Source organism: Equus przewalskii, chromosome 8 (genome assembly GCF_037783145.1).
Source record: "Equus przewalskii isolate Varuska chromosome 8, EquPr2, whole genome shotgun sequence".
Classification (NCBI taxonomy): domain Eukaryota; kingdom Metazoa; phylum Chordata; class Mammalia; order Perissodactyla; family Equidae; genus Equus; species Equus przewalskii.
Genome location: NC_091838.1, coordinates 62,943,207 through 64,055,610, shown reverse-complemented (window position 1 = coordinate 64,055,610; position 1,112,404 = coordinate 62,943,207). Strand labels below are relative to the sequence as shown.

Here is a 1,112,404-nt window from a genome sequence, read left to right as displayed (position 1 = left end):
CAGTTTCCATGTGTTCACTGCTGGCACATAGGAATGCAATTGATTTTTGTATGTTTATATTATACCCTCTAACTTTGCTGAACTCATTAGTTCTAGGAGGTTTTTAGAATTTCTTGAAATTGGCATCAGTTTTTCTTTGAATGTTTGGTAGAGTTCCCCAGTGAAGCCATCTGGGCCTGGGCTTTTCTTTGTGGGTAGTTTTTTTTTTTTTTGCTTTAGTTAACAATTTAAATCTCTTTCCTTTTTACGTCTATTCAGATTTTCTATTTATTCTTGAATCAGTTTCAGTTGTTTGTATTCCTTTATATCTATCCTGTATTTCATTATTTCTACTCTAATCTTTTTTTTCCCTTCTGCTTGATTTGAATTTTGTTTGCCCTTTTTCCAGTGTCTTAAGGGAAAATTTAGAGTATTGATATAAGAGCTGTCTTCTTTTCTAATGTAGGCATTTGCAGCTATACATTTCCCCTTAAGCAATGCTTTAGTTGCATCCCATAAGGTTTGGTATGGTGTGTCTTCATTTCCATTCATCTCAAAGTATTTTCTGATTTCCCTTGTGATTTCTTCTTTGACCCATCAGATGTTTGAGAGTGTGTTAATTTTCATCTATTTGTTAATATATAAAAAAAATTTTGTTATGATTTCTAATTTCTCTCTACTATAAGAACATATTTTGTATGGTTTCAATCATTTTGAATTCATTGAGATTTGTTTGATGGCCTAGCATGTGATCTACCCTGGAGAATGTTGCAGGGGAACTTGAGAAGAATGTGCATTCTGCTTTTGTTGGGTAGAGTGTTTTATAGATGTCTGTTAGGTCTAGTTGGTTGTAGTGATGTCCAGGTTTTCTATTTCCTTGATGATCTTATGCTTAGTTGTCCTATTCGCTATTGAATGTAAGGGTATTGAAGTCTCCAATCATTATTGTCTACAATAGAAATTGTCTATTTCTCTCTTCAATTCTGTCAGTTTTTACTTTTTAAATTTTGTGACTCTGTTGTTAGATACATATATGTTTATAATTGCTATATCTTCCTGATGAATAGACCCTTTATCATTATAAAATATTCTTCTGTATCTCTAATAACATATTGTTTCTGAAGTCCATTTTGTTTAATATATGGATAGCAACTGTAGCTTTCTTATGGTTGCTGTTTATATGATGTATTTTTCCATTCTTTTACTTTCAACTTATTTGTATATTTGAATCTAAACTGTGTCTCCTATAGAGGCACTATATAACTAGATCTTGTTTTTAAAGTCCAGTCTGAAAATCTCTGTCTTTTTTTTTTTCTTTTTGAGGAAGGTTAGCCCTGAGCTAACATCTGTGCCCATCTTCCTCTATTTTATATTTGGGTTGCCAGCCATAGCATGGCTTGACAAGCAGTGCATAGGTCCATGCCTGGGATCTGAACCAGTGAACCCTTGGCCACCAAAGCAGAGCACGCAAACTTAACCACTATGCCACTGGGCCAGCCCCAAACCTGTGTCGTTTGCTTAGATTGTTTATTCATTCATGTTTAATGTCACTATTAATATACTTGCATTTATGCCTGCCATTTCACTTTTTGTTTTCTATACGTCTCATGTCTTTTTGTACCTTTATTCTTCCTTTACTGCTTTCTTTTGTATTGAGTGAGTGTTTTCTAGCATTACATTTAATTCCTTCAGTGATTTTTCACTATATATTCTTGGAGTTATTTTCTTAGTGGACGCTCTAAGGCTTACTATGTACATCTTAACTTATCGGAAGCTACTTCAGGTTTATTCTGACTTAATTCCAATGAGATATAGAAATGCTATTGCCATATAGCTCAACTCCATCTTCTCTCTTTTTTGCTTGTTATATGTATTACTTTTGTATGTTATAAAACCAACATACAATGTTATAATCACATTATATTACTTTATATAATTTTATGTTTATTAAAGAAAAGAAAGGAGAGCAATTAAATTCTTAGAGAGTTAGTTATATTAGCCTTCTTATTTACCATTTTGTATTCTTTTCACCTGTTCCTGTGAATTCATGTTTTCGTCTAGCCTTACTTCCTTACTACAGTACAGCTTGGATTCCACCTGTCTCCTTTCCCCTATAGTAGTCAAATATATTGCATTTCTATATTTATAAGGCCAACAATGCAATTATATACACATTATTTTACACAATTGTTTTATAAATCAGTTAAGAGAAGAAATGTGCAACCATACTATCTTTGATAATTATAATTACTTTTACAATTACTCTGTTTTTTCATGTAGATTTGAATTGCTGTCTGGGGTCATTTGCTTTTAGCCTGAAAAACTTCCTTTAATACTTCTTGTAAGGTAGGTTTACTAGCCATGAACTCTTCTAGTTTTTGTTCATCTGGGAATGCCTTTATTTTGCCTTCATTTTGAAAGAAAGTTTTAGTGGACATAGGATTTTTGGTAATCCTATTTTTCAAACAGTCTCTTTTAGTGGAGGCTAAAAGCTGAATGTGATACCAACAGAGGCAGACACCTTAACAGAGAGTTCAGGGAGAGAGACAGTCAAAGAGAATTCTTTTAAAAACACTGTTTTTCAAGAGTGATTGATCTTCTTTTTCTTGGTGTTTTAGTCAAAAGCTTAGATCAATGATTGTACACATTTCTTCTTGTTCCTAATGCAGTTACTATGCAGTTTGTTCCTATGCAGTTATTAATGCTGCATGACAAATCACCTTCAAAACTTAATGAAATGAAACAACCATTTATTGTGCTCATGGATTCCAAGGGTAAAGTTTAGGAAGGGCTCAGCTAGGAAGTTCTAAACTGGAGTTTCTTGTGTGGTTGCAGTGAGATATTGGCTGAGCCGCAGTCATCTGAAGGCTTGACTGGGGCAGGGAGATCCACTTCCAAATTGCTACACTTGCATGGCTGGCAAGTTGGTGCTAGCTGTTGGCAATCAGCATTGGTTTCTCCACATGTGCCTTTCTGATAAACTCTTTGAGTGTCTTCATGACCATGTGACTAGTTTCCTCAAGCATAAATAATCCAAGAGGCTAAACTGGAAGTTAAATGCCTTTTATGACCTAGGTTGAAAGTCACTCATAATCACTTCTGCTGTTTTCTATTGGTCACACAGAGTCAGCTCCAATTCGGTGTTGGAGGGGACTATATGAAGATATGACTCCTGAGAGCATGGATCTTTGAAGGGTGGGTGCCACACCACTTTTCTAATAGAGGTGTCTAATACTATACCTTTCCCTTTAAGATTGTTTTAGCTGTATCCCACAATTTTAATATGTTGTATTTTTATTATTATTGGGTATAAGATATTTTCTAATTTTCCTTATAATTTGTTCTTTGATCAATGAGTTATGTAGAGACAGTTTGCCAGATTTCCAAATATATTGGGATTTTCTAGGTGTTTATTGTTATTGGTTTGAGTTCAATTGAATGGTGATATGGTCAGAAAATACACTCTGTAAGATTTACAATACTTTGATATTTATTGAGACTTGTTTTATTGCCTACTATATGGGATATCTTGGCTAATGTTTATTATACACTTGAAAGAATATGTATTCTACTGCTATTTGGTGTAGTCTTCTGTACATGTAGATTAAATTTAGTTGATAGAGTTGTTCAAATCTTCTATATCTTCATTGATGTTTTATCTACTCATTATACCAAATACATAGAGAAGTATGTTAAAATATCCAACTATAATTGTGAATTTGTTTATTTTTCTGTTTAATTTTTGCTTCATATGTTTGAAGCTCCAGTATTAAGGGCACACACATTTTGAAGTATTATGTTTTCTTGATGAATTAACCATGTTAATATGTCTATTTACTATTTTTTTCCTTGCTTAATTTTTACCCAAGCTTTAATTTATTTTAATAGTTTATATCTGGCTATTCTCTATTCTAGGTCTGACATTTCTATGATCTGAAGTCTTAAGGGGTTCAAATTGTTTGTTGTTCCTGGTGACTTTCACTCATGGTAGCTTACCTTGTGTGTTTGGTGACTTTTGATTATAAGCTCATATATAGTTGATTTTCATTTTTGAGAATTCCCAGGGTCTAAATTAAGGATACTTTCCTCCAGAGAAGATTAACATTTGCTTCTGCTTAAAGGAAGGGGTTGCTTCCAACTTGAGACCATATTATCTCTCTTCCATGGTCCTTGGTAAATGTAGGGTCTAAAGTTCATCTCCCTTATCCTCCTTCTGTTCCAAAGCTAGTTTTCTGATTTGCATTGAAGATATATTCTCAAGGAAACCTCAGCTTTTAACTTTACTTACTTGTCTCTCAACTAGTTTGACATTTCCTTCATTTTCTGTTTTTAAAGGAGATCTTGGAGATTTCCTTTTCTTTATCCATTTAGAAAGCACATTTTTAAGCAGGATTGATTGTTTTTTAGAAAATAGGCCTTCAATGGTGCAAATTCATGCTTTTTTTAAAAAAAATGTGTTTGTATATACTCTTCCTAAATTGCTTTTCCCCTCCCTTAAGCCTGGCCAAGTCTAATGGATTCAAATGTTTCCAAACTCCTTCTTTGCTGCCTCATTTGTGTATATATTCTTCTACTATGTTACTCACCTCTTTAAAATCTAAGAAGCTATTTATCTTTTACCAGAGGTTGTGAACAGACTAAAGGTAGATATGTGTACCACCTCTTACTTTCCCGTACCTTTACACTCCAGTACAACGTTTTGCCTCTGATAAATGTTGGTTGAAAATTGTCTACCTTCTATATTTTCTATCAAAGTGGCTTGCACATAGTTGGAGTTTTGGAGATGTTTGTTTAATGAAGAATTTGCTGGAATGAGAGAGAAAATGAAGAGCTGAATTTTCTTCTTTGGAAATATTCCAAATATGGCTATTTGTAGAAGGATATCTGAGAGGTGTGAAGAATGGAGATAAGGGGTAGGAAGTTTACATGCTAATTTTCTTTGAAATGTCTTAAACAGCTAAACCAGTGTGGGACATAAAAGAGCTTTTTGTTTTCAAAACTGACTTTTGCCCTGAAGTAAACTACTTGAAACTGTACAAATTGCATGCAACTGTGATGCTCCCTAGTGGCTATTTTCTGCCAAAGCAAAGAACAGAATTCAGGTGGTATTCAACAAATAGATGTGTTGGGTATTCTGAAATGCAGAGACTATAATATTTTTTAAGTCAAAATTGCATATGCAGAAATCTAACAAAGTTTCCCTTTCCCCCTTTCCACTCATTCATAAAAGAACATAACATTGACTGAAGAAATAAAACCCATTTCCTTTTAAAAAACAATTTGTACAGTCTAAAATCTTTTTTCCCCACCAACATTTTGACATTTGCTGTCTGACAGTCAGAAAGTTGAGTTACTCATGACCCCTTGTCCCAAAGAGCTCAGAATATTATGAGGAATACAGACGTATAAATAAAAACTGTTACTTGCTGGGATAAATTCAATAATATGGATTTGCACAAAGTCCACAGAGAGGAGAGGGGGTATGTCAAGGATTATGTAAAAAGAAAGCGATCTTTGATTTATGCTTTGAAGGGTAGATACACATCTATTAAATACAGCAGTAGGAGAAGGGCATTCCAGGCGCATGAAGGGCACGATACAAAAGCTTGGAGGGGGAAAAGACACTGCATGCTCAGGCACTTTATGGCAGTGGCTTGAGCATAGGCTACATAGGGGGCTTTGACAGAAAAAGCAAATGGAGATGAGCACAGCAGCCCGATAATACAAAGACATGATGTAGTACTAAGGAATTTGGGTTTGTGTGTTGGAAATAGTGGAACACAGATAGATTTTAATCTGGACAGTGATTAGGCTTTGGTTTTAGTGAAGGATGTCTGGTATTAGTGTAGAGGAGGAACTGGAGAGGGCATTAGTAGTACAGGTTTACTGTAATAATCCAGGAAAGAAATCATGACGTGCCTATCCAGAATGTTGCAGTAGAGATGGAGAGAGGGAGGAAAATTCCAGAAAGATTCTGCGATACACATGAACAGACTTGGTGACCAACTGAGTTTAGGAGGTGGGAAAAATGGGAGGGTGAAAAATATAACCTGTATGCCTGGATAAAATACTATTAACCAAGAGAAAACCTATAAGGGAAGGAGCAGATTGAGGCAGGGCGACGATGATAATAAGGATAGTGGGTTTATTTGGGGATAAGTTCAGTATCAGACATCTACAACGCACAATGAAAGAGATTTTTACCAGGTGTTTGGAAATATGAATCTGGAGCTCAAGAGAGAGAGAGGTCCAGTGTGGTGCTACATATGTGGGGGAACTCCCCACCCTTTGAGTGTGGTTGATTTAGTGATGCACGTCTAATGAGTAGAAAAGAATGGAAATGACAGTTTGTGACTTCAGACACTAGGTTATAAAAGGCACTATGGATTCCTCCTTGCCTTCTCTCTTGGATCACTCGTTCTAGGGGAAACCAGTTGCCGCGTTATGAGTACACTCACCTATAAAGAGATCCACATGGTGAAGAAGTAAATCCTCTGGCCATCAGACAACAAGGAATTGAAGCCTTCTGCCGACAGTCGCATTAGTGAGACTGGAAAAGGATGTTTCAGCTTCAATCAAACCCTCAGATGACTGCAGCCCTGTCCAACACCTTGATTGTAAACTCATGAAAGACCCTGGGACAGAACTCCCAGCTAAGCTACCCCTAAATTCCTGATCCACAGAAACTGTACAATAATAAATATGTATTGTTTTAAGCCACTAGGTTTGGGGATGATTTGTTATACCATAATAGATAACTAATATACAAGGAGGGCTGTATCCTTGCCTAGGCAGCTGCTTCTCAGCCACAACTCCATGCTGTGTTGACAAAAATAATCCATAACCAATATACAAATCAAAATTAGGTGAGTTTATTATGAGCTAGATCTGAAGACCATATAGCCTGGGAAAGTCTTTTCACAAGGGAATGGAGCTCTCCAAAGAAGTGGGAGTGTACAGAGTGGTTATATGTCATCAAAAAGCATGTATCACATATGATTGGAATGTCCCTTTTACAATAGTCATGAGATTGCTTTGCTGGCACAGCATTTCCGTGAATGCAGCAGGTCGGTGGTCTCAAGGTAGGTGGTCACAGCAGGTCAGCAATCAATCACTAGTCTAGGGAGAGATGCTTATCCTTAAGGAAATGCCAATGTGGGGGAAGTTACATCCTTATCTTCAAGGGCATTGTTGTCTTTGGGACATAGTAAATTCTTAAAGCAGATATACAATGCATACTCAACAGCCATGTCAGGCCCTTCTGGAAAAACGAGTCCAGACCAAATTAGTTTTACACCATATGGCTTCCTCATATACTCCGATATGTCCTATTGCTTGTCATTTTTTTATCACTTGGAAGGGAAGAAGGGATTTCAGTAGAAATTGAGTTTAGGTATCTTTTCCACACTATGGTAATGGATTTGGCTTTTGTTAAAAATATAATGGTAAGCTGCTGAATGAACTATTCACATGCTTTTACTGGAAAACAATTCAACAGTGTTAGACAGGATAGGGGAAGACTGGTTAGAAAGCTTTTGAACCCTGAAGCCATTCAGGCAAGAGTTACGTGTGCTGTGAACCGGGATAGAGGCAATGGGGAGACCACTAAAACTATATTTGGAAGTAGTAAAGATAAGAGAACTAGAGAAAGGATTAAAAGTGTTCACCATTCCCCAAAAATTTCTAGGCAAAAGAAAAGGCCAAAGTATGAAACCAAAGAAGACAAAGACCTTCTGAATCCAGTGTGAGAAATGGTTTGGAATGAATGGAAAGGCCACTGGCCCAGAGTAATTCTCAAATTTCCCTATAGACCTCTGCGGTTGTTTTTGATCTGGTTCTTGAGTGAGTATGCTAGGTGTGTTTGATGTAATGCAAATTTGCATCATCAGAGCCAAACTAAAATCTGGAACATACTTGAGGATGAAAACTGCTGTATTTTTATCCAGGTTCCAAGATTACGTGTATTTTCTCATATAATTCTCATAGGAACCCTATGAGAGAGGTTTATTATGATTTCCATCTTACAGGAAAGTAAACTTAGGCTCAGAGAGAATAAGAGACTTGACCAAGATCTCAAAGTTTCTAAGTGGCAGAGTAGGATTTGAACCCAGGTATGTCTGACACCAAAGTCTTTACTCTTGATCACTAAGCTCCACTATTGCATGCAGCAGGTGCTCAGTTAATGTTGAAGGACTGAGTCAACGGATTACAATTTTGTCTCTTTTCCCCACCTCTGCTCAGAATCTAGCACCTCTCTGACACTTCAGACTTGGCCAGATTTGGGAGCTTCGGGAGACATTCCCTTGAATATTCTCTTGGCAGTCTTGGGATGGGTTGTTGACAGTGACAATGGAAAACCTATCTTAAGCAATTTTATGGACAGGTATTGACTCAGGGAAATCAGAGCCAGATAGAAAGAATATAAAGGATTTTCAAATGGTGTCGTTACTCTGCCAGGTTCGTTGTTGCCTGCCGCCCAGAAAGCCAAACACAGAGATGAGATTGCAGCAGAGAGAGAGTTCAATCACAAGGCAGCCATGTGAGGAAGTGAGACCATGAGTCTCAAATCCGCTTCCCCAAAGATAGGGGCTCAGGGATATTTATGGAATGGGGCAAGGTGGTCTGAAATGTGGAGAGAGGTGATTGGAGGTGAGGAGAGGTGAGGTAATGATGATCTGTGCAAGCGTACTCAGACTTCATGCCTCTTCATAGGGCCCATGTTCACAAAATAGCCATGTGAACATGATGAGAGGGTGGCGTTTTTAGCCTCTTGACGTCAAAAGGTCTCTTATCGGACATCTGCGCTGGCCCAGTTGATGACTTTGTGGTCTCAACTGGCCTGAAGTGGACAAGGAGTTCTAATTCCTGAAAAACAGTTCTCACACAATCCTTACCATGGTGACCCAGGCTCCAGGGAGATGTTATCTACAGGAGCCTAGTGGGAGTCAGATAGCATATTGCCTAAGCAGCACAGTTAACAATGGGTGGGTTAAACAGCTAAAAGCTAGAATCAGTAATTGCAAAAAAGGGAAAAAACCTTTAGTTCCTAGCTACTTCACCATCAATGGCTAACTCTCGGCCCATGTCAGTAGCTAACAGACTGAATGTGAGGATACACGAAAGTTTATTTTGGAAGATTCTCAAATTGCTTGAGGGAGAGATTTGGGATATGCACGTGAGGGATTCTGCAGATGTAGTTAGAGGTCAAGAATAGAAACTTTGATTACAGACATAAAGGTCACTTCATTTGTATCTGCAGACAAGAAGGATCTGGTGACTTAGAATTACGGCAGTGCTGGATCCGGGGAGGAATTTGTGGAGAACTGATAAGCATTGATCTGAATAAACCTGAGTAGAACTGAATATAGACGCTTAGAGTTGGAAGGGCTGTAGAGGTCATACACCTTAGCCCTCTGGCTTAAATGTGAATACTTCTCTTGGTGGGAATGGCAGTCATTTCCCTCATACCGGCCTCAGAATGATAAAAAAATTATATTCTATGCTTACTTAAAAATGTAGCTTTCTTACAGAATGCAAATATTTATGAACATTTCTCTGACATTAACTGAAATTTGAGGTCAAAGACTCAGGCAATAGACAGTGGCCTAATATTTTGGAAGCATAATGATAATTACTATAATAACATGATTTCATAATTTGATTGTGAATTAATCATAGCTTGATGTTATCATAACATCAAATACTATTTTCAATAAGGTCTTTTGAATTTGAAAGATCACCTAATTCTGTTGCTTTATAATGACAATAATAACAGGTATTATGATCTGCATTTTGTGCAGGAAAGTACAGAAGCACAAAGACGTTAAGGAACTTGTTCAAAGTTGTATAAATAATAAATGGAAGAGCGAGGAATAGAACCTATGGCCTGTTAAGCTTGTCTTGTCAACACTCATTCCACTTTTATTTAATATTACTCCAATTTTGGGTTTCCCTTGGGAAATCAATACCTTCCCACATGCAGTTCATGAGTTGGGTGGACCACCCCCGCAATGCTGATAGATTGTGCTTTATCCAATCTGACTAGTCTTAGTGCTGCCCACAAGTCCTATTGTACTACCCAGGTCCACTCACTGTATGACCAGCTCTCCTCCTTATTCCCCCATCCTCACTCTCACCAGGGTGAGAAATTTTAAGCAATGAGAGAAGAAGTTCTACCAGTTCCTGCCACACCATCTATCTACCTACCTGAATCTATGCTTATTTTCTCTGCCTTGCCTCCGTTATTATGAATAAAATGTTTATGTCTATATCTAAAGCCAATTCTTCTGTTTGTAGCTTACATCCTGTAGCTCCAGCAATTCTCTTCCTACAACCCCTGTTTCAGGCAATTTCTTCCCTCACTTGCCAAGATCATTTCTGTCAGCACACAAAACTTCTATAATATCCTCCGTAGTAAAATGAAATAAAATAAAATAAAAAACCTCTTTACCCTATATGGTTCTCTTTTCTTCCGGTTATTGCAAACTCCTTGAAATGTTTTCTGGAGTCACCAACTCTAATTTATCTCCACCTTTTCTATTGAACCCAATCCATTCAGGCAATCACCCCGTCATACTCATGAAACCATTCTTGTCAATATTTCCATGACTAGGTGATTGCACATTTCAGGTTGTACAGGTAGTCCTGGCCTCTGCCTGTTCTCCAGGAATGATTTTGACTCTCAGATTGCCTTGATTTGGATGATAAATTATATGTTCACACTATTTATGACCTCCACATTGACAAATCCAGCTAAATCCAGCAGTTCTCAGGGCTCATTATACCTAAGCTACTAGTATTTAACACATCTTATCACTTCGTTCTTTCTTCACTTGTCTTTCAGGAACTCACATTCTGGTTCTCCTCTTATCTTTCTAGCAGCTTCTTTTCAGATTCCTTAACTGGTTCGCCTCGTCTCCCATTAGTGAGGGCTGCAGTGATCTGGGGCTCAATTGTTTGAATTCTCTTCTTCTCTACCTCATTTATACCCATTTCCTTGTTAATCTCATCTGATCTCATGGCTTTAAACACCAATTATGTAGTAATTATACCCACATTTAAATCTGTATCCTAGAATTTCCCCAGAATTCTATTCTCATATATTCAACTACTTATTTATTTAAAAGCATCCCAATTAGAATATATCCAAAAGTGAACTTTTGATGTTCTCTCCCACACAAAAAGTTTGCTCTTACCCCAGTGTTCCCCATGATAAGTATGAATTAAACCATTTGCAGGAAGCAAAAACCTTGAAATAATCTTTGACTCCCGCTTTCTCTCACATCTCATATCCAATATGCCCCCAGATTCTGTTTGTTCTAACAATAAACCCTACACTTCTCACCACCTCCTCTACCTCTACATGTATCTCTCACCTGGGTTATTGCAGTATCTGTAACGGAAAGTTTGGTTTCTGAACCCGATGCCAATCCAAATAACGAGAACAGAGTCTTGAGTGGAGAGGAAAGGTTTTTACCATGCCAAGCACAGGGAGCAAAGCAAGGGCTCATGCCTCAAAAATTGCTAGCTCCCCGATGAGGAATGGGTAGGGATTTTTATTTGGGGTCTTTGGTAGGGGAGGGGGCGCATGTAGCTTGTGCAGTTTGGCATTTTCCCACCAGCCTGTGTTTGGCCTTGAGAGGCTGCTTGCAGCAAGGCAGGGGGAGGGTGAGACAGGAGGATGGCAGGTGGGCGTCCTTCGCCATTGTCTCGTCTTCCTGTTTGAGGCGGCTTCGTTGTCTCTTGTCTCGTCTTCTTGTTTGAGGCGGGTTCGAGCACCAGGAGTCCAGGAGTTGAGGTCTGGGAAGCCTCCGCTCCTTGATATTCTTGAGACAGTGGCTTTCCTGGCAAACTTCAAGGACACATGATTAGCTAAACTTTAGTGTGCCTCCAACTCCAGGCCACCTGAGCTTTTAACAATTTGTAACTCCCATTTAGTTGTAAAGCTCAAGGAGTCCAAGTTTAAAGAAACAGGTATTTACATATGAGCGGAGCTAGAGAAGCAGGAAAGGGGGTGGTGGGTTTTAGTTTTAACCCCATATACGCTGGGTTCAATGTGGGGGAACTGATATCAGGGCTGATGTTAAGAGCCTGTAACATATCCTCATAATAGGCCTTCCTACTTCCATCTTTGCTTCCACAGGATATATTCTCGGCAGAGCAGCCGGAGCAATCTTTTTCATAACTAAGTCATAGTATCTTTCACTCTTCTATTCAAAATCCTTTAATATCGTGTCTCACTGCGTATAGAATCCAAATTCCATGGGGTTACCTACAGACCCACTGCCCTCCTGCTCCATTTACCTCTCTGATATTATCACTTCCTTTTCCTCCCATAGTCCACTCTGCCCCAGGCACAAGGGCATCCTTGATCTTTTTTTGCCTCAGGGTCTTAATGCTCACCGTTTCCTCTGGGTGGATTACTTTCACACAGTTATCTCTGCGAGTTACTCCTTCACCTTCTTGCTGGAGCTTTTCCTTGCCACTCTTTTTCCTCTTCTCCTGTGTTAGTTTCAGGTCTGCTGTAACGAAGTACCACAAACTGCGTGGCTTAAAACAACAGAAATTTATTCTTTCACAGTTCAGTTGGCTAGGTGTCTGAAATCAAGTTGTCGTCAAGGCCGTGCTCCCTCTGAGGCTCTGGATAGAATCCCTTCTTGCCTCTTCCCAGCTCCGGTGGTAGCCAGCAATCCTCACCATTTTCTGGCTTGCAGCTGCGTCATTCCAATCTCTTCCTCTGCCACCACTGGGGTGCTCCCAGTGTCCCTCTATCTTCACATGGCATTTCCTCTTCTATAAGGGCCCCAGCCATATTGGATGAGGGCTGTCGAACCAAGGGAAAAATCCCCTTTCTTCCCTTCTTGTGTTCTTATGGCTGGACTAATAATAAAATTGACACAAGACCAGATTAACAGGAGAAAACCCCAGTTTAGTACGTAAGTATTGGAGATCGTAGAGAGAGGAGACTCCGAGAGGGAACAAAGCAGACAGTATATGTATCTTTTACACAAAGAAACAATACATTTGTGAGGAATGACAAGATAAAGAAACTTAGATTTGAGGTTCGTAATTAGTGAGGAATTTAAGGTCATTCTTGCTAATTTAAGGTTTGTTTGTGTGGGTTTCTTGGCCCTGAATTCCTAGCTCTGGTGATAAGGATGCAGGGAGAGCACCTTCCGCAGGGGAGACTTATTTCCTGCTCTCAGGGGGAACAGAGACAGGAGGGTCAGAATGCCCTTTTTGCTTCTCAAATAACTTTAATTAAAAATAATCAATCCAAAAACAAAAAAAAGGGGGGCCAGCCTGGTGGCTTAGCGGTTAAGCGCGCACTTCCGCTTCAGCGGCCTGGGGTTTGCCGGTTGGGATCCCAGGTGTGGACACGGCACGGCTTGGCAAGCCATGCTGTGGTAGACGGCCCACATATAAAGTGGAGGAAGATGGGCACAGATGTTAGCTCAGGGCCAGTCTTCCTCAGCAAAAAGAGGAGGATTGGCAGCAGATGTTAGCTCAGGGCTAATCTTCCTCAAAATAATAATAATAATAATAATCAATCCCATTGTGGGATATTTTGGGGTGGCCTGCTCTGGGCCCCAACAGGGCCCACACTAATGACCTCATCTTAACTTGATTACGTCTGCAAAGACTCTATTTCCAAATAGAGTCACATTCACAGGTACCAGGGGTTAGAACTTCAATATATCTTTCTAGGGGACAAAATTCAACCTACAGTACTTCCTTTACTCAGTATTTACTGTCCTGATTTCCCCTTTGAAATTTTGGCATAGTACTTACCATCGTTTGGCTTACAAGGCACCTTATTTATACATTATATTACTGACTGTAAATATAAGCTCCACAATGACAGAGATTTTTGACTGTCTTGTACCTTGCTGTTACCATGGTATTCAGAACAGTGCCTGGAACACAGTGTGCACACATTAAATAGTTGTACAAATGTTATTGGCTGAATATCGATGGTATTTCTTTTTGCAGGGATTCTTTCAAATGTCTTGAAATTTTGGAGACTTGAGGGGGCAGTTGCGGGTGTAGACTGAAACAGCACATAGATTCTATGTTCTCTTGCAGGAGTTGGCAAACTATCGCCTGTGGGCCAAAACTGGTCTGCTGCTTGCTTTTGTAAATGAAATTTTATTGTAATGTAGGATTTGTGTACACATGGTCTAACATTGCTTTTGGGCTATAATGCGAGAACTGAGTAGTTGCAATAGAGACCATATGGCCCACAAAAACTAAACTATTTACTGTTTGGTAAATTTACAGAATTTTGGTTTACTTTACAGAAAACGTGAGTGTTCCAAGCCCTGTTCTTCTCTGTTTCCGTAACTTTAACTGTGGGGATTGTTGGTCATTAAAAGAGCATCAGATGAAAAAAGTTAATAAGCATATCTCAACTGAAAATAAAATGAAGCAGGAGACGGTTTTCAGCAGCACAGTTAGTTTAGACCACTTGGTGTCTCCCTTCCCTAAACTTTACAAGTAGATGCTGAACCAGACACCAGCCAACTGGGGCTGTGACATACCAGACAAATATTGACAGTTGCTAAGGCAACTGGGATAAAGTATTGGCCGACGGATAATATAGGCGCCAATTGTGCGTGCCATGTTTCTCACATAGGAGAGAGACAGAGAGAAAATGAATGAAAAATATATTTCCTGCTCTCCAACTGTGGCTTAAGAACAACTTGCAGCTGATGTTTATCTTAACTCCTCTTTCAGTGTTTCTGGAAATTAACGCTTTGGAGACTTGGAGGTTCGTAAGTCAGCTAAAATATGTTACGAGCGGGGACTATGTTTGGGTATCAATTCCTTTTTCCAGTTATCCCTGGAATTTACTTTTCTAAGTTGTGTTCTAAGGGCCAACTGTGAAGCCACATGTATTTGGGGGCTTGCTCAATCTTGTCGCAAAAGTGCTTTCTGTAACATCTCCTTTCAGAGATTTCTTATTAGTTAACATTGGAATAACTAGCCTGTCTTTTTCTTGTCTCCTGCAACATCGTATGAGGGAGTTTTTAATCTATTGAGCTTTTGCCAATGATTAAACTTAGGCTTTTGCCATTATGCTGGTGCAAGGCTTCTCGACATTTTGGGTTGGATAATTCCTTGTTGTGCGGGTTGTCCTATGCAGTGTAGGATGTTTAGAAGCATCTCTGGCCTCTACCCACTAGATGCCAGTAGCAGCCCCCTTGTTGTTAGGATCAAAAATGTCTTTAGATATTATTAAATGTCCCCTGGGGAAGAAAAGTATCCCGAGTTGAAAACATTGTGCTAGTCAGTCTTAAACCATATCTTTCTCAGGCTCCTTCCAAAGCAACCTCCAGTAGAGATGGAGTTTCTAATCACCAATGGGAGAAATGGCGGAAATCTTAGATGGTCCAAATTGCAAAGGAGAACCTCAGTCTTCCAAAAAGTTAAGAAACTCAGAAATTAAAACATTGATAATAAGCTCAGAGAGACCAGTCAACAGGAATTCCTTCATTCAGTGAGATACGCCATAAGATCTTGTAAGACCAGAGGAAATTTTGAGGTCCTTTTCTGCATAGAATATTTGGAAGTTCTGTTATGATCTCTTGTGTAGTGAGAAGCCATTCAGGATGGTCTCTGAACATGCCCCTGCTTTGCTGTCCCCAAAGCGTTTCCGATGACTGAGTTTGGCTCTCTGAGTTAGGAGCAGCTGGGACTGATTAAGGCATGGCATCTAGGAAACTTCTACATCTGACATTTGTCTTCTAGAAAACCATCAGCCTGTCCACAGCTCCTGTGAACTGCCTAGTCTTTGAGTTCCTCCTTGAAGGCTGAGTAATCCCATTTTCCCCATTGGACAGGAGGGGCTGGGTGAGGTCATTATGACAATTTATAAGCAGCATGTTGGGCTGTAACTCCCAAAGGAGCTTGAAATATTGATTTTATGCATGCCATGCTAAAGATTGAGCATGTTTCGTATATTACCTCTTCAAGATTTAAAACTAGATGGCTTTACCACCAGCATAGCTGACATAGTCTAATTAATCTTTATGAAAAGAGTTTGACATGTTTAAATGAGCTCATCCAAATAGCATCAGTTATCTTTCTCTGATATGGGGGATAAATTGGAATGAAGCATGATTTAGAAAGAATAGAAATCTCAGTCTCTTTTCCTCATTTTTCTTGGGTAGGTCTGTCATGCAAAATGGGTTATGATTTATAAAGTTTATAAGAGTATATTGAATAAGATATTTTGCTATGCTTTGCAATACAGAGAAATAGGAGTATTCCCAGTTTATGATAATAGTCATAATGTCCACTCAATAAAGATTGTCTTCTCCAAGTTCTCTAAATGGATACTGCTGAAGAGCTTTCTAGAAAAGGCTGAAATCCACAAAACCAGCAAGATGCTTTACTATTCCTTTGGAAAACTTAGGCAATTAAAGGCTTACGTCGTTTGTGGAAAACATGACTGATGGTTCAAATGAACTTATTATAAGTTATTTCTTTTAAGCTTACAGATTGCATATTTTTCTCTTAAATGCCAGAATCATTAACTAAATGTGAGAGTGCTAGGACTCTAAGGGATCTTAACAAGTAAAATGGGTGGAAAAATCAGTACCTCAGTGGGTAGTTAGAGCATTGAATGAGATAATGTTTGTAAGGATATTTGGAATGGAAATCAACCTAATTAGAGCCGCAGCTACCCCATTAGAACAGAGGAGCATAAGTCAGACCTAAGAAAGAATCAAAGGCCCCTCTCTCAATAATTCCAGGGTCATTGTTTCCACAAAGGGTGAGGTCACAGTCATGCTGAAAGGGGATATATCATTTATCATGATATCAGAACAGACTGTGTTTTTTGGTTTTGGTTTGTTTTGTTTTCGAGGAAAAATCAATCCTTGACTGGAGGTACTCTCCCTTCTTAGGTAAACTCATGAGGATATCAGCTGAGCCACTTGATGACAGAAGATGAAACTCAGAACATTCATTTTCTGCCTCATCCACAGGACTCTGATCCAGTCCTCTTCTCATGAGTCAAACAGGACTGAGTCCAGTAAAACTTCCATTAGCCTCAGGGTAATGCCTCAGGCACTTGAGTTTATAAAAGTTAAGTAGAGATGGAAGGACTTAATTGGGAAGGGGTAGAATTATCTGAGAGGCCAGATTGGACTTTGAAGTAGGGGACTTGAAAGAGAGTAGTGTGAAAAAAATAAGGAATATTAAGGAAATACAGAGAATTCATTTGGAGCACCCTGCTTTCAAGGATTTCCTTCGCTAGTGAAGTGCAAAAGAATGCATAAATTGGACCAAGTTAAGCTCTCCTCCTCTTATCCTTGGACTGTTGTTTTGAGATCTACCCTACCTGTCCCTTTATAGTCCCATCATAGTCCAGTAGATATTTGGCATGAGTAAGAAAGGTAAGGTGGTTCTCAGGGAAGAGAAGGTAGTCATTTTGTGAACTCCTGTGGTGATATACTTGAGAGCAAATTTCCCCTATTTTATCCCTCACTCCACTACAGAGTATCAAATGAAGCCATTACAAGTATTGGGACGATGGTAGCAGGTCAGAGACCCAAATCTGGTAATAGCAGCAGAGAAGTTCCTTCCAGGCTGGAGAGAAAATAAAATTGAATTCTGTGAGTACCCTCCCCAGGTTAGCAACGAATATCTTCTGTAATAGAAAAGGAAGATTTTGCTGTATTTGAATTTCGTAAGTGCTTGGTAAATGTTAATTACTTCTCACATAATGATACATCACGTCTTCACGGAATTAAGTTGGAGGATTCCAAACATCAAAATTATGGGGCGTTCTGCATATCACCTTCACGAGAATAACCTTACACACACTGGTTGCTTAGTAAATATTGTCTTGTTAAATTGAATCAGGATAGACAGAGGCATTGTCCATGGAACACTTCACCTTCTTACCACCATAAAGAATACTTGTAACAGGAGTTACGCTCTCAAACATTTGATATGATCTTCTGCGAAGCACAGAAACATATCCAAAACCGAGATGATTGTCTTTTCTGCCAGCGGTCATTTATTCTTTTAGCTAAGTGACTCAGATTGCTTGACTATTTTTGTGTATGGTCAAATTTTTTAAAACCTACTTATAATATTTCCTTCTCTGCAGCACAGTTAGGGTACTTAAGCTTTATAGGGAAAATGTCTGCAAGATGACAAACATTGACTTTTCCTGCTTATTGCTCCATTAATCATTCAGAGGGTTGGGACTAGAATGCCAAGCGGGCTTTTTCAAATATCAAGCATCTGGATGATGAAAAATTTGAATTTATATTCAGATGTCTTGGAGTTGTGTAGACAGCTAATGCCCCTAATAGTAACTTATTTCAAATGGGGTTTTAGAATTTTAAAACTACTTTTACATACATTTTTCCCTTAGAGTAGAAGAGAGTACTACCTTCCTTAAGCTACTTCGGCCTTAATCCTGAACAAAATTGGGAGACTGGTAGCAAAGAAGGCTCTCGAACACACACAGTAGTATTAGAGTTCTTTGTTATTCAGGCAAAGACAAAGGGAATCAACAATACCAATGAAAATTGTGCTGGTTTTAAGTCTAACAGCTCAAGTAAACTTTCCAATTCCTATACCTTGATAGACAGGTTGGGAGAGAATAGACCAACGTAGGTGGCCAGGCTCATAAAGATGGAAAGGGTAAAGTTAGGGAGAATGCGGTTGGAAGACATACATAAGAAATCGGGTCAGGTTAAGGTTAAGGACAAGAATCAGTAGAAACAATGAAATGAGGCATAGAACTATAAGGAGGGTTGCTGAGAACCGGGAAAGGAAGATGGAGCAATTGGTGTAGGCAGATGTGAGCTCTGGACAAGTTCCTGAGATGACTGTTAATGGAATTTTCCAGACTTTTAGCATCAATTTTGCAAAGGTAAAACTTTTATTTAAAGGGTGAAGGAATGATAGTCATAAAGTGCCAGTTCCCATTTGTTTGTTCATCTATTCGTCCATTAATACCTTTATTCACCCATCTAATCTCTCCATCTAATGATCCTTCCATCAATTTATCCTTTTATTTTTTTACACAACATTTATTGTGTACCCATTTTGTGCAGAATTATTGTTTAACATTTTGTAGAGGACTGAAGAGAGTTAAAACACAGCCTATAAAGTATTATCCATGACTGTAGTAACGGCTTTGATGATTTCAGATTGAGCAGGAAATTTCTCCTATGTTTGCTTTCCCACTCTTAAGTTTAGGAATAATCTCAAAGATGGTTTCCTAACTTGATAAGGGCAGTTTAATGGTTTAGCCTAGAAAATAGGCCATCAGTGGGTACACAGAGCAAATGTCACAATTCACTGTCATCCCAGGGGACCAAGAGATTGGGGAGGGCCTGCACTTTCCAAAAATCTTTTGAAGAAAAGAAAGCAAAAAATGGAAAAGTTGGAGAGAGAAGAGAAGAAGGCAAACATGAAAGCGTGGAAACAAAGCAACACCCTTTTAATATTACTCTAGGTGGTTCCTCGTGAGTTGTAATGTATCAACTGCTCTTTAAAACTGAATCATGTAACTAGCAGGGGAATAGCCAAGAACACATAAATGTGTTTTTATTCTGTAGAATACACAAATTCTGAGTAATTTAAAATTTGGCCAAGAGCCTACATAAGCTCTAGATAATCAATGAAAGCACTTTGGCCTCTGGGCTTACTGCCCATGTACAAAATGCTATGCACACCTAGCTCACCAGGGTGGGGATGAGAACTTGTAGCAAAAATCAGGGTATCTTGGCTGTGACTATATTTTTCAGAGTGAGACTGTAGAGTTCAGGGAACACCCAAGTCAAATAAAGTCATTTTTTCTCCCACAGAATACAGTAAAATACCTTCTTTGGACATTTTCAGAGCTATTCATCAAAGAAGAGAAAGATACAGAAAAATAAAAGAGTAGTAGAAAATCAGTGAAAAAAAGGCATATGCAATTAATGAGATTTGAAGCTGCTGTAAATGAACAGTTAATGTATATAGGATTGAAGAAATGTGTAAATCAATACAAAGTGTTGAAAGAAAAAAATGCCCACTAAAAGGCAGGGCTTTGTGGTGTTAAGGAGTCATAGAAAATAGTACTTGGACTTTACTTTTGTTCCAAGTTTGAACATTCTGTATTGCATTAACCATCCTAGCGTGGTATGAAGTTCAAGTATTTTGTTAAAGAATGTGTGTCATAAGAATTTATCTGTGATGACCAACCTAATATGACAAAAGGTACATGGTCAGACCTTAGACAATCCCAAGCTTTGACTGAGTAAAAATATTAACAAATTAATACATTTCTCTTGGATATGTAGTACAGGTTGATTTAAAAAATGTTAGTGAGGCTCTACCAAATGGATGGTTTGTTTTTAATATATTGAATGGTCATTAACTAGATAGTAACTTGGGTTACATACAAGTTGTTTGAAATGAAATGACCCATTCCAAAACATAAGCTGACCAATTCAACGAATCTGTCTATAAACCTTTACATTTATAGATTCACCTTTATACCTTATTAGAGCAGCCTGATAAAGCTTGTGTTCCTATAAGAAAAAAAAGTCAAATTTTTTGATTGGTGGGATATAGATTCAATAGCTGGTTTTCTGGTTGACTTTGTCACATCCCTACCAGTTTGGGAGATGTTATGTAGGCACAGTTTTAAGTAGTATTTTCGTTGCTGATTTTCTCACCACAGTGCCTAGAGAGACCAGAATAAATCTAGAGGCCATGGCAGCTATTTTCTAATCCAAAAAACCAGAAGTGCTTGTATTGCAATGAGTTCAGCCTTTAGAATGCTCTTTATAATAAAACAGAATGGGTAGAGGAAGGGCACTACAAGCTCTTGGGGGCTGATGGTAAGTCATGTTGTAAGGACTCTGACCTCTGCAGCCAGGCATCCATGGATTTTAATCCTTATCAGTATCGTCTATAAAATAGGGCAATATACTATCTTGTAGGGTTGTTATGAGGAAAGATAAGGTTATAAAGATGATATTTATAAGTGCATTGCACACAGTAGGTACTCTGTAAGTGTCAATATGGATGAGACCACAGAAGGTGCTGAATTCAACATCCTCACTTATGGACATAGAAGTCTAGAACCCAAGCAACTAGGATGTGACTTGGCTTTCTGATTTGAAGTTCAGTGTTTTCCAATGAACACTACCAGGTTTTTGCCTTGGTCGAAGAGGCATGGTGTCAAGAAGGATTGGGTAATAGAGGGTTGGGTAAACTTAGCGCATAGCATTTTCTGGTAGACAAGATTTCAAAAGGTGAAACTAATGGAAGGAAGACATTCCGAGTAGATAATATAGCAACAAGAAGGGTATGGGCACAATAAAAATTGAGCCCTCCTTCCAAAAGGAAAAAGACCACAACATGATCCCTCTGAATAAACCACTGAACATAGGGTTGGGGGCTGGATAGTTCTCTTAAATGAATGGGGGCTTAGAGGGAGGCCTCTGGAACCCCCACCTCTCTGTGTACTTCTGAAATCTTCCAAGTGTGTGTTTAATAGGCACAAGAGACTCACCTTTCCCATGACTTCTGCAGAGGGGTCTCTGTAAGTAGCCGATATTCAGGTGAGAAATTGGCTTCTCAGGACACTTCAGATGAAGAGCTGGCTTACGTAAGAACAGGGGTCTGCACTGCTTCAGAATCAGTTCTAGGGAGTTTAATTTCTCTGGATCTTTGGGATTTGAGGGTCACCCAATAGTGGGGATGAGCTCTAGGAAGCCCACTCCCATGAGAATGGGAGCCAACAAGGAAAGGCTAAAAAGGGTGGATAATTGAGTCTGAGGAATTGAGCTCTAAGGAAAAACTCATACAACCCATCAGACTATAAGCTTCCTGAGGGTAAGGACTGTATTTGCCTTGTTCACTGCTTTATTTTCAGTTCCAACTTGGAATGTGGTAGATGCTCAATACATATTTGTTGAATTGACTAATTACGTAATTAATGAATACATAAAAGATGAAATGCTTCCCTTAATCTCAATGGCTGGTGAAAAGCTCAAGATTATGCTCCTGGCAGTTCTTGGACTCAGACTTGTTACCCAAAGTCAACGATTTTGCTTGGCAAAGAGCTACATATGCCCCCCCATGCTCCTGTTAGGGAAGTTCCATGGATACTGACCAATGTCCAGAGCCCAAATCCTTCAGGCTTTAGTAGCAACTCATTCATCCATTTGACTTTCTTGAGAACCTACTACTTACTTCTCAACTGGAATAAGTATATAGACAACAAGGCAGATGGATTAAATGCACAAATTCTGGATTAAGAATGTGATGATTCAGATCAGGCTTTATCACATAATAGATCTACGGTCTTGCCCAAGCTATTTATCTTCCCAAAGCTTTGTTTTCCTTACCTGTAATTTTGATATACAATAATACCAATAACTTAGGAGTTTTCAAAGGACTAAAGCAAATGACATAAGCTACGTAAAGCACTTTTCATATTGCCTGGTACCTAATAAACTTGATAAATATTAGTTTTTCTCGTCTTCCTCTGCCTCCTCCTTCTTTATCTTCTTTCTAAATTTCATTTTCTAAAATAAGCATTTTGTATTTCTTTTTTTTTTTTTGTGGGAGATTAGCTCTGAGCTAACTACTGTTTACAATTGATGGGGTATTCTAGGTCAACTGGCAGGATTTTAAATTTTTTTGATATATGAATTAAACAAAATTTTGCCTGGTGCCTAATAAACTTGATAAACTTGAAAAAAAATTGGAATTACTGTTATTATTACTGCTAATTTGACTATGTGAAGTACGCAAGGAGATACAAGAGGCTTCAGTGTAAATGCCAAGCATCATCCTGAAGCATCAATTTGACTTGAAGATTTGGGTGAGAAAATTTTAATAAGCTAGCCAATTTGAAATTTTAGATGCTATTTTTGTTTAAAAGAATATGGCTATATTAAAGAGAAGTCAAATTACCTGAATTTTTAAGAGAAAATGTGGCATGCCAGAGAAGCTTTGGCCTGATATGCTGGATTTCTGCTGCAGGTGTTCATTATGCTCAGCTGTTTGGAGTAACATGATGGAACGTTTTGAGAAGCATGGTGTGAAACAGTGGTGAGAAAACCAGACAAGACCCCTGCCCTCATGGAGCTTAGAATCTAGTGAGAGACAGATATCAATGCAAATAACAGAGGTAAGATGTTTTAGCTGCTATAATAGTAGTTGTTATAAGGAGCAATTGGGCACGTGAAAGGGAGTAGTCGGTTCTGTTGGAGCAGAAAGGTGCCGATCAAGAAGTCTTCTTAGAGAAAGTGAACTTAAAGTAGAGTCTTAAACCAGGATAAGGAGTTTGGGGAGATGGAGATGACAGGGCACACTCAACAGGATCCATGCAGTTTTCATCCTTTTTCCCGGAGGCTGAGAGGCTCTGCAAAGTATTGGAGAAGATTCTCATTGCCGAGCTTTCAGTGCAACTAGGACTCACATTTACTGGGATCTCGTCTGCCAAGGTCCTCCAAGGATCTTGTGAGTGGCCTTGCTTCATCATGACAAATCTGGGTCAGCTTGGAGCATAGTGACCCTTACTTAACCCATGCTGAGAACTTTGTAACCTCTTCCAGACTTCTGAATCTGTTACAAGCAGAGCCTGTTTCTCAGATTTTGCTAATAAAAAATAAGTCCAAGCAACATCCTCTTCTTGGATTATAGAACATTTATTTCTAAGCTCCTTCCAGTAGAACCGGTGGGCTGTTCATTGTGTGGAACTCTGCCATTTGAATGGAACTTTTGTAGCGCTTCCTGGACTGAAATTCAGACCTTCATTTTCTTGTCCTAAGGAGAAAGATATACATCCTTTAGGAAGAATGTTACAACATTGCCATCCTTACCCTTTGCACTTCCTGAGTATCCTTGGAACAGCTGGCTTAAAGTAACAGGAATTCACAGTCCTTAGCTGGATGGTTGCGGAGAATGCTTCATTATTCAGAGTTCAGCAAGTGCCAGCAGTGTTATTGAAGTGGTAATTGAATTTGGTAAACCCTCTGTGGTCAAGACAGCATAGCACTGCCTGCAAGGACCATGCAGTGTGGTTAAGATGAATACATTTCCAACAATAATGAATCTTCGAACTAAGCTTGATAGCACACAGCCAAAAGGACATACTGTTTTGATGATTTGACTTATAATACTGAACATTTTAGAGTGAAAACCATCCGGAAACATGACGATGGGTCTCTCCAAGGAAGATACTGGCAGAGACATCTATTACTGCCCAGAAATCTCCATCAAAAGCTTCATTGATAATCTCATCAAGCACAGACAAGTATGTGACAAATTATTTCCTTGTGTAGTTAAAGATGTCCTTGCTGCATTGTTGAATTAAATCCTTGTGTGGTAAAAGAAAAATCCCCAAATAATTTTCAATGAAGATTGCCTTATCACTAAATAGCAATTAAGTGCTTTCAAAATTTCACATTCACAGAATGATCTCAACCATCTCACTACTTTGCAATGCTGTTTCTAAAAGAGAACATTTATAGTTTGGGAAAATAGCACAAAAATGAAAACGGCTGGAATTGTTTTGGATGCTGAAAATATACTTGGCCTCAGCGACTGCGGCACTGTAAAAAGGAAAGCTCTTTGGCTCTGAGCTCAAGCAGACCCTGAGTTTGAATCCCAGCTCCTTCATTTACTGTGTCCTTAATAGGTCATTAGCTTCTTTGAGTCCCTTCCTCTTTCCCTCTAAAAATGAGGTTAATAAGGAGGTCTGAATAGGACAGACATAGACTAAGGGGCACTGCTTGGCTTTACTAGATACTTATTATACTATCATCTGCAGGCCTACTATGTGCCTGGAACAGCAAGCGCTTATGAACACATATTATCTTACAATATGCGGTTGATAGTTAGGGCGACCAACTTTTCCCAGTTTGCCCAGGACTGTCCTGATTTTATTGCCGAAAGTCTTGAGTCCCAGGGCCCATCTCAGTCCAAGACAAACTAGGGTGGTTGGTCACTCTATCAATATTGTGGTCTCATCTTACAGGTGTGGAAACCGAGGCTCAGAGATTGTGTGTTAATTGCCCCATATCCCACAGCTGGGAGAGAATAGGCCTAGTGTTCCAACCCAGGCTTGAATGACTCCCAAGCCTGCCCGCTTTCTGTAGTCCTAAACTCTGCTCAGTAAATGTTGCTTTCCTTGTTGTCTTGCTAGAACATTCTGTACTTTGCAGATATTTATAGATCAGATCACATTTTTTCAACTGTTTTTGGTTATGGTTTCAGGATTGCATTCATATGTGTACGTGTTTGTATGTGTTAAAAGAGTGGAGGATTGTTCTCCAAGCTATAGTCATAATGAAAATCATAGTGATAGCGACAATGAAAATGATAGTTAGAAGCCTAACATTTATTTCAAAGAACATTCTATGTTTTGTCAGTGCGCAGTCAATTCGTTCATTCACTTATTCATCCATTCAACATATATGCAGTGAGGTCCTACTGTGTGCCAGGTACTGGGACAGATACAGAGAAGACTAAGATGCTGGTCTCAGGATGCTTAGTGTAATGGGATTTAAAGAATCAGTTGTAAAATAGCATGGGACCTCTGATGGAGAGGCATGCCCTACATGTTCCATCTCTTCAATCACCTCATCTCCCACTCTCCTCATGCACTGCCCCAGCCACATGGATCTTCTTTAATGAAGCTCCAACCTTATTCCTGACACTGAGTTTTTTGCACTAGTGGTTACCCCTGCCTGGAAGATTCTTTCTCCTGACCTTGGTTATTCAGCTCTAAGATGAAATGCTATCTCTTCAGAAACAACCTCCTTGACGACCTCCAGGCAAATTAGCCACCGAGAAATCAGATCATGCTGTTGCAATGATTGTACTAGGGTTTATTTATCACTATTTGATATTTATCTTCTTTGTTGTTTATTTCCTGCTTTTGCCTGCCTTTGCCAACAAGATATAAATTACAGAGAAAAGAGGTAACTTGTTTATTTTATTGTTGACATTCGTTTTATTCATGGCTGTATTCCCAGGACCTAAACAATGCTACGTATACAGAAGCAGTCAGTCAGTATTTTTTGAATGAACAAAATGAATGAAAGAGTCAATGTCTTGGATGCTAGGAGGAGCTGCCAACTCAGCATGAATGAGTAGAGGTGTGAGGGAACTGCCCTTGAAGGGATAGCTGAAGTCAGCCATGCCTTTTTTTCTCTGGTTATAAAGGTAGCATATTTTCAGTTAAAAAGGAAAAAACGTAAAGAAATCACAAAAAAGGAAAAAAAATGAGAACATCTTGACATCATCAGTAATATTTGTTGCATATTCTCTCCTAGTTCTCTTTTCATTTGTTTCATGGATACTTTTGAACAAACCTGAATGACCCTTTCCATAGTTCTAGACCTTTTGGGGGCATAACTATTTTCTTACCTTTTCATTTTAAAGGTTGCTTGGTTCTTCATCATAATGGAGGTACTAGGATTTATCCATAACCAAATCTGTATTGTTGGACCTTTGAATGTTCCCATTTTTCTATTACAGACAGTATTGGACTAAACAGCCTCTCAGATAGGCAATCTTTGCATGGAAATGTGAGAGTTTAAAGCAGAAGCAAAAGGATTCTGGTTTAAGTTCTAGATCCACTAGTTTCTTTTATCCATTTATTTATTTATCTTTTGGTGAGGAAGATTGGCCCTGAGCTAACATCTGTTCACAATCTCTCTCCTTTTGCTTGAAGAAGATTGTGCCAATCTTTCTCTATTTTCTATGTGAGATGCTGCCACAGCATGGCTTGATGAGTGGTGTGTAGGTCCATGCCCAGGATCCAAACCCATGAACCCCGGGCTGCTGAAGCAGAGTGCGTGAACTTAACCACTATGCCACCAGACTGGCCCTATCCATTTAAAGTTTTAAAAGTTTCCTCATCTGTAAAATGGGGAGGAATGCCCACCTCGTAGGGCTCTTGTGCAAATTAACTGATACAATGAAGGTAAAGCGTTCATCACAAAGTATGTGGCAAATAGCTGTCTTTGGTAATTTCCTTTGAATAAACTCCTGCTTTACAGTCGATCTTAAATGACAAAGAGACACTACTTAAAGAGATGAGTGAGAAGGAAACTTCAGATACAGGAAGCGAAGTTGAGAATAAGAAAAGTTTTTTTTTTTTTTAAATTATGGAAGAACTATAGACCCACTACATCAGCCAGAAGCTTTAAACGACAAAAGTTATATGAACTCTGACCCTCATACTCTCAGATGGCAGCCCTGCTCATTGCTCTGCTCTGCATTGCCCCTGGAAATATGCTTTTCTGGGCATGTAGCAAGGTAGCAAGAGCAGGTTGATTCAGATAACGCTGGTGGTTGAAGCTGGGTAACTGGGAGGATAGAGAGATCTTTAACTAGCTAAAGAACCCAGGGAGGTGAGTTTTGCTTGATCCAACAAGAAGTTCAAATTTTAATAATATATAGTGGTATCTAGCAGCTTGTCCAGAAAAAAATGCCAGGGCTCAAGGTGTTGGTTTGAGTAAACAGTGTGGAGAATATTTGAGCCCTTGGCAGTAGACATCATCTAACTCAGTAAGAGCTGTTTTCTGTTTCCATTCTGATAAGAAATTGTAAGCTCATCTAAAAATATTCACTTTGCTTTCAACAGAAGCTGTCGCCTGGTGTCTGATTTAATTTGTAAATTAAAATTTTATTTTTATTTTCAATAAACAACTTATAAACACAAAAGTAATAGCAGAGTCACACATTGATAAGATCATGTTTATTTAGTGATGTCTGACAAGTAGAGAAGTAAAAAGAATATTTTAAAAAATGTATAACTTACATTTATATAAATACATTAAAGGAGAAAAGCTGAACACATATGGTGACATTAGAAGAATGTATACATTTAAGTTTGCAGCCTATCTGATAGCCTGACAAATTAGATACACGCAGATCTTGTTCGTGAGTTTGCATAATTATGGCCCAAGGATAAGTTTTGGGCATGTCTACAATAATCCTAGAGTCCCATAAAATTTGTCGTCTCTTGCCACCACGGTCATGTCGATTCCATCCTTCTTTTTTAAAATTCCACTACAAGCACATTTGGAAGTCATCAAAGGTTGTCATCGGGTGCTTTGGGCCTCAGTTTACTTATCAGTAAGATGAGAGGATCTCTGCTGATATGCTCTGCTTCTTCTGAATTAAAAAACTAGCCAGCCCCAGTGGCCTCCAGCAGGTACAAAAGGATGAGGGCTGCGAGGGTCTGGCCATCTCCGTATTAGGGGGAGTCTTCTGTTCAGCTTCTTTCTATTGGAAAGGAGTCAATCTGTCTGAAATGCTTATGACACCAGTCCACTTAATCAACAAACTCCATTACTGCAGATACCTCTAGTTTCCTAGTGAATAACTAAACAGAAAACTAAATCTTGAAACCTCTGGATTTCAAGTTGAGAGCTTTTTGTTTCCTCAGATCTCGGACTTGGAAGTTCAGAGTTGAGCTCCACAAAGAGAGAGCTCAACAGAGAATCAAGTCAAACCTCAATATATGGTGAAATATTTGACATCTTCAGTAAGATCCTGGACTTCACTGAGTCATTCGTTACAGTGTCATTTTCTTGAAATTGCACAAGTGTATAACAAAATAAGATGGGTGGAATGCGCTAGAGTCTACACAGTAAAACATATGTCTGCTTTCTTAAATTTGTAGAGATTTTCTTTTGGAATAAACACCACGGAAAAGTCAGCCATCCCTAAGCACTATCCTGAGCTTACCTTGATTCCAAGGTTACTGTTAATCATATCTTTCATTAAAAAAAGACAGATATAACTGACCTCATACGACCACAGAAAATACATAGGACTCAGGGGTGAAATAATAACTCTTCATCATTTTTCTTATATTCATTTGATGGTGGGCAGCTACAGTTTGCCTCTGTGGGTGTGCCTCTCGAGGGATACAGGTTACATCTTCCCTCTGCTGGTGTTCGGCTTTAACTCTTGGAGGAAGGCCTCGTTGTTATGAGGACAGTTGTTGTGACAGGTGCAGGTCCCGATGACCATCACTGGTTTCTTGATGATTTGCCCTGGGGCGCACTGGAACTCCACCTGGATGGTTTTGGTGTTGTGGGGGGTGCAGCACCGGCCATCACTGCAAACCCCACAGAACCTGGGCTTATAGGTATGCAGGCTCGTGCAGTTCTTGAACTGCAGGTGGATGGCTTTGAGTGACTTCGTGGTGCGGAGACACTTTTTCCCTTTCTAAGAAAGAAGAAAAGGAGTGATGCATGGAATGGCTATCGTTCCTCCAAGGGACCATTTTAAGGGTATGGAATAACTTGCAAGTTGCCCACCCAATATCCATTACTCTTTCTTCTTTGCTAACAAAACATTAATTTTGTTAGGCAATGTGGTCAGCTAAAAGAGTTTGCTTCCCTAGAATGTCTAGGAGCTTGGATGGCCTTGTGACAAGGTTCTGGCCAATGACACATAAATCAAGGGATTCTGGGAAATCCTTCGCCCTTCAAAACAGGTATAGCTCTTTATTGCTTCCTGCATTCGTTTTCCTTCCTGTCTAGGAAGTGGAAACCAGACCTAATCATGCACAACCATCTTTTGACCTTGTGGTATTAAGCATGAGGGTGAAAGCCTATGTATTATAAACAAACCTATTTTTTCAAGCCACTACAACAGGCTTTGGTGTTATTTTTAGCCAAACGCATTCTCAGGTGTCATAAAGAGAAAGGGAATACATTTGTCACTATTGCAAGCCTACTAATGTTTCAAATATTTTTTAGACATTAACTCACTTAACGTTATTAATAACATTCACTCATACAAGAAACAATTATTAACATAAGGAACAACTGCCCAAGTTTTACAGATGAGTACGTGGAGGCTCCAAGGACAAAAATAATTAGAAATCATCTAGTAATTGAATTTGTCTGAAGCAAAGCCCATCCCTTCTATTATTCTATAACCTCAGGAAAGTCTAAGACAATAGAATTTAAGGTTATTTTCCATGAAGGCAGAGTAAGTGGGGAATTTATTTAATATTCCATTAGTAACGGTTGATGAGGAGCCCTAATATTGATAATTCAGCAAGGAATTGACTACATTTTTATTTCCCACTTAGATTTCTTCACCTACAAATTTGCCACACTTCTCCACTGCTTTCTACCTTCCTAGGCACAGTCCACAGCTTGTGGAATGAGGAGACACGGAATTTTCTTAAAGCAGTGTTCTCAAACTTTCGTGTGCATCAGAATCATCTAGAAAGTTTGGTAAAACACAGATTGCTGGGCCTTACACCAAGAGTTTCTGATTCAGTTGGTCTGATGTATGCCCCAGTAATTTGCATTTCTAAAAAGGCTTGGCTGCTGCTGCTAGTTTGGGGACTACCCTTTGAGGACTGTCTCACCTTTAAGAATCTCTTGGTGATAAGAAAGTAATAACTATTATTCTAGTATTTCCCTAGATTCCAAACAAATTTCTAGAATCTTTATGAAATATATTTACACTATAAATAAATATCTTAAATATAGTATCTCCCAATATTAAACAGGGTGCAAGTTACAAGAAAAAATACAAATTTTGGTAAAACAAACAATAGAAAAAGCAAAATTTTAGAGGCAACCCATGGAAAAGCCTTATTTAATAAAGGAGCTTCGGTATCCTTCACCATATTTAAGGGATTCTTGTTTCTTCCATTTTCTTTTCTTTCTTTTTTTTTGTGAGGAAGATCTGCCATGAGCTAACATCTGTGCCAATCCTCCTCTACTTTGTATGTAGGACGCCTCCACAACAAGGCTGATGAGTGGAATAGAGCTGCACCTGGGATCTGAACCCGTGAACCCCAGGCCACTGAAGTGGAGTGTGCGGAACTTGAACCACTTGGCTATGGGGCCAGCCCCTCCTCCTTCTTCATATTAATGTTTAGCATATATTCTTGCCAACATCCACAAAAAGATGCAAGGTCAGCAACACCTCCGTATGTGTATGGATACCTGTGTGTCTGTATGTACATGTAAGTGAGAGACAGATGGGGACAGAGACTGTTTCGTGGGTGCCCCTGCCTGACTATGTTACATGTGTGTTAGAATTCCCCTAAGTATCAAGAGGTGTGGCTTCTAGCATATAATTTTAGGCATAAAGTGTTTCTAGATGTTCTTTCTAAATTGGTGGAAGAAACATAAAATTAGGATGGACCTCAAAAAGTCATATAGCTGAGCTGCCATATAACTACTGCAACCACTAGACTCTTTCTTTTATCAATAAACAGAAATGATGCTTAATGTCAAGTAACGATGCCTAATGTTAACAGAGTAATCTATGCCCAGCACTTTGCAAATTCATTCTATTTAATCCTCATAAGAACGTTTAGGTCCTACCTCCACTGTAAATGGCCCCATTATATGGGGGAAGAAATTGAGGCTTAGAGGTTAAGAAAATTGCCCAGGATCCCACAGCTAGCTCACGTGGGAAGCCGGGATTTACAGCCAGGCTGTCTGGCTCCAGAGCTGCGTCCTTAAGCATTAGATGCTATGGCCTCAGCACAGAGATATGCAAATCTTTCATTGCTAGGGACTGTTTTATTTTGGCCTTAGGTTTGTACGAGGGTCCATATAATAGTTCAATTTGGGTAGTGCATTTATCTGATCCAGGGCTCTGCTAACAAGGCCTGTGATATCATCAGGAACCAATCAGAGCTTTGGATCTGCATGCCTTGCACTCAGCATTAACACTCTGAGTTGATATAATTCCAGCAAAAAAGGAAAGAAATGTGCTATTTTGTTTGGCACATATTGTGTTATGCTGGCAAATATACTACTCCCACTAGGCTTTTAAAAATACTGAAAATAATTCCCAGACATCCATTCATTTATTCATCAACAATTGTTTATCAGGCACAAAATATGTACCAGGTAGGATGTTAGGGACTGAGGGGTGAGCAAGGAGCTATGGTTCCTACTCCATTGCTTCCTACAGATTGAAGGAGTGAAGGAAACTGGGCTCAGAAATGACCTCTCTAAAAGGAGCCAGTTTTCTCCAGGAACAGAATGGGACTTGCCAGACCATTCTCAATTGGGGACATTATTATAGTTGACTGGCCCCTCGCTCTTAACCTGTGGACCTGCTGTGAGCTGCTTGGGATATTTCAATCCATCAAAGAGAAAAAAAAGAAGGTAAACACTCACTTTAGGAACCTCTCTGCCTTTCCCCTGGGATTAACTCCTAGCAAGAGATGACCTCTGAGTCAACTAGAGTCACAGTGACTTTCCAAAGCCCAGGCCCGGATGAGGCCAGACACCGCGTCTGCGATGGGAGGCTACCTCTAGGCTCCTACCTTGTCTGTTGGTTGCTTGTGCTCTTGCTCACAGGGCCGCACCATGCACAGCCGAGTCTGCTTCACCATCTCACACTGTGGATTCCTGTTGGTGACCCGAGTGGAAAAACCCATGCCACAGCTCTTGGAACATGCACTCCATTCTGTGGTCTGTTCAATGCAGTTGACACTGGAGTCAGAGACTGCAACTCCTACAGTGGCTTCTGTCCTGTAGGCTATGGGATGTATAAATAAAGACAGCTGCATTGAGTAAAATGTGGGGATTGCAAAGCGGTTCTTTCAACCATCATTAGAAAGAGGGTCTCATTAAATTCTGTACCTATCAAACTCAGGTGCTCTCAGGGGACAGAACTGGATCTTTGTATTTACAACCCCCTAACAGGTAACACAGTGCCTAGCACATTGTAGGCCTTCAAGAAATCTTTGTGAAATGACTGTCCAACTTGTCCTTGAGAAGCTTAGGAGAGCTTGTCTTTAAGAAGCTTAGTAGTTTTAAGATTATAGAACAGTATAGCATCAACAACCATCCCATAAACTGTAGTGTCTTCAACATGTGATTTCTGTACAGAAAAAAGATCATGATAAAATTTTAATTGGATGAGTAAGTAGAACCACCCAAAATAGTGATGAAAGCTCTCTTCTGCCTTAGGGAGGTGGAAGGGGTTGTTTGGGTTATGCGATATAGACAATCACATAACCTTTGGTTACAATAAGTTCTGTGTCAACAGGTAATATGCACAGCTTGGGGCACACGGCAAGTTTTCTTCTCCTCTACATGGCAGTTTTCCTATCTGTAAGGCATGGCTGATAATTTCTGACCTCAGGAAAATGGTAAAGCTCTGTACACTGCCAGTATAAATAATCTGGCTGATTAATGGCTTCTAAAATATTCTCTACTGGCTCTTGAGGGTTTTTTTTTTTCTCAAAAAACTATTTCCTTTATAAGATAGAACAAAAAGAAAAGCAAAACAAAGATCCTGAAGTGTCACTTGACCCTTCCTATAGCATCTGAAAAGGTGACATTTCTCTGTGACACCTATCTAGGGATGAGGCGCATTCCTTAGGGAGGCTGGCCTTGAGAGCTCACAGGTAGTGTGCAGAACCCAGGGGAAAAAAAGAGTGACTTTTTACTTTTATTTTTGTAATGTTAATAAGGGTCAAGTGGGATGGACTAAAATATAAACAGTAGTCATTCACTAAGACAAAATCAGTCCCATGGCTCAAAAGAACCACTGAATTTGGCAGGTTCTCTTTAGGAGAAACTGTGTGCGTACTTCAGTAACCTGGCTAGGATTCCAACAAGTGATGTGTTTGATCTCACTGGGCAATCTGGAATCCACAGCTGAGTGGCCAGGAACCGAGGCCAGTTTCTCATTGCAAATCCAAAGGAGCTCAGGAGCTTCCTGCCTGCATTTAGTCTGTGCTGTGACCCCCCCCTTCAGGGACCCTGAGTTTCTCACCTGGAAGGGCGAGGAGGTCCCCTAAGTCTCCCTTCTCAGCTGAGTCACAGATCCACTTTTCACAGCACTCCCCGGGCACTTCCACTTTTCTGGGAGCCGGGCAGTCAGGCTGGGGCAGCAGCAGGTCCTCTTCACAGCGGGGTATGCAGCCAATCTGCCCGTCTCTGCAGGTGCACTGGTATTTGCAGCTTGGCTGGAAGGTCTCTCCGCTTTGGTAAATGACCCCATCGAACACACAGTTGTCTCCTTCTACCGCTAGAATATTGGGGAAGCAGGGCAGAGAGGGAAGGGGAGAGAGAAAAACAAGAACACAATACACTGGAGAAGCTATATAGGATTTGCAGCATATGTTCTAAACCCCAAAGCCTTCCTTTTCTGGTTGGGGAGATCTTGTTTCTTCTCCATCCCCAGTAGAGAGATGTCCTCACGGAGGCCTCCCAGAGCAAGAAGAAGCCTTTGAGACCACCCAGTCCTGCCACTCATGATATGGATGAGAAAAGGTGCAGAATTGAGAAATGACACTCCCAGGGTCCCACAGTTGTTGTTCCCAATGATAAAGTCATTTTTGCAAGAACCTCCTTAGATTTAGATTCTCCTACTCCAGCAGCTTAGAAATAAAAAGAAAAAAGTGCACCTCATAGTCTTCAAATGGGTGAACTGGTCAAATTGGGAAGGGCGTTAGGATTCCTTGGCATTCCAGCACAATAAATCATCAGAGCTTAGAAAGGAAAGTAGGCTGCTATTCGAATCCCTCTTATCCAGAGATGCAGGGACAGCCTCCCTCCAAACGGTGCACCACGTGGAAAACGGATCCCTATTGATGAAGTTTCACCAGCTTGGATTGGCTGGTTGCCTGCATTTTATTTTACTCTCAGCCCAGACATGGCTTCTACAGTGGTCCCAGGAGACTAGTGGTTGCTTTGGCTCAAATGGGACAATTACAGGTGTGAAAACAAACCCGCCGGGGCGCAGTGGGGGAACTGTGAGCGCCTGAGTGAGCCCAAGCTTCCATCACTCCTAAACGTCCCCCTGGAAATGCCCAAAGGAAATGACTTCACTTTGCTCTGCTCCCGGTCTATCTAGCTTCTTCTCTAGGGAGGCAAGTGATGAATGTTTCTCACCTCCGCGGACAGGTTTCCTCTCTGGCTTCTGGTCCTCCCCAAAGCCCCAAACGCCCCTAGACCGTGCCTGGCACACAGGAAGCGCTCCATAAACATCACCTACTGCATCCTCATTATTATTATTTGCGCATCACCCTCGGGAATGGGGGAGGAAAAGGAGAGGAAAGAGGAAGCAGCCCCAGCCGCGGGAGAAGAGGTGAGCGGCGGCCGGGCAGGATTACCCATGCAGATGCCCGTTTGGGCGCTGGGGTCCGCTCTGCGGTCGCAGAAGAGGCCGTTGCTCTCCTCGCACGGCTCCATCTCGGAGCAGCTCTCGCCGCGCTGGCGGGCGCACACCAGACAGCAGGAGCAGTCGTCCAGCACCGCTCTCACCCCAGGGGCGCAGGTCGGCGGCGTCTTGGAGCACTGGGCCGGACACGGGGTGGGGCAGCTCTGAGTCGCAGCGACCTGGGGGCGGGCGAGACATGAAGGAGAAACCTCTCAGCAGAGACCATCGAAGCAGAGGACCGAGCGGGGACCGAGCAGGGACCGCCCAGGAGGGCAAAGTCTCCAGGGGGTTGCACCACTCACCTGTCCCAGGAGATGGAGGAGCAGGAAAGCCAGGCAAAGGCACCGCTTGGGCAGACAGGGACTCATGCTCTGCGCACTCTGCATGCTCAGGCTTTTTCCTCCCGCTTTCGCAAAACGAGACTTCCTCCGCTGGAGTTTGGCTCTGCACGCCTGTCCTCCCCAGCGCCACCGGCGCAGGTTTTATAGCGCGCTCCAGGGACGCGCACGAGCCGGTTGGCTGCAGCGCAGGGAGGAGGGGGGATGGGCTGGTGGGTGGGGAATGGAACGAACCCCGGGGTTGTCATGGCAATTGGCCGTGGGTGCTGCTCTCCTTAGGGCGCGGCCCCGGGGCCTGCGTGTGCCTGTGTGTGGCGACTGGCTTTTCCCAGAGCCCAGGGAGGGGCTGGGTGGAGTCCCGCGGCTGGGACCCAGGGCTCGCTCGAGCGCGTGGGAAGGAAACGCCCGTTTCCTCCTGGAAGCTGCTTCCCTTTCCCCCAGGACTAAGACGCCGCCGCTCCCCACCATACTTCGCCCGGCCGTTCCAAGCAGGGCTGCGAATGTAGGGCTGTCCTAGAAGGATGCCTGAAGTTTGGGGCCATCTGTGGGGGGTTGGCAAGAGGCCCAATGGTTTAGTCATAAGGGAAGCACATGCAATTTTGTCACTGGTTAGGGCACTCTTTGAATGTGTTGAAAGGGGGAAGGGCAAAAAGGGAGGAAAACAGAAAGAAGAAAGTTAGACAGTGGGGGGAAGAAGCTCAGAAGAAAAGGAAAGAATCGCAATGTTAGGATGGGGGTTGCTGTTGGCCAAACCGAAAGTCCTTTTGAGTAATCATTGTAGGCTCCGCTGATTCTTAAACCCCCAGTTCTGCAGGTTTGGTAGAAATAAGAGTAAAACATAATAAAATAAAAATACAAGAGCCTGAGGTAAATGAAACCTTTCTTCCTGGTTGAGAAAGGCCTTCCCACACCTGTTGTATCATGCCTAATGTAAAACAGCACTTCTCAAAATCCAAGGGCATTGAGGTTATAAGGCAGGTCCAGCACGGCCGCCGTCGGAACCTCGGTGAATCAGGGAAGGAGTGAGGAAAGCATTTGCTTTATTTGGCTGATCCTTGAGCAAATCAAATCCCTCTGTCGCCTGGCCTTTGCTTTGCTGTGAAGCGCTTGTCATCTCTCATGAGAAGGAGAGCAGTTTTACTGCTCCAAAGGTGACGTTGCCTGATGGATTTAAACAGAAATTTCTCCCCTATACTTCAACTTTGCTGCTGCCTCTGGGATCACTATGCCCAGCTCTTTTGAGGATAACCGCGTTGGAAAGACACTTTATAAGAAAAAATATACAGGCTTGTGATGTAACTCTAGACTAAAAAGAAACAAATTTCCTCTACATCCTCCATCTCCAGCATGAATCAAAGGCAGCTTGTGTAAGGGGCCAGACCTGCCCCTGTCACACGTGCCCCCCTGATGATGAAGTCATCTCAAGTCCCATCATAGTTCTCTGAGCACTGGGAACTCCTATGACGTACTTCCAAGTCTCCAATAATTCTGCTTTCTTTGAGATAAACCAGACTAAGCAGAACTCGAGGCTTGACAAGAGACTGAACAGTTAACTTGTGCCGTGTCCGGGATACTCATATACTCTCCAAGTTGACGGGCTTCATGGGTCATTTGGCCTAGTCATGCTTCCACGTGGCTGTACCTCAGAATCAACCAGGGTGTATGTCTTAAAAATATAGATTCTTGGACCCCACTCTTGACTCACTCAGTTGGATTCTCTGGTGAGGGCTCTTGGTAGACTGCATGTTAATATATTTTGAGATGGGAGCTGGCTCTGGGAAATGTAGATATGGAACAACTAGAAGCACAGCTAATGGGGAGGCAAGAATATTGGCCAAGTTTTCCAAGTCTCAAGAGACGGAACCAGGAGAAATGGGCAGTATTGAGGTTGGGCTGACTCTTCTTGGAAAGGGAGCGGATGAGAGGAGAAATGTAACTTCAAGATAAGGATGCAAATGTCAAGAAGCCACTGCTGTTGTGAGCTGCTACTCAGGCCTCTTGATTGCAAATGATAAAAACCAAACTGGAACTAGTTTCGTGGAGAAGACTTTATTGGAAGGATGCTGTGGTGACTGACATTGTAACAGAATGGAAATGGTGATGCCTCAGAGACAGCTAGGATCAGGGCCCTGGAGCTATCAGAGCACCATCTCTCTGTCTATCTTCATTGCCTCTGTGTGTTGGTTTTAGTCTGTTCCACCACGAACCAGCTTCTTCCATATAAGGGAAGTGTCATCCTTGAATTTTCCCTAAACTCTTACATTATGGTCTTATCTCCACAAAAGGAATGTCCCTCTCCCTTAGGTTCAATTTGAAAAATTCCAGGAAGGTGGATGAGCTCACCCTGGGCCAACTGAAGGAGACAAAAAAGGTGAGGTATGAGGATTAGCTAACACCACATCGTTGGAGTGGGGAGGAAAGATAGTTCTCTAGGAAAGATAGAGTTTTATTTTAAGAAGAAAGCAAGCTTGACAAGCCTAACAGTGCGCATTCACCCTATCATCTGCTATAAAAGTTCCTGGATAAGGATCTCCACGTGAAACAATTGGAAATTGAGAGTGAAGCCATCTGATGGTAACCATGTCAGGTCATACTTTGCCGCCTCCAGGACATCTTCTGTTGATTCTTCCACGCTGGGATAGATTTCCTCTCGGTAGGTCTGGCACCCCTTGCTTTCCTCTTATATCTAACTCCTTGAATAATAATGATGTGTCTATGTCTATGTCTGTCTCCCTCTCCTGCCTGGGAGCCCTTGAGGACAGGGAGCATGTCATATTTGCCATAATACCCCCAGCTCCTACTTCAGGGACAGACAAGTGGTAGTTGTTCTTGGCGCTTTTGAGATACTGCAAACCTCACTTTAAGTTTTACCACTTATCACTGCTCTGCATAGGATGAGGTAAGAAAGAACTGGACGCTGTTTATTCCTCAGCAGCAGTAGAGGCTAGATTGGTCCTATTAGCCATCACCCATCTGCCTCTGACATGCACCTTCTCTCAGTCTTTCCTGGCACCAAGAGTCTAGAGGACAATGAACAGGCTGATGACCTTCTCCTGTTTGAAATAAACTGTGTGTCATTGAGGTCTCTGGGGAAGTCAGGGGATTCCGTATTAGAGACTTTTCATAAGTTGTTGTTCTTGGCTTCCATCCAAGATGGCAACTCCACTAGGTTAAGAGGTGCAAGGATTTTGGTCGATTCACTTTTTTGGGGGGTGTGTGAGGAAGATTGTCCCTGAACCAACATCCATGCCTGTCCTCCTCCACTTTGCATGTGGGACACCGCCACAGCATGGCCTGAAGAGTGGTATGCAGGCCCATGCCTGGGATCTGAACCCGCAAAGTCTGAGCCACTGAAGTGGAGTGTGTGAACCCAACCCCTGTGCCACTGGGCGGGCCCTGGGTGGATTCACTTTTCCTTTCATTTCTTCCTCTTCTCCCTTTCCCTTGCCCTAGATGTGGCAGCAGAGACTCATTTCTCCCTGTCTAGCTCAGAGAGGCTGTTAATTGATTTATATTCTTATTACTTATTGGTCAATACTCCTACCCAGAATACATTTAGAGAACTTCCTACATTTTGTAAAGGTAAAATTTTATAATGATTTCCTTCGTTGTTGTTTTATCTTTTTCTTTATTATAAAATATTTTAAAAATATATTGGCACTGACTTCTGTAGCAGACAAGAGAAATATAAGGCACAGAGCCTCATATTAAAAATAAAATACAAGCATGGTGACGATGATGTTATCACTTCCAGGATAACTCAGTCCCTCTCCTTTCGTCAGTGATTACATTCTCTGTAAACTCATAGACATTCATTGTGTCTTCATTCAGTCATTGTTTAGCCAAGCCACATGTACTTAGTTCCCGTAATGTGCCTCATAAATCAACCTCACAGCTCCTTAATTGTTTTGTTGCTCTTTTCTGAATTTCCTTCATATGTTCCTTTTTTGGGGCCCCGGGGAGTTGGTAGGACACAAGGTAATTCCCATTATATATTACGCAGGCCAGCCCTACATGGTGTCCAGTTATATGGCTAATTTCAACCACACCCTCTTGCTTTTCTGACAGACCTCTTGACTTGCTTTTCCAGAAACAGTGGGAGGCAGAGAAGAAGTGGTGATGGGAGGTGAAACATTAAATATGTAATGTTTAGTGTTATCCCCTTTAGAAACATCTTCCTATTGCCCACATTTTTAAAATTTATTTTTCAGTGCCTTTCTTAAAGAAATGAAAACTTGAAGAGATTAAGTAAAAAGAAATTCAAGCTAGAAATTAGCTAGAAATATGAGAAATAAGTTAATTTCTCTCACTGCTAAATGACCTCCTTATAGGGAAATGGGCTCTTGGGAATCAGTAATGTTTTAAAAAGTATTTTGAACTGGAATGGAGTCTATCAAGCTTATATACGTGTCACGTTCCCAGCCCCCAAGTATCAGCACTGCCCATCCCCATGCCTAGCTGGAGAAAGAGGCCCCAGGCAGTTTCTTCTGTGTGACTTCTCTGTGGCTTGTAACAGCTGGGTAGAGTGAAACTGGTTCTGCTCCATGACCTTTAGAGCAGGAATTGGTGTCAGAGACAAAGGCACATGCACATGGACTGGACATCAGGTTAGGCAATAGCCTCACAGGAGTGCTCCATATTGGATGATAGTGGAGCCAACATATAGATGCTGGTGGCCAAGTGAACAAAGAGAAGGGAAGTGGTGTCCCTTGAGTACAGGCAAGGTCCTGAATAACTTCAGTGGCTGCTCCTAGAGAAGGAAAACAATTGGATTCTTCTTTGGGAGAGTCTCTACTCCGAAATGATATCTCAGAGCCTAAAAACCTTACACAGACTTTCTCCCAATTTCTGAATTCTCAGCAGCAGATAATGTAGACTTTTAGGAGAGACATGACACAGAACTGTGTTGTGCTTGACAATGTGAATGTTCATAATGTCCAATTCATTTCTTGATATTTATTATGTACTTCATGGCTTGAGTCCAAGATGCATAAGATATTTTGCATTTTCAAGAATTTTAGGGGCTGGCCCCGTGGCCGAGCGGTTAAGTTCGCGCGCTCTGCTGCAGGCGGCCCAGTGTTTCGTTGGTTTGAATCCTGGGCGCGGACATGGCACTGCTCATCAAACCACGCTGAGGCAGCGTCCCACATGCCACAACTAGAAGGACCCACAACGAAGAATATGCAACTATGTACCGGGGGGCTTTGGGGAGGAAAAGGAAAAATATGAAATCTTTATAAAAAAAAAAAAAAGGAAAGAATTTTATAAGCGAACAGGAAGAGGAAGTAAAGAATAACTACCACATAAGGCAGAATGTGATAATTCCTGTAAATAAACATAGGCAAAGTAACATAGGAGCCTTAAGGAGGATGAAATTAATTTCTTTGCTGTGAGAACACGGGTTTAGTGGAGGCTGGGGAGGGAGTGTTGGGAAAACTATAATTTCATGTTCATTGTTTGTCTTTTCACTAAACCATGTTGCCTTGAAGACTAAATGACATTGGATTGGATAAAGTATGGATAGGATTTTGAAACTGGGAGATGTGGGTTGAACAGAAGCAGTGGAACAAAGGCGTGAGGATGGGAAAATTCAGGATTTGTTCGGGAAATGAAGAGTGGTTCAATTTGCCTGAATCAGAGAAAGGTAATGGGAAATGAGGTTGGAAAAGTAGACTGCAGCCACCGACTCCTGGAAGAGTCTCAATGCCAAACTGTAGAGTCACGTTTTTTTTTTGGATGTATCATTTATCTCTATCACCCATCTATCCATCTGTTTCTATCTATCTATCTATCTATCTATCTATCTATCTATCTGTCTATCATCTAGCTACCTACATATCAGTAAGGAATTGCATGGTTAGGGCTATATTTAGGAACATTATTCTTCAAGATTTTGTGCTTGATTATTGGAGGAGGTGAACAGAAGTAAGTACTGCAGTTAAGACGTTTTTGTAGCAGTTCAGGTAGAGATATGAGGACTCAAAGTAGCAGAGTGGCAATGGGAATGGAAAAAGGAGGTTGGAGGTAAGAGGTGAGTTGCCTTCGATGGAGCGCTGGCTGACTGTGGAAGGCCAGGGTAGTGAAGATATAAGTACGATCCCAGGTTTTGACCCTAGATAACTAACTGGCTTGTGATAGTATTTTGGTGGAAGCCAAATAACTTCTGTGATGAAATGCCGCTATCAACAGATGGCCTGGGCTCAAATCCTTCGATCTTAGACTCTTTACCTGACCAGTCTGTGCCTCAGTTTCTTTCTCTGTCTGTAGGCTAGGAATGATAATAATTGTTCTTTCTTTCTAGGATTGTTGTTAGGATAATATGCTGATACTTGGAAAGCCCTGAAGCCCTTCTCAACAGGATTCCGTGAGAGAATTAAGCCCTAACACCCTGAGGCATTCATTTTGATGGATTAACTTTTCTGCATCTTGAATAGTGCATGTAACACATCATGGAGAACCACGGGGCATCTCAGAAAGAAGAAATTAGGAGAGGCTTATTATAAGATTTGGGCTTGGGTTAGCTGACAGGACAATTCAAGGAAGTTGGATTCTGTTCTGGATCTGGTGCTGACAGGAAGCAGAGGCAATTCCATGATTGGTTATCTTAATAATCTTTATTGCAAGGTGGGATGAACAAAGCACAGATAGAATTGCTTTTGGAGAAGAAATGATAGTTGCTCATGTTAGCTGGGTCAGGGGAACTCGGTCATTTTTGTGGTTGCACAGTGTCTTCATTTTTATTTCTGTCACACATCATTATAAAGTGGTCTTGTTATGGAGAGTCCCCAGTGGATGCTGATATTCTGTGAAATTCACAGCAGAGGAAATTCACAGCTTAGCTAGTAGCAACAGATATCAGTAGTCAGGGCTGGTTTTTTCTTTTTTACTACTTCCTGTAAATAGCTTTGATTCTTTCTTTGACATTAGTAGAAATAGAATTATCAAAGTAAAGGTTTCAGTAATTTATGAGTTTGGAGACAAATGATCACTTTGGTTTCTAGGAGTTTGTATCAATTTACTCTTCTACTAGCAGTGTAGGATAGTGGGATAAATGTTGGACAATTTCCAGAAAGCCAGTACCTTCAGTTGTTGAGGTGATTTGTTAGAGAGCCTACCTGGTTCTCTTTCATTAGGTTTTACTGCTGAATGGTCATATGAGGAGGGGTCATTCACATTCTTCCCTTTCCGCATGCTCTCCCCTTCTTTCCCCAGTAGAAGACCTCTTTCCTTCTCATTGACTGGGATCAATAACTCCGGCCAATACTGGGATCCACTTTTTTCTTGTTACCCAGTCCTGGCCATTTTCTCATCCTCGTGTCACTAATCATGAATTGATATAGTTCCTTCCTTCAAGTCATCTTTCCCCCAGGTTAAATGGACAATAAAATGTCACTAATCAAACTTCTCTTTTCCATTGTCTTTGCGGTCTCTCCAATGTGGAGGTGCACTTTCAGAAGAATCCCTTCTTGCTGGTGCTACCTGTGTGTACCAGGTCATCTATAGACCAACAGAACAGGGGCTCTCAAATATTTTTGACAAGACACTCAGTAAGAAATATTGAGATTTTACATCATGAACAAATATGTGTAAATGCATGTTCACATACATACACATATCAGCCCCTACATTTATATAAATACATATCACACACACATAACTGTATAATTGGAAGAAAAGTTTCACAAAACAAACATGTCTTTACTACATGCCTTGTGTTTAGATATTTGATGTTCTAGTCTTTTTCCTTTAAAAAACGCTTGTCATGACACCCTTAATTAATGTTTTTAACTTCTTAGTGATAGAGGAATGTCTCCTTGGTTAGGGGTCAGTGAGTGCTAACGTAGAATAAATTCATTCCTGCATTCATATTTTCTCCATCTTAGAATTTTTTCCTTTTTGTTGTACCAAGAAATTTCAACTGGTTTGGTACAGTGCAGCCCTGAGTCCAGATATTCATTACTCACTCCCAGCTGCCTAAGCTGGAACACGGAATTCAGAATCTCAGGTAAATTTAACCATAAATGTAAATTCAGTCTGATGTAAAATGATGCCTCCTTGCTCCTTAATTGGATACCATCTGCATCCATTCTCATAAATATGGTTCTATATTTTTGCCCAAAGTTCGATAATTATTTTACTAATTGTAAATCTATGCCTCCTTCTTCTGGATTTGGCTTCTCATCCCAAATATGCTCGGATCTGACTCTGAGAAATGGGGGATTAAGGCGGGAAGAGAACTGGACACCTGGGCAGGTTAGACTCTCAGATAGGAGAGGAAGCCTGCTTTTCAGTGAGAGAGGAAACGTTCTTATTCGACAAGGAAGGGGGAGTTGGTGTTCTCAGAGAGGTTTGTAGCCCCTAAGCTCCCGAGGCTTTTCGTTTCCAATTCCACTCAGCAGCATCCAGCACTTTTCTTATCTCCAAAATACAGCTGAGGTTCTGATATTGGCTCCACTGATGTTCCTTCACTGAGAAAAGATTGGGTTTTGTTTTGGTTATCTCAGTCTTGCAGCTGAAAGAGGTGAGATTCTTTTAGCTCTAACTGTTAAGAGATTGCCCCTTTCATCTTCTGCTATCCCTTCCATACTACGCAAAATGGGAACTTTCTTCCAAAATAGATAGGAAGGTTCAATATTGAATAGACCAATACCTATTGTCTATATACTATGAATAATTTTCTGATTTGTCATTTACCTTTAAATTTCATGATGTGATTTTTGATGTACAGAATTTAAAAAATTCATTGATGTTCCCTTTGTGTTTTTTAATTCTAGTAGTTATTTTAATTATTTTTTTAGAATGTAAATCTTTCTGGGCTGGCCCTGTAGCCTAGTGGTTAAGTTCTGCACCCTCCGCTTGGGCAGCTTGGGTTCGCAGGTTCAGATCCCAGGTGCGGATCTACACCATTTATCAGCCATAGTGAGGTGGTGAGCCACATATAAAGTAGAGGAAATTGGCACAGATGTTAGCTCAGGGCTAATCTTCCTCAAGCAAAAAAACAAAAACAAAAACAAAAAAACTTTCAACTGAAAATTTTATGGCTTTTTAAAGTTCATTTTTATGAAATAAAATTGTGCTCAATCTAAAAATGTCAACAGGTGCTATGTAATTGTAAGGAAAAATAGTCTTCTGCCTTATACTTCCTCAATGTTAATTTTCATTCCTTATACTCAAACATTTAAAAATTTTTTAGCTGTATTTATCTGTAAGTATTTGCCCATGTGTCTTTCAATATCATACTCTCATATGTAGCTTATATTGCTACTTTTTGCTTTTTAAAATTTGCATACTATCCATTGACTTTCTTCTTTGGAAGATAAGGGTTTAGTTTTATTACATCACAACTACACGTACTCCCATGCTTTCCTCTCCCCCACAGACTTCCTCTTTTCCCATTTTTCCAATTTCCATCACAATTCTTGTTTAAATAAATACTGTTTACATTATTTGACTATGTTAATATGAGTTACAGTTGACAATGTACTATAACTACATTTCCTTTCTTATAAAACTCTGTTTTTCCTGGAGGTACTAACCGCTTCATCTTTTTAATTTATTTTTCTTTGTACTCACTAGTAATTAAGCTTCAAGTTTAATGACCAAATTGTAACATTTCTCAAAAAACAACTGCCAAGAACTTCAGATAAACTACCAGTTTCCTTCTTTCCTCTTGGTTATGTCTTACCTGGGGCTCTGCAACCTCTTATTCCAAATTGGAGTGGTATTTCCAAGTCTGCTTATTAATTGTTGTACTGAGACCTCTCTCCATCCGGGACTTCCCTTAGTTACATCGCTGCGTTGGACCTTCTGTTTTGCAAATCCCAGGTATTACTTTTTCTTAGTTTACTCCCTATAGTTTTGCCTTTTCTAGACTATCTCCTACAGTACATGTCTTATAAAGGATGCATACAAACTAAACTTTTTGAGACCATGCATATCTTAAAATGTCCATAATTTACTCTTATTCTTCATTGGTAATTTAGCTGTGCATATGAGGCTATATTGGAAATTATTTGCCCTCTGCATTTGGGAAGGCACCTATGCTCACCACTATACCACCTCTGCATTTTGAAGCCATTTCTCTATTGTCTTCCAGGTTCCAGTGTTGCTCCTGAGAAATTCAGTGACATTTTGATTCCTAACTTTTTGTATGTGATGTGTTATCTTTCCTTTCTGAAAGTTTTTAGAAATTTGTCTTAAACCTTAGGTTGCTAAAACTTCCTGAAGTCATGGGTTGCTTGGTCTGTCTGTCTGTCTGTCTGTCTGTCTGTCTATCTATCTATCTATCTGTCTATCTATCTATCTATCTACCTAACTACCTTGTTCCGCTTGTTGTACTTCGGGCATTTAGTTTACTGTCAATTTAGGGATATTTTCGTGTATTATTTGGTGATTTTCTTTCCTTCATCTTCTCCTAGACTAGTGATCAATTGTTTAGAGTACTTTCCAGTCTATTTTTCATTTCAGTATTTTTGTTCTACTTTCTAGAAAGACAATACTCTGATTTCACATACCAAATTTTTACAGAATCTTTAAAAGACAGATTTATTGAGGTACAATATATACAGTAAAAGTTGCTCTTTTTAGTGTGCAATTCCACACCTTTTGACAAAAGTTCTGTGATCGTTGCTATAATCAAGATATAGAGTAGTTCCATCACACTCAAAAATTCTTTCATGCTCCTTTATAGTCAGCCTCTTCTTCCACTCGCAGCCTCTGAAAACCAACGTATGATCTCTCAACTTCTGGTCTGTTTTATGTTCCTATAATTTTGTCTTTTCCTGAATATCATATAAATGGTTTACTTTTTGGAATCTTAACTAATGTGGCTGCTTTTTGTATTCTGTACCAAAGTTTTAGTTGCAGTCAGTGGGAGAGATAGGCTGATAGGCTTTCTCCATATTGGCTATTTTTTTTTCTGCATTTATCGAAATGATCCTGTAATTTTTCTTCTTTAATCTGTTGATATGGTGAGTTATATTGATTGATTTTCAAATGTTGAATCAGCCTTGCATTTGGAGATAAACGCCATCTGGTCATGATTTATTACACTTTGCTGGATTCAATTTATCAGTTTCTGTTGAGGATTTTCATAAGTATATTCATGAGAAGTATTGGTCTGTATTTTTCTTATGTCTAGTTTAATTCTTTTTATCCTCTTGGGATCAGGATAATGCTGACTTCAGAAAATGAGTTGCAAAGTATTCTCTCCTACTCTATTTTCTGGAAAAGTATAGTATTATTATTTCTTCCTAAGTGTTTGGTAGAATTCACCAGTGAAGCCACCTGGTCTTGGAGTTTTCTTTGTGGGAAGATTTTAAACTACAAATTTAATGTTTTTTATTAGATGTAGGAATATTTAGGTTATTTATTTTTTCAGTGAGCGTTGGTAGTTTCTGTCTTTCAAGGAATTTGTTCATTTCATATAAGTTGTTGAATTTGTGGGCATAATGTTGTTCATAATATTCTCTTACTATCCTTTTAACAACCCTAGGATCTGTAGTAATGCCTCCTTTTTCATTTCTGATATAGGTAGTTTGTTTCTTCTCCATTTATTGATCATTCTGTTTAGAAGTTTATTGATTTGATTAGTGTTTTCAAAGAACTAGCTTTTGGATTCATTATTTTCTGTATTCTTTTTTTCTGTTTTAAATTTCATTCATTTCTGTTCTTTATTATTCTTTCCGTCTGCCTGCTTTGGGTTTAATTTGATCTTCGACTTCTAGTTTCTTAAGGAAGCTTAAATTTTTTTATTTGAGACCTTTCTTGTTTTCTAATATAAGCATTTAATGCTATGTATTTTCCTCTAAGCGCTCATTTAGCTGAATCCCACAAACTTTGATAGGTTGTGTTTTCATTTTTATTCAATTCGAAATGTCTTCTAATTTCTCTTGTGATTCCTGCTTTGACCTATGAGTTATTTAGAAGTATGCTGTTTAATTTTGAAATGTTTGAGGATGTTCCAGATAGCTGTTATTTATTTGTAGTTTAATTCTGTTATGGTCACAGAATATAGTTTGTATAATTTCAATTATTTCAAAGTTGGTGAGGTTTGTTTAATGGCTCAAAATATGGTCTATCTTGGTGAATGTTTTGTGTGCACTTGAAAAAAATGCTTACTCATTTCCAATATGGAAGTAATTATTGAATTGCCTCAAGGGATTTTTATGAGGATTAAATGAGGTAATACTTATAAGTGTCTAGGAGAGTCTGACCTATGGGAAGCACTTGTAAAAATGTTAACCACTTTTATTGTTGTAGTTGTTTTTTTTCTCCACCCAAGAACACAATATTATTTAATTTCCTTTTTTTTAAGTCCCTTTGTAAGGTTAACATTTTCCTCATATAAACACTGCTTTTTGCATGGTAACTTTGTTCTAAAGTATTCTGTTGTTTTAACAATATTTTTTAAAACATTATTTGTTATATATTTGACATATGATTATTTTACTGAAATTTATCATCAGTTCTAATTTCTTTCATACATTTAATTATTTTGCAGTTTTAGTCAATCGTAAGAGCTACAAATATTAATAACTTGTATCTGATATTTTTTAGACATTTTATTTCTCATTTCTCTTTCTTGTTTTATTGCATTGCTCCAAACTTCCAAAATAATGTTAATTATTGTGATAGTGGCAGATGTATTTGTCTTCTTCCTGACTTTCATGATGATTCCTCTAGCATTTTACCAATGTGTCTTGTTAACTATTTGCTTGAAGAAAACTTTTAAAATCAATAATATTTAGTGAATTTTACTGAATAAATTCTTAGCATTCTGTTATGTAGCTATGTAGAGGTTATGTAGACTTTTTTCATTGAACTGTTTATATTGTATATAATATGGATAGATTTCTTAATATTAAATCATCCTGTGTTTTCAGAAAAAGCTGAGTTGGATATAGTGTATATAGGTAAGTTAATTTATTAATTTTTATTTAGGATTTGTGTGTTCATATTCATAAATGAAATGAGTTTATAGTTTTTTTCTTTTAAGTGTTGTTAGGATTTGATGCTAGTTTACTAAAATGAATTAGAAAGTTCTCCTCTTTTTGCTTGTATTGGAAGAGTTTATTTTTCAAAGGGATCGTTTGTTTCTCTAGAGTTTAAAGAAGTCATAATTTTTGTAAATATTTCATAGAAATTTGAAAAAGTTTACTTTCTATGGTTATAATATTGTATATATGTATATGTATTTACCTAACATTATTACTTATATTATTACACTCTTCTAGATCAACAATTTTTCACATATTTAATTTATTTCTGACAAAGGGTTATGCCGATATTTTTCATGAAATTAATTTACATTCACATGCTGCATAACGATGTTTTCGTCAATGACGAGCTGTGTATATGACCGTGGTTCCATAAGATTAGTACCATATAACCTAGGTGTGGAGTAGGCTATACCGTCTAGGTTTGTGTAAGTACATTCTATAATATTTGCACAATGATGAAATTGCCTAATGACGCATTTCTCAGACTATGTCCCTGTTGTTTAGTGATGCATGACTGTACTTGTATTCTTTGTGTTTTTATGACCATTTTTTAAACATATTAAAGGTATAGAGTACATGAATTCTTTTCTTCACAATAAATTACAAGTTTTTTTCTATATAAAGTACTTCCTATTGTATGCTTAAATAATTTTCCCTTGGATTCTATTTTGTCTGTTATAAATGTTTCAACTCCAACTTTATACTTTTTCTTTGTTTTCCTGATTTATCCTTAATGATTCATTGATTTGTAAACTTCCTGTGTTTTGTTTTACATGTGTATGTTGCTATATTTCAAACAGCATGCAGTAATGATATTACAATTATTCTCATTGACTCATTCATAGACTCAATATTTTGATAGTTGAGATTCATACATGTATGTTTATTGTCAAAACTGACAAGATTTTTCTTGCCTCTCATCTTGTTTTATGCTAATATTTATGATATCTTGGTTTCTTCTTCTTTTCCTTGTTTTTATTTTCTCTAAATGAGGATTTTGCTTTTGTTTTTAATGTTACCCTTTTCTCCAAGTGATTTAGAGCATAAATAACCCATTTTTATTTTATTAGTCATTATCTTTAAGTGAAAATGTCTATTTTATATTATTTAGCTAAAGAATGAATATTATTTGTTTTTCCTTAACGAGATTGAGAATATATCTTTTTACTAGTCTTAAGCTTTGTCTATTTAAATTTTTCTAATATATATATTTTATCATAAAAGTAAACTTTAACATTTGCATTAAGCTATAATCATATTTAAAATAAGTATTTACACACTGTTATTTTTGATGGTGTCAATGATGACTTCCAATTCCTTTAGGCCTCGACTTCCTTCTGTTTGCATTCTTCACTCTGATTCATTTCTTAGTTTTCAGGAGGGATAGGTGAGTTGTATACTTGCTGAGGAAGCTTTGCACGTGAAGAAGTCCTTTGCAGTGGGAGAGCAACTTGGCTGGACACAGAATTCTTGGGTAACAGAATTTTCACTTTAGATGATAATATATTTAGATACAGCTGTTGCAAGCACTAACCATATATTGATTCATTTAATTCTTCTGTGAAATAGCTCTTATCATTATCCTCATTTTGAAGATGGTATAACTGAAGTGCAGAGAGCTTAAGTGACTTGTCAAAGGTGAAACAACTGGTAAGTGGAATTAGGATTTGAACCAGGGGAGTTTTGTTTCAAAGCCTACACTCATAACCACTACACCAAATAATCCATTACATAGTCATCTGCAGATTATTGTCTATTAGATATTTATGGATGTTAATTCATTACCTTTTGTCTTTTAGAGAAGATACTATTGAAACAAGTCATATTTTTCTTCATTGGAAGGTAAATGTTTTCTATCTTCTCTCTGCCTGGACGCAACATCAAACTAGTGGTCTCTGTGCCTTGTCCTTTTAAACAACATTTCTGTCTGTGAAGACCTACTTCATCTCTGAAAAGTTTTCTTTTACTATTTTATTCATTTAATTGTTTCTGCAATATTGTCTCCTTTGGGGGTTCCCATGTATGTAGGTAGCATATTCTGGATCTATACTTCACTCATAACTTTATTTAACAAATACTCATTGATTTTCTACTGTGTGCCAGACACTGTGAATATAATGATGATGAAAACATGGCCACTAACCTATTAATCTTACAGTCTAACTAGGGAGAGGCAGATCTTAAAAAGTAAAGGGACACTATTATAATTGTAAATGTCATTTAATGCAAAATCTGAAGGCTAAGTAGACTCAGCCAGTTGAAAGAGTGGAAGAGTATATCAGGCAGAGGGGACAGAATGAATCAAGGCTCCAAGCAGGCTAGACTTGGTGAGTACTAGGGTCTACTGAAGGACAATGAGCAATGGGGAGATTATTATAAAATGAGACTGCCCATGTAGTTAGGAGCTAGATAATGTAGGTCTGTGCAGTCCATGTTAAGCTTTTGCTTCTTAACAAAGGGAAGCCATTAAAAGCTTTGAAGTAGTGGAATTGAATGACCTACAAATAACCTGACTTGAAAGCTGACTGGATGGAATAAGAGGCTGTGTGGGGAGACCAGTTAGAAGGCTCTTGCAGTTTTCCAGCTAAGAGATGATGATGGCTTAGACCAGAATCTAGCAGGGGAGCTGGGGAAAAGAGGAAAAATTTCAGAAACAATTACAGCGTAAGTGCTTTGTATTTACAATTTTTAGTAAAAGTGACAGAGAGCAACCAAAACTAGTAGAATAAGCCTAATTATAAGATTACAGGGATGCATCCAAGGAAGTGAAAGCATATAGCTGAGACTTTGAAAATGCCTGGCACCAAGACGTGGGAAGTCTTAGGAAACTCATGCAATAACTTGTTTTTATCTTTCATCTCTGTTTCTAAATTTCACTGCCTTCTTCTCTGGCTATGCATACTGGCTTAATCTGTTCCATGTACGTAGGGTGGAAGATGGCCAGAGTACATCGCCCACATTTTTGCTTCTTCTCCATTCAAAGGAAAGCATGCAACACTGAATTTTTAATTTTTAGTTTCAGTTCTAATTTCTCAAGATCGTGAGCCAGGTTGATCCAATTTGAGTCTTTTCAAGTGGATTCAGTGGGAAGTTTTATGGTGAAAATAAGATTCTGAGAACCCACCACACTGGATGGAGCTAGGGTTAGCATTTGGAATATACATGAGAAAGTTCCTGTCTAATGATATTTATTTTCTTATGAGAAGTAGATGCAGTAGATTTCTGAGAATAAGAGAATGTGGTAGAGTCAAAGATTTGAGGAGACTGGTGAAAGTTTGCACTTGCAGTTTCAGAAAGAGAAAAACTGAGTAGAGAGCTTTAGTATAATCCTAGGTAGAATTGAGAGCCCAGCTGGGATTAACAACCTTGAACTTATGGTGGTACTAGTCTGCAAATGGACAAAGGCGGAAAGAGTTTGGTATTAGATGATGACTATGATGCATATTAAGGATGAGGAGATAAGTGAAGAGAGGAGATTTATGGGTAGAGAAGAAGGAGAAAGAATGAGATGTATAAAGGCCCAGAGGCAGGAGAGGTTTGGTAGGTTTGTGGCACTGTGAGAAAGCTGGATTGGGGACATAGCGTGAGGGCTGGAGTCACAAGTTGGCTTTTCTTCAGCTCAGCACCCAGCGCAGTGCCCCCAGTGCCCAACCCAATATGTACACGTAGTAAGTGCTCAATAAATATTTGTTGAATGAATCTAGCCTTATCTGTGTTGTGTCTCCAATTTTCCTTCAAAGTTTCTGTCCTCTAGATGGCAGCCTTCCATAGTTTACAGAGACAATGCAGGCTTTCATCTTTTTTGATAGTGGAAAAATTACCTCAATATTCTGGGTCTCAATTTCCTCCTCTGTAAAATACGGGTATAATAATAACACCTACCTCTCAGGTAGTTGTGAGGTTTCAATTGAGTAAAACATGAAAGGGCTCAGCTTTCGACTTAATCATTAATCAATACCTGTTGCCTAATATAATTATTAATTTTATTCTTGTCATGGGAGCTTTTTCAGCCTGGGAGATTACTTGTGTTCATGTCATTGTCTTGTTTAGAACTGTTTTAATTTGTACTGGACATTTGTAATTCGGACGACGCCAAACATCCTTTCCCCATCTTCATCGTATCCTGAGTTCTCCTTTGAGAACCTAGCCCTTTCCAATTCTGCTTCCAAGTGTCTTGAATGGGATGTCTTCTCCCGGTTACAGGGTAGCAGTCCTGCAGGCTTACGTCAATCCTTGTATGGCATCCCCCCATCAACCAGAGCCAATGAAATGTGCAATAATTGGGGGGTTTTGTTTCTTTACTGCGAAAACTATGAGATGAGACCATCCTTTTTCTCCACAATAATATGTGGTGAGCTTGAGAGGTCTGTATCTATGTGAGCCATTGTTGCTACAAGGAGAGCCGAGAGAGCCTTCACAGGGAGCCTGAAGGTCAAGCAGAAACAGAACCATGAGGGGCTGGCCCAGTGGTGCAGCGGTTAGGTTTGCGTGTTCCTCTTTGGCGGCCTGGCCTGGGGTTTGCCGGTTGGGATCCTGGGTGCTCACCTATGGCACTGCTTATCAAGCCATGCTGTGGCAGGCGTGTCAGGTAAAATACAGGAAGATGGGCATGTGTGTTAGATGTTACCTCAGGGCCAATCTTTCTCAGCAAAAAGAGGAGGATTGGTGGTGGATGTTAGCTCAGGGCTAATCTTCCTCAAAAAAAAAAAAAGAAAAAGAAAAAGAAAACAGAGCAGAGAGAGGCTTAAGAATGACGTTCTGGGTGCTGGTTTTTGAGCCCTTGGGTCCAATCTTCCCAGAAACTAGTTATATTTCTGATCTCATCATGTGAGCTAACACATTTCGTTTATTGTCTAAACTAGTTTAAGTTGGAGTTTTGTTACTTGCAGTATACAATCTTAACTATACACAATTTTCATTGAGAATGTGCTTGTCCACCTGATGTTGAATATATATTGACTGAAATAAAATTATTCTTTCAATAATCTTATGTAGAAACCCCATTAGTGAATAATCAATGGAGTCTATGCCATTAAGCAGTGCATATATTCATTTTTTCCCAGTCTAAATCAAACTCTAGGACAGTATGGTCTTTTGAAAAATTAGTGACTCTTCTAATAATTACACTGTGATTCTCATGGACTGTCAGTGAGTAAATGATATCTTTAATACAGATTAGTTTTTATATGACTTGTCTTACATTTTAATGTAAAGGAAGAACATTACAGAAATCTCCTATTATTATCCACTTATTATAAAGCTGAGTTCATCCTTTTGCTATTTAATATTTATTATTTAATTTCTACATTTCCATTATATCCAAATTTTGAGAAACCATGGTTTTTATTACTCACAGAGGGAACATTTGAAGTGGAAGGAATTTTGGAAGCAGACAGAACTGGGTTCCCGTCTCAGCTCTGCTACTTGCTAGCTCAGTGAACTTGGACTAGTTATTTAACTCTGAGCCTCAGTTTTTGGTTTTTGTTTTCCCAAATTGGGAGTGATGATAGAACCTTCTAGACAGAGATGTAGTGAGGAATACTGAGATCGCATAAACAAGACTCCTAGTGTACATTAAGATACCCAAAGGCTCACAGCAAGTATTATCTCCCTTTTTCCAATTAGTACATTTAAATTTGTCTTCAGAAAGGTTTAGTGTGAAGGTGTGCCAAGCAGATATATTGTTCTTTGAAGTGAAAATATTAAATATTTTTCTTTATTTACTAACTTCTAAACACTCAGTGAGGAGGAGCTAATGTGTATTCAGATTAGATCTTGTCCAATGCTAATTTGATGTCAGGTTTATGAATTGCTTGAAGTAGTATATCTGTGAGTGATTAGAGGAATACCCATATTTCTCAGCACACTATGGATTTAAAACTATAGGGAGTTTAGAAAGCCATTGAGTCTGCTTCCTTCCTGTAATGTCTATACATCAATTTATCTGTATATTGTTCCAGCTCCACTGGAGAACGTTGGCTTCGTGCATTGTCGTTTATTTTTTAACTTGATATTATTTTGTGTGGCTAACTGTGTAGCTCATAATAGGAAATTGAAAAAAGATGTGTGCAGTCGTGCTGCAAACTGTGACCCATCCATTTAATATGAGCTGAGAGAGAAGTAGCTCCCCCTTTGTTTTATTTTTATTATTGAAGCATTCTCAAGGTTTGGATCTTGAGTCTGAGAGGAAGAGTTTGGTTCTTCACAATGATTTTTGTATAAATGTCTTGAAAGGTTTTCATGTGAAATAAATTTGCTTTTCCCCTGGATCTCAGTTCTAACTTTGACAATCAGAAACCATTTTAAAATCTCCCAATTATATACCCTGCCCAGTGGCCCGCTGGCCATGACCTTTTCATGCCAGCTGGATCCTTCGTCAGTTCCCAGTTGGAGCGTGAGCCTGAGTAGCTAAGGAACCCTCTTCAACAGAGGGATAAACATACCCAAGTTTGAATTTGTCTAAATACTGGTGTAATTACACAAATGACTCAGCCAGCCTTTTCTATTGTTCAAGTTCAATTCAGGGGGGAGAAAAAAAGTTCCTGAAAGTTAGTGAAGAAAGAAGTTGAAGAACAAGACAGTATTGTCTGAGGTGTCTCTTTTTGTGTAATGATAGTTGCAATTTGTGACTAGGAGGCAAGATGGCATGATGGTTAGAAGTATGGACTCTGGTGCTGCCTGGGTTTGAACCCAGATCTGCCACTTATTACCGGATGCTGGTAAGGTACCCTCTCTGTGTGTTTCTATGAAATGGAGATAAAAAAAGGACTTGCTTCATGGATTCTTGTGTGGGGAGGTAAAGATAAATAAAATAAATGCACTTAAAACAGTGCCTGGCATATTTTAAGTGCCCAAAAAATGTTAGGTTGGGTTGTTATTATTATGTTTCTGGATATTTAACAATACTCTGAATGAAAATTTCATGTAAATAATAAATTCAAAATATATTGGCTAAATACAAAGTAAACTTAATTTTAGGATTCCAGTAAATTCTGTCATGTGGAAATTAGTGAGAAGATATTTTCTTATTAATTTACATTGAAATGATGATAGTTGGGTCTCACGTAAATTTTACAAAAATCTTTATTTTAGAAGCACTTTACATGCAGGGCCTAAAGGGAAAAAGGGACAAAAGCATTTGACTTCCAAGCAGTGCCTCTGTTACTCCCTGTAAACTGAATCCTGTGTGCCACTTGAGCTATTCCAGTTCTCTCCTTACCCTTTTTTTTTTTTTTTTTTTGGTGAGGAAGATTGGCCCTGAGCTAACATCTGTTGCCAATCTTCCCCTTTTTTGCTTGAAGAAGAGTGGCCTTGAGCTAACATCTGTGCCCGTCTTCCTGTATTTTATATGTGGGACACTGCCACAGCATGGCTTGATGGGCAGTGTGTGGGTCTGCACCTGGGATCCAAACCTGTGAACTCAGGCCGCCAAAGCAGAGAATGTGAATTTAACCACTATGGCACCAGGCTGGGCCCCTCCTTACCTTCTTTCTTTCTTTTTTTCTTTTTTTTTAAAGATTGGCCCTGAGCTAATGTCTGTTGCCAATCTTCCCCTCTTTGTTTTCCTTCTCCCTTAAGCCCCCCAGTACATAGTTGTATATTCTAATTGTAGGTCCTTCTGGCTCTGCTATGTGGGACACTGCCTCAGCATGGCCTGATGAGCAATGCTAGATCTGTGCCCAGAATCCGAACTGGTGACAGCCTGGGCCGCTGAAGCAGAGCGCGCGGACTTGACCACTTGGCCATGGGGCCAGCCCCCTTACCTTCTTTCTTAACCAAGATTCTTGAAAGAATCATCTCTATCTGAGGTTAAATTTATCACCTGCGGTTTTCTCCTGGACCCACTGCAGCCTCACTTCACTGCTCCTCTGCAGCTGTTCTTGGGGAAGCCATTGGAAAACCTGGAACTGCTAAAAACCAGCAAATCTTTCCTGGTCATTCTTGATGGACGCTTCAAAGTATCAGGCAGTGTTTGCTTTTCTTTCCTTCTTGAAACTCTTCTCCTCCCTTGGCTTCCTTATTTTTATGTTTTCCCCTTCATCTCTATGCACTTCTTAATCTTCTCGGGGATCTCTTTTTGCAGCAATTTTGTCAATTATTCTATTCTTCAGGGTTGGTATCTCAGACATCTCACTGTCAGTTAGTGGATTTGATCCAACCCAGTAATTTCAGGTACCCACTAAATTGTCCCAATTTATATTTCTCACTTTATGTCTCTGTTGTTTATATTTCTGTTTCTTAGATACCATGTTGTCCCATAAATATCTCAGGGTCAACGCGACCTCAACTAAAACTCGTTATTTTTCTTCCACTCGAAATTGCTCTACATTAATCCTTATTTGGATGAATGATTCTGCCATCAACACGCTCATCTAAGTTAGAAATCTTGAAAGAATCCTAGACTGCTTCCTCCACATCTCTCAATATTTTTCACTGGTTCTCGAGGCCAGTTGAATCTACCTTTTACATTGCTTCACTCTATCTTTTTCTTTATATCTACAGCCCTACTACTTAGTTTTGATTATCCTCATCTCTTGCTTACCTTATTACAACAACCCCTACATTGTAGGGCAAGGGAAGACCAGAAAAGTCACTGAAGAACCTTGAATTCTCAGAGCAAAAGAAACCTACATAAGTGTAACCTTTAATGTAAAGTGTGAAAAAGGTGCGACAAGTTGACATCTGATTGAGAAATTTTGTAATAAGATGAAATCTTGAGCTGCTATCAGCGAAATGTCTTATCCCAAAGGTCACACAATAATTTAAGGTGATAGCGGTCTTTGAATACTCCTGGGGGATTGTCTGCTCTAGTGAACAGCTATGTCACTCAATTAATTTCAAAGTATTTTTCAAAATATCACTTAATTAATTTCAAAAGTATTTTTCAATTGTGTGTGAAAAATTTGGCAGGCACAAATACAGAGCTAAATCTATCAACTTACTCCCAAACCATACCTTTTTGTGTTTTCCCTCTCTTGGTAAGTGGTAACCGTAGATAGTCATTCTCCCAGTTTAGAAGCCTTAATCTTCTCTGCTGTCCCATCCCAGAATGCTCACTTTGATTCTCCACTAGCCACAGCTTAGTTCAAAGCTTACCATCCATTTTGAGAGAAGTACTCATATTTTTGTTAATGTTGACTCTTTAGCATTCTACTGAACATGTACTATTTTTAAATAAATGTTTATTGATTTGCACTTCAAAATTCTAGACATTGTCGTCTACAGTCTGGACTATTGTGATAACCTTCTAATTTGGCTTTCTACTGCTAGCACTTTTTCCCAGTTCAAGTTAACCTCCATATTACCAGCACAGTTATCTACTTAAAATCTGAATTAAGTTAGTCAATCCTTTCTTCTAGCGGCTTTCAAAGCTCAATATCCTTCTCCTGCCATCCCAGGTCCTTTACAGCCTGGCCCCATTTTCCCCTCAGTCATATTCATTGCCACTTCACTCTCTACACCCTATACCCAGTTACCTCTTATTATTCCTCAGATAAGCCAGGCCTTCCTTCCTGTGTTTTTGCACATGTTCCCTTTGCAAGGGAGCCCATCTCCCTTTGTCCACCTAGCAAATTTCCTTGAATTCACAAGTAGCCTAGCCCTTTTCTCCACCGTCCTCACAACCCTTACAATTCTCTTTTATACCTTTTAGTATTTTAATAACTCATTCCTGTCTATTTACCCCACACTTTGTGAGTACCTGGAAGGCATGAATTTTGATTTAATACCTCAGAATTCTCAGAACGTCTTATACAGTGAGTGTGTCATTGTCCCTAGTAAGGATTTATTAAATGAATAATCGAATTCTAAGATGACAATCTATTTTCAATTATGTACATATTTTAATATCTTACTCATCATGCATGAGTACATTTTTAAAGTTTTGTTATTATCTTTAAAAAGAGAGATTTTTAAATATATGTTCTACATAAAAAATAGAGAAACATTTTAATTGTACAAGATTTCAATTGAGAGATTTAGTGGCCTTGTTAGCTAGGCACTCTAGGCTCTCCAAAGAAAGGAAGGAAGACAAAGAAAAGAAAGAAAGAGAAAGGAAGAAAGACGAAGGAAGGAAGGAAGGAAGGACAGAAGGAAGAAAGGAAGGAAGGAAGGAAGAAAGAAATTAAATACAAATGGCAGAAAAATGATAGGCTAGTATAGGCATAATTATGAACTGGCCCCAGTAAATGAAACTTTTACAATGAAATTTCTGAGTTATATCTCCCTGGCAGTCATTCCACAGTGGCCCAACCCACTTTTTCAACCATATCTTCAACTTCCTCTGACCAGCATGATTAAGTCATTACTAAGAATATGTGTTGGGTTTCAAGTCTATTTTTTCCTCCACTGTTTCTTTTGTCAGAAAGCCTTTAACCCTCTATTCATTCTTACTCATCAAGATCCTCCCTAGCACTCAAGAGACTTCCAGATATCACCTCTTTCAGGAAGACTTTCCTGAGCTTTCTGCTGAATGCACATTTCTTCCCTCTCAACTTCTCATTTCGTCTCCTTTTTATGGCACTTAGCACAACTTGCTCTGTGCTATGATTATTTGTGTACTTGGTTCATATTACCTATTAACCTTTAAGCTTCTTAAGTTCAAGAAGGTTTTCTTTTTTTTATCCCTACCCCCTCCCCCAAGCAATGCTTGGCATAATTTTGGTATTCAATAAATATTTGCAACATAAAATTGAAGTGGGTTATGGGCCTGAATTTTGCCATTGATAAGTTTCTTGGGGCCTGAACTATCAGATACGTACATGTCTATGCCTTAATCTGTGCTAAATTGTATGGCATGTCCCTGTCTTCTTTCTATCGTGTACTGGAAATTTCTATATTTAGAGCCATTAAGCAACAGATTGCTAACAATCAGAATAGCTGTAAAGATCTTTAAAGTAGCATCTGCAGACTTCTTATCTCGGAAACATCATTATGTTGAGAAAGGCAATAAGGTTATTGCCAGGAGCACAGAGCCTGGATCTAGAGCTGCTTAGGTCTGAATGCAGGCTCTGCCACTTGTAAGCTGCGCAGCTTGAGTAAGCTACTTAACCCATCTGTGCCTCACTTCTTTTTTTTGTTTGTTTGTTTTTTTTTTAGATTTTATTTTTTTCCTTTTTCTCCCCAAAGTCCCCCAGAACATAGTTGTATATTCTTCGCTGTGGGTCCTTCTAGTTGTGGCATGTGGGACGCTGCCTCAGCGTGGCTTGATGAGCAGTGCCATGTCCGCGCCCAGGATTTGAACCAACGAAACACCAGGCCACCTGCAGCGGATCGCGCGAACTTAACCACTTGGCCACGGGGCCAGCCCCTGTGCCTCACTTCTAGTATCTATTAAACAAGTGTTATAACAATGTTTATCTCATGGGGTTGGCATGAGAATGAAATGAGTTTATATATGCAAGGTACTTAGAACAGTATAGGCTCACGGTTAGTGCTTAATTAGTTTTGGTTATTATTATGCTATTATTATTATTATTATTATGTGCCTTCAGTTGTATATGTCTGCCCCTACCTCAAAAGCATGAGCTTCTAAATAGTTAATACTGTGTTTTCTTGGCCTTTGTATTTCAAGTGACCAGCACAGTGCCTGATACAGAGTAAACATGGAAAGAGAAGAACCTGGAAGAAAATTCCTCATTGCCCTAGAGGTGAACCTGAACTTCCTTGCTCCCTGTCGTGGGTATCCAGAGAACTTTGTTTTCCTGCTCTTGTCAACCTCATGTTTAACCCTGCTGGTTTTCATTTACTTTATAATTCAATCATAATGAATTTTAAAATCCATTCTAACTTCCAAGGATCTCTAGAGACTTGCTTCATCAGTCTGACATCACGTTCATTTACATTTCTTATTTTTTCGTTTCCTTGTAAGAGGTCTAAGCACTGTTCCAATAAAACACTTTTAAGATTGCATTACACATACTGTGTGCTATTTATTCCTGGCTACATGTTCAAACTAACAAGCAAGAAATTGCCTATGCCCTGATCAACTGTTATAAACTGTAATGCTATATCTGTTATAATTGAAAAAAAAATTGGACCTGGACTATTCTTTTGTAACCATCTAAGCTAATAGTTTACATGGAAAATATTTATACAAAAATTGTAGCCAATTCAAGTTCAAGGAGATGTTACAGGCCATTCAGCTTGATCATTCTCTCAAGATGGTAAGTTCTTAGGTATTTCCCATGATAAATAATCGTCTGTCTTTTGCCTGGCGTGTTCCAGGCAAAGAGAACACATTAATTCTAAAGTCATCTTCTTCCTTTGGTGGGCAGTTCTTTTTGATGGGAAATTATTTCTCATATTGAATATAACCCACTGCTCTCAAAAACAACATAGGTTGGAGCCGATCACCATCTTCCGTGATAGCCTTCAAATATTTGGAGACAGGTATTTTGTTTCCTAATATGTTATAAATCGACAGATTGTACTGGTGGAGCTCAGTACGTGGAAGGTACATAAATATAATTTAATTCTATTGTTTTACAGATAAGTAAAATAAACAGGAGGAGACGTTGAGTAACATGCCCAACATCACACATTTGTTCATTCAATCATTGTGTACTCAGACACCAACTTAATAAATTTACAGTTTTATTATCTATTATATACAATTTTATAATTTAGTATAACATACAAAATTTTGCAATTTACTATAACAAATAAGTTATGAAGAAATTTATAATTTATTACATAAATAACATTGAAGACCTCACTGAATTACAGTCACTCCGTTCTCCTCCTTCCCTACCCAGAGACTACCACTAACCTCTATTGGTTGTTTAACATTCAAACATATTGTATCAGTTAGTGTTCCAGCAGAGAAACAGAAACACTATGAGTGATATGGAATTGGGGATTTATGATAGGGATTTGATTTTACATGGTTGTAGATGCTGTCGAAGAAGTGGAAGCTTATTGCCTCTGCATCCGGGCCTGAAGTCTTGTAGGTTAGTAGGTCTGACAGTCAAGAACACGAGCCAGACATGAAGTGGGGCAGAACAAGGACAAACCAGAACATAAGTTAGTCCCTCACTGCCTCCAGCCTTGGTGATCCTGGTGAAATAGAAGGAGCTGCTGCCCTTTGCCGTGGAGCCACACACACACCCGGCATTGGACTCAGAGTAAGTGAAGGAGGGTAGCAGGCTTGGAGGAGCTGCAGGCCTGGCTGGTGCTCCATGCCAACAAGGTGAGCAACAGTCAGATACAATATGTGCAATCTGTAGTGGCTCCTGGTAACTACAGAATTCATACTGACCTTCAGAGCAAAATGGCTGCCCCACTGAGCACCATCAATTCTCTAAATGCTGTGTAGTTATCTAGGGGCCAGCATTTAACCTCTGCAGGTCGTCCAAAGCTGGAGCTCATCAGCAGAGACGACCTGCAGATCTCTTCCTTCACCCTATTTACTCCCAAATATTTCTCTGTGTGGCTCAGTTTTATATTTTCTGCAGGACTACTGGGTTGGATTAAAAATGGCAACCTCTGAAACATTTTCTCCTTTAATCATTTGTCAGTGGAGAGTGGGTGGTGAAAAATGAGAATCAATGCAGTGCCTACATTGTCCTGAGGGTGAACTGAGATGATTATGATGTACTTAGTTCAGTGAGAGGCATACAGTAAGTGCTCAATAAATAGTGGTCAATATAAATGTTAATATTATTATTGCACTTAAAATTTCTTCTGCTTCTACTTGTGTGTCTCATTATTCAACTATACATTTCTTGAATTTAGGATCTGTGGCCGATTCAGTCCTATATCCTCAGAAGCCTAGCTTAGAGCCTGACCTATTTAGAGATTCAATACCTGGAGATTGTATTGAAAATGACTTCATAAGACTCTTTCCTGGGATCAATTTTTAGAAGGAGGAGAGAGATGTATGAAGATACTGGGCACATAAGAATGAAGGGGGCACTGGGGAAAGAAATACTCAAATGTCAATCATACTGTTTGCATGAATTTTGTGATGTTAGATCTCAAGATGTACTTGACTTATTCTGTAGATGGTGTTGGTACCATTGGCTAATGCTTTAGACAAAATAGAGTTATATCCCTATCTAACACCATATGGTAAAAGGAATTCCAAGTGGATTAAATATTTAAATGGAAAAATTAAAGCCATCAAAGTTTGGAGGAAAATGGGTAGGGATGAGTATGTGACCTTGGAGCAACGTTTCCTAAGCATGTCACCAAAGAGGGATTGCATAAAAGATTTAATCTTGTAAAAATAAGAACAAAAATCTGTATTTAAAGATCTTGATGAACTAAAGAGGAAAAGAACAAATTGTAATGACATTTGCAAAATATATGACTGTGTTAATATTCCTAACATGTGAGAGACTCTAATAAACCAGTATGAAAAATATAAACAAATCAATAGAAAAATGGACAAAGAGCATGCACAGCCACTTCTATATACTGCAGGTGGAACCATACCTGGTAGATGGGTACCATCTTTCTGGAAAGCAAATTTGCATCAAAAGCCTTGAATATGTATTTATATTTTGCCCTAGGAATTTCAATTTAAGGAATTTATAATACTGTATCCAAAGATTTAACTGTAAGAACATTTATCAAAGTGTCGTTTGTAAGCAGAATTACAATTCTATTTCCCAAATGACTATAGTGGCCTTCCTGACATTTGCATTTTAGTTCTCTGGGTGTTGCCTAGGTCAGTGTGAATCGTTACACGATAGATTTATACATCAGCATCACAAGCTTGGTTAATGTGCGTCTTCTCCTGAGATCTATTTGGGCATATGAAGGAAACATGTTTCTGAGCCTATATGTTTGAGAATTCAGATGCTGGAATTCAGAATTCTCCAGGGCAATAGATTCCACTGACAGAAGCCTTTTGGAAGACAGCCAGACTTCCCCACCTGATGGATTCCTCTGCCTCTCCATCTGGGCAGCAAGGATAAAATTTTCCTTTATTGGAACATCTCAATGTACATTAGTTTTCTCTCACTGCCATAACGTATTGCCACAAATTTAGCAGCTTCAAACAACATTCACTGATTAGCTCACAGTTCTCTAGGTTGGAAATCCAGGGGAGCTCAACTGAGTTCTCTGCTTAGGGTCTCATAAAGCAGAGATCAAGTATTGACCAGGTTGGGTTCTTCTCTGGAGGCTGTGGGGAAGAATTCATTTCCAGGGTCATTCCGGTTGCTGGCAGAGTCCAGTTCCTTGCAGCCATAGGGCTGAAGTGCCTGACTCAGCCGGGGTCACTCTCAGCTCCTCAAGGCTGCTCTCTGGTCCTTGCAGGTGCCCCCTCCATCTTCAAAGTCTACAACAGCACTTCAAATCTTTTTCCTGTTCCAAATCTTTCGCTTTTCCTTCTGCTACGAGCCAGAGAAAAACGCTGGTTTTAAGATTCATGAGATTAGATTTGGCCCACTGGGGTAATTTACCCTTTGACTAACTCAAAGTCAACTGATTGGTAACATCTAATCTGAATAACCCTTTTGCCACATAATCTTAGGCATTATCTCTCAACACATACATGGTCCTGGGAATGAGGGTGGAGAATCTTGGGCAGCAATTTTGGAATCATGCCCTCTACGACATAGTTTTCTCCATGTGAGTTGCATTACTTTAAGCTCTCTGACTGTTGATTCAAAACAATGATAAAATTATAGAATGTAGGAACTAATTAAATTCCTACAGTTTGGAATCATACAGTGAGAACAGGTAGCAAAATTGTGTGAGGCCCATGGCAACCCAGAAAGCACACACCACACCTGACAGGGAGTGTGGAGATTTAGCATCAGCATTATTGCCTGAGGGGATGTGCCAGATCTTTCACATTTCCAAATGATGCTTTTTTTTTTTTAATATAAAATATCTTGATTTAAAAATTTTTGACTAATTTATACTTTTAAACACTTTGCAAGAAAACACACCAAATAGGCCAAATCCGAATGATAGGCCACCAGTTTTCAAGCTCTGCTTTCATCTCTTGCCCTTCCACCCCGCCCGTTATATTTCTGAGAAAACCCAAATACAGAGAGATTAGATGACCTATCGAAGGTCACATAGCTAACTGGTAACAAAGCTGGAACTAAAAGACAAATGTATTGCCTTTCAGTAAAGATTTTGTCCTTAGGTGTACTAGTTTCCTATTGCTGCTGTAACAAATGACCACAGACTAAAAGGTTTAACACAATACAAATTTATTCCATTACAGTTCTGCAGGCCAGAAGTTTTAAGGCTTATGGGGTTAAAATCAAGGTGACACCTGGGCTGGCTGGTTTTAAGGGCTCGAGGGAGAATCCTTTCCTTGCCTCTTTCAGCTTCCAGAGGCTGCCAGCATTTCTTGGCTTGTGGCTACATAGCTCCAATCTCTGCTTCTGTTGCCATATCACCTTCTACCTTCGATCCTTCTGCCTCCTTCTTATAAGGACCATTGTAATTATACTGGGCCTATGGGAGAATCCAAAATGCTCTTCCTATCTCAAGATTCTTAACTTGAAAACCTCTCCAAAGTCCCTTTTGTCATATAAAGTAACATATTCACAAGTCCTGGGGATTGCAGTGTAGACACATTTGGAAGGCCGTTATTGAGTCTACCAAAGTAGGTTAAAAATCATTAATTATTACCTAGATTTCTCATCCTCCTCTGTTCTGGGTGAGAGCACCAATATCCAGGGCAGTCAAAAAGCATATTAGACAGCAACTTGTGCCAGTTTGTCTAACATTTGAGTAACTTGGGTATGGCCACACCACCCCAGCCATTTCAATTTATTTTCTGTAATTTAAAAAAAGTCAGTCTTTCAAAATATTGGTTCTGAACTTTTTAAAACATCTAGTAAGTAATCATAAATATTAATTTTTTTTTGCCTGCTCCTCTCTCATCCCTCATTTTTATGGTGTGTTGAATACTATTTTATACCCAAAACTATTTTCTTTTTTTGTTTTGTTAAGTATTAAATTTGAGGATTGAAATAAAGGAAAACACCTCATCAAGGAGTAATGGGTTTACCTTGCAGTCAGGGTAAAAAAATTCTCTCTTATCCAGACTTGCAGTAGTCTCCATCCTTCTTAATCGATTTTACACTTCTACTTCACTTGCAGACACGAAAATACTTGATTACAAAACAGAAATGAGAAATCACAATGGCTTGACTTCGAGTTTTTGAGTGAATCAGCACAAAGTTGTTCCACTGATGTTTCAGTCATTTTTAAGAGGCAATGAAATTAAGTGGAAAAAGCTCAGTCAAATCTCTACTGCAGTGTGCCTCATGTTTCCCATCTACGAGTCGACCAGAGCTCTATTTTCCCTTATATGACTATGCATCTTGAAAATTTGAAATGTATAGGCGAATGGGACTTTATAACATTTGGTTACATCTATGTATTTGTTTTGCATATGCTGAGGGTTGAGAGTTCAATTTAAGTACACACGTCAGAGTTTTGTGGTTGTGTTCTCCTCTTCATCCTCAACATTGAGCCAATCTCTCACCCAGCCCACTGAGTATCTGGCAAATATCTGTTCTTTCAATAAATATTCAACAAAATGTCTGTTTTGTGCTTCAAAAGGGCAAACTAGAACCTCCTATGAAACATAATTATAAAATTTAGACAAGTGCGTAAAAACCTTGAATGTGGAACAAACTGTAAGCATCAGTGCTGAAGAATGAGCTTGGAAAAGAAGAGTAAATGAATTGGCAGAAAGGAGATGGGGGAATGGAAAAGCCAGAGGGAGTCTAAGGTCTTCAGTGGATCATTTTGTATTGACTCCACTGTCTTTGATACACTAAGCGAGTACCAATCACAGGTAACCATTTCAAATTATTTATGTTATATTTATATTCAAATGGACAAAAATATTCAAACATAAAATTAATTCAGTTAATCTCAGGCAAACTTTCCTAATAATACATGTATCACATACACACATTTTAGAGAAGGAGTAAAAGGCCTCAGTACCTAAAGCTCTAGAAGGGTAATTGTGATGGTTCATTAATACTCATGTAGGTGGAAATGTTCTCTACTTCTGTCTCCAGTGGCTGGCTAGACTGGCACTCTGGATAGAACCAAGAACAAGAGATATCGTGCTTCTGAGGTCCAGAGCTTCCAACCAAAGGTCAAACCTTCAAGTGTTAAGAGAGTGTAAGGAGAGCATGGACCATTGCAGTAGGGGCAAATGCCATTGATTATGAAAGCTTAGAGTTCTTATCTTTTATCATGGGGAGCTCCATTTCTGTGGTTGATTGCACCAGAGTTGTTGCTATTCACATCCTTCCTAAAAAGGCTACATACAAACTAGCTAAACTCATATGTTGATCTAAATATGATTAGTATATATGTTGACTCTGATCTCCCCATCTCTCTGGTTGTCTAAATCTATCAGTATTCAAATTAAGCGATCCTCACATTTTGGTTCAGAGAAGATGTTAACCAGAAATGGAACTTGCCAGGTAATTCACACAACCATACACTCTATGGAGGGCATTCTAGGCACCTGGGAAGGTGGGCTGAAAGACAGAACCGAGGTGATGAGTTCAGTAGAATTTCCCCAAACAGTAACTAGCTCATTGGAACGGAGCAAGAGATGAAATCTGAGATGGAATAACTGGATCAGGCACTTAGGTTTGATCCATTTACTCTGGCTCATCGAAATCCTTTCTTCTAAGAGCAAGGGAGAGTAAATTCATACCCAGAGGAGAGGGCTGTAGAAGGCTTGTATAGGAAAAGCTCAAAGTGGTGCATAGTAAGACTACAATGTATTTGAAATCTCATATTTCATCATTATAATTCATCTGAAGTCTTTGTTCTCTTCCTTTAAAAAAATCCAATTTTATTTTAACATAACCAAAATGTTTCAAATTACTTTGTATTCAAAGTAAAAGATACCTCAGGCATATTTTTTTTTTAAGATTTTATTTTTTTTCTTTTTCTCCCCAAATCCCCCTAGTACATAGTTGTATATTCTTAGTTGTGGGTCCTTCTAGTTGTGGCATGTGGGGCGCTGCCTCAGCGTGGCTTGACGAGCAGTGCCATGTCCGCGCCCAGGATTCGAACCAATGAAACACTGGGCCGCCTGCAATGGAGCGCGCGAACTTAACCACTCAGCCACTGGGCCAGCCCCACCTCAGGAATATTTTTTAAAACATCTTCAGGCAATGTAACTTAGTAGGTAAATATGCTGGCTGTGACCAGATGGACTTCTAGTTAAAATTTCATCATTACTGCTTACTAGCTATGTGGCATAGGGCAAACTATTTCACCTCTCTTTATGCCTCATCTTTGTTTCCTTACCTGTAAAGTGAGAGTGATTATGTTCGTACCTGCTTCACAGACATGTTGGGAGGATTAACAGAGAAGAGACACTGAAAGAACTAAAAACCATGTTTTGCAGTTAGCAAATGTTCAATAAATGTTAATTATGTTGCTATTCTTGTTACCCTAAGGTTTAACATACTTCTGTAGTGTAGTTAAAGAATGAAGGCAACTGGAAAGCATTATAAACTAAAATAAAAACTCTATAATACCTGAGCAAAACCAACCTCCTTTTCCAAACTATGTTCACAGATGATAATTTTACACAAACTCTCAATGGTGCCATGGGACGTTGTGACTACTGGTGGGAAGGAAGACCTGGCTTGGCTCCCCATCTCTGGCTCCTGCTGGGAGCTGGACCACAAAGCCAAAAACTCCTGTGGATTTGTAGGGAAATTCCACTATGCAAAAGCATGAATCTACTCCTGCAGAACTTCAAGAGGTGGGATGAGAAGAGCTAGTTTTTCTGCAAAGCTCTGCTGTACTGCTCTTAACAAACCTGAACAGAATTTGTGCCATTGGCCTGAGACTTTAAAATGAGACTGTGGGGTCTTGGATTCCATCCAAATGTGGTTAATTTCTTCAAATACTTCCAGTACCATAAGGAGGAAATCACCGCTCTCCCACCTTCCCACCTTGGATCCTTCTTGCAATTCTCATGAAGCCCATGGCTGGATTGTCTTTTACAGGCTTTGACTATTGAAAATACTGTCATGCTATCCAGACCCACTGATCCCCAATACATCATTCAAAATAGCCATGAAGTCTGTAAAAGGAAATTGTAGACATTATTACTTTGAACTTAGTTGCATGTTTACTTGTCCAGCATTGCCAGGAGACCAAGTTTTCTGAGGGCATTGATTAACGCTTTATCCAGTTCCAGGTCCCCAGCACATAACACAATACCTGGCATATAGTAATTACTGAAAAAACATTTGTTAAATATGCAAATGAATGAAAGAATGAACGACTTCATTTATGGCAGCCTGCCTATAGAGCGGCCCCTGGCATAGATGCGGATGATTATGAGGTAATTTTAGTTTCCTCAATTTAAGCAGAAAGTGGAATACTTTAGGAAAAAGCATTCATTCTTCTTGATTGTTTGAGTGTATATCTGACTGCCATCGGCAATGGGAGAACAGACTTCAGGTGTCCAGAAAGTTTCTTAGGCATTTTGCAGAAATATTCAGAATTCGTAATTCCTGGGGAGAAAGGTTGACCTCAGTGGCGCCTGGAGTATGTGCTGAGGCTGCCTATTGGGTAATCAATTCCCATGACGCATCGAGCATTTTCTTGCTTAAGGCATCACTTTGAGGAGGCTGGAACAGAACAGTGAAAAGGAATTGAGTATTCTTAAGAGTGATTTGGATTTTGAGAAGAGATTCTTTAAGATTAGAATCTTAGAATAAGGATTCCTGAGATTTTCGGGAATCCTAAGATTCCTTAAGGAGGTAATTTTATAATGGAGACGTAAATAGTAGAGAAAGAGAGGCAGACGAGATGAATTAATCTTATGGCGCAAAGTTTTATTTTATGTGTAGAAAGACGCATAGAAAATTACACATAGAAGGTTAGAGCTGGTTGGAAACTTTCAGAAGATTTGATTCTGAATTCTTCATTCTACCAATCAGGAAACCCATGGCCAGGGTGTGTAAGCAAATTGTCCTGAGTGACACAGGGAATCAGTGGCAGAGCCAGGATTGTAAAGTGGGGCGCCCGGTTTCTAACCCATGCTCGTTCCACCCTCTGAGCTGGCTGCCTAAGCCTGGTGCACAAGGAGAAACCGCTCCTGGGGTTATTTGGAAGAGCATTTGTCATCTGGCTGCCACACTCAAGGGAGAGCCAGACCACTTGATGGTGGAAAAAGAGGATGGAAATGCAAAATGCGAAGATGGAACTGCAGATTTTATATGGAAAACATGAACCAACCTTGGTTTGAAATATTGAAAATAGGTTAAATTCAATTTAAATTCTATTGGACTTCAACTTTAGAACTATAAACAAAATGCCTGGAAAAATTTATGCAGCTATCTCCCTTTCTGCTGCATTAGGTAAATTAAAAGGACTATCCCCAACGTCTAGGATCTTATTTAAAAAGTTGAAAACATTAACCTTAATAAAGGCAAGGGAATGAAACATAGAACAAAGATTACTCCCATAATCTCTTGGCCTTGCCCCCTGTGAGGCAGAACCAAGAGCCCTGGGCTAGAAATGAAAGAACTGGATTCCAGTCCTGTTGAGCCTATGACTTTACTCAATTCATCAAGAACACTCTGGGGTTCAGTTCACATATCTGTAAAATGAGGGGATTAGATTAGATGGAGGGTCTCTAACAGCCTTTGTCACTTTTAACATTCTAAGACTTACATTTTTTTTTAAATGAGCCCACATGCTCATTTATTGACTGCCTACTATGCATGAGGTATTGAGCAAGGTGTTGTGTTGTGTATACAATGGTGAACAAGACCAATATGACCCCTGACCTCAGGGAACTTAAAGAGACAAGAAGTAAACAGGAAACAATAAGTAGATAACTTGTGAAACTTTATCTATAATAACTAGATAATATAACTAGTAATAGGAGCTAAGCTGAGTTAGAGAGTAAATGTTAGGGGAGGAAGGCTCCTTTGGGTGGGGTCCATGAAGGCCTCAAACCTCAAGACAAACATTTCCATAGCCATAGAAAGAATGACTCTAGCAAAGAAGGCAGCATATGCAAAGGCCCTGTGCTCAGAGAGAGCTTGCTATCCTTGAGGACCTGACAGAAGGTGACTGTGGCTGAGAGACAGTGATCAAGGGGAAAGGAAGCATGACGTGAAGATAGAGCAGGTCTTGCAAGATTTTACAGACCATGGAAGGCAGTTTTGATTTTATCCCAAGGGCGATGGGAGGAGGTTTTAAAGTCAATGAGTGACATGATTTAATTCTTGTATCAAAAAGATTACTTTCAATTCTGTGAAGAGACAATGTAGAGGGGCAAGGGTGTACAAGGGAGACTGGGAAGACATAAATACACTAATTTAGTTAAGCAAGGTGGTAGCGTGGATGAGAGTTACACAGTGGAAATGAAAAGGAAAGAGTAGATTTAAGATATATTTTAGAGGCTGAATTGACAGGACTTATTGATTATTAGCATAAGGTAGGTGACGGGAAAAGAGAAATCAAGGTCAAGGATGATTTGAATATCTAAGAAGATGGTGGTGCCATTTGCTGGGGAAGGCTAGAGGAAAAGTGAGCTTGAGGTGGGGACAGAAATCAGTAATTCTGTTTGGCCTTGTCAACCTTGAGAAGTCTCTTAGACATGTGCAGGGACATACCGTGTAGTGATTGGTCACACGAGTCTGGGTGGAAGAGGTATACATTTTTGGGATTGTCAGAACATAGGTTATAGCTAAGGCTGTGAGGATAGTTAGAGAGAAAAAGAAATAAGGTAGAATGTCCAGGAATTGTGGCGTTAAGTGGAAGAGTCTGCTGCAATGGCTGAGAAAGGATGACCAATGACGTAGGTGGCCTAAACGTCACATAAGCAAGAAGAAGATGTTTCAAGGAGGGAGTAGACAGCTGTGTGGAAAACTGCTGAGAAGTTGAATAAAATGTAGACTGAAAAGTGTCATTAGATTTGGCAGCAGAGAGATAATTGATGACCTTTAAAGGAGAAGATTTTTTTTATAAGTGGGATAAAAACTACATTAGAATGATATGGAAAATAATTGAGAGATGAATATGTGGGATAAATGTGTAGAAAAATTTTAAGGAGTTTTGCTGTGAAGATCAACAGAGAAATAATATAGTAGCTAGAAAGACTTGAAGAATCAGGAGAAGCTAAATTTTATTAAAGACGTAAAACACTAAAGTATATAAAATAGCAGGTCATCAATAGTCTATTAAGTAGTGAGAGAGAAATGGTGTAGAGCTGGGGTTGGCAAACTATGGCCATGGGCCAAATCTGGCCTGTTGCCTATTTTTGTAGACTACTGATGACCCATGAGTTGAGTAGTTTTCACATTTGTAAATAGTTAAAAAAATTTTTTAGAAGAATAATATTTAGTGACGGGCAAATTATACAAAATTCAAATTTTAGTGTCCATAAACAAACTTTTATTGGAACACAGCTACACCAATTAGTTTAGGCATTGTCTATAGCTCCTTTCATGCTATGATGGCGGCATTCTGAGGTCACGACAGAGGCTATATGGCCAGTAAAGCCTGACGTATTTACTAACTGGGCTTTCAGAGAAAAATTTTGTTGACCCCTGATGTAGAAGAAAAACGAATTACTTGCTGAGAAGACCTTGAGAAGGGAATGAGGCTGTGTCCCCCAGGATGAAGGGCTGGTCTCTCGTAAGATCAGGGACACTTACTCAGTAGAGCCTGAAGAAAGATGTTAAGCCTGCTGGCAGATGCATGAAGTATCTTGAGTTTGGTGACTGTGGGACAATATCAATCTTGTTTGATGCCTCTGTTTTCTTAGTGACAAGGAAGTGAGCTGATATAGGCATGGTGTTACCCTGGAATTTTGACCTAAGCCTTCTTTTCTTCAAGAAAGAAATGTCACAGTGAAACAGAGATCAAGGTATAAAATTCATGACTCCCACGTTTCAGAAGTGAATTATGTACTAATATCTTTAAACTTGAAGCACTTCTCTGAGTTGGAGAAGGAAAGAGAGACTCTGAGACTAGGCAAATTAGTTTGATGCTGATGGTTCTCAGAGGGGCTCTGCCCCTTCATTTATCTTGGGATCAGTCATAAAAGGGGGGAAGATAGATCTCTCAAGTAATTTGGGGCATCTTCAAATAAAGGGGACAATGCCTTGATTTTCCCCTTCAAACCTCGGGAACCAGTAGCCTTGCAGATATTTTTCCAAGTGATTACGACTCAGAAGCAGTAGAGGAGACACAGCTGCATATGAAACAGGGCATGGAGAGACGAAGTACCTGCCAAGTTCTCTGTAGTTACAGAATATTGTGGTAGGAAATCCAGCTGTGCCGTGAGGCTATTGCAGTCACGACAGCAGCAGTGGATGGAAGCACGAAAATGGATGGAAGCAGGGAAGGAAAGACAGAGATCAAACCTAAGTAACAGCATTGAGGATAATGGACAGCCAACAAGTCTAAGGAAAACCCTGGATCAAAGGGGGCTTTGTAAATCTCAGTGGAAGTCAGAAGGGACAGTTGACAACTGAGAACCAAGTGTCTTATTCTGGATGCTAAGTAACTTTGAGGGCCTAGTGATTCTTGGAGGCCACCACAAAGTGGGGCAGGAGTTGAACCATACATTGAGTGAGTTTGCTTTGAATTGACTGAGAAAACCCTTAAGTGACTGAATTTCCCCTGAAATCACAAAACCCAATTTCTGCTCTAGGTGCCATAGGAGTTTTGGACAGAAACTAGGAAAAGTACATTTTTTGCATACTTGAGTTTTGTGGTTTGAAAATTAAAAAAATCTTAACAGGAGTTGAATGAGAGAGAAGAGAGCTTGAAATTGTCAGTTATTTTCTCTGGACGGGGAAAAATGCTTTTACCGCATAAATAATTCCTTTTTCCCAATACGCTAAGGTTACTTCTTTAATCGTTAATTATCATGTATAAGGATTTATGTGCGGAACATGTTGTAAAACACTTTATGTGCATGTTTCATTCAATTCTCACATTATTCTATGAGTTATAAGGAATTATGATCATTCTATTGATGAAAAGCCAAAAGTCTAGAATATGCTAAATACTTTGCCAAATGTCACAGAGCAGAATCCACTTGATCCCAATGTCTTTCTTTCTAATCTGTTTTTCTGGCTTCCATTTCACACCGTCAAAAATGAATGGTAATAACTTCCATTTAGTAAGACTGTTTTTTGACAGGTGCTGACCGAATTGCTTTAAATATTCAATTTCCCTTAGTTCTTATAAAAAGTCCATGCCTTACTATTATTCCCACGTTACAGATGAACAAACTGAAGCTTAGGGATGTTAAAAATTTATCCAAAATCACTCAACTAGTAAGCACCAGAGCCAAGAGTTAAACTTAAATCTTCTTGAAAGCCCGTGTTCTTAATTATACTATCACTTTTCTGCCATTCAGATACCTGAGAGTCTGATGCTCTTGGGAAAATTTTTCTAACCAACTACAAGAGTGGTGAAGAATCCTCTTCTTTCTCTGTTAACTTGAAGGACATATAGTGGCCATCCACAAAGATCCATGCCTCCTTCTTCTTGGGCACTTAGCTAGCCTCCTTTGCAGTTGGCATGGTCTCATACAATCTGAGCGGAAATGATATGCACTGTTTCCAGGCTTGGCCTATTAGTCCTTCCATACTGTCCACCATGATCTTTCCCCTTGATCTGGCTGGATGCAGATGTGGAGGAGACCCTAGGAGATGGCAGAGCCACAGATGGAAGCAGCTGGGGTCTCTGAACAACAACCTAGAGCAGAATCATCCCCAAAGAACTGATACCTACTTAGGACTGTTACGGAGTAGGGGCTGGTGGGGAGAAAGAACTTTTATTGTGCTGAAGTGTTATCTTTTGGTCTATTTAATATTTGCTACAGTATCTCAGCTTATTCTAAAAAACACAAACGGAAAGAGACATAGCAGGGAAAATGTAACCAAAAGAAAGTAGGGGAGATATAATAAAATCAGACAAAAACCGTTATTGTGAGATTACAATATGCACACCACAACTATTTACATTTTAGAGAGACCATTATGGCCATAATGTGGTTTGAATGGGAGAAAGCCCAGGACAACATTGGTAGTAGGATGATCATTTAAGAAGCTATAGCAGCAATCCAGGAAATAAACGACGGTAGACAGACCTGAAATGGTAGAAGAAGTGTGAGCATATTTAAGCTATTTTAAGTTGGTAAAATCAATAGGACCTGTGCTTGATTGTATGTGGAGTGAGAAAGGGGCGGGACTCAAGGATGATACCTATGTGTCTGGCTCGACGATGATGGTGCCATTCACAGACGTATGTGACATAGGAGAAAGGGCAGGTTGATGGGTAGAGTAGAGAGGATGAGTTTAGCTTTTCTATTTTTGTATTGCCAAGAGTGACTTGGGGAAGGGATGAATATCCAGGTCTGGCACTCAGAAGAGAGAAATAGGCTGGAGGTCTAGCTTTAGAATCAGTTGGCATTTAATTGGTGATTAACACCAAGGGAGTAGATGAGATTTTCCCCATATTTCACATAATGAATGAGATGTAATCCCCCACACACATACCCCAACACACACACCCTTGCTATGAACTCACTAGAAAATAAAATGAAAATATCTTCTTTTTCATCCTCATTTCTTCTAGAAAAATTCAACATGTCTGAGCTCTATTTACTCTTAAGGGTCAGTGAATTCCATGAAAACCTGGGCTTGTGCATGCACAAGGCTTTCTATATGATGAGGCTGCATGGTCAGAGATAAAATAGATTGCAGGCTGTGGTTCTCTTGATTTGAAACAGAGCCTGCTCTAAACCATGCAGAAAGTTTCACCAGACTGCAAACATGGACAAAGGGCAAAGGATTGGAGGATTCCTGCTCACAATAATGCTGTGAAGGTAGGAAGATCTTTGATGGAGCAGAAGGGATTGTGCTGGTTCTAGGAGAAATTAGGCACCCAGCGGCAGACCTCTGGGAGCCTAGGGAAGACCTCTTTATCTGAAGATGGCGTGAAGAACTCAGCCCTGCCAGCAAAGCTGCACATGTTTAAATGGATGACAGTCTTAGGAAAGAAGCTGTCACAGTGGTTACTGCCTTGGACTGAAGATCAGAGGCCTCTGTCATATTCTTCCTGGACTACATAAGTGTGGGGTCTAGCCTTGACAAAAAGTAGGGTGCAGAACCTTCAAAAATGATACTGAAACTTTTGCTGATCTTGGTGAGTGAATACTCAAACTGGATTTAATTTGACTTAAGGGAGGAAAAAGTGACATTTCTTCCACCTATATTTTTAATGGAACATATGTTACATATAAAGAATTTAGGCATGAAGAGGTTTAATATCTTTTCCAATATCACACAAGCCATCCTTCTGCCTTCTAAACCCAGGTTCTTTTGCTAAGACAGGTTGAAAGAAATTTCAGAGCTTCTAATCCCTGATACCCTTCTCTTTCCTCTGTTCTACACTGCTTTCTTAGAAAAGCTGAGTTGCCTTTGACTTTAACAGGTGTGGTCACTGGGGTTTAGGAGAGTTATGCACAAAGATGACATTTCCATGGCCAGAAGAAATTCTCATGAGAATTCACATTGAGTAGAATATGATTCCTTTCTATAGGTTGTGCTTCTGATCCGCAATACTGAAGTTTGCCAAAATTAGCTTCCTCTCACTCTTGTTTCCTTTAATGCCTAGTGTATTTCAGCTCCACACCCAGTATCTGTACCAATCTGAGTGAATCGTGAAGCTAAAGCATAGTGGTATTCAGAGGTGTCCTGGGTGACCTGCATTTCATGGGCTGCTACATCAGAGCTGAGCAGGGTTCCCTGGGTTTCTGTGATGCTCTCATCTGCCAGACACTGATCGGAATGTGCAGTCGCTCATGGTGGAAAGGAAACATGTTTCTCATTCAGCAAGAATGCGGTTCCATCCACAGAGTTTACAGCAAGGTTACATTTGAAGTTCAACCATAGAACTTTGTGGCAGTAAAAATGGTCATGATTTATAGGAAAATGTCACTCGGCTGTCTTGTCTATAAAAGGCTTTTACAACTCTCATTGAATATAAATCAGAATGTATGCAGCCAACAAAATGATGGTTTTGGCATAACGTTTTCAAGACGAAAAGAAATGGACTAGAATTGTCTTGGCATTTTACTGAAGACAGAAATTACAGGAATTTATTGCTGGTCCAAAATCAATATTCTTGTCTTTAAAAATAGGTATGATTAAATTTATGTCTTGGTGAAATTCCAAATTAATTAAAGCTGTCATTATAGAGTTTATCCACAGATACTGAGGATGTCATGCTTTTGTAGTTTGAAATTTAGCTGAAATTGGTTTTTTTTAAATTTTTGTGTTGCTAAACCATATTCTTAGATACATAACTCAAGCTTTAAGCTGTGTTTTATTCTAACACGGAGAAAAAGGGTGGGCCCCCAAAAGATTGATTTGCTAAATTCATCTTGGGGATATATCTCACTTTTTATTTTTCTCCAAGTCTCAAAAAGATGTTAAAGATGAATGATCTAACAATTAAAATCTGTGTTCGAAATTGCAGTCCCCACTTTCTCATGTATTTTTGCATGATAGAGCACTCAAAGTAGAGATCAGGATAAAGAATTGAGGAATTGAGGGAACTCGTGATTCTGTGAGGATCTGGAAAGAACATCCAACTTTGTGGCAGGGGAGAGGAAGGGGGTGAAAAGGTCTTCATGTGACTGCTTTGGGGGTGGAAAAAGAATGTTGAGAATGCATCTGGAAGCATGATATTATAAAAGACTATCAGAAAGTTCTGAGAAAGCAAGTCAGGCAAATGGTGGAAAAATCTCACTCTTCTTCCTGTCAGCTACCCTCACCCTCCTCTCACCCCTACCTACCTTGGCCAGACCACACCTGAAATACTGCCTTCTGAGTGCCACATACTGAGATGAGGGGGAAATCAATTAAAAGAAGTCAATAAAATATATTTTAGGAACTATTGAAGGAATCAGAAAAGCTAATCCTAACAAGGGCAGTCCTCAGAGAACATGGTACCTGTGGTGCGGAAGAGGAAATACACCTGTTATGTGAAGCCTCTGTGGTTTGATGTAATACTAATAGGAAGATCTTATATTCACTCACTCCACAAATGTTTATTAAGTGACACATGCTCGGTAGAGTTTTAGGCACTGGAAATGCAGTCAGAGTTTTGGTTTAATATGAAGACTATCATTCTTCCTCTTCCATAATCAATACTATTGATTCTAAATAAAATTCTTAAAAATCATTTCATGAATGGTTCCTCTGCTCCTTTCATTGGTCTCTTTTCTCTCTTAGTCTTTGTTCATATGGACATATAATTTCTATGGTGATTAAAAGGACTAGACACAATTCTAGTCTTTCCTTTCTAATTCAACAGTAAACCATAGCTTCTAAGAGTACAAGGTATGAGCTTTTCAGTGATGGGCTGTCGAATTGAAATCTGGGTTTCCTACCATGGGGTCTTTTAAGCAGACTTGAGATGATAACTCAGAAGAGATACTGTGGAAGTTATTCTGACGTTTATGACACAGAGGTGAGGATTCTTTTGAGATGATGTGAAAAGAAGAATAGTGTGGGGAAGAGAGGCCTAGTGACTCAGAGGTGTGGTATTAGTGGCTACAAAGAGGTCAATATCAAAGCAGTATTAGAAGTAAAATCAGAGAAGCTCGTATTTTTCTCTTCTCCCACAGTCTAATAGTGTTTCCTAGTTCATGTTTCAACATTTTTGGATAACAGTGCTTTCTGTTTTTCCTAGTTATTTTCTTAACAATACTATAGCTTTTCCTTCCTAATATCCCTCTGGGAAGGAACAACTCTTCTCATATAGAAAATTCAGTTAACTTGGGATCTTCCAAACATGCTACCATACTTATGATATTAGACTGAGAATCTCTAAGGCAGAGACAAAGTCCCTGGAGAAAATAGTGCTTGGTTCCTATTTCTCTGTCCTTCTGTTAAGTGAATAATCATAGTAAATAAGAGGATAAAATCAGCGATATTATTATACTAGTAAGACATAAAAAAATCTTTGTAAAAATTTCTGTCTGTGAGTTGTGCTTGAGCCCTGTGACCTCTATGACGTGGTTGAAACCATGAGTCTAAAAATAATATTGCATAAAATTTGCAAAATTCTACTAGCTACATAATCTTTGATTCTTTTGCGTCACCCCAAAATTGCGAAATATTATGCATAGTTCCTGGTACCCATAATATTATCAAATGTGACATATTATCAAATGAGTTATGTTAAACTTTTCAAATGAGTAAAAACTGTATATAAGGAACCAAGGTTAAAGATATTAGGAAAAAATCAGTTTGAATAACGTGGCAATGGCAACCTCAGTATGATTTGAGTTTGATATAAAGTTATGAAAAGCTAACGTCCTCTTAGTTTGCTTTACCAAAGGACGCATTTGCAGAAGAGGGACAGAAATGTACCATTGAATTTTGTTCAGTTGAGAACACATCTGGAGCATAGGTATCCTTTCTGCACGCCACATGTTTACGAGGAACATTGGCAAATAGAATGTACCCAGAGCGGTTCCTGGTAAGGCACAGCATCTGGAAATGATTGAAAGAACTGAGTACATTTAGCATGACTTAAGTAGTGACATGACAGTTGTCATCAAATAATTGAAAAGCAGACAGATGGAAGAAGAATACCGCCTATGCTGTTCCAGACACTTGAATTAATCTAGGGCTACAAGTATCATTTAGGCTCAATATAAGGAAGTATTTTCTAATGGTTAATATTATCCAAAGACAGAAGGAATTTCTTCTTGAAATGTCCTTGTCATTGACTGTGTACAAGAGAGTGAATAACAATCCCACTGGGGCTATTGGAGAAAGAATTCTTGGAATCATTGGAATATCAAACTAAATATTTCTGTTTTCTTCATATCTATTATTATTGTTATAATAGGGGTTCTATAATTAAGCTTGGTGATCAGAAATCCTTACGGTGTTTCATGGCTTCTAGGAGAAGAAATACTATGTAGAGGGTATTCTGTAAGGCTATCTGGTAGAAGGCGTGATTTGGACGTCCCTTTGCGAAGGGGCTGTAACTTTTGCAATGGTAGTACTATTCACGATAGACAGCACAACAGTTAACAGAACTCCAAATTTCCTAGACCATGGATCTCCAGCTCTTTATCCAAGGAGATTCTCTCAATTTCCTTATGGTTCTTTGGGAGTAAAAGGATATAGGAGAGTAGATAGTGACATCAATTGGAATAGTAGATGTGCGGGAATGTAATTTTGCTACCATTTTCCAATCAATATCATGTGTCAGAAGATATTGAAAGGGGATAATGTCAATAACTTTCTAGACATTTCCTTTACTAACACACCCCCAGCGGGCTGAGAGGACTGATATCAACACAATAGGATCTAGCTGATCAAGAATAACTCAAGTGTGTGATTTCCTTAAAATTTGTATAAACTAACTCATTCCCTCTTCCATATTCATGGGATGCACTGTGACCTCCCTACAGTCACATGGACATCTCTATTTCAAATTTCCTCTGCTTTCTGAATTCCATCTTACTCATCTCTCACCACCCTTTTCTGATGTGGAATAACATCCCTTTTTCTTTTCAGATGCTTCTCATATAAGAGTTATGTGTGGAGTAGATTTTACCAAAAATTTGGGAAGATAAAGGATGCTTTCATAGAGATACATAGCAAATAACTTGAACACTGAATTTAGGCCATCCCTTGTTATGAAAAATCTTCTGGACGATTTGCCACTGGAGAGTCTCATGGTCAGCATTTCTTTACAGGCTACAGATGACTGCAATGTTGTCCAGCTCCCTCTCTCTTCTTTTTTCTTCTTTGCATTTTCATTATCTAGTTCAAATCCAGTTCCTGTTTTCTGTTTAAGCAGAGCAGTTAAGCTTCTCCTTTTCCCCCTCAAACCATCATGTTCTCACCTTTCTCCGCTAAAGTAGCCAGTCAACTGTACCTTTCTAACAAAGAACATTCTTTCCCCAGGTGGATTCAAGGTGTCAATTGCTAAAACATTTGTTTCTACCAACGTCTCTTTTTGGTTGTCTAAACGGGGACCTCTGATCACTATGTCACTGAATCTGGAATACTGATCATTGAGCGTAGAGAGTTAGGTAGAAGGAATGTGAGATCTGAAGTAAAAAGGCCTGTGTTTTGAATAACTGCTTTGCCATTTAATGGCTATAAAACCTTGGACGGTTGACACAGCCTTTCTGAGCTCTTTTGTCTTTATAAAATGGGGATGACCTCCACCTTAGAGAATAATTACGAGGATTATTTGAGTACATATAGACAAATCGTCCAATTAAATACTTAGCGTATGTTAACTTCTCAATAAATGTTTACTTCTATTATCTTGGAATCCATTTCTGTTCTTCTGAGCTTTTTTCCCATATCTTATAACCATGTCCTGAACTATAGCTTGGAATGTTGAGGAATATTTGTGCTATTGAGCAAGTAGACACAGACAAAAACACAAGTATGGTTTATAGACAATTTCTAGCCTTTTCTTTATATATTCTGAGAGCAAACTCCTACGTTATCGTATTACCCCGACGGTGGAGTTGAGGAGTTAGATTCTAACAAGCTGAAAGCTGAGTAACCATTGACCAAGAATTGACTTGGGAGGACCCTGGAAGGTTTTACATGGTTGGGATTGTGTGGAAATATTCCATATACTCTTATTAATATGTTTCCTTCATTTGCGGCAGCTGATGTAACATATTTTCTTGCGGAGGAGCAGAGCATATGCTCAGAGAATGATGTCAAGCAGGGTGAACGTTTGGAATCTAAGCTGGACACGGATCTGGCCTTCGGCAACTCTTTGGAAATGCTAATGAGGATCTGATAATGGAAAAAGAGTGCTGTCTACAGCTCAATCTCAAAAATTATTCCCGTACCCCCTTTGGCAATTTTTACTTTTAACAGACCTTTTCTGTATCCCACTCATGGAGTGGTTGGACATCAACATCTGATCAATTTGGATTTTCATGCAAATAAAATACACCAATTTAATGCGATGTGAAAGAGCTGGCTTCAGAATAAATCTTTGTTGAAAGGCACTTGAATTACATTTGAAATGGAAGTGAAACAAAGTTGAATTTTACGGCATTGGCTTACAGGCACTATCTCGCACCATTTACAGATTGACCGTGACAAGGTGGAGAAGACCAGTCAATGAATCCCACTATACACATTTCAGTTGTTTGATAGGTTAGGTTGCTTCCACTTTTTAGCATATGTGTTTTCATTTTATTTATTTATTTTTCCAGTAAGAATTTTTTCCTCAAAATACTAAGTTAGCATTTAAATATACAACTGTGAGTTTAAATACAGAACTGTGTTGGAATAAATACAACATAAAATTTCCAAATCATTACTATCCTGTTTCACTTAATTCATAGAGCTTCCTGCAGTTTTCAAATCTGTCTTCTGAAATTTCATTTGCCTCAATTGTCAATCCGTGTTGATAATGTATTATTCCTAAACTACAGTTGAAGATACTGTAACTCAGAGAGGTGAAGAGATTCACCTAATCCATATAGCCACTTTCTTCTAGATCTGATTTCCTGGCTTTCCTGGTTTTGGTGCTAGTAAATACACACATATGGTTTTGTTACTAAAGCATAGATTTTAATCTATGGTGAACTGTATTCTCTCTCCGAGACTCTAAACCTCGCAATAACCTCCATGCTGTTGTCAGAGGGAGCACTAATGGGCACACATCATTTCTTCTTCCTTCTTACAATAGCCCCCAGGCCTTTATATTTGCATGTGGACTATTGGTGATGAAGTCATGGGGAATTTCATCTTGTTTTGTTTAGACTAGATTTTTCAAGGGGCCTCACGTATGAAGGGGAGATTGTGCTTTCTCCCCACTAGTGGAGACATGCAGACAATTAATGCCCCTAGGTTCCAGTTCTTATGACTATACAGTACTGTCAAGAAAAGAGTATCACAGAATAGGACATACTCAGGGACTATCCTGCTCACTTAACTGTTAATTAAGCAGCTGGATTCTCTTCTCTTCTTTCCTTCCCCCTTGTGAGAAAGTGGGCAGGAGGGGCCTAGTCTGACTTTTGAAGGAAATTTTGGAGGTTGAGAGAAGGATTTCTCTGTCACCAAAGAGAGCTACTCCAGTACTGTGTTTCGCTGCAGTAGCTATGCAGAGCCCTCAGCACCCAGCTCTCAAAGAGATGTTGGGTTTGGGGAAGTTTTGAATATGCAGAAATTACAAACTATTTAAGATATCAATTATCTTGTCTGTATGACAAACAATTTTAAAGTTGGTAATTTTTGTACTCATGGGGCTGCAGGTTGACTATGGTTTGCTGAGTCGGAGGAGCACTAAGAAAACTGAGAAGAAAGGTAAAAAGCTTTAGTGCAGGATGCTGCTGGTATCTTCTCTCTGGGCCCAAGGAATGTGGAGTAGTAGAGTGCCTAGCACATCCAGAAAGAGGCATATGTCTTTTCAAAACAGAATCTTGGACTTCATGGATGCTGCTTATCTCTCTTTGGATACCAGAATACTGATTCCAAATATCAGTAAAGTTTAGAATTATATACATAGCAATACCTCAAAAGGTTTCTAGCTAAGATTTTATGAAGATGACCTAAGTATTTGTTGACGTGCCTGACCCAACACTCAATAAAAACGGCCGTATACTGTTGACACACGTATACATAAGAAACTATAACGGACACATGCTACGTAATAAATTCAGTCTCACATTCCTCATCACTTAGAAGCTAAGGCCCACGGGGATAAGTAAGTGACCACCTCCTGAGATAACCAATTATGTTTATGTCAAGTTCTGAGGTTTATAAATCTACCAAAGGAATGCTTTCTGTCCTGGTCTGCATTCTTTGACTTTCAAGTCCTGAGGCTTCTCCAATGGGCCCCATACCACATTGGGAGGAGGTGACATTTTGTTGAGTGAATCTGTAAGTGAATTTCACTGATGTTGATATTCATTGTGTGTAGTTTTATTTCAGTCCCAGCCTCATTTCCTTTTATTTTGGAGTTAATGCCAGCTGTGTGTCTAGTTTTGAGGGCAGTAAAATAAAATCAGCAAATCACACTTATTTTTCATCCTTTTCCAGTATTTTTTTGTTTGTTTCTGTAGCAACAGTGTGCACCAGTTCTTCCTGTATATTGCCTTTTTGCTGGAAAATGTTGTATGCCGAATAAAATTTTCTATAAAAATTATAAAACCCTCCAGAGCTTTATAGAGCTGGCTGGAAGGAGCTCTATAAAGATGAAAGTATAACTTCATTCAACAGCCTCCAAAGCAGCATTTTACTGCTTAATCCCCTCATCTCCAATAGTCTGTGGTCTCCGCATACATGTGCACACACACAAACATGTGACACACGCATCATGGAACCATGTAATCTCCATGTTTGAAGGGACTCAAAGAGACTTGTAGTCCGAAAGCCTTACCCGGTAATACCATTTCTAACCCTTCAGAACATCTGATTCTGTCAAGAAGGTGCACAAGAATAGAAGCCTAACTATATCCTGTGGTAGTAGATTTCATTTTTTTTGTCCATTCCAGTTGTTAAGGATTTTTTGTTTTCATCATTTTGAGCAGGTTTTCATCTCCCCACACACTCCTCTCTATGGTCCTAATTAAACCTTAGTTCATTAAAATCTGCTATAAAACTCAGTTTTTGTAGCTGTCTACACACCACACTGTGGATTCTTGGGCCAGAACATTTGTTCAGGGACTCCATGCCTTAACGTACCTGTCTATCCTTTATTTCTCTCCTCAACTAAACTGGAAACACCAATAGGCCTCCAGGGTGGAATATGGAGCCCAAAACAATTAACAGATGCTGAGGGTTATCGGAACACTGAGAATTGCTGTGATTGGTGTCTGGGGAGTCATAGCCAGGGCTCGGAGCCCAGAGACAGATGATTTTGATTTCCCACCTCTCTTTGATGTCCTTGTTGACAGATGATGTGCAACTAGCTCCCCTGAGCCTAGTTTGTCTGAATTTACTGGATTTGCAGGTGTTTGGCTTCATCCCATTAATGGAAATGATATAAATGGTCTCTCAAGGCTTACTTAGTGCAGGAGGATTTCATGTATCATAGAAAACCAGAATGTTAGAGTGAAAAGTAACTTTAAAGATGATCTAGTCTTCCCCCGATTTTATCTATTTTTTATTCAGATTTTTTCCTTCTTCTAGACATAAAGTATATAAATATGTTACTCATATTTCCTAGCAGTGCAACGTTATCATTAGTTGCAATGCTCTAGTCTTATTTTATTTCCTTTTAGTATTTTCTCCTTCATCATTGATCTCTCTCCATTCTCCTCTTCCCTGCATGGGCACTCACTCTAATGTCCTTAACGATGTATGGTTCTTCAAAAAATGAATGCTATTATTTTGTGTGTATAAGTGCTTTAAATTTGCATAAATAAAGGTACTTTGTATGTCATGATTCTTAGTTCTTTATGCATCAATGTTTATTTGGCATGTTTGTATTCTGTTTTGCTACTGACAGCTACTTGGTAAACCATTGAACCCACTCACCTCTTTTTACTTGTCTATCCATCCCTTGATGCATACCTAGCTTGTCGTCAGTTCCTCACTTCCATACACAATGCTGAGATGATCAGACTTAGATATGCCTCTTTATGGACCTATGGACAATTCTCTCTGGGATGTATATTAAGGAGGGGGGTTCCCGGGGTTTACTAATATTTAATTTCGTTAAATACTTCAAATTCTTCACCAGGTGACTGCATTAGCCACAACTACACCTGCAGGTGTTTTCTTTTTCCCATATTCATGTCAAATGTGGCATTATCCTTGTTTCTGTTAGTTTCAGCCTATCTATAGTGATGCTATCTGCCAGGAATGCCTGGGGGCACCCATCTGGGCCTGTACTCCTTGGGGGCATGGCAAAACCTCACAGACGTTTCCCTGATGAGAGCCAAAGTTGCGGCTGGACTGGCTCTTGTCGTTCTTCTTATGATTACAAGATGCACCTCAGCAACAATATCAGAGAATTTTGAAAAACCAAGCTTATTACTCACAAGGCCTGGAGGGTACACAGCACACCCAGCTGGGAAAGAGTGACAGAGACAGAGAGGGACGAGGGAAGGAGAGAGAGAAAGAGTATTGGGTTTCTCACTTCACTCTTTATTGGTGAATTTAAAACGTAAGATCAGGATTTAGCCCACAGGAAGGAAAACAGGGTCACTCAAGAGGTCAGTTAGCTAAGTCACCCAGGAAGTTTCTAGTAGGGGAACTTTCATAGGAGGGGTGACTGAGTGGATATCTTTGAAATGGTGGCCTCAGCAATCAACAGTTTAACATTACAATCACAAAAGCTAATTGTCAGGCAGTTATGCTACAACCTTCTTCCTAATTTTTGCCAAATTAATAGGTATAAATTAGTTTCATGTTATTCTGAGGTACATTTCTCTGATTTCTTGTATTTTATGCATCTCATTATATATTTCTTAGCTTTCCAGGTTTCTTTGTCTGTGAATTGTCTATTTATGATCTTTGCCCATTTTTCAGCTTAGCTCACCAGTTTTTAAGTACATTTGTAAGAATTCTTAGGATATTCCAGATATTAACCTTATGTTAGTTTTCACATTATAGGTATCTATCCCAATGGGTTAATTTTGTCAAAGATGTCTTTTATTTAATAGCCATCTTTGATTCTCATATAATTTTTTCACCTTATAGTTTGTGTTCTGGGGACTTAAGAAGATCTTGCCCATCCCAAAGATATAAAAATGGTCCCATACATTTTCTTCTATTAGCTTTATAGTTTTCTCTTTCAAGATTAGATTAAATCCATATGTGCTTTTATATATAGTGTGAGGTAGAAATCCAGCTTAATTTTTTTTCATATAGTGAGTCATTTTGTAACTACGGGCCCTCCAGGACCAGTTCAACTGACCCCATCTTATCAACAGGGTACTTAAGAAATTGTCTTTCAGAACATTTGCAAGGTTGCATAGCCACAGCATGCGCAGAAGAAATCTTGACCTGAAATGACTGCAGAACCAAAGATTCTCCTCCCCACAGAACCAAGGGATGGAAACACGACTGGAAGTTAACAGCTGGACTCTTACCAGAAGCAAGGGATCCATCATTCAGGAAGATCTGGTGTTAAAATTTCTTCCCCCCTTACCATAAATGTTTAGAACCTCATCATAAATGTTTAGAACCTTGCTATAAATACTTGAAACCCAGAACCTTGCTATAAATACTTGAAACCCAGAACCTTGCCATAAATACTTGAAACCTAGAACCTTGCCGCAAATACTTGAAACCCACCAATCAAAGCCTGTCTGGCTAGCATTTCCACGTGCTTGCCTATTCTTCCTAGCCTCTTAAATTTCACCCTGAATCCTGAATTGGGGACACAGATCTGAGGGCATATGCCCCCTGTTTCCTTGCAGATTGATCTCAAAGAAAAAAGCTGATTTCTCTCCCCAAAACTGATGCCATAAGTAATTGGCTTGGTTCTGTGCCCATTAATTGTGGCACTGGGTAGAAGAACCCCATTTTTGTGTGGTAGCAATTTTATCCAAGCCATCTGTTCAACAATTCATCTTTTCCCAACGGCTAGTGAGTGCCACCTCAATGATAAATCAGTTTCCCATATTTGCACAGATCTATTTTTGGCTCTGTATTGTGTTTTATTGTTTTATGTACTTGTTCTTGTGTACTATATGCTAACTAGTTCTATGGCTTTATTATAAGTCTTCATGTCAGACCAGGTGAGCTTCTCTCTTTCCTCTTCATTTTAAAAAATGACAGTTATAGACGTGTCTCTATATTTTCAACAAAGTTTTGAAATGTTTGTATGGAATTTTGATTGGAATAGTATTAGGTTTATACATTAATTTGGGAAAATATAACATTTATTATGCTAATTAGTCTCATGAAACATGGAATATTGTTATATTTTGTAAATTTTTATTTACATATTTTAATAGAGTTTAAAATATTTCTCCATGAAGTCTTGATCAATTTTTATGAAGTTGTTGATAGGATTTGTTGCTATTTATATTTTGATGTCTATTATATTTTCTAATTGGTTGTTTCTGGTAGAGGAAACACTATTGATTTCTTTTTGCATTAAATTTGTTGATTTCTTTGGATACAATTGATATCTTTAAATATTAAATCCTGAACATAAGATACATCTCAATTTATTCCAGTCTTTCTTTACGTCTTTAATAAAGTTGTAAAATTTTTTCCATAAAAACCACACACAGTTTTGTTCAATTAGTTCCTAGACAATGTACAGATTTTTTAAATTTACTTTTATAAATCACACATTAATTTCTATAATATTTTTTTTTTGTCATTTTTGTCATAGAGGAACACTATTGGTTTCATAAGTTGATCTCAAATCCAGCAACCATGCACGTCTCTGATTTTTCCAATATTTTTGCTATTGATTTTTTTAGGCTTTCTATGTTAATTATATCATCTTCAAATAATGACTGTTTTATATCATTCTTTTGTATCTTTATTTGTCTTTTTTCTTTTCTAAGTTATGTTAGATCACTCCTCAGCTCAAAACTCTACAATTACGGCCCATCTAACTCGGATCAAAGCCAATATCCTTGCAATGCCTAGGAGGCCTTAAAGGGCCGCCCCTTACACCCCGACCTCGGCGAGCTGCTTTCCACATTGGTCCCTTTGCACCAGGCACACTGAATGGTTCACTATTCCTGAAACTTGCCAGGGACAGTTTGCCTCCAGGCCTGTCTAGGATCAACTGTATTTGCGTGAGCTGGGTGCTTCCTTAAGCTTTGCAACCTAGGCACCTCACTCGCCTTGTTCCAGTCCAAGCTCTGCTTTACACTTAATTTTATGTCTGCCTGGAAGCTCTTGTCTCAAACATCTCCATGGCTTACTCTCTCACTTCTTTCAAGTCTTTGCTTAGATATCCTCTTCTCAGGACATTTAAATGGACACTGCATACCTATGCAAACACTTTCTATCCATCTTTTTTGCTTTATTTTTCTCTGCAGTATTTATAACTACTTAACACAGCCTGTGACATACACGAATTTGTTATTTTTTTACTTCTCTCTCTCCCCACTAGAATATAATGTCTATAAGGGCAGACATTTTTATCTAGTTTTATTCTTGTTGTATGCTCGATGCATATAACTGTGTCTGGCATATAGAAAGGGCATTATAGCTATTTGTTGAAAAGTAAACAAATGAATGAATAAATGAATGAATATTGTTGATGTTCTTGTCTTGTGCTAGACAAAAAAGAGAATTCATCTGACGTTTGTCCAATTTTAAGAGGTTCACAGTAGGTTTTGTTGGTTAGTCTTTACAAGTAAAAGAAGTTAGATCTGAAGTATCCAATATTATTTCTTAAGATAAATAATTGAAAATAAATTTAGTTAAAAAAACCTCTATAGCAAACAAAAAAGGATACTAATATCTAAGTAAAAAAATGTGTTAAAAATATTAGAATGAAACACAAAAGAAGTAACAACAGTGGCTATCTCTGGCTTGTGGCATTATAATTTTTACCACATTTACAATTTTTCTATATTAAAAAATAATAAATGTTATTCAAATAAAAAAGAAATAACCTCATTGCTAGTCAATTAAACTATTTATGAGTTTCCTAGAACATTAAGTTCCATTTTACTCTATTTATTTCTGTTAACTAATCCTTTGCTGAGCAAAACATGGTGCCAGATACTAGAAAAGATACAAAGATGAATAAAACACAAGCTGTGTCCTTTAAAAAGTTTATAATCTGATGTGCACCAGTAATGCAAGGGAGCAAAGTGCTGAGTGTGCACCGACTATGGAACTCCTGACACTCTGGGTTCCAAATTGGAATGCTGGCATCACATTTAAGCCTTTGAAATTTCCATCCCAGGAGTATGCTTGACGTTATTCTTCCCTGGACCAAACCAGAACTACTGTCTAGGAGGAAGACTTAAGAAAGAACTTCAAATACCAGAAAAGGCATGGAAACTTTTTTTGACATGAAAGAAAGAGAAAAGAATAAGGTAGATTGATTAGAAGGTGACTTGACCAGATGGACTGATTGATGGCAGAGGAGGACAGAGTGATAGGGGCAGAGGAAAGCATGAGTCAGTGATGTTGCTCACTCCTTTCTAAGAGCCTTCTGTCCATGGAGAGGACAGTAAGGATGAGGGTGAGGTGGGAGGAGTAGGGGAACTTTTAGGACTGGGCAAGTTCAACAACTGTTACATGACAAAATCTTTGAAACTCTGCACTAAAAGAGACTATGGGAGGTCCTTTGGTCATTCTCTTGCCTGCAAGCACAACCACAAACTGTCTTTAAGATGAGAATAATCACAACCAAATTTATAGAGTGCTCCCTATGCGATAGGCACCAATCTAGGTGTTTTAATATGCTTGAACATGTTTATTAGCACAATGACCCTTAGAAATAGGTACTGTTATAATTTCCATTTTATAGAGGAGGAGGTTGAGGAACCAAGAGGCTAAGTAACTTGCCCAATGTCACAAGCTATTAAGGAGGGGAGATAAGATTAAACTCAAACAATATGGCATCTGATTCCATGCTTTTAACCACTATGCTCTCCTGCCTCTGCTAAAGATGTCCAATTTATTTAAACATGACAGAGAAAGAACATCTATAACTCTCTCACCAGTAGACAAAATTATTTATTTAGCCAGGGTCAAATTCTTCTTTTATTCTTCATTGATATTCATGTCATATTTGAAGATTGTTGTAAAGTCAGCCATCAGCATTATCATCTTTGCATACTGTTATTGTCTGAACTTAGAAGTTTAATTATGGGCAATAGTGGTGTGTATAACTGCCAGGTTGACGAGGGATGGGCCACGCTCAAGTGTCTGTTGTTAACTTGGCCTCATTGCCACCTCTTTCTAAGGTCTCCTACACATCACAGAAAAGAAGATGGAAACCATATTTCTTGCATTTCCTTTCTCAGTTGGTTACTGGTTAGAGTTTCCCAATGAAGGGCATTCATATGAGATTTGGAAATAGGAAGAGAAACAGAAGCCATTATTCTCATGGGGCAGATGCAGTCAGATGTGTAGCAGACATGAGATTCGCAGTGGTCCAATATAGTCATCTTGCCAAGTGGCTGGTCAGTCTCCTCAAGGAATAGTGCTATGGTAGGACACACTTTTGGGCTCTGTTGCTAAAGGTTAGAAATTCAGAGGCATGGTTTAAGGGGTAGTCCATGTATGGTGTTTATCTCTGCTGTTGTAGCCACTCTATTCATGGAAACATCATGACAGTTCAAGGATAGCTGATGACAAATACTGGCTGATGTCAATGGGCTGAGTCAATCTTTCTGCTTGATAATTCAATGTCTTTTCAATGGTGGATGCTTTCTGGAAGCAATATCTACAAATATCTTTAGACATGGTGCTCACTCCCATATGTACATACTCATGCTTCTAGGCTGAAATTTTTGTCTCCCATCTTCCAGTCTTTTTTTCTTTATGCTCCTGACCAGCTCACTAGGCCATAGGCCACTGCTTTGAATCCACATACATTCTCACCTTAGGCCACTTATCTTTCCATTAAAAGTGGATAACCCAGTTGTACTACTTAAGATTTTCTGCATTGGAAAGACTTTTCCTCCCCACTGTCTTTCAAGGTCATTTCTGAGTGTGGCTGTAATGCAGCCACCATTTAATTTTGACTTGCATCCATATACTGAACTGTTCATACACTAAGTTCATAAACTAAGTTTCTTCTTCCTTCTAATGGTTTTATAGATACCCTCTCCCATCACCCCCTTGCCCAGGTCCATTAGTTTGAGCTGATGGAGTGGCATGCAGCAATTATGGTGACATGGGGGGCTGGGATGCTTGATCATGCAGCTTACTTGTGCCCTCTGATCATGCTAGTGCTTAGTCCTGGATGTACCTGCCATTTTTGTCTTAGCATGGATTGCTCCTGGGCCTATCTGATTTTAAGACTTGATGCTTCCAATATAACTCAGCTCTGGATAAGAAGTTCTGGCATAGTTACTCAGTATCCCATGGTCAAGTATTCCATCTCTACCAGGGCCCAGTAACTCCCTAGGAGCTGTCCTTAAAAGGCAAATAACTCTCCCCTGCACATGGCATGGCCTTGCTGTTGAACATTAGGAGCCTGCCTTGTAGTACTCTCAATAGTCCTTGCCATAAACTCCACACTGCATCTTTTTTCTGCTACTGACATCTCCAATAATATAGGGTCTGCTAGAATGTATGACCCAAATAGTAGGGCTGCTTGTACTACAGCCTGGACTGCTGCACAGCCCTTTCATGCTCTAAGTCCCACTCAAAGCTGGCTCCTTCTGATGTCAACCAGTGTGTAGGTGAGAGAATTATTCCTATGTATAGAATGTATTTTTCCCATAGAACCCAGAGGTTCCTTCTTTGTTATAGAAGACACACATTGCAACAATTTGTCTTTTTCTTCACAGAAGATGTCCTGTCAAAGCTCTGACCAGTGGTGTCCTTATTGGCAGCTAGGTGGCAAGGGATTCAGTCCTGAAATCCAATTCTTAAACCATTCTGAGTGTAAACTCCTGTAGTTCTGGTCCTTCAGGAATCAGATGCTGAGATGAAGTTAGGAGTGAAAGAGGTTCCCAGCGAGAAATGTCTGAAAGGTAAAAGGGGAGGAAGCAAGGTTAGGTACGGGAAGACTCCAGACCATGATCCAGATCTGACATCTGTGAAATAAAAGGGGATAGAAGCAGGATCCAGTAGGGAGAACTTCACAAAAAGCAAGAGGAAACTCTGGAGCAAAGATTTCCTGTTAAGGCAGTCCCAAACTGGGGAGACTTGGACAGATTCTAGTAGCTTCTTAATGGTCTATCATTAGCTGAAGGCTCTGTGGGAAGTCAGTCTTACCTGGAAAGCTAAGGCAGACCCAAAGGCTCTGAAGTTGAAGGCTACCATCCAATGTCCTCCTTGTAGCTGAAGAAAACGTCGTTTCTTGAAGGGAAATCTCAGTGGAATAATGACCTTGGATCAACAAGAATGTAAGGACCTAACACAAACATACAAGGGCTGGTCTTGCATAAAAGCATGGACGGTTTATCTGTGATAACATGAAGGAAGACAGGGTTTGGACACTAAGGGGTATATAGTCATGGTGGTGAGAATTTGTGTACATTCTCCTCTGATGGCTTCAATTTTCTTAGTGAAGTAGAAAGCAACATTCTCTGCTGAGTATGAGGATGGGAGTGAAGGCACTAGAGATTTGAGAAAAAGAGCAAGTAGATGAGGTACCAAAGGAGAAGGACATTCCAGAGGAACCAATGTATGTGTATGGATTGTTTAACGGGTAGCTTTTTGTGGTTTAGAGTATAATTGGAGGTTAGGATGCGGCTGGAAAGGTAGGTGGAGATCAGGTTAAGAGTGGCTTTGAATGGCAAGTTAATGATTTAAAATTCTTTTTGTAAATTCCGGGGACCTATTAGTGGTTTTATAGAGGGAAATTTATTTATTAGAATAGAGTTTCTGTTGGAAACATAAGTCTTTTGGCAGCAGAGAGCAAATTGGAGAGAGAAATACAGGTATCCCTCACTCTGCGAATGCTCACTATTCAAATAGTCACTATGACTACTTGTAAAATATTTACCCCAAACTTTCTACTTTAGTTGCAATCCAGGCTAATGACTCTGCATACATGTGCTAGCAAAAATCATTTAGGTTGCAATCTGGACTAGACGATTCAGAGGGTATTGCTCCCATATCTTTGTTCTGGTTGGATGGTGTCTCTTGCTCCCGTTTTTAAACCATTTTGTCTATCCTCGCTATCATCTGCCCCACATTATTAACTAAAACTGTTTTTAAAGAGAATTAGAAAAAAACTGTGAAGAAAAGAATTGTCTAGAAAAGCTCATATATTTAAAAGAAATGCTGGAGGTGATAAAGTATGTTGAGCAAAGTGAATTCATTAAACATCTAAAGCTTGGTCATACCCATGTGTGTATCTATTGTGCATATGATAAGAAAATAGGTATCGTGAAAGTGTTGTTGATGCTGGAACGCTTCATTGTGTTACTTGAGTACAGCATAATATTTTTTAATAAGTAGAGAAATGCCTTATGTAATGGATGAAGCGCCACATTCAGCGTAGGGTGTCATTCAGCACCATTGAGATAGCAGGAGGCGCTAGACATCTCTAAAGGTCTGCAGAAGCCCGTGGAGAAAGGGAATGCTTGGGTGGGGGAGTTGAGTTTCAAAGCAAGTCAGCAATGGTTTGAGAAATTTGAGAAACTAAGATTTTCTAATTGGAGGACCATTGGCAGGCCCACCCCAAACACTTGCAGAGCCTCGGGTAAAGTAAAATGGAGGGTCCAGCCCACAGCCCACCCAAACTTCCCCTGACCAGCTCCATCGCACACTGTGAGGAGCTTCGCACACAGGAGTGTGGATCCTTCAGCCCATATTTCAAAGCTCCATCCAGGGACTCTCTCCCAAGCCCAGGCTCCACGAGGAGCTATGGCAGGGCCACTCCTCATGTGCCATCCAACTTTTGCAGGGTCAATCTAGAGAAAAGACTGTGCAGGCCCTGGAACGGGGCTTGTGTCTGTTAGGGGAAGGAATTCCAGGGTCTTAGGTACATTGGTTTTGGTCTAAAAGAGGAGCAGAGATGCCAGGTGGTCACATCCTCTTGATCCCTAGGGCTACTTGCTCTGTGAGGAGGGGTCTGGCAGGAGGAGGGCCAGAGATAAGCCCAGGGGAAGTTTGTCAAGATCTGAGGGCAATATTGATTATGACCAAAGCAGTTTCTGATAATATTGAGGCTGGATCAATCTTCCTCAGTGAAATACAGGGAAACATTGATGAAAAAGAAGAAGATCCTTGAATATAGATGACAAACCTTTAAAAGAAATTTTAGATGGTGCAGACAAAATTATTGCTGTTGCTTGTGAATGTGGTCATGACCTGAATAGCAACATCACATTTTAAAAGGTGATGACATACATTAACTCATACTTCAGGAGTCGTATAATTGCAACCAAAGGACTTCAAAGAGATTACTAATGAGAACTCCATCCCAATGTAACATTCACAGTCAGTTGACTGTAAGTAAAGGAGATTATCCTAGATAATCTGGGTGGGCCTGATTTAATCAGTTAAAGCTCTGAGGAGCAAAACTGAGGTTTCTCAGGAAAAAAAGAATTCTGACTGTCTACTGCAGCTTTAGCTTATGCCCACAGGATCAATTTTCTCTTCCTGATGGCTACCCTGTGGATTTTAGACTTGCCTAGCCAGGCCCCTCAAGAGCAAGAGCCACTTCCTTGTAACAAATCTCTTAATATATATCTCCTACTGGTTCTGTGTCTCTTGTTGAATCCTGACTGATACTGCTTAGGATGCAAATTGGTATATAACATCTTTATAGGCAATTTGGGATATTTAGAAAGTTGAAAGTGTGCTTACCCTAAATCCCAGCTTAGTTTATATGTTTAAACATTTAGTTTAAACATTTAGCTTAAACGTTTAGTTTAAAACCCTAGAGAAACTCTCTTTCATATCTGCAAAGGAAATATATATTTAAGAATTTTTATTGTAATATTATCTATAATGTGACTATTTGGAAACTAATTTTCTATCAACTGGAGAATAGATAAATAAATAAATAAAATATCTTGTAAGAGCAGAAAGTAACAAACTGGAACTCCTTGTATCAATATAAATGAATATAACGTAATATAATGCTTAAGAAGAAAGGTGGTGTCGGGAGAGTTGTTTTTAAATCTCCTTGAATTAAACACAAGGAACCACCACAAAAAAAAATCCCAGAAAATATCTTCAACGAAGTAAGGTAACTGGGGGCACCATTCCCTGGACTGATCACCCAGCTACCTGGTGGCAGGTTGATTACACTGGGCCACTCCCATCATGGGGGAGGCAGCTCTTTGTTCTTACTGGAAGAATCACTTACTGTGGATTCGGATTTGTCATTCCTGCAGGCAATGCTTCTGTCAAAACTACCATCCATGGCCTTACAGAATACTTTACCATCGTCATAGTGTTCTGTACACTCTCCCCTTTGTCATTGCTGTCCAGTATCCTCAAGGTTTTCTCCTAGGTATGCTTTCTCATTTCTTGCTCCTTCATATTACCCAAGTTCTGTGGTCTCTTTTGGTGAATAATCTCTTGCCTACCTTAACAAGACAGCACTAACTCCAGTTATGCAATGCTGACTCTTGAACTTAGTTATCTGTCTAGTGGCCAGTAGGGGAGGTGGAGGTAGATCTTGAAATGCATGTGTATTGGTTGAGGTCTTTGCATAGCCTTCAGGCAGTAAGGTTGCAGGGGCTGGGGGAGCTGAGTGCTATCTTCTAGCAATGGGAAATAAGCCAGCTATGCCGACACAGAGGTTCAAGGGAAAGTGGAGATTCAACATTCTCAATGCATCTACCCTATTACCCATATCATAAGTCTTTGGGTCTGATCAGGCCTCTGACTTTGGTTAGGAGCTAGTTGAGGCTGCTAATTCAGGCTTCTTTGAAGTTTTGCTTCTCTTAAACGCTATTAAAAAGGCCGTCTGACTTTCACATCACTCCATTTAAGTTGTTAATTGGCTGATCTGAGACCATCTTTTGTTTTTTCTTCAATGGTGCGCAAAGTATGATGCCAATCTGTGTATCAAAGTGAATAATATCTGTGTTTGCTGGAAGCACTAAATATGTTATAATTCTTGAGTTTATGAAAGTATTTTTAAAAATTCCATTGGTCATCTTGGGAGGTTGCAAGGGAATAAACTCATTACTCTGAAAACTGATAAATAAAAGAAAAGAATCAAGCACACACACATATATATAAAATATTTTCCAAAATTTAAAAATAGGGAAAATGTAACATAAAGTATAAAAAGTATTTCAAAAATAGGTAAAGTAAGATGCCTTTTGTATAACACACAAAAGACTAATGTATATTGTTTATAGATATCAACATATGTAGCAAAATTTACCAAGTGTACACTGGTAACATTTCAGGATGGTAATTATCTCGGGGAAGGAAAAGAAGAGAATGAGATCGTGAAGTTTATTGTATCTATAATGTATTTCTTTGAAAAAAATATCTGAAGTGAATATTGCAAAATATTATGTGACAAATTTGGGAGGTGGTTGGTACCCAGTGTTTCTTAATTTTTCTCTCATTAGAAATATGCTTGAAAATTTTCATCATATGTATTTAAAATAAAGAACAGAAAGCAGACCTTATGACTTCCTGTTTCTAGTATGAGTGCTGAGTGATGGTGATATCATTACGTGACATAGAAGAAGAGTAATTGGTTTCTAAGCAAAGAGAAGGAACTAAGCTGTGGGTATATTAGTGTAGAGAAGCCTAAAGTGTATTTCCACCCCATACACAGCAAGCTATCCTAATGTCTTTCATTTCTTTTCCTTTTATTTTTTAGTGAGTTTTCTAGACTGGTTCGGTGTATCGTGAAAATGAATGGCCTTGACAGAGTATGTCTAGATTTTGATAAAGAACGTAATGAAACTTTCCACGTTCCTCAAAGACCTGGTGGAGAAATGTGGACTAAATGAAAGTCCAGTTATCTGTGCTCAAGGTTTTAGGTACAACTGTAGGAATTATAGTTGGGCTCTGAATGGATTAACATCCAACTCAAAGCTGTCTCTAATCCTTAAAATGTATTTTGTTGGAGTTGTATTGCAAGTGGTAAGAATGGGTTAATGAGCTAATCTTCACAGCAAATATCAGTAGCTAACATTCATGTAGTGCATTCTGAGCGCTAGGCTGTGTGATAAACACTTTGTGTGCATTATCTCATTTTAATCATCACGACAGCCCTCTGAAATAAGTACTGTTACGATGTCAATTTCACAACTACAGAAACTTGGACTCGGAGAGGTTAAGTAACTTGCCAAGGTCATTCAGTAGCTTGCATAGTTACTTATGGCCTGACCTGAAATTTCCTAGGGGTTGTGGTAAGAGGCAATATAGCCAGGTGATGGTGAGCATGGAGTGCAGAAGTCAGGCCAGACCTGAGTTTGAGTTTGGTTTGCCATTCAATAACTCTGTGGCTTTGGGCAATTACTTAATTTCTCTAATTTCTTACTAAAAATGGCATAGGATTTTTGTGAACAGAAATAAGATGATCTATAGAAAGCCTTTCTCATATGCATAGGACCTTGTATCAGTGAATGTTAGCTAAGAGGGACTTTAGGATAATACAAAGGAACGACTAATATGAATGACAAGCTATCGGGAAGATATTTTGGCCTGATACCCTTGAATCATTCAGTTGGCTCCTATGTATAGACTGGTTCCAGGTTAATCTCCACTATGAATAATACGTATGTGGATCATTTTAGAATGAGTTCTTTTCTACAATGATGACAAAGCAGAGAACTGACTTCTTGGACTTCTTTTGTTCAGAGTCCAGTAGGCTACAGTCCAAGTTCATTTCTACTTTGAGAGATGAGAAAAAGTAACCTTGCTGATGGGTGAGGTTATCACATATTTTTAAGTTTTGGACAAGCAGTTAACTCACAGTGGATGTCCTGTCAGTGCTAAGCGGGCTATGGTGGAGCAGCTTCAAATGATAACTCGGTGATAAATGCTTCTCTCAGTCGAGCTTGCCAAGCTCACTGAGATCCAATAGGAACTATTAGCAAGGAGCCAAGGGGAGCAGCTCAAAGCTTTTAAAAGTTTTTTAATGTAACTTTCCTTGTTATACATGTAAAACAATGTTCGTTGTAGAAAATTGGGAAATTGAAATTTTCTGTGTATATTATAAAAGTAAGGACATTTTCCAGTAATAGATGGTCCTAGTTACAATCATGTCCTCTTCTAGATGTTTTTTGAAATATGCAGTTTCATGAAAAATATGGATTATTTTGAGAGATAATTTTACAGATATTTTCATGGCTGCTGTGTATTTTAGGCTCTGTTGAAAAGGCTTCTTTCTGTATCACGCTGTGAAATTTAAGTCAACGTGACATTTTTTTTTTCCTTAGAAAAGTAGGCTCACCTCTCTGGATGCAGTAATTGGCTAATTTAAACCTCAAAGAAAGGGCTTACGGTGATCACCTTTCACCTGAGGTTTCATTCCAGGAGGTGGTGTGTCACACACTAATCACAAAATTTGAGCTGAACTGAGCCCCCCAAACACACAGGCACAGCTCTTTAGAGAGACAATTGCCTAGCTTTGCCTTATCCTTAACTTCTTGCATTAAGAAAGGAAATCGATCTCCAGGTGTCGAGTTCAGGCTAGTACAAGTATTTATTTTTTATAAGATTCAGGGGGGTTTTCTCAAAGCATGTTTCAAAAAACGGTATTTTCCAACACAGTCACGTACCACGTAACAATGTTTTGGTCAATGATGGACCACGTATGCAATGGTGGTCCCGTGAGATCAGTACCACACAGCCTGGGTGTGTAGCAGGCTATACCATCCAAGTTGTGTAAGTACACACTAGGATGTTTGCACAGCAACCAAATAGTCAAACGATGCATTTCTCGGCGTGTATCCCCATTGTTAAGCAACGTGGAACTGTAATTCTTCTTTCATAGTTGCTCAGAAAAATTGGGGGAAGCTAGTAATTGTCATCTTTATCTTTCAGATGAAAAGTTTTATTCCTGTTGGGTAACTGGCTATTTGGCCTCTTCTGGAGGCCATGCCTTCCTTTCCAAACAGCTGATAGACCTATTGAGAATCACTTTTCGGGGACCATGAAGAACAGGGTGCTCGTAGCCTTGGTGATGCCTGCAGACTGTGTTTATGAAAACCTGAGAATCTCTATCCTACCCTCTAGCAAAAAAGCCTGAGGCAAATAAGTCAATGTATAAATTACACAGGGAAATGTGAAACTTCTCTCGGAGATTTTTGGGAAGCAGAAAGAAAGAATAAATTATTTAATGACAAAGTTTCCCTGCATTGTAGAGGCTCTTTTAAAGCCCGGTTTAAGGGGGAAATAATTACTCTCAGGTGGAAATAATTACTCTCAGGTGGAAATAATTACTCTCAGGAGGATTAACAGATGTGTGGGGCCTGGAACGAAGGCAATTATGACTGGGAAGTTCAGCTGCTCTGAAGATTATTCCTTAAATTTCTGCTGAAGTCCTAGTCTCAGCCTGCTTCTTGAAAAGAGTCTCTGAACCCGAGACCATCAATGGAGGAGGATGAAGATGGGGGTGGGGTGCCATTTATCTCCCATGGGGTTTTTAAAACTATACCTGGGGGTCCGGCCCAGTGGTGCAGCCGTTACGTTCGCATGTTTTGCTTCAGTGGCCCAGGGTTCACGGGTTGGGATCCCAGGTGCAGACATGGCACTGCTCATCAAGCCATGCTGTGGTAGGCGTCCCACATGTAAAGTAGAGGAAGATGGGCATGGATGTGAGCTCAGGGCCAGTCTTCCTCAGTAAAAAGAGGAGGATTGGCAACAGATGTGAGCTTAGGGCTAATCTTCCTCAAAAACAAACCAAAAAAACTATACATGGACCCAGATCAGATTCTTTGGATGTGTGTATGTGGAGACAATTATGTAGCATTGGGGAAAAAATACAGTTCAATTTTCACGAACTAACCGACTAGCTGTATCCAATCAAACCTCTCTCTGAGAACAACCCAAACACCTAAATAAAGGAAAAGAAAGAAAAAACCAAAACATTTGAAGATGTCTGCGAGTGGCTAAGGCAGCCAGGATTTGTGGACCCAAGATCCGAGTGAGAAAGGAAGGGCAGAGAGCACCACATTAGGCATCACTTTCTTTCAAGGCATTTGTGTTTTTGAAAGCAGCAGAGAGTTGAGGAGCTGAGCAGAGATTTTGGCTAAACAGAGGACTAGAAGGACAATAAAGGGAATTTGGAGCCTTTCAAGGCTACTCCCTGGATGTGAGGGGGAACTGGAAACAGACCAGTTCCCAAAAGACAGAGACCCAGCTTCAAATTTATGCAGTCTCAACATGGAAACAAAACAACACAAGATAAAAGACAGCTATCCCATTGCTCCATCCTACCAATAACTGGGAGGAAGTGAACTCTTTCTCATCCAAGGCCAACACCTCCTCCAAGGCCTCTGATAGCCGTTGTCCCTCCAGCGATGTCCATTAGTCCTCCTCACTCTCTTTCCTGTCCCTATAGCCCCACCATATTGCCTCTTCATAATCCAGTATTCTTTATTCCTTTGGCATGCTCTGTGCCATGAAGTCAGAGGGCATTATTTCTTGCTATTCGCCTTCACAAAAGTGCTTCTCTGTGTAGAAAGGACTGGCACTTCAGCTAGACACAGGGCTTTCTCTGGGCTTCTTTTTTTCTACCTTAGATGATTGAGTCTTTTGTTTTGTTTTGTTTTGTTTTTGTTTTGTTTATTTATTTTTTATTGCAGTAACATTGCTTTATAACATTATATAAATTTCAGGTATACATCAGTATATTTCGATTTCTATATAGATGACACCGTGTTCACTACCCAAAGACTAATTACAATCCATCACCAGACACATGTGCCTAATCACCCCTTTCGCCCTCCTCCCTTCCCTCTGCCCCTTTGATAACCATCAATCCAATCTCTGTTTTTATGTGTTTGTGTGTCATTGTTTTTATCTTCTACTTATGAGTGAGATCACACAGTATTTGATTTTCTCCCTCTGACTTATTTCACTTAGCATAATACCCTCAAGCTCCATCCATGTTGTCACAAATGGCTGGATTTCATCATTTCTTATGGCTGGGTAGTATTCCATTGTTTATATATACCACATCTTCTTTATTCATTCATCCCTTGATGGGCACCTAGGTTGCTTCCAGGTCTTGGCTATTGTGAATAATGCTGCAATGAACATAGGGACGCATGTATCTTTATGCAGTTGTGCTTTCATGTTCTTTGGATAAATACCCAGTAGTGGAATAGCTGGATCATATGGTAGATCTATTCTTAATTTTTTCAGGAATCTCCATACTGTTTTCCATATTGGCTGCACAAGTTTGCACTCCCACCAGCAGTGTATGAGGGTTGCTTTCTCTCCACAGCCTCTCTTATTGTTTCCTGTCTTGTTAATTATGGACATTCTGACAGGAGTGAGGTGATATCTCATTGCGGTTTTGATTTGCATTTCCCTGATAGTTAATGAAGTTGAACATCTTTTCATGTGCCAATTGGCCATCTGTATATCTTCTTTGGAGAAATGTCTGTTCTGATCTTTTGCCCATTTTTTAATTGGGTTGTTAGGGTTTTTTTTTTTGCTGTTGAGATGTATGAGTTCTTGGTATATTTTGCATATTAACCCCTTATCTGATATATGGTTTGCAAATATCTTTTCCCACTTGTTAGGTTGTCTTTTTGTTGGTTTCCTTTGCTGTGCAGAAGCTTTTTAGTTTGATGCAGTCCCATTTGCTTATCTGTTCTGTTGTTTCCCTGCCAGGTCAGACATGGTACTTGAAAATACATGCTGCTAAGACCGATGTCGAAGAGCATACTGCCTATGTTTTGTTCTAGAAGTTTAATGGTTTCAGTTCTTACATTCAAGTCTTTAATCCATTTTGAATTAATTTTTGTGTATGATGTAAGATAATGGTTTCCTTTCATTCTTCTGCATGTGGCTGTCCAGTTAGATAATTGAGTCTTTACATCCTTCAATACCTAGCATGGAGTCTGGCACATAATAAAAAATAAACAACAACTATTATTGGATGAAAGAATTCAGCTCGGTAGATAGATATATTAAAAAGACACATTGCAATTCAATATAAGGATTTAGGGAAGAAATTTGTGTTATTTTAAATCTAATTAAAGCTAATTAACTACACTCTGTAATACAATTTTATTACACAAATATAATCTCCCACCCCAAACAAGTCCGAGTGGGAGAATCTAGATAGAGAGTGAATTGCTCTCCATAATAAAGTAAGATGGAATTGAATGTTTTTAGATGGCATCTTTGGACATTACAGGTGGGATGAGAGAGAGAGAGAGGAAAAAGGACCTGATAGAGCAGGTGAGAGAGATCGTGGTGGACTAGAGACTAAGGAGAAGAATGGCCAGTGAGAATTTAAATCCCGGTGTTGAAGATGATCAAGTATCTTCATAACATTGATGTCTAATAATTACTCTTTTTCTATGACCCCACCAGTTTGCAATAAAAAGCTTAATAAACATATTTTAGTAGTTGGTGCTTTGGGGAATGAAATATGGTCAAGGCCATCAGCATCTGGGGTACAATGACATGACAAGTGGACAGCTGCCTCTGGAAATAAAATAAAAGAACCTGGATGGTGCATTCAATGTGAGCAGGAATCCAGAATGAGAGAGGTCCAGAAGACCACTGGATCCACAAGGCACTCCCTGGAATATTGGAAGGAAACTAAACTTTCCAAGTATATAAGGTGGAGGCTTGAGTCATTTTGCTCTGCGTTAATGAAAATCAGTATCCAGAAAGTTTTGTATTAGAGGCTGAGAGACACTTAAACTGTACAAGTAAGAGCTTTTTAACAGCCTGAAGTATCTTTAGATGAAAAAGCTATGAGTGTTTTGGCACTGTAAGTATATAAACATGATCTAGAAGATAGCTTGTCAAGGACATTGTGTTGGGAATTCATGCTTTTGATTTTTGGATATCTACCATCCATGATGCTTTATGGTTCAATGATTCTAAGTTTTAAGGTTCAATGTGACACAATGTAACTTTTTGATCTTTTTAGCTAGAATTTTTTATATAGGTCAACTCTATAAACCAGTAATTTGTGGTGAATGTCTTCGAGAAATTAGTAAGCTCTGTCATTCCATCTATTTAAACAAGATGTGAATTTCTATCTCACACATGGCCCTAGGTTGTGTTTATGGTGTGTCTACTGTTACTGCATTTCTCATTTGTCCTCTAGCGTCTTCAGTGGGTTTGGGTTCCACATGCACGGAAGCCTGGGTAGCTATTTCTCCCCACCCTAGCCACCGTTCCCTAAGCTTGCTATAAAAGAGATTCAGTGTTCTACAAATTCTGGCTGGTATTCAAAGCAGATTTGAAATAAAGCTCCAGATGGAGACACCTACATGAATCTACAGGAAGAACGACTAAAGAAAACAAGTAAATGTCACCACCACCTTACATGTTAAAAGCAGAATAAAAGACGTAAACATGCCGATGAAAGTTGAGTATTCTCAGGCCCCCAAAGACCCTTTGATTATTGCTGAAAGTTTACATTATAGAGATTTATCAAAGAATCTTAGCAATGTAAGCAAGGTGGACAATTTCTCTCTAGATGTAGTCCCAGTCATTTGTTTTTATTTGGAATTAAACAAAATTGGATTTTCCTGGTTACACTCTGATACTGATTGACTATTTAAATCAAATCTATCTAAATCCAAGAGGGCAGGACATTGATCATTGTTGTATTCTAGTGCCCAGAAAAATATCAGATACGTAGGAAGAACTTAGAAAATGTTTGTGGAATTGATAAATGGTGTTTATATTCCATAAATAAGGAAATCGTTTCTCAGAAATGAACTAATTGAAAACTGTGATTACCCAGACTAAGAAGGAAACACGAAGAGTGAAGTGAGAGTGTATTTAGGGTGACTGGAGGGAGTGACACCCGAAGGAGATCTAAACCATGTGCAAAAGCAGAGAAAGAACATCACAGTCAGGGAACAAACTCTGCAAACCTGGATGAAAGAAAGGACTTTCTGTCTTCTAGGAATTTAAAAGAGGGGTGGTGTGGTTGGAGCAGAGTGAGTGAGAGGCAGAATCATGTAAGTTTAAAGAAGTAGACAGAAGCCAGATTGTTTGGGGTCTTAAAGGTGGGGGTAAGGAATTTTGAATTATTCTAGGTGCAATAGAACATTGTTGAAGGGTTTGAAGCAGGATGTGCCATGATCTGATTTAGGTTTTTAAGTGTTTATTCTCGCTGGTATATGAAGAAAACATTAGCGGTGATCAAGAGTACTGAGAGGTCAGGTGAGGGGCGATTATTACTCAGATTAGGGTGGTGGCAGTTGAAATGGAGAAAAGTGGGTGGCTTTGCAAGGCGCTTTGGAGGTAAATTGGAACCAATTTGCGTATAAACTGCAATTGGGGGAGGGCAGGGTGAAGGAAAGAGAACAATGAAAAATGACTTCTCTTCCTTAGCTTGAACAAATAGTGGTGAGTTCTTTAAATAGTTTATCTTGGGATGTGGGAAATTAAGAGCTTTGTTTCAAGTATCTAGTAGATGGAGATGATAAGTGCATAGCTGGATGTATGAGTTGGAGCTCAGTGGGTTATGGGTTGGAGATGCAATTTGAAAACCACTGGCACATGGATGATAATTTAAACCATGGTCCTAGATGAGATAACTGAAGGATAGCCATATATCGGGAAGAAAAGATAAGCTAGGAATGAGTCCTGAGTCACTCTCTCTAGGAACATATCCTGTGAGAAGTCTAGGCCACACCGCCTGGAGAGGTAAATCAGTTTGGGTCTAGTCAGGAGACAGAAACCACATCAGTTATCTGAACAGGAAAATGTAATATGAATAATTGTTATCTAGTAGAAGTGGTTAACTACTGAAAGGGGGAAAAGAGGATTTTAAGAGGTCCAGAATTAGTAGGCTAAAAGAAGGAATTTAGGACTAGGAGAGAGGCCCTCCCCTCTCCTAGACCTGCTGAGATCTAGACCTTTCTGAAGAGGTTGTGACAACCACAGGAAAATACAGCCTGCAAGTTGTGAAAAGATGAGGGAAGAGGGCTGGGGAGGGAGCTGGAGCTGATCCAAAGAGGCCCTGGTGGGGACTGTGTGGCCTGAAGGCACAGCCAGATCTACCACAGAAGCTGTCTGAGGCAATTACTCTAATGGTTGCCAGTGGGCAGAGCATGGTCTAAGGTTGCGGCTTGTCCACAAGGACCATCAGGCTCCCACATGGAAAGATAACAGTGGAAGATCATAACCCTGAAGGAAAATGTCTTCCTGCTGCTATCACCCCAGTGATACCAGTGTCACCCCAGAGCCTAGTGTCACTCCAGTGCCCTCTATGAAAAACCTGACGTTTCACCAGTTGGCAACGGAGAACTATTTACAAGTTTCAGTTGCAGTGTCCCAAAGCAGGGCAGAAAAGGGTAGATTTGGAGCAGAGAGACAACAAATTGATACCTGGCACAAGAGGCCATGTGTAGATGCTCCAGTAGATAGCCCAGATGAACTCCCAGCTGACAGACTGTGTAAACAGCCAACCACATAAATGATCCATCTTGTTTGTTCATCCCAATTAAGCCTTCAGATGATTGCAGCCCCAGCAGACATCTGACTGCATCTGCATGAGAGACTGTAAGCAAGAAACATCTGGCTGAGTCCAGTCAATCCGGAACCACGAGAGATAATAAGTTGTTGTTTTATGTCACCAGGTTTTGGGATAGTTTGTTATACAGCAATGGATAACTGGAATTGAAGGAGTTGCTAGCTTTATAGAAGGCTGCTGAAAGACCATTTTAGATAAAGACTGACCAGAAGTGTCCATTCAATTTTGCAACATGACATAAAGAAATGGAGAGACACATGCAGACGGGTGGGGAAAGAATAGTGGGAACAGAAACGACATTGGTGGGATAGAAGAGTGAAACACTCTCTTGCTTATGACTTCACCCTCTCTGTGTCTTGTTCCTACCTCTCTAACACTCCTTCTCATTCTCCTTTGCTGCTCATCTTCCTCCGTGTAACATTTCCTGGAGACCCTCTCCCAGGCATAGGTCACTGGCCTCTTCTTCTCAACCTATACTTTTGTAATAGGCAACCCCACCTCCCCCACCTCTCCCATGGTTTGAAACAGCACCAATATGTTTGTAACTTCAAAATTCACATCTTCAGCATCAGCTTTTTCCTGAGCTGCAGACATATACATCCAACTTCCTGTTTAACGTTTACACTTGCTTCTTCTCAAATTGCTTATGCCCCAAATTAAAATCATGAGCTTCTCTCACAAACTTCCTCCTCTACTCACTCTATCTCAGCGAATGCTCCACCATGGACTCAGTTGTCCAAGGCAGATTCCTGGGAATGATCTTTTACTCATCTGTCTCTCATCTTGCAGATCCAGTTACGAAGTCCAGACTAATTCTACCTTTTAGGATCTCCTGAGTCTCTCCTCTTTTCTCCATTTTTACTATCCTTGTCCCCCTCTAAAATACTTTTATCTTTTGTTTGTTTTGCTTCAATAATCTCCTAAATTTTCATATTCTCTGTTGCCCAATTATAATCCAGTCTGCACGTAGCCTGCCAGTGCAGTCTTTAGAAATTACAAAGATGAATATGTTGCACTTCTGTTAAAAGTCCTGAAGTGAATTTCCATTGCTCATCTGGTCAATATTAACAGTTTAATATGTCCCAAGTGGCCTGCAAGATTTTCCTCTTCATGATTTCTTCAGTCTCATGATTTCTCAACTCCTCACACCCTTTTTTAAAAATCTTTATACACTAGCATCCTATCAGCTTTCAGTTTTTTCTTCCCTGAGGCAACCTTCTAGATCAGACCAGTTACTCAATCCAGACTAGATTAGGTACCTTTATGCATCTATGGAATGCTCTGTTCCTCTCCATTTATGAACTCATTGCAATTTCAATTAATTATATTATCATTTGCCTTCTCTGCTAGACTGAAAACTCCATGAGGGCTGGGAGCATGCCTGTATTAGTCCTCACTGTATCTCTAGTGCTTTGTATAGTACCTAGCACTGAGCATGGAATTCAAGATTAATTGCTGAATTTTAAAATAAGTAAGGACATAAAATTATGAGAATTTAAATTTAAATTTTATCATCAAGTTGCTATTTCAGACTGTACGTGCCCGTTTCAATTCCATTTATTTCCTCAGTGGGCATGATGGATTCTATTTATACCAAGTATCAGGACAGTTTGAAAACATCATCTTTTGTGAAAGAACTCATAAGAATGTGAAGCTTCTTCCTGTGGAGCTAGAATAAGGCTCTTGCTATAAAGTACAAGTTCTTTGTCTCAGAAAGTCATTTCATTAAGCATCACTGAAATAATATACTCTTCCTTAGAGTTTAATACCAATTATTAAATGTAGATGGAATGAGGGAAATAGAAAAATTATCATTATCAGGCAAAAACAGCAGCAATAATTTTGCAGATTAGAACCTTTGATAAATGCTAAAATTAGGGGGCAAAAGTATATGATGAAAAGGATATTTGTATGAAAAGATGCTCCGCATTATATGTTATCAGGAAAATGAAAATTAAAACAACAATGAGATCTCATTACACTCCTATCAGAATGCCCCAAATCTGGAACACTGACAACTCCAAATGCTGGTGAGGACGTCAAGCAAGAGGAACTCTCATTCACTGTTGGTAGGAAGGTAAAAAGGTACAGCCATTTTGGAAGACTGTTTGGCAACTTCTTACAAAATTAAACATATTCTCACCATATGATCAAGCAATCGTGCTCCATGGTATTTACCCAAAGGAGTTGAAAACTTACGTCCACACAAAAATCTGCACACAGATGTTTGCAGCAGCTTTATTCACAATTGCCAAAACTGGAAAGCAACCAAGATGTCCTTCAGTAGGTGAGTGGATAAATAAACTGTGGTACATCCAAACAATGGAATATTATTCAGTACTAAAAAGAAATGAGCTTTCAAGCCATGAAAAGACATAGAGGAACATTAAATGCATATTACTAAGTGGAAGACACCGATCTGAAAAGGCTAGATACTGTATGATTCCAACTATATGACATTCTGAAAAAGGCAAAACTATGGAGACAGTAAAAAGATGAGTGACTGCCAGGGGTTGCGGGGGATGAATAGGTGGAGCACAGGTGACTTTTGGGGCAGTGAAAATACTCTGTATGATACTATAATGATAAATGCATGTCATTCTATATTTGTCGAAACCCATAGAATGTTCAACACCAAGAGTGAACCCTGATGAAACTATGGACTTTGGATGATAATAATGTATCGATGTAGGTTCATTGATTGCACCAAATGTACCACTCTGGTGGGGGATGTTGACAATGGGGAGGCTATGCATGTGAGGGGACATGGGTATGAGAGAGCTTTATATCTTCTCAATGTTACCATGACCTTAAAACTGCTCTAAAAACATAAAGTTTTTTTTTTAAAGAAAAGGTTATTTGCATTATCTGACAGCCTTTCTTCATAGTCTATTCATTAATTGCAATGAGGAAAGGAGTAACTTTTTCAGTGAAGAACGCTGACAGACACCATATTAACCAAGTCATGAAAGTTTACGTCACCAGTAATCAGACATATCAACATAATGTGCCCCTGATCTGAGGCACTGAGAAGGGCACAGCATCACCTCTGTGATGTCCTTGTCCAAAATGAATAGTCTCAATCTCTCAGTTCTAACATGAAGAAATATGAGTCAAACTCAAACTGAAGGATATTCTACAAAATAAATGACCAGTACTCTTCAAAAGCGACAAGATAATGAAAGAAAAGGAAGACTCAAGAACTGTCACAGATTGGAGGAGACTAAGGAGACATGACAACGAAATTCAATGCAGGATCCTAAATTGGATCCTGCAGCAGAAAAAGGACACAGTGGGAAAACCAGGGAAATTTGAATAAAATCTAAAGGTTAGTTAATAGTATTGTATCAATGTTAATTTCCTGGTTTCAATACTTGTACTATTGTTATGTAAGATGTTAACATTAGGGGAAGCTGGGTGAAAGGTACACAGGAACTTGCTCTGCTATTTTTGCAATTGTCTTGTAAATCTAAAATTATTTCAAAATGAAAGGTTAAAAATATACATGCTTAATAAATCTTTTTAATTGGACTGATGAGTAAGATCTTTTTGCCTGACTTCTTCAGATATCTATAATCTCTTTCAGATTCTCTACATCAGGGTTTTTCCCTTTCTTGGTCTAGATTTTCCACTTAAATATATTCACCTTCTTTTTCTAACTCTCACCCATCCTTCTTCCTGCTCTGATGAATAGCTACTCATTTGTCAATTGCCTTCTCACCCATACAGAGAGGCCCTCCTGATTTATATACAACCAACTTCCTGCTACACGGAGGTTCAATGCCTGCCAATATCCTCATTCACGATATACTCAAATGCTTATGGTTGCAATCAACAAAGCCTTAGATGGTTATTTATCTATTTTTAGCCTTGTATGAAAGGTTTTTTAAAAATAATAATGTGAAAATTTTAATCTCAAGAACAAAACAAACCCAGGCTGGTATCTTGACCTTTTATATGGCAGCTTTCACTAAGGAATGCAAAGCATTTTATGGCATTGAATTGTGGTAATTAGGCCTGGCATGTTGGGCAAGTACTGGAAGGCTTATTTTTATGAAGGGATAAAATACTGAGCCCAGAACTTGAGTGTTTCATCCAACACTTACAACAAACTGGCAGCAGGAGAGGTGGTGGAGTCTGTCTTCTGACCTTCATTTTCCTGCCTTCATTTCGAGTTCCAAGCACTCTCCCTTTTTTGAGATTTCTTATCTACAGGTTGATAGACCAGAGGCTAAGGATTCTGAGAAGTCAGCAGATAGGTCTTTGCCCCACCTTGTCTCCCAGCTGCAGTTGGATTAGGTGTGGAGCTAGGTTATGGATTTGCTAATCACTCATTCTGAACAGCTCAGTTTCTGTGCTCAGAAAGTAGGCTTGCTTTCTTTCTTCTTTCTTCTTTTTTTGTTGAGGTAACGTTGATTTATAACATCATATAAATTTCAGATGCACATCATTATATTTCAACTTCTGTATAGACTACATTGTGTTCACCACCAAAAGTCTAGTTGCCATCCATCACCACACACGTGCGCCCATTTACCCCTTTCACCCTCCCTCATCCCCCGGAAAGTAGGCTTTCAACTCATGTTTGCAAGCCGTTTGTTCTTGTTCTCAAGGAGACAGGCTATTTTTCTTTTCTCTTATTTGGTGAAGTGCACTATATTATAGGCACTGCTTCAAAGGGAATAGTTGGATCAGACTACACTGAAAAATCCCTAGTAACCTGTCATAAATTTAAAACTTTTCAGTACAGTCAATATTTTTCAAATGCTAAAGATAGGAAATGTGGCAATTTAAAAAAATTCAGCAAATGTATTCCCCAAGGAGGACTCTTGCCTTCTTCCCACTCCTAGCCGCTGGCTTATTCTAAGGAATCTTTCTTATCTTAAAAATGTTGGCCATTGGAGTGAGCCAGTAGGAGCTAGCTCCAGATTAGAGAGATGGATATCCAGAGTGGGAACCCTAGAATACATATCTGAATAGACCTTTGTTCATTTCACATCACCTGAGTATACCGAACTCTTCTAAGAAAACTACATTAGTGTACCAAGGATTCTGAGACTGCAGATATTGCAACCTAATAACTCCAAAGCAAATATTTTCTAATTTTCAAATAGAGGGATAGCATTTCTCTCCACCAGAACAAAATGCATAGGAACGAAGAAAATCTATAAGATGATCATTGCAGAGATGTAGTTTCTCAAATCCGAACCAAGTAGACTAGGGTTGTATTAGAATCACCCAGCAATCTTGCTAAAAAGACAGATTCTTTATCCAAAGTATCTGACATGCCAATTCAGTGATTGAGATGCATAGCCTGGCTAGGAAATCATTACCTTGAAAGATACAAAGACTGAATCGTACTAGTTGTTTATAAGTTTGGAAAATAACTTTTATTTATTTATCCTTTCATTTATCCATCCACGCATCTGTCAATTCAATATATGGTTATTAAATCTCTCTATATAAACACCTGCTATATGTTAAGAATGGAACTGTGTGCTAGGTGTATAATTATAGTAATATAAACATGGCCTAAAGGGGCATCCAACCAGAGGGGAAGATGTACAAGAAAATAGGCAATGATGGTGTGGTCTATTAAATGTAACGCTAGGGGCCTGCACATGGTGAAATGGAACCAATAAAAAGAGCACTGAATCCTGCCTTGAGGAGTTGGGGAAGATTTCTCAGAGGAGGTAAACCCTGATATAGGTTTTAAAGAACAGTAGGTATGAGCTGAGTGAAGAAAAATTGGTGAAGAGGGATGAGACGATGAGAAAGTGTGCGCCAAGACCCCACAAGTGAAAAGACCATGATTTGGATGAGATTTCCAGTAACTTAGAGCAGCAAGGCTACAAGAAGTCTGTGGGGAAATTGGTGAAGGGTAAGATTGGAGAGTTATGAACAGGTCATGAAAGACTCTACAGTAGAGTGATTACATGTTCCTATTTAAATGAGGCAGTCCTGGTTCATGCCTGTTGTCCCAGATTAATTCTAGTAGCCTCTCCTTTCACTCTCAAAAGATGGTACATTTTATGGTTAGTGATACATTGCATGATTGGCCCACTTATAGCCAATGCTGAGGAGTCTGGCCTTTTGGTCAGAGGAAGATGTATTGTCTTGGAAGAGTTTCAGCAGGAGAGTGAATGATCTCATTTCTGGTTTGACAACCTCATTCTGGCTGCAGTATAGAGAATAGATTGTAGGGGGACAGGACTGGAGTCAGGGATATTGTTTGGTGGGCAGTTGTAGAAATCTTGGCAAGAGCTGATAGTGGATTGAGCACGATGATGGCAAGTGGGCATGAGCAGAAAGGAATGGATTCCTGAAATCCTAAGAAACAGACTGGACTTACCACTTAACATGTGATCCTGGACAAGTTACTTAATGTTTTTTCCTTCATTTGTAAAATAGGGGTTATAAAAATCTTTCATGGAGTTCTTCTAAGGCATGAAAGAGCAAATTGTTTAGAGTACCCAGCACTCATCCTATGAATCCCTCAATGATTATTTTCCCTTTCCTGCCAACCAAGCCCCTCATCTCCATAGCACATTTCCCAGGTCCACTTCCCATGGTCAGATTTCCATTCTCCCAAATTAGGTGGCCTTAATCCTGCTCCAAATTTCCTGGTTTCTCTACTCCCACTTCTCATTCCCTCAATGCCCAGATACCAGGTGGATGTCTCCAAGAATAGCCTAATTTATTGAAGATGTGCTTAAGATTTACTGTTGCTTGAAAAATGCATGTATCCAATAAAACATAAGCAACAAAAATTCCACCAGGCTTTGACCTAAAAACACATGCCATAGATCATATGCAAGCAGTGTGATATACGGACATTGTGGCTATGCAACTAGGATTTCCTAAAACAATTCAGTCATTTATCCTGGTGTTTTTGGTTTAAAAAATATGGTGTCTTTGAAGAAAGATGGCCAATTTTTGGAATCATCTTCACTTCCACCATGAACATCTCTTCCTTTTCTCCCTCTCATCTTCTCTATCCCTTCTTCTTCCTTCATTTCTTGTCAATATCTTTTCCTTCCCATTTTCCCTTCCTCTTCTGTATACACATTTACCTCTAATGATACCTCCAAGCACCTACCTCCAAGCACCTCAACCTCTGTAGTTTGGCTTCAAGGCCCTTTGTAACCTAATTCCTCTCCACCAAGATAGACTCTTTGTCCAAATCAGTTCCTTTCCTGAAACATGGCATAATTTCTCCCTCGTCACTGTGTTTTTTCATGCTGGAACTTCACCCATCAAACCTGTGTGTCTGAGTTGACTCTGCTGAGCTGAATTTCCATCTTCTCCAAAAGGCACCTTCATTTTGTATTCTACGCTCGAGTTGATGCTCACCTTCCCCACCTGTCCCCAGTTCCTTTAGCACCAATGATCTGAATCTCTTTCCAAAGGAATATACACTCTGTACTGTTATGCAACTTTTTAATGTGTGCATGCCTGATCTTACCAACTAGATTGACAGCTCCTAGTCAGGAAGTTTTTGTCTTACATACTCTTACATCACCCACCAAACCTGGCATAAACTTTAGACATAATAAATTATTGATTTATGTACTTTTAATTGTATGAGAAACATAAAGAAAAGCCCCTTATTATCCCTTTCTACTAGGCTTTTCTTTTCACTTGGCTTCCAGATTCCATTAGTGTTCTGGTTTCTAAGTAGCTACTCCTTTGCAGTCTTATCAAAATTCCTGGTTTGGGACTTTGAAGATATGAAATACCTATTACACCTGCCCTCCGAGTTGTCATAAAGTCAAATGAAATAATGTATTATTGCTTATGTTGAACTTATCATGCGAGAATTTATAGACGTAAGGTCAGTTAATATGTTTTCTAAAATAATTGACCTCACCATGAACAATATCCAGTCTGACATCTTTCCTGTTTTCCATTGCTATGGGGTCACTTCTCTGGGCTATTGGTGTTTGTCCTTAAACTTAGGGGTAACCTGTCCTACTTTTCACCTCTAAGTGAAAATCCCGGGGGAAAAATCATAGGACTCATTCTAGTAACCTAGGATTCTGGAGATTTGATTGTTCTAATTTGTAGAGATGAGTAAACAGTATACAGTCATTGGTGGAAGAGTTCACTATGATGCATTCCTCTTTCGAGATTAGCCGTGGGTCATGAAGTCATGGTGTACACTGCTTTTCTTGATGGAAATTAGTGGAAGCTAAACAAATAAAGAGAAGCCTTCCTCCTCCAACCCTAGTTGTGATAGCTAATATTTAAGTAACCTTCCCTCTCTCTAAATAATCCTTTAGGTGAAGGGGAAATCTTGGCAAAAAAAGATGGAAAAGGAGCATATTTGTGCAATTTCATCCTTCATTCCTTCACTCTCTCATTCATTCCACAAATATTGATTGTTTGTACACTATATGGTAGGCACTATTCAAGGCATTGGAGATACAGGAGTGAACAAAAAAGAAAATTATCCCTGCACTTTAAGTGTTTAAGGGAGAGACAGACAAAAAAAGGTAAATAAATAAGATAAGTACAATCGTTTTAACAGCCATGTAGAAAATTAACAGGGTCATATGAGAGAGAAGATGGGATGTGGGCTATGTGAGATAGGATGAGCAGAGAAGACGTTCTGAGAATATCAGAAGCACTAATTTTCAAAAATCCATGGAAAGAGTCTTTTAGGAAGAGGGAATGACTAGTGCAAAGGCTCTGAGGTACAAAAGAGCTTGACAAGTTCAAGATACAGAAAGAGGTATGATATATAGCTAAATGGGAGTAAGAAAGAGGAAAATGACATGGATGGAAGTCAGAGAAGCAGGTGGCCAAAACCAGGAATGAGAATAGAAATAAGCAGGCAGATGATATGGAAACTGAATGAAAGCAATAAAATCTCCTTTCAAAAGAAGATGGACATAATCTGTTACCGGTATCCTTTCCTCCTAAACCTGAAAGTACCTTATCACCTTTGGCTTGCGTCATCTGAGCAGTGTGTATGGGCTGTGTTCTCTAACTCAGAACTTCCTCCATTGAATGTTTTTTTGATTGAAGTCACATTGGTTTATGACATTGTGCTTCCTCCACTGATTTTACTCAGGAAAACCGCCTGTTTGGAAGGCCATAGGAAGATGCTTTCATATGCAAATAAGACACTTATTTAAAAAAAAAAAAGGCCTGATTTAGGGTAGACAAACACGTGAAATATTATCCATTCTCCCATGGGGCTTTTAGACATCAAAAAGTTTCCCTTTGGTTTATAAACTCATATGAATTTGAAAGCAAATTTAATCTGGAAGGTTCTGATTCATTTGCATTTAGTTCATTACCATGTCATTCTTTTACAGTGGTTTGAAGTTAAGAAGTCTCTTGAGATTTATTTAAAAATCAGCTATTTAAATTTTAAGAACTTTTAAAATTCTTTTTGTTTTTAAGATCAGAAAATTATGATTTTATAAACACAAATAAACTGGAAAGCCTGACGCTAGAGTTCAGTTTGCAACATAAAAAGTTATGATGCTTGTATAAGTTTCAAATTAGGGAAATCGATTCACACATCCATGATGTAATGAGAAAATCAGACTTTGGCAAAATGAGCAATGGTGTCTTTTATGTAGACTAGAAAACTATAGCATATTATTGAGACACGAGTTTTTCTGCATATTTCCTCACTTCAACTCAATTCAGAAAGTTATTGAATTATAGAGATTCCAGAAATACCAAACCTCTAGGAAAAAATTATCAAATGATAAACTGACAGTGTTCGAAGAGACTTTATAAAAGGTCATTTTATTGGTTAAGGCACTTTTGGTTGCAAGTGACAGAAAATCCACCCAGACTGGGATTAAACAAAAGAAGACATTGATTGGTTTATGTGACTGAAAAAGTCAGAAGTAAAGGGGATTTCAGAGATGGGAGAATTTAGAGACCTTTAAGCTTTGGCTTCCTCTCTTGGTTTTATGTGGCAGCAAGATGGCTTTAAGTAACTCGAAGCCATGTGCTCCCAGGTTCCATTGATGTCCAGTGGCGAGTTAAACAGACATGCACATATCCCCGTCTCGGTAAATGTACCCAAACTCCCCAGATCTGTGGTTGGGTCAGGAGTTCATTTCTCTGCTTGAAGGGCATGATTATCTGATTGGCCTGGCTTAAGTTATGTGCTACCCGTGAAACTAGCGATTTGATTGAATTTTGCTTGAACGGCAGGGATAGAGATGAGGAAGTGATATTCCAGAGGAAAACTGAAGAGTAAAACCAACATTCCAACAAATAAACAAAGCCAAACGAAAATGTCCACTATATAATCTACTGCCCCCATTCATCTGATGTTTGAATCCCTTGAGTTGGAAGCATGAAATAGTAGGCTGGATGGAAGCGCTAGCTTTGTCATAAATTATCTAGGGGACGTGGCCAAGTCCTTTCACTTCTCTGCGCCTCAGCATCCTCCTTTCTGAAAGGAAGGGATTGAACTCAACGCTCTCTCCAAGTTTTCTTCCAGCTCTGAAATGGTAATGACCCCAAGCTTGCCAAATGAGAATGGGAAGATACTTCTGGCTGAAGATTTCATGGAAAAGAAAACGGAAGCAGGCCCAGGTGCAGGGCAGAAAAGGGAGCCAGCAGACCCTGGGCCATAGAGCGAAGGAAGCAAAGAGAATGCTCAGGGGAGCAAGGTCAACTCCAGGACAGGACATCTCTCTGCAAACTGAGGAGCACCCTCCAGTCTCTGCTGAGTACTCCGTGAGTGCGTGCACTGGAGCAGTGGTGATAGTTGCCATAGAGAGGGATAAATAGACTGTTGTTTGGTGCAATAACTTGGTTTCTGCCAGAAAGTTTCACACTCAAAATAAATATTATATATGGCTCCCATCAGCAGTGCCTAATCCGGAAAGAAAAAAAAACGCATATTTTCTGAGGTGTTTTAATAAAGTGCTATACTTCTAGATGTCCATAATCTATCTAAAATCCTTAACGTTGTAGGTGTTTCAGAATTCAATTATTTTTAAAGCAAATACAGAAAATGTACCATATATAATATCACCAAAAGTGGGGTACAGTGCAGCACCCCATAAACACCTATATCAATATTCCTGTAGTAAAACATATGAATGTCCACATTGAGAGGGAAATAAAGACTAAAATTAGTCTCTTATTAGTTCAGGTCAGATTTTTGAAGAAAAAAAACAAGCGCTCAATTTTCGGAGGTTTTTGGAGTTTGGAGTTGTGGATAAAGACCCATGGATCTGTACGTACCAGAGCTGATTGAGATCATTTTGGATAAGATAAAAGAGATGGAATCTGGAATGTCAATGAATAAATTGAATTATTTTCCTTATTAATATCAAAGGACATAAGGTTTACCTCCTGGTCTTTTTCCTCTGTGCCTATCTTCTAGTAGATTTCAGTAACTATTTGTGAATGTTCAGTATCTATTTGTGAAATGAAATATCTCTACCCATTTTGGGCTCATTGGCTGTGTTCTCATCATTGACTCAACCTCTCTACTAAATCAAGTAGATGGCCCACATCAAGTTCATGCCTCTACTGCATTGGGTGGTTGACCACTGTCCCCGGGCCTCTCTTTCACTGACTTGTGTCAAGCCACGTTGTATCTAAATCTCTGGATGGTCCTCCTTGATTTCTTTCCTGGGCTGTTTTTTCTCACCTACCCTTACATGCTGGTGCTCCTCTTCTCTTTTTCCTTTGCACATTTCTCAATGGTGAGCTACTATAGACCACCGACCAGGCATCACCTACCATTCTTATGCTTGCATCTCCAAAGCTGCATCTCTCTCCAGCTTACATGGCTCTTCTGATAATTAGGACCTGTAGTTGACGAGGCATTTCCAAATTCAAATACGCTAATGAGTTTCAAATAGAATTTATTCCCCCGCCCCCTGACCCATAGCTTACTTTATGTGAAAAGTACCACCATCCACTTGGGTACTCTAGACAGAATCCTGTTCTATCAATTATTCCTAATTTATATCTTCCTTATGCATTTCTTTTTCTCCACCATTTACTCTGCCACTATCTTATTTCTGAACTTCATTTTGTCTTGCCTGGATTACTCACTGTCCTCTTAACTCACTTCTCTGTTTCCAGTCACCACTCTCTATAACCCATTCTTTCCATCAGTATTAGAGAAATCTTTCTCAAGCGAAAATCTGATTGAGTCCTGACTCTGCTTCCAATCTTGTGGCTTTTCTCATCCTGAAGATCAACTCCAAACTTCTTCACATGGACACTATACTCCAGGCGACCTAGCCTCTAATTTCTAGACTCACTCTGGCTCCCAGGCTATGCCCTAATCATAGGAATAATTATAGTTCCCCCAACATGCTCAAGATGTTTTGCCTCATTTCTTTGCACATGGTGTCCTCACTTTCTAAAACTGCTCGTCCCCTCAAATGCCTAATTAACTTACATTTGTGATTCAGAATCAGCTTCAACCCCAGCTCCCCCGGGAAGTTGTTCTGATCATGCCCAGCTGGGACAGATCTCGTCTGCACACCTATAGCAGTCTGTTTATAATTGTATTATAACATACTTTATGATGTCTCTTTTCTTTCATAGGATTGTTAGCTCTTTGTGAACAGAGGCCAAGAAATTCACATCCTCACTGCCTAAAAAAATGCCTGACCCGTAATATCCCTCAATAAATTTTTATTGAATGAAGGCATGAGTGAACACATACACACATACACACTCTCACACTTCACACATTAAAGCTCCTATGAAGCATTTAATATGCTCTTTTATTTCCTAAGATGTTAAATATTGGCACATTAACTCTAGGAAATGCTTTTTTGATTTTTATGATTCAAATGACTAGTATATCATTCAGGATAGGTGCGGTTATTCTGCAGTAACAAATAACCCCGAATCTCAGAGGTCACACGGCCTCAACTTATCACAGGGGCCCCGAGCAGTGCAAGCCTACTGTGTGCCCAGAATCAACAAACGTCTGGCATATTTGAGGACCAGCAGAATTTTAGATATGAAGACTTTAGGTTTGTTTTTCCACGTTTAGAACTTTATATTTATGAGTAAAAGCACACAGTTTAACATCACGGTTTCACTTTTAAAAAGCAACTTCTAGATCAACATGAATTTATTTCATTGATCTTCTCCTTCTACATCAGCATCTGAAGCCCTGATTCTCTCAACCTCTAAATCTTGAACACCTCCCCTGACCACCGCATACCCCATCATCAAGGGAATTCTACCTTCCTTCCTTCCTCTCCTTGCTCCTGTTATTACTCTGACCATCATCTCTTCATGCCGGGATTATGGCACTAGCTTGCTGGCTATCTGCAGTCTCTCCTCCTTCAATGTGTCCCCACCCATTGCAGCTAGACTAATCCTATTAAACCTTCCTTTGTGTTTCAGTGTTTTCCTAGAGCTTACAGAATAAAATATTCAACCTATAGCTTATCAACCAAGGCCTATTATAATTTGTTCCTGACCTCCCCTGTGAACTCATTTTCTCATTATCTCCCTGTGAAAACCTTTGGCTCATGCAAAGGGCCCCTCCTTGAGCCTTCTCTTTCTTATCTGTATTGGTTTAATAATGACAGTCCCTATCTTATAGGGTTGTCATGAAGACTGAATGAAACAATATATGAAAAGCCCCTAGCACATCGCCCTGACAGACAGTCGGCTCTTGATATTATTGTGGCACACGGTTAAAGATACATATTACACCTTTCTGACCTTCTCATTAGTAATCCCCATAATTATCAGTGCCTAAGAAGTATGCCAGTATCATCCTCATTCTTCTTAGGATTCCCTGAGAATAAAGAGGATAGTAACCAACGCACAAATGCCAATCATTCATATTGAAGAACTAGATGAATAATTATACCTCAGTTCTTTGCAATGAATAATTCCAGTTGTTATCATCCAAGTGATGGCATGCACTTACATAGTCCTTAGTCGGCTGAGTTTCACTGTGACTTCCAACAGTTAAGCAGCCACTCAAAGGTGTTTTCATTCCTTTTTTTAGCTGCCAGGGATGAGGTGTTATAAATCCTCTGTGCTTTGTGGTATTAAAGGCGGTGGACGAATGCTACGCCAGTTGCTGGTGCACTTGAGAACAGGGGTGTTATGCTTGTTGAGCCTTTATAAATGTACCCTCATTTAAATTGTTGAAATCAAGCTAGAAAAACAATGCTGTGCTGAAGGGAGAGAACTGGACTTGGAGTCCGCAAACCCATCTTCGGAAATCTGTTTAGAGCTCATGGTGTGATCTATTAGCATCAGGTTATTTCTTGGTAGAATGTGAGTCATACCTGCCTTCTTAGAAGACTGTTGTAAATAACAGATTACGTTTGTGAAAGTGTTTTTGTTCCAATTGATAGTTTGATTTCTGTATACAAGTTACACATATGAAACAATGTAATATGCAAAGGGGAGACTTTCATTTTATTTGTTGTATTACTGAAAACATTGTTTCTTTAAGATCAAATTAGATTCCTCTTTAAGAGGTAATTATTACACACTCTCAGAGCCAGCTACAAGTAAGTATTGAGAACGTTTTTTGTTATCATTTCTTATAACTTTTGGTGTTGGTATTCCTGAAGGGAAAGAAGGCATACAGAAGAAACAGATTTTATATAAAAGAGGAAATTTGAGAAACATAATTTTTTGAGGATGAATGAAAACAAAATTTGAATTTTTCTCCTTCATAATGACTGAGTTGGTTGATAAAAACTAGATTTATCTGGGCTAATGTCTGTGTTACCAGAGCAAAGCAAAGGCTCGCTACCCTTTGGAGGAAAATCAGTGGTTAGTACCTGGCTAGTTTGCTCAAAATAATAGCAACAAAAACAGCAGCAGCAGGAGCTCCGGCTTCAATTCTTACCGCTCAGTAAAATCAGGGCGTCGCTCATCTTCCAGACTGGAGAAAAAATTGACCTAGAAATTAAGAGACTGGCCTCAAATCTCACGACTGAGCCAAAATATGAAACAAGTTCTACCTGGCTCCAAACTCTGTGTTCCTTTCACGGTACCGCGCGACCATGCTGGTTGTGAGAATAACTGTGACTTCAGTCAACAAGGCAAAGACAAAAATAGAAAGTTTACTGAAAGATGCAGCACTTTTTTCTTTTTCTTTTGATTACTGCATGACATGCATGATGGCCTTGAGTATGTATGGTTATTAATAATTCAATCCCCACTACCATCTTAAGTGAAGGCTGAACGGGTGGTGCTCAAGCTCAGTAGAAAGAATGGGCAAGTTTCACAAATGGGACACAGTGAGTATGTTCCAAAATTACCTTTTGATTAATAGTGAAAGATATTGAAAGGTGCTGAAAAGATGACTTTTAATTGTAGCATAGTGAGTGTCTAGACATGAAAGGCACTAATGTTTTCAGGTCCTGGCTCCCCCAGTGGAGAATGCCAGTGGAAACAGACATTCTGATTACAAAGATTACTATCTATGCTTTTAATGATTAAGTTTTGGCCAGTCCCTTAAAAGGGGCTGTGGTGCTCAGCTCTTACTTAGAATAGCATGCTACATGTGGCCTTAAACTTTGGGTTTATACATTACCCTAAGGAAGGGGACTCAAGAGTACATCACACTAAAACAGAAAATCTTTCTGAAGTCTCCCGCCCTTGAGCAGCTGCCGATCAAGTCTCTAAAACGTACTTGGACTGCCCTCTCCTGGTTGGATGGAAGAACAGCTAAAAGAAAAGCCTGAACATTGGTTTTAGCATTGAGTTCTCTTTGACTCACCTGAATTTAATAGTAACGGAAATTACCAAGTGATCAAAAGAGAAAAACAGTGGGACAGAAAAAGAATTCTCACTTGTGACTTTGCAGTGCAAATATAAAGCCAGCTAAACAAATTCCATAAAAAAGCATCCTGAGGGACAGCCCTGTGGCCTAGTGGTTAAGTTCTGCAAACTCTGCTTCGGTAGCCCAGGGTCTGGTTCCTGGGAGTGGACGTGCACCACTCATTGGTGGCCATGCTGTGGCAGTGACCCACATATGAAAGAGAGGAAGATTGGCACAGAAGTTAGCTCAGCGTGAATCTTCCTCAAGGAAAACAAAAGAGGAAGATTGGCAACAGATGTCAGATCAGGGCGAATCTTCCTCAGCAAAGAAAAAAAAAGAAAAAAAGCACCCTGATGTTGGACTGAAGTCTTGCTTTAGGGTCATCTGATCTGTAGGGTTTTCCCACAGCTATCTGCTGTGAGTGACCAGAGCTCATCTGAGTACTGGACAGGTTTGTCTCAGTCCTCAAAAACTGTAGGACAGGACTCCATGGAGCCTGGAGTCCCCAATATTGCATTCGTTTTCATTCATTTATACATTTCATAGCCTGGTGCCCTTTGTAGCACCCTAATGGTGGATAAAAAGGCTGATATCAGGCTGAAGTGCAAAAACAGAGATAGCTGGAGATCCATGGAAAATGTTCTATGTTTCATAGTAAAACACTACAACATTTCTTCAGTGTCTATTGACCAAATTCATGGCTATGATAAAACCTAAAAAGTGTATATCTACTCAACTTCTTGCACTTGGTTCAGAAATGTGACCTTTAAAAATGTATTGGATACCAGGACTTCCTGGCCTCTTGGACCATGTTGCTTAGGTTTGAAATGTGGCTGTGATCCTAGCTGCACGAACTTACATAAGTCCCCTAATTTCAGGGCCTTCAGTTTCCACATCTGGAAAATGGTGATCATAAAGTATGTCGTGGGTTATTGGGAAGATTAAACGTGGTACATATAATATTCTTGGATAGTGACTAGCACATAGTAAATGTTTAACACATGTTAGCTACCAATGTTATTCTACAGTCAAAAGGGGGGAGCTTTTGTCAAAAACTTCATTCACAGAGAAGCCATAAAATCATTCCTCGACATTAACGTGTCTAAGATTCAGAGAGTAGAATTACATTGACTTCAAAACACTTTGTAGATCTTTGTTACTCCCTCTAAATCTGCCTTTGTTGGAGGAGGTCATGCCCACATTGCCGTGGGAACCAGGCTACCACCGTTAGGAGATTAGAGAAGCTGACTAGCATGTATGGATATCTTCGTTGAATAGACAGTGATTGGGGTCACATTTTAAGGATCATGATGTGCAAGACTAGCCAAAAGCACATGGCATTGAATGGAAGTTCCATCATCCTTATAACCTGCAAGCAGCAGGGTTGGTAGAAACGAAGAATGGAATATTAAAGCAGCAGATTAATTTATTAACAGGTAAAACTATCTTGGCCAAGCTGTCCTTTAATACATTAAAGGACTGTCCCAGGCTTCAGTACATTTGGATGATCAACCAGTAGGGCCTGTTGCCCCATATGCCAGACCCAGGACCCCTGTCTATATATCCAGCATCATAAAGGTATGGAAGTCATAGGAGACAGCCAGTGCCCTGACTCTCATCATGGATCAATGTGCTATGCTGCTGAGAAGATCAAGCACCATCACACCTGGAAAAGGCATTATCCATTGGAATTTGCAATGGGACCTCCCACCAGGATGAGTGAGTTACTTTGCATCCCTGGGTGAGGGGTAACTACTCAGTCTCCACTGGGATCCTGCTGCAAATCAGACCTATTGGAATGTACTATACTGGAATGGAACACATGCCATTGAACAAGGGGAGAAGGTGGGGGTCTTGGTCTGGCATATCCCACCCCTAGTCTATCTCTTCACATCAGACATTGCTGCCTCCCCTGGCCAACATGTATGGTATGCACAACCAGGTCAAATTCCTAAAGCTGCCAACCTCCCTGTCTTAACGGCCAGGTAGGCAAGTTCTGTTTTCAACTAGTATGACCATTTGGCCGCCATCTTTTTTCCCTCCATTGGCCTGGAGGACATTATCGTGCACATAGAAGCCCTAACTAAATTCACCCAGCAAGCCTTAAATGATGTCCAATAAAGCCTGTCCTTATTGAACACTGAAATGTCTCTAATGAGAAAAGCTGTCCTTCAAAATAGGATGGCCTTGGGCATTATTACTGCCTCATAAGGAGGTCCCTGTGCCATTATCCAAAGAGAATGCTGTGTGTTCATACCTGATGAGTCTGCTAATGTGTCATCTTTATTAAATCACATGAGGACACTGAGTGATCCAAACCCCAGCCTAGGGGACCTAGCAAACCAATGCTCCAGATCGTGGGGCTCTGTTGGAAAAAATTGTTACTTGTTTTGGGAATCATTATCTTAATCTGTGTTTTCTCTTGCATGTGCTTACATTATTCCTTTGTTATCTGCCCCCAGTGCAGCCAGCCAGCCACCAAATGAGCCACCTGCAATCTAATGAAAGCTTTTGCTGACTGTCAGGACACACTGTGGAAGAGAGAGGCTTGTAAGATTGCAAGAGTCGGTCATAAGGGGTGGAGTGTTGGAGCTGGTCATCGAGTTGACCACAGACTGGAACTAGGCAGTCAGAGGCTCCTTACCCTCTCCCTTGTCCTTGAAATGTACGTTCTGCCAACCATTCCCACACTAGAAGCTGTTTCAAGAATGTGCTGTGAGAGAGTAAAGTGTTGTTGAGACCATCTGGCTGGTACATGTGACTGAATTCAGTTAAGGCTTCTGTATAAAGTTTTAAGATTCTGGCTGGTGGGTGTGGAGATCTACTTATCTTGCCTAAGACAAGCCTCATATGTAAGTTCTCTTGCTTATTAAACCTGTCACCTACTAATCTGGAGTGGTCTGCCTGTTTCTTTGGTCTCTCCTTGCCTTCCATAGATGCGAGTCAGTTTCAAATTTCATCAGGGGAACTCCTAAGGTTGAAAACCAACAGCCTTATACACCTTTTCCTGACTGAGATCCACACACACAACACACAAATGCATGTTTTTGCTGTTTCTGTTTTGAAGTAGAGTAAATTCTTCATTAAAAATGTCTTCAGGTGAGATGGGGCACATTCAGGGTGGTGCGGCCATGGACCATTATTAATTTCACTCTCCAGATTTACCATATGGGGCTGGCTGCATGGCTGAGTGGTTAAGTTTGTGCACTCCACTTCAGTGGCCCAGGGTTTCACCAGTTCGGATCCTGGGAATGGACCTAGCACTGCTCAACAAGCCATGCTGAGGTCCCACATAGCAGAACTAGAAGGACCTACAACTAGAATATACAACAATGTACTGGGGAGCTTGGGGAAAAGAAAAGAAATAAAGAGGAAGATCAGTAACAAATGTCAACACAGGGCAAATCTTAAAAAGAAAAAAAAGATTTACCATAAATTCTGAACAGAATGCTGTTTACCCCATAACTAAATTCAGTGATGGACTTTTATAATGGTGGTAAAATAAAATCACAACTCTTAAGTCATATAAATAGAGGAAGAAAATATTCTATGAATTATATGCAGAACAAAGTTTTCAAAAGAAATTTAACCACATACTTAACTAATTGAAGAGAAATAAACATTATAAATAAAAACAATGACTTCAGGTCAAGTATCCAACAGATAGCTCAAAATGTCAGAAGTGACTTGAATTTATTCTAGGTTAAGGAGAAATTTTGTGAAAGGCATTTTATAGCTATACCTTTTAGCCAATGATATACAGAAAGAGAAAGCTTACTATTCAGACTGAAGGAAAAACACACATTCAAAATGGCCAGGCCATGATAAGTACCTCTTAAGGGCGTCACTCACTACAGAGGGATAGTAAATCGGTTCCCATATTGTTTCCTTTCATCTAGCATCATTCCAGTAGTTTTTGCTGAACAAGACTTGGCACATGATTATACCACATGTCAGATATGTACGTTTGCTCTTGAATCTGATAGCAAAAATTGAAAAGGGAGAGGGACTTCTGGCCATTCTTCATTTCAGAAATAAAAAGAGATAGTTGTGGGCTAGGTGGGGTTGCCATGTTAGAATACCAGGTCATGTGACACCTGGCAGCTGATCAGGAAACTATGAGAGTGAGTTAGTAGACAGACAAAGGAAGGCGGACTTAAAATAGGACCTGCTGCCTCGGCTTGCTTGAGGATGAATGCTGTATGCTCCTGAAATGAAGCACTAAAATTCTCAGCCTAACGTGGTATAGCCAAGACATTTGGAAAACTCTTCCAGGGCAATGGGAGAAATTCCAGCACTCACTTGAGGCAGGAAAAATTTCTATAGGTGAAGAAAGAGAAATTTGGAGGAGATAGCTAGGGCGGGTGCAATTTGGTTTAGAGTGGCCTTGAGCCTCTTAGTAAGGGTTCTATCAGAGTCTCAGAGGAGCACGGTCCTGCAGACACTTTGATTTCAGACTTCCAGCCTCCAGAACTGTGAGAGAATACATTTCTGTTATTTTAAGCCACTAGTTGTGGTATTCTGTTACAGCAGCCTTAGAGAACCAATACAATGTCTAAAACCTAACTTCTGATTCCCCTCCAAACCACCCCCTCCTACAGCCTCTTGTAAAATAGTAAATGGCAACCCTGTCCTTGATCTCAGTCTTGTTTCCTCTGTTTTGCTCACACTCCATACCCAGTCCATCAACACACTCTGTTGGCTTTATCTTCACAGCATGCCTAGAGTCCAACCACTTATCATCACCTCCACTGCTGCCACTCTGGTCTGACTGCAAGCATCCTTCACCTGGTTTATTGCAATAGCCTCTTAATGAGTGTTTCTGCTTCCACTCTTGTTCCTTTACAGCTTATTTTCAGCCCAGCAGCCAGCATTATCCTGTTAAAACTTAAGTTAGATCATGCCACATGCTCCCAACCATCACAGAAAAAGGGAGTTCCTTTGTTTGATGACAAGGTCCTACATGAGCTGCATCCACCAGCACTGCTTCCTATCTTGTCTCATCCTATTCCTCTTCCTGCTCATTTCTCTCTGGATCCACTACCCTCCTTGCTGAGCCTTGAGCACACTAGGCATGCTCACACCCCAGTCCTTTGGAGGGATTATTCAAATCCCTAAGGGCTTTTCCCTTAAACACCCCCTCACTCCCCTCCCTCAGCTTCAGGATCTGCTCATCACCTCTAAGCTAGGCTTTCCCTATTCAACTTATTTAAAATGATAACTCTGCTTCTCCAGGCCTTCCTACACTCTTTGTCTTACTTTATTTTTCTCCTTAACATTCTTGAGTGTCTAACAATTCACACACGTTCTTTGTACCTCTCTCCCTACACCAACATTTAAGCCCTATGAGGAGAGGGACATCGTTTTCTTCACTGTCTGTCTCTGCAGGATCTAGAACCATGGTTGACACATAAAGGAATTCAATAAATATTTGTTGAATAGGTGGATGAATGAAAGGTCTCTTAGATCAGTCTGCTACTTTTTCCATTTATGTACATGACAAAAAAATCCAGTGTGACGTAAACGACTAAACTATGTAACTTTTAAAAAAATGAGTGAATGCACTCAATACACTAACAATTTATGTGCATTTGCCAAGTTAACCACCATAAAATATTTTAACAATTTAAATATCCACTTCAAATTTACCTGAAATAACCAATAGATTCAAAAGTGAATGGGCAAAAAGAAAAGAAAAGCAAGAAGAAAGAGGTTGGGGGGAGGACTTTCATAATTTATCAAGATAAGAGTGCCCACTATTAAAACAAATGAACAAATACCATATGTAAACTGAAAACTGAATGGTTCCAGCTAACAGAACTGTCTGAAGGAGATTCGTGCCACTTGGGGGATGCCCTTACATTAGCCCTCTGCTTTGTTTTAGCACATCATCTGGATTCCTTTTCAATATCTGGAAACCAAATCTACTCAAATCTCTGGACTAAACAAGATGTTATGATTAGTTATTTGAATCTTGGCAAATTAAGCAATGATAGTCTAGAGTGAAATAGGGTTCTTACGGGTTAGTGACAAGGAAAATTATAATTTATATTAAATTTTGTAATAATAGTCAATGGTGCTGATAAAATAACAAGACAAATACTGTACTGGGTAATTATAATCACCCTAACATAGGAGAATGTCCCTATGGAGGGGAACACTCTGGCCAATGTGGTGATTCAGGTCTTTGAAAACATAGAGGAAGTAACACATTAAGTTACAAACAATAGCAAAAACTGGTGATGAGTTTCATTGATGCCCTACATCAATAATGAGAAACAAAGGGTCCCTAACAAAGACCTAAAACTAAAAGTAACAGTCAGAGGGCCTACGAGGTAGTCTACAAAGGGATCCTATCTTTTGCAGTGGGAGAGCAACATAGCTAAAGAGCACACTCAAGATCTGACAGGTTTACTGAACTTCAAAGAGAGTAGAACACTCTGCCAAGGCAAACCTGCAATGCTAACTTCAGCAGCCTGGTGAGAAAGCCTGGGGCCCTGAAACATAGGATGATGATGTTTGAATGGATACCCTCAAAGATCGTGGCTCTCCAGAATTCCCCAAATGCTTGGAGCTACAGAGATAGCTCATCCCTCCTTAGTAAGAGCTAGTACTTTCTCTGTGCAGAGACTTCTCCTTCAGGAGGCAACAGAAAGCTCCCCTCAGGACAGGAAAGTCTCCAACTTTCTCCTGGATGCCAGAAAACTATGGTTAAATCCCAGGACAGCCCAGATGAATTCGTGTTGGATCTAATAAAGGAGAAAGATTATACCCCAAAGCAAAAATTAACTAACATATTATTGACAGGAGCCAGGGGAGTACCAATGCGATTGGATTTTAAGGATGCTTGATCAAACAAAGAACATAAGACTGGGTATGAAAGAATTTATTAACCTCAGAGGATGGTGCAAACTCCAAGCTGGATTGACAAGGAACACAGTGGAAGAAGGGATTTAAAAAACTCAGGGAAGTGAGCATGTTGGAATGATGTATTATGTGAGGGCAGAATACTTCCCAAAGATTTTACTCCACGTGAAGCCCTAGAGGACATATAGTCATGAATGCTCAAGAAGGCTCTGGTGGGAGGAGCAGCAGCATCACTAAGAAGGTCAGTGATGGATTTCCTTTAAAAGACAGAACTGAAGGTATAAGAGACATTTACAGAGCTTGGCTCATCAAAAGAAATAAGGATGATAGAGCCCTGATGCAACAGAATCCAGAGGTGATACTTACTCACCCAAATCCAGGGGGCTGCAAGTTTTGGGAGAGTTAGTCACAGAGACTTGACCCACAGGGATTTATGCAAGTGGTTACTAGAACATGGCTATCTGTAGAGACAAAAACAGATGCGGACCAATAAGGGTACTGCTTACTACAGACAATCAAAAGAAGGAAAGAATGGATGAGCAGGGAGTTGCTGGCAATGGAATACTACTCAGCCATAAAAAGACAAAATTGTGCCATTTGTGACAACACGGATGGACCTTGAGGGTTTTATGTTAAGCAAAATAAGTCAGACAGAAAGACAAATACCTTATGATTACACTCATAAGGAGAAGATAAACAAACAGACAAACACATAGATAAGGAGAACCGATTGGTGGTTACTGGGGGAGAAGGAGGTGGGAGGAGGGTGAAAGGGTTAAAGGGGCACATATGTATGGTGACGGATGGAAACTAGACTTTTGGTGGTGAGTGATGAGGATTTTAGGCTGGTTAATTTTAAAACTTCAGATGAGAAGCAGGCTCCGAGGAGTGGAATTTGCTTGCCCTTTGATCAGAGACAGTTGCATTTGTGAAGGAAATCTCCATGCCTCTCTCTCTGCGCCAGGAGGAAGGGGGGATGGCCTTATCTCTGGAAACTCTTAATGGGGAAGGCAAGAACTTAAGTTGTTTACTGTCTGGCAACCTCATGTAACTGACCCCCCACCCCAAAATCCTCCTTTGTCTTTAGTTGAAGACAATATTTGAGCGGTGACTTCTGCCATTTACTCAATCCGGTTTGATTCTTATCTAAAAATTGTGGGACCGCCCAATGGCCGGACCCTACCGGCACTGGTACCATTTTAACTTTTTTTTTCTTTGTCTCGTAAAGAGATAACTCTCATACCTATGTCTTAAATTTAGCCTTACTCTCCACCCAACTTTGCAGCAGAAGCAGCAGCAGCAGCAGCTCCTCCTGCCCATGGGCCCTGTCCCCACGCAGCAGCCTGACTGCCCATGGGTCCTGTCCCCATGCCAGCAGCAGAAGCTCTGACTGCCCATGGGTCCTGTCGCCATGCTATTCTATACTATTCTCTAAATAAAAGAGCACTACTGCCAGATCTTAAGAGTCTAAGAAATCTTCCTTTCGACTCCTCGGCTCACCGACCCCGCATCAGTGAGCACAACACAGTCTATACAGAAGGTGAAATATAATAATGTACACTTGAAATTTACAGAATGTTATAAACCAATGTGATCTCAATAAAAGAAAAAAACAAGAAAAAAAGGATCAGAAACAGTTTACTTTCACATGGATCAGATAGTAATATGCACTACAGATTTGTCCCCAAACTAGAATAACTCTTATGCCATGTGTCATAATATAGTCTGCAGAGATCTGGACTATCTGGACATAACCACAAAGCATGATATTAATCTGTGACATCAAGATGAACAAGAGCAGGCTGAAGACCTCCAGAGGACGTGAGAAAAACCCTGTGAAGATTCAGGGAACTGCCTTTTCTTATAAAGCCTGTAGGCATCTAGCTGCCAGGGGCATGTTGAGACATGCCCTCCAAAGAAGCCAAATTGCAGCATCTTGCTTTCTTAACCACAGAGATGGAAGTACCATGGTTTGTAGGTTTTTCTGGGTTTTCTGAACACAACACATTCCACGTGTAGGAATATTGTTCTGGACCACATGCTGGTTGACATAAAAAGGAACCTTCTCTGAGCGAGACCCAGAGCAGGAAAGAGCTCTGCAGCAGCCCCAGGCTGTGGCACAGCAGCCTGTCCTAGTCATCTTAGGCTGCTGTAACAAAATACCACAGACTGGGTGCCTTAAACAACAGACACTTATTTTCTTACAGTTCTGGAGGCTGAAAGTCCCAGATCACAGTCTGGCAGGGTCAGTTTCTGGTGAGGATGCTCTCCAACTTGCAGACAGCCCACCTTCTCACTGTGTCCTCACAGTAGCGGGGTAGGGAGAGAGAGAGAAAGAGAGAGAGAGAGAGAGAGAGATCTCCCCAATCCCCCCTCCTTTTAGCCTCTGGCAACCACCAATTTGCTTTCTGTTTCTGTAGATTTACCTATTCTGTATGTTTCACACAAATGGAGTCATATAATATGTGATCTTTTGTGTCTGTCTTCTTTCACTTAGCATAATGTTTCCTAGGGTCATTCATTTTTATCGCGTGTCAGTACTTCAATTCTTTTTATGGCTGAATAATACTTCATTATATGGATAGACTACATTTGTTTATCCATTCATCCATTGATGGACATTGGGGTTGTTTCCACATTTTGACTACTGTAAATAATGCTACAATTACCATTCATGTATAAGTATTTGAATATCTGTTTCAATTCTTTTGGGTATATACCTAGGAGTAGAATTCTCAGGTCATACCATAACTCTAAGTGTGTCTGCTAAAATGTTTTGAGGACTTGCCAACTGTTTTCCACAGTGGCTGCACTATTTTACATTCTTACCAGCAACGTATGAGGGCTCCAATTGAGTTATTTTCCTTTTTTAAAAGATTACAGCCATCCTAGGGTGTGTGAGGTGGTATCTCATTGTGGTTTTGATTTACATTTCCCCGGTGGCTAATGATGTGGCTTTTCATGAGCTTGTTGCCTATGTGTGTATCTTCTTTGGAGAAAAGTCCATTCAAGTCTTTTGCTCATTTTTAAATTGGGTTGCTTGCCTTTTTGTTATTGAGTTATAAGAGTTCTTTTTATATTCTGGATACTAGACTCTTATCAGATATATGATTTGCAAATACTTCTCTCATTCTTTAATTTGTCTTTCACTTTCTTGATAGTGTCTTTTGATGCACAGCAGGTTGTGAATTTTGATGAATCAGTTTATCTATTTACTCTTTTGTTGCTGTTCTGTTGGTGTCATATCTGCAAATTCCTGGTTGAATTCAAGGTCATGAGGATTTATCGCTATATTTTCTTATGAGTTTTATCTCATGCACCTTTTGTGGAAGGAAAAATGTCTTGAGGTGAGAATATGTATAGACTCATACACAATGGGATTATGGTGTGCTTGATCCATGAGCATGGCATCCCACTCAACATAGCATCTAACCAGGGAGATAGCCCTATGACCGTGGTCATTGATCATATCACATAATGCACCATCCAGAAGCAGCTGTTCTGAGAGAGTGTTGGAATGGCCTGTTGAAAGCACAGTTGAAGTGCCGGCACAGAGGCAGTACTCTTTGAGGGGTGGGAGCCATCTTCCTAGATGCCAAATACACATCAAACGTGAGACTTCTAGATGGCACTGTGTCCTCAAAAGAAGAACTCACAGGGCTGGGAAAAAACAGGAGTACCTCCATTTACCACCACTCTCCATGACTCACTGCAGACTCGGTGCTGCCTATTCTTGCAACTTTGCATTCTGCATGGTTACCCTTCTGATTCCCAAAGAAGGCTCATTCTTATCAGGTGACAGAGCAAGGGTCTCATTGAACTACAAGCTGTGGCTTCCGCTGAGGCATGCTGGACTCTTTAGAAACCATCAGGCAAGAAGGATTCGTCATCTTGGCAGGGGTATTTGATCTCGGTCAGGAAGAGGTAGGGCTGATATTATACAATGGAGACAGGGAGGAATGTATATGGAATTCAGATGATCCACTGGGTATCTTTTTGGTATTTTCCTGCTCAACTGCTACTGTGAATGGACAAGTGCAGTGACCACCCCCCCTCCCCCCCACCACCCCACCTACAAAAGGTATAGTTGCCAGGGATTCAGATCACTCAGGGATGAGGGTTTGGGTCACACTACCAAATCAGTCACAAAGACCTGGAGAGGTAGGTGGTAGCTGCTGGGGCAATTCAGGATGGATAATCCCGGAGACAGATTATGAGAACTAGTTATGGCCCGAAGACCAACTGCAGTGATGGGGCTAGTAGTTTGTCTCACTAACTTCCTTGTTCTAATTCTTCCCTAGGACAAGTGGGTCACTGGAGCCTTGGAGGAGTGGCTCCCAAGACATATATGGAGAAGCGGATTCATTTGGCACAAGGGACAGAAAGTAGCAGTAACCAAGTGTGCTGCTCAGATCTCCCACGGAGAACCATCCACAGAGAGAGCAGTTATCTGACAGTCTCCAGTTACAGGTGTCTTCAGGATCATCCTTTGGCTTTTAAGCCAACAAGCTGAGGTCATTCTGTTTCTGGGCAATCCACAGCCAATGACTGAGCATGGTGTTGTACAAGGGCTCCTCCTTTCTAGCTAATGTGGGACTCCTCTATGGACAATCTTTGGTGCTGGAGCTTCTTGGTAAGTTGGTTGAGACTTTCTCAGAACTAGAACACAGTCTGAAACTCTTCCTAATCTTACTTCTTCCTCTCCTCTTTATCTTTCATGGGCATTGCCTCCAGTAAATTGCTTGTACTTCTAAATACATCTTGGGTCCTTCTTTCCAAAGGACCTACTGTCACAGGTTCGTAAATATGATCACCATTGACAGATGAGGATATAGGCTTGGATAAATAAATTGATTCACTTCAAGTCACATAGCTCTTAATGGAATATTTTTTCCTACTTAAACGTTTATTTAGTTCCAGGCTGAACAATATTCATGAAACTATGCCTTTGATGTGCAAGTTATACATTCCTAATCCACTTTGAAAGTGTAACTACTAAAAAAGATTGTTTGAGGCAATGCTTACTCATCTCACATTGGGAAAGAGCATAATATCATATGCATTTGCTGAGAATTTATTTGTTCTTTAAAATTTTATTTGGCCAAGAGTTAATTTTTGAGACTTCGGCAACTTTTCCACTTGAAAGAAATGGAGTAGCTATCATCTTACTGGGAAACCAAAGAAAAGGTATTGATAAAAGTCAGTACCCATGGCTGCCAGACCCTATATTAGACACCCCCCTTTATTATCTTATTTAACACTCCCATCAAACCAGAAAAGGAAGTAAATCCAGTTTCCTGACCTCCAGATCAATGATCCATTCCTGTGGCCTCCAAAATGAGTATATACACCTTAAGAAATATTCAAGATGATTTATTATATAGACTGACAAAAAGAATATTTTACCCATATTTAATGATTTAAAATTAAAATTCTTTAGTAATAGTTAAAATAAGTTGATGCAGTTCATATGTTTCTTATACACAAATAGGGTATGTATGTTCAAAAATCTAGAACTCAATTAAAACAAACTATCTAAAAGTAACAAATTTTTAGTCCACCACTATTTTATATACTATGTATATAAATAAATGAGTTTATTCACATTCCAAAAAATTTCCACACACAAGTTTTAGTGTATTAAGATTTTATATTTAAAAATCAATAATATGCACAATATCATGAAAAGGCAATGTGGCTGGTATACTGATGCATCAGAACTTCATTGCTTCAGCTAAATCATACATTGACTCAGAACATCAGGCATTCTTAGATTGATACATTAAACTAGACAGGAAATTCAACAATGTACTTCATCTAGAATACTTCTCATATATACCCAAGGATCAGGCTTAGAGATGAGAGACATGAAAAATCAGAATGCCACATTATGTATACAAATACCTCCACCTCTTGTTAGCTTTGTAACAGCGACTATCATAATTTCTGGCCAAAACTATTGCTAACCATAGCACTCCACGCCCACCATAATTATATAAAAATGACAGCCTTTCACCACTAATTTTTAGTTCTGATGATGCTTTGAGGACTATCTAAGTCAGTTGAGTCTATATTGGTATCTTCAGTCATGAAAAAAAATTGGAATAAAGATCTAATGAGTTTATATGAGATGCCTAATTTTTATATGCACAACTTTTCTGCTATAGAAGACTGACTATATTTTTACGATACACATATATTTAATTACTAGAGAACCTATAAGGTTATAATTCACTCTAAATACATCCAGAGCTAGGTGAAAAACACCTAGCCATTTTATACCAAAATTTTCAAGGGTTAACAAGATCAGTTTTTATAGAATATATTGATTGGAACACAAGAGTAAGGTATTGCTATTAATATTCGTCCATTCACTAATTCAATGTATAATTACTAAGTGCCTGCTATTTGCTATACTCTATTCTAGGCACTGGGGATACAGCTGTAAACAAAGCAGAGGATTCCTCTCCACAAGCTGTACATTCTAGTGGAGAAGAGGACAAACTAACTAAATAAAATATATGCTATATTTAAAATGTGTCATAAATGCCATGGAGAAAACGAGGGAAAGGAGAACAGGCTGTGCTCATGTGAGATTCAAGTTTAAACAGTTCTCAGGGAGGGCCTCACTGCAAAGGTGACAACTGAGCAAAGATTCAAAGAGGGTAAGAAAGCAAACTATCCAAGTACAATACTTGACAGAGAATGCTCCAGAAACTAGTATTGACCTATTTCCTGGGGCACAGCTTAATATATGCTCTCTCTAAAAAGCTGAACTTTCAAAACATTAAAAAATACATACATTCTAGGGTGGCCCCGTGGCTGAGTGGTTGAGTCCAGTGCACTCTGCTTCGTCGGCCTGGGTTTGCTGGTTCAGATCCTGGGAGCAGACCTACACCACTCGTTAGCCATGCTGTGGTGGGAACTCACATATAAAGTGGAGGAGGGTTGGCACAAATGTTAGCTCAGGGATAATCTTCCCCAAGCAAAAAAGAGGAAGACTGGCAACAGATATTATCTCAGGGCAAATCTTCTTCAGTAAAAAAAATACATACATGTATATGTTCCAAAGATGATCACCTTCCCCTAAACCCTGGATCCTCTCCCATAAACACATTAAGTTGCCACCTGAGATGCTGCCTCACATAGTAACAAACTTGAAGCACAACGCTAAGGCCATAATTTTCATGACGATGACTTAGAATTCCAAATTCTGGCATATTCAGAGGGGAAATTCATAGTTTATGTGCCAAGGTCAAATGGTGTATCTCAGAAGAGAGAACTCTTCTAATGTCAGTTCCCGGGGTGATGAGGAAGCCAGGCTAATTCAGGAAAGGGCTGACTCATACAAGGCAATGGAGCAGACTGACACCTCCTAGTCCATACCAGAACTAATGGACCAGAGAAATATTCAGGTAGCCAAGCACTCTGGGGACCTTTGCAGACCAAAGCAGCCTCGCTTTTTCTCTATCCTGCAGGTTTGGCCTAAATTCTTATAGCTAAACTCAAGAGTCCTTGGTTATGATGAAAATGTTCTAAAAGATGATATCTACCATAAACAACTAGGTTATTAAACATTCTGCTAAAAACTTCTCTGGGGGGGAAAAAGGGGTCACGTTTTTGGATATATAAAATATGTAAAATCTGGGAGAACTGAGGGATGCACAGCCATTAAGAGCTGAACTTTGGAGCCAGACTGCTGGCGTTTAAGTCCCACTTTCCCCACCTGCTAGGTACATGACCCTGGGTGTTTCTTAAGGTCTATGTGTTAACTCCCTTATCTTTAAAATGGGATGGTAGTATCTACCCAATAGAGTTATTATGAGAATTAAATCAGTTAATATTTGAAAAAATGCTCAGAACACTACCTGGCATACATTAAGCACTCTATAAATGCTTTTTAAATAAAATAGAGTATAATTTAAACTTCCTTTATAATATCACTTTCAAAGACTTACCACTTTGACCTTCATCAAAGAAAAAAGATTTACTGACATTTCCTGAAAGACTTTTACCTAGAAATGTTTAAAGAACTCTTCTATATGAGTCTAGAAGTTCCAAATCTGTCAAGTTTTTTACCAAACGTTTAACTGAATTTCAAAGTGAATTGTATAAAAAATAGATGACCACAGAAGATTATCAAATGAATACTTTATTAAGAGTTATAACACATATAAAATAAATTTCTTTTCATCGTGGAGTTACCAGATTTTAAAACTAACCAACACTTTCTCATTTTTACAGCTAAGATATATAAAGAAATCCTCAAATGCCATAATTTTTGTTCAAGTGCTTTGTCATTCAACTCACAAATCTAGAGCATGATTAATCTACAAATCTAAGTATTCACAGTTAGATGAGTTTTAGGCTTGGTTCTTAATGATCTAGAAGGAATTCATTTACAAAAGTGCCATCAAAGCAGTTTCATGAAACCATTTAATTTAGTGCCACCAAGCATGGACCTGTTATCCCTTGGAAACAAAAATAAAATCTCAAAACTAAATCTAGCAGACTAACTTGAAACGATTCCAACTAGCATGGTCTATATATCCTTATGGCACATTTATGACTTTGTAATATACAATTCATAATACAGGTTTAAGTATGTGGTATGGAGCTAGAAAAACCAAGGAAGTTGGATATTATAGAAAAGATATGATGTGAGTATAAAATGAGAAGACTGATTTCCTCTTGCCACATATTGAAACATGTCTTTTATCTTTATAATTACATCACAAATGAAAGTCTAATAAGATTCTTCTTTCTAGGGTATTATTACGTAAACAGCATTTGATCATTGAACACTGATCATGCTACTCATTCAGGATTGTTCTATGTTCCACGAAATCTAATAGCCCAACTTGTACATGGCACTCTTAGGGGATGATTCAGTAAAAAAACCAAAGGACTAAAAGTACAGAACAATCGAAAGCCCTCTTTTCCCAGAGGTAGCCCTCTTGGAGCAAGAAATAAGTACACTGCTTGGACTGTGTGGTGGGAGCTGGGGACTAACTCTAACTTGTTCTCCAATTCAAGTCATTTTGGCACCTTTCTGTGACCAGGGTCTCTACAGGTGGGTTAAAAGACTTTTCTGTGCTATTCACATAGAGACAATTTTTGTGATGGCTGTTGTTTTGAAATTGATTTTGTATATCTGTCAACAATGAAAAAACAACATAGAAGGCAGGCCTATTATCAAAACACGTAAGAATCCACAACTTTGTTATATTTAATATTCTATTCAAATCTAACTCAGAAAGTAATGTAAAATAATTAGAAGTAAAAAGTTAATTTTTCAAAGAGCTCTATTTGGTAAAGCCTCACATATCCACACACTAATATTCATATATTCATGCACAGGGCAAACAGCTGTATTCTGAAGCATAAATAAATCCAAAATACGACATAAGTAGTTAGATACCAGTTCCAGTAGTGGTTAATGGTCTCTGGGGATCTCATTTTAAGGATGCCAGAGGAGAGTTCTGCTCAGTTGTTAGGAGACCCTTAGTTTGATTAAGCAACTAGGGTTCACTTCATAAATTACTTTTTCCTGTATCCAAGACTCTGCTTGAATTAGCTTGAGAAACTATAAACCCATTTGAGGGTATCTGACCATTTACACAAAGGCAATGGGATTACTGCATAATGAGACTAAATATTATGTGGCTTATCTAATTAGCTTTATACCTTTCAGGATTAGTTCAATAAACTACAGAACACATAACTGAAGTTTTATATTAGAGGTCGGCAAACTACAGCATGCAGCCCACGGGCCAAACCCAGCCTGCTGCCTGTTTTAGTAAATAAAGTTTTATTGGAACACAACCACAGCCGTTCATTTACATATTGTCTATGGCTGCTTTCCTATAGTAACAGGTGAGTTGAGTAGTCGCAATAGAAACTGTATGGCCCACAAAGCCTAGAATATTTACCATCTGGACTTATACAGAAAAAGGGTGCCGATCTCTATTTTATACTAAAAGATAGAGTTAAGTAGAAGCCTATTTGAAATGTGGATTTTTAAGGGAGTTTTAGTTACCTATTAAAATTAAGATTCAGGTGACTCAGAAACTAAATAAAAGAGATACTTCTTTTTTATGAACACTATCTGTGTATTTTATGGATATAAATGGAAATTTTCTTTCAAAGAAAAAAACAGAAAGAGACAGACGTAAAATTAAAGGCCATTTCTCTGCTTAACATCATAATAAAAGGAAATTCCACACATGAAATGAACCAAAACTTGTACTTAGATTCTCTCCATATACTAAACAAATTACTTTTGGAATGTTGCTATATCTGGATAAAATGGTATCCAAATTGATCAGACATATAAAGTAGACAAATGAAACTAACACACAGACGGTTTCTAAGGAGTGTTACGGTCGCCATCTTCGTAAAGCCAAACCCAAACTGCAACCATAACAAGCTGTCGTGACAAAGGCAAAAATCTAAGGAAAAAGAAACAAAAATTCACATCAGATTTCTAACATTGACTTTAAGGAAACACTCATCCTAAGAACAACTATCTAAAGCCTGACCAACCTACCTAAAGCTACTTCAACACTTATGAAAATGGCTTATGTTCATCTCATTTTTTGATGATTTTTACTACAGTTTTATCCCCTCACATCATTAGCCCTTTTAAACATTCTAGCCCCTAAAAATTCTCCTATTTGTGGACAGCGTTAGGTTGAACATTTGTTCACATACTGGACTCACATGTTAGTTATATGTGAATCTCCCATCACATTCAAAATTCAAAAATTCATTAGGAGGTGTCTATTCATATAGTGATCTCACAGCCAAAGAAAGTGTAACTATCAGGACTTGACAACGTATCAAATCATTTCCATGACAATGGAAATGATTTTAGAACTAAACAAAGAAAACTCATAGAAATGAATCAACAGGTTGGCATGGGAGATATTCCTCAAGTGTACACTCAGCTCCGAATTACTATCCTTAGTGTTCAATAAGGATTTCTTTAGCACTAAATATGTATACATTAGTACATTTGGTGCATATAAACAAATACTAGATATTTCCCCCACCCTTTTGGAGTTTATGATCCATAGAAAACCACAAAATGGAGCAATTACATATGATAAAACATCATGATTTAGTGCAGGGATCCTTTACCAGGAAACTATAGCTCTGAGAAGGAAGATCAGATTCATCTATAGAACGTTTTCACAGTATAATTACCATTTTGCTGTTCACCCCACCCTTCTTCTGCTGGTTGTCTCTCTGATACATCTCTAATCTAGACATTGTCTGCTGAATGAGAATGATCACTTTTGATGCCTATTATTAGTGAAAAGGAATTTTCCTCCCTCTAAGGTATACTGAAATAAAAATAAAAGTGAGGGACTCAATATATATGTCACAAATGAATGGCTCATACATTTACTGTTATTAAAACTCAGAAACTAAAGATTTACTTCTACTGGAGTGTATGGGATCTAATGTACAACTTGAAGCACATAGAGATTTACTAAGGCAGCCTCCCTTAGGCAGAGAGAGAAAGAGAAGGATACCAGAGACAAAGTGACAGAATAGGGACAGCCAGAACAGAATCACACTATGGAGAACATGGAAAACTGGGCTCTAAGGGCAAGGGAATATTAGTGAGAAATTAATGACATCCACCACCGACCATCAAGTACTTGAGCATCTAGTAGTCTTACGAAAGTAGGATCTTAGGGCAACTATAAATAGATCAATTTGGTGCCACTTCAAGTATCTAAGGGAGGTAATGAGAATTTAGCCCGCACTATTAAAAAGGAGTAGATGGAAGAAGTAAAGGAATATCCAAATTGATGACTAATAGGAAGGACATTTGATGGAAAAAAGTCAAATCCAAGTCGTCAAACTTTTCTCTGCTTTGTAAAACTGTTAAAACCAGCGGTTTTCTAACTGTGGTGTCTGGATCACGAGGATTCCATGACAGTACCTCAAATATGATGAGGTAGAGAGAGGCGGCTTTATGAGAAGGGAGGAGGGGCATCATTCGAGACCCCCTTCCCCTACTCCAACTAGGCCATCTGTGCTTTTTCCTTCTACATTCGTTGGGTTTTAAGTAAGAGTTCATTAAGTAAGACAGTTTCATTTCTTACAAAGGAAAGTATAAAAATCACTGATCTGAACTACTAGAACCATGCCTCTTTTCTGTTGCAATCCCACCTTCAGTCTAATTCATTGTAGATTCTCAATGAATTTTGACAAATCCTAACAGACACTTGGAAAACTTTTGATAGTAGAATCATTGGTTCTCTACCCTTCAAAACCCCGACTCTAGACCTGTGCTGTCCAATATGATAAGCATTAGTCACACATGGCTATTTAAATTTAAACTTAGTTAAAATGAATGAATGAATTAGTAGCTACCATATTGGAGAGTGCATATATAGAACATTTCTATCATTTCAGAAAGTTCTATTGGACAGCACTGTTCCAGATAGATTTTAATGGCTACATGAGGAGTCCTGGGCTGTTTATATGCTAGTTGCATAAAACAGTAAAACATTAGGGTCACTAACCTGCTACACAGTCATATTAAATATCAAGACATTTCAGGGAATAATTTAAATTTCTGACACCTTAAAAGTTATGAAAATAGAAATAATATATCATTTATTCCAATTTCCTATGTCAACACAAAATGACAAACTCATTTAAGTATAAGAATTAAGGAGGATAAAAAATTCAAAAAATTTCCCCATGGCATACATTTCATCTGTATATCACCTACCATAATGGCTGGCATAGTTACCTCCCCTACACACCTGGACTTTCCTCAGTGGTGGCAACTGTGCCTTATTCATCCCCGTCCCCAACACTCAGCAAACCACCTGCCTCATGGTAGGCTCTCGGTAAATATTCATTAAATTAAAATGGATTACCAATAGGTCTTGAACACTGAAGAACACATCTCCCTTACCATGTCTGAAGTTACAAGAAGTGAAAAGCACAATTAGTTCTTTTTATAAAGTAGACTTTCTTCGGCAAGGCCAACCACTACCACAGACTGTCTATAATCTCACATGAATGTCAACCTCTCTGTGCTTCAGTTCCATCACCAACAGCACTAGGGGGTAATAATAGTACTTTGCTCATAAGGTTACTGTACAGATAAATAGCTGTTATATGTTTAACGCCAATATCTATTATTAAAAAAAAATTATTGTTGCCTGAGAAGTTTCTTGGAGACCCTGGCAGTGGCAGAGAAGTGCTGGTAAACTGTCCTCATCACACACTTACTGTGGCTGCTACGTTTATGTTATACTGGTTATCGTTCAGGAGCGGCTGCAGAGTCGCGGTCCTGTTGCAGTGCAGGTCGTGCAGGGAGGTGGTTGCTGCTTCCAGTAAAAAGGCTCCAAAGTAGAAGACGAACACTGTAAAATGGTACGCGAAATCCTGAGGGAGGAGGGAAAAGAGCGACATCGACAATGAAAAGACTCAGATTTTGTTGTTATTCTTTATTTCAAATGGTGAAATTTACATTCAGGAAGATTGGAACATATCAATCAAACGATCTTTAACTACATTTGCCATTTATTTTGGCTGCGCTAGCAAGGTCAAGCTATTAGAATCCAAACAAAAATCTACTGACCCAGTGTAACTGGCACAGCGGCAAACCTTTTAATGCACTGAATTTTATAATAAAATATATAATTTCAGTTTAGATTAAGGTGCCATAGAGATCAATATTAATTAACATAACATAAAAAAGAAATAGTATATGCTGTCCTTAAAATTCAAATGAAATACCATTTAAATTACATCTTGTTATAGTTATTATATAACTATATTATTGTAGCAATTATATAGTTAAATAATACATATACACATTTTATTATTAGGTATTTTATTTTTGAGCAATTATTGTTTTTAATCCATTCAACTGCCACTTCATACACTACAAGATACAGAAGACCTATGAAATCAGAGAATTCAATAACTTATCTTCTGATATTCTAAAAAAACAAATAATATATCATAAACTTCTATAAAAAGTATAGGGACTTTTCATACAAAACTCAATGGTTATTAGGTTCTTTCATATGTTGCTGGCACTAACGTGAAATATACCTATTAAAATTCACATCGTCTCACCTGAATTAATATGCCATCAACATGTTGCTGCATATCTTTGTTAACAGCTCCCACACACCATGTACTTTACATTCATTACCATTCATCCTTAGAACCACTATTTATTACTCCCACTTTACAAACAGGGAATTTCTTTTTTTTAGTTAGGTGACTGTCCCAAAGTCACACAAAGATGAACTTTTGAAGGCAGAACTCAAATCCGCATAGGTCTGTCTGGCTTCAAAGTCCACTTTCTTTCCTCCCTATCAAACTGTTATTGATACAGCAATATTACAGAAGAAGAACATTGCATTGCCTTTGTAAATGCCCATTCAGCAAACAAAGCTGTCCACAGGAATTGTTCTTACCACGCCTAGAACAATAAGGACAAAGTTAACTAACCAGGGGTGGGAACTACAAAGGGACAGGGCTGAAAATGCTTTCTCCTTAACACCTCTAATTTATTAACCGACTCACAAATGCTTTCAAAAGATTTAAGAGAGGTGTTACATACTGGCCACATGTCTGATCTATAAGAGAAATGATGGAACACATGTAGTTATTCAAAAAATGTTAATTGATGAAGGTCAAAATCCAAATGTCACAATGTTTAGGGATTAAATGTAACAGAGCTAGATCTTAATTAAAGATTAGGAGAAAAATATATTTGAGATCATTAGGCATTTATTTAATTTACTGAGGTAGAGTCTCAGAAATGGCTTATTTTATCTTAAAAGGGACAGGAAAAGTTTGATGACAGGGCCTGCAACTCTTGATATAATACGACCCTTGCCTTCTTCACCAGCCTCATCTGATGTCACCCTCACATCTCTTTGAACCTCAGCCACTTCAGCATCATTTCGGTCCATAGGAAGCACTCTATACCTCAAGGTTGATACGTTTTTTTCCTCAGGTGTACATCGTTATATATTTTGAGTTCTGTGTAGATTACATCATGTTCACTACCCAAAAATTAATCACGATCCATCACCAGACATGTGTGCCTAATTACCCCTTTCACCCTCCTCCCACCCCCCTTCCCTATGGTAACCACCAATCCAATCTCTGTTTCTGTGTTTGTTTGTCATTGTTTTTATCTTCTACTTATGAGATCATATGGTGTTTGACTTTTCCCTTTGACTTATTTCACTCAGCATAATACTCTCAAGCTCCATCCATATTGTCACAAATGGCTGGATTTCATCATTTCTTATGGCTGAGTAGTATTCCATTCTGTATATATATCACAACTTCTTTATCCATTCATCCCTTGATGAGCACCTAGGTTGCTTCCAAGTCTTGCCTATTGTGAATAATGCTGCAATGAACATAGGGGTGCATGTATCTTTATGCATTTGTGTTTTCATGTTCTTTGGATAAACACCCAGCAGTGGACTAGCTCAATCATATGGTAGATCTATTCTTAATTTTTTCAGGGATATCCATACTGTTTTCCATAGTGGCTGCACCAGTTTGCATTCCCACCAGCAGTGTACCAGGGTTTCCTTCTCTCCACACCCTCTCCAATATTTATTATTTCCTGTCTTGTTAACTACAGCCATTCTGAGGGGAATGAGCTGATATCTCATTGTAGTTTTGATTTGCATTTCCCTGATAGTTAATGATGTTGAACATCTTTTCATGGGCCTGTTGGCCATCTGTATATCTTCTTTGGAGAAATGTCTGTTCAGATTTTTTGCCCATTTTTTAATTGGGTTGTTAGACTTTTTGTTGTTGAGATGTATGAGTTACGTATATTTTGGATATTAACCCCTTATCAGATATATGGTTTGCAAATATCTTCTCCCAATTGTTAGGTTGTCTTTTTGTCCTGCTGATGGTTTTCATGCTGTGCAGAAGATTTTTAGTTTGATGTAATCCCATTTGTTTATTTTTTCTATTATTTCCCTTGCCTGGTCAGACACAAGATTAATACTCTTTACATACAGTATTGTCTCTGACTGGAAAGCCTCTTCCCACAACCAATTACCATCTGCACCTGCCCCCTACTTTTGCCCCCCACCATGCCATATGCCATCTGCCTATTCCTGCCTAATTCTGTCTTGTCTCCCCTTTTCAGGAGTATCAGAATAGAATTATGGTGAAGGTTTTCCTTGTCCAATTCTGTTTCTTCCCCCTTCATCTTTCATAGGTATTACCATCCAATAAACTTCTTATACTCTAACTCTGTATGGTTTGGGCCATACTATCCAGTTATCCATATTATCTACAGGAACATATGTACCCTAAGGTGTTGGAGGAGGAGATGTAGTATGTAGTGAGAGATCACTATGTAGACTCCTGTAGTTCTAGAGTCAGGCATGTAACCTGCAGGGGGGAATTGCACGTCTTTGAAAAGCAGCTCCTGGTGTACTACTGGGCCCTTGTAGAGGAGGAACACTTGATCTCGAGACACTAAGTGACCAAGTATCCAGAACTTCCCATTATGAATTGAGTTCTATCAAAGCCACCAACTCATAAAGTCAGGCAGGCCAACAGCAAGCCTTCTTAAGATGGAAATGGCACATCTGAGAGCAATCTGAGCTGGGCTGGAGGGCATGAGTCAGCTGCCTGAGCAGGTAGCCCCCACAACACATACCAGAATGGTACTGCCTCCTTCTTCAGCTCACACCTACAGCCACATGGGGGAGGGGTTCCCTTATGCCTAGCTAAAGGAGAAAGAAAAAATCTGAGCTTGTTTATGGTGGTACAACATGTGGTTGCAAGGTGAAAAGGGACAGCAGCTGCATTATTTATGCACTGTAGCCACATTCAGGGTTGGCAATGAAAGACAGTGGTTAGGAAATATTTTCCTAATGGATGGAACTATGAGTGGTGCAGCATTTCATGCACTTAGTTTGGAAAGCAAAGTGGCCCAAGGGGAGAATACACAGAGACTCACGGTTAGTGGTAAATGGTCTGGCAGGTTGGTCAGGGCCCTGGGAAAATAAGAGACTAAAAGTTCAGAGACAAGGAAGTATGGAGCAGGGAGATGGACATACGGAATTAGGCAAGAAGTCCGAAATGTGATCTTTCTGTCCGATGGTAACGCCTCCTAGAAGCATTCACCTTGGAATTCCACACAGAGAAAATGACATGCCCAGTTCATGCTAGCCAGACTCTGTCATCAGCCACTTGATGACTGGCCTTATGGGCACATGAACAGAGTGGCCATGGTTGGGAAGAGGAGGCTATGTAAAGGCCCAATAGCATGGCCTCCTAATTGCCAAAGCTGATCTAGCTACTGCCTCTTCTGAATGTTGACCCTAACAGCAACAGAGACCAACTCTGAGACCCTGATATGGCACTATCCTCACCTAGTAGCCAACTGATGAAACTGAGCTCCTTCCTTCCTAGAAGGCATAATAGTTAATTCTCACAAAAACAGACCCTCATTCTGAGTACGGATTTGATTTCCTTCCCTCACAGCCTAAGCCACCACACTATCTAGGGACTTAGAGAACTCCCGATTCAGAGGCATCCACTCAACACAGCATCTGACCAAGAGAATAACTTCTTAGCAAAGGGAGAGTGAGAAGTGGCCCAGGACCATGAGTCGTATCATATACTGCACCATCTAGAAGCTGCTGACCTGATAGCATGATAGAATGGCTGGCTGAAGGCAGAGCTTGGAGCACTACTCCGTGAGGATGTCTAGCCATCCTTCAGGATGCAGTAGCTGCAGTGAAGAAGAGTTTTCTACATGGTGTTGTGTCCTCATTAGAAGAATGGGAATCAAGGGGTGGAAATAGGAGTTTCTCCATCTACCATCATCCCAATGACCTGGCAGAAGATTGTGATTGCTGTCCCTGCAACTCTGGGCTTTGCATGATCAGAAGTCCTGGTCCCCAAAGGGGTGTACCCTTGCTAGAGGGTACAGCAAGCATCCCATTGAACTATAAGCTATGGCTGCTGCCTGTGCACTTTGGATTCCTTGTGTCCAGGGACCAAAAGGCAAGAGGAGGAGTCACCATCTTGACAAGAGTAGCTTACTCTTATTATCAGTAGAAGGAAGGGATGCTGACACACAGGAGGGCAGGAAGGAATATATGTGGAATTCAGGTGATCTATCTGGGGCCCTCTTGGAACTCTCTTGCCCAACTGTGACTAAAAATGACAACTGCAGTGAAAATGGCCTAGAAAGGATACAGTTACCAGGAAGGAGGATTTGGATTACAACACCAGGTAAGCCACAGGGACCAGGAGACAAGAGCATTGAACAAGAGGAGTTTAAGACAGCTATTGGAAGAGGGAGACAGTGAGTACCAGTCATGACCCTAAGATAAACTCCAGTTAGATAAGTTGTAGTTTGTCCCTTCAGACTCTCTCTTTCAAGTTCTCTTTCAGGAAGAGAGGCACACTGGAACCTTGGAGGAGCAACTCCCCAGAAGTGGACCTGCATGGTGCAAGAAGCGGACTGTAGCATCCATAATCGTGCACTGCATACATTTCCCTTCAAGAAAGAACCTGACATTCAACTGTGAGAAGTATCATTAGCTGATAGCTTTGGCTTCAGTGGATTTGGGATCTACTGCTGTTTTGGGGCCAAGACTACATTCTTCCTGGGTAGCATCCAGCTAATGATGGCACAATGGGCATACTGGCTGCTTTGCCCAACACCAGATTCTTAAAGGGAAGGCTGTGCTCTGGAGCTTCTCACTGACTTGGCCAAGACTTTGTTAATCGACATCACACTCTAACACCTTTCTTCCTTATCCTACTTCCTCCCCCACTATCTTTTACAGGTGTTATTTCCTCTCCTCCCTCTCAAAAAAAATCTCTAGCACTTCTAAATCCATCTTAGAGTCTGCTTCCCAGCGAACCTGGGAAGATGACATACGTGCTCTTCTCATACCCTGAGCATTTCCTTCTTGGCCATTAGCATAATTTTAACTAATGTATCAATTGTGTAATCATTTCTTTACTGCCATTGTCTACTACAACAATCTCTTTGAAGGCCACTAGCAGGCCTGTCATGTTCACCATTGTATTTCTAGGGCCCAGCATAGGACCAGACACATATTAGGTGTTCAGAAAATATTCCCGATCACTGGAGAGCTAACCCGCATTTATATTTGGCCATCCTGGACATCTTATTCCAATTCCTGCTATGTGTGGGACGTGTGCAAAAAGGTCTTCCACAAATTTTGCTCATTGTTGTGGACAATGCAGATCTAAGCCAGTGGTTCTCAAAGGTTAGCATGCATCAGAATCACCTTGAAAGCTTGTTAAAACACAGACTACTGGGCCCCATCCCCAGAATTCCTGACTCAGCAGGTCTGGATGGAACCTGAGAATTTGCATCTCTAACAAGTTCCTAGGTGATGTTGATATTGCTGGTCAGGAACCACCCTTTGTGAACCACTTGTCCTAAGCCCTTGGCATTGTCCATTGGCAGATGACCCCATCCCCTTTCTGAGTACTTCACACACTTCTGCTCTTCTGCCAATCTTCCCAGTACTCCCCAGAGTGCCCCCCACTTGCCTCCACCTTTTCCTCAGGTGAACTCAGCCTCCAGGGTAGCTCGATTTTTTTCAGCAACAAGTGACTGTCCTCTACATTCTTATCTCAAGTCCACGTCTTACTCCTCAGGTTAAGGTCAAACTTTCACTGACTAGTTTAAAAAAAAAAGCTTCATTGTAGATAAGGCGATCCTGGTTTACGTGACAGCAACATGAAAAAGGGACAACAGTCACTTTGAGTTTTAGTTTTCTCATCTGTAAAAATGAGGATAATAGTTTTCATAAAAAATTGTCATAAAGGCCAAATAAATAAATAAATGTGGGGAGAGAAAATATAGCTTAGGACATTTACAATGTTAAGTGCTGCCCATAATAGGCAAATGGTCAAATGTGTGCCAGCTACAGTAACTTTCGGGGAATAAAAGGAAACATTTAATTGTACAGGATGGTTTTTTTAGCTTTTATTTTTCTAAAGTATATCTTTCCTTAACATCCAACCTCCCAATGAAGGGAAAATAAATATGGCATCGTTTATTTAAAGTTGGGTAAAATAGTATTATTTCCTCTCCACACAAAAAAACCCAATAAATAAAAACCACCTCAAAATAAAAACCTGCTTCTCTCCCCAAACTAGAATGGGGCAAGTTTTTAGCATTAAATATACATCATTACAAATTATATTTTTATTTCCTCATTTACACCAAAGCTAGAAAGCTTGGGAAAAAATACTGAAGTCATCTACCATAAATGTGAATTTAATCTCCTGATCAATAAAAGCTAGAACCTATAAATGTTTTAGTTACTATCCCACAACAAACACTCCAAGAAAACGAATTCTTTATCAAATGCACTCTTGCTTCCTTCATGCATGGAATATAGGCGATATTAAACTGTTATCACAGGAGGAAACAATTGTCTTTTGAGCAATTGATGTCTAACAATTCCAGAATGCAGCAATTAAAAACTGTTACCATCTGGTGACAACTCCATGATATCCATGGCTCAAAAATTTTCCTGGTTGACAGTGTGCAAGACATATTGCAAAACCTATCAAAGCAACCATGTGGTCAAAAATGACTGAGCATGTAGAAAATCACATAAGAAGAGAAAAAAGGAACCCTTTCTAAATATGGCAAGGATTTAAATAAACTCCTTGAAGGCACGAGTTGGCTCTTTGAAAGTGTACCCACCATACGATGAAGCTGTGCAGTGACAACCACTGTTCTGTGTGCTGTGTGTTGCTATCACCATTTTTTTCCCTCAGTAAGAGTAGACTGCTCCAGCTATAAAACCACAGGATAAACTCCGCAGGTGACTTATGGCACAGACAGACCAGTAGGTCTTTCAAATTTCAATTGTCCTTTTTATAAAGTGGTTTAATTAAAAAGGAAAAAAACTTCTTAGATTTTATTGTCTGAACATCAGATATTAGTGCTTCAAACTGGGGGGAAATACAAATTTAGGAATCCTAAAGGATCCTCAACACCAAAGATAAGACTCGATATAAGCAAAAGGAAAAAAAAATGGTAGGGACATATGTCTAATAAAACAGCAGTGATATTGGAAAAATATTTAAACATTGGTTAGGCATGTGCATCAACCAATTAGAAAGAATGCTGGGCATTGCAGGATCCTAGAGACTCAGTACTTTTCCAGGTATTAACCCGTTGGTTGCTGGGCTATTAGGAGGTCCAGGAAGGTCCCAGAGGAAGGGTCAGGGTGATGGGGGCACAACACGTGGGGAGAGGTAGCAGGTTGGGGCAATGACTATGTATTAACAAGCAGTGAAGTACCAGTAGGGCTATATGTACATACTGGCAAAATATCATCTTTGGGCCTGATACTAAAAGAGCTTGATGGCGCTTACCAACATTAGCGATTGACTGATTCATTCCTACATTATTATGGGAGACCCAGGCATTTAGAAAGACAAGATTAAGCATCTATCTGTAACTTAAATAGGGCCTTTGATCTTCACACTTGACCAATTATTAGAAATATTTTCTCATCATTAATGAGAAATCAAGGCAAAAATGCAGGAACACACCATATGAGCAACCCAGGAAACAGACTTTCAAAGTTTTATATTGCAAGTGTCAGCATGTTTAAGGAATTATGATGATTATTGATCACTTATTATAAATAAGATACAAAGTTGAGCACTTTATAATACATTAATTCTATTATTCCATAACAATATCTGCTGAGGTAGGTATTATTATTACCCTTTTACAGAGGAAGAAATTGAAATTCATTGAGGTTCAATATTTTGCCCAAAGTGACAGTTATTAAGCAAACCAGACCCAAGATCGAAGCCTGTGCATGACCGTAACCACTGCTCTGCACTTCCCCCTTAGCCTCACACTCACCCAGGCCACCTGCCCCTGGGCTGGTTTAATGGGCAGCCACATTTGCTACACATCACTGGTGCTGATAACATTTGGGATGATGGTTCTCCTTACGCTCTGTAAATAAGACAAGAACAAATATTTTCCTCTAAAGGCCTAATCTAAGTTTGTAACTACTAAAATGTGACTGAAACCTAATGAGGGTTTCTCCATGAACTTCATCAAAGTGCTGTCCACCATGGACTGGAATTCACCCTCCCTTGGGCCAGTGTGAGATAGTCCTAGAGCAAGAATAACCACAATCATGAAAGAGGCCCCTCTATTATACGAGGGAAGGGAAAATAAGTTGATCCAATATAATGGTGTCATAATTTAAGAAACTGTGTTGACTACAAATTCAATTCTTAAAACTTACCAATTCTTGTTAATTGAGGACAGAAGTTGAAAACAAATATAAAATATCCCCTTTTCTTTTCTAAGTATTTGGAGAGTAGAAGATATAGCTACTTCTTTTCTGAAAAGAATATATGTATTGAGAATATGAAGCAGAAATCAATGGAAAATTTTAAGATATATGTCATGGCATCCATCTCACAAAGGCATCTAGTCAATAGTTCAATAATTGTAATGTAATTCATTTGTTGAATGAAATAAAACAGTCATTGAGTAAAGGTCATCTAACTCATAAAGGAGTAACAGAAAGATTGCTCAGCTCTATCAGCACAGGAATTTCACAAACTGGAACCCTGCCGTCCAGAAAGGCAGCCACATGGCAGCGCAGCCGACCTGAGGTCTGACCTTTTCTCTTCCACTAGAGGCAACAGATAGAACAGGGGATCAGGCATTTCGGGACAGAAGAAGATATTTATAAGCTTTTCACATTTTCCTGAAATAGACTTAAAAACCCCTTACCAAGAAGTTCCAATTGGCATCAATCTGAGTCACCATGCCAGAGAGGAACATGCCAAGGAAGACAAGGGAAAGGACAAACGCCGTCACAGACACGAACATGACCCATCCTTGCAGCAGAGGTAGAGGAACGTTGGAGGAGGCAACCAAAATCCAGACGAGCCCCCCAAACACCTGAAGGAAAAGAGAAAGACAGTCATCGGTTTGGGCAACAGAAGCGAACATTCTTGTATCACCCTTACCACACCTTTGTTTCTCCCAGGCCCCTGTGCACATTCCTGCAACCCCGCCCACCCTCTTCTCTCTCATTACGCCAGATGCCTTCTTCCCTCAGGTGAAGGCCAGTGCTTCTACTTGCAGGCCCAATATGACTCCACACCTGTGTCTGCACCTGCCTTCATGTTGGACTCTTGTCTTCAGCCTTTGAACAGGCCCAGCATTCTTTCATTTCTAAAAATATTTTCCTTTGGCCCTGCTGCCTCTCTGGCAACTGCTCTAAGTATTTTCCTTTTCAGTCAACCATTTTTACAAATTCATCTTTGCTTGGTCTCCACCTCCTCTCCTTGCTGTTACTCTTCAAACCACTCTACAGTAGTCCCCCCTTATCCACAGGGGATAGGTTCCAAGACCCCCAGGGGATCCTGAAACTGCAGATAATTCTGACATCTATATATACCATGTTTTTTTCCTACACATACATACCTATGATAAAGTTTAATTTATAAATTAGGCACAGTTAAGAGATTAACAACGATAACCAAGAATAAAATAGAACATTTATAACAGTATAGTGTAATAAAAGTTATGTGAATGTGGTCTCTCTCTCTCTCCTCACCCTTCTTCTTGTGATGCTATAAGATGACACAGTGCCTCTGCAATGAGATGAAGGGAATGGCGCAGGCACTGTGACGTGGCATTATTTTTGGACCACAGTTGACTATGGGTAACTGAAACTAAAGATAAAGGAGGACTATTGTACACTGGCTTCTGCTGTCACCACTTCTCAGGGAGTTTATTAGCAAAGATCATAACTTGTTAACTTGTTACTTCTAAGGGCCACGTTTCAGTCCTTATCATGACCTATTTGTACATGTGAGATTATTGCCTATAGAATAATAGTTGCAGGTGTTGTACATGATAATAAACAATAAAATCTACCATCATTTATTGTCACTCTACTATGTTCTGGGCAGGGGAATAGGTACTTTCGATACTCATGGATCTAATATTCAATCAATATCTACTGCCCATCAGGTATCGTGCCAAGTGCTGGAAGTAAAATGGTAAACAAGCTACACTTGGTTTTCATCATCACAGGATTAACAGTCTCTCATAGAAAAGAGACGAGCAAGTGATTAAAACGTTGCTTCATACATGTCACAATTGGGCAAATAGTGGGCACTGCACGTCGCACAGTGAGAGCTCTAAATTCAGATTTGACAAGTCAGGAAACATTCCCTGGAAGCAACAATCTGAAGGACATGGTTAGAGAGAGTGGCAGAGGGAGGAGATGGCTATTTCAGGGCACGAGGTGAGTCTTAAGATGACCTGGTGGGAGCTGAGAGAGAGCCCTGCAGAGCTAAAGGTCAGAGCTCAGCTTGATGAGAGCAGCAGGCACCAAGTGGGCAACGGCCCAGAGGTGTGAGCTGGGCACCGAGCTGAAGGGTCTTGAAGGCAAAGTCAAGGAGTTGAACTTCACCTGAGGGCAATGGGAGACCAGAGATGACCCTGAGCAGGAACTAGCATAATCAGATTTGTATTTAGAAGTTTCTCTCTGGCTAGAGTGTGACAATGGACTGAAGAGGAAAGGACGGAGGGCTGACGGACCACATAGGAGACTGTTACAACAACCGAGTATAATCTAGATTCAAAGCACTGAGGACAGAGAGAAATGAATGAATCAGAGAGAAATTTAGAAGTAGATGTGATGGTAGTCAGTGACTGATCAGATGTGGGACATGACAGCAAAAGAGACAAGGAAAATACCCAGATTTCTGGCTTAGGCAACTAGGAGTAAGTGAGAAAACACAGGAGGAGAAACTGTTTGGGGCTGAAGACAGTCAGTTTATGAATCTAACAACAGCGGTCTCCTCCATACTACCACTAAAGCAATAAAGGCTATGCCTCCTTTGCATGGCATTCCAGGCCCTTTATGATCTAACCTGTCTTTTTCATCCTTGTCTCTTGCCACTAAGCCCCTCATATTTTACATTACAGAAAAAAATATCTGCAGTAGAAACAAAGCTCTTCCACACCCCAGCGGCCTGACAAATGCTGGCCCACAATGTCATTCCCTTCCCACGTGTATCTGAGAAACTCCCATTCATAGCTCATTTTGAATAGCATGTCATCCAAAAAGTCTTTCCTGAGTTCCACCCAGGCTCAGGTACCCCGCCTTCCCCTGAACCAGCTCCCTATTGTGATATGTTACATCAGTGAGAAACACTGTAATTCCATGGCTTTCAGTCCACCTGCTCTATTAGACTTCTTGGCAGTATGCTGCCTTACGTGTCTTTGCATCTGAAGCCATTTATTAATTTACATAATAATCCTTTCCTAACTATCAGTCAGGCACTATGCTAGATTTGGTAACACAAAAACCTAGGCTATACACCTGAAGACACCTACAGGCAAATGGGAATCAACTTCACTGCCCCCTCCGAACACTCTCACAAACGCAAACATACACATACACACACACACACAGGTAATATCATAAGAGCATGTACATCTGGCACGCAAAAGACTCTCAGATATTTGCTTAGTGAACAAATAAACTCCTAGTTCCCATATGAAAACAGTTGGAACTCCAAATATTAAAAACCAACAATCGCTTGTATTTTGCTTAATGTTCAAATGGCACAAGTCACCAAAAGTTACAAATACAAATTTTAATTCAAGTGTCTAAAGACCCAGTCTTACAACTATTTCTACTTTGAAAACCATTTTTGGAAAGCATAACAAATTATCACCTAAGTAATGATAACTAAAGCACCAATTAATAAATTCATATTTGTGGTGGTACACCTCAAGTCCTAACTTGAAATAAAAAATTACCAATCAACATAGGAAGTTTTATAAAATAAATCTAAGTCATGAATATTAAAGCATATTAAAAAATTTAACCACAATCTTGTTAGTAGCTATGAAAAAATCATGTTCCTGGTAAAAGATTCTCTACTTTTTCAGACTGTTTAATAAATATTTGAAGGTGATAAGATCTTAAATCTTTCCTTTTTTTCTCAGGCTCTTCTTCATGGTAGCCTTTTCTTACTCTCCCACTACAATCAATCTACGTTACTTTAAATACTGTTTAAGAAATATACATCATTATTAAACACCTATTAATTCAAGAGTCATTTATTAAGAACCTATGTGCAAGTATAAAGGGTAAGAACAAACAATTGGTCACTATTTATTAGCGGCAGGCAGATTTAAATAGATAAGCATAATTATATGATACAGGGTTTATGATAAATTGACACCTGTGAAGAAGAGGCTATCTAATCCCTTGGAATTAAGCATACCATTTAATAAACCTGGACTGGACCTCAAACTGGTCAGTCTCAAATCTACTGCCGGGCACCACAGAAGAACACTCAAGAAAAAAGAAAAACGGCAAGGTTCGTCTCCAGGAGCTCTAAATAAGGGAGACATAGACACCATTAAATCTGATTCAGAGCAGATTTCAGTGGGTGCTATAAAAAGAGCTCAACACTGTGGGCTCCGAGAGGCTGGGAGAAGGAAGAAAAACGGGAGCAAAATCCAGAAAGGTCATCAGGGGAGGCAGGTTTCGAAGCAGGCTTTCAAGGCAGACCAGGGCTTCGATAGCAGATGCCAATGTGAAACAGTACAGATAAACTGTTCTTGTTATACTCAAAATTACAGCCCTTCTAACACCTCAAAGGCTTGGAAAGAAAACTAAGTGCTTCTATGCCAAGAAGACAGATTCGCCTCCCCATCTGTGGTATGTGCGGTGCATGGAAGGGGGAGGGGCTGGAGGAGGATGAAAGCCCTTCCTCACAAAGACACACTCACTAGATGCCTAGATCAGAGATTCAGGGAAATCCAGATTTAAGTCCTATTCACAGTCGCTTGGGAAGATAGAGGCCAGAGAACACAACTAAGCCCACTTTGGAGGTCCACCTTTCTTACGGCAAGACTGTCATACTGCTATACAGGTCACTCGGGGCTCAACACAGTTATTTCTTCTCTACTTCAGGATTTCCTTTTGCCAAAGGCTCCCTTCTCTCCCAACCTTCCCAACCCAGCTTCAACTTTAAAAACTGAGCTTTTCATAACATTCCACCACTCAGTATACTCACTTCATGTAATTCTGGATGTTATTTAGCTGAGTATTTCCCAGACACACTGTAATTCTCAGCATCCCTGATCAGTAGAGGTGACTCTGGAGGAAGGCTTATTTTTAGAGGAGAAAAGTGCACAAAAATGGTTAAAATCTGAGGGAGACCAGTCGATCAAGTATCGTAGCAACTGCAGAGGACACACACTGGGAAGAAGAGTGGAATGCCACGTTCACCCATGTTGCTCTCCTCTGGGATCTGAATCCACATTCTGACCTCTTGTCTAACACTGCCTTCCATTGCTCTCTGGTGTCTGAAAAAGTCTGATAATTATGTATAAAACTCCCAAATGCACTGCATTTTGAAGTTTCTTTCAGGAACTAAGTCAGGACTCATGTCTCCAAACCTCACGCTCTTACAAAAAGAAGACCAACCCGACTTCCAGATGATGCAAAAGTAAACATTTCCTACAAATAGACAGATGTGTGTCCCCTGTGACATGGTTACCTGTTTCCTTCTGAGTGCAGATTTAGATGTACCTGGCACACGCCTCAAGTGCTCAAATATATTCTGAGTTGCAGTTATTAAACTGCCACACATTCCTAAAACCACAGATCTCCTTCGTGGCTTACCATATGTTTTTCACTTTGGTTTGGCCCCTGCAAGCCAGAAGGGCATGACTTGGCTGAGGCCTTCCCATAAGAAAACCATGGAAGTATTCATCTACACATCACACTGAACTGAACCCTCAGAGTTGGAGTTAAAACATGTTTTCACTAGAAACTGTAGACTGGCAAAAATACACAACCCCATGGGAAAACATGGTATTGAGCAAGCGGCGACTCTTGTAATTCTGGCTGCATGGATTACAGACTTCCCAACTTGTCTCTTATTCAGATGTCTTCTTATATCCCCAAATATCCTTTTTCTTTTCCAATGTCACCTTTTTCCTAATAGCTTGCTTTTAAACATGCCCTCTGACCTCTTAGCTAATAAGTTTCAAACCAATTTGACATCTTCATCTTAGTATACTCTTATTATTCACTACGTAAACGGCCAGTTCTGACTCTGACCTATTTTCAGTCAATGTTTGGAATGAGAACAGGGAAAGGTAAGTGAATCTGAAGGTATAAAGGACTTGTTAGACAGCCCCTAAGGAAGAATACTTCATTATTTAAACTTTCTGTATATAACACATAACCCCCTCTTTCCAATTCTCCTGTTATTTACATTTTGAGCATTTCATCACTACAGCAGGGAGAATGAACCAACCACCAAGCCTAGAGTTAAAAAAAAGTCTCCCAGTCTGACTTACAGAGTTAGAGTAAGAGGTGGAAGTTAATGAGAACAACAAAAATATTAGCTAGCATTCATTGAGTTCTTATGTTCCAAACACTAGTCTGAGGGTTTTATTTGTACTAATTTAATCCTTACAAACACTGAGAGATAATTACTATTATCATTCCAATTTCACAGATAAGTTAATTGAGGCAGAGAGCCCTTAACAACCTGCTCTAGGCTACAGAGCTAACAAATGTTAGATCTGGGACTTGAACTTGGCGATTGCCTTCTAGAGATTATGCTGTTAATATTACGCTATTCTGCCACCCTCAAAGTTTAGTTTCATTCTAGAGCAGGGTTTCTACCCTTTTTTTTTCTTTTTCTTTTTTAAAGATTGGCACCGGAACTAACAACTGTTGCCAATCTTCTTCTTTTGCTTTTTTTTCTTCTCCTCAAAGCCCACCAGTACATAGTTGTATATTCTAGTTGTGACGCCTCTGGTTGTGCTATGTGGGATGCTGCCTCAGCATGGCCTGATGAGTGGTGCCACGTCCACGCCCAAGATCCGAACCACTGAAACCCTGGGCCGCTGAAGTGGAGCGCACAAACTTAAGCACTCAGCCACAGGCCTGGACCCGGGTTCGTTCTTTTTTTTTTTTGAGGAAGATTACCCCTGAGCTAACTGCTGCCAATCCTCCTCTTTTTGCTGAGGAAGACTGGCCCTGAGCTAACATCCGTGCCCCATCTTCTTCTACTTTATATATGGGACGTCTACCACAGCATGGCTTTTGCCAAGTGGTGCCATGTCCACACCGGGAATCCCAACGGCGAACCCGGGGGCCGCCAAGAAGCGGAACGTGTGAACTTAACTGCTGTGCCACCAGGCTTGCCCCTGGACGGCGGTTTCTATATTTTCGCCATGGAGTGGCTTGGGGGAGCGGGGGTTGGTTCCCTGAAATCATATCAATTGGTTAGACAAGTACATATGCATTTTTCTGAAGACACAGTCTCTAACTTTCATCAGAGTCACAAAGGGGTTTGTGACCCTCCCCCTGGGAAACTTCAGAATACCTTGTCTCCTTGATAACCCCTCCTATTTTAATGGATGCTGACTTATTGGGTACCTGCAAATGAAACTACACGGTTAAAGAGCGTTTAACATGTTCAACGTTTAACACGTTCAGACTATTTATCATCCAGTGAATAGATTACCTACACTTAACTCCATTTTATACAGAACTTGTATTTCAAAAGACTGCTTTCACTGGGAACATACTCAATCAACAAATACAATAACTGATAGACGTGTTTATAAGGCAGCCCATAGAAGCGTCAATTCATTCACAGTGTGACTGCAGTCAGTGGTAAGAGCACTGCCTGCCTCTCCAAGCTCAGTCCCTACCAACCTATCTTTGCACTCCAGCCTGTCCCTCATTCCCTGCATGCACAGTCCATTACACTGGTCCGTGCTTCTGCCTAGCACGCTGCCATCAAAACTTTTGCTGGGTAACTAAACTCTGGTACCACGTCTTCCAGAAAGACTTCCCTGGCTAGATGCCATCCCTTTGTGCTTCCATGGTTACTGATGCATGTATCCTTCACAGTGCTTACAACAGCTGGTTTGAAATCATGGATTCATGTGCCTGTTTGGCCCACTGGATTGTGAGGTCAGAGTCTGCGGCATTGCCCTAAACAGCTCTGTGTGCTCAGAAACCAGGATGGTGCTTTCTACAGAAGATGTTCAGTTGCATTCTCCTTGAACTGAACACAAACCACCAGTGTTTGTAATGAATCATTCTAGAAGAAAATGCTTCAGAAGTGCAGCTTGGGACACTAGGAACACACTGCTGTCTGGAACCTAGCTTATTCCCCGGAACATGGTGGGTGTTCAAAAATAGGCATGAAGACTAGTGAAGTCAGAACATGTACTTCTCAATTTTCAAGTTATTATTGGCAACGCCTACCATCTAGTACAAGATCTCAGGAGGCTAGGGTGGGAAGTTATGAGGAAGTTGGCACCTTTTGCCAGTCTAGCTCAAGACATCCCATTTTCAATCTTCTTAGGGCCCTAAATTTGTTCAATTTACCTATTTTATTACAATTGCCATTGGAACTTTTGACCAGGGTACTGTTTATCTTGTGCCTTATGCCACCGCTTCCTGCTCGCCTCCATCCATGCCCATCTGTCATCTCACCATGCTGACTTTCATCCAGACTGGTCCTGGACTAGCCCTGGTACAGTTCTGAATTAGAGGTACAAGATGGCAAGGTGTTTTGTTTTTTTATATCAACGAAGGGAAAACAAGCCACATTCTGGGAAGCAATGAGATGCCATATTGTAGAAGAGGCCTATGTACAACATACACTAAAGCAAAAGAAGCTTTGCTGTTTAGATTTACATTTTAAATCTAAAATTTGAAAGCTTTAAAAATGTTTGAGGATGCTATAAGTTCCACTCTCTTCCTTCCCATCTGACCCGAACTGCCATTTCACTTTCTTAAATAGCTGATGGTCACTCTAAAATGGAAAGCAGGGGCCAGCTCCACGGCCGAGTGGTTAAGTTCGAGTGCTCTGCTGTGGCAGCCCAGGGTTCGGATCCTGGGCGTGGACATGGCACCGCTCGTCAGGCCATGTTGACGCGGCGTCCCATGTCCCACAACTAGAAGGACCTGCAACTAAGATATACAACTATGTACCTGGAGGTGGGGGGTGGTTTGGGAAATAAAGCAGAGGTTAAAAAGAAAAAGAAAAAGATTGGCAACAGTTGTTAAAAAAAAAAAAAAGAGGAAGATTGGCAACAGTTGTTAGCCCAGGTGCCAATCTTTAAAAAAATAAAATAAATAAATAAATAAAATGGAAAGCATATCTTACAGGGACAAAATATGTTCTGGCCCCTTTTTATTCTTATTTATATTTTTCCTTGATTTTTAAAATATTCTTTTCACATTTATAGGTAACTGGCTATCACCTGGGTTAACAATGTTCATCTATGTCAATGCCTTGACATCAGCAAGCACTGTACAACTCGTCTCTTTTCTTTCTTTTCACCTCCCTCCTTTAGAAAGTTATTACACAGAAATTAAAAATGTCATATATGGTGATGATAAAAGGACATGGCTCTTTTCATATAAAATAGGACACAGGAACTTCAGGTCAAACTGTAGATGAGAAGAATCATGACATTTTAAGAGCTGGGCAAGACTTAAGAGGACGTCTACTCCAAGGGTGCCCTCCTCACTCCACCCAGCTTCTCTAGAATATTTTCGCACACTGTTCTGTTTGTCCTGCAGAACAATCAAACAGCATTTGTTAAGTACTGCATGTGCATGATATTGGGGATGCCAGACCGGTTCCTGCCCTTTGTCATTACACAGTCTTTTCTATTCAGACATGTCAATGTAGCTATGCCATGTTCACAGCTCCTACTACCAGATGCAACATTTCCATAGGGCTCCATAAAACAAATCTCCTCTCTCTGACCTCTTCCTTTGGAGCTCAAGGTGTTCAGGAATTTGGTTTAAAGTTTTCTGAATTTCACTTCTTCATATTTCTTACAGGGCTGCCACTCAGGCCAAATGATTGCTGAAAATAACCATGGCAGGGACATCAGTTTATTTTCTCTTAAGAAGTTTTAAAGTCTTTTCACGTGGATAGAGATTTTTAACCCAGAGGCAAAGGAAAAACCTTAGTTACATGGATAACTCCTCTCCAGCACTGAAAACATACAACTCCCCTTTGTAATCAAAATCTATTTTCTAGGCAAGAAAAGAAAACTCACTACATCTGAACATTTATGCATTAGTCGGTCTAAAGTCAAAACTTTCGGTTGAAAATGACCTGAAATCCCTTCCATAGATTTATCTGCACGACTGCACATGCCTGTTCCCCTCCCCCTCCCTCCCCATCATCCTTTTATTAACATTTATTTTCCTGGCATAATTTCTCTGAGCTACATCTTATATTTAAGTTCTGTCTAGCATCATTTCAGGACACGTCAAACGTCAGATGTGTCTCTCTTCTTCTCTGCTTCTTTCCTTTGTCCTAGTTCAGGTTCTTGTCACCCTTCATCCAGACTACTGCCATAAGCCCCTTAACTGGTCTGCCTGCCTCCGCTCTCTCCGATTTATAACCAAATTTCACTGCATGAAGATTTCTAAAACACAAGTCTGATCAAGTTTATCCCTGTCCTTCAGCAGCTCCCCATCACAGACAGAATAAATTCTATGCCTTGGTCTATCATTTCTCAGCAAATCACAACTTGAACTTTACCTGCCCTTTTTCCTTCTTCTGCCACCTTCCCACAACTCATGTTAACAAAAAAAAAAAACACCTAATAATTGCCAGAACCTTCTTCATGCCATGCTCTTTCTTGTCTCTGAGGTTTGCACATGCCTTTCTTTCTACCTGGAATTCTCTTTCTCACTTTTTCTGTCTATTGAGTGTCTACTCATCATTTAAGGCTAAACTCAAATGTCGCCATCCCTTTAAGGCTGCCTTTCCTGGACTCCCCAGTGGCCAGATGTACTCTACCCTGTTTTTTAATAGTACTTTTCATAAATCAGTTTTATCACTTCAAACACAACATTGTAATTCTTTCTTGCTTTATACTTCACTGTACAGGAATTTCTTTTAAGGGCAGGAGCTATGTTAATTATCTTATTCCAAGGGCATAAAATAAGACCTGATGCAAAGCAGGTTCTTAATTATTTGTTGAATAAATGAAAATTATTGTGGCATCCCAAACACTGTGGTTAGAAGCATGAGAATAAGAGTCCTAGAATATCTCCAATAAAGAGAAATGTGGATATATATCTTGGGGAATGTAGATAGTTTCCTAAACACTGAAACTGTGAAACACATTGAATTCAGTTATGACCTTCATTCTTTTCCATGTTTAATACCGGCTTTCCTGTGCATTATACAAGATAAGCTTATTGAGAACAGGAACCCAAAATATCTTGTTCAGACCAATAGTACAGATGCTCCAATGTTATTTTCTTATAGATAGACATGCCTGGAAAACGCTTTAGCTGTGGTTCACTTTCCATACCACGTCTTTCTTCCCTGAATGCTAGTTATTTTTGTGCATATTCTCTCAACTAGGTTATAAACTCTTTCAGGTGACAGCAAGTCTTTGCTCCCAGAAGAGGGCTTTGCACACAGGAGGTATTCAATACATACCTGATGAATGACATAAAGCATTAATTCAAGAAACATTGAGAGATTTTGAAAATGATAACTTTTGAAGCTGATGTTTTCCAAACTAAAAGGCTTCACTTGGCAAAACTAACTTAGTATTAAACTCCTTATGGCAAGCATGACTTGGTAAGTCTGGCTGACTCCAAAAACCGAGGTGCTGACAACTTAGGTATCTAGGAGTGGAGCACACCTATCTCAAGAAACCACACCAAGCACGCGAGGTTGCAACATTCTCCACCTAGGAAGCCAGTGCTATAAATGGTTTTACCTGCTGCTGTTAGGCTGGCACTATTTGTATCTTTTCAATCAGCTCCCTAACAAATGGCTTACACCTGAGAGACTGTGAATGGGGTACAATAAGGGGGATTGGAATCAAATTCTTTAAGCAAAGTTACTGGTTAGCATGAGAAGTGAACTCCAAGATCACGGTCTCATTAGCTTAGCCAACTATTGATAGCCCAGTCTATCTTTGTCAGATGCAGTTTTCATGTGTTAAGTTTTAGACTGCAAAAGGACATAAACAGGGAAATCACGAAGACAGATGGATTTGGAGAAGAGGTCAAAATTAAGAAGGAGTTTGAGTTTGGGGAATCTCTAGAAACACTGGTAGAGGCTAAAATCATGGGTCCTCAGAAAGGACCTTGAGTTCAGAACTGCTCCTGGCTAATTCTCACATTTAATTTACACGGGGAGTGATTTCGGAAGAGGAGCCATGGGAAACTGAACACTTTAAAGGAATCAGAAAATCAGAGGGAAATTAAGAAAGCTGGGACCAAAGGTGCATCAAAAGTGTTTACTTAGCTCCTCTCCGTGTGTCTGCTCAGCGCGGGAGTTCTCGATAGAGGGGTACCAAAGTGGTCTTGATCTCTGCTCTCTTAAAGCATACAATCCAATATCTCTAAGTGGTCTGGAAGGATGAGAGCTAAGAAGGAGCTATAGTTTGGCTCCAATGTGGTCTCTTCTTTATCTAAGGTCACTGGTTTTACTGCAATATTTTGACCCTTTTATTTTTGGGGGTGTGCGGTGAGGAGGAAGGTTGACATTTAAGTAGAAGAGGTAATGGAGGGCGAAGATTGAAACCTATCAAGATGTTTGGCCATAAAAAGTGAAAAGTAAACTGTTTTTTACTGTTCGGCTTTTGGAAGTGATGCCGTTCTATCTAGATATGGGTCCTAGACATGTTTCGGGGGTAAGAAGCCAGAGGAAATGAAGAGATAAAGGGAAAAGACTGGATATTTCTGTGAGTCTGGAATCTGTCCTAGACTGGGGAGTGGTAGGAATTCCAGCAGAGAGAGAGAATTCACATTTGAATGTGAAGAGCTGTCTTGCCCACAGAGCCCCGCTAAAGACCTCCCTCAGTGGCTCCCAGCCACGACTGTACATTAGAACCTCCAGGGAGCTTTTAAAAAAAGCGAGCCGACTCTGGGCGCTCCCCCAGAGATTCTGATTTAATTAGTCTGGGCCGGCAACAGTATTTTTAAAAGCCGCCCAAGTAATTAAGTACAGCAGGAGTTGAGAACTAACAACTGGGCTAGATAAAGAGATACGGAGGCGGGGGAGAGGAAAGAGAATAAATCACCTTCTGCCTTTTTTCCCTCAAAATTAAGCAGTGTTTCCCAAAGTATCACATGATTGCAGGTGGTTCTTGAAATGGTATATGATTTGATGGCACATGGATAAGTCTTCTTGGCGTTTACATACATATATAGTTCCATATATATATATCTTTACATATACACATACATATATAAACATATATTTGAATATTAGAAAAAATACAACCAGCATATCAAATTTGAGAATTCATGTATAATATTGCTTAGAGTGAGGCTAAGGGAGGTACTGAAGTTTAGAAAGTGAATATATTTAAATGAACATTCTGTAAACTCTTGTACAGGTGGAATGCGGATATGGCAAAAACTTCTAAAAGAGGTATGCAAACAAATGGAGTTTGGTGAACACGGAACTAAAGCAACCCAGAATCTATAAAATCTTGTCCCCACCTCTTTTTCTTCCAAACGTGTCTCCCTCCGCACAGCAGTGCAGCCGGCCCAACGCCATCCTCTCCTCATGGATGCCCGTGCCTCATCCCAAGCACTCAGATGCTTCTGAAACGGCCTCAGACTCAAACCAGCCTCTTCTAGCCTCACAGTCACGATCCGATCGTAACTGTAGCTCACTTGTCTCCTTTTTCATATTCAAATCTGAGCTAAACTTAACTTAGGGTGTCTTAGCCACCCTTAGCATAATAGAACAGAAAACCAACGCTCACAAGGCGTTCCAGCCCCACAAGCATAAAAGTGAAACGAAGCAACTCAAATCCAGGTTATGCAAACTCAAAGGAGGGGGTGAGGGGTAAGAGATGAAAACCCCACGCCGAGCAAACAAAACCAGCCTGCAGGAAAAGCACCGACTCGCTAACATTTCACCCTGTATTTGCCATTCTCAGGCATGATGCAACCTTAGGTTGCCCAATTTATATTTGCACATTTTCCCCTTGTCCACAACGAGCTCCGAAAGCTTCCAACTCCATAAAATTCCTCTTAAAAAGCTCAAGTCTCTAGCCCAAGAAGGTTGCACGACAGGCCAGGTGACCTCATCTTCACCTAGGCCCAAGAAAGCGTGCTGAGAAGGCTGGCAGTTGCAGAAGGAGCCCAGGAAGGGAGAAGGCACGAAGGCAGCCAGCGGGGAACTTGACAGCCAGGTTTGTACCTTTCTCCCTCCATTCTCAGGCCCGCCCACTTGCTTAGAAACTGCCAAGGGCACGGTACAGACTTCACCTTGTCCCCTGCCCTGTTTCCAGAGCCCTGCTCCTCTCCGCAATCCAAAGGACACTAATAATAGCAAGGGCAAAAAAAATGCCCAAGCCTTCCTCCCCCTCTTCCTGGTACCTCCCGCCCCCGCCCTTCCTAGGGTGGCAGCCTCCCGGTCGCCAGTCATGGGCTACACCTCTGCACCACCCAACAAAATGGCAGGTTAGCAACAGGCGAGGCCGTGAGCGCCTGCTCTGGCTCTAGCCCCGCGCGGTCCCGGGCCAAGCCAGCAGGCGTCTCTGACGGCGCCCCCAAGCCCGAACACCCTTCTCCTCTCAAAGTCCCCAATCCTCGGCCCCACCGGGCCGCCTGCTCTCTCTCTTGTGGCCATTTCTGTCGCCAGCGGGGAAGCAGGTGCCAGCGTAACAGGTGCCAGGACAGAGGGCCCGGGTGGCTGCGCCGCCGCCCAGCTTCGGGCTGCGCTGGGCATCGAAAGGACCCCAGGAGGGGAGCAAGAAGAGGCCACGTCGAAAGGAAGGGAGCTGGAGGCGTGCGCAGAGGGAGACCGCCCGGGGGACAAGGATGCCGCTGCCCGTCCTCGCTCCCGGGCCGCGACCCTCGCCGAGGCTGCCCCACTTACAATCTCTAGGCAGACGAAGGCGCCCGAGTAAGTCCGCAGGATGTCGGGGCCGGCGGGCAGGGTGACCCGGGGCGCCGGGAAGGACACGGCGGGGTTCGGGGGCGGCGGGACTGCCGCTCCGCCGGCCGACATGCTGCCGCTGCCGCTGCCGCTGCTGCGTCTCCGCGCACCGCCGCCTCCCTCCGCCCGCCTCCGCGGCCCGGGATCCCGCCGCCGCCGCCGGCGCTCGGGTCCGTGGGGTCCGGGCGCGCCGCGCGGGAGGGGCGTGGCCGCGCTGCCCAGGGCCTGGCGGGGCCCCGCCCCGTCACGTGGCCCAGGTGAGCCGCCTCCGCCCTGGCGCCCTGGCCGGTCACGTGCACAGGTGCGGCAGTCACCTGGCGCTGTCCTTCCTGCTCCGGTCTCCTAGCCCCGCTTTGGGCCAGCGCCCCGCGCTCCTGGAGCCTCCCAACGCCCGGCCCCCTGTCCTGCTCTTTATTTGTTCTTGCTGTCCCTCCTCTTCCTTTTCACCTGTTTTCTTCCACCTGTCCTTCCCCCAACTCTCACAGCTCCTCTAATCAACTTTACTCACTTTCACTGGAGGACAGGTCTTCGTTGGAGCTGTGACTCAGAAGATAAAATCAAAGTCACCAGTCCTAGCTAAAAAGTGGAGTGGATCTGCTTTAAATGGGACTCTAGTGGGATTTTTAAATCACCACTAGGACGGCCTCGCGCATTGGAGTCACTTCCAACACCTGCTGGCGGTGGCTGCCCGGGAGGGAACCGGCTGCTTTGTGGTGTGCCCATCTGTGAAATGGGGATGCACATGATGAACATGGATCATACCTACCTCGAATGGATGCTCCAATGACATGATATAACATGAAAAGAGTTTGGCGCATAGTAACCGCTCCTTAATGATAGCTGATAGCTATTTTTCTAATTTTTTCACATCCACATATCACGCTCGTGTGTACACATGATGTTGCATAGGTTATATTTTCCACATAAAACTTTAATTATTGATTTCACCTGTCTGAAACTTAGTTCTCCTTGCTGTTGTCTTTTAAACAAAAGGATTAAGATAAAAAGGGGGCTATTCTATGTAGTTTGGACTCTCTGGCCCAATTTATCCCCTTGCTATCTTCGGTGTTAATGTCAAAATTTTATAAATGAAATAAAGAGGATGAGATTATTTTTCTCAAAGATCAGCTGAAGATAAAGTACATACACCAGCATGTACATGTAGACCAGGTTGGAAACAGTATTCGCTAACATCATCAGACATTCTCCAAATTGACTACTGATCTTGTCTGTCAGGTTTAGCCTTTGAGGAACTGTGTTTAGCTCTATGCCCTGGTCAGCAGATTTTAGTCATTCTACCTCTTTATTATTTTAATAAGCGAAACTCATAGGTGTGGTGGCAGCATCAGGGTAGAAACCACAAAACAGGGTGTGGGTGAAACCTTTTGTACATACTGCCTATCTCCTCCACCTCTTAGTCATCACTTTCTGATATGTAATGTGTGGTATTTATTAAAGGAAATTTAAAGATTTCTAGACTGATTTATTTCATCAGTGAACTCTGTTCAGAATCTGATTGGAATAGAAAGATCTTTCAGTCTGGTTTATTTTATGCCTAACATTTCTCAATAAGCACTTAAAGAACTTTTGAGGGGAAGATTTCTTCAAGATCTTCATCATGGAGATGCTCAGCAACTATGATGGGCTCCCCAAATTTCAGTGAATAAACTTAAAAATGACTTTGGAGTTTCCAGAAGCGCTAATGACTCAGAAGAACCTCAGCTGTGTTTGTTTAAAAAATTGCCACCAAGGGGAAAACTTTTCACTGTGTCCCTTCCAGAACCCTCCTCGCTATACCATGTGTCCCCGACCATCCTTGCTTTCTTCATTCTACCTGCTTCCACAATGACCAGTGCAATGAAAAAGATTGTCATCGAAGCCTCTTCCATTATTGTAAGGTATTATTTGCTTAAAAACGAATTCCTGCCTAGAACAGTTTCCCTCTCTTATGACCACTACCCAAAACTCTTTTCTCTTGGTAGTACCAGTTTCCTTCTAATGAAGGTAACACTTCTGGAATCAAAGGGAGAAAAGCACTCATCCCCACCCCCACCCCACCATTCTGTCTCTTCCTCTACATAATTGAGCGTGAGCTCTTAACGGTTTCACTTCTCTGTTCTTTCCCCATCTCGTTTCCATGGTTTACTGACCTCCAGCATGACCTTTACCTTGCTCAAGGACTTCTTTTGGTCTCATCTTTTGGAATGTCATCATTCATATTCATGACACTTTCAACAATCTTGCCTCACAACCACTCGCTACGTTCAGTGAGGTGAAATCACGTCTGGATCTACCTTATTACTTGGAATTTTGCTACTGCCATTCTTTTGAATGCTAACATTCTCTATGATATCTATCTCCTATTCATCTAATTCTCCTTCATTCTCAATCCTACTTTCTCTTACTTTTCAGGGAGTTTTAGGACATCTAACCAGTAATACTTGTTTCCTTGAAAACAGGACCGTCAATCCAGGTATCCAAGACGAACATCTGGGAGTTTCCCTTAGTACCTCCTCTCCTGCCACATATTTAGTTAGTTATGAGGTCTGGCAGTTCTACCATCTTATTCTCTGGGATGTATCCACTTCTCTCCATTCCCTCTGTACTTACTCTCTCACAGGATACTATTCCTTCTCACAACAAATACTCTAACAGTCTTGTTCCCTCCCTTGTGCTGTCTACACAGCTATCACAATGATTTCTAAGCAAAAAATTGATCACAGCCACTCCTCTACTTAATTTGAAACACCCTGGAATGCATTCAAGGAATTTCTGGGGTGCAGATTCAAATGAACTCTCTGACCTCACTAGTCCTATTAATCCACCTAAAGGTCCAATAACTCCCCTGCCTCCACACCTTTACACATTCTCCTCCCTCGAATGGAACATCCTTTCTTCTTACCACTCCTCTACCTCAGATCTATTTCCTGCATAATTCCTTTGGGTCATAAAGGCAATTCTTTTTTGTTCTTTTTGGTGGGAAAGATTGGCCCTGAGCTAACGTCTGTTGCCAGTCTTCCTCTTTCTGCCTGAGGAAGATTGTCACTGAGCTAAAATCTGTGCCAGTCTTCCTCTATTTTGTATGTGGGACGCTGCCACAGCATGGCTTGACAAGCAAAATGTAGGTCCGTGCCTGGGATCCAAACCCTTGGACTCTGGGCTGCTGAAGTGGAGAGTAAGAACTTAACCACTAAGCCACCAGGCTGGCCCCTATAAGGGCAATTCTTTATGGCAGCCTTTCTCTTGCCATTGAAGATTATGTAGGGCTCCCTCCCACCCAGTGTGTTTCTATAACCTGATGTGCTTACTTCACACAGAACACTTACTTCACTAAATTGAAATTATATTTTCATTTGTCTCACATCCCTTAACTAGTGTTGTGTAACAGGATATTAAATTGAAAAGTTCAGTGGAGGCATCAAGAGATGATAGATATCAGATAATATGAGCTGCGAAACAGACCACCAGAAGTTTTAAAATAGGCTGTTTGAGAACCTATTCAATAATCTAGAAACCCTTCACTTCTATCAAGAATATGGAATGCTCAGGAATGAGAATTTAGAAAGAGGGTGATTTAGAGCTGTGCTGGGAATCTCACTTCACTCCCCTCCTCCTTCATCCCTTCTCCCATATTGAAGGAAGCAGCTGAGATTTATTCACATTATGTAATGAGAGCTCAAGCAGTATCAAGTGACCAAATTAACTCTGCATGTAGATTTCTCTGCTTCATCATCATTACTCTCTTCCTTTCTTCCTGTTTCGTAAGAAGTGTTTCTTTCCCTATCCAAAGTTGAACCCCGTCTCAGCTTCTCATTGTTTCACCTTTGTACTTCCCTTATGAAATTGATCCATTAATTTTCCCTTCTCTCTCTTCAATTTTCAATTTCCAGTTCACACTCAATTTTTCCTTCTCTATGAACGTACACAAGTTTCTCCTGTCATCAAAAACAGCAACACTTGACTTCTGCCCAAAATAGAATAACCAGGACTGGATTTACCTGCCTGGCTGAAACAACTAAATCCCAAACTATGTGAAACACTGGTTTTCAGACATTGAAAATCAGGCAATGCAGGATAATGATCTTTTAGAGATGGGAAAGAAATGGCATGAGCCCTGTTATTTTCTCAGTTTAGAGAGAGTTTCTGGAGTACAAGTGAGAGAGACTCTGTTGGAGGGCAGCTGTCTCCATGAACAGAGGTGGTGAACCTGGGAATTTGAGGAGGACCAAGGGAGCTAGAGTTCACAGAGTACTAGAATGGAAAGAGCTGCATACAGAGAAAGCTTTGAAGGTGAACAAATGGTCCCCCTTAAATATTCAGATGAATGTTTATCAGCACATGAAGGTAGGTGACTTATCTGAGGCCAGGGAAGAAGCATTCCAAAGGAGCAGAGAAACAATCCTAGGAATTCATCCAAGGACAGGAATAGTTCATGTTTCCACCATCTGGAGCGGAAGATCTCCTACTTAATGGACCACTGGATATAGTGTTAAGAAAAGCATTGTCTCAATATTGAGGCAACATCAGCCTTTGAAAAGAGACTGCTCCGGTCCTGCCTGAGAAAGCCTTTTCAAAAGCCTCAAAGTACTTAAATCATTTCCAGTTAGCTCAACTAAATCACAGAACATGCTCAAGAATATTAAGGAATACAAAAATGTCCAGCAACCAATAAGATAAGGTTCACAATGTCTAGCATTCAATTAAAAGTTACCTGTTATGTGAAGAAGCAGAAAATATGAAACATAACAAGGATAATAATCAGCCACTGTAAATAGACCAAGAAATGATACAGATGATTGTGTTGGTAGAAAAAACATTGACAGTTCTTACAAATATATTCCGTATTTCAAAAAATAGAGTAAGATTGAGCATGTTATGTAAAAAGGACCAAAATTGAATTTCTAGATATGGAAACTACAATCTCTGAGATGAAAAATACTCTGCAGAGAATTAACAGAAAATTAGATACTGCAGAAGAAAAGATTAGTTAACATGAAGACATAGAAATGGAAACTAAAATGAAAGACACAGAGAAAAAAAGACAAAAAAAAATTAATAGCATAGGAGCAGTGGGATAAATTCAAGTGCTTTAATATATTTGTAAATAGAGTCTGAGCAGGATAAGAGAGAGACAGAAAAAAGTTTTAAAGAACTGATGACTGAAAGATTCCCCAATTTGATCTAAATTATACCCAGAGAGATAACATTTAATAAACCTCAGGAATTGGAAACACGAAGAAACCCAAACCAAGGCACATCATAATCAAATGTCTTAAAAGCAGTGATAAAGAGAAAATCTTCAAAGTAATCAGCAAAAAAGATGCACGACATACAGAGAAACAAAGATAAGAATGGTAACAGACTTCTCGTTGGAAATAGTAGAAGCAAGAAGACAGTAGAACACATCTTTAAGGTACTAAAAGAAAAAAAAAGAAAAACCCTGTCAACCTAAAATTCTGTATGCAGTAAAAATGCCTTTCAAAAATGGAGATAAAATATAGACATCTAAAATCTTTGGTTTATCTTTTAAGACAGTTTTTTAAGAGCAGTTTTAGGTTTACAACAGAATTGGGACAGGAGTATAGAGATTTCCCACGTACCCTCTGCCCCCACACAACTGTTGGCTCCCCCATTTTCAATGTCACTCACCAGGACGGTAGATTTTATACCAAGGATGAACCTACTTTGGCACATCAAAGTCACCCAAAGTCCAAAGAGTTCACTCTTGGTTTTGCACATTCTATGGGTTAGGACAAATGTATAATGACATATATCCACCGTTTTAATATCATACAAAATATTCTCACTGCCCTAAAAATCCTCAGTGCTCTGCCTAGTCCTCTCTCCTCCCTACCTCCACCCCTAGAAACCATTGATCTTTTCATTGTCTCCATAGTTTTGCCTTTTCCAGGATACCAGACAGTTGTTACATACAGTAACATACATGTAGCCTCTTAGATTTGCTTCTTTCACTTAGTAACATGCATTCAATGTTCCTCCATGTATTTTTTTTAACTCCTAGCAGTTTTTTCTTTTCTTTAAAGGTTGACATCTAAGCTAACATCTGTTGCCAATCTTATTTTTCTCTCTCTTTTCCTTTTTCTCCCCAAAGCCCCCCAGTACATAGTTGTATACACTAGTTCAAGGTCCCTCTGGTTGTGCTATGTGAGATGCTGCCTCAGCACAGCCTGATGAGCAGTGCCAGGTCCGCCCCTAGGGTCCTAACCAGCGAAACCCTAGGCTGTGAAGTGAAGCACGTGCACTTAACCACTTGGCCATGGGGCTGGCCTTTCCTCCATGTATTTTCATGGCTTGATATCTCATTTCTTTCTAGCTCTAAGTAATTTGCCATTGTCTGGATGTCCCACAGTTTATTTATCTATTCATCTACTGAGGGACGTCCTTGGTTGCTTCCACGTTTCGGCAATTGTGAATAACATAGCTATAAATATTTGCCTGCAGTTTTTTGTGTGGAATTAAGTTTTCAGCTCCTTTGGGTAAATATCAAGGAGCACAATCCCTGGACCCAATGGTAAGAGTGTTTAGTTTTGTAGGAAACCGCTAAATAGTTTTCCAAAGTGGCTGTACCATTTTGCATTCCCACTAGCAATGAATGAGAGTTCCTTTTGTTCCATGTCCTCACCAGCATTTGGTGTTGTCAGTGTTCAGGCCGTTCTAATGGGTGTGTAGTGGTATCTCATTATTGTTGTTTTAACTTGAGTTTGCTTGATGACATATGATGTGGAGCATCTTTTCATGTGCTTATTTACAATTTGTCAATCTTCTTTGGTGAGGTGTCTCTTAAGAGCTTTGGCCCATTTTTTAATCAGGTTGCTTGTTTTCTTACTGTTTAGTTTTAAAAATTCTTTGTATATTTTGGATAGCAGTCCTTTATCAGTGTGTGTTTTAGAAATATTCTCTCACAGTCTATGGCTTGTCTTCTAATTCTCTCGATTTTGTCTTTCACAGAGCAGGTGTTTTTAATTTTAATGCAGTTGAAGTTCAGCTTGTCAGTTATTTCTTTCTTTCATGGATCTTATCTTTGTTGTTAAATATAGACTTTTTCAGATATAGAAAAGCTGAAAAAATTTGATAGTAACAAGAAATACACAAATGGGAAAGGAAGTCTTTCAGGCAGAAGAAATTGATGCCAGTTGGAAATCTGCATCAACACAAAGGATAAAAATGGCCAAAAAGGAGAAATATGTGGGTAAATACAGAATTTACTTTAAAAATGTTTTGAATTATAATAGTTGTTTAAAGCAAAACTTGTAACAGTGTATTTTAGTATTTATGTTATGTGTAAAAACAAAAGGCATGACAATAACAGCACAAAGGTCATGAGATGGAAATGTCAAATATAATGTTCTGAAGTTCTTATACTCCACTTGGAGTGGTATAATCAATATTATGTGAAATTAGACTGTCAAAAATTGAATACGTGTACTATACACCCTAAAGAAATAACAATAAGCCAGAAAGAAGGAGTTATAGCTAGCAAGAGAACAAAGCAGATACAGAAGAATCACAAAAGGCACATGATTAATTCAAAAGAAGTCATGCAAAGAAGAAAAAGGAAACAAAGGACATATGGAACAAATAGAAAACAGAGAGATGATAAAATTAAATTCAATTATAATAATAATCACATTATATGTAAATTCCATAAAATCCTCATTTAAAAGGCAAGGGTTATCAGATTTGATAAAAAGCAAGACCTAACTATACACTGTCTACATAGAGTTCGCATATCTAGGCTGTTCTATGAGAAAGTCGATCTGACAGAATTATTTAAAATTTCCTACAGAGTAGGTGGACTAGACGCAAAAAAAAATCAGATAATAGAAACTATTAGCATAATTCAAAGGAGAGGTAATAGGCATTGTTCTAAGTGGTGGAAGTGAATGAATGGGACAGATTATGAGCTGTTGAAGAGGTGGGATTTCAAAGATTTGGAAACTGACTGGATAGGGAAGTGCAACAGAAGTTTTTAAAAGTGAAGTCAAAGCCTGGGTAACTGGAAAAATGGTAATTCCAAGAACAGAAGGAAGAAACAAAAGGGAAAGATGAAGTCTTATAGAGAAAGATAAAGTTTCTTGTAAGACATTATGAGCTTAAAATACAGGTGCATTCCAACAGACAATTGGAAGCAGAGGTCTGGAGTTCCAGAGAGAAATCGAGTTAGAAATCAGAATCTAGATTAGGAAGTGAAGCAGATCACATCAGCGCTTCCCAGGGCCCCTCAAATCCCTTTATACCATTTCTGTGTGCCCTTCTCCCCTCTTTGGTGTGGGTTCAATCATCAGCACCAGTGGCCCGTTTTGGGAACACAACCATGAGCTACTGGAAGTGTGTTGCCTGCTTGTACAGATTGAGGGAAGAGTCTGGAGTTTACGCCTCCTCCTTCCTTCCCTCCTTAGCATTTCCCAGTGATGGTCAGGTGAAGAGGTATGAAAGCCGTGCCTTGAACTGTGCAACACTGAGATGTAACTTATACTCCACTTGTTCTGCAGGATCAGGCTGACTTCTGCCTGAGACAGCGCCCTTGCCTAGTTCCCCTCCTTCCCTGACCTGCTTTACTCACGCCTCTTGCAGTCTCCTCTGAGAGCACTTCTTTACTGCATCACTTGCACATGAATCCATATCTCAGGGTCTGCCTCTGGGGATCCAGATTGAAGACAGAGAGTTTGATGGTATTGCTCAAGTCTTCCATATTGTCACTGACATTCTCTCTCCTTTTATCAGTTATTGAGAGGGGATGATGAGATCTCTGATTCTAATTATGGATTTCTCTATTTCTCATTCCATTCTACTACATTTGCACCACTTATTTCTCCTTACATTCTATTATGTTTGTATCACTTATTTTAAAAACTCTGTTATATATATACACACATATAGGATATATACATATATGTCTATGTACACACATATTAATTCATTATAGACATTTCTTTCCTATTATTGAGGATCACATTTTCAATTTTTCCTTTGTATGCCCTGTAGTCCCCTACCTTGTCCATCATTTAGGCACAGTGCTTTACGCATATCAATTCATTCTTTCATTCATCAAATTTATTTTGTATCTGCTATGTGACAAACCTGTGCAAGGCACTAGAGATACAGTGGCACACACAAAATACAAAGTACAAGTCGTCTTCAAGTTCATAGTTCAGTGGGGGAAGCAGACATCATTGAAATAAGTATTCATCTTAAATTGTAAGGTTATAAAGGGCAAGAATATTTTTTTCAGGGCTTTAAGTTGTAAGCAATAGAAACTGAACCTGGTTGACTTAAAGAGAAGTATAATTTATTGAAAAGACATGTGGTAGTTCATAGATTTGGCAGGAAGCTTGGGAAACCAAGCTTAGAAAGTGGATAGGAATAAGGGAAGATGCATAGCCAAAGCCATGCCCAAAATTAAGCTACAGAATTAGTCTAGTGAGGACACTACTTCCAACTCCACTAATCAATGGAATCCACAACTTGCAGTCCTTACACTGCCAGAACTAGATCAAGGATTCTACCATCAGCATTAATGCTATGGCTACCTCTATACTTGCCTCAAAACTGGATGTTATCACCTTGGGAATAAATCTTTCTCATTGGAACCTGGAAGCAGGTGCATCTAATTTGCTAAAACTAGCCCAGCCATTGGTACTCTAGCTGAAAGGAAAGCTGGGAACATGAGTATCTACTTTTAGCCCTCCGTGATGGAAGGTGGATCCCATCTCTCTCTCTATAGTTCATATTTGGGAAAAGTGACCGAGTAAGGAATTGGTTCATCTGCTGCACAGCCTAAAAAGTCTTCACCTAATGTGGGAAGTTTGGGAAAGATTTGATGAGTCAGTGGCTTAGTCATGGACCCAAAGGATGAATAAAAGTCACCCTGACTGAAGGGTGGAGGAGGAAGGGGTGTTATAAACAAAGGGAAGAGCATATGTGAAGGCTTGTATTCAAGAAGGAGCTTGGTGTTAAGAAACTGAATGAAATCCGTGTACTTTGAGGCAAAGCCAGGGAATCAGGTGAAGCCTTGATTTCCCAGGGCTTTCTCGGTCATGCCTAAGTCTGTGAGCTTTCCCCTAAGAACTCTATAAGGACACTGCAAGCTTAGAGCAGGGGAGTGAACTTTTGAAGCACAAGCTTTAAAGAGATAACTCAGGACTCTTTGTGAAGAATAAAGTGGCACTAGTGTTGAAACCTTCCAACAATGAATGGGAAAGGAGTGTGAGGAGGGGGCAAAAGTAGAAACTTTAGAGAGAGCAGACTTGCTTATCTTGATCAAATCATTTAACCTCTCTAAGACGCATCCCTCATCCTTAAAATGGGAGTTATTTTCCTGTATTTCTCCACCTTTGAGGTTATTGTGAGGTGAAGTGAAATAGATGTGAATTTTAGTTGTAGAATGCTCACAAATATGATATTGTAATAAATATTTAGTGAGTGCTCAATTCTTTTGCTAAGCATGGTGGAGAGTGTACAAATTTATTAGACTTTGAGGAAATGTTCTAGTTTCACGTTTTTGCAGAATGTCATTTATTCTCGTGGAGCCCAGTCTCTATTTTTAATTACACTTCTGCGGGAGGCAGTTTTATTCTGCCAATTGACTAAGTGTACACATTATACAGAGAGCTCTAACTGCAGTACCTAAACCATAGTAAGCACCTCATCAATGTTAAATGTCGTTAGTAATACTGCATGAAGCACAGAAATTATTCCTGAAATATATACAATGTTGGTTCTTCATTCTGGTAATTGTTTAAATTTATCCAATCGAAAATGACTTTACAATCCATAAAACAAAGAAATGCGTTGATGCTTACCAAGGCAAGAGAGAGCAGGTGTTGCCATTACTTTCACAGAAAAAAACACATTTCAGATGGTCAGTTTTACATTGAGCACCTCATCACACCAGAAGAAAGAGATCTTTCCCATGGAATTTGTGTTATAACTGTTCTTCAAACGTTAGATATAATCAGATCTGACATTACTAGAAATTTTTCCAAGGATAGATATAGACTATTATGTTAATTTTCCTCTAATTATCTCACATTTGTAGGGATAGCCCTTCAAAAGATCCTAAAGAAATCAGTAGCTTGTGGCTTTTAAGGAGACACATAGATGCCTACAAAAATACATGTTTTGAAGTGAGGAAAATGATTTACAAAAAAGTTAGGTAAAGTGATAAATATTTGACATGTATTGCACTCTCTATTACCCCACACCCATGACAGACGTCAGTAATAAGTCATAGCACTCTTTCTCTTGGAGCAATTGGCACTTGGGGAAAAAAAATAAACATTTTATCCTTATTCTAAGTTTTCAAAAAAGGAGTATTAATTTGATAATAATTGTTTTTCTAGGAGGATGAGATATTCTAGAAGACTGGGAAATAGGCAGAAGACCTTTTTGCTTTAACAAAAAATCTTTGAACTTTCCATCAAATAGCGCTAATTAATCCTTTTTGATGAACTCATCTATTACATTTCCAGAATCTCTTGGAGGATCAAGGCTATATGTCAGTGAGAAATAAGGATAAAGGGTCTGAGAACAATACCTGCAGACTGGCCTTCAAGAAAAGGAGTTGGCTTTCTGTAAACTCCCTGGGAGCTGGCCCACTTCTCAGGATGAGCAATCCCAGTCAAATGCAAAGCTTGGGCTCCAACCCTTAATGAAGGACTGGTGCTTCCCCAACAATTTGCTACTCCTACTGCTAGTTTGGCGTATCATATAACTGAAACTATAGGGTCTGGACCCAGTGCCCAGGGCAGGGACTGTTTCCCGCCTTCCATGAATGTTAAACTGGCAGAATACAGTTGGAGCCAGGTTTCTGCCGTGTCACAGGATGGAATCACACTAGGGAGGGGCCAGTGCTTCTTTAATCATGCAGCTTAAAGCTCACAGCTCAAGGTTTGGGGTCATCTGAGTCTTATGTCTGACCCTGCCTAATGAATGAGCAACTGGGAACTTATATTTCTGCTAGAAATTCTATCTCCAATAGTTTTTCCCAGTGAATGCCACTCTAGCTAACCTGTATGTGGGGGGTATGTGTATATGAGAGTGTGTATGTGTGCGTGTTTGTGTATAAGCATTTGCTCTAATATTAAAGAATGTTAATCTGACTTCTTTCCTTTTTAATGTGAGATCAGACATTGAAGGTTTAGGGATTTAAATAGAGGGAGAAGAGATAATTTCAGAAAAATTAGTTTTTGTTTGAAGTGATGTAACATAAATGTGGAAATCAGTGTTCCTGCGTTTAAATTCTTCTTTCCTGTCCATGCCTAGGACCCACCTTATAAAACCTACTAATCTTCTTAATTCAATAATTTTTCTGTGGTTTCACCATCCACCCACTTCTTTAGACGTTCTTGCTTTTGTTTGCTTTTCTAAGTTCTCATCTCAACAGATTCCAGCCAGAATCTCAGTTTCTCTCTGCCTAGCTTCCACAGTGTGGCAACCTATTTAGATTACATCTGTCTGGCTTCTTCTGTGGACTCACTGTTATCACTTTCCTCTGCTCCACACAGCAGCCAGAGCTCAAGTTCCACCCTCCAAATGTAGTTCCTATACAGCATGACTCAGTTCCCATAACGACCTCTATCCAGTGGTGTGCTGGTAAATGTTTAACTATGTAGGGCAGAAGGAATGATAATTTGTAGCACAGGCTGATTTCTGTGGTGCAAATATTTCCACCGCGATCAATTTCACGCTACCAACGTGAAGTCACTAAAAGTGGAGTTATGAAGAGGTGTTCAGCAATATATAGTATATCCACTATACAGATATGACAGATGTAGACAACCTCAAGAGTATAGATAATAAAAAAAAGAAAATAATTAGGAATTGCTGAGTATTTGTTACTTTGTTTCTAGTATACTTTACCTACTTGTAAGCTGATATAATTTAAATTTTAATAATGTCTGTGTTTAGTAAGCAGCCTGCAAGTTTCTCAAAAGTTTGACAGCTTGCATGAGCTGGCACAGGCTGGCCCCAGCACACCACCGCTTCCATCCCACCATTTGTCTGGGAAGAGGCAAGAGAAGTGGATGGTTCAAGGGCAGAATATGCCCAGAAAATGAATTGTTATGGATCTTCTCCGAGGTTGAAATTTTCTTGAAGATATGTCTGATAATGCTACCACTCCAACATTCACAGGAACCAGGGGCGGAAGCGGTTAAGTTTTTCAGCACTGGATTGAAACTCCAAATCTCCTCTCCTCCAGCTGCTATGTTGTTTGTGGGCCAGTAAGCCACCGATGATGGCTGTGTGACTAAAGTAGAACATGAAATAAGCTTTATATGTCATTCTTAAGTCCCACTACAAACTGGAGCTGTATGGGCTTGGTTGATATTTTGATTCCATGAATGGAATTTAACACCAATATCCTGAATGAAATTTGTTATAATTTCACATTTTTTTACAAATTTATCTTAAATGTATTTTCTCCAAATTCATATTAAAGTTTAATTTTCATATTTAAATGAGTATCCTAAGACTTTCTTTTATTTCCAAGTACTCTTTGCACATTGCCATAAGAAATCAGGGAATAGTGTATTAAAAGCAATCTTGGATTGCTAGAATCCTAGCTTCAAACCACAATAATAAACACATCTATTTACCTTCCTTGTGTAAACTTTCCTTGCAGCCTTTATGTCTATTGTCTTTAGCTATGGCATTTTTCAAACTGATTTACAGTCAGGATAATCATTAGAAAGCAGACTTCTTTTTAATTAAACATATTTCATTACTATAATTAGTCTGCTGTGTACTCATTAGGTGGAATTATCTATCGTTTTCTTCTAAACTTTGAATTTGTTTCACAGCCTTAAACTGTCTCAGGGATCCTTGCACATGAAGTCCTTACTAACTTTCTCTATTCGAATGCATCCTCATTTGAACATTAGTGAGCTCAGTCTCTTCTTTTCTCCTCTCTTTTTTTTTTTGGAGTCACCAATATTATCCAAAGAAGCGGTTTTACCTACTCCTTTTTGTTTATGTGACAATTTGGCTCCAGGATTTTCTAAAAACTGATTTTCAATTGTTGTCGCTAATGGATATCAACATACTGAATGGATACAGTTGAGAATATGTATGTGTGTATGTATATTTTCAATTACACACAGGTGGCATTTTGTTATCCACCAGTGAAAACAGTTGAAAAATCAGTTTCTATGAAGTCCTGGAGCTAAATTCTCTATATAAGTTTGAATATATATATCTCTATATCTAATCAGTTACATGGTTTATGTACAAATGCTATATACTACTTATAATGAGTACTCTATATGTGATGTAGTGTATACAACCTATATGATACATGCTTAATACGTAATGTATATTATAGCTCTCTCTATATACTGTTAAAGCAATTATATAATATCTCATTCTATATATATTCTGTTATGGCAATATATCATGGTAGTGCAGCCAGCTATTAAATAAAATGCCTGGATTTAAATCTCAGTTCCACTACTTATCAGATATGTGACTTTGGGCAAGTCACTTTACCTTTTTGTGTCACAGTTTCTTTTCCTGTGAAATAGGAATAGTAAAAGCACCTTCCTCCTAAAGTCAGAGTGAGTATTAAGTTAGCATTTAATTGGGAGCAGAAGCCTGTGAATGTTGTGGAATAAAGAATGCATTGTAGGAGTTCAACCTTACACAACCATGGGAGGAATCTGGGGAAATAAAGGTCTAAAAAGATGAGAAAAATGTTGCTAACCAGCAGCCCTGGCATGCATGAATGAGTAGGTTTCTGGAGGCTGGGTTCATCCAGCTGCTATAGCAGTCTGTGGAAGGTTGTTGGCTCTTTGTGGCTGCTGCCTCTGTAAGTTCTCAGTAAGGACCCTTGAGGTAGGTTACCAGACTTTGATGGTAGGTTAACAGACAAACTGCAAGACGCTCGTTAAATTTGAATTTCAGATAAACAGTGAGTACTCTTTTGTATAAATATCTCTTAGATATTGCATGGGACATACTTACACTTTTAAAAAATTGCTGCTTATCTGAAATCCAAATTTAGCTCAATGTTCCTGTATTTTTATTTGCTAAATCTGGCAACCCCAGCCTGTGGTCACTTTTGGTCAACAGAGCCAGCCATAGGGATGGAGAGCTGGGCATAGAGCAGGAAAATCAAGAATAGATTGGAACCCACAGGTACCTCTGCATCTGTCCCTCATCACGTCCAACCGATGATGACCACAGCATAGTGGCTGCCACTTCACTTCCACTTCACCAAATCTCACCTCCTTCTTCATCTCAAATCCTTCTTGTGGCCAGACAACCTAGAAGTATACAAGTAAGGGACCCCAGGAAATGGAGTTCCAGCTGGGCTAAATCAACCAGTACAAAACCCCACATTGGGCAGTAAATGAGGTAAACTATGTAAAGTCTTAGGGCAGTACCTACACGCAATACACATTCATAAGATGGTCATTCTTTAGTGTCGCTGGTGTTTTGTTGTTTTAGCAACTCTACCAGATGGAACCTTGGGCTGAGAGGGTCATGGGATTTGATGAAGAGTTGTGAGGAAGACATAGGAGGTGTAGCATAGGATTAAACATACAAAATGGGTTTCTTTACAGGAACAAAGGACAACTTTACCTTGTGAGTGTAAAAGAGAGCTCTCTTGGGGCAGTGAACAGTTTCTCCCAGGCAGGGACCGAGACCTGAAGGGCTACCCAGTGAGTAGGGATAACAGTGGACTCGTGTGGCTGCTGATACCCTTGGTCCTGTTGTAGTGATTGTGTTGTAATGATTGCTGGATACTTGCACGTCAATTTGTGCCTTTTAATCCTTTCAATGCAGACTGAAGGGTTTGAAATTGGACTATGAATAGGTTGTGCAGCACGTCATTCTAGATATGGTGTTTCCGGGCAGCTGTGGAAGACACGTGACTTGGCAACCTGTTTTCAGATTCCAGCTGTGCACCTTGTTACCTATGGCCCTGCAGGACCATTCGGCATCCATTGTCCTTTCTCCTGGTACCGGCAGTCTGATTTTGCTCTTGGGAAACTGCCTTTCTCCCATCAACGCAAAGGTTAACATTCCTTGGCTAAGGGGTGACCATATGACCCAAGCTTGACCAATCAGGTATGTGTTTCCTGGCCTACAGACCAAAACCAGCAGCAACAAAAGCCAGGATTTGATTCATACCACCTGTGAAACTGTGACTAGACCATCCTCAGTTTATGCCACCGGGATTCTTGCTACCAGTGTGGAGCAGCAGCCTCAGTGTTGCATAGGAGCTATTTAGAGATGCAGAAATTCAGGCCCATCTCAGACCTACTGAATCAGGTCTGCATTTATCCAAGATCTCAGGTAATTTCCATGCAAAGATAATAATGCATCTCTTACAAATGTTTGTACGGTACATATGTTTCATTTTTGACTTCTCCTGTCTACTTATTTAACTGCATTAGGGTAGGCTCTTATATGTGCGTCATGGGCTGAGTGGTCCCTTGGCCTCTGATGCAGAGATATTGGGAGGTTCACAGTCAGTGTTTTCTGGCTTTTTACTTCTCCATTGGCCCTCCTTCTCATTCTTCCAAGGGCTTTCATGTTCACCCCCCACCCATTTCTACCAGATCTCATTCCTGGAAGGTTCACTACCATCTGTCTTTCAACTACTCCTGAACACAATGTGAGCTCATAACACCTTTGGGAGTTATCCTCTGAGGAGAACATCAATAGTGTTGACTGCTTAGCATCTATTTTTCCCCTTCTGGTAATAGGAGATTAAACTATTAAATGTAATCTCCTATTGCATTTCTTTTAATGGGCCACACCTCCCAAGTCTCAGTCCACATAGCTTGGGTGGGGATAATTCCATTCTTGACTCCAAGGGTAAGAAAATGGCAGAGGCCTGGTCCATCTTCCTATTCCATTCACAATTCAAATCAGGGCTGTGGCAGTCAATCTTGTGGCTCCTGTTGGAATGTTTGGGAAAGAGAAACTGTTTCCACTTGATTGTTAGCTCTAAGGATTTTGTGAGCCTGGATATTGCAGGGATCATCTTGCAGAGCTAGCCAGTGCAAAGCGAAAACACAGAGGTAAATGGACTCTCTAATGGGGAGGGAGACTGTGTCATGATAATTTCATTTGAGCTCCTGGGTCTAGTTTTCATTTATGTGGGTCAATACACGTTCTTCTGTTTGAGTTGACACACATATAAGACAAGGCAAGGCGAAGGCCTAGGCCTAACTGATTTGACTGGTAAAGATACAATGAGCCACTTTTAGGTTAGGACAATTTATTATTTATACAGAGAGCAATCAGAAGAGTAAGCCAAAGGTGCCAGAGCTGTCTTTGTCCCACACACCAAAAAGGATGACATCAAAATAAAAGGAGCCAGATGAATCAAATGCAAGTTGTGAGATACCCTGTTGCTGAGGATCTAATTCTGGATGGAAACTAAAACATTTTATGTTCTGCATCTCAATTTTGAGGGGAGTGGACAAAAGCCCTATACTTCATCGGAAACCCAGGAGCCAAGAAGGGGAGAGAGGAAGGCAAGTGGTAGATGGTCTCATAGCTGTTTCTTAGAGACCTTTCATCTCCCGGGGAATTACAAGTTCTTCTGCCAAGACTCAGAGAAGCTGTAGTTCACGGCTTTGCCTCTATGGATGCATGCGAGGTCTCCAGGATAACATGATCGAGCTGTTCCCTCTTAAGTCCTGAGTAATACATCTTCTGTAGTGGACATCTGTCCTTATTTTTCTTAGTAGTACAGGAACCTCCTTCCTAAGTTTGGGGATCCCTTCCCACCTTGAGAAAGAGCCCACCTCCCAGTACTGAAGCTAAAAATGCTAGATACTTTCTAATCTCCCTTACAGCTTGGATTGAGCGTGTTACATAGGACCCACATATCAAATGTGCCGCTTCAGACTTTGACAGAGAAGCTCGTGTTGAAATGAAGCTGAGACCACACAGAATCTATCCTGATGAGGGAGTCTATCTCTGTAGCACAAATTCTGAGCTTCCAGGGGCTGCAGTGGAGGCTGGTCTAGTGGTAGCTTCCATTATCTGTGAAGCAAAGAGTGGTGGCCCAGCCCAGTGGAGGCGGCAGCGGTGTCTTCACCAGGGATTAAGAGTCATTTTCAGAGTTGTTTTTGGGTGCATTGCTTCTCACCTTTATCCTTGGGCTCTCCTGGAGATTCAGTGAGTTACTCAACATCCTTTAAGAAAACCACTTTATGTTTAAAATAGTCAGAGTGTTTCTCTCAGTTGCAAACAGGATCCTTAATTGATACAACCTGTAACACAAAATTTCTGCTACTTACCTACCACCTACCACTTTCCACTTATCCTCTGTATTACTCAGGCATCCATTTTTTGGTCATCAAGCCATCTTTACACAGGTGTTGAAAATCAAATTCTTTAAGCTCTATAGAAATACAATTCTATTGATGGCATTTCAGGTTTCATGATAGAAAATGTGTGTGATCAAAAATGATACACATTCATTTGGACACAAGATGAAAAACATAATAGAGAAGAAAAACATCATCCATAATCCTATCAGCTGATACTTGCGTTTTTTTTCTTCCAGTCATTTTTCTATACCTATTTGCACAGTAGTAGTGATAACACCATCTAACTAACTTTTTCTTTCTTCTTCTATGAGATATTTTAAGCATTTCCTATACTATTAAAGAAAACTCATAAGAGATTATTTTTGCCTATTGTGGGTTTGTAAACTGTTTTCAGTTTTGCACTAGTATACAAAACTCTTTGAATATCGTTGTTGATAAAATATTTTTTCTGTGTTTCAGGTGAATTTCTTAGCATATATTCCTAAAAGTGATATTATCAAGTAAAAGTGTGTGCAGTTGTCTTGATACATGTGTCGAATTGCTTTCCAGGGGTTACAGACTCTCACCAGTCATGGATGAAAATGCTCTTTCACTGCATGCTAACTAGTATTATACCATGCCATTTTAAGAATTGCTAACGTAATAGTCTAAACGGTATTTTAAATGTATGAATGGCAAAGGATGAAAAGAGATGATTCACCAAATAGAGACAAAAAAGGTCTAATAAACAGATGAAAAATATTCAACCTCATTAGTACCAAAAACTTTTAAATTATTCTGACTTTTAAATTATTTTGAGGGTAAGGGTTTTTAGAACTGTTTACATTTCATGGCTGTATCTGCCTCGGAGAAAGTCTGCTACAGTCTTGAAGTGATTGATAAAGCTAAGGGAGGGATGTATTGAGGCCCACCCCTATGTGTATCAGGTGGATCAGGCCCATACCTATCTGCTGTTTATTTTTTCCTTTTCTTCCAATGACCTTGTGAGGTAGTGATGGATTTGCCCCTTATTTGTTAATAAATATCTCACTGAATACACTACACCTGATGTAAGTGGGACAAGATTTTTACAGCAAGAGATTTATTCTTTCAGATCACATTTATCTTTGTTGGAAAATGATGTCTCACTCCAATTGTCCTTGTCAATGTCAGTAGCCCAGTATTTTTAGCGCTGTTGTTGTTCGTTATTCTAAAATGTCTGTCTTCTTCTCTTCTTTGCATTTGGACTGGTATGACCTGATTTTCTTCTTGATGCATATTTGTTGATTGCGTGTTTCTTAGCTGTGTATATTTCCCCTTTACTTGTACATTTAAAAATGCTTTTTGTAGGCATATTGGATTTCTGAGCTTATCAAACTTTATATTTGTGTGTATATCCCTCCTTCTCTTGGACACCTTAGAAGCCTATAGGTCTCTATAAAGCAGAAGTCACACACTGGCTCATTATAAGCCATAACTGGCCTGTAGATGTGTTTGCCATAAAACATTTAAACTTTTAAAAATAAATTGCCAATGTTTAAAAATTGAGGGATTTTATCAAAAAGTTCAGATTTCAGCTTCCTCTTCAAAAAAAAGTCTCATAATTGGGGAACACCAAGCTCAGATTTTTGCATGTTCAGTATGGGCTGGACCTAAGTAATGGCTGGTCCATTCCATGTGGTCCTGTGTTCTCTCCCCATGGGCCTGCCCCATTTTGTTGTTCATACGTCTTTCCAGAAAGGCAATATAACTTCATGATTCTGAGCACGTGCTCTCAGGCAGACTGCCTGGCTGCGAAACCCGGCTCTACCTACTTTTTAACCATGTGTCCTCCTTGGTAAATGCCTTTACCTTCGTGTGCCTCAATGTTCTACCTGTCAGGTAGGATTAAGAACACCTACCTTGTCAGGCTGTTGTGAGGATTAAGTGTGTTTATGAATGTAAAGTGTTTAGACCAATGCCTGCATATAATACATCTTCAATAAACATTGGGTGTTATTATTAACTCCTGGAGCTTGTAGACAGTTGAGTTTGCAGCCTCTGTTTTAAAATCTCTAAATTTGGCTTGAGCATCCCCCATAGATGCTGTGCCTTCAAAACTATCAGGCTTCTTTGTGGGAATTGTCACTTTCTTCTCAGTGAGAACCTCATTGAGAAGGATGGCCACCCCCACTATACACACGCACACACACACACACACACCCCCATCACCACCACCACTACCACCACACCAGGTGTCAGGATGGAGAGTACTAGAATGCTGGAGAGATTTAGAGATCTCTGAGCAGTGTCTCCTCAGCCAGACAGCTCAGCTGCTGTCCCTAGATTGTGAGCAACTCAATGGCAGAGCATTTGTCTTTATTTCTTCCTTTATCAGTTGAAGAGTGATGCTCTCTTACAAAAGGTTAACCCCTTTTACTTCTCCAGATTCCCTTTCCTCTCACACCTTTGCTCAGTCAACTCTCTTTCTCACCCCCACTCTTCTGTATCTTTTTTTTTTCACTCACCTCCTATTATCTCATTCCTTTTAGCACAAACTCCTCTAAAGTGTGTTGTTTCCTTCCCTTTACAGATAGGCTTTTTAAGAGAGTGGTCTATACTCATTGTTTATGCATTACCACTTCCCTTCTTTTTTCCCCTCATGACACACAACATAACTTGGTTTCTACTTCCCCGTTCCCAACTCAGATTGAAGTTGTTCAAGCCTAGGTCACTAATGACTTCCTAGGTGTGAAATCTAATGCTAACTTTTCTTCTCTATTTTTTTTATTATAATAGCTTTATTAAGATATAATTCATATATCATAATTTTCACCTACTTAAAGTATACACTGCAATGGTTTTAAGGATATTAAAGAGTTATCCAACCATCACCACAAGCACTTTTAGACTATTTTCATGACCCCCGAAAGAAATTCCATATCCCTCAGCAATCACTTCCCCGCAAGGCTCCCTGCCCAGCCCCAGACAACCACTAATCTATTTTCTGTCTCTATAAGTTTACCTATTCTCAACATTTCACAAAAATGGAGTTATACAATATGGCCGTTGTGACTGGCTTCTTTTATTTAGCATAACGTCTTCCAGGTTCAGTCATGTGGTAGCATATTGTATCAGTACTTTATTTATAATGACTGAATACTATTCCTTTGTGTGGATATACCGCATTTTGTGTGTCCATTCATCAGTTGATAGATATTTGAGTTGTTTCCACGTTTTGTCTATTATGAATAATGTTCCTTTGAAATTTGTATGTGGGTTTTTATGTGGACATATTTTTTAATTCTCTTGAATATATACATGCAGTTAATCTCACTCAGTAAACTTTTCATTAATATCTTTCATCTCTAGAAATTTAATTTAATTCTTAATATATTTTCCATTTCTCTCCTTTTATGTTTATCTTTTTCTTTCTTTTCTTTTTTTTGGGGGGGGGGGGTGAGGAAGATTGTCCCTGAGCCAACATGTGTGTCAATCTTCCTCTGTTTTGTATGTGGGGTGCCGCCACAACATGGCTTGATGAGCAGTGTGTAGGTCTATGCCTGGGATCCGAACCCATGAACCCTGGTCAGCCAAAGTGGGGTGTGCAAACTTAACCACTATGCCAATGGGCTGGCTTCTACGTTTTCCTTTAAATCTGTGAACATATTGAGCATACATATAATAGCTGTTGTAATACTCTTATCTGCTAATTCCATCACCTCTTCCATTTTTATGTTTGTTTCTGTTAATTGACTCCTGCTTTTGGGTCATATTTTTCTGCTTCTTGACATGGCTTGTAATTTTTAATTCAATGGTAGACATTTTGAATGTTGTATTTTTGAGTGTCTGGATTTTGTTATTTTCCTTTAAGGAGAGTTGGGCTTTTTTTTTTTTTTTTTTTTTTTGTGACAGGTAGTTTTATTACATGTAGATTAATTCAATACTTAAGAGGCTTATTCTTAAGCCTTGTTAGAGTAGGTCTAGGGCACCCTTTTCTCTAGGTCCAGTTTATTCCTACTCCTCAAGTATGACCCTTCTGGAGTCTTTACTGAATGCCCTAGTCATTATCAAAGGGTGGTCCCTGGACTGGCAACATCAGCATCATCTTGTTAGCAATGCAAAATCTTAGGTCCACTCTAGACCTACTGAATCAGAAACTCGGGGGTTCAGCCCAGCCATCTGTGTTTATCAACTTCTCCAGGTACTTTTGGTACATGCTAAAGTCTGGGAACCACTCTACTAGAGCAATCCTTCTCAAACTTTCATGTGCCTATGAATCGCCTGGGGATTTTGTTAAAATGGTTTCTCTGATTCAGTATTCTGGATAATACCTCAGGTTCTATATTTTTAATAAGTTCCTAGATGCTGCTATTACTGCTGATTCTTTGACCTCACTTTGAGTAGCAAGCACCTAGAGACCTTACTTTCAGCCAAGGAGTCTGATTTCAATGGCATAAGAATGTTTAATTTTTAAATAACTGCATAATGATAAGCAGACCCATTCTGGAATTTCTGTATTGATGGTCTACAAAAATATATATTTTAGGTGGAAGCAGTAGAAGAATTTCCCTTAATTCCTAAATCCAAGTACAAGTATGAGAAACACATTATAATTAGTTATAAGAATACAGACATGTGTCACTTAACGACGGGGATACATTCTGAGAAATGCATCATTAGGTGATTTCGTCTTTGTGAGAACATCATAGAGCATAGTTACACAAAACTAGATGGTATGGCCTACCACACACCTAGGCTGTATGATCCTAATCTTAGGAGACCACCATCATATATGAGGTCCATTGTTGACCGAAACAATTTTGTGGTGTATGACAGTATAATGTCATTTGCTGAAAATTTTCATTGCAGGCATACCTCAGAGATATTGCCAGCTGGTTTCAGACCACTACAATAAAGCAAATATCACAATAAAGCAAGTCACATGAATTTTTTGGTTTCCCAGAGCATATAGAAGTTAGGTTTACATTATACTCTAGTCTATTAAATGTGCAATGCATTATGTCTGACAAAACAATGTGTATACCTTAATTAAAAAATATACCTTTATTGCTAAAAATGCTAACCATCATCCAAGCCTTCTGCGAGTAGTAATCTTTTTGTTGGTGGAGGGTCTTATAAAAATCGCAATGTCTGCGAAGCACAATAAAGTGAAGTGCAATAAAACAAGGTATGCCTGTATATGCTGGACATTGCCTAATATTTCTATAAATACAAGAGCCCTAGTGGTCAGTATCATTATTTTCACTTTTTTATGTTTCCTACTTTAATCTGTCCCACGGAAACTTGGATTAAATTAGTTGTTTGATTCCATCCAGTGAGCAATTGGTAAAGCCTTTACTTAAATCTATGTCTGTGAAATTTAAATCCCAATACTACAGTGTTTGTGCTTGTTGTTCTGCTTTAATATTGTAGTTTGAGTACCATCTTAAGAAGAAAAAGAAACACAAATGAGTTTGCTATGTATTGGATTACCATGATTAATGTAACAAATCTGAGTTAAACATGGCTTCCAAGTCATGCCCCCTGCCACCGTGCCTGTACTGCTGTGAGTTCACTGCAATCAATTTTAAACAAGAGCCTCTGTACCAGGCTTCCACTGCTTAAAAAAAATCACGTACTAACACAGGCATTGTGTTATTTTCTTCATATTTACTAGCAAAACAATACATTTACTGGGAGGGAGGAGGTTAATCTTGGCAAATAAAGTGAAAATTTTTTTAAAAATTGGCAAAAATCGGAGCCTTATATACTATGGCTAAAGTTGTATCAACTCTGTTTCAAAGTCAGGGCACCTTGGTTGGGAAATTGGAGTGGCTCAGTGGGGGTTCTGGGGAGGAAAGCTGGGTTTACACAGTGTGCACGGTGGTTTTCTCTGTTATTTGAAACACAGGCAAGGGAACTCTGTTCTCTGCAGTAATTGCTCTGTAGCCTGAAGCATGAGATTTGATCATTAATATCTTACCTTGGATCAGGATACACATTATTATTAGTTAAAAAGTTATCCATATTTTTTAAAAAGTAGCAAACCAGCACTATGCCCTGCAGTTTTGGCCATTACATGCTGAATTTTACAAGTTGGGTAGCTGCCAGTAGAAAGACCCCCATCCCTTTATAAAAATTATTCAAGTACTGTTTTCTATGTAGCTAAGACTCTCTTTCTTAAATACGATCTTCAGTATGAATGGCCGTAGGTGAAGGATATCCTGAATAGATCATCCCCTGAAGTTTTTTTTTTTTTTTAAATATGATTCTGTCTCTTTCTCTCTCTTTTAATGTTTGCCCATGTTCCTACCTGAAGGTAAAAGGTAGGCTAAATGGCCCTTCAGAGGTCTCATAACCTTGTGATTCTCTAACTATATGCTTGGATCAAATTTATTCATAAAACTGATTTTACTGCCTGTGTTCAGTTTGTGAGAAATAACTGGGTCTAATTGGGATCTAAGTCTTTAATAGAAACAGAAAGCATTTGTATCTCATCACTAAGCTCTTTATGACTTCATTTGGAAAAATAAGGCAATATTTTTTTAAATGCTCAATGGTAGAAGATGGAGGAAAAAGAGCAGTTTGTAAAGATCTCTCTTAACGAGGGGTATGATGCAAAGGACTGGCAGGCCTTGCATTAGCGCTACAGGCGCTTGGAACCTGGGAAGAAACTGGGTCTTGCCTGGGCAGTGCTGGGCAGACAGAGGTTTTGGGGGACGGAGGGGAGCTAAAGCGTGAGTAGCTCAGAGCTGAGTACAAATCTAAGGGGAAATGGGGTATATCCAAGTGAGCAGTCAGGAATCAGGAGGCTACAGACGCCCAAGGGCAAAGTAATATGAGGATTCCAAAGTCTGAGTGGGCAGGAAGCCATAAACCAACATTGCCACAGGGAGGGGAAAACCAAGGAACCAGAAACTCTGCAAGCTGTATGAACACTGGCACCAGTAACAAAAGACCGTGATAAGGGGCCAAGCCCTATTTATGATGTAGTTGGAAAAGCATGAGCCAAAACAATCTGATCTGACTTCAAATCCCTCCCCCACCACTGCCTGTCATCCTGAACTTGTAACCCAGTGCCCCAGTGCCTGGCACAGAGAAAGGAGAAATGAATCACCGTGAGGCCCAACTTCTCGTGTGCAGAATAGGAATTTTATCTGCCTCACGGGATTCCTCTAAGGACAAAACGAACGTAGTAAAGGTATCAGGAAATACCTCACATGCCTTGAACAGGTGTTCCATAAATACTGGTTCCTCTTTCTTCCTTTCATTGAGGATCTTCCATATTTACTTTCAGCTGGGGCGGAAGACAAGAAATGGTAACAGGTAAAGGTCGGTGGTTCATGGAGCTTGAAAGGGAAGTGAGAAGCAGGAAAGAAAGGCCCATCCTGACCCAGGGTTGGGAACTCGCCAGGGGAATGTGGTATATTCAAATCGTTGGTGCCTTTTAGAAGCAGCTTCCAGCTGGAAATTCCTGTTAGGACAAGATTGTGGGATATTTTCTATTTTGAACTAAAATAACTTACTGCTTTAAAATATCCTAGTGTGTTTCTGTTGGTGCTCCCCTGACCTGATTTCCATTGTCAATGAAATTTCTTTTAGAAGGAGATGGCAGTCTGGTGGGAAGAGTGTATACATGTGCAATGGCAGGTATGGAGAGAGAGAAAAGTTGTCTTGAAGCTGTGTGTGCAAAGCAAATATACTGTCTTTACTTACATGATGTGTTATGTAGGGTGTGTTGTCAAGGTGGGTGGTCGATGAAGATAGCTTTCCACTACAAAAAAGTTGATCTAACATTAAACTCTGATGATGTATAATCCTCAATGATCCCACATCCCCTCCTCCACACATCAATGCCCCAAGGATAAAACCCACACTCCTTAGTATGACAGATAAACCTTCATGACCTAGCCTTAGATGCAGTGTGGCCTCCTTGGTCACTTCTCCACCCCTCCCACACTAGTCTGAAGCCAAACAAACTATTTAAGGTTTCGATAGCATCCCATGTTCTCTCTGGATCTTTGTGAATGATTGCACTCTACCTGCAATATTCTTCTCCTTCCACCCTGTATATCTTCAAACTCCTACTTATGCTTTACGTCCTCATTTGGAAATCAATTCTTCCAAGAAGTCTCCCCCTGAATCTCTGAAGACTGGGCCAACTGTCTTCTTCACCACGAGCTTGCTTCTACAGTCCCCAGTGCTTATTTCAATTGCAGCAGAAAAATCACACTATGTAGTAATTATGCACATACTAATCTTTCTTTCCTACAATACTATGGATGTTTAAGGGACAAGAGCTGTCTGGTCAACCCTGTATCCTGAGCACCTGAAACATATTAGACATTCAATAAATATTTGTTAAATAAAGGAAAGAAGGAACTGACTTTGAGCAAAAAATTTCCCAACAACAACAAAAATAACTCAAAGCAATTTTGGAGATAATAAAGCACATGCTGGAGCAGAAGTAACCTTTGAATAAATCTAATTTAAAGTTGTGCTAATGCTAAAGAAAGCCTTTATTTACAAGGTCATGGAGTACCATTATAGAATCAAACTTACATATACATGTTCATATGTGTGTGTGTGCTTTTCTATAAGCCTGTTGGAATTATGAAAAAAAGTTGTTAAAATTACTAAGAATGTTAGAGGTTTTCATGAAGCCCAAATGAGAGACTAGAGTGAAACACTAACATTGTACTGTCACATATCACATAGAATTATAATTATTCATGTCTAAACTGGGAATTTCTAGAGAGCAAGGACTTGTCCTATCTCTATATTTCTAGAACCTAAATGATACCTAGTGCACGACAAGGGTGCGATAAAGTTATGAGGAATGAATAGACGAAGGAATGAATAAATGAATTATATCACTGTAAAGAAAAAACAATACAAGTGGACACATTGGAGCTCCCGATATTAGATAATGACTCATTTTCTTAGGCTGTTTCTACACAGACCTCCCTAAATGGTGAGTCATCCTCTGCCACTACATGGTATCCAAAAGCAAAACCTCAATAAACTTGGAATAGAAGAATAGATTGACATCAAGAACCAGCAAATACTCTGAGATCTTGGTGATTTTAGACCGTCCTCTGTATAGGAACCTTACTCCTTGGCCACTGAACTTCACCCAAAAAGGATTCAAGTTTTCCATAGTCGAGTTGTGCTTTGTTTTGAACTGCTGACATCCTTCATTGTAATTGTTTCCCCCTAGACCCTTTCATGTGTTGGCCCCAGTTTGAGGCTGTCTTTTCATTTTATTCTTTCGTGCATGATATATCCCATTATCTGGACAATGCAATTCACTGCAGGTTGACTTTATTCCCGAGGAACTGTATTCTCATTTGTTGACATCATATTAAAATTTCAGAATCAGATTTTGAGGGGGAAATAATCCTATGAGAGTTGAATTTTGAAATATTGTAACACAAATGATTGCAAAGTTCATATACCTGCTGAAACTTTGTTAATGATTACAGGGTGGATTCCTCACTGTAGCAGGCACCTTTGGTACCCACATCACAGTGCTTTGGTCCACCTCTAATACCAGCCACAAATGTGAGGAGCTGCTGTCTGTCTAGCTCAGACTCAGACTCCACAACTTGGCCTGGCATCCTTTGCCATTCTGTCCCAGGGCCTTCTCCTAATTCTTGGGAGCTTGCTCAGCCTGCACAAGTGCAGCCCAGAAATGTAAGAGAATTAGCACTCCCGGAAGTAATCCTCAACCAATAAAGTCTTGGAGCTGAGTGATAAATTCCCCAGCCTCCCACCTTGCAGGCTTTTAAAGGGTCCCAGCAGAATCCAGCTCAGGCATTCACAGCAGTGATCTTGAAAACATACTGATACTGCTTTTTCTTTCTTCACTGTCTCATTCTCCCATTCCTTCTCTTCTGCTTCCTGAGATCACCACCAAATACACCACTGCTACCCAGTCTTTGCTCTAGGCTCTAATTTTGTGGGAAATGTGAGAGAATATACTTATCCATTTTAAATTGTGTAATGGATCTACGTGATTAATGATTTTAGACAACGAAACCACGTTTTGTCCAGTTATTTATTCTTGGGCTGAAGGACATCTTACATTCTAGATGTATAATAATGATAATGATGATTAATAATGTTATGGTATCTGAAGGTCAGGTCATTATGGATTTGCATTGTAAGCAGTTTGAATGTCTCATTTCAGTTATTTACCAAGGGGTTCTCTTGAGCTTCTTGCTTAGTGGTATTTTCAGGTGGATAAAAAGCTACTTTTTCAGGTTAGAACTGCCATATGCTATTAACTTCACCTGATAGCGTTGTTACCCAGTACATAACTACAACATACGATGAAATGCAGCAACACTTAGTGTAAATGGAAATCACTCTACTGAGAGATACCATGTTTCATTTGAGTTTTAAATATGTTTCAAAGGTATTTTACAGAACTGGATGAGTACGCCAAGTGGCCAGGGGCCAGTGTGCACAGAATCAGGACCCCATCAGTTCTAGTATAAATAATGGTAATTGCCGCTGAGCTGGTCTTTCTACTTCCAATTTTGTCCTTCTCCAACCATTTTTCTGTACATGACAAGCAGAAAGAGCCTTATAAAACATAGACGCTGATCAAGTCACTTCTCCTTTAGCCTTCTGACAGCTGGCGTTTATTTCCCATAGGATGGAGGATACTTAAGACAACTTATTACGTCCTTTATGAACCATCCCCTACTCACTCCCACAGCCTCAACATTTACCACTCCCTCACCATTACTTACATTCTATGCTCTAATCAGGGGATATTCTTCTAGGTCTTTATATACGCCATATTCTTCTGCTCCTGGGCCTTAACACTAGCTGTACCATGTGCCTCAGCACTCTTTTTTGATCTTCATTTGGCTGATCTCAGTTTAGGTTGTTATATTCTCCCAAATCTCTTTGCTGAGCCCCCAAGACTGAAGCTTCATTTGTCCAGCAGCAACAACCTGTTAACTGCTTTTTCTGCTTTTAATTAGCTTTCAACCCAGTGTAACAGGCTGATTCATGGCCCCCAAAGATATCCAGGTCCTAATCCCTGGAACCGAGTGAACATTACCTTATACAGCAAAAGAGACTTTGCAGATGTTATTAAATAAAGAATCTTGAAGTGGGAGATTATCTTGGATTATCCAGGTGGGTCCTAAATGCAATCACAAGCATCCTTATAAGAGCAAAGCAGAGGGAGATTTGACAAACAGAAGAAGGCAAGTGACAACTGAAGCAAGATGCTGTGCTACTGGCTTGGCAAGATGGAGGAAGAGGTCCATGAGCCAAGGAATGCAAAGATTGTAGCTCTCGAAGCTGGAAAAGGCAAGGAAATAGACGCCTCCTAGAGTCTCTAGAGGGAGTTTCACTCTGCCTGTACCATGATTTTGCTCAGTGAAACTGATTTTGTACTTCTGACCTCCAGAACTGTAAGAGAATAAACATATGTGTTTTTTTAATCTGCTAAATTTGTGGTCGTTTGTTACAGTAGCCATAGAAAACTAACATAGCCTCCAAACTACTTATGACCCACTCGCTTGGTTTCCACACTCTCGGCCCACTCCTACCCCTTTGAGTTTGGTTCATGGGTAGATGCTATTTTCCGCCACAACCCTCTTCACCTCCCTTTTCCCCTTAGCACATTGTTTGTCTGCCTCAGCTGGATCCTCAGCTTTGTGAGGTCAGGGCCCACATTTGTTTTGTTAATCTTGGCATCCATAACCTTCTGCCTGGGGCATGATATTAGGTTCGATTGTATGAAATTACCCATGTTAAACCACTGGCAATTTCACATGATTCAGTCTAATAGGTTCTCAATAAAGGTATGATGAGTATATACCTGTAGGGAGAAGAGTATTTTAAGCATCGGGGGCTGATCCTGAACTTCATCTGCACCTCTTGCAGTTCCCTAATCAGGGAAGCTGGGAAGATCACATGGATCCCACTGTTAGAAGCCACTTTTCTTGTAATTTCTTCCCCTGTGAGTACAATACCCACACCCAACTACTGAATGTGATCAAATCCAAAGTTATAAGACAACAAACAGGAGTCTGGATCTCATATAAAGTGTTTTGCAGGAATTAGCTCACTAATCCTGGCAACAGTCCTACAAGGAGATTCTGTTTTATTCTCACTTTACAGACAAGGAAATCGAGACAGAGAGTTTAAGTAGATGGCCCAAGGTTGTATTTATTGCTAGTGGCAGTGCTGGGATTCAAGCTTAGTGTGACTCCAAACCCCACCCTCCATCACCTTTGAGAAGCACGACTTGTGGTAGAGGCATTAGCAGGACAACGTAACATTTGAGAAACCTGTGTGTGTTTGCCTGTCCTTGTGGGTGGGGATGGATGTCTCTGGGACATGTCATGCTAGGAAGGGTTAATATCTCAAAATTCATGAAAGGATTTCCTAGCGCACCATAATTCCAATGTGCCCCACTTTTTGTGAAAAGAACCCAATTCTGCTGATAACTCTGTTTCCTGCAAGGTAGTAAGTCAAGTTTTCTGCAAGCCTAGGAACTAATATTTATCGCCAGAAAACTGACATTTTACAAGACCCATAAGTTGAAAACAATTTGGAAAGGCCACAGGAAACAGAGGCAAAGAAAGTGGATCTGTTTGAAAATAAAATAGTTGAATACAAAGCTTGTTTGGAGTACTAGTATATTATTAGGGTAAAACTAACAAATTTGGACTATGATTGTGTCATTATAAATAAGGGGTTTCTTTTCAAGGATAATTTTCCTTGGTGGATTTGTCCCCGTTACCCAAGTTTATTAAGGAGTGATTGTCATTCTCTATCTCACATCACAAATAAGTTTTTATGTTTTTTATATTGCAGACAATTTGCTGAGATCTATCCTTTCGCAAAATCAAATAAGGTTTAGCAAAAATATGGCAGGTGAGTTCTGAATAATAATGGTGTAAATGCATCACTGCCTTACTTGCAACTCGAATGCGCTAATTGAGAACTCTGGGTTTTTGTTATACTGGAGGCTGTGGACTTGGTCTTCTGAGACTAAAAGCGTGATGCTGGTACACTTCTCATTGTAAACATTTGAAGATGTAATTGTCTAAGATAATTTATTCTGGTGTATTTAGTTGAGCTTCTTGACAGCAAGAGACAAAGTTTACATGGCAAATGAAAGATGCAAAGGTAAGGGAATCTGCTCTACCTTATCTCACACAGCGTGCTTTACCATGGAGTAATATCCTTTTTGTTATTGAGGGAAGCACTGCTGTTCAGACTCTCATTGCGATGTCCACTTGCAACATCCTTCCTCATAACTCTAGAAATGAGGCAGATGATGAAGGACACTCAGGATCCACCTTTACTATATGCATAACACTGTACAAGTTAAATGGAACTTTTGATTCAATTTTGTCAGACGCACTATTTGTTGAAAGCCAGCTTTTGAAAAGACACATTGATAGTCACTGCAAGTAACTAAAGCTGGTGATTGATTGTTATATTCAATGTCTTCTTCTGGACGCATCAAAAATAGAAAGGACTACCTGGGAATATTTATCCCTGGAGGTTGGGTTGGTGAGCGGAGCTTAGTCAGAGGTGCACTTCTCCGGACCTGAGTCCGTGCTCCAGAATTTACGCAGACAAGTGAATTTGGCTAATAGTTATTGTGTAGCTATTCTGTGCCATTCTTTAAACACAAGTTCCAAATAATTAATTCAGTGGCATTCAATGTGTACTTATAGAGCTCCTATCATGTACCAGGCACTGTACTGCGTGCAGGGGACTCTATGTAGAGCAACGGAGTCTCGGTCCACTCTTCAAAGAATGTACATTCTAGAGAGATGACAAAATAAAGTCATCGGAGGGGAAGCTACAAGACAGCAGAGCCTCCGTCAACTGGGTTCTTAGTGCTGGCTATTTTCACCTGCTCCTCCAGACTCTCTTTCCCCACTGTCCAATAGTTCTTTGAGGAGTTAGGCAGTTAGGCACAGTTAGGCACTGGACATTTAGGAGATGCCCTTCTTTTGACTCCTCTCAGGGGATTTCTGCTAAATATGCTGAGGGCCCGTGGCCCTGACATTCTCCCTAGTAGGAATAGATAAATATCTGGAAAACATTTTTCACCTACCCTTTCTGTTGTTTTCCTTCAGTAAAGAGTTGAAGCTTGTTAGAATATAAAGCAGAGTCAAACAGAGGAATTAAACTTTTGCTAGAAATTTGGTTTAATTCACTTTAATCCACATGGATATTTACACAAATCCAGAAACTGTTAAAGTAAAACCATCAGGCTTTGAATTGCCTTAGGCATGAGTTATTATTTATTTTTCGTTTCATCCTGAGCACCTAGCTCAGACCATAATGTAAAGGCTCAATAAACATTTACTGAATGAATAAGAATGCAGACAAAAGTAAATTATAGTTGCTTTTCTTTGTATTACTGCAAATTTTTATTTTTAAGTAAATGTACAAGAATTTATTCAGCTAAATCAATGTTGTCCCTTAAAGTAATCTCCTTGGGGTAGGGGTAGCCAGTAGGTAAAGACATTTCAACAATGCTGCCATTGTTCAAAGCATTTTTCTTTTTCTTTTTTTTTTGGTGAGGAAGATTTGCCCTGAGCTGACATCCATTGCCAATCTTCTTCTTTTTGCTTGAGGAATATTGTCACTGAGCTAGCATCTGTGCCAGTCTTTCTCTATTTTGTATGTGGGATGCTGCCACAGCATGGCTTGATGAGCAGTGTGTAGATCCATGTCTGGGATCCGAATCTGTGAACCCCAGGCTGCCGAAGCAGAGCACGCAAACTTAACCACTACGTCATTGGGCCAGCACCCAAAGTATTTTTCATATACCCTTTTCAGTGTCAGCCACACGTTCTCTCAGAGAATGGCAAATTTTAATCTTTTGGGAAAGGAATTAATTTTTTTGAAATTGCTAAAAGTTATGCAGACTCACATTTTGTGCGTAAGGTGAATGTTCAAAGTATAATGTATAATATATATACGTGTGTATGTACGTGTACATATATACACACACATATTTATATATATTTATATACATATAAATATATATGTTAATACATTATAAAAATATATAACATTAAAACAAGTTATGATTACAAAGTAATGATATCTTTTTTTTTGTTCCTGCTTCCTGGTGGCACTCAAATATGCTTGAAATAATCAAATTTCAAAGTATAGCAATTCTAGAAATATTCTGAGCTATGCCAGCCTGGAAAAATGAGAATATAGCTTCCCAAGATGACTACTCTGAAGGATAACAATTTTTTGAATATTTAATTTCTAGACTGTTGACTAAGTGGTACTGTTCAGTGCCTGGTACTTGGTAACTATTCAACACAAACTAGCTAAATGAAATGAAAGTATCCTTTCCTTATAATTACACTTCATCTTTCCCTCCCTCCCTCCCTGCATGACTCATACTACTGGTGGGCTGGAGCACCTCTTCATATGATTTTGCTCCATTTAGTAATCCCCTTCTGAATACTGCCTATTCCTATTTTTGCCTTTTTCCCTTGCTTGGTTCTATGCCTATTATCTCGTTGATTTGCAAGAATTCCTTATGCATTTTAAGTTTTTTTCTAATAATCTGAATCTATGTTTATTCTTTTCTAAATGATTCATATCTTGTGACCTTCTGTTCTTTTCTAGACTATGTATCTTATTTGAGATAAATGGTGCTGTTTAACAATACATCAGGAGAGTTTTAATGAATCAAGGCTGAATTCACACGTCTCTGAATATTTGTTGCCAGTAACGCTATTGTGTAGGGAACTTCTGCCATGGATGCAAACTTCTTTCTGATCTAGGCCTCACCGACTTCTGTTTTCTACTTAAATAGCTCATCAAAGCTACTAACAAACTTAGGACTGGCTAGGTGGTGAATCTTTCAGTCCTCAGACTGAGGTTTAAAACACTAAATAAAGCACAATGATCTGAAGCAAACAATCACAATGTTCTTTAAGGTTAGATTATTCTGTCTATTCACGTACATTCTTTTTAGCACTATATATTAAAAACTTTGTATTTTATTTTAAAATACCATTACATCTGAATAGACTGGTAACTCAAAAAGAAATTTCTTCTAAGAGTAAATTGTCCTTATTTACTGTAGACTGAGAAATAAAAATTAACCTGATTGTAACAAAACACCTAGATCAACTTTAGACGAGTAATTATGAGACTAGTTCACGAAAAGTAAGCACCAGTGTAGCAGCAATTCCTTAGGTTGATTTTTTATTATGTTTTTTAAACAGCCAACAGATTGCTTTAAATTCGGCTACATATAACAGTGTTCATAAATAACTAACATCAATTTAGCTTAACATGGAAAATATGTGATCCCAATAGTGAGTTTCTTAGACTGATATTCCTGCACCTTATCATCCGGCTCCTAATTCAGTCTTTAGGATTTACCTTTCACAACCTTCTTACACATTCCAGATTGAACTGGACACGTCACAAGTGCCTTAACATTCCTGTGCAGGCTCACTTTTATGCTCTTGATTATGTAACATCCTCTTCCGTCGTTCCCACTCCTTCCTGCTGAAATCCTCCCCATCTTTGAGGGCTCAACAAGGTGCCCAGATGCCATTACTCCACGATATCATCTCACATCCACCACTAGATGTGACCTCCCTTTCCTGTTAAATCCCATGGCATTTAAAACATGCCTCTCACATGGTACTTTTAAAATGATCTATTTTCTGGAATTCTGCATATTGGGATATTTGCATTTGTTCACAGACTAGAGTTGAAACTCCACAAGGGCATAGTTTGGGTCTTGTGGATCTCTATCCCCAGCACTGCCTGGCATAGTGCCTTTCATGAAACAGGTGTTTAAGTAGTAAGTACTGAATATTAAATGAGTGTCCAAGAGGTCCATGAAATGTTAAAAATATTGCAGAAAGGATGAGGAAGAAATCGTCTCATCTTTACCATGGACCGAGGATGAGTGGAAGAAGATCACTGAAGTCTGGGAAAGCCAAGACAAGCCTTCTCAATTCACATCCCTGGTGCACCAGATGGAGTGTTGACCAGTTGACTCAACCACTTCAATCCTCATTTGTATACTAGTGATAATAATATCATCCACTAAAACTGGTCTCATTTAGGATTAAATAAAGAGTTTTGCTGAATGTCCATACACTCACAATATGTTTGTTACGGTATTATTTTTGTCAGGGTCTTCAAGTGATTATAGACTTTAATTCAAATGATGTTGGTTGTAGATGGCATTTTGCCTGCCTAAATGGTAATCAGAGATGAGAAATATGTGATAAAAAATATTGAGAGGGTAAAATGAAAACTTGATCCATATAATTTGAGAAGTTCTTTGTTAAAATAGAATGTACCTGAGCTCAAAAATAAAGTCAAGAAACTGTTCTCACATCAGAATCATTTTTTGCATATTAGTATTCTCTCAAGTAATACTTTTCCATCTAAGAGCTCTTTTAATAACCAAATTGACTCTTCAGAATTGGTTGGAATTCTAGGCATGGAAATTAGGTAGGTAAAAGCTCTGTGATTTCATTTCAGTTTTCCAGGTCATGCTGTTTTACGACTTTATCATAAATTAAATATAAGCTTAAACAAACATGGAGTGAACTGTCAGAAGCAAATTAATTCTATTGAGTGTCATGCTCAGATCAGTGAGCACATCTCAGATTTATTTCCCAGTTCTCTGCCAAATACATAAGGGGAGAAGAGAGGAAAGGGAAAGACAAGAATTCATCTCCCATTTGCAGTTTCAGCATGGGAGCATGAAGGAATGGGACAGGTATGTGGCTCCAGAGCCAGTCAGATGGGCTCAAATCCTGCCTTGGCCAGTTATTCACTGCATGGATTTTCATGTTAGTTCCTTTATCTCCAGTATGGGAGTGATGTTAGCTGTGAATCTGCTGTCAAAGTGGCCTGTGATTTATGCCAAGTACTCACCACACTTGGTACTCACATCACAGAATTATCTTTAGAATTAATTTAAAGTTTTCAACTCAGGAATACATCAAAGCTCATGCACTATACTGTCAATTTGAAGGAAGGGACACATTTTTGTATGCCTGGAGCCAAGCACAAGGCCTGTATATAGTGGGTGAGTGTTAACTGTAATCAGTTGAAAAGAAGGGCTTCAACTGTATTCTGTGAATATCCTATCGTCTTTCATGCTCTCTCTCTATAGTCATCTCTTGTCAATTCTTATTCAGGATGCAATGGCATTAGACAAAAGCACAAGACCCAGGAATCCTCCAATAGCTGGCTAACACCTCCATAGATTCAAGAAGGCATTATGCCAAAGGGAGATTTTAGGAAAAATCATCCTATTTATTTTTTAAAGACTTTCCACAAAATCCCAATAGAGTCTTCTTATCATTTAATGCCGTGAGAAAGCCTTTAGCGTAAGCTATACTCAGCAGGACAGCTGGCCTCCTTGGCTCCATTTCTCTAGGTCTACACCCTAATCTCAACTTTCCATCTCAATCCTGTGATGGTGAGTAAAACAGATCCCAAAGAAAAGAATGGAGAGCAATTATTTATTTATACTTCCCTTACTAATAATTCAGGAAGAAGGCCTGGGTTGTTCTTGGACTTGATACCTGAAAAGTAACAAATCTCTTTTGTGGGGTACATGTGTAAAGATGAGCCCTGAACACCAAGTACTGCCTCCTCACAAGTGTCCTCACGAATCATATCTGTGCCAGCCGCGATGCGTTTTCCCCTTTCCCGTTGAATATAGAAAGATCTTCCGTTGCAGCTTGGCCCATGCAAGTTTTGTCATCTTGAAGCAGTTAATGATCATCCCTGATTATTCTTATGTTTGTTTGGGAATGAGGATATCTCACTTCAGGGTTGTTTGAGGGAGGGAAAAAAGATTATGGAAGATATTTCTGAAATTTATCCAGCACTCAGAAAGTGTTAATTCTCCAGTAGAACATTTTTCAAATTCATTTGCTTTTCCTATCCATTAGTCACCTTGACTTCAACAAAAATTTGATATAAACAAAAAGCAGGGAGTTAATGGGGGAAACAGGGAAAGCAAAAGATCAAAAAATAATATGCCAACTGGATATCCATCCCAATGAACAGTCATTGCCTTGTCTGTCCAGTCATTCTCCCCTCCTTCTTCTGGAAGTTTTTTCTCCACCCTAATTCCCTCCTTCTGGGAAATGGTCTTTCTCCCATTATAGCCATCTAATTTGAATAAGAGCTGCCACTTCTTATAAGTCCCAGCCACACTTAATGATCTTAGCTGGGTAAATAAATCCAAAGCAACATCACGCACTAGCTGACCTTAGCTGATTGGTCTGGGAATGAATCTTTGCCCAAACCGGACAAACTAGAGAACTTTTCCCTGATGTTTTAATTTGGGAAAAGAAACATCAGGAATCAGTCATTTTCTGGTGACGATTCTGGAAGATTGAAGCTGGAACTGCTGCCAGATTCTCTTTCCTGCTGGTGGGAAAACCTTTCCTAAAAAAAATGAAGTCAATATGTGGATAGAAGACATGTAGTATGTTCTGGAGATATTAGAGTTTCTATTCCCAGTTGACCCCTGGACTTTATTTGCTCTTTTTGTGGTTACAAGTTTTCCAATAAATTTCATTTTTTGGCTCAACTAGTTTTTTGTTGGCTTGCTGTCACTTTCAACCCAAAATAAACCTGACTTTGGAAATCTTTTTACTGTTTTTGGTGAGAAAGACTGGCCCGGAGCCAACATCTGTTTTGGTGAGAACATCTGGCCCTGAACTAACATCTCTTTTTGCTTGAGGAAGATTGTCCCTGAGCTAACATCTGTGCCCATCTTCTTCTATTTTGTATTTGGGACACCACCACAGCATGGCTTGACAAGCTGTGCCTAGGTCCCCGCCCAGGATCCGAACCTGCGAACCCCAGGCCGCTGAAGTGGAGGGTGCAAACTTAGACACTACGCCACTGGGCCAGCCCCTGCAAATCTTTTTTAAGAAAATCAAGACTCAATAAGTGAAGGGGTTTAAGAAGTACAAACTTCCAGTTATAAAATAAATAAGTCATGGAGATGTAATGTACAGCATTGTGAATATAGTCAATAATATTGTAGGAAATTTGTATGGTCATATTTGGTTGCTAGACTTGTAGTGGTGATAATTTCATAATGTATACAAATGTCCAGTCACATCTGGTACACCTGAAACAAATATAATATTGTCTATCAACTATACTTCATTAAAAACATATTAAGACTCCATAAACCCTCACTCCAGGGCCAACAGGAGGTCCTGGGATCTCCCCAGATAGGAAAGCCAGCCTGAAGTTTGGGCTAATTGAGGAGTGAATGTTGCCGTTGCCTGGCTCCAAGCAGAACTAAATTGTAAGGGATTCAAGGTGGGGCAAAGGAACAATGGGAACTAAGATGTCATCCAAATGAATCCTTTAACTCTAATGAGCCCTATCACATAGGAAACAACAAAAATGACAAAGATACAAACAAACAAAGGGAGACAAAAGCAGAAGCTCTGACTGGACATAATCAAATGGAGCAAACAGGTCAGGATGGGTAGTCAAGAGTCAGTATCTATGATACAGATGCTGATGTTCAGGGACTGATACAAAGAGGGTAGTGCTCCAATTAGAGGGTGACTGTGACTCCAGTTGCAGAAGGAGAGGCTACCGCTAAATGGGTGATATGGATACGAACAGAATTTTATCCACCAAAGACAATGATTTCAGTAAGAGGCTATTCAAAGAACAATGTTTTAATTCTTCATTTGTATTGTCTCTTGGTCCAGTGTAGACACTTTGTCTAGTTCATGAGTGAGGCTCTCAAGTCAAGAGAAAATCCTGGTGAAGTATATTCCTACTTTTAGAATACTAGGCACATAAAAATCCAATTTACAAGACCATTATTTTTCTACACTGAAGGATTCTTTATACTGTAAAAGATTTGCCACAGCATTTCTTTAATCTAAATAATAGCCTATTTCCAATATGAGTCACTTTGTATGTAGCATTTCAGGTTATATCTCTTATATGAAGGAAGACAACCCTATAAAGCACAAATAAATTGTCCTATCCAGTTAATATCGCAAGCTTTAGCCAGCTATAGATGATATGTAAGAGTTCAAAGGCTGGACATAAACCCATCTCATTCCAGATGAGTCATATTTACTTTACTATTTTAACAGTTCTCAGATGTTCTCTAAACGTTGATTCATTCACACCTACAATCAAGAGGAAAAGGTTGTACAGTCTTTAGAACTCAACATCCAAGGTCATAAGTTTACTAATGCCATGGCAAGGACTATTGTATGGGGAATAATAATCATCATTTCTTAGATGAGCAGTCCTTTAGAACAGAAAACACTTTCCCTTTTATAATCTTATAAAGCCTTATTACAATCCTTTGAAGCAGCTATTATAGCCTTTTAAAGGATGATAAAATTGAGACTAGAACATTAAATGACTTGCCCAAGATTATACACAAGAGTAGTGTGGGAGAGCCAGGATCCATATCCATTTCTTGTGACTATTTTGCTTTCCAGTACAATATAGCTGCTTCACAGCCAAATACCTTACCTGTCCTTGAATGAGCCGTCTGAGATATCTTACAAATGACAGCAATAACTTCCTCTTAAGACAGTTTCCTGTTTTCCAAGCATGCTACTGCGTAATTGGCCAGGACTGAACTTCTTGAAAATTGTTCAGAAATCAAAGTCCAAAATGCATTCAGGCGGTTTCTCAATTACTTGTCACCAAACTTTTTTTGGACATGATTCTGCTGTCAGATAGCTGATAGACGTGCCCCAATTTCTCTCTGGTAGATTAACTACTGCTGTTTGTCTGTGTTAAACTGATTGAGCAAAATGTGTTTATTCTACGACCAGCTAAAGTACAGATTAAAGTAGAGAACTTTTGGTTGTTAATTGTGCGTGAATAAGTTGGAGAAGAATTTTAAGAAATTGAATCTGTATTTAAATATTTGGATATTTTATTTCACTTTTTAGAAGTTTCATTACATGTTTAAAGGTTTATATATTCACCATGAATATATATTTTTTGTGAATCTGAGAAATATACAGTCATTATTTGTATAGCAATGTGTTTGCTTTATTGAGAAAATCTCAGGCTAAAAATTCCTTACAGGCTAAGAATAATCATATAAGATAATGAGATTGTCTTGTTTTACTTGACAGACAGATTTGGGAAAGAACAAAACATTACAACATTGTTAGAAATAAAACACTTTTCTGTATTAATCAAAAGTATTAGTGAAAGTTAGAATGTGCTTACAATTCCAGGCGAAAAAAATTGGGAATACAAAAATAGTTGATAGGTTGCTTAATAAGTAACTAAAAAAAAAAGAATCTTCTCTAGTCAACCAGTTCCACCATCTCACTTCTATTCCCCAAATGGGAAGTTTTAATTAGGTATTAAAACACTGTATCAGGGAATTAATATCTTTAGGCTTAATACTTTCTCATGATGGTTTTATATACACATTTACAAGTTAAAAAGAAATAAAAGGAAACACCTGGTCACTTTCCACTAGAGAATTTTGAGAGGACAGAGCATTAAGTAGCCATTATTCATCTTTAAAATCCATGATAATTCAATCACATTAATGTTGGTGATATTCAGAGTCCCTTCGTGGATATGTTCAATCTTCAGCTAATTCGAATCTGTGAAAAGACAAAGGTTTGAATAATCCTGTTGTAATAGTTGCTTCCGTCTTAAAATCATCATCTGGTAAGGTTATCTGCTAAGGCCTTTTTCTTCAGTCAAAGTATGTATACACAAGACATTTGATTTATAACTTCATTTAAATTTGTTACTTACAGGACAAATCTTACAGCAAAGATTTCATGCTAGGAAAAGTCCTCTTGAAATAACTGCTTGTTTTGCTTAATTTACAGTGTTGCAATATGCAGTCAGTTTTCCAAATAAGTGCCATGTTAACAGGATAATTATTTACATATGGACTTCATCTTACAGTAGGAAAATTCAAGCTTTTCACATATTGTATCAGACACTCTGACTATATCATACAATGAAGTCAATAAAACATAATACCTGTGTATGCTTAAGGTACAGGTAGTTATAAAAACCTCTTCACAGACATTTGGCTCATGTTCCTGGACTTAGGGAGAGTGTCACTCAAGGAAAACTAATGAGTTTTAGCACTTTATTCTGTCTTGGAGTGAGATATTTGTGGGTTGGATTCCAAATGTTATTGGAGTTGCCTAGCTACCACATTTCAATAGAAGGAGAAACAGAATTTTGACAGCAATTGGCCGTGTAGCAAATTATCAGGGCCTTTCTTGACAGCTGGGCGGTAAGGCGTTTTCCTTTCCACCTACGGTATCTCCTTTGAGTAAGACTGACTTTGGGCAAGTGCTAGGGTGAATAGTCCTTCATTTCTCCTGCTTCACATCAAGTTTTAGTAGCTTTCAGGCCTTTCTGAACTGGGAGTGAATTAAAAAGTCAGTGAGCAAATATTTTTGAGCCCTGATTATGCACTAGGATATGATACAGGTAGGCATAAGGCCTGATGTGAGGGGGTGGTGATGGTGAGGGAAAACTTCCCCAAGGGGGAGATCATTCATCTGGGACGGGAAGAGTGTGCTGGCACAGAAAAGAGCAAGAGCCTTCTATGCAGGAGCAACTGCCTGTGTGATGACTCAAGGAAAAGAGGCTGTCGTGTTCAAGGGTCTTAAGAAAGCTTAATAGGTCCGAAAAGAAGACGATTGTATGAAAAGGGCAAGAAGGAAGACTGGGCCAATGCTTGAAACGTCTTAAAAGAATTATTAAGGATTTTGGACTTTATCCTAAAGACAATAGGAAATTATTAAAGGATCTTAACAGAGGAGCTTCATTAATCACAATTATGGTTTTAAAGAGATCCTACTGGCTGCTATGAGGAGAGTAGATTCAGTGGTGACCCAAGAGTGTCAATGTGAGATGCAGGAGACCAATTGGAAGACTATTATATTTTTATTATATTATTTCAGATAGGAGATGATGGAAACATGTACTCGGGTGGTGCCACCAGAGATGGATTCAGAGAGCATTTTAGAGACAGAATTGGCAGGCCTGGATGACTGGCTGTGCAAAGTGATCCAGGGAAGGTGGGGATCAGGGAAGAATGAATACATAGTCTCATGAATGCCCATAAGAAACAGAGAAGGTTCAGGAATTCTTCTTTGGGAAAGTAGAGTTCTAGGTGCTTATGAGAAATCCAAATGGAAAGTCTGAGTGGGCAGTTGTATCTATAAGTCATGGGCTCAGACACAGATTTGGGCAGAAGATACATATAGTAATGGAAGCCTTGAAAATGTTAGTGATTGCCTAAGAAGAGAGTACTGGACAGAGCCCCAGGGAACTCCAATATCCCATTGCTGCGTGGAGGAGTGTGACCCACCAATGGAGACCAGTGTGGCCAGAGAAATAGAGAAAAAAATCAGAAACAGAGGCATCAGGGAAGCCAAATGGATTGTTTCAAGAAAAAGAACTCTCTGTTGAATGAGGCTAAGCGATAAGATGAAGTGAGCACTGAAAAGTATACTTTAGTAATGTTTACTTTTAAAAGTATACCTTTTAGTAATGTTTAAATTATTAGTGACTCAGCAAGAGCACTTTTAGTGGAATGGTAGAAGTAGAAGGTTAAGAGAGGAATGAGAAGCAAGAGAGTAAATGTAGACAACTCCGTGATATTTTGTTGTGAAAAGGAAAAGAGTTAGGATAGGAGCTGGAAGGGTAGTTAGTCTTCAGGGAGAATCCATACACACACACACACACTCACTTATACAAATACATACATATACACGCAAGCATACATACATCCATACATTTACATACATGCACACATATACATGTACATGCATGCACACATACATATGCATGCACACATAGATACATATACACATACATATATGTAAAAGACAGCTGAATATATTTGACTGATGATGGAAAGGAGAGAAGATAACTAAGCATGCTAGATTCCTAAGAAGGTCATCAAAACAATGAAGAGTAAAATTTGGGAGTAAATTTGAGTATTTTTATAGATTTCAAGACTGGAATTTGAGATGAATTTCATCTGATGGCCTCAATTTCTCTAGAGAATTTGGGGAATTACTTGAGATCATCTGCTGAGAGGGAGTGGCAACGTGGAGACATGAAATGTTTGAGAAATGTAGAGAAAGAATTATTGTAAGGAGAGGATGCGCACAATGACTAGAATAATAGGGTTGTCCTTGTGATCCACAGTAAGGGCTCAGCTGAGAATGCTGAATGCATATTCATAGTGATGTCAATTTTCCCAGTAATGGGACTTTTCAAGGCAGTCCTCATCAACCCAGATGTAGTCACAGAAGAGATGGGAAGCTGGATTCTTGGTTATTGGTCCGCTATTTGCCACGGGGTAGCAATGAAAGAACAAAAGAATAAGGGAGTTTAGGATATTAGCATGGCATACTGTGGAATCAAACTGAATAGGAATAAAACTAAAGAAAGAAGATAACACCAGGAAAGGTGGAATACTTGATTTATTTCCCTTTAGAAAACACACACACACACACACACACACACACACACACACTTATCTTATTTATTCTCAAGAATTACCTTGAATATGTCCTTTGTGTGATATGAAACATTGACATAATTTTCAAGTTCCTTTTATATTTCTTATTTCAGCTCCCTGTATTGAAACATAATATTCGTGATGGCAGGAGATTTAAAATTTTTATACACACGTGCACTATCTGTGGTACATGTTTTCCTTGGCTATACCTGTCTGAGGTGCTAATGGAGTCACATTAACTGTAAAGCACAGATTTGCTCTGTTGTCTTATTTCCTTTTCAGGACCTTGAGCTCTCTCAATTATTTCTGGGAGTGCCTGGGGGTATTTTGTACATCATCTCGGTCACTTTGGCTGCAGGCGCCATCCATCATGGAAAAGACTGAAAATACCAAGGGTGCTGCTTCCTCTTTCTTCAAGCACATCATGCTGCTTCTTTCCCTTGGTCCTGACTCCTTTCGATTTTGGAGCCATTGATTGTGAATACTCTGAGGGCTTCCCTCCAGGAACCAAGGTTACCAAGGCCACAAGGGGCAGGAACCCTAAGTGTGACAAAGCGTCATTGGATTTTCTGTAGCCTACAATGGGCAAATTCACTCTGTGTTCCATGCTGAGAAAGCTTTCTAGAGAGATACCAAGTAACACTCTCTGCTTCTCATGTTGCTCAATTCTCCTCTCCTCTTAGGTTACCTTGTTTCCTAGTAGGTTATTCTTTATACAGATAAATTCCTGTTGGGGACATATACCATTGTAGACCTGTGGATGAATCAGGTCCCCATGATAAAAATTCCATAATCAAAATTTAAGATTTCCCTGCATATCTCTCTTCCTTTCTACCCACCAACCAGGAGAATCAGCACTTCCCCCCATGCCCAGTGACTCCGAACCAAATAGACTAAAAGTCCCCCATAAGCAGACACTAAACCCAAGTGAGTGTGATGGCAGCAGTCATTTTTATGTACTTCTTTCTAAGGCTTGAGCCCTTTTTTTGACCATCAATCCTCTTGTTTTCTATCTTGGGTGATCTCTGGTTTTCACTGGCTCTTCCTGAGTCGTGGCTTGAGGTCAATTGGCTCATCTGGATCTCTGATGGAGCTGTATTTATGTTCACTGTTGTTGTTGCTTCTTTTTCCACTTAATTTATGGATACGATAACGGGATTTAGGTGGGAAAGAAACCTCTTCCCTTATTTCTTCTTCTACAGTACTGTCACCAAATTTCTCTTTTGAGACCATCTAGAAAGGGTATGAAGAAAAGAGCGGAAGGTTGTATGAGTGAGAGAGTGAATCAGTTTTGGTGTTTTGGGAAGTTTTAGCTTATGATTATTCTACCAATGATTGCTAAAGTCACCTTAAACCCATCACTCCCAAGACTTAAACAACTCAATGTATGATATTTCAATATAATATCTCTGCAGGGAGATTTCTAATAACTATAATTTGTTTTAAAGGAAAATGCATGATCTCTCTTGTCACTGAGCTTTTAAGGAGATAATAATTGCTTGTTGGCTAGATAAGAGGAAGAATCCTGACCAATAACGGCAGGGAGGGAAAACAGAAAGAAGTACCAGTTGTTACTCTCTGTAGTCACAGAATATTTTTTAAGTCTGTTCAAAATTCCTACCTGAGTTTTAGAATCCATGTTATTTAGTCATTTCAATTGCCCACAATAAGAAGTATATGAAACACATGCAGTATAAAGTCTCCCATTGTAGTAGAAGAAATTCCAGCTAAGAAATGCAGAAGGAATGGTAAAGTTAGAGAAATCACAATTCTATAATCCCTAATCTGCCCGAAGAGGGGTCTTTAGGGCTCATGTTTGATTTGCCCCAGCTCCTCAGAGCCTGTAGTTCCAGAGTCTCAGGCCAGTGATAACCTGGGCTGCAGAGTGGACTGATGTGGTTCAATTCTGACATCACCACTTTCTACCTGTGAGACCACAGGCAAATTACACCGAAAGTTTAAGTTTCAGTTTTCCCATCTGTAAAATGGTGCTGTTAATAGTATCTATCTCTCACTAAGGATTAAATGATATAAGACATAGTGTTTAACATTCATCCACAAAAAGTCATGAAATACCTACTCTGCAACAGGTACTGACTCAGTTTGTTTTAGACATTGTTCTAGGTGCTAGAAATAGAAAGTGGGCAAGACATCCAAGCTCTGGCTTCGTGGATCTTACATTTTTGTCATGGGAAGATACCACACACAGCACAGAGGCAAAAAAGCAAATGATTATAAGTCATAATAAGTGTCAGAAGGACAGTAACTTTTTACTCTGGAGAGAGTGGTCAGGGAAGGCATCTCTGAGGAGGCGACATTTAAGGAATGCAAAAAGAAGGAGAATCTTTCATAGGAGGGAGAATGTCTGTGTGAGGGCCCTAAATCTGGGAAGAACCTTTTCTTCCTTGTGGAATCTGCTACAGGCTGAATGATTGTGTGACCCCCACCTCCCAACATTCATATGTTGAAACCTAACCCTCAGTGTGATGGTATTAGGAGGTGGGGCCTTTGGGAGGTGGTTAAGTCATGAAGATGGAGCCCTCATGAATGAGATTAGTCTCCTTATAAAAGAAACCCCAAAGAGCTTGCTCATCCTGTCCATAACGTGAGAACACAGAAAAAAGATGGCTAGCTACGAAAAAGACAGTGGGCCCTCATGAGACATCGAATCTGCTGGCACCTTGATCTTGGACTTTCCAGCCTCCAGAACTGTGAAAAATAAATTTCTATTGTTTATATGCTACCTAGCTCGTGCTGTTTTTGTTATGGCAGCCTGAATGGACTAAGACAGAATCCGTGGAGGTAAAGCCAGCAGTGTGTCAAAAGAGTGGCAGAAAATGAACCTGAAGTGCTAAGCAAAGCCTGATCCTTCAAGGTAACATAGGCTAGTGTTAGAAATTTGGACTTTGTTCCACGTGCAACAGAAAACCATTGCACGGTTTTGAAATGGATAAGTTAAGTGACCCCAAAGTCACTTCAAGTATGAAAGTATGTTTTAAGCATACTCTCAAGGTTGTATGGATTTAGAACAGGCAAGAGTGGAGAGTGCATGGTTAGGAGGCTCCTGCGGTGATCCAGGAAAGTGACAATAGCGGTCTGGTCTAAGGTGGCTGGAGCGAAGATGTAGAGAAGGAGATGGATCCAGATACATTTATGATAGAATAGAGAGGGCTTGATGGCAATTGGTGCAAGGGAATGGAGAGGAGAAAAGTGGGACTCATGATTGCAACCTAGGTTTCTAGCTAATTCACTAAGTGGGGTGGTCATGCCACTTCCAGAGCTGAGGAGAGGACAGGAGGAGGGAGAGGGGCTGATTTGGGAGATAACCAAATCAAATTAGCAATTCTTTTCAGGACACTAAATATGAGACATCTATGCGATAATCAACATAGATACTCTATCCCAGTGTGGGAACAAGTAAGTATTATTTATTACTATTAATACTAACCTTCATATCTTTAGTGAATGGAATTACTTTGTTGGAGTGTTTCCTCAGCAATTATTTATTGAGAACCTAAGGTAATCATAAGTGACTACCTGAAGATTTGAGGATTCTATTGAAGTTAAATGTCATTTTTTCATGATTAAATTTAGTGTAATAAATAAGTCAAAATCTGTTACCTTTTGAAAACTGTGATTTAAAAAATCATAGAAATAGAAAAAATATGAATCTGAAATACTGAGAGCCCAAATCGAAATGGAGACCTCACTTTATTCAGTCAATAAAATTGTGCAATTTTGAAAGCCAAATGATAGCTCACCAGGTTTTAACTTAGTTGCATGAAAAGAAAATATATCATACTTGGATTGGACTAATGTGTTTGTTTTAGGTTCCAAATTACTCTAAAAGCAGTATTTTTTTTCTTTTTGTGAGTAAGATTGGCCCTGAGCTAACATCTGTTGCCAATCTTCCTCTTTTTGCTTGAGGAAGATTATCCCTGAGCCAATATCTTTACCAATCTTAATCCACTCTGCATGTAGGATGCCACCACAACACGGCTTGAACGAGCAGTGTGTAGGTCTGCACCCAGGATCCCAACTCGCAATCTGAATGATTTCAATGAAATTAATTAATAGTAATAAATAATACTTACTTGTTCCCACACTGGGATAGAGTATCTATGTTGATTATCGCATAGATGTCTCATATTTAGTGTCCTGAAAAGAACTGCTAATTTGATTTGGTTATCTCCCAAATCAGCCCCTCTCCCTCCTCCTGTCCTCTCCTCACCTCTGGAAGTGGCATGACCACCCCACTTAGTGAATTAGCTAGAAGCCTAGGTTGCAATCATGAGTCCCACTTTTCTCCTCTCCATTCCCTTGCACCAATTGCCATCAAGCCCTCTCTATTCTGTCATAAATGTATCTGGATCCATCTCCAGGCCACTGAAGCAGAGTGCTCGAAACCTAAGCATTATGCCACTGGGCTGGCCTCAATAGCAGAAATTTTGAAAAAGCAAATGATATAATACTTTTCCCTCATGTCCTGAAATATTTAAATCAGTATAAAAACAGATATTCATTCACACTGTCACTTAAAAATATAGATGCAAAGCCCTAACGGGAAATAATTCAAAGTTATTGTTCCCTCGGTAATTATAAATTGCTATGTTCAGATGACATTTCTAGTGTGAGTAGGCTAGAATTGGTACAACCAGAGTGACGTGACTGCTAGAGGGAATGTCACTGAAACTGGACAATTTGAAGATTTGCATTTCTTTATTATTTGAATAGTATAAGGCATTGAATTTTCTTGTTGCTTTTTCAAATAAAGGGATAAATAGAACTAAAACATACTATTTGACTACATGTGTTACCTTGTCAAAAGTTCAGACTCTTGTATTGAGCAATAATTAGTGCATATACTATTCTCCACTATTCCTAGCAGCATGCTAGGAATACATGAGAAAGCCAGTGAGTTCTTTTAAATTAGACTTACTTGAATCTGGTCATGTATAAAGAGGGCGACCACCTGTCTCAGCTTGCTTGGGACTGAGGGGGGTTTTGGCATACGAGATTTCAGTTTTAGAACTGGGACTTTTATGAGCAAACCTGGATGAGTTGTTCATCTTTTACTGAGTCTAGTTAATTATGGCCCTTGAGTAGGGGGAAGTGTTGTCTTCACATATATGTATTTTTAACCTTTGTGAGCCCCTCTCCTCCAAAATCATTGAAAATTGAATCTGTTGATTGAGATTTTTAAAACAATAGGTTTTTAAAAATATCTAACAGATTATTATTTTTTAAAATTTATACCACTTTTTTTGGTGAGGAAGATTTGCCCTGAGCTAACATCTGTTGCCAATCTTCTTCTTTTTTTTCTCTCCAAAGCCCCCCAGTACGTAGTTGTTTATCCTAGTTGTAGGTGCCTCTAGTTCTTCTATGTGGGGCAGCACCCCAGCATGGCTGGATGAGAACTGCCAGGTCCATGCCCAGGATCGGAACTGATGAACCCGGGGCCACGAAAGCTGAGTGTGCAAACCTAACCACTCAGGCATGGGGCCAGCCCCTCTAATAGATTTTATTTGTCCATTTTAAGGCATGTTTCAAGCTGGGGCTCTGTCTTATCCTCTTCATATGCTTGGCATCTCAGAATAATGCCCACAATGGGCAATTTATACATATTGGTTTAACAGGTTGATTTGTCAAGGAAATAAAAAGAGAGAGTGATAAGCACAATATAAGAGCTGTTTTTCCTTTCTCTAGGCCCCTGACTCAGATTTACATGAAAATAAAAAATTCCTATAATCTATGCTTTATAAAATTTATCTTGGGGAGAAAAAAGTGTGAGAAATTTTTCATTGCAAGACTGATGCAGAAAGTTTTATGAACCAGGATGCAAAAGCTTGGTAATAAAAGTATTTTCTTAATCAGAGCTAGAGTTTGCAGTGTTGCTATATGAAAGCCAACCTTTAAGCCCACCTTTTTTCTTTTTTTCTCTCTTTAAGGAAATGTTCTTAAATGTATTTTTCAATGTTTAACTGAAGGATTAGATAAGTAGGTTTTAATGAAACCAAAATTAAAGAAAACATTTACTTTTTGTTCGTTTTCATTAAATTTTAAAAAAATATGTAAAACTAATCAAGCCAGTTAGTCTACATTCTTGGTAAAGCATTACCTGTTCCTTGACACAAGGAAGTAAAAATACATAACATATGTAGAAATGCTGGACCAAGGCCATGTACCTGACTGCTTATGTTGTCATTTGAGACCGAAGATCAGAAAACTCTCTCTTTCTTCCTACATATTCTTTTTCAGCCGTGCACTTGATTCAACGGAGACGCTGATTACACTCCTGAATGCAGGTAAAGTTTTAGTGTAAGTGAGAAAAGGAGCAACACAAAAATGTTAGTGGGTTGCCCTTCACATCATTTAAGAGGGGGAATAGCCTAAAGCTGTTGCACAAAGGAATTAGGTGTGAATGCCAAGGGAACAGGCGTGGTGTTCAGTACCAGGGCAAGCGGAAGCTTCTGGTGCTGCTTAGACTTGTCTGAAAAGCGGTGAAATAACAAGACGATTTTCTCAGTATGTCAATTATACCTTAATTTTTATAAAATTGAGCAAGTTTCATCATAGTAGATGTTCTTAGATTACTGGAAATATTTGTATCAACCATATTTGTTCATTTTAAAGCAGAAATATACTTGCTAGTAGTTTTTCCTGTCTGCCTCCCAGTGCACTTGGAAACACATCTTTTTTGCCCCTTTTATTTAAGAACTCTGTGTTTAGGAGAGATGTCTGACCTAAGGTGTCTTGTATTTGGGGATTATAGGTAAACTAATATGGATTTCTGTGGCAATTTGGAACGAGATTAGAGAAATTTCAAGGTGTTGTGTCTACCCAGGAGCTATTGGAATATGCCAATTCTACAAATAATAAAAGAAAATGTATTAGTTTCATATTACTGCTGTAACAAATTAAATTCAGTAGCATGAAGCAACATAAACTTATCTTCCGGTTCTGAAAACCAGACGTAGTGAAAGCACATGTCCACTAAATTTGTAAAAACATGATCAAAGAAGGTTTTTTTCACAGAAGCACCAACATCTGAAAACACCCCAAATATCTATCAGTAGGTGAATGGATAAACAAATTGAGACTACTTAGCAATGTAACTACTGGTACGTGTTACACGTAGCTACACGGATGAACCTCCAAAGCATTATGCTGATCAAAAGAAGCATTACAGAAAAAGTATATTCTACATGCTTCCATTTATATAAAGCTTTAGAATAGGCAAAACTAATCCATAGAAATCAAAACAGGGGTTTCCACAGGCTGAAGGGGTTGACTGGAAAGGAATATAAGGAGAGTTTCTGGGGTAATGGATCTCTTCCATATCTTGCTGAGGGTCTTAGGTACATGCATATGCACATTTGCCAAAACTCATTGAACTGCATTTCTAAAATGTGTGAATTTTAGTGTATACTAATTTTACTTAAAATAAAAATAATAACACAAAGTATATAGCATTATTCTAGTTTTATTTTAAATAATTTAAGTATATTTTATGTTTTTCATAAATTACCAGATAAACTGGCTTATGAACAAGAGTTATCTTCAAGTGGCAAAATCATTGATATTATTGTTTCTTTACACTTTCAACTTTCCACAATTAATATTTTATAATAAAGTAAATAAATAGTGCAACCACAAGAATATCAGATCTATGATGAGTATCTATAATTTTTGATATCCTATTTTATATTTATTTATTTTATATATTATTTATTTATGTTATTTATTATATTAATTTGAGTTATTTGTATTATTTTATAGTTATATATTTATATTACATTATTAATTTATTTTATTATATTATTTTATATATACTTAAAATCTTTTATTTTATTATTTTTGTTGTTGATACTATAAGGAACAAAAGATTAGGAAAAATGACTTCAAATACTCTAGCCGGATAAATGTTTTCTATTTAAGGTACCAAGCAAAACAGTCAGATGCTCGGCATAGAACTTCACTAGAAGCTCTCTTCTCTGTCCTTCAAATCTGATTTGCTGGTTTCACTGATGTGCTACATCATTTGGTAAATCACAATGACCTATTCCACTGGCCACTGAGTTCTTGCGGAGTGGGAATCTGGGTTATGCCTGCTGCTTCAGCTACCATTCTGTTAAGAAACAAAATTTAACTGAGTAAATTTGAAGATATGATTGGCTTTAATAAACAATTCATGAATGGAGCAGTATCTCATGTGGTAAACAGAGAGATACTCCGAGGGGCTACACAACGTAGAAGGCTTTTATAGTAAGGAGGGTGGGGACAAGGAAACGAAGTCATCCCCAAGGAAAAAATGAAAATTCATTGGAGGAAAGGAAAAGTTCAGGGGATGATGGCTTCTCATTGGCTGAGCTGCAGCATTTTCCATTGGCTGGGCTCGTTTCTGGGCAAGAAGGAAGTCTTCTTTCCTCCAGCTGGAGCAGTAAAGTAGCTGCACTTCTTGTTTGGGAGTACAAGGTACATCTCCTCCTGTTGGGGTCTGTAACTGTCACTGTAATTAACCGACGCTGTAATTGATGTCTTCCTGTTTGGGGTAATTGACAAGTTGTGGAGTGTGAGAGCTCCTTCTATGGGCCTTTGTGACTTCAGTTTTAGTTGGGATTTCTTTTATTAATTTTTACAACTCATTGATATGTGTGCTTATTAAGAGTCAAACGTGTTTGTTCCCAAACCTGTTTTTGCCAGTTCAATTATTACTACAAAAAATGACTAAATATTAATAAACAGAGGTAATATGCATAGTAAAAGAAAGTTGTTTCTGTGAAAATTAAGTTAAATCCTTTGTAAAATCTTGACTGACATAACTTTTTTTTAAAAAAAATTCTATATAATTAGGTGAGTGCACCATTTTTAAAGTGGTTGTGATGGTTATCTTTTTGGCCGCTTCAGACTCATTCTCTTTCATTTTCTGTGTTGGATATCTTTTGATGTTCCCAATAAATTCACTCTTTCCTCTTTTCCCACCTTCTTCTGTTCTTCAGGAGGCTACACTATAAGGACTTATTCATCAGTGGGCTTCCTTGCTCTCCTGCTTCCACTCATTTTGGCCAATGAGAGTAACTGACAGGAGATAAAAAGGAGGGAAGCACTGAGTATTTATTGCCTCAGTTTCTTCCCTGTGGGATCACATTGGGCTGGATACAGCCCTGGACCAAAATTCTCATTTTCTGACAGGTAACCTTCTCTGTCTGTCTTCTGGTAATGACACCTCCTCTTTTCATTTCAAGACTACAAGTATTAACAGTGCCCAGCTGTTACTAGCCCTAGTGTACTACACTATCCGTTGTGTTTCCCCATACTTTGTCTACATTTCTTTCATAGCTCCTTTTTAGAACTTGCCGTGACTTACCCATTTTGAGTGTACTAGCTGTTTCCTGCCAGCACCCTGACTAACGTGCTGGAGGGGTAAAAAAAGTGTAGGTGCTGGAATGAGACAGTCCTAGATGTAAATCTTAACTCTATCATTTCCTGTGCTAAATGGAGAAAGTAGAGCATCTATGGCAACTTTTCAGACTCCAAATTCTTATTTATAAAAATGTAAATAATAGTAAATTCTACTCATAAGCATATAATCTGCTTCAACCGCCACAGAGAGAATCAATTATTCGTAGCTTTTTTGTTTAACTCAGTGTCTGGCACATATTAAATGTTTATTCAGTTTTGGTAAATGAATAAATTATTTTATGAATGAAAGAATGTTTTCGCATACAGACTCACTTTCTGGTAAATTTGATAGTCATTAATCGGATAATTCCTCTACAGTCTTAGGAAGAATATTCCTTGAACAAGAACCAGATTAGCCCCATCTGAAGAGCTTTCACTAGTGTCTCATCCCATTGACTTAGTAGACAATCTAAAATAAATCATGTAAAATTGAAATGAGCTAAAAATCAAAGGACACAAAATGAGACATGAAGGTACACATTATTTCCACTGTAGAGTCACATGGGCTAGGGTTTAAAACTATCTTACTTCCTCTAAAATGGCACATTTGCTAATTATCCTGGTGTGCTGTGTAGCGACATCCCAACAATTTACTATGTGGCACATATATAACCTTATAAGGCACTGACTGTATGCCAGCCTTGTTCTAATTACTTTATATATATAAACCTATGACCCTCTAATGTAGTTATCCTTTCATTATCCCCACTTTACAGAGAAGGAAATCAAAGTTCATAGAGGTTAAATAACTTGCTTAATGACGCACAGCCAATACATGGTGAAATCAGAACCTGTGCACCTACTATTAGCTTGTAGTTGCCTGTAGCAGAGAAAATGCTATGTGTTTACTCCAACATTTCCTCTTCCAGATCTCACAGAAAGGCTACATTTCCTTGTAACTAGATAGGGTCCAATTATTGAGTTCTGGCCAGAAGAATGTAGGCAGTCATGATATAACCCCCCTTCCACGGTTGGCCTTTAAAATCACACCCTGCAGTCCTCCAGCTCTCTCTTTGTCTGCTGTGGTGGCCTAGGAAGCCAAGGGTTCCACATGGGGACCACTACAAGATGGAGAGGCTGCCCAATTTGTTTTCCATTGTGATGCGAATGATAAACAAACTTTTATTGTGTTAAACCACTTTTGAGGGTACATTTATTTACACAAAGCTTGGTGTATCCTAATTAATAAAGAAATTGGTATTTTGAATCATATTGCTTTAAAAAAAGCTATAATATATAACATTGGCTTCATTGTTAGACAACAAGAAGGCCAATATCAGAGGCTAGGATATATAAGAAATTAGCTGTCCATTTTATACTATGGAAGAGCAGCTGGAAAGACTGTTGCCTCTAGTAACTCAGGAGACGGAACAGGCAGGAGCCTTGAACTTGTAGTTTTAGTAGAAATGGATGACTAGGCTAAGAGCACTGATGTCTATTGGCTATTATTGTCTGCCTTTGGAAAGATTATTATTAAAAAAAAAATCAGAAGAGAACTGACCAATATATAAGTAGAATCGAAAAAGAATAGAGTCCAGAAATTAGGATGTTTCTATGTTAGAGGATGCCAAATATTTAATGATGAGATGTTAGAAGACATTCAAGAAAAAGTTTGAATAAAACTCCTCAGTTGAATAAAGTGATGTGGGGCAAAGATTAGATGAAGAATGTAGACTTCCCACCTACAGTTCCAGAGAGCCTCAGAGAAATGGTCACTGACTTGAGAGAGGGCTGGGCAAGCAGAGAATCAGGAAGCAGAGAAGTACATCAGGTTTGAGAACTCTTCCCATCAAAGCACTTTGTGTGCGGTTGCTGGCACATGGAACCAAAAGCAAGGAGATCAGAAGCTACTAATTCTTGAAGGGATTGCATTGCTAAAGAAACCACGACTCTGGTTTAAAAAATCCTTTGACTGTGTGAGACCTAAAACAATCCTTAAGTCCCAAACTTTTGAAGAAAAAATCAGAGTTCAAAGGCTATACAACCCCAAAAGAAGGCACGGTCTCTAACACCCACATCAGTTGTGGCCAAGGAGGATAAGGAAAGAGGAGGGGCTTCCCTGAAGATAGAAGCAGGGGTGGTGGAGAACAATGGCCAAAAGCATTCCCCCAGGAGCAGAACGAGAGTGACAGGTCAGCAGAAGGGAAGAGCATGCGTGCATTTATCCTCGCAGCCTGAACAACTCCACCTTCTCAAACTGGCTGATGGCCCTGTCAAATTGCCAGGTATAATGTGTCAATTTAACAGCAATATGTTGCTTTAATTCGTTAAAAAAAAGGCCTTTCACCTCAAAAATGTCAACTTGATAAAAAAAAAATAGACAATAAGATTGCCATGGACTTTACAACAATTTGAAATACCTCGATGCAGTTGCTTCTTAGAAAACTATGGTTGCGAGTTCCTCATTTGGGAAATTGCTAGCAATCGTCAAAACACTTGGGGAAACTGAAATTTCAGTGAATATCAAAGTGATACTGGCACAGTAGGATTGATTTCTAGCTGGCAATATATCCTAAAGGCCTTACCCGAGTTTGGGTTTCGTGTGAGGCAGTAAGCACAGTCTGGCTTATTGGACTGAGGTATTCAGAGCAGCGTGCCAGCGAGGTACAGTGCAAAGGAGAAATATGGCCTGCATTTCTCTCTATCAGTTTTACTTAAGTGCCTGGTAGACATTTTGTTTCATATTAAAATAAACACATTGTGGATTAGATTGCGACATTTAGACGAATTTTTGAGATAAGATATGAAACTGTAAATAAATTTATTTTTGCAGCCTTGGCATGCTTCAGCTTCCCTGGGTTGAATCACTTGGCAGGGACAAGTGCATATGCCTAAGTTAACTGAGAAACTGGGAGGTGAGAGGGAACAGAAGAAAGAAGGGGTGTAGGAGGCATCTTACAACTTAACAAGACGGGTATTGGTGCCTCCTGATATTTATATCTAAAATCCTTTCTGGTCTTAGGCCACTGGATAGAAGAACAAAATTCAGGTCTAGGACTTCTAAGGATCAGTGTTGCAGGTAATTGTGATGTGTGATGTCTCCCAGGCAGAACGAAGGTAGAGTGATGGCACACCTATGCCCCTTATTTGTTTCTTTCCCTTCTTCCCATTCTGTGCTTCAGTACAATTCAAATCAACATAATTCAAAAGACTACTACTCCATACAAAGATATATCTATTTCTAGAAAGATAGATAGAAATATAGAAAGACAAAGAGAGACACAGACAGAGATTCCATGAGTTAACGGAGGTGTCACTTACTCCCCCGCATCCCACTCATTCTCTTGCCACAGGGGTGGGCATAAGACCAAGAACAAGCTCCTGGGGGACAACAGGACATTGTATCACAGCCAGCAGGGCACAATGTATTTTCCCTGGAGTTGGTAAAGTGGACGGAGGAGAATCTGGGCGTGCAGGTGACCGTCTTTCCTATTACAGGATGAGAGTCTCGAGAAAGAAGCCATAGAAGGGGAAGGAGACCCAGATAAGGCGGAGCCCTTTCAGGCCGTGGATCCAGATGAGCCACAGTCACCTCAGCCTTGCTTCAGTGAGTGTGAACTGAGCTTCTTTTCCTCACCATTAAAAGATTCTGGGCTACAGCAGCACGAAAGGAGAACTGGTGGTACAGAGGGACTACGGAGATGCATATTTAGTGTGACTGTTACCTGTGCAAATGACCTTTCTCTTCACTGAGCTGATTGAGATTGAGAAGAAAGTTCTGAGTCATGTCCTATGTGTTGAGATTTGATTAGAATTTAAAAGACTCAAAAATACCAGCTTACTCTAATTCTTTTGAAGAACATGAGAATATAATTATATATTATAGACATAGCAATATTATAGACATAATATAATTATATATTTAATATATAATTATATAATTAATCCATAATTAATATATTGTCAATTGATGTATAATATTAACAATTATGTAATTATTATATTTATTATATGTAATTATGTCTATATTATATACTATATGTATATATATACACACACACACACACTTTTATAAACATGATGCCTGTGATATCAGAGTATTTCAGGGTCTTCTGGAAATGTTTCAAAAACGGTTCTCAAGGATTAGGAATCGCAGGAGAGTCTTCAAAGACCTGAGATGCTCGGATATGCCAAGGGGTGGACTGCACTCTGGAATTACGGCTGGCCCCTTTAGTTTTAGCCATTTGGAAAGCTCTTAAAGTTAAGAATCATATCTTAGTCCCTTTGTATCTGCCAAAACCAGCTCTGCAGACTTAGCAGCTCCTCCCTCACCTGTAAATAAATCTGTAGATATTTTGTAAAAAGTCCCTACAACCAACTCTGTTGTTTTAGAGAATTTCTCCTGGCCCCACCTTCTATTTTTCCTTCAAACTCCTTTGCTCAATCCCAGGTTCGTGGCCCATTGCCCCACACCTGGGTTCCACCATTCTGTCTGGCTCTTTCCTCTGATGCTTTATTAGGACTGCCCATATTAAGCCTGGCTTTTGACTGCTTGCTGCCTTTCTAATTTCAAAGCTCTTCAACTTCCTTATCTTATCCTGGCTCCCAGATGCCTTAGTATGCCAGCATCTGCCTCTGAGTGTTGAAGAAGAGAGTTTGGACTTCACTCTCTGTGGTGGATGTTTTTGTTTCAATCTATCTCTGTCTGCCTCTACCACATTCAGAGCCCTCAGGAGGCTGAATTTTATAGCCTACAACAACTGGATCCTTTACCTTCTGATTTCCCTTTGGGATTGGTCAATGGAAAGCACTTGTGGGAGAACAGAGAGCAGTAGGAGACATGTCAGCTAATGATCTCTTGGCTTCCCTTTTTGCCTGGCAGCAGATTGGTTTCTTACTTCTAAGGCCACAGCTCCTCTCAGGTAGCGCTCACACTTGGCTCTCTCCAGTTCTGGTAACCCATCCCTTACCTTGGCCTTACAGGCCCTGCTATTGGTGCCCTACCTGTTTCATGACCCCTTGATGATTTCCCTTAACTCTGCCTACTCCTTCATAAAAAGTTCTCCTTTTCGACTCTTAGTTACCTCATTTACATGTGCCACGTCTTTCATGTACGACCCTAACTAAAACACTCCTACTTCCTAGAATGCTGCCCTTAACACAGTGGGACTAGGGGACACCAGCAGATGTTGAATTGTGTTCCTGGATTCGCCATTTACAAGGTAGTTATTGAGCAACCATGTACTGGTCACATATATCCTGCACACTTTGCCTTGGCCTTCGTGCCACAAAGATGGATATGGTATAATCTCTGCTCTCAACAGAAAGTGCCGTGCCAGGAACATGCAGAACTGTGCCAAGAGAGCAGTGGAAGAAGCTCCTGAGGGCCTCTGGGAAGCTGAGATGTGTGAGCTGCATTTCACTGGATGAGTGAAAGGTTGCTAAGCAGACAACAGCGACCAATACACAAAGGCAACATAAATCAGAGAAATGAACCCATTTGGAAACTTCTAGTACCTGTTTAGATTTGGAGCTGTGTACCTAGAAGTGGGTAGCAAATGGAGAGGCTGAAAATGTAGACCAAACCCATGTTATAAAGAGTGCATACTCATTCATCAAATATCTGGGTTTCATAATACGTTATAGTATGAATTTGTGGCTCTATTCCATAGGACTATAAGAGTAGGAGATAAGATTGGAGGCAAGACTCCTGTGACTTATAACTGCAAAAGTTAGAAAGTTATTGCCATCATGGAATAAGTGATATTTCATTCTTAAAATTAAATTAAAACAACACCTTCTGTTACATCCATCACAGTAATATGAGAGGAAGATAGGAGTCATTTAAAATTGCCGGGGAGTAGTTTCCCAGCCTGGAATACTATTTCTCCCGCAGAGGCCTGAATGCTTTCAGAATCCCAAGCAAAGGACTTGATGTCCTCACCACGTGGGACCCACAAGACCAAGCTTCCCTCCCGCAGCACTCACAGAGTCCTTGAAGAGGACCCTGTGCTCTCTATCTTCCTGTCACACTCCATCCCAGGATAACATCGCTCCAGCCCAGGGGCCCCCAATTATGTCATTTTTCTTTCTCTCAGTCAGAGCAGTTGCTTCTTAAGGTTTTTTCAGGAACTTCATCATGTTTGACTTTAAGTGTTTTCAACCAGATCCCCCTGGAATGCTCTATCTCTATTAGAATCATTTCCTTTATGTGAGGCTGTGTTTCTCCTTGCCTTCTGAGGGACAGAAAAAAGTGCGGTCTTTAGAATTCTTGAAATATCTATTTATTTCTTTCGAGAAATGGATGAAATGTTCCTAAGTTTCTAATCTATTCATGACCAATGGAGGTGTTGTGAAACAGTAACATTTTTTTGTATAGTTTTTCCTCTTTTCCACACATCCATCAACACATGCATTACATACACAGATAGCAAGCTCAGAAAGGTTGGGTAGCGAGAAGTTAGGTAGAACCCGAGTATCAAAGCCATAGTGGAAAGTCTGGACCTTCCAAATACACGCATTATCCTATGGTGAGATAGGACAGTGCAGTGGTTAAGAATGCAAACACTGGACTGGACTGCTTGCATTGAAATCCCAGCAGAGTGACCTTAGGGATGTTGCTTAATCTCTATACTTCCATTCATTCACAGGTAAAATAGAGATAATAGTATGTGCCACATAGGATTCATTTGTGAATTAAATTAAAACCACATGTAAAATGTTTAGCATAACACTCAAATTATATCAATTAATACTATTATTTTGATTGAAAATGTCCAGCCACCATTCTTGATCTTGTTGCTTCAACTCTTCTTTACAGGCGAACTTCCTGAACGTATTTTCTGCATATACCATCTCTATCTCCTTGCAGCCCATTTCCCCCTCAACCCAACTCTACTTCTCTTTCTGCCTCCATCACACTATCGAGAATTGTTTTGCTAAGTTCCATTATGACTTCACGTTGACAAATCCAATAGATACTTTTTAATCATTGCTTTCTCCTTGAAGTCTCAAGGGCATTCAATAAAGTTGACTGCTCTCTTCCTCTGGAAACATTCCATATTCTATTACTACTTCTCTTATCCCTCTTTATCACTGTTCCTTAAGAACCTTCTCCTTTCTTTCTCTCCAACCTTTAAATATTACAATAACTCAGGTCTCAGGCCTGGGATAGCTGTTCTCCTCATTCAGTAATCTTACTTTAAGCAAACTCACCCATTTCTGTCCTTTCAAATCCCATCTCTATGCCCATGATTGCTGTGGTACCCTATGGCCAGGACTGCCCATGGGCAGTCCTGAAGAGAACATAAGTGGGAAATATCTATGTCTTATGACACAGACTCAGATAAAGTGAAATTCCAAAGTTGCCAGCATGGAAAACTTCAAGTCCTGGAACCTAGTCTTTAGGCATATGTGACATGGGTTGCTGAGTTGCAGAATTATTGTCTTATATAATAGCATGAGTTATTTCTGACAAGGCCTTTTGAAGAGAAAGAAACGATTGCTCAGGACTTCTTAGACATAATGTATTTCTCACCTCATGTGGAGTTGCTGAGTATTACCACTATTTTGAGTGAATATAGTGGGAGAAATAAAAAGGAAACTTGCTCAGATGTATAATTTAGTGGCTATCACTCTTGTTAATTACTAAGTATCAATGAGTTTTATTTCTTTAGTCCTTGAATTCATCCCTGATCTAGGTCTAAGACATTTAACATCATGAGCTTGGTGGTAAAAATGAGCAAATGGCTTATGTGGGAAGAGAGGAAACAAGGATGATGCAGCACTCCCCTCATGTCAGAGTGGGCTAGTGCTAAGCCTGGTACATAGTCCTAAAAGACTCAAAGACTTATTGGACACATTCCATCAATGAGAAAAATAGAGGAATTTATGCTGATGGATTCAAAAGGAGATCGATTAAAGATTTACTCCTCTTTATTGTCCTCGAATAGTTGGAGAGATTAAGTTTAGTAGAGAGGCAGGATGCTGAGAAAATGAAAGCAGAAGTAGAAAGCAGAAGCCCACATCTCCCTGGAGGGCATCAGTGAATCAAAGTGCGCAGTACAAGGAATTGCTGATCACACAGGTGATGTGGCCATGGGCAGAACCCACAGTGCCCACCAGCCATCTTTAAGGAGAATGTAGTGGATTAAATATGAGATTTCTGAGGAAAGCCCTGGAAGAACTGGGATACAGAAAATGATCAAATATGACAAAGTCTCAAAGGTTTAATCCCCTGAGACTTCTCAAACACAGTAGGTGTTCCAGGTTCTTTTGCTGCCTGTCACTGAATAGAAGTTTTTCCACCTTATCCTTAACCACAACGAGCAGTTTTAGCTGAGATCTTCTGGTGGGAGTGTGATGAGAAATGTTTGAGATCATGGCTAGAAAATAGCTGTAAAAATGGCTTTCTTCTAGGAGCTGCATTACCAGCTAGATGATCAGTTTGTCTGGTTTTAGTGAGTTCCAGCATACTTTATTGAAATTGATGGGGAGGAGATTCATGAGATCAAAGGCTTGCCCAAAGATCCCTTATGGACATTGAGCGCAAAAACCTAAACGAGGGTGAGTTTACTTCCAGCCACTTTTGCACAAAATAAGATGAAATTGCCTTTTACTCTTCATCCTTAGGTGTCGATGGAAGAAACTATGTTAAGGGTAAAGGAACTAAAGGCCTACAATCCCGAGAGCTATGTGGTAATTATACTTCAGCAGAGGGTGAGGATGATTTTTAACAACAATGGCTAGGAATTCTCAGGAAATAATGGGCCATAAGGATCATGTTAAATGCAAGGATGTGTCAGAATCCCAAGTATGCCAATTATTTAGGAGGGATTACAGACAGTTTGACAGTCAAGACTTTCAGCTTAAGGAGTTTGCATACCAGGGCCCAAATATCATGTCATTTCTGTCCATATAGAACTGAGGTCTTGTTTGTGGTGCTCAGAGGAACACATCCTTTGCTCGTGTATAATTTCACCTGCAAATGTCATCTCCATAATGCATAGGGGTGTAAATTGATGAGGCTAGAACATTAGTGCATATTGAGCTACTGAATTTTTGAAAATTTAAGAATGAGGGAGACTTATAACATAACTTTTTAAAAGAGAAGCAGTGCTGTAATGCCCCATCCTGTCCCCAATAAGATAGATTATCTGAGGAAAGAAGTGCTTAGGTATTTTTCTTTTGCACTTTCAAAAGTAGAGACACAAACACAAATATTTGCCCCCTGCCTTACTCTTTTAATAAAATCTCTCTTTGCAAGGGTGTTTAGTATTAGGAAACCCAGAAGAAATATTTTCAAGCTTCTTTAAAAACTGTGCTGTTTGATACTTCATTCCGGTGTCTTAAAATGCACTTTTGGATATATCAACTTATCTCCTTTTTCTCAAATGTAGAGAAATTGGAGATAGCTTCTTGTATTTGTTCACTCTGTTCTTTAAGTTCTAAAGTCCTGTAGGGCAAAGATAGTATCTTACTCTGTTGCAGAGAGAATTGCGGTGCTTGTAAATGCCAGTGCAAAAATCCTGCATCCATCATGGAGGTTGAGTCCCTGAAAAGTACAAGGTCAGCAAAATCAAAGAGAAGATCATGCGAAACAGGGGATTTAGGGAAAAATATCTTTATTTATTTATTTATTTATTTATTTATTTTTTAAATTGTTAAGAAGGAGTTGTTTATTTTTAACTGGGAGTCTTTTTCATGATCCAACAGAGTAGTACAAAAGACAGTAGACATTTACAATGATTCCTTCCCTTAAAGAGTCAGGGCACTGAATGTTAAAAATAACAGGAAATCCTGCGTTGGAAATAAGTGAGTTGTACTGAAGTTCCTAATCTTTGCTTTTGCCTTTTCCCATTTAACTTTCTTGAACCATTGACTTTTAGAATTAGAAGGAATCTGAGCAATCATCAAATTCATTTTTTTTTTATTTTTTTTTTTTTATTTTTATTTTTTATTAATGTTATGATAGATTACAACCTTGTGAGATTTCAGTTGTACATTTTTGTTAGTCATGTTGTGGGTACACCACTTCCCCCTCCGTACCCTCCCCCCACCCGCCCTTTTCCCTGGTAACCACCAATCAGATCTCCTTCTCAATATACTAATTTCCACCTATGAGTGGAGTCATATAGAGTTCGTCTTTCTCTGACTGACTTATTTCGCTTAACATAATACCCTCGAGGTCCATCCACATTGTTGTGAATGGGCCAATTTCGTCTTTTTTTATGGATGAGTAGTATTCCATTGTGTATATATACCACATCTTCTTTATCCAATCATTAGTTTCTGGGCATGTAGGCTGGTTCCACGTCTTGGCTATTGTAAATAATGCTGCAATGAACATAGGGGTGCAACGGACTCTTGAGATATCTGATATCAGGTTCTTAGGATAGATACCCAGTAATGGGATGGCTGGGTCATAGGGTATTTCTATTTTTAACTTTTTGAGAAATCTCCATACTGTTTTCCATAGTGGCTGTACCAGTTTGCATTCCCACCAACAGTGTATGAGGGTTCCTCTTTCTCCACAACCTCTCCAACATTTGTCGTTCTTGGTTTTGGATGTTTTTGCCAATCTAACGGGGGTAAGGTGATATCTTAGTGTAGTTTTGATTTGCATTTCCCTGATGATTAGCGATGATGAACATCTTTTCATGTGTCTATTGGCCATATTCATATCTTCTTTTGAGAAATGTCTGTTCATGTCCTCTGCCCATTTTTTGATCGGGTTGTTTGTTTTTTTGTTGTTAAGCAGTGTGAGTTCTTTGTATATTATGGAGATTAACCCTTTGTCGGATAAGTGGCTTGTAAATATTTTTTCCCAATTAGTGAGCTGTTTTTTTGTTTCAATCCTGTTTTCCCTTGCCTTGAAGAAGCTCTTTAGTCTGATGAAGTCCCATTTGTTTATTCTTTCTATTGTTTCCCTCAACTGAGGAGTTACAGTGTCCGAAAAGATTCTTTTGAAACTGATGTCAAAGAGTGTACTGCCTATATTCTCTTCCAAAAGACTTATTGTCTCAGGCCTAATCTTTAGGTCTTTGATCCATTTTGAGTTTATTTTGGTGTGTGGTGAAAAAGAATGGTCAATTTTCAATCTTTTGCATGTGGCTGTCCAGTTTTCCCAGCACCATTTGTTGAAGAGACTTTCTTTTCTCCATTGTAGGCCCTCTGCTCCTTTGTCGAAGATTAGCTGTCCATAGATGTGTGGTTTTATCTCTGGGCTTTCAATTCTGTTCCATTGATCTGTGGACCTGTTTTTGTACCAGTACCATGCTGTTTTGATCACTGTAGCTTTGTAGTATGTTTTGAAATCGGGGATTGTGATTCCGCCGGCTTTGTTTTTCTTGCTCAGGATTGCTTTAGCAATTCGCGGTCTTTTGTTGCCCCATATGAATTTTAGGATTGTTTGTTCAATTTCTGTGAAGAATGTTCTTGGGATTCTGATTGGGATAGCATTGAATCTGTATATTGCTTTAGGTAGTATGGACATTTTAACTATGTTTATTCTTCCAATCCATGTGCAAGGGATGTCTTTCCATCTCTTTATGTCATCGCCTATTTCTTTCAAGAGAGTCTTGTAGTTTTCATTGTATAGATCCTTCACTTCCTTGGTTAAGTTTATCCCAAGGTATTTTATTCTTTTCGTTGCGATTGTGAATGGGATAGAGTTCTTGAGTTCTTTTTCTGTTAGTTTATTGTTAGTGTATAGAAATGCTACTGATTTATGCACGTTAATTTTATACCCTGCTACTTTGCTGTAGTTGTTGATTATTTCTAATAGTTTTTCTGTGGATTCTTTGGGGTTTTCTATGTATAAGATCATGTCGTCTGCAAACAACGAGAGTTTTACTTCTTCGTTACCTATTTGGATTCCTTTTATTTCTTTTTCCTGCCGAATTGCTCTGGCCAGCACCTCCAGAACTATGTTGAATAGGAGTGGTGAAAGTGGGCACCCTTGTCTTGTTCCTGTCCTCAGAGGGATGGCTTTCAGCTTTTGTCCATTGAGTATGATGTTGGCTGTGGGTCTATCATATATGGCCTTTATTATGTTGAGGTACTTTCCTTCTATACCCATTTTACTGAGGGTTTTTATCATAAATGGGTGTTGGATCTTGTCGAATGCTTTCTCTGCATCTATTGAGATGATCATGTGGTTTTTGGTTTTCATTTTGTTAATGTAGTGTATCACGTTGATTGACTTGCGGATGTTGAACCATCCCTGTGTCCCTGGTATAAATCCCACTTGATCATGGTGTATAATCTTTTTGATGTATTGCTGTAATCGGTTTGCCAAAATTTTGTTGAGGATTTTTGCACCTATGTTCATCAGTGATATCGGCCTGTAGTTCTCCTTCTTTGTGTTGTCCTTGTCAGGTTTGGGGATCAGAGTGATGTTGGCTTCATAGAATGTGTTAGGGAGTTCTCCATCTTTCTCAATTTTCTGGAACAGTTTGAGGAGAATAGGTATTAAGTCTTCTTTGAATGTTTGGTAGAATTCTCCAGAGAAGCCGTCTGGTCCTGAACTCTTGTTTTTGGGGAGGTTTTTGATTACCGTTTCTATTTCCTTACTTGTGATTGGTCTATTCAGATTCTCCATTTCTTCCTGATTCAGTTTGGGGAGATTGTAGGAGTCTAGGAATTTGTCCATTTCTTCCAGGTTGTTCAATTTGTTGGCATATAGTTTTTCATAGTATTCTCTTATGATCTCTTGTATTTCATTGGTATCTGTTGTGATTTCTCCTCTGTCATTCCTGATTTTATTAATTTGCGATTTCTCTCTTCTTTTCTTGGTGAGTCTGGCTAGGGGTTTGTCAATTTTGTTAATTCTTTCGAAGAACCAATTCTTTGTTTCATTGATCCTTTCTATTGTCTTTTTTGTTTCAATATCGTTTATTTCTGCTCTTATTTTTATTATTTCCCTCCTTTTACTGACTCTGGGCCTTGTTTGTTCTTCTTTTTCTAGTTCTGTTAGGTGTCGTTTGAGGTTGCTTACGTGAGCTTTTTCTTGTTTAGTGAGGTGAGCCTGTATTGCGATGAATTTCCCTCTTAGGACTGCTTTTGCTGCATCCCAAATGATTTGGTATGTCGTGTTCTCATTTTCATTTGTCTCCAGATAATATTTGATTTTTTCTTTAATTTCTTCAATGATCCATTGTTTGTTGAGAAGCGTGTTGTTTAGTCTCCACATTTTTGCACCTTTCTCTGCTTTTTTCTTGTAGTTGATTTCTAGTTTAATAGCGTTATGATCAGAAAAGATGCTTGATATTATTTCAACTCTCTTGTATTTATTGATGTTTGCTTTGGTTCCCAAAATATGGTCAATCCTTGAGAATGTTCCATGTGCACTTGAGAAGAATGTGTAACCTGCTGTTTTTGGATGAAGTGTTCTATATATATCTATTAAGTCCATCTGGTCTAATTTTTCATTTAATTCTATTATTTCCTTGTTGATTTTCTGTCTGGATGTTCTGTCCATTGGTGTTAATGGTGTGTTGAGGTCCCCTACTATTATTGTATTGTTGTTGATGTCTTCTTTTAGTTCTATTAAGAGTTGCTTTACAAATTTTGGTGCTCCTGTGTTGGGTGCGTATATATTTATAAGTGTTATGTCTTCTTGGTGGAGAGTCCCTTTTATCATTATATACTGTCCCTCTTTGTCTTTCTTTATCTGTTTTGCTTTGAAATCTACCTTGTCTGATATTAGTATAGCGACACCTGCTTTCTTTTGTTCATTATTAGCTTGGAGTATTGTTCTCCATCCCTTCACTCTGAGTCTGTGTTTGTCTTTGGGGCTGAGGTGTGTTTCCTGGAGGCAGCATATTGTTGGATCTTGTTCTTTGATCCATCCTGCCACTCTGTGTCTTTTGATTGGGGAGTTCAATCCGTTTACATTTAGAGTGATTATTGAGACGTGGGGGCCTACCACTACCATTTTGTGTCTTGTTTTCCAGTTTTCTTCAGTTTCCTTTGTTTCTCGTCCCATGGTTTAATCTGTTCTGATGTAGAGCTGCTACTCTCTGTTGTTGTCCTTCTACTTATCTCCTCTGCTGTTGGTTTTGTAGCCCCTTTCCTTTTTTGGATTTTTCAGGAATGAGGGTTTTCCTGAGGATTTCCTGAAGAGGAGGTTTTGTGGCAATGAACTCCCTTAATTTTTGTTTATCTGGGAAAGTTTTTATTTCTCCATCGTATTTGAAGGATATTTTCGCTGGGTAGAGAATTCTCGGCTGTAGGTTTTTGTCCTTCAGATTTTTGAATATATCATTCCACTCTCTTCTAGCCTGTAAAGTTTCTGCTGAGAAATCTGCTGATAGCCTGATGGGGGTTCCTTTGTAGGTTAGTTTCTTTTGCCTGGCTGTCCTTAATATTTTCTCCTTGTCGTTGACTTTTGCTAGCTTCACTACTATATGCCGTGGAGTTGGTCTTCTTGCATTGATAAAGTTTGGAGATCTATTGGCTTCTGTCACCTGAAGATCCATCTCCCTCACCAGATTTGGGAAGTTCTCAGCCATTATTTCTTTGAATAGGTTTTCTGCCCCTTTCTCCTTCTCTTCTCCCTCTGGTATACCTATAATCCTTACGTTGCATCTCCTAATTGTGTCTGATAATTCTCGGAGAGTTTCTTCATTTCTTTTAAGTCTTGCTTCTCTCTCCTCCTCTGCCTGCAACAATTCTATATTGCCATCTTCCAAATTGCTAATTCTTTCCTCCATATTATCAGCCTTACTGTTCAGAGCATCTAGATTTTTCTTAATCTCCTCTATTGTGTTCTTCATTTCCAGTATTTCTGTTTGGTTCTTCTTTATCGTATCAAACTCTTTTGTGACATAGCTCCTGAACTCGTTGAGTTGTCGGTCAGAATTCTCTCTTAACTCAGTGAGTATTTTAATGATGGCTGTTTTGAAGTCATCATCATTTAGGTTATATATCTCATTTTCTTTGGGATTGTTTTCTGTGTATTTGTTACTTTCTTTCTGTTCTGGAGATTTAATGTATTTTTTCATATTGCTTGATGATGTTGATTTGTGCCTCCGCATGGAGATAGAGTTTAGTTGCTCCTTTCACTTGTTTCAGCTGCTGCGGTGGGGGGAGCAGCTGTTTATACTTCACCAACCAGGAACCCTGTCCGTAGTTGCTAACTGGGCCTGGGCCCCTCTTCGTAGCCACAGTGGCCCTTTGGATTCCCTCCTCTGCCGTGGGGGCCGTCACGGGGGGCTTCAGGCTGCAGGTGCCTACTGTTGTTGCCCACCTAGATGCGCTCTCTCCTTGGGGTCTGCAACGGTGTTATGGGCTTTTCCAGCGGCCAGGGGTGGGATCACTTTTATTTGTCGCTCGGTTGCTGTCGGCACCCACCAAATCTCACTTGTCCTCTATGTGTCGCAGGAGAGCTATTGGCATCTTCTACAGTCTGTGGTTAGTACACCTAGCTATGCTGCTTTTGCCCTGGGGTCTTCCAGCCTTGTGGCTGGCGGCTGGGTGCCTTCTACTGGTGCTGTGCAGAGGCTTTCCCTAAGGCTTCTGTGAGCCTGTAGGGTTTCCCCCTAGGCTACTAAGCTGGGTCTCTGGAACTCTCTCCAGCCCCAGTCCTCTCCGAGATCTCCGGCAATCCCTAGCGAGATCTCCAGCAATCCCTAGTCCCACGGGGCGGGCAACGGCAGCTGGGGGTCGCCCCGCCCTCTGGGCTTCTCTCCGGGCCTCTGCCGGGAGCCCAGAGTGCTCAGCGTGGCCCCTCTGCTACCGGCAGACAGAGAGTTTTGTCTGCTGCCTGGGGGAGCTCCGGCACTTCCCCTCCGGGTCGCCGATCCAGCCTTTGAAAGTTCCCCCGCCCCGGTCCTCTCCGAGATCTCCGGCAATCCCTAGTCCCACGGGGCGGGCAACGGCAGCTGGGGGTCGCCCCGCCCTCTGGGCTTCTGTCCGGGCCTCTGCCGGGAGCCCTGAGTGCTCAGCGTGGCCCCTCTGCTACCGGCAGACAGAGAGTTTTGTCTGCTGCCTGGCGGAGCTCCGGCGCTTCCCCTCCGGGTCGCCGATCCGGCCTTTGAAAGTTCCCCCGCCCCGGTCCTCTCCGAGATCTCCGGCAATCCCTAGTCCCCGGGGCGGGCAACGGCAGCTGGGGGTCGCCCCGCCCTCTGGGCTTCTGTCCGGGCCTCTGCCGGGAGCCCTGAGTGCTCAGCGTGGCCCCTCTGCTACCGGCAGACAGAGAGTTTTGTCTGCTGCCTGGCGGAGCTCCGGCGCTTCCCCACCGGGTCGCCAGACCCGCCTTTGAAAGTTCCCCCGCCCCGGTCCTCTCCGAGATCTCCGGCAATCCCTAGTCCTCCGGGGCGGGCGTCTCTCTGGGACCCTCCGGGCGCCCCGAGCACCAGGCCGGGTCTCCCCGCCAATGGCGGGGAGAGACTCTCCCCGCGGGCTCAGGTGTGCAACTCCAAAGTTTCCCTCTGCGTTTAGGAGTAATTGCGGGGGGTTTAAGTAGGGTTCTGGTCACCTGTTTCCACCGTCGCTCCTCTGTTGTGTTCTCGCTCCTGCCCTAGATGTGTGTGGATCCTCTGGGGGCGTCCGTTGGAAGAAAGCCGCTTGCGGGTACTAGGCTGCCCGTTGGGGTCGGAGAGTTTTCACCTATTTCCACATCCTCCCGGAGGAAAGTCCATCCGCCTTCCGATGTATAGTCGCGTGGGTGTCTCAGACGTCCTGGGATGCTGTCTGGATATCCTTTGTCAAGCGATAAGTGTCCAAATAATTGTAGACTCGAAGGGCGAGAGACAAAGAGGACTACTCACGGCACCATCTTGGAATTCCTCGGGAAAAATATCTTTAAACAGGAACATTTCCAGAAAGTATCCACTTGCAAAACACATGTGTTCCTCCTGGTACTCTTTCTCCAGAAGCACCTTCTCAAGTTGACTCAGGAAATATCCATGTGAAACTGTGACCTACTAGGGAATGGTCTCCCACAATTCTGTATTACGTCAACTATACTTCTTAGTCAAAATATTCACCCAGACTTTATTGGATTTCAATTGAATGTGTTTTTCAATTATGTCTTCCCTTACCTCATTTTTTCAAGAGTTAGAAAGTTTTCCTGTCCTGCCTGACCTTTTTACCCACCATGACAGAACTTATGGGTACCCTTCCCTGGGACTGATATTCTCTCAATATATCAAGGGGTGAATTATAGACAGTCTTCTCTCCATCCCCTCTCCCAAAAGCCCACCAACCAGGTTTACACAGAGTTAGGCTTAACTATTGATAAATTATTAGTGAAAAATACATATACCAAAAGGTTATATAGATTTAAAATTGTACAGATGCACATTAATCTGTATTATCTCCCAACTGCAGATGCCAACATGATGGTTCATTTGGGGTTGCTGTACTCATATTTTAAAATTTATGACTCACTTCTCCTCCTTTCCTCCCACCTGTCCTTATTTTAATATGAAAGTAACAACATACAGTAAATCTGGGTTTCACTGAATGTTAGGTGCAGGTCAGCAGGAAAAAAATCAGGAAAGGGAATATTTGCTAGGTGTTGATGCTCATTCATGCACAACCACAAGGATGTATTCTATCTTGTGAGGAAATGGTGTGGGTGAGTGTACATATTGATATGAGAACTTTTTGTTCAAAATGAGTCAGCCAAAATGGATGTGTAAATTTATTTGAAGAGATGTGTCACTGTTGCTCTTTGAGAAAGGATAATGTGGTACTTCTATAAAAAATTCTCTTGTCCAAATTATTTCACATCTTTGAAGAGGTGTTATGCTGAAGAAGAAGTAAGGGTAAAAATAGGACAGGTTTATATATTCTTTCCTTGACAATGGGTTAAATCTTGGGCCTCAGTGTGGTAGGCTCGATGTTCAACGAACCTGAGAGGAGTTCTGCCCATGAGGCCAGAAACCTAATCTTTCTTCTTTTCCATTGTGTCTCCAGCCCTTATCATGGTGTTACTTAACACACATTAAATGCTTCATAAATATATTTGTTGAATTAATGAGTTAATAAGCTCTACTATCCACCTAAGCCAATTGTTCATCATGTAGGCTTCATGCATCTGGACTCTGATTTTGGCTTCACTTTCCCACTGGCACTGGGCACCTGCCTCTAATCCCCTCCATGGAGCTTTATCAAACCATCTACCTCTTAACAGCCTCCTCCCATGGGGGTTGAACCCTGTCCACCATGTATCTCACCCTAATAAATAATTTGTGATTGAGATGCCCCACATGACTTTGAATACCATTTATACCCTACATCTGTGCCTCTCATGCTTCACCGACAAAATTTGAATTCATTAGACGTGGGGCATGCCATCCAGGTTTAGAGAAATGTGTAACACTGCATACCCACCTTTTATAGTAAATCTAATATATATGTAACCAAGTGCCATAGTGAGGACAGTTCTCCGTGCTCTGAAATTTACCTTCCTTAAGAGACTGCCCCAGGCTGCCTCAGGGCCAGACCTCTCAGAGTTATAAACAGCAAAAGGTGGAACAAGGACAATGGGTGGAAATTAGAGAGACATGTATTTTAGTTCACTATGAGGGAAAACTTTCTAATAGGATTATGAAATTACCAAAAACATTCAAATATGGACTGCATGACCACCTGGTAGGGATGCAGTAGAGGAAAGTTCTATATTGATAAAAAAGATTCATGTATACAATATCTATGGCAAATAGTTCCTTTCCTTTACTCTGCATTTGAAAGGATATGACTTTTTTCCCCTCAAATTTTAAGAAACTTAGCTATACCATGAAGACCTTACCATCTCAAGATAATACAATCAATGATCATTTTCAAGTTTAAAAAGATAGTTATTTTGTGTGATAAATGTGGGTTCATATGAACTGCATTCTAGAAAAAGTATAGATGGTTTTAGAATCAATCATATCCAGCTATGAACCTCAGTTCTAATTCTAAACAGTGGCACAGCTTTTGGAAGATTTATTCACTGCCTTGAAGACAAAAATTTTATCTATAAATTGGATAAAAAAGTTACCTTTCTGTGGATACACAGACAAACACACATAGAGAGCACATACATATATATGAATATATCATATATTAGCACATTGTATGTGCTATATACAAATATTCTTTCACTTGAGTAATTTTTTATGTCTTTTTTTTTTGAGAAAGATTAGCCCTGAGCTAACTACTGCCAATCTTCCTCTTTTGGCTGAGGAAGACTGGCCCTGAGCTAACATCCATACCCATCTTCCTCTACTTTATACGTGGGACGCCTATCACAGCATGACATGCCAAGCGGTGCCATGTCCGCACCCGGGATCCGAGCCGGTGAACCCCGGCCGCCGAGAAGCGGAACGTGCTCACTTAACCGCTGTGCCACCAGGCCGGCCCCCTATGTATCTTAAAATATGGTTTGTTTCTTTGTTTTTCTGTACCCATGTATTGTGTCCAGCTGGTACTCTGATTCTTTCCTCCATATACATTACCTCCTTTAGTTGTCAGAAAACTCTGTGGGAAGGAATTACATAGATTTGGAAAACAAGGGTTAGATAAGGTAATATTGGGAAATATTACCCATATATGGCTAGTAAGTGGCACAGTCAGCAATGGAATTCAAGGCAGTCATGACACCAAATCCAGATTTTTTAATTTCAAAGTGATACTTGCAAACCTGTGTTACCGTGCGTGGAATCCTACCACAAGTTTCTAATCAGAGATAATCTCTGGAAACGTTCAGTCTCGATCTGTTGATGATGCAGTGGGGGCTGCGATTTAACTAGATAAACTAACTTTTCCTGTTCCACAGACATCTCGTTGCCTCGAAGTACGCAATCCAGAGAGCTGAAAATTAGTTGGTTAACAACGATTAAAGGAGCCCATATTTGGATAATGCAGATCTAAGCAGGGCAGAATGGATTTTTTTAAAAAGCCAGTAGTGTTTATGGGTGAGTTGACCAAAGTGTAATCAATGTTTGTTATGTCTCTGTCAACACAGGATGTACACGTTTACACGATGTTTGGACAGTGAATCTGGGCATAAGATATCTCTTCTTGCCTGGTTATAGACTATGTTGATTGAGAAGGCACTGTTATGAAATTGTGAGTTAATTTTTTATTTTCTTCCCTTGGAACTTTCATGTAGTTTGTGGGAAGTACCCAGATGTGTCTCTGAAAAGTTGAGTATAAATTCAACTTTTTAAGAGTGAAATTGATTTTAAATGTTATTATTTAAGGGAATTCTCTAATGAATTGTTTTATGGGGCAAATAATTATTTACTCATTTTTATTTGGGGCGAATCTTGATTTTCATATATCTGCTTTGCTTTCCTTATATTTGTAGTTATCTGCAAAACTGTAGTAATACCACACTAACTCACCTCCCCAACACTGATGCCGTGTATAGATATTCATGAATTAAAAAAATAAACCACTGAACAATAAATTTGTAAGGCAAGTTTCTGAATCCCCAGCATCTCTGTTAATTAACTCTAATCTTTAACTTTTGAAAGTAATCAAGAGAGACCATTTGAGCCCCTGCTATCATGAGGGAATCACAGATGAACTTCCATTTGATATAAGAGCAATAAACAGAGGGTGGAGAAAAGACTGGATTGGCAATTTCGATCAGCAGGTTAGAGGCCTGCTTTTCTCTCAAATGAGCTTATTTTGGTAAGTTGCTTAGTTTCCTTGGGCTTCAGTGTTCTCATTGGAAAAATGACAGTAAAGAAGTCTTCTCTTTGTACTTCACAGAGTTGATCAGGATAGAATGAGAAATGATACGTGAAGGCATTTATTTTGTAACGCACAGAGTGGTTCACAAAATGTAAGTTTTATAGTAAATCTAATTAAGTATGTGGTGCCTTTGAAATTTCTTCCTGGCAAAGTTGCAGGATGAATCCTATTCTTTAACTCTGTCTTCTTCTTTTGGAAGCACTGGCAGCAAAGATGAGTCATTGAGAGAAATGTTATTATTATAATAATCATAACAGAAATAATAACACTTTCAGTATACACAATAAATATTCATACTTTGGGAGCTTAGAACAAATTAAAATATAGATTCCAATGTGAGCTGCCCCTAGGCAAGGTTTGCTGTCCATTCCCTCTCTCCTCTCTTCTTATCCTTGTCTTTTCCTCTAAGTGTTTCCAGGCTCTTGTCCCTTGTGCTCTTGGCTCGTATTTTACCCAAGAATACTGGCTTTGATATGGTGTCCTCTTTCTAATTTTTATTAAGCTGCCCTGCCTTCAAATTATCATATGCCACAGTCTCAAAAGTCTGAATAAGTAACTAGTTTATTAACCTGGTGAATGGCAAACGTTCAACAAATTTCTGTTTGAACTGAACTGAATGAGATATTAATGAGAGATCTTGACTTTGATGCATTGTATCCTAATGACATTCGATATGGTTAGAACCTTCAGAACTTTTCCCCAGAGGTGAGAAATGGAAAGGTCACAATTGTGGCTAGCAGACGGTTTCATACGACTTAAAATTTGGATTAAAAATTGATTAGATGCCAACATTTAAAAATATAAAGATATCTTATAAAGTTCCAACTTTCTGATTTCTCTTGCAATGCCAGAACATGTAGCGACATTGGGTCCTCCGTGGCAAAAAAAGCAGAAACTGTGGAGCAGCTGGTTCTTTTCAAAGGGCAAGCTGTGTTCAGTGTGCTAGGATCCCCACCTGTTCCATTTCACTTATTTATGTCATCTGTATGGCCCCTGTAGGACCTAAGTTTGTGACCCTAATTACACCCACAGAAATAACCTAATTAAATCCTGTCTCATAACCAGTTAGTCATAGGTGAAATCATGGACAGATGGTTTAAGGTGAACATATGTTGTTGATCTTGTTTCTCTTATTTCATTAACCATTTTGCAAGCATTTTAAACAGTCTAATCTTATGCCGCAAACTATAACTGGAGTAGCAGTTTATAATGGGATGATCCAGAGTTTTTTTGAACTATTTATTTTTAAATTCCAAATGAAAGCTGCTTTGAGGTTTGATCTGCAGTTCAAAGTAGAATTTTACCAGCTCAGTAAGTGTGAGTCTGAGGTATGTTCCAAACTCCATGCCTGACACATTCCTCTGATGTCATCTCTGGTAGTGGGGTTTGTATAACATACAGTTATAGAGAGTAAAGAGCCTCCCGTGAAATGTCACTGTGAATGATATATTGGAGGCATGGAGGAGTGGACTTAGAGACATGGTGTTGGTAGCACCCTGAAGCTTCTAGAATTTTCTGAAGGCTTCACAAACCTCTTTCCTCATTTCCCATGCCTAAGGGGAGGAAAGTCAATATGCGTAAACCAAGACAAAGAAAAATGGAGCTGTATTAATAGCAGGGGGCAATTTAGTAGGAGGATTATAAATAATATTATTTGGGAACAAACCTTCTCTTTTTTTTTCTTTTCAATTTCCAAAGTTTCCTTTTCCTCAAATCAGAGAGTTAATACCTGGGGGCCTAGGATTAAGCATGGGCCTACAGAAAGAGGGCCAAGGCAACTGCTTGGTATACTTCAGTGAAGGCTGTCAATCTTCTGATTTCACAAAAGTAGAACAGGTCACTGGGCTAGAAGTCCCTGATACGGAGATTCAGAGTTGAAGTATTTCTATGTCTGTGCAAACAAGACAACTTTATGAGTGCAGCTATGACCGTGATTGATGGGTGACTGGTCAAAGAATTGGGGATCTTGGGTTCAAAGACAGATAATATCTCAACATTCCTAACAGAAAGCCTTCCCATATGTCTGGCTTTGGGTAAGGGCAAACTGTCCACTTATCCACTGGGCTAGATAGTGGTTTAGAGCTCTAGGGAGAGGTGGACAAGAGAACATTTCGTATGAGACAGAGATAACTACCTCCTGCACAACTAGTAATTTAAACTCTCTCTTGGGACCCATGCAACCCAGTGAGCTATTGGCTAAATAACATATGATGTATGACATTGTTCAAAATTGTCACAGAAGGGCATGACGATGGAGATTCCAAACCTCAGTCTATCATGTCTCACTTGTCCTGAGTCAGAATGAATTTAGTGCAATTAGGAAGAAAACGGTGGATAAAAATAACTGCGATAGTAGTCACAGGGAAATAATGAATATGTAGCGTGAGGGAAGTTACTTTTTCTTCTTGACAAACTCACAGACAAAGTACATGGTAAGATGGCACTCAGTGTCATTCCATCTGCCTGAGCTCAGCATCTCCACACAGTCCTCATGACCATAGGGGTCGCTTGGCTCCCCCTCCTTCCAGTTGCTGTAGTTCTGCAGTGGCGTGTTGTCAGTGAACACATACTGCCCCTCCCTCTCAAGGTCATTCACCCCAATGAACACCCGGAAGAAGCCACTCTTGGCGACATAGTCGGCGATCAGCGTGTTGGCGGCTTCGTCCTTTGGCATGGCTAGCATTCCACCCCGGATCCGGCAGTGGGTCAGGGATTCCCTGTAGTTCTTCTCCTCTTGCACAAGGTAGTAGAATTTCTCTTCGGTTTCCCTAATCCCTGCTATGACTTTGCACAGAGGAGAAGAAGAGTATGATTACTCATCTCAAAAAGGGAAAAGACAAGAATATAATATGGCTGGATTTGAATTCATTGATTCAACATTCAACACTTATTTTGCAAAGCCCTATTATGAGGTAGGCACTGGTTTAATATTTTCTCCACCTTTCTAGTCATCAAATGAAGAACAAGCTCCTCTCGTTTGTCCTTGCTGCTCTTCCTCCTTCACTTCCCACACAACTGTGAAAGCGAGAGTTATTTTGACAAAGACTTGTATGAACTTTCACCCAGCTTATCTCAGGCTATTTTTCCCATCCTATTTTGTGCTTTTGCCATACTTACAGTCCCACGAGCATGCCCTTCTTTCTTCCACATCCAAGCCTTTCATGCCTGGAAAGTCTTCCCACAGCTTCTCTACCTGGGAAACTCTTACTCATCCTTTAGATCTTAGCAGAAGTATTTTCTCCTATAAGAACCTTTCCGATGCCCCTGGATGGACACAAGGTCTCTTGTGTGTTCTCCCTCTATGTTTCCATTGCCCCTTCCACTTCATAGCACTCAACACATCTAGCCTAATTGTTTGTTTGTGTGTCTCCTACTAAACTGTGAATGTCTTGAGGCCAAGGACCATGTCTCTGGCACTCTGTAGCCTCAGTGCTTTCAGAATTGCAAGGAATGATAAAATCTTATTAAACTGATATAGAAATAATACAGAAGTTTTTCCACTTTGAGTCGAATTCCTGGGCTATGAACAGGTACTGATTCCCTCCAGGTACGTGAAATCGACTGAGCTACTGACTAAACTTCAAGACAGAATTGGAGACTCAAAAGCATCCTGAGCTCAAAATGTGGTATACATGCTTTGGGCTTCGGGGGCATCTGCATATGCTTTTTAGGGTTCATGGATTAAAATTCACAAAGAAATCTGTGACCACTCAAATGTTAACAACTATTGTTCTATGTTGAACCTCTGAGGTTTGGTTTATTCATTAGAGTTGAAGTCATGTCAGAGACAGCGTCTTCTGTACAAGTGATAATCAGAGCTATAACTAGGGTAGTTAGTTAATATTAACATTTCCTTTGTGTCTAATATTACAAGATGAGGAGGAACACAAGATGGAATCTGTATGCTTTCAAAAATGTACAACAAATATAACTGAATTACAATAAATGAAAGTACAATAAAATGAAAACAATTGTGTCAGTAACTACAATAGTTCCTTTATTCATACTGTCTCAGAAGAGAACACATAAGCCCCACTTTAAAGGCTTTACTGCTAACTATCGTGGGAAAATGGACAAGGGATAACTAAAATGACTAGTATGGGAAGTTGCAAAATTTAGAGAAACATAATGTTCCTATTGATTTGTACTGAGGGTAGAGAAGTCAGCAAATCCTGTTTTCCAGTCCCTGCTCCACTGTTCATTTGCTGTTTATCTATGCGCAAGGTAATCTCTCTCTACACTTCAGCTTAAACACAGTACCCATATGGTAATTCTTATTATCATTCCAAGGACTCAAGAAAGTAACTATTGTTTGATTATTACTTCTATTTGCTGAGATGCTAGCTCTGTTTGACTCTTGCTGTCCCTTTTTATTCTCAAGGCATGGCTTGCCAAACTTTGCCCTTTTCTCCATTCCCCTCTCTCTACTCATAGGCAATGCACATATGGATGAATCCGTGTAGTGGACCTGAAGCATCCTGGAGTCTGAGTGGATAATTAGCATTTCGAGAGGCCTTTAAACTCGTTAACACTATCTCAGTAGTCTTTTGCCCAACCCGAGGTATTTCCTGCTAGGAATATTGGAATTGTAGTGTTGAAAGAGGTTAAATTGACAGATAAATACCACAAAGCAAAAGAGAATATACTCACCATTCTTGACGAACTTCATAGACGTCTTGAGTCGAGCAACACTAATGTCCAGTTGTCCAACAACTTTCCGGTATCTTCCACAATCACAGACAGTACCTTTTAAATGACAAAAACTGTGAATTCATGTTGAAGTGTATGCAGATCATTTGAAAAGAGTTGTCACTCTCTTCTCAATATTCTTTATCTTTTTCTAGTTTGGGTATGTCTCTGTGGATGGCTATACTTTTAATCCTTTATTTAAAACACCATTTCCGATTTACGTTGTCTTTAGGAACTCAGAAAATATCTTTTTAAATATTTTGAGTTACAACACAGTTCTAAAGCAGAATTTTTAAAAAGAAGAGTAAGTATGACAAATCGCTGCATACATGTTGTGGACCATTTGACCTTTTTGTTGAACCCAAACGTGCCTGTCCGATCTCAGAATATAACTTTACGGCTTTCTTAAAACATGTTTCTAGCCAGTCTTCTCATGTGTTACGGCATTGTTCACGGGCTCGCACAACTCTCCCCAGACAAGAGAGGACTTTCGTGATGAAATCAAACATTAATTCTGATTATCTCTTTGGAGTATAGATTGAATGTTTCAAGGACTAAGTTTAAATCTTATGAATAGATCTAACTTACAATTTCAAGAATCAGTTGTCCCATTTGTGCTTTGACTATGATTTTAATTTCTGCCTTGCATTCTCCTTCACTCCTTTATCTTTTCAATGACCTACTGATGTTGTGACAGAGAGGGAATTGTAAGGAAAATGATATGAAATTCAAATGATTCCCTTTTTCTTTTCATGCTGCTTCATGTAAACACTTCCATTTGCTTTTTTCTTAGTTAGATGAAAAATATAAAGAATTTTATTAGCCAAAGGAAAAAATATTTGTGGCTTTGTTTACCCATATTCACAGTTAAATATAAGGAATTTAAAACAGTTCTTAGAATTAGTCTTCACTACACCTGTAGATAGAAACAACTGAAGCTCCCCAAGAATAGTCTACTTTCTTTCCCTGCATAAAGCACTGGAAATAAAACTCTCATTACTCAGGGAGAATCTCCCTGGCCATTGAAAACGTGTTCTGTAACCATAGGCCTTTCTGGATTAGGCAAGGTTGCTGCTGGAAAACTGCTGGCCAGCATTCAGTTGAGATGCTGGAGGAATGTAAGGTGTGCTGATACAGTCCTATTGCTGAGGCCGTTGTGGATTCTTCTCTTGGGCTAGGAGAGTGAGGGCTGCTTCCTGATGTGCTGGGTTTGCCTTCTCGCAGTAAGCAGGATGGGGGTGGAACGTGCCTTCATCCCCTTCCTCAGGGCTTGGAAAGTCATCAGCAGATAGAGAAGAAAGTTAGCTTCTTCCCTTTTCTCTAATCCATGTAAAATAAGGTTAAGCACACCGAAAAGACTTTTGTTTTTCTATAAAAATATTTTTATATTTGGAATGATGCTAGAAATTAAAGAGCAAAATGAGCATATGGTACCTGCTTTGCCTTTTCCTCCAGGTATCCCAGGCAAACCCTTTTCCCCTTTGTCACCTGAATAAAAACAGTAGCCACAAAGAGAACAATTAAATAAAATAGTGAATTATTTCAGACAGACTATATCTTATGCACCTAAAATAAGAGGAGATAGTTTTTAAATATCATTTGTAATATCTCCAACTAATATTCTTTGGTTTTACATAAATAATTTAATTTTGAGTTGGCTGCACAGGAACAACTAATCAAACAAGTCATAATTTATTTAGATTGAGTATCGAATTCCAGTAGGATGTGTAAGAAACATTTAAATGTGTGTCACCTATCCTATTAACATGTTTTTATAATGTGGCCTTCTGATCAAGGCTAATACAATTTTCTGCATGCTTTTAATTTTAAACTACTGTTCTTTTGTCTATCTGGGTCAATTGATTAGCACATTTCAGTGTCTGTGTATTATTAGGCTTCCAAGTCCTTCCATGTGGCTTTGCCCTTGGATTTCCAAAACACATGTATTGTGCTTTTTCAATTTAATTCAACAAGTATTTACTATTTACTTACTCTATGCAAAACGAAAGTCTTGGTACTTTGAGAGGATATAAAGAGATGAGAGTAAACTTCTGACTTGAAGGAGTTTACACCTTTTAGGAGAGATGTGATGTATGCAAATATCTATAATATAAAGTGTCAAATATATTATACTAAAATATCAACCTTGATAATTTTCCCTTCTGCTCTTCTTTGTTTGTGAACATTTTGTTGTTCAGTCAGCAGCATCCACAAAATAATTCTCAAAGAATCAGGATTATTAAAGCAGAGAGAAAAAAAATGTTGATTTTTTTTCAACTTCAAAATAAGCTCTTGAAGCCGACATCAGACACAATAATTGAAAGCAAAAGCTTTTGATTTACAAGAGGAAATGTTTGGCTGAAGTTCTTGAAAATCAAAAGAGAAGATCCTGATAGAAGTAAAATAGAGTTTATGGTTCAAGGACGATCTGGAAAAAGTACAAGAAAGAACTCAGGATGAAGGTCATCCAGGCTAGAAAAGAGAATGGGGCTTATCCTTGTAGGAGTTTGGTGTGTCCAAGAATTGGGTATATGACCCAAGGGGCTAATGTGAGGGGGAATGAAGTCAGCATTGAGGTTCTGCCTAACCCCATCATTTACCAGCAAAAGGGAAAAAGTGGGAACCACTGTAAAACCCATAGGGTGCTCTGTGTTGCCTGCCAATTAGCCATTCTCTTCATCACTGTCTGCCGACTGCTTTTCATTAAGTGTCCTGTGCATATTGACTCTTGATTGTCCAGAAAGTCACGACTGCCAGGGCCCCAAGGATTTGTTAAGCCTTACCGCATTGACCCACGCGGACACTTCTCTTTACAATGATGCCGGACATTCAAGAGCCCTCCAGGCAGAAAGAGGGGGTCCTTGAAACCCGGAATGAAGTTTAAATATGCAGAGGGAAGCCTCAGAACTTGTACTTGGATGAAACGAGATGATGATGAAATCTATGGCAATAGAATGTGATAAATATTGTTAAGAGAAATGGAGCTAGAAGAGATATTGCTTTGGCTAGAAGGATGGAGGAGGGCTCTCCTGAGGAGGTGGCATTGGAGCTTGACTGTGAAAAGCTTCAGCAGCTGAAGATGGAAACAAGGTAGGGGACAATATTGTAGCAGAGGTACAGTTGGGAAAAAAGTATGGAAATATGCTGAGCACCCTGATGGGGACAATAGATCTGCTCACACCTAAGTTGTGCCTGCAAATTCCTCATTTCCCTTATAGGTAAATTGGAAAAGATAAGAATAGATTTTGAGAATATATGAATAGAAGGAAGAGAATACATATTTGCTAAGTGCCAATCATTTGTCAAGTGCTGTTTGGATATTTTATAGATATTATTGTATTAAATCCAATGAGCTAGGTACTATCATTATCTTTATTCTACAGTGGAAGAAACTGAGGATCAGAGAGACAAAGTGAGTTGTTCAAAGACATTCAGCAATTCAATGGCAGTGCTGGTGTTGAGACTCAAGCACTTATGACTCCCCAGCTCACGGGGCTTCCCAAATAACTTAAGCACTGATTTAATGAAGGAAAGCAAAGTGTTTGAAAAATGTTATCACAAGTTGAAAGGAATATCAGTCGTATCACCACCAAAAACCACGTGGACTTAAAAGATCATCTGACATGGTTTAATACTTTAATAATGTATTTTCTTTATATGTGAATCCTTTTCATTTCAAAATGGGCTGAAAGTTGATTCTAATTCTGTTTTGATCCTAGTTCTGGGATAAACCCAATAATGGACATAAGAGAAGCATAAGTAGAGTGTTTGCTTTGGAAAATGATGGGTTTTTAAGGAAAAGAAAGCACACATAAGAGACCAAGGAGATGGGACATTTCACTATCATGCCCGGACAGAGTGAAATAAGGAAATGACTGGTAGGTATTCGGAAAGGGCAAGGATGGCTGTGGATCAGAATACAGAAGGCTTCAGTGAAGTGGTAGCCTTTAACTGGATCTTAATAGTGTGGGAACAGATTCTTGAATTGATAAGTGGCTTTTTCCCAACAAGATGTAAGCAGTGTGACTACTTTCTAGTACTTTGACATGAATTTCTTTCCTTTCTTTTTTTTTTGTGAGGAAGATTGGCCCTGAGCTAACATCTGTGCCAATATTCCTCTGTTTTATGTGGGATGTTGCCACAGTGTGGCTTGATGAGTGGTGCTATGTCCACACCCAAGATCCGAACCTGCGAACCCCAGTCCACTGAGGTGGAGCACATGAACTTAATCACTACACCACCAGGCCGGCCCCTTCTTTCTTTTTTAACAAATGGGAAACTCAAAGCAATGTGGTGGAGTGAAAGACCATGGGAATTCAAAACTCCGAAAAAGCAGGGCTTGAATCCTGGCTCTGCCACTTACTAGTTAAACACGGACAGGTTATTCAGTTTCTTTAAGCCTCTACCTCTTCACTTTTAAATTGGAAATAATGGTACCTAAAACCATAAGGTCATTAAGGAGGATAAGTTTGATAATGTCATCTTATCCCGGGGTTAGCTCTGTGCTTGCCTCCTAGAGGATGCTCAACCAGTGCTAGCTTCTGTCTCCTAAATCGGAGTTATGGAAACGTACAGCATGCCAAGTACTTAGCCAATTCATGGAGGATGTCATGTCATAATGTCTATTTCCCGAAAATGAATTTTGGTTTACAGTCATACACAAAAACTTATTTTGGCCCATGAGAGGGAACATGTCTGTAATAACTGTCTTAAGGTTGAAGAATTAGAGATTGCATTTAAACAAACAAACAAAAAGTCATGACACTTTCACTGTAAAAGGATTATTGACCTTAAGTAAAAACATTTATTTTGCTATGAGATTGAATTTACCTATACTAAATCATTCTTTCTTACTCCTAAAATGAAATATTGACATCCAGAAAGCTACCTTATCCATGCAAGTGACAACATTAAGGTCAGCCCAGGAAGTGGAGATTAATCTGACTTGGTGAAAAATTTAGAAGGGCCATTGACAAAATGAGGACAATAAATTTCAAACTACAGATTAAAAATGAAATTAATCCAGGTGAGCCAGAACATTGAACCTCATTTTTTTTTTAAATTCCAGGACATGCTCATAAATTTTGATGGCATATCTCTAGAAGAGAAAGAAATCTTAGCCAATGGTGGAAATGGATGTTAAGAGAATGTGGTACTTATAGAAACAAAGAGTAGAAAAGAGGGCCACATCAGAGGAAATAATATATTTTATCATTCATTTTCTTATCCTTAATGCAACAAACACTTATAAAGTTTCTATTATATCACAGGCATTAGGATAAAATGGTTAAAAAGTAGGGTCTCCACCTAAAGCTTATATTTATTTAAGCAAATAGATCCAATGAATCTTTCATTCATTGTTCCCTCCAGACGTTCACAGTCTATAGGGGGAAACAGATAAGCTGATAAGCCGTGACGATGAATAAAATGATAGAGGTACGTACTGGGTGCATATGCGCTGAGCATGAATGAAGAATTGGCCTGAAGAAGATGTGGTTAGTGAACCCTATCATTTCCAGACTGTTACTTTTTCAACATTTGTGGAAGTTCATTCACTTTGAGACTCAGAAAGTCATACTAAAACTCTTAATCCTTCCTTGTATCTGTTATCTACCACCCTCCCAAGTTACCTAGTCTTATTCTATGCAAGGATTAAGACTTGGCTTGAGATCACTAACTCCAGCTCCCCATGGTGGAGTCTCATTTAGATTTAACACATCTAAGTCTAAGAAAATACAACATCAAGAATAACTTATTGAAAAATGAAGTGTTTGAATTCTGGATGTGTTCATGACAATGACTTTCCCTCCTCTTCCACTTCTGCTCATCTCCAGGGCCATACTTGGGATTCGAACCTCATCTAACATGGCTTCATCTCAAAAATCTGGAAACCCAACATTCCACTTCCTTGTTACACCGTTCCATCCCTTTCACCAGTTATAACATGAAGCTGATACAGCCACAGACAGATCCATGATGCATTTTATCTGAAGCTTATACAATTTGAGGAGCCCTCTTGAAGAAAAATAATACAAAATGAAAAATGGAAAAGTGGCTACAAAAAGGAATACTTATTATAAGAAAATAAATAAAACAAATCACTAAATTTTGAAAGCAGATGAATATCACATTACCAAATTCACTAAAAATCATAACATTTTCATTAATAAATGAATTATGTGCCTCAACCATTCTTTTCTTCAAACATTATGGGCTGCATATGTTTGGCTGCATTTATGAATAGCCAATTGACCTAGCACTATTTATTAATCGGTGCACTATTTCCCATTGCAAAGTAATGTCATACTTTGCATAAGTCAATTTTGGGGGTCTGTTTCTGCATGCTCTATTCCTTTCCATTGGTCTATTTGTTTCTGCACTATCCTAATGCCTGTCACTTTATAACGAACATTTAAATTTGGTAACTTAAGTCTTCAAGTCTTGTTTTCCTTTATCAAGACCATCTTGGGTATTCTTGGTCCTTTTCATTCTGATATAAATTTTGAATTGGCTTATCAGTTTCCAAGAGAACTACTTCCGGGATGCGGACTGAGATTGCATTGAATCTATAGATCAGTTTGGGAGAACTGACATCTTAACAACACTGAGTCTTTAATTTCTCTCGTTATCATTATGCGGTACATGTTGTAGAGGCCTTATACATCTTTTGTTAGATTTATTCCTAGATACTTGATAATTTTGATGCTATAATAAATCTTTTTAATTTCATTTTTTGAGTTCTTTCTGGTATGTAGAAACAAAATTGATTTTTGTGTGTTAACCTGTCTAAAAAACTTAATACAAATAACTAATCTGTAGATTCTTTTGTATTTTCTAGATGTGTAATCATGTCATCCGCAAATAATGAGACTTTTATTTCTTCATTTCCAATTATTATGATTCTTATCTCTTGTTCTTGCATTTTTCCTCTGGCTAGACCCTCTTCTATAACGATGATTAGAATTGGTGATGAGATCTGTGCTCATCTCATTCCCAATCTCAGGAGAGAACTGCTCAATATTTCATTATTGCGTACGATTTTTAAATAAGCTTTTGTTGTTGATATTCCTTTTCACATTAAATATTTTTCCTATTATTTCTAGTTTGCTAAAAAAGTTTTTAAACATGAATAGATGTAGCTTAATTACATGTTTTTCAGAATTTCCAGTTTCAGCTGGAAATTTTCATTTTTGAAATGAAAAACGAGTGGTATTTTCCAAGGCCACTCTTCTTTGGCAGGTCTTGAATACTAATTCAGTTTGAGCAACTTTCTGCTCAAGCCTCTGAGTCTGTTAGTGGAGCCTGGCTTATGAATTGCTGAATGACTAGAAAGGGAAAGTAGTAGAGAATCATGTGATTCTCTCCTCCTCCAGATCGTGGCTCCTAAATTCCTATTCGATTTGGGAGACCTCTCATGCCTTCAAAGATATGTTTGTTTTTTGTTTGTTTGTTTGACTCAGCTAGTCATTCTTAGCAGAAGGATTAATGCAAGTGAATCTCTCATGGCCTATAGCAGAAATCTGAATTTTTTTATTATTACTAATAATGTAAGATGTTTCTTTCACTTTTACAATTTGTTTTTGATGATGTATGTACATTAAGAATATTGTCAAATTTGAGAATACTTCTGTAAAGTCTTTTTCATATATAAGCTGTTTGATTTAGAAAAATTTTCCACAGACTAGCTCTGGCCCTGTACATTTCAACACTTGTTCTTTTCCACAATTCACATGTGTCTTGTGCTGAATGCCCCAGGACACAGTCATATGATGATCTGAACTCGGCCCCTGCACTTTTTCATCATGACATCAGGTAGATCTGCACAGTAAGTGGTAGGAGTATTCTTGGAAGCTATTCCTACATTGGAATTGTTCACTGTACATGGAAGTAACCGCAAACTATATGACTATACCCCATTAAGTCCAAATAAAATATTTCTCTCACTCAAGTTTGTCTTAGCTAATTTCCAAAATACTTGTGTTCACTCCAAAAATCACCTGAAACCAGGAGAATTATGATGGAAGGAAGTTGAAGTGGGAGACAGTAGTCTTTTCTTTGTTGTTGCTGAGGAAGATTCGCCCTGAGCTAAAATCTGTTGCTAATCCTCCTCTTTTTGCTTGAGGAACATTCTTCCTGAGCTAACATTTGTGCCTGTCTTCCTTTATTTTGTGTGTGGCTTGCCACCACAGCATAGCCACTGACGCGTGGTGTATGTCCACACCCAGGAACTCAACCCGGGCCACTGGAGTGGAGCATGCAGAAATTAACCACTAGGCCACAGGGCCAGCCCAAAAGACAATAGTCTTAACCCTTGCTTTTTCAGTGGGAACAATATCACCTCGAGGATGTAAAAGTTAGTTCTGGTGGGGGGGATAAAAAAGTCTTACTCTTTTTTTATATATAAAGCACAAATATATACACAATACATAACAGATAAATAGTCCATTGGTGATAGTAAAATTTCATAGGAGGAAAGCAGTTTGTTGGGGGGAAAAAGTTTTAAAAAATGTTGAGAGGCACTATTTTAATCAGTTGAGGTTAAAGTATCTTATTTTACAAATTTTGCCAAGACATATGGATAGCCATGTGCACCCATAGCTAAGGCTCCTCTAGGGGTCTTAGTGAGAACCCAAACAAGTGAGGGCCTCTGAAGCCAAAGTTTCATTAGCTTCACAGTAAAACCACTAGAGATATATATGACAGCAGGAGTCATGATCTATGAGGGGTCCATGGAGTTCTTCCTCAGTGATGACGATTTTAACCAGGTCAACATACAATATAAGCCACTGGGTCAAAAATAACCATAGGGATTTCTCTTTAGTGGCATTGCCCTCTTTCCCTGCCTTCAAAAGCAGGTCGAAGGAAATTTCTTAAAGGAATGAGTTGGAAAAGAGTGGAGAGCGGAGTACTGAGCTACAGGATGAGGGGAGAGGGGCCACAGCCTCAGCTCAGTCTGCATCTATCAACCTGCCTCCAAGGACACACTGCTGGCCACTGCAAGGCACCTGTTTGATTATGAAGCTGCTCAAGCATGTATGGAAGGATGGAGGGTACAACAGGGCTGCAGAATTCTGCTGCCCATGGCACTGAGTTTCCCCTGATCTGTACCTTTGTGCAGGTATCTCTTGCATCTCCCGCAAATGTCTTTTCCCCATTTCCATAAACATGTTACTATTCTCCAAGACTTAGGGCAATTCTTTTTCCTGTCAATCTTGCCTTGCTCTCCCACATGGTTCCCATAATAATCATATAGTTATTCTGTATTAGAATTCTTTTTGAGAAAGTTCTATCTTCCTAAATAGTCTATGAGTTCCTTGCAATAAAATTTGATTCTCACTCAGCTTTTTATCTTCAAATCCAGTGGAATGATGCCTGGATGAATTACTGCACATCGGAAGCAACTAGAACCTGCTATCATTGCGAGGCTTTATGAGAAGATGATAGGGAAAGAGTGTTTAGATAATAAAGAAGAGGCTACTCTATTTTGCAATATTACAGCAGTAATTATGCACAGGATCAGGACAAGACTGAAAACGAAAGGGTGTGCACATACATACTTCAAGTTCCTATCCCGTCAATTCAGTAGATCTCAGACACAGAATTATTATTATTCCACTCAAATTAAGAAGGAAAATTATACTGTTCTCTGCTACCTTGAGCTTTATGAATAATTGTTCTCTACAATGGAAGCTGCTTCATGGTCATGATACCCATTTCGATTGTATCCAGGATTCCAACCAGTAAATCCCAGAACAGAATTCAATATAGAGACAACCTGAACTTTGTGTTTGATTCTGTCCCTGAATTTATGCTCAATTTTGTTCAAGTCCTCCATTTTTTAAAAACATATTGCTTATGTATGCAAGATATGAGGAAAGAGAAAACTCACATTTTTCCTATATCTACATAAATGTTTTATTTGCATTTATGTTTTTAAGGATGTTTTAAAAAATAATGTTTGAATTGTGTTGTGTACCTCCCTTTCAGCTCCATGATGTTCATTGGAATTCGGACAAATACCCCAGCTTTGTGGAGGCAGCTCATGAGTCACATGGACTAGATGTCTTGGGAGTATTTTTACAGGTGAGAATCCACTGTACTTAAAATCCATTTTAAACAATCATTCAGCCATGTTGGATAAAGAGTTTCTGTCATGGAATAGACAGTCTACTTTTTTTTTTTTTTGAGAAAACATGTTTTAAAAGAAAGTAAAAGGATCACTTTCATGATACAGAACCTTTCAAAGTATATCAGGAACATGCTCAATTTGCTTTAAATTGCTACTGGAGAAGCGTAAAAAGCAGCTTACCCTTCTTGCCGATGGGCCCAGTCTTGCCGATGTTGCCCTGGTCTCCTACATCACCCAGTTCTCCCTTAATCCCTGAAAAGCAAAGCAGGTCATTTTTATATCCTAAAGTTTTATTTCCCCTTTAAATATGTGGCTAATATATGATATTTACTTGAAGGAAGTACCGGAAAGTGCATTCTTCTCTCTGTGGTATACAATAAATATCCTGTGCTATATTATCTGTTTTAGTAGCATCCTAATATATGCATTAAAATTAAAACGTGGCTGTGTATGACAATCTTGGACCTAATGATATTAAAATGCTTACTGATGCAATATTTCTAAAAGGTCTATAGCAGAGGACGTTTAATCTAAAGGTCAGGTAAGGGGCTGAGTGGAAGAATTTTTCCATCTATTCTAATTCTGTTCCTCTCGAAACCCATTTTAGCTTCACTTTGGTATTCTATTTCCTCCCTATTTTAAAATGAGATTCGACTATTAAAAAATAGTCATTTTTTAAAAAAGGGGAAGGAATGTACAGTCATAAAAACCAGTGATCAAAGGGACATCAGAGACTGTGCCATCAAGTTTTTCCAAAAAAATATGATCAGAGATCACTGAGTTCCTCCAAAATTATTAATTTTGTTTTTATATGATGATGTAAAAAATATTTACCAATTATAAAACTATACTTTGTGACAATTTTGCAATGGATTGTACGTATTTACAGAATATTGTACATATTTATAGAATAAGAGGCGTTTAAATCGGCATTTCTCAAATTAAGGTCTCAAGGGCTTGTGAGTCTTTTCTTGTTTTTCATTTACTGAACACCTTAAAAGCAGTGGTCCAGGGTCATCCCTTGTAGCAGTTGGCAGGGAATATTTCTAGTGCTTGGAAGATACACGCTTACACATCAAAATCCAGAGGTTATACTCTGCTGAGACTTACTGTTGGCTTTGTGAGTAAAAACATTCCAGCCTTTGTGTTATCTTCATTTCCTTTGCTTCTTCTCCTCCCCACCATTCGCCAGAGATCTTAGAGAAGGTGAGTAAACCAACGGACCAGACAACTGTTTTTGCTCCTTCTCAACTTCCTCCTTAAGCTCTAGACCCCCAGCCAAAAAGAGTCGCTTAGCAGTGGCTTCTGAGGAGAGACACAGCTATGAACACAGCTGTGTTTCTAAAATTCATTTCTTAGATATTCCCGGAGACCGCTATTCCCTGGGGCTTCCAGAGTGTTTCACTCTAGACAGCCCCAAGGATGCGGGTTGAGAAATATGTTCAAATCTTGTTGACAGGCCATCTCATACGAACTCTCCGGTGGTGAGTAAATTCATATCTGAAACATATTTCCTGGATCTTTGGAGTAGAGGGTGTTACGAAAGCTGCTAATTTCCGAGGCAAGTCCAGGAGAGAGAGAAGAGCAATTGTAACATTACAGTGTCCATTTCAAATCATTTTCCCTACCTTTTGGCCCCATGCGTCCCACTTTGCCGTGCTTCCCCTCTTCTCCTGGATCTCCTTTTTCGCCATCATCTCCTTTTAAAATGGAAAATGAATGAGTGGGGCAGCTCAAATAGTAACATAAGCACATACTCCCCAGGAAAGGGCGAACATGCTTGGAATCCATCCCGCAGCTCAGTGCTCGCCTTACAATTCCTATGTGAGTATGCATGTAGGCCCACATGGACTGGACATTCAGGGAAAGAGAAGAAACTTCCAGAATCTTTTCTTTTTCACTTTCCTCCACAACCACTTCTATGTTTAAAGAAATGTCCTTGCTGATGAATCCCTGAGAAGTTTGTTTGGCCTGGCAAATCTATAGTCTTGCTGGAGAATCTGGCAAAATCTGGAAGCATTTACATGTGTACACATCAATATGCATGTATATAGATGTACTTTATATAAGAATATATATAATATATAATATGAAGATATATTTTTATATAAATATGTGCAATTATATAAATATATAATAGGTAATATGTGTAAATTTATTCCTATCTGCAAGGTTGGGGACCCCAAAATTGTAGGCATGGACCAGGAAGCTAGGAATAGAAGACTGGCTAAAAATGGGGAACTTTGCAGTTCTGTGGGGCAGCAACTAGCTTAGTCATAGGTGGGTCTAGCTCTAGCATCTCACCCAATCAAGATGGACTGAATGATTTAATGGAGGGTGCCCTGGACTATCAATCAGGAGTCTTGGATTTTAATGTCATGGTAGTCACTGATGAGGTGAGCAAATCTTTAAAAGGTAGCGATTGAACTTATTGGCTTTGGAGTAAGACACACCTGAACTTGAGATTCAGCTCTACCACTTATTATCTGGAGAATGTTGGATATGTGACTTCCTTTCTTAGTCTCATTTTTCTCTCCTCCAAAATGAACTAATAACACCCACTAGAGAGTGTTCTTAAGAACTTAAAATAAGATAATATGCATAAAAGTCCTGGGACATCATCAGCGCTGAGCAATAGTGGCTACTGTTATTCCTTCCTTTATACCTGTTTCCTCATCCTTTACCTGGGAATCATATCTGGCCTCCCTATCTCTCTCGTTGTTTTAGGATCAACAAGGTAAGCAAATGAATGTGCTTTGAAAACAAAGAGCACAACACACACGATATTATGAGTAGCCACCTGCATTATCACCATAGCAATCTTAGGACATAAGACGCCCCATCCACGACTAGAGGAAAGACGTGGATAAGAGACTTCTAAAGACAAAAGCAAAGTTCCTGGGATTTGACAGTTGGGAGAGAGAAAGTTGAGATTTTTATTTATCCGGAAAAAGTATAACCAGCCAGTCTCTGTTTTTTTCTGAGAGCAGAATGTTAATATTTTAAATGAAAGCATAAGCAATGCATGGAAGAGTTGGATTTCCAGCTTGTGAGATTGGTCCAGCATTGGAAAGCTTCATAGGCAAACTCTAAAATCTCTTTCTGGAAAAGGATTTCAAAAAAAGAATGCACAGATCACTTGTGTGATCAGACCAGAGGGGTAAAGTGGGCGGACTAGATGGCGTTTCTCTAGCTAAAGTTAATAGTGAAGGTTTATTGAGCAATTACAATGTGTGCTGCGCACTGTACTAATGTAATTATCCCAGCAATTCTAGGAGATGAAAATTGTTATTGCTCCATTTTATGAACGGAAAAACTGAGATTCAACGAGGTTAAGCTGTTTGTCTTAAAACTTAGGGGTGATAGAAGTAGGATTCAACAACATGTAATCTCTGCCCCACCAGATCCCCAACAGTAAACTATTGTTCCTTCCAATGTAGGTTTCTATTGACTTTTAGTTAATGGGGATTATAGAGAACCTGGCGCTGTGCCAAATTTTTCAGGGCAAAAAGGTAAGACATAGAAAGAATGAGTTTTTGTTTCTATTTATACAAGAAAGATAATGGGGAAAAATAAACAGCTTATTGTCTCAATGATTTAATTCACAGAAAATGTATCCTTCAGGTGGTTTAATATAATTGAGACTTGGCTTTGCCACTCACTTGGGAAGGCCTTTAACTTTTTTGAGCCTTGTTTTGCTATCTGTAGAATGGACAAAATAATACCTTTCAGAGAGTTTTAGTAAAGGAAAAGTTAGAAAAGCATTTTCCTTCAGGAAGCCCTCTCTAAGACTCTCAGGCTGGGCTAAATTCCCTTATTGTTTGAAATACCACTTTGTACTGAGCAAGTCAGTTTATCCGTGCTATGACTCACACTCGTCTGTGACCCGTGGCATGCCTGAGGTCATGAGTGATTTATTCTAGCATCTCCAGAATTTAGCACATTGCCTGGCTCTGGTTCTTAATACACATAGTTGAACCTGATATGCTTTGCAAGCCATCAAACATTTTACAAATGTAATGATAGTGTTGATTGAATACTATGTGCCAAAAGGGTTCTTAGTACTTGACATGCACTCTGTCATTTGATCCCAACAACAACCTTTGAGATGGATGCTATTCTTAGCTCCATTTTACAGATGAGGAAATAGAGTCAAAGAGAGGTTGAGTAACCTTCCAGTGTTGCACAGTTCGTAAGTGGTAAAGCCAGGATTGAAACCAGGGCATTTGCTCTCAAACCTCATGTTCTGAACAAATTGTATGATTTGGAACAAATTTCTGTCTTAACATTTCTGGGTCTTGGATTGCTAGTTTGTACAATGGGACTAAAGATGCATGTCCTGCTCACCAAAAGGCAAGATCGTAGGCAAGCACGCATGTGAATCACTTTGTGAATCACAACACCACACGAATGTAAGTTACTGATGCCATGATTATCCCTCCTCTTTCTCCCCATTCCTATAAGCCTTCCCATTCATTTTCAAACACACATCTAACTGGAGGCAGCCAGATGAGTGACTTGTCATCTGCTGCTCCCTGGTGGCTCCTTATGGAGACCTGGAAGAGTGAAAATAGGATTATTATTCTTCTGAGCCGTGTGCCTGCATCCCAGCCCGGTGGTGAGCAGGCTGCTGGCAGAGATGAAGTAAACAATTTGTGCCCTTGCCTTCGGCTTGGGTCCCGGGTTCATTTGATCTTTGGGACTTGCATTAATGAGAACAGAAGAGAGGTCTAAAAGCAAGCCTTGGAAAGGATCCCCCACATGGCTCACAGTTATCTGCTTTTATCCTCTTGGCAATATTTCACTAGATTAGTAGGGCAATTTAGACTTCCTTTCCTTCTTTTAAAAATAGCCACTTACATTTTAAAATTAAATGAAAAGCTATCAACTGAAATGAACTCATTTCAATTTTACAAAAATGATTTGTTTCGGCCCCCCTAGGCCACCAGCTTGCTGTGATAATCTCTCTAGCAGAATTCCAACAGAGCACACAGTTGACCAATTATTCTTAGGTAGGAATTTTTTCCCCCAATAAGCAAAATGTCCTTTCAAATTAAATTCTAGTTCAAGACGAAATAGCTGAACCCTGGTCAGTACCCCCTGCTCAAAGGAAGTAATCATTAAAAATTAGTGAATTGTCTCCATGTGTCTTTGGGACCTGTCAGCTGTGGCAGTCTCCCTTCCTGGCCATGGAAGAGCATATTCTTGTTTATTGGCAAAGCTGTCACCATTTAATTGGTATCAGATTCTAACTTGCACAAGTAACATTCACTTTTAAAAACCTGGAGGGTGCTGGGTTATTGGGCGTATATCTAACTGGTGTTCAAATGTTTCTAGAAAAAAAAATAGTGAATTGGTTTTGGAAATGCTAAAGAAAATTCACTGGAAGCGGTACTTTTCCCACTGTCAAAATACTCTTATGGACTGGGGGGAAGTTGTTAAGAATCCTTCTCCTGATCAGCCTTAGAATCGAGTGGAATAGGTGGTATGCTGCGCTTTATTAACGAGGCCAGAAGCCTTGTCTAAAATATGTCTTTTCACCCCTACTTACTCCTTTTTCCCATATATACCAATTGCATACTCATTCTTAGAAATTTCAATAGTCATATTGGTCACCCCAAGACCTCTCATAGAGATCAGACACACTATTACAGTTATACAATGGACCACCTCCCAGTACTTTTCCTTCCCCAATCACAGCCTCATCATTTCACTAAAATATTCAGACTTCCTTGGGACTTACTGTTGTTTGCCTTCTCCCCATTCATCCAGTTTGTCAGTCCCTCCGTGCCTTCACCTATCTCCCCATACATCTTGAATTCTTTCAACACAGTCACTTCCACACAGCTCTCCCTAAGGCAAAAGGAGTGCATGGTAGCAGTGATGAGAGCTCCAGAGCAAGTCATTGAATTTCTCTGAGTCTCAGTTTCATCCATAAAATGGAGAAGACAATCCCTACTTCGTAGGATTGTTGTGGACTAAAGGAAACTATGCATGAAAAGTGATCAGCACAGTGCCTGGCGCTTGGTAAACTTTTCTGTTCTTGGTTTAATGAGAGTAGAAGGGAGGTATAAAAATGAGTAGCATTGTCATCATCATCATCAATCACCAGAAATGACATCCCTTTTGAACTTTCCTTTGTATTCACTACCTTAATCCCTATCCTATAATCATTACTTACTTTTTTATGCAACAATGTGTTTTTTTACTCTTTACTATGAAAATTTTTACGCAATTAAAGATACATAGAAATAAATATACACTCATTGCTGAGAATAATGATTAACATGTTGTCTTTGCTTCAATTATGCATTTTTACTGCTTTTTTGAAAAAAGTAAATTATAGACATTATGACATATTGTGCTTAAATACTTCAGCTAGTGTCTCTTAAAGGTAAGAACATTTTCCTACATAAACCTAATATTGTTACATCAATCTTACATTTTTTTTGTTGCTGAGGAAGATTCACACTGAGCTAACATCTGTGCCAATCTTCCTCTATTTTGTATGTGGGTTGCTGCCACAGCATGGTTGCTGATGAGTGGTGTAGGTCCATACCTGGGAACCAAACTCGGGCCAGTGAAGTGGAACATGACAAACTTAACCCCTAGGCCACAGGGCCAGCTCCACAATCTTGTTTTTTAATGGGCTACAGGGATTTCCTAAAGTCACCTTCAAAGAGTTCTGTGATCTTGTTTATCTTGAGCCCATACTGTGGTGCTGTATATAATCTAATAAAAAAGAGATGAGTGCTTAGAAAGAGAAGCGTTCAAAGGAGTAAACTCAGGTTCTTTGAAAACAAGTCATGACAAATAATTCCATCTTCTCTTCTGAAAGGACTGCTAATAGACAAAAAAACTGCCATGACCAGAGTGGTTGGAAGAAGACAAATTTCCTTTGGTCATTCACAGAAGACCAGTAGTTCCTGAGAAGCTGGGATGATATATTGATGAAGTCCGTGGACTCCACTCTTACATATCCTGAGTTCAAGTCCTAATTACAGTGCTTTGTAAACTTAGGTGTGATATAAAGACTCTCAAAGTCTCTGTTTTATCCATAATTGGAAATAACTAAAGTGCCTACCCGTTCTAGAGTCTCTGTAATTGAGGGCTATTGTCTTACTCCGAGACTTGTGGTACTTTGATTCATTTTAATAGCTTTGTGATGGAAACTGCAGATGGAGGAAGAAATCAATGAAAAGATCTCTCACTTTATTCTCTGTCAAATGTATTGCCAAATAATGTGTTACCTGTGCTGCTCCTACCCATTGCCTGAAGGTGGGATTCTTCCACCGTCTAAATGGTTCTCTACCTTAGAACCAGCACCTATCACTTGGTTAATGGGAGTCAACAGGAGAAGGTGATTTGTAATTTAAAACCAGGCCTCTGTGAGCACAGCTCGCTGACCCCAAAGGTAACAGTGGGCCTATGGAGTAGAGACTCCAGACCCATCGTAACATTTCACCACAGCTCTCTTTCCTCCTTTGAGGCACTGAGGGGCAGTTTTCTTCATATTTCTTTTAATAAAAGCATAAAAAGTGAGCAAGCATGATTTCTCAGTGAAGAATGATTTGTAGACATTATGTTTGCCATCTTCGTTGCTAACAGGCAGCTTATATGTGGACAAGGGAGACCCAGACCATGGCCAACCTTGTTTAAGGACAATAAACAACAATATGTTTCTCATGAATAGAAAAACTATTTGCACGGCAGTAGGGCAGGGATCCTCTAAGATATTTTCCTGGGGTTCTTCTCTAACGTTACCTCACCCAGTTATGGTGAATGTGCATGAAATAAGACTGTTTTTGTAAAACAATGAACGCTTTTCCTAACACATTTAAAGCGTTCACAAAATGTTGTTTATTCTGGTCCTACAGTAGGGATATGGTTACAAAAGAACCGAGTTCATCTTAGTTCATGGGAAACCGCATGCCTTTCAGGAGAAAAGCCGTCCAAGGGAGAATCATATGAGGAAGATAGCTCGTAACCAAGATGCAGTTTGCCAAGGGACTCAGCCTCCAGAACCACAGGTCTAGTCAACTTGAATGAGTAACAGGACACTCATCCAAGTTTCCTCTGGAAGCTTGGTGCGATGGACAGAACGGGAGTTTTATAGTCTGTTAGGGGCTGAATTGTGTCCTCCTTGTCAAATTCATATGTTAGAGCCCTACCCCAAGTACCTTAGAATGTGACTATTTGGAGATAAGGCCTTTACAAAAGTGATTAAGTTAAATTGTGGCTGTTAAGGCAGTCCGAAGCCAATCTGACTGGAGTCCTTATGAGAAGAGGAAATTTGGACACACAAAGGGACACGAGGGATGCATGCACGCATCCCCACAAAGGCCATGTGAGGACACTGTGAGAGGGCAGCCATCTGCAAGCCAAGGAGAGAGGTCTTAGCTAAGAGAGACCAAATCTGCCAATTCTTGACCTTGGACTTCCAGCCTCCAGAACTGTAAGACAAAATGTCTGTTGTTTAAGCCACCCTGTTTGTGGTATTTTGTTATGGCAGCCCTAGCAAACTAATTCATAGTCACAGAGACCTAGACTCAAAGCCTAAATCTCCTCTTAATAGCTCTTTAATCTTATATTAAATAATTACCCTCTCTGCTTCAGTTTCTTATCCTGACAAATTGAGATAGTTACAATTTTCTCATGGAGTGTCTCAAAGATTAAATGATATTGTGGATGGCTAAGTTCACAGAGGTGCCACTTGCATCCAGTGTGCCCTCGTTGACCCACTCAATGTTGAGTGTGTAGTGGGCATCTATCTCTTTCACCTACCTGGGATCCTCTACCTGTGCTTCTGGTAACAACCCCACAGTTTTTCATAGGAAACTACACTTGCTTTCTCTCAATCCATGTGGTTTGGACCTGATCCACAGAAATTGGTTCAGCAAGGGATCTGTGACCCAATAAGAGCCAATAGGTCTCAATTTGTAGATAAGTCTCTCTAAGAGCTCAAGTAGTTATGACTTTCAAAAATGGAAACTTGTTCTTTCTTCAGGAGTTGCAGAGAGGATAGACTATTATGGAAGTATCTGAATCTATTTTACCACCATAAAGGGAGAACATTCTTAAAAATGATGTTGTTATAGAGGAAAGCAGAACCAAAGTTGAAGACTGAGTCCTGAACGCATCACTTGAGCCTGGATATAGCTCAGCCTGAATCCCTTCCTGTTATATAAGTTTATAAATTTCCCTTCTCTCTAGTTGTTCGATTAACCAGTATAAGTTTGGTTTGTATTTGGTTTCTTTTCACTTGCAAACAAAATTTCCTTACTGATGATATAACTGCTAGACACTGATCAGAAGGCTAAGAGTGTTCCTATGAGGATATCAAAATCATGGGAGATGGTGGGGCCATATGCATATAACTACCATGATAAATGCTAGAAGAGTAGCTGTAATGGGAGCACAAAGGAGGAAACACCTAACTCTATCTGCCCATCCCTAAAAATCTCCCCTATTCTTTCTCAGGAAGAAGTAAATGGGATCCCTTGCATTGGGCTACATGAGAATCAACTTATATCTCAAGGTAAGTACAAAAGAAAATAGACTAAAATACAAATTTGTCATTATAATAGGGCAAGCTGGTACTAAAATGTTCTCATTGATAAAAGTTCCTGTGGATTTTTACTTCTATCCAACTCCGTGCACCCTATAGGTCCATCTCATACGTCACCTCCTCTCTCCAGGAGTCTTCTCAACACAGACTTTCCTGTCCCCATCTCCCTGTTCACCAGTCAGGGTTAATCTCATTCTCTGAAGGGAATGCCTCTGGAATTTCACAGCATCCACTACATTGTGTCATAAATCATGGCACAAGTCAGGGATGATATGTTATTTTCTTTGTGACCGTAGCACTTGGCACAGGGTCTTGGATGCAATAGGTGCTTTTCTCAATAAAGGTTTTCAAAATAAAAGGAATAACATCCTTAAAGACAAGCTGGATAAATGTGAGCTTAATGACAATATAGTCAAATAAATTAGTCATTGATTGAAATGTCATTCTCAGTAATGGCTGATTAATGAATTGACTTCAGTCTGCTGAGAGGTCTTTGGTGATGGCTTATAACCTAGTAAGGTGGCCCAGGCAAATACACAAATCTCTGTCTCTACTGCCGCCGCCACTCGATATTTTTGTTTCCTCTCCTAATTTGCCCGTGTCTCCCAATATCACTGCCATGCCCTAGTCTCCCAGGCTCAGTACCCAAATCAGCTTTGACTGTTCCTCCTTCCTAACTCCCATCTTGATTCTTATTTTATCTCATGTCTGTCCCTTCTTTTCCCTCGCCTCTGACTGCCGTTATTTTACCTCTCCCTGTCCTCATCCTCTAGTCCCTGTTCCTTGCAGGTAATGCCTAAATCGTCTGAGTGGTGTTTTATTCACTGGTGATTCCAAGTGCCTAGAATAGTGCCTGTTCAACAAATAGGTTTTGAAATATTGGTTTCCTTGGATCCGAACTTCACTTTTCCAAAACATCTTGCAAACTAATCTTTATAAAGTCATATTTTCAGTATAAAACTGCCCCATTCGAAACGTTTCAGTAGTTCCTCTGTGTTTATAAAAAGGCCACGTCCAAACTAATCAGGCTAGCATGTGGACTTTCACAAACTGGCATCAATGGAACTTTCTCATGTCATTTTCTGAAACTGAACTGCATGACTTTCTATTCCTGTCCAACTTGTTTATTTGTTGTTCATTAAAATGTCTTTCAATCCATGCCTCCATTGAAAGGTACGTGTTCTTCTCTCCATTTGAAATACATCTCCACAAATAAAAAAAGCAGAAGTCATAAAAGAATAGGTAAACATATCTGACTATATGAGAAATTAAAAGTTTTCATGTGATAAAAAATGCCACATAAATGTTAAAGTTTATAAACAAATATATGATAGACAAGGGAAATATCAAACACTAAGACATAAAAAATTAATATTCTTAATGTGCAAAAAGCTTTTGCAAATTGCTCTGCAAAAAAGACAATACATGAATTAAAATGATAATCTGAAAATATAAACAATAAATGATAGATGGAAAATGCACAGAATCCCTATTAGTCAGAAAAACATTAACATATGTAAATGTCTGTATCCTATTTTGCTATGAGATTTAGTAATAATTTAAAAAGACCAGTTGCATGAGAAGATGCCATAAATGCAGAAAGCACTCAGTCATTGCTTTTGGCAAGGTAAATTGTTACAATATTTCTGGAAAATAATCTGTCAATAATGATTAAAATAAAACATCCGTATACTCTATTTTACCTTAGGGAACCTATTTTATGGAAATAACTGTAAGAACAAATGTATATATGAGAATGTTTTTTTGTATTGGCAGAAACAAAAATCATAAACAATCTGAAAGCTTATCATCATGGGACTGATGAAAATACAAGGAGGAATATTATGCAACTACTAAGAATAATGAGTTAGAGAAAGATCTCTGGATAAGGAGTGAGCTCCATGTTATATTATGCAAAGAATGTCTCATGGAGAGTCATGTGCGCATGATCACATTTAGAAAAAAGATTAAATAAATAGGACAAATACAGAGAAAAGTGTTAATACCAAGCTATTAGTGATGGTTACATGGGAGAAGTGAGGCTGGAAAGGGAAGGGTCACAGTAAAAAGAGAGATCATTAGCTTTCTCTTTCTATATCTTTATTTTGTACATATTTATATATGTTATGTGTTTCAACAGGCATGAAATACTCTTGCAATTTAAAAAATAAATCATAAATAACATGAAGGAACTATGGCCATTTTCTTTTATAAATCCTACCCGTGAGTCTTGTCTCAAATTAAATTCTAAATTCTCTAAATTTATTGATAGAATTATATGCTTGGTAATTCACCATCTGGTGTCTTGTTACTAATTGCTGCCTTGAAGTATAATTTAAAAATGCATTGTTATTTAACTTTTGTATTAATGTCAACTACTTAATTAGAGTGGAAATTCCTTGGGATAAGGGCAGATATTCTACACTTTGCTCTCAAGAGCTGTTCAGAACTTCACAATTCACTCACTCATTGATTCCTTAGCAGATGTTTACAGAATTTCTACCAGCTACCAAGTCCTGTGTTGGATCCTAGGAATACAGCACAATCTCAGACAAGACGTGACCTAAGCCTGAAAGTTTGGTGGGAAGGAGGCACCAGACAAGGTCTTATAAATGTCTTGAGTGTTACAAAAGAGAAATGGCCATGTGTTTTGTTAGCATCTAACAAGGTGAGCTTTTGGAAAGATCAGTGATGTAAGGGTAAGGAGACTTGACTTTGACTCATCTATATTGCTCTCTCCTCAGGTGACAAGATAACATATCAAATAAAGAAATAAAATGGAAGTACTTTTTCAAAATTAATATGCTAAACAAATCCAATGAAATATGATATGTAAGGAGATTAATTTGTCTAATAATAATATCAATGTCAATAAAGATAACAGCTAATGTTTATTGGGTGCTTACCATGGCCCAAGCCAGGTTGTTAATGTGCGTGACCATGATGTCAACCAATTCCTTTATGGTGCCCCACCAATTCCAGGGACCCACAAACTTCATTTCCCCTTCAGCTCAATCCTGTGTAACCTAGCAAAGAAAAGTGAGGATTTCAAGAATCCTACCATCTTTCCTACTAGAATTACAAAACACCTATCTTTGTTTTCAGGCTTATTTAGTTTAAAAAGAATTACCATGTGGAACCTGCATGTTTTTTGTAGTCACTGCATGTCTGAGTAACAGGCAGGAAAAAAAATTAACATTGTACTTAATGAAAAATACAACATTAAGGTTTGTTGGGCAGGTTTTCTTCCCCTGCACATATCATGCATTATTAAAATGCATTCACAGCCAAGTCAGTAGAAACAAATGCAAGGAGGGATCCCATCCATCCAGGACTAAGTGGCTTGCTTCTGTAATACAAATTAGTGGTTAAGAGCTGGGAATCTGGGATTCGAGTGCTTAGTTCAAGTCCTGGTTCCATCACTCACTGGCTGTGACACTTTAGCAACCCGCTTAAATTCTTCAAGCCTTAGTTTCCTCATTAGTAAACCAGAATAGTGAAATACCTCCCTCATGGTGTTGTTGAGAGGAGTAAACGTGATAATGCTTATAAGGGGCCAAATGGTGCCTGGGATGCAGCGAGTGCTCGAGAAATACTACATGATGACAATATTATCCAATAGGCCACCTAGATTTCTAGCCTCTAGGAATTAGAGGGATACAAAGAAGAGGTGGAGAGGAAGCAAGGACTCTTTTAGTCTGTACCTTGGCTGTGCAGATTTGAACTCCCTGGCTGGTGCGTAGTTTTACTTCCAGAGATTCATGCTCTGACATTGAACATTTACTACACTCTATACATGTAAAGTACAGTACTCAGTCTGAAATTCCTGTCAGTGCAAAGCGGGGCAGAAACAAATGTAAAGAAAAAGAGTAGCATTGTTATTGAATGTAAGTAATGGTTGTGCTATTATATATACCAACATCTCAATCCATGGACATCCCAACTATCTGTTAGAATGGCAGTGTCTTCCTTGATGACTATCACTAAATGAGACAAAATAGAAAAACTATGAGTCAAGACCAGGTTGTGTGATTAGCTTCTGCAGAGAAGAAATGCCTAAGAAATATTTATGATACCTATTTTCAACTATCTACTGGACCTTTCCATCCGGGTATCCAGACAGTGCAACACAGTTTAGAACTCATTATAAGCTGCCAATTTTGCTTCTGAAATCTCTTTAATACACCCCCTTCTCCCTGTCCCTAATTCATCTCTTGTTTTTAATTCATGTCCCACCAGGTGCTTCTCACCTCCTTCAGTCAATCTTCAACTGCCAAGAGACTTATCTGCTTGAAAAACAAATCTAATTATGTCATTCTACTAGTTGAAAACTTCTATTGGCTCCTCTGGTTTGAACTATCACTTAGCTAGTCAGACCTGATACAATCTCACAACTTCTACAAAATAGCTTTTTTTGTAAAAAATTTTTAAAAAAGAAGAAGGAAAAAGAGATCTCAGGGTACAAAGGAAATTAGGTTAACAGAGCATAATGAGTTTCTATTTACATTGAAACCACTGGAGATAGGATAGAGAAAATAATTCTGTGCTCTACCTTATTAAACGATCAATCCTATTTACCTAAAAGAAGGTAGAATAGCACTTAGTTCCTCCTCCATTGGACATCCCTGCTTCAAGACTAGGTCTCTACCGACCAGAGAATTGAGTCAATAACTTTGTTGCATTAGTGATGCTTTTTGACACAGCAGAGTATTGTGCCTTAACCTCCCACCCCACCCATATTTCTAATTCCAAAAAGTAAGACAGGAAGGGATATGGGAGAATAGGTGGTGGAATGGTGCATTTTAGGAAATTCAGTTCCCACTAGGAAAGCCTGTAGGCAGGTACAGGAACACCTTGGCAGCAGTGAATTTAGTTTTGCATACATTCATCTGTTCAGAGTTCAAATGTTAGAGAATCAGGAAGAGGGAGCAAGAGAAAGTTCCATGTTAATATGGTTAGGCCACATTAGATTAATACCAATATGATACTGCCTCCCTTGATCATGAAGAGATGATAGATAGATAGATAGATAGATAGAGATAGGTTAATCAAAATTCTGGGCCCATTTTAATTTGAAAAATAACATGTTACCTTATGGGTACTCTAATCCAGGAAACAGGTCACATCCCTTGCTTTTTTATGCTCTTTGTGAGCTTTATTTCAGTGTATCTGGTCTGTGTCTATGGTCCAATACTGGCTTTGCCCCAAAATCATTGGTGGCACTGTCCAGCCTTGCTCTTCGAGCACTAGGATGACAGTGGTACGTTAGTTCCAAGACTCTCTTTTGTACTATATCAAAAGACTTTAATTTGGGGGACTTTCATTTTGGTCTGGAGCATATTGCCTCACTCCACCTCCCAACTTCCCATTAGACATATGGACTTCTTCCTTTTGGTCGTCCTGTCATTTGGTCACTCAGCATGTAGTCTGACGAAAGAAAGAAGACTTTGTCATAGCTTTTGGCTCTGAATGTCAAAATCTTTTTCTGGATATTTGTTCCTCTCAGGCCAGGCAGAACAATACCATTTAAACTATTTTTGAGCACACCCAATACTGTAAAGCCTTGCACATACACTCATTCCTGGATGATGCCAAATAAATGATCCTCAGAAAGGTCACATGTAACAGCAGGGTGCTTTTGTTTCTTTCTCTTTAGGTAGGGATAATGCTTCCTATATTACATCAGTGGAGTAAAAGTGAAATAATGGATAAATCCTTTGTAAATTCTAAAGACTCACATTCATAATAATTTGTTTAAGAGAGAAAAGTATTGTCAAGTGGTCACAAGAGACCTGAAAAGATGCTTGCAGAGTCTTCAAAATCAAGAACAATCACAAAAAATAATTGGAAAACAAATTATTTAGATGCTACTTCACTTGAGTCCCTGAGTGTCAGATTTGTACTGCATATATTTATAATTTATAAAAGAGCATAAAAAGCTATAAAATATAATTTAAAGAATTTTGTAAAATTATATAATATTGCAGATCAAATATGTGGTGCAAAAACCAGACATACTGATTATGGGTTGGAACATCCTGGAAAGATGTGGAAAAGCCAAATAAAACCATTTCTAACAGAATTAGAATGTTTCTAGAAGTAGAATTTTATAAATACAAATAAAAAGAGTGAGAAAGGTAAGTTGTGTGTGGCCTACACGTATGGTCAATGACCCAAGGCCAACAGAACTGCCCACCTGGGGCACAGACAGCAGCTAAAGGAAAATATTCCTTAAAGGAAGAAAAAAAGAACAAAAACAGGAAAAACGTTCTCATTCTCCCTTGGGTTTTGCTAAACTGTGATTTTCTAATATTTAAAGTTTTTGAAAATATGTCAAGGATGGTACTAAGTGCTTTAGGTGGCTTAACTCATTTCTCCTCCCAACAACCCTATGAAGTAGTCACAGTACTATCAATCCATGTTACTGACAAGAAAACTGAGTCTTGGTTTTGTGTGTCTTAGCTCATTTACTCCTATTTTATCCCTGAGGTATATATACTATTATTATTTCTATTTTATTGATAAGGAACACCAGGCTCGGTTGGAGAACGATGGAAACTTCACTATTGGTGAAGAGAAAGGGAGGTCTCAAGTTTGTGAGCAGATGACAAGAAGTTGACTTTGCAGGGGGACTAAAATAGACAGGAAATTGCAGCAAGGAGCAGAAGGTGGTGGCATTTCCCTGGTAGATTTCTATTTGTAGAGCCAACTTTACAATCTAAGAGCCTTTCTTTAGAGATGTGGGGAGAGAGGAAGCTTACGGTGACTAGAAATAGCAATGGAAGCTAATGAAATAAATGCTGATAGTTAAGCTATAGGCTAAACGCGTTTTAATTCTCAAGTTAAGCATTGGAGATGGGCACCATCATTATCTCCATTTTAAAAATGAGGCTTAAGATCACATAAACAGGTAAGTGGCAGAGCTCGAATTGAAAACCATACATTCTGTCTCCAAAGCCCATGCATTTACCAAGATGCAAGTATCTGTTACTATGGTCCCTAGGAGCAATTGCTATATGACCAAATCGTTATGTAAGAGAGCTGGGGAGAGAAATGGCCTGGGTAAACCACGCACCCTTATTAAAATGAAACAAACAAACTCATTTTTTTGGTCATTACCATTCAATACCTCCTGACTCATCTTTACCCACACTTTGATTGACTGGGGTTTTATTCTTCCCCTCCTGACCTAAGCCTGACATGTTTTCTTGGCATCTATCCAAAGGGAAAAAGAGAGGGAAAAAGGGTTCAGAACACCTACACATTGGAATATAAAGTTATAAAAAGTCAAGTCACTTAAAATTTTGCTCTGTCTTTATGCATAAAATACATATTAAAGCTCTTAATGAAAGACTCCAGTGAATTAATACAATTAATATAAAGGATTTGGGAAAATACCTACTTGCTTAGCCTCTTTGATAAAGTCACCAGAAGGAAATCAGCAGCTTAATTTATATCAAGGTGACCGAGCTAAAACAATTCTGTACCATGTTTATACATTGACCTCACAGAACTCCTTTTCTAATGTTAATTTATAAAACTGAAGGAAGGATCATTTCATCCTTAACGGGAATGACAAAACGTGAGGACAATGCTATAACATGGCGGAATGGAACAACGACAGGCCTGAGAATCCGTAATATGAGTTCTAGTTCTGGCCCTGCCACGAATTAGCAGCTGTGTGACCTAGAACAAGTTTTTTACCTCTCTGGGCTTCAGTTTTCACAAATGTAAAAATAACTGGGGTTAAACCAAACTATCTCTAGAGTTACCTTACAGGTAGTGAGACATCCAATTTGGCTATGAAAGTGATCCAAATATTCCTGGGACTATCTGGCTTTCTGTTTGAGGAAGTCACAAGAAGGTCTATTTGGATTGGAGACTGAGAAGACTCCTGGGAAATAACCCAAGTTGTGTCAATTACTAGGATCCAGAGCCACGTTCAGTAAAATAGTGAGTGGCCAGATAGAAGTCCATTCTCTGAAGGCTAAGGGGTTTACTGAGAAATAAATTATCCCAGAAGATAGAGGGGAGCTCTGCAAGGCCTCTCTCATGGCGAAGCCATGCGTACCTCATGTTGTCTGGCACTCAGATGTGTGCCCTGGTCTACCCGTGCATGAGTTCCATAGGGACGAGTGGGAGCTTTAAGCCAAAACTGATGTAGCAATTTCATTCGGCCCCATAAAATCCTGTGGTACAGTCAACCCTGCTTCGAGGCCCCTCCAGCTGATTAGAGGGTTTAGCGGGCTGATTAGAGCATGGAGTCCAACTAGAACTCAACTGAGTTCCAACCTTCCACCTTCCAGCTGTGTGGCCTCAGGCTAGTGACTTAATAGTCGTGAATCTCAGTTTTTTCATCTGTCAAATGAGAATTATGTTTTCCTTTTCAAAGTCTATTGAGGTAATTAAATTGAAAATGGCTATAGAGTGCTGACGTGCTGCCTGGAGAATGGCAACTGTTCACTGTGTGTTAGTATTACCCCTCTTGCTGCCATGCTTGAGGTTGTCATTACAGTTTCACAGAAAGAGGAGAGACTTTCCCAGCCCCGTGAGTTCATCACAGGCGCCTTGTGTGGAGGAGTCGTAATAGTTACTTGCAGGAGCTGCAGAGCCCTCAGAAGCAGCGGAAAGCCTTCCTCACTGAGTGAAGTGGCATTGAGTTAGTGGCCAGGCTAGGCTGAGATAGGGGCACCAGGGAGGCTGTGGCACTGTTGTACTTGCAGGAAATCAGTGGCTACTGGTGGGGAAGTTCTTCCGCCATTGAAGAACTGGTGCAATGTCAGTGTCCCCCAGGAGCAGTCCTTTCTTGGAAGCACGTGAAACACTTTTTGGAAACTGAAGGACATACTTGGAGAGGAATTTCAGGGAACTGGTGGGGAAGCTGGAAAACTTGAGTTCGTTTATTTAGTTAAAAATATTTATTGAGCATCCACTATATGTCAGGGCCTCTTCTAGGCAGTAAGAAAACATGGTCAGTAAGATGGGCAGGGTCCCTGCTTTCACGAAGCTAGCATTCTAGAACTGACTGTAAATATATAGATACACAAGAGATTTTCATTTAGTAATAAGTCTGTGGAAATAATAAAATGTCTTGGGAACTATGACAGAGAGTGAACGGTAGTCAGGCAGGGCCTCACTATGCAAATGGCGTTAGAGCTAAAACCTGAATGAGGAGGAGGAGCTGTCCTTGGGAAGATCTGGGGTTACGTCTCTCATACAGAGGGGGCATCGAATGCATAGACTCTGGGTCAAGAATGAGCAACAAAGCAAGGATGCTGGAAGCAAACTACAAGTGGAAGAGCAGTTTGATGGGGAGAAGTAGGAAGAAGGCATATGGATTGCAAAGGACCTCTTAGTCACACACAAAAATGTAATTGAAAGAAAAAGCTCCTAAACTGAAAAGCTAGCGGAAGCCAAAATTAGCAATAGGGTGCAATATCGTTAACTTCCAAACAAAATAATGAAGCTGTGGAGTCAATTATCAAAGAGGAGGCGTGTCATCACTTTCAACATAATTTAGTATCCAGTACAATGTTGGGTGGTGAGGTTGCATGAACACCACGTTCTTAGGCATTGTCCAATCCATTTCTTATCAAAAAGGGATCGAGGAACTGTATTTTCAAATCTGATTCTAATAGAAACCAGTGGATGTCATGGAATGACCCTGGACCTGAAGCCAGAAAGCCAGGGGTTATGTTCAAATTACAGGACTGTGCCGTATCTACGTGAAAGACCTTGGGAAATCCACTTGGCTGCATTGAGATTGTTTCCTTATCTTTAAGTTTAAAGTAATTGTTACTGCGCAGGGAAACTGTGAAAATTAAAAAGATAATGTATCTGAAAGTTCCTTGGAAATTGTGAATTGTCACCCAAATATTTCTTATTGGTCTTATCATTCTTTTTCACATTTCTTTGAAGTTTCTTGTCATTGTTGTTTCCAAGTGAAACCACTAGAGGTCAGTTTTACATAAATTGTTTAAAGAAATCACAAAAGTGGGGAAAAAAAAGAGAACATTTTCTCACTAAGCAGCATAAAATAATAAGTTTAAGGCACAGAAAAAAAATAAAGATGGTTTTAACAAAGATTTTTTGATAACTGGAACAACGCTTCTTCCCAAAATTGTTACTCAATAGACTTAAGTAGATAGGGAGAGGAAGGAAAGATGGAATGTGTTGTGTCTATTCATGATGTCCACACAGCTTAAAGTTTACATTGATTATTGATTCTTATCCTTCAAACAGGTCTATGATGAGCCTCGTTTTGAAAATAAAGAAACTGAAACATAAATATGTGTAACATACCGAAGATCAAACAGTTTGCATCTGAAGTCTTTCCACTGTCATACTTGGGAAATAATGCAGTAAAAATGGTGTCTCTATACTGGATAACGTATCACATGACAGGTTAACATTACAGATTTTCCACTTGCAACTCTAGATAATTTATTTAGTTCCCAGTCTCACAAATGAGTTTAGGGAAAACATTTTATTGTGTGTTTCTCAGAGTATCTAGAAGTTTCTGAGCACAGTGCTGGTAAATACAGTATTGAGATAATTAGCCATGGAGAAAAATATATACCAGCTTGCTCTTAGGAAAAATATATTGAACAGAAGCAATAACCTAGTCTTTTAAAATGTTTACTTAGTTATTAAGGTTTTGTTTTATTTTACAGAGATAAATATGCAAATCTGCCTTGTTCAGGGGTGGGAGGGGACCAGCATCATGTTCATGAAGTAATGAGGTCGGGTAGATGACAGGTTTACATCTTGAGAGATGACAAGAATCTATGTCTTGGTTTTCATTGCGTCCACAACATCTAGCACGGTGCCTAGAGCAGAGGAGGGGCAGTGATGAATAAGCTCATGTGGCTCAACATGCACATAGAGGCAATTTGCAAAGAAAAAAATAAGTTAACTGGGCCCTGACCCCAAGAGTTTGCAAGCTTATACTCAGCTTGAAATGAAAATACAAATTCAAAGACAAATTCTTCCTTAATCTGAAACCTTTGGCGTCTAACATGATGTCTGGGACTTAGTAGGTATCCAGTATATTCCAGAAACGTGGAATCTCTTTAATAAGAAGGAAACAGAATCCATTTGATGCAAAATCCCCAGACTCTTGAGGAAGAAGAAGAAATCATATCAGGTCCATAACAGACTTAGTTCTGGATCCCAGGATTCTAGAGGGCCCCTTCCCGAGTCTCTCTTCCCCAGGAGCACTCACTTCATTCTGCCGCATCTCTGGCTTGTTGTCATCTCACAATTTCTACAGTCTCAAAAGAAGAGAGTTAAAGAGGTTTCCATTCTTTGAAATCTTAGCTGGGTTTCTAACAGGAAGGGAGAAGTTTTGTGAAAAGAAATGAGGGAAAGAAGACTCATGGTGGACTCTGCTAGTATCCAACAAATGGTAACTGCCCTCTGCTCTCCTTCCTAAATTATTTATCTCTCCACTGCTCATGACACTAATATATATAATTTAATGCATCTCTTGTGCCTAAAATAGTGCCTGGAACTTAATAGGTATTCAGTATATGCTGGCTGAATGGGAATGAATAGAATTGTTGAATTGGATTGCATTATATTTTGGACGTTATTTTAATCGTACTTTGTCCATTCTTCTTCCAGTTTGGAAGTTGCAGTTTCTCTGCAAGGAAAATTGTTTGATGGTGCTATTCTCAAATGGGTTAAATGGGTTCTCCCATTTTCAGAGAAAAAGAAAACTTTAATTTTCAGCATTTTCCATGACACATCAGGAAAAATACAGGAAAAAAGTTTCCTGTACTCTATGGAAAATGCAGTAATAGTTTTAAGTAAATACTTTTATTTCTAATCAAAACTTTCTTTTCTGAACATTTGCCCTCGCATTATTCATTTCTTCACCCAAGAAATTGTTTGGGAGCCCCAAGGTCTCATTGTTCCTCCCTGCATTTGTTTTATGGTATCAAAGGTTAAAACTTGGATTGCAATCTTAGGAGGAAATTAATTCACTGATTAAGAAAAATGCACTTTAAGCAATACACATTTAAATAACTGACAAGCATAGGGCAATGTATTTCTGTGGTTTTTTTTTTTAAAGACCCTTTCTTTCTACTTAAAATTTTAAGCCGTTGCAATTCTTCCACCCTCTAGCCTGGAGAAACACAGCACGAATTACTAATGAGGGAGCCCCAATTTGCACTGCAGTGACCACCTTCAGAACAAAAGGGTCAGAGCTGAAACCAGGAAAACAGCAGTATTTTTTATCAACCAGTTGCTTGAAGCACTTTTAGACCTTAGCTCTACTTGAAAACATTTTGCAATGTTCTATCATCCTTCAGCTGAAGGCACTTGGCCCCAAAGACTCTGCTTTCAAATAAAGAAATGTTCACTTAAAAAATACCTCCAATCCTTGACAAAAATTTTTCTCTTCCTTGGAAACCAAGAGCCTATTAATTTATGACATATACAAAGGATTTAATTTTTACTGCACTGAGATTTTGCCTAGTAGCTTTACCAGAATCAATAAGAGAAAAGGGTTAGAATAAAGACGGCGCAAGAATAAAGATGCTCTAAAGGAGAGAATTTTTGAAGATTAATGTCTGGTTGTGTGTCTTCTCTCGGAGCAGTGCGGAAGAGGGAATTTCCCCCTGCCCTGGGTGAGTTGCAACATATCCCTGGCCTGGGGTTCTACCTCCTCCCAATGTTCTCTTACCCAACATCTAGAGAGATTTTACAATAAGTAACAGGCCATTGATTTTCCAAAATAGAAGGAAAGTGGGAGGATGCTAGGAAGGAGGGAAGGGAAAGTCATTGAGAGCTAGACTGGGGTTGAGAGATGATGGAAGAAAGCTTATTTATTATAATAGAAAATTTTGTTTGTCCTTCCTCACCTTTGGGTCCCGGTGAAATTGTGTGTGTGGCACAGACTTCAGCGGTAGGACGACTATCGATGTCCAGACCCAGACTCCGAATTTGCAAAAGAAAAAATACCAGGAGGATGAACTGGTTCCTTCGAAGTGGGGCTCCAAAGCCACCCATTGCTCTGGTTCTTCCAAAAAGGGTCGCCCAGAAGAGCCAAACAAACAGCTTTATTTTAAGTAAAACTTTGTGCTTTGGGGAAGAAAGTGAAGTATCTGGAGCGCACATTCCAAAAAAGGGCTGCAGAGACGGGAAAGAAGCATATCCTAGGTTGTTTATTTTCTCAGTATTCCAAATGGACCATACATTGTCCAGACTGTTTATTTTCAAGTGACAACAGTTTATTGAAAATTATCTCTGAACTAAACACTCAAGTGTGCAGGTCAGTAGAAACATCCCACAGAACAGAGAGGAGAGAGATGCCTTTTGCTTGGTACATGAGCTGACAATTTAATCCCCTATATTGTATTTAAATATTGGGTTCCAGAAAGATTGAACCAGAGATTTCCTGAATTACCTGCATGTTATGTAAGCACTATGCACGGCTTTGAGCTTTTTCATAAGGAAATATTCATGACCTGTTTGTGGCAGTTGAACAGTAAATCTCTCACTGCTCCCCATGACCTTATTTCCTTCCCTTGCTACAAATAATTGTTTTGGGATTAAACCCAAAAGGAACGAACATCAGCTTTTCTACAAAGCAATTTGCCAGTAAGTATCAAGAATATTAAAAATGTTTATAGCCTTTAGCCTAGTAATTGCTCTTCTGGTGTGCTATTTAAGGAAGTATTTTGAAATGTGGCCATGGCTTTATTTGAAATGGTATGGCAAAAGGGGGGAGGGGCATCAATTAACTAACAACAAGTCAATGGTTGGTAAGTCATAAAAGCACAAATGTAGGAGAGAGTGTGATGTGACAATTTTAGTAAAATGATGTTTGTAGCAAGTTTTTATAAAATGGAGGAAAAAACATGGCATTATGTTTATTAAAAAGAAGGATATGTATAAATATAGATATGTAGCTACAGATATACACATATAAACAAGAGTGGAAATAGAGATCTCTCTCTCTCTCTTTCTACACTTATGGATCTATCTATCCATCCATCCAACCATCCATCCATCTGCCTGTCCACCTACCTATTTGTTCCATCAACGCATGACCTGTGTGAGTAACCCAGTCTTAGTAAGATACTGAAAAACTGAAACCAGAATCACATATAGCAGGGAGATGCCTTACCTTCTCCATTCTTAGAAAGGTTGACTAAGAGTTGGGCTAGAAGAGGTTTTGGATCTACTTTCCTTGAAGTGGGCAAAGAAGGACCTTACAGATCTTAATAAAGACTAATAAAGATTATCTCTCAGAGATGTCATTACCAGTAATGGTCAATCTAAGAAATGCAGATGTATTCCTAGGGCTGCTGGAACAAAGTCTCACAAGCTGAGTGGTCTCAACAACAAAAACTTACTGTCTCACAGATCTGGAGGCTAGAAGTCTGGCAGGCTATGCTCCTTGTGAAGGTGCTAGGAAAGGATCTGTTCCAGGCCTGTCTCAAAGCTTCTGGTAATTCCTTGGCTTGTGACAACATAACTGCAATCTCCACATGGAGTTCTCCATGTGTGAGTGTGTCTCTGTGTCCAAATTTCTCCCTTTTTATAAGCATACCTGTCATATTTGATTAGGGCCCACTCTAATGACCTCATTTGAACTTGATTACCTCTGGAGACGCTATCTCCATATCTGGTTACTTTATGAGGTACTGGGGGTTAGGTCCTCAACATATGAATTTTTTTGGCTGAAGAGACAATTCAACCCATAACAATAGGCTTATAGTATAACTGAGCTGATCTTTTCATAAGCAGCACAGAGAGAGGGAGGGAAAGGAACTGGCATCGATTGAATAGTCATTATGTGCAAGGATAAGGTTGGTCTCTTAATTTTAGTTTATCTTACTTAAGCTTTAGCATAGCCCTGTGGAACAGATGATAATCCTCCTATTTTGCATATGAAGTACATGAGGTTCAGAAAAGTTAAGCAGTTTGCCTAAGGTCACTGTGATGGTTGATTTTATGGTCAATTTGACTGGATTGTGGGCGCTGGATATTTGGCTAAACGTCGTTTCTGGGCATGTCTGTGAGGGTGTTTCCAGATGAGATTAGCATTTGAACTGGTAGACTGAGCAAAAGGGATTGGCTTCCCTCCTGTGAGTAGGCCTCATTCAATTGTTAAAGCTCCAAATAGAAAAAAAGGTGGAGGAAGGAAGAATTCGCTCTTTGTCCTACTGGTGGCCCCGAGACTTTGGTTTTCTCCTGCACTTGGACTGGAGCTTACAGCATCAGCCCTTGGTTCTTGGATCTTTGGACTTGGACTGAAACTGTGCCACCTAGTTCCCTGGGCCTCCAGCTTGCAGACAACAGATCATGGAACTTCTCAGCCTCCATCATTGTGTGAGCCAAGTCCTTATAATAAGTCTTTCTCTCTCTAGACATAGATATAGGTATATAAATAAATAGATATATATGGGTATAGATATTGATATAAATATAGATATGTCCTGTTGGTTCTGTATCTCTGGAGAACCCTGACTAATATCATCCATTGAAAAAAGGACAAAAGAAATTCAAACACAAATTATGCACCCAAATTCCTCTTTTAAAATGCTATTTGGTTTCCATAAAGGTGAATATTCTCGAGCTTTGAGGATAGATTAATTTTCACACATTTTTTTCACTTAAAACGTCCAAAGTGGATGCATTCGTCATGTCAACAATGATAGGAAAATAGTGGGAATTAATAGAATGGTGTTAGAAGCCTCAAATATCATGTCTGTCATAACCAGATGTATGACATGGAGCAAATCACTCAACTTCAATTGCCACAAAGCACATAAAGTGAGTTTGGACTTGATATTTAATGTACTTTCTGAATTCTATTTTCTTTGAAAATAGGTATTCTTTAAGTGATTTAGACTATTCTAAATCTACTTTTTTAAATTTCTTTTTCAAGCATTCCATGGCATGCAATGAAAATACATTCATTACACCTATATATAGAAATCTACTGGTAACAGTTTGAAGCAAATAACAGTCCTCACTATTCTTTCTTGGGATATCCTATTCTTGTTCTTTCCAACCTCTTTTTTTTTAAACTCAACAATGCATATAAATATCTTTCCAGATTAATGAAGCCAGCCTTCGTTGTCTAGTGGTTAAGATTTGGCGCACTCACCGCTGTGACCCAGGTTCATTTCCTGGTCAGAGAACCACACCACCCACCCATCTGTCAGTTGTCATACTGTGGCAGCTGCATATTGCTGTGATGCTGAAAGCTATGCCAGTAGCATTTCAAATACCAGCAGGGTCAACCATGGCGGACAGTTTCCAGCACAGCTCCCATACTAAGACAGACCAGGAAGAAGGACCTGGCCACCCACTTCCGAAAAAATTGGCCATGAAAACCCTGTGAATAGCAATGGAGCACTGTCTGATATAGCACCAGGAGATGAGAGAATGGTGTAACAAAGACCAGGTAGGGTTTCACTCTACTGTACACAGAGGCACTAGGAGTCGGAATCAACTTGACGGCACTAACAATAACAAATATTAATGATTAGACTATTATACCAAATTTTGAATTGCTTCAGATTATTTCATCAAATATTTTGTATATAAAACAATTATTTAATCAGTGCTATATTGTTGGGAATTTAGTTTCTAATATTATTAACATAAATAACTCTGTGATGAACATCTTTAGAGCTCAATCTGTGTACTCATCCCTTTTGACCCTTGAAAAGAGACAAAGGTATATGGTTTGGTAACTCACTGAATGTTGAGAGCAACAGATGAGAAGAAATTTTTTTTAAAATAATTCATATATTGCAGTCAGATTGTGCTCTCCTTTCTTATGGAGACTCTGGTCTCCAGAATTGATTTTTTTCTCATCTCACTTGGGAATTATACTTCCCTTTATTCCTCATTGATAAATATGGGGAGCTTATAAATAGGTGGATATTCAAAGAAGAGGACTTTCATAGACCAGAGAGGTCTGCTCTATTTTTAGCTGGGATTTACCCAGAAATGTGATCTTAAAAATCACTTTGTAGCTTCAATCTGGATGACTGGAAAAACACTATTGCTACTAAGAAAATATGGTTAAGGAAAGAACTAGTTTTGAGGGAAAAATAATGAGGCTGGGTGAGTTTAAGGGTCAGGGAAATAACAGGATGAAGATTATAGGCAGGCATTTTGGAATGCAGATGCAGATTCAAATATCTAGAATTTGATATTTTAATTTGAGAGTCATAGGTATAAAGCTTAAAGATGAAGGTAGAATGTTGAGTGAGAAAAGTTCAAGAGTATAAATGTTGAGAGAGTCTATATTCAGGGGCCAGGAGAAGGAAGGGCTAGGAAATAAATCAGAGAAGTAGAAAAATGTCATAAAAGCCAAAGGACAAGAAATTTTAAACATATCATTGGTGGCAATTAGTGCATAGAAGCATAAGATGAGGTTGAGAGCAAGCCATGGGAGTCAGGAGTCAATAATTTATAAGTAGAAACTTACAAAGGAAAGAGACCATTTAGTGGAGAGAGCTTATAAAGATAAGAGGAAGGGAGTGACGTAGAGTCTTATGACCACTGGGAAAATTATTACTGAATAGTCATAGTAATAAAAAATATAATAACAATAACACTCACTTTTATTGACCCAAATGTCTCTTACTTACTCACTCTCAGCACCTAGGAACATGCTACACTTCTTCTTAAGGGTTCTAAACAGTGTTTAAACAAGAATGCAGTTAAAATTGAATGGGATGGTAGGTAAGGCAGTGGGGGTCTAGACTAATTTTATAAGAAACTTGTTGCTGAAGAAAAGAAAAATAATGTGAAGAAAGTATTCATACGACCCTGTCTGTGAATCATTGTAGGGGATGGTGTATATGGATTAAAATTGTGAGCCTGCAGCTATTGTTTAAAAACTTTGTACAAGTTCCTTGGTAACCCAATAAATATGGAATGGAATAAATAAATGACATAAATTTTAAAATTTGAGAGATGATTGAATAAATAGAAGGAAGATGTCAAATTATGTTCAGTGTATTATTTTTAGTGTCTGAAAAATATCTAATGCCCACCAGAAAGATTGCTATGGTGACTTAGAAGAGCTTACTCTCTGTTATCTGGAAAGTGAAGAACTACAGGACAATGCTGCTTTTTTTTTAAAATATTGTTTTGAAATAGACAATAAGCCAAGCAAGTTTTTAGCTAGTATATAATTGGATGAGGTTAATGGTAAAGCTAGAAAGATAAGAATCAGCGGCTGATTTATGAAATTGTCTCTGTAATTCCAGATTTTCCTGAATTTTTGACCTTCCATTTCCCAAGACATTGAAATTCCAGGCTTAGCTTTGTGCTTATCCAAGTATGACATGCCACTAAAGTGAATAACAGGTGATATTTTCCCCCTGTTATTCTTCTTCCCATTTCTCATGGGTTCAATGGCGGCCTCATAAAAGATATATCCATCTCCTACACAAGGCCACTCTTTCAAGAGCAGGAAAGTAGCTGTTTTCACCTAATTCATAACAACAAACACAGAAAGTCAAACAAAATGAGGAGACAGAGGAATTTGTTTCAAATGGAAGAACAAGATGAAATCTCAGGGAAAAAAAACCCTAATGAAAGAGAGGCAAGTAATTTACTTGATAAAGAGTTCAAAGCAATGATCATAAAGATGCTTACTGAACTCTGAAGTAGAATGAATGAACACAGTAAGAATTTCAACAAAGAGTTAGAAAATATAAGAAAGAACCAATCACAGCTAAAGAATATTATAACTGAAATGAAAAATATACCAGAGGGAATCAACAGCAGATTAGATGATAGAGAATGGATCAGCAATCTGGAAGACAAAATAATGGAAATCAGCCAATCAGAACAGCAAAAAGAAAAAATAATTTTTAAAAATGAAGATAGTTTAAGGGACCTCTAAGACAACATCAAGAGTAATAACATTTACACTATGGGTGTCCCAGAAGGAGAAGAGAGAAAGAGGCAGAAAACTTATTCAGAGCAAAAAAGTAGTGGTTGAAAACTTTCCTAACTTGGAGAAGGAAACAGACTCTAGGTCCAGGAATCACAGAGAGTCCCAAACAAGATGAACCCAAAGAGATGAACACCAAGATATATCATAATTAAAATGGCAAAAGGTAAAGATAGAGAATCTTAAAACAGCAAGAGGAAAACAATAAGTCACATAAAAGGAAAACTCCATAAGAATATGAGCTGATTATTCAGTACAAACTTTGCAAGCCAGAAAGGAGTGGCATGATAAAATTAATGTACTTAGAGGAAAAAACTTACAACTAAGAAACTCTACCAAGCAAAGTTATCATTCAGAGTTGAAGGAGAGTTTCCCAGACAAGCAAAAATTAAGATGTTCATCACCACTAAATTAGCCTTATAAGAAATGTTAAAAGGTCTTCTTTAAGCAGAAGAAAAAAGACCATAACTAGAAACAAGAACATATATGAAAGACAGAAATCTCACTTGGCAAGGCGAATATTTAGTAAAGGTAATGGATCAGCCACTTAAAAAGATAGTATGAAGATTAAAAGACAAAAATTGTAAAATAAGCTATAACTGCAGTAAGTAGTTAAGGGATACACAAAATAAAATTTGTAAAATATGATGTCAAAAGCATAACACATGGGGGGGGAGTAAAACTGTAATGCTTTTAGAGTGTGTTCGAACTTAAGCGACTATCACCTTAAAATAGACTGCTATATACATATGTCAATATATATGAACCTCATGGTAACCACAAACCAAAATCCTATAATAGATACACAAAAAATAAAGAGAAAGGAACCCAAACATAACACTAAAGAAAACCATCAAACCACAAAGGAAGAGACCAAGAGAAGAAGAAAGGAACAGAGAAGAACTACAAAAACAACCAGAAAACAACTAACAAAATGGCAATAAGTACCTGCCTATCAATAATTACTTTAAATGTAGATGGACTAAATGCTGCAGTCAAAAGACACAGGGAGGATGAATGGATAAACAAGACCCATTTATATGCTGCCTACATTGGGCCGGCCTGGTGGTGCAGTGGTTAAGTTCGCACATTCTACTTCGGTGCCCCAGGGTTCGCTGGTTCTAATCCCGGATGCGGACCTACACACTGCTTGTCAGGCCATGCTGTGGTAGGCATCCCACAAATAAAGTAGGGGAAGATGGGCACAGATGTTAGCTCAGGGCCAGTCTTCCTCAGCAAAAAGAGGAGGATTGGCAGCAGATGTTAGCTCAGGGCTAATCTTCCTCAAAAAAAAAAATGCTGCCTACAAGAGACTCACCTCAGACACAAACAGACTGAAAGTAAAGGGATGGAAAAAGACATTCTGTGCAAATAGAACCAAAAAGAAACCTGAAGTAGCAATACTCATATCAGACAAAATAGATTTTAAAACAAAGACTATAACAAAGGACAAAGCAAGGCATTACATAATGATAAAAGGATCAATCTAAGAAAAGGATATAACATTCATAAATATTTATATGCACCCAACATAGAAGCACCTAAATATATAAAGCAAATCTTAACAGGCATAAAAGGAGAAATTGACAGTAATACAAATAATAGCAGGAGACTTTAAGGCCCCATGTATATCAATGGATAGATCATCCAGACAGAAAATCAATAAAGAAACGTTGGCCTTAGATGACATATTAGACCAGATGGACTTAGACATATAAGAACATTCCATACAAAAACTGCAGAATACACATTCTTTTCAAGTGCACATAGAACATTCTCAAGGATAGATCATGTTAGGCCACAAAACAAATCTCTATAAATTTAAGAATATTGAAATCATATCAAATATCTTTTCTGACCAATGGTATGAAACTAGAAATCAATTGCAAGATAAAAACTGGAAAAAACACAAATACGTGGAGACTAAAAAAAATTTCTACTTAAAAAACAATGGTTCAATGAAGAAATCAAAGATGAAATCTAAAAATACCTTGAGATAAATGAAAATGGAAACATAATTTTCCAAAATCTACAGGACACAGCAAATGTAGTTCTAAGAGGGAAGTTCATATCAACATGGGTATACCTCAAGAAACAAGAAAAATCTCAAATAAACAGTCTAACTTGACATCTAAAGGAGCTAGAACAAGAACAAAGCCCCAAATTAGTAGAAGAAAGGAAATAATAAAGATCAGAGTGGAAATAAATGATCTAGACACCAAAAAAAAAACAACAATAGAAAAGATCAATGACACTAAAAGCTGATTCTTTGAGACAATAAACAAAATTGATAAAGCTTTACCCAGACTCATCAAGTAAAAAAGAGAGAGGCTCAAATAAATAAAATAAAAAATGGAAGAGGAGAAGTTACAACTGACACTACAGAAATACAAAAGAGCATAAGAGACTACTATGAAAAATTATATGCCAACAAATTGGAAAATCTAGGAAAATTAAATTCCTAGAAACATACAACATTTCAAGACTGAATCATGAAGAAACAGAAAATCTGAATAGACCTATTACAAGTAATGAAATTGAATCAGTAATTGAAAAACTCCTAAAACACAAAAGTCCAGGACAAGATGGCTTCACAGATAAATTCTACCAAACATTTAAAAAAAAGTTAATAGCTATCCTTCTCAATTTATTCCAAAATATTGAAGAGGAAAGAATACTTCCAAACTCATATTGTGAGGCCAGCATTACCCTAATTACAAAATCAGACAAAGACACCACAAGAAAACAAAATTACAGGCCAACATTCTGGTGAACATCAGGTTTTGATGAGCAAAAGTCCTCAACAAAATATTAGCAAGTCAAATTCAATAATATTTGAAAAGGATCATACACCACCATCAAGTGGGATTTATTCCAGGGATGCAAGAATCGTTCAACATCTACAAATCAATCAATGCGATACATCACATTAACAAAATGAAAGATAAAAATTATATGATCATCTTAATAGATGCAGAAAAGCATTTGACAAAATTCAACATCCATTTGTGATAAAATTCTCAAGAAAGTGGGTATAGAAGGAACATGCCTTAATGTACTAAAGGCCATATATGAAAAACCCACAGCAAACATCATAGTCAACAGTGAGAAATTGATAGTCTTTTATCTAAGATCAGGACCAAGACAGAGATGCCAACTCTCCCAATTTTTATTCAACATAGCATTGGAAGGCCTACCTACAGCAAGTAGGCAAGAAAAAGAAAGAAAAGTCATTCAAATTGGAAAAGAAGTCAAACTATCACTATTTGCAAATGACATAATATATATAGAAAACGCTAAAGACTTGGCCAAAAAACTATTAGAACTAATAAATAAAGTCAGTAAAGTTGCAGAGTAAAAAATTAATGGACAGAAATTGCTTGCATTTCTATACACTAATAATGACCTATCAGAAGGAGAAATTAAAAAAACAATCACATTTAGGGGCCAGCCTGGTGGTGTAGTGGTTAAGTTCATGTGCTCCACTTTGGCAGCCCAGGGTTTGCGGGTTCAGATCTCAGGCATGGACCTACACACCGCTCATCAAGCCATGCTGAGGCAGTGTCCCACATACAAAATAGAGAAAGATTGGTGCAGATGTTAGCTCAGGGCCAATCTTCCTCACCAAAAACAAACAAACAAACAAAAACCAATCACATTTACAATTGCATCAAAAAGAATAAAATACTAGGAATAAATTTAACCAAGGAGGAGAAACACCTGTACTCTGGAAACAATAAGATACTGATGAAAGAAGCTGAAAACAACACAAACAAATGGAAAGATGTTCTGTGCTCATGGACTAGAAGAATTAATATTGTTAGACTGTCCATACTACCCAAAGCAATCTACAGAATCAATGCTACTCTCATCAAAATGCCAATGGCCTTTTTCGTAGAACTAGGACTAAGAATGCTAAAATTTGTACAGAACCACAAGAGACCCTGAATAACCAAAACAATCTTGAGAAAGAACAAACCTGGAGTTATTATGCTCCCTGATTTCAAACTATACTACAAACCTATAGTAATGAAAACAGTATGGTACTGGCAAGACAACAGACACACAGATCAGTAGAATAGAATAGAGAGGCCAAAATATATAAAGAACTTATACTACTTAATATCAAAAAAAGAAACAATTAAAAAATGGGCGGAGGCAGGCCAGCCCAGTGGCACAGCGGTGAAGTGTGTACATCCTGCTTTGGCTGCCCAGGGTTCACCAGTTCAGATCCTGAGTGTGGACATGGCACAACTTGGCAAGCCATGCTGTGGTAGGCGTCCCACATATAAAGTAGAGGAAGATGGGCACGGTTGTTAGCTCAGGGCCAGTCTTCCTCAGCAAAAAGAGGAGGATTGGTAGCAGTTAGCTCAGGGCTAATCTTCTTCTTCTTAAAAAAAAAAAATGGGCGGAGGACTTGAATAAACGTTTTTCCAAAGGAGACATACAGATGGCCAATAGGTATGTGAAAAGATGCTCGACATCACTAATCATCAGGGAAATGCAAATCAAAACCACAGTGACATCCTACCTCACACCTGTCAGAATGGCTACTATAAAAAAGAGAAAAAATAACAAATGTTGGCCAGAATGTGGAGAAACGGGAACGTTCATATACTATTTGTGGGAATATAAATTGGTGCAGCCCCTATGGAAAACAGTATGGAGTTTTCTCAAAAAATTAAAAATAGAACTACCTTATGATCCAGGAATTCCACTTCTGGGTATTTATCTGAAGAAAACAAAAACACGAATTCAAAGAGATACATGCACCTCTATGTTCATTGCAGCATTATTTACAATAGCCAAGATATGAAAGCAACCTAAGTATCTGTAGATAGACAAATGGATAAAGAAGTTGTGGTGTATACACACACACATGCACAATAGAATATTATGCAGCTATAAAAAAGAATGAAATCTTGCCATTTGCAACAACATGGATGGACTTGGTATTATGCTAAGTGAAATAAGTCAGATGGAGGAAGAAAAATACCATATCATTTCACTTATATGCAGAATCTAAAAAATAAAACAAATGAATAAACAAAACAAAACAGAAAGAGACTCATAAGTACAGAGAACAAGATGGTAATTACCAGAGTGGGGAAGGATTGGAGGGCAGGCAAAATGGGTGAAGGGAATTAAGAAGTACAAACCTCCAGTTATGAAATAAATGTCATAGTAATGTAACGTACAGAATAGGGAATATAGTCAATAATATTGTAATAACTTTGTATGGTGACAGATGATAACTAGACTTATTGTGGTGATCATTTTGTAATGTACATAAACATTGAATCACTATGATGTACACTTGAAACTAATATTGTACGTCAATTGTACTTCAAAAAAAAAAAAAAAGAGATGTCCACATCCTAATCCCAGAGTCTGTGAATGTGACCTTATTTGGCACATAGGGTCTTTGCAGATGTAATTAAGCTAAGGAAATTAAGATGAAATAATCCTGGAGTAGCTGGGTGGGCCCTAAATCCAATGCCAAGTGTTCTTAGAAGTGACACCAAAGGAGAGACACAGGGACAAAAGGAGAAGGCCATGTGAAGACAGAGGCAGAGATTGAAGTTATGCAGCCATAAGCTAAGAAACACCTGTAGCCACCGGAGACTAGAAGATGTAAGGAAGGACCCTCCTCTAGACTTCAGAGGTAGCTGAGCCCTGCTAACACCCTGATTTCCTACTTCTGGCCTCCGGAACTGTAAGATAATAAATTTCTGTTGTTTTAAGCCATTAAGTTTGTGGTAATTTGTCATGGCAGCCCTAGGAAACTAATACACCATTCTGTGATATTCATCCACAGTTACTGGCAGGAATGACACATCAAAACGTTTTTAGGGCCTGACAGAGACTGAGCGACATCTCCTCTTGCGCATTTTAATTATCGTGCATCCAGCTTAGATGATATCTGGAGGGAAATAAAATACAGGATATGAAACAAGCATATCCTAAGGCAGAAATGTTTTCCTGGTTAAAACAGGATAGCAACAAACTGACAACCTTGTCTCCTGAAGGAATTTCCCGACAAAGTGGTATAACTCAACTTTGGACTTGGTTTTATTTTTGTCCATTCATATAAGTCTCTTATTGGATTAAAGTTCTCTCCTGTGGGTTAAGTTAATTTAATGCAGCTTGTAAAAAATAGAAATTAGTAGAATGGCTTTTAAAATTTCACATATTTAGAAAGAAACATGCTAACAAACAAGCAAAATTATTTTATTATTTTTTACATTTTAATTGCATATTTATAAAAGCATATTTAAAAAAAAAATCAAATGGTTTTAATAGGCTTATGAGATTAAACAGAAGCCTTTTGCTGTTCCTGCTCCGTTCCTGATTCTTGCTCCCGGAGGGAAACTATTTTAATAATTTTAGTGCCGCTTCTTTTATCTTCTCTATATTTTTTAATAACAAATTTATATTGATGTAATTCGATTTTTTTCAATTTAGATATTCATTGACTCTTTAGTATGGAAGACGGAGATTTCTCTCTCTTTCATCACTAGTCCTACATCCTCTTCCACACACATTTCCTTTCTTTTTATCTTTGTAATTTAATAATATTGTCTTAATACAATATTCAATGTTTATATTATAATGACTCTAATTATTACATTTTATTTCTTGTACGTACTAATTTTGTTTTCACAAAGTTAAATAATTGTATTGTTTTCTTTTACACAGCTTTTTATGTACCAATACCATAGTAACTACTAATTTTTTAAGATTTGTCAGCTCTGTTGAAAACCTAAGGTGTTCAATTAGTTTCCATTGCTTTTCTCAGCAAAATACTTCTTCTGCAACCCTCGAGCTTCTTGCTCCATCTAGATCAGGTATTCTTTAGGCTTGTTGTAGAACTGTTATCTTGGGACTTGTCTTCACCATTGTCTAGGAATCTGCATTACAACTCCTTTTCCTGTAGCCACATCTTTTTTTTCCCTTGGTTTCATCCCTCATTTTGTTGTAACATGTTCTACAGCAGTTTCCTGAAAGTGAGTGAAGCTGCAGATATGTTGTTGAGACTTTGCACGTCTGAAAATACAATAATTCTACTTCCAAGTTGTGTGATATTTTGGCTGGGTATAGAATCCCAGATTGAAAGTAATGCTCACCCTGAGGTGTAAGAATATTTTTCTATATTCTTCCAGCTTCTGATGTTGCTGTTGAGAAGTTTGATGTCATTCAAATTCTCTATGCTTGTTCAGAATATTTTTTTCCCTCTCTCTGGAAGCTTTTAGGAGCATTTCTTTATACCTTGTATTCTGAAACTTCAGTAATATGGCTTTAATGTGGGCCTTTTTGCCTTCACTACACTGGGTTATCTGTAGGTGCTTTTTTGTTGCTTCTTTTCTATTTTCTCTATCATTGTAGATTATTATTATTTTTATTCCATTACTGCTGTTTTGGTGACATTCTGGAGGGAGCAGATATGTAGATTAAAATTGTCATATGGACTCAGATATTCCAGAGATTACCTTACAATATAGTTTCAAGAAACTCCTATGAGTAGATGTGCTAAGACGAGGTCCAACAAACACATTCTTCTCCCTAAAAATCAGTCTTGGGGAGGGACTTCCAGCTATGACTATGTGAAGCGATCATAGCGTCCCTTCCACATATCATACATAAAGCTAGGCAAAATTATTAAAAATAACCATTTCAGGGCTCTGAAAACTGCCCAAAGAAGACAGCAACTTCAGAGGCATTTATTCTCAAAAAGATCGCATAGCTTTGTGTAACAACAGTGAAAATATGAGGCCTTTATGCATAATGCCAATTCCACCCCTCCCCCATCGCAGTTAACAAAAACAGCAGTTTTACCAGCTCATGGATGGCCAAAATATCCAGCAACTTTTGGTGCTATGGGCACCAAATATAGAGTGGAGTGTGAAAACACACTAATAGATTAATGTAACCAACTAGTGAGTACAGAAATAAATCCTCACATTGACAGCTAATTGATTGTTGGCAAACTACCAAAGCAATTCAATGGGGGAAATGACAGACTTTTCAACAAACGGTGCTATATGGATAATTGGATAGAAATGAAATGAATGAAAAAAATGAATTTAGAACCATACCCCACACTGTACACAAAAATTAACTCAAAATGGGTCAAAAACTTAAATGTAAGAGACAAAACTATAAAACTTATAGAAGAAAACATAAGAAGATCTTTGTGACCTTGGGTTAGGTAAAAATTTCTTAGGTATTACACCAAAACCATGGTGCATAAAAAATTGATAAATTATACTACTTCAAAACTTAAAACATTTGTGCTTCAAAAATAAAAGGTCACATCATTAAGAAAATAAACAGACAAGTCACAGACTGGAAGAAAATACTTGCAAATCATATATTCAGTAAAGGACTTGTATCAACTGAATAACAAGAATACAAATGACTAAATAAAAAACATGAGCTAAATACCTGGACAAACGTTTCTACAAAGAAGATAAATACCTAATACATGTATGAAAATACACCCAATGTCATTACTCATTAAATTCCAGTGAGATACCGCTGCACACAGACAAGACTAGCCATAATAATAAAAAATGTGGCAGTCCTCAGTATTGGCTAGGATGTAATAAACTGGAACCCCCGTTCACTGTGGATAGGGATGTAACATGGTACAGTCACTTTGGAAAATAGTTTTGCTGTTTCTTAAAATGTTAAATATAAACTTAAACTATAATCCAGCAATTCAGCTCTTAGATATCTACCCAAGAGAAATTAAAACATATGTCCACAAAAATACTTGTACATGAGAGTTCTTAACAGTATTATTCATAATAGTCACCAACTGGAAACAATACAAATGTCCATCAAGCAGGGAGCAGATTTTGTTCATCAAGCAGTGCATCCATACAATGGAATACTTTTCAATAATAAAGGGTACAAAGTACTGATACATTCAACAACACAGACGATGCCTTTTCTCCAAATTATGCCAAGTGAAAGAAACCAGACACAAACGACTACGTATTATATGATTCCTTTTATATGAAATTTCTAGAAAAGCCAAGACTAAAGATATTTGCAGATGAGTGGTCGCCTGGAGCTTAGGGTGAGAGCAGGAATTGATTGCATATGGGCAAAATGGAGCTTTTGGAGGTGATAGCTGTGTTATAAAACTGGATTACAGGGATGGTTGCACAACTATATAAAATTTAAAAATCCAACTTAGAAACACTAATTTGAAAAGATATGTATACCCTTATGTTATCAAAGCACTATTCACAATAGCCAAGACTTGAAAGCAGCCCAGGTGCCCATCAACAGATGAATGGGTAAAAAAGATGTATATATATATATATACATATATATACACACACACACATACACACAATGGAATACTACTCAGCCATAAAAAAGGCAAAATTGTGACAACATGGATGGACCTTGAGGATATTATGCTAAGTCAGCTAGAGAAAGACAAATATTGTGTGATTTCACTCATATGTAGAAGATAAACAAATAAACACGTAGATTAGGAGAACAGATTGGTTGTTACCAGAGGGGAAGAGGAGGGGAGGGCGAAAGGGATAAAGGGGCACATACATATGGTTACGGATGGAAACTAGACTTTTGGTGGTGAACACAATGCAGTCTATGCAGAAACTGAAATTTAACAACGTACACCTGAAATTTACACAATGTTATAAACCAAGGTGACCCCAATAAAATAACTTTTTAAAAAATACAACCCTTCACTTTCAATTGGTTAATTGTATGGTATATAATTTTTACCTCCATAAAACTGTAAAAAAAAAAAAAAGCCCACTAACATTAAAATTGTACCCTAAAACTCTTGGGATGTTTTAATTCTTGAGAAGTATTTATAAGCCTGGAAATCATCAATTAGACAAACTTCATTTAGCCTCTACTTTAGAAAGCAGACCTTGTAGATCCAGTAAGTCATCAATCTCAGGGTTGTTTCCAGTTCAATCTGTATTAGTTTAGTGCGTCTAATGAGTGACTTTAAGTGAAGCTTTTTTCAGTCAAAGCAATCATTGAAAATTACAAGAGAGAAGAAAAATGTTTAGATACATAACTAAATTTTATTATTTAAATACATTTAAATATAAAGTTAATTACAAAAATTAATTATATTAAAAAGCACAGGTATCCTCAACCATTTTACTTACTAAGGGATCAATACCTCCTTCTGGCCCTAATGGAGCCAGAGGCAAGTTCTTGATTTTCATGATTTTTGTTCTGTGATTAATTGTATATAGCAATCTCTTGAATAATATTGGGTAAATTAGAATGAATAATTATATAGGCACATAATGATAGGAGTTTGAGTTTGAATGATAGATATGTGTGATGAAAGGCATTCATTCATCTACTCATTCATCAACTACATATTATTTATCAGATATTGTAGTATAACGTGCGAGGAGTTACAATACTCCATAAAACACAGTATTTTTCTTAAAGAATTGATCAGGATTGTTTTGAGCAGATAGAGAAGTTTAGAAGTACTTAATGTTACTCTTTTTCTTTCCATTCTGATAGGGATAAATACCAGATATCTGGCTGTCATAAGGACCTAGAGGAGAGCGGCCTGCCTTAAGCTTGATTGATCAAGAAAGATTTCCTTTAGGGGATGTTTCCTAAGCAGGGTTTTGGAAAACATGTTGGAATTAGCCAACCAAAGTTGAGAAGGAATAAAAGGAAGATATTCTGCATAGACAGACCAGCATATGCGGAGTCTTGGTTGAGGGGTAGAGTGATGCGTGTGGGGAACTGAAAGTAATTTAGAGGCTCGAGTTTGGAACTTGATGGGATAGATGAGGTTCAAGTTGAAGGTAAGAACTAGACTCTGAAGGGCATTGTATATACTGTTCAGGAGTTTGGAAAATATCCTAAGGGCAGTGGGAAAACATGAATGATTTTAAGAAAGGGAATGCCACTATTAGAAGTGAAAATCAGAATATGAGAGATGTGTCAGAGATAAAACTCATTAGCTTCATGTAATGGAAACCCAGCAACAGTGACTTACTTGCTTAATGAAATAGGAGGTGTTTTGTTTGTTTTTTCAAATAATAAGAAATCTGAAGGCAGAGAATCCTAACACAGTAATACCATGCTGTCACCAGGGCTAAGAGTTCCACTTTCTGGCTTCACTATATTTTACATGTGGCTTTTCTCCTCCTAGTCACAAAAGGGCTGCTACAATTTCAAAGATTGTACCTACGTTCTAGGCAGGATGAAGGGAAAGGTTGTAGATTAAAATATGAGAAAACAAGGCGCCTGGTTCATCACTTTTCAAAGAACTTTCCCAGAAAATTTCTGGAGTAAAATTTACTTACAACTCTTTGTCCAGGATTTATGTCCTATGCTAGCAGCAAGGGAGGCTAAGAGACCAAATATTTTAATTAGGCAAATTAGGGCTTTGGAAGCAAGATGGATATTGAGTGAAGCAAATGTATTGAAAAGAAAAGTGGAAGTAGCAAGATTTGCTAATGTTTGGAAATGGAGGGTAAGAGAGAGGAAGGAGTCAGGATGATTCCCAGGTTCCTGGCTTGAACAATTGGATGTGGTGCCACTTACTGAGATAAGGAAGGCAAATGATGACGAATTAAATTTTGGATATGTTGAATTCAACATCCTCCTGGAATCCTCAAGGGGAGGTATCTGATGGTCCTAAATAAATCTCAGCCAGAGGGATAGATTGGAAAGTCAGCCCATATAGGTTATAATTAAGCCATTGGAGTGGATGAGATCTTGAAAGCATAGAAAGTGAGATGAAAAGACGGTCAGGGTATTTTAAAGAAAGAAACAATAGTTTGTTAACTTGTCAAATCTGTGTAGAAGAAGAAAGTTCAGATTTTGTAACTGGGAGATTCTTTGATGTTTTTGGCAGTGCAAAAGGAAAATTAATACTTTATAGCACTTTCTTTTTTCCTTTTGACAAGGCCTTTTTATTCTTTGTAGTCAGCTCAAATACATGATCTCTTTTAAATTACGTTTTGCTGTCTAAGACAAATAGATGACTAAATTGAATATGTTTAATAGAAACTATGTTTAAACAGTAGTCATGATTTGAGATTTAAGTGGCCTGGGCCCAACTTTCAATTCCTTCACTGATTTACATGTTCTATATCTAAGTTCTTCATTTTGCAAACGTGGAGACCAAGAGCCATGCTCTGCTTGAGAAGACGGGTCAAAGGTTCGTGGTACCTGAGTTCCCGTGAGATAGGCACCCAGCAAACACAGGTTGAGTTAATAAAGGGCATCTTTGCCTCTCTCCTCACTGTATACAGAGGTCAAGGATGAGCATTCTTTGGGGTATGTGCTATTGCTCGCTTTTCCTTGACCCCCTCCTTCTGAGAAGCCTGAAGCAGCAGGATTTCCACACAGACTGCAGGGGATGTGGTTGACCTGCTGCATTTGTTTGACACCCAACACAGAGGAGTTAAGAGAGACTATCAGGCATTTGTTGAAATGATGAAACACAGACTATAACCCATTCCTGGGAAAATATTTGCTGCATTATGTAGATAAATATTTATTTCAGCTCTGCTGGGAAGCATGTTTCTAGTAAACGATATGTTCTTTTCATTAATGGTCTGTTTATGTTTGAGAGACTTCACGTCACGAATTTTGGTTTCCTGCATCATATGTAATTCTCAGAACATTTTCATAACATACTTTTGAGAAGATCTGAATTTGATAATCAAGCAAATATCCTCCCTTTTCTAAATTCCCATACATAACTCTGAAATTTCTACTTCATAACAGGCATAGATACTGAAGTCTTTTACTCATATACTTACTTTTTCTTTCAAAGGATCTGAAAGCTTACATACAAGGACATGTCACAATGTATACAGCACTGAGGAACAATTTTGTTTAAAAATGAGGATTTTATTGCTAAAAATATTTTTTAATTATGTTGATTTCAAGGCAAGAGTGCATCATAGAAAATGGAAGCTAGGATTTAGGGCCTCCTAGAAGTAATGCTGTGTGTGTCTGGGCGCCATGAGGACGTGTATGTAGGGTAAAATTTTAGGATATCAGGGCCATGCCGCTGAGCTCAGTTCAATTTTGGTTTCGTGTTCTATTCTTCAGTCCCAGCTCTAAGGTGTCTCTGCTAAGTGGCTGCTTGTCCTGCTTTCTATATGAATGTCTTCACATATCTTTTAAAATATAAACATCCCTACATGAGCTATTTGCAACCTATTGATATGGAAGAATTTCCCTGACGAATGGTCACATTCACAAGTTGCATCCTTAAAATAAATTACTTCAAGTCAATAGACTAATTTAAGACTAGAGGAAAGAATAGATCCCATTTTGTAAGTTCAAGTGTGTGCAAGCCACCATACGAGAAACTTTTAATTCATTTCTCATTGCCTGCAATCCTAAAAGGAATATAATATCTGCACTTTATGAGTGGGGCATTGACTTTAGAAGGGCTTAGTAACTTACCTAAGGTTTCAAGGGAAGTGGTGGAGTCAGGGTTCGAACCCTGACTGTTGACTGCAAAGCACCTACTGACAGCAATCGCACACTGCCTCAAACACAATTCTTCACACTGTACGTGTTAGGAAACGCGTCATCCAGAAGTCAGCCACCTGAAGGTCCTCACGTTTTCCTGCTTTGTGGGGTCATAAGGCTCTTTAATACTTGAGTAAAATTGTCCTGAGTCTCCGTCTTGCAAACTTTGCCAGCTTATTGCCCTCACTAAAATGGCTGAGAATTCTCGAGGACTTTCCTTCTCTCAGTCTCTAGTCACTCTGTGACCTGTTGCTGCTGTCTCTTTAAGCCTCTTGCCTCTGTCTCCTGGAGCCCCTCTCAGCTCTCCACCACTTCCACCTACAAGTAGAACATAGTCCTTTTCTTTGATTTCCGCGAAGCATCACCAACACAAGGTAGTTGTGTGTAACATCTTTCTGCTGAAGTGCTGAGGATAACAGAGGGTGATTATTTCAAGAGCACATCCAACAACTTAAAACTGAGTATTAGGCATTCCTCTCCTTCAAAGTTCTCTAGCCAACAACATGCTAGGAATTCCTTTTTGCCTTCTTCTCTAAAGCCTTTGCTTCCCAACGTTTTTCTCTAGAATATTACCTCTGCTCTTTTCTTCTTGGTTCCCAGGTACGCTCCACTCTCCCACTTTCTTGGGCTGCCAAGAAGCTTTGAAATCTTTTTTGTTTTCTTTTCATTTTGCTGAGGATTTTGCTTTCTTATTTCTGTGACTTCCATGACATTTGCCCCATAACTTCTAAAATAAAATGCCCTTGTTTTCCATAATAAATATCACCACCCAACAATGTTTCTCTCAATTAAATTAAAATGTAAAAATAGTTATTTTTTGGTCCCCTAAAAATGGAGCAAACACAAAAACGTCACCAACTAACCTTGGAAGAGAGATAAGTTTGTCCAACTATTTCTAATTTGCTCCACAGATCTTATATTAATCTGAGAATCTCATTAATCCTGTGAGGAAATGGAGACTCAGAGACTGTAAGTGACATAATAAATTTCTATAATTAATAAGGGCCACAACCAGAGCTTGAGTTCAGATCTTAAAAATTAAGGTCAGTAATAATAGCTTTGGTAGCTTTAAAAATTAAATGAGATAATACCTTAGATAATGGAAGGAGTTGTTTTTATCTTAAAATACTTATCTGGCAGACAAGACTTGTCAGTAGCTCTCAGAGTTATGCCCAGGTGGCTTGAACATAATTTTTGTGAGAGATTAGTACATGCAAAGACTCGGCATTGCTACCAAGCTACCAATTATGGAGAAACCATAATTTGGTTAGCATCTGACCTCCTATAAAAAATGCATGTGCTTTGCAAGCGCTAGCTAAAACTATGGGATGATGTTAGGACTATATTGGTTAAAATATTTTGCAGTCACCAAGTGAAATGAATTTTGCCTAAGAATAAGGAACTTCAACAATTTTGATAATCTTGTAGATGGGAATAGTTAAAGCAATTTTGTCATCCTGGTGTATCTTCTATCAGTGCTCTAGGGGTTGACAAAATGACCCCAGAAATGTCATTTATTTTCCCGAGTACCAGGTATTTCACTTATCTATTTTGACGCTTCATACACCATAATAAAACTGTTTTATGGGGGAGAAAACTGAGGCACAGAGTGTTAAAGTGACTTGTCTAAGATTACACAGCAATTGAGATGCAGAGTTGGGATTCAAGTCCCAAAGCCTGTCCTTAGCCTCAGCACTTCCATGCTCTGCCACTAGATTGACAATGTTTACATTTATGGTTTGCCATATTGCTTCAACACATTAGCAGTGTGCACATTATGCATTTGAGAAACTGACAAGTTAAATAATGTAATCACTACTCAAAATGGATGTAATGTTGCTGCCTCTATTAATATGACATACATTTTTAGTTTTTCTTTTTTCCTCATGCTGGTGATAAATTCTACAATTTTTTATCTGCGGTATGTGCGTTTATTGATTCATGCATTGATGAACACTCAAATTTGGACCCATCTGTGTGCCAGGCACTCTTGTTTGTGATCAATGCCCAGACTTGCACAATGGCTTTCTGAGCAGTGTATTTTTGTCGCTATTTTAAAACAAGGATAGCATTTTCATTAGGTGTATGATCTCCATTTTTCCCATGAAAACTTCATTTTATAAATATAGTAACTGAGGCTCAGGAAGGTTAAAAGACTTGCCCTTGGTCAGATGACTGGGAAATAGTGGGGACTTGAATCCAGATCTTCTGATTTGCTATCTTAGCGCTTTTTTCACTGCATCACTAAAATGGAGAAAAAGTTGCAGTACTCCAAGTAACACCAAAAACAGTAATTTAGGAAGAGCAATGAGTGGAAACATTACTTATAATTCATGCTTTTATTTCTACTTCAATTCTCACAATTGATTAATAAAGCCTTTTCATTTTATTTTATTGCAGACTTGAGGTCCATAAGAAAACGAAAGTATTTTTTGAATTTCACAGGTCTTACTCCTCCAACTTGGAAACTCATTTCAGTCAATAGCTCAGAAAGACATATGTTTCCCTTAAACACTGAGCTTTGGAAAAAGAACATAAGGAAGGATTAATTCATTTTAAAAGGCAATTAATTTTCTCTTTTGCTCCATTTCACCCTTAGCCCAAGTATTTATTGATATTTTAGTCTTTCTTGTTGGTGGTGAGACTTCTCAGAATGTTTTAGATGGATGAAAAATTAACTAGCTTCACTAAATAAAGACTGTCAGAGTGATGGGTAGATCACAGCTACCTGACCAACACAAGCAGCAAAAACAACTTGGGCCATGTAGTTCCCATTCTATAAGCAAGTCAGCAGACCCAGGGACAGAACCACTAAGATGTGCTTCCATCAGGCCAAGAATTCCTTCACATCAGTGGCTGGGATGTGGACTGGTTTATTGGCCCTTTTATCTCCAACATATGTTTTTTCACATGAGTCTTAGAATCATGCAATCATTTTATTTAAATTTGTGTTATCTTTAAAAGGTAGTAGCTCTATTAAAGTAAAATAAATTGCCAAACCAAAATATATAAAATTTTTTCCTAAGGAAAAATATCCATCCAGACATTTAATCAGACTATACGTATATATATATTAATGGACTATAAATGCATATATTCTGTTTCTCACAGCCTCTATCCAGTGATTTATAAGATTCTCTTGGATAAAAAAATCTCTTTACTAACTTCTGAAGAAATTATATCACTTTCAGGCCGCCATTAGATAATTTCAATAGGTAACCTTGAGTTTATAATTAAAACAAAATTTCAGAGGCCAAACAAACCTTCTTAGTTACTTTTTCCCTTGACATCCAGGAATATATTAAAGGGAAAATCAGTTAGTCTCCAGTTACTGTGAAAATTCTTAGAATATATAAATGGCAAGAGCTGTGAAATTAGATGTTTTACTTTTAGTAATCTCATAAAAATAACATATTTAAGATTATGAAGTGCTGGGGAACATTTACTTTTACAATTGTTTTACGTGTATGAACTAAATTCTCACATATATGAACTAGATCCTTGCCAAGTAGGTAGGCACCATTATTATTAGGAAACAGCTATGTAGAGGTTAAGTGGCTTGCCCAAGTTTCCATGACTAGTAATGATGGTCTGAACTATGAGCACATACAGTCAGCTTTGGAAGCTCAACGTTAGCTTTGAAAGCCCTACTGTTCCCCCTAGTAAAAACTACTTCAGCCATACCAGTAGTGTATTCCCTAAAAAGTGGGGAAAAGTGAATCTTTAGGTAACTGAATTTTCAGATCACTGATGGAGACAGGGCTAGAAGTTATAGCATGATTCTTCTCCAGGCGCACTCAATGCTGAGATGAGCTTCTGTTTCTTCTTCAGAACAAATGATACGGCTCCTATAATGGATGTTAAAAGAAAATTCATTGATTCATCAAGAATTTATGAGTACCTACTCTGTGCCATGTACTTACCCAATCAAAGGAGATAGTGCAATAAGTAAGACTCAGTCTTTGAACTGAGAATCCCTCTGTTAAAAAACAATTTAAAAAAGAAACTGTTTTTAAAATACTGTTATACTATTCTTGTGCCTTAGTAAATAAGTATATTAAAGAATAATTTCTTTCCTTGATGATTGAGCATTGAAGATTGAGATTTAACATGTGGAATGATGGCTCTTATTCTGTAGTAGATGCAAATACATGTAGGGATAGATTCAATCTGTTCAACTGTTGAATTTAACTTGAAAATCATATTTTTCTAATATCTATGAGATAAGCTTGTTTTCCTGACATTCTTCTTTTTTTAACTGAAAGAAGGCAATTCACACTTTCCATTTATTTGCATTATTGCTGAGAGCTGTGTTTTTATTAATTGTTTTTTTTTACTGTAATTGGCATGACACCCTTGATACTGGACACTCAAAGCCATTTGTTTTATCCTGTTAGTTTTTGTCATTAGGCAGTCATATTCCTGCAGAAAAATGTGGAAAACTGGAGAGTTTTAAGACAGAAGTGAACCAATACTTCTTTAGGGTTTATGCTTAAATGAGTAAATATATCCTATTTTTGCACATAAACATTTTTCAGAGAGGAAACTCTTCACCATTTCAACTGATGGACAGGAATGTTGGAAAACCTTCATGTACATATTGCACATATAAGTTAGTTCTATAAGGAGACAAAGGTGGATAGGCTCCAATTAAGAGGTTGAAAGTGAAAGTCCGGATGGCATTTTGATCTTTAGTCTCTCAGCCTTTCTACTTCCTGTTCCCTACCATTCAATTGAGACTTTCTTGCTTGTGCACCAAATGCAAGAAGGACTCTCCCAACTTGATCTAGAAGGCTAATGGCTAGATTTGACACAGCATATGTTGTAACGACTATTGGTTACTGAGTACACACAGAGGCTTGAGACAGCTGGCCATGGCCACGCTTTTGGCTTGGAGTTGCGCCCTGAACTTCCACAGTTGAAATGAGTCCATGATTTTCTGGCTGCTTGATCCATTACCAATGTGGCAAGAGAGCCAAAGTGGTAAACCAATTTCACCAAGGCTCAGATGTATCCAAAGTGTTTACCTTGTACACTGATCCATATCCTCTTTCATTTGAAGGTGGCCGCTCCTTTGCAATAATGATATGTTATCTCTTTTGAGATGGCACCCATTAACATCTGTTGGTATATATTCCAAAAAAATACATTTTTGAGTAGAGTTCAAGGCAGGAGTGCTTGGTTACTTAGGAGAACAAAGTCAGCACTTAGGGACTTCCCAAGGAAATCCTGTTCCTAAGAAGATATCACATTCTTAGCTAAGTTCTTGGCATGCAAGTTCATGCTGGTGACGTCATAGAAAGATGAAGTAGAAAATTCTATGATTTAATGTGTGTTGGGGCCACTGACTAGCCCCTGGAGCCATGGGAAATAGTCTATGGCTCAGGATTAGGTTTAAATGAGGAGAAACTTGATTCCTAAATAGGCAACAACATTTGGGAATCCACTTTTTATTTGTCTGTTTGAAAGCAGGTAGACAAGGCCAACATTACATAAAAATAAGGAAAGACTAAGATAAAAATTACAATTCCTTGGAATCAAGTCATCTTTTTTTTCATATTTGGAAGAATTCTGACATCTCCATCTTCAATGTAGAGATGGATATGTGGGGTGAATCATTTGAACTTTCTATTGTTTCTTTAAGAGGTACCACTAAAAGGATGGGTTGGCCACTATAAAATATGGGCAAAGCAACTGTTGAAATAAGATGCAGTCAATATTTATCTGGATGATAAATGGATGCCAAGAATTCCAATTTACTGTACATCTGTGGACTTATGATACCCAGCATTAATCATACTCTTACTGGGAGAGCCCATTATAATCTGTAGGGAGCCACCAATGAAGGACAGCAAAGATGAAATAAAAAGAGGATGAAGGTTGCAGATTCTAAACAAAGATGAGTGACACATGTTGGGTAGGATAAATCTACAAATAGCCTGGGGCCAGACATCAGACATTATTTGAAATGACAAACTTCACATTAACTAAAAGAGAAAAAAAAGAAGATCATAGATGGAGACAGACAGTGGTGCTAAAAGTTATACAACTGCATGATTCATTTCCAGAAGAAATCAATGTTGAGATGACTTTTTTCCTCCTTCAGAACCAATAATGAGCCTCCTATAATTAGGTAAACTTTCTCTGTCCTATCAAAACAAACCATTAAGCCACAGCGAGGCCACTGACACATCTACCCCTCAACCAAAGCTATAGTATTTTAATCTAAGTACAATGCAAAGATGCATGAGTCAATCTACCGTAAATTTTCAACAAATAGTATGTGTCATTGGAAATAACTTTTGCTTTTCCAAAGACCGTAGATTTATTCTGTAGGAGTTTTAGAAACAAGCAACAATAATTTTAGCTAAAGCAATTCCCTGCGTTCACTAAACCATAACTGTCTGTAACTAGTTATTTCTAGAATTACACAGAACCAAAATAGCAAACATGTAAACAGAGAGCTATGGGTTAGAATTCATCAAATGAGAAAAAAAGTTTTGAATTTTAAGGTATAAAATATCACATCTGTTAACTATTTATAGATGCCAATTTTAATGCACAATTCAAGCACTAATTAAAAACATTCTCTGTAAATAGAAAACCAATTTGCTGTGTGTGCAGAGTGAATAATACAATCAACTTTCCCTAGCTATCAGTTTTCTCTTCATACAGTCGGTCAAAAAGTAATTGACCTCTGGACTTCTCATTAAAACTCAGCAATTGAGGCTGGAAAAATGAAGTTGTGTCTATTCATGCCATCAAATAGGGTTATAGCATATCTAATTTCATTGTTTCAGCTTTCTCTATTGCCAACATGAGCTGCTGGGCCGTGGTCTGAACCAATTGGGGGAAAAAGCAGAATTGAGCGAAGTGAGCCAATTGGCCATGCCACATTTTATCCATTCCATACAGATAGGCAGAGTCTTAGTTTGCCACTGAGCTAATAAAACAGAAATGTGAGATGTCAAAGTGACATCTGGCCCATTCAAGACCCTGGGATGTAGAGATGGACTCTCATTATTCTGACCTTGTGTTGTTAGATTGTATTAATGCCTAACACAAATTTTAGGAGGGGAAATTCTTTGTGGTGTTCATTTCTCTTACTTTCTGAAATTTCTGTGGAAATTTCTGTGGAAATTTCATCATCATCGAGATGCATCATCAAGAACTTGTGGATAAATTGGTGGAGGCAGGGGTAGGTAATACATTTTCCAGAGAAAGGATAAAATTATGGAAACTAATTAACAAGTCTATGGGAGTCTAAAATTGCAGCTGAAAAGAAACAGAGGTAGTATCATTCAATCCCTTTATTTTATAGATGATAGAAATGATAAGACCCAACATTACAGAGCAACTAGCCTCAAGTCACACTTTGCTAAAACATGAACTTGGTCTCAACTCCCAGCTGTGTTTTCTCAGTCACAGCATAGCTTTATTACTCTTTCATCTACTTTCATTTTGTTTGGCATAAACAAAATGAAACAAAGTACAAACAGAATCAAAACTCTCATTGAAGACATCTTGCAAAGCCACACATATGTGCTTGAGTCTTTCTGGCTCAAGCGTTAACTCCAGTATGGCCATTGCATGTGGTCTGGCTCATTTTCAAGCACACAGTATTACCCACCCTCCTTTTTTTAACCCCAAGCTCCTGTGATGGTTTTTGTATGTTTTTTATGGGAAGTCAAGTTTTATAATGTATCTTCAGATTCTTTGCAAGTAAAATGTGGATCTTTACACTCAACGTGAAACTTGTGCTTTAATTAAGGTGATCATATAAATTATCTTCCAAACCACACACTTGTGAGGGTGCATGGGTGGCTATTGATTACTACAACAGGACAACAGGTGCAAACCTGAACTATCCTTGGCAAAGCAGGACATGTGATCTCCCAAGCTTTAGTGTTTTCAACATTCATAGTAGTAAAAATTCCCCTGTACATTTAGGTATTCATTTTTGCCTATTTGGTAGACCTCTTGATGGTTTGTTTTGGTTTTTTATTTCGAAAGGCAGCCATTAAGTCATGGAAAGGTAAAAAGAAATAGAAAGAAAAAGATCTAGGGGTCCAAGTCCTACTGCCAACTGTGAGACCTTTAGCAAATCGCTGTTCTCGCTTCGATTCAGTATTTGCGTCTATTAAAGGATAGGGTTGGACTAAGTCACCATTAAGTTTTCTTCCAGCTCTAATGGTCTAGGACTTCTATGCTCTCCAAATTTCCATTTAACACGTGTATGCGTGTGTGTGTGCGCATGCACATATACATACATCGCACACGTATTCATATGCATATGTAAAACATAGAGGTCAACTATGAAAAGGATATAAAACTTCAATAAATATTAAATAGGAAAGATTTGGAGTCTGGAATAAACTGTTAGTAATGTTATCTTTGAAAAGAAGGCAAAATTGTTTATCTATATTGAAAGTCACACCCAGAGACATAATGTTATAGCAACTTGGTAGTTCAGTGACAGACAGGAAATGTTTTTTCATGTGTGTTTTTGGCAAAACTCTACAGCTTAGGATACTGGTAGTTTTTTAGTTACAACAGAGTCTTTTATGTGGCAAAGTCACATTAGACGCTGTCTGGTTGCTCTTGGTTACGAAGGCTTTTCCTATTTGACTCATCTTCAATTTTAGGCAAATTCCCTGGCTTCCTGCTATTGTTTCTGCGTGTCTGCAAGTCGTTGCAATCTTTTCTCTGTCTTCTGAAAGGACAGACTGGGTGATAAAAGAGCATTACATGGCCCACGTAGCTTTAGAGGTGTGAATTATTAAAAACATGAAAGTGGTTGGATAAGAAACAGAGTTTATCATAAATTCTAGATCTTTATCTAGTTTAATAAATCCCTCCTTTTAAATTATAAGTGATAAGCCTTATCTTCTTTCTGCATATGTTGCAGGCACAATTTGGGGCAGTGTTTTGTCTTTCCATATTGCTTGTCTGAACTCTAACATTTCAAGATGTTCCTGAGCCAGGAAGACAAATACCAACATGGGTGGTTTCTCTCTTCTGTTTTGGCTCTTTGTTGTAAATTTTAGGTGTAAGATTGCTTCATTTGATTACTGTGATACATTCCTACTCAAGCTGCAGTATAAGGTATAGTTAAAAAAAAAGAGCATATTGAGTTCTAAGCTTGATAATGTGCTAAGCATTTTCTACACACAATCTCAACCAATCCTCAAAATCATGCATTATACAAATGAAGAAAAGGAGGTTCAGAAAAGTCAATTATTCTGTCAAGTTTGCCTATCAGGTAAGTAGCAAAGCCAGGATTCAAACACAAGTATCTCTGAAATGAAAAATCTGTGTCCTTAACAACTGTAGCTTTTTATCTCAGGGTATGCCATGGAGTAACAGCTCTCTTCTTTACATTTGCACAAAGTCTTACATTCTTTAAACTCTTACTGGTGCATCCATTTAGCATATTTAGTCCTCATGATGTTTTATGAGGGCAGCAAAAACGGTGTGAACTAGGTTCATTTTAGAGACGAGGAATTGATGCTCAGAGAGGAAGAGCCAGTGTCACAAAGCAGCAAGTAGGAGTGCCAGCAATTGAACCTGAGTCTTTGGGCTGCTACCCTAGTGCAAATCAGTTATTTCCTCAAAAAAAACTTTAAAAAAAGTTAAATAAAACCTTAAAGAAACAAAACTTTGAAAGCATAATTAATCATAAATAATCAATAATTGCCATATTGATGAAAAATGCTGGAGGTACCATTTAACCATTTTCTTCCCTCTCCTGCCTATTTTGTGTCCCAACCAATGTCTGATCTGTCTGAATTGGTGGCAACCCCAAAAAATTATAATGATTAATATAACCCAAACCTCTATGGCTTCCTTTGTCTCATCATGCACCAAGCTATATTGACTTGTCTGTTTTCCCTACTAAATTCGGGTGTTAAGCACAGAATAAATAATAAAAAAATAAAAATAAAAGCAGAAGATATTTTTGCTAAGAAGTATAAGAACATCTATGGAGTCGTTAATCTTTCGTATATGCCAGGCACTCTTATAAGTACTTCAGATGTGTTAAACAATTTAATCCTAACAATAATCTTTTAGGATATGTATTTTACCCCAATTTCACTGGTGCAGAAAATAAAGTACAAAGAATTCAAGTAGTTTGCAGAGTCATATTATAGCAAGAGGCAAGGCGAGCATTTGAACCCAGGTAGTACAGTTTAGAAAACCTAAGATTTCAAATTCATTAGCGTCTAGCAATTCTGTGAGGTAGTATTCTTTTAGTCTCTGATTCAGTTCATTAAAATTTTGAAAATGCATTCCAACAGTGTTTAACTACTGAATTGATGTACTGGAGAAAATATCATTTAAAAAAGACCTCTGGGCTTTCTTACCAGGATTAATGGTACCCATTCATTTGGGGATCAGACCAGGAAAAAAAAATGCTGCTTCAACAGATTTTCTGCCAAGCATCTAACAACAAGAGCTAGCATTAGGCAGTTGATAACAACATGGGCCTTTGAGCAAGACAAAGCTAGGACTGAGACTCAGCTCCATGTGTGAGGCCAGGATCTCTAGAAATAGACTCTTAGACAAGAATTGGTGTGCCCCTTTGCCCTGATGCCAAATTAAATGTGAAGTCGCACCCAGGTTAAATCCAGGCACACAAACTACAATTGCCTATTTGGGACTCATTCTGTGTTAGTTATTCTCCATTGGCCTCTTTTTTCCTGAGGGACCGTCCTTTTTAGACCATATCATAGTCTTACTTGCCCTATGGCTTTCAGGTTTGAATTTGCCAAATAGGGAAGCTTCTCCAGTTGGAGATCCGAAGGTGGGAAAAGATAGAAGTCAAGGTATTCCCTCTGCTCTTATCCTGCAGGGCCATAGTTAGACAGTGGCTCTTTACTCTGTCAATGGCTGTGACTCCTGTTGAGTGACCTTCTTGTGTATAGTTAAAACTCTCACTCTTGTGGAATCCCAGTAACCCAGCTTACTCCCTTCTGTTGCTAGTTCTTGGGGCTTCATCATCTCTTACTGGTTCATTTAATCCTTTCCACATCTATCTGAATAATTGGTTCATTCATCCATTCTTTGCTCAAAGTCTTAAATGTACAACTTCCTGTGAAGGACCTGACTAATATAATCCATATCTGTATGGATAATCTCATTATGGATTTCAACAGAGAGCAGAACCACAGCATACCTACTTTACCCCATGCTTCCCTTTTACCTTTCACTCTCTCCCTGGACCAGGAGGAAGGGGCTTTCCCCCTTCCCTTTGTGATAGATACATCTCTTACATCATATCCTGAATTTCACTTCTCGTGGTTTGGAATAAAGCACAGTTTTCAATCTTCTACCTTGATGTACCAATGAGATATTAAGGAATTGAAAAATCTATTTCTCTCTCAATAATTTTAAGACCATAGCTACGTCCTCAAAACAAAAACAAAATAATAACTAATTTAAGAGTAAAACCTAACTAAGTATGCCATTGTTGTTGTTAGTAACCGCATTCTTCTTCCCTGTGCATTACGCCACATGACTTAGTTGTTATACACAAACATAATTTGCCAGGAAGAAAGGAGTAGAATACATCCATTTGATAATTTAATATTATCTATACTACCTGGTCCAGAGATAAAAGATTTCTTAGAGGTCCACTAACTTCACCTCTCATTTCACAGATAGAGAGGTGAGTAAAATAGTAATATTCTTATGATGGGCAGAATCATGGCCCCCAAAGATGCTCATGCCCTAATCTCCAGAACCAATGAACATGTTAGGTTACATGGCAAAGGGAAATTAAGCTTGCACATGGAATTTAGGTTACTAATGAGTTGACCTTAAAATAGAAAAATTGTCGTGGATTATCTGAATCGATCCAATATAATCACAGGTCCTTAAAAGTAAAAGAGAGAGGCAGAAGAAGGATTCAGAGAGATGGCAGCATGAGAAGGACTTGTCCCATTGTTGCTGGATTTGAAGATGGGGAAAAGGGCCACAAGCCAAGGCTTCAAGAAGCTGGGAAAGGCAAGGAAACTGAATCTCCCTCAGAGCCTCTCGAAGGAGCACAGCCCCATAATACCTTGATTTTAGCCTAATGAGACCCATTTTGGGCCTTCTGACCTCCAGAACTGTAAGATTACAAATTTGTATTGTTTTAAACTGTTAGGGTTGTGATACTCTGTTACAGCAGCAAAAGGAAACTAATACCATTTTAGCCCAAATATCCTTATGTCTTTAGCTCAGAGTTTTAACCCATAATTATTTATTGAGCATATTCGCTGGATCATGCACTCAGCCAGACACTGGATATATAACAAGAAATAAGACAGACACAGGTCCTCCCCTCTTAGGTCTTATGGTCTGGGGGAGGAGTCAGAGAGTTAAATAAGCATTTACAGTGATGTAGGGAAGCACTATCCAGAGGAAGGGCAGGCTGCTGTGGATGACCTAGCAGGGTGAGTGAACAGGAGGGGCTGGGAAAGGCTTCGTAGAAGCAGCTGTTTCACGTTGAAAACTGTAGGATGAGCAGAAGTGAACTGACCCTGAGAAGGTGAGTGCGATTGGGAACTGGGGCACGAGAGATCCAAGCAGAAGGAAAGCTTGTTCCAGAATAAAAAAGAAGGCTTTAGTTCACCCAAAAGAAGGTTCTACACGGCTGGAGCGAAGGCTTAAGGGAGAGCAGAGTGAGAGATGAGGCTGTCAATGTGAGCAGGGACAAAGCGATCGGGCCATACGTGCCACAGACTGTGACCCTTGAGTCTTTAAAAACAAAATTTTGGTGATTAATTGAACACTATTAGTAAGGTGGTTTCTATTATACATATCCAATCATTTATATTGTAACTTGAAGTATAATACTAATTTAAGACGGTCATGCAAAAGTGCAAAGAACTCAAAGAAAGCTAATGTGGCTGGAGATGAGTGAGAGAGGGAGAGAGTGAGACATTGGGGGGGCAGGCGAGCTAGCAGGGCCAGATAAGGCATCTGATAAGATCAGAAAACTGACTCTGCAATCCAGGGTGTTTAGTAAATTGTGTAGACGGGTCAGCTCAAGAATAAAATATTGATGATTGATCTAAAAGACAAGACTTCACAAATGAATGAGAGTGAGAGCCACACGGGTGTTACATTACCATTTAGACACCAACATCCATTGTCAAAGACATTCCTAAAACAAGTTCAAATACCAGCTTGTATCGAAAAAGGGGGAGTGAATGTACATAAACTTTTATGGTATTTTGTTCAGTTGTTTATTTAGTTAAATAACTAAGATTAAGTTTTCATATCCCATGGATAAGAAAGTTTAAAGGAAGAATGTTGATTCCCATTACGCTATGCCATTTTTCTAAAATTACAAGAAACTCCTTATATCCCTGGTTTAAATCCACTGGCCCACCCTTTGACTTTATCCACAGCACAGTTTTTGACATCCTTAAGGGGAAGATGATAGAGGAAGGAAAGCTAATATTTTATCAAATGTCAGTGACTTTAGTGTGTATGTAATCCTATTACATTCTCCCAAAAAACTCAGAGAAGTTGAAGAGTGCTCAAGATTATCAAGTTAGGAGTGACAAAACTATGATGTGAGCCTAGGTTAGTCTCATATCAAAGTCTAAGTTTATTCTATCTTACCATGTTGATTTTCATGCTTTCTGTTCAAGCAGCGGAAAAAAGTGAGAATTGACTTTCTTGCTGCATCTCCAAAGTCAAGGGATGTGTCAGGAAGAGTCGAGAAAAAGGAAGAAGAATGTTGAACTCCTGAATAAATTCAACTTCTATTTATTGAATCTCTGTTATGTGTCAAATTCCACATCTGTGGATTCCATAATGAAAAAGACAGGGTCCAAGCCTGTGGGCAACTAGACAATGAAATTTTATATCTAATATAGTCATTTGAGAAAAGTTACAAACCAATGTGATCATTGCTTATATGGCATGAGAGTCAAATGGATCCAGAGAAAACTTTCAAGAATAACAGTCTAGATTTACACGAGCAAAAGAAGAGAAGTCTCCACCAAGGAAAGTAGCACAATGCATAGATGCTTAAGATGCTCAACTTAGAATTCAGAAAACTTTGACAACTGAGGGTTTAACACACAGTGTGGTGACTACAGTTAATACTGCTGTATTGGCTACTTGAAATCTACTGAGAGAGTCAGTCTTAAGGGTTCTTATCAAAAACAAACAATATCAGGCAGCTATGGGAGTAATGGACATGTTCATTAACTTGCTTGTGGTGACCATATATCAAATCATCACACTGTACACTTAAATACATACAATTTTATTTGTCAATTTTACCTCAATAAAACTGGAGAGAACAAAAAAAAAGAAAACTTTGGAGAGAGCAAGAATGGAACCCTCTCATCACCTAGAATGCCATTTACACATCTGGAATTCTTCCCATCAATTATGCTCTCTGGGTGAATAAAATCCCATACACTTGGGGCTCACCATATAGGTGAACCCATTAGACGAACAGACCTAAGTATGACTTCAGCTCTAGAGCCCAGCCATTCTCCACCACCAGCACTGAATACCTCATTAATAATGAAGAAACTGGCTTAAATAACAATATAAAATGTCAAGCTCAGAAATAAGAAATTTTTTTTTCTGACATTTATTTATTCATACATGTAGTCAACAACTAGTTATTAAGTGTTTTACGTGTGTCAGGCACTGTTCTAGGTTCTGCTGAAAGTGTGACGAATAAGTAAGACATAGACCCTCTCCTCAGAGAGCTTACAAAATAGGTTAATTAGATAATGGACAAGATAATATTTTACCAAAAAAAATTCACAGACTTTGCTTCTAGATATGTATAAAGGTTGAATGGGTCCTTATCTGGTTTGAGATGGGTCACTCTTAAAATCAGTGATGATAGAAATAATCTCTGTGTTGGGGTCATTTGAAGTTTTTGACCCTTTGAGATCTACCCTTCACTCGTTTCAACTCTCTTCTTCTCCATGTGAAGCTGGCTGGTAGGGACCCCATGGAAGGAAAGTGTCCTGGCTTCTGCTTGGCTAAACCAATGGGAAGGCCCAGCAACAGTGCAAGGAAGGAGACTCTTATGATGTTTTGTCTCTCAAAGTAAGGCTACCACTCCCCTCAAGCTAAACTTCTTTAAGCAACTCCTTGTGAGGTCCAATATCTGCTCACTCCTCTCTGCGTTATAGCTTAGGGGTAGCGATAACTCAGCCACTATTTACTATCTCCAGGTTATTGTACGATTCCATGGGTTTCCCCTATATCCACCTGCATCTTTATAAATAGTCCCTTTGTAAATGGCTCTTCCTTAAGTTATCCTAATTTGAGTGTGTCTTCTGTTCCCTTTTAGGACCCTAACTAAAATAACACCTTTGTTGTATCCCAAGTTCCTATCCTTTATTTACTCATTCTGCTAACATTAATACCACACTCTCAACCAAGCATAGAGGAGAGCACACAGATAGAGACAGTACAATACCTGCTGAATATAAGTGCTCTCACATACTCTTCATAGGAGCTTAATTAATGTACCTACCCAAATTTAAAATGCACTTACCCTTTGACCTAGAAATCCTATCCAAATAATTTACCCTGTTCACTACAGCATAATTTATAATAACAAGATACAGAAACCACTGGTTAGACACATTATGGTACATCCAAACAACAGAATGCTATGCAGATGTTAAAAAGAATACCGTAGATCTGTATGTAATACAACTGAAAAGTCTCCAAGATATGTTAAGTGAGAAATCAAAGTATGTGCCCTACAATACATCTGTTGTATACCTATTTGTGTAAAACAAACAATATACATATGAATGGATCTACACATACAATTTATTTTGTTTTGGGTTTTGGTTTCTTTGTTTTGGAATATAGAAAAAGAAATATTGAAAGGGATACCTTTGGGAAGAGTTGCTAAGGAAGGGAGGTTCATACCTCAAATTCTTTTAGCTTTCTCTGTCCATTTTATTTTTAAAAAACCATGTGCCCGAATTAATTTTATTAAATAACATAAAAATAGAAGTAGAGATGTAATTTCAACCCCCTATTTTGCTTAGCTTAATAGAGGAGTTCCGATTTCCAAAATAGTAGTCATTCAGAGGAAATAAAATAACTCCCTAAAACAAATTTACAAGAAACAACATCCGTACATTAAACAATATCGCTTGCAGAACCTGAAATGGGAGCATTTTCCTCCACTCATTTCACATGAACATCTATTGAAACTGACTTCAAAGGCTGAACCACATGTCCTTGACAGCCACCAGGGGCATGTTAACATAACCTCTGCTTGTTTTCTCTCTTATTATTTTTGCAATACAATTATAACTGGAAGTCCCAAAACCTTGTAATTGTCAACTAACTTTTGGAAAATGCGAATGGTTGACCAAGAATATAAAGGGAAGGCCCCTCCTACCCTCTCTGAACTTTGTGGTGGTCTTTGGGTGCAAAATGACCTACTCGAGCAATCCTCAAAGATGAGCCAAGAAGAAAATAATTGTCTTTTCAGGAAGGGTTTCTCTGTGGACAGCAAAGATCTCTGAGAAAGAATCTGTATAACACTATTTTCTTTTCCCAGAATTTATTGGCATCGGTCCAAGGTTTTTCACTGAAAATTAACATCCTCATGTAGTTTCTTATTTATTAAGAAAGGACACCGTCTCACTCTCTAAATATGAAAATTACCACCATTATCTACTAGTTCTGTTACATATACTTATTGTTACCTGCCATCCTTCTGCAAGTTAAAAAAAATAACAAAAAACTTCTCATATGATATTTTTTTATTCTGTTCATTTAATACATTAATTTTTAAAAAGTTAGGTTGATATCTGAACTCAGCTGGGTCAGCCCATTTTTGTGCATAGTGTATTAATATTCTGCCCATGCCTCAGGCACTCTTATTAATCCAGCATGGTTTCATATCTCTTCTTCCCGTGTCTGCTTTTCACAAATAATCACAACCAGCCATAGATAGCAGATATTCCTGAAGGTACACAAAATAATAGCTAACGCACATACAAAGCCATTCTGAGCTTAAACTGCCTTCTAGAAGAACTCAGATCATAAGCATTGTAATTTCTGATAGAAACTTCCAAGCACACAAGCATATTGCATTAATTATTTTCCATTCTGTTTGCTTATTGATGCAGCATCTGTTGCTATTGTTACTCATGTGTGCTGTAAAGAGGCAAAATACGCAAGGTGGGAGAAAATGTTTTGTAGATGGTTATGCCCAATGAACAGGGAATACTACACTATTAGCATTACTTCTGTTAACATGGAATACTAGTCTTTGCTATTTTTGAACAATGTGCTTAGTTCTCATCTACTGAACTTCAGCCAGACACTGGACTCAGTACTTTACATATGTTATTGCATTTAAACCTTGTGATAACCTTTGAAATAAAGATTTGATTCCCGTTTTACAGATGAGAAATGGTGGTTCAGGAACATTATGTGGGATCACACAGCTAATAAGTGGCAGAGCCGCTGTTGTGACTTCAGTGTTTATGTCTTTTCTTCTAAACACCAAGAGTGGGACTAACATCACAGAGTTTTAAATAACCAAAGTGGCCACTATTTCATCTCCAAAGAAAAAGAATTACCAAAAAGCCCCAATCAGTTGCCTGTCGCCAAAATGAACCAGCAGTTCAAAGCTCAATGTAAAAGAACAAAGTTAGAAACTGCTGATATTTTCACTCCCCACTCTCCTGCCCCCATCTGCAGTTTGAAAAGACCCTTTCTGTGGGTTTTCCTGGAAATATTTATACTCTCCAAATCCCTACTTAGAAGGGTTTCATTCCACCATATTTGGGCAGCATAACTACAAAGTAAAAGAGAGATGACAGAATTCAAGAAAATACATCACAAAAAGTCCCTTTCTGAATTGTTTTAAAACACAGACAATAACCAAGAAGACCTTTGTTTATGCGGGAACAAGATCTCCCCCTCCAGAGAAAATGTTCCTACTCCTTTTCCTATAAAGAAAGGGGAACAATCCAAATAATACCTTAGGCTGAGTATAAAACCATAGCCAGGAGAAATTTGGGGAGGGCCTTTAATAAACGTAGGAGTTAAACCAATGATCGTATTTACTGGGCAATGGTCTGTCTTCCTTTCAGAAACATGCCTGCCCTCTCACTGTATGGTATGGATCAGTCACCATATCCCTTTGGGCACAGAGTCATGACCTGAATGAACACTTCATTATGCCCAATTAAAACCATAGGATGCCAACGCTTGAAGGGGCTACAGAGGTCTTTGATTTCAACTTTTCCAATTTCCCTCTGCCCTAGCAACCCATCGTTCAACTTCTATTTTACAAATGAGGAAAGGTGACGTGACTATTGCATTGCCAATAAATACTTAAATTAGGATTCTAAACCAGGTTTCGGAATTCTCAATCCTCTGCTCTTCCACAACATGAGAGGACTTCACTTTGAATCCTGGCTAACTTCTTAACAGTGAGTGATCCAACTCCCTACGCCTCAAGTTTCCACCTCTGTAAAATTGGAACAATAATGGTACTTGCCTCATAGATTTGTTGTGAGGTTTAATGAAATGTTGCCTGTGAAGGGCTTAACAGAGTCCTTGATACACAATGTGCCATTTAATATCAGTTATTATCATTATTATTAATGCAGTGCTTTCCAAATCAATGTCTTATTCTCTGAAATGTGACATATGTGGGCTTTAAAAATTACGTTTACGCTCTACAAATGCTCACTTTTCAGTGCAAGTTGAATTAAAGTCAAGTATAACATAATGGAAATCTATCCATAATTCTTCCTTCTATTTACCCTTCTGAATTAGCTTCTAACACGATCAGGAGAAAGAGTTCTAAATAACTAGGACAAGTGTTTTCAGCAAGACATAGAGGAATGGGAAGGCACTCTGGAGGTGGTCTTGCCCTTCACCCGACCTGCCATCTTCTTTAACTGCATATCCCATGCCAGCCATCGACATCACTGTTCACCAATTGATTTACATAAGCCAGAAATATGGTAATCTTTGAGTTCTACTTTTCTCATTTTTCATCCGACACTTCAGCCAATAGTGACTTAGTATTGCAAGTTTTATCACTGCATCTGTGTCTAATCTATCTCTTCTCTCTATTCCCACCATAATGACGTAAATGTTGATTCTCACTATTCATCACCTTAATGATACAGGAATCTCCTCTTGTTCCTCCCTCCTCATTTTCCACTCTGCCTCCAGAGGGATCTTCCTAAAACAAACCATGAGATGGTATTGCTGTGTTGTCAAAAATCATGAAGGAGCCCAACTGTCCACAGAATAAAGTCTAAACTCCTCAGCAAGACACACAAGACAAAAAGCCTTCTCCACCCTCAACTCCCATCAATCCCTACCTCAGATTGTATGTCCTGGACATATTGAAATACTTGCAGTTCCCCAAACATGCCAAGATTTCTGGCCTTTATTCTTTCTAACAGAAATGCTCTTCTCACGACACTATCTTGTTTGATTGTAACTTTATTTGTCCTTCCAAGACTCAGTTCAGATTCTACCCACCTGAGGACAGCTTCCTCTGAGTCTAACAGCGCTTCTCACTTCCCTGGTCTCGTTACTGTGAGTTTTACATACCTCTATTATTATACTGCATTGGAATTTTTTACTTATACCTTTCTTCCACTAATTGGAACTTTCTTGTCTAGAGGGTTGGTGTTTTTTTATCAGCATCTTCATGCTTATCCTAATACCTGGCAGAGTATGTACTCAAAAGATTTGTTTTAATGAATGAGAACCTTCCAGACTCTTGTGATTGATAATCATTTGTTGCCACATGAGTTTTCATGGGTCTACGTATTTCAGAGATGGAACTGTGGAGGAAGCCCCATGTGCCGTTGGTTGTGGAGTGCGTTCTCACAACCATAAAGCAGGGTGTGCGCAACCACAACTCCAGAGACCTTTAATCCGGTCTGCAATATGATGCAACACTGGCACTGCCCTACATCTTTCATTCCAAAGAATCCGTTTGACCTTTAGGTATGGTTTCCATCTGGGATGATTAGAGCCCAACACGATAAAACGCTCTCTCACAACTTCCATCTCAGAGTCATTGGTGGAATGTTGAAATCTTCATATAAAATACAGGATGAATAATTACAAATACTTTTCCACATAATAACCCAGAATTGTAAGTGAGGGATAGGGTAGTTATTGTCTGTACGATGAAATGTGGTTAGTTCCAGAGTCATGCCTTCACATGTTCATAGCTTTATGGAAATTTATTGATGGATAAGACCATGTTTTCTCAAAATCTTTCAAAACGACAATATAATAAGTACAATTTATGTGCCAAGCATTATTCTAAGCTCATTACATGTATTGACTCGTTTAATCCTCCCAACAACCTCAGTGAGGTGACTACTATTATTACCTTTATCTTAGCAATGGAAATTGAGGCACAGAGGTGAATAGTAATCTGTTTATATTCACATGGTTAGAGTAGAAGCAGGATTCAAACTCCAGAGCAAACCACTACAAAGTACTAAAACATTTTCACATTGTGGGCTGTATTTTTTTATTTAGAAACATTTAACATTTAAGAAATACTGCTTTATAAACATTAAATTATTAATGATATGTTAAAAATTGGAAACTACCTGTGCTTTAAAAACACATTTTATTGTAATAAAAACATTACGCCCAATAACTACATATCTGATATTCTTAAAAGTCTTCTTCTGAATGATGACCACAATTAAAATATTTCCATGGTATCCAACCACGTGGCCTCACACTTTCACACCTTTCATATTCCATTGTCTGCACTGGTGACAAGGAGGTAGATGTGTGGCTCCAAGCAGCTAATCATCTGAATGGGATTTGGACCCCACACAGAGAGAAGTTAAAGGAGGATAAACAGGAACATATTCCAACTCCATCCCTATTTCTGCAAACTATGCATATAGCTGAGGAGAACACACTAAAATTCCTTCAGACATAGCTTCCCGGAGAAACTCTACTGCAGGCTATGAGCTTATATAGGTTTGCCTAGAGTTAAAGGGCCCATGAAGATTTCCCATTAATCAGCAAGGGCATGGAGAATGCTTAGCTAGTGTAGTGGGAACACAATTAGCTGTTATATTCATTCTTTATCTTTGGCTTCAAGTCACTTAGGTAGAGCTAGTTATTTTCTTTAACTGGATTAAAAGTTCCTCGGAATTAGGGAACACATCCTCTATTTCTTTTCTATTGCCTTCTTGATAAGGGATAGTCCAAAGCACATGGATTGTACTTAGTGAGATACCTAAATTTATGAGTCAAAACTTCTCCATTGAAAAGTGAGAGTGGTAGAGAAAGTGGCTTCTGAATGGTTATTTACATTGTTTGTTTTTTCTTGTATAATCACAAAGTTATTGTCATAATACCTATGATACCTGTTGCTTATTATCATACTACCATAATACTCATTCCTTGGAAGGCAAAGAAATAGTGAATGGAAATCAGATTCAGAGACTAAAGACCTGATTGTCCAGATTGCTGGTAGCCTCCCAGATGCTCTTTCTGGCTTCAGTTTTGGCCTTTTTAATGCAATCTTCGTATAGAAGTCAGAGTGGTCTTCACAAAATGGAAATCTGATTATGTTACTCCCCTGCTTAAACTTACAAAGTGCCGTTGCATAACGTCTAAAGGCTTGACGTGGATTACAAAGCCCTTTGGGAAGTTTGTGCTCTGAACTGCTATACTATACTCTTCCTTCCCTTGACTACCTCCAGACTAGTTGGTGGTGCCCCTGTTACATGGTACTATGGCACCTTGCACATCCCTGTGAGAGGTCTTACCACATTGACTATCATCACCTACTGCTGTAACAGTCATCCCCTCTAATTAGACTGTAGCCTTCATGAGAGCAGAAACCATATTTGCCTTTGTTCATCTTTTAATTACCTGCACCTAGTATGGTTAACTTTTAGTAGATGCTCAACAAATAACTGTTTATTGAATGAATAAACAAGTATCACACTACCATTAACTAGCCATGGTGATTTTTATTCCTGTCAGCAGGGGAAAATAATGTTTGTCTACCAGAGATGACACAACCACATATGATTTAACCTTTGAAACAGCTTTCATTTTTTCAAAAGGAAGATTATGAAGCATTCTCATTTTAGAATAGAGATAATAACTCCTTAAGTTTCTGTGTCATACACTTGACATTTCACTTTTTCCAAAAGTCTGTCCTTTACACTGTTGTGCAATTTCAATATGATATATGATATTCATCAAAACTTTCCTTACCCATGTATCCAGCAATTAGTCATTTAATATGCCAGACACTCTCCTGGATGTCAAGGAAACCAAGATGTATAAGACAAGGCTCCTTCTCTTGAGGAGCTCTCACTAAATGGAGGAGACAGGCAGATCAACACAATAATATTCGTATCTACTAAATACTGAGTACACACTTTCTCCATTTTGTATGCATTTTCTCACTTAATCCTTATATGGACCTTCCAAGGTAGGCTGAGAAAGTCAAGAGTGCAATTGGTCCAAGGCCACTCCACTAATAAGAGCTGAGTTAGGACTTAAATTTAGGACTGCCTAATTCCAGAGCTCACCATATCACACTATGATACAATATGTTAAGTGCTTTAATCTAGACCTGAACAGAGGACACAGGGTATTAGAGAGGAGAGAGAGAGTAATTTTTCCATGGGCAGAGAAAGGAAGTTCTGTGTGCATTTATGCACTCATATGTATGAGTTGGAGAAGGCTTCATAGAAGAGAAGATATTTTAGCTGTGGAGAGGAGTTAAACTCACAGAACAGTTGGTTAAGGTCCCAGAGGAATACAAGAGCTGGAAAAGGTGAGTTAAAAGTAATTAGCTATTGGGGCTGGCCCCGTGGCCGAGTGGTTAAGTCCGTGCGCTCTGCAGCCAGCGGCCCAGTATTTCGTTGGTTCGAATCCTGGGCGCGGACATGGCACTGCTCATCAGGCCACGCTGAGGCTGCGTCCCACATGCCACAACTAGAAGGACCCACAACGAAGAATATACAACTATGTACCGGGGGAGAGGGGGTCTTTGGGGAGAAAAAAGGAAAAAAATAAAAGCAATTAGCTATTGCTGGAGAATTAGCTACATATAAGGGAGTGGTTGTCTCTCTGATAGGAAACTTGTACTTTGCCTTATTGGCAATGGCATTTTAAGTAGTAAAATGACGGTTGGACTTGAATTTATATAAAAGACCATTAGTTATTTACAAAGGATTATTTGGAAGGAGAAAGACTAGAAGCAAAGACATAACCCAGACAAGAACAAATAAGGCTTTGAACTAGGAAAGTATTGTTGAGGCTGGAGAAGGAGTCACTAAGAAAGATATTTAAAAGAACAAGTCAATAGAATTTATGAATTGAATGTGAGCACGGGTGTAGGGTGAGTCCAAGGTTATAGTTTGCCAATCTGTTGAATTTAGCCCCGTAGCACAGGCTTATTTCTGCAACTTCCTTGGGTGGCTAATTTTACGGAGGACTCACTTACTATGTGTCAGATATCATTTTAAGCAATTACAACAAACCCATGTGGTTTATACTGTCATTATTTCTATTTTATAGCTGTGGAAAGTGAGGAACAGAAAGATTAAATAATTTTCCCAAGGATATAGACCTATACTAATGGAAACTGTGAGGCTCTTCCCAGATTCCCTTCAGGATCAGAACATATTCCCCTAATGGCTAGCAGCGCTGCTGACTGACAGCCCTCAGCTCTCAGCCCTGCTAGGAGAAGAGAGTCATAGTGCCCAAAGTCATGACACCCTTTCCATGGGCAGCCTACAACCAATGATTGTTGATGCAGGTTACAAAGGCATGGCCTCCTCTCCCCAGCTTCAGATAACTCTGAAAGCGCATCCCAGCTTTAGACATCCCCATGAGGTATGCTTTGATTCGACTTCTCTTTTTGCCCAATCCTGATTCCTTCCCAAACCCCCATGGTGTTGATCTCAAAAACATTCCTTAATAAACGTCCTACAAACTAACCTTCATTTCAGAGTCTTCTCCCTGAGGACTCCCTTCTGAATAGCCTCCAAGCGGCAGAGCTAGCATTTGAACTCAGATTGGTTGTAATAGCCGTGGTTTTAAACACTTTTCTATATAGCTCTGCAAAATCAAAGACCCCAGGGCAATGTCCAGCACTGCAAAAAATGATTCACAAATGGACAAGTTACAACTTCTACTTTTTGTATTAGTTCATGATGCAGAACAGTCATTCAGTAAAAATATACTTGAAATGAAAAAAAGAGAACTGAGAAGATGTTGAACCAGGTACTGCCAAAATCAAGGGAGAAAAGCAAGAACTAGTCAACCACATCAACTACTAAAGGAAGAATAAATGAGATAAGGACTAAAAAGTGTTCAATGGCTTTGGCAATGGGAAGGTTTGAACAATCTAAGTGAGTTTTGTTGACATGGTATAATGCAGGCATAAACTACATTCCTGTGTTACAGGAAGAATAGGAGCTTAGAATGTAAAGAGGAGGAGTGATTGTAAACTTTGCTGTCAAGGAGCTTGACTTTGAAAGGAACCAGGATGGAGTATTGATGTTTTCTAACGTTGCCCATCTGTCAAGGTTGAGTTGGGTCCATGTCTGCCGCGTACATACAGGGAACCTAGAGTAATACGGCTTGCAATAAATCTTAAGTAAACATCTGAGCCTCTGTGAACACCCATTCGCATCACATCTTCTCCTTTCTCAAGAACTGGAGGTTCCAAAAAGTGAATTCTCAAATCCCACACTGTGATGTGGTCAAGCCGCGCGCTTAGTCACTTTGTGCCGTGTGTCCTCACTGTCGATTTTTTGGAAGCCAGAGTTTCCCCTAACATCTTGCCCTGCCATTACACTATGAAGAACACCAGGAACTGTTTCAGGTAAGAAGTTCCTGACCTAGGCCACAAGGGGTGGGTGGCCCAGAGGCATTAACCACAGAAAGTGTTTCCCACGAACCCACAGAGCACAGAATCCATGTTTAAAATGCTGGTGTTTCTCTGTGCTTGTTTATCCTCAGCAGAGTGCCATACCGAGCATTATGTAATAGAGGCAATAGCAGCTGAAACTTTAAAAAATAATCTCTGTGGTAAATTTGAAAGCAAATGTTGAATACTGGAACATTTCAGATTTTCCACTCAGTGGATTGAATCGCTGGATACTTTAGTATCACTTTCTCTCCATTTAGCTATGGAAAGCAAAGATAAAATGCATAACTTCACAGTGTATTGAAACATTCTGGAAGGAATAGACCATAGACTTGAGCTAGAGACCAAGCTCTTTAAAATGGTACTATGCAGATGCAAATATGTGTTACTGCAATTGTATGAATAGCTTACAGAAAGTGGGATCTTTTTGTTAGTTACAATAATCCATGTAAAGTCCTAGGTCACTGTAACTGGGTTGAGAGATTACGTGTTGATGGTCTTGTCCAGACCTCTTGTGACTTAAAAAAGAGTAGTGTGAAAACTTTTAATTGATAAATTATAAATCCTTCCTCAGTTTCTCTTTGAACCATTGTAGCAGGTTTAACTTTTATTATACTCAATTTGGGAGCAAGGAACTTCATATTATTCTCTTTCAGTAGATCAGATGGCCTGTTCTGAACCTCCATGTTTCTGGGAAAAGTGAGACAATGCAAGCAGACTTCAGTATGATACCTCCTCACTTTATTGTCATACAAGAACAGTGGAGGTCTCATGTCATCTAGAACATTCAGTGAAAGACCCTCTGCCCACTACTCTTAAAGGCAGGAGGCTGCATATCATTACAGACATGTGTCTATGTGTGTGCATGCATATGTGTGTGCACATGCATTTGTGTGTCCATGTGTATATGCATGTGTGTGTGTTGGGGAGGTGATTTTACCCTGAGGCCTGGACCTTGACACTCAGTGTGCGGCATCCTGAGATGCTCCACGCAGCCATTGCCATCTGAAGTCACACTCATAACCTAGGCTCCACAAGGGGTCCCACTACTAGAGAAAACCAGTAAAATGTCATCTGCCCCAATCTCTGGGGAAGCTCTAAAAATAAGAAAAACAGTTTTTCCTAGTTGGTTTCACTTTCACCTTTCCCAGTTCTTGAATCCTTTCTTCATAAAAGGAGAGCCCAAAGGTCCCCAAGGATATTCTAGCCATGGGTGAGAAATAACTATAGTTAACCATCAACTTTGTCTTGTTAAAAACTAATGCTACTACCCTCTACCCAACCAGAAGCATGGAAACATAAAGTTTAAAACACTTTCTTGGAATGGAAACCTGAAAAACTGAGAACAAAGTCTATTTAATGTCTGAACTGTACTACATACTTTCACCTTCCAGCCCTTATCACACTGGCATGTGAGTCTGTTTCTGACAAGTGAGACTGTCCAGAAGAATATGCATGGATGTGAGGTTTTGACCTGCATCGCCTGACTCTGGACAGAAGCAGCTGAAGCATAGGACTGTCACTCACTCTTCTAAAACAAAAGCAGCAACAAAAATGCTGCTTTTGCCTCTTAAAAAGCTATTCCTCTGATTCCAAAGGATGGTATATAATTGCAGCTTTCACCAAATGTGTTAACATCAAACAAGGTGATTGAAAGACGAATACAGAATGAGCTGGTGCTTTTGCTGTAAGACTTAATAATTGAGATGTATTCTAACAGAAACAACATCATTGTTTTATTTCACTAAATGTTATCTACTCTTTCCACATTACTAAAATTTAAAACCAGAGTGTTTTCCAATTTTCACAGAAAGCCCAAAGAGAGAACTAAGCTGAGCAGTTAACATGTCTAGAAACTGGAAGTTTAAAACAAATCTTTGGAACATTTATAATCTCAGTTTTAGTTCTGTTCATTAAATTCTATTACACCATTTCTCTTTTATAACTCACTCTCTTTTGTTTTTTCCATTCAAAAGTACTCTGTGCCAGGCTTTGTGCTTCTCTCTAAAGCTTTCCTTGGAAGCACCACCTTCAAAAATATCTGATCAGGAGCCAGCCCTGATGGCCTAGTGGTTAAAGTTTGGCATGCTTTGCTTTGGTGGCCCAGGTTCAATTCCTGGGTGCTGAACCACACCACTCATCAGTAGTCATGCTGTGGCAGTGGCTCACTTGGAAGAACTAAAAGGACTTACAACCAGAATGTACAACTACGTACTGGGGCTTTGGGGAGGGGAAAAAAAAGAAAGAGAAAACAAAAACGTATCTGGCCAAGAATATCATCCATTTATTCATTCTACAAATGTGATAGACAAATGAAATGAATAGACATAAATCCTTGCATTCTTGGAATTTATATTGGGGGAAATGGATGGAAAATACACAACAAGTAGGCAGAATAAATAAATTATATGGTTTCTTACATGGTGATAAACGCTACAGAAAAAATACAGCAGGGTCAGCAATATTGGGAAGCAGGAAGCGTGGGGGCGCTGTTTGTAGTTTTAAACAAGGTATTTAAGGTGAGCTTTATTGAGACAGTGATATTTAAGCAAAGGCTTGAAGCAGGTCAAAGTACAGCCAGGTGTGTGTCTGAGGAAGCGCATGGATTACTGCAGCTACCTCCAGCAGAGCAAGTGGCTGGTGCAAAGACCCTCAAGCAAAAGGTGACTATTGAGTAGACGGAGGGTCAAGGCATCCAGAGTGAGAGACAGAAGACTCATAGGGGATGATGTCAGAGAGATAGAAGTGGGGTATGGAGGGCCTCCTGGGCATTTTCAGGGTTTGGTGTTTACTCTGAGTGGGATGGAAGCCATTGGAGAGTTTTCAACAGAAGAACGACACAACCCTACTTACATTTTAAAAGGATTACTCTCACTGCTGAGTTGAGGATAGACAGAAGAGGTGGCCACAGAGGGAAAGCTAGTTAGGAAGCTACTGCAAAGATCCAGGCAAGAGGTGATTGTCATTCATACAACAGTGGACAAAGAGGAGTTGGTAAAAAGTGCTCACTTGGTCACTTTCTAAATCGATTTTGAAGGAAGAGCCAACAGGATTTCCTGAGAGATTGGATGTGGGGTCTGAAAAAGTGGCTAACCTTTTCCAGTGTCATTATGCTGCATGAATGATAAATTTTTCTTTTATGTCTTTCCCACTTTGAGCAGTTTCTTTTTCTTAGTGTTGAAATGATTTTTATGTAACGCTAACATTTCACCTATATTTTTCTATCTTTGCTGTTTCATACATCACAGATTTAGCAAGTCAAAAAAAAAAAAAAAAGGTTTAAGGGGCACAGCTACTTGACCATGGGAGTGGCCTGCCTCTCTAAAAGAGGGTGCTTATAGTCTCTTTGTTTTTCATTTGCTCTCCTTAAAAAAACAGGCCAGTGTTTAAACTGTCAGAGAGCAAATAGAACCCATACTTGTTTCACAATTTATGTAACTGATTTAATTTACTTTTGACAATTCCATCATAGATCTGACAGTTACAATTTTTGTTTTTCCCCTGAAACATCAAGATATTACTTTTGGATGTTGCTGAGAGAGAGCTGAGAGGAATCTTGGCATTTGTGCAAGATGATTGCCGGAGGGAGGAATACCAACCATGAAATGGTCTTGCCAATTTTTGTCCCAGAGCCAGCTTTACGGGTAATGATGATATTATCTACCAAGTGTATAGATTGCTTCTCAGTTGACTGCCCTATTTTACATACATTAACCTATATAATCCTCACAGTAAACCTGTGAGTTATGTGTTATCGGCTGCATTGTGCAGAGGAGCATATTGTCTCAAGGAAGTGAATTGACTTCCCCAGGTCATACCACTGACAAATGACAGAGCCAGGCTCAAAACTGGGTTCAGAATTTAATTCCAATCATAGTTCTACTAGGGGATCTAGGCATGTCCCTCTTTGTTGCAACTGATGGATCTGGAAAGAGAAGGTGGACCATAAATGAATATTGTTTTATTTCACAGTCTTGCTAAGGATGGGTCTTCCCAAGAACAAAAAAAGGTGGTGGCGTTCAACAAGTTTACAGCATCTCTAAAGCTTGACCTGAAATGCAGATGCAGGCAGGATAAAACACTGCCTATTCCATTTCCCTCCAGAGGAAAGTCTTCAACCTCTACCAGCTCCAGCAAGAGTAATGCCTCCCAGCCCCTATGCTTTGATTGTAGAGGATGTTCATTCCCTGCCCCTAACCGGCATCAGAGAATCCCTGTCTTAGATGTAACTGCTCCTGTAGTTCATCTATACAGGGAGTAGCATTCTGCGATGAACGAGAGGACCTGTTCATGAAGTCTGCAGTGCTACGAAGCCCTTTAAGAAACGTTAAGCCCTGTTAGTATAAATCTGACAAAAATTTGATACATGTCTCCTTTACAGCCTAGAAGAATGACAAGTCACCATCTGCCTTTCCACAAAATAATATTAATGGGGTTAACGCCATGGATTTAAATGGAGGCAGCTTCTCAAATTAGGGAAATAGAAGGCACGAAATTCACTATCAGAAGTTTATTGATTTTTCCAATTAACTCTGAAAGTTTGCTCCTTAAAATTTTGCTTACTGGCTCAGAAATGCAGTGTGCCAGTGGATAATAACGGACGTGAAGTGTTACATTCCATACATCATTCACGATGTCAAAATGACCGATAATGAGCAAGTTCTAGTTGTTTAAACATTCCTCAGCTAAAGTAGCATCATTAGAAAAGATAAAGATTGCACAGCATGAAACTCTTGTGCATTTTTAATGATTCTAGCTTAGACATCCAAAAACTCTATTTCTAGATGAACTTAATTTAAATATAATAAAGAGAGGATTATTTTCTTATGAAGGACTAGGCACTTTTTAAAAAGTGAAATTTAATTAAGTGCAATTTTAAGTACTGATTCAAGATTAACAAGCTTTTAGCCTTCAGGAGATTTTAAGTTGCTTATAATGAAAAAGTGAAAAGAATCTTCACCAATTCACTGATATATGTGCCCATGGTAACCCCGTTAAACATAGAGATTCTATGCTCACTTAGCTACTTCTTGTATTTCCATTACTCAATACACGTCTTCAAGGTGATAGGTTCATCCATAACTGAAGAGATGCTACTAAACTTGACTCTTAAACACAACCTTAGAATTCAATACCTAATATTTAGCAACTTGTAGTAGGTATCTGTGTGCATTGCTTAGGTAAACAGTTACAAAACAAACCAGGAAACTGTTTCTCTAGTTTTTGGAAAGGTTAAAAACCTCCCAAATGTTTATTTGAGTAGGAAATATTTTATTGATGTATTTCAAGCACCTAAAGCGGTAGCTGGTAAACAGTTGGGCTCTCCATAAATGTTTATCGAATGTTGGTTAAATGAATAGATGTTCTGTCTTTCAATAATTTCAGCAAATGTGAATGTTAGCCCTATGCCAAGCTATATGCTAGTTTTTAGGAAAAGCAGAATGAGGCCAAAGAACCAGAGACCCAGTTCACAACCTTAAGTAGCTAGTGACTTATTAGGACAGAATAAAAAGAAGAAAGAAGAAAGCCAGGCTATGAGCGAGTACTGTGTGATCATAGAAGAGAAAGCTACCACCTGCCTGGGGAGGTCAGACAGGATTCAAAGAGGACAGGACACTTGATCTGGATCTTGTGAGAGAGACATACTGAGGAATGAATGAAACCTCACACAATCAATGAAAAATCTGTTTACTTTTTTTTTCTTCAAAAGTCAATCTTTATCACTCTTTAAGAAGTCAGGTAATGTCACACTGAAACTTTAATGGGGCTGTTTAGCTTTTTCAGTTGTTTGTTTATTGGGATAGGCCTTCAAATGAATAACATGTATTAAGTGCCAAGCACTGTCTGTGCCCGATGTTGGGCGTTCATCAGTCTATGAGACAGCACAATCCCAGCCCTAGAGGATTCCCATACTAGTGTGTCATCGGAGCATGAGGCAGAGACCTCTTCACTTGGTCTGTGGGCTGGGAAGACCTCCTGCAGGAAAGCACTTCGCAGCTGAGACTTGACGAATGAAAGGAGGGAAAAGCAATAGAGGTGGAACGGAGGGAAGGACATTCCAGGCAGAGGGAAGATCATGTGAGAAACCACCCACTCCAGAGACCAATTTCTTGAGAGTCTTTAAAATGATTGGCTTCAAGAGCAAATGGAAAATAGGGTTTCCTGTCACTCCTCTCCCACTGCACCTTCTGCTTGGCGGCCCCTTCCGTACAGCCTGCACTGACAGGCAACAGAGAGTACGGGCTTTCAGTTTTCCGGTATTCTCCTCCCACTGACCCTGAAGTTGCAAGCCACAGGTTTCTTGGAACTGTGAATATTGTTTGAACTCCAGCTAAAACTGGAGATGTGTTTTGAGTCACATTATGCAAGCATATTTATACCATCTGTTTATGACACTTACAGGTGGACACTATGATTCATTACACATACAGCATACTAAAGATAGAAGCCTGGAAAATCCTGAGCCCTGGGGAGTCATTGGGGACGGGGCAGTATGCAGAAGGAGAAGGTAGTAGGAACCTTTTCTTAGGATTTTGTAGCTTTTCAAATAAAATCCTTACCTTGATGAAAATGTTTTTGAAAGTATTTCATAAAATGGATTTGGTAGACGAGGATGGACAAAAAGGAGTGGCAAAATATGTACTACTATGAGCAGTTTGGGAATATTTTCCTTTTCTGTGGAGGGGAGGGTGTGTGTACACATGTGCGCATGTGTTAAAGAACCAGAAAATATTTGCTAACTATGGGGTCAGAAGCAAGTTCTTTCCAAGTCAGAAAGAAAGATTCAGGTCTAAGCCAGTTACTTCTTTCTCCTATGTAATGTTTCTGTATCATTTGGACTTTATGTTTTGTGTTCCTTATCTTCAAATACAGGTAATTCCTTGCTTTTTTTTTAAAAAAAAAATCACATTAGGACCCTTTGGTGACAATATACACAGACCTAAAAATCAAGCTACAAGATGTATCTATCCTTTTGTTTCCAGAAACTATTCTCCTATCCACAAATTAGGAATGCTACAACCATGAGCTAAGACTGGTATCTCTCCATTCTCTATGTTTAGCTAAACGTGGAAACTTTGAACAGCCTCATAAATAACAATAACTTTTAAAGTAGTTTCAATAAGCTAGTATCTCAAAGTCAAGCTGTCTGATGGAGACCCTTCCCCTTGGGGTAGCAGAAACATCCAAAAGAGTCAAGGGAGAAAGAGCTCGGTGCTGTATTCAATTAGTTGAGAAACCATCAAGATAAATAAGGCGATACCTTCAAGAACACACAAAAAAGGAGGCAGTGAAGTAGAACAGATTAAAAGAAAAAGGAGAAGTCGGCTGGAGCTACTAAGTGACCCCAGGGGTTGAGAATAATTTCTTCTTCAGGACAATTTTAGTAGAGGTCTCCTAGCAAAATGGCTCAGTGGAAACGATTTCTTTTCATGTCTGTGGGGAACTGATGAAGTTTGCAGGAAACACAGGCAGTTTAATTCCAAACAGTGTACAGTAGGTCAGTTAGAGGGAGCAACTTTAGAAATCTTTGGTCCCCTCCTAGCATACCAATGCCTGGAAAAGTCCCAATGATCATGAGGAAAGCCATTTACGTCTTAGGAATAGGAGATAGTCCAGGAGAAAAGCTCATGAACTCTGTGCCAACTCAAGATGGCTTTCACGGAATTCTCAGCCTTCTTAAACTGACAGCTGATAATGGTCCTCTCACAAAATTATTTTTAGTCATAAGATGTTCAATAACTATTTACTGAGTCCTGCTATGTGCCAGGATTTCTGTCAGACTGAAGGAATGTCAAGATACAGGAGGTCTCTGACTTCGAAAGAGAGTGAGAAAAAAAACCACTAGATATTTATGTAATTATTAACCTAAAAACACAGAAGTATGAATATAGTGCTGTGGAATCCCTAAAAGGATAGCTGTATCTGGAAGAAACAATATATAAGAGAGCAATCTCCAAAACGCTAATCTCAGTGAGAAGTTTTGTGAATACGCTGGACGTGTTCCCTCAACCACTGCACATGTCGCCGTGAAAGATGCGACAAATCAACCACTGCACTCATTCCCACAGTTTCAGCCTCAGAATCCTTCTTAACACCGTTGATTACAACCAATAAGTAAGAGCTGGTATGGAACCTACTTGCTAATCTGGCTCTCCACAAATGTAAGGAATTGTTATTAGTACGTTTTAAGAACAAGTACCAACCTAAACAGCCCATTGTCAAAGGGTGTCAGTTGGACAGATTATTTAAAGAGCACAGGACCAGGAATAAGATGATCCAAATTCGAGCTAGCTTTATGATTGTGGTTAAACCTTTTCCATCAAAGCTTCTTCCTTTATCAGAAATGGGAAAATATGGCCTACCTGAGAAGATTCTGGAAGTGTTAAATGTTAAGTATAATGTTCAGTTATATACTTGAGTACTTTGAAAACTGAAGTGCTAAACAAGGTGTGGGTTATCATGATAATGTTCCTCATTATCCTCTTCGTATTATGGTTTTAACTAATCTTTCCATAGTATTCTGGGAACTCTCCCACAGCCCAACCCAATCCCCACCCGAACCTTGCAAAATCCAGCATAAATATGTTAAAATGAAAATCAAAGGTATTCTTAAAAGGGAAAAGAAGTTTAAAAATAGGGAAGAGGGAAGTGATGGAGAGTTCCTGAGCAATAATGTAGTGGTTAGGAGGAAGGGCCCGGAGACCAGATTACATGGGTTTGAATTTTACATCTGTCACTAGCTGTGTGACCTTGGGCAAGTTACTTAACCTCTCTGGCCTCAGTTTCCTCATCTGTAAAATGAGGTTAATAATAGAACCTGTTTCATAACAATGCTGTGAGGCCTGAAGGAAATAATATGAGTAAAGCCTGTAGAACAGTGCCCATAACATAGTACACAATAACTGTAAGATATGTTTTTATTAACTAAAGAGACATTTATTGAGTATCTGCTATGTGCCAGATCCTTGGCACTGTGAAACTGTTTTCCCCAACTCCTACCAAACTGCCAGATTTGTTCGATTCAGGGTGAACATCCCAATATGCTGAACCCAAGGACAGTCTGTGTTTCTTATCAAAAAGTTTTCTTGCTGTGGGGAAAAGATCAAGACCCTGTAAAAGTCTGTGATGTTAAAGATGTCTTAAAATGCTGTGTAAGAAAGATATCAACTTTCCTTTTCTTCTTTCCTTCTCTCCTTCCTTCCTATCTTCCTTCCTTTCTCCCTCATTCCTCCTTCCTTCCTCCCTCTCTCTCTCCTTCCTTCCTATAATATTCTTTGAGTTCATTATGCATTAGATGCTATGCTAGAAATCTCAAAATTTTGTATTATAATGAATCCCTCAGAAGTGTAAGTAACTTTGATATTGCCCATAAATCCACTGAGTCTGTTGAAGAGTAATTCATCCTGTGAAAGTGATGGAATTGATTCGTTGCAATAAAGCATTAAAGGTTAGTTTCTTAAATTCTAGGGTCCCTGAAACAGTGGCCTCCAAACTTGTTTGAATATTCACCTTTATTATTAAGAAAAAATTTTGAGGATTCATCTCCAATATAGGCACAATATTAATTTATAAATTACATAGAACTACTATAATAATAAATATATTATTTATTAAAAGACACTAACAAGGGAACATTTTTAAAAAGGAGACAGAATAAATAGATACTATATAATAAGAAATAAGTAGCATTGCTTATTTTGTACCCGAGTGTCTTGCCCTGTGCATACCTCTCAGTGGCTTGCCATATACATACCTCTGGGGTTCTCACCCCTCATATAGAAGGCATCTCTTCTATGGGGTTTATATAGGTTCAAAAAAAAAAAAACCTGTAGAAGAAAAATATATAGCTATAAAATGAAAATGTTTTTTTAATGAGGCCAGCATCTTGTGAAATAATTGGTATTTTTTACTCTCTGTGAAGCCAAATAAGACTTCACTGAAAGTAAAATATACCTCAAAAGTTCCTCAAAAGAATGCAAGGCATTTTCTTGTGAGGCATTGTCTTTTAATGAAGAGTTGCTAAAAGAACTCAGAAGTTGGGACCGGCCCGTGGCCCAGTGGTTAAGTTTGCACACTCCACTTCGGCGGCCCAGGGTTTTGCTGGCTTGGATCCTAGGTGCGGACATGGCACCGCTCATCAGGTCATGGTGAGGCGGCATCCCACATGCCACAGCCAGAGGCACTCACGACTAGAATATACAACTACGTACTGGGGGCTTTGGAGAGAAGAAGAAGAAAGGGAAAAAAAAGGAAAATTGGCAACAGATGTTAGCTCATGTGCCAATCTTTAAAAAAAAAAAAAGGATACCATCCCATGTGGTGGTGCTTGAAAAAGAAAGAACTTGGCGGTAGAACATAATGGTGAAGCTCAAAGTCTCTGGAGTCACATTTTTTGGATTTTGATTTTGACTCCACCACTCCCTAGTATCGTGTCCTTGAACACGTTGCTTGGACTTTTTGTGCCTCAGTTTCTTCATGTGTGAAAGGTAGAATGATAGTATGCCTAGATCATAAGGCGGTTGTAAGGATTAGATAACTCCTTAGCACATACTGTGTGTTCTAGGGTTAGTTATTATCATTAACTTCAATAAAGACAGCATTAAGAAGCTGAGCTTTCTTTGCTTCATTTCTAAATTGTTAAACTGCTTTCCAACCATCAGGAGCCAAAGCACAGTCTTCTCGAAGTGAGTCTAATCCTTAATCCCCAGATAAGCAGATCAGTGGTGATTTACCCAGCTTCCCAAAGGAATGGAGCAGGAAACAAAAGGCAGACCCCCATTTGTGCTGTGCCTATGAATCTGTCACGTCTGTAGGCTTTATTCTAACTTCCCACACAATCCATCACGGAGGGAAGGGGATTTGCGCAGGAGGGTCTGAGCCAGTGGTCCTGTCCTCCCTCCCTCACCTGTCTCTCTTTGTGGGGTTTTATCAAAATGAATCTCAAAGGTGAATTTTATGGGCAAATGTTGGCAGGAGCATATTGGCATGGCACCGCTCATCAGGCCATGCTGAGGTGGCGTCCCATACAGCACAACCAGAAGCAATCACAACTAGAATATACAACTATGTACTGGGGGGCTTTGGGGAGGAGAAGAAGAAGAGATCAGGGTATGAAAGGCACCCGCCTGCCTAAAAGAAAATTGGAACAGTGTATGCACTTGTGTTCAATACTTCCAAGTTAGTACTCAATGAGTTTGCTAATTGTATTTGCTAATTTCAGTCATGTCTCTTTACTCTTGCTTAATGGAAGGAAGGAAGGAAGAAAGAAACTACTATTGAGTGCCTATTAAGTGCCAGGTACTGTGCTAAATAAAATATGAATATTTATTCTCATTGAATCATTACAATGATCAGATGAGGCAGGTATCATCATCACTGTTTTACACATGAGGAAACTGAGGCTCGGAAGGTTTAAGTGACTTTCTCAAGTTTACAAGATATTACGAGGCGTAGCCAGGATTCATTACCTAGGTGTGTCAGAATCTAGGTCATCACACACACCTGTCTTACTGTCGCCCATGAGACACACACCAGCATCCTGAACAGCCAGGTTCCTGGAGTGACCATCCCACTGTTTATTCTCTAGGAGCATCTCCCCAAATAAATGTGGATCTTTGAGCTATCACGGACCCAAAACTTAAGCACAAGCTGAATCCCAACAGCAAAAATTTACCCTTTTGATGATGATTCTGTCAAGTTAGTCCTTCCCTGATCCTATAGTGCTACATTTACTAAATTACTCATTTTCATGAAACCAGGATTGAAGAATACTACCCCTCCCCAACAAAATATGGGAACTAGGAATTTAAGCAGAGGATGGTGTTCTGGGACTTTCCAGCCTTCACAGTCATCTGAATTCCCAGATTAGCTCTTTCTTATCTCTCTCCACTCACTGCCTGAAATTAATTGGAGTCACGCTTGTTATAAAAGTGTCTTTCCAGAGAGTTCCCAGTTTGAAAAAAATCCTTGTGTTCCACAATTCACTTAAATTCAGTTGTTTGGGTCTTAAACTGCATTTTTCCATAGGATTCATGTTCTTGACTTAGCTGCCAAAGACTCTGACCTGCAATATAGCTGAAATGTACTTAGTACCATTCCAGTAAAATGTAAATAATAGATTTGAATAAGAAATGTTTATTTCTTGTAATAACTAAAATCATGATAAATATGATAATTATAATCCCAACCTTTTACCAGGCTCAGGGTTTAACACAATTTCATGAAAATCTATCAGAGCATCATATCCCATTTTTATACATGAGAAACCTTCCTGAGCCAGATTAAGTAATTAACCAAAAGGCACATAGTGAATTATCAGGATTTGAACTCAGATCGGTACTGTTTCATATTCTGGTTGCTCAGTCTCTCTGAATTTTTACTTAATAAAGTACTGGCATCAGAGACAGGCGATTCAATTTCACTTCCAGGCCTGTTGCTAGGTGGTTGTAAGGATTAGATAGCTCCTTAGCAGATACTGTGTGTTCTAGGGTTAGTCGTTATCATTAACTTTAACAAAGACAGCATTAAGAAGCTAAGCTTTCTTTGCTTCATTTCTAAGTTAGGCTTTGGGCAAGTCCTCTGACTTCCCTGAACTTCACTAGCAAGTTGAACAGTTTGGACAAATGGTCTTTTAATTCAAGGCCAACTAAGACCCCCAGCAATAAATTTCTCATTGCCTCTAGCAGCCCTTTACCATTGTTCCATGGCTGGAATTTTTAGAAAGTTTCTCTTTCCTGGACAATCAAAATATATCCCCCAATAATTTCTAAACATTTTTGTCCTAAAATCCAACAAAATAATTTTATATGCCCTTCCCCATCCATCTATCTGATCAATAAATATGTAATATAGTACCAGCATTGGGAAATCTAAAGAAGTTACAGTCAAAGGAGTGGAAATGAAATGCGACAATTAGAATTAAATATTCATTTATTTAATATAGTTACATCTGGAGTCCAGGAGGAACATAGAGGAATCCTATTCTGTCTTGGGTATGTTAGTTATGATATGTTAGGCTACCCTGATGTGGAAAGAAAGCCTGACATCTCAGTGGCTTAACACAAAGAAAGTTTATTTTTCACTCAAGTAAAGTCTAATGTGGTTTGTTGATATTCATGGACAACTCTCCTCCAAGTGATGAACCAGAAACCAGGCTGCTCCATCTTATAGTTTTGCCATCTTTAATCCTTCACTTCTAACTGCATAGACAGAGATAGATGGAGGATGGAAACTGATGCATATAATTTTATGGCTAGGGTTGTAAATCACTTATATCATCTCTGCCCACATTTCCCTGGCTGGAACTCAGTCGCATTGTCCCAGCTACATGCAATGCTGACTGGGAAACGTATTCTTTCAGTACTTCCAGAAATCAAATTGTTTGGTGAACAAATTGCATTATATTTCCTTTTGGAACTCAGGGGAGTTTACATAGTAGAGTTACAAACAAATTAAGATTTGAAAAATGAGCAAGAATTTTACAGGTGATAAATCTGATGGAGGTACTGGGATAAAAAGAAATTCCTGAGCAAAGATCCAGACAGAGCCAAAGATCCAGAAAGAGCTTGTTACGTCCAGAGAGCAGCATACACTATATAAATATTTATTGGGTTCACACCATGTGTCAGTCCCTTTGCTGTAATTATTTTGGTAAGGTTGTTTAAAGTGGATGTCTTAGACAGAGTTTCCCCCAAAACAGTTCCTGAGACAAACTCTTAAGTGAAGATAGTGTATTTGGAAAGTGACCACAAAAAGCAGACACGATGGACAGGGGAAAGTGAAACAGAAAAGGGAGATAAGCCTCTATAAGCATGCGTTGTCTAGCTGGCCCTGATACAGGCAACTGTTGCTTGAGCCTGAGAGTCATTATTGGTCGCTTATGAAATGTGTCTCAAACTGCTCTAAGAGAATTTGAAGTTGCACACAAGAGATATCCAACATCATCCGCTTCCAGTACAATCTACCTCTTACACTTCTTACATCCATTTGTGCTTTCCATTAGTCTGATTCATCACCAAGTCCCCTTCAAAGTGCTAGCCAGTTATTAAAAGTGGACTGGTGGGACTAGCTCCAGTTCCTCCTGCTATACCTGGTCCTCAGGCACATATTTCAAATTCATTCTCTCGCTCCTACACTACCTATTATGGAGTGAATGTTTGTGTCCCCCCCAAATTCACACATTGATGCCCTAGCCCTCAATGTGACTGTATTTCGAGATAGAGCCTTTACAAAGTAGTCAAGGAAAGGCCATGTGAACACACAGCAAGAAGGATGCCATTTGCAAGCCAGGAAAAGAGCTCCCACCAGAAACCAAATCAGTCAGCACCTTGATCTTGGACTTCTCAGCTTCCGGAACTGTTAGAAATAAATTTCTGTTGTTTAAGCCATCCGATCTATGGTGTTTTGTTATGGCAGCCCAAGAAGACTAATACATTATCCATTTAATATTTTCTTCTTCCTTAGCTAGCACTTTGGCTGGTCTGGTAATCTTCGCTAGTGGTCTAGGCTGCTTACCTAGTGAGATGGCCTGGAACTTCAATCCTGGGGGCTTTGGACTCATGCCTTTGTCAAGTCATGGTTGTTATCCCTGCCCAGTCACCATTTTCACTGGGTGTAGAACTAGCAAGACATTTCCAAGTGAATTCCCTGACTTATTCCTCTCCAACACATAGCAGCAACCCTTCTCCTCCTGACAATCATGATCAATTACCCACAGCGGTACTGTAATCATTTCCTTGCTTGTGGGTCCACTAGTATGAAGAATCCAGAGTGACTAAATGGTAGTCCTAGCTTCAAATAGAGTGGAACTCTTCCTTTGGAGGTTATCTCTTCATGAAAACAGGACCTCGAGTCCAGCAGAGGTTAAGCACAAAATTTTACAAGTGGGTCTCAGACAGTGTTGATAAGAGCACCTAATTTTACGTAAACCCCTTGGTTCATGAATCAAAGTATTTTACGTATTAGGGATCCAGCACCATCTTTTGACCATTGACTCTGAGCATTTACTCTACTCTGAAGATAGTGCTGCAACTCTAAGTTCAATATTACTAAGCTGGTACATTAATTGAGTTTTTAATAAGCCTGTCCACTATTCTATTACGTCAGTTGCTTCTTGATGCCGGGCTATATAATAAGTCAAGTAGTTCTCATGACTACGATGGTATTTCAGGAACTGTATAAGCCCCCACATTGTGGTGGTGGTGATGGCACTGCAGACAGAAAAGGAAAACCCATATCTTTCCATATAACAATGCCAGCAAGGATAAATCATCTCTCCCTCCAGTGTAGAAGAAGTTTGATGTAATCGACTGGCCACTAAGTGACTGACTGGTTTCATTGAGAGAGAGTACGATTACAAGGGCTCAACACTGATCTCTGATGCTTACAGATTGGGTATTTAGGCATAGCAGTACCTAGATCAGCCTTGGAAAGAGGCATCCCATGTTATTGAGTCCAGGCATATAGCCTCTATCTCTGCCACTGTGGCCACTTAATTCATGAGCCCATTGTGCCAGCATTGGGCTGTCATAAAGTGAGGCTGACTGTCATGTTCTCCAATTATTATTGAGTGTCTCTTCTCTGGTTCACACTCTTTTCATGGTTTGTGTCTACTACCGTAGGTCCATCAATATGAAACCTACACAGACTTCCTTTTTGCCCTTCTTATCTTACTCATTTTAAGTTCCTGACCAATAGACAAGCTATTTTCTAAAGGCCACAAATCCAAACAAATTCATACCTCAAGCCAGTTCTCCCTCCATACATTTGAGCAAACTAAGTGTTTTACTCACAACTCTGTCCACTGGGAGGATTTTCGACCAATCTCATTTAGGAATACCTATACTTGGTCTGTGTTGTGGCAGCAGTCTTTTTAAACTATTGTCAATATAATGCACCAACACCAAAATATTCATTAATGTGGCAGTACTCAATCTTTGTGAAGTTCATTTCTTATCCTCTGGCTCTGGCTCACATGTCTATTACAGGAATATTTATATTTCTGGCTACTTGATGCTCTCAAGGTCCAACTCTACAGAAATATCCAAAACAGTGTGATATGAAGAGGAATCTTCATGATTAGGAGAGCTCTATGCCAATCAAATGCTTGAGTTACCACATAACCCAATTTCCCTGCTACACATACTTCAGCACAATCTACCACGTGATAGTCTTAATAATTATTGAGCTATATAGCTTAATAGTTATTATTTAAGCTATAAGCATGCTACTGCATGCCAAAGATTATTACCACCCACTTCCTAAGAGTAATAAGAGTTTTATTCCTTTCTGATCTATGAGTAATCCAGCTTTAAAATTGCATCACAAGAGCCTGTTTTATATGAACATTCCTAGTAACTGCAGTCTTTCATATTTCTTTGAAAGCAGCTTCAGTCAAAGGCTTACACAAAGGTAATTTATTTGGGAAGTAATCTCTTGAATCAAGAATTATGGAAAGAGGGAGTAAAAAAGGAAAAGAGAGAAAAATAAATAAATGTGAATTGTTGAGTTGGTACATGCGACACGTGTTCAAACCTCCATGCAACAGAAAGAGGTCTATAAAATATATCTGAACTGTTGGCCCAGGCTTTTACCCACCCTGTACACCAAGGTGGCTCCATGTGTGTGAACCTCCCACCCTTTTGGGTTGTCCAAGTTTAATGGTGAAAGGCTTCCTCAGAGAGACCCATGTTTTGATGACAGATATGCCCCAGGGAAAGATGAATTATGTGGCTTCAGGACAGGTGAGGCATTTTCAGAATGCACCTGAGTGAAGCCAGATAAGCTATACATAGAACTGGTCATGGTAACACGACAGTTATTGAAATAAGAGATAGCGTTGGAGATTTGACATGGTACACCAGAAATATCTGAGGCAGTATAATGTGGAAAGGATTGAGCAAAATTAGGCTTGACACTTACACAGAGGCCTGATGCCAAGGATATTTCTATGTGATGAAAGTTATTTCAGATTTCATCCCTTAGTAGATGTCTTTGAAGGATTTTGAGCATGGAAAATATATGCTCATATTTGCACGTTAGAACAATAAAGACAAGTTTGTAGGCAGTGTGAAAGGTGTTGAAACTAGCAGTAAAAAAGACCAACAAATAAGACTATTTTCAGTAAAATCCTGAGATGTGATGATAGTTAAAATCCAGGCAGTAAGAATATAGAGAAAAGGCTCACTCAAAAGCTATTTCGGAGAAAGAGTCAATTGACTGGGTTTGAGTTATCCAAGGAGAGTATAGGAGAGAGAGGAATCTAGGATTACTCTGAGGTGAGAAATTGGGTGACTTGATTGTGTCATACAAAAGTTAGGAACAGACTAGGAAAAAGTTGGCTAGTGTGAGTGAAGCCTTGGCTACAGAGTTCACTTTGGGCAGGTAGAGTTTGGAGAATGGGTGGGAAATTTGGATGTATATATTCAGGAGTGAATTGAGAATATCCATGTGGAGCTCAAGAAAGAGACCTGGGCTGGATAGAGTGGGAATTAGTAGCATACAGGTGGTATGCTGAGAGAAATAAAAACAACAGCCTCAGAAAGATTGCTGCTCAATCATGGGCTTCTCCCAAGGGTGGTTCTGGGAAGCTCTAAGAGAAAAGGGGGAAGATTGAAATTGAAGCAATATAAGCCCATGACACTAGCGAAGGTGACTTAGGATTCATGGGGTCATAGTTGCTGGGGTTTTTTCCTTAATCCTATAGTTGGAGTAGCTAGAATAGATGGTGGACATCACTGCTGAACTAGTGCCTCATTTGGAGGAAACTATTTCCCTAGGGGTCAAAACAGTTCTCCGTACTTAGATTTCCTGTAAATAACAACAACAGCTAACCACTTTTGAGTGCTTAATATATCAGGTATCGTTTGAGTCTAGAGCATCCCAAAAACTATGCCACTTGATGAGGATGGGTTATAGTTAGGTTAGACACATGTCCTGGTTTGCCTAGTAAAATTCCAGTTTGTGCCTTATATGCCAATCCCAGTATTATTATTATCATGCCAAATTTAACTCTCAGAAGTGTCCATATCTGCATGATAAATTGTATGGTCATCCTCGTTATAAATATGCTGATATATTGATCTCCTCAGGGAGGCTAGCCAGCTTAGCATAGTTGAGAACCCCTAGCTAGTTTCCTCTGGCCTCATCTATTTGTTTCAGTGAGCTAGGTGAATACTGCAATTTTCTATGTGTGTGGAGATGTGAAAAGATAGAGAACCTGGGCAACTTGCTTGGATTATTATCCTAATTTTAGGGATAAGGATATGGGTTCAGTGGCACAACCAAGATCAAATAAGAAGAGAGATGATAAAATTTCCAGATCTCTCTAAATCATCCCGCACTGCTTTCCAAGCATCCTTCTATAAAATGCACATCCAGTTAATTCATCCTATGCTCGGTGATGCCAATCACGGATTAATTCTGCTTATGCTGAAATCATTTTGTGATGATGACATCAGAAAGTATTCACCTGTTAAGACTGTATCAAAAAGAAGTTGTTTCTGGAAACAGTTGTACCATTCAGGGCCCAACCAAGTATTTCAGAGGAGACTTAAAAACCAGTGAACTAAAACCTGATACAGAGTATAATTTATTCTGCACACAATCTCCATTTATACGGTTCCTGACATTGAATCTTCAAGTCACATTGAAATACAGCTTTCTTGTTAAGCATGATCTTAAAGTCATCTGACTTAGAAGATTTACAAAAAGCAGTTGAAAAATATCATCTGGTAAAGACTTAGACTTCTCTCTATTATAATTGGTCACACAAAGAGTTTTTCCCAAATATTTACCTATACATTTCAGTTCCTAAAACTAGTTATGATATTCAGCCAGAATATTTCTCTTTGCAAAGTACAAATTCAGTTGGAACTAAGTCAATGAAGAGAAAATTAAATCAAACATGATTATGTAAAGAACTTTCTTACCCTGACTTGTCCAAGGTTACTCAGTTACTAAGTGGCAGAGTAGGAAATCAAAGCCAGGTGTAGATGAATTCAAAAGCCCAGGGCTTTGAAATGATGTTCATAGCTGTCTTCAATGATTTATGCTACTCACCTGGATTCCCACCCTCATGAGACTTAATTCCTCAGAACTGATCCAATTCCCTTTTTTGAATTTCCTCTCTAACGACAGCTGCTTATTATTCCTGGACCTAATTTAATTGAATCTTTTTCTCAACATCATGAAAATTGCTGGTTCCTCAATCTCCTCTCTGTGCCTAATCTAAAACCATTAATCTATTTCTCGCTTCACTTTTCTATACTAGCCAGATAGTACGTTTTGGCCAATTATTTCAACAAAGCTTTGGCCAAATACTACGTGATTCCTGTTTTCTAGTCTACCTGGGTAAATTCCACCCACCCTTTTAATGGGATTCCTTTGTAAAGCAAGGTAATTGACCAGATAAACACTTATAGAGTCTTCAAGGCATTTGATCAGTAGAACAGAACATTCAAGCATTGTAAATAAAATGCCATCATCCAGAAAATCTGGTCTACATGATCCTATTTATTCTAGTCCATTAAGTAATGGTTAAATCTGCTTAACAGATGAGTCCTGACCCAACCCACGGTTGTTCAATTCCTTTTGAGAACAAATTATTTAATATATTTTTCTCTCTCGTTTTTTTTTTTTGAGGAAGATTAGCCCTGAGCTAACTATTGCCAGTCCTTCTCTTTTTGATGAGGAAGACTGGCCCTGAGCTAACATCCACGCCCATCTTCCTCCACTTTACAGGTGGGACGCCTACCACAGCATGGCTTTTGCCAAGCGGTGCCATGTCTGCACCCGGGATCAGAATCGGCAAACCCCAGGCCGCCAAGAAGCAGAACGTGGGCACTTAACTGCTGCCAGCCCTGTAAGTTTCCATTTTTAAAAACTATAAGTGGTTAACTTTACTTCCTCCTTCAAATTTGTAAACAAATACATAAAACATAATGTTAAATAACTCTTAACTACTTATAGAATTACTGTTTTGCCTGGTGCCTGGTAAAAGTGGAATAGAGAACCAGGTTTAGAGTTAGAGAAATTCAAATAATCAATAAGCTTTGTAAGGCCTACCAGTCAGGGAGCACTTGTTCAGTTCACAAGTATTTTTTGAGCACCCATTTATAAGCCTACTGCAGTCGCTGCTTCCCTTTTGCTGCTGTGTCATGACATGGCACTTGGTCCCTTACTTTGGACCACTACAGTCCACTATCTCTATGCAACAGTTTCGCTATGGCCAGAACCAGGGATTTCTGTCAAGGCAGTAGCTAAATCATGAGAGACCTTCTCCCTTCTCCGATTTACAATGTCACTATTGGGCTTTAGCATCCAGGCAAAATTTAACCTACCTTGCTTCAGGACACCATTTGCTAATCATCAGACTTCATCTTTATTTGCTTTACTGTACTCTCGTCAGTTTGTGCTTTCTCTCCCTTCTTTCAATTTCCTACTCCTCATCTCCTTTCTAAACTTTTCTACTATGTTACCAAAATTTCAAATTCAATTATTAAAATCCACAACTTCATCGCCTAATGCATCCTATGCATTCTGATTTCAGTAAGATCTGATTCTACCCTAGGATGCCTGTACCCTGTAGCCCATTCACAAGGAAGCTCTTGATTCTCCCATATTCACTAAGGCTCAGGGTTTGCAGGGTTCTCCCCACCATCACAATGACGTACAGACCATTACTCCTCCACTCTTTTGTTAACACCTTGTGTCCTATGTGAATTCACACATTTGAATTTCATGTGAACTGGCTGTGGTCTCCATCACTCCCCTGAATTCATGGTTGACTTCACCACCAGGCCCAGTGTCTTCCTCTCCACCACATTTCCTGCCATCATCCTTAATGAGCTCAACATTTTCATGTATTCATCACCTTGGCCTCTAAGTGATCTCAACAACCCGCTCATATGAACACCCATTCTGCCTGATAACTGGGCTATTTTGGAAATGTCCTATTATTCCAGTTCACTTACTCTTAATACACCCAATTAAGCAATTCCGTAAACTCATCCAGATTTCCATGCCTTTCTCTATCACTTTTTTTTTTTTCTAATATCCATCACCATATCCTACCTTCTTGGTGCTCCTTTTCCTGCGATCCCATGTTCAGAAACGTAGTCACTCCCTTGCAAACACTCTTAACTCTCCTTTCCCTCTCCCCCACTGCAATATTGTGATTTATAAGAAACATACACATCTGCTCATTCAGATGACCAAAATGTATTTCTCATGTATATTTGGTCATCATCCATAGTTCCTGTCTCACAGCTCCTAAAACTCTTGAAAATTTCCTGAGAAATAAGAGCAATGGGAGCATCTTTTGTTAATATTATAATAATATTTGATCTCTTGTCCTCAGTTTCTGAAAACACTTCAGAGCCATAAAGGTGAAATGTGTGTCTTGCTATTCATAACAAGCCCTTTTCCACCACAATTGGGTTTATGTTAGTGAAGGTGACTTCTGGAAAGCGCCTAAGGATTGGAGCTTGTTGCGAGGGAACAAATCATGAAAAGAGTTGGAACTGTCTGTACCATCCCTGGATTTCTGTGGAGGGGAGGGAGGCTAGAGGTTGAATCAATCACCAACGGCCTATGAGTTAATCAATCTTGGCCATGTAATGAAGCCTCCATAAAAACCCAAACGGAGGGGGTTCACAGAGCTTCCAGGTTGAGGAGACAGAACTCTTCCAAGTCCCACTGTGCTGGGCCCCAAACTCCACAAGGACAGAAGCTCCTTCGTTGGGGACTTTGCACTATGTATCTCTTCATCTGGCTGTTGATTCATATCCTTTAATATTCTTTGTGATAAATCAATAATCTAGTGAATAAATTGGTTTTCTGAGTTTTGTGAGCTGTTCTAGCAAATTAATTGAACCCAAGGAATGAGTTGTGGGAACCCCTGATTTATTGCCAGTTGGTCAGAAGTACAGGTAACAACCTGCAATTGTGATTGGCATCCTGCATTGGAAGGGTCATTGATGCCTCCAATTTATAGCCAGTCAATTGTTCAGAAGCACAGGTAACAAACTGGTCTTGCAATTGGTGTCTGAAGTGGAGGGCAGTCATTTGGGATGGAGCCCTCTACCTGTAGAATCTGATGCTACCTCCGGTAGTTGGTACCAGAACTGAGTTGAATTCTTGGGACACTTTGTTGGTGTCTAAGAATTGCTTGTTAGTGTGGGGAAGCCCACACGCACACACATTGGAACTGGTGATCAGAACACCAAAAGACTTCCTTACTCTGCCATTTTTGCCTAGTGAAACCCAAGCTTAGTTCAACTCAACTATCGACTTGCTCTGTGCCTACACCTGAGTTGCTGAGATGCTGGAAAAAAAAGCACACAAGTGTGCTAATGGACCTCACATCAAACTTAGGACCACAAGTCTCAAATCACCTCTCTGCGATGTCTGATAATCCTACCACACTGCTCCAGGAAATTTATTTCCTCACTCTCTACCGTACCACCCTTTTCAGAGAACTAACCTTTCTTCTCCTCTCATTCTCAGCCAAAAACATTGCAGGATAATTCCCAGAAAAATATGTATAATCAGAAAAGAACAATTTCATCTTCTCATCTCCAATGCCAGCACCTTTCATTTGCCTCAGCAAACTCTGCCTTTCTCCCTGTTTTAATGGAATGGGAGTCCCTGCTTTCAAGTAAGTTCTCTGGAGACCAGCTCTACTCCTGTTTTTACTATTTACTGATATTTAGTAAAATATTATTCTCTTCCTCTGCACGGGATCATTCCTATTTGCCCACAGATATGCTTTAATACCCATCTTTAAAAAAGATTGTATAACCCTTTCCAGTTATTATTTCAATACCTGCTCCCTTTCACAACAAAATCCATTAAAGAACTCTCTATACTCATTGCTTTCACTTCCTTACATTCTATCTTTCCTCACGGTAATTGAAAAGTCATTAACTGAAATCATTTTTATCAGGGTCTCCAACATCTTACGTCTTTCTAAAGTCAATGGTCAATTTTCTAGCCTCACCTTGTCCAACATCTCAGTAGGATTCAAGAAATCTGACCCCTCACTTCTCTTAATGTCATTTGCTAAGCTTTTGAGACCATATTTATGTGTTTTTCCTTTCTTCTTATGGGACGGTCTTCCTTAATCTCCTTTCCTGGATCCTTCTCTTTATCAGACCTCTAACTATAGGAAACTCTTAGGGCTCTGTCCTCAGCCATTATCTATTTTCTAGTTACACTCTTCCTGAAGTGATTCTATCTATTCCTATGGCTTCAGATGCCTCCCAACACCCACCTTCCTCATACGGAGTGCTTCAATTAATCTTAATGAATAAAGAAATGAATGGCAAAAATGCAACCATTTTGATAGTCTTGTATATATCTCATGTATATCTTACTGTGTGACCTTGGGAAAATTACTTAATGTATTTATGACTCAAGTGATAACATTACTTAGTGTCTGGAGTTCTTATGAAAATTAAATGATAACATATCCAAAACACTTAGCATAGTGCCTGGCAAATAGGAAACACTCAATAAATGCTAACACAACAATAAATATTAGTTATATTAAGGATGGGTCATTACTTGGGAAAACACAATTAATTCAAGCAAATCCTTAAATTTTCATCCCAAGATTACATGCACAAGATTATAAAAATCACTGGACATTTCAAGAACTTCTATTCATGAGCTTTCCCAGCACAGTGCTTGAAGCATTAAGCTCTTTGTTAGGTCAAGGAGGTGGTTTCATGGCTCCACCACACATGTCCAAAAGCCCTCCATGCTCTTAATTTTACATAGGAATGAAGCCAAATGAATAGAAGCTTAAAGTAGGTGTTAGTTATTAAATACATACGTAGAGGTTAAGTCTATCCATATTGGGAATAATTGAAATATTTACCCCCTTTGGGGAACATGTGATAGGTCAAAGGCAAACTTAACGTATTCCTTCTAAATTCATACTGTTTTGTAGGGATATAAACACTTTTCATATACAATGTCTTTAAGTCAACCTTGTGAGGTTGCAGGAAGACTGTAATTTTTATTTTATAGGTGAAAATATGTTAATTGACTTGTCCAAAGTCACATGGCCTATAATTGGTAAACTCACACCTGGAATGCAGCTCTTGATTGCTGATCTACTAAACACTGTTAGTCCTTAGTGCTGTTGCCTCAGCAGTTTATGATGAACTAATTTTTTTATATGAAACCAAACAGGTTGTTTTTCACTTGTTAACACCAATACCTCTATTTTACTGCCCTCTAAAAGGTTTTGTTAACACCCTTTGACAGAGAAGCTCACTTATCTGCTCTTTAGTCTACTGTATATAACTTTACATATCGTGAAACCTGGTCCATTAACACTCGACCGTTTCCATAGGGCATAAGATGCCCAAACACTCACCAGTTGTAAAGCATGACCAACAAAGGAGAAAGGACTATGGCAAAAGAGCACTCTACAAAGAGATTTCTCTATAAGGCAGTGAATAAAGAACTTCTCAGAATCACTCAGAGCTAGGTCATCACCACCTCGCTATGTCATTTGAAGCATAAATACTTTAAATCCATTTTCTCACCTAAAAACAAGGACACTGAGGTCTAATTCGCAGAGTCATCAAGAGGATTAAAAGTGCCTCACACAGTGTTGGTGCTTAATAAGTGTTTGTTTCCCCTGCAGCCCCTCAATAGCTCCTAGGTCATTTTGGTTAAAGATGTCACCTCGCAGGAAGAAGGAAGACCAATTCCATCGAGGCATTTCATTATGAAATGCAGTGGAGAGTAATTAAAATAAAAAATGTACTCCATTTTGTTCTTTAATTGTTTCAAATGCATTCATCTTGTCTTTTAAAATTAATTGCAAATTTCAATGCAGGAAAACTGTATGGAAGGTATTAACCCAGTTAAAACGTCATTTTAAAAGCAAGTGCTTAATGCATAATTTGATTATGTTTGGTTTGAAGATGCAATTGCCTCTTAGAGAGGTATTGCTTTGATTTCCTCAAGAGGATTTTTGCTGATAAATGAGCATAATCTCATGTATCAAATGCAGAGACTCCTTTAAAAATCTGCCTCTTTTATTCTTTCAAAAATGTCATCTTTTACTCATCTACATAATATTTTTCCTCTCTTAGATAGGCCCTAAATTGTTAGAAAGAACAGAAGAAAAAAAGACTAGAAAATAAACTACATTAATAATCAGAATCTAGAAACCTGCTTAAGGCGCATTTCCATCAGTACAACTTACACTGATATCCTGGAAGTAAGAAGCTAAGTGTTTCTATTCTCTTACAAGTTATCAAATTAGAAGAGAAAATGGCCAAAATACATAAATGGATATCCTCCTATGAGGATCAAGTTGGTAAAAAAGTCAACAATCTTTATTAGCAAAAGAGAATTTCCACATTCACATCATAGGCCTAATAACTTTTTTTACTTGTTTTAAAGTAAGAACTCTTGAGTTTTAAAAGTTATTACTTTTAATAATTGTTTTGCTTATAATGTTTATAAATTGCTTTTTAGTCTTAAAGGGCATTTTAGATTTATTGTTTCACTGAGTAAACAAGTTGGCAACAGGGTGTTATTTTTATGCTCATTCAGCAGATGGCTAGAAACTGAATCACAGATTTAAGTACTGTCTAGGAGGCACTTCAAATAAATAGAATGAATAGCTAGAACTTGCACCTGGGTCTCTTGACCCCCACATACCAAATCCTCTTCACCCTAGACTTATAAGACCTTGCTTTGAGTCCCCCATCAGTTACTTTTGGGTGGGCAACTTTGGGTAAGTCAACTAAGTTCTCTGAAGTTCAGACAGCCATTCTTAAAATGGGGACAATGACATCCAGTTTCCTCCCAAGGCTTTAGAAAGAGCAAAGGGACACAATGAATTTGAAGACAACTTGCACCAGATTTTTATTTTCCTATTCCTGAAGTCAAACATTTGACAGTCACGTCAGCAGAGGCTGATTGTCAAGCGAAATAGAAAGATCTGGATCTGGTGAGCCTCAGATGGAGGTCCGCATCCTTGTGTATTATTTCCTAGCTTTGCAGCTTTGCCCACGTTCCTTATTTTCTGAGGCTCAGTTTCCTCACCTGCAAAATTGGCACGCACAATAAATGCTGTTCCATGATCCATCCCCGAATTACTTTAAAAAAAAAATTGGAATGTTTATTATACAGATTTTAGTTATATTCAGGATGTTTGTTTAAAGAGACATTTAATATCTACTCAGCAAAGGCATACATGTCTTCTTTGGTGTGACCAAGTTTTATTTTTTAACTGCAGATTCTACCTTCACATAATAGACAGGTCTATCAAATTGAATTAAAATAGAAATAATTCATATCTTTCTCGGTTAGTAACAAAACACAACAAAAATGTATCCTGAAACCCAAGCAGATGATAGGAAGACCCAAGAGAGGAAAAGGAAGATCTGTATCAAAATGAATATGTATGGAGAGAAACACAAAGGTTTTGATTGCAGGTGATGGGAGGCTGCTAGTCTCATTTCCTTGCACAAAGCAGTGGACTCGGTCCACCAGGGAGGTGCGAGCCCTCCGAAAAGCCACAGGAACGCCTCAGGTGCTGTGAAAGATCTCAGAGCAACTTGCTGATGGGAATTGTCTTCTTCCTTGTTAAGAAAGCCACCCACGGCCAAGTTTGAGCATTAAAATATCCATTTGCTTTCCAAAGTTTTGCATCATTTGATTCCCAAACACTCCTTTTTGCTAAAGCAGCACATGGCAAAATGAAAATTCTGTAAATACAGTCGCAGCCGGGACTCATACCTTGCCATCACTCATCCAAACTACTTTTGAGGGGACCTGGCATATCCCACCCATGAAACCTCCTGCTGAGACTCTGGCAGAAAATAGACTGCCTCACGCATCAGTAGCCCAGAGTTATTTTGGGTCTGCCACTTACCAGCAATGTGGCCTTGTATGGGTCATTTAACCTGTCTGGGCTTCTGTTTCCTTATCTATAGATCTATGAGGCTGGGCTGCATATCGAATATCTGCCAGATTCTTCTCGTTCCAATGTTCTCTGATACAACATATGAACTGATAACAAGGATTCCCAAACTAAAGCAAATTCAGTGTTGCATCCAATTCGGAATGCACTGACGTGATGTTACTAGATTTAGCATATCTGTGGAGAGGGAAAAAAAAAAACAACAGAATTTACTGGCAGCCTGGGTGAGTCAAAAGGCCAAGCTATTTTGGGTAAAGACCACTAAACTGGCTCAGGCATTTATATGCATTTTCTCAGCAATAGGAGAAAGGCATCCAGCTCGAATTCCAGGGAAAGACCTACCAGACACCTTTGCTGCCCTTTGGTAGTTAAACAAATGTACTTAGCTGAGTAAGGACAACACACACTGGCTTTGTAACACTGTTTCTTAGGCTTCACAGTCTGCTAGTTGGTAAGGTTGTCAGGTGACCTAGTCATCAGGTAGGATGCATAGCTTCAGTAGGGGATAAAGAAGCATTTTTGGACTCTTTTTTTCCTTTTGCCCACGTTGGATTGAATGAATAAGTCGTCACTTTGTGAAGACTCCTGTGGTCGGTGCTGTGAGATATAGTGACCATTGTATACTTGAGTCTGGAAGACGACTTTGCAAAATAAAGTCAGTCAAGCGGTCTTTCCAGTTCAGGTAGATAATTATAATAAAGAACAGTGTTTTCCTTTCATCCTCGACATTACTGTCCTATCAAACTATTGAAATTGAAGGAGTTCGGCGCTGCTAAAGACAGCTAACTCTGGGATGTACTATACAACGTGATGACTATAGTTGACATGGCTTTATGGTATATTTGAAAGTTGCTAAGAGAACTGATCCTAAAAGTATTCATCATAAGGAAAAAAACATTTGTTTTGTATCTATATGAGCTGACGGATGGTAACTAAACTGATTGTGGTAATCATTTTGCAACATATGTGAGTCAAGTTATTAGAATTGTACAGTGTTGTATGCCAATTATATCTCAATAAAACTTAAGGAAAAAAATTACAAGGAAAAGAAATTCAGTTAATTAATTTTAATTTAATTATTCTTTTTTCTTTCTTCTTTCTTTTTTGCTGAAGAAGATTCACCCTGAGCTAACATCTGTTGCCAATCTTCTTCTTTTTGCTTAAGGAGGATTTGTCCTGAGCTAACATCTGTGCCAACCTTCCTCTATTTTGTGTGTGGGTTGCTGCCACAGCACGGCTGCTGCCAAGTGGTGTAAATTTGCACCTGGTAAATGAACCTGGACTGCCAAAGCAGAGTGTACTGAACTTAACCACTAGGCCACAGGGCTGGCCCTAATTAACTTTTTAAAAGTAACGTTTTTTTAAAAAAGAGAGAGACTAACTCTGATAGTTATATGTTAATGAGGCAGCAAAAAAGGACATTTAGAAGTAGGAACTTTAAAACCAAAGTGCTGAGATGTAAATCCCAGCCTCCTTTGCTAGCTCTGCAATCTTGGGCAAGTGATAGCCTCTGGGAGACTTACTTTCCATGTCGGTACAATGGTGATAATAATTGCACCTAATGTGCACATAAAGATACCTGAGAAGCACTCAGCCTAGAGGCTACCAGAGAAAGCACTAATTAAACACTCTCAGTATTATCACTCTATTGCTAAAGTAAACTTTGAATTATACCTTGTAAAATCATACGCTTTGTGTCTTGTATTAGGTCACCTGACAACCTTACCCAAAAGCACAGAAATTCACCTGTTTTTACGCCTTCTTTATTTTGCCACTTAGGATCCACTTAACATTCTTTTTGCCACTTCACAGGTAAAAGGTTAACCAGATTTACCCCCAACTCCACTGAAAATGAACCTCAGAAGACATAGGGGCTGTGTCAAGCTATCTTGCAACCACAAGGAAACAGAGAAATGAGGCAACACTGAGAAAGCAGATGGAAGTAATGTAAAAAGAGAATCTGGGCTGTTAAACTATCATGTATACTATAGAATAATGTTATAGTATCATTTAGGCTCTTGACCAAGGTCCTCCTAAAACTGTGTTCTTGAAACGTTCAGTAGCGTGAGCAACAAAGTCTCTATTTTGACTGAGCCAGCTTGAGGTAGATCTTATGCCACTTGAGAAAGAACACGTCCTAACTATTAGACACTTGTCACAAATGCAACTCCCTTGACCTAATGAATCAATCTTCAATAGTGGAGCCGAGGAATTCTGAATCTTTAACCAGGACCCCAAGTGATTCTCCTGCAAAACCAGCATTAGAGATGGAATTGTGCCCACCAGCCCCATTCATGTGTGGACGTCCTAACCCCCCATAGCTCATAATGTGACTATTTGGAGATAGGGTCTTTAAAGAAGTATTTAAGGTTAAATGAGGTCATTAGCGTGGGCCCTAATCCAATATGACTGCTGTCCTTATGAAAAGAGCAGATTGAGACACAGACACATACAGAGGGAAGACCGTGTGAAGACACAGGGAGAAGATGACCATCTACAAGCCAAAGAGTGAGGTCTCAGAAAAAATCAACCCTGACATTACCTTGATCTTGGACTGGAGAAAATAAGTTTCTGTTGCTTAAGCCACCCAGTCTGTGCCGCTTTGTCACGGCAGCCCTAGGACAAAAATATAATCAGCTTTGGGCAACATCAATTCTGGACTCTTCATCCTATGTGAACATCTTTTTTGCAAACTTCTAGGCTAGCAATCCTGCAGCCTTTGTTTGAATCTCCCTGCAAAGGGGACCCACAGAATTCCAGCATGGCCCATTCCAGCTTGCAATTGCTCTCTCTCTGAAAAACTCTTCCTTACTTTGTGCTGAAATTTATGTTATCATAACAATTAAGGTTCATAATGATAATACTGGGACACTCTAAGATTCTAAAGTGGTTTCAAAACAATCAAAGAAAACATTTTATTCACTGAAAGTTTCAGGTTATGTATACTATTTACAGTAAAATGTTTGATATGAATATTCTAGCTTTTAATTAATTTAGGACATTTGATAAATATTATTTGATTATAACTAGCACTCTCAACTTACTGATAATTCTGGATAAAAGGTAGTTTATCAGGGGCTGACCCTGTGGCCTACTGGTTAAGTTTGGTGAGCTCTGCTTTGGCAGCCTGGGGTTTGGTTCCTGGGCACAGACCTACACCACTCTTTGGGGGCCATGCTGTGGCAGTGACCCACACACAAAATAGAGGAAGATTGGCACAGATGTTAGCTCAGGGCGAATCCTCCTCCAGCACAAAGAGAACAATTGGCAACAGATGTTAGCTCAGGGTGGATCTTCCTCAGGAAAAAAAAAAATAGTAGTTTATCATAGTTTCTAAAAGTAGAATGAGATAAAATTAGTATGTGTGAAGTTCTTCCTCCCCAAGTGATTTTGAACTTCTGAAGTGCAATCGCTAAATGATCAAATCTCCATAGGTTTGGCTGTATAGTCCTTTTTGAGGTCTCAGATCCTTTAGCTTGAGAAGAAATGCTTGTCGCACACAGGTTTCTATCAGCACATCACGTGCTGTCTATTCCTATAAACTTCAGGCCACACTACTGTCAGGAAGTAATATTTTTACAGTTTTATTTAAAACTTCGACCAACTGTTTTACTGAAACAATGATTATTTTGGACAAGTACTGTCCAGTGGAGTTGTTTAAACTGATGCAATTACCTGTATAATTAACCTCCAAAACCTTTCCATTTTAGAGAGGACATTTCTCAGTTTAAGGAAACACTGGCAGTCAGGCTAAAATTTAGTTAAGGTCCTTTCACTCATCTGATGCTATTGAAACTCATATTAATAGTGCTAACAACAACAATAATAATAGTAACTAACATTTACTGTCTACTTACTATGATTCTAGTGGAGGGTTTTATCCATCGATATAAGCTGTATTCATTATTTGCATTTTACAGATGAAACTCAGAGAAGTTTAATAACTCAAAATCACATGCTTCAGTAAGTAGCAGTTTTAAAATCCTGCTCTCAATGACTGTGGGCCTTCCACAAGGAGAACGTATAGTCTGAAGAAAGAAAAATTCATCCTCTAGGCAACATGTGTAAAACAGAGATTTTGACACCTGCCTCTTGAGAGTGTTGTAAAGATTAAATATAAATATAATTTATTTCAGTATCTGGCCCTTGTTCTTGGCAGACATTTCTTAAATGCTTTATAAATGTCGATTTCCTCTCTTTCAGCAATTTTGCCATGTATTTCCAGGGCACTGAACTGGGCCACACAAGAAAACCTACAAGAAGTAGAAGATACAGTTGTTCCTGGTTTCCTGGAGTTTACATCCAAGAGTAAAGGCAAAAGACTGTGGTACGAAAAGGTTACAAAATGATCTATTTTAACGAGTGCTTCGAGCAAAGGTTTTGTAGTCAGACTCTACGGGATTTGTATTCTGTCTCCACCATTTCCATCCACCATTTGTAAAATCTTAGGCCAGTTACTTTCCCTCTCAAGGTTTCAGCATCCCTATGCATGGCCTATGGTTCTACTTCATGGGTTGATATAAGGATTTTAATAGCTATTCTTTGTTGGTGTTCATTTGCACCAGGGAGGATTGTGAAAAATTTGCTTGTTGTATCTCATTGAATCATCACAGCAAGTTGGCGAAATGTGTACTAGTTTATCGTTCTCAAGTTGAGGTAACCAAGACAGCTTGTCTCAAGTTGACAAATGTCACATTGGCAGAAAGTGGTGCAGCTGGGGTGCCAGCCTAGGCAGTGTGGCTTTACAGCCCAGTGTCTTCACGCACTGCACAACACTGACTTACAGATTATAAATGATATATGTGAAGTTCCAGAAATATTTTAAATGCGCAAAAGATTGTGTATTTATTATGTGTTAATGTGTAAAAATAAAAACAAACTAATTAAAAACTTCTTTCTTAGGTTGAATGGAGAGAATAAAAGGTTGTCCAGCTTCCGAGGATAATAATGCCTTTAAGTACACTGAACAGCATTATGCTTTTTTTTATATGCCCTAAAAGAAAGTCCCAAGTCTAGGAAATTGATGGCGTTTCCAGACTTTTTAGATTGCTGTTCCTTCATGTCATTTCAAAAGATGACTTCTAACTTGACGACTTTTCCCATTAGCTCTGGGTCACTCAGCTTGCTTTTTCTAACAAAGGTCCACGGATAAATCATGTATGGCTGACATGATTTCCTTGAAGTTCTCAGTGGTCTCATTTGCCTTGATGTGGTTCCTTTCATGGTTTCCTACGGCACTTGTGGTACATGAGCGGGCATAAGGCCAGAGGGGTCATATTGCACCCATTTGTTTTCTCTTCAAAATGAAAACTGTGTTTAAATAAAAAATTGTGTTCCAGGAACAAATTTTTTCCCTTTGAAGCTCTATCTCCTAACATGACATTTGAAGGTTTTGTGGAGAGAAATAATTTTTATTTTTACATATTTCTTTGTCTTAATTTTGCCATTCCATTTGCAAAGAAGAATGAGAAATTCAAATCCATCCTTCTTTCTTCAATATTAAGACATAATGTATTCAGAGAGGCTTATAGGTTTTAAAAATCATTTTCAAATTACATAGGCTGTAAACGAATATACATATACATATGTATGTATAGGTTGAACAACACAGCAAGAAAAAAAACTTCCTTCTCTCTTCCCTAATTCAAGTCCCTTTCTCTTCTTCGAGATATATACGTCTCAGCTTTTTTTGTGTGTATGTATATACATATATATATATATATACACACACACAGTTTTTTATTGAACAATATGGGATAAGATATTTTGGTTTCAGTGAATATACATCTGTTTTGTTCTTTTTAATGACCACAAATTCTTTAGTATAGACGTAACAGTTTGTTGATAAGGTTTTGTCTTTTATCTATTTTTTTCTTCTAGTGATTTGGAAGTTATATGTTCCATTTCAAACTCCCAAGTTTATATTCTTACAGTTTTACAGTATTTATATATACAGTATATGAAATTTATTACCATCTAGAGTTAATCTGTATATATCGCCTACCCCCATAAAGAAAAATTTTACCTACTTTCATCCATTCACCAAATACTACTACCACATTGATTTGATCTGAGCATTTTCAAGATTATGATTTTATTTGTTCTTCCAATATTTTCTCTTTGTCTTTGGTGTCCTGCAGTTTGAATATTTTATGCCCACTTGTGGGGTTTTTGGATGTCTGTCCTGCTTGGTATTTTCTAACCTTCCTGGATCTCTGATTTGGTGTCACTAATTTTGGAAAGCACTTGAGCATTATTACTTCAAATACCTCTTCTGCTTCATTCTCTTTTTCTTATCCTTCTAGTATTCCAATTATGTAATTATGCTACACATTTTGCTATTTATTGTCTCACAGTTTTGGATTTTCTGGTCTGTTTTGTTCATTCTTGTCTCTTCGTATTTCAGTTTGAGAAATTTCTATTAACCTGCTTTCAAGTTGACCAATCCCTTCATCAGCCATGTCCAATCTACCAATGAGCCTGTCAAAGCCATTCTTCACTTCTGTTCCATTGTTTTTGATTTCCAGCCTTTCCATTTGGTTCTTTCTTAGAGTACCTCACTCTCTGCTTATGATGCCTACCTCTTCTTGCACACTGTTCACTTATTTCATTAGAGCCTTTACCATATTACAGTTATTTAAAATTTTCTGTGCAATAATTCAATATCTGTGTCATACCTGAGTCTGTTTCTGATGATTGCTTTATCTCTTCAGACTGCTATTTTCTTGCCTTTGGTATGCCTTGTAATTTTCTGTTGAAAACCAGACATCCTCTATTGGGTGATAGGAACAGAGGTAAATAGGCCTTTAGTGTGAGGACTTATGTTAATTTGGCTGGGAGTTGGGGTATATTTCATATTTATTGTAACTATAGGCATCAGAGGCTCCATAGTCCTCTAGTGTCCTTGCTGTTACATCCCCTCTTGACTCGGAGTTTTCCTATGCACTCCTCCCTGGGGAGAGTCTGAGTCTTGTGGCTCTTTCAGCTGTAATCTACTATTGTGCTGGAGCCCTGCTGGTGTGGCGATAATGTGTGGGAGGAGGAGGAGGAATTTTCTATAATCTTACAAATAGATGTTGGTCTTTTAGTGGGTCTGTGTCTTAGGGCAGTGACCTTCACAAGTGTTTCTCTAGTAGCATTGCTTTCCCTCTCCTGTCTCCTACTCCTTTCCCTGGCTGCCTCATTTACAGTTTATTTCCTTGAAGCCTGACCCCTGTTGACTATGTTTTTCTCACTTAGTAAGACAAGAAGGCTGGAGGGGGCTAAAGTGGGAAAGAACTCCCTACTCTCAGCTGGGATAAGCTTTCAGAATTGCTCTCTGGCAAAGACCTGTCTTCTGGAGAGTAGGCCTTTGGTATGGAGAAGGCTTCACTCTCATGCTAGTCCACAGCCAGCCTCCAACAGTGTGTCAAAATTACCATTAAGTATTCCAGTTTATGGCTCCAGCAGTTTCTGCTTCAGGTCAGTGGATCTCAGCTGTCTCTGGACACACCATCTCTCCAGATTTGGATGTTATGGTTTGCCATGTGACCCCAGTTCTCTGATGAGTCCAAGAAAATTTGTTGATTTTGAGTTTGTCCAGCTTTTTCTTGTTATAAGAGCAGGAATGCTCACTTAGCTGTACCTGTTGGAGCTGAAAGCAGAGCACTACTTATTCTTAACAAAAAGTTTTACCAGCTTTTTGCTTATCAATGCTTTTGATAAAATACAGCTTCTAAGTTTTTAAAAAAGTTGGTTGAAATATAACTTTAATAAACCTTTCAGATAGAATTTGGAGTGATAAATGTCCTAAGGCCAGGCGTATCTACATCTGTCTTTATTTTGCCATTCACATGAATGATAGTTGGTTTGGGCATAAAATTCAAGTCTCATAATCTTTTTTCCTCAGCATTTTGCAGATATTGCTTAAATGTTTTCTTGAATCAGTTTTTTAAATGAGGAGTCTCTTATCAATCTTTCTTGTTGCTTTGTAAGTTCTCTATTTTTCATTCTGGAAACTTTTAGACTGTTCTCTTTATTTACGGAGTTCTAAAGTTCTACTTAGAACATATATATCTAAGTGTGGGTCTTTTTTTCCCCACTCTCCAGGAACTGTTCCATAAGCAATCTCACTTTTCTTTCAGAGATTGAATGAGGTACACTCTTCTCTTCCCCTATTTATTTTCTTCTTTTTTAAATTAAGGTAAAATTCACATAACATAAAATTAGCCATTTTAAATTGTACAATTCAGTGTTATATTTAGTTGATTCACTCTGTTGTACATCCATGACTGCTATCTAGTTCCAAAACATTTTCTCCACTCCCAAAGAAAACCCAATACCCATTAAGCAGTCCCTGTTCTTGAGTTTTACATCCATATTTCTGTAATTAAATAATATGCTTATGATTTTTTAAAAAAGAAGGAATACCTACTAGGACTGTGGTCATTTATGAGAGTCGCATTTTGAAAGGCTCAATAACCAAATGATATCTTTAAACAGGATACTGATCAGTGAGAGGAAGGTTATAGTACTTAAAACAAGAGCATGGTGTCTTACTTCATCTTGGCTGCTGTAACAAAAATATCATAACAAACAGTAAACATTTATTTCTCACAGTTCTGGAGTCTGGGAAGTTTAAGACCATGGCACTGACAGATTGTTGTCAAATAGGAACCCATTTTCTCATAGATCACATCATCTTAAGGTGTCCTCACATCGTGGAAGGGGCAAGAGAGTTTTTTGGGCCTCTTTTATAAGGGTACTAATCTCTTATAAAAGATTGCCCTCCAGGGAGCCTCAATCACCTCCTCAAGTCCCCACCTCTTAATAGTATCACTTTAGGGATTGCAATTTCAACATATGAACTTGGAGGGAACATAAACTTTCAATCTATAGCACATGGGGCTTCATAACCATCCTTAAGAAAACGAAAAGCCAAGCCACAGGCTGGGAGAAAATATTGACAATACATATAGCTAACAAAGAAGCGACATCTAGAACACATAAACACTTCTTACAACTCAGTTATAAATGGCTAATCCAAATGTTTTTAAATGGGTGAAAGATTTGGCCAGATACGTCACAAAAGATATCTGAACGGTTACTAGGCACGTGAAAAGAGGTTCTATGTTATTAGTCATCAGATAAATGCAAATTAAAACCCCTGCTGAAATGAGATGTCCCTACCAACCATTAGAATAGCTAAAACTAAAAATATTATGATGCTAAGTGATGGCAAGATTTTGAAGTAACTGGAGCTCTCATCTATTTCTGGTGGAAATGTAAAGTCACACAGTCACTTTGGAAGACACTTTAGTAGTGTCTTATAAAGTTAAACATACACTTAATCATATGACCAGCAATGGTACTTCTAGATATTTACCTAAGAGAAACAAAAAGCATATTACCACTCAATGACTTTTACATGAATTTTCACAGCAGCGTTTTTTCATAATAATCAGAAAACTCGAAACAACCCAAATATCCAGTAGCTAGTGGGAAGATAAATATTGTGGAACATCTGTACTATGGAATACAAATCAGAAATAAACAGGAGCAAACTACTGATACACAGAACAACGATGAATCTCAAAACTGTTAGGCTGAACGAAAGAACCAGACACAAAAGAGTACTTGCTTTATAATTTCTTATATACGAAGGTCTATAGAAAGCAAATTTAATCTTTATAGCTTGGACAGAAAACAGATAAATGGTTACTTGGGTCCAGAGTGGGGAGATTGACTGAGATCAGGCACAAAGAAACTTTCTTGGGTGTTGCGTATATTCTATATCTTGATTCTGATGGTAGTTTCATGAATGCAGACATTTATCAAAACTCATTCAACTGTACACTAAAATGTATGCATTTTACCGAATGCATATTATACCTCAATAAAGCTGAATCAAATAAAAGTAATAGTCTGGGAACAAATAAAAATGCAAATGGTTATCGTGGAAGAGACGGAAGTTTTTTAGAAAAAAATTGCTTGTATCCAATGTTTGACAGACTTTCATGTGTTGGATAAATTTTCAACCAGTTCTGTGACTCCTCGGATGATAAATAAGAATAAGAATAAGAATGATCTGGGAGAATATAAGTAAAATCTCCTGGAAACTGGAAATTTTTTAGTTTGATATTTGAGAACTTTCCAAATTCTCTGATTTGATACAATGCTGAAGTCCTCTAACATTTGAGGAGTTTTGACATCATATTGATTTAGTATAATTAATCTTGTTACAAATTCCTTGGATAAAATTGATGTTTTATGATTTCCCTTGAAAGATCTGAATTATGAAACCAGAAATTAAAATTCTATTCAAATATGCTTTAGAATGGGAAAAGTAATGGACTGGCTTCTATTCTTCGCTCTATGTTACCTAGATATATGAACCTGGAATGAGTTGCCTCTGTGCAACTCTATTTTGTAATCTGTAAAATCAAAGTGTGGGTTAAATTTTTTAGGTCCCTCCACTTCTTAAATTCTTCTATTAATTGCCCTAACTAGAGACTGGGATTTTATGTTTGGTCCTAGAACGATTTGTGGAACCATAAGAGGGCAGCATTCCATTTACACAATTTCTTACCCAATTTCCTGTAAGTGCTCAGTATACTAAATTACAGGACTTTGAGACTCACATAGCATTTTCTAGTATTTAACCCTCTTAGGACTATGTTAAGAAAGTAATTTGTCTATTTTAAGTATGAATACATAAATTTATCACAACTAGAGTCAAAGAAAGGTCATGTTACTCTTTCTTTGGCTATCAGGCTTGCATTTATTTAAGTTGAGGAGACCATTCTTCAATCTCATCAGCACTGTGACATATTAAAACGCACTTGTCAACGCAGCTAAGTGAGGACACTCCAGGTCTAGGACATAGATTTACAAGGAGTTATTTTTCTCCGGATTATGTGTAAACTGCAACGTATATAGTTGCAACTAATGTTCAAAATCAGTGTCAATATCCCACATTAAAATTACATTTCAGTACAGCAGAAGTGGGAAAATAAACAAGGATGAAGAGTCGTCCTTGGGACAAGAATTTACTTAGATTTTATTTACTTTGATCTTTTTAAAGGGGTCGAAGGCTTAGAAACTACTATTAAGGCATTTACAATCATTTTTAGAAACTGGATATATATTCCTTAAACAACAAAAGAGAATTGAGGAAAGATAGATTCTCTCACAACGAGAGGCTTTCCAATTTTTTAAAGCAGTGTCCCAATTGTTAGCAACTTCATTTGTCTTATAAGCCCATCATTTGACAAGGACAGAAGGCCATGGAATCTTGCTCATTTCAAGGTCATAGTCACAAATTCATGGTTTACGGAACTGAACTCCCTCTTCTTCCCCTTTTGTCCTTAACACTGGTTCGTCATCTCCTGGTCACTCATCTCAACCTGGGAATGTCCCCTTTTCTCTCTCCTTGGCATTCAGTTCATCCTTCCTCTCTGCAATGTTGAAGTATCTTATTACTCTCTTAGGAAATCACCTCCATCTTCCATAGTTAGAGGGAAGGAATGTTTAACAGTTTGGAAAAGAAAGATTCAAGTATTGGGCAATTGAGGAAAGCTTACCAGTTACTGGTTATGTCCATGCCCAGAGGACAATCTGTCACCCTGTTGGCTTACTAGGAATGTCTGAAGAATTTGTTTGACTTGCTTCAAATCACTGTCTTCATTATGCTCATTAGAGTGTATAGTGTCTCACAATAATGGAGTGCATATGAGCAAACAAACAACACAATGAATCAAACGGCTTTTCTTTGAAAAGAACATTTACACCAGAAATAGAGAGACTTGCTTGGGCAAAATTATCCATGAGATGATGTGGTAGAATTCACAAGTTGAGGGAATTTGGAAATGTTATATAAGTTTGCACCTTACTACAAGACCGGAGCAAAACTGTGCCTAAAAATGAAAAAATATTTGAGTACAAATGCTCTTCTAACTATACTTTGACTCCATTTTAATATTTAAAATCTATGCTGATGTAGTGTTAGGATGTTAACAAAATGTAAATTGCTTTTATCCTGACCTTCTGTTTTATTGTTTCTCCTCAGCTTTTATTACAGAATTGTTATTGCTATGGAAATGTTAACTTCCTGTTTGTATTTCTGGAACACACTGCAGGGCATGGACGTTGGCCAGTTTACGCTTTATTAGGTAGCTACTGAGAGAAAAATATCCTTTACATTTTTATTTTGTTTTGCTGCAAATGAAAATCTGTCCATTAAAAGTAAACTTTGTGGTCAATGCCACAGAAATGTCTCCCTTTTTTCCCAGCAGCAAACTATAAACCTTAAGCTCATTGAGGTTAATTTTGGGGATCTGCAATTGCTGCATCTAAACTTGAATCTTGAATCTAACCATTCTCAAAATGTATATGCCTTCTGGAATACCAGATGATAGCAGTGGGAAAGGTTGGGTAAGTTTTCCTGATGCGTTGCATCATGGCTCCCGCCATGTTGGGGAGAGGAAGAGCACAGTGGAGAGCTGAGTCCTTGACTTTCCAGGTTCTTAACGTTGATTCTGTGAGTTTACCTAAATTTGGGCTCTAATGCTGCCTTATAAACAGTAATGTCACTTTACGAATTACTAAGGGAGGTATTAAGAACAGTGAGAATCAACAATTGTAGTGATCAGAACGCTTATGCCCAATAGCCCTCTATTCACAGCCTTTCCTAGGAACAAGGTAATTAGAAAACTGAGTTAGTGATAGAAAGTTGCTTGATGAGATAGCAGTAAAGGGAACTGAATGTCCTTGAAGGAACGCTCATCTTAATTAAAGGAAGATACACCTCTCTCTAGTGATCAGAACATAGTACTTTGGTTTCGTCTTTTGGATGATTACAGGATAATTATTAGAAGAAATCAGTACTCTCTTTTTTCTCCTTCTGTAGTGCTTGCATTTTTCCTAACAAACTTCCCCTTTATTCTATCAAATAGGTCATTTTATATATATGCATGACAAAATAGACAAAGTCTTTACTCCATGGACCTTTAATTTTAATGGTTAAAAACAGACAATGAAATGTGGTATATAATATTTTATGTGGTTGAAAAGTAGTATTGAGAGTAAAAATAAAGAAAGATAAAGAACAGAAAGCAATAAAGGAATTGCTGTTTTAGATAGCATGGTCCAGAAAGGTCTCTCTAAAAAAATGACACAGGAGCAAAAGCCTGAATTAAGTGAAGCCAAAGTTATATATCTGGAACAAAAGAGCTCCAGGCAGAGTAAATCACAGTGCAAAAACCCAGAAATAGGACAGCACTGGGTGAGTTTGAGGAAGCAGAAGGGAGTCAGTACATCTGGACCAGAGTGAGTACAGGGAGAGTAGCTTAAGATGACATGCGGACGGTGCAAGGCCATGGTGAAGAATTTGGAGTCTAGTATGAGTTAAATAGGAAACACCTGGAAGATTTGGAATAGAGGCATGAAATGCTGATTCATGCTTTAAAGAATCTCTCTGACCACTGCACGAAAAATAAACTATAGGAGAATGCAGTAGGCAACTTCTCAGATGGCACCCAATAATTCCTGCCTCTTGGTATTCATGCTCTTGCGTAATTCCCACCCCTCAAGTGTGGACAGGATCTGTGACTTGCTTTTAACCAATATAATATGGTAACAGTGAAGGGATATTGCTTCTATGATTAGATTATACAAAATTGTAGCTTCCATGATTAGCAGACTCTCTCTATTGCGTTCTTGACTTGCACACTGTGATGAAGTAAGAAACCATGTTGGAGAAGCCCACATGGCAAAGAAGTTTGGCCTCTTGCCAATCACCAACAAGGGACTCAGATCCTCTGTCCAATAGCCCATGAGGAACTGAACTTTGTCTACAATCATATGAGCTCAGAAGTGACCTTTCCCCAGTCATACCTTCAGATGAGACCTTAGCCCTGGGTCACACCTTGATTTCAGTCTTATTTGAGTCCCTGAAGCAGAAGACACAGATAAGCTTTGCTCAGACCCCTGACCTACAGAAACTGTTAGATAATAAATGTATGTTGTGTTAAGCCACAAAGTATTTTGGTGATTTGTTATCCATCATTAGATAACTAATACAGGGAATAAGGGTGAAATCTGGGAGAACAGTTAGGAAGCTAGAGTTGTAACCCAAGTGAGAGGCATCAGTAACCTGAAGTAGAGCTTCACTATTGACCATGCTGGGAAGTAGACAGATTCTGAAGGCAGAGTTCACAGTTTTGTTGTGTATTGAATGCGGACTATGAGAGAAAGAGAGAAGTCAAGGATAGTGCCAAGATTTTTAGCTAGAGCAACTCAAGTTATTATTTACTGAGCTAGAGAGGACTAGAAGAAAAGAGGTTTTACTGTTTTTTGTTTTATTTTGTCTTGTTTTTGACATTTTTTGGGAGACAAAGAGGATACATGTTAGAAATAAGAGTTGTTGCTTGGATTTGCCAAGTTTGAGATGCCTATTAGACATTTCCAAGTAGATGATAAATCTCGAGTTCAGGGGAAAGGCCCAATTGAGTATACAGATTTGGAAATCACATGACTCATCCTCACATTCTCCTTGGGAGATAGTAACAGCAGATACCCTCCGCCCCGGAGGGTAAAAAAGGAAAGCAAAGCATAGAAGTAGCTCTTTACTTGACTCTCTGAGGGCCAAGGATTGAGTAAAACCAGGAGAAGCTACCAAGAAGCCCTAAAATTCCATTACTGAGAGTCTCTGGCTCCTTCCAACTTCTGGCTGGGCTGGGTGGGAAAGGAATATAAACATATAAATGAATGGCAGAATCAAACATTTGGTTATAAGCCCAACATAATTTTTTCTACTCAAGAAAATATGGCCACTAAGGGATAAGTAAAAAACTGCAAATCACCAACAGGGTGCCACTTTGTGAGGACAGAGTAGGAGGGAGACACATAAACGGCATTAGTAGGAAGCCAATCCATTCAGTTTTACCAATACAAATGAGGGGATGAGATGTGAGTAAGAGTGGGAGGCAGTAAAGTAGGAATCAATTCTGAGATAATGGAGGTTGGAAGTCCGGTTTCAGTGGGAGCATGGGACAGAGGTATCTCAAAGCTCCTGATGCAATCCGCTTTGAGAATTTTTATTGTAACATGTGGGTGACACGCTGCTGTTTACTTACTGAATAAGGCACCAAGAACTTCCCTGGAGATGTTGCATTTCTCTGACAGAGGTCACTAGGAGATGAGAGGCGGACAAATATATATGAAACTATTTCAGAAAAACTTATGAAATGTATTTTCTTTTTTGTGAAGCAATACTGTATGATCTTCAGCATATGAACAAAGTGTGTAGTTTCCATGTCACTTTAAAGGAATGTTGTGTGGTCCTTTCAATAACTCAGAGCAATTCCAATATTTTCGTTTACTTTCATGCATTCCTGAGGTATCTCACACATAGACATCCATCTTCAGGAATGTCTTATGGGTATATTAACTTATTTAATTCTTATAATAGCTTCATTAGGCAAAATCTATTTTTTAAAAGATGAAATAGAAGTCCAAAGAGATTTAGTAAATTGTTCGGGGTCAGATATTTAGCAAGTCATAGAAGTGAGATTTTTTAACCCAGGAAATCTGACTCCTCTGCTCTCACTACATTATTGTAATGGACCAAGGGTTTGTGTCCCCCCAGAATTCATTTGTCAAAGCCCTGACCCGCAATGTGAGGGCACTAGGAGGTGAAGCCTTTGGGAGGTTATTAGCTTTAGATGAGATCATGAGAATAAAGCTCCTATGATGGGATTAGTGGCCTTATAAGAAGAGGAAGAGACACCAGAGCTTGTTCTCTCTGCCATATGAGGACACAGCAAAAAAGTGGCCATCTGCAACCCAAGAAGAGAGCTCTCATCACAACCCAACCCTGAGGGCACCTTCATCTTGGACTTCTAGTGTCCAAAGCTGTGAGGAAATAAAGTCCTGTTGTTTAAGCCAGCCAATCCATGGTGTTTTCTAATGGTAGCCCAAGTAGACTAAGACAATTACATTTTACTGCCTCTGAAGTTCAGCTAAGCTGTTTTTTGAGATTCAGCTCTATCAAAAATTACTTACTATGTCCACATCACCGGATCCCAACTGTTTTCTTGTATAGGGAAAACCAAATTAAAATTACTGCCAAAGTTACCCTTTGGCATACCCATATATCTTCTGGGTGTCTCTCCACTTCAGATTCTGGTCCCCAGGGTCCTGGGAGAAAGGTTCAGAAAGGCATAGAATGGATCATATGCTTACTGCTAACAGTGCACAGCAGATGTTAGCAGCTCAGTAAATTGTTGTTGAATGAATGAATAAATGAATAACCAAGTTCTCTGGACCTTCTATCACTCAATCAAAAATAAGAAGAGGCCGGCCCGGTGGCATAGCAGTTAAGTTTACAAAAGAGAAAAACAGTCCTGTTTTTTTAACTGTGCAATTAAGGACTTTGGTTTGGTGATGGGTAAGGAAATTGATATTGACAGCCATAATCTACCATTTTTTAAGGTACATTTTCCTAGCACCATTTGGAGCCACCTCTTGTGTCACTCAGGGTCCTGTCGGGAAATTAGGCCAAATTGAGAAAGGTTTAATAAGGCATAATTTACAAGAGTGTACAGTATCCTGAGACTGGTACCACTTCTAGGCCCCCTAAAATGAGGAGACAGCATGATCAATGGAACTCAGAAGAAAATGATAATACCTTGTGACAAGCAGTAACCTTCAGTAGAGAAACCCAACCATCCAGCAGTGACCCTGCAAGAAGGGGTGTAGCCCACGCAGATCAGCATCCCTGGGATGGAGGTGGGGTTTGGGGATGAGGGATGGAAAGATAGCAGGTACACTTTTTCTCTTTTTGATTGCCTGTCTGAAACCCTACCAGAATTAAAATGTGGTGTCCCAGTCTTAAAGAATAAGGGGGCCACCCTCAACCTAACATTTACACAACTCCTCCTTCCACAATGAAGGCTCATCATGCCTGGGCTGACCTTAGATCAAGGTGTTTCTAATGGCAGTGGGAATAGGAAGACTAGTAGACAAAGACAGTGTTCACCTGGCTTGATCTTTGGCGACTACAATGTCAGACCCCACCGAATCTCAAAGAAAAAGCAAAGACTAAAAAGAGAAGGGGTTCTGGGTCTAATGACTTGAGTGCAAGGCATACCGATGACAAGTAATATCTTTGTGATCATTGATCAAATTGCTTGATCTCTTTGAGTCTCTGTTTCTTTATCTATGACATGAGCATAATAGTACTTGCTCATAAAGTTATTGGGAGGATAAAAAATTATGATGCATGTGAAAGACATTGTACGATACAAAAAGCCACAATGCTTTCTAATGATCTCCCAAAGATATAAAAGCAAGTACTTAGTCATCCCTGCTTTAAAAGGAAAAAGGAAAAGGCACCAACATATATTGAGGATACAATACGCCCCAGACACTGCTAAATGCTTAATACATATTATCTCATTTAATTCTTTGAATGCCACCTGTAAAATAGATGTTAATATTATCATTTTATGGGTAAGAAAACCGAGACTCAGAGAGAACAAACAGTTCACCCTAAATCACATGTTTTGTAAGTGGCAAGACCAGGATTTGTACTGAAGCAGCATGAATCCCAAGCCAATGTGTTTTTCTCCCCAAATCATCAATCCTGCTTAATGTTACACCAAGAACACAGAAAAACTGTATGTTTCATTTCAGAGTTTTCCTGGGCATGAAGAAGAAGCTGATCACCAACTCTCCTAGAGAACTTCTCTCTCCTTCTCTGTGAGGTGCCAAGGAGAAAACCTGGAAGCCTCAGAGCACTCTGCCCAGTAGCAGCCAGGCCTGGGGCATCTCTGCCTGGCCTAGACTGCACACCACTGGATTCAACATGAAAGGATGCCCTGCCCTGATTTTCAAAGTCCAACACCACCAGCACTCCTTCTCATGTGGGAGCAGGCAAAACTGCAACAGAGACCTCTGCCTTCCCACCCCAGGGAAGACAGACCCCACATCACAGAGCTCAGCCCCTCTGCCAGGAACCCAGGGAGGATGGTCATCATGCTTCACCAACTGCCATTGATGTCCAGAAAGAGAGTGAAGTAAATAGCCCTTTGATTTGTTGCTTCTCAGCTTCTTCAGAAAGTTGTCCTAAGGCTGTAGCTCAGGTGGGTCTAACACACCAGCGTAGACAGATGGTACATCAAGGTGGTAAATATTTGGTTTTGTTTTGATCTCCTGGGTTAGCAGGGGCAAGGCAGGGTATGAATTCATGTGAGTGAACTAGGAATGAGTTCCATAAAAGAAGGCCATTTTATTGGTTGCAGTAGTAACACAGTGAGTCAGGGAACTCAGAGAAGAAACATCAAGAATGGGGCCACAGCTAGGCAGGAATCACATCTTGGGGTATGCCCAGAACCTACATCAACCCACTGTCCCCATTAGACCTCTGGGTTTTGTCAGGAATAACTATTCTTTGCCCTTCTGTTGTTGTATGAAGAGTTTTGGCCCACCCAGCTTCATCGATTTTCCTCTCCTGCAGGGATGTGAAACTTTTCTGATTGCTAACCTCAGTTTGGGAATGGTAGCAGGCTCAGCATAATTGTGACCTCCATGAAGTCAGGGACTCTATCTGCCCCCTCACCGTGGAATTCACTGTGTGTGGCATAGAGATGATGATCAGTAAGCTTTGGTTAAGTGAGTAAATTAATCACCCCTGTGACCTCACCACTCATCCAGACTGACAGGTTACTAGGCGTTAAATGCTTTCCATGGAATTCTAGGCAGGCTAGCTTATGTGGTAGATGTAAACAGCTCCAAAACATACCAGTGGCTTAAAACAACAAAGATTTATTTCAGGTCAGCTAGGGGCTCAGCATCGCATTACCCTCACTCTAGGACCCGGTGGATGGAGAGGTCACTATCTGGACCACCGATGTTGCTAAAGCAGACAAGGAGACAGTGAATCTAACACTGGCTCTTACAGACTTCCTCCCAGAAGTGACAGGTGTCAGTTCTGCTCATACTTTGTTGGCCAAAGTCAGTCGCTTTGCCACCACATTCCAAAATGGGTGAGAATGTTCAATCTTGTCTAGAAGAAGAAGAGAATCAGAATGTTTATGAACATCTCTATGACTACCATCCACGTTTTAGTTCATTTAAACCTTATAATTCAGCCAGAATGTAGACACTATTAGTGGTCCTATGTTTTAGTCAAGGATCTCAAGGCATAGTGTGCTTAACTGAGTTGATCAAGAAAATCAAATAGTGGAGCAACTTCAATCACTAAACCAATCTGTTGAACCTTGCTGTCGTTGGAGTCTGGCAAGTTCTATATGAGGAGACACAATGATGTCTCAAGGGTGCCTAGGACCAGATTCATCAAGGATCTGTGCTTGAAATCATTGAGCCAAACCTCATAGACTTGTGCCCATACAGGCAGTACCTCCGCTCTCTGACTTATCCTTTCTCTTTATTAGAAGAACTTGCTACTCCTTAAACAGAATGACAGCTACTTATTTAAGGCATTAAAGATCTGCCATCACCCTTTTTGTGGCTATGTTTTAGAAGTTAGCCAGCAAAGGCAATTTTCTTAGTTGCTGATGGTAGATAATATTCATGGAAATTTTATGAAATTCATATTTATAACAAAACTATTCTTTCCATAACAGATTTTAGCAGCTCAGATATCAGAGGATTGCAAATTCAGTGTGTGGCTCACATTTTTCTTTCCGCGTAGACAGAGAAAAATATTTCCCAAATGCTGCAATTAGGCTGTGGACTTAGCTTGTTGGGGTAAACATCAGTTGGCTAATGATCTGCAGACTATTTCTGTGGAATACGATGATCTTGCTAAAAATAAATTGTTGATCTAAAACACCATCACAAAATTTAGAGGGACCAGAGGATGCTATCAACTGACTATTTAGATAATTTACTAGAGTGGGTGTAACAGCCACAGGAACCCACTCTAGCCAACTTGCACAAATGAAGGAATTTATCATAAGGACCTAGGTGTCTCAAAATATCAAAAGAAAAGCAAATTACTAAGCCTCTGGAAGGAATGGAAAGACTGTAGCTTTGGGGATCAGGTGTACCACCATCAGAATTCATCAACTCCAAATATCTTTCTTCTGGGTGTCTCTCCACTTCAGATTCTGGTCCCCAGGGTCCTGGGAGAAAGGTTCAGAAAGGCATAGAATGGATCATATGCTTACTGCTAACAGTGCACAGCAGATGTTAGCAGCTCAGAAAATTGTAGTTGAATGAATGAATAAATGAATAACCAAGTTCTCTGGACCTTCTATCACTCAATCAAAAATAAGAAGAGGCCGGCCCGGTGGCATAGCAGTTAAGTTTACACGTTCTGCTTTGGTGGCCTGGGGTTCACTGGTTCAGATCCCGGGCACAGATCTACCCACCACTTATCAAACCATGCTGTGGCAGGTGTCCCACATATAAAGTAGAGGAAGATGGGCACAGATGTTAGCTCAGGACCAATCTTCCTCAGCAAAAGTTAAAAAGAGGAGGATTGGTGGTGGATGTTAGCTCAGGGCTAATCTTCCTCAAAAAAAAATAAAGAAGATTGAATTTGATAATCTAAGAGGTCTGTATTAGTTGCCTATTTTTGTTGTAATGTATTATCACAGATTAGTGGCTTTTTAAAAACCCCAAAGATTTATTATTACATAGTTCTGGATGTCACAAGTTCAAAATGAGTATTATGGGGCTAAAATCAATGTATCATCAGGCTGATTCTTTTTGGAGACTCCAGGGGAGAATCAGTTTCTTGCTTCTACCAGCATGTAGAAGCTGCTAGTGTTCCTTGGCTCATGGCCCCATTACTCCAATCTCTGCTTACATTGTCAAATTCCTTCTATTGACCTTGATCCTCTTGCCTCCCTCTTATAAGGCTCCTTGTGATTAGATTGAGCCCACCTGACAATCGAGGATAATCTCTTCACCTCAAGGCCCTTAATTTAATCAGATCTGCAAGGTCCCTTTTACTACGTAAGGTTAACATATTCACAGCTTCTGGGCATTAGGATGTGGACATCTTTGGGGGATCATATTTGGCCCACCATAAGAATCCTTTCAATTCTAAAATTCTGGAATGCTCTCATTGCTGATGCTGATGCTGGGAACTGCGGCGAGCATCTGGTCCTGTGTCTGTGGAGCTTACAGTATATTACAAACCAAGCTAACAAAGCTGTACAATGGTAAATAAGAGTTGCTGAAAGAGAAGATTGTGTCAGATGATTCCTCTCTGTTGAATGGACCAGATGCCTTAATGTCTATGTTGTACATTTGGGGGTAAAAGCAAAGATTTTTGTTACAACATTTCTACTAACTCCACCCCAAAATACTATCACTATGAGAAGATAGTGTTAAAAAGTCACTCACATCATATTCACACATCCCCAGAAGAGGCTCAGGACCAGGCTAAGAACCGTGGGAGACTCCCAAGCACTGACTAGATTACTGTGCCCAACTTCCTTTCATAATTTAAAAAAAAAAGCTCTAAAGCACAAAATAAACATAAAGTGCTACAAGAAATGTCCGATTTTATTTATGATGACTACTGAATGCTTGTTTTCAAATATCTCTATGGAATAATATCATTTTAAGAATTGCCATTTTCTTCTTATGTGTTCTTATTAATACACTAAATGCATTCTTCTTTTTTTAATTCATAATATATATATTTTTTTGCTGGCAAAGATTCACCCTGAGCTAACATCCGTTGCCAATCTTCCTTTCTCTCTCTCTCTCTCTCTCTTTTTTTTGCCCCCCAAAGCCCCAGTACATAGTTGTATATTCTAGTTGTAAGTCCTTCTAGTTCTTGTACATGAGCCACCACCATAGCACAGCTACTGACCTACTGGTTTGGTTCCGTGCCTGGGACCCGAACCTGGGTCACCAAAGTGGAGTGCCCCAAACTTCAACCACTAGGCCATCGGGGCTGGCCCTTAATGCATTCTTAATCTTATTGGATAAGGCAGCCCAAAGCATTCCTGGTCTGCAGGAAATAACACCATCCTTAGTTACCCAAGCCAGTGATTTCTAGATGTCATTTTATGATACCTTAGGGTTTTACAAATGCTGTTAAAAGGGACTCTGGCATTCTCAATGCTCATATAATTGTTAATTAAAATATGGACCCAACATTCATAATACCAAGGACCCAAACAAAATCCCACTATGGATCTCAGATTTTTAAATATTCTGCCTATCAAATAAAATGCCCTTATTTACAATCATTCACTTTTTCATTTTTTTATCAAAAATACCTTATGACTACAATCTGAGCCTCTGAGCAGTGTGGGATAATAACAATTGACCTTAGATAATTGCTTTATGCTAGTCTATCAGCAAATACGTTATAAATTTTTAATCTTATATTTAGCACATTATTTAATCCCAAAATTACTGCAGGCATTATCATCATACCCATTACACAGATGAGTAAACTGAAGCATAGAGTAGCTACTTAATTTGATGCAGGTCACACAGTAGAGTAGAAATTTGAATCCAGGAACTTGGTCTCTTAACCATTATACCACTCCAGTTCCTAGTATTACCACACTGGTTAGGTATCGTAGTAATCAGATGCAGGAATGGCCTATGCAGACTTTTTTTTTCTTTCTATTTCTTTTGTTTGTTTGTTTGTTTTCTTTTTTGAGAGTAAATTTATGATTTCCAACAGACTAATGGTTTGAACCACACCTATCCATCAGAATAGCTCAAAGAAGCATTTCCAGGTATATTTGGCAAGCCCGACCCTAGAGACTCTGGTTTTGCGTGCCAAGGCAAGCAGACACTTGTGTGCAGGTAAAAGCTCCCTATGTAACTCTAACATAGACTCCTAAGGAAGAATCACTACACCAGGTCTTATGAGGTGCTGAAAGAAGCGGAGACATCACATCATCACCTTCAAGGACTTGGAGGAATCTTGGAACTCCCAAGTGGCCTTAGAAAGTGGATCAACAAAAGCATATAATAACTCCAAGAAGTCTGTGAATCTAGTCCAAGTGGAAAGAAAAATTTACAGCAGAAAGTGGTACCTGGCTTGACACATCACAGCAAACGCTATGATATTTGAAATATTTAAAGAGGAGTCAACCACCTATGGTCCTCTGTGGCCTCTTTTCCTGAGTTATGGCATGCCTTTGCATTCGTGAGAAGAAAAGTAGAGCGGAGTGCAGCAAAGGAATAAAACTCCAGATGAAAACAACACTGAAAATACATTGTGGTTGGAGTTAAATAGCCCCAGTGACTTAAAAATGGAGCAATCTCATCAAGAAAGAGCAGTGGGAAATGACCCCATATCTTTAACTCATCTCGAACATTTTCCGTTTTCCAGACAACCTCTCACAATTCTGTGAAAGGATTTAACAGGCTTAAAAAGACACGGAAAGAAGTCATTTCAAAGGATCAGTGGAGTGTGCTGCAACATGCTCAATCTGATTTCGAAGTCTCTCTGTATTATTTCATATGAATTATTTAAAATAATTCACACCCCTCCAACACAATGACTCGTGTCTTCTTTCAGTCGCTATGTAATATCCTTTTTGTTGTTGTTTTTATTATAGTCAGAAGACAACTTTTTGGCTTTCTGTTTTGTCTGTACTTGTGAGAAAGGCAAAGAAAGTTTTAAAAAGATGTTAACATCTGCTTGGGATATATAGTTGATTTTAAAAATGGACTAATTTGGTGCCCTCTTCTGCTTCCTCGTTGTGGGTTTCCATGTGTAACCAATAGACACTAAGTACTTTAGTAGGACGTACTAAATTTTTTCCATAGCCCCAGGGCCATCTTACACTCTGTTTTTTTCATTAGAATCCCACACACGGTGTTTTTAGTAAACTTTCATTTCCTAGGATCTGGTCTTTTTCCATTGAACTCAGATTTTTCCCTGATTTGCTTTTAGATTATGTAACTGTTGCCAAATTAGACATGGTTTAAAAAAAAACACCACCACTACCTCTCCTGATGTTGAGTTAGTATTTTAGTTTAGCCACCCAGTAGAAATATCAACAGTCACCAATTCAAGTGACAAAATTAAAATTTTTTCGGCCAGTCATGGCTGGAAAGAATAACTGATTTTACTACTCACTTCCCTGACCTGACATTGATTTTCTATTTCTATGACAATGATCTCACAATCAACAAATATCAATTGAATGCCTACAATTCAGAAAGCAAACGATTGTGCCAGGGCCTGAGCATGAGATCCATTATTAACTCCCCACTCCTTCTTTTCCTGTTTTGAAGACAGTGTTGGAGGCTTACCCAGCAACCACACCATTCACCACTTCTCCGCTTCACACACACACTTCCTCCCAGCAGACACAATCTGCCATCTAATATGGAGACTGAAAATGCCAGGTACATACTTTCCCAGCCTCCTTTGCATTAGAGCATCAACATGTGGCCCAGTCATGGCCACTGGGACCTGAAAGGAAATTGGCTGAGACTGGGGTGGAAAGTGGGGGAAATGTGGTTCTTTGCTTTGATAAAAAGGATTTTGAGAAAAGTTATCCCCTTTCAGCTATTTTTTGTCCAGTTGCTTAAAATACTATGCCAAGGCATTTGGCAGCCATCTTGCAATCATAAGGGGAAAAGCTTAAGAACAAAAACTAGTATTCTGAGGAAAATAGAGCAGAAAAGTAGAAAGAGCTTGAGTCTTCAATGACATTTTGAGCGATCAAACTAAATCTGGAATTTCTCCGCTCTGTATTTCATATTATGTGGAATAATGATTGTACTTCCTATGGAAGCTATCTTCAACTGGGTAGTCTATATTTTGTAGTCGAAGGTATGCCAACTGATATACCTGCTTAATGCTCCTTTTTCCTTCAAAATTCAACTGAGACATCAACGCCCTACAAAACTTGCCTTAGTAGCACTTTGCCCCACCCCACAGCACCCCAACTTTCATCCCCACTCAGGTGGAGCAACGTGACCCTTTCTTTCAATTCCCATGTTACCCTGGCATACAGAGGCTTCTTTTTTCTACAAACAGCTTAGGTTCTCAAAGCTCCATCTTGTCCATTAGCCCTCAAATCCGATGCAGCTGTGTCTAGTTGATGTGACCACTTGACCCATCTGCTGGTGGCAGGAAGAGTTAAATGCCTTTACTAAAGGGGAAACGTTGCTCACACCTAGGAAAGACAATGACAGTCGTTGAAAGTTCAGAAGCAAAGGAAATTCTCCGCTGCGTTGTATTGAAGTCATCAATGTATCAGTCTCCTCCTTAAGATCATAAACACCTTAAATAAATGGATTGTGTCTTCGTTATTTCATCTTAATTCCTCCAGTGTCCTGCAGAAAGTTTAGCAGCCTAGCATGTAGTAGCTCCTCAATAACTGTTTGTTAAAATGGGTTGCTAATTACAAAATTTAAATGTTGAAGCTCAGTGACACCTTAGAGATTCTCAGATATAATCTCCTAATTTTATGGGTAAAGGTACTAAGGTCTGGAGAGTTCGTATAACTTCCTCAATTTGTAAAGGAGGGGCAAAGCTAGAAGTACTACCCAGGCTGATTGTCTCCTCATCCAGTGCTCCTTCTGTTCTACCAGAAGGATGAATGCATTTGTAATCCAGGTGGATAGAAAGATATCTGCAAAAATATAACTAAAAGTGCATGCAGATACAATAAGTGCCATATATTGTTGCAAGTGGGGAGAAAACATTGTGGACTGGGATGGTTAAGATTGCCTATTGTATGTGTCAGGATGCACAGTAGTCTGGATTCTTGGATTTATTGCCTTCACCCTTCTGATATCAGCTTGGAGAGGGCCACCCTGACTTTACAACCTAAATTTAGAAACTATCCCATTTATTCTTTGCATGGTATCTTCAATGTTTTCACTTCTCCCAACTCTTAACGTAATATTGAACATTTATTTATGTATTTATTTGTTTGTTTGTTTAATTTGCATCTCTTCCAGGAGAGCAAGGACCACATCTATTTTATTTCTCAGTCTATATCTAGCACTTCGCAGAGCTACTGATATGTAATAGACTGTCTATATCTAATCAATCATTAATTTATTCAACAACATTCCAAGTGATGGGAGAACAACGACGAAAAAGACAGACAGAAACGCTACCCTCTCAAAGCTTATATTCTAATGGAGGAAGGCACATAATAAACAATATAACATAAGCAAAATACTGCCTATTTAAGGAATTTCAGATGCCATCAATTTGAAAATGCACTGTTACTTTTATGTATAAACAAAGAAAAAGACATCACAAACTTTGCCATGCCATTAATGTTTTGATGTATCCTAACTTCAGAGATGTAAAAATATGAAAAGGAGATCTTAGAATTGATGAAATATAGCATATTGTATGTTAGATTGTGACAAGTGTTACAGTGAAAAATAAGGTAGGCAAGATGCGTAAAGAGAGAGTGCCTTGAGTTAATGAAAGAATTAGGTTGGAATTAGATATGGGGGGATAGTGGAATATCACAGAAGTGGGTAAAGAATTGAAATATTAATCAATGACCAGCCTTGTAGTCACAAGGTATTTAGTAACTTTAGTGGTAGATACATCCTAACTTCAGCCCTGGCAATCTTTTGTTGTGTGGACTCAAGTGAGTTTTTGAGTCTCAGTTTCCTAATTTGGAAAATGGGTATCATAAAATGGGATATTTGAAACAATGTATATACAAGGCCCTAAACTTAATGGATATTCAATAAATGGTAGTTTTCATTACTTTTATCATTTTATCTGTAACTCCTAAATTGATTTCTAGTTGATTTCCTGTTTGTTTGTTTATTTTAACCGTTGGACCCTCTCCTTGATTTGCCAGTTCTGGACTTTTTTCTCCCACTATAAACTTCCACAGCATTCTGTGCTCATCATTTTCACCTTGTTTCAGTTTGTCACTTATCTGTCCTCCCTACTAGATGATAAGCTCCTCAAGCGTGTGAACCCTGACTTAGTCATATCCATCATATCCATAGTACAGTGCTTGACGTCTAGAAGATTTTTATAATATTTGTTGACTGAATGTAAGAACAAATGTATTCAGCAAAGGGCCTTCTGGGGAATGGTAAAGTTTTCATTAAAGTCTTAGTGATGAATGCACTGAGCAGCCATTCATTCACTCAACAAAACTTCTTTAGTGCTAAGTGGCAATAGTTTCAGAGGAGAAGATTCCTGCTGTTTGGAATACACAAGGATATCCCATGGAATGCATAGGGCAGGACTCATCTTGGGCTTTCCCCTATCACACTACTTAATCTCCACCACAGGCAGTTACTCCTTTCAGTTCAATTTGGATCTGCCACTCCAGCAGTCCCTTCTCATGGTAAACTGTTAACTTTGCAAGGTTCTAAAGAGGCTGCAAATGTTTCTCAACATTTTTGTGTGAATGCCAGAATCTACACCCGCCTCTGCCCCGTGGGAGGGTTGGCTTTTAGGTAATACAAAACAACAGGGGGGTTATTGGTTTCTCTGCCTCATCTTGGACAAACATGCCTTGGAGAGCATGAGCTCAGCTGCAGGCCCACTCGTTGGCATGCCAACCTGCAAAGTCACTTCTTTGAAAATGACCTAGCCCTTTTCATTTCTTAAGGACTGAGTAGGACATTAAAAAATGTCCAAAACCAAACTCATCATTGAAATTGTGAGGTCTCTCTAAGTAAAAATAACCTTCTTCTGGCTTCCTAGGTCAAGAATCCATCAGAAAGAAATCATCTCAGCTGCCCAAGAATGGTCTCGAGTCCAGCCACAGGGGCGCCAAAGCCAATACCACTTTGACACAGATGGGTAACCAGCCAGAAAAGGTAGAGCTCCGGTGTCAGATTCTCCAGCTCCTCTGGCCTTGGAGTGAAGGGAGTAGAAGATGGGAGGAGAGAAGGGCAGGCCAAAAAATCAACAAAGTATAACATGTCTCATAGCCAAGTCAACCATGGCAGAGTCACTTGATGCTGGTGACCAGTTTCTGTGTCATGCAGAGAGGTCCAGCCCCCGTTTCAGATGAGCCACTTGTAGTCTTCCATCTTGGCATCCACCCACAGGCCTCAAATAATCAGGCAAGGAAAAGTTCTAGTAACAGCCGAAAATACCCTTTAGTCTACAGAAGCTTACTGTCTAATGATGGATAATGGCTTTAACTGAGTTAAGCGGAAACAGCTGGCAAAATATGATGGACTATGGAAGTTTTGAAAGAATCTGGAGTTCAAGTTCTTGCTTTGATTTTGAGTCCATCTCTTGCTAACTGTGCCACCTCTGACTGGCCACTGGTCCTCTCTGAGTGCTAGTTTTGTCATAATAGAAATATCAATCACGTTTTAACCTATCTACCTGTCAGTTACTGGGAAAGTCAAATGATTAAATGATAAAATGATGTTACGTTGACTTAAAAGCAGTGTACAAATGTTGGATTTTTGTCTCAGGACTTAAATTATAAAATAATAGGTATATTAAAGATATCGTGACAATATGGATACACTTTATGAATAAGGCCATCATTCTCATTAAACTTTTGACACAGTTTGGAACAAAAGTAGACTTGTTTCCAAACCAGTAGCTTTGCAGAGTGGTCCACAGGTGGTCCATATCATCCCGTCCTCTTCCTCCTAATCCTTCTCTGGGCATGAGCAGGACAATTTCTTGATCTTTCTGCTTTATCTGCAATGTGTATGGCATGCCCAGGGAAATATGAAGCAAAAAGGAGGCAAATAATGGCTCCTTTATGTATCGCACTGCCTTGCTCTAACGACAAAACGAAAAAAAGCATGAAAAAGTACTTTGAAAAGAATAAAGTGGTTTACAAATGGTGCCTTAAGCACAGTTCTAATCATGCTCAAAAACCTTTTGAGCCTCCACTGCCCATAAAATAACAGCAGCACTCAGCACTCAAGATCATCCACCCTTTTCCTTCAGCCTCTTCCTTCTCTGCAGCTTTAGCATCAATGACAAGGTCTTCTCTCACCTGTGCTGTTCAGTTTTCTTCTGCTGGGACCGTGCATCCTCCAGCACCCCTTCTTCTAACACCACCACCACCAACACACACACTCCACTCCACTCCCACCTCTGGGCCTTCAATGGCCTTATTTTTCCTGCCTGGAATCCATTTTCTTCTCGAATCTCCCTCTCAAAGGCCTGCTAATTTTTCGAAGTCCTTGTCTTTCAAGAAGCCTTTACAGGTATACCTTATCCCATTTCAAATGCATCCTTCCTGCCCGCTAAACTCCTCAATATTTTATACCATACTTAACATCATTATACCTCCTGACATCCTGCACCACTTCTTTTCTGTAACTTTTTAAGAAGCATGTATAACTGTGTAGGCCAAACTCTGATTAAGAGACCAGATAAGAAACTCATGGAAGTCAAGGAAGACGTGTGGACATCCACCTCCAGTAGGTTTCTTCAGTGCTTTGTGCAGGACCAAACACATGACAGGCACTAATGGACACTGTGTCCCAGTTGATTTGACTGCTATGGTGGCCAGAGATTTTCTGCTTTGAATATCTAGTTCATACTTTTAAATAGGTAGTAACTGTAGCGTGAAAATTCTTTGAAACAATAAAATCTCTCTATTCAATGGCCCAGACAGCCGTGACCACACAGCACAAGGTATGATCATTCTAAAGCAATGTATCAGTGAATTTGAGCACAGATAGGCACTGAGCTTACTGCTTGCCAGGCATTGTTCTAAGTGCCTTGCATGTATTTTCCCACTGAATACTCAGAACAAGCCTTGGAAGTGAATACTCTTAGTAGCTTCTCCATTGTATAGATGTAGACACAGAGACACAGAGAGATGAAAGGACACGGAACACGGCAACAAGGGTTCAAAGGCAAGCAGCCCAGCTTCAGAGGCAGAGCTACACTCTGCTCTATTGTTTTTAGTCTAAAAGGGCCCCAACGGACTTGACCACATCTGCTGCTAAACTGCCAGCTCTTCATCCCATGCTACCTAAGCCTTATCTTAAATGAGTGTTTTAAAACAGGCCACAAAAAACTCCCTCTTCCACACCTCCCACTGTGTCTGCCCATTGGAACTTCTGCTTTTGTATTCCTTTCATCTCCTCTACATTTTTGATAACCACTAAAGAAGCAGCGGAGCTTCCTTCAAATGTCAACTGTGGTAAGTACCAGGCTGTTTGGAACCCAAGGAGCTACTGAATCAGTCTCTGTGTGCTGCTCCCTCTAACAAATATCTCTTTGAGATTCTAGAATGACTCAATCACACATCCCACACCTGCCAAGCAGAATCAGCTGCCCTGAGATCTGAGCTGTTCTGAGAGTACACAATTTCAAAGGGCGAGCCCATTTATAGACTTGGTTAGTATAATGATGCACTAGCGAGGAGAAAACAACGCTCATTTGTATAACATTGAAATTTCGAGACGGGTATCCTGGACAAGAACCCAGAAAATATAAATATAGAAATGTGACAAATGATGATACAACCATATTATTCACCAAGGTACAAACATCTCTTTAAAGCTGAGCAGCAAAAAGTTTCATCATATTCCAGATCAATTTCCCTACTGGAGTCATAGGCCAGGAACCTTCTGAAATGGATTGCAGAATTTGTGTGAGCCTACATACTTTTTCTGGGCAGCTGATCCACAGCTTTCAAGAACTTGAAAGCCCCAACTATGAGGCTTTCTCTTGCCAAGTAAGCATTCCTGCTGCATATCAGCTGTAGTTAAAACCACTAAGTTATCATTTCTAGGCCCAGCCTTTGGTCCCACACCGTAAAAGCCTTCCACTTGGTCTAGTTTAGGAATGTAAGCATGCCTTTGCCTCTACTGGAACTCCTCCCAGCAAAAGCAACATGTCTTTTGAGAGAAGAAATCATGGCATAAATAATGTCCTTCCTACCAGGACCCAAAAGTGCCCTTGACTGTTCTCAGGTTCCACTGCTCTCATCTGCCTAATTCTCACTGACTGCCATGTGGTGCTTACAGAAATAGGAACCTTCAAAGGCCATTTCACGTACCTGAGAGGAACTGTAGTGACAGAATTTGGGCTGCTTTTCATTTACACATTGTTTATATTCCTCCAGAGTCAAACCCCATCTTTTCTCTCCTACTGTGGTCTGAACTATTCCCTGTACACAACTCTTTTCTCTGTCCACTCTCTTGTTCTGGATTCCTGTTACTATGTCTGTCATTTATTTTTAAATATTTCAGCATAGTGTGATGTTATGAACACATTAGTTAGGTTAAGCTACCCTCTAAAGGGAGACAGTTGACTTAATCAGGAGTCCCACTTTCCAAGAGGTGAATGGTGGTAAAATGGGCTCTCATTGGTGAAATGATGGGTCTTAAAGGAACGAGATTGACTAAAGCATGCACTCTCAATGGGAGAGATATATCCCACAAGTGGGCAAAATTTGTTTGAGAGGGATGGGGTGAAAAAAAGTCTGAGATATTGCAAGGGTTTCATGGCCCTCCAAAACACAACCCCACCTGAAAAAATATTATGCCTTAATATTTAATTTCTCTCCTTAAGTTAAATTAACTTAAAGTTTTCTCTTTTGGGGGCAATAAAGAAAACAATATTAGATAAGCACCAGACTAAAGTATTTTAATACCCCCTACACCCTTATAGGAACACAGAATGTAGCCAATTCTTTGCCCTTTATTTTTATGATCAATAAGTATAATGTTAGCTGTGAGTTTGTCATATATGGCCTTTATTATGTTGAGGTACATTCCTTCTACACCTAATTTGTTGAGAGATTTTTTTCTTCAAAGAATATTGAGTTTTGTCAAATGCTTTTTCTGCATCTATTGAGATGATCCTATAATTTTCATCCTTTGTTCTGTTAATGTGGTGTATCACATTTATTGATTTGCATATGTAGAACCATCCTTGCATCCCAGGGATAAATCTCACTTGATTATGGTGTGTGACCCTTTTAATGTGCTGTTGAATATGGTTTGCTAGTATTTTGTTGAGGATTTTTGCATCTGTGTTCATCAGGGATATTGGCCTATAATTTTCTTTTTTTGTAAGTGTCTTTGTCTGGTTTTGGTATCAGGGTAACGGTAGACTCATGAAATGAGTTTGGAAGTGTTCCTTTTCTCTTTAATTTTTTGGAAGAGTTTGAGAAGGATGTGTATTAGTTCTTTAAATGTTTGGTAGAATTCACCTGTGAAGCCCTCTGGTTCTGTACTTCTGTCCATTGGGAGATTTTTTATTACTAATTCAGTCTCCTTACTAATAATTGGTCTGTTCATATTTTCTACTTCTTCCTGATTTAGTTTTGGTGGGTTGTATGTTTCTAAGAATTTTTCCATTTCTTCTAGCTTGTCTAGTTTGTTGCCATATAGTTGTTTATAGTAGTTTCTTATGCTCCTCTCTGATGTATTTCTGTGGTTTCAGTTGCCATACTCAACAGTGAAAAGTTAAAAGCCTTTCCTTTAAGAGCAGGAACAAGACAAGAATGCTCACTCTCACCACTTTTATTTAACATTGTACTGCAAGTCCTAGCCACAACAATCCATCAAGAAAAAGAAATAAAAGCATCCAAATTGGAAAGGAAGAAGTAAAGTGATCTCTGTTTGCAGATGATGTGATCTTTTATATAGAAAACCCTAAAGACTACACCAAAAATCTGTTAAAACTAATAAACGAATTCAGTAAAGTTGCGGGATATAAAATCAACATGCAAAACTCACTTGCATTTCTATATACTAACAATGATCTGAAGGAGAAATTAAGAAAGCAGTCCCATTTACAATAGCATCAGAAATGATAAAATATTTAGGAATGAAATATTTTTAGGATCAGTGCCTTATGTTGGATCCCTGAATTGTCCTGTATTCTACCTCTGATTCTCGGAATACCTGTTTGCCTGACAGAGGCATTGTTGCTGCATTCTGCCACTGGCTATTGTCACATTTGTTTCAGGTCAACCTATAATGTAAATTGTGTTCAGAAGACCGAAAATTTGATGAGAGCTGTGAGCTCATAAAGTATAAGTTCACATTGTACATACATTTGGGGTCTGCTTGCTAATAAATATTTGTTCATATAGCAGAGTTTGATCTAAGAAAGGAAGCTAACACTCACCTACTTTTAACCTTTGGCTACTACCAAGATATATCAAATACCTAATCTTTCTGCAGGACAAAATTGACTTCTAGTTTTAGAAAACCCTCAAATTTATTATAAGCAGCAGAGCCAGCAGTTAAAAGCACAGACTCTGGAATTAGAATGTCTGGACTCAAATGCATTCAATAGCTGTTGATCTTGTGAAAGTTATTTGACCTCTCTGAGCCCCAGTCCTCTTTTTGAGTAAAATGGGAAGGATAGTAGTATCTATTTCATGTAAGTTAATCAATATGACACTTAGCCCGGTATCTTAGAAATTGTAGGCATTCAAAATTTTATTATTATTATCATTACTTTTGGGAACAATAAACCTTAAGTATCCAGAAAATTATGTAGAAACTAAAAAAAAATGTAAAAGTTCGTATATACTTAACATAAATGCTTCTTTTTGTATATCTGCTTATTTTACCATTTAGTTCTCTTATATCCTTCTGACATGTTGGGCACTAACTTCAAATGTAGGATCCAAGGAAATATACTTTATTAGTAGTAATGGAAATTTACTGTGCTTCAGGAATAATGAACTCTTCCACATACATTATCTGATTCTCCTAGTATCCTTATGAAGAAGTTACAGCTTCATTAGGTAACTAGAATATCCATTTTACAGGCTATGAAACTCAGAGGCTCAGAGAAACTAAGCGATTTGACTGGAGACACTTGGATATAAATGATGGAGCTAAGACTCACTCTTCTGCTTCTCAGAACCTGAGGGTTTGATGTTGGTTGTCCTGGTGACAATTACCTTCCTGCTTCCTGTGGTCTTCCTGCTTCTGCTCTAGCCATATTACTACTACCAAAAGTGATCCTTTTGCATATATGTCAAATCACTTCATCCGCATCTTAAGGCATGCCAGTGGCTTCCCACTGTGCTTCAACTAAATTGCCAAGTCCCTTCCCTGTAGACACTGCCTGGTCCCTGCCCACCTCTCTGGCGACATATGATTTAAATCTCCTTCTTATTCTCTTAGCTCTAACCTCGCTGACATTTTTTATCTGGGTAACCACATTTGTTCTTCCATCTACCTGGAAGGCTCTGACCCCACTTCCTGGCATGGTCAGCATCATCATCATTCCATTGTCCAGTCAGAAGTTGCTTCTTCAGAGAGCCCTTCACTAAGAAGCTCAGCTAAAGTAGCCCCTTCTTAGCCACACACCGTTATACTAACCTCTATTATGGACTTCACCTGTCTTATCACTCTCTGAAATTGTCTTATCACCATCTGAAGAGTTTACTTCTTGGTTTACTTCATTATTGTTTCTCCCCAACCCGACTATAAGCTTCAGAAGTGTGGGGCCTATTTCTGTCTATATCAGGGGTACAGTGTCTGGCACCTACTAGGTAATAAGTAAATATTTGTTGAATAAATGAATGACAAATTATTTGTATTGAAACAGACTTTCTTTCTTGGCTTTGTTAATGCTACCACTTCAGCTTAATATTAAATAACTTCATTCCCCTCTTTAGTTTAATATTCACCTAAAGATGCTCCTTTAGGCTAACCCTTTTATAGGCAAACTCTTGTTTTAGAAAGCAATTCTCGCAGGCTGGTTTCCCTGAAAACTATCTCATCAAAATCTTTGTTCTAAAGGTTTGTTTTAGTTAAAGGAGGGGAGTTTCCCAGATAGAAGTACCTAACTGACTATTAAGAGAATAGTTCTAAGGGTTCTTATCTACCATATTTTCGTTAGCCAGGTGCAGAATGCATGGGGCGGGGGAGGGGAGATTCTTTGAATTAACACTACAGATGACCATATTTCCTGAAGGAGCTTTGAAGATGTGCTCTGAGTGGGGCATGCAGGATTCTCTAGCACTCTTCTGATAGAAACATTTATTTGTTCAGAAGCCTCCAGGTGAGTGTTTGGGACATGCTTCCTGTTTAGTTAAGGAACCAGTTTCTTGGGACTGAGTAGGCATTAGATGGGTATCTGAGTTTCAGGAAACCCCAGCTGAAGTGACTGGAGCGATTAGCAGACAGTCAAAGTGTTTATATGCAAGGAGTTATGTCTCTTCCTCTGGCTGCAGAGAACAACAGACACTCTGTCGTGGTCTGTTGAGATTTTTCTTCCTTTTCCCCAACTTCCCCACCTACAGGTGTGATGAACTTGGCACAATCCTTGACAGAAATTTCAAAGAGAAAATTGTGATGTGTGTTGCACGTGCAGAAAGCTTGACCCATGTCTTCCTCTGCTCAGGTGGGCAGGGTATAATACGCTATTTAATGTAATTGAACTGATTAAAAGCCTTTATCAAAGAATGCGCAAGATTTCCTCCCTGCTAGTAGCTCGCCAACCTCATCCAATCAGAGACGTTAGAACCTGTAAATGGGTGATGCATTTTAGAAGGCGATGTAGGCATCAATTGGAACTCCCTGAACTATGCAGCCTATTTTATTAGTTTGAAGCAAGGGAGTCCAGAAAGGGAAGAAAAAAGAAATGTGAGAGAGAGAAAAAGAGTGACATTATAATTATATATCCATAACATTTATCGAGCACTAGGTAGCACGTCTTTTAAAAGCCTAAATTCCCTGGAAAATTAAACAAGAGATTATGAGTCCTAAAAGAGGATGGTAGAACTATACTGCTACCACTTGAATTGTGTCCCCTTCTACCTCCCGAATTCATATGTTGAAGTCCTAACCCCCAATGTGACTGTATTCAGAGACAGAGCTTTTGGGAGGTAATTAAGGTTAAACAAGGTCATAAGGGTGGAGTCCTAATTCAATAGGGTGGGTGGCCTTATTAGAAGAGGGAGAGAAAGAGATCCAAACACATACAAAGAAGAGGTCATGTGAGCACACAGTGAGATGGTGGCCACCTACAAGCCAGGAAGAGAGGCCTCACCAGAAGCTGGCACCCTGGTCTCAGATTTCTAGCCTCCAGAACTGTGAGAAGACACATCTGTTGTTAAAGCCACCCAGTCTATGTCATTTTGATGTGGCAGCCCAAGCTGACTAAGACACATTCCACTGCTCTCGAAGGGCCGATGGCAGTTGCTAAGCTCTGAAGCGTGAAGGAAGCAGCTCTCTCCAGAGGTCTAAGTTTGAAAGACCAGACTTGCCACTTAAAGACTGCAGTCCTCCTTCCGATACTATGTGACATGGGTCACAGGGAGTGGTATTAACTGATTTTAGTTATCCTCCCCAAAAGCGGTAAGATCAATATTAAGAATAGTAAAATTTCTGGGAGACAATTGGCAATACCTACCAAAATGTAAAACATGGATACCTTTGTCCCAGAAATTACATTTCAAAGAATTTATCCTGAAACACTCCATTCACCTAAGTGTGCAAAGATATATGCATAAGGATGCTCATTGACACATTGTTTGCAATAGGAAAAATACTAGAAACAGTTGAATTGTTCATCAGTAGAGTACAGATTAAATAAATAATATATTTATACATTAGGATATGCAACAGTGAAAAGGGACAAGACTTTTCCATATATGTTTTGCTAGTCCTTGTTCTGTTTGCCCCCACAGACCATCCATAGCTCCTCATTCTTCTCAGCATCACAGGAAAGCCCACCAACACCCACTGCACTCCCAGGTTCCCATGTCTGCTGGCGTCTGTCTGTGGTTGGCTAATGGAAAGCTCTGGCGGGAGATTTAAAGCCAATGTTTCTGATAGCAACTCTGTCTCCTAGGAGCTCAGATGCCACTGGACAGGGCCACTGTGGTTCCAGCTTCCTCCTGGTGAGCCAGGTCCCCAGCTCTTCTCTTTGAGTGTTCAAGTTAGGGGAGGTAAGAGCTTTATGCTGCTGCTCATCCCTTGGTTGCCTCATCATTCTCTGTTTGACGTCCCAGCGATTCTGTAACTGGTGTAACCAACTCTGTGCATTAAGCTCTCTCTTTGGAAGACCTCAGACACAATGTTGGTATGGAACAGAAACAATGTAAAGTGGCAAAAGCAACCTTTGGAGCACTATAGCGTATGCTCCTTTTGCATGGAACAACAGGATGTCTAACGATAAACTTGTGTTAGTTTGTGACAAACTCTTTCTGAAAGATCACACAAGAATCACTAGCAGTAGTCTTTTTTGTAGAGGCGCAGTGGAGGTCTGAGGTGAAATGGAGATTTACCCTCCCTTAAAGACATGTTAATACCATTTGGAATTTTACCATATGCGTTAACAGTAAAGTAGTTAAGCTAATAAACATACTTTTGCATTTTTGCTGTAATTTTTAGTCTAAGAGGGCTTTCTCTTGCATGTCTGTTTGGACCTAGGACCCTGAGAGGTTGGCAGGGTGAAGTTCAGAGAATTTCCACCCCATAGAAGCTATAATGATCATGTCACTCTCATGCTTCACACACTCCAGTTTTTCCTATGGTCCTTTGGAGAAAGACTAGAATGAATTATACTTTGCAGCCTGACCACAGTCCACTCACCTCTCTAGCCTCTTGATCTATGCAATGCCTTGCTGTCTGTGCTCCACCCACACTCGGCTTCTTCTAGTTCCTTGAAATCACACCCTGCTTCCTTCCATCTCGAGGTCTGCTGACGCCCTAGCCTCCCTGCCCAAGGGCTCTCCCTCCTACACTATCTTTTCACCACTACTTAACACATTCATTTTATGGAGGTCTGGTTTAAAATCACACTGGGTCAGGTGATCCTACTATGACTTTTTTTCCATGTAGCACGCAGTCCTGTTCATATTTATGTATTGGTGTGATTGTTTGATTATTGCCAGTTTTCAATGGAAGGCCTACTTTAGTGGATGAGTGACAATGCTGGAGTCACACTACCATCGAGTGGGGAACCATAACTAGCCCCAACCACCCTGGTCCAACACTTTCCAGCAGATCCTTGAGCAACTGGTGACTTACTCAATCAGAAAGTGCTTCAGCTCCACAACCTTGCCTTTCTATACATTTTTTTTTAAAGAAAGCATTCATCCATGTCTGTACATAGCCTACGACATCTTAAAAATCAAACAGCTTTTGTCTAGAATATTAATACAGTTGAAATTATGTTTGTTGATGGAGAAATTGGCAAACAATAAAATAAAAGAAAATCAATAGGTTAGCTGCATGATATTTCTCCTCTTTTCCTTCTCTTATGAAATCAGAGAAAGATATGTTTTAATAACAATGAAATAGCAAGGAATATATTCTTGTTCTTCGAGTTAATAACCTTTCACATACATAACCTCAGAACTAGTGTTTCCAATTTTCAGGTGAGGGAGCTTAGGTCTAAGATATTCTAGACACTCGATCAGGCACTTCAGAGCTCACTGGACACCTTGTCTCCCAAATGACCTAAATCAATTCCTGTCCTGAGTTTCATGCATTTCCATTATGACGATGATTATAAATGGTCTTCTGCAGCAGGTGCTTTGCTGCCGTGCTAAGGAGATGAAGTGTTTTCCCTATGGGAAATCCTGATATTCAGGCACCACTTCTCTAAGCTTTAGGAGTGGCTGAAATGCGGGTAGAGACAACCAGAAATATGGGCAGTGAAAATGTGTTCAACATGGGGTCTAATTCAAAAGGGTTCAAGGAAGAGAAGATGAGGGTTATCTAACGAGGTGTCATTTAGAAAGTCAGCATGACACATATCTGGTGCCCAGAAACATAAGGTTAAATTTACCAGGCACTCCCTTTAATGTCACTGATGGCCTCTGCCAGTGAAGGATCTGTCACAGGAAGATGAATGTAGTCTGCCAAGTTAGTGTTCAAATGTCCCCCTTTCAATTCAGTCCCAAACCCCTGGGCCCATTCCAATTCAAGCTTCAGATGAACTCCGGCCTTACAGTGTTCAGGGCCTGCTGCCCACAGTAGCGTGTCACAGCGGAAGACCCCGGGGGATCAGCCAGATTGCTCCAGGAATATAACAAATGAAATGACCGATAACTCACAGTGTCTGTCTGTTTCCTGTCAGAGGGTGATTAATAAACGGCCCCAAGATCCACAGCCAATACACAGTCTATTTTGTGACTCTAGATAAACGATGTCCCAACTTTTCTCAAGATTACAGCTAATTCACCCCTCTACATACACATACACACGCCAACCACCACCACCGCTACTGCTATTATTTATCGAATAGTGCCAGGGAGCCAGACACTGAGCTAAAAGCTTCTGGGAATACCATAGGAAAAAAAAACAGGATTCCTGCCCTCAGGAGCTTATAATCCAGACTCATTTGTGCTCATATAAATGTCCATATGAAAACCTCAGATGAGAATAATAATAACAGCTAGCAGTTAATGAGCACTTACTGTGTGCTAGGCACTATTCTGAGTGTTTTACATGTTTTATCTAATTTAATTCTCATAATAACCTTTACAATCCTCTGAGGTAGGTACAATTATTATTATCATTATACAGATAAAGAAACCAAACAGAAACACAAATAGGTTACGTAAAACTTGCCTGAGGTCACAGAGCTAGGAAGTGGTAGATCGGCGCTTCAAATCTAGGTGTCTGGCCTTGCAGACCAGAATCTTAGGGACTCCCCTTGAACAACCATAGCTATAATTTAGTGAATATTTCCTACAGGCCAGGCACTGTGCTCAGTTGTCTTACATGCATTACTTTATTTAATGCTCGCAATTAGTGATCAACCTCATTTATGTAACACTCTCAAAAAATGCTTTTATTTGCTCCCTTCCACATTTCTGTAATATCGATATTTTTATCTTACAGATGAGGAAACTGTGGCTTAGCAAGACATGACACTTTCCCAGGGTTAAAACTGCCAGGACTCAATTCTTTCCTTTTTTTTTTTTTCTGCTTTTTCTCCCCGAATCCCCCCAGTACGTAGTTGTATATTTTAGTTGTGGGTCCTTCTAGTTGTGGCATGTGGGACGTTGCCTCACGGCGGCCTGATGAGCAGTGCCATGTCCGCACCCAGGATCCAAACCAGTGAAACCCCGGGCTGCCCAAGTGGAGCTTGGGAACTTAACCACTCACCACGGGCAGGTCCCTCAATTCTTGCTCAGTTTTCTCTAAGGTTTGACTCCCGCATATTGACATTATACTATATTTCAAGAAAAATGTCTTCAAATAACATCCTAGACAAACAGAACCCTAAAAAAACAATAATGCTGCCATTTATATAGTGCTTCACTGTTAACATTTGGATTTACTCAAGTCTAAGTGCTACTAGCTCGGGTTGTAGACGTCAAAATTGAAGTTCAAAAGAGCGGCAGGTCTGGGGTCCTACAATTTTGTCCTCACTCGCCGACCTTCATTTATTCACTGGTTCACTTAAGAAACCACCAAGCTGTTATGTTCTGGTACTGGAGAGACAAAGCTGAATAAGACCCTTTGTCTTCTGTAATTCAAAGTCCGAGGGGAAGAGCTGACCTCCTTGCTCTGATCCCTGCTGGCAAAACTTGCCCCCCAGGAGGCCCCTTCCTCACTCTTCACCTTCCATCCTTGAACTCTGCTGAAGAGCAGAATTTGCCCTTTTCAAGAGACATGTAACCAAACACTTGGCCCTAATAGAGAAGCTGGCTCCGCAGTGACCTTTTCAGCATCTGTGAGCAGAGAGTTCGGAGAACTAAGCGGTGAACTGCACGACCTCGGAATGGGACTAGACTTCAGAAGTAATCGGGTCCAACTTTCAGACTCGCGGGGGTGGATGGGGAAAGCAAGAACCCTTTATGCAAAGCACCAAACTTTAGTCAGCAGCTTGGGGGCAGTGGTTCCAGGAGTTCAGTATGTAGGACACTAAGGTACCAATCGTCCTTTGATGACGATGGTGAAGAAAACAGCGGCCAAAGTTTCCGACAGCCTACAAGGTTTTCAGTTTTTCCTCTGCTGATTCTCTCTGGCGCTAACTCTCCCAGACAACAAGACGTGAATGGGAAAAAGCACGGGCTTTGGAACCAAACAGCCAAAAGTTAGAGAAGGTCCTACTTCTACAGAGTCTGTGTAACCTTGGAGATTAATGATTGCAAAGTGCTCCCCGTAAAGCGCTCTGAGACAATGCCCTGCATAAATGAGAAGGCTTGTTACTCGAGCTCTCAGAATCTGCAGAGAAGGGGGCAGAGGGGTATAAAGTGTCCGGGACGCACTCCAAGCTGCGCCCGGACGCTCAGGGTGGAGGAGCCGGGCGCAGCGGCTGCCCAGCGTGCGCCCAGCCCTCCCACCGCCGGTCGCGGCTGCCAGGAGGCCGGCCGCTGGCGGGAAGGGGCCGGGAAACCTCAGAGCCGCGCGGAGACAGAAGCCGCCTTGTTCCGCAGCCCAGTTGCTTTTTTTTTTTTCCCCTCCCATGGGCCAGACATCCTCGCCCCACCCCCCAAGTCCCCACCTCTCCTGGCGATTCTTGCCTCCCTGGCATTGAAAGCGTTAACCCCGGAGCATTTCTCACCCCCCACCGCTCCCGCCCAAGGTTCCTAAAAAAGAAAGGTGCAAAGTTTGGTCCAGATAGGGAATGAATGATCAAAGCCAAGCCGATACTTCCTGTTGCCCGGACGCTATATATAACGTGATGAGTGCACGGGCTGCGGAGACGCACCGTAGCGCTCGCCCAGCCGCCGCGCCGCCGCCTCCGAGCGCCTGAGGTTTCCCGGGGACCACAATGAACAAGCTGCTGTGCTGCGCGCTCGTGGTAAGTCCCTGGCCCCGGGTCGTCGGCGCTGGTGCCCCGGGCGTCTGGGGAGGCTGCCTGCTCGCCGCTCTCCGGACCTCCCCGCGGCTTCATGGCGACAAAGCTCAATTTACTCGCTCTTCCAGGAAAGATTTGAGGTCACGTTGGAACAGGAGATCTCTTTCAAGCTAATTGTGCTTCTCCTAGGGTATCCCTTTACACTGGAAAGTTTGTGCTGGGTTTCTGCAGAAGAGAGAGGCGCTCTAGACCTTTTTTGTTGGAATGATTTTTATTCGTTTTATTTACTGCCTCTCTTCATCTCAGATTATTAACACTCTCATGTAGTTCATACCATCTTTGCTTAGTTAACTTGGATATAATTATTATTAGCAATAAAGTGGTCCCTTAGATTCAGAGTAAGTTGGGAGGAGATATCAGTCTTCTTAAAATTATTATAATTAGAATAAAATTTGGATGTAGTGCGTATATGATACATCATTAGGCTCATTCCCAACTTAAGCAAATGTTATGGGAAATTTTGAATAATTAACACCAGAGAAGAGATCATACACACAAACACACACACTTGTTAACTGTGTAATTTAACTTCTTGATAAAATTTTATTATTAAAGTGGGTTATTCCAGTTCTTAACTTCAATATACTGTGGAAAATATTGGTGGGTTAATGTTAATTATGTTCTAAAATATAATCAAATAGTTGAAGTTCAGCACTAAATAGGCTGAGTTATTTTTAACATATTATTTGGAAGAAAAAGGAAACAGTGACTTCGCTTAGCTTTTTTATTTAGTTTTTTGACCAAGTTATTAAGATTTGTATGTAGATTATTCTATTGCCAATGACTTGTTTCCTTTATGTCACTAGAGTGTGGAATACCTTGAGGTATGAGTCAAACATTCACAAAAGGATAGGAAAACCCATATTTAAGCCACATATGTGTTTTGAACGTGTTGGAGTAAATGCTTGAATTTCAATGCCCAACCCACAAATGGTGAATAGAAGATTTCCTAGCCAGGAGGTCTTCCAGTTAGTTCTCAGGATACACAAGCGTAAATAGGTAAATAAATAGCAAAGTCACTAAAGAAAAGGTGGATTGGGCAGGAGTCCACACATAAGTATACTGATCTTATCTACCATTACATATATATAAATAACATATAAAATAACTCCACCAATATGGATACTAGGAAGAACTTTCTAAAAAGTAAACTTTATTAAAACATAACCCAGAGAATTGCACAAATCCTAAGTGCCTAATGAAGTTTCTTGAAGTGAACACTTGTGAGCTAACACTCAGATCAAGAAATACTACATTCCCAGCACCCCAGCATCTTCCAGGGCTCACTTGCTATGACTACTATGTCCATAGCCAGAGTAATCAATATTCTGACTTCTAACACCATGGATGAGTTTTGCTTGTATTTAGACTTTATATAAATGCACTTTTTGCACTTTTCTGTGTCTAGTTACTTTCACTTAAGCTTCTTTTGTGAGATCATCTTCACTGTTGGATGTACCATAGTTCGTCCATTTTCATTGCTGTATGGTACTCCATTCTCTACATATGCCACAATTGATTTAATCATTCTCAAGTTTGGCTAGTATAAATAATTTTGCTATTAATATGGGGACACTTTATTCTTCCTCATCCTTTGTATTCTGTCAAAGACTTAAAATCTGTCAAAGATTTATTATCTGAGACTTTTAAATTTCCGGATTTCTGCTAAATAATGTATGTACCTAATAACAAGTGCTCCTAAATAATAAACAGACAATGTTTTGATATGTGGTCTATATAGGGAGGTAGATATGTGTGTAGATAACTAATTGTGGATGACAGCATTATCAAAGGAGAAGATTTTATATGTGTCTTGAACATAGTAAACACTCAAATAGGAAAGATTTCTCTTTCCCTTTCTATGATTTCTGAGATTGACTTTATTTTATAAATGATTGGAGATGGACACTTTGTACTTAGACACAAAGAGTCCCAATGCTCTTTTGTAAATACTAAGGTGCAGTTCCAGGAACTGGAAGCATTACAGGTATTCGTCCTTTGTATGAGGCATCCCGCTGGGTACTGGGACAGAGTGGAAAACAAGATGGACCCCATTCTTGTCCTCATGGACCTCACGGCCTGATGAAGAAGGCAGATATTGGATAAGTGATTGTTTGTATAATGAGAGTAACAAAGGGGAGCACTGGGCGTCTGGGAATATAAAAGGTTCTGCCCTCCGGGCCCTTATAAAGGAAGCTGCAGTGTGGTAGTTATCAGTTGGACCAAAATTCAAATTCCAGTACCACCACTTACTTGAAAAATGACCACGGCCAAGTGGTCTCTTTTGAGTTTTAGTTTTCTCTTCTATAAAATAGAGATAATGATACGGTCTCATGCAAGATAACTACATAAAGTTCCTGCTGCATGTTAACGCTAGCTTCTAGCATTATGCTCGCAGATAACTGTAGGACAATCCAGAACCAAGTGAATTATGTAAACAAAGTGCTGATGATGCTCGAAGGAGGGAGAGATGGCCACTGACTATTACCTTGAAGGAGGAGTAGAAGGTTTCATCATTGGACCTAAAATCAAGGTGTCCTGGAGCTAAGAAGTGGGAGAAGGTAAAATTCTGTGGCAAAGTGGACTTCTAGACTCTTTTTCTGACAGCAGAGGATATGCTGGTGGGCAAGCAGTGAGGGGGTGTCATCGTTAATACTAATGCCACAGTCATGGGCTTTCTGGAATGCTGACTAATGTAGTTAAGCAGAGACCTGCCCTGCAAGGTGAAGAAGTCACACCACCACGTCATTTCTTTCCTGGTTGCCCGGGAGACTCCAGATACACTGAGAACATCCTGTTCTAGGCCCAAATTTTGACTGGCGGCTGAAACTTCCCATCATAGAGTGCCAGAACCGTCCATTGGCCTTCTCAAAGCTAAGCTCTGAATTAATGTTATGATACTATGACTTGGGGTGGGGGTGGGGGTGAAGAAGCGGGAATAGCAGATGTTTCTTCTTAAGAAAACTCCCTGTCATGTCTGTCTTCCTTTAGGATTCTCTTTCTGACTTTTTGTTGTTTTGTTGTTTATTTTGGTTTCCCTCCTCTCCCTCAGTGCTTGCGTGTATGTATTTGTCTAGCCTTTTTGTTTGCTTATTTATTTATTTTAATAGAATAATGACTCTAGTTTCTAAGAGAATCTGACATGTACTCAGTCCAGAACAGTCCTGATCCCTCTTCCTTGCAACCTTCCCCGCCTCTGTCACCTAGCAACCTTCAGCACCGTTCCTAATGTCAATCTGGTCTCTAACTTTACTCCTTAGGCTAACACCACAGTTGTCAAATTCCATTGGTTAAGGAAGAAAGCATTCTGTGCCAGATGTTTTATCCACTTAGTTCTGGAAGGAGAGCTAAGGCAGTGTCTATCAAAAGGGCACTAAACACACAAATTTTCCTGCTTTCCTATCCTCCGATTTGTCTGCTGGGTTTTTCTCTCAGCAACCCTCAGCCCTGCTGCCTGCATGTTCCCTTTTCAAGAAAGCTTTCTGTGAAGAGCATTATTTCCTTTAGCATCTCGTTAACCCATAGCATTTCCTTTAGCCTCAGTTTCTCCTTTGTAGCCAAAAAAAGAGGACTGGGAAATATATTGAAGAGAAAGAGTAATCTTCTTATAAAAAATTTATGGTTGTGTTATTCAAAGCCTTGACCAATGATGCTTGGCTGCCCCTTATGTGTTGCTACTATGGAACAGAGATGCCCAAATTATCAGTGTGTTTGTATGTTTTACGCATCAGACTTCTTCCATGCACTTTTATAATAAATCCCTTGTTACAACTCCCTTGCTCTTCTTAAATGAAAATTAGAGTACATACATTTTACCTACACACCTAATTTTTAAAAATCAATGTACTGGCATAACTATACCATAAAGGAGAAACGAAAGGAAAGGAATTTACAATAAAATAAGCTTCACCAGAAGACTTAACAAGGTCATGATATCTTAGCATCTTTATGTAAAATTGCCATGAACAGTCTGCTAGGAACAAAGACGGGAACACGTGGGTCCCATTTGGGTTCAAAACCATGATAGGGGTTGGCTTTGATTTTTGGAAATGGTGAGCAAATCTGGCTAACGTTTTTTAAAAAAGCAAAGTATAATATTCTATCAAATTTTATGTTGTTAAATTCCTGGAAATTCACTATGTATAAAAGTCATGCAAAAACCACTCTGTGTAGCTATAAAGTGGAGTTAGGATATATTAGGTTTGTCTACTTAGATCACTTATATCAGTTGTGACCAAGACATTTGAAAAGTGTGCGTGACATGAGATTATTCTTGATCATTCAGGACATCTTGCAGCACACAGTCATTGTGACAAGAGGAATCCACCACAAATTTCCAGAGCTTCTAGAGGATAGCATCACCCTGGTGGTAGACAAAGTATGAGTTCTTTGCAAACATAGATTTTCATCTTACTCACATTTGTAGCCCCCAGGTCTCCCCAATGCCTGACATTAAATGTGTGTTTGCTGAGTCAAAGGACCTATGGTGAGATTTGCTAGAGTGTTGTATAGTCTACCAGTAGTTTCCATGAATGTTCCAACAGGATGTGGCTCACTGCCAGAGGTTTAACATTCTAATGGTGGTTTTATTATATCAAAATATAATACCCTACCCACCTGATGAATATTTTAAAGATTCTTTTGTACAATTTTATTATAATGGTTCATATCAATACCTTCATGAAGGCTCGTTCTTAAGCGAGCAACAAAAATGAACCAGATTCATAGAATTGACTGTTGGAGGCTTTACCTAAGCTCAGCTGAACCCAGTTTCTGACCTTCCCATCTGGTTGGTTTGGGCATCAAGTGTCCTCTTTTGGTTTGATAAATTTTATAGTTTGTAAAATATGCCAGTGGAGATGTCGAGTAGACATTTAGATTCAACAAAAGTTTGGTGGGCAGGAACCTGGGCTGGAGATAAAAAATCTAGGTCATCAGTGTAGAGTGAGCTTTTAAAACCCTAAGGAAGGATGATTTCACACAGCAAGAGAGGAGAGAGGGAAGCAGCCCAGAGCACATTTCTGATACTGATGGTCTGGTAAACAAAATGCAAATATGAACAGTAATAGCAGCCGTGTTTAGAAAAGAAAACAAAAATCAAAATAAAACTTAGCAACCCACAATAGCAGGAACTAGTGAATCGGAAATCCTAGCAACATCTGTAAACTATCTATGCAAGAAGAAAGAGTGAGGTATAGCCAACTTGAAATAGATACAAGGACAGTATTTTTATGTGACATGTAATTAGTTTTTGGAACTCACTACCACAGAATATTTTGGGGTAACTAGCATAGAAAGTCTAAAAAAGGAATCCTTTTAGACAGTTGTAAGGGATAAAAATAGTGTTACAACCATTAGGTAAGAAGCTGTGTGGGACCCGCTCCCTCTGACATTTACCTGGCCTCTCTAAATTAATGTTCTAAAGGCCAGGACAGTCTACAGACACACTAAAATGGTTTCTCCCAACTACAAGGTGACATAACTTCCCAGGTGCTTGGGTAGATTTTTTTCACCCCCAATTTCTCAGAAGCACCTGAATCAGCCAGACCATAAATGGATAGAGGATGCAGGAGGAAATGAAATGGCATTCCTGGAGCCCTTCTAAAAAAGTAATGTGCTCCTAATAGCCTTGATTTGTTACTTTCTTATTGTGATTTCTTGAAAGTTCATCTCTCTAAAATTATAGTTTTAATACTGTGAAAACATTGTTTAATTTCCTTGAAGCATCTTCCATTAAAAAAAAAAAAAGAGTAGCCTTAGGATTTTCAGTTCAATTTAGTCTGTACCTTGGAAGCATTTTCTATAAAAGCCTCTTAAATGATCAACTGTAAAATAGGTGTCAAGATGAATTTAGGTTTAAAACAAGACAGCAATTCATCTAAGCTTTGTGACTGCCTTTGGTAAATTGAATTTTCTTCTCTGGTCTTTGATCCAAAAACCTCAATTCCTTTGCCATGTCATGTTACTTTCTTGTTCAAAAAAACTATTTCTTTTGTTCTTAGAAAATATGGATACCAGGAGCCTAATCTTTAGAAAGCTCCCCCCACCATCAGTTGGCACCAACAGCGCTCATGAATTAAACGTAATTTAGGAATTCAGTTGTGGGTTATGGTGGCAGTAAGTCCTCTGCAAAAGCAGACAAGAGGCAAGGGGTCTAATTTCTCAGTTTTGCCTTAGACTCTGGGGTCCAGTCAGTGACTCCACTTCTCTGAGTCTTACTCTAATTATCTGTAACATAGGGCTGTTGGGCTAGGTGATGTGTTGGAAAATCTGCTTTAGTTTTTAGTTTTTGTCATTTAAAAATGAATTAAAAAAGATTTATATACCATTTACTATTCCAAATGTGCAAAAATTAAATGGACTTATTTACCTATGAAAAAATTATCCTAAAGGAATGTTTATAAAAAGTCTATTTTGTTGCAGTTGTCAAAGTTTCTTCTTTTCAACTGATTTCATGTGTAAGAAATTGTAAGTCAATGGGATCCCAAGAGGAAGCAGCTGTTGAAATGTCACCTACTTTTAAGTAGTGAGACTTACTTGTTTTAGGATCACAGATTCTTCTTTTAAATCAAAAACTCTTTTTCTCATCCTGAAACAAGGCCTTCTTGTCTTTAACTAGTATGGGTAAGAAGTGCGTATTTTTCATATTCCATTTAGTTAGAAGCCAGGTCCAAGACGTTCCCTCAGGACTTACTAAAGAGATATAATTATGGTCACTTGCAATCTCCTTAGACTCATTGAACAGAATTTTCTTTGAATTTGTATTCACAAGGAAGTAGTTGACAACTGCACACGGCTCTTTGGAATAAATGTCAAACCTTCGGGCAGAATAAGCATGATAATGGGTAGGGTGGCATGACTATTAAATATTATACTTGAATACTACACTAGACTAATCGACGGAAACCTCTGCTCCCACACTCTCTGTTCCCTGTCTCTTCTTTTAATATTCAGTAAAAAGAAAAAAAATTCAATTAGATTGTGCTAAAATAAAGGTCATCTAGAAATGTGAGTGATGTTTATTGACTGAGGATGTAGTTGTTAACACTGCTTGTAAATTGTTCTCAATTCTCCTCCCTTCCAGAAACATGGTAAGATTATACTTCCCAGCCTCCGTCTAGTGAGGAAGGGGGGCAGAGAAGGTGAATAGTTGTGGCCAATGACTTGTGAGTTAAATGATAGGTTACTTCCAAATTAAAACACTTAATTATCAATAAATGATCCCCCCAACTTTTTTTTCTTTTTCCCTCCTCCACAACAAACCAGCCATGTTCCAGATATTAGCTGCTGCATCATCCTAGGCCCTGGACAGAGGACAAAGCCAACAGCCTTCAGTGGACTCACTAGGGACTGTAGCATTAGTGAGCAATAAACCTTTGTTATTTTTAAGCCACTGAGATTGTGAAATTGATAATAATTAGCACAGCATAAAACCCAGAAGTCCTGAGTGATACAGCAGCCAAACCCTGGTTATATCTCTGGTCATTGAGGGGCAGTAACTGCAAAGAGCGTTTAAAAATCACAGATGACCAAAATCTGTGATTTTAGATTATCGATTTAATCTCCTTCTTCATCAAAAGTATTGTTAAAGGATTCATGAGGAAAGACCTCTTCTTTATTCTGCTGAAAATTCAAAATTTAGGGAACTGAGATTACATAAAAGCTTAGCTGGGCTGCAAAATGGGAAGGTCAACAGATACTTAACAGTAGACTCTAAATCAAGCACCCTATTCTTTGAGAGTAAGCAATCAGGGATCAGGTTTTTCTCTTCATCACTTCCAGTGGACCCTTCCTTTGTAGGGTTTCATTTGTCTTCATCTTTCATCAGAACAATTTCTACCCACTTAAGCTAAGCTAAAAGGAGGAAACCATAAAACAGAAAGACACTAATCATTCTTAGAATCTGTATTGTTAATGAAAGCCACCCCTAATATTTCACTTAACTTTTCACAAAACTCCTTGTGACGCAGAGATGAGTATCTGTTTTACAGAAGAGGAAGAAGTTCAGAGCAGTAATTTTCCCTAAGGTTACCTAGCTGAGAAGTTCTTTATACCCTATAGGAGCTTATATCTAGTAGCTGAGTCCAGTGAAAAATATCCATAAATCAGAGCAAAGCCTCTGTGGGTACCTTCAACCCAGAGAACTCTGCTGGGGTTAAGAATGCCCCAGGATGGGGCTCAGGAGGGTCAAACCCTTGGCAAATTGATGCCAATGTATTTTCATCCTTTTTTCAGCTCTCCCTGCAGCTCTAGGGGGTCACCATGTTTTTATCTGTTGAAATTAAATGCCCTGGCCTCCTTACTCGACATGAGTTCTAAGCCCAGAATCATTAGGAAACAGAGCGTGTGGCAAACACTTATGCTTTAGTACCTTATTAGAAAGTGCAAGTACAATCCTGGGGAAGCAAGAGTGAGTGAAAGAAGAGTAAGGCAGAAAAGGAAGGAGAGCAAATTGAAGGGGGTCCTTTACGGAGAAGCTACTGCTTAGTATAAAGTGCAACTGATTGCTTAATCTCACAGGCCCATCTTCCAGAGAGGCTGTGGGCACAGCTGCATTTCAGGACAGGAAAGGGAGAAGAATTTATTCACCAAGGTAGATGGATGGATGAATGGATGGACAGATAGATAGGGAGATGGATAGATAGATGGATTAGATGGATACATAAAAGATCTTATTGAATTTTACATTGTATTGTAATTGATCATTTATATGCCTATCTCTTTCATAAGACAAGTCCCCAGAGGAAGAGTCAGTTGTTAAGGCTTAGATTCAGACAGGATTGGATTTGAATCCCAGCTCGAATGTGCACTAGCTCCGTGACCTTTGACAAGTCACTCAACTTCTCTGAGACTCAATTTCTTCATCTATAAAATGGGGATAATCCTATCTCCTCATAGGTGGTTGAAGGGAATGGATGATAATAGCATGTGAAGAAAAGGCTTAGTATAGAGTCTACAATATAATAATATTATAACATAAGCTGTTCTTATTCACCATCTCACCCGGGGCTTCTAGTATGATGTTTCCCATGTTGTAGGCACACAGTAAATGTCTACATATTTAACTCAGATGCTGTTTTATTCTGTTTCTAGCTCTAGTTTCTATTCCATTTCATAACCACCATGGCTTTTCTTTTCTAACTTTCTCTCACTAGCTGCCCTTAACTATATATTGACTGGGCTTCAATCCAGGTCATTAGCAACCAAAAGAGATTCATAAGATGGTGTAAGCAATGTATTATCTTCGAAGAAAAGCACTGTAGAAATAAAATGGAATTTAAAAATTGGGCACTAGGGGTGAAGTGGTGTACCTACAACATGACTAATAATAATGTACAACTGTAATTTCACAAGGATGTTAACTTTTATAACCTTAATAAAAAAAAATTAATGTTCAGAAATGTCAACATACTAAAATGTAGTGCCGATTCTTAGCCCAAATGCAAGGAACTGTAGCTGGGAAACTTTGAGGTAGTGGTGCTGTCCTTGTGTTTGTCAAGTGGGCCCTAATGGACATAATTATAAGGAAAATTGCAACCAGCCCTTCTGTTGGGTTGAAGTTTTCAGAATTGATGTTATGTCTCAAATCTGGTGGTTAATAGAAACCCAAGAGAAGAAATATTAAAATCTGGGAGCCAACATATGAGAGATTTCTACGTATCTTCCTTGGAAAGTTTGAAGTGTTTACCTGTATTGCAAGTTCTTTTTTCTCAGAGACTTTTTTCATTTATTTGTTAATGTATCAAATGTTAATTGTCAGTAAAACTCCTCTGAAGCAGCAAAAGCATCATAAGCAATCTGCCCTGACAATTCTGGTTAATTCCAAACGTCAACAAGGTACCGCTAATTCATTTAAAAGCCTTTGAACAACTAAAGGAAACTTCTGAAGGGAACAAAAAAGTCACATTTAAAGTTACATTTTACCCAGAGACAGTTCTTCAGCCCCAAGGGAAGCAAAATAGTGTAGAAGTTGGCCCACTGATTCATCTAATAAATCATAATTGCTTGTGTTTCCTTTCCCCTCTTTGCCTAGCAAAAGCTGTTGGCAGCAAATCGGTTCTGTAGAGATGAACACATTTAATTCATTTGCTCTGACTTCCTTACCTAGAGACATAATCCTCAGCCAAAAAACTTGCTATTGTGCAAATTATTAAGCCATGGTAGACCCTCAGGGGGGGACCTGGCAGCAGTCGATAAACCTTTCTCAAATGAACTACCTGTTTCTTTCACACCTTCACCTCTAAAATGGAAGCTAAATATGAATGGAACAATATGCAAAATGCCATGCAAGATGAAAGACACTTTAGAAGAATCTTCCTTTAGGCAAATTCTGTCATCACTATCGTTTTATAGGTGAGAAAATTACAGATTTTGTGCTTGTCCTTGCAAATTTCTTCTTTACATGGTAGATATTTATCTGCATCTATGTAGTCACCAGTAATCCTAGTTACACATAGTAGGTATTCAATATATCTATTGAATTGCATAAAATTAAATTATATATATTGGATAGTTGATATGTATAAGACATCATGGTAAGCATTTAAGGGTTATGGGGACAAATACTTTTCTATCTGGATCCTCTAGGCAAACCCATGGAACTGTCTTGAAACAATCTGACCTAGACCATGAAAATGATACCATTTAGGAAGATACTGAAAACTTGATTTTAAAACAAGTTAGAGACGCTTTTTCTGGAAACAATTAAGAACAGGGTAGATAATCAACTTATGGCGCATTTTAGGTATATTACAGAGCAAGAAACTTCAAAATGTCACCAAAAATGAGTCTGATTCAAAATGTACACCTCCTGTGTAATTAGCATATGTGATAATCACTTTACTTGTCTGGAACTTTATTCTTTACCAAGTTTATTTATGTCCCTTTGCTTATGTGAAATATGGCAATTGTACAGGGATAGATAAAATAAGGATTATTCTCATTTTAGAGGTAAGATGGTGGCCAAGGGTTACTAAGCTGGTGGTCGAACCAACTTTGGAACCCTAGTATACAGGTTCCCAGCTGAAAGTGCTCTTGTTAATTCACGTTGATCTAATTGCCAAGCTGTACGCTTTTTAGAACTTACTATTCATTATCCATTTAGTGCTCTTCTTGAAACTTTCTGTGATAGCCCTACTTTTTTTACCTTTTCTTTTTCATCTCATTTTGCAAGTATTTATGTCTCAAAGGTTAGCATTTTAATCTCTTTTTACTTGTATGCAATATCCTTGGGTAATTCCATCCAACCTTTCTGCTTCTAGAGCCATTTATGTGCTCATAACCCTGAAAGCTGTATCTTTGGCTACATTTCTGGGCTGAATTCCCAATATGTATATCAAGTTGTCTACTAGACATCATCACCTAAGTCTCATAGTTGGAAGATGTTCTAGACTAAATTCACTGTCTTTCTTCATAACTGTCTCCTCCTCCTGCTGTCAGTAATAAATGGCAACACCACCTACCTAACAGTTGGAATTCATGGACATGTTCTTCACTTGCTCTTCCTAGTAACCCCTCCCCATGCAATCAGCCAACATATCGTATCGTTCCTCTCCTCCATTACCAGTGTCTAACTTCATCCTCTCATCTTTTCTGACTTGTTTCTCTATTGAGTCTTGTCTTGATCCCCTTTCTCCTCTCTTCTGCCTCCATTTGTTTTGCAGTGATTTATGAGTATTTTACATCAGGCTTGGCTTTTAGGTGAAGGTTCTTATGAAACAGGAACATTAACTTATCCAACTCCATCACTTAGCAGTATTTCCAGATCATAGTAGTTGTTTCAATAAGTGTTTGCTGAATGAATGAATTAAGGAATAGAGGAAAAAGAGAAGGAGCTACTACATTGTAAGACTACAGAAAATCAAAGAAACTAACTTTCATAGGAAAATAGTTTTTTTTAATAAGCTTTATAGTTTACTCTACAAGAGATCTTTAGGAAATTCGCCATGTATATATCCTGAATGTTTCCTTTCTTGGCTAAGATGAACTGTAAAACGGCCTGGTTTCCAAACTGACCAGAAGTTTAGCTAACTCTGGATATTCCTCAAATAGTTCTCTGCGGCAAAGATCATGACGAGGGATCACAAAAGGAACTCCCAAACCAAGTAGTTATTTCAAGCTTTGCGTGGGCTCCTTTTAATGAATTTTCCATAAACGGAAACCCACTGGGTCACTCATGGTTCTGCATACCAGAGAGCAAGCCTATTAGTATGGGATTGGCTGCATTGCATAATGCAAAAATAAACTTGCCAGAGGAAATGTATTCTTCTTTTGTCCTTTAAGGAAGAAGCGTACACCAGGAGAATGCTGTAGTCAAATCACGTATCATCTGAGAAATTTCCACTGCAATAGCTCTGGACAAGAGCTAGTCTTAGGGGCCGGCACTGTGGCGTAGTGGTTAAGTTCAGCATGCTATGCTTCAGTGGCCCTGGTTAGCGGGTTCAGATCCTGAGCTCAAACATACACCATTTTTCAGCCATGCTGAGGTGACAACCCATGTACCAAATAGAGGAAGATTGGCACAAGTGTTAGCTCAGGGCGAATCTTCCTGAGCAAAAGAAAAGAAAAAAAAGAGCTTGTCTTAGCACAAAGAAAGAAAAGCCAACATTGGTTCATCTGGGCTTTGGGAAGGCTTTGGTTGATCTAACTTTTGTGATGTCTTGAGTCTGAATGAAAAGTTAGCACTTTAGGGCTTACTTTTAGACCATGCATAAAGGCTTTAGCATAAGTGAGAGTATTTGATATTTATCAAATATTTAACAAATATGTTAAAGGATTTGGCCAAAAAATAGTATTCTATGGCACATGCTCTGGGTTTGAACTCCGCGTCCACTAATTAGTGTGACCTGGGACAGTTAATTTCTTATTCCAAGACTCATTTTTGTAGCCAATGGAAACTTAATGATGATAATGGTAAAACATCCCAAAGTAGGTACAAACCAAAATATTATAAAGATTATTTTTTAGTCCACTGCCTGGCACAGAGTAGGAATTAATTTGTGTATGTTAGAACAGAATAGACAAAATGGATTCCATCTTCATATTGCCTATTTTTGCTGCCTGCACATAACATTACCATGTCATTATACTTCTTAAGTATGGGGAATTTTTATTAGAAATTTTATGTTTGGGACTATGAGTTAGGTGATTAATTGAAAAATCAGTTAAAGCATTTAATAATAAGAATTATAAATATATACCTTAAATATTTTATTTTGGCCTAAAACATTTAAATAAACACTCATGCACCTGTATTTTGAGATCTGGTCAAGGCCTTTCTTGGAATCTGTGTTTTCTAACTGGAGTCCCATGCTGTCTTTCTTACAAAGCTGTTATCTATAATGTTTTGCCCATCCATTTCAGTTTTGGAATTTAAAGACTTTTATGAAACAAATTGATTATACAATCGTTCTAGATGTTTTCCCCATTTTGTTTTTACAAATGTCTCAGCTACTCCAAATTCTATGGTAGGGTTTTTGTATTTTGGGTTTTGTTGGCTCATCTTTATCAAGTTGTCCCCAAAGCATTCAATTTACTTTTCACAGAAAATATAATTCTTTTTTTCACACCCATGTTTATTGGCTCACATAATGTTTAATTGGATTACCAAACTATAGTTACAACTACAGTATATATGATACATATATACAACAAGCATAAACAGATTCAGCAGCAAACATACAACTGACTTTTGTTAAGCAGGCAACTCCACTGGTAAGAGCTGATAGGAGAGGGCATCTAGAGGAGAAGGCATAATTGAGAATTCAAGGTCCTGGGGCATCAGCTGGTTTTACAGAGGGAATGGAAGGCATGGTTGAATCTGGAAAGTGGAGATTGGTGAAGAGAATTCTGCATTAAAAACGGGTTTCACAAGTAAAATAGTGGACCAAGGAAGTAGGAAGGAAGTTAAGAGCAAGACATTTATTTTCAAGTTCATTGGCTAATTAAACGCTGTCAAACTACAGAATTTTACAATGGTAGAGCTAGAAAAGGCTTTACAGAACAACTATTTCAACCCACTCACCACCTTCACCCACAACCATCATCTGCTAACATTTGATGAGGAAAGATGGTTGGGTTTGAAATAGAAAATTCTTTAACGTTGCCCAACATTAAAAATGGAAGGTAAGGAGAAGAACAAAGCTATTAGAGGTGGAGCCTTAACTGTCCTTTCAAGAAAAGAGGCCTGGGGGATTCAGGAAGATTTCCTGGACTGGTGGGAAGTGCTGGGTTGGAAGGCTTTTGGATTCTCTTCAAGCACAAGAGGTCTACATCAAAGGATGGACAGATTGGGAATGGGAGGAGGAAGAAAGAAAAAATGAAGAGAAAATTCCATTTAATTTTTCTTTAAAAGTCAAGCTTAAAACACCAAAAACAGAGTGGCTTCTTCTATAGAAAGCACTTTATGCTCTGCAGACATACCTATACGCCTGTCCTGGTTTCTCCAGATGTTCATCAGTGGTTATGCATCTCACACAGAAATTTATTTTTGAACTCTTATTAGGTTTTAATTATTATCAGCTGGCAAAGGAGATAGCGCCAATGTTAAGATGATCTGTCCTCCTATGGCATCTTTTTCATTGCTTTTCCAGGAAATGGAGAAGAAAGTAAGAGAGAAAACTGTGATAAAGAGCTCTGTTAACCTTGCCCATCCTCTATCCAGTAACTGGTTCCAGAAATTCTGTGCAGGAATTGGGGCTAACCAAAAATTGAGACCTAAACATCCAATTTTGGCCACACAGAGTTCTGTCTTTTTACCAAAGTGGAAAATTTTCAAATAAAACACCAAGGCTCAGTGGAACTTGTTGAAAACAAGTCTGCAGATTCTCAAGGCTTTCCGCTTTTTAAAAATATATATGATAATTCCATGCAGTGGCCTTAGGGAAATAACCTTCACTAATATAATTGCTCTCTAATCCTTAAGTCAACCTTATTTATTTTTTTCTCTGTGGATTCCTTTCACCTCCACTTCCCTGTATTTTGAAGAAATGGCAACTCATTTCCAAAACATGGTTTCAGAAAACCAACAGTGTCATGTCCAATTGCCTAGAAAAATACAAATTGCATCAGCATTCTTGGTCAGATCTTGTATTTGTGTGGCTCCTTCTAGTGAGGAACAGAAGCACCATCTGTGGGGTTTTCCCATCCCATCCTCATCACTTCTTGGTAAGGGAGAAAAGAGTCAGCTGATGAATAAATGGGCACAACTGAACCACACTGAAATGGGAAAGGGGGAAAGATGGGAAGTTGGGCTATGGGGAGTCTCAGGTCTGCTAACTCTACCAGGATGGGACTCACTCAGCAGTACCACACGAGACAAAGGTATCCCTCTGCACCCCTGAGCTAGGCCTCTTGAAAGCAACAGAACCCTCAAAAGTGGCTTTTCAGGGAATCAAAAGTTAACAACAAGAGAAAAAAGCATTTCTCGTTACTTTCATGTGGCTTTGCAAATTGCGTCAGGAAAACTTCATTCCTTAGCATGGAAGATTTTAGAAATATTTGAGCCAATTTACACAAGGGGCCTTGAAAGATGTAGCGTAATATATTTAAATGACCAGGTATCACCAAAGTCATTTCAATCTTGCTTTGTTTCCTTCAAAACATTGATCGTTATTTGTAATTATCTATTTTTTTTACTTCTCTGCTTTCTTCCTCCTCACTAGACTGAACAACTTGAAGTCAAGGACCTTTCTTGCATACCACCATAAGTTAAGTTCCTTCTACAGTGCCTGGTGCCCATTGGGTGCTCAATACATGTGTGTTGATTGAATAAATAGATTCTCTGTATTTCTGAAAGATCCAGACCAAACCAGAGCTTTTGCCCACTATTGGCCCATTTCTTTCTGCCTAATGTCGACTCACTCCAACTGAGCCAATAAAAAGCCCCAGGGAAATTCAAGGACATACTTTCCCCAGAAACCCTTAGGTCATGAGAAGAGACCTTCGAAAGAGCCCTGACTTTGCACTGTATCCTACTGTTTGTTGCTTAGGAGTCCTTTACATCCCAGCACTCTGAAAATCGCTCTCGCTTAAAATCTCTTTGGCCCTAGGTGAGAGATTTTGTTCTTTTCTTCTGGTTTATCAGCTCCTATTAGGTCCAGTCAGCCCTGACACTTGTCATGTTCCAATGAGAAATGAATGAAGTTACTTAGATTAAAATGCCCAAATGCTTATGAAGAAGGCCATTCTTTACCTTTGTCACTCCTAATTCAAAAGGGAGCGCTGTTTCCCTAGCTTGGTATGCTTTTCCCAGGTCAAGGGGTTTCTGTGAGATTTCCTGAGTTCTGCAAAGAAGAGAGTTTGGAAAAAATTATTGTGTTTGGCCTGCCACCTCCCCGAAGCCTGAAAATAGTCAGTGTTGATCCTTGTACCAAAAACAAACAATAAAAACCAAACAAACCACCCCCTACACACAAACAACGCTGTGTCTTCCGAATGTGTGTTTCTTGTAAGTAGTACGAAGAACTACTTCAGTGTTCCCTTGAGACCTTTTGAGATCTAGAATACAAGATTGAATACCCTGTTGGAGCTGCCCTCCTGAGCAGCACCCTTGTCCTTGAAATCTTCTTTCTCCTGCTGCAGACATCTTTCTGTCATTATGTGTGGAAACTTCTGAACCCCTTCCTGCTCCCTGAAGTTTTTCCCAATTAACCTGAAGAGAGGTGGTCATTTAATATTGCACCGTATGATGTCTCTGAATGAAATAGCCATCTTAAAATTCTAGGAATTTTCCAGTGGATTGCAAACTCCATGGGGACAGGCATCATGTCTTACTTACCAGTATATTCCTGGTAGGCATTCAATGCATATCTGTGGCATGAATGAATGAATGATCAGAATGACTGTTGATGTAATTGCCAACTCTTCACTATATGTGTGAAATCATTATGTCTTAGAATGGGAAAACTAAGAGAGAGATATCATCTAGTCCTAAATATGGCTATTTGACCATCCCATTTAAAGATTGTAATCTCTCCACCTTCCTCTCCATGTTTCCAATCTCTTTTACTTGCTCATTTTTCACCACACTTACCTTCTAACATATAGTTTATCTGCAATTTGTTACTTATTTTCTTACTCCTCCAATTGGATTGTAAACTTCACAAGAGCAGGGTTTCTTGACTGTTTTATTCACAGCTGTATCCCAATTACAAGGAACAGAGCCTGGCACATATTAAGGGTTCAATAACTATTGTCAAGTGAACAAATGAAAGAAGAATCATCGAGGATGGACTCCACACCTCGGAATCACTTCAGGAGGATTCTAAATCCCCAGCCCCAACTCCACACCCGTGGAGTCAGAATGGTTGGGGATGCGAATCCCAGGAATCTCCATTTTATGAAGGAGTCTAGGTGACTCTGGTATAGCTGTTCTGAGAACCACTCATTCATCCAACTCAGTAATCTAGAGATAATCTGAAGCCCAAAGAGATAAAGCATCATTCAGGCCACATGGGTTATTTAGCGGTGCATCTAAGTATAATAATATCTATTCTGATGAGCTTTCCACTCCAGTCATCTGTGAACCAGATTTACTTAACATGTTTGCTGCCATTGCCTTCTTAGTCTTTGAGATTAAGCAACTAGAGGCAAGAATTAGGGCTTCTAAATTTACTTTATGGTATAGCTCAATAGGCAGGAAGAGAATGAGGCTTCAGGTCGCAAAGGACTTTTGTGTCTAACGATGCCTTTGCACAGAAGAACCACCCTGTTTCCATGGTAACACGCCACTATTTTCCTTTCTCTTCCTAGTTCCTGGATCTCTCCATTAAATGGACCACCCAGGAAACCTTTCCTCCAAAGTACCTTCATTATGACCCAGAAACCTCTCGTCAGCTGATGTGTGACAAATGTCCTCCTGGCACCTTCCTAAAACAGCACTGTACAGCAAGGCGGAAGACAGTGTGTGCCCCTTGTCCTGACCACTACTACACAGACACCTGGCACAGCAGTGACGAGTGTCTGTACTGCACCCCGGTGTGCAAAGAGCTGCAGTATGTCAAGCAGGAGTGCAGTCGCACCCACAACCGCGTGTGCGAATGTGAGGAAGGGCGCTACCTTGAGCTTGAGTTCTGCTTGAAGCACCGGAGCTGTCCCCCTGGATTCGGGGTGCTGCAAGTTGGTACGTATCAGCGCTCAACGTCTGGCGAAATTAATTAGGCTCATACAAAGTCAGGCAGTACTGAAAGTTTAAGGGAACACTTTTGTCTTCATGACATTACAGGATAGCAAATTGCAAAGGTAATGGAACCTACTAGGTAAGTACTATGTGTCTGGATTGCTGCCAAAGGACCATTTCTCAGAGGAATTCTTTGCCACCACGGAGCAATTCAGTGACAAATCTCAAATAAAGCAAATGGCTCTCTAATGGGATGCATGATGGATTGCTCCGTTTTAAAGGGACACGCTCTGAGTTGCAATGTTTATAGTTAATATATCCCTCAATGTGTCACGTCAGCATGGACAGCTTCAAACTGCAGTGCTTTTTGACAGACATCAGAAATGTTAATGGATACCAAGAGACTAATTATGTTGATATTAATGAGGCTCTGGAGTGCTCACAATGAGAAGTTATAATTAATTATGTAAAAAATGAGAATGGTTGGGGAAATGCATTTCATTATTAAAAATGAAGCTAGTTCTCCCTTTGGCATGGGAGTTGAGTATCTGGGAGCATAGACTGCAGCAGCACCTCTTCAATGAGCCTATTCTTTATCTTAGACAAAACACATTGTTAAGCCAAGAGTGAGTACCTGTCTATAAACAAAGTACTTTCTCTTTTTTGCGTTTTGAACAGATAGGTTAAAGCCAGTGGGCATTGAATCGTTTAAAGCTGCAACCCGCATTTTTTTCTACCACATTCATGAAGCTTCAATGTAGTCTGTATCCTCTTGTGGCTTCGGAAAATTAAGAGTATTCACTTACTTTGCTGGAGGAAGTAGTAATCAGTACAGATTCTGATTCCTCAGTTTGAAGCAGTGTTTCTCAGCTTCAGCGCTATTGACATTTTGGCTGGATAATTCTTTTTGTGGCCAGCTGTCCTGTGCATTGCAGAGTGTTTAGCGGCATCTCTGGTCTCTAGCCAAAACATGCCAATAGCACTCCTCCTCCAGTTGTGACAACCAAAAATGTCTCCAGACATTGCCAAATGTCCCCTGGATGACAAAATCACCCATGGTGGAGAGCTACTGGTTTAGAGGGTGCTAATTGTTTGTAACTATTTTAACTTTCAGAAGTTGTGTTATACAGGGTCTAAATTACGAGACGACAAATACTATAAGTTTAAAGGCATACAAAGGAAATATATTCAAAAATTGAAGTCTATTAAGTTTCCTAAATTGTGAATCTTATAAAATTAATCACAGAAGGTGGAAATTGCATGTGTCCCTAAAAATGTCCCTCATAGATGTATTTGAGGGAGAAATTGGTGACACTTCCTAGCTTTTATTGGATGGTACTTTGGGATTCTAGTCCTAAGCCAAGTAGTAGTGGGGCAAAGTCCACCCAACAAAAACAAATTCATTTAATTCAATTCTGTATGTTGTATATGTAGAAAAATTAGTTAAGCAGGAACTATGCAGGTTGGAAACTAGAAAGTTTTGAAAAATAATGGAAATAGCAAGGATGTTTCTCCCATAAGAATGAAAATCTGTCTGTAGAATGAATTAAGCAGGCAGCCAGAAGACTTAGGACAAAGGTACACATTTTATTCTGTGCTGCCACCACGGGGCTTATTTACCTCTCCCTCCCTAAAAACCCACAGAGTAGTTTCTCATGGAAAATAAGAGGTTTCCAGCCCAAAGAAAAGGAAGGCCTATGCGGTGTTATTCTAAAAAGCATTTAATAATCATTCCTTTTTGTTGTTGAGGTCAGATTGTTTCCTCTTGATATTTTACTTACTTCATTCTATTTGTCAGTCCTATGATGCCAATGTCATTACTTCTGGCTCACATGGTGACATGCTCACTTGTAAGGCAGAACTCCTCTCATCATTATGATATTTCACATTTTGCCTGCCAGGTGGTACTTTTTATGTTTCCCCTGATACTAATAAGGCAATATCATTTACTTAGGCAGAGAAATCTTTTTTTTTAAGTTCTATCAACTGTGAAACAGGGAAGTCCTCTTTAGAAAGGTCATTATGTAAAGCCTCCAAATATATTAAGAAGCTTTACTTCTGTCATTCTTCGATTCCTTTTGGTAAAGAACTGCAAAGGCTAAATTACCTGAAAGACTGTCTCGTGCCTGTGACTTTCTCATTAGGATGCGTGAGAAGACCCCACCCACCAGTGTGTATCTGAAGGACAAGATTTCTCTTTGTGAAGTTCTCTTTCCAGAACAGGTGGCAGTTGGTAAAGGGAGACAAGTCCACTTATTCCCAAAATATTAGTAATGAACAAATACTGTGGAATACCCCCCTAAATACCTCTGCTTATCTTGTAGAATTCGGTGTGGAGTTGGATCCCATTTAAGGAGAGGGGGATAGTAAGAAAGTACTTAAAAAAATAGACCTCTTTGTAAGGTGGTTCCTAAGATGTTGTCACTGCAACACTAGAAATGGCATATAATATGTGAAAGTATCGGGCCTGTCGTTTCCCCCCTCTTCTTTTTTTCTTCCAACCTTTTGTCATTTTTCTGTTCAATGCACCATCAATTCCCTTAGAAGACACAAGAGTTGAAAGTAGAACCAAATCATTTTGCTCTTTTTTCCCCTCTGGTTTTGATACAATGAGTTGGGAGGTTTGAATTTTTAATAAATGAAGTTTATTAACTTTCTGTAGCTTTCATTTGTCCCTTTTGTATTTGTTATCTTGCATAAGCCAGAACTGGCCTGTAAATGCTGTATTTGAATATTGAAGTCTAAATCTGTTCAACCAGCTTACACTAGATGGAGGTATTTTCATATGCAAATATACTGTGATCTATGCTCTATCCACGAATAGAGTCAACAGTTTGAAGGTATTTATTTTTAATAGCATCCTTAGTTGTTGACTGGTTCAAGTTTTCCTACCAATGATTTCTCCAAATTTATCAAGTATCTTTCCACCATGAAATAAAACGTCCTGCAGTCACCCTTCCTTGAAATTTTAACGACTGTGCTCTTTTAAAACTCAACAGTTTAAGCAAACGGTATATCATCTTCCATTTACTATGGAACTTAAACTGCAGCTTACCCTTCTGAGTCAGTGGCTAACTTTATTGCCACCTTCAAAAGTTTATTATAATGTTGTAAATTTTTACTTCTCAAGGTTAGCACACTTATGAGTTGTTTCACAATTAGGCTTCAGGAAAGAGAGAACTTCAGTAGGAACTGATTGGAATTTAACGATGCAGCACACCATGGGTACTGATCTCCAAGAGTGATAGGACAGCAGTTACACAGCAGTTATCTTCGTGATTTTCCAAGAATAACTGTGGGAAGAATATGGTTGACAGCAAGACCTTACTGACACTTCAGCCCAGGCAGGACTAATGAACAGCCTACCCTTCTTTCCTTTCCTCTCACGTTTTGTGAATGTTTTGTAGGTAACAGCAGAACAAATTTGTGTTTGTATTACAAGGAGTGGAGCCTGCCTAAGGGGCTAACTGTAGACGTTTTGTTCTCTCTGTCTAATGAAGTGAAAAATGAAAATGGCTGAAGTTTTGTGCACCGTTATAGTAGCAGTAAAAACCGAGTGAAAAGTCTTTGCAAAACTGTGTTAAGAGTGTATTTGTCATGAAAGTCTTTGGGAAGAAGGTGCTAACTTGCTTGGTATTTTCTGTAGGAACCCCGGAGCGAAATACAGTTTGCAAAAGATGTCCAGATGGATTCTTCTCGAATGAGACGTCATCTAAAGCACCCTGTAGAAAACACACAAATTGCAGTGCATTTGGTCTCCTTCTAACTCAGAAAGGAAATTCAACGCATGACAATATATGTTCTGGAAGCAGTGAATCAACTCAGAAATGTGGAATAGGTAATTATATCTCAAGCTATCAGCCTTTGTACCACCTCTGAGTTGAATACAAGACCCTCTGGCCATCTTCTTAGTCAAACCCATCTTTTCCCTTTCTTGAATTTTAACCAACTAAGACTATTCTCTGCATATTGTTGCTAAAGCCACGACTCAAAATCCTTGAAAAAGTCCTCATCCTCTCACAGATCACACTCCCAAGCCTGACTTTCTCCCTTTTACACTTAAATCAAATCTTTCCTATGGGGAAAGGGGGGGTTGGAAAGATTATATCTGAGGCCAAATTATCAAAGTCCAAAGTGTAGAATGTTTTTAGTTATGCATTTGTATCACTTTAAAGAATATTTATAGTATTAGCCAAAGTATAAATTGGCAACTAAGAAGCATAGTGACATAAACTGATGACAAGTTAGAAATGCAAAACTGACTTTGTTACCTATGGTATTACTGCATCTACTAAGTGCCAAGTTCCTCTGGTTGTCTTAAACTCTTTATTCAAGAAGAGTCGCTAGCTCCAAGCTCAAGTTATCTGAATGCATCCCATGTTGGCAGTGACCCTAATCAGGTTGGTGTCCTCACCCTGTCACTCCTACCCCTAGAGTAATCTCAGACCTTCTACCAAGGATTTACCACACCAAGGATGATCTGTATTTTAGCATGTAACAAAGCAAAGTCATGAACCAGCTTGACTCTCCCCAAACATCTTTTTGTACAACAGACAGTATATGAAGCAGAGTAATGTGGGTTGGGAGATTTAAGATTCCAACCCAGTTCCAACATTTTTTCACCATGTAATCGAAATCTTAGAAAAATCATTTAGCCTTTCTGCTTTCTTATCTAAAAAATGGAATGAGGGATGGTATAGTGAGAGGAGTGACTTCTGACTTTAACATTTTCTTTACTTAATTCATTTTTAACTTTGTTTTTATCATTCACTGAGGACTTACTATATGCCAAGTATTTTGCTATAAAGACTTTAATATTTACAAAAACATTGTGAAGGTTGCTCAAGTTCACTATAGGCAATGAATGGCAGAGCCAGGATTCACACCCAGTCCTGATGAATCTGAAGACAAATTCTTAATCCCTGGGATATGCCAACCTATGCAGACACTCAGGCCATTGTACCTCTTTTCCAAATGACATGTTTTTTGTATGTGATTATTTTACCACTTAATGTATGCTTATATGTCTATATCCATCCTTGTTCCCAAAGGTAAACTTTGTGTTTGTATATGTGCAAAAAATAATATACCATTCCAGATTACTTTTTAAGCTCCTTTAAAGGCAATGATTATTTGTTTTGACACTGATCTTGAAGTATACTGTGAGCACTAGGTAAATCCTTAGCAGAATATTAACATTTATATTAAATCATAGAATTTTTGCTGTAATTTATAGCAATATTACATTCTTATTAGACATTTATTAACCTTTCCTCCAAAAATTCCCCTTAAAGAACTATTAGAAAGAACATAAGTCCAGTTGGGTTGGCAGTCTACCACTAAGACCAACCAACAGACTAAACCAGACCAAAATTTATTCAAACTTTGCCTCTTAGCATATTATATCTTGGAAAACTCAATTATGTTGGTTTTTTAATTTTGGTTTTTGTCCAATAGACTTCCACGAATGCAGTTGTTGAGTAAATCTTCTTGGTTTTCCCACCTTCCTTTAGATGTCACCCTGTGTGAGGAGGCATTCTTCAGGTTTGCTGTTCCTACCAAGTTTACCCCTAATTGGCTCAGCATCCTGGTAGACAGTTTGCCTGGCACCAAAGTAAATGCAGAGAGCATAGAGAGGATCAAACGGCGACACAGTTCACAAGAGCAAACTTTCCAGCTGCTCAAGTTATGGAAACATCAAAACAAAGACCAAGATATGGTCAAGAAGATCATTCAAGGTATGGCAACCTGAAATAAACAAGTTGATCAAAAATTAAAGACACTTATTTATCACAGAACAGGAAACAAGACTATGTATCTGTTTAGTTGTGTGGGTGATATTTTCCTTTTGGAATTATTGTTGGACTGAAAAGCTTTTGCCAAGTGATAGTGTAGACGCTATTCCTAGAGCAGTCATGCAAGGTTTTATTCTCACCTCCTCCACTCCTCCCCACCAATTTCTTTTTAAAGTGTATTGAACACTCTACAAGAAGAGCCAATACATTTCAAATACAGGACTGGACCTCAGGAATCCACCTCTAAATCCCGTAGCAGTTTTATGAGTGTCCTCTCTGGCCTACCTAGAAGTTCTTTAACCACTTTGGATCCTAACCTTGCATTTCCACTGAGAAACTCTGTTGTATTTATTTGGCAGTTCTCTCCAGAGAGCCTCTAAGTGTCTTACAGATATCCTCTCATTAATCCTCACAACACAGCCTATTTTAAAATTACCATTTTAATAGCATATGTTGTGAGGATTACTGAGATAAGCCCTGTAAAGTGTTCAGGCTTCTTGGAGAAAAGGGCTAGTTAAAACCAAGTAGTCTCATATTTCAAAGGTTTATAAAGAATCTTCTTTAGAAACTATGGGTGAGCGTGTGTGTGTGTTATTATGGGAGAGAAGCCAAAGGGGAGAAGTAAGTTTCATCCAGTGTGGACTGTAAGCTTTAGGATATACGGTGGAAAGAGTTCTGACTTCATTTAGCAATGGGAGGACATGTCAGAAACAATGAAGGAGGGTTTGTATAATTAAGCAGACAGTGTCAGTGAGAAATCCATTCTGCTCTTCACTTGAAGTTAAATGACTGAGGAGTTCTACACTACTCTAAAAGCCTCAACCATCTGAAACCAAGGCAACAGATTTTGGGAGATTAACATCTTTGACAGCTGAATGCTTTCACTTGTGCAAAGAGTAAACTTTTCTTCTGTTTTTGGCAAACAACACGTATTCTTTGAAAGTGTAATTAGCCCCGAAGCAAAAAGAAAGGGAAGTAGAGAATCAGAGACTGTTAGAATCAGAAGGAACCAAATCCCTATTTTATAAATGAAGACATTTCAGCCCAGAAAGATGAACTGACTTGCCTTAGGGCTCACAGATACTAAATGACTCACGTCATTAACAAAAACGTTAGTTACTCCCTCTTGCGTTTATGTCCTAGCTCATTACTGAAATATTCTCTAGGCTGCGTGTATCCTCGCATTCTTTGGCCTCATATTATTGGGTTTTCAGATCTCCTCCTCCGTGGTGGTAATCCTCTGGCGCTATTTGTTAAAGTCTAGTTGCTAACTCTTTTCAAATAGCACATATGTCAGATATCAACTAATGAAATTTATAAAATAACTAACTTGATTTCTTTGTTTTTCTGAAATATTATGGTTTTAATTTCTCAAACTTTTCTTAGAAAACTTGGAGTGATGTGTCTGTAATTTTCTACTGTTAATTTTCAAAATTATGGCTTTTCACAAAGTTTTATTGGATGCCTAGAATATATAAAGCATATTATCCTTTTATAACGCAAAATAATATTATCTCAGTTCTCAGAAATAACTGGCATAACTTAAGCTCTCCAAAGAAAGGAAAAGGTTATCCTTAAAATAAAGTTATGAAACTCTGGGAGCACCCTTTGCCTCAGGGTAGTTTTCTGGTGGCACTAGAATATCCACGATGTGAACGTCTCTTTGGGCTTTTGCTTTATGCAGATATAGACCTCTGTGAAAGCAGCGTGCAGCGGCACATCGGGCATGCAAACCTCACCTTCGAGCAGCTTCGCCGCTTGATGGAAAGCTTGCCGGGGAAGAAAGTCACAACAGAAGACATTGAGAAAACAGTGAAGGCATGCAAATCCAGTGAGCAGATCCTGAAGCTGCTCAGCCTGTGGAGAATAAAAAATGGCGACCAAGACACCCTGAAGGGCCTAATGCACGCACTAAAGCACTTGAAGACGTACCACTTTCCCAAAACTGTCACCCAGAGTCTGAAGAAGATCATCAGATTCCTTCACAGCTTCACGATGTACAGATTGTATCAGAAGCTCTTTTTAGAAATGATAGGGAACCAAGTCCAATCAGTAAAAATAAGCTGCTTATAACCGGAAATGGTCATTGGGCTATTTCCTCACGATGGACCAGATCCGATGGATGAATAAACTGTTTCTCAGGCACTTGAGCGGGTACAAAGATTTCTTTCTCATCACAAAGGACTGGATTTGGCCACAGGGCAGGAAAAGAAACTATGCTGTGGAGAAAGAACATCTCCCCCCCAAAGTTCAATAAACCCCGAATAGTTTATCCAACTGACAGATCTGGTCCAATATCTACTGACTATATTTTCCCTTATTACTGCTTGCAGTAATTCAACTGGAACTAAGAAACTAGACTCCATTGTGCCTTGCTAAATATGGGAATGTCCAATTTAAATAGCTTTGAGATTTCAGCTGTGCTAGAGGCTTTTATTAGAAAGCCATATTTTTTTTTCTGTAAAAGTTACTAATATATCTGTAACACTATTATAGTATTTGCTATTTATATTCATTTAGATATAAGGTTTGTACATATTATCATCCTAAAGGGAAATTGTGTAAGACTTAATATTAGAAAGAAAAAAATATATATTCTGTTTATTATTATGACAAATGAAAGAGAGAAAATATATTTTTTAATGGAAAGTGTGTAGCATTTCTTAATAGCTACTGCCATTCTTCCTGTGTGGAGTGTTTTTGTAATATAATTTTACCTGTATAAGCTGTAATATCATTTCATAGAAAATGCATTATTTAGTCAATTGTTTAATGTTGGAAAGTGTATGAAATATAAATTATCTGAATATTAGATGCTCTGAGAAATTGAATGTACCTTATTTAAAAGATTTTATGTTTTTACTATATAGATAACATCATTAAAGTTTTCAAATTATTTTTCATTGCTTTTCCTCTTGCTTTTATTTGAATGGGACATTAATGAATCTGAGCTTTGACAATTTTCCCTCTTCTTTTATCATCAGGACCATCTGGGAATTGTTAAAAATGCAGATTCCTAGATGAATTTATTGAGAAACTTTGGGGAGGAGGGCAGTAACTTGCATTTTTAACAAGTTCCAACGTTATTCTTTTTTTTTTTTTCTGCTGAGGAAGATTTGCCCTGAGCTAACATCTGTTGCCAATCTCCCTCTTTTTTTGCTGAGGAAGATTCGCTCTGAGCTAACATCTGTACCAGTCTTCCTCTGTTTTGTATGTGGGTCATTGCCACAGCATGACCACCAACGAGTGATGTAGGTCTGCCCCCAGGAACTAAACCCAGGCTGCCGAAACAGAGGGTGCTGAACTTAACCAGTAGGCCATGGGGTCAGCGCTACCAAAGTAATTCACATTACACTAAAATTGGAGAACTTCTGAAGTCACGCTTAGTATACTGATGGTACAAACCACTCATAATTGCTGCCACTAGAATCTAGAGACCAAACTATGTAAGTTCTTCTGGTTGCAAATAATCGACTGGCACTACTTAGTCTTAAAAAAAAATGATTGGAAGGGTGATGTATTTGGTTGAATGGTGGTCCCCCCAAAACAGGTTCACATCATAATCCCCAGAACCTGTGAATGTTGCCTTTTTTTAGAAAAAGGGTCTTTGTAGATATAATTAAGCGGACGATCTTGAGATGAGGAACTCATCCTGGATATCAAGTGGGCTGCAAATCCAATGACAAATGTCTTTATAAGAGATCCACAGAGGGGACGGACGAGGAGAAGACGATGTGAAGACAGAGACAGAGATGGGAGTGACATAGCCATAAGCCAAGGAAGCTAGGCGGGGCAAGGAAAAGGTTCTCCCCTAGAGACTCTGTAGGGAGTACAGCCCTGCTGACATCTTGATTTTGGATTCTAGCCTCCAGAACTAAGAGAATTCCTTTCTTGTTGTTTTAAGCCACCCAGCTTGTGGAAATTTTCTACAACAGACACAGGAAACTAATACTGGTTATATCCATGCCTCAGAAATGGCAGAATTAAGAGAACTCTGGGCCGAAGTTCCTACACTATCTTTTGGTCTTGCATTTATGTATCTTCTAGTTCAAAATTTCAAATTCCTAGGAGAGAAACTCTGACTGTCCTAGATTGGGACTGGTGTAAAGATGTGGCCAGTGAGGGTCTGTCTTTGCTTATCAGTTGCGATTCCCAAGAAGGGGATGTCATTGTGAACAGGGTCCACTGTATCCCATTCTTTCACAGTCTATGTTCCTCTTTTCTCTCACTTTACTATGATTTAGGATGTAGTGTTGGCACAGATCAACCCTACCTTGGTGAAATCAGATCAGTTATGGCCACTTTGACAGAAGGGTAGATCCAGGTAAACATCACACACACTCACAGATCTGGGGAAATAAAAAGCAGAGTTGAAGTCAAGAGGCTCAAACCTGGAGAGTCAGAATTCCAACCTTGCAATACTTGAAGTAAAAAAAAATTGTGGAAATTAAGTGCTGAGGATTTAAGCAGGAGGACAGGAGTTAACTAAGCCTGCAAGTTTCCCTTCAGAAGCACCAGTTCTTGCACCCAAGTTCCTAATTGCAGAACAGGAAATGGTCTACACACTTAGCTAAGTCTAAGAGAAGTTTGAAAATTAATGGTATCAAGTGTAAATCATTCAAATGCTAGTTTGATTGACATCCCTTCTGCTCCTCAAGCTTCTCCTCCAAGGGAGATATAGCACGTAACTCCACATCAGCTTCTTTTTTTTAAACTTTTAATTTCGAAGCAATTTTAGATGTACAGAACCATCGAAAAGATAGTATGCCTCAATTTCAGTCTGTCTTATGTTTTCTCACAAATAGACTGGTTATGGATTTGGGGGAAGAAAATCACATAGGCAATGACACTTCTCGTCACGTCATATCGGGGCAAATGATACCAGCATGACTAATTACTATTGATATTAAGCTTGATAACTGAGATAATTTTTATATAAGATGTGAGATACATGTTAAACTCCTTTTTCTTGGGCATATGATCATCCAGTTGTTCCAATGGAATTTGTTAAAAACTAGCATTTCTGGGCCAGTCCCAGTGGCCTAGTGGTTAAGTTTGTCATGCTCTACTTCAGCCACCCAGGTTTGGTTCCTGGGTGCGGACCTACACCACTGTGTTAGCGGCCATGCTGTGCCAGTGGCCCACATACTAAAAGAGAGAGGAAGATTGGCATGGATGTTAGCACAGGGCAAAAAATACCCAAAAAAACAAGACTAGCATTTCTCCATTTAATTGCCTTTGCATCTTTGTCAAAAACCAGTTGATAATATTTGTGTGGTTATATTTCTGGACTCTCTTTTATGTTCCATTAATCTATAAGTCTATCCTTTCTCCAGTACCATACTGTCTTAATTATTGTCACTTTACAATGTCTTAAAATTAGTTCTGATGATTACTGTCACTCGGGAATATGCAATTTTTTCTTGCCTTTTTTGTATGATTCATAATTTTTGTTAAAAGCAAAATATATTGTGTAGGTCAGTAGAAACTCAAGTAGAAAGTTTTTATACCTGGTTATGGGCATGACTTTCCTTCTGTGAGAACTTTAATGGAAAGCTTTGCATTAATCTAGTTAGTAAGTGGACTGGTTTTGTGATTTTTTTTTTTTTTTTTTTTGGCTATGGTTATTGTCAGTGCATCACAGGTTTCGATTCCTATAGAGAGCTTGTTCTGGGTGGTGGATGTGTATCAGACCAATGACTGTTTGTGAGTTGTAGGGATTCCCTTTGAGTTGGGTTTCAAAGAGGTTCTCTTTGCACATTCTTGTTCCCCTCCCACCCCTCCCCCAGCAGTATGTTGCTCTTACTTGTCATTGGAAACTTCTTCACCTCATGGTAGGAGGTAGGAGGTACAGTCTCTGGTGCTCTGACACCTGGTCTTACAGGCATACCTGTGTCCCTAGGGGTGTGAGGCCTCTCAAGTCCCCTTTCTGCAGTTGTGGGTTCAACACTTAATCCTGCCCCTCACCCCAAGAATCCCCTTTCCCCCTCCTGTTCCCTTTCCTCAGCTGCAATGTGTTCACCAATATCCTAAAGGCAGCAGTGTTGCCCCTTTCCCCCCAGATTAATGCTTTTGTTCTTCTGGGTGCGGTGTCTTGCCCTCCTAGGGCTACTGCCCCTCCCTCCAAGATCTTATGTTCTTTCTGGTCTATTTGGTGAGTGTTCAATGGAGTTCATGGAGAAAAACCCTGTGAAAATGTTGGAGCTGGTCCCCAGGGGGACGTGCTTACTGACTGACCCAGAGCTGGACCCAGGCAATCAGAAGCCCCTCACCCCCACCCCGTCCTTGGAATGTACATTCTGCCCACAGTTGCCACAGTGGGAGCCATTCAAGAATGTAGCCCTGAGAAAGCAATGTGTGTTGAGACCATCTGGACGGAATATGTGACTGAACCCAGTTAAGGCCTCTATATAAACTTTTAAGATCCTGGCGGGCGGGTGCGGAGATCCACTTATGTTGCTGCCACCCAGGACAAGCCTCTTACAAGCAAGTAAGTTTTCTTGCTTATTAACCTTCCGCCTACCAATCTCGAGCGGTCGGCCTCCTTCTTCAGTCTCTCCCTGGCCTCCTTGTACAGGGGCCAGTTTCAGATTTCACCCAGGATGCTCCTGAGGTTGTGAACCAACAAAAAGGGTGCCAGACTCCCCCAATTTCTACAGCACCAGGTTTCACACTGTTTTACCAGCCCACACACAGCCTTCATCAATTTTTCAGCTATCCTAGTTGAGCTCTTACTGGTGTCCATTTCACCTATCCCAGGTAAGCACATAGCTATATATCCTCTCTCCCTGGAATCACTGTCTCTTCTCAGATTTGGGGCCAGATATTTTTTCTGTGACCTCACGTCTCCAATGAATCTTTGCTTGTTTGTTTTAAGACTTTTTTTTGTTTTTTTGGTGAAGAAGATTGGCCCCAAGCTAACATCTGTTGCCAATCTTCTTCTTTTTGCTTGAGGAAGATTGTCCCTGAGGTAACATCTGTGCCAATTCTCGTCTACTTTGTATGTGGGACGCCGCCACAGCATGGCTTGGTGAATGGTGTATAGGTCCGCACCTGGGATCTGAACTCGTGACCCCAGGGCCGCTGAAGCAGAGCACACAAACTTAACCACTATGCCACTGGGCCAGCCTCTTGTTTTAAATTAAGACTACTTAAGAGTAGTTGTAGGTTCACAGAAAAATTGAGAGGAAGGTACTTAGATTTCCCCTATACCTCCATCCCCACACATGCATAGCCTCCCCCATTATCAACGTCTCCCACTAGAGTGTGCATTTGTTACAATTAGTGAACCCACACTGACACATCATCACCCAAAGTCTGTAGTTTACATTATGGTTTATACTTGGTGTGGTACATCCAATTGTTTGTTGTTTTTTTTTAAGTCATGAATTTGAACTTAGTTTGGTTCTATTTTGTCATGTTTGGGAGCATTGCTTACTCTAGGTCTCTACATCATCCAGCTCGATATATTCTTCCCAGGCAGAAGCCAGAATTTATCAGTCAATTTTGTTGTTTGAAGACTTGATGTGAAAGATTAGATAGGAGTTAAGTCTATCCTCACGAGTCCAGACCCACTGTCTCCTCTTGTCCATCTAGAAACCTACACAAGTTGTAAAGTGTTTTTGATGTTAGTACTATGGAGTAAAGGATTTAGGATCTAAAATCAAGAAACACTTTTGAAATCCTTATTCTAGACCTGTCATAAATATTCTATGAAGTTTTTATTTATATAACTGTGATTTTCTATTTTGCCTATTTTATTAAGCATCTTATTCAATAGACTATCTTCAGCATTTTATTCATATGCTGGAAATCTAATTCATCGAAAACATGTTTTTGGGGTGCCAAGTAGAGTACTCAATATAATGTACTTTATAACCAGTTCTAAGCAAGGGATATGGTGACAAATCATCACGACTTTCAGAAGCGTAGTCTCAGGTTGTTTTAGTTTGCTGTTTGTGAAACCACCCCTGTCAAACAGAAAGGTGTTCATGCACAGGTGTAGAGATGAGTGTTAGAGAAATGGAGAGGTTTAAGAACAGAACTCTATACTCTTCTTCATCCATGGAGAGATCGATAGCCCTGGAGCAGCTCCTTTCCAAAACACTTAGCACCTTTGGAGATGTTTCCTAAACTGATGCCCAAACTCGATTTGAGGGTTGAACTTTTACTATTCTCTTCCCTTGATCAAAGTTCATAACAGTGGCTGTTAGTTCAACTAGTATAATTATGATTGTTGAAATTGAATACAACTATGCTCTAATTCCTTGACTTTCTTGTTGTTTTCCAAATTTCTCTCTCCCCACATCTAGGAAACATAAAACAGGGATTTAACCATAATAATAGCCAGCAGCAATTATCTCTGTAAATGAGTTTAAATACATCTGTTCTGAAGATGGTTATAATCTAGCTGGGGAGACAGGATATACACATGAAAGAGTAGTTGCTAATACCAGACAGTATGAACTTAGTGCTAATTGAATTGTATAAACGTGGCGCAGTCATCTCTGAAGCCCAGGGCAGGCCAAGCAGCGGTAACTTCAGCTGGGCCTTGTGGATACATCTAGTCAGCGAGAAATAGGTTGGATATTTTAAGGGATCTTATTGGAAAAGCCATAGAGGCTAACATGTGCACAATATGTTGAGGAAACATTGACTAGACACATGTGGTTTATATAAAAATTCAAGGATTAGCATAAAATAAGCTTGTAGACATTTATTACTAACACACTATGGGGTGTGAGAGATAAAACTAATTGTTTTATTCACCCATACTCTTCATTTCAGTTTGGTAAGCACCTCCTTCCTTTAGGTAACTGTTCTCTCCCACTCCATCTCCAACTCAACCATGTGGTTCCAATGGGGGCTGATATTAATAGCCTCTCTTTCTTCCCACCCCAACCTTTCCCCATGTCTAACCCAAGGCATTCAAGCAGAGATCTTCCTTAGGGTCGTGCATTTGAAATTATTTAAAGAGGACTTTTTTTTCTGTCCAATGAAAAGCTGTAAAGGTGTGAACCTAAAGCTGCCAGAGGCCACAGAGAAAGGAAGATAGCAGAAAGAACTAGGAAGAAAGACAGGCAAAGAAGCCTGATGATGTTCAAGCCCCTGGTTCTAGCCACATCTTTCCTTCTTGTCGATGTTATTTAGTTTTGTGAACTATTGACCTTCCCCTCTCACCCAAGTCAGTATCCGTCATTCATAAATAAGAGTCCTGACTAATACGTGGAGTAAATAAGAGGTCCTTGAATGCCAGACAATGATGTTTGGATTTGAGGAACTAACTGATGATTGTGAGGTCCTATCCACCTGAGAATCTTAATTTTATAATATTTCCTATAAACACGATAGGAGACATTGAAGTTTTAAGAAAGGTATTGGTGTTTGCAAAGCAGAATTTAGAAGATTATTCTGGCAGGAGTGTATAGAATACATAGGAACAGCAATAGGCTAGAGACAATTAAACCAGAACAGTTAACTATTAGAACAGTTCAGCCATGAGGTAAATAGACAACTCAGACTGGAGGTGGGAGCCCAGAGTGGAAAGGAAAGGTCACATTCATTCAAGAACCATTAATCTTTCCAGAAGAGTCATCAGAGGAGGAACGCCATCCTGGGCATTTAGTTATGACTAATGGATCGAGATTCCTGTCTTTTTCCAAGTATTTAATACAAAATAAATCTCCCATTTCCTTGGGTTTTCTTGAGTCTTTTCCCAGGGAAATCCACCTCATCTTTTGAGACACAAAAGCTTAAGTCATATTTCCGCAAAAATCCTTCTAACTAAAACAGAGACGTCTTCCAAATTGACATTTCTATAGCAATTTTGGTTTTTCATGACTCACAGACTTCAGACAAGAGGAGGTAAACATGGCAGATCATGCATAAAACCTGTGTCATTCCTGTGGAATCATCAGTTTCTGAGAGACAACATGAGGTCATCTGTTCGTCTTTCCTGCCTTGGTCCAGCCATTCCTAAACCATCTTAGAGTGATGACTTGGGATTTAAGCATTTTTAAAATATCTTATGGCTATAGTGATTTCCCCTCACCACACACACACACACACAGAGCCAATGGAACCCAATTCTAAGCCGTAATAGCTCTCACTCTAAAATTGAGATGAGGAAAAAATGGTTTCTTAAAGAGAAACTCCTACTTGCTTGAAATTTTAGGGCAGGTGGCCTTTAAACATTGTTCTAGCCCAGTGTTTATCAAACTTACTTAATCATAAGCATCATTTGGGATGTTGTTCAAAATGCACCTTCCTAGCACCCATCCAAGATTTTGATTCCATGGGTCAGGAGTGGGGTGGTAGAATTCTTATTGAGCAATTTTGGGAAATACTATTGTATCTAATCCTTGAGGATCCAAATGAGGCTGTGGGAAATTAAATTGTAGAGCTGGTAGCAGAACTCAGAGCTCCTCAGTCCTACTAAGACTCTTGTAGTTTAACTTTGTACTTCTCTTAATGAAGATGGGGAGCAACTAGCTTTCCCTTTTTGAGTGCATTTAATTACACTGTGCACGTAGCTATCATTGCACTTATCACCAGACAGTTTAACTCTCTCCGTTGATGCTGATGTTAATGGTAATAATAACAGCAGCAATAAGGATAATCACTATCATTCATTAAATGTTTTTCTATTAGCTCCAGACTCTGGGCCCATTTAGGTTCTTAGAAAACCATGTTCCATACAGCCAAAAGCCAGTATGTGACTGATTCATCGTCTGATTTGCTATTGCTTCTATGTTGACCCTGGTACTCACAGTAAATGCCCTTTATTGAGAACTAGCTAGGAGCATAGCCCTATAGGTAAGGCCATTACAGACTTCACCTCATTAAATCTCAACAACCCAATTAGCTGACTCTCCCTGACTGACTTATTATATCATCATCATTTCACTAAATCCTAACAGCCCTAGCAGCTGACTTCCCCGATACCTACTATCCCTTTACTGGGACCTGTATTACTACCTACTGCTTAGACTGGGTGCAATGTTTGCCTGATCTAGTCACAGTTATCCCAAGTCTTACACATCCTACCAATGATCTATCCTCAATACACCTTTGAATTTAAGCTTGAGACACCAAACATCCCTCCTGAGATAGGATGACAGCAAGAGTCAAGAGAAAAAGTCACAATTCTGAAAAACAGAAATCCACTAGCCAGGAATCCAAGAGTGATGGTTTTGTATGGAAAATTCCATCTGCTTTTTGTGGAGTTTGGATCTGATTTTTCCCCTCCAGCCAGGAGAATATGCCACTCAAAAGGATCTGCCTTGGATGGTAACAAGATGTACTCTGCCCTTAAGTACTCGTGGCAAGGAAAGCATCCAGGATTTGCTTACGAAGAAGAGATGGCAAAAGAAGCAAGCTTTGCTAAAGCCTCCAGAATAAATTTCTGTTTAAACCCAAACCGTAAAGTTGAGACTAGGTATTAAAAAAAAAGACCCATAAAGCCAGCAGACCTGCCGTTGGGTGTAACTAGCACTATATCTTTTCCTAATTATTTGAAAATAGGCTCTGTTGACTAAGCCACATTTAAAGAGTAGAGAATGTCATAATAAATCTTCTAGAAAAAATACAATCTGATGTGGTCTGGGAATAAAAGAAAAGTAAGAGCACATTCCACCTAGAAATAAGTAGCCGTCTTTCCCAGAAGCAGGCTCACATGGGTTACCAAACCTTTGGTAAAGGAAAAAGGGCTTTGGAGTGAGACACACCTGATTTCAATCCTGTCTCTTCTCCTAAATAGTGTGATTGCTTTGGGGCTCAGCCTCCTTGTCTGCACAGTCAACAGGATAAAACCTCACAAGCTTATTTGGACATCCCATATAAGTTTCTATTACGGTACTTGACATAGTAAATAAGTGTTTTTAAAAATTTATTCCTTCACAAGAGAGAAATTCACTCAATGGATGGTTCCCAGCCATTTCATGTGATCACTTTGAGGAAAATGATAAAGGAGCATTCCTCCAGAAAACTATGCTGGTTATTTGATTCGGGGCGTAACTACTTCACCACAAAATGGAAGAGAGGCAAGTCAAGAGAAGGCAATTAAGGCAAGAAGGAGGTATCCACAGCCCTGGCTTTCATTCTGGGCCACAGACTTTCTGGGCCTCCCTGTGTGAGTCATTGAAGCTTATGGTGTACCAGTGACAATGGTGCTATTCTGAGTATGAACACAGTGCGTCTGCAGCTCAGATGGTTTGTGACAAATGTAGCTCCAAGCACTTGCAAGCACTGTAGGGATGCTCTCCCTTCACATGCATAGCAGAGATTGTGAATTTTTCAATTATAGCAAGGCCCTCTTTAAGACAAAACTCTCTAACAGCCACTGACATTTGAGAAGTTAAGTCAGCACATCCCCTCAAAGTCAGATAGTTCGTTGAGTGTTCAGTGAAGACACATCAATCACTTTGACTTCCTTTTGAGGAATCTGGATAAAAGAAAATCTCTCTCAGAAATAATAATTCCAACTGGAAATAATCTTAAAGGACAGTAGAAAATAACATCTATTGAGCATCTGTCATGTGCCAAGATCTTAGCTTTTTATGTTCATTCTATTAACAGCTTTACAAATTAGGCCTTAATATTTCCCTTTTAAAGATAAAGGGCCATAGCACCAAAAAGAAAACGTTATATATCCACTAATTCATAGCAAGTAAGTAACAGATAGAATTTGAACTCCACTTTGTTTTTAAAACCTCTGATATTTTATTCTATCACACTGGTCCAAAGACATTGGGGAAGTCAGAGAGTAGTCAATTAAGAATCAAGAAGTGGGCATTTGAAAGTTGTGTTTAATGTTCCTTGCATTTTCTTTTTGCTCTAGTGTTGAGGCGAAACTCGTTTCACACAATTCTGAATTTGGCCCACAGACGGATATTTAAGTCATGTAAGTGTCCACCTATTCTGTTTCCGTCCCAACTAGATGAACAGAAATTCAATTCTGACTCTGACTAGCCAGTGTTAGCACAGACGTCATACGTTAAGGGTAAAGTCTGCCACAAGACTGGCCTCATTTTGGAGGCCAGCCACAAATTTTAGGGGTCCCCAAGCCACCCACACTTCTGACAGATTTGCTACATAAAGGGGAGTCCCACAACCCCCTAAGGTCCAATAATTCGTTGGAATGACTCAGAACTCAGGAAAGTACTATATTTATGATTATAGTTTTGTCATAAAGGATGCTCCTACAGGCAAGATCTGAGAGGGTCCTGGACACGGAGATTCTGTGCCTTTTCCCTGTGGAATCAGATGCATCATTCTCCCACCACATCAATAACGTATTCACCAGTCAAGAAGCTCCATTATCCCGAGTTTTTATTGGAGTTTCATTACATGAGCACAATTGATTGAACTCAATTTCCAGCCCTCTTCTGTGCCCTATAAGTCAAGGTCATTCAAAGTCCCAACACTATTCAGCATGGTTGGTCTTTCCCATGCCCAACCCCCAAGGTAAAATTATCTAGGGGCCTACCCCGAGTCATATAATTAGCATAAAAAAGACCTTCTTTATCACTTGGGATAGTCCAGAGATTTAAAGTCTCCCTTCCAGGAAGAAGGATAGTCAAATTCTTTATTATAACACCACCGCCCTATCCAATCTCAGTCTCCAAACTTATTCCCCTTTCTAGTATACTCACTTCTGTCAGGGGCACCACCAACTACCCGTTCAGCCTGCCAGACCTGAAAACCTGGAGTTGTCTGGGACTCTGCCTTTCCTTTGCCCTTCTCAAGTAGGATAATTTCCTTTGGGTTGATTTTCTTCTCCAGGTTTCCCAGATTTATCCTCTCCTCTGCACTCCCACTCCCACTGCCATTCAGAGTTCAAACCCTCAGAAGCTTAAGTTGTTGTCCAACTTCCTGACTGATCCGCCTGACCCTGCTTCATCTACTTCAATCCTTCTTGCACACAACTATAAGATCAATCTCCTTAAACACCCCAGTAATTAGCAATAATTTGCTTGTCTAAGCAGCTTGTAGGAGAATTCTTTTTCTCCGTGCCATAAAGTCCCTTGCAACATCATGCTTCCCTGCCTTTTTCTCAAGGGATATCAGAAAAACCACCTGAGTTCCAAACGATCTTTGCAAGGTGGACAAGCACACAGTATGGTAATTGGAGTGAGTACTGATTCTGGAGTTCAGAAGGTTGGGGTTTGAATCCTTGCTCAACTGCAAGCTACAAACGCCTACATTATAGAGGTGCTGCATAGGGCAGGGATGTAAGGCGTTCACTACATACATGATTAAACACAGAAAACCTAATCTGCAGTGAAATGGGTATTTTTCACTCATGACGCATTTCTTTAAATCTTTCCTTTTTAAGGCACTTTGTTAATTTTCTATTGCTCTTGAAACAAATTACTATGAACAGTGGCTTAAATAATACAAATTTATTTTCTTACAGTTCTGGAGATCAGAAGTCCAAAATGAGTCTCGGTAGGCTAAATTCAAGGTGGTGGCAAGCTGTGTCCATTCTGAATGTTCTGGGGCAGAGCCTGTTTCCTCGTCTTTTCCATCCTCTAGAGGCCAGCTGCATTCCTTATGTTCGTTCTCCGTCTTCAAAGCCAGCAACACTGGGCAGAGTCCTTCTCATGCTGCCCTCTCTCTGGTTCCTCTTCTTCCGCCGGCTTCTTCCACTATTAATGACCCAGGTGATTACATTGAGCCCACCTGGATAATCCCAGCTAATTCTCCATTTCAAGGTCAGCTGATTAACAACCTTAATTCCACCTGCACCCTTATTGCCCCTTTGTCATATAACGTAACACGTTCAGAGGTCCCAGAGATTATTGGTGGTGGGAGGACATTATTCTGTCTCATGCTAAGTTCGGGTAAAATCTTACCTATGAAGCTTTCCCTGATGAGTCTCACCTGTGTTATTCTCTTGCCTCTAATCCTGTAGTCTGCAATCTTGTCTGCACATTGGAGTCACCTGGGGCACTTTAAAAACTATTGATGTCAGGGTTCCATTCTTGAGAGACATGGATTAAATTGGTTCAGTGTATTACCTGAGTGAAGGAATTCTTACAAATCTGCCCTGATGATTCTAATATGCAGCCAAAATTGAAAACCACTGCTCTGGTAAATTTCTGTATTTTTGTCTTATCTGTCAATGTAGAAAGAAGGTATCATATGATGATTCAAAGGAAGGATCCACAGTTAAAATGCCTGTATTCACATCTCTTGGCCCCACTTCTAACTAGTAGTGGATTTTGAGCTATTTGAGCAATCATTTGGTGCCTCTGTTTCTTCATTTGTAAACTAGGAAGAATAATAATGCCTCATAAAGTTGTTGAGAAGATTAAATGATATTATGTACATAAAGTGTTTATTGTAGCACATGGCTCAGAGTATGCTCCCAATCAATATTAACTCTAAAAGCATTTCAAGGCCATTCACCTTATCTTTGAAACTCACCTGGAAGCTTAGCCTGGGCATAACCAATGCTTCTTTCTGAGGTTCTCAAAAAACACTTTTTATTTGATGGATAGGAAACAAGCAATGTGGCCAAACCACATGATTGCAGTTCTTTGAGCCATAAATCCTATTTTATTTTATTTTTAGAATAGTTTTGTCATATCTTCACTTTCCACATCTCTTCAACTAGCATAGCTTGGATGCACATTAGAATCATTTCGGAAGCTTTTTAAAAACGTCAGGCCCAGGGCCCACCCCCCAGAGACATTAACTCAGTTGGAGTCCAGGCATCAGTATCTTTTAGCTTTCCAGGTAATTACAATCTGCAGCAAGGGATGAGAATCTCAGAGCTGGACCAAATGTCTACAACTGCTGCATTCTGAGTACTTCTAATGAAACTAACGACTTATCCTGGGAATGCCACGGCGGGTGGAGAGAGAGTATAGTAAAGGGAAAATAAGAAAGTAAGAAAAGAAAGATGGTCAAGTACACCTAAAAGGTATCTCTTGGCCACTTGTTGGCACTCATGCCATGTATTAACTATGCTCTTCCATCCCAACTTGGTCATCAAGGAGAGATGCGTATCCTTGGACAGAATCTCCTTAGAGGAGTGGAGATTCTGTGCCCTTCCCAGAGTGTGGACCCAAAATACATTTAAGCAAACCTGTATCCAGCAGCAGCACAGATTTGTTCTGTGGCTATTCAGGTAGGTAGTATTGGAAGAGGCATAAAAAAAGACTAAGCTGAAAGGTTGGGGCTATTCCTTAAACAACTCCAGAGAGGAAATTCCTTGCTCACCCTGGGTACCACACAGGTCACTAAGGGGACTGCAAGAAATGTGAGTCAGAGGAGAAAATTACTCAAGAAAGTTGCCCAATCTCCTCATATGTGGTGGCAAAGAGAAGCTCTAAGTAACCTCAAGGTGACTCCCAGGCATCAAACACCAGCCAGTCAACAGTGTTAGGCAGGTGGCCACAGCACAAAGAAATTTCCTATCTGCTGCCACGTTTTCCTATAGCAAAAATAATGTCATAACTTGCATTTACATATCTTTGATGATTTATAAAATCCTTTCCCACTTAGGATCTTCCTGGTTTTTTTTTTCAGAAAAAACCCCCAAACCTTTGTAGATACATAGGTCAAATATTATCCCCACACTAAAGAAGAAGAGTCAAGTCTTAGGTGGTGAGTGACTGAGTGGTGGAGATAAAGGCTTCTGATGTTATCTCCTTTCTGGATGCACCCCTTCCTTAAGAAAAGTATAATTAATCACGGCATAGATGATTACAAAATAAACAAAAAGTATTTAGAACAAATTGTCAAGGTGCTGAAAATCAGCATCAGTAGGGTACCAGTAAGGCTCTGTTTAAGAAAACTTCCCAAGAAAGGTGAACATCGGGAGGTATTTTGATACTAAAGGACAGCAAGTTCCACTGGGAAATGGAAATTTAAGAAAAACAGTATTTTGCAAACAAAAAACAGTGATATATAAATCAATATATAAGACATACCACTAAATACATACTTCTGGAGTGAAAATAAAATCTCCTTTGCCAAATGCTATTGTGTTGTCAGATGCTTTACGAATAATAGCTTCTGATTATTAAATGTCTGAATAACAGAACAACACAAGATTCTTGACATGCATTAACTATCGAATCCTAGCAACTGCCCTACTAGATAGATAATTGTTACAAGATTATTCTCACTTCTCGTCTAAGGAGACTGAGGCCCACTGGGCCGTGCCCCACAGCTGGTGGACGGGAGAGCCATGATTCAGACCCAGGTCTCTCTGACTCCAGAGCTCATGCTTTCCGCTGCTCAAAGCCCATAATTAAGCAAAATAATATGCTCGTCACAAATGAAAAGATCTCATGCACAAAAACGACGAGACGACTTTTGGTTGATGCACTTCCAAGTGTGCGGCAGATCCTTTTTCTGGAAACCGCATTTGGCATAAGGAGCCTAAAGTCCAGACAGTTTCAGTGACATAACTCAAGGTCTCCGTAGATGTTGGCCTTGCGTCTGAAATAGCCCTGAGCCCTCCCGTCCTGGCGTCTCCCCTGTACACACCCCCCACCCCCGCCAAGCTCAGACTGCCCACAGGACTTGCAAGTGGGTGAGGTGACAAGGCTCATGGGGTTTGTAACAAGGTACATTGTGATCTCCTTGTCCATCCTAGTAACTATTTCCACTGCTCTCACTCTCACTGGAGCTTATTCTCGGCTCTGTAGGACTTCGTGTTTGTTTGTTTTGCTTTCAGCTCTAAAAAGGACTCTTAGCAGCCATTCAAGACTTTTATAAAATTATCCACCGTCTCTTAGAGTAATCCGGAGGGCTGCCGAGAAGGATGGCGCTCTGTGAGCTGGTACTTGAGACCAGGTTTTAAGGGTAATCTGGTTTTGTTTCTCCCCACCCGCATTCCCATACACACCTTATTTTAGTCAAAGAGCATCTTCCCTACACACCTTATTTTAGTCAAAGAGCATCTTCCCTTAGGTGTAAAAGGCAGACAACAGTACGCACCATAGTTCTCATCACATCTAATGGCTTAAGCTGTGAGTCCTAGTAATTCTGCAGCTGTGGTTTCTCAGATGTCACCATCTCCCCTCAGTCTTCTTTGGCCCGTGTCTTACCTTCCTTGAGATTTTATCATTTTCCTACCAGGGTTTAGCTTCTGTCAAAAGGAAGCAATAAAAAGTAGTGAAAGGGGCATTGGAATTAAAGTCCAAAGAACTCATTCTGAGTTTACTTCCTTCTTCCCTCATTCAACTGAAGGGGTGACTATGGACTATCAGAACCTCCTTTTCTTGTATCTAAAGCAGTGATTACAGAATACTTGCTCTTCTTATCTCACAGACCTATAGTAAGGATCAGAGGAAAGAGCAAATGAAATGCAAGGTAAATATTAGTTCATCCACTGGCTGCTCCTGTGACTAGACACTGTGCTAGACACTGGAGACACTACGATTAATAAAATACAGCATCCTGGAATAGGAAGCCTGGATGATGTCTGGGGATATGGGGTGCCAGCTAGGTTCTAGAAAGAATCCTCATAGGAAGTCAGATTTGAGCTGGACCATGAAGGCTGAACGGATGTTTTCTGAGAAAACAGAGAAGCAAAGGGCATCTCAGGAAGAAAGACCAACACATAGAAAAAGCCTATTATACTAATATGAATTTTGTCCCCTAAGTGCCAGGGGTGGGGGTGGGGGAGGCAACATGTGACTTTAAGCAGGAAGTGAAATAAGAAGAAGCATATTTTAGAAAGATCATTTTAGAGGCAGTGGGGCAAGGAAAACATGAGAAAAATTAGATGATGATGATGGTGATGATGACGATTAGAGGCTCTCTCTTATGAGCCTGAATAGAGATTGAGTATGAATTGAGCTGAGAGTTCAGTTATCCTCTGCACAGAGGAAAGAGAGTGAAACCTGGAGCAAGATTGGGAAGGGGAAAGAGACTTTGGCCTTCATTCCAAGGTAAGGTCACACCTGAGTAAGAGGAAGTCTCTCTTTCAGAGAAGTGGAGATTCCCACTGACAATAACCCGGAGAAGGAGCTGACACTGGAAAATGAAATGGACCCCAGGATGGCAAAACTTATCTCTGAGCCTGGACTCAAAGGAGTCTCCACAGTTCAAGGATGTTCCTTTGATGTGAAGAAAAAAGTGTCTTCTGACATAGACAGACGGTCATGTAGGCATGCAAGGAGGCCCTGAGAGGGACCCCAGAAGAATACATGTGGGACTGTCATGTCTGAGAGTCTCCATATTAAATAACAGGTGTACTTCCTCCTGACTTTAATCCCCTTCTTTTATCCCTGAGCCATCAGCCATGTCAAGGAAACCTTTAAACTGGTCTCAGCTGTGTCGTGGTGATATAAACGTGAAGCTTGCCTAGGCCAAAACCATTGTCACGAAAAGCAGTGAGAGTAATAGTTAACATTTATTGAGCATTTTCTATGTGTCAGGAATGAACTGTTAGGAGCTTAAATGGATTACCTTATTTTCTCAACAATCTTGAGATTACAAAACTCTAGTTAACCTCATTTTATAGGTAAAAAATCTAAAGTTTAGAGGGGTTAAATAACTTACCCAAATCACACTGATTTGATATGCGGCATTCTGTCTCCAGAGACAATTCTCTTCCTTGCTACCCTGAACTACAGCCCAGTTTAGGGTCAGAAGGGGGTGGCAGCTTTGGTTCAAGAGAGCCATGGCTACACCCACACAGGGAGTGGATGGGAAGGAGACTGGCGATGTCATGGGTAGCTGTCTGAAATGGAGCAGCCATTGTGGGTCCATGGCTAAATGATGAGAGAAGTGCAGGCAACACCCCACATTAACATTGGGGACAATGGGAAATGTGGCCTGGGGCCTCTCTCAGAGCACTAGAGAGGCCAGGGAACCTCAGAATGAAGACCAAGCTCCTGATCATAGTAATGAGCCACACCACATCAGTGGACTTCAGCCTAACCAATGTGGCTGTCTTTATGCCTACCAGCTAGTAAGGCATGAGGGACATGCAGCTTACCATTATATGACAATAAGTATGTTAAAGTGAACAGAGAAAAAGAGGAAAATATTAAGAAATTACAAAGTGGCCCATAATCAAAATTCCAAACTTGAACATTCCCGAGAAAAGACTCTATTCTACATAGGCCTAAACAAATTACATGCTGATAGCATGCTGTTTTTAGAGCCCTCTGGCTTTTTCTGATGTTCTGTTATCAACCTCACTGTTACTAATGAATTTTCTCGTGGAACTCAATACTTGGCAGCGAAAAGAAGAAATGAGCAGCAGCAGCAGAAATTCCCTTAAAGGCAAATAATATCAGTGTCTACGGAAGGGGTCCCAAAGATATGCCATTGCCTTCAAAATCAGTCCCAAAGGAGCTATATGGAGTCTTAGCCAAAGAGTTTTGTCTCTCAAACTGAAGCCTCTACATTTCCACAATCCCTGTGGAAAGTTCCACAGTTCATAGATGACCCTGACACGAGAATTTTTCCAAATCATGCGACCAAATTTTAAGATCCCTGCCACTTAAAATATGGAAATCCGAATCAGCAGCAGCACCTGGAAGTTTGTTAGAAATACATACTCTCAGGGTCCACCAAAGACGCAATAAGTCAGAATCTCCATTTTGGCAAGATCCTCAGGTGATCGAGGTGTTTGTTCAAGTTAAGAAGCACAGTTTAGGATTGTTTGAATATCAGGCACCACACAGGACGTAGTGTCCATATTACAACATTAACTTGAGTCTGGATTTGTGCCTCTCAATCAGTTCATAAGGCCGTTGACTACTGACCTTTCAACATGTGTCCCTTACTCTGCTAAGCAATGTTGATGATACAAAAAACAAAAACTCAAGATATGATCCCTGTTGAAAGCATGCTTACAATTCTGTTGGGGAATATACACATGCTCAGAAGGACCTTTCAGGAAAGTAAATCAGACCCTGTCAGTGCCCTGACTAAAGGAAGCTGGGTTCCCCAATGCAGACTAGGTGACGTCCAGACCCCGGCAGAGCACACGAAGCCTTTGAACAGCTTGGCGCACACCTTCCTCCAGAGCCTTATCATCTTCCCATCTCTCCCACAATGCTTTGCTCCAGCCTCACTGAACCTGAAGGTCCTGGAATGTGCAGCACTCACTCTCATGTCTTGCACTTGCAGAACGACTCTGTCCCTTTCTGCCCTTCCCGCCTTTTATGATAACTCTATTTAATTCTTTAGACTCACCTCAGCATCATCTTTCTCAGGCAGCTTTTCTTTGGTTTCTAATTTGAGGGAATCATTGCCCCTCTAGTGTATTTCCATTGCAAATTCTGTTTATGACTGTCTCCTAGATACAAGGGCACCCGGTAAATGTCTGGTGGAAAGAAATAAATATGGTATATGAGTGAGCTATAAATCAGTGATGCAACTGAGCAGCATCACAGTCTCCATCTCAGACACACCGAAGAGCCCGGCCCCAGGCTGTAAATGCTCTCATCCTCCTCACTCAGGCTTCTCTCCTGGATCATGGACCTGCTGGCTAAGCCCTGTGTGATCGCGAGGCTCAGTCCTAGGCTTGGGACGTCCTTCCAGACCCTGTCACTTGGGAAACTCCTCTGCATCTTTTACATCTCATCTCAAACACGACATCCTCTAAAATGCTTCCTCCTCTTCACAAGAGCAAGTTGGACCTTCCCATCTCTGTGTTCCAATGTCACTTTGTACCTATCTCTATCTAAGATCTCTGGTTGATTGTACATCTTTGTTTGCCTGTCTCTCCCCTCTGCCTGTCAATTTTTCTAGGACAGAGACTTGTCTTCTAAGGCAGAAATAAGACTCATTGCGTTTTATTCATGTCTGTATTCTTAGTGTTCTGCAAATGTTTGGCACAAAATAGACCAGTACTTCCCAACCTCTGCTAATTAATCATCAGAATCCACCATATGTCACTTAAAAATCCATATGCCTGTGTTTCATCCCCCAAAATCCTGCTTCCATAGATGTAGGATAGGATCCAGGCATCTATATTTCCCAAATGCTCCCCAGATAATTCTGACATGCAACCAAAATTTAGAAACTCTGCAGTAGGCCCTTAGTAAAGTTTGTTAGTAAAGGAATTATTCATCGTCTACCCCTGGGCATGACCCATTGCTTTTCTAGATAAACCTGAGGTACCTCCTTGACATGTTCTATTTGATTGGATTGCCTTGGTCTTTTCTGGCTGGATACATCTTATACCTACCCAGACCCTGGCATCACTACAATGATAGGAAGGAGTATACACACTTATAGGCTCAATTGTGTGTGCCCATCTCTATGTATAATACGAGGCAGAGAAGAACGTGATGCATGTGTAACTAGGGTAGAATAACAGCAGAGACCTTTCAGGCAGACTAGGTCTCACCCGATGTTCCCAAGATGTCATGCCCATAACTCTACAACATTATCCTGTAACTTTCCAGTCTGTTTGTGTGCTCCAACTTAACTATGCTCCAGCTAGAGTCCCTGAAGGCAGGACTATTCCCTTTGGTGCTATAATCTCAAATCTTCTCCCAGTACCTGCCATATAATAAGTGCTCAATAAGTGTTTAATGACAGTCAGTCTGAACGAGGAAATGAGAGGATTTGGAAAGATGGAAAGGAGGAAGGAAAATATTCCTGCAGGGGTGGGGATTAGGAATCAAGATGTTCATGGGTCTAGAGAAGAGAAAGAGCTTGGTACACGCATAAGAAAACAAGACAATAGTTTGTGAAGTTAGCTGCTCCCTTTTAGAGAAAGTTGAAGACCTTTGTGCTTCCTTCTCATGGGATTTCTAACGATGGACTTCTGTACTGTGCAGGAGGAAGCTCTCTTGAGAGTCAAAGTAGAGTTATTCCTAACTCTTCCATAGAGTTACTGTGTTACTATCAATAAAGGGAAGAAAGAAAATGAAGGAAAATATTTAGTGTCTATTTTGTGCCTAGTGCTTTGCATATACTATCTCCCTAAACTGTAACAACAGCTTCTTGTGCTACTACTGCCATTTTTCCAGTGATGGAAATTAAAGTAAGAGAATTTAAATGACTCTTACAACTTGTACTTTTCCCTGCATGCATTGCTGCTCTCATTGACTTAAGCTATCTGGGCCTCAGTTTCTGTACTTGAAAATGAATGGATTATGCTAGATTATGTCTTGGGCCTTTTTAGTTCTAAAATCAATGGGTTTATCTTTGTAGTGGGGTTGCTCAACCTTAAGGCAACTTCTTCTGAAGCCTGTCTATTACTCAGTATAATACCATGCACCATTCAATATTTGCTTACTGAATTGAAGAATTGAATTTAATCACCTGGGTGGCTCTGGGATATAAAAGACAGTATAACCTTTTTGCTCTAGTCAAAAGATCTGCTCACAGTTACTGAACAAACCTTTCATAAGCTTGTTTCTTCACTTTTACCTGTGATTTACTCTCCACTTATCAAAATTCTACTCTGTCTTCAAAGTCCAGTTCATTCTCCTCCTCCATGCAACCCTCTCTGGTTGCCAATAGACCAATCACTATGGTAAGGAGGATAGGATTATCCCATTGATTTAGGGATGCAGTCAGTCACAAACCTTGGGCTGCTACATAATGAAGGAAGAGTATAATGGACGATGACAGGCAACCTCAGTGTCCCATGTATTTCCTCATGGAGATTTAAAGAAAGAACAGTCCAACATTGCTCTTCCCTAGAATCTGTGGGCTTCAAAGGACCCCACTGTTGCCTTAGAAATAAAATGACTATATCTAATTTGAAAATCTACATCACCTCTAGCTTTTAGGATTCTTCATAGACTTTTCATAACCAACCTATGCTCTGCTGTCACATACCATTAAATCTGCATGAGCCCAGCTCCCGCACTTGGAAGATGTCCCTCTGCCTAGGCTAGTCATGGAAGATTACTCAAGAGAACTGACTTTATTCATTATGTCACTGCCTAAGGACATCCTGAAGAGCTCCCAGTCACTATCCATGCAAGCAGAACCACCTGCCTTATGGAAATATTTCTTATTTTTAATGCATCTTTGTTCATTCTTAGTAAAACAAGATGGAATTAGCATTATGTAGTCACAACCAGAAAAGTGAAGTGCTTACTCCCATACGTGCACACGTATTGTATGCTCTGACGTTCAACATAGATGACTAAGGAGTATGTTAAACCTTCTGGATCACTGTGCGATACGAATCATAGTAAACTATTGCTCCTGACAGTTTTAAAATCAGACAAGAATTTTTTGTCCTTTGAAAGTTATCATTTAACATTTGCTCACTTGTATATTCCTGACACGTGGCACAGTTACAAAATGAGTCATTCGGTAAATGTTTGTTGACTGAATCCAACAATCAATGGATTCATCTTTATTTTTTCTGTCTTTCTCCCCTAATATGACTCTGAAAATGCGTCATCAATATAATAAACACATTAATTTAACATGAGAAAATCTGAGTCATAAAATGGAAGAATCCTCTTTCTCTGTGCTTTGCTAATGTTTCTGTAATTATACTTGCAATTTATCTGTTTTTACATGCCTCTTTCCTCCACTGGACAGGTGTTTTTTAAGGGAGGTGACTGTCTTACTCATTTCTGTATCATCAACATTTATTATAGCAGCCAGCACATAATAAGTTTAGTAGATGTTTATTAAGAGAGTGAGTAAATATATTTATGAAATGATTGCTATGCCTACATTGGCTTCCTGCTCCCTCCTCACCCTTATACTCGTTTTTTTTTTAGAATTTTTAGATACTTCTCTGTCGTATTTAGACAGGCAGCTTTTGCGAAAATTATAAGTAAATCCCTCTTACGAAAAGTACAGAATTGTGATGTAAATAATCTTTTTAGAATGTTTTATTTTTAAAGATTGGTACCTGAGCTAACAACTGTTGCCAATCTTCTTCTTTTTCATTTTTCTGCTTTTTCTCCCCAAATCCCCCAAGTACATAGTTGCATATTTTTTAGTTGTGGGTCCTACCAGTTGTGGCATGTGGGACACCGCCTCAGCATGGCCTGATGAGCGGTGCCATGTCCCTGCCCAGGATCTGAACTGGTGAAACTCTGGGCCACCAAAGCAGAGTGCGCAAACTGAACCAATTTGCCATAGGGCCGGCCCCTAGAATTTTTTTTTAAATCACAAAATTGTGGTGCTTGAAGGAACCTCACAGATCTCCCAAATGTAAATAATATATTAAGAATCCTGCCTACTGACAATATGAAATTGGTATATCTTTTTTATACAGAATATATAAGATATATTAAAAAATGAAAACTCAGAAAAATATATGAACATTCGTTACACAGGAGAAATTAAAATGCAGGGAATCAGCATATAGAAACCCTTTCATACAGGCATTGGTAGGAATTGTGGGAGAATAAGAGCTCTCATGCTCTATTGATAGGAGTACAGACTGGTGACGCCATTCTGAAGAGCCATCTGGCATTACTGTCTGTATGTGAATATATCATAGAACCCAAGATCCTGAGTGAATAATCCAAAGAAATTCTCACACAGTCTCCATGGGAGCAAGTAAGAGAATTTGGCAGGGAGTTAGAGGCAACCTGAATGTCCCTCAGTTAAAGCATGAATAGGTAAAATACACTGCTTCCACCCCAGGAAGTTTAGTATGGCAATAGAAGCTACAGATCAGATTTTCACAGATCAGATGATGGGTCTTAGAAATGTAGTAGTTAGTGAAACACATAAACACAAAATCATTTATGTAAATTAATAATACATGCATGCAAAACATATTTTGCAATAACATATACAACCAAAAACAAAGCACCTCATGTTAAATACATGATGATGGTAACCTGTGGTGGGAAGGCGAGAGAAATATGGAATAAAGTGATAAATGGGAATACGCAAATTTTAAAAACTAAGAGGGAGCTCCCATGGCCCATATATGATAATGTTTCATGAATTAAGCAGGATGATCAATTCAAAACCCTATATTGGAGGTCCAAAAGAAAAAAAAAATGAAAAGAACAAACAATATTAAAACTTGCTAGAAATAAAATTAATATAAATTAAAACCATAGGGTTCCTTTCTCACCAAAATAACAAAAGATTTACTTTACTTGAACCAGTGGCTCCATTTTTGTCATTTATAAATAATGATTAACAGTGCTATTTAACTTTAATTCTGGAGATATAACCCAACATAGTTAAGCAAAAGAAAGAAAAGGACAAAAATTAAAAAGCAGGAATATTTATTATTTTATTGCATATTTGAAAAACCAAAGAGAATTAACTGAAAAAGAATTTTTCCAATTTTTAAAAATTTTTTTGTAATTTTTTATTACAAAGAACAAATAAATTTGGCAAGAAAGTTGGCCATATATTTCATATCTATAAATTAATAGCCTATAAATTAATATCCTAAATAGAATGAACACTAGTTTGTTGTTATAAAGAACAATGACTCCATCCACAATGGAAAAAAAGAAACTTAGGCTAGAAATTAATTACAAGAAAAAAGCTGAGAAAGGCAAAAAGATGGGGAGACTAAACAACACACTACTGAACAAGCAATGGATAATTGAAGAAATTAAAGAAGAAATCAAAAAATACCTGGAAGCAAATGAAAATGATAGCATGCCGTACCAACTCATATGGGATACAGCAAAAGCTGTATTAAGAGGAAAATTCATCGCAATACAGGCACATCTTAACAAACAAGAAAAATCCCAAATAAGCAATCTTAAACTATACCTAACTGAACTAGAGAAAAAAGAACAAATAAAGCCCAAAGTCAGCAGAAGGAGAGAAATAATAAAAATCAGAGCAGAAATAAATACTATTGAAATGAAAAAGGCAGTAGAAAGGATCAATGAGACAAAGAGCTGGTTTTTTGAGAAGATAAATAAAATTGACAAACCACTAGCCAGACTTACAAAGAAAAAGAGGGAGAGCTCAAATAAACAAAATCAAGAGATGAAAGAGGAGAAATAACAACAGACTCTGCAGAAGTACAACGGATTATAAGAGAATACTATGAAAAACTATATGCCAACAGAATGGATAACCTAGAGGAAATGGATAAATTCTTGGACTCCTACAATCTCCCAAAGCTCACTCAAGAAGAGGCAGACAATTTGAACAGACCAATCACAAGGAAAGAGATTGAAACAGCAATCAAAAACATCCCAAAGAATAAAACCCCAGGACCAGATGGCTTTCCTGGGGAATTCTACCAAACTTTCAGAGAGGATTTAATACCTATCCTTTTCAAGCTATTCCAAAAAATTAGGGAAGATGGAACACTTCCTAACACATTCTATGAGGCCAGCATCACGCTGATCCCAAAACCTGACAAGGACACCACGAAAAAAGAGAACTACAGGCCAAGATCACTGATGAACATAGATGCAAGAATTCTAAACAAAATTTTGGCAACCAGAATTCAGCAATTCATCAAAAGGATCATACATCAGGATCAGGTGGGATTCATACCAGGGACACAGGGATGGTTCAACATCCACAAATCAATCAACGTGATACACCACATCAACAAACTCAGGAATAAAAACCACACGATCATCTCAATAGATGCAGAGAAGGCATTTGACAAGATCCAACAGCCATTTATGATAAAAACTCTGAACAAAATGGGCATAGAAGGAAACTACCTCAACATAATAAAGGCAACATATGACAAACCCATAGCCAACATCATACTCAATGGGCAAAAACTGAATGCCATCCCTCTGAAAACAGGAATGAGACAAGGATGCCCTCTATCACCACTCTTATTTAACATAGTACTGGAGGTCCTGGCCAGAGCAATCAGGCAAGAAAAAAGAATAAAGGGAATCCAAATAGGGAGGGAAGAAGTGAAACTCTCGCTGTTTGCAGACGACATGATCTTATATATAGAAACCCCAAAGAATCCATTGGAAAACTGTTAGAAGTAATCAACAACTACAGCAAAGTTGCAGGGTACAAAATCAATTTGCATAAATCAGTAGCATTTCTATACTCCAATAACGAACTAACAGAAAAAGAACTCAAGAACACAATACCATTCACAATCGCAACAAAAAGAATAAAATACCTTGGGGTAAATTTAACTAAGGAAGTGAAGGACCTATATAATGAAAATTACAAGGCCTTTCTGAGAGAATTGGATGACGACATAAGGAGATGGAAAGACATTCCATGTACATGGATTGGAAGAATAAACATAGTTAAAATGTCCGTTCTACCTAAAGCAATCTACAGATTCAACGCCATCCCAATCAGAATCCCAATGACATTCTTTACAGAATAAGAACAAAGAATCCTAAAATTCATATAGGGCAACAAAAGACCCCGAATTTCTAAAGCAATCCTGAGAAAAAAGAACAAAACGGGAGGCATCACAATCCCTGACTTCAAAACTTACTACAAAGCTACAGTAATCAAAACAGCATGGTACTGGTACAAAAACAGGTGCACAGATCAATGGAACAGAATTGAAAGCCCAGAAATAAAACCACACATCTATGGACAGCTTATCTTTGACAAAGGAGCTGAGGGCATACAATGGAGAAAAGAAAGTCTTTTCAACAAATGGTGCTGGGAAAACTGGAAAGCCACATGTAAAAGAATGAAAATTGACCATTCTTTTTCACCATTCACCAAAATAAACTCAAAATGGATTAAAGACCTAAAGGTGAGGCCTGAAACCATAAGGCTTTTGGAAGAAAACATAGGCAGTACACTCTTTGACATCAGTATTAAAAGGATCTTTTCAGACACCATGCCTTCTCAGAGAAGGGAAACAATAGAAAGAATAAACAAATGGGACTTCATCAGACTAAAGAGCTTCTTCAAGGCAAATGAAAATAGGATTGAAACAAAAAAACAACCCACTAACTGGGAAAAAATATTTGCAAGTCATATATCTGACAAAGGCTTAATATCCATAATATATAAAAAACTCTCACAACTCAACAACAAAAAATCGAACAACTCAATCAAAAAATGGGCTGGAGACATGAACAGACATTTCTCCAAAGAAGATATACTGATGGCCAATAGGCACATGAAAAGATGCTCATCATCGCTGATCATCAGGGAAATGCAAATCAAAACTACACTAAGATATCACCTTACACCCATTAGAATGACGAAATATCTGAAACTAATAGTAACAAATGTTGGAGAGGTTGTGGAGAAAAAGAAACCCTCATACACTGCTGGTGGGAATGCAAACTGGTGCAGCCACTATGGAAAACAGTATGGAGATTCCTCAAAAAATTAAAAATAGAACTACCATACAATCCAGCCATCCCACTACTGGGTATTTATCCAAAGAGATTGAAGCCAGCAATCCCAAAAGTCCTATGCACCCCAATGTTCATTGCAGCATTATTTACAATAGCCAAGACATGGAAGCAACCTAAGTGCCCATCAACAGACAAATGGATAAAGAAGATGTGGTACATATATACAATGGAATACTACTCAGCTGCAAAATAGAACTAAATCATTCCATTTGCAATAACATGGATGGACCTTGAGGGAATTATGTTAAGTGAAATAAGCCAGTTAGAGAAGGATAATCTGTGTATGACTCCACTCATATGAGGAATTTAAAAATGTGGACTAAGAGAACAGTTTAGTGGATACCAGGGGAAAGGTGGGGTGGGGGGTGGGCACAAAGGGTGAAGTGGTGCACCTACAACACGAATGACAAACATTAATGTACAACTGAAATTTCACAAGATTGTAACCTATCATTAACTCAATAAAAAAAAAAGAAAAGAAAAAAAGAAACTTAGAAAACTTATCAGTAGTGTTTAAGATCTAGATAAAGAACTCTAAAATTCTTCTGAGAGCCGAAAAGAAGACTTGAACAAAAGGCAAGGCATACAGTGATCTCAGATGGAAAGAATTAACATTGTAAAGATGTCAATTCTTTCCAAATCGACATATAAATTTAATGTAATTTTACTAACAATACCAACTGGTTTATTTGGGAAACAAAAGCTGATTTCAAGTCAATATAAAAGAATCAATAAGAATATCCAAAGTAATTCTAAAACATCTCTATAAAACGAAATACTTTATAAAATATATTATAGACACATGAATAGACAGATCCAAAGAACAAAACATAACTCAAAAAATAGTCCCAAACGCATGTGGAGATTAAGTATATGATAAAGGTGGCATTGGAAATCAGCGAAGAACAGAAGGATTATTCAGTAAATGGTCTCTTAAGAACTGGACAGCCATCTGGAAGAAAAGTCTACTTGGATCAATAATATAATTTAAAAATAAAACTCAAAGTGCAAGAAGAAATCACGGTAGCAATTTTTGATACGTAGTCTGAATGGCAAAGGTCATCCCAAACATGACATAAAAACCAGAAGTAATGAAATAACCAACATGAAAATTTGACAAGAAAACATTTTGGCAGGGCAAAACCCACAATAACCAAAATCAATAATCTCAAGGGGAAACCAGAAAAACATTTGTAATTTATATCTTAGAAAACAAGGGCTAATTTCCCTAATCATTAAAAAAAGATCAACAATCCAAAGGAAAATTCAAAGGAGATTTACAGAAAAAAAAAAATAGCCCTGGAACATATGCAGTTACATTCAACCTTACTAGAAGACAAAAGCAAATGAAAATTACACTGAGATACCATTTTCACCCATCATATTAGAAAATACTTTAAAAATTGGTTAACAGATGGGTTGTCAAGAGGATAGGGAAACAGCCACTTTCCCACATAGCTGGTGGGAATGTAAATTGGTGACATCTCTAGGTAGGACAATTTATCAGTAGCTATCCAAATTACAATTGCATTTATTTTTGACACAGAAAGACCATGTCTACACATTCCTTCTACAAATACACTTGCACAAGTATATTCACTACTGCCTTATTTGTAAGAGCAAAAGATTGGAAGAGTATTGTTTGCAATTGTCCACTGAAATTTTTTTCTCTTCCTTATTGCCTTGGGCATTGTAACAATGCTTACTTTCAAGTTGGTCTCTGAATTTCTGGGTTCCCTGTGAATATGTGTCTGTTGTTTGTATCAATTTTTCTTCAAGTCGTCATGTCTCTTCGTATGCTTGTTGTTTGGTTTGGTTAGTTTTGGTGGTTGGGACTTTGTATTTGTAAAATTCATTCTAAAAATAATGGGAAGCCAAGGATGTTGTTGTCTTCTCCAGAGAAGATTTACCCTTGCTCCCACCAAGAGCTATTAGCAATCTTGAATGATCTCAATGAAATTTCAGGAATCAAGAGGATGTGTCCAGTCCCTTTTGATGCCATGTCACTTGAGATTAATTCTTACTTCTAGGGTTCATCCCTTTGCATTTCCAGCCCAAAGTCCAGGGAGTCACCAGGGCTCCCCTCCTTTGGATGGTCCGTGACTCCTCTTAGCTCCACGAGGCTGTCACAAAGTCCTTCTCAAGCCTTCTCATTGCCCAGGTGAAAAACAGCCTCAAATGCTGGGCTCCAAGCCCTGGGTTTCCATTCCTCTCAGCTCCTCACCAAGTAATTCCACTCTCTCTTCTTAACTCTCTACTATCTTCTGATGGGCATCTTTCTTAAAAAAACACTTATCTGGCTTTTCTGATTTCCTTAAAGTGAGTTTAGTCCATATTCTCTTGTCCATAATGACCAGGAACAAAATTCCAAAAAACTCTATATCCCATCAATCCAAAAATTATAGTACATTTATACAATAGAATGTTATTCAGCCATAGGATAATTTTTTAGATGCTGATACTGAACAATCTTTTTAAGAAATATTGTTTAGTGAAAATGCAAGGTACAGAACAGTGGCTATGGTATGCTATCATTTAGACATAAAGTATCTCTGGGAAGATTCAAAACAACTTAAGACTTGGATTGTTTGGGGCTTGGGAAAGTATATAGCCAAGACATAGAAGTGAGAAGAAAGTTCTTCACTGTTTATTTACCATTTTGTACATTTGAATTTTGAAACAAGTATTACATATGTTCTGTTCAATATAAAAGCAAATAAAGTAAATAATAAATGATAAAAATGTTCACGCACTGCAATATTTATATCAAACAATTAAAAGCAAGTTAAGGGGCCGGCCCGGTGGCGCAGCAGTTAAGTGCACACGTTCTGCTTCGGTGGCCCGGGGTTCGCCAGTTTGGATCCCATGTACGGACATGGCACCACTTGGCAGGCCATGCTGTGGTAGGCGTCCCACGTATAAAGTAGAGGAAGATGGGCATGCATGTTCGCTCAGGGCCAGTCTTCCTCAGCAAAAAGAGGAGGATTGGCAGTAGTTAGCTCAGGGCTAATCTTCCTAAAAAAAAAAAAGGTAACGTAAATGTCCAACTGTAAGGAAATTTGGTTAAATATGTCAGGTGCAAATGATGGCTTTGTCTGTGATGATGGTAAAAATAAATATGAAAGTTATATAGAAACATGGATGCACTACTTTCCTATTGCAGTGCAATGAACTAACACAAACTTAGCAGTTTAAAACATCATTTCTTCTCTCGTTGTTCTGTAGATCAGAAGTCCCACACGGTGTAGTCGGGTTCCCCGCTCAGTCTCACAGGCTGAAAGCAAGTTGTCAACTGGGCTGAATTCTTACCTGGGAATGCTGTCTAATTCAATGAAAAATGCATTTTGATAAAGAAAGAAAATAACAATGGCCCTTAAACAAATGCAAAAGTATTCATGCTTACTAGTAAGAGAATTTACACTGAAGCACTCTTTTCATCTGTCAGAAAAACTTTTAAAAATTTGGTAATGATTGATGTACATCAAAATGTTGCATACAGGAATGTGCATCAACTATGATAACAACTAGGTAAAAACATGTGTATGTGAAAGAGATAAAAAGGAAGGGAGCAAAAATGCTGACAGTCATCTAAAAAAATTTGTGTCACAATATTTTGTTAATTTTGAGATTTTTAAGTAAGTGTACTATTTTCTTATATCATTAAAATTACATTTAAAGAGGAAGAACAGTAACTTTTTCTACCTCTTTCCTTTTACCATAGCACAAAGAAATGAGTAGATTTAGCACAGTGTTCCAAATAATTGCTATTTGTTAGTATTGCTGAAATTAGGACACAGGTCCCCAACCCCTGGTCTTTTATGTACCATGTTGTCCAGTCTCTTGTAGGAAAACTCCAGGCACATGAGAGAATGACAGTTATGGAATACCTGTTACCTACTGTGTGCTCACTTCTTGCTAGGTACCTTTAAAGCATATTTAATCCTCGCAACAATCCCATAAGAATAAGTATTAGTTCACATTCTCTTTGGGTTTTTAATCCCAGCTCTGCACCAGAAAAATTTGAGAGGACTGGCAAGCCGTCTACGTCTCCTTGCTCGGTTTCCTCTTTTGCAAAATGCAGTAAGAGTCATACCTAAGATGTAGTGGATACCGTTGATATCCTGCCTACATGCCTTCAGCACTTAACCACGCCCTTGCATGCTCAGCCCAACTTCCAAGTGCCAGCATCTTTGACTTGTTGCCTGAGGTTTCCTCTCACCAGGAAACACCTGCTGCTCACATGTGGGCAAAGCCGAAAGTTCTGGGGGAGTTAATACCCCTCATCTTCCCCCAGAGGCCTCAATCAACGAATAACTGGGGAATGCACAGATAACCACAGAGCTACCTCATTCCCTCGGTGAAACAGCTGAGGTGTTTGTTCTGCACATAAAATATTCTATTGCTCCCCAGCGGGAGTAAGTTCCATTTACCCCCACGAATGATTCCCCCTTGAAAATATGCTTTTTTTTTTGGTAGTAAAAACATTTAACATGAGATCTACCCTCTTAACAAAATTTTAAGTGTCCAATATGGTACTGCTAACTATAGGCACCATGTGGTACAGCAGATCTCTGGAACTTATTCATCTTGTATAATTGAAACATTTTACCCATTGAACAATAACTCCCTGTCTCCCCTCCTCTAACCACTGGCAACCAATATTCTACTCCGTGCTTCTATGAGCTTGGGTGTTTTAGATATCTGGTGTAAGTAGAATCATAAAGTATTTGTCCTTCTGTGGCTGTCTTGTTTCACTTAGCATTACGGCCTCCAGGTTCATCTATGTTGTTGCATATTGCAGGATTTTCTTCTTTTTTAAGGCTGAATAATATTCCATTGTATGTATATACCACATATTCTTTATCCACTCATTTGCCAATGGACATTTAGGTTGTTTCCACATCTTGACTCTTGTGACTAGTGCTGCAATAAACATGGGAATGCAAATATCTCTTTGAGATCTTGATTTCAATTCTTCTGGATAAATAACCAGAAGTGGGACTGTTGGATCATATGGTACTTCTACTTTTAACTTTTTGAGGAACCTTTATACTGTTTTCCATAACGGCTGTACCAATTTACACTCCCATCAACAGTATGCTAGGGTTCACTTTTCTCTGCATCCTTGCCAACAATGGTGATCTCTTGTCTTTTTGATAGAAGTCATTCTAACAGATGTGAGGTGATATCTCATTACGGTTTTGATTTGCATTTCCCTTATAATTAATGATGTTGAGCATCTTTTCATGTTATCTATTGTCACATTACAAATCACCACTAATTTAGCAGCTTAAAACAACACACATTTATTATCTCATGGTTTCTGTGGTTAAGAAATTCAGGCACAGCTTTGCTGAATTGTCTGTTTTGAGGTCTCTCACAGGCCTCAGTCAATGGGTTGGCAGGGGCTGTGCTCCCCTCTGAAAGCTTGACTGCGAAAGGATCCACTTCCAAGCTCACAGGCCTGTTGGCACAGTTCAGTTTGTCAAGGGTTATTGGACTGAGGGCTTCTGTTCTCAGCTGGCTATTTGCTAGAAGTGTACCTCAGTTCCTTGCCACATACATGGCAGTATGCAAATTGAGAAGGCAACAGAGAGAATCTGCTAGCAAGATGGATGACATAATTTTATGCAACCTAACTACGGAAGTGACATCCCATCATCTTTTCCCTATTCTTGCTATTCCTTAGCAAGTCACTAGGCAAGTCCACATTCAATGGAAAGGGATTGCAAGGGGTATGAATCCAGGAGGCAGGGATCATTGGGAGACCTTAGAATATGCCTGCCACACTAGCCAATTTTAGATCATCCTGATAGGAAAGAAAGAGGCTGGCTAAACAGAAAACATTCCTTTCTGGTTCTTTGATATACTCTTGGAAACTTAACAGGAGATTTTCCTCACAAAATGAGCTTTTACTTAAGCAAATATATTCTGGGAGAATGTAAGATGGCTCTAAAACACAAGAAGGAAATCAAAGTTATCCATGACTAGTTGAATTGTGTAACTTCATGATATTGGGAGATTCTACTCAATGTTGGTGGACCAATCTGAATAGCGGATATTGACAGACTTAATTCAACATATATGCCCTGAGCATACTCTTTTGCATATAGTAGGGGCTTAATACCTATTTGGAAAAAAAAATCAAACAGAAGCAGATTTAAATGTGTAGATTCAATCATCCTTATTGGTACTGTTCATACTTTAACTTTTAACAAGAGCCATTTCGCCTCTGCTTCCAAGTGTAATGATGAATAATTTGTACCTTGAATTAGAAATAAAAATGACTATAAAGAAATCAGAGTCCATGCTATTATTACTCAATCCTAACAGAGCCGTGCTTATAAACTGCAAAAGGAAGCCGTTTCTCTAATCTGTGGGGATGTTCCAGCCCACCAAATGAAAAATAAAGCCATATTCAACAGCAGCCAAGGAGTTATGGGTATGAAATTGTGCCTCCATCATTCCCTGAAATGCATGGTTGAGATCATTCAAAGTAACACCTGGAAATCTACTAAAACAATCACAAGGCGGGTTGGGAGTTTATCCTTTTTGACCAGTTCCACAACCCACTTCTGCCACAGTGAATTTTAATTGCATATTATTCTAGAGAAGAGCTCCTATGCTAGGATTAAGTCAGAAAAATAAGCAATTGCACTGCGTTATTCATCATTCCAGCATAAATGAAAATAGAATGGACTTAGAGTAGAAAACTACTTTTCAGCAGGGAGAGGATTTGTATATAATGAGACTATCAACCCCAAGGTTTGGACCCAATATTACAACAATCTATGTGTTCAATGAACAAAAATTCAATTCTAAATTACTTTTTCCATAGTACAGATAAGGGAATGGTTTTCCTTGCATTGTCTACAATTCCAAAGTATTTTTTTAATTTTTATATGATTAGGATAATATTAATCAAACCATTGGGGTATACACATAGATCATCCTTCCTAAAGTCTTGCCTATTTCCATTATACATTGTATATCTTTGTGGTCAGCCTCCTACTTTAAGTTTCTATTGTGTCTTTCCAGGCAAAGAGGAGAGCTATAATTGACCCTGAGTCAAGAATATAATTATTTCAGATATATGGAATTTTTCCTTCTTAGAATTCATCAGAGAAATGTTTTTGCCAGTGAAGAGAGAAATCCATTTATATTTTTAAGAATGTAAGCGAAAAGCCAGGAGATTTTGATACTTACTGAGCACCTACCATGTGCCAATCATTTCTTTACATATATTCTCTCATTGAATGAAGCATTATTACCCCATTTTGATAAATGAGAAAAAGGAAACTGTGGAGCCATGGAAGCAAAAAGACCTACATTTGTTGAGCAAGTGAATACTAATGTGAGGTGCACTTCATACTTACAAATTCATTTAAAATTTACATATCCATCCCCACGTTACAGTTAAAGAAACTTAGGCTCGAGATGCTAAATAAGTTGCACAATATGATATATCGAGTAAGCAGTTAAGTTGAATTGAAATCCACGTATTTTTCCCAATTATATCACAAGTCAGCATAAAATCCTTTTAACGTAGCTTCTCGCAGAGAAACTGAAGAGTTTAGATGGTTTCCTGTCTGCTTAAAGAGAAGATTGCTATTTCTAAAACTGTTACGTTCCTCAGCAGGGAAACGTATCTGGGAACATTTCCAGAATTAAATTTATCCATAATTAAATAAATAAAATTAATAAAAGTAAATATTAGAGGCATCTTCCTTGGCTCAACTGTACGTTCCAAGACAGGTCCAGTCACTAAATCTGCCCTATTATAATTTCTTTTCTTTCTTTATTTTTTTAATTACTAAAATTGTTGAACACATTGCTTCATTATAATTTCTTTTTAACTCATCTATCTGCTGCTCTAGATTAACAGTTTCTTGAGAGCAGATATCTTGATATATTGTAGGCATCTAATACCTGGTACTTAGCAGATGCTCAGTAAAAATTGAAAGGATAAAAGATTGAATAAATAAATTAATTAACAAATGAACAAATATACGAATCGACTGGGTACCAAGTCGGATTCATTACTTCATTCATTCTAGCAAACTTCAGAATACTCTAGATTATGGCCCTCACACTGAAGGTGGTATGATGCCCCCAGGCTGCCTCAAGTTACAGATTTAGGTTGGCAGGTACTTGACCAGGATTCAGCTTAATTGAGTGTTACCCACCTCTGCACCACTTCGAGATGCTCAGATATTGATCTCTAGTAGCTGATAGACTAAGGTCCCTCTGATTCTGTGATTCTCTGTAGCATACTTTCCCCCACTTCTCCTTCATTCCTCTGTTCCACATACACATTTTATCTTGATATCGCAAAAATATTAAACGTAGGGCTTTCTTTCTGCTCACTAGAATGCCTACAAATAATGTGTAGTGATTATGAGCACAAGTTTCAGGTCAGACTAAGTAGGCTATCATTTATGTGACCTTCAGAAAGATACTTAAATACTTCTAAGTTTCAGCTTCTCATGTATAAATGGGGATCATAGGAGTACCTACTTCAGAGAGTTATTGTGGAAATTATATTAGATGATGAACCAAATGTAGTGATGATGGCTCCTGACACATTATTTTTCTAATATCAGAATGAGATTGAGAAAATGTCTTTTCATCGGCTGTTCAGTTTATAAAGACTTTTGAATTAAAACCAAGAGAAAAGAGAAATCCCCATTATCCCCCGAAGAAAATATTAATTGAATAATCTAGTTGCAAGGATGGGAATATCTATGGTTTGGCCAAGCTTCAGATCCTGTGTCCATCCTGGCGATGAGGATGAGCTGTTTTGGTTGTTGGCCTGGGTCATAGGACCTCCTCAAGGAACTGGGATGTGTGAGGGGGTAGGAAGGGAGTACCGTCTTACGCAAACCACATGGACTGAGAGCAAAAGAGGAGATGTTCACTAAAGGAAAATCAGGGTGCTACTGCCGGAAAGAGCTTTAAAAGCTGTTAAGTATCCCTAAAGAACTAAACCAACCATGGATAACCAATATAGGATGACATTACTAACGAAGAGAAATAAAAGCACCTCCAAATGCCTTCTTTCTCCTATTCAAAACCAAAATATGGAGATACAAAAGGGAAGCAGGACATTTCAAGGCCTAGTCTGATTTAATTTAATTGGAACCACAGAGGAATTATTGCTGTAGAGGCCACAAAATTGAGTCTAAGCATCATCAGTGAAATGGACATAAGTGTATATCTGAGTAGGTTAATTAGGGTTTTCTTTAATAGCCAATTTGGCTAAGATAAAATTTCTTTCTAAGGGTTCTTTCTACCCTCTCTCATAAATTACTCAGACTCTTAATTCAAACTTTCCACTTTGCCTACAGAGACACAGCCTTGAAAGGCATAGCTCCCCAAATTTAGACTATTCACTTACCTCTAGGGGAAGCATGCAAATAAAAGGACAGAAATTATGCAAATAAAAGGATCGATTTTTCTATGCCTGCCCATCCTTATCATATTTAAATAAGACCTGATGTATTCCCTTGTCTCGGGAAAGAATAAGTAAGAACAACAAAATTCAGAAAGACATAAATTGTCAATACCTCATAATGTAGCTCTGCTCCAGAAGCCTTCGTCAAAGTAAAATTCCTGTTGACGGCAAGCTCCAAATACTACTTAAATCAGGGCATTTTGTCCCAGAGTCATTTACTCATGAGTGTGTATGTGTGTGTGCATGTGTGTGTTTGAGTGTGTACATATTTGTGTTTCCTTTATTCTCTCCCCTTACATTTCTCTTCATAAGAAATTTCCTCTCTTTAAGGTCATCTACCCCTCAAACTACCAAGCATCGAGGAACGAACATAACACTTAGACAATATAATTTTGTTTCTTAAATAGAATGTTAGATATACAAGCAATATTTTTAAATGTTCACAGGAAAAGAAAGATAAGCAAACGTAGAAGGTCATGGAAAGTTTCCTTTCTCTTCTCCTTTTGTGTTTAAATAGCACATATATTTTGGGTTACAAGTTACAAGAAAATTACAGGAAAATATTAGGAAGACCATTAAAAAAGCATATGAAATATGAAAATCACAAGAGATAAACAATGAACACAATTAAGTAAATGGCCTGCCAGTTTTTCAATCTCTAAGCCAAGCACTAGATTCCAGATTTAAAATGAATAAGAAAACCATAGAAGCTGAAACTAAGCCACACAGACAGAGAAATCTTGCTTAATTCTATTGTGTTCTTAAAACATGGATATTTGAGCAGGTAGTATATCAGATAAGTATGCTGAAACATAACTTTTATTTATTACCAGCAGAACTAAATAAACTCTGGAGGAGTACATGACAAGAAATGAAAACCTGGAACCAATTAGAGACGTTCTCAGTTCTGGGCTAGGTCTGTTTTCCCTGGAGGATCTACAAGCCTACAGCCAACATGACTTCCAAGATGTATCAAATTAAACACTGTAGACTTAAAGGAAAATACCACTGGATATTGTAGACGACCTTTAGAAAAATGTTTTATGAAAACACACCTCAATAGTTTAACTTGACAGGCCAAGTCCATTATTAAACAAAAATGTATCTATATCTCTCAACAAATCTTGACTCACGTTGTTAGCACTAGATTCATATCGATAGCTTCCTTCCCAGTTCCAAAAGAAAATATAATCATCCACGTGCTTGCTATTGTGGAAAGCCTTTTATCATTGGATTACAAATGGCCTGTTTCCTTCAAACCCCATCTTACTCTTTTCTTAAAATCTCACTTAATATATATTTTGTATATATCATATAAAATATAAATATATGTTACATATTATATTATACTATTATCTATATATAAATGCTTAACTATACTGTTATGGGATAGAATGGCCACAGAGTTGATAAAGAATTCCCACTGAGATTTAATTTAGTGTCATGGATTAGACATTGCACTCCTAATAATTCCCCATTCACCTGTATTGTTAATGAGCCCTAAGGGACCAGTGACCCGCAAGTGGGCCCTTTTGCCCTGAGCTGCTGGCACCAATAGAAGGAGACTGGGGTTGGGAATAGCAGAGCAGAAACGTTATTCATTGATCAACAAATGGAGGAGGTAGAGCTCATGCTGTAAAGTACCTTCTCAAAGGGAAGGTGAGCAGGGTTCCTGTGGGATGTGAAGGCGGGGAGCTCTCTGCATCATCACTCTGGTGTGGGCATTTGGGGGCATGTTCAGACCTTTCCTTCTTGCACACAGCACCTTTTGCACACATTTTCTATTGCACACAGCACTCCATGGCCATATTGGACCTTTTGGTTTGGATTGGTCTTGTGGTTTGGCCATCTGGCAATGTTCTGTCTTGGTTCCTACAAGCAAGCACACCTTGAAAACAAAGCATTAGACATGGAAAATGTTTTAGGGACTTCCCTGGGTGACAGTAACACATTCACAAAGCCTATTCCTTGTAAATCTACCTCAGTTATCACCTTCTCTGAAAAGACTTCCATGACCATACTCTTTACCACCAGAGAGATAAAGCTATTTAAAAAAATACCTCCAGTATTTTGTGCAATGAGATAAAGTGCCAACGAACATGTAATCACGTAATCACTCTCCCATGCATGCCATCTTGTACAAACTTATGGTTATACCTGTCACACTGTATTGTAGTTTATTTAACGTCAGTATACACGATGACTGACTTACTGGGTATAAAGCCATGTTATATTCATCTTCGTACCCAGGAGCAGATGCTGCCTTACTCTGGCTACCTTTACGGAGCCAGTGCATTTATCTCCTAGCTGCCGTGAGTCTTGGCTGCTAATGGCCCATAGTTACCTTCCTCCAGAGAATTGTCTTTGGACAACAGGAGTCTAGAAATGCCTAGGAGGAGAGCTCTCATCAAACGATTGGATGATTCAAAGGTACAGGCTCAGCCTCTTGACTCAGGGTGGGATGAGTCTGTGGTGTTCTTTACCCTCCAGAGCTCCCCTACAGATCAGGCTGAGGCCAGAGTTAGCTGAACCCACATCTCTTAGCTTCTTCCCCTGCCCGAATCTGCTTCCCTCACTTCCTTGCAGTTTTCTTCCAGAAACACTCCATCAGTTAATCCCCTGTATAAGAGCCCCCATCTCGGGCCATGCTTTTAGGAAATCTAAGACATAGCTCTAAGTTCATTGGTTTCTGTGACAAATCATCTTTTTCTCCTATTAAACTCTGAGATCCCTAAGAACAGAAATGATAACTTATTCGTCTCTTCTTATCTGGTACCTAAGTTGGTGCCTGACAGATAGTACACACTCAAAAAAAAAAGTGTTTGTAAATTTGAATTTATATGTAAGTATATTTACCTCACTCCTTATTCTCATCCTGTACCGAGTGGATAAATCCTAGAAAAGGAAAGAGATGGGTCTAAGGATTATCATTGCCTTTATCATTTAATACCAACCTTTCTCTAAGACTAAAGGAATATGAATTTTTGGAGAAGTCATAAGCTCTGAAGTAAGAGGGGGATGAAGGAGCCGCCCCCTCAAATTCTATTCCTACAGTAATGCAGGTAATTAAACAGTGGTCCCTCATCAATTGAATAGATTCATTAATGGTAGCTAATGGCCATATATCAAAACTGAATTCTCTTCTGTTTTCTTTTTCAGCTTCCTCTGAGAATATTTTCCATTCCTCACTTTCATCTTACTCCCATATTAAATCAGCATTAGGTTGGTAAATATCAAACCAACTCCAGAAAATAAAGCTGAGGCATTTTCTCAGTTGCAGCACAGTATATCACCAGAGATTAAAACAAATGTGGGGCTCTGGTCTCTACTGTGTCCTTTGCAAATGATCCAATTTCTCTTCACTAAGGAAGATAGATCAGATTCCACTCAATGAATTAACAAGTTTATCTAGAAGGACAAGAACTCCTACTTTAATCAAATGCATGTGAATATATCTAAATTAATCTGAAGGCACAAGTTTTTTGATCAGTGTTTCTGCTCCAGCCTATGTCTTACTAATAAAGTAGCAGGATTTCCATGGGTAGAAAATGGAATGATACTTTCAATAGTCTAATTATCACTCCTGTTACTAACTGATCATCTCAAAGATTGGCCAAGAAAGCATGAAAATAATTGACTCTTCACCAATACATTTTGTTTGGAGATAGAGAGAGCCTTCTGATGAGAAAAGGCTCATTAGGTTTCTATAGTTCAAACTTGTGTCAAATATGCAAGATCCACCTCTCAATGAAATAACAAAAAATTACTCAAATATTTTCTCTAAGTGGATTAACTATTTGGGAACACTTGTATTTGGTTAGTTCCTCTGGGAACCTCCCACCGTCAATTGTATCTCAATTACAGAGTTATGACCCAAACAAATGAGATTGGGGGGTAGAGAGGGGGGGCGGAAATTCTTAGGAAAACTGGCCTTTAGCAACAGATGTTGCCATTTAACCCAAGTAAGGTGCTGGATATGTTGGCTATGTTATCTCGTCTACTCTTTACAATAGCCCAGAGAGGGTTGTATTTTTTTATCATCATTTTACAAGTGATAAAACTTGGCTTTACAGATGGCAAATAGTTTTTACAAAAGTCACATAGCTGCTAAGTAGTAGAGCTTAAATTCAAACCAAAGACTTTCTGTTTCAAAGCCCATCATCTTCTTTTTTTATTGAGTTCATAATAGTTGACATCAATGTGAGATTTCAGTTGTACAATATTTCTTGGCTGTCATCACATAAGTGCTCCCCTTCACCCCCTGTACGCCCCCCCCCACCGCCTCCCTTCCCCTGTTTTCTTTGTCCAAGTACTTGTTTATATTCCACATATGAGTGAAATCATCTGGTGTTTGTGCTTCTCAGACTGCCTTATTTCGCTTAGCATAATTCCCTCTAGGTCCTTCCATGTTATTGCAAATGGGATGAATTTGTCTTTTTTTCTGACTGAGTAGTGTTCCATTGTATATATATATATTATTCCATTGTATATATATATTCCGTTGTGTATATATATATATATACCACATCTTCTTTATCCAATCATCGGTCGATCACAGCCCATCATATTTTGACTTTATCATCCTGCATCAGGTTAGCTAGTATTTACTAAGGGTCTATTTTTTGCTGAGCTATTAAATCTTGGCATTTCTGTGATCTAGGAACTGAAAGTTTTTGTGGACACTCCTTTTCTTTATGACACGAGTATTTATAATCCCATCACTCTTCTGCTATATTTTTTGCTAACTAACTAACTATAATAAAGGTTTGTTATAAGAGGTAATTCTATACCTTAAATAAGAGTGGATATAGTCTTCTTTAAGGTTATCAAAATGAGTTAGTCAAATGCAGCAGATGCTTCCAAGGCATGCTAAAGCTTCAAAGTATGTTAGCAAAATAAAAATAAATTAAATTAACAGTATTTCAAATAAATTGCTAACTTCTCACACCATATCATCTATTTCTCATGTTCCTTATTCCAACAAAAGAGACTCTGTGCACTCAAGATCTGGACAAAATGGCATCAAGGGCGAATTAGAGGTGTATAGATTAGCCTGAAGATGACCTGTATATGATGGGTCCAGGCTATCTTCAGGCTTTGCCTTGGTGATGGTGAAGTGGTTTGAGAGGGTGTATGTAGATGAGTCTGAGGTCCTTTGGGAACACTACTAGCCACAGCTGCTTCCTTACCTTTCCCCTCTATAAGTGCTGGCCTGATCCTTACTTCCCATCTCCAAGAATCAGAGTTTCCAAGATGCTGCATCAGAACTCTTCTTTTCCCCTGCTTCCAGAGCTTCTTGATGCTCTCTCTGTCTTTTTTCCTCCTCCTGGAGGAGTTTCTGCCAAGAGTACAGAGGATTGGCCCATCCTCCCACCAACAGTTGTCCATCAATTTTGCTGCGCTGTTTTGCAGGAGGTTCTTACCTTCTGTAGAAAGCTACAGTACTCATTTGGCCTAGAGATGCTATATCATAATGATTTTAGGACTTGGGATCCATCTCTCTTCTCTTTGGTCCCTCATCTCATCAACTTTTCATGACCTCCCATCCGCTAATGCACCAGTTCCTGTGCCTTCAGCTCCTGCTTCTATCATGTAGAAGTAGGAAGAAGAGGGAACAGCAGTGTGGTGAATGTCAACGTTAAGCTTTCAAACTCTATTTGCAAACCTGACAAAGCACTTTATAATCTCCATATGAAAGCCAAGTTTAAAGTAAAGACTTATTAAATCTGTATACAAATGAATAAATTATTGCTAATGGCAGGACTTTCTGTATTCCTCTTCAAAACTGAACCAGGACAAATTACTTTCATTTTAAACAATAAATTCATTTTCCAATATCCAGGATACCTCACTAATCCATTTCAGGTTTTCAGTATAATACAGATTTGTCTACATTTGTAAAATGAAAGACCTAACTGCAAGAGAAATGAGGAAGAAAGCAAGGACTGCATTACAGGGTAGTATGGAAAAACCATTAAACCAAAATTCATTTTAAACAAATTCCTGCTAGACAGTGTGGGTTGAGTGTGATTACTAGTTCTAGGAACTCATTATGAAACAAAAGTTAAACATTGCCCTGGAAAATTGATACAGTGAGTTGAATTCATTTATCCATTGAATAGCAAATAGAACTCAATTTTGGCAAGGAGAGTCAGGATATCTGGGAAGAGAATTTTATCTCAAGGATGTATTTGAGAACAAGTTAGGTTATGAAAAATAAAAGGTACTGAGATGGAATTTTGCACGATCATTTACAATGCGGTGGATTTATATTATGTCAATTTAGCTCAACTGGAACAAAGTTTCTCAAAATTCCCTTCCCTACATAGTTTCTGGTTAGCATGAAGTATCAGCCACATTCTTTCTTGCATTCAGAGGGTCAAAGCAGGCAATGAGGCTCCTTGCAGCTTACACACTTTGTTGCTCATTGTTGGCTCACCACCCTGGGGTAGCATCCCCCCATACTTACTGCAGCTCCTGCCGGATCCTCCCTTGGCTTCTCTGACCCCTGTGCTAGGTGCAGCTTTAGCTCCATGAAGGGCACTAGCTTCCCTGCAGGATACCCCTATTGTGGGTGTTGCAGTTGTAAAGGCAGGGAGAGACTGTCATGGATTTTAGCCTGTCCTTATGGGCTCCATCAGCTTTGCAGGTTCCCATTTGTGCTCACTTCCCTCACTGCACATCCATCCTCCCTCTCAACTGCCTGCTCTGTGGATTTCCATCTCCACCATCAGACTAGAAGAAAACACTTCACATAATGATTTAACCATATCCCAGGGCTGTGTAAGGCCAAGCCACCATAATAAATCCCTTATTTAGATATTAATGTCTATTTCAGAGAGGTTGTGTCTCTCTGATCAAGCTCTGACAGAAACACAGGGTGAGGTTATTAGAGTAGGAAAAATTGGGAAGATAATTGGGCAAAGCACCTTTCATTTCTCAGAAGAAAGACAATGCCTTTGACTAAGCTATTATTGCTGCAACGGTCTCCATAATGCTCCGCAAAGGTTAAATCTATTCTATTTAAGACCTTTAGTTGTGCACTGAGGATAAAATAATTTACTAGCAAACTATTTCCTTGAGATTTAGTATCTTCATATAACTTTATCCATGTTACTGGAGTTATTAGTCACACACTTTAAAATCATACACAATAACTTATATTTATGTATATATTTATGAATATATATATGTATATATTATGAATATTTATGGCTAATATTCTAAGTATATTCAATATTTGGCAATATCTAGGTGATGTCACTATTCTTAGTAGCTGATGTTCAAGATTTAAAACTTTGCTTTGTGTACCACTTTTGATGGGTATTTTTAATTGATGACCTGATTTTTTTTCTCAAAACAATTCTGAGAGGTCAGAAAAGAGCCAGTAAGTAGTTGGAGTTTGGCATATAAGGAGAGAACAAACATTTCTGAAGCCCAAGCCATCATGTTTGCACTTGATAATGTCAATTAATTCTCGCAAACCCTGTATGGTTAGTATTATTATCTGTATTTTAAAATCAGGGAAACTGAGGCTCAGAGAAGTAAAATGTTTTGTCCAACATCTCACACCTAACAAATGACTGTGAACCAAGTTCTGCATAACTCCAAAAGCCCGGGTTCTCTCTACCCCCTGGTGTTTCTTCAAGTAAAGAGAAGCTTGCATTTCTGAAAGTTGGCTTATCAGGCTTATAGGTTTTTTTTTTCTGCATTTGTCTAACCTATGTCTTTGTTCTTACTTAATTCCAGACATATAAATAAGTTTGATTTTGCCTTTGCATCTGAAAATAATCCTCTCTCTAGCTTGAAGGAAGTTATGGAGGCCTATACTCAAGAGCTTAGCAAAAGTCCTTGATAGTGAGCACACTGTGACTTTCTCCTCTATTTTTTTTTTTTAAAGATTGGCACCTGGGCTAACAACTGTTGCCAATCTTTTTTTTTTTCTGCTTTATCTCCCCAACCCACCCCTGTACACAGTTGTATATCTTAGTTGCAGGTCCTTATATTTGTGGGATGTGGGACGCTGCCTCAACGTGGCCTGACGAGCAGTGCCATGTCCGCGCCCAGGATCCGAACCCTGGGCTGCCGCACTGGAGCGGGCGAACTTAACCACTCGGCCACGGAGCTGGCCCCTCTCCTCTATTTTCTATAACCAAATCTTTGTTTATTTTGTCTCAAACCTCCCCCTGATGCTCCAGATTCTTTCACTGATAATTTGTCTTGTTACTCATTCAATAAGCATTGAGGGCCCAATAAGGGCAGGATACAACATTAAAGATTAGAGTTATGAATAACACATGGAATCTATCCACAATGAGATGATCTTTCTACTACAAGAGAGAATCTTGTAAAATCGAGTAAAATTTCAGCATGGTACAATATTACTATAATTTGAGAATGTACAAGGACAGTAGGAATCAACTCAACTAGGAGAATGAGTAAGGCAGTCTTCATAAAGGAACTACTGCTCGAGTTAAGACTTGGAGGACAAGTAAGATTTTTCAAGGTAAAAATCTTACAGTTAGAGGTAACAGCATATGCAAAAAGAGTATGCATGAAGTAGAGCTGCCCTTTTGGGATTGTAATAGCTTGATGTATTGGAATATAGAGAATGGGCAATAAGGCTGGTAGGAAAGGTATAACTCAGCTCAAGAAAGACTTTTTGGGTTGCGCTAAGGAATTGTGGCAATGGAAGTCATTAAAATGTTTAAACTGGGAATGAGTATGATTACATTTGCAGATCTGACACCTGTGTGCAAACAATGACTTGGAAGGAAGATCAACACTGGCCCTGGAGTGGCTTCTAGCTGCTCAACCCTAGTCTTCTAGTACTGAGATACTCAGCCAGCTCAGGTGCCCAGGACCCCACCCCTCCCTACATGCCTCTCTCCTCCTGGAAGTCAGAGCCCTTCTTCTTGGCCTTCCATCTATTGTACCCTACATCAAATGGCTATTTTGTTCTACTGTCTATTAGATTCTCTATCTTACAAGCACTGACAGATCTTTGGGTCACAACCTGTCCCCCCGACCTCCAAAAGAAAAATGCCACATATGCTACTGGTTGGGGCTTCATTATTGCCTGTGCTATCTTTGTAGATCTCTCTTGTTTCTGAATACCAACCATTCTCCATTTTCCCCTCCAGTCCTTCTAAGTCCAAGTCATGACATCTAGGGTTAGGCAGACATTTTCCACCACTGACTTTGGATTCTTAGTGAGCATTTCTATCAGTTAATCTTAACCTTGGCCAACTTCATACATAGGTAAAATTGGCCCTAGTTAACTCCCATTCTGAATACAGAACTCATCTTGTGATTTTGATACTGGACACAGCAATGAGAATAATAAAAACTCATATCCAATTGAAGCTACATTTTATTACCCTCTATATCAACTATTGTTGATTCTCTAAAGTTAAAAATCTTTTGCTAACTACCACCTTGTAACTCTAAGTTCTTCCTTAAAAGTGAATGAAGCCATAATCATACCAATGGAAAAACTGTAATTCCCTTTAGAACCAGAAAATGTTGAGATGCATTATGCACCAAGAAAAGTAAGAAGCTACGAGGCAACCAGAACCATATGACAAGGATTCAGTGTCTGACAGCTGGATGGCAGCAACAAAAAACAATGGTAAAAATTTTCATCACTTCATAGTAAAAGCTTTTCTGATAGCAAACTATTTACAGTATATTTAATGCATCTGAAAAGAGTTATACTTTTAATGTTAAAATGAATGAAATGGGAAAAAATGCCAAAGAAAGAATCAAACACTAAACCACAAAACTTCCAAGTACCATCTAATCACCAGGGAGGAAGTATGATATTTTAATGAAAAAAATCCCCCACGTATAATACCTAGAATTTTCATTTCAGCAATTGTCACTTCAATATTGAGACCCTTTGTCTGTTCTAGAGGGGTAATGAGAGGTAGAATTTTACCTGAAATCCCCTCAAGTTTCCAGTTCTCCTGGTCACTTCCTCCTAAAATTCTTCCTGTTACTAATCAATGGTACCTCATTACAATCTTAGGGTAAGTTTGAACAAAAGGAGCCATTTCCCAATGGTTGTAAAAATGAATGGAACATGAAGGGAAGTTACACTTTATACTTAGTAGAGTCACAGAATTTTAGTGACATTTAAGATTAATTCCCGACTTTTATAAATGAGTCAACTGAAAATCAGAGAAGTTAAATTGTATTAGTTAAGATGAAAAGTGATCCAGGGTTATGGCGACATTAAACTTACAAGATTTTGAGAGCCATCTTTTAAAAAAATTAACATAAAATTACATACAGGGATTCAGGTGTGGCTCATGAAAGTGGAGGGTTAATATTCTAACCAGAACTGGACAAGATAAAATCCACCTGAAAAAGCAAAAGCCAAGTAAGAGTTGAATGACCCAGATTCTGGAAATGCAGGGAAGCAGCGGGGCATCAGGGACAAGTGGAACCAGAGAAATGAACCTCACCAGGCTTGTTTCTGCCTCTGTTTCTTTCTGCATGTTGCCTTTATTCTCTCTCACTGTAGACCAGTATTCTTCATTGGCAGGAAAACATGGCTACTGACAGTTCGTAAGTTACACATCATAGAACTTCAACCACTGCAGAGATGCTTTCTCTGGGTCAAGCCAAATCCTGGGGAAGGATCTTAACTGGTCCAGTTGAGTCCAAATCAACTTCTATTAGAGGAGTAGAGTCTTACAAAAACATGGGGGCAACCATAGGCACACAGCACAGGAAAGGATCTGTGCCTCGAAGAATCTGGGAAGACAAAACAAGCACTAGATAAGTGATTTGCTCAATGCTGAACAGCTAATAAGTGGGAGATGAAGGATCATAAGCTAAGGGTCCATTTCCAGGACAATGTTTTTTTCCCTAACAGTTAACAGCAGTTACTAAAAAAATTAATTTTCCTGGCTCAACGTTTTTGTTTTCTTGTCATAGCAAGTTATAGAATGCCAAAATAAAAGCAAGAGCAAACACAAAACAATCTTACTTTTTCATTCAAAAGCCACTCACAGTTCTGAATGATCATTATACAAATCAATTCTCATCAGAGATTTAATAGAAAATATTGGACATTTGGGTTAAACATGAATTATGTATTAACTCATACTAGAAACTGTCCTTTTTACTGCTATTCTGATTTGAGTTGCTCACTCTCATATTTTCTCTTTATCATAGGTATAGAATGCATGAAAAAGTGCTAGTTGGTTGTGCCCTGAGATAAATGTAAGATTATTGTACAGTGCTTCGATATGTAAATAGCATCACTTTAAGCTATCACTTATTAAAGCCACAGTTTTAGAACAAATAGCATATTGCCAAACATTTCAGACCAAAAAGTTCCTGCGTAAGGAAGTTGCTATTGATTTCCATTTCCTAGTTAAGTAATTCTCTATCGATTTGTTTTTCTTTGCCCTAAACAAAGTGCTTCAATCATTGGAAAAATTAAAATGAGAGAAACTGGAACATGGTGAATTTTGAAGAAATATATCATAATAGAAAACCCCGAGCCTTTCTTCTTCCTGCCTCAACACAGCTTTAGGAGCATCTTTCTATTTTATTTTAATTTTTAAATTCATAAATTCCTTTTGTTTTGTTTTGTTAGGAAGATTAGCCCTGAGCTAACTGCTGCCAATCCTCCTCTTTTTTTCTGAGGAAGACTGGCCCTGAGCTAACATCCATGTCCATCTTCCTCTACTTTATAGGTGGGATGCCTACCACAGCATGGCTTGCCAAGCGGTGCCATGTCCACATCTGGGGTCCAAACCAGCGAACCCCGGGCCACCAAAGCGGAACGTGGGCACTTAACCGCTGTGCCACCAGGCCGGCCCCCCGTTTTTTTTTTAATAAGCTCTGGGAACTCCTCCCCACTTGGATATATGACTTAAGTTAAAGGCATTGCTGGAAAGGATTTACATCGTGCATAAACTATACCTCTTTGATTGAGATGAGAAAATACAGAGCTTTGCAAATAATGAACGGGTTTCAGTTTTCAGCCTATGAGGCTTTCTCTGGGTTGGGCTCAGCCCCATGGCCATTTAGGGCATGACCAAAGATGTGTTCATTTTACTATGTACTGCCAGGCAAGAGCAGAAAAAGCCCCAATTCAGAAGTAGACTTTGGGAGCAAGGAAGCAGGAAACTAAAATGAAGGGTAGCAGATACCACACTAAAATGAAGGTGTATGACCAGTCTTCTAAATGAGTAAGAGAAGACAACTTGTTAATAGTCATATTCGATTTCCTTCACATAAATGAAATCCTGCCAAGCAGATTCCTTACAGAGAAGACAGGACACATGAGTAGAAAGGACGAGAGTGTGATTCCCCAGCAGATGATGTGCAGTAGAGAAACAGCAAGTGGGGTGTCGAAAGAAACATCGTAAGGGGCCCAGAGGGCTGTGAACCATTCAGAAACCAGAGCTGAGCTCACACCCATCTAGAAAACTCCATTGGCACCAAGATGGGGAGCCAATTTGAAAGCAAAGAGGCAAATTTGCAAGGTTTGCCAGACTCTTTAAAATGCAATTACAGCCACTCATCAACTTGCAGAAGACTCCTGAAAACATTTGGACATTTTACCTTCTACCTACCCACACTATAGCATTACCTTCAGAATGTCCTCTTAATGAAAAACCTTTATTCCCTCTCACACTTAGAAGAGTACGCAATTTGTGATTTACTTATATTTGCATTTTTTTCTTGAATTGCTCATTTTTCTTTACTAATATTGTACTAAGTGATCATAATTTAGAATAATATATCAAGCATGCTTAGTGTGACAGAAAGTCTCTATTTCTCCCTCCAGGTTTACTGTCTGCTCATCTCAGCCTTAACCTGTGCCCAGGGAGAATGACCTCCACCAATCGTGTCACCTGTGTTCCCTTGCCCTCTGGCTGCCAGTTGGATTTGGCCAGTAGGAAGCACCAACATGAGATCAGATAATGGGAGGAGAGAGAGGTTGAGATGTTATTACCCCCACTCTCTCCCAACAGGACAGCAGTTTAGCAGGGTGTGTTCCTCTGGAGCAGGCCTCTCAAATGGCCCCTGTCACGGGGCTGCAGCTCTCTCCAGATTCCAGCAGTAGCCTCCCCTGGTTCATCCTGGTATAGAGCTTCTGTATGACATTTTCTTAAATTATTCTTATATGTACAACATCTCCTTTTCTTCTAGAATTCTGATTAATGAAGTTGGCAAACCAACATCTTTACTAAAACAAATAGATCTGAAGAACCACAAATCTATTACAAGCAAAGTCGATGCAAAGTGCAGTGACAGCAATATGACAGAGAAGAGGGTATGTTTCCAGAAAGTAGTATGGCAGAGTGGATCAGTACTCGACTTTTCATACCAGGCTTCATATTCTGGTTCTGCCTGTTCCTAGATCCGTGAACCTGAGCACACGTTGTAGCTTCTCAAAACCTGTTTCTTTCTTAACAAGATAAGGCTGATAATAATATCTCTCCTATAGAGTTGTTGCTGGGATTAAATGAGATAATTTGATTTAAACGCATAGCATGCCATTGGCATTAAAACTGACAGCTTGACAGCTATAATTGTAGCAATGGTTTTAAAATGATGTTTCCAGGGATGAAGTCTCAACTGAGAGGTATATTCTAAACATTTTAAAGACACCTCTTTTAGTGACCTTTGCTAAGGAACATCTATAGTGCTACTTTACTCAGTTTACCAGTTGTCTCAGCATTACCATTGCTATCAAACAATAATAGGCAATATCCTGCATTGTTTTCTCTCTTTGTCAATTAGTTTCAGGTGGGATGAGGTTCCTAGCCTTAAAATATCCCCTTTCCCCATGCTGGAAAGATACAGCAGAGAGGTGAAGATGATGACAATGGTGGTGATGAGGATGGTAATTCTTACTGAGATTGACTGTGTGCCAGCATTATTCTCAGCATTTTATATGTGTTAAATCTTTCAGTCCTCATCACAATCATATAATGTTGTATATTATTATTTTCTCATTTTACAGATAGAGCAATTGAGGCAAAGATTAAGTAACTTGCCGGTAGTCACATCTTAGAGTCCTGGCTCCAACATTCATGTGCTAAAACACCCAGCTCTACTGCCTTGCCCTGAAATTTTCACCCACTTTCTTGATGCTATGGATATCTGGGGGTCCATGCTTATGAATGTAAACATTTTATTCAGAATTATAACACCACTGAAAAATTTTTGTCAAGCAAGCACTTTACGGAGCAAATATCATTAGGCCAATTTAATATATTATTGAATTTCCTATTCAGCACAGTTAAAACATTTTTATGTTTACTTTATTGAAATTATATTCATCAGGATCATTTTCCTGTAAACCGTACACTGAACATCTGATTTATTGGCCAGTCATTTTGTTCATGTCAAATGCAACCGATTAAAGTCTCTACCTGTAAGACTTTTCTTTTATGGTAATTATAATAGAGCTTCATCAGACCCACATTTAATTTACATGAATTCTATCAGCTTGGCCAAAAATTAAAATAAATCTAAGAGTTTCAGTGATTTCTCAAATCCACCCCCAAGGGATTTCCAAACATTAACAGGTTTTATACATGGTAAGGACAAAATTGAGTAGGGATCATTCCAAGAAGAAATTAAGGAATTAACTTGGTGGGAGAGAGAGAAGGGGAGGATGTCGATGAGAAACAGGTTATTAACATAGTCTCAAAATATCTCCCTACACATTATAATTTACAAAAACTACAATTTACTATACACTGGACAAACAAAACAATACCTTAACCAAGGGATAAAAATTAACATCATGAATAAAGGGCAAACAGATATGATGTGCCTACAGGTGTGATAACCTAAGAAGCACATAACATCATTTATTTAGCAATCACACCAAAAAATACATAACCAGAATCATACTATGAAGAAAGACTAGGTAAACCAAATTGTAGGACCGTCTGTATAATAACTGGCCTGTAATCTTCAAAAATATCAAGGTCAGGAAAGACAATAAAGGATAAGAAACCACCCTAAATTAAATAAGACTGAAGAAACATGATAACTAAGTACAATACACGATCCTGGACTGCATTCTGTACTCGAAGAAAAATCGCTATGAATGATATTATTGGGATAACCGATGAAACAGGAAACGGACTATACATCATATAAAATCAGTGTAGCAAAATTAAATTTCCTGAATTTGATAACTAGACTGTGATTATGTAAGAAAATACCCTTGTTCTTGGGAAATACACACTGAAGTATTGTGATAAAAAATCATGGTGTGGGCAATCTTCTCTCAAATGGTTCAGCAAAAAGCCGTGTGTGTATGTGTGTGTGTGTGTGTGTGTATGCACAGTGAGAGAATAAAGAAGCAAATATGGCAAAATAGTCAAAATTAGCAAGTCTGTATGAAGTATATTGTTGTTCTTTGCAATTTCGTGAAACTTTTCTTAAATTAGAAATTATTTCAAAATAAAGTTTTACCTTTTTTTAAAGATTTTATTTTTTTCCTTTTTCTCCCCAATGCCCCCCGGTACATAGTTGTATATTCTTCATTGTGGGTCCTTCTAGTTGTGGCATGTGGGACGCTGCCTCAGCGTGGTCTGATGAGCAGTGCCATGTCCGCGCCCAGGATTCGAACTAACGAAACACTGGGCCGCCTGCAGCGGAGCGCGCGAACTTAACCACTCGGCCACGGGGCCAGCCCCAGTTTTACCTTTTTTTAAATAAAAGAATTACTTGAAGGCCTTAGAGAAACACTCACCAAAATGGGAAAAATTATTAAAGTCTAATGCAGAAAATAATGATAATGCTAAGCCAGGAATTTGGAATTGTCACAAAATTGTGGAAATGTTGCAAAACACTTGAATTATTTACTTGCTGATTATGGGCCTTCTTTGTAATTACATGTTGCATATGTTATCCAGTTATACGTACATATTACTGTACTGTACCAAGAATCTTTGTACTGTATATTTATGGGCAATTTAGGGATTTTCCAGGGTAACTTTCACTCTACGTGATTTTCAACTTGTTTTAGAACTTAAAATCAGTTTTTAAAATGTTACTTCACTGTATTTCTAGGAAGTCCAGTTTTTCTAGGTCAACTTTTGCAGATCTAAATGTTTAAGGATTTTCCTCATCTTGGGGTTTGTGTTGATTTTTTAGTTCTGGTCACGGTGTGCTGGAGAGTCTGATTTTTCTCTCCAGATCTGTGTTTTACTTTTGGCTATCCCGCTCTGAATCTAGAGGTTGCACCCAGAGCTTCTATGCCTTCTTGTTTCCAGTTGGATGTAAACAAGGGGAGACATCAGTTGCATACCAAAGGGTGAGAGCTGAGTGACACTGGGTATTTTCTCCCAGGCCTATCCCTGACCTGGCCAATAAAGGCTGCATTCCTCTACTATGGAGGCCATGGCTCCTGTTGAGTGGTCATCTCCTACAGCTGTAGCATTTGTCCCAGTTTCCAGTAACTGCTCTGTCAAATGCTGGCTCCAGAAAACATTAGCAAAATCATCTGCTGATAAAGCAAAGCTGAGTTTTTTGCTTCTCACAGGAAGACCGATGCCTCCCTCGACAGAATCTTAGCAGCGACTTGTAGGAGGGAGAGCAAAGTCAGAAAATATATGATGTTTTGAAGGTCTGGTTTAAGGTGGATTTTTCAAAGTGAAGGTTTGTTTAGGATTGGGCAAAGCTCATGATAGAATAGTCCAGGATTGGTGGATGCAGCAAGACAGAGTTTCCAGGTGAGTTAAAGAATAATTTCTTAATAAGCTTGCTTGAGCTATCTGTTATCCTGAGAAGGGTATATTTACTCAAGTGAAGATAAGCTAAGTAGTATGGCATTGAGATGAATGGACTTTCAGGAAGTTCCTGAAACAAGCAATAAAGTTCTTTGAAATTTCATCTTCCTGGGCATGAGTTGCCTGAAATAACAAAGTCATGTTAATGTAGACTGTAAACTGTGTGGGTGTAAGTGGTTTCTGTTCTCAGCTCCCATCCTTTCAGGCCTATGGATGGTAATGACTCCCCACTGTTACTAGCCACAGGGTGCTCCATCATCCTGTGGTGGGTTTTCCTTCCCTGCCTACACCCTTGTCAATAATCTATTAAACTTTTTTCAATTACCCCTTTTGTAAATGAATGTGCCATCTGTTTCTTACTGGGACCCTCATGATAAAGATAATTATGAGTTGGATAAACATTTGTTCATTTGTATATATTTATTATAAACTCGGCAACTCACCCAATCGCTCTGTAGCCCAGTATTAATCCATTGCATTGCTAGTCTAAGTCAATATCATTGCATATGGTTTGATCACTGAAGGTGCAGCAAAACACAAACCACAGAGTAAGAAATTGCACTTTGTGCCTGGATCTATTTGACCCCACCTACAGAAGTGGTCTCATTGATCTTTTGAACGGTGCTGACAGAGGACGGGAAGGACTTTAAACCACTCCAGCTAAAGACTGAGAAATTAGCACCTGTAGCTCCCAGCCCTGCCCTCCTGCCTTGGTTCTAAAAACTGCACTTCTTTCTGCTTCTCTCTGGGTCTCCATCTCCATCATGATAATCTAACTAGTGACTCAAAATTGCTTTATTCTTGGCAGTCCTAGCTGCCAAGAACTGGAGACTTGGCGGTAAATCCTAGCCAAGTGCAAGGGCGGCCCCCAGCTCATGTCTTGCCTGTTGCTGCTGGCCTCTGAGGATTTCTAGCACCATTCCTTGAATCTCTCCCTCCTCCGTGTGGGTTTGTTTTGAAGCCCCAGTGCCCCTGTCTACCCCCAGCGCCTCCCCTACTGCTAAGCTCTTCAGTGTGGTAACTGTCCCCTGAGTATCTAATACAGAAAATGGAAAAAGGGTCATGTGCCGCCTCCTCCCATAATACACTCATAAAAGCTTGAAAGAAACTAAATCTTCAAAAGAAACAAAGCAAAGAATATAAATGCATGTCTAAACACATTTCCTGAACATGTGGAAGCTCTCTGGCCTTTCTCCTCCCTACCAAGATTACCATCATCTTTAATACACATAACTCACAAACCATCCGCAAGTGCTGTGTTGAATTATTTAGCAGGATTTAGCATGGCTATTTGTTCTGTGTTTGACCTGTTTGGAATGAAATGAAGGAAAAGACATAAGACAGACACACAGGAGCACAATTATAGGCAAATCACACTAGGTTTCATTCATCATTCTTTGCTTTCATGCCAGGAACTATTTTGGCTTAGTTATAATACGCACATTATATTTCTTTCCAGGAGATACAAAAACTCATATAATACATATCCCTATACATACAGAGATAAAAGTGAACTCTACACAAAAGCCTGTGTCACAGGCAATCGCACTAGCACTTTAAGAAAAGAAGGGTAGAGTTTTCCTAAAGCACATGTTGGAATACCTAACGTATAAGTAGGAAATATGAAATGTCCCTTTGCGTGTCATACTGGACTCTACTCTGACAGAGCCAAGTAACTGAGAAACTGGAGTTATTTCAGGGACTTCACGGGCTTCTCATATAATGCATTACAAGGGGACAGACTTCCTGCTGAGAATATATTTTTCATTTTTATTGCATAAATTATGTGCTATACAATCTAATACAGTGATGGAACACTTTAACTTTCAAGTTACACAAACTTGGGTTTGAATTCCAATTCCTAGTCTCAGTAACTCTCTGAGATTCTGCAAATTAATTTATTTCATTAAACCTTGGTCACCTCAACTAAAAATGGTGAAAAGGTTAGCACTTACTTATAACATTTTTATAAGAATTAAATGAAAGAATGTATGAAAAACACAAAGCATGATTCTAGCATATAGTAAGCACTTACCACTACTGTGTCCTTCAAAGTTGCTGTTTGAATATTGAACATGCACTCAGGAATGGCCAGTTTTCACATTTAACCCTAGTACGTCCATTCAGATGAAACCCAATAAATAACACTGCTAACTTCTTCCTGCCCCACCAGTTGCTAATATCCAACAGCCCATTAGAGATTTTCATATGGAAATTACACCAGTATGTCACAGTTGCTGTGTCTGAAGTGAAGCTTACCATCTTCTGCCTAAAAAGAGTTCTTCCTCCTGACTTACCAGCTACTATTAAATTGGAAACATTCCCTCATTCTCAAAGATAGCTGGACTCATGAATTTGACTTGATTGAATTAAAGACTAAGGAAATTGAAAACCAGGACCAATGAACAGATCATTGTTCTTCTCCAGATATATATATTAGTCATTCTCTATATATCTATTAGTCATCATATATATCATGACTGTAATCCCTAAAATGTGGAGGAAAAAAATCAATGAAATTTTTTCAAAAGGTCAATCCAATTTAGAAAAAAATTTGGTCAATATTTAAATTTAAAGCCCTTAGTAGATTTCTTACAGGTCTCTCAGAGTTATAAAAAGAACCAAAATTCTTTATATTTGCATAGCACCTTAAAGTTTACTAAAATCTTTCACATATATTGACTCTTCAAGGATAGGAAAGTAGGGCTATTATTATTTTCTTACATGCAATAACACAGAGACAATATTTTAGATTGGATTATCAGGAAAGGTCAAGGCCACTAATAAGGTGCAGAAATCTAAGTCAAGTGAGGGACCAGCCATGCAGCTCTCTGAAGGAAGAGCAAAGGAGAAGGAATAGCAAGTGCAAAGGCCCTGAGACAGGAACATTCTTGGTTTGGTGGGGGAATGGCAAGGTGGACCATGGGGCTGGAACAGAGGTAGTCAGGAGCCCCATAATGTAGTGTCTTGTAGGCAACAGAAATAGCTTAGGAATCTTTACCTTGTACCTTTCCAAAGAGTTCTCAGGTAGCAAGTGGCAGGTTTGGGGCTGACTTTGAGTCTTCCAATTCAAAATCTGAGATGGTGACACATAAAAAGGGTTTCTTAGGTAAGCAGATAAGACCCTGGATGGCATATTTAAGTGCCACCCAAAGCCCACCATTTTATCTCCTCTATTAAACCAACAGCCAGCATAACTACCATCTATCATGTTCCAACTCTTCTATGAAACCAGCCCACACTCTCAGACGTTTCTCTTTTCTCTCCTTTTGCTCAACACCTGTTCATGAGGGCAGAAGGGCTGGCAGAACAATTATAGAAGAGATGATCCTTCTCCTGTTTTCTGCTTTAGCTACTTGTCGAAATTTAATTCTAATCCAAACTCTGTCACACTCTCTAGTTGTGACATAAGACAAGTCATTAAAGCTTCTTTGTTTTCCTGCCTCTGCAAAATAAAGATACTGATGCTATTAATAGTGTCAAAAGCTGCTTTATCCCAGAAAAATGAAGTAACAACTACATAACTGTTTTGGTTTCTTTTCCAGAAAGATGACATGTCAGGAAGTATTCATTAAGCGATGCTACATTCCCAGCCTATGCTAGGCACCATGGAGCATAAAAAGAAGTAAAATGCCCAAATCTCCACCACAGAGAACTCAAAATTCTATTCAGGAAAAGAATATGTCTGTATAAGCAACGATGAAAGCTTAAGGGTTTTGATGTTAAGAGAAAGGCTACAGTGACACGGCCAGTTTCCTTAGGCCCTACTCTCCAATGGGGCCCTAGGAATCAGCTGACATAATGCATTTATGTTCTGTTCAACAAAGCAAACCCAGTGGCTGTTACCTAGTGATTTCTGAGAAGACTCCTGTAACCATTCCCACCCTCAACCTTTCCCACTGGCCCACCAAAGGGCCTGTAATTTTCATTTTTGGGGTCACTTCTTTGGAATAAATATATTCTGTTTATTGAAAGTCCTTACTAGAATGCAAGCAAGTTACTAAGAAGAAGTAACCCATTAACTGATTAGCGTGGATTCATAGATCATTTTCACACCAAGGAGAAAGGCCTTAGGAGACTGTAAATATGAAAGGTTTTGGAACAAGAGATAAAGTTTGAGAAAACTGGAACAAAGGAACCCAGAAGCAGAGACCCTAAGACCTTCATGCATCTACTGGGTAGAGTGCTCAGAGGAGAAAAAAAGAATGTGAAGGGAAGATAAAGCGTGTAAGACCAACTCTGGCAACTTTCTGATTTTGCCTGGTGCTTCTCTGGTGTTCTAACCTGGGACTGAACAACAGAAACGATCTTGAGGACGCGCTGCTTCAATGCCTCCACTTTATGTGTGGTGAAAACATTACCCTGGGCATTTAAGTGACTTGCTCAATGCCATTCAGCAAGTAAGTGACAGAATAAAGATTAGAAATCTAGACTCCTGACTCCCCACCTGCTTTGCTAGGGTATAAAAAAAATTGGCAGCTCTTGAGATTAGGATCTTTGGGAAGGGTTTTTCCAGATCCTATTTTCAAGGCTTTTCAGTCTTCGAATTAAAGTTCTTTTATTTTGGCTATTCTGAGTGTTTATTCAAGAAAAGGCTATTAGACAGGGCTCACATTGGGATTAGTAGGCAAAGAGACTTAAACCTCTGATAGAGTACATCTCAAAATTCAGAAGCAGAAAAGTTCTCCTGAATCAGAGGTGGGTGCAATACGCAGACACATTTCCTCTTTTCTTCCCACACTCTCATCTTAAAAATAATACCAGACAGTCCTAGACATCAAAGACAGCCAGCTGAGACAGGAGGAAGTGACTGTTCAAACAAGGAGGGATTCAGCAAGGTAAGTCCCTAACAAATAGGCCCTGGTGATAAATGAGACAAAGGCATCACCGGATTGATCAGTGTCTCCAAAAACATATGCATCTAGCCCACAAACATCATGAAATGTTTTCTTGATAATGTCGGTGATTTGATTCAGTTTTGTAGATGAATAAGACTTGATTAAAAGAATGAAAAAAATTTAAATGTCCCATTTTTCTCTTTAAGCTCAAGGGAAGACATCACAGCACAGTGAAAAAAGAATAGTGTTAGAGTCACAGAGATGTGGTTTTTAATTTCTAACTCCTGGATAAAAGAAAGAGCACCATAAAGAGAAGTGTGAAGGGGGGAAATACAAATTTTATTTGTTTTACATATTTAGCCAGTATCTGTGTCTTTCAGAGATGGTACAGCACCTTGATTAAGGGCAGTGTTATGAAGCCAAGAAGATCTAGACTCATTACACAGACCTACTCTTTATTGGTTATGTGACCATGGGCAAGCTATTCCCCTTGCTTCTCTTGAAACAGTAATAATAAAAACCAACTTATAGAATTGTCATTAGGATTAAAATTGAAAAAAAAGTCACGTGTCAAGCACCTAGCATAATGCCTGGCCCACAGCAAATACTCAACAAAAATACATTCCCCTTCTTTCAAGTGCCCTTCCAGGAAAATCAATTATCTTTAGAAGTAATTTAACAAGTACATGTCCATATACTTTAGCTCTCTAAATCTCCTCAATCATTTAAAATTTGGATTATCTGCACTTTAAAGATTTCTCCGTCTTTGAAAATACCCCTTAGAGGAACAACACCTGGGATTTTAAGATACAAAAATTTGGGAGGCATTCAATTTAAGAGTGATGAAAGTGATAAGATTAAAAATATTATATTCCTATGTGGGAACAGGTGTTACAAGCAAAGGCAGAAATAAACAACAGACCAGAGGAAAATACTTACAATGCAAAGGTTAATAGTCCTATTTTTATTAAAAGCTCTTATTAATCAATAAGAAAAATACAAATGTCAATGGAAGAAAGGTCAAAAGATTTGATAGGCAACTTAGATAAGCCCTATAAATAGCCACTAAGCACATGACATGTTCAACTCAATTAATAATAAAAGAAATACAAAGTAAAACCATGAGATATTATTTTGCCCATTGGATTGGCAAAATTAAATAGATTGATAATATCCAGATTGACAAACTTAAAAGCCAAAGGGAAGGTAATATTTGGTGAGAGAAACCTGGCATTATCTGTAAAAAATTTATATGCTTATACTCTTTGACCCAGAAATACAACTACAGAAAGAATTATGGACATGATCAATGATAAATGTACAAGAATATTTGCTGCAATTGTATTTGAAATATTAAAATCATTGATAACAATTTAAATACCAATGTCTTAGGATGCTTTTGGCTGCAAGTAACAGAAAAACATTTCAAAGTGGCTAAAAAAATAAGAAAGTTTTATTATCGTGTGTGCCAAAAATTTAATGGGAAAAGTGCTGGTTAATTTATTGGCTAAATGACATCATAAAGGACAAAGTTTATGACCATCTCTTCCTTCTACTTTGCATATAAACTTTGCTCTCACAATAACTCCACTCACCAATGTATGGAACCAAAAATCCAGGCTTTATAACAATGCCGAGCAAAAGATGAACAGCCATCTTTTCATAACCTGTGGAAATAACGTTAAAAAAAACCATCTGTTAGACTTCCTCTCATTTCCCTTTGGCCGGAATTATATCACATATCTATTCCTGAGCAATTGCCTAGCAAGGAGAATGGAATCCCCTCACTTGGTTTAAGAAAGAACATAGCTTCCTACCAGTAAGTGGGTCACCTAAATTACATCTGGGATCTACCTTAAAGGAATAGGAAGAAGACTTGACATGGAAATATTTTATACTTAGATTGAAAAATTGTATACACATTTAGTTACCTCTGTTAAGTAAGATTGAGAAGTAAATGAATCAGACTAGGAGAGGTTATGTTATGAATACAAATAAGACCTGAATTTCAGTTTAATGCAATAATAATATAGGTTTTCTTTCATTCATGTCATGATCTTATGCACATTGCCTGGCTTTCCTGGGTAGTTCACCTCCTAGCAGTGGCAGAGGGATCCAGGTTTCTCCTAACTTGTGGTTCTACTTAATCTCAAACAAGTCATCTCCAAAGTCATTGCAGAAGGAAAAGAGAGAGCATGATGACAACCCAGGGACTTTATAGCCAGCCTTGGAAGTGAGCTACATTACTCCCATTAACCACTCATTGGCCAGAACACAATTACACAGTCCTTCCTCTGACTGCAAGACAGGCTGGGGAATGTTGTTTGTGTGCACAGAAAGGGGAAATAAAATCCCATTTTGATTGTATGTAGCTTCGTCTCTGTCAGAGGAGATTTTTTTTTAATGATCTTTATTTTTTACTTTATATACTTGTCTTTTTTTTTTTTTTTTTTGCAAATAACTCATTACTTTGTAATTTAAAACAGTTATGTCTATAAAGGGGGAAAAACAGTCCCTGGTCATGCCTGATAAGTACTTTTACTGAAAATATTTAATCCAATTTTCCTTGTATGAAAATCCTTTCTCTTTTTTTTTTTTTTTCCATCATGAGGACTTTGTTACAGAAGAAAATTATAGCGGAGAGTCTGTAAGTTATGGATTCACCTTGTAGCATCCTAAAAGGTCAAGGATTCAGGATCTGGGGAGGCAAAGGATTCAGGATACTCTGATCAGAAATCTTAGGAACACACAGGGACATACAGGAATTGGTGTTACTGCTTTTTTTTTTTTTGACTGTTTGTATTTTTGTTTACTTTTCCTTTTTTATTTTATTATTTTTATTGTGGTAAAGTACACATAACATAAAACTTATCATTGCAACCATTTAAAAGTGCACAATTCAGTTGCATTAAGAATGTTTACCATGTTGTATAGTCGTTACCGCTATCTAGTTACAGAATTTTTCATCACCCTAAAGAGAAACCCCATCCTCATTAAGCAATTACTCCCCATTTCCCTCTTCCCCCAGCCCTTGGCAACCACTAAGCTGTTTTCCGTCTCTACAGATTTGCCTATTCTGGATGTGTGTGGCCTTTTGCCTTTGGCTTCTTAGATGACTTGACATGAATCAGTTATGTGATGATGGGCTAGTTTATCTGAAACCAGTCTTGTTCAGAAAAGGGGCTTATTTCAGTCTATAGCCTTTTGACACCATCTATTTTTCTCTACACCAAGAAAAATAAGCCAGAGAGTAGTTGGAAGCAGTAAACATATAAATAGGAAATTATAATAACATATGGGAAACACAATGGTAGATATTTGCATAGAGTGTTTGGGAGGAACGCAATTATCCTACACTAAGCAGCCTGAGCTGAATTCAACAGAGATGATACTAGGTTTCTGTGTTAACGGATGAAGAAATGTTAACCAAAGAGGTCTTGGGAAAGAGGAAGGAAGGCTATGAGAGATAGAGAAAATATATTGAAAAAGACACCTTGAGATGCTTTAAGCAAATTGGCAGCTCAACAGTCTGCTGAATAAATTGTAACTCAGAGGCAAGGCCATAAAACAAGGGAGATTAGAAGCAAGGAAGGTGAAACTGGAAGAATTCGCTGTAGCAAAACTCCATCTCATCTCCACTATTGCTGGGGCCAATCTTTCAGTCAAATCAGATCTCATCTCTCTCAAAATCTTCAGTCACACTTAATTCACACACATTTTAATACTTAAGGATATATTGGCTCATAATCTTCTTTATTCACATCTCATTTCTGGTTGCCACAAGCAGGTATTATCTACTTCAAAGCAGAGATACACAGAAAATATTGCATTGAAACATAAAGGAGTATCACCTTCCCTTACAGGCAACGTAAAGACAAGGACATCAGAAAGATGGTGAGGTAGAGAACTTTGTTTTTTAAAATAAATAGGTAAATAATAAGACATATCCTAGCCCAGGCTAGGATGAGGATTAGTAACAAAACCAAGCAATTGTGACCAACACTTGCTTCAGGACTTGTGTGGTTTCTTGCCTGGGCAGAACACCCTTTTCCTTTGGTACCTTCGATCTGCTTATACTTCCTTCATTTCCTATAGTTTTGCTTTCTCTGTCAATCAAGGCTTTTCTCATCCCCAAGTCAAAGCATGCACACATGAGCCCAGTTGGCTCTGCCACCCAGAGACCAGAGCTCCCCAGGAACTAAAGGGCAGCCTCTCCCCAGGGCCACATTTAGAATGACTCAGCATCATTAGAGTCACCTTAGTAGTCAAGCTTTGGGGAGAGCTAGTTTAACTAGCTGACTTGGGGTCACATGTACCTTCCCTTGACTGCTGAGGTCCTAGTTTATCCAAAGCCTAAGGAGAACATCTAGGGTTGCATTCACTGCTGGGCAAATATTCCCACTGAGGCATCAGCATTCTACCACCAATCTCTGCAAAAATTAAAAATCTCCTACATCTCAATCTTCCTCCATGACCCTAACCTCAAGCCAAGAATTTCTCTGTTATTTAACCAAATTCAAAGGTACTGGTCATAAAAATTAAAGTGGAAAAGTCATTGCTACACACACACCTTACATTGGTGTCATTTTCACTGTTGTACATGTGACGATCCTGGAAGATCCACGTTTTTGAAAGAATTAATGGTAACCCCAGCGCACATGGTACCCAACTTCTTTACGTTTTGATGATTTTTAAGAGAAAGAAAATAAAGGCAGAGAGACACAGACTTTCTTTTGAATAACAAAGACATGCAGAAGAGCCAAATTCTTGGACAAGAAAAACAGACAGAAAGGAATGTGGAATCTTACCACACATAATAGATTCAGGTAGCTCAAGGATAATATTTTCTTTAAAAAATATTCATTACACTTGCCTGGAGAACTGAAAACCGTTACTCTTTGGCCAAACAAAGCAGAAGAAGAATGTTGGATTTCATACCAACCCATTTCCCTATGCACATAGTGCTAGATAACCAAAATAAATGTTGAAAAATACCGATCGTGTTTCAGGCACCCAGAAAAGGTAATGTGCAAGGGCTACTGCTCCTTTCCACAGCTTAAAGGGGGAAAACATGTAAAATGAGGCAATTGGATATTTTTAGGGGGAGGATTCAATTTTTGTGAGGATTCAATGAGATTTTATATATATATATATAAATTGTACATATGTATCCTGTGCCTTGCACATAGATGGTTAATAAATATTTATTATTATCATTACATGTCTTGGTGCCATTTGTCAGGGTGAAAATCTAAATAAGACCAAGCCAACATTTCCTTTCTTAAGTTATTTTTCTTACTATTAACAGGAAGTTTGGCTTCTTACCTCCCTTTATCCTTTCGCTATTATCAATATTATGGCAGACCAACACTTTACAATAAAATATGGAGTAATCTAGTATCAAGACATCAGAAATGGCCTAGGCCTCAGTGCTCCAAACATCCTTCTGACAACCACTCTAAAACACATAGCAACAAAGAATGAAGGGCAGAGAAGAACAGCCATGGATAGAATTTATTAAGAAACAGTTTCTCAACATAAAGAGGAATTTTCTAAAAACCAGAGCCCTCAAAATATGGAATGGGCAGCCAAAAGTTGATAGAATCTTACAGTTGAAGAGGACTTCAGAGTTCTTCAGTTGTCTTCTCGAGTGTGAATTCTTTCTATACTATCATTGAAGAGTTACTCTATTTCCTTCTTAAGTACATTTAAGAAAATCTTAAGCACGAGAAACTCACTTACTGTGCAAGATGACATCCCATTTTAAGAAAGCTTTCCAGGGGTGGGCAAACGTCTTTTGGTAAAGGGGCAGACATTAAAGACTTTTGGCTTTGTGGGTCACATACGGTTCCACTGCTGCTGCTGCTGCTGCTTCAATAACCCTCTGAAAGTATAAAAACCATTCTTCATTCATAATCCCCTATGGATTGAATGTTTGTGTCCCTCCAAAATTCATATGTTTAAATCTGAACCTCCAACGCACTGATCGCTGGAGATGGGGCATTTGGGAGGTAATTAAGTCATGAAGGTGGAGCCTTCATGAATGGTACTGTGCCCTCCTAAAAAGAGACACTAGAGAGCTTTCTTCCTCTCTGTGTCTCTCAGCCATGTTCAAGAAGACAGCCATCTGCAAACCAGGCAGTGGGCCCTCACCAGACACCAGATCTGCTGGCACCTTCATCTCAACTTCTTAGATTCCAGAAATGTGACAAATAAATGTGCATCATTTAAGCCACCCAGTCTATGGTATTCTGTTATAGCCGCTCAAACTGACTAAGACACAGTTCATAAAATACAAGTCCATGAAAACAATATGGCGTTTCCTCAAGAAATTCAGAATAGAACTACCAAATGATCCAGCAATTCCACTTCTGGGAATATAACCAAAGGAAACAAAAACACTAACTCGAAAAGATATCTGTACCCCCATGATCATAGCAGTATTATTTATAATAGCCAAGACATGGAAACAACCTAAGTGTCCAATGATGGATGAGTGGATAAAAGAGTTATGGTGTGTGTGTGTGTATATATATATATATATATATATATATATATATATATATACAATGGAATATTATTCAGACACAAAAAATGAGGAAATCCATAATTTGATCCTGGAGGCATTATTCTAAGTGAAATAAGTCAGAGAGAGAAAGACAACTATTGTATGATGTCACCTACATGTGAAATCTAAAAAAGAAAAGCAACCAAACTCATAGAAAAAGAGGTCAAATTTGTGGCTACCAGAGACAGGGGTGGGGAAATTGGAGGAAGGTGGTCAAAAAGTACTAACTTCCAGTTATTAGCTAAACAAGCACTAGGGGTGTAATGTATAACATGACAACTATAGTTAACACGGCTGTATGATATACAGGAAAGTTGTTAAGAGAGTAGATCCTAAGAGTTTTCGTCACAAGGAGAAATTTTTTTTCTTTTCTTTTTATTGTATCTACACGAGATGATGGATGTTAACTAAACCTATTGTGGTAATCATTTCACAATATATGCAAATCAAACTGTCATGCTGTATACCTTAAACTTATACAGTGATGCATGTCAACCATTTCTTAATAAAACTAGAAGAAATAAAAACAGGCCGTTTTTTAAAAAAATCCCACCCACCATAGTTTGCCAGCTCCTGCTCTAAATTGTGATGATTCTTCTCAGTGTTAAGGCAAAACCTACCCCCTCAATGTTTCCATCCCTTAACCCTAGTTCAATATAAGTAAATGTAATTGAATCTGTGTCTGGACTTCTACTTAGCTTATCATTCTATCAACTCTGGGATATATACTATGATTATCACGGTTTACATAGAGCGAAGTGGAGACTTAAAAATCTTAAGTACCTTGCTCTAAGTTCCAAAGCTAGTTAGAGGGGGGATCCAGGACACAAAACCTAGAGCTTCAAGAAACTTCACCGTGAGGTACTTCTGCCCCCAGGGAAACACAAAGACATCAGAGTCCTCTTCTTCTGGCAGTTCTTGAAATAGCTGCCAAAGCTCACAAAATATTCTCTTCATGTTGCAAATTGTCTGATTCTTGTTGTTTAAAGAATATGTTTTAAATCTCAGCATTCATTCTCCTGTAGGTAACATCTTTTTAGTTTTCTCCCTCCTTAGTAGCTGCAGCCAACATTATCTTCCCCTTTCTTACTTATCAATATAATTTTGTTCCATACCTAGTATGTAGAATATGAATTTGTGAATATATATATTTTGGCACAGGATTATGATAATTATTCAACTCTGTCTGCCTGCCTTTTTCATGTGCAAGGGATATATATTAAAATTTTTATTTTGTTCTGTCTTCATTTTTATGAGTTTTGCCTGTATAAGTTTTCTTTCCTATAAATTAATGCAAATTCTTTTAGACGTGTGGTGGGTAAGGCAAAATCACCCTTTAATTACCAAAGACTACTCAAAATTGGATAATAGATCCTCACATTGCCAAACAGAAAATACCTGGAGAGAGCCACACCAAAGCATGGTTGGCTGCCTCTGAGATGGCCCCCAATGATCCCCACCTCTCAGCATGGTGGTAACTCATGTCCTTGTGTAGTCCCCTTCACTTGAGTGTGAGCTGGACCTAGGGATTGCTTCTAACAAATGGAATACAGCAAAAGTGATCGGATGTCACTTTCAGATTGGTTAGAAAAAGACTGACTTCTATCTCACTGGATATTTCTCTGTGTCTCTCTCCCTGTTTCTCTCTCTCTTTCTCAGTGTCCTCTATTATTTTCTTACTTTCTTGCTCTGATGGAGCCAGCTGTGATGAATGAGCTTCTCTGTGGGGAGGCCTACATGTCAAGGAACTGAGTTGGGCCTCTGGCCCCAAACAGCACAGAACTGAAGCCTTCAGTCCAACAGACTGCACAGAACTGAATCCTGCCAACAACTATGTGAGTGAACTTGGAAATCGACCCTCCTCCAGTCAAGCCTTGACATGACTATATCCCCTCACACTATGATTATAGCCTGTGAGAAACTCTGAGCTGAAGTCTAAGCTGTGTGTGGATTTCTGACCCCCTAGAAACTATGAGATAATAAATGATTACTGATTTAAGCTGCTATGTTTCAGAGTCATTTGTTACACAGCAATAGATAACTAATACAATAAATATTTGATCTTACCGAGAAGTAATGAGACTGCTTAGTGGGTAAAGGGTTTCCTTTTGGGATAATGAAAATGTTTTGGAACTAGATAGTCAAGTCATACTTGCTACACAGTATTGTGACTGTACTAAATGTTATTGAATTGTAAACTTCAAAGTGGTCAGTTTCATATTCCGTGAATTTTCCCTTAATATTTTTTTTAAAGAACGTAGCACAAGATCCAAACAAAGAAACTAGAAGAAAAATAGGAAGATAAAAGGAAAACTAAAAGTTTATGTAAGAACACTCACAAGAAACACAATGCATCACAGCAAATGAAAACTATGATCAAAATTTGGCACCAAGTTACTCAACTTAATAAATCCATCACCTCACAAACATGTGACAAATGTAGAGTCCAGGGCTCAGTTAGGAGAGGGCAAGATGACAAAACAAGCTGAAATTTACAAAGCAGTGCTCAGTAAAAGCAGCAACAAAGGCTAAAAATGTTTTACTGTGGGAGAAGAAAATAACATGAGGAGTATGAAGGTGCTGTTTTCCTAATAAATAATTCCAGAATGACTTAGCCCTTTAAACTATGTAAATGTATAATTTGTTCGAAAGTAAGTTTTAAACGGCCAAGAAAAAAAAAAGTAATGCAAAGATTTTCATTTTAAAACCTTAGCAAATTTCTTGTGCAGCTAAGGGTAGAATGAAGGGTATCTACTCCTAAACTTGGTTTTCTTTTTATGCGCCAAAAAGCCATCAAGGTACAGTCTATAATCAGAAATGCAAGTAACTAGAACTTCTTTTCATGATGAGTTAAGATGTTATGTCCACTGTGGCCAGAGACAATTGTTTAAATTATTTTGTAATCAGGAAAATATTTCTTTGACATGCTATATATCAAGACTATACTGTCTTTGAGACATAATGGTTGATTTTGGGAAATGTACACATGCCTTGTATTTGGCATATCAAAGCCTGCCCCTCTCCAGCTATTCCTCACGTTGCTTTCCTAGATCAGTGATTCTTGACTCTTTGTTGTAGGATCACCTGGGGAGCTTAAAAAATCAGCGTCCTACTTTCAGAAATTCTGATTTGGCTGCACTGGAATGTGGCCTGGCCATTGGAAACAAACAAACCATTGTTTCTAAACATAACAGAGAAATTGAACAGAACAAATCTGTATTCCAGAATGGAAGATATCAGAGTTTGGGAAATGCACCGCTGAGTTACTCTGTTCCAATATATCCCGGAAATGTGGGTGGGATTGATGAAAAACACTAGAGCCAAATCAATGTCTGCAAACAACAGGGGATGTGGGAGGATGAAGTCTCAAACTGTGCCGGTTGGACGAAAGGGACATAGAGCTGAGAATAGGATAACAAGGCTAGGCAATTTCATGTGTCCAAGGAGGGACTTTCCAGTGAAAGAGATAATTTATGGTCTTTCTTTTCAGAGTGTTCACACTCTATATGGATTCAAATATTTAGTCCATAAGAAGTCTCATTTATGCGTCCACACAAAATCCCTCATAACAGCACTTAGTGACCGATTCAGAAAGTGTTTGTCTCACATGAGGAGCCAGACCACTAGCAAACAACGTATAATGGGTTGAATTGTGTCCCCCTGCAAATTCATATGTTAAAGTTCTAACATCCAAGATCTTAGAGATAGGTGCTTTGTAGAGCTAGTCAAGTAAAAGTGAGGTCATTAAGGTGGGCTGTCCAATATGACAGTTGTTCTCATAAAAAGGGGAAATTTGGGCACAGAAATAAGCAGAGAGGGAAGACAAAGATGACAAGAAGACACAAAGAACAGGGCATGTATAAGCCCTGGAGAGAGGGCCTGGAAGAGATCTTTCCCTCACAGCCCTCAGAAGAAACCAACCCTGTCAATACCTTGATTCAGGACTTCTAGCCTCCCGAAATGTGAAACGATAAAGTTTTGTTATTTGAGCTACAGGAGTTTAAGGTGCTTTGTTACATGAGCCCTAGAAAACAAATACAGGGAATGTTGGCCTTTTCTTTAGGGTGAAAGGGCTTTTATTCAGAAGAATAATTCCTGTTTTTGAGGGGGGCTGGGGGACATATCAGATTACCCCTAGAATGAGCCAAATGATTTATTCCAATGTAACAAAGAAAAGTCACCCCCCCAAAAGAAGTTCAATTTTTAATATCAAAATATGTCATTGTGGTACAATGGGAAATATATATTTGGTCTTTGTCCCCAGCTCCTGGCACAGAGCTCCTAAACCCTTGGAATTCCCTGAGTGATAGGAGTGTCTTTTGATTTTGGTAACAAAACCATATCTGAGTTTATGCTATTAAGATGACTCTTGAGGGCTTCTAGATAGCTTCAGGATGGGAGCTGCTCCCCAGAAAGATCAAGGCATGATAAGAAGGTTGGAGCTTTCAGTACCACCCCTTGATCTCTGGGGAGAGAAGAGGTGCTAGAGATGGAGTTCAATCACCAAAGGCCAATGATTCAATCAATCATGCCTAAAAATTAAACCTCCATAAAAACTCCAAACAATGGAATTCCGAGAGCGTCCAGGTGGGTGAACACATCAAGGTGCTGGGAGGGTGGCATATCCAGAAAGGGCATGGAAGCTCCGTGCCCCTCCCCCCTTCCCTTGCCCTGTGCGTCTCTTCCATTTGGCTCTTCCTGAGTTGTATCCCTTATAATAAGCCAGTAATAGTATGTAAAGTGCTTTCCTTAGTTCTGTGAGTCGTTCTAGGGAATTATCGAACCTGAAAAGGGGGTTGTGGGAAGCCTTGAATTTGTAAGCAAGTCAGACAGAAGTGGGGGTTACCTAGGATCTGATACTTGCTGTTGGCATCTAAAGTGGGAACAGTCTTTGGGAATGAGCCTTTAAACCTGTGAAGTCTGACGTTAACCCCGGGTAGTTACTGTCAGAATGATATTGAATTGTTGGACACCGATTGGTGTTCAGAGAATCAGAGAACTACAGAGTCACAAACATCCATATCCTGCAAGGCAAATAAGATTACGGTCATACTGTTACTCACTCACTCACTTACCCTTTAAGGGACACCTACCAAATAGAAGGCTCCCGTTGCTGACCCTATAACGCAATAGAATGGCAAGGAAGGGACAACTGCTTCCCAGGGAATCCCAGCCACAGATTCCCTAAGAGTTTCCCTGGAGCTTGTGTTCCACTGTAAGTCTCCAGTTTCCTCCTTGTAACCCAGCTCTCCTTAGCAGCCTCTGCCTGGGCAGCACCTGGGTGCAGACAGGAAGAGTGGGAGAATGTGGGTGAGGTCAGGAAGGAAACCAACCTAGCCTTAACCTCCCACCAGCTCTTCCTTTCTTCTCCCTCCTACTCCTGTTCTTCAAGGCCTTTTTCCTCCCTTTGGACAAGAAATAAAGGTAGGATGAAGTGCAAATTACTAGTTGGTGGCCACTGCAGTTTTTAAGTCCCCCACAATTCTCACTCCCAAGCCAATTAGATTTCCCTGGGCCAAGTCAACTTCCTCTCACCTCTTCCATATACTTATCCTACATGAACACCCCACCCCCAATCCACATGCACCCCCAGAAACACAAACGTAAGCCCTCTGCCTTCTCTGCCTCTCTATCTTCTGTTCCTTGACCTGCTGGATTGGTGGATTTGTGAGTTGCTTTGCCAGGTTTCTCTTGACTTTCCACTGCAGGTCAACACAGGTGGAGAACCATACTGGCTGGGCTTAGGTTTCTGGCAGGCATGGAATCAAATTCTCCTGTGCTCCTTTCTCCCGATGTTTCCTTACATAAGTTACTTTAAAGCCTCTGAATTGGTTTCCTTTTTGTGAAATGGAGATTTTTAATCCAACAGCCTAATATATAGGCAGATTTCATTCGATCGTCAGCTAGATTGGAGCTGTCACTTAACATAATTATATAAAGCCATCAAGGTCATATAACTTGTGGAGTAACCTTAGAACCTGAGCTATACTAAAAATGCAATTTGACTACTATTTATTTTTATCCTCACAATAAATTAATGTCTTATGGTTTAGAGACTTGATATTAAACCTGAATGGAGTAAACTCTACAGGCAAGAAGGAATACTCTAGAATTCTACACTCATCCCTCCCCACCCCACGGTGCCGATGGTTATGTTAGAACAGAGTGGTTACATGCAAAGAGATTTTCCTTTGTTCCTCCTTTGGATGTTTCCTTGTAAACTTTAATGTGCAAAGTATTTTATGGGTTTGTATGCTGAAAATCGAGTATTATGTACTTTGTGAGTGATATAAGGAGTTTCTAGAGTAATTCTGCCTATACTCAATTTTTGCCTTATACAGTGATTTAGAATTCATTTTTCATAAATACTTATCTATTATTTTAACATAGCACAGGAAACTGAAATATAAATATATATATATATGTTTTCAGTATTTGATCTTTTTCAAATATCCAGGGTAAAATATTCTTGTAATGTGTAAAAACAACACTACAAAAGAACAGATAAGCAAATCTGCTGGCTGCCACCACTCTCAACACCACAACCACCACTACCACCACACACACACACACACAAAGTAACAAGATTGGTGTGTATCCTTCCGAACCATCTCTCCAACAAATTTTCACATGCATATAAGCACATCCATAGGACTTTTATTCTTGTTATTGTTTAAAAAAAAATAGAATTATAGTATACACAATCCCATAAAACACAGGTTTTCTTCACTCATTTATATATATGTATATTTAAGATATCCAGTACTAGTAGACATAGATCTAACTTGATCTATTTTCTAAAGACTTTATACAGATACTCACATACATTGAAAATTTTGTGCACACAGTTTCATATGAAACATTCTGAGGGGTCGGCCTGGTTGCATAGTGGTTAAGTTCTTACATTCCACTTTGGCAGCCTGGGGTTCACAGGTTTGAATCCTGGGCACAGACCTACATATCTCTCATCAAGCTATGCTAAAGTGGCATCCCACATACAAAATAGAGGAAGATTGGCACGTATGTAAGTTCGGTGGTAATCTTCTTCACCAAAACAAAAACAAAAGCAAAAACATTCTGAGAAATTTTTATTCAGTATTTATTTTTCCCTTAATTTTATTTTTTATTTCTCTTCACTTTCCTCTTCTTTCCTATCTTCAGAATCAGTCTATTAACTGTGAGTTTAAGGATTTTATCACAAGGCTTTTCGTTTTTAAGAATTTCCTATTTACATCCTTTGTCCACAATTCTATCAAGGTATGTTTTCGTGTCAGTTTGAATCTTATATTTTCTTTGTATTCTATAGATTTTAAACTATTTGAATTTGTGTTGCAAATACATTTTTATAAATCTATCATGTATCCATTGACTTTGGTATCTTCTGCCATATTTCTATATGTTTAAATGTGTCTGTCTTGTTTGTTTGTTTGTTTTTAGGAAGATTAGCCCTGAGCTAACATCTGCCACCAATCCTCCTCTTTTTGCTAAGGAAGACTGGCCCTGAGCTAACGTCTGTGTCCATCTTCCTCTACTTTATACACGGGCCGCCTGCCACAGCATGGCTTGATAAGCAGTGAGCATGTCCATGCCCAGGATCCGAACCTGCGAACCCCAGGCTCCTGAGGCAGAGCACACGAACATAACCACCACGCCACCAGGCCTACCCCTAAATGTGTCTGTCTTTTATAGTTTCTGGATCTTCCATGCTGGTTAAAAAATTCTCTACCACACCTAGGCAGTAAGTGTAACTCCCTAGATTTTCTTCTAAGATTCTTTTTTCATTTCTTTTTTTAAAAATGTACATTTAAGTCTTTAATCCAGCTGGAATTTATTTTCATATATGGTCTGAGATGGCAATCCCACTTCATTTTCTTCCAGATGAAATAAATGTCAACTGTGTTAAATAAACTGTCTTTTCCCCCAATGAATAAAGTGCCAATTGTATTATATATTAAGAATTCATAAATACTAGAGTTACTTTTTGATTCACTATTTTGCTCCAATGACGTATTTATCTATTGAAACACCAAAGTTCTACAGCACCTTCTATGTCTGGCAAGGCTATATCCTTATCACGATATTTCTTTTTCATCCATTTCATGGCTATCTTACTTATTCTTCCCTAAGAACATCCTTTATGAAATTCTCAAAAGTGCTTCTTACAATTATAATTGGAATTCATATTATTTTGGGAGAATTGATATTTTATTTATTAAATATTACCATCTAAAAATATGGTATGTCTTTCTAATTGCATAAATATTGATTTATGTCTTTCAATAAAAACTAAATTTTTTCCTATGTTTCATATTAAATTTACCTATTAAGTTTGGAAACTTTTCTTCTTAAATTCATTTCTAAGTGCTTTCTCATTTTTGCCACCATTATAAATGAAATATTTTCCTAATTTTATTTCTGGTTACCATTATTGTAGAGAAAACTCAGTGCTTTTTTATATATTTATATTATATCCAGTCATTTTACCTAATTTTTTTTTATTAATTCTTACTAATGTACTGCAATCTTGTTGATTTTCTAGTTACATATTTTTTATCAGTAAAAAGAAATATTTTTATAATTTATTTTCCAAAAATTTTGCTTTAGTTTTAATTGAAATGGTTTTAATATTTGACCATTTAGAATGATATTTGTAATTATTTGGGGTGTTTGAGAGTAAACAACAATTTCATATTCATTGTGCTATTTTTACCATTACCTGTGTTTTTCAAATTAATATTAATAATTTCCAAAGCTTAAAGGTGAATAAGAACTAAATGTCTATTTCTCCGCATCTTGATATCAGATTGCATGTTTAAATGAAAATAACCATACAACCATTTATTAGCAATCAGGAACCAAAATAGTCACACGCTCTGTATTTCTCAACTCAATGAATTCCCAGCATCACTTCAACTTTTAAGAACCCCAAAGAATACCTTGTCTGAAAAGTTCACCCCTTCACAAATAAAACAAATATTCTGATCATTGGATGAGCTAATCTTCTAGTCAGATCAGGCAGGAAACAGAGGCTCAAATGGCATTCTAGTTGTAGAGGGCTGCTCTGAAGGTTAGGTGAAGAACCGAGGCTCCAGCCAACAGCCATGGGAATGAACCATCTTGAAAGTGGATCCTCTGGCCTGCTTCAAGCCTTCAGATGACTTCAGCTCCTGCCGATAGCCGAACCTCGTGAGAGACCCTAAGTGGTGCATGGAAGATGGAGGGAAGCAGTAGAGGAATAGCGCACTTGGTGAGGGGTTTTTGAATTAAAATTAATATTAATAGAGAAATAATAGACTTGATTTTAACTACCAGGAAAGAGAAGGGAACCATTAGTACATTAGCAAAGCGTAGTACAGATCCAAAATTAATAAGCTGCAAATATAAAAAGGAGTAAAAGAAAAACATCAAATCAAAATAATTAACATAGAGTAAAATGGAAAATATGAAAAAAGTACATATATATATGTTGTGTTAGTTATCTACAACTGCATAAAAATTTAACCCAAAATTTGGTGGCCTCAAACAACAAACATGTATTATTTCATAGTTTATGTATTATCTCTATGTTATGTGAATTCATAGGAATTCAGAGCAGCTTAGCTGGATGGCTAAGCTGGGTGTTAGATAGCATCCCAATACGCAAGCATCTATTTACATCCTCTTATTTGCATGCAAGCAGAGCACTTTTGAATGTTGTCTATAATTAGAATATTTCGGATGCAAGCCATATTGCAAGGACAGATGATAGCCGTTGCTGATATATGGGAAGGTCAAGAAAAAACATTTCACTTTTCCTGTCCTGAACTCTGAACCAAACAGAAAGTAAAACAGAAGAGTAAGACAGATGGACATGCCTGTAGCACCTTAATTACCAATGTAAGTATACAGCTTAAGCTTTGTGGTGGCTAGTTTCTACAAAAGACACTCCCACCACCACCACCACTTTTTTAGCCATCTCTTGGTATTAACATCCTTGGGTAGCCATCCCTTATCTATTAAGTCTTGCCTGGCCCTGTGAACCACTTGTAACCAATAGAATACATCAGAAGTGATGCTGTGCCACTCTTGAGACTAGGTCAGAAGAAGCCTTGCAGCTTCCACTTGGCCTCTTGGAATGCTCACTCTGGGAAAATCTAGCTGCCATATAAGACGTGCATCTACTCTGAGACCACTATAATGTGAGGAAGCCCAAGCCAACCTTGTAGACTGTCCATCTGGAGTGGGAGAGATGCCTAGTAGCCCTAGCTGTTTCTGCCAGCCCAGCCCATGCAGAAATATGTCCGTGAAAATCTTGGACATTCTGGCCCATGTTGATGTGATGTGGAGAAAAACTGAGGAACCCAGCTGATGGTTAGAATTAAGGCCCATGATACATGGCTCCAGTAAAGCCAGCTGAGCCAAATGTAGCAATTTGAGCCAACCTAAGTAAGGCTCTAGTCATTGCAAAACAGATATACGTCATCCTTGCTGTGTCCTGCCCAAATTTTTGACCCACAAAATTATGACCTTAATGAAATTATTATTGTTTTAAAACCACTAAGCTTTAGGCTAGTTTGTCACACAGCAGTAGGTAACTGGGAAAGTTGTGCAGTAACAGTGGGCTTCCTTTTACCCACTCTGTCACAAATAGCGCTGGATAATCATGGCCTCCCCAAGCGGAGGTGCCCTAGCATAATGAAGGGCACAGAGTTGCAGACCAGAACACACGCTTTCTGAGGGCATACTGCCTTCCATGACAATGAAGAAACAAGTGGCTGAGATACTCATAGCCAGTTGCCCTCCCAAATTTACCTCAAAATAACTCACTCCACTTCTGGGGGAGAGATAAAGGGAATGAGGGAGCCTAAAGCAGCAGGAGTGTTTAGTGGATCATTCCTTCTCATGGAAAGGAATGGATAGAGAAGAAATATTCTCCCATCAAGGTTCGTGATCCTACAAAGGAAAAGGATTCTGGTTCAGCAAGACGTATCCAGCAAATGTTAGGAGGAGCAACGTTATACTTGCCACAAGACTCACACTTGAATACATGCACTTCAAAAAAACAAATTAAACAAGCTGCCTGTAGAATTTTCAAATTGTGTTAGTTTGCTAAGGCTGCCATAACAAAACACCACAAACTCGGTGGCTTAAGGAACAGAAATTTATTTCTTCACAGTCTGGGAGACTGGAAGTCTAAGATCAAGGTGTTAGCAGGTTTGTTTTCTCCTGAGACCTCTCCCCTTGACTGTCTTCTCCCTGTGTCCTCACACAGCCGTTCCTCTCTGCACTGTCTCTTTGTATGTCCCAATCTCCTCTTTTTCTAAGGACACCAGTCAGATTGAATTAGGGCCCACCCGAAGGGCCTCATTTTAATTCACTTGACCTCTGTAAAGACCTTATCGCCAAATACACAAGAAGATGAACTTATTTTACCAGCAGGCTCTTATTTGTTCATCTTGGATTAAACCTTTCATGCAAAGTCATTGTTTCTGAGCCTTGTTCTCGAATCTTGCTTTCATTAAGACATAACACTTGATAGCAAACAAGTGGGGGTAGAAGGTTTGAGCTTCCATCTACTTCCAATCACCAAAGGCTGCTGTTTACTGAAAGAACTGACCAAATTGTGTGCCATAAACCATGGCCCAGCTCAGGGGTTAGTTCAGCTGTATCGCCACTTGGCAAAGTACAGTCGGATTTATTCACCAACCCTATCGCCCTCACCTAATATTCAGGGCCCCTCTTCATCGTGGGAGCTCCTGAGTGTCCCGAAGCTTGAGGGAGAGCTCTTTAGCTAACCTGGTCCATTCCCTGGTCTAATTCCCCTCTGTGCTTTGACCTGTTTTAATCTGAGGAAAAGCCCTTTCTCTATTCAAGTTTTGCATGAGGCACTTTCTCTCTCTTTTTCTTGCCCCAGGCATTCTCCTCTGTTTGTGGGGTTTTTTTCTACATTAAACCTTTATGGCTCATTAAACCCAAAGTCAGAATCATTAGCAACTCTGTAAAGACCTTATCGCCAAATACACAAGAAGATGAACTTATTTTACCAGCAGGAAGAGCTTAAAGTTTAAACTTTCCCTGAAGGTGAAGAGAAATGTTTTTTCCATCCTTCCAATGCAGAAAAAGCGGGGGGAAAGCAAAAGTCAAGCTTCCATATTGAAATATTCTCCCATTCAGTTTCAGTCATAGAGTTGAATATCCACAGCATATAGTATAAATGGGTACCACTGATTTCCCAAATATGGGCAGTATTTCTTACTTTACGAGTAAATGTCATTGTCATATCTCATACCTGTTGTGGCTAGGTGACAGAAATGAGCTGTTTTAGAGCACCTAAGTACCTCAGCCTGGGTGGAACTACTAACCTGGTCCAGGTGAGGTGAGCTGGCCCTTTGGCCTGAGAGTAAGCAAGTCATCTGGGCTCAGCAAATGAAGGCTGGAAGCAGATTCAGACGGGAGAGAGGGACTTAACAGGTGGCCCATGACAGGGTTAATGTTGAAAGAGAGAAGAACCTTGTTTCCAGATATTAGAAGGTACATACGAGCTGCAATCAGTTGGGCTGAATTTCTCCTGCATGTAGAACTAACCTGAGTTGGCTGGTGAATAAACTATAGGTAAAGCGGTAAAGATGGAGAGATGCCACTGAGCTGAGTTGGAGGACACATGGCTGATTTCTCTTGAGCTGCACCTCTAACAAACACTAAGGCAAGATTAATATTAGTAAACCCATCTATTTCTATTCCTTATCTTTTGGTTTTGCAATAGACTGAATGTTTATGTCCCCCCAAAACTCATATTTTGATTCCTAACTCTCAAGGTGATCGTATCAAGAGGTGGAGCCTTCGAGAGATGATTTTGTCATGAGGGCAGTCAACCTGTCTGTTATAGCAATCCCAAGTGACTAGGACAGAAATTGGTACCTAAAGTGAGGTGATGCTATAAAAAATACCCAAAAATACGGACGTGGCTTTGGAACTGGGTACTGAGTAGAGGCTGGAAGAGTTTTGAGATTCACTCTTGTAAAGACCTACATTGCGTTGAATAGCCCATTAAGAGAGATTCTGGTGAGCATCCAGAAAGAAAAGAGGTGAGCTGTAGAAAAAGCTTCAGTCTTCTTAGAGAATACCTAAGTAATTTGGAGCAGAATGTTGGTAGAAATACGGATGGCAAAGGCCATTCTGATGAGGTGTCAGATGGAAACAAGGAACAAGTTATTGGAAATGTGGAAGTTCCAAAGTCACTTATTGTTATTGGAAGGAAAGGCGAACCTTGTTATGAAGTGCCAAGACCTTGTCTGAATTGGCTTTGTGTCCTAGTGTTTTGTGGAAGGTGGAACTTGCACAGTGAAGCAAGTGATGAAATTGTGTATTTGGCTGAGGAAATATCTAAGGAAAGGGTTGAAGGAGCAGCCTGGTTCCTCTTAAATGCTCATTGTAAAACGGGAGAAGAGAGAAATGACTTAAAAATGGGATTGTTAATCAGAAAGGAAGTGAAACTTAAAGATATGGAACATTCTCAGCCTATCCATATTGTAAAAGTGAGAATGTCTGTTTGAGAGATAACTTCCAGGGTGTGGCCAAAAGATCATCTGATAAAGAGATTAGTCAGCCTTCTAAACAGAAACCAGGAGCTATTGTTACAGACAATGGAAGAATGACCCCTCTTCTCCTCAAGGTGATCCAAAGATCATCAGAACAATTTCAAAGGAGGAGCTACTGGTGCCTGCACTACCTCGGGGCACTTGCCCTGTGTAGGTGTTGCCTCACATCAGGGACTCCACTCGCTGCACTCCAGTGCCAGGCTCCTTGGACACCCAGGTGTGGCTCTGGCGACCCCAGTGCAGCAGAAGCCATGGTAGCCACCCCTCTGGAGGGCACAAGCAGCAGATTTTGGCATCCCACACTCTCTCTGCAGGTGTGCATAGTGCAGGAGCCTGGGAGACCTGACTACCTCCACCCAGATTTGGAAGGATGGAGCTGCTCAGAGCCACAGGCAAGCCACTCAGGCAGAAAACTGTGGGGGGCATGGAGCCTATCACAGAAAGCCCCCAACAGGCAATGCCCAGTAGATCCTGGGGGCAGGGTCAACCTCCTGACCCCAAAACAGTGGAGCCACCAACATGTGTTTCCAATCCAGGAGAGCCACAGGCACAGGACTCCAACCTGTGAGAGCTGTGGCGTGGTTTGTCCCCAGCAAAACCATGGGAACAGGGTCTCCCAAAGCTGTGGGGGCAGGACCACCTGGAGCCTTGGGGACCTAACTCCTGCCCAGCAAAGCTAAAGGGGCGGAACATTTGCCCCAGTGGGTCTGGAAGGCAGGAACTCTGCTCCAGTGGGCTGAAGAGCAGATCACAGAGGCAAAGAAAACTATTCTCAAACGTTAAGGTTTTGGACTTGCTAGAGATTTGTCATATCTTCCTTCTTTCCTATTTTTACCTTTTGGAATGCAAATATCTGCCCTGTGCCTGATCCATCATTGTATTTTGAAAGCTCCTAACCTGTTTGATTTCTTGGGCTCGCAGCTCGAAGGGGATTTGCCTCAGATGAATTGTACCTCTAGTCTCACCCATATCTGATTTAGATGATGTTTAGATGAGACTTCAGACTTTAGACTTTTGAGTTGATGCTGGAAAGAGAGTTAAGACTTTTGGGGCTATTGAGATGGAATGAATGCATTTGCATGTGAGAAGGATATGAATTTGGGGGGTGGGGAGCAGGGGTGGAATGCAGTGGACTGAATGCTTATGTTCCTCCAAAATTCACTTACTGAAATTCTAACCCCCAAGGTGATGGTATTAGGAGGTGGGGCCTGTGGGAGGTGATTAGCTCCTGAGGTCGCAGCCCTCATGAATGGGACTAGTGCCCTGATAAAACAGAGCCAGAGAGATCCCTCACACCTTCCACCACGTGAGAAAAGACAGCCATCTAGGAGACAGGTCCTTGGCAGACATCAAATCTGCTAGGGCCTTGATCTTGGACTTCCCAGCCACTAGAACTGTGAGAAATAAATTTCTGTTGTTTATAAGCCACCCCAGTCTGTGGTATTTCTGTTATAGCAGCTCAAATTGATTACCAAGGTTTTGAAGGTTTCTAAAAATTTATTTTATAGACTTTATTTTCTAGAACACTTTTAGTCTCATAGCAAAACTGAGCAGAAAGTACACAGTTTCCACTTACCACTCCCAATATGTTGTATCTTTTCATCAGTCTTTTTCTATTATTTTTAAAAAGTGATATGGATACCTGGCAAAAATTCTCATTAGAATAGTTGGTAGTCATTCTGGGCTGGGATTCTATGGGATTCTAGAAGGTACAAGTGATGATATTGGAGAAAAGTGGGACAAGTTAGTATTTGGTTTTAAATGCCCCCTCACATTGGAGTCACCCAGCCCTGATACCTGGGTCCTAATGCTAGAGATTAAGTGGTTTGGAATGCAAAATTAAAAGTTATCCAGATGATTCCAAGTGTGTCAAGATTCAGGACCAAGAAGACAGAACCATGTTCAATCAAAATGGGGATGACTAGACATAGTTAAAGGTGCTTCTTTCATCTAGGCTGGAGTTTTCTCTCAGCTTAGAGCCCAATGAGATTAGTATGTGTAAAAGCAGAAATTAAGGTATCAGCCAATCCCCACCTTTGGGGCCGTGGACATCAAACCAAGTTCCTCCCTGGTGCCCTGGCCTTAGTCACAGCATGCTAACTGTAAGCCATCTTCTCAGCTCTGAGAAATAGCTAGTCCACTTTTACTTCGAATCCTCAAATCTAATTTCTTCAAAGAGAGTTTTGATTTTCCACTTCATTCTGAAAACTTTCTACCTGAATGAAAGGATGCCTTAGGTTTTAGCAATTCTCTTTGGAGCCTTACAATTGTGAATAAACTGGTTATTGCCTGACTGTCTCACTGACATCCGCCTCTTTATAGTTTTCCATTTATGAATGGAGGCGGCAGTTGAAGATAATGGACAGAGGACAATCCAGACACCCTCTAAATATCCATTTGTGTCTAAAGTCCTCTGGATTTCCAAAGCTGTTTATGAATAATTCCCAGAAGCTGTATTTAAAATGGACTCATTTTATTGTTCTGAGAACTTTTATATCATCTTTTTCCCCTTTTTTAAATCTAGATCTAGCTGGTTTGGCAATGCCCATTCAGCTGTTGGCAATATAGGAGCCATTGATCTGAGCCTCAACCCTTCTTGCTGTCTCTGAAATTGCAGAGTGAGACACTGCTGGGATGTAAGTGGTGAAATTATGATTAAGTTGGATGTAGGCAGGACTTTCTCCTTCCTTCTTGTCAGCAATAATAGTCTACCTCCCATGGCAGAGTCTGCCAGGAAAGGCATATGAGACGACAGGCTCTGGTCTTTCCATTCCGAGGCATGTGCATGTAGAAGTTCAGATGTGCTGTTTCTGACACCCGCCAGGTCATGGAAGGGAAGGAGGACAAGATCAGAGGTGACCTTCACAGCGGTTGTCTTCACTGACCCTGCTGTTGCTTTCAAGGGCTCAGAGCCACCTCTGCAGCACCTGCAGGAATCCCCCATCCAGAACACTGCAGGTGAGCAAGGGCCAGCTCTTCAACTCGAAACCCCAATCTCTTCCTGGTCTTGAGAAGCTAACTCCATCTGCCCCTGGGCCTTTTCAACGTCCAGTACCAGCCTCTCTCCTCTCTCCTTTGATGAGCCTCCACAACTAATAAAAGAATACAAGCCTGGAAAGGAGGAGTTAATTGCTCCTGGAGGCCTGGAGAATTCTGTTTCCTGGTCTGAAGACAAATCTGCAGAAGAACTCCTGAGACATGGAAGCCCAGCCTCTGTTAGAATGGGAATGTCTGTCCGCATTCTTAGGATACGGAAGGGAAAAACAGCCTCTCATTCTCTAAAGGAGAACAAATAATGTACCACAGCATCCTGCCTCAAAACGAAGAATAACCTTTCCCCAAGCCACCGGCCTGACTTGCCCAATCCCATCTAATCGGCCCTTCCAGAAGCAGTTAACTTTTGCACTCCTAAAGCCCTTATACTTGATTATCCAGTTAATTACATTATCTAGTTACATGTATGTGAGTCTCATTTTCCTCATTGGGATATTAAGCCCCTTAAGTCCCAAGAGCAGAGTGTTTGCTTCATTCCGCCCTACATGTAGGAGGTGACAACAGTGACAATTTCCCCTCATGCCAGGCACCATGAAATAAGGACCAGGTCGTTACACAATTTCTGCAGCTAGTTGTACTTCTCCTGGATCAATATATCATCCAGAGATAAAAATACCCTCCATCCACTTCTCACCTATTTCTTCCTCCTCACCTCCAAAACAATGAGATGGAATTTCTTTTTGCCCTGATGAATGAGAATTTGGGCCAAGATTTAATTAGATGCAAGAGAAAAAAAAATGGACTTCTCTCATCTCCAAAGGTTATCATGAATTCATACCTATAAAAACACATGGAAATAAATACACTTTCTCAAAACTTAGGTAAGTTGGACGAGTAGCATAGGCTTTAGATGACCTGAGAGTGTTACATGTTAAAACTTGTCTGTAAATTTGCTAAACCAAACTGCCTCTCTTTAGGCAGGAATCCTCTGCTTGTTAGGATTCCGTAAATAGCACATCTTCCTCTCTATTTTTCTACCTCTTCTATGAATAGAATCAAATTTAGCGTGTGCCGTGGAGTGGAAGATTATGAAACTTCCTGTCTTCCTTCAAATATTGTATTGTGGGTAAAGTTATGGTTTTAGCTGATGCTCATTCAATAAAGTTTTGTCCCAATCACTGCTATAAGATCTGAGGCCCCTTTCATTTCCCAAAAGCATCTATTATAATACAGAAATTGGTACACTGATGAAACTGTGGCAAAAAAGAACATTTTCAAGCTAGCGTTTGAATCATAAAGCCAATTCTTAAAGAAAAGTCACCTGGCATAACCAAGATTTGACTCATGTCTTCAATTACTCCCTAATCACCTACTTCAGTGTCTTGCATAAAATAACATGGGATCGCTTCGCTCTTACTAAATTTAGTATTGAGATGTTACCGTTGCACCTGTAACTGATCAGATATTTTACAGTTAGAGTAGTAAACAAGTCCTAATGTACAGTGGTGAAACTATTTCTATAAATGAAATAATTTGTTCTTGCGCACACTCCACTTGACTGCGCCCACTCACACCCATTCCTTTTGACTGCAACTACGTCTACAGTGCTTTCAGCAAATTCAGGGCTATCAAGTGATTTATCAGACAATTTCGAAAAGTTACAATGCTTTAAGTATGTTAACAGAGCTCTTCTTCATCTTCTCCCCTGGATGAGCAGATCCTTCATCCGCTCCTAGTCATGGAGTGGGAAGGGATAGAAAAGGCAACTTAGGTGAATGTCTCAAAAATGCTAATATTGATGCATGCTTTCTTTGGATTTCTTGTAAACTGACCCCTTTCCCCAATGGCGTAGGCCCCCAACTTGGCTGTCCATTCCATTGCTATTGCTATCTGGTCCCCTCCGTCCCCATACTCTGTACTTTGGTGACACCCTGCAGTCAACATAGGCATCAATCTTCAGCTCCCTTAGCTGGACTTCTTCCATGCATGTGCAGGCCACCAGAATAGGGGACAACCTCTGCCATCTTCTGCCTGGAGACATCAGGCCACTATGTCACTACTCTCCTACTGCTCACCCCAATCATGGAAGATGCCACCATGAGGACTGCAGCTCAGCAGACTCCGGCAGAGAAAGGATGGTCTGCTACTCCTCACACCCCCTTCTTAGAAAGACCTGTCAAAGAAATGCTGCAAGGTCTTTTTAGTCATTGCTGAGATGGGGCAAAGAAATAAGTAGAAAAAGAAATGTCTTTGCCTCTCTATGTGAGCCTAATGTCACATTAGGAGTGATATGCTCTTGGCTTTAATTATTTAGGGCCTGGCAATTTTGTTCTTGCCAGTGAGCATTCACGCAAGCGATGATTTCCTTTGGGGAAAGGGTTAACAGGTAAGATGGGGAAAGTTTAACAAGTCATAGAGAAAGACACAGGGGTGATTCCCACTAACACTTCGGATAGCAGCAGCCTCAACTGATATTCATCAAATCTTTTTCTGTGTTGACTTTACTTTCATACTATAATATTTTGAGGTTTAGGATAACCTGCAGGAGATAGTGGGCTATGTAGAAAAATCAGAGCTTAGGAATCAGGCAGACCAAGTTGTCTTTAACTAGCTGTGTAAATATAAGCAAGTTAGTCTGTCTCACAGATGGTTTGTTCATTGTTATCTTGGACAATAACAAACTCACCTCTTGAGGTTGTACAACTTCGGTGAAGTTATCTTAAGTACAGAGCACGTAGGCGCTTCATAGTTTTTTTATTTTAAGCATTCATTTAAAACGTTAAATTAGTAACAATCTTAATACTCAATTCAATTAGCCATTCTAAAACTTCTGCTCTAAATCGTTAGTTCTATCATACAGGATGATTGAGTGCTAAATTGTCATTGACCGGGTTTTGGCAAAGATGTGGAGCAACTAGCAGTCTCATACATAGCTCATGGAAAGGCAATTTTCCAGAAGGAAATAAAATCCTTAAATTATGTGCACTCTAACTTAATAGTTACATTTCTAAAAAATTATCGCAGGAAAATAATTGGATAAGTGTGCGAAGACGTATGCATAAATTTTATAGAACTAACTATTAGGACAAACAGAAAATTGGTTAAATAATTGTATATTTATACAGATGAATATGTATTTGTTTTTTTTGAGGAAGATTAGCCCTGAGCTAACTGCTGCGGCCAATCCTCATCTTTTTGTTGAGGAAGACTGGCCCTGAGCTAACATCCACGCTCATCTTCCTCTACTTTATATGTAGGACGCCTGTCAGAGCATGGCTTGCCAAGCAGTGCATAGGTCCACACTAGGGATCCAAACCAGCGAACCCTGGGCTGGCAAAGTAGAATGTGTGAACTTAACCACTGTGCCACCGGGCTGGCCCTAAAATCTCTACTCTTAAAAGCTCATGGGCAGAAACCAGTCTCAGAGACCTAAGATCAGCTGGCACATTCGCTGCCTGGTTCCAGCTTATCTCCATATTGCAAAGACTAGCTTTCCCACACCATCTGAAATATTCTATGCAACTTCCCAGTTTACAGCCTAAGTCTACCTGCTCACCAGCCCCAGAGAGAAGGAAAATCTTCCTTTCCGTGTTACATGGACTAACTTATTTCCTGTTACTGAATTAACCTCTTCCCAGGAGAGTTAACAGTTCCTTCAGGGTGTATTCCTGCACAATGATCCAGACAAGAAAATCCAAATTGTCAGCAGTTTATTTTCCCAATAGGCTTATTTAGTTTTAAATTCCATTACACTGAAACACTGACATCCAGTGGTTTGCTGAACCTGGTTTTCACCAGTGAATAAGAGCCAATTATGCACATCAACTTTAACTCTACATTCAGTGACGTCATGCTGTTAATTTGAAATGAACCATGGTGGGAGTATTTACACCATGGGAATTGGCAAACATTCTACATCAGGGCTTTTTTCCCCAAAAATCTGATTGTTAAACCTTTACAGCATATCACTGCTGACACTCCAGTCCTGGTTTCATCACACCAAATCTTACCCAATTTTTCCTTTTACACAATGTTCCATCTTAGCTTGTGTCTAAGAATTTCACATACACACACCTCATGATTGTCTCCATTTCGCAGATAAGAAATGTGATATTTAAAAACATTAAATGTCCAAAGTTACACAGCTAGAAAGTAGCAGATTTGGAGCTCAAACCCAGGTCTTTTTGACCCTAAGTCTCTCTATATATGTGTGCATGATTTATCCATTAGCATTCTTAAAACCATTCACTATTCTAATGTGAAAAATACTGCATATATATATATATATATATAAACTTGCCCATTTATGTCTTACACCTACGCCAAAACACAATCAAAAATAAGTTAGAGAGTATTTCTGTCATGCTAACTGCTAAAACAAGGCAGGTCTACTTATCTTGCAAATTAATTTGGGAAATTTTTTAATCATAAATCCCTTTTTGCTTGCTATCGCTCACCACCTGAGGAATTTGAAGATTAATCCTAAATTATCTCATTTCATATGAATTTCTTCTTATCCCCTCCTCCTATTTATAGCTCCCATTTATATGACTGTCCTACCCTGCCTTTTACTCAAGGATCACTTTTAATGTTGATTTGTGTCATTTGCACTAGACTGTGAGCACCCAGTGATACTCATATTGCTCCCTTCCCAGTTTCTAGAAAAGTACCATGCACAGAGTCTCTTCTCAATAGATTGTTGTTGTAATGAAATGAATCCTTTCAAGATGACTCAAAAGAACCAACACTTATTTTTATTTATTTTTTGACCATCTCTTCCACCTTGCCACATGATAACTGACTGCTTCCATTTTCAACACTCACCTTTTTTTTTAAAGTCATAATTCCCTGTAAGTTTTGACGTCAAGTTACATGCAGGGCAGAAATACTATTCAAGACACTGGGCCCCTTGTCTCCTTGCTATAACATGACCCAGCCCAAGAGTTTCTGTCTACTATTGCTGTACTATTTCCATGAAGAGAGTTACACAGTTTATACTTTCCCTGAACACTGGCACAGAATTGCCCCACACTCAGTAGAGTTTGTGTTATGGAAGTATTTCATCTCATCTGTCTAAGATTAAATACTGCTAATATGTGAGTCTACACATCGTAGATGGTCTGAAAGAGGCATTCTAACTCAATGCATGTTTTAGTACATTCTAAGTTTGAGCACTAGAGTCACAAAAACTGTATTGGCCATTAATCTTAGCAGTCAATGATCTCATCTCTGAAGGTCCCCAAAGCATTAATCACTATATTCTACCACCTCCATCCTCTTTACCTCCAAATATGTTGTATGTTGCCGTATTTTGTTTTCAATCCCTCTAGAATTGGAGGGTATAAAGTTCTCTATAAAAGTACTCGGTATATTATTAATCTGAATGTCTTGATACTTGTCCTAAGGGACAAAATTGTTTTCTTTTCAACTTCAGCCTGTTAATCTTACCTAGAAGGCTTTGTACCAACCTACATCATTTTTCTCCCATTGCAACATTCATAGGGATTTTGTTGTCGTTAGAACTTTTACTTTTTGTAGGCTTTACTCGTAAATCATCTACTTAGGCCCATAATCATTTAATTTTCTTCTTCATTTAACCTTTCTAGGTAGCATAAATCAGATTATTACATTAAGTAGTTGCATAATTTTCCCAAAGTGAATCAAAGAATTTCTCACCAATATGATCCCACGAACCATTCTCCCAGCTCCAGACAGAAGATATGAGGGAAGAATAGATAGTTTTAGGCCTGGAGGAAACTAAGCCATGGAGCGTTTCAGTAAGGGGTGGGTTTGAGTCTGGTGTTAAATATTATCCTATTCAAACCAGACTGGCTAAATTTTACAATATCAGGTCACTAGACATGTTTGTATAGAAAAAGGGTATTCTTTTGTTTATTCTGCCAGTCTTCAGAATACAGAGTTCCCACGAGAACACAAAAACCCCATTTGCCTCTGGTTTCCTCAGAAATGACTTGCCACAGGCCTCTGGGGAGCGTTTCCGTGATGCTTCTCTGCTAGTATTGATCCGGCCATTCTGGCCTTTTGACCCCCATCCTGAGTCTACGTTCCACATCTTGAGATACACAGTACAGAGAAGTGGTTAAGAGCACTGGGCTTCCACTTGGCTTTGAAACTCAATTACACCACTGGAACAAAGTTCTTCATGTTCCTATCTTGCTGTTTACTCACTGGCAAAATGAAGGTTAATAACAGTCCTCACAGGATGTCTGAGGGTGAAATGACAGAACGTATGTAGAGCCCCTGGCACTGGGTCCAGCAGGGTACTTGCTAAGGAATGTTGGCTCTAATTGTGATTATCATTACGTTTATCGCCAGCATTGCCCCAGCTAAACTGCTAACCCACCAACAGTTACAGCCTCAGGCAAACCCTACTTGTGTCCTGGATAAGTACACATAGCCAGTTTTGTGTGTTTTCCTCCCCCGCCCCTCTCCCTGTCCACAACTCACTTCCTCCCTTAATTAGCTCCAGAGGAAAGGACTTCAGCATCCAGATTTCCTCACCAGACCCTTCAGTCAGCAATGTCGCCTCAGGGCTCACAATCCCTACCCCGTTTAAGAATCAGTTATAACGCTCTCTTAGCACCTGGTTCTGCTACCTCTAATCCAACGCCCTAATTCCCCAGAACAATGCCTCAGCATCTAGCAGAGTAATCCAGGGAGTCAAAAAAGATAGAGTCCTTCTTACAGAGCAAAACATGGGTTCAGATGAGATTCCGGCTATCATAGCCCATGAGCTTCCCTCGGGGCTGCTTTAAAAGAAATTATTTTCGCCCTGATGCTCACAGAGACACCTGGGATTGTTCTGGCAATTAGCAATGATGACTTTCTATTTTTTATCTCTTCACCCCTGCTAAAATCTGCTACTTGTCCTTGGAGGACATTGAGAAGACATAAGAAATACCTTCTGGGTCTTGACTATTTAATTTCCAAGTACTTATTCAGTGTACTCATAATTTTTGTGAACTGGATGGAAGCACATAAAGCTTTTACATTTGCATTACTAAATTACTAGAAATAAATTCACTGTTATAACCTAACGTAAGGTATGAAGTTATCATTCAAAAAGACAAAAACTAAAACAGACAAACAAGCAACAAAAGACTTACAGTTTAACTATAAGTGGATTAGCAGTTTAACCAGGGCAATGATGGTGATAAAAATGATAATAATAGCCAATGTTCATTAGTACCATTCTAGACATAGTGCGAGATGCTCTAAATGCATTTCTCACTGCATTCCTGTCTGAAATGCTCCTGCAGACGTGATTCAGAAAACAACATTATTCTCAGTCTCCATGGAGTGGCAGAGGCACATTTCAGAGGCCATTAATCACTATCGAGAGATTAGCACTACTCTCAGAGGCCAAAGTTAGCTTGTCACAGGTCAAATTAAAGGGGGCAGGAGAATCTAAAATTTATTGTCTAATCTCCTAAATCTCTAGCTAATAGAACATCAAAAATACCCTTAAAGATTCAGGTTTTAACTTCAAAATCCACCTGAAAAGAAAATAGTGGATTCTCTTAAGATTTCTAGCTCAAAGTCTTGCTTTACTAAAATTCTAGCTGACCACGATTTAAATGTGCCTTTCCTCATCCTCATGTTTCTAGTTAAACATCTATGCAATATAAATAAAGGTAAAAATATCTGGATATTGAGCCAGAGGTTAATTTGAAAGTAAAAAGCCATGAAGGGAATAGCCATTTATTGGATAAAAGGTTAGGCTACAATACTGGTTCGCAACTGGGGGCAATTTTCCTCCCCAGGGAACATTTGACAATTTCTGGAGACATTTTTGGTTGTCATGACTCAGGAGCAGGGGGGACTACTGGCATCTAGTGGGTAGAGAACAGCGATGCGGCTCAATATGCTCCTGTAGGATGCACAGGACAGCCTCAAAGAATTATCTAGCCCAAATTGTCAATGCTAGCCTAGAAAAATGTAGAATTCCTTCCTACAATTGTATTCCCAATTCTCTAAAACTCCTCCAAAGAGAGATTTACACACCTCTCCTCTGTGTGTAACCAACTTGGCATTCTTACTCTTTTTCCTGGTTGAGGCAAAGATTACTGCAGATAAAGTGAAAAATGTGGGGAATCAGTTAGGTTTCAACTTCATTCCTTCTGGACCAATGTGAAGTGTCCAGTTGGGAAAGTGAAGAGTTGGAATTAGGTAGATCTTGAAGAGATATGAGCAAAGCTTAGGACTGGACCTGGAGAAAAGAATCACTGGGGAGGTGAACTTCACCTCCCTGTCCCCTCCGGCTAACTTAGTTTCTTTTATCCTGCTGCCTCCTCCTCCTGGTATCTTATTATTCCCTGCAGGGTGCTCCTCTTATAGAGGCCGTCTAATATAGATCTTCTTGACGCTCTTTCAATTAAAGAAACTCATCTATTATCGGATAATACTTAATCTAGTATGTGTCCTATGTGAAAGGAGGGCAAAACTAAGATGGAGCACCTTCTTAGTACCAAACCAGAAGCTAAGTGATTTACATGCACTATCACAACAGAACCACGAAATTGGTACTCTCAGCCCCATTCAACGGATGAAGTATCTGAGGCTCAGTATAACTAAATAACTGACCTAAGATCGTATAGTTAACAAGTGGTGAAAGATCTGAATTCAAACCCAGGTCTTTCTGTCCCCAAAGCCAAGCCATTTTCACTTTCCACAGAGCTTCCCAGGTCACATTTTGCCTTCTCTCTATTAGCTGGTACGTGCATCCAGAAATTGCTGAATTGCTCACCATATTGGTAGTAATTTCAGACATGCATCCATTTTGGCTTGACACATCTTTCAATGGACAGGTCTATCATTGCCCACCAGTCAGGTCAAATAGGCCTGATGTTCAACCACTATGCAGAGTACCACAACTGGAAGGACTTTGAAATATAACTCGAGCAGACAAGTATTCCAAAGACCAAGTGTTAATCAATAACATCTATGATGAAGTATTGTAATTGTAAGCTAAAGTCTGACTTGCTTTAATATATCCAGCTCATAAATGAACCATCAGTACCCTACTCATCTTGTATGATTCTGAACCAGATCACTCTTCTCTCCTTGGACATCATAAATGCAAGGAGTCATATCTCTATAAATTATTTTCTTATAGGACATCAGGGATGAGGGTAGCTTTCTGTGCTCTAAAGCGGAAAACCTAGAAGGCATCTAAACATCTCCATCTTTATCCCATGGTTCTTAATTCATGAATGGGTTTTAAGAGGTCCATGTTTGTAAAATTTTGTACAAGTATGCATTTTCTTCATATAATTTATACAAGCTTTCTTCAAATCCTTAAAGTTAACTATGGTTCTTGAATTTAGAGATCATACTTTCCTACCCTACAGAGCTGACACCATAATTTCTGCTCCTATTCCATTATCCTGAATTACAGTATAAAGGATTTAACTCCTTAATGCTAGCTTGAGGTACTGGGTGCATGCAAACAGGAAGCATCCTTGGATCTAAACCTTCTATCACTACATGTCCAGAGGTTCTGGGGATCCCGTGGTCTTCACCCAGAAACTACCTTTGAGTGCAGGAAAATAATTGGTATATTAAAAATTGATGTTTTAAGTTGAACGTCACAGAGTAAATGTGACTTCCTTCAACTTGTTTTTGGAATCTCTATGGTAATTCAGTAAAAGTAGAAAATTCAAAACTTCTGTGTGCAGTAGCCACCTGGCCTTTTGGAATTTCTTTCCACAAGGAATAGTCATCTTCTATCCTTAAAATATTAAGTATTTTAAAACTGAAAGAAGTCTTAAAAATCCAACTGCCCATCCAGAGCAAGAATTTGATCTTGCATTATCCCTTGCTGAGAAAAAGTCATCCCACCTACATTTAGGCTCTCTCAATGATGAGGTCTTGACTTAGCTTACAAGGCAGCCTATTCCATTGTTTTAGAGAGAGTCCTAAGCATGCAGACCTTCATTCCGTTGAGTTAAAATTGAACCCATGTAACATTTATTCAGTTTCTTTTGTTTAAGATACTATGCCAGGCCCTGGGGATACAGCGTAATTGTGACAGACACTATCCCTAGCCTATTTGGGATTATACATCTAGCTAAGGGCTGTTCTTGAAGTGAGCCACAGTGAGTTGATACCCTCTCTCACAGAAGTCTCAACATTTGAGAAGATGATCAGATTCTCCTAAGTTGTGTCTCTTTTCTAGGCTATGCATCTTCATTTGAAGTGTTTTACAGACCCTTCATTATCCCAGTCAGCCTCTTCTCTGTGGGATTCTGTCTCTCAGTGGGCATCTGAAACAATGCATTGCCTAGATTGAAACAGGATACTCAAATCTGATGAGTCTGAGCTACAGATTGATTTATTGGGCAGAACCTAGATGATATACTTCAAAAAACTTCCCCCGGATGACACCGATGTTGTAATTAATTTCTGATCAGTGAAGAGCACAGTGAAGTCCATGGAGAATGCCAATGTGGCTCTCCAAAGATTCAGCCAGCCAAAGCAGAGCCCATGATTCTCATCCATAGGTCCTGCTGTTCGTGCATGATGTGGTGAGCCGTCACTGCTGGCGCCAAGCCACTGCTTCTGAGCTAAGCCTCCCGCTAGGCGTAGGCACCCAGCTCAGCTCCAGACTCTAAATCCAATCATAGCCTCTGCCCAGTCCTACTTTCTTCACTCCCTCCAGATATTGGCTCCTAGAGCACTGTCCAATAAACTTCCTGAACAAAAATGTCAGTCTGTTTCCTGGGGAATGTGGACTAGTACAGGATCCTACAGAAGTCTAGGTTTCAATTAGTTCAATCCAATCAAGTTCTAGAGCTGAAATGGCTCTTCAGAGTTGTCCCACCCTCCTTCAAGTGGACCAGGCCTTTATTTCCCACATTGTCCAAGAATTGGAGGTGCACTGCCCTTAGGGAGTGAATGTGACCTCAGGCATGGCAGCTGTCTTCAGCTGGTAGCAAGTCCCAACAGCTGAGGGGATTGGGTATCTAATCCCTATGGGTGGTGGTCCACAGCATCCACTACAGTCCCTAAGTGACTATGTAGAGTAGAGCCCCATCCACCTGCACAGGACATGTGCATAAGCGAATATAAACCATTTGTGTGTGTGTGTGTGTGTCTGCGTCTTTTAAATCCTGAGATTTCATGGCTTATTTTTACCAGCAGCAGAGCCTAGACACTACCCTGCATAATATACCTACCTCATAACATTGCTGGGGGAGTATAAGAGAATAAATGTGAAGTACCTTATGTGACAGGGGCCTTTCCACCTCTTTCAGTGTTTGTACTTCTCTCTCCCCACCATGATGACAGAGTTCCGAGAACTGACTCTATTTATAGTGTTACCTCCCCATTCCTCCTGGTTCTCAAGTGTGCTCTCGAGACCAGCATCATCAGCATCATCTGGGAACTTTTAGAAATGCAAATTCTCAGGCCCATCTCAGACCAAATAAATTGGAGACTCTAGACCCAGGCCATGGGGTCATTTGAGTGCTTTTCTTGCTTCTAGTCCCCCATACTACTCTTTATATTCCTCTATTCTATCCATTTTCATATTATATTTTATGATTTGTGTAGAGTGTGTCTTTTCTCATAAATTATTCCCTCCTCCAGGGCAGCTAATAAAAATTAATAGCTAATTTTTATTTTTGCATACCTAATGCCTTGCATGGTTCTGACACATAATGAATGCCCAACAAATTCATTCTATTAATAAATATTTAGCACATATTATTTGCTGTGGATTTTTCTAGGTATTTCAAAAAACTTCTACCTAACAAGAAAAGACAACCTAACAATAAATGCGATAAAGTGATGCAGATGCTACGGCAAAATATTATTAGGAATGATATACTTTGTGTCCGGCACTTGCCTAAGTGGTTTGCATGTGTTAATCCACTTAATCCTCACAGTAATCCCACAAGGTACAATTCTAGGAAAGGAATAGAATTCATCCTAAGGAAAAATTACTGTTTTGTTTAGCTATAATTTTTAATGAGACCCTTAGTTATAAAAGGCAGTAACCCACTCTGGGATAAGGAGGATAAGACAAGGGTAGCTAAAGTGAAAAATTATGTAAAAGGTTGGCCTCCTTGGAAGTTGATGTTTTGACAACTGATTTTTCCATCTTCCACCTGAACTGGGGAAACAGAATAAAACGATACATGATAAATGTCTTAAAAATCAATAAAATCTTAGCCCAAAGAATAACTCTCTAACCATGAAATTTTAGACACTGTGGGCAGGACGGGAGGTAGTGGGATAAGGGACCTTAAGTTATAGCACCTAAGACAATCATCTTGCTTTATCCTTAAGCCAGTCTTTTGCCAAAACAGTGGAAAACATTTTCTTCATATCATACTTCAGGTAGAAAATTAAACAGTGTTGTTTTAGAATCTGAAAGAGTTGTTCAAAAGTAGGATTTTAATACTATTAATATATAGAAGAATTCTTTGGATTCCCCATCTTGAACTTATTTCTCTATACATTCAGGACCAGTGTTTGAATTATTCACCACTATTTACATTCAGCAATTCTCCTCAATGTGATTTGACCATCTCTGAAAGGCTATATTATCGGGCAAGGAAAAAATCCATAATACCGGGCAATTAAAATGATTTTGTAATTAGCAAGAGGTGGTTTTCTATAATGTCACATTAACAACGATCATGAAGAAAGACAGGGAATAAATTGAGCTCAAAGTGTTAGGTAGACCCCTAACACTTTGACATCTTGAAAGAAACCATGCAATATCCATCATGTTACATACATCACAATGCCTATTGTTATCAGAAATAGGAGGCTAAGAGTTGTTGAATTACAGAAATCCCAGGAAAACAAAACACGCCATGTGGTAGGTTATATAGATTGTAGTCATGGCCCACGTTCTTCACCTCTCCTTCTATCCACACCCCTTGCTATGTGATTATGCAGCTCTTCCCATAAATGAAGAAGAGTAAATTTCCTTGCCCTCCAAGTTTAGGTTTGGCCACGTGGCTTGCTTTGGTCAACAGAACAAAGCAATGGTGACAGTGGTGTTCAGTCCTGATACCAGGCAATCAGAAGCCTTGTATGGTTATGCTTGCTTTCTTGACTTCACCATCTCCAAGAGAAGAGCAGGACCAGCCTGAAGGTTCCAGGAAGAGGATGAGAGACTCATGCACCAGAGTCCCAGCAGGTAGCTGCCCTAACCGAGCTCCTTCTAGGTGAGCCAAGCCCCCACTTCCACAGACATGGTGTGAGAAAAAAATGGCTATTGTTGAATGCGATAGACGTTTTGTTCTATTATGCAGCATTACTGTGCCCATGACTGATTGATAAAGGTGGGTATTTTTTGTTCCAAGATGAATTCAAATGCAAACTTGAATGTTACAAATAATGATAACTGGGTTTCACCTTGAAATGCACCAAAAATGAGACAACTAGAAACAAGGACACCAGGAACAAAGACTAAGAAAAATAAATGGCTTCTTCAATTGGCTTTCATTTCAAAGATGATAACAGAGAAGAATCCAGTTCTCTCAGTGAAACTCAGGGACTACAGCTTGACACTTTTAATTAAAAAGACATTAAAAAATTAACACAGAACTCTTCCCGTTTTGCTCCAGGGCAGCTCATGAAAGATTGCCGCTTCGCTATCAGAATGCATAATATCTATGTCCAGGCCCATCTGCTTCAACCTCTACATGAAAGATTGTGAAGGTCTGTGCCTCCAGTGAGAAACTCTCCTGTCGAGGCTTAATTTCCTCAGCACTGATAACGTAAAAGCGATCTGGCAGAATAAATTAGTGGATGATTCCAAAGCACAAATTTTTGATATTCTGCCATATTCCTGACAGAAATCATGACAGTTAAAATATTGTTCACTACCAAGAATGGAAAAAGGCCTATTTGAAAAGGCAGAATCTCGTTCTATCCTCTAAAACACCTTGTGAGACCAGGGGTCATAACTTCTAGCACAGTGCTTCCAAAACACTAATCTACATACAAATCATGGAGAGAGCATGTGAAAAGTAGACTCTAATGCAGTAGAGAGGGAGCGAATTCCAAGATACTGAATTTCTTTCTTTCTTTCTTTTTTTTTCTTTTTGCTGAGGAAGACCAGCTTTGAGCTAACATCTGTGCCAGTCTTCCTCTATTTTGCATGTGGGATATCTCCACAGCATGGCTAGCGAGTTGAGTAGATTCCCACCTGGGATCCAAATTGTTATCCCAGGCCACCAAAGTAGAGCATGCAGAAATTTAACCACTCAGCCATCGGGTCGGGCCCTCTTTTTTTTTTAAATTGAGGTAACATTGGTTTAAAACATTATATAAATGTCACGTGTACATCATTATATTTCAACTTCTGTATAGATTACATCGAATGGGGACATTTGAACAGTGATGGATGGTGACTAGACTTTTGGTGGTGAACAAATTCCGAATTTCTAAAAAGCTCTTATGTGCAGGAGGTGGGTGGAGCAAAACGGCAGGGTGAGCTGACCCGGGATTCTCTCCCCTCCAAAATACAACAAAAGATTGGAAGAACTGAATTTCAGAGAATAAACATAATGCCAGCTCGTTAGAGACCTACAATACCAAGAAGGCACAGATCATAAACCTAGTTTTACCCCTTTGGAGGTGCTGGAACGGTAGGAGAGAACATCGCTCCCTCCCCTGGAGTCTGCAATCCCTGCGGCGCAGGGTCGGGAAGGAGTGGGGGAGGGACTGCGCGACGAGTGGATCATCCAGGACTCCTGCCGCTGATTCAGTGGAGACCCGCTGACGGGGGGAAAGCTTCCATCCACGGGGACCCTATAAATCAAGAGCCTTGGGAGACCAGAGAGCAGAACTGATCTGAACCCAGACCGCCCGTGTGAGTAACAGCCCCTCCCCCCAGCAAAGCCAGTGGGCGCAGCCATCTTGCCCCAAGGCGGAGAGCTCAGAATACACGGCTCTCGACCCCCATCTAGTGGCGACAGGCTGTAACTGCAACCGAATTCTACCACCATGTGAAAAAACCGCTCCTCTACCATCCAGCAATTTATAAAAGCCCCAGACCAGAAGGAAAACAATAAAAACACAGAATTAAGTCCTGAGGACTTGGAATTAGGTAAACTAAGTGATAATGAATTCAGAGCAGCTATAATCAAAAAACTCAATGAGGTAGAGAGAAAGATAGAGAAACAAGCCGAGTTCTGGAGTTACTTCACAAAAGAGATTGAAATCATAAAGAAGAATCAAACAGAATTACTTGAGATGAAAAACACAATGGACCAGATAAAACAGAATACGGATTCCCTGAATGCCCGTGTAGACAACATAGAGGAGCAAATCAGCATAATCGAGGACAGACAGGCTGAATGGCGCCAGACAGAGGAAGAAAGAGAACTAAGAATTAAAAAAAGTGAGGAAAATCTCCGAGAGATAATGGATTCAATGAGGAGTAAGAACATAAGGATTATAGGAATTCCCGAGAATATGGAAAAGGAAAATGGAGCAGAAAGTGTGCTTAACGAAATTATTGAAGAGAACTTCCCAAATCTAGGGATCAACGGAGAAATGTGTGTAGAGGAGGGTTTTAGATCTCCTAGATTTGTCAATGTAAAAAGACCCACTGCAAGGCACATAATAGTAAAATTGGCAAATAGGAATGATAAGGAAAGAATACTCAGGGAAGTAAGAAAAAAAAAGAGAATAACCTATAAAGGAGCCCCTATCAGACTGTCAGCAGATTTCTCTACAGAAACCCTACAAGCTAGGAGAGAATGGAGTGATATATTCAAAGCTTTAAAGGATAAAAACCTTCAGCCAAGAATACTCTATCCAGCAAGAATTTCCTTCAGATATGAGGGAGAAATTAAATCTTTTCCAGACAAACAAAAGTTAAGGGAATTTGTAACTAAAAGCCCTCCATTACAAGAAATCCTCAAGAAGGCTCTCATACTTGAAAAAAGAAAAAAGGGAGAAAGGGGACACAATCCACAGACTAGGGAGACCGATGGATAGAACCAGAACAGGATAGCAAATATTCAACTATAGCATTAGGGTAAAAATAAGGAAACTACCAAAACAAGGATGATCTTAGCACTCTAACTACAAATTAATAAGACGAGTTGGAATAAAAAATGAAAATAATCATTTAGGAGGGGAAGAGCAAAGGGTCTAAATCAGTATTGGTCGAGTAAGTAAGAGACCACCAGAGAATAGACTATATTATACACGAGATTCTAAATACAAACTTCAAGGTAGACACTAAAATAAAGTACAGAACAGAGTCACAAATCATAGATAAGGAAAAATCTAAGAAAGCCAGCATAAGAAATTGCAGTATTAAATGGGTAGTCTAAAGCACACAGGAAAAGAAACACAGGAAAACAAGATAATGAGTGACAGATTGACAGCATTAAGTCCACATGCATCAATAATCACTCTCAATGTGAACGGATTGAACTCTCCAATAAAAAGATGCAGAGTGGCAAAATGGATTAAAGAACAAGATCCAACAATTTGTTGCCTCCAGGAAACACACCTCAGCCCCAAGGACAAACACAGACTCAGGGTGAAGGGGTGGAGGACAATACTTCAAGCAAATAGCAAGGAAAAAAAGGCAGGTGTTGCGATTCTCATATCAGACCAAGTGGATTCCAAAATAAGACAGGTAAAGAGAGACACAGAGGGACAATATATAATGATCAAAGGGACACTTCATCAAGAAGAAATAACGCTTATAAATATCTATGCACCCAACACAGAAGCACCAAGATTCATAAAGCAACTATTAACAGACCTAAAGGAAGATGTTAAAAACAACACAATAATAGTAGGGGACCTCAACACCCCACTCACATCAATGGACAGATCATCCAGACAGAAAATCAACAAGGAAATAGTGGAGCTGAATGAAAAACTAAAACAATTGGACTTAATAGACATATATAGATCACTTCACCCTGAAGGAGCTGAATACACATTCTTCTCAAGTGCACATGGAACATTCTGTAGGATAGACCATATGTTGGGAAACAAGGCAAGCCTCTACAAATGTAAAAAAATTGAAATAATAACAAGCATCTTCTCAGATCATAGTGCTATAAGGCTAGAAATTAATTACAAGAAAAAAGCTGAGAAAGGCACAAAGATGTGGAGACTAAACAACACACTACTGAACAAGCAATGGATCATTGAAGAAATTAAAGAAGAAATAAAAAAATACCCAGAAACAAATGAAAATGATAGCATGCCATACCAACTCATAGGGGATACAGCAAAAGCTGTATTAAGAGGAAAATTCATCGCAATACAGGCACATATTAACAAACAAGAAAAATCCTAAATAAGCAATCTTAAAGCACACCTAACTGAACCAGAGAAAAAAGAACAAATGAAGCCCAAAGTCAGCAGAAGGAGAGAAATAATAAAAATCAGAGCAGAAATAAATACTATTGAAATGAAAAAGGCAGTAGAAAGGATCAATGAGACAAAGAGCTGGTTTTTTGAGAAGATAAATAAAATTGACAAACCACTAGCCAGACTTACAAAGAAAAAAAGGGAGAAAGCTCCAATAAACAAAATCAGAAATGAGCGAGGAGAAATAACAACAGACTCTGCAGAAATACAACAGATTATAAGAGAATACTACAAAAAACTATATGCCAACAGAATGGATAACCTAGAGGAAATGGATAAATTCTTGGACTCCTACAATCTCCCAAAGCTCACTCAAGAAGAGGCAGACAATTTGAACAGACCAATCACAAGGAAAGAGATTGAAACAGCAATCAAAAACATCCCAAAGAATAAAACCCCAGGACCAGATGGCTTTCCTGGGGAATTCTACCAAACTTTCAGAGAGGATTTAATACCCATCCTTTTCAAGCTATTCCAAAAAATTAGGGAAGATGGAACACTTCCTAACACATTCTATGAGGCCAACATCACGCTGATCCCAAAACCTGACAAGGACACCACGAAAAAAGAGAACTACAGGCCGATATCACTGATGAACATAGATGCAAAAATTCTAAACAAAATTTTGGCAACCAGAATTCAGCAATTCATCAAAAGGATCATACATCAGGATCAGGTGGGATTCATACCAGGGACACAGGGATGGTTCAACATCCGCAAATCAATCAATGTGATACACCACATCAACAAACTGAGGAATAAAAACCACATGATCATCTCAATTGATGCAGAGAAGGCATTTGACAAGATCCAACAGCCATTTATGATAAAAACTCTGAACAAAACGGGCATAGAAGGAAACTACCTCAACATAATAAAGGCGACATATGACAAACCCATAGCCAACATCATACTCAATGGGCAAAAACTGAACCCCATCCCCCTGAAAACAGGAATGAGACAAGGATGCCCTCTATCACCACTCTTATTTAACATAGTACTGGATGTCCTGGCCAGAGCAATCAGGCAAGAAAAAGGAATAAAAGGAATCCAAATAGGGAGGGAAGAAGTGAAACTCTCGCTGTTTGCAGATGACGTGATCTTATATATAGAAAACCCCAAAGAATCCATTGGAAAACTGTTAGAAGTAATCAACAACTACAGCAAAGTTGCAGGGTAGAAAATCAATTTGCATAAATCAGTAGCATTTCTATACTCCAGTAATGAACCAACAGAAAAAGAACTCAAGAATACAATACCACTCACAATCGCAACAAAAAGAATAAAATACCTTGGGGTAAATTTAACTAAGGAAGTGAAGGACCTATATAATGAAAATTACAAGGCCTTTCTGAGAGAATTGGATGACGACATAAGGAGATGGAAAGACATTCCATGTACATGGATTGGAAGAATAAACATAGTTAAAATGTCCGTTCTACCTAAAGCAATCTACAGATTCAACGCCATCCCAATCAGAATCCCAATGACATTCTTTACAGAATTAGAACAAAGAATCCTAAAATTCATATGGGGCAACAAAAGACCCCGAATTTCTAAAGCAATCCTGAGAAAAAAGAACAAAACGGGAGGCATCACAATCCCTGACTTCAAAACTTACTACAAAGCTACAGTAATCAAAACAGCATGGTACTGGTACAAAAACAGGTGCACAGATCAATGGAACAGAATTGAAAGCCCAGAAATAAAACCACACATCTATGGACAGCTTATCTTTGACAAAGGAGCTGAGGGCATACAATGGAGAAAAGAAAGTCTTTTCAACAAATGGTGCTGGGAAAACTGGAAAGCCACATGTAAAAGAATGAAAATTGACCATTCTTTTTCACCATTCACCAAAATAAACTCAAAATGGATTAAAGACCTAAAGGTGAGACCTGAAACCATAAGGCTTCTGGAAGAAAACGTAGGCAGTACACTCTTTGACATCAGTATTAAAAGGATATTTTCGGACACCATGCCTTCTCAGAGAAGGGAAACAATAGAAAGAATAAACAAATGGGACTTCATCAGACTAAAGAGCTTCTTCAAGGCAAATGAAAACAGGATTGAAACAAAAAAACAACCCACTAACTGGGAAAAAATATTTGCAAGTCATATATCTGACAAAGGCTTAATATCCATAATATATAAAGAACTCTCGCAACTCAACCACAAAACATCAAACAACCCAATCAAAAAATGGGCTGGAGACATGAACAGACATTTCTCCAAAGAAGATATACTGATGGCCAATAGGCACATGAAAAGATGCTCATCATCGCTGATCATCAGGGAAATGCAAATCAAAACTACACTAAGATACCACCTTACACCCGTTAGAATGACAAAAATATCTAAAACTAATAGCAACAAATGTTGGAGAGGTTGCGGAGAAAAAGGAACCCTCATACACTGCTGGTGGGAATGCAAACTGGTGCAGCCACTATGGAAAACAGTATGGAGATTCCTCAAAAAACTAAAAATAGAACTACCATACGATCCAGCCATCCCACTACTGGGTATCTATCCAAAGAGCTAGAAGTCAGCAATTCCAAAAGTCCTGTGCACCCCAATGTTTATTGCAGCACTGTTTACAATAGCCAAGACGTGGAAGCAACCTAAGTGCCCATCAACAGACGAATGGATAAAGAAGATGTGGTACATATATACAATGGAATACTACTCAGCTGCAAAACAGAACTAAATCATTCCATTTGCAATAACATGGATGGACCTTGAGGGAATTATGTTAAGTGAAATAAGCCAGTTAGAGAAGGATAATCTGTGTATGACTCCACTCATATGAGGAATTTAAAACTATGGACCAAGAACAGTTTAGTGGATACCAGGGGAAAGGTGGGGTGGGGGATGGGCACAAAGGGTGAAGTGGTGCACCTACAACATGACTGACAAACATTAATGTACAATTGAAATTTCACAAGATTGTAACCTATCAATAACTCAATAAAAAAAATAATATAAAGAAAAGCTCTTATGTGCAGCTGAGGCTGCTGGTTCAGATACCTCTCAGGGATTATTCTTGTACCTGTGATCAACCTCTGTAAGACAAAGCTATCCTAAACTTCCGGACTGATATTCAGTACTAGGAGAGGGTATGGTATACTGAAAGGAATAGGGTTCAGAGTCAATCTAGTCATTTAAGTACGAGGATTTAAATTTTGCTCATCTATTAAACTCACTGTATATTTTTAGGCACTTTTTATTACATATCACTCAGCCTCCATTTCTTTGCCAATAAAATGTGAATAACCACCGCGGAAAAGGAGTTAATCTATAGAAAATCTTGCTAAATGGTCATCAGTCAATAATGTGAGTTCCCATGTTTTAATACAGTAAAATGTCAAATAACCATAATCTCACTTTCCCTAATTAATTGGCCTATGTCATAGGTTTGAGGGGAGCTTATCCTTGCTCTGTTTCATGTTTATTGGTTTATTTTGTGAAAAACTACTATTTTTTTTTTTTTTGAGGAAGATTAGCCCTGAGCTAATACTGCCAGTCCTCCTCTTTTTTCTGAGGAAGGCTGGCCTTGAGCTAACATCCGTGCCCATCTTCCTCTACTTTATATGTGGGACGCCTACCACAGCATGTCATGCCAAGTGGTGCCATGTCCTCACCCGGGATCCGAACTGGCAAACCCCAGGCTGCCGAGAAGCAGAACGTGCAAACTTAACCGCTGCGCCACCAGGCCAGCCCCTGAAAAAATGCTTTAATCATAAAAGACATGGAAACAAGACTTTCCCAGGTGTTTGAAATGTCTAAATACTATTATTTCAATAAAATTTCACTGAAGGCACATTCTTTGCTAAGACTGTGATGAGTACTTTGAAGTATACAAAGACGAGATTTCACACCCTGAAGAAAGCTAAATTCTAAAACCTAGATCAGATTGGATGGTGTTATCTTCCCCTTGAATCTGTTTAAGACTTCCCAGTATTCTAGGACTGAATATATTTCATTAGTATTGCCCTGTCCTTTCAGAGGTATTGGATTTTGTAGAATCAAAAATATTTTTGTCCATAGAAAGGGATTTAAGAAACTATCTTGACTGGCTACTCTGTTGTACAGAAAAAGTTAAGTAGTCCTCATGCCTTTCTAACTGGATTCTTTCATATTTAAGCAGTCCTACATATAAGGCACTGGTAAAATGTCTTTTGAAACAGGATGAAATAATGTTTAACGATATCGCTAACCAATTCTTAGTGTATATTTTTAGATGGAAAGAAATTGTTGAACTGATGAATTCTTGGAAGTAACTCCTTAGTTCTTGAACCTTGGGCAAATCATTTAATATCACTAAACCTCACAATCTTCATCTGTAAAATGGAAACTAAAAATATCTACATTTTTGGGGGCCAGCCTGGTGGCGCAGCAGTTAAGTGTGCACATTCCGCTTTGGCGGCCCGGGGGTTGCTGGTTCAGATCCCGGGTGCGGACGTGGCACCGCTTGGCAAGCCATGCTGTGGCAGGCATCCCACATATAAAGTAGAGGAAGATGGGCATGGATGTTAGCTCAGGGCCAGTCTTCCTCAGCAAAAAGAGGAGGATTGGCAGCAGATGTTAGCTCAGGGCTAATCTTCCTCAAAAAATAAATAAATAAATAAATAAATAAGAATATCTACTTTTTATAATTTAGGAGGAACATAATAATTGCTCAATAAATGGCAGCAGTTACTTATTCCTTGACAACTTTTCTTATCCTTTTCATGTAAGATACCAGGTATCTCATGCCAATAAGTTAGAAATTTGGTTCAAAGGGTTTTGCCTTGTAGTCTCCCACGTAAAACCTAAAGATGAATGTGGAGCTTTACTGCACATGAAATTTTTATTAAATTCAATCATTATTCTTAAGCTTTTCAGTACACTCTCTTTGTGGACCCCGTACTTCCTCACAAAGGTCTCATATCCCAGAGAAACTATATATCCACTTTGTTATTACAAAGAATCTTCTCCCCTGGATTTGGAAAGCCCCCACCTACATTCTGTCCTTACCCCTAACCGTGTACAGTCACCTGTGCCAGAAGCTGCCAGAACTGATGACAAGCCCAACAAGGTCCTTCGCTAAATAACAAAGCCTGAAGCTACGGAAAATCACATAGTTGGAAGGCTTCTCAGGAAATGAATTGCAGACATGCGAAACCTAGACTCCGAAGTAGGATGTTTTATTCAGCTATGAATGCCAAACCTAGGCTTCTCTAAGTTGGCTGACTTTGTAATTCAATCATGAACACTCCTATTATATATCTACAGGATTATAACTGGATTAAATCAAAGGATAGCCAACCCATGCATCTCCTTCTAATGTTGGTGTGAAAAGGTCAAAGAGAATGTGTGAATTTGAGAGTTTTTACGTTTTTGCAAGAGTTGCTTTCCTAATGAACATGCTTTAGATTCCCAATGTACCTAACTTCCTCTATTTATTGAGTACCTACTGTGATCTAGATACATATTTATCTTACTTGACCCTTACAATAACTTTATGAAGTACAGACAGTTTTATCATCCCAATTTCCAGATGAGGAAACTGAGACTGAGAGTGGTCCAGTATAATTTTGCCTAGGTCAGAGAACTGTAAGCTGCAGAGCTGGGATTCATACAGTCTCTCTGACTTCAGAGCCAGTACTAGCTCCAACATACGAAATTGTTTTTATGGTATCATATCAATGTATTAAGAAAGGGCCCTCTTTTCCTCTGGAAAGTGAACTTTACTTTAGAATAGATGAAATAGGGAAAATCAAATGACAACCGTTAGGCCACCCCTAATTGCCATTAATCACTTCTCCCTCTAGATCTTTTATGAAAGTTGTACATGAAATATTTGGCTGATATGAGTTCCATACTATCGAAATACTCCTATTCAATGTGTAGGGAAACTGGTGAGCTAATGAGCAATAGAACATCATGATGGTTGAGATCAATGAAGAGTGTTGGAGAGTGGAGACCTTGGACAAGCCTCAGAAAGTAGAGAACAATTGAGGAAAGGAAGGCTCAAGTGGGTCTCTAAATTCACGAAAGATATTTCAACATGAAGAAGAATTTATCAGCAACAAGACAAGAAATTCCTCCCTTAAAGAGATCTGCTTTGCTGGGAAAATATTTCCTTAAGATCTCTCCAGAGCAGGATTTGGGAGGGAATGTGTAGAGGTGGTAGCCAGAGGAGAGAGAGATGCCACCCAAGAGGTAAGGAGGAAGAATGTGGCAGACGAAAGAAAAACAAGAACCTAGGGAGGGAGCTCAAAGAGACGAAAAATGTTCAATGGGGAATGTACAGGAGCAAATGCAGTGTGCTTTCTGAAATGACCACAGCCCACGATCTCAAGGATTTTCAATAGAGACTGTCAAAACTATTGAAAATAATGAAGAGGTAGAATCCAGTCCTTGTCATGACTGATGACACCAGAAAAGAGAACATCCAACTTTGGGTCACATCTAGAATATAAGTTTGGTATTCTTCAGCACAAGATAAAAGGACTCGGACTACATCTGGGGAGGGTGGGAGAGGGTGGAATTAGATCTTTGACTCCTCTGAAATTGCCAGCCTTTACACCTCTCACATGGCCTATGCCTTATATTGTCTTGATAACATAGCTCTGTCTTCCAGTTAGATCATAAAATAAATACACTCTGGCAAGATTTACTTTAGAATCATCTTTGTACACCCTTTGATGTCTAGTAGATAAAGTGCTCAACACATTTTTATATTAATGAATAATTAATAAATCAATGTTCAAGCATATTTGGAATCTAGATTTTACTTCATAACTGTGTGTCTTTGGACAATTTATGTAACCTCTCTGAGTCTCAGTTTCTCCATGTGTGAAACTGAGCTAACAATACCCACTTCACAGGGCTGGTGTAAAGACTAAAAGGAATAATCCTTGCATGTATGTATGTATGTAGGAAACACACATCAAGCATTTGGCACAGGACCTGGAATGTGGAAAATGCACAAATCATAGGTATTAGCTGGTGTATTTAAGTTATAAATACCTTTTAAAGATCTGTTGACTTTGATCTTAAGTCTAATTCCACCGACCGGAAATTGAGAGCTTCGTAATATTACTGCCAGTCCTCAAGATTGGTTTTCTCTTATCTCTCTCTGCCTCCTCATTCCAATACTCAAGCTCGATATCACTCAGAATGAGTGTGAGTGTAAAATAGGATCACTTCACAGCTTCTCTCTCTAATTATCTCTTCCCATCTTCACACATACATACACCAGCATTTATGAATTTTTAAGAATATTCAATATTTGAGGGTTACGAGGCAGTGTCACCTTGCACATCATGTAGCATCCCTACCCTCATGCTAGCCCTGTCCCCTCTTTTCCTTTTTCCTGTTTTCCTGTACCCTCCCTCTGAGCAGTGGCAAGAAAATCTGTTCCCTTAAGTAGTACAGAGCACTAAAGCTCATATGTATGCCAGTTGGGTCCAGCCTTCCATTCTAAGTGCTTTTCCCAACAAATATAGTTGTTTTCCCCTATGAAATTCTGGTGAATAAAACACTCTCCATTCTGATGTGTTATTACTAATATAATAAGGAATTCTCTGATGACGCATTTCACTAAGCCTGTAATAAGTTTACCAGGGCAGCTACTGAGTCTTTCCTTCTCTAGGGTGCTTCACAAGTAGGTGTTGATTAATGTATATGTGCGGAAGGGAGCCTGAGATGCTCTATTTTTCAGCTGGTCTAATAATATAAGACCATGCATTTATAATAGGGGTTTTTCATAAATGATCTCAGATAGAAGGAATTGAGTTCCCCAAAGCTCAGAAAGCTTCAGATACCTAATTAGCGGCAGAGCAAAGACAAGAAATTAGATCTCCTGACCCCAAGTACATGTTCTTCCCACTACATACTACATTATACCCAATGCCCTAGCTCAACCAAATAAACCTCTGTAGACCTCTGATTAGAGACCAGGAAGTGCTCTCCTTCCTGATCAAGGCTGACCTCAAAGTTCTAACTCATTTATTTCTATTTTAGTTCTTCCAAAAAAAAAAAAAAAAAGACATGCTTTTCTTTTAAAATGATGCAGTGTTTGGAAACATCCCCAAGAAAGTTCTTTCCTTATTTTAAAAATAAATCTCAGGGTCTGGTTTTGTTTGTTTGTTTGCTTGTTTTTGGTGAGGTTGTTCTTCAAAAGGACCCGATGCACTTGGGTTGTGCAGCCATCTGCCACTACATGCTCAAGTATTGTGGTTAAAAAAATCTGGCCACCCCGCCTTTGATATAGAAGAACCACACGGGGTTGAGTCATACGCTGTGGAGAGAACACAGCTAATTATGGGATGTGCTGGGCCCAGAGAAGATGTTAACTGCTACATAATTACAACTGCAATCCAAGGGGACAGAGTCATGGAAATTCAGTTAATATAAAGAAGTCAACATAAAAATACTAAATTCTAAGCCACAAACTACCAATATATAGTCCCATTCTCGAATTTTTATTTCCATGAACTTCCAAACTTGAGATCTGGTTTGTCATCAGGAATATCCATGATCCTGAAGCACTTTTTGTCATTAAATAAAATGTTGTTTTAACAATGCTGGGTTTTGATGATCTGAATGAAAATCAAAGGATGACAGCAGTCTAGAAGATACAAGACTTTGGTTCTAGCCTCAGCTCTCCAATTAAAAATGCAAGAGACCTTGTCAAATCACTTAATTTGGGAGAAGAGGTAGGTTGGAGGGAGGTTATTTCAAAGAGCATCTGAAGTTTGCCATTATGATGAATAGAAATAGTCCCTTTCAAGAGAGTTATTGATCATCAAGATCATGTCAGGCAAGTATTTGGAATTCAGAGATGAATAAAACATAATCTAGTAGCCAATTTCACAAAGTTATCACACTTTCTCTGAATGTCCTATAATTTAGGAAACTCATGACAATAATAGAAACCTTGCCCTTTGGGCATTTTCTTCATTTTCAAAAAAATTTAAACTCAAATTCTGATCAAATAAACTAACTTCTCAAGATCCATGGATTAAGAAGTTGAATAGTAAGAAAGTAGAAATAAAACTTTCACTGGCAATATTTTATAGCCATATTCGATGGCGCTACTACCTCAGGACCATCAATAGTCACACCCAATTCCTCCTTCCCACAGCCCCTGGCAATCATGTTCTTATATCTCAAGGGATACCTATTAAGAAGAACATGGGCTTCTTGTCAAGTCTACTACAGTCATGTGTTGCTTACCAATGCGGATATATTTTGAGAAATGTGTTGTTAGGTGATTTCGTTGTGCAAACATCATAGAGTGTATTTACACAAATCTAGATGGCATAGCCTACTGCACACCTAGGCTATATGGTACTAATCTTATGGGACCACCACTGTACATGTGGTTCATCAGTGATCAAATGTCACTAATTGTTAATGCTCCAGAAAAGGGGTTTACATCTAAGAGCTATGAGTCCCCACTTACACGGGTTAGGAGATATGGGTTGGGTTAAAGAAAATGTAAAATAGGCTTGATAAACACTAAAATTATGACAGCACATGAGATTATATAGCCTTATTTTCTTGGACCAATTCCAGAGAGCTTTCAGGAAGTTCCCCAGGATAGTTTTTCTTTGAAAGACCTATGTGCTATCTGACTAATATAGTAGAGAACTCAACAGGAACATGCTCTCCAAGAGTTCTTGACAAAACACCTTGAGCTGACCCTGTAATGGTGGGCCCAGCATCTGCCTGGAACCTGCTGGAGACACTACAGCATTAATGAGAAATTCAAAGATCCACTGCTTCCCAGAGCAGCTGCTGAGGGCAGATTTCTTGAGGGGCTGTCATTGTTGCTATCAGTTGGAAGCCATAGCAGTAGTCACCTTCATAGTGAGATCTCATTGATAGGAGCTGCTCCTGGAAACAGCAGAAGTGTTTTCAGGCTCGGGGCACTATATTGTTCAACATGAATCAACTGCTCACCTTTAGAGAGAAGCCAGAGATGGCTGATGTATAAATCAGGCTTGAACTCAACTGCATGTGTCAAAAATCCAGTTATAGCATATTAACCAAATAAGAGTTTTTCTCATGCAATAAGATCCAGAGGAGGGTAGTCGAGGGCTGGAGTAGCTATCATGAAACTCCTTAAAGACTAAGGCTCTTCCTAGCTTTCTTAGCTGCATACAGCTGGAGCCCTTTGTCCTCCCCTCATCTTTCTGCTTACAATTCAGATGAAGGTAGATCAAGCACATTACAACCAGGAGAATGATAGTGCCACAGTTGGAGATAAAAGCAAAAAAGAAAACTATAGCTCTTCCCAAAGCTCTATCCAGTAGATTTCTGCTTACATTTCTTTGGCCAAAACCAGGCCATGTGGCCAGGCCAGGCATAGCTACAAGGAATTGTGTAGAGGTAAATGGAGACTGTTGCTTCTCTGAGGAAAACCAGGTTATATTATTGGAAGCAGAGAGAACGAATATGCAGGAGATTTGTGGTGTCTGCCATCATGGTCTTTTTATACACCCCCACAGCTACCTCTAAGCATAAAACTTGATCTGAAATTCATGGGTTTTTTGTTTAGGTAGAAGAAATTAATGACTAGTGCTAATTCCAATCAAAGCTTCTAGCTCTTTTCTATGTTACTCTAGGAGGTTGCAACTCAGGGGGAAAAAAGTGTACAGGTTTGACATTGTAAGTTTTTAAGATGAGGGTCCTGCCTCAGAAATGTATGAAGCCCCAGTAAGTGTAATTCTTTGCATACAGAGGTCTCCATTTCCTCCAAATTAGGAATGGGGTGGTTTTGAAAAATGAAGTTATTTTACTTCCCAAGCCTGGTAAACTAACTTAAAATGCACAGCACCTTCCAAGCAACCATAGAAAGCCAGCACCAGGTTGCCTAAGAGAAGACTTCAGTATGAACAAGAAGCTCAAGTCAAATGTCTCCTCAAAGTGTCTAAATAATGAAGGAAAACAGAGAAGAATATTGAAGAATACTTTGTGCAGAACCGTGGTGCTCTCACCCACAGACAGGGATGCAAAAGGACATTTGGCTCATGAATGTGAAGAGAGGATTCTGTAGCATGCTCCTCAGCCTCAGGGAGAAGAAAGTCACATTCTGTTATAGGCTTAATTTTGTCCCCTGAAATTCATATGTTGAAGTCCTAACCCGCATATCTCAGAATGTGCCTTTATTCAGAAATAGGGTCATTGCAAATGTAATTAGTTAAGATGAGGCCATACCGGAGTAGGGTGGGACCCTAATCCAATGTGACTGGCGTCCTTATAAAAAGGGGAAATTTGGTTACAGACAGCAACACAGGGAGGGCAGCATGTGAAGATGAAGATAGAGATCAGAGTGATGCTTCTAAAAGCCAAGGAACCCCAAAGACTGTCGGCAGACCACCAAAAGCTAGGAGAGAGGCAACTGATTGCCTACCACAGTTCTCAAAAGGAAGCAACCCTGCCAATTCCTTGATCTTGGACTTCTAGCCTCCAGAACTGTGAGACAACACATTTCTGTTGTTTAGACCCCCTAATTTGTAGTACTTTATTACGGCAGCCCTAGCAAACTAATACACTCCCTAAGGAAAGACAATGCTGGTTAGTGTTAGCTTTTTTCACCGAGACAACAGATCTGAAGGCTACAGACTTAAGCAAATAGTGGTTTTCCACGGTATCTTTACCATGCACTTTATCCATTCTGATGGTTTGGCAGCCCTACTAAGTTAACCTACAAAAGAAATATGGGAAATTTGTGACCTTGAATTCTGAGAAGTCTTTCCAGTTTGTGTTTATTAATTTCCATATGGAAATTGTTTTGTAGGATAGTGGGGAGGCCATGGTTGGGATCAGAGATTAAAGTTTGACTCCTTACGATGCTGACTAATTGGCTGAAGGACTTTGGCAAGTAACTTAATCTCTCTAAAATTCAGTTTTGCTTCTCTGTAGAATGGGGATATTATCTAGCCCAAAGGAATGTTCTGAGGATTAAACGAGGCAATGTACATACTGGGTTCTGTGGCTGGCACTCAGTTCAAGGAATTGTGATAATGCTAATACTCCTGAATTATATCTACAGATAGTGTTGTAATGAAAGAAAACATAAGATTTCTGAGCCATAGTCAACCCTGATAATTTATGATAACGAGAAAGATTATTATAGGAAGTAAGATCATCAAGCTAAAAAATGGCATTTTCCAAAATTAAAATCTTTTTTGTTTGTCTATAAAACATATATGCTCACATTAAAAATTTTAAATGATATAAATACTTATAAGGTAGAATTATAATTTTATACTTCCCAAGTCCAAAATTCAGTGATTTTTTTTTCATATTTCTTTAGGTATGTCTGTGTGTGTTTAATAAAGCAATTAGTTTACACAAAAGTGGATTATATTATATATGCTGTCCTGCAGATTGATTCAGCTCTAGTCAGTAATATATCTTAAACCTTTCATGCCCTTACATATAAAATCTCTCATTGCTTCAAAATGCTATATAATATAATGCTCTATGGATATACAAAAATTTATTTACCTAAGTTGTTTGAACATTTAGATTGCTTGCAATTTGTAAGAGTCACAATGCTACAATAAGTAAAAACTACATGTTGGAGAATGTTATCAATGTTCTCCAATCTTTTGAAAATAAATTAAGGCCTTGTTGGAAGGAAGGAAAGTAGGAAAAGAAAAAGTGAAAAGTTTATTAATTTCTCTAATTATTTGGTGTATATAATGTCAAATAACATATTTGTAAGTCTTTTTGTTGAAAGTTACTAATAGTTTTCCTGAGTGAAAATTAGCTGAATTGGGGGGCGCTCTTGGAATCGTGTTTGCATAGCCTTAGATAAAAGCTGTACAATCCAATAAAATTGGTCTTCATTGAAGATATGATGAATCTAATCTAAGGAATCTAGCCCCAGGTTTCCAGAATTTGTCAAATACTTTGACATCATGCAGATGTCCCATTGCGAATCACTTCTAGAGCCAGACAGCAAAGTTTCTCAAATGACAGTCCCACAACCTGCAGACATACCAGGATCTTTGTTTTATTTTGTAGATAAAATGAGGCAGAGTTTGGACTTAACATTCTTTAAGAGAGGTAAGAGAATTTTTCTTCAGTGTTAACTTTGGGAGTGTGCTGAGCAACTCAAACATTTTAGAGGTACCAGTTCTTGACAATGTACCGGCAGACATCCTGTGTGAGCAGACGCCCTTGCTTGCACAAATGACTCTCTTTTCTCTAGTAGGTCTACATATGCTATCTGGTTTCAATCAAAACTCCATTGAGACTTTTTAAATCGCCATTTACTACCCCCTCTTACAGTTAACCCAAAGAGTATTTGTCCAAGAATAGCTAAGAAACTATATCAAAAAAACCCACAGTGGACCAAATCAAAATATAAAGTTATGGTTATTAAAACATTGTGGTGACTGGATCAAGAATAGACAAATAAATTGGAACAGAATGTAAAAGTCTGGAAATGAACATATATAAGAATTTATTATGTGATAAAGGTGGCATGTCAATCTGAAAGTCAAAATACATGCTACTCAAAATGTAGTTGGAAAAAATTAGAAATCTATTTGGAAGAAATAAGCTATATATTTCATTATATACACAAATTTAAGACTCAAATGCATAAAAAAGTTTTAAAAAGTATGAGAAAGAAATAGATGTTAATAAGACTATTAATAAATTATGACCTGAATTATGAACATAAAGCACTAGAAAAAACTATAAACCATATATATATGAAAATTTTTCTAAGCGACATATAAAACTCAAAGGACATAAATACAAAGAATGGTAGATTTTACTACTTAAATCTTTCAACTTAGATACTTTGAAAGACATCATAAAGATCTTCAGAAAACAAGGAACGGGGGAAAAAATATTTACAAAAAATAAAATCAATACTCATAATGTTAAAAGCTCTTACAAATCTCTAAGAATAATGTAACAAAACCATTAGGAAAATCCACAAAGGGTTTGAACAGACAGTTCAAAAACAGAAGAGAATAAATCACCAATAAACGTTAAAAGATATTCGACTTGTGGTAACTGAGGAAATGGAAATAATTAAAATGACACTAAGATGCCATTTGTCACCCATAAGATTTACAAAAATTAAAAAGATAATATCTGGGGGCTGGCCCAGTGGTGTAGTCACTAAGTTTGCATGCTCTGTTTTGGCAGCACAGGGTTTGCGGGTTTGTATCCTGGGCACGGACCTACACACCACTCATCAAGCCATGCTGTGGCAGCATCTCACATACAAACTAGAGGAAGATTGCAACAGAGGTTAACTCAGGGCCAATCTTCCTCACCAAAAAATAAAAATAAAAAAAAGATAATATCTGATGTTGGTAAGAGTGGCAGTGCAAGAAAATGGATACTTTCATGCACGCTATGTAGGAGAGCAGACAGAGCCTTTTTTGAAATCTAATCTCATAGTGTTCATCAAATCCAAATACACATCTCACCTTTCCGTTTCTTTCCTATAGGTCTACTTGCCAATGTTTAAAGATATTTGTGCAAGGATATACTGCAGCATTATTTTCATAGTTCCCATGCCAACTATATAAAACACACAAAATGATTGACAGGATGACTACAGAGTTCAACAGGGCAAAAACACCCAGGAGAAACCTGGCTTGAGTGGACACTCTACAACTCAGTTCACTAAAAAGGCTGGGGGTTACACAGCATGAAAAGGGATCATATTTTTTCAGACACTCCCTCATTTCGAATAAAGGCCCAAATCCTGTGTACAGAGCATTCAGAGTTAGGCTTCTGTTTCGTACCCTCACTTGTGCTTCTTTTCTGTCTAAAATCAAGGCAATACTTTAGAAAACTTAAATGAATAAGAGGTTTTACATCAGTACCTTCTAGTACTGATGTCAAAAGCCAAAATGAATACTGACCATCTTCAACTGAAAACACGCTCTTTCAGGGCAGTATACGAAGTCACATTGTTACCAAAGTTTGAGGGTAAAGCTATCATCAAGGAAACATTGTTCCTTTGGCCACAGTCAGAATTATATCCTCACCAATAAATAACTATCATCTTCTTTTCTCTGCTGTTGGTTCAAGGTTCGTGCAGTTCAACTTCTACAGCCATGTTTACCTACCTAATTATACAGTGCAACCTGTGTTTGGAAGGCTAGTTCTGTTTTATTATAGTTTCCCACAGACAAAACAAAAATATTTGTTTAAACTATCCATTGAAGGAAAAATTGCTACTGTTTTCCTATTCAATTGATAGTGATGTTGGCTTTGAACATTAAAATGAGGAAAGTGATCCCTGTCCGGCTGAGCAGAGACCTTAGGCTCAGAGAACATCACTACACTGCATCTTCAAAAAAGTAGGACATGAAAGTCAGTTTCTTGGATCACTGGGAAGACACCATTACCCCTTGTTCTCACCACACACCTGCTCCTAACCACTACCTATACCAAAGTTGGTCTCATTTGGCTTCTCCTCTCCCCTAAAACCAAAGACCACTACTATCCCCGGAGGGTATGTGCTTCCCTTTCCAACAGTTAGCACTCCTACAGACCCTTCTGGATCCCTAGCATGAATGCTCTTAGAGGTACTTGCAAAGGAGACTCCACTTACCTGTGTTAGGAAGTGCTGGATATCCTTATTCAGGCTGAGGAGGTAAAGTTGAACTGCTGAAGGAAATCCCAGCTCTGCCACTTAACTTGTGTGTCCTTGGGCCTGATACTTAACCTCCCTTAGCATCAGTTTCCTTATCTGTACAATGGGAATAATAAGACTACTTATAGGGTTGCCAAGATCATTAAGTATTCTATTATGGCGTCTGGCACATAAAAAGTACCAAAAAACTGCTAGCTGTAATTGTTAGCATTCTCATTATCTACCTGCACACCCCTGCCTTGGCCAGATTTACTCAGCAAAACAGCTTACACAAGGTCAAGGTGCTGCTGGCAGGTTTCCCCAGGCTGTGGGCAAGTACCCCCATAGAAGGCAACTCCACCAATGAGGAGGTGAACTGGAGAAGATTCACCCTGAGTCCCAGCCACACCTGCCCCTCCGTCTTCTATTGCACTTTCTCAGGACCCAGATAAAAAGGACCTAAGTTTCATGGCTCTATGCCACTGTGCGCACACCTCCCTTCTAAAACCAGGCCCTCTGCAGTCCTAATTGTGCACACATATGTCCCTTCTTAGATTGTGAACTTGAAGGAGGGACTGAGTTTCCCTCCACTTTGTAATCTTTTTGGTGATTTGCCTTGTACTGTGTCTGGAGAAGAGTTAACTAAATAAATGAAGAATGAATGAATGAATGGAAGTAATATTTGTAAGCAAGACAGTTGGACCAGGCTAAGGTCAAAGGGAATTTGCCTTGTTATTTCCCAACTCCCTTTCTTCCCAACTATGAAAGATGTTCTTCCCTTGGTTCTCAATGCCTTCTGGCATGCTTTGGCTTGTCTCCACCCATCCTGCAGAATCCTCCCCCACATCTCTCTGTATCAGAACCCTACTCTCTCACAGTCTCTCCCAAGTGACAATCAGATGTGAACGCATTAATTAATCAAGTAAGCAGCCCCTAAGATAAGGTACTAATAAATCAATGCAATAGAAAACCAAAAACCTTAATCCAGAGAAAGCTCTTGTCTATAAAGAATCTAATATGGGCCACTCTAATGGGGCAATGTCAAATTTCGTATCAGGCAGGTGAGAGAAAGACACCTATTTTTGATTGTTCTTTCTCCTTAGGATCCTAATGGCTCCTAGAAATGCTGTTGTACATGTAGGATCTGAATAAACCTGGCCAGCCAGCTACTGCTATACTAATTCTATCTTCTCTCCTTGGTTTTTCCAGAGCCACCCTCGAAAGAATCAAAGTTCATGTAGGAGGTTTTATGAGAATAGCTGCTGCACTGTTTGCAGAACTGTATCAGAGAAACTAGAGATAGCAGAGGGGTTATCTAGTTCCTTCTCACAGGCCAGCAGCAGCATTGTTCTGAATACAATGGAGTGTTTGATGTCTTTGGATGACCACACGTAACCCCCATAGACAGCCAGTGAGTAAACATGACCAAAGGCTGGTACTTTCCCTCTCAGTTGAAACCTCCAGCTAAATGAATCACAGCAGTTCTATGAGAAAGGGAGGGGAAAACCCATCAATAACCCGTCAAGAAACTTTCAAGTATAAGTGAGGAAGTAGCTGGGGGAAAAAAAGGCAGAAAGCCTAGCAAATCAATTGCTTTTCAGATAGTACCTCCCATGTGCTCCAAATCACCTAAGTGTTCCTTGGATTGGAGCATGTCTTACATTGCATTGATTGACTTTATTTAATTAGAGTGTAAATTTCCTAAAGGACGAAATCTCACATGGCAGAGTAGTAACAGCGGACTTGGAGAGTCGGAGTGCCGGGGTTTGAGTACAGTGCCCGCCTCTTACACCTCTATAAACTTGGACTAGTTATTCTGTCTCTCTGGGATTCATTTTCATTTTTGTAAAGTGAGGACAATACTACTGTCTACCTCATAAGATTATTGTTGCTATGGCTTGTGTTAAATCATCCATCTACAACCCTATGTCCAGGCCCAGGCATAATTATTGATTGTCCATCATTATGACCTCTCTTGCTGACCATTGCTGTCCTCCAAGTACAGAAGGCAGTGCACAGAAAATTCTCAAGATAGATCCGATTGAATAAATATATCCCAAGTGTTGCCCCATGGAGCTGCTACTTTGGTGAATAAATTAAATAGTCTAGAACATTGTAACATCATATCATCATACCTCTGCTTACCTTATCAAACAATTCTATTCTCAATTCATTTAGTAGCATTATATGAAATTTTATGACAGCTCTATAGGGATAATAGGAATTTAAAATATGTCAAGGGAGTTATTTCTTTATTCAACGAACACTTTTGAAACAGATATAGTTTTCCGGACTCTGTGAAAACACCAAGAAAACGACAAAAAGATAAAATTCCTATGTGATTTTTATTGATAACAGCTTATATTTATTACCCATCACATAATAAGCATTATATTGGGCTCTTTGAATATGTTAGCTCATTTTACTCTGACAAAAAACAGCAAGGTGATTATTATGTCCATTTTAGAGAGAAGAAAACTGAGATACAAACCGACTTAATAACTTGCCTGACATTTTTCAGCTAGAATTTTCCAGAACTAAAACTTCTGTATTTCCAAAGCCTGTTCCCACTCACACAACCATGAGCAGCTAATAGCTAAACAATCATACTTTGGTCACTCATTCTGTCCACTCATTTTCTGCCATTAAGCAAACTACCCAGAGATTATTCTCAAGTCCACAAATAATCAATGAGTAAATATCTACAGTGAAGTCAGTCTGTTGCAACACCTAAAAGAGAGAGAGAACTTGCTTTATTGGTGGCCCCAAAGCAGGTGTTTTAAGAAGAATATAGAGTTTAGAATATGATATCCCCTGGCATCAATATACAACAGGGAGCAGGGGAAGTTTGGAGACCTGTGGACCTTTAAGATGGTCTATTTCCCCCAGTTTTACAGACAAAAGGTTTAGGAAGCCCTGGACCTGCACCAGAACCCAACATTCCTCTTGCTCTAGCCTCTTCTACCACTTCATCATGCAGTTGTTCTGAAGGCAGTGGCTGCTGCCTCTAGAACACATCCCGTTTGCCTCCAAAGGGAAGGCTTTTTTTGGCTACAGCGAAAGGAAAGTGGGAAGATAAAACAAACTTTAATTCATCTGTTCTTACTCATAGGCTTCCCATCAAGGATGGGTTTTATCCTTATTTAGAATCAATACTAAGTAAAGAAAGTATAAATATACCAATTGAAAAAGTCTTACTGTGGATGCCTTGGCAGCCGCAGTTAAATTGCCTGAGGTTTAGCAACACCATGCATTTACCCTAGCTCTCATTCTGTAGCCCTCAAGTGTTAAACTCAATCATTTCCCGGGACCCTTGATATAACAGCATCTAGAATCTGTTAATAGGATTTTTTGTGTTGTTTTGGGGGGATTCTTTTTTTTTTTGTAGTTCTGGGACAGAGTTAGGTAAATCCCTAACAGACCAATGGAGTTTTTAAGCCTTAATCGCTTGTGTTGAACAGTTTTCCCCAAGATATAAGAGCAACAATATTTAAGTTGAGAATTACTACTTCTGAGAAGAGCAAGAGGATCTGGGTGAAACTGAGGAATTTCCCTGGCATTTCCCCTAGGTTAATCTTTTGTCAAGGGACTCAAACCTCAGGGTGATCCTAGGGTCTCTGTACACTGCTATAGGAAGTGGCATAGACTGAGTCAGGTGACCTTAATTTCCTTACCGTCCCTCACACTGACTGGCACTATAATCCAAGGGAAAGTCAAACTCCAAAGTTCAGATTCCTTGTCTGTAAAACAGGAGACTTGAACTGATGCATCCCTTTCGGACATTTCTAGCACTGACTAACTCCATTTCTTTGGGTTGCCTTGGACAAACACAAAATGAGCCACAAAGTAAGGGCTCAGAGCTGAATATTTTGAGAAAAGAAAAGGAAAATGCATATTGGGATTGCATTTAAAGGATTTATGGCTGGATTTGTTCCCTGACTTGGGAAACCGGAAATCCTTTGGCCAATGCAGTCTCTGGGTCAATGAGTCTCAAGTAGGCTCACTTTGTTGAGGACAGTAGGAAAGAATTTATTTTCATAGAAGGTGAAACCAAAACAGGCTTGAGTGATGAGCCCAGGTCTTGGGCTACTCTCTGGTCACTTTTCCACTAAATTATACTGCCTAGATTTTCTCCTCCAGACCTAAACAGAAAGACAACATGAAATGAGAGGCATATGACTTGGAAAATGTTAAACCATTGTTTCTAGTCTTTCCAAAGACTAGTTCCAGAAGATGTCGCATATGAAAATGTTTTCAAAGTGCAAAATGTGGGAAACCAGAAAGTTCAGCTCTGTCTTAGAGCTTTAAAATTAGCATACAAAAAGTTTGGAAAGGTCCTACGGGAGAGAAACCTGTATACATTTTTCTTAAGCTAGCATTCCCTAACTTATTTGGCCAACGAAGACATACTCTACACAAACCACCAATAATCATTGCATCTGTTTTGTAAATATGTAGAAGTGATCACTCATATAGACAGAAGGAAAGATCATTTTACTGCACTGTGAAGTGGCCGTCTCTCTCATCTTAGCATTTGCCCATTGGTAGCTCCTTTTCCTAATTACCTTCAGTCAGCGCAGGCTTGGTTTTCAGTACAGTACTGCACAGCCTGATCCCAGTTGTTTTCATCATTCCAGACTTTGATAGCACACCTCTGTATCCCCCAAATTACCTAGCATAATACTTGCAAGCAAAGGCTGCTCAAACACTTGTCAATATCCTGAAATTGACCTTTACAAAATTTCTAGTCATTTTTATCACTCAAATGTTTGATTGCCCAAGTTGATCACTTATACAGGGCACAATTGACTTCTACAGCCCATTGGTTTTGTGGGATACTACCCAATGATGTACACCCAACCTTTCATGTGTAAGTGAGAGGCACACAGCAAATCTAATCTTTGCTTAAATATAAACTCAGAGTAAAAAGAAGCCACAAGAATCCTGCCTCAAAGCCAGTACACACAAATCAGGGTCAGCAGTTAAAGGTACATGGTCATCTGCCTAGTGACCTATCTTTACCCTTGGGAGCTGGCTCAGTTCCTTATAAGTCCTGGTGGGAGGAGGAATGAGTCCAGACCAGAGTGGCCAGAGGGTCCATGTGGCCTGGAGTGGCTCCATGCGGTCCAGTCCAGCTCCAGGCCGTCCTTTATTGGAACCCCAAATGATAAGGTCACAGCCAACGACAAGTAACAGATAGAAATGGGCACAGATAACCAGTCTTAGCCACATGCACGTGTTGACCAGAGAGAACAAAAACAAATTATTTAAGCTGAAATATGTTGGTGAGGACAAACGTATAAGTGGAGAAATTGGAACCCTTGTACACTGTTGTAGGAATGCAAAATGGTGCAGCCACTATGGAAAACAGTATGTGAGTTGCTCAAAAAAGTAAAAATAGAGCTACCATATGATCCAGTAATCCCACCCTTGGGTATTTAGTCAAAAGAATTGAAATCAGGGTCTCAAAAAGATATTAACACAGCTATGTTCATTGCAGCATTATTCACAAAAGCCAAGATGTGGAAATAACCTAAATGTCCATCGACAGATGAATGGATAAGGAAAATCTGGTATATACACATGATGAAATATTATTCAGCCTTTTAAACAATGAAATTCTGGAATATGTGGCAACATAAGTGAACTTTGAGGACACTATGCTAAGTGAAATAAGCCAGTCACAGGTAAATACAGCATGATTCCATTTATGTGAGGTATCTAAAATAGTCAAATTCATAGAATCAAAGAGTGGAATTGTGGTTACCAGGGTCTAGGGGGAGAGAGAAATGAGGAGTTACTAATCAGTGTGCATAAAGTTCCAATCAAGCAAGATTAATAAGCTCTAGAGACCTGCTATACAGCATTATACCTATAGTCAACAATAATGTAGTCTACAATTAACAGTTTTTTAGAAAGGTAGATCTCATGTTAAGTGTTCTTACTACAATAAAATTTTAAAAAGTAAAAGATGAAAAAAAGGTCCTTGAGGTGTTGTAGGCATTCAACACATTGCATTATTCTTCTCATTCAGTAGTCTCCAAATATGAGGGTTTAGCTTAGTGAACAAGGAAGGTTTAGACTGTAGTGTGACATCCTGTGTTCAAAATCCTCCTGATTCCTCAATTTTATCATCTACAAAAGTAAAATTAAGTGGAATTATATTGGGCATATAGCATGGAGGCAGTTCCTAGCATATAGTAAGTATATTTTAAACATTTTTCTTAAATAGGACAGTGTGAAGATCTTGCCATTTTGTCATTATTAATAGGTCTTTCTTTGAAGATTACAACCTCTAAATTACCTTGACACATCTCTCTTGGTTTATTCCACTTTTCCTTTTTCTTTCCCTCCTCCTTTTCCTTCTCATTCTCTCTTGTATTTCTTCTCTCTCTGATCTCTTGTATAACAAGGTCAACCATATTCTTTCAGAAGTCTACTCCCCTCCTGTGAAATAGAGAGAGAGAGACAGAGAGAGAGAAAAAATGTCTCTGCTGGGGAAGAGAGTGGACAAGTTCTCCTCCTAGACATGCTGGTCAGAAGTGGGTTATGGAGTGAAGGAGGGTGACAACCTCTGGTGACAGTAGCTGCCACACATTTCAGGATCTGAGGAAGAACTGAGTAAAGATCATTTTTCTTTATCTTCCGTGAAACTGCCATAATCTAGCCCCACAACTCTCCTCCTGATCCCACATTCAGTACACTAACAGTACCCTGTTCTTAGTTTAACTGCTTTTGATTGTGATGAGGGTACATACCGACTCATAAATACCTAGGTATCCGTTAGGCTACCATCCAAAACCCACTGGCTCCTTTTTTGTAACCAGAAATTATTTACTAAACAAATATCTCCCAGAAATCAAATGTCAGTCAGCTACTAATTTGAAAAAACAAGCAAATACAGTTAGTCAGCAGTTTTTAATGGCCCCATAACATACATGCATACAAACATCTCTCTAATAGACATTAGCAACTGTTAAGTAATATTTTTTAATTAAGTATAAAATATATAGAGAAAAATACCCAAATTACAAGTATACAGCTTGATAAATTTTCACAAATGGGGTATACCCATATAACCATCCCCTCAATCAAGAAATAGAACATTTCAAATAGCCCAGAGCACCCCTGTCACCCCTTCTTTCAGTCATCACCCCTCCAAGGGCCACCCTATATGGAGTTCTAACACCACAGACTAATTTGCTTGTTTTTTTTAACTTTGCTTAAATGGAATTAATCAGTGTCTAGTCTCTTGTGTCTGGCTTCTTCTGCTCAACATATGGTTGTCAGAGTCACCCATGCTATTGCATGCAGCAGTAGTCCCTCTGTTTTCACTGATGCTGATGGTCTTTACCAGTAGATTTCAATTAGCTTTATGCATCAGACCTAGTACAGCAGGAGTTATGTATGGACTAGAGGCAAGATCAACAGCTTGCTTAACTCTTAAACAGCTCTACAGCTCTATTTATTTTTTCTCATACAGGCTTCCATTTGGCAAAAGCCTCAGCCCATCCGTAAAAATGGCCTTTCAAATTATGTATTTCTTGCCTCCCTTTTCCAGGCTCTTCCCCAGCCGTCATTCTCCACCTTCCCCCACCACATCTACTTCACCTATCCTTCCCAAATGTATGAATACCAGGGAGTCTGAGGTGTAATATTTTCCTTCTTTACCAATACGGAAAAAAACTACATGGGCAGAGGATGTTGCACAGTTTTTCAACTGCTGGTTAGCTGGGTCTTCACACTCAAAATTCACTATTTTATTTGAAATTCCATAGATGTTCACGTAATTATATACAGGAAAAAACATTTGTTCCCACATAAAAACAATTATTTAGGGTTTATCTGGTTCAATACTTTTTTCTACCACCTGCAGTAGGTGGATATAAATGAGATTGGACTATAATGGACTAAAGTGAAGGCAAATATTACATCAAAACAAATGGATGCTGGGAGACCACGTATGTGGTTAACTCAGCCATGGAAAAAGCCTTGGAGTATGGAAGAAAGACGAACATGCTAAAAATGGAAGAAAGGAAGCATACCAGGCAATACAGTTGCTCCACAATGTCATTCCTGCCCATCCCAGAGGGGCATAAATAGAAATATTCTGGAATTTAGCACCACTGATATTTAAGCCCAATTTCCAGCAAGGTCAAAACTAATAGTGAATTATTTGTTTTACTGACTTAGGTTGCAAGCGCCTTGGGCGGATCCTGTGCCTTCTTCTATATCTCATTCAGCGCCAAGAATACTGTTAGCCATCAACAAAACCATAATAGACCCAGAGTCTTCTCCAAAGGCCAATGAAAACACACACACTGAGCTAATGGAGACATTTACAGGCAGAGGACTTCAGTTTCCTTTCTGAAAATGCCACCAAGGCAGCCTAGCTAATTAGGTCTCAGTAAATGACATAGACCAGAATGGTCCACCTGCCTGGAGTGTTGTATGTGCACCAAGCCTGTTTTCTATTTGTTTGGTTCTTGTTTTTGTTCTTCTAGCTATAAATGAAAGGGCTATTTTTGAAATTTCAAGTCTCTCTCTGAGATCCGGATTGTGAGTTTACGGTAATTTCAAGAAAATGGGAATGCAGTATTTAACACTACAAAGAATGAATTTATTCATTTGGCGCTGTTTGGTCATTCCTCTCCTACCCCTATTATCTTCCCTTTGGAGAAACCTAGGAATATAATTACGCCCAAGGCTACCCAGAAATGCAGTGACAGTTCCAGGAATGAAATTCTGATGTTTCTTGCAAACTTGTCTCTGATCCAGCCTAGGAGTAGTCATAAATTTCCCAGTATTCCCAATATGAATGTCCTTGTGATGGTCTAACTCATTCTTTGTTTGTGTTTCTGAAAATAACGCAAATTGATGGAGATAGGGATTGCGGACATGAGACACTGGAGTAACACAGACTCAAAGTCTAGCAGGTCTTTCTACGAACAAGAATGGCTTTGACTTCAACCAAGGTGCTTTAAACCCAAAGACCACATATGATGAATGTTAATCACTGGAAATCTCAATGAGTATTAACGGAGCTTCTATTACAAATACCCAGAACACAAGTGTTTCTGTGTCCCTCATATTCTCTTCCTCCAAAATACTAATAGAAAATGATACAACTGCAAGTCATGGCCTTTATCCACCAAAAAATAAATAAATAAAAATTTTTCGAGCAGCTCAAACATATCAGCATAGGTGCCAAAACATACCAGCCAAAACATTCCAGAAAACTGTAATGCAGTATGGTAGAGCAGAGAGAGAATGGACCACCGAGTCAGATATACCTGACTGCCAATTACAGTTTCATTTGTTATTAGCTGTGCAGTTTTTTCTGAAACTCTCTCAGCTTAATTTCCTCATCTATAGAATTAGGACTAATACATTTATTCAGAGCTCTTTCAATTGCAAGTATGAAAAACTCAACCTAGGGGCCAGCCCCACTTGGCCTAGTGGTTAAGTTCAGCGTGCTCCACTTCAGCAGCCCGGGTTTGGTTCCTGGGTGTGGACATACACCCCTCTGTTAGCAGCCATGCTGTGCCAGCAGCCCACAAACTAAAAAATAGAGGAAGATTGGCATGAATGTTAGCTCAGGGTGAATCTTCCTCAGCAAACAAAACAAAAGAAAACAAATTTAACCTAAATTTGCTTAAGCAAAAAAAAAGGCATACATAAAAATGCAAGAAATATATTTACCATGTAACTTAAAAACCCAGGAGTCTCTAGCTTCTGGTATACCTGGATTCAGGTGCTCAATTTTGTCAGGAAGTAATCTCTCCCATATACCTTATTTATTCTGAAATGACAATCTTTTTCTTTTTTTTTTTTTTGAGGAAGATTAGCCCTGAGCTAACTATTGCCAATCCTCCTCTTTTTGCTGAGGAAGACTGGCCCTGAGCTAACATCCATGCCCATCTTCCTCTGCTTTATACATGGGACGCCTAGCACAGCATGGCTTTTGCCAAGTGGTGCCATGTCCACACCTGGGATCCGAACCCACGAGCCCCGGGCCAGCAAGAAGCAGAACGTGCGAACTTAATTCCTGCGCCACCGGGCTGGCCCCCAAAATGACTTAATTTTTAAGTACGCTTTCCCATCATGATGGCCACCAGAACTCAAGGATAACATCCTCACAGCCCCAAGTCCAATGCAATGAAGACAGTTGGCAACGGTTCTAACAAGAGGTTAGGACTTAACCTCAGTTACTCTGATCAATTATATGTCCACACCCAGAGGCATCACTGGAAGGAATCTCAAGGTACGTCAGAGTGCTGTTACCTGGATAAAGATACAAGGCTTCTGGAAAGGCCAAAGCAACCAATGTCCCTACAACACATCTCACAGTTGTAAAAGCAAACAAATAAACAAAACTTATCCCACTGCCTGCAATTTCTATTAAGATAATAATAAATTAAAGTAATTCTTCTAGGTGGACAAATCTTTGACATCCAGGAAATATTTGTCTGTATTGACTCGACTTAGAGTACGCAATACACTTAGTAGTGGAAGCTCCAAGATCTACACAACATTCTGCCAAAATTAGGTAAGGTTGCAAGGTGAGATTTTAGCTGGATTGAAAGGGGCAGAGGATTTAGCCAAGCAAAGAACAGAAAGGTCATTCTCAGGGGAAGTAATAAAACAAGTTAATGACTATGTATTTTTCATATAACAGAATGTTGTGGGTAAGATGAGCATTCTAACCAACAGAAAATGGCATATCATGAAGTAGATTTGTAAATATTAGTAGGAAGAGCTTGCATACATCCAGCAAAAAATGACATTTACCGAATTAAGTTGTTTACAATGTCATTAGTAAGGAAAGATTCTTTTGAAGTACTCATTCAACATAGGTCTTTGAAAAGACACTCTTCCTCCTTAAGCTGGTCTCCTTTCAATGAGGTGGGCTGCGTGCAAACGTATATTTGACAAATGACGTTCAGACCTCTTCATTATAGAACACAATTAGCTCACTCCAGGAAAGATGAGGATTTATTGGTTTAAGCATGCTAATAAAATCCTGGCTGCAACTGAGAAACAAAAAGTAGTTTAGAATGAGAAAATTGTATTAATATACATGATGTGGATTCTAACTGAAGCCAAAGTGAAAACTATTTCCTGGATTTCAGATAGAGGTCTGTCCAACAACAACCTTACTTTGAGCATTTTGAAGGCAGACTTCAAATAAATAATGAAAAGACAGAAACATTTAACCAAATGTGAAAAGAGTTTCTTTAAAACACATTGGAAGTGCCAACCATAAACAATTTTTGCAAGAATTACTAAGCCAGACTTACCATCCTTCCGGTAATGCACCTACATCAGACACCAAGAATCTTTATTTCTGGCTATGATGAATTCAGATGAGTTATCCCATTCTCAAAAAGATGTCTACAGAAAGCTCTTCTGGCTGCCAAAAGCAGTATTCTCTCAAAATAGAAATCCTTTCTCAGTTCGACTTAACAAGTCTGCTATGGTAATCTCAGGGAATTTACCAGTCTGGGGAGATTTATTTCTTGGAAATGGAGTGTTTCCAACGTTTGAAGAAATTCGCTCCATATTTCGGAAAATGAGCATGTGATATATTTTGTATGCTGTTTAATAGAAGAAGCAATAGCTCTTTCTACAGTGCACTATGAGCTGCTGATTAACAGTCGTATCTTCACAGCCAAGAAGTAAAACAAAGCATTAAAGTAAGTGAATATAATAAATTAAAATCTTGAGAAAATGAGGGCAAATTAAAGCCATGGTGGCAAAATATTAGGTTCCCCCCCAAAAATTCAGTGATTTATGAAATTATTCTTCATTAGTAAAAAGTTGTTTCTAAATATGAACACACTGAAGAGCATCTACACCAAGTATTCATTGGATGGTATGACGACTGCCAAGCATCTCTATTGCTTTGGGTCCTGTACCTTTGTGTTTGTGGTCTAAAGATATCCTTCCTCAACTCTTCCCCCAACCAAGAGCTCTGAAGGTAAAACATAGTTAATGATGGCACTAAACAACTGAGAGTTTTGATTACAAGAAGAGTGTGCACAGCTTTTTGGATGTCTGATTAGCTGTAGAAGATCGAGTAAGCCTTGGGGTCAGGCTCATAGGAGAGACACCTAACCTAATTTCCAGAAAAGAAGGAAGGCTTCTGAGAATAGAGGAAATGTAAGCTGGGGCCTGAAGGTGGAGGAGAAGGAGCTTATTCAGGTAAATAAGGTCTTAAGAGAGACTGGCATGTGCAAATGATCAGCTGCCAGTAGCAGCATGGCTCTTTTAGGTAACTAGTAAATTTGAGTAGAGTGAAAGAAGAGAACATACAATGGGGAAGCCAGGGGAAAGAGGAGGTTAGAAGTGTAAGCAGAGACAAGATCATGTAAAATCTTGTAGGCCATGATCAGGATCTGTACTTTATTCTAAGAGCAATGGGGAGCCATATAAGTCATCAGAAAATCTCATCATCCCTATATATGAAATATCTCCAGAAACTGACCACATTTTTTACACATCCCCATTATGGTCCAAGCCACTATCAACTCCTGCTCAGAGTATCACAATTGCCTCCTAACTGGCCTTCTTACCTTCCCTGGCTTCCTTCAGGCTCTTCTCCTCTGGGTACTCCCTACACCTTGACCCTGCTCACTTTTCTCCGTAGCACTTAACATCTGACATATTCTATATTGACTTAGGAGTTTCTCGTCTGTCTCCATCACCAGAAAGGCAGAAATAAACTAGTTTTGTTCTCTGCTATAATATTTGCATTTAGATCAGTGCCTAGCACAAAGTAGATACTCAATAAAGTTTTGATCATTGAAGACTTGCTTGTGCTCCCTATATTCAAAACTGTTTCAGTGGCTTACCATTTCACTTTGTTGAAAAGTCAGAATCCTTACCATGGCTCCCAGGGCCCTGCAGGACCTGGTCTTCCTACCTCTCTGCTCTCATCTCCTACCACTTTCCCACTTGCGCCCTTTGCCTGGGTCTTCCCGTTCTCTGACTATAGCAAGCATGCTTCACCTCCAGTGCCTTGAGACTTCCTATTCTCTCTGCCTAAAACACTCCTGTTCCGCAAAGCTGCATAATTTGATCCCATACTTCCTTCAAATCTGCTCAAATGTCACCTGCCCAGAGAGATCATTATACAACCACAGCCCCTTCTGGCCACCTTGGTCACTCTCTTCCCCCATACCTGGCTTTTGTTTTTTAGACTAATGAAAAAGAATCACTTATTATAATACATATTTATGCATGCTGCTTGTTTAACCCTACAACAAGATCAGTTCTATGAAGGCCATGGATTTATTTGGGCCATGACTGTTCTCTTGCACTTCGAACTATGCCTGGTCCATGTTAAATACCTGCATTAATGAGGAGCCAACTAGGAATCAGAAACCACACCAGTTATTTTATGAGAGGGAATTTAATTTAAAGAAGTGTAAACTATTATAAAGTTGTTAACTAGGTGCCTGGAAGCATACAAAGAGAACACTCAAGTATCTCAAAAGTAACAGCTGTAGGAAGCAACTACCTCTATCTAGGCTAGGGGAACAAGGAAGATGTTGGAATTATTAAATCTTAGAAACCCAGAGGGTCCTTGCAGAACTGAAACTCGGCTCTGAGGAGGGGGTTCTCCAAGGCTAATGTCTGAGCTCCAATGAGTGACCTGGTGGGCTTCGGACCCAGATCTTTGAAGAGGGACTGCTGCCGGCTGAGGCTGGCAAGATGGTAAGTCAGATGAAATGGGCTCTGTTCATGTTGGAAGAACCAACTGAATGTTGGATCTAGCTGTTGCTACAAGAAGGAAAAACTTCCATGGGGTGAAGAAGTATTTATTAGGCAATCCTACTGGGAACAGAAAGCAGAAAGGAAGTCCCTGAGAAGCTGAGAGGAGAGATAATATCCCTTCTCTTCAAGCCTTGCAGTCTCTTTCTCTATTGCTCCCTATTGGCAGAGCCTAACATGAAGCCAACTGGCCAAGCCACAGTGTGGTTTGCACAGTTCCAGCCCCAGCCAGCATCACAAAGCTGAGTACAGAAGGGTGGCTTGGAAGTTGAGCAACAATAACTTAATAACATGCACAATACTCAATAAATTTCTGTTGAAAGAAGTTATTGAAATGTATTGGAATTTCTCAAAAAATCATTTAAATTGCTTAGAAATCAAACACTGCTGAATATAATAAATAGCAATTTAAAAAATTATTCAAAGGACATAGAGGCTTGTCAAGTAGGGTCAAGTAAAATAATCAATTCCTATCACAGGCAAAGAATAGTTTTCTGTTTCCTGGCAGCTGAGACAAAAATGGAAATATGTCATGCATTACAATTTAATTATAACAGTTAGTGCCAGAGAGCAGCAAGGAGGTCTAACAATAAAGTGAACATTTTTTTTCAGAGCAGAGGTTTGATCCTTTCAAGCATGTGTTTGAAATCCCACAGTTCAGAACCAGGAAACATGAAATAAAAGAGTAGTCTTGCTTAAGTTTTATCTCATAGCAGTGTGTGTATGAGCACGTTCATGCATATGTTTGTGTGTGTGGTGTGTGGCCAGCTGTTGGCCTCATCTATAAAAAGAACATCAATACATAAAATAGCAAACATCTCATTTTAAGGACTAGATCCTCGGGAGCCATCACGATGAATTAGGAGCAAAATGCATGCCTGAATAAGAGAATAAATCCACTTGTGGGCCGAGAGTGATTGAATCCCTACAAAAGGCATAATAAATTGACTTGTTGCCTCAGGATATTTAAAATTGAATGTCTACCAAATACAATGATTTTCTTGCTTTACAGAATTTTATGCTGACTTGCTCCTAATGGAAGTGAGATGCCAATAGACTCATATTGCTTCTTAAGTTAACTCTTAGAGAATATGTCAAGGTTATCAGCATAAAGGAAGACACTTGTATGTCTCTTTGTTGCAGTAGGAGGAGATAAAGTCAATTCATTTCATACTTATACTATGTTGATAAAATTTAAAAAACAGGTGCTAGAACTTAGTCCTGTTTGATGTCACTTAAGGCTATATTGCATATCATCATGAGAATATTTCTGCCTACTCTAATTTTGGCAACTATGTTGAATGAAAGAGACAGTAATAGCTGAGGTGACTGTCTGGATTGCATGAGTAGGTCCGTAGGCAGTTGTTGTCCATAGCAGCAGAGGTGAATGATGGAGCAGTGATGAAGATAACACATGGCCTTGACATGTTCTTAAACCTGAGGCACACTAGTATATCAAAATAAATAGCTACTTTTCCAATTTCAACAACATGGACTAGAAAGACAGTCTCAAGAAAATAAGAAGATAAGCCACAGACTAAGAAAATATTTGCAAAAGACACATCTTATAAAATATTGTTATCCAAAATACAAAAACTCTTAAAACTCAACAGGATGAAAACAAACAATCAGATTTAAAAAATGGGTGAAAGATCTGAGCAGACATTTCATCAAACAAGATATACAGATGGGATATAAGCATATGAAAAGATGCTCCACATCATATGTCACCAGGGAAATACAAATTAAAACAACCAGATACCATTGCATACCTATGAGAATGGCCAAAATCTGGAACAGCGACAACACCAAATGCTGGTGAGGATGTGGAGCAACAGGAACTCTTATCCATTGCTGATGGGAAGGAAAAATGGTACCATCACTTTGGGAAATAGTTTGGCAGCTTCTTATAAAACTAAACATACTCTTCCCATACAATCCAGCAGTCATGATTCTTGACATTTACCCAAATGAATATAAAAGTTACGTCCATACACACCAGCCCATGGATGTTTATGGTAGCTTTATTCATAATTGCTAAAATTTGGAAGCAACCAGGATGTCCTTCAGTAGAAAAGTGCATCAGCTGTGCTGTACCCAGACAATGGAATATTATATAGAGCTAAAAAGAAATGAACTACCAAGTCATGAAAAGACATGGAAGAAACTTAAACATATTACTAAGCATATTACTAAGTGAAGGAAGATTGTAACAAATATGTCACTCTGGTGTGAGTTGTTGATAATGGGGGAGGTCATGTGTGGGGGAGAGGTCCAGAAAGAATATGGGAACTCTCTGTACTTTCTGCTCAACTTTGCTGTGAATCTAAAACTGCTCTAAAAAATAAAGTTTATTAACTTTTCAAAAAGCACAGATTGGTTGCTTATATTACATGGAGACTAACACTTTTATCTTAACTTGATTTCTTCCTTTCTTACATATGGGGGAGGAGGAAGTGGGTCAATGTTTATCTTTCTCACCTCTAGAACAGCTGGCTCATAACTCTTACTCTGTTTTGTATTATTTACCTCATTTTCTGTCTCCCACTACTTCTGTTAATGGCATATATTAAATAAGAAGAAAAATTGCTGCTTTCAGGATAGCAATCAGAAGTTTTATTTGAAAAGTGACCAAGATTATTAAATTGGTACCTTGGAGACAGACTAGTTAGAACTCTTTAAGAAATTCTGACCATGTCAGTCTTGTTAGTCTCTCTTCTCATTACTCATCGATTCCAAATTGTCTTAATCTCCTAGACTATCATGAGAGCTTTCCAGAAGTCTCTGTAAGAAGTACATTCTGCTTCATGGTACTTCTTGCGTACCATTCGGTTTGCTTTCCCTCAGAGGCCTGTTCACAAGGCAGACTGGGAGAGAGAAGGTGAGTGGATCAGAGAGATCCTATCACTAACAGGAGTACAGAGTTAATAATAATAACAGTTACCTAATATGAATCACCCACCATGTACCAGACACCACGCTAGGTGTTTAAATGAAAGTAAGTATTGTGCCCTTTATAGTTAAGGAAACCAAGGTTCAGAGAGGGCACATAATTTACAAAAGGCCACAAGGCTGGATTGGTTTTTGGATGCTCTGTTTGTAAGCATCAGAAATAGGACTCCAACTCATTTAGACAAAAATGGGTAAAGTTTGACTAAAAAATTCCAAAGAAGATTAAATAAGCAGACTGAACACAGGTCACAGATTCAGCAGGACCTTAGGAATGCTTAGAACCAGCATCTTAAAATCTACCAAGTTTTTCTCTATATCTCTCCTCTCTTGTCTTCTTTGCATGTATCTTTTATTCCCTCTTATTGCAGACAAGTTGTTTCCTTTTGGCAGGAAACTGGGCTACCAACAAAAGCTCCAAAGATTTATATCTTTAAAATGTCTGGTCCTGGAGAGATACTCTCTTTGCACTTACCAATTCAAAAAATCCTGGTGAAAAAAAGTTCTGTTTATACTGCCTATCCCGCTGGGCCACTGAATTCTCTCTATTCCCCAAACAACCATATGGATGACAAGAAATGGGAGCAGAATTGGGAGGGAGATCCAGGAGAATTGGAGACAATCCTTATAAGACAAACTCAGACACGTTCACCCCAAAAATCATGATGTAGAGCCTACAAGTATTATTCTCAATATGCAGATGAGGAAAATAAAAATTAACTAATTAAAAGAAATTAAAGTGTGAGTGTTTTGCCCAACAAACAAGTAGTCAGGACTGCACTCAGTTCTCTCTAAATTCATTATGTTTTTATCTGTATCTGTTTCCAACTCTAGGAAGAGAAGGTTGTTCAGTGTAATCTATTGCTAGAAGGACGATGGACAGCATCTCATAGGACTAGCTGATGCCAAAGGAACTTGACGTCCACAGATTGGATCAAAGACTAATCCCTCTGGCATCCATACTCTTAAGATAATTACAGAGATAAAACAAATTAAGAAAGAATAATAGCAATGATGTTGATTGATCACTATCTTTATGCAGTGAAGTTTGCTTATTTATCACATAAGATAAAACTCTGAAAAGCAGGGAAGATTATCACCATTTTACATAAGAAGAAACTAAGACTAAGAGAGATGAAGGTATTTGCCTAACACCAGGGTTGATTTTCAAACCTATATGTAACCAGCTTCAAAGTTTTTGTGCTTTCCATATATCTTCTATTTCCAAAGAGAAGTAGATGGAAAAGGATGTAGAAAGATCCTCCCACATAAAAGTGGTAAAGTCATTAGCACCTAGATTTACCTTGAGTTCAGCGGGATGAGTGATCCCTGGAAGCAAAGAAAACAATGGACACTTAAGGTCTCAGCAGAGCTGGAGTCCTGGCAACTAACAGTGAAGATTTGAATCAGATCTAGAGACTCCAAATATAAACTGACACCAAGGATACAGTTAAACAAGGCAGAGTCCTCCACCTGAGGAGCTTACACGTTCATGGGGAAAACAGACCAACATTTACATAAAAGGAATAAACAGGTAATTTATGTTTTAATATATACCATGAAGAAGTTAAAATAGGAAAATGTGACAATAAGTGAATGTGGATGCTGGGTTATCTAGTGTTGTCAGAGAAGATCACTCTAGAAGGAGATGTGTGTGTTCAGTCCTGAATTACAAGACAAAGGCAGCCATGCAGAGATCTGGGTGAGGTGAAAGGTGAGGGGTGGGAAAGAGAAAAGGGGAAGATTGTTCCAAAGAGAAAGGAGATGGAGTTCAAAGACCCTGAGAAGGAAGCAGCGGGATCTCAGTAGCTGGGTTGAGAAATATGAGAAGAGGTTTGAGAAGTGAGCAAGATCTGGACCCTGTAGGGCTTGGTAGGCCAAAGCCAGGAGTTTGACATTTTTAATAGGAAAGTTATTGGATAGTTTTAACTGGGAAGTGACACAATCTGATTCATATTTCAGAACGATGACTCTGAAGAGGGGGCACAAGTGAGGCATGGAGATCTGTGAGGCTGGAGGCCATTGTGGAAGAATAGGCAAGAGATGACAGAGGCTTGAACTCAAGTTTTGGCAGTGAGATAAGTGAATTGTAGTTGGACTCAGGGTATATTTTGGAGAAAAGCCTATAGGGTTGCACATAGATTACAAAGAAAATAAAGTAACAAAACCCCTAAAATCCTAGATGTTTGGGTCTGTACAACAGGTTGTATGACAATCACATTTACTGAGACAGCAAAATCTTATAAGAGAGCAGATATAGTAGGCAGGTGGGGGAGATAGTTCTGTTTTGCCCATGTTGTGATTAGTATCCTTATTAGATATCCAAGTAGAGATGCTACGTTAGGCATTTAGGTATATGAGTTTGCAAGTCAGGAAAGGGATTGGGACTGGAGATATAAGGGTGAGAGTTCTCAGCTTCTAGATAACATCGCAATGGATGAATTCTTTAGGGAGACACTGCAGATAAAGAAACCAAGAAAGACAAAGATAGAGTTCCATGTCACACCAAAATTCAGAGTGCTGGTGAAGAAACAGCAGACAGTAAATCACTCAAGGTATATTGTGTTAGGCAGTAGGAAAAGAAAGGGATTGTGAGTCACAAAAGCCTAAAGAAAAGTGTTGTAGGAAAAAGGGAGAGGTCAACAATGACAAATGCTACCAAATACAAGCGATCGAACAAACAAGGATAGAGAAGTCTGGATCATTATTCCTTTTGCTACAAGCTACAGAGAACCAACAGATTATTTTAAACAATATGTAGCTGGTTATCTCACATATCAATAGGTCTTGACCTTGGGCTCTTCCAAGGTTCTTTAATTCAGAGGGTCAACGACACTACCAATATTTTCCAGATACTTTCCAACACTACAAGATATTTTCCATCTTGTTTTTCTTCCATCCTCAAAGTATGGACAATGTCTTCCCATGACTATATACCTTCAAAATCTCATATGGACATGACCACATCCAAAAAAGGAAGTTTTTTCTTCTATCCTTCTCTCTGTATTAGGAAGTTCCCAGATATGCTCCCACCAGACTTTTATTCAAAACTCATTGACCTACATTGGTCTTAAACTAAAGTCTCAACCAGTCATTGGCAAGAAAAACAGAATGACTTTTTTTTTTTTTTTTTTTTTTTGCTTAGGTCAATTACAGTTCACATCTCAAGGACTGGGAAAAGGTTTGTTTGTCTTCCCTTATCACATGAGAAATGCCCAAATATAATAAAAGATTCAACTAAAAGAAGGAGTAGAAGAAGACAAAGAGAAAAGGAAGAAGGAGGAGGCTGAGAATAAGAGGAAGAAAGAAGAGGAAAAGGAAGGGGAGGAGGAAGAATAAGAGGGAAAAAAAGGATGGAAATATCTTTGGGATAAACAATCAACAGAATGTGCTCCCAGTTTTATAAAGACAATTTCAGCGGAGGGTGGAATTAAAAGTTCTGTTAATGCAATTGCAGGGAGAAAGAGGAGGACTAAGTAAAGAGAGTAAGCACAAAGAATATTTTTAAGGGGTTTTGATGTAAAGGGAGAAGATAAATGCATTAGTTTCCAAAGAAATAAATGGGTTTGAATAAAGGAGGATATAGGGTCAAAGAAGTTTAAGGTTGATTTTAGTTTTGTTTTTAAGGTAGGCGATTTTGTAGCATTTTTGTCTGTCAAGATGAATGATCCTAAAATGGGAAAGAAATTAATGTGGGAAATGTGACAATTGTAGAAAAAATGAGATGAGGAGGAATCTAAGACATTAGTAGAGGGTTTGGTCTTAATGACAAATATAAGTCAAATCTTTTAATAAGGTGAGAAATTCAGAAGTTGAGTACACATGCTGAAAGGTTGGTTGAATTGTTACCTGATAAGGTAGTTCGCATCCAAATGTATCTATTTTCTCTATAAAGTAAGCTTCAAGGTTATGAAGAGAGTAGGCAGATGAAGAGGGGATGTTTGAAATTGGGGAGAGAGGATAAGTGAGAGTCTCTGAGAGTGACGAAGTGCTTTTACTAGAGAAGTATTTTGGGGCAGCTTAGAAGAGTTCAGATTTTCAGTATATTTTGACTGTTACAGCATCAGCACAGAGTTATGGGATAATTTAGTTTGGTTGGGGTTGGGATTTTGCCAGATAAGTAGGATAGTGGAGAAGAGAATGGAGCAAAGGGGTCAAGACTGTTTTCACGGGAGTGTTATAGGACTAGATCACAAAATTTCTAGGCTGAGTAAGAAGAGAAGTAAGGTAAATGGGTTGAAAGTTTGAATAAACTCAGAGAATGTTTTGGGAATACTAAAGGAAGTAAACTAAAAATATAGGAGGTAAACAGAAGATGGTCAGAGAGTAGAGATTTGAAATTAAAATTTTGGAAGTGGTCTAACTATTGACGATGACAAGATGGCTGAACTAGGATAGAAGAAAAGATAGTTGAAGCTAAAGAGGTCAAGGAGCTGAGAGGCTAGCTTGTAGGACGGACCAGCCACTTCCCGGCTCCCTCCACTTACTGACTGGTGATCTTGGACAAGGTACTTTACATCTATATGCCCCTGTTTCATCTAAAAAAGGAGGATAATAATATAAACCAATTCATAGATCTATTGTAAAACCTACATAAGTTCATATATATAAAGTGCTTTCAATGGTGCCTAGCATATAGTAAGCATTCAATAAATACTAGCATTGAGTACTATCTGTATTTATATTAAGTACTTACTACTTTATGTTTAAATGGTGGTGAAGGTTCTGAATATACTGGATGTTCACAATGACAGACACTCTTCTAAGCAATTATTTTGTTTTAATCTCATTTAATCTTCACAATGTCCTTACAAGGTAGGTACTATTTTCACACCCATTTTGTAGTTAAAAAGACAGAGAGCAGCTAGTAAGTGATAAGTCAGGCTCTTTTAAATCAGTCTGATTCCAGATTCTGTGCCCTTCACCATTATCCCATGTGGTGATTTACAGGGAAACAGATGAGGCCAGGAGGTGAAGATAATGAAAGAGAAGAAGATATTTGGAGGTAGAGATATGAGAGCCACAAGGAAGGGTAATGCATAAGGAAGTCAATGACATGCGCTTCAAAGAATCTGGGGTTTTCAGAGAGGAAGGAAGAGAGACAGCCTGGAAGTGACAGCGGGGAGCAAGGCTTACAAGACACAGAAGCATTTCAAGCATTTCCGACCTAGAGAATAACGTGAAAAAAATAACTTCAAATTTGGGCATCTAGTAGACTTGGCAGTTCCTTAGGGTTCTGTCTTCGTCATTGTATTTATATCCCAGGGAGACGAAGTTCTTGTAAGACCTTGTCCTCTAGCCCAATTTTGCTAAGTATCATACTCAGTTTAGGAGTGAAGCCATCAAATTAACCAAGAGGATACTGAAGTAACTTTTTGGGGGTGGGGGGTGGTTCTTAGACTAATATTCATATGAAAGGATTTTTTTCAAAACAGAGAAAAACTCTAAATACTCTTTCCCGGTATGTGGATATTGCAAATAATGTAATTAGATGCAAATTTGTAAGTTCAACTTTCTTCCCATGACAGTTTCCAAAATAAATAAATAAATTGAATGTTTTTCAGAACCAGTAGGTATAGATCAGTGGTCAGCAAAGTGCCACCCATGAGCCAATTCCAATCCACCACCTGTGTTTGCATGGCCTGAGAGCTAAGAACGCCTTTTACATTTTGAAGTGGTAGAAAAAAATCAAAAGGCAAAATGATATTTAGGGACATGCAAAAGTTATATGAAATTCAAACTCTAAATGAAATAATTAAAATCTCATTATACTTCAGCATTAACAGATGAACATTTGCAAAATATTCTGATGATAGGGGACATCAAACCCAATTAAATGAAATTTTATCCCCCAAAAGGGATTCCATTCTTCTCATTCCATTACAAAAAAATGTGCTTGATTACTATTATTATTACTATTTGTGTGTGTGTGTGTGAGGAAGTTTGGCCCTAAGCTGACATCTGTTCCGAGTCTTCCTCTTTTTGCTTGAGGAGGATTGTGGCTGACCTAATACGTGCCAATCTTCCTCTATTTTATGTGGGACGTCAAAACGTTGGCTTGATGAGCCATCCTAGGTCTGTGCCAGGATCCAAATCTGTGAACCCTGGGCTGCTGAAGTGGAGCAGACGACCTTAACCACTACACCCCCGGGCCAGCCCCCCATTATTATATTTTTAATTTCATCAGGGAAAATTATTTTCCCTCATGTTATACAAGCACCTACACAATATTCTCAATTTTACCTCTCAACCTGAAAAGTTTAAATATTTTGCTATCTGGCCCTTTATAGAAAAACTTTGCTGACTTTTGGTTAGAGATAATGGGTAGACAAAGTTTACATTACTGTAGGTATCATAATGTAAATATTATGAAAGTGATATGTGAATGTCTATGTATAAATGCAGTCATTCTACCACATATTCATTCAGCCAACAGACATTTATTGAGCACCTTTTATATACTAGAAACTGTCTTGGTTGCTGACAATACAAACTTGAAACTATATGATCATTGCTCTCAAGAACATCAGTCATTGGTTTATTGTCATGGTAATTCAGGTAGAATTTAAGAAGAACAAAGGATTTCTACAAAATTCTCAAATGAATATGCCTTCCTCTTTCTCCCAGAAAATTTCTAATTATTGTTGGTTATTGAATTTTATAATTCTATGTAACCATCAAGTGATTCACTGTTTTTCAATCTAGGAGGGAAAATGGGAGTTAGCAAATGTGACATCTCTCCCCTATCTTTAACTCCATTGGAATGTCTTGTGACCTCTCCCGTCTATGCTTACCCTCTATTATGTCATTTAATTTGCTGGGGTCCTGGCATGTCACTTGGATAGTCATCCAAGGTATGTGCCTCTGCCAAGTGCAACTGAATGTTGCCCATTAACGTAGCAATTGCATTGCTCATCCACAGAATCAAGACCCAAAGCCATTTCCATATTTTTCAGTAGCTACCTCTTATCCTTTTCTTTCTAAATTGTCTCTGACATCAATTGCCCTACAGGATTTCAGTGTGGGTGTAGGGGACTGAACAACCAATGAATATGGGGCATTCTTAGAGCATGCAATCATAACTTGTGTTTAGCTTTCATAACAAAATCTTATCCAAAACCATCTCAAAGAAGCCAAAACCAATCCAAAACCACTTCCTAGGTCCACATTGCATAACAAGTAGATGTGTTCTTTCTCACCACATGATAAAAGGCACGAGGTAGCTAGATGCCTGATCATATATACAGTGGAAGTATTTGCCTATTATGTTTAAGCTACAAAAATTGCAAGATTTCTGGTTCCATGTTCTTTATTAAACATTTTTCTATTCATATCCATTCTATTCCTTCTTTGACTCCTGGGAAGAGTCCACTGCTCTTTCTCTTCCCTTACATCCTGACAAAACATAACTCTTGTGGGAGAAGGAGAATGGGGAACTTAAGGTTTTCACTTAATACCCATAGGTCAAGAAATAGGGGAGACAGAGAATGAATATTTAAGAGCTGCACTGATAGAAACAAAGAAACCAGGGGACATGGAGCTTTTTAACATTAAGACATTTTTCTTATTTCCCAAGTAATCTTGCTTCCCTAGACTCTATCAACAATATTGAGCTTGTGTCTCTGGGAAATACCAAGGATTTAGGAATGCTTACTGGGTTCAGTAATCACCTCTTTCCCAAAATGTCTTCTGTGGTAACACTAGAGATTCTCTGAATCCTGAGTCCAGGGAAAGAAATGTTCATTCCTTTCCTTTTAGACTACAGATAAGCAGAGCTGGGGGGGTCTCTTGTGCTGTAGCCAGTGCTACCGGAGGGTTTTGGCAATGCTGGAACAGGAAGTGATAAAAAGAATGAATTAAAAACTAAAGAGGACAGAAATTAGAGAATTTTTAAAATTGAGAGAAAAATTAAGCTTGCAGGGAGGGCAGGACCACATGTCAACACAATTACCAGAGGTCCAAATTATGCAAATTGATTCTAAGTAGCTCCATACCCTGTCTCACCACACCCTCCGACCAAAAGAAGGACATTTCTTCAATTGATCTATCATGGTCTCTAAAACTGCTAGCATTATCAAAATACTTTAAGGGTGTAATAAAAAAGAGATGTATTTTATCTTGATGAAACCAGTCAGACACCCTTTTGGGAGAAAGGAACACATGAACTGGTTAATAAATTTCTGAGTTTGGGCTAAGTGTTATCCACACCTTCCACCATCAAGATAAGAGTCATCGATCAATTCTACTTCGTGCATTCCACATCTCTGGGAAGGCTCCATCATGCCCTGGCCTTCGTCAGAATCCTCCATCTCTCTCATGTTCTCCCCCAAACAATGGCATAAACAATCACCCAAACGTGCAATTTCTATTTTCTAAGTACCTCTCAGATCTGTCCCTTCTTCTCTATCCACACTGCCACTGTTTCAGTCTAGGCCACCCCAGCTCCCATTCAGATTTCTGATATAAACTAGGTGGTCTTACTCCCTGACTTTACTTAAAAGAAAGACTTTTCTAAATTACAAATCTGATCTTGTCACCTTCTCGCATAACTTTCCTTTGTGTCTCCCAAAGCCCTCAGGATTAAGCTCACACTCATCTCCATCTTTCCAGCACACTTGCTCAGTGTTCTTTCCAGAACAAATCCCAGCATGCCCTTAGGGGCCTTCCATGCTCTGCCATGGTGACATTTCTTGCAATGTTCTATGCTGTCTCATGCCTTTGCATCTTTGTTGTGATACTGGATACTCTTGCCAATCTGTCTCACAAAGCTGTGTGCTCCATAAGCATAGGAACCATGTCTTGTTTAGTGTTGTACCCATGGCATCTGACATAACGTCTGGCACATGGTAGAATGAGACAAAGAACTGGTAACTTTTAAAGCAAATTGACAATTCCAAAAGGAAGGAATGTTTGCTGGCTGACTGAAGGTACCACAGCAATGAGGACGCAGTTATCCTGACAGTCATAGGAAAACATGAGCATCTCCAAAATTGAGACAGGGGAGAAGGATAGGGGGAGTGGTGGGCACGAGGGGGAAAAAAGGGAATGCTAAAAACCAGCTGTCTACTGCATAATTTGGCAGAGGGCTGGCCCTGACGTGGAGGGTGGCTCAAAGGGAAATTACTGCCCGACACAGGAGTAAAGAATACCAATTATTTTCCTCTTAAGTAGGGCCAGACCAACTCAACAGAAAACCAGAGAGGATGGGCACTACATTCCTGGAAGGAAGCTGATGGTGCTGGTGCCATCAGCTGGGTTGACTAAGGAGACATGATCCAGGAGCCACCCAGCTGAAGGCTGGTACACCACAGACAGACATGCTTCTTGGAAAAGACCTGTGGCAATTAGGAATTCAAGCCTAGCCCCAACTTTTCAGATGAAGCCTTCTAATTTTCCTTCTCCCTCCCTTGATTCTTCCAGGAAACCTGCCTTGTCCTCTGCTGTGGTCAGGAAAGATCAAATGTGCCTTTTACCGAAAAGGCAGGGCTTTCCTCTCCTCCCTGTTCCTTCGTGTGTACCCACATGTGATGGCTCATTCAGAGACACTCCTGGAGCCTCAGACAATGGAGCCACCTCATTCTGTGCCTATGATCCTTTGTGTAGAAGGAGATGACCCAAGGTCAAAGTGGAAGGCCAGACCAGTAGTCCAAGACAGTAAATGATGATAGAATAATGTGGCCATGAAAAACACCATTTTGAATAGAATTTTTCTGGATATATTTTGAGCCCAGAAAATTTTTGGATGCTTTTGTGTCATGCCCTCATCATTTTACTCATGCTAACTAATTTTAACCAAATACTTTACCAGGAGAACTAGGCAAAATCCAAAAACCACATGGCCTATCCTACTAATTGGAAATAAAAGTGAGTTGTTGAAACAGGAGAAAGAAATTTGACTCCACCTTGGTACCCAATCTTCTCTCCCAATATTCTAATAAGATTTTCAAACTTGTCCAGACATCCTCCACCTGCTTCCCATGGACACACAGTATATCTTTCCAGTAGGTTTCTTCTGAATATCCACTTCCTCCATTCTGCCCAGTTGTACCAGTACTTGTAAGCTTTACATCATAGAATTAGTGTCCTTCCACTTCTGTCCCTCTCATCAGCTTGTGAACTTCTGGAAGATAGGAATTTATGTCAATGATCTCAACTTGTCACCATTAGATCACTCTTTCCTTCCAAACACCCCTTCCTGTGCATCACTGCTGGACTCTAAGCTCATCGTGGGCAAGGATCATGGCTTATTTCAACACACAGAAGACAATCTGTAAGTACTGGTTGCTTGTCTAATTTGGCCAAAACATTGGTTGATCACTTATTGCCATGTCCAAAGTTTTTATACAAATACGCCGTTGCCCCTTTCTGAAGCTTTCACTTTTTTCATATTAAGTTAAATACTTCAGATGGAAGAATTTAATCATCTCTTGGTATCAGTCCATAAGAAGGCTAGAAAGGTACAGGTGTTGTTAACTAACAGGACTTTGAACTTGAGGTAGCATGTGGCGAAGGTGATGACAGTCTAGGTCATCTCTCAATCAAGACACTCAAGAGAAAAACTTCCACAGAGCTCCATCAGTAGCCCCAATGAGACTAGAAAAACAGGACAGTCCTGAAAGTGGAAAGACCATGGGGTCACTACAGAACAGGCATGAAGGGAAATGTACTCTGTTTTATAAATTGACCCAAGGAACAACTCAATTTCTTTGACAATCCCATAGTATTTTTAGCCATTGAGCTGGCTAGTTCCCTGTCTGAATATTCCTCTTTTGTTTACTCAACTCTTGATTCTTCCTTCCTTCCTTCCTGCTGTGAATTGGCATGTTTACTGTTTATTGCGAAATCACTACCATATTTACTTGTGTTTTTATTGCCAAGATGCTCACAACCCTTTTTTTCCCATCTGGAGGGAAAAAAAACATAACTAAAAAAAAGAGAAAGAAAAGCATGGCTTTTAAATGGCCAGAAGTGTTTCACTTCATTTTCTACCACATTCTAAGCACTTCTAGGTTATCGGGTATCGTTAAGCATTTAACACGTATTATCTCATTTAATACTCACCACATGGATACCTTTTATTATTCTCAGTCTTATTTACGGGGAAATAAGCACAGAGAAACTTTCCCAAGCTCATCTGCTAATATATGGTAAAGCCAGAACTGGAACCCAAGTAAATGAGACTTCACACTTCAATTCTTACCTAGTAATCTTCCATGATTTTGAAGTCTGTATCTTCATTTCCCACTGCTCCCTCCCATTATGACCATGTTCTTCAGTTTCAAAAGAATCCTTTGCCTAATAGAATTGTGTATCACACAAGACCACAGAAATCATAGATGTCCTCATCCTACAGATGATATAACAAAGTCTTAAAGAATTTGAATGACTGACATAAGATGTCAAAGCTACTTCATGCCATCTCAAATCAAAACTAGGTTTTCTTGTCCTCCTGTTGGTCTTTCATCCTTGTTACAACACTGACTTCTTGAGCCCCTTATATTTTTACTATGACTTTCTGATAGGCAGTATTTCTTTTCCTTCACTCAAGAAGCTCTGTTTTGGCAAAGGAGAACAAAACATCTCACAGGGAGAGATCCAAATATATCATTTGAAGCTATTATGCACACACTGGATACACTAAGCCCTTTGGATGCTTAAGACATCTTGCTTATGAAAGATGATTATGTAAATGAAGATGTTAATTCATACTTTCCCACATTATAAATTACCCATAGGAATTCACTTGGCTGGTGGAAGAGACTAAATACAAGCAAGGCCAATGCTAAGTAAACTTCAAATTAGGCACATTTGTTTTCAGTGACCTCCCAAGTCCCTTCTAGTCTTTCATCACCTCCTGGCATTCATCATCTTCCTGGATCATCTATTACTTGCTCAAATATCTCACAGATTTGGCTGCCCACGCACACCCTGTACCAACTTCTCTCTTTGTCACCTTTATTACCCTCTCTCTTCTTTCCTTCTCCCAATTCTCATTGCCTAAGCTGGATGATCTCCCTCCAGGTTATGAGGGCCTCTATCAGTCTTTTCCATGCTTCTCCAGTCCTTTTTCCTATATTCTGAGAGCACCAGTGACCTTCCAATACTTCCTTCAACCCACTTCCTACAGAAGAATGCCACCAGAACAGGGCACTACTGTAATTTTGGGATCTTTCCAGTACCCCTTTTCCATAACTACCATCTGATCAATACTTAGCTGTCTGAATACCATTCCTCCATGCCCTGCTTTTTCAGGTGGTTAATGAAATTAACTATTCATTCCATTATTAATATTAGTTAATAATTATATTAATAATTTATTAACACAATACTGTTATTAATATTAATATTTATTAATTTCATTAAATAATGTTGGCTAAATAAAATTAATAAGCTAATCCCTGCCAACGTGCGAACTTCCTGATGTGTCACCCCACACAGTGATCAAATTAGATGCACAAGTGAAGGTCCAGAGACCCTTTAGGAGTGACTACACTTAATGACAGGTGGCGATACCAATTTCTCAAATCCATCATAGAGAAAGAGTACTGCTGGAGCCCTTGAACTCCAAAGTGAAGATTATCCATCCACATCTTGCTAAGTATGATTTCATTCCTTACTGTGTTCACTACAGCTTGTTTCCAAATAGATGGTTTTGGAACTTTTCTCCTATTCATAGATATTCAGGCTTTTTCCAATTCTACTTCCACTACAAATAATATAAGAAACATCATTCACTACAGCTTTGCATTTTCGTGGCTATTTCTATCTGTAGGATATAGTTCCCAAAATGGAATTGCTTGCGTCAAGGAATACATGCATAATTTTTCCGGAAAAGTTTGGTTAGAGCAATTTAACAACACCTGAGAGTGTCTATATCCTTAGCAGACTTATAATATGATAAAAATATTATATGAGTTACAAGTATACAATAAGTCTATGTGAGCTTGTGTCTAATATAGTGAGACATCTAAAATGAGGGGCCTGAGATGGAAGGAAAAGAGCCATCTTTCAAGATGTATCCTAACATTTTTACGTAGGTTCAAGCTTGTTGAAAATAGTACCAATGACCCTTTTTGGAGTGTGAAGGTAGAGGTGGACATTTTAGAAAAGATGAATGTAGCTTTCAGGAGTAGGGTGTAAAGAGGGAGGATGTTATTATTGCCAGGCAATGCTTAAGCAAATTGTTCTGATTTGATGTATATAGATGTATTCATTTGGCCAGTTTCCTCATTTTTCCCACCCATCACCAAACTCTGAGGTCAATTGTTCCCTGCAGTGGCTGAGAGTACACATAAAAGGCAATACAGCAGGTGGTTGATAATGTTTCCACTGGTAGCTAACATTGATTGAGCACTTGCAACGAACCAGGTGCTCCTCTAAGTGCTAAGTCCAGTTCACTTGATATCACTATCCACTGGATCACAAACACTCACAAACTTCCTATCTTTCCAGGAGGTCCAGTCCGTCCAAGCCACATCATTGGCTTGATGGTATGGAGTATTAGGAGTCATGTTTAAGCCTGGCCCATACTTCCCACATCCTCACCTCCTCGCTCCCATTCTCTTCTCAATCGCCTGCAATCTGTCTCCTGTCCACATTGCTCCACAGAAACTGCTAAGGTGAAAATCACCAGATGCCCTCCATATGGCCAAATCCAGCAAGCACTGCTTTCTGTTTTCTCCCCTTTGACATTCGGCCACTTGTTCATCTTCGTGAGCACAAATCTCACCTCTCAGTAGGCATGATAGCCCTCTTGCCTGGGTTCCTCCTAACACTATTACTTTAGCCCAGTCTCAGTCATGGACTTCTTTTCCTCCATCATTCCCCTATGTTTTCCAAGATTCTAAATTTGGATCTTTTCCCCCTCCTGGAAAATCCAATCCATATCCATGGAATCAGATACAATTTATATGCTGCCGATACACAAAGCTAAATCCCCAGGCCTGGATCCCTTCTGAGAGCCATATCCTTACATCCTAGCAGAGGCACCAGACATCCTCATCCATGATTAGAATCAAAGTCACTTTTTGTTTTCTTTAAACAAGCCTGCTCTTCCTCCAAATTCTCTGCGTATCATGACTATCCAGCTATTAACTCACTTTAAATTTTAAGGATATCATTTTAAACATCTCTTTCTCTCTCAGCCCCCAAGAATGGTAGCAATCCTTTACTGAATTTTGATGTGGGGCCCTATTCTTTTCATACTTGGATCCATTTCATTGAAAAGAGTCCCACAAAATAGCTACTATAATCCCATTTTCACAGATGATGAAATTGAGGCTCAGAAATATTAAGCAACTTGACCAAAGTCTTGCAGATAGTATAAGGCAGTAAGGGGATTTAAATGAAAGGCTACCTGGCTTAAAACCCCACACAAGTTCAACTACACTACATGACATCTCACCCAAGTTCCAATACTGATAGTAATTATAATAGCTGAGACAGTTAATTTTATGTCTCAACTTGACTGGGCCATGGGGTGCCCAGATATCTGGTTAAACACTATCCTACGTGTGTCCATGGAGGTGTTTCTGGATGAGATTAACATTTGAATAGGTAGACTGAGTAAAGCAGATGGCCCTCCCCAAGGTGGGTGGCCACCTCCAATCTATTGGAGACCTGAATAGAACACAGGTGAAGCAGGGGAGAATTTGCTCTCTCTGACTGTTTTCAAGCTTGGACATCAGTCTTCTGCACTTGGACTGGAACTTATACAATTAGTTCTCCTGGTTCTCAGGCCTTTAGACTTAGACTGGAACTACACCACCAGCTCTACTGGGTGTCCATCTTGTAGATGGCAGACAATGGGACTTTTCAGCCTCCATTTTTGTGTAAGCCAATTCCTTGTAATAAATAGGATAATATATATCCTATTGGTTCTGTTTCTCTGGAGAACCCTGACTAAGACAATAGCCAAATGTATTGAGTTACTATGTTTCAAGTACTGGATACTAATTTTCTCAAATTAACTCATTTAATCCACACAATGACCCTATGAGGTAGGTACTATTATCCCATTTTACAAACAAGAAAGCCAAGATTCAGAGAATTTACAAAACTTGGACTGCACGAGTGATCCAACTAAGAAGCTAGAAAGTAGTAGTACCAGGATACCAGAACTCAAAGCCAAACTCTGAACTTCTGTGATTTCCCTAAAAACCCTTTAATCTGCCTCTCCCTCTTCATCACCACTGCTACGACCCTGGTCCAGACCCTCTTTATTTCACCAACACCGTGTGCTATTTGTCTCCTCCCTATCTATTCCCATTGAATCCACTATATTCCATACATGGCCTATTATTAGCACATATGACTTTATTTCCCATTTGTCTGGGGCTTTGTAAGGGCAGATATTTCACCTTATTCATCTCTATCTCCATCTGAACATCAAGACATTTTAGATGAATAGATGGACAGTTGCATATCTTCCCCCATCATCAGGATAGTTTGCTCATGAACAAATCTCTAAGGTTCCATCCCCAGCCACCCATGGACAGAGAGATTTCTCACTGAAAAATGAGACAGCAAATCAGTACAGTGACACCATCACAGGCAGATCAATAATTCTACTAGTCCCTATTTTATTTCTTCTACTAAGTCACTGACAAGAAAATTTACAATTAACACAAAGGGATAGTCAAAGTGAACGTGGATTTGTTTGTTTGTTTGTCTTGATTTTAAACACAATAAGGAGTTGCAACTAATTATGGACAAGGAAAGTATCTATTTCTTTATCTTTTAATTCACACCCAAACCCACATCTTAACATTAAATCTAAAGAAGCTATTTCCTGTCATTGAAACTTGAACCATGATATGTCATATAGTGATGGTGTTATGTGGTTTTAAAAGCAATTTTTTTTTTTTTGGCCACAACCTTTTAAAGACGTCAACTTCCAGTGAATTAACACAATGGTGGGAATTCAAGGAAGTTTTCAGATTTCAGAAGAAATTGGCCAATGTCTACCCAAACACCGAAATTTTTAACCACAAAAACTGATTCGTTTGAAGAGGACATTTTTTTCCCTTCCCACAGACAAGTTAGCTGAGCAACTCTTCACATGGCGAGTCTAGAGAACGAATGGAGAAAAGAAAACAAACCATGGGCTTCTTCAGAACATGCCAGGAAAGAGACAGTGGTGAGACCTTTAGAACACCGGAATTTGGTAGGACAATGGCCCGTTTATAAGTCTCAGTTCACTCTTGGAGAATCACTAGGTTCTATTCCTCTTGATGCTTGAAACTTTGCTGGTTTCTAAAGATGGCCATTCAACAAAGATACAGATGTATCACTTTGCATGAAAAAATAATTTAGTTTACCCCAGTTAAAGATGGAATGCCTCATCCACAAACAAACCACTGAATTTTATTCCTAGCCAATCTTTTTCTCTTACGATGAAAAAAGTCATTACAGAATCTGACTTGCTTTGAGTTCCATTCAACTATTCTCGTTCAAATTAGGTAACACTTTATCTTTTATCATCTACAACTAAAATGAAAACTGACATTTACCTGTAAGCTATCTTTCACCAAGTTGCTAAAAACATTTTGGATAGCATCCACCTCACTAAATCGGATCAACAAAAAAGACAAAGTGATAGCCCAGGGAGTGGAGTGGCTTCAAGTCCATGACTTACCCTGACGGGCCAACCTAGGAAGACTTGAGGATGGCCAATGCTTGAAGCTGTCCCTGGAGAGTCCAGGTCAATGGAATCTTTGGCTTGAAGGTCTCAGGTGGTTTAGCCGTGCCTGGGAAGCCACAGTACTGGTGTGCTGTGTAATCATATATAAAACAGGTGTGAAATGCATTCTTTGTTTTAGAGGCTTGTTATGTATTCTAATATGATATATATACATACACATATATATTCATAAATATATACACACACACATATATATGTATATACATGCCAATATACAAAATCTAGCTAAAAATCTTAAGCAGAAACATGACTACAAAATACAGAACTGAAAGAAATTTCTTCCATCTAGTCTCTTTGGCCTCAACTCTGTAACCCAGTATGAAGCAGAGGATCTTTCTTCTCTGACTGTCCCTTCTCTCTAACAATGGTGATTCTGTGTCCTTCAACTGCCCCTTTCCTGAAGGCTGCCCCTAAATATTCTGTCCTCACCCACGTGCTCTTTCATTTCGAGTCTTCTGCCTCCCTCAACCACCTCTTTCACACCACAGCCAATGGCACACATCAAAAAAGCAAATACAAAGCTGTCACTCCCATGCATAAAACTAATAGTTCCTTATCACCTGCGAAATCAAACCCAAGTCCCTGAGAATGACTCTGTGAGAACTGGTTAAAATCATGCACAGAGGAAATTTATATTCCTATACATAATAGAAAAGAAAAAAAACTCAAAATAAAAGATCAGTTCACCCATCTCAAGAAGTTAAGGAATAAACTAAATGCTAAACAAGAAAAAGGAAAAAAATAAATGGAAGTAGAAATTAATGGGATTGAAAACATACAGTAAAGATAATGAAAACCCACAGGTTAGTTCTTTGAAAAACTAATTAAATTGATAAGCTTCTAGTGAGACTAATTTAGAAAAAAGAGAGAGAAAAAGCACAAATAACTACTAATCGAGATGACAGGGGACAATCATTACTCATTCAGACATTCAAAATATAATGAGGACATTATGGGGTTGCCAGAAAAATACAGGATGCAATTAAATCTGAATCTCAGATAAACAATAGACAATTTTTTAGTATAAGCATGTCCCAAATATTATTTATCTGACATAGATCAGAATAATTTTATATCTGTTAAAGAAATTGAAACCATAATTAAAAATCTTTCCATGCTAAACCGAAAAGACTCTCTCTGAACGGAACCGTTGAGAATTACAGCAAATATTTAAGCAAGAAATTACACCAATCTTACATAAAAATCTTACAGAGAACAGGAAAGCAAGCAAACACTTTCTGATTCATTGTACATGACCAGAATAAACTTGATAACAAACCAGACAGAACATTACAATAAAAATAAATAAACCTGGTCATTTCACTTATTAAGGTAGTACAAAAGGCATTGATCTATAAAGATCATACAACACAACAAAATTGGGTTTATTTTAGGAATGGGAGTTTAGTTTAACATTTTGAAAATCAGTCAATGATATTTACCACATTAATAGCAAAAAGGACAAAATTTATATGATGTTATTATATGTAGAAAAAAAGCCTGTGATAAAATTCATGTTTGCACAAGGGTGTTTTGTCCATACCTTGTTCTGACAAGAGTGTGGATAGTTGTATCTAATGTGTGCAAAGTGATCAGAACTATGTGTAATACTAATTGAATTAGCAATTTCAGGCTTGTTCCAGGGGAAAAGAATTTCAAGTAAATAAAAATGTGAAGTTGGAAATAGTTTAACTATGATGTGTGTAAATTCTTTGGGGAGCTATGTTCACCTTCCTGGAATCCTAAGAATGTGATAAGATAGAAATGTTTTGGGTCCAGGCCAAACGAGGCGAAGGTCTCTAAAAAGCTGAAACTAGGTCGGCTCTGCAACTGAGCAGCAAGGTTACCAACCTCTGCCCCAGGTCAGTGATGTCAAGAAGAGAAAAGCCCCATGCAAATGAATTCAACAGTAAATTGAGTGGAGCAGACCAGCTTTAGCTGGTTCTGCCCAGTGCCATGGTAGCAGTGGGGAGGATTGGGAGAGAAGTTGAGGGACTCACAAATGTAAGATCACAGAGGTTTAGTCTTGGTTTATAAATAAAACAGACTTCCAGCCTGCATGCACAGTATACAGGTCTGCCTTGGTCAGTCAGCGCAAATATACTAAATATTCTAATGTCCGTGTTGTCATGCCTGCTATGCCCAGTGGCCTTCCTTGCCTGGGGGAAACCCCAGAACTGGAAGAAAGCTCCTTCCCCTGCGATGGTGGCTTTTGAGGATTGGCTTGTGTTCCTGGAAAGTAAGGCAGCCTCTTGGCTTGATTGCTCTTGGCGGGCCTTGAGATCACCCAAGGGGTTAGACAAATACACAAGAGACTCGACATATATCTTTACATATAGAGAAAGAAGTTCTTTCCACATTATTAATATTGCATTGTATATTCGACTTTGTAATTAGAGTTTTTCATTTACTTTTATAAGAATTCTTTCCCCTGAGGTCAGAGTCTCTATCATGGTACACTAATGCCTGGCACTCAAGGCTAAATGAATAAAAACGAGTTCAATATTAAAATCAATGTGAAAAGTTTGCATATATGGGGGCCAGCCCCGTGGCCTGCTCCACTTCATCAGCCCAGGGTTCACAGGTTCAGATCCTGGGTGCAGACTTAGTGCCACTCATCAAGCCATGCTGTGGCGGCATCTCACATAAAGTAGAGGAAGATTGGCACAGACGTTAGCTCAGCAACAATCTTCCTCAAGCAAAGAAGGAAAGGTTGGCAACAGATGTTAGCTCAGGGCCAATCTTCCTCACCAAAAAGAATAAGTTTGCATAGGTGGACACAAAGGTTGAAATGAGTGGGAAACTTTTAAAGAACATTAAGTAGACTTGAATAAGATAAAGTTAAAAGTATTGGGTAGGCTGTGGCAGCCCTACATGCCAGAGTTTGGACTTTAATCTCTCTAAACAACACTCCCTGTTCAAACGCGTCAATGGTCCTACTTTGCCGACTGCAGTGTTTTTCAACTTCTCTTAATCCAAGCCCAGTAATTACAGAAAGGTGACTTAGGGCCCCAGGAATGGCTGGGGTGGACAGGGAGGGGAAGCATGTGTGAGTTAATGAAAAGACAAATTTAAGAAGGTTTCTGACTGCTCATCCCTACTCTGACCAGAACAGCTATATGTTTATCTGTTTTTACTACACAGGCTCGCATAGAATATTTCATTTGAAAAAGAGCAGTTCACTTGCCTGGTTTGAAAACCATTAGCTGTTGAATTGCACTCTCTTGCATGGCTGGGAACAGGAAGAGACTGCAGAGACACCATTTAACAAGCGACTGCAATGGTAGAAAGATGCAGGAATAGCAGCTTGAACACAGATGATCGACAGAGTTGACGAGATGCTCACCAATCCTGTTCCCTCTTCCTTGTCACACAGGAAGACTATATTTCCCAGCCTTCTTTGCTTTTAAGTTGGTACCAAAAGGCTGGGTTTGGCCAACTGAATGCAGACAAGAGTGATGTGTGCTATTTCTAGGCCTGTTCATAAAATAGCCTGCCTAATCTTCAACATTCTTTCATCTTCCATATCATCTTGTCCATCTGCTAGCTGGATGGTACCAGAGCAACTGTGAAGCAACAATGTAACAGAGCCTCAAGATGGTGCATCCCTGAGTTTCCACTTGCAGAAAATTACCAAGAATTGCTAGCCAATTAGGAACTTCTTTATTTGACTTTGTGCTAGTAGGCCACAAATTTTAACTGGGCTAAGCCATCAAGATTTCAGAGTTTCTTTGTTACTGCAGCATAGCCTACTGTGACCAATAAATATGGCCAGCATGTCCTACCCAGGATATTAACCATTCAGAGAATCATTTTTCACATCCTCTTCCTCGATATGAGAAAATTATTTTGAGTAACATGACATGAAATGAAAAAACAATGATCAGAAAACAGAGAAGAGTAAATTTTTATGTTATAGAACTTTTAATGTATTATATCAAATTTTTTCAAATAACATTAAGATCAATATGACAACATAAAAAAAGATAATGGATTAATGATTTTAACTGTATTGCTGTATTTTTTTAAAGGGGAAAAACATATACCTACATATTGCTCTATTGTAGTCATGAACAACAAAATTATAGTTTTCGTTTTTCTAGCCTTAATATTCTACAAATTTGTCAATGATTTTGTCGAAGTTATTTTTCTTCAAATATTTATTTTCAATAGACAATAGACTTTTTTTGTCAATCTGTGCTGACTGATAGTTGACGGAAGAGCAATTTTTTATTAATTTCAATGTCATAAAGTTTCTTTCACATGAAGCAACAGACATACAAACAACTAAGAAAGCCCTTAAATTAAGTATAAGCCTAGCAAAGTTTAATAAAACTTCCATTTTATAATAAAGTTTAGAAGTTTCTATGTCTTTGTTTCTTCGTTATCAATTCTAGTTACCTTCAAATTTTTTCACCGTCAAAAAAGTTCCACTAAAATACTTTCACCAGAAGTTCAGCTTAAATTTCTAATACATTTAGTAAAAACTTCTAAGTTTTTCTTCTTCTGCTTTAGAACTAGTGTCCAGATCTTGGTGAAAATGATCAGGACATTCAAACACTGCCTTGTTATTTCTCCAACGATGTAAGACGAGCATCTTTGGTTTCTCTGGGTACTTTTCTTCTAATTTGATTAATTTTTCTAAGTAAATGTCCAATTCCTAACATTTTGCATGGTTAATCGCCTTTTCCACCATTTCTGGACACCAGTCTTCAAAAAACAAGTTTGAAGCTTGCTGTTTTCAGTACATCATTAAACTGATTCTGGCTGTTCGCAAATATTTTGATGTCAGGTTTCTTCACACCGGAAAAAATATAATTCAGAAAAAAAAATCACATACAGCTATCTTTGTTTATTTCAAATCTACCATTTATATTCAGGAATATAGAGCACCATGGGAGTTAGAAATATAAAAACTACCCCAGAAGCAAGCTTCAAGGATTTTGAACCATTAGGAACTTCCTCTGGAAATGAACTTGGTAGCTAAGTCCATGTGGTGTCGAAGGCTAACCACATAGCTGGGAGTTCTCTGAATTTACTTTCACAGAGAACTCAATGTTTATTAAAGAGGTGATTTAAATGTGCTAATTTGAAGCATACCTATATGTTATTGAAACTCAGCTGCAATCGTGGCAAATATTTGGAAATTAGGCCAGAAAAAGATTTTTTCTCACTGATAATGCTTAAGAACGGCTGGGTGATAATTTAAAGCAGACCAACATTTAGTCAGAGTTGTTATGCTTTTTAAATTCTCTATGGGAAATGCACCCCTGATTGTCTGTACCCCAGGTGGATTGTACATCCAACCCCTGCTCAGATACAGAGGGATGATCATGTAACTCTCTACTTACTGGAATGGAAAATGAGCAAACCCTCAACAGACACAGAAAAGGCAACAGAACTAGGAAGCTGCTAATGCCTCTATTGACGTCTTTATGCTTAAACATGAAAGTTTTTCATCACAATTTTGTGGATAGTTCAGTTACTGTGTATTCCAGGATCTCCTTAAAAAGTTGAGTCAGAAACAACAGTCCTAGTTTCACTAAGTTCTCTGGAAAAAGAAATTCCTGACCTATGTAATCCAGTTCAGTGAGACGCAAAGCTTCTTCCTAACAATGGACTATGGTCACTTTCCTTAAACAGAACTCTGTTCCCACGCCATTCCTGGGGAGACACACTCAAAAACCAACCCTAACATAAGCAGAGATAAAATGTGCCTTTTCGTATGTATGGTGACGCACGAAAACTGGACTATTGGTGGTGAACACGATGTAGTCTATACAGAAAATGAAATATAATAATGTACACCTGAAATTTACACAACAGTATAAGCCAATAAAAATAATGTGCCTCTTACTCAGACACAGAAACCACATTGCGGGTGGAGAAATAGGAATGTCCTCTTAATGCCACGTAACTCCTGCACCTGTCCCAAAGCCCGACCACTTAAGTGGTGGGAAAGGAAGAGTGACTAAAACCAGCTGGCTTGTGGTGGCAGAAATTCAGGAAAGCATGATGAAGTGGAAGCTGAAGTGACAGCAATACATGCAACGTCTCCCTGTTAGCTGGAGAAAATCCTTCTTCCTATAACAAATTCCTTTGGAAACACCTTCTCTACAGAAGAAAGAAAAGTTCTTCTAAGATGTCTAATTTTACGTCTGAGTTTCTGCTATTTTTCCCCACCCTGTCCAGCCACCTGGAACTCAGTTAATCCTCCTGAAAATAAAAGACATTTGCAGATGTTCCCAGGCTTCTTCTCTCAGCCATTATGCTTTCATGCCAGCTTCTCGACTATGATGATATTGATTCAGGTATCAGTGAAACAAAGCCCAGAGTAAGCGCAAGACCTTGGGATGTTCACCTCATAGCTCATTTTGACAGATTTATTTAAGGAGTTTTTTCTGTTTTTCTTTCTTTTACTCAGTTTTGTTTCCTTTTCCAACTAAGTATATCTTCGGATTCAAGGCCAAATTCATAGATTTATGTAGTGGATTCCCCGGAATTAGTCTCCATACAAGCTACCCCTCCCGCCAAGGCACTGAGCGCGTCAGACCCTCCCTCTGCGAACAGGACAAACGCCTGGGGCTCTAAAGCTTCGCCTAATGCCGAAGTGCAGTGTGGTGTGACTGCCATCTGCTGGCGAGGGCCTGACATTACAGGATGCACCACCGGCGCTCTGTGGCAAATAATCAGATGACATTTGTTCCAGGAAAAAAAAAAGAAGCTTTCTCTGAAGAAATGAAAAACAAGTGTTTTCATAAACCTTGCCCATCTTCAGCACCAAAAAAAAAAAAAAATCTTTACACCGGAAAAGCTGAAGAAGAGTAGAAAATTCGTTTATGGCAGACTTCCAAGTGCTAAATACAGTGAGGAAGTGGGATTACCGGCTACCAACCTCCTCAGCAAGGCGGAACCCATTATCACAAAGCTAGAGGGCAAACCTCATCGACTCAGGCAAGGAGGTCCTAGCTTGTGAAGCCTGTTATGCGCTGACATTAAAACCAGTAACAGGTTGAGTATCTTCTTTAAGGTACTGACAATTACTATGACCTCTTTCCCTCTTAAAGGAAAAGATTTTGGTTCTTAGAATCCAAATGAGTGAAACATAAGCACTGCCATTTGGGGGTTGTGGGAATTGTTTTCTCATTATAAAAGCCATTCTCCAATGTTTAAGAAGAAGAATCATGCTTAAGAAATGTTTACATAAGCGCGCCCTTGAAATCAGAGCCAGGCTGTTTTCACTCAGTCCTGACTCTTTTTTTCCAACTCTTATCTTCAGGATTTGTGGAACCGCACAATTCGTGGCAACGAAAGCCAAATTCCTATGGCTGACTTCAGTGGGTGTTGCCACTTATTTTCATGTCAAAGAATGGGACCTTGTATAATTGTGAATAGACAACCACAGGGAAGAATTTCCCATAGAGTACACCCCTGATGGTGGAATAAAACTAAGGTTCTTGAAAGGACCTTATTCATTGCAGAAGCAACACATTCAACACTGAAGGCACTGTTTGCTGTTAACATTAATTTCTTCATTAAAGGCCATGGGAACTCAAACATTTCAAATTTTGTAGAACTGAAGGTATATAACAAATACTGTATTTTTACACTTATGTAAATATGACATCTCCCATCCCTAAAGCCCGTTTCTCCCCCAGGCTTCCTCATCTTAGGAAATGGCCACACATCTGCTCAGTTGTTTGACCCCCAAACTCATGGAGCCATCCTGCAAGCTCTATGCCCCATTCACATCCAGTCCATCTCCATGTCTTGGCAACCTTATCTCAAAATTCACCTCTGCTTACATCTCTCCACATGCGCAGTGACCAGCTTAGTCCGGTCTTCTGTTATCTCCCTTGTGAACTACAGCCATCACGTGCTAAATGGTCCCAGTTTCCACTCTTGCCCCTCCATCTTCAATTCCCAACAGCACAGTTGGAATGATATTTCTAAAATATAAACCTTCAGTGGTAACCCAGAGAAGAAAATCCAAACTCCATACCAAGTGTGCCTTAACGAACTCATGAAGAGACTTTATGATTTGTCTGAAATGATAACAGTTGCTTTAGGGTGGTTTACTGGCATGTAGGGTTGACTGCTCATTCTAACACTCCAAAAACAGAGGGGAATTCTGTTTGTTGATGGCTGCAGAAGGTGCCATTTTTGAAAAGTCTTCACATAGCTTAGGGCATTGGTGGAGTAGAAATAGCATATGGCTTTCAGAGCCACATCAAGACATGAAGTAGCCTCAGGTAGCCTAATAATTTGGAAGTCCCATGTTGATATCCTTAAAATAGGTTTTAATATGGGTTTAGAGATGATTCTGAGCTCTGCATGAGGAAAGAGGGTAGTGGCAACACTAGTATCGTTCTCATTCTCTGTTGCCTCCCAAGCAAGGTCTTGGCCACCTAACTTGCGTCCCCATTCAGAAGAAAAAAAAAGCCCTGAACTGCAATAGACCAACCCCCCCTTCTTAAAAGGTAACTTAGTAAATACTGATTGTTCCTCCAGTTTTCCCATTAAACAGTCCCCCAAATGGCTTAACAAAAATCCCTTCAAATCACATACACTATTTCTCTGATAAGAATTCTGCTAGATTCTATTCTCTCCATCTAATTATCTTCCCTGAGCTGTTTTAGCAACCTGTCTTAGTCAGGGTTAGATCGGAGAGGCAGAAGCACTAGGAGATTTATATAATAAGGGCTTTATTATAGGGATTGATCTTAGATTATTGTGGATTAAAGAATCTATTGAGTTTTGGTTTCTGCAGCTAGGGAAGTCAGCTAGTCTGGCATTTGGGACTGGAAGAAGGACGTGAAGAGGGAGAAGCCAGCTCAGAAGGAACCCTGCAGGAATGGGCTGGAACGCAGGAGGATGGACAAGAATCTGCATCAGACTCTTACCACCTCTGAGCCTCCAACTTCGATGATGGGAATAATATGAAGAAGAAGCTGCTGCCCTTTGTCATGGAGCTAAATCTATACCTGACCCAGGAGTCAGGAAAACTGAAAGAGGTTGTCTGGCTGAAGCTGCCACACGCTGGCAAGGTGTGCAGGCAGATCAACAACAACACACGTGAGCCGCAACAGCACTTCATACCATACATCAACCTCCTGAAGATACAAAGACTATCACTATTGCTTCACTTCCACCTTCCAAGTCTTGTGCAGAATGCCTTTTGTGATTCACCCCAGCCCAGAGCTATACAGGGAAGGGAATTCTGGGAACTGTAGTTCTAGATTAGCTACATTGACACAACATAAATCCACCACATACCTCTCATGAATTGGTACCCCACAAAAATTCTTGGCTGGCCCATCCATGAACCCAGATATAAGTCAAGCAGAAGTTCTGTGATGTCAGGATATAAGGGAGAGACACAAGAGAATATTAGCACTTGGAATGAGCTAGTCAGCTAAACCCACTCCTGCATTTTATAAATGAGTAAAATGAAAGAACCAGGAAAGGATAGAAACTTGCCTAGTCTCATAAGTGCCCAGAGGCAATGCAAGAAAGCAGTTTACCTGTCTGTTAATCTATTATATGCGAATCAAGAAAGGCACATGAAGCAGTAGAAATTTCCAGGTAGGCCCACCCCTGGTCTAACCCATGCAGGCCTCCTCGACAAAGGTTGCACATGTGAACATGGGATAAACTGTGGCCTTGGCATTCCTTCACATATAAAAAAATTATTCCATAACCTAGGTTCATGATTTGTATTTTGGCATAAACATTTTCTTTAAACATTATACCTTTTTATGATAACAGAGAATTCATCTGACAATAAGGTCCAGAAATTTACTTTTTTATTTAAAATTACCTTCTCAATTACTTTTTCATGGCAGTACCATTGGTTTATAACATGATATAAATTTCAGGTGTATATCATTATATTTTGATTTCTGTGTAGATTACATCATGTTCACCATCCAAAAACTAATTACAGTCCATCACCACACACATGTGCCTAATCACTCCTTTTGCCTTCCTTCCTCCTCTGAACCCCTCTGGTAACCACCAATCCAATCTCTGTCCCTATGTGTCTGTTTGTTGTTGATTTTATCTTCTGTTTATGAGTGAGATCATATGGTATTTGACTTTCTCCCTCTGACTTATTTTGCTTAGCATAATACCCTCAAAGTCCATCCGTGTTGTCACAAATAGCAAGATTTCATCATTTTTATGGCTGAGGAGTATCCCATTGTGTATGTATACCACATCTCCTTTAACCATTTGCCCCTTGATGGGCATCTAGGTTGCTTCCAAGTCTTGGCTATTGTGAATAATGCGGCAATAAACTTAGGGGTGCATATATCGTTACACATTCACATTTTCACATTCTTGGATAAATACCCAGCAGTGGAATAAGTGGATCATATGGTAGATCTATTCTTAATTTTCTGAGAAATCTCCATACTGTTTCCCATAGTGGCTGCACCAGTTTGCACTCCCACCAGCAGTGTATGAGAGTTCCCTTCTCTCCACATCCTCTCCAACACTTGTTATTTCCTGTCTTGTTAATTATAGCCATTCTGATATCTCATTGTAGCTTTGATTTGCATTTCCCTGATAATTAGCGATATTGAACATCTTTTCATGTACCTGTTGGCCATCTGTATATCTTCCTTGGAGAAATTTCTGTTTAGATTTTTTGCCCATTTTTTAATTGGGTTGTTAGTTATTTTGTTGTTAAGATGTATGAATTCCTTATATGTTTGGATATTAACCCCTTATCAGGTATATGGTTTTCAAGTATCTTCTCCCAATTGTTGGGTTGCCTTTTCATTTTGTTGATGGTTTCCTTTGCTGTGCAGAAGATTTTTAGTTTGATGTAGTCCCATTTGTTTATTTTTTCTTTTGTTTCCCTTGTCTGGTCAGACATGCTACTTGAAAATATGCTGCTAAGACCAATGTCAAAGAGCATATTGCCTACATTTTCTCCTAGAAGTTTCACGGTTTCAGGTCATATATTCAAGTCTTCAATCCATTCTGAGTTAATTTTTGTGTCTGGTGTAAGATAACGGTCTACTTTCATTCTTTTGCATGTGGCTGTCCTGTTTTCCCAACACAATTATTGAAGAGACTCTCCTTTCTCCATTGTATGTTCTGGGCTCCCTTGTCGAAAATTAGCTGTCCATAGATGTGTGGGTTTATTTCTGGGCTCTCGATCCTGTTCCATTGATCTGTGGGTCTGTTTTGTGCCAGTACCATGCTGCTTTGATTACTATAGCTTTGTAGAATATTTTGAAATCAGGGAGTATGATACCACCAGCTTTGTTATTTTTTCTCAGGATCCCTTTGTTTATTTGGGGTCTTTTGCTGTTCCATATAAATTTTAGGATTCTTTGTTCTATTTCTGTGAAAAATGTCATTGGAACTTTGATACACATTGCACTGAATCTGTAAATTGCTTTAGGAAGTATGGACATTTTAACTATGTTAATTCTTCCAATCCAAGAGCATGGAATATCTTTCCATTTCTGTGTGTCTTCTTCAATTTCTTTCAACAATGTTTTATAGTTTTTCAGTATACAGATCTTTCACCTCCTTGGTTAAATTTATTCCTAGGTATTTTATTCTTTTTGTTGCAATTGTAAATGGGACTATATTCTTAATTTCTCTTTCTGCTACTTTGTTATTAGTGTATAGAAATGCAACTGATTTTTGTATGTTGATTTTGTATCCTGCAACTTTACCATATTCATTTATTATTCCTAAAAGGTTTTTGGTGGATTCTTTAGGGTTTTCTATGTATAAAATCATGTCATCTGCAAATAGTGACAGTTTCACTTCTTCCTTTCCAATTTGGATCCCTTTTATTTCTTTTTCTTGCCTGATTGCTCTGGCTAGCACTTCCAACACTATGTTAAATAAGAGTGGTGAAAGTGGGCATCCTTGTCTGGTTCCTGTTCTTAGAGGGATAGCTTTCAGTTTTTCTCCATTGAGAATGATATTTCCTGTGAGTTTGTCATATATGGCCTTTATTATATTGAACTATTTTCCTTCTATACCCAATTTATTCAGAGTTTTTATCATAAATTGATGCTGTTTCTGGTCAAATGCTTTCTCTGCATCTATTGAGATTATCATGTGATTTTTATTCTTCATTTTGTTAATGTGGATGATTGATTTATAGATGTGGAACCATCCCTGCATCACTCGAATAAATCCTACTTGATCATGATGTATGATCTCTTTAATGTATGACTGTATTTGATTTGCTAGTATTTTGTTAAGGATTTTTGCATTGATGTTCATCAGTGATATTGGCCTGTAATTTTCTTTTTTTGTGTTGTCCTTGCCTGGTTTTGGTATCAGGGTAATGTTGGCTTCATAGAATGCATTAGGAAGCTTCCCCTCCTTATCAATTTTTTGGAAGAGTTTGAGAAGGATTGGTGTTAAGTCTTCTTTGAATGTTTGGTGGAATTCACCAGGGAAGCCATCTGGCTCTGGACTTTTGTTCTTGGGGAGGTTTTGATTACTGTTTCAATCTCGTTACTGGTGATTGGTCTATTTTAATTCTCTATTTCTTCTTGATTCAGTTTTGGAAGGCTGTATGCTTCTAAGAACTTATCCATTTCTTCTAGATTATCCAATTTGTTGGTGTACAGCTTATCATATTATTCTGTTATAATCTTTTTGTATTTTGAGGTGTCCATTGTAATTTCTCCTCTTTCATTTCTGATTTTATTTCTTTGAGTCTTCTCTCTTTTTTTCTTGGTGAGTCTAGCTAAGGTTTGCCAATTTTCCTTATCTTTTCAAAGAACAAGCTCTTCTTTTCATTGATTTTTTCTATTTTTTTAAGTCTCTATTTCATTTATTTCTACTCTGATTTTTATTAGTTCCTGCTTCTACTGATTTGGGGCTTGGTTTGTTCTTTTTCCAGTTCCTTTAGGTGCATTGTTAGGTTGTTTGAGATTTTCCTTGTTTGTTGAGAGAGGTCTGTATTGCTATAAACTTCCCTCTTAGAATTGCTTTTGTTGTATACCATAAATTTGGGCATATTGTATTTTCATTTTCATTTTCTCTAGGTATTTTTTGAGGAAGAAGAAGATTAGCCCAAGCTAACATCTGCTGCCAATCCTCTTCTTTTTGCTGAGGAAGACTGGCCCTGAGCTAACATCTGTGCCCATCTTTCTCTACGTTATATGTAGGATGCCTGCCACAGCATGGCTTGACAAGCAGTGAGGTCTGCACCCAGGATCTGAACCAGCCAACCCCAGGCTGCCAAAGCGGAATGTGCAAACTTAACTGCTGCGCCACCTGGCTGGCCCCTGTCTCTAGGTATTTTTTTATTTCTCCTTTGATTTCTTCATTGACCCAATGATTGTTCAGTAGCATTTTGTTTAATCTCCACATATCTCTGGCTTTTCCAATTTTCTTCCTGTAGTTGATTTCTAGTTTCATACTGTTGAGGTCAGAAAAGATGCTTGGTGTTATTTCAATCTTCCTAAATTTATTGAGACTTGTTTTGTGGCCTAATACATGGTCTATCTTGGAGAATGTTCCATGTGCATTTGAAACGAATGTGTACTCTGCAGTTTCTGTATATATCTACTAAGTCCATCTGGTCTAATGTGTCATTTAAGGCCAATGTTTCCTTTTTGATCTTCTGTTTGGATGATCTATCCATTGGTGTAACTGGAGTGTTAAAGTCCCCCACTATTATTGTATTACTGTCTATTCCTCTTTTTATGTCTGTTAATAATTGCTTTATATATTTAGGTGCCCCTATGTTGGGTGCATAGATATTTGCAAGTGTTATATCCTCTTGTTGAATTGTTCCCTTTATCATTATGTAGTGCCCTTTTTTGTCTCTTGTTACAGTTTTTGTTTTAAAGTCTATTTTTTTCTGATGTAAGTATTGCTACTCCAGATTTATTTTCACTGACATTTGCTGGGAGTATCTTCTTCCATCCCTTCACTTTCAGTTTGTGAGTGTCTTTAGATCTGCAATGTATCTCTTAAGCACAGCACATATATGAGTCTTGGGGTTTTTTTTATCCAACCAGCCACCCTATGGCTTTTGATTGGAGCATTCAGTCCATTGACATTTAAAGTAGCTATTGATAAGAATGTACTTATTGCCATTTTGTTACTTTTTTTCTGGGTGTTTTAGTAGTTCTTCTCTGTTCTTTTCTTCTTCTCTTGCTTTCTTCCCTTGTGGTTAGATGGCTTTCTTTATTATTATGTTTGGGTTCCTTTCTGTTAATTTTTTGAGTATTCATTATAGGTTTCTGGTTTGTGATTACCATGAGGTTCATACATAATAACCTACATATATAGCAATCTATATTAAGTTGATGGTCTCTTTAGCATTATCTCATGCTAAAAGCTCTACTCTTTTACTCCCCTCCTCCCACATTTTATGTTTTTGATATCATCTCTAACCTCTTGTGTGTGTGTATCTGTTACCATCCTATTGTGTAAATAGACAATGTTAGTACTTTTGTCTTTTGACCTTCGTATTAGCTTCCCAGGTAGTTGATCTACTACCTTTACTGTATATTTGCCTTTACCAGTGATTTTATTGCTTGTTTGTTTTGATAATTCTCTTTTTCCTATTCATGGTCTTCTCTTTTCCACTTAAATAAGTCCCTTTAGCATTTCTTATAAGGCTAGTATCTTGCCTTTAGTTTTTGCTTGTCTAGGAAACTCTTTATCTCTCCTTCCATTCTGAATGATAACATTGCTGGGTAGAGTATTCTTGGCTGTAGGTATTTTCCTTTTAGCACTTTAAGTATATCACGCCACTCCTAGCCTGTAAGGTTTTTGCCGAGAAGAAAGCTGTAAGGTTTCAGCTGATAGCCTTATTGGGTTTCCTTTGTATGTAACTTGTTGCCTTTCTCTTGCAGCTTTTAGGATTCTCTCTTTATCTTTGATGCTTGACATTTCACTTATAATGTGTCTTAGTGTGGTCCTCTTTGGATTTATCTTGTTTGGTGCTCGCTGTGATTCCTATACCTGGATGTCTGTTTCTTTCCTTATGTTAGGAAAGTTTTCAGCTATTATTTCTTCAAATAGATTCTCTGCCCCTTTGTCTCTCTCTTCTCCTTCAGGGACACCTATAATATGGATGTTAGTGCACTTGATGTTGTCCAGAGTTCCCTTAGACTGTCCTCATTCTTTTTAATTCTTTTTCTTTTATCTGTTCAGCTTGGATGATTTCTTCTAGTCTTTCATCCAGCTTGATGATCCATTCTTCTGTATCATCTACTCTGCTATTGAGTCCCTCTAATGAATTTTTCATTTCAACTATTGTATTCTTCATTTCCAATTGGTTCATCTTTATATTTTCCACTTCTTTGTTGAAGTTCTTACTGAGTTCATCCATTCTTCTCCCAAGATCAGTGAGTATCCTTATGACTATTAGTTTGTACTCTTTGTCAGGTAGACTGTTTATCTCTGTTTTGTTTAGTTCTTTTCCTGTGGTTTAATCCTCTTACCTTACTTGGAACTTATTCCTTTGTCTTCCCATTTTGCCTCTTTCCCTGTACTTGTATCTATGTATTAGGTAGGTCAGCTATGTCTCCCAATTTTGGAGAGGTGGCCTTATGTAAGAAATGCCTTATGATGCCCAGCAGTGTGCTTCCCTCTCATCACCAGTTCCAAATGTTCCAGGAGTGTCCCTTGTATGGACTACCTGTGTCCTTCTGTTGTAGCAGGGCTGCTCTTTCTGGAGGTTCCTGGGAGGCTAGGCTGTACCCCTGGCCAGCTGAGTGTAATGCTCAGCTATGTGTGACTGTTATGGTCCCTTCAACCACTATCAGGTGTGGGGACCTCCAGCACAGTTGGCTGCAAGGTCTAATAGCAAATTCCTGTTGCAGTTTTTCTGTTAAGTGAGTAGGCTCCCAGTGTGACTGGTTGCTAGGCTCAGGGGCTTACAATTGCTCTAGGACTCTGGCCTGCAAAGCTGTTGTCAGCTCTCCCAGGATTGCAGCTGATTGGGTCCAGTCCCAGGATTGGGAGCACCCAAAAGTTTCAGTCTTTGGAAGGTAGGGCTGATCCCCTATGTGGCTATTTGAGAAGCACAAGTCTTCTCAGCTGACAAGCCACATGCCCACAGGGTCACACACCTCATCAACACAGTCCTGCCCCATGGGCACACCCCAACCCACTGAAGCAGACCCAGTCGCCCCACTGCAGAGGTCCCACACACTTCATCAATGCAGATCTATCCCACATGCACATGACCTGTCCCACAGAGGTGGACCCACTTGCCCAGTTGCAGAGTTTCCAGGCACCCTACCTATGTGGGCCCACAAGTTGCCTAAGGGCTTGTCATTGGGCTGTTGGGTAGGGCCAGTCCTTAGGGCAACCTTCCTGCCCTGGCTGAGCTGGATTAAATTGGTGCTATATCATGTGAGGCAGACCCCTGGGCTAACAGGTCAGGGGAAGTACACCAATGATGTCTGCCAGCATCTGTGACAGCATGCCTGTCTTAGGTCACAGCAATGGCTACTGCCAATGTCTCAGACCCATGAGAGGTGTCACCTCTCCCTGAGATGCACTCAGAACCCATCAAGTCAGTCTCTTTTCACCAAAGGACTGTGCACCTTTCTTTCTGGTGATTTTAGGTTGCTTTCTGAAATGGGTGAATTTGTGCCTGGGCCCTTTAAGAGCAGGACTTTTTCCCCCTTAAGTCCAATAGCTTTCCTGGGGGTATTCCATATCATACTTAATAGCCAGAAAAGCCAGATATTATTACCCTTGTCTCTGTTGTGCTGAGTCCAAAAGCTGCTTATTGTGGTAACACTCTCGTGCTCAAATCCCTCACTCCTCCAGGAAAGGCTTCATACCTTAGGATGGCTCCCAGCTGACCATGAAGTGCCATGGCTAAAAGGTGGCATTTTTCTCTCAAGAAAGGAATTTATGCCTCTTCCACCTCAGTTAGCACTGTCCCTTGTTGTGGGGGTTCTTTTTATCCAGTTCTTAATTCCCTCTCAGGGGTAATTGTTCCAAGAGTAGTTGTAAATTTGTTGTGTCCAGGGGAGGAGGTGAGCTCAGAGTCCACCTACGCTGCCATCTTGACACCATATCTCAATTATTTTTAATTTGTGACACCCTTATGTAAAACGTTTAACTAAACACAATCAAGGTACACATCATATTTAAGTTGATACTCTAAACCTTAGCCCTAAAAAGCAGTGTAATACATAGAATTGAGAACATAGTCTTTGGATTCATACAGCCACAACTTCAAATAGGAGCTCTACCACTTGCCAGCTTCTGGTCCTGCAGCAAGTTGTCTGAACTTTCAGAGACAGTTTCCTCTTCTTTAAAATATAAATCAGAGCATCACTAGGATTAAATGAGGTAATTCATATATAACATTTACTACAGTACCAGGGAAATAGAAAGAGCATTAAAATAGGAGCCAATAATTTCTATTATTATTATTTTTGTTGTTATAATTGGCACTGTTAGTAATAGTGTCCTAGTAATTAATATTAATAATTTATTATTATTAATTAGCATTATTGATAGTAATTAATTACTAAGAGTATATTGGACCTGAAGAACTGAATGTGGTACAAAATGACTTTTTTGAGTTTTCTTATTGAAAAGAATAATTTAAGTGATTCCTTTAAGAGGTCATATTAATGAAACTGGGGTTTAAGACAAAAAGAACCTGATATTATCAGCATATGACCTTAGAGACTATTAGATTTACCAATAGAGGATTGTTACACAAATTTCAAGCTTAAGCTTCAGGGTGAGAAATGGTAATCACACGAAATTAAATGCATATCTTTGCCAGCATCTTACCTCCAGCTGTTTGTCTTCTTTCCATTGCTCAGGTTACTCTTCAGAATTGACAACTGCACATCAAAACATAACTCTGCCAGTCCAGCATCCTCTCTTCAATTGATCTTGGCCACAGATCAAGGCATCCTCCACATGGCCCTTAAACGAGGGAACAATTTATTTTGAAGGTGCTGGGCCCCATCATTGACACTCAGCAACTTTTTTTACTCTACAAATAAAAACTGCGCTGATATTTGTTTAGAAAGTATTTCATCCAGGGCTTTACAAATTGCCTTATTCACAGAAGTTTCCAAGCTTTCTGGATGTCCTCATCCAGTGTCATGCAGGCTGTTGACAAACATGAGATCAGTTGAATTCAACTTCAAGCTAATTCATGCCTCTCTGAGTTCTGTTGCTTTTTTGACCGACATCTATCTTCTATTCACATTCCCTGCTTTAGCTCTGCAATTAGATATGTTACATTCTGCTGGCTTGGAATATCAAAGATTTATTTCTTTACCATAGTATATGTCCAGTGCAAGTTGCCAAGAGGTCTCTGCTTGTCTTAGTCATCAGGGTCCCAAGTTGATAGAACAGGCACCATTTTGAACATTGCCAGTAGCCATGCCAAATAAAAAAGAGCTCCAAAGTGCCTTGCATCAGCAGTTAAATGCTTGACGTGAAAGTGGCATGCATAGCTTCTTCTCGTGACTCATTGGCCAGAATGGTCACACAATTCCACCTGAGCATAGCAGGGCTTGGAAGTATTACTGAACTAGAAGGGAGGGAACTGGGAAGCCCTAATGACTAACACATAGAATTTCTATTTGTTGACAAACAGCAATATCTTCCTTTTATTTGAAAAACTTTAATCTTGAGAAGGTTGTTTACTTGTTTTCTGTGGAAAACTTTTGGGGTAAGTCACAGGATATAATCATTATGTGAAAGGATTAAAAAAACAGATAAGAGTGTAGCTTATTGATTAAAAATTTTGGATGCAAGTAAATTTCAGTGTAGGAGAGTTTCTAGTAGCAAATTGCCATAGTATCCCAGAAATCACAATCACATAGAGACTCACATACTCACCAACCTAGATGAAAATGAAGACAACTTGGATAACAGACTCATCCCGGGGTCCTGCAAAGAACTAGACTTATAGTTTTCATCAAACTGCCTCCATGATATGCATCTTCATTTGCAAAAAGTAAATTTGACCATTTCACACTTAATTTAGGTGTGAGAATTCCAATTATTCATCTTAGAGCATACATGTTCATGGGAATGATGGCAATCTAAATCCGCACTAACAGGAGCCACTAGCCACAAACATAGCTATTTACATTTAAACTTAAATAAGTTCTGTCAAATTAAAAATTCAGTTCCTCAGTCACACTAGCCACACTTCAAATGCTCAATAAGCACGTGTAATTAGCAGCTATTGTAGTGGAAGAGCACAGATATCGAACATTCCATCATTGCAGAAAGTTTTATTGGACAGCTCTGGTCTAATCTTTCACTTTTGCTTCTGGAAACAGTTGGACATTCTCCATTTCCTAAAGCCATACCTTCAAAAGACCAAGCTGATTTCCAAGACCTCAAAGAACTAGATAGAAAGTCCTGACTGTAGTAACCTAACAGTCTAATAACCAAGTCCATCTCTGGTCTTGTTTGATCTCATTGGTTTGATATGCCTTGCGTCTTAGTTACAGAGGGTACCTATAGTAACACACACAAAAAAACTCAAATTCAAGGTTGTTCAAGCTAGAAAAGGAAAGAAGAACCTCAGAAATTACATAGAACTTGTCTCATTTCTACTATTCCTGTACTTCATACCTCCAGGATAAAATTTACCCTAAAAAAAAAATTGGTATAAGATTTGCTATATTTTTTTGTGTGAAAATACAGTAGAAAGTCTAGGTCAAGAGTCATAAGTAATATATGATAATTTATTTTGATTCTCTGTAACTCAATCAAATGATTCCATGAAATTAGGAATATTTTATACGAGTTAATAAAAATAAAGAAAGAAGTGGATCAGCGTGGGTTGTGAGGACAAAGAGGAGAGGATGTAAGAAACACTCATTCTGCTCTTCCTCAGGTATGATATTAATATAATCTGTGCATTGTTCCTCAAGATTGGTATGGTTGGCAACCAAAATAATGATCATTGCCCCTGGAAACATGGCTTGGCAGCTAGCTAGGCTTCAATTCCTGTTGCTTTGTTTTTAAAATGGAATACACAAATATCACCTAATAAACAAGACGTGTATTGCTGCACCCCCAGCTCCTCATTATTGAATCTCTCTCTGATGCTCTCAGTTTCTGTTTGATCAGGCTCCTCTTCCCATTTATGCAAAGGCTGTTCTACCATAAATGAAGGCTTATTTTTCACCGCCTCGTCTAAGTTTGCCAAGATCCAGTAACAGGATCAAGGATATAATTATAAATGGCTTAAGTCCCCTATCTGATGTGAACAGACAGAATCTGAGCAACAATAAAAATCAAAACATTTCTCTGGATAAGTTTTATCCAACTATGATATATTTTAGGCCAAAATATATTCATTCTCTGAAACCTACAGATACTCAACAAGATTTCACCTTTTTTGCAACTGGGGAAAAAAATAAGAGAATTTTAATCTACAAATTGGCAAATGCTTTACCTTTTTGCAGCCCAGCACCCCAAATTTTACTTATAAGAAGAACTTTAAGAAATACTCATGAAACATGAAGTGTGCATGTCCAGGTACAGACTGTGAAAAATTTTGCCATTGAATATGCAACTGTAGTTGTCAAGGCCTGTTGGTATAAATATTTGTATTGTACCAGCATCTGCAGTGACCAGCACTGAGTCTATTTCTAAAGGATCAAAATTTTAACACAGGGTATGGAGTCCAGCCTTAGCATTAGACTGGGATTAAAATATTAGCGATGCTGCTTTGATATTATGATTTTGAAAAAGTCACCAATCTCTCCAGGTCTTTTTTCTCACTTATAAAGATGCATAAAGTAATATCTTGGGGTGGTTGTAAGGATTAGAAGAAAGGGATGCGAAGTCTCTGGTCAATGGATGTTAGCTGCTGCTGTCATTCATGTGGGCTGCTGCTGCTCTTCTTGTCCATGAGCAAGACAGCGCCATGATGGCAAATATGCCCGTGGACGATGCAGTGACATCATCAACCCCAAAAGGCAAAAGCACTCGTGCCCAACCATTAGGGATATATTTTAAGCATTGAAGAAATAAATGAGCCCCTGTATGGTGGACTTAGTGATAACCAGACCACCATCACATGAAATACTACCCATAACCCCCCTCTGCACAGTATAGCAACTTCCCCTTTAAGAACTTCCCCATCATAGTAGAAGCTTTTTGTTACTTGCTGTCGTTGTGGCCATTGCTGCTTTTGATGCCTGGACTTGAAATCTGGAAACCAAGGTTTGAATTTCAGCTCTGTCATTAACTAGTTGTGAGACCTAAGCTGCTAAGTCTCTTGGCCTCACTGCATCTCAATTTCCTCAGCTTTAAAAATGGGGTTGTTTTGAGCAATGTGGTATTTGGACTTTCAAAAAAGCTTTGCAAACTGTAAATGCTAGTTGTGATGTAGATTAAGAAGAAGTCACCAGGAAGACACTACTACAATGCAACTATGTTACCACAGAGGGACAACAGGTGTCCTGGGATTCCACTGTTTCATCACATTAGCCTGTTCTCACTTCATTCATTCACTCACAAATATTTATTGAATGCCTACTATGTGCCCTCTGCAGCTCTAGGGGCTGGAAATGCAGCAGATAAAAAACACATTCTAGGTCATTGTAGGTCACAATAAGCACATCAATAAATATATGCTTTAATCTAAGGTAATGGTAAGTGCCATGAGGACGGATAAAGGAGCATAGGGAATGGGGTGGTCAGAGTTCTCTCTGAAGAGGTAACATTTAAGCAGAGGCTTGAATGAAGTGAGAGAATGAGCCGTGAGATTGTCTCAAGAAGAGGCATCCTGGCAGAAAAGAAGCAAGTATAAACTCGCTGAAGCAGGAGCACAATTGGAATCTTGGAGGAACATCAAGGAAAGCAGTGCATCTGAAGCCTAGTGAGCAAGGAGGGGGATAGTAGGAGATGTAACCCAGATAATTTAGTGCTTGTAAGCCATGATAAGGAGTTTGGATTTTATTTGGTTAGCTGGAAGATCCAAAGAGCATGGTAGCTGAGGAAATAGAAGTTTTGGTGGGGAAGGGAGATGCAAGGAATTCTAAGATGAGGCCAAATGGGAGAAGGTAAACCCTGACATGGGGCCACAGTAGGTGGTCCTGGACCATGAGAGCCCTGCGAGCTTGGAGAGCATCATGGTGGGCGCAGAGAAAGGCACTCACTCCCAAGGCTAGCCAACGCCTTCAGTGGGGAGGATGATTCGTACTCGAGAACCAATATGACTTTTTCAGAACACTTGACACAAGTAAAGTCAAGTAAGTTAGCACTCACATGTCAAATGACTTCTGGCGGGAACATGTTCAGATGCTGATGTGAATGCAGAAGAGGCCACAAGGACTCACCATAAAAAAAGCTAAGAGAGACCTTGTACACCCCCAAAATGGTATCATAAAGCAAAATGTTTTTAAAACAATATTCTTGTGTCTTTTTCTTATTGTTATATCCCTAATTTCTCTAGCCCACTGCCTATCACATAGTAGGCACTCAAAGTTTGTTGAGTGAATGAATGAGATAAGAAAAGAAGGAAGGAAGGAAGAAAAAAGGAAAGGGAGGAAGAAAGGAAGGAATAGGTGATACTGGTTTCCTAGGGCTGCTGTAAGATATTACCACAAACTTGGTGGTTTAAAACAACAGAAATTAATTCTCTGAGAGTTCTGGAGACCAGATATCCAAAATCAAGGTGCTGGCAGGGTTAGTTCCCTCTAGAGGCTCTGATGGAGAATCCATGCCTCTCTCCTAGCTTCTAGCGGCTGCTGCCAACCCTTAGTGTTCCTTGGTTTAAGTCTGCATAACTTAAGTCTCTGCCTGCGTCTTCATATGGAAGACATACTTCTCTCTGTTTCTTTGTGTCATCTCTTCTTCTTATAAGGATACATGTCATTGGATTTAGGGCTCATCCTAAATCCAGTGTAACCTAATCTTAAGATCTTAAGATTAATTACATCTGCAAGATCCTTTTTCAAAATAAGTTCAATTCATAGATTCCAGGTATACACAGGGAGTGGGGCTATAGGTGACGTATTTTTTTCATATGAGGAAAACTACTGATAGGTCAAATTCTCCCGTCAGAAGTAGCACCAAGTCTGTTACTAACTGACAAATAGTATGAAAATTTTGTTCTACGCAGGTACATTTTCAAAGGAAAGAATGATATGTTCTAAAATATTTTGATATTCTTGAATAATATTGCTCTAAAAATAGCTAACTAGACACAGAGAGTCCAGTTCCTATTTTCTAAAGAAATTGAAGATCCTAACTGCTATCTTTACATTGAAGTATTCTTCCTTCTGGCTGTTTCAATTTAAAACAGTTTGAGAATGAGTATGTTCTAATTTCCATATAAAGATACCTTCTATTAGCAAGAGATGCACGGGAACAAGTTGGTGCAGTATAAATGTTTAATAGTCAATAAATAACTATCACAAGTATGTATCTACATTGTAAAACAAGATACATAACAGTCCAGCAACCAGTAGACAGACAACATACGTCAACACAATTCTCAAATTGGTAAATGCAACCCATAAAAAAATTTGAACATCAGGCATTCATGCATTAGGTGGTCTCTTCTGCAACTTAATGACATTCTTTATATGAATATATATTGTTACATAAAAATGGAAACTATACGTATTTATATATTAGTATTTTCTTTCTGACCTATTTATAATGCATGTTAAAAAGAAAACTATGGCTAGCACTGGTTTCTCAAAACAGAAAATCTAATATCTAAAGTATTGGCATACTTTAAAGCAGTTTGAAGAAATGCTGATTTGAGGAAATCCTGAAGCACGAGCTGTCATCAGGACAAGTTTTAGGGATGTGCTTCAAGGGAAATGAGATCTTCAGAGTTAACCCTAAGACACTAGAAGAGTTTTGAAGTTCCACAGAGCCGTGGACTCTATTTAGCCCTGAACATATCCAAAAATTGCCAGAAGGCACCAGATAAGACTTTCTAAATCTTCGCCTATTTCCCAACACAAAACCCTCTTCCCATCCCAACTCAAATAGAAATGTACTTTTCCTTATTTCTCTCTATTGCATTCTTATCGATGTTTCATTTTTATCTTCATTGAGAAGCATTTCCTAAGCACCCAAGTCCCTACTGGACTCCTACAGGTCTTACTACCCATGTTATTTACATGGCGATTTTTCTACATTGCTGCTTATATTGTTTAGGTTTCCATTTGTGTCACCCTTGTTTCCCAACTAGAGAGTAAGCTCCTCATAAGTGTAACTCATGTCTCATGATTTTACGGACATACCAATCAACAGTTCTTTGCACGTAGTAGGAACTAAAAATATGTGTGAAATAAATAAAAATTAATATACTAGCTAACTCTTTACTGAGATATCTAGAAAGAATAAACAGTACAGGAGTGACATGAAAGGATTAATGAAACTCCGCAAGGACCTAGTTTATGAGCAGGGAGTAATTTATGCACCATGAAACCTACATCCCTTACTCACCAATGTCTTTCAGCAATAAGCAAGTTTCCTCAAAGAAGAGCTTGTGTTTCTGACCCTGTGTGTTTGAATTCACAAGACATCAGTCTATGGTCTTTATAGAATTGAAAATAATGCTACTAAGTTAACGTGTCAGATGAATTAAAACAATTTTAATCTCATCTTCAACTACTGCTCAACCAAGCGCATATTAGGAATGTGGAGTGGGGAGAGCCAGCACTAGAAAGTCTTGTTCTTTCTGGGACATTATGATCTTATTCAGTCTCATCTCAGAAAAGGTCTTTTCTTTACTCCTGTAAGAAGCCACATTCTAAATCAGAGAATGGTGAGTGTGTGGTATCTTTTTTACCTCCCTCACCTTCCAGAAACTTGGCAGCCATTGGTAAGCAATCACAGGACTCTTTCTTATTAAGTGTGGACTTGGTCTCTGAATCTGTCTCCACCTAATTCTCCAGGAATCATTGTCAGTCAAATAGATTTGTCAGACAAGATAGAGCCTCATTTCCATGCCTAGGTCTAAACCACTCTCAAACTGTTTATCGTCCCTTCCAGTTTTTAATTCTCAGCAAATCAGGACTGTTTGGCCATGATCACCTGGCATTTTTGCCTCAATTCCTTTGCTTAAAGTCTACGTTGAATATGCTGCTGCTTTTCCCCATCTCTCGGGCTTAAAGGAAAAATATAACTATTTCGGATGCTAACTGTTCTTTCGGTATCTCAGAAGCACTACAGCCTAAACCTACTCTAACTCTTCTCATCTGCTGAGCTTTTCTTTCTTCCTTTCCAAGGACATGGTGTGCCACAGACCTGGACCAAAAGAGGCCAGTTAGGGAGAGGAAATAACAAAGGGGAAAATGGCACCCAAATACCATTAGAAAGCTCTAAAAGTTATTTTAATTCAAAATATTCCCAATTTTAACATGCTCATCATTCATATTATCATTATTGCTTACAAACGGGAAAAATATTTTAAATAGGTTTCTAACATATTTACATAAACTCATACTTTATTATATATTCATTGACATTAAAGGGTGACAAACCAAGGTGTGCTTCTGGGGTCTGCCCTTACCAGCAGCATGATCTTGGCAAATTGACCTTTTGAAGATTCAATTACTGCCATTCAGACAGGCTATGGACTCTGAATACCTGGGCTGAATTCACAATTTGTCCCTTAGCAGTAGTATGATTTTACGCAAATTAATTAAATGTATTGGGCCTCAGTGTCACCATCTGTAAAATGGAGCTTCATTACCTGCCTCCCAGGGAGGACTAAATGAACAGCTTTGTGTCATGGGATAACATAGTAGAGAGGTAAAGAATCTTAACTCTGGAGCCAGAGGTCACTCTTCTCATCCTAACTCCGCCACTGGTTACATGTGTGACTTTGAGTAATTCGCCTCACCTCTCTGTGCCTTAATTTCCTCATCTGGAAAATGGGGATGAATAATAGTATTTATGTAGAGGTTTCTTTTGAAGACTGGATGAGTTAATGTTCATTAAGTTCTTAGACCAATACCCGGCACATATAAGTATTTAAAAGTAAAAATAAATTAATACTATATATGATGTGTTTGAAAGTGCCTGGCACATGGTAAGTACTCCATAAATTTCAGTTATTGGGCATAAACTCAGCCTGATGTACAGAAAGTACACTACAGAAGGTATGTGCTTCTGTTAAGGAAAACTAACATGCTTCAGAGGACATCCTTATTCTTTGTGGGTGTTATTTAGAAAGCGGACGCTCTAGATGAATCCTTCTACTGTCTAAAATATTCCACAGTACCACGTTACAAAGGGCACCCAAGGTGGCTAGTGTGTGTTGGATCTGCCCCTCTTTAACTATTCTTATAGATCAAAATGTCTTAATAGGTCTGTGTGGATGTGAAGAGAAGTTATCTTCATGTCAGAGTAATAGTTTTTTTTGTTTGTTTGTTTGTTTTGCTGTGGAAGATTTGCCCTGAGCTACTAACATTTGTGCCAACCTCCCTCTATTTTGTATGTGAGCTGCCACAGTGACAAGCGCTGTAGGTCCACGCATGGAATCTGAACCCATGAACCCAGGCCACTGAAGAGGAGCATACTGAAATTAACCACTAGGCCATGGGGCCGGCCCCCAGAGTAATATTTTTTAAATTGAGATCCATGGACCCTCCTGGGCTCCTCAAGGTAGATCAGAAACCCTTGAAACGTTGAGAGAACAATGGGTGGGAAGGGCTTCAAGCCCCCATTCCACTTATACCGCAGCATGTCCAATTATGTCTGTTGTGCATATTAGCAGTCCACATGTCATGACAGTTCAGCATGGTGATTTGTTGAAAATTTAATATAATAGTATGGCGTACTTAAAAAAAATAAACTGGGGCTTTTTTTCTTTTTTTATCACAGATAATCTATTATAGAGAAACAAAAAATTTATTAGTCACACATCTCAGGAGAGTGCCCAGGCCCTATTCCCTAGGTCTATACTTCCCAATCCTCCAGGTTGTAAGAAAAAAGGCCTTTTTGCTAGCTCTTCCTCCATTCCCATTACCATCCCCTACCAAGAGCCTGGAGCAGGAGATTAACCTAATGAAATCTCCTAAGGAGATGTCTGAAGTTCAAAGTTCTAGGCAATGTTGAAACTAAGTCGAAACACCTAAAGAGGAAAGAGATGGAGTCTTTATGTCTTGAAGATTGGCAAAAGAAGCTTCCAGACTCCTGTGAGATATAGAATCCCCTGGACTTGAATAAAAAGATGATGGAAGATGTGCTTCTCGAAGCACCACCTCTCTGAGGCAAGCCAGTCCTCATCAGGGGCTGGCAACAGGGTGCTTGTCAGGACCTGGTGTGAAGCACACAGCCTCAGAAACCTCAGCAAAGATGCTTTGTGGCTGAGATGGAAAAAAAGGAAGTGGGGCCGGCAGAAACCAGCCACCCCTGACAAATTGTGAGGCCACGGCAGGGAGCCAAGACAGCAGAGAAAGCAGGAGAAAGCGTGGACTTTCCATCAATATTGGCAAGAAGAAGCGGGAGCCAGATTTGATTTGGCTTAACAAATAAGTAAATATGGTATTATCTGTATCCCAAGCCTCGTGTAGTAACTAAAAGTGTTATTTTTATAACACTTTGGAAAAATAGTCTTAATACTTTAAAAAGAGTTAGAAAAGCATTACTCTTGGCCCTCACCACTCCCTCTGACCAAACTACTCTTTACCTACTTCAAGGAAGGATGCCACTGAAGGAATCCTCAGTTCTTATGGGTTCCACATTTGTGGGCAACACACACACAACTTTGCTAAAGTCTAATAGCTTGAACCACGGTGTACATGCCAGGCCTCTACAGTGAAGCAGAGGAGAATCCAGAGAAATGGAAAGATCAGAGGAGCAGCGTCCACAAGGATCATAAATATTATATTATAAGAATGGTTGAGTTGCAGTAAATTGAAGAATACCTTCTTTCTATCCTTCATCTCACTCCCATTAAGCTTTCCTTGCACCTTTACTCATTTCAAAATGATGAAAACACACTGGATCATAGCTGGAATATACAGCAAACCTTGGATTTTTACCCTCTGATTGCTTCCACCCCAGGAAAAACCACCATGAAAGTGCTGTTCTTAGTGGCTGAAATTGATGCCCCATAGGAATTAAAATAGTCTAAGGAAAATAAATAGCTGATGGCACAAGTCTGGAGCTTAAACTCTCATTATCGCTTTTGTCTGAGAGTTCAGAAAGAAATGTGGAACAAAGTCACTGAAGCGGAGCCAGAAGCCACTCTCATTTCGGTTCAAGCAACTCCTGCTGCCTTTTTTCTGTGCAATTTATCACGAAAGCATGGCTTCTATTCCAGGGCACAGGGGAAGCTGGAAGTCAATTTTATCCACCTCTTTTGAAAAGAGTATCATGAGTGACTATTGGAATTAAAACAAAACAAAAAATATCATATCTTATACCAGAAAAATAATAGTCAGAATCATAAAGAAGACAAGTACCACTATTTATGGTCTAGAATTAATTATGACTCAGGGCAGCCTGAAAAACTTTCTTTTCAGAAAACTCAGTGGTGTATGAAGTGATTCTGAAGGACAAAAGCAAAGTGGGCACCCCTTCTCTAGCATGGTGGGCACTACGAGAGGTGGTCTTTTGAGAGTACTTCTTCCTTTTCAATTAATTACCTATACTTGTGATCCAGCTCCCTGGGCAATGGGGTAGATGGTTGGAAGTGAGGAAGTGGATTATTTTGGGGAAAATATGTCAAGTTAGATACTCGTCTCACACATACATCAAAATGAAATCCAAGTAGATTATAGAGTGAAATGTGAAAAATAAGCAAGACCCAGAGAAAAAAGATTATGTAGTGGATATTGACAGAGAGAGACTTTAGAAGCATAAAAGCTGAAAGCACAAAGGAACATTTTAATAGAATTTGTTACATAAAAATTTAAATTTCCATATATCATGAAACATTGTAAATAAAATCAATAGACAATCATTAAAACAAAATAATTGCAATGTTTACAACAGACAAAAGACAAGTATCTATGATATATAATTAGTTCTTATAGATCAGTAAGAAAAATCTCCAGTGAGAAAACAAAGAGCTTAAATACTCGACTCTTAGAAATATCAATTATCAACAAGCATATGTATAAAACTTCAACCTCATATATAATCCAGCAAGTATTGAAATACTAAATAATATTCTTACCAAATGGCAGAGCTGGTTTTAAAATGACAATGCTGACAAAGCTTTTGAAAAACAGATGGTCAAAAATGTAAAGTGGTTAGGAAACTTTTTTAAATAAACAGAAGAATCTTTAGTCTAACAGAAGACTAGTTAAGAGATTCAGGAAAATGGGTCCGGCCAGGTCATAGGAAGATCAAAATAGAAATTCTGTCTTTGTACCTCCAGCATCAAGACAACACTGCTATTAAGGACACACTTCAGGGTTCTTGATGAGAACTTTTCCATCATCCCCAGCGTGGTATCCCTCTTGTGAGGCCAGATGATGTAGCAATGGTTGGCCTTCACACACCCAGTCCTATGGAAAGTATATAATGATAGCCCGTCTGCAGGCATGCCATCTTATGCGTCTACTGAAGGGTCACAGAACATGTCACCCCAAAATATGACACTTTGGCATATTGATTATTTTGAATTAAAGGCACTTAAAAACAGCTAGTGCAAGAAGAACACTCTGACCTTCCTTTGCCCTTCTGAAAGCAGGAGACAAACTTCCCACGTAAAAGGTACCCTCCCTGCACGAGAAGGAGGGAAGACATTCTTATCACCAGAGACAGAGAATTTGGGGCAGAGAAATCTGTACAAACCTAGTTAAACTAACCCTTAACTTTCTGTAATCGCAGGCCCTCCAGGACTAGTTCAAGCGAACCCATCCCTTGTGGACAGAGTGATTAAGAATTGTCTTTCAGAAAAACTGCAAAGTCACGTAGCCAGAGCATGTGTAAAAGAAGAAATTGTGACCTGAAATGACCTCATAACTAAAGATCCTCCTCCCCACGGAACCCAAGAACAGGGACATGACCAGAACTCGAAAGTCAGACTCTTATCAGAAGCAAGGGGTCCCTCATTCAGAAAGATCCAGTATTAAAATTCCTTCCCCATCTCATCAAAAATGTTTGGAACCCTGTCATAAATACTTAAAGCCTTACCATAAATGCTTGAAGCCCACCAATCAAAATCTGTCCCACCAGCATTTCCACATGCCAGCCTGTTGTCCCTAACTTCTTAAATTTTGTCCCAAATCCTGAATCGGGGAGACAAATCTGAGGGGGCACATGACCTCCGTCTCCCTGCAGATCGATCTTGGGAATAAAGGCTGATTTCTCCCCCCAAAGGCTGATGCCATAATTAATCAGTTTGTTTATGTGCATCAGCACAGAACCCCATTTTGTGTGGTAACATTCCTAGTTACTTCTTTACCACTTACTACACCTAGCCCTAAACCCCTTTGTTTCGTCAATTCCTCACAAATTTATTGTCTAAAAGCTATAAAAGCTCCCTGCTCTGGTCATTTCTTTGGGTCTTCATTCTCTTATCAAGTTTCCCATGTGCATGCAAAAATTTTAATGAAATTTGTATACTTTTCTTCTGTTATTCTGTATTTGTCAGTTTAATTTTCAGATTCAGCCAGGGATCCTAAGAGGGTTGAGGAAAACTTTTTCCTCCCCTACAGTCTTATGACACAAAATCTGGGGCCACTAAGCTTAGCATTCCCAGCCATGAGGGTCCACAGCAATGCGTATCAAAAATCTTCATATTCTTTGACCCAGTAATTCCACTTCTAGAAATCTTACCTAATGAAATAAAGATGCAAACAAAGACATCTATACAAGAATATTTATGGAGGCTCTTTTTATTATTGAGAAAATCTGGAAACAGTCTCAACGTTCTATACCTGAAGGATAGCTAAATCATGAAAAATTCAAATAATGAAACATTAAATAATCAAAAATAATGTTTTAAGGCATATTTAACATCATGTGAAAGCACTCAAGATATAGCAAGAGAAAAAAAGTTGAAACAACAATCTTTCTATAGTTTAATCCAATTTGTGTTTGTGTGTGTGTGAGGAAGATTGACCTTGAGCTAACATCTGTGCCAACCTTCCTCTATTTCATGTGGGATGCCACCACAGCATGGCTTGACAAGCAGTGCTAGATCCATACCTGGGATCCAAACCTGTGAACCCCCGGCTGCCGAAGTAGAGCACAGGAACTCAACCACCAGGCCGCCAGGCCAGCCCCTATCCAATTTTTTTTAAAGATCAGAAGAAAAGATAACAATTTGTTACCATTGGTTATCTCTGATGCCAGAGATTAGTGTTGCTTTATTTAATCGTAAAATTATAATTAAAAAATTATTTTGTAACTATAAAAGTAGAACATAATAATTATGATTAAAATCTAGGAGCATATAAAGATGCAAGTAAAGGCCCCTCACATATTCCACTCTGCATCACTGATTCACTCAACCCAAGAATGTATTGGTATATGTCCTTTTAGATGTTTTCCAAGGTAAATTCACATTTACTGTATGTTAGGGAAATGGAGTCATGTTAGAATTACATTCAGAACGTACTTAATGTTCTAAAACTCACTTTTTATCACTCAAAAATTTATCATGGATATCTTCCATGAAAGTGCATATAGACATGCTTGGTTACTTTTTAACAGCAAGCTAAATTTCTTTATTCTTTTATAGTTTCAGTTTTTCCATAATGTTCTATAATTCTACAATGAGCATATATTACTTTTGAGATCAGAAAAAAAAATAAACATTTCTTTAAAGAGAGGAGTCTCTACTACATTATAGAGGTGACAGTGACTCCTTGCAAATATCCCTCAGCATGTGAATGGGAGAAGCATCACTGGACGAGAAGCATTCCTTCACTCTAGCACATGAGTTGTCCACTGAGGACCTGAGGTGTGTCAGACACAGTAGGCACTGGGGAGACAGGACACGATCTTAGTGCCCGTCTCAGACCTGGCCCCAAAAAACGACAGAACTGAACTGTGCTGCTGCTGATGAATGAGGCTGGGAGCTCCTCAGGTCTAATGAGAAGGTTAAAGGGTCAGGAGGGCCTTTGGAGTACTCTTCAATTCGTTGATTCTCTGTTAATGCCTACTAGGAAAGAGCTAACTGTTTTTTTCTGCCCCCAGACTCCAGTAATTTAGCTTGGTTTAACAGCCAGTTTGCCATCTCTAAAATAAGAACGATAATAAGTGGGGATTGAGGGAGAATTTTCGTGAAATGCCCAGCCAGGGGGTGGCACATGGTACATTCAATGAATGACCCCACTCACAGTACTATTCCATCTCGGACTGCCTTCCTCCTCCATCAGCTCTGCAGGGAAGATGAACAGCTTCATCTGCACCTGAGTGATTAGTCTGATGAGTGATTAGTCCCTGCTCGGGTGCCATGTTCAGAAGGCTCTGAAGCTGAGTGTAGGCTCAGCGTGACTAAACTCTACCACAGGCGTAGGAGAAGGGAGTGGAAGAGTCATTTGCCCTCCCTAAACTCAAATACTTTCAGAAGCGTAAGCTCATTAAAAATTGCCCCAATGCCAATACAAGCAGGAAAGCCATTCTGTTACTATGAAATGATTTTAAAACATAGTGACAGGATGTTGGATTATCTGCGATTTTGGCTTATGGACAACACCTCTCCCACTATACCACCCACATTTCTCAAACCCACACCTAATTATGAAAACAAGAGAAGAGCAAAAGAAAATACTGAGTAAAGAGATGAGCCTAAATGGGACTAGAGGAAGTGACTTCAGCCTGGCTTTGAATCAAACTTACCATGGTCCCATGTTTTTTTTTTTCCTAGCAGTCATTGACAAGGCAAAACAGTTCAACATTTTATTGACTACTGCTATCATTGTCAAAGAACATGACCGCCCCAGTCAAGGGGAGGGTCTCTCACTGGGCTGCAAATGGATCCTAAACAAAATTTCAACATGCAGTTCATTAAAAAGAATGTAATAGAGTAAAACCCACTCAGCAATCCAAGATGCATTTACTTTGTGTACGAAGATGTGTATGCCAAAGTCAGGGTCAAGTGAACCACTTTGCAACTAGAATTCTGACCTATTCAAGCAAGAAGGGTCTTGCCGAGGGATCATAATTATATCAACGGAATTTACCCGGGATCAAGTGTTTCTACATTAACCACAACCTGTAGGAAGTTCTTAAGTCCTTGAGGCATTGAAAAATAAAGCCACTAATTTAGAAAAATACCTCCTGTTTAATGAAGCCTTCTTTGATGTTCCCTCAGATTGAAGTGGTCTCATCAAGCTCTGAGTCCCCATGACCCTTTAGCTATCTGTGCTTTAGCTTACATCACGCTACAGCTTGCACATAAACGATGTGTGTGTGTGGTATAGTTCCTACAAGAGCATAACTTCTGTGAAAGCAAAGTCTAGGTTTTCTGTCTTTGGGTCTCTCATTGTATTTAGTTCAGTGCATAACAGATGTTTGGTAAATGTTTGTAATGTATAAAAATGAATACACACACACATAAACCACTCTAGACAAAGGACATACAGGCTTTGTCATACTCATGATAGGCCAGAGTTTCCTTCACCAACTCAGACGTCTACAGAGGCCAAGCAGCTAAGGTAAGTGAGTGACGCGGGCATGGGGTGGGACGTGGGGAGGTGCATTTTGGTGAACTGGTGAGGGCAGGCTCTATCTAAAGCCTGGCTGCTACTCAACTCCACAGAATTGTTGTTCTGCAGGAATTTGTGCATAGATTTGCAGATCTTCTCATTTTTCAAAAGCTAGAAATTTTGGCCTATGTGAAATCTTTTGTTTTTTAAAATGTTATCAAGTAATAAATTTTTAAATACAGAGCAGGATGAATGAAAGCTGCCTGGAGGCCAGACACAAACCACAGACTGCCTACTATTCTCAGTATGCATATCACCAAGCCCTTTCCCCACGTGAATGTCTTGTTTAATCTCTCCCTGCCAGGGCTGAATAATGCCCGTTAGCCTGTAACCTCTATCTTCATCTTCACTGTTTCTGTCCTCTTCTCTTGTGGGAAGGATTGTCTCTAAGACGGGGTTTGTTGCTATTTATCTGATGTCCCCTGGTTTTCTCAACTCTGGTTAAGGTAAACACAATTTCCATCCCAAACCCTGTGCCTGCTGCTTTCACCTTTCTAATCCGTGTCTTCCTGTGTTTTTGCCAAGTGAAGGCCACTTTTCTCTTTGTAATCCAAATGATTGCAAACCTTTTTATGTGATCTTTGAAATATGTTGATCTCAGCTAGGCTGGCTTCTTTCATTCTACTTTAACTTGAGTATCCTTTTGCATCAATCAACTCCCTTCTATAGGTTAAGTCTGGGCTTCCTCCTTGGCCATTTTTCCTTTGGAGTAGATTTTAGACTTCATATTTCTCCAGGGAATTGTGCCCCTGACTACACAACTGCCAGCCAGGAAGCTCACTGGTTCCCTTTTCTCGGTGGGCTTGTTATCCATTGTGGGAGCTTTGACGAGTTGCCACACTGACTTACACAAGATATCATTCAATAGACTGTAACTCTGATCCCCATTTCATCAATATGTTGTGACTCTTGGGACTAGAGATGACATGGTTCTATCTTCATCTTAAGATGTCCCTGACATTCTAGTCTCTTCTGTGAACACACTGGGAAGGGCAATTGATTCTGATGCCATGCTTTTAGCAAGAAAGAAGAGCTTCTGGGCAAAGTGTAATACACAGATACTTTTTCTACAGCATAAAAGTCTTCCTGTATGATCCCGTCTTGTTTATCTTTTCAAAACCTTTCCTCCGCTCTCAGAGCCATATAACCAATTCAACTTGCCATATTTAAAGAACAAATACTGATGCCTGCATTCAGATTCCTGCTACTCAGCTGCAAAGTCTTTTCACACTTAAATTCTTTAACTATTTCCTGTTCTAGTATGGACAGGTACAGACTCAGCTTAAAAATCTTATTTTTCCTATCTGCAAAAGGTGGATCACAGAGAACTTTATATGATTGGGCTTGAAAATGAAGAGGATGTTAAATGAAACAGCTTTAAAAAAAAAATGAAGAATTAGAGATGAGCTAAATACAGAAGACAAATTTCAGTGACTTTTTAAAGTATGCAATAAAAATAGTCAATAATTAAAATATCATCGAAAGTAGCCTGTAATAAAACTAGCCTGCAGGAAACACAAATAATCTAGAACAATCATCTGAGGATATCTAGAAGATAGGCAAGGTGAATTAAAATGTACTACATATTCATTCCATGATTAGTCTGGACTCCGTTAAATGATACTTTTAACAATTTTAGTCAGAGGAAAACAGATACTTCCAGAATAAGATTAAGGGCAGTGGTGGGAGTGGAAGGATTGAGGAGGTGAAAATTAACCACGGATAGAAGGCAGACCTCAGACTTCCAAGGGACCTGGTGACCTTCTGAAAACCATCTATCAATGCTTGAGCTTCGATTGAAACTCGAGTTTGGTAAACAGAATTGTGGTTGTGTGCAAATTTAAAATCAAACGTCTACTCAGTAAGCACCTGAAGTATTTTTAAAGAGCTTTCAAAATCATTTAAAAAGGAAATTGAACTTCACGTGTTCCTACCCTAGTCTTCAAATACTGAAGTCTTCAGGAGTGTCAAAATTCTAAGCCACTGAAATATTTTATTTGCCCAATTTCATTTTCCATCATACAGTCTAAACTACAGTGGAAAATTGCAATTGTTTGTCATGGCTTATTATCAGCTCTAAATCTGGTTTAGTGGTTCAAAGCTTCCCCTCCCTAGAGAAGCAAGGACTTACCACCAGAGAAAGCATCCAAACCCAACTGAAAATGTCATTTTGTCTCATCTCAGCATGGAGAGAAGCCATTCCATTTCCCCAGACACCATACAAATTGTCTCAAGTACTGACCTCCAGTGTTGGTTTTATTTATTTTTGAGCTTTTCTATCATTCCCTCTACTCTTCACCATGAGAAAGTAACTAGACTTTAAAATAAAAGCCATTTTCCATATATGAAAATGAATAGAAATATTCAAGCATCAAAGCTATGTTTACTTTAGCTGTGTAGCTGCCTCTTATTTAAGAGTGACTCTGGCCGAAATGGTGTTAGTTAGTTAGTCTAGCTTTTAGTTTATGGATTTTGTGTTTGGTATTCAAGGTTAACTTCCTACTGGATTAGATGTAAGATGATATTAACAGCAGCAACTGCCACTGTGAAAATGACATGCTACACATTTGGTCTTAAAAGCCAAGAACCTATGAGTTAACTAGATGATCTAATCTAGCTTCAAATTAACCACATTAAAATAAATTAAATGCTCTCTCCTCTTCATGTTGCAAAACATAAAAATGTCATACTCTGTAATTTGAGAATGACTGTTCTCATTTGATTCAGGAGATGGTGCGATGACTTTAACTCCTTTATCAATATTATCCCAGACCAACAGATGGAAGATCAAGCAATTAAGGAGAAATAAGCATGTGCTGTACTTATTATGCTTTTTCTTTCTTTTCCTGAAGTTTGCTTACTGGAAGCTGTTTTGCCATATCCACCAAACAGGGATGTTTACAGCCAAGAAACAACAAAGAAAAAATTAAAGGGCTCAGAGAAATCCATGATATATTATAGAGGCAAGGACAGAGGACAAATTCACCTACCTTTGCTCAGTCTATTCCTCTATTGCAAGAATTTTATTCTTACAGACATGTATCCAATAATCTTTGATTTTTTTCTTATATGGGGAAATTGTGGCCTAGATTTTGCTGAGATCATAAATCAGTCAACAAGTATTTATTGAGCATCTATTATATGCTGAGAATGTTGCTAGGCTCTGCAGACACACTGGTGACAACTCAGACAGTGGCTCTGCCTACTAAGGGAGCCAGAAAACTACTGGGGAAGGTAAATATTAAGGAAATTATTTCATTTCTTAAATGTAAAAGAGTTGAATTTTAGATCACAGCTCTAGGAATGAAGACAAGTTACATGCTGTATCACTTTGGGTCCTAGCAAGAAAGAGAGACACATTCCTATAGGTAAAGGGGAAACTTTACTAAAGGGACTGTTTACAAATGTGTGGGCAGAATTTAGTCCCCTAAAGGGAATCATGCAGTACTCCAGGGTAGTAACGAGAAATAGTGGGGTCCTCCAGGGTAATAACAAGGAATGGTATAGTACCCTAGGTCTACCAAAGGCAGGGAGCCAGCTATACCTCCAGGTCCTTCTTCCTGGCCCCTGTCCCCACCCTACATACACACTCAAAGGAGTAAGAGGGTCATGCTAAGGGAAACTTGGAAGAGCTGTATGGAGAGGTCTGCCTGATAGGAAGCATTGCCTCAGTGGAGGAACACAACCAACCCTTGGCAACCCAGGGAGGAGGGGTGGAGCATAAATATGGCAGCCTCACTCTCTACCATCTTGACTCCTATTGGGGACTTGTAGTTTAAGGAGGCCATCACAATGCCCTGAGGACCTCACTCCTTTCACCCTCAATCTGGCCCTGGGTGAACTCACTTAAAGCCAGAGAGCATGACAGCCTATTGATGTGGCCATTCAGGCCACAGCGCCAGACTGAGAGAGGGCAGAGGAAATTGACTGAAGAACACATAACCTATCCAGGACACCTGCTTTATTTTTCTAAATCAAATTCTAAATATAAGTCTCCACCTACGTGGTTGGAAAGAAATTCAATTTCAGTAAATGTTTGGCCCCCTTTACTGCTCTCATGGGATTATAAAAGAACCCCAAGAATTTGTGCAGAAATATTGGAAAGGGGTCCAGGTCTCAGTGGTTGTTGCCCCTTGGGCTACTCAATATTTCCCTACTTTAGGCAGTCACACATTTAGGGACTACCCATATTATCATTTTCTTGATCTGTTCTTCAAATCAATCTATTTAGTATTAAAAAAATGATAGCCAGAAAACTACAGTTTTAATATGCAAAGGGCAGATTTTTCCTCTATGCATTAAAATAAATAAACAAAGTCTATCTAAATTCCTCCCTCACCATTACCACTGTTGGTATATTACCACTGTTGGGGTATGTTTGGCTTACTCAGTATTTCAGTTCGTCCTCCCAAGCACGGCTGCCATGGACAAGCTCAGAGATGCATCTCCTATGTGTTAGCTCCTCAGACTCTGCTTCCACATCCTCCTTCTCCCCGCTGGGACCCAGCAGGGCCTGGACCACAGGTTTAGTCTCAGAGGTCACTAAATCTGCCCATCCACGCAGCGGCCTCCTCCTCCTTCTCCACTGAGAAACCCACAGTTAATCATCCTGAAAAGACCCAAGCCTTAAAAGCTCTTAACTCTTCCAGTTCAAGAGAACTCAGAAATTTGGAAACATAGTGCTGGCTTCTCTGTCGTGGGTTAGACGGGGAGAAAGGAGTCACTAACATCACCTCTAGTGTCTGTTCTTCCTAATCAGTCACTCTGTCACTAAATAATAACAGCTGTTATGAGGAAACAAACAGTGGTGAAGAAAGTTGCCTGGGAGAGGGAGGCCAGGACCTGTACAAACTGTGAGAGAATTGGCCCCAGGCAGCCTAGAGAAAGGTGTGCTGAAGTCAGAGTGCCTGCGCTTGGCAGGCATCCTCGCTAATTTTGCAGACCTGCCAAGTTTTCTTGGTACCTGCTTTTTCAGCTCTGCTAATGATGATAAACTGTTGCCTCAGGATCCACAGCCAACCCTTTACACCACATAGGTTTATCTCTAACACCCTTGAACAACAGACAGTAATTAGGAAATATGAGTATCTGGTATAGTATAAAAATTCACAGGTGTTGTTTTGATTCTGAGTGACATGGACATCTAATTGACCAGGTTTCTGGGAGCAGATCTCCTGGGAAATATGGATAGTAACGAAGCCATTGATGGTTTAAAAAAATTGAAGAAAATAATGGCCACTTGTGGTGGCCCAAGTTTAGAGTTGAACTAGTGGGAGTTTTGAATCTACGGGAGGGACCCCCAGGCTGGGGTTGCAATCACAGGGTGCTGTTACTGTTTAAGAAGCAGCACTGGCATGTGGAAGCAGCAGGGAAGAAATTCCACAACCTTTTTCGCCTTTCACATGCCCATTTCCTTCGTCTTTGTTTCCCATTGCCTGAACCCAATGAGAAGCCAGCCAGAAAGGGAGGTGGGGAAATGTCCCTAAGGCTCAGCCTTGCAGGGTGCAGAGCAGAGAGGAGAAAAACCAGATCAAGGTGGCTGGGCAGACGCAATATTACTTTAGTCATTTTCCTCTCCTCTGTTTAGGCTGTGGAGATCCATTTAGCTCATCTGAACCTGACAGGGATCAGAAAGAAGTATGGGTACGAGTGAGCAGAAAACGGTCACTCCCTCAGGTCAGAGCCTACAGAAGTCATGTTTTTTCATCAATTTTCAAGGTAACATACTGACATGGCTATAAGACTATGATATAAAGACATTATAGGAAGAAATGTGAAATTGACCATGAGACTCATAAAAAAATATTAAAGGCAGCTTTTATTATGGTTTTATTCCCTTAACCACTAATGGTGTAGGTACTGGATACTGCGTTAGTAGAGAATATTCCATAATAGGATAGCAAAACAGCATTTCTAAAAAATTGTCCCTCCATAAGCACTCCTTTCAGACTATGTAGGATACTGTAGTCCATCGTCCAGATTCCTCATCAGGAGTGATGGTCTTAGTCCCCCAGTTGCTGGGAATGCTGTTGGCAGACAGTTGTCAGCTATCGGCCCCTTCCAGGGATTGCCTTAGCTGGAAGAGAGAACTCACCCAAGGTCACACACCTCTTCCCAATTCCAGAACAGCCCACATCCAATGACTGATTATCACAGGCCTACAAAGGATCAGCACTCTCACCTCAACTAGGGGCATTTCTGCAGGGTCACGTCATCTTCAGAACTCCCCTTAGAGATGTCTGAGGCTTCTCTTGACACTGCATCTCAGCCTGACCTCTCCCTCTCACAGTCCTGCTTCTTTCTCTTTCCTTCCACAGGTTGATCCCAAGAGCACTCCCTAATAAAAGCCCCAAATGCTGATCTCCATCTCAGAGTCTGCTTTCCTGGGACCCAACCTGCATCTCAGAGATCCCCTTACAAATAAAAGCTCGTATTTCTCCATATTGTTCGATGCGCTTTCTATAGTAAAACAATGAGAAAAAGGAATTCTTTTCCTGTCAGTATTTCATTAAACTCTCTGCACATTACTTTCTCTTTTCCAAGTTTCTAGTTTTGCTCTTGAAATGTACTTGAGAAAATTAATAGACCTGGATACTTTAAAATAGAACCCAAAGCACAGTAAGTCTTGTACCAGAAACCAGAATAGAGGGCGAAAAGGAGAACCAAGGGCTGAGTTAAAAAGGGATGAAGGACTTAAGAAAAATAAGAGCTGTACATATAATAAAATATGTTTTTAATTCTGGAAAAAAAGGGGTGAAGGAGAGTGTAATAAACTCACAGATTTATACATCCCACAAAAAACGCACTTAAAGTTTAAAGTGGATGCCTGGTCCCACGGACTCCTTGCACTGGAAATCTGCCTCTGTTAGGAATCAGAGTCCTTTTTCTCTGCAGTAGCACCACAGCAGCACACCAGATTTGTCATGGGTGCAAATTCTGTCCACATTTTCTGTACTCTATCTTCAGAGGATGTCAAGGCCAGAAAAGTCAAGAGCCTTCTTTAGTAACTGATGAGAAAGGTCGGCCTTACAAAATGATAATGAAATCATATCATATTCTGTGACAATAGAATAATAATAGCTAACTTTTATGTGTTATGCATGTGCAAGGCATCACGCTAAATGCTTCAATAATAACTCATTTAAGGGAAAAAAAGGAGATGCTGAGAACTATAAATCATGTATTGAGTTACATCAGTTACTAAATGATTATGGATATTAAAAAAAAGGAAGAAATCAAAGAGGAGCTATAGTGGCTTTGTAATGTGTTTAGTTGGCTTTGCTGACCAACATTTCTCCAAATTCCTTTTCCTGTGTGTTTCAGGTTAGGTTACAACACAAGGGAAATTCGGACAGGAGATCTGGAGGGCAGTCCTTTCATAGCTCATATACATTGTTGCTGATCATCTTATTGCCAGGATGTAGTGGCTTGGCCCTCAACTGCTCCTCCTTTCCCTGGATCCTCCAACTTTGTTGTGGTCACGCCACAGAGGTGGGACGGATCCTCCCATACATAACTCTGGCTCAGAGAGACGGATGACACTGTATGCACCACGAGAGAATGAAGAGTCTATTACTTACATAACGAGGTTTTCTGGGGAGAGCAAGGCAGGCTCTCAACCAGGTGCAAAATGCCTTGAGAGAAAGCAGAGAAATGAAATTGGCTTGGGGTTTTATGGTGGTTAGAGGGTGGGGCTGGAGTGATACACGCAGGCTGGGACTTATGGGATTTGAACTTCCCACAAGTGCCAAAGGAGGGAGCATCCAGGTTTTCTTATCAGCCTGCCCAGATGTGGGGTATAGGGGAAGGGAGAGTGGTGGGGCTTGAAAGCTATCAGTAGTAACAACAAAAATAGAGCCAAGTTCTTTATCAGAAGCCAAGTTCTTTATCTTTGACTCCTGGACTGGGTGTGTATGTTTCACCCTATGACAAAGGGTCTTGGCTTCTGTAGAGCACTCAGACCACCAAGACCAGAGGCAACAACAGAGACAGGCTTCAGTTCATCCTTGTGGCCTCCAATTCATGCTTGTGGGTTCCAGCTTGATCTTGCCTGACCCTACTTTACATTCATCTTCCTTCAGGATTGCCTGACCTGTGGAATTCAAGCTCCTGTAGCAGATGCAAAGAAAATAGCATTAGAAGAATATTTAACCAGCTCCCCCCATTTCATATGGCCAAATCCTTGAAACAAATGTGTGTGTGTGTGTGTATACCCTGGTGACACTGCTTCTCTGATTGAACTCTGACTGATTCAGGAACCCAAAACTCTACTTGTTTGAGAACATGGTTCGAGAAAGCTTTGGTATCTCTGACCACATGATGCTCCCATTCAATATGTTGAATGGTTCTCAATGGGTCCCCAGTTAAGTAGACAGGTATTTAAGGCCCTTGAGCTTACTTTTATGCTCTGTACTTCAGCCAAACTGGACTGCTGGCAGCTTTCTGACCAGACAGCCATATTCACATACCCAAAATGCAACGTTCTGGGAGGAAGACCAAGCCTAACCACCACCAGATGAAAGACTGGCCAATCGTTCTCTGTTAGCCATGGTTACCTTATTTGTATGGAAGTGTGTGTGGTCCCCTTGGGTAATCCTCCACCTTTATCAGCCTCATTTTGAAAAACATGAGATCTTGTGTACAATTGTTGAGGTTTTTTTTTCAAAGAAAGACTCTAGACATTGAGACTGTCTTAATTACTATTTTTGTTAGAAACCAATTCTCAAGGCCTTTGTCATGTGGCATACTTTCTAACTTTTTGATCACAGTGCCTAACTGTGTCAGTCATGATATCTACATGTAGATTAATTTCCTCCCTTTCATTTTTATCTCACTTCTCTTATTTAACATATTAAATGCCACAGTGATTTCCTACAATTCCCAATTTGTGCCAAGTGAAGATTTTTCATACTTGCAGACAGGATTAAAGGTGCCACATTTAAAAGTTTAAGTTCTTCTCAAGGCAAATGATTATAGTAATTTGTGTAATTCTTGTCGACAGTTTTCTTTAACTTTGGTCTCCACATCATAAAAATTAATGTCTATAATTTGCTTTATGGTCCCACAGAGAGGGACAGCAAAAGAAAGAGGAAAAATACCTGCTCTGTTAGACAGTGTGGCCAGAATTGATCATGTGAGCAAAAATCCAGAATAAAATGAACACTACTAAGAGAGAAAGAAAAGGAAATGGAATTTACAAAAGCATTAAATAAATATACCAGGGGAGATATAAACTATACAGAAGACAGGTCTGCTAATAAAAAGATAGACTACTAAATTGCTATGACTCTAAACTTAGCTGAATGATTGTAGTCATTTTTCAACTCCTGTTTACCAAGTCAAATTAGAAAAATAAACTTGCACAATAAGAATAATGGAGAGACTGGAAAATAAGTATTGGCAAAATGCAGGTGGGGAGTACTTAGTGTAAATGTGAACATAAACACTTGGTCTGGATGATATGCATCCTAACAGAATAAGAAAATTAGCAAACATCTATTGAATTGTTTATAATTGTCTTTAAACAAAGTACTCAAGACACACCATGAGATTAGAGGAAAACAGATGTGGTATTATCCCACAGAGCAGGTAAGAATGGCTGAGCCAGCTTTTGTAATTCAGAAACTCTACCTTAGCAAGATAATGAAACAAATATAATAAGATGAAAAATCTTTAAACAGTTAGCACACAATGGGATCGTAAGCAAAAGATAAGATGGGCCTACAAAGAAAATATCACATTAGACTGAAGTCATAGATTTTTGCCAACAAATTAGAAAATCAATGACTGAAGGAAATGAAGTAGATGTTTCATAATTGGCCTTTGGTGAAGCTTGTGACAAAATCTCATAAAATTCTATTTGTTAAATTGATTTGAATTGGCTTAGAGATGAATATAGTCACCTGGACTGAAAATTAGTTGCCTCGTTGAAGGAATATGCCTGGAAGGTTCTGACAAGGATGGGTATTTATATGTTTCAATACTCCTAGATTTTCCTTCTTCCTCTCAAGGCCTTGATGAAAATGAGGGTAAAGTTATGGATACAGGCACTACCCATATGCAGACATTAAATTTTATAGTTTAGCCAACCAAACAGTGCTGCATCCATTTGAAGAATGCAGATGTAGAAGGAAATGAAGGAATAGAGTAAAATGAAATATTTCTGATAAAGACATGAAGTATAAAATGTTGGCTGTTTCTGACAATGTCCATGAAAACAAACGCAGGTGGGGTTTTGTGTGGGTTTTTTGATTTACTTTGGTTGAGTTATCACCCGTACAAGTTTTGAATTAAAAAGAGCTGGAGTCTAACTAAGAACTGAACCCTTGAACGATTCCTCTTCTTTTCCTCCCCGGCTCCCCTTCCCACTCTCCCACCTGAACATCCTCCTTGTCAACGGAAAAAGAGCTGTCAGGAAGCTTCCTAAAATGGTACTTTGTGTGACAACTAAGGTAAGAGTCCTGCTCACACAAAGCAGGTGAAATCTAGAGCCAGAAGTTGTTGGTCCTTTCTCATCCATGAGGGCGGAACTGGTGAGAGACAAACTTTATCCAGCAGTTTCCCATGGTATGCAGGGGGCCTTTTGCTCACTGGGACACAAAAGTAAGGAACAAAAAGTAGGATTTTGTAAGATGCCTAAAAACTAGATCACCTAATCTGATACAGAAGGTGGGAGAGATCACGGAATTGGATAAGCAAAGTGGCCAAGTATTAGAGATGAAGGCTGGAACTGGGTCTTAAAGGATACACAGGAGATCATTCGGCATTTAGGAAAGAAAAGCAGGGGAAAATGTCCCAGGCAGAGGGAACCTTACTTGCAAAGGCTCAGAGGCAGGTGCGCCCCGAGATTCAGAGCAGCCGCAGGTAATTTGGTATTGGATGGACTATATACCCAATGCTCACCAGGCTACCTCAGCTTAAACCCTTTAGTAGTGCTCCACTGTGCATAGGATAGATGGGGAGGAGAATCCCTATCATGGCCTATAAGACTTGCATGGTCTGGCCCTTATCTAACTCCACAGTTTCATCTTGCTGCATCGTGTCAGGAGACAATTCTCTACGGGTCTCTCAAGTTTCTGCACTTCTTGCAAGAGAGATATGAACTGCCCTTTTGCTCCAGACTATCTTTTCAAGGGTGATTAGATAGAGAACTGTCCTGGAACTTATAGGTAGTGTCTCCCTCTGGAGCAGAAGGCAGATTTGCTTACTGTCCAGTATAATACAGATAATATCTCACTCCAGACCAAAGGTCAGGCAAGCATGTTTCTCATTTTTAAAGATTTGGATTCTCAAAGAAATGGTGACACAAACTCACTGTGTGTTCAGCTCTACCTGGGTCTCTCCACATTACCTATGTGAGACTTTGGTGATGGGGGGGCGGGGCATGTGGAACTGATGTAAATATGAAGCTCCTGCTACTTGCTATGTCATGAGTAATAGAGTCTTTTCTCTCTCTCTCTCTCTTTTTTTTTTTTTGAGGAAGATTGGCCCTGAGCTAACATCTGTGCCCACCTTCCTCTACTTTATGCGGGATGCCTGTCACAGCATGTCTTGACAAGCAGTGTGTAGGTCCACACCTGGGATCCAAACCAGCGAACCCTGGGCGGCAGAGGCAGAAGGTATGAACTTAACCGCTACATCACTGGGCTGGCTCAGAGTAATAGTCTTTTGTCTCTGATCCTGGAGTCTTCTGTCAGCATCCATAAAATGGTGGCAGGCTAAGTTTTTTGTGTACATATGGAACAAAATCTCAGACCCACCACAGTTCTTGACACACCCTCACTTTCTGAACTCTAGTCACAGTCAACACTGCTAGACAACAGAAAAATGCAAATTAAGACCACAAAGAGCTACCACTACACATCTGTCAGAATGGATAAAATAAAAAATAGTGATAGCACTAAATGCTGGCAAGAAGGAGGGGAAACTAGATCTCTCATACTTTGCTGATAGGGATGTAAGATGGTACAGCCACTCTAGAAACAGTATGGCAGTTTCTTAAAAAACTAAACATACAATTACCACACAATGCAGCCATTGCACACTTGGGCATTCATCTCAGAGAAATGAAAACTACGTTTACACCAAAACCAATTCACAAATGTTTATTCCAGTTTTATTCATAATAGCCAAAAACTGGAAACAGGCTACATATCTTCAACAGGTTAACGGTTAAACAAATTGTGGTACATCCATACCATGGAACACTACTCCATAATACACAGGAACAAACTACTGTTACAAGTAACAACTTGGAGGAATCTCAAGAAAATTATCATGAGTGAAAAAAGTCAATCCCAAATAGTTACACATTATGTGATTTCATTTCTATAACATTTTGAAAGGACTAAATTTTAGAAATGGAGACCAAATTCGTGCCATTCATGGTTAGAGATGGACAGGGGAAACAGGTAGGAAAGTGGACGTTGTTATAAGAGGGTAACATAAGGTATCCTTGTAGTGAAGAAACTGTTCAGTATCTTGACTGTGGTGGTAGATACACGAACCTACACGTGAGATAAAATTATATAGAATGAAATCACAAATATGCACATATACACACATGTGCGCATAAATGAACACAAGTAAAACTGAGCAATTATGAATAAGGTCAGTGGATTTTATCAATGTAAACATCCTATTTGAAATATTGTGCTATAGTTTTGTACCATGTCAACATTACGGGAAACCAGGTAAAGAGTACATGGGCTTTCCCTGTAGTATTTCTTATGACTGTACGTAAATCTAAAATAATCTCTAGAAAAATTTCCATTAAAAACTTCTGGGACATGCCAAAGATACCTTCTTAGCATAAGGAAGGAAGTCTATCAAAGCATGTTTAAAGGCAGAAACAGAAAAAGATGAATCATTTCCTGTTTACATCGTATCAAGTCCAACCAGTTCCATGCACTGTTACAACATTACATAATTCCACATTCGTTTCATGTAGTTTGATAGATTCCTCTTCCTTATTGTACTGTAAGCTTCTTTATGGCAGGACCGTGTCTGGTTTGCTCATTATTTTAGCTCTAGGGCCTGACAGTTATTAGGTGATCAAATACTACTCAGTAAATTTTAAAAGGAAGTTTTAAGAGGTGACGTTAAAGAAACAGAACCTTACAATCATGAATATGATATTTTAAGCAGTGATAATGTCAAAGAAAGTGCCAAGGCAACAGCGGAGCAAGTGCACCCAAGTGTCAGACTGAGCAGGGTTCACATTCAGCTCTGACACTTGTCTGATAGGTGACCAGGCAAGTTTCACGGCTCTCTGTCCTGATTTCCTCATCCCTTCAGCATGAAGATGTATTAATGGCACTCATCCTAGAGGGTCATAATGAGAACTGAGATCACAGAGGAAAAGCACAGTGCTTGGAACATAGAAGGTGTCAATATATGCTGCTGCTTCCACTACAATAATGATGAATACCACCATCAAAACTCTTGTTACAATACTAATTGTTCCAACTGAAGAAAGGAGACACTCGTCAGAGGGTTTCAGACTAATAAAGAGATTTTTTCCCCCAACAAGTCTTTAAATAGTGAAAGTCTTCTGTAAGTGTATTTTTCTATTAGGAGATACAAGTAATGAGCTAGTTAAAGAAAATCATTTAAAAATTTCATATTCAGGGGGCTGGCCCGTGGCCAAGTGGTTGAGTTTGCGTACTCCGCTGCAGCGGCCCAGGGTTTCCCTGGTTCGCATCCTGGGCGTGGACATGGCACCACTCGTCAGGCCACGTTGAGGCGGCATCCCACATGCCACAACTAGAGGGACCTGCAACTATGATATACAACTATGTACCAGGGGCATTTGGGGAGATAAAGCAGAAAAAAACAAAAAAAAGATTGGCAACAGTTGTTAGCTCAGGTGCCAGTTTTTAAAAAAAAAAATTTCATATTCACCAAGATATACCATATCTGGGCCATAAAACACATCTTAACAAATTAAAAGAATAGAAATCTCATATAAAGTATGTTCTCATCCCACAATGGAATTAAACTAGAAGTCAATAACAGAAAGATAGCTAGAAAATCCCCAACTATTTGGAGATTAAACAACACACTTCCAAATAACACATAGATCAAAGAAGTTACAAGAGAAATGAAAAAGTATTTTGAACTAAATGAGCACAACTAAAGGAACAAAAGTAACGCAGTGGAAAAAAGACAGCCTTTTCAAAAATGGTGCTAGAACAATGGAATGTCATATGAAAAAAGAAAGAACCTATACACACAAATCTTTCACCTTTCACAAAAATTAACTCAAAATGGGTTGTAGACCTACATGTAAAATGCAAAACTATAAAACTTCTACAAAAGAGCAAAACAGAATGTCTATGGGAACTTGTTGGGTGGTGAGTTTTTGACACAACACTAAAAGCATGATCCACGAGAGAAAAAATTAACACGTTGGGCTTTTTATTAAAATTAAAAACTTCTGCTCTGTGTAAGACATTGTTAAGAGAGTGAAAGCCAAGCTAGAGACCTGGGAGAAAACATTTGGAAAACACATATCTGATAAAGAACTTGTATCCAAAATATACAAAGAATTCTTAAAACTCAACAGCAAGAAATCAAACAGTGCAACATTAAAAATGGACAGAAGATCTGAACAGACATTTCACCACAAAAGATATTACAGAAGGTAACCAAGCATGTGAAAAGATACTCAACATCATTTGTTATCAGGGAATTGCAAATTAAAATATTTGTAACTTTACACTGGAGAATTCTGGCAAACAGTAACCTAGCAGGTGATCCAGGTCAATATCAACAGGGATATCATATTGATAGTATGTGCTGGAAGCTGAGTTTAATTATGAGGAAAAGATCAGATAAATCCCAAATAAAGAGCATTCTACGAAATACCTAATGAATACTCCTCAAAAGTGTCAAAGTCATCAAAAACAAAGAAAATTTGAGAAACTGTCACAGCCAAGAGGAACCTAAAGAGACAGACAACTAATGTAATGTTGAACCCTGGATGAGCTCTTGGAAGAGAAAAAGCAACACTAGGCAAACACTAAGGAAATTTGAATAAATATGGACTTTCATTAATAATAACATATCAGTATCACTAATTGTAGCAAATACACCATACTTACGTTAGATGTTAATAATGGGAAACTGGGTGTGAGATATATGGAAATTCTCTGTACTATCTTTGCCATTTTTTTGTAAACCTAAAATTGTTCTTAAAAAAATAATTTGCTTTTTAAAGCCTTATTTAATGGATGTGAAGTTTCAGTTTTTCAAAATGGAAAAGTTCTGGAGCTCTGTTGTACAAGAATGTGAATGTACCGAGCACTACTGAATTGTACACTTACAAATGGTTAAGATGGTAAATTTCGTTATGTGTTGTTTACCACAATTAAAGATAAAACAAATTTTTTAAAGCCTCATTTTCACTTCTAGCCACACACAGGAGTTTCTCATTGTCTTCAAACACCTTTAACATTAAATATTAATTATTACAATATTATAGTTATTATCAGTGAAGCTTCCAACATCAACAGAATGCTTAATGTATGTAAGGGCCGGGCTAAGCATTTCACAAAAATTCTTCCATTGAATGCTCACAGCAACTCCATTAAGTGGATATTATTACTATATTTCCCATGCTACAGGTGATAAATGTGAAGCTCAGAGAATTTAAGTGCATTGCAATGATCACATTGTAGTAAGTGGTTCTAATTTCCAGAACAATTTGACTCGAAAAATCCACATTCATAGCTACTTTGCTGTACTTGCAAATTTCACTTGCAGCAGATCACAACCCCCAGGTAATACAACAAAACAAAACAAACAAATAAAAAAACAGGAAAGTAAGCAAATGAAGAATTGCCAAGCCAGCAGAGCAGCCAGCCACTGAAGTAAAGTGACTTTGAATTCCTATGCATTTCCCACAACAGCTTTTTACCATTTTATAGATTGCTAGTCCCCAATTGTGACCCCATTACAGACAATACTGGCTGCTGTGATATAACCAGGCTCCCTATCACTCACTTATATTCAATTCATCTGAGGAAATCTGGGAGGAAAAGAAAATGCTACACCTTAGGGATCTGAAAAATCCTACAGGTAGGACGTTTAAACAGATGCTACATTCCTAGGAAAATTATACTATAAAAACTCCATCCTAAATGTCATTTCCCCTGAGGGAGGGAGAGTCTTTGAACTAAGAAGGGAAGTAGTCCCCCTAAGAAACAGGTTAATCCTTCATTTTGTTTAAAAGGAACTGCATTTCCCTGTCTGTTTAACTAAGAAGCCCGGTGCACTTGTGAGGCCTGGGCTGTGACTGATGGAAAGCAAGCCACCCGGGGCTGGCCCGGTGGCACAGCAGTTAAGTGCACACGTTCTACTTCTCAGCGGCCCAGGGTTCGCTGGTTCAGATCCTGGCTGCGGACATGGCACTGATTGGTAAAAGCCATGCTGTGGTAGGTGTCCCATGTATAAAATAGAGGAAGATGGGCATGGATGTTACCTTAAGACCAGTCTTCCTCAGCAAAAAGAAGAGGATTGGCAGCAGTTAGCTCAGGGCTAATCTTCCTCAAAAAAAAAAAGAAAAGAAAAGAAAAGAAAGCTCCCTGTTTCTCACACTGCTCTCCTGGCACGTTGAAAAAGGCAGAAAGCTCATATGAGGCTAAACCAGATAGTGCTTTGCAGGTTAAAATGGGAAAGCTTTGAGGAAAATATTTCAAGCTCTGTCTAATGTAAAAATCAGTACCAACGCTTACTTTTAATACGGAAAATCACAAATGGCTAGAATGAATCCCTGTTTGGGATGGCCAGGCCATGTGAATGGAACATGGAAAATGAATAAAAAATTTTGAGTAGAAAAAGTGAACACATTTTGAAACTTTGAAAGCGCTACAGAACGTTAAGCCAGGGTTCAAACTCTTTATGACTTTTTCCCCCATCAGCATCTACTAATTTCAGTTTCTTAGACTCTCATGGGAAAACAAAGTACCATACAATAAAATAATGCCTTTTATAATAAGGTAAAACTTTTTATTATCAGGGTTCAGATTTCAATACAGTTATTAGCTCCACCTTATTGGTTATGTTAGTTGAAGTTTCTCTATCCTTATTGGTGTTTTATCCTCTGATTTTCCCAGGATTGTGTTAAGTATGTTAAAATCTCCTATTATTAGTGTGTCTCTATTTCGCACCTCTAGTAGTTTCGGCTTTGTTATTGCTGTGTTGCTGTGTTATTAGAGGAATAGATAATAACAATAATAACTTTTGCATCTTCTTTGTCATTTTCAGCCTTTAGTATTAGAAAATAACTTCTTTATCTATTTTAGTATTTTAGGCTTTAATTCTGTCTTGCCTGTATCAAGAACTTTGCTTTTTATTTTAAAGATTGGCACCTGAGCTAACAACTGTTGCCAATCTTCTTTTTTTTCTTTTTTCCTGCTTTATCTCCCCAAATCCCCCCCATATATAGTTGTCTATCTTAGTTGCAGGTCCTTCTAGTTGTGGCATGTGGGACGCTGCCTCAACATGGTCTGACGAGCGGTGCCATGTCTGCACCCAGGATCCGAACTGGCGAAACCCTGGGTCGCTGCAGTGGAGCAGGCAAACTTAACCACTCGGCCATGGGGCTGGCCCCGAACTTTGCCTTTTTTAATTGCAGTTTCCTACTCTTTTATTTTTAATCTTCAAAATCATTTAATTTTAGGTATGTCCCTTTTAAACAGTAGAGAGCAAGATTTTGCTTTTTGGGCAATCTGAAAATCCTTTTTTTTTTTTCCTTTTTAATAAGGGACGTAAGCCTGTATGTCTGTTGATATGATCTATGTGTTTGGTCTCTGTTCTGTTTTACTGTTTTCTGATATTTTTTACTGAATATAGAAAGCTGTTCCCTATGTAGTCCTTTTTCTTGCTCCTTTCCTTTTTTTTTAGATGAGGACGATTGGCCCTGAGCTAACATCTGTGCCAATCTTCCTTCATTTTGTATGTGGGACACAGCCACGGCATAGCTTGATGAGAGGTGTGTAGGTCCATGCCTGGGATCCGAACCCACAAACCCAGGGCCACAGAAACAGAGGGCACAAACCCAACCACTACACTACCAGGCCAGCCCACCCCCTTTTCCTTTTTAAGATGCGTACTAAAGTATTTGATAGTAAAATGATATAATGTCTGAGATTTTCTTTAAAATACTCCAAACATAAAAGTGGTGGTGGCAGGGGGATAAATAAGTACAGATAGTGTCGATGGTTATTAAAGCTGGATATGTGGTTCCGACTTCTATGCATGTTTGGAAATTTTTGTTTTCAGAAGCGTTTTGCTTTTTAAATAGTTATAAAAAAGAATTTCATCTTTTTCATGTTACACAAAGTTGGCATTTTTTTTAATTTACTTTCATAATAAGCCAAGTTATATCTTCATAAATATAGACCTGAAATAATTAAAACTTAAGAGCTTCATAAAAAGAAGTGTTAGTCTCTAAATCAAATAAAGACCTTCTCCACTGCCTCAAGCTCTGCAGTAAATCATACATACTGTAAATGAGCAGAGCTTCTTTTAAACTTACAAGAAACAATTTTGTCTTTGTGAGAGTTTTATAACTACATCCAACAGCCTATAAAAAGCCTGTCTTGATGTGGTTCCCATGGTGACAGGACATAATATATGTGTCCATTAAATTTGGAAATGTAATGAAGTGTAATAAAAATCTACTTCAGAAAAGTACACTTCTCAGCATATTTTTATTAATTAAAATATTGCATTGAACATTTTTCATGTCTGCATGCCTGACAGTAAATAAAAGCTTTGCCACAGATTAACTGTGACTCTTGAGTTCCATCCAATATTAATTGGTACAAAATAGGAAAGGCATTTTTGCAGAGAAAATATTTTGACTGGTGGCCCAGAGTGATTAATGGGTAAACATTTATGCTTCCTGAACTGTGCCTATACCATTTCAAATGCCACCAGCAATACGGATTTTGACATTTGTGTCCACAGGGTCAGGAACAGACTAGAAAGCGGATATCTGTAATCCCTGGGGAAGAAGAGAAGTTCCTTATTGCTGACTGCCTACCCCAGCCTTGTGAAGAGTGTGTGACTACTTTGCCTGTGGGGGAGACACGGTATCCTAAGGGCAGTTTAAGAAAACCCTGCAGAAATTTAACAAACAGCAACAAAAGCAAAGACCACAAAAAACATGCCAGTACACCACTAGATGCACAGAGCTGCAGGGGGAAAAAAAAGCAGGGGGAGGGGTTCAAATTTTAAGCAGAATAAGAGGAGAGGAAAGAGTCTTATTTTCAGGATGATTACCCAGTCATCTTCAGAGAAGGAGTGGAAAACTCTCAACTATTTCTGTGTGAGTTCCTATCTCTGTCTGTCCTCCCAAATTAACAACATCTGAATGACTTTGACATCTCTGAAATCACACAGGAAACGTAACCGGAGAAACTCTGCATAGCTTCTGCCCGCCCCTGAAATCAAGAAGAGCATGAACTGCCTCTCATATATTAAATTAATCTGAGAGGTATTTACCTTTTGAGTTCTTGCATCATACTACAATGTAATAATTACAAGAATCTTCACTGTCCTGTTTGCTGTTCCATGAAAATCCCAATGGATTAAACCACATTGAGAAACTACTCAACTGAAAAACTAATGAGCTGGACTTACTAGGTCTCAAACTCTCTCCCAAAAATGTTTTTTTAAAAATACTCTTATAGAATTCCCATTAGTTAACCACACTTCAATACCCTAGTCACATTTTTTGGAATCATGGAAAATACCTGAAAATACCACTGCCCCCACCCCTTAAATAGTGCAATACTCAAAAATGAAAGGAAATGTTTAGGCATAATATTTATCCTGGACCCATCACTGAGGGCAGAATATCAATATTATATTACCATTAGATAGTCCATATTTGCCTAGCCACTGCAGTGAAAAAGCAGTCGATGGCAATCCACAAAATGTTTGGAAGTTCCCCAAATTAAATTTTTTTCACACTGGTTCATAAGGTTTTTTGGAAGTAGGGAACTCCAGGAGTTGCACATATATCAAGGCAAAAATGGAAAGCAAAAGAAGGGAAGAAACCAAAGGCCTTCCAAATCTGGAGGCTCCTGGGGCCATGCAGCACAGCCAAGTGCCAGCAGCTACTCCTCACTTAATGGGGCAGGGTACACAAGCATACTCCCTTCTCTAACCATGTGAGGGTTTCTCTACCGAAACACATCAAACGCTCCGAGTCAGGCTTCCCTGATTTCCATCGCATAGATTCTGGCTCCCGTCTGTTCCAGATTTTCTCTTAAATGCTGCCCTAGCCCCTGATGCTACATTTCACATTGAAGCACTTATCAGACTATCCTGAATGGTCTCCTGTCCATGCCTACCCACCTGTCAGGCTGTGAACCCCTCGACGGTGGGAAATAAATCTTACTCTTTTCACCATTCCACCCTTTATGAATACTTAACACATACAGGTTGCTTCATATAGATGGAAGAAGACTTGATGATCTGTTTGTAAAATATCGTATATATATATTTATAAACACGCACACCAATTCTGTCAAATACATAATGGTACACTTCATCCTTTGCACCTCAAGATCACATTGTTTGGATAGTAGATACATAAGGATGCTTACACTGTTCTCTGTACCTGTTTGACTATTTGAAATATTACTGAGTAGTTAAATATGAATATGGAAAAAGAGAAAATACATATACCAAATCACTACCTCTGCCGATTTGTACCCATTTATTTATTCATTCATTCATAGTATATTTTTTGAGCACCTATAAAGTACTAGGTTTATCCTAGGCATCGGGAAAGGAGTAGTAAACAAAACAGAAATGCCCTTTGCACTAACAGAGCTTGCATTCTGCTGTGCTTGGGAAAAGACAATAAACTAGGAAGCAAATGAAGGTACCAGGGAATCTCAGGTTGCAATAAGTGCTTACAGAGAAAATAAAACAGATGATACAGTGGAGTGATTGGAAGCAGGGAGAGGCTGCGCTCATAGGTGAGCAGGAAAGGCCTCCTTGAGGTGGTAACTTTGACCAGGATAAACGTAGAAGAGTGAGGGTGGAAGTGGGGTAGCCTATGAGGTCAGAGAGTGGGCTAGGGCAAGATTACAGAGGGTCTTAAAGGATGCTGTAAGGAGTTCAGGTTTTATTGCAGTGCCATGAGAAGCCATTGGAACGTCCTAAGTAGAGAGATGACAAGATGCTATTTTTAGGACAGACTAGTAGGGTTATTGTGTGGACAATGGAATGTGGCTTGCCAAGAGGTGAAGCAGAGGATAAGGAAAACTGGGCCACATTTACTCTAATGGTTCTCAACCAGGAGCAGTTTTGCCTCCCAAAAGACATTTGGCAATATCTAGAAATGTTTTCTGTTGTCACAACTAGGAGAGAGAGGTGTTACTGGCATCTAGTGGGCAGAGGCCGTGGATCTGCTAAACACTCTACAGTGCACTGGACAGCCCTTCTCAACAAAGAACTATCCATCCAATGGTGCCAAGGTTGAGAAACCCTGTTCTATGCAGATCTGCTATTTGACTTCTGAACTGCAATATAGAAGCAACAGAAAAAACAAGTTATATAAATTCCAAGGGGTATGTGTTTATGGGAAGCAAAGAAGCAAACTATGGGAAGAAAAGAGGACATAAGAAGAGGCCGTAAAGCTAGACTGAAAATCACTCAAAACTAGCCCCACCTCTTGTACCAAAAGCAGACGTTTCACTCTTGAGACCAGTGAACTCCCCTTAATTTCTTATTGCAACCTCAACATGGTGACCCTCATAGATAGAGAATACACAGTTATTTTTTATTTTCTTTAATTAAACTAAATAGTATTCCATTTAGATTGCATTGTCTTAACACTTAGAAATCCCTGATGAATGGCATTTCTTGTCCTCGGATGTGCCTTCCTTTCAATAAATTGATAATTTGCCTTCAGAAATTTGAGCATTTGATTAATTAGTGATTGGGATGAAAATTGTTCTTTGTGACAACACCTAGACCTTTTCCATTAATATGTCTAAAAACAGAGACGGCATTCCACAATGGGCAGTACTGTCAGACATGTTGATGCAGGTTAAGCGGGATTCTTTTTTCATGAAGAGACTGATGTGATGGGATTCTCCCAATAAATTACTATGCTGGGTCTCAGAGAAGGTTTTGCACTCAAAGGGAGCCTCTGGGATGCAGTTACTCCTCTTTGAAGGACACGACTTTCACCAAACATCTGCCTTGCTTAATGTACCGCTACTAAATGTGAGCACCTGAAGTGAATACGTTAAGCAAGGAAAGCAACTAGCAAGAAACCATTTTGAAAACCCCAGGACCTTTGCCAGGAGGCTAAAATACAACTTGGATCCTCAAAAGAAAATCCTTAAATATAGGTTTTTCAGGGTTTTCTTTAAAGTCTGTATTTTCTGAATGGTCATATTCAGCGAAAATCAACAAACATTAATGGAAAAATAAAGATTACATATTTTTATAAGAATGTGAACATTAGACATACTAGAACAAATAATCTAATGTGAGGCAATATATAGGTGGACAAATATATTTAATAACGAAAGTACAAGTTAATACCAGTGAGGGTGGCAGGATGGGTATTCTCATACACTACTGGGGGGCAGGATTTATAAATTATTACAACTTTCCACAGAAGTCCCTCTAAACAACTTTTTGAAAAGTTTATGCTTTATAATCCAATAAGTACCTGTCTATCTTAAATGAGTGATCAGAGAAGAACACAAAGATTTATGAATTGGGGTACTTGTTACAGGATTACTAAGAATAGTGTGAAATGGTAACAACAATAGTCAGGAATTTGTTAAACGGATATAGTTAACCTAAACTATGAAACATTAGTAAGTCATTAAAAATCAAGTTTTCAGGAAAACACTAAAGATACTGTTCACTAATGTACGCCTAGAACTTAAAATAGTGCCTGGGACATGATATTAAGCACTCTAAATATTTGTCAAATGAAAGAATACAACATTGAATGAAAGAGGATACAAAATCATTTTTTTCAGTATGATCCAAATGCTCTTGTAAGTATAATTTAGATAGGTAGATAGACCCCTACCTATGCATAGAAAAAGATCTGAAAGGAAATACTCAGAACTATTTACAATGGTTATTTTTGGAAGGTGGAGTTGTACATTGCTTTTATGTTCTTCATTTCATCCTTTATTTTTAAAATCTTCTACAACAAATATTCATCAGTTCTATAATCAAAAAGAATGATCTTTTTAAGTGACAAAAGGCATGTGTACATTAGAAACACAAGTCACTATTCCTTTTGGTGGTGTTTCTTGCTGACCTTGACTCCATTTCCCTATTGGAGTTCTTAACTACTTATGGGATCAAAAATTAGTTTAGTTTAACAAACACTTGTTGATGCCCTGTTAAGTGTCTGCCATGATCTGGGGAGATATAAATGATGTCTTAAGGATATGAGAGTAAATATAAATTTACATTATTTAGGTACGTATTTAATACAAAGAAACTCTAGTTAAGACAAAAATAATCTGGTTTTCATTACCTGGAGCCACTACCATAAGGGAAGTAAGTGGGCACAGGCCACCATGAGAGCAAAGAGCAAGAGTGTCTCCACCAACCTGGAGAGACCAGAAGGAGCAGTTAAAGCCATATGAGAAAAACAATGAGTGTACCAGTTACAGAAGCCAAGGAAATAAAATGAGTGCAGGGGAGGCCAGGTCAGCACACTGCCAGGAAAGCAAATAAGACAACACCTGAGATGTGAAGTAAACAGCACGGGTAGCTTTGCTTTTCGCTGTGTATTCCAGTCACATCTTCATTTCTACCCAAGGAGAAATGATAAATGACATGTCTACTGCCTTCTCCAGCCTCAAGGCCAATTTACTATCCCCTCAATCTGACTCTCATTTGTGAGTAAAACTCCCTTTCTTGGTTATACCTCTAACAACTTGATCACTCCATTCTCCACAATAATCTCAAATCTTCCAGCTCTCTTCTCTGCTAAAGAAACATATTCCATAATGTCTTCCAGATTTTAAGACATTTTCAGACAAAGAAAAGCATTTTGAGACAAGGAATTCATGACTAAAGCTGCAGAGAGAGTCAATGAAAGGAGCCTTTAACTGGTAAGATGGTAACTTTCAAACAAGACTGGTAGCCCTTTCCTTCTTGTTGTCACGAAGGGCACTAAAGACGGATGGCCTTAATAACAGGCCCTTTGCATTAATAAACACCAGGTCCAAAGGGACTAGCCCCAGAGAAAAGGTATCTCCACTGAGGTTCATCCCAACATGCTCTTTATGCAACAGCCACACAGATATAATAATGAACAATACAAGACCATGTGACCAACAAGCACTTAGCCCATTTTGTGGTGCAATGTACAGATAAGCAACTGATGTGGAATTTCCTTTTTTAAACACAGAGTTCAGAAACAAATAAACAAAACACAAAGCAGTATAACCAATGTGTAGAACATAAACGCCAGTGTCATGGGATCAAATAGCTGTTATAAAAAAATGAGTATCCTGGTTAAAAATTCCAGGAAACCCTAGATAAGACAAGTTTCTTTACCATTATCTTTAACATGTCAAGGTGGATTGAATTTCTCCTAGGGGATTATATGTAACATTTCCCAAGTTTATGTCACCACGAAATCTCTTTTGTAGATTATTTTGCATGTCTCGGGTTTTCTTAGAGAGCATAGCTTTAAAAATCATTGAACTAGATTAGATTTTAAAATTACAGAATCAGATTAGAAGAGATCTCTAATCTTGGTTAGAAGTGATTTTAGAACAGCTGTTCTCAATTGTGTCTGCACATTAGCAACACCTGAGAAGCTTTTAAAATTCCCAATGCCCAAACCTTACCAGATCAATCAAATCAGAATCCCTGAGGCTAGGACCCAGATATTAGAATTTTGTAAGGTTCCCAAGGGGGTTGCAATGGACAGCCAAGTTGAGAGTCACTGCCATCAAGTCTCCCACCAACGCAGGAAGCTCCTCTTGAGCATCCTTGATATCTTCTTGTGCTAGCTCTTCAATAATAGGGAACCTCTGTGGCCCCACAAGACAGTGAAACATTCCTCTGCTATGTTAAACACAAGATGAAGCATATCGTGTCTAAGATAACATTTATCTCAGTAATGTCTTATATTGCTATAACTGTAGGGCACATGCTACATTTCTATCTTCCTTCAATAAATGGCCCATATTTTTTTTCTCTTGTAGTTTGAACATAGTGTTCCACATAAAATTCGCACATAGGGAAAAAACAAGCTTCAAATTTATTAATAAAGTTCTAACAGCAAATATTGAAAAGCAGATATCTAGACAAAGAGTGCAGAATATTAACTGTGACATGTAATATTTAAGGGCAGAAATTTTTTATTAATATTTATACACCTAATATGTACAATCTAGAAAACTAAATAACAGAGATGCTTTTTGCATTGTGCAGACACAGGCCCAGTGAATTTAACCAGCCTTCAGGGCACGGAGTAAGACTATCTTGGAGGTGGGAGCTCACATATGCCCCTTTGTTAATCTTTGCCTTGGTAGGAACCTTAATTAATTTCATTTATAGTTCTCTCAAGTATCGCCTTGTTTCTTCTCAGTGAATTACTTGGAACCCATGTTCGGATGAATAGCATTGCTTTCAATTAAATAGTTAAAATAAAACAACTCCAAGGACTCCAGTCACACAACCATTCAAAACTTGGGACCTAGAAAGAAATACCTTTGATTGAAAAGAGGAAAACTCAATTTTGCAAATGACTTCCCAAAAAGCATTGTCCCTGATGTGAGTGAGTCAACATGTTATAGCTCATTCTGTGAAAATGCACAATCCTTTAATCCCTTGCTACCCATGGATTTCATGCAAAATTGACATCAAAGGAAACAAGAATACTTAGTGCTTTATCCTTAAAATTGAAAAGGTTTATAACAAGGTAGTTACATTATTTATTTGAATAATAAAATAGAGCCTAATTTCAACTTGACTTTCTAAAACCAGCTATCTGATTGTAGAGTCACTAATCTTTATTTTCTTCATAATCCAATTTCCTTTATTATTTGCATTGCTAATGACTGTTTTGATTAAGGAATTAGGGATAGAAATGATAGTACTGTATAATTAAGTACGTAGATTTGGAGCTTTTTGCTTTTAAAGGCAATGTATTCAAAGAGCCAGATACTGGTACTAGATAATTTGTGAAATTATATATTGCATTAGTAATGTGCTGGATAGTTAAGGAGCAAAGAATTTCAGGATTATCCCGTGTCCAATTGCTGATGGTCCATAAATATTCCAAGTGAATCTAAGTAGGCCTTTAAAAAATCCAATTTATTGAATTAAGTATGAGCTTTAGTAGCCCAATAAAACATCACTGAAAGATAAATATTGCAAATTACATTGCCCAATTTCAACATAACAATTCATTGAATTTTATCTCTCTAGGAAAAATAAATATTATAATTATTTTTCACAAAAATTTGTATCAAATTTAAATAATACTCCTTCACGAACCTGATAGTTTCTATAATAATAGACTAAAGTTATCTGTTGTTTCCAACAGAGTTTGTCAGGTATTCTGAGACTGAACTATAAAGAGGGCCTAAGAGAACCTGTAGCATTTATGCTAAAGAAGAGGAAACACGGGAAAGGAGCTGAGAGGCTAGGAGGAATTTATGGCTGTGTTTAATTTTGTGGTTGGGTTGCTGTCATTCAGAAGAGGGATGAGACTTTCTCTGATGCTTCTGAGGGCGAGAGACCAAATAGAGATAGATTGTAAAACATCATAAGGAAATATTTTCAAGCAGTCAAAATTATTTCAAGAGGTAAAATCCGCCCCCCCCCCAAAGGTGAGTCTTTTGTTAATAAAAACCATCAAGTCCAGGATCCATAAACACAAGCAGAAATACCGAAGAAGAGATCTGGCATCAGAATTAGGAGCCAAGCAGATTACTTTCAAAGTCTGCTTTTACCCTGAGATCCTAGAATTTTCTGAGATTAATTACAGCTAATTGGGGATTATCAAAAATCAAGCAATTTAGTTTAAATAAATCATTTGAAATATCAGAAATCAGAATCAAATTAAAAGAAAACTTTTAACCCAATGTGCAGCCACTAAGAGATGCATGAATTGTAATTAAATCATTCTCTATTAATAACCTGTATAAGTATGGTCATATTTTCCTATATATACTTATGTTTTCTTAAATCTGTAAGAATGATCTTTTTTTGATATTTCACATTAAAAACTATAAACTATTATATACATACATGCTTATAGTTGTTATTTCCATATTATGAGGTCATAAATGATTTATATTTCCTGCTCTTTGCTTATGTTAACATATTTGTTTTCTCAAAAAGCATGGTAAAATTGAGAAATAATACATTTTAGTAAAATATTAGAAGTATGTTTTGACTACATGCGTACATTCACAGAATAAAGTTAAAAACTAAGATACCTAGATAATTAAAGAATTCAAATTCAGATCAAAGCCTCCCTTTGACCTCAATTGTCTGGATATTATTTAAAAAATGCTTAAGTACTTAAATTATAATTATCTAAATTGGTCCTTTAATTTCTCAGTGCAAAAACGGCCTACGTATTCCATCATCTGAAAGTTCATCTAAATTAATAAAATCAGCATTCTGGACATATTTTACTGAAAGTGAGACAGCATTGTCTTAGTATCTTTCACAATATAATTGTGTACTAAGGAATATTTTAAATTTTATATATTTTAGTTTAAAATTAAATTATTTTTGATAATTATTTAGGGTTATAATCTCAACAATTATGGAGGCAGAAAAAGCAGTAAGATTTAATTCTGGTAAAATTAAGCATTTTACCAAGCCATAGCATTATAGTCAAATTTAGGCAATAATTACTTGGGACAAATTCAGGGAAAAAAATATGATTTATTCTGCTGCTCTCTGCTAATATAATGCAAGAGAACTTATGAAAAAATCCTTAATATTTGCTGTGCACCTACCATCTATGTATTCTGTTTTAATATCACAGCTGTCTTCCTTTAAATGCTATGCAAAGTCAAAGATATCACAGAAGGTCTTACAAAGGGATTCGAGCTCCATACTTTTAAGATCATTTAAACTTCTGGAAATCACTGTATTGGATAACTCAGCTTTTAAATAAAACTTCTAGTTTCTACCAGCTTTACCCAGTACGTAATTCAACTTTCTCCAGGAGGTTCCAATTTTGTGGTCAGGCCAAGTAAACTGGCATGCAATTAAGAAAAATCTGATTTTCCTCCTATCAGGATAGCACCATATGCACAGGTGAGCAAACAGCTAGAAGCAGCTACCTTTGGAAAAAAGGGTAGCGATGTCAATTGCTTCTGTGAGCACTTGCTTCATTCTGAGTCCTTATCCTTTCTGTCACCTGTACTTGGAGCTACTTGGTCTCCTCCAGACTCGGCTTTACTCTCCAGGCCCTATAACCAATTCGATTCTTCATCAGGGCATTTAAAGAGTTCTATTTCAGGACTGAAGATCAAACTTTGAGGCAGCTTAACTCTAGCCTGCCTTTGGCCCTTTGACTCAGTTTTGATACGTGGCCTTTCAACCAAGACCCCCATCTTCTCTGTCATAACAAACGATTCCTGCCTTGTTCTTCTGCACTTGATCATCTGCTTGAAAACCAAGTCAGGAAGCCAGTCTCTCTGAGGCTTGGACCCAACGTTGCCCTCGTGCTTAAAAAAGATCTGGCCTCGCAAACATTTAAAAAGTAATACAGATATGAGCATGCATGTGCGTGCATGTGCACACACACAAAATTCCAAAAAAGTTTTAAAACTGTGCTATTCTTTAAATGTTTACTTTGAAAAAACTGATGTTTTTAACATGCAAAATGTTTAACACAATATTATTGTGTTAGTCACAAGAAAATTATAGAATTAATTTTTAAAATCAATTCAAAATATAGTACAAGAAATGTGTCAGGAATGGGACTCTCTAGTCTGATCACTGTACCTGGGCCTGTAGTACAGTAGTGTTACCTGTGTCCTCATCAGGAGATGTGTTGGATGATGTGTGATGATGATGATCTGTGTGATGGCAGGTCTACTCTTCACCCCTCTAGCCTACTCTATACTGAGACTGGCTGTGTATGGACGACTCAACATGCCCCCTTGCCCTTGGCTTCTTAGTGCGTTACGCATCAGGGAGAAGTTGCAGGAGGTTGGCGGAGTGATGAGATGGGGTCAGAAATACATTCCTTAGCTCCCACCCTGCGGGGTCACCATGGGCTTGCTGCCTACCTCAACCTATGATCATAGCTCATACGAAGTTGTCTGCTCCACACAGCTTCTCTGGCTCCACGTTTTGCTTACAACTCCCTACTGCATCCCTTCAGACCTAGGGATGGTAACAGTTGCCCACTGTTACCAGCTCCAGGGTACTGAACACTATCTCTTGTGGTTTCTCTACACGTGGACAACACTTTGGAAACAGTCCTTTCACTGAGCTCTTCAAAAATTAAGCAATTTGAGAGTGTCATCTATTTCCTGCTGCAACACTGATACAAGAGATAAAGTCAAAATTCTAAATTTCAGGTTGTACGTAAACATAAGGCCAAAGTCAAATGGCTCTTATGGGTCTGTTCTGATGGCTGTGGGTCTCCATTCCCCATGTCCTAAAACCAGAGTCCTGGCCCTGGCCCAGGCTTGTGGCCAGTTACTTACATCCATGAATGGCTAGACCTCCCAGTTTTGACTCCTGCAGTTTTGTTCTTCTTGTGCTCCTTTGCCAGGCTTTGGTGTAGTCAGAGCACCTTTATAACCTGATGCCATCCTTCAACTGCATGACCATTTACCATTATTTGTCTACATGCCCTCTATATACCCGCCTGGCTAGACCATCCAACCTCTGGCAGCTCTCTGTGCTGCATGGACCTGCACCAGCCCAGTGGATATACCTTCTCACTGTATCTTTATTTTTTTCTAAGATTGGTACCTGAGCTAAATCTGCTGCCAATCTTTTTTTTTTCTTTTTCTTCTCCCCAAAGCCCGCCAGTACATAGTTGTATATTCTAGCTGTAGGTTCTTCTAGTTGTGCTATGTGGGACACTGCCTCAGCATGGCCTGATGAGCAGTGCTAAATCTGCACCCAGGATCCAAGCCAGAGAAACCCTGAGCTGCCAAACTGGAGCACCAACTTAACCACTCGGCCATGGGCTGACCCCCTCTCTGTATCTTTATCTCACCATCATACTGAATCAAACACTCTGAATCTCATCCATGTCACAACAGATTCCATTTATGGGGCTTCATGTAGAAATAGTTTGTGTGTTCCCTTCACAATCAATACAACATCTTTTGTTCATGCATAAGAGTTACAGAGAAATAGGCACATAGCCACTACTTACTTTCAGAGTGTGGTTCACTCTGCATTACCTTACTTGCCTTCCCCATCACCTCCAGCTGGAGTATTCACAACTCTCCTCCTTTCACGCCTCTGCTTTACTAAATATACATTTAGGATGAAGTCATATACTAAAAGGCAAAATGGCTCCAGGACCTGACCAGTAGTTACCATTGCCACTGAGAAGATTCCAGAAGCACACTGTGACACTGGTAGATATTTGGGAGGTTTGGGCATTCTGAATGTACCACCATGTCATTGGGCCACACTGATTTATTTCATAACAAGTAGAGCAGGAAAGCTGCTCAGAATTGCTCTGTTGCTGTTCAAAGTATACCCTCTGCTTTGTCACTCTCTGTTAAGTCTCTAAGAACTTTAAAACAAAACCTGGAGTTAGCCTGAGTGGCACTTAACTTTAAATCACTTTAGAAAAAGCGTGAGAGCATTGCATCCTCTGAAAGGATGGGATGAAACAACATATGGGAGATTTTGTACCAAGTTGATCACAGAGCTGAACCCTGTAAAGAGACCAGTCAAGGATTTATTTTCCTGCCAACACTTGCCTAGTTGATTTTATCTAGTCTCATGTATTAGCTACAGGCTCATGACTCCCAAATTAAAATCTTCAGCCCAGACCTCCTCTGTGAACCCCAGACTCACTAGCTAAATGCCTCCTCTACAACTCCATGAGGAGTTCAACCATGCATCTCACACTGAACATGTCCAAAAAGGAGATAATACTCCAAGCTCCTCAGTCTGTTTCTCCTCAAATCTTTTCTATCTCCCTAAATAACACCTCCAGGGGCCGGCCCGATGGCGCAGCAGTTAAGTTCGCATGCTCCGCTTCTCGGCGGCCCAGGGGTTCGCCGGTTCAGATCCCTGGTGAGGACGTGGCACCGCTCGGCACGCCATGCTGTGGTAGGCGTCCCACATATAAAGTAGAGGAAGATGGGCATGATGTTAGCTCAGGGCCAGGCTTCCTCAGAAAAAAGAGGAGGACTGGTAGTAGTTAGCTCAGGGCTAACCTTCCTCAAAAAAAAATAAATAAATAAAAAATAACACCTCCATTCTTCTAGGTACGCAGGTAAAAGTTCTTGATTCCTCTCTTTCTCTTATATTCAATCTATTAGCAAATTCTGTCAGCTCTTCCTTTTAAATATCCAGAATTTGCTCCTCAACTTGCCATCTCTACCACAACTACCCTGGTCCAAGTAGCATTATCTCTTGCCTGGACTAACACAGCCTCCTACCTATGGCTTCCTTGCCTCCACTTTTGCCCCCTACACCTATTCTACACAGAGTAAGCAGAGGGAGCCTTTAAAAAGGTAAGTCAGATCATGTCACTCTTCTGCTCAAACCCTTACAGTGATTTCTCAGTCCACACAGCATAAAATCTAAATTCTTCACCAGGGCTTATATGAGGCTAGATGGTCTGTACCCCAACCTTCCTCCGCCTCATACGTGCATCTTCCTGATGAAGTCTCCTATCACTCTCTCCCTTACTCACTCTGTTCCAGCCACAAGGGCATCCATGATGCTCCACCTTAAACATAGTCCTAGTCGAGGGACTTTGCCAGGATTGCCTGAAACCCTCTTCCCCTGATACCTGCACATTTTGCGCCATCAATTCCTTACAGTCTCTGCTGAGACAAAACCTTAGAGAGGGCTTTTCCTGCTCATTTTACACAAAATAGCATGTCCAATTCATATTACTCCTTATCCCCTTATTCTGCCTTATTTTTCCTCGTAGAATGTCATATATTTATTTATTTAATGCCTGTCTTCTCAAAGAGGATGTAAACACCTTGAGGGTAGGGACTTTGTAGTATTCTTGGCACCTTGAACAATGCCTGATACAGAGCAGGCATAACTATATATTTGTTGGTTGATTAAATGAATGAATAATGTACTCTTTTGTTCCAGTCTTTCTCATAATGGAAACCTGCATGTTTGTACATCTTTGAACATCATCTGGAACACATCAGACCTTGATCCAGGCATTCATAATGTCCCAAGGATGGGAAATCTGGAGTTAATCATCCTTTTCAAATTGCCACTGTCCCATGGGCATTTTATCATCCTTATACCAAGACTGCTGGAAAATCCAGATTGAGCGATTACAATGTTCTCCTAAGGAACTATTTGCTGTTCATAAAACTCTAAAAAATAGCATCTATGGAACAAAGAGGCTGATGCAGTGTAGAGATACATTATCCTGAACAGCTTAAGATGGCTTCCAAAAATAGGATGTACCCTGTAATAGCATAATAACCTGTCCATTTCTCATTAAAAGGAGACTGAGAGTGCAATGCACCACACATTTATTTTTAAAGCTCTTTCATGAAGTTGTTCTCACAGATTCTAACTGTGACTTGGAGAAATCTAAGATTCTAAAAGAGAATTTCTAATAACCAAGAAAAATCATCAAAAAATCTCATGTTTTCTAAATGTGGAATGAGAAAATGAGGCAGAGGAAAACAGAGGGAAGAAACTGCTGCAGAACATACAGCAAGTGAATGTTAGATGAATCTTTTACTCTTTCAGAATTAATGGACTAAATGACTAGACAGAAAAAATATCTTCTCCCATTTGTTGTGCATTATCTACATAAAAGCTTCCTCAGAGAAGGCATGAGTATTTGATAGTTATTATTTTAATCTCTGTGATATTGGTTAAGATCATGGATTTTGATGTCACATACCCAAGAGTTAATTCTTTGCTGTTATTTACTAGCTGTGAGATTGGACCAGTCACTTAGTCTCTCTGATCTTTCATTCTCTTATCTAGAAAATGGAGACAATAACACTCTTCATAGTGGAAGGACTAAACAAAACAAACAAATAAAAGAATGCATGTAATGCAGTGCCTAGCATATAAATAATAACAATAACAAATACAATACACAAACAGTACATAAAACAGCCAGAATTGCTAGAAGAGAATGAGAAGAAAGAGAAGGCATGTCTAAAGTACTTTATGATTACTCTTCCACACTTTCAGGTCTCCACTTAACCACCTATGGCATGTGATTTGAAGAGTTGCTAACAAAGTGAAAGGCTTTGGACTCTTATTTCTCATGCAGTATGGAGGTGGAATTTCCCTCTATCTGCCAATTGATTTCCCACTTGACTTCACATTAACTTAATATCCCTTCCACGGTTTGATAATGACACTCTTTTCCTAGAAAGTCACACTCAACCTCTTCCAGTTAAGGTGGATGCATTCTTTTGTCTCTGTTCCAATCCTGCCTGTTCCTCCCTTGCACTAGGTTGCTTCTGCTCCTTCTGCTCTAATCCAAGTACCCTTGGCTGCTTCTCCCCCACTCCCTGTGCTCGGGTTATCAAAGACTCCTCACCACTCTCTGAAGAAAGAGACTGGGATCTCACAGCTCATGATTTTAGCACCTGCTGTTCCCTCTCTTTGTTCTCACCCAAACCAACTCAGACTTATCCTTCAAGATCAAGTCTATGCATCACCTCCCTTTGATGATCCTGCTGTCTTCCCCACCAACCACAGAGATGAGCTGACTCCTTTGCATCATCTGTGTGCCTTCTTAGAAAGACAATAGGCCTTTTAGAACCTGTATTGCAACTACTGGCTCATTTGCAGTACAGATGAAGGTCACACAGACTTGCTTTCTAATTCCGACTCCCCATTTACTAACCATCTGATCTTGAGCATGTTATTTAATGTCCTGAGCCTTTAAAGTCCTGAATCACTTAAGAAACTGAGTGGCTGTACCCGAGGGTACTGACACTTCTCTCATCTGTAAAATGGAAATAATAACAGATATCTGAGAGAACTATTATGAGAATTCATTGAGATCATGAAAATAAATGTTTAGTCAATGCTGTCACATAATAAGTGTTTAATGTGCACAGTGCCTGGCACATAGAACTCAGTCACTCATCCAAAAAATATTTATAAATCGTGTGTTATGTGTCAGGCATTGTGTTAGAAGCTTACAATTCAACAGAGGAAGGAAGACCCAGTTCTTGCACTCAAGAAGCTCAGAGACTATTATCGGGGGGCGAGAGGGGTGAGGGCGTATTGGTTGGGAGAGAGGTGCAGGAGAGCAGAGCATGAAGTGGACGGATAGACAAGGAAAGCTGCAACATGCCACAGTGTAGTAGGTGCTATGATGGGGTGGGGTTACATGTGACTGCACCCACCCAAGTCTTGGAGGGGCGGAAAGGCTTCCCAGAGGCTTTGGGATTCAAGCTGAGACCTGAAGGGAGAATGGGAATTAGCCGCTCAATGGTGGCGGTGGAGGTAGTAGAGGTGGTATGGTGGTAAATTTGGTGGGTGGGTTGGCATTAGGGGAGGCAGGGCATGAAGGACACTCTTGGCAGGGAATGTGCAGAGATCAGGAAACAAGAGAACGTACTGAATTCAGAGAGCCAAAAGCATTTCAACACAGCTGGAGACGATGAAGATAACCATTAAATATTAAATTAATCAGTTAGCTAAGTAACTGATTAACTGGAATTTCCACACTACCTCACTAAGCTCTAATAGCATTCTTCTCCTATCTGCCACATACATTTGAAGACGGTTCACATCCAGTAGAACACAATGCCTAAGGGCAAGGGCTCTGGATTCTGACTGCCTAGGTTCAAATCTCAGTTCTGCTACTTAGTAGCTGTGCAACTTCAATTACTTATTTCCAGATTCCTCTCTTGTAAAACCAAGATAGAAATAGTGCTTTCCGCGGTTACACAGATTTAATTATTAGTATGGCAGCTGACACAGAGCAATCATCCAATAAATGTCATTAACGTGACATATGCTCCTTGAGTTTTCCCTGAGTGCATTTCCTGTCTCACGACATGACCGCAACCTCCCTGGGGTCAAGGACACAGTCTTAAACATTTTCTCTTCCCTGATAGGATAGAGCAGTACTAGTTAAAAACGCTCGATAACTGTGTGCTGACAGTTATATTAGTTCAGGCAGCATAGCAGAATGCTTAAGATCATAAATTCCGGAGCCACACCTGCTTGGGCTCATTTTCATAGCTCTTCCATGTCTGACTCTGTCATCTTGGGCAAGTTGCTTAACCTCTCATTGCCTCAGTTTTCTCATCTGTAAAATGAGAATAATCATAGTAATGACTTCACTGGTTAGTTAACCCATGAGCATTCAATGGGTTAACTTATGTAAAACCCTTAGACTAGGGCTAGTATTTAAGAGATAGTGTTGTTATTATTATGCTATGTGTATTTGTAGCATTCAAGTGGGAAACAGGGACTGAGGTGGGAATGCAAGCTATCTAAATATGCAGCCAACCTAAAGCTACAGTGGCAATCAGAGATGTATAATTTTTATGTATTTGTGTAAAATCACCTGTACACAATCACAAATAAAAATTCATGACCTCACTCTATTAAAAGTAACAACATCTAATGTGACAGGTCATACGTAGATTGCTCTCTGCTTTGTACCTGATTCTGTCCTATTAACTTGAGTCAAACAGAATCTTAGCTTTAGTAGAACCCAAGTAAGACACTGGAGGGCTTCCCAGAAATAAACCAAACAACAGGAGACCACATCTTAATATCCTGATACCAACAAATACCAAAAACTGCGGGTTTAAAAAGTTAGGTATTAATGATTGATCCAATCCTAGGAGACTCAATGCAATTTGAACCATCAAAGTCAATTCTAAAGCTGGATCAAATCCACTTACACATCCCTGATTTAGAGCTTATGGATTTTATTCTTCTAAGGATCTGTAATCCAAATATCTCACTTGGGGCTCATGGGGGAAGATGCAATAAAGTGCGCAGAATGCTAGGAATTCAAATGGGGAAATTCCTAACTCCTTAATTAAAGTTGCAGGGATAATGCTTTCTGGATGAATCAGATTCATAAAAGTATAATAACAACCATAGATTTATAGCTGGACAACGGATATATGTCATGCTCTGAGTTACAGCTGAGAACAGAGTTTGTTAAAACTGAATTATGGCAAATGCCTTCAACTGAAAATATGTATGCATAAAATATTAGCCATGATACACACTTAGAATACTCTGCAGTATAATAAAGACAGTTTCCTTTAAAGGCTATAAATTAAGAATGCTTCCTTTCAGATGAATTACAATTATCACTTTCTTTTTAAAAGTGGCTGAGCATGTATCTTGTGCCTATCTCCTATTTAAAGAATATGTCTATAACCTTAACGTCTTCCTATGTAACTTTCTCTAGGGTCCCTGGACTACAGGCACAAAGCTACTGTAAAAATGAGAAAGAAATACACCTCAGCCATTTCAATTGGTAATTATTATGTTCGCTACCAAGCTGCTTCTACGTGTTCTTTGATTCAGTGGGCAAGTTTACATGTATTCAGAGCACCTTTTTTCATTTCTTATTATTTTAAGCAAAGCCAGGTAAGAACCACCTAGGCAGTAAATATTCCTTTGACACCCACCACGAAGGCCTACGTCTTCCTCCAAGCCAGGAAATGACAGGAGGAAAATTTTCAAAGCATTTGAAAGTACATTTTCATTAAGAAACTTGGGGATTTGAGCTCATAACTCACTCTTCAAGGCAAGGGAGTTTGTTGGGTAGAATAAGTGACTCCCCTCCCCACCCCCGTGCTACAAGGGGACTCTGTCACTTAGCTGGCAGATGATGGAGTGAGTTTTGGTAGCTCCAGTTGTCAGATTTGCAATAACATTTAGCCTTTGCAAATTACTTTACCAACTCCTAAGATCATCAGTCTGTCATCGGGTGGTTTTTTTCCCCCCTGAAACTTGGCTTTGGTTCCTACTGGTCTGCCGACTTGAGCTATTGCTGAGTTTCTCCAAAACTCATCAGCTTTGCTTCATCACCTCCTGGCCAGAGCATGATTCACCACGTAAGCTTCTCCTTTTAAACGGAGGAAGGGGAGATATATATATATATATACATATATAAAATGCTATTTATTAAAAAGATATTCTTCAGTTAATTAGAACTTAAAACTATTTCTTGCTTTAAAAATTCCTATTCTTTGAAGTTATTCAAGGTTTCCATTCTGCATGTTTATCCAGCAGCTCAGGAAAAAAAAAAGTTAGGGAATATAATTCTTTGATTACCCCTTTCCTTTCCCTGTGTTACTTTTTTAATATATATTTTTCCTGACTTTTTTCTAAACATTAGAATAAAAGTACGTGTTTGTGTAAAATTTTGAAACTATAAAAAAGAGAAAGAACAATATAAAAAATCATTCCTAATTTTGCTACCCTGAGATAATCACCATTAATATTTTGATATTTCTTTCCAAAACTTTTCCTATGTGCCTTCTAACAGCATTAGGATCATAATATACATGAGCAGCTTTGTATACTGCTTTTAAAAATGTAACCTTATATCTGAGAATTTCTCTATTCTTATATTCTTTGAAAATCTAATTTTTTATTGGCTGCATAATACTCTCTAATGTGGATATACCTCAATAAATTTAACCATTTCTACCTTGTTTGACATTTAAGATGTATTTAATTTTTAATACTTACACCCAGATCCTTACTTCAATCTCTGACTATTTCCTCAAGGTTTCTCCAAGTACAAATATTGTGTCAAAAGATATTTTAGGGGGCCAGCCAGGTGACACAGTGGTTAAGTTCGCATGTTCTGCTTTGGTGGCCCAGGGTTTGCCAGTTCAGATCCCAGGTGTGGACCCAGCACTGCTTGACAAGCCATGCTGTGGCAGGCGTCCCACATATAAAGTGGAGGAAGATGGGCACAGACGTTAGCTCATGGCCGGTCTTCCTCAGCAAAAAAGAGGAGGATTGGTGGTAGATGTTAGCTCAGGGCTAATCTTCCTCAAAAAAAACCAAAAAAGATATTTTAGAAGCCTATTTATCACATATTTGCAAACACTGTTCTTAACTTTAATAAAATTGACTCATTTTATCCTTATAATGGGTAAGTACTACTGTTATCTTGAAACTGAGGCAGTGAGATTAAATAATTTCTGAAAGTCACACTATGAGTATGTTGGGGAACTGAGCTTTGATCTCAAGGAAATGCTCCTAAATACTGCTCCAAGCTGCCTCTTGGGAAAAGTTGCAGGGCTTTTGATAAATATTATCAATTTTTATAAAGATCATACAATACATAGCTACATGTGAGAATACATACCTCCTCTTACATCACATTACATTCACCAGCACAGAATATTATTGTTTTTAATGTCTCCAAATTTTAGACTTTAAATTTTCATTTATTCAATTCAGTCCCTTTTTTGCTGAATTATACAGATGCTTTCGCTCTTTGAGAATAGGGTACTTTGAACGTAGTTGGAGTTCAACCAATATTTGTTGGTTGATTGATTCATTGACGGATTGAGAAAAAAGGAGAATTAATTCAAGTCAGATCAATAAGTACAGATTCAGACTACTTGAATATAGGCTAGCAGGCTTGAAAGAACCTGAGCTGTTATGGCCGCCTGAGCTATTAAAGACAAGGCAAATACCTGATAATGTATAGAGAAAAACTCACAGCATCCATGCTTCCGCTCAATAGGGTTCTTTGCTAACTCAGACATAAGCTGCTAGATGCTCCTTCAAGAAGCTTACCATTCCTGAAGGGTCAGACAGAAAGCAGTTGGAAAATAATACAAGATGGTATCCAGTCATGAGCTGAATGAAACACAAATGTTATAGTAGGTCTGAGAGGGGAGAAAATTCACAGTCTAGATCCTCAGCTGCCCTGACAAATGTTGTGAGATTTGTCATATGCAATTGTATTGAACTGGTTGAGCACGTCCTTCTGAGTAATGATAAGTCCATTCTTTTAAAGGAAACCTAATTTGGGGGAAGTCGAGATGTTTGCAAATGGCAATATTTTTAATTGCATTTTATTTTTAAGCAGGAAATGTAATCCATAACTGTACTTAGTCATTTTCTTCTTATTTCCCTATCATGGAAGCGGTTCATTTTGGTTTATTTAATGTCAACAATGCAGATACTACATAAGTAGGCTGATTGTATGCTGTGCTCCTGAACACATGTTGATTTTGAATAAGACATATTAATGCTCACGTAAGATGGCTAATTATGAAATGTGACTTGTCTAGTTGCACTTTTAATAAAGTATTCTTTAAAATGAGAAATTATTTTTTGTTTCAGAGGCTATTAAGAGTAGCTTTTTAAATACTGAACTACTTCTCATGTTTGTGGAAAGATAGGTTTATTTCTAGATGCTTCTCTTCCTGAGAGCAAATATTGCAGCAGTTTAAAGACTATACTAATTCTTAATTATGTTTTGCAGTTGTTAAGAAAAATGTAATTATAGAATGATTAAAATTTTTTTAAAGATTAAGATGCAAACTCTTCCATTAGGCACCAAAAGCACCATGCCTAAAGTCTATAAATTTTCAAAATCCACAAAACAAAATGCAACAAAAATGTACTGGCTTTAAAATAGGAAAAGAAAATTGCAAAACAGGAATTAACAAATGTTATTATTATATAAGACAGAATGCATCCTTCTCTTAACTCTTCAATGACAATTAAATCTTGACAGTTATATCTTAAGTTAAAATGTATCACTTCTCTTATTAAAATATATTTCGTATGGTGTGGGCCTCCAAAAGTAAGAGAATCCAGGACCTGCAAAGATCTTAAATCGGCCCTGAGTTTAAGGACGTACTTCTCTCTGATCAAGCTGTTTTCAAGCATTAAACATGGCTTTCGGGGCTGGCCCCGTGGCTGAGTGGTTAAGTTCGCGCGCTCCGCTGCAGGCGGCCCAGTGTTTCGTTGGTTCGAATCCTGGGCGCGGACATGGCACTGCTCGTCAAACCACGCTGAGGCGGCATCCCACATGCCATAACTAGAAGGACCCACAACGAAGAATATACAACTATGTACTGGGGGGCTTTGGGGAGAAAAAAGGAAAAAATAAAATCTTTAGGAAAAAAAAAAAACATGGCTTTCATTTCTCCATTAAGTAAAATACGCTATACAACATACCTAAGGTACACTTAAGATATCAATAGGTATTATAAAATTTCTGCATCTGGCTACAGCCTCCGTTAATAAAGGTCAGTTGCTTCAGGCATTTGCTCCTGCTGACTATATTATTTGAGATGTTTGGAGTATGGTTTCCTCTATTTTAGCCACTGTTTAATCTTCATTGAATATATAATTTCAACCTGCTTTTTGCTCAGACCCTGGAACAAACTATTTACCTCTCCTCCTCTGTGGCCCCCCAGTTTGTGGTACTTTGTTACAACAGCCCTAGCAAACTATCTATTGTCTCTAGGTTGAAATTCCAAATTCCAGCAGGAAGAAAACGGATCCCTCTTGGGTCAGGTGTCCTCCTCTGCTCTAATCAACTATGGTCATGGGGGCAGGATTACAATTTCTGCAGACCAAGTATGCATGTGAGACAAAGGAAGGTCTTGGCTTGTGTCCCTACAAAATAGAGCTGGAGTCAAGAATTAAGTGCTGATGCTTTGCTTGGGAGGTGAGAAACCAGGACAGCAACAGTGAGGGAAACGTAGGACTACTACATATCCCAGTTTGCTTCAGTCCTGATTTGCACTTGTCCTGGCAGCTTGTGAGTGAGTGATGAGCAAATGCGTGATTGGTCCTCCTTGAGGAGAGGCAAGGTGATGCTCTCAGCTCTACAAACTAAGCAGCATCTTTTTCTTCAGGAAAGACTTTGTGATGCCAAATGGTCAAAGTGGTCACAGGAATAGAAATCAGGAACCAGGGCTCTAGTTGTGCTTTTGTTCTTGTCTTTCATTTGGCTTAAGAATTTCCATGGAATATCAGGTTTGGAAGACATGTAGCTTCAGGTTTACTGACAGATGTAAGTTTTTTACAGTATTCTTTGCATTTTAATGTACATTACAAAAACTAACCAAAACATCAAATGTATAAAATATAGTTTTTTTATCTCATGAAAAATGAGTGAATCATTTAAAGAAAAAGATTCAATAAATAATAGCACAGAGAGCACTAGAGCAAAAATTGTGGGGGTGGGTCACAAAAGAAGTTCATTCATCAATCCCATGTTTAATTCTTGTGCAACATGCAAGATCTTATTCAGCCTGATCTTAAACAGCTCCAATGACCAGTTTCTCCTGCTAACCCTCTCCCAATGCCTCATCCAAGTCTTTCCTCTTCTTCCTCTGCTTTTTCCCATTAGTCCTAACTCTCTGCTGTGGAGTCACACAGAATGATTCTATTGTTTCTTCCTGATGGCTGTCCTTCAAATACTTGACGTCAATAATCAAACCTTCTTTTAATCTTCTTTTTCTCAGGGCTAACTATGTCTATGGCCCTTCCTCATCGAGAATCTTTATCATGTCTTCTCTGTCATTTTATCAATCAAGGGAAAGCAGGTCCACATCTCAAGAGCATATATTTCTCACGTAATCCACTTGTGCAGAGCTCCAGGAAAATACTAAGTCACAACACTTCTAGGTGGCTCAAATTGTTGAAATTCTTACACAAAAAGTGATCTCATTTGATCCCCTCTGTAACTTTGCCAGGTAGACAGGTAACATTAGCAGGTAATATAACCATTTATTAGATTAGAAAAGTGAGGGGCAGAAATATTTAAATAATTTCCTTGAATTAGAAGACAAATAATAAAATTTATGAGCACAAAAGTAGAGTCTCCAGGCACTAAATTTGTTTTTTCCTGCTAACCCTGATATTTTATAGTCTCTGGTCTCACGAAGTTCACAACCCAAGATGTAAGATAAGAGAGAACCACAGAAAATGGAGAATAGGAAGGAGAAAGTAAAGTAGAAAATTAAAAGAGAAAACATATGGGATCTAGAAAGACATGGATAGGCAAAGCAGTGGTAAATGATGGGTCGAAAAGAAGCATGACATTGTATTCAAATATTTTAGAGTAGATTGTCTTTCTTCATATCGGCCCTTGAACTCGGGATCCCTGAAGCCAGAGCCTGCTGCTTTAGCAGTGCCAGGGAGGCCTCTCAGAAAATAAAATAAATACAGTCCTTCTAAGGAATAGAAGAAGTCTCAAGCCCAGCTCCAGGTTTGATGATTAGCTAGGAGGAATTACATGACTCAGTATATAGTTGTGCTCATAGCTAAGATTTATTACAGTGAAAGCATGTAAAGCAAAATCAACAAAGGGAAATGCGCATAGGGCGAAGTCCTGAAGAAACCAAGTACAAGCTTCCAAGATATCTATCCTAGTGGAGTCATACAGCACATGCTTAATTCCTCTAGTAATGGGCTGTTAACAACACGTATGAAATATTGTCTATCACAGATGCTCACTGGAGACTCAGTGATCAAAGTTATTATTGGGAGCTAGGCACTCATTGCCTGGCATGTACCAAAATTCCAGGATCCCAGGAGGAAAGCAGGTGTTCAGCATGAATGATATTGTTTCTACAAACAGTTTAGGCGCAGAGGGCCACTCTGACCAGTGAGAGGCCATTTTATATCAGTATAGGGAACTGTTTATCATTCAAGTTCACAGATGCCAGCCAGGACCCACATTGCAAGCAGGACTTCCTAAGGATAGCAGTCCCAGATCTGCTATGTTAACTTTTCTGCACGTATAGTAAATGCTCCATCCAGCCAAAAGCTTTATTACAATTTCAGGTTGATTAGGCTCTAGAACAGAATTTTTTTTTTCCTCTTGGAAAAAGGGAGCCTGGACTGTTCCAACATATAAATACCAGTCATCAGAAATATATTGGGATAGTAGACAAGGGAAAAAGAGTGAGACCAAGTATCTAATGACGAAATCCATCTGATGGATACATAAATCTGCAGCCTCACTGATGATCCCTAAGGAACATTATTTCTCAGTCCCACTTGAGAGTTAGTTTTTGCAACTGAGATATTTCTGCCCCTTAAATCTAACCTAAATATTTCGTTCTTACTGAACTAGGTCTTTCTATCTGGCTTAAGGAAGTCTTCTAGTCCCTGCGATAGGTCAGGTGGTCCAGGTCAACAGATCGTTAAGGTCCATGATGGTGTCTGCACTGAGGCGTATCATGAAGAGGCAAGCATTTGATCCTTATATGGAAGAAGCAGTTTTTAAACTTCTATACATATAAAAATAAAAGCAATCGATTCAAACACTTGAGGAAAATGTATCAGGAGATCTGCTCTCCTTCAGAGAAAACGAATGTAGTCACTAATTAGCTGTGTCTCCTTGGGCAATTAAACCTCCAAATCTCAGTTTTCTCAGCTGTAAAATGAGAGAGTAGAGCTACACAGCCTACAAAGTCCCTTCTGATTCTAAAACTCGGATTCAGTGGGTTTCACAATACTGCCATACACAGTACCATTGGCACTGTTGAAAAGTCCCAATACTCTTGGCTAAATATCTTTTATCTCATTCAAATTCAGGGGTGGGATGGACAGTGAGCAAGGAACTGGGGTTGCAGAGGAACGACAACAAAAGAGAAAGTTGTAGAGATTAAAAGTGCATCTGAATAAAAAAGAGGTCTTCAGAACAGCCTCCCTACTCAGAAACTTTTGTTTGGCTCATGTAGAACTATTTCTTTGTGCTCCAGCTGAACTTCCCCTTCTTGGTTTTTAATAAGAAGGAAACCAGCACATTAATTTTTTAAAACAGGAAATGATAGGGCAAAGACTCCATAAACAGCTGAAATGTTAATCACACAAAGGCTCCCAAAGCAATTTCGTTCTGGACTCTCATGGTTATGCATTACAATAGGAATTTTCATCAGAACACTGGCCCTTGGACAGGCTGCTGGACAAATGACATCTGTGGCAGCCTGATCCCTGTGCTGGCTCTTGAAGGGACAACCAGGGCAGAATGTTCCAGAAAAGCCACTGGCATAGATGGTGATGCTGAGGCAAGGAAGGGGGTAATTAATCCATTTTCAGAAACTACTGCATGCTCTGCTTATATTATCTTAATTGATTTCAACAATAGCCCATGTGGGGATATGATTATCATGCTCACTTCTCAGATGATGAAAATAAGGTTCAGAGAAGGTAGGTAACTTTACAAAGGCACACAGTCAGACAGTATATTAGTTTTCCACTGCTATGTTCTTGTTGCAAAACAAATTACCACAATCTTGCCAGCTTAAACCAACACAATTGTCTTATCTTATAGTTTCCATGAGTCAAGAGTCCAGGTATGAGTTAGCTGGGTCCTCTGCTCAGGTCTCACAGGCTGACATCAAGAAGTTGGCTAGTGCTAGGATTCTTACCTGAGGTTTCCAGGCCTCATCCAAGCTCACTGGTTATTGGCAGAATTCATTTCAACTAGTAGAGGTCACACACTTCCTCGCCACGTGATTCCTATAGGCAGTTCACAACTTGGCTGTTTGCTCCCAGGCCAGTCAGGCCCACCCAGCATAATCTCCTCTTTGGTTAACTCAAAGTCAACTGGTTAGTAACCTAACTGCAACAATGGTATCAATCATATTCACTGGTTCCACTCACACTCAGGTGGGGGTGGAGATATTAAACAGGGTGTGGGACACTGAGGGCCATCTTAGAATTCTGCCTACCCTACATAGGTAGTAAATGGCGGAGCTAATGCGTATCTTCAGGTCTGCTACTTCTAAAGCCATGGTGCTGCCTGCACACCTGAGCCAGCCCGGGTCGAAGCAGGAGCCTAGACGGATATTCCCAACCATGGCAACTGGTTCAGAGAATTAGAAGAGACAGGTAAACCCCAGCTGGCCTGACACTCCTCAGAGGGAGGGGTGGTGGCAAGTTTTAGCGTCTAGGTTTCCCTGCCAAGTGAATAGGATCATTCTGAGATTCCTCAAAAACCAATATTCCTTGTTGTCAAGGCCTCAGACCATTGGGAGGAATCTGGTTGCCCTGTATGAGTGGCTAAATTTCCTTACATACTGTTTCCTCTCAAGGGTCCCTTCCTTCTGCTCAGCCTTTCTGCCACATTTATAGAGTGTCTGCCATGAACCGAGAACTCTGAGAGTCACTAAGGAAACACAGATGAAAAGACAAGACCCTGCCCTCAAGGGTCTTCCTCATATATATATGTATGTTATAAGTTAGAGAGGAAGGAGATATATCTGCCTGGGAAGGTTCCATAGAGTTCAGTCTGATTCTTAAAGAGGAAAATGTTGTTGAATGGATTAGATGAGGAGTATGGAGGGTTGGGTGGGGAGGGCATTCGAGGCAGAGGAAACATCTTCCTTCAAACCCTTTAGTGATTCTCCATTGATTCTTAAGATCCAATCCAGAGTCCTGGATATGACTTAGAAGTTCCTACAGGATCTGGCTTCTTCCTTTCCAGATAATGCTTCCCTTGATATCTGCTGTCTGGACTCACCACTGGTCTTTCACATGTGTGGTTTCCTCTTCCGGAACATTCTTTACCAGTATACTGCTACCACGCTTAATTCTTCAACCTATGTTTCCAAGCCCTACAGACACACATACACTCATAATTCTCCTGTTTAATTACTATTCACTCTTCAGGACTTGGATTAGACACCACGTCCTCTAGAAAGCCTTCCTCAGTGCCAAAGCTCTGATTTAGAACACTCACTGTAAGTGCTCTCATAATGTTCTATGCATTCCCTAGCATAGCATTTGTCAGTGTCCTGTCTCCTCGAGGCTACTGGAAGATACAGCACAGTCAAGTTAAGGGACCAGGCTTATCTTTTCACTCTTCTATCTCCAGTGCTTATCAGTTACTTAGTAGGTGCTCAAAAAATATTTGTTGGAAAAATAAGTAAAAGGCACAGAGGCAGCCCTTGCCCATGGAAAAAAATATTAAATGCATCACAGACTAAATGGAAACTAAATTGCTCAAGTCTTCCAGAGCCTAGTGCCTGCACTAGGCTACCTGTTACAGGCCTCAGCAGAGAATTTATACATAAAAATCACATGTAGGTTACATGGATAAATCATATATGAATTATATATAAATGAATGATAGTGCTTAAATGAAGATCAGAGAAAAGAGAGACACCTCTTAATACGAAAGTTTGGAATTCTGTTTTTCTGTTGAAATCATAGGCAAGACATAAGATTTTCTTTTCACAGTTGGCCATTCCTAGAATGCAGGTATATGGGTCAAAAAAGGCTAGGGTTTGCTGCAGTAACAAATGATCCCCAAAATTGCAGTAGCTTAAAACAAAGCTTTATTTTTTGCTCACAGTGCATGATCATCAACTGCTCCCAATATTGGTCATTTCAGACTCAGGCTGACCTAACATCCTCTATCTTTGATATATCTATGGCCATGATAACAGAGAGAGGAGACACGACAAATCTAAAATGTTCATCTTGGACGTGACATGTGTTACTTCCATCGGTATTCCACTAAGTAAAGCATGTCTACACAGCCACTCCTGAGTTCAACAGGTCAGACACATATAAATCTCACATAAGAAGGGGTTGTTCAAGGAAGGAAAGTGAAATATTTGACAACAATAATCCGTCACACCAGGGATCAGCAGGTTGCAAGCCTCTTTTCTAACATTTGGATTTTCTTTTTCATTTCTCAGCAATTAAACTTTACAATACTGCCCTGAAGTTGGGGTAAAGAATACAAGTTAATATTCTAGAGGAAAGAGAAAGAATCAGAATCCTCAAGTTGGAAAGGTCCCTACAGTTCACACAGTCACAACGCTGTATTTTATGAATGAGAAGATCGGCTCAGAGAAGCTGACGGACTTCCCCGAGGCACCCCTGCATCATGTGAGAGCTAAGATCACATCCCAAATCACCAGTCTCAGGACTTAGGATCATTCTTCCATTGCCTACAGGAGAGAACCCAATCTAATGTCTATGAACCAGACCCAAGGCTTTGCACAGCATGCATATGGTTCTTGCCTTTGAACCTGATTTATGGTCCTGCTGCAAGAACCCCCTGGTGCAATGAGTTACAATGGCGTGTTTCTCAAACCAATTCTCCTTGCTCTGTTGAGAGAGGCTGTAATTATGCTCAGTTCTTCACTTGTTTTATAGCTTGGTACGGACATAGTGAGAGCATCTACAATAAAAATGTCTATGGGGCTTTGTTTCCTTTTGTATAAATTCATTGTCTAGAATCTAGCAGCTTCACGTCTTGGTGATTTATCAGAATTAGTCCATTTAGGAAGGAGTGCCTTGCTCAACTGAAATCTGTTCTCTTTGTTTTATCCAAACACTGGTATTGTCATGTAGCTTAATCTAAGCTCCTATATCTGTTTTAAAATAAAAAAAACAACACAAAACTCTCTCTGGTCCTCAGTCAACTCTTCTCCTAAAGTCTCTCTATGCTAATCTTTTCCAAGTTTCTTGATTGTATAATGAACACTATTTCTTCACCATCATTTTCTTCCCCACTGACAATCCATGTAATTTGACTACATAATCTGATGTCTACCTTCATTTATGAATTGGTCAAATCTTAGAGATGGTAGAAAATGTAATGAAACAGAGAGCTATTTTTAAAGAATGAAATGTGGTTTATTTAGACTTTTCTCCTTAGTTTTTAATATAAGCTTTTTAATAGATCATAGATTTTACCTCCTTCAAATTTTCTATGTAAAAACAAGGAGCACATACTCCAATGTTCTCCTCTCCTTAAGAAAAAATATATGTATATTAATGCACAATATTAGCATTTTGTTCACTCTGAGTTTTGAGTCCATTATTTTACAATCTCTTGTTTTCTGTTTTTGATACATTTATGTTGCATCTTTTTCTTCTAATATATCCATGCTATTGAAGTACAAGGTTTAGTACTAAGAACTGAACAATCGTAGACATGTGAAGGAGTTTGAGGATAGAGAGATTGAGCTGGTCTAAGAAATGAAATAAATGTTCACTGCCTGCACAGAGATTAGAATCTAGATTTTTAAAAAGCAGCTCCTCACACTTTCAGGATTTGGAGTCTAAAAGGTTGTTTTAGGGTCCTCCACTCCCCAGTTGGATTTTGACTGCCATCTCCTCATTTGCTGACTCTGGCAAAGGGTGCATAGGAGTGGTTGATGTGGTCTACCTATGAACAGCTCTGAGGACTGGGAATGTGATAAGCGAATTCTCCTTCTCATGACGTGTTGTTCCGCAATTTATATCCACACACACACACATATATAACACAGGTGTAGTATTTCCCTGTGAGTTCTCCAACATAAATAAACTAAATGATGTCATGTTGGACAAGGGAAATTCTTCAAAGAAAGTCAAGTTGGCATACAGAATCCAGATAGTGGGAGCACATTTGAATAGGCAGACTCTGTGCTAAAAAGTTGCTTTTCTACAATGCCAGGGTTTAGAAAAGCTGTAAAGTTTGGTTATTTGAATAGGACTATTCCCAGAAGACATCACCAATTAGTGGACAGATGACTAGGCTAGGATTAGGAAGCCATAATTATGCCCTAGAGGTCTATGCACTTAACCTGCTCCATGACTTAATTTCCACAGCCCAGCTTGGTGTGATTTCCATCTTGGCCCTGATAACTATACTGTGGCCCTTTCTCCCTTTGCTTAAAAACAGCTAACATAATATTAAATCTATTGTTAAACACCACAATTCTAAACCACAATATCTTTTATATATTAATTATTCTCCTGTATATAAAAGTAGCACATGTTCACCATAGAAATATTGGGAAATAAGAGAAGTATAAAGAAGAAAAATTGCATGTATTCCTATTGCTCACACATAACACTTCTAAAATATTAGATATATTTCCTTCTAGCTTTTTTCCTAGGATGCCTCTCTCTCTATCCTCCTATCTACACACCCAGAACCTCCCTCCCACACACACACACACACACACACACACACACAGAGGAAGGCATCCTCCCTCACTTACTCAAAAACTACTTAAACTTTTTACTCCTTAGTTTTCTTATCTGTAAAATGCAGATTAAAATAATGCCTGCTTCACACAACTAGTGTAAGGATTAAATGAGTGAGTGAGTATATGTAATGTAGTTAGACCTTTGTCTGGCACATAACAGATACTCAATAAATGTTGGCTACTATTATCTTACTGTATATACAGTTTTGTTTCTTTCCTTTAACTTTATAATCAAATACATTCAAATTCTATCTCCCCACCTTCACTACTATAACCCTAGTCTAAGCTAGCATCCTCTCTCTCCTGAAGTACTGCAACGATCATTTACTCGAGGTCCCCAGTAGGACCTGCAGTCTGGTCTCCATGGAGCAGATAGCGTCATTTGTTGCAAATATAAATCAGACCATACTGCTCTCCTGCTTAAAACCCTTTGATGATTTCTAATTACACACAGAACAAAATATAAATTTCTTACTATATTTATTATTTAGGAATTGAATTCCAATTCATGTCATGGAACCCTGGTTAGAGTCGCCTGAACAAACAAGAATGTGAAGGCGGGTATCCTAGAATGAGTGTACCAGCTGCATGAGGCCCTCGAGGTCCCAGGTGACTTTTATCTTCCTGCTCCAAAATCCTTAGCCTAAAGCTCTCAGTCTTTTGGTTGCAAGGCACTGCTCCATATCCAGGATCTTTTCTGTGCTCCAGAGAGAAAGAGAAGAGAGGGGTTAAGGGGCAAAAGTCAAAAGTCCAAGGAGATAAGCTGCAGAGTCTGTCACTTTTGTGAGAATCTCCTAGAAGCCTCCTCCATACACTGATTTCTTCAAACATCTTTATTGGCATGGACAGTGTCACAATCCCCCTAGCCCCCTACTCCAGAAGCAAGAGATACCAGGAGAACCAATGTTTTAATTGTACACATTGGTGCTCCACACTAACCTGGTCGCCTCTGGAAGAAAGAAGAGAGATGGGATGTTAGGGTGAGCAACCAGCAGTATCTGCTGCCTGCTGGCCTACAACATCTTTCCTCATGCCTCCCTGCCCTACTATTCTTGTTCACTGTGCCCAGCCACACTGGTCTTGGTCCTTAGACGACACCAACGTCCTGCCTGCCTCAAGAAAGGTCTTGCCCTTGCTTTCCCTTCTGCCTAGAAGGTTCTGCCCTCTGGTCTCCACATGGCTGGTTCCTTCTCTTCATCAAGTCTTAGTGGAAATGTAACTGCTTCAGAGAGCCCTCCTTGATTCCCTATGCAAGGTCACCCCTCATCCAACCCACCCACCCACCCTCATCTGCTTCCTAACACTTATCACTAGTTGAAATTACCCTGTTCACTAATTTGCTTACTTGTTTACTGTCCATCTCCTCTGCTAGGACATAAGATGCAAGAGATCTGGGCCTTCGCTCAGCTTATATCTCCAGTGCTCAGAACAGGGCCGGGCACGTAACGTTAGACTTGGTGAACAAATGTTGAATGAATTATGATAACTTTCTGTTTCCATTAAATGCTACTCAAGAGATTTGACAGTTGCATAACATTCCATTGAATAAATATAACCCAATTAACCACTTCCTCTGGTTTGTTATTGTGGTAAACTGAATGGTGGTCCCCCAAATATGTGCGCATCCTAATCTTCAGAAACTGTGAATGTTACTTTATATGGGGAAAGAGGCTTTGTGGTGTGATTAAGTTAAGGATCTTAATCTTAAGAGACTAGGATTTAAAAATGGGGATATTATCCTGGATTATCCATATGTTTGTTTGTTTTGTTGTTTTTAGTGCTGTCAAGTCAATTCCAACTCCTAGTGACCCTGTGTACAGCAGAGCAGAACCCTGCCTGGTCATTTTGTACCATCCTCTCACCTTCTGGTGCTGTATCAGACAATCCTCTGGGTTTTCATGGTCAATTTTTTCAGAAATGGGTGGTTAGATCCTTCTTCCTGGTCTATCTTAGACTGGAAGCCCCATTGAAACCTGTCCACCATGTGTGACCCTGCTGGTATTTGAAATACCAGTGTCATAACTTTCAGCCTCATAGCAACACACAGCCGTCACAGTATGACAACCGACAGACGGTGTGGTTTCCTGACTGGGAAATGAACCTGGGCTGTGGTGGTAAAAGCTCTGAATCTCAACCACTAGACCACCAGAGCTAGCTTCATCCAGGTGGGCCGGATGTTATCACAATAGGCCTTACTACAGGGACAAAGGAGGAGTCAAAGAGGAGAAAGCAATGTGATAACAGCAGAGGTTGAAGTCATGGGCTTCGAAGGGGGCCACAAGCAAAGGAATGTGGGTGGCTCATAGAGCTGAAAAAGGCAAGAGAACAACTATCCCCTCAGAGACCCCAGAATGAACCAGCCCTGACACCTTGACCTTAGCCCAGCAAAATCAATTTCAGGCTTCTGACCCCTAGAACTGTAAGAGAATACATTTTGTGTTATTTAAAGTCACTAAATTTGAAGTAATTTGTTACAGCAGCAAGAGGAAACTAATACAGATATTTAAAGACTTTTTCCCCTAAGTGTTTACTATTATAATGATGCTGTGATAAACTTCCTCTTACAGATACTTCGTCTACTTTCCAGTGACTTCATTAGAATGGATTCCTAGAAGCAGAACTCCTGTAAGTTTGCACAATCTTCCAACATTCCTGGCGGTAGCTGGGCAAATTCCTGAGCCACCTGGCTGTTTAGAAGTGTCTGTAATTTTGAGCCACAACCACAAGGCCTGCATAGAATTAACCCGCTTTGTGCAAGAATCACACAAACACAAAGAGGTTGTTTTCCAGGGAAAACAATGTATATAAAAAATAAGCAAAACACAAGGGTGCTTTTTTTCATTTTTTTCTCATTCTCTCCCTATTAATACGATACCCTAGAAGTGGTGAGCAGTAAAGAGTTAAAATATAAGACCAGAAAAAGCTCAAGTTCAGCTCCAAGAATCTAGACACACCTTTGATACCTACCAGGTGGGCCTTTGAAGTGCAAAACAGGATCAAATCCTGAAGGAAAGGCTGACACACAAGTCCTGACCTGTGAATCAATGAGAGAAGCCTCTGGGTATGGACAGACATTGCAGCTGTGAGACGGGTGTGTCCCGTGTAGGCTGCTTGGCCAGAGTGGTCTCCACGGCAAGACAGAGAAATAATTTACTTGGGGGCCAAGTGACAAGTGTGGGGTCTCTCAGAGCAGAGCATGTCAGCGACCATCCCTCAGCACAGACGAGAAACATGTTGCAAATAATTCAGTACGGAAAATTGTGAATGACTGACTTTTGTGTTTTCCAAAATTTTCCCATTTTCCACCCTAGAACCTTGCAATTCAAAGCATGTTTTGTATACCAGCAGCATTGTCGTCACATGGGAGTTTGTTAGAAATGCAGATCTCAAGCAGCATACAGACCTAGGGAAGCAGAATCTACATTTTAACAATATCTCCATGTAATGCGTATGCACTTAATGTTTGAAAACATAAGCATTAGTGTCCAAGCTGCATAAAAGCAGAGCTTTTGTGACCTTTCTTCAGAGCTGTATTTCCTGTGCCTCAAATGGTGCCCAGCATTACTTGGAGGGGCTCAATAAATGGTTGTCTTATGAATGATTACATGAGTGAACGCACTAAGGCTTGCGTGCTGAAGGCAAATTTGAAAAGATGAGAATTCCTTGGGTATTTTTCTCTGTATTTTACATATACACATTAAAATGAAAGAATATTTTTTGACTCCATATCTCAAGTGCACTAGCACAACCTAAATAAGTGGCTGCAAGGTGAATTCCTTTCCTGGTCATTGTGGAAGCCAAAATCCAGGGAAGAGGTTAAGATAAGAGAGCTGGAATGAGCCTGGGGAAGTTACTCCCATGACTGAGAAGACTATGTAGGTCCCTGCTTCACCCTAGTGTCAAAAAGTCACACCCTTCCTTGGGAATAAATGGACCAGGACTCAGAGGGGAGCGACTGCCCAGGATCCCGTGTCCAGAGGGGACCTAGGGAGACTGGACCTAGGGAGACCGGCCTACAGGGGTGCAACGGCCTCAGGAAAAATTCCTGCTCCAGCCTTGACATAAATGCAACATTCTGACTTCTTCCTAAGGATCCTTCATACTAGATGATGGTCATATCACCATGACTCGTTGGCCTGAAGACTTTTTGGAGCACCACATGAGTGTCCCCGATTGTTGAGTAAGTGTATTAAGGGGCCTCTATAATAACTGAGATTGAATTTTCCTCCAGCCTTGTCATATAAAGATTGTGAGGCGGATTTCATTTCATTTAAAGAAATAAAGAAGTATGACATTCTCTTTTTTATAATTTCCTTTTAATGGCTATTATAGCAATTTCAAACATACACAAGGGATGAAAAGGAAAAGTATAATGAGCCCTCATTACCCATTGTCCAGCCTCAAGAATTATGAATATATTGTCAAACTGGCTTCATCTGTACCTTTCATTCTCTATTCTGTGCTGGATATTTTTACTTAACAGCTATATTGAGTTATAAGATTAATAAAATTCACCTAGTGTAAGGGTAGAAGTCAATCACTTTTAGGAAATTAATACAGATGGGCAAATATCACCACAATCCAGTTCTAAAACATTTCATCACCCAACAAGTCCCCCGGAATCCCCTCCTCCACACTCCTCTGCCTGTTGACAGTCAATTCCTGCCCCTAGTCCCAGCCCCAGGCAGCCTCTGATCTGCTTTACATCTCTATAGATTTGCCTCTTCTGGATATTTCATATAGAGAGAATTACACAATACATAATCTTTTGTTTCTGGATTCCTGCACTTAGCATGATATTCTTGAGGTTCATCCCTGTGGTGGCATATATAAGTAGTTCAATTATTTTTATTACTGAAGAGTATTCCAATATATGAAATACTACATTTTGTTTACGCTTTCACACATTGATGGACATTTAGATTTAGTCTGTGGCTTTTGTGTTATCAAAATACTATGAGCATTCATTTAAAAGTCTTTTTTTTCTAAGACTGGCACCTGAGCTAACAACTGTTGCCAATCTTCTTCTTCTTCTTCTTTTTTTCTTCTCCCCAAAGCCCCCAGGTACAGAGTTGTATATTCTAGTTGTGAGTTCCTCTGGTTGTGCTATATGGGACGCTGCATCAGCATGGCCTGATGAGCGGTGCCATGTCCGTGCCCAGGACGCGAACCAGCGAAACCCTGGGCCACCAAAGCGGAGCACGCAAACTTAACCACTCAGCCACAGGGCCAGCCCCTAAAAGTCTTTTGATGTACATATTTTCATTTTTCTTGGGTAGATAAACAGGTGTGGAATTGCTGGGTCATATGGTAGCTCTTTAAGAAAATGAAAACCTGTTTTCCAAAGTGATTGCACCATTTTCTGCCCTTACTGGCAGTGTGTGGGAATTCCAGCTTCTCCACATCCTCCCCAATACTTGTTTTTGTTTCTATTTTACTAAAGTGCATTGTGCACATAGTGCACAGGAAGTGGTATGTCATTGTGGTTTTAATTTGCATTTCCCTATTGACTAACGATGTTGAGCGTCTTTTCATGTACTTATTAGCTCTTCATATATTTTCTCTAGTGAAAAGTTTATTCAAGTATTGTGCCCATGTATTAATTGGATTGTTTGTTTTACTACTGAGATGCAAGAGTTTCTTATATATTCTAAACATAAGTTCTTAATGAGATATATGATTTACAAAGTTTTTCTCAAGCCAGTCAGTGGCTTGTCCTTTCATTTGGTTAGTCAATGAGCCCCTCTCACCCTGGATAGTTACAATGTCTGCTCACTGAGGATGTACAGGGGCCTCATTTAGTGACATTTAGTTCATTTGGCTATAACATGTAAATGGGAAACCAATTTCTATAGAAACTTTCCAACCTTTACAAAGCACAAAGATTTGCGTCTGGAGAAACCAACTCTGGCCCAGCTTCTGGCTAATGGGATGGCCCAGGGGAGCACACAGCCTCTCACGAGGGCAGAACAGAGGCCCCAGCAAGGACACCTGCTGGTATTTTGACAGTGATTGAGGGGAATTAAATTTTCCAATTCACAAATATAGAACCTCTCTCCATTTATTTAGATCTTTAATTTTTGTCACCAATGTTTTGTAATTTTCAGTGTACAGGTCTTGCACTTCTTTTGTCAAATTTATTCCTAAGTACTTTATTCTTTTTTGGTGTTATTGTGAATGGAATTGTTTTCTAAATTTCATTTTCAGATTGCTCATTGCCAGTATATAAAATTACAATTGATTTTTCTAAATCGATCTTGTATCCTATGACCTTGATGAACTCATTTATTATTTCCAGTAGCTTTTTCTCATGGCTTCTGTAGGCTTTTCTACATACACGTGTGGCAATTTGTTGCACTCGTGTTTGTGGAATAAGATTCATAGCAACCTGATTTTAAAATAAACAAATTACAATGCACTCAAAGTTATTCCAATTACAGGGCTGTATATGCCTAAAGAGCAGAGTGGGAGAGGTGTCATTGGGCTGTGCTGGAAATCATGTGTCATCTGCAGCCTGTCTCATCTCCTCTACAGCTATATGAGACAGCTTCTTAGTTGAGGGTTTTGTCAAAATGAGCCTATACCCATAGGAATGCGTCAGAGGGGAACACCATTGAGAAATGCTGCCTTTAGAAGATTGCTTGGCCTGAGACATGTCCTCGGGGAAGATTCTAGGGAGAGAGAAGGGAGTCTCAAGAGCAGGAGCAGCATGGGAGAAAGTAAACTGGAAGGCAATGCATTTTCATGCACCCACGTGAAAAGTGTAAAAGAGTAAGAAGAGGCATCCTTCCTATTTCACAGAGGGTGTAGACAACGGTGCAAGGTCTGCACTTTGAATCCTGCACAGAGGGCACAATTCAGAGAACTACATAAAGGCAGTGAAAAAAGAGAAGGTGTGGCAATGGCTAAACTGTTGCTATAAAAGTTGCAAAAAACATGTCATAACGTAATTGAATCCCAACATATTGAGTTAGTGTGTGGAAAGCATATAGCTCAGAGTTTAATAGTAAATGTTCAATAAATGGTGGCTGTTTATATTATTACTACTACTTTTGCAACTAAAATTATAGGCATTCTGCAACTCTCTATAACTGGTATTTATAATGCTGAGGGAAGTTCCCTGCTTAGTTCGATGGTTATTTCAGAGACATATCATGGGACTCAGAAGCAGATAAGGCAGCCCAGGATAGAGGCAGGCTTCAGAGGAGAAGGTGGTAAGGAAGATGTCAAAAACCATAACTTTGTACTAACCACCCATGACAATCAAGACCATGAAGTGCTTTTCCATGTCCATTGCAGCCTTATTCACAATAGTCAAGATATGGAAACAACCTAAGAGTTTGTCAACAGTTGAGTGGACAAAGAAGATGTGGTATATATATGCACAAGCATGCCTTAGAGATAGTGCGGGGTTCAGTTCCAGACAACTACCATAAAGCGAATATTGCAATAAAGTCACACAATTTTTTTTTGGTTTCCCAGTGCATATAAAAGTTATGTTTACACTATACTGTTATTAAGGGTGCAATAGCATTGTGTACAAAATAAAATGTACGTACCTTAGTTAAAAAGTACTTTATTGTAAAAAAATGCTAAACATCATCTGAGCCTTCAGTGAGTCTTAATCGTTTTGCTGGTGGATGATCTTGCCTTGATGTTGCTGGCTGCTGACCGATCAGGGTGGTGGTTGCTGAAGGCTGGGGTGGCTGTGGCAATTTCTTAAAACAAGACCACAATGAAGTTTGCTGCATTGATTAACTTATCCTTTCACAAAGGATTCTTTGTAGTATGAGATGCTGTTTCACAGCATTTTACCCACAGTAGAACTTTATCAAAATTGGATCCTCTCAAACCCTGTTGTTGCTTTATCAGCCAAGTTTATGCAATATTCCAAATCCTTTGTTGTCATTTCAACAATCTTCACAGTATCTTCACCAGGAGTAGTTTGCATCTCCAGAAACCACTTTCTTTGCTCATCCACATGAAACAACATCTTATCTGTTAAAAGTTTTATCATGAGATGGCAGCAATTCAGTCCTATCTTCAGGATCCACTTCTAATTCTAGTTCTCTTGCTATTTCTACCACATCTGCAGTTACTTCCTCCCCTGAAGCCTTGAACCCTCAACGTCATCCCTGAGGGTTGGAGTCAGTTTCTTCCAAACTCCTGTTAATGTTGATATTCTGACCTCTTTCCATGAATTACGAATGTTCTTAATGGCATCTAGAATGGTGACGTTCCTTTCTTCCCTTTCCAAAAGGTTTTCAGCCTACTTTGTCCAGATCCATCAGAGGAATCACTATCTATGGAAGCTACAGCCTTATGAAATGTATATATATATATGTACATATATATATATATTTTAAGGAAGACTAGCCCTGAGCTAACGTCTGCCACCAATCCTCTTCTTTTTGCTGAGGAACTCTGGCCCTGAGTTAACATCCGTGCTCATCTTCCTCCACTTTATATGTGGGACGCCCACCACAGCATGGCTTGCCAGGCGGTGTGTAGGTCTGCACCCGGGATCTGAAGCAGCGAACCCCGGGCTACTGAAGCGGAACATGCAAACTTACCTGCTATGCCACTGGGCCAGCCTGAAATGTATTTCTTAAATAACAGGACTTAAAAATGGAAATTACTCCTTGATCCATGGGCTGCAGAATGGATGTTGTGTTAGCAGGCATGAAAACAACATTAAGCTCATTGTACATCTCCCTCAGAGAGCTTGTAGGTGACCAGGTGCATTGTCAGTGAGCAGTAATATTTTGAAAGGAATCTTTTTTTCTGAGGAGTAAGTCTCAACAGCGGGCTTAAAAGATTCAGTAAACTATGTTGTAAACATATGTGCTGTCATCCTCTGTTGTTCCATTTACAGAGCACAGGCAGAGTAGATTTAGTATAATTCTTAAGGGCCCTTGGATTTTCAGAATGCTATGTGAGCACTGGCTTCAGCTTAGAGTCACCAGCTGCATTAGCTCCTAACAAGAGAATCAGCCTGTCCTTTGAAGCTTTGAAACTAGGCACTGACTTCTCATTTCTACCTATGAAAGTCCTAGATGGCATCTTCTTCCAATATAAGGCTGTTTCATCTACACTGAAAATCTCCTATTTAGTGTAACCACCTTCATTAATTATCTTAGCTAGATCTCCTGGACTACTTGCTGCATCTTCTATACCAGCACTTGCTGCTTCCCCTTGCACTTTTATGTTATGGAGACGGCTTCTTTCCTTAAACCTCACGAACCAACCTCTACGCACTTCAAACTTTTCTTCTGCAGCTTCCTCACCTCTCTCAGCCTTCACACAATTGAAGAGAGTTAGATCCTCGTTTGGGATTAAGCTTTGGCTTAAGGGAATGTTGTGGCTGATTTGATCTTCTATCTAGACCACTAAAACTTTCTCCATATCAGCGATAAGGCTTTTCACTTTCTTACCATTCGTGTATTCAGTGGAGTAGCACTTGTAATTTCCTTCAAGAACTTTTCCTTTGCATTCACAATTTGGCTGTTTGGTGCAAGGGGCCTAGCTTTTGGTTTATCTTGGTTTTTCACATGCCTTCCTCACTAAGCTTAATCATTTCTAGATTTGATTTAGAGAGACGTGTGACTCTTTAAACACTTATAGGCCATTGTAGGGCTATTCATTGGCCTAATTTTAATATTGTTGTGACTCAGGGAATGAGGAGGCCTAAGGAGAGGGAAAGAGAGATGGGGGAATGGCTGATCAGTGGAGCGGTCAGAACACACACAACACATTGATTAAGTTCACTGTTTTATATGGGCGCAGTTTGTGGGTCCCCAAAACAATTACAATAGTAACATCAAAGATCACTAATCACAGATCACCATAAAAAATAAAATAATAATGAAAAAGTTTGAAATATTGTGAGAATGACCAAAATATGACACAGGGAGACGAAGTGAGCAAACGCTGTTAGGTAAATGGTGCTGATACACTTCCACAACAGGTTGCCGCAAACCTTCAATTTATAAAAAATGCAGTATCTGTGAAGCACAATAAAGCAAAATGCAATAATACAATGTATGCTTGTACATATAAAATGGAATATTATTCAGCCACGAGAAAGAAGGAAATCCTTTCATTGGCTACAACATGGACAGACTTTGAGGATATTATGCTAAGTGAAAGAAGTCAGACAGAGAGAGACAAATATTGTATAATATCACGTATATGTGGAATCGCTGAACTCATAGAAACAGAGAGTAAACAGTGGTTACCAAGGGCTGGGGAGATGGGGGAAATGGGGAGATGTTGGTCAGACTTCCAGTTACAGGACAAGTAAGTGCTAAGGATCTAATGTACAACATGGTGACTATAATTAATAACACTATACTATATACTGAATGTTGCAAAGAGAGTAAATCTTAAATATTCTCACCACAAAAAAGAAATGGTAATTATGTGACATGATGGAGGTGTTAGCTAAAGCTATGATGATAATCATTTTGTAATATGTAAGTGTATCAAATCAACACATTGTACACCTTAAACTTATACAATGTTATATGTCAATCATACCTCAATGAAGCTGGGGGAAAAAAGGCTACAAAATGCTTGTGAAGAGACTAATGAATAAACCTGAAATGTAGAGATTTGTACCTGTGTGTGCTTATATTCAGAAAATCTATTTCTAAGCTTATCTGTAATCATATTTAATTATATCTTTTATTTCTAAATTGCCAGATTAAGAAACAAGCTGTTTTCTCACTGTATTTGAAAACCTGACACTGGAAGCGCCTGCCAAGAAGGAGGCCATTGTGTGGCCAAGGGCTGCAATCTGAAGGGGGAGTTTCAGAACAGATCCCTCTCCTCTCCTCCTCTCCCCTCCCCTCCCCTTTCCTTCAGTCTTCACCCTTGCTCTACTTAAGGGCAGAGTCATCTGACCCTGGAGGTTACAGTATCACTGATATGGGGAGGAGGGCTCTTTTAGCTACATTTAGTTCATTTAGCTACAACATACAACCCAGACACCAAATTCAACTTGGTTGGACAGTTTTAAGACCTACAAAGCACAGGGATCTACATCTGGACAAACTACTTCTGGCTCTCTCAGCTCCTATGCTCCCAGTAAAACAAAGCCAAAGTGTGTCTGATAGGATGGCCCAGGGCAGGGCCCCAGAAGTGGCCTGAATGTGTTCAGATAGCAAGAATGCTCAGGTGGCCAGCACCTTCAGGGCACATAGGCAGTGTCAGGGCACCATGGTAACAGGGCATTCCCTGAAAGCTTCTTTGCTTCTAAGCAGATGGACAATCCTACAGCCAGCAGAGAAGAGGCTCAGGTTGCTGAAGGAGCAGGCAGCAGGTACATTGATTTCATCTCTGTGTGATGCCTGCAAACAGTGGCTGCAACCTCAGGAAACACTGCAGTGAATGAAATAAACATTCTACACTCAACTTTGCCACTTAGGAAGTGAAGTCATTTCACTTCTCTGAGCCTCTATTTCTGCTTCCGTATTTTGGAAATGTAATAATTCCTACCTGCAGGGTTACATCAAAGATAAACAAAAGAACCTACTCTAGAATGTTCTTTGTGAGGTCCAAAGCACCAGACAAACAGGTACCAAAAAATGACAAGCTGTCTCCACGATGCTATGTCTAAACCTGGCCCAGATGTTAATATTTAATTGGCTAAAAGCAATTTTCTCACTGGCATTCTTCTAACAAAGGTAATTTAAGTTAAAGGAATATAAATATTATTTTCCTAGAATTCTGTAATGTTATTTTCATTAGAATAAAATGAGTATGGTCATAAACTTTTTTTTTTTTTTTCCTGAATGGGTCCCTGTAAAAAAATATGCTCTCTATCATGGCTCTAATTGGTTCCCTTGTTTCAGTCTCACGCTGTCAGTTCCATCCTTCACACTCCTGTCAGCCTGCTCCGGCTCAAAGACAAATCTGAGGTTGACTCCTCTTTTTCCCTAAAGACCCATATCCAATCAGTCAAGTCTTATGGATTCTGCCTCCTTAATATCTCCCAAATCCATCCATTTCTCTCCATGCCACCTGACGTGCCTCCATTTTAAGTCACTATCATTTCTCACTGGAAACTAACGAACTAGCTGTCATATAGTCACTTATACGGGCCCCCTGACTTGCTCTTTTATCTTGATTCCTTTCTCCACACTGCAGCCAAAATGACCTTCCTGAAGTGCAAATTTTATCATGTAACTCCCTGCAGAAACTGTGATCTTCAGGATAAACAGGATAAAATCCCTTGGACGTAGTGTCCTTGCTATTTCAGGTCCAGGTGTTCCTTTGCCTCACATTGCATCACTTCTGTTGCACTTTCCATTCCAGCCACTCCAGCCATTCCTAACTATGTAACATCCCCCCCCCCCACCCACCCAACCCCCGCCTTGGCACCTTCTCACCCTTTGCACATGCTGTTCCCTCCACCTGGGAGACTTTTACTCTTTAACAGTTTCCATACCCACTGCCTTCACATACCTAATTCCTTATCTCATCATTGCCATCACCTCCTTTGGGAATCCTCCTCAGGACCCCTAACTGGGCTAGATGCTCTTGTTCTGTGTCTTCACTTTGCTTACTACCCTATGCTACTTACTTATCTGCTACAATAGCTCATCAATTAGACTCTCAACTCCTTGAGGGCATGAATGGATCCTTGTTCCTGCTATATCCCAATAGTGAATGTGCTGTTCTCACATAGATTTATTTCTTCCTATCTCCCAGCTCCTGGGGATATTGATTTGATTACTGAGGGCTCAAAGCCATGTCTCTTGCTGGGCATTGTCTTAGGTTGCAAAAAACTGCCTTGCCCGTGGTTACAGCTCCTCTCAGGGACACTGGGGCACCAATGACTGGGTGGTATGGGCATACAAAGGCCTAGCCTCCTTGCCTCTTTGGGACAACTCTAAAGGATTATCTCAGCTCCAGAGCTCCTGGTAGGACTGGACTAGGCCTCAGCTGCAAACACAGTGAGCATCTGCTTCTCTCCCTGCCCAATCCTGCCACCCTCACATACTTTCAGGTGCATCTCCCAAGAATATTCCCTAATAAACCTTCTGCACACAATTCACAATTCTCCGTCTCAGAGTCTATTTCCAGGGAATCCAATCTAAAACCGTCCCCACCACACAACATAGTACCTGGCACATAGTCGGTGCTAAAAATGTACTTGACATACAAACAAAAAAGTAGATAAATGCCTCTAAAGACAACTCTCAGAGGAGAAAACTTGTATTATTCATGTTTCCCTTTGTAGGGCCTGACTACTTTCTTGCTTGAATGGTCCCTCAAATGTTCTCTTTATACGACTAAGGGAGCAGTCTTCAGGAGGCATATGGCTCCTTTCTTTATCCATCAAGTCTAAAGTGATACAGGCTAAAAACATCGAAGGAAAGTAATATTACTCTTCATAACAATGAAATTTACTACTTTTAAAGGAAGAAAAAGTTATACTGCAAATTACAAAATAGTTAGGAAATACTTTGCTTTTCACTAGGGTTTAGAGGGACCGTGCTCTCCCTGAGAATTAAAATAACTTTAGGGTGAGCTATGTGCTGTTCTAACAGATCTGATAGGGTTTTTTTTTTTAAGGTGTATCTTTAGGGAAACCTCCAAAGAGATCTGCCTTGGAGGATACAAGCACACCTCAATGACGCTGTAAGACTTGGAGCACCGGATCCCTGCCCCATACCATTCTGTAGCTCTTTGGGTTATCAGAAGAAAATCACTGATTGTCCAAATAAAAATCATGGATGCTATCCTGGACTCAATGACTTGGACTTAGGGGTGTGTCTTAATAAGGGGAATCACAATGGGTCCTGGAAGTATCCAATGGGTAGGAGTTGTGGTATTCCAGAACATGAATGGAATCTCAATGGAGAAGTCTAGAAGCTAAGGCTCTCTTGGACAGAGGGGCAAAACCAGGAACAGGAAAATCAGATTAGAAACTGTAGATGTGCTCAGAAACAATCCATCTAGTGAAGAGTTGGCTTAGTCAACACACACACACACTCACACACTTTTGAACCTTGAGGAAGTTAGATTTAGTACTTGGCTTTCAAATTTTCTTCTTTTTAAAATAGACTTTATTTTTTAGAGCAGTTTCAGACTCTAAAAATTCCCAGCCAAAATTTCACAATGTAAAGCATAGGAATTCCTTAAGCTTTAGCAAAATTGAGCAGAAGGCACAGAGAATTCTCATATACTCCCTGCTCCCACACACCCATAGCATCCCCCATTATCAACGTCCCCCACCAGAGCAGTGCATTTGCTATAAGTGATAAACTATATTGACACATCATTATCACTCAAAGTCCATAGTTTACATTAGAGTTCACTCTTGGTGTTGTATATTCTACGGGTTTGGACAAATGTATAATGATGTGTATCCACCATTATAGTATCATACAGAGTAGTCTGTCTACCCCCAAAATCTGCTGTGGGCCAATTCCCTTTTAACATTACACAGTCCTTCAGAAAAAAAAAGTTACATATACATATACCTGCACACACATATCTTGATGTTCTAAGTCACACATATCTTGGTGACTCTGGGGAGGCTGAGGGTTGGGCAGTGAAAGAGAAATACAGCAACAGTCTGTTGAGGAATGGCTTTCTGGACTTTCACCTGTTGAGGTACAGTACAGTGAGTAGGGGCTCATCAACAAGTGGGAAGTGTCAGGGAACAGGCACAGTGATAAGAACAGGTTTCAAGTAGACAACCGAAGAGAATTTCATGACACGACACCTGTGCTTGTCCACAATAAGCCCAAGAGAGCAAACCTCTTGGGTTACTTTCTCTCTACCTCAGGAAGATTCACATTGCACATTAGCATATCAAAGTCTCCTGGAAATTCTAGTAGTTGAGAAAATTTAACTTATTTTAAGACTGTATTCTCCAAAAACTATTGATATGTACTAATATTTGTGGTAACCTGTATGAAGACTACTACAGAGCCTCCACAGAAGGGTTTTATTTTAACAATAGGTTGTCATAACCAATGAGGACATTCTTGGAGATTTCTGTAGTCATTGGACACAAGATAATTTGGAAGTAAGAATGACTGGAGAGGTGACTCTTGTTAAGGGACTGCTACAGTATTTCAGTTCCAGTCCTCATCAAGTGTAGAATGAAGATGGTGGCTAAGGGATGAGAAAAGGAGTCAAGAAAATAACTGTTGAGAACAAATTGACCAGACTTGTCACTAATTTCTATAAGTATGAGGAAGCAGGAAGAAGGAAAACTCACATCATCATAAAACTTTAGAGCAGAAAGTAACCTTTAAGATCATCTAGTTCAGTAGTTTTCAAACTTATATTTAGCCTTAGGACCTTCAAACATCAAAGTTTCAAGGAGAAACCTAAAGTGCAGAACAAAAGAAAGTAGAAGGCTATGGGAGTGTTTTATCCAATAGTAGAGAAAGGGAGAGTGTAGGAGAGGAATTCCTATGCTTCACATTGTGAAATTTTGGCTGAGAATTTTTGGGGTATACTAGGTCTGAGAGATATGCCTCAAGATACAGACTTCACAATTTAAGTATCATTTTCTTCCACTCTCAAATATTCCAGGACAAATAAGTTTCAAAGGAGGGAATATATCACATGAATTATTTTAGAGGCCTTGATGTGTGGGAAGACCCATAGTGTGCAGGTCAAAAGCTCTGTCCTAGTTGACTATTTGAGACCAAGTCCTGGCTCTATCATGCTCTTCCACAGGTTAACATCCAGCAAATTGCCTAACTTCTTTGTGCAGACCTCAGTTTTCCCATTTGTAAAATTGGGATAATGGAGCAGTATCTATTCCCAGGGTTATTGTGAAAAGGAAATGAGCTTTCCATCAAAAACGCTTAGCACAACACCTTAACACAAGGTAAGCAACAAATTTAGCTTATTATTTAATAAACGTTAGCTCATTATTTATGATGGTTGGTATGCACCAAGCACTGTGCTAAGTACTGGTGCAATGGAGTAAAACAAGATATTACTTAAGCCTTCAAATAATAGTTGCATTTATTTACTGAACACTTATTTTTTTCCAAGGATTTTACTTACGCTACCTCTTATCATGATTTAAAATATGTCCACAAATTCTTATACACTCCCTTCAAAAATCAGAGTCTTATTCCCCTCCCCTTGACTATAGGGTAGACTAAGTGGCCTGCTTCTAGCAAGTAGAATAGGCAGAAGTGGGGATGTATGATTCTTGAGACAAGGTCACAAAAGGCATTGTGCCTTCCTCCTTGCTCTCTTGGATCACTCTCTCTGGGGGAAGCCAGCTGTAGCTTTGCGAGGACAAGCCAGCAGTCCCATGAAGAGGTCCACGTTGCAAGGCACTGAGGCTTCCTGCCAATAGCCAACACTCACTTGCCAACTGTGTGAGTGAGCCACCATAGGAGTGGATCCTCCAGCCCCAGGCAAGCCTTCAGATGACTGCAGCCCTGGCCGACATCATGACTGCATCCTCGTGGGAGACTCTGAGCCAAAACCACTCAGCTAAGCTGCTCTCAGATTCTCTAAACCACAGAAATTGCATGAGATGGTAAATGTTTACTATTTTAAAACACTAAGTATTGTGGGTTAATTTATTAGATAGGTAGATAACTTATCCTCAAAAAGCCCTTGAGAGGGATATTTTGTTATCCATTTTATAAATAAGAAAACCAAGGCCAGACTTGTTACTTTGTTTCAGTTCACTCAAGTGATAGTGGTGAGAGGCAGACTTCAGACTCAGATCTCTTATGTTTCCAGGGTCCAGGGTATGTTTACTCCATCACTGTGCCACCAAAGGCAGAGTCAACAATATCTACAGCACACATAAGGCAGCACCATAAGGAACTAGGGCCTTGGGAGGGCTTTGTGATTGGGTTTGTTTTCTTTCCTGAGATCAGCCCAGGAGAAGAGAATGAAGGATACCCAAGGGTTGACAGAAGAGTTGTATGAGGAAGACAGAGATCATCTTAAAAAAACATACACTGCATCACTTAAGACATCTAACAGGTACTACCCCACTAGGATTTACAACTGTGGGGCAAAAATGAACAGATAATTTCCCCACTCCCATAAAATTCACATTTCCAGCTTTTAGGATCACTGAATAAAACTATGCCTCAAAGAAATAAATTTCAAATGCCAAATTCCTCTCTAACAGTTACCAGAGGCTGCAAAAAGGCAAGTAGAAGGCAAAACCTGGGGTTGCACTATGCTAATGCTCACCTTATCTCACAAGGCACATCTTGGGTGTGCTGCATTCTTTGTCTCCCAGGTGCAATCTAAATCATCTCCTATGTCCCATTATTCTTTAACTTCTTTGAGTTTGGCAGACATTAGGATTGAGCCCTAGATCACGCCTTCAGGTTTATGAGGACAGTAATCTGTCATCGGCACCTGCAGTGCCTTTTATCCAGCTCCAACTGCATGAATTCCCCCAACTCTTACTTTCTGACAACTGAGGGACATTTCTCGTCTTTAACAATGAGGGCTCAACCCCATTCTTTCCTTTTGCAACAACATAATATGCTGTTTTTTCTACCCCTGGAAAAAATAAGAAAGCATACAGCTTCCTAAAAAAAGAAAAGGCTGCAGAGGTGGTATCCACATTTCTGTCACAAGGAGGGGGCTCCTTTAGATCCACACCTGATATCAGTGTATCCAGCTCCATGTTTTGACTTTGGTCTGCCATTCTCTAAAATTGCATATGGTGGAAACACAATACGTGAAAAATTAGAAAGGTGGCATAGTATAGTGGTTAAGCACATGGCCTACAAAGCCAGAATGCCTGGGCGTTTTCAAGGCACTTAGAAGAATTTCTGGCAAATCATAAGCACTCCATTAGTGTTTGATTCATATACGTAGGTTAAATCTATTGAAAAAACCTCCCATTTCTTTAGAGAACTACCTCTACTCCAAAATGGAGCTTTAATTTTTTTATTTAATCCTTACAAAACCAAATAGTATATTAAGGTATTAAAGTCCAGAACTGTCTATCTATCCCCCCATTCAGAACTAGGAATTTCATTATTTTAAAGAAAGAATGTTTCGAATATACAGATATTTGCATAAAGACTTTCCTTATAGTCTTTTCTATATGTTCTCTGATTTGGGAGTGCTAGGGAATTATTCTACCGGATTGTAATTATAAAACTACTCCTATATTTCAAAGGCAATATAAGACACTTTCAAGGACAAAGTTGACCATTCCTGATTTTTACTCTACACTTTTACTTGAAAATCTAACCCCATCTAAGCCTGACTTCCTTTTGTCAAATTTAGTTGTGCATTATACACGATTTCACTAGTAAATTAACTTCCTATGCCCCATGCCTGAAACACTGTATTCAGCTGTGGCATGTTTTCTTTCTTAGTTCTGCACATATAGCCATGGGTTGTCCCACAGTCATTCTTTTCCAGAACTGGGTGAAGACAGAACTGTGGAGTCAGCAATAGGCCTTTGGTATTAATCATTTCCACAAATGTACTGAACACAGTGCAAAGCACCTTGCCTACATTTTCTCACTTTCTTCCCAGTGTAGCTCATGCCAGACTTAGGTGTCAGCCTTTATGACCCCTCCCCTTTTTCTCACACCTACAGAAAATGAAAACTCACGTGCTCTATCAACTCCACTGATCCATGAGGCAAGTAGAACCTGAATTCCTTAGAACTATATTCTTATTACTCAGTGAGTTGGTTAAACCCACTCTGGATTAGGTGAAGTCATACTGGATTGGGATGGGCCCTAAATCCAATGACTGGTGTCCTCTTAAGGAGGAGAGATTTAGAGACAGAGACATACTCATGAGGAAGAAGACCATGTGATGACAGAGGCAGAGACTGGAGTGATGTAGCTACAAGCCAAGGAACCCCAAAGATTGCCAGCAAATACTAGAAACTAGGAAGAGGCAAGAGAGGATTCTTTCTCTAGGGAATTCAGAGGAAGTATGGCCCTGCCAACAACTTCATTTCAGTCTTCTAGTCTCCAGGCCTTTGCAAGAATACATTTTGTTGTTTTAAACCACCCAGCTTGCAGTACTTTGTTATGGCAGCCATGGGAAACTAACACACAGTCATAGTAGAGATTGAATAATTCGCTCCATTCCTCATCCTTTGCTGCAATCACATCTTGCCATGGCTTCTTCATGGGCAGAGTATCTTTCCTTATGCCTTGACCTGGAGGTTGGCCATGCGACTTGCTTTGAGGAATGGCATAGAGGATGAAGTGAAAGTGCCCTAGTGCTGAGCCAGGCCTGAAAAGTCTTTCATGCTCCCTGTTGCCCCCTTGCTCTTCTGCCACTACTAGGAGAATGGCTTCCCCAGGCGGCTGCTGCCCCTTCAGCCTGTGGCAGAGCTACCCCAGCCTACTCACAAACCTGCTGGGAGGAGCAGAACTGCCCCAGCCTCTTCGACCTAAAGCTAAGCCACCAAACCAAGCTGAGCCTAGAGCAACCAAAATCTGCCCACCCACTCCGCTCCTGGCAAAAAATGCCTTGGCTTGGATCTGGTTTCTAGACAGTTTGGCCATGGCATGACCTGGGCAAACCTTTAAGCTTTTCTGCCTTTGCTGTGAAATGAAGGAGCTTAGATTAACTTGTCTCTAAGTGATTTTTGATTGATTAAAATGTCTACTTCTAAGAGTAGGGGACATTAAAACAAACAAAAACAAAATATTAACTTGTAATTTCATTGGGAAAAATAAAGACAATTACAATTAGTAGTCTATTCATGCACTCCAGTCAGTCATTATTTACAAACACGTAATACATGTATTAAGTATTATGTGCTAGACACAGTGCTAGTGGCTGGAACACCAAAGGTGAGCAAGACCAGAGTTCATCCTGCTCCCCTTGGAACCAGCGGGGGCACTGGCACTATCTAAATGAAACCCTGGTCAGACTCTTCCAGCACGGGAGCAGAGGGAATGGAAGAGAAGCCCTCATTCAAGACGTATGTCACAAGAAGATGGGACAATATAGTGACAGGTTAATAGAGCATGCAACAGAGAGGAATGTCGAACAGGTCTCCTCTTTACTTCCTATCCAGGCATTTTGGTCTCTATCCCTTTAAGGAGCATGCTCAATAGAAACTACAGATTAGAATCTTCTGAAGTACTCAAAAAAAGAAAAAGATGCTGGAGGTGGGACTCCTACCTCCAGAGATTCTGATTCACTTTGTCAGCATTGGTACTATTAATATTATCATTATTTTTTTTAACTGTCTCCACCCACAAAAATAAGGCCAAGATAACTGTCTGCTTTGTACAAGATGTGCCCTGTATTAATTTCTATTGCCACATAACAAAACAAACAAATGAAAACATAAACAAATTTAGCACCTTAAAACAATATTCATTTATTAGCTCACAGTTCTGTAGCTCAGAGGTCTGAGTGGGCTCCCCTGGCTTCTCTACTCAGGTTTTACAAGATGTAATTCAAGGTGTCAGCTGGGTTGGACTCTTATCTGAAGTCTCTGGGAGAGAATCTATAGCCAGCCTCATTCAGGTTGTTGGCAGAATCCAGTTCCTTAGAGCTCTAGGACCCAGGGCCCTGTTTCCTTGCTGGCTGTTTGCCAGGAGCTGCCTGCATCCCTCCTCACGTGGCCCTCCCTATCTCCAAAAGAGCAATCCGTGCATTGAATCTTTTTCATGCCTGGAATCCCTCTGAGTTCCTCTTCCACCATCCTCTTTCTCTACCAGCTGGAGAAAGTTCTCTTTCCTAGCTGACTAGATTCAGCTCACCTGAACAATTTTCCTTTTTTAAGGTCAACTGTGCCTAACATAACATAATCACAGGAGGTATGTCTGATCACATTCACAGATTCAGGGGATTATGGTACGGAATCTTGAGGGGCGTTTCTAGAAATTCAGCCTACCATATATCAGAAGCATCTAGACAAGTGCCTGGCACATAGAAGGTCCTCAAAACATACTTGATAAATGGAATGGAACTGTCACTTTTTGTGGCAAAGAAAGAGAAAGAGAAGGCATAGATAATCAAAGAGTGGTTGATAATGGGTCAGTTATCTTATTTAATTGAATCTAAGCATATATTCCTTTTTACACTTTTCGTTGGAGTATCTCCCACACACACACAAACACACACTTCCACAAATCATACACACACAAGCTCCATAAATTTTCACAAACAGTACACAAATGTATAAACAGCATGCAAATCACGAATCAGAATATCTCCAGCACCCAAGAAGACTTCATGGGGCTTCCTTCCAGTAACTAATTACTCCCTCCCTTTAACCCCACACACACTAGGCGGAACCACTCTCCTGACTTCCAATGCCATATTTCACTTTTGACTGTTTTTTTTAACTTTATCTAAATGGAATCACACAATATGTACGTCTTTTCATCTGGCTTTTTTTGTTCAAGATTCTGCTTGTGGTAGGCAGCCTCTAAGATGGCCCCCAGTGATCCGACCTCCTGGTATGCATGGCATCCCCTTGAGTAACTTGCATCTAACATTGAGACATGAATAGAATATGGCAACATGAGGGGCTGGCACTTCCATGATTAGGTAACAAAAGGTTGTGACTTCCATCTTGCTAGCAGGTTCTATTGCCTTCTTGGCTTGCATGCTTTGATGAAGCAGGCTGCCATGTTGGACAGGCCCTTGTGGCAAAGTACTGAGGATGGCCTCTGGCCAACAGCCAGCAAAGAACTGAGGCCCTCTGTCCAACAGCCTGAGAGAAACTGAATTCTGCCAACATCTATGTGAGCTGGGAAGCTGATCCCTCCCTGGTTGAGCCTTTGGATGACTTCAGCCCAGCCAACACCTTGATTTCAGCCTCTAAAAGATCCTGAGGCAGAGGTCCCAGCTAAGCTGTGCCCAAATTTCTGTCCTACAGAAACTGAGATGACAAAAGGGTGTTATTTTAAGCCACTAAATTTTGGGGTGATCAGTTACCAGCAACAGATAAATAATGCATATAGTTCATCCATGTGGTTGTATGCAGTTGTAATTCATTCATTCTCATTACTTTATACTAGGGTTTGAAAAAGCTTTTTTCTATAAAGAGCCAGAGAGAAAATATTGTAGGTTTTGCAGGCCAAAAAACAAAATTGAGGATATTATGTAGGTACTTCTACATAATTTTCATGTGTTACAAAATATTATTCTTCTTTTGATTTTTTTTCCCCAACTATTTTAAAATGTAAAAACCATTCTTAACTCCTGAGCCACACAAAGATAGGCAGGGGGCCACATGTGGCCCATGGGCCATAGATTGCTGACCTCTGCTATATAGAATGGTTTGCTTATACCACAGTTCATTTGACTAATCTATTGTTGAGGAACATTTGGGTTGTTTGCAGTTTGAAGGTATTACAAATACTGCAGCCAGGAGCATTCCTGTATATGTCTTTTGGATAAGATGTGTATGCATATCTGTTTGTTATACATGCAGGAGTGAAACTCCTGGGTCACCGGATAAGCATATATTCAGCTAAATATGCCAAGTTGTTTTCCAAAGTGGTTTATTAATTTTCACAACACCAGCAGTATATATGAGTCCCTACTTTCCCACAATCTTGCCAAGAATTGGTATTTTCTTTTTCTTTTGGCCATTCTAGTGGGAACTGTTTTCAAAGCTTCCCAGGTGATTCTAATATTCAGCCAGAATTGAAAATTCCTGCTTAACTACTGCTTCTCTATTAGGATGAACCACATGAAATTGCTCTGTTTATAGGCTAAAAAAAGGTTAAATGTTGGCTATTTTATATGGTTAAACTAATATTTCATTCACATCTTATTTATATTTATACTAAAAATGAACTCCAACTGCAATGCACATCAGTTGGGGAAGATCTTAAAGTCTTGCTCTGAAATTAAGTTTTTTAAATTAAAAATGGAGTTCATGGTCTGGCCCCGTGGTGCAGCGGTTAAGTTTGCACACTCCACTTTGGTGGACCAGGGTTTACCGGTTGGCGTCCCGCAAGCAGACCTATGCACCACTTATCAAGCCAAGCTGTGACAGGCGTCCCACATATAAAACATGGAGGAAGATGGGTACAGATGTTAGCTCAGGGCTAATCTTCCTCAGCAAAAAGAGAAGAATTGGCAGCAGATCTTCCTCAAAAAAAAAAAAGGATTTCAGTGACTCTTACATTTTAATGTCACCGGGATCCTTAAAAGCTTGAAAATACACCAATAGTTTTCACCTTGGCTGCAGATTAGAATCACTTGCGGGTTTTTTTTTTAAGACTTAAGTGCCCCTACTCAAACTCTCAGAAATTCTGATTCTGTGAGACTAGGATGGGATTAGGAACGTGTGTTTGTAAAAGGCTGATGCACAGACAAGGTTGAGAACCACTGATATCATCTCCCCCGGCTTTCTTTTCCATTCACTCAATCTAAGGAAAGACAGTGCTTTGTGATTCTATATGCTTGAAGTGGGAAGGAAGCACCTGCATTTAAGTTCCTTCCAGATTTTGGAATGCTCGGTTGCATATTAGGTTGGAAAAATTCTTTTACCCATGGCAATGGTGTCTCACTGAACATGTCTCTCTCTACTAGACCACAGATAGATGCCTTGGCTTTGATTGGTACACAGCTCAAAGGACTCAGAGTTCAAGTATCCCCAAAGGCATTTAATGGCTACTCACAGGTATTTCTAAAAGTACACAGACTCAGCCATATTACCCAATAGGAGGGTAAGCATGTACTTAGTGGCCAGAAAAGTAAGTGTGCACGTACACACTCAGAAACAAAGCTGTTTTGTAAAACAAAAAAAATTTAAGACCAAGAAAGAAAATCTAAGTAGTTATGATGGGAAGAATCACATCTTTATATTTCCTTAGATCTCCTTTACAGAATAGTTTTAAAAAATTTATTTATAGGGGAGGGAGCAGAAAAGCTGGGGGCTGGGTGGAAGTGGCACCATATGCATTTCCAAGCTCAAGGCCTTCAAAAGTCTAAACGCAGTCCTGAGTCAGATTTGTTCCCAAGGCCATTCCCTTATCTCTACCAGCCCTAATTGCATCTGTATTTCCACACGCAGGGAAAAAAAAGTTCGGGTACGTCATTTTCATCAGTACCGGCTCTGTATTTCTATTGCCCTCCACGTGACTCCCTTTTTCCCGTCAGCTTATAGCACCCTCCAGCACCTGGAGCCAGGACACAGGTTCAAAAGTTGAAAGAACACTAATTCTTAGGCGCTGTTAATTATTAGGTCCTATCACAGACCGCCAACGGGTTTCCAGGCCAGGCAAGCCGAAAGCCTCCTACCTTGGAAGCCAGACAAGCTTCCATCACCTGACATCCTCAGGTAGAATCCTGAATCCTAGATTTTGTTCCTAATAACCCCTTGGGGATGATGCTTGTTCGGGATTTTTAGGCCACCCCCAACCACTATGCTAAGTGTTTAGCCACCCGAACCGCCTGGAGGATCAGAAGACAGCTGGAGCAGCTGGCGGGATTCTCCTAAACCCCACACATCCCAGGGCGCAGAGGAACAAGTTTCAACCGCACCCTGTGCAGCGGCTCTCTGGCCCAGCGGAGAACCACAGCCGGCCGGCGGCTCTGCTCTCCTCACTAAATGGGTGGCCAAGCAGGCCAGCGAAAAACCCAGAAGATCACACCACAAACCCGGCCGCCTCCTGCCTCCCACACGACCCCTGCCAGGTGCTCACCCTCTTCTAATTGACGGGGAAGATCTCAATCACGGGTCTCTACTCTTAGCGCCGAACGAAACCCAGAGCACGGCATCTTGGGAAAGGTAGTCCCCGCCACCTCCCGGGGTGCCCGGATCCGCTCATGAGAGCCCCCCGGGAGGGATTGCTCTACCTGGGCCAGCTGAAGCCGGAGCTGCTGTCTTAGGGAGGAAGGAGGGCCGCGCCCCGCGGACGACTCGGGGTGCTCTCCCGGGTCAAAGTGAAGGGAGGGAACTACATTTCCCAGGCCGCCTTGCGCCGAGCCGGCAGCCGGTAGCCTCGTTTTGCGTGACCGCGGCAGGTTGGTCCTGATGAGCGCAGAATATTTAGGAGAAAGCGCGAGGAGGGGGGAGCGCGGTACAGGAGGAGTACCTCGGCCAAGAAAATTATGCATGCGTTAGGGAAGCTCTGAGAGAATGGCTGTGGAAGGTAAGGGACGCTTGGGCATTTTAAGCTCCCTCTTAACCCGCGCACCCCGATACACACATCCCTGATGAACCTCAGGGAACGTGGGGAGGAGAGGAAATCGGGTGGTGGCGAGCGGGCCCTTTCCTCCTACACCTCTTGGCACTCACCTGAGCCACCGAAGGCCAGTAGGCGCCGTATTCAGTTGCTTTGGAAAGACATGTAGGTGCGCAGGACTTTAGGGTTGGAGACGAAGAGTGTCCCTAATGCTAAACGATGTGCTGGAAATGGGGGGAAAGCCGGAGAGATCAGCCTGAGGTCTCAGCCCCGAGGTGCCCTTTTCGCTTCCCCCTCCCACCGGGGCCGGCTGGGCGGCCACGGCGCTGGGGATCCTCGCTTTGCCCCCTGCACGTGGGAGAGGACCCCCGCCAGGTGCGTCATCGGCAAGCATGGACTGCGATTGGGTCGAGGGCCCTCGTCGTGTGCACCCAGCAGGGGTGGCAGCAGATGTACCCAGAGGGTGGAGGTGTCCCTACACCTGTCCCCGTTTATACAGCCCTCCCGGTGTTAGCAAAGTTTACAGAAACGAAATGCAATCAGCCCAGGGAAAAAAAGGACAACTAATCTCTTGGATTTGGGAGAATCCTTTTCTTAGAAGAACACCTTCCTCTTTCCTAGTATAATTTTGGCCTTTGGCTTTGCAGTTTTGGCTCTAGGATCCTGCCTCCTTTGAACTTCCTGGTTGAAAGCAGAGACGGGCCATTTGTGAGGAATCTGAGTTTGCTTTTCAAGTTCTCTTAGCTTGGAACACCTTTTTTTTTTTTTTGCTGAGGGTAGCTTCTCGGGAAGAAAATAAGTGGACTAGACGTATTTGTGATGTCAAATTAGAAGTCAGCCGGTGCTCGAATGACGAAATGATCGCGGCACTAAAGGGGAACCTGCGTTCACCTACAGAATTATAGTTCCTGAGTGTGGTTCAGGTCAGAGGGGAACGGGGGTAGGAAAAAGAGGGCAAGCCTGCCAGCTGCATGAGGCTCCTTGCCAAAGGGAAATGAGCCTGTTCCTTGTAGGCTGGAGGCAAGGAGCCACAAGGGCTTGCTTGCTTCTCTCTCCCCTCCCTGTCCTGGGTGAGAGAAACTCTTGCTCTCTCTCTAACTGCTTAACCTGAAGTAGCAACAACCCAGTCACATGCTTAGGACCCATTAACTCAGCAAACTATTGCCTTTGGGCTCGCTCAGGTTCAAAGATCTTCAGCTGGCCACATCTTTCTATCTGTATTTAATCTATTTATTTATTTATATATATTTGGCTTTTCAATTATATATATATATATATATCTCATATATATGGCTTTGAAAAACCAAATAACCAAAGACTTTTCTAAGTTTTCTGTGCAAACGTAGTAATAGGGTGAGAAGCCATCTTTTTGCATTGTTTATAGTTGATAAGTGAGACAAGATGAAAAAAATAACCAAGGTAAAGTTCATCCTGAGCTTGAGGTCAAGGAGAAGTTGACCCCCTGGCAGCCTTCTACCTCACCCCTCAGATGACACTGATTATCATCTCTCCTCTTCCCTACTCTTCTGTGTCCCCAAGTGAGGGGCACTCCCATTGGTTGCCAGTCCACAATGTACTTGAAAACAATTTCCTGCTCACTTAAAGAAGTATAGAATTAGTCACGTTTCTTGTCTGATGGGTTATTATACCAGTGCAGCCAGACCTTACAAAAACAAGGGTTTTGGACGGAAGCACGCATGGACTGGGGAGAACTTATTTCATTTTCTAGTGACTTATTGGTTCATGTTCCTTGTCTAGTAAACAGGAGATCCTGAGCTTGAATCACAGTGAGGTCTCAACTCGAAGAATGCAGGGAGTATTTTAAACTTAGGAATCATATTTGCCCCCAATCTCTGGTCTTTGTACCCAGTCTCTGGTCTTTGCAATGGCAGTTTTCTTGGCCTGAATGGAGTCCTTCCTGGCTATTCTCACTTGGTCTTTCCAGGCTCAGAGAAGACAATCTCTGGTCTTTGTACCCAGTCCCTGGTCTTTGCAATGGCAGTTTTCTTGGCCTGAATGGAGTCCTTCCTGGCTATTCTCACTTGGTCTTTCCAGGCTCAGAGAAGACAATCTCTGGTCTTTGTACCCAGTCCCTGGTCTTTGCAATGGCAGTTTTCTTGGCCTGAATGGAGTCCTTCCTGGCTATTCTCACTTGGTCTTTCCAGGCTCAGAGAAGACTTCACTTCTCTGGGAACTTGTCGCAGTCCTCCTTTCCCTCTGCCTTCCCAGGGCCCTGCCGCGGTCTGTGGGAGAGCACTAACTTTCCTGAGCACCTGGGCTTCCATCTCTCCTACCACATACCATCCCTAATCTGTCTCTCACTAGACTATAAGACTATAGCCCTTTGAGAGGGAGGACCATGTACTCTTTGACATTATTTTCTCAGCCAATAGCACAGTACCTGACCCATATAGGTACTCAATAAATGCTCATAGAATGAGTGGGAAATAAATTCATGGAGCTTTCATAATTGACTCCATGAGGATGTGTGGGGCTTTCTTAGGAGCCCAAATGTGATAAAATAAGGGATTTTTGAGAAATTTGAAGTAGGGGAGACTTAAAGAAAGTGATCCTCTCTTCAGTCTTTTGTCCTGATGCTCAAAGATTCTTCTAGAGCAGTGAGTCTCAACTGAGGGGGACATTGTCCCTCTAGGGTCTGTTTGAGATCTGTAGGAATTGCTGCTGGTGGCTGATATTGGTATTTTGTGCACTTGGGGCAAGGGATACTGAACATCCTGCAGTGTGTGGCCATTGCATACAAGTTCCCAACCCAAGCCCAAGTAACGACCAGTTTCCCTCAGCTCAGTGGGAAGCACTGATTCAGAGAATAAGGAATTTTGCCAGTGGAACAGGAATAGGAAATATAATACATGTTATTTAACATCTGAGATTTAGTTTCCACATCTGGAAAAAATGGGCACACTACCATTTATGTCCCAGGAAGGTTATGAAGATTAAATAAAAGAAAGGACTTATCGAAGAGTGCCTGAAGCATGGATCCTAAGAAAATGTTATTTTACTCCTCCTATCCTTGGGCACATATTTTGTATCCTGGATTTTCACTTCTTCATGCCAGTCTGTCTAATTAGTAATAAATCAGAAGGTTTTTACGACGTGTAAACTGTTTTCTTAAGTAAGCTTGAACTTGTAAAAGTGTCAAGAGCAAGTAGGGAGCTCATTCATTTTGCTGAACCTTTAGCCTTGAGTTTAAGATGAAAAAGAGGTGGTGTTTTTTATTGTTTTATGGCTACCCTGGGTCATGTTTCCTTCTCTGTGTTTAATTACAACATCCAGTTTCTATTTCCTAGCCTGGTTGTGCCCCATGCCTTGCGTTTATGGGCAGCTGGTCAGCTTAGAGTTGTACTTTCCAGACATGGAACACATTATGATCTGCATTCAGATTGGGATTATATTGGCATCTATTGTCTTTCTGAAAAACAATTGCATTGTAATACATTATTCCAGATAGCCTGAGAACTAGGACCGCTAGAGAGGAGGTAGCATGCAGAAACCACAGAGTAATCCATTCTCCATGGATATGCTGTGTAGACAGTTGTGTCCATTGAGATAACATTTCTAACAGAAATGGGTTGCAGTATTCTACAGGGAGAGGAAAAAAGTGGATTCATCAGGGACAGTGTTATATTCATCTGTTTATTCTAAGATTGGTTTCTGGCACTTGGAGGAGCACAGTAATTGTTTCATGAATGAGCTATAAATGCCCCAAAGAAAGAGAAGGGTTTTCCTACTCCTTGTATACAATTCTTTTCCTTGCTTCAGCCTCAGAGCTATATAAGAAAAGTGGGATGGGTGAACATTGTACATAGTGTTTTTAGTCCAGATCTGATAGAATAGCCCCTTTTACATGCAGAAAAGTGATTTCCAATATTCTGCACCCCGTACCTCCAAAGATTTCAAATGGAAGATGCTGTGCTGTAAATGACGTGTTTGTTAGGGAATTTGAGTTTCCCATCCTCAGTGAACAAGTTGACTTATCAAATGGCCTCTGATAAGTCACTCAATGCTCAGGTTCTGTGGGTTATTTTCCTGCAAAAGAGTGAAAAAACTGCCCATCGCCAAAATATTGTAAGGATAAGTAATAATAACAGCGGCTAGGAAAAAGGGCAAACGAGATAGTCAAATGCTTGTAGCAAAGAGTAGTCATAAATGATGACTCTGCACTCTTCACATTCAGGACTAAGGCACAGTGAGTCACAATGGGAGATAACAACGTCTTCTTTATACCGAGGCAACTTGGGTTATCTCATCTGCCTTAGAGTTAGATGATAAAGTAGACTTGCTAATACTGTGCCTCAGTGGTGAGCTCACCCCTCATAGGAGTGCCTGCCTCTGTAAAGCTGACAGACTGGAGAGCAGAGAGGAGTATGGGCTTCTCCAGCAGGCGGGTGGGACCCAAAGGGAGGGAGGAGGGGAGGCCCGAGCTGCCTATGCTTTGTTCCCTTTCACAGACTTGCATGTCAATTGTTGTCTTCTCCTCTCTTGAGGAGAGCCCATGAGAGAGTGGAGAGAGACCAGAAGTGCCATTCTCATGGATTCCCCCTCGTATGACACATGGAGCAAGGAGGACGGTGGATCTCTTGCTGCTAACTTATGTCCACTTCTCTATTTTTCCAACTATATTTCCTTGTTGAGAACACCATTTATGTGCACTTCTCCTTGGTGGTGCTTTCTGAGGGGAGGCACTGTGTCCTCTGCCTGGTGCCTGGTAGACCCTGCATGAAGCTTGTTGAACGAACAAGTGAGTGAATGGAAGACCGATGAAGGATTATGAGTGCTTCTGATTTCCACAGGAACCCCCATACACCCACAAGTAGCACTCCCAACTGTGTTCAACTACAGAGTAGATGTAAAAGCAGTGGGACTGTGGACAGGTTTCCCTAACAGGTACTTATCTGTGCAGCATCACAGTGTTGTTGTTCAAATAACTGCTGCCTGATTCTCCTCCATTTCACTGATCGCCAAGGGTCTTTTTTTCCTTTTTCTGATTTTTATTTTGATCTCCACCCCATGAGATCTGATTTTCCTGCACCAGCAGCTTCTATTAATCACTCTGTTTTAGGACATGAGAGTCATGAATAGAAGCCCATCGTTGAAAATTCCTGTCCAGTGACTGTGAGCAAGAAGCGGGGCCTCAAACCCTCCTAAACTTGCTGTGGCAGTGGTTCCTGCCACTCCCATCTTTTCCTCCTCGGGACCTCTCGGCCAGTTCAGACAGGGCTTCCGTCTAATCCCGCTATTGAGTTGCCTGGCCCAGCCCTTACTAATTCCTTTCAGCCCACCCTTTCTTTCTCATTTTGTCTCAAAGCACAGGCTGGTGCTAATAAGAGGAGATTGTCTAGAACCTTTGCTGGTATAGCTGAGATCTGAAAAGCTGAGTCACAGAAAATGCTGTGGTGACACGTTACAGGAGGGGCAGCCAGGGATCTGAAGCTGTGCCTGAACTCTGGGGAGTGACTGTCAGGTGTTGTGTACTTGATTAGGAGAAAGAGGGGAAATTGCAAACTCCTTCATGAGCATTCAGGCAGGCTTTGCATTTTCTGTTGACAAGCAGTAGAGTACTGACTGTGTACAAGCAACGCTACTAGATTTGGTGGGGAGCCTAATAAAAAGGGACTTTAGGCCACTGTGCCCTACCCGCCTCCACTTTGGTGACAGAGTCAGAGAAGCAGATTAGGCTGAGTGATATAAGTGCTAAATAAAAATACAAGCAGCATAATGTGGGAGGTCTGAGAACAAGGGGAGCATTTAGTTCTGAGCTGGATGGGGATGGCCTCACCAAGGGAGTAACATTTGAGTGAACTTTTGAGTAGGATATTGATGGGTGGAGAATGGGGGGAAGGGCATAAAACAGAGTGGTATATGTAGAATATGTGCTACCTGATGGAGTTTTCCCCCCAAGTCCTGGTGGTGTGGTTGTTTAGCCCTTTATGGGCAGGAAAGTGAATGCGGATGCTCCTAAGTCGTGTTTGATACGTTCCTTTTCCTACAGGCTCTATTTGCATGGCCAACCCTTCAGCACTCCCCACAGCCCAGTTGGATCTTGCCTATGGTCCTTTTGGAACCACAGGAGCAAGCAAGGAGAGCTGCTCTCCTGTAAATCAAGCTGATTCCTCCCCGATTTTCTGAAGTGGAATGGAGCAGCACTGCCAGCTCCGAGCTGGCTCATGAGAGCAAAGTTGGCTATATTTAGTCTGATTTTTCTAAAGTGTGGGTGCAAGAAGCTGCTTGTACGGCTCGCCTCCCCCAGTGAAGAGCATGAAGGGGTGGCAGCTGTCGGGTGACGGGTGGCCGCCTCACTGTCTTTACAGCCTTTTTCCAAGGGCATTGGGGCTGGGAGGAGCCACCTGGCAAGTTGAGTTTCTTTGCTCCTCGGCTGCCCTTCCTGCTGTAGAAGGTGTTTGGTGATATTCTGTCCAGCAAATCCCAAGTCTTCTGTGATTTGACAGATGTTTGTGGACCTCAGAGCTACAGCTGACCTGAAGAGCTGGAGCACAGAATGGGCTCAGGCCTGCTCCTGTCTCACTGTGGGGGCTGTAGTACTCGCAGTGCTGTCTTTAAATGTAGAAGCTCTATAGCCAGACTGGGTGTGAACCCCAGCTCAGCCCAGGACCTGCCGTGTGGGCTTGGGCAATTCACTGAACAGCTCTGAGGCTCCTTTGCTCATCTATCAAATGGGGATATTAATTGTAATGACCTCATAGGCATGTTGAGAGGGTTAAATTAGTATCAATAAAGCTCTTAGGACCCATTCGGGTAGTTGCTCAATAAACACTTAGCAAATGTTAGACAAGGTGATGGCTGATGGCTATGATGCTGTCTCTCCTTGTCTCCCTACCACAGTTAAGAAAGCATCTAAGCCATTTTTATGACTCCGTGGTAATATAGTGTCTGATAGAATAGTAGGAGCTCAATGAAGGAATGTAGGTTCTCAGAGTTGGGATAAGACTAACAAAAGGTAATTGGTAAAATATAAGGCATCCTCACTTTTAAATGTATTATTTGATTTATTCATTATCTGATTCCCTGTGGTTATGAGGCCAACAGAGGGACATAAAAGTTGTCATGAGTATATTCACTAAGGACTCATCACTTAAATAATTTTTCCCTACTAAAAATTTGCTTGCCACTGAACACACACAATTTTTTGGACTGGGTTCTCTCTGATGGTCTGATAATCACTCAAGCAAACGATATATATATAAATTGATTGCAAAGAGAAGTTTCAGATCTTGCAATAGAAAATTCCATGGATTCTATGAAAGTGACATTGGAAAACTGATGGAATCATACAACCATGGCTCAATTAAGATCTGGCTGAGTTATACCAGTAACCGTTAAAGAGGAGAAAATCGACCTAAAATGCTGACTTGATAGGCATCAAAGAAAAATATTGGGACCATCTAAGGATTAAGAGAAGTCTTTGAAAAGTGATGCCCTGAGATATTTTGGGGGAAAAAATGATCTCCTTTATAAATGGGCTATGAAAAGTCAAACGTGAAATGAAAACTATTTTGTCTTGCTGCCGTAAATCTTGTTGCAGAGTTATATAACAAAAAGTGGATTTTTTTTTGCTTCCAAGAATTTACACGTATTTACGATTGTAATCTAAATTTGGTTAAATAGGAGATAAACTTCTCAGTTCCTCTTTTCAAGATAAAGTATCATTCAAATCATTTCACTATTCATTTTGAAACTTGAGTCCCTATTTCAGGTCTTCTCTCTCTCTGTTCTATATTAGTATTTTAAAAATTTAAAATATGGGTTATTTAGGTATAATTTATATACAGTAAAGTACTTGCATCTTTTGTGGTTCTTGGAGTTTTGACAAATGTATACAATGTATTCAGTCTTTTAGCCACCACCACAATCAAGTTCAATTCCTACACCCCAAAAAGTTTCCTTGTGCCCTTTGTATATCCTTCACCCCACCCGCAGTCCCTGACAACCACTGCTCTGAATTCTGTTCCTATACTTTTGCCTTTTCCAGAATGTTATATAAATGATATCATACACTGTGTTGCCATTTGAATCTGGCTTCTTTCACTTAATGTAATGCATTTGAGATTCATCCATGTTGTTGCATGGATCAATAGTTCAGTCCTTTTAACTGCTGAATAGTATTCCATTGAATGGATATTCCACGGTTTATGCACTTACCAATTAAAGTACACTTAGATTGTCTCCAGTTCTTGCTAATGATGAATCAACCGCTATAAACAGTAGCATACAGGTTTTTTTGTAACATAAGTTTATTCCTCTTATATGAATGGCTAGGAGTGGGATTTTTGAGTCATATAGTAAGTGTGTTTTAACTTTATAAGAAACTACCAAACTGTTTTCTAGAGTTACTGTGCCTCATACATATTTTCCTCAATTTGGATTTTGTTTCTCTGGATTACTCATCTGCTGATAACAAGGACCTCACAAGAATAAGAGAATTCTAGTAGTGAGGACTATGCAAGCAGTTTGATGGCATTAGAAGGAAACAGCTTTCCAGAAGTGGCTTCCTTGAGCTGCATCATAGAAGAGCATGCAGTACAGCTATAGCAAATAGGCACCCTGGTTTCCAGGTTAGTCCAGAGTTCAAGCAAGGGGATAGCCCGGAAATGCTGCTGGTTTTGCATCCGAAAGAAAACTATTAAATTCCCTTTTATACTAAGAAGTAACAAAAGAATTTGTCATCAAGTTCTAGATGATGTTGTTGTTGTTGTGGAAAAGCAGTCGGATAAGGAAAGCAGCCTAGATGAGGGAGAGCTTACCTTTGGAGAAAATTAGGAAGGGCGTGACGCTGGGAAAGGAAAGATTGTGTTTGAGAGGCCACAGAAGGTGAATTTAACTAGAGTCGGGGAGAAACTTACCTCTCCCTGAAAGGAGCTGGCCTTGCCTGCCAAGGAGAGTTATGGACTCCATTTTGTGAAGCCTAAGAAAAGGTTAGTTGACTGTTTCTAGTGTGATTTAGATTTTGAGGATGACAGGGGCCAGGCTTGTGTTGCAGCCCTGTGCATTTCTGATTTAGAATTGGGTCTTTCATCAGCTGTCCCTTTATACAGTGGGAGCAGTGCCTGGTTCACCTGCAAAGACCACATTTTACTCAGCCACAAATTGGGGATAGGGGCTGACAGCAGAATTGCTTCCAAAGGCAGGAGCGTCTTGGAGGTATAATTTGGATGTGAACACACTAGGATTTCCAGGATTTCCCACTGGTCTGTAAGACCATAGGATGGAATATTTGTATTTAGGATTTAGGATTGCTACAGAACTCCTAGATACATAGTTACCTTAACTCTGGTATTTGAGGTATTTGAGGTTGTAAAATGTCAATTCAAGGTTTGTTGTCTTTTTTTTTTTTTTTTGGAGAATGTGCCTTTGCATTACATGGAGGTGAAAATATGATGTTAACCAGGCTTCAGTAGATGTACTTTGCACTTGATTTTGTCTGGAGTTTTATTGTCCCCTTGATGAGCAGGGGTTTATAGGTGGAGGAGAGAGCAATCAGTGGCCAAGAAATGGGGGCGGGACATCCCACCCCTGGCCTTGGCTGGGTCACCACCCTCTTTTATTCTCCTATCTCTGAGAGCAGCACCAGATATAGTGCTTTCTGATACCCCTTGCTTTCTGTTTCTTTTCTGCTTTCTGAGAAAACTTAGCTTTTGCACATTGTGGTTGTTTAATGTATATTTCTACCTGGATAAACTGTAGGATTGACATTTGGTATTAAAGGCATCTGGGAACCTTATGTGGGTATAGCATTTACTTTAGCTTAGAAGTGGAATATTCTTCTTTTCACATTCAGAAATACTTATTGAGCACCTAATATGTGCCGGGTGCTGGTGGGGTTTGATTTATAGTCCTATAATGTGGTGGGTAAGCTTGGGAAAGCAGGTGTGCTGGGGAGTGAGGTTAGGTTACACAATCTGCTTAGGTTGTGTTTCCTTAACGATGAGATTCTCCCGGGGCGCTTGATAACATCCACACTCCTACTCCCCTCCCTTGGGTGGTATGTTTTGGTAAATCAGAAATGAGACCCTGAATGGAACATGTGCCCTGAGTCATTCTTAAAAAACGTATTTGGGAGACACTGACATAGTGTCAGGGTTCTTAAGCTAAGATCACAAGAGGGGACTGAAGGTTTCATAGGATCCTTGATCCCCTTCCAGCTGTGTGCACAATTTGTACAGGGACATTATGTGTATTTTTCATGGGGAAAGGGACTGGGGCTTTCATTCTGTTCTCGCAGGGGCTGAGGATGAATCAGTTTTATGAGAACATGCACTTGACTTTTTATTCTCTGATAGATCTCCAGTGCCTACAACCGTGTCTGGCACACAGAAGGCACACAACTATTTGTTGAGTAAGCAGGAAAATTAATGTTATTTTGTGCTTACTCTCAGCCAGGCTTTTGATGTCCACTCTTTAAACATGAGTTTTCATAATGCAGTGGGATAGGTTGTTTTCCCATCCAATAGTGGAGAGACTTTACATCCAGAGATGGTAAGTACTTTCTCCAAGGCCACACAGCTAATTGGTGGCAGAACTGGGCTTTGTTGCCAAATTTGCCGTATTTCAGAGTCCTTGCATTTTCATTGTCCTGTGTTGCTTTCTGGTTTTGTTCAAATTTGGCAGTTTGATTCTGGTTTACTAGGTATCTTTTGGAAACATTGGTAATTTAAGAAAAAAAAATAATAAAATATAACTTCTTTGGGTTCTACAACAGGGAAAATTCTTCAGGTTTTTTGTATCAAATCTCTAACAAGATGTTTCTGTTGATATTGACTCTGTACAATTTTGTTTCTTTCTTTGTAAGGAGCCCCAGATCTTTGGGGTTTTGTTGTTGCTTCCCCATGTTGCCTTCCAAATTCACTTGGATGCCCAGCACAATTAGTGTGCATTTCTGTTTTATTTGGATAATAAGTATTCATTATTATCACAGTGCGATAAGCCCCCACTGTGAATGGCACTGGCCGTAAAAGGATCTAAGGCTATGCACCTTCCCTACGTGGGGCTTACAGTGGAGTCAGGGCTCAGGCAGGGTGTGTGGGCAGGGTAGGCCGTGTAGGGCTCTGGTCTCGGTCGGGGGAGCTCCCATGCCCATCGTAATGGCCCTCCCACTGCCCTGGACTCCCTGTGAGAAGTCCTTGTAGGTATTTCTTTTTAAAAAGAGTGGACTAACTGCTATGGAAAGTTTGGTCACAGCCTGGAGAGTGAAAAAACAAGGCAGCTGAAGTAATGTAGTAATAAGATAAGGCGGGGGAAAGGAACGGAGAGGAGCAGATGTGAGAAACTTCATAGGAAAGAAAAGGTAGAGTTTGGAATTGTTTAGTTATAGGATGTGGCAGATGCGTAATTGCTGCCACCTCTTCAGGAGCTCTCCACTGCCCACCAAATCAAGTGCAGACCCCTCAGCAGTCAGGGCCCCTCAGAGAATTTCACCGCATTCCTGCTCCAGGCTGATTTCCCACCCCTTTCCCTTAGGAATCTTTCCTGATCTTCAAGGAGCGTGGCTGTTCACTGGCTCACAGTGCACCTTGAATACCTCCTGTCTTTGTGATATTCTTCCCACCTTGAAGGTCTTTCTTTCTTTTGTTCACATGTTGTACTTCTCACATCCTTCTCCGAACATGTCTAAGGCAAGAGAATAGGTGGGTGAGAGAGGAGGTCTTGTGTGAGAAGAGCGTGACTGCCAGACTGCTGCAGTGTTTAAGGGGTGGAGACAGGAGGAAGCAGCCAGTGGTGGTAGGGGACCATTTCAGAGTGGAGTCTGTCGGCACCACCTGATGCGCAGCCAGCCAGTGAGGGTGTATTAGGAAGTGCCCATGGGTTCGGCATGTAGTAAGGGGCATTCTGATGAATTGGGGAGGAAAATCCATTTTTTAATAGTTCAAGGATTAAATGGATGTTGAGGAAGCTACCCTTGATGCAAATGTCTAGTAACGGAAAGAAGGAAATGTATCAAAGTGGAAGAAGGGAGAAATAGTTACAGCAAGAGAGAGATCAAGGTCAAAGCAGTTGTAACCTTGGTGAGGAGTTGAAAGTACTAAGATGAAGGACCTTACCTAGATGGGAAACAAGTGCAAAGGAGCAGGAGCCATTGGGAATTTAGATGTATTATCTCTTGGAGAAGGTACTGTTCTTTCTGGAAGGCGTGGGTGGTGTGTGGTGCAGAGAAGGATTGTTGTAACTGCAAAATAAATACATAATTATTAAAAATTAATACCTGTACTATATAATAGGCACTGTTCTAACTGCCTATCATATATTAACTCATTAGTCTTCACATCAACCCTATCTATAAACAATGGAAGAGGCACAGAGAGGTTAAGTAACTTGCCCATAGTTACTCAGCTAGTAAGTGGTAGAGCTGAAATTTGCTAAAAAAAAAACAAAAGATGTTCATCCAGTTTCCTAGTTAGGATACTTTGGGGACTACTGGATTAGGACAATATCCTCTTCAGAATTTTCTGTAAAAATGAGACTATTAAAGGATGACCTATAAGAATAAGTCGGCCATTGGGAATTTCTTGTGAGTTAGTTTATTTTGTAATAACTAACTCCAGGTAGGTCAGGGATGAAATAGGAGGAATTCTAATTCTCATGTGTTGGGGGAGGGTATAATTTTCGGAACATGAGCCATTTTCTGGAGAGGTCAGTCCTTCGTGGGTGCTTGCCTGTGGAGCAGGGGTTGGGTGCATAGGTCAGCTGGTACCAGCAGGTACCACGAGGGCATTTTGATCCTACAGCCTCCCTTTGGGTTTTCAGGAAAATGACAGCATATACGGGTAACGTCAGAAAGGAAAGGTGAGGAAGATGCTGAAATAAACTTGGCCAACTTCACAATTTTGCCAAGACGAACATGATCTCCATTTCCTTCTGCTGTCTCCTGCCCCCCTCCTGCTTTTAAAGGCCTTAAAATTCAGGTTTCCAGGGTGCTGAGGCCATTGTCCCTGATTCTAATGGTAAGGGAGAGTGATTTTCCCTGGCTGATGCTCACTCTATTGCTTGCTAAGTGCCACTGTACAACTCCATGAAGCGCCAGCCTGCCTCTGACCTGCTTTGCCTGGCCAGGGTTTCTTAATTGAAACTCAATAGCTGGTAGCTTTGGCACTGCGTGTTTTCTGGGGCTCACCCCAAGGCCATTATTGAAATCATACCGCTCTGGCTTTACACAGCACTCTTTGCTTTCCAAAGTACAGTTTCTCATTTGAGCCACAGCTGATCCATTGGCAGCTGGAACAGGCACTCTTGTTCCGTTTCATAAATAAGGACGTGCAGGCTCCCTTGCCCAAGATCACATAACTCATGAGATTTAGAACTTGGTGTCTTGAGTCGTTTTATTATGGCTTCTATCATTGCTGCCATGATTGGAAGGGAAGGTACAGTACCTACTTTTAAGAGATTTGCAAGTTGGGATTTTCTTAAAAGAGATCAAGAGTTTTTCTTAAATTATGGATGAAGGCAACCAGGGTGGGGCCTGAGGGCATGTACTTCTTTGGAGGTGCCTAATCCTTGGCTCAGTGATAAATTCCTTTTTTTTTCTCTCCCAGGATTTTGTTGACTCTCCATAACCATATCTTCTGAATAGTTATATTAAAGCAATATTTAAAAATATTTTTTCTGGATATGAAAATCCTTCGTATTCACCATAGAAAGAAAAAATCATAGAAACACAAATAAGAATAACAATGGCTAACATTTATTAAGCATTCACTGATATTGGCAGCTGGGATGGTTCTTCAGCCAGTATGCCCTGATGCAGCTATACTGGCATTGATAGCCAGTGACTATTCTGATGGCTTGGGGTCCAGGCCATACTGGGTGTTGTTTATTTTGAGTATCCTACATGTTCATGATAATCCTATGAGATGGTTATTAATATTATCTCCATTTCCTCCATGAAAAAAATTAAGGCCCAGAGAGATTAAATCATTTCCCCAAGGTCACCAGCTGGTAAATGATGGAGTAGGAATTCCAGCCCAAGTTCAGATGACTTCACTGTCTACTCTGTTGCTACTAAGCAAGTCAGCCCTTCTGATCTGGAGATCCCCCCGGGGAAGCTTCATATTTCTTTCTGGGCTTTATGTAAGTTACTCACTGTACCTGGAATAACATAAATCATTCTAGCAAATCTTAATAGTTGTTTAGTTGTTGATAAAATATTAATGCATTTTATTTATTCTTCCCCTCCTTTCTTCTTCTTTTTTTTTTTTTTTGTAAATGTGTGTAAGTGTAATGAGCAAACTCATTCTCCTTAGAGCAGCACCTATGAGGGCAACGATGGAAGCTCTTGAGAGGACAACAAGTAATTGTCCAAGTTTCAGAAGAGATTGTCCCATTCTGTCAGTTCTATCACTGTGACTTGTTGATGGTCGTTGTTGGGATTAGAGGCATAGAAAACACCTTTTATAATGAAAGGTTTGTCTGTGTTAGATGGAATGAAAAGTCTGTGTGACATGAGGACAGGATCCAAGTTAATTGTAGAACACAGTTATAACACATTTCTTTTTCTTTTTATTGAGGTAACATTGGTTTATAACATTTCAGGTGTACATTATTATATATCAGTTTCTGTATAGACTGCATTGTGTACACTGCCAAAAGTTTAGTTGCCATCTGTCGCCATCCACATGTGCCACTTTACCCCTTTTGCCCTCTCCCTCCCTGTTTCCCCACTGGTAACCGCCAATCTGTTCTCTGGCTCTATGTTTGTTTATCTTCCACATTTGAGTGAAATCATATGGTGTTTGTCCTTCTCTGACCGACTGACTTTGCTTAGCATAATACCATCAAGATCCATCCATGTTGTTGCAAATGGCCAGATTTCATCTTTTTTATGGCTGAGTAGTATTCCATTGTGTGTGTGTGTGTGTGTGTGTGTGTGTTGTATACGTATACGTATACACACCATATCTTCTTTATCTATTCATCCATCAGTGGGCACTTAGATTGTTTCCAAGTCTTGGTTATTATGAATAAGGCTACAATGAACATAGGGGCACATACATCTTTTCAAATTAGTGTTTTCATATTCTTTGGATAAATACCCAGAAGTGAAATATCTGAGTTATATGGTAGTTCTATTTTTAATTTTTTGAAGAATCTCCATGCTGTTTTCCATAGTGGCTGCACCGGTTTACATTCCCACCAGCAGTGTACAAGGCGGTTCCCTTTTCCCCGCATCCTTTCCAGCACTTATTATTTCTTGTCTTTTTGATGATTGCCATTCTGATGGCTGTGATGTGATATCTCATGGTTTTGATTTGCCTTTTCCTAATAATTAGTGATGTTGAACGTCTGTTCATGTGCCTGTTTGCCACCTGTACATCTTCTTTGGAAAAATGTCTGTTCACATCCTCTGCCTATTTTTTTAAATGAGTTCTTTGTTCTTTTGTTGTTGAGTTGTATGAGTTCTTCATGTATTTTGGATATTAACCCATTTAGGGGATATACGATTTGCAAATTTCTTCTCCCAATTGGTAGGTTGTCTTTCCGTTTTGTTGATGGTTTCTTTTGCCGTGTAACACACTTCTTGAGGTAAGCTCGTCCACCTTTATTACAACTTATTGATGATTCCCATGCACTACTTTTATTTGATTATTGCCATGGCATTTTATTCTACTCTTTAATATATTCTCCTAGCAAGGTTTTCTACCTATCTTTTTCTTTTGGAGTTTCACATTGGTCTCCTAGTCTATCTGGTCATTCTAATGTTTCATTGATTTTTTTTTTTTCTTTATACTGTGGAGGCTGTTCAGCCATTTTTATTCTTAATGTTTTAAAATCTTTAAGTAAATATTCAGAAACACTGCAATTCTTATATTCAGCCACTATGTATCTATGACTTCTTAATGTTAATATTTCTAAATTAAGATTTCATTGTTCAAGTGAAACATATACCCAAATATTTTATATACAAGTATAGATAGATAAATATTCTGTGCCATTTATTAAATGTTTACTGTAGATTATTCTGTCTAATGCCTAGTACATTATATTTATTCCCAATTGTGTATGAGGAAACAGGCTTTGGGTAGTTAATTTGTCTGAGACTGCTTAGTAAAAGAAGTTGGGAGGGAAGCCTGAAGTATGCCTGTGTAGTTGAAGTCATCATTATAATCATGGCCAAATTTATTGAGTACTTATTATATGCCAGAAAGTATGATAAGAACTTTAGAAACTTAAATTTTATTTTTGTTATATGTGAACGTTATTGAAAAATTAATCATTGTCTTTAAAAATAATCCTTTATAATGTTGTTTGCTTAGTCTTCTATAAACATCACTAATTCAAACGAAAAGTTTCTCTGTTGGTTAAATCTCCTCCCAATACATTCATCCACTAGGTATTCTGTCAGCTTCTTCTCACTGAAGAAATTTTCCCCAAAGAATTCTGACTTGTTTCAAATAGGTCTCTACACTTGATTCAGAGAAGTTGTGTTTGGATTTCGTCTTACATCAGTCCTTGGAGTGCCTTTCTTGATGTGTTTGTGTTAGATTCCCTCTTCTAGGATCCTGGGTCTTCCTCTTACCGTTTCACTTTGGTTTTAGTGGAGCACGTCCTCCAGTTACCTCCTGAGAAAAGGTGCATGGGAAGCATACTTTTGAGAACTTGCACATCTGAAAAAAGTATTTACCCTTGTACTTAATTGATAACTTGATTAAATTTTAAAAAGTAAGTGGGAGATCATCTTCCCTCACAATTTTGAAGCATCTAATATCTTCCAGTTTCTAGTCTTGTTTCTGAGAAACCTGAAGCCATTCTGATTTTTGATCATTTGTATGAAATAATACATTTTTCTTCTTGAAATTATTTAATCTTTATCCCAAGTGTTGAGAAACTTTATGAGAATATGCCGTGTTGTGACTCTTATTTTTATCCACTGTATTGTGTAGTTAGTGATCTTTCAAAATGGAGACTCCTGTCATTCATTTCTGGGAATTATTTTTGAATTATTTATTTGATTTCCTTTTATCCAATTTGTTCTGTTCTTTATTTCTCCAGCTGCTGTTTTTGAGATGATAAATTTCCCGGACTGGTTCTTATTTTTGAAGTCTGTTTCCTATTTCACATCTCTGTTCTTTTTGTTTTCTGGTACATTAATTTTATCTTTCAAGCTTCTATGGCATTTATGATTTCTACTATCATTTTTAATTTTTCAAGAGATTTCTTTTGGTTTTCTGAAATTTTTATAGCATCCTATAAATATGGATGCAATATCTTTTCATATTTCATTGAGGATATTAATGCTAACATTTTTATATTTCAATTGAAGTTTACTTTGCTCTCCAAGTTGCCTTTATTTCTACTAAGTTGCCTTTTTTTCTATTTGTTCATTATGGTCCCCTTCATGTTAGATATTTTCTTCAAGTGTTTGTAGATATTAGGCTCTCTGCTCATAGTTGAGTGGCCCACTTTAAAAAAAATCTGAAAGCTCTCTGTGTATGCCTGGGGCCTGTCAATCGTGGTTTTCATTGTAAGATGAACTGGCTGGATGTTTTTAGGACGAGGGAGGGAGTCTTCTTATGTCAGAATGTTTAGGTGTTTTTTATCGGGTTGGTGAATTACTCAGAGAAGACCCATTATTTGAACCCCAAAATCTGATTCCAGAGTCTATGCCCTTCTCCACTCATTAACTTCCGGATAAGGTTCAATGTCTGGGTATATTTCATTGTATTGTTTCTAAGTTACATGTAGAAAGAAAATTACATCTACTCTGTATGAAGATTTACTAGGAATTCTCATTTCTGAAGATGACTCTTTTAACCAGAAATTTCCCTCCACTACAATTATATTCTTCATCTGTTTTTTCACGGATGTAGTTGATCGCTTGGAAAAATACCTGGTGCATAGTCAATTTTCTAACTCCCATTCTAGTGCTGTAGTACATGTGTACACACTCAGACTTGATAAAAACAGTCATAGAAACCAAAATAGATTCAACCCCAAAAGAGAGGTTTTCTGTTTATAGAACTTCTTGAGGAAAGAGTATATTTCTTTATATTTGGGATTGAGAGTTATTATTGAGGTTGCACTGGAGTTGACTGGAAAAAGTCTGCTTGGGGTACATAATTGGCCCTCTTAGGAACTTGCATGTACCTGTGCATTCACGTTGCAGCATTTTTTATCTTGATTTAAGCATACATTTTGCTGACTGCCTCTTAGAGACTTTCCCATCTACTACTTTCTGCTGACTGAGTTGTTTTGAACTTAGAATGGAGAGATCTCCCCAAGGGACACCCACAGCTGCCTCTTTCCATCCCAACCAGCTTTCTCTCGTCTCTTTCCCTCTGCATCTACCCAGTGGTTCTTCATCATTGAAGTGGGAATGGGGGTGAGAGCTTGATAATGCTGAGCAGACCTTTTTGGAAGAGCCAACTGTCAAACCAAAAGGACTTAGCTGTTGGCATAGCCAATGGCATTGCTCTGTGACATTGCCTTTGTCCTCCATTTTGACATCTGGGATCCCATTCTTTGGAAGGATCCATTCTCAGGGAGGATCAGTGGGGTCAAGATTCCCTGAAAGAAACGAGAAGAGAGCAAGATCACAGCACTAAGAATTCTCTCCTTATTAGAATGAGGCAACCGTCTTTAAAGATAATTGTAAGGAGAAACTTGAACTTATGATCAAGTTGAGTTATGTTGACTTGACTTGAGTTACGACTCAAGTCAGCCAACCATGTTGGGTTTATTTGTCAGGAGATGAGAGAAAAGGGAGCTGTACTGGAAAATAAGATAATAGTGAGGAGGATATGGTGTCTGGAAATACTTAAAGAAGAGTTATTCACTAGGCATGAAGACAAAAATAATTTATCCATTTATAAAGCTATATCGGCTATTTAGAGCTGAATACATAGTTTGTTGTAAACCTAAGGTTTTTAAAATTTTTACATAATTTAATATATTCTGCTAATATCCTGGGGCAAGATACTACTAGAAATTCAAGAATTAAAAAAAAATGCAACATAGCAACATTTCCCTACCTTTTAAATTAACCTTTTAAAATAATTATAATTACATGCTTATTATATATACCCTTTAGAAAGTAGAAAGAAGAAAATTATCCATGGACCCACCTTCAAAAGACAGCCACTATTAGTATTTGGCATATTTTCTTCTAGCCTTTTTCTCTTTGTATGGTTTTTGGTTTTGCGTAGCAGTCCTAAGGCATTTTGCTTGCCTTTTAGTAAGATTTTTGGTCTTCAATTGGAGTTGACTGTGATTATATTCTGATAATGCATGTCTGTGATTTATTCTTTCCTTGTCATGAGGCTGAATAAGCTGTGCTTTAGTTCTTGGCTTGAATAAATTCTCTATATGCTTATAAAATAAAACATTGTACAGATTAGAAAGTGAATAATCCTTAGAGCGAAGAAGTATGATGTATATTTCACAACCACTTAAAAAAAAATCAGATCTAAAAAAAGCGCAAAAAATGGTTTGGGGGAAATGTGTATAACAAAGAAAAGACTTTAAGGTTTCTCTGTGGGAGACAGTCTCTCAGTGGTCCTAGGACACATTATAGATGTCTAGTAATATTTGTTAAATATACAATAATCATTATTACTTGTAATGTGGTGGTCGCAAGGCAGAGAGAGAGAAATCTTTTTATCTGGAGGCACAGAAGAGAGAACGTAGTGAAATAGAGGCGCTGCTGAAACCAGAAGCAATGCCGAAACCAGAGTTAGAAATTTTGGTCCTGCCTGAGCTGCTAACTAGTTGCCACCTCAGAAGCACCTGCCCTCAATATCATCACCAATAAAATGAGGCTTTTGATCTATATAATTTTAACAAGTTTCTGTCCTCCTCTAACATTCAGTGACTCAGTGAATTTATGATCTGGGACCAAATGCTGAGAACATGAAGGTCCAAAAACCTAGCAGTTACCTTGACTCTTCATTTCCCTCCTCCCTCACATCCAGTCAGTGACCAAGTCTGACTATTTTACTCTCTAAGTCAGGGGCTGGCAAGCGACCACCTGTTTCCGTAAACAAAGTTTTATTGAAACATAGTTATGCTCGTTAGTTTATGTATTGTTTATGGCTGTTTTTGTACTATAGAGGCAGAGTTGGGTAATTGTGACAAACTGTATGGTCTGCAAAGCTTTGTATTTACTATCTGGCCCTTTGTAGAGAAAGTTGGTCAACCCCTGATCTAAATGACTTGCAAACTCGTTTCCCTCTGTCATCCTCACTACCTTTGTCCTAACTTAGGACTTCGTCTCTTTTCACCTGGAGAACCTAAGAGCGTCTAAACTTTTTCTGACTCTGGTTTTGAGCCTCTCAAATGTACTCTCTACAGAATAAAGAATAATTAAAAGAAAAATTTTAACACCAATTTGCTTGCTTAAAATCCTTCAGGGGCACCCTGCTGAACTCAGAATGAAGGCCAAATTCCTTACCTAACACACATGGTTAGAAAACCACTGTACTTGACCGACATCTGAAGAGCCTTCTAGTCATAAAACATGACATGGTGTTTGACATGACCCATGCCCTATGAATTGCAAATCTCAGAAAACCCAACCCAACCAGCGTAAGTACAAAGAGGCTGTGTGTTGGCTCACCTAACTAAGGAGCCTAGCTGTAGATCTAGCCTTGCAAAAGATTTAATCCAGGTTTCTAGTTGTGTCACCTGGACTCCATTTCTTTCTGTTGCCTCTTCTGCTGCTGCGTTGGCCCTATTCACGTGGAAGCTTTTATCTTGAGAGGTCAAGGCTGCTGTAGCCATTCCTGCTTCACATCCTTCTGGGCTCACATCTGGCAGGAAAGAGAACAAATGTTTTCCTAGTAATTCCACTCAAGGTGTAGAAGTCTCTCTACTTGGATAGCATAGGTCGTGTGATCAGGGATAATGGAATGTGCTAATCGGCTTAGGGCCAGATCACATGCTTAAGCCCTGGAGTTAGGGATGTGATCCCACCTGAACCATAAGGACTGCGAATGGGAGAAGACTTTATCCCCCATTGTTGTGGAAGCAAGGTGAATGGAGGTGGACTGGAACAAAACAACCAAGATTCACTGAGCATACCATGAGCAAGAGCCCTTTGGCAGTCAGAAGCAATAGCAGTTGCCTTCCGTACCTGGGGAGGCCAGCAATCAGAGTATCCCAAGTTTTGGGGATTGTGGTTGCCTTAGTCAGTGGTTCTTAATTCCAGTTAGTCAGTAGAATTACTAGATTCCTGGACTCTTTGAGGGCCAATTAACTTGGGATCTCTTCTGGTTGGCCAGGTATGAGCGATTTTACAAGTTCTCCAGGTGATTCTAATGTGCAGCCAAGATGACCTGTTGACTGGGTTTAGGTCCTGACTTCATATACGAGTTCAGTGAACTTGGGTAAATAGCTTAACCCCTTTAAGCTTCAGTTTCTTCATCTGTGGAATGGGAACAATCCTATTCCCCCAGCAGCATTGTTGGGAGGAATAAATGAGGTGACATATGTAAGGAATCCAGCCTATCTAGGTGCTCAAATAAATGGTAGTTTCTTACAGGAGTTCTTAACTTTACAAGGATATTAGATTCCTAGGGTTGCCACACATAACAAAATACCACAGACTAGGTGACTTGAGCAAGTTTGTTTCCTCATAGTTCTGGATGCTACAAGCCCAAGATCAAGGTGTTGGCGGATTTGGCTTCTCTTGTGACGTCTCTCCTTGGCTTGCAGATGGCCTTTTCTCTGTGTGCATACATCCCTGCTGTCTCTTCCTCTTATAAGAACACCAGACTTATTGAATTAGGGCCCACCCTTTTGGCCTCGTTTAACCTTCATTGCCTCTTTAAAGGCCACATCTCCAAATACAGGCATGTTGGGGGTTAAGACCTCAACATATGAATTTTGAGGGGACACAATTCAACCCATAATAGATATGAATCCTTTGGTTCTCTTATGAAAGCTGGGGTTCCTTTACCCAGAAAAATACAAAGACACACATACATTAAACCTTGCATAAGTTTGTAGGACTCCAAATATCTTCCTAAACAGGAACATCTGAAGCAGCCTTGCAGAGGAAAACAAATACTGTAGAGAAGGATGTATATAAAAGAACAGGGGCATTGCATTCCCATTCGTTCGTTAATTTAGCGATTATTTACTGAGTGCCCATGTGCCAGGCACTGTGCTATGGTTGTAAAAATGAATGACACAGGCAAGGCCCCTTCCTCTCAGAACTAACAGTGTTTGTTGGAGGAAGCAGACAGTAAACACATAGGCCATTCAATATCAGAGTACCAGGTACCATGTAGGGACTCAAAACAGAATGAGGGGGTGGTGTTTGCCTGGGAAGCTACTTAGATGATGTGGTCAGGAATGTCCTCCCTGAGGAGGTGATGTTTGAGTGGAGGCTTGAATAACAAGGAGGCAGCCATGCAAATGGGGGCAGAGGGTTTATGGCTGATAAAGGCCTATTACTCTCTGATTTATTTTAGTATCAGCTGGCAGAGCCACCGCCTCTTGCACTAGCTGCTTCCCAGATTCAGTTCTGCCTGCAGAGCAAGAATTCAGGATCTGCCCTGAGAAGGGCATGGCTATTGTGGACTGCTCCCCTGACTTTGGATGTCTTTCCTCTTACCCTGTTTCTGATATGTTGAGGTCATGTGTTCAAAGGGGTAAGACCCATCAATTCAAACATCTGTTCCTCTAAATTCCCACTGACATTACCAGAGTTTAGTCACTACTGTCTCTAGCTCAGATTATTTTGACCATTGTGACCATTGTGGGGAGAAGTCAGCATTGGTGGTGTGGTAAATGCGTAAGCAATAATTGTATTGTAGTACATGCTTCTATAACAGTGCAATGGGGCTCTGAAGGATTTAAAGGGACCCTAAACAGCATCTGGATGGAATGGAGAAGACTTTCCCTAGAAGCTGCATCCCAAAGGTACTCCATTGGCCTTAGGATAAAGAAAAAAAATCCTGTCATGGCTTGCAGCCTCCTGTGGATCTGGCATCTGCTGCCCTCTCCGGTTCTCTCCGCCTCTCTGCCAAGAGAGGCTGGGCTTGGTTCCAGACTTTAGGTTGAGGTCAGCTCTGCTCTGTGTGTCTCATTCTGGGGGCCAGGCTGAAGGGGCAAGAGCCCCTGGGCATGCTCTTTTCCTGGTTATCGTAAGTGTGTAACAGGCCAAACTAAACTGCGTAAGCATGTTTAACTACTGCTCACATCTCGTCCACTCACATCCATTGGCCAAATTAACTCTCAAGGCCAAGGCCAAAGTCAAGGTCATTGTATAGGGACACATACTCTGGCTTATAACATTGTATAAATTTCAGGTGTACACTATTTCAGCTTCTGTGTAGACTGCATCATGTTCACCACCAACAGTCTAGTTTTTATCTGTCACCATACATATGTGCCCCTTTACCCCTTTCACCCTCCCCCTCTGGTAACCACCAATCTGTTCTTCTCTATGTGTTTATCTTCCACATATGAGTGAAATCATATGATATTTGTCTTTGTCTGATTTATTTAGCTTAGCATTAATACCCTCAAGATCCATCCATGTTGTCACAAATGGCACGATTTTGTCTTTTTTACAGCTGAATAGTCTTCCATTGTGTATGTATATATATATATATATACATATCCACCACATCTTTATCCATTCATCCGTTGGGTGGGCACTTGGGTTGCTTCCAAGTCTTGGCTATTGTGAATAATGCTGCAACGAACACAGGGATGCAGATATCTTTTTGAATTAGTGGTTTCATGTTCTTTGGATAAATACCCAGAAGTGGAATAGCTGGATCATATAGGGACACATACTCTGCTCCAAGGGAAGGGGAGTGAATATTTATCAAATAGTAATTTGATCTACCCTAGTATGCAAAGTGCTTAGTATAGTGCCTACCTAGGGCTGCCTATACTATAAATAATAATGCATTGTTAACAGTCTTACTGTAGGGAAGGGAAAAAGAGGGGAGTAGTTTGTTAAGTGATCAACAGAGTTGGGGGAGGATTATTATATAGGGCTAGACTTGAGCACGTTAATAGACTTATGGGGGAAGCAAGTGGGCTGGTTGAAGATGGAAGACAGGGCAAGCTTGAGGATTCAGCTGAAATTTGAAAACATGAACTTAGAGTGGTGCCATCTTCCTCATGGCTTTTGATATCAGCAAATGGTTGGATTGATAGACTTTCTCTAATCTGAGCTTTATGTACTTGATTTTTCTCCCTTCTCCCTAATCTTAAGGAGAGATTTAGATTGTAACAGTTGGTGTTTACAATGTTTTAATGGCTGTCATATTGAGAACTGACTAGAAGCATCTTTAGAAATAATTTACACCACCATAAAATGAATTGCTAATCTTTCAGAGTGTTTTCCTTAGAATTGTTTTTGTTTTTGTATACAAGCCAAGAAGATCTAGACCAATGAGGAAACTGGTAAAATATTTCAGAAGCATTATCTAGTTTGAAAAGCTAAGTAGGGATATAAATCCTTTCTCAAATACCCAATTGTGCTCTGCCATTTACTTGTGGTTTTGTTTCCTTGGTTGTCCCTTAGAACCATGTATATGTATGTGATTAAGATGTCCGCAGGATGCACACCCACCAGTGCTCAGCTGTAGGACTCATGGATGGGAGCATAAGGGCCGTGGGACATGGTGTTGGTTTGTACAAACAGTCATTAGCCCCTACTGTGGGCCCAGTATTTAAAGAGACACAGGTAATTATATTGGTACTTAATAACATGATTTACTGGATGCCAAAGTTTGTGGTGGCGACTTGAAGTGGTAACATACTGCCCTAGTTAGTATGGATAAATGCTTTGGGAGTTCAGATTATGGAATGTAGGAATGTGTTGGACGAGGGGAAAAGGTTTTAATGAGGCTTAAACTGCATCTTAAAGGATGCTCACATATCAACAGATGAATGTTGTCATAACCATATTACTGAAGCACAACATTGGCTAAGTTCCTCTCTGCTCGAAACATTTATTGACTTTCCAATTGTTTAGTGAAAAATGTTACAGACTTCTTATCCTAATACCAAAGACCACACACGCTCATTGTATTCTGATCCCAGATTATCCTCCTGTCTCATGTCCACAATTTCTGTTTATGTACATTAGATTTCAAATGACTTGTTCATCCTTGTAAATGTTCCAAACTTTCCTAAGCTGTACCTTTGTTTAAATTGGTCCTTCTGCTTGGACATCTTCCCCTGATCTATGGATGCAAATCCGACTTTTTCTTCAAAACCTATCTGAACTACAAGGTCCTATGAAGTCTTGCCTGATTTTTCTGCCTTGGAAGTAATGGTTTCCTTTCTCAAGTTTTGAAGCCTCTCATCATTACTTTCTCTGCAGCTCTTATTCCCACCCTCCCTTACCCCCCATATTATCTGCAGGTAACGATTGGCCTGTTTTTTATTCATCAATAGCATAGAAGTACTCAAACGTTTAGCTTTCATAGACAAGTAATTTTTTAAAAATGGGGACGCTCATAGTTTCTATGCCATTTTTCTTTTGCTAGCATCAAAACTCATGTGCCCAGATACACACAGATACACTCATCACCTCTTATCTAATGTCATAAAAGATGGGCAGTTAACACCAAAAAATGCAGGGAAGACAATGTCAGAATAAAAGACAGGCCTTTACTCTGAGAACATTTGGCCAATGGAAAACTCACAAGGCTATCTTTTTCTTTTTTTTTCGTTTCACTAAGGACAAATGAAATTTTCATCACATCTCTCTCCTCTCCGGGTAGACATTTGGAAGGCACTATTTTAGTAGATTGTGAGTTTTGCCAGAGCTGGTTTATCTCTGAATCTCAATTTCTCTATCTCCCTCAGAGATAATCTTGGGTCTCTAAAAACTTATAACAACAACAACAAAAATCGTTGTGATTTGTGACACAGAAGCAATCAGACTGGGGGATAGATTATTCAGAGATCTGACAGTTGTCTAGAATAACCAAACAGGAAGTCACTTACGTTTATAAAAGCATATCTGAAATGTGTAGGGCACAGCAATAGGTTACAGGGCTGTTCATTCTAAAAGAGCAAAAATTTCATATAATCCCCAATTTTGGCATTATACTTAATTTTTTTCTTTTGTCTAAAATGGAGATATGCTTAAGATCACTAAAAACAAGAAATATAGAAGAAATTTCTGACTTCAAATTCATGTTTTCTCAATTCTTGTTAAAGTCACAAATTGACTTGAACATTGAGAAGGAAGACACTGATATTCTTTTAAAGTTGTGCTACCCAGTAGAACTTTCTGTGATGATGAAAATGTTCAGTAATCTATACTGTCCACAGGTAGCCACAGCCACGTGTGTCTGTTGAGCAATTGAAATGTGGCCGATTTGACTAAATTTCAAATTGTATTTAAAAATAATTAATTTAAATTAAAATAGCCACTTGTAGCTATTGACTCCCATGTTGGACACTGTGGCTTCAGAGGATTGACTGAGGTGCATTGAGGTGTATTGACCTGCGATTTTTTTTGCCAAGTTGGATGGCATCTGATCAAGTTTCTTAAAAAGTTTGAGAAATTTAAAAAGCATTTTTTTCTTACTAATGAGTCTTTAGCAAGTTGTATACCTATCAATGGTTCCATTGACCTTCGAGCTACTTTCAGTCCTCAGATCACAAGTTTTAAAAATGCTGATTCTCAACCTATAAATTAAGATCTGTCCATTTCCTCCGTCATTACAGCTCCTTTTAGATAATATGATCTTTGATTTATGTGTATATACACACATATAAAGATGTATATACACACGTATATATCATATATGCATTTGTGAACATCAAGTGAAACAAGGGATGGGGCTAGTTAAACTTGAGCGTTCCTTTCGTCTGAGTGTTACTATGAATGGAGAGAGCGAGCAAACAAAATTGCGTGTTAAGATGACCTCGCTCCACCCCCTTGGGGAAGGGGAACACTGACATTCATCAAGTCAGCTGGAACCAGTCAAGCCTCTTTCATGTTTCTGTGATTTGACAGATAACTTATGTTTCTGCCTGAGATATTATTTTTTTTCCTTAGTTGCCAGGAGAACCCTTTCAAGAGAATTTTAAGCTTTTCTTTTTCTTCTCTGAAGCCTTTACCTGACCTTTTGTCCCCCTCTACCTTCCCTAACCATACTGACCAGTCGCTTCTTTTCTTTTAGTGGAGCCATGTGTGCATGTGCATGCAGATGTGTATACCAAGAGTCAAGGTATTTCCTTTTGAAGAAATCAATATCAAGATGATATTAACAGGAGCAAAGGAAGTAATGATTACAGCAATGGTTACCATTTGTTGGGCACTTACTGGGTGCCAGGCATTGACTAAGCACTTTAAATACATTTCATTTAATTCTTCCAATGCAGTATAAAGAAGTTATGATTATTCAAATTTTTTTTTTTTTAAAGATTTTATTTTTTCCTTTTTCTCCCCAAAGCCCCCCAGTACATAGTTGTATATTCTTCGTTGTGGGTCCTTCTAGTTGTAGCATGTGGGATGCCGCCTCAGCGTGGCTTGATGAGCAGTGCCATGTCCGTGCCCAGGATTCGAACCAACGAAACACTGGGCCGCCTGCAGCGGAGCGCACAGACTTAACCACTCGGCCACGGGGCCAGCCCCATGATTATTCAAATTTTATAGTAAGACAGCCCTAATGTAAAGCTAAGTAACTTGCCCGAGGCCACACAGCTGGTCAATGGAGGAGCCAGATTTATTTGACTCCAAAGCCCATAATTTTACTGACTAAGCGATGGTTAAGCTGTAGAGAAAAACACCTCTTATTTCGCAGAGAAGCATGGTGTGGTGGGAACAATATGTATGTGATATGGAAGAATTCTTGTTTTCATTTCCACTTTGCTATTTTCAGAGTAGCCTTAAACACGTTGCTTAGCATCTGTCTTTGCCTCCTTCTAATATCTAATTCCCTCCTTCTAATATGTAATACCTTAGTGATAAAGGATAAGTCTTCCATATATGTTAATTCTGTACTTCTTTGTCCTCCTTTTCTGAAATAGCAGATTGTAATATGTAAAGACTTTCCAAACAATTAGAGTCACCTTTTTTTCATTAGCTTGGTTTGACAGAGAATGCCATCAGCTCACCAGCAGAAAAGATGTTACAAGGTGCAGGTATTTGCTTTTATCTTTATTTATAACCTCATTCCTCACCAAGGTTCTTTGTATCTTTGAAAAGCCATTCTTTTTTCCTTCTGACTTTTCTTTCTTTTTACTGAATTTCACTTTAGTTTGCTCTTTTCTTTTAGGGTTGCCACTTTTCAAGTTTGTACTACGTTTTTCCTTTAAAATTACACAGTTACCATTTTCTTTATTTAATAATTTTTAAAATGTTAAGGCCAAGTGGTCCTCCATTGTGATGGAGGAAGGCAGTAGGATAAAAATGATGGATTGATGTTCATTAAACATATGGTAGGTGCCAGGTGTTCTATATGTGTTATCTCACTTTATCAACGTGATAAAAATGTGAGGATATGTAATAAGGTATTGCTAGTATTGCCATTTTACCGAAGAGAGGTAATATAACTTGTCCATGCTTAAATATATGTGGCAAGAAGGTGGTACAGCTTGGACTTGAATCTCTGTGTAGCTGTGTGTTGAGTGGGGAAGAGGGATAGGAATAGAAACACATAATTAAAAAATCATTTGTAAACGCTTTCTAAAAATAAAGTATATCTAGTGTCTGTATTTAATTCTGTTTTTCATTTTTTTTAGATTGTATTTACAATAAAAAGCACATATGTTAAGTGTTCAGTTCACTGAGTTTTGATACATGTATAGTATCATGTAAACAAAGCAAGATGTAGAACGTTTCCAAGAAAGTTTCCTCTACCCTTTCTGATTAAATCTTCTTTAGTCTCCATTCTGTTGTTGAGCCCATCTACTGAGCCTTTTATTTGGGTGACTATATTTTCCACTTCTAACGTTTCCATTTGGTGGTTCTTTGTGTCTTCCATTCCTTTGCTGTGACTTTCTATTTCTTGGCTTAAGCTTTCTATTTTATTTTTTTGTTTGTGTCAGGTATAATTAGTCATTGAAGCGCTTTTATCACGGCTGCTATAAAATCTTTGTCAGATATTTCTGACGTCTCTGTCATCTTTGGTGTTGGCAGCTATTGGTTGTCTTTTCTTATTTAGTTTGAGATCCTCCCGGTTCTTGGTTATGAGTGATTTTTTTTATTGAAACTTGGATATTTTTATTTTATATTATGAGTCTCTGGATCTTATTTAAACCTTCTAGTTTAGCTGGCTTTCTTTAACACGACTTTGTCCAGTTGGAGTTAGAAATCCAGGTTCCCCACTCTGCCTCAGTTGATTCCTGGGAAGTGGAGCCTCTTTATTTACTGAGTGATGGTGAACCTCCTGACTCACCACCAGGTTTCCTTGACACCCTCCACCCCCTGGGAAGGAGGGGCTGCTTCTTATTGTCTGGTGGGTGTGGAAGTCCAGCATCTCGGCGTCAACTCAACTAACATTGCAGGGGTGGAAAGGTGGCCTCGTTACCAGTCGACAGAGATGAAAAGTCTGGGCTCCCTACTTGGCTTTCTTGGATACCACTCCCTTGGGAGTTTTGGGGTACATTATTACAGCCCGAAGAGGGTGGGAGTCTAGGCTCTCCGCTCAGCCTTTGCTGGAATGGGTGGTTGGGTCACATTTTTTCTGTGATGTTTGAGTAGAAGGGTTGTTGTCTAAAAGTTTTCTGTCTTGCTAGGCTGTTCTTTCATGGTCCTTTGACTAGATAAATCAGGCTTTTGTTGTCTTATTTTTTGTCTGTACCCTAGGCTATTTCTATGTTGTGGGCTTCTTCAGCTCCAAGTCTGGAGTATATTAGGCAAAAATAAAGCCTGAGGAACTTTCTCCCATGTCATTTCTTGAGTCTGAAAGTCCCTAGATGGTCTATCTTCTCTCTACCTTTCAAAGTCATCTTATGTTTCTCTTATGTATAATGTCCAGGGTTTCTATTTTTTCCTACCAGGATGAATTGAGAAAAGTATGTCTAGTCTATCTTCTCAGAAGCATTCAAGAGGCACTGTTTTATTTTTAAAAAATAAGAAAAAATGAGATGACCTGTAGTAAAAGAATGTATTTTTTCATAATAACTCTAATTTGTATACATGGATATATATATGTTTGGGCACTGATTCACAATACGAAATCTGTTTCTTATCGTATCATGATTAAAAATATTTTAAAGTCAGCAGTGTAGACCACCTCTCTCTCTCAATCTGGTGTTTGCATCCTCGGTCTAAAGCTTCATAGAACCTCTGAGGGTATCTGCCTTTGTATTTTCTTCATGAATAAGAAGAGTTAATGTTTGCATGCCTTGGAGAGAGATTGTCCAAAGCCTTTCCCCACTCTACTGATGCTGAAATATGTAAGTTAAACATTATTTTAATTTCTGCTGTATTTAGATTGTCTAGTCCAGATATCATGGGTAGGAAGGGTAAACATTCACTGTGGTCATTACATTTAAGTAGCCTTTGGGGAACGAGGTTCTCTTATGACAAGCTCTTTTACAAAGATGAAATCATCTCCGTAGACACATGAGCCAGAGTGATGTGCCTCGTGCAGCTCGGAGGAGGCAGTGTCCTGACACAGCTGCATGTAGTCTAAATATCTAGCTGGAAGAGAAGTCATCCAGGCCCAGCTCTGGTGGCCACACGATAGTTGTCAGGGATACCATTGGGCAAACTTTTGAGGATGATAGAGTGTGTTTTTTGGGTCTAACTTTTCACGTTCCATGTTATTTCTTACCGTTTCTTCTCATTGGCAAAGTGCCTTCTTCCTCTCCAGCCTCTTCTTGTTTGGAACAGGGGAGCCATCTATGACTACTCAGTTACAGACTTGCTGGGAGTGGGCATGTCATCTTTTAATGCCTCCAAGTTGCCCATCTGGAAATTTGTGTTTTTAACTGTGTTCTTTTTGATAGTGAGAAAAGGACTCCATTAGCTGACTAAGGAGAGGTTTGGAAGTCATATTCTGTCTCCTCGTAGCCTGACCCAAATCTTAAAGTCAAACATAATTTATCTCATTTAAATTGCTTGGGAGTGCAGAATAATTGGAAGCTAGTTGCTCAAAGACCCATGAGTTCTTCCTTGATATTGTTAGCGTGGAGGTGGCTGGGGTTCTTGGACTCTACTCTGGAACAGGGGCCAGCAGACTTTTTTGTAAAGGGCCAGCTAGGAAATATTTTAGTCTTTACAGGCCATGTGGTCTCTGTCACAACTACTTACTCTGCCATTATAGCACAAAAGCAGCCGTACACAACATATAAATAAATAAGCATGTGTTCCAATAAAACTGTATTTATGGATGTTAGCATTTGAATTTCATATAATTCTCAGAGATCACAAAATATTTTTCTTTTATTTTTCCAACCATTTAAAAATGTAAAAACCATTCTTGACTCATAAGCCATGGGAAAACAGGTGGTGGGCTGGGCTTGGCCCATGGACCATAGTTTGCTGACCCCTGCCCTAGAAGATGTCTGCTGGATAGGTTCCTTTGCCCAAGGAAACATTGTACTCCGTGTCCACTAGCTTAACCCAATCCTGTGTTCCTGAGACAGTTTCTGGTACATGATGTATTTTTGTGTTAAAACATTAGTGATCTAACACCTGTGAACACATTCCCATTCATTCATGCAAAGGGTTATTATGAGTCATCTAAGCACATTTCTGGGCACCAAAGGCCTCCAGGTAAGTAAGAGAGTTTTGCCTTCAGCTTTTCACAGTGTCATCTGGATTGATGATACTTCTGATAAGTGTTCTTGATAACAGCATGTGTTCTTAATGTACATCTTCCTTGGTAAGATATTACTGTAGTTATACAGCTTTCTAAGTCATAATGGGAGTAATGAAACCCAAGCAAAACATTCTGGTTGGGCTTTCAGTTGTTTTATTTTCTTCTCCTTAAGGAAGAGGTTAAAATGGAATTGTGTGTCAGTTTGGAATGTTTTATCTGACAGTTATAGAAGACCTGATTCACCATGGCTTAATAGATAAGGGATTATTTTTCTCATTTAGCATCGAGTCCAGAGGTAGGCAGGTAAGAACATAGTGTGAGTAGCCCAATGATGGCAGAGCCAATGTGGCTCTTGGCCTCTTGGCTTTCTCATGTCTGCAGCCCTATGGTCACAGAACATCCCAAGCAGCTATAGATATTACATCTGCTTTCAAGGTGGAGGGGAAGGGTGGTCTTAATATCTGTTCTCCTTTGTCAGTTCCAGAACTGTCTCTTTGTGCATTAAACTTCTGCTTAGGTCTCCTAGACAGGAATCTGTCCACAGCCATTTGTAGCTGCAAGGGAGGCTGGGAAACTGAGTATTTTCTTTGTAGCCATATTGCAGAAGGTGGCAAGGAGGAGAGTGTTGGGAATGTTTAGCTGACTTAAAGTGTCTGGTGCAAAGAGAGGCCTTTTGTGATTCTGAGATTACTTCTAGAGGGTGGTGCTCTGCTGAATTTGAATCTAGAATATATATCCATTAATTAAACCCGTATTTGGAGAGTGTCTGCTATGTGTATATTACGTATGAGAGAGATATGAAACAAGAGCCCTGTCCTTCAGGAACTTCATCTCTAGCTAGAAGCAAGACATATACAGGAACTGTATACAGTCCGTCTCGATTCTAATAGCTAATGATGGGGATTGGAGTGTATTTGTTTCTAAGGTTGTTCGTTCATTAGCAACATTTACTGGGTGCTGACTATGTGTAACTGTTCAGTCTTTGCAGGCACACAGATGAACAAGACTGTCTCTGTTCTAAAGGCAGTCAAGTAAATCAGTTTCAGGACAGCTCTACATATTTGACTTAACATATTTTTGGTGAATTACACAGTTAGGTTGGAAGTAGCTTTTATGTGCTCTTTTGAAAAACAGGGATGTGAGTTACTCATAAGAAGGGAATGGTGGTGAGTAGGATTGACTCAGGATGTTTCCATCGTACCTCTGCTTACTCTGTAAACAGTGATTGAGCACTCACTGTAGATTAACCATGGGCTAGGCTCTGGTTTGTAAAGCTCAATGAGGAGGAGTCACTTATTTCAAGGGCCTCCTAGTCAGAGACTAGGCAAACATGTTGATAAATATTTGCAACGCATGATGTAGACACACACAGGAACATATCTTCTAATAAGAAAAAGAGATAGATTGTCAACATTGCTTAGGATATAATGGGTACAAAATCAGTTAAAGCTTCATAGTGGAAAGAAGAGAGCATTTAATACTTCCTGAAAGAAAAGAGTGTTTAATAAATGAGGGAAAGGAAGAGTGTATTATGTCAAAAGATCAGTTCTGTCAAAGTAGAGAAGCACAAAACATCTCAGGAGCTGCCAGCGGTTTCTGCCTGATGGTAGTGGAGGTCCCCTTGGTGCAGGAGCCAGAGAAGCCTAATGGGCTATTGGGAGTATTTTCACAGCCTCTGTTCATGGCCTAGCTCAGAAGAAGGGAACATTCAACTTGAACGAGTCTCTGTCCCTTGTTTCACTACAGGGAGAGTGGATGTGGGTGGGGATTGGAAGGACTGGGAAGCTGGGCGACTTCTTGACAAGTAAAATATACTTGTTTTTGTGAATGAATGCAGCCCAGCACATTGCTCAGCTCTTCTCGCATCATCTTGGGTAGATAGAATGAGGCCTGGCACTTCTGAATAGTCTGTCACTGTGACCTAAGTCACATCGGAGTGGGATCTCTCAAAGGTCACGTTCAGGAGGCCCCAGGCTCACTTCCAGCAATTGCAGCACCTCTTCTGCCAGTCAATGGGCTGGGGCCCGTTTTGGAGAACATGCCCTTTCCAGGAAAATTCTAAAGTAATCTGATACTATTGATCTGTCATTATTGTCCTTTTTAAAAAAAAAAAAAATAGAAAATCATCTTATGGCTAAAAATCACCATGAAATTATTGAAAAAGAAACTCAAACCTTTGAATAAAGAAAATGTTTTTAGAACTTCTCTTTCCATTTTTGGAGCCAGGAGGAGGAAAAAATGAGAGTTTGGGTTTTGTTTTTAAGTTTTATTGTAAAATATGTATATAACATAAAATTGATCATTTTAACCATTTTAAGTGTATGATTCAGTGGCATTAGGTATATTCCTCTTGTTGCGTAACCATCAGCACTATCTATCTGCAGAACTTTTTCATCATCCCAAAATGAAATTCTGTACTAAGCAATAATTCCCCATTTGCCTCTCCTCCAGCCCCTGGTAACCACTGTTCTACTTTTGATTTCTATAAATTTGACTACTCTACCTGATACAAATGGAATCGTAACAATATTTGTCCTTTTGTGTTGGCTTATTTGACTTAGGATAATTGTCTTCAAGGTTCATCCATGTTGTAGCAGGTATCAGAACTTCATTCCTTGTTAAGACTGAATAATATTCCATTGTGTGTATATACCACATTTGGTTTATCCATTCATCCATCAATGGACCCTGGGGTTGTTTCTACCTTTTGGCTATTGTGAATAATGCTGCTGTGAACATGGACATACAAATATCTGTTTGAGCCCCTGCTTTCAATTCTTTTGTTGAATTACTGCATCATATGGTAATTCTCTGTTTAATTTTTTTGAGGAATTGCTATACAGTTTTCCACAGCAGCTGCACCATCTTACATTCCCACCAGCAATGTACAGGGAGTAGGGTTTTGCACATGAAAAAGAGATGGTGCTTTCAAAATGACATCTCAAAACAGTGCTAAAATTTGTGCATTTGCAGTGAAATATTTTCCTGTTAACTTTTAAAAAGAGCAGTATTTGTGAAATCTGTTTTGGTTTTTAACTCTTCATTTTGAAGAACTCAGAATGAGCAACATTAATATTAAGGTGACAGTGGCAGCACTTCAGGTAAAGACCACAAACAGCCCACAGTGTCAGTTTAATAACTAGAAATCCATAAGACACGAGTGGTCAGGGAGGTCAGGGAAATATGAAGAGGGTCTCGAAGCCAACCTGTGAACTGCTAGCCCATTAAATTGAGTAAATAACTTTAGTGGAAACAAGAAAGGGCAGTGATGAGGACAGAAAGGAGAAAGCAAACAGGGACATGTTTTACAAGATGAGCAAAGAAATGGAGGTCACAGCTTGTAAGAGGCCATTTGAAAGTTGCTTGATTTGTAAATATTAGGGACATGAAATTTCAGGGAAAACAAAGCAAAGCCTGTCAGAAATGGTTTTAAATAAATAAACTGAATCACAAAAACCTAAATCAACTTCTGGGTTTGCAGGCAAAGAGGGAACAGCTATGGAGGATTAAAATATTTGTATGAAGAAGAAGGGTATGTGCGTCGAAAGTCAAAGCACCATTTTCCACCTCATGTTTATAGATATCTTACATTTTGAATGCTAGGTATTTACTAGCAGAGAATAGTTTCCTTTTGATTTAAGGCATGATCGTGTAAAGAGAGGAGGTTGCTGGTTCATTCAGCAGCTGAACAAATGTTTCTTAGATGCCTATTATGTGCCAGTTCTGGACTTGGGAGTGGAGATCATGGAGATGTATAAGGGGTGGAGCCTGCCTCAAGGAGCTTGCAGTTGTGGTAGGCGAGGCAGACAGATCAATCAAGTAGACATCCTCAATACTGTAAGAAGATGAAGTATCAGGGTGCTACATTCATGGAGGGAGTATAGCCAAAGGTTCTTACTCTGGTAGCCAGAGACTCCTAGAAGGCTTTATGAAGAGGTCTGAACTGACATGTGGGCTGAGGAGGAGTCAGCTTTCCAAAGAAGGAAGTAGGATTCGGGTGGAGTAGAGCCTCTTTCTAGGAGGAGGGACCAGCATGAGCAAGGGTGAAGGAAGTACAAGAGTCTGACTGGGTGGGGAGGTGATGGAGGAAGAGAACAGGAGATACTGGGAGCTATCAGCAGCTCAGTGGTTTTCCTAGGCTGTGAGTTTCAAGGCAGGAAGCATCCAAAGATCATGCTGGAGAGAAAGATCAAAGTTATACATTTCTCTTTTCCTCATTACTGTCTAAATCTGTCCCATGCCAATCCCCCAGCTCCCTACGCAAGCACACCTTTTTTTTAATAATCACAATTTTAGTACATTTAATTGAATATTCTTTGTAAGTAGGCTATTCTTTGGAGATGGGGAAGCTGATTGATGTTAACAGTAATTAGCTTCATGCTCTCATAGGTTTTGTTCTCTTTCTGCCACTGCCTGAATTGGGCATTGTGGTTGATTCTCCAGCATTCACTCTGCTCTTGGCTTGTTGAGTAGCAGCAATGTGGTTTGGGGAATTTACCTTAGCTGAAGGTCAGCTGGTTTAAAGGTAACCCTATCTGCACTGCCAGGGTTTTAGTTCACTAACGGGTGTGTGATTCACTTTGGTCCAATGAGAAAAGATGAAAGTTTGGAGGAGGACTTGGGGAAAGAGAACCATAGTCAACCAAGCTGTCTCTGTTGCTAGGTGAGAACTAGAGCTTGTAGATCTGGGTGCCATGAGGGAACTCAGGCTTAGGATAAAAGTGATGTTATGGATAGCAGAATGGAGAGATGGAAAAAAAATATTGGAGTCCTTGATGACACTGTTGAGCTGGGAAATCAGTTAACTCTGACCTTTTTACCATTACTGGGCTTCCTGTCCTGAAAGCTAATAATTTCCCTTACTGTTTAATTCATTTGGGTTTGTTCATCTGAAACTTGAAATCATCTGCATCCTAAATGATACGTATTCTTTCTGACCTTCAGCAGACACCTGTGTGACTTTTTGTAACTATAACTCTTAGAGCCTCATTTCCTTTCTCTGTGAAATGAATATAATTGTCTCACAGTTTTTCATGAAGATTATTTGAGATCCAGCCCAAAGCCTGGGGGAGGAGGCAGGAACCTAATACATGTTTGAGTCCCCTACTATGCACCATGAAATAGGCTGGTCTTTGGTTTTTAGGAAGCGTAGACACTTGAAGAGAAATTCAGATAATTTCCACGTGAAATGGTATAAATAAGGTCATATGCACGTGGACCTTTGTACAAATCTGTTTAAGACCATTCATACAAAATTTGCTGAATACTGTTCCAGGCACGTGATCTAACATGGGATAGGGGCAGGTGGGGGTGATGTGGAAGAGGATTAAGGGAAGGCATATCTGAAGAAATGGTATTTAAGCCGAAACCTGAAGGATGAATAGCAGTTAGGTGAAGCGTGGGAAAGTACATTTCAGGCAAAGAAACATTATGAGCAAAGTCCAGGAGCTGTGAAAGAACTTGGTGTGCTCAAGGAAGTGTGTGGTCAGAATGGAGTGAACAAGGGATAACATGGTGGGAGATGAAATTGGAAAGGTAGAAAGGGGATAGATAATGTAGGGGCTTGTTGGCCATGTTAAAGATTTTTGAATGATCTAGGTGTAAAATGAAGCCATTAGAAAGTTTTAAGCAGAAGAATCTCACAAGCTGACCTATACATTTTTTAATGGGATTTTGGGGGTCAAGGGAGGAAGAGCACTTGGGCTAGTCAGCAGTCTGGGTGAGAGACGTGGGTAGCTTGGACCAGGGGGATGGCAGTGGAGATGGAGTGAAGTAGGTGGGTTTGAGCAGCATTTTGGATGTAGAGCTTCTGGATCTGGAATTAGATGGAAGGGATGTGGTGAATCATGGAGAGAGGGATGTCAAAGATGACTCCAGTTTCTGTGTGAGTAACTGGAGAAGACTGGAAAAGGCAACTTTTTTTTGGTATAAAAAAGGTTCAGTTTTGAATACATTTGAGATATCTATGATACATTGAAATTAGGATGTTGGGTAACAGTTTTACTTATGTCTGAAGCTCATAAGAGAGGTCTACCTAGGCTGGAGCTAAAATTTGAGAGTCACCAGCAGATTGATTGTATCAAAAGTGATGGGAATGAATGGTACCTGTTAAGGAGGGAGTGGAGAGTGGAAAAAGAACACCTTACTCACTTCTTCTGAGAAGCCTTCCTTCATCTCTCAGATGTAAAATATTCTTTCAATATAAAGAGAATATTTTCTGGTAAAGAGAAGAGGAAACCTGACCTGGATGGGGTGCTGAGTAAAGGGAAGAATTTATGATCGCAGGAGTTGGTTGAAGGGAAAGAATGCTGACAAAGGGGAAAACTGAAGATGTTGGGTAAAAAGAGATTATCAATGAAGTAAAGTTATAAGGGAGATGGGAGGGGATTAAAGTTCTGGCCTTAAATCCTCTGAGGCCAAAGGGAAGGGAATAAAGATGGGAGTTTAACTAAATTTGAAGAGTCAGGGTCATGGGAAGGTGAGATAATTTACTACTGGAGACTTCAAAACACACATATGTGCTGCGTGTGCATACACACACACATATACACAGCTTGTGGTTCGTGGAGGTCATCTAGGTGGAATGTATGGTTCCTATAACATACACTATTTCTTTGATGATAATGGGTATGTAGGAGAGGTTCGGTAGGTATTTGTTGAATGAATACATATCCTCAGAAAATAGACTTTAGATTTTATTTGTGGGGGTGTTCACGTTAGTGGATGTGGAGAGAGTAAGATATGAAAAATCAGAAGCCAGTAGGCTTAACTCCCTTGAACCCTTCCCTGTGATCTTTCCTTCTTGTCCGTATAGCAGTAATAACTGTTTTAAAAAATCACTACTTCCTTTGTCTGCCTCTTCTATTGGATTGTGAGTTCTTTAAGGGTAACACCTGTCATATATAAATCCACCTTTCCAGTATCTAACCCAGGGATGGCACATAGTAAGTGCTCAAGAAATATTTGTTGAATGAATGAAAGAAGTAGATTTGAGTGGATACTTGAAGACTAGAGAATATTCAGAAGAAGGAGGGACTGAGCACTTTTCCAGACGAAGGCAGAGAGATAAGCTAAACTGCAGGGGTTGAAATAACTGCGTGTGTAGGAGGCACTAGCAAAGTTGCCTGATTTGGTATTCTCGTCTGTGATGTGGGGTTTAGTAACTCGCTCAAGGTCAGACAACTTGGAACTGATGGTTTCTGGATTTGCACGTAAGTCTTTCTGACTTCAAAGCTCAGGGTTTCCCACTATACCATGCTCCCTCTTCACCATATTATTTCCCATAGTTATGACACCACCACTCAACTGGCAAATGCCTCCTTTCTTCCCACTTAGGCCACATGAAATATTGTCTCTCTTGGACACCTTGTTTATATGATTTGTTTTCTGAGTTATGTTTTTTCCTCTTTCTTAGCTCTCCACTGCGGCTTGAATCCACGGGGTATTGATCACCCTGCCTGTGCCGAAGGTATTAAACTGCAAATTGAAGGTGAAGGTGTTGAATCGCAATCCATTAAAAGCAAAAATTTCCAGAAGGTGCTTGACCAAAAAGGAACCCCCAAGCGACTGCAGGCAGAAGCTGAGACGGCTAAGGTAGGTAATAATCCAATAAATTAAAGAGAGTCTGAAGCTGCAGCATTGATATTTTGTGGTCCAGCCTCAGAGGAGAACTGATAGTGCTTTCACTAAGTACCATTGCATCTTCAGTTAAATGAAGGCTGCTCCTTGACGATGGGTAATAATAAAGGGAAATATTGGCTATGTCCCCTTTAGAGTGGGATTGAAACACATTTGTGGTCAGTCTCGTTGCATGAGGCTCTGAATATGGTATAGAAGGGGCTCTGGAGAAAAACTCCTTGATCTTAAAGTTGAAAGGTTTGTTTGCCAGGCTCAGATTGATCACTTTATGATATTGGGCAAGTCATGTGACTTCCTAAGCCTCAGATTCTTCCTCTATAGAATGGGTATCATAAAAACTACCTTCCCAATCATGTTGAGCAGATGAAACAATACTGTGCATGTGGGAATTTTGTAAAAGTCCCAGTTGGCTGCGTGAGGATGAGGGGCTTTTGCTGACAAACACTGTTAATAACAACTGACATTTTGTTAAATATATACATATATTCCAGGTACTGTTTGAAAGACTCTTGATGTACTGGTTTGTTGTGTCCCCATGACAATTCTGTGAGGTGGACAATGGTAAACAGGACCCTAACTAATGAAAGATATAATTGTTCTGTTTTGTTGAAGGATATTTTGTTCTTTTTAGTCTTTAGCCTAGATGTAGGTACAAAACACACCTTGGTAAACTGGGAGTTGGAGGGTAGATGATTCTTTAGTAAGGACAACCTCTTTTAAAGGCTTTCCACAGTGTAATTAGAACTATACATATTTTTGTCTGCAATCAGTGAAGATGTCCGTCACTATAGGGGCACAGTGTTGAAGATGTTCATATTATTGAGAGAACCAGTCTTCATATGGCATTGGTTTCCCCCTTGTTCATTCCCTGCAAGGGAATTTCCTTTCAAATGTTTGAGTCAATGCATATATGCATGCCTGGGAAAGCAAATGTTGTAATCACCCAAGAAAAATATTCAGTGGAAAGGTCACTTTGCTGTCATGCAGTAACCACCTCCCTCCCCCCCAAAAAATAGCTTTCAAAATCAAATGTGAATTTTTCTGCTTTATCTACAGCTTTTTTGTTTGTTTGAGGAAGATTAGCCCTGAGCTAACATCCACTGCCAATCCTCCTCATTTTTGCTGAGAAAGACTGGCCTTGAGCTAACATCCATGCCCATCTTCCTCTACTTTATATGTGGGACGCCTACCACAGCATGGCTTGCCAAGTGGTGTGTAGGTCCACACCCGGGATCCGAACCAGCGAACCTCGGGCCACCAAAGAAGAGAGTGTGAACTTAACCACTGTGCCACAGGCTGGCCACTGCTTTATAGACAGTTTTGAATAGTTACCATTGTTGCTTCCCTTCTTTAGTGTGGATAATTAAAGCTGATGACCTTATGTGTGTGTGTGTGTGTGTGTGTGTGTGTGTGTGTGTGTGTGTGTTACAGGAGTGGAGAATGATTAACAAGAAAGATATTGCAAATATTTGCACTAGGTATTTTAGCTGAGAGAAATTGCACCCCACAGGAATTTGGTTGATGATCGCTGAAGTTTGGTTTGTGAGCAGAGTTGGAAATAAGGGAGCCCTATTATGACATCTAAACCTCATCAATCTCTGATACTGCACAGGCATCTTGAAAGAGTAAGGGGAAAAAGTCTTAAGGGTCTTCTTTAACTAGTGAGATAGATAGACTTTGTCTGAGTAGGATCTTTTCAACAGGATGCTTAAAATATTAAAAATTAGAGTGGAGAAAAAGAAAAATTAATTATTGGTATTTGTCTGATTTTAATTCAACTTAAAACATTTCCCAATTATCTTTTATTTGCAAAACAGATGGGTAATATAAAAAGTTTGATTCAAACCTGATACAATTTGATGACTTCTGAATCATTTGGAATATATGGTATTTTAGTAAATCCTGAATTTTCATGTTGGTAGCACTTGCCTTTGCCTCTGGATCATTTTGTATTTGCTTTGCTGACAACATACTTCACTGAGAATGTAGTAGTCTAGAAAGAACTTTTCCTCAGGAATAGACCCCGTATTGGAAACCAGATTCATTTGAGTTTATCTAGATCATCCACAACAAAACTCCCAAACAAATGGGGTTGAAAAGGTGATTCTGAGAGTTTTCACATTGACATCATATTTAGGAGTGAACAGACTAGAGGCTTTACTAAAGCTTAGACAAAGTATTTATTCATTTTTTTCATGGAAGGCTTGATGGCATTTTTCATGCAGGACTTACTGCAGGCTCGCAGGATCACATACCCTGAAGTTTTTGTACCACAGACAATGTGAACTAGTTGTATGCATGGACAGACACATTTAGATATTCTCTTCTGTTGTATTTAGAGGGTTATTGGAGTTGTAACATCTGTTTTGGGGGATAAATAATTGAATCTCTGGTAACTTGACCTACTCGAAACTTACTAAAAAAACCTCTGGCTAGAGATGCATGCATTGAAAGCCACTCAGTAATGTAAATTTCGACAGCTTTCTGGGAGGACAGTCTGATAGTAATTATCAAAATTTGAAATGTATGTAATTTTTAGCCAATAATTTCCTCTCTAGGAACTTGTCCTAAGGAAATAACCATCCAGATGTGCACAGAAGGCTGCAGAAGAATGGTCTCTCTATCACTGTTTGTAATATGAAAACCTTGGAAACAGCCTAAATGTCTATTCCTAGAGCACTAGCTAAAGAAACAATGTGTATTTTTGCAATGGAATAGAATTTTCCCTTTATAAGGGTGGGGGAGACCTATGTGTGCTTATCTTAGTGTTCAAGCTGCTGTAACAAAATACTATAGACTGGGTAGCTTGTAAGCAATAGAAATTTATTTCTCACAATTCTGGAGGCATCTGGAACTTAAAGATCAAGATGCTGCCCACCTTGGTGTCTGATAAGTGTCTGCCTCCTGGTTTGTAGATGGCTATCTTCTCACTGTGTCCTCACATGGTGGAAAGGGCAAAGGAGCACTCTGGAGTCTCTTTTATGAGGGCACTAATCCTATCCGTGAGGACTTCACCCTCATGACCTAAGCACCTCCCAAAGGCCCTACCTCCTAATACCCTCACATTGGGGTTAGGTTTCAACATATGAATTTTAGGGGAACACAGACCTTCAGTCTATAGCAGTATTTATGCAGGAAAATGAGTGTGATAATATTTTTACGTGGGGAGGGGAGGAGAAAGGCAAGTCACAGCATGTGTAGCATGTTCCTATTCATGTAAAAATGTCTTTGTATAAGCGCACTACTGAGTCTGGAAGAATTTACTCCACAGTTTGAGCGGCAGTTTATACCTGGAGTTGAAGTTAAGGGGGAAACTTTCTCTTTCTCCACTTCTGTTTTGAGTTTTTGGACAAAGATATGCATTCTTTTAAGCATATTTATTTTAAAGCCCTTTTCAGATTGCCCTATTAACTTTTAACTATTACAGTAGGTCAGCTGTACCTTTTCCTGTTGAGTCGGTATTCTGCCTTTTAGGGTGCCGTATGTCCTCCCATGGTTTCTGATTCTTGCTGGTAGGTTATTTGCCAAGGGAAAGAGTTACCTTGGGGACTGTGTGTGTCTTGGGTTGTGGAGGCCATTTGATGAGTTGCCTTTTTAGTACATGTGCTGCTGAAGTGAGCACTGATGGAGTGTTTTTGCATTTCTCTCTTCCTGAACCTCTTAGGATGGAACAGCTTTGACCAGGAGTTCCATTGTATTTCAATTTGACATTCTATCTCTTTGTTACTGACTGACTATGCAAATCAAGGGTCCCCACATGCACTTTCCTGTTTGTGGATGTCACACTGGGAACCTGGTTCCAGCTCCTTATCATGGCTCTGGGATCTTCCACCTTGAGTCCAGCCATGTTGAGCTTTAAAACCTATCCGTCAGCGCAACATCTCTTCCACATTTCCAACAGGCCCAGTGAGCTGCATGCTCTTCATTGCTGTGGGTTTCTCACGCCTAGTGATTTCTCTTCCTTGATGCCATCTTGACAGAAATTTGTATTGCTTTCATAATTTAAAAATTTCTCTCTCTCCCTCTCTCCCTCTCTCTCCATTCTTGGAAAAATCATCCTTTTTGCTTCTCTCTTAGAATGTGATCTTGGGACCCCCTGCCCTAATTCCTCAAAAGACTAGAACCCTAATTCCAGAAGGAGTTGTTGGTGCCACAAGTTGCCTCCAGCTCTTATAGACCAAAGAGAAACCAATAGAAAACCAAGCTCATTTTTAAGCCTTAATATGGGCAGCATTCAGTCTAGTTGGGGAAAAAAATGGATCCATTTGAAAAGTGGATCAACAAAAGATATTTACCAATGTAAATCCTAAATGCTTATGAGCACCTGGGAATCCAGAGAGTGTGCATGCCGTATCACAGCTGCACTTACAAGTTCAAGACACAAATAACTGCGTTAACTCAGCTTTACAGGTGGATACAAGGCAAGAGAGATAGTAGGTATAGCATTTTCATCTCATCGTGGGGCGCAGAAGTTATGAAGGTACACAGCTTCTTTTGCCGCCTCACCCACACAGGAGCATGTACAACTGCCTCAGATGAGAGCCAAGGTGAGGATGAGTCTTCTTGATGCAGAGAAGGCACAGCCTCTGTTTCCCACTAGTCTGTTTTTACCATTCTAGTCATGGAGGCCCAGGGCCAACTCACAGCTCCTGCAGACGAATTGTAGTTCCACATAATATTTTCCAAGGAAGCAGCCCTGTGAGACACTGAGGTCCTTCCGGGACAGGCCCAGGCCTGAGGTTAATTAATCCTTTCCTCATAGAGCAGTAGGGAAGGGGCTGCGGGAGAGGGTATTCCAATAGAGAGAGAACTTCACCTGTGTGGTCAAATATCGATAAAATTCAAATACGCAGCAATAAGAATGGAAGGTGCCCTTAGCAATGAAGTCTAAGTCCCTTGAGTCAAGTTTTGGCAGCAGACATCCTCGGGTGTGCTCAGCAGCAGTCTTCTTAGTGTCAGGGTTTGTGTTGTGGAAACTGGTGGGAACAGTAGTTTGGAGCCAAGTTGTATAGGATGTGAATACTAGAACGAGGAGTGTGGATTTATTTTCTGCACTGTCCAATATGGTAGCCAGTAGCTGTGTGTGGCTATTTAAATTTATTAAAATTAAATAAAATGAAAAAAACGCATTTCCTTGGTCAAACCAGTCAAATTTCAAGTGGTCAGTTGCCACATGTGTCTAGGGGCCACTGTTTTGGATAGCACAGACATAGAACATCACAGAAAGTTCTGTTGGACAGCGCTGCTCTGATCTGTGGGAAGCCATTGAAGATCTCTGGGTATAGGATGTAAGATGAAAAAATGGAATTGTGTTAACATTTTCTCTGACCCTTGTCCTTAGGCCTCGAAGGATATGTACTTCAGTCATAGGAAAAATGTTGACACAGGAGTCTGTTCTGAAAGTGATATTCCTAAATGCTCTGGTTGGAATTTGAGTTTCTGTGGCAACTCTGGCTGTGGAATAAGATCAGTTCTTCAGCAGGCCGTATCTTGGCTGTTCTCCATCTTGGAATTCTGGGATGTGTCCTCACAGGTGTCCCAAACATGGCATTGGGAAACTAGAAACTTAAGGAAACTTCCCTTTTCTGTGTTTTTATGCCTGTAAAATAAGGGTTTCGAAGGTTAATTCTTACTTTTCCTTGCCAGCAATGCCAGTTCGCCAGAGCCTGTAAAGTGGTGAGTCAGTGATAATCAAGAGTCTTGGTGGCTTTTTGAGTGTCCCTCATTTTTGCATGACTGCCCCAAACCTGTTATTTATAAAACGTGTATCCTCATTTTGCAGCTGAAAAAACAAAGAATTTAAATGACTTGCCAAAACTTAGTTTCTGGCTAACAACTAGAGGAACATGGAATTCAAATCTGAGTCTAATGACTCCAAATCTAGGGTGTTATATTCTCTTAACATTAAATGTACAAATGATTTATTTATTTGAAAAGAAAATATAATGTGTTACACTGAGAATCTGGCCAACTCGGCAGAAGAGGTTAAAACACTGCCTGTATTTTTTATTCCTCAGAGAAACACGGAAAATCTTGATTGCTGTATTATATAAGGGAGAAGCAATGCCAGCATCTAAAACAGTGAATAATTGCCTGTGTTTGGCTTTGGGATGCATTATGTGAGTCTTTGGCAGCACATAGCCTTTTCTCATTAGGTTAATATTAGATTTAGTTTGTATTTCTTTGGCACAGAGTTAAAGGAGCTGGCCTGGAACTTACTGCTGGAGGCAGGAGGAGGAAAAAGCCTGGTGCTTTGGATAAGCCACAGGCGGATAAATGAGAGTTGACTGGAGGGCAGTTGGTGGACATTTCTAACAGCAAGCAGGAAGCATTAATCTGGGATTAAAACAGAAAGCTAAAAGAATTTTGACTTGGGTTAAAAGACAAAGGGTGGATTGTACTTAACCTTGATCAAATTACATTGCTCAGCTGCCTCTGAGAAGGTCTGTGGCAATTTGGGGGATAGAATGATCTAATTCTTGGCTATGTGTATTTCTTGGCTCGGAGAGCAAGAGTGTCTCCAAAAGAAGCTGCCAACCCAATATAGTGTCACCAATGATGTGAAAGGACATAATGCATGGGAAACACAATGAGCACATACTTAGTTAAGAATTGCCAGAAGGGTCAGAACAAGAGAGGCAAGCCAGAATGACGTCATGCTATGTGAGTTCCAGGGCCCCAGTACACATACACTGGGCACTTGGAAAGATGTCAGAAGAAACTACAGTAAACCCGTATTGGAAAAGGTAAACGTTTATTGCTAAAGTGTTGAGCTCTGAAGAGTTGTGACAGTAAAAAGGGTGTATTTGAGTCATAGATTACGGTATAAGCAACAATGAAGAAATCTTGAGGAGCATTTGTCTACCTAATTTACTTTATAGGTGAGGGAACTCAGACTCAGATGAAATTGAATGGCTTCTCCAAGATCTTGAGGCTAGTAGTGACTCAGTCTAGACTAAAACGTGGTCTTCTAACACATCGCCAGTGCTTTCTGCTCTTCTGTGCTGACAAATCTATGCAAAACAACAAGTACTTGGAGCCGTTTGTTCTATGGTACTTTTCTGGTTGCCAAGACTGTCGTGTGTGCCATTTGAGGATGCAAAATGGAAGGTGGTGTTCGGGGGAGATGGAGCCCCTAACAGTGGGTAGATCAGGGGCAGTTACAGTTCCATCGGCAGTTTTGACACAGCAAAGATAGGCCTCTGGAAGAAAGGGCATGTGAGTTCTAGGGAGGGTTTGTCGGCTAGCACTTGGCCCAAATGCTTTTCTTTTCCAGCTTGAAATTCTGAAGATCAGTATGTTCTCAACCATGGCCGCAGTTAAAGAATCCTAACAGTCAGAATTGATTGTGATATTTCAGAATTGTGTGCATCTATATAAAGGCAAATAGACAACGTATACCCAAGAAGGAGATAAACATAGGTGGCACTTATGACAACAGTGCGAGTATTCTGTAGTTCTGATGATGAAAAGTCTCCCAGCCCTTGATGAGTGACATTGGAAAAGCCTAGAGGTAGCTAAGAGCCCTGGTCAACCCAGCCAAGTGAAGAACTCAAGAAGCAGATAAAGCAGAACCACATGGAGAAGTATGAGATCTAAGATGAACAGCAGAGGGTGGTGGAAGAAAGCGGAATTTGACCTTTGGCCACACCCATAGCTGGAGGGCTGATGACAGTTCCTAATGAGGGGCATTGTAGTTTAACAAACGCACATCATCTCAAAGCATGTACAGTTTCACCTTCTTTCTCTATGCACACAAATGCTAAAAGATCTTCTTTATAAAATGCGTATTGTTTAGTAAGTTTTTCTAGTAAATCTTTGTTTTGCTTTCCCTAATATCTTACACTGTAGTTGCTGTTGAACTATGACTACTTGGACTCAGGTGACCATTTAGAACAGGGGTTTGTAAACTTTTAGTGTAAAGGGCTAGAGAGTAAATGGCTTTGCATGTTGAGTGTTGCTATCCCTATGTGACTTTGAGGAAGTGGACGCCTTTCCTTGAGACAGTTAAGTGGTGGAGCTCTTACTTAGATATGTGCGTCTTTACTGCTCCGTGTGTCTCAGCTGATGGGAGGAGCTGAAGAGCTCAGCTTTAGACAATTCACACCCAGTAGTATGGAAAACTGTGAGGAGAGAGGTGAAGGTGGAAGGGATACTTCAAATCATTTTAAAGAGATAACCCACTTTCTTTTCTTCTCTATAAATATACAAATGGCCACAGCTTATGTTCTATTTGGATACAAGTTGCCAAAAGTTTATAGTTGTAAAGGAAAAAAAAAATTGTAATAAGTAATAAATCATTTAAAACTGCCCTGATATCAATCATAGATTGAGAAGGAGAAAGATTTTGTAATAATGATTGAATTGGAAAAGAGTATTCCATTATTTAAAAAAAAAATGCAAATGGCATAGGCAATTCTGTTATTCAGAGATGGATTATTCCATCAACACATCATGTTCCTTCATTCTATCCTCAGTTCATATTCTGAAATCCGTGCACATTCCACCTCCGCTACCATCACACGGGTCCACCTGACCATCTCTTCTCCCTTGGACCACAACAGTAGCCTCTTAACTGGCTTCCATTTCCCTCTTGCCCTCCTGCGATCCATTCTCCACACAGCAGTCTTGAATCAGAGGATGCCACTCTCTTGCTTAACATCCTCAATGGCTTTTCATTGCACTGAAAGTGAAAATCCAGATTCGTTATCATGATTGATAAGAACCTAAGACATTTGGATCCTGCTTGCCTTCCCAGCCTTGCCTTGGCTGTCCTCTGGTTGTCTGAGCTCCAGGCGTATTTGTCTTTCTGTTTCTTGCATATACCAGGGTCATTCTCTGTTGAGAGCATAGATACTTGCCATCTCATCTGCCTATCATGATTTCCCCCTTGATCATTGCATGGCTGGTTCCCTGTCATTTAGGTCCCAGCTCAAATGTGCCTTTCCAGAGTCCTGACCACCCTAAGTTACTCCCCCAGTCACACTGTCTGACATCACCGTTTGATGTCCTTCATAGAACTTCTTCCTGTCTGAAGTCATCCTGTTTCTTTTCTGTCTCTTCAATAAAATTTAAACTCCTTAGAGCAGTAATCTTGTCTGTCTTGTTCACTGCTGTAACATCAGTGCCTGTTACAATGTCCAGCACATAATAAAGAATGCATTTTTGATAAATAAGTCAGTTGGTGTGACACAGAAGTCCCTTGCCTCTGGATCTGTCTCTCTTTTGCCTCGTAGTTATTTCATTATCTTTAACCTCTTTACAACTGAGCAGAAAGATAAATTTTCTTGGTCCTATAATGGTTGACCATATCAGAGAAATGCTTTTCTGGACTGGTGGGTGCTTATGCGACATCGCCCACAGGGTGAGCAAGGGATATATACATAGCCACTCTCTTACACTGCATCCTCCAAAAGTCAGGTTTTCTCTAAGACTAGGGAAATACCTGTTTGCAATTTGTGGCAGGCATTCCAAACTTCACCTAGATAAAGAATCTTTAACTCCCAGATCAGGACCCAGTGATCTCTCTGCTACCTCCAGAACTGGCCAAGATTCTAGATGGCAAGTTTCCTTCACTCCCACCTACACTCTCTTCAGGGTCCTCAGTATAAGCATCAGCTGACTACCCTGATTTTTACCCCATCTCCTTGAAGTCAAAACTTGAAGGAAATGGGAAGTAGCAGCTTCTCCTTAAATGATTAGGAACTCATGACTCAAGTTGAAAATCAGATCACTAGGTACCAAACAGTACCTAAAACTTTATTTCCAGGGCTTTACAAATTAGAAAGTTTTCAAATGTTGCTTTTGCAGGAAACCTTCGATATATCCTATCATAGTCTGCTTGGGCTGCTATGACAAAATGCCATGGACTAGGTGGCTTAAACAATAAACTTGTATTTCTCACAGTTCTGGAGGCTGGGAAGTCCAAGATCAAAGTGCCAGCCAATTTGGTTCCCAGGGAGGCCCCTCTTCCTGGCTTGTAGATGGTAACCTTCTGGCTGCATCCTCGCATGGTGGGGAGAGAGTGAACTCTGGTCTCTCTTCCTTTTCTTAAAAGGACACTAGTCTCGTCAAGGGGCCCCACCCTCATGACCTCATCTAAACCTTATTATCCCCCGAAGGCCTTATCTCCAAATACCATTGCATTGGGGGTTAGAGCTTCAACATACGAATTTGGGAGGGGACACAAACATTTGGTTAATGACATATACCAAATATGCATTTTGGCCAAATGGCTAGTGCTAAATCATTATTTGGCTGAAGTTGAATATCACCATCAAAGAATGAATGTCTGGCATGCAAGAATAAACATGAAATATTAATAAGAATGCCTATTACAACTTAATTAAAATTATACCAAGCAGACTTTTTTAAAATTGGCATTGTAGTGCAGTGGTAATAATTTCTCAGAGCCATCAGCTCCCATGATTTTTGTATTGCACATTTATGATACTGAAAATATGCTCTCTCTCAACTGAAGTCAGTGAAGGAGCAATGTACATTTTTGTCAAGCTCTGCCACTACAGGGTCATGCTAATGGGGATATTCCCCCCAAGTCATTAAGCATTTTTCCTCTCTGGTAATAACTGACTGAAGTAAAGACTTCAACCCTTGGGCTTGCCGTCTTGCTTTGAGGGTCATGAGGCAATTTCATTGAAACAATCCCATAAACTAAAGCTTTGGGCTGTACTTGAAGAAGATGGTTTTTAAAATTCTCAAAATCAAGCTTAATTTTTTTGCTATCCCTTGTGGTTTTCTTTTTTTTTTTTTTTTTTTTGAGCAATGTTTTCACAATATTCCTTGTGAAACGTGATTCTCAATTTAGCAGCCAGGATGATCTTGTTAACGTGCCGGGCAGATCATGTCGTTCCTCTGCTCAGACTCCTCTAATCTCTCCCCATATTCCTCAAATGAAAAGCCAAAGTCCTTTCAGTGGTTCAGCAGGTCCTGCAAGATCAGTCCCCTGGCAAGTCACTCATGTCATCTGCTGCTGCACTTCTACGTGCTCAGGCTGCTCCTGTATTAGACCAGTCATCTTCCCACCTTGGGGCCTTTTCATTGGCTGTTCCTCATCCTGCAATTCCCTTTCCTCAGGATGCACAAGGTGCACTTCTTCTTGTCCTTCAAATCTTCACTCCAGCATAACCACCTCACAGAGGCTTATGTGAGCTATTCTATTTAAATAATGAACTCTTTCTCACTGCCCTGACTCCCTGGCTCTTTTCTGTTCTTCTCACTGCTTCTCCCACCCTACATACTCATCGCTTTCTAAAACAGTGTATCATTTCCTTATTTATTATGTGTATTACTTTACGTGATCATCCACCGGAGTGTAAACTCTGCGAAGGCAGGGTCATGTTTTGTTCAGTGACATATCCATAAGACTCACGACCCTGCCTGGTATGTCCTAGGGGTTCAACTCTTTGTTTAAATGAATTCTTTTAACAATCAGTGTACATTTAATCTTCAGTTCACTGATAGACTTTTACTATATAAAGCAAATTAGGAGAATTTCACTCTAAGTTACATCTAGAATGCTAACTTTTATTGGAAAGGGAATTTTCATACGACAACAGTGAACTCAAAAAACATCCCTGTTTGTGTTACTAATAGCGCTGTGATGATCAGATATGTAAATAATCTGTCTGATCAAATAATCATTAATTGCACACAAGTTCAAGGTTGCCAAAAATATAATTGAAATGGCGTTTGACTATTTGGCTTGCCAGAAACCAAGGCTGAAGCCAAATCCTAATAGCAGATTTTTGGCCGAATGCCACAACCAAAACTGAGCTTGGTGCCTCCTTGTTCTTTATATAATTAAGCAGTTTACCTTCTAAATGTTCACATGTTTAACTTGTACATTGTGTAATCTTGTTTTTTTTGGGAAAATCTGATATCAGCCTTTTTTTATGTTCTATATAGACAAAAAGAAGGGTTAACCCTATACAAGCTGCGTAGTGGTAACCTCTTAGAGATGGCTAGACACAGAAGAGAGGAAGACATCAAAGCTTGAATTTACCAGGAAGAATGATTTTATAAAGGATAGGTAATTTTGCTATTTTGATTTATCTTGCAATTACATAGTCAAGAGCACAGACCCTGGGGCCTGAGTTCTGATCCCTGCTCTGCCACAGACTGGCTGCATCACCTGGAGCTAATTTCTTGACGTCTCTCTGCCACAGGGCCTTCATCTGCCCAGTAGAGATAATCATAGTATTGACCTCAATGGGTTGTTGTTAGCATCATTGGGTTTACATATGCAGTGCCTAAAATGGCTCCTGGCATATAGTAAGCACAACGTAAGTTTGCTACTATTGTTATTCTTAATATTGTCATTATTCTTAGAGAACATTTTGGCAAGATAGATTGGAGAATATTTTTTTTTTAAGCCAAGGTTTCAAATTGACTGCCTGTAGCCATATTGGGTCCACCAGCAAGTTTTGTTTGCCCACACAAACTTGACATTTAAATTAATCTTCCACAGTGGAAAACCCCAGAAATTCTTCATTTAAAAGCTCCACATTTTCCACTTCTTTTGAAAAATTAAAAAATCTGGAAATGATAAACCTAAACTTGTACCAGCTGGAGTTGCCAGCAGCTGCTGCTTTTAAATGAGGAGTTTTTCCAGTTTGGTTCTGTCTGTGGCTGGCTCTCTTCACTCATGATGTTTCCTGATAGGCTGATATAAGCAGTTTAGTTCGTGACCCTATAAAGGGATAGCTAAGTCTCTTACATTTAGTGAAAATGTCTCTTATTTCCTTAAATATGCACTTGTTCTAAGTTCAAAGTATCTATTAGATCCCTGATGCTATAGTGAACAAGACACCAGTGGAAACTGGGTCCCAAACATGTACTATGATGTAAATTCTAATATGTATTTGGAAGGAAACAAACCGAGGTCTGAGAAATTGAGATAGAAAATAAAGATGGAGTAGAGAAGACAGGAGGGAAGGAGGAAGGGGAGAAAGGATGTTTTTGAAATGAAACCTAAATATTTATCAATAGAAATGGAGACAAGTGGGTAACTTGAAGTTTATTTTGAAGATAGAAGTGGTAAGATGTAATTATGTGTAACCCATGAGACAAAGGGAGGAATCAAGGATTACTCCTAAGTTTCTGGTTGTAGCAGCTAACTGGACATTGGTGTTGCTTAGTGAGATGGGGGAAAATGACAAGAGAGGGCATTAGCAGAGGAAGGTTTGGGGCAATATCACAAGTTTCATTTTGACCATGTTAATTTTATGATTTCTGAGCTACATCCAAGAGAAAATGTCAAGTAAGCCGTTAAACTTGTGAATCCAGGTTTCCAAGGGAGGTCTCAGTTACAGATATAGATTAGAGGTCACATCTGTCACACTGGGGTGCATGTGTGTGACACAGTGTGTAGAAACCAAGGGATTTTCCATGGGTCCTCACCTCTAGGAGGTGGTATCCCTTTTTTTCCCCAGCCTCTGCTACTACTTTGATGATTCTTGTTATCTCTGCCCTGTCATCATTGGACTTTGATGAGCCTAAGGGCTAGACTGTTCAGTTTGGAGTGTAAAGGCCCAACATGAAAGTACTTGGATAGAAATAGCTCATCCTAACCTTTTCAGTCTAATTTTTGACCACCACCCCTGCTCCCATTCATGCTTGCCTACTGTTAACTGTTTTACACATCTAGTGAAAAGAGGCCAGTGCATTGCATGAGCAGTCAGAAAAGGGGAAGAGTAGGGTTGTTGGGATGAGCAGCTGATGGAGTTTTTAGGCTTCAAAGCTTATTAATTTTCTATTGAGCCAGCCCTCAACAGATTCGGCACTCTCACTGCCACAGCCTGGGTTCATTTCCCAGTCAGGGAACCACACCACCTGTCTCTCAGTTGCCGTACTATGGTAGCTGTGTGTTGCTGTGATGCTGAAGGCCATGCCATCGGTATTTCAAATACCAGCAGGGCCACCCATGGTAGACAGGTTTCAGTGGAGCTTCCAGACTAAGACAGACTTAGAAAGAAGGACCTGGCCACCCACTTCTGAAAAAATTGGCCATGAAAACCCTGTGAATAGCAGGGAGCATGGTCTTATATAACACCAGATGGACAATGAAAGGGTGGCGTAAAAAGACTGGGCAGAGTTCTGCACTGCTGTACACAAGGTTGTAGGAGTTGGAATCAACTCAACACTAACAACAACAAAATTTTCCATTGGGATGTGAGGGTGTGTTTATTTTCCACTCATGCTGTCACGATAGATGTCACTTGTGTTCACCAGTATCTACTTCTCTCCTGGGCTCATGGAAAACTGCACTTCCCAATCTCCCAGAATGACTAGTTGTAGACAATGGCCTGTGAGAGAAAGTGACATGCTGTACTAACAGGCTAGGACAACAAGAACGCTGGTGCAAACTTCCAGCTCCCTCTTTCTTTTTGAGGAGTGTGGTGGCTACATGTTCAGATGGCAGAGCACAAAGTCAAAGGAACTTTGATCACCAAGTCTCCATTCATGGAGGACAGCTGCCCAAGAGCTGACTTGTAGCTGACTTTGTATAAGCAAGAAAGAAACTTTCATTGTGTCCCAAGATTTTGACGGATGTTTGTTACTGCACCATAAGCCTAGCCTAACCAGATTAATCCAGATGTCATCTGGAAACCATACAATAATGCTTACTCAAAACTTAAGCTCCTCACAAGTAGGCATCTTGTTGAACTTCAGGCCAAGTGCAACCCTTGACAAAGATGGATGTGCTTGAGTATTACTCAAAAATTGGTATTGATCATGACTTTGTTTTTAACAGATGGAGACTATCAGTACTCTTTTTACTCTGAACTAAAATTAAGTTGTTACTTGAAGATTTTAAAGCTTTTCTCCTGGGTCCCAGTGATTGTTACCAATGTCAGGACATTCTGAGGCATGCATCTCCCTAGTGCCTATTTTGTGTTTGTATGTAGTTGACAGCAATTAGCTGCTGTTTCTATCTCATAATGATGCTGCGATTTCCTTTCATGTCCTCATGTTTTCTTCTAGAATGTATCACTTGAGTGCTAAGCACATGTAACGAGTCTAAATCATTGGGCTTAAAAGTTAGAGATGAGTGTTATTTTTCTGGTGTCATTTGTGTGTGGTTTAATCTACTTGAGCAATTATTTTGTTTTGGAGAAGCTGACCTATTTTTCCCTCCTGAATGCAAATCTGAGCTGTATCTCTTACCATTTGCACAGTGACTTTCTGAGACACAAATGCTTCTCCTTGAATGACCCCTTTCCCTCTTGGGCTTCCTTAGCTAATATTTATCGGCAACATCTGGGGTTTAGCGCAATGAAGTTATTTACAGCAGTGCTTATTAGTGCACTGCTGTGAGTCATGGCGCTTCCTAGCCAACTCCGCCATTTTGTTGAGAATGGCCCTCAGTGGAGCCCCGAGATTTGCAGCTATTTTTCAGGAAGTAGAAGCCTTGTGTGCTTTGATGAAAAATCACAGAGAATGTAGGGGAAGGGACTGATTACAATTGGAATGGACATAAGGAATCTTCTAATTGAACCTTCTCATTTTACTGGTGAGAAAATTGATGGGCAAAGAATGACTTGCAGAAGGCTGCAGGAAGTAAGTTACAGAAATGCAAGCAGGAGTCAGAGCTTTTGCTCTCAGTCTGTTTATCACTCCATCATAGCTTTTCTTTCTTGGGACTTTAATACTTAATCCAGGATGTTTGTGGGGAGGAAGCTTTCTTTGTTCATAGATCATTTCTTAGATTTTCTTTCACTCAGGGAAGAAAAATAGGAGAAAATTCAAGTTCTGTTTGGGTTGGTTATTTTCAGCATTGTAAGGGTTTCTCCACCTTCCTCCTGGAGAAGGTCTCCTTCCAGCCACATCCTGGTTAGGGCAGAACAGGCAATTGCTTTCAGCTTTATGCTCCGGGCATGGATGGTGATGGCTACAGCTGAGAATGGAATGAGAAGGGACTGACATCTCCAGCTGCTGTTAAAAGTGATTCCCAGGCTCGTGCATATATCTCCACTTACTTTTTGAAAAAATATATGTAATATTTGATATATAGACAATAGCACAGGATATATGTCTCTATGGCTAATAGTAAAATTAACACTAGTGAACTCACCACCAACCTTATGAAAGCCTGCTCGTTTTTGAACTCATCTTCTCTTGTGTTCTCTGGGAGTGACTGACTCCCTTAGCTATATCCTGCTTCTTGTATTTTTTCTTTCTATAAAATATTGCTGTTAAACATGCGTACAAGCATCCTCTATCTTTAAATCAACCACAATTACAACATTTTTGTTTTATTTTTTAACGTCACTTTATTCCTCAAATACAGTGATTTCCAAGATTGTCATCAGCCCTTTTCTTGTCTGTTTTACCATTTTCCTCCTTGGCAGTGTCTATGGAGCTGACCACCAGATCCTTATCTCCAGGGCTTGCTTCTCTCCTGAATCATCATCCGTCATTTTCAGCTACCTGGTGGACAGTTCCACTTGGACCTACTGCAGTTACTTCAAAAGGAACAAAAGAAATCTGCTTTCCTTCGACTACTACCCTAATTTTTAAAGATCCTTCCTTTTGGTCCTAAACAAATATATCCAAGGAATAATTTGTATATACTCCCTGTATTTATTGCATGACCCACACTTACTCTTTCATCTCCTTCAATTTCATCTGTGGCTGCCCTCCTAAAGCTATAGTCTCTGAAGTCAGTAATTAGTTGTACTTTTCCACCATTGCGCCCCTGTCCTCACTGCTCATTCTTAGGCACTTCTCTGCAGTGTTTGACTTTGTTGATCAATTCCTGTTTTGTTTTTGGAAACCCACTCTTCTCTTGGTCTATGAAATACTGCTGTCACCTGGTTTTCTCTCTCTCTCTGACTTTCCTTCTTTTTATTTTAATGACCTCTTGTTTTTCTTTAATCCCCAAATATAGTGATTTCCAAGTCTGTCATCAGCCTCTTTCTGGTCTGTTTACCATTCCCCTCCTTGGCAGTGTCTAGGCAGATGACTTGCCAGATCCTTATCTCCAGGCCTGACTTCTCTCCTGAGGCCTTCTTCCTTTTCAGCTGCCTGGTGGACAGTTCCACTTGGACTAATGCAGTTACATCAAAAGGAATGCCCACTTGGGACACCCCATTTACAGCAATCCCCCAAAGATTGTGAATGGTCTGGCAGTCGTTCTTGTAGCTATATAATGATAGAAGGGACAATTCACTAGTAAGGTGTAGTAATTTTAAAGTTGCACGCACCTAATAGCCTCAAAATGTTTAAAGAAATCAAATGGAGAAAATGACAAATTCACCATCATAGAAGAAAGTTTTAGCTTCTTTTTCTTAGTAATTAAGACCTTAAGTGGGCCAGTGTTAGAAAGAATATAGAAGATATGAACAATACAATGAAGAAGCTTGATCTGGTAGACAAAGTTAAAACCTTGGACCAACAATTAAAGAATACACATTCTATTTGTCCATTGCTAAACTACAGGTAGCAAAATTAAAGGTGCCCATGCTGTAACCTACAGATTCCATCTTACGTCTTTGCATAGAAAAACTCTATGATATGTGAAAAAAGATGTTTACAGAAATGTTAGTTATAGGATTGTTTATAATACGAAAATAAGACACAACCTAAATGTCCATGAGTAGAAGACCAGATAAATGAATTGTGTTATGTTCTTACAAGGAGTACTAAACATTAGTTAAAATGATTGGGCTAGAATTATCTGACTCAAAATGGGTAGGTCTCATAGAAGTGAGTGACAATCAAATTGTAGAATAATATAGATGCTGCATGAGATTGTTAAGGTAAAAAATATTACTTATGGGTATATATAAATAGAAGTTATAAGAACATGCTAGAGCTTAGAAACAATAGTATTAGGATGTTATTTCTAGAGGTGGGGTAATCTTGGAGGAAGCGAGGGAGGGGAACAGGTTTTATAAAGGTGCTTGGACTGTGTTTGAAATTTTTTTGTTTCTGTTTTTCAAAGATTTGGAGTACAATTAGACATTTTCAAGATTTGGCAAATCTGAGTGAAACTACAAAGACACATGCATATACCAGCTATGTGAAAAAGTCTGTATACCACTAGGACTCAGGTTAGGTGTCGAGATATTCTGTAGTTTTACTCACGACGTGTCCTTGGAGAGTAGTGCTCTTCTCTGCCTGCTGTGATGTGCTCATCAGTGAAGACATTTCAGATACTCTCATTCTCCGTGAAAGCTGCTCTGATCTACCCCAATCAAAATGAATCTTCCTGTGTTTTCTCTAAGTATTTTGCCAGTTCCTCTATTATGTCACTTATGTCATAATTATCATAGTTACTATGTTTCTGTCACTAGATTGTGAGTTTGAGGACAAACTCTGTGTGTCTCTGTCATCCCTGGATGTTAGCGCCGTTATACTTGTTAATGTTATTTCCAGAATCTAATAAGTTATTTTGACAGTTGCAATTCAAAGATTCTTGGAGTTCACGGTAGCCAAAGGAACTCACATATGCATGTCATTCACCAGTTGGCAAAGGTAGGGCATTGGGATGCCTAAATATTCTGACTCAGGGATGATGTTTACTAGGGACTCTTGGCCATTTCTGCCACCTGGGTCCTGATGAATGGCACAGAACATTCTGAAACTTCCTTCACCTCATCATGGCCTTATCAGCAATTCTAGAAGACCAAGCTCAGGGGCATGGGAGTGATATTTTCAGCTCTAGAATGTAAAGGGGTGAATGTTGGGTCTTTGAGAATATAAAAAAGATCATACCCTAAACGGAATTGTTTTTCATTTAAATCTTGAACATTTTGCTGTAAGCAATTGGTAGGTAGGTTGCTGTTCGCTCCATCTTAAACATGAGAATACAAATGAGGCACAAGAGTGAGGACTCCAAATCTAAATTCCATACCTTTTGCTCAGTGCAGTGTCCATAATTATTTTACCCTGGCATTTTCTAGAATGTGATTTCTTCTTCCTTTTCCTTTTCCTAAGCCAGTTTAGTTAAACATAACTAATGATTAGAGTACTCCCTGGAAATCACCAAATACCAGGGATTGGTAATTGAGCCCCAAAAATCATTTCAAAATCACTTTACTAAGTAGTGAGTTGACACCGTACTCAAAGATCCAGCCACACTCCTTACCCAGTTTCATGTTGCTGTGAGAAAGGGGCTCTTCATTGGTTGTGGTTGGGCTACTTGCAGTATAATAAACATTTTCTTATGGTTTGTTTCTCTGTTCAGGAAATGGAATGATAAACATATGGCAGAGCCAGAGCGGGTCTGCACTTCCTTGGCACTATCTGTTATTTAGTGGAAATGAAGAGATGTACAATGTGCTGATTTGCAGAGTAGAAGAGACTTCTTATTTAAATTTTATGACGTTAATATTTTTGAATATTGATTTGGTTGTCAACATGGGCTCTAGAATTCATTTTCTTTTTTGATTCATTAACAAAAGCCTTTATATCTGGTGTCCCTGTGATAATGTGGAGGAAGACGAGCTTGTTGTATATCAGTAATACAAAGTGATGCTCCAGAAGAAATCTGGGTGGCTTCGAAGGGCGGGGGAGGGAAGGAATGAAGAAGAAGAATACTTTTGTTTTAGGGAAATGAATTTATTGTGTTTTTTCTGGCACCCACTCAAAAGAGGAAAAAAAAATACCGTAAGCAAACTGTGAAACTTGAATAAGAGTCTTAGTTGTTTTATTAGTGATTGAAACAAAACAGAGAATGGAAATCAAGTGTAAAGATAAACAACATCAGGAAAGGAATTCTTCAGTATGTGCCCTGAGAAAGTTGTAATGGAAACTAATTTGTAATTATTTGATTTGTGGCACTACTCTGTGTGTTGCTTATTTTGCTTTATTCTCACATTTGCCGTGTTAACAAACAACAGATGAATGTTAGCTCTTTTGCAGTTGTTGAATTACTCCTTATTTTTTTCCCCTAAATCCCTGTTTGACCATCTTTAGGTGTAACCCACCCCCCCTCCCGCAAATGCACAAACATGGAAAAATATGGTGTATTAGTCAGAGTTCTCCAGAGAAATAGAACCAATAGGATGTATAGATGCTCGTCTCCCTCTGTGTCTAAATGTCTGTCTGTGTCCCTGTCTCTAGAGACTGATGAAGGAATTGGCTCCTGTGATTGTGGGGACTGGCAAGTCCAAGATTCACAGGGTAGGCTGGCCGACTGGAAACTCAGGCAGGGTTTAAAAGTTTTGAGGCAGAATTTATTCTTCTTTGGGAAACTTCAGTCTTTGCTCTTAAGGCCTTCAACTGATTGGACGAGGCCCACCTACATCATGGAGGGTATATTAGTCAGGATTCTCCAAAGAAACAGAACCAATTGGCTCACACAGTTGTGGAGGCTGAGAAGTCCCAGAATATCTCCAGTCAACAAACTGGAGACCCAAGAAGGCCAATGGTGTAGTTCCAGTCCAAAAGCTGACAAGCTCAACACCCAAGAAGTGTCAATGTTTCAGTTTGAGTCCAGAGGTGGGAAAAGACTGATGTCCTAGCTCAAAGCATTCAGGGGGAAAAGGTTGCCCCTTACTCATGAGAGAGTCAGCTTTTTTGTTCTCTTCAGGCTTCACCTCGTTGGATGAGACAGCTGGTTGCCCACATTTGCAAGGGCAATCTGCTTTAATTTGTCTGCTGGTTCAAATGTTAATCTTATCCAGAAACATCCTCACAGAAACACCAGGAATAATGTTTGACCAAATATCTGGGGACCCATGGCCCGGTCAAGCTAACACATAAATTAACCATCACAGAGAATTATCTGCTTTACATAAAGTCAACTGATTGAATGTTAAAAAAAAAAACCTTCACAGTAACATCTAGACTAGTATTTGACCAAACAACTGGGCCCCATAGCCTAGCTCAGCTGACACATACAGTTAATCATCACAGATGGTACATATTTTTTTTTCATTATAAAAGTACTGTGACCACATTCTAAGTTATTAGGAAACTAGGAAGGAGAAAAAATAATATATCCATTACCCCACCAGAACTTGTTCTGCTTTCTTTCAGTCTTTTTAATTAAAAGGGTATATTTTAAAGTATCTTGAAAATATTTGCAATAACGTTGTAGACATTTGAAAGCTTTTATCTTTCTTGTATTTGTTCTAGTTGTCAGAGCAAAAACAGTAAAGTGGAAGCTGGGCTCTGGATGTTTATCCAATCTCTACCACTCACTGATTTCATCAATTGAGAAAGAAATAGAATCTCCTAAACCTGGGTTCCCTTATCTGTTTATGAACGGTTTGGGCTTGGCAATCTCTAATGACCTTTTCAGCTTGAGTATTTACTAATCCAGGATTTCTTAAAATGGGGTACATGTACCACTCTATTACTACAAGCTGAAAGAATGGAGCATAGTATACAGATGAACAGTGTTTAATAATTTAGTGTTTTGTGTATTTGAACAAAATATAATTGGACACAAAATCGTGGCTTCCTGGCTATTATTTCTTAGGACAAGATGAAAACTAACAAAGGGAGTCATTTTAAAGAAAAATATTAAAACACATGTTTTACACTGACATGGAGGAACATTAGCAATGAACGAAGCTTGGGCTATAGACTATATTAATCTACTAATCTAACTTGATTTGCTTTTGAAACTTGAATCTAACTTGATGTGCCTTCAAGAGACCCATAAAGACCCCAGTTCTCTTAGCAGACAGCAGTGTTGACACTTGTTCATCTAACATTTTGCTCCACCTGTGCTGAGTACAACCTGCTGGGTTCTGTGCCAGGGGCGAGGATCCTTGGGTGAATGGGATGTGGCGTTGGCCCTTGGTGGCTTGCAATCTAGTAGTGCGTCAGAAGTGTAAATGATTAATTATATCTGTATCATATCTGCAGTAATGGAGGTATACACCAGTGACTAGGTTTGGGATAACACAGAGGAGAGAGACTAACTCAGCCATGGGGACACCAGGAAAAGCCTAACAGCAGTCCTTCTTGACCTGACTGACCAATGGGGATGGGCATTCCAGGTACGGGGAATAGGTGTCCAGAGCCAGCTACCTAGGAAGTGTCTGTAGATGTTGTTTTTCAGCTTTCTCCCCAGTTCTGGGTGGCAAGCCTGAGCTAATCTTTCAGTATATATGGATTAGATTTTGGACTATTTGCCATCTCTGCGCTTACCTGTTACCTGGCTTGGGGCTTCTGTTTCTTTACTCCTGAACAAGTCTCAAGCAAAAATCTGCCTACCCTGTAACATTCTTTTTCAATATGGATTTTGTCATTTAAAAAAAGGGAAAGAGAAGAAAAATGATTTTCAATGATCTTGGATGAGGGAAAACTTTGGATGCCTAATTAAATGCCTGAGTTTGGTTCTGTGTTTGCTGGGAGCCTACTATAAAGCAAAGTGATGTGGCCTTCTGTTCTGTTTCAGGCGCCAAGAGCTTGCTGGGCTGGGTTCCCACTGCGTCTGTGTGATGCGTTCCTTCTGTCCCACCCCGTATTGCAGATCTGCCGAGGCTGACATCATCACCTTGGATAATAAAGCCGCTCCCGAGTGTGTTACAAGTTGAGCTGCCTAAATGGAGGGATGGGGGTGGGATTGCAGAGGGCCTTGCCAGTTAGTTCAACATTGTAATTTCATTTGCCTTCTTTAAAGAGTCCTCTGTAGAAAGAGATCACACATTTAAATTTGAAGTATTTTACAGGGCTAATTTATTGCTCTATTGCCGTCTGCCCTGCAAGCAGATCTGTTCATCTGTTCCCTTGACGGCCTGCCAGATTTAAGTTTGCTTTCCCTCCCGGTGGGCCTCACCTGGACACCTTGGAGGCTGGTGGGAATCATTTGGACAGAGTAGGTGTGGGCTGCTGGAAGAATTTCTGGACGCAGTGTTGCTCTGGTTGAGAGCAGAGGAGGGCAGGGCTCTTCTCTCCCCATCAGGGCTGGGGTTTACAGAGACCTCTCCCCATTCCACCTCTTGCTTTGATAGCTCAGTGCTACTCATCATTGTTAAAGTCTCATCTTAAAGGTTACTTTGTCCGGGAGTCTTCCCTGACCACTTAAGGCGTGTGTTCGTCCCCTTGTTGTATTCTCTGACAGCGCCCTGTGCTGCCCTCTCCTCACACTTGGTAGCAGTTCCCTCACTGCACTGCAAGCTGTGTGCCAGAAGAGATGATGGCATTTATCGAGAGCTTGCTTTGTGCCAAGCCTCGTTCTAGATGATTCCCATGTATTCCGTCTATTCCGTGGAGAGGTATACAGCAGAGGTTGAGTTCCATTCCTGACGCTACACTGCTCATGTGAGCTCTGTGGGGTCAAGGAAGGCAATACTTGGGCTGAGGTTGGACACAGTATAATAAAGGGCCCTGTCTTTGGAATTAGGAACAATCTGAGTTTGGTGTTTTACTAGCTCTGTAATTTGAGGAAGTTAATCTCACTTGCCAGGCATATAACCATAGATTAACCCTGACCATAGTGGGTGTTTAACACATGTTAAGCGTATTTCATCAATTCTGAAATGTGCATTTTTTAAACCTTTTAACATTTCTGAAATTGAGAGGCATCTTACAACTGCTTGCATATCATGGTTTAATTGACCGTGTGTTTTCTTTCTTAGTGATACCTAAAATAGTGGCATATCTTGGGTGCATAAAGAGTCATAGAATTATGGTGGCTCTTTCTCTCTCCTCTATCTAGGACAGAGTATGGGGTCTAGATTAAGTGTCAGATACCCTCATTCAGAGTATGCACAACATCTCTGTGGTATTTAGAATTGCCTAGACTGCTTATTTAAAAATGTGTATTTATACGTAGATATGTATTTGTGTATATACACACATGCACATACACGTAAGTGGGTATATATATTATATAGTTTTGAGCCTCAGCTCAGGTCTATTGATTAACATTTATGTGAACAAAAATAAAGATAAATATAAAGGCCTGGGCATCTGCATTTGTCATTCGCCCTAGGGAGTTCTGTCGCAGCTAGCATGAAACAGTTTGAGAATCAGTGCCCTCGTTCTTCTACTGTTGGCTTACATTCTACATCCAGTCACTGCTCCACCTTTTTATATTTGCTTTCTTCCTTCCTTATCTCTTTATATGTGGAAGCACGTAGCGCAACGCCTGGCACAAGGCATGTTCTCAGTCGATTTAACTTCTTTCCCCATCCTTTCTCCTTAATATTTCCAAAATTAGTGAGTGAATAGAAAGTGTGGGGGCCAGAGTTGCAGGATACGGTGAGGAAGCAGTGGAGTAGTGAGGTGAGAGCTAGCACTGGCCTCTGCCCACTGGTAGCAAGGAATGAGGGTTGGCAAGAGGGAGGAAGGCAGATACCTCTGCTCATGTGGTTCTTGACTGTCTCTCTATCAGGTTGTTCTCATTCCCTTGGTATTGGATGCTGTACATTAAGTACTTTAGTTTCAATTTGATTTTTCATGGCGTGTGGGCTGGGGTGAAATCCCCAGAGCAACTCTCTACCCTCCTTGACTGACTTTCAATCCCAACCAATCTAAACATCATGAGCTTAGAAAACCCAACTCCAGGAAGCCCTTCTGATTTGCCTGCTCTTGGTTTTAGGTTAATGTGACTCTTAGCCTGGAAACCCTGGAGGCAGACACCTCTTGTGTGCTCTCCCCCACTCCCAAGCTGCTGCTGCTTCTGGCTCTACGATGCATACTTTGATCCTTCAGCACCCTTTCCTGAGGTTTTTCTGGAAGACTGCTCTCCTTAACCAAGGCCTCAGAGAAGAGATTCCTCTTTGTTTCTTTGCTTCTCTTAGGTCCTCTCACCCTTGGAACTAATCTGTCTCTGGTCAAATATACCTGTAAACGTTGTATAATAGTTTCCACTTTAAGTATTGTAGTATAATTATGAAAGTAAAATATGACCTATTTTTTGTGCCCCTACCATATCACGTAACTGATGATTAAATGTGAATATAAGACTGGAAAAAGGTGAGAATGAGCATTGCTATTTGGAGAAGAGCTGGTGGACTAGCTTAGGTCATAGAGGGTTTCTTAGTGAGATGGGAAAGGTAGGTTGGGAACAGATGGTGAAAGACCTAAGACACAAGAGCTTAGATTCTGTTCTATACAAGAGGGAGCCCCAAAAGATTTTTCTGAACAGAAGACTGGTAGAGTAAAAATGATATTTTGGTAAGATTCATGTAACCTCAGTGGTTTGGGATGAGGAGATGCTGAAAGTAAAGTGATGAAAGATGAATATGAAGACTATTCTAGAAATTCATGATTACCTAAGATTTTGAATGTTATCAGAAGGGATGGAAAGGAATGAAGGGATGCAAATATGTCATGAAGAAAGAGTCTTAATTGTTGAAGAATGTGGAGTCAAGATCCCTGAGATTTCTACCATGAACTGAAATAGGGGTATGGGAAAAGAAAGCTGGCTAAAGGAGTAGGTGAGTTTTTGTTTGATCTCATTAGGGTTTGAAATGAAGGTAGCTCTTCTAAAGGGAGATATCTGACCGACAATTAGAGACTCAGAATGAGAGACCAAGAGATGGATTAGCGGTACAGATAAGAAATTTGGAAGTTGTATACATAACGGTATAGTTGGCATCATGAGAGTGGGAAGGTGAGCTTAGGACTGAATGCATAGGCTCTTGGGAATGTCCAGAGTGAGTAGGCAGGATCCAAGCAGCAAGTCCGCAGGGCCCTAGGCATAGAATAGACCATTTAGATTCCCTGTCTTAACTTTTTTTTTTTTGCTAGGACTACAAGGATAGCCCTTTTCCCCTTTATTCTTAAGCTATTTAATTCTTCTCCTCTTTTCCCTACTTTCATCTGCCTTCCCTCTTTTTAAAAATAATAATTTATTATATTTCATTTTTTAGCTTTATTAATATATAAATGATGTATAACATTGTGTAAGTTTAAGATGTACAATATGATTTGATATACGTATATATCGTGAAATGGTTACCACACTAAGGTTAGTTAACACATTCATTGCTTCACATAGTTACATTTTTGTGTGTGGTGAGAACATTTGAGATCTGTTCTCTTAGCAGCTTTCAAGTATACAGTATTTTCCCCCAGCTTTATTGAGATATAATTGACATATATCATTGTATAAGTTTAAGGTGTACAATGTGTTGATTTGATACATTTGTATATTGCAAAATGATTTTCACTTTAGGGTTAGCTCAACACCTCCATCCTGTCACATAATTACCATTTCTTTTTTTGTGGTGAGAACATGTAAGATCCACTCTCTTCACAACTTTTAAGTATATAATACCGTATTATTCACTGTGGTTGCATGCTGTGCGTTAGATGGCCCTCTGTCTTTTCTTTCCTTTCTATCCTTTAGCCCCTCCCTGCCTCCCTCCTTCACTTCTTCAATTCCCTTTTTTTCCTGTCTGTCTTTGTCTTCCATTTCCCTAATGTAGTGCAAAGAGGCCTGGGTATTTAGGTGTAGCTAGGGATAATATTGGATGCAAGAGAGGAGAGTAGGCAGAAAGGAAAATATAGACAACCTTGGGAAGTCCATGGTTCTGTTTTATATATTGCACCCAAGACTACTTTGTCCCTGAACAGCAAATCATTCCTCATCATAAAAATAAAATGCATTTTGTTTTTAATGGTATTTACAGGCAGCCTGACATTACCTAATGTGTATAGGCTCGGAAATTAACTTTCACTTGGACCCAGCTATAAGTAACCTCCTAAAAGTAATTGTTATAAAATTGCCTTTCCTTTTTCTGTGGTTTCCTAATTCTGGAAGACCTGGGACAACTCTGTTTTCCCATGAAGTGATGTTGGAAGTTGAAATCCAAGTGCTGCCTCCTTCTCCAAATGCTCCTAGAACCATTAGAAACCAGACTTTAAAAGGTATATCTGAGATTGTACTCTTTCTTTAGTACAATATTTTAAGTACTAATTTATATTTGTAGCAAATATTATCTCATGGGTATTTTAATTTATACCTAAAACATTTAATTATTTGTAAAGCAATTTAATTTTAAAAACAAATACTGTTTGGAAAATTAAAGGAAATAAATGTGTTTATTTTTCCACTGAGAATGAGATGATCTAATTATCTTTACCCATCTCAAAGAGTATCATTTTAGTAGAGAATTTTTTTTTTAATCGTGATATTGTCTGGAAGTCCCTGATACTTATTATCCATGCAGGTAGAGTATCCTGTTTCTCACTGGCTTCATAGTTCTTTCTTCCTTGCATGGAGTACAATAGAATGCCCCTTTCTAAAGGACTTATGCCCACCCTCTATTATTGCCTGCTTACCTTAACTTTTTTTGGTTTATCACCAATAAGATGTGTGGCACTCCGATCTTTAAGAACCAAAATACTCAAAATCATCATGAGTTAACACATTTATCAACTTGATCAATTAGTAACTTTGTGTACTTTGTATGTGTCTGGCAGTTTATCAGTTACTGAAATTGTGTGTGTGTGTTTAGTCATGGGTAAACTATAAAACAGCATAAAAATATTTAACGTTTGTAATTTGTCTATAAGGAATTTATAATCTAGTAGCTCAGATTGGCTACAAATTTGTATAAAACATAAACCTCCTTGGAAGAGCAAGCCAGAGAGACATGGACTAAAATCTCTGCTCTTCTCTTTGCTGATTCTATAACTTTGGAGAGGGACTTAAACTTAGAGGCCTAGTTTGCTCATCAGGAAAGTGGGCTGAATAGCCGTCTACTTCCCTGGGTCTTAAGGATTTAATGAAACAATGCAGGTGTAGTATTTAACATGCTGCTATGTGGTAGTTTCTCAAAGTTGACTTCATTCTCTGGGAAAGACACGTTGCTGGAGCTCCAGGCTTATAGGATTCTACTAGCTGAAATTTAAGAAGATTTGATAAGATTAAGAAGTTGAAATTTAAGAAGAAATTATAGAACAAGATGGGCTTGTTCTATCATTTCAGATTTTGAAAAAGGTTCCTGATGGGCCCACTTCAGTCACATTCCCACCTCTAGACCAATCAGGATCCTATGGCCTGAGGGAGAGGCATTTCCCATCAGAGAGGGATGCAACCAAAAAGGACCATGTTGGCTACATTGCCTTTACCCATGTTTGACGTCATTATTTGTCTTTACCCCACCTTTGCATATATTCCAGCTTGAGATAAATTTTTTCAAGGGCTAAGGCCTAGAGTACCTGTGGGCACTTTGTCTATGGACAATTGTAATGGTGCAGCCTTAAGGAGCAGAGAGCAATAGCTGTGGGAGCAACATCTGCTCTGGGGAAGCGAGGACACAATCATAAAGCACTAGCCTACTTGAGCACTTCATTATAATTTAAAAATTGCTAATGATATACTTCATCACTGAGCACAGTACACTAGGGACCTGTGTCATGGTAGTTGAGAACCAGTATCCTGGAAGAACTTGGAGTCATCTTAGGGTGATGGAAAGGGCTCATAAAATGAGTCATGATACAAGGTAGAGAGACTGAGTGCCTAATAAATGGAGCCAGCATCTGGAACAGTTGAGAGTATATAACATGCCACAGATAAAGGATTCTTGCATTTGTGGGCTTGTATTAGTTATAGGTCTCTGTTTCCAAGAAATAGAAACTGCTGCTGTTAGCTTAAGCGAAAAAGGGGAATTTATTGTAACAGTGAAGTAGAACTTCTAGTCCTCAGTCATCTAAATGACATCTGGCACATACTAGGTGCTCAGTAAGTATTTGTTGAATGAATGAATGATCTCAACCAGAAAGTCTTTAGAAACTTAGTGTTCTTTCTCTAGCTCTTGTCTCTGCTTCTCTGTGTATGACACTCCATCTTTTCTCTGCAGCTGGTTTCTCAGCTTCCCAGACCAGGTGGCAGCACATGGCCCCCAGCAGCTCCTGAGTTTATGCTGTCCAGTTCCAGCCATTTGATGAGGCTGACATGATTCCCTCATTTCCAGCTCTACATTTTGGTAGAAAGAGATTGGCCCAGTGTGAGTTAGTGGTCTACCCTTGGTAAAACACCTGTCACACAAACATGGTGGCTGTCAGCATCTTCCCCAGGATCCTGTGGCCCTAGGTTGGGCAATATGGGGAACATTCCCAGACACAAAGAAGTTCATTGTAAACTAGGAAGACAATTCCATGGTGTTTACTGTGGGGCCCATTAGATAGATGAGGTGAAAAGTACTAAAGCCAAGCCTCCATGTAGCTTGCCTCAGGACAGGATTTGCTGGGCATTGGTGATTGTAGCTGGAGTCAGAATAGTTCAGCCTCCTGGTCTTGGGTAGAATGTCAATCCTTCTGTTCTTCTGTGGTTGTTATCATTTGGGTTCCACGCCAGACAAGAACACATAGAATTGACTTTTGAGAAAGTGGCAATTGAGCCATCCTCATTTTCGTGAAAGCAGCTAGTTGGTACTGAATAATAATGAAATTCTATTCCTGGACTTCGTGATTCCATCTCTGAGCAAATGCAAAGCAGATCGTGGCAGGTATATCTCTATATGATCAGCAATGCCGAGGCAGCTCTCACTGCTTAAGCAGTGCGGCAGACGTGAGTGACATTTTTAGGCTGTTTGTATTGATTGTAATGATGTTTTAAGGCGGAGTGTATCATGCATTACTTTTGGGAAATTGCTTGGTTTGGTAGAAAGGGTCAGATAGGTTTACATCCCCTTTGGGCCGCTTGCTATCTTTGAAATATCAGGCAAGTTCCTTAACCTTTCTGAGTTTAAGTTTTGTCATTGGCAAAATGGAGATAATGACATTTCAGGAGAAAGAAAGAAAACAGAAATAGATGCCTTACTTTATACCATACACGAAAATAAATTCTAGATGGGTTAAAGAGCTCATGTGATAAACTAAAGATTTAAAAATTTTAGAAGGCAATGTAGGAGAAAGGCTTTCTTGAGCATCATAAAATTAAATACTTCTAAATACATAGTCACTATGAACGTAAAGATAGGTGACAGCATGGGAGAAGATATTTGTGACCATATATAGCAAACATTGAATTAATATCCGTAACATGTTCAGTAAAACAAATATTCACAACAAATCAGTAAAACAAACTATCAAGTAGGTAAATAGGCTAAAGGGAATAAATAGGCAATTCAGAGAAGAAATTTTTATATCACAATAAACTTATAGAAAGACTCAACTTCATCATTAATCAAAAAATTCATTTTTTTAAAAAAAGATTCCTTTGCTTACCATTAACAAAAATAAAAAATCAAGTAAAGTGGAATAATGTGCACTTTCATGCACTATTAATGGAAAATTCTTTAGTAAAACTTCTGTTTATGTTATTTTGGCATTAATTCCAAGATATAAAATGTGTATACACTTTCACTCAGCAATTCCACTTCTAGGAACCCATCAAGAATTCTTCAATTGTGTACAATAATCTACGTACAGGGATTCTTATTTCAGAATATTTTGTTGTAGAGAAAAATTATAAACAACCTTTATCAATAGGAGAGTAGTTAAATTATGGTATTTGAGTGAAAAATTGGAAACATACTAATGCCCATAATAAGGGGGTAGCCAAATCAATCATGGTATATTCATTCCATGGAATATTATGCAGAGATTTAAAAGAAAGAGGTAGACCCATGAATAATATGGAAATAGCTCCCCAAGACCTTTTGTTAAATGAAAAAAAATGAATTAGAATCAAAATATAGTATGATCCAGTTATTTAAAAGGTACTTACATTTATGTTCATATATGTAGATGTATGGAAAAAGGACAAGAAGGAACACACCAAATTTGACCATGGTGGCCTTTGTGGAATGTTTAGAGGTATGGGTGAAGGCTGGTAGTCACACGTTCCCATTTTATTGTATTATTCAACTATTTTAGGTGAAGCTCTTATTAACTTGTTTCTTCTGAAACATAAAGTAAGTATTTTTTAAATGGTGATAATGTAAGGGTATAGTATTAAATGCAAAACACTTAGGACAATGCTTGGCACATAGTATGTCCTTGATACGTGTTAGTGTGTTTCTTCTTTTAATAATAGGCTAGAATGAATAAGAATTGTATGAAATAATAAACATTGAATTGGTGCTTACTCTGTGTCCTGGGGAGCACTTATCTGTAAGAACCTTCCAATCTACCTTGAAGATAAGACAGATTCACAGATACATCCAGCAGTGATTTGGATTGGTGTATCCACGCTAGTAATGTTTAGACCTGGATGTGCCATTTCTGAGAATCAGAGCATCCTTTTCCCATTGTGGTATCAGCACTTGATGCAGACTGATACTCTTTATAATCCAACTTACTCCTGTTAAACTATTGTACACTTTACCCAAGGGTTTCTGGGACAGTTAGTCCCTTCTGTCTGCCCATTCCCTTTTTTGAATTGGCTCTTTTCTTTTTACCCTTATTTTAAAGTTATTTTTTACCTGTGCCTTTTGTTTTAAGCTGCCTTGACTCGTTTTTTCAGAAGACAAGCATGCAGTACATAAACATATATTACCTATGTGTTACCACAAACTTCCAGCATTCCTGCATCACTTCACCTTGGACATGTTACTTATTAAGTTGTTCATTTTCTTTAGTTGGCTTCATTTCTGATCATTTTTTTTTCTCCTCTCCCAAGCAGAACAAATCCATCATTTCATCCATGTCCTTTCTTCCTTTCTGCTTATCTATTTACTTGTCTTATTTTCCTGTGTCTTCGGGGCTAGCTTTGAGAGTTGCACAGGGATGAAAGACAATGTGTGTTCATTCTTGGGCTAGACACCGTGCAAGGTCTAGGGCTGTAAAGTAAACGGTTGAGGATAGCACAGCATAAACATTCACATATTGAAGGTATACAGTAGTGTAGAAGTACTTAGGAAGGACACGGAACTGAGAATAATGCTGATAAGTTTGTGGGAAGGGGCTGGAGGTGAGTAGGTAGAAGGAGTAAGATAACAGCATTACTATAGTAAGGAAGACAAACAATGCATAGCAGATTTTATGGCAGAAGCCTGGAGTGAAATGAATGGAAAGCTGAGAAAGATGATGCTAGAGAGAAGACGAGAGCCAGACTGGAACAACTTTGTAAGCTCTACCTTGGAATTTGCCTGGGTAAATAGTGGCATAGAATCAGGTCCCTGCTGCCCTCCTTCCTAATTCCAGCCTAATTGCCTTCCATCTGTCCTGAGTGGAATTGTTATGGGTTAGACAGGAGCATCTGGGGTCGAGGGGGGTGGGGTGGATTTACTGGAGTCCAGAACCCAGGCCCAAGCCAGGAGCCAACTCAAGCCTAGGGTGTAGTGGGAGAGAGCCCTCAGGGAGTGTCAGGATGCCTCACTTCCTGGAGAGAGCTTGATCTGCAGAGTGCTGTCGACCCTGGGATTAAGGGCAGTGCCAGCCCTGACAGTGGCTCTTGGAGGACCCCCAACCCCTGAGGAGCTGCAATGAGGAATGAGAATTCAGAGGTTCAGTCTTTCCTTCCCGTATGAGCAGGAGAATGCCAACTTTTTTGGCTGAGGCATCCAAGAAGGAAATTCAATTCCTTGTGATGGTATATTAGTCCTGGTAGGCTCAGTTTAATCTGTGGAAATGAAAATCCCTCAACCTCAGTGACAAAAATATAGGAAACATTTCTTTATTTTTCATTTTATATGTCAGTTGCCTGTTATCTGAGGTCTCTGCCTCCAGGACCCAGGCTGATTGAGGCTCGACCATCTGGAAAGTCAATAGTCACCATAGCAGAAGGAAAGAAAGATGAGTAATTGTACACTGACCTTTAAATGTTTTCATCCAGAAGTGACACATGTCATTTTTTCTCATATTCATTGGACAGCACAAGTCACACAAGTGCACAAAACTTTGGGGGTTGGGGGGAATGTAATCCTTTCTATGCTAGAGATAGAGGGAACTGTATATTGGTGAACAGTGGAAATGTCCACCACGTTTGGGAATGGCAACTGCCAACCTGGCCATTGCTGGTCCGTAGCTCCACTGTGCCTCCTGCCTCTTACCAGATTAGTGCTTAAAGGGTCTCCACAGCTGGACCTGAGCCCCAGGGGTAAACAAGTCATGAATGGACAAAGGAAAATAACCTAAAAGGGGCCTAGAAGCCAGGGAGAGGAAAGATATGCAGAACAGCCAGAATAGGTAGCAATTCCTGCAGAGGTTGGCAAACTACAGTCCATGGACCAAATGTGGCCCAACCACCTGTTTTTATATGGCCTGCCAGCTAAAAACGTTGAAAAAAATGTTTCAAACGCTTTACAATGTGTCATGCATTCTTCTAAATCTCTGCATTTATCAGCTTAATTAATCTTTATGACAATCCTGTGAAAGAGGTATTAGTAGTCATTTTGTAGAAGAGACAACTGAAGCTTCTAGATAGGTAGGTGAGGCTAATGTGTCATTTAGCTGGAATTCAAACCCAGAAAGTCTTACCTCTGAGCCTATGCTCTTAATCTGTTTCCCTAAATGGAAAGTTCTTCAACACTGAGTTCAGTATTTAAGTGATGAAAGAAAGACACAGGCAACACATTCCCAGGAGAGAAGATCACTGTATTTCAGAGAAGCAAAGAAAGGCGTTATAGGAGGAAGAGGCCATATTTCTACCATGATGATTGGGAACACTAACCTTGAACCCCAATTACGTAAAATGTTACCCATCCAAAAAAAGACTCCATTCTTCTCATTAGGAGACCTTAGACTTGTATTACAAAAATTATACTCAGTTGTTGCTATTAGATTTTGAATTGAGCTAGTGAAGAATTTATGGAAATCTATTTTTCTTTCTTGTTATATGTGTACTTACATAATATCCCTAATTTTGCCTCTTAACCCACAAATCCTGAAATATTTACTGTCTGACCCTTTACAGAAAACAGTTTGCTGACTCCTGAACTGGTGCTATGGAAGTTCAGGAGGAGACCTCCAGTAACATTAATGAAAACCATAATATGAACATTTAGGAGGTTCAGTAACAAGAAAAAAAGCCTTTGGCCTTTGTGTAAATAAAAAATATTCTTTTCCCTTAACTTTTTATTATGAAATTTTCAAATATACACAAAATAGTAAAAAATGCTTTAATGGACTCCCAGGTACCCAATGCTCAGTTTAAACAAACACCTAGTTTTGTATGTTACCCCAATGTCCCCCCACCCCACCCCCAACAATGGGGTATTGTAAACAAAGGCATCCTATCATTTCATTGGAAAATATTCCATCTTGTATCTATAATGGATGAGGACTTCGTTTTTTTAAAAAAAATGCATAGCCACAATACTGTTGTTATACCTAACAAAATTAATAACAATACCTTAAGGCTATCTAATACTAAGGCCATGTTCAATTTTTCCTAATTATCTCAAGAAAAGCAGAACTTAGAAATTAACTGGGGTGCAGGTGGGAGAGGCCGTCAACAGTGACTTGATCAAGCCAAGAAAAACAAGGAAAATAAAAAAAGAAAATAGCAAAATAAAATAAAAAACAATGGAAAATACAAAGAATAAGTATTTCAGTTATGATTATGAACATGACAAATTCCCTTATTTTATACAGATTCCGCTAAAACCCAACAACATGAAGTTCTTTTAAATCAAAGAGATAAAAAATGGTTTAAATTACAGGAATGTGCAAAGAGATGGCAAGAAAAACAGAGGTTATAATTTTAATATCGAACTTATGGGAATTTAAGGTTAAAAGCACTGAAGAAGATAAATAAGGACATTATTATTATAGGCACAATATAAAAGAAGATATATTATTTATAAACATAAATACATCATATTGGACGAAAAAATATAAAGCAAAACTTATTAAAATGCAAAGGGAACACGATATTAGTAAAATTTTAGTGTGATCTTGCTGTATATCTTTCAGGATCACCCAGATCCAGGCAAACTGTGTGTTTTAATAAACAAAATTGAATATGTTTAACTTTGAATTCTGTGAAAGGGAAAAGTATGTGTATTTTTGTTTGTCTGTGGAATAGTTCCAAGAATTGATTATGTTCTTAGCCCTAAATTTTCATAGGCCATTTTCTCTAATCATAATCTAGTAACTAAAAATAATTTTAAAAAGAGATCAGTACTAAAGTGATGACCAAGAAAGTCTTAATTATGTGTTAATAAAATTCTACTAAATTATCCTTGGATCAAAATAGAAGTCAAAACTTCAATTATAAACTGTCTAAAAAGCAATTGAAAGGAGAAAATTTTATACCAAAATCTGTGGGAAATACCAAAAGCTGAACTCAGGAGATGTATTGCCTTAAACATCAATATTTAAAAAGTAAAATAAAGAAACTTAAAATGTATCTTAGGAATGTAGAACAAGGACACAAAAATAAAACATTTAGGAAAAAAGAAGTATTAAAAGATAAGGGCTGAAATTGTTGAAACAGAAAATAATGACTTGTATAAAAGTTAAGTGAGTCCAAAATCTGATTCTTTGAAAAGACCAGTAAAGCTGATAACCTCTTCTTGACTCTAGTTGAGAAAGAGAGACAGCAAAAATGTATATAATTAGGAACAAGAAAGGAGATAAAACCATAGATAGAGGACAAACTAAAAGACCTATAAGAGAATACAATATAAACCCTTGTGACAGTAAACTTGAGTGCCCGAAGGAAATTATAAGTCAGTTCTGGTGCTGGTCCAGATGGAGAACCCCGCCAAGCGCATTTCTCCCAGTGATGACAGCTGTAAGTTCTGGACAGAGTACCAAAAGCAACAACGTGAGGCCTCTGAAGAGTAAACAACACAGACAGGCTGGGAGAGAAGTCAAAACCTGAAGATACTAGTACAGTATTGAGGTTCCTGGTTTTGTCCTCTTTCATCCCTGGCTGGAACCTGAGGGTGGCACCAGATACTGAGCTGTGCAGAGGGTCCAGGGCCTCAACCGAAGAGAGAAACTCCCTATTTCTGGCCAGAGGACCAGGAAAGGGTGGGCTGTCTAAAATTCATATAGCCCCACTTTTCTGACCAGAGGACACGGTAAGACAGGCCCCTGTCGTGGTGGGTACATGACTCTGCATTGGTCAAAACTCATAGACCTTTATGCCAAAAAGAATTAATTTTACTGGATATGTATTCAAAATTAAATATATTTGTTATTTTTTGTGTGTATGAGGAAGATCTTCCCTGAGCTAACGCCTGTGCTGGTCTTCCTCTACTTTGTATGTGGGACGCCTCCACAGCATGGCCAATGAGTGGAGTAGGTCCTCACCTGGGATCCAAACCCACAAACCCCAGGCCACCAAAGTGGAGTACTTGGGACTTTAACCACTCAGCCATGGTGCCGGCCCCCCAAATTAAGTATATTTAAACCAGAAAAATTATATATTCATTCACTTGGGAAAAAGAAGTAGTTTTGCATAAACTAGCATAGAAGTTATTAGAAACATGACTAAAGGTCTACCATTTAAAAGTCACAGGAATCAGACCATGTACAACTATGTTCTCTACACATCAGAAAGCAGTTAATCCTAGTGATCTGCACTATGCAAACTATAAAGGAAGATGGCATGATGTTAATAGCAAAACACAATAAAAATAGTTAAGGAACAAAAACTACAGACCAATATCATATGATTATGAATATAAAATAGTTTAGCATCATGTCAATGAATAATGTGCTATGACCAAGTTACCTTCTTCCAGGAATGGAAAGAGATCCTGTGTCTGAAAATCCATCAGTATAATTCATTTCTATAACAAATTAAAGAAAAAGTAATGTATTAAAATGCTTCAGAAGGCATTTCCTAAACTTCAGCGGGTATTCCTAATTGAACAAATTCAATGTTATGTAGGAATAGGTGGGAACTTCATAAATATAATAAAGGCTGTTTACCAAAAAAGAAAAAAACAGTGACTAACATTGTCTTAAATGGCAAAGCACTCTCATAATTTCAGTTAAAATCAGGAGCTAGAGAAGCATGGCTCCTATCACCATTATTATTCAACATTGTTTTGGAGATGCTAATGTAGTAAGGAAAAAAAAGTAAAATGTCAAAAATGTAGAAAAAATTGGTATAAATAGACAAAAGAATACAATCATGTCATCTTTGCTTATTATAAAATTTTATGGCCTAGAAAAGGGCATGATAGATTAAAAGTACTAGAATTAACAAAGGCTTGGTCCATGGTAAATATACAAAAATAATAGTTTTTCCTCTCCATTAGCAAAGTCATCAAGAGATGGATATAAGGAAATAGGTTGCATTCACAGTTGGTGTCTGCAGTTTACCTGTCTGCTGTGGGGGCTACTGTAGGATGCTAAGTCTGGGAGAAACATGCTCAGATTTGCATTTTGAAACGAATGCTTCAGCAGCTCTAAAGTGATGGCTTTGAAGAGGGAGACCAATTATGAGGCTCCTGCAATGATCTAGACAGAGACAATGTGGCCTCAAGCAACGGCAGTGGCATGAGACAGAAGAGATGGGGAAGGATCTGAGATATCAAGTAGGGAGAATAAAGGAGGATTTGCAATCAACTGACTGGAAGGGAAGGAGAGGGAAGAGTTACAGATGAATCTCGAGATTCTGGGGGTGAAAGGGGCTTCTGATCATTGAGTAGGAATGCAGGAGGATGAGCAGGTTCCACGTGATGGGGAAGCGTGTTCACTGTGGGCATGTCCTGTCTGTGGGACATAAAAATATTCAGCAGGCAGGTGGTTGTGCGGGTTTGGAGCTGCAAGTGAAGGATGCATTTGGGGAAGACATTTGGGTGTCATCACTGGTTTGTCTAATACTCCCAGTGCAATTACTGCTCCGATGTTTCTTTCCATAGGGAACTGATTGTCAAATGCCCGCATACAGAATGTTTTCCTTTTAGCCCTCCAGATCAGTATTCCCCTCCCTTTCTCCACTTTGCTCCAGAACTCAGAAGGTTATCCTGTATGGACTGTATTGAGGCTCTCTTGCTCTCTGGCTTCTGGTTGCCTTTGGCCTTGACTGAATGTTTGAGCTCCTGCCAGGCTATCTTCTCTTGTAGCTATAGCAACTCTGCAACCTTCTGGCAACTGCTCCCTCACCTTGTCCCTTCCGGTCTCAGGTATGGACAGCTCCCTGCTGCTCTTCTACTCCACTTCATCCCTACCGGCACCTTTAGAACTAGTCCCACCCTTAGATTCCTCCTAATCTCCCTATTTGATGTGCTATTTCCTGTTGGTTACACCTGGTCAGTGAATTGGCTGCATCAAAAAATCACCTGGGATGCCTGTTAAACTATAGATCTCTGGGCTTCATCCCAGAGTGACCAAAACAATTTCTATGGGTGAAACCAAAGACTTGGCAATTTATCAAGCATCTCAAGTGATTCTGATCTGTAGCCAGATTGGGGAACCTTCCCTAATCTTCTTGGCAACCCTTCTGAGACAACATATCATCAGCCAGATGGTTGAGGTTAAACAGTTCAATCCCAGGCCCTGCCGTTGCCATTGTGTCACCTTGGGCAAAACTGCTTCACCTGTCCAAGCCTTGGGTTCCACAGATGTAAAGGAAGTTCATAATTCCTACCTCGTGTTGTTTTTCAGAGGCTTAAATGAGGTAATCTGTGTAAAATAATAGGATGCTAATAAGCTTCCAGTAAATGTTATTTATTATCTATTGATAGTATTCATTTAATCTCCACACACATGCTCAAATTTTGCCAGCCCTAGGGCAAAAAGACTTGGTCCCTGTATTCAGTCTTGTGAAGGACACAAAGAAGTAAAATAATTACAATAAATGTAATTAGATGATTCAATATTTATAAACTTCTAATTTCGGAACTTTCACTGATGTCAACCAAGCCGTGGCTCACAGCGAATGTTTGTCCACTTTGTCCTCTATCTATGGAGTAGGGTTATGCCTTTATGAACCTAACTTCATAGATAGAGGTGTGTTGTAGTGAACTTCTCTGGGAGTACAGAAGAGATTGGGAGAAGCGTGGAAGGTTTCCGAGATATTTGTGAACTGTCACAGACATTTCAAGTTATCCATCCATTGGACAAAGAGGTAGGGCAAGTGTTTCAGTGACAGAGAAGAGCATAATGGAGTCCCTGGAAGGTAAAAATGTAGGATCACTGGGAAAGGTACCGTTTGGTAGGACTGGAACACAGTGTTAGAAGCAACCAATGAAATTTGAAGGCATTCTTTCATTCAACTAATATTTATTTAACTTTCCTATGGCTAGGCACTGCTTTGGGTGCTGGGAACACAGATGAGTACAAAATAGACATTGTCTCTCCTAATGGAGCTTACATTCTAGTAAGAATTTTAATTGGTGAACAAGCAAGTAAATGTATAATGTGAAATGGTGACAATTGCCATAGAAAAGTATTATAAAGCAGGGTAAAGGGAAAAGGATGTGTAAGGCAGGATGGGGAAATAATATAGGGTAGCCAGGGCAGGCCTCTCTGACAAGGTAGCCTGAAGGGAATGCAGGAGCTAACCAAGTGGATGTCTGGGGAAAAGCATCCCAACAGTGGGAACCTGGTACCTTGACAGAGAATGTGCTTGATGTTCTGGAAAAACAGCAAGGAGCCTTTGTGGCTTGAGCAGAAAGAAAATGAATAGAGTGATAAGAGACAAGTTAGAGAACTGGGTGGGGGTTGGAGCTCATATAAAGCCTGGGAGGCGATTGTGAGCATTTTTGCTTTTACTTTGAGTGAGATAGTAAAAGCATCATTGGGTTTTGCTATACCCTGACTTATTTACAAAGGATCAGTAACACTGGCTGCTGTGTTGAGAATAGACAGTAGAGGAGCAAGAGGGAAGCAGGGGTACCACTTAGGAAGCTGTTGTAATAATCCAGGGGAGACAGAGTGCTGGACCAGTGTGGGAGTAGTAATGGTGAGAAGCGGTCAGATGCTTGATACATTTTGAAGATAGAGCCAACATGTTTCAATGGTGGACTGCATGTGGGTGTGTGCGCAAGCAATAAGGGGAAGTTAGGATTGACTCAAGCTTTTTGGCCTGAGCAACTGGAAGGTCACAGCTGTTGTTAACTGAATCAGAGAGCTGCAGGAGGAATAGGGTTGTCGTGTGAGGATGGAAATCAGGGATTCTCTTTTAGACATTTTTCTTTGGAGATGTTGAGCAGGCAGCTTAGGTAGATGAGTCTGAAGTTCAGGGGAGAAGTCCAGGCTGCAGGTACAAATTTGGGAGACATTAGTGTATAAGTGGTATTTGAAACGTTCAGCCTGGGCCAGTTCCCTTAGAAGGAGAGAAGGGATAGAGAAGAGCAGCAGGGACTGAATGCTGGGGCATCCTATATTTAGAAATCAGGGAAACTAGAAGGAAGGAGTAAGGAGTCAGAGAAGGAGCAACCAGTGAGATAGAAAGGAAGGGGAGGTGAGTCCTGTCCTGGATGCTAAAACAAGAAAGTGTTTCCAGGAGGGATGGTAGAAGCATGTGTTCCTGATGTGTCAAATACGATGACTGAGAATTGACCATAGGATTTGGCAATGTGGAATCAGTCATTGGTGACCCTAAAGACCTGTCTCAGTGGAGAGATGAGGGTAAAAAGCCTGGTAGCAGTGGCTTCAGGAGAGAATGGGCCCAGAGGATTTGGAGAACAAAAGTAATAGTGCTTTTGAGGCTTTTTACTCTAAAAGAGGGAAAGAGAAATGGAGTAGGAGCTAGAAGGAGGTGTGTGGGGGTATGGGGACATGGGAGCGTGGGGGTGGAGATAGAAAAAGGTGTTTATATGATGATGAGAATGATCCAGTAGAGAGGGGGAAGTTGAGGACGTGGGATAAGAATGGACGTGTGCTGAAGTGACGTCCTGAAGTAGGCATGAGGGTGTGGGGTCTAGTGTACAAATGGATGCCTTGATTTCAAATAGGAAGACCCAGAGTTAGAAGAGAGAAAGCAAAGTAGGTGGGCCCCAAGACAAGGATGGTGGGATTATGGGGGGAAGATTGGGGAGCTCTGTTCTGCTGGCTCCTCTTTTCTTAGAAATAAGAATTAGAGGGCCAGCCCAGTGGCTTAGTGGTTAAATTCATGTGCTCCACTTCAGTGGCCTGGGGTTCGTGGGTTTGGATCCCAGGCACAGACCTACATGGCACTCATCAAGCCTTGCTGTGGTGGTGTCCACCACATGCAAAATAGATGGAAGATTGGCACAAATGTTAGACAATCTTCCTCAAGCAAAAAAAAAAAAAAAAAAGAGGAAGATTGGCAACAGTTGTTAGCTCAGGGTGAATCCTCCTCACCAAAAAACACACACAAAAGAATTGGAGTTTCCATTCAACAGTGAGGATGGAGAGGAGGAGAGTGGGTGAGTTAGTGAATCAGGGACACATAATGGAGATGCCCTGGAGAAGTAAGGTCCTCTTGAGTTACTGTCCTTGAATTTTAGGGAAGACCAGTCACCACGGTTGTGTATTATTCTGTAGTCTTGTTCAGCTGGGCAGCTGTAGGTATTGAGTAGACAGAGCTGAATTTATATAAGGTTGGGGTTTTGTTAGGCAGATATCCATATAAGCAGTCTAGCTTTATTCTCTAAACACTGGGACTCATCTATGATTACATATATGTTTTATGAGGATAAATCTGATGACAATGAAGAGGGGGAAACCTGCACACCGTTATGGTAGGTGATGAGAACCGGTTCTAAATTGCCTGTGTTTCAGCCACCCTGACATTTGGTGCCTACTTTCAGTTTGATGGAGTGTTCGAAGTCTGGCCCTTTCACTGGACTTGCATCTTTTCGTCCACAGGCCAATACTAACTTCCATTTCCATGAAAGGTGGAGGGAGCATGCCCCACCCCCTCCCCAAAGTCTTCAATAAACCATGCTCTGAGTCAGCAGTCTCTGAAAGGTTTGTGGCTCCCACAGCTAATTTTAAAACTTTTGTATATCACAGCGCACACATGTTATACCGACCTTTTTGGCTCAAGTGGGCCAACTATTTTCACGTATAAAATATATTTTATGAGTTAGATATATATCAAAAGGGTGTATTTTGCAAAGCCAGATAAAATTGCATTTTCAGCTAGAGAAATATCAAATATCGGAATAACCTCCAAGGACCAAAACAGCTAGGAACACTGTGTATTTTATTAAGTAGAGAGATCTAAAACAAAATCCATCGTGTGGGTATGTATAAAATATGTTTACACCAGAATAATCTGTCTTGAATGGCCTTCTCATGGCTACTTGCTCATGTCCTCAGGAGCCATGCAATGTCTTGATTTTGTTTTTTAAATTCTTATAAAGAAAAAAAAATCTTTAAAAACTGTTTATTCCATTAAGCTGTGTCAGTTTTGTTCAGATTTGTTTCACCTGATGATACATTCATTTCTCAATGTAACAAATCAGGAAAGCTCTGCTGACAAGGCTTACAATTAAGCTTGATATTAAATTCTTTAATCTCGAATTGTCACAAATAGATTAAAAGTCCATAGCAACTTTGTGGAAAAGTGTCTCCTGAAATGATACCTTTCTGTTTCTCTTTGACGGAAACTTCATTAAAGCTCACGTGAAAGATGATTATTTAGTAACGAACTTTGTGTCAGTCTTAGGGCGTGGGCATTCATTTTTCATTGAGTTTGGTACATGGGTTTTTAAGTTACTGTGAACCTGGTATTGATATGCCTAAGTCTCCACAAGTGCTGCTGAAAACACCTTTCTCTGCCCACCAGGCTGTTAGGTGTGGCCTCTACAATGTAAACTGAAATAGTTGGGTATGTGTCTGGGTTCCCTCTAACTCTTCAGATCTCTCTTATGCTTTCTCGCCTTCCTTTCCCTCTCTCTTTCCCTCTGTCCTTCTCCCTTTCTCTCTCTGTCACTCAGACAGTCAATCAATAATTATTTACTGAGCAGCCACCACAGTGCTGAACACTGTAAACATGACAGAGTTAAGAGAAAACACAATTCTCACCCCCAAGAGCTCACAATTTGGGGAATAATGGGCAAATTGTAGTGTGTTGATTACCATGTCGGTTATAGATCTCATTAACTAGTACTTCCCTGGACAATGCATTTTCGTTAACATGTAAGTATAGCAAGTCACTTTAAGATTCCCTATTGAGTAATCCAAGGTGAATTAGAAAAACTAGGCAAAAAAAAGAACCCCACCCCCCACCAAAGGGGGAAAGCTTCTCTTCGGCATTAGCTCTATAGCTTCTGAGTCTGGCTGAATGCCAACAAAATGAGGCAGCGACAAGGATATGACATTTAACTACCTGGGAAGAAAGAAGCCTAATAAATTTTTGGCGTTATTGTTACCATTAAGGAAAATAAGGACCTGGATAGAGATCTTCAGTGCAGCGCAGTCTTGGGTGAAGCCTGAATGTGTGTAAAAGCAAAGAAAGTGCTGAAGGTCACTCATCCGTCACTTCAGCCATACGTGTGTGTAGCTGGTAGTATAACACTATCAGCAGTAACATTGTCAAATATTCAGGCGGCTGGAGAATAAATATGGAAGTCCTGTGAAAAGTAAAAGTGGGAATGGAAGAATGAATGACAGTGAACACTTATCTCTCGGTAAGATAAATGATTTCAAATGTGCCCTCCTTCAGGCCAGCTCTGACAGGTCTCTAACACAGAATCCTTTGCCTAATGTATCCTGCATCTGAGAGTTAGAGACTCTGTGCTCAGCCACTTCTGCTCAGCAAAGGGATGAAGGAAATAGACATGGCAGCCGATGTTAAAGGGGCTTAGCTCAAAGGGAGGATCAAGGGAAATGTGACAGACAGTGAGGGCTGGGTAGAGAGAACAGCTGCATGATGGATGTTTGGAAATGTGTGAAAAATTGGACAGTACAACAAATAAAATGGAGTAGGGGAAAACTCTACAATTTTTAGATCAGCATGCACAATGATGCTAGTTCAGACTAAAAGGAAAAAAAGTCAGGCATTCTTAAAGACTAGATGAGAGGTGAAGGAAAATAAATCTGTACATATATATTTAATATACATTTTAATTATATATCTACACAGAATCCAACAAACCTTTAGTGCCTGAGCAAATACAGATTGACAAAACTGATGGTGAATCTGTGCTACATAATAGGTTTACCCTTGTCCTAATTATTTTTTATGGATCACTACGCAGAATGGATATAAAAAAGGATGGCTTTAACCTTTCTCTCAGGCTGATTGGAGTTTTACTATCTTTTTGCTCTTCTCCTTTCTAAATCAATGAAAAAAAGTTTGTATAAGAAATAATAAATTGAGCCACTCTGACCTTTTGATATTTGGATAAAGCAAAAATGTAAGTGATTGTCTTTAGACATCTTATTGATGAATCTTCCAGAAAAGAAACAGCCACCTGGTTTTCTGACTACTTTTCCTGGGCATCTAGTCCTTTATCTCTTAATACTTTACCATCAACAGCCTGTATCTTCACAAATACCGTAGGGTCTGTGTTTTCAGAAACAGTCAATTCGTATAAGTTCCCTGGACTGAACATCAGTATATAGATTCCACTGAGCATTTATATTTTAAAATTATCTTTTTTCACTCCCTCTATCCTCATCCTAACAGTGTGGAAGAAAATCAGCTTGCATTGTGTGAGGGTACTTTTTCTTTCCCCGACAGTGCTAATAGCCATGTTTTGAAGTATCTCACACCCGTGCAGTGTGATCTCTCTCCATGCCTGCCAGTTCCAATATTTCACTTGTAAAAATGTTCAGGTAGGCCTCCAAATGATTTAAATTGACTACATTTTCTGAAAAGTCAGGAATTTGAAGATGGAAAGATATTTTTGCATACACTTTTTCTTCTTTGCCAAAAGCTGGTGTTGCGTTTCAGCATATGGCTGTCATATGAGGTAATTAAATCATTTAGATTCTAGCAATGTGTTTATTTTAGGGAATAAACCAAGCAAATTATCCTAGGAATGCTCACCTTCACCTTCCTCAACTCCCATCTCATCTCTGTAACACCTTCCCTAGAGAATATTTAGTGTGGGACCACAAAAAGCTCTTTCATATTGCTGACAATTACCTGAAATTATCAGTAATCATACAAGAGGCAATTATAACTCATAGAAGCACCAACATAATTATTACATCTTTTTCAGTGCTCTGAACTTCAATGTACTCCGATAGCTCAAGCACAAACAATGTTGCTGTGGCTTTATTAGTTCAAATTATCTGGAATGCACGAACTAGATGTTAAATCACTTTATTTAGTTGTGACCAGTAAAAACAAGTCCTAATTTTAAAAGTATACAGCTTTAGACAATATATGACCCTCTTTCTTCTTATCATAATTGCAACGTGTTCATTAAGGTCATACAGTAAAGCAGGCCATCTTTGGGCAGAGCCAGATTAGGGATGCATACCTGATTTGCATCAGCATCCCTCAACTCAGAGATGCAATCATCAAATATTGTATGATACTTGAAAGCAAAAGTACAGCCACTGTGCCTCTATAAATCATCAAAAGAATCAAATCATCAAAAAGAATAAAACTGTGCTCCGTGTACTTTAGAATGGGCATAAATATATTGCGCTACATTAGTTGGGAAAATAGCCCCAGAAGGCTTTAGATTTCTATGCAGGGGAAAGAATGTAAGGATGTTAGCCAGACTTGCATTGAAATGCTGATACAACTTAGGCTCATTCTTAAGTTTTAGCCATTTAGACTTTTTTTATTAAATGGTTAATTGAAGATGTCAAGTGCCTGCCAAAATGCCTGTTATCTAGTAGGTACTCAGTAAATGGTGGCTCCTGTTATGTGTGAGATTTTGCTGGAGGATGCCCTAGAATTTGGTGGGAGTGGGAGATTAGCTTAGGGATGTGTAGAGAACCACAGATCTCCTAACACTCAGACAGCAGGACTTGGGAAAGGTGTTTGCGCACTGAGAGTCTACTCGAGGAGGAGACAGATCCTTGCCATCCTGGAGTTGAGTTTCTTTCTTTCCCACAGGTTGAGTGTGCTTGTCTGTTAGTATAAATCAGGCTGGACCTGAGTCCCAACAGCTGTTGACTTTTATTTCCCTCTGCTCGTGCTTTTCTGCATTCCCATATCCCCTGCCTCTTAAATCTAGCTTCCTTGTATGAAGCTGCCATCTTAAGCCCTTGCTTTCCACATTCCCCTTCTTTAAGAGCACATTCTTTTCTTTTCACAAACAGTTATTGAGCCCATGCTGTGTACCAGGCCCTCATGCCTGACATTGGGAGTACCGAAATAAAAAGACACAGTGAGCATGCCAAGAATGTGCATCCCAGCTCAGCAGCCTGATGAAGACCTGGTGGTACTTACCAATGTGTGGAACACACTTCCTTATGCTGTTCTTCAGGAGGTCAGAGATGCTCAGCATGATGATGGTACAGTAGGGTATGAAAAAACTTAACTATTCTAAGGAGTGTCCTATACATGTTATGTAGTAAGGGCTGGGAAGGGTGACTGAGGCTCCTGTACCACTGAGCGATTTCCCTCTACCCCCAGTTTAGCACAACAAAAGTTGATTGATAACTTAGAACATTTGCTAAATGCCTGACATACAGCACTAAATATCAGTCTTTGTCATTCTATAACCTTTTTAGGCATGGGGGAAGCGGGGGAATATTGGAAGTAGGGATGGGGTAAAAGCGACTATTTTCTAATTTATCAAGATGCAAGTGTTGGCCCCACAGCTAACAGGATGTGGATTTTAGCTGGGGAGTGACATCTGCTTTGTTATTTCTCCATCAGAGTTCTTGCTTTGCGGATGATACTTTTCCTGTGTTTCCCTTTGAAAGGGACTTCTCTTGGCTTATCTGTCCATCACCCTTCTCCCCCCGTTCCTACGGTAACACAGGCCCCCAATCTTATGGGGAACCCATTCCATGTAATTTGGTGGAGCCAATTGTCTGTCCTCTACCCATAGTGGTGGGTGTGTTACTTTTGCCTAGTCCTTTCTTATCTCTCTGGCCACAGTAATTAGTTCAGAGGTAGGCGTGTGACTCAAGCTAGGTCAATTAGAAATCCATATAGGACCTTTTTTTGCCAGAGCTACTGAGAGACAACTCTCCCTTTTTCCTTGGGGTTGCTAGGCTGGTAGGGAGTGAGTCTAAGCTGCTCTTGACCATCTTCTTTGCTTTTTGGAGAGTGGGAGAGGGAGAGAAACAGAACCTGAGTGGCATTGTTAAAAGCCCCAGGTTCGATCATGAATGAAGATAACATTTCCCAGTTATGTGTTGAGTTAATCACCTTCCTCCCCAACCCATTCTGAGGGTGGATGGGCGGGCAGGCATAAGCTAATTTAGAGTGGATTGAGTTGTAACTGAAATAATTCTTACAAACTCGCCCATTCAAAAGCTAAGAAATTACCAGTGAATACTGGTTGATTTTATAACAATCTACAAATCTCTGGTGCCTTTGGAAACCACCTAATGTGTGTGTGACTGATTCTGATCTTTTATGTGACACATCACATCCTCCTGATGGGCAGGCACCAGCAGACACCATGGTCCCTGGGGTTTTGTTAATAATCCTGTGCTCTTTAAGCACCTGGATGATACATCATTGGAATTCCTATAGGTTGCCCTTATGAGTGTGATAAACCTCTCTTCCATTTGTTAAACATTGCTCAGTCACTTACCATGTACCAAGAACTATTGTTAGCTATTAGCATTATAACCTTTAATCGGCTCTGTAGCCCTAGGGGGATGTACTGTTACTATCTCCATTTTGCAAATGAGGAAATTAAGGTGTAGAGCACCAGTTAAGTAATTTTCCCAGTCAAGCAGCTGAGTAAGTGGTAGAGCTGTGATTGACCCTGAACCTGACTCCAGGACACTGATATAACCACCATGCAGTGGCATCTGTCTGTGCACTCGAATAGTTTGGGTTCATATTTGTTTGGAATCACTTTAGATTATCTTGCCTTTTTTTCCCCCAATTCCTTTTTTCTCTTGGGCGACTAGTATGTCTAACACCCATTTTGAGCTAGGAATCATTCAGAAATTAAAATGGTTTCTTCCCCCACTGATTATTTGTGTGTGGGGTATTCACCCATATAAGGAAAATAAGAGTCAGCCTAAAAAGACAGTTCTAGATTGTCTTGGAACTGTCTTGGAATTTGGAACATGTAGAAATATAGCCTTTGCACAAATCCTGTTAAAATATCAATAGTTTGGCTGAAACAAACAAATAAAAGTTCAATGATAGCAAAGAGCCATGAATTAGATTTAAGGAAAAATGAGTGAACAGGAAAAGACGGTTAGAAACCAGAACATTCGTGGTCCAAAGACAGAGAAATAGAAATTTCTGCACTCTGTTAGGAATCAAGCTGCCCTGCTGTACCAAGGACAGTTTTCTGTATTCCCAGAGCTCCTAAGAGTCCCTGCACTGAGTAACTGTGTATGTTTAATGTGAGCAGCATGTTGTAAACAAGATAAAACATTTATACAAAATTGAGATGACATGAGAACAGCCAAAACCAACCTTAAAAAAATAGTTCAAAAGCAATTGTAAAGTGCTGTTAAACCAGAACATAATACTACGATATAAACTATGTAAATAGTACCCACGAGATAGAGGGCAAGAACCAATAACTATGTGACAGAGATAACAAAAGTTTGGAGAAGTCACTGGCAAAGTATACATATTATTCAGCCTTAAAAAAGAAAGAAATCCTGCCATATGAGTCAACAATATGACCCTGGAGGACATTATGCTAAATGAAATAAGCCAGTCACAGAAGGACAAATACTGCATAATCTCACTTATATGAGGTATCTAAAATAGTCAAACTCGGGGCCAGCCCCGTGGCTGAGTGGTTAAGTTCCAGCGCTCTGCTTCGGCGGCCCAGGGTTTGGATCCTGGGCGTGGACATGGCACCGCTCGTTAGGCCATGTTGAGGTGGCATCCCACATGCCACAACTAGAAGGACCCACAACTAAAATATACAGCTATGTATTGGGGGGATTTGGGGAGAAAAAGCAGGGAAAAAAAAAAAAAAAGATAGGCCACAGTTGTTAGCTCAGGTGCCAATCTTGAAAAAAATAAAATAGTCAAACTCGTAGAAACGGAGAGTAAATAGGTGGTTGCCACAGGTTGCGGGAAGGGGAAATGGGGAATTGCTTTCCACAGGTGTGGATATAAAGTTTCAGTTAAGCAAGATGGATAAGTTCTAGAGATCTGCTGTACAACAGTATGCCCATAATTAACAATACTGTGTTGTGCACTTAAAAATCTGTGAAGAGGGTAGATCTCGTATTTAATGTTCTTACCGGAATAATTTTTTAAAAGATCAAGGAGCAGGCGGCTGCAGAAACATGAATTGCTCTGTATTTGAACTTTTCCCAAGGGCCTCAAAGAGCTCTCTTAGCAAAGTCATGTCTCCAGCGTGGATGGGGAATTGGAGGAGGCTGTTGGGAACCACAGTTCTTGCATCTGTCTCTGTGGCTCACCCTTTATGAGAACAGAATTTCAGAACTGCAAATCCTTTCTAAGGAGAGCACCCAGAGTAGGATTTTGTAAGTATCTTCAGGGGCCAGCAGGGCTACTAGAGGCCTGTGGTGTACTGAAGAGTCCAAGTCTTGAGTAAAGGTGTTCAAAGCACCATGCTGGTTAAACAAAAACCCTCTATGGGCAGGGTTTGGGCCTCACCAGTTGGTGACTGCTGGCTAGAGTAAGTGAGAAGGGATTGAGGTTTCACACACCAGAATTGGGGGTGGCGGGAAGTACGAAATGCTGGGATGGGAAGAGGGACTTGTCAAGGAGGAAGGTCTCAAGAAGGGAGAACCAAAATGAACAGGGCTTCATCAGCAGACCTGTCCACACATCCTTACTGAGCACTGCCTGAGTATGTTAGATTCTGGGACTTTTGGCTTCTGCTCCCATACTACAGTTGTCCCTCAGTATCCGTGGGGAATTTGTTCCAGGACCCTCTGCAAATACCATAAGACGTGGATGCTCAAGTCTCTTTGTTGGCTCTCTGTATCCATGGGTTCCATACCCATGGATTCAACCAATCATGGATCGTGTATGGTTTACAATCCGTGATTGGTTGAATCCGTGGATGCAGAACCTGCGGATCCCGAGGGCCGACTGTATCTGGCTGCTCTGCGAGGGGGCTTACATTAAATGTAGGTGGTCTTTCCTCAATGTACAAACACAGACTAATTTAATAATGCTATTTTCCCAACTTTAAGGTTTTTCTCTCTTAAATTGATCTTAATCTTTATCATACTACAACTAGCTCCAGGTATGCATCTAATACAACCTGTGGTTGTCTATATTTAATTATATTATATTGAATAAATATTTCATGTGCAAAGAACACAATGACTCACAGATGGTGTGCAACCTGAACACTTTGTGAGCCACGTTAAACACGTTATAGACAACTGGAGAATGAATACGTCTTTGACAGTGTGTTAGTCCTCCTTGTCCTGCAGCCATGAAGACAGTGACAGCATGAGGATGCCTGCCTCATAGATGGTGTTCAATAAATATTTGCCATGAATTAATGGCAGTGAGGAAACGAATGACTCATGGACTCCCTTCTGCCTCCTCCAGAGCCTGCTGTAAAGTCGATCTGAAAATGGGAATAATACCTTTCTCCGTAGCTGCTCTGAGGAGAATTGAGAGAATGCATAAGAAAGTGCTTTGTAAGCAAACAGCACTGCACACAGGTTTAAAATTCCTACCATGGTCCCACAACTCATTTTAGTGCACTCCATGGTCAACCATTAGAAAGTAGCATGGGAACTTAAAAAATAGCTTTAAATGTGGGTGAGTAGGGAAGCTCGCTGGCCTCAAACACTGTCTTGATGCCACACAGGTCATAAATTTGAAGTTCGGCCAACAGGTGTGTTTACCTGGCCTGCCTAGTACTTGAAACATTTTACTTATGCTAGTTGCCAGCATTAATAATGGAAATTTTCACTTAAAACAGGAATTTTAGGTGATTCTTAGAAACTCAGATTTTCTGGAAACTTTGGACCTGAATCCCCACATAGAAATAATAGGCTGGAATGGAGTGGTGGAGGCTCCCTGGAGGAGGGGCATTCTTTTTGCATTAGCCGTGATTTCCACCGCTGCTCGTTTACTCCTCAAAGACTACAGGCAAGTGCCATTTAGTGTTGATCTTAGAGCTTTATTTTCTCTCCTTTTGGCCTTCTCTACTCATTCACATTACCTGTCTAGCCCCTCTAGGCAGCCGAATTTGTGGGTTTTGCCCAAGGGCTCTGTCACCACTATATCCCCCAAACTTCCCCTACTCCCAGCTGTCCCAACAGAATTATTTGCCTTAGAGGCATTCTCTTCTTTTCTCTCTGGAGCAAGAAAATCCTGTCCTTCTTTTAGCGGCCTCTGTGTTTGACCTGGTCTTTACTGTAGCACATATATAGGAATATTTATTTTCATGGTTTGTTTGTTGTAGGGTATGTGTGTTTGTGGGTAGGGGGAGCTGTTTTTAGAAACATCTTAACAGAGTAGTTATAATTTTACAGCCTAACATGTACCCTATGAGCCGTGTTGACCATTTATAATCCCCACAGCCTTTCCTGTATTCTCTGACTTTAATATTTCTTAATAGATGTATTCATCTATTAAGGATGTAAACTCCTTTTCCTTTAAATTTGCAACTCTATTCATCTTTACTGGGGTATTTATATATTTTATTTATAAAATATTTAAATCTCCTCTGTTTGGGTTAGCTGCATTTGGGATTGGCAGATTATTTAGTTTTTATGGGCTCTGGTTTTGCAAGGGAAAACTCAAATGACTAGTGCATGTTTGAAATACATGAATACTATTTGTTAGTATTTACTATGCCGAGACAGTTGTCTTGGCTGTGGAGAAGTAAAGATGGTCTTTGCCTTCAAGGTGTTCCGAGTCTAGCGAAGGAGATATACATATGGCATAACTACAAGGGAAAATGATACAAGTGCTTAATAATATTAAAATTAACTGAACTTTGGATAGCCTCCAACAGTGTACAAAATGTGCTTCACATGTTTTACTTGATATGCGCAAGAACATTGCAGAGGAAGGAATAATTACAACTGGTTGGAAGACTTGGAAGAAGTTTCATGTAGGAGATGATGTTTGAATTTGGCTTTGAGGGATAGTCTAGCCTGGACAGTGCAGAAGAGGTGAGAGAGGGGTGCATCCCAAGCCAAGAGAATGACATTAGCATATCAAGAGGCTCAGAAGGGCAAGTTATGGTTGGATATGGCCAGCAGATCAGTAGAGATGGATCTTAGAAATGAGGGAAGATTGTTTTGGGCAATTTCATTGGAAAAGTGACTGGGACTAGATCATGGAGAACTCTGAGTGCCATGCTAAGGGTTTAAGCACTGAAATGAAAAACTCAGTGCGTCTGACAACAGTCTGGTGATTTTCCCTCCCTTTGTTCTGGTCTCATAAAAATACTGTTTATTGAGTGTCTGATATGGCCCTGTTTCAATGCAAGCTGATATGTGTTTGAGTTCTCTAGGATTTGTTCAGTTGTGAGTGATAGAAAGCTAAACTATTTTCTTCAATCAGTCAAATAATGGGGTAGATATTTATTTGTTCACAACATCGAAAAAGCTGATCGTGGCTCTGGCATGGCAGATCCAGGGCTCACACAGTGTCATGTATCCCATCTTTTAGTTCTGTTTTGTGTTTTTTGCTTTCCTCTCCTGCAAGATTTCTGCATGTGGCAATTCCCAACCTCCAGTCCAGTAGACAAATGTCTCTTTCCTGGAAGTTCCTACCGAAGTCTTTAGAGTGAAGGAACCACTCTGATTGTATTCATTTGCCCAAATGAAATGTGGACCTGGAAGTGTTAGGTGCCCCCAAGGAAAACGTAGATCCTATTTCCGGATGAAAGGGAATGGATGCAGAGTTGGATGGCAAAAAATGCCCGCCAAATGCTCCATTCTTCTCTCTTAGAAAAATCCAACTGCTGATTCATTTATTCATTTACTTACTAGCTTATTATTTAGCATTGGAGGCTCAGATTGCAATGATAAACAAAGGGCAAGTTTGATTTGTTGGTCAGTCAGTCTGAAAAATAACAAGTTTTTGCAAAGGCCAGTGCTGTGTTCGGTGCAGATATGGAAGTGTCCCTGTTGTGTACTTTTACAAAATAAATGGCTACTTTTAAAATCATGACAATGGGAAATGATTTGACAACAACCGAATCGTGTCTGTTTAATTTCCTAGTAGCTGATCTATATGGCATTGTAAAGCTCAGTGCAAACCTTCATTCTGTTGTGGATTTTGTGTTGCATTGTGTTAAGAAATATTAAAAAAAAATTTTTTTCCCTTTACTTTAGAGCTTGCTATAGAAGCTTGAATATAGAGCTTTAAGAAAGAAAGTGGCTCTTCAACTGGAACTATAGCGTTGCTAGGGCCCCGCCATGATAATTGACACAGCAGAGGTTCAGCAAACATTGCTCTGAAGTTTGCATTATCAAATCTACCCAGATTTTCCAATCCACAAAACGTCTATTCAAGCACTATTTTTTAACAGTGAGAGATTTCTAAATTTGTCAATTGACCTGCTAGACACTGCATATTATGTTGCCTAAAATAACACCGTAAACTGTAGGGGGAAAAGTGGAATTGTCAAATCACCTACAGTTTTCAACGGTTTTCTCTTTCATATGAACATTTCAATTTCAATTGCTGTCAGTTCCTCTAAATAAGAATCGATCTTTTTTCCGCCTTCCTATTCCCACTATTCTGAGCGCTTTCCAGGGAAATGACCAAATTAAATTAATCTCTGCACCTTTCAGTTTTTGTATTTATTTATTTATTCTTTTCTAATTTGGTGAATTTATTGCACTAAGACATCCCTTTTGTTAACAGTTCAATTTCCTTCTGCCGTTCTAGATGAGTTGTCAATGATAAGCAAAGTAATTTTTGAATTCCAATAGGTTCTTTGTGAAGAAAAATATAATATCCCAAACTGTCACAGTCAGTTTATTTTTTAAATGACAGCAGTGTTGTTAATACCTTTTAACTTGGATTTCCTGAGGAACTTCAAGCTTTAGTAGTTTTAAAATCAGTAGAAAAGTAACCGCATTCACACTTTCTTTGCTTGGAGGAAATGCATTCTGTCTACTGAACATTGTGAGTTATTAGCGTTTTTAACTGTTGACCCAAGCCTTAGGAACTCTATAAAGAATTGTTAAATGAATAAATAGTGCTCCCCTGTCCCATTTTTTTTTTTTTTTTGGAGTAGTTGGAGAGGTTTTGGGCATTTAATGCCAGGTAGAGCTAGGCTGTAATATCTAAACTTGACCAGTAGGTGCCACTTTCTAACATGTGATGTCCCCTTGTCCACTGACTATGGCCAAGCAAAGTATACCCTGTATGATGAGGAGAGGGGGTGCTTTCATTTGATTTATCATATGAATGCCTCCTCCTAGAAGTTCAAGCTTGAGTTATATAAATGAAATTATCACCCTACTTCATAGGCAGTAATGGAGTATCATAAAAGAAATCTCCATAAATATGTAGAGTTCCTTTTGTTTTTAAAAGGATTGTGGTACTGAACAGTCAGTGAAATACCTCCTTGTTTCTCAGAGTGTGGCGTGCATCAAGATCACATGACATGCTTGTAACTGAAGGTCCCTGGGCCCTACCCTAAGCCAAGTGAGGCACAATTTTTTTAGATGGGGAGAGTGGTGATTACCAAGCTTCCCAGGGGATTCTTCTGTAAAGTGAAAATTGAGAACCGCTGTTATAAAGATTACTGATGATTGGAAAGTACTGGCCCAACACACATTTATGGGAAGCTTTCCCATTGAAATGATGCAAGTGTGGAAAGAATTGTGTACAGGTGGTCCTCAACTTAACAATAGTTTGACAATGATTTTTTGACTTTACAATAGTGGGAAAGCAATATGCATGCATTCAGTAGAAACTGTACTTCTAATTTTGAATTACGATCTTTTCCCAGGCTAGCGATGTTCAGTCAGATACTCTCATGATGCTGGGTAGCGGCAGAGAGCCGCAGCTCCCAGTCAGCTGTGCGATCACAAGGGTCAACAACCAATACACTTAGAACCATTCTGTACCCATGCAGCCATCCCGTTTTTCACTTTCAATACAGTATTTAATAAATTACATGAGATATTCAATGATCTATCATAAAATAGGCTTTGTGTTAGATGATTTTGCCCAACTGTAGGCTATTAGAAGTGTTCTGAGCACGTTTAAGGTCGGCTACGCTAAGCTCTGATACTCGGAGGTTGGGTGTGTTAAATGCATTTTTGACTTAGGATGTTTTCAACTTACGGTGGGTTTATTGGGAAAACCCCATCATAATTTGAGGAGCATCCGTATATTTATATAGATGCGTGTGTGTGTGTAACTACTTTAGCTTGCACAGATAACTCTCATCCTCAATATTATCATCTTTAAATATCAATATTATTCACTATTTTTGAAATAATTTGTTACACTTTATGTATAATGTTACACTTTAAGGTACAATAATGCATTATTATATAGATATCACCTTTCCATCAAGATTTATAATCTAAGACAATAGTCATTGTTAGATATTTAGGACATATGGGAAGAAGAGAAATCAAAGAAATTAAATATTTAAATTACATATAAATTAACTTAAAGCTGTTCATGATGTTGCATTTTAATTAGAAAACAAACGAAACATAATCTGGACTTCATGATACAAAAGTTGTCAGAGAAGGGTTGTGTGTGTATGTGTGCACGTGTTTTTATGTAATGTTCAATTTTGAGTTTGGGGGATATTGTGTCTAGGATTTTTACCAAACTGTATACTTCTGCATTTCAGAAGTAGAGCCATTTCAAAACCAGAATGTGTATAGATATAGCCATTCCTGCCCTCAAATAGTCAAAGCCAGTTTCATGAAGAAACAATAAAATTTCTGTTTCTTGGGGAAGTGGTTTCTGAAACCCTCCTGCTATTTTGCTGCACTTCAGGTCCCAGCCAGCCAGGCCCACTCCCACTCCTTGCTCCAACCACCGCTCGGTCTAGCCTGGGGGTTTCATCAGGATAGACAAGGTGACTGTTTTGGCTATAAGTCAATCCTTGAGGGTTAAATATTATTAAATTTTGGATAGTTGGCAAAATCCATTCACACCAGAATTTTAAAGTTTTACTGTAATTGTTTGGTACTTACTGGATACAAACACACAGATGCACATTTCAGTAGATTTGTCATCTTTTGCACCTTCATTGAAGATCAATTCAGAATCACCCAAGAAAGTAATGCTTTTTTTTTTTAATACCAATTATTAAACCTTAGGGGAAGAAGGCTAATATTCTTGGTATATTTTTTACCATCCTTTTGCCTCCCAAGTGGCAACTTACTGTCAATATTTAGACCAGAGCATTATTAAGAATATGAAATGTTATTACAGAGCAGATTTCATAAGCAATTTGATCCCTTGCTTCGGTATGATGCCAGACTTTCAATCATGTTGTAACATTAAAGTTCCATTTTTAATGTTGCCTGGGTCTGGAATTGTGTTCAAAGTTGAAGAATAAAATGAGTTTGGAGAAAATACATTCATCCCTTTCATTCGTATCTCTACCTCTGTCATGCCCACATTTCTGACTGCTCACAGGGATTTGGTTGAAAACAAGACAGTGTGTATTGAGTGAGCACTTGCTGTCTGCCCAGAACTCCCCCCGTATTTAACAATAATGACAAGAATCAACCTCCTGCCCAAAATACAAAAAACTAGTACAGATACGTGGTGATTGTGCAAGTGACGTTAAAGTCAGAATATAAGATGACGTGGAGATGTCATTCTTCCTTCATCTTATTAGACATGCAAAAATCATAGATAAATTGAAATGGCATTAACAAATCACAGTTTGTTATTAGTTGTGAAAATGGTGACTTTATAGATGGCAAAAATACGAAACACCTTTGGGGGAAGTCTGCTTTAGTCTTGAATTCATTAATTCGTAAGAGAAGGAAGATTATTTTGTTTGGGCGCTTGTTCAACCAAGCAGGCCTCACTCTCCTTTTGAGAGAAAATAAGATCTGGCCTTAGAGAATACTTCTCTCATAAATTAGAGAGACGTTTAGGTTATTTTCCACTTGTTTCTAGGTCTAGGTCTATATTCTATACAGTAGCTAATATGTAATTAACTATTGGTCTTGTAGTTCAGAATTCAAATCCCAATTGGTTCTGGAACCTTGGGCAAATCACGTAGCCTTTCTAAACCTATTTTTTCATCTAAAAAATAGGAATGATAGGGAGTAAATGAGATGATTATTGTGCCGTACTTGGCATCAGGCAAGCCTTCAAAATGTGCTCTGTAGTAGATATTGTCTTGTTACACCTTCAAGGAGTTTACAATCTAGTATTTAAGACAGGACATGTATTCACATGGTCATAATTTAATACAAGGTGGAGTTCAGAAGAGAGAGAGATCACCTCTAACCTAGAAGACTTAGAGGATGATGTGGCATTTGACCTGAGCCTTGAATAAAATGAGTAATGTTTGAACAGGTAGGGACGACTTCCTAGGGGGAGGGAGTTATGCAAGCAGAGCTACAGAGATGAGCAAGGATAAGATACCAGTGAGGTGTTCAGTGTGGCTGCATTGTAGAATTTGTGAAATACAGCAATGTGAGGGAAGACTGGGAAAAATGAAGTTGGTTATAGCTAGACTGATTATCTAGGACCTGGAATGCTTCATGTTCAAAAGTTTGGTCTCTGAGCCATGAAAAATGGATTCTCATTCTCATCTTTTGGAGGGGTGCATGGCCAGCTCATTTATAACCACCTGCGAATGAAGCCTCACCCCCCACACGGCTTCATGGTGGCAGATGATATGTGGCAGCAATCCAATGGCTGAAGCTTCCTGAACAGCTCTGAACTTCTGTATTATCCAGCTGGTCACACTTTCCACCACACCTATGTAATCATCAAGAAATAGAAGCCATTTTTTAGGTGGGCTAAGTTAAAGGCAAATGTTTTCTAAATTGACTGTGACTAATTTTTTTGTAAATGGTGTTGGTCTAGGAAACTATCAGAGGAATGTGACCCTAGTGCCTGTCAGCGAGCATTAGTGACAGTATCAAGTACACATGACTCTTGATGCTTCAAGTCATTACTGAGGGCTTATTTCATCCATTTATGGTTTTAGAAAACTCAGACCAAGAGATTGTGTAGCTTTTTCTAAATCTTGTAAACATTGTTGACTTAGTGGCAGGTTGATCTTATCCCAGTTTCCCTTTTCCCATGAAAAATTGGGAAATAATTCAGATACATGGAAGACTTGGAAAATCAGGCAGGATTTGCCTAGAGGGAATGGGCCCCTCCAAAATGATCTGTAGTCTGACCTAAATTTGGGTTCAGGAGATGTTTTATTAGAGACCGAAGCCAAAGTAAGAATTCAAAGTTCTTAAGTACTGAAGGACATAAAAAATGAGTAAGTTATTAAGTTTCTTGATTATTAAGTTTCTTGGTAATCAAGATATTAAAAAAAGATAAAGCTAAGTCACTGATTAGTGGATAGATATAATCAGGAGTAGATAAAGAGTTAGGAGTTCAGGAAATTTCTGGGATCGACAAGGTGTCAGCTTTCAAAGCTGGAGCTTGGTCTACCTCATGTTGCCTTCTCTGGTTCCATCCTGCTAGTATATAGGGACCAGTGTTCTCTACCTAGACCATAGGTGTGACCATGGGTATGGACACTGCGTTAGTGACTGGAGCAGTAAGCAAGAAAGCTAACTTTTACTGAAAGGTTCTTCTAGGGATAACAATGAGATTGAGGTGCTAATGGATGATAAGGCCAAGGAACCAAGGAATACTCAAATTCTGTTCGGGGGCCTGAGGAAGATATTCCAGTAACTGCAAAATGGAGAGCAAAGTAATGCATCATTTTTGGCTGTGACTTCACCTCAAATCCTGATGTTGAGAGCTCTAGTAATTGAGTGAGTGCACAAAGAACATTCTGTTTTTCTAAGCTGATGGACATACTAGTATCTGGCTGTGAGTTACAAAAAGCCCAGTTAAGCAGTGGCTCAAGACATGGTTGACTTTTCTCACGTTATGAAGTCCAGAGTATGCAGTGCATGACTTACTCACAGATGTACCATATCTTCAACGTCACAGGCTCCCTCTGCCTTTCTCTTCTGCCTTCCTTATCATAAGGCTTTTTCCTCTTCATGGTTTCGGTTCTAGTCAGCATATTTGCATGCCAGGTAGGAAGAGGGATAAGACTCAAAGGCCAAATGCGAGTGCCAGAAGAGTCTGCCCCCTTTAAAAATGGTTTTCCTGGAGGCAAGCCTAACCACTTGCACTTCTCTCTCTTGGACTAGAACTCAATCTTGTGGTTAGTGGCAAAGGATCCTGGGAAGTGTAGTTTGCACATTGCTGCGCTGAAAAAATTACAGTTCCGTTCATAAGAAAGAAGGAGAGGATGAATATTGGAGAAGCCAGTAGCACCAGTTGCCAAGGCTAGTCAAGTCTAAATAACTTCAGAATGAGGTGGGCCCTGAGACTTGCTCAGCCTCTGTTCCTGCTCACCATATCCAATCTCAGATTCTAACCCTGTGTCACCCTATTCCAACTAGTGCCAGGCAAGACAGGGGTTGGAACTGGAAAGAGTCATTCAGAGAGAGGAAGCTCACGTATACCTTCTTTATTAGTTTTTTGTGCCAATTGTAACAAATTACCACAAACCAGGTAGCTTAAAACAACAGAAACTTATTCTCTTGCAGTTCTGGATGCCAGAAGTCTGAAATCTTACTCAGAGAAACTGACAGAGTGCTGCACTCCCTCTGAAAGCTCTAGGGAAGAACCTGTCCCCTGTTTCTCCTAGCTTCTGGCACCTGTTAGCATTCTTTGGCTTGTGGCCACATTTCTCTCTGCTCTGTCTTCATGTTGTCTTTTCTTCTGTGTCTGTGTATGTATGTGTCTTCCTCTCTTCTGTGTATCTCAAGTCTCCCTGTACCTTTCTCCTATGAGGACACTTGTCATTGGATTTAGAGCCCACCTAAATAATCCAGGACGGTCTTATCATCTCAAGATCCTCAATCAGATCTGCACTGATCCTTTTTTCAAGAAAGTTCACATTCACTGGTTCTGGGGATTCGGACATGGGCATAGCTTTTGGGGGCCACCATTCAACCCAGTATGCCCTCTGCTAAGCACTGAGTTTTCCCAGGTCAGCATAAACCTTTTAGAGATAGAAAATCAAAGGCACATCCACCGTATGGTCTCACCAGCTGTATATTTGTGCAGAGATTAGAGAGAACGATTAATAGCCAGGTCACCTTGCACTTGTGGTGAACTTTGTAGGGTTGTTTTGGGGGTTAGTCAGACCCAGCACTAAGTATGTTTTCAGTAAAGAGAGTCTATTCGTTATTACTGTATTGCTGTTATCTGGGCACAGACAGGAGTGTGCTGTTTTGCTGTGGGCTGAAGAGGCTCATGCAGGACTGCTTTGTAGATATTAACCTTTCCTTCCCACTCAGCTATGGCCTCGGGATATAGATGAGGGCATAGTGCATATGAATTTCATAATATGCTGACAGGAAAAGACCAGAGAATAAGAGTCAAGGGAACGGTTGACTTAGATGGTGGCAGGGATGGGGTAAGCCAAGGAATCCGTGTGACATAGGCTATTTCTAGGGGATGGGTAATCCAAGAAACTGTTGCTGAGGACTTTGGCTTTGGGACATCCCAAAAAGATAGTTAAATGAGGAGGTTTGGGGTATGATCTCCACCCTGTATGGCCAACTTGCAAAATTAGTGTTACTGCTCCTTTCAGACTCTATAGAATCACCTCAGGCAACCATTTTGTGATTCGATTAATTTTTCTTTTGTTTTTGCTTTAGATGTTTGTTTTAATTGGATTTTCCCTGGGGCAGAAAAAGAGGTGATCATTATGGAGGAGGACTGACAAGAGAGGAGGAGAGAGATGGCGGCAGTGTTGTGATGCTTCCTTCTGCCACCAGGTGGAACTTGGTTTCTGATTCAATGTTTAGTCTCCAAACAGTCTCCTCAGTTTCCTCAGAAATGATGAAAGGCAACATAATCTTGAAACAAATGGCCAACTTTCCGTGGACTCTTTATGCTTTAAGGATGAATTTTGGCCTTACTGGAAGTTCTGTAGACGATCGGAAGAAGGGCCTGGCATGATGAGCCTTAGAAGTGGTGTTGGCTAGTGGAAAGGGAGCCCTGAGCACATTTATCCTTTTCATGAAGTTAGTTAAATTAATAGATGACTCTCATACTTTTCCATGAAAGCACCTTGCCTTTTAAAGACCCAGTCCCAGCTACAGAAATAATCACTTAAGTTTCTTAATTTCCTTTCATAACGCACTCTTTTCTAGTGTTAAGCCAAATTGCAGTGCATGATACATTTTCTTTTACTTGCAAGAAATCCCCACAGACAGCATTAATGGATTTATTTTAAATTGTTGTTTGTAAAATGAAAGCAAACTCCAAATAATTATATAAAATTGTTTTTTAATGTTTGCATAATTCTTTCATCATTAAAAGCCACCAAGCCCTTTAATGTTGAGGCAGAACCATCCATTGAACATAAAAAATTGTTACCTTGATGCTTTTAATATCTCTGCCTCACACACACAGAGGCATTCTCTGCTCCGTGTGGTTATTTATAGTGCTTGTCACATTAGCGGCTTATTCTGACAAATGTATTATTTTGGCGTGAACTTCAATGAGAGAGGGAGAAAAAAAAATCTATCCTGAAACTTCCTGGAAACCAAGCCTACATACTCGGCCTGCTGTTGAGAATTGGACAATCATGCTACTCTCACTTTATCTTTTGAGAATCCCTTAGTGATGCTGTTCTTAGCCCTTACTGTTTTCAGAATCATCCTCTGCATGCTGGAAAAGCCTACAAAATTAAGGATCAAGGAGTGGCTTTTAAGATGTCTTCCTCCAAATTGCAGAGGGGGTTCAGGAGTTCAATAGATATTTGCTTTGAATTCAGGTTTGTATACATTTTTACTCACTGAAAACTGTAATGAAAGTGTGCCCTTCAATGTATTCCAGATTTGAATATACTGGAGACCATTGGTGCTTCAACTTCCCCTGACTTGTGCAGGGCTATTAGAGAAAAGCTTTTCCTGTCATTTGTTTCATTGACATCTAACCTAAGATTGTAAGGCAAGCTGCTAAATAATTGGAAATGATTCTTTCTTTTTTTTTTTTGATCTCTATGAATCGGGACATTCATCAGGAAATAACAAGCAAAAATAAACTACTAATGCTGATATGCATTTGTCTTAGATAAACCAAGATTTCAAATTTTGTATTCATCAAAACAGACTCACCAGCCTTTTGAATTGACTGACTTTATTATAAAGAGATGTTACAAATTTGAACTTATTTGTATGTTCAAGCTACTGAAATACCACCTCTGTCTGTTATAATACAGTCCCTAGAAGATATTGTTTTAAAATAGCTCCCTAATAAGCGAACTAACAAAACAGTTAAAAGTGTAGCCTTGCCACTCAAAGTGTGGTCTATACTCCAGCAGCCTGGAAGTTGGTTAGAAACGCTAAGCTTTGACCCCACCCCAGACTTATTGAGTCGGAATCTGCATTTTAACAAGATCCCCAGGTGATTCATGTGCGTGGTTAGTTTTGGAAGCACTGCCCTGGACTAAACAGTAAAAGTTTCTGCTAATAAACTTGTAGTCTATAAGTGTAACCCATTATCACCCATAAATATATATTGGAAAGGTGCTTTCGAAATGTCACTCAGAGGGCTGATGTCCAAGCTGGATAGATTCCCAGGCCACATCCACAAAATGATGCTTTAATAGGTCTTGTGGGGAAGAGAAATCTGTATATATTTTAGAAAACTTCCCAGGCAATTGTGGTGAGCAGCTAGTTTTGTAGAAGCAAGACGTTGGGAGAATGCAACATGAAACTGGCAGTTTTTAAAGTTTGGGTGGAGAAAGAATAGGTAAACAAAAGGTTCACATGGAGAAAACAGCTCATGCTAGATTGGCTGTAAAGTACCAAATCCTAATCATTCAGAGGCCATTGGAGAAGGACACGAGAAAATGGAAATGATGGGAAAGTGGCTAGAGAGGCATTCCATCTGTCCCATTTCTGTTGGTGTCTGTTTTATACAGACCACCATGCTGACAGTGATGGACAATGAGGTGAGTGATCAGACTCTCTCTGGCTTCTAGCACTCTCTAATAGAGTGGGGGAGACAAGAATATCAATAACGAATCCAAGCGAGAATGAAATGAATACGAAAACAAGGTAAAATGTTTGTGTTCTGACCACAGAGGAAGGAACAATTGCTTTTAACTAAAAGAAGCGGGAATGGCTTTGCAGGAAGGAACCCACATCCCTGTGTTCCAGGTGTTTTTCTAATCACATTTGAGAAAGATTGATGTGGAAGGAGAAGCTGGAGGGGGAGTTCCAGGACAACAGCAAAACTTAGAGGCATGAAAGGTTTCCTGGGGCCCAGATCAGCATTTACAGTCATGCACCACATAATGTTTTGGTCAACGATGGACCACAAACAATGGTGGTCCCATAAGATTCGTACCATATAGCCTAGGTGTGTAGTAGGCTATACCGCCTAGGTTTGTGTAAGAACACTATGATGTTCACACAATGGCAAAATCACCTAACAATGCGTTTCTCAGAATGTGTCCCCATCATTAAGCGATGCATGACTGTACTCTGATGTGGGTGGAGAGGATGCATGTGGTGAGAGAGAGACAGCATAAAGGAGCAGTTGGTTGTCTCAGCATGGAGGACCTTGGAGCTATATTAAGGACAGTCTTATCTGGTGCTGGCTACATCTGACAACCTTGTTGATTCTTTTGAAGAGACTCAGAGGTGAAGGAGGTCAGCACCCTTTAATTTTTTCATTACCCAAAAGAAGAAATGCTTGAAGCTCTTGGCCTTCAACTCAGCAGTCTTGGAGTCAGGGGCCAAGATTCATAAATTATTTGTGCTTTTATCCACACTGATGTTTTGGGAGCCTCCACTTTTTATTAGTTTTTCTCTAGTCCTGGCCAACGATGTCCTCCTTGAATACGTACAACTTATATTCATCACTGTTTTACATTTCTAGTGCATGTTTAGGTTTTCAGAGCATTTTCATTTACCCTTGCTGCCCTGAAGCTGTAGATCCAACATCTGAGGTAGGCAGGAGAAGTATTGCCGTATAACTTTGGCTTGGGGAGGGTAAATGACTTTGTGGGCATGTGGCTACTAAATCTTGGAGCTGGGAATAGATCAAGTTAATTGTCCTTTCCACATTTCCACACTTCCTCTTATTCCTTATAGTAAACCACTGTGGTAATCATTAGTTCTAATTAACAATATTTGGTCCTCCTCTCTTCTGGTCTCTACATAGTTGACTGGTTCTGGCCAGAGAGATGTGAGTGGAGGGGATGGATGTCACTTTCAGGTTGGAGCATTTAATTATCAATTTGAGACCAAATGGTCCCTTATCCTGCCTTTGGCCATCATGGAAGCTGTTGTCTCGATGAGGCCTCTATCAGCCTGGGTCCCTGAGTCACTAGGATGAGTCAAGCCCCTATGTTGGACATAAAATAAACAAGAAATAAATTTTTATTAAGTCACTCATATTTGGGAGTTATTACAGCAGCATAACCTAGCCTATCCTGACGGGCACAGCCTCCATCAAATCCTTATGCATGTAAGCCAGCATGTATTCACTGGAAAGTGAGGGTATGAAAGATGAGCTCGGCAGGATGGTAAAGCATATACCTGAAACACTTCATAGTACAAGACTCTGTTTTCTCTGAGGGAAGATGTCGTGTCTACCTCTCCCCTGGTTATAGCAACCATTTCTACCATATACCTCACACCTATTAGGTGCCCTATCTATATTTCTTCAATGAATGAAGAAACACTTCTATTTTAAAGTAAGTTTTATGGCTACGTTCTTTCTATCAAGATATATCTTAGCAATATTTCTATTTCTATTAACTTTCATATTTTCCACGTTATATACTATAAGCCATGGGGATTCAAGGTATGAGCACTGACCTTTTCATAGGAATTTAGTTTGGGTAGAATATCTGTATTACCACTAACCAGCGAGCATTGTAGGTTTTAGAAGAAGAAGAAAGGGATGAAGTAGTGACGTTATTTGAGGTTCAGAGGAGAATTTCCCAGCCTGATTTGGTGATGTGCTTGGAGCTATACATGTACCTCTAGGGGTGTTGTGAGGTAATAAATGTTACAGATATAACATGCTGATCTAGTCGATCTTAAATAAAACACGTTAGTGTATTATCGACTTTTTTATTTTATGTTTCATTGGAAACACAATCTTATTCTTCTCCATCTTTTATGTATCATGCTAATTGGCCTGTGTTTAAGGGAACAGCATATAACTGTGTAAATAGGGTCCTTAAACAGAGACTGTTTCTGTGCATTAAATGGATTGCAAAACACCTTTCAAAGTGAGGGATCCTTTGTCTCAGCTGGAATCAGAAGCATGCCAGGCCTGGGGCTGGTGTCCCTGTTCACTGTGCTATGCACTGTTGTAGCACATTCTGCACCTTATTTCAGTTCGTTAATTATCTGCTTCTAGTTCTTCTGTTTAATTAGTCCTATGTTGTTTTATTCTTCCTGCTTCCTGACTTTCTCCTTTTCTTTCATATTCTCCATCTGTTTCTGTCTTTGAAAATTTCATTTTGGTCTTTAACTTTAATTGATGTCTCCTCTAACATTTTATAGTTCATTAGCATTTCTTATCAGAATTCTTACATTCAGTTCAGGCTTTTTTACATATCTGAAAACTTTTAAAGCCTTAAGTGTATAGATCCTCAAAAAGGCATCTTTTTTTGAGTAAATATTCCAAAGTGCTTGGGATCCCTATAAACATTTTTCTCTTCTCTTAAGTCCAAAGTAGATGGCCTGTATGATACCCTTGATATTACAAATTGTATTATTTCAAAACATAATGATTATTAATAGTAATAGCTGCCATTTACTGAGCACCTGAATGTATCAGGCACTTTCCTAAGTCGTTTGTATGTCTTATCTCAAGTAATCCTTACTAAAACCCTAGGAGGTAAGTATTATCATTATCCCCATTTTACAGAAAAAGAAATGAGACACCGAGAAGTATCAGTGACTCTGCCTTTCACCCAGGCAGCCAGATTCATGTCCCATTCTCTTAACCAATGTAGACAGATAAAAAGGTTAGATAAATAACTCATCAGAAAACCTTACACATCTTTGAAGATTATCGTCTTTATTATAGCTGTGAAGATTATATTATCTTTGAGGATTATGAGCTTTCTTGAAATTATTACTAGTTTTCAACTGGTCATTATGTACATATTTATTTTTTAGCTGAGGTGATCATGTAAAAATCATACAGCTGAACTTGAAGGACAAAAGTGTTTTACAGAGTCAATATATTTGGAACCATTCTTTAGACTGGGAGAGGATATGAAATATTACACTTCCTAAAAGCTTTGGAATTTGGAGTTCTGAGACTTGCGATGCCCCGGACCCAAATCTTTCCTATATTGATTGGGCACATACATCCCATGACAAGCTGATGACCCCAGTTGACATGTTTTGTTCTCTTCCAATTCGACTTATCATTGCCTAAGCTCACCCTGGATTCTCTAACATCTTCTGTGACAAGGATGACAACAACTAACATTTACCTTGAACTTACTGTGTATCTGGTACTTGTGCCACATGCTTTCTGAGCATTTTCTTGTGTGATTCTTACAACAACTCCATAATGTATGTACTGTCATATCCCCAGCCTATGGATATGGAAACTGAGTTTAGGGAAGTTTATGTAACTTACTTACAATGACCCAGATGGGAGACTGCAGACCTGGGTAACTCCTGTTCTCACTGTACATGATTTGGGGTATGTACAAGGCATTCGTTCATCAGACGTTTATTACACCATGCTTTGTGTGAACTAGAGGAGGGAACTGGCTTTTGCCCTCACAAACTTGTAGAGTAGTCAGATGTGTATACAAATAATTACAAATAAAGATAAAGAGATGAATGGTGCTGGAGAAGCCCAATAGACTGGCCTTGAGGAAAACTGGAAACATAGTCAATACATTTGATTGAGTGGGAATTAACCAGATGAATAAGAGAAGGGTGTTCAAGACCAAGGAAACATCATTTGTTGAGGCCTGAAGTCCTTCACTGATTAATTCAACAAATACTTTTGAGTGTGTACTTCAGTGCAGGCAAAAAGGACTGCCTTCATAGACCTTGTGTTCCAAACATGCAACAGCTTTGAATGCAATTTCATGAAAGTACATGACACATTTAGCACAAAGCTACAGCTGGTGTTTATAAAGTGCAGGCAAGTGAAGCTATTGTATTAGTTTCCTGTTGTTGCTGTAATAAATTGCCACAAATAGAGTAGCTTAAACAACACAAATTTATCTTACAGTTGTGGAGGTCAGAAGTTCAAAATAGGTCTTATGAGCTAAAGTCAAGATATTGCCAAGGCTGTATTCCTTCTAAAGGCTCTAGGGAAGAATCCATTTCTTTTGTCTTTGCCAGATTCTAAAGGACACCCATATCCCTTAACTCATGGCCCCTTCCATCATCTTCAGATCCAGCAGCATAGCATCTTCAAATGTCATCTACTCTGATGCTTCTGCCTCCTGAAAAACACTCTTGTGATTCCATCGGACTCACTTGGATAGTCCAGAATAATCTTCTTTTCAGCTTCATCCCTAAGTGCCTGCAGAGTCCCTTTTGCCGTGGAAGGTAACGCATTCACAGGTTTCGAGGATTAGAATGTGGACATCTTTGGGGGCCTGTTATCTTGCAGTAGAGGCAGATGATGAAGAGCTTCTTTAACATACTAGGACCTGGCCTTTGTTTAATAGAATTGTGGGAAATGAGCAGAAGCGAAAAGAGGCTAGAAAAAGAATGTTTAGAGGCTTTTGCTGGTGAAAGCTGATGGAGGTCTGAAGTAAGAGAGTATCAGTGGGGTTGGAAAACGGTAATCATTTGAGAGAAATTTAGTACGTATGGCACTTGGTGATTAACTGGTACATGCATGAAGGAGAGGGAGACTTCAGAGATGACCCCAGTGTTTCCCCTTTGATCAGCTTGTTAGCAAATGTGCTTAATTTTCTGCTTAAAATAGTATTTTCTGAACTCTCAAGTGTCAGCATAAATCTTCAGGCCAGTACAACATGAGCTGCATTGACTTCTAACAAATCGCTGGTGGCGGGCCTTCCAGCTGAAGTTATTCAGGTCTTCAGTGTATATTTCCTTTGCTCTATTGTAGGCTATTCTGGAATACGCGGGTATACATAGATGTCTTCTCCACTAAATTGCATTTTAGTGTAGTATCTTAAGCTAGCCTATGATTGGAGTTTTTAAGGTGTGATACACATCACTCTTTTTTTCTGGCTCTTGCTATGTTTAAGAAAGTAATTTTTGATCCAGCCATCCCACTCTGTGGTATATATCCAAAGGAAATAAAATCGCTATCTCAATGAGGTATCTGCACTCCCATGTTCATTGCAGCATTATTCATGGTAACCAAGATATAGAAACAATCTTAGTGTCCATCAACAGATGAATGGATAAAGAAAATGTGATATGTATATACACACACACACACACTGGAATATCAGCCTTTAAAAAGAAGGAAATCCTTCTATTTATGACAACATGAATGAACCTGGAGGACATTATGCTCAATGAAATAAGCCAGACACAGAAAGACAAGTATTGCATGATCTCACTTATTTGTGGACTGTAACAAAAAAAAAACTGGGGGTGGGGCTGGCCCAGTGGCATAGTGATTAAGTTTGTGTGCTTCAGCAGCCCAGGTCATGAGTTTGGATTCTGGGTGTGGACCTACACACTACTCATCAAGCCATGCTGTGGCAGTGTCTCGCATACGAAATAGAGAGGAATATTGGCAGAGATGTTAGCTCAGGGGCAATCTTCCTCAAGCAAAAAGAGGAAGATTGGCAACAGATGTTAGCTCAGGGCATATCTACCTCACCAAAAAAAAAAAAAGAAAAATGTCAAACTCATAATAACGGAGGGTAGAATGGTGGTTACCAGAAGCTGAGGGGTGGATGAAAAGGAGAGATATTGATTGATCAAAGAGTACAGACTTTGAGTTGTAGGATGAATAAGTTCTGGAGACTAATGTATAGCATGGTGACTATATGTAGTAATAATGCATTGTATACTTGAAGAGAATAGATCTCAAGTGCTCTTACCACACACACACCAAAAAATGTTAACTAAGGGAGGTGATAGATATGTTAATTAGTTTGATTGTGGTAATCATTTCATAAGGTATCACATTACACATCTGAAATATATACAATTTTTGTCAAAAGTAAATAAATTTTTCTAAACTAATTTTTATAAATATTTAGATGAATAAACCAATTGTTGTAATGTAAGGCTAGAATATTAGCTTCCATATATAATTTATACATCATAACCTGAACATACTAGGCTCGGAAGACCTCACCAGAACGGGTTAATTCACAGTATTCCTCAAGTTCCCTCTTTAAGTCCAGCATCATGTTACGTATTTTTGTAAGGTAAGGAAAAGTATGTTTCTCTTCACAAATAACTTAGGGATACACTGGGCCCCCTGTGATAATACAAGTGAAATAACTGAAGAGGTATACATAGAGAAAGTGTCAGTCATATACGAGTAGATGTCAAAACAGCAGAGAGAGCATGACAGCAAATGGAGATGGCATGGGCCCAGGCTGGCTCATTCAAATGAACTAATCTCAAACCCCAATCCCTGATACCCCCCCCCCCCAATCAAGTAACTTCTATTTCTTCCAACTTAACTCAAAATAAATTTATTAAATTCTTACTGTTAAACACCGTGTTTCACAGACTAAGAGGAATATGTGCAATACATATATCTGACAAATGACTTGTACTTTGAATATATAAAGAAAAGTCATACAAATCAATAAAAAGGGGTGAACAACCCGACTTTTTAAACTGGCAAAGACTTGAACAGACACTTCACAAAAATAGGTATCAGAATGGACAATAAGCACATGAAAATGTATACAGCGTCATTAGGAAAATATTAATTAGAACCCAATGAGATACTACTTCATACCCCTAGAATAACTAAAACTTTAAAAAGACCGGCAATGCCAACAGTGAGAATGTGCAACAACCAGAAGCCTCCTACAGTGGGAGTGGGAATATAGAATGTTGCAACCACTTTTGGAAAAGTGTTGGCAGCTCCTCAAACTTAAACATACAGTAAACGTGAAGTTAAGTATATACTTGCCCAGTGACTCAGAAATTCCTCTCAAGTATTTCCAAAAGAAATGAAAACACATGGCCACACAAATACTTGTACATGAATACTCATCGCAATTTTGTTCATTAAACAACTCAAACGTCCATCTACAAGAGAATGGATCAACAAACAGTAGTATATTTATACAATGGAATTCTCTGCAGCATTAAAATAGAACAAATTACTTGTACACACAGCAATGTGATTGAATCTTATGGACATTGTGTTGAGTGAAAGAAACCAGACCCAAAAGCATATATACTGTATGATTCCATTTATATGAAGTGCAAAAACAGCAAAAGCAGTCCATGGTGATAGAAAATAAAATACAATTTGCTATAAGGGGTGGGGATTGGTTGCAAGAGGACATGAGGGAATTTCTTGGGGGGAGGGAAGCGTTCTGTATTTGGGGTTTTGTTACATGGGCAAAAACACTTCTCAAAACTTGTCAAATTGTATTCTTAAGGTATATACATTTTACTATATGTAAATTTTCCCTAAAGAAAAATGAAACTACTGTGCTAGGTACCAGGAATGCAATTATTGAACAAAATATATGAGGTCTCTGTCTTCCTGGATCTTGCAGTTGAATGAGTGAGAAAGACATTAAATAAGAAATGGCTTGTGGGATAAGCCTTTTGATACAGTGACACGGGAGCATTAAAGCAAGGGAAAACATTCAAGAAACATTACTGTCCTGAGAGAAATGAGATTTAAGCAGACTCTTTAAGTATGTGGAAGAGTGACTTTGGTGAAGTTGAAGAGGCAAAGAGGGAAAAAACAGTTTCCTAAGAACTTGGAAAGTGAGAAAGAACTCACTTCTCCAAGAAACTGAAGAAGGTCCAGGATGAGTGGAGCATGGAGAAAGATGGGGAGCGTGATGGAAGATGATGCACAGAGCAGAGGCAGCCAGGAGCCAGTGAAGAATCTTGTAGAGTCTATTAAAGGGCTTTAGTATCTGTCCTGTGGCAATGTGAAGATGTTCCCATTGTTTTACTTTGTAGAATGATGTGATTCATGTAGCAGAGGCTGCCGAGCTTCCCCGTGTTCATTCTTCTTTTCACTGATATTAAAACAAAAGTTTTAGCTGGTCATGGCTGCCCAAAGTAGCGCCTTCATTTCCTAGCCTAACGAGCAGCTTTGTGTGGCCATGTGGCTAAGTTCTGGCTAAGGAGATGCAAACGGAAGTGTTCTTTCTCAGTTTCTGCTGACCTCCTCTAGGAGAGACCTGGAGTATGCCCACCTTCTTCATTTCCAGCACCTGCCTACTTCCAGGAACTTGGATGTAGCCTTGGACCTTGAGAATGACACCCTAGGGTCAGATCCTCAGCACTTCATGGAGAAAAGCTTACACAGCAGTCCTGAGTTGCAAACCTCCAGACTTTGATGAGAGAGAGGAAAAGGGAGAAAGGGAAGAGAAAAGAGAAAGTATCATTGAAATGTTTTGTTAGTGCTAGATGAAGCTAATCCTAACACACACTGTCAGATTTACATTTTTAAAATATCATCCTGGCTTCATTGTGATTCCTGAACATAAAGTTTTATCCACTTTCCTATATTTTGCTTTCTGTTTTGTCTCCTTGCCCCTCAGAGAGGAAGATGATAAAAATGAAGCAATCCTTCATTAACATGAATAACGTTTTGTGGTTTTTACTTTCAATTTCTGCAAATGGCTGGTTTAAGGTATAGGAAAATGATAGACATGATCAACTATTATAAACTAATTGCCAAGAACATGGGAACCAAATCTCAATAAATGGGTTTCCCCTCCTCCAGTTAATATTGAGCAAAGTTGATTGGCATCTTAAATAGGAAAGTTGCATGACTCTCATCTCTGAGTAGCTGCAAAATGTTAACATATGATAATGATTTGCTGTGTCAACAACATCAGACTCCTTATTTAAAAAATGCCCAGCTAGTAAGGACTTAACACATTTTACTCAATAAAGACTTTTTCTGTCTGCAAGGAGGAAACCTAGGCAGCATCTGTGCAGTGGTGGTATGCAAAGACACCATTCCTCCCCTATATTAACCTGAATTCTCTAGGGATTTTTCAGTAGAACAGAACTGACTTCTTTCTCTCCCATCCCCACCCTAGTGTCTATCAGGTCCTCAATATCCTAATAATAACCAACAATCTGCATAGTTGTTTTGAACAGTTAAATCATATTATTTCTTTTCAGTGTATCAAACAAAAGGAAAAGCTAACAAAAACCAATAAAACAAAAGCCATTATACCAACTGTACTTGGAACAGAAGAACATTATGAGCTAAAAATATTTTAAATTAGTTTTTAATGTGAAAATTAAAGGCATTATAAATCCATCACATGAACAGGATTGTAATTTCCAGTCAATACAAAGAAAAAAACATCCTGATAGGAATGGTTTTAAAGCACCGGAACAGATTGCTGAAGGAGATTTGTCAAGGTGGTTTCTCTAGAGATCTTTAAAGGGGAAGAAACTCATCTGTCTTAGTTGGTTTAGAGGAAACTTGGTAGGAGGTGAGAGACTAAAATTGCTGGCATTTGAAGGTCTCTTCTACCAGAGTCTTTTAAAAATTCTACTGAAAGGGAATATCTTCATGACCTTGGGGTGGACAAAGATTTCTGAAATAAGACACTAATCATAAGCAAGAATGGTAAACTGGTGTCATTAAAATTAAGAACTTCTGATCATCAAAAGACAGTAGAATGAGGAGATAAGCCACAGATTAGGTGGAGATATTTGCAAGACATAATTCTAGCAAAGGACTTGTATGCAGAGTTTATAAAGGAGTTCTGTAATGAGTGAGAAAAAAGACAAACACCCCAATTAAAAATGGTCAAAAGATTTGAACAAGCACTTCACCAAAGGGGATATTGAAATGGCAATAAACACATGAAAAAGCTCAGCATCATTACTAATCAGAGTAAGACAAATTAAAAACAAACTGAGATACCATGACATCCTCACCAGAATGTCTACAATTGAAACAACTTCCAGTACTAGGGTCTGGCCAGGTGTGGAGCACCTGCGTCTCTCACATGTTGTTGCTACAGTGTAAATTGATATAACCTCTTCAGAAAACTGTTAGGCAGGTCTTTTTAGTTTATTTTTATTTTTTTGTAAAGTTAAGCAAACAGCTGCCCTGTGGCTTCACAATTCCACTCCTAGATGTTTGCCGAAGAGAAATGAAGACGTGACCAAACAAAGACTTGTACAAGAATGTCATAGCAGCTTTACTCAAACTGAAAACAACCTAGGTGTCTACCAATAGGAGAAGGGAGAAAAAACTAAAACCAATGTTGGTCTAGTTTCTACACAGTATTAAAAATGAATGAACTACTGATACATGTAACAATATGAATAAATCTCACAGACTGTGCCCAGCCAAAGAAACTAGGCAGAGAAGAAGGCATACTGTATGGTCTCATTTATGTGCAGTTCAAAGAAGATAAAACTGAGAGATGGAGGGACCACCAGAATAGCAGTTACCCTGGGGGTGGGGTTGAGGGGAAGGGATTGTGTGTCAAGTTGCCAAGGGACATGAGAGGAAACCTTCTGGGGTGATGGAAATTTCCAGTGCCTTGATCTAAGTTGTGACTGCATAGTGAATACATATGCAAAAAAAATCATTGCGTTGTACACTTAAGCTCAGTGTACTTAACTGCTTGTATACCTCAATAAAAACGTTAAAAAATAAAATTTATTCTGTATTGTGATTCTGAATCCCCTTGGAGTGTTGTCCAGCATTTTCATTAGATGTATTGTGTAAAGCACTCATCTTCAAGCATTTTAGACCATGCACTGTCATTTAAAAAATTATAGTAAAATGAATGAATGAATGAAGCATGTATGCAATACATGCCTTATTAACTGTATTCCATGGAATAAAATGTGTTGGGGTAAAAGAAATCATTATTGATAGTGATTATGAATCCACATTTTATAGTCTTGCTATTTTATTTACGTGCTGACTTGATGCCTTTGAGGCCAGAAACCCACTCTTACCAGGCTTATTCATAGAAGTAAGCATACTTCCATTTTAATTCCCTAACCACATGGTTGAACTTCACAGTGAATATCTTTGTGTTACAGGGTAACAACGGATTATATTAAGTATAGCCCATTGGTGAGATTAATCAGATTATAGGAGTAGAAAAGCACACTGCATTTGATAGGTCTGTCTCTCAAGTCATGAAGCCGTGATTTGGGGCCATGCTGGACCGTGCTATAATGGATGGGAAAGTGGACTTGGAAAAGGAAGGATTGATCAAGATGGTGACGTAAGCAGACTCTGAACTCACCTTCTCCCACGAACACAACCAGGTTACAACTATTTTTGGAAAAATTACCCTGGAGAGAAAACTGAAAACTTGATAAAAAGAACCCTGACTGAGGTGTAAGAGGCAGAAATTCCTTCTGGAGAGAAAAAAATTCACCTTCGTGAGCTGCAGAGATTCACAGCCGGCAGGGTAGGAACCACCCTAAGGTATGCAGCCCTCCCTGGAGGAGTGGGGCCCTGAGCAGGGGGCTTGTTACTGCTATAAACATCCTTCAGACTCAGCACGACTGAGATGAGCATCCTACTATCTGGCTTTGCTGGCTATTAACTGCAATGGGGATACCCCAAAAGCTATCTGATGAAAGCTGTAAAGACTCAGCTCTTAAATGGCCCATGAACAAATTCCCCCGTCTCACAGAGCAACCTAAAATCACCAGAAAGAAGGCTTCACAGTCCTTTGGTAAAAAGAGACTCACCTGGTAGGCTCTGGGTGGATCTCGGTGAGAGATGAGACCTCTCCAGAGACTGAGATCTTGGTGGTGACCATTGTTGTCACCTAGTCCAGGCATGCTGACAGCCTGACAGATGCCATTGAAGTTCTTCCCCTGGCCTGTTAGCCCAGGGGTCTGCAACATGCACTAGAGCGCAGATTTAATCCAGTTCAGCCAGAGCAGGCAGCCCACCCCAAGGACTGGCCCCACCCAACAGCAAGCCCTCAGGCTACTTGTTGCCTGCATAGACTGGTGCCTTGATCCTCTACTGGCTGGCAAGAGGGTCTGCCTCTGTGGGGCAGGGCCTGTGTGAGGACCAGGTGAACTGTGGGGAGTGTTGGTGGAGAGGTGGGGGCCTCTGCAGTGGGGTGACAGAGTATGCTCCAGAGGGTCAGGAAGTGTGCACAGGCCAGGACTGTGTTGATGGTGCCTGTGGACCTGTGGGGGGTGGGGCTTATCAGTGGCAGAAGACCTGTGCTTCACAAACAGCCACAAAGAGTATCAGCCCCACCTACCAAAGCCTGAGACACTTGGGTGCTCCAGTGCCTAGGGCCAGCCCCACTCAGCTGCAATTCTAAGACAGCTGACAACAGCCTTGCAGGCCTGAGGCCTACAGCAACTCTAAGCCCCCGAACCTAGCAACCAGCTATACTGGGTACCTACCCAATTAGCAGAAAAACTGCAACAGGAATGTTCTGTTATTCCTTGTAGCCAATGGTGCTGAGGCTCCCTAAACCTGATTTATAAATAGCCAGCCAGGGAGGGAAAGATGAGACTCCCTGGTTACCTGCAGTCAAGAGCAACCCTGCCACAGCAGGACACAAGTAGCCCAAACAGGGGACACTCCTGGATCATTTGGACTGGTGAGAAGAGGGAAGCACACTGCCTGGCCTGAAAAGGCATCTCTTACATAAGGCCACTTCTCCAAGATCAGGAGACATAGCTGACTCACCTAATACATAGAAATAAGCACAGAGAAAGAGGCATAATGAGGAGACAAAGGAATACATTCCAAGCAAGGGAACAGGACAAAACCCCAGAAAAAGAACTAAATGAAACAGAAATAAGCAACCTACCTGACAAAGAGTTCAAACAAAACTCACAAGGATGCTCACTGATATTTGGAGAAGACTGGATGAACCCAGTGAGAATGTCAACAAAGAACTGGAAAATATAAAAAAGAACCAATTCGAAATGAAGAGTACAGTTCTGGAAATGAAAAATTCACTAGAGGGACTCAATAGCAGAATAGATGATACAGAAGAATGGATCAGCAAGGTGGACAAAAGACTAGAGGAAATCACCCAAGCTGGACAGATAATTGAAAAAAGAATTAGATGGAAGGAGAACAGTCTAAGGGAGCTCTGGGACAATATCAAGTGCACTAATATTCCTATTATAGGTATCCCAGAAGAAGAAGAGAGAGACAAAGGGGCAGAGAATCTGTTTGAAGAAATAATAGCTGAAAACTTTCCTAACATAAGGAAGGAAACAGACATCCAAGTACAGGAAGCATAGAGAGCACCAAACAAGATAAGCCCAGAGAGGCCCACATCAAGACACATTCTAATCAAAATGTGAAGAAGTAAAGATAAAGAGAGAATCCTAAAAGTGGCAAGAGAAAGGCAACAAGTGACATACAAAGGAAAACCCACAGGTTATCGGCAGACTTCTCAGCTGAAACCCTACAGGCTAGAAGAGAGGGGCATGACATATTTAAAGTACTGAAAAGAAAAAAACCTACAGCCAAGAATACTCTATCCAGCAAAGTTATCATTCAGAATGGAAGGAGAGATAAAGAACTTCCCAGACAAGCAAAAATTAAAGGAGTTTATCACCAAGAAACCAATTCTACAAGAAATGCTGAAAGGACTTAAGTGAGAAAGAGAAGACCACAAATAGGGATGAGAAAATTATTTTTTAAAAAAACAAGAAGAGGCAATAAAATCACGGGTAAAGGCAAAAATATAGTAAAGGTAGCAGATCAACCACCTGTGAAGATAATATGAAGGTTAAAAGACAAAAGTACTAAAATTACATATTTCAGTGATAAGAGGGTAATGGATAGACTCACAAAACGAGATCAGATATGATTTCAAAAATACAAAATATGGGAGGAGGGGAGTAAAGAAGCAGAGCATTTAGAAAGAGGTCAAGCTAAAGAGACTATCAACTCTATATATACATAGAATATTATACAGGATCCTCATGGTAATGAAAAATCAGACACATACAATAAGTAAACAAGTAAGTAAGAGGAAAGAAACCAAACATATTACTAAAGAAAGCTAACAAACCACAAGGGAAGAGAGCAAGAGAAGAAGAAAGGAACAGAGAAGAACTACTAAAACACTCAGGGAAAAAAAAGTAACAAAATGACAATGAATACAAATTTATCAATAGCTACTTGAAATGTCAATGGACTAAATGCTCCAATCAAAAGGCATAGGGTGGCTGATTTGATAAAAAAAAAAAACAAGACCCGTATATATACTGCATACAAGAGACACACTTCAGACCTAAAGACACTCACAAACTGAAAGTGAAAGGATGGAAAAAGATACTCCATGCAAATGGCAAAGAAAAGAAAGCAGGGGTAGCAATACTTGTATCAGACAAAATAGACTTTAAAACAAAAGTCGGAGAAGGGCACTATGTAATGATAAAGGGAACAATCCAACAAGAAGGAAAAGGAAGAATTGGGGTCAAATCCTGGTTCTATCACACACTAGCTCTGACCAAGTTATTTTTCACCTCTGAGTTTCATTTTCCGTTTCTCAAAAGAGGGACCAATGATACCTATCTCAAAAGGTCATTTGGAACCTAGAATAAAATAATATTTATGAAAATGCTTAGCACAATGCATAATACCTATTAGGTTAAAGCACAGTAAAACTTCATTCCTTCCTTTCAGTCCTCCCAGAAGCCACACGAGGCATCTAGACCTGGAGTTCTTCCTTTTGCTAAACTACCACATTGTTGGCCACCCAGCCTAAATAGCAGAAGCCTGACTACTTTAAATGTTATGTGTCTAGAGAAACTCTGAAATAGGTGACGGTATCCTTGATGCGTGCTGGGGCATGGTCTGTATTGTTTTCTAACCCATTCTGGTCCTTGTTCTCTGCTTACTCGTTAAACTTAGCACGCCTTCCCCTAAACTCCCTTTCACAAAGCTTGTAGTTTTTGAATTGGATACATTTCCCAGAGAATGTTAGTACTCAAGTTTCATATAATGTGCTGCAGCACGGTTGTATAGAATAGCTGGAAAACGACAATAGCAAAAACCTAGAGCCACTAACATCCCAAGGTGGTGGAATGGGTTCCCTAGGTGGAAAGGCTACCATGTACCAGCTCTGTACCAGCTCCTCTTTATACACTTGTGCTTCCATTGCCTTTCTAGATCCAGTGTCACCCATCTTTGCCTTACTCAGACCCTGGTAGGACCACATCACCCGGACCCCTTTGCCCTCTGACTTCCATTTGGGAAATACCAACAGGAGACCAAATGGCAGCAGGAGAGCAAGGTTGGAGTGTTTATTTCTCCATTCTTTCCACACTGGGCTGTGGGTCAACTTGGCTGCGTTCTGCTACCTGAAGCCATGGCTCACTGTCAGGCAGCATCTCTCCTTTGGCTACAGCTCTCTCCAGGCCCTAATAGCAGCTCTCTGCCCTTCCCCTTTAGGCTTTGAGGGGTTATCTGCCTCCTACGATTGCTGGTGCAAAGGTGCTTCCCCTCCTCTTATTTGTTCCATTAAACCTTCCTGCACCTTTGTCAATACTACTTACTACGTTAATCTTCTGTTGCTTCCATGACAAAGTAAAACAACACAAATTTATTCTCTTACAATTTTGTATATTAGAAGTTTGACGTAGGTCTCACAAGACTAAAATCAGGGTGTTGGCTGGGCTGCATTCCTTTCTGGAGGCCCTAGGAAAGAATCTGTTATCTTTTCTAGCTTCTAGAGGTCACCTGTATTCTTTTTCTCATGGCCCCTTCCTCCATCTTTATAGCCAACAGTGGGTTGAATCCTCATGTCGTATCTCTCTGACTTCCTCTTTTGTCACCCTCTTTCACTTTTAAGATTGGGCCACTCAGATAATTTAGGATAATTTCTTTATCTCAGAGTCCTGAACCTTAATCAACCTAGTAACGTTCCTTTTGCCACGTAAGGTGACATATTCACAGGTTCCAGGGGTTAGAATGTCAGCATCTTTGGGGGTCATTATTCTGCCTATCACAATTACCTTCATTAAATTCTCTTCATTTTCCCCTTTGTGCCATCTGCTTCCTGCCTTATAAAGCATTGTTTAATTCCATCCCATAGAGACTCCGTGATACAGGTATTGTTTCACAGATGAGGAAACTGAGGATAGAAACCAGCCAACTGTATTTGGATTTACCATAACAGTATTAGATAATTTAGATGATATTGGTCAATTAAAAAAAACCAAAACCCAAAATTATTTATGTCTGCTAGCTGCTGGAATTGCCCATAAAATTCCATGAACATTGACTAGCCCAAGGCAAAATTATTTGGTTTACAATATGTATACAAACAAATATATGTGTATGTTAAATATATGTATATACCAAATATGCATATATCAAATATATATGCACGTATGTATATTGCCTACTGACTACTATAACACAAAGATCATAACCCAGAGTAAAGTAAAAAAAAAAAAAAGGAAAAAGGATTAGGAGGAAAGAGAAAATCTGTATCATGAACTTTCTCCTCAGGAGAGCTGTAGAATTAAGGTAGGTTAAACTTTCTTCTGGTTCCTCTGTCCCCTCTGTCTTCTCTCCTCATCCAATCAGTCAACTTAGTTTTTTCTTCCTCCTTCTCCACATCCCCCACCTCTACTATTTGCAGGAGAAAATTTATTGCAGCTTTGTGTGAATTGGTTTAATGTGTTACCTCTCCCAGGAGTATTGATGTGGTGAAAGAGGAGGTCTGGGGCAAGGAGGTGTTTGCAAAACCAGGCCATCTGGTCTACTTACTTAATGTTAGTGGATATCTTGGGCCCATGGGTCTTTCAGTCCCATCTGATAGGGAGCCACTCCATCTGTCTGCTTACTGCTGATCCTATGTATAGGTTAACCAATGTACTATAGAAATCATGCTGGTGAAACAGCTCATACCAGAGGAACAGTTCAAGTGGAAAGCTATGACTTGGATATAGAGATCATGATGGTGCAATTGTAGACAAACCAGGAGCATATTCTAAGCAGCGGGGCCAGGGCCACCATAAACATCATTGGGAGATCCATTAGTGTGAAAGTCCTGTAGGACTAGGGAGCATTGTCTGGATTCCTTGATCTCCATATTTCCAATGCCCAGAGAAGATATTCTATATATACTTGTTAAATGAAGAATTCAAAGAGAAGGAGAGAAAGAAGTGACATTTCAGGCTTTGTAACAACCCCTTCAAAGACAAAGGCTGATTATTTTTCTCTGGCTATCTTTGGCCCCCCTTCTGAGAGTAGAACACTCAAGGGTTGATAAATGTGTTAACAGGCAGGGAGAGGCAAGGCTTCCCAGGAGACATTAGCTGTTGATTTTTCAAGAGAATCTCAACTAATGTGTTGTGCTGCTTTATAAGGAGAGAGTGGTATTTGAACAATCAAGTTATATCAATACTGCATGTGTAATTTACTTGTCATAGAAAGAATATCATAGATCAATTCAAAGTCTAGTTGGCTAACACATCTACACATATGCTTTGGATATTCACATGACCACTTCATCCATGTGACTTACTTCATTGAGGTCTCTGCTCATGTGCTCCCTTTTCAGATGGAGTCTCCCAACCCCACTTCCTCCCTCTCCCCTTACCCTACTGTGTCTCCTCATAGCACTTATCATAGTATGACATTGTATTATATGATAACTTTTTATTGTCTGTTTAACCCCACGAGAATGAACTTCCATGCAGCTAGGCAAGCTGTCTGTTTAGTTTTCTATTCCAGTGCTGAGAATAATACTTGATACAGAGTTACCACTCAGTATATATTTGCTAAGTGAATGAATCTGGCTTTGAATCTATCTGGTGATCTTCTGCAGGCCCATCTCCCTAAGCCTTGGTTTTCTCATTTGTGAAATGAGGGTAGGAATTACAATATGGGGTTATTTAAAAAATTAAGCAAGAGGCAGTATGTGAAAGATTCTACTACAGTATCTGGCCCTTAGAAGGCCCTCAACAATGTAAGTTTCTTTAACGTCATCTGTTAATTGTGCATTCTCTTCAAGAGTATAAGTAATTTTTATTTGTTGTATATAGATATTATTAGGTATTTAAGAAACTTGTTAATATTAATGATCTAGATATGATTTGTAGTAATCAAATTTCATCATTGAGACAGAAAATTGAAATTGGCCACTGACTATTAAATAAAATGTTACAATGACATTCACTAGATGGCAATCTGGGTCTCAATATGGCAAGACTTGAGTGTTTGACAAAAGTTTTTATTTGTTAAAGCAAATTGTAAATGACCGAATTAGATGACACAAGCAGAGCAATAAATGTAGAAAGTGATTTAAGAGTAGGTTCTTATAAGGTCTTTTTCAATTTACAAATTTAAGTGGTATGTTTCTCCATAAAGAGTACATGTTAATGCAAAATAGTGCCTCCTTAAAATGTCAAGTGCAGTGAATTACTAAGATGTTGCTGATGGTTTCTCTTTTAACTTCAGACATTCCCAGTTATTGTCTTGATTATTACAAATAGCTGATATGCTTTCTGACATGATTATTACTTTATTAAATAATTTTGTTTAATGCCCTTATACCTCTTCTATGTCTCTCTAATAATTTATTCATGAAGCTCATCATATTCTGCATAAAACTAGCATGATTATATTTGTACCTGAAATTTTTTTAGTTTGAGATGGATGGCAAAGGTCAGATACTTTAAAAATACTCAGCTGCACTGCCCTCTAATTGCCAATTTTACCAAATGTGATATGTATTTACTTTCTCTTCACTGTGGCTTCCCTGGGAGTAATACTCAAAAAGCCAGGGAAAACCCTGTTCCCATCAGAGCAGGCTTTCAGGGTGGTCCTTCTTAGACCACTTCTGGAATAGTTTTGTTGCAAAAGTATCAGAATGTCTTTATTATAGACGTGGGTGTCCTGAGTTACTGATCCTGGGACAGCATTAAAGCAAGCAATAAAACATATACCTGTTTTCCTTATCCTTTCATTTGGTAGCCATTCAGTAAAATGAAGTAAAGGAAATTGTGATAGGTTAAAATAGGACTTTGCCTCAAAACGTCTCTGTTACTTTAGGGAGAATATTGAAATGACTGACAGTGCTTGTTTTTGGAGAGTGACTATCATCATCTTGTATCAAAGGTCCTATTTTCTGCATTAAAAGCTCATTTTGTGTCTTTGAAGTTATGGGATCCTGCCCCTATTGAATTAAGAAGATACTCCACTCATGATCATTTTGGTGGAGTGAAAATAATGGATGGTCATTTAACCAATGTCATCGGGCATCCTTCTTTGAGGGGCAAGACTGACTGAACTTAAATCCTTGCTCTTCCAGTAATTGACTATGTAATCCTATCTCGTTTGTAAAATGGAGATAATAACTGTAATCTACCTCATGGGGTTGTTGGAAGAATTAAGTGAGTTAATATATGTAAGGCTCTTGGAACATCACCCAGCTCAGAGTAAGCACATCTGTAAATGTCTTCCAAGGCACACAGCAGGTTCTGCTGCTTCTGTGGAACCTCCTCATGTCTCTCCTCTTTCTGGCTGTCTATGTGATTTATTGTCTGAGCCATATATTGTGGAGCTTTATTACATGTAATATAACCCTTTATTGTGCCACTGCTATTTCCCCCCAATTTGTGTAAGTCAGTCTTGTCCACACATTTATGTGATCATTGAGGGCAGGGATTGTGATCAGCCATTTTTAATTCCCTCCTGTGCCCCCAGTAGCATCTTAGCACAGGGCTGGCTAAGTCTTTGACTTCAAATCTTTGCTAAAAACAGATCAAAATGATCTTCATCTGTAAAGCCTGTTAGGGTCACATTTTCTCATCCCTGTGGAGAATTATTTGGTTCTTTCTTAGCATTCTTTTATCTCCTAAAACCTGTTTCTTCCACTCTCCCTCTCCCTCCCGTCCTTCCTTCCAACCAAACCAACCACTGAGCCAGCTGTTCAACAAGTATATATATATATATATTTTTCAGACTCCTGCTATGTGCTGAAAACAATGTGAGTCATTAAGTGTACAAATGGTCAACCAAGTAGGGATAGCTCATGTTTTCATGGAACTTTTCCGGTAAAGGCTAGGAAGGGAAAAAGCAGAGTGCTCTGAATGAATGACAGTAGGAACCTACTTTAAATTGTGTAATTAAGGAATGTTGCTCTAAAGAAGTGATATTTAAACTGAGACTTGAAAAGTGAAAAGAAATCCTACCAAGATTTGGAGAGAAAGAAGATGAGGAAGGCCATGACTAGTAGAGCGAACTGTACTCAGGGAGGTGTGGAGGCCATGGCTCTGAAGAGGGCCAGCACAGCTGGACCCCGGTGAGCTTAGAGGAGGGTACCAAGAATGAGACCTGAGTGACAGGCAGACCAGGCGATCGCACGGAGCCTTGCAGCCTGCAACAAGGATGTAGGTCTGAAGTGTGGTGGAAGTCAGTGAGATGCCTGAAGGCTTGCATTTTCTGATTTCAATTTTTGACTCATTCTGGTTGCTTCTGTAGATACTGCTTTGGAGGGGGCCCAAGCCAGCACCGGGGGACAAGGAGCTATTGCAACAGTTCATTCCTCTATTATAATATTTAACACACTGGGTTATTTTAATGATTGATTTACTTGGCTCTTCATGTTTGCATCACTGGGTCCTAACATACTGCCTGACATGTGGTGAGATATGTCAGAAAGTGTTGAGGGGACAATGCCTGAATTAAAAGCTGCCTTTAGTGCAGTCCAAGGAGATTGCTTCTCTTAGCTGTAACCTTCTGATTTGCTCATGCTGCTGTGGTCATATGCTGCTGTCTCCTATTGAAGGCATGCGGTGTGCATGCTGCCTAAGTCCACGGGCCTCAATAATCAAGTACAGCATCCTTTCCTACTGAGGTGGGCCTGGGAGAGAGAACCACTTGCTTCTCTTTGTCTAGAGAATCATTAAATTACCTGAAGCTGAAGTTTCCAAAAGTGTATATACTGAGGTTTTCTTCAGTGGTCTAGTGGTTAAGGTTTGGCACTCTCGCCACCACAGCTTGGGATTCATTTCCTGGTCAGGGACCCACACCACCCATCTGTCTGTTGTCATACTGTGGTGGCTGCGTGTTCCTGTGATGCTGAAAGCTATGCCACCAGTGTTTCAAATACCAGTGGGGTCACCCATGGTGGACAGCTTTCTGCCAAGTACAGACTGGGAAGAAGGACCCGGCTGCCCACTTTGGAAAAAATTGCTCATGAAAACCCTATGAATAACAATGAAGCATTGTCTGATACAGCGCTGGAAGGGGAGAGGATGGCGGAAAAAGTCAGGGTTCAGCTCTGCTGTGCATGGGTGGGCTAGGAGTTGGAATTGACTTGACGGCACTAACAAGTTTTTCCTTCGTTTTTAAAGTTTTTGTTTGTATGTTTGTGTTTGGGTGGTGGTCATGTTCTTTAAGAACCTTGCCTATTGACTCCAAAAATGATGCTGGTATTGGGTTTATAGTTCTCTCTCCCACCTTCCTTTTCTTTGCACTGTTTTCAAGAGAGAATTTGCACAATTCCAGAGTAAGAGGTGTTGTGATAGTGTGTAGGGATGCAGCAGTGAACACAAATAACAAAAATATTCGCCCTTGCAGAGATTACTTTTTAGGAGAAATTATACAAGAAGATGATGAGTATAATGGGGGGACAAAAGAGTAAAGGGAGGGATTGCTGGTGGGTGGACTCCTTGTCAGAGAAGGTTTCACTGAGAAGGTAACATTTGAGCAAATATATGAACAAGAGTGAGCTATGAAGATACTGGGGAAGAACATTCCAGATGAGAAGAGCAGCCAGTGCAAAGATCCTGAGGCACAGTGTGCCTAGCAAGTTAGAGGAAGGGCAGAGAGGCCAGTGTGGTTAAAGGTGAGTGAGCTAGATGATTGGTAGGAGATGTGATCAGTGAGATAATGGAGAGGCAAATTGTGAAAGGCCTGTGGTCTACTGTAGGGACTTGGCTTTTACTCTGAGGGAAATGGAGGGCCAGTGCACAGACTGACCAAAGGAACTACAGGTGTATTGAGTGTTAACTGCTCATTAAGTGACAGAGGGAAAGCAATCTACCAAATCCATTTGTCTTGACATTGGTGTCCCAGGTGTGGCATAGGAATGTGCTGACACTGGCTTTAAGTAACTATGACATATTGTCATTGCTTGGGTGACTTAATATCAAGTAATGGAGTGTCAGCCCTTCTCTAATGAGGTCCTGGAGCTCCCACTCCCTGCTGGGGAAAGAAAGTCAGGATCATGAAAAGTAGATCCATGTGGCAGAGACCAATGATGGCACAAACTGCCCCAAGCAGCTGATAATTAGGAAGACACTCGCACAGAACTGACGTGGAGAGGCAGCCCAGGGTGGTGGTTAACCACAGGGATTCTCGGGCCAGACTTAGGCCTCGGTTGGAATCTGGTTCTGCCCTTTGCCAGCTATGTGATGGTAAGTTAAGTTCTTTGGGCCTTAGTTGCTACAACCATGAAAATGGGAATAATTCTGATACCTCTTAGACTAGCCATGAGGATTAGTTACTATTTGAAAAGTTCTTTCTAAGTGTTTTGAATAAAATCCATGTATACTCCCTCCCTTTCTTTGGGTTTATACACCAGACTTGTTACTTTGTGGCTCAAGGAGATGAGATTGCTCTCCACGAAGCCCTGCCCGCTCTTCCCTGGGTCGCTGTGTTTTCCTCTCTGTCTTTGGATGGTTGATGGCTCTGCAGTTAAAGCTGACAGTTCAGGGCTCTCCTTCAGTCCTGATTGAAAGGGAACAATGCTTTCCTTTAAGGGGAACACCCTGCTGGAAGAAAATACATTGGCCGAGCCATCATGCTAATTATCTAAGGCTCAAAGGAATTAATTTTCTGGTAGTCATTGAGCTGACTCCCTCTTTAAAAAAAAATTGTTTGTTAAATTAATGCGATATAAAAGGATTTATATTTAAGTAACTGGATTGTGACTAGAATAAGAATGACAGTATATTGAGGACTCAAGGTATAGGGTCAGGCAGGCAATATTATTGAACATATATTAATTCTTCCTAGGTTCTTAGGTTTTTGAGGAATTGTCATCTATGTGATGCTATGCTTAGAATACTGTATGGTTCTTTTCTACTCTAGAATAATTATAGAGAGGTGGTCTGACAAAGTAGGGGCTACTATATTATTCCAGGTGCTTTCTAAATACTATCTCAGTTAGTTCTCACTTGGTAGATAGCATCATCTCTGAGTCACAGTTTGAGGGAACTGAAGCTAAGAGGCCATACAGCTACAAATGGTGGAGCCAATGTTCAGAACTTTCTATGTCTCCCAAGACCCCATTCCTTCCACTTCCCTTTCCTGCTTCCCTTAATATGTCACTGCTGGGCATTATAAGTCAAAGGACTTGACCTCTTCTATCCTAGTAGGTAACATTAACAGCTTCCCTGTCAGAATTTTAGATCCTGCAGCCAATACTGTAGAATTGGCCTGGGAATAAGTCCCTGTGTGTATCCTGTTCCCAATGTTCCTTGGAGCTTACAACCTTTCAACTGGTATTCAAACCAAAGGATCATCTTAGTCTTTCATATAAAAGCAAAATATTAAAAAATAAGAAAGACACTAGCTCCAAATACAGAAATGAAAAAAGTAAATAATTTGAGTTAAATATCTCTGGGTTGTATTACAGCAAAGGATCGTTTATGAGCTGCTAACTCTGTTTGGCTGTGTCTCAGAGAGCAAACAGGAGTTGCTCTTTGAAGATGATGAAGTAGCCATCATGAATTGGGCATCAAACAGCCCACAGAATCAGACTGTGCTCCACTCCGGGGCTGTAACTCATCCTGATGATGAGAGAGACCTGCTGAGTGTGCAGGTACAGGAAGTGATGTGTCTGGGTGGGAACCAGTTGATGACAGCTTCTCTGAAAGAGTTGCATCTGTGCTCTTGCCAGCAGTTGGGAAGGAGCATTGAGCATTGCTCAAGAGCTGGCAGAGAACCACTAGAGCCAGAGGAACAAATGCCATTTTCTGAGCATTAAGGTTTCTTGGCAGAAATCTTCTGATATTTGGAGCTGCCAGAATGCGAATGAGGGCATGAAATAATTTCAGTATTTATTTTTAGTAATTTCAAGAACATGCCTAGTATTGTCTTGTTCCTAGAGCCACCTGTTCAGATTTGTTGAATTGGGATGGAAACAATGCCAAGCATCTCTAGTCTCTTTCCCTGCCACTTGGAAGGCCCTCCCCTTGATTTCCATTTGTCTCTCGTATATTCATGTGATGATACCAGCCATGTAGACTGAATGGCAGTATGGGAGCTTTGGAACTGTTGGAGAATTTGGCAGAATTAAAGATGTGTTGCCTCTCTGGGCTAGACTCTCCTTGGATTCTTTATCACCGTAAGATGAAAATTTCAGGCACCAAAGGACAGAAAACATACAAAACATATTTATTCTCCCTTTATTCCCTAAATAAGTAGGGTGCCTGGCAAAACTCAGAAAGTCCTCACACTGCCCTCTGCATCAAGGTGAGAATCTTCGCTTTTCTGCATGGTCCAGGGTGTGAGAACTGCATCACTTTACCCAAGCTTTGGGGCAGATGGCAGAGGGCACACCTACAACATGCAGCTGAGACTGTGCCGTCCACAGTGGGTGATCGTTCCAGTGTGGGAAGATGTTTTGACTCCTCTTTTCTCACTATACCCAGGTCCAGAACTATGGACCACTGGTGATGTCAGTTTTGTTGATGCTCTGGGACAGGGCTTAATAGTGACTCCCAGGTACAGCCTTTGCATTCCATTTTGGATACCAAGTGGCAGACGTTTCATACTTAAAGAAATGATCTCTACAAAGGGGAAGGAGTTTTCACAGGAAATTGGTAAACATTGCATTGCTCCTGCACACCTTGTTGCAGATTCAGTTAGTCTTCTGGGATGGACCTGCTAGGAAGGAAAGATCCTAGCAGTGCCTTGCTGGAGAACATTGAATAGTTGGATCCCATCGGCTTCTCATGAGAAGGGGGAAAATCATATGGTGATGTTAGTGTATCTCAAGCCTCAAATGGAATTTTCCCGAAAGTCTTCTATAACCAGACTTAGCCATATTGTCCTCTTTTTTGCTTCCCTGATATCCAATTTGACATCTAGTAAGCCTACTAGCATTTATTAAATAATCCAACAAAGGTTAATTAAGTGCCCCTAAGAGGTAATAGAGCACGGAGGTTAAGAGTGCAGACCAGAGCTAGACTGCCTGGATTTCAGACCTGGCTCTGCAGCTTACTAGTTTTATGATCCAGTCAACTTACTTAATCATTCTATGCCTCTTCCTCACATCTGTAAAATGGGGGTGAAATTAGCATCTGTATCATTGGGTTGATGGGAGCAGTAAATGAATTAATATATCAAAAGCACTAAGAACAATATTTGGCACGTAATAAGCACTGCTAGGAGTTTGTTGGATGATGGTGATGATGACAATGATGATTTTGTTGTTAGGCTGAGAATAAAAATACACTACTACTCTCAAGTGGGTAGTAATCTTCGGTGGGGATATAAGTCAGTCAACAGCTTCATCACACACTTGTATTGTGTTTGGATAGAAATGTGAAGTTGTGTATGAGTAGGGAGACTTGGTGGGGGGTGATGGGAAGAATTCTAGAAGGTATGCTGTGCCAGCCATGTCTTGCACAGTAAGCAGGGGTTAGCTAGAAAGAGAAATGAGAGCAATGCCTTCCAGGTGAAGAACCCACATGTGTTAAGACCTGTGTATGAAGATCTGAGGGAGACGAGTTTGAGAAGCACAGATGGTTTAGTATGGTTAGTTAGCATGTAGGGTGCAAGTGAGGGAGGAGTGAGAGATTGAATTGGAGAGAGAAGGACCAGCTAGATCATGGAGGGTCTCATATGTCTTGATCAGGAATTGGGGTTTCGTCTGGAAGGTGTGAAGCAGGGGAATGACAGAGCCAAGGAGGTGGCAAATCAAAGAATTGAAAACATAGTCACTTTTAAAACATTTTGAGTTTCCTCATCTATAAAATCAGGGCTGTGGGACTGCAGGGTGTTAAGTACAGAACGAGTGGACAGAACATTCTCTTTTTGGATTCTCTATCAATAAGGCAGGAAACAGATGGTGTACTCAACTAGGATTTTTGCAAATAAATGTTAAAGAAGGGACTAAGAGGTATTGGTAGAGTTTAGAAAACCAACAGGGCATGGTAAGGGATGGGGAGGGGTAGCTATAGCAGGGAACTTGAAGGGGCACAAGGAGGCAACAATGTGACAGAGTCTATCTAGTTCAGAGCTGAAGCCACAGATGTCTAGAGGCCATCTGGTAGAGGTCAGAGGGAAGGGATGAGCCACTGCCAGGCAGAAGGCTCAGAAGCAAGCAAGGAGCAAGAGGTCCTGTCCTCTCCCTTCCCCCACCCTCTCATCTCCTACTGATGCCTTCCATTGCTACCTTCCCACTAGAAGCAAGAGAGCAATGTATAGAGGTCAGGAAAATGAGAAAGTTTTCTTTTTTGGGGGTGGGAGGGGGGGCCTGTCCAATCCACTGTAAGACAATAGTTGTGGATAAGATTGGAATTTGCAAAAAATTTTTAAATCTCCTTTCTATTCTGAGTCAGAAAGTTATACTAGGCTTTTTTACTATCATCAGCTACTTTCTTCTATTAGAACATTCTAATGGAAAACCACAGAATAAGTACGATAATTCTCCCTTTTCTTCCCATTTACTGAAACTCATCTGTGACAGGCTCTTGAGACTAATCACCAATCTTTACAACAATCTGAAAGGTGCTTTGTATTATTATTCACATTTTACAGAAATGAGACTAGGAAAGGAAATCAAGGCAGTGATTTTCCAATGATGCTACAGCTGTAAGGAATGAAACTGGGATTCAGACTCAGTTTGGGTTTTCTGTCTATACATTCCCCACAGCCTTTATGCAATAGAGATCCTTTAGATAGGTCTACTGCTCTGCTTTGGGGAAGATACTGGGTACCTGGATGTCTACTGTCATCACCATCACCATTGTCTCCACCACCGTCACCGCCATGATCATCACTGCAAACAACAAAACAAAAGCAGCAAATAGATACAGGGAACCAGAGGCAAGTTGTGTGGACACTAAAACTGAACATTTTAAGGAGAGTTATTTTTGTCTAACTCTAGTTTTATTTTTTAACAACGTTTCAATTTTGGCTTTGTAAAGGAATTTTTATCAGATTTCTTTTTGCAAATGTTTTTAGTGGTGACATATTGGTTATAATTTGGTGCCATGAAGCATTTCAATGAAATTATTGCTTTAGTCACTACTTTAATACTATTTTGATGCCACTAAAATTTCTGCAATATACTGTAAGATGAAGTTGCTTCATGATCAGGACTGTCTTTCTGCTCCCGCCCAAAATGGTGGCTGCTAAAAGACCTTACAACTGCAGACTAGGTAATTGAATAATTTGTATACCAAATTGAGGTCCAAATGATGCTTTTAATAGCATAATTACTCATAATAAGGAAAAGGTCAGCATTTGCTAGTAATTATCTATTCTCTATCATTTTTAAAACATGAAAAGAATGCTGTGGCCAGCACATCCAAAGGGGAAAAGGCACTGTAAAACATCACTGGTATGAGCAAACCATGCTTTGTTATTAAATTAGTAATTTCATTTGAGAGACACAATGTATAATTGATCAGCTAATTTGCCCAAAGCCTTTCATTTAACTACTGTATGTCATAGATTCTTAAACGCACATTCTCTTCACATTGTCACATTTCCAAAATCAGGCATCATTGTGTGACATAGTTTATTTAGCATCTTTCCTTTTCTGTCTTGGCAGTACATAAAATAAATGTATGTCTTAAAATCAGTGGCATCTTCCATCAGATGAAATAGGGATTCAGACCTTTTCATTTTTATTTTTTCCCAATGAGATATTCTTGAAAGGCTAAAAGAACTCTTTGGAGGTAGCTAATGCAGAAGACTGCATCCCATATTCTAATAGAGTCATTCATTTTTCTAATTTATGTTATGTGCCTTATCTGTGTGAGACACTGTGTTATTACTTTATGGGAGTAATAATCACAATGATAAATTGTATCTTCTGCATTTGGCTAGTGCTTTATGGTTTTTAAGGAGCTATTGCATGCATGATCTTATTTATTCTTAGAGTTACCTTGGAGGATAGACAGCATTCCTACTTTCTGGCTAAATAATTAGATACAAACTTTCGAAAGGTTGGGTGATTCAACTAAGGTGCTCAGGTCAGGGCTGATAGAGCCAAAACCTGGGTCTGCCCACTCCAAGGCCCCTCCTTCCACTACAAGAAGAGAAAGCTTAAGGAGGGAGGCGGCTTCCAAAGCAGCTAAGCCTAGGTCCAAATCTTACTGTGCAACCTAACATCTAGGCGATCAAGACGAGGGTATCTGTCTTTTCCCATATTAATTTGTTTGATTGCCTAAGTAATACGTGAACATAAACGCATTGTTTACAGTAAAGGGTAAAATATGGAGTGAAAAGTAAATCACCCCCATCACTACCCATTTTCTAGTGTTTACTGCGTGTGTGTAAATAGATTTTTAGCATAAGTGGAGTCACTACATATAGTGTTTTGTGATTTCCTTTCTCACATCCAGTATTTCTTGGACATTTATTCATTCATTCAACAAATATTTACTGTTCTCAGCACTGAGAAATGCTGATGTCAGCAGATTTAGTTCCTCTCTCTCTCTCTTTTCAACTCATGAAGAGTAGTCCATTCTATGTATTTATCATCATTTATTAAAGCATTTCCCTGTCCCTGGACATTTGGCTTGGTTGCAGTGTAACTTCAATTACAATTAATGGGACAATAAAAATATAAAAATCGTAGCACATGCCTATCTGTGCATGTGTGTATACTTGTGGGCGAGTTCCCTACATGGAGGGGTAAAGGATGGGTGTATGTACTTCAGTTTTAGTTACTTTTGCCCAGCTGTCCACAAGGGAAGTGGAACCAAGAGTGTGTCAGAGTGAGCAAAATGAATCTCCATGGACTTCTCTTTTTTTCCCCCCATTTATGAAAGGGCGGAAATAACACTGAAACCTCATAGAGTTCTGAAAATCCTGCCAAGTGAGATTTGGAGAAAAGTAATGATAGCCACCCCACAGGATTTTACCCTCTTTTGTGGATCAGACAGATACAGCAAGGCAGTAAACGCCCAGGGCATCTGGATGGCACGGGCAGATTTAAAGGTCAGAGGAAGGCGAGAGGACTTCTGGCTGCTGTGTGGTGGGAGGGCAGAAGAGTGAGTATAGGCCTGCCTAGGAGATGGGTAGAAACGTGCTGGGCTGTGACATTCCAGGCAGAAAAAACAGTGTAGAGGAAGGCAGAGAGAGGTGACTGTGATGGGAAACTTAACATCCAGCGAAATCCTGTATGGTGTGGTGGAGCTGCAGTCTCTCACTGTTTGGATTAAAACTTTTACTTTGCATCTCATTAGTCACGCGGCAAGTTAAGCCACTTTGCTTTGTCTCCTCAGCTCGGCCCTTGCTGTTTGTACCTCACTTCTCTGCACAGTGACAAGAATTATACACCCATGGTTAGGCTACCAAAAGTCCTGTATATTCCTCTCTTAGGGACTAGTGTTTGTAAAATGTTCAGTGATAGAGTTGGAACTGGAGTAAAAAATCTAGGCTGTTGCCATCAAGAAACTCCATTTCTGTTCAATTCATCTGAACTGCTCTGTGTCCAGCATTCTGCCAGGCACTTCTCAGGTGAGCAGAGAAGGGGACAAGAAGGTTATAAAACCAACTTTCAACCCACTGAAAGCTTTCATATTAGAAATAGAACATTATTTCATATCAACAAAGCCCTGTGAGGCACCACATGCCTCACTGGATCTCTCTTTGCAGTGTGTTATTTTCTGAAGGCATTATGAACCAATGGAAATAATAGCAGGGTGGTTGAAAGACACTCTGGCATTTTTAAGGAGGATTCTGCTGCCATTAGGGGTGGGTGTTTTGTGAGCATGTGAAGACGGGTTGGTTTTCAGAGACGGCTGGCAAAAATCCATCCCTCCTTGCTAGTTCATGTTACTGCCTGGAGACTGCCAAAGATCATGATGATATACTTTTTGGTCTGCTTGCTGCAGCTGTTTGCCCACCATCCACTACCATTTCTTATTGTTAGGAGTCAGGCCTGGGGCATGTGTATGGGGGAGGGGGTGTGTGTGTGTACATACTTCTTGTGCTAGGGTACTCTGCCATATGTTATTGTTCAATGATTTCCACATTTGTACCATTCTCAGACTCTCTTGTTACTCGCTGCAAAGAATTATGGTTTACAGGAATGGGATTACTGAAGGAGAAAGAGGTGGTACCTTGTAGCAGGTCTTGATCTCTCCCACTGAACGGATAAAGTGAACTGCAGCCTGGTGCCCCATGGGTCCCCATCCTTATGCATCTATTTGGCTTAGAAAGGCACAAGTCTTGTGATCTCCTTAAGGTCTTTTGGGCTTTCAAATTGGAAGAGTGTCTTGGTGACTTGAATGGGTAGTGTAAGTAGCAGCCCTGAATCATAAATAGGTTGACCCTGTCATAAATAGATTGAGAGCCATCCACTCTGCATTTTTGTCTCAGACCATAATTGATGGGCAGGATTCAAACAGAGCCTTACCATCTAGCATGTTTAAACTGTGCCAGGCTCCAAACTGGATCGCAGCTGCTGAGCCCAAGGCTGTCCTATATTGGATGTCCAATAAGCCTGTAAGGTAGGAGGCTGCAGTCTCTATAGGTCTTGATATTAACTACTTTTTACTGAGTCTGCATTGCAGCAAAGAACATGGCCACGTGTTCTTCTGCAGGGGAGCACAAAAGATGGCATTACCACTTTTCTAACTGAACCTGGATCAGAGATCCTCACTTTACAGTAAAGGCAGGCACAGAATTTGAAACATAAAACAACAAGAACAATAATAAAAATAGTAATAAACCTTTATATAAACTGTTCCATATAGTAGACATTTCCATGTAGTGGAATCCCCAGGCTGTCATTGGTTATAGGGGTTCAAAGGGCCCCAGAAGTAGCCATATGGACAAGGAAGTATAGCCAGGGATAAAAGCATTTGAAGATTGGCCCATTGTTTCTGAATAGATGACTCAAGAAAATGCAGTCCTGTCATTTTCTGTTCCCAACAGCTTAGTATCTTCTTTTGTGATTCCTACTAGGAATCATTGATTACTGAAAATGGTTTGTGAAGCAATCCAATTAAATGAGCCAAGAATTACATGTCAAGTGTTACCATCTTTATTTGCTTATGTCAAGTGGAGTCAGAGCCCTTCTGTGATCAGCACAACAGCGTAAAGTGGTTGATTAATTTCCTTTAAGTTTTGTCAAAATTTGTGGGCAGAGAATCTAATTTTCAGTTTAATTTTCCTTCCTAGCACACGCTCCCATTTTTTTTTTCATTCTCTCTCCCTATTACTGCTAGCCAGAACGTATCATTTGTAGTTTCACTTTACTTGAGTGTTGGGTTAATAATATTAATCTGAATCCTTCTCCCTCGTTATCTTTATTTTAAATAATTTGTAAAGGATGGTCAGTTACGGACATGCTTAAATAGATGTCAGCTGTTTTGCAGAATACTTGAAAAAGCAAAAGATTTTTATTAAATTGTCCTTTAAGATACTTCCCACACTGAAAGTTTTTTGTGTGGTTAATATTTTTGTGTGATTTATTGTGTGCCTACCATGGGCTGGACATGGAGGAAATACAAAAGTGTATAAAACCCATACCTACAGCTTCAGTTTTCTCATACATAAAATGAAGATAGTAATTGGATTTATTTCATAGAGTTCTGATTAGATTATGTGATCTTTGTAAATGTAAGTTAAGTTATAGGCTAAATGTTATTGCTATGGCCATATGGCTCCAGGGTTGTCTTGGCTTCTGATCCTGTGACCTAGAACCAGTGCCTTGCCCGGTCCAAGACCTCCCCTTGCTCTCCAAGCTCCCGGACCAGTGCTGAGACTCCTGTTTACTCTTTTCACATTGTCAATGCCTGAACTTGACTGTTTTCAGTCCTATATTGAGATTTCATCTGTAGAAGCACTGTGCTTGGTTTTAACTCTGAGCTGTGCAATGGTGTGTTTGCTGGTTTCTCATTCTTGGTGTTGAAGTGTTGAGACGTGAGATTGAGAACATCTTAATTCCTCCTCCAATCTGCTTGTTTCCCTTATGTTACCAGTAGGTGATCAATGAAACCTCTTGTATAAAGTAGATCTAACTTAGAAAAGTAGGGATGTGCATAGGGTAACCAGCTTGTTCTGGATCAACACTCTAAGTCTTGAGTCCCAAGAACCCCCTAAAGAATAGTTTCCACACAACTGTCTCAGCTTTAAAACTCAAAATCCCAGCTATCAGGAACCTCCTTGGTCCCAGGCAAACAGGGATTTTAGTTACCCTAGGTTCAAAAGACCAAGGCAGTCAAGAACGTATGCCTCAGATCTTGTTTGTATGTAATTATTTTGCCATAATAAAAACCTAGAAATTATTTATTCCTTTGAAATGTAAGTGCCTATAAAGTTCTGTTACAGAGATGAAGCTGTTCTGTACCTCTCCTGAAAGCGGCATCTGAAAGAGTCTTGAGGAATCCAGGTCTTATCCTTTGCTTTGTATGTGTCTGAAGCCATGTATATCCCTTCCTTTCTAGTTAAACAGATTCTGTAGGACTTTTTGGAATAGAAAGAAGACAATTGACAAATGAGAAGTCCCTTTTATTGGTTTGAAATAAGAACTGTAACTGGCAATCAGACAGATGTGTTGGGTCAGCTGATCACCTTCCTTTAGCCTCTATGAAAGAGTCAACCTAGAAAATCAAATAACCATGAGAAGGTTGCTTATTAATCATGGTACCAGTGCATAGGAAGCTGAGTAATCATATTAGAAAGCCATCAACTTTTATGAGTTCCACTCACGCATCTGCAGGTATATATTAATTCTCAACCCTGGCTGTGAATAGAATCATTGCTTCCTAAGTCTGCCCCCCAGAGATTCCAATTTAATTTGATTGGGGTGGATCTCAGACATTGCTTTTTTTTAAACTCTCCAAGTCATCTTTATTTTCATCCAGGGTTGCAGCTAAGGGTGAAGGGAACCCTCTCCCCTGCTGGCAGGGGGAACCCTCTCCACTGGGTAGTACCAGAGCCATTGAAAACCATGCGCTTAGCCTCTGCTTTAACTCCATAAAGACCAGACCGTTCTGTTAAGACAACACAGCAAAGCAGAACATTCATTACTTTCTGTTTGTAGTCTCCTGGGGAAACTCCATGTTATCACAACAGGTCTTGGGGGTGTTTCCAGGCTATTTCTTGTGGTGGGATAAATCTTTGAGTGTCTAATATTCTCCATTTACAATTGATTCTTATTAGCTCCAGTTTTAGCTAATGCCATTTGCAAATCTCGTCTCCACAGCTTAGAAGGGCAGCCCACTAGGAGCCTTTAAAAGGCACTGTATTAGCTCAAAATAAAGAAGCCAAATAATATCAGATGGAATTGTTTCTATGTATCCTTTACTCCACTTTCAAAGGACTTTCTTTGTTCCTTCTTGCCTTTGGAAACTTTTGGGAGAAGCCTTTTATTCTTCACTAAATAGTCAACATTCCACTGGTTAGAGTCCAAATTAATAACACTTTCCCAAATATAAACGGCTCTCTACCTAATCTGATTCTTTCACTAGTTCTAACTATGGTCAGCCTTTAATACCGTTCTTCTGGAGCCATATTTTCTTTGAAGTATTCTCTGTAATGGTTCTGATCCAACTTTCATGGCTTATTAGAAGTACAAAGTCGCTTTGTCCCTGCTTTTTCTCATTTGCATGTTTCCTCAAGATAAACGGCTCAGTCATATTATACTATTTTGCAACACAACCAATTTAGGTTCAGCAAAGTTAACTCCATCACCTATCATAAATACAAAGCAAGTGCATTTCTTTGCAATGGTTATTTAAAGGGATTTCTCCCAGCTTTCCTTTATTTTTTGCAAGGCCGGAGGGTGAAGGGCAGTATATAATTGAAGGATCAGCTGAAATCCTAATCCTTTTAGCAACACTGTTGCTGTTTACGGCTTCTCCTGTACACTGCCTCTGAAATATTATTTTCATTATTTTAGATGTGGAAACTCAGATGTAGTCTCACGGAGAGATTAAACGACCTCCCCAAGGACATTCATTGTTGGTCAGAGGTTGATCCAGTAATCTAATTAAGGCCTTATAATTCCAGCGGTGTTGCCAAAACCACACTTTTCCCTCCTCCTCCTGCCAAATGCAGTAATTGAGTATGGTGACTTGCCTGGCCCCTTGCCCTGGAAGCCCTCTGATGCCCACAGCTGAAGCCATTTGACCCCACATTAAGGGTTCTATCCCAGGCCAAGGGTGTGGGGTGATTAGTGGTCATTAATCAGGGGGAATTTAAAGAACCCTCCTCAGGAATCAGGTCTTACCACTGGTGCTGCTTTGGGCTTGATCTTTGTGGCAGTGACACAGCCCCACATTACAATCTGGTACTGGTAATAAATGGGATTCCTATTCTGTCCCCCTTGGCCAGATTCTCCTATTTGTCCTTCAGTTCTTGCAAGACCAGGGTGCCGTCTTGATTCCTGGCCTACCCTCCCAGAGTCCATATTCTTTCTCTGAGCCTTTGCCAGGCAGTGGGAGCCCTGCCTTCTCCTGCCCACTCACCACCTGCTCGCCTTCCCACATGACACTGGCTTTCACGTGTGCCATTGCTCTCTGTGACTCCTGGATAAATCCACCTCTTTATTCTGCACCTCCTGTTAGTGCCTGCCTGAGCCACTGTCTCTTGCCGTACACCTAGCACCTGTGCTGGCCCTGCCTGTCTGTGCTTCTCTCCCCTGCCTACAGCTGGGTCTGCCTCTGCTCTGAGATTCTGTCTAGGTTCAAGGTCCTAGTCTTCTCCCACCACCTGTGAAGTTCCAGTTTCTTGGTCTGGGTAGGAGCCGTCTATTCCCTATACCAACTAAAGATTCTATTTGGACTCCGCACTTTCCTCCCCTTTTCATTTATTTCTTATGAGACTTAACCTTTTATCTTAGCATCTAGGGATAACCAGCAATTGCCTTTTGCATTTCCAAGTGATTGGTACTTAGTGTTAGGCCTCTTTGCTTTTGATTTTGTAAATTGTCCTCATTTCTCAATGTCCTTATTTTCAGCCATGGTGTCAGATTTGGTTTCTTTCTTTCTTTTCTCTCTTCTTTCTTATTTGATTGTGTGGAGGGTTCTGTTTGATCCATATTTCCCTGCAACAATCTAGCCAGCAGGTGGATGAATGGATGGATGGATGGACAGGCAAACGTACAAACATTCTGCTTGTTTCTTTTTTAATAATCTATGGTTGCCACACTCAGGGTATCAAGTATGTGTGAAACTGAGTGGTGTGTCTTCCTGTTTTATCACTGTCCCCTCCACAACTGTAAATGGTGGGTTAACTTTCAACACATGCCAATTATTAATAATACAAAAACTATTGTCTTGGCAAATTCTAGTTTGGTGTCGGAATGAAGGAGAGCCTTGTACAAGTTTACCAGAATAACCATATCCTTCACTTTGTGTAGGAAGAGAAGCAAGACAAGGCTATTACAATCTCTGGAAATAAGTAATGTCTTTAAAGGAAGCCCATTATCAGATGTGCACAGAGTCCTGAATTGCAGTATTTGAAAATATTAGAAGTGAGAGAGATTTGAAATCAGCCTTAAGAAAGGGCAGACATGGGACCAGAGTAAACGTGGGACCAGTTAGATCCGTTTAATACCATGTACCCAAGAATGACAGGATAAAATGCAGGTATTCCACAATTTATTAAACCCTTATAGATATTTAAGATGTTTCCAAGTTTTCACTATTGCAAATTTCATAGTAATGCACCTGTATGTGCTCTTTTACTATGTATATCTGTATTTCTTTAGGATAGAGACCTTGAAGTGGACCTGCATATTGTAAACTTCTAGAACAACATTAATTTGTACTTCAGAAAGGCAACATGAGTCTAAGAGCAAATTTCCCACTGGATGTTATTAGTCTTTTCAATGCTTGCCTATTTGTTGAATAAAAACTCAATCTTGGTTTTCCTTTGCGTGTCTCTGTTAGTGAACACTAGGCAGCAGTTGGAAATAATCAAGTGAATCTATATGATTTAGGGTGGAAAATAGCTCTAAACTCTATTGAGTAAAAACAAGTTGAAAAGCAATCCATATGGTACTGTCTCATTTGTAGGGGTGGGCAGGCCTCAGAAAACTATATATTCCTATTTTATGTATATACGTGTGAAATACATAGGAAAGAAAATGTCCACAAAGCTATACCTCAAAGTGATGATAGTTGCTACCCCTGCTGAGAAGAATAAATTGGGAAAATAATATGAAAAGGTGTGTGGCTCTTTATAACTCTGTATTATTTGAATTGTTTCACTGCGAATGCATTCAAGAATTACCATGTAAAGTTTTAAAAATCTAATTAGAACATTCATAGTATAACGTCTTCTGTCTAGGGTATCTGACCCTTTGTTAAATGACTGTTGGAATAACAAATTATATAAAAGCAATTATTTATGTAATCAACACACTGCTATTGGCAGACCTTGTGTTGGAGCTGTGAAGGGTAAAAATGATGGATAGAATTGTCAGTACCCTTGAAATGTTCATGGTTCTATGTGGGAGCAGATAATTAGACAAATAATTAAGCCTCGCTGGGAAAGGGACTGGAGACTGTTTGGTAACTGGGGAATGTTACCAAAAACTAGGGGAACAAGACAGAGGGGAATTGGGGAAATCCTCCAAATGAGGTTATATTTTATTTGGGGCTTGAAAGATGTGCAGGAATTCTTCAGATAGAGATAGTGGAAGTGATATTCTAGCAAGATAAAACATTATGCACAGGAGCACAGAAGCATAAAAGGGGCAGTTGTTTATGTGGCTAGAGAAATAGTTCTGGGGAAATAATGAGTGATGAAGCTGGGAAGCTATGTTGGGTACTCAGGTTTGCCAGAGAGAACCATAGAAGTGGGTCTCTTTCATTCTTGCTTCTCCACCACCCAGCCTAGCACAGTTTGAGAGAATATATGTGTGTGTGCATGCAGGCATCCCTACTATATGTGGGGAGAGAGCTGCATCACTGTTCATGGCTACATCATCCCTAGTCTACCTCATCTCTTCTCCCATCCTCCTGTACACTACTTCATCGGTAGTGTTCCTTTCTTAAAAATCTTTCAGCTCTCTCAATGTTCTGGTTTCTCTTGCCAAATTATCTTTCTCTCGGTTCTGTCTCTTTTGAAACCCTTGGCCTCAAGTCCTGATTTTTCATCTATGTGACCCCAGCAGATAGCATAGTACCTGGCATACAGTAAGTACATAATAAATGTTGGATATATGAAGTGAATGAATGTCTTTCCTCCATTTAATGGTGGATGGTTGATTGTTAGTTTCTGTTGTTATACCCAGCCCATCAAACAGTAAAGTGTCATCTGTGCTTATTGGACAATGTAATTAGGTGGTTATAGCATGATGTAAATAAAAATTCATGGAAGAAAGAGAGTAATGGAGATGGAGCATTTGTGAGGGGCAATTATCCTATGAGAATTTGGAGCAGATTGGAGGCCGTGTTATTACTGGAAAATACATTTCTGTTGAAAAGTAGAAGCTTTTCAATAAAATCAATGTCATAACAATTTTTAATTTTCATGTTCTCATGCTGAGGTTTATATATGTTAATTTTTTTCAAAATACCTCCAACTTGTTTCAGAGTTCTTTTAGTAACTAGTGGTGATAGGAAATTAACCTGACCACCCCATCTGAAACAGCCGTTTCCTCACAGTGCTCTTCTCCTCTGTCCTGGTCCCAGGCTCTCTCCTCGCCCAGCTTTCTTGTCTTCATGGCACTTGTTTCCATTTGACTATGACTTCTTTAGTGTCTGTCTCTTATAGTAGAACGTAAGCCATGGGTGGGCAGGTATCTTTTTGTTCTTTCTCACCAGTCCATCCCATAGTGTCTTGCGTGTAATGGACACTTGGTTAAATATTTCGTAAATGAATGAATCTTCTAATTATTCTATAGAAAATTTAGCCATTTGCCTTCTGCCTGATATTAAAAATTCTTCATATTTAAGCTTTCTTCTTTTAAACTTCTGAGAGTTAACAGGGGCCACTTATTCTGTAGATTTAAAAACCTTTGTGTGACCTGACAAAAAACAGTCATCCGTAGTTGTTAATAATTCTGTGCTTGTTTTAAGTGAGTTTTCAATAATTTGAATTATAATAGTCAGAGGTATTTTCCCTGCTTTCAGTGCTGCCCTTCTGTCCAGTGCTTCATCATCTGGACATACAGTTGACTTATTTAAAGTAGAAAATAAAGAAAAATGTAGAAGTGCTGCTGAATATGTTAGCCATGGAAATCAGAACAGTTTGCAAGCAGAAACTGCAAAGCTAATGTGATAGATCATAAATTATTATTTGACACCTTTCCTGTGTAGTGGGTTTTTTTAAAAGAGCAATATATTAAATTGTAAAAGCTGGAGCCGTGAACTGAACACACACACACACACACACACACACACACACACACACACACACAACACTACACATACACATACACATACACATATACACACATAGCTGGAGACTTAACTACTATTTGCTTTGAACAATGGGGCAAACAGAGCATGAAATTAAGTGTCGGGCACATTATATCTACAGATTTTAAACTTTTTATATGGTCACTTTTCAATGAGTGATGGTAACTTGGAAAATAGTTTGACTCTAAAAAGAATTATGGAATAAAATACATTTGATGAGTAGAAATAATATGACTGAAAGGGTAGCTGAAAGAGAGGCCAGAATCACCCTGCTTGCACTGTAAGAGATTTTTGCTGCTTCATAATCAATAATCTCAAATGACTCTGAAGGGCTCTGCTGATGTATAAAAGGTACAGAAAAAATAATGTAATGGAGGAACAGAGAATCAGTGGAAAATTAGTTTGGAATCCTTTTCTGGGCTTTTCTTTGAAGGATCATAAAAATGTCCTGTACTCAATTCTCTCTGGTCTGTATATCAAATGTGTAACCCAGATATTTTTATTATTAAGGTAACGTGCCTTCAAATCAAAGAGGTCAAGAAATTCAGAAGGTACCTTTGAACCTCCAGCCTCTTTTTACACCTGCTCAGAATGCCAAATGGCTAAAAGATAGAATTAGACCCCAGAATAGAAAAGGAAAATAATGTGCATGCAAAGGCAGAGAATGAAGGTTTTTTAATTTAACAATCAGCGTTAATTCAAGGAAAAAAATGGGAATGAAATAAAAAAATGAAAAGCAGGAGCTTATTAAAAGGGAATAAACAGGAGAGAAAAAATGGAAATGTGAAAGAAGATTTTCAATAATGACTTGTGGGGGAATGCAATTTTAGTTAAGTAGGGAAACTGTATTTGTGGTGTATCTCTCAGTGTCATTATTCATTCCCACAGACTCTGGTTGATGCTTGTTGAGTGGGAGAGTTTTTCTTGTTTTGGATTTGTTAAGCTCTTCCGTAAGATCCCAGATTTCATTCCCACAAATAACATTCATGAGCCAAGTGAGCATTGCTTAGTGAGAATCCAGATTTCTATTTATGGCCCTGAATGATCCTTGCTAGAGAAGGTCAGTCAGCCACATATGCCAAAAAAAGAAGACATATTGAAAGAAAGACTGAGCAAATGAAATTGCTTTTCTTGGCCAGGTGTGTGTACTGATTGGGATCTGTGATTCGTGTTCAATTGGGTATTTGTGGCCAATCAGAGAGAACGCTGAGATTTCTTTTGTGAATGATAAGTGCCAGCTTCATGCCTGAATCTAAGAAATGACCAGGATATGATGCCATGTTTCTTATCTTTTCATGCTGTTTTCTGAAAAAGGTCTATAAAATGGCAACCACCAAATCCTTTGTATTTTTGCCTTCCTATGGGTCTGGGTCAATTATGCCATTGGAAAATAACTAATCTGGTTTATTATGTAGCTGTCAATGAATGTGTCTAAAAATGTTTTAGCCCTGATTTCCATCTGACCCACAGTTCTTCGGTAACAATAAGTAGTAACAATAGTGGGAGTAGCAGCTGTAGCAGCAGGAGAAGTGATAATAAAATAGCAATAATGGCAGACACTACCATTTATTAATTATCATTAATGTCAAGGACTAAATGACATGTTCTATGTTTATTTTCTAATCAAATCATCATAGAAAACCTATGAGATAAATATGTATCCCCTTTTCCTTTATGGTGAAGCAGAGGTAAGTTACCTACTTACAATTAAGTAGCTAGCAAATGGAAAACTCAAGAAGCAAACCCAGGTCCCTGGAATTTAGTTTGAGCAGTCAGGTTTGAGTGCCTGTTCACGACATCATGTAGCCTCTCTTATTTATATCTCTTGGTCTGTTGGGCTTATACTTATGAATATAAAGTGTACAGTGAAGAAAAGACCTCTTCTGTGTTTTCCAGTGCTCAATACACCTCACCTACTACAATGTTAGACATTGAACAAGTATCTGGTAAATATGTTTGAATGAATCAGACAAGGAAGAACCCTCACTATTTTCACATTCAGGTATACAAGACTTCTCCTGAGTTTTTCAGGTTTGCTTCATTGCTTCTAAGTGTCTCACACCAAAACCTTGCTCTACTGTCAAATTGGGACAGGAAAAGACATAAGGAGGACTTCTGGTTTCTGGTTGAGCATGTGAGAAACTTGGAAGTCACCACTCCATACTAACAAGTAAAAAACTAAACAAACTGAGAAATGAACAACTCTCCTTAGATCTGTAAGAGAAGTGAGGTTATAGAGCAAACTTCTGCCCCCAAAATTGGAGAGACCAACTGGTGAATATAGAGAATCACAACGTAGCAGAACAGAAACCTCCATGGCAGCCAGTGCTGGGCTAGGAAAACCTGAACTATAATTGATGAATTACTGGAGGTTCAATGTGGACAACTCTGAGAGAGAAAAATTTCAGGGGGACCCAATCACTAGGGGACACCATACTTTTGTGAATTTACCTCTTGGAGCTCTACTATGCTCACACAGTGAATGTCAGAGACCAATCTCCTTGTGCATCTGACAGAGGGAAGGGGAAAGAAACCATTTTGAAATACAAGAGAGAATTCTGTTCTCCTTAACAAGTTTTGCCCTCGGGAAAAACCATTGACTACAGCCTATCCTGCTGGGTTATTTTCAGAGCCTAACTGACCTGGAAGAAGGGAAATACCCAACTGCAGCCCACTCAAGCTATCCTCTTCTACCTAAAAGAGGGGGCCTAAGGGAGGTGGGGGGAACTGAGAAGCATGTATGAAGTTCACAGTGCAGAGGTGTAGGCTTATTGAAAGACTGAGCCCTAATCCTAGGACTATAGAATACTTCCCCTCCCCCTACACCTTACCACCACATTACCAAAGACCTATTTATAACATTAACCCATTACATCATATCTGACTATCAAGAAAAAAACTATAAGACATAGTAAAAGGCAAAAAATACTTTGAAGAGACTAAAAAACCTTCAGACCCAGACTCAGATATGATAGGGATGTTGGAATTATCAAATGAGAAATTTAAAACTATTATGATTGCTATGCTAGGAGCTCTAATGGATAAAGTAGACAACATGCAGTAACAGATGGGCAATGTAAGTGGAGAGATGAGGATTCTAAGAAAGAACCAAAAAGAAATTGTAGAGATAAAAAAAAAAAACTGTGACAGAAATGAAGAATGCCTTTGATGGACTTATTAGTGGACTAGACACAGCTGAGGAAGGAATCTCTATGCTCAAGGATTTCTCGATAGAAATCTTCAAAACTGAAAAACATAAAAGAAAATTGGGGGAAAAAAAGAACAGAATATCCAAGAACATTGGGACAACTACAAAAGGTGTAACGTATATGTAATATCAGAAGAAGAACGAGAAATGAACAGAGGAAATGTTTGAAATGACTGAGAATTTCCTCAAATTAATGTCATCCATGAAACCACAGATCCAAGAAGATCAGAGAACCCTCAGGATACATGCCAAAAAACTACGCCTGAACATATCATATTCAAACTACGAAACATTAAAGATAAAGAAAAAGTCCTGAAAGAACCCAGAGGAAAAAAACTCTGACCTGTAGAAGAACAAAGAGAAGAGTTACATCTGACTTCTTCTCGGAAACTATGCAGGCAAGAAGAGAGTGGAGTGAAATAAAAAAAAGACCTCACCAGTCTAGAGTTCTGTACCCCACAAAATTATCCTCAAAAAAGAAGGAGAAATAAAGACTTTTTCAGACAAACAGAACTTGAGGGTATTTGTTGCCAGTAGACCTGCATTGCGGGAAATGTTAGCAGTTCTTTAAAGAGAAGGAAAATGAAATAGGTCAGAAACTCATATCTGCACAAAGAAGAACATCAGAGAAGGAATAAGTGAAAGTGAAAGAAAAACTTCTACTTTTCTTATTCTTTTCTCTTTTTTTTTGTTATGGAGTCATATAATTTGAGTCTTTTGTAACTTCTTTTTGCTCAACATTAAAAAAAAATTTTTTTGAGTTCATAATAGTTTACATCATTCTGAAATTTCACTTGTACATTATTTCTTGTCTGTCAACATATAAGTGCTCCCCTTCACCTTGCCCACCCCTCACCCCCCTTCCCCTGGTAACCACTGACCTGTTTCCTTTGTCCGTGTGTTTGTTTATCTTCCATATATGAGTGAAATCATCTGGTCTTTGTCTTTCTCAGTCTGGCTTATTTCGCTTAGCATAATTCCCTCCAGGTCCATCCATGTTGTTGCAAATGGGATGATTTTGTCTTTTTTTATGGCTGAGCAGTATTCCTTGTATATATGTACCACATCTTCTTTATCCAATCATCAGTCGATGGGCGCTTGGATTGTTTCCATGTCTTGGCTATTGTGAATATAGGGGTACATATGTTATTTTGGATAACAGTAGTGGGATAGCTGGGTCATATGGTAGTTCTATTTTTAGTTTTATGAGGAATCTGCATACGGTTTTCCCTAGTGGCTGCACCACTTAGCATTCCCACCAGCAGTGTATGAGGGTTCCCTTTTCTCCATACCCTCTCCAACATTTGTTATTTTTAGTCTTAGTGATTATAACCAATTTTAACAGGCGTGAGGTGGTATCTTAGTGTAGTTTTGATTTGCATTTCCCTGATGATTAGTGATGTTGAACATGTTTTGATGTGTTTATTGGCCATCTGTATATCGTCTTTGGAAAAATGTCTGTTCATATCCTCTGCCCATTTTTTGGTCGCTCTGGTTTTTTATTGTTCAGTTGTGCGAGCTCCTTATATATTATGGAGACTAACCCCTTATTAGGTATATTATTTGCAAATATTCTCTCCCAATTGGTGGGTTGTCTTTTTGTTTTGATCCTCGTTTCTTTTGCCTTTCAGAAGCTCTTTAGTGTGATGAACTCCCACTTGTTTATTTTTTCTTTTGTTTCCCTTGTCTGAGAAGACGTGGTTTTCAAAAAGATCCTTTTAAATTGGATGTCAAAGAGTGTGCTACCTACATTATCTTCCAGGAGTTTTATGGTTTCAGGACTTATCTTCAAGTCTTTGATCCATTTTGAGTTTATTTTTGTGTATGACATGAGATAATGGTCTACTTTCATTCTTTTGCATGTGGCTGTCCAGTTTTCCCAACAGCATTTATTGAAGAGACTGTCTTTTCTCCATTGTGTGTTCTTGGCACCTTTGTCAAAGATTAGCTGTCCGTATATGTGTGGTTTTATTTCTGGGCTTTCAGTTCTGTTCCATTGATCTGTGTGTCTGTTATTATACCAGTACCATGCTATTTTGATCACTATGGCTTTGTAGTACATTTTAAAGTCAGGGATTGTGATGCCTCCAGCTTTGTTCTTTTTTGTCTAGATTGCTTTAGCAATTTGGGGTCTTTGGTTGCCCAATATGAATTTTAGGATTCTTTGTTCTGTTCCCATGAAGAATGTCATTGGGATTCTGATTGAGATTGCATTGAATCTGTAGATTGCTTTTGGGTAGAGTGGACCTTTTAACTATGTTTATTCTTCCAATCCATGTGCACTGAATCTCTTTCCATCCCTGTATGTCATTATCTAGTTCTTTAGTTAAATTTGTTCCTAGGTACTTTATTCTTTTTGTTGCGATTGTAAATGGGATTTTATTCTTGAGTTCTCTTTCTGTAAGTTTGTTGTTAGAGTACAGAAGTGCAACTGATTTTTTAAGTTGATTTTATACCCTGCAATTTTACTGTAGTTGTTAATTATTTCTAATAGGTTTCCACTGGATGTTTTTGGGTTTTCTATATATAAGATCATGTCATCTGCAGACAGTGAGAGTTTCACTTCTCCACTCCCTATTTGGATTCTTTTTATTCCTTTCTCTTGCCTAATTGCTCTGGCCAAAACCTCCAGTACTGTGTTGAACAAGAGTGGTGATAGAGGACATCTTTGTCTTTTTCCTGTTTCAGAGGGGTGGCATTCAGTGTTTCCCCATTGAGTATGATGTTGGCTGTGGCTTTGTCATATATGGCCTTTATTATGGTGAGATAATTTCCTTCTATCCCCATTTTGTTAAGAGTTTTTATCATAAATGGCTGTTGGATCTTGTCAAATTCTTTCTCTGAATCTATTGAGATGATCATGTGGTTTTCATTCCTCATTTTCTTGATGTGGTGGTATCACATTGATTGATTTGCGGATGTTGAACCTTCCCTGTGTGGCTGGTATGAATCCCACTTGATCATGATGTATGATCTTTTTGATGTATTGCTGTATTCGAGTTGCCAATATTTTGTTGAGGATTTTTGCATCTATGTTCATCAACAATATTGGCCTGTAGTTTTCCTTTTTTGTGTTGTCCTTGTCAGGCTTTGGTATCAGTGTTGTTGGCCTTGTAGAATGTGTTAGGAAGCGTTCCATCTTCCCTAGTTTTTTGGAATAGCTTGAGAAGGATAGGTATTAAATCTTCTTTGAAAGTTTGGTAGAATTACCCAGGGAAGCTGTCTGGGCCTGGGCTTTTATTCTTTGGTATACTTTTGATTACTGTTTCAATCTCTTTATTTGTGATTGGTCTATTCAGATTCTCTATTTCTTCTTGAAAGTCTAAGAATTTATCCGTTCCCTCTAGATTGTCCATTTTTTTGGCATATAGTTTTTCGTAGTATTCTCTTATAATCTGTTTTATTTCTGTGATGTCTGTTATTTCTCCTCTTTCATTTCTAATTTTGTTTATCTGAGCTTTCTTTTTTTCTTTGAAAGTCTGGCTAGGGGTTTGTCAATTTTATTTATCTTCTCAAAGAATCAGCTCTTTATTTCATTGATCCTTTCTACTGCCTTTTTTGTTTCAATAGCATTTATTTCTTCTGATTTTTATGATTTCTCTCCTTCTGCTGACTTTGGGCTTTGTTTGTTCTTCTTTTTCTAATTAAGTTAGGTGTAGTTTGAGATTGCTTATTTGGAATTTTTCTTGTTTGTTAAGGTGAGCCTGTATTGCAATGAATTTCCCTCTTAATATGGCTTTTGCTGCATCCCGTATGAGTTGGCATGGTATGTTATCATTTTCATTTGTCTCCAGATATTTTTTGATTTCTCCTTTTAATTTCTCCAGTGATCCATTGCTTGTTCAATAGCATGTTGTTTAGTCTCCACATCTTTGTCCCTTTCTCAGCTTTTTTTCTTGTAATTAATTTCTAGCTTTATAGCATTGTGATCGGAGATGTTTGTTGTTATTTCAATCTTCTTAAATTTATTGAGCCTTGCCTTGTTTCCCAACATATGGTCTATTCTTGAGAATGTTTTCTGCGCATGTGAGAAGAATGTGTATTCTGCTGTTTTTCAATGGAATGTTCTCTATATGTCATATAAGTCCAACTGGTCTAGCTTTTCACTTAATTCCACTGTTTCCTTGTTGGTTTTCTGTCTGGATGGTCTATCCATTGATGTTAGTGGAGGGTTGAAGTTCCCTACTATTATTGTGTTATTATTAATGTCTTATTTTAGGTTTGTTAATAGTTGCTTTATGAACTTTGGTGCTCCTGTGTTAGGTGCATAGATATTTATAAGTGTTATTTCTTCTTGATGTGATGGCCCTTTGATCCTTATATACTGCACCCCTTTGTCTTTCTTTACATGTCTTATCTTGAATTCTACTTTGTCTGATATAAGTATTGCAACACCTGCTTTCTTTTGTTTGCCGTTAGCTTGGAGTATCATCTTCTATCCCTTCACTCTGAACATGCGTTTGTCTTTAGAGCTGAGATGTGTTTCCTACAGGCAGCATATTGTTGGATCTTGTTCTTTTATCCATCTTACCACTCTATGTCTTTTTATTGGAGAATTCAATCCATTTATGTTTAGGGTGATTATCGATGTATGAGGGCTTAATGCTGCCATTTTATCACTCATTTTCTGGTTCTCCTGAATTTCCTTTGTTTCTCGTCCTGTGTATTTTGGTCTATCAGTTGAGTTAGATAGTTTTTTATAGTGTGTTTCTTTGTTTTCTCCTTATTTATTATTTGTGTCTCTGTTCTGTTACCATGAGGTTTGTATTTGAAATCTCTTGGATAACATAGTCCCTTTTCTGATGGCCTCTTATTTCCTTAGACTAAACCGATTCAATCCCTTTCCTCTTTCCCTCCTAAGTGGTTTTTCTCACATCTCATTCCATCTTGTGTTATGAGTTTGTGGTTAAAATGACAAGATTATCTTTGTTTTTGGTGTTTTCCTTCCCTTTGTCTTTAATGCTATATTTGAGTATTTGCTATCCTACTCTGATTCTGTCTACCTATTTATCTCCTTCCTCCGTGATTTGTAACCCCTTTCTCCCTTTTTTTTTTTTTTAATCAGATATGAGGGCCTTCTTGAAGATTCCATGGTGGGGGTGGTGGTGGCATCTCATGGCTGTGAACTCCCTTGGCTTATGTTTGTCTGGGAAAATTTTTATTTCTCCGTCATATCTGAAGGATATTTCCACTGGATTGAGTATTCTTGGCTGAGAATTGTGGTCCTTCAAATATTTGAATATGTCATTCCAGTCTCTCCTAGCCTGTAAGGTTTCTGCAGAGAAATCTGCTGAAAGCCTGATAGGGGTTCCTTTGTAGGTTATTTTCTTCTGTCTTCCTGCCCTTAGTATTCTTTCTTTGTCAGTCACTTTTGCCATTTTCACTATTATATGCCTTGCAGTAGGTCTTTACGTCAACATATTTAGGAGATCCGATAGCTTCTTCCACATGTATTTCCATCTCCTTCCCTAGCTTTGGGAAGCTCTCTGCTTTTATTTCTTTGAACAAGCTTTCTGTTCCATTCTCCTTCTCTTCGCCTTCTTGAATATCTATAATTCTTATGTTGCATTTCCTCATTGAGTTGGCTATTTCCCAGAGACTGTCTTCATTTCTTTTTAGTCTTAGTTATCTCTCCTCCTCTATCTGGAGCATTTCAACTTATCTATCTTCGAGTATGCTGACACGCTCCCCTATGATGTCCACTCAAGCATTCAGAGAGTCCATATTTTGTTTTATTTCTTCCATTGTGTCTTTCATCTCTAATATTTCTGATTGATTCTTCTTTATAGTTTCAATCTCTTTTGTGAAGTAGCTCCTGAACTTGTTGAATTGTTTCTCTACCTTTTAATTTGTTAAGTTTTTTGATGATAGCTATTTTGAATTATTTGTCATTTAGATTACTAATTTCTGTGTTCTCATCACTGATTTCTGGGTACTTGTCATTTCCTTTCTGGTCCGGAGATCTAATATAATGTTTGATATTGCTAGAGGGAGTGGCTCTGTGTTTTCACATCCTGGCATTATTTGGTCATAGTTACTGCCTGTCACTATTGGGTGGGCATCAAGAGCCATGTATTCAGAGCCCTCTGCCTTCAGCTGAGATCCCAGGCACTGGATCCACACTGGGCGGGTGGGAGGAGGGTGCCTTCTCCTGCATGTTATCAGGGTTTTCTTGCTCTGCTCTCACTATCTGCTCTCCTGGGGTGGTGGCTTAATAAGGTCACACCCTGCAAAAGATTTCTCCCTTGTAGAGGGCTTCCCTCTAGGCTGCAAGGGCCCACCTGGGATCCTTGATGTTCCTGCAAATGAACGTTCCCTCCCCCATTCCTTCCCTCTCGGAGGCCTCCCACATTCCCAGATTTTTCTCTTACCTTGCTCCACCTCCTGTGAGGGGGGCTCCAGCCTCTCTACCCACCATCATATGGCTGCGTGGGTCTCTCTTATGTTTTTTGTGTTCTGTTTGTATGTCCTCTGTTGGAGTATGAGTGTCCTTTTTATTGTATGTTGGAGGGGAGAGATTACCAGGAGAACTTACTCTGCCATGGTGCTGATATTACCTTCTCCTGTTTTTCTTGTTCTTAATTGAGCTAACAAATAACAATTTGTTCAAAATAATAAATGCAACAGTGTATTCAATTATGTGTTCATATTTATATATATACTTACGTGTAAGTGGAACAGAATGACAGCAATTATACAAGGGAGGGGAGGAAGGAATAAGGATTATTTTGTTGTTATAAGGTACTTGCACTACCCATGAAGCAGTATGGTATTATTTGAAAGTGGACTTGGATTACTTGTAAATGTATATTTCAAACTCTAAAGGACCACTAAAAAATGTCAAAAAGAAAGAGAGTATAACTGATATGCTAATAAAGAAGAGAAAAAATTATACAAAATACTCAGTTAAAACCAATTATGTCAGAAAATGCATGGAAGACAAATAGGAGCAAAGAACAAAGGCAGTGAATAGAAAACAGGAACAAATATGGTGCATATGAATCTGGCTATATCAGTAATCACTTTGAATGTCAGTGGTCTAAATGCACCAATTAAAATACAGAATTTCTCAGAGGGAATCAAAAAACAAGACTCAACTATATGTTGTCTACAAGAAACCCATGTTAAATATAAAGACATATATAGATTAAAAGTAAATGAATGGGAAGATAAACCATGCCGACACTAATCGAAAGGAAACAGGAATACCTATCTTAACTTCAGACAGAGCAGACTTGAGAGCAAGCAAAGTCATCAGGGATAAAGGGGGACATTATATAATGATAAAGGGGTCAGTTTTCCAAGAAAACATCAGAATCCTTAATGTATATGCACCTAACAAAAGAGTGTCACAACATATCAGGAAAAACTGATAGAACTCCCAAGAGAAATTCATGAATCCACTATTATAGCTGGAGATTTCAACACCTCTCTATCAGAAATGAGGAGATCCAGCAAGAACATAAGGACATGGTTGAACTCAACAATAGCATCAGTCAACTGGATATGATGGACACATATAGACTACTTAATTCAAGAACAGCAGAATATATATTCTTTGCAGGCTCACATGGAACATTAAACAAGATAGACGACATTCTGGGCCATGAAACACACCTCAACAAAACTTAAAAGAATAGAAATTATACAATATATGCTCGTAGACCACCATAGAATAAACCTAGAAATCAATAACAGAAAGATAGTTGGAAAATCTCAGAATATTTGGAGATTAAATGACACACTTCTACATAACACGTAGGTCAAAAAAGAAATCTCAAGATAAACTAAATGTTTTGAACTAAATGAAAATAGAAGTGTAACTTATCAAAATTTGTAATATGAGATGAAAGTAGGTCTTGGAAATTTTAGCATGTATTACTGAATGCCTATATTAGAAAAGGAGAAAAATCTAAAATCAGTCATCTGAACGTTCACCTTAGGAAAGTAGAAAAAGAGAAAATCCAAAGTAAGCAGAAGAAAAGAAATAATAAAAATTAGAGCAGAAATCAATGAAATTGAAAACAAGAAATCAATAGAGAAAATCAGTGAAACCAAAAGCTGATTCACTTAAAAGATCAATAAAATTGATAAGCCTCTAGCTAGGTTAATGAAGAAAAAGAAAGGACACAAATTACTAATATCAGAAATGAAATAGGAGACATTACAACAGATCCCATGGACATTAATGCAATAATAATAGAGTTCTATGAATAGTATTCTTTCCCATAAATTTTATAACCTTGCCCATGAATTTTACAACCTACATGAAGTGGACCAATTCCTTGAAAGACACAATTTGCCGAAACTCATACAAGAAGAAATAGACAATCTGAGTAGGCCTATATCTCTTAAAGAAATTGAATCAATAATTAACCTTCCAAAACAGAAAGCCCCGAGCCCAGATGAATTCAATGTGAATTCTATCAAACATTTAAGGAAGAAATTATATCAATTCTCTGCAGTCTTTCACAGGATAAAAGCAGGGGGGCATACTTCCTAAGTCATTCTGTGAGACAAGCATTACCTTAATACCAAAACCAGATAAAAGAAAACTACAGACCAGTATCTCTCACAAACATAGATGCCAAAATCCTCAACAGAGTATTAGTAAATTGAATTCAGCAATGTATAAAAAGAATTAAACACCATGACGATGATCAGAATAGTGAGCCCAGAAACTAGACCCACATAAATATAAACTGATCATTGCCAAAGAAGGAAAGGCAAAACAATGGGGAAAAGACAGTTTCCTCAACAAATGATACTGGAACAACCGGACATCCACATGTCGACAAATGAATCTGGCCTCAGACTTTACACCCTTCACAAAAATTAACTCAAAGAGATCACAAATCTAAATATAAAATTCAAAACTATAAAACTCCTAGAAGATAACATAGGATAAAATCTATATGGTCCTGGGTTTGCTGATTACTTTTTAGATATGACATGGATAAAGGGAGGATCCTTGTAAGAAGTAATTGATATGCTGGATTGCATTAAAATTAAAAATTTCTGCTCTGTGAAAAATGCTATCAATAGAATGAAAAGACAAGCTGCAATCTGGGAGAAAATATTTGCAAAAGACATATCTAATAAAGGCCTGTTCAAAATATACAAAAACTCTTAAAACTCAACAATAAGAAAACAAACAGTTCAGACACCTCAGTAAAGAAGATATACAGATGAATATATTCATAAGCATATGAAAAGATGCTCCACATCATATGTCATCAGGGAAATGAAAATTAAAACAATAAGGGGATACCACTATTTACCTATTAGAATGGCCAAAATCCTGAACACTGACAACACCAAGTGCTGACAAGGATGTGGAGCAACAGGAACTCTCATTTGTTGCTGGTGGAAATGAAAAATGATACAGCCACTTTGAAAGACAGTTTGGCAGTTTCTTACAAAACTAAAGATGCTCTTACCTTGTGATCCAGTTTTCCCAAAGGGGTGAAAACTTATGTCCACATGATAACCTGCACAGATGTTTATAGCAGCTTTATTCATAATTGCCCATACTTGGAAGCAAACAAGATGTCCTTCAGTAGGTAAATGGATTTAAAAAATTGGTGCATTCAGGCAATGTAAAATTATTCATTGCTTAAAAAAAAGCTATCAAGCATGAAAAGACATGAAGGAAACTTAAGGGCATATTTCTAAGTAAAAGAAGCCAATCTGAAAAGGCTATATACTGTATCATTTCAATTATGTGACCCTATGGAAAAGCCAAAATTTTGGATGCAGTAAAAATATCAGTGGTTGCCAGGGATTAGGGAGAAGGGAGGGATGAAGAGACTAAGCACAGAGGGTTTTTAGGGCAGCAAAACTGTTTTATGATACCATAATGGTAGATACCTATCATTATAAATTTGTTGAAACCCTTAGAATGCGCAACACCAAGAATGAACCCTAGTGTAAACTACGGACTTCGGGTAATAATGATGTGTCAAGATAGGGTCACCTGTTGTAATGAATTTACCTTTCCAGTGGGGAGTATTGTTAATGGGAATAAACAAATAAATGAAAAACTATCAGATACAATAAGGGTTATAATGCATTACAAATGTGTTGGGGGTTAGTTACGATCTGATGGTCAAGGAAGACAGCCCTGAGGAAATAACGTTTAAACTGAGATCTGAATGACAAACCAAAGCTAGTCATGAGATCATCTCACCAGAAGAGCAGCCTTCCATGACTCGCCCTAAAGTAGGAATGGGCTCTGTGTGTTGCAGGAACAGAAAGAAAACGACAGTGTCTTGGACTTGGTACTTCGAGACCAAGACAAAGAAGAGTTGGAGATGCACTAAGAGAGCGTCTTGCAGGCTGGAGGATGGAGTTTGGCTTATATTATAAGTGCAAGGAGAAGACACGGAGGGACCCCATCAGATTTGCATATTTAGAGGTGTACTCTGATTGAGCTGTGGACAATAGGTTATAGGTGGCAAACATGGAAGTTGGAATATGGAGAGGAGATTATTGACAGTGTCTCAGTGAGAAGTGGTTGCCTTTTGAACTTGGGTGGGAAGGAGTAAAGGTGGAGGTGAGTGCATGGATCTTGCCCATGTTCTCCATTCAGACTTGACAGTGCTGGTATGGATTGTATGTATTTGTATGTTAGGGATGGGGTGATGGAAAATGAGAAAAGAGAGGATGATTACTGGGGCTTGGTCAGTATCTAGCAAGATGTGGAAACACTGATTGGAAGAACAGAGTTGAGGGAAATCATGAATCCTGTTTCGGACATGGTAAGTTTGAAAGTCCTATTGGATGTGCAAGTGAAATATCAAGTAGACAGCCTGTATAAATGAGTCAAAGTTAAAGAGACGGACTGAGGGGGAAGTATAAACTTGAGTGTGATTGACTTAGTGACAATATTTAAAGCCTATGGGGCTTGAAATTACCACAGGGGAGAGTGTAGATAGAGAATGGAAGAGGTTCCAGGGCCAAACCCCAAAGCACACCATTTAGGGGTCAATCATAGGAGAAGCAGGCAAAAAGAGGAGGAGTAGCTAGTGAGTTAGAAAGAAAATCATCAGAGTGAGATGTACAGAAGCAGGAGGAGAAAATATTTCAAGAATAAAGTGTGTCCCCTTGTGTCAGATGCTACCAAGAGGCCACATGAAGGAAAGTGTGATATTGGAAGAAGTGATGTTGGAATTAGCAACCTGAATACCTCAGTGGCTGTGACAAGAGCATGTTTATTGGAAGAATAGGAGGGAAACCTGACAGAGTGACAGCACAAGGTGCTGAAACAGATTCTAACTTCAGATAGTTCTTTTTAGATGTGTTTCTGTGAAGAGGACAGAGAAATGGGACAGAAGCTGGAAGTAGAAGTTAGGAGAGGGAGCTTAAGGGTTTCCAAATATATAGTGGCAAAACCTGGAAAATGTATAAATGTCTACTAATATGGGAATGCTTAAATTATTAGCTTTTAAGTAGAATGCAAGCATATGTGGACATGTATGTAGACATCTTTTGTATGGATAAAGTATGTCACAATAACAATTTTTAAAAATGAGTAAATGTGGAGATCACACACACGAGATGACAAAGTGAGCACAGATGTCTATTCTCTTCCCACTGAGTACCATTTAAAATAATAAAGGAATATAAACATAAGATGGCAATAACAATGAGAATGGAAGGGAGAGGAGATACCGATGTCTTTGACCATAAAATGTCAAAGAGGCTTTAAACTTGGGGACAGGAGTGAGAAACAGGACATAAAACAGGGAATAAGTAAAGAAATGTTAAAGTCTTTTCCTTGCCCCTTTTTGCTTGTAGGAAGAAAGCCCAATAGCCAGTAATTATGCTTCAAGCAAAAAAAAAGTTCTCTTTTTTTAAGTGTCAGATGAATTGAAGCGTATTGTGTTGGTATGAGTGCTCCAGAGTGATGTCATATTCATTGTGGCATTTGGGAAGCATTCTGAGTAAGAGGCCACTCAGGCAACAAGCCCAGTGCAAATATACAGAAATCCAGGTCTGGTCTCCATTGCCTCCTTTTTTTTTTTTAATTAAGAGACAAAGATATAAACCAGATATTTGTAGGAAACCTACAGATAAAGTCAAATATGCACAAAGAGAACTTTTGAAAAATAAAACCCTCCTTTTAAAACTTCAGCATCCTCAAAGAAATTCTAAAACATATTGCATCCATTTAAAAATGCATCCATTAAAAAAAAAAAGTCCTGAATGCTGTGGAAAAAAAAAAAAAAAAAGAACGCATCAGAGAATAAGACAGCCCGTGGAAATTAAAATGCAACTTTTGAAATTTTAAAATTTAGTGGATGATTTGCCAGACGAAATTGAGAAAAATCTCCCACCATGTAGAACAGGGGTTGGCAAACTTTTCTAAGAGCCAGAGAGTAACTATTTTCAGCTTTGCAAGCCATTCCATCTCTGTCACAATCATTTGCTCTGGCTTTGTAGTACAAAGGCAAGTAGGCATGGCTGTGTGCCAATAAAACTTTATAAACATGAGTTGCACATAATTTTTACACTTCATAAAATGTTATTCTTCTTTTGATTTTTTTCCTACCATTTAAAAGTATAAAAATCGTTATTAATTAGCTTGTGGACCATAAAAAAATAGGTAGTGGACTTGATTTGGCCCATGGGGCCATATTTAGTTGACCCCTAATGTAGAAGAAAGATACAGATGATATGTAGGGAAAGCAAAGTAAATTGTGGCACGAATTTAAGCAACTGCTGGCATATAATAAAAGAAGATCTTTTTGATTTTCTGTTGGGAAACTTCTTTGAGATTTTCAGCGGATATGACATTGGACTGCTGAGACTGTGGTGTAAGAAAAAATAATCCAAACCAATCGAATTGTCCCAGCATCTGAACAGTATTTACACAGTCACAATAAGGCAAATGCTGCTTATTGATTAACTTCGAATCAATCTGCAGTCATAACATGGCAGATCAGATCAGAGGGTGTAGGACAGAAAACATGTGCTATTAACCTTGAAAATATAAAAATACTGTGGATGACAGAAAGTGGGACTTGGAAGAGATGAACAAGTATAGAAAACATAAAAAGAAGGAAATTAACAAGTATAGAAAAAATAAAAACAAGTCCTTATTTGGAAAATCACATAGATTTAAGTATATTGTTTAAGGTTGAAAAAATAACCAATTAAGAACTAAAGTTAACAATATCAAGAGCAAACCAAAGAGAGGAGAGAAGGAAGCTATCATATGTGTGTTAATTCCTGATCATTCTCACCAGGGTATCTGCAGGTAATTCTCTAAGTCTGATAAATTAAAGGCGCTGAAAATAGAAACCATTAAGAGGTCGCCCCTGGAAATTGCAGCTGGAGTTAGAGAAGGGAAATATTTGAATTAAACCGTGTGTGCGTATGTGTGTTCTACTTCAAAGAAATAATAGTTTCCAGTGAGAAGAGATGGGACAGAATACTGGGGTTTTTCACTATAAGCCGTTTTGTATAACTTTTTCTAAAAAAAGCATGTGCATGCTTTTTTGGATAGCAACAAAATTAAAAATAGGATGATGATAGAAGCATAAAAATTACTTACATTGTTAAGCAACTAAGGATACATAATTTTTTGTTCAGACGGGGATATGGCCTTAAAAACGTGTACATGGACATGGATTCTGGACAAACAGTTTATTAAAGTAAAGGTAATTGTGTTAATGAGAGAAATCCTAGCTAAAATTTTCTTTAATTTGTAAAAGTCAGTATTTTAAAAGTAAATGTAAATTAATATGAAAACTGTTTTTCTGTTATCTCATAAAATTCATCTCACCTCTATTTTGTTCTCTTCCCTATTGTATGTGTGTAGTGAGTTTTCAAATCTCTATCTCAGATTGTCAGAGTATTTTGTCTGAGTTGATCAGTTTATCTGAACTGGAGTTTGTCCCAGCATTAGTCAGCTTGGACTGCCATAACAAAACTCCATAAACTGAGTGGCTTCAACAACAGAAATTTCTTTCTCACAGTTCTAGAGGCTGGAAGGCTGAGCTCAGGGTGCCAGCGTGGTTGGGTTCTGGTGAGAGCTCTCTTCTTGGCTTGCAGAAGGCTGCCTTCTTGCTGTGTCCTCACATGGTGGACAGAGAGACAAAGAGCTGTCTGGTGTCTCTTCTTATGTAAGAACATTAATCCTATCAGATCAAGATCCCACCTTATAACCTCAGTTAACCTTAATTACTCTCATAAAGGCCCTATTTCCAAATAGAGTCACGTTGGGGGGGGTTAGAGCTTCAACACAGATGTTTTGGATAGATGCAAACATTCAGCCCATAACAGCACCCACTGAATTAAGTTGTCATTTGCCTGAATTGAACATGTGGACAAATTGTTTTGCCACCAACAAATTGTGCAGCTGGGGAGTGGCTGTCCATACAGGCTTAACTTTTAATTTTGCACAGGCTTTGCACAGGCTGACCCCTATCTTAACAGATTCTAGAGTTTAGGGGTCTCCCAACCCTGGAGTCCCTACCCTGCCCTTGCTAAATTCAATTGCAGCAACATTTTCTTAATACTTTTTTCTTTTTTCCCCTGAGTGCTAACAGCCTGGTGGCCCCAACTTGGCAAGACCCATCAGCCCTTTCTTTTCTATAAAACCATCCAAAGTAAACACTCAGTCTTTTTATTATTTCGTTTGATCTTCACAACAACTTTGTAAGGTGGGCAGAGAAGGTGGTTCTATTCACACTTTAGTGGTGATGTAATTGAGAGACAGATATCAGCACTGTCCTACTCTACAGTGCAGAAAATGTGCCTCTTGTCACAATAAGGAGAGTGGAAAGAGCCCTGGACTAGGGGTCAGATGACTGGTGCCAGCCCCAGCTCTACCCTTAGCGTACCTGGATTCGAACAAAGGCAGGGTTTATCTTGATCAGATTGATCTTAATTGATTCAAGTAAAGGTTTATTTTGATCAGATTTATCTTAATTGATTCAAGTAAGGAAGCAATCTGGCACTGGGAACCTCAGTAAGATAGCTCACATCTTCTTTTCCCTTATGTCCATCAAACCAGAGTGAGATCAGGAAGTGAGCATGGAGTTTGAATTCACTAGCAGTGTGGCCTTGGATGAGTCACTTCGCCTCTCTAAGCCTGCTTCTCTGTAAACTGGAAGTAATAACTACTTTGTAGGTTGTTGAGAAGATTAAAAATGATTTATCTAAAGTACTCAAAACAATTCTTTCCATAGGCTGTGTTACAAAATTGTATCTAATATTATATCTGGAATGGCATTAATAAGCTCTTCTGCCACATTCCCAAGCATGATTGGGGCAGACTTGACCAGGCATGTTCTCATAGTGATTTCAGAGGAGCAAGAAAGAGTGTACCACATGAAAGAAAGGCCTCTTGAGAACTCAGCTCAGACCTGGCCCATCCTCACCACCCTGTTGTTCTTTTATTCTTTTGCCCCACTCCCAGACTCAAAACATGTAGAAATAGATGCCACCTTATGGCTGAAGGACCTCCTGGTGTTGCAGAGTGTAATTTTGCACTAAGGGCTTTTTTTGTTTTGTTTTGTTTTTTCGCTGAGGAAGAGTTAACATCCGTGCCAGTCTTCCTCTATTTTTTAGTAGGTGGACTACCAGCACGGCATGGCCACTAACAGAGTGGTAATGTAGGTCCACACCTGGGAACCACACCTGGGCCTCTGCAGAGCTTAACCACTAGGCCACTAGGGCTGGCCAGCACTGAGGCCATTTTTGTTAACAACCTACCATGTTGTTATTCCAAAGGAATTGTCATAGAAATATGTAATGATGATGATCAGTAACCATTTTTATGGTTCATATTTTTTTTGCTTTTGTCATGCTTTCATTCATCCAACATTTGCACAGGGTATTCCCTTAAGGTACATGCTCAGAGCGCATGTGCGCCTTTGTGCCTTGCACGCATAGCATCTCCCGTAGGTTCTGCTCATCTGGGCAGATGAGTGATGGATTTTCCTGCTGTGCTAAGGAAGAGCAGACACAAAGTACAGTGTGATCCTCTCCCTCCGTATTTCTCTTGACAGGCACAACAATCTGGGCTGATAGGAAAAGCAGGCCTTGATATCCAGGTCACCGGGATGCCAGAGACATCTTGTTTTCTCTTGACTGCCTGGGCACGTCTGTTTATTCCCTCTATGAGGTTTTACTGTTAGAAATTTTGATGCCCAGCAGCGTGCATTTGAGAGAGAGCAGATTTTACCAGCGTTCCATGCAAGCATCCGATTCACAGCTTGTGAGCAGTAGAGTCTACACATCTGGATGGTGCACCTTTATAAATAGCTCCATCAGGTGGCTGGGGAATCCGGGCTGTATCTGTGGTGTGGCATTAGGACACTTTGTGCATGACTGTCCCTGAAGACAAAGAAGAGCAGACTCTGAGTCGGAGGGAACCCAGTGCCATGGCTGAATGTTGTGTAGTTGCAGCAAAGCCCAACCTGAATGAGGAGCATCCCTTTGCTTCTCCTCATTTGGTACCTTTCTCTTTCCATTTACTTCCCTTTTTCCATCTTTTCTTCTAGTTCCTATGCCTACCTTGTCCACTGGTGCCTTTTAATCTTCCTTCTTTCTCATCAGCTGTTTTTCTTTGGGTCTTAGCTCATCACACCTAACATCATGTCAGAATGCCTGCCACTCATCTCCAGTCAGCTGGACTCCAAAGACTTCCTGTTTCTGCTGCGCTATTGCTTACCCAAGTCAGGCTTGGGAATCCAGCATTGGGAGAGCGTATTAATGCCATTCAAGAGATACGAAGGGATACTTTCCTGAACACATAGGATATGGCAGGCACTTCTAAAGTGCTTTAGATAAACCATTTCTAATCCTTCCACAATTGACAAGGTAGGTATTATTTCCAGTGTTTTGAGGAACACATTTAGAATGGTTCAGTGACCTGCCCAAGATCACAGTGCTAGTGAATGCCAGAGCTGGCCTCCAGTCCAGGTCTGGGTGATTCCAAATGCCAAAGCTTGTTTCATTACATCACTCTCTGTGTCATTCAGAAATGAAAAAATTGAGGATCAGAAATGTAAGTTATCTTGCTAAGAATTATAGTGCTAGAATATCGCTCATTTTTAGCTCAATATAAGAGAAATCTAATGGGAGGAAAAGCTGTTTTAGTTTCAACCTAGGAATGTTAAGAGCACAACTGGGACTTGAAGCAGTTTTCTGACACTCAAGTATAATATATAAGGATAGACCAGCCAGTTCTTTCATTCATTCACTGTTGAGTGCCTGCTGTGTGCCAGGCGCTGTTCTAAAGTTTGGAATTTTTCACAAAATAAGAAAGATTCCTACCCTTGTGGAGGTCACAAGCCAGTTGGAAGAGACAGATAATAAACAATAGACAAAATGAATGAAGTGTTAGCGTATTAGATGATACTTGCTATGGAGAAGGAAGCAGTGGAACAAGGTAATGGGAATCGAAAGCGCCAGAGGGAGGAGTGTTGCATTTTAAAAGGGAGACAGGATAGGACTTACTGAGGAGGTAAGATTTGAGCAAAGTCTTGAAGGAAGTGAGGAAATTAGACATGTAGGTTTCTGAGAGAACACTCCAGGCAAAATAAGAAGTGGGTATGGTTGGCATTTGTGAGCAACAGCAAGAAGGCTAGTATAGTGGGAGCAGAATGTATTACAGAAAGAACGGTGAAGGTATCTAGATTGCTTGAGGCATGGTAAGCCATTTTAAAGATTTAAAATAAGGGCAAGAGAGAAGCAGAATTAGGTTCAGGAGGTACCCAGCTGAAGTAATCTAGGTGTGACACGATAGTCTTTCTCATCAGGATTGTAGCAATGTTGGTGAGCAAAAGAGATTGGAGTTTGCATATATTTGAAGGTAGACCCCTCAGGTTTTCCCAGTAGATTAGATGTGGAATACTAGAGAAAGAGAGGAATCTATGACGAATTCAAGATTTGGGGCTTCACCAACAGGAAGTACAGAGTTTCTCCCAAATGAGTTGTAGAAGGCAGTTTTCAGAGAAAAAACAGGAGGTCAGTTTTGGGCATGTTGAATTTGAAATGTTTACTACATATGCAAACAGAACTGTGAAGTCATCAGTTGTGCACATGATTCTTTAGTTTGGAGAGAAGACTGGGCTGGAGATAATTTGGGATTTATCAGCATATATTTACATATATGTTAAAAATTTTAAAAAAAGGGCATGAGACCCAGTGGAGAGCACCAATGTGATGTGTGAAATGGAAATCACTGCAGTGGGTGGTGAGATTTGTCTGGCATCTCACCAAAGATGACTCAAGAATCAGAAAAATGATGGAAATCTGATTTTGTCTTCAATACAAAAGACTATTTTAAACATTAGAGTTTATTAGCAATGGAATGGCCTGTTTCACAGGATGCATTTTCTGATGCTGTGAATTTTCAGGGAAAGCCTTAAATCTAGATCATCGTTTTCCCAAATTTTGTGTGCCTCCAAAAGAAAAAAATAATTATTTTCAATTTGGGGCTTAAGATTTTATCTTTATTTATCCAAGTAAAGTTGTTTACACATGTGCGCACACACCCTGGTATATTCATCATGGTGCAGGTTTACTAACCACCATTTTAGATGTTTTAAAGTGGATCAGATTCTTGTCTTAGCTTTAAACTTGAACCCACTGACCATTTAGATTCTTTCAAACTTTCCATTTCTTTGAGTTTGTGGTTTTGAGCATTTAGGAATAAAAAAAGGCCATCGCTAAACTTGGATATGGACGAATTAAGGAAAAAAATTATATCAGGCCAAATTTGTCTTTTCCTTTTTTCTTTTAATGACGCCACCACAACGATGTCTTAAAACAGTGGTTCTCAAACTTAGTCCCAGGACCCTCTTGTACTCTTAAAAGTTATTGAAGACATCAAAGAGCTTTTGTTTACTATGGATAGTGCAAATATAGAACAAGCAATACATTGGTTAATAAGGATCTCATATGATGGATTCAAACCTGCAAAATATAATTGAGATTCATTAAAATCTACTTTCAAGATAAGAGAGCCCTAGTTTTACTGAAATTAATTTGAAGAAGACTCAAAGCTTTGGATTTTCTCTAAGTTCGGTACGAGCCAATGATGTAACTTGGTAATGATAAAGGTTTAGGGTTCAATAATATATTTCACTTTTGTAATCAGTACATTTAGGACACTGGCTTTTGAAGGAAATGTTAATAAGCTACAATGCCCTGTGGAGGAGACTGGAAAGTAATAGATCTAAAATAGATGTCATATGAAGAACAGTTGAAGAAACTAATAATACCACATTGTGTACTTGGAAAAATTACTAATGTTGCTTACCTGTTACCACTACTTAGGGGTGCTCGACTGCTCAGAAGAGATGAACATTACAAATTAGGAAGCATGAACTGATCCAGGTGATATTAAAGCAGTAGGTAAAGATGAGAAAATGTGAAATAACATTACATATATTTATCTTTCATTCGTGCAAGAGGAAATGTGTTCAACTTTTACCTGGAAACTTTCTAGCTGTGAAATCTCTTCTCTTTGGGAGGCATGAAGTTTAATAGCTTCATTCATCCTAGGATATTTTGGTCCAAACCCAGGAATGACCAAGTGGATCTCATAAGCAACCCTGGAAACAGAATACAATAGAAGAGGTAGCTTTTAAAATTTTTCTAACCACCTCTTCCCATGAAGGAGTTAAGATGAAAGAAGAGGGCATTATTAGTATTTAGAAATTAACTAATTCATGTTGTCATAATAGCAAGATTTATATAATAGGACAGAACTCTAATGGGCATAAAAAAAGTTGAACATTTTGGAAAGGGAATCGGGAAAGGAATTTTAGGTGCGGTCTAACTCGTTAAGATTGGAATGGAATTATTTAATTTTTTTAAAATTTAATATCAAAAGTACACTGGTACAAAATTAGAATTGTTTTCTCTCTGTTTAAAGGACAAAGTTTTATTAGTCAGTTGACCTCTTGATAAGAGATTGAAATTTTTTTTAACTTTTTGGGTAATCTGTCTAGACAGCAAAGGTTTTGTGTCTTACTAAAATTATGTGCTGTGCTTCACATTGTCTTTATCATGTCCTTGATTACTTAAGAAAACCTAGTCTTCTCAATATTAAAACAGCTAAGTTTTGTTCACAACTCTGTAAGCTTCTGTATTTAACACCTTCTATTGTCTCTTGGGCTAAATAAATATTATTTCATTAAAAAATTTTAATGAATTCAACTGCCAAGTATTCTGTGAACCAGCCCATCCTTCCTGATATTTAGAGGTCCCCTTTTGGGTGAACAAACATCAAAAGCTGCCAAAGTAGACGTCAGTGGTTTGTTGTATGTGTGTTTTTCCTCCCCCTCCTCTCTTCTTCTTCTTCCCCTTTTCTCCATTCTTTCTCCAATCTTGAGTAAGAATATACAGTGGAAGCCAATAAAAGAGAGGACTCTGGAACTAAAGAAAAGACAATGTGGGATGATAAGGGAAGAAGGAGGCAAGGTTTAGAACTTGCAAATACTTGATTATAAAATGAGATGCTTGTAAGTATGTTTACTATTTTCTGATAATTGGTCATAAAGCTCACTATATCCTGCCAGTGGATATAAACAATCAATGCATTCTCTATTTTTTCACAGTCAACCCACTGGGCCTCAGGCAGCTTACCTAGTTAAGAGTTTGTACAGCCTTTGGGAGCTTAAAGTTGCGGTATTCTCTTATAAATCCAACCCCAGTAAATTAAAAGGGAATTTAGATTGCAAAACAGTTAACGGATAATTGAATTACAAAATAAAACTTAACTTTAAAAGCAGTTCGTAATATAGTCTTTCAATATGAAAACTTCTGTAGAGTTTTTTATTACCTAGCAGAAAATCTTCAAGTTTATGTTAACTTAAAACTTGAGTTCTTTCCAGTTAAATATAAATCAAAAGTTACTATAAAACATAGCTGAAATTATTGTATATGGTTAAATTAAAATAGGAATCATTTTTTTAAAAAATAATAAGAATTTGCAAACAACCCTTCCCGATGTGTCTTTTGCATAAAGTGAGATCTTCCTGTGAAATAGAAATTAAAGGCTTTAGAAATGTGCTTTCAGGTTATCTATAGAAAGGCAAGAACCACTTCAGAAAAGAAATGCCTGGAATTCTGCTCAGTGTCACAGTATGTAGGGGTTAAGATAACAAACTGCCTCGGGCCTCTTTCAGGGCAACAAAACAAACCAAAATTGTCTTCAGGGTGTAAACCCAGAGAATGATGTACCCAAACATGGAGAAAGAGAACTGGGGCAAATGTTTTTTTTAATGTTTGCCTTTGGGCAGGATTTTTTTTATTAGTTTATTGTTTTTAATGAATATGAAATACTATCTCTTTGTTTGATAAACTGTTATTATTTTGTTTTAGGCTCCTACTGTGGGAAAAAAACCCCACACAGCATGTTAGAGAAAATTTTCATCTAGAGTTGAGTATAAAGAGAGGTGTGAGTGTTGGGTCGCAGAGAAAAGGAAGGTGGTTGAAATAACATGGTGGAGCTGTTAAAATTTGATAACTCTGCACCTCCCACTGGAACAATATGATAAAAAGATTTATGTAAATTTAACGTATACTTGTTCCAAATTGCACATAGAAATAAAGTTAAAACTCTTTAGAGGATCAGGTTATAGCATTCACTCCCAAAACTTGATGGCTGTTGGGTGTGAGGGTGTCATGATAGAAGGAAAAGTAAGTGAGGTTGAGCTGGGGTGCTACACAAAGACAAGTTCAGGCAGAACAAATGAAAGTCTGATCTGAGAATCCAAAAAGCAGCAGCAGACTGCGGGAACTGGAATCATTATGGATATTAGCAAGTTAATGTGTAGCAAACTAAGAAAAATTTCATAATAAAGCCAAGGCTAAGAATCAACTGATAAATGGGACCAGTACTTGTATCACTATCTGATTAAGAAGAGACAAACAGTGCTTATAAATGGTAGAAATCTTTATCTCTCCCAATTTTATTATACTGGTTTACATGGAGACATATCCCTGTAGGGTCATACAGTCTGAAAAATCTGCCTAAAGTGTTGAGTTTTCTGCTGTTCAAGCAAGTGATACAAATTACTGCTTAGAGTGTATTCTGAAGGAAAAGTGAAGCAGCTCCTTGAGTGTTAGCCTCAGAACACCTTAATTATGATGAAAGGAAATTTATAACAAAAGCATGCATGGTGAGCTGGTGAGGATGCGTTCTAAGTTTGTTACCAAACCAAAATGGGTTTGCTTCTTGATGAGTTGAAATCAAAGCCTTCACCAGAAGTAGTTGTCACACAAAGTAAAATTTATTTGCAGCAAATGAGGAGTCCAGGGGAATCACTTCCAAAGCCGTGGCTCTCTGAGCAAGGGGAAAGCAGGAGCCTTTTATTTTCGATGGGGAATGAATATTCAAAAGGGAAGTTTCCTCATCACACATAGAGGTGGGTAATCGTTCACACAGGTGCAGTTTGAAAACATGCTTCCACATGTGTCACATCTTATGGTAATAAGGCTTAAGCTCCTCCTGGGGTGGAAATCTTAGCATTAAAATGAAGCAAAGGTAACTTTTAGACAAAGCTCAGCCTATCTGCACAGGTGTCACTCTTGTAATGGGGTTTGGACTGGTTCAGGGTGGTTGATGATTGCATCTCTTAACATAACTAAAAAACAGCTTTGAGAAACTAAGTGCTTTTGAAACCTCCTTTGAGTTACTAGGGAAATTAGTTTTCAGTGACAAGTTGACTTCGCATGTTTGGGTTAATCTCCCCCAGATCTCCAGTTGAATGGGTTTGTCTTGGTGCTGAGAGAGCTCTGTTTCCTAGGAAATGAGCAAGGTAAAGAATGACCTTCCAGGAAGTTTAGTATATTGATGTATAAGCAACTTTATCCTCTTTCCTTTCCCTTCCTGATTTACAGCCTCTGTGACTGGTTTATGGGGGTTTTCTAAAAGATGTGATTAGCTTCACTTGCAAGAAACTTGCGAGGGGTTTCAGGGTAATGATGTGTCAGCTTTGAACTCATTCAACTCATCTGAAGGAAAATTTTTAGAGCAGGAAGGAGACAGATTCAGAGGTGCTGACTTGTGAAACTTGGTGGAAAGTGCATTTCCAGCTAAAAGAGCCAAAAGTCTAGCTTCCTAATCATGCAAAGGAAAGGAGGGTGATAACAGGCAAAAAGGGGAAAACTAAATAACAAAAGATTTACTGGCTTGTATCATCTATGCCAGAGGTCCTCCTCTCTCATAAAATGAAGAAAGCAATTGATATGGTTGCACACAGAGGTTAGAGGGAAGATGACTGGCAGCCTGACTCAAGGATGTAGGGTGGAAGGAAGAGGCTGACAAGTTTGATTAGGAGCCATGAGAGCACAACACACAGTGGGTGGAGATCAGCAAAGACCAGACTTGAAATTCACTGCTGATTAAATAAATAGTAAAGCAGATGTGTGAGCCCAGACTCAGTGAGAATGGTTTCATTTCATTAATTCATTCCCTTATTCATTGTGGTTGCATAGAGCATCTGTTAAATGCAGGGCACTCTGAGGAGCACAGATGTAACAGTTCTATCCTCACTGAGCATATAACTTAGTGTTCCAGTTATGGTGTTGCAAAACAAATTGCCCCAAAACTTAGTGGTGGGAGACAACTGTTTACGATGCTTGTGGATTATATGGGTCAGGAGTTCACCTGAGGCACAGTGGGGATGGTTTGTCTCTGCATCATGGTGTCTGGGGGCCTCAGCTGGAAGATTCAAAGGCTGGTGGCTAGAATCATCTGAAGCTTATTTACTTGTTTTCTGATGGTTGGTGGGATTGGTGGTGGCTGTTAGCTGAGAACTTAGCTGTGGCATTAGCCAAAACTCCTACACATGGTCTGGGCTTCCTCACAATATAGTGGTTGGGTTGCAAAGGTGAGTGCCAGAGAGAGTGAGCTAGGCATAAGCTGTATCTTTTTAATAACCTAGCCTCAGAAGTGACATAGATAGCATCAATTCTCTTGGACTCTATTGGCCAGTACCATCACAGACCCTGCTGAAATTCAAGGGGAGGGAATATCAACCCCAAATATCAGTGGAAGAAGGCCAGTCACAATGAACACAAAGCAGATATGTATGTATGTGTATATATGTACACATATAAAATCATCTTTGGAAAGTGTAATGTACCATACTTCATAAGAGTGAAAGGAAAAAGTTACCTGATCACAAAGTAAAAAGTGATTAAGTACTAGAGTTTGTGACTATTTTGTAAGTGATGGCCCAAAGAATCATACAAGTGGAAATAGACCAATAAAAAATAACACCTGAGCACTGTTTTCTAAACTCGAATCACATACGTATCACTTCCACTAGTTTTACTATTATCTTGTTACCATCTGTCCTATTATCTTAATTTTTTTCTTTAAATTAGCCTGTTATTCAAATTTTTTAAAAGCAAACTATCTATTACTACCAAAAATAAAACTTATTTTTCTCCATAATTAGTTTGCCATAAAATAAAAGCAACCTTAAATATAATAAAACAAGACAGTTGTTAGATGTTAGATCTATCGCTTTCCGATAAAGGTTCTGAGGCCGAAGTGAGCCCTCTCTTTGTCAAAAAAACATGTTAGCAGATGTTAGAAAGATGTTAAATCACGCTCATGAAAAACTGAGGTTCTCCCTTTTGCTTTAATCTGAAAGATTGAAAGAGAATGATCCCTAGTGAAAAGGTCAGTGATATTTAAGGCCAGATCTGTTCACCCTTTGGCAGCATCCTTTAAAGAGCTATCAATATTATGATCCTACTTTGTTGGCAAACACTGATTGAGAATGATAAAAGTTATAGATAGCTTTTATCTGCCTCAGCCAAGTTCCTGGGATCCATGAGGAAGACCAGCATCTAGCACAGAGCTGGTGCTTGTTAATGAATGAATGTATTTGTAACCTGCCATCTGTCAAAGGCTGGGTCCTGTGCACCTCTATGTTTTGTTTTATTTTGTGAAAACACCTCCCTGAAAGATCCAGTGAACAATAAGAGGCCTTGGCTAGTTGGCTTCTGCATGAAGTCTAGCTACCCTATTATCTTATTACCATTCCCCACATGCTGGGAGAATTGACTTTTTGCTTCCCCACTGTGGCATAACTAATTCCTAGACTTTACAGGACCAGCCTAAGTCCAGAGCCCCCAGGCTGACTTGCACTGCTCAGGATGCAGGTGTCTAAATCCTATAACAGTCATTCCTAAATGAACTATTAGCACCTGCTGGGCCCAGTTGTACTGGGCCCTAGAGATACCAGAGGACAACAAGAAATGGACACTTTCTTGGAATACAGAGAAAGGCCACTTGGGAGCAGCTATTTCGTCCCTAAAATCTAATTAATTGCTTAGCAACTGCATTGTCTTGTTGTTAATGTTTTCTGATGAACTCTCTACTTCCTGGGGAGTTTTTCCCAGGAGAGATGACAACTTGAGAAGGAGTGTGGTTTTCATGGCCTTCTCCAGCTCAACGTTTTCTTGTTTTCAGGGGTGTGGAGAAGGTCTGTAGAATGAGGGAGAGGATAAGAGCCAGACATTTATCTTCAGGGAATCCAACTTGTAGCCTTCACCCTACTCTAGGACTTCTAACAGTAGTGCTTTTCTAGGCATGGGGCTGGCGTTAACAGACCTTATTTTCGTTCTTTATTTGTAGTCGGCTACGGTGAAGCTGTCAAAACCTGTGGCTCTGTGGACTCAGCAGGATGTCTGCAAGTGGTTGAAGAAACATTGTCCAAATCAGTATCAGATCTACAGCGAGTCATTCAAACAGCATGACATAACGGGTAAAGTATGCAGTATCCAAAATATTTCACTCCCTCTCACGTTTCCATCACCATGGCCTTTCCCATACCCTTACCATGAAACAGCATCATCCTGCTGAAATTTTCTGCCCTGAGTTTACTTTAAAAGGGATGATAAATTCCAGAACCATGTGAGCCATGCTCCTTAACAAGCATAAATGGTTATCATAGAGAAGCATCGATTTTGAGAGTCCAGTAGAGAAGTATGTGGGAATCAGGGTAAGGGGTTAGGAGATTCTAGAGAAAATAAGAGTGTACCAATCCTAGAGGAAAGAAAGGGAGGAAGTCTTTCAGAGTAACTTGGTTACAGGATCAGTAGGTGGATGTTCTAAGTAGAAAAGATTTCTGAATAGGAAAATTATGAGGTGAATATACTAATATTAACCCACTGCCCCTAAAATGAATACCTTCAAAGCGCAAATTAAGACTCCATTTAGACCAAGGAGCTTTGAGTATTATCTGTGGAAGCACTTGGAAGCAGAAAAGATGACAGTGTAATGAACTATATGTAAAAGGCCTTAGGATCAAATCTCTCAATTGGAGGATGGGATGGGCATCAGGGAGTGGATGGGTCCACCGTGGGAGCCCGTCAGAGGAAGGGGGTCTTTTCCAGACTTCCCCGCCCTGCTGCCCTGAGATTCTGCTTATGTGTGGTTAGCATTCCTCCCTCTCTCCTCCTTTGCAAATGCTGTGTTGAAAGATAGGACTGAAGAACCTGCTCTGTGCACCAAAACTGTGCTTCAGTGGGAAAAGTGTAAAATCCTGATTCTATTCCAGAGTCTTCATTTTCTTCTAAGAGAAAACTGATACTCTAGTGGGAAAGTGACTTGCTCTTGAGTAGCTCAGCACTCTAGATGCCAAGCCTCTTTTTAAACTCATACTTTCTATCTTTAGAAATTGTGATTAATCTCTCTATATTCTATTCACCCTGTTACTTTGAAAGGAGCACGTTAAGCTGAAAGTATTTATTTTTGCAGTTCAGTACTTACTCTGTAGCTTTCAGATCTGGGCAAGACCACACCTCCTTAGGGCAGGACTTCATGGGTGATTTTCAAAGTGTGTTCCATGGAGCCCTTGGGTGCACTAGAGGCTGCTAAAGGGGCAAGATTTGGGTTGAGATGAGTATGTCGACCAAAGCCACTCCTTTTATGTCTGTTTTACATATTCAAATTGTACAGGCAACTTGATTTGGATAAAAGGGTTCTAATACTAAATAATGTTTAAAAAAACACTGAACTAGATTATCATAGATTCCTGCTGACCGAGTTGGTAATGTTTAAATATATAAGGAACACACTCAAGTGCATCTCAAGCTGAGTTAACAGAATGAAATCCTCCTAATTTAAGTATTAAAATGGTCTTTACTGCCCTTTCTTTCTGATTCCAACTACAGATAATGGCCCTTTTGGATGAAATTCCTGAAATCCTGAAGGCAGTGTCATTACTTAGCTTAGATTCTAAGTGTCTAGGTTTTTTTCTTAGTCCCTCCCATAAGAATATAAGAAAATTCTATACAGAGTCAGTCATTTCACCCCGAAAAGTAATCAATCAGTAACCATTTCGTTGATTACGGTAGCCTTCATTGGATAGTGTCTGCTTAATGTTTCTTAATGCCTGGGTGATAGTAATGGCAAAGCCTTTCTCATGATCTTATTTGAAAGTAGTGTTATCTTTTATTAGGGATGAGAGTTACGAGATACTCTTGAGGGAAGGGTGAGCATTTATAATGGTTTGAAGAGGGTGAGCATTACGCCCCGCAGAAATAAAGATCTCATGCTTCAATGCTTATGGAGTAAATGGTACTACTTCCCAAGGCTTTCTGCTAAGTGACATGAGGAAAGGGGGTTTCAAACAGCTGTCATATTGCTTTTGGTAGCACACTTGGTCTCCATGAGACATTGCTGGTGTTGGTAAATTGCAACCTTCTTGGGATCTCGGGCAAGCTGCTTAAGCTGAGCAAGTTATTTAACTTGACTTCCTCATCTCCAAAATAGAGACAATGATAATACCTGCCTCAGAGTTATTGTGAAGATTAAATGAAATAATGTAAGAAAACCGCTAAGAGGACCATTTATTGACACCATCTACATGCCAGCATTGCACCTTACATGTCAAGACTCATCTGGAGGTGTCTAGAAGCATACCTACCACTACTTCATTCTAAGGGCAGCCTGTTTCCTGGCAAGAAAAGACAGCAGGGAATTATTTGGGAACTTAGAGAACAGAGAGAGTGATTTTGGATTAACATTTGGCCCATGTCTTTTTGACTTCACCAATCTGAGGCCTCAGAAGCCCGCTGTTCTCCCCTGTTTTCTGGCCCCTGCCTATCCAAGGGTGAATGTAAAGTACTCAAATGATCACAAGTGCCAAGTGGCCAGAAAATAGATTTCAGGACTTAAGCCAGCCTGCAGTTACAAGCCCTAGGATGCTAGAAACTTTGGGCATCCTGGTCCCCTTGGAGGCTGTGATAAACAGGGCAAGGAGGTTTGGAAAAATCAAGACATGATGAAGGAGCAAACCTCAACACCCTGTGCAGGCAGTAGAGTGACTTAGGGTGAGGGCAGGGCAGTGGTTACAAGTGCCAAGTCAAAGCCCAGAGCTGCAACTTAGCTGTGTGATTTTGTGCAGGTTACTCGGTATGCTTCGGCTTTCTTTACCTGTAAAAAGGAGATGATAATACCCACCTCCTACTGTTGCTGTGAGAGTAGTTTACGGTCATAGTAAGCAAGTATTGAATGTTAGCCGCCGCTGTTTTCCTAAGTGCTATTCTGATTTCTGTGAAAACATCTATCTTATCCTAAAAATTGGGAAATGACCATCTAAGTGGGGGACGGGAAAGTGGGCTGGTAAATACCCTGTGTTTCTCTGCAAGGCTACAATAAGAATGTTCTTGTGTCTCATTTATGCTTAGATTCTCTTGAATACTGCTGTTCATTTATTTTTCTTAAAGTAAGGATCTCCAATATCATGCTCATCAAGGAAGCATGTTATATCAATGTAACATACAAACAATCCCCTAATTTAGAGGCAGATGGTATAGTGATGGTAAATAAAAAGGACATATATTAAATGGAAAGAAGAAGACAAAGAATATGGGCTGTCTGATCATAGACCTGAGTCAACGTCTCCCCTCTGGTCCTCACCTCCAGTCTTTGACAAGTAATAATAGCTGGACAACACCACACAAGTTAGTTTCTCATCAGTGAAATGAGAATAATCTTTATCTTAAAGGGTTGTTGGGAAGATTAAATGGGATGATGCGTGTGAAGGGCCTAGCTTAATGCCTGATACGCAGTAGACATTTATCCACCTAACAAATATTTATGGAGCATTTACCCTGTACCAGGTTTTGGGAATGCAGCAATAAATAAGATGGTCAGTGATCTGTGTAGGGAAAAAATTGTGCTTCCATGGAAAACTATGCATCATCAATAGCACAACATTTTGGGTTATCTGATTCTGATCCTTCAGAGCTTTTTTGTAACTCTGTATGTTGTAGATAACTGATAGTAATACAAAATAATTCTTGGTGTAGATGTGTAAATTCTGTCCCACAGAGGTTCAGTTGACTTACCTAGCCACAGTGGAAAAGGTGAGTTTTGCCTCCCATTTAAACATTTGTTTTATTCTTCCAGATCTATAAAGGTGCCTGCTGTTTGAATTCTCCTTTGAGCTGATTATCATATCTTACATTATTCTCATTAATGAGTTAAATAAAAAAAAAAGTGTTCATTTTTGTATTTAATGAGAGGCGTGATTTTAACCTTTTTTGAAAATTACCCTTTAACCTTGGTGGTTGTTTAATTTTTTTTAATTTATCTTTCAGCCAGAAATTCCACGAGATTAACATTTTCCTGATGCCTTTGTTTGAAGGATGTTAAATTGTAAACAAACTTTCCTGCCTCTTTCCCCAAAGTCTGAGAAAACCTAAGATATGTTTTAACCCACCAGCTTTCAAAACCTTTTGCAAATTTCCTGTTAGAAATTCATTGTGTCTGGAAGGCACCTGCTATTTTGTGGCAGATGTGTGTAATCAGAAGAGAAGCTACTAGTGTTAACTCCCTGCAGAAGTGCTCTTAAAAGGCATAAGATGGTTAGAACACCGGAGAGGCATTAGGATAGATAGATTTAAATCATCAGATTAGGCTTGAAGGAAAGAAATTTGTCTATTTTCCTGTGCTTGCAAAATTGCTTCCCCAGCTTTCTGAGGTCCAGCGTGGAATGCTGATGAGCAAGCTCTGCTGGGGCCAGGTGTAAGCTCACAGGCGACTCTCAGATTCTCTTTTATGCACAGTTAACAATCTTTGCAAGTTGGAGGCCATTTCAGCCCCTGGCTGTGCCTGATAGTCTTCCTGTGGTGGTTCCTGCAGTCAGCTCACCTCCTTCAGCGTCAGGTCCTCCATCTGTAAAGGGTTCTTTCCCTACCAACTTTAAAGACTTATTTTCATGGGTGAAACACTTAGTGCTCCCCAGAATACAAAATATTTTTAAAAGCTATTTTGAATATGTAAAAGGTTTTCATATAGTCTGCTTCATGGAACAGCACTGGGAATCCTTTAGATATCTAGAGTTCTGCAGCAATAAAGAGTTATCATGTGAGTCTCCCCTGAAATGGTCAGTATTGACTTGTCGTATTTCTCAATGGTCTCCTACAAAATAGGTGAATGCTGCTGGTCCTTTTTGTGCTTCAACCACTGCCCACTTGTACCTCATTCCCCCTTGCAAAATATTCTGCTGAGATGTAGCGCCCTGAAATTTGGCCATTTGGCTGAGGCTATTGAAGAAAAGGAAAACTTCTTTATCTTTTCCAAACCTTTGGATTGTGGCCCTGTGCATTTGCTAACATTGTTCCTTTCAGTGCTAATTTCTCTGAGCTGTTCCACCCCTTTATCTTTCGCTCTTGTCTTCCTAGTCTTTTATCATGGTTAGAGTTACCCATGGAGACCAGTGGGGTGTGTAGTTAACAAGTGTCAAAAGAAGTGGAATAATTACTTTATGGGATGTACCTGTGAGAATACTGCTTTGTAGAATCCAGGATAGCCACAGAAAGTGTGTGCATATTTAACTACCACACTGCCTCGTGTGCACATTTTTTTGTCTTTATTGTAGTTTTCCCACTGGATATTGTGTTCTACTTTTCTATATCTTTGTATTTTGTTACATTTCTCGTTTGTATGAACTGTTCTGCATGTTTTTTATTGAACTTTGGCAAGATTTTATATCTGCAAAGTTTTGACATCATCAGGGCATGAGTTGTTTCCCATAAGTTAATTTTCCAATAGCAGCATTTATTCTTCATTTTTAACCCCCTTTGATAGAAAGCTTATTAACGTCACCTTTATACTCCTCAGCATCCTTAACCTGAGGATGCTGAACTTGGTTGTCCTGATGATGCAGGATAGTAGACTTGTGAATATTGGAAAGGATTTTAGGTGTCATCCAAGTTTTCATGGCATTGATAAAAAATAGCTCTTTGAATGAGAAGTATAAATGGAGATCAAAATATCAGCTTCATGCCTCATAAAGCTTTCTGGAGAATGTCATTTAGGTCTTCAGACAAACTGATTTGCTAAGAGTATTTTCTTTCTAAATTAGGCATTGTGGTCACTGGCACACCTGGGCACTACTCTTTCTACTATGTGGTAGACTGCATCAGGCACACAAGTCACGGGCAAGGACAGAACATAAGACTGGGCTGAGCAAGCCCATTTCCTGCTGCCAAAGGCACCAAATAGAGGACAGGAGAGAGGCCAGGAGTATTAGCCAGGCAAGTCCTTCCGTAAGGGAATAGGAAGAGTGGGGAGTGATTGTCCCTCTACCAGTTCAGCCAAATGTCTCCCCAGGTATCCTTGCCAACATCCCTGCTATGTGGCCAGCCAACCTTTGCTTGAACACCTCCAGGGGTGAGAATTTCATAATTTTTTAAAAGCAACATTTTTTTGGTCCAAGATTTTGGATTGTGGTGGTGATGCTGGTGGTGGTTATAGTGTTTGGTTTTCCTTACTCCCTCCTACTCTAAGCTGCAGGCCTGCTTTGCATGGCTTTCAGATGCCATGCTCTCTTCTGTAATGCTCAAACCCACTCACTTACCTGGATAATCAAACTTCCCCTTCAGGCTTTAGTTTGGATGCCTCCTCCTACAGAAAGCCTTTCTCAGTTCTCATCTGGATTACGTAACCCATCCTTTGGCTCCCGGGACAGGATCTGTTGTAGGACTTGTCATATTAAGTTGCTAGTTGAAAATATTAATTATAGAGAGTTCTATTGAGGTTTAACTGAAACCCCCTCCAAGGTCTTGTTTAGGTTTCCAGATTAGAAACCTTTTCTGAAGAAAGCTCTGATGACCGTTCCCAGTACAGATTCTTGCTGCCAGGCCTCATGGAGCCATGGTGCCATCTCCCAGTCCTTTCCTTCATCACAGTAGACTGTTGACTGGATATCCCAAAATGCCTCCTGCCAAGTTCCCTCTTCATCGCTAGATGTCCTCCTCCTGACACACGAAGTTTTATACTGATAGGATTTCCCTAAAAATTTTTACCTTCTACTCCATCTATCTGCTCCTTCCTCTTGTCTCAGAAGACATGCGCTGTTCCCTTCTACAGGTAACCTTTTCTGCCTCTACTTTAACCAGACATCTCCTATTTTCTCTGGATATTTGCTTCCTTATAGTCATTCTGTCATCTTCAATCTAGCTACACTGGCTTCTTCCTTTCTCTCTAAATAGTTTCATTTCAGCCCCTTAATTAATCCCTCTCTATACTTTTCACTTATTTGCTAAATCATAGTTAATTCATTTATTTAAAATTACATAGCCACCACCGCATACCAGGCAGAGTACTACAACCAACAGCTTCAGAATACACACTTTCTTCAAGTTCATGAGAGTTAGTCACCATGATATACTAGATGCCAGGCCATAAGAAAGTCTCAATGAATTTCAGAAAACTGAAGTCTTACAGGGTGCGTTCTCTGAGCACAACAGAATTAAATTAGAAATCATTAACAAATGTTGGGGAGGAAAATAATTTTCCCTCTAACCTTCTGGAGTTCTTGGCTGAGATACTCCCTGTAATAAAGGACAGATTAACAGGAGAAAAACGAAAGTTTAATAACATGTCTACATGGGAGAAACCCAGGAAAACCAAGTAACTCACCAAAATGGCCAAAGTCTTCACTTTAGATACCATCCTCAGCTAAAGACAAAAGAGAATGTTGGGGGTGAGGAGAGTCAGGAGTTTTAAAGAGAAAAAAGATAGTTCACAGGTAGTGAAAAGGACCACTTGGCCACACAGAAACAATGGGGCACAGGAGGGAGTCTAACAAACAGACTTTTCTAGGTTTTTCCCTGCCTATCATATAGTTCATGTTATGCTATGATGATATCTCCCTTCCTGAAGGGGTTTTATTATCTGAATTCTTTTAGGTAGTTAGGGGCAGATGACAAGAAGAACTTTGAGTCTTTTGTTTCTTAAAAATAATCAGCCTAAAGTAATGCTCATGTTAAAGAGACACATTTTGGGATGGCAAATTTTGTTCCCCTTCACAAGATATCAAAAAAGTCCCAAATAATTAGGAGCTTAACACTCATCCAAGTAACCACATGAGTGAAGAAAAAGTCACAAGAGAAATTAGAAAATATTTTAAACTGAATGATAATAGAAACATAACTTTTTAAACATTTGTGTGGTGCAGCTACAGTTGAACTTAGAGGAAAATTATAGTGTTAGATGCTATATTAGAAAGAAGAAATTCTTGAAATCAATGAATTAAATTTTCAACTTAAGAAGTTAGAAAAAGAAGAACACATTAATCACAAAGTAAGAACTGAAATCAATGAGACAAAAAACATACAAGAACATGTGGTTCTTTGAAAAGATCAACAAAAGTAATAAATGGCTAGCTAGACTGTAAAGGAAAAGAGACAGTATCCGGAAAGAAAGTGGGGATATCACTAAATTTTCTACATCATTAGAAGATAATAGAATATTATGAACAAGTTTATCCCAATAAACTTAACAACTTAGATGAAATTGACAATTTCCTTAGAAGCCATAACTTAACAAAACTGACTGAAGAAAGCTAGGAAATCTAAATAAAACACATATCTCTTGATAAATTAAACTTTTAATCAGCTCCCACAAAGAAAACTCCAAGCACAGGCTTTCCCAGTGAATTAAAACAGTCAAGTATTAGCAGCCAAACTTACACAAATTCTTTCAGGAAATAAAAGAAAAGAGAAGCACTTCCAAACTCATTTTGTGAGACCAGAATAACCCTGACACATGGTATGGTATAGACCAATATCCTTCATGAATATAAACCTAAAAACCTGGACAAAATACAAGCGAATTGAATCTAGCGATAGACAAAAAGGATATTACATCATGGCCATGTGTGCATAGGAATGGAAGGTTGATTCAGTTTTTGAAAATAAATGAAGAAAGTCATATGGTCATCTCACCAGACACAGAAGGGACTTTCTGTGGTGATGAAAATACTTTATGTCTTTCCCAAAAGTTATCTACTTGGCAGTTCAAATGTGTGAAATTTATTGTATGTAAATTATCTCTCAGTAAAGTTGGTTTTTAAAAACTTGTGTGCTTTCCAAATTTTCTAAAATAGCATCCTGTTTTTAAAAGGAAAAAGTGGAAATGTCACCCTCCATCTTTCCGTACTGGCTATAGGATCATTTAGATTAAAGATGGTAGATGGATGGATGGATGGATGGATGTGGTTTTATATTCATTTATCTGTTATATATAGAGGCAGAGATTGAGTTTAAAAATCTACTTTGTGCATTTTTCACTGGAAGAACAATCTGAAGATAGCAGAACATTCTTACAAAAAAGGTGCATAGTTTTACCAGTTGTTGGAAGATTACCCCTGATAAAAGGAGAACAACTTTCTTGTGTTATTGGGATTCTGCTCATCTGAGCCTACACTACTGCATCCAAAACTTCTGGATTTCACAGATAAGTTAAATTTCAGAAAATATTTTCACAATGGCATATAGTTGCCACCTTCATATTTTATGAATTAATATTTTAAATTAAAAGCTACCCTCACGGCCATTTTACAAACCAAAGAAATTTTAACAAAAAAAACTCACGATTTAAAAATGGAATAAATTTTACTTTTAGAAAAGCATAGAATTATTTTTCTCTCTCCCATTTTCATCACAGAACTGCTACTAAGAACACAGTCTACTTTGTAGACTAGCATGAGGAAACTACTGCTCTAAGGAGACACATCAATATCTTAAATACAGAATTTATTATTAGTGATGATATTTGACAGGATGAGAATGGAAGTTGCCACCCAATGAACTATGTGTTGTTTTATAGATAGAGAACTACAACAGAAGGAAGATCCTTTTTTTAACCAATAGCATAGACTTAAATATACCCCATACACTGCTCTTCTATTAACTGACTACCCACTGTAGAATTATTACAATCAAGACTACACTTACAGGTGGGAAGATTCTTACAGCTACCTGATTCAAGGTTTTTTGGGACAGTCTACCCCTTCCCTCTCTGCTTTTGTACGTTTTGTAGTTTGGGAAACTGAGACTGAAGGGGAAGGTTTGCCTAGGTCCCATGGCCAGGAAATGGAGAGCCACATCAGGAACCAGCTTTCTGAACCCTTATCCAGTACTCCTCTCACTTCCCAGACACCCTGCTGTCTTTTCCCAGCCAGCCCCAGAGAGCAGACCCAGCCAGTGGCTTCTGAGAGCTCAGAAAGGCAATGCCAGCAGGAGGAAAACTCTTATCAAAGTTGTAACTATGCTTTAGAAAGCCCCTGACATCTTTAATAATGCCTGTTGTCTCTTGGAGGCTTTCTGAACAAGAGGATCTGCTGAGAACTGTGTGTATGTGATGAGAGGATGCCTGTCATGTACCTAGAACTGTGCCTGGAACTGTTCAGTGTTAGCAAATTACCAGATCACGATCTTGCAAGCTGTTACAGATGAAGCGAGGTTGAGAGTTCAGTGGGCAACTCAAGGTAAGTACAGTTGCTGAGCACTTAACATCAGGTGGACCTACTGCACAGGCTTGTTGGGATATCAGAGAAGTTAAAATCTGGAAAATCCGTAGAGCGGTGCCTGGCACATTGTCGGGGCTCAATAAATGTTACCTATTGTCGTCAACATGGGTCTGTGTTTGGTGAATTGATAAGCATTTAATGGGCACCACTATGGGCCACACACTGTGCAACCTGTAGTGGGATAGAAATGTGGGACACCAGGGGTTCTGTGATGTAAGACTGGAAAGGACCTCCCACATCTCCTGTTACTCACATAAACAGAGGCCCAGAGCTAAACTGAGTTGCACAAGGGCACACAATTTCTTAGATTATCAGAAAATGTTAAAAGGTAGGTCACACTGCTATGGGAGGATAGCAGACTCATTCTTAGGAAAGGTCCAGCAAGTTGCCTCACATCAAAGTAATCAGAGTGGGGGCGTGGAGTGGACAAGACCCTTTTAGTAAGCGTTTTTTTCCACGCCAAATTCCAGGAGCAGAAAGGGGATTTCATAGCCACAAACTCAATCTCGTACTTCCTTACTTTCAACCAGCTTTTCCTCCTCTTTATTCCACTTTTCTACTCCCCTATGAGAGTGTCACGTAATACTAAATCAAATATGACCAAAAGTCTTACTTCCTTTGCTGCTTGCTTTGAACCCTGAGCTTTTCACCCTATCCGAGAAATTCAGTTGAGTAAGCACAATCTCTTTTAATAAGTCCCTGTTTGCTTTTTTAGCTTCTATATCCATTTAATTTTTTTTTTTTTTTTTTTTTTACTGAAGACTCTGTTAATTACTCTGTCATATTGTTTTGTTTTTGTGTGTTCTTGGGAAGTACTGAAGTCAGATTGCAAAATTAGAGATCCCCTCCCCTTGGTTTTGCTCCCAATCCCTGTTTGAATATTAATGTACCATGTACTGTCTTCTCGTCGAGTCAGATTCCCCATCTTTATAGAGCCCCAGGTTGCATGGGCAGAACCTCTGTCTTCACAGTCTATTTGAGGGCCTGGAAATGATGCCCTTTTACAGGCAATCAGCTAAGTGGACCGACGACTCTCTTCCTTCAAATGGCATAGTTTATGGTGATGAGCGTGATGCCATATGTTATTGATGAGGAAACTGAAGCCCACACATGGGATTGATTAAGATCCTGTGGCACTGATTTGATGAACTACTACTGTCCTCAAGAGATTTTGGCCAGTGACAGTCTAGGCCATTGTGTTCGGACTTTCATGTTCCTCATTCAGAGTCTCATTAGATGTATTTTTCAATTCCTATGTTAACTTTAGGGTAATGTGACTGTTAAGTGTTTAATTGCTCTTGGCAGGCTTCATATCTTAGATGGTTATGAAAGCTTAGAGAAAGCATGCGTGGCGGGGACCTAGAATGGAGGCCCCTCCGCTGGTCATTCACTGTGTGTGACCTTGGCCAAGTCTCTTTAACCTCTCTGAGACTCAGTTTCACTTTCTCTGAAATATAATTATGATAATGTCTACCTTACAAAATTGGTATCAGTTATTATTGGCCTGCCGTTGTATGGAATCCATACAGAGATTTGTGAGAAGCAAAAGAGAGTCTAAAAATTACTTTGCAAATGGTAAAGAATAATATAAATGTGTGTGTGTATATCTGTACATGTATATGTATGTGTGTATGCATACATATATGTGTGTGTGTGTGTGGTTTTTGTTTCATTGTTAAGAGTATCTCAGTTCTCTAATTGGGCCCCTAAAACCCATCAGTCAGCTTCAGTTTCCCCAGCCCACCAAAATTTTGCTTTGCTCAATGCATTTTTGAGTAGTAATAATTATTGTAAATAAACATCAGCTTATGTCCCAAACATATACTTAGGATCGAATACTCCCAAGATATTTCTCTAGTAACTCAGAATATAAAGAATTCAGAAGATTTGGTTCTTGCCCTTAGGGAAATTATCGATGTTGGGGAAACCATATATTTTTTAAATTATTTATTGAGTGGTTACATGCCAGGCACTCCAACAAGAATTTTGCACATATATATATATTATTTAATTTTATCTTCACAGCCCTGTAAGGTAATATTATTATGCTCATTTTACAAATGAGGAAAATGAGACTCAGAAAACTTAGATATCTTGTCTTATGTCATAAAAGCCTAAAAGAGGCAAAGTCAAGGTTTTAACCCAGGATTGTCTGAATCCAAACCTCATGTTTTGACCTCTATGATATGAAAAATAGCATCTTACAAGTATGAGTAACTCAGAAAATAAACATAGGGTAAGTACTGTAGAAGATGTGAGAAGGAACTCATATCTGTGAGTTTGGTTGATTAGGAACTCTGCTTGCAGGAGGCTGAATTTGTCCTGCATAAAATTTTGGAAAAGAAAGTTCTTAAAATATCAAGTTGTACTTAAATATTTTGTTTGACCCGTAGAGAATTTCAAAGGAAAATGTAACAGCTTTTTGAGCCATGGACCACACCACTCCCTATTGCCTCATACCCTGCCTCTTCTCACACTTGTGTCACCTGCCTGAGCCTGAAAGCATTTGTGTTTCTGAACCCTGAGGAAGGAATCAGTGATGGAGGCAGAGATAGATCAGAAGAGTAGATTGAGAGCTACATTAGAGAAGGCTTTGAGTGTCAGACTACGGAAATAGATTTTCCTCTCTTAGGTGTCATTCAATGTCAGTGTCATAGCATTGTTAATGATGAGTGAGGTGACAAGCTCAAAACTCTTGGAAAAAATCAACTAACTGTGTGGATGAGAGAGATTGCCAATGTCTGAGTTGTTGGCCCAGGTGGATCTTGAAGCTATTGGATAGTTTTTTTCGCTATTTCTAGCCTTTCCCTTTCTCAGTCTGCAACGGCGGTTTCATACCTAGCTGCCTTTCCACAAAGCCCCCATCTCTCTCTGCTTTCATTATTCTGAGAGTAGACACCAATGATGATGAATTTCCTTAACATCTCTCCCTGCAATATTATTTGTATTTATACCCCTCCTTACCTACTTCCTTTCTGTCTCTGAGCAAAAGATGTTCTCTCTCCCAAAGCTAATACCCTAACCTGTGCTCTTCTCTCTGCCTTTCTGGCCCTCCCTGCTCCCACACCAGAATTTGGCTCATCTGCTTTTCCCTTGCTTCTGGTTCTTCAGACATTCTGCCTCTACTTGTGCTTTTCACTTGGAAAACATGCAGTATCCTGTACACATCCCTGCTTTCTATTCTTACTGGTCTAGGTTTTCGTAGACTCTCCCCAGAACAATCTTCTGTGGTTCTATTTCATGCCTCTCTAGGAAAGCATCTATTCTTTTTTCTTTTTAAATCAGACTCGACCAAGTCACTTCCAGCTTGAAAAGACTTATTGTCTATTAGATAAAGTCCAGATTCTTAAGTTTGGCATGTAAGGCCCTTCATAAACAGTCCTTAGGTCCGTTTTTGGCCATTCCTCATGCCCATCCTATCCCAAAGTGCAGACCACTCTCATTCTTGCCCCAACATAGTTTACCTTGTGAACTTTTAGTAATTTTCAAGGGCTAAGTCAAATTATTTCTCTCTTCCCTTCTCTCTCTGGGCCTTTCCAGGCAGACTTAATTTTTCCATTCTGTATTTTCTTTACATTTTTTGCAATGAATGAATGACAGCTATTATTGTTAACATTATAACACTTATCACGTTATATTGTTATTTGGTTACATGTTTATCTCCCTTCCACCAGCCCAGAAACTCCTCTAGGGAAGAAATAGCGTCTGATTTATCTTACTATCTCTAGCTGTGTTAACCCAGTGTCTGGCATAAAATAGACCTTTAATAAGTGTTGATTGGATTAAATTGAGTTTGTTCTTCCTTTGATAGGCTGAGCATTGAACTTAAAGCGTTTCTTCATTTCTGTTGATAAGAATACTTTGATTAGTCCCCCAGTTTCCTGATTTGCCTCCTTTTCATGAAGCTCATCCTATACTCTCTTATCTGCAGCTTCTTATAATTACATTGTACTGATGTTCAAGTCTGTCTTCCTGTCTCATTCTTGGAGAAGCTCCATTTTACTTTTTTAAAGAACTCCTATTTTGGATCTGTACTAAGCCCCCAAATGCCATCTTTAAGTGTACTTGAATGACAGACTCTTGAAATTTTGCCGGGTCCAGAGTCCCAGACTCGCTTCAGGCAGTTCTTCCCAGGGATATTTTGGCAGGCTCTGTCTGGATCTCTGCTCAGCACCAAGAGTGATTGTCACAGTGTTGTGGAAGCTCGCTGGGCCCACCAAAATTCAAGAGACAGGTGTTATTTTGTAGGGTAGAAAGAATATCCTTTGTCTGAAAAGCTTCTGTTGAGGGCAACAGGGCAGGAATACAATCTGTCACACCATAGGTACATTTAGTGCTAATTTGCCTGCGTTTCACAGGTAACAAAGAGTAATACAAATATAGCATTATTGTTTCAGACATCCAGATGTCTGGATTTGGGTACAACAATGCTAGATTTTGATTTCTAGCCCTTCATGACAAATTAGCTAGCCACAAACTGCCTTAATGAGATTGATACTATCTCAGAGATTACAGTTTACACAGGACAAATGAGAACAGTGAATGGCTTAAGTATGGTTATGTTGAACTGTGTAAAATTGCCAGTATTGAACAATTTTGACCAACAAAAATGGCAGTTTCACTAGATTTAATGTAGTAGTGGAACAATGTATCTTATTTAAAGCAATTAGATAAGAATTAGAATAATGTGTTTTAGAGTTTCCTTATATGTCAGGCACAGTGTTTAGCAGTTTTTATGCATTAACTCATTTAATCCTCAAAACAACTCTAAGATGAGTTATCCTTCTCTTTACATATGGGGATACTGAGACACAGAGGTTGACTTCCCCAAGCTCACAGAGCTAGTAAGATGCAATGGATAATGCAATATCAGGGGAAGGATTCTTCAAACTCAGAGATTGGCAAGCTTTTTTTGTAAAGAGCCAGATAGGGCCATTTGACTTTTCAGGTCCTATGATCTTTGCAGGTCACACTGCTGAGCTCTGCCTGTGTAGCTTATAAATGAATGAGGTGGCTGTGTTCCAATAAAACTTTATTTATAGAAGTGGGCCACAGGCCAGATTTGGCACACAGGCTGTAGTTTGCAGGCCCCTATTTTAATTTCTTTCTCCCTCTGCCCAAATAATGTTTTCTCAGAGATGGTTATAAAAGAAATTAAGAGTCATAGTTTTTAAAAACATGGATTTTTTTTCTTTTTTATATTCAATGAGGAAAAGTTAGAAAATATATATATACACACACAAATGTGTAAAATTCCCTTCTACTTCAACATCCAGGAACAATCACTGGTACAAACATTTCAACGTACATCCTTTCAAATTGTTGTCTCTGTACATACTGATTTATAAGAATGGTATCCCACCTTAGGAGTGGCATAGCTTTCTCTTTCCGCTTAAAAATATATGGCAAATGCATTTCTATGCCAGTTGTTGAATGCAAAGTATTTTCTTTGGCTGTTACTAGTTATTCCCTGGATGTTGTATAAATGTCCACTTTGCAGATAAATTGTGTGTCCGGTCCCACATGCTTCTCCATTCAACACCCGTCCCTCTCTTCCCCAACTATTCCCATCCTACGTTCTTAGTTATATTCTGAATTCTTCTACCTCATACTGTAACAGACACATACATACACAGGCACGTGTAAAACATAGCACCCCCAAGTCCCTTAATCTTCATATCAATAGCCCTCAGTCGTGAGAGTCACAGTTTTCTTTCTCTAGCATTTGTATCTCTGATATTGATCAGATTCCTTTCCCTTTGCCATAGTTGTGGCCAGCAACAGTAGTGAAACCAGCCCCTTAGGTAAATGGGCATTGGAAAAATAATACATCTTCAAATCCTGTCATTGTCCTCTATAGATGCCACCCTTGGGGGCAGTGTAATTTCTTTGAATGTTTTCTTTCTGTCTGCTTCCCTTTTGCCCAAGGCTCCTCCAGAAGAGAAGCTTGCACAGCTTTTCTTAAATTCATTAAATTTTCAGTCTTTCCTCAGTGGTTGGTATACAGCAGGTGACACAAGACAGGAGGACATTAGAATTCCTTCCGGGGAGACCATACTGTGAGCACTTGCAAAAGGTCGCATGTTGCCACAGTGTCCTTCTTTACAAATCTTTCAGAGGATGGTGAGGCGTATCTAGAGTGGGGGAAATGTGGGACTGCCATAGTCATTCTGGAAGGATCTTAACCCCAAATCTGCCATTTGGTAGTAAATTTCCCAGTGATGATCAGCTGAGCCAGTAGAAAAAGGAGGACAAGACATAGTTACTTCTGTTTTTGCAAAACATGCTCCCTTTAAGTTCAAGTCAAAGACTAGTCTCTCTCCTAGCAAATGTAGACAGCTACAGAGTAAAGGATTCAGTGATGTCTGGATACGGCCAAAAGTGCTGCTGTAGAATGTAAAAGGAAGGCTGCTTCATTTCTCTAAACAATTTCCTGAACGCATCCAGTTAACTATTCTGAGGATGTCCCGAGAATCTTATGTATTTTGTTACTCATAAGAAATTTCCTGCTGATATTGTATCACATTTGAAATTTGTAAAGTGATATTTCACACACGCTATCTAACCTTGGAACCCTGTTGATATAACATTAGTGTGAATCTCTTTTCAGATGGGGAATCTAAAGCTCTTAAAAGTTAAGAAAATTGGCCCAAACAGCACAGCCAGTAGATGGCAGTACTCAGCTCCTCTAACGCCTAAGGCTACATTTTTTGCTTCCTTCCAAGGCAACTTTGGCCTTTCTTACTCCCATCACTTTGCTCTTGTTAATTCTTAGCACAGTCATATATGGCTCTTAGAAAACATTCTATGCTGTTCTATGCTATAGAACATGCAAACTATGTTTTTGACACCAAGGAGAAGAAGATTGTCTTAGGAGATTCAGAACTCTAGAATGATGTATATATCCCAAGCATGGTCATTAGATCATTTAATACTGAAATTATTGTTCAAGAAGCTGGCTGGCTTTCTTTTGAAATTTTTTGTAGTTATATCCCTCCCTCTTTATCACCTCTGGCTGCACAAATTTAAGGATTTTCTTAGCGCGTTTAAAGAGAAAGACTAGGAAATAAATCAAATATACACACAGATCTGCTCTGCTTCTTGGAAGCAGTATCAATAGAAACAATTGTTGCATATACCACTCAGGGTGAAACCAGGTCAGGTTCAGAGGTAATCGATAGTGTAGTGCATATCTTTGAAACTTCATAGTTTAAAAGGATAAGTGTTACAAATGTACCCTTCATTTATTTGGGACCCACTACCTCTTAATTCAAAATAATTGGCCTAGCACACAAAAATGACACATAGTAGCACTAAAGAAATAGGGATTGAGTTAATGACAGGCAGAGGGGATGAAAGAAAAGAACACATCAATTGAAAAAAGGCCAGCTATGCACACACCAAGTAAACTTGGTCAGGTCATGCATCTGAAATGGGGTTTGCATTTCTCATCTGCAAAACAATGCAGTTTGAATAAAAACCTCCCAAGTATGTTTTAACAGTAAGATTCTAAATTGGGTATTTAGCAGTTGAATATTAAAGAAATCTTTGTTAATAATAGGTTATTATGCAAGACGGCACAGTGAATTGCACTGCTCACTAATTTATCTAATTTTGTTTCAGTACCCCTTTATTTCTTACAGTGTTTGAAAACAATAACATTTCCTTCCATTGCAAATATTCTGTAGTTTGGACCTTTAATTTTTAGGAGGATCTTCCTTTTTTATTCTAGTAATTTATTTACTTACTGAATATTTTATCATCTCTATTGAAGTTTAATTATTTACTGGTTAGATAATTTGTAATTTATTATAACTTGCTAATTTACAAATCATTCATTACTCCTAATTGTTCAATTATCTTTAAATTAGCCCTCATTAATTTACTCAATAAACATTTGCTGAACAATTACTAGATGGCCAGTGCTAGCAGAATGGAGGCACAGAGAAGCTTTAAAAGGAGCTTGGGCTCCTTCTTTAAAGAAGGAATTCACTGTCACTCCTGGGAGATTATGTTCTTTAGTGCAAACACATGTGTTTACTGCATTGCTTCATTAACCTAACTTCGTTTGCTCCGTTTTTAAAAATCCAAAACCAGGATGATGTTTAAAAACTTTTATCTGCTGCAGATTTTTCCAAGATTGGTCAAATGAAAAAAACTTGATAATTTGGGAACACTTTGAAAAATCAAAATGTGCAGTGTTGATTGAATCATCAAAATCAGATTTTTGTATTATATACTCACAAATAATATCCATATATTACTCTTCAAATAATTATAGATGTTAAGTATTTGATGGATGAAAGAAAAGAGATGGAGATACTCAGGGAGAAATTAGCTTGGATAAATTAATTAAATGGGGTTTAAGGATTACCCTGTGATTCCATTGTGCTGGTTATCACGGGTAGTACTGGTCAGGCTAATGAAGCCCCAGTGAATGAAATTGTACACCACTGAATGGTTTGGTCTTCACCTCGGACAATTCCTTCCATCTGGAATTTGTCAGCTGTAACATTCAGTTCAACAAGCTAAGTGTTATTTTAGATGCAACCAAGTCTTTGTTATTTGATTCTGCCCAAGTTTAAAGATTTCCTTGATTCCTGCTGACTCCCTAGGGGATATTAGAGATATGCTAGTAAAAATGTAGTGTCATTGGTTATCCTTTGCCAGAATTTGAGTAATCTGCCCTGAAATAAAAAAAATAATACCTCTTCGCCTAAATTCTTCCCCAGTCTGATTAACTTATTATAATTATGGTTAATAATAGTTAATATAGTTAATAATAATATAATTATGAAGCTCATCACTTCCTACAATATTTTCTCTGTCTTTCCCTATATCCAGGATTTAATACCATCATACTGTGAGTCAGATGGACGGTACATACCGCAAATTGTCTTTGGTTCCACTGTAGTAGGAACTATTAAACTATTATTGGAACCAAGCTTCCCTGATTTGATAGAAAGAAGACCGTATTCTGTTTAACACTGAGAACTGATGTCTATTCTTCATTGTGCTGAGGAAAATGTCTCCAAAAACTTTAAAGGAAAAGGGGGAAACCCGCCCTAGATAAATGAGAATATTGAGACATCTTTAATGGAAGGTCCGTTTGAGTCATCGGGGGCCTCAGGCACTGCTAGTCTCATGAAGCCTTCTCTTCAGTTCTAGCACAAAATGGGCAGATCCCAACTTGCAAGTTGCCACTTCTGCGAGTGGAATGTGCCCTGGAGATTTGCTTATTTGACTTATGTGGGCAGATTGAATAGCTCATTCTTAAAACATGCTTGCTAAAGGAAGCCTGTTTATTTTAGAGGAGAATAGTTAGTGAAGACCCTAGACTAGAATGAAATCTCCTGATTCTTTCAAAACCTCAATAAGAGTCAGCTTTATGGTGCGCTCATCTTGAACAAAAGCGAGAATCTCCAAATTCTCATTCAGCCAAATAAAATTTTTTCCAATTAATTGCAACCTTTTGTCAAGAAATGTCTTTTTTCCCTCATCATTCTCAGAACATAAAGCAACTAATTATTGGTCGCAATCTACACAGAAAAAAGTAATACCTTAGAACAGGGTTATCTTTAATTTCTTACAGTGGTTTTTCCTCGGTTTTGTTGAAGAAGATGAGTCCTGGCTGGTGACAGACAGGACACGCATGGCGGTGTAGTTTATTTTATATGTCTTATTGCATGTTAGAGATACCAGTTAAATAGTAAAATATTTGGGTGGAGGCCAAAAAAAGGAAAAGAAAATTTTTTAAAATAGTCCGTGGCAAAAATGTTTGTGAAGGATTTTTTTTCCTTTGTCCTAAAGGAGTGCTTAGCTTTTTCTCCTCAAGGACACAAGCTGGCAATGTAGTTTTGTAGTTGTTTTGAGCTCCTCAAGGGGGAGCTTTCACACAAGCTAACTGTAGTGCACTCACCTCTGAGGTTCAACTTGGACTTTCTGTAGGTGCCTCCTTATCCATCCATTTCGTCCTGGTAGGGGGTCTCCCTTTGATATGCAAGTTTTACTGTTTTAATTGACATGAGGGCGGTGACAGTCAGCCAGTTACAATCTTTTAAAAAACTCTAGCAAGTTGTACTTGCATGTCAATTAATCAGCTTCACTGTTAGGTGTCCCACTGTATGGTCAGGGGAGTGGTCAGTCCAGTCAGTGTCCCCCACCAGGTCCAGAAAGCAATGGAAATTGGGCCTCAGACATGTATTTTTAATTAGAGCATCCTTTGTGGTTAGGGTTATTCAAACCTGTCATTTCATAATGCCATATAGACAATGCCAGTTTTTTATGGTTATTATGAAAGGGATTTTCTCATCCTTTAATAGACCTCAGGAGGCATTCCCTCCCCCACCTCCAAGCCATGTCCCATCAACACTAATCGATTAATTCACTGTGGAATATATAATTATCTTCATTTTTAATGTCTGACTGTAAGGACTGGTTAAGTCCTACTGAGGCTCCTTTTTCAAAAGTAAGAGGAAAGGTAAATTAATAACTGTGCTTAACCTCTATTTGCAGTCAAAACTGAGATGGGTTGGGTGTGAAGAAGACTTTATTTTTTTCCAACAGACGTTGAAAGATTCTTTCCTATTGCTCGTTTTTTTGTTTTTAAAGAAAAATGTCAGATATAGTACAATGTCACTAAAATGTGGATTCTGGCAGGTGATCATTTGCTCTAATTTAGCCTCTCTGTTATCCTTGGAGGTAATTTCCCTGGGGGAGAAGTTAAGACAAAGAGAAGATACAGAGTAACACCTCTCTTTATGACTCTTGGAAATATAACGACCTTTCGTGAGAAATACAATCTTTTAAAGGAAAGTGATTCTTCTGTTTTAATTCTAAATACAGTGGGAGGATTTCAGTGCAATATAAATATTTGCAAACTCTTTGTGTAAGCCTGCTTTAACCAAACACCTGGTAAATGTTGCACAGTTTATTAATGACTCACGAAAACTCCAAGTTGGGAAATACAGCTATGCCATTATGACCACTCGTTTGGCAGATAGACAATCCTGAAAGCCATTTTTAATACCTTTTTATCCAAAAAGACTGATTCACTGAAAATATTCAGGATTTCAGCAAATTTCCCTCCCATCCCCTGACCCTGCACCAAATTGCTCAATTATCTTCCACAAAGAGTTCTATTATTATTTCAAATTTGCAGTGATAAAAAATGACTATAAGCATTGTTCTGAAGTGTTATTCTGTTCTCTCTACCTGTCTAAGACCCTGTCAAACCTATGGCTTGTTCTTTGATTTCTTCCTGTATTTATTTAACACCTATTATATGTGTGAAGCTGGGCTATGTCCTGAAGAGGCTGAGTTGAAGGGTGATAAGCATTATGACACAACATACTGCCCTTCAGAGAACTTAAAATATAGATAGGAAGAAATGAAACACAAAAGTAAGTTAAGTGGCATCTCAAAGCAATATACGGTTAATGATCAAGAAGATGGTACAGACAGTGAATTCTACAGGGATCCAGAGGTGATGCTATTGTGGGATAGAGTGATCTAGGTTGATTCTGAGGTTACAGAATTTAAGCTAGGCTGTTAAGCAAATGCAAGATTAAAGAGAGGCAGAAAGAGGGCAAAGGGCATTCTGGAAGGAAAGGGAATCACAAGAAAAAATAATAGATTGAATATGCCAAGTGTATTAGGGACAGTGCACAAAACTGTATAATTAGAAACAAAGGGTTTTTTTATTAGGAAGTGCCTTGAAATAAAAATCCTCATTGTATGGATTATCTGGTGCTACAAAAGGTACATAACATACGTACATACTGTCCAAATTAATGGCTTAAAATAATATTTTTTCTCTCACAAGTTCACGGTCTGGTGATTTAGGCTAGATCTGATTAGTGGTCCTTCTGGTCTTGGCTGGGCTCATTCCCTTGTCTGTGAGCCAGCCAGCTTTTTGTTTGAATAGGACAGACTTGACTGGGATGATGGGAACAACTGGGACCTCTGCTCTGCTGACATGTGTCTCACCTGCCGGCAGGCTGGCCCAGGAATACCTTCTCATAGCAATGTGGCGGTGCAAGAGAAAAGAACCCCCATCTTGCAAGTGGTACTCAATCTTCTGCTTGTGTCACATTTGCTAACATTCCATTGACCAAAGCAAGTCATGTAGCTGGGTCCATGCACTCAGCCCGCTCCACCATAGAGTATATCCTACATATATGTAATGCACTGTTGTGGCTGCATAACAAAGTACTCCAAACGTTAGTTGCTGAAAACATCCACCTTTTATTATATCTCACAGATTCTGTGGGTCAGGAATTCAGGATGGGCTTGGCTGAGCTATTCTTTTGATCTTCATGACATTAGTGGTACTCGGCTGAGAGATGGGCTAGTCTGGATGGTACAAGACAACTTCACTGACATGTCTGGTGTGTTGGCTAAAAGTCTGGACTCAGCTGGGTGTTAAGAGTGGCTGCGCTCCACTCCAGCTTGGTGGGGTCTTAGGGTAATCAAAATCCATTCGCAGTGTACACTTTCTCCAGATGCCAGCCTCCCAGAAGAACTAGGCAGGTGCCAGCTCGGTGGCGCAGTGGTTAAGTGCGCACGTTCCACTTCTTGGTGGCCTGGGGTTTGCCGGTTTGGATCCCAGGTGCAGACATGGCACCACTTGGCAAAAGCCGTGCTGTGGCAGGCGTCCCACATATAAAGTAGAGGAAGATGGGCATGGATGTTAGCTCAGGGCCAGTCTTCCTCAGCGAAAAGAGGAGGATTGGCAGTAATTAGGTCAGGGCTAATCTTCCTCAAAAAAAGAGAAATAAAGAACTAGGCAGAAACTGCATGGCCTTATCTGACTTAGTTTTGGAATTCATGCAGTAAGCTCTGCTGTACTCTATAGGTCAAAGCAGACAGAAGCCCTCCCAGATTCCAGGAGACAGGATACAGACCCTACCTCTTTATGGGAGGAATATAAAAGAATTTATGGACATGTTTTGTAACCACCATGGTCATTCCACAAGCAACAAATTGTTTACATTTTTCCAATGTTTGAATTGTACCCAATCCCATGTAAGACCTACCCACTCAAAGACACATCCCCTTGTGGTATCAAGTTCAGATGCAGATGATGCTCATACCTCAGGTGCCATTCCTTGAGTATGATTCCTTTTGACCTGAAGATCAGTAAACAAAAGAGACTAGTTATCTGCACTCCAACATAAAATGATGGAACAGGATAGGTTAACCTCAAGTGACACAAGTCCATGTCAATTCTGAAATATAGCAAGGGCCACACTGCCAATTTCATGATAAAGGCCCATTATTGCTCCCTGGACGTGAGTCTCCATGTTTCTTGGCTTCACCATCTATGTAAATGTCAGTAAACCTTTTCTGTAAAGGGCCAGATAGTAAATATTTAGTCGTGCTTGCCACATATAGTCTTTGTTGAATTTTATTCTTTTTTTAACAATCCATTAAAAATGTAAAAACATTCTTAGCTCAGTGGACATAGAAAATCAGGCTACCACGTGCATTTGGCCCATAGGCTGTAATTTGCCAACCCCTGATGTACACTTTGAGTCATTTTTCCTTTTCCACAGAAATAGCCTATGACTATAGGTAAGTAGTTGTCTCAGCTTATTTCCAGCTCATAGAATTTTGAGGAGTGCAAAATTCTTTTTATCTGAGCTTTTCAGTCCAAGCTGACAGTGTATTCTGCCAATACAATTCTCTTAAAAACATTGTGGGTTTTCTAGAAATCTTAGTGAAATTCACTCTATTAGACAAATGTCACATGCATGAAAGTCTTTGAAATATGCCCTGCTCTATCCTGGGTCTCCTGTGAGACTGCTGTGCGACAATGCCCATAAAACTTTTAGAAGCCCTATTGTTTAACAAAGAGAATCTGTAAGGGACACTCTTAAGATCCTTATGATGCTTATTTTGTTGTTGCTGTTTTGTTTTACTGAAAGGATCTATGATACTCTGCATTAAATCTTCTAAGGTATTAAGAAGTGATTTTGTAGCCACACTCTAGCTCATATTTACTGTGAGACCACATCTTCCTTGCAAAATCCTGGATTTTATCTTTGCCTTTATACCCTTTCTTACTTTGCTAATGTTCTGCTGAGAGACATGGGAGATGAGAAATAGTTTTATTTTTGAACTAAACAAGTCCTGGCTCCTTTATATTTTCTCTAAATTATGCTTGAAACTGCATATTTCCTTTTTTAGCTCGTCTCCCTTTATCTGTAACTTGTGAACCACAGTTAAACCAATTGAAACTTGACATTCTGCTGTAAGTTTCCTTAGCTAGGTTTTTCAATTTATTAGTACATTTTAAGTTTTACAAAATACTGCAGGCAACAGTTTTTCTAAAATTTCCACCACTATGTAATAAGGGTATCATTACCTCCAGCTTCCAACAATATTTTCCTCACTTTCCAATAACATTGTTTTTCACTTGCCTTGCTGAAAGTGAAAAGATCTCAGGGTCTTTCTTTTGTCCACTACCTAGTCTCAAAAGCAATGCCACCTGTTTAATTTTTTGTTATATTAGCACCTCACTTCTGGTAACAAGTTCTGTTACAGTTATCTCTTGCTACGTGACAAAGAACCCCCAATTTTGTGGCCTTAAAAAAGAGCCATTTTATCGTCTCAGAGATCTTGTGTTTAAGGAATTTGGGCAATGCTCTGCTGGATAATTCTTCATTTTATAATGTCAATTGAAATCGTTCACTGGTATTTCCCTGGCAGGTAGCCTGGTCCAGAAGGTCCAAAATGGCATCACTTACATATATGGCTCAGAAGATTTGGCTCAGCCTGAACCATTCACCTACACGTAGCCTCTCCAACATGGTTGTCTTGGGATAGATGAACTTACATGACAGGTAGCTTCCTCCATAGAATAACAAGCATCTCAAGTGCGAGGAAGATGGTAACTGGCCTTTATTGACAATAAAGTCTACTGGTCAAAATAGATACAAACCCTCCCAGATCCAAGAGGAGAGGACATACTCCTTACCTGTTAATGAGAGGAGTGTTAAAGTATTCAAGTCTGCACTTTGAAACTACCATATGGACCATTAATGCAGGTAATGTTCCATATGAGAAATTTTGACAGCCCTTGTGGAAAGATTTGAATATGAGCTTGGAGTATCCATACTCCTTTGGATTCAATCAAACACAGTACAACTATCTTTCAACCTTCATTTCCCAAAGACGCACTTTCCTCCATTTCCAATTTTTTTAATCACACATCCCAATGTAAAACACTTTTCAACATGTATGCCCAATATGTATAGGTGACCTATATATAGACTTTATAAATAACCTCATGATTTTATCACACATCTCACTGAGTAAAACAATTTTGAACACATATGTCCAACATGTGTAAATACTTATATATGTAGTTAATAAATAGCCTCATGATTATGTTAACTATAAACTGGAAAATAAAATCAGATCCAGTAAAGACAAATATAAAATATTCTTAAATATCTAATTATGGTTACTTTGTATTATGTTATCACTAGCTAACATTTCAAGGCAAAAAGATATACTTCAGATGATATTCGTAGTTAACAATAGTGAATATAAATGCATATTTAAATTAATTTTTCTTGATAATTTTGAATTCAAGTGCCAGTTTTCTTGTTAGACTGGTATATTATTGTTGCTTTTACCTTATAGTGCAGCTAATTAAGTGTTTTCATTGGAGTAAAAAGTGCTAGTTTCACCATTTTATTGGTTTTCAAGAACTGTTTTAACTTGCTTGTCTATTTTATGTAAGTTAATTTAGTTGAAACTAAATGTTATAAGCTACAAATCCATTTAACCTGGCACATGTAAATAGTATATGTCCCAGTACTTTGATCATAGACCAGTGAGTGTGGGCAGTGCTACTATCCCTCAAGCCTATGGAATTCTCACTTTTCTCTTAGGAATACTTTAGATACACCATGACCTTCCAAGTCATGGGTTCTTCTTTTTTGTTTTGAGGAAGGTTAGTCCTGAGCTAATATCTGCCACCAATCCTCCTCTTTTTGCTGAGGAAGATTGGCCCTGAGCTAACATCTGTGCCCATCTTCCTCTGCTTTATATGTGAGACACCTGCCACAGCATGGCTTGATAAGCAGTACATAGGTCTACGTCCGGGATCCAAACTGGTGAACCCCAGACTACCAAAGTGGAGCTTACAAACTTAACCTGTGCGCCACCGGGCCAGCCCCTGGGTTCTTATCTTTTTAGATAAAAAAATAAATATGAATATGTAGTCTAAACCACACCCTAATGAGCTACCTGGCGCCTTCCCCCCCCCCCCCCCCAACCCAGGGTGCAAACACACCGTAATGAAAGCAATTGATATAGAAGACTTTGAATAAATATATGTTGTGTTAGTTAAAAAAAAAAAAAAAGAATGTCTGACACAAAGTAGGCTCTCAATGTTAATTGAATGAAGAATGAAATTGCTATATCTGTAACAAAAAGAAAATTATAGAAATCTCCGTTGTTCTGAACAACTCATCTCCCCAGTGATCCAGTCAAAACATTGTGGAAGATTAGGACTTATTTTCCTATGAAATGCATCCCATTGGAGGCTGATTTGAAAAATTAACTTTCTGTATCAATGAAGATTAACAATTTTTCCTCCCTTCCATACCCTTCCCAATTGTAACTTCATCTTGATGTTTTGGCTTCTACATTTCATAACAGGGTCATAAATCATTTAATTTCCTTCAACAATTAGCTGAGTTGAGTTAGCAGTATTAATATCTTTTTTGTTCTTTTTAATGGGAGAACTAAATCATATTGAGTTGAAATTTCTTGTTAAAGGCCATATAGAGAATCAATAACCATGTTGGGATTAAATTTTAAAAATTCTTACTCAGAGGCTTTACCTACATTTCTTTGAGCTGCAATGGCCTTTTGATCTTTATTTGAAATAAGAGAATTCTTGGTGATTAAATAAGTAGATTTTCTTTTAAATCAGCAAATAATGGAGCTTTCAAAACTAAAAGCAGTTACCACAGCAAATTCAATAAGAATGATACTTCATGGAATAAAGTTGCTACAAAACAGCATATTAAGTTGGAAAAAAACAAGATAACAGACTACTTTGGTTTTTATCACAATCCTTTTGAGGAAAGTGGAAGTTGAAAACGTGACTGCTCTGTCTGCTTCCTTCCCAAAGCAGAGTCTATTGGTTGGTGTTAGAGCAGAAAATTAAGAGAGTTCTCTTCTGCCAACCCCCAGGTTTCTCTGCAAAGCAGAACACTTCTCTCTAGCAGTGATGATGGGTAGTGGTTAGAAAGGGAGGAGGGATACTCGGCAATCCGGAATAGCAACAGTGCAGAATTGAGAAGAGATTCACAGAAAAAACTGTTGGGCAGGTCTGAGGTCCAGGTGAGGTTGGAGACCATGACTTAGCTTGTAGTGGCAGTAGTCCACACACTGGTGCACCTTTTCTCCAGTAGTGTGTAGGTTGAGAAGGCATCTTTGATCACTCTTTGATGTTTAGCTGGTCTTTTGCAGTGTTAGTACAAGGAACACTAAATCTGAGGATATTGTCCAGGGAGTCTAGTATGCAATTGAGTATAGGATTGGAATGAGAAAGTGATCTCAGATGGGAATTTATAGATGTGAGGAAAAGGCGGGTACAAAGACCTGAGTGTGCTTAAGGTTGAAGGACAGGAAGAGCTGGAGTGAGAGAACAACTGGGTAGAGGAGAGGTTAAGGATGAAGTTTAAACTTTAAGAGCTCGAATAATTCCCAATGTTGACAAAGTCTAGGGTATGGTTATGAGGGTGAGTTGTTAAAGTAGAGTAATAGTTGGATAATAGATTCATTTGTATGGTAGAGAGTAGGATTTGAGGCAAAAGTGAGTCTGTGATCCAGGTGCCATATTCCTCAAGGGATTTGCATGAATAACTGAGAAGGCGGATGATAACAAAAATGGTAAGATGCAATTGGAGGATGGCACAAACAGCAAAGGGAAAAGATCTCTTCTACGAGAATAGAGTAATAATCTGGAAGCAACAATAGGAAACTGTTGCCAACATTCACCGAGACTCATGTCATTGTCTGTCTCTCCAGTGACATTTGTCGAGGAGGCAAGGCAGAAGAGAGCCTTAGTTGGTTATTAAAAAAATAATTAAAATTAAAAAATGCAGTTGAGATTTTTGTCCACGTGTTGTCCTTCCTGGCTTAATGAATGCAAAAATATAGGGCTGACTTCCCTCTTCTACTGTCAACATTTTCCCCCTCGGGGTTTTTTATCATTTTTGTGATTTATTTTCTTTTAAGAACGAATCCTGTTTATTTTAACCAAACTGCCTCATAAGAAATATTGGAGCCCGGCATTTCAGGCAAGGCCTTGTGTATTTTTCTTCTTTAAGACTCTTTTCTCATCAGAGGGAAATATTTAAATCTGGTTCGATCCAGTTTATGTAACCTAGTTAAACCAACATTCTCCAGCCTCCTGAAGTCATTGAACCTTGTTGTATTTATCCATGGAAAATATTTTTTGTGACTGACCTTAGAGAGAGAACCAAAAAGAAGTCAACAAGATTTTCCTTGTTATCTGTTTGCACATGTGATTTCCATCGATTGTTAATATTTACTAACAGGAAATATCTTCTCCATCTAGAATTTCTTTTTTTCTCTGGGAACATGATGGCTAAGGAAGAACGTTATAAAATCTATGACATCATTAGTGGCAAGGACAAAGGGCTTTCAAATTTGTTTTCCCGGTTTTCAAATTCTAGGACAAAGTGGTTTATCTTTTCTTTCTCTCTCCCTCCTACTCTCCCCTGCTTTCTTCTTTCTTTTCTTTTTTTTTTTCCGGATGTAACTTACATATAATAAACAATGCAAATCTTAAATTTAAAGCTCAATAATTTTTATGTATGTGCACATAGTCATGTAAACCTCACTCAGCTCATGACATAGAATGTTTCTACCATCATACCATGCCAGTAGAGTTGCCTTGTGCCTCTTCCCAGCTGATTATCTTCAGAGTGGACCACTATTCTGCCCTCTACCACCATAGATTGGATTTATTTATTTATTTTTATTTCTTTTTAACTTCTTTTATGTCTGGCTTTCTCCATTCAATATTTTCTTTGTGAAATTCATCCATATTGTTGAGTATAACTATAGTCTTTGATTTTTCATTGTTGAATGATATTTCATTACGTGAATATCTCCTAGTTTCTCTATTCCATTGCTGAGGGACATTGGGTGATTTCCAATTTGGGACTATTTTGAATAATGCTGCTATGAACATTATTGTACATATATTTTAGTGGAAAGAAGCATTTTTCCTTACCCAGGAATGGAATTTCTGGGTCATATGTATGTTCAGCTTAATAGATACTCCACAGTATTCAGAAGTGATTATTCCAGTTTATACTTTGACCAGCAGTTCATGAAAATCCAAGTTCCTCCACATCCCTGCCAACACTTTGTCTTGGTCAGTGCTTTTGATTTTAGCCATTCTTAGAAAGCTGTAAGAACAGTTCCTTCTTGAACTAAAGTAAGACAGTTTAAAGATGAATAAAGGACAGTATAGGTTCAGGCAGAGGGCTGTTAATGTTACGGGGCTTATTTGAGTGCCGCAAGTAGGAAATAGTAAGGGATTTGTTGAGCTGACGTTTCTCTGAATATAACCCCCAGATCACCTGCCTCACCTTATCCAGGGTCCTTGGTAGGTATACCTACTCCAGGTCTCCTCCCTGATCCACTGAATCAGAATTTTCATCCCTGAATTCTGCATGTATACCAGACTCTCTTAGTAACTCTTATGGGCCTTGAAGTTTTATGTGCACCACTACATACATATTTGAATCACAGAAACCTCAAATGGCAACTAAGAAACACTGGGTTAAGTGTGTAGTGACTGTATTTCCAGGCTAACAACTGAGGTACTCTGAAATCAGGACAGCCTCAGAAAATATCTGCCACCCTTGATATCAGATGATCTAACATACCAGTAGTTGGAATTCCAGAAGGAAAGGACAGAGAGAATGAGATTGAGGAAATATTTGAATTTTCTTTGGGAGACTGAAAATTTTCCAAATTAGTACAGGCACCAAACCACAGATCTGAGAAGTTCAGAGACCGCCAAGCAGAATAAATGCCAAAAATCGAACAAACAAACAAAACACACCACACTGAGGCCTATCATACTGCTGGAGACCAAATGCAATATATTGTCTGTATTCCAAAGGCCTGGAAACATTTTTGTCATTGATCTCCCCATGGCTTTCTGAATTCAAGTTACAGGTTCTTCTTTTAAGAAGATGGTTCTGTTCATCTGCCTCCTCAGAGCCTCCCCTCCCTCTGATGTATTTCTCATGGTGCACTTGATTATGTCATGGGAGGCCTGTCAGACGCCAGTCTGTAAAGTTGACCCATTAAAGTTATTTTCTCCAAATATTCCCAACTTCTTTTTAAAAAATTTTTACTGTTTTTTATATAATACGGCAGCTCTTATTAGGTCCTTTCAGTGTGGCAGGTACTAAGTGTATATGTATATCATCTCAATTGTCATCCTCATGGCAACCTTATTAAATAAATACTGTTATTAACTTCACTTTTTTTTTTTGACATGTGTGGAAACTGAAGATAAAGGAACTTAAAATATTGTTCAAATTTATCAACCAAATAAGTGAAACAGCTTTAAACACAGGCAATCTGACTCCAGAACTCTTTTTTTCTTTTCCATCTTTATTAAGGTATAATTGGCAAATAAAAATTGTATACAGTCATGTACCACATAATGATGTTTCAGTCAATGACAGACCACGTATACAATGGTGGTCCCATAGATTAGGACGATATTGCCTAAGTGTGTAGTAGGCTATACCATCTAGGTTTGTATATGTACACTCTATGATGTTCGCACAACAACAAAATTGCCTAATGACACATTTTTCTCCGAATGTATCCCTATCATTAAGTGACACATGGCAATATATTTAAGCTGTATGACTTGATGTTTTGATATATGTACATATTATGAGAAAAAAGAAACCTACTCCTAACTGTTCTGCTATATTGCATCTCAACTAACAAAAAAAATCCCATCAGACACACACAGATTATATTATATGTAACATTTATAAAAATATAGCAGACTTTATTCTCCATTTCCAGTGAGAGTTGTAGTCCAATTTGCTCAACAGGTTAGGGCACATTTTCTCTCTTTACCTTTGTTTTCCTTAGCCCAGTTGCAACAGCAACCTGCTTGAAATGAACAAATCCTCTTGAATTCTTACAGTTGCATTAAAGGGATTGGCAGGCTGACATGAAGATGCGGCATTCCCTCCAAGGGCAGAGGCTAGCCTCAGTGTTTGTGTGGAGACGCAATAAATCAGGAGAGAAGCTTTGTACCCAATTCACAGTGCAGGGTGTGTGGGTGGACTTTTGACGGGGATTCTGATAAATTTTAGAGATTGTTCGGCAGCAAGTTCTTTTTGCCCCATTTCATTCACTATGTATTCTGGCAGGCTTCTCTTTTTTAGGAGGCTTGTAGCAGCTAGTTACCAGTGTCAGGTATTTTTTTTTTTTTTTCAACGAAGAAAAACAATGAAAGATCAACAAGACCATGCCTTACAAAAGATTTGTGTTATCAAAGGTCATGTGAAATCTGAAGATGCTTAAAGTTTTTGGATAATTCTGCTCTGATTATCTGGGTAAATGCCGACATCTGCTCCTTTATGTTTTTGCTTTATCAGCCCAGCTCCTACTCCCAAATCTCCTCCCTCCCCAACACACACACTCAGAAGAATGTTTAGCCCTTGCTCTTTACTAGAAGAAAAACAGGGCAGGAGCTTTCCAAGGGTTAGGTTACATTCCATAGATGAAAGGTTGGGGTTTTACACACAATAAGATCCTTCAGCCTTTGACCCCTCTGCCTTTTCTGGCTGTAACGGTTCCCTCATAAACCCCAATCCCTGGACACTGTTGTCAGCCTGGATATCATTCCTGACTTGCATCTCTAGCTAGAAAACTTTCAAATAAAGTTTTATCTCCTTGATGTTTCAGTGTTACTTCTCCATTTGCCTCTCCTCTGCATCTTACATATTTCTCTCTGATATTTTGATCTATGAGGACTTGCCTTTGATTAAGGGCTCTGCTCCTTAAGTGTTCTTTTTTAGTTTCTCCACTGTATCAAAAGATTGGAGGCACCTCGGGTGACCCAACGTCTCTGGCATATTAAATCTGGGTGTCAAGTGCCTGTACGTTCTTTGATAGATGACCTGATAAGCCTTTTCCATCTCTAATTTCAATGATTTTGTAATACTGAATTATTTCTTTTTGTAGGCCTATGATTCTCTTCTCCTCCAACTTCCCTGTGTTGCATAGGTTTTCATAATTAAATGCAATGGATTGTTTAGAATCTAATCTTGGAAACATGTGCCTTTTTTCTCATGGAAAAACAAGGAAATGGAGCTTCATAAATTTGAATATTGAGCTTAAAATATAATTTATAAGGAACAAATAAAGGAAATGTAAATCATGTTCATGAAAGGCTTACTTTCATCTTAAAAGTTGGATTGAAAAATCATGTGGATACATTTATAAGTGATGAAACGACATTCTGAAAATAAAATCTCAAGGTTAAATGTAGAAGCACATTTGGTAGACAGTTGAGCAATCCCAGGATCTTCAAAAGTTTTATGTTTGTGCCTGTGATCCCAGCAATGAATCTTACGACTTAGCTTATTTGAGAGGTGAATTCTCGTAGGCCTGACTTCTGTGTCCTTGCGAATTTTTAATGTTTGGGTATTTTAAATAAAATCCAAAGATGTATTTAATCCAATCCAGAAAATACACAGGACCTAAGGCAAAAAGAAACCTGGAATACCCTTGCTTTACTATCAAAGAAAATCTGAAAGAAACATTATAAATTCAAGTTTTCAGCTGTGTCTAGTTTTCATAGCTCTCCGTGATTAAGGAAGAACTTTAGGAAAATTCACTGCAAACACTTACGTTCTTTTTTTAGAAGCAAGATGCAAAAATGGTCCGGTGGCTTGGATTGGGTTGATATGGCCCTGGGAAATGCAACCCAAACCAATAGAAATTTGATATTCAAGTAGAGATTTATGGTTTTAGAGCTAACAATTGTATAAAGTCATTTCTGAAGATGGTGTTATCTAATTTGTCAGTTTAGACCCATTTTGAAGCTAGTTTTCACTGTAATAGTGAAGTTGTAACAGCTGATATCTTTATGTAGAAGATTTAATTTACCCAATATAGTTTTAACTGAATCCAAGCTATTGATGTTATGATAGAAATATGTTTATCAGTTATAAGATGTTTTCTCAGTCTCAGTTCTGCTTTTAGTGGCTGATCAGTATTCGTTGGAATCAGCCCTTCCTTTGACAGAGGCTGTCTCCTGGCTTGTGAGGGTGGATGTTCTCACAGTCACGACATGGTGGAGTGTGTGTTGATTTACAGATATTGTAGCTGAAGGCATGTATTGTGCTATGCTCCATTACTCTGCAGACAAAGGAAAACATTTGGATTGTAAAAGCAAGCTCACTTTGATTGTTGAGAAGATTCAGCTTATGCAAGGGGTAAAGGACAATGCCACATTTCTCTCTGGTTTGGTGGTTTGTGACTTTGACTTATTTGTGTATCCAGGTGTCTCCTGATTTAAGGAAACCCATGATACAAAACCTAAATTTGTGAAATGAAGGATCAGTAAGTCTCACTTTGTCTTTGTTATTCTCTTGGCAAATTCACAGATTTTTATAAGAAATTTGCTCAAATTAATGTTCATTGTGGTGTAGTGATTAAAAATATACAGTTTGAAGTCTGGTGGTCCCAGATTTGATCCAAAGCATCAAATCTTGTAGGTGGGAGGTCTTTGTTAGGATCTTTAACCTCTCTGGGCTTAATTTTCTCATCTGAAAAATGAGAGACGTAATTGTGCTTATCTGTGAGAATCTGTTGAGATAATTCATGTCAAGCATTTATCACAGTGCCTGGCATATGACAGTAAGATAGATTATACATAAATGTTTATGTGTGTCTGAAAATGTGTGTATGTGTATGCATATGTGTTTATGATTTACATAGTGTTCAGATACATGGTGTGCTATGATTGCATAGTGCTCACAGTGTTTTATGGAAAATGAGGCACACTTATAAAGTTAATAGATGATGTACACAGAATTTTTAGTAGCAGATTTATCTTACTAATTATGTATTGCAGAGGCCACTATTAAAATTCATTTTCATTCCCTGCACACACACCTGCTAACTATGGAGGTAGGTGACCTAGAAGCGTGCTGGATGGCACAGTGAAGCCACCAGGGCAGTTTTAAAATCGCCACAGGCAACACACCATGTTTATGTCAGAGAATTGATTGGGCACTCCTTTGCCCACTGAAACCCTTTCAGAGTTTGGGTTCCCCAGAAAGCAGGCTCAGATGGGGAGATCTGCATGCTGGAAGTTAATTGGGTGGTGTTTTCAGGTTCAACACCTGCTAGGGAAGTAAAAGAAGCAGGACTGGGCAGAGGGAGAAGTTGGGCTCTGATTCAGTCATGACAAGACCTCAGCCAACCCTAGCTCTGAGCTGAGATTGATTTTGGAGTTGTCTCAAGGGTACCTGGGGGGCTGGATCTTTATACCTTCTCCCTGCCCCCCATCCGCCAGTCACTGGATGCAGCCTGCTCTCAGGAAGAGGGGCATGACTTTGGGCAAGTTGGCTCTTTTTAGTCCAGGTGAAAAGAAAGGTCGACAGCTGAGAGTGGTCAGCAGGCAACACTCACGCACAGCAGCTGAGGAGTTCTTTAGTCCTTCAGGGGCATCTGAGTGGCTCAGCATAAAGTCTGTAGCCATCAGTAGACCCAACTATTCTTGGCAATTGATTTGGCCTAAGTTATCTGGTCTCTACTTTCTTCTGGTCTTCCTCCCTCTATTTTTTCCTTCTTTCCCACCCTTCCATCAACCATTTATTGATGTCTACTATGCAGCAACCCCTCTAATGAGGGATAGACATTTTTTAAACATCTTTTTTGAAAGTTCAGTTGTATGCAGTGAATGGCCAGGCAGCAGAATGAGTGGAGAAGATGAGCTTTGGAATTGGAAAAATAGTCATTCAGAATTCCACTGCCCTTTGCTATCTATGTGATCATAGTCACAAAAATTCTCAAGCCCCATTTTCCTCATTTTTAAAACAAGGATAATAATTGAACCTGTCCAGAGGGCTGTCCAAAAAAATAAATTGAAGAATGAGAAGTTGTTCACAGTTACACCCAGCCCTTCACAACTGTCAAATAAATTGTTCTTGATGTTTTTATTGATAATAATAATGATAATGTCAAAGGTTTATGGATCCTTTTCCATGTAACTCCTTTACCTTTGTCTGTTGGGTCAAACAAAAGATACCTAACCCAGGATGAAAACTCAGTGATTGAATGTTCTGAAGTGTTAGACTCCTCACTCTTCATCCAATTTATATACTCATAGTTTCTATGCCTCAAGGACCTTACAATGCCAGGTATGTTCTAGTGACCTCATCTGTTAGGCTTCTCAGCATTCAGCACAGCTGGCCTCTTGTCTGTCTTGAACCCATGTTCCTTCTGACACCTCGTTCTCCCAGATTTCCTTCCATGTTTCCAGCCACTCCTGAGCAGCATCCCTTTTGGTCTTCTCCCTGATGTACCCATTCATTGCTAGATTTCTTCAAGGGGCCAGTCCAAGGACCTCTCCTTTCTTCATGCTCCCTTTCTCCTTGAGCATGGGTTTGTGTGTAAACTCCGTGATGGTGGCTACCAAGCTAAACTCAAGACCTGACTTCTTGGACCCCCAGCCTGTACCTATATGCCCACTTTATATTTCTAGTGAATATCTCATAGGCAGTTCAGATTTCTTGCATGTCCTAGCCAGAAGTATTGATCTTTTCCCTCAACTTGCTTGCTCAGTATTCCCCATGTCAGCAATTGCACTCTTTTATTGCCCAAGCAAGAATAATAAGGATTATTCTCGTCATCCCGTTCTATCTTGCCTCAAATACCTAATCTATCACCAAATCCTTTGATTCTACATGCAAAACATCTCCCCTCTGCACATCTTTTCATTGCCACCTTTCTAGTAGAAGCCGCCATCATCTGTTGGCTCAACAAGTTACAGTCTCCTAACTAGTTTCTCTACTTCCAAACATCACTTAGATCCTCGACTGAGACTATTTTTTACAGGAAGCCAGAGGGAGAATTTTAAAATATAAGTTGCACCGTGTCACTGCCCTGCTTAAAGCTCTATACTGACTTCCCATTGCACGTGGAGTAAATAACGAGATCCTTGGTCTTGCCTCCAACACCGTGAACGATCTTGCCCTTGTCTGCCCCTCCATCCTCATCTCAAGCCAGTGGCCTTCCTTCCTACAAGCCCACCTCACTGGCCTTCTTGCCTTCACTGAAAGTAATATTTTACACAGAACGTTTGCATACGTGTTTTTCTTCCTCAAAACTCTTTCAATTTTTCTCTCATCTGTCTTTCTCATCCTCCAGATTTTAGCCTAAACGTTCCTTTTTCAAATTTGCTTTCCCCATACTTCAGTTTAACCTGTTTTCCCCTATTCTTTTCATGAAGAGTGTTTTGTTCTTTTTTCTTTATGGAAATTATGTATTTATTTGGGTATTTTCTTTTAGTATGTGCTTCCCTCACTAAACTGCACCTCTGTCAGCACAGAGACCATATGGATTGTATTCACTGCTCATACCCAGCACCCAGCCTAATGTCTGGCACATAGAAGGTCAGTAATTGTTTGTTAAATGAATACTGAACTAAGTAGGCATCCTGCCTTCTAAATAGAGGCAGCAAGAATTTAAATCAGGTATCTTGGTTCTCGTCTTTGCTCTGCTAATTACTAGCCACGTGACTTTGGGCAAGTCCCTTCACTTTTCTGGGCCAATTTTCTTATCTTTAAAATGGGCATGACACCATTTCTTATCCCTTTCTCACAGGGCCATTCATTCATTCAGCAAAACTTTAATGAATCTTTAACTCATCTACCAACTGCTGAGCACTGGAGTTACTCAATTAAATGAAACCCCCATTGTCTTCATAAAGAGTACAGGGTTTATTTAGAAGGGAAGACAGGCATGTGAACAAATTCATGGTTTTATTATAATATAGTAAGAGTAATGATAGAAGCACATACAAGGCACACCTTTATGTAATCTGTATGTTTAATTTGAAAGAAATGAATTGAGTCACGTAATATGCTGGGCACTTTCAAATTTGCTACCTAATTTAACTTTCGCTTAGAAAACTCCAAATGACTAAAATTGTTATTGCCATTTTACAAGTGGGGAAACTGTGACTCAGTGACATTAAGTAAGCTATTCAAGCTCATAGGACTAGGGTATGGAGGCACCAAGCTTTCTACTGTGAGTTCAGGTCCTTTTCCAAAAAAAAGAAAAATACGTGATTAAAGTGTAAGTTATTAATTACATTATTTCTAGAAGAATGAATGAACTCGTATTGAGCTGAAATATTTTATAGCCAAATCTAAGTCAAAAGAAAAGATCATACCAAAGAATCTCACTTTTCATTTCAACTTCCTCTTTTTTCCCCCAACTTACCCTGGGTCCATTTTTATTATCATTTATGATCGATTATAGAGTCTATGATTGATTATAGTGTGTCTTTATTTGTACCCACAGTGAACAAAGTGTTACTTACCACAATGGTTTGAGCCTTTTTGAGGTTGGAGAACCCTTGTACATGGCATTTTGGTCCCAGAATACTGGCCCTAGTGTAGTTTTAGAGAAAACCCAAGTTGGCATTGCTTTCCTTTCTTCGCAAGTAATTCTTGAAATTTCTCGTTGCAACTTAGAGTTCTTTAGAAAGAGTCCAATTTGAGGTTACTTTAAATATCTGAGATACACATCCTATAGTAATGGAATTATAAAAAGGGAAATTAAGGACAGCTAAGTGACCTGAACCCTCAAGCAGAGGTTGAGAGTAACAGTGAGTAAAGGGGTGAGCTACGACGTAGGCATTGATGTTTGTAAATATAAATTAGCATGGATGTGCTGTTCATTTCACCTGTGGGAACAAAGGGGCCACACTGCTGTTTAGAGACTTACCTGTGGCTAGTCCTCAATCTTAGGACTGATCACTGTCATCATCCATCACTAACTTATACTGAAAGCTTATGTGCTAGGCACTGTGCTAAGTGCTTTCATGTATCATCTCATTTATTCTTTATAAATATTCCTGTGACAGACGTTCTGTTACCATGCCCACTGATAAAATGGGAAAATGAAGGCTTAAATCAGGTTAAGTAACTTGCTTAAGGTGGCATGTCAGCTAAGTGGTGGAGATGTGATTCGCACCCAAGCATCTGACCCCATGGGCTGTGCCCTTAACCATCATAAAGCCATTGTCCATGCTGTCTGGGCCATCGAGTGTCCCCTTCCCCTTGTGCTGACGCTCTTCTGGAGTGATCTAACTCAACACGGCATGAGCTCCCTCCCTTCTCCTCTCATTCTGTTCTTCCCACATTCCTCCTGCTCCAGCATTAGAATCTCTGGGATGAAAGAATCAAGAGAATGAAGCTGTCATCCATCTATGTCTCAAGTCCCACAATCATTAGCACCATCATTAGCCTGGACTAGTAGACCACTGTTGCAAGCCTGCAAGTCTTTTTGCAAAGTCAATGTATTGGAACTACTGACATGGTAAAACCGGTCAATTCAAACATACATGAAAATGCAAGATGGAACTGTTAATCTTAGGCTCTACCACATCCTCTAACTTGGGTTTCCCTTGACAAAGTTCACTTTAACACTGTCCAAATATTATTTCACTAGTTTATTAAGCAGTTGCCTGGGTGTTGAGAAAATATAAATGAAAAGATACACCTTTGTCTTAAAACAGAGATCCGTACCACCTTATATTTTACCGTAGGTTCCGAGGGGAGTCAGGAAGGACTTGCTGAGAAGGTAAGACCTAAGCCAACTCTTGAAGCCCATCAGGCAAGAAGGCAGGGAAGGTATTAGAAGGGGGAACATGTATGGAGGCATAGATAAATGAAACCCTGAAGAGCATCTGTTCATGTCGTTTATCATATTCCAGCATAACTGTTAGTGGTGTAACCTATTGACATCAAATTTTGGACTTCAAGCTTGATAAGCTTATTTTTACCCCCTTTTGGAGGACAGAAGAGAACATGTAGATGTGCATTTTTATTGTCTCTTCAGCACTGAAGCAATGCCAAACAGTCAATCAATGTTTACAGTCCTGGTTCTCTCTACTTTTTGTCACTTATCAAACAGAGAAACTTTAGCCAACCTCCATTACTCTTTTATTCATAAGGTCCCATAAGTTAAACCTCACTTGAAGTGCTATGGTGATATGCTTTGAGACGTTTCAAGATCACATGCATGCAAATTTTACTTGTAAACTGAGTTGGAATCCCTGTTCTGCTACTTATGTGCTTTGGCGCTGTATCTCCATGAACATCAGTTTCCTCATCTTTACAGTGTAAATAAGAATGCTTCCCAGGGTGCTTTGTGGACTAAATGGCACAATGGTTTGGAAGGGACCTGACACATAGTAGGTGCTTTTCCCAAAAGTAAATTTTGTGTTGGTTTGCCTCCTCTCCCACCTGAGTCCCTTGAACCTCTGCTGCTGAGGATTTCTTTGTCTCTTGGATTAGCACTTTGAGAATCAGTTAGTTGGCAGCAAACATCTAGATCAATGGTTCTCAACCAGGCATGATTTTGCCCTCCAGCAGACATTTGGTAAAAATCTGGAGATGTTTTTGGTTGGCACAACTAGAATAGGTGTCACTGGCATCTAGCAGGTAGAGGCCAGGGATGCTGCAAAACATCCTACGATGCACAGGGCAGCCTCCACAGCAAAGAATTATCCAGCCTCAAATGTCACTAGTGCCAAAATAGACAAAATTAAGCAGATAAATTCCCCTCTACTTGCATATCGTGTCGATGACTTTTGAAATTTGGTGTGTAATAAGTAGAATTTTCTTTTTGCTCTTTGCTCCAGAAAAAGGATTCCCAGTCACCATCAGGATGCCGTCCCTTTGGGTGCCCCCATCACAGTTTTGGAGTGAGCTGTACCACTCCCCAAAGATCTTGGATGGGCCCTTACCTTTCTTTAGCTCTCTTTCCTAAAAGTGGCAACAATACTTTCCAGTTTTCTTACTTCATTGAGTACTCAATCAGCACAACGTGGGAGAGAGGGTATCATATCATCCCCAATTTACAAGAGAAGCAACTCAAGCCTAGAGAGGGGAGTCGTCACAATAGTAACCATGTAGCAGATATCTGCTTAATCCAGGCCTGGCTTTCAACTCCAAACCCAAGACCTGTTTCTTCTTACCAAAGCTTTCCTGATAGCTCTCACGGTCCTCATGATCACTGCTGCGGGTTTTATCATGTAATTGCTTTTAGGCTGTTTCGTGCTTGCTGATCCACACCTGCAGGTCATTTTTCAGTTCCCTGAAGGCAGGAGCACTGTTTCCATCTCTTTTCCTGAATGTATCCAGAACTGGGACAATACTCATTAATTTTTCTACTAAATGCTAATAAAGTTAAATATTTAAAGTTTAAGGAAAAACAAATCCTTAGATATCAGGAAGAGAAAGTTGAAGTAGCTATAAAACTTTTTTTTTAAACATTACTTTGGCAATAGATCACTAGTTCAAATTAATTCACGTGTAGAAGCCAGCATGCACAGTGCCTGTCTTTGGGATGTGAACACTGTACGTGTTTGACTGTCGTGGCCATGAGTAGAATACAGAGTGGGGAGAAGGAGGCTTGTCAATAGACATCTCACACACTTCTTGGTAATTAATTTTAAGAGATGTCTAATACATGGTGGGTTGCTCACCTGGTGACACTCGATTAACAGAGAATCCCAAAACAATGCATACAAATGCTGACAAATAAAAGCAAACGTACCAAGAGCTTTGGTCTACCCATCAAAAACAAAAAAGACCTTGAAGGTTGTTTATGATACCATAAATCTTCAGCTATAGTCTCTGTTATGTTGGTACTAGACTACTTTGCTTGAAAAGTCTGCTCTGAGGTGCAAGGGAAGTAATTACTGAGTCTTCCCAAGGACTAAAACAGAATCCCCACACAAAAGGTTTTAGGGTTTTCTTAAATTAATATTTGGAGGGGATTTGGTAACTCTATGTACTACCAACAAGGTAAAAGAATCTAGCCTTTAATTTACTGTTGAGCTGGGTATTCTTTCTTGAAGTGCTAAAAAATAGTGCAGGGCCACATTTTCACTCTATTTGAAAGCACTGTAATGTAATTTTTCTGAATTTATATTTCAAGTGAGAATTAAGATTATTCCAGTTTCCTTATATTAACATCATCAGTACCTGCATGTATCCAACCAAAAAACTAGATTGTCTAAAACAGTCTTTTTGCCCAAGACTGGTATTAAAAAAAAATCAATATACAGTTCTCATCAGGATGGTAAATTACTACAGTTACCACAGTGTAAAATGGCCGTTAACCCTTCTCTTCCTTGGCACAGACAAGGGACCTTCAGTTAACTGCTGATCATTTTGAGTGTAACCAAGTGAGTGACCCGGCTTTACAGTGGGCTATGCTCTCAGGTAGAAGTGAGAGGAGACTTATTGGCGTTGGAAAGTTTTGCGCACATTCTTGCCAGGAAATGAGGCAATGGGTTGGCTGACCTCAGAGTGCTTGTAGGCTCTGGTACTGGTGATTCTCAATCATCTTTGAGAAATCGGGCCTTGGGCTGGGAGTTACTTAGGAAGATGGATTTGCAGTGCACATCTAGAGGACTAGTTCAGACTAGTCTTCAACTACCGTTGGTGTCGGTTAGCTGTTACTTTAGATCAGGCTGTACAGATGGGGTCATAGAACTTGAAGTCCATTCCATGAGTCAGTTGAAACCCTACAGGTGAGGCTGCCTGAATCACTTTCCATTGCAAGTGGGAGGGCCGTGGTGGGGGGGGGGGAGGGTTAAAAGTCACATATTGAAAGTGGTAACTTATGAGCCAAATGTGACCCATATGCATGATTTGTTTGGCTCTCATAGTATGGGAAAAAAAATGGGCGAATTTTAAATTGGGAGATTTCATAAAACTTCTGGATTTTCAGTTCTTACTTTAAAAATAGAAGAAGTAGCGGCACTTGGCCTGTATTCTAGCATAGCAAAAATGAGTTGGAATTGATAATTTTAGGAAAAAACATACTGTCCAGTCCACGGTGGTCCACCTAATCCCAGTTGTCTCTTAGAGCAGTTCATGTCACATGGTTATGTTATCCTGACAACATTTGAGTTTGTGGCCTCTGGTGTAATTGGTTAAGCAGGTTGTCCAGATGCATCAAACATAGAGAAATATGCAGTTGGATTTAAGGTGTATTCTGAATCATTTCTAAGAAATAATAATTAAAATACCAAAATTTGCAAATGATTAACTCTTGAAAGCAAATTACTCTTGGTTCATATCATTTTTACTCACCTACACCATGATGGGCTTTCTTGAAATGGGGATAAGCGGGGACAGTACAGTGCCCAAGGTTGTTAGCAGAGCATCAGATCCATGTTTCTGCTGAGTGAACTTCCTCATGGAATATTGCCCTGCTTGAACTTCTATAAGGGGTCCTGGGAAACATTTTTAGCACCAAAGACAACTGTTGGGGCTAAGCCGTTCAGAGCTTGGGTCATAAGATCCCCTCTTATTTCTCTGAAGTCCACCAGGGTATGGCTATGCTCAGTTTACCCCAAGTCAACTCAGAGCTTTGGGATTTGGGGAGAGTGTTGAAGTAATGAAAGCACTTTGGGGGAGAAAGAGTATTCTAATTGTCCTCCTGTATTTATTTCTGTCCTTTCCATTACTTCTCCAGATCTCAAGTGCTCTCAAAAGAAAGCTAACACTACCAGCAGGTAACACTACCATGATTTCCTCCCTCTGTCACATCCTCTCTTGGAGTGGTGACTCAGCTTCCTGCACTGAAATGGTACCCCCAGCCATTGGTGGCTCAGGTTGAAAACCTGAGTCATCTCTTATGTCTGCCTCTCTTTCATGCCCCACTTCTAGGTATTGTAATCCTGAATTCTACTAGATCTTACTTCTTACTACTTCTTCACCTCCACCTTAGTCCAAGGAACTATCACTTCCTATTTCGACTGCTAAGGTAGAATGCTGAGTCTTTCCATTACTCCTTACCTCCCCACTGCCGATCCATTCTCCACAGAGTGACCAGAGGGATTCTTTTAATACATGAGATCACGCCCAAGTCATCGCTTGCTCAAAATTTTCCACTTTAGAATAAACTCCAAAGTCCTCACCAAGGCCTAGGAGGCACTGTATGATGTGGCTCTTGCATTCTTTTGGACCTCATTTCTTATCATTCTCTTGTCTTCCCTACTCTGCCTAGTGACACTAGCCTTCCTGCCACTTCTCTAATTCCCTTGGCACTTCCAAATGTCACCTCTTCAGAGGCCTTTTCTCAAACTGCAAAAGCCCCATCTTTCCAGAAGGGGTGGCTGTCTGCCCCTATAGGTCAGTTTATTTGTCTCTCACCTGCCTCTTACACTAAATGGTAAGCTTCCTGAAGACAGAAGGCTCTACTTGTCTTCATAGCCCCAGCACCCAGAGTAGTGTCAGGCGTGTAAATGGTGCTCGGTAAATACATGATAAAGGAAGGAAGTGAAAGGTCAGAGTATGATCCATGTGAAGGACTTTAGGCTTCTTCCAACTCCAGGAATCTGAGTCTGTGAAGGACCCAGCAGCCTGGGTCACCTTAGTACCATTTATAATCAGTTTGGGATATCAGGAAATTTAGTTTGTGGTGCTTTTTTGAGATTGAGTTGATTTTTCCCTCCTTGGTCCCTCCGTATGTAGGCAGCTGACTTGTGAGCAAGGTGGCCAAGGCACTCTTGTGGGAAGAGGCAGGGAACGTAAAAGCCATCGCAGTGCCCCTCTAGTTTCTGTCTGCAATGGCGGCCTCCCCCTTCATCCACATGGTTACTGGACTCTTTACAAAGTCTTTGCTTTATCCAGTAGTCCTTGTCTGACTAGCTCTTACTTACTCCTTCAGTCCTGGCTTACATGTCCCTTACTCAATGACAGCTTCCCAGTGCTCAGACTAGGGGTAGGTTAGGTTGCCCAGTTCTGGGCTCCCATCTTTGCCCTTTCTTAGGACTTGTCACGCATCTGTAGCCATTTGTCATTGGCTGCCTTCCTTGTCAGTCTGAAAGCTCCAGGAGTGACCTGTGTGTCTTGTTCGTCATTATACGCAAGGTGAATAACAATTGACAGGGGTAAAGTGAGTGCTCAATAAATGTTTGTTGAATCAACAATTGGATTTTTATGATAAGCAACAAGAAGTAGCAATTCTCTTGCGACTGATGATTGACTACTTATCACTTCCCTGATACCTGCATCAAAAGCGGCACCACACTGATTTGGACACTGCTTTACTTCGTGGTCAGCAGGAGGTTGTGGGATACGAGATGGATGGGACATTTGCTCCTGGAAACGATCTAATTGTTGTGAAGAGTTTTCAGAACCGCAGATCTGGGTGGTGCTGTGGAAACCATCCAAGGAAGATAGTGAATCAGATTTTGTTCATGAGATCCTCAGTGTGTAGATCATGATTTTTCTAGAAGTTATTTTATCAGGAAATTCTTTTGCACAGTTTGCCCCTTATCTTCCTATAGTCTGAGCCTTTTGCTTTCCTACCGAGGAAGATAAAGCACAACGGAAGGTATGGTGGGAAGAATTAGGAAAAGTTCTCGTGTTTTATATGCCCTTGAACTTTTCAATTTTCCTTTCTACAAAATGGAAATAATTGTAACAACAACGTCTAAATTTTCAGGATTTGGATAAAACAGTTTGAACGGCTGAGTATTTAATGTGTGAGATGTTTATAGCTTCAATTGTTTGTACCACACAGTCTAGAATGCAGGGACTTTTCTAACTGATAGCGTTTGGTAACTTGTACATTCAGATCTGATGCTGTTAACCCACCCAAGTAGGAGATAACATTCTGATAGAGCTTATGGATCCACACTTTGACCAGTCAGGTCATTAACGGAAAAGCTGAGGCTAGAAGTTTTCAGGAGGCCATCAAATAGAAAAATTGAGCCCTGTGCACTGGAATAAAACCCTGACTCTGATTTACTAGCTCTGTGCTCCAGTGTCAGACCAGGCAGCTTCTCAGGACCAAAGCTCCCATGTGTCTTACCAACGCCTCGGCAGCTCTGGCTGCTGAATGTCACGGCTTGTGAAACCACAGCCCAAATAATGGGGAACAGAGAGCAGGGAGGGTGATGATGGAGCTGTTGGGAGGGATTTAGATCTTCTGAGTTTGAGCGAGTTTTTTATGCAGTATTTGTTAATTTGAGGGCATGTATAGAGAGAGAGATGGCTATTATTTAGAGGCCGATCATCCACATAAATGATACCCAAGTCCCATTCTCTGTTTTCTGAGTGAAACTTCAGGACCAAGGTCTGACAGTGGGCAGAACATTTGAAGGCAGGGCTGTCCTGGAAGCCTGGGGTGGACACAGGCTCACCACTCCTTAGCTCTCCCCCTGCTCTCTATTTTTTAGTATGCTACCATCCAGAAATTAGGAAAGGGAAAAGAAAGGAAGTCTAACGGCTTTCTGTTGACTTCTTACAAACTTCGAGTTCCAGTCACAAGGTCAATCGCTACTGTAACAAATTACCACAAATTTAGTGGCTTAAAACAACACACATTTATTATCTGACAGTTGTGGCAGTCAGAAGTCCAAAATGGGTCTTATGGGGCTAAAATCAAGGTGTGGGTAGAGCTGCATTCCCTCTGGAGGGTATGGGAGATAATCCATTCCCTTGTCCTTTCCAGCTTCTGGAAGCCTGAATTCCTTGGTCACTGTCACATCACTCCAACTTCTGCTTCCATTGTCATATCTCTCTCTCTCTCTGGCTGTCCTGTCTCCCTCTTTCCCTTATAAGGACCCATGTGATTAGATTGGACCCACCTGGATAATGCCAGATAATCTCCCATCTCAAGATCCTTAATGTAATCACATATGTAAGGTCCCTCTTGTCATATAAGATAGCAAATTGACAGGTTCCAGAGATGAGGACCTGGACATCTTTGGAGAGAGGGGCATTTTTCTGCCTGTCACCGAAGATGATCAGAACTACTTGAGTCTGTGTTTGTCATTTTATTCCTTTCTCATGACCACCATGATCTGCCTGGTGCTGCCAAGCCTCAGCGATAGCTACCTAGCATTCCCCTCCTACTACTTCTCTATCCTCTTCCAGATGCAGATTTTACCAAAGCTTCAGACCACCACCCACCACTGCAAACATGCACACATGCCTGAACTCACTTTCTTGCCAGGCCCTGGTCCAAAGCCAAGTCTATATTGCTGTGGTTCTCATCAGTGCCACCCATCAAATATTTCTCTTCCCCTCACCACCTTCCTGGCACATGTTGGAAGCAGAATTTGTACATGGCCCCTTTGTGGGTGGGAAGGTCCATGTGATTAGTCTGGCCAATGATTTATAAATGGCTCTAGGTTGAGCATTTCATTGATGGTATGAGACGTTCTAGAACCTTCTCTTTTACCTCTGGTACAGTGATCAGCAATATTCAACAGGGATGGCCTTGCAGTCAAGGTGTGGAATAAGCAGGAAATAAACTTTGTTGTAGCCACTGTGGTATTTTAGGGTTGTTCATTACGACAGTATGTAACCTGACTTATTCTGACTGGTACATTGGGCAAGGGGTAAAGGGAGGTAAAAGAGAGGAGTGAACAGCACAGATCACTCCTAACTGCTTCTCCCCACTCACCTGTCTCTGGTCACAGGCCACATAGCCTCCCCTAATGCCCGTTAACCCTACCTTCTGGCTGTCGGGTTTCTTTTTTGAGGAGGTAGAGCATTTATTTTCTGAAATGTGTGTGCTAATATACCCAAACTCTGTTTATTCTTCATTAGTCGAAATGAGGAAAGATCTGTAGGTGTGCTGACTGGAAGTGTTGAGGGAGAGAGAGTACAGGTTAATGCAATGGACGTTTAACCACCATTGTTCCCTTTATTTCTTGCGCTAAACTCTCACAATGGACGAATGCTTATTTCAGGGCAAGCACAGAGAGGGGAGAATTGGGGAATTTGATGGAAACCGGAGTAGCAAGGGAATCATGCAGACCTTCTAGGGAGAGCAAGGTGCTGAAAGGAGGCCATGCCAGGCTGCCCAGGGTGTCTGCACACTGTCGGCACTCACCCCAAGGCTCTTGTTTTGCAGTCTTTAGAAGCCCTCGCTCACGCTGCTCCTGTCACCCTCTGCCCTGCTGGAACCCTTGCCTTTGGTTTGGGATTAAGGCATAGCTCCCACCAGCTAGAGATGGAACTTCAGCCCAGCACCAGGGGAGCAGCAGCATTGTTGAATGCCTGTAGATTAAAACTGGCACTTGAAATGCATGTTTCACAGAAACGTTGTTGTAAACAAGGTTTAATGTTGCCGGAATTTCTCTAGAACCAGAGTGAGAGCATCCAGGTCTTCAGTTGGGTTGTCAGTGACACGGGCTCCTATGGGCCAGCCTCAGAATCCATCACCCAGTGAAGAGCATTGTTTCTATGGAAACCTGCAATCTGTAACCCAAATACCCAGGTTAAAATTTTGCTGTTTTAGAGGCCAGCCCTGTGGTGTAGTGGTTAAGTTCGCACGTTCCGCTTCAGCAGCCCGGGGTTCATGTGTTCTGATCCCAGATGTGGACCTACACCACTTAGCAGCCACCCTGTGGCGGCATCCCACAAGCAAAGTAGAAGAAGATTGGCCCAGATGTTAGCACAGGGCTAATTTTCCTTAACCAAAAAAAATAAGGAAGATTGGCAACAGATGTTAGCTCAGGGCAACTCTTCCTCACCAAAAAAAAATTGCTGTTTTGTTTAACTCAATGTGTGAGTCTGTTGGGGATCAGTAATATTAGATAAAAATTGGGGTTCTTCTTTAAATTTGTGGATTTTCTTCACCCATATTATCCATTCCTATCAGCAAGAATAATGTAGGACCCTCTATTCTCAAGTGTCTGTGTTTAGATGGGAACTTCTGTTATGGCAGGATTAGCCAAGACTAAGATAGAAATTCTTTTCCAGGCATTGTTCATTTGCTTTTCCTTTTATTTTTTGAAACCCTGCAGGGCGAGCCCTGCTGAGACTTACTGACAAAAAGCTTGAACGAATGGGGATTGCCCAGGAGAACCTCCGGCAGCACATCTTACAGCAGGTGCTCCAGCTGAAGGTGCGAGAAGAAGTCAGAAACCTGCAGTTACTCACACAAGGTATCCCGCTGCTTCCTAGTGGGTGGATGGAAGGGGAGATGGGAGGAAAGAAACCCTTACCCTCACAACAAACAGGGGCCAGGAAGAAACTGTTATTGTTTTCTGCAGAATTTGCTTCTTTAAAAAAAAACATACAGGGGCCGGCTCCGTGGCCGAGTGGTTAAGTTCGCGTGCTCTGCTGCCGCGGCACAGGGTTCAGATCCTGGGCGCGGACATGGCACCGCTCGTGAGGCCACGGTGAGGCGGCGTCCCACATCCCACAACTAGAAGGATGTGCAACTAAGATATACAACTGTGTACAGGGGGGTTTGAGGAGATAAAGCAGAAAAAAAAAAAAAAGATTGGCAACAGTTGTTAGCCCAGATGCCAATCTTTAAAAAAAAAAAAACAAATACGGATTTAAAGGCCATGTTCCTCCTGAAATTTTTCTTTTTCATAGTTCACTAGGGGGAAGGATGCACAAATAAGTAGTAGATTAGCAGAAAGAATTATCTGAGCTAATTTCAAGGTCATCACATACAGCTATATAGGTTGTGCCCTGCACAACCCCAGAGTGTACCAGTCACGTAGATCAGGATATGATCGCACCCCCTAGAGTTGTACAGTGTGTAGTCTGCACAACTGTACAGTGCAGCACAAGCTGTCCTAGTCTGACCACCAGTTCTGAGGGGGCCTTTGAATTTGAGTGATTCCGTAGTTCATATGACCAGTGATGTAAGTGGGATTTTTGTTTTGTTTTGTTTTAATTTGCTTTTCACTGACTTTTCCCACTGACTAATGGGAGAAACATTTTAGAAATGTGTGTCTGGATCTATATGTATGTATACATACACACACACACACAGACACATTAGAGATTGTGAGAACACTATTTAGCATCTTGAAAATAGAATCTTTTTTTAAAGTAGACTGTAGGAAATTTAAGACTGGAATATTAAGACGATATAATTCTAAACAAGAATCATTAATGGTGTCAATATGTCAAGAGCATTTAAGAGCCTTGTAACTATGGAAGTGACAAAATAAAGCTGGAATTTGAAGAAAACCTTAAATTACACTCTATATAACTTTGTATATCTACATAAGATTTGGTTGCTACCAACCTCCATTGGCTATAACCCTTTATTTTATTTTAATGCCCATTGTACATCATTTGAAATGAAAGGATGATAAAATATATATTTTTGAGATCCTTGGGTATTTTTCAATCTGTAGAATGTTGTAATTGCTTGCATACTGATACTGAGGAAACTAGGTCAGCCAAGTTTCATGTTATTGCATTTAGATTAACCAGTAATAGTCCATTTGCCTAGAGGAGGTAATGCACCGCCTGAAAGATGACAGCTCTAGAAGGATAAATATAGAGTGCAAGTGGTATGAAAATAGTATTGTTTGTTTGATATGTATTATTTGCATTTTGTCTCCAGAGATTTCCAATGGTAAATTTATAGGTTCAGGTACACTGAGTAATTTAAATTTGAATCTGGTATACTTCTAAGTTTCTCTTAAGAAGTAAGTAGAGATCCAAAGATTTATTACAAGAAAGTCCACTGCAGTGCTATTTATAAAACTGAAAAATAACGAACAACCTAGAGGTCCAGCAATATGGAAAGAATCATAATTCTGCTTAAATTCGTAAGATCCAATATAAGGCCGTCATTGGATTACATCTGCAAAGAATATATGACAACATGGGAAAGTACTCAAGAAGTACTCAGGAAGTAGAGAAAACAGGTATAAATTTTATTTATAAAATTTAATTTATAATATGTATAAAATGTATGCGTGTATAAAATTTTATTTATAATATGATCCCAATTTTGTAAAAAGAACATATTTTTATAGGTACATAGAAAAGGGGCTGCAAATGAATATGCTGATAGTTTGATAATGGTTCTCTCTGGGTTGTTGGGATCGTGGGTGATTTAAATTGTGTTCTTTGTATTTTTCTATATTTTCCGGTGTAAATCCACATTATGGTTATAATCAGAAAATACGTACACGTTTTTTAAGTTTCAACCACAAGCATCGTTCTGCCAGGTTTTATTTAGAGTCCGAGGTTTCCTCCGCTCTTTTGTTTTCCTCCTGTGATGATATATAGAAAATGAGACCCAAACTCATCACATGTGCCTTAGACTCTTTCCTCTGCTACTGTCAGCCCGCACAGTGTTTGCTTTGCAAAATCATTTTCTACAGCTTTCATTGCCCTAGATGCATAATATATAAGATTTTTCCTGAGATAGTACTCAAGTCTATTAAGCTAAATATACGTTTGTGTTCTGGGAAGGTAATGCTAAGTTCAGCCTTTTCAATTCAGTTGTTGTCACTTTCTTTAGCTTTGAAAAGCTGTGCATTTTGAATTCTTTCATTCTGTTCCCTTTAGAAGAGATCATGTTTTCTAGCTCTTGGATATTTTGTCTGCACTCATATTACCTTTTTTATTGCTCGTCCTTTGCATGTTAATGTTCAAAATGTTCAAACTCATTTCATATTGGCAGCCTTTGGAAAATCCATAGCCTTATTGAAGTGATGGTTTCTTTTTAAAAAAATGAAACAAAAACCTGACAAGTTATTTTTATGATGGATAATAGAAGTTCTAAAGACAGCTGGGGTGGCTTTAAAATATTTTGGGTCTAGGTTTACTATAATAAGAATTGGAAATCCATTCTACCCAAGTGAACTGACTGGCTGAACATATATGTCATATAGAAATTCGCCATAAGGGTGATATGTGATTCAGTATGGAATATTTGATTCCTCATCTCTACAGATATTAATCAGTGGAAATAATATACCAAATAAGTATAAATAAAGGTCTTAGAATGTTAGTTTTTGCAAGTCTCTGAGCTTCCCTCTTAAAGTGTCATTTGCACCTCTAGTCTCTAGAGATAGAATATCCTCACCAGCCCACATGGGACTGTGACTCTTGTGTAATCCAATTAGTTTGTTTTTAACAAATATTTCCCACTTAATACATTTAAATGAGGGTTATTGCCTTCAAAGTAGCCAATTTTTGAGGCAAGGGATTTGTTTCACAAATGATTAAATTTCTTCTGTGTTTCCTTCTTGCCTTTGGAGGCGATTTCAAAACATAAGCTTTCATTGTTTGAATAGCAAAAGTTTAGAAAGAATCTAAGTGTCCATCTTTAGGGGGGCAGCTCAGTAGATGATGGCGCATGCAGGCACTGGAGTACTCTGGAGCTATGAACACAAGAACGAGGAATAGTAATATGGAAGGATGTCTGAGCTGCCATGTGAAGTGAAGAAAGCAAGGTGAAGAACAAGGTGCAGGGGCTGCTTTATCTGAATGGAAGAGGGAGAAATAATGTACATCGTATGTGCTTTGTTTACGTAAGGAAATGCTGGAAGGTGCACAAGAAGCTAAGGCCACCAGCACCTGTAGGAGAGGGAAGAAGATGGGTGGCAAGAGGATGTATGCCTTTCATGTCACTTCAAATTTTGAAGTATGTAAGGATAATAACTATTAAAATAAAATTTTTAATGAAACAAGGAGAAAGTGAATTTTAGCATCAGACAAGCCTGAATTTTAAATCTCGGCCCCAAAGTTATCACTGTATTATTTTAAGGAAGTTACTTAATCTTTCTGCATTCTGATTTCCTAATCTCTGAAAGGGAGATCAATAAATCTACTCATCTCATAGGGATGTTGTAAGAATTAAATGAACTAAAATATATAAATCACTCAGTGCAGTGTGACAATAAGTACAGAACATGGTTAGCTATCAGTAATAGAAGCCATAAAATTAAATCGACCTTATTAATTTGAAAACCAAGCCTTATTTTTTATGATATCTTTGTTGAGATATAATTCAGATAACACATAATTGACCCACTTAAAGGGTACAATTCCATGATTTTTAGTATAGTCAGAGTTATGCAACTGTCACCACAATTAATTTTAAAACATCTTCATCACTCCAAAAAGAAACCTGTTACCCATTATCGGTCATTCTCTATTTCCGCCCATCACCCCCCAGTCACCAGCCCTGGAAGCCACTAATCTACTTTCCGTCTATTTGCCTATTCTGGACATTTCTTGTAAATGGAATCGTTCGATATGTGGTCTTTTGCAGTTGGCTACTGTCACTTAGAATAATGTTCTTAAGGTTCACCCATGTTGTAAGCATGTGTGAGTATTTCATTTTTTTTAGTTGCCAGATAATATTCCATTGTATGAATGTACCACGTTTTATTTATCCATTTATCTGTTGATGAACATATGGGTTGTTTCTGAATCTTGACTATTGTAATAATGCTGTTTTGATCATTTGCGTATAAGTTTTTGTGTAGACCTGTTTTCAGTTCTCTTGGGTGTATACTTAGGAGTGGAATTGCTGAGTCATATGATAACTCCACGTGTAACTGTTAAGGAGCTTCCAGACTGTTCCAAAGCAGGTGTATCATTTTACATTTCCACAAGCCATGTGTAAAGGTTGCAGTTTCTCCACATCTTTGCCAACATTTGTTATTGTCTGTCTTTTTGATTATAACCATTCTAGTATGTGTGAAGTGGTATCTCATTGTGGTTTTGATTTGCAGTTCCCTGATGGCTAATGATGTTGAGCACCTTTTCACGTGTTTATCCGCTGATTGTATATCTTCTTTGGAAAAACATCTATTCAGATCTTTTACTTGTTTTTTAACTGGGTTTGTTTCAAGCTTTATTTTTGACCCACCATGTTTTTACTATGCTTGATGACCTACTTTATTTACAAGATCTAGAGCTAAATTGTGCTACCATTTCCAAAGAAGAAAGCTACCCTCAAAAGAGGCGATCTTGGGCGCCAGCCCTGTGGCTGAGCAGTTAAGTTCGCGCACTCTGATTCCTCGCCCAGTTTGTGGACCCCTACTTTACAAAGTCAAAGATGTAAATTTTTGACATCATTATCACCAAGGTTATTGTTTCTTTTCTTAATATCTTCTCTTTTGAGCTGTAAATGCTTCACGCAACCCCAGGGACACTACAGTATGGAGCCACTCCTAGGGTGTCCTTTTCAATGTCTTTCTTAGCTACAAATACATGTATAGTGTAAAGATTTAACAGCAACAATGAGGATTGGATAAATTCATGCATAGAGAGCAGTATCCCCACTGGAGTATAAGGCAGATGAAGATAGTAAATACCTACATTTCAAAAGCCTTTTTAGTTAGTGCCTACAAAATGAAAAAAGAAGAGCATGACTGTTTACCAAAGCCAGTTATAGCTCATTAAACATTAGTGTTTCCCGAAGGACTTTTTCTACATTGTCCAAATATATATGTCAAATTTTAGTTGAGAATTGCATGACCAGATGGACCTTCCTAAAGATCCATCTTTTGAAATGACACAAATTAGAAACACTACTTCGCAATCCAAGAAGACTTTTCAGAACCATGTGTACAGACCATGTGTATTTTAGTCCAGTCACCCCCGCAATGATACTTCAGCAACTCAAGTAGGCCATCTGAATTGAAATTGGCCATCTGGCCCACCACCTTGCTTGAAGAAGGAAGTCTTTATAGAACACAGCAACAGACTCTTTGAGAAATCTTCCAATCTTATTTACAGATTTCGGCACCAAGACCCAAAGAGGATTAGAGGATAGTCCATGGTTACAGAACTAGTTGGTGGCATAACTGAAACTAGATCCCAGTTCTCCTAATTCTCAGACCAGAATTCTTTTTTCTCATTGTTTTTCATTACGATATAATTGACATGTAGTAAAATTCACCATTTTTAATGTACAGTTCTGCAAGTTTTGACAAATGCACACAGTTGTGTAACCACCACCACAGTCAAGATATAAAAGTTCCATTACTTCAAAAAATACTCTCCGATGATACCCCTTTATTGTCAACCCCTCTCATTACCCCCAGCCTCTGGCAGCCACTGATATGTTTTCTATCCCTTTAGTTTTGCCCTTTCGAGAATGTCATGTAAATGGAATCATAGAGTCTGGCTTCTTTTCCTTACTATAACGCACTGAGACTTGTCAATGCTGTGGCGTGTATTGCTGTTTCGTTCATTTTCATTGCTTAGTTTTGATTGGATGGATATACCATAATTTATCCCTTCGCCAGTTGAGGGACATCTGGGTTGTTTCCAGTTTGGGAAAATATTAATAAAGCTACACTAAGCATTCACATACAGATTTTTGTATAAACATCAGTTTTTGTTTCATTGGATAAGTACCTAGAAGTGGAATTGCAGGGTTCTATCGTAAGTATATGTTTAACTTTATAAGAAACTGCCAGGCCAGTGTTCTTAAGATTACAAAAGCAGAATAACAGTATTAGAGGCTTTAATACATATAAAAATATTGGAGGTTATCTGAAAATTACTGTGTCTTTGTAGAAGTCCCACCTAGTGCTTCTTGGAGCCACCATCATTTTAAGAGGCCACTGCTTTCCTGAGAGTTTGTAGTAAATTGTCTCAAAGTAAGTTCAGGTCACACTTGTTTACAGTTCACTCATTAATCTGATAAAAATTTTCTTAGCATCTAGATACCAGGCACTAGGATATGGCTTTCCCCAATTGTCACTGAGAAATACTTCCTTTATCTCTCTTCTGAGGAAGAAAATCCAGTAACGCTTCCAGTTCCTGGGAAAGAAAACATGAGCCAGTCAGATTCCCTTTATGCTTATGGGAGGTCTGTCTGATGGCCTTTTCTCCTATCTCTCAAATTACACTATTTGAATTTCCAGGGTCCTTCGTGTCTTTAATTGTGCCATGAGTATTATAGATGTGGTGTTCACATATCAGTTCTCCTCATACTTGGCTCTTCTACCTCGTCGTTGGATCACCTTGAGCTCCTCCTCCCCGGTACTTATCTATTTTCATGAGTATGATAATGACTCTCTTGGTTCTCCTCTTTTCTTCCTACTCTCTCCTTCTCAGGCTGGTGGCAAGCTGCCTTCCTCTACCTCTTCCCAAATGTTGATGCCCACTGGGAGTGGTGCACTTAGATCTTCCTCATTTTGCATACTTTCTGGAGAATCTCATCCATTCCCATTGCTTTCACCACCTCCTTCTTCACAGTGACTCTCAAATACATCTTAGACCTCTCTGAAGCTTCGGATCCTCATTTTAGTCTCCCTAAAAGATGTGGGCTCCTGAATATTCCATTGACATCTCAAATTAAAAACATCCCAAATTAACCCCATTGTCTTTCTCACCATCTCCCCAGCCTATTCTTCCCTCTGTGTTTCTTCTCAAGGCTAGTAATGCCGTTACTCACTCCATCACCTAATGTAGAGGCTCAAAGTCACCTGTGATTACTCTTTTCCCCTCACCAATCAGTGACCAAATCCTCTGAATTCAGCTGGTAAAATGGGTTTCCAGTCTTTGCGTGCCTCATCACCACTCTTGCCTTTCTTAATTCATCCGTCTTTAGCTTCTATGTAGGCCATTAGAACACCCTCCTAGTTAGTATTTGATCTCTAGTCTCTGATCTGCCCCATTCATTCCTCTTTAATTAACTTCCTACTTCTTTTATCACAGGTAAGTTAAATATATTTCTGACCACATGATTTCCCTCCTTAAAACATTTGATGGCTCCCAGTTGCCTACGGAATAAAATCCAAACTCTTTAGCATTCCGTAGAAAGCCATTCTGGACATTTCATAGAGGTATTACCTTTGGGCAAGTCACTTGTCAGAAATTAAGATTCCTCAGTTGTAAAAATGGGGATAGGATCTATTTCACAGAGTTGTTATGAATATGGTATAATAAAACTCATGAAAGGACCTAACCTTGGTGAGGTATCATCTCACATCCTCTTTCAGGCAGAACCAATCATTCCCTCTTCTGCATTACTAAGCACTTTTTTCATATTAATAAAGTTCTATTCATTACACAAGTATCCATTTGTTCTTTCTTCCAATGAGCATGAGGTTCTGTGGTAGGTACTAGGGACAAAAAGGCGCACCCAATTTAGCACTGAAGGCAGGTGCATTACAAAGATGCACAGATATGTAGTGATCGCACAGAACTGGAACTTAGCCTCACCTGGGAGTAGGTGGGATAAAGGAAGACGTGCCAAAGGCATAATACATGAACTAGATCTTGAAGAATAAAAGTTCTGACAAAACGGCAAGGGGTGACATGAGGTAGAAGGAGGCGCCTCTACAAAGGCATGGGGCACGGTGTCTCTCCATCTCCCCTGTAGATCATGGGCAACCTCAGTTGTCCTCTGATTTTGTTTTGTACTCCCACATCCTAGTGCAGTGCCCAACAGAGTGGATCCTCTGCTTTTCCTGATTTAAATTTAATTATTGCCCTTTTCTCCTAGTTACTAACTCTATTTCATTTTCAATATAATATTCTCAAAGCAGTGAATGCAATATCACTTTTTTATGGATTCATAATTAAAAATAAGAGTAGCTATAAAGCCATTTTGGATAATCTTTCTCCTTGAGCAACATCATCCAGAATCTGTTTTGTTCTCTTGTGATCTTTTTTTATTGGCTTGACCAGTGAGGACAATGGCGAGGGCTCTTAAGTATATACACACCTTTGGCAAGAGCTCTGAAATCTATAAGCCACCCACCTACCTTGAGTTGTTTTACCTAATATTTCCAATACTTAAATGTTCTCCTGAGTGACACTATCAAATGCCTGTGAAGTGAACCGTTTCTCCTAAAACCCAGTTAATTGCCCAGGGGCTCATGGTGGATGAGAATGTTTAATCAGTAATTTTACAGAATTTTTTGCAGATTATTCTTCTGTAATTGGGATCTTTCATTACCACTTCTTCATTCTGTTGTTTCATTATGTCCTTTCAACCACATGTCCCTTCCCAGTTGCCTCCAAGATAGCATTTCCTTAAACTACTTTCTTGAAATTTCCCCAACACATTTCAAAATCTTCATACCCTGTTACAGAAATTTTGTGATCAAGAATAGTTCTAATTTTATCAAGTCTTTGAGCCTTCAGAGAAATTCTCATTGGTGTGAGCTCTATATTTAGAGGCCTAAACACAGACTTCTTTAGGGAATTCTTATGTTCACGTCAGCTTATCAGTAGGAGTTAGCATTGTGACACATACACCCTACCTATCATCCACTTGTATTTCATTTTCATTCTGGGAGTCCATTATGGCCAGTTCATTCAAGTAGGTGTTTTTTTTGAAGTGAGGCTATAAATGGACCCTTGCTTCTTGTCTGTTCCATTCTTTATGGTAGAAAAATATCTGCCTGTTCTGAGTGCCCCTGATGATCTCTCTAACCAGCATATGGTGGAAGTATTCATACATTATTTTTCTAACTTGGACATATTCTATCAAACATATATCCTTGTCATTACTTCACAACTCAAAGTTTAATGGCATTTTTTGCATGGCGAAGAGTAACCTTTAGGGAACCCCAAAGACTACAAATGCTTCATGTCTGCCTCTGCAGAAATCACCAGCCTCAAAATTCCTTACCATTGTTCCCTGTGCATTGAAATGTTGTAGATGAAATAAATAATACATGTGATGTCTCTTGTTTGGACAATTCAAGGTGGCCATGAGATTACACTGTTAGGTCACCTTGACCTTGTGGTTTGACTGTGGATTTGAAGGATCTTGAATGACAAATATGGCACTGAAGAAAGATGATATATGGCTTTTCCACAGCTGACATTGGTTCATTTCTTCTGGGTAGGTCTGGACCCTGGAGTCTTGGCTCTGTGGTGTTCAGATCTCCTATGGGCTTCTTAGAAGGCAGTTGTACTAGGACAATGACATGTGGACCTGATGAAAGAAAATCAAAGCACCTTCAGGGATGCATTGAGCTGCTTTGGCTTTTCTGAGAAGCAAGAGAGAAATATGCCATCTATGTGCTTTACAATTTCAGTCCCTGGTATTATATATTATCTACTTTCTCTGTGGCCTTTTTCTTTGCGGCCACCAGTTCTCAGTTTCTGGAGTAAAGTTTCACACAATGTAGGTGTTCATGGCTCTCCTTGCATCTAAGTTTCTACATGCCAATTCCAGAAAGCACCACATGTATAGACTACACCGTGAATGGCCAAGCCTTTTGTCCCAGCCAAGTAAAATCTTCTGTTCTTCTCTGGAATAACCCATCCATTCTTACTATCCCCTTTTTTTGTTTATCGCTTTATAGTATCAATTACACAGTCATTCATCCAAAAAACATTTATTGAGATCTTTCCATGTACTCAGCACTATATACTACGTGTTAAGGATTCAGGGATGAATGTGACAGTCCTTGCCCTTGAAGTCAAGTGAAAGAGACATGAGGAATGACAGAAGTAAAAGTAGTTCTAAGATCCTGTATGCATTTGATCTAGAAGGAATGTGCCAGGAAGAGTAAGTGACCTCTGAACTGAGCCAGATGTTATAGTTAGCAGAGTATGTTTATTTTCTGTTAGTCATCAAGCAAATATAAAATTGCCAAGATGATAAGAGCCTTGGAGAGGTATCCCATGCTATAAAAATGTATTTACTAAAAAAAGTTGTGTATTTACTGAGTGCCTGTGGTGTGTCAAGCCTTTACTGGGTGTTGGGGAAATCCAGTAAGCATGATAGAGTGGTTCTGAGATACATGGCTTTTACATTTTAATGGGGAAGATACTCATCAAACAAGGAATCATAGTAACATGGTGAATGATGTGAAAGGGGATGTTAATTGTGCTTTAGAGAGCAAGGTAATTGACTCCAAGGGATCAGGAAAATCTCCCTCAGGAAGTTGAGATCTAAAAGAGGAAGCGGCCTTAATCAGGGCAGGTGGGGCTTGGGGAAATGTCCCAGTTGGAGGGAACAGCCTGTTCTGAGGCCAAGGTTGAGGAGGAAGCTTGATGCCTTTCAGGAATATGAGGAAGGCTAGTATGGTTAGAAGGTCAAGAGTGAGTGAGAAGGGAGGGGAAGCAGCAGGAAGTAAAGCTGGAAAGGTGAGGGAGGGACCCACTGGTAAAGTGAATGCCTTGTTTGTTTACCCTCCTTAAGGAATTTAGAGTTCTTTAAGGAATTTAGAGTTTCTTCAGACAGTGGGGAGCCACTGAAGGTTTTGAACCAGAGACTATGGTGATCAGATTTGTATAACAAAAGACGAGAAGATGCACCAAAGAAGGACAAGACAGAAGGCCAGACATCCAGTTAGAAGGCTCTTGCATTAATCTATGCAGGAGGTGATGACAACCTGAATGAAGGTGGTGGCAAGTGGGTGTGGAGAGAAGTCAATTCAAATTAGGCAACCCGTGGTGATGGCTTAAGAAACAGTAAGTAAGAAGGTGGTAAAGTAGCATCCTTCACTCCTCTTCACCACATTACTCTCCCCCAAATCCATGACATCCCTGCAGTAGAATTTTCTGGACATTCTTCTTCAAAACCGTAGATTTTTGGACCTTACCCCAGAACCTGTGGAATAGGACTCTCCATCCCAGGCACTGGTATTTTTCTCACAGCTTCACCCCAGATGATTTTTATGCACATGAAAGCTTGAGGGTCACTGCCCAGCACTGTGTGGGTTCAACACACACAATACACCAGGCACTCAGCCCTTTCATAGTATCAGAGTACAACTCCCCTTGGCCTGAATGAGTTTCTTGTCAAGACCAGGTGAATTCAGAGGAAAACTTCTGCCCTTGGGGTGTATGAGAGTATCTCCTCTTAAAGCCCAAATCAGAATGGAGCCCATCTTACACTCATCACCAGGTGATGTCCACAGATCTAAGAAAGTAGCCCTTCCTCCATAGTCCGCAGGAGACAATGCCCCACCCCTCCTATTTCCCCAGGCAAAATGAAACAAGTTCTTTTGGGCACAGAGGACAATAAAGAAGGTAGTTTACATCCCACAACTAGAAGGACATGCAACTAAGATATACAACCGTGTACAGGGGGGATCTGGGGAGATAAAGCAGAAAAAAAAAAAAAAGAAGGTAGTTTACATAGAGCCTCCACCATTTCCTGTGTGTGGCAGGTGTAAAGGCAAAGCTGTCCTGGTAGCTTTACAGGAGGTCCTGTAAAGATAGAAGGGAGGAAGAAGAGAAAGAAAAGTCCTTGCTTCAATCCTGCAAAGAACAGTTTGGAGATTCATATTTGAAACCATCAGGGTTCATGAACTATGGCAGCCCTTTTTTTTTTTTGTTTTGTTTTGGTGACGAAGAGTCCCCCTGAGCTAACAGCTATTGCCAGTCTTCCTCTTTTTTTTTTTTGCTGGAGGAAGATTAGCCCTGAGCTAACATTCATGCCGGTCTTCCTCTACGTAGTACGCAGGATGCCTCCACAGCATGGCTGATGAGTAGGTCTGCACCTGAGATCAGAACTGCAAACCCGGGCCGCTAAAGTGCAGCATGGGGAGCCTTAACCACTGGGCCATGGGCCAGCCCCTGGCAGCCATTTTTTAAATCATTGATATCTAACATTCTCATTAGATACTGTTTTTATTTCCGTACCGAGGCACAGGTTACCATATCTTCTCCAGTTTATCACAAAAGGGAAGTCTGGAGCTAATGTTAATTGTGCACCTATTGCACATTTGGCATTTTAAATTCCATGTTTAGTCCACAGAAGACTTTTGCAAGATAGATATCCTGAACCTCCTCTACAGCGAATGAACCTGAGGCCCAGAGAGCTGCAGTACCTGTTCAAGGTCATGCGGTTAACAAGTGGGTGCGTTAGGGCTCTCCAAAGAAAGAGTCCCCATAGGAGAAAGATCTCTAATATTAAATAGGAGGTATATATGTGAATAGAGAGAGAGACAAAGAGATTTATTATAAGGAATTGACTCACATAATTCTGGAGGCTGGGAAATCCCAAGATCTGTAGTCAGCAAGCCGGAGAGCCAAAGGTGTAGTTCTAGGCTGAAAACCCAAGAGTTGATGTTGCAGTTCAAGTTCGAAGACAGGAAAACAACAATGTCCCAGCTCAGGGCACTCAGGCAGAGGGGTTCTTTTTTATTTGAGGGAGGATCAGCCTCTTTGTTCTATACAGGCCTTCAACTGATTGCATGAGGCCCACCCACATTGGAGAGGTCCACCTGCTTTACTCTGTCTACCAATTCAGATGTTAATGTCATCCAAAAACACCCCCAAAATAACGTTTGGGTGAATATTTGGGCACTTCATGGCCCAGTCAAGTTGACACATAAAATTTACCATCACTATGGGTGGGATAACTAGTTGTCCCCAAAACCAATGTTCTTTCCTTCCAACCTACCTGCCTTCTGGGAAGTCTCTCTTCTTTCAAAGATACATGTTTTTCTTTCATAAAAAACAATGCTGATGCACTTTTAAAAATTAATGCTTGAGACCATTCAAATAAAAGATTTATCTTAATAGCTTGCTTATCACACATAGTTATCACTCTCCAGCCTCCATTTTCCATTTTTGGGGACTGCTAGAAATGGGGCATGTGTGGTTTTGCTGAGCCATCTTCTGCATACCTGAGATATTGGGGCACTAAGAATTCAAATTTGTTTATCTCCCAATTTGACATCATAATGAAGCAGAGATGCCAGCCTAGCATTTCCCGATGTCCCCAAATATCCTGAGTAATCTTAATCTTGTTAGATCAATGATGGGAAATTTTGCTAGTTGCCATTTTAATTGATTTAAATGAAATTGATTTGGCATAAATGAGTGCACAGAAAATTATTAACAATGACCTCAAAGGTTTCAAGTGTCTGCTATGTAAGAGGTGATGTGGCTTTGATTTATACATCGGTAGGCTCACTCTTTCCAAGTTATATTAGAGAAACAAAACGAACGTTTAGCACTAAAAACTATTAAACATTGATGAGGGTCGTATGTCAAGAGTCTGAAAATATATAAGAAATACTGGCTGCACTTTTCAGTTCATCCATTTCTATCACATTGGTTGGTTGTCATGGTTCACCTTTATCGTAAACTACATATGTGAGTATTTATCCCTACTTCTAAGTATCAGGAAATTTGATTTTTTCTTTTGTCATTTGTGTCCCTAAAGTTCAGACCACACCACGGAAGGGAGGAAGAGGTGAAAGAATAGCAGAACAAATTTCATTGATTTAAAATTATTTTGTATTTTTTTAATTAATTTATCCTCTCCTGAGGCTTGGATATTTGTTTTGTTACACAAAGAGTTTTACTATAATAATTTTGGTTTAGCAGGATTTGACGTGTATTAAGGCAAAAATAAATGGCCTCTAATTTCCTTTCTATTTCTGAAAGTTTAAATGTGCATTATCCTTTGTGCTTCCTCTCCCTTTCTCCTCTTCTCCCTGGCTTCTCCTCACCCTCCCCAATGTACTTCTTCACTAACGACTCCTCTCAGCCTGTGGAAGAACTATTAGAAATTTATTAATTAAGGACCAGTTTCTGCTGCTTCGTCAGGGGTAATCATTTGTTTTAGAGCTGATTTTCTGCTTTAATTAAATGAAAATGTCACTCAGTCAAATGAATTCATTTATACTTATTTATCCAGTTCTCCAGGCTTCAATTTCTTAGCAGGGACTTGGGCCCATCACATTTACTCACAGAATGAACTCAAAAATGTCTCTTACATCAGTTTAAAAGGCTTACAAATGATTACCCCTCCCTGTAAAAGTACCATATAAACAAAGTTGTGCTTAACAAATGTGCGAATGGTTGTTTTTGTGTGTAGGTGTTATCTAGGCACATAGCGGGATACATGCTTGAGTAGATCTGTGCACACGCATGCGCCTGTGTGTGCTGGAGCAGGAAAGTGAGGAATACGCATCGCTGCGGTCCCTTAGGACTCTAAGAAGTGTCGAAGGTAATATTTTAACTGCCTGTGTGTCTTTGCCTCTTCAAAATGCTAACTGATGGTACAAGCTTTAAATTCTACCCAATCTTTACGTTCAGATTTTTTGAAGGATTACTTATTGAGTATGGTCTGTATCTAGCATTGTAAGTGCTTTAGGATATTAAAATGAAATAAACATACTTATTCATTCACTCATTCAACCACTTTTATCAAGTACCCACTGTGTGTCAGGCTGGGTATTGGGACTTAGTGATAAATGATGCAATCCTTGAAATTGACAAGTAGGCTAGCTGCGAAGACTCACCAAAGTCTTTTGGGCACAAGCAAATTGTGTTCCCTTTCCAGAAGGCTGACGCATTGGTTCTTAGGAGTTCCTCTCTGCTTTTCCAAAACACATTCTGAGAGGATAAATGTTACCTTGAATTCTTTTCAGGAAAAAAAGTGCAGTTAAAGCAATTCTCTCTCTTATTGGTAGAAATGGGTACTGATGCCTACCTGGCATGGGTAGACTTTTATTTAGACTTTCTGGTGATCTCACAACCATAGATATGAGCTCCTTAGTCACCCACTCTTTGTGGCAAAATCCTGTGGGTACAAAGAGCAGCTCTGAAGTGATGTGCTAAAAAAAACCTGGGTCCCTCATACACACATCACCATTTTCCCCTCTGTAGTACACACAGGCTGTTGACTCCACCTGTTTTGTTGTGTTGTTACCTTAACTGGTCTGGAGACAAACTGGATTTAAAGGGCTTGAAACTTGTTTCCAACAGCTTAATGAGTTACTCCATAAAAAGGCACAATTATAGTCTTTAAATAAGTCACCCTTTGTTTTCTTCTCTGCATCATAATAAGGGCTAAAATTATGACGGCTTCGCAGTTTCTATTGTGAGAGACAGTTGCACTGGTAGTCAATTGGTCCCTTGGGTTAACCCAGCACTGGGGTTAGGAACTGCCAGTACTTGAGTTTCCTTGTCGTATAAATAGCTCCTGGTAGATACTAAGTGCTGTAACAGTAAACATAATTAAAATAATTATTACTTATATTCCACAGAGTCTGTCCTATTCATAAGTTGTTTTAGACCTGTAACTATCCAACATAGTGTGTGTTAACCTATATTTTATCCATTCTCTGAATACTCCGTAGTCTCTCAGCCAGTGGGCTGGTACAGCACACTTAGTGTCCACTTTGAGTTCATGAGCATCAGTAAACTACTCTCCACCATGTTCAGCCAATCAGCTGTCTTTCTTAGTATTCTAAGTTAATTGCGCTTCCTGCTTTGGCCTCTCTTCCTGACATTTATTGTCATCTAGTGACCAGTTTTGACTATAATGGCAGGAAGAAAAGGCATGCAAGGAGGAGACTGTTGGACCTGCAGCAAAGAAACTAAAAGAAGTATATAATTACAGATGTGAAAATTCAAGTTCTATAGAGACTCAAATTTGCTTTCAAGATTTCAAATTTGCTTTCTATGAAGAAGAGGATAAAGATAAATAGGAATTAGGAGTCTGGACCTAATGAAAACCAACATGAATATCATGAACCTGGCCATTGGTGGTTGGAAAAGTCTGTGGTGAGAGGCATGTGAGACTTCATGAGTTTTAGAAGGGTGGCCACCATTGTTCAATACCAGGGAGCTCTCTAGGAGCTATAGTGCACCGTCCTCTGCAGCACGGTTCAGTTACTACCTCCCTTTCTGGGGTCCTACCAACAGGAAATGAGATATGCTTATATATACTGTAAAACTGTGTGAAGGGTAATGAAGGAAAAATATAAAATGCAAAGAGAGGCTCTAATTTAGACTGGAGAATAACAGTGACATTTAAGTGATAACAAGGAGAAATGAGAGTTGCCGGGTGAAGAGGAGGGGAGGAGTAAGCAGGCAGATGGAAAAGCATGTGCTAAGCTAGGAGGCACAGAAGAGTTTAGCATTATCTAGGAACTGAACAAGGACCACAGGTTGGACCACAGAGCTCACGGGAGAGTCATGTGACCTGGACACAGCAAGGGCCAGATTCTGCAGAGCCTTGAGGCCACATTAAGGATTTGGAATAGGGTCTCAGTAAGTGTAATGAGAGGCAATTAAAGGATTTTAAGCAGAGAAGTAATGAGATCTCATTTATATCTTTAAAGATCTCGCTGGCAGCTCTGTGGAGAATGGATTGGATAAGGGCAGGGGTGGAACTGGGGAGACCAGACAGTGACTTTTGAAGATATCCAGGTGAGAACAGATGATGGTTAGAACTAGGGTGGTGGCCGCTGAACTAAATGGGGACAAATCTGTTTGCAGGCAGAATCGAAAAGCCTTGATGATGGATTGGATGTGGCTGGAGAGGGAGATCAAGAGTGAGTCCAGCAGGGATGGTTCAGCGTCCGCAAATCAGTCAATATGATAACACCACGTTAGCAAAATGAGGAATAAGAATCACATTATCATCTCAATAGATGCAGAGAAAGCATTTGACAAGATCCAACATCCATTTATGATAAAAACTCAATAAAATGGGTATAGAAGGAAAATACCTCAACATAATAAAGACCGTATATGACAAACCCACAGCCAACATCATACTTAATGGTGAAAAACTGAAAGTCATCCCTCTGAGAACAGGAACAAGACAAGGGTGCCCACTCTTGCCACTCCTATTCAACATAATACTGGAGGTATTGGCCAGAGCAATTAGGCAAGAAAAAGAAATAAAAGTAATCCAAACTGGAAAGGAAGAAGCGAAACCTTCACTATTTGCAGGTAACATGATTCTATATATAGGAAACTCTAAAGAATCCACCAGAAAACTATTAGAAATAATCAACAACTACAGCAAAGTTGCAGGATACAAAATCAATTTAAAAAAATCAGTTGCATTCCTACACACTAACAATGAACTAGCAGAAAGAGAAATCAAGAATACAACCCCATTTACAATCACAACAAAAAGAATAAAATACCTAGGGAAAAACTTAACCAAAGAGGTGAAGGACCTTCACACTGAAAACTATAAGACAATTATTGAAAGAAATTGAAGAAGATATCAAGAAATTGAAAGAGATTCCATGTTCATGGGTCTGAAGAATAAACATAGTTAAAATGTCCATACTACCTAAAGCAATCTACAGATTCAGTGCAATCCCTATCAAAATCCCAATGACATTCCTAACAGAAATAAAAGAAAGAATCCAAAAATTTTTATGGAACAGCAAAAGGCCCCGAATAGCTAAAGCAATCCTGAGAAAAAAGCACAAAGCTGGAGGCATCACAATCTCTGACTTCAAAAGATACTACAAAACTATAGTAATCAAAACAGCAGGGTACTGGCACAAAAATAGACAAATAGATCAATGGATCAGAATTGAAAGCCCAGAAATAAAAACACATATCTGTGGACAGTTAATCTTTGACAAAGGAGCCAAGAACATACGGTGGGGAAAGGGAAGTCTCTTCAATAAATGGTGTTGGGAAAACTGGACAGCTCCATGCAAAAGAATGAAAGTAGACCATTATATTGCACCATACACAAAAGTTAACTCTAAATGGATTAAAGATTTGAATGTAGGACCTGAAACCATAAAACTCCTAGAAGAAAATAGAGGCAACACACTCTTTTACATCAGATTAGCTACATCTTGTCAAATACTATGTCTACCCGGGTAAGGGAAACAAAAGAAAAAGTTAACAAATGGGACTACATGAGGCTAAAAAGCTTCTGCAAAGCAAAGAAACATGAACAAAATGGAAAGACAACTCACCAACTGGGAGAAAATATTTGCAACTCATTTATCAGACAAGTGATTGATCTCTGTAAAGGACTCATAGAACTCAACAACAAAAAAAACAACCCAATAAAAAAATGGACAAAGGATATGAACAGACATTTTTCCAAGGAAGATATACAGATGGCCAACAGACAATGTGAAATGATGCTCAACATCACTAATTATTAGGGAAATGCAAATCAAAACTGCAATGAGATATCACATTACATGAAAATTAAAAATATTTAATTTTATTAATTTAACTTAAATTTATTAATTTAATATTTAATTTCAAAAAAATTAAAAATAGAAATGCCATCAGATCCAGCTATCCCACTACTGGATATTTATCCAAAGAACTTGAAATTAATGATCCAGAGAGATTTATCTGCCCCTATATTCATTGCAGCATTACTCACAATAGCCAAGATGTGGAAGCAACCCAAGTGTCCACCTATAGCTGAATAGATAAAAAAGATGTGATATATGTACACACACACACACAATGAAATACTACTCAGCCATAAAAAGGATAAAATAATTCCATTTGCAACAACATGGATGGACATTGAGGGTATGATATTAAGCAAAATAAGCCAGACAGAGAAAGACAAATACTGCATGATTTCACTCATATGTGAAAAACAACAAATACATGGATAAAGAGAACAGATTAGTGGTTACCAGAGAGGAAGGGGGTTGGGGAGGGTGGGCGAAAGGGGTAAAGGGGCACATATGTATGGTGATGGATAAAAATTGGACTACTGAGGGTGAGCACGATGAAGTATATTCAGGAATTGATAAACAATAATGTACACCCAAAATCGCACAATGTTATAAACCATTATAATCCCAGTAAAATTACTTGGGAAAAAAAAAAATGTGAGTCCAGCTTCCTGGCCTGAGCTGCTACCTATATGAGGAACCTGTGCTGAGGACGAGCCTGGAGGAGGAGGGCAAGGCAGAGGCTTGACTGGGAAATGAGGAGGTCTGTTTGCACCATGTTAAGTTTGAGCCCCCTTTGAAACATTTCTGAAAGCAGTTAGATTCTGAGTATGGAGCTCCATTGAGGGATCAGCACAGAACATGTAAATTTAGGAATCATCAAAATATATGTGTCACGTATGCCATGGGGATGGTGCAGTCACTTGACCACTATGCATTCCTGACCTTTACTCACATTAGGTCTTGTTTTATGTCAACTGAGAGAGCTAGAGGCTCCAAGTGTCCTGTTGTGCTTCCTTCACTGCACCGCCATCAGTGTTTGTGCCGGTCACAAGTCTCTCCTGATGGAGGTTTCTTCAAATGAATGCCAGAAAAGGCCTTGAGAGGAACAAGACGCCGTCCTGAAGAGAGAGATCATAAAACGACATTGTGAGGCTGTATCTCGTGCCCTATCCTGCACCAGCTCCCCATTCCCAGCATTGCTTTTGTTGATAAATTAGGATAAACTATCACAGAGTGACCCAAAGCAGGATCCTCAGAGTCAAAGAATCTAAGTTGTTTTCCCAGCTCCATCCCTCACCACCTGTTTAACCTTAGGCAAAGGACATATCGTCTCTGAGAGTCAGTTTTCTCTGCTGTAAAATGAGAACAAAAATACCTAGCTCACAGAGTTGCTATGAGGATTAAAAGAGAGATTTTTGCAACGTGATTATTAACACATATCTGAATAAATGGTAGCTAGAAAGTGGATCCACATCTAAGAACATATTCTTTCCGGAGATTAGTATAAAGCTGAAATATATATTTTATAAGGCTATTACAATAAGTCAAACAGTGAATTTTTGTTAAAGTTCTGCAATCATCTCAAGCCAGTGAGATATGAGAGAGGGCATTGTGTAGGATATATAGCCTTATCACTTCCATTAAATTGCTTCGGACACAGGCCAGTTTCTTTGTCAACCAGAATCACAGTCAAAAGTGTGCCAATACCTAAAGACAGTTTTTTGTTGTCTGTGAACAAGTCTAGAGGTTAGTATGGAAGCTTATATATGTAGCTGTGCATTTGGGTCCTTTTGACAATTTCATTTGATCAGGATATGTAGCTTGTTAAAGAATCATTCCTAATGTTTTAGATAGGTTCTTTATGAGTACATAAGGTGGACGTCGTATAGGACACAGTTTTTGCCTTTATTATTGTGGGACTAGAAAAATCTCTACCATCACTACATCCAAATTGCCCATTCTATACCCTTGCTCTACCCCTCCTTCAATTATTAATAGTTTTTTGTGTTTTAACTTTCTACTGAGAAATAGTCATGGTCATGACACAAGTCAGCACGTGTGTTGACCAAGTTTCTCCTGTGTGCCCAGCACTGTTTGGACTCAGAAGGAAGACAGGCTCTTCCTTGTTATTTCTTGACTCTGAAACTATAGAACAATACAAGAGTATTTGTGACTGCATCTTCATTGGAGTTATACATAATTAAGTGCTCTAGAACAGCTCTGTCCAGAACTTTCTGAAATGACAGAAATATTGTAGATCTGCACTATTTGGTACAGTAGCCTCTAGCCACACATAGCTATTGAGCACTTGAAATGCCATTAGTGTGACTAAGGGAATGAATTTATAATTGAATTTTAGTTTAAATTTAAGTAGACATGTGGTTACTGTCTACCACGTTGAACAGCACAGCTCCAGTAATTCTAAGGAGAGAGGGTTTTGTGGGCTCCAGGAATTCAGGAAGGAAATGGGACTTCAGCCCGAGCTTAGAAGTAGGGAGGAAACTAGAGGACCACTCCATCTAGGGTAATAGCATGAGCAAAGGCTGCTAGGAAAGGGAAAACGTGTGTGGTTTGTGAATGTTACAGAGGGTAGAGAATTGAGGGAAATTAGGTGAGTGAGACTTTCTGAAAATGTCGGGGAAGAAGTTTCCAGAATCCAGACCATTCCTCTATTTCACAAATTTGGTATGAGTATTTACCTGCATTATGCCTCCCATTATTTGGAATAGGGTTTACATAGTGTTGATTTTATTGATCATTTTTATAACTCAGTGATTTCCACAGAGTTATACCATGTAATGTACAAATTTATTCATTGCAATTTTTAGTGCAAATCAGATGGGAATCTAAAGAAGCAATTACTTAACAGAGGTTAAAGGAATCCACAAGGGTTGTTGAGTCACCCAGGACTAGCAGCTGCAGAAGCTGGAGGGAGCAAGGGGAGGGACTGTGTTAACAGAGTTGGCAGAGAGCTGGAGCCCTGGAAAGAGGGATAAGCTGACCGGAGGAACCACTGCAGAGAGATGTAGCCAGTGCCAGAACCATCAGATCCAAGTAGGGAACAAGATCCAAGGGAACAAGAGAAGAGTAACTAAACCTCTTGCCTATCGCCTCCTACTGGTGCCTCTCACTAGATGAACACAACCAGAAGCTAGTCAGCAAGGGATCACAGCTAATGCAGTCCTTGGGGGTCAACTTCCCACAGCAGAGCTGGAGAGAAAAGGCAAGAATGGCTTGTGGGGAAGCGGCAGGGAAAGGAAGTGGAAACGAACGGCTACCTTTTTTTAATGTTTAAAAAAAGTGTCTTAGTTAAGGCTGCTGTAACAAAAATACAGTGGGCCCTCCATACCCACGGGTTCCATATCCGTGGATTCAACTAAGGGACTTGAGCATCCACGGATTTTGGTATTCTCGGGGGCCCTGGAACCAACCCCCATGGATACCAAGGAATGAGTGTACCATAGAGTGGGGAGCTTAAACAACATAAAGTTATTTCTCACAGTTCTGGAGGCTGGGAAGTCCAAGATCAAGGGTCTAGTTGATTTGGTTCTTGGAGAGAATGCTCTCTTGTTTTACAGACAGTTGCCTCCTTGCTGGATTCTCACATGGTGCAAAGAGAGAAAGCGAGCTATCTTCTATCTCATTTTGTAAGGGCACTAATCCTATTCTTGAGGGCTCCACCCTCATGACCTAATGACCTCCCAAAGGTAAATCCACCACACTGAGGATTAAGCCTTCAGCATATGAATTTTGGGAAGACACAAACATTTAGTCCATAGCAAATAGTAAAATGAAAACCATATACATATCTATTATTTGGGTTAAATTGTGAGAAAAACATACAACTGAATATTCAGCATTGAAATTATATGCAATGACGAGAAAATCCTCACTAGATGTTAAGTGAAAAGAAGAATGTAAAAACAGTATATACAGGAAGATCAAACTGTTATTTTTAAATAGTGTATATACAGTAAAATATAAGTGTATATTATTCACACTGCCAGGAAAAAAAGAAAACACGAAAGAAACACACCAAAATGTTAACAGTGGTATCTCTGGATGGTGATTTAAGGGTGCTTTTTATTTTCTTCTTTGCACTGTCTTGGGTTTTCCAAATTTTCTAAAGCAACGTAATTGCTGTATTTTTCTGAGCTGGAACAGTGTTTCTATTGTTCTTCCTGTATCTGCAGGATAGATCTGCAGGGGCAAATTGAGCAGAGAGAGGTGTGTGACCAACTTCCTTTTCATTCGTCATTCACTAATTCCACAGTTAGCATAAGTCTCATTGTGTACCCATTTCTAGGGTGACAGCAGGCACCTGAGCTACATTTCTGAGTGCATTAAAAATGGGATGAGTCAATAAAGTGCTCTTCTTTTAAAATATTCCACCAAGAAACCCTTAAGTCCCAGAGAATGGCCTGATTTCCTATTGATTTTTTTGCTGCCTCAATTATTTCCTCAAACATGGTTAGTTAATTCAGATCCCCACCAACCACCTTTCCCCATTGTCTATTACATTTGCTCTCTGTTATATATGAATCTTTGGTGGCACTTTCATTATTAAACTGACAGTTGCATAATGCTTTATTGGCATCTGTAAGAATGAACCATATTTCTTAGGAACCATGGAGACAGTAGCCTTTTTTTTTTCTGAACCATCTAAGCATAGCCAGTTTTTTGTGCTCTTGTGATCTTCATCTTAAAAACAGCAATCCATCTGTCTCGTTGTTTTATTCTTTCCTAATAGAAAAACATTTCCCCCTACTGTCTTACTGATGTACAGTCAACCGACCTTGATGGACTCTTGTAAACGGAATCATCGCCAGTGATTTGATGACTTCTCATATTAGTTTTCATTTCAGTAAATCCACTCCCTCCCTGGCTTGCTTTTTAACCTCCAGCTGCTACCCAATTATTAGTTCTTGGATGGCTGCTTCAGCAGCGTTACTCTGGTACTGGCTTGTAGCAGATATTAATAACAATAAGCAGTTTGTAAATGTGCACAGCGTTAAATGCACATAAGGATTATTGTCGACAACCCTAATTGTAATGATAGTTTTGTCATTGGGTAACTTAGGATTCTTGTGGTTGCAAAGAACAGAAATCTGAAGGTGGCTTCAGCAAGACAACTGGGCTTTGTAGGGTATTCCTAATGCACATACAAAGGAAGTCTGGCAGGGCTGCAGAGCAAAGAGGCAGCAAGACCTCAGGAAGAAGTAGAACTGGGAAAGCCAGCAAGAATCCAAACGTTAGTCTGCTCTATTTTTCTCTTGTTTTTCCTTTTCTCTCTATCTACTTCATTCTATATACACAGTATCTCTGCGACTCAAGTCACAGAATGGCAGATGATGACTCCCTGCCTCTTTCAAGTTTACCGACTGTGACTAGAACCCTCAGAACCCTCTCAAATGCTCTCTCAGTTTCTCATCTTGCTGCTCCCAATCCTAATTTCTGCCCTCACCCATTCTAATTCTATATTCCCTAGACAGGAATTCTGACTGGCCCAGCCTTGATCCAGTCAATAAGAGCCAGTGGCAAGTTGTCATGTACCTCCCTCACTGCCCAGAGACATCCACTGTGGCCATTGTGAGGTGGTCAGAAACCCTAAAAGGTGTGAACCCTAGTTCTTATGTAGCTGATGCCTTTGTTGTACCTAGTAAATGACATAGATATCAATTTACCAAATTTACATCTGTTTTTTTGCATTAATATTTAGAGGAAGAAGCATAAAGATGGAGTCATGGAAAAAGTGAGTTTTGAAGACTTCTTTTCTCCAAGGCAAGAAAGCAAGCAGTTTTGTGTTCTTGACTTGAGAGATTGTCACAGAGATATGTCAAGGAGATGATGAGATGTGATGAAAGGAAGTGAAATAAAATATCAGAACTTGAAATGACACCGAGAAAAACAGTAGAACAGTAAAGAACTAGCCTGTAAGAGGCAGGCAGGCTTCCCATAGTGAAGGTGGCTGTTTGGTACCACATTTAAGAATCTGCTATGCTGTGGTCTAGACACCACCCTATGCTTATTTTATGAAGCTTGCATCCTGGATATAAGAGGATCGATTTTGAGGCCACCAAAATACAACTAGCCTTTCTGCGTGGGTTTTATTGCATTGGATCCCCAAATTGAGACATATATGTATTCATTCATCTAGTAGACATTTGGCGGACACCCCCTAAACCTCAGGCAAATCTTAGGCATTAGGGCCGTCAAACCTTCAAATGAGTGTGTTAGTATTGATTAAGCTCTGTGCTAGGCGCTTCATGTTCTTTAACTCATTTAGTTTTCACAAAAAACACCATGAAGTCGGTTCTGTAATTCCCACTTTATAGAGAGGGAATTGATGCTCTGAGAGATTAAAATAACATGGTCAATGTCATGAGGTTAGGGTTTAAAGAAGCTGAAACTCAACCCAGATCTGCCTGACTACAAAACCCTTGGTTTTGTGTTTTCAGTGTTTGAGTTGTGCTGTCATGGTTTATTCAGTCTGTTCTATTGATTGATTGAGGAATTACATGAGTAACACCCCTGCCCCATCACAGAGAGTTCCCAGGCTCACACTGACATGGACCAGTGAATGGTTAGACCATGATAAACCACAACATGATGTGATAAATACTATGATAGTAGGGTTGAGACATCTAGCAAGAGGCATCTGCTACTTCCTAGCTATGGAACCTTGGGCAAGTTGTTTTCTTCTCTGAGCTTCTTTGTCCTGCCCTGGTAAAAGTGAATGGAGTAAAAGGATCTACCTCACAGATGATCGTATGGAATAAAAGAGTTGATTCATGTAAAGGTCTTGGAGCAGTGCAAGGAACAAAGTCAGGGCTCCCACAATATTAGTTGTTATTATTATCCACAAAGTGCGATATCCTGTGAGAATTGGTACTGTCAGACAGGAGACAGGCTTTGATGCATGAGATGTTGCTAGGTAAGGAGGCAAATGTTGGACATTTAAAGTGGAAGGATCTGTGAACAAAGGCCTTCATTTATTCAACAAATTTATTGAGCATATACTGCCTGCCAAGCACCCAGCTCATTGTTAGTTCAGAATAGATAGCATACTATGAAAGTATATGGAATGTTCTAGATCCTGACTTCAAAAAAGAAATGATCCTAGGAAAATGGCCACAAGGAATTATCTGTGAGAGCCATTATGGATGTGACAAACCTAGAATTGTCTCAAGAAGATATCAAAGTAATTTCTTCACCAAGCCCTTTAAAAATTCTTCATTCAAGCGACTGTTTCAGCACACCCTAGTGCACTGAGGGGTCTTCTCCCACACACTTTTTACACCTACCTGTATCTACGTGCTACAAAATATATCACTGTCCTTCATTTCCCAGGATGACACTGCTGACTCTTCATATATCTCGATGAAGGATTATTCAGTTATAGAGAACATTCCTCAACTGGAGATGGCTTGAGAAGGGATAAAGAAAAAGTGTTAAGGCATATTAAAAATTGGCTTTCTCCTGGTGGCAGTTTGTCATTTTTCAATTTGGCATCTTTCCCTGTTCTTTTTTCTGCCACGTAGATCTGTATGAGTCTTGATTCAGAGGGGATTTTCTTGCGAGGTGCCTTTCTCTGAGCATATGGATAAAATTGCCAGGTTTAATTGAAGGCAGTTTAGAGTCTTGCTCTATTTACAGTCAAAAGCAGATCACTTCTGTTGTTGGCCTCAGTCCTAGACTCCCAGGAAATTAATAGTGCCTCCTGGCGTGTGACAGTCTGTGTTTACTCCCTGGAGTGGGTCCTGGCTCTGACAGGCCTTGGGTGTCGAGGTATCCTGTGACCTGGAGCAAACTCCACCTGAAGCCATTCTGGTACCCTCAGGCCACCATCATCTGACCATCCCATCATCTCTGATGCCACTCTCAAGAGTCTGTGGTCTGTGCCTTGCTATGATTTCTGGCTTAGAGTAAGGGATCAAAACTGCTCAACCTAGAAAGAACTTTGTTTACTTAAAAAAAAAATTAACAAGCACATTTGTAGCACTTAGTGTATTAAGCACTGTACACATTTTACAGATGAGGAAACTGAGGCATACCAATTAAGAAAGTTGTCACATAGCTGATAACTGGCAAAGCCAGGAAACTAGCTCAGGTGGTCTAGTTCACTGTCTGTACTCATAACCCCCACTGTGCTGTGTTACAGTTCTTAAAGGGTACCTAGTCCGTCCTCTTATTTTGTTGAGTTATTGTATAAAACACACTTAACACACAGTAAGAACAATATATGTGCTAACTCTTGTCGTTAGTGTATTTAATAAATGGTAAAAGCTGAGGCCAGAGAAGTGATGCAGGTTCATACACTTAGTCTGGGATTTCCCAAACTGTATTCTGTGGAATGCTAGTAGCCAAAAGGATGTAATAAGTATTATATTTTATTTTTAGAAAAAGAATAATGATCAAATAGGTTTGGGAAATGTTGGTTAAAAAAAACTTGTATACTGTAGTACTTCTCAAAGCCCTTAATATGCTAATGTGCATTATTACTCTCCAAAAGGTAGCCATGGTATACAGGGTTTTCTAGACTTAGTAGACCATTGTATAGAAAACGGTTAACATAGCAAACCTGAGACTGATTTTCTTAGAAGGTCCTGCCTGCAAGGTTGGCCCTTGCTGGTGTCTGGAAACTTGGGTTTTAGGAGAGTTCCCACCACTCCCTGTTCAGAATGGCTCATGTACCTAAATTGTTCATACAAATAATGTCATTTATGCTGAACACCTGCTTTCCTTCTGGGAGTCTGGAATTTTGGTACCTGCTACGCAGCAGATGCCTATGTGACCAGCCCCTGATAAAAACTCTGGGCAGTGAGTCTCTAATGAGCTTCCCTGGTAGACAGCATTTCACACATGTTGTCACCACTCTTTGCTGGAGAAGTTAAACGCATCCTGTGTACTCCATTGGGAGAGGAGGCTTAGAAGCTTGTGCCTGGTTTCTTCTGGATTTCACCCCATGTGCCTTTCCCTTCACTGAGCTTGCTCTGTATCCTTTTGCTGTAATAATAATCTTATCCGGGAGTGCAACTATGTGCTGTGACCTGTTGGTTCTCCTAGTAAATCACCAAACCTGGGGAAGGTCTTAGGGACTTCCATCACAATCAGAAAATCCTTTTCCTCACAATGCCTTTTAACATCTCATGGTCACTGGGGCTCTGCAGTAGACAGTGTGGGTTCTGCAGAAGACTGTTGAGCTGTTCAATTCCAAAAGTCAGAGGCAGAGATCACCCCACATCACCACTCTGGGCTTCTTGGTGAGAAATGTTAGTGTTCCTGGGGCCCATGTGGAGGTCATTATCAAGTAATGATTTTCTTCCTGTCTGCGACACATAGATTAATATACCATGACAGAGTGGAACTGACTGGTACAATTTCATTATTCTTTTGGAACAATTGGGTGAGAAGGGTGAGGATGGAACTGATAGCCTCACCGTAGAGCCATCTTTTATATTCTTCCATTTTTAGACTTAGCTCTTTAGCCCAGGATAAAATTATTTACATAAATGTACATAAAATTATATTAGCATTTTTATGAAAATAAATTAAACTGCATATGTATGTATGAAATTTTTAATATATCTAGTTAGCCCTACTAAAGGGACTTTATGGCTTTTTGAGCCTCGTGACTGAGGCTGTGACTTTTCTGTTAGTAAGTATGATTTCCCTGAGTTTGTTTTACGGAATAAACAGATGCACCAGGGGTCTCCTGGGAGCAGGTAGGCTGCTATGGTACATGAATAACCAAATGGAGAGGGTGATCAGCCCCAGCGTGTGTTCCTCCAAGCACCTCTTCTGGTCCTCCTCCTCCTGCATTCTTCGTGGCTGACTTGTCTTCCTCCTGTGTTTTTCACAGCTGCCAAAAGTTATATTTGCATATCCTCTACGATGGGTGGGGAACTGTGCTTCCTGAAATCCAGTCTGCTCCAGTTTGCTTCCCTACATTATATGTCTAGACCAGCCTATGCTGTTTCCTTTGACCTTGTTCTTTGACCTGTTTCCACATAATGGACAGTCTTACACCAAAAACCCACCAGTTTCTAGTTGGTTTGGCTGGCTCCTTGCCAAGCTGACTGGTGCACAATTTCTCTAAACGCTTTGTCCTCCTCACTGTCTCAGTACCGCATGCTTATGCTGCATCGAGCCTCCATTTGTGTGACTCTTCTATCCTCTTTGCTCTTTTCACCCTCTCTGCATCCCAGCTCACGTCTCACTCTCTCCTCCATGAAGCTGACCGTCTCCATTGTACTCCTAGGGACCTCCCTGGACCTTGAATTTTTACCAATCTCTTTCTCTGTAGCATACACCTTAGAACTTATTTTATTCACGCCTACATCCAACACACACTGATTGAGCTTCTACTAGGAGCCACTCAGGGCACTAGAAAATAAGGCTATAAAAAAGAATGAAACTAAGTCCCTGCCCCCAAGGAGCTCATTGTCTAGTTGAACTGCTACACACCATGTTACACTCTTCTTTTTCACATGCTGGTGCTGATTCTTTTCTGAATGTCTAAACTCCCTGAGAGCAATGAACTTCTCTTAGGTTTTTTACATTTTTCAGAGTGATGAATGTTCAGTAGTAAACAGTGGTTAAGAACTTAGGAAAAGATCTGGTTCCCATTCCATTTCTACAGTTTCTGAGCCACATTAGCCTCTATTTGCTCATCTGGAAACTGGGAATAGTCCTGTCTACTTCTTACAAGGTTGTAGGGGAGACTTCGATAATATTTATAAGTGCCTAGCACTGGGCCAAGCCTGTATGAATCACTTAAGTAAATGGAAGCGATAATTCTTACTAAGCAGGCCTATGACACAGAGTTTGTAATATTTTTTCCTAGAACTTGGGCCTCAGGGAAGTACTGGGAGATTTTTCCTCGTGGGCAAGATCCTGGCATTATATTGTCAGGCATTATATTGTCAGAATTTTTTTTAATATGACAAAATTAGGCTGTGAAGGCGGAAGGGAAACAGAGAGCAATGGAAATTTCCACTTGAAGGACTTTATCTTCCATGGGCCACCTTGCTCAAGGTGAGGAGAGCACAAGACCTTCCCACATTAGGTCCAACCTGAGCAGGATGGGAGGAGTTAAAAGAGAAAGCAATTGTGAGTCAGAAAGTCAACAATGCATGTAAAGACCTGCCAATCTTCCTCTGCACAAGGACGTGGATTTCCACATCCATTTTTGGTATGAAGGTTGCTATCCCCAGCTTGCTTCATTTCCTGACAGTCGCTCAAGGCAGAATGGAGTCTAGAAAGAAGGAAAGAATTTCCATGTAATGACCAAATACTATGGGCCAGGTGCCATATATACATTCTCTTCACAACATCCCTGCCAAGAAGGTGTTCTTATTTCTCTTTTACAGATTGAAAAACTGAGGCTTAAAGAGATTAAGTAGCTTGACCAAGTTGCACAGCTAACCCAACACAGATCTGAAGACTTTGCCCTTTACATTAAATGCTCTTCAGGAAATCAAGTCCATGGAAGTCCTGGCCTTGTCTGGCCCGATCTGTCTGCATTTCCTCTTCTACACAGCCTGCTCCCACTCCACCCAAGGGGTCTATTGTAGAGATGACAACTTTGCAGCAAGCTTGCAACTCCATCGCACTGATACCCCTCCTCAGGGCCAGGACTAGGGTGAGGTAAGTGAGGTGCCTGGTGCAAAACAAGGAGGCACTCGCTCCTGGATTCCTGTATGTGCCGACCGATGATTTTGCTGACCCGAATCCCAGCCCTGCCCCTCCTGCTGATTGTCCTGGGGTATAGCTGCTGGGATTCACCAAGACCTCCATCGCCATGATAACCAGACTGGCCCTGAGACTGGCTGGCTGACTGTTTGAGATCCCCACTGTTCTCAGATTTCCTGTTGCCATTTCTGTAGACATCCTGCCCCCAAAACTATTTTCTGCCCCCCAAAGCTACCTTCCATGATTTCTTTCCACCTGACTTTCACTCCAAAACCATAATATAGCCACACAAGCAGGAAGAGGCCGTAGAGATCCCCCACCAGGGCTGGAAAATTGGTTTCAACCCAAACGTTAACTCTGTTCTGTTGGAAGTAGCTGAGTCGAGGACTGTAAGGCCAGGCCGTAGCAGAAAGCATGGATCTGTGACTGAGCAGGGTCCACCTCGAGCACACAATGTGGACGGTTGTGCTTGCCATGGTTGAAACCCAGGCCCACCCTTCTCATCTTACAGAAGAGGAAACAGACCATGAAAGGGGTAATTACTTCCCTCAGCTCAAGTAGCTAGCTAACGCAAATCAGGGCTAGAAACCATATCTCCTAGCACGTTTTCTACACGGAGTCAGGGAAATGGAGCCCACTGGATACATTCTTCTCCTGCATGACCACCACAGCTACCACCAACTCATTAAAGAGGCAGGCATGATTCGTGCTATAGCTGTGCCCAGTCTTGCTCTCTTTCAAAAGCTTGTTCCTGTAATTGAGTACCAGCAGTGTGGTTCTGGGGCCACCTACCTCAGAATCATCTAGAGTTTTGATTCAAAATGCTGTCTTGGAACATTCCCTAGTTCTTCTGATTCAGAAGGTGATTTGGTCACTAATGTTTAAGAACTACTAATGGGGAGTTGGGGCTGTTTATGTCAGTGATTCTTAGTTTCTGGGCTTCTCTTTTTCTTTCCTCTGGGGCTTTAAGTCAGTACCTCCCGCATCATCTTGTATTTCTAGTTCTCAGTGAAACTCAGCGAGAAGTGAAGATCATTCTACTCTTCATCAGACTGTGATTTGCCCAGGATAGAAATGGGGAAAGGGAGTTCTCAGAATAGGAGACATTCAGTTTTCTCTTGTGGATCATGATAGAGTTATATAAAAAGATCTCTCATTTACCTACTGGTGTGTTTTCAATAAAAATCTATTGTCAAAGATGGTGAAACGCTCTTAAGATCTTCATTTTCAGCCATAGGCAAAATATTTCCAAATGCGTGTCAGTATTTTCTTAAAATTCCTTTATGAGAATTTGGTTTAGTGCTGAAAGCAAAGGATATATACGAGTGGGCATAGGTAGTATCTGCAAATATGCGTCTCTGGCACACACAGTTTTTCAGAAAATTTGAATTGGTTGCTAAGATTTAAGGATCAGAAGAGATCGCATTTTTAAATATAAACTTGCATCTTCTATTTTAAAAACTCAAACTGTTTCAGACTGGCCCACAGCCCACAATGCAACAACCTGGTACCTAGTGTCTGCTCTCTGAAACAGACTTGTGGCACATTAAAGATGTTTGTAAATTCTTTAGCACTCATCTTATTGAGAGGTGGGGTCAGGTATCCTCCCCTTGAAGTCTTAGTGACTTCTCTGGCCCGTAAAATATGGCAGAGGTGATGCTATGCCAGTTTCGGGACCCAGGCCTTAAACTGGCAGCATCTACTTCCTGACTCTTAGGACACTTGCTCAGGGAAATAAACCACCATGTAAGAAGTGCAGCTACTCTGAGACCACCATGCTGTGAAAAGCCCATCACATGAAACGGTCCTAGAAGAAGAGATACCAGGTGGAGAAAGACCGAAGGTCAAGGAGCACCCAGGTACCAGACACATGACTGAGGAAGCCATCTTGGAAGTGGATCCTCCATCCCCATGAGGGGACATCACATAGATCAGAGATGAACCATCCAGCTGAGCTCTTCATGAATTCCTAAACCACAAAAGCATAAGCAAAATAAAATGATTGCTTTAAGCTGAAAATTTGGAGTCGATGCCTGAAGCAAGAGCATGTGCTTCCCGTTTGCTCTATTCTGACCCCCTTCTTTCCCCTGGCTTTGTTACTCAAATTATTTACATCCTGGCTCCTGTAAAAATTTGGGTTCACAATCTTTATTTAAACCGTGGTCTATAGATTCTTGAATTATGTAAACCTTTGGGAATTAATATATTAAAAATAGAATTTTTTATATATATGACAAAATTAGGTTGTGAGGGGAGAAAGGAAACAAAGCAATGGAAATTTCCACTTGAAGTACTTTATCTTCCATGGGCCACCTTGTTCAAGGTGAAGAGAGCACAAGATCAGGAGTGGTCAGCTCTTTCTGAGAGTCGGCAGCCTTATCTATAAAAGCAGGTCCCATTCATCTTTGACATTCGATGAGTCTATGAGTAAGATAGCTCAGCTTTTGTATTATTTACAGTATTTTGAGTGTGTATTCATGTATCTGGTGTTATAAAGTGTATTTATTCCATGGCAGTCCAGCCTGTGGGGCAAAGGAAATGTCTAATTCTTTGTGAAAGCCTGTGCCTTTCTCATCTTGTACCTCCAGCTCTCAGTAAATATTTGTTGAATAAATGAATGAACAAATGAATGTGTGTTAGTCACCGAGACTACAAAGACAAATGAGGCTCAATCTTTGCCCTCGAGGAGCTCACAGTCTATGGAACACAGGCAGCAAATTAAATGCCAGTTACGCCTCCTGGGTAGCACATTCTTTTATTCAGAAACACCGTTTCATCTGTGTCTAGTCATTGTTCACACCCATACCCAGAAGAAATAACAAGCTACATGAAAACATGCCTTGGAGGAGCCCAGAATGGGGCGGGGGTCTGCAACCCACCTACCCAGAAGAGGCAACCTCCCCCTGCGGAGGTTTAGTGCATGAGAAGGAGGAAGGGGCACACATCCCATCAGAGCTGTGGGAGGCAAGGCACGCTTACTCAGAAGCACCCTCAGGGACCCATCAGAAGAGCAAGAACAGAATCACTGACGCATCATTCCATCAGGCTGTGCTTGAACAGACTGCAGAAACAGCAGTGAGGCCGCTCAATCAACATCACTCCTCAAAGCAGCGGCTAGGGCTGAGAGGTTCAGGGCAAACACCAGAGTTTTGTTTTGTTTTTTAAAAGAGACGTGAGGAAAGCCCTGATTTTAAATCAGCCTGTCCCATACGGGCTTTTAACGAATTATCTTTTTACCTCCCCAGGTATGTTTGGCAAAGTGTCAGCTTGTGCATTTTCTCCCTCTGTCAGTTTTTTTTTTTCTTAAATAATTGAGGACTTTGTGAAGCCGGACAGAGGGGAAGCAAAGACTTTTGTTTAATCTTAAAGATAAGTGTCTTCTTGTTCTTTATTCTCCCAGTGATACTGAGTGTCAGGGTCAATATATTGATATGATCAACGTTGTACAGATTGTTGATTAAAATGCTTTCGGGTTTCGAAAGATTTCTTTTTGCTTATGTTAAATAGCAAGACCATAGGGATGTCAGGAAGTTGTTAGGGAGCAATGCTGGGCTGTTTTGTCAATTTCCAAGCAGCAGAGCTGTGTTCCAGCCCAGGGAGGCCAAGCTCCACAGGTGGAAATGACTTTCTGTTTACCAAGTAAGGAAATACTCAACCAGTGGTTAATTTGCTTTGTTCCTTCAACAGACTCAGAGCTCCTTGAAGTAGAAATCCTCTAAGAAAAGTTAAAAGCAACAACAGCAACCAAACTTCTCTTTTCCTCACAATTTAAAACTTTGTCAGCATCTTAACATTCGGAAGAGAAAATGTCATCTTTATAAGGGTCATTTTCTTTTTTAGAAATTAGCCTTTTCATCATTTCAACATTGGAATCCAAAGTAAACATAAACTCACTGTCTTGGTAATTAGGTAAAATTATAAAAATAAAAGGTATTATTAAAACTAACCCTCAGCTGCAGAAACTGTCAATAGTAAGCGGTGATTAGCTTGCATGTAATATGGCACTGACTGTGCGCTTCATCCAATTCTGGCTGAAGACATCCGCTTTCCCAGGGGGAGGAACTTATATCTTCATGAAAACATAACTTACTTGCTAATTTTTGTTTCTATCCTTTTAAGTTTTGCCACCTGTCTTTGATCTAGATTACTTGCACATTGCTCTTAGCTGTTAGCAGTGGTTCCTGTGTGGTCCACTACCCCTGGTGATCTCAGGGTATTTCAGTCTAGACTCTCACGGCCTTAGACTCCTGTCTTTAGGTAGGCATTATGTTATGAAGTGAATAAAAGTTTTATTGCCTAACCTGCAGAAAGTGACATAAGGTTAAAGAAAGCATGTCAAGACAGCATGCTTGGGCTCCCTGCTTCCAAGCGGTCTGAATTCACTCAATACCTTGGGACCCAGAGCAAGGAAGAGACACTGGAGTATAAAAGCAGAACTGGCATGTGACATGGATTGCTGGTCCCAATCCAGCAATTACTAGGGACCCTCTTGGTTGCATAATCTTGTCCTTTAATATAAAATGAGGACTACATGGATAAAATTCCTGAAGCGTAAGGCTCTTTCTTCCTCAATTCACAAAGCCTATTCTATAATCATAAAAATCATAGGCCCAAAAGGAACTTTGAAAGATTGTATGGCCCATGCTCCTGACTTCGGGTAAAACAATGCATAACCTATCCGTAAAAGATAACAATGTGCCTGTTTTTAAGCTCTGAAGAAAATGATAGTAGCCGGCTTTCTTTGGTAACCTATTCTGATGTTTAAATACTTTCCCCAAAAGGATAATCTTGGAGTCACACAAAGCTGGATTCAAATGTCTTTGCTATCACTCTGGCTACGTGATTGTCAGCAGATTACTGATCCTGCCACATCTTAACTAATTTGTAATATGCGAATAAACAGCAGCCAACTTACATCACTAGGTGGTTTTCAGGAGTGAAGAGAGACATGGGAAGCACTTGGCACAAAGAAGACATGTTATTTGTCTTCTCCTCTTTACCTAACCTGATACCCTCCTATTGCATTCTTAGTGTTCTCCAGGTCACTGCGGAGGGGCAGTATCAAATGTCTAATCATTCCGTAAGGTGATAGATAGCATGATGTAACTGGAAGACTCAGCACAAACCTCAAAGGGAAGCTGGCTTGCCACCTTCAGAATAGCAAGATAAAGTGAGAAAGCATTCAGTATATCACACTGTGTTACCTTACTAGGACTGCCTGAACAGGATACCGCAAACAGGGTAGCTTAGAACAACAGAAATGTATCGTCTCACAGTGGCGGATAGCAGAAGCCCGAGATCAAGGTGTCGACGGGGCCATGTTCCATGTGAAGGCACTAGGGAATGGTCTGTTCCAGGCCTCTCTCCAGCTTCTGGTAGTTTCTTGTATGGCACCATAACTGCAGTCTTCACAAGGCATTCACCCCCGAGTGTGTTTGTGCCCACTTTTTCCCTTTTTATAAGGATACTAGTCACATTGGATTTGGGGCCCAGGCTACTCCAATTTGACTTCATCTTACATCTTATAGATGTAATTACATGTATAACACCAAATGAGGTCACATTCTGACTTGCTAGGAATTAGAACTTCAATATATGAAGTTTGGGGGGATGTATTTCAACCCATAATACACTAAGTTGAGAGATAGTTAGTAGTTCCTGAAAACCTTTTTCCACATGCTCTTTGACATTATTCTTGGGACTTAGGACAATAGTGGTTTGTGGCCAGCCCCCCAAATAGTACAGGAAGACAATTCCTTGGAAAACCAACCTCAAACCCCTTGTATGTTAGGAAAGTGGGAAAACATGGCCATAGTGAAGCGCCCTAAAGTCACATGCACAAATGGAAGAGGAGGGAAAGCCTGGACACAAATAGACAAGACAATAGGGGTCCTAGGTGAGCCACATAGGAATGTTATGTGGTTGGTAAAGGGCCTTTGAGGCAGTGGCTGTGCGCTCCTGTTAGATCTGGGAAGTTTCTCTTCTAACCACTGCTGTGCCGTCATCAGGGCTGGGAAGCTGTGACCCTACGACTGTGACGTGACGCAAAGGCCTTCAATAGTCCACAGGAGGAAATATTGTAAAAAGAGAGCAAGACTCAAAAACTCGCCCCCATGAGAAGAATAAAGTTAATTGAGATTCTCAACACCACATTTTTTGGAAGTTGGGATTAGCTGAAAAAATTTTAGAATAATTTTCAAACATATGAAAGGCTACATTTTGTCATTTCAAAGCAAGAGAGAATTGAGAGGAGGCTTGAATTATGAAAGATATGACTCAAATTAGATTTGAGAAGAACTTAAGAATAATCTATTTAAAAAAACAAAGAAATTGTGGTATCTTCCCTAAATAAAAAAAAAAAAGAAAGAAATTGTGGTATCTTCCCTACATATCTTAAATAAAAGTGTGGCATCTGTCTACTATAAAATGAGCACAGTCATTCTTGAATATCAAAGAGCTGGGCTTTATCCTTCCATCATTTTTTCATGCACCAAAGAGATATTGTGTGCATAGCCTATGCCAGGTGCAGTGCTGGTGGATAGGGTCGTAGGGATGACAGACACAGGCCAGGTCCTCAAAGGGCTCGACTCATGCCTCATGCTCAATATCTAGCTGTTGAATAAATACATAAATGGAGATATATAAACACATAAATTCTAATGCAGTGACATAGTACTAATAGCTGCCCCATACTGTGTTTATATTTCTAATTATGGGTAAAGTAATTAGAGAGTGCTTTGCAGAAGAGGTGGCATTTGTGAAACAATCTTGAAAGATGATGATTGTTTGTGGGGTGGGCATGAAGGGATGGGACACACACACAAAGGCATGGTGCTGGGCTATTTGGACCCTGAGTCCAGGGTGGTTGGAGTGGAGGTTATATGGTAGAGGTTGAGAAGGCCAGTGATCAGAGAGGAGACAGGAGGAGAATGAAGTACATAAAGCCCAGTTCTTTAGAGGGTCTCGTGAGCAACTAGTGACTCTCATGCTTTATTTACTCTAAGTCAAGTCTTACGGTATTTAATGCTCTCCTGATATGTCCTGAAAATAAGGCACTCCTTTTGTCCTTCACTTGTAAATTGGTTAAACAAAAGAATCATGGCTTGTTCATATTCTAAAAGATAGGGGTGGGTGTGGTAATTCTTCAGCTGGGGAATCTTCGACATCAACGTGAGGTATTTGTGAACATCCTTTCTCTTTCAGTAGCAACAGACTTGGGATCATGTTCAGAAAGCTGAACAAGTTTGGTCTTAGCTTCTTGCCAGAGAGTGGTGGGACTTCATGTAGGTGGCAGATGAGAAGAAAGCACAAGGTGGCTGGGATCTTTGATGAGGTTAGAGCCACAGAGCACAGCAAACTTGCCATTGAGTTCTTACCAACTTATTTTGTTGTATAAAAATCCCATCTTTGCACAGCTTGGAAGGAGGGGCTTAGAGCTGAAGTGAATCAGCTCAGAGAAACCCTCCACGCATAACTAGCTGTTGAGTGTCTTCTACTTTTCAGACACTGTGCTAATGCTGGAAGGCAAATACCATACATTCCCTGCCAGCAAGAATTCCAGGTTTTCCTGGCGAGACAGGCATTTCCTTGGCAAGACAGATGACTAAGCAGTCACAACACAACATGAGATAAATAACAAGATAGGCAGAGGGTGCCATGGACACTAGAAGGGGTCCTTAACTCCCCATGGAAGTGGGAAGGTGAGAGGTCAGGGAGCAGGGGACTCCAGAACTGAAACTGATCAGGGCAGAGTATTCCAGGCATGGCAGCAGGATTCAAGAAATGACTTTCTCTTGTGGCTGGAGTTTGAGGTTTGTGGTGGGGGCCATCATGAAGGCTGAGACTGAAGTGTAGATAGAAGTGGGTGGTGCTGAGGGACTGAAATGTCAGCAGTATACCCTCCAAACCTTACAGGAGCTGACCCTGCAGCAGAGGACCCAGACTCATTTGGCTGTAAGCCAAGGTCCCACCCCTTCTGCACACACATACACAAGCAATCACCCAAGGGCACTTTCCTACCATTGCAATGGTTATGTTGAGAAAACCAGGGAAGAGCTCAATTGTAATGAGTAATTAGTGTTGTGACTAAATAAATGAACGCCACCTGTGCATCCTGTTTGGGGAAATGAGTCAAATTAGGGAAACAAGTTGCATAATCACGGCAAATGCCAATCTCAGCCATTGCAGCTATGCTGGTCATTTCTAGTTTTAATGAGTGACTTCGTGATCAGTGTTCATTCAGATGAATAAAGAGGAATTTTAGGTTTATGTTTTATTTTCAATCACATATGTAATATGTGATCACTGCCATAAAAGTAGTTGTGCAAAAAAGAAAAAGATTACACTTAGTCTAAACCCCCCATGCAGAAATGGCTGTGAACATTTTGGTACATATCCTTCCAGACTTTCATAAGTATGTATATTTACAAAAACTGATTATTTTCTTATTCTGTTCTGTTAGTTTGCATTTGATTTTCTAAGTTTTTTTGTTTCCTTTGTTCCCTCTTTTTCTAAAGGGACAAGGGCTAATTTTGCTATGTGATCTGAATTTTTCTTTGATTTCTTCCCCTTTCTCCATTCTACTCCAAGAATTTGGAAGATATGGTACTTGTTTTAAGTTCCTCTGATAGTTACCATGAAATTTTTAAATAATATTGACACATGTTTAAAACCTATGATCTAAATCTATGTATCTCAAATTATTAGCATCAAGAATGAAACAATATCTATTGACTCATCGCTATGTAAACATGAAGAATGACCACGCTTTCCTTCCTCCCACTCCCCACACACACCACCACTCCCTCCCAGTTTTTATTATTCTACTTTGACATTTTTGTCCCAGTCTGTAATAGTTAAATTGTGGGTTCTTGTATAATGGGACTTCTTGTTTCAAGAATATCCTTTACATTCTTCTTAGAAACAATGCTGTTTAACAATATTTGCATTCCTCAATTTCCATATTGTTGGTTAATCTCAGTTACGATAGAGAACATCTATTTTCTAGAGCCCTTTCTCAGCTGAAAATGTCTTCTGATTGACTTCACTTATTACTGGCAGCTTGAGCAGATAATAGAATTTGGGAATCATAGCATAACCATTCTCCCTGAAAACCGCATAGACAAAGTCCACTGGCATCTTTTTCTTTTATATCGGATCTATTTCTTTTTCCTGGGTTTTGGGAAGATTCTTTTTTATAGACTTAATATCCAGTGGATCTAAATGTTCATCATTTTCACAAAGTCTTCAAGAAAAACTTTTAAAATAGAGATTTTTTTTTCGTTTCAGGGGAATTTTTCTTCAATATACAGAGGTTTTTTTTAATGCTTTTTGGTCAGGAAGATTGGCCCTGAGCTAACATCTGGCGACATCTTTTTTTTTTTTTCCTCCCCAAAGCCCCAGTGCATAGTTGTATATCCTACTTGTAGGTCCCTCTAGTTCTTCTATGTGGAATGCTTCTATATAATGGCTTGATTAGCAGCATGTGGGTCTGCACCCAAGATACAAACCCACAAATTCCAGGCCACTGAAGCAGAGTGCGCGAACTTAACTACTGTGCCACCAGGCCGGCCCCTCCATATACGTTTTTGAAATGGGTTCTGTTGTATTGGGACTGATTGCTTCCTCACTCTGGTTATGCATATGCTACATATGCTATGTCTGTGATTCTAATCCGTCTTTTCCTCTTTAATCATTTTCACTTGCCTATTTTATCCCTCTGAACTCTGCTTGGTTATCTCAAATTTGCACTCATCTTAATAGTTTCTAAACCAGATTAAATTTTAGAATCACTTCAAAGAATTTTTGTAAATACAGACATCTTAGCCTCACCCAAGACCCACTGAATCAAAATCTCCTATATTTTCCCTTAGGAATGTATATTTTAAATATCTCCCCCATATTTCTGGTGATTGTCTAGGTTTGGGAACCACTGTCATATTTCACTAATTCCATATAATTCAGGGCTGATTCTCCCCTTTACTGCTTTTCATGCAGTTTCAAATTCTGCAATGGAATTATTTGCTTTCTTGTATTCTTTTCATAAAACCCCTTTTTATCTCTGTTTGTTGCCTCATTACCTATCTTTTAGCAAGTTTGTGTTTTGAGTAATTGCCTTGAGAATATAAAGTAGTTACTCTCTTAAACTTTTGTCTTTCTCTTGCAGCAAATCTTTTCCAAAGTATACTATTCTTTTCTCTTTTAAATGTTATGTTTATTTCCTTGTGTTTATATTTATAATTTGTGTGAGGAACTGTTTTTATTCCTTCTTTGGGGCCTCTTTGATAACTCACTCTTCAATGGTGACTTCTCTGCATTCCCAGGCACTCTTAATTTGAGGACTATGTGATATGCATTTACATAATAAGTTGCGTCATTCAGCAGCCTAAAGAGCCAGTTTCATGGGTAGACCCAGCAGTGGAACTTTGCCGTACTCAGCATTTTTCACATGTCTGAGAATTCTTGTATCAAGACCATCTCTCCATATCTTGGGTACGCTTCACCCTGCCCACTGTTCCATGAACCTAGTGTGAAGTAAGTTGAATAGAACTTACGTGAGTTGGAGCAGTATCCTGTCTAGTTCCAAAATGTTTGTCATGTTTCTTTAGGAATGACCACATTGGTGACAATCATGTTAGAGAAAACTCCCCACCTTCACAGGAGGTCTCTGTGGTTGGGCCATGCGTATTTCTTCGCCACAAGGCATACTCCACATTGTCGCATATTAGTGAGTCCCTCTGCTTCCTGTAGACTGAGTTTGCCTTCAGATCTCAACCCTCATGGTAACAACCTCTCCCCTAGATGTCAGAGTAAGTCTGTAAGAAAGGCAAGTAACAGCCAAAAACTGGAATATTGGATAAGCCCAATATCCATTTGCAGTTGTGGTTAATAAATTGTGGTGTATTGTACAATGCAATGCAAACCCTAATATTCATATGCATAAGTATGGACAAATATTAGAAACAAAGTTGAACAAAAGAGTCAAACAGTCAGTTGAAAGACCCCGAACAACTGTGTTCCACTCTCAGGATGAGCACTTGTATGTCTTTCCTCACTTTGAGGCCGTCTCCATGGTATCAAATGCAGGTTTATAGATGTCTCGTTAAATGGCTTTGTTAGGCAACCTGGTTCAGCCATGAGGAGAGGCTTTTCCCTATTCCTGCTTCTCTTTGGATTTCTGAAAGCAGGAAGGTGGGAAGCTTGCTTTCACATGAGACTTTCCCCCAGAAACAGAGCAAGAATGGCTAGAGTTATTCACAAGGCAGTATTACTGGTAGTATGACCGTGAACAATGCAGAGCATCGTTCTCAGGCAGCACCTTGTCCATACGTTTTCTTCAGAGGTGGAGTTAGTGCTATTATGCTTACAGATGAAGACAGCGAGGCTCGACGAGCTGAAGTGACTTGTCCCTCTTGCTGCCAAAGACAGAAGCTCACTTCAGACAGAGTCCAAAGTGTGCCCACTCTCCACTACATCACAATGCCTGATGCTTCAAGTCCATGGTCAACTCAAGTTGAAAGGTACTTTCAATCATTCAACAAATATTGATAGAACACCTGTTATATGCTCAGTACGGGTGCTGAGGACACAGCAGTGACACACATATCTTTTCCCTGCTGTCGTGACACTTAAAATATAGAATGGGACATAGGCATTAAAGAAGGAATTGCACAGATAACTATTAAATGACAGTTGTGAAGAAGTTACTATGTGATAGTATCTAAGGGGGAACCCAGACTACAGGGTCAGGGAAAGGATTTCTTAAGGAAGGGACCAAAAATCTGAACCTGAGTTAATAAGCAAGTTAATCAGGCAAAGAAGCAGGGAGAACAGCAATACAGGAGAGGAGCAGCCTGTAGGAAGAGCCCAAAGGCTGGAAGGACTTGGTAAACTAAAGAAATTAGCATAAGGGCATAGTGAAGCAGGTGGATGGTGGCCAAAGATGAAGAGCAACACATCCTGCCAAGGTGTGTAAGCCATGAAGACCAGGATTTGGGTTTTATCCTAAAAGTAAGGGCCAGTCTCTGCAGGGTTTCAACAAGAGGGAGGCATGTTCATATCCATTGCTTTGTCTACTAAAAAAATGGTGAAGAGAGCAGACTGGCTTATTTCTGAGCCAAAATATAATTGGGAATAATTAATATATACTAATTACCTGTTACATTGTTATAGATTCACTTATATAATATCTGTAAGACTCTTTTTTTTTTTTAAGATTTTATTTTTCCTTTTTCTCCCCAAAGCCCCCTGGTACATAGTTGTGTATTTTCACTTGTGGGTCCTTCTAATTGTGGCATGTGGGATGCCACCTCAGCGTGGCTTGATGAGCGGTGCCATGTCTGTGCCCAGGATCCAAACCGGTGAAACCCTGGGCCACTGAAGCAGAGTGTGCGAACTTAACCACTGGGCCACAGGGCCAGCCCCTGTAACACTCTAAATAGATGAAAATATGTCACTCTTAGTCTACATTTTGAAAACTGAAAGTTGATCTGGCAAACCTTAAAAGACATCCCTGGGGCCAGCCCAGTGGGACAACAGTTAAATTTGCATGTTCTGCTTTAGTGGCCCGGGATTCGCTAGTTCGGATCCCAGGTGCAGACCTACACACTGCCTGTCAAGCCATGCTGTGATAGGCATCCCGAATATAAAGTACAGGAAGATGGGCATGAATGTTAGCTCAGAGCCAGTCTTCCTCAGCAAAAAAAAGAGGAGGATTGGTGGCGGATGTTAGCTCAGGGCTAATCTTCCTCAAAAAATAATTAAATAAATAAATAAACTTTAAAGAAAAAGAAAAGACATCCCTGGCATTCACAACTTGTCAAGTTGAACAGTTTGTCTTCTGGATAAGAGATGTCAGAATCCCAATGCAACCTCCATGGATCTTGCCTCAGTCCACCCTTGCAAGTCAGACTTGCCTGCCCTCCTGCCAGCAAAAGGTTGGGGCCGTGAACCCTAAAGTCTGCTTAAGTTCTTCTAGGGACAAAGAAATATACCACATGGCAAAATGGATGGGCCTTTATTTTAAATCAATATTTTATTTTTATAGATTCTCATTCAGTGACTATAAAGGGCCCATTTAGTAGATCTTTTTTTAGTGTCAGAAAATTAATTTCAATGCCACTTCACTTGATTGCCTGCCATTTTCCTCCCCCTACTTCCTCTGACATTTATCCATTGTTGTTTCATACGCTAGGAAATGACTGATTACTCTCCAGAGTAATGCCACCTGGGGTGATGAATGGTACCTATTTGTTGAGTACCAATGGCATGGAAGTACTATGTCAAATACTTGGAAATGGATGATGAAGACGAACAAGCCAGGTTTTCTGCCCTCAGGAGCCCTCCAGTCTTAGGAGATCAGAGGGTCACAGTCCACTGGGGTACAAGTGCTGCTGAGATGGCTAGCACGCTCTGCATTTTCAAAAGCAAGAAAGAAACCAGGAGAACTTTTGGTTACCTGGATCATTGGGAGTAAGGATTGTTTTTAGGAAGTTGTTTAAAAAAATATGTAGAAATCCCATGCTTCTGAGAGTTGGTTATATCAGAATTCTGGGCAGTCCGTTCAAGTATTCCTTACATGATTCCTTTCACCGAGTCAATCTCTTGAAACAAATCCTCTCTGAACTAGCAGTCATCTTTGGGGATCGCTCATGTGTATGTTTGCAGGCCACTGCACGGTTCCTCTATGGAAGGGAGCAAATAGCTATTGTCTAGTTGTTTTCATCTTTGATTTACTTCATTGTAAACGTGATGTAAAGCTGGCTATGTTAAGGTAATTATACCTAAGCTTTGATTTTCTGCTGCTAAATGGAATCATGTACAAGGCATCCCTCCCACCCCAGAGGAATGGAACATTTAACCACAGTAACCATTTTTACATTGGATGAAGCACCTTGCTCTCCTTTAGGACTTCATTGCCATAAAGTATCTGATTATTGGGGGAAACATGCACAGGTTCTGCAGAATTACATTGTGTTTGATGCTCAATGTAAACCCCCAGATGCCACAAAGTAGCAACTCCTTAGCAAGGGGAGCAGAGGGAGGGGGCGTGATCTCTACTAAATATAAATTCCAGTACAGATTTATAGATATTTAAACTCCTCCCTAATATTTGATACATTCCTAAATAGGCTGAAATAGTTCTTTTTCCCTCTGCTTGGTACCTGTCATTCTCCTGGAAATCTAAAGCAGCATAAATCATGCACTCAGTCATCAGAACAGAAGTAGAGTATGACCTGAAATATACTTTGGGTATTAAAATTCATAATCTTTCTCAAGCCACCCCCTAATCTGGGACCCTGAGTTTTGGGCCTCTTTTAGGAGGTGATATTTCACTACTTACCCCTCAGTTTATGGTAATTTTATGCTGATCCAGGTCCAGGGATAATTTCTCCCAAATTCTTTATGAGGAAAACTCAGTTGTCATTTGCATCTTAGATCCCTGCAATGGATTGGCAGGCATTAGAGAGTAAATCCATCCTCCAGCTATAATTCATTTAGGTCTCTCTCCAATTTGACACAGTGGAGCAGGGTGCTGTTATTGAGAACTTGAAGCACCAGGTGTGATTAAATAAGATCACGCATTTCATTCTCTCTTTAATTTCACGTCAGTCTTCAGCAGCTGAATCCACGCACTCCCCCCGTGGAGTCAGCCAGCACCGTGCATTTGTGGTGTGCCCAGCAGAACCGTGGCAATATGTTTCCAAAGTAAGCCACCCTGCTGGACCATTGTGAGTCAAATCTGGTTTTGCCTCCAAATTATTCAGTATTGCTAGATCTGGTTTATTCATCCACTCCTCTCTCTAGAGAGAAGACCTCTGGTACTTTTACATCATTGATGCTCAATTTCAACTAAAAGTAGTTTCAAAAGAGAGAAGACTAGAATCAAGGATAAAGGCACAGTTAGAAGTCTTCGCAGCCTTTCATCTCAACCCCTCTGCTTGTTTCTTCTGCGACTCCCTCACATCTCTCCCCACCCACCCCGATTCTCTGCTTCTAGAATTGGGAGTTGGAAATGGCATTGGTACATTTTATTTGCAAGCGTGTCCTGAGAAACTACATTTGTGGCATTCTTGATGCCATTATATAATGAAATTGAGGTAAGGGGGCATTTCTCAGATTAGGGTTCAGTGTGCCTGACCCCTAATGTTTAGCTGTAGGCCGTTCAGGACAACAAGAATAAAGCAGTGCCCCTGTATTGAGATGCAAGCAGTGGTCATGCGGTATAACCAGGGTGACAATAAGTGCCATTATGGATGCAGTCTCTGGAGAGAAGGAAGTAGCTGTCCCTTCCCAGCTGTGTGTACTCTTCCTTTGCCCCAGAAGACAATCACTATGACCAGTAATGGGTCAACTGTGTAGCATGGTGTGGGTGAATTCATCCTACAAATACAGATTGAGTGCCCGTGTGCCAGGTGCTGTCCTAGGCACTGCCTAGCAAACACCATCACTGCTCTGCCGAAGCTTATCCACTCTTCATGATCTGACCTCTGCATACTTCTCTTTTCTCATCCATCACCCCCAGTGTGCTCTGTTACTGTCCAGTCCAGTAGAATAACTTGCAGTCCCATGACTGTCATGCTCTTCTTGCTTCCATTCATCCTGGTCCACATGCCTATAGAGCCTGGATCTCTTTCTACCTCTTTACCTCCCTACCTTCCAGCCAAACAACAGGACTCGTTTCCTAGAAGTACCACCCCTGGCCTCGCCCCTCTTCTCAGCTAACTGAAATATGTCATCTTGTCTTTCATCCCTACTTTAACCTTTTCTAGGTGAGAGATTGTGTCTTATTTATTATGGTCCACATTCTGCTTGACACATAGTGGGCGCTCAATAAATATTTGTTGAATTAATCATTTAATTTATATCCTTGAATAAGATCCATATGCACTCATTTACTCTCTACGTAATTTTTGTAAGACCCACAAGATAGCTCTTAAATAGAGAGTGGAAAGATTGTGACATTTGTAATGTTGGTCACCCTAATTGTAGTGAGAATTAACACCCCTGTGTACTTTCTTAGGAAAATCACGTCTTCTCCCTGGTCTGCTTTTTAATAAGAATGGAACCCCTTGGCAAAATTAGATTGGAACTGTTAGAAGTATTAGGTGGTTCTTTGTTGGAATCACTTCTGGAGAATTACCAAGCCTGTGCTTTCTTATTGAGTACAAATTAAAATTTATTTTAAAAATAAGAAGAAACAGATTTACAACTATAAAAAATAGACGTGTGTAGATATAAGTTTGAAGGTAATGCATAAAAATGAAAGAGCTTTATTTGGGTGATGAGATTAAAGGTATGTTTTTCTGTTTTCAAAATGTTCTTTAATATTTTTTAATTTATTTTTGATGGAAAAAATGTTAAAGCAAAAATCTTCTTGAAGGGAGCAGATATCCAGGAGGTTTTTGCTTTACTTGTACGAGCTCAAGTGAATCAGTTAAGGGTTCTCTGAGCAAACAGATATCTTGCCGATTTTTTTTTAACCTCAAGCTTTTTATCAGCAAGATATTCATTTATTCATTCAACAAATAAATATCCACTGTGTGTCAGGCACTGTGATATGTACTTGTTTTCTCTTTATTAGTAAAATGATTCACAATATACGTGTGTCAAATCATCACATTGTACACCTTAAACTTACACAATGTTATATGTCAATTATATCTCAAAAAGGCTGGAAAAAAATAATAATGGTGATAAATTTTTGTAGCACTTGGTAGCTCCCAAAGCTCCTTCCCATACATTACAAATGCTCTCTCTCATAATTCTGTAAAGTAGATAGGATATTGTATTAGTCAGAGAAACGTTAGCTGCTGTAACAAATAGGTTCCAAAAAGTTAGTGGTTTAGTTCTCTGTTATTTAACAGTTCTCGCTGGAGGTTGCAAGTCAGTGGATGACTGTTCCACATAGTCATTTAGGGGCTCAGGCTGGCAGCAGCTCTGCCATCTTTAATATACCGATTTTGAGACTGCTCCAGTCCTTGCCATTCTAACCTGAACGTAAAGGGCCTTGAGCCAGTAAACAGAGGTTACAAACATCACTTGTGCTTAAATTCTGTTGGAAAAACTTAATCACATAACTACATCAGCCTCAAGGGAAGTTTGGAATTGTAGTCTAGTCTTGTACTCAGGGTGAAGGGAAGAATGAATTTTGGTAGATAGCCAGCACTCTCTGCCACAGCAGATATATTTAAATTACCATTTGTAAGATGAAAAAACTAAGGCTCAAAGAGGCTGACCTGCTTAAGATCAGCCAGTTGAACATGAACAGTCAGAACAAGAAGTCAGGCTCCTGAATGCTAGATCATTATCTCCTCCATTACTTTGAGTTGCCTGGAAACGGAATGATAGCAAAGTCCTGGCTTGGTGGAAGCATTACCCATGGATATCTAGCGCTGGCTACGAACATGAACATGAACTCTCATAGCACAGCCTAGAATATGAATTCTTGTATTGGTTTACTTGGTTCAGTCCGGACCAGAAAGGGGGTGCTCCTAGTGCTTGAGGAAAGGCCAAATGCTACCTTGTCAACATTTTAATGTGAGCAGTGTGTTTGGCTTTCCACAAGCTCCATGACAAGACTGAGAACTGACTAATAAAATCCATACCCATGTCGAAAGTTGATGTAGACACACGGTCCACAGGCATGAATATAGCCAGGGATCTCCCTTGTATCTTCCGTTGTTCCCTACCAATGGCTCATTTAATGAATATTTATGGAGAGCTTGTTATGTGGTAGGCGTAGGGCTACAGAAAGGATCAAGATGGACACAACTGCAGCCATCATGGAGCTCATCATAAACAATAACAACTAACAAAACAATGACAAACTGTGACAAAGGATGCTAAGAGAGAGAATAATGGTGGCAGACCCATTTCAGAGATGGCTTCTAGGAAAGCATTTCTGAGGAAGTAATAGTTAAGCTGAGTCCCAAAGGATACGAAGGAGTCAGTTATGCTAAGAATAGTGGGGAGAGACTTCCAGACCAAAAAGCACAGTGTGAGCACTGGTTCTAAGTGAGGAAGAATGTGGCACATTCAGAGAACTGAAGGTGTCCCATGGGATATTGAGTGAGTAGAAAGTGGTCAAGAAGATAACCCTTGCAAAAACCTATGAGGTGGGTTACTATTATCATCCCCATTTTAGAGTTAAGGCACTGAGGCATAAAGATTAGATGGTTAAGTAACTTGTGTAACGTCACGTAGCTGATAAACAGGAGGGCCAGGATTTAAACTCAAGGAGTCTAGCTCCAGAGTTTACCCCTACAACACTGGGTTATACAGTCATACAACCAGAACAAGACTCAAATCCTCCCCCTTGGTCCATAAGCAATTTTTCTCTCCTCTAAAAAGAAAGATCTTCTTCCCTTAGCAAAAGGTTCTTAACCTGTGATCTCTGGACCTCTTCCTTCTCCAAGGGAACCATGGATAGAATTCAGTGGGGCAGATGAATTTGGAGATAGAGATACAGAGAGATATATAGAGAGATATGTATGTACATATATGCATGTATATATATATATATATAGATATTTCCTGTAGGATATACATTATATTAGAATATATTTTAATCAACTTTTTCCTGAAATTTAACATTTCTTTCTATTATGAATGTAGGTACAAAACCTCAGTACTTTTTCTAAGCACTTCATGTGACTTTGTCACTAGCATCACGGGTCATTTTTAATCACATAACAGTTGTTGAAGATATCTTGAAATATCATTTGCACTCATCACTACTTTCAAATTATGGTAGTTATTATTCCTGCCAATAAATCCTATTATTTAACGCATTGATAAAGAAACACATGTATTGTTCTGTCACACATTTTTGAAACTCTTAAGGGTTTATCAGTATAACTTTTTTGTTTTGTAATCTTATATATTTTTCTTTATGCATTTAAAAACATTCTTGAGAAGGAGTTCATGGGCTTCCTTCACCAAACTGCCAAAGGAGTCCACAGCACCAAAAAAGTAAAGATCCCTTTCCTTAACCTTTTCTATGTTTAAACTTCCGCCTTTCTTCCCTACATCACCAGATTTCTAGAATAGTCCATATGGATTGTCTGTACTTCCTCACATCTCCTTTGTTCCACAGTCCACTGTTTCCTGGCTTTCACCCCCAACTTGTTTTCACAAGATGGTTGCTCTAAGATCACTCAATCCTCCCAAGTTAAATGAATTCTTTTGAGCATCTCTTTTCCCTGACATCTGTCGAATTTTGCCGCTCTTGATCCCATTTTTCTTCAAGTGACTCTCTCTTGCTTCAGCTTCAGGAAAATCACCCTTTTTTTTCCTGTACCTACTTTGCAGTGTCTTTACAGGCTCCTCAGTAATCCCAGCTAGTTCTTCTAAGCTTCATTCCTAAATTCCTAGCTGTGCAAAGAAAATTTTCACCTTTAAGGCCCAGAGGCATCCCAAACTCAGCGCATTGAAGTTGAGCTCATCGATTGCCTCAGCCACCAACCCTGCTCTTTTGTCCTGCATCCACGTGTTGATTACTGACATCACTCTCTTCTTATCACCCAAGCTGAAAACTTCAGGGCTGCCCTCAGTTGCTCCCCCTCCCTCACCCCTACATCTACTAAATAAACAGTTCCTATGGGTCTGCATTATTGAGGAAGTGGGGTTGATCTGTCCCAAGAATGACATGTATTACTGGGAGAGGTGTCAACCTTTTAGGTATAAGTTTTATGAGTATAATAATAATTTATAAACCCTTGAGTATTGCTCTATGATTTTAACTATCCTTCCCCAGGCCAAAACTTTTGCCAGGAGTCTCATGGCTAATTTATGACTTAAAATTCAAAGTTTAATGGTTTTCTTCTCTTTCTCAGTGTGGAACATGTTGAAAAACAGGCCACATTCCTCTGCTCAGTGTCAGGTAGAACTTTTTTCCTTGCTAACTAGCAGTTTCTAACCTTTTCCTGATTAGAGCAGGGTGAGGGAGGCAGGCGGGTCAGGAAATTTCTTACTTGACAAATACTGTCATAAGCCAGCCTCACCTTGAGGGCTGACAAGTGTTTACCCTTAGAGGTGTTCTTCCAGACACCACAACCACCTCACCACCCCCATTCTGGAGATGGCTCACCTGTGGTTCCTGTGAGGAGAGCAACAGCATCTGTGTCCTTCTACAACTTTATTTTTCTTTAGCCCACAGTGTTCTAGCAATGCATCAGCTTCTTGGCTTGAGTTGCATTTTCCCCTTTTAAGTGGCCTTCTTAGGGAGGCCTTAGCTCCTCCCCAACCAGCTCTCTTGTGTGGGATGGCCCAGATCTGATCCCAGGAAGTGATTGTGTAGTCCTTGCCCTGACAAATGAGGGCTGACTGTCCCTAGCATTAGAATCTTTTGTTTGCCTGCCACCGGAGCAGTTAGCCAGCCGCTGGTTCTGGCTCTTTCGATGTCTCACTTTGTGCCCCAAGCTCCCGGAGGCACATGTCAGGTTGTTTGAGAGTTCCCTCGAAGTCTCCCCACTGAACTTGGGATGAGGGAGTAGCCCCTCCATGCCTCCCTTCTCTCCTCCTCAAGCAAATAGAGGCAAATTAGGATGTCAGGGACTCGTGCCCAGCTTTCTTTATAGAAAACCTCCTTCTAAAACTTTTTCATTGAAGTATAATACAAAAACAGTATATGTATATTAACTGTACAGCTCACTGGATTTTCACAGATTGAACACACCTATGAAACTAGCACCCAGATCAAGAAATAGAACATAGCTAGTATCCCGGAAGCCCTCCTTGTTGCTCCCTTCCAGGCACTACCCTCTCCCTGCCTGTGCAAAGGGTAAACACTATTCTAAATTCTAATAGTGAAGAATAGCATCATCTGTTCTTGTTCATTATGTAAATGGAACCATACACTACATACTCTTTGTGTCTGACTTCTTTCCTTCAACATGATACTTGGGAGATTTGTCTGTGTGTCATCTGCAGTTTTGGGTTTTTTGGGGGTTTTGTTGCTGAGGAAAATTCACCCTGAGCTAACATCTGTGCCGGTATGTGGGTCACGACCACAGCATGGCTGCTGTCGAGTGGTGTATGTTTGCGCCTGGGAACCGAACCTGGGCTGCCAAAGTAGAGTGTACTGAACTTAATCACTAGGCCATGGGCCTGGTCCCAAGTCTGCAGCTTTTTGTTCATCCATGTTGTTTATTCTAATGGCTCTAAATTATTCAACATGTAAACATATCACAATTTATTTATGGATTCTGTAGTTGACGGGCATTCGGGTAGTTTCCAGTTTGGGGCTACTCTGTAGAAAGTGCTGCTCTGAATGTTACTAGACATGTCTTTGGGTAAACATAACTACGCATTAGTATATACTAGGAGGGATTTGTTGAGCCATAGGGCAGGTATATTGTATTAGTTTGCTAGGGCCGCCATAGCAAAGTACCACAGACTGGCTGGCTTAAACAGCAGACATTTATTTTCTCTCAGTTCTGGAAGTTAGAAGTCTGAGATCAAGGTGTCAGTAGAGTTGGTTTCTTCTGAGGCCTCTCTCCTTGTCTTATAGAGGCCATCTTCTCCCTGTGTCCTCACATGGTCTTCCTTCTGTGTGTCTCTGTGTCCAAATTTCCTCTTCTAAGGACACCAGTCACCCTAATGACTTCATTTTATCTTAATTACCTCTTTAAGATCCTGTCTCCAAATATGGGGAAATTCTGAGGTACTGAGGGCTATAACTTCAACATATAAATTTTAGGGGGACGCAGTTCAGGCTATACATGTACGTTCCACTTCAGTGGATTCTTCCAGTGTCTCAACAGTGGTTGTACCAACTACCACTGCCTCCAGGAGTATATGAGAGATCTGGTTGTTCCACATCCTCACCCACACTTGGTATCTTCTGTCTTTTAAAGAAATCTTTAAACACAAGCTCCCAACCTTTATATGCTCTTGATCTGATTGAAGGGTAAAGATAATAGAACTGATTTTCACACCTTTTTTGCAAACCTTGCACATACAGTGCAAGGTATATGGCATCTCCCTTTGTTATGTGGCGTCTGTTGTCTTCAAGGAAAATTTCATTCTAACATCATGTTAACTAGTCCTAGAATTTTTGCTTGTGTTTTGCATTATTAGGCAGAAAAATAAGTTGGCCATGACAGTACCTTCATTTTACTTTTGAAATTTGGCCCTCCCACACCTGTCCCAGCATTTCGAGGGTAACTCACCGAAAAGGTGATACCAGAAATCTCTAAGCAGGTAGACCTCTTTATTCTGATGTTGGGGCTGCAGCTCTGGGGGTGAACCCTGGTAATAACGCCTCTCAGTGGCGCTGCCCCCACCTGGAGGAGTCCAACAGCTCCAGCAGTGGTGGCTGCTCCTCCCGGGCCTCCAGCAGTTCTTTCTTCCTTGTCCCTTCCTCCATAGCTGGGGAGTTCACTTGTCCTCTTCCAACACCATCTCTAACGGGAGGCTTCTGAAAGGATTTTTCTGATGGCACTTAAGGTACAATAAGGCTCACTCCAAAACAGCTATTTTAAAACATTTATCCAAATCTCCCAAGGACCCACAGAGGAGCAACAAGTCTATGTAATCATAACCCCTCGCCACCCCCCCAAGGATCCCATTGTCAGTGCCCAACTCAGAGCACAAGTCCGTGGCTCATTCTTGACTCAGAAAACGTGCTTCACCCCACAAATCTTTCCACAGGGTAGAATGATGAATCTCTCACTAAACTCAGGAGTTTAGGAGATCTGGGGGAAATTATCTATGCAAATTACAGGAATAGCCTGTAATTTCAAGGGTGAAGTATGTAAGCAGAGCTATACAGACATGACATTTTGATCATGTGGTTAAGTTTGTCTTTTCTCTAGGCACCAGAGTTTTAGACTTTGAAGACAGGAATAGGACTTTGTACACTTGCCCTTCTTTTGTTTTTTTTTAAGAAGAGCCAATGTTCCAAGCTACAAAAAAATAGTTGGGAAATTAGTAGCATCCACAAAGAGCAAACAGCAGTGGTTCCTTCTCCGTAAGAATGAAGCACTAAGCCAACCTTTTTTTTTTTTTTTTTTTAAAGAAAACACCGAATGTAGTATTTTCAAATACTGTGCCTGCTCTTTTTTTTTTCTGCTTTTTCTCCCCAAATCCCCCCAGTACATAGTTGTATATTTTAGTTGTGGGTCCTTCTAGTTGTGGCATGTGGGACGCCGCCTCAGCGTGGCCTGATGAGCAGTGCCATGTCCACACCCAAGATCCGAACCAGCGAAACCCCAGGCCTCCCCAAAGTGGAGCGCGCGAACTTAGCCACTTAGCCACGGGGCCGGCCCCTAAGCCAACCTTTTTAAGCTTCTGGTCAGAAAACAGAGGGAAAGAATCTCTCTGAGAGACTGAATAACATATAGTTATGCTCTTAAATGTGGAGAAGGAGACATTGAATCAATATGTACATTGAATTAATCCAACTTTATTCTACTTACTGCTTAAAACAGAATTAAGACATCTAAAGGTTTTTAAGTTTCTTTCTTTTAAGAAAGAAAGCTGTTCAAACCAGCCCTTATGGTTTAGTGGTTAAGATTCAGAGCTCTGACTGCCTCGACCCGGGTTCATTTCCTGGTCATGGAACCACATCACCCGTCTGTCAGTTGTCATACTGTGGTGGCAGCTAACATAGCAAACTGAAAAAAGGCAAAACCAAAAACTAACAACTGGGATACACAACCATGCACTGAAGGTTTAAAAGAAAAAAAAAGAAAGGGAAAGAAGGAAAGTTGTTGGATGTTTATCTCAGAGGAATGAAAACATGTTTGTGTAAAAATCTATATACTGATGTTCATAACAGCTTTATTTGTAATAGCCAAAGACTGGAAACTATATATCCCATACTGGGTGTAAGGTTAAGCAAATTGTGGTACATCCATCCATAGCATACTAGTCATCAATAAAAAGGAACAAACTAAGGATACGTGGCAACAAGTTGGATAGATCTCAAAAGAATTATGCTGAGTGAAAAAAAGCCAATTTCAAAAGGTTATATACTCTATAATTCTACATACATAACACTCTTGAAATAAAAAACTTGTAGATATGAAAAACAAATTAGTGGTTGCCAGGGGTTAGGGTTGGTGAGTAGGGGTAGACGTGGGCCATAAAGGTGAAGCACAAGGGAGCCCTGTGGTGATGGTACAGCTCTGTATCTTGATTGTGGTAGCAGTTACACAAAGCCACACATATGATAACATTTCACAGAACTACACACACACGAGTGCTTGTAAAACTGATGGATTATACCAATGTCAGCTTCCTAGTTTTTATATTGTACTATAGTTATATAAAATGTTAGCATTGAGGAATGCTGAGTGAAGGGCACACAGGACGTCTCTGTACATTTTTCTACAGTTTCCTCTAAATTGACAATTATTTCAAAATAAAATTAAAAAAAGAAAGCTGGTATATTGTATATCTTTGTGTTTCCATTGGCAATAGAGTCACTTCATCCTACATTAAAAATGATATTTATATTTTATTTTGTTCTGTAGAATTTCTATAGAATTCTATGGAATTAAAATGGTATAGCAGATACAGAGAAAAATAGATAGAAGATGTCAAGCCTTTATCTGTTCCTGCCACTTAATTTGAAGTTATTGGGGATAGTGAGAGCTGGAATAGAAACGTTTGAAGATTTTTGGAATTACACCTTCTTTTACACTTGTTTTAGCAAGATTAAAGGCAAAATCACCTCCGTAGGAACCTTTATTTATGTATTTATATTTATAAGCTCTATTTATTTATTCCTATAGTAGTCAAAAAACAATAAACCACACTGGAAACCTAGATAATTACTAAATTACTATCAGGAGTGAAAACCTTTATAAATTTGAGCATTTGTTCTCATCAAATCATATAAATCAGAGGTGACTGTTTGAGATTTAGAAGAAAATGCAATTAAGAAGGTTACGAGAGATGGTCCTTCAAAGTTTCGTATACTGACCTCCCTGCTTCACTCCTGTCCCCAGCCACCGCCTTCTCCCTGGAGGAACCATATTGCTCTTTGAAATCACTTATTGTACGTCCTGCCTGCTATCCCACGTGGTCCCAATATAACATGCTTTCTTAGAGAAAAAGAATGAATTCTTCATTAATTTCCATGTACTTCTTGATAAACATGGACACTTTCAGATTGCCAATAGAGTCACTGCAGCTAGGCACCTGCAGGAAAGAAGGAGAAAAGATCGGCAAGTCTCACAGTTACATCTTGGAGGAATTCCATAACTACCACCGCAGCTGTTGGCTTGTACTTGGCCAAGTAGGGAAATAGAAGAAAAGCCAGAATACCTTCTCTCAACTTGTAAATTAGCAAATTACCAGCAGATTGTCTAATTTCCCTCCCTGCTGCTCTCACACCTGCATGCCATCAGTGTTTTGAACTAATATGTCAATGTAGAGGCATAAAGTGGTCTACGTTCTACATCGATTTCTAGTTTGGGTGTGTGAATGTTTGTAATAGAAAATCTCTCTCTTAAAACCCAATGGAGACGTGCAACGAGGGGAAACCTCTTAAATACCTCCATTAATGGTTTTGTACCAATGGCTCTTGATAAAGCAAAAATTATAATTTTGAGATATGTATGATATAATCTACTCTTTGTGGTTGCAAATTCTAAATTTTTTCTCTCCGTGGTTGTCTCCCACCAATTTGGTTGTCATCTTAAGAAAGGATAAGATTCCTTAGTGGTAATATGGGAATACTGTTATTTCATTTAATACCAAACTAAAGTAACTAAGTTTCCCTGTGCTCATTCTCTGTCTTATCTTTGAGTTGAGTCTGGAAAGAGCAGGAGTTTTGAAGTTAGCCTGGCCTTGGAACTTAGCTCTGATTCATACTGGGTATGTCACCTTGGACATGTTATTTAGCATTTCTGAACTTAATTTCACCCATTCTATCCTTTAATTAAAGTTTTACCATAAAGGTTGTTGTATTAGATATAATATGTAAAGAAAATACATAGAGCGTGCCCTACATGGATCTTCACTCTACAAATGGTTTAATAGAAGCTGTAGTTGGAGATGGTCATTTTAGGGGGGTAAGAATAGTTATGGAAAGGAGGTATATACACATTTAACCAAGAGGAGAAAAGTCTAGCCCACGTTAAACAATATTCTGAAACAATATATAATTAAATGTTATAAAGGTTGTAAGAGCTTAGAGAACAGAATAAGAGTGACGGTGAAGGGGTCATGCAAATATTCATGAGGTGAGACTTGATCTGGGCCTTGAAGGATGGTAAGGATCTGGAGACGGGGAAGGGACAAGGAAGGCCGTTAAGAGAAAAGTAACACAGACTAGATCCTACAGGTTTCATTATGAAATGCTGATGCACTCAGAGAGGGGCATCACGTAGAGCAGTAAGAAACAAGGAGGGAAGGTCAGGTGGAGAGACAGTAGAAACAACTTTGACTGTCAGAGGGTACTTGTATTTGATGCAGGAGCAAATCAACAGCCAAGAATTTGAGGCAGGTGTATGACATGATGAAAGTAGCAATTACTGGAGATTAATCTAAGAGAGGTGTGTGGGGAAAGGGAGAGCCCTCTAAATGATTATTAAAATAATCCAGACATGAGAGGTAAAAGTTTGTAAAAGAGTAGTAATTCCAGGAATGAAGAGGAAATATCATATTGGAGGCCATTTCTAAGGTAAATGAGATTGAAGAGGCCACCTGGTTTCTAGCCCAAATAGAAGAAGAATCATAGGATGGTAGTACAAGCAGAACACTGGGGAGAAGACAGATAATTGATTACCTTTTGGATATATTAAGTTTGAGGTAAGAGTATCATATAAGAGCAAAAATGATTGACACACTGTAGGGCATATGATTATAGGTATCAAATGGAATTAACTAGAGAAAAAAGCCTTGTGGTCAAAAACACGGAGGTGAATGTTTGAAATCATGTGAAGAAGTGACTCTCCCAGGGAGAGAAGATAAAGAGCTCAGAAAAGCAGAGTTCCACAAAGGGAAGATCCCAGGGCAGAGGCAGGAGGAGAAAGATAAACCAACTAAGAAAACCAAAAAGAAGGATGTCTTCTGGGAGATTTCCTCAGGGCTGAGGCCCCTGCATTGTTTCCAAGCGCCCAGGAGCCTCAGAATTCATGTCTTATTTTTCAGTCACCTAGATCTGCCTCAGGTGAATCTGAAACTCTGAGAGGAGTCCAGCATAACTACATCTAACAGAAATGTTCTAAAATGGGTCGGCACACTTTTTCTACAGCCTTTACAAAGGGTTACATAGTAAACATTTTGTGCTTTGTGGGCCAGACAGTTTCTGTTGCCACTACTCAACTCTGCTTTTGTAGCAGGAGGGGAGCCATAGACAAAATATAAGTGAATGTGTGTTTGACAGTGTTCCAATAAAACTTTATTTATAAAAACAGGTGGTGGGCCATATTTGGCCCACAGGCCATAGTTTGCTGACTTTTGTTCTAGATTGTATACAACCCAAAGCAGGTTGTGTTTTTCCTCTTGCACTCTAGGTATCCCTGGTGGGTTGTTCCATAATCCAGGGGAAGACAGGGTAGCCTCCACATCCAGTTTCTCTAGGTTTATTGTCTGTGATATCACACCTTGCTGTGTCACTTCTTATAATAAGCGAAATTTGGAATGTATTTGAAAGATGTCTTGCGTAGTAGGAAAAATCAGAACCTAGCTGAGGTACAGTTACAGCAGATATAATGAAATGTAAAATATTCTGTTCCTAGCCAGTATGCCACGCTGTTTTAATTTACAGAATGTAGAATTATATGACATTAAAATTCTGACACATCAGTCTAGTGGCAAAACTTTAAGTGAGAAGAGACAAATGTGCTGTCTGCTTACTTAACAATTAACTGCAATGGGAGTAAGAAATTCTTACGGATTCTCTTTGTTTTAAGAATGCCACTTTTGGTCCTCCAGTTCAATGCCTTGGGAATTCTCTGTGTTATTCTTTGGCTAGGAACTGGAAGACCCCAAAAGGCCTTGAATTCCTTTAGTTTACGCTAAAGGCAGTTCCTTACAAAAAGAGCTTCAGACACACATTAGTTTGCACACAAACATTCTATTGACCACTTTGTGTCTATAATTGCAAAGACATGAGGGCGAGTTAATATTCCAAGGAACCCTCTAGACCACTTACTGCAATATCTTTTTTTTTTTTTTTGGTGAGGCAGATTGGCCCTGAGCTAACATCTGTTGCCAGTCTTCCTCTTTTTGCTGAGGCAGATTGGCCCTGAGTTAACATCTGTGCCCATCTTTCCTCTATGTTGTGTGTGGAACGCTGCTACAGCATGGCTTGATGAGCAGTGCATAGGTCCACACCCAGGATCCGAAGCTCTGAACCCTGGGCTGCTGAAGCAGAGCATGCAAACTTAACCACTATGGCACTGAACCAGCCCCCTGCAATATCTAATACCTAGTAGGAAACAGACTATTTTAAGAATGTAATCCTTACTTACCCTCAAGAGTCAACTTTTTCCACTCTATAGTAAGGTTTTCAATGAATCAGTAAGACAATCGGTCATATATTTTCTGGTTTTTCTTCTTAAATTCCTTTAAAGGGCAAGGATTTTGGAGACTGCAAAGCTGACTTTGAATCTGGCAATAGACATCAGGTCCTGTATCAGATTCTTTGAGAAATTTGCTAAACCTCTCTGAGCCTAATTGTAAAATAGGCAAATTATTCCTATTTATATGAGAATTAAATGAGTTAGAGAATATTTAGTGCATCATTGGACTAGTAAAATGCTTACCCTTGTGACATGCATCAAAATTTTTCTACTATGTAACAGACACTATTCTAGACACAGGATAAAAAGATACAGACCCTGCCCTCAACAAACTCTATCTGGTAGGGATATCAGTCAGGGCTCAAGTACAGGAATTAGAAGCCTTTCTAGCTGTTTTAAGCAGAAAGTATTTAATATAGGGAATTAGATGCTTACAAAATTGTTGGAAGGGCTAGAGGAAGTCCAAGCTCTCTGCTGGAATTCTAGAAATGACTCCCAAACAAGACCACCCTTCTGACCTTGTGAGGACTTTCTTTGCCTCACTGTGGAAGGTGGAGATTCAGGGAAATCATTGAATTCAGAGGCACGTTGCCTTTGCTGTGATCCAGGGATCAGGGAGCCCCATTATTGCAACTGCCTCTGGGTACCTTAGAGTAATGGCTATTCCTAGTAGCTCTGCCGCAGAAAAACGCCATGTCTCCACAGCTGGGGATGTGCAGCCTCCACCTCACTTCCCTTATCCAGATCTCGTGAAAGAGTATCTAATTTGCTGAACTTACAGTCTAGCTACAAGGGAGCCTGGAAAATGTAGAACTTTAGCTTTACAGCCTCTGCAGTACAATGAGGCACCCCAGAAGCAGAGTGGAATAGAAATTCCACATACCCATCATTATGGAGACAGACAAGCAGGTAAATCAACAATATTAGGACTGAGGCTTAAGTAGAATAACAGGAGACTATACAAAGTAAGCAGGCAGCACAGAGGAGGGGGTGATTTTAGTTAACTAGAGGGGCAGTAGTTGGGGTTGAAGGATGGCTAGAAACTAATGAAGCATATAGGTAGAAGAAAACCATCCGAGCAGAAGAAACAGCATGGGCAAAATGTTAGTGCCTCTTGTTCCCTTTCCTGGAAGTGATAACAAACATCTTGGGTGTAGAGATTCAGTTTTCTTTAAGGAAAGTAGGAGAAGCTTTGAAGATCTTCTTTCCTTCAAAATTATTTAAGTACCTTCAGTGGTCCCTGCCACCAGAGAATAAATTCCATGAGTGAAAGGAATAGGTCTGTTTTGTTCGATGGATACAGGGCTCTACTAAGCATCAGGAGCATAGAAAGGACTTGGTTATTAAGAACACAATTAGTATCCTTAAGCATAGACGTAAATTGTGCTAAGGCAGGACAGTAAATATGGAAGTAATGTCAGAGGCCCAAGAGCTGAGTGAAGGTGATCAGGGATGCCTTCCTGGGATTTTTGAGAGGGAGCAGAATTCTAAGCAAACAGAACTCCATAAGCAAAGGCTTCTAGGTTACAGGCACAAGACATGTTCAAGGATTATGGCTTAATCGTGAATACAGTTTGATAGGGGACTATCTCATTTCATAGGGGACTAGTTATACTCAAGCCTAGAAAAATAATTTGGGAATCAAAAAAGATCTTAAAGTCTTTGTGTCACCTAGGATTTTGGTCTATTCTAGCAGTAATCCTTGAATTATATTGATAATTTCCAGAGATGTGACCATAGTCAGAATGGATTTTAGGAGCATTTGTCTGATGGTGTGATAAGCAGGATGCAGAGGAGTACAGGGAGAGGCTAAAGGCATGTTAGCCATTACAACTCACCATATGTGCTGTGGAAGGGTCTGAACGGAGTTGTGCTGGAGACAGTACATGGAAAGAAAAATATCACAAAGTGACATGTTCCCTTTTGAACTGAAATACATTTATACAAATCTGAACAATAAGTGATACAGACTTTTCAATATCTTTATTTTTATGAATCTTGTCCACACACTTTTAGTGGGGGAAATAATGCGTGAGAGCATGGACGCCTGGTCGAAAGAGTACATATTGCTCATATATCTCGGCACCGCCCTTCACTGGCTACGCTGGGTTCAATTACTTAGTCGCACTGAACTTCATTTTTTCCCTCTGTAAAACGGAGGTGAAACAGTGCCTAATACATAGGGTAGTTATGGTAAAGCACTCAGCACGACACCTTGCATATAGTAAGTACTCAGCCAGTGTCATCATTGTTGCCATCATCATCATCATCACCATCACCACCTCCAGAGGAGAGGGGTAGGCAATTTAGAACTATCCAAAGAGGGAGACTTTGGAGCCAAGCAGATTGTATCAATCAGATTCCTGGCAGGAAACAGATGTAACACTGAAATGGGGTGATTTGGAAGAGAGCTTAATAAAGAAATGACTGTATATACAGTATCATTGGCAGACTGTAGGGAAAGAAAAAGGTTAGCATACTACCTCTTCCTGGTTAGGGAGAAAGGGAAGAAAGTCACCAAGGATCAGCCCTAGGCCTCAAGGGGCAAGAAGAGGGAAGAGTTACAGGAATCTGGGAGGAGACAGTCATGTGGCAAGAGCCACTGACAAGAGCTGTGACCTTTAGTCAAAGAATGCAGCCGTGGAGACCTACAGTGAGGGAGGCTAGGTGAGTCAATACCCTGACCTCGCTCTCCCACCCCCAGTCTTCTCCCAGCACTTCCCATTGGCAGGACCCAAACCAACCGGAAGCCAGAGAGCTTGGTACTGGTCAATATCTAGGAGTACAGAGCATGATGGGCAAAGGTGCAGAACAAAACTAGAGAAATAAATAGAATATATCCAGCACACACACACCTGGCTTTGAAGCCACTTTGTGACTTTAGGTAAGTTACTTAATTTCTCTGAACCTGGGGTTGCTCACTGTAAAAAAGGGTAACAATAATAGTTATGCAAGTTATTGTAAGTGTAAACTAAGATGATGTCTAGAAAATACCTAGCAGATTCTCTGGGATATAATAGACATCAATTAATGTTCTCCAGCCCCTCCCCCAGCTGATGACAGCTCTCTCCACTTATGGCTGCTTTATAGCTTTCAGGAATTCCCCAGGAGCAGTCTCTGATAGTGTGGTCCATAGACCATGTGCTTTAGAGGTACCTGGGGTCCTTTTTAACAGGCAGGTTCACGGCCCCCAGCCTAGGCTAACTAAATCACGAGCAGAAGGGTGGGAATCTTCATTTCAGACAAGTTCCCCCAAGTCATTTTCATGCACAATAAAGTTTGAGAATCACCATCCTAGCAGTCCATATTTCTAATTGACGCCCACTTGGGTAAAGTATAGGTGAGATTTATCTGTGCTTGGCAGCCATTAGGTGCAGTTACAGCCCATCAGCTCTGTGAAGAGGCACTGTCAGACCAGGACACCAACGGTCTGTCTTGTGGTGTTCAGCCACACTGATTCTCCATTTTACTGGCTTTATTAATACCTGAGGAACAATGTTCCCAGGCTTTTAATTAAAAATTTTCTAATATCCAAACTCTAATCATTTTCTAGGTTGGAAATGGGCTTGGTGAGTAGCTGAATTTTACCCCCCTTTCAGGGAAAACTTAATTAGCAAAGCAGAAGCTGTTAAAAGGAATAAAGCTCTTTGAAAGCTTTGTAGATGAGAATAAGTCAATTCTGAGTATAAACAGGAGGAGGCCAGAATTTAGAATAAGATCAGAAGATCAAGGATCTTACTTTAATTTAGTAAGGAAAGGTATAAGAAAATTCATCAGTGGTCCAGGACAGACATAGAGCTCATGATTTGGGTCCTGAATTTGTTAGGATTCAGACTGGCTACAATAAATAGAGACTCAAAATAACAGCATGGACAAAAGAGAACTTTATTTGCTTCTCATGTGAAATGTCAGGGGTAGGCAGAGCAGGGCTGGGGCAGTGGTTTTACTCCACAAAGTTCTCAAGCACTGAGGCTCCTTCCAGCTTTTGGTCCTGCTCTCCTCAGAATGTGGCCCACATCCTCTTGTTCTACCATGGGACTCCAGTTGTCGTGTCCATGCTCCAAACCATGGAGAAGAAGAAGCAGAGAGTATGGAACAGCAAACTTTTAAAGAAAGTTTAGAATCTGCCATGCAGCAATTCTGGTTGTGTCGCTTTGGCCAGAACTTGTTCACATGGCCACATCAAACTGCAAGAGAAGCTTGAAAATGGCATGGCTGCTAAATATCCTATTAAATGGATGATACATTGAGGACAGCCAGGAGTCATTGCCATAGGTTCTGCATCCTGAGAAACTTTGGACCTTTTCCAAACAGAATGGTTATCAGTCAGGTTCCAGTCAGAAATCCGTAAACCACCCCAGGTGTATTTAGAAGAGGGAATTCAATGAAGGGAATTGGCAGCACAAGCAATAGAAGAGCTGAATATTCAAGGTGTGAAAATGAGGCCACCCAGAGGTTAGCAACAGTGGGAAGCTTCTATCTTCCCGGGGCTACAGAAACAAAGGAGGAGGCAAAGCTTAGAGGTCAAAGTTGCCTGGCAGAACTTGGAACCCCAGTAGGGTCTTCTGGTGGGAGCTGGAGTCAGGAGGAGATGTAACCACTGCCCAAGATGCCACCAGAAGCAAAGTGATAGAGGAAGAAATATGCTGGCCTTTCCCTTCTTCTACCCCTCGGTCTTCTAGAGCCTCACATTGGCTAAAACCACCTGGAAGCCAGAGGTCAGAGGAGTCTGGAAATTTAGTTTTATGCAAACAGAGCAGGCAAAGAAATGAAAAGCAAACAGGTGCCTGGAGCAGCACCCAAACCCAACTTGTGGACCAGGATAAATTACTAGTAATTCAGACTTTGCTAGATATTATTTCTGGATGAAGTAGAAAAACTTACAAAGCAAAAAAGAGGGTCTATCTGTTGAAAGCAAGGATTCAACCAGATCCTTGTGCATCATTGTTCATAGCAGCATTGTTCACAATAGCCAAAAAGTAGAAATGACCCAGATATGCCTCAAAAAATGAAGAAACAAAATGTAGTATATACACATAATGGAATATTATTCAGCCACAAAAAGGAGTGAAATATTGACACATGCTAAAACATGGATGAACTTTGAAAATATTATGGCAAGTGAAAAAAGCCAGACACAAAAGAACAAATATTGTATGATTCCACTTATATAAGGTACCTAGAAGAGGCAAGTTCATGGAGACAGAAAGTAGAATAGAGGTTACTTGTGGCTGGGAATTTGGGGACAGTGGACAGTTGTTATTTAATAGGTACAAAGTTTCTATTTGGGATGATTAAAAAGTTCTGGAAGTGTATAGTGGCGATGGTTGTACAACATTGTCAATGTACTCAGTGCCACTGAATTTTACATTTAAAAATAGTAAATTTGGGGGCCAGCCCGGTGGCATAGCAGTTAAGTGTGCACATTCCACTTCAGTGGCCTGGGGTTTGTCTGTTTGGATCCCAGGTGCTGACAGGGTACCACTTGGCAAGCCATACTGTGGCAGGCATCCCACGTATAAAGTAGAGGAAGATGGGCATGGACGTTAGCTCAGGGCCAGACTTACTCAGCAAAAAGAGGAGGATTGGTGGCAGATGTTAGCTCAGGGCTAATATTCCTCAAAAAAAAAATTTTTTTAATCTTAAAAAATTAAAAAATAAAATTAAAATAGTAAATTTTTTAAAAGGTACAGCATAAAAATAAAAAGGATCCTTTTGCTTCCCAAATGTATTTACTGATTGCAGAACTCTTTATGGAGAAGGTGAATGTTGAATGTTGACTAATACATGCTGACAAAACAGTGGGATCAAAAGACCATGAAGACTTAAAAACTGAAACCAAAACTCTGTTTCCAAGATTTGTTGTGAAATTTCAGTAACACTTTCTGGGGGAAATATTACTTCCCCCTTTCCCACACTGAACTTGATATGGTCATGAAGCATAATTCAGAATGCAAAGGCAAAGTAAGAAGCATCCAGGTAAAAGTGGTATCACCTCTATATAGGGAGCATCTGAAGACTTGGAATAGGTACTCTCACAAAGGCGTAGGAGAAGAGGCGAGAACCCAGAAAGCCTACAAGGGATCCTTTCAAGAATGGCGTTAACTAGGGAAAGGTTCAGTTTCTGGGAACCCTGTTAAGAAAGAGTGCAAGGGGTCAGGATGAACTGAGCTATATCAAAAGCAGCCCAGAAATGTCATCGAGGACAAACACTGAAGATGGTTGTTGGTTTTCGCACCCAAGAAGGTCATTGGCTGTTTCGTGAAGGCCATTTCTGTGAATGGAAGGAGAATCTAAACTGGAATGGGATGAGCAGAACAGTCTTTTCTGCACTTCTCCATTTGCTGGCTCAACAGAAGCAGTAAACAAACCCTATTCCCAGAACTGTGCTGACAACATTGATGATGGCGACACACAAATTAGGAGGTAAACAAAAAGCCGTGTTAATTTCAAGCTCCATTAGAAACACAGACAGAAAAGAAAAAATCAACCTCTGCTAAATAGAAAAGGTCAAAATTGTAAGGAAAAGAAGCTTACTTTTTGAGATCCTAGAAGGTACTCCAACACTGAACACATAGGAGGATTCTGTTTCCTCTTTCACGTTTGTTAATCATAGAATTCTAAAAAAAAAAAAAAAAAAAAGAACCTCTCCTGTTAATGTCTCCTCTAATCAGATATGTGAGGTGATGGAGTGTAAGCTGCATGTTCTTTCTCCTGGAAAAAGAAACCATGCAGTGTTGGGAGTATAGCCACAGGATTCCATTTCCAGAGCTGTCTTCTATTTTGTCATTTGCATATAATTATTTTAAGAACCTTCAGTAACGTTTATGGCTTTGGCATAATGCATAAGTATTATTCTTTTGAAGACTGTACAGTGTAAGTTGGTTCTAACTTGAACTTGGCATAACATCACCTTGTCTAAGAGACCTCAGACCCTTTAATCCCTTCATAAAATGTGTTGCCTACTCCAGATCAAGTCCAGGAAACGCACACATGCCTTTCTCTTACTTGCTTATGTTGAAGGGGGTGATACGCAAATGAAAACAGATATCCCTCATAAGTTCTTTTATTTGTCATGGTGTGAGCATTCTGGGTCTTTGATGATGGGTGAGTCTTCATTTGTAAATTTAAAGCCATATGTTTAACTTAGTTTGCTTCCAGGCATTTTGTATGAGTGAACATCACATATGGCCTTATGTTGCTCCAGTACCAGATGCCTGCTTGTACGTTGATTCAGGAAATGCGTGAAGAAAAGGTATACAATAATGTCACCATAAGCATTTGGCTAGGTAATCCGTCAGAAGTTCCATCCTACCTGGAGGCGAGGGGTTGGCCTTACTGATTTCTCAGCCTTCTGTCTCTGATTTTATGATCCTATGACCTCCTTTCCCATAGGTATTACATTTGAAGAATCAATCACTAAGTACAATCAAATCTACCCTCCTCCTGCAAAAAACTAGATGGATGTTTTTAAACACAAATACATATACACATTTCAAGAACAATGGATTTCCTTTTTGAGAATGGAAATATAGTCATCACTAAACTTCATTTCTGGACTGAACTCCAGATATTAGTTACAGTGGAAAGTAAGAAATTGTAGGAGATTCTTTTATTAGAACCAGGACATGGATTATGGCCTGAATTTAATTAAGTGTTGCTCATGGCACCATGCAAGCTGGCACTTAATTATACTCAGTTTATTTCTTTTTATATACCATCTCCTGTTATTCTCCAAATGTTTCATGTATGCTTGTCTTGTTTTCTCCAGCTCTGTTGTACGCTCTTTGAAATCAGAGCTAATGTCACACATTATTGAGGAGATAATAAATATATCATAAATAAATTAATGAGCAAAGGAATAGATGAATGTGGCTACAGATTCTGGGTGCTACCATTCTCATTATGAGATGTGACCAGAGAAATTCAGGGAGAGTGAACAACTGAGAATGTTCCCTATTCTTTCCTGGAAGCCATACAAATTCTCCTCCTTGGCTTCCATGAAAAATATACCAGTTTAATTTTTCTCCCTTTGGTCTTTTGCCCTTTTACTCCACTCCAACAAAAATGCCCAACCGTATGGTAGTAGAAAATATTGTGAAGAGCTTAACAGTATTCTGGCATTTGTATATATGCTTATTTTATTCTTGGACTTATTTTCTGTTTCCACTGTCCTTTTCTAAGCATGTTGTCTTTGCCTCGTTTGTGACAGCTTATTAGGTAAGATACCTGTTTTAAAAGAAAGGTTCCTAAAGTACAGGTCAAGGACTCTCTACCTGTAGAGAATTTCTCTAAGAATAACATAAGGAACTAGAGGCAATCGTCATGTCTGGGAAGTATAGTAGAAACATGGAAAAGGAAAACATTTACTTTTCATTCTGTAACCATCTGTATAGATCACTTATGTCCATAAGCCTGTATTAGGTTTATAATTTAAAAACTAGTTAAAAACTAAAATATCTTTATTCATCATGACATCAGCCATTCTAGCAGGCCTTAAAAGCTTTAATAAAATATTAATGCAGTTTATGTATATATTTATTATAAACAAATGAACAATCTCATTGTTCTAAGATACAATAGTTAATGAGTCCGGTATTCTGGCTTTTGAAGCGTCTCGTAGGTATCTGTGATTAAATATCAGTCAGTGATTCATGCTGGGTCCATTTATGGGCAGACAATAGCTGAGTAGCTTTTGTGTCTGTAGCTTTTAGCTTTGAATGACATGCCCCCCTGTGAGCATTTTAATAATATAGAAAGTGTTTTAGTCAGTGGGTCAAGAGAACTTCCATCACGGCTTTTCATATATTTAATTCATGTTTTTACATTTGGCAGTGTTCACGGTTGTAACACCTTTCACATGTTATGGGTCCTCCACATTGATTACAGCTTGCTAAGTCTTCATATCCATTGGCCCTACCACATTTCAATCTTTATGTTTTCAAAGTTCCCCGTTTTTTAAGGTTTTTATGTCATTTTTGTCACAGTGTTTTATTCTCACGTCAGTCTATTTGATCCTGCTTCTAATTTGTCATTAGCATTTCTACTCTTGCTTGTTTGTTTTGAATTTCTGCAAATGGTCATGGGTTATGTCTGACAAGAAGTTCACTAGGATGAGCAGAAATGGGCAGGTGAATGCTGTTTTCCATTGTAAGCACTGCATTTGACTTTTTCTGTCTATATATCAGTACGATTAAAGATAAACATCATCTTAGAAAAATTATTTTTTCCCAAGTAAAGCACAATTTTGCACTCAAACATGTATGTAAATGTTTTAAACAATTCGTGTTATATACCCATATGAACAAACTGCCCTTCTGAAAATTTATAACGATTTACCCTCACATCAAGAATGTAAAATAGTTCCCTTCCTGTAAAAGCCTCTACAAAATAGGTATTTCTTTTTCCTTTTAAATATTTTCTAATTATGTTTAAAATGACATGCAATTTTAATTTGTATTTATTTTGCTGATAAGGTTGAATTTCTTTCTTATCTGATTTACTGGCCGTTTTTATTTCTTCGTTTGACTTTTTAAATGAACATACCAAAGCTTGTACATCCAATATATGCTGTCCCTGTGAAATTAGTCACTTTAAAAGGTGGTGTCCTTATACCGGTGACATGGCTATGACTTCAACATTTGGAGAAGTATTCCTTTTGAATGACCATCAGGGTCCCAGTGACATTCTTTTGGATACTCTTAGCGTCAGTTATATCATCAAGTTAGGGACAAATTGCAGAGCAACTGCATGATGATAACCTCAGTTTTTTGTGGGGTTTTTTGGTGGCTCCTAAACCATCCATGAAAGCAACTGTCAAAAAGACATCCCAGTTAAATGTGGAGCCACGAGAATATGAACAGAATAAATGCCTGGCTCTTGAAAAGCATCACAGTCATTTGAGTATATCCTTTATGGAAGGCTTCTCACTACATCTGCCTCATTATTTCATAGACAGACTTCATATATTTCTATTAATTAAAAGTTGCTCATTAGTCTGCATGTCAACATGTCATGCAACCTTATACACACAGCCTTATACATAGCAGACACTTAGAAATTTGATCAAGATTGTGGACTGAGCATATTTTTTACTAGAATGTTATTCATCCTAATGATTTTTGTCTGTTTTATTCATTGTTGTATCCCAGGCACCTGGAAGGATTCCTAGCACAAACTAGGTGGTCAACAAATACTTGTCAAATAAATGAATCTCGGCAAAGTTCAAGTATACAATACAGTATTATTAACTATGATGACCATGCTTCACATTAGATCCTCAGAAATTGTTTATCTTATAATTGAAAGTTTGTGCCCTTTGATCTACATCTCCACATTTCCATGCCACCTAGCTCCTGGCAACCACTCTTCTACTTTCTGTTTATATGAGTTTGACTTTTTTTCAGATTCCACATAAGTGATACTGTGCAGTATTTGTCTTTCTCTGTCTGGCTTATTTCACTTAACATATTGCACTCCAGTTTCATCCTTGTTGTCACAAATAGCAAGATTTCCTTCTTTTTTATGGCTGAATAATATCCGTTGTGTATATATACCACATTTTCTTTATCCATTCACCCATCAATAGACACTTAGGTTGTGTCCATATCTTGGCTGTTGTGAATAATGCAGTAATGAAAATAGAGTGCAGATATCTCTTCAAGATACTGATTTCATTTCTTTCTGATATATTCCCAAGAGTAGGATTGCTGGGTTGTATGGTATTTTAAATTTTAAACTTTTCAAGGAACCTCCATACTGTTTTCCATAATACCTGCACCAATTTACATTCCCACCAACAGTGCACCAGAGTTCCCTTTTCTGCACATCCTTGCCAACACTTATCTCCTATCTTTTGATAATATCCATCCTAACAGGTGTGAGGTGATATCTCCTTGTGCTTTTGATTTGCATTTCCCTAATGGTTACTAATATTGAGCACATATTCATGTACCTTTTGACCATTTGTATGTCATCTTTGGACAAATATCTATTTAGGTCCATTGTGCATGTTTAATTAGATTATTTGGGGGTTTTTTTTGCTATTGAGTTGTATGAGTTCCTTATATATTTAGGCTATTAACCCCTTATCAGATATATGATTTGCAAGTATTTTCTACCATTCCATAGGTTGCCTCTTCAATTCATTGTTTTCTGGGTTGTTCAGCAACTTTTTAGTTTGGTGTAGTCCTGCTTGTTTACTTTAGCTTCTGTTCTCTTTGCTTATGGCATGTTACCCAAAATATCATTGCCAAGAAAGATGTGAAGGAACTTTTTCCGTCTATTTTCTTGTAAGAGTTTATGATTTCTGGTCTTATATTTACGTCATTTATCCATTTTGAGTTCATTTTTGTGAGTGGTGTAAGATAGAGGTCCAATTTCATTTTTTTCATGTGGATATTCAGTTTTCCAATACCATTTGTCTTTTAACCTTCATGTTAGAGTTCAAAGTGATTTATATGCCACCATTGTATTAAAGTATTTTGAATTTGCCTATATATTTACTTTACGGTGAATTTTATACTTTCACATGTTTTCATGTTACTAATTAACATCCTTTCCTTTCAGTTTGAAGAACTCCCTTTAGCATTTCCTGTAAGGCAGGTCTAGTGATAAAGTTCCTCAGCTTTTTTTTGTCTGGGAAAGTCTTCATCTCTCTTTCACTTCTGAAGGACAACTATTCTGGGTAAAGTATACATGATTGGCAGTTTTTTTTTTTTTCTTTGAGCACTTTGAATGTATTATCCCACTCTCTCCTGGAGTGCAAGGTTTCTACTGAGAAATATGCTGATAACTTTATCAGGGTTCTCTAGTATATAATGAGTCTTTTTTTCTCTTGCTGCTTTCAAAATTCTCTCTGTCTTTTTTGAGAGTTTGATTATAATATATATTGGTGAAGATTCCTTCGTGTTTAACCTGTTTGGAGAACTTTGAGCCTCATCGACCTGAATGTCCATGTCTCTCCTCAGATTTGAGAAGTTTTCAGGCATTATTTCTTTACATAAGTTTTCTGCCCTTTTCTCTCTATCCTCTCCTTCTGAGACTCCCATAATGTGAATATTCTTTTACTTGATGATGTCACATCATTTATGTAGGCTTCCTCCATTCTTTCTCATTCTTATTTCTTTTTTTCCCTCTAACTGGATAATTTCAGGAGAGATGTCTTTGAGTTCACAGATTCTTTCTTCTGCTTGATCAACTCTGTTGTTGAAGCTCTCTATTGCATTTTTCATTTCGTTCATTGTATTCTTCAACTCCAGAATTCGTTTGGCTCTTTTTTTTTTTTTAATCGTTTCTATCTCTTTGTTGAACTCATTTTGTTCACACATTATTTTCATTAGTTCATTAAATTGTCTGTGTTCTCTTGAACTTCACTGAGCTTCCTTAAAATAATTATTTTTAATTATTTTTCAGGTAACTCCAAGATCTCTATTTCTTTGGGGTCAGTTAGTGGAAAACTGTTATGTTCTTTTGGCAGTATCATATTTCCTTGCTGTTTTGTGTTTTGCATTTGTCTTTGCATTGATGTCTGAGCATTTGAAGGAGCCATACCTCTTCCAGCCTTTTCAGACTGCCTTCAGAGGGAGCAGCTTTTCTCCTGAAGGTGGGCTGTGAAGGCACTGGCTACCTGTAGGGTACATCATCTCTGGTTCCAGGGAGGGCACAGAGGCATAGCCTCCATGAAACTGAGTTTAATTTTGGTGAAGACTGCAGGGGTCCTGGGTGGCCAAGGCTGTGGGCATCTTGTGCCTGTCTGTGGTGGCAGTGACAGGTAGGGCTCTTGAGGTCCTCAGTGGAAAAGGCTGCTAGGGTCCTCCTGTTCTCCTTTTCTTCATGGGTGCAAGTTCTAGCCAAGGAGGTCCCTCTTGGCACCAAGTCTGGCATGTTCACACACAGAATGGTAGCATCACTGGAGTCTTGGGCTCAGGGACACATGGAACTAGCACATGTCCTGGGGCCTGGAGCACAGGTGCACTTGCTGCAGTGATGGCACTGGTGTCCGAGTTGTGAGCATGGGCATATCACCCACAGAACTGGGTTCTGAGTTTTGGGGCTCACATAGTGACTTGAGCCCCAGGGAAGGTGGAGTGGTACACAGCAGCAGCATGGACCCAGACATCTCAAGGTGCAGCAGTGGCCTGAGCCAAGGGGGCTGCAGGAGTGTACCCCATGGATGGCAGATCAAAATCCTTACTCAGGTCCCAGGGAGCAAGGTGCAGAGCAGCAGCAACTCAGCCCTGGTGATGATAAGTCATTTCTGTGATTCAAGACACAGAGAGCAGCACATAAAGCAGCAACATGGCCCAGTGATGAAATGTTAAAACCCTTACTCAGGACCAGGGTGTGGGTTGCAGAGCAGCAGCAGCTTGGTCCCAGTGATGGTGGATCACTGCCCAGACTCAGGCCTCAGGGAGCAGAGCTCAGAGCAACAACAGCACATCCAGGTGATGGCAGGTCAAAGCCCTGCATCCAGACCCAGGGGGTGGGGCACAGTGTAGCAGCAGGTCTGGTCCTCATAGATGATGAGGTGCTATAGCATCCCAATCCTGGAGAGAGGGACCCAGCAGTGACTCCGGCCCTCAGGAGTAGGTCTCACCTCAGCAACAGCTCCAACCCTGGGGAGGACGTGCAGCGGCAGAGACGCCAGGCAGCTCCATCAGCTGGGTTTAGCATTGCTGAAGACTGGGGGGGTCCTCAGTCACAAAGACTTCAGATGTCCACAGTGGTGACAAAAATTTCTGGGGTTCTGCTGTTCTCCTTTTCCCTCTGGGGTGAATTCCATACAAGGGGATTCCTCTTGATGCCAAGCTGCTCTGGACTGGGGAATGGAATCGTGCAGGTAAAATGTCTCCCGTGCTTTTCTATGTAGCCTTCCTCCACTTTTGAGGTCCACAGTTATTACTTCTTCTTCATTGTAGTCCTTAGCTTTCCTAGAGCTATTTTCATCTGTTTGCAGTTGTTGATTTGTTGTTTTTGTTGGTAACATGAACGTTGGGACCTCGTAGCCCGCTGTCCTGCTCTGCTGGATGAATGCTAGAGATACGTGAGGAGTATAACACATGATGGCTGTGTCCTCAGGGAATTTACAGTCTAGTGAAAGAGAGAGAAACATTAATCAAATGTTCCTACGAATAAGTAGGGAATTACAGATTTTGTTAAGTGCCAGACATATAACAGGCAGCCCTGGCCTAGTGCTCAAAGAAGGGATATTTGAACTGCATCTGAAGGCAGAGGGAATATTTTGAACACAAATTCAAAGACAAAAAATAAGGGCACTGTGCACTGGAGAAACGGAGGAAAAAAATGAGTGTTGGGAAGCACAGAGAGGGCGTGGAGAGTGGTGAGAGATGAAACTGGAGAGAAGGTCTTTGCAGCTCTTCACTATATGAGGTGAGATAAATACATTGACCCTTGGCATCAGTGTGGGCTTGGTAATGCCTACCTGATAGGTTTATTGTGAGTATAAAACAGGTGTGTAGCTCTTTGTTTAACATCTGGCCCATAGGGAAACACTCAGCTAAGATCATTTCCTTTTCCTCTTTCTTTTTATTACCAATATTTTGAGTTCATTAAGAGCAAGAACTTGGTCATATATTTCAATGGATCCCCTTAGCGCCCATCCTGATATGATCTGCTTAGTAAGTGCTCAATAAAGGACTACTGGGATTACCATAATTATTACTAAGCAGTCCTTTGTGTGCTAGGATTTTGTGTATATTTTCTTATTTAGGTTTTCACTTAATAAAAAGTATTGTGGATTTACAATACTAAATTGGGTTTTTAGCATCTGGTACTTTCGTGTGTGGAATTATCTATTGATATTTAGAGTTTGATTGTGCATTTTGGACATGTTTTTATTTTCCAATAAGTGGAGTATTGGTTATTTCAGAGCTTCAAAGCATCTCTGAGATTTAGAATGATGAAAATGTGATCTATATATATTGAATTACAACATATATTTGGTCACAGCATTTTTCTGATGGCTATTAGAAAAGCGTATAAATACAGAGATTAAATGAATGCATAAAAATAAAAATATCCTGCCACCAAAAATTTGCTGCTCAAACAACACAGCAATAACTTAGAGCTCTGACTTTGTAATTCAGCTGATTAGAGGAATCCAATTCTCTTTTTATTTCATGTTATATTATATCTAATTGATGGAGATGTCTAAGGGAATCAGTATGCCAAAAATTGACCTAGACAAACTCCATTCCTTCTGTGTCTTGATGACTGACGTGCCCTGTTTTCCCAGTTTTCAAGTAAAAAAAAAAAAAAAAATGTTTTCTTCTTTCTAACTACCAAAACTGCAAAGTAAAGCTGAGTTCTCCCCCTTTCCCTCTCGCGTAATTACATAATAAAGTTTCTGCACTCCAGACTTTGCTGAGAATTCTGTTGACAATACACAAGGCAGAATAGAATGCATTCCAGTCTTCCTTAACTAGATGAGCCTAAACAATTGTAAAAACTCCCTTTAATCAGATTAATGTACTCAGAACCAACTGGATGTTCAGAGAGCAGATCACAGGAGAAAGAAGTTACAAAGTGTCACCTTTTGTTGCATGACCCTACATGACTCTTTTTGTTTCTGATTATTAATGGTAGATACAATACTTACACTCCACATATTACCCACAAGGGTTTTTTGTTGTTGAATTTGGGTATTTTTTGTCATTTTCATCCTCTGCTTTTATTAAGAAGTCAAGTTCCTGTTTATCCCACCCCTTGGTCCCTCTTACAAATACGGTTTTGTATACGGGCCTATTCATAAATTATTAATGTCGCAGTGGAAAAAAGCTTTCAGAAACAGGCCCTCCTGACATATAACTGCTGGTAATTTCAGCTGAGCTTCAGGGTGCCTGAAGCACGCCCAGCTCTGCTGGTGAAGAAAGCCTCTGTGGCTCTTCTTCCGCTAGTGAAACAATTAACTTTATGTTCCATTTGCCGACGATAGCGCACGCCTCAGTTGATCATGTTTGTTAAACCTGTGTCAGTCTTTTCAGCCTGCTCAACCCAGGAGAGATTCAGGATGTACAGCTGGGCTCCAGAGCTTTTGGGTAGAAATGAGAAGATTTGCATTCATCGAACAAGAAAATGGCATTCCTGGCTGTCAGTCCGGAAGGAAGAGCTTTTCTCTCCAACGTTGCACGACAGGCTCTGCTCGTGTCCCCAAATGTCAGCTCATGCCTCATTGCTGAGCGAGCATTTTCCCCACCTAACCTGACAGGCAGACATGTCTGACATGAGAGCAGGCTGCCCTCAGATTGAGAAGCAAGGATACCCCAAATTTGGGGCCAGTTCTCTTAAACTGATTAGGTTGTGCTGTCTAGGTTTAGTATTACCTTTGACTTGTGCCTTCAATGGCAAAGAAGTTGAATGTGAGAATGGTCTGATGGAGCTGGCTTATTTCAGAGACCTAGTGAGGGGCACATCATTTCTCCCACTGGCGTTCCATGCCCATTCACCTCTCCCTGCCACGTCTCATCCGTCATTGAGAACCTGAGTTTGCCAATAGAATGGCTCTAAAGGGAGTTGGGATTGCTTGAAGGAACCAGCTTTGTGCCCCATGGGTAGAGAATATCATAAGTTGGGACCTAGCACTGACTGCACGTTGGGGGTATTTTGCATTTCACCTCTTTAGCTGGCTTCTAGCAGCATACATCCAGCTCTGATTTTCACCAGTATTAAAAAAGAAAAAAGGCAAACCAGCTATGGTATTCCTAAAGAAGATATGATTTCCTAAGAAGATAAATCTACTGAGGAAAACCGTGTATTTCAAAACCAAATATAAGTTGACTTACATATTTTCCGTTTTCAATTTTATATATTGTCTTTTCATTCACCAATATTGATTAAATGCCTAGTCTCTGCCACCATTAAAGTGAGAAAAGCAGACATTTTTCTGGCCCACAGGAAGCTAACCATCAAAGTAACATTTCCTTAAGTTATCATGAATCATCAAAGTTGACAGTATATAAATCCATAGTCTTAACACGTCAAACACTATTTTACCTTTTGCCTCTAAATCTCAGCATCTCGAGTGTAACTTGAGGAGAACAGATCTGGATAATCCTTAATGTACCTGGAAAACATTCAGCTGGCCTCTGCCCTCAGCACCTGTGTGGTCTTGGGGAAACTGCTTAACATTTCTGAGCTGCAAATGCTGCATAAGTAAAATGAAATAATGGCCAATTTGGAAGGGTTTTGTTTCTTGTGTTTTTAAATGGAATGAAGATTAAAGTCTAGCCTGGTCAAATAGTAGTGCAGAATAGAAGTAGCTATTATTATATTGTTGCTGTTTTTCTTTGAATCCGTAAATACGGCTTTTGATCCAAGGATTCCAGAATGTGTTTTATTAGATTTACCAAAATCCTCTGGTTCTGGCATGTAGCAGTTTATAATAGGCAGGAGAATTCAGTTTCTAAAGCATCACCCTGTAGCATTTTTCTGCTTTTATAGACCCATATGCAGGAGCATGGATGAAGAGAGGCTTGTGTATTCACTTTAGCCTGGTAAAGCAGGGGCGGGCTTAGGATCCACTGCTGTGTGTCTAGAAAGTTGTCACCAAAGAGTCAGCTGCTCTGTGTTGACCTGATACCAAATTCTGAAGTCATGCTATTGTGGTTTCAAGCAAGCAGAAACACATGACAGTGTATGCAGATCTTTTATGTTCTTTTAGCTATTTCCTTGAATGTTAGAAAAATGACAGAGAATTTTCTGGGAAGTAAATGGTAATAGGTGATAATAAAGAAACATCAGGAAGTTAGTAAATATTTCCTCTCAGAGCCAAGGACACATGGAAATCAGGCCTCTGAAACAGCAGCCAGACACTGGAAACTCTCATGATTTGGTTTCATTAAAGATACCAAAGAATAATTAGACCATAAGGGGAATTCTGTTTTCCATTCCCTAGGGACTATGATTAGTAAGTAACTTTCCATGTCATTCTTTTTTCCACTTCCTGTTTTTGCCTCCTTTGAGAAAATTGTTTGCTGAATGCTGAGAACAAACAGAATGGGAGTGCCCAAGCCCCCTGGGCTGGATGGCCAACCCAGGAAGGCTCCTGGGTTTTCATTTTCATCCACTGGGTCTCAGATCTCCCACAGGCCTCGATGGGGACTCCTCTTTTTTCTTCATCCAGACAGCAAAATGATAAAAACTTTGAGATCTTTTTTTTGCATTGTTAATCTGAAAAAAAGAGAAAAAGAAAAAAGGAAAGAAAAGATGTATGTATAGAGAGAAAGTGACATTACTTTATTTATTAGTGTTCCTAACGGGCACAGTGAAACACTGACAAACAGGAAAGACTTTCAAGGTTTTCATTGTACTAGGAACTGTACATGGTTAAGTTGAAATATAAATGTAAGCCAGCATTTCAGTTAAGCTGCTTATTAAAATAATTAGGCCAGTGAAGCAGGGAGTGTGTAAGCCAAGGAAATTGTGAGGTTTGGTTAAAATGTTCTCTCTGCGGATATATATACAGAATTGAATGGGAAAGGGGTTGTATAAAGCCATGGGTTTGGGAAATAAAAACTGTTCCTACTCTGAAAGTCAAAAGACACTGGAAAAGAGCTAAAGAATTTTTTTAATACATCTACAGATTTGTAATAATAGAAATCCTGAGCTGAGAGGGATTTTTGTGAAACCATTTCTAAACTGGCCACCACCAAGTTTCCATTTAAAACTTGTTTTTCCCTATGAGTTTTACTTTTTTGGAAGATTCTCTTTACAAGTTTCGCTTTAAGTAGCAATTAACTTGATTTCCCACTAAGTAAAAACATGATTCTCCAATTAGAGTACTGGATTAGCATGAAATAACTAGTGTTGTCTCTTTCAGTTAATATAATTTAAACACAAAGCAAATAAATGTGACATTTTGATTATCCAGTCTAATCTTGTTATGGGTACATGTATGATTCCTGTTAGGCTTTTTCTGAAAAGCAAAAATAGTGCAAGGACGCCTACTGCCATCTTTAAGGGCCACTGGTTGGGAACTGCTATCTATTCCAGCCCCTTTATTGTGTGGTAGGTTTGATGACTCAGCCTAAGACTGCACAGTTTGGTACGAGATCAAGGCTAGAATACAGGTCTCTGAATTTTTAGCCTAGTACTCCCTTTGCTAAACCACACCGCCACTTTATAAACTTGTGAGGGTGAGTTTTGAGTGCTATTAATTCCAAGGGTTTGGAAATGCAACTGCATTTGAAAGGCTGTACAAAAAGCAGTATAGTAACCCATTTTCTTCTCTAGATTTCTCATTAAATTTTCTTAATATCAAGCTGGTCATTTTTTATTTTTGTGGTCCATGTGCCATGCTGTTATGTAAGGGCCATAATTTCTACTTGACTGACCCATTGTTAAGAGCTTACAAATCAATGAATCTTCCTTATTTGAGACTTTTAGTGTGAAAAGTGCCCCCCCCCAACCTTTCTGTTTGATCATATAAACAGGTAAGACCTAAATCAGAAGACACCTCTCTTAGGTGAATAAGTGAGTGATGTTGCTTCTTTCTGATTATAGCTACATTTGGAATTGAACTCGGTATTCCATATCTCAAAGCAGGCTGGCCAGTAACTCAGATGCACTGTTAGGGGCTTAATAAGGAATATTTGAAATTATTTGAGCCCATACTAAGTATGTTTAGAACTGTGTCCTTTCAGAACTTTGAGAAGAATAGAGTTGGCATCAGAAAAGAGATAATAACACATAAAAAATAATGCGACCAAGAGTTAGAATCAGTGGCATCAACTTAGAAAATGTCAGCAGCCCCTGAATATGGTTAGCACTACTGTAAGCTAAGAAGCCATAAGGAATGACTGGTCCATGACACGTGGCAACGTCAGCTTTAGGCCACCTGAGCACATACTGAATGCATAGAAGGTTGCTGTTGCTTATCAAAGCTCTTCACTGAATCCACACGGGCCCTTCATGTCATTCAATTACTGTACATTTGGAAACCGGAACACTTAACTGCCTGCCATTTTGAGCACCTTCTGCCAAGAAACCTCTATCCTGAAGCTGCTTCAGGGGGACATTTGCAAGATCTAGCGGGTGTCTCTCTTTCAACTTATCAATTAGGAAAAGAGCAGAGGCAGATGTGATATATTAGATGGCCCTAAGATGGATCGCTGTGAAAAAATCTCATATTGGCAAGAGTAATTCAAGTTGCCAGGAATCCAAAGTTTGCCATGTGACATCTCCAGAAGTCTGGCGGGGTTTGACTGGTTTACTCTGCTAAATGAAACTGCTGAGATGACTGTCACAAGGTGATTAATAAAGTGCATAAATCTTAACTATGGGAAAAAAGAAGATGAATTGATGTATGCACGTATTGGAAATGTAATGAAACAGAATTGAAGCTACCAGGATTAGCTAATATATTACAGAAAAACAATACCATGTTTAGTGTTCCTCGCTGGTCTTGTTTTGTTGGTCTCATTTTGAAAATGACCAGGAAGACGTTTGTTTTTTTTCATTTTTCTAGTTCAGGAGGCCTGAACTGGCAACAGAGCGGGAAAGTAATGACATAGTGGATACGTGCCCCTGGTATTTATCATTTATTACTTATTTTCCCCATGTTAATGGGGCTGAAAAAAAAAGATTGGTTCAGCGTCCCTCAAAGCTGTTATTGAATGCTGTTAGTAATCATATATGAAGTTTTGGTAGTTTTCAAAGTAATTAGAACCCCAGAGCAAATAAACACTAAATGGGCTCTCATCTTTGAAGTCATTTTTTTCTAACTAAATAGCTCTGTTCTGCTATAATTATGTACAAGTCATTATAAAATTAAAAATCATTTTAAGTGAATGGATGCTTTTTTAAGAAGCATTTGTGTCTTGCTAATTATTATGAACTAATTGTAGTTTATCATGGTCTTCAAGAAATCTGAAATCACTGCCTTAGAGCCCTAGTCCCCAGTGGTTGCAAGTTTCAATTCCAGAAGGAAAAACAAATTGGTGGCAAAGAGAGTCCAAGGCAAGGAGAATCTGAATTTCCTTGACTTTGAAAAGATCTGACTTTCTGAAGGTCCTGGCAGACAGATGGCATAAAAAAACTTTATTGTCCCATGGACCTGAATTTCATTTCAGCACTGCTAGACACCATGACCTTTACACGTTCATGTTTCTAAGCCTCAATTTTTGCATTTGTGAAATGAGGATAATAATATCTACCTTGCAGCATTGTTTTGAGGATTAAAGATAATGTCTATAAAATTTTTAGCACAGAAACTGGCATCATAGTTAGTAGCTATTACTATCATCACTTATCATCATTTCCATTGTAATTTTTGTGATAGGGAAATTTACTGCTCAGAGGCCCAAGCTTGGCCTTCAAGACAGTTGGTCCATGGAGTCTAGTGACAGTGTTGTTTTCAATGGCAGACTTGTATCTACCAAGAACACAGGATTTGAATTAAACAATCCAGAAAAGCAGAAGTTTTCCGTGTTATTTTCCTATCCTTATGGGCCAAGGCCAGGTTAAGCGTGATAGAATGTATGACTGTCCAGGCCATATAATTAGGGGCTTTCCCATGAACCAGCAAATTCGTGAAAGCTGACCCATTCGTAATTTCATGAAAGTCCATGCTTTGCCAGTATCTCCCTAGGACAACAAGGAAGACAAACAAACAAAAAGTAAATAACAATAACAGAAAACCAAAGCTTTAAACAATGAGAAAGTCCCTACAGATGTGTCTCGGTAAGTGTCCCTTCTCCCAGTCTTCTCTTTACTAATCTGGTGAGTTATCCAGGTTAGTGCAAACTGGGCACCAGCTGTTTCTGTCAGGAGGTGGAGATGATGAACATCAAGTTCAGGGTTTCCCTCTAACTCCCAGCACTATCCCAACTGCTTTCATCAGCAAACTATTTCTTTGTCTTGTCCTTGGCTCTTTGCTCTGACTTCTCATTTTTCGTTTTGTTGTTGGTTTAGAGAACATTCTTCCTTAGTTTCTTGGTTCCAGGTACTAAGTTTGCTGATCATTTCTTATATTCCACACACGGGTGCTTCACATATGTTATCTTAATCAATCCTAAACAACTCAGTATTACAGCTGAGAAAAGAATTAGTGGGGTCATAGAGATAGTAACTGCTAGAGCAAGGACTTGAGTGAGCTCTTTCGGGTACATGGGGTCAGGTTACCGTCCTACCTCTATTCAGTATGGTAGGTATAGATTGGTGATTTCAGATGGAATACTCATCAGAGAAGCCAAATTGTGATTCTAAATGTAGATGCTATGATGAACACTTAGACTGTAGATCCTTAATCTGACTTCTCCAAACTTCCCTTACCATTCTCAATGGAACTACCCAATTCTTCTGGTGCATAGGTTTTGATCAAGAGCCACAAATCCAGCTGACTGTCATGCTTTCTTCCCTTCTCCTTGAATCTAACCACTTCATACTCATGGCTTCCTGGTCCCAACACCCTGGCTTCCCAGTTAAAAGGAGCAGGAGAGCACCGCCAGCTTGTGACACATCGCCTCAAGGGTAATGAAAGAAAATGTTCTCATCTCAATAGGGTAAGGGAGTGGTAGTGTTAGCCTTTATTATTTTTCTTACAGATACTGGAAAGAAAAAGAAGGTTGGATGGGTTTCAGAAGAGGGATTGATGAGAAACAGGAAACAAACCACATTCAGAGATGAACAGGCCCAAACAAAGACAAGAAAATTGCCGTCCCTAACTACATCTCGGGCAGAAGAGTCCAACACAGCTTTCTAACATGTGCTCACCCACACCCACCAAACTCAAGTGCCGCAGTTATACAACCTACCATGCCGTGTCTTTCTTCAAGTATCAAACAAAAGTTCTCACAGGGTCAGACTTTTATAATAGTAATAGCTACCAATTATTGGAAATCCACCCTGTGCCAGATACTGGACTAGGTCCCATTCAGTCTCTGCAATAACTCTGTGAAATTGGTAAATTATTATTCCCAGCTTACAGATGAGAAAGCCAAGAATGACTGAACTGAAGCAAATTGCCTACTGTCACAGCATTAGAAAGAAACTAAGCCCTGTTGTCTCCAAAGCCTGTGTCCATTTCCACTATGCAGCATTATCTGTGGCAGGACAGTTTTTCAAACATGCCGTTCCAAATTAGTAGGGTTTTTTTGAAGGAATGGCAGTAGAATGAGGAAAAGGTTTTTAGGGAAATCTGCTGATGCCACAGTGGCCTGAGAAAATACCATTAGTTCCTTATTTTTTAATGGCAACATTCATACTTCATTAAATACAGCAAACTTCCAAGCTGCTATATGGATTGTTTGCCTTTTTCTGCTTACCTGCTTAAAAATAAATCCCTGTATCCTCCCCAAAGTTTATATGATCACTGTAATATGAGGACTCTCAGATCTCTCATGGAAAGTTAATTCAAGACTCATGAGCACCCACTGTGCAATTGGGCAAAGTGGATTTACAAACCACTCAGATTTAGGAGATCCAGTCTGGAAGTCCTCCCTTGAGACTAATATTCCAGGCCTTTCCTTTGACCATTCCTGAGCAAACATAGCTGAGAGCAGAGAAATTGAATCAGAAATCAGGAGGAACCTGCCTGAATATAACAGGATGTGCCACCACACAGCACAGCCTTGAGCACCCACATGGAAATTAGAAGAAACTTTGGCCAGGTTATTTATCTGCCTGAGATCATGTAGTTTCCAGCAACAGATGGATTTTCATCCACTACTTCTCCAAGATTCTCCTATAGCCTATTTTCTATGAAACAATGATGCTGAGTCTACATACGCCACCTCTGGCAATTGCAAGAGAATTTAATGAATTTTACAGCATCACCTCCAGTCAGTCTTGATATTACGTTTTTGTCTAGATAGAAAGAGTAAGAGAGGCCATTTCATACTCCTTTTGGATAAAGTTTGGCGGGAAGGAGGGATACATCAGGCAATCAGAATCACTCACTTGTCAATCTAATTGTGCAGATGTTCAAAACAGGATATGCTGATTCTTGTCCAATTCATTGTGAAAATTTATAGAATCATATTGCTTGAAGGAAAGTTATGAGATCATCCTACCCAGTTCTGCCTCAAGCCAGGTACACACCCAAACAGTAAAAGACAAAGAGATTGGCTTATTGTTTTCTCTCTCTCAAAGAAGTTCAAGAAACCTGGAGCTTTCTTCATTTTATCATAAAGGGGGGGCAAAAAAGTGACCATCAAGGTTTCCCATAATGAATCCAAAGGAGTATATTTGGTATGGCTTCGTTTAATGAGCTTGATGGATTTGGTAGTCTTTCAAAGTCACCCATTTTATTGACACAAAAGCTATGACTCAGAGTCATCTTTGTTCTTTGAAAATGGCTCACACACCTTCCAGAATGTGATACATTTAACTTAAGGGTGCCGTCGGGCATCTTTAGACCAGAAACCACTGTATCTTCACGCTTAGGACTTATGAATGGAAACATACCATAATAGGGAAAGTTTCTGAATGGAACTCCCAGATAATGAGATTAGAACCCCACTCTCCAACCCTAGCCTGTGTTCATATTCTGTATTCACCTCCTCTATCCATGCATTTGCTCTTTGGAGTCTTTATTCATTCTTTTCCCTCCATTTCTCCCAAGTTCTCGCCATACTAACAAGACGCAGTGGAAACCCTTCCTCTTTACAGAAGGCTCATCGCTGGAACCTAAGATGTACCTCCCTTCTCTAAAATTCAGCACTTGGTTGTCCTTACTCTTGTTTTTGGCTTTGTCTCATATATTAGTTCACGTATGGCCAGTGGACTTCATCTCATGTGCCAGTTCGAAATGGGTATGGCTAATTAGACGAAGATAACAAGGCCACTTATAGAGTCTGTGAGAAGAACATTTGGGCCATGAATCTACCCTTCCAAAACTAGCCCACAAATACCTAGAGAATAAGCATCTCTTCTTTGGATTTTATATCTCTTGTATGCCTGGTGTGGTAGGGGCTCAAACCATATTTGTTGATTGATGTCCCAAAAAGTGCCATTAACACATCAGGACTAAGTTCTACGTGAGTTTGGAAAGGAATGTCTTCTTTTTACCAAAAGACAACAATTCCTCTAAACGTCATGCACTAGAGAAGGAGTGCTATGTGTTTTTCTTCGTGGGTCCTAGCCAAATATCAAGATAAAGTGAAATTGCACATGCAGCCACACTCAGAACTAGATTTTATTCATGATATGTCTAGGCTCTTTGGAATTTTTGTTGTTTATTTATTTAATCCATGAGAGCAGTTGTCCAGCGCCTTCTACCTGATGCCTAATTTGGGCTTAAGTGAAAAAGACAAAAAATTAAAAATATATCTGGCTGATGTAAAAATAAAACGAAAATATTGCGGGGAACCACAGCTAATGAGAACAGCCTGCATGATAAAAATAGTCATATTTGCTTTGAAAACCTGCACCTCATCCATGAATTTCTAGAGTGAACAACTGGGTCAACTGAAGCATCCAATTCCTGATCCCTGTCCAGTTTCAGCAAATTCCAATAACATTTGAGGTTCATTCTCATTTCATAAAGAATAAAAACTCCCCTATAGTTACAGCACTTACTGCTGGGGTTAATTGGAATTTCAACTTCAACAATTTCTGTAAGCTTAGAGCAAAATATTCTATGTTTCAAAAGCAAGAGAAATAAATTGCAGGAGACTGACAGGTTGGTTTTATGGAGAAGTTTCCCTTTCTTTAGATCGGAAGTTCTTAGGACCATAGAAGAAATAGCTGCTGGAGCCCAGCTTTCAACCTGCTTAGCGGACAACCTGCATTAGTTTATATAGGAGAGATCAAAGGAAGAGAGAGCCTCCACCTGCTTGGACCTCATGTCCTTAGAAAATTGGGAAGAACAATGGACTTGGAATTAGAAAATCTGAGTTCAGGTTTTCCCAGATGTTTGACCTTGAGCATGTGATGTAGCCACTCCAAACCTTGATTTCCTCTCTGAAAAAAGGAAATATCGTTTTTACTTACATCGTAGGGTCATGATGGTCAGATAAGAAAATAGAAGTGAAAGAACCTGACGAACTGCAACCAAGACAAATTAAGCTGTTACCATCTGACACTAATCAGCTCCAACCGCTCACCCCCTTCTCCAAAGAACTTGCCTTAAAAGAGAGATCATTAAAGTCTCCAGTAGTACTGACCTCATTTCTGCCCAAAGCACAGGAAGGATGCAACTCCTGTATGTAACAGTGGCTTTATATACCTAGATGGTGGGAGAGGAGATATAATTTGAAATGACCGCCTGATGAGAACCATAGCCTTTATTGTAGAAAAATGGATTATGAGCAGATTTTAGGGAGAGTAGAGGAGATATTGGTTTAGAAATTAGAGAAGGGTTTTTAATCATCCCTGGACTCATACTCAGTAGGGTGTCTACATTTAAGGCCACCATAACTAAGGTTACTCAGCCCTCTACCAGCTTGCCAGAAGGCCTGATTCAGGACCCCCTCCAACCCAAGGCAGGTTTCTAAGCTACTTCTAGAGGAATCATGTCATTTACAGAGACAACTGGCATGTAGATGACATATCCTCTTTCCTCTCTGGTCTAGAGATTGTCACTTTATGCCAAATGTCAGCAGTCTGTTCCTAAAAATGCCTAGTATCTATTAGAAGGCATTCATTGATTCATCTAACATTTATTATGTACCTATCACAGAGTGGGTTCTGTGCTAGGAGCTGACAATGAAATGGTGAGCAAGATAGAAGGAGTCCCTGCTCATAGCATTTGCATTCCTAGGCCTACAGCCACTGCACAGAGGAAAACCCTTAAAGGAAGGGGGCCTCCTCTCTAGGTGTATGTGATGCTATATTTTAAAAGAGCACTTGATTCCAAGTCTTCGTAGGATCTCAGTTCTTTCTCTCTTCCTAACTCATCATGTGATCTTTCTCATCCTCTGTTTCCTAATCTGTGAAATTAGAGGCCAAAATGAGTTCTCACAGGACCCTTTCAGTTCTAGAATAACCTAATTCCTTGACCTTAGGAAAATCTGTGCCTCAGTTCCCATATTTCTTAAAGACAAATTATGATATTTGCCCTACTAACACTATTTCTGAAATTGTGTTTAGATAATACATGAATGAGTTTTAATAATATAGGGTGTCCATGTAAACATAAAGTGCTGCTAAGACTGTGCTTAGGATGTGATCATTAACATAGGACAAAGGAGGGCAGCCTTGCAATTTCTGCTTGAGGACCCAGAGTACATTTCTGACAGTTAAAGCCTGCAATTATTAGGAACTCTTATTTCTAGAGACCCTTTCCCACCAAAGTGCTTGGGGTACAGTACATATGTAGTAATAGTTGAGATAAGTCTCAAACGGTTGTCTAATGAGAAAATAACCTCCTGTCATGATTTATGTGTGTTCCCTAGAAGCTAGGCTCAAACCGGTTTCTTCTCATTTCTGAAGAATGCTTGAGCCTCTTCTTACCCTTTTGCTGCTGCTTGGAGCTTGCTTTTGGAAGCAGACCTACAATTTGTTATTTCTCCTAAGCTTGATAGTCCAGTCACAGCCCCCTCCAGGTCAGTAAATACTCTCTACAGCGTCCAGGCCACCTTTGCCATGTTTCTATTGAGGGCTGCAATACAGAATCACCCTGGAGGTATCAACAGTGATCATTTTGCCCTTGAGTCTATCTAAACTCAGATTTATCCTGCCCTTGTAGCAGAGAGCGGGCAATGTGGCTGATGGGAGGGGAGCTCACTTTGCTTTGAGGGATGGACCAAGCTCCTCTCCAAGTTGCTTGGCTACAAAATGGCACCTGGGGGATGTTTTGCATTTGTTATGGCACCATAACAACTGGAACTAAAAAGTATATTTTGACTAAGAATGAGCACATTGTGCTGTCATTTACATGGGGATTTGCTTTTGGAATTCCTTGTTCTGCTAAAGAAAATGTTATGGCTATTGATTTTAAGATTTATCTGAGCACTGGCAACAGAATAAAGCCTACAAGCATTTATTATGCTTCCCCCATCACCACCACTAAAATGACAAAATGGCCCAGTCCCTTGTGCAAGTGGGGAGAAAGTGCAAAGGTCAATTCTGAATCTCAGTGGTATGTTAGGAGGGAATCATTTGCAGACAAGAAATTTGCCAAAGTCAGACCTGTGTGTTCTTGTGTGTGAATGTGTTGTTGTCTGTGCTCAAGTTGTCTGCTTAACCGACTACGTCTTTGGTGAAGTGACTCTCATAGGGCCAAGCTGTTCACTTCCCCTTAGCTGCCCCCAAAAGAAGCATAGAAATCTCAGAGGCACAGGGAGTAGGATTGTGCTACATGGAAAAAAGCAAAATGCATTAAATGTGCATGTCCAAATGACAGTGTTAAAATAGACGTTTTATTCACTCCCTGTTATGTATATAAAGCACTGACAATCTACCCCACAGTGTCAAAACAAGGAAATGGTGGGAGAATTAACTATTTCAGCTCTGTATTTGCTGACAGCTATAGTCTTGGCTACAGTTCAAAGCATAATTCAAATGTGAACGAGAAATTGGGGGATTTAAATCAAGTGTAAGACGATGCAGTGTTTGCATCACTTCTCATGTAATCATTTCTTGTTAATGTTAATCATGAACATTAATGAGAAGATGGTAATGTATGATTATTGCCTAATATTAAAATAGACAAGGGCACACCCCAGTTTGATCTAGATTTTCATTCCAGTTAAAAGCACAGAAAGGACATTTTTCTTTTCGTGTGTATTCAATTAGTAATAAAAGACTACTGGTCTGATCAGTAGAAGATCTTAAAAATAATAAAACTAACGCTAGCTGATTGTAATTCACATATCAGAAAAACAGTTGTTATGCTTTCCATTCCAAGCAGGGAAAAAATTGTCAGGGGTGAGCATTTTTGAGCTTTTTGATCACTTGGAATTCATCTTCATTTTTGCATCAGAGGCTGAAGCAGCCCCAGACCCAGATGTGCAGTTGATTTTTGTTCAATTTCAACTCTTTGGGGAAAATTACACAGAATTATGTCATTTTTCCCCTGAATGCCCAGATTATGTAAACACACCCATTTCATTTTAATAACAGACCTAGGGACACCCACTGGAAGAGCATGTTAATACTTTTTTTCTCTAAATTGTATTTTGAGGCAAACTTTGCACAAAGAAGGACTTGGAGCCTTTTGTAACCTGGGATATGACAACATCTTATGAGCTGCTTTGCAAGTACACAGGGCTGCATATAATGGAAATAATGCACCTTCACTTCTCTTCACATAACTTTATGCTGCCATATTGATCTCTTTGATCATGTATGAAGCCTCAGGATAGAAAACTTGCCTGACTGGGTTTTGCATTTGTGATCACTGACCTCTGAATTATAGTGATCCCTCACTCTAACCCCTTCTCAGATGGCTTGAGAGTGAGCTATCACTGGCTGTGTTGCTTCCAACCTGGTTTTGAGCAGAAATGGTTATGTCCCACTAGTGAGGCAGCCAATGACCATTGAAAATGGGCCCATATGCCGTCTTTATGGTTTGTTCTCTAAGCTGCCCAGATGCTGGAGCTCTCTTGGATCCACTTTACACATTCAAGTTCAGCTAGGGAAAGGGGGACATGTGGAAAGACAGGGAGAGGGAGTCTTTTCCTCAAGTCTTTTCTGTGTTAAGTTCCACAGTGATAAAGCACAGAAATAAAATAGGATTAGCTTATCCAAGGCGATCTTTGGTCATCCATTAGACTTGGCAAGGTGGCCTTCAATAACTGTTTAGACATGGCCCGCAGGGCTACATGGTCTCTTGGATAAACAGATAACATGTATTTTAGGAGATTTAGTATGTGAACCAAAATCAGGAGATTTTATGGAAGGCTTAATTACTCTCAGAGGTTTACAGAGTGTTAAATATGAGATATTTGGTCAAAAGTAAAACCAACAATTAAAAATAAAAATTGCTTGACATTAGGACCCAAACAAAGGTTTTCTTTGAAAGCATTTATTTATGTTATCACTATTTATGTTTTCCCACAATCTAGACTCTTTGTGGAGTTGATAAAACCATGCTTGCTAACAGAATGAGTGCTAGCAATTAGCAGACCTCTAACCAGTGCTGGGTAAATGGCTGCATGTTTGCTAGGAAAATTACCAGTGAAAGACTAACCAGGATTGTTCATACCGGCTCTGAAAAGAATCCCTCAGATCTCTCTATTTGAGAAAAGGCAGCATAATTCAGAATAAAGGGTGTAGACTATGGAATTAGATAGACAAGAGTTTGAATCCCAATTCAGTAATTTAATAACCTCAAAATGTGGTCTCGGGTACCTCATCTGTAAAATGAGAGTACTATCTCATGAAGTTGTTATAAGGATTAAATAAAGTGAGTATATGAAAATAATACACCTAGTGGAAGGAAAATACTTTACTAGGGTTAATCCCTTTTGTTTCCTTGATCCCTGCAGAATATCATCTGAGAGGAGAATTCTGCAAATTTTGCAGGAGGCATACAAATCAAATAGATTACTTTTTCACTTTTGTCCCAGGCCTGCATAAACCTGTCAAAACTACGTAAGGAAATGATTGCATCAGAACCAAAGCATGATCTTCCATTTCTAGCCAGATGAATGACCAGATGTTTAGAAAAAACCCTCCCAGTTTGCACTTAAGCATGCTAGATGATAGATAAATAGATATAGAGATATAAAGGAGAATGGTCAAATTCAAGCAAAATCCAGGAAGCTCTACTTCACAGGGGTAAGCAAATCCTGGAGCTGGCACTTTGTGGTCTAGGTTTTAGAGCTATCCACAAAGTGGGAGAGAGATGGACGGGAGTTAAAGCAGCACCCGGAATCAGACGTTCTTCACAAAACGCCAAAAAATCAGGAGCCCAAAAGGTGACATTTTTAGTAGGTGAATTAAGAAAGAAAAAATCCACACCATGGAAGACTTGCTTTTCATGACTCCGAGTGATGGAGGGTGCATGTAGTCTATAATTTCTAAGCTTGTAGAAGCAAAACTGAGGAGAAAGAAAAACTTCAAAAGCATTCTCAAGAAATCAGGAAAGAAAAGTGTTAATAGAAGCAATATAGAAAAAGTGGAACAGATACCACAAAATAAAATTGTAGAAATGAATCTAAACATTTCAGTAACCAACATCAATGCAATTGTATTATCTTTCCATATTAAAAGACGAAGATTATCAAACTAGATTAAAACACACACACACCGTAAGACAAAACAAAATCCAGCTGTATATTATTTATAAGAGATGCAGAATGATTGAAAGGAAAGGTTAGAAAAAGGTATTCCAGGTGAACGTTAACCTAAAGAAAGCCTTCATTAGTATAACAACAGTATCAAACAAAAATAAAATAAAGGCAAAGAGTAATATGCTAAAGAGGTATGCTGAAATTTCTTAAAAGTTAACACTGCAGAAACTGTAATAATGTTTAATTTGTATGTAATGAATAGTATAGCTTCAAATATTAAAGACAAATTAACAGAATTACGATGAGAAAGATACAACTCCACATCACAGTAGGAAATTTTTACTTGTGGTTTTCAGTAGACTGTGGAAAACTGGAGCACACAATAAATAAGCTTGACCTCAAGGACATGTGCAGGACACCGTTCAAGCAATTGGAGAGTAGAAATTCCGTCATGAGAAACAGAAAATTTATAAAAATGAATCATGTTCCAGAGTATAAAGCAAGTATCAACAAATGTTAAAGAACTCTTTTTGTCACCCAGAATATAAACAAATCAGTTATTAAAATATAAATGCATACATATGGAAATTTAAAAATTCACCTTTACATAATCTCTGGGCCAAAGAATAAACCATGATGGAAAATATGGAAATTAAATGAAAATATAAATACTACTTAAAATATGTGAGATAAAGCTAAAGTAGTACTTTATAAAGAGATATTTATAGCCTTGAATGCTTATATTAGAAAAAAATGTAGTGAGCTAATCATCAATTGAAAAATTTAGAAGAAGAGGAGCAGAGTAAAACCACAGGTATTGGGGGGAAAAATTAAGATAACAGAAACTAATAAAATAAAAATAGAGGATCACCAACATCCAAAGTCCATTGTTTGAAAAAAATAATGAATTAAGATTGATCACCAAAAAATGAAATTACACAAATAAATAACATAAAGGACATAAAGCAGTCTATAATTACAAATGCACAAGAAGTTAATCAGATAATAAGGCAAAATTATAAACTACTGGGGCTGGCCCAGTGGTGTAGTGGTTAAGTTCGCACACTCCACTTCAGTGGCCCTAGGGTTCATGGGTTCAGATCTTGGGCACAGACCTACACACTGCTCGTCAAGCCATGCTGTGTTAGTGTCCCACATACAAAATAGAGGAAGATTGGCAGAGACATTAGCTCAGGGCAAATCTTCCTCACCAAAAAAAAAAAAAATTATAAACTATGCAGATAAATTTGAAAGTTTGGGTAAAATGGACATTCTAAAAATACATGTGAATTATCAAAACTACTTTGAGAAAAGTAGAAAATCTGAATGGTCCTATAACCATGAAAGAAATTATATCGGTAATTAAATTTTTTTCTACTGGAAAACACTAGACCAGAAGGTCTTGCATATGAGTTATGCCAAATATTCAATTCCAAAATACATAAACTCTCTTAGACAATAGAAAAACAGGCAATATTCCCAAACTTAGTCTACAAAGCCAATATTAACCTTGGATCCAAAACTTGGTACAGACAGCATAAGAAAATAAAATTACAAGCCATTCAAATATCTAGAACATTAACAAGTTTAAAAAAGAAGCAAAGCAAATTAAGCAATGGATTTTAAAATGAAATATCATAAATTTGGGTTTATCCTTGGAAGCAAGGTTAGTTCCTTATTAGAAAATTATTTAATGTAATTTGTCATGTCAACTGGATTAGAGGAAGAAACCGTATGTCATCTCAATACATGCCCAGAAATCATTCAATAAAATTCTACAACCATTCATGATAAAAATTCTTAGCAAACTAGGAATAGAATGGAACTTTCTTAACCTGATAAGGAATAGCTGGAAAAAACTTAGGGAGTATCATATTCAATGGTGACATATTTTTAAAATCAGGAACAAAATGAGGATGCTAGTTCACTACTTCTTTCAACATAATTTTGAAAGTTCTAGTCTAGAAAAACATGGCCTAGAGGATGAATAGCTTGTGTACCAGGAGACATGCACCAGAATGTTCAGAGCAGCTTTGATTTTGATAGCAGAAAACTGGAAAATACCCAGTTATCCTTTGACTTAGAATGGATAAATCAATTATGGCGTCTTCGTATAGCGGCCTCCTAAACAGTGGGAAGACAAATGGACATTTTTTCTGTGTCCACTTGGATGAATGGTGTTGAACAAAGAAGCTAATCACAGAAGAGGACGTATGCAGTGTCATTCTATTTCTATGAAGTTACATAAAGTTCCTAAACAGGCAAATTTTAATATATATTTTGAAATACATGCATATGTAAAATATAAAGAAAAGTAAGGAAATGGTTAACATAAAATTCAGAATCTTGGTTACATCTTAGGGAAATATGGGGGTTGGGATCAGGGAAGGGTTTTGTATAATTTTCTGTATCTTAAGCTGCTAATGGATACACAGTTGTTTATTATTATTAGTTAGACTCTACATTTTGTATTGTCAGTATGCTATTTCATAATGTATAAAACAAAACAAAAGATGGTCAGGAATGTGGATGGAATACGTATTCTTCCCTGATATATTGTCCTGTTTCCCCATCCAAGGCAGCCATTCTAGGAAATTGCCAATGTCTTGCATCAGAAACCTCACAGAATAATCATTTACATATTGTTCTTTGTGCCTATTTGGTCTGTGGCCAAATTCTTTGTTTTATTTTCCTTCACATTCTTCTAAATCCACACTTTCACTTCTTATAACCATTGGTCCATGTCATGCAGCATTCATAACTACATGTTCACTCAGTCCTTTGCAAATTCCTTATCTTCCTTAAGGTACTTCCTCATCTACAAAGCAGAAAATGTAATGCCTTCCCCATACCACGGGGGTGAGAATTAAGCAAAATGATATCAGCCTGGAATTTAGTAAGTACTGAATAAATGTTAACTATTATTGATCGTTGTTATGAAATGAAGTAGCTTGCCTAGAGTTCCAGGAAAATGTTGGGCACAAAGTAGACATCGAATACATCACAGCCACTCTTAGGATCATGGACCCAGGCTTGTTCATTTCCCTCTGATTATGATCTCCTAGAGGCAACTGTCCCTCCTTCCAGGACTGTACCCATTTCCGTGATGCTCAGTCCTATTTCCACGGGACACATTCCTTGAGTCAGGTTCTTTATTTTCCCATCTGTGTATCTGCATTGCCTATTACAGTTCACTGTTCTGGAGGTTCCTGAATGTTTACTGGATTCCTTTAAGGCCATGATTTGTCATCCGTTTCACAGTTATCATCACTTGGTATCTCGAAGTTCATCAAAGGAACATCCCGGAGGGCTTCGCTTTCCTAGTATCCTTAACTCTGAGCTGTATCTTCCTCATCTTTCAGGCTGATTAACTGACCATCTACTTTGTGCAGTCAGTCATCACAGGTCCTTTCCGTTAAGTAAACTTCAGTGAGGTAACATACAAAAGCTGCTACTACACAGATGACATATGACATACTCAAAAATTATTTTTGTTCCACTCCCTCTCTCCTTCACTCTCTTTCCTTGCTTTCAAGCAGTTCTCAGAATTCCAACGACTCATGGCTTTCCAGTCTAATAATAAGGGATGTGATAATTTACCCCTGCTCCATTTGGTTTAAATTTGAAAATCCCGTGACCCCCACTTACCCAATAATTATATTCAACTGATGCAATTCCCCCTTGGTCTGCTCACGGCATAAATATTTTGTCTTATCTCTTCTTTATCCTTGTTTGTTCTCTGTTTTTGTTATGTGTTCTTTCTGTCTGTAATCTAGGATATACGTCACTGTTGTTGTCTTTTGGATTATAAGATTAAGTGTATGATCTAGAGAGCAGTCAAGGATGTGCAGAGGAGATTGCCAGAAAAGACTGTCTTATATCTGTGTCATTCATTTTCCTTTTAATGGCTGAGCTCTGAAAAGTACTAAAATTCAGCACACAGTGTGTTTTGTGACTCCCTAACCTTTCGAAAAAAGACCAAATAAAAATGAGGAATGTTTCCATTCAGCATACTGTATACACAATGCAAAAATTGTAACCCAAATAAACATTTAGAAAAGAAAGATGAAAACTCAAACAAGACCATCCTACCCTCTTGGAATTTACAATCTAAATAGGACAAAAATATAGAGTGAGATAGGAGAAAGGAAAGTGGGTGGTGATGATATTGCCGACACTAATGTCCACTCAGGAAATTGAAATATATAGAAAGAGGAGTCAGCCAGTTTGGGGGCATTGATCAAAGAAAAATACACAAACACGTAGAAGGAGAGAAAGGTTACTTAGTAACATTCTCCTTCTGGTTTTAGGTAGTTACACAGCTAGTCTAATTCTCCCACCAACCATCTGGATTCTAGGGTACTTTGGCTAATGTTATTTGCTGTGTCCTTAAACTCAAAGGAGGCTAAAGGGGGTATGAAAGAATAGTCATTGTGCAAAAAAACTCAAATACATTTAGGAAGTGGAAAATTCATAGGAATTCGTGGCCACAAATTATAGCAACCTATGTTACCATAGTAGGAAGTAGTGATTACTGCAGAAAACTGTGGAGTACTTTCCGCTCGCCCTGCCACCACTAAAGCCAATCACATTCCAAAAAATTTTGTTCTTGTGCCAAACACACTAAATATGTCTGCTGCCCACAATTGACCCATGGAATACCAGTTTGTGAGCCTCAACAACTCCATTACACAGATGAGAGATGCCGATAGTGGTAATTATTTACCCAAAATCATACAAACAGAGATGGAGATGAGTCAAAGATCCAAATCTGTTCATGCTGATGGACTCAGTCTGAAACTATGAAAGAGAAGATATGCAGGTGTTTTTATACAAACAGTTTGTGCTGGAATAAAACAAACTAGATGAGTGGAGTAGAGAAGTTTTGCAAACACTACCGAAGTATTAGGGTCAGTAAAAGAGACCAAAAACTTGATTGAATAAAACATCTTGCTTCCACCTCATTGCATCCTTGTCCATATTGATCAGCTGTAATAGAGCATGACAGAGGTATTGATTGACTGAGGCAATTCTCAGGAATTTGGGACCTGAAAGCAGCCATAGACTATCAAGAAGGCAATGCTCTACAGAAGCCTAAAATTAAGAAAGTTAAGTGAAAAGGGGACTGGGGCCTAAGGTGTTCAGTGTTTATAACAATCTAGTAAATGACATACTTGAAGCTGAATGGGCCTCATTTTCTTCACTTATAAGTTACAGATAAGCATATATTGGTTATTGTCTAATAAGTTGCCGTTGATGAAATGCCTAAATATTTGCCTGGGCTTCTGTGATATTGATTTCTAAAACACTTTCAAAAACAGTGAAAGCAGATTGGATACACACTTCTACATTTATTCCCAACTGAAAAATTCCAGAAAAACAACAGCAAAGGAAAATGTTAAGGGCATAAATCCTTCAAGACATGGGAAACGAAAGGGAAGATAACAGTACACAAATTTTGGAAGCTGGAAAGCAGATGGACACATGGTAAATACATTAGCAGACCCAAGATATTAATATCCGGCTCAAATAAGATCTTTGGAAAGTTTGAGAAACAATCAGATTCCAGATCCCCTCTCCCACTCCTTATAGTCAGGAGACTGCCACGCCCCAACCCTGGCCAATGACTGAAGCTTTTATTCCTGAAGAGAGTGAAATAGTCTCTGGGGATGGGGTACACCAGGCACAGTTGAGAGCAAGGCTCCAGGAGAGATGTCTCTAGCAAGATGAAATTGCTACTTGAAGTATGGAACATCTTGAGAAAGTATTTAGACAACTGGTGAAGAGTTTGGGGCTGAGTTAATGATAAGTATTTAGAAAGCCAAACAAATTTTTTTTTAAAAGACAGCTATTACCTCCTGGGAAAACAATAGTCATGCAGGAAAGGAATTGTGATGGTGGTTTTCTCCATGCTCAGTGTTGGATACACTTAAGTAATATGATAATATAAACACTGAATATTGATTTAATGAAAATTGCTGTATTGGAATGAGGGGGGATGGGAAGGAGAACACGTACCATGGAAGCAGAGGGAGGAAGGAAAGTCAAGTCCTCTGTCTTCAGAGCGGGAAATTGATTTTTTGAAAGTTTGACTTTTTTTTTTTTTTAAGGAGCAATATAAGTAGATCATTTAGAGGTATGGAGGTAAATGCCAAAATAGTCAGTTGAGGGAGGGGATAGTTAGAGAGAGGAAGGAGGGATATCATAGCATGTTTTTTGTAGCAAATCTTGTAGAGCTATTCAATTCTTTAAACTTAGGCCTGGTTATCTTGGATTTAAAGTTGATTTCAAACTGGCTAATAAAAATAAAAGGGAAATCTGTGCTGAAAGCCAAATTAGTGAGAGTGTCTCAACAGTCAGAGGTGAAGAGGAACAGAGGATGTTCCCATCTCTGTCTCTTTCCTAGCAACCCCCTCCGTCCACATGCTGTTGAAGTGATGCCTTTGTCTCAAGCTGATGAAATGATGTACCCTAGCTTAGGAATCATAGGAACTGGATGGCCTCAGCCTTCTCAGCATATCTCATTTTTAACTGCTTTTGTTTAGCTTCCACTTTTGGTTGTATTTCCTTAGGACATTTTTTTATCTTACAGATAGTAAAAATTATTTTCTGAGAATCGTGGCATCATAGGACTTGGAAAATCCTCTGGAGTTTAGGGAGTCTGCTTACCTACCTTCTTCAGAATAAACAGGGTATATGCCTTTTACTGAAAGGCTGGGTAGGGAGGAGACATCACTGCCCACTTACCTTAGTGTCTGACTTTGTTTGTCTTACAGTCTTGGATATGGAGCTCTGTAGTTCGTAACCTTTGTTTAATCTTGAGGCTTTTTATCTCATTAAAGCTGTGGACCTGCTCTTCAGAAAAATTCCTATATACAGATTTTACTACACTTTAGGAGAATTACAGAGTCCCTGATGCCCATTCATGTTCTGCTTAAGTATCTATGAACCTGTTATGAATCTGATCCATATTACTTGCCATACTAATAGATTCTAAATAAGTATTGAATTAAATGACTGAATGGATCCAAAGAGAGAAACTCTAGTTCCAGCTGACTTATTGGGTGAAAACAAGGAGACACAGTCAATGCACTGTTTTATATCTTTAACTTTCCTCTTGGAATCTGGAGAATTGGTTCTGGATCTCTTTCTTTCTGTGCTATTTGGACTCTGTCCGCCCTTGGATCCTCCATCATCCTGAAGCAGTACTTAAAGAATGTCTTCTCTGTTGCCCATATTCCTGAATTTCTAGCCTCAACTTGTACAAATTGCCCTCAACAGTACATCTTGCCATGCTAAAATAAATAAATCAAAAATGCTTCATTATGACCAATTTGTTCTACATATTCAAGGCTGCCATATGGCTTCAATAGTTGTCTACTGAAAATGTGTTTAATATCTCATAAAACCTACATAAAGATGTCAAATGCCCATAATTAAAGATGAATCCTCTCTGAGATATTGCTTTACCAATTAGCCACCTGGAGCTGTCTGGCCAAGCCCTAATCAATTAGCCAGTTGTGGACATTTTGAAGATGTACAAGTCCTAGGGAGAGTTGGGAATACTTAGCAAGCTTAGTAGTGACGATAGTGCTGGGAAAACTGGATTCAAGATGTTCTCATTATGAAAATGCCTCTGGCAGTCCATTTCCACTCCCTCAGGTAATCACCAGTGGAAATAACCGAGCAACATTACGTGAGCCCTGCCCTTTGCAGGATAATAAAACTTTCAGTGCCATGTGAAGAGCACTATAGTGGAGGTCATAGGAAGATACTTGTTGAATTAACCTTACTCTGGCGGTGGTCCTTTCTATTCTACGAAGGATGGTAATGTCTCAATTTAAGTCTTCTTGCAGAACTGCCAGGTCTACAAAATTTCATCATCATTCCCTTCTCCGTCAATTCTCCAACCAGGTAGAAGCAGCTGAGGGGAACGTAAACTTGAGTGTGCCTCAGAATTGCTCTGCGAACACAAGTAAAACAATGCAGGTTGGCATGTCCCAGTGAGAGATTCCAGTTCTCACTCTGGTACATTGACTCCATTTTCTTCCCCAAGCCTTCTGCCTTTACCTATTTCACTCTTGTGCATATGGCAGCAATCTTATCTTCACTCTAGCGGTTGTCCTAACCGGAGAAGACAACCAGCTGTGAGTATCCTGAAGATTTTGTGACGGGTCACCAGGGCTTGCAGAATGTTTGCTGTAAAAACAATTTTGTCTTCCCTTTTTGGCTTTAAAAACCAAAAGACTGTCCAAGACGTGATGAATCATGTCATTAAATTGAAACATGAGGACACATTTTAGGGTGGAAAATTTAGTAAAAGATGCCCAGAAGTCCAGCATATCCTCGAGCATATCCTTTAGTAGAAGTTGGGAGGGACAGAAGGCAAAGTAGGATGTGTCAGTGTTGATATTTCAAAGACACAATGGGTGGTAAAGGCTCCGATAGAACAAAAGGTACAGGGGTGGTTACCCAGGAACTGTTTTCCTTATGGATAGAGAGTTAACTAGAAGATTGTGTTGATTTTTGCAGGTGTTCTTAAGAAACAGACTAAGAAAGTTGGACTTAAACCAAAAATAAAACTTAAACTTATGTTAAGAAACAACAGAATGTAGCACTATTTTCAATTGCAACAGAATATGGCTCTAGCTTTCAAAAAGTAAAGGAAGTCTCAAGTTACATGATTAAAACCATCTCAGGCTTAGGAGAAGAGTGGTCCATGCATTTGCACTTTTGCAAGCCTTTTAAGGACTGTTTATGCCTTTACTGTCAGCACCTTGACTGAGAACACCATCCCCGTTTCCATCTTGACCACCTCACGGGCAGGACCAACTGCTTTCCACCTGCCGGTGTGGCCTCTGAGCAGGACCAATGATTCAGCATCTCCTAAGCACTTACATATAAAATTCTCGTATTTTCCCATATGGTCCTCTTTATCTTTGCTGGAGTCTTTCGCCTGTAGTTGCTCTGCCTTCACCATGAAAGTCTTAACTTCCTAGAAGCTAGCAACGTCTTTTTTTTTTTTTTTTTTCATTTTTGGTGGCATTTAAGACAATTATGTGAATAAAAAGCCAGTCCTTAAACATGTGGATTGACTCACTAATAGATTTTTTTCTGAGACACATGCCTCCGTGCCTTGGAACAGAATTCTGTTACTTAACTTCTGTTAAATATGTCTGAAGTTTCACATTTCCCAAAAGCTGATACTTAAAACAAGACCAGATCCCTAAAAGTACCTAATGTTCCTGTCCCATTTTGTTCTGCCACCATATTTGACAGTGAAATTCTCATCTTTCCATACCCTCTACCATTGTTTCTTTATGTCTACACCTAAGAATTAAAATGAACATTTATTGAATACGTCCGTTTTGCAGGATTCTATGCTTAATGTCTTACAACTTTTCTTCCCAGCATCAACTGTAAGAAGTAGGCACGTTTTAGAAACAGAGATACTAGGAAAAAGCATTTTATCAAACCTGGTTTAAAATACCAAGAAAAATAAGTAGAGAGGGAATAAGAAATGAAACGAGTGGCAGACGTTGATGGTTGTTGAAACTGAATGATGGTTAATGTAGATTGATGGTCCCATTCTCACTACTTTTGTATATGTTTGGAAATGTCTATAAAGGAAAAGTTTTAAAATTATAAAAATAAAACTAGTTAAACTTGTCAGGAGAAATAACATCCCTTCTTCCTCTGATCTTCGGTTAAGATTATTTGGGTGCCTCCTCCTGGTGTAAAAAAATGCTCATAATAGTTGAGCTCTCTGCTAGAGGTCCATTGAAACTCTGGGTAGTTTGTTTCTAACCATTATTACCTACATATGGCCTTAAAGTCTTCAAATTTCCTTTAGCTCTCCTCCTGAGTATTACACGGAAGCCTATTTTGTACCCCAGGAAGGCATAAGGGGATGTCACTTCAAATGCCACGAAATAAATTTTTTGCTCCGTTCAATTGTGATAATCTGTGCATTTCCCAGTAACTTCTCTGCACTGTAAACTGCTTCTTTTCCATGTTGTCTGTGCCGCCACTTCATTTTCTTGTTGTTAACTGAAGAACTGTTCGTCTCTATTTAGACTTCAGGTCTGCATCTGCTTTATGCTGTTCCATCTGTTCTGCGTTGTAGTTTCTTTGTAATATATTAGGTCCTGGGTCACATTTAAAGAGCCAGGCAAGTTAGCATGGGCCTCGAGCTTTCTATCTCTTAGTAGGGAAGCTTCTTAGACAATTAACAGAAATAAAAATGGTGTTTTGTTACCATGTAGAAAGCACTTTACCTTTGAAACTTTGTAAAGTTTCTTTTTTTGTTATTCCGTTTTCTCTTTACCTTCTTCTTTGGCGTCATCTCAAACCCACTCTCAGAACGAACTGACTTGGTCTCCCTGCGGACTGAAAGTCAAACACTTCCACACCAAAAGAACTGATATAGAATGGATTGAAAATTCAAAAGTTCCTGTGGATCCACATGTCTCTTTTCTACTAGGGGTGAGCAGTTATTGATAAGAGAAGGGCAGTTTCCAGCCTGTGGCTTCTGAGTCAGCAGACATGGATTCAAATCCCACCTCTGCACGTGGCCTCCCCCAGGCTCAGCTTGGCCCTCTGTAGAATGGCAGGACTAATACCTACCTTGTAGTTTTGTCGTGAAGATCATCTTTAAAAAGTTGTCAGTATGGCGCCTGTCACCTCTTAGAAAAACTTTATAAATGGTCAGTAGCTACAATTATTATTAACTCTACAAGTCACTGACAGCATGGGAAAGTGCTAACTGCGGATGGTAATAGCTACAAAAAAAAATAATGTGTTTTCTTGGTTGCCAAGTTAAGTTGAAACCAATTTTCACGTTAACAGCAGGCATTCACTAACTGAGAAAACATAGCTACCAACGCCGCTGCAAAATAAGGTCTTTGAGGCTGATGCTCATTTAACGTGTCATGTTCACTTTGGGTGAAAACTTTAGCTGAAATGTGGGAGGCTTGTTGTATTTACTTTTTCCCTCTCTTGTCTACCTAGCTGTCATTATGTACATCCTCCGAGGTGGGAGTTTTCTGACCAGGACTTGGTTAGGACAGAAGTTTTGTGCTTTGATTTTGTTTTGTGTTTAAGGTTAGTAAGGAAGAATTCGGGAGAAGAATTGTTGGATGCTCCAGGGAAAGTACAGGCGTCACCTTATTTCTGTTTTCTGTAAAGTTGAAAATGACAAAGAACAGCAGTGCTAGTAAGTGGCACTGTGTCTAGTTGGGTTCAAAAAAATAATTTACTATACTTCCGAGGAAATCAAAGCCTTTGATGAGAGCAGCTTTTTTGACAAATGAAAAATTCTAAGACTGAGTAAAATTTTTTTTGTAACATCTGCATTTATTCATTTACACTTTTAGCAAACATTTATTCACCATCTTCTTTGGACCAGGTGCATTGTTAGACACTGGAATAGTAAAATGAATGCGACGATTGTAAAAGCAGGGAAATGGTTCAGTTAAATTCTCTAATTTGAGGAGAGTTTCAAAAAGAGGCTCATTGCCAATGTATGGACTGGGTTTAGATAAAGTCACAAGGGATGGTACAGTGCCCTAGGCATCATGACAGTGGGGAGCCATTACCATCCCTTGGCTCAAATGAACAAGGGGAAGGAGTGAGTCCTGGAACCTGGAGAGAAGCTGGTATGAGTAGGTCAGCCCTGGGAGATGAAGCCATGGGCCTCATGCAGTAAGCTTCAACCAATTCAGGATGGCCTGCCAGGGAGTTAGCCAAAGAGGATCAACTCCAAGGTCATTCCTCTCTGCCTTCTGAAACTCCTGCCAGAGGGAAAGAGAGCCCATTGATATAGTTCACAGAAGTCAGCCTCCCAAGGCACAAAGCAGAGTAGAGAAGGAGCTGGAAAAGGCAAAGGGAAGCATCCAGTACAGCTATGACCTTCCTCAAGATACTCTGTCTAATAGTAGAAGACTGATGCACAAGCAGATATACTTTAATACCTATAGTAATTAATATTTTACTGATATTTACAAGTAATAGAGCCCAAGTGGCAAAGCTGCCAGCTCTGGCATTAGCGAACATATATTCTTGATCTCAAAGAATGTGTATGAGTTTTCCGGATGACAGGGGAAGAAGGAGGAATGTCATGGGGCAGAGGAAAAGACAAGTATATAAATCACACAAATATCCAAAGCTTGTTTAGAAATCACCAACCTCACTCCAGCATAAGGAATATGGCACACAGAGAAAGGATTTGGGATTTTATGAGGCTTTGTTTGGATTGTTGAAGAATATGATCCAGAGTTGCCGCAACATGTTTAGTAAACAGTGTAAGATACTTCGGACCTGCAAGCCTCATGAGAGATGTCCTTTTTGTTCACTACTGGAATAGTGACTGGCACATGTTAGTGCTCAGTGGCCCTTTGGAGAATGAATGAACAAAGTGAACAAGAGAATTGTCGAGACAAGAGCCTAAGTTCCACAACTTTGTTTTAATTTATTAAAATTAAATTTGACATATATTGGCAAGTGGTACTATTTTGATTCTTCCTTTTTATTCTAGAAATAAGTAGATCTAAAAAACGGTGGTTTTGTGGAGCAAGCACAAGATGAGGGTCAGGACATCTGTTCATCACTGGAAACATCGTTTAGCCTTCGTTTCCCAGCTCTCCTGTCAATAAAGTGGAAATTGTGCTCGCTCCCTCAGCTATCTCATAAGATTATTGTGAAGATCAAAGGTGCCTTGACAGGTATAAAGAACTTGACAGATAAGATGCACTGATGCCACCTTCTCCCACGTGAGTAGCCACTGAGAGGGGCTGCATAACTGAGTTTTTCAAATAATTAAATTGTGTTCCATTAAATTAGAGTTTCTGAGTCTCAGCACTATGCATATTTTGAGCCAGAATACTTCTCTGTTGTAAGGGACTGTCCTTGCATTGTAGGATGTTTTGCAGCATCCCTGGCCTCTGCCCCCCCATCCCCACAACCACTTGTGACCACCAAAACTGTCTCCATACTTTACCAGATGTCCCCTAGAGAGAAAAATCGTCTCCTGGTTGAGAAGCACTGTATTAAACATTCTTAACCATTCTAGATGGAAATCTTTTAAAATATGTTGGTCACATCCCTGGCCTGTTAAACATGGCTTCTGGATTGCTACACTAGAATACCGGCTGTAACAATCATAACAGCTTTAAGACATGTTAGAATTACTTGCCTGCATCCCTGGTGTGCTATATTTTTGTGGACCTTGTGTCTGCATTTCATTCTTTTTATTTTCCCTCCCTCTCTACCTGTGAGGCTGACAGCTGTCACTTTCCTGTAAGCATTGAAGTGTACTGATTTGCTATTTCTAATCTGCTGAGGGTTTAAAAAGTGGTTAGCCAGCTTTTATAGAATGCATCTGTAATGAGAATCAACGTTCCTGAGTTTGGGTGTACAGGAGCCTGGCAGATGGACTTGGTTTATTTGAGCCATGCACAGGCCTTCTTATTTCTCAGTTCTCAACTCTTCTCTTAGGTACATCTGCCAGGTAAGTGCGGTGTCATCACGATTATTATAACTTGACTGTATGATATTACCCACCTCAACTTTCCTATGTCCTTGATTTAGGATGAAATAAGAGAGGGATAAAATGTCTGATAATAGTTCAAACATGCTTTCCAATTGGGTACAAACATTTCAGAAGACAATTAGTCTTTTATTTTCTCACCACTCTCCTCCTCCTGCTTCCATTTAGAAATTATATGAGAGGGTAATATATTATTTATATCATCTATGAGGCTACACAAAGCCTGGTATAATGTAAGCCAATAAGATGTTCTTTGATATTTTAAGTAAAATAAGTCTAAGGTGTTAGCACCTCCTATCGTGCCATGGTGCCAGGCACATAGTAGGCCTCAAAAAATGTTCGTGGAAGGAAACACGTGAATGAATAACAGGAATATAACCTCACTTCCCAATTGTCAGTGTGAAAAAACTCAGGTAAGGTGTAGCAAGCCAAAGATAAGAACTTCAAAAATCCAGATGAGGAAAGTGGTTTGTAATGAAACCACAGACTAATCTTTCATGTTACAGATAAAGAGAGAACTGTAATAATCCCAGAGGAGGAAAAATAAAATGGCTAACCATCAACCTGCTCCCTGTTCTGCTGCAGTGTCTTTTAAATTCGCAGGTGGGGAATGGCCCAGTAGATTCCAGCTCACAGGACACACTCACCTCCTATTTCCTCCATTGCAAATGTTTGTGTCTGTCGTTGGGCAGGAAGAAAGGTCAAGAGTCTCAGCGTCTGCCTGACACCAGTGGGTGGAATCTCAGGTATCTCTAACAGCCCGCTTGTCCAGGTTGTCAGGCTATTTCTGTCTACTGTAATAAGAAATAACTCCTTACACCAGAATAAAGCAGCCTGGAAGGGAACGCTTACCTGAATGGTGTGCAAGGTCAGAGGAAAGCATTCCATTTAAAAATGGCTCCATACGTAATAAAAAAAAAAAAGGATCAGTGTCCAGTAGGACTCTGAACACTAGGAGAAGAATGGCATTTGACTAACTGCATTTTCTCAAGGTCGTGACTGGTCTCAACAGTTCCCATGGGGGATGGGTTTCCAGATGGTGATTCTGGACCAGCCAGTCCTCCTTGAGAAAGGAGGCCGAGACTGACCAATTTCCACCTGGGAGTATAAAACCTGAGAGCATGCTGGTAGCAAGATCACCCTCAGGGTTTGGCCCAGAATCCCTGCTCCCCTCTGAGTACCTCCTGAACTGAATGAACCCAGGGATACTGTGACTTGTACTTGCAGATCTCAAATAGTCATTTCATGTGAGGAGTTCTCTTGAGGCTATCAAGACAATCTGACCTGATGAGAGTCAAGAAAATAGCCAGTCCTTGAAAGATAAAGAAATTCTTAGAACATGGTAATCAACTATTTGTATTTTCAAAAAGGCAGCATTTGTCAGAAAAGATCTCTGTGTGTCTCTTGGGTTCTACAGTCTTGACATTTCAAATAGGTCACTGGTTAATTGGGCTGGGTTAATGGTTCTTTTTATTATAGTGACTTTTGACCATCTTTCTGGCAGAAGGTGTCCAGTTAAATCATGGGCTGCTGTGGGTGAAAGATACCACTTCTCTGGCATTTAGTCTTCCCAGAACAGTGCAGGAATTGCATAGAGTGGCTTTGGAACTTGGTGGGTACTTAGCTTTGTTTTGTCTACATTCATAACAAAGAGCAGCAGTCAATGGTTCTGAATGCCTTTTCTAATGAGATGATTACACAGGGTCTGCGGCAATTTCTTGAGGCCACTGTGTCTGGAGTATGAGTGGTATGAGATGCGTCCAGCTCAGGCAGGGCTCAGGATTAGTAATCTATCAGGAAATGAGGGACAAGGGGGCTTAGACAAAGGTGGGAGGAGTGGAGCTGCTAAATTTGGTGTTGAATTCTTGTAATCTGCTTGAATCCAAGTTATCCTAAAAGTCTCATTAAACAGTATGGTCTGTGGCTAAAAGGAACATCTCCTATGCAAACATATTGAGTGAAGGAGGTCCTGCTGCCCATTTGTAATTACTTATTGAGTACTTGCTAGGTGCTGGCCATTTTTATATATGTGATTTAAGAGAATTTTTACAAGCCTTTGGGATATGAATTATTATTTGATTTTAAAATGGGAAAATAGAAGACTGGCCATTTTCATATATGTGATTTAAAAGAATTTTTACAAGCCTTTGAGATGTGAATTATCTTTGTTTTAAAGATGGGAAAATGGAGGCTTCATACCCATTAGTCTTACACACTTTGGACTGAAACTTGACCTATACTGGGGTTTTATTTGAGATTGGCAGAATTAAAATTGGAAAACAGGTTTTCTGTTTTGTCCATTTTATACTAGATAAAGTTCTTATGCTTCATAGGTTAAATTAACTTTTGAGGTCTAGCTTAGGAAACGAAACACCAGGAATAGCACTATTTCAATGAGGAAATGTCTTTTCATAGCAAATGTGAAAAGAAGTTGTTAAAACATAACCTATTTGTAACTTGTAGGCTAAACACATGTTTACACTAGTTATAAAGAAAAAGTTTTGAGTAAAATAAGTAAATATATTTGTACATGTATATGTATACAGTTACTTATTTATTCTGTATCCGTTACATCCAGAAAAATTCTGAAAAAGTAGATACTAAAATGTTAACAATAGCTGTCTCCAGAAGATAGGATTTAGGGTCACTTCATTTTATTATTTTTCTTTCTTTGTAATCTAAATGTTTTTTCTACAGTGGGAATGTAGCACAAATTATATTTCTTAGGAAGACAAGACATAAAGGAGAAGGCACACACCTGGCTCTTTTTAGATTCAGGTGTATTTAATCTTCCCTCCTTCTGTAGTCCTCTCTCCCATCTGTACTGGTTTCATCACAATGATGCAGCTTAAGCCATCAATTTGAAGGTGATTCTGTGAGCTTTTTAATTTAAAGTTTGTGCAGGTGTCAAGATTCCAAAGGCATCAACTCAACAAAATGGAAGCCCATTGTGATAATTAGGATTGAGAGAACATTTGGGGAAGGTATTGAGGAAGAAATGTGAGAAATCAAAGGGAAGGTATAGAAATACCTGATCTATGGGGACCTCACCAGGAGACATCCGTTTGGGAGAGGGGATGAGCAAGTACAGAGGAAACTAACAACAGAATCATCAATCATAGCATCTGAAATCAATCTGAGAGAGGAACAAAGAGTGAATCTCAGAGCAAGAGAGGGGCCATAGAAAGATGGAAAGACTCAGGCCGAGGAGACTAAGTAAAGACAAGTCTCAGGCTGTGTGGTGGTAAGTTTGAGGAATAGCACGGCCATGCAGTGGGCACTGGTATGTTTGAAAGGCTTGTCATGTGGTGTGATCATGTAGGAAGCAGAGGGCCTCTCATGACTCATATGTCTTGGGAAGAAATGGGGGTTGGGGGAGAAAGGAGAGAGGCCCCAGGACAGTGAGAATGGAAACAATTTAGATACATATTATTAATTATTGTCTCCAAAGAGCCTGGAGTGGCAAGACAGATGATGACATAGGGGGTATTACTTAAATCTCTTCCAACATAGCTCACTGTCTCTCTCCATGTGGCATGAATCATAATCTGGAACTTTCTTGTTTCCAACAAGGAGGCTGCAGCACAGATAAAGGCAATTGGGAAGATTGAATGTTACATCATTGCCATTTCTGCAACTGTTCGTCACTCTCCTGTCAACCCCGGCCTGAAAGACCCCAGGGTGGAAACATTCACTGCGGCCTAATGCTTGACATTCAAGGGATTGACTTTAGAATGACTTTTCAAAACTGAAGTTCTATTCTAAAATGAGTGGTTTCTAGCCCCCACTCCCACCACCCTCCTCTACGTCTTTCATCTTTTGCCCACAACAGATGTGGCCAATTTTCGCAAAGATGGGATCTATATTACTTGCAGGAGACTATGGTTTAAGCATTATTATTGTTCTGGTGGTGGTTGTCATTGTCATTTAAACTTCACCTATTTCTAAAAAGTGTTTGAGACAACTTTCTTGGCTACGATAAAACCTTTCAACAAGATTGAAATGTAAGAATTTTTCAACAGAAAGGATAGTTATACACTGCAAGCTCAAGTGTTATATTTCCCATTCTGGGCATTTTCTTCTTGGTGTATAGCAGGTACCTGAAAAATATTTTGAAATTAAGAATAAGTGGGTTTTGATTTCACATAAATCACCTCTCTGTTGCCCGTTGGTGTTACATCCGTTGGTCAGATTATCTTCCTTTTCTGGAGCCTGGCCTTCATTGAGGGATAGGTTACTTGGTTAATTTATTTGTCCATTTAACTAACTGAACACATGTTAAACATCAGAGATTATGTGAGGCCCAGAGAATGCGGCACCACCACATGTCCTCGTCGTAGCAGCAGCAACATCAGGAACATAAGCTTCCCAAAATGCCTGCTGTCACTGGCAATGATGCCAGAGGCAAATTGGGGACCTACTGTTTACAAGACAACTTGCTAGACCATGAGATACAGAGGATATATAATATAGCCTCATAAAGACAAAAAAAAAAAGTAGGACGTTCTATTTTAAAATAATAATAAAGGACATTATAGTTTATGATAATTTACTATAGGTAATTTATTTAACCATTTGCACAGAAATGGTGCAAAATATGTCTTGCCGCTATTCCAGTTTTGGCATTGAGAAAACTGGTTCTGTAACTTAGAACTAGACACGTGTTAGTCTAGGTTCTGCAGAGGAACAGAACCCATAGGATAGAGAGAGAGAGATTCGCTATGAGGAATTGACTCACAGAGTTATGAAGGCTGAGAAGTTCAAGATCTGCGGTTAGCCAGCTGGAGACCCAGGAGAGCCGATGGTGTAGATTTCAGTCCAAGTCTGAGTCTGAGGGCAGGAGAAGGCTGATGTCCCAGCTCGAAGACAGTCAGGCAGAAAGAGAGAATTCTTTCTTACTCAGTCTTTTATTCTTCTCAGGACTTCAGTGGGTTGGATGAGGCCCACTCACACTGGAGAGGGCACTCTGCTTTACTCAGTCTACTGACTCAAATGTTAATCTCATCCAGAAACATCCTCATTGACACACCCAGAAATAGTGTTTAACCAAATACCTGGGCATCTTGTGGCCCCTTCAAGGTGACACATAAAGTTCACCCTCACCCGTGACTTACCCGAGATTGCACATCCATGACAGGGAGAGCTAACAGCACCAGCTTTCTCATTCAAATACCAACCACAACTAACTCTACTTAGTTTTGACAAACACAAAAGATTGGGTATGTTTGGATGTGTGTTATCTGTAGTCGGTTCACAGGGAACTATCCAGGCAGTGTCCCATCTCTCACTAAAGCAGCTACGTTGGCCAGAGGCTCTCCTACCTCCCTGATGGGCTGCCAGCTCTCCCCATCGAAGCTGTCCATGAGGTGCCTGTGCTCAGCTCAGCTTCTCACTATATGGGGTCCCTCTTCACTTCTCAGCAGTGCTACCACACTCTGCTCACCCCACTGGCACATTCCACAGGAATTCCCACAGGCCCGGGATTGCTGCGGGGACTGGCAGAGCAGCCAGGGCCCAACAGTGGACGAAGGTGGGACTTGCGTTATGCCTCTGAAGGCCTGACACAGTCTCCAGCTCTGTGCAGGGGTGGGTGCTACTTGAGCCACCAGTGTGTTCCCAGTGCTCAGGACAGTTGCCATAATAGGCAGTCAATCAAAATTTGGTACATGAAAGGAAGAGAGGAGAGAGGATGGAGTGGGCAGAGGGAGAGAATGTGGAAGAGGGAGGAATATAGAGAAAAGAGAGAGGAAAAAGTAAAAGAAAAGAGAAGACAAGTGAGAAAAAGGAGAGGGCAGAAGAAAGAGAAAGGAGAAAAGCTAGAGGAGAAAAGAGAAGGTGCAAAACAAGAAAAAAGCAAATAAAGGCAGCAGGAAGAGGTGCTGAGCTGGACAGGGAGCATGGATGGCCGCTGCCAAGATAAAGGAGCGCTGCTCAGGCCAAGGAAAAAAGACAGGGTTCTCTCAACTCTCAATAGCAAGCTGGGACCTGGGACAAGTAATCCAGCCTTTCTGGACCATGCGGTAAGACCTTACTTGTAACAGGAGGGAATCAGACCAGAATCAGCCCCTCTCTATGTGAGCACCCCTGTCTCCATCCTGGTCCTCCAAGGGTCAGCAAAAGCAGCATGACAGCCAGCACCCTGATCCAGTCCCCTTCCTTCTTCATTTCTCCCCATCTGTGTCCTAAATGAATGTAGGGAAGAAAACACAACTACAGTTTCCCTAGGAGCTAAGTTGCAGAACATGGAGACAATTCAAGAAGGACAAATCTTATTTCATTTAGCCTCTTCTTAAAGCCGAGATATATGCAAATGCCAACCTCGGGTTCTGCCCTCTGCGGCACCCAGGCAGAGCGTGACTTGGAAGCTTCAGAAAGGGGAGTGTAAAATGAAATATAGATATTTCTAATTGAAGTATCTTTCCCCTGGGTATCTCTTTCTTTTTTTTTTTTAATGAAAATTCAGTCAACTGAATATTCAGTTCCCCAAGGTAGGCACCTCAGCTGTCGATTTGTCCCCTGCACGCATGGGGAGAAGCTCTAACGGAAAATGACGCCCGCTCCCGGCTAATGATCACCTTGCTTGGGATCAGAACGAGACAAGGTCTTTGAGGTCGGCCCCCTTTCAAGTGCGAATTAGGTATTAGGAAGAGAATATAGCTAAAAGCATTTTGTGTGAGCCTGCGAACCAAATGGGCTCTGGATCCAATTTTATACATGTACAGGTATATCAAATAAATTTAATTTCCCCGTTGAAGGTGCTTGCTTTTAATTCTTGGGCCAGCAGTGCAGAACAGTTTTGAAGATTAAATTTCCATTCCAAGAAAGAAGTAGTTGGGGGTAGCACTTCTAAAGCAGGAGTAACCAAAAAGCAAAACGGTTTTCAGTGCTCACAGAGAAGGGTGGGTGTGAAAAGATCTAGTGGGCACCAGGCAGACAAGAAAACTTCAGGGACAAGATTACCTCTGCCACCTCATTTCAAACCAGATAATCACCTTAGTTATAACCAAAGCAGGGCTGGCTTTGATGCCCCTCTTGCAGCAGTGGGAGACCCTGCCGTCACCTGAGATACCTGCTGCCCCTCTGTGTTATATGTGGCGGCCCAACTTCTTTAACCACTACTACAAAATACACCCAAATAAGGTGTAATTTTAAGTTCAAACCAAAAGGTTTTAAAGAATGATCCTAGAGCACTTCCCCCATGAAGTCTTTCCAAATTTCTGCCACTCACCCGCCAGCACTTGACCATTCCATCCTGGGTCTGTGCACGTATCTATGACTGCAGCGGTCATAGGAGGTAGTGTTGCTCCAGGGTTAAGCTCTGCAGCCTCAGGCAAGTTACTTAACCTCTGTACATCTTAAGTTTTGTGCATTTTAAATGGCAATAATAATAACAATGTTGCTAGGATTGACTGAGTGAGAAGTACTTACAACAGTGCTTGGCACATGGTAAATTTGATAGGACTGTGGAGGACAGACCCTTGTCTTTGACTCTCTAGAACTTAGCCCAGCTTAGCAGTTTATTGACTGACTTTTGATCTTGATGTTTTACCTGCCCAATGTTTCATAGTCTAAGCCTTGGAGTATTTGCGGGTATTTACCAAACTGAACACGTTTAGCTTGTTCCCATTTACATGGGAAATACTGTTTCAGCTACTTGATATAAAATATTCTGTTTCATCCTTATGTCACCCTCTTGTTTTTCCCATTCTAAGTATTAGGAAAGTGATGCTCAGAGAGTTTAAATAACTTGCTTACGGTAGTGAGCTGGTATTTAATGAGCCGGGATTCCAACAAAGAGTGCTCTAACTCCATGCTGTTTCTGCCTGCCCTCAGCCTCCTACGCATCCCAGGGACTGGACAATTAGGTGGTGTGCTGGCCCTCTCTGCCGTGTCTGCCTACAGCACCAATCACTCTCCTTGTGTGATTCCTGATCAGCCTGAGTGGCTGTCCCTTCTGTCCCAAAGGCCAGAAACTCAGCTTACGACAAAGGGGGAGAATGGCTTAGCTTATCCTCCAGCCTCCCATCGAGTCCCCCACCCCAGAACCTGGAATGTGGAATCACCCTCGTTAACTTAGAGGCTGCTGCCTGTTCCCTGTCACCCATTTAGTGATAAGGCCAACAGCACACTGGGCCTCTAACGCCTTCCCCCCCTGCCCCCACCCCATGACTCCATCAGATGTTCATAATAGAGTTGAGAAATAATCCTATTTAAAGTTTACATCTCATCTTAGATAATTCTAAGGAACTGTAGCTGCTGTTTACAGCAAGAGCAAAGGGAGCCTGCTATCTTAGAGACAATACACAGAAATCCTAGAATTACTACATATCTTTTGTTAGTGAGACGTTATCTATCATTAGAGTTACCTTTCTGGCTTTCTAAAATACAGAATCTTTTAGAACATGCTGTTGTATAGGAAATCTAAAATAATTTATGAGGACGGAAACTGCAGCTAAAGAAAATTATGTGTGTATGTGCATTCCTTTTTATTTAAGAAAATGAAATAATTGTCAATCCAAGTAGTATTTTGACAATAGGCACAGTTCCATTCAGCGGATGGTCCTTGAGCATGAGCAGATTCTCATGAATAAAGAGGTGCTTATAGCTGTATTTATCTTAAAATGGATTTGTTTTAGTGAGTTGAGTATTTGGAGAAGTGTATGTTAAGTTAAAAGAATGTTTTAATAAGAAAACTTTCAGGGGCTTTTTGTCAGTTAGCACTGATCATATTTTAATTGGCTTCCATTTGTTGCACTTGTGTTTTCAGAAGAGGGTGTACATCTTCTGATGTTTAAAAAAATAAAGTCACCTACTCATATCATTTTGTCAGATAGTGGCCAAAACAAGCAGCAGGCTAATACTAGGCTAGCAAATATATGGTCTTGATTGCACATTGCCCGTCCCCATTTCAGACATCAAAAATCAGTCCGAGTAATCTTAAGATTCTTGTCAACACCACCCTTCTTGCAGCCACCACCAATCCATCTGCATTGGCCACCAGTCTGATCTCAGGCTAACAGTCCTTTTGTCTCTCCATAATCAGAGCCAGTATTCATACAAGAGTAGCCAAGAGTAAGAATAGGATTCCATGTGGAATAATAAAGATAGAAATATTCACTGTGGAAATCATACCATGTGATCCCTGTATTAGGAGCAGAAGTGGAATAGTAGCTTTTGGTGTAGGAAAACAATTGATCATTCGGAGTTAGGCTCTATTGAGGGCAACTAAAGCACAGTTCCTACTATATAGATATTTCACGTCTTCCATTGGTGAAATGTTCCTACCACTCTTTCTCCGGAGACTGTCTCATTCTGCCTTTTCCCACCTCTTTACCTGAACTTCCACAATAATTTCAACCAACTGTAAGCACCTCAAGGGCAAGGACTATGTCTGTTTCCATAATTATCGTTCATTGTATGTGAGTGCCTAGCACCATTTGGCAAAGTGAGCGAGTGAGTGTGAATGAATTAATCCCCCCTAACCAAGCTCCCTGTCTCCTTTAATTGTATCCCCTGTTTTACAGCCATATGTATATCTGGACACATCACTCTCCTGCCTAAAATCTTGTCTCCTTTTCTCCTACCCAGTGAAACCCAAACTCCTCTGCAGCCTTCGCACTTTATTATCTAGTAATACCAAATTCTTTGAAGTTCTTCACAAATATTGTATAGTTCCTGCCTTTGTGCATGTACTTATGCTGTTCCCTCTACCTGAAACTCCTTCCTCACCTAACTAGTTCATCCTTCAACGCTCAGTTAAATCACCATTTCCTTAGAAATGCTTCCCTCTGTCCCAGAGTTGGGGTCTGTGACTCTCTTCGAAAGTTCCATATCACTCTGTTCATATTTTTATTATAACACTCACCTTATAATTTAGAATGATCTGTTTTTATACCTCCTTAAATGATTATGTTTTGGCTGCATGTTACAGAAAATCCAACTCAAAATGGAATATATTGGTTCACATAAATGAAAAGAGGTATCAGGCTTCAGGTGTAGTTTGATTCAGAAGTTAATGAAGTCATTGTGCTTCATTTTTCTGTACTTCTTTTGACGCTGTCTTCCTGGCTTTACCCTCAGACTAGTCCCTCATGGTATCAGAATGATTACCACAGCTCCTAGCACAAGTTTTTTCATTGGTATCTGGGTAGGAAGAAAGAATTTCTCTTCTCCTCACCAGCAGATGAAAACTCTGAGCTTTCACTGATGCATTCAGTGAAAGACTAGCGCCCATCCCTAACTAGTCATGAGTGCAAAAGAGATAGGAGTGTGATGATCAGCTGAGACCCTGTGGCTGAATAGTTCAGGTCCTTGTAGGAAGAAGGAAGAGATAAAGGATACTTTGGAGGCCACCAAAAATATCCACTATGCTTTCCAATCAGACCAAGTTAATGGTCATGAATCCCCTGCCTTATTTGTCTGCAGGTTCCCAGCATGCAGCATAGTGCTTGATACGTGCAGAATAGATGAACAATACATATTTGCATAGCTGAAGGGAACTAAGCCTGCCTGGCACTGGAAAACCCATCTGTATCCATGCCCACCTTTATCCATGCTCCCCACTTTAGCTGTGCAGATTCCCCCTCCATGCTGGCTGCCTCCTACGGCTACTTCTCACCCGTCCATTGTATGAATTCTTCTGCCTAAAGAAGGTTCCCATTTCCTTTATCCTGGGTTATCTTTTCTCCCTCAAAATTCATCTTAAACCCCATCCCCCCCACCCCAATTCCAGAAAGCTCACTAAAGCTTCCCTTACAAGTTCAAGATTCTGTGATAAATGCACAAACATATCACCAGAAATGATGGGAACATCAAAAGAGAATGGGTTGTCAGTCAGTCCTTTTGTATTAAAAATTCCCTGAAGGCAGCTGCTATATATCTTTTGATTGTTCCTTCAAAAGAAAGAGTGTAACAGAGTAGAAATAGACTAGACTTTGCAAACAGGTCTGGGTCAGATCCTGGTACTATCACTTCTTAACTCTATGAAATGTTGGGCAAGTGATTTAATCTCTCTGAGCTCAGCCCCCTTTTGTGCAAAATGGAGCTAATAATACTCATCTCCCAAGGTTATAATAAGGGTTAAATAAGATGAGCTATGTAAACGTGGCTGGGACAGTACCTGGTCAATCAATGTCACTTCTCTGTAGCATCTGGAGTACATTATTGGTATATGTAATATTTTCAGCATAATTATTTCCAATCTTCAGTTGATCCAGCTGTTGAAGAAGCTCACTATTACTGGAGAAGCTCTTCTAAAAGCTAGTCTGGCCTCACAGTGTCTAGGCACAGGAACTTGAGACTCAGCAATCTTTGGTAACTTGTCCAGTTCCCAAAAAGGCAGTTATCTGCCTACTTTGTCGTGCCTTGGTTTTGTTTTCCTGGTGAAGCAGAAAATAAACAGCTTGCCAGCTATGGTTGCTCTGAAGATCTAGATAGGATGGATGTGAAAGTCAGGACTGGTGGGGGTTCTAAGGAGTTTTAAGTGTCCTCAGGGTTCCTGTAACCTTGGGGTCTTGCTTCTCCACATGCTGCCTCCTTGATATAAAACTCAGCCTCATCTCCTATTTCCAAAAGTAAACTTTACTTAAAATTGTGCCAGGGAAGAGAACTTGTTTGTAGACCTAAGCAACTTCAGATTAATCATTGGACATCCTTGTGTATAAAACCCCACACAGGGCTATTACCTGGTTATTCCTTCAGACCTTTCTGCTGCCTCTTGGTTCCTCTCTCTCTGTGTTCCCCTTCTTCTCCCTTTCCTAGTTTTTGCTCCACTTTCCTTTTGGAACAAAACAAACTTCTCTCACTCTCTCATTCAGGGCATTTGATCATCAGTTTTTGTGGTTTTGACTACTAGTCTCCTTCACCGTGGAGAGCTCATCAAAAAATTTTATCAAGCAAAGATAGTTCCCTCGCTCGGAGGAATTCTCATGTCAGCTAGTTATAATCGTTATTAATAACACATTCATCTCATATATAAATGTGAATGGATTGTTTTTCCTGCAAAAATATACAGAAAGGGCCACCCCAAGGAAAGGGCTGCAAATGTTCCAACATCCCAGTGACTGAGAATCAAGTCACTGGCATTATTTGATGCCTCATTGGGAGAAGGGCAGATATTTTGTGTTCCTGGCTAATGGATTCCTAACAGGGGTAAAAAGAACTGCTCAGTAGCCATAGCTGTTGAATAACCAAAAGTTACTACTATTTCCCCCAAACAAATTTTTTAAACTATCGAACCTAAAAAGACTCCACTAAAATTCATCACAATACCGCCACCAATTCCACCACTTACCATCAACCATAATCCACCATATATAGGAGAAAGTTTTGAAGAAAAATCTACAAAACCAATCACAAAAATAGTACTTAAATATGATATATGTCAGCATTATTCTCACATGGAATTTAACTAGGACCAGTGACATGAAAAACCATCGTTACATGTCAACTATAAGAACACTAATGACCAACATCCGAAAATCTCACCCACTAATCAAAATTATCAATAACTCATTCGTTGATTTACCAGCCCCATCAACTATCTCAGCATGATGAATCTGCTTAATTTTACAAATCCTAACAGGATTAGTCCTAGCCATACACTATACATCATGTATACACTATACAATAACTGCCTTTCCATCTGTAACCCCTAGCAGCTCTTAGAGACAATGTTTCTCAACCATATACTCTTGAGTTTCTTAGGGGAGCCAACAAAAGAAAATCATTGCTCCAGGATGCCGTTTTCTTTCTCTTCATGCAGAATTCTTTCTTTTGCCAAAGATGACTGCCAAAGGCTCAACCCTTTAAAGTTTTATACCTCTCCATTTTTATGAGACACACAACCAGAAACGAGGACTTCAAGTCATCTTTGAGGGACACAGGGCTTCAAAGTCCCACACTGTGAGCGTGTGTACAGGTTACAAAGATGGAAAAATATGACACATATCTTTAGGATTTTTGAGTAAAGTTGTTTTCCTTTGAACAAAAGGAACGTATGTCCATTATAGAAAATCTGGAATATACAGATATGCAAAAGAAGGAAATAAGGGTCACATCCCATTCTAGCACCCAAAAATAACCACTGTTAATATTTCATCACAAATGCTTTTACTCTTTCAGACATAACACCTGGGTATATAGTTTTTACAAAATGAATACACTGTATATGCAAGTTTTCTTTTTTTTTTTTTAAAGATTTTATTTTTCCTTTTTCTCCCCAAAGCCCCCTGGTACATAGTTGTATATTTTTAGTTGTGGGTCCTTCTAGTTGTGGCATGTGGGATGCTGCCTGAGCATGGCTTGATGCTCGGTGCCATGTCCACGCCCAGGATCCGAACCAGCGAAACCCTGGGCCGCCAAAGCGGAGAGTACGAACTTAACTACTCGGCCATGGGGCCGGCCCCCTCAGGTTTTCTTTTTGGACCTCAGATGCACAGAGCTGAGTTAACAGTACTACTTGGTTTGTGGCACGCAATGTTTTTAGCTCTTTCAAGGGACTCTTTTGGGCTTTTCTTCTTCTTTCTTTTTTCCAATTTCATTTCCCATCCCCAACCACTTAAACAAAAACGCTAGTGTGTTTGACATATTGTTAATACATACTATTAAGTGTGAATGTTTGTAATCCATATAAATGATAGTGTATTCTAGACTGCATAGTTTCTTTTTTTTTTCACTCAACACTGTTTTTGAAATCTATCCGTGCTGCGCTATATATATATATATATCTAGTCCATAGTTCTAATTGCTGCCTAGCCTTCCATCACATTTTACTTAGCTGCTACCCTAGTTACATACACTATGTATGGGTTGCCTCATACAAGACCTGGGAAGAATTTAACTGCTCTAGACCAGGAACCACTGGGAGATTCCTGGGTCATAGAGCACCTTTGTGTCTAATTTCACCAAGTGCTGTCAGGTTACAGTCCATATGGGTAAACCAGTGTGTATTCCCTCCAAAGAGGGTGGCATTCTCCAGATTTCTGATTTTGGTCAATCTGATGTATATAAAGTAGAATCTGACTGTTTTAACTTGCATTTTCTGGTAATGAGGGAGTTTGGGTATAGCTTCATATACTTCTTAGCCAGTTAGATTTCCCCATCTTAAGATTATAGACTGCCCAAACCCTTTAAATTATTTAGGATGGGAGGTTTCCTGCCTCTTTTTCTGTTTATCTGTCTGACTTTCTTGCAGATTCAAGATAATACCTACTTTAAGGTTTTCAACATTGCCTATGTTTTGACAGTCTGTCATCTTTATGTTAACTTTCTTTCTGTAGTGTTTTTTGCCAAACATAAATTCTTAATATTTTTGGTCCATACAGTTTGATTTATTCTTATGGCACATATCTTTCAAATGCCATTGTTTGGTTTTGTATTGGGTGTGTGGGGGGCTTGGGGGGTGCTGCCTGGTTAAACCTGGTTTATTATAGAGTTTCTTGTTATACTGGAATGTGTATACAAATTGAAGGTATTTAAATTATTGTTTTCAGAGCACTTTTGTTGATATCATCTCATTTGATCTTTATAAAAGCCCTGAAAACTAGGTGAAGCAGGTAGTATTCTCCCCATTTTGTGAATGAGGAAACTGAATTGTCTCAGAGAGCTGTAGTGACCTGCACAAGTTCACATAGCTAATCGATGGCCAAGCCAAGATCAACAATCAAGTCTCTTGTCCCCAGGCAAATCCCCATGGGGCTTATTAAGAGTCAGGATTATTTCCAACAAAGTACAATCATCTCCATGAGGAAGTTGTTCATCACGTGATGAGATAGTCGCATCAAAACATATGTTTTAATAAGTCTGGATTGACCTATCAGTTTGGTCTAAGAAGTGAACCAAATGGTTTTCTCAAAAAGGGCAGAGGTGCCAGTGTGGGAAGGGGTCACTCACCTGTTTGAACGCTGTTGTGGGAGATAAATTTCCTTAGTGAGTCCTGTTCTGAATGTGGTGACTGCAGGTAAATTATGGTTTCCAAGGTGAGCCTTCTTCTAAAGCTGCCCTTAAATTACAGAGATGGAATGAACTATTGGGCCAAGAAGAACAGAAACCTGGGTATGAAAAATGGGAAGTAGGAGAAACTTTCTAATCACTCTCACGTCAGAAAATGTCCTCCAGAAAATGAGTATGTGGTTCATTTTGACCTTGGTGCAGACCCTACGAAGGACAGATTCGAGAGAAATATTGGACTTTGGCCCCTAAAATCAATGAATGCTATCCCAGGGATGGGACTAATGAGCTAGAGGTCAGGTGATTGTAGGGGAAGGTGAAGCCAGGCTCTCGGCTCCTGCTGGTGGAGGAAGAGGTGATGAATGATGGAGTGATGGAGGATTCATTCTTCAGTGTAATTGTAGTTACATTACGAAATGCTGATCAGCATTTTGTGGACACAGAGAAAGCTCAGTTGGCTGCTGGTTGGTTAGGGCTTTTTAATCTTGGCATGTCCTCCAGCACCACAGGCAATAGCAGGCGAAACCTGTGTTCTCTGACTGAGCATGTCTTTCTCGTAAAAAGATTCCTTTTGCATAATCCAATTGAGCAAGGCTTATAGTTGGTACTTCTTGAAGAATCTGTATTTCAAATATTTGCCAAATGAGCTAAAAAGATTGTAAGAGCAATAATAATTATAGCTTCCAAATGCTAACTGCCTACTCTGTGCCAAGCACTGTTTTTAACAAGCATCATTTCATTTACTCTGGGGGACAAAAAACCTAGAACATAAGCACTATTATTATCTCCATTTTGCAGATGAGAAAATTGAGGCTTAGAGAGGTAGTATGAGTTGCCCAAGGTTACAAAGCTAATAACAGGCAAAACTGGAATGCAAATCCAGAACTGTCTGACTCCACATATGAATTTCTGAGCTTTCACAATTTGTATTAGTTCTCCATTGCTGCGTAACAAATTACCTCAAAGTTTAGCTGTTGAAACATCAAACGTTATTATCGCTTATGAGAGTTACAAATCCAGGAGTGGCTTAGTTGGATGTTTCTGGCTCCAAGGTGCTCATGAAGCTGAAGTCAAGGTGTCAGCCAGGGCTGCAGTCTCTCAAGACTTGACCAGAGCTAGATGATCTGCTTCCAACATCACTCATGTGCCTGTTGGCAGGAGACCTCAGCTACTTGCCGTAGGGGCATCTCTACAGGGCTCCTTGAGAGTTTGGCCTGTAAAATAAAGCTATCCTACCAGATTGTTATGAGGATCGACTGAGACAACCTATGAGAAAGTGCTGTGTAAGCTGAAATAAGCTACACAAGTTTTAGATATTATCGTTATTATATGAATTTATCGCCATCTTGTATAGTTTTTCAGGGAAGTGGCGATATCCCTGACTCATACAAAAGAATGACCAAGGTCAGGCCTAATTATCCATGCCCTAGGAAAGCCTAGCCCTATGAAAGTGATATCTCATCCAGGGCTCTTTAGAGTGAAGAAGATGAGGACCCCTGGTTTCTGCAGAGCCCCCATGAAGCAGTTCATAGCCAGTGGTCTGGCTGGGGTTCTGTGCTTCCTCTTATGTTTGATAGAAGAAAAAAAGATGTTGTCACCTAAAGAGACCTGGTGGCCAATAGAAGGTGAGCACCAAAACTCTTTTGTGTTCTGGCCTCAGATGTTGGGATCCAAACCTAGCATGGAAGCAACAAATGGTCTAGATAGAAAATGAAGCCAGGGCTTAGCCCAAGACAGCAGAATATGGTAGAAAATATGGGGTGTAAGACAAACCCATCTGTGCTGTCTTTGTTATGAAGAAACTAAGGTTCATTGAGGGTTTGTCATCTTAGAACAATAGACTTTGTATGTAAAGCACCTGGAAGAGTGTCTGGCACATAGTAGGTGCTCAGTAAATAAAAGGGTATTGGTCATTTTTGTTATTTTTGTCATCATTCCAACCTCATAGGGTTGTTTTGAGACTCAAGATAACATATCCAATTATTTGGTTAACATCCTCATTGCTCATTAGATCGTAAGTTCCATGAGAATAGGAATCTTGTGTATCTGTCTTACTACTGTATTCCCAGTACCTAAATGAGAGAAGATGCCTAGCAAACATTACATGAATGAATATACCTAATACAGAACCTGGTATGTAGTAGTTACTTCATGCTTGGTAGTTATCAGCATTGTCTTCCTCACCAGCATCATCATCATCACCACCACCATCAACATTCCCATCCCTGAGACATAAGAACACTCTGGTGTGATAATTCAACAATATTCTCAGTCTATAAGCTTGAGACCTAATTCCTCAACCACTTCAGGTACCTGTAGTTCACAGAGGAGTTGGTTTCTTTTTCCCATGGTAACAAAAGATCTGCTCCACCATACTGGTATCGTGTTGTTGTGGCTCAAGGAAAACAAAAAATCTTATCCCTAAAAAATCTTAACAAGCTCTGGTGCTAGATTCACCCAAAATCTCTTGAAGTCATATTCCTCTTGTATTGAACCCCATCTCCACTGTTTACTGTGTGTCCTTGGGTAAGTTACCAACCCTTTCTGGACCTTCATGGTCTCATTTATAAAATGAAAAAATGATATCAACCAAATACCAAGATGGCTGTTGTAAGGAATAACTGAGATTCTCTTTGCCAGATTTCTCGTATGTGTCCTTTCCATGGTAGATGCTCAATAAATATTTATGGAATAAATATGTTGACTAAACAAATGCTGTAATTTTATCTACAACTTCACTTCTCATTCCAAGACTTGAGTCCACATGAGAGGAAGAAGAAATCCTTTCAAATTCTAGGGAACTCTGAAAGGGTGAACGATATAGCATCCAAGACTCAGTGTGACTTTGGGCAAGTCACAAGATATGATTCAGAGTCTCAGGGGCCTTATTCACAAAATAAGAGGAAATGATGGCTGCACAACCATGTGAATGTACTTAATACCAATGGACAGTACACTTAAAAATGATTAAAATGGTAAATTTTATGTGATGTATATTTTATCACGATAAAAAAAGAGGAAAATCCTGGCTAGCTACAGTACTGACTTTCTGATACTGGAATGCTAAAACATGAAGTGAATAATATTGGCTAGCGTGTAGGATCCTGTGCTGTATATACCCAATACTGCTAAAATGTTGGGTGCGTGATCTCCTGTAACCCTCTCAGTGGTCCTGTGAGTGAGGTATTGTTATGACCTCCGTGTTACAGATGATGAAACAGAAGCTTAAGCTAGTAGTTGTCCAGCTGGAGTTTGAGCTAATGTGTGTCTCACTGGAGAGCTCACGTGTTTACTATGTAGTTTTCTGACTGTTTTTTTTTTTTTTTTTTTTTTTTGACAAATCACAGATGCAGGCAGCTCAAATCCTGGTCTAAGAGAACTTTGGTAGAGAAGGTGGTATCAAGCTCTGTTAGAGTTTGAGAAAGGCCTTGGCTACTTCCGTTCTTTGAAGCTCCCAATATATTGGAACAGAGGGAAGGCGGGAAGGGAGGAAGAGAGAAAGAGAGAGAAGGAAAACAGAACAAAACCAAAACACAGTTATCACTATTTTTCTGTTTTTTTTAAATGTTGACATTTAATTGTTATATCTGTGTGATTTTAATGACAAAAAATAATTTATTGGACAATAACATCGAAAGTCCCAATCAAGGCCCTACAAAACTGAGAGGCCTGAGCAAACAGTTTCCAGCCTCTGCCTCTTTCTTCCTCCCCCCAGTTTCTCCCATAGAGAGAGGCTCTGAGTGGCACTGTGATGTAACGTCATGTGGTTCATCTTGGCACACCCACAGACCGTGGACAAGTCTTCTAGGACACCACAGCTGGGGAGAGGAACAGCAAGTCCAAGCCTCCTACCCTATCATCAGTTTGACAAGACATAGCTCTCAGGACCACAACCCAGGGAGGGTTGCTCCCCCCGATCCTCAATCATAGACTTGATTGATTCATAAAATAGTTGCAGTGGTTGTGGTAATAATAATAATAGAAGCTAACACATAGAAGGCTTACCGTCTGTCTGATAAGCACACTATACTTCATTCATTCATTCCTCCCACGGTTCGGTCAGGTAGACACAGTCATTACTCATTCTCTTTTTTCCATGTGAGAAAACAGCTGCACCTAGAAGTTAAATAATTTGCCCAAGGTCACAAAGTTTTTGAGTTGCAGAGGCAAAATAGAATGATGGGAAATGGCTACCATTTATGGAGCATTTACAGTGGAGATATTGCATGGATAGAATGGGATAATTCATATCCTCATTTAACCCAGAGCCTCACAGCAACCCTGGGAAAAAGTTTCTATGACTGCCATCCTTGGTTTACAGATGGAGAGAGCAAGGCTTAGGGAAGGGGAGAAACTGGCTGAAAAGACACAGCTCAAAGGTGGCAGAGCTGGAGCATCTGTCTTATGCCAAAGCACAAATACTAATTTGCTCTGCCTTCCGGCCTTCTCAGGAACTGATTAGAAACCGAGAAGGTAAATTTCTGTGTTGCAGCATCACTTTGCCTTGTCTCCCTAGTGGTTCTGTGCTCTGAACCACCATTGTTTGTTGTTGTTGTTGTTGTTTTCATCCAAGTGAAGTGTAGGGGAGGGTTTTAATTTCCTAAAACATGTCTTTTCATCTTAAGGGTCAAATTTGATAATGAAATAAATTGTCCTATTCATTCCCTATATCAGAGGTCTTATTGAAGATGAATATTGTTCGTGGTGCCTTTTGTAGGCACAAGTTGTAATCACTAGGCAATAGTCTTCCTGTATAGCAATGCAGAACCATTCCAGGCAGCCCAGGCAAGGTTTCTCCCATAATTGTGTCTGTAATAATCCACCATTTTATATCTATTTCATCAGTTTCAACAGTTCACAAGCACACCCATAATCTTAGATGCAGTAATCAACTGTTTCAGAATTGCCCCATCCTAAATTTAGGCCTCGCACTTGGTAATTTAGCTAGAGAGCTTCATTGTTGAATGCCACTCTTTCACGGATGAGAAAAAGTGCTACTATTTGGGCTGTATTTAATTCTTATTATTTTGCAAGTTGAACTGGATACCACGGAGTTTAATAATGCAGGGTATAATTGCTTTAATGCCATGAAGTCGCATGGCTGCCGACTTCTCTAGTCTTTGCTAGGACTCTCACGAAAATGAGATGGTGCTGTTTAGTGGGGCTTTTCTGTTTCAATAGTTTAATAAAACAAACATCATTGCAATGTAGAATTTGTGGAGGAATCACAATTCCTAAGTGTCCACATACTTAAGGGTATGAAATAGTCACTAAACAGAGCTTTTCATAACTGCTAAGATTCATTGGCTGAGGACTTAGTAAGTGCCTGGCACTAACCCATCAGCTTATTCCATCTCAAACAACCCTAGAAGTAGTTACTATTACTGTCCCATTTACAGTGGCTGAAAGGGATGCATTTATAGCAGGTCACATCATCCATGGCAGAAAATGCATGCTCCAGCATCAAAGGTTTGCAATTCCTGTTACATCGTCTTCCCAGCACAGGCAGAACATTAAAGAGGGAATGAGAGTCAGAGACAGAAAAATTCAACACATAACACCTTGCAAAGAATGGAGAGAGTCGCAAATGAGTTGTGAATTCTGGATGTTTATTTGCCTGTTTCCCAGGTGGACTGTCATGACACTCACTGCCATGCAGGGTTGTCCTTTTTCTGTGTGCCTCCCCCATCGACTCTTCAGATAGGACCCCAAACACTGAGAGCAGAAGGAATTTGACTCTGAAATGTGAAGCATCTTATGAAGCTGTACCAGTTCCCACTGCTAAGATCCCTTTCACTTTGTAGTGAGACTCACACTTGATTGCCTGATGAAAAACCATTCTTCCTTTATCAAAATGTTTAAACCCTGTGGACACAACTACACGTCTGAAAAAATAGATTTATAGTAATCATATTTACTTAAAGTGTTTTGTAATACATACATTATTTGTTAATGACTGAAAGTGACATCTTACCCTAAAATGTAAGGTTTATCCATCTGAGATAATTGAGCAGACTTTAAGATAAATGATGATAGAAATGACAGCTTATTTGGATAATACCTTCTGGATACCGGGAAATGGGATGAAATTCTAAAATATAAGCATATTTATCTAAATGTAACTTGGAATTCATTGGCCAAACATTGAACTTTTTGAGGATACTTATGTAAGAAAAAGTGGATAAAAATCAATTCCACTTTTAAAAGTACTTATAGATCAAGAAAAAAATAGCTATATTTGCTGGGAAATGATCTATTTTTAATGTCTTCTTTTATAGCGATAATTAAATTTTGTTTTTACTTAATCATCCTCCTAACCTCTAAAAGTAAAGACAGCAATCGCTATATACAACGTATATTATTTTGTTCATTGCTTCATTCAATGAATAGTTCCTGAGCGCTGGATCAGCATTGTGCACTAGGGTTACAGTAGCAAGCGAGAGGTAATCCCCATCATCACAGGTGCATTCCACTGGGCAAGACAAGTTGTGAACACAAAAGCAAATCAGCATGTGTAATTTTAGATGATGCTAAACCTTATGATGAGCATAAAGCAAGGTTAGGAGATGGACAATGCCTTCTTTGGGAAGAGGGGTAGTCAGAGAAGGCCTTTTAAGCAGATAGAATCCCAGCAGAGATAATGAATGAGAAAGAAGTTTCCAATCCCTTTTGTGTACAAACTCCTTGCCAAAAACAACTGGGGAACCACCAGTCCTACCTAAAGAAAAAGAATTCTCTCCTACCTCCTTCCTGCCAATTTTTTCCTATTTCTGTTTTGTTTGGAAAATATTTACCTGCCTAAGGTAAAAAGATCTCATTCCATCTTTCATTTAACATTATTCCCAAAGTGAGGCCAAAGCATTTCACTTGTCCTAAACTTGAGCCAAATTTGAGCGACTCTGCCAAAGGACCCAGTTCTATTAATAAATAGTTGGCAGCCGCTGTTTTTAAAGGCTCCTGTTTGCTTGGGTCTGCCTCGTCCTTTGGGCTCTTCAGATACCCCTCTCCCTTGCAGGAAGCTCCCTAACATCTAACAAACCCACATTAGCCCCCTGATCTGCCTGTTTTGGCAGGACTGATAAAGTGTTATGTGGAGCTTTCCCATTCATGGGGCTGGGAATAAGGAGTTATCCTCACCATATGCTAACCTGGAAACAAGTTTTTGTGCTGCTGTCCAAGCCTCCACAACCTCTTCTCTCAGCCTTTAGGAAGAAGAGGAAGGGAAATGCCAACTCATAGGATTCTCCTAAAAGGTGGATACTATCTGAGACACCTGATACAACTTACCGTATCCAATCTTTACAACTTACCAAGGATGTCCTCATTTTACAGATGAGAGAAAATTGAGGCCCAGAGCACTCACACCACTTCTTCCAAGTTACCCAGTTCATAGGTGGTAGATCTGGGATTTGGTCCCGTTTCAGATCCCAGAACTGTCTCATGCTCTTTCTACTGTGTGGATCCAGGAAACTGGATCCTGGACTTCCTTTGTCCCAGAGAGACATAACACATGGAACTCTCCCACTGCTCATTATGTCCAAAACCTTCTACCTAATTCTCACGGTCAGGGCCTGGCAAGTAGGACATCAAAGCTACAAATTAAGATTTCAGCCAAAGAAAGCTTCTAGAATACAATTTCCAAGAAGAGAAGATATTTCAGGCAATAAACTGACTACCTTAGCAGTAGGTGCCAAAGCCCTATGGGCGATTTATAGAGAAGTTGAAATAAGGAACAAAACAAATACATTTAGACTTCACTGAATTCCTCCCCGTTAGGGAAGAAGAAAAATATTATTCTCCGGGAATGAAAATAAAAATAGTTTCATTCCTCTCTGCTATTACATGGGTCCAGCTAAGCGATAGTGCACGGCAAAGCCAAATGCTCTGATCGGTTTCTCTGAGCTGTTATTAAAGTTTGCAAAATGTTGTTCACTTTCTTCCTGGCAGGGTTTCAATATTGTCTGTTTAAACTGGAATTGGGCTGGTACTCTTCATTTCTGTTAAGCCTGCCAGAGCTGGTGATCCCACTGCACAAATCTCCAGGCGCCATGGCCTTCATCCAGCCTTGGCTGGTGACACCCTGAGAGCCAACACCCTCTGTTGGCTCTCTGATATGACTCAGTTCAAAAATGACTGATTCAACTTTCTTCCTCCTCTTTCTCTTTGCCTCCCTTTCTCACCTCCAAGACACACTTTGAGACAGAGAAAGGGCAACTATGCAGAACAGCACGTCTGTCTCAGAAGGTATTCCTCCGATGAAGTTGGGGCCTCTGAGCCCAGTAGTCTAAGAGGGACGTAAGACTCTCCTTTTCCTCTGCTGATCTAACAGATGATCTGAAACCTCCAGCAGCATCCTTTACCACTCCTCAACTTTGCCCTCTAACCTCACTCCAGCCCTACTGAACCTGTGCCATTTCCTCAAACACCCCATGCTCTTCCTTGTCCCAGGCTTTGCCCTGATGAGAATGAATGCCCTTCCTGTCTCCCCTCTGATGAACTCTGGTTTACCCTCTATGTCTCAACTGGGGTGGCATTTCTGTGATCCCACAGGATGATGGTTTAGATGTCCCCATTATGTGCTACTATGGGAAGCTTATGTTGTCACAAGCTTAATTGCAATTCGTCTCCCCAAAGCAGCTGCAAGCTCTGAGACACAGAACAAGGTCTGCCTTGTTTACCTCATATAGGAAGGTAGGCAAACTGCTATAACACATCAACCACAAAAGTATATAAAAGCTCCAACACGATAGACTTTTATTTCTTGTATGGATAACAGTACTAGGCAAGTTTGACAGGTAGGCAGGATGGCCCTCATCCATGTAATCATTCAGCAACCCAGGCCAACAGGGGCTCTGCCATCATCAAGAAGTGGCTTTCAAAGTCTCCCTAGAGATTTTCTCCATTCATCCAGCCAAAAGGAAAAAGAATGTAAGGCAGTGCCTCATGGGAGACTTTTATGGACCAGGTCTAGAGGTGTGTACATCACTGTTCACATTCTATTGGCAAGAACTGAGTCACGCGGCCACACCTAATTGCAAGGGGTGCTGGGACATGTAGTCCTTGGCTAGGCAGCTCCTCCTAGTAAAAAGTATATGGAAGGGAGAGTGCAAATTATGGTAGATAAGTACCATCTAACACACAGCCAATCAATAAATAGTTGCTAAATAAATAAATGAATCAATGAGTGAAAAAACTTAAGACATCCCCTTAGCATATTCGGAACTGTGGTACAGGACCGCCTTCTCACAGCTACTGCAAATTAAAAAACTGCAAACTGCCAGTGGTCAGAGAGGCAGGTGAAAATCGTGATTGCCTTAGCTAACTGTCTTCCATGTTCACTATAGAGTGACAGTGCCTGGCACAGAACCCAGCACATAGTTTATGCTCAGTGAGTATGAGTTGAATGAAAGAGTGATTGGAAATCATAGACTATTGAGATTGGAAGTGACTTAAAAATCACCATATTTATATTGTACAAAGAGATCTTCCAGTCCCCTTAATAGGAAGCACACTCGTGCCCAAAGCAGCGCCTGCCATCTTGATCATCCCTGGCTGTTAGAAACATCTCTGCCATTGAACTGAAATGTGGCTCCCTTGCACTATCCCCATGTTGGTACTGGATCTGTGCCTTCAGCTCATACAAAGCCATGTATCCTCCAGAGGTGCTTAAACCTGGCTGTACATCAGAACTACCGGGGAAGCATCTTTAACAATTCTGCCTCAGTATATCCTCTGAATTGTTCAGGAATCAAGAGTTTGAATAGCTCCCCTAAAGATCCTGATGTGTTGCCAGCCTAGGAAACCGTGTGTCTCATATTTCTCTCTGGGTTAGAATCCTACTTCCATCTTAGGCAAGTCACGTAGCCTCTTCATTCCTCATCTCTAAAACCGTGACAAGAATGGTATCTATGTCATAGGGTTGATGTGAGGACTAAATGAGTAGTCCAAATAAAGCACTTAGTGTCGTGCCTGGCCTGTAGTAAGCCCTCATTAAGCGTAGGCTGCCGTTATCATTGTTACCTCCTACTCCTTTTACTTTGCCACCACCTCCTAAGCAGCTTTCCAGGTATGTCAAAGCAACCATGACAAAATACTCCTTTCCAGGCCAGTTGCCCTCTGTTTTCTTTTTTTTAAAATCGCTTTCCCACATGGCAGATTCATATTTCTCCTCTCACAGACAGATTACATCCCAGGAGGAGGTGTAATATTCTACACCCCATACCTGGTAGAGATTGAAGCATCTGTTGCAATAAATGTAGATAATTGGGCTTCAGCTCTGAACTTCAGATGGCCATCATTACTGGTCATCATAGGGCAGCTGTGTGTATTGTTTATTCCAGGGAAGTCTTCCCGTAGGGGAACCCGAGATGTGCTAGTGTCTGTAATGAAGGGGGAAAGCAGAGAGAGGATGTGGGAGTTCACTTTCTGATGCTTTCATCCTGATGTGCTTAGTTGGGAGTCAGAGCCCACCCCAAATTAACCCATTAAGTTCCCCGAGTTTGTTGTAGATTTTCAGCATTTAGTTATCACAGTCAACACCATAAAAGCAAAAATAATGAAAATGGTGCCTGGGGAAGTGGGAAGAGTAGGTCTAAAAGTCTGGTGTGAAGTTAGAAAGGAGGAGGAGAAAAGACCAAATATAAAAAGAAAAATGAGCCTAGTTAATAATAAGGTAAGGTGTGGACTTTGGGAAGACATACAAAAGTCAGGGAGAAAAAGATCTGGACGTTGTACAGGAGATCCATCTTTCCTAAGCCTTATTTGTTAGCCATGGGTCACTTTTCTTTCCCTTGGGGTTGGGACCTGTCCTTGTATGGTGAGGGACCATTGGGGAATGGAGAGGACAAATTCATTTATAATCATAATACTTTGTATTAATAAAATATTCTTCTTAAAGCCCCATAACATGTCCAATCACATCCCTATAAGTAAGAGGTAAACCATATATCAATATTCTTGTCTAATAAATGAGGGAAGTGAGTCTTGGAAAGGCAGAGTGACTTGCCCAGTGTCCTGCTCCCATGTTGTGCCAGGCCCAAGAGGAAAGCCCATCTTCTAGTTCCTAGTCCAGTGTCCTCCACAACTAATGTTGCCAGTGTTTCTGGAAAGTTCCCCTCATTCGCTCTCTCACTATTGCTCAGTTTTTACACGCACACACATACACATACACATATATGCACATTCAAAGCTGCCATGTTCCTCTAAGCAGATCTCATCCTCAACTTACATGTTACTGTCCCTGGAAGTTCTTGATTCCCCTAAGCTGACCTACTACTCTGTCCCTCTCTGAATCCATGGGACTTTGCTTCTATGTCAGTTATGATATGGATTTCACTAAATTCTAAGTTTTTTTTACAAGACTGCCCTTCCCACGAAGACTTTCCTTGTATATACTTATCATTGTATCCCCCACATCTTACACAGTGCATAGCATATAGCAAATAGTGGACCTCCCCATAAATGTCGGTTGAATGATTGGATGGATGAATGGATGGACAGAAGTTCTTTTAAGCTTGGGATTTAAACAAATATACAAGAAGCCAACTTGCTGTCAATGGCGGGCTTTCTTGACTTTCTGATAAAGATAGAATCCTTATGATGCTTCTGGTTTAGATCTTCTACCATAATTAATTATCCATATTCTGCTAGAAATTCCATTGCTGAACTATTTATTTGTTGTGACTCTTCAGTACACCCCAAAGGGAAACAGCTTATCCCAAGCAGCAGTGTAATAGAAATAGCAGCCTCCAGGTAGCCAGGATTTGAATCCTGGCACTCAATGTGTGTGAAGTCTGTCTTCCTACTGCATACATGTGAATCCTCTGACCCAGAAAGTTGGCTGAGTCAGCAACGTATCTGAGACTTAGTTCCTAAAAAGCCTGAAGAGGTGATTGAAGCTACTCTGGGGACTAAACAGGCTGTACTTCACTGCATCCTTGGCCAAGTTACTTCCCTTCTCTGAGCCTCAGTCTCGTCCTGTGTTCTTGTGGAGCCACTTCCGTGTTTTAGTGAGCTCCAGGTCAAGCTCCAAATACCCCCACTGCACCTGCCTGTCCAGAGGTATGACTTGAACTGTAACCTCTTTGAAGACGGGGACTCTTTTACCCTCATCCTTCCACATCTGGCCCAACTTGCTCCTCAGGAGGCCCTTCCAAAAGTTTTGCTGAGTTGAAATAAACTTGCCTAAATCACTTACCATGCTCTTTGGGGGACTTAGTCGAACTCCTGAACACTAAGCTCCATAAAGGTTCTGGCCCATTAGCCCTACTCCCCTGCAAGCAGTTAGTGAACTTAATGATCCTGCCGCCCCCAGCATGGCACCAAGCCCACTCCCTCCCCTCTCTGGGAGCCAGCGGACTCCGAAAGCCTTGGTAGCATAACTTTCCCAGCAGCATTTGGGAAGCTAGACCAAGTTCTCTGTCAAGTTAATGGAGTGACCTTCTTTTACATTCTGGACAGCCCAGCCTCTTGTTCAGAGGCAGAAGGCCATCCCTGGATTTGTGAGCTCCTAGTTTTTATGCCTGTGCTTACCCAGCACTGCGCCCAGAACATCACACTCAGCATATGGTGAATGAATGAGTGAGGCACAGTTGGTAGCATCAGCCTCACGGTGTGTAGCATTCACCTAATACAAGAAGATGACTAGGGAGCACTACTTTTACTATTTTCTCATAAAAAAGTCTTCTCCCATGGGTGACTTTATGACCTCTATTAGCAAAGGGAAGGAGGGAAACAACAAAATCTGTTGGTCATTTCAACATACACTCTCTCCAGCCCTCTGCCCTTTCAAGAAATCTCAGTTGAGAAATATCTGTAATAGGTGAGCAATGATAATGTCATTGAATAAAGATTGATGGAAACAGATATAAACCCAAAATGTTTTTAGTGCCAGAAATACTGTTTGCTCAACAATAAATGACATCAAAGGACTTAAACATTTCCCACAGAGGTCAGCAGTTCTGCAAATGATGCACTGAAATTCACACCTCTGCCAGAAGCTCTCTGTTCCTGGCATGAAAAAGAAAAAAGTCAAATCTGTTAACGCCAGTACCCAGAGGAGACAATTTTGCCTTTTCTGGTTATTGTTCAGGTGTGTCACTTTCCAAAGAGCCAGCCTCTGGAGAGTTGTTATAAAATTAAAAAGCTTTGTTATAAAATTTATAAATTCCTTTTATTTGTTTGGTTTGCTTTGGTTTTTTATTCCTGGATCTAAAACTGTAGGCTGCAGATGTCTGTCCTGTGTGAATATTAGGGGTCTTCCTGTTTCAGCAGTCATGGTGGTTGTTCCCATAATTGGCCATATCTTGAAGCAAACCACCTGGACTAAACTATATCCTTGGTTTTCTTTGCAATTTTAAAATAATGTCCTTTGTTGCTCTAGCACCCTTTATCTGAGAATCATAATTTTGGAGTCAAAGAATTTCTGATTAGACAATAAATATAATAGTATAAGATTTGAGTGCTAAGTGCTTTTTCTTCCCTTAATTCATTGAGTCATCACAACCTAGGACCTGAGGACATTATTATTTATGTTGTAAATGAGGGGAGTCATTAGCCAAAGTTAGAATCCAGACCTGTCCAGAGCCTGCACTGTCCTCCCCACCCACTCTCATGCTCCAGAACCACCTTACCTGCTCTGTATGTTCTCCTTTAATATAGCTTCTATCAACTTCCAACATACAAGATAATTTACTTCTTATCTATAGTGTTTATTGTCTCTCCTCTCACTAGAATACAACTTGCACGAATGCAAGAATTGTTTTCCTGTTCTAGTCATTCATATGTTCTATTCATTTGTATTGTCTGTGCTCTTTATATCCCAAGCTCAAGAACAGAGCCTAGCATGTAGCAAGCCTTCACTATACATGGCAAATGTTATCATTACCTGTTTACTTACTGTGCCGTCCCACATCTATGCCTGTTTCACTGCTGGAAAAACTGAGGTCAAGAGCCACCTGGCAATATACTAAAGATAACACAGTGAGCAAGTTGGCAAGAAAAACCTGATCTTCTTACCCTCAGCCCAATTCTTTGCCTAAATCCCAATTCAATCTTGCCGCACTTTTATTATGCTATAAAATGGATAACTGTTTATGAGTTCATTCCCAGGCACATTATTGTTTTTATATCACATCCAAAGAACTTGAGACAGGCAAAAGATATAGCCCTATTGATTGTCCTCAGAAACTCAGCTTTTCCATCCCGCAAGGAATCCATGCTTCAGGCTCATTTTGAGGACAGGAGCCAGTCTCTCATAGAAGACTGTCTCCAACGCGTCTGCCTCCAGGTCAGGGCAGGGTTGCTGGAGTGTTTGGTTTTAAGGAAATCAATCATCTGAATTGAGGCCCTTTTCTGTTCCTATCTACCAGACTCTTACAGAACCTCAGAACTGACCTAAAGTCAAAATACTGAGATAGTTTCAGCTCTTGGGTGCTCAGCAGGTAGGTATCTTCTAAGAAAAATCCAGATGCCTCAGGAGGTAGCATGGGAGTGACTCACCTCCGCCTGAATCAGGCATTAAATCCATGGGCCTGATGTATAGGGGTGAAATCCTTGATGGCGGCTGAAGAAAAATTGACAACTTCAAGAAGTAAGGTTGTGTTAAGATAAGAGATTTTGTTTGGCTTTCTGAAAAGAGGGAAGACTCCAGACTCTGTGAAGAGAATATTTGAGAGTGAATTGTTTTCTCATCACCGGCAAGAGAACACACCTCCTAATCCTCATATTAATATCTCCTCATTCTGTTCAAAATGGAATATGTCACTCTCAGGAGAAGACATAGGGAGAGAAATTTTTCTACTTCTGATGATGTGCCTAGGTTACTCTACTGTCACACCCAATCTCAAGGCTACTGGGCAAAAGTGAGGGACTTATTTGTGATTGTAAGTCAGGTGGCCCATATGCATTAAACCTATGAGCTTGAGTTGACCAGTACCATGCTCTATTAAGGGATGCACTAAAATCTTTCAAGGCAATGATAATAATAATAACTACAAGTTTTCATAAAGCTCTGTATACTTTCTCATGCATTTTTAAATTTTAGATTATTATGAAATCATCCTGAGTTAGTTATGGCAGAGATTCTTATTACCTCTATTGTATAAATTGAAGCATGAGTTGAGAGAAGCTAATGACATGCCCCAGGTCACATAGCTGGTAAATGACAATGCCCAAATCCAAGATCCTCTGGCTTCTCAATTCTCAATCCCCATGATATCTCCTCCTGGATGTCCTGTAGGCTTCTCACATACATGTCAAAAACCAAATTCCTTACCTTCCCCTCTCATGAAAAGCCACCTCTCATCCTCCTGCTTCTTTGATAACTCTCTTTCCCCCCAATCACTCACTTTAGAAGCTGTGGAGTCCCCCTTGAACATCCCTCCTTTCTCCTGCCATGGTTCTTAGAGTTAATCCAGGATTTTCCTTTTTGAAATGTCAATCAAAGCTCTTCTCTATTACCTGTTGTCATGGGTTCTGCCTTGATTCAGGCCTTCATCATCTCTTGCTTGGGCCACACTAATATTCAATAGTTTGATTCATTCAACAAATCATCTTTGAACCTCTGCTCTATACCAGGCACTGTGCTCGGTGCTGGAGAGACTATTCTGAGCAAAAGCAAGCATGGCCCTTGTTTTCATGTTTTCTCTAATTACTAGTAATCAAATAATCACTCCAACAAATGTAAAAGGGCATCTATGACAATTGCTTCAAAGGCAAATACGTGATCCCCCTTCCGGCAGTACCAGTACAGAGTGATAATTCTAAACCGTGAATATGATCATGGCACACCCTCTGCTTTGAAATGTTCCTAACTGCCCATTGCCTACATGATAAAATCCAAACCCATCAGCCTGGTATACATGTCTCTTCATGATCTGGCTACAAATGTTAGATTAGGTTGCAAGTCACTGCAACCTTGTTTCTCCTCCACCTCTCACTCAATTAACTCATCCTATGACTAAGCCGTATCTGATATTTTTTTCACATCTTGCCATTCCAGAAACAGCTCTGCACCTTCCTTCTTCCACATCTTGGCTTAAGCAAAACTCTCTTCCAGAAATGCAGTTCCTCTAGCTATACAAGAGGATAATGTGCTCACACTTCGGACTCAGCTTAATCCCCCTTCCCACTCCCTGGATGTAATTAATATTTCCTTATGTTTTCTAACACGTTTTCCACACCACTCATATAGCACTTCTTCCATTGGCATATAGATAGTTACTGTCTCTTTCTACCTCCTCCTCTGCCAGATTGTGAACCACTTGTGGGCAGAGATTGTTTTAATTAATGTAGGTTTGAATTTAAATTTATTTCACTGCATAGAGTGGGACCATGAATACATAATAAAGGAGATAAAAATATTTTGTTCATTTATCGTTTCTTTTCACCATGAGTCTCCAATTTCTCATGAGCACTCCTTTCTCCTTAATTTAACTTCAAGAATTTTTCTCTACTGTTTTTTTTTTTTAATAAATCCTGTGTAAATAATTCCAGAGGTCTTTCTATGGTCGTATTCTACCATGTGTCTTCTCTTTTATATGTACAGTATGTCCCACTAGCCCTCCGGCTTTATAAACCTCTGGCAAAAGGACAGGTTTTTATGATTTGCACAATCCCTGGTTAAACGATTACAAAGTGGCCATATGAAAATATGGGAAAGGTATTCTTTGGGAAGACTTTGATCTGTTTGTTTAATGGGGGTAAAGCATCAGGAATGGGTGAAGTAACTGTCAACTCTGTGTCCATTACTTTCTAACCTTGGCCAAGTCTAGGTCTTGTTTCTCTGCTAACGTAGCTTGAATCATGATTATTGCCAGTTGGTACCCAGGATTTGCAAGAGGAAATTGAGAAACACGTGAGAATAGTTGAGAACAGTTCTTTGAGAAACTGATTTTACAACATGATAAGAATGGTAGAAGAGAAATATAGCGATTGACTGAAAACAGAAGGAGGCAAGCTTTTATTAAAAATGTACCCTTCTTAAGGATCTGTGGATTTCTAGGATCTGGCAACTGAAATGAAACGTTTCTTAGAGATTATCAAATTTCATATTCCACAACCTAATAGAGAAACAAAGTCATAAAGTATAGAGTCATGGCCAGATTATTTATGTAGATCAAAATAGTAGGTGGATATCTTTGTAAGATATAAAATAAAAAATTAATATCCCAACAGAAAGGCCGTAGAGAACAAGATATTGTTCACCGTTTTCATTATTGAAGGACGTGACAATGGAATTATGCATAACCAAAGTGCCCCCTCACACTGGCCTGTGTACCAAGAGACACTGATTCTCTCGGCCTTAGAGGCAGGCCTCCCAGCTCGGGCCCTCCCTCCATGAGCAGCCTCAACCATTTACCTAGAATGCCAGAATAGCATTATTTCCATGTATGCCTTAACTTTAAAAGGATAAATAAAGACTTGAATGTTGATACTGAGGATGCCATTCAGGTAAACAGTGGAAATTTGGAGATAAAGTCTGTTTCATTTATTCATTGCTGTGTAACAGACTACTCCCAAAACTTAGTGGCTTAAAACAATGACCATTGTATTATATCTCACAATTTTGAGGATTGGGAGTTGAGGCAGAGCTCAGCCTGGCAACTTTTCAGCTTCACATGGCAGTGAATGTGGTTCCTATGTGGGATTCAGCTGGTGGCAGGGCTGGCCCTAGACAGCGTTACTCACATTCCTGGTGCTTTGGCAGGGATGGCTGGAAGGCTTGGCTCCGCTGGGCCCTCGTCCTCCATACATTCTCCAGGCTTCTCTCCATGGTCTCCCCTGCGGGGTAGTCAGACCTCTCAACAGACCAAGTGGAAGCTGCCTGTCCTCTTACCGGCCGGGCCTAGAACTGGCATAAGATCATTCTACCATTCTCCACTGGTCAAAGCAGTCAAAGGCCAACCTGGACTCACAAAGAGGGGAATTAGACCCCCATCTCTCACTGGGAAGAGATGTCAAAGAATTGGGAGCTGCCGTTAATCCACCAGAGTGTTAACAAAATTACTTTGTATATTTGATTTAGGGTTTGTACTTTAGATTTATAACCTAGCAGAATAGATATTTCTTCATTCAGTTATTTAAAAGGCATTTATTAAGCACCTGCCTGTTATGTGCATAGCACTGTGATATCTACTGAGAGAGACTGAGAATACAGAGCAGAGACTCTTCCCCTCCAGGAATTTGCATCTAGATGTGAGCACAAGACAAACGTACAGCAAGCAATTAGAGTATGTAATAATATAATTAAAGTGGCAAAATGCACATCACAGACCAGTGTGGCCAACACAAATGCCTACAGGGTGCAGGCAAGCACAAATAAAAGTGAAGCGAGCTGAGCAGGTCTGAGAAAATAGTAGGAAGTGTGATGAGGACTGGAAGAACTGGAAGGTTCACGCCGTGTCTAAAGAGGCAGCTCTGCTCAGCTCCAGCCGATTATCGCCATTTGAGAATGTGGGACAATGATGCCATAACGGCCAATTTTTCAAAGCATAAGTCTTCCAATTTTAAATGTTAGCAATTAATGCAAATTAATTAATTCAAACAGACCACCAGTTTTCAGCCCCTAACATGGATAATAAGTGCTTTAAAGATTCATGAGAAGAGATGAAGTTAGTGTAGAGCAATGCTATTTAAAGTGGACTGCAGACCAATGCCAGGCTGTGAACCATTTATTACTGATCTACAACGGAGTAAGTAATTTGAGAATAAGCATTTAGGCTCTCATAACGATTTAATATCCAAGCCTGTAGTTGATGCTCTTGTCCAACTGGGGGCGGACCAACTTTGGTGTCGTAGAACTTGGGCTGCGAGCTGTATTTGGTGTGAGCTCCATGCTGGTTGTGCACAATAGGACCACACATGACCAACCACTGGAGTACAGCCCCATGGTGAGGCCCTGTGGAGAAGCTGGACCTCAAGTAATAGGTAGAGTTGGGATAAGCACAAGGGAACAGAAAGCTTTTCTAGATATTAGGAATAGCATGCCCAAAACTCAGTCAGGAAGGTACTCAGGGTAATCAGGAGAGAGTTTATTTATGAGGGATATTGTGGAGGGTGTGGATGGTTGGGTAGAGATTATAGAGACCCTCAGATGCAGCCTTATGCATTGGAATTCATCTTGCAAGGAATCTGGAGCCTCAGGAGGTCTTTGAATGGAGATGGACATCACTAACTTCCTAGAATGCCCTTTCCCCTCTTTTCTCCTTTCTTTCAAGGCCTGATTCAAATTCTACCGTCTTCAGGACCCATCTGTGCAACAGCGATCACTCCTTTATATGAAATCCAGAAAATGTTTTATTCTGTATCAACTAATACTTTCTATTGTTAAGTGTCTTTCTGTAAGTACATTGTCTTTCCTTCCTAGTATTTTAAGCACTTTGTGGGCAAAAACTCCCTTACTCAGCTCTGAATCTCCCTCAGAGTCTAGCACAATCTCTTGCCCATAGTGGATAATCATTTGGGCAGGTAGTGTCTTTAGGGAGATGAATCTGGTAAGAGTGTTTTGAATAAATTAGAGCAAAAGAGTAGAGAGAGACCAGGTAAGGTCTGTTGTAAAGGGCTAAGAGATGGGTGCTGGGACTAGAGACTGGAAAGGAAAAAGTAACATAGGGGAGTGTGTAGTGAAGGAACGTTTGTGTATACGTGTTATGCACACAGTCATATCAGTGCTTTCCTGAAGTCTCACAGCACATTTATACATGGCTGACATTTTATTTTTCAAGAAACGTTCAGAATAAGCTCCATTACTTAAGAGTTTTCCAGATTACTGAAACTTACTCTTTTAAGCACCTAAATAGGCTTTTTAAATCTCTCATTGTACAATCAGTTGACTAATTATGCTATGGTACACATGCCCCTATGGTAAATGGCTCCAGGCTGCTGCAATCCAGTACTCTTTTTGTTTCTTCAGTCCTCTACCAACTACCACTAGTTGTACTATCTGTATAGGTCCTTGCTGCTTCTCTCCTTCACAGAACTTATTCCGAGTGAGGAGGGAAGGATCCTTCATGCCTATCCGTGGAGTAGAGAGCACTTGTTAACAGCTGTTTTCCTTGCAATATATAAACTTCTTAAAGCCTTTTTCCTGACATTTAGATTTATTTCAGTATCCTACGTCAGAAGTCGGCAAACTTTTTTTTTTGTGAAGAGCCACAGAGTAAATATTTTAGGCTTTGTGGGTCATATGATCTCTGTAGCAACAACTTAACTCTTCCATTGTCATTCGAAAGCAGCTATAGACAATATAGAAATGAATGGGTGTGGCTGTGTTCCAATAAAACTTTATTTACAATAACAAGTGATGGGCTGGATTTACCTTATAGGTGTTATAGTTTGCCAGCACCTGTTCCAGATTGTTGCAATTGCCAGAGCCTAGCTTTTGAAATAGAGGAGATGGGCTATAACTTGGTTTATAAAAAAAAAAAAATTTATAATGGCAGAAATAGATTTTTTTCTTGTCTAGAGAAGTTATATTCCTCTAGCTTGACCACTCTTACTCAGATTTTTTTTTTTAATTTAATGCTTCAAATAAATTCTCCTTACATCTAACAACCAGCCTTGATGGTGTAGTGGTTAAGATTGGGCACTCTTCCACCATGGCGTGGGGTCATTTCACGGTCAAGGAACTATACCTCCTGTCTGTCAGTTGTCGTACTGTGGCAGCTGCCTGTTGCTGTGATGCTGAAAGCTGTGTTACCAGGATTTCAAATACCAGGGTCACCCGTGGTGGACAGGTTTCAGTGGCACTTCCAGACTAAGACAGACCAGGAAGAAAGACCTGGCCACCCACTTCTGAAAACATTGGCTGTGAACACCCTGTGAATAGCAGCAGAAAATTGTCTGATATGGCTCCAGATGGCCAATGAGAGGATGGCACAAAAAAGACCAAGCGAGGTTCCACTCTGTCGTACACAGAGTCGCTATAGGAGGTAGACTTGACTCAATGGCACTAACAACATCTAAAAACTGTAGTAACAGCTGACCCGTTCATTTAACTTTTCATCTGAGCAGTGGTTCTATCCAACCTCCACCTCTGACCATTGTTCCACTGCACTTTCTTTTCCTCTTCTAGTTTATTACATCCATGTCCTATACAGCACTGTCTCATACACTGCTGATTTTGTTAAGAAATGGGAGCTTTAAAAAAAAAAAAAAAAAGAAATGGGAGCTTTGTCATCAGCCAGCAAGTCGTCGGAAAGAATTACAATTTCATGAGTGCTATGGCTTTAAAGCAAAGATAAACAACAGCTATCTGTATTGAATTCAACACTAAGTTTACTTTCCCTTCCCGTCTTGATTTTCAAAATAAATTAAACACCAGGCCTCTAAAATCCATACCAATGGTATATAGCATCCTGTATATATGCCTATTAAAATGCTCCCTGCTTCAGTGATATTTGGAGTTTCTCTGAGGCAAAGATCTGTCTCCTTAAGCCTCTTTAGCTGAACATCGCACTACAGGATGAAATCCTTGACAGCATTGCCTCTTTAGACATGGATGTCTCCACCAAGGGCACACACTCTTACTGTCAGCTCTAACATGCTGCAGAAACCATAGCCTCGGCACACAGGCTGATAGATATCAAAGCAAAAGATCTTGACACCCTGGCATAGAAAGTGAACAACAATGTGAAATATACTTGGTTGCTGTCTAAAGTGACATGTGGTCAGCCAGATTTCTGTCTCTATATTAAGCCTTTCTGTCACAAGGACGTGACTGATTCCACTCCCTGTGTTGTATTTTGTCAACAAGGTAACCTATGTCTTCTTGGGATTTTATTCTGAATAATCCATGACTGAGATGAATGAATCGCCAGCAACTCTTGCTTATTCCCACTAGGATGTTATTCCTTGGGGCCACCACTGGATATCTGGAAAAGCTTGGGAGTATCATAAGCACATTTGCATCTAATTCATGAACTCTACTCTCAGATTCCAAGTAAAGTTTAAGATCTTGTGGATGCGTGTGTGATGCTGAAACATTTCCCCTCCTGAAAGCTTTTTAAATTCTCTCTTTCTTTCCTGAACCCACCAGAATTGGCCTAGACCTCTCTCATCATATAGTCGGATGAGAGCTAAAGAATAAGACAGTAGGAGCCCAGCAAGCCCTGCTTATCCCCTAGTAACTCCAGGGTGTAGAATCATTATGCAAGGGCCTCAGACCAGAAATCAGAAGATCTAGATTCAGTTCCAAGTTCTGCTCATTGAGTTCTAGAATAGGTCTTGCTCAGAGCATCTGTGAAAATTAACAAGGTAGTGAATTTTGCTTATTTATTGCTGCCTAATAAACTGCCTCATATTTTAGAGGCTCAAAACAATAACAGGCATTGTTTGGTTACGATTTTGCAATTTGGGCAAGGCTCAGCAGAGGCTCTTCTTTTTTCCCACATGCTATCAGCTGGAGCTGGGAGATCCACATCCAAGATGGCACACTCAAATGGCTGTCAAGTTAATTCAGGCAGTTAACTGGTTGTTCAGCTGGGTTGTCGCCTTTGATCCTCACTTCTCCATGTGGGCCTCTCCATGTAGCTCCTTGGCTTACTCATAGCATGGCCACTGTGTTCTAAGGAGGAAGAAGCAGAAGTTTCCAGTCATCCTAAAGATTAGGCCCAGAACTGGCCCAATGCCCCTTCTGCCATATTCTCTTTGACAAAACAGTCAGTCATCAGCTTGGCTCAGATTCAAGGGAGTAAGAAAAAAGACCCCCACCTGTCAATGGGAGGTAAGGAGAGGGGCTGTGACCAAGAATTTACAGCCATCTCTCACATAGTGTATGGGAAAATACTTTGATTTCCATGGGGATCCTTCATTGTTTTGTGGTTTCTGAAGCCTAAATTTTATCCCAACAAGAATGAGATTTAAAGCCAGTATTTTATCTCTTTGCAAAAATAGGAGATCCCACCTCCCTGCACTCTTTCGAGATTCACTATTCTCCTTTATTAAATGGGAAGGAATCTGAGAGTTGTTGGGCAGCTGTTGGCTGCAAGACCCATAATATATGCTCTTTCATTTAATATATTTCTTTGCATCTGAGATGCAGTTTTTTTCACATTTAACATTTCTGAATTGTACATTTTAAAATAAGGCATATAGGTCATTGGTGGTCTTGCATGCATGAATTTGGCTGTGATCATATTTTCATCACTTCGCTGAAGTTATATATACTATTAGTACCTCACCTGTTGAGTTTAATTGCTATTTAAAAATATCTTCAGTAATATTACACTATAATTTGGCGTTGAAGCAAAATCTATCTTGTATACCGAAAGTCACGGAAATGGAGCACCATTTAGTGAGGCAGATGTTTTACATTGGAGAAATGACCTCAATTTCATGTATTTTTGTGAAGCAGCAATCACGAGCTTTACGCTACCTAAACTAGGAAGATACCACAAGTAGATGAAGGTGTGTTGGGTTTTATGACTGGGATGTGTGCAAAAGGATTGCCTGTTGTACAGGGCACTTGTACCTAAAGGCAGAGAAATTCCAGGTTCTTCAGAATAGATGAAAGAAATCTGAAAGCAATGAAAGGCTAATATTGTGCCTTGTCCAGGACTGTCAAAAAAGCATTGTGTCATAGTTTAATTAACAGTGAGGGTTTCTTTTCCTTTCTTAGTGGTGGTACATTTGAACAAATTGCATCTTGGATTCAGTGAGAAATAGTAGTTCTCACAAATACACCTGCAAAGTATACATGCATTCCTCTTACAGATGAGGAAGCTGTGGCTCAGAGAGGTTAGGTTCACTTGACCAGTCTCAAAACTAGCAAGTGGTGGAAGAACCCATTATTTTTGTTATCCCACACTGATTCCTTAAAATTGTAGAGCAACATAGGTCGGTGGTTGTGGAAGGGTATGAATGCTGTGCGGTAATAGTCTCCCAAAACCAAACTTGAACTCTCTAGAGGGCGAGCTTTTCATGGATCTGCGCCACTGCCCAGGATTCCCTCACAATCCTATTGAGAAGAGTAACTAATAAAAAAGCAGAGAGTTTTGGTGCAGAGAGTTTTATAAGGAGCCACATAATGCTAAATAGTGAGAGTAACTGCTCTGAAATGGGAATAATTTAAAATAAATATCTCTCAACCATTGGGGACAGGAGTAGGTACTGGGAAAACTTGCCTGAGCTATAATTTTAAGGCACCACATTAATCATTCCTTTGCCCCTTACAGAAGAGAGCTATGGTGTGGGTCACTGCTGCTCGCTGACCCTAAGGAAACACCAGGACTTTCCTTTCCCCATCTCCTTTTGAGCCAGCACCATTGCGAGGCCACAGTGGACAACAGCAAGAGCCTACCTCCCTCTTCTGCATTTCCACCAAAGAGATGGGCAAAGCAAAGACTCCTAGACCACCCCTACCGCAGTGAGAGAGACTTTATCACTGCTACTACGGTCCTTCATTATTTACCATATATTTGCTCAGCTTAGAGACGATGCTGAGTGCTCCAGGGCTGTATAAAGATACATAAAATACACACCCTTCATACATGAAGTTTCCCTAACTAGGAGAGGGGATGAGGCTTGGGCAGAATTCCCAGCCATATCTATAAACAGCGACGAGCACCCCCCTTCGCTCTGCTCCCTTGAAATCTTGCCCTTCTGGAATAGGGGGCAGGGCATTTTCTGTGTGCATATCTCTCAGTAGCCTGGGAGCTTCCTGAGGGCAGTGGCAAAGGCTGTTTGCTATTCATCTTTATATCCCCAATGTTTCACATAGTGCCAGGTACAGCAATAAAGAAGTGGTGTTTATTTGTTCATCCATTCATTCAACAAAATTATTCAGAGGTTGAGAACAGGGAGAGATAGGATTTGTGGGAATGTGTGAAGCCTTCTTGAAGTGGCCTGTGAGCTGGCCTTGTAGGAAGGGGAGAATCTGGGCAGGAGGATGAGGAAGGAAGCAAGGACTGTATGAACAAAGGAAGGACAATATGGGACAAATTCCGTCAGTTATCGTGTCTGGATGCAGAGTGCGTAAGGCTGGAAGGATAGGCTGAAGTATGACAATAAAGGCTCTGGAATATAAGGCCAAGTATTTTTTTCAAATGGGATGCCATTAAACAGAATCTCCCTCCTCTCCTCAGAACACTCAGGAGGCAGCTTGCTCGGGAAGAGAGCAGGAAATAGGGTATAGTGGGTTTCTCATGAGAAAAATGTGTCCATCTTGCAAATAATGTAAAATGAATGCTGCATTAGCAACAACAGACTCCAGATCTTGTCTGTGATGCTGACGATACTTCCTTAGGGAGGCGGCAACACATTGAAACTAAGAACCAGAGTACCAGTTTCCATCCAGCTCCATCAGGGGTGATCCAACCTCTGTGTGCCTACATTTTCTGCGTTTCAAAGTGGAGCTGATAATGTATCAACCTCGAAGCTGTTATGAGGCTTAAAGGAAATGATGCATGGAAACCCCAAGGGAACAATACTTCTTGGCATGTAAGGATCCCACAAATGTTAACTGTTATTATCCCTTCCCTTCTGTGTAGCTTGGTTTCCTCAACAAAATGGAGATAATAATACCTGTCCCAGCCCGTTTCTCCTGGACGCTGACAGAGTAAAATGCAATTGAATATGTGAAAGCAATTGGGAAGTTAAGTGCTCCATAGTGGCAAGGGGGTGGTAGGGATGTGAATTACCATAGTCTTGGCAGAAAGGTAATCCCCAGAGCCTGGGCAGGAAAGTAGGGAGTTCCCGTATCTCCAGGCCATTGGCCACAGGTGTGTGTATGTGAATAGCTTCTCTAGATACAGTATGTGAAGATGAGGGCCTTAGCATTCGACTGGTCCAAGATGACATAAAGATGGGAACAGGGAAATCTACTAAGCAAGAAATAAGTATGGTTTAAGCCCCCGCAGCCTTGCAAGCAGTGTAATTTCCAACATCATAGTCTTGGACATCTGGGCTCTATTACCCAAAATCCCATTAAACCTTCAGTTTCATAATTCTGTGTAGAACTTGGTAAATTGCAAGATCCTGCTGATGGCCACCAGCCAGTTCAAGCAATTAATCACAAGGGTCCCCAAGCAGGTTTGCAACTCATGCCAAGTGGATTCTTTAAGGGGAAACTGTACACAAAAGAAATAGCCCAATTCACACAGTTTCATCGCAGCGTGCTCTGTAGCTCTGCCAACACAGAGAAATTATCTGTTATCATTAAGACATCCAAGCCTCATAACCTTTTCCTCAATGGAAATTAGTACTCACCAGCCCAGGAAAGATCCCCACACCTTGTTGACTGTAATATAGACTATAACCTGCTGAGAGAGCGGACGAATGCAGTTTAGACGAAACTCAACTCTAGCCTTCCCCTGCCCTCAGCATTTTCTCATTTAGGGGAACTCAACTTGAACGGAGCTCTTTTTCCTTTTGAACTTTTCTACAATGTCTAGACTGTTTGCATTTGATCCTGGGTTCCAGGCTAAAGGCCTGTAACCCGCAGCAAAGAAATAACCTTGGGGCCTGTCTTCAGAATCCTGCTGGACATACCCCGAGATGAAAGGGCCTGTACCAAAAGAACTATTTCTCTTAAGAATTCTTCCTTGGTTTTGCCAACTCAAAAGGGTTTATTTAAACGAGACAATCTTCTGTACTTCAGAATGTTTATAAAGTCTTTCCTAATTACTATTTTGTTTATAGAGTGATTCTGGGAACATGATGGAGAACGGGGAAAGCCTTGATCCCTCCCTACAGAAAGCAGGCAGGGCGAGGGTGGGAATCAGAATAAATTTACAATATGGGTGAGAGGATTTGTGGCTGCACCTCGCTTTTTAGATTTCTTCTTTCTGAAACTTTTACTAAATCTCTCAGTCCTGGTTTTCTACTCTACAAAGCCGCTATCTATAAAACTACTAGGCACATGTGACCATTTAAATTTAAATGAATTAAAATTTAATAAAATGTCAAATTAATTTCCTCCAGGCACTGGCCACATATCAAGAGCTCAATGGCCACATGTGGCTAATGGCTGCCATATTGGATAAAGCAGATATAGAACATTTCTGTCATTGCAGAAAGCTCCATTGGACAGTGCTGCTCTAGATTAAGGAACTCAAAGTCCTTGCTGCTCAAAGTGTGGTCCACAGACCAGCAGCTTTGGTATCACCTGAGAGCTTGTTAGGCTTGTGTGATCTGCATTCTAACAAGATGTCTAGGTGACTCATATGCACATTAAAATTTAAGAAGCACTGTTCAAAAATACCCTTCCACTCTAAGATTCTATATGGTGACATCCATCATTGTTATCAGCATTATTTGTTCTTTTATTTAGCTTTATACAACATTATTTCAAAAAGAGACACTTTAGCCTCTTGAGATTTGGCATACAAAAGGAGAAGCTCCTTAAAGTGTGCTTTTTCTCTTTCTCTTGTAAAAGCTGCAGGATCTGGTGAATTTTTTTGAATATGTTTTTTCTAAACAAGCGAATCTTGAACGTTTTCAAATGAAGAAGCTATTGGGTTGGTCAACAGAGAGGCCTTTGGGATGAAAATAAGATTAAATAGAGAGAAAGACAAAGAGGGGAATAGATGAACTTAAAAAAAAAAAGGAGAAGGAACTTGACTTATTCATGCAGTTGACAAACAGGAAGGGCACCATGCTCTGTGACTCAGTGAGGCGGGGTACAGAAGCAGGGAGAGACATTAGGAAACGATCTCTCAGAATATACTCTGCCCACCAGGCTGACATTCAGGAGATGGAGGGGAATTTCAGTGGCAACTTAGATTAAACTTTCATGCTTTCTCATGAGATTCATTGCTGTTCGTGCTGGTGGACAGAGTTTTCTTCTGGAACGTTCTGTGGGCTTTTAGAGTGGCTGTTGGAATTTAACAACTTGAGATGCTTTCCTCCGTCCAGTGCAGAGACTGGAATCACTGGGTTATCTCTAACTGGATGTACAAACGCATCCCTGCTGAGAGCATCTGGCCTGATGATACTTTTCTCCCAGAAATGCATGATCTCATGTTAATGTGCCTCAGGGTGGTAGCCGCTATTGTCAGCAGGTTTTTGGTTCAAGATGGCCATAAAGCTGGGTTAGGTTTTGCCATTTTCCTGGGGAAATCATGCCCAGAGACTGAAGTCGATAGATGTCCTGAAATATCACAGAGAACTTATGGAGTTCAGATACTTGCATACACTGAAATTCCTAAACCATCTCGTTGGAGAACAATACTATGGCCCCCAGACAAGTTCTGCCCTTACTTTAAGAAACGGCTAACCTCATTCATGTAGCTTTCACCATACAGTCATTCATTCATTCAACAAACATTTCAAGAGCACCTTTGATATTCCAGGCGTTCTACTACACACTGCAGAAAGAGAGAATAAGACATACTCTTTGGCAAAGAAGCTTGGGGTTAGGAACAGTGGTGCTTAAAGAGTGGTCCTCAGACTAGCAATATCGGTGTCCCCTGCAAGCTTGTTAGAAATGCAAATTCACAGAACTGCTCCAGGCCTACTTAATTAGATTCTTTCCACTTGGTGCCCAAAATCTGTGCTTTACCAAGCTCTCCAGGGGATTTCTAAGTACAGTAAAGTTTGAGAAGCATTTCTCTGTAGACAGACATCATCAGGTGATTCTAATATAGTATGATAAGTGCAATATACAGATATGAAACCCCCCAGGCCCTGCACCCCCAAGGCAATGTTGGGCATTTTAGTAAGTGCTCAATGGAATAAATGTCGATTACTTGCTTGATTGATTGATGCATGAATCAGCCTGTAGAAACTAAATAATACTGGGATGATGGAACATACCTAAGTCCCTAGGACTTTGAATGGGTTGGATAGCTTGCTCGGGTCTCACCACTCCTGTCTGCCCCACTGTAAAACCCAATATTTGGATCACTGTACTGTATTATATCCAGGATTCTTGGTGTTTTATTATCTAAAGCGAACAAAACTATAAACCAAATTTCCCCACCATCTAAACACTTTTCCCTGTATGAAGGACAAATAGCTATTATTTAAGTACTGAGGAAAAGACGTTGGTGCTTCCATGGATTTGTGCCAAGCTGGCTTCATGAGAATCACCAAGCCACTTGTTAAACATAGATATTTCCAGACCTCCCGCTGGACGTTCTGAGTCAGTGGAAATGGAGAGAGGCTGGACAAAATAAAAATCTTAGAAAGCTCCTTGAGATGAGCCTGATGTAGTCACGCTTAAGGACTTCAGTTTGAAATGTCAGAGTTCTTAAAACCCTAGAATCCAGAGACTAGTTTAACCCACAGGAACCAGAGTCAATTTCTCAGAGGTTTTGAGCCTCATAGTGTAGACGAGCAGCTTTACTTGTGGTAGAACAGTAAGGGGACAAATACAGTGTCATTGGTTTTTCCCCTGGGGCTGAGGAAAAGGAAAGGGACAGCTTGCACACAAGTACATATTTTTTCTCTCTCACTCAGTGTGTGTGTGTTTGGTGGTCCAGCTTCACTCATCTCGTGAACCCTCAGACTCCCTAGAGAGAGAAGGCAACCAAGCCAATGCAGAGTGCAAAGCCAACTGCAGAAAGACTCCTCTTATAGTATCAGAAGCCAGTCACATTCTAATTGAAATGATAAAACCAAGGGCTTGGAGGATGGGGATGGAGGCCAAGGCCTCCCTATCCCATCTAGGAATAAATGATGGCCTGAAAACGTTCCCAGGGGCCTTGCAACCTCAAATTTCCTCCTCAGCACTGCTGGAATCAACAGGCCCTGATCTGTCATAACCAGATCAAGGGCCACAGACTGGCCTAAAGGCTGCAGCCTATGTTAAGTCATTTCTCTCTCTAAGCCTGATTTTATTCATCTGTGGAGTGAGGTTCCGGTATCTACCTCCTCAGGTTGCTCCAAAATAGACACAGGTTCTTAGCATCATGCTAGGTGTGTGGTAAGTACTTAGTTAATGATAGTGCCTACTGTTGTGGTCATTGTTGTCTATAGACTCAGGGTTCTCCAGAGAAACAGAACCAATAGGAGAAATTGGTTCTCCAATAGGAGATATGTCTATAAATCTATATCTATATCTTTCTCTCTCTATTGATAGAGAACAACGTGCAAGAAAGAGAGATGATAGATAGAGAATTACTGTAAGGAACTGGCCCACACCATTATGGAGGCTAAGAAGGCCCAAGATTTGCAAGCTTGAGACCCAGGAGAGCTGATAGTGTAAGTTCCAGTCCAAGTCAGAGTACAAGTCCCAAGGCAGGAGAAGATCGATGTCCCAACTCAGAAACAGGCAGAGAGTGCAAATTCTCCCTTACTCAGCCTTTTGTTCTGCTCAGGCTTTCAGGTTATTGGATGGGATCACTCACATTAGGGAGGGCGGTCTGCTTTACTCACTCTACTGACTCAAATGTTAATCTCATCCAGAAACACCTTCACAGACACACCCAGAATAACGTTTAACCAAATATCTGTCCCCTGGTAGTCCAGTGAAGTTGACACATAAAAGTAACCAGCACAGAGTCATTGTGGTTTCCAGTTTACCAGGGGTTATGAGAAGTTACAGGCTAGTTTGTATGCATCATCTATTTTATTGCCCTTAACCCAGGTCTTCTGCCATCCTGATATCATCTACCCGGAGATTCTGGCCTTTATCTTCATGCAGTCAGAGGCTGGAGTTGATTTCTTAATCATATTCTCAGAGGTGACAATGGGGGGAACACACCCCCAAACTATGGGTGGACAGATAGTCACAGAAATGAAACCAGTGCAACTGAGCAAGCATGTGGCTTCTCCCACCAAAGGGCTAATGGCAGAGCTTAGTTTTATTGCCACATAAATCCTCCTTTGTCCTTCTTTCATCTCCTAACTTCTCCCATACATGCTAATTAATTAATTGAGCATACCTGTTTAAATCATCCAATCTTGATTCTTATAATGGTATGCCTGTGAGGGTTCTAAAAGTTAGAAATGATTTAGTATTGGAGGTTTTGATTACATTGAATATAAAATCAAATAAAATGAGCAAATGATGAATAGAAGAGGGGAGTGAGGTTTGAAATTAGCCTTATTTCCTGAACACACAAGAGGCACACTTAAGTTGGTTTTTATCTTGGCCTATTTTGGGAGTGATATATTTGGCTCACAGCCAGGAATAGAAGATAAACAAGGACCTGTATCCTCTAAACCAACCTCAGCACTATTGACATTTTGAGCTGGATAATTCTTTGATGTGGGGGGCTGTCCTGTGCATTTTAGGATGTTTAGCAGGGTCCATGACCTCTGTCCAGTAGATGCCAGTAGTACCCCCAAAGTCATGACAACCAAAAATGTCTCCTAACATTGCCAGATGTCCCTTAGGGGGCAAAATTGCACCCAGTTGAGAACCACTGCTATAAACATTTTAGACTGTTAAATAAAAATGTGCTAACTTTCTCTAGGTCAATCCTCTTATTTATGATACTTTTTGTATAGGATTCACATTTGCTGAGCATTCTTTTATACAAACACAGCTACTTGCTTTCTCTCCTACATTCCTGTTGGAGTTAAGGAATTTGCTTTCCTAACACGTTTCTTACTGAGTCAGGAAAGCATTGTGGGGAGTACAGATCTGCGTTCTAGTCTCCGCTCTATGCATTCTAGCAGTGTGGCTGTGACAAGTTAATGAACCTGGCATGTTTGTTTTCCAGATATGTTATGAGGATGATGCAATTCAGGCCTTAAAGATGGCAGTGGGGATTCAATGAGTAACTGCCCATAAAAACCTTAGTTGGCCCATTGTAGCTGCTAACTAAATGTTAGTTCTGTTTATTATTGGCTGTTATGTGGGGCAACTGTGGATCTCACGCCTTTGGAATCTTCATCTCACACCTGATTTAAATTGTCTCATGTCAAAGTACAGTTCAGGCCCACACTAAAGTCCTCAAGCTCAAGTCACGAGTCACGTGAAAGACACTTTCAGGTAGAATATACAGCCCTTTTTGAATGGAAGATACTAAACAGTATTTTATAAGGGATGCAATCTCATTTCTTCCCTTCAGCCCATGAGAGGTGGGTCTGCTTGCACACAATATCTTTTCTTCTTCCCCAAACACACTAATCTCTTCAGCCCTTTGCTGCTGGAGTAGGGAAAGATGGAGCTGGACATGCTTCGTCCCAGAGCTGTTCGTGAAACCTCTGTCAGGTTGGCCATCGCCTCCCAGGCCAGCCCTTTCCTGCCTTTGAAGTGAACTCTCCTTATCATGAACTGTCTGTTAGTGTCTGGACTAATCTGGGGAGAGTGGAAGCCAGAGTGTGTTGACTGTGGCCTTGGCAGGCAAGAAAAGTGTTATCTGTCTCTTGGAGGGTGCAAAGGCTTGACCTCCAAACAGATTGTTCCTTTTTCCTGGCCCCCAGCTGTGACGTTAGTATATTGATTTGTTTGTATGTCTAGTTTCTCTGAGGAACTTTGGGAATTTGTGTCAATAATAATCATAAATAGTAGCCATCATTTAAAGATAGGTACCATTTGCCAAACATCATGCAAAGTGCTTTTTCTGTGAGCTCATTTTATCGTCACAGCAACTCAGTAAGGTGGGGATCATAATCAGCATTTTAAAGATGAAGAAATTAAGGTTTGGAGAAATTCATGCTTTCAACATCATGTAGCTGGTAAGTGGTGAGCTTGGGTTGTTATCCCAGATCCTCCTGATTCCAGAGCCATCCTCTTAATCACTGGACTCTAATTCTTCTCCACTCATCCCAAACCTTGAAGCCATTGGACTAAAGAGATGATTAGTTCCCAGAATACCTAAACTGGTAATGTTGACCTGTTAAACAGAGATGTGAGAAAGAGCCCTTTACTCTTTGTTAGCTGCAGGTCCATACATGGCCAGTGCCAGGATGCACATGTTCCTTGAATAGTCCTTAGACATGGAGAAAGAGACTGGAGCAATCCCCTTCTCCATATGCAGACCTGAGCTACAAGATAGAATCTGTTGTAAAATTAGGTATTGAATTAAGCTGAAAAAAACTCTCCTTCTCCAACATCATTCCTTTCTTCATTGATTTCACAACTATTTATTAAGACTTTCTGCATACCTGGCACTGCACTTTGCATTAGGAAGACACAACAATAAGACATGGCACCACCCTCTAAAAATTTAGGAGTACAGATGGATATGTTAAAACAAAGTGTTCATGGTGGGTTTGATGGTAAAGGTTTGAGATGCTAGGCTGGCATATCGGGGGAAGTTGTGAGCTATATCTGGAGGGAGAGAAGGCTTCACACTGAATGTGACACATGAGATGGTCTTGGAGGGGTAGGTGTTCACTAATGTTAGAGGATGTACAAAGAAGGCATCCTAGAAAAGGTTGGGCAAAGGCTGTGAATAACCAGTGCCTATGAGGAGCTAGAAGGAGTTTGGGATGGCTGAAGCCTAGAGAATGGAGCTCCAAAAATGTACCATCTCAAACATCACACAGTTCTCCCTTTAAATAGCCAGAGCTATCCAATGCAAGATGCCATTTTACATTTTGACTTCATGTCGCTTTTGTATACCTGAAGACACGATTCCTATTGCAGATAGAAATCTCTAGCAAAGTGGTGATAGCAGAACCCATCACTACGTATACATCTGTGATAGAAAGATGATGGTTCAAGTCTTACTCTAGTCACATATCTTGCACATACAACCTGAGCAAATGGGGGCCTGTTGTTCCTACATAAAGCCCAACTCAACGTGCTGACACATTCAAATGAAAGACAACTCCCCACGAAAGCATCAAAGAACAATGAATGTCTTCTTTAGTGATTCCATGGAAAGATGGTCCAGAAGGAGTGATGTCATAGCATACTCTTCTCTTTGGCCATCCCTATTCTAAAGGTCCCACTCATTTGGCAGCCATCACCCCAAATCTCCTGTCGCTCCCTAAATCCCCAGCTTGTCTCTCTGTGGTTTCTACTTCTGTGTGCATTCCTGTCTTGTAGGAGTATCTCTCCGCTTTTTCCAATATCTCTGTCTTTCTAACATGAATTAATTTAGCCGCTAGTTTTCTTCCCTGCCCAGCAGGGCCCTTCCTTTTGCCGATGGGGCTTATGGATAAAGAAAGAATCCTACTTAGAAGATGGGAGAATGGGAAAGGCTCTGAATACTTATACTTTATATATTTGTCCCTGTCACTCCTGCATGTGACTGGAGTGGGACACTCCTAAGTCTGAGTACAGATTTGATCCTCACTAGCAGTATGAACTTGGGCAAATAATACCTCTGGCTCTTATTTCCTTATCCATAAAATGCAGATAATTCTACCTATCCTAAGAGGTATATTGGGAACCACTGGTGAAAGAGCTTTAAAGTATAATAGGCTCAGCTTATGTCCATGATTGTGTGTTATTATATGCTAAAATTAGACACACCCCCTTTCCATCAGCTGTGAGAGGCTCATGTGGAAAACATGGTTATTTGGAGAAGTAGCAACTGCGATAAACCTAGTTATCTACTCCTGACTCGGGATCCAAAGTATAATAATTAATTGGAGTTCATGCTTTATTATCATTATTCACTTTTAAATTTTATTTTATAGGTTAGTCTTAGTAATACTTTTCCAAGGTCACACATTTTCCAGAGCATATTTTAGCATAAGTATCAAGGATGGTGTACTGTCAGGCTCCTACAAATCTGTATCGTTATTCCAGGCTATACTACTCCTTTGCGGGTTGACCTGGACAGAAGATTTTTACTCCTGTAGGTTTCTATCCTTCCTCTGATAATACTAGAATGTTCTCTCTTAATTAAATTGTAAAGTATGTATTTTCAAGGTAGCATTAACGAATGAAAATAATCCTGGATGCTTTAGTCAGTCAATACTTATGGGTCAAATCTGCACCTTTGTGAGCCTAATTTTTATTGTTGTTTTGCAGAATACTGTGACAACAATAATAAAAATCCTTAGCACCTTCACCACTTCACTTACAGTTCTTTTCTATGCATGTGTGTAAGTTTTATATTGTAGTATGTCATAACTGTTTACCATAATCATCATAATTATTTCTTTAATGGCCATGTAATCATCCATCTTGTTAATGCACTATAGTTTACTTAAACTAAATTTTCAACAATAGGAGATTGGTTGTTTTCCAATTTTTCCACTATTATAAGTAACCTCTAGGTTACATATTTGTACATATAGCTTCTTTCATTTTTTTAGATTATTTTCTTAAGATACACTCCTAGAATGGGAACACTGAGTCAAGGAATGTGAATTCTTAGTAGTTTTTAAATAAATTGACATTATTTTTCCAGTTTATAATGCCATCAGCAATATATTAGTATTCTACTTTCATTACAACATTATCATTAGTATTATTTTATATTTAATATGCTCAAGTAGTACCTTTTGTTTTTGCATTTTCTCAAAAATAGCAAGTTTTAATCAAACATTTGCTTATAAATTATGCATTCTCTCATATTTTGAAAAGCCAGTTTTAAAACGTAGGTAGGCTCTTTTCAAACATCGGGAACTCTTGCTGTCCTTCTCTCTCCATTGCCCGATAACTTTGTGTGCTAAATAAAGCCAATACTGATATTTTTCTGAGCAAAATATTCAGTTGTGCTGCTATATTAACTAAGTAATGAAGAAATGAAGACCTGTGTGTAAGGAACTGCAGGGAATAACCAGATAAAATCATGGGAAAATTAGAAAATTCAGGAATATGTGTTTTCACCAGCATTTCCAATGTCAAAAACAGGGCTGCAATTCAAGTGGTTTAATCTCTGGTCAGATGTTAATGACTTTCTCTAGCTAGTCCCTAACCTGCTCAGCCAATCTGACTTTTCACCTGGCAAACTCAGAAGCTTCAGCCTTCCTGCTTCCAATATTTCCTTCTAGGTTTTATCCCAAGAAAGCTTCCTGATGAATGAAATCTCCCTGCCAAAATGCCTTCACTCCATTCCCAATCTGATCTTGCTCCAGATCAAGTAAATGCATGAAACCCCGTGCTATATGAAAGGGTTTCCCAAACCACAGCCCTGACAGCCTGCCAATTCCAGAGACTTGGTTTTGCCCTCACTTCCAGGCAACTTCGCCTGTCCCTGAGATGGATGTTTTCTACAATCTGCCGAACGGTGGAAGGACATTCCAAGAGCACAGGCTGCCATAGATTCGTCCTGGAGTTGAGTGACCATTATCTCTGCTAGAGCTTTCTCTTGGACCTAAGGATGGTAGGGTTTGGTTGAACAGGATAATTGCTACATATCGGTCTCTAGGAACATAAAGAAATAACTCACCATGTTTTCCCCTTTTTCCTCTTTCAGCCTCAACCGAGGGTTCTCCATAAACGTGGTTAGCCTTTCAAGCTGCTGTCCTGCCAGTTGATATGAACATGGCCTGTTCCTCACAGAAAGACTTACTCGTGGCACTGCCAGAAGATATCCTTGGAGCATTGACAGATTAACCAGATTAACTGAAAAAACACCCACTCAGTCAAGATGATGGGCTTTGGAAAATCTTAGTTTGTGTGGATTTTGAAATGAGGTGCATAATATACAGTGCCAACTCATTCCAAGTGGTCATTGGCAGACCATTAGCTGGAAAATTGCTTCCAGTTTTCATCACTGTGCATAACTCAAGCTCCCTTTGGGGAGCTGTCTGTGCCCTTCACTAGAAGTCCTATTTTAGCATGGCAACTACTGGATTATTTTATTATGTGTGCAGATGGCATGATGTGTTAGGAAAAAATCACAGCAGTTCTGCAATCTCAGTGAAAGTGTTCACCATGTTATGCCCTGGTAGGAATGTAAACATGTCTCGATTATGTTAGTTATGATGTCTCAAGGTATTCTGTCCAACTCTTAAGCACTTTATATGAGAACACTACACTGAAAAGAATCAGCACGTTCAGTACATGTGAGGAAATAAGTATTTTCTTTTTTCTTTTGCAAATCTTGTCTGTCCAAGACAAACATATCCCCAGTCGTTTGTGGTAGATTGGTGTAAATATGGCCACAGTACTGTTAGACTTAACCTCTTGACACTTTACTGAACGACTGGGTTACTTGTAGCCCCTAAGGGAACTAGAAGTGGGCCTGCTGATGGTAATATCTTAGGTCTTGGTTCTGCGTACCTAGGCACAACTTAGCACACGCACCTACCAATACTGGAACACACAGGGGGCTTGTATTTGGCCAAGGTCCGTATTCTCTCATTCTGTATAAGAGTTATTTCAAAGAAAATAAAAGGGGTGGCCTTCTTTTAATCTAAGACCATGCTGGGTTGATGGTAAGGACAACAGAATGCAGTTTTCCTTTGTGGTCCAACTTTAAGACTTTGGAAAACTCTCTAAGTCAAGTTGAAGTCACAACTCTGGAGGGAAAAAACACCAAGTAACCCCCTTCATGCCTAGAAACAGAAAGTGTTCAATCCCACATTAGACTCCTTCCTCGGTAGAGAACCTACTAGTCCCTTTTAATCCTTTCTGGGATTATACCCACAACTAATTATTTTTTATACTATGTTTTACAACAAAGCACAGTCCTGGGAAACTGGTCAGTCCAGTTATTGCTTATCTTTAGGCATTAGAGAAATGTCCATATTGACTGACCTTACATAATGCTTTAGCATTTTTTCTTTCCTGAAAATATGAAGTTGGCTGAATCAAAAACTCAGCAAAGTGTATTCTGTGTGCCCATGACCTCAGCCAGGGACTGATAGGCATCAGAGGCTTTTCTTGAAATACACGTAACAACTCTGGGACCCTGCCAGCACAAGCAAACTTGACATTTTAGGGAGTCTCCAGACACACACTCATTGTCTACTCTCCCCACATCTTGCCTCCTCTGGGGGGTCTCAGGAAATGCATAGCCTGAGATTTGGAAAGCTGACTGGGAAGGGGAGAGAGACCCACATGTGATTCGGGTGAGCCACCCGGCAGGATGACTCAAGCCTGTGGGCTTGTGGTATCACAGAACCAGGCTTCCAAGAGGGAACTCAGAGAAGTTTCAGTCACCGCCAAGATCTGGCCCTTCAGTGGGTCAGCACCAGGCCCATGAAGCCCTCGCAGACCATAACCCTTTACTAATCCAGAATTAGGAGTCCAAACCCTGGCTGCCAGTGCCCCTGGACATAACATCCCGGTCTCTATGGCCCACGGCCCGAGTTTCAATTCTAACTGCAGGGCTTCCTCATCTTTCGTTCCTTCCTTTACTCAGCAAGCATTCTTTGAGCACCTACTATGAGCCAAATTTTATGCTGGGGCAACGACAGTGTACAAGGCGGACTCTCCTTGCCTTTATGAAACGGTATCTCCTCCTTCCAGACACTATCCCCACCCCACCTTTTCCACAGTGAAAACTGAATTCAGACATCATCCGCCCCCAGCCTGAGAAACCTGGGAAAATGCACATGGCAGCAGGCGGGTCCTTTGAGGAAGTGGGCAGGGGAGGAAGAGGTATAGACAGCATCAGGCCACATATTGGCACCCTCCATGTACGATCAGCCCTTCCAGCACCTAGATTTAGCTGGTAACAGCTTCCCAAAGCAGCTTTCAGTTGCTTCCCTTGATATCCACCCTGATTGCCTATGTTCCCATTCTTCATATAGACGCAACCATTCATCATTATGCTGAATTCTCTGAAGTTCCATTTCTATAATTTGTCCTGGGGATGCAGAATTGGGCCTGATGAAGCCAAAAGAACTACTGGCAGGTGCTGAGATATTGGAGCTGGGAATTAATTGACCTAGCAAGGGACATTCTGCGACTACTGCTAACACCCTTGGGAAACTGGTGTTTTCCCACCAGTTTCCCAATGGTGCAGATGTCCGTTAAATGATGGTGGCTCATCCTTACTCACTTTGGCTTTTGCAAAATACATCCTGAACAATGAAATAGGGAAAGTTTCCTAGCTTTTTTTCTTTTTTTTTTTGTTGAGTCGAAAGAGTGCTGGAAAATTATTAAAAGTTAATGGGTGAAGGTGGAGATGGGAGAAGGCAAAAACGAAAACAATGGAAGAGCCCAGTTGAAGATGGCTTCTCTAAAAATGCCTTAATTCCTGGCACGTACCACATATTTGCATATGAACTGCTACTGTTTTCCAAACTGTCGACTTCTGTTTGAAATCATTTTGGGGGATAGTTTTGGAAACATGGTGGCATAAAATCTGAGCCGTGAGGAGCTAAACCAGCAAAATGGCGAAATGACTTCTTTCACAGCCTCGGGATTCTTTGCTACATGTTGGTCCACAATTACCCATGGTTCCTCCATGCTGTGCTGTACCTTCTTCCCAAGATGTTTGTAGGAAATTTTACCTCCCGTAAGTTCAGAAATGGCTGTGGTGAGTTCTGTTCAGTAGGAGGCGGGACACGGGGGAGGTAAGGGATAAATATTTTGATGTCTGACGGCTGTACACTGTTGATGTTTGACTTTTCCTTTTCCTTAAACCTGTGCTACACCTTTTATTAAAAGGCGGACACCCCTACTTGTACAGGAAGGGCGCTCTTGGGAATGAACAGAAATGAATAATTATCTGACTCTCTGGGACGCCAAGGGGATTAGCTTGTTCCAGCTCCAGAACTGAATTAAACATGCAGAGCGGTGGTGGTTCTGCTAGGGTGAAAAGCAAATCACTCCAGTGGTTTAAGACATACCTAGGGGGTAGGCACCCCGTCAGCTTTCTCTGTGGGTAATGGCTTCAGATCCCTGCTCAGGCTCTGTGAGGTGTGTAACTGCACATTTGACTTCTACCTCCAGACCACGGGTAAACAGCCCAGGCTTCTCTCCAGAGTCCCTTCTCAGTTGCCCACACAGAAGCTAATAGTCCTTAGTTCTGAGGGATTTCTGCCATTTTTAACATTCAAGGGGAAAAGGAATATCAACCTTCCACGAGAATATAAACGAAGGATAAAAACCTCTAATGGATTTGCCCTCTTGTTACTTGCAAATGCTTTCTTTGTCTGCAAATGTCACATAATTGATTTTGGATAGGAACAATAAAAGTCTCCTGTAAGAAAAGTTTTCAAGACCCCCTTAGCACTCTAGTTTTACCGAAACCTCCTCTTTCCAGTGCATTAGCAGCTTCATTCTTTATGATGCTTTCCTCTACATTCTTTAGAGTAATTTTGTTACTTGACAACTAGACCTAAAGCTGTCGTAATCTCTTTTTAAAAAATCTAATCTTTGAAAATGACATAGATTTCTTTATGCCTTAAAGGCGGTTTTTATTCTTCTCTCCCACAGCCCCCACCACCCCACGTTTTTGCTTTGTTTTGTGGGGGGTTTTGTCTTTCAATCTCTTTCTTCTTTTCGCATAGTTCTGTGGGTAGATTTCAAATCTTCTATAAAGAACTCAAACAGAAAAACAGCCATAACCTTCTTTCCCCAGTACCGACTAATAAATCCTTCTTAAGCTGGATCTTGGTGAAAGCTTGCTGCCCAAACAGCAGTGGGACATGGATGGGCATCTCCAGGGAGTGACTGGTCAGCACCACTAATCAAAACGGAGCCCATGAGATCATGAAGGAGCACAGACCAGGAGACGCCTCTGCTCAGGGCACAGCTGCGGACTCTCTTTCAAAGACAAGCTGGTCCTGCCCTTTAGTCTCCTTAGATCTGCATCTAATCCTGTCACCAGAGAACTATCTTATGAATTCTGCTTTATCAATGTGCATGTCTTCTGGCACCGCTGCACAACTTCAAGGTCAAAGAGGGCCGCGTTTCCATTATTTTGCTCCAGTGACTTCCTCTAGTTGGGAGACAGGGAGCATTCTTTTGAAAGCTCACGACCTGTGGGAAGCTTGAGGAAAAGTTGTCCAGGTGCACAAGGAGGTTCTGCCGTTCCTTAAGAAGAAGAACAAAAGAGATCCTTTCCTGGAGAGTCTCTTCCGGGAAGGTGGCTGGAGGAATAGTATCAGTACTGGTTTTCTTCTGCTCATCACCTTGGCCCTGCAGGGAAAATTCTAGGCCGAGGGGGAGGGCCCTGTTTCTAAGATCTAAAAGTTTGAGGGTGAAATTCATCCATGACAAATATAAAGGGATAGTGCCAATGAGTACCGGGGCCATGTTTAGACCTCCTGCCCAACAGCACCAAGACTGAGAAACGACTTCCACAGAATAGCAGAAAATGGGTGTAAGCAGCTTTGTACCTCTGGAGTTTCATTTGCCAAATAGGGCTATTTTAAAACCTTGAAGAGCCCCAAGCATCCTTCCTTCAGAGCCTCCCTTCCCCAATTATATCAAGCACTAGAAGGTACCAACAACATACACTTAGTAAAATTTGAAGTAACCATATGATTTGCATTGAATTGCGGTTGACTGGTTGACAATATTAAGTGTTGTAGCTCTTTAGACATTATTTCTGATTATATAATATTCTTTTCATATTTTGGAGCCAATGGTTTGGGGATTTCATTTGTTTAATTGCTTGTTTAATTGTTGTTGTTGTTTTCCAAACCTCGCACATTTGCAGGTCTTAGAAAGGCTCTTAAACACAGGCCTTTTTGCCTAGAAACAGCCCTACTAACATGAACAACAAGGAGACTGTTAAATTAATCCTATGTTGGAGATATAATACCTAAAACATTTAAGACACCGAAGACTCTGCTGGTTGCCTTCTGCATTGTTTATAGCCTTTTAAATTTCAATCGTTTGAATCAAGGGAAATAAGCAGGCTGCTTTCACCTGGCTTTGCCACATTGGCACACACACAGGTACTAAACGTGGAATTCTAAACTGGGTTGACATATAAGAGCGCACAGATCTGTGCGTTGTAATCACCAGCACCCCGCCCTCCCCGTAATCCTATAAAAATGTATTCAAGTGCTTTGCTCTGAAAAAAATTCTAAAATAAGAGATTCTTATTAGATCATTATTTCTCTCAGGGTGGGGGAACTGATTTTGTGACATAAGCTTGAAGAAAAAATTGCCCGCCGTTCAATGCCTTGAGCATCTGGTGGTTAACACGTCTGGTTCCACAAGCCGATGGTGGTCTTCTCCCATCACCCCAGAGCTTAGCCTGGCCTCCCTTTACAATAACACAAATACCACGAAGACACTTTTTGAAGCTCTAAGACTCCCTGCTCAAGCATAATTCACAAATATGACTTGGATTGAACACTACCATGGGCCTTGACTATATGATTCCTAAATCAATTCTAATTCTTTATTTCCACTATTTTTTTTTTACCACAGTTATGTATTTGCATTGGGAGCTGCCTGCTAACTCTGTGGCAGCTTTTGACAATTCCTATGCCTAGTTCCCATGCAATGCGTTTGAGAGAAGACCAAGAATATGTTTCCCCACGTACCAGCTGCAGAGGTTTTGAAGTGTATAACCAGGTTCTTCTTCACAACAAAAGGCCCCTGTCTATAGGTGGAAACCTTAAAAGAGAATGGGGAGGTGGGTATTCATGTTTGAACACTGGAAACATTGGGTTTTTTTAGTTGTAATGCACCTCAAATCACCAGAAAGAGAAGGGGTAGCCTCTTCGATGAGCATTGGCCCCCACTGCGGGTAGTTGGGGTTCCACTTGCTTAAACTCACACATAGGCAACTTGAAGACTTTTTGGGGCTCTGAATGATTTCTCCACCACTACCTTTCCTCCACCAATAGAAACATGCTATCCTTACAAGGCCATGTTTGGGGAGACCACAGTTTAGCTCATGAAAGAAGTTCACATTGCAAAGAGCTGAATAATGCACGGTTCTTGACTTTGCCCTGTAAGTCTCAGTCATGATTGGCACAGAAGCAACTAGTCTGCTGAAAAGCCAAGCCAGCACAAATGTTTTGAAACTAATCCCACCAAAACTCTTGTGTCACTAAATCATACAACTGTAGTTCCAGTTAATCCGACTATTTAATATCATTGGGCACTAAATTAAATAGCTGTACACAAAATTTTAGAAAAGATCAATATTGTAACAAAGTTACATATGCTCAGTAAAAAGTACCTGAGAAAAGAAAATATTGATCTCTTGTGGTTTGTATACTTGAGTTATTTTTAGGACTTTGTGGAAACGCACCATTCTGATAAAGGGGAAGAAGATGTTTTGAATTGAAGAATACTTGACTTCAGTAGAAATCACTCATCTCTTTGGGCCTTTGCTCATCTGTTTGGGATGCAACCTTAGCAGTCAGGGTTGTTTGGAGACTAAAATGAGCCAAAGGGAGAAGCTGTCCTGTACCACCAAAATAATCTGTGTAATTATCATGGTGAGGCGGGCTACGGGCTTTAGTCAATGAGCCCCTTCCCTTACTTTATGCCTTCTTCTCATAGCTGTTATTACTGGGACTCCATTCTGGGATTTAAAAAAGTAAAAGAATGATAAGAAAGTTACAGTCAGCATTTTGCACGCACACACATGCTTTTTCTCGTGTATGTGGGCTGATCTGCAGAGCCCAAGGCCAAGGCACACGTGTATCTCCACTTCTCCACCTCCCAGAGGTTTAGAGTCCTGTCACGTAGCCCAGAGGGAGCGTCTCGGGCTTGGCATAGTGCCAACAAAGGCTGCCAACCGTGGGGTTGGAGAAGACCAATGAAAGTATGAAGTTGACAACTTGAGAGTCACAGGACGCGGAGAGCCACATTCAACTTTCTTGATGTGCTACTGTATATTAGTATTCTAGGAAAGAAAGAGGAAGAAAAATCACACGATATGAGTAGAAAACCAGTGTTCTCAATAGCCTATGAAGGAAAAGAATTTGATGAAAAAAAAAACTGATTCACTGTTTTACAAACACTAACAAACATGGCTATAAAAGCACATTTTGTAACACAAAAGCCTATGTAGATGGTAGAGGTTTTTATAGCTTCCTTAAGTGAGTAGTTAAACCAGCAGTCTGAATTCTCTTAGTCCCTTAAGAGTGGTTAATTAAAGAAGTATTTTCCTTACTCATTACCCACAACGGTGGTTTTTTCTCTATGCACCCTAGAAAAACTCCCAGGACTAGACATAGGAGGGCACGAGCAAGTTACATGGCGCGATGAGTGCCTTTTCTGTCAGAAGTTCATTTAGTTCCCTGGGTTCCCAGGGCATATGATGTTTAGAAACTTTTTCTCTAAACGTAAGAATTATTGTGCACCACAATTTTGAATCACCGATTTCCATATCTTAAGCAGCTATCAACTCGCCAGTTCTCTTCGGGTCTCCTTTATATTTTCTTATAATGTCTCCTCCTGTTTGGGGTTGTCCTCCAAAAGAGTTGGGGGGCATGATTCTTTTTAAATTGATAGAAATGAAACTGTACAGATTTTTGCCCCCTTGTATCTGTGAGCATGATCTCTGTCAGGCTGGAAAATCTGCTTTATCATTTTGTATATTTGACTATTTTGTATTCAGCATTACTTGATTCCCTATGTGCATGGCGATGTATTAAAATGTGGGATTTCTATTACCGTGTAAAAGAGTTTTGATTCTGATTTTCAACATATATCCTTGGGAAAAAATTACATTAAACTTTTCATTTCTATTGTCTTCAGCTCATCAGCTTTGCAGAAGAAAAAGAAAAGTTAACAGCATTTCACTTTCCCTGTGTTAGCTAATGATGCAATTCATGGTGGAAAATTGTCCTCAATTATGCTGTGTTTCCTGGAGAAATAATATATGTGAAATGAATTGGTGGCCTCCCTCCAGCTCCCAGCACACAGAAATCCCCCAGCACCAAATCCCACCAGCATAATTGCTATTACTGTTGAACTCTTTAGTGTTGAGCACAGCTGGGGGAAAGACACAATTCTCTTCATCTGCAGATATGGTAACACCCGGGAAAAAGGTGGGACAACAGATCTTGGCCCACCAATTTGCCCTCAGCCCAGAGAATCTTAAGTGCTTATAATAGCACGATTGATGGCATTTCCCAGCTCCTCTATCTCCATCTCTCCCAGTTGGTGATGCAGTCCAAGCTATCTGTATTTTATCAATAGAGATACCGACCTTCAAATAACACCGGCCCAAGAGATCGGGGATTAGAAACCAGTTGTCCCAAACAGATCTGGCACAGCCAATTCTGTAGCTTAGCAAACATCTGGATCTACTCCACTCTCAACTACATGTTTAGAAGATGCCAAAAATTTTTCTCAAATTAAAAAATCCACTGAATAATATGATGCACCAAATATCAACAACAGACCATTTGTCTGCTCTAAACTACCATTTTCACCCTTCCTTTTCTCAAGGAGACATCCTAATGAGTACTTAGAGCCACGATGACTTTACTGAATATGATGAATTGCCTCAACTTGTACTCAAGAAACACTTCTTTCCCAGAAAGGAAAAGGTCCTTATAATTGCATTTAAAAAAAAAAGGAAACATCCTTTGCCTTTTTTATTACATGTTTACTGTGAATCTGGGTTGGTTGGTTTGTTTGTTTCCCAGAAAAGGTTTCCAAAAGCAAAGCCTGTGATAACCTTTTAGGTTAGCTTACTGACTCCGTGTATAAACCTTCTAAATCTGTCTACACACCTTATAACTCTAAAAGCACAATGTCTCCCACTTTCTATTTATGCAGATGAAGAACATGGAAAATGGGGTAAGCTTTTTGTCAGTTAACCACTTTAAAAGCTGTAAAACTTGAGCCCCCAAGTCCAGCATTCTCTTTGACCTTTCTTGGATCATTTCTGACCATTCTGTCTCTTCTTTTTGTCTCTTTCTCTTACCATTTTCTTCCTTTCCCCCTTTCAGTTATCTGCCTTTCCTTTAGCTGTTCCTCCTCTGTGTGCCTGGTTGATGCCTTTCTCTGCCTTACCTTCCTTTCCTTCTATCTCATCTCTGTCTCTCTCCCTTTTTCTCTCCCATCTCAATCTCTCTCTTTGAGTCCTTTGTGCCCTCTCCTTCTTTCTTTTTCCTCTCTGTAAGGTAGGGCACTCGTATTATTTGTATTTGTATCCCCATCTCTTGGCACAAAATAATTGCTCAACAGAAGTTAGGTGAACTGAATTAAACTTGGTGCCACGTCCTTTCCGGCTTACTCTCCTCCTTCCTACTGAGCCTAGCAACCCCTACTAGTACTTCATTGAGCAAACTAACTCAGAGTAATAAAAACTAATGCCAGGTGTGTTTTCAGAGGTAAGTGAAAGCTTTAGATAGTAACGGGCCTAGGTAGCTTTGCGTAACGCAAGCCAGAAGTAGGCAGATTCCCCTAGATACCACATTGCCAGTACAAAGGGATATCCTACCATCTCAGTGTTTTGGGAACTCATACTTTCCAGGATGAACACGGTAGCCATTTTTGGATCAAGGACAGTGATGTCATGAGAAGCTCAGTCGAAGCCACCAAAATTATTTGTTGACCTAAGCTTATTCAGAATCTTATAAAATCCCTCTGTGAGACCTAGTAAATGTACACCGCAGTGTTTGATATTTTGTGCCAGAGAAAGCTGTCGCCAGTTGAGGTTTCTTATGGTGATTATGAAATCATTAGGATTGTCAGTAGCTTATCTTTCACAGAAATCTATTTTATGGCATGTAAATATGCACATTGTAAAATAGCTTTCCATTACCTTTCATGATTTTTTGTGCGTCTATTGAAAAATCAACTAAAAAATAAGGTTTACTGAAGGCCACCACGTTCTTCTGTTTTTGTGTGGCACTGGGGAGTTGTAAGGTGGGAGTGGATAATGAGAACTGTATGCAGTTGTTTCACAAGTGAGAATTGTCCATTCTCATGAGAAATGGAAAACTTGCCAGGGTCCCATTTTCCTTGCATACCTCTGTCCTTTTGGTAGTAACCCAAATATTACGAAATCTCTCATTGCCCAGTCTGTAGAGGGAAGTCCAAGAGGGGAATAAAAATATATATGAAAATATTTCCAGATTTTACTTTGTTCCTCCTGGAACTTCCAAAGTAGAACGTGTGAGGGTGGGTGTGTGTTACACAGAAAATAGCTTCAAACTCCTCGTTCCCGTCTATGCCATCCTCATTATGCACCCAAGGCAGCTGCTTCCCTTCCTTACCCCAAATCTTTCTGCCTCTGCCCCTCTCAACTCCCAACCAGAACTCTCCCAGCCACTAGACTTTTCTGGTTCTCATCTCCCTCTACACCCTCTTTCCTTCCATTTCTATGCTTCTCTTCTAAATGTCAGCCATTTTCCGTGTAATTTTCCTATTTTGGCTTCTCCAGCTCTGCTTTTCTATACCTGTTGCCCTGATTCTGCCTCACATAAGTGAGTAAGCACTAGCTTTTCTTTAGTGAGCAAGAGAAAGAAAGGGATGTGATAATGCAATATTTTTTCTTAATAATTTTCTTTATCAATTCTTCTTAGTAAGTCTTGCCCCAGACTGTAGAATAGATGATCAAAAAGTGAGTCACAGCAGGTTAATGTGCTTGCCACTCATGGCTCAAGTTCTACCTCCAGAAAGTAAGCCTTACAGGCCTCCAGGTCTTTTTTGTTTATTCGTTTAACAATCACAGATGGATTGCAATCTTGTGCTGTTTGTTCTATGTGCCAGGAACTGTGCATGGTTTAGAGCTAAGTCTTGGTGACTCAGAGATGAATGACATTTTTCTTGCCCTTAAAGATCTTACAAAGAGCAATAAGGAAGTCAACAAATAATTTCTTCTGTAAGAAGGAAATTAAATTTCTTATTAAAATGCAAATATCTCTGGAAGGATAATAACATAAACCCCACTCATTCTCAGATGCTGGGAGTGGGGAGAGATGCAAGAATCTTCCATGTCAAGTAAGCTCTGACAATATGATGTATGTACTTATCGAACTCCTAGAGACGCATCATGCACATTAGCATATTAAAGGCTCTGAGAAGTCTTGCGGGAAATAATCTATTTGTTTAGTACAGCATTTTCAAAATTTATTCAAGCATCAACTATTTTCCCCCAGAGAATACCAACAGCCCAGAGAACAAGTACTTTTGGAAATGCTGTTCTAAGCCAACTATTAGCTTGGCAATATGTTATCTCAACCAGATGAGTACAAAACCCCTCAGGAAGTAAGTGGTGCAAAAGATGGGCTCCCTAGAAGGTGATGAGGGCTTAGGGGCAGAAAGTGGGCTAAAAACCAATTTGCTAATTTCTGTTGACTAATTATGAAGCAGCTACTACACGGTCAACCCTGTGAGCTCATCACATCCTAACCCTGCCACCAGCCATGGATGAGAGAGGGGAAAACAGTAGTGTGACTTTGGCCAAGGCTCACACACCTCTGGATTTTAATTTTCTATCTTGGAATATTAGGAGTTTGGAATAGCTGGACTCCAATATGTCTTTGAAGCATAATATTTTAAGCCAAATCATAACTTTGCGCCACCTTACCTCCAATTTTGCTTTAAATGCGAAGTAAGCATACGTTAAAAAATCCAGAAGCTCCACTCCACTGTACCTAATTTTCCTTCTTAAAGATTATGGAAGACTTTTTATTTAACATGTGTTTGTCTCACAAGTGTTATGGAAGATTTCAAAGGAAACAAGAACTTGGATCACAATTTGAGCAATCACACAAGCTTATAGACCCATAGTTAGTAACTTCACCAATATGAACAGGTGTTGCCTTTTATTCTTGCATACAATGGAGCTGGGGAAAAAAGAAGTCATTCAAAGAATTTGAAAAAAAGAACAAGTGGTATAAAACTTGACACTTTTGGTATTTTTCCTTTGATGATGCTCTATTCAAAAATTAAATTAAGGGAGAGAGAGAGAGGCTGAACTGAGAACTATATTTTAAAGAAGGACTCATAAAGATTCCCACTAACTCCCGAGAGATGATATTTCTAAGGTGTGTTGGTATGCGTGCATGCATGTGTGCTTGTGCTCACAGTGATGGAGATTGGGGTGAGGGCGAAGGAGGAAGAGACTGGAAGAGTTTCAAAGACCTGATTCCCTTTCAGTCGGGTTGACTTCCCCTCTGATCCCGGACAAGACAGATGAATCCCTGCCTTTGTTGTCCCTTTGAATTTGTCTCTATTATGTTGCAGAATGATTCAGTGATGCTGCTGCATGAAAATAGAATAATGTTTTTGGTTTTTTAATATATTTTATTTTATTTTGAAAAACAAGAATTGTTCTGAGACTCGGTCCTGACGAGTATGTGATAATGGTGTCTGAAATGCAATTTAATGGATTTCAACAAAAACAATAACTACATTAACTGAGTGCTTGCGATGGGTCTAGAATTCTTTACGTTGCCTCATGTAATCCTCACAATATTATATTAGATATTATTAGTCTCATTTCACAGGTGAAGAAGTTAAGATTTAAAGAGATTAAATTTTTAGGCCAGATCACACAGCTCATTCAGCTATATCTGACTGGGAAACAAAATTTCAGCCGTTGGACTATACACGTTTATTGAGCATGTATTATACACTTGCTACTATGCCAGACAACTAATCCTTTGCATCAGTTGTCCTTGACCTCTTCAAGATCACGAGTACTTTGAAAACCCTCCCGAAAGCCTATAGATGCTCTTGTCCAAAAATGTACCCAACACACAAGTCTTTACATACATTTTCAGTGGGGACTTTCTGAACGGCATCCCATTTTAAAAATTCTTGCCTTAAGTAATAGCACAGAATTTAATTGGTGAAGAGATGATAGCAGAAGACATGGAGCCAGCAAAGACTTAGCCCTGAGTTCACAGCAAAGTTTCTCTCACAGGAAGAGGGGAGATGGTCATGATTCATTCCACAAGTAGTCACTGAATGCCTCCGGTGGGAAGTACCATGCTAGGCCCTGAGAATACAACAGGAAATTGTGCAGACAAGGTCCAGTCCTCATGGAGAATGTTTTTCAGGAGGGCAGACAGGTAAGTAAACAGGCATCAAATTTGTGGCTCTCATTCTACATTTTCACTCTTCTCACTGCTTCTAAGTGTGTCCAAAGGCCTAGCTAACTAGGTTTTGGATGTGAATAGTGAAGATATTGCTATTGCACAGTGTCTGTCCCAATATATGACGTTGAAAATATAATGAGAACTTCTGTTAACAAAAATATTTTTCTTTATTGCCTTTGGTAAAAAAGGAAGCAAATAGACCTACTCTTTCAAATGCTGATTCCAACATCTGTCCTCCAAAATCAGTATTAATGTATTCTCTTCAAATTAGGACTTTTGATTTTCTGGGAATAACAACAAAATTAGCTATGCCTTTTTTTGTGCCATTTCTGTTAAAATTTTAAACACCTTCTTTTTGTTCAATGTGTTCTTCAATTCAGCTGAGGTTGGAGGTAAGATGTCTGTTAGAAGGAAACCAAGTACACATCCTGTGTCCTCATATGGTATCGTTTCAAGCTTGTCAATTCTGTTTTTTTATGTTTGTATGAAGGCTTTTACTTACTCATAGCCCATTTATTTCCACAAAGTAGTTGAGGCAATTCACAAGAAAATATACTGTAAAATGGAAAGTTATAAATAAATTAAAATCAGGATCAAAGAAATGATAGCACAATTAGAAGATCAAGACAAGGATGTAGGTTGTAGCCTATATACTTTGGCCATCATTATTAAAGAGGAGTCATAAATTTCATGTCAACTTGGGAGGCAATCACAGTGATCTGATACAGGATTTACAACATCCATAAAAATAAACATGGATGTCTAGTGGAGAAGAATACATAAGTCACATGAATTTTTAACATAAAACAGAAGTTGTTGTGCTAAATGTGCGTAAGGCTATGCCACAAACCCCTGGGAGTATGAGTTCAGTCTTCTCTGATGACGTGGGTGAAAAAGTTGGAGAAGTACTGCCTTGGGGAAAGTCAAGTTTTCTTTCCCACATAAGTCTGAGAAAACTCTTAATGCGTCTTTCTAGGTGGGCCCCTGAGTAAAGCAGTAGACAGCGTCCCTACAGGAGACGCAAGAAAGGTTTTCATGTCCCTCCAAGGCAGCAAAGGGCACCACAACTATGTGCAACCAGCTGGAAAAAATTCTGTGGGCCCCAAAATTATGTGATCTCAGTTTATGATCTCATCAAATCTAAAGGCTACCTAGAGGATTGAGACTAAGGAATAAGCAAGACGATATGCTCATGACTAGGGTCCCCTGGCGACCAACCTCAGTCATAATAGCAATCGTGTTTGGAGCATCTGTGATGTGACAAACACATCAATGCATTGTTTGATTTAATCCTTACAATAACTCTCCAAGGTAGGGACGTTGGTCAGGACCCTTTCACTTGCAAGTGACTAAAGCCCATCTCAAACTACCTTAAGAAAAAAGAGAAGAGAGAGAGACAGATTTATTGGATGATATTCCAGGGCCACATGGAACATGTGGCTCTTTCAGTTTCCACTCTCCACTCAGTATGTGCTCTCTTCTCTGAGTGGGAAAGTGGCATCTCACTGCTCCAGGCTGACACAGAAAGGGCCACTGTCTTACAACATCCAAGCCAGTCCTGAAAGGAGCTGCTGATGAGCCATTTTGGGATCACTTGCCCACCCCTTGGCACAGTCAGTGTGTCCAAGAGTATGGGGCCCTCTAATTGGTTGGCCCATGGCAGAGCAAGTGAGATCCTGGATTGACAGCACCACAAAGATCTCACGGAGTTAGAGGATGAAGAGCATTGCCCAGAGGGAGGACGCAGGGCAGACAAAAATACCAGACAGTCTCTACAGTAGGTATTTTTATCCCCACTTTACAGATGAGAAAATGGAGGCCAAAGGTTGCAAATGTCAGGGCCAAGATGTGATTCTAAGTCCTGCCTTAGTCCTAGTAGGTTTGATTATGCTGTGGTAACCAGAAATAAAACATGAAATGTTAATAGCTTGCTGCACCAAAACATTCTTACTTATCTTTCATGCCCAACTCAGGTTGGGGGAGTGAAGGACTCTGCTCCCCACAGTGCTCAGGGACTAAGGCTGACACTGAAGTTTCTAGCATCTGGAAGACCTGGATTCCAGGCCCATAAAACAGAGGAAGAGAGAAGCCAGACACACAGCCATGGCTCACTAGCCCGAATGAGTCACATGGCTCTGCCTAACTGCAAGATAGTTAGGAAATGACTTGCAGCGGGGGGATGGGAAGGATTTGGTGTGCACATGGATAATTGTGAGTGTTAAATATCTCTGCTATTTAGGTCTGTATGACTCCAAACCTTTGTCTGTTACCAATTGTACCTCGGTCATATATTTTTCAGCTGCCACAAAAGCAAGTGTGTGCAGTAAGAATTTCTGGCCAGCCTCTCCCCGTAACAGTCTCACTCCCCCATGAGTGAGAAAGGAACAGATACTCTAGTTCCTTGAGTGATCCAAGGGGAAAGAGGAATAGCTTCAGAACACAGTAGGCTTACAAAGCTGGCTAGCACCCTGTCCAGAGGGCCATTTCTGCACCCTGCCTTACCCTCGGGAGCCATGGAGAAGCAGGCTGATATGATTGCTACTGCGCAGTCTGTAGGGCTGCCCAGAGCTGAGTCCAGCTGAGAGAGAGCCTCCAGGCTGCCAGGTACTGAGCTAAACCTCCAAAGCCATTGTGCTTTGAAGACTGTGAGCTGTGTTTCTGAATTTAGCTCTTCACGTGATTTGAATTCTCGTCTTCAGTGACAATAGCAGGCTGTGATGGTAGATGCCAGTCTGGACTCTCCACATGCCGCCTCATGGCCTTGTGCTGTTGCAGGAATCTGAGAGCATGAAGAATAATCCAGATAAGTCTATGCCTTATTAGTACATGGTTTTGATTGCAAACTCTTACCTAGACCCATATTGGCACAAGTCAGACTGTGAACCATAAACACCCTCTTTTGCCTCTTGTCGCCTAAACTAGAACTTGACTTAAGTGGTTGGCATCAGGCCTCTGTCACCTGGGTCCTATCTAGTAAGGACTTGGTTCTCAAAAGGTAGGGAGGAGACCTGAGGCGGAGAAAAAGGAAGCTTTCCAGAAGAGAGTGCTAAGAGAAGACAATGCTTTTAAATTCTTTCTTCTACTCCAAACACTACACTTAGCATCATGGCCAACTACAGCAGGTCCCTGAAGGGTCCCCTACTTTTACCTGTAATATCTTTGTGGGGACCACTGACTCTTACCAATTATCCCAAGTACTCCCCTACATTGTGCAGCCATGAGACTGGCTGACACCTATGAAGTGTCAACAGAAGTGATGATACGCTCCCAACACCCTGGGCAGAAGCAGTGAGCAGCCAGAGTCCTGCTTCTGTCTTTCTCTTCCAAACATCCAAGGCCACTTTGGAGGCCACATATGCCAGATGGTGAGGCTACAAGGAGAGATGCCCCACCGCATGAGACTTTTTACATGAGCAAGAAATAGAATTTTATTGTGTAAGCCAAGATTTCAGGATTTGTCTGCCGGGGCAGTTAGCATTAATTACCCTAATTCAATAGGAGAAATGTGAAACAAATCTTAATGTTTGAAAAATCATACAGTAGGCTCTTTTAGAAGGCACTTTGTTCCAAAAGAGCTAAAACTTAGTATGTAATTCTTAACTGCTCCCACTCTTTCAGGAATCTTTTACTATATATTTCTAGAAGTGTATGTATGATCTTTAATTTTTCTTCTTTTCCTTCTCAGTGAAACACAGAGTAGTTTGGCTTGAAATAAGATTTACCACTTTTGACATTATTAACAACATCAATTCAATTTAACTATGTTAAGCTTATGGTGCTTACACATCTTAACTTTAGTCTCAGAACATTTATTGTTTCATTTTCCATTTACTTTTATAAAATAATAAGATGAAAATATATGTAAGAAAATATTCATAGAAGTGCCTGCACACACTTGGATGGCCACAACTAAGCTGCTGGTTGACAGGAAGGGCCACCGTGTGATGGCTTCAGGTTTTCAGGTTATGAAAGTTTTAATTCAGTTTAGGCACAGTGTTGAGGAGTTTCGAGAACATGTTTGGCAATGTGGCCACAGCAGATGGGAGCATGTAAACTTGCACGAGTATCTGCCACCCAGGCTTCTGAAAGGGCCTGCCTGCCTTGCTGTTCTCCATGCTTAGAAGGCCTGTGCACCAGATCATCATATAACCATTTCTTTCTCAACAGTCTGGTTTTTCCTCAAATTCCATGTATGTGGAGAAGTCTTTTTTCATTGCACAGGTAACCACTCTCCCACACAAACAATCAACTACAACAAAAACAGCTATAAAGGATTTGCTGGGGAGGGGCACCTGAGGAAAATTTGAACTTCACTCCATAGTAAATAATGTTATTTTATACTACTAAACTTTTTGAGTCATAATGGCATTGTAGTTATACAGGTAAATATCCTATTCTTGGGAAACACTTGCTGGACCATTTAGAGAGAAAGTTTCATGGTGTCTATAATTTACTCTAAATGGTTCAACAAGAATCCACATGTGTATATACATACATATAAAGACATGCACACACAGAGGAGGGGAAGTAAGCAATGTGGCATCATGTTAGTAATTGGTGGATTTAGGCGATGAGAAAATGGGTGTTCATTGCATACTGTTATTTCAACTTTTCTGTACATTTGAAATTGTTCAAAAGAAAAATTTAAAAAAGAGTCTCCACTTTCTATCCTTTTGTCTTGGCTTATTTTCTCCAGGGCACCTACAATTCTCTGAAATCAAGTATTAATTTGTTTCACTGACCATTGGATCTTCTTCCACTGGAATGTAATCTCCTGGAAGCAGAGTTTTCGTCAGTCTCATAAACCACTTTATCCCAAGCACCTAGACCAAAGTGGCCCTCAATTAATAGTGTTAAATGAATGAAAAATGACCCATTCCAGATACCCTTGACTCATGACATGCCCTAACCTCTTTAGGGATGAGTCAGGGAAAGGTGCCTTGAAAATCTCTAACCCTCAGCATCCAAAGGACACCCGGACAATTTAAAAATCAGCAAATCTGACCTGAGTGTCCACCCTCAGCCCTGTGGAGCTACAAAACCAAAGAGATTTCAGTCTCAGTGGGAACACTGGATGTGTCCACACACAACAAAGATAATGGTGAGGCCCCTTTTCACTTTACAAAGGCACTATGGCGAACTTTGGCGCAGTGAACCCTCAGATCAGTTCTGCAAAACAGGCAAAATTGTTAGCCTACTGAGAGAGGAGGGGCCAAAACACAGAAAGGATCACATCACTTCCCCAACGTCCAGCACTTTTAACTGGCAGAACCAAGATTAGAACACTGCTTTTCTGACTCAGAATAATTTGTTCTTTTCACTACATGGTGAACCACCTAAAAATATTACAGTTTTCTAACAGGCAGCATTTTTAATTACCAAATGAGTTACATGCTCATATATATACATATACACATATACATAAGAATATGTAGCATATATATGTATATGTATTTGTAGTCCATCACATAAAAGAAAACAGATTCGTTGTCTACAAGATAGAGCCTTGTAACGTACAATGACATATTATCTTGTCGTTCAGATGGAGGTTTTAGGGGAGCTGGTTTCCAGCTAAGCCTCTGGGTCTCTTAAGTCAGATGCTTTTGTCCCTTAATCCACCAGCTTGCCCTTTTGCACTTCTACCTCCATATAGACAGTCAACCCATTACAGTGGGTGGCCTAGAGCTCTAACATTGAATCCTGACAATCCCTAACACCTTGTAAGCTACACAGAGCCCTGCCTCAACCAATACTTGAATGGAAGGCAAAAGCTGAAAAGAAATTTCTACCATTGCAAGGAATATTGTTGTTCACTCAGGAAGTTGACCACGAGTCGATAGCGTCTTGCCCAATAGGAAAACAGGGCTGGTCAAAAAGCATCATTCTTATCTTATGCAAGGAACAGAAAGTCTGATTCCTAGGAGCTGTCACTTTAAAAAAATCCAATAGTACCTTCTAGTTAGACTAGCATGCCTTTTGATCAGGGTTCAACTCAGGTAATTACATTCCCATTCAAATGTCCACTGGTCTCCAGTTTGCTCAAACAGGCTTGCAGACTTTGACTGCTATAAATACATTGCTAAACTAAACCAATGCAACTTTCAAATATATGTTTTATGTTTTAGGAACCTATGCTGAGGAAACTGACTATAAAGTCTACATTCAAGATGTTTTGAGTTCAGTGTTCACCCACAGAGAGAAACTCTGTACCCATTGGCAGTCACTCCCCATTCCCTGCACCCCTTCTCTGCTCCCAGCCCATGGCAACCAGTAATCTACTTTCTGTCTCTGTAGATGCCTGTGCTGGACATTCCATATGAGTGAAATCATACAATATGTGATATTTTGTGACTGGTTTCTTTCGCTTAGCATAATGTTGTCAAGATTCATCCATATTGTAGCATGTGTTGGTATTTCATTCCTTTGTACTGCCAAATAATATTCCATCATATGAATATACAACACTTTGTTTATCCATTCATCAGTTGATGGATATTTGGGTTGTTTCTATCTTTGACTATTATGAATAATGCTGTAATAAACATTTATCTACAAGTTTTTATGGAGATATATGTTTTTATTTCTCAGGTATTTATCAAGGACTGGAATTGCTGGGTCATATGGTAATATAGTTACCATCTTAAAGTTTTTGAGGACCTACCAGCTGTTTTCCAAAGTGGCTGAACCATTTTACATTCCCATCAACAAGGTGTGAGAGTTGCAATTGCTCCATATCCTCAGCAACACTTGTTATTGTGCAACTTTTTGATTATAGCCATCCTAGTATCTCACTGTGGTTTTGATTTTCATTTCCATAATGAATAATAATGTTAAGCATATTTTCATGTGCTTATTGGTCATATGTATATCTTCTTTGGAGAAACGTCTATTCATATCCTTTGACCATTTTTTAATTTGATTATTTGTCTTTTCATAGAGTTGTATGAGTTCTTTACATATCTTGGATACAAGTCCCTTATCGGATATATGATTTGCAACTGTTTTCCCTCATTCTGTCTAAGCCCTTGTCTTAGCCTTTCTGTGCTAAGCCTTTTTACTTTCTTGATTGTATCATTTGCAGCACAAAAGTTTTAAATTTTGGCGTAGTCTAATTTATCTATTTTTTCTTTTGTCACTTGGGCTTTAATTGTTGAGTGGGAAAAACTCGCTCTTCCTTCTGTGTTTTTCTCCTTTACTCTCACACTACTACCATACTCATAACATTCCTGACACCAGATGTGTGAGAGATTTTTTTCCACACCCAACAATTCTCCGACACCAGCTGGGTGTCCTACAATTCAACTCAATTCTGACATCATCTACCTAGAGATAACATCAGATCCCTCAGGCTAACAGCTCAGTCCCACAAGACTGCCCCTACTTCAGATGCTTGCAAGTTCAGGTTGTTAGCTGTGTTTCTGACCAATTGGCTATACATCAGAGATTCCCATGACCCTTTCCTAGAGTTCAACTAATTTGTTAGAGTGCCTCACAGAACTCAGAGAAGCATTTACTTAATGTTTGCTGGTTTATTATAAAAGCATATGATAAAGGATACAGATGAAAAGTCAGATGAAGAGATACTCAGGGCAAAGTCTGGAAGAGCAGACTTAGCCCTAGCATGGGAGCTTCTGTCCCTGTGGAGTTGGGTATGTCACTCTCCTGGTACAAGGATGTGTTCACCAACCTGGAAGTTCTCCAAACCCCATATTTTTGAGATTTTTTGTAGGCTTCATCAAATGGGCATGATTGATCCTTAATTCAATTTCCCCCTCTCCCCTCCCTGGAGAATGGATGATGGGGCTGAAAGTTCCAGGCTCCTAATCATGGCTTAGTCTTTCTTGTGACCAGCCCCTATCCAGGAGCCCACCAAGCATTGCTTCATTAGAACAAAAGATGCTCCTGTCACCAGGGAAATTCCAAGGGATTTAGGAGCTCTGGGTCAGGAACCAGGGTCAAAGACCAAACATTAGAACAAAAGATGCTCCTAGTGTGCTTATCACTTAGAAAATTACAAAAGTTTTGGAAGCTCTGTGCCAGGAACGGTGGACAGAGACCAATATATATATTTTCTATTATTTCATAGCCATCCTATCCAAGAAAATGTTGCCTAACCTAAGGTTACAAAGATTCACTCTTATTTTATCTTCAAAGACTTTCATGGTTTTAGCAATTCCATTAAGGTCTATGATCCATTTTGAGTTCATTTTTGTGTATGGTGTGAGGTAGGAGTCCAACTTCATTGTCTTGCATGTGGATATTTATTTGTCTCAGAACCATTTGTTTAAAAGACGACTTTCCCCCACTGAATTGTCTTGGCATCCTTGTCAAAATCAATTAACCAGAAATGTAAGGATTGGGTTTAGTTTTACATTAGCATGCCTTACGTACTCCTCTAAAAGTTACAGCTAATTAAATTGATCCATTTCATTGTTTGCAAAATATCTGATGTGTTCCTAGAAAAAAGAATTTTCAAAGTATGTGGAGACCCATAGAATACGACCTCTTATAGGTGACTTTAAACCTCCTCCTAAGTTTAGAAGGGATATTAATTTGCAATTCAAAATATTAAGCTAATACATCTGCAACAATTAAAAGAATAATAATAGCTAGCATATATGGCCCAGAACTTTGCTAACCTCTGTAAGTGTGTACAGCATTTATTCTTTACAAGAACTCTATGATTTCAGCGTACATTGTTTCCCCAGATCAGGAAATTGTGGCTTAGAGGGGTTAGATAACTTGCACCACACAGCTAATGAGCCATTTGTGCATTTCCAAATCTCCGATGAACTGATCACCCTCTGTATAGTGGGAATAACTTGTCCATATTGCCTGATGGCAGATATAAGTCCAAGTATTCCCTTAGGGTCTGAGAGCATGACCCAAAGCAGCCCACTACAAACCTGACATTTCCTTGAAGGCACCATGTTTAATCCTTAAATTCAGGCAAAATTTTCCATCCCCATAATATTAAGCATTTATCAAAAATACTCCATAATATATGTGTTTATTTAAACTACATAATGTATGTACTTATTTGAAATAAAGCTGGTTCCGGGAGGTAACACATAGAAGTAGGAAATTCCTCTGTTGTCTTCCCTGTCCTTTTTTTTAAAAAAAGTTACAATTAAAATGTTTCAGAAACTGTACATATTCCCTCTTCTAAAACCTTCTAGAAGTATCCTTAGGTCACCCTGAAAGAGCCCTTGGGGTCACAGGAGTCTGCTAATAAGATTGGTGAGGCTGGGGCTGGCCTGGTGGCCCAGCAGTTAAAGTTCACACGTTCCTCTTCTCGGCGGCCCAGGGTTGGCCGGTTCAAATCCTGGGTGCGGACATGGCACCGCCTGTCAAGCCATGCTGTGGTAGGCGTCCCACATATAAAGTAGAGGAAGATGGGCACGGATGTTAGCTCAGGGCCAGGCTTCCTCAGCAAAAAGAGGAGGACTGGCAGTAGTTAGCTCTGGGCTAATCTTCCTCAAAAAAAAAAAAAATTGGTGGGGCTGCCTGATGGACTCCACATGTGCCTGAAGCATGGCTATAAAACAATTTCCTTTAAGCAAATCTTATTTTCATATTCGCTTACATTATAGGAGTGAAGATGTATTCCCACAGGGACAAAGAAATATAGCCCCAACGTGTAATTTGGAAACAATTGCATCTGCAGGAAAGCTTTTCAAAATCACATATTTAAAAAGAAAGTGTATCATTTCTAATAAAACAATAATAAAGCCAAACTAAGTCACAAGGAGAGCAAAGATTGTGCTAAAACCTAAAATAGACCACCAGGATTTCCTTGTGGGGGAGCATCCATGGAAGGAAATTTATCCACTGTGTTCCCTGGGCTTTATAATCAGTCTGTGACTGGTTTTAAAAGAAAATAAAAGTGTTAAAATGCTAAACATTTTTTAATGTGTTAATTAAGGATGTTCTCTTAGGTGATCCATGGCTAGAACCATTGATGTATTTGCCTGATATTCTTTGTATTTTCTTTATAGTAAAAATGTTTTTATTCTACGTACATATGTCTTCATAATCCTAGATGTTTCCCTCCGGAACTTGATTTCCACAACCGGTATTCAGTTTTCTGACATTGCACTCAGAAGGAGGAGAGGAAAGACCTGCCAGTCAGCTGATCTTGAAATTTAATAATTTCTGAAGGTCTTTCCTAAATCTATTAATTAAGCTTGATGGGGCAGCCAAAAGGAATAACTTGTCAAAGTTTGATTCTGCCCTATCTGGGATGTTCCTGGGAAACTGGTGAAGCAGGCAGGCCAGAGGTCTATTTGCAAGAAGACTGAAATACATCTTGGGAAGGACACATCCTAAGGTCAGAGTGTACTGAGGCAATCCAGTAAGAAAACTTCTGTCCCAGCAAGAAATCCACAGCACTCTCAAACTGGATAGTTGAAGAGCTTTGAATTAAAAGACTAAACACAAAGGTGTAGTCAGAATTTAGGGAAATCAACACATTCTGGTGCAGTATCTCAGACCTAATAACACAGGGGAGCCTGAGTGGTCACTGGAAAGTGGAAAGAGAAGACACTGGTTGCTGGAGGGAGGACGAGGAGGGAATAAATACCCTGAAAACATTCTCCTCTTACCCTCCGTCTTCTTCTGGTTCTTCCCATTGGCCAAACTCAACAGTATGCCAGAGCGCAAGGCAGCCCATTGTTGTATCTGCTTAGGCGTCAATGCTCTGTCCAATGACCTCCAGGAACACAGCTGTAGTTGAACAATTGGGTTTATTGCTCATTATAGTGGACAAGAATGCACACCATAGACAACCTTGGGGAGGCTCAGTAGAGGGATGTTAGAAAGGAGTTATTTCTAGGATTTGGGCTGGTGGTGGTAATTTGGGTAAGGGCTGAAGAAGGAAGATTCGCTCTAGGTTGGATGCTGTCAGGAAGCAGGGTGAAAGCAGCTTCTTTACCAATTACAGCTTTAGCCACACCTCATTTCTCCCTCATTCTAGATAAGATTTATTCAGAGACCCAATCATAGAATTGTCCCCACTTCCTGATAGCACGCTCCTCTTCTAGCTAAAATGATTGGCCATTTTTGTGGTTGGACAATGTTCATGGTTTCATCTGTGTTCCGACGTGATTACAGAGTGGTCTTGCTGTCTTGATCCATCCTGGTCACACAGTGGCCTTGTCTGATGTTGAGGTTCTGTGCTAGATACCATGCTTTCCCTCTCCACATCCACCCTAGTGTGGGCTCTGGGAGGCTGATCCATGAGGAAGAGAAAAGCAGTCTATTCTTCAGCACCTGGCCTGATACAATCAGACTTTGGGGTTCTCCTGTTGAACATAAAGATTTCACAGAACCTCATCATCAGAAAAGACCACTTAAGATAGAAAGTTCGGAGTCCAATGTGATGTTCGTCATCAGGCCATATCTCTGAGCCCAGCTCTCCATGGGGAAAAGTAAGAAGGGAAGGAACCGTTTCCCTTGAAAGGAAAAGTCACTTACAAAACACGAGAGCTCACGATGCTCTGCCTTTGACTGCCTCCTAACAGAATACGACACAAAGGGAAGAGGGCCTTCTCTCCTAAGTCACTGCAGGTCGCTGGGCACTGTGCAACTTGGGCACCTATGGGGCACAGCTAACTTTGTGAAGGTGTCTGGCAGGACATCGGGAGAGAACTATATTCCACCACCTGGTCGGAAACTGATGCTCAGCGAAGCAGAGGAGGCCCAGCAGGAATGGACAGTTCATAAGCACAGAAGGGATGTCCCCTGGGAACTCAGGTACACACAGGGGGCTCTGTAGCAAGCTGAGGTCTTGAATTTTGTAGAAGGAGGGAAAAACCAGAGAAATTTGGGCTTACCATTAAATTGTAATTTTGTTAATATCCATGGTCAGTTAAGGCCTAGAGGAACCTAGTATACATATTTTAAAATATCAAATCAACTAATTTGATGTGCATTTAATTAAAATGAGCTTCTTCCTGAGTTTGGCAATGATGCACAATGCACTTTTAAGAGCTTTGTGCACCATTCCCAACCTGTAAATGTGGATAATCATGCTTACTTATTTATAAAGTTCTTTGAGGTTTTTGGATGAAAGGCTCTTTTAAAGTACAAAGCATTAATTTTTTGTGACAGAGCACTATGTGAGGAATGAACATGAAGCGATATAAAAATTTTTGTGTTCTTTCTTGCTTTAAGTTTTTAGTTGCTTTCTTCACAGAGACACAAAAGCCAGTCTCCAACAGGCGATCTGGGGCTTGAGATAACAGAACGCATAAAGGACCCTGAGTATTAAATCCTAGATAGGCTTGAATCAGCTACTCCTTTTGAGGATGTGAGAAATAGATTGATAGACAAAGTATTTTGAACAAATGAACTCATTTCAGTAAGTTGCACTGATAATCTTAAGAGTATGTAAATGGGCCTCTATTTATAGACCCGTTATATCCATTTTTGACCAGGACGAACAAGGTAAGCAATAGCGATAGTCAATCATTACAAGTAACTAGACCACAAGAGAAAAATGTGCCAGTTGCTAGGTGATGACTTTCAATCTATCATTTTAGGCAATAAATATAAGATGAAGTTATGAGGAGAGCAGCTATTCATAGCTAAAACTCTAGCTAAAACGGCTATTATTTATTGCATGGAACTGAAATCAGATGAAGTTGAGAAACCCAATGTACCAATCCAGAAGCCAAGATGCTACACTAGTGGACATGTTTCAAGGACAAATGCAAAGGAAAGTAGAAACCAAGGGTTTAGGAGGAAGGTGGGGAGGATAAAAGGTTAGAAACCAACTGGACTCAACTGTGTCGCTTATTATCAGGTTTCAAACCATAAAAGTAAAAAGAAAAAATGTTGATTCATTATTCAGAACTTTCCCATTTCTGAAAAAGATGAAAAGACTATCAGCCCCTATCAGTTAGTTAGCAAGTGGCAAGAATGTATTTGGCATAATATATGCAAGTGTTGTGTGAGACTCTGTCTTCCCGCCCTCAGAGAGCAGAGAAATTGGTTTAGAAATATAGGTGATGAAAATGAAATGATCAGAGAATAACACAAGGCATTAAATACCATGGCCTGCCATTAAAACCTATGCCTGGCCTAAAACGAGCACTCAATCATGGCAGCTAAATAATAAAGAATGATGTAGTGGAGTGTGTCCTATAAGGGATACCTATTGCTGGTTCTACAAGGTGGAAACCTGAGCTATCTCAACACAGCCAAGAATTGAAACACAAGAAAAAGCCCTCCATCATTACTCACTTACTTCAGCAAGCCCAGTAATCTACAATAATGGGTCTCATATTTTGGCGTGCATCAGAATTACCTGGAGAACTTAGCAAAGCACAGATCACTGGGTCCCACCCTCAGAGTTTCTGACCCAGAAGGGCTGAGCAGGATAATTTACATTTCTAACATGTTCCCAGGAGATATTGATGCTTCTGATTTAGGGAGCACATTTTGAGAGTTACAGGTCTAAAAGATTATAAGTAAATTTAAAAGCATGAAAGAGGATCCTAATAACAGCTAGCATTTGCTTTGTACCGACAATGCCACTATGCTTCAGATCTTCCATTAGGTGATAGATTAGATAGATAGGTAGATAGATAGATAGATAGATAGATAGATAGGTAGGTAGGTAGGTAGGTAGATAGATAGATAGATAGATAGATAGATAGATAGATAGGTAGGTAGGTAGGTAGGTAGATAGATAGATAGATAGATAGATGATAGATAGAAAGTCTTTAATTTCATGTATGCACAAACACAATAGGCATTATTTATTTCTATTTTATAGATAAAGACCTTGAACTAGGCTCAGAGACGTTAAAGCACTTGCCCACAGTATGTAAGAAGTAGAACTCACTCTTGAGCCCCAGTCTGTCTCGGTCAAAGCCCATGCTCTTTCCCCATACCATTCTGCATCTCTGCAAGACAGCCAGTCACCAGCCACAGCAAACAATATCACCTTACGGTGTTGGGAGAGCTTAAAAATCAACCAAAACCAAAGAGAAGAACATAAAATGTACAGTAAGTTGGAGTCTTTAGGACAGGACAATAGAGCCTGACTCTCTTCAGGCTGGAGACAAGGGATTGGTGTTGGGCTGCACGGTTTTATGCTTGGGGTGACCCTTGACAGTGCTGTGGAGGGCTGGGCCTCCCTGACGCTCTAACCTTGTTACAGCTGGAGAGAAACTGGCTAGCATGACCTTCAAAATCCAGAGAAAGGACAAGAGAAGATGCTTCAAAATTACATTTTCTTTTTGAAGGGCTCACATTTTCCCCATTGACCTTGACCCCAAATAATAATTATAAGTGGAAGCCAAGGGAATAAAAGCTATAGAAAGTGTCTCCTGACCATAACAAACATCAAAAAATGGAGGAAGGAGTTCCTCCTCTCCATCCTCTTCTTACTGCTCTCTCTCCTCCTCCTCCTTACATGAAGAGCCATTTGCTTCCTATGGCAAGAGTGGCTATGTAACGTTGGAAGGGGAAACGCTTTTCTCTTATCACATCTCCTCCGATACTCTTGCTCCCTGTTTTGAGAAAATTGAAGCTCCCCCCCCCCCCGCCCCAGATTTTGCTCCAACCAGAGATTCTGATTGGACTCACAAAGTATCAATATTTCTTTAGATCTCCCCTAGGTGCTTCTAATGTGTAGCCAAGTATGAGAGCCACTGTGTCATAACTTGTCTTGGCTTGTATCTACAACTTCTCCTTCTGTTGTTTTCTCCCCTTCTAAAAACATACTCGCTTTATTTAAATTCTCAAAGAAAATACTCTCGTTGACCCTGTATCCCCACAAACTCCCTTGTCACCTATATTATTAAAAAATAATACAGGAGAGGGGCTGGCCCCGTGGCCGAGTGGTTAAGTTCGCGTGCTCCGCTGCAGGTGGCCCAGTGTTTCGTTGGTTTGAATCCTGGGTGCGAGCATGGCACTGCTCATCAAACCGCACTGAGGCAGCATCCCACATGCCACAACTAGAAGGACCCACAACGAAGAACATACAATTATGTACTGGGGGGGCTTTGGGGGGAAAAAGGAATGAAATAAAAAAAAATCTTTAAAAAAATTAAAAAATAATACAAGAGGTTATGTATGCCTGTTTATTTAAATTCATTCAATATTTAACTCCTCAAAATCAGGCTTTAGTCTCTAATATCTTACTGAGGCAGGATTTTTGTTTTTATTTTTGCTTTTTTGGTGAGGAAGATTGGACCTGAGCTAACATCTGTTGCCAATCTTCCTCTTTTTGCTTGAGGAAGACTGTCGCTGAGCTAACATCTGTGGCAATCTTCCTCTATTTTGTATGTGGGACACCACCATGGCATGGCTTCACAAGTAGTGCATAGTTCCATGCCCGGGATCTGAACGCATGAACCCCTGGCCACCAAAGCAGAACATGCAAACTTAACCACTATGCCACTGAGCCGGCCTGTTTTTATTTTTTAAGCTCAGATAATTAATAACCTACTACGTTTTTCTCAATCCTCATCCTCTTCAACTGTAATGATGTAGTTGATACTTGTTACCTTTTAATCTTTGAAACCTTTTCATGCTTGAATATGTCACCTCCCTCAATACTGCATTTCCTACCTTACCAACCATTGCTTCCACATCACTTTTACTCTTTTCTCATCCTCTACCCCCATAGTTATAGAAATTCATCAAAGTTCCATGCACTTTCATCTCCCCTTAGAAATCTCATCCATTTGCACGAATCCAACAATCACTTTTGTAAAGGGGTTTCCACCATCCTTATCTGCAGCCCATGCCTCTCGAAAAGTCTAGACCTGGATTACACCTGTCTGTTGGACATTTCCACCTGAATGTTCCATCAGGATCTCAAAATCAACATGTCCCAAAATGAACTCATCATTATCCTCTACCAGTCTGTTTCTTCTCCTCTCTGATCTCTTTTATAGAACCACCATATTCGTCAGTCACCCAAAGCTGAAACCTTGACATTATCTTGGAGTCATCTTTGGTTTCTTCCTTTCCTACCAATAAAAGCACATTCCCTATAGATGTCAGCATCATGGCAGAGTAAGTTGTTCCCTCTTTCTCTCCTTTCTAATTTACAGCTAAACAGATATTCATTAACCAACAGAAGATTCCCTACACAGCACAATAGGATGCCTGAGAGATCCACACAGCCATACATCTGAAGGTGGGTCGACTGGATCCCTGGAAAGCAGTGGAACTGTGTGAGCATATCCCTCCCCTTCCCCAGCGGCAACCATCCAGGTTGTGGGTCCTCATACAGTGGCCAGCACAACTGTAAGAGGAGACACGGCAGCTCGGCCCGTGTGCAAACCCTTTCAGAGTGCTGGCGCCCACTGTGCCACAGTAGCCCCACCTGTGGGAATGCTCTCCAGTAAGTGGTGGTGGCTCAGGCCCCCTGAGGGAGCTCTGCCCACCAAGCACAGTGGCACAGCCAAGCCACCCCGCAAGCACAGAGCCACCCTGTATGTGAAAGAAAATGTCCCTCCTCTCCTGCCTACTGCAGCAGCTTGGCCAGTCCTGTTACAAGCACAGCAGTCCCACCTGCATGAGAGCAATCTGCTGGCAGAGCACAAAGCCCTCCCCTGTGCATGTGCGCATGACCTGCCAAGCTGCTGTGGCCAGGCAGTGCAAATGCAGAGCAGCCCTACCAGCAGACAGGGCAGGATCAAAAGACACAACTCCTGAGGCCAGCCCCGTGGCCGAGTGGTTAAGTTTGCATGCTCTCTTTGGCAGCCCAGAGTTTCGCCAGTTCGGATCCTAGGCGCAGACATGGCACTGCTCATCAAGTCTGCTGAGGCAGCATCCCACATACCACAACTAGAAGGACCCACAACTAAAAATATACAACTATGTACCAGGGGGCTTTGGGGAGAAAAGGGAAAGATAAAAAAAACCTATAAAAAAAAGAAAAAACACAACTCCTGCCTCTCCCCACAGTGGTGTCAGGTGGAATCTGCAACCTGATACTACCACAAAAGTGCAGGCAAAGGATCAATTCATGAAACACCATGAAGAACTACAGTAACAATTCAGCATAAAAGGAAAATGACAAGTCTCCAGAAACCAACCCTGAAGTCACAGAAATTTACAGTCTAAATGACAGAGAATTCAAAATGGTTGTCATAAAGAAACTCAAGAAGTTACAGGAAAACTGAGAGAGTTCAATGAGCTCAGGAATAAAATTAATGAGCAGAAGGAATACTTCACCAAAGAGATTGAAGCTCTAAAAAAAAAAATACCAAACAGAAATTCTGGAGATGAAGAACACAATTAATGAGATAATAAATAATCTAGAAACCATAAAAAACAGAGCTGATGTCATGGAGGACAGAATTAGTGATTTACAGGATCGAAATGCTTCAGGTAGAGGAGAGAGAACTAAGATTTTTTAAAAATGAAGAAATTCTTTGAGAAATACCCAACTCAGTTAGGAAAAGCAACATAAGGATTATAGGTATTATAGAGGGAGAAGGGAAGGATAAAGGAGCAGAGAGCTTGTTCAAAGAAATAATAGCTGAGAATTTCCCAAACCTGGGGGAGAAATTGGACTTACATGAAGCCAATAAAATTCTAATTAATCAGTGTAAAAAGACCTTCTCCAAGGCACATAATATTAAAACTGGCAAAAGTCAACCACAAAGAAAATATTAAGGGCAGCAAGGCAGAAGAAAATACACTACAAAGGAATCCCTATCAGGCTTTCAGTGGATTCTTCAGCAGAAAACTTACAGGCTGGGAAAGAATGGAATGATATATTCAAAATACTCAAAGACAAAAACATTCAGCCAAGAATACTCTATCCAGAGAAACTATCCTTCATATATGATGGAGAAATAAAAGCTTCCCCAGATAAACAAAAGCTGAGGGGGTTCATCACCACTAGGCCTGCCTTAAAAAAATGTTGAAAGAAGCCCTCGCATCTGAAACTAAAAGACAAAGCTTTACGAAACCTTGAGCAAGGAGATTAATAGATAGAATCAGAAAATTGCAGCCCTATATCACAATAGGTTAATAAACAATTATAACAAAGAAGATAAAGGGAAGGAAAGCATCAAAAATAACTATAAACACTTCAATCTAGTCACAAAATCACAACACAAAGAAGAATAATTTGTGACAAAAATAACTCAGAAGGGCAAGAGGAAAGGGATGGAACCTGCTTAGCCTAACAGAGATAAGAGCCTATCAGAAAATGGACTATCTTATCTATAAGATCTCTTATACAAACCTCATGGTAACCACTAAACAAAAAGCCAGAGCAGAGGCACAAATCATAAATAAAGAGAAAACTGAGAATACTATTACAGAAAACCACCAAACTGAAATGGCAATCAGAAATACAAGGGAAAAGAAACAATGGAACTATAGAACAACTGGAAAACAAGAGATAAAAATGGCTGTATTAAGCCCTTATATATCAATAATCACTCTAAATGTAAATGGATTGGACTCTACAATCAAAAAACACAGAGTGGCTGAGTGGATTAGAAAACAAGACCCAACAATATGCTGCCTCCAGGAAACACATCTCAGCTCTAAAGACAAACATAAGCTCAGAGTGAAAGGATGGAAGATGATACTCCAAACAAATGGCAAGTAAAAGAAAGCAGGTGTTGTCATACTTATACCAGACAAAGCAGACTTCAAGATAAAAAAAGACAATGAGAGGCAGTATATAATGACAAACGGGACATTCCACCAAGAGAATGTAACACTTATTAATATATACACACAACACAGGAGCGCCAAAGTATATAAAGCAACTATTAACAGTCCTAAGGGGATAAATTGACAGCAACACAATAATATTAGGGGACCTCAACACCCCACTCACATCAATGGATAGATCATCCAGACAGAAAGTCAATAAGGAAATAGTGGCCTTAAATGAAATACTGGACCAGATGGACTTAATAGATATATATAGAACATTCCATCCAAAACCAGCAGAATAGACATTCTTCTCAAGTTCACATGGAACCTTCTCAAAGATAGACCATATGTTGGGAGACAAGGTAAGCCTCAATACATTTAAGAAGATTGAAATCATATCAAGCATCTTTTCCAACCATGATGCTATGAAACTAGAAATCAACTGCAAGAATAAAGCTGGGAAAGTCACAAATATGTGGAGACTAAACAGAATGTTACTAAACAACCATTGGATCAATGAATAAGTCAAAGGAGAAATCAAAAAGTACCTGGAGGCAAATGAAAATGAAAACATCACATACCAACTCTTATGTGACACAGCAAAAGTGGTGGTAAGAGGAAATTTTATGGCAATACAGGCCTACCTCAACAAACAAAAAAAATCTCAAATAAGTAACCTTAAACTACATCTAACAGAACTAGAAAAAGAAGAACCAACAAAGACCAAAGTCAGTAGAAGGAAGGAAATAATAAAAATTAGAGCAGAAGTAAAGGAAATAGAGACCTTAAAAACAATAGAAAGGATCAATGAAACTAAAAGCTGGTTCTTTGAGAAGATAAACAAAATTAACAAACTCTTAGCCACCTTCACCAAGAAAAAAGAGAGAAGGTTGAAATAAATAAAATTAAAAATTAAAGAGGAGAAATTACAATAGATACCACAGAAATACAAGGGATTATGAGAGAATACTATGAAAAACTATATGCCAAGGAATTGGGTAACCTAGAAGAATTGGATAAATTCTTAGACTCATATAGTCTCCCAAAACTGAATCAAAAAGAAATAGAGAATCTGAATAGACCAATCACAAGTAACGAGATTGAAACAGCAATCAAAAATTGCCCTCAAGTGGCCAGCCCTGTGGCCGAGTGGTTAAGTTTGCATGTTCCGCTGTGGCGGCCCAGGGTTTCACCAGTTCAGCTCCTGGGCGTGGACATGACACCACTCATCAGGCCACGTTGAGGCAGCATCCCACATGCCACAACTAGAAGTACCCACAACTAAAATATACAACTAGGTACTGGGGGGATTTGGGGAGAAAAAGCACAAAAAAAGAAAAAAAAAGGAAGCTTGGCAATGGTTGTTAGCTCAGGTGCCAATCTTTAAAAAAAAAAAAAAAAATTCCCTCAAAACAAAAGTCTAGGACCAGATGGCTTCTCTGGAGAATTCTACCAAACATTCAAAGAAGATTTAAAGATTTAACACCTATCCTTCTCAAACTATTCCAAAAAATTGAAGAAGACAGAATACTTCGTAACTCATTCTATGAGGTCAAATCACCCTGATACCAAAACCAGATAAGGACAACACAAAAGAGTAAAACTACAGGCCAATATTGCTGATGAACATAGATGTAAAAATCCTCAACAAAATATTAGCAAATCAAATACAGCAATATATTAAAAGGATCATACATACTATCAAGTGGGATTTAAACCAGAGATGCAGGGATGGTTCAACATCCACAAATCAAACAATACAATACACCGCATTAACAAAATAAGGAATAAAAATCACATGATCATCTCACTAGATGCTGGCAAAGCATTTGACGAGACCCAACATCCATTTATGAATGGGTATAGAAGGAAATGGGTATAGAATAAATCAATAAAATAGAAGTAGGAAAGAAGAAAAGTACCTCAACATAATAAAGGCCATATATGAAAAACCCACAGCTGACATCATATATAATGGTGAAAACTGAAAGCCATCCCTCTGAGAACAGAAATAACACAAGGGTGCCCACTTTCACCACTGCTATTCAACATAGTACTGGAGGTTTTGGCCATAGAAGTTAAGCAAGAAAAAGAAATAAAAGTTATCAAAATCAGAAAGGAGAAGTAAAACTCTCACTGCTTGCTGACAACATGATTCTATGTATAGAAAACCCTAGAGAATCCACCAGAGGATATTAGCAGACATTTTTCCAAAGAAGATATACAGATGGCCAACAAGCACATGAAAAGATGTTCAATATCACTAATTATTAGGGAAATGCAAATCAAAATTACAATGAGATATCGCCTTACATCTGTCAGAGTGGCTATAATTAATAAGACAATAAATAACAAATGTTGGAGAGGATTTAGAGAAAAGGCAGCCCTCATACACTGCTGGCGTGAATGCAAACTGGTGCAGCCACTATGGAAAACAGTATGGAGAGTTCTCAAAAAATTAAAAATAGAAAACCATACAATCCAGCTATTCCACTGCTGAGTATTTATCCAAAGAACATGAAATTAACAATACAGAGAGATTTATGCACCCCTATGTTCGTCGCAGCAATAGTCACAATAACTAAGACATGGAAGCAACCCAAGTGCCCATCAACCAATGAATGGATAAAGAAGACATGGTATGTATATACAATGGAATACTACTCAGCCATTAAAAAGGACAAAATCGTCTCATTTGCAACAACATGGATGGACCTTGAGGGTACGATGTGAAGCAAAATAAGCCAGACAGAGAAAGACAAACACTGTATGATTTCACTCATATGTAGAAGATAAACACATGGATAAAGAGAACAGGTTAGTGGTTACCAGAGGGGAAGGAGGTAGGGGGAGTGGGTGAAAGAAGTAAAAGGGCACATATGTATGGGTATGGTGACAGAAAAAACTAGTCTATTGGTGGTGAGCACAATGCAGTCTATACAGAAACTGATATATAATAATGTACACCTGAATTTGCACAATGTTATAAATCAATATGACCTCAATAAAAATAAATAAATAAATAAAAGTGTAATGTCCTCCCCCCCCCCAAAAAAAGAGCACATTCCCTATAATTATGCTAACGCCTTTACTGACATGTGGTTGGCATACAATAAAGTGCACCTAAAGGGCATAATTTGATCAATTTTGACATATGCATACATCTATGAAACACAAAAGATAGTGAACTTAACCATAGTCCTTAATAGTTGCCTCAGGCTCTCCTTCCCCACTGTCCCTGCCCTCCTCTTCCCGGGCAGCCACTATCTGCTTTCCATCACTAAAGGCTATTTTGTAATTTTTAGGATGATATTGTTCTTTTCTTGTGATTACTAGCCTTTTGTGTTCTTTCGTGAAGCATCTGTTTAAATCTTTTGCTAAAATGTTAATTTACTTATTAAACAAATTAATAATTAATAATAAATTATTATTATTGCATTTTTAAGAGCTCTTTATATATATATATATCCTGGATACAAGCCCTTTGCCAGATATGTGATCTGCAAATACTTTCTCCCAATCTATAACTTGTCTTTTCATTATGTTCACAGTGTCTTTTGAAAGGAAGCCCAATCATTTTGATGAAATCCAATTTATTTATTTTTTCTTATATAAATCATGCATTTGGTGTTGTATCATCCAAGGTGACAAAGATTTTCTCCTCTGTTTCCTTCCAGAAGTTGTATAGTTATAGGCTTCACATTAAGGTCTATGATCTATTTTCAGTGAATTTTTGTATATGGCTGGAGACACAGATAGAAATTCCTATTTTTCCTTTTGCATGTGGATAGTGAATTGTTCCACACCATTTGTTGGAAAGTCTAATGAAATTCTTTCTCTGTTGTGGGGCCGGCCCCGTGGCCGAGTGGTTAAGTTCACACACTCCACTGCAGCAGCCCAGGGTTTCCCTGGTTCGGATCCTGGGTACAGACATGGCACCACTCGTCAGGCCACATTGAGGCGGTGTCCCATATGACACAACTAGAAGGACCTGCAACTAAGATACACAACTATGTAGCAGGGGGGATTTGGGGAGATAAAGCAAAAAAAAAAAAAAAAAAGATTGGCCACAGTTGTTAGCTCAGGTGCCAATTTAAAAAAAAAAAAGAAACTCTTTCTCTGTTGAAATCAGTTGACATGTCTATGTGGGTTTCTCTACTTTGGTTTCCGGACTCTCTATTTTGGACCACTGATCAATTTGTCCACAGTGATGTCAATATGACACTTTCCTGATTACTGTAGCTTCATGATAAGTTTTGAGATCAGGAAGTGTAAAGTTTCTGCCTCATTCTGAAAACTGAATTGGCTCTTCTAGGTCCGTTGTGTTTCCATACAAATTTTACGGATTTTGACTGGGAGTACATTTAATCTATACATCAATTTGGAGAAAATGGATAAATTAAAATATCAATGCTTCATATTCATGGGCATAGTATGTATCTTTCCATTTTTCAAGTCCACTTAAATTAACCTCAGCAATGTTTTATAGTTTTCAGTACACAAGTATTACTTATCTTTTGTTAGATTAATCCCTAAATATTGTGAGTTTTATCTTGTTGGGCTGTGACTATTTTTATATTTCTGTCAATATTTGTGAGCTTTGTTCTGGAATATGGTTAAGCTACTTGGAAACTGGAAACACGTTGATTCTTTTGGGTCTTGCTATAAGGTTCTGTTAGCCAAAACCAGAGCAGCGCTTAGTCCAGAATTAGTTTTCCCACTAGTACAGTCAATCCTTGGTATCCACGGAGGACTAGTTCCAGGAGCCCCTGCAGATATCAAAATTTGCAACGCTCAAGTCCCTTAGCAGCCCCCGCCACCGGGCCCCTATTCGCGGATGTGGAACCGCGGGTATCGAGGGCTGAGTGAACTCTACTTTATGCCTTGTTAATTACCACAGTTTCTTTTCTTACTGGTGTGAGGCCACAATCTTCCTGCCCCTGTGTGAGATCTTAAGGGCTGTTTCCTCTAATCCTTTCAGCTGGTTCCTTTCCCAGCCTTGGGTAGTTTCCTTCCATGCAGGTGCTGATCATTAGCTGAAAGCTGCAGGGGATATCCTCTACAGACCCGGTCCGCTCTCTGTGCAGCTCTTTCTTCTCATGTATTCTCCCATGCAAACTTTAGGGGCTTGGGAACTTGGCCTCCCTGGACTCTCATCTTTGTCTCCTCAACTCAGGGAACCCGCTGGGATCCACCTGAGTTTGCTTTACTGCTTCAAGGCCTGGAAACTCTCTCCAAGCAGTAACCTGGGGCAGTCATAGACCTCCCCTCATTTGTTTCCCATCCTTCCAAGAACAGTGCCCTTCATTGCCTGATGTCCACTTTCTTGAAAAACTTTGTTTCATGCACTTGTCCACTTTTCAGTTGTTTTAAGTGGGAAGACAAATCTAGTCCCCCTTATTCCATCTTGTCTATAAGTGGAAGACTTCCATGCCCTATAATTTTATTCTGCCATTTCTCTTTCATCCTATATTTTCTATTCCACTATCCTCATTGTAAATTGTAATAACAACCATGAAATAGCTTTCATTTATGAAAACCTGCTATGTGCCAGGGCCTGCATCACACACTTGATAAATATTAAGTCCAGCAACCATGACTGTACGTTGTGCTTGTTTTTTTTTATTTGTGAAATATTTCAAATATTTAGAAAAGTTGAAAGTAATATAAATGTTCTCAACAACTAGAACTGACAGTGTTAACCTTTTGCCCTATTTACGTCAGTAGAAGCTGAGGTTTCCTTTGTACCCCCTCCCCAGACCTTCCTACTTTCTTTCCCTTGAGGTAATCAGTATTCTGGAGTTGGTGTTCTTCACGTCCATGGATTTGCACCTTCAAGATGGACTTATTTTCTCCGTTTTACTGATGAGGAATCTGAGGTTCAGAGCATTAAGTTACATGCAAATGTTCATTCAGTTTATAATTGATGGGACTAATATTGGACCCACATCTCTCTGGCCCAAAGCCATGTGCTTCGCTACAAGGATACATTCATCTTCCTGAAGCCCTATTCAAATCATATCATTTCCCAATTTTGATTGCTACCTCTGAATTATATATAAGTTTCTTGTCTTGAATTTTACTCCCGACAAAGCATGGCTTCAATGTACCTTATCCACTCCTACTCTATGTAAACCTCTTCAGATCATACAAAACCATTTGTTTCCCCCCGTGTTACGGTAAATTTTCTTGCTGCTGTGTCATTGCCTATATTTTTTTCCTCTGCCTGGAATGGCTTCCTCTCCCCATTTCCATAGGTCAAAAACCATCACTGATCCTTCACAGTATATCTGACAAAAGACATCATTGATTCATTCATTTATTCGTGTCAAATATTGAAGACTACAAAGAGCGGATGACCAACGGCTGTTTGAGTCTTTGCTCCTTCCCTCCATCTGGGTGTTCTGTCACTGTACTCAGAACCCTGGAGCAAAGCATCTTGCGTCTCTTCCCCCAGCATTTTGCCATATTTTATAGGTTTGTATAGATGCCCTCCCTTTTCTATGTGTAACTTTATCTCTGTATTACCATGAATGTCTAGCACAGTGCCTTTGTACGTAGTGGGTGTCCAGTAACTGCTTACTAAATGGAATTATATCCTCAAAATCTGAATAGCCTGAGAATCACAGGAATTGATAAATACAGTAGTATTTGTTTTTAATTTACTTTCAGCTTTTTAAAAAATACTGAGTACAAGGGCTTTCTTAGATTTAGGCATGCACAGAGCTCTTTCAAAACATCCAGGGCTCTGGCCCACGTGGAGCCTTGGTATCCAGAGTTTCTCTGAAACACAAAGGAAATCGCAACTCCCTCCTTCCACCCACAGCAAATGGCACTAACATCTTAAAGCAAGTTGGCTGGAAGACATTTGGATCCGAGCACGTGATATTAGGCCAAATTTTCACACTGATAGAATCTGGCGTTATACCACAGATGTTTTGTTCTGTGTTGGCTTGAATGATTGTATCTTGTTATTATTGTTGCCACGCAAAATGCCATTGAAATGGAAGGGGTTGCTATCAATAGATCTTTTTATGGTAACTGAGCTGTGGAGTGACCCTGATTGAGCTGGAATAACAGATACAGTGGATTCCCCAGATAACTCCATGCAAGTTTAGTCCCATTTTAAAGATCCCCCTGCCTTCAACTAAAACAGGATAGTGACTTGGAGATTATTCATTACATAAGCCCGAAAGTAAATCATGTATTAATGCTGCATAGTATGAAAGAAAGGTGTGCTTTATGATACAAACAGAATTTGGCACTGGATAGAAATACTTGGATTTACTTCTGCTTGTGACACATAATTTCACTCTGCTAGGTGGATTAACTAAAGAATGAGAAGGGAAAGAATATCTAAGACCAGAATAAAAATTCTGGTTGCTTCACCTTATTCGACTCTGTGTGCATGGACACTGCTGATTCGGACACGTACCATTTCCTTTTAATTATTCATCCTCCTGGAAGCTGGACAGACTAGAAATGTGCTAAGGTGTGTTGTGAAAAAGTAATGAAGTCTCTGCCATGGCTCCCCTCCCCACCCCATGCTCCATTCACTAGGCCTAGCAACACAGGAACACCCTGAGGCTCTTGTCCAGGGAGCAGCCTAGCATCACTCTCCTTAAGGCACATTCATTTGCAGTCCAGACCAAGGTGCAGCAGTGGGCATCCTTCTGGTGCCAAAGCAACTCAGATCAGTGAGCACTGACTGAGTACCTACGGTGAGCCAGACACAGCGCGAGGTTCTACAGTGGGGACCATATGACGCCTGGTCGTGCAGCTCACAACTGAGTAGAACCACAAAGAAGTTTGAGATACTGTATTAGGAACTATCATTACCTGTGGCCCACCCAAAAAGGGATCATGTTCTTCAGCCTCCCCATCCTGTAATGATGTAGTGTCTGTGCATGCTCTGACCATTAGATTGTTATTTTAATATAGAGTTGGGTCCATTCTAACTTTGGAAAATTCAACAGAGTTTTCTACCCAGGACTTAATAAAAACAATGAAAGGATTAAATAGCCTAATTGAACCCATGACTTAAAATAGATTCGATGTAATACACTAAATAGATACTAATAAATAAATATATGCACATTGATTATACATATATATACAGCATTAAAGTTTAATAATGAAGACATAACTAATATGCAGAGCTAACTAAAATTTAATTACAGTGTGAGCAGTCTTGCTAACAGTGTCACCCAAAGGGATGTCAACATCAGGATGGGGTCTAGTTTTTCTCAGCTTATCTCCAGGTTCTATGTCTGTCTGCTCAGTCCCTTTGGTGTCCAAAACTGGTCCCATTTTAGGACATTTGCTTGCTTTTTTATTCCATGGCTGATATACTATTACAGAGAATTATCATTCTCTTTTTCTGTCATTGCTCTCAAGGTTCAGGTTTTAAGTCTTCACGAGATAGTTCACTATACCCTAAGCTACTATTGTTCCTAATTTCCTATTGCATAAATGTGTACAGTGCTGGACCACAGGATGCTCACTATCCTCCAATGCCTGCTCTGCATTGCACTCTGTTACAGCTGCATAGATTCCTTGTCTATACTGAAATTTAGAGGTGCAAGGGGTTCTATAGAACACCCTGGATCTTCAGAAGGGAAAGAAGAGCTTCCAGACTAAGTAAGTTCTGAAAAGTTCTCTGCATTGTGCAAGAGTTATTGATGCTCTTCTTTCTTCCTGGGGTTTCTGTGAGTAATCAATACATGCACGTTTATGTGAGGGCTGCACTGTGATAACATGATGAACAAAGTACCATGGGAACACAGAGGAGAGAATGATTCTTCTCTCCCCCCACCCCTTTGAGGAAGATTAGCCCTGAGCTAACATCTGTCACCAATCCTCCTCTTTTTGCTGAGGAAGACTGGCCCTTAGCTAACATCTGTGCCCACCTTCCTCTATTTCATATGTAGGATGATTGCCACAGCATGGCTTGACAAGCGGTACCATGTCTGCATCCAGGATCCAAACTGGCGAACCCTGGGCCACCAAAGCAGAGCATGTGAACTTAACCTCTATGCCACTCGGCTGGCCCTGAGAATGATTCTTTTTGTTGTTGTTTAAAGATTGGCCCTGAGCTAACATCTTTTGCCAGTCTTTTCCTTCTTCTCCCCAAAACCCCCAGTACCTAGTTGTATATTCTAGTTGTAGGTCCTTCTAGTTGTGGCATGTGGAATGCTGCCTCAGCATGGCTTGATGGGTGGTGCTAGGTCCGTGCCCAGGATCTGAACCGGTGAAACCCTGGGCCGCCAAAGCGGAGTGCATGAACTTAACCACTCAGCCGTGGGGCCAGCCCCAGAATGATTAATTCTGAAAGAACAGAGATGTTTGCTGATAATGATTAGAAAGTTTTGTCTGGCAGAGAATCTATGGAAGGTCATTCCAAACGTAGGGAATAGCAGGGACATATACAATACTTTATTGAAGTGAGGGGCATGTTTGAAGAATGTGTAGCCCAGCATGATTGGAGTACGGGTGGGTTGAGATGAGATGATGCTGAAAAGGGAGCAAGATTTTGGAGGTCCTTGAATGCCATGATAAAGATTTTAGGATTTTTCCTTTTAAAAAATATCTATACTTTGACTGTTGCTTAAGCATGCTTGGCATGATATAATTTGTTTTTTCCAAAGGAGATTGACTGGAATGTAGTGGACGGACTGGGGAGGTGAGGGACAGGGGCAGGCAGACCAGTTAGGGTCATTGCAGTAATCCCAGTGAGAGGCAAGGGGGACCCCACTGAGGAAGGTAGCAGAGAGAGTGGGCAAGAGGGTGTCATTTCAGATGTAGACTAAAGAGACTTAAAACAAATTGAATGAGGGGATGAAGAAAGAGGAGGAATCAAGGGTAAAGCTCAGGTTTCAGAATCGGAGACTAGGTAGGTTGGTATATCATTAGTTCAGATTAAAAATGTAGGAGGAAAATGAATTTTTGCCTTGGTGGCATATGGAGGAAGGGGAAAGGAAGAGAGGTCACTTTAGCCTAGAGTAATCATTGGCTCATAGCCTGGCCTTTAGTTATCCCCTTCTAAAGCAGTCTCCAAGGGTAAGGTCATTTCTATGGCCACCATGGGAAATCAAGCTTAGTTCAGCCAATGCAAGCAAGAACACACCTGCATGAACCATTCTGATAACAAGCAGCACCTTATTGCCAACACTTTCAGGTCTGAGTAAATGGACCTTTCCTCTCTCTGCAGGAGGTAGATATTGACCTCAATTCTTCACTCTTCTCTGTATCCACCCCCTTTGCCGTGTATCTTTGCCATGCCTCCCACAAAAGATGGAGTGTACTTTCCCTTCTCTTGACTTTGAGTTTAACCAATGAGATGTTAGTAGACATGATGCCAGCAAGGGCCTGAAAGGTGCCTGTGCAGTCGGGCTTGCTTGCTCACTCATCAACATTAGAAGAGCTTTCCCCTGGGTCACTGTCTCCTCTTGACTCAAGTTGTACAGTGAACATTCATGAAATAGAGCCAATCCAGCAGCCACATCATAAAGCCAAGCCACTCAAGCCCACATGAGGAAAAAAATTATTATTTTATGCCACTGAGTTTTGGTGTGTTTTGTTACAGAGTGAAAACTAACTGATATAGCCAGCAAGTGAAAAATATGGTTATGGGTGCTGATCCTCTCAGCTCCCTTACCAACTCTCTTCAGCCAGCGTAGAGATGAGAGACTGGTGTCGCCCCCAGCATGTCAGATGCTGGTCTGAACAGCAGCCACCGCAACAACAACTGAGGATAGAAGCTCTCTTCACATTAATGATGTGACCCTTCATGGATTTTTAGCCACCATTTAAAATACATCCACTTCTGATCACGAATGGCATTGTGTCTGTGTTTTACAGATTACTAGGTACAGAAATTCCATGACCGGTGGTGGACTTTTGCCAACCTTAATTACTCCTGAATTAAGAAATGCTTGCTATTTTGACTCTCAGTTTCCTATCCTATCATAAGTCTTAAATTCTTTACTTTTTTAGGTGGAAGGCACATGGTTAGTTTTGTTTTCTGGAGATGGAGAATATTTGGTCAGATACAACTTTCAAGTCTTGAAGACAGGTATTAAGTAGACCTTTGGCCTTTCTTTCTCTGGGTAAACATCCCAAACTCATTTAACCTTCCCTCAGAGGTCCAATTTGCTGATTATTTGACTGTGTCTCTGCTCTTTTCTGAACCCTTTTCTACTTCGTTATATCTCTTCTGAGTTGTAAAACCAAAATTGGACATGGTCTTTATGTTTGAACTGGTGCTAAGTGTAATCTCTTTATTCTTGAGTCTTTGAGAAGATGCCAGATCAGACACCTCAGGGCTGAATTAGCTTCCATTGAATAGTTACAGAGGTTCTATGCTCTTCTTGGATTCCCCAGCCTCCCCTTCAGCTCTCCATCCTGTATCTTTGGCACTGATTTTTGATACCTCAAAGTCTTAATCTGTATTTTGTCCTTGCCACGATCACTCCAGGTTGTGGATGATTATTATTAATTTTTTTTGCTGAGACTATGATCTGTTAAACCTAGATTTGTGATTTCAAAAGTTAAAGAAAAAAGAGACACATTAGGTAGTTAAATGAACACACACCATTCTTATAATACCAATCAAAGATAGCATTATATTTCGTTAATTACTAAGTATAAATATTATACTAAGATAGTTAAATACTACCATAAGGTTATAGCCTGCCCAAAAGAAAGCTGCAACTGACATAATTCTCTCTTTTGTAAAAGGGTCCTCCCAAAAAATGAGGTGAGGAAAATTAACAGCAACAATAGTAATAATAGCTAACATTATTGAGTACTAACAATGTTCCAGGGACTATACTGCTTTCATATCGTAGGTTAGGCTCCCCACACATAGATAAGGAATTAGTGTGGATGATTTATTAAGTTGTGCTGCCAGGACAAACCAGGAAGAGAGTGGAGAAAGTAGGATGGGGAAGGGAGAAAAGTCAAGCAAGAGTGCAATTTCCTGGAGGAGCAAAATCACTTCTGGCTGAGAATCACTGGGATAAAGGCATCAAGACATCATGGTGTTGGTGGCCCAAGGGACAAGTAGATCAGTGGTTCAGAATAGAGAGTCTATACCTGTATGTATATGGTGAACTGATATGCAACAAAGGTGCAAAGGTGATTCATACGAGAGTAACAGTCTTTTTAACAAGTGAGGCTGGAAAAATTGGCTGTCAATATGCAAAAAAAAGAAATAAAAAATAAGGAACTTCAGTCCATACCTCACATTATATATAAAAAATAAATTAACTAAAAATAGATCATGGATCTATATGCAAAACTTAAAACTATGAAACTTCTAAAACATAGGAGAAAATCTTTGCAACTACAGATTAGGCAGAGATTTCTTAGTCAAGACACCAAAAGTACAATCCATAGAAGAAAAAACTGTTATATTGTACTTCATTAAAATTGAGAAATTATGCTCTTTGAAAGACTGTGGTAAGAGACAGAAAAGTGAGGCCACAAACAGAGAAAATATTGGCAAATCACATACCTGATAAAGGGCTTGTACACACAAGATATACAGAACGCTCAAAATTCTATTATAAGAAAACAAGCAACCCAATAAAAATTAGCAAAAGATTTGAAGATATGTAGACGGCAAATAAACTTATTAAAAAATGTTCAACACTGTTAGTTTTTAGGTAAATGCCAATTAAAATCACAAGGAGCTATCATTTCACATCTACTAGAATGGCTATAATAAAAATACACACAGTTACAAGTATTGGGGAGGATGTGGAGAAACTGGAATCCTCATGAATTGCTGGTGGGAATATAAAATGGGACACCCACTTTGAAAACCAGTTTGTGCTTTCTTAAAAAGTTAAACATCCATTTACCATATTACTGAGCAATTCCACACTGAGGCATCTACTCAAAAAAAGAAAAGGAAAACATATGTCCACACAAAGACTTGCACACAAATGTTCACAGCAGCATGATTCATAACAGCCAAAGGGTAAAAACAGTCCAAATGTCCCTCAACTGGTGAATGGATAAGTAAGATGTGTCGTGACCATCAATGGAATACTATTCAGCACAGAAAAGTGACAAACTGTGATTCATGCTACAACATGGATAAATTTCAAGAACATTATGCTAATTGAAAGAAGCCAGATGTGAGTGGTCACATATTATGTGGTTGCATCTATATAACTATCCAGAAAAGGCAAATCTGTAGAGAATGAAAGTATTTTAGAGTTGAGTGTTGCTGGAGGTAAGAATGGGATCAACTGCAAACAGGCATGAGAGAGATTTTGGGGAGAATGATGATGGAAATACTCTAAAACTGGATTGTAGTAACGGTTTGCATAATTCCGTAGATTTTCCAAAAATCATTAAATTGTACACTTAAAATTGGTAAATTTTATGGTATGCAGATTATACCTCAGTGAAGCTGTTTTTTAAAAAGAAGTTCATGTTGCATGTACAATTTTGCATTCCACTTTTTTCAATAAAAATCATACCATAAATATTTGTTAATATCATTAAAGAATTTGGAAACATCTTCCTAATAACTACTTACTATTTATTTATAAACACACACCAAAATTTATTTAATAGCTTCCCTTTAGATTGTTTATAATTTCTTAAAATAATGTTTTGTTTAACTTCTTTGTGCATATTAACCATGTGACCTCAGGCATGTTAACCTCTCTCAGCTTTAATTGTCTGATAGGAAAATGGGCATAATTGATGGTTCCGACTTCTTGGATACAATATGTTTGCTCTGAGCGTTGTAGAAAACCAAGCGTGAAGCAATTAGCATGGTAGTGGCTGACAACGACGAGATGTTAGCCATTAATGTCATCAGCAATCATTATAAAACTTTAAGTTTGTGGTTATTCCTCAGAGTGGAATCATAGAGGTGAAATCTCAGGGCTCATTTTTAAACACATTGCTCTGTAAATTAGAAGTAGGCAAACACGTTCTTGGCTCTTCTCCGCCCCTTTCCTGATACGGGGAACCCAGAATAGTTCTTCAGATTCTTGCTTTGATGCCTTGGTCTGATGCCTCTGAGAGATCCATGGCTCTAAGCTTCTCAATCTCTCCCACCCAAATCCATCAGTCCTGTGATTTTTCTCTTAGTGAAAGCGGACTAGGTGGCCTTGGGTGAAAATATTGAACAAAATGACAATGGGTGATAATGAATTACATTCTTCCTCATAGGTTGCCTTTTCAAAAGGATCATTAGTGTCTAAATAAATACAGAGAATTGGAACATGAGATCTTTGGAATTCTCTACTGATGGGAAAAAAATGTTGATAACTGCATGCTCAAATCTCAGACCACTTTGCACGTGGTTATGCTGCCCAAATTCCTTAGTATGGTGTACAGACTCTTCATTGTTTATCCCCATTTACTTCTCTAGCTTCTGTCTTGCTACTATCTCCCTCCAACTTGATACTAAAATTATACTCTCGGTCTTGCCATTCCCTGAAATGGGCCATGCTTTCTCTCCCACAGGGTTCTGTGCATCCTGTTTCCTTGCCTTGAACAAGCTACCTATCCCTACCCCCTTCATTTGACTAACTCCTACTTACAGTCCTGGCTTCATCTTAAATACGACACCTTCTTGGAAGTTTTCCTGTCCCCAAGCCTGAGTTTGGTGCTCCATCTTTAAGCTCCCATTGCACCCTGTCATTACCCTTCCTGGATTTAAATTGTCTGTTTATTTGCCTTCTTCCTGATCACACTATGTGGCAGTCATGGGGTTGTGTCACTTTGGTCTCCCTTCAGGAAGGAACTTGGTATTTAACTGCAAGGAGTGCAGTTAGCTGACAGCCTCCAGCTGTTAATGCCTTCGAGATCTGCCTCAGCTCTCAAGCTGAGGCCATGATCCTTTCAGGCAGCCACAGCCAATGACTGAGCATAATGGTGGTACTAGGGCCAGCTCAGGACTTCTTTAGTGGGAAATCTTTGAGTTGGCTGAGACTTTGCCAGACCTACATGGTGGTCGGAGGCTCTGTCTGCCTCATCGTGCTTCCTTCCTCTTTCCTTTCACAGATGTCATATCTGCTTTTTGATATAAAGGATTTCCATGCCCAATCTTGCTTTCTCACCCTTTCATGGTGTTACTCTCCAATAAACCTCTTGCACTCCCAAATTTGTTCCTGCATCTGCTTTCTGGTTAACCCGATTAACACAGACTATGAGCTCTTTGAAGTAAGGGTCAAATTCTCATTCAAATTGTATCTTCAGCTCCCAGAACAACACACAATAGGATCTCAATGAATAACTGTGGAATGAATGAATGAATAAATGCCCAAGATAACGTTCAACACTGAATGATGTCTTGATCTTATATAATTCACAGATGCTGGTCAACATTAAGAGTATTCTGATTTGAGACTCACTTATGAAATCATTGAAGAATGACATAATTGTGCATTTTCAAGTGGGTATTTTCCAATGGCTGGATTTATGCCAAATATATAATTTACCCCTTAGGATAATCCCATGGGCTAATGTAGTTGAGTATGAGTCATAATAGATATTTATACTTGAAATTACACAATAGCTATAAAATTGTTATTTGCTATCAAAATAGCAAATTTTAAATGTTACAGCTTATTCCTGGAAATCTCATCTAAATGTTGCTTTGTAGGACAAAATTCAAGGCATTAAAAATCTTTCAAAATCTGGGCTCTATTTATTTGGTACTTGCCACACTACCATCTGTATGAAGTATCCAGCTACCTGGCTCTCCCACTGAATCGTAACCTCCATGAGGGCAAGCACACCATACATTTCTCTGTACCCCATCCCTCCCACCCTAACCTAACCCCCAGCACCTGCAAGGGCTGTATTGTACTGGAAAGCACATGGATTTTGAATACCTCAGTTGAAATACAAGCTCCATCACTTACTAATTGTGACCTTCACTTTCTAAAACTCATTCTTGTTCTCCTCACCTTTAACCCCCCTCTCATAAGAATTCAAAGTGGTAATATTTCCTCTCCTCTCCTTTCTCTCTCTTTGCTCTCACTCTCATTCTCTCCTTCCCTCCCCTGACCTCCCACCTTCTGTCTTCCCTCCATCCTTTGCTCACCCCTCCCTCTTCTTACTTTTTTTCTTCCTTCCTTCCTTCCTTTTTATTCCCCAAACATTTATTAAATGTCTACTATGTCCCAGGCGCTATGCTAGATGCTTTGGAAGCATGAGAGAATAAAGCAGGTGAGGCTTATGTCCTCCTACCCTCACAGTGAGGATGGGTGTTATCAAAAATAATGACCCAAATAATGAATATGTGCAATGAAGATAGAAGCGAAGGGGTGTCGTAGACCAAAAACTGCCTCCCTCTCGAAAGATATCCATTTCAAGTCCCTGGAGCCTGTGAATATGTCCTTATTTGGACAAAAGGGTCTTTGCAAATGTGATTAAGTTAAGGATCTTGAGATGAAGACAACCCTGGGTACGCCCTAAATGGGCCCTGCTAACACCTTGATTTTGGATTTCTGGCCTCCAGAACTGTCAGAGAATATACTGCTGTTGTTTTAAGCCAGCAAGTTTGTGATAATTTCTTATAGCAGCCACAGGAAACTAACCCAAGAGGATATAAACAAGGTGCTCTAACCTACACCGGGGATCCAGGAAGCGGCTCTGCCTAGACCTTGGTCCTCCCTGTGTGTTCCTGCCTTCTGTGTCCCATAGCCCTTTAGAACATCGTCTCATTTTCCGGACTCTACATTCTTTCCTCTGTTTGACACACTCTCGCCTTTCCCTTTCCCAGAAACTTGGAGATTAAGGTTTGGTTTGAACCCTGCTTGCTGTGGATTCTCTGAGGTCTATACTCCACACTTCTAGAAGAACACCCCTGAACTCCATCAGCCTGGGTATTCCTAATTACAGATGGAGGGAGGCTGCCACAGCCTGCTTTGCCAGCAGGTGCTGCCCACTAACGTAGGGCGCTGTGATGTGGGGTAAAAGGCACAGTGGGCATCATGAGTTCTCCATTTCAGTTCAACCTCTGATACCAATCGAGTGTATGATTTTTGGTGAGTCATTTAGGTTATTTATTCTCTAGTTTCCTTATGTGTGAAATGGGGGTTTGGAATAGGTTTAACCCCAAAGTCCTCTTCTGTCTTTAAAAATAATCACAATTCTGTAGTCAAATGTTTTTTATATTTGTGAAAAAATGCATGTAGATTGCTTAGGGGTCCTATATAACTAATTCTGCAAGTAAAAAATTCTGCAAAACACATTTACCTAAAAGGAAAAGGATATGAAATTTTAGGTACTGTGTGTCTGTTGGTTTTGCACAATCTAGATGATTCCCAAAATGAGATGTACAGATAATCACAGGTCTTGACTGTGCCCCTAAAAAACATAACTCAAAGTCAACCTTTGGGAATTCACTTTTTCTTAATATCAGGAGTTTCATAGAGTCATATCCATGGGTAAGCTTAAACAGGTAGTATAAGCTAAGTTATCCAACCAGAAGAGGTTCAACATCATAGATTGGCCATAAGCAGGCACTGGCCCACGCCTGTGATGGGCTATTCATCATTCATCATTCTAACAAATTTCTGGGTCTGTGATCTAGGCAGACCAAGCCTAAGCATGTCTCCCCTCCCCTCACTCTCCTCTTCTCTCTCTTTCTCTTTCCCCTACGAGCTGTATCACACAGGATAATATTAGTCACTTATATACATCAATAGATATTCATCAAGCAGCCCACTCCTCTGCCTGGCACTGCATGGATCAGAAATGTACAAGACATGAACGGTCTCTTCCATCAAAGAACTCACCTGTGCAAAGGTAGCCAAGTATTCATGTCAACAGTGTGCTACAAGGGCCAATGTGGGAGTACTTGATTTTGTTGTAGGAGCAGAGGGCAGGAAGCAAATACTCTGGTCTGCTACACTGGAAGCTAGCCCATGGATCCAAGCTAACCACTTACCATTGTGTTTCCAGTGACAGGCACAATTTCTCCATAAATCGAGCACTCAATAGATATAAATTGAATGGATAAATGCATGGTCTGAAGGGGTAGAGATGGTCGGGGGAAGCTTCCCAGAAGAAGAGATATTTGAGGTAGAGTTTGAAAGATTGAGAGAAGTTAGATGACATAAGGCAAGAGGGAATTTCTAGAGAGAATATAAGCAAAGTTGGAGAAATAGACTCTGCATAGAGATATAAGTAGGATTTGGAGGCAAAATTAATGCTGAGATTGTTTCTTAAAAGGTTAATGCCATTTCAGTTCATGGTTTATACATTGCGAAATAGTCAGAGTCTGCTCCTAACATTTGTTAATTTTGGCAGTGGAGACAAGAGTTTCAAGGACCTGGGAGAGACGGATAGCCCCCTCTGAGACTGATTGGAAAAACTTTCCTAATCAAGTGCCAAGGATTTTATGTGGCCCTAAAACCTCCAAAAATATAGTGAGGCTCTTTAGCTGGAGCTACAAGATTTGTGTGGCTATCAGCTGCTAAGTCTAAGAAGGTATTGTTTCATGTTACAATGCCCTGGCATTGTCATCCTAGAACACAAGCATTCAAAACTGTCCCTGGGAGAGAACATTTTCCAAAATTTTCCAGAAACAGTCACGAGGGATGGCTAAGACTTTGATTCTTCCTAGCTCTCCTTTATCCTTTTCCTCGGGTTTGTTTTTCTCGATCTCAAAGTCCAAATCTGGTCTTTCTTCCTTCCTTACATCCTAATAATTGTCATGGAGTCAGGTGGCATAGCAAAGATAAATTAAGTATGAAGATGCTTCATTTACGATCCATATGGCTTCTATTACTCACTGGATCAGAACTAACTTTCTTACTCTTTATGTCAAAACTATTCACCAGAGTTCTCTGAGCTATCTCATCCCTTTCCCTTTAACCTGTATCTCGGTTTCTGTGCTTGTATTTTTGCGTCATGGAAAGTTAAACATCAGGCTGTTGAGAGGCAGCTTGGTATATATGACATCAGCTTCAAAACTGAAGACCTTGTTTGGAGACTGGATTCTGTCACTAATGAGCTATGCGGCACTCATCTGCCTAAGCTTCAGATTCCACCATGGTAAAATGGGAGCAATAATACCTAACCGGTCCTCAGGGGATTATGGAGAAGAATCTAATGAGATCGTGCGTGTGACAGCCTTTGTAAAATGTAAAGCAAATAAAGATGTAAGTCATTGTTTTCATTTTTGAGTCTTCTGTAAGCATATGGCAGTCTCAAATTACTAAGTCTATCTGTTCCTTTATACAAATAGCTACTGAAATCCCAAGACTTTCGTAAAACCTGAGTCAGGAAAGTCTTGACAATGTCTCTTGAATTTCACAGTCTCTTAGAATTTGCTTCTATAGCTTCTCATCTTTTATGCCAATCTCTAAATTTACTCTTGCCCCTGTGACTGACAGTCTGGAGTTCTCAATAAATGTCTGTTGAATTAATGTGTGAATGACTCAATGTTTATTAGTCAGGATAGTCTAGGCTATGCTGCAATAACAGATGTATCCTGAAATCTTAGTGAGTTAGCCCAACTTTATTTCTCACTCATATCAGACCCGATGCAGATCAATGAAACAGGGGGAGGCCTCCAAAAACTCAGAGGTCCAGGGTTCTTCTGTATGTGAATCAAGACATGGTTTCCAAGGTTGCTGCAGAGAAGGAAGAGAAGACAGAGAAAGCTCAGAGCTTTTAGCTGCCCTGGCCTAGAATTGACACATGTCATTTCCACTCACAGCCTACTGGCCAGAACTACCCACGTGGCACAACCAAACTGCTAAAGAGGCTACAGATGTAGGGTAGCAAATGCTGAGTGCCAAAATATTTGCTGACTGCCAACTTCTCTGTGACACAATGCCTTCCATCTCAAAAAAAAGTCATTGCCTAGGGCCAGCCTGGTGGTGTGGTGTAGTGGTTGGGTTCACGCACTCCACTTCGGCAGCCTGGGGTTCACAGGTTCAGATCCCGGGCATGGACCTAGCACTGCTAGTCAAGCCACACTGTGGCAGCACCCCACATAAAATGGAGGAAGATTGGCACAGATGTTAGGTCAGCGACAATCTTCCTCAAGCAAAAAGAAAAAAAAAAGCGTCATTACCTATTACATTCCAGACACTGTTCTAGGCACAGAGAAAACACAGCAATACCTAAGACAGAAAAATTCCTCGATTTTGTGGAGGGCATGTTAAGGTGGAAGAGAGAAAACATTTTGGCTACACCTCAGTTTTATAGTATTGTGTCTTGTCTATTCTTCCACTTCAAATGTGCCATTTTCAAAGATGCCTGTGTTTTTGAAAGAATAGGACTGGGACCGTTCTAACAGCTCTGTGCTCCTCCCTAGGGAAGTGAGAGTTGTTTCTCTTGTTTTAGCTCATGTCTGCTGGTCATGAAGCTCCAAAGCCCCTGTGGTTTCAGCCGGGAGGAGGGGGGATGGAAGAGGGAAGAAGGCTTGGAGGCAGCGCCTTCCAGCTGGACTTGTTTGGGTTGGCACAGCCTCTGTAAGCAGCCGTGACTCCAGAGCTGCTGGAAAATGTGCTTATCACCCTAGGGGGTTGAGCGAGAAGGGGAAGGTCCTAGCTGATAGAGTCTTAATGAGAGCTAATGGAAAATGGGCCTCTGCCTTTTGGTGGATAAGCAGAAGGAAGAAATGGGGTCCAGCTTCAGTGTATGAGCAAGCTGCGATATTATCTTCACTATCCCAGCCGGATAGAATGGAACCCATTGTTAGTTTTCATTGGATAAATGGGAGAAATATGCAGTGATGTTTCCTTCCTTGCCAGAGTCTTATGATAGTCCTTTCCCTCGATCACTGGAGTTCCCTTCAGCTTAAAGGAACTGTTTTTCTATTATCTGCCAAAACCCTGACACCAATCTCTGGGCTGACTTCACCCAACATGACTTGTTCCTCTGACACAAAGTAACACTTCTTGATTCTGTGCACTGTGCTTGATACTTATACTAGAGATGGTTAGCATCCATTTTCCCCACCTCTAACTCCACTTTGCTTTCTATTACATGGTCCAGAAAGATAAAAACTACATTACCCAGTCTTGCCTAGCTGTTAAGTATGGATGTAATGTAGGATCCACCAATGAAATGAACTCTCGTGAGATTGGAAAGTGGACAGGAGGAGGACCATTCTTCCTCCAGGTGGTTTGGCCGATGCAGACTCTCATCAAATGGGAGCTTTTTCAGTGACCAGGGAAGCTGGTCTGGGAACCAGATTTGAGGTTGTGGGGCAGCTGTGATGGTGAAAGTGGTTTCCTGCAGCCTCCTGAACTGGGAGTGGCAGCTGCAAGAGAAGCCGTGAAGCCTAGTGGTGCCCCCTGTGTTCAGTTCCTGCCATACTTCCTATAATTTCATAACCACTTGTTTCCCTATTTTAAATCCTATTCTTCCTGAAATACCTCGAGTGGTTTCTATGTCCTGACCCATGTCACTATACACTATCTCACTTGGATATTCCCTGACTACACCTGCCCAAAGTGACTCACTCACTAAGGGGTAGACAAGATCCATATTCTAAGACCCCTGCTCCCATCACTACTCCATGCTGCCTCCTTCCTTGTCCTTTAAGGCCCAAATCAAGTTTCACCTCCATTCTCACCTTGTCCCTGATTCCTGCACTCCAAGCAGATGCCTGTGCCATACCTCTTCTTGTTGACTCATTCTGCCTAATGTTGATATTTAATTTCCCCCTCTAATCTTAGCTCCACAAAAAGAAAAGAAAAAAAAGTTGGCTCTTATGGGCAAGAGAAAAGCTTTCTACTACTTCTGCAACACCCTTCGTGTGCATTCTCAATATTCATCAGATGGTACTGTGTTAACTTATAGAGCATTAAGGACATGGCACACAGAAGGAAAACCTCGGTTCTTCAATTTAAGCTCATAGCCTTCTTCCCAACCACGTAACTCAAGGTCTATAGGGCGTTTACAAGCACTACTGGGCAATGAGGATGTAGATTCTGATGGAAGAAGAAGTCCTTTTACCAAAGAAATGGAGGAAGGAGAGGCGGCAGAAAGAAACTGTCTAGGAATTTGCCCTCCCAGGAAGCCTTGGGGTTTTTTTCCCTGCTGACTGATCATACTTTTTCTTTATTTTCCACATTTCCTAAAGTCTGCTGCCATTATTTCACAGTAGACATCAAAGTGACTCCCCCTTCTCCATTTTACACATCTGCAGCTGGGTTAGGGGAGCAAAGATATCAGCTGTGCATACCATCAGCTTTCCTCAGAGGGAAATCTGAAACTAGTTTTCAAAGGTTGAAGGAAACTTGCCAGTCTGGAAGCTGCTGGAAAAAATCCAACACACTCTTGCTTTCTTTCCGATCTAAGGAGAGAGCTTAGAGGATGGCGGAGCTGTAGCTCATTGCCTGGAGAATGCCAGGGAAATCAGAACTCAATGGTGAGCATCTGGATTTGCAACTGGAAAAAACTTCTCTAGGTGGTAAAGTTAGGTCTTCTCCTGAAAGTCCACCTTGTGACTTTCCCACTAGACCTGCTCCAAAGTTTTGGGATTGGTTCTGGCTTTTCAGTTCATGAGAAATGATGTGAGCATCAACAAAGGAGGCTGCTTCAGACTGAAAGGAGCAGACAGGTGAACAAAGTTGGGGGGGAGGGGAATGGGAAGGAAAGGAAGGAGGAGGGTGTTGTGTGGGAGGAGATGGGGAAGGAAGAGTGAGGGTCACTGGGAACACGAGGAGGAAGAAAGCAGAGATGAGAGAACAATCCAGCGATGGGAAGAGTCCTGTCCAAGTCCCGTCAAGGCCCAAGCTGATAAACCCTTAGAATACTCATTGTTTAGTTCTCTCATTTTGGACTGACCAACTGGCAAGTCCTTTAGAATTGTTTGTAGTTTTTTCCGACGTGTACTTGGTTTCAAAATTAGACTGCCAACTCTTTCACAATTAGATTGTCAACTCTTTCACAATTAGACTGCCAACTCTTCCAGTCACTTCTCCAGTCATTTCTGTATGGTCTCTGGACCAGCAGGAGCAGCAGCATCTGGGAGCTTCTTAGAAATGCAAAACCTCAGGCCCCCCTCTAGCCATGCTAAGTCAGAATGTGCATTTTAACAGGATCGCCGTATGATTCAAGCACACTTAAAGATGGAGAGGCAGAGCCCCAGGACTGCAGAAATGAGCAAGGAAGAGAGAGCAGCACTGAGGGAGGGAGCTCACTTGCTCTGAGGAGGCTGGTCTCAAGGGGTGTGCACTTGCCCTGGGCTCTATTCCTTGAAAGACTAATGGAGGTTAAGCAAGAGAGAAGCTGGTAGTGGGTTACCACAAACAAAGAAAGCCTAGTTATACCCTAAGCCAGGGGGTCCCAAATTTTAGTGTGTATCAGAATCACATGGAGAGCCTATTAAGCTATAGATTGCTGGATCTGCCCCAGAAAATCCCTCCGGAATTTCTGATTCAATAGGTCTGGAGCGGGCCTGAGAATCTGCATATCTAACTAGTTCCACGGTGACCCCGATGGTGCTCATTCAGGGACAACACTTAGAGAACAACTGCCCTTAGCGATAAAGATATCGAGATAAAAGAGTCTCCCTTCTCCAAATATTTGGGATAATTATGGTCTCCAATCCCCTGTTGAATTTGCCATTGGAGACCAGACCACTTTACAGTGACTTCCAGGAAGAGGCCCTCATGGGAAAGCCCTGATGCATTTCAGCCAGCTGTGTTGGCTTGAGAGCTAATTAGGAGGGAAGCTAGAATGGTCCTGCTTTCCCAGCCGTGCTATGCAGCAAACCCAGCGACAGTGGGCTGGTAAAGAAAATTATACAGATGAGGCCCAGAAGCTGCCATTTCACTGGGGAAGGGTTTGCCTTTTCATTACAAGAGAAAGCTAACGTTTCCCATCTTTTCCTCCACCAAAAGTAGGCAAGCATAAAACCAAAGTCAATTTCTCACAATTTAGTAACCTCAGTACCAACCAGTTATATTCCGGGACATGAGAAACAGCTGTTGTAACATCAGAGCTCGAACAGTTTCATCTCAGCTATTTAAAGGAATAAAAGAGCCAATATTTTCATTCCCTTGTGATATTATCAAGACATGATAAACAACCAAGACTATAGTATTAATTACATTAATTTGGAGAGGAGAGAGACCATTTTAATTGCTCCAAGCTGGAGAATAATTTTTTACGGGCAGACAATCATTCCATAAATTCACCTTAGAGAGGGTACTTCGTCTTTTTCTATCAGCAGCAAAACTTCTGGAGGCAAAAAAACAACCAGAACCCCCTTTAAGGTGGATTTCAGTAGGGAAAAAAGTTCTCACTGTTGCCATTAAAGCATTTATTGAACCCTGACATGTTGAGCTATTTGATAGAAAGAAACACAGGGAAGGTATTTGTCTTGAAATAATTCATAATCTGAAACCGGAAATAGGTGTGGCGAACTAAATTTAAATACTTCCTCATGCATAGAATGGAGGTAGAGTATGTGGCTTCCTGGTCAGGGTTAAGACCAAATAAATGGTGGACGCGAAAATGCTTTGTTAGCTGTAATATCCTATAAAAGCAGAAAAGGTAAGGAAAATATCATTTATTGAGTACCTTCTGCATGGGGCACTGAGCTGGGTGCCTGACTTACATGATCATATTTTAACACTCATAAGAAATCTTGGAGAGAAATAAAAACATAAAAAGGAGAAAATATAATAAGTAATGAAAATGACAATTCTGTCAAAGTTGAAATTATTCAGATAAAATTGTATGGCTTGGGTTAATTCATATGATATATACTAGGCATGACAGGTATCCTCTCTCACCCACAAAACACACGATAAATACTTGTTGACCTGACAGGTGGTCACATTCTGCAACCATCCAAACATATACTCTAGTTTTGGTAATGAAAATATGCCTAAGTGAATCTTTCTACTAAGGCTCCTAGGATTAAAAACTACGTTTGACTCCAATATACAGACAATATATACAGTCATGTATTGCTTAACAGCAGGTATATGTTCTGAGAAATGCATCATTAGGTGATTTCATCATTGTGCGAACAGCATAGAGTGTACTTACACAAACCTAGATGGTGTAGCTTACTACACACTTAGGCTGTGTGGTATTAATCTAGGGAACCACCATCATACGTGCAGCCTGTTGTTGATCGAAGCATTATGTGGCACACGACTGTATATGTTTTATATATATACGTACATATCTTATTGGTTCTGTTTCTTTGGAGAACCCAGACTAATACAGCCAATCATGGTCATTGTATTCTCTTTCGCTGATGACCGGTAGCCATGTGACCCACTTCTGGTCAATGAAATATAAGGGGAATGCTGGGGGACATTCTGGAACAATTTTCCTATTTAATAAGAAAGGGAGCAGCACAAACAGAAGCTGCTATAACTTCCCTTTCTTCCTGCTTTTGCGTGGGAGTATGTGAGGACAAGGTGCCTGGAGCTGGTGTGCCGTATTGTAGCATTATTACAGACATCACTGACACATTAAAGATAGCAAAATGGGAAGCTGGGGAAACCTGGATTCTTCTTGATATAGCTGACCTGCTTCACCAACCAATGCCAAGGTCTAGACCACCTGTTAAGTGAAAAGCCAATGATAAGACATGTCCTTTAAGCCACTTTGAGTTTGAGTGTGCTGTTACTTGCTTCAAAGACCAGCCTGAGAAAGAAAAAATATAAGTCTTCGCTGTTATCATATTTTGTTAATCTGTTTTATAAAGTTTGCTCTTTTCATTTCAGTCACCAAATTAGAAACTCAAAAAAATATATCATGTATCGTTTGACTGTAAGACACCGAAAGTAGTCCCTCCAGGAGATCCAGAAATATATAGAAATATAGATTCCTTCCGCCAAGGAAGTTGTGTTCACATGGTGGTTGGCTAGCCACATTCCTGTAGTAGCGAGAGGGAGAAGATTGCCTCTTCTTTCTTGACCATGTGTGATATCAATGTTGCTAGATCGCTCTCAGACTTCAGGGTTATTGGAGGAAACAATCATTCCAGCTTCTAAAGGGTAAAACTGGTTTTCTTTGGCAGTAAAGTTTTATAGTAAATTTCATCTTTTCTTGTCTCCAACAAGAAAAACTTTTATTTTAAAAGGTTTAAAGTGGGAAATAGTTTACTGATGATATTGGCCGTGAAGCCAGAGGAGACACACAGCCTTGGGCCTTGGCAGCTTGCATCCAAGCCCTGCCACCTCAGGAGACTTGGGGCAGAGCCAAGAATAGGGCTGGGATGTAGAACTTGATGTTGGTTTCTTGACCAGGGAGCCACTTTGTTATTGTGGGGACACTCACTCTGGGACAGTTAATGACCTCTTCCTAGAGTCAAATAAACTGAATACTTGGGTGAGAGATTTCGTCTTGAAATTGAGCCCCAGCTAGTAGCAAACCTATTGAGAATAAGGCCAAAGAGCTTACAGAAATAATACAGCCACTCTAAATGTGTGCCTCCTTTCACGGATTATAAGCAGCGCTGAGAAATAAGTGAAAATCAACTTATTGTAAAGAGAGTCCCATTTTCCTATTGGCCTGCATCATTTCAAAGATGATTTATCTGGCTGATCGATTTTCAGGTGGTATTTGTTTCCAACCCTTTAACTTAACAATTTTCTTCTCTCTTCCCAAACCTCTTAGTAAATTTGCATTACATCAAATTAGGGATTCATCTACTCCTTCATTCATTCATTCAACATAAAATTTAATGAGCCTGTAACAACGTGTCAGGCACCACGCTAGGTATCCAGGAAACAGAGGTGAAAAATAGATCGTCCTTTCCTTACGAAGTTAACGGTCCTTCTGAGACTTCTAGGGTATAAATTAACAATTGAAATAAGATGGGAGCAGCATTGCTACAGGAGCATGGACAAGGGAGTTGCCACAGCAGATGAAGTGATCACCTTCACACGGAGGGAATTTAATAAGGGCAGGCTTTCACTCAATACAGATTCCTCCTATAGCTTTCATAATCATTGCTGAAGTGATCCATTTGTGGTCAGATTTCAATAAACCAGTTTGTCTTAAAGCCGGACTTGGCTTAGACAACGTATCTACTCAATTTTATCTTAATTAGCTTTTCTTGAGAAAATGGGTTTGTTCATTTAGCCATTCACTCAACAAAAATTTATTGCATATCATTATAGGCTGGGGTAGGAGAATTCTGGATTCCAATGTGAGTAAAGGAAAGGGGAGGTAAGGATTGGCTTGAAGGGAATAATCGTAGGGCTAGGTCAATTCCATATTGGTGGCTAAGAGGATATTTAGCAGCCTCGGTCTTATAAATTTGAAAATCAATTCCTTAAAAGGCCAAGTGGTACAAGCCACTTTCTTTTCAATCAAGGGAAGGACCTCAGTGCGACATTCAAATCAGTAACCTAGCTTCCTAATAGAAACGTCTCAATCAACATAACAGTGACGATCTGATTTAAGGCCATACTTCTGCATACACACACATATGCTATACACACACTCATGTACTATACACACACACACATATAATACTTATAATATGTTTACAGTTTTCTGGAAATTGATTTATGATTTAGACAGAAATGACAGAAGGCATTAGTGCCATAATCATTTGCCTGCATTTTAAAGAGAGTTCTTCCCTGGCGATCTCAAGTACATTCCCTGAGTTCCACCCGGAGAAAGGCTGGTGTTGAAAACAAGCCTGAAAGGCTAAGAGACTCAGAGACCCAAGCGGTGTGTGTAGTGGGAGTGGTAAAATGCACCAGAAGCTGTCAGAATGTGACAAGAGGGCATTTATTTTAAGGGTGTGAGGAGAAAAATAAATTAGGCTGCAATTGGATTCTTCAGTCAGGGGCAGGAGTGGAGAGGTACACTGTGCTTGGGTAAGGAGTTTTTTTTTTTTTTAAAGAACATCCAAGTGAAGAACAAGGAGAGAGAATTTTTCTTGACACACCAATGTACAATAAGAACATATATTTAGTAACATTCGCCTCCCTGCACCCTGAGCAGCTGTTCAGTTCCAGCAAACACTCCTCCTTCCAGATCGGGAAGGGGCAGTGTGCTGCACGAAGTTTCTTGAGTTGCCAATGAGAGCTGGGGCCAGCATTCCGGAGCTCACCCCTCCCTCTCCAGGCAGCAGGGGCTCAAACACAGCCAGTGGGGAGGAAACCAGGGCAGAGAAGTTACTCTGAGGGAAGACCAACTGGAGAGTCCTGTTTAATTTAGGCAGGAAGAGCAAATCTGATTAAATGTGGCAGTCACTCATCAGTCAGGCTCTTAAAGATCCCAGTGGAGTTAAGCCTCATTCCTCTCACTAGACCTTCTTAAAGCAGGGAGTAAGAAAGAGAATCTGTCAAAATTATCCCTCTTGGCTCTGTGACACTGTAACTCCCTGGGCAAGGTTTTTGGCTGTCAGGGAAATGTTTTACATCCTCTGCAGGTAAGACTTGTGGGAAGTGAAAGACAGGATGTATCCACTTCAGGTCAGGCCATCGTTTTCCAAGGAGTGACACAGTGGACATCTGGTTTCCTAGGTTCATAGTCACCGTCTTGACAATTTTTGACAGGAGCCTTGGGGCTACAGGTGGCAGTGAGGACTGGCCAGGGCGGAGAAAGGCCCCATCTAGGTGTAATATATCGTCCAGGCAAGGACAGGTGTTCATTGGTCTGCTCAATTTCTTCCTTCCTTCTTTCTTCCCACCTTCCCTCCCTTTTTTCCTTCCATTCTTCCAGTCTAGTGTACTGGCGCTACTCAAAGCGTGGGCCACTACTGGCAGCAGCAGCATCACTTGAAAGCTTGTTAGAAATACAAATTCTTGGGTCCCACCCCACGCTACTGTGGTAGGCAATCTCTAAGACTAGGCAAAAGTGATGGATGTCACTTCTGAGATGAGGTTACAAAAAGACTTTGCCACCCTCTTGGATGCACTCTCTCTTTCACTCACTTACATGCTACGAGGGAAACCAGCTGCCAGGTGAAGAGCCTTTTGGGGAGGGCCTACGTGCCAAGGAACTGACGTCTTGGGCCAACATCCAGCTAAATCCTGAGGTCCACCAACAGCCACGTGAGTGAGCATGGAATTAGATCTTCCCCAGTCAAGACTTGAAACGACATCTTGATTGGAGCCTTGTGAAAGACTCTGAGCCAGAGAACCCAATTAAGCTGTGCCCAGATTACTGATTCACAGGACCTGGGAGATGACAAAAGTTTGTTGTTGTAAACCTCTAATTTTGTGTTAATTTGTTATGCAGCAATGGATCAAAAACTCTGCAAGCGGAGCCCTGGAATATGTATTTTAACATGCTCTCCAGGTGATTTTCATGCACGGTAGTTTGAGAAGCACTACTGTGACTAAGTTAAGAGCCGGGGCTTTTAAGACTACCTGGGTTCAAATCCTAGCTCAACGACTTCCACTGTAAGAGCTTGAATGCATTGCTTAACTTCTCTGTGCCTTCATTTCTTCTGTAAAATGTCACCAACAACAGCATAAACTTTTAGGTCATGTAAAGAGGATTAGTTGAGTTAATATATTTAAAGCACTTAGCATATTGCCTGGCAACAGCCAGTACAATAAATTTAGTGACGATTCATTCATTCAACAAACATTTATAGGGCACCAACTAAGGGTGAGGCATCGTGCTAGATGCTGGAGTTACAAAGATTAATAAGATATAGTACACTTTTCCTGGGACTATTGTCCCAGAGGGGAGATGGGCATATAAAAGAATAAACACAGTAATGAATTAAAGGTGCTGGGGTTGACTTCTGGAGCCCAGCAGGTGTCAATTTTATCATGGATGAAGGCATTAAGGAGAGGCGTAATAAATGGGGTGGGTGGAGGGTTGGAAAAGAAGGTAAGGGCTTTATTCCCCCCAACACCTCACCTCAGTTGTTCTGAGTCTCCATCGCTTCTTTTTTATATGGAAAACTGGAAACCTATCATTACCAACAGCATCTTTAGGCAGGAGCTGCCTTAATGCAGGACCTGGGTGTCTTATTCACTAGGCTCCAGCCACTTGGCCCTGTTTTCTCCTCCTAGATCAGGCAGCCTAGTTTACCTGGGTTTCGAGTGTTGGCATCTGCTGTTCCTTCTCACAGAAACTTCTGCCCTCCACTCCTGCAGCATTAGAATTTGGCACTTTATTTTCCTGTTTACCATCACCTCCCTGAGCAGGCTTCCTAGTCTCTAAGGGCTAACACTTGGTCTGTTTTACTCACATGGTGCATTCCCAGTGCCCAGCGCACTCCCTGGGACATAGTAGGCATTCAATAAATATTTGTTATTGGATGGATAAATGAATGAATGAATACGTCCTTTCACAGCCACTGTAACACTTCAGCGTGATTTGCTGAAATGTCAATCTTAACCATGAAGGACATTAATTCAAATTCTGGAAGACAAACCTGCTAAAGAAACAGAATATGAAACCAAGTCACTTTAACTCTAAGGGGCTGCTAGGGAGTTGGGAAGAGATGGGCGAATGGGAGGCCATTATCCTATTGAACATTTACTAGGTACCTCTTCTCATGGGCTTGGCACTGAATTAAGTGTTTTATATGCATTATTTCATACACATCTGCAGTAGTTATTATCATCTTGAGGGAGGCAGATGGGGAAAGTGAGGCTTAGAGCCCCTAATTAACTTGCCTAAAGTCATAGCCAGTCTGGTGTAGAAGCACGACTGAACCCGGGTGGTCAGACCCCAAAGGTCTTGTGTCTAACCACTCTGCTCTCCTGCCTGCAATGGAATGCAGTTCATTAAGTAAATATTCTGCACGAACAGAAGTGTACACAGTTGGACAACTATATGACACTAGAACACCAGATCAGACAGGGAAATATCAGAAGGTTTCTCAAGGCAGCACCCAGGAGACAATATCCATGAACATGCGAACTGTGCTATGGCGGGACGGTAGCTCATTCGTGGTGGCCCCTTCTCCACCCAGGGGTCCCATGTTGTTTGCAAGAAAGGTGGTCAGGACTACAATAGAATGTCCCACCACCTCCAATTGATGAGAGCGCTCTCACCCTCAAAAACAAGTTTGGTGGTCACTGCCCAAGTCCCAAAGGATTAGCATTCTCCTTGTCAAGGCAGCGAGTAATTTACAGCAATTGGCAGTTCCTGTTGCAAGGAATTCCAAGATCAGACAAGCCAAGTGGGGTGACAGGTCAGATCTGAGCTTAGATGGAGAAGTTGTTTAGGAGAGGGGGTGACCACAAGTAGCGGGGAGGGGAAGTGTTACAAAGCAGTGAGGCCTGTCTGCATTGTGCCTAGAGCAATCTTTGACTAGGGGTTCCCAGTAAAAACAGGTCTCCACAGGCCTAAAAGAACAAGAAAGGAACCAAGCTTGTCCAGTCTTAAACAGGACAAAAGTTTGCATTTTTCCCGTGTGCTGAGGAGTTATTGCACCAACAGCAAGGGTAGGCTAACACAGGCTAAAATCAGTAGGGGAGAACAATTAGGGAAATCGCGAATTATGCTTCTGTGGGCAATTCCCTTCTCAAGGCTTACTTAAAACCAGAATGTATATTTTTAGTCTGCTTTCGTGACATTTGAATATTCAAATTTTCAGAGAGACAAAGCCTATGCTGAAATTTACATATAAATATGTCAAAATAGATTTAAATATTATATGTTTATTCCCTTTCTTTTACATTTATGCTTCTTCTCACCTTTTCCTTATAGTCCCTGAGCTGTCTGCACTTCCACAATGCGGTCAGTTTCTGGGAAATGAAGAATCCAAGAGTCTGAAGAGAATGAAGTTGAGGCGGAATCGCTGGGAGGTTTCTATATCGGGGTGGACCTAAAGTCATGTATAGGTTATAATCTGAGGGATGGTTTTATTTGGGTAGATTGTAAGTTTTCAGAAGGATGGCTTATGTAGGCCAAAGGGGAGTCCCCAGTCATGCAGACTTTTGTAGCTGTGCCCGTGCATTTTTACCTATTTAGGAAGGCTACAGCCTCCCTGAAACTGACCTGGAGACTTCCTCTGAAGACCTCAAGAATCCAGGATTCATAGACATAGAGGAAATGTGACCAAAGAAACAACTTTGGAGCACGCAGAGATCATTCGGATAACTAGCTCTGTAGTCCATCTTATCACCATGCTAATAACAAGTCACCCATATACTAGACATGGACCACCAATTTTAAGTGAGTTTGACAATCACAAAATGTATCTAAATCACTGAAATAGGACTGGACATGACTTAACCTCCCACAAGCGAGCTGGCAGGTATGTTACAATCCTACAGGCTCTCACAGTTATCATTGTGAGCATCAGTAATTATTGTACCATCGTAGCATAGAAGGGCCAAGTGATAAAAAATGTTCAGTTGACAGAATATAAGACAAACTTGATTCTACTGGCTATCAGAGGTTAAAAAAGAAAAAAAAAAATGTCAAAGGATCGTTGACAGACCATTGCATAATAAAAAGCATTACAATGTAATGGGAAAAATTGGCTCAAATTGTGGGTGACCTCTGATTTCACCATCGCCGATAGTTGACATTTCCATTTCTGGTTTTCTCTCAAGTCCTCATCTATGAACGGACCTACAAATGTTAATAGAGACCCACACAAATTTAGCCACGTCTTCCTCTTGTAAATTATACCACAGAGCCTGTTTTCTTGGGATTATTTCTTTCTATGTCTATTTCTCCTCCTGGGGTTTGGGCTGTGTGGCACATGCGTCCTTAAAGGAATGAAAGTCTAGAGAAAACAGAAACAATCAAGCAGGGTCGAACACCTGTGTCGTCCAGCAGGGGTCAGTAAAACTTTTATAAGACTCGCAGGATGGCATCCAGACTTCCATAAGGGCAATTTCTTTGTCACCATTTGTCCCTCAGAAAACACTCACCAACAAGAGGATGTCCTGTGCAAATAGCAGCCAGCTCCTAGTTGTAAAATACACATGAAAGACACAGCTAAATATAAATATGTATGACAGACTATGTCAAGCACTTGAGTTACCATCATAGAAAGAATTCTCAGTTTAAATGTGCCATTTTGATAAATACTAAGGCGAACCCCCTTGCTTAATTAGCAATCACAGGCTAACTGTCCAGTGACTAGGGCTTATTGGTTTGACTCTGATTGTCATAGTTTCCATATCAGGAAAACAGGATTTGAAGTTCCTCTTCTCTTCCTGGCTTGCTAACCTGGCTTACAACGGTTGTTACTGTAAAGAATAAAGACTTTCAAAAATAGGTGCTATGGGCCGGCCCGGTGGCACAGTGGTTAAGTTCACACATTCCGCTTCGGTGGCCCTGGGTTCGCCGGTTCAGATCCCAGGTGCAGACATGGCACTGCTTGGCAAGCCATGCTGTGGTAGGTGTCCCACATATAAAGTGGAGGAAGATGGGCATGGATGTTAACTCAGGGTCAGTCTTCCTCAGCAAAAAAAAAAAAAAAAAAAGAGGAGGCTTGGTAGTAGATGTTAGCTCAGGGCTAATCTTCCTCAAAAAAAAAAAATATGTGCTAGATATATAAACTTGACTACCCGCTTCTACTTGTGCCCTACTATCTGCTAGGCGAAGCTGTTAAAAATGCAAATCGGATCATATCACTCCCCCGTTTAAAGCCCTCCAAGGCCTATTCACCCCATGAAAATAAAATCCCCACCCCTCACCTGGCCTGCAGCGCCAGGGCACGCTGCAGGCCCTGAGCTCATCTCCTGCCCCTCTTCTCCGCACTTGGCACACTCCAGAAATAGCAGCTTTTTTGCTGACGCTCTAACTCAGTGGTTCTCAAAGTGTGGTCCCTGGATCTGCAGCATCAGCATTGCCCAGGAAGTTGTTAGAAATGCAGATTCTTGGGTCACACCCCAGATTTACTGAATCAGAAGCTCTGGGTGTGGGTCCCAGCAATCTGTGTTTTAATCAACCTGTTAAGTGATTCTGATGCCTGTTGAAGTTTGAAAACCACTCTTCTAATTCTTCAAACTCACTTCTGCCTCAGGACCTTGGTACTGGCCAGACCCTTTGCCTGGTACACTCTTCCCAGGGCTCTTTCCTCATTAATCAGACATTAGCTGAAATGTTTCCTCCTTGGACCTTCACTGACCATCCTTTTTTTTTTTTTTTTTTTTTTTGGGTTGAGGAAGATTGGCCCTGAGCCAACAACTGTGCCCATCTTCCTCTTTTTGTATGTGGGACCCCACCACAGCATGGCTTGATGAGGGGTGTGTAGGTCTGCACTTGGTATCCGAACCTGCACACCTTGGGCTGCCAAAGCAGAGCATGTGAACTTAACCACTACACCACCCGGCAGGCCTCTGACCATCTTTTTCTTTTTTTTTTTTTGAGGAAGATTAGCCCTGAGTTAACATCTGCTACCAATCCTCCTCTTTTTGCTGAGGAAGACTGGCCCTGAGCTAACATCTGTGCCCATCTTCCTCTATTTCATATGTGGGACATCTGCCACAGCATGGCTTGACAAGCGGTGCCATGTCCGCACCCAGGATCCGAAGACATGAACCCCGGGCCACCAAAGCAGAATGTGCAAACTTAACCGCTGTGCCACGGGGCCCGTCCCCTGACCATCCTTTTTAAAGTGAGCCCCCCTGCCCTTCCTCAACCCAATCTATGCCACTATCTTTTTAATTTCCCTGTAGAACTATCTGAAATTATCTTGCTTATTTCTTCACTTATTTTATTATCTCCTCCATTAGAATGAGAGCAAACACCTGATCTGTCTTTTATACCATGGATCCTGAGTGCCTAGAATAAGTTCTTTCACATACCAAGTTCTCAGTAAAGGCTTCTTGAATTAAGGCCTCTGGGGCGTTCTGATCGGCCTGTCTTGCAGAGGCAGCGGGATTCGATTCTCCGACGGAGGCTGCAGTGTTGTTGCACAGCCTGGCACGGAGTCAGAAGATGAGCGTCCAATTCTGAATTCGCCACTTGAAAATCAGCTGGCCTTGGGAAAGTCATTTAACTCGATTAGTGGGTCTCAACCAGGGGTGATTTTGTCTCCTCGGGAGGTTTAGCAATGTCTGGAGACATCTTTGGTGTCACTGGGGATGCAGATGGGAGTGGGGAGGGCTAATGGTACCTAAGGGTTGGAGGCCAGGCATGTGGCCAAACATCCTGCAGTGTACAGGCCAGCCCCTGCCACAAAGAATTATGCTGAGCACAATGTCCACGGTGCCCAGGCTAAGAAAGCCCGAACTAGAGCCTTCTTTTCTCATTAGTAAAATAGGGATAATATTCTCTTCCTAATTCACAGGGTTCTGGTGACACTCAAGCAAAATTCTTCTCATGAAAGTGTTCTGTAAATGACAAAAGACTATGACAATTAGAGTATCTGGCCCCAGGCCTCACATCGAGTAGCTGCTCACTAAATATTCACTCAAGAAATGAATGAATGGGGGCCCGCCCGGCGGTGCAGTGGTTAAGTGCGCACGTTCTGCTTCTGCGGTCCCAGGTTCGCCGGTTCAGATCCCGGGTGTGGACATGGCACCGTTTGGCACGCCATGCTGTGGTAGGCGTCCCACATAGAAAGTAGAGGAAGATGGGCATGGATGTTAGCTCAGGGCCATGCTTCCTTAGCAAAAAGAGGCGGATTGGCAGCAGATGTTAGCTCAGGGCTAATCTTCCTCAAAAAAAAAAAAAAGAAAAAAAAGAATGACTTGCCCAGAGACCCTTCTGAGGATTGAGTTCTGGTCTCCTCATTTGCAACATGGCAGCAGGAGAGTACTCGTGTCCTAGAAACCTGGTGAGGGTCAGGGTTGCAGAGACAATGCGTTGGAAGCACCTGGCTTGGGATTTGACACATCCATGTTTCACCCTTGGTTAGGTTAGTTTCCCTGCTTGGCTGCACTGCCCTGCAGAGGCCTGATAGAGCCGCTGGCTTCCCCTCCAGGATTCCCTCCCTTCTCAGTGGAGTTCCCGCTTCCTCCCTCCCAAGCTCCTCCCCTCCTCTACCGGCTTGGTCTACACAGAGCATCCTGGACTGTTTCAGCTGGAACAGTAGCACCAAGGCCCTCCCTGCATTTCTGATGAAACCCTCAAGGCCTGGCGTTCAGGAACAACGCGCTCCAGGTTTCCCTGAGTTCCCACAGAGAAGGAACTGGAAACTGGGCTCTTGGTTCCTGGCTGGGAATCTCGCCACTCCTCCATGATGCCCCAATTTTCCTTGGCCTGCCT

General features: G+C 39.6%; 6 protein-coding genes, 4 long non-coding RNA genes and 1 other non-coding gene across 27 annotated transcripts; 7 read left to right on the top strand and 4 right to left on the bottom strand.

Annotated features, from left to right (window-relative positions):
• The first annotated feature begins 14,550 nt into the window (after positions 1-14,550).
• On the top strand, positions 14,551-32,535 carry LOC139085114 (uncharacterized). The gene is made up of 4 exons (XR_011543161.1): positions 14,551-14,749; positions 22,990-23,137; positions 30,730-30,913; positions 31,927-32,535. It is a non-coding gene; the product is annotated as an uncharacterized lncRNA (long non-coding RNA).
• CCN3 (cellular communication network factor 3) lies at positions 27,704-35,570 on the bottom strand. The gene is made up of 5 exons (XM_008514728.2): positions 35,436-35,570; positions 35,087-35,312; positions 33,745-33,999; positions 32,285-32,499; positions 27,704-29,199 (listed from the first exon to the last, which is right to left on the bottom strand). Exons 1-5 carry the CDS (start codon positions 35,517-35,519, stop codon positions 28,903-28,905), a joined length of 1,077 nt encoding a protein of 358 aa, XP_008512950.1. The 5' UTR covers positions 35,520-35,570; the 3' UTR covers positions 27,704-28,902.
• A 382-nt stretch (positions 35,571-35,952) lies between these two features.
• LOC103547501 (uncharacterized) lies at positions 35,953-60,387 on the top strand. Its single transcript, XR_543967.2, has 2 exons — positions 35,953-38,124; positions 60,045-60,387. It is a non-coding gene; the product is annotated as an uncharacterized lncRNA (long non-coding RNA).
• Positions 60,388-136,421: 76,034 nt separating this feature from the next.
• Positions 136,422-165,581, bottom strand: MAL2 (mal, T cell differentiation protein 2). 2 transcript variants are annotated; one of them, XM_008514741.2, is made up of 4 exons: positions 165,279-165,581; positions 151,105-151,275; positions 141,549-141,704; positions 136,422-138,736 (listed from the first exon to the last, which is right to left on the bottom strand). In XM_008514741.2, exons 1-4 carry the CDS (start codon positions 165,408-165,410, stop codon positions 138,665-138,667), a joined length of 531 nt encoding a protein of 176 aa, XP_008512963.2. In that variant the 5' UTR covers positions 165,411-165,581; the 3' UTR covers positions 136,422-138,664. The 2 variants fall into 2 exon arrangements, with proteins under 2 accessions (XP_008512963.2, XP_070486999.1); XM_070630898.1 differs by lacking the exon at positions 165,279-165,581 and adding an exon at positions 163,889-164,621.
• Positions 164,822-166,810, top strand: LOC139085113 (uncharacterized). The gene is made up of 2 exons (XR_011543160.1): positions 164,822-165,305; positions 165,863-166,810. It is a non-coding gene; the product is annotated as an uncharacterized lncRNA (long non-coding RNA).
• Positions 166,811-205,544: 38,734 nt separating this feature from the next.
• LOC139085265 (uncharacterized) lies at positions 205,545-206,818 on the bottom strand. Its single transcript, XR_011543488.1, has 2 exons — positions 206,651-206,818; positions 205,545-206,259 (listed from the first exon to the last, which is right to left on the bottom strand). It is a non-coding gene; the product is annotated as an uncharacterized lncRNA (long non-coding RNA).
• Positions 206,819-206,846: 28 nt separating this feature from the next.
• On the top strand, positions 206,847-266,538 carry LOC139085264 (carbonic anhydrase 13-like). Of its 12 annotated transcripts, none has more exons than XM_070631942.1 (14): positions 206,852-206,912; positions 215,418-215,464; positions 217,098-217,203; positions 218,159-218,351; positions 221,584-221,640; positions 222,060-222,168; positions 238,522-238,625; positions 239,036-239,157; positions 239,277-239,349; positions 247,667-247,825; positions 248,828-248,973; positions 253,935-254,030; positions 263,557-263,614; positions 266,129-266,422. In XM_070631942.1, exons 11-14 carry the CDS (start codon positions 248,959-248,961, stop codon positions 266,209-266,211), a joined length of 252 nt encoding a protein of 83 aa, XP_070488043.1. In that variant the 5' UTR covers positions 206,852-206,912; positions 215,418-215,464; positions 217,098-217,203; positions 218,159-218,351; positions 221,584-221,640; positions 222,060-222,168; positions 238,522-238,625; positions 239,036-239,157; positions 239,277-239,349; positions 247,667-247,825; positions 248,828-248,958; the 3' UTR covers positions 266,212-266,422. The 12 variants fall into 12 exon arrangements, 11 of the variants coding, with proteins under 11 accessions (XP_070488043.1, XP_070488037.1, XP_070488041.1 ...); XM_070631936.1 differs by lacking the exon at positions 239,277-239,349 and adding an exon at positions 249,318-249,383 and having other exon boundaries at positions 239,036-239,195; positions 266,126-266,352; XR_011543487.1 differs by lacking the exons at positions 218,159-218,351; positions 247,667-247,825; positions 248,828-248,973 and adding an exon at positions 212,513-212,576 and having other exon boundaries at positions 206,847-206,912; positions 266,129-266,538.
• COLEC10 (collectin subfamily member 10) lies at positions 239,301-671,649 on the bottom strand. Of its 3 annotated transcripts, none has more exons than XM_070631927.1 (8): positions 671,375-671,649; positions 581,193-581,330; positions 563,358-563,493; positions 255,705-255,776; positions 254,257-254,328; positions 245,382-245,435; positions 243,909-244,004; positions 239,301-242,042 (listed from the first exon to the last, which is right to left on the bottom strand). In XM_070631927.1, exons 4-8 carry the CDS (start codon positions 255,715-255,717, stop codon positions 241,651-241,653), a joined length of 627 nt encoding a protein of 208 aa, XP_070488028.1. In that variant the 5' UTR covers positions 255,718-255,776; positions 563,358-563,493; positions 581,193-581,330; positions 671,375-671,649; the 3' UTR covers positions 239,301-241,650. The 3 variants fall into 3 exon arrangements, with proteins under 3 accessions (XP_070488028.1, XP_070488026.1, XP_008512949.1); XM_070631925.1 differs by lacking the exon at positions 671,375-671,649 and adding an exon at positions 670,779-671,016; XM_008514727.2 differs by lacking the exons at positions 563,358-563,493; positions 581,193-581,330; positions 671,375-671,649 and adding an exon at positions 276,514-276,833.
• LOC139085372 (small nucleolar RNA SNORA24) lies at positions 259,216-259,346 on the top strand. Its single transcript, XR_011543645.1, has one exon. It is a non-coding gene; the product is annotated as a small nucleolar RNA SNORA24 (small nucleolar RNA).
• Positions 389,070-416,470, top strand: TNFRSF11B (TNF receptor superfamily member 11b). Its single transcript, XM_008514726.2, has 5 exons — positions 389,070-389,597; positions 407,406-407,775; positions 411,419-411,610; positions 413,286-413,510; positions 415,252-416,470. Exons 1-5 carry the CDS (start codon positions 389,568-389,570, stop codon positions 415,638-415,640), a joined length of 1,206 nt encoding a protein of 401 aa, XP_008512948.2. The 5' UTR covers positions 389,070-389,567; the 3' UTR covers positions 415,641-416,470.
• SAMD12 (sterile alpha motif domain containing 12) lies at positions 670,947-1,052,293 on the top strand. Of its 3 annotated transcripts, none has more exons than XR_011543486.1 (6): positions 671,060-671,228; positions 710,397-710,575; positions 841,054-841,183; positions 889,380-889,520; positions 919,580-919,856; positions 1,044,226-1,052,293. XR_011543486.1 is itself a non-coding variant. In XM_070631928.1 (6 exons), exons 1-6 carry the CDS (start codon positions 671,216-671,218, stop codon positions 1,044,284-1,044,286), a joined length of 675 nt encoding a protein of 224 aa, XP_070488029.1. In that variant the 5' UTR covers positions 671,060-671,215; the 3' UTR covers positions 1,044,287-1,052,293. The 3 variants fall into 3 exon arrangements, 2 of the variants coding, with proteins under 2 accessions (XP_070488030.1, XP_070488029.1); XM_070631928.1 differs by lacking the exon at positions 919,580-919,856 and adding an exon at positions 931,270-931,420; XM_070631929.1 differs by lacking the exon at positions 919,580-919,856 and having other exon boundaries at positions 670,947-671,228.
• Positions 1,052,294-1,112,404: the final 60,111 nt, after the last annotated feature.

Bases quoted from the DNA above. Each gene is read 5' to 3' on its own strand.
- CCN3 (XM_008514728.2), bottom strand. From the start codon at position 35,519: ATGCAGAGTGCGCAGAGCATGAGTCCCTGTCTGCCCAAGCGGTGCCTT. The intron at 34,000-35,086 runs GTAATCCTGCCC...CCAATATTCTAG, and splicing joins CCAAACGGGCATCTGCATGG to CGGTAGAAGGAGACAACTGT. The intron at 32,500-33,744 runs GTGAGAAACTCA...TACATCCCATAG, and splicing joins GGACCTCCTCGCCCTTCCAG to CCTACAGGACAGAAGCCACT.
- MAL2 (XM_008514741.2), bottom strand. From the start codon at position 165,410: ATGTCGGCCGGCGGAGCGGCAGTCCCGCCGCCCCCGAACCCCGCCGTG. The intron at 151,276-165,278 runs GTAAGTGGGGCA...CTTTTCCTTCAG, and splicing joins CCTTCGTCTGCCTAGAGATT to GTGTTTGGGGGGCTCGTCTG. The intron at 138,737-141,548 runs GTAAGTGTGTGA...CTTTTTCCTTAG, and splicing joins ACATAAACGTAGCAGCCACA to ATTTTTGCCTTTGTCACGAC.
- LOC139085264 (XM_070631932.1), top strand. From the start codon at position 222,139: ATGAGCCACAGTCACCTCAGCCTTGCTTCA. The intron at 222,169-253,934 runs GTGAGTGTGAAC...CCTCCCTTTCAG, and splicing joins GTCACCTCAGCCTTGCTTCA to CTCCATGATGTTCATTGGAA. The intron at 263,615-266,125 runs GTAAGTACAAAA...TTGATTCCTTAG, and splicing joins GAATCAACTTATATCTCAAG to CAGATGTTTACAGAATTTCT.
- COLEC10 (XM_008514727.2), bottom strand. From the start codon at position 276,769: ATGTGCGCTCCAGATACTTCACTTTCTTCCCCAAAGCACAAAGTTTTA. The intron at 244,005-245,381 runs GTACCATATGCT...GTCATTTAAAAG, and splicing joins TGGAGGAAAAGGCAAAGCAG to GTACTGTCTGTGATTGTGGA. The intron at 242,043-243,908 runs GTGAGTATATTC...CTCTGTGCAAAG, and splicing joins TATGAAGTTCGTCAAGAATG to TCATAGCAGGGATTAGGGAA.
- TNFRSF11B (XM_008514726.2), top strand. From the start codon at position 389,568: ATGAACAAGCTGCTGTGCTGCGCGCTCGTG. The intron at 407,776-411,418 runs GTACGTATCAGC...TATTTTCTGTAG, and splicing joins ATTCGGGGTGCTGCAAGTTG to GAACCCCGGAGCGAAATACA. The intron at 411,611-413,285 runs GTAATTATATCT...ACCTTCCTTTAG, and splicing joins AACTCAGAAATGTGGAATAG to ATGTCACCCTGTGTGAGGAG.
- SAMD12 (XM_070631928.1), top strand. The intron at 889,521-931,269 runs GTATCCCGCTGC...TTATGCTTACAG, and splicing joins CCTGCAGTTACTCACACAAG to ATGAAGACAGCGAGGCTCGA. The intron at 931,421-1,044,225 runs GTACTTTCAATC...TTCCTCTTTCAG, and splicing joins TGGTCAACTCAAGTTGAAAG to CCTCAACCGAGGGTTCTCCA.